Source organism: Fusarium redolens (assembly GCF_020744475.1).
Source record: "Fusarium redolens strain MPI-CAGE-AT-0023 chromosome Unknown BKA55scaffold_9, whole genome shotgun sequence".
Classification (NCBI taxonomy): domain Eukaryota; kingdom Fungi; phylum Ascomycota; class Sordariomycetes; order Hypocreales; family Nectriaceae; genus Fusarium; species Fusarium redolens.
Window position 1 is genome coordinate 612,465 of NW_025763672.1, and position 1,043,003 is coordinate 1,655,467.

The 1,043,003-nt window shown below is 48.7% G+C and overlaps 335 protein-coding genes and 3 non-coding genes across 338 annotated transcripts; 182 read left to right on the plus strand and 156 right to left on the minus strand.

The window, feature by feature from the left end:
* Nucleotides 1-893: 893 nt before the first annotated feature.
* On the plus strand, nt 894-9,316 carry BKA55DRAFT_513010 (uncharacterized protein; the record flags this gene model as incomplete). Its single annotated transcript, XM_046187858.1, has 7 exons — nt 894-1,702; nt 1,752-1,928; nt 1,982-2,497; nt 2,546-3,341; nt 3,831-3,901; nt 4,707-4,884; nt 6,047-9,316. The coding sequence occupies 7 exons, from the start codon at nt 894-896 to the stop codon at nt 9,314-9,316; spliced, it is 5,817 nt and encodes a 1,938-aa protein (XP_046048513.1).
* Nucleotides 9,317-10,055: 739 nt separating this feature from the next.
* On the minus strand, nt 10,056-10,145 carry BKA55DRAFT_t188. The gene has a single exon. It is a non-coding gene; the product is annotated as a tRNA-Ala (tRNA).
* Nucleotides 10,146-10,882: 737 nt separating this feature from the next.
* On the plus strand, nt 10,883-11,766 carry BKA55DRAFT_540144 (mitochondrial K+-H+ exchange-related-domain-containing protein; the record flags this gene model as incomplete). Its single annotated transcript, XM_046190222.1, has 2 exons — nt 10,883-11,325; nt 11,376-11,766. The coding sequence occupies 2 exons, from the start codon at nt 10,883-10,885 to the stop codon at nt 11,764-11,766; spliced, it is 834 nt and encodes a 277-aa protein (XP_046048514.1).
* A 303-nt stretch (nt 11,767-12,069) lies between these two features.
* BKA55DRAFT_540145 (uncharacterized protein) lies at nt 12,070-12,619 on the minus strand (the record flags this gene model as incomplete). The annotated part of the gene is made up of 2 exons (XM_046190223.1): nt 12,070-12,270; nt 12,323-12,619. The coding sequence occupies 2 exons, from the start codon at nt 12,617-12,619 to the stop codon at nt 12,070-12,072; spliced, it is 498 nt and encodes a 165-aa protein (XP_046048515.1).
* A 955-nt stretch (nt 12,620-13,574) lies between these two features.
* Nucleotides 13,575-15,516, minus strand: BKA55DRAFT_382819 (oxidative stress survival, Svf1-like protein). Its single transcript, XM_046185968.1, has 4 exons — nt 15,211-15,516; nt 14,903-15,118; nt 14,052-14,853; nt 13,575-13,985 (listed from the first exon to the last, which is right to left on the minus strand). Exons 1-4 carry the CDS (start codon nt 15,231-15,233, stop codon nt 13,893-13,895), a joined length of 1,134 nt encoding a protein of 377 aa, XP_046048516.1. The 5' UTR covers nt 15,234-15,516; the 3' UTR covers nt 13,575-13,892.
* A 1,306-nt stretch (nt 15,517-16,822) lies between these two features.
* On the plus strand, nt 16,823-18,917 carry BKA55DRAFT_690840 (uncharacterized protein; the record flags this gene model as incomplete). Its single annotated transcript, XM_046199571.1, has 4 exons — nt 16,823-16,980; nt 17,127-17,205; nt 17,634-17,828; nt 17,877-18,917. 4 exons carry the CDS (start codon nt 16,823-16,825, stop codon nt 18,915-18,917), a joined length of 1,473 nt encoding a protein of 490 aa, XP_046048517.1.
* A 590-nt stretch (nt 18,918-19,507) lies between these two features.
* On the plus strand, nt 19,508-20,866 carry BKA55DRAFT_382925 (histone-fold-containing protein). The gene is made up of 6 exons (XM_046185970.1): nt 19,508-19,962; nt 20,022-20,053; nt 20,107-20,122; nt 20,193-20,280; nt 20,334-20,396; nt 20,455-20,866. The coding sequence occupies exons 1-6, from the start codon at nt 19,823-19,825 to the stop codon at nt 20,539-20,541; spliced, it is 426 nt and encodes a 141-aa protein (XP_046048518.1). The 5' UTR covers nt 19,508-19,822; the 3' UTR covers nt 20,542-20,866.
* A 324-nt stretch (nt 20,867-21,190) lies between these two features.
* On the minus strand, nt 21,191-22,542 carry BKA55DRAFT_594611 (uncharacterized protein; the record flags this gene model as incomplete). The annotated part of the gene is made up of 2 exons (XM_046195689.1): nt 21,191-22,059; nt 22,416-22,542. 2 exons carry the CDS (start codon nt 22,540-22,542, stop codon nt 21,191-21,193), a joined length of 996 nt encoding a protein of 331 aa, XP_046048519.1.
* Nucleotides 22,543-25,390: 2,848 nt separating this feature from the next.
* BKA55DRAFT_513361 (uncharacterized protein) lies at nt 25,391-28,468 on the minus strand (the record flags this gene model as incomplete). The annotated part of the gene is made up of 2 exons (XM_046187887.1): nt 25,391-27,855; nt 27,904-28,468. The coding sequence occupies 2 exons, from the start codon at nt 28,466-28,468 to the stop codon at nt 25,391-25,393; spliced, it is 3,030 nt and encodes a 1,009-aa protein (XP_046048520.1).
* A 3,224-nt stretch (nt 28,469-31,692) lies between these two features.
* BKA55DRAFT_540151 (uncharacterized protein) lies at nt 31,693-32,886 on the plus strand (the record flags this gene model as incomplete). The annotated part of the gene is made up of 2 exons (XM_046190224.1): nt 31,693-31,707; nt 31,783-32,886. The coding sequence occupies 2 exons, from the start codon at nt 31,693-31,695 to the stop codon at nt 32,884-32,886; spliced, it is 1,119 nt and encodes a 372-aa protein (XP_046048521.1).
* Nucleotides 32,887-36,361: 3,475 nt separating this feature from the next.
* On the minus strand, nt 36,362-36,520 carry BKA55DRAFT_594614 (uncharacterized protein; the record flags this gene model as incomplete). The annotated part of the gene is made up of 1 exon (XM_046195690.1): nt 36,362-36,520. One exon carries the CDS (start codon nt 36,518-36,520, stop codon nt 36,362-36,364), a length of 159 nt encoding a protein of 52 aa, XP_046048522.1.
* Nucleotides 36,521-40,734: 4,214 nt separating this feature from the next.
* On the plus strand, nt 40,735-41,262 carry BKA55DRAFT_569825 (uncharacterized protein). Its single transcript, XM_046192963.1, has one exon. The coding sequence runs from the start codon at nt 40,785-40,787 to the stop codon at nt 41,004-41,006; it is 222 nt and encodes a 73-aa protein (XP_046048523.1). The 5' UTR covers nt 40,735-40,784; the 3' UTR covers nt 41,007-41,262.
* A 2,809-nt stretch (nt 41,263-44,071) lies between these two features.
* Nucleotides 44,072-49,200, minus strand: BKA55DRAFT_513661 (histidine phosphatase superfamily-domain-containing protein; the record flags this gene model as incomplete). The annotated part of the gene is made up of 5 exons (XM_046187913.1): nt 44,072-44,273; nt 44,333-47,674; nt 47,782-47,803; nt 47,865-48,011; nt 48,084-49,200. The coding sequence occupies 5 exons, from the start codon at nt 49,198-49,200 to the stop codon at nt 44,072-44,074; spliced, it is 4,830 nt and encodes a 1,609-aa protein (XP_046048524.1).
* Nucleotides 49,201-51,503: 2,303 nt separating this feature from the next.
* On the minus strand, nt 51,504-54,342 carry BKA55DRAFT_512871 (alkaline-phosphatase-like protein; the record flags this gene model as incomplete). The annotated part of the gene is made up of 3 exons (XM_046187844.1): nt 51,504-53,761; nt 53,810-54,051; nt 54,113-54,342. 3 exons carry the CDS (start codon nt 54,340-54,342, stop codon nt 51,504-51,506), a joined length of 2,730 nt encoding a protein of 909 aa, XP_046048525.1.
* Nucleotides 54,343-56,595: 2,253 nt separating this feature from the next.
* Nucleotides 56,596-59,996, plus strand: BKA55DRAFT_738912 (Utp21 specific WD40 associated putative domain-containing protein). Its single transcript, XM_046201408.1, has 3 exons — nt 56,596-56,793; nt 56,847-59,523; nt 59,575-59,996. The coding sequence occupies exons 1-3, from the start codon at nt 56,683-56,685 to the stop codon at nt 59,913-59,915; spliced, it is 3,129 nt and encodes a 1,042-aa protein (XP_046048526.1). The 5' UTR covers nt 56,596-56,682; the 3' UTR covers nt 59,916-59,996.
* Nucleotide 59,997: 1 nt separating this feature from the next.
* On the minus strand, nt 59,998-61,378 carry BKA55DRAFT_569831 (Golgi apparatus membrane protein TVP15). The gene is made up of 5 exons (XM_046192964.1): nt 60,978-61,378; nt 60,839-60,910; nt 60,693-60,751; nt 60,571-60,639; nt 59,998-60,520 (listed from the first exon to the last, which is right to left on the minus strand). The coding sequence occupies exons 1-5, from the start codon at nt 60,995-60,997 to the stop codon at nt 60,345-60,347; spliced, it is 396 nt and encodes a 131-aa protein (XP_046048527.1). The 5' UTR covers nt 60,998-61,378; the 3' UTR covers nt 59,998-60,344.
* A 211-nt stretch (nt 61,379-61,589) lies between these two features.
* On the plus strand, nt 61,590-64,047 carry BKA55DRAFT_594618 (P-loop containing nucleoside triphosphate hydrolase protein; the record flags this gene model as incomplete). Its single annotated transcript, XM_046195691.1, has 3 exons — nt 61,590-61,661; nt 61,712-61,772; nt 61,820-64,047. 3 exons carry the CDS (start codon nt 61,590-61,592, stop codon nt 64,045-64,047), a joined length of 2,361 nt encoding a protein of 786 aa, XP_046048528.1.
* A 130-nt stretch (nt 64,048-64,177) lies between these two features.
* Nucleotides 64,178-65,421, minus strand: BKA55DRAFT_383566 (RmlC-like cupin domain-containing protein). Its single transcript, XM_046185971.1, has 3 exons — nt 65,010-65,421; nt 64,789-64,955; nt 64,178-64,735 (listed from the first exon to the last, which is right to left on the minus strand). The coding sequence occupies exons 1-3, from the start codon at nt 65,141-65,143 to the stop codon at nt 64,308-64,310; spliced, it is 729 nt and encodes a 242-aa protein (XP_046048529.1). The 5' UTR covers nt 65,144-65,421; the 3' UTR covers nt 64,178-64,307.
* Nucleotides 65,422-68,339: 2,918 nt separating this feature from the next.
* On the plus strand, nt 68,340-69,937 carry BKA55DRAFT_540158 (uncharacterized protein; the record flags this gene model as incomplete). Its single annotated transcript, XM_046190225.1, has 3 exons — nt 68,340-68,678; nt 68,735-68,967; nt 69,019-69,937. 3 exons carry the CDS (start codon nt 68,340-68,342, stop codon nt 69,935-69,937), a joined length of 1,491 nt encoding a protein of 496 aa, XP_046048530.1.
* A 755-nt stretch (nt 69,938-70,692) lies between these two features.
* On the minus strand, nt 70,693-72,384 carry BKA55DRAFT_594620 (uncharacterized protein; the record flags this gene model as incomplete). Its single annotated transcript, XM_046195692.1, has 3 exons — nt 70,693-71,658; nt 71,709-72,006; nt 72,059-72,384. 3 exons carry the CDS (start codon nt 72,382-72,384, stop codon nt 70,693-70,695), a joined length of 1,590 nt encoding a protein of 529 aa, XP_046048531.1.
* Nucleotides 72,385-72,908: 524 nt separating this feature from the next.
* BKA55DRAFT_540160 (Thiolase, N-terminal domain-containing protein) lies at nt 72,909-74,256 on the minus strand (the record flags this gene model as incomplete). Its single annotated transcript, XM_046190226.1, has 2 exons — nt 72,909-74,051; nt 74,107-74,256. The coding sequence occupies 2 exons, from the start codon at nt 74,254-74,256 to the stop codon at nt 72,909-72,911; spliced, it is 1,293 nt and encodes a 430-aa protein (XP_046048532.1).
* Nucleotides 74,257-75,038: 782 nt separating this feature from the next.
* On the plus strand, nt 75,039-75,958 carry BKA55DRAFT_383819 (ubiquitin-conjugating enzyme E2). The gene is made up of 4 exons (XM_046185972.1): nt 75,039-75,278; nt 75,334-75,398; nt 75,460-75,684; nt 75,734-75,958. Exons 1-4 carry the CDS (start codon nt 75,237-75,239, stop codon nt 75,855-75,857), a joined length of 456 nt encoding a protein of 151 aa, XP_046048533.1. The 5' UTR covers nt 75,039-75,236; the 3' UTR covers nt 75,858-75,958.
* Nucleotides 75,959-77,259: 1,301 nt separating this feature from the next.
* BKA55DRAFT_690856 (P-loop containing nucleoside triphosphate hydrolase protein) lies at nt 77,260-80,190 on the plus strand (the record flags this gene model as incomplete). The annotated part of the gene is made up of 3 exons (XM_046199572.1): nt 77,260-77,379; nt 77,456-79,878; nt 79,935-80,190. The coding sequence occupies 3 exons, from the start codon at nt 77,260-77,262 to the stop codon at nt 80,188-80,190; spliced, it is 2,799 nt and encodes a 932-aa protein (XP_046048534.1).
* Nucleotides 80,191-80,707: 517 nt separating this feature from the next.
* Nucleotides 80,708-82,141, minus strand: BKA55DRAFT_569854 (uncharacterized protein). The gene is made up of 2 exons (XM_046192965.1): nt 81,879-82,141; nt 80,708-81,827 (listed from the first exon to the last, which is right to left on the minus strand). Exons 1-2 carry the CDS (start codon nt 82,020-82,022, stop codon nt 80,892-80,894), a joined length of 1,080 nt encoding a protein of 359 aa, XP_046048535.1. The 5' UTR covers nt 82,023-82,141; the 3' UTR covers nt 80,708-80,891.
* A 489-nt stretch (nt 82,142-82,630) lies between these two features.
* BKA55DRAFT_616212 (leucine carboxyl methyltransferase 1) lies at nt 82,631-84,457 on the plus strand. Its single transcript, XM_046196713.1, has 2 exons — nt 82,631-83,340; nt 83,394-84,457. The coding sequence occupies exons 1-2, from the start codon at nt 83,085-83,087 to the stop codon at nt 84,263-84,265; spliced, it is 1,128 nt and encodes a 375-aa protein (XP_046048536.1). The 5' UTR covers nt 82,631-83,084; the 3' UTR covers nt 84,266-84,457.
* Nucleotides 84,458-84,547: 90 nt separating this feature from the next.
* Nucleotides 84,548-86,130, plus strand: BKA55DRAFT_645098 (transcription initiation factor IID, 18kD subunit-domain-containing protein). The gene is made up of 3 exons (XM_046197195.1): nt 84,548-84,764; nt 84,849-85,082; nt 85,134-86,130. Exons 2-3 carry the CDS (start codon nt 84,939-84,941, stop codon nt 85,950-85,952), a joined length of 963 nt encoding a protein of 320 aa, XP_046048537.1. The 5' UTR covers nt 84,548-84,764; nt 84,849-84,938; the 3' UTR covers nt 85,953-86,130.
* Nucleotides 86,058-89,855, minus strand: BKA55DRAFT_383950 (uncharacterized protein). Its single transcript, XM_046185973.1, has 2 exons — nt 87,377-89,855; nt 86,058-87,328 (listed from the first exon to the last, which is right to left on the minus strand). Exons 1-2 carry the CDS (start codon nt 89,697-89,699, stop codon nt 86,163-86,165), a joined length of 3,489 nt encoding a protein of 1,162 aa, XP_046048538.1. The 5' UTR covers nt 89,700-89,855; the 3' UTR covers nt 86,058-86,162.
* An 807-nt stretch (nt 89,856-90,662) lies between these two features.
* BKA55DRAFT_594629 (AP complex, mu/sigma subunit) lies at nt 90,663-91,150 on the plus strand (the record flags this gene model as incomplete). Its single annotated transcript, XM_046195693.1, has 2 exons — nt 90,663-90,694; nt 90,751-91,150. 2 exons carry the CDS (start codon nt 90,663-90,665, stop codon nt 91,148-91,150), a joined length of 432 nt encoding a protein of 143 aa, XP_046048539.1.
* A 234-nt stretch (nt 91,151-91,384) lies between these two features.
* BKA55DRAFT_540168 (uncharacterized protein) lies at nt 91,385-92,223 on the minus strand (the record flags this gene model as incomplete). Its single annotated transcript, XM_046190227.1, has 3 exons — nt 91,385-91,672; nt 91,718-91,787; nt 91,832-92,223. The coding sequence occupies 3 exons, from the start codon at nt 92,221-92,223 to the stop codon at nt 91,385-91,387; spliced, it is 750 nt and encodes a 249-aa protein (XP_046048540.1).
* Nucleotides 92,224-92,942: 719 nt separating this feature from the next.
* BKA55DRAFT_513797 (regulator of Vps4 activity in the MVB pathway-domain-containing protein) lies at nt 92,943-93,906 on the minus strand (the record flags this gene model as incomplete). Its single annotated transcript, XM_046187930.1, has 2 exons — nt 92,943-93,794; nt 93,883-93,906. The coding sequence occupies 2 exons, from the start codon at nt 93,904-93,906 to the stop codon at nt 92,943-92,945; spliced, it is 876 nt and encodes a 291-aa protein (XP_046048541.1).
* A 584-nt stretch (nt 93,907-94,490) lies between these two features.
* BKA55DRAFT_512903 (trypsin-like cysteine/serine peptidase domain-containing protein) lies at nt 94,491-97,689 on the minus strand (the record flags this gene model as incomplete). The annotated part of the gene is made up of 4 exons (XM_046187847.1): nt 94,491-94,699; nt 94,758-97,055; nt 97,105-97,301; nt 97,355-97,689. The coding sequence occupies 4 exons, from the start codon at nt 97,687-97,689 to the stop codon at nt 94,491-94,493; spliced, it is 3,039 nt and encodes a 1,012-aa protein (XP_046048542.1).
* Nucleotides 97,690-98,424: 735 nt separating this feature from the next.
* BKA55DRAFT_569865 (uncharacterized protein) lies at nt 98,425-100,823 on the minus strand. Its single transcript, XM_046192966.1, has 5 exons — nt 100,281-100,823; nt 100,025-100,234; nt 99,819-99,976; nt 99,240-99,764; nt 98,425-99,187 (listed from the first exon to the last, which is right to left on the minus strand). The coding sequence occupies exons 1-5, from the start codon at nt 100,675-100,677 to the stop codon at nt 98,891-98,893; spliced, it is 1,587 nt and encodes a 528-aa protein (XP_046048543.1). The 5' UTR covers nt 100,678-100,823; the 3' UTR covers nt 98,425-98,890.
* Nucleotides 100,824-101,360: 537 nt separating this feature from the next.
* Nucleotides 101,361-101,980, minus strand: BKA55DRAFT_690866 (uncharacterized protein; the record flags this gene model as incomplete). The annotated part of the gene is made up of 4 exons (XM_046199573.1): nt 101,361-101,464; nt 101,520-101,615; nt 101,679-101,877; nt 101,933-101,980. 4 exons carry the CDS (start codon nt 101,978-101,980, stop codon nt 101,361-101,363), a joined length of 447 nt encoding a protein of 148 aa, XP_046048544.1.
* Nucleotides 101,981-103,140: 1,160 nt separating this feature from the next.
* On the minus strand, nt 103,141-106,023 carry BKA55DRAFT_513166 (uncharacterized protein; the record flags this gene model as incomplete). The annotated part of the gene is made up of 3 exons (XM_046187873.1): nt 103,141-104,819; nt 104,869-105,882; nt 105,936-106,023. 3 exons carry the CDS (start codon nt 106,021-106,023, stop codon nt 103,141-103,143), a joined length of 2,781 nt encoding a protein of 926 aa, XP_046048545.1.
* A 1,920-nt stretch (nt 106,024-107,943) lies between these two features.
* On the minus strand, nt 107,944-110,677 carry BKA55DRAFT_594634 (uncharacterized protein; the record flags this gene model as incomplete). Its single annotated transcript, XM_046195694.1, has 8 exons — nt 107,944-108,243; nt 108,304-108,706; nt 108,774-108,850; nt 109,231-109,314; nt 109,396-109,537; nt 109,591-109,800; nt 109,850-110,171; nt 110,221-110,677. 8 exons carry the CDS (start codon nt 110,675-110,677, stop codon nt 107,944-107,946), a joined length of 1,995 nt encoding a protein of 664 aa, XP_046048546.1.
* A 1,310-nt stretch (nt 110,678-111,987) lies between these two features.
* Nucleotides 111,988-113,558, minus strand: BKA55DRAFT_738934 (CobW/HypB/UreG, nucleotide-binding domain-containing protein). The gene is made up of 6 exons (XM_046201409.1): nt 113,276-113,558; nt 113,146-113,229; nt 113,085-113,096; nt 112,938-113,034; nt 112,391-112,886; nt 111,988-112,334 (listed from the first exon to the last, which is right to left on the minus strand). The coding sequence occupies exons 1-6, from the start codon at nt 113,373-113,375 to the stop codon at nt 112,014-112,016; spliced, it is 1,110 nt and encodes a 369-aa protein (XP_046048547.1). The 5' UTR covers nt 113,376-113,558; the 3' UTR covers nt 111,988-112,013.
* A 48-nt stretch (nt 113,559-113,606) lies between these two features.
* On the plus strand, nt 113,607-115,649 carry BKA55DRAFT_664271 (Mob1/phocein). Its single transcript, XM_046197691.1, has 2 exons — nt 113,607-113,986; nt 114,040-115,649. The coding sequence occupies exons 1-2, from the start codon at nt 113,771-113,773 to the stop codon at nt 115,333-115,335; spliced, it is 1,512 nt and encodes a 503-aa protein (XP_046048548.1). The 5' UTR covers nt 113,607-113,770; the 3' UTR covers nt 115,336-115,649.
* Nucleotides 115,650-115,848: 199 nt separating this feature from the next.
* BKA55DRAFT_690872 (uncharacterized protein) lies at nt 115,849-118,168 on the minus strand (the record flags this gene model as incomplete). Its single annotated transcript, XM_046199574.1, has 5 exons — nt 115,849-116,140; nt 116,210-117,009; nt 117,068-117,723; nt 117,787-117,814; nt 117,860-118,168. 5 exons carry the CDS (start codon nt 118,166-118,168, stop codon nt 115,849-115,851), a joined length of 2,085 nt encoding a protein of 694 aa, XP_046048549.1.
* Nucleotides 118,169-125,228: 7,060 nt separating this feature from the next.
* BKA55DRAFT_594638 (uncharacterized protein) lies at nt 125,229-126,423 on the plus strand (the record flags this gene model as incomplete). The annotated part of the gene is made up of 2 exons (XM_046195695.1): nt 125,229-125,272; nt 125,451-126,423. 2 exons carry the CDS (start codon nt 125,229-125,231, stop codon nt 126,421-126,423), a joined length of 1,017 nt encoding a protein of 338 aa, XP_046048550.1.
* Nucleotides 126,424-126,591: 168 nt separating this feature from the next.
* BKA55DRAFT_645123 (RecF/RecN/SMC) lies at nt 126,592-130,616 on the minus strand. Its single transcript, XM_046197196.1, has 5 exons — nt 130,537-130,616; nt 130,427-130,467; nt 130,257-130,377; nt 127,116-130,204; nt 126,592-127,061 (listed from the first exon to the last, which is right to left on the minus strand). Exons 1-5 carry the CDS (start codon nt 130,561-130,563, stop codon nt 126,797-126,799), a joined length of 3,543 nt encoding a protein of 1,180 aa, XP_046048551.1. The 5' UTR covers nt 130,564-130,616; the 3' UTR covers nt 126,592-126,796.
* A 370-nt stretch (nt 130,617-130,986) lies between these two features.
* BKA55DRAFT_569912 (uncharacterized protein) lies at nt 130,987-135,503 on the plus strand. Its single transcript, XM_046192967.1, has 3 exons — nt 130,987-131,356; nt 131,410-131,497; nt 131,549-135,503. Exons 1-3 carry the CDS (start codon nt 131,181-131,183, stop codon nt 135,116-135,118), a joined length of 3,834 nt encoding a protein of 1,277 aa, XP_046048552.1. The 5' UTR covers nt 130,987-131,180; the 3' UTR covers nt 135,119-135,503.
* An 850-nt stretch (nt 135,504-136,353) lies between these two features.
* Nucleotides 136,354-137,390, plus strand: BKA55DRAFT_690876 (uncharacterized protein; the record flags this gene model as incomplete). The annotated part of the gene is made up of 2 exons (XM_046199575.1): nt 136,354-136,747; nt 136,804-137,390. 2 exons carry the CDS (start codon nt 136,354-136,356, stop codon nt 137,388-137,390), a joined length of 981 nt encoding a protein of 326 aa, XP_046048553.1.
* Nucleotides 137,391-137,915: 525 nt separating this feature from the next.
* On the plus strand, nt 137,916-140,003 carry BKA55DRAFT_513861 (P-loop containing nucleoside triphosphate hydrolase protein; the record flags this gene model as incomplete). Its single annotated transcript, XM_046187937.1, has 2 exons — nt 137,916-138,271; nt 138,323-140,003. 2 exons carry the CDS (start codon nt 137,916-137,918, stop codon nt 140,001-140,003), a joined length of 2,037 nt encoding a protein of 678 aa, XP_046048554.1.
* Nucleotides 140,004-140,373: 370 nt separating this feature from the next.
* Nucleotides 140,374-141,533, minus strand: BKA55DRAFT_513412 (peroxisome targeting signal type 2 receptor; the record flags this gene model as incomplete). Its single annotated transcript, XM_046187890.1, has 3 exons — nt 140,374-141,021; nt 141,074-141,299; nt 141,361-141,533. 3 exons carry the CDS (start codon nt 141,531-141,533, stop codon nt 140,374-140,376), a joined length of 1,047 nt encoding a protein of 348 aa, XP_046048555.1.
* A 311-nt stretch (nt 141,534-141,844) lies between these two features.
* On the plus strand, nt 141,845-143,485 carry BKA55DRAFT_569917 (uncharacterized protein). Its single transcript, XM_046192968.1, has 2 exons — nt 141,845-142,526; nt 142,578-143,485. Exons 1-2 carry the CDS (start codon nt 141,942-141,944, stop codon nt 143,277-143,279), a joined length of 1,287 nt encoding a protein of 428 aa, XP_046048556.1. The 5' UTR covers nt 141,845-141,941; the 3' UTR covers nt 143,280-143,485.
* Nucleotides 143,486-146,092: 2,607 nt separating this feature from the next.
* On the plus strand, nt 146,093-146,890 carry BKA55DRAFT_513191 (dihydrofolate reductase-like domain-containing protein; the record flags this gene model as incomplete). Its single annotated transcript, XM_046187875.1, has 1 exon — nt 146,093-146,890. One exon carries the CDS (start codon nt 146,093-146,095, stop codon nt 146,888-146,890), a length of 798 nt encoding a protein of 265 aa, XP_046048557.1.
* A 2,068-nt stretch (nt 146,891-148,958) lies between these two features.
* BKA55DRAFT_728926 (cytochrome P450) lies at nt 148,959-151,283 on the minus strand (the record flags this gene model as incomplete). Its single annotated transcript, XM_046201189.1, has 11 exons — nt 148,959-149,031; nt 149,166-149,306; nt 149,381-149,539; nt 149,621-149,699; nt 149,758-149,780; nt 149,843-150,023; nt 150,060-150,179; nt 150,294-150,413; nt 150,477-150,814; nt 150,887-151,019; nt 151,079-151,283. The coding sequence occupies 11 exons, from the start codon at nt 151,281-151,283 to the stop codon at nt 148,959-148,961; spliced, it is 1,572 nt and encodes a 523-aa protein (XP_046048558.1).
* A 2,001-nt stretch (nt 151,284-153,284) lies between these two features.
* BKA55DRAFT_540188 (Ribokinase-like protein) lies at nt 153,285-154,247 on the plus strand (the record flags this gene model as incomplete). The annotated part of the gene is made up of 1 exon (XM_046190228.1): nt 153,285-154,247. One exon carries the CDS (start codon nt 153,285-153,287, stop codon nt 154,245-154,247), a length of 963 nt encoding a protein of 320 aa, XP_046048559.1.
* Nucleotides 154,248-154,348: 101 nt separating this feature from the next.
* BKA55DRAFT_594647 (uncharacterized protein) lies at nt 154,349-156,406 on the minus strand (the record flags this gene model as incomplete). Its single annotated transcript, XM_046195696.1, has 5 exons — nt 154,349-155,321; nt 155,384-155,489; nt 155,542-155,586; nt 155,617-155,853; nt 156,133-156,406. 5 exons carry the CDS (start codon nt 156,404-156,406, stop codon nt 154,349-154,351), a joined length of 1,635 nt encoding a protein of 544 aa, XP_046048560.1.
* Nucleotides 156,407-156,972: 566 nt separating this feature from the next.
* On the minus strand, nt 156,973-158,106 carry BKA55DRAFT_513588 (ubiquitin-conjugating enzyme/RWD-like protein; the record flags this gene model as incomplete). Its single annotated transcript, XM_046187908.1, has 4 exons — nt 156,973-157,053; nt 157,110-157,822; nt 157,893-157,987; nt 158,042-158,106. 4 exons carry the CDS (start codon nt 158,104-158,106, stop codon nt 156,973-156,975), a joined length of 954 nt encoding a protein of 317 aa, XP_046048561.1.
* Nucleotides 158,107-158,511: 405 nt separating this feature from the next.
* On the minus strand, nt 158,512-159,937 carry BKA55DRAFT_384592 (uncharacterized protein). Its single transcript, XM_046185977.1, has 3 exons — nt 159,852-159,937; nt 159,360-159,790; nt 158,512-159,304 (listed from the first exon to the last, which is right to left on the minus strand). The coding sequence occupies exons 2-3, from the start codon at nt 159,509-159,511 to the stop codon at nt 158,803-158,805; spliced, it is 654 nt and encodes a 217-aa protein (XP_046048562.1). The 5' UTR covers nt 159,512-159,790; nt 159,852-159,937; the 3' UTR covers nt 158,512-158,802.
* Nucleotides 159,938-166,012: 6,075 nt separating this feature from the next.
* Nucleotides 166,013-166,455, minus strand: BKA55DRAFT_540192 (uncharacterized protein; the record flags this gene model as incomplete). The annotated part of the gene is made up of 2 exons (XM_046190229.1): nt 166,013-166,284; nt 166,401-166,455. The coding sequence occupies 2 exons, from the start codon at nt 166,453-166,455 to the stop codon at nt 166,013-166,015; spliced, it is 327 nt and encodes a 108-aa protein (XP_046048563.1).
* Nucleotides 166,456-169,043: 2,588 nt separating this feature from the next.
* On the plus strand, nt 169,044-171,481 carry BKA55DRAFT_384542 (major facilitator superfamily domain-containing protein). The gene is made up of 6 exons (XM_046185976.1): nt 169,044-169,377; nt 169,431-169,740; nt 169,790-169,848; nt 169,907-169,946; nt 170,007-170,534; nt 170,585-171,481. Exons 1-6 carry the CDS (start codon nt 169,278-169,280, stop codon nt 171,246-171,248), a joined length of 1,701 nt encoding a protein of 566 aa, XP_046048564.1. The 5' UTR covers nt 169,044-169,277; the 3' UTR covers nt 171,249-171,481.
* A 2,711-nt stretch (nt 171,482-174,192) lies between these two features.
* Nucleotides 174,193-177,924, plus strand: BKA55DRAFT_384872 (fungal-specific transcription factor domain-containing protein). The gene is made up of 4 exons (XM_046185978.1): nt 174,193-174,959; nt 175,084-175,926; nt 175,983-176,904; nt 176,960-177,924. The coding sequence occupies exons 1-4, from the start codon at nt 174,616-174,618 to the stop codon at nt 177,722-177,724; spliced, it is 2,874 nt and encodes a 957-aa protein (XP_046048565.1). The 5' UTR covers nt 174,193-174,615; the 3' UTR covers nt 177,725-177,924.
* Nucleotides 177,925-178,346: 422 nt separating this feature from the next.
* Nucleotides 178,347-179,039, minus strand: BKA55DRAFT_690888 (uncharacterized protein; the record flags this gene model as incomplete). Its single annotated transcript, XM_046199576.1, has 1 exon — nt 178,347-179,039. The coding sequence occupies one exon, from the start codon at nt 179,037-179,039 to the stop codon at nt 178,347-178,349; it is 693 nt and encodes a 230-aa protein (XP_046048566.1).
* A 644-nt stretch (nt 179,040-179,683) lies between these two features.
* Nucleotides 179,684-182,663, minus strand: BKA55DRAFT_384921 (uncharacterized protein). Its single transcript, XM_046185979.1, has one exon. It carries the CDS (start codon nt 182,308-182,310, stop codon nt 179,815-179,817), a length of 2,496 nt encoding a protein of 831 aa, XP_046048567.1. The 5' UTR covers nt 182,311-182,663; the 3' UTR covers nt 179,684-179,814.
* Nucleotides 182,664-183,397: 734 nt separating this feature from the next.
* Nucleotides 183,398-184,163, plus strand: BKA55DRAFT_540197 (uncharacterized protein; the record flags this gene model as incomplete). The annotated part of the gene is made up of 4 exons (XM_046190230.1): nt 183,398-183,514; nt 183,586-183,738; nt 183,896-183,958; nt 184,020-184,163. The coding sequence occupies 4 exons, from the start codon at nt 183,398-183,400 to the stop codon at nt 184,161-184,163; spliced, it is 477 nt and encodes a 158-aa protein (XP_046048568.1).
* A 3,758-nt stretch (nt 184,164-187,921) lies between these two features.
* Nucleotides 187,922-189,707, plus strand: BKA55DRAFT_385010 (uncharacterized protein). Its single transcript, XM_046185981.1, has 4 exons — nt 187,922-188,329; nt 188,385-188,644; nt 188,702-189,134; nt 189,187-189,707. Exons 1-4 carry the CDS (start codon nt 188,200-188,202, stop codon nt 189,318-189,320), a joined length of 957 nt encoding a protein of 318 aa, XP_046048569.1. The 5' UTR covers nt 187,922-188,199; the 3' UTR covers nt 189,321-189,707.
* A 23-nt stretch (nt 189,708-189,730) lies between these two features.
* On the plus strand, nt 189,731-191,358 carry BKA55DRAFT_569955 (FAD dependent oxidoreductase). Its single transcript, XM_046192969.1, has 2 exons — nt 189,731-190,009; nt 190,189-191,358. Exons 1-2 carry the CDS (start codon nt 189,905-189,907, stop codon nt 191,326-191,328), a joined length of 1,245 nt encoding a protein of 414 aa, XP_046048570.1. The 5' UTR covers nt 189,731-189,904; the 3' UTR covers nt 191,329-191,358.
* Nucleotides 191,359-191,360: 2 nt separating this feature from the next.
* BKA55DRAFT_645152 (uncharacterized protein) lies at nt 191,361-194,088 on the minus strand. Its single transcript, XM_046197197.1, has 4 exons — nt 193,739-194,088; nt 193,596-193,664; nt 191,767-193,545; nt 191,361-191,716 (listed from the first exon to the last, which is right to left on the minus strand). Exons 1-4 carry the CDS (start codon nt 193,756-193,758, stop codon nt 191,632-191,634), a joined length of 1,953 nt encoding a protein of 650 aa, XP_046048571.1. The 5' UTR covers nt 193,759-194,088; the 3' UTR covers nt 191,361-191,631.
* A 927-nt stretch (nt 194,089-195,015) lies between these two features.
* BKA55DRAFT_569962 (heat shock protein 70 family) lies at nt 195,016-197,873 on the plus strand. The gene is made up of 3 exons (XM_046192970.1): nt 195,016-195,357; nt 195,418-195,616; nt 195,673-197,873. The coding sequence occupies exons 1-3, from the start codon at nt 195,331-195,333 to the stop codon at nt 197,478-197,480; spliced, it is 2,034 nt and encodes a 677-aa protein (XP_046048572.1). The 5' UTR covers nt 195,016-195,330; the 3' UTR covers nt 197,481-197,873.
* A 46-nt stretch (nt 197,874-197,919) lies between these two features.
* On the minus strand, nt 197,920-198,492 carry BKA55DRAFT_690894 (uncharacterized protein; the record flags this gene model as incomplete). Its single annotated transcript, XM_046199577.1, has 1 exon — nt 197,920-198,492. The coding sequence occupies one exon, from the start codon at nt 198,490-198,492 to the stop codon at nt 197,920-197,922; it is 573 nt and encodes a 190-aa protein (XP_046048573.1).
* Nucleotides 198,493-198,951: 459 nt separating this feature from the next.
* BKA55DRAFT_513809 (uncharacterized protein) lies at nt 198,952-200,930 on the minus strand (the record flags this gene model as incomplete). Its single annotated transcript, XM_046187932.1, has 3 exons — nt 198,952-199,495; nt 199,546-200,688; nt 200,740-200,930. The coding sequence occupies 3 exons, from the start codon at nt 200,928-200,930 to the stop codon at nt 198,952-198,954; spliced, it is 1,878 nt and encodes a 625-aa protein (XP_046048574.1).
* Nucleotides 200,931-203,051: 2,121 nt separating this feature from the next.
* On the plus strand, nt 203,052-206,267 carry BKA55DRAFT_690896 (SNF2 family N-terminal domain-containing protein; the record flags this gene model as incomplete). Its single annotated transcript, XM_046199578.1, has 2 exons — nt 203,052-203,388; nt 203,437-206,267. 2 exons carry the CDS (start codon nt 203,052-203,054, stop codon nt 206,265-206,267), a joined length of 3,168 nt encoding a protein of 1,055 aa, XP_046048575.1.
* Nucleotides 206,268-206,691: 424 nt separating this feature from the next.
* Nucleotides 206,692-210,016, minus strand: BKA55DRAFT_569968 (Spc98 family-domain-containing protein). The gene is made up of 3 exons (XM_046192971.1): nt 209,326-210,016; nt 207,314-209,271; nt 206,692-207,255 (listed from the first exon to the last, which is right to left on the minus strand). The coding sequence occupies exons 1-3, from the start codon at nt 209,714-209,716 to the stop codon at nt 206,833-206,835; spliced, it is 2,772 nt and encodes a 923-aa protein (XP_046048576.1). The 5' UTR covers nt 209,717-210,016; the 3' UTR covers nt 206,692-206,832.
* A 170-nt stretch (nt 210,017-210,186) lies between these two features.
* BKA55DRAFT_569971 (nucleophile aminohydrolase) lies at nt 210,187-211,430 on the plus strand. The gene is made up of 3 exons (XM_046192972.1): nt 210,187-210,440; nt 210,511-211,049; nt 211,106-211,430. Exons 1-3 carry the CDS (start codon nt 210,416-210,418, stop codon nt 211,277-211,279), a joined length of 738 nt encoding a protein of 245 aa, XP_046048577.1. The 5' UTR covers nt 210,187-210,415; the 3' UTR covers nt 211,280-211,430.
* Nucleotides 211,431-211,683: 253 nt separating this feature from the next.
* On the minus strand, nt 211,684-214,707 carry BKA55DRAFT_540206 (uncharacterized protein; the record flags this gene model as incomplete). The annotated part of the gene is made up of 6 exons (XM_046190231.1): nt 211,684-212,028; nt 212,083-212,692; nt 212,783-212,845; nt 212,897-213,518; nt 213,572-214,480; nt 214,551-214,707. The coding sequence occupies 6 exons, from the start codon at nt 214,705-214,707 to the stop codon at nt 211,684-211,686; spliced, it is 2,706 nt and encodes a 901-aa protein (XP_046048578.1).
* A 5,243-nt stretch (nt 214,708-219,950) lies between these two features.
* On the plus strand, nt 219,951-221,414 carry BKA55DRAFT_512917 (methyltransferase-domain-containing protein; the record flags this gene model as incomplete). Its single annotated transcript, XM_046187849.1, has 2 exons — nt 219,951-220,622; nt 220,677-221,414. The coding sequence occupies 2 exons, from the start codon at nt 219,951-219,953 to the stop codon at nt 221,412-221,414; spliced, it is 1,410 nt and encodes a 469-aa protein (XP_046048579.1).
* Nucleotides 221,415-225,857: 4,443 nt separating this feature from the next.
* Nucleotides 225,858-227,378, plus strand: BKA55DRAFT_385438 (uncharacterized protein). The gene is made up of 4 exons (XM_046185983.1): nt 225,858-226,454; nt 226,542-226,952; nt 227,007-227,093; nt 227,144-227,378. Exons 1-4 carry the CDS (start codon nt 226,122-226,124, stop codon nt 227,246-227,248), a joined length of 936 nt encoding a protein of 311 aa, XP_046048580.1. The 5' UTR covers nt 225,858-226,121; the 3' UTR covers nt 227,249-227,378.
* Nucleotides 227,379-227,389: 11 nt separating this feature from the next.
* Nucleotides 227,390-228,533, minus strand: BKA55DRAFT_569995 (phosphoribosyltransferase-like protein). Its single transcript, XM_046192973.1, has one exon. The coding sequence runs from the start codon at nt 228,210-228,212 to the stop codon at nt 227,508-227,510; it is 705 nt and encodes a 234-aa protein (XP_046048581.1). The 5' UTR covers nt 228,213-228,533; the 3' UTR covers nt 227,390-227,507.
* A 287-nt stretch (nt 228,534-228,820) lies between these two features.
* BKA55DRAFT_512791 (P-loop containing nucleoside triphosphate hydrolase protein) lies at nt 228,821-230,921 on the plus strand (the record flags this gene model as incomplete). Its single annotated transcript, XM_046187833.1, has 3 exons — nt 228,821-228,950; nt 229,014-230,821; nt 230,880-230,921. The coding sequence occupies 3 exons, from the start codon at nt 228,821-228,823 to the stop codon at nt 230,919-230,921; spliced, it is 1,980 nt and encodes a 659-aa protein (XP_046048582.1).
* A 560-nt stretch (nt 230,922-231,481) lies between these two features.
* Nucleotides 231,482-233,421, minus strand: BKA55DRAFT_513292 (GDP dissociation inhibitor; the record flags this gene model as incomplete). The annotated part of the gene is made up of 8 exons (XM_046187880.1): nt 231,482-231,676; nt 231,725-231,879; nt 231,931-232,470; nt 232,550-232,895; nt 232,964-232,991; nt 233,052-233,111; nt 233,233-233,257; nt 233,376-233,421. The coding sequence occupies 8 exons, from the start codon at nt 233,419-233,421 to the stop codon at nt 231,482-231,484; spliced, it is 1,395 nt and encodes a 464-aa protein (XP_046048583.1).
* Nucleotides 233,422-234,399: 978 nt separating this feature from the next.
* Nucleotides 234,400-235,212, minus strand: BKA55DRAFT_690906 (mitochondrial 39-S ribosomal protein L47 (MRP-L47)-domain-containing protein; the record flags this gene model as incomplete). Its single annotated transcript, XM_046199579.1, has 2 exons — nt 234,400-234,666; nt 234,718-235,212. 2 exons carry the CDS (start codon nt 235,210-235,212, stop codon nt 234,400-234,402), a joined length of 762 nt encoding a protein of 253 aa, XP_046048584.1.
* An 8,268-nt stretch (nt 235,213-243,480) lies between these two features.
* Nucleotides 243,481-246,454, plus strand: BKA55DRAFT_594668 (fungal-specific transcription factor domain-containing protein; the record flags this gene model as incomplete). Its single annotated transcript, XM_046195697.1, has 2 exons — nt 243,481-244,201; nt 244,257-246,454. The coding sequence occupies 2 exons, from the start codon at nt 243,481-243,483 to the stop codon at nt 246,452-246,454; spliced, it is 2,919 nt and encodes a 972-aa protein (XP_046048585.1).
* Nucleotides 246,455-246,937: 483 nt separating this feature from the next.
* Nucleotides 246,938-247,198, minus strand: BKA55DRAFT_690908 (uncharacterized protein; the record flags this gene model as incomplete). Its single annotated transcript, XM_046199580.1, has 2 exons — nt 246,938-247,136; nt 247,191-247,198. 2 exons carry the CDS (start codon nt 247,196-247,198, stop codon nt 246,938-246,940), a joined length of 207 nt encoding a protein of 68 aa, XP_046048586.1.
* Nucleotides 247,114-249,071, plus strand: BKA55DRAFT_570015 (uncharacterized protein). The gene is made up of 2 exons (XM_046192974.1): nt 247,114-247,260; nt 247,329-249,071. The coding sequence occupies exon 2, from the start codon at nt 247,606-247,608 to the stop codon at nt 248,830-248,832; it is 1,227 nt and encodes a 408-aa protein (XP_046048587.1). The 5' UTR covers nt 247,114-247,260; nt 247,329-247,605; the 3' UTR covers nt 248,833-249,071.
* Nucleotides 249,072-253,768: 4,697 nt separating this feature from the next.
* Nucleotides 253,769-257,384, plus strand: BKA55DRAFT_594670 (uncharacterized protein; the record flags this gene model as incomplete). Its single annotated transcript, XM_046195698.1, has 3 exons — nt 253,769-253,809; nt 254,284-255,113; nt 255,169-257,384. 3 exons carry the CDS (start codon nt 253,769-253,771, stop codon nt 257,382-257,384), a joined length of 3,087 nt encoding a protein of 1,028 aa, XP_046048588.1.
* Nucleotides 257,385-258,173: 789 nt separating this feature from the next.
* BKA55DRAFT_645185 (uncharacterized protein) lies at nt 258,174-260,933 on the plus strand (the record flags this gene model as incomplete). The annotated part of the gene is made up of 3 exons (XM_046197198.1): nt 258,174-258,699; nt 258,766-260,521; nt 260,577-260,933. 3 exons carry the CDS (start codon nt 258,174-258,176, stop codon nt 260,620-260,622), a joined length of 2,328 nt encoding a protein of 775 aa, XP_046048589.1. The 3' UTR covers nt 260,623-260,933.
* Nucleotides 260,934-261,017: 84 nt separating this feature from the next.
* Nucleotides 261,018-265,664, minus strand: BKA55DRAFT_594672 (tyrosyl-DNA phosphodiesterase-domain-containing protein; the record flags this gene model as incomplete). Its single annotated transcript, XM_046195699.1, has 10 exons — nt 261,018-261,049; nt 261,161-261,243; nt 261,296-261,624; nt 261,676-262,460; nt 262,518-262,891; nt 262,924-263,224; nt 263,696-263,822; nt 264,215-264,405; nt 264,457-265,228; nt 265,314-265,664. 10 exons carry the CDS (start codon nt 265,662-265,664, stop codon nt 261,018-261,020), a joined length of 3,345 nt encoding a protein of 1,114 aa, XP_046048590.1.
* A 1,086-nt stretch (nt 265,665-266,750) lies between these two features.
* On the plus strand, nt 266,751-269,123 carry BKA55DRAFT_690914 (thioredoxin-like protein; the record flags this gene model as incomplete). The annotated part of the gene is made up of 3 exons (XM_046199581.1): nt 266,751-266,938; nt 266,988-268,737; nt 268,788-269,123. The coding sequence occupies 3 exons, from the start codon at nt 266,751-266,753 to the stop codon at nt 269,121-269,123; spliced, it is 2,274 nt and encodes a 757-aa protein (XP_046048591.1).
* A 3,473-nt stretch (nt 269,124-272,596) lies between these two features.
* On the minus strand, nt 272,597-277,153 carry BKA55DRAFT_645191 (uncharacterized protein). Its single transcript, XM_046197199.1, has 9 exons — nt 276,143-277,153; nt 275,635-276,084; nt 275,556-275,579; nt 275,431-275,506; nt 275,334-275,377; nt 275,178-275,277; nt 274,872-275,129; nt 274,700-274,802; nt 272,597-274,656 (listed from the first exon to the last, which is right to left on the minus strand). The coding sequence occupies exons 1-9, from the start codon at nt 276,753-276,755 to the stop codon at nt 272,674-272,676; spliced, it is 3,651 nt and encodes a 1,216-aa protein (XP_046048592.1). The 5' UTR covers nt 276,756-277,153; the 3' UTR covers nt 272,597-272,673.
* A 2,786-nt stretch (nt 277,154-279,939) lies between these two features.
* Nucleotides 279,940-280,583, plus strand: BKA55DRAFT_540221 (acyl-CoA N-acyltransferase; the record flags this gene model as incomplete). The annotated part of the gene is made up of 2 exons (XM_046190232.1): nt 279,940-280,353; nt 280,431-280,583. 2 exons carry the CDS (start codon nt 279,940-279,942, stop codon nt 280,581-280,583), a joined length of 567 nt encoding a protein of 188 aa, XP_046048593.1.
* Nucleotides 280,584-280,768: 185 nt separating this feature from the next.
* BKA55DRAFT_570036 (translocation protein Sec62-domain-containing protein) lies at nt 280,769-282,404 on the minus strand. The gene is made up of 3 exons (XM_046192975.1): nt 281,779-282,404; nt 281,176-281,726; nt 280,769-281,123 (listed from the first exon to the last, which is right to left on the minus strand). Exons 1-3 carry the CDS (start codon nt 282,200-282,202, stop codon nt 280,929-280,931), a joined length of 1,170 nt encoding a protein of 389 aa, XP_046048594.1. The 5' UTR covers nt 282,203-282,404; the 3' UTR covers nt 280,769-280,928.
* A 130-nt stretch (nt 282,405-282,534) lies between these two features.
* BKA55DRAFT_570038 (mediator complex, subunit Med21) lies at nt 282,535-283,187 on the plus strand. Its single transcript, XM_046192976.1, has 3 exons — nt 282,535-282,614; nt 282,667-282,775; nt 282,827-283,187. The coding sequence occupies exons 1-3, from the start codon at nt 282,573-282,575 to the stop codon at nt 283,084-283,086; spliced, it is 411 nt and encodes a 136-aa protein (XP_046048595.1). The 5' UTR covers nt 282,535-282,572; the 3' UTR covers nt 283,087-283,187.
* Nucleotides 283,188-284,616, minus strand: BKA55DRAFT_570039 (Haloacid dehalogenase-like hydrolase-domain-containing protein). Its single transcript, XM_046192977.1, has 4 exons — nt 284,143-284,616; nt 284,061-284,089; nt 283,543-284,004; nt 283,188-283,495 (listed from the first exon to the last, which is right to left on the minus strand). The coding sequence occupies exons 1-4, from the start codon at nt 284,352-284,354 to the stop codon at nt 283,320-283,322; spliced, it is 879 nt and encodes a 292-aa protein (XP_046048596.1). The 5' UTR covers nt 284,355-284,616; the 3' UTR covers nt 283,188-283,319.
* Nucleotides 284,617-285,153: 537 nt separating this feature from the next.
* Nucleotides 285,154-288,161, plus strand: BKA55DRAFT_386417 (uncharacterized protein). The gene has a single exon (XM_046185985.1). It carries the CDS (start codon nt 285,521-285,523, stop codon nt 288,035-288,037), a length of 2,517 nt encoding a protein of 838 aa, XP_046048597.1. The 5' UTR covers nt 285,154-285,520; the 3' UTR covers nt 288,038-288,161.
* Nucleotides 287,994-288,887, minus strand: BKA55DRAFT_386454 (uncharacterized protein). The gene has a single exon (XM_046185987.1). The coding sequence runs from the start codon at nt 288,796-288,798 to the stop codon at nt 288,286-288,288; it is 513 nt and encodes a 170-aa protein (XP_046048598.1). The 5' UTR covers nt 288,799-288,887; the 3' UTR covers nt 287,994-288,285.
* Nucleotides 288,888-291,123: 2,236 nt separating this feature from the next.
* Nucleotides 291,124-294,329, plus strand: BKA55DRAFT_513492 (uncharacterized protein; the record flags this gene model as incomplete). The annotated part of the gene is made up of 6 exons (XM_046187898.1): nt 291,124-291,624; nt 291,696-291,965; nt 292,018-292,479; nt 292,528-293,083; nt 293,138-293,259; nt 293,310-294,329. 6 exons carry the CDS (start codon nt 291,124-291,126, stop codon nt 294,327-294,329), a joined length of 2,931 nt encoding a protein of 976 aa, XP_046048599.1.
* An 809-nt stretch (nt 294,330-295,138) lies between these two features.
* BKA55DRAFT_386438 (uncharacterized protein) lies at nt 295,139-296,237 on the minus strand. The gene has a single exon (XM_046185986.1). The coding sequence runs from the start codon at nt 295,990-295,992 to the stop codon at nt 295,483-295,485; it is 510 nt and encodes a 169-aa protein (XP_046048600.1). The 5' UTR covers nt 295,993-296,237; the 3' UTR covers nt 295,139-295,482.
* Nucleotides 296,238-297,196: 959 nt separating this feature from the next.
* On the plus strand, nt 297,197-300,604 carry BKA55DRAFT_512873 (Lon protease C-terminal proteolytic domain-containing protein; the record flags this gene model as incomplete). Its single annotated transcript, XM_046187846.1, has 2 exons — nt 297,197-300,382; nt 300,440-300,604. 2 exons carry the CDS (start codon nt 297,197-297,199, stop codon nt 300,602-300,604), a joined length of 3,351 nt encoding a protein of 1,116 aa, XP_046048601.1.
* Nucleotides 300,605-304,649: 4,045 nt separating this feature from the next.
* Nucleotides 304,650-307,609, plus strand: BKA55DRAFT_690924 (uncharacterized protein; the record flags this gene model as incomplete). Its single annotated transcript, XM_046199582.1, has 2 exons — nt 304,650-305,585; nt 305,633-307,609. 2 exons carry the CDS (start codon nt 304,650-304,652, stop codon nt 307,607-307,609), a joined length of 2,913 nt encoding a protein of 970 aa, XP_046048602.1.
* A 1,794-nt stretch (nt 307,610-309,403) lies between these two features.
* BKA55DRAFT_540230 (uncharacterized protein) lies at nt 309,404-309,817 on the plus strand (the record flags this gene model as incomplete). The annotated part of the gene is made up of 1 exon (XM_046190233.1): nt 309,404-309,817. One exon carries the CDS (start codon nt 309,404-309,406, stop codon nt 309,815-309,817), a length of 414 nt encoding a protein of 137 aa, XP_046048603.1.
* Nucleotides 309,818-309,933: 116 nt separating this feature from the next.
* On the minus strand, nt 309,934-310,723 carry BKA55DRAFT_386641 (uncharacterized protein). The gene has a single exon (XM_046185988.1). It carries the CDS (start codon nt 310,453-310,455, stop codon nt 310,051-310,053), a length of 405 nt encoding a protein of 134 aa, XP_046048604.1. The 5' UTR covers nt 310,456-310,723; the 3' UTR covers nt 309,934-310,050.
* Nucleotides 310,724-312,967: 2,244 nt separating this feature from the next.
* Nucleotides 312,968-314,465, plus strand: BKA55DRAFT_513554 (uncharacterized protein; the record flags this gene model as incomplete). Its single annotated transcript, XM_046187907.1, has 2 exons — nt 312,968-313,259; nt 313,330-314,465. 2 exons carry the CDS (start codon nt 312,968-312,970, stop codon nt 314,463-314,465), a joined length of 1,428 nt encoding a protein of 475 aa, XP_046048605.1.
* Nucleotides 314,466-315,517: 1,052 nt separating this feature from the next.
* BKA55DRAFT_512779 (WD40-repeat-containing domain protein) lies at nt 315,518-316,956 on the minus strand (the record flags this gene model as incomplete). Its single annotated transcript, XM_046187831.1, has 2 exons — nt 315,518-316,627; nt 316,732-316,956. The coding sequence occupies 2 exons, from the start codon at nt 316,954-316,956 to the stop codon at nt 315,518-315,520; spliced, it is 1,335 nt and encodes a 444-aa protein (XP_046048606.1).
* A 922-nt stretch (nt 316,957-317,878) lies between these two features.
* On the plus strand, nt 317,879-318,859 carry BKA55DRAFT_690927 (cyclin-like protein; the record flags this gene model as incomplete). Its single annotated transcript, XM_046199583.1, has 2 exons — nt 317,879-318,103; nt 318,167-318,859. The coding sequence occupies 2 exons, from the start codon at nt 317,879-317,881 to the stop codon at nt 318,857-318,859; spliced, it is 918 nt and encodes a 305-aa protein (XP_046048607.1).
* A 2,060-nt stretch (nt 318,860-320,919) lies between these two features.
* BKA55DRAFT_690928 (uncharacterized protein) lies at nt 320,920-321,182 on the plus strand (the record flags this gene model as incomplete). The annotated part of the gene is made up of 2 exons (XM_046199584.1): nt 320,920-321,038; nt 321,098-321,182. The coding sequence occupies 2 exons, from the start codon at nt 320,920-320,922 to the stop codon at nt 321,180-321,182; spliced, it is 204 nt and encodes a 67-aa protein (XP_046048608.1).
* A 1,420-nt stretch (nt 321,183-322,602) lies between these two features.
* BKA55DRAFT_386767 (uncharacterized protein) lies at nt 322,603-324,820 on the plus strand. The gene is made up of 3 exons (XM_046185989.1): nt 322,603-322,691; nt 322,756-322,984; nt 323,572-324,820. Exons 2-3 carry the CDS (start codon nt 322,960-322,962, stop codon nt 324,654-324,656), a joined length of 1,110 nt encoding a protein of 369 aa, XP_046048609.1. The 5' UTR covers nt 322,603-322,691; nt 322,756-322,959; the 3' UTR covers nt 324,657-324,820.
* Nucleotides 324,821-324,983: 163 nt separating this feature from the next.
* On the minus strand, nt 324,984-325,709 carry BKA55DRAFT_594684 (uncharacterized protein; the record flags this gene model as incomplete). The annotated part of the gene is made up of 1 exon (XM_046195700.1): nt 324,984-325,709. One exon carries the CDS (start codon nt 325,707-325,709, stop codon nt 324,984-324,986), a length of 726 nt encoding a protein of 241 aa, XP_046048610.1.
* Nucleotides 325,710-326,581: 872 nt separating this feature from the next.
* BKA55DRAFT_616339 (clasp N terminal-domain-containing protein) lies at nt 326,582-330,790 on the plus strand. Its single transcript, XM_046196714.1, has 4 exons — nt 326,582-326,754; nt 326,941-327,427; nt 327,480-328,501; nt 328,554-330,790. Exons 2-4 carry the CDS (start codon nt 326,960-326,962, stop codon nt 330,460-330,462), a joined length of 3,399 nt encoding a protein of 1,132 aa, XP_046048611.1. The 5' UTR covers nt 326,582-326,754; nt 326,941-326,959; the 3' UTR covers nt 330,463-330,790.
* Nucleotides 330,670-332,530, minus strand: BKA55DRAFT_386883 (uncharacterized protein). The gene is made up of 2 exons (XM_046185990.1): nt 332,060-332,530; nt 330,670-332,010 (listed from the first exon to the last, which is right to left on the minus strand). Exons 1-2 carry the CDS (start codon nt 332,318-332,320, stop codon nt 330,877-330,879), a joined length of 1,395 nt encoding a protein of 464 aa, XP_046048612.1. The 5' UTR covers nt 332,321-332,530; the 3' UTR covers nt 330,670-330,876.
* Nucleotides 332,531-333,105: 575 nt separating this feature from the next.
* BKA55DRAFT_540239 (uncharacterized protein) lies at nt 333,106-336,930 on the minus strand (the record flags this gene model as incomplete). Its single annotated transcript, XM_046190234.1, has 6 exons — nt 333,106-333,252; nt 333,308-333,441; nt 333,491-335,311; nt 335,364-336,623; nt 336,754-336,784; nt 336,844-336,930. 6 exons carry the CDS (start codon nt 336,928-336,930, stop codon nt 333,106-333,108), a joined length of 3,480 nt encoding a protein of 1,159 aa, XP_046048613.1.
* Nucleotides 336,931-341,509: 4,579 nt separating this feature from the next.
* On the minus strand, nt 341,510-342,200 carry BKA55DRAFT_540240 (uncharacterized protein; the record flags this gene model as incomplete). The annotated part of the gene is made up of 2 exons (XM_046190235.1): nt 341,510-342,018; nt 342,086-342,200. 2 exons carry the CDS (start codon nt 342,198-342,200, stop codon nt 341,510-341,512), a joined length of 624 nt encoding a protein of 207 aa, XP_046048614.1.
* A 1,578-nt stretch (nt 342,201-343,778) lies between these two features.
* Nucleotides 343,779-346,203, plus strand: BKA55DRAFT_513629 (uncharacterized protein; the record flags this gene model as incomplete). The annotated part of the gene is made up of 2 exons (XM_046187911.1): nt 343,779-344,057; nt 344,110-346,203. The coding sequence occupies 2 exons, from the start codon at nt 343,779-343,781 to the stop codon at nt 346,201-346,203; spliced, it is 2,373 nt and encodes a 790-aa protein (XP_046048615.1).
* A 431-nt stretch (nt 346,204-346,634) lies between these two features.
* Nucleotides 346,635-350,342, minus strand: BKA55DRAFT_540242 (uncharacterized protein; the record flags this gene model as incomplete). The annotated part of the gene is made up of 1 exon (XM_046190236.1): nt 346,635-350,342. One exon carries the CDS (start codon nt 350,340-350,342, stop codon nt 346,635-346,637), a length of 3,708 nt encoding a protein of 1,235 aa, XP_046048616.1.
* A 983-nt stretch (nt 350,343-351,325) lies between these two features.
* BKA55DRAFT_540243 (uncharacterized protein) lies at nt 351,326-351,829 on the minus strand (the record flags this gene model as incomplete). The annotated part of the gene is made up of 1 exon (XM_046190237.1): nt 351,326-351,829. The coding sequence occupies one exon, from the start codon at nt 351,827-351,829 to the stop codon at nt 351,326-351,328; it is 504 nt and encodes a 167-aa protein (XP_046048617.1).
* Nucleotides 351,830-354,487: 2,658 nt separating this feature from the next.
* BKA55DRAFT_690937 (phosphatidylinositol 3 and 4-kinase-domain-containing protein) lies at nt 354,488-356,938 on the plus strand (the record flags this gene model as incomplete). Its single annotated transcript, XM_046199585.1, has 3 exons — nt 354,488-355,149; nt 355,201-355,986; nt 356,038-356,938. The coding sequence occupies 3 exons, from the start codon at nt 354,488-354,490 to the stop codon at nt 356,936-356,938; spliced, it is 2,349 nt and encodes a 782-aa protein (XP_046048618.1).
* A 3,707-nt stretch (nt 356,939-360,645) lies between these two features.
* Nucleotides 360,646-362,343, plus strand: BKA55DRAFT_594690 (S-adenosyl-L-methionine-dependent methyltransferase; the record flags this gene model as incomplete). Its single annotated transcript, XM_046195701.1, has 8 exons — nt 360,646-360,765; nt 360,831-360,992; nt 361,259-361,344; nt 361,398-361,591; nt 361,640-361,798; nt 361,850-361,943; nt 361,994-362,063; nt 362,194-362,343. 8 exons carry the CDS (start codon nt 360,646-360,648, stop codon nt 362,341-362,343), a joined length of 1,035 nt encoding a protein of 344 aa, XP_046048619.1.
* Nucleotides 362,344-363,619: 1,276 nt separating this feature from the next.
* Nucleotides 363,620-364,770, plus strand: BKA55DRAFT_387280 (uncharacterized protein). Its single transcript, XM_046185992.1, has one exon. It carries the CDS (start codon nt 363,929-363,931, stop codon nt 364,517-364,519), a length of 591 nt encoding a protein of 196 aa, XP_046048620.1. The 5' UTR covers nt 363,620-363,928; the 3' UTR covers nt 364,520-364,770.
* Nucleotides 364,664-365,309, plus strand: BKA55DRAFT_387090 (Endoribonuclease L-PSP/chorismate mutase-like protein). Its single transcript, XM_046185991.1, has 2 exons — nt 364,664-364,913; nt 364,965-365,309. The coding sequence occupies exons 1-2, from the start codon at nt 364,807-364,809 to the stop codon at nt 365,257-365,259; spliced, it is 402 nt and encodes a 133-aa protein (XP_046048621.1). The 5' UTR covers nt 364,664-364,806; the 3' UTR covers nt 365,260-365,309.
* Nucleotides 365,310-365,359: 50 nt separating this feature from the next.
* On the minus strand, nt 365,360-366,385 carry BKA55DRAFT_690941 (uncharacterized protein; the record flags this gene model as incomplete). The annotated part of the gene is made up of 2 exons (XM_046199586.1): nt 365,360-366,191; nt 366,243-366,385. The coding sequence occupies 2 exons, from the start codon at nt 366,383-366,385 to the stop codon at nt 365,360-365,362; spliced, it is 975 nt and encodes a 324-aa protein (XP_046048622.1).
* Nucleotides 366,386-367,450: 1,065 nt separating this feature from the next.
* On the plus strand, nt 367,451-368,598 carry BKA55DRAFT_513482 (uncharacterized protein; the record flags this gene model as incomplete). Its single annotated transcript, XM_046187896.1, has 2 exons — nt 367,451-367,512; nt 367,566-368,598. The coding sequence occupies 2 exons, from the start codon at nt 367,451-367,453 to the stop codon at nt 368,596-368,598; spliced, it is 1,095 nt and encodes a 364-aa protein (XP_046048623.1).
* Nucleotides 368,599-368,668: 70 nt separating this feature from the next.
* On the minus strand, nt 368,669-370,021 carry BKA55DRAFT_570123 (uncharacterized protein). Its single transcript, XM_046192978.1, has 2 exons — nt 369,218-370,021; nt 368,669-369,166 (listed from the first exon to the last, which is right to left on the minus strand). Exons 1-2 carry the CDS (start codon nt 369,815-369,817, stop codon nt 368,804-368,806), a joined length of 963 nt encoding a protein of 320 aa, XP_046048624.1. The 5' UTR covers nt 369,818-370,021; the 3' UTR covers nt 368,669-368,803.
* Nucleotides 370,022-370,063: 42 nt separating this feature from the next.
* On the plus strand, nt 370,064-370,578 carry BKA55DRAFT_690944 (ribosomal protein L11, N-terminal domain-containing protein; the record flags this gene model as incomplete). Its single annotated transcript, XM_046199587.1, has 2 exons — nt 370,064-370,192; nt 370,243-370,578. The coding sequence occupies 2 exons, from the start codon at nt 370,064-370,066 to the stop codon at nt 370,576-370,578; spliced, it is 465 nt and encodes a 154-aa protein (XP_046048625.1).
* A 2,566-nt stretch (nt 370,579-373,144) lies between these two features.
* On the plus strand, nt 373,145-376,275 carry BKA55DRAFT_570127 (kinase-like domain-containing protein). Its single transcript, XM_046192979.1, has 4 exons — nt 373,145-373,320; nt 373,439-373,737; nt 373,914-375,234; nt 375,285-376,275. The coding sequence occupies exons 1-4, from the start codon at nt 373,269-373,271 to the stop codon at nt 375,908-375,910; spliced, it is 2,298 nt and encodes a 765-aa protein (XP_046048626.1). The 5' UTR covers nt 373,145-373,268; the 3' UTR covers nt 375,911-376,275.
* Nucleotides 376,276-376,508: 233 nt separating this feature from the next.
* On the plus strand, nt 376,509-377,092 carry BKA55DRAFT_540253 (chaperonin 10-like protein; the record flags this gene model as incomplete). Its single annotated transcript, XM_046190238.1, has 3 exons — nt 376,509-376,511; nt 376,705-376,991; nt 377,068-377,092. 3 exons carry the CDS (start codon nt 376,509-376,511, stop codon nt 377,090-377,092), a joined length of 315 nt encoding a protein of 104 aa, XP_046048627.1.
* Nucleotides 377,093-379,428: 2,336 nt separating this feature from the next.
* On the plus strand, nt 379,429-381,154 carry BKA55DRAFT_594696 (glycosyl hydrolase family 61-domain-containing protein; the record flags this gene model as incomplete). The annotated part of the gene is made up of 3 exons (XM_046195702.1): nt 379,429-379,606; nt 379,664-380,936; nt 381,097-381,154. 3 exons carry the CDS (start codon nt 379,429-379,431, stop codon nt 381,152-381,154), a joined length of 1,509 nt encoding a protein of 502 aa, XP_046048628.1.
* A 1,142-nt stretch (nt 381,155-382,296) lies between these two features.
* On the plus strand, nt 382,297-383,284 carry BKA55DRAFT_690947 (ras family-domain-containing protein; the record flags this gene model as incomplete). The annotated part of the gene is made up of 3 exons (XM_046199588.1): nt 382,297-382,326; nt 382,532-382,799; nt 382,971-383,284. 3 exons carry the CDS (start codon nt 382,297-382,299, stop codon nt 383,282-383,284), a joined length of 612 nt encoding a protein of 203 aa, XP_046048629.1.
* A 571-nt stretch (nt 383,285-383,855) lies between these two features.
* BKA55DRAFT_676425 (uncharacterized protein) lies at nt 383,856-385,063 on the minus strand. The gene is made up of 2 exons (XM_046198094.1): nt 384,641-385,063; nt 383,856-384,587 (listed from the first exon to the last, which is right to left on the minus strand). Exons 1-2 carry the CDS (start codon nt 384,972-384,974, stop codon nt 383,899-383,901), a joined length of 1,023 nt encoding a protein of 340 aa, XP_046048630.1. The 5' UTR covers nt 384,975-385,063; the 3' UTR covers nt 383,856-383,898.
* A 349-nt stretch (nt 385,064-385,412) lies between these two features.
* On the plus strand, nt 385,413-387,137 carry BKA55DRAFT_387877 (L-Aspartase-like protein). The gene is made up of 2 exons (XM_046185993.1): nt 385,413-385,990; nt 386,039-387,137. The coding sequence occupies exons 1-2, from the start codon at nt 385,572-385,574 to the stop codon at nt 386,967-386,969; spliced, it is 1,350 nt and encodes a 449-aa protein (XP_046048631.1). The 5' UTR covers nt 385,413-385,571; the 3' UTR covers nt 386,970-387,137.
* A 622-nt stretch (nt 387,138-387,759) lies between these two features.
* BKA55DRAFT_676427 (P-loop containing nucleoside triphosphate hydrolase protein) lies at nt 387,760-390,447 on the plus strand. Its single transcript, XM_046198095.1, has 3 exons — nt 387,760-388,408; nt 388,469-389,508; nt 389,566-390,447. The coding sequence occupies exons 1-3, from the start codon at nt 387,931-387,933 to the stop codon at nt 390,304-390,306; spliced, it is 2,259 nt and encodes a 752-aa protein (XP_046048632.1). The 5' UTR covers nt 387,760-387,930; the 3' UTR covers nt 390,307-390,447.
* A 623-nt stretch (nt 390,448-391,070) lies between these two features.
* Nucleotides 391,071-393,938, minus strand: BKA55DRAFT_690951 (component of IIS longevity pathway SMK-1-domain-containing protein; the record flags this gene model as incomplete). The annotated part of the gene is made up of 6 exons (XM_046199589.1): nt 391,071-391,954; nt 392,003-393,322; nt 393,377-393,429; nt 393,485-393,569; nt 393,616-393,739; nt 393,822-393,938. 6 exons carry the CDS (start codon nt 393,936-393,938, stop codon nt 391,071-391,073), a joined length of 2,583 nt encoding a protein of 860 aa, XP_046048633.1.
* A 3,099-nt stretch (nt 393,939-397,037) lies between these two features.
* Nucleotides 397,038-397,421, plus strand: BKA55DRAFT_387961 (uncharacterized protein). The gene is made up of 2 exons (XM_046185994.1): nt 397,038-397,197; nt 397,272-397,421. Exons 1-2 carry the CDS (start codon nt 397,086-397,088, stop codon nt 397,313-397,315), a joined length of 156 nt encoding a protein of 51 aa, XP_046048634.1. The 5' UTR covers nt 397,038-397,085; the 3' UTR covers nt 397,316-397,421.
* Nucleotides 397,422-398,980: 1,559 nt separating this feature from the next.
* On the plus strand, nt 398,981-399,529 carry BKA55DRAFT_540260 (uncharacterized protein; the record flags this gene model as incomplete). Its single annotated transcript, XM_046190239.1, has 1 exon — nt 398,981-399,529. One exon carries the CDS (start codon nt 398,981-398,983, stop codon nt 399,527-399,529), a length of 549 nt encoding a protein of 182 aa, XP_046048635.1.
* Nucleotides 399,530-400,607: 1,078 nt separating this feature from the next.
* BKA55DRAFT_570148 (nucleotide-diphospho-sugar transferase) lies at nt 400,608-402,324 on the plus strand. Its single transcript, XM_046192980.1, has 3 exons — nt 400,608-400,943; nt 401,003-401,719; nt 401,769-402,324. Exons 1-3 carry the CDS (start codon nt 400,827-400,829, stop codon nt 402,168-402,170), a joined length of 1,236 nt encoding a protein of 411 aa, XP_046048636.1. The 5' UTR covers nt 400,608-400,826; the 3' UTR covers nt 402,171-402,324.
* On the minus strand, nt 402,325-404,608 carry BKA55DRAFT_570149 (squalene epoxidase-domain-containing protein). Its single transcript, XM_046192981.1, has one exon. It carries the CDS (start codon nt 404,155-404,157, stop codon nt 402,661-402,663), a length of 1,497 nt encoding a protein of 498 aa, XP_046048637.1. The 5' UTR covers nt 404,158-404,608; the 3' UTR covers nt 402,325-402,660.
* Nucleotides 404,609-405,477: 869 nt separating this feature from the next.
* BKA55DRAFT_570152 (uncharacterized protein) lies at nt 405,478-408,818 on the minus strand. Its single transcript, XM_046192982.1, has one exon. It carries the CDS (start codon nt 408,610-408,612, stop codon nt 405,658-405,660), a length of 2,955 nt encoding a protein of 984 aa, XP_046048638.1. The 5' UTR covers nt 408,613-408,818; the 3' UTR covers nt 405,478-405,657.
* A 1,133-nt stretch (nt 408,819-409,951) lies between these two features.
* On the plus strand, nt 409,952-411,390 carry BKA55DRAFT_690955 (NADP-dependent oxidoreductase domain-containing protein; the record flags this gene model as incomplete). Its single annotated transcript, XM_046199590.1, has 7 exons — nt 409,952-410,073; nt 410,122-410,188; nt 410,245-410,344; nt 410,399-410,544; nt 410,592-410,716; nt 410,769-411,312; nt 411,361-411,390. The coding sequence occupies 7 exons, from the start codon at nt 409,952-409,954 to the stop codon at nt 411,388-411,390; spliced, it is 1,134 nt and encodes a 377-aa protein (XP_046048639.1).
* A 335-nt stretch (nt 411,391-411,725) lies between these two features.
* Nucleotides 411,726-412,990, plus strand: BKA55DRAFT_388021 (uncharacterized protein). The gene has a single exon (XM_046185995.1). It carries the CDS (start codon nt 411,958-411,960, stop codon nt 412,888-412,890), a length of 933 nt encoding a protein of 310 aa, XP_046048640.1. The 5' UTR covers nt 411,726-411,957; the 3' UTR covers nt 412,891-412,990.
* Nucleotides 412,991-414,397, minus strand: BKA55DRAFT_388023 (WD40-repeat-containing domain protein). The gene is made up of 4 exons (XM_046185996.1): nt 414,289-414,397; nt 413,982-414,228; nt 413,844-413,926; nt 412,991-413,797 (listed from the first exon to the last, which is right to left on the minus strand). Exons 1-4 carry the CDS (start codon nt 414,296-414,298, stop codon nt 413,091-413,093), a joined length of 1,047 nt encoding a protein of 348 aa, XP_046048641.1. The 5' UTR covers nt 414,299-414,397; the 3' UTR covers nt 412,991-413,090.
* A 33-nt stretch (nt 414,398-414,430) lies between these two features.
* On the plus strand, nt 414,431-416,328 carry BKA55DRAFT_570157 (translation initiation factor 2, alpha subunit). The gene is made up of 4 exons (XM_046192983.1): nt 414,431-414,859; nt 414,910-415,072; nt 415,126-415,333; nt 415,383-416,328. Exons 1-4 carry the CDS (start codon nt 414,779-414,781, stop codon nt 415,864-415,866), a joined length of 936 nt encoding a protein of 311 aa, XP_046048642.1. The 5' UTR covers nt 414,431-414,778; the 3' UTR covers nt 415,867-416,328.
* An 86-nt stretch (nt 416,329-416,414) lies between these two features.
* Nucleotides 416,415-419,065, plus strand: BKA55DRAFT_513288 (mitochondrial carrier domain-containing protein; the record flags this gene model as incomplete). Its single annotated transcript, XM_046187879.1, has 5 exons — nt 416,415-416,686; nt 416,755-416,882; nt 417,738-417,934; nt 418,028-418,325; nt 418,377-419,065. 5 exons carry the CDS (start codon nt 416,415-416,417, stop codon nt 419,063-419,065), a joined length of 1,584 nt encoding a protein of 527 aa, XP_046048643.1.
* A 281-nt stretch (nt 419,066-419,346) lies between these two features.
* Nucleotides 419,347-421,070, minus strand: BKA55DRAFT_388078 (uncharacterized protein). The gene is made up of 2 exons (XM_046185997.1): nt 420,569-421,070; nt 419,347-420,522 (listed from the first exon to the last, which is right to left on the minus strand). Exons 1-2 carry the CDS (start codon nt 420,975-420,977, stop codon nt 419,663-419,665), a joined length of 1,269 nt encoding a protein of 422 aa, XP_046048644.1. The 5' UTR covers nt 420,978-421,070; the 3' UTR covers nt 419,347-419,662.
* Nucleotides 421,071-421,395: 325 nt separating this feature from the next.
* BKA55DRAFT_570166 (uncharacterized protein) lies at nt 421,396-422,310 on the plus strand. The gene is made up of 2 exons (XM_046192984.1): nt 421,396-421,527; nt 421,573-422,310. Exons 1-2 carry the CDS (start codon nt 421,457-421,459, stop codon nt 422,108-422,110), a joined length of 609 nt encoding a protein of 202 aa, XP_046048645.1. The 5' UTR covers nt 421,396-421,456; the 3' UTR covers nt 422,111-422,310.
* A 17-nt stretch (nt 422,311-422,327) lies between these two features.
* Nucleotides 422,328-423,338, minus strand: BKA55DRAFT_512872 (MT-A70-domain-containing protein; the record flags this gene model as incomplete). The annotated part of the gene is made up of 1 exon (XM_046187845.1): nt 422,328-423,338. One exon carries the CDS (start codon nt 423,336-423,338, stop codon nt 422,328-422,330), a length of 1,011 nt encoding a protein of 336 aa, XP_046048646.1.
* A 621-nt stretch (nt 423,339-423,959) lies between these two features.
* BKA55DRAFT_594710 (mitochondrial carrier domain-containing protein) lies at nt 423,960-425,208 on the plus strand (the record flags this gene model as incomplete). Its single annotated transcript, XM_046195703.1, has 2 exons — nt 423,960-424,181; nt 424,240-425,208. 2 exons carry the CDS (start codon nt 423,960-423,962, stop codon nt 425,206-425,208), a joined length of 1,191 nt encoding a protein of 396 aa, XP_046048647.1.
* A 1,633-nt stretch (nt 425,209-426,841) lies between these two features.
* BKA55DRAFT_594711 (RNA pol II accessory factor, Cdc73 family-domain-containing protein) lies at nt 426,842-428,121 on the plus strand (the record flags this gene model as incomplete). The annotated part of the gene is made up of 2 exons (XM_046195704.1): nt 426,842-427,426; nt 427,477-428,121. 2 exons carry the CDS (start codon nt 426,842-426,844, stop codon nt 428,119-428,121), a joined length of 1,230 nt encoding a protein of 409 aa, XP_046048648.1.
* Nucleotides 428,122-437,109: 8,988 nt separating this feature from the next.
* BKA55DRAFT_594712 (regulator of G protein signaling domain-containing protein) lies at nt 437,110-439,521 on the plus strand (the record flags this gene model as incomplete). The annotated part of the gene is made up of 3 exons (XM_046195705.1): nt 437,110-437,817; nt 437,963-439,300; nt 439,405-439,521. 3 exons carry the CDS (start codon nt 437,110-437,112, stop codon nt 439,519-439,521), a joined length of 2,163 nt encoding a protein of 720 aa, XP_046048649.1.
* A 2,625-nt stretch (nt 439,522-442,146) lies between these two features.
* Nucleotides 442,147-442,638, plus strand: BKA55DRAFT_540275 (uncharacterized protein; the record flags this gene model as incomplete). The annotated part of the gene is made up of 1 exon (XM_046190240.1): nt 442,147-442,638. One exon carries the CDS (start codon nt 442,147-442,149, stop codon nt 442,636-442,638), a length of 492 nt encoding a protein of 163 aa, XP_046048650.1.
* A 666-nt stretch (nt 442,639-443,304) lies between these two features.
* BKA55DRAFT_388299 (uncharacterized protein) lies at nt 443,305-444,651 on the minus strand. Its single transcript, XM_046185998.1, has one exon. It carries the CDS (start codon nt 444,371-444,373, stop codon nt 443,387-443,389), a length of 987 nt encoding a protein of 328 aa, XP_046048651.1. The 5' UTR covers nt 444,374-444,651; the 3' UTR covers nt 443,305-443,386.
* Nucleotides 444,652-445,621: 970 nt separating this feature from the next.
* BKA55DRAFT_594714 (origin recognition complex subunit 4 C-terminus-domain-containing protein) lies at nt 445,622-448,089 on the minus strand (the record flags this gene model as incomplete). The annotated part of the gene is made up of 4 exons (XM_046195706.1): nt 445,622-446,197; nt 446,248-446,676; nt 446,721-446,882; nt 446,932-448,089. 4 exons carry the CDS (start codon nt 448,087-448,089, stop codon nt 445,622-445,624), a joined length of 2,325 nt encoding a protein of 774 aa, XP_046048652.1.
* Nucleotides 448,090-449,525: 1,436 nt separating this feature from the next.
* Nucleotides 449,526-451,741, plus strand: BKA55DRAFT_540278 (uncharacterized protein; the record flags this gene model as incomplete). Its single annotated transcript, XM_046190241.1, has 7 exons — nt 449,526-449,702; nt 449,753-449,877; nt 449,928-449,995; nt 450,041-450,145; nt 450,198-450,572; nt 450,630-451,279; nt 451,340-451,741. The coding sequence occupies 7 exons, from the start codon at nt 449,526-449,528 to the stop codon at nt 451,739-451,741; spliced, it is 1,902 nt and encodes a 633-aa protein (XP_046048653.1).
* A 270-nt stretch (nt 451,742-452,011) lies between these two features.
* BKA55DRAFT_388381 (uncharacterized protein) lies at nt 452,012-453,671 on the minus strand. Its single transcript, XM_046185999.1, has 4 exons — nt 453,007-453,671; nt 452,728-452,956; nt 452,592-452,629; nt 452,012-452,533 (listed from the first exon to the last, which is right to left on the minus strand). Exons 1-4 carry the CDS (start codon nt 453,433-453,435, stop codon nt 452,165-452,167), a joined length of 1,065 nt encoding a protein of 354 aa, XP_046048654.1. The 5' UTR covers nt 453,436-453,671; the 3' UTR covers nt 452,012-452,164.
* Nucleotides 453,295-453,637, minus strand: BKA55DRAFT_570188 (uncharacterized protein). The gene has a single exon (XM_046192985.1). The coding sequence runs from the start codon at nt 453,631-453,633 to the stop codon at nt 453,475-453,477; it is 159 nt and encodes a 52-aa protein (XP_046048655.1). The 5' UTR covers nt 453,634-453,637; the 3' UTR covers nt 453,295-453,474.
* Nucleotides 453,672-454,405: 734 nt separating the features above from the next.
* BKA55DRAFT_594716 (Bystin-domain-containing protein) lies at nt 454,406-455,913 on the minus strand (the record flags this gene model as incomplete). The annotated part of the gene is made up of 2 exons (XM_046195707.1): nt 454,406-455,270; nt 455,321-455,913. The coding sequence occupies 2 exons, from the start codon at nt 455,911-455,913 to the stop codon at nt 454,406-454,408; spliced, it is 1,458 nt and encodes a 485-aa protein (XP_046048656.1).
* A 451-nt stretch (nt 455,914-456,364) lies between these two features.
* On the plus strand, nt 456,365-458,098 carry BKA55DRAFT_664344 (uncharacterized protein). Its single transcript, XM_046197693.1, has 4 exons — nt 456,365-456,654; nt 456,710-456,859; nt 456,915-457,028; nt 457,081-458,098. Exons 1-4 carry the CDS (start codon nt 456,634-456,636, stop codon nt 457,906-457,908), a joined length of 1,113 nt encoding a protein of 370 aa, XP_046048657.1. The 5' UTR covers nt 456,365-456,633; the 3' UTR covers nt 457,909-458,098.
* BKA55DRAFT_388386 (uncharacterized protein) lies at nt 458,090-461,236 on the minus strand. The gene is made up of 5 exons (XM_046186000.1): nt 460,856-461,236; nt 460,707-460,802; nt 459,993-460,660; nt 458,910-459,933; nt 458,090-458,860 (listed from the first exon to the last, which is right to left on the minus strand). Exons 1-5 carry the CDS (start codon nt 460,992-460,994, stop codon nt 458,271-458,273), a joined length of 2,517 nt encoding a protein of 838 aa, XP_046048658.1. The 5' UTR covers nt 460,995-461,236; the 3' UTR covers nt 458,090-458,270.
* A 2,557-nt stretch (nt 461,237-463,793) lies between these two features.
* BKA55DRAFT_388522 (uncharacterized protein) lies at nt 463,794-464,760 on the plus strand. Its single transcript, XM_046186001.1, has 3 exons — nt 463,794-464,073; nt 464,434-464,617; nt 464,742-464,760. The coding sequence occupies exons 1-2, from the start codon at nt 463,951-463,953 to the stop codon at nt 464,554-464,556; spliced, it is 246 nt and encodes an 81-aa protein (XP_046048659.1). The 5' UTR covers nt 463,794-463,950; the 3' UTR covers nt 464,557-464,617; nt 464,742-464,760.
* Nucleotides 464,761-464,840: 80 nt separating this feature from the next.
* Nucleotides 464,841-468,734, plus strand: BKA55DRAFT_739029 (uncharacterized protein; the record flags this gene model as incomplete). Its single annotated transcript, XM_046201410.1, has 2 exons — nt 464,841-465,787; nt 465,836-468,734. 2 exons carry the CDS (start codon nt 464,841-464,843, stop codon nt 468,432-468,434), a joined length of 3,546 nt encoding a protein of 1,181 aa, XP_046048660.1. The 3' UTR covers nt 468,435-468,734.
* A 982-nt stretch (nt 468,735-469,716) lies between these two features.
* On the minus strand, nt 469,717-473,093 carry BKA55DRAFT_645310 (uncharacterized protein). Its single transcript, XM_046197200.1, has 3 exons — nt 472,680-473,093; nt 472,225-472,628; nt 469,717-472,170 (listed from the first exon to the last, which is right to left on the minus strand). The coding sequence occupies exons 1-3, from the start codon at nt 472,827-472,829 to the stop codon at nt 469,980-469,982; spliced, it is 2,745 nt and encodes a 914-aa protein (XP_046048661.1). The 5' UTR covers nt 472,830-473,093; the 3' UTR covers nt 469,717-469,979.
* A 222-nt stretch (nt 473,094-473,315) lies between these two features.
* BKA55DRAFT_570200 (CoA binding domain-containing protein) lies at nt 473,316-474,141 on the minus strand. The gene is made up of 2 exons (XM_046192986.1): nt 473,914-474,141; nt 473,316-473,857 (listed from the first exon to the last, which is right to left on the minus strand). The coding sequence occupies exons 1-2, from the start codon at nt 474,005-474,007 to the stop codon at nt 473,490-473,492; spliced, it is 462 nt and encodes a 153-aa protein (XP_046048662.1). The 5' UTR covers nt 474,008-474,141; the 3' UTR covers nt 473,316-473,489.
* A 2,092-nt stretch (nt 474,142-476,233) lies between these two features.
* BKA55DRAFT_540286 (uncharacterized protein) lies at nt 476,234-476,791 on the plus strand (the record flags this gene model as incomplete). The annotated part of the gene is made up of 3 exons (XM_046190242.1): nt 476,234-476,414; nt 476,472-476,705; nt 476,763-476,791. The coding sequence occupies 3 exons, from the start codon at nt 476,234-476,236 to the stop codon at nt 476,789-476,791; spliced, it is 444 nt and encodes a 147-aa protein (XP_046048663.1).
* Nucleotides 476,792-477,649: 858 nt separating this feature from the next.
* BKA55DRAFT_513500 (uncharacterized protein) lies at nt 477,650-479,863 on the plus strand (the record flags this gene model as incomplete). The annotated part of the gene is made up of 3 exons (XM_046187901.1): nt 477,650-478,381; nt 478,430-479,535; nt 479,587-479,863. 3 exons carry the CDS (start codon nt 477,650-477,652, stop codon nt 479,861-479,863), a joined length of 2,115 nt encoding a protein of 704 aa, XP_046048664.1.
* A 4,168-nt stretch (nt 479,864-484,031) lies between these two features.
* BKA55DRAFT_540288 (major facilitator superfamily domain-containing protein) lies at nt 484,032-485,683 on the plus strand (the record flags this gene model as incomplete). The annotated part of the gene is made up of 4 exons (XM_046190243.1): nt 484,032-484,148; nt 484,200-484,244; nt 484,295-484,500; nt 484,552-485,683. The coding sequence occupies 4 exons, from the start codon at nt 484,032-484,034 to the stop codon at nt 485,681-485,683; spliced, it is 1,500 nt and encodes a 499-aa protein (XP_046048665.1).
* A 60-nt stretch (nt 485,684-485,743) lies between these two features.
* Nucleotides 485,744-486,367, minus strand: BKA55DRAFT_388829 (uncharacterized protein). Its single transcript, XM_046186002.1, has 2 exons — nt 486,117-486,367; nt 485,744-485,936 (listed from the first exon to the last, which is right to left on the minus strand). The coding sequence occupies exons 1-2, from the start codon at nt 486,213-486,215 to the stop codon at nt 485,805-485,807; spliced, it is 231 nt and encodes a 76-aa protein (XP_046048666.1). The 5' UTR covers nt 486,216-486,367; the 3' UTR covers nt 485,744-485,804.
* Nucleotides 486,368-487,615: 1,248 nt separating this feature from the next.
* Nucleotides 487,616-489,164, plus strand: BKA55DRAFT_690980 (uncharacterized protein; the record flags this gene model as incomplete). The annotated part of the gene is made up of 4 exons (XM_046199591.1): nt 487,616-487,905; nt 487,954-488,155; nt 488,212-488,412; nt 488,460-489,164. 4 exons carry the CDS (start codon nt 487,616-487,618, stop codon nt 489,162-489,164), a joined length of 1,398 nt encoding a protein of 465 aa, XP_046048667.1.
* A 188-nt stretch (nt 489,165-489,352) lies between these two features.
* BKA55DRAFT_570217 (uncharacterized protein) lies at nt 489,353-490,529 on the minus strand. The gene is made up of 3 exons (XM_046192987.1): nt 490,294-490,529; nt 489,536-490,241; nt 489,353-489,488 (listed from the first exon to the last, which is right to left on the minus strand). The coding sequence occupies exons 1-3, from the start codon at nt 490,336-490,338 to the stop codon at nt 489,382-489,384; spliced, it is 858 nt and encodes a 285-aa protein (XP_046048668.1). The 5' UTR covers nt 490,339-490,529; the 3' UTR covers nt 489,353-489,381.
* A 1,292-nt stretch (nt 490,530-491,821) lies between these two features.
* On the plus strand, nt 491,822-493,322 carry BKA55DRAFT_540291 (uncharacterized protein; the record flags this gene model as incomplete). Its single annotated transcript, XM_046190244.1, has 2 exons — nt 491,822-491,894; nt 491,950-493,322. 2 exons carry the CDS (start codon nt 491,822-491,824, stop codon nt 493,320-493,322), a joined length of 1,446 nt encoding a protein of 481 aa, XP_046048669.1.
* A 5,679-nt stretch (nt 493,323-499,001) lies between these two features.
* BKA55DRAFT_388903 (uncharacterized protein) lies at nt 499,002-501,853 on the plus strand. Its single transcript, XM_046186004.1, has 4 exons — nt 499,002-499,124; nt 499,184-499,341; nt 499,413-500,127; nt 500,177-501,853. The coding sequence occupies exons 1-4, from the start codon at nt 499,101-499,103 to the stop codon at nt 501,626-501,628; spliced, it is 2,349 nt and encodes a 782-aa protein (XP_046048670.1). The 5' UTR covers nt 499,002-499,100; the 3' UTR covers nt 501,629-501,853.
* A 1,150-nt stretch (nt 501,854-503,003) lies between these two features.
* On the minus strand, nt 503,004-505,002 carry BKA55DRAFT_513003 (Alg9-like mannosyltransferase family-domain-containing protein; the record flags this gene model as incomplete). Its single annotated transcript, XM_046187856.1, has 4 exons — nt 503,004-504,083; nt 504,130-504,549; nt 504,605-504,863; nt 504,929-505,002. 4 exons carry the CDS (start codon nt 505,000-505,002, stop codon nt 503,004-503,006), a joined length of 1,833 nt encoding a protein of 610 aa, XP_046048671.1.
* Nucleotides 505,003-505,320: 318 nt separating this feature from the next.
* BKA55DRAFT_570227 (Gar1/Naf1 RNA binding region-domain-containing protein) lies at nt 505,321-507,328 on the plus strand. The gene has a single exon (XM_046192988.1). It carries the CDS (start codon nt 505,505-505,507, stop codon nt 507,179-507,181), a length of 1,677 nt encoding a protein of 558 aa, XP_046048672.1. The 5' UTR covers nt 505,321-505,504; the 3' UTR covers nt 507,182-507,328.
* On the minus strand, nt 507,329-508,880 carry BKA55DRAFT_570229 (uncharacterized protein). The gene is made up of 3 exons (XM_046192989.1): nt 508,599-508,880; nt 507,806-508,546; nt 507,329-507,753 (listed from the first exon to the last, which is right to left on the minus strand). Exons 1-3 carry the CDS (start codon nt 508,773-508,775, stop codon nt 507,487-507,489), a joined length of 1,185 nt encoding a protein of 394 aa, XP_046048673.1. The 5' UTR covers nt 508,776-508,880; the 3' UTR covers nt 507,329-507,486.
* Nucleotides 508,881-510,234: 1,354 nt separating this feature from the next.
* Nucleotides 510,235-512,781, plus strand: BKA55DRAFT_540296 (uncharacterized protein; the record flags this gene model as incomplete). Its single annotated transcript, XM_046190245.1, has 3 exons — nt 510,235-512,237; nt 512,287-512,680; nt 512,758-512,781. The coding sequence occupies 3 exons, from the start codon at nt 510,235-510,237 to the stop codon at nt 512,779-512,781; spliced, it is 2,421 nt and encodes an 806-aa protein (XP_046048674.1).
* Nucleotides 512,528-513,748, minus strand: BKA55DRAFT_388954 (GINS complex protein-domain-containing protein). Its single transcript, XM_046186005.1, has 3 exons — nt 513,594-513,748; nt 512,799-513,527; nt 512,528-512,730 (listed from the first exon to the last, which is right to left on the minus strand). Exons 1-2 carry the CDS (start codon nt 513,705-513,707, stop codon nt 512,883-512,885), a joined length of 759 nt encoding a protein of 252 aa, XP_046048675.1. The 5' UTR covers nt 513,708-513,748; the 3' UTR covers nt 512,528-512,730; nt 512,799-512,882.
* A 764-nt stretch (nt 513,749-514,512) lies between these two features.
* On the plus strand, nt 514,513-515,646 carry BKA55DRAFT_690989 (uncharacterized protein; the record flags this gene model as incomplete). The annotated part of the gene is made up of 1 exon (XM_046199592.1): nt 514,513-515,646. One exon carries the CDS (start codon nt 514,513-514,515, stop codon nt 515,644-515,646), a length of 1,134 nt encoding a protein of 377 aa, XP_046048676.1.
* A 261-nt stretch (nt 515,647-515,907) lies between these two features.
* On the minus strand, nt 515,908-517,631 carry BKA55DRAFT_513829 (uncharacterized protein; the record flags this gene model as incomplete). Its single annotated transcript, XM_046187934.1, has 2 exons — nt 515,908-517,147; nt 517,210-517,631. The coding sequence occupies 2 exons, from the start codon at nt 517,629-517,631 to the stop codon at nt 515,908-515,910; spliced, it is 1,662 nt and encodes a 553-aa protein (XP_046048677.1).
* A 580-nt stretch (nt 517,632-518,211) lies between these two features.
* Nucleotides 518,212-520,344, plus strand: BKA55DRAFT_570236 (chaperonin Cpn60/TCP-1 family). The gene is made up of 3 exons (XM_046192990.1): nt 518,212-518,386; nt 518,501-518,586; nt 518,644-520,344. The coding sequence occupies exons 1-3, from the start codon at nt 518,299-518,301 to the stop codon at nt 520,165-520,167; spliced, it is 1,698 nt and encodes a 565-aa protein (XP_046048678.1). The 5' UTR covers nt 518,212-518,298; the 3' UTR covers nt 520,168-520,344.
* Nucleotides 520,345-520,924: 580 nt separating this feature from the next.
* On the minus strand, nt 520,925-521,862 carry BKA55DRAFT_513814 (Rieske [2Fe-2S] iron-sulfur domain-containing protein; the record flags this gene model as incomplete). The annotated part of the gene is made up of 4 exons (XM_046187933.1): nt 520,925-521,106; nt 521,164-521,314; nt 521,370-521,458; nt 521,577-521,862. 4 exons carry the CDS (start codon nt 521,860-521,862, stop codon nt 520,925-520,927), a joined length of 708 nt encoding a protein of 235 aa, XP_046048679.1.
* A 243-nt stretch (nt 521,863-522,105) lies between these two features.
* On the minus strand, nt 522,106-526,191 carry BKA55DRAFT_570244 (mono-functional DNA-alkylating methyl methanesulfonate N-term-domain-containing protein). The gene is made up of 3 exons (XM_046192991.1): nt 525,883-526,191; nt 522,740-525,824; nt 522,106-522,690 (listed from the first exon to the last, which is right to left on the minus strand). The coding sequence occupies exons 1-3, from the start codon at nt 525,975-525,977 to the stop codon at nt 522,391-522,393; spliced, it is 3,480 nt and encodes a 1,159-aa protein (XP_046048680.1). The 5' UTR covers nt 525,978-526,191; the 3' UTR covers nt 522,106-522,390.
* Nucleotides 526,192-526,765: 574 nt separating this feature from the next.
* On the plus strand, nt 526,766-529,426 carry BKA55DRAFT_513518 (uncharacterized protein; the record flags this gene model as incomplete). The annotated part of the gene is made up of 2 exons (XM_046187903.1): nt 526,766-527,389; nt 527,435-529,426. The coding sequence occupies 2 exons, from the start codon at nt 526,766-526,768 to the stop codon at nt 529,424-529,426; spliced, it is 2,616 nt and encodes an 871-aa protein (XP_046048681.1).
* A 354-nt stretch (nt 529,427-529,780) lies between these two features.
* BKA55DRAFT_690995 (R3H-associated N-terminal domain-containing protein) lies at nt 529,781-531,026 on the minus strand (the record flags this gene model as incomplete). Its single annotated transcript, XM_046199593.1, has 3 exons — nt 529,781-529,940; nt 529,985-530,534; nt 530,627-531,026. The coding sequence occupies 3 exons, from the start codon at nt 531,024-531,026 to the stop codon at nt 529,781-529,783; spliced, it is 1,110 nt and encodes a 369-aa protein (XP_046048682.1).
* Nucleotides 531,027-531,976: 950 nt separating this feature from the next.
* Nucleotides 531,977-533,174, minus strand: BKA55DRAFT_513474 (uncharacterized protein; the record flags this gene model as incomplete). The annotated part of the gene is made up of 3 exons (XM_046187895.1): nt 531,977-532,721; nt 532,773-533,030; nt 533,098-533,174. 3 exons carry the CDS (start codon nt 533,172-533,174, stop codon nt 531,977-531,979), a joined length of 1,080 nt encoding a protein of 359 aa, XP_046048683.1.
* Nucleotides 533,175-534,394: 1,220 nt separating this feature from the next.
* Nucleotides 534,395-536,135, plus strand: BKA55DRAFT_570259 (uncharacterized protein). The gene has a single exon (XM_046192992.1). The coding sequence runs from the start codon at nt 534,602-534,604 to the stop codon at nt 535,934-535,936; it is 1,335 nt and encodes a 444-aa protein (XP_046048684.1). The 5' UTR covers nt 534,395-534,601; the 3' UTR covers nt 535,937-536,135.
* A 279-nt stretch (nt 536,136-536,414) lies between these two features.
* On the minus strand, nt 536,415-537,901 carry BKA55DRAFT_594740 (uncharacterized protein; the record flags this gene model as incomplete). The annotated part of the gene is made up of 3 exons (XM_046195708.1): nt 536,415-536,829; nt 536,899-537,673; nt 537,703-537,901. The coding sequence occupies 3 exons, from the start codon at nt 537,899-537,901 to the stop codon at nt 536,415-536,417; spliced, it is 1,389 nt and encodes a 462-aa protein (XP_046048685.1).
* Nucleotides 537,902-539,649: 1,748 nt separating this feature from the next.
* Nucleotides 539,650-540,847, minus strand: BKA55DRAFT_513754 (RTA1 like protein-domain-containing protein; the record flags this gene model as incomplete). Its single annotated transcript, XM_046187925.1, has 4 exons — nt 539,650-539,982; nt 540,033-540,391; nt 540,447-540,582; nt 540,632-540,847. 4 exons carry the CDS (start codon nt 540,845-540,847, stop codon nt 539,650-539,652), a joined length of 1,044 nt encoding a protein of 347 aa, XP_046048686.1.
* Nucleotides 540,848-542,219: 1,372 nt separating this feature from the next.
* Nucleotides 542,220-545,534, plus strand: BKA55DRAFT_664367 (uncharacterized protein). Its single transcript, XM_046197694.1, has 4 exons — nt 542,220-542,806; nt 542,856-542,990; nt 543,228-544,054; nt 544,102-545,534. Exons 1-4 carry the CDS (start codon nt 542,661-542,663, stop codon nt 545,085-545,087), a joined length of 2,094 nt encoding a protein of 697 aa, XP_046048687.1. The 5' UTR covers nt 542,220-542,660; the 3' UTR covers nt 545,088-545,534.
* Nucleotides 545,535-545,552: 18 nt separating this feature from the next.
* Nucleotides 545,553-546,133, minus strand: BKA55DRAFT_570265 (uncharacterized protein; the record flags this gene model as incomplete). The annotated part of the gene is made up of 1 exon (XM_046192993.1): nt 545,553-546,133. A coding segment is annotated over exon 1 (221 nt), but the record flags the coding sequence as incomplete, so codon positions are not given.
* A 200-nt stretch (nt 546,134-546,333) lies between these two features.
* Nucleotides 546,334-547,838, plus strand: BKA55DRAFT_616487 (uncharacterized protein). Its single transcript, XM_046196715.1, has 2 exons — nt 546,334-546,706; nt 546,817-547,838. Exons 1-2 carry the CDS (start codon nt 546,531-546,533, stop codon nt 547,529-547,531), a joined length of 891 nt encoding a protein of 296 aa, XP_046048689.1. The 5' UTR covers nt 546,334-546,530; the 3' UTR covers nt 547,532-547,838.
* Nucleotides 547,839-548,815: 977 nt separating this feature from the next.
* On the minus strand, nt 548,816-550,756 carry BKA55DRAFT_512769 (uncharacterized protein; the record flags this gene model as incomplete). The annotated part of the gene is made up of 2 exons (XM_046187829.1): nt 548,816-550,513; nt 550,658-550,756. The coding sequence occupies 2 exons, from the start codon at nt 550,754-550,756 to the stop codon at nt 548,816-548,818; spliced, it is 1,797 nt and encodes a 598-aa protein (XP_046048690.1).
* A 4,414-nt stretch (nt 550,757-555,170) lies between these two features.
* Nucleotides 555,171-557,202, minus strand: BKA55DRAFT_389420 (SAC3/GANP/Nin1/mts3/eIF-3 p25 family-domain-containing protein). The gene is made up of 2 exons (XM_046186006.1): nt 555,654-557,202; nt 555,171-555,595 (listed from the first exon to the last, which is right to left on the minus strand). Exons 1-2 carry the CDS (start codon nt 557,042-557,044, stop codon nt 555,382-555,384), a joined length of 1,605 nt encoding a protein of 534 aa, XP_046048691.1. The 5' UTR covers nt 557,045-557,202; the 3' UTR covers nt 555,171-555,381.
* Nucleotides 557,203-557,632: 430 nt separating this feature from the next.
* BKA55DRAFT_513149 (EAP30/Vps36 family-domain-containing protein) lies at nt 557,633-559,623 on the plus strand (the record flags this gene model as incomplete). The annotated part of the gene is made up of 2 exons (XM_046187870.1): nt 557,633-557,733; nt 557,787-559,623. 2 exons carry the CDS (start codon nt 557,633-557,635, stop codon nt 559,621-559,623), a joined length of 1,938 nt encoding a protein of 645 aa, XP_046048692.1.
* A 2,844-nt stretch (nt 559,624-562,467) lies between these two features.
* On the plus strand, nt 562,468-563,443 carry BKA55DRAFT_540315 (uncharacterized protein; the record flags this gene model as incomplete). Its single annotated transcript, XM_046190246.1, has 3 exons — nt 562,468-563,309; nt 563,353-563,388; nt 563,431-563,443. 3 exons carry the CDS (start codon nt 562,468-562,470, stop codon nt 563,441-563,443), a joined length of 891 nt encoding a protein of 296 aa, XP_046048693.1.
* An 896-nt stretch (nt 563,444-564,339) lies between these two features.
* On the minus strand, nt 564,340-564,675 carry BKA55DRAFT_691007 (uncharacterized protein; the record flags this gene model as incomplete). Its single annotated transcript, XM_046199594.1, has 3 exons — nt 564,340-564,373; nt 564,427-564,557; nt 564,622-564,675. The coding sequence occupies 3 exons, from the start codon at nt 564,673-564,675 to the stop codon at nt 564,340-564,342; spliced, it is 219 nt and encodes a 72-aa protein (XP_046048694.1).
* A 128-nt stretch (nt 564,676-564,803) lies between these two features.
* BKA55DRAFT_570285 (mitochondrial 18 KDa protein-domain-containing protein) lies at nt 564,804-566,187 on the plus strand. Its single transcript, XM_046192994.1, has 2 exons — nt 564,804-565,262; nt 565,309-566,187. Exons 1-2 carry the CDS (start codon nt 565,081-565,083, stop codon nt 565,973-565,975), a joined length of 849 nt encoding a protein of 282 aa, XP_046048695.1. The 5' UTR covers nt 564,804-565,080; the 3' UTR covers nt 565,976-566,187.
* A 2-nt stretch (nt 566,188-566,189) lies between these two features.
* On the plus strand, nt 566,190-571,452 carry BKA55DRAFT_664375 (uncharacterized protein). The gene is made up of 3 exons (XM_046197695.1): nt 566,190-567,391; nt 567,841-570,140; nt 570,191-571,452. The coding sequence occupies exons 1-3, from the start codon at nt 566,495-566,497 to the stop codon at nt 571,122-571,124; spliced, it is 4,131 nt and encodes a 1,376-aa protein (XP_046048696.1). The 5' UTR covers nt 566,190-566,494; the 3' UTR covers nt 571,125-571,452.
* A 1,988-nt stretch (nt 571,453-573,440) lies between these two features.
* Nucleotides 573,441-575,841, plus strand: BKA55DRAFT_691011 (uncharacterized protein; the record flags this gene model as incomplete). The annotated part of the gene is made up of 4 exons (XM_046199595.1): nt 573,441-573,802; nt 573,927-574,368; nt 574,479-574,908; nt 574,964-575,841. 4 exons carry the CDS (start codon nt 573,441-573,443, stop codon nt 575,839-575,841), a joined length of 2,112 nt encoding a protein of 703 aa, XP_046048697.1.
* Nucleotides 575,842-576,250: 409 nt separating this feature from the next.
* On the minus strand, nt 576,251-576,691 carry BKA55DRAFT_691012 (uncharacterized protein; the record flags this gene model as incomplete). Its single annotated transcript, XM_046199596.1, has 2 exons — nt 576,251-576,527; nt 576,576-576,691. The coding sequence occupies 2 exons, from the start codon at nt 576,689-576,691 to the stop codon at nt 576,251-576,253; spliced, it is 393 nt and encodes a 130-aa protein (XP_046048698.1).
* A 505-nt stretch (nt 576,692-577,196) lies between these two features.
* On the plus strand, nt 577,197-578,996 carry BKA55DRAFT_389524 (uncharacterized protein). Its single transcript, XM_046186007.1, has 2 exons — nt 577,197-578,090; nt 578,142-578,996. Exons 1-2 carry the CDS (start codon nt 577,421-577,423, stop codon nt 578,894-578,896), a joined length of 1,425 nt encoding a protein of 474 aa, XP_046048699.1. The 5' UTR covers nt 577,197-577,420; the 3' UTR covers nt 578,897-578,996.
* Nucleotides 578,997-579,985: 989 nt separating this feature from the next.
* BKA55DRAFT_540321 (uncharacterized protein) lies at nt 579,986-584,528 on the plus strand (the record flags this gene model as incomplete). Its single annotated transcript, XM_046190248.1, has 2 exons — nt 579,986-582,227; nt 582,277-584,528. The coding sequence occupies 2 exons, from the start codon at nt 579,986-579,988 to the stop codon at nt 584,526-584,528; spliced, it is 4,494 nt and encodes a 1,497-aa protein (XP_046048700.1).
* Nucleotides 584,529-584,803: 275 nt separating this feature from the next.
* On the minus strand, nt 584,804-585,761 carry BKA55DRAFT_570293 (HORMA domain-containing protein). Its single transcript, XM_046192995.1, has 2 exons — nt 585,053-585,761; nt 584,804-585,008 (listed from the first exon to the last, which is right to left on the minus strand). The coding sequence occupies exons 1-2, from the start codon at nt 585,584-585,586 to the stop codon at nt 584,847-584,849; spliced, it is 696 nt and encodes a 231-aa protein (XP_046048701.1). The 5' UTR covers nt 585,587-585,761; the 3' UTR covers nt 584,804-584,846.
* Nucleotide 585,762: 1 nt separating this feature from the next.
* Nucleotides 585,763-587,438, plus strand: BKA55DRAFT_570298 (PI31 proteasome regulator N-terminal-domain-containing protein). The gene is made up of 3 exons (XM_046192996.1): nt 585,763-586,289; nt 586,337-586,648; nt 586,703-587,438. Exons 1-3 carry the CDS (start codon nt 586,106-586,108, stop codon nt 587,344-587,346), a joined length of 1,140 nt encoding a protein of 379 aa, XP_046048702.1. The 5' UTR covers nt 585,763-586,105; the 3' UTR covers nt 587,347-587,438.
* Nucleotides 587,439-587,800: 362 nt separating this feature from the next.
* Nucleotides 587,801-591,089, minus strand: BKA55DRAFT_540324 (armadillo-type protein; the record flags this gene model as incomplete). The annotated part of the gene is made up of 3 exons (XM_046190249.1): nt 587,801-588,422; nt 588,472-589,043; nt 589,092-591,089. 3 exons carry the CDS (start codon nt 591,087-591,089, stop codon nt 587,801-587,803), a joined length of 3,192 nt encoding a protein of 1,063 aa, XP_046048703.1.
* Nucleotides 591,090-594,072: 2,983 nt separating this feature from the next.
* Nucleotides 594,073-596,370, plus strand: BKA55DRAFT_389733 (permease for cytosine/purines, uracil, thiamine, allantoin-domain-containing protein). Its single transcript, XM_046186008.1, has 4 exons — nt 594,073-594,378; nt 594,471-594,780; nt 594,834-595,496; nt 595,557-596,370. The coding sequence occupies exons 1-4, from the start codon at nt 594,295-594,297 to the stop codon at nt 596,156-596,158; spliced, it is 1,659 nt and encodes a 552-aa protein (XP_046048704.1). The 5' UTR covers nt 594,073-594,294; the 3' UTR covers nt 596,159-596,370.
* Nucleotides 596,371-596,506: 136 nt separating this feature from the next.
* BKA55DRAFT_t185 lies at nt 596,507-596,578 on the plus strand. Its single transcript has one exon. It is a non-coding gene; the product is annotated as a tRNA-Thr (tRNA).
* A 652-nt stretch (nt 596,579-597,230) lies between these two features.
* On the minus strand, nt 597,231-597,302 carry BKA55DRAFT_t187. The gene has a single exon. It is a non-coding gene; the product is annotated as a tRNA-Thr (tRNA).
* Nucleotides 597,303-598,706: 1,404 nt separating this feature from the next.
* Nucleotides 598,707-601,642, plus strand: BKA55DRAFT_570318 (nucleophile aminohydrolase). Its single transcript, XM_046192997.1, has 13 exons — nt 598,707-598,869; nt 599,025-599,090; nt 599,157-599,283; nt 599,331-599,373; nt 599,430-599,576; nt 599,633-599,785; nt 599,837-600,198; nt 600,252-600,268; nt 600,331-600,538; nt 600,588-600,604; nt 600,660-600,737; nt 600,792-600,819; nt 600,875-601,642. The coding sequence occupies exons 1-13, from the start codon at nt 598,846-598,848 to the stop codon at nt 601,258-601,260; spliced, it is 1,656 nt and encodes a 551-aa protein (XP_046048705.1). The 5' UTR covers nt 598,707-598,845; the 3' UTR covers nt 601,261-601,642.
* Nucleotides 601,643-603,731: 2,089 nt separating this feature from the next.
* BKA55DRAFT_691020 (fungal-specific transcription factor domain-containing protein) lies at nt 603,732-605,551 on the plus strand (the record flags this gene model as incomplete). Its single annotated transcript, XM_046199597.1, has 3 exons — nt 603,732-604,248; nt 604,306-604,807; nt 604,861-605,551. The coding sequence occupies 3 exons, from the start codon at nt 603,732-603,734 to the stop codon at nt 605,549-605,551; spliced, it is 1,710 nt and encodes a 569-aa protein (XP_046048706.1).
* Nucleotides 605,552-607,601: 2,050 nt separating this feature from the next.
* BKA55DRAFT_389896 (uncharacterized protein) lies at nt 607,602-610,260 on the minus strand. Its single transcript, XM_046186009.1, has 3 exons — nt 609,928-610,260; nt 607,835-609,862; nt 607,602-607,783 (listed from the first exon to the last, which is right to left on the minus strand). The coding sequence occupies exons 1-3, from the start codon at nt 610,038-610,040 to the stop codon at nt 607,771-607,773; spliced, it is 2,154 nt and encodes a 717-aa protein (XP_046048707.1). The 5' UTR covers nt 610,041-610,260; the 3' UTR covers nt 607,602-607,770.
* Nucleotides 610,261-611,818: 1,558 nt separating this feature from the next.
* BKA55DRAFT_594761 (Metallo-dependent phosphatase-like protein) lies at nt 611,819-612,950 on the plus strand (the record flags this gene model as incomplete). The annotated part of the gene is made up of 4 exons (XM_046195709.1): nt 611,819-611,834; nt 611,887-612,120; nt 612,186-612,440; nt 612,493-612,950. The coding sequence occupies 4 exons, from the start codon at nt 611,819-611,821 to the stop codon at nt 612,948-612,950; spliced, it is 963 nt and encodes a 320-aa protein (XP_046048708.1).
* A 35-nt stretch (nt 612,951-612,985) lies between these two features.
* On the minus strand, nt 612,986-614,329 carry BKA55DRAFT_729129 (immunoglobulin E-set; the record flags this gene model as incomplete). Its single annotated transcript, XM_046201190.1, has 3 exons — nt 612,986-613,486; nt 613,541-613,912; nt 614,236-614,329. The coding sequence occupies 3 exons, from the start codon at nt 614,327-614,329 to the stop codon at nt 613,356-613,358; spliced, it is 597 nt and encodes a 198-aa protein (XP_046048709.1). The 3' UTR covers nt 612,986-613,355.
* Nucleotides 614,330-617,299: 2,970 nt separating this feature from the next.
* BKA55DRAFT_512658 (uncharacterized protein) lies at nt 617,300-618,700 on the plus strand (the record flags this gene model as incomplete). Its single annotated transcript, XM_046187825.1, has 3 exons — nt 617,300-617,369; nt 617,428-618,613; nt 618,667-618,700. 3 exons carry the CDS (start codon nt 617,300-617,302, stop codon nt 618,698-618,700), a joined length of 1,290 nt encoding a protein of 429 aa, XP_046048710.1.
* Nucleotides 618,701-619,728: 1,028 nt separating this feature from the next.
* BKA55DRAFT_540332 (NAD binding domain of 6-phosphogluconate dehydrogenase-domain-containing protein) lies at nt 619,729-620,830 on the plus strand (the record flags this gene model as incomplete). Its single annotated transcript, XM_046190250.1, has 3 exons — nt 619,729-619,830; nt 619,881-620,051; nt 620,102-620,830. 3 exons carry the CDS (start codon nt 619,729-619,731, stop codon nt 620,828-620,830), a joined length of 1,002 nt encoding a protein of 333 aa, XP_046048711.1.
* Nucleotides 620,831-621,807: 977 nt separating this feature from the next.
* BKA55DRAFT_594766 (RTA1 like protein-domain-containing protein) lies at nt 621,808-622,902 on the plus strand (the record flags this gene model as incomplete). Its single annotated transcript, XM_046195710.1, has 3 exons — nt 621,808-622,039; nt 622,110-622,608; nt 622,668-622,902. 3 exons carry the CDS (start codon nt 621,808-621,810, stop codon nt 622,900-622,902), a joined length of 966 nt encoding a protein of 321 aa, XP_046048712.1.
* Nucleotides 622,903-623,060: 158 nt separating this feature from the next.
* BKA55DRAFT_513724 (adaptin N terminal region-domain-containing protein) lies at nt 623,061-625,499 on the minus strand (the record flags this gene model as incomplete). The annotated part of the gene is made up of 3 exons (XM_046187923.1): nt 623,061-625,208; nt 625,264-625,406; nt 625,460-625,499. 3 exons carry the CDS (start codon nt 625,497-625,499, stop codon nt 623,061-623,063), a joined length of 2,331 nt encoding a protein of 776 aa, XP_046048713.1.
* A 373-nt stretch (nt 625,500-625,872) lies between these two features.
* BKA55DRAFT_540335 (uncharacterized protein) lies at nt 625,873-626,556 on the plus strand (the record flags this gene model as incomplete). Its single annotated transcript, XM_046190251.1, has 1 exon — nt 625,873-626,556. One exon carries the CDS (start codon nt 625,873-625,875, stop codon nt 626,554-626,556), a length of 684 nt encoding a protein of 227 aa, XP_046048714.1.
* A 253-nt stretch (nt 626,557-626,809) lies between these two features.
* BKA55DRAFT_691029 (Nuf2 family-domain-containing protein) lies at nt 626,810-628,252 on the minus strand (the record flags this gene model as incomplete). Its single annotated transcript, XM_046199598.1, has 2 exons — nt 626,810-626,926; nt 626,981-628,252. The coding sequence occupies 2 exons, from the start codon at nt 628,250-628,252 to the stop codon at nt 626,810-626,812; spliced, it is 1,389 nt and encodes a 462-aa protein (XP_046048715.1).
* A 5,732-nt stretch (nt 628,253-633,984) lies between these two features.
* BKA55DRAFT_512830 (uncharacterized protein) lies at nt 633,985-636,414 on the plus strand (the record flags this gene model as incomplete). Its single annotated transcript, XM_046187839.1, has 1 exon — nt 633,985-636,414. One exon carries the CDS (start codon nt 633,985-633,987, stop codon nt 636,412-636,414), a length of 2,430 nt encoding a protein of 809 aa, XP_046048716.1.
* Nucleotides 636,415-637,932: 1,518 nt separating this feature from the next.
* Nucleotides 637,933-638,770, plus strand: BKA55DRAFT_390342 (thioredoxin-like protein). Its single transcript, XM_046186010.1, has 3 exons — nt 637,933-638,231; nt 638,290-638,397; nt 638,459-638,770. Exons 1-3 carry the CDS (start codon nt 638,110-638,112, stop codon nt 638,655-638,657), a joined length of 429 nt encoding a protein of 142 aa, XP_046048717.1. The 5' UTR covers nt 637,933-638,109; the 3' UTR covers nt 638,658-638,770.
* Nucleotides 638,771-639,268: 498 nt separating this feature from the next.
* Nucleotides 639,269-640,648, plus strand: BKA55DRAFT_664395 (FAD dependent oxidoreductase). The gene is made up of 4 exons (XM_046197696.1): nt 639,269-639,396; nt 639,447-639,584; nt 639,636-639,733; nt 639,785-640,648. Exons 1-4 carry the CDS (start codon nt 639,371-639,373, stop codon nt 640,606-640,608), a joined length of 1,086 nt encoding a protein of 361 aa, XP_046048718.1. The 5' UTR covers nt 639,269-639,370; the 3' UTR covers nt 640,609-640,648.
* A 192-nt stretch (nt 640,649-640,840) lies between these two features.
* On the plus strand, nt 640,841-642,246 carry BKA55DRAFT_513349 (glycosyltransferase; the record flags this gene model as incomplete). Its single annotated transcript, XM_046187884.1, has 3 exons — nt 640,841-640,991; nt 641,046-641,290; nt 641,338-642,246. The coding sequence occupies 3 exons, from the start codon at nt 640,841-640,843 to the stop codon at nt 642,244-642,246; spliced, it is 1,305 nt and encodes a 434-aa protein (XP_046048719.1).
* A 23-nt stretch (nt 642,247-642,269) lies between these two features.
* Nucleotides 642,270-642,735, minus strand: BKA55DRAFT_691034 (translation initiation factor 1A/IF-1; the record flags this gene model as incomplete). The annotated part of the gene is made up of 2 exons (XM_046199599.1): nt 642,270-642,366; nt 642,425-642,735. The coding sequence occupies 2 exons, from the start codon at nt 642,733-642,735 to the stop codon at nt 642,270-642,272; spliced, it is 408 nt and encodes a 135-aa protein (XP_046048720.1).
* A 946-nt stretch (nt 642,736-643,681) lies between these two features.
* Nucleotides 643,682-645,207, plus strand: BKA55DRAFT_512996 (major facilitator superfamily domain-containing protein; the record flags this gene model as incomplete). Its single annotated transcript, XM_046187855.1, has 2 exons — nt 643,682-644,067; nt 644,115-645,207. 2 exons carry the CDS (start codon nt 643,682-643,684, stop codon nt 645,205-645,207), a joined length of 1,479 nt encoding a protein of 492 aa, XP_046048721.1.
* Nucleotides 645,208-645,443: 236 nt separating this feature from the next.
* Nucleotides 645,444-646,301, minus strand: BKA55DRAFT_512681 (HAD-like domain-containing protein; the record flags this gene model as incomplete). The annotated part of the gene is made up of 3 exons (XM_046187826.1): nt 645,444-645,577; nt 645,633-645,775; nt 645,826-646,301. 3 exons carry the CDS (start codon nt 646,299-646,301, stop codon nt 645,444-645,446), a joined length of 753 nt encoding a protein of 250 aa, XP_046048722.1.
* A 390-nt stretch (nt 646,302-646,691) lies between these two features.
* Nucleotides 646,692-648,596, plus strand: BKA55DRAFT_390433 (Mdm33 family-domain-containing protein). Its single transcript, XM_046186011.1, has one exon. It carries the CDS (start codon nt 647,035-647,037, stop codon nt 648,502-648,504), a length of 1,470 nt encoding a protein of 489 aa, XP_046048723.1. The 5' UTR covers nt 646,692-647,034; the 3' UTR covers nt 648,505-648,596.
* Nucleotides 648,597-650,318: 1,722 nt separating this feature from the next.
* Nucleotides 650,319-652,733, plus strand: BKA55DRAFT_390462 (uncharacterized protein). The gene is made up of 4 exons (XM_046186012.1): nt 650,319-650,732; nt 650,789-651,105; nt 651,190-651,456; nt 651,508-652,733. The coding sequence occupies exons 1-4, from the start codon at nt 650,683-650,685 to the stop codon at nt 652,524-652,526; spliced, it is 1,653 nt and encodes a 550-aa protein (XP_046048724.1). The 5' UTR covers nt 650,319-650,682; the 3' UTR covers nt 652,527-652,733.
* A 2,284-nt stretch (nt 652,734-655,017) lies between these two features.
* BKA55DRAFT_594777 (acyl-CoA dehydrogenase/oxidase) lies at nt 655,018-656,463 on the minus strand (the record flags this gene model as incomplete). Its single annotated transcript, XM_046195711.1, has 3 exons — nt 655,018-655,063; nt 655,116-656,297; nt 656,351-656,463. 3 exons carry the CDS (start codon nt 656,461-656,463, stop codon nt 655,018-655,020), a joined length of 1,341 nt encoding a protein of 446 aa, XP_046048725.1.
* A 650-nt stretch (nt 656,464-657,113) lies between these two features.
* Nucleotides 657,114-657,991, plus strand: BKA55DRAFT_570381 (uncharacterized protein). The gene is made up of 2 exons (XM_046192998.1): nt 657,114-657,682; nt 657,761-657,991. Exons 1-2 carry the CDS (start codon nt 657,209-657,211, stop codon nt 657,833-657,835), a joined length of 549 nt encoding a protein of 182 aa, XP_046048726.1. The 5' UTR covers nt 657,114-657,208; the 3' UTR covers nt 657,836-657,991.
* On the minus strand, nt 657,924-660,170 carry BKA55DRAFT_390538 (nucleotide-diphospho-sugar transferase). Its single transcript, XM_046186013.1, has 4 exons — nt 659,736-660,170; nt 658,642-659,655; nt 658,305-658,593; nt 657,924-658,254 (listed from the first exon to the last, which is right to left on the minus strand). Exons 1-4 carry the CDS (start codon nt 659,784-659,786, stop codon nt 658,190-658,192), a joined length of 1,419 nt encoding a protein of 472 aa, XP_046048727.1. The 5' UTR covers nt 659,787-660,170; the 3' UTR covers nt 657,924-658,189.
* Nucleotides 660,171-662,448: 2,278 nt separating this feature from the next.
* Nucleotides 662,449-664,945, plus strand: BKA55DRAFT_513667 (topoisomerase II-associated protein PAT1; the record flags this gene model as incomplete). Its single annotated transcript, XM_046187915.1, has 2 exons — nt 662,449-664,607; nt 664,657-664,945. 2 exons carry the CDS (start codon nt 662,449-662,451, stop codon nt 664,943-664,945), a joined length of 2,448 nt encoding a protein of 815 aa, XP_046048728.1.
* Nucleotides 664,946-665,408: 463 nt separating this feature from the next.
* On the minus strand, nt 665,409-666,681 carry BKA55DRAFT_513493 (Sin-like protein conserved region-domain-containing protein; the record flags this gene model as incomplete). The annotated part of the gene is made up of 2 exons (XM_046187899.1): nt 665,409-666,058; nt 666,108-666,681. The coding sequence occupies 2 exons, from the start codon at nt 666,679-666,681 to the stop codon at nt 665,409-665,411; spliced, it is 1,224 nt and encodes a 407-aa protein (XP_046048729.1).
* A 442-nt stretch (nt 666,682-667,123) lies between these two features.
* Nucleotides 667,124-668,480, minus strand: BKA55DRAFT_570387 (uncharacterized protein). Its single transcript, XM_046192999.1, has one exon. It carries the CDS (start codon nt 668,422-668,424, stop codon nt 667,336-667,338), a length of 1,089 nt encoding a protein of 362 aa, XP_046048730.1. The 5' UTR covers nt 668,425-668,480; the 3' UTR covers nt 667,124-667,335.
* A 152-nt stretch (nt 668,481-668,632) lies between these two features.
* On the plus strand, nt 668,633-671,190 carry BKA55DRAFT_616568 (uncharacterized protein). The gene is made up of 2 exons (XM_046196716.1): nt 668,633-670,774; nt 670,823-671,190. The coding sequence occupies exons 1-2, from the start codon at nt 668,920-668,922 to the stop codon at nt 670,888-670,890; spliced, it is 1,923 nt and encodes a 640-aa protein (XP_046048731.1). The 5' UTR covers nt 668,633-668,919; the 3' UTR covers nt 670,891-671,190.
* Nucleotides 671,191-671,253: 63 nt separating this feature from the next.
* Nucleotides 671,254-672,347, minus strand: BKA55DRAFT_691046 (vitamin-D-receptor interacting mediator subunit 4-domain-containing protein; the record flags this gene model as incomplete). Its single annotated transcript, XM_046199600.1, has 2 exons — nt 671,254-672,146; nt 672,200-672,347. The coding sequence occupies 2 exons, from the start codon at nt 672,345-672,347 to the stop codon at nt 671,254-671,256; spliced, it is 1,041 nt and encodes a 346-aa protein (XP_046048732.1).
* A 201-nt stretch (nt 672,348-672,548) lies between these two features.
* Nucleotides 672,549-673,827, plus strand: BKA55DRAFT_570396 (ubiquinol-cytochrome-c reductase complex subunit-domain-containing protein). The gene is made up of 6 exons (XM_046193000.1): nt 672,549-672,660; nt 672,770-672,813; nt 672,947-673,000; nt 673,206-673,299; nt 673,354-673,407; nt 673,463-673,827. The coding sequence occupies exons 1-6, from the start codon at nt 672,649-672,651 to the stop codon at nt 673,469-673,471; spliced, it is 267 nt and encodes an 88-aa protein (XP_046048733.1). The 5' UTR covers nt 672,549-672,648; the 3' UTR covers nt 673,472-673,827.
* Nucleotides 673,828-674,026: 199 nt separating this feature from the next.
* On the plus strand, nt 674,027-676,370 carry BKA55DRAFT_540353 (DIE2/ALG10 family-domain-containing protein; the record flags this gene model as incomplete). The annotated part of the gene is made up of 5 exons (XM_046190252.1): nt 674,027-674,212; nt 674,265-674,353; nt 674,404-674,996; nt 675,046-675,183; nt 675,232-676,370. 5 exons carry the CDS (start codon nt 674,027-674,029, stop codon nt 676,368-676,370), a joined length of 2,145 nt encoding a protein of 714 aa, XP_046048734.1.
* Nucleotides 676,371-676,707: 337 nt separating this feature from the next.
* BKA55DRAFT_540354 (uncharacterized protein) lies at nt 676,708-677,196 on the minus strand (the record flags this gene model as incomplete). The annotated part of the gene is made up of 1 exon (XM_046190253.1): nt 676,708-677,196. One exon carries the CDS (start codon nt 677,194-677,196, stop codon nt 676,708-676,710), a length of 489 nt encoding a protein of 162 aa, XP_046048735.1.
* Nucleotides 677,197-679,036: 1,840 nt separating this feature from the next.
* Nucleotides 679,037-679,942, plus strand: BKA55DRAFT_594784 (alpha/beta hydrolase fold-domain-containing protein; the record flags this gene model as incomplete). The annotated part of the gene is made up of 1 exon (XM_046195712.1): nt 679,037-679,942. The coding sequence occupies one exon, from the start codon at nt 679,037-679,039 to the stop codon at nt 679,940-679,942; it is 906 nt and encodes a 301-aa protein (XP_046048736.1).
* A 1,636-nt stretch (nt 679,943-681,578) lies between these two features.
* On the plus strand, nt 681,579-683,398 carry BKA55DRAFT_594785 (cytochrome P450; the record flags this gene model as incomplete). The annotated part of the gene is made up of 7 exons (XM_046195713.1): nt 681,579-681,701; nt 681,802-682,099; nt 682,152-682,262; nt 682,311-682,552; nt 682,583-682,681; nt 682,734-682,947; nt 683,007-683,398. 7 exons carry the CDS (start codon nt 681,579-681,581, stop codon nt 683,396-683,398), a joined length of 1,479 nt encoding a protein of 492 aa, XP_046048737.1.
* Nucleotides 683,399-684,178: 780 nt separating this feature from the next.
* On the plus strand, nt 684,179-685,100 carry BKA55DRAFT_691053 (uncharacterized protein; the record flags this gene model as incomplete). The annotated part of the gene is made up of 3 exons (XM_046199601.1): nt 684,179-684,267; nt 684,329-684,878; nt 684,927-685,100. 3 exons carry the CDS (start codon nt 684,179-684,181, stop codon nt 685,098-685,100), a joined length of 813 nt encoding a protein of 270 aa, XP_046048738.1.
* A 547-nt stretch (nt 685,101-685,647) lies between these two features.
* BKA55DRAFT_729135 (magnesium transporter NIPA-domain-containing protein) lies at nt 685,648-687,911 on the minus strand (the record flags this gene model as incomplete). The annotated part of the gene is made up of 2 exons (XM_046201191.1): nt 686,817-687,911; nt 685,648-686,766 (listed from the first exon to the last, which is right to left on the minus strand). The coding sequence occupies exons 1-2, from the start codon at nt 687,564-687,566 to the stop codon at nt 685,648-685,650; spliced, it is 1,869 nt and encodes a 622-aa protein (XP_046048739.1). The 5' UTR covers nt 687,567-687,911.
* Nucleotides 687,912-689,509: 1,598 nt separating this feature from the next.
* On the minus strand, nt 689,510-691,213 carry BKA55DRAFT_570419 (uncharacterized protein). The gene is made up of 2 exons (XM_046193001.1): nt 690,740-691,213; nt 689,510-690,687 (listed from the first exon to the last, which is right to left on the minus strand). The coding sequence occupies exons 1-2, from the start codon at nt 690,917-690,919 to the stop codon at nt 689,734-689,736; spliced, it is 1,134 nt and encodes a 377-aa protein (XP_046048740.1). The 5' UTR covers nt 690,920-691,213; the 3' UTR covers nt 689,510-689,733.
* Nucleotides 691,214-691,880: 667 nt separating this feature from the next.
* On the plus strand, nt 691,881-692,871 carry BKA55DRAFT_691056 (uncharacterized protein; the record flags this gene model as incomplete). Its single annotated transcript, XM_046199602.1, has 2 exons — nt 691,881-692,097; nt 692,147-692,871. 2 exons carry the CDS (start codon nt 691,881-691,883, stop codon nt 692,869-692,871), a joined length of 942 nt encoding a protein of 313 aa, XP_046048741.1.
* A 338-nt stretch (nt 692,872-693,209) lies between these two features.
* On the plus strand, nt 693,210-693,741 carry BKA55DRAFT_540361 (uncharacterized protein; the record flags this gene model as incomplete). Its single annotated transcript, XM_046190254.1, has 3 exons — nt 693,210-693,290; nt 693,346-693,489; nt 693,538-693,741. The coding sequence occupies 3 exons, from the start codon at nt 693,210-693,212 to the stop codon at nt 693,739-693,741; spliced, it is 429 nt and encodes a 142-aa protein (XP_046048742.1).
* Nucleotides 693,742-694,508: 767 nt separating this feature from the next.
* On the plus strand, nt 694,509-696,135 carry BKA55DRAFT_691058 (fungal-specific transcription factor domain-containing protein; the record flags this gene model as incomplete). The annotated part of the gene is made up of 4 exons (XM_046199603.1): nt 694,509-694,696; nt 694,757-694,973; nt 695,024-695,314; nt 695,365-696,135. The coding sequence occupies 4 exons, from the start codon at nt 694,509-694,511 to the stop codon at nt 696,133-696,135; spliced, it is 1,467 nt and encodes a 488-aa protein (XP_046048743.1).
* Nucleotides 696,136-696,383: 248 nt separating this feature from the next.
* On the minus strand, nt 696,384-697,350 carry BKA55DRAFT_691059 (uncharacterized protein; the record flags this gene model as incomplete). Its single annotated transcript, XM_046199604.1, has 2 exons — nt 696,384-697,037; nt 697,096-697,350. The coding sequence occupies 2 exons, from the start codon at nt 697,348-697,350 to the stop codon at nt 696,384-696,386; spliced, it is 909 nt and encodes a 302-aa protein (XP_046048744.1).
* Nucleotides 697,351-698,432: 1,082 nt separating this feature from the next.
* BKA55DRAFT_540364 (uncharacterized protein) lies at nt 698,433-699,842 on the plus strand (the record flags this gene model as incomplete). The annotated part of the gene is made up of 1 exon (XM_046190255.1): nt 698,433-699,842. One exon carries the CDS (start codon nt 698,433-698,435, stop codon nt 699,840-699,842), a length of 1,410 nt encoding a protein of 469 aa, XP_046048745.1.
* Nucleotides 699,843-700,002: 160 nt separating this feature from the next.
* BKA55DRAFT_390995 (uncharacterized protein) lies at nt 700,003-700,860 on the minus strand. The gene has a single exon (XM_046186014.1). The coding sequence runs from the start codon at nt 700,724-700,726 to the stop codon at nt 700,163-700,165; it is 564 nt and encodes a 187-aa protein (XP_046048746.1). The 5' UTR covers nt 700,727-700,860; the 3' UTR covers nt 700,003-700,162.
* A 1,677-nt stretch (nt 700,861-702,537) lies between these two features.
* BKA55DRAFT_691062 (E1-E2 ATPase-domain-containing protein) lies at nt 702,538-706,286 on the plus strand (the record flags this gene model as incomplete). Its single annotated transcript, XM_046199605.1, has 2 exons — nt 702,538-702,847; nt 702,904-706,286. 2 exons carry the CDS (start codon nt 702,538-702,540, stop codon nt 706,284-706,286), a joined length of 3,693 nt encoding a protein of 1,230 aa, XP_046048747.1.
* A 738-nt stretch (nt 706,287-707,024) lies between these two features.
* Nucleotides 707,025-707,780, minus strand: BKA55DRAFT_391010 (uncharacterized protein). Its single transcript, XM_046186015.1, has 2 exons — nt 707,336-707,780; nt 707,025-707,281 (listed from the first exon to the last, which is right to left on the minus strand). Exons 1-2 carry the CDS (start codon nt 707,653-707,655, stop codon nt 707,044-707,046), a joined length of 558 nt encoding a protein of 185 aa, XP_046048748.1. The 5' UTR covers nt 707,656-707,780; the 3' UTR covers nt 707,025-707,043.
* Nucleotides 707,781-708,397: 617 nt separating this feature from the next.
* BKA55DRAFT_594795 (exonuclease V a 5' deoxyribonuclease-domain-containing protein) lies at nt 708,398-710,067 on the plus strand (the record flags this gene model as incomplete). Its single annotated transcript, XM_046195714.1, has 2 exons — nt 708,398-708,725; nt 708,779-710,067. 2 exons carry the CDS (start codon nt 708,398-708,400, stop codon nt 710,065-710,067), a joined length of 1,617 nt encoding a protein of 538 aa, XP_046048749.1.
* Nucleotides 710,068-710,292: 225 nt separating this feature from the next.
* BKA55DRAFT_513767 (uncharacterized protein) lies at nt 710,293-711,785 on the minus strand (the record flags this gene model as incomplete). The annotated part of the gene is made up of 6 exons (XM_046187926.1): nt 710,293-710,342; nt 710,393-710,948; nt 710,999-711,151; nt 711,200-711,491; nt 711,541-711,677; nt 711,726-711,785. 6 exons carry the CDS (start codon nt 711,783-711,785, stop codon nt 710,293-710,295), a joined length of 1,248 nt encoding a protein of 415 aa, XP_046048750.1.
* A 708-nt stretch (nt 711,786-712,493) lies between these two features.
* Nucleotides 712,494-713,759, plus strand: BKA55DRAFT_570439 (uncharacterized protein). Its single transcript, XM_046193002.1, has one exon. The coding sequence runs from the start codon at nt 712,617-712,619 to the stop codon at nt 713,298-713,300; it is 684 nt and encodes a 227-aa protein (XP_046048751.1). The 5' UTR covers nt 712,494-712,616; the 3' UTR covers nt 713,301-713,759.
* A 173-nt stretch (nt 713,760-713,932) lies between these two features.
* On the plus strand, nt 713,933-716,952 carry BKA55DRAFT_570441 (Sec1-like protein). The gene is made up of 5 exons (XM_046193003.1): nt 713,933-714,271; nt 714,330-714,367; nt 714,425-714,512; nt 714,568-714,917; nt 714,969-716,952. The coding sequence occupies exons 1-5, from the start codon at nt 714,238-714,240 to the stop codon at nt 716,613-716,615; spliced, it is 2,157 nt and encodes a 718-aa protein (XP_046048752.1). The 5' UTR covers nt 713,933-714,237; the 3' UTR covers nt 716,616-716,952.
* A 508-nt stretch (nt 716,953-717,460) lies between these two features.
* On the minus strand, nt 717,461-719,904 carry BKA55DRAFT_540372 (uncharacterized protein; the record flags this gene model as incomplete). The annotated part of the gene is made up of 3 exons (XM_046190256.1): nt 717,461-719,559; nt 719,623-719,753; nt 719,807-719,904. 3 exons carry the CDS (start codon nt 719,902-719,904, stop codon nt 717,461-717,463), a joined length of 2,328 nt encoding a protein of 775 aa, XP_046048753.1.
* A 1,423-nt stretch (nt 719,905-721,327) lies between these two features.
* BKA55DRAFT_540373 (glutathione S-transferase) lies at nt 721,328-722,598 on the minus strand (the record flags this gene model as incomplete). The annotated part of the gene is made up of 3 exons (XM_046190257.1): nt 721,328-721,864; nt 721,912-722,382; nt 722,437-722,598. The coding sequence occupies 3 exons, from the start codon at nt 722,596-722,598 to the stop codon at nt 721,328-721,330; spliced, it is 1,170 nt and encodes a 389-aa protein (XP_046048754.1).
* A 330-nt stretch (nt 722,599-722,928) lies between these two features.
* On the minus strand, nt 722,929-726,911 carry BKA55DRAFT_570445 (uncharacterized protein). Its single transcript, XM_046193004.1, has 3 exons — nt 726,571-726,911; nt 724,046-726,415; nt 722,929-723,996 (listed from the first exon to the last, which is right to left on the minus strand). The coding sequence occupies exons 1-3, from the start codon at nt 726,574-726,576 to the stop codon at nt 723,268-723,270; spliced, it is 3,105 nt and encodes a 1,034-aa protein (XP_046048755.1). The 5' UTR covers nt 726,577-726,911; the 3' UTR covers nt 722,929-723,267.
* Nucleotides 726,912-727,679: 768 nt separating this feature from the next.
* BKA55DRAFT_391227 (uncharacterized protein) lies at nt 727,680-729,010 on the minus strand. The gene is made up of 7 exons (XM_046186016.1): nt 728,946-729,010; nt 728,392-728,874; nt 728,266-728,330; nt 728,141-728,201; nt 728,060-728,080; nt 727,932-727,973; nt 727,680-727,876 (listed from the first exon to the last, which is right to left on the minus strand). The coding sequence occupies exons 2-7, from the start codon at nt 728,619-728,621 to the stop codon at nt 727,849-727,851; spliced, it is 447 nt and encodes a 148-aa protein (XP_046048756.1). The 5' UTR covers nt 728,622-728,874; nt 728,946-729,010; the 3' UTR covers nt 727,680-727,848.
* Nucleotides 729,011-730,307: 1,297 nt separating this feature from the next.
* On the plus strand, nt 730,308-731,371 carry BKA55DRAFT_664418 (uncharacterized protein; the record flags this gene model as incomplete). Its single annotated transcript, XM_046197698.1, has 1 exon — nt 730,308-731,371. Exon 1 carries the CDS (start codon nt 730,334-730,336, stop codon nt 731,369-731,371), a length of 1,038 nt encoding a protein of 345 aa, XP_046048757.1. The 5' UTR covers nt 730,308-730,333.
* A 2,045-nt stretch (nt 731,372-733,416) lies between these two features.
* Nucleotides 733,417-735,288, plus strand: BKA55DRAFT_540377 (uncharacterized protein; the record flags this gene model as incomplete). Its single annotated transcript, XM_046190258.1, has 2 exons — nt 733,417-734,336; nt 734,382-735,288. The coding sequence occupies 2 exons, from the start codon at nt 733,417-733,419 to the stop codon at nt 735,286-735,288; spliced, it is 1,827 nt and encodes a 608-aa protein (XP_046048758.1).
* Nucleotides 735,289-735,504: 216 nt separating this feature from the next.
* On the minus strand, nt 735,505-736,152 carry BKA55DRAFT_691074 (HotDog domain-containing protein; the record flags this gene model as incomplete). Its single annotated transcript, XM_046199606.1, has 1 exon — nt 735,505-736,152. One exon carries the CDS (start codon nt 736,150-736,152, stop codon nt 735,505-735,507), a length of 648 nt encoding a protein of 215 aa, XP_046048759.1.
* Nucleotides 736,153-737,276: 1,124 nt separating this feature from the next.
* BKA55DRAFT_513834 (uncharacterized protein) lies at nt 737,277-738,843 on the plus strand (the record flags this gene model as incomplete). The annotated part of the gene is made up of 3 exons (XM_046187935.1): nt 737,277-737,563; nt 737,613-737,814; nt 737,866-738,843. The coding sequence occupies 3 exons, from the start codon at nt 737,277-737,279 to the stop codon at nt 738,841-738,843; spliced, it is 1,467 nt and encodes a 488-aa protein (XP_046048760.1).
* A 246-nt stretch (nt 738,844-739,089) lies between these two features.
* BKA55DRAFT_540380 (uncharacterized protein) lies at nt 739,090-739,987 on the minus strand (the record flags this gene model as incomplete). The annotated part of the gene is made up of 3 exons (XM_046190259.1): nt 739,090-739,596; nt 739,650-739,678; nt 739,729-739,987. 3 exons carry the CDS (start codon nt 739,985-739,987, stop codon nt 739,090-739,092), a joined length of 795 nt encoding a protein of 264 aa, XP_046048761.1.
* Nucleotides 739,988-741,115: 1,128 nt separating this feature from the next.
* On the plus strand, nt 741,116-743,378 carry BKA55DRAFT_594804 (uncharacterized protein; the record flags this gene model as incomplete). The annotated part of the gene is made up of 2 exons (XM_046195715.1): nt 741,116-741,140; nt 741,187-743,378. The coding sequence occupies 2 exons, from the start codon at nt 741,116-741,118 to the stop codon at nt 743,376-743,378; spliced, it is 2,217 nt and encodes a 738-aa protein (XP_046048762.1).
* A 1,759-nt stretch (nt 743,379-745,137) lies between these two features.
* On the plus strand, nt 745,138-746,440 carry BKA55DRAFT_391366 (uncharacterized protein). The gene is made up of 2 exons (XM_046186017.1): nt 745,138-746,350; nt 746,411-746,440. The coding sequence occupies exon 1, from the start codon at nt 745,300-745,302 to the stop codon at nt 746,344-746,346; it is 1,047 nt and encodes a 348-aa protein (XP_046048763.1). The 5' UTR covers nt 745,138-745,299; the 3' UTR covers nt 746,347-746,350; nt 746,411-746,440.
* A 429-nt stretch (nt 746,441-746,869) lies between these two features.
* Nucleotides 746,870-749,242, minus strand: BKA55DRAFT_616615 (major facilitator superfamily domain-containing protein). The gene is made up of 3 exons (XM_046196717.1): nt 748,404-749,242; nt 748,142-748,353; nt 746,870-748,089 (listed from the first exon to the last, which is right to left on the minus strand). Exons 1-3 carry the CDS (start codon nt 749,003-749,005, stop codon nt 747,059-747,061), a joined length of 1,845 nt encoding a protein of 614 aa, XP_046048764.1. The 5' UTR covers nt 749,006-749,242; the 3' UTR covers nt 746,870-747,058.
* Nucleotides 749,243-749,729: 487 nt separating this feature from the next.
* BKA55DRAFT_570468 (uncharacterized protein) lies at nt 749,730-751,486 on the minus strand. Its single transcript, XM_046193005.1, has one exon. The coding sequence runs from the start codon at nt 751,036-751,038 to the stop codon at nt 750,016-750,018; it is 1,023 nt and encodes a 340-aa protein (XP_046048765.1). The 5' UTR covers nt 751,039-751,486; the 3' UTR covers nt 749,730-750,015.
* A 163-nt stretch (nt 751,487-751,649) lies between these two features.
* BKA55DRAFT_513639 (uncharacterized protein) lies at nt 751,650-756,516 on the minus strand (the record flags this gene model as incomplete). The annotated part of the gene is made up of 5 exons (XM_046187912.1): nt 751,650-751,812; nt 751,866-753,991; nt 754,041-754,205; nt 754,296-754,515; nt 754,814-756,516. The coding sequence occupies 5 exons, from the start codon at nt 756,514-756,516 to the stop codon at nt 751,650-751,652; spliced, it is 4,377 nt and encodes a 1,458-aa protein (XP_046048766.1).
* Nucleotides 756,517-759,632: 3,116 nt separating this feature from the next.
* On the plus strand, nt 759,633-761,492 carry BKA55DRAFT_513143 (major facilitator superfamily domain-containing protein; the record flags this gene model as incomplete). The annotated part of the gene is made up of 3 exons (XM_046187869.1): nt 759,633-759,838; nt 759,896-760,882; nt 760,940-761,492. The coding sequence occupies 3 exons, from the start codon at nt 759,633-759,635 to the stop codon at nt 761,490-761,492; spliced, it is 1,746 nt and encodes a 581-aa protein (XP_046048767.1).
* A 1,493-nt stretch (nt 761,493-762,985) lies between these two features.
* BKA55DRAFT_570475 (uncharacterized protein) lies at nt 762,986-763,565 on the plus strand. The gene has a single exon (XM_046193006.1). It carries the CDS (start codon nt 763,129-763,131, stop codon nt 763,510-763,512), a length of 384 nt encoding a protein of 127 aa, XP_046048768.1. The 5' UTR covers nt 762,986-763,128; the 3' UTR covers nt 763,513-763,565.
* A 2,562-nt stretch (nt 763,566-766,127) lies between these two features.
* BKA55DRAFT_391465 (uncharacterized protein) lies at nt 766,128-767,461 on the plus strand. Its single transcript, XM_046186018.1, has 3 exons — nt 766,128-766,437; nt 766,509-766,926; nt 766,980-767,461. The coding sequence occupies exons 1-3, from the start codon at nt 766,434-766,436 to the stop codon at nt 767,302-767,304; spliced, it is 747 nt and encodes a 248-aa protein (XP_046048769.1). The 5' UTR covers nt 766,128-766,433; the 3' UTR covers nt 767,305-767,461.
* An 848-nt stretch (nt 767,462-768,309) lies between these two features.
* BKA55DRAFT_594812 (glucanotransferase domain of glycogen debranching enzyme-domain-containing protein) lies at nt 768,310-773,146 on the minus strand (the record flags this gene model as incomplete). The annotated part of the gene is made up of 4 exons (XM_046195716.1): nt 768,310-768,387; nt 768,444-770,354; nt 770,396-772,802; nt 772,914-773,146. The coding sequence occupies 4 exons, from the start codon at nt 773,144-773,146 to the stop codon at nt 768,310-768,312; spliced, it is 4,629 nt and encodes a 1,542-aa protein (XP_046048770.1).
* A 2,095-nt stretch (nt 773,147-775,241) lies between these two features.
* Nucleotides 775,242-777,946, plus strand: BKA55DRAFT_391568 (S-adenosyl-L-methionine-dependent methyltransferase). The gene is made up of 2 exons (XM_046186019.1): nt 775,242-775,267; nt 775,417-777,946. Exon 2 carries the CDS (start codon nt 775,607-775,609, stop codon nt 777,734-777,736), a length of 2,130 nt encoding a protein of 709 aa, XP_046048771.1. The 5' UTR covers nt 775,242-775,267; nt 775,417-775,606; the 3' UTR covers nt 777,737-777,946.
* Nucleotides 777,947-778,156: 210 nt separating this feature from the next.
* Nucleotides 778,157-779,626, plus strand: BKA55DRAFT_691088 (ATP-NAD kinase-like domain-containing protein; the record flags this gene model as incomplete). Its single annotated transcript, XM_046199607.1, has 1 exon — nt 778,157-779,626. The coding sequence occupies one exon, from the start codon at nt 778,157-778,159 to the stop codon at nt 779,624-779,626; it is 1,470 nt and encodes a 489-aa protein (XP_046048772.1).
* Nucleotides 779,627-779,677: 51 nt separating this feature from the next.
* Nucleotides 779,678-782,052, minus strand: BKA55DRAFT_513307 (P-loop containing nucleoside triphosphate hydrolase protein; the record flags this gene model as incomplete). Its single annotated transcript, XM_046187882.1, has 5 exons — nt 779,678-781,217; nt 781,265-781,457; nt 781,507-781,704; nt 781,757-781,925; nt 781,969-782,052. 5 exons carry the CDS (start codon nt 782,050-782,052, stop codon nt 779,678-779,680), a joined length of 2,184 nt encoding a protein of 727 aa, XP_046048773.1.
* A 700-nt stretch (nt 782,053-782,752) lies between these two features.
* Nucleotides 782,753-787,826, plus strand: BKA55DRAFT_691090 (P-loop containing nucleoside triphosphate hydrolase protein; the record flags this gene model as incomplete). The annotated part of the gene is made up of 14 exons (XM_046199608.1): nt 782,753-783,518; nt 783,609-783,973; nt 784,021-784,237; nt 784,288-785,021; nt 785,071-785,244; nt 785,291-785,453; nt 785,503-785,850; nt 785,899-786,019; nt 786,069-786,140; nt 786,190-786,240; nt 786,287-786,351; nt 786,401-787,112; nt 787,168-787,552; nt 787,614-787,826. 14 exons carry the CDS (start codon nt 782,753-782,755, stop codon nt 787,824-787,826), a joined length of 4,386 nt encoding a protein of 1,461 aa, XP_046048774.1.
* Nucleotides 787,827-787,851: 25 nt separating this feature from the next.
* On the minus strand, nt 787,852-789,877 carry BKA55DRAFT_570493 (uncharacterized protein). Its single transcript, XM_046193007.1, has 2 exons — nt 789,399-789,877; nt 787,852-789,188 (listed from the first exon to the last, which is right to left on the minus strand). The coding sequence occupies exons 1-2, from the start codon at nt 789,481-789,483 to the stop codon at nt 787,882-787,884; spliced, it is 1,392 nt and encodes a 463-aa protein (XP_046048775.1). The 5' UTR covers nt 789,484-789,877; the 3' UTR covers nt 787,852-787,881.
* A 1,524-nt stretch (nt 789,878-791,401) lies between these two features.
* BKA55DRAFT_570496 (uncharacterized protein) lies at nt 791,402-791,901 on the plus strand. The gene has a single exon (XM_046193008.1). The coding sequence runs from the start codon at nt 791,487-791,489 to the stop codon at nt 791,700-791,702; it is 216 nt and encodes a 71-aa protein (XP_046048776.1). The 5' UTR covers nt 791,402-791,486; the 3' UTR covers nt 791,703-791,901.
* A 7,981-nt stretch (nt 791,902-799,882) lies between these two features.
* On the plus strand, nt 799,883-802,069 carry BKA55DRAFT_570508 (uncharacterized protein). Its single transcript, XM_046193009.1, has one exon. The coding sequence runs from the start codon at nt 800,383-800,385 to the stop codon at nt 801,838-801,840; it is 1,458 nt and encodes a 485-aa protein (XP_046048777.1). The 5' UTR covers nt 799,883-800,382; the 3' UTR covers nt 801,841-802,069.
* Nucleotides 802,070-805,247: 3,178 nt separating this feature from the next.
* On the minus strand, nt 805,248-807,674 carry BKA55DRAFT_570512 (Dihydropteroate synthase-like protein). The gene is made up of 4 exons (XM_046193010.1): nt 807,587-807,674; nt 806,761-807,530; nt 806,500-806,708; nt 805,248-806,449 (listed from the first exon to the last, which is right to left on the minus strand). Exons 2-4 carry the CDS (start codon nt 807,193-807,195, stop codon nt 805,486-805,488), a joined length of 1,608 nt encoding a protein of 535 aa, XP_046048778.1. The 5' UTR covers nt 807,196-807,530; nt 807,587-807,674; the 3' UTR covers nt 805,248-805,485.
* Nucleotide 807,675: 1 nt separating this feature from the next.
* On the plus strand, nt 807,676-809,335 carry BKA55DRAFT_664436 (uncharacterized protein; the record flags this gene model as incomplete). The annotated part of the gene is made up of 4 exons (XM_046197699.1): nt 807,676-808,102; nt 808,161-808,422; nt 808,522-808,915; nt 808,970-809,335. The coding sequence occupies exons 1-4, from the start codon at nt 808,090-808,092 to the stop codon at nt 809,333-809,335; spliced, it is 1,035 nt and encodes a 344-aa protein (XP_046048779.1). The 5' UTR covers nt 807,676-808,089.
* A 508-nt stretch (nt 809,336-809,843) lies between these two features.
* Nucleotides 809,844-811,704, minus strand: BKA55DRAFT_645521 (uncharacterized protein; the record flags this gene model as incomplete). The annotated part of the gene is made up of 5 exons (XM_046197202.1): nt 811,452-811,704; nt 811,247-811,382; nt 810,997-811,180; nt 810,234-810,940; nt 809,844-810,181 (listed from the first exon to the last, which is right to left on the minus strand). The coding sequence occupies exons 1-5, from the start codon at nt 811,521-811,523 to the stop codon at nt 809,844-809,846; spliced, it is 1,437 nt and encodes a 478-aa protein (XP_046048780.1). The 5' UTR covers nt 811,524-811,704.
* Nucleotides 811,705-811,845: 141 nt separating this feature from the next.
* Nucleotides 811,846-813,098, plus strand: BKA55DRAFT_570516 (TIM21-domain-containing protein). Its single transcript, XM_046193011.1, has 4 exons — nt 811,846-812,216; nt 812,276-812,460; nt 812,510-812,564; nt 812,609-813,098. The coding sequence occupies exons 1-4, from the start codon at nt 811,941-811,943 to the stop codon at nt 812,792-812,794; spliced, it is 702 nt and encodes a 233-aa protein (XP_046048781.1). The 5' UTR covers nt 811,846-811,940; the 3' UTR covers nt 812,795-813,098.
* Nucleotides 813,099-822,521: 9,423 nt separating this feature from the next.
* BKA55DRAFT_540402 (carbon catabolite repression regulator) lies at nt 822,522-823,784 on the minus strand (the record flags this gene model as incomplete). The annotated part of the gene is made up of 1 exon (XM_046190260.1): nt 822,522-823,784. The coding sequence occupies one exon, from the start codon at nt 823,782-823,784 to the stop codon at nt 822,522-822,524; it is 1,263 nt and encodes a 420-aa protein (XP_046048782.1).
* A 7,434-nt stretch (nt 823,785-831,218) lies between these two features.
* Nucleotides 831,219-832,712, plus strand: BKA55DRAFT_594822 (P-loop containing nucleoside triphosphate hydrolase protein; the record flags this gene model as incomplete). Its single annotated transcript, XM_046195717.1, has 6 exons — nt 831,219-831,276; nt 831,331-831,541; nt 831,591-831,643; nt 831,709-832,008; nt 832,059-832,381; nt 832,440-832,712. 6 exons carry the CDS (start codon nt 831,219-831,221, stop codon nt 832,710-832,712), a joined length of 1,218 nt encoding a protein of 405 aa, XP_046048783.1.
* Nucleotides 832,713-837,142: 4,430 nt separating this feature from the next.
* On the plus strand, nt 837,143-838,885 carry BKA55DRAFT_392677 (Bromodomain-containing protein). Its single transcript, XM_046186020.1, has 3 exons — nt 837,143-837,319; nt 837,367-838,196; nt 838,246-838,885. Exons 1-3 carry the CDS (start codon nt 837,225-837,227, stop codon nt 838,557-838,559), a joined length of 1,239 nt encoding a protein of 412 aa, XP_046048784.1. The 5' UTR covers nt 837,143-837,224; the 3' UTR covers nt 838,560-838,885.
* A 2,411-nt stretch (nt 838,886-841,296) lies between these two features.
* Nucleotides 841,297-842,153, plus strand: BKA55DRAFT_691100 (uncharacterized protein; the record flags this gene model as incomplete). Its single annotated transcript, XM_046199609.1, has 2 exons — nt 841,297-841,579; nt 841,651-842,153. 2 exons carry the CDS (start codon nt 841,297-841,299, stop codon nt 842,151-842,153), a joined length of 786 nt encoding a protein of 261 aa, XP_046048785.1.
* A 1,300-nt stretch (nt 842,154-843,453) lies between these two features.
* Nucleotides 843,454-843,862, minus strand: BKA55DRAFT_691101 (uncharacterized protein; the record flags this gene model as incomplete). The annotated part of the gene is made up of 3 exons (XM_046199610.1): nt 843,454-843,606; nt 843,717-843,727; nt 843,778-843,862. The coding sequence occupies 3 exons, from the start codon at nt 843,860-843,862 to the stop codon at nt 843,454-843,456; spliced, it is 249 nt and encodes an 82-aa protein (XP_046048786.1).
* Nucleotides 843,863-844,681: 819 nt separating this feature from the next.
* BKA55DRAFT_540407 (uncharacterized protein) lies at nt 844,682-845,866 on the plus strand (the record flags this gene model as incomplete). The annotated part of the gene is made up of 2 exons (XM_046190261.1): nt 844,682-844,798; nt 844,859-845,866. 2 exons carry the CDS (start codon nt 844,682-844,684, stop codon nt 845,864-845,866), a joined length of 1,125 nt encoding a protein of 374 aa, XP_046048787.1.
* Nucleotides 845,867-845,971: 105 nt separating this feature from the next.
* On the minus strand, nt 845,972-847,266 carry BKA55DRAFT_540408 (actin cytoskeleton-regulatory complex protein END3-domain-containing protein; the record flags this gene model as incomplete). The annotated part of the gene is made up of 3 exons (XM_046190262.1): nt 845,972-846,693; nt 846,743-846,977; nt 847,030-847,266. The coding sequence occupies 3 exons, from the start codon at nt 847,264-847,266 to the stop codon at nt 845,972-845,974; spliced, it is 1,194 nt and encodes a 397-aa protein (XP_046048788.1).
* Nucleotides 847,267-848,106: 840 nt separating this feature from the next.
* On the plus strand, nt 848,107-849,330 carry BKA55DRAFT_570600 (NUDIX hydrolase domain-like protein). The gene is made up of 3 exons (XM_046193012.1): nt 848,107-848,462; nt 848,515-848,853; nt 848,903-849,330. Exons 1-3 carry the CDS (start codon nt 848,273-848,275, stop codon nt 849,133-849,135), a joined length of 762 nt encoding a protein of 253 aa, XP_046048789.1. The 5' UTR covers nt 848,107-848,272; the 3' UTR covers nt 849,136-849,330.
* Nucleotides 849,331-850,876: 1,546 nt separating this feature from the next.
* Nucleotides 850,877-851,771, plus strand: BKA55DRAFT_691105 (uncharacterized protein; the record flags this gene model as incomplete). Its single annotated transcript, XM_046199611.1, has 3 exons — nt 850,877-851,205; nt 851,255-851,507; nt 851,556-851,771. 3 exons carry the CDS (start codon nt 850,877-850,879, stop codon nt 851,769-851,771), a joined length of 798 nt encoding a protein of 265 aa, XP_046048790.1.
* Nucleotides 851,772-852,250: 479 nt separating this feature from the next.
* On the minus strand, nt 852,251-853,199 carry BKA55DRAFT_540411 (uncharacterized protein; the record flags this gene model as incomplete). Its single annotated transcript, XM_046190263.1, has 3 exons — nt 852,251-852,967; nt 853,021-853,133; nt 853,196-853,199. 3 exons carry the CDS (start codon nt 853,197-853,199, stop codon nt 852,251-852,253), a joined length of 834 nt encoding a protein of 277 aa, XP_046048791.1.
* Nucleotides 853,200-853,853: 654 nt separating this feature from the next.
* On the plus strand, nt 853,854-857,078 carry BKA55DRAFT_645539 (Lon protease C-terminal proteolytic domain-containing protein; the record flags this gene model as incomplete). Its single annotated transcript, XM_046197203.1, has 4 exons — nt 853,854-854,514; nt 854,571-856,648; nt 856,714-856,883; nt 856,958-857,078. Exons 1-4 carry the CDS (start codon nt 854,046-854,048, stop codon nt 857,076-857,078), a joined length of 2,838 nt encoding a protein of 945 aa, XP_046048792.1. The 5' UTR covers nt 853,854-854,045.
* Nucleotides 857,079-870,505: 13,427 nt separating this feature from the next.
* Nucleotides 870,506-872,677, plus strand: BKA55DRAFT_540414 (uncharacterized protein; the record flags this gene model as incomplete). The annotated part of the gene is made up of 4 exons (XM_046190264.1): nt 870,506-871,116; nt 871,170-871,177; nt 871,461-871,659; nt 871,720-872,677. The coding sequence occupies 4 exons, from the start codon at nt 870,506-870,508 to the stop codon at nt 872,675-872,677; spliced, it is 1,776 nt and encodes a 591-aa protein (XP_046048793.1).
* A 1,529-nt stretch (nt 872,678-874,206) lies between these two features.
* BKA55DRAFT_691109 (uncharacterized protein) lies at nt 874,207-874,601 on the minus strand (the record flags this gene model as incomplete). The annotated part of the gene is made up of 2 exons (XM_046199612.1): nt 874,207-874,495; nt 874,549-874,601. 2 exons carry the CDS (start codon nt 874,599-874,601, stop codon nt 874,207-874,209), a joined length of 342 nt encoding a protein of 113 aa, XP_046048794.1.
* Nucleotides 874,602-876,631: 2,030 nt separating this feature from the next.
* Nucleotides 876,632-879,442, plus strand: BKA55DRAFT_393440 (uncharacterized protein). The gene is made up of 3 exons (XM_046186023.1): nt 876,632-877,102; nt 877,175-877,354; nt 877,407-879,442. Exons 1-3 carry the CDS (start codon nt 876,953-876,955, stop codon nt 879,306-879,308), a joined length of 2,232 nt encoding a protein of 743 aa, XP_046048795.1. The 5' UTR covers nt 876,632-876,952; the 3' UTR covers nt 879,309-879,442.
* A 134-nt stretch (nt 879,443-879,576) lies between these two features.
* On the minus strand, nt 879,577-881,593 carry BKA55DRAFT_513397 (uncharacterized protein; the record flags this gene model as incomplete). Its single annotated transcript, XM_046187889.1, has 2 exons — nt 879,577-881,151; nt 881,201-881,593. 2 exons carry the CDS (start codon nt 881,591-881,593, stop codon nt 879,577-879,579), a joined length of 1,968 nt encoding a protein of 655 aa, XP_046048796.1.
* Nucleotides 881,594-882,462: 869 nt separating this feature from the next.
* On the plus strand, nt 882,463-884,698 carry BKA55DRAFT_512834 (uncharacterized protein; the record flags this gene model as incomplete). The annotated part of the gene is made up of 5 exons (XM_046187840.1): nt 882,463-883,033; nt 883,086-883,154; nt 883,211-883,396; nt 883,451-883,825; nt 883,872-884,698. The coding sequence occupies 5 exons, from the start codon at nt 882,463-882,465 to the stop codon at nt 884,696-884,698; spliced, it is 2,028 nt and encodes a 675-aa protein (XP_046048797.1).
* Nucleotides 884,699-884,853: 155 nt separating this feature from the next.
* Nucleotides 884,854-885,611, minus strand: BKA55DRAFT_691113 (uncharacterized protein; the record flags this gene model as incomplete). The annotated part of the gene is made up of 5 exons (XM_046199613.1): nt 884,854-884,946; nt 884,999-885,060; nt 885,111-885,290; nt 885,346-885,446; nt 885,508-885,611. The coding sequence occupies 5 exons, from the start codon at nt 885,609-885,611 to the stop codon at nt 884,854-884,856; spliced, it is 540 nt and encodes a 179-aa protein (XP_046048798.1).
* Nucleotides 885,612-885,898: 287 nt separating this feature from the next.
* Nucleotides 885,899-888,125, minus strand: BKA55DRAFT_570638 (P-loop containing nucleoside triphosphate hydrolase protein). Its single transcript, XM_046193013.1, has one exon. It carries the CDS (start codon nt 887,998-888,000, stop codon nt 886,066-886,068), a length of 1,935 nt encoding a protein of 644 aa, XP_046048799.1. The 5' UTR covers nt 888,001-888,125; the 3' UTR covers nt 885,899-886,065.
* A 288-nt stretch (nt 888,126-888,413) lies between these two features.
* Nucleotides 888,414-888,929, plus strand: BKA55DRAFT_540422 (proteasome maturation factor UMP1-domain-containing protein; the record flags this gene model as incomplete). Its single annotated transcript, XM_046190265.1, has 2 exons — nt 888,414-888,416; nt 888,474-888,929. 2 exons carry the CDS (start codon nt 888,414-888,416, stop codon nt 888,927-888,929), a joined length of 459 nt encoding a protein of 152 aa, XP_046048800.1.
* A 296-nt stretch (nt 888,930-889,225) lies between these two features.
* BKA55DRAFT_393547 (ubiquitin-related domain-containing protein) lies at nt 889,226-890,467 on the minus strand. The gene is made up of 2 exons (XM_046186024.1): nt 889,692-890,467; nt 889,226-889,635 (listed from the first exon to the last, which is right to left on the minus strand). The coding sequence occupies exons 1-2, from the start codon at nt 890,317-890,319 to the stop codon at nt 889,478-889,480; spliced, it is 786 nt and encodes a 261-aa protein (XP_046048801.1). The 5' UTR covers nt 890,320-890,467; the 3' UTR covers nt 889,226-889,477.
* A 2,632-nt stretch (nt 890,468-893,099) lies between these two features.
* Nucleotides 893,100-895,350, minus strand: BKA55DRAFT_691117 (adaptin N terminal region-domain-containing protein; the record flags this gene model as incomplete). Its single annotated transcript, XM_046199614.1, has 4 exons — nt 893,100-894,570; nt 894,624-894,988; nt 895,036-895,111; nt 895,160-895,350. 4 exons carry the CDS (start codon nt 895,348-895,350, stop codon nt 893,100-893,102), a joined length of 2,103 nt encoding a protein of 700 aa, XP_046048802.1.
* A 1,017-nt stretch (nt 895,351-896,367) lies between these two features.
* Nucleotides 896,368-897,033, plus strand: BKA55DRAFT_691118 (uncharacterized protein; the record flags this gene model as incomplete). The annotated part of the gene is made up of 3 exons (XM_046199615.1): nt 896,368-896,481; nt 896,554-896,909; nt 896,961-897,033. 3 exons carry the CDS (start codon nt 896,368-896,370, stop codon nt 897,031-897,033), a joined length of 543 nt encoding a protein of 180 aa, XP_046048803.1.
* A 44-nt stretch (nt 897,034-897,077) lies between these two features.
* BKA55DRAFT_570676 (major facilitator superfamily domain-containing protein) lies at nt 897,078-898,854 on the minus strand. The gene has a single exon (XM_046193014.1). It carries the CDS (start codon nt 898,716-898,718, stop codon nt 897,084-897,086), a length of 1,635 nt encoding a protein of 544 aa, XP_046048804.1. The 5' UTR covers nt 898,719-898,854; the 3' UTR covers nt 897,078-897,083.
* A 678-nt stretch (nt 898,855-899,532) lies between these two features.
* BKA55DRAFT_691120 (uncharacterized protein) lies at nt 899,533-900,758 on the plus strand (the record flags this gene model as incomplete). Its single annotated transcript, XM_046199616.1, has 3 exons — nt 899,533-899,646; nt 899,701-900,380; nt 900,518-900,758. The coding sequence occupies 3 exons, from the start codon at nt 899,533-899,535 to the stop codon at nt 900,756-900,758; spliced, it is 1,035 nt and encodes a 344-aa protein (XP_046048805.1).
* Nucleotides 900,759-902,754: 1,996 nt separating this feature from the next.
* On the plus strand, nt 902,755-903,776 carry BKA55DRAFT_393723 (uncharacterized protein). The gene has a single exon (XM_046186025.1). It carries the CDS (start codon nt 902,975-902,977, stop codon nt 903,569-903,571), a length of 597 nt encoding a protein of 198 aa, XP_046048806.1. The 5' UTR covers nt 902,755-902,974; the 3' UTR covers nt 903,572-903,776.
* A 355-nt stretch (nt 903,777-904,131) lies between these two features.
* BKA55DRAFT_512932 (pyridoxal phosphate-dependent transferase) lies at nt 904,132-905,854 on the plus strand (the record flags this gene model as incomplete). Its single annotated transcript, XM_046187852.1, has 3 exons — nt 904,132-904,245; nt 904,336-904,395; nt 904,784-905,854. The coding sequence occupies 3 exons, from the start codon at nt 904,132-904,134 to the stop codon at nt 905,852-905,854; spliced, it is 1,245 nt and encodes a 414-aa protein (XP_046048807.1).
* Nucleotides 905,855-908,600: 2,746 nt separating this feature from the next.
* BKA55DRAFT_691122 (uncharacterized protein) lies at nt 908,601-909,794 on the plus strand (the record flags this gene model as incomplete). The annotated part of the gene is made up of 2 exons (XM_046199617.1): nt 908,601-908,878; nt 908,930-909,794. The coding sequence occupies 2 exons, from the start codon at nt 908,601-908,603 to the stop codon at nt 909,792-909,794; spliced, it is 1,143 nt and encodes a 380-aa protein (XP_046048808.1).
* On the minus strand, nt 909,728-911,751 carry BKA55DRAFT_570691 (NMD3 family-domain-containing protein). The gene is made up of 2 exons (XM_046193015.1): nt 911,438-911,751; nt 909,728-911,363 (listed from the first exon to the last, which is right to left on the minus strand). Exons 1-2 carry the CDS (start codon nt 911,503-911,505, stop codon nt 909,878-909,880), a joined length of 1,554 nt encoding a protein of 517 aa, XP_046048809.1. The 5' UTR covers nt 911,506-911,751; the 3' UTR covers nt 909,728-909,877.
* Nucleotides 911,752-912,879, minus strand: BKA55DRAFT_570694 (uncharacterized protein). The gene has a single exon (XM_046193016.1). It carries the CDS (start codon nt 912,822-912,824, stop codon nt 911,856-911,858), a length of 969 nt encoding a protein of 322 aa, XP_046048810.1. The 5' UTR covers nt 912,825-912,879; the 3' UTR covers nt 911,752-911,855.
* Nucleotides 912,880-913,377: 498 nt separating this feature from the next.
* BKA55DRAFT_570695 (Aldehyde/histidinol dehydrogenase) lies at nt 913,378-915,567 on the plus strand. Its single transcript, XM_046193017.1, has 4 exons — nt 913,378-914,001; nt 914,057-914,771; nt 914,821-914,990; nt 915,056-915,567. The coding sequence occupies exons 1-4, from the start codon at nt 913,597-913,599 to the stop codon at nt 915,167-915,169; spliced, it is 1,404 nt and encodes a 467-aa protein (XP_046048811.1). The 5' UTR covers nt 913,378-913,596; the 3' UTR covers nt 915,170-915,567.
* A 1,347-nt stretch (nt 915,568-916,914) lies between these two features.
* Nucleotides 916,915-917,348, plus strand: BKA55DRAFT_540433 (uncharacterized protein; the record flags this gene model as incomplete). Its single annotated transcript, XM_046190266.1, has 3 exons — nt 916,915-917,007; nt 917,060-917,118; nt 917,171-917,348. The coding sequence occupies 3 exons, from the start codon at nt 916,915-916,917 to the stop codon at nt 917,346-917,348; spliced, it is 330 nt and encodes a 109-aa protein (XP_046048812.1).
* A 252-nt stretch (nt 917,349-917,600) lies between these two features.
* Nucleotides 917,601-919,490, minus strand: BKA55DRAFT_570702 (ribosomal protein S5 domain 2-type protein). The gene is made up of 2 exons (XM_046193018.1): nt 919,080-919,490; nt 917,601-918,875 (listed from the first exon to the last, which is right to left on the minus strand). The coding sequence occupies exons 1-2, from the start codon at nt 919,346-919,348 to the stop codon at nt 917,810-917,812; spliced, it is 1,335 nt and encodes a 444-aa protein (XP_046048813.1). The 5' UTR covers nt 919,349-919,490; the 3' UTR covers nt 917,601-917,809.
* Nucleotides 919,491-920,327: 837 nt separating this feature from the next.
* On the minus strand, nt 920,328-923,831 carry BKA55DRAFT_691128 (uncharacterized protein; the record flags this gene model as incomplete). Its single annotated transcript, XM_046199618.1, has 1 exon — nt 920,328-923,831. The coding sequence occupies one exon, from the start codon at nt 923,829-923,831 to the stop codon at nt 920,328-920,330; it is 3,504 nt and encodes a 1,167-aa protein (XP_046048814.1).
* A 3,843-nt stretch (nt 923,832-927,674) lies between these two features.
* Nucleotides 927,675-929,906, plus strand: BKA55DRAFT_512826 (P-loop containing nucleoside triphosphate hydrolase protein; the record flags this gene model as incomplete). Its single annotated transcript, XM_046187838.1, has 1 exon — nt 927,675-929,906. The coding sequence occupies one exon, from the start codon at nt 927,675-927,677 to the stop codon at nt 929,904-929,906; it is 2,232 nt and encodes a 743-aa protein (XP_046048815.1).
* An 801-nt stretch (nt 929,907-930,707) lies between these two features.
* BKA55DRAFT_691130 (uncharacterized protein) lies at nt 930,708-931,754 on the plus strand (the record flags this gene model as incomplete). The annotated part of the gene is made up of 2 exons (XM_046199619.1): nt 930,708-930,994; nt 931,646-931,754. The coding sequence occupies 2 exons, from the start codon at nt 930,708-930,710 to the stop codon at nt 931,752-931,754; spliced, it is 396 nt and encodes a 131-aa protein (XP_046048816.1).
* Nucleotides 931,755-933,471: 1,717 nt separating this feature from the next.
* Nucleotides 933,472-934,170, plus strand: BKA55DRAFT_540437 (Cupredoxin; the record flags this gene model as incomplete). Its single annotated transcript, XM_046190267.1, has 2 exons — nt 933,472-933,830; nt 933,885-934,170. 2 exons carry the CDS (start codon nt 933,472-933,474, stop codon nt 934,168-934,170), a joined length of 645 nt encoding a protein of 214 aa, XP_046048817.1.
* A 266-nt stretch (nt 934,171-934,436) lies between these two features.
* BKA55DRAFT_540438 (uncharacterized protein) lies at nt 934,437-936,557 on the minus strand (the record flags this gene model as incomplete). Its single annotated transcript, XM_046190268.1, has 4 exons — nt 934,437-934,778; nt 934,830-935,121; nt 935,171-935,603; nt 935,648-936,557. 4 exons carry the CDS (start codon nt 936,555-936,557, stop codon nt 934,437-934,439), a joined length of 1,977 nt encoding a protein of 658 aa, XP_046048818.1.
* A 908-nt stretch (nt 936,558-937,465) lies between these two features.
* On the plus strand, nt 937,466-940,144 carry BKA55DRAFT_513846 (S-adenosyl-L-methionine-dependent methyltransferase; the record flags this gene model as incomplete). Its single annotated transcript, XM_046187936.1, has 3 exons — nt 937,466-937,486; nt 937,543-937,754; nt 937,819-940,144. The coding sequence occupies 3 exons, from the start codon at nt 937,466-937,468 to the stop codon at nt 940,142-940,144; spliced, it is 2,559 nt and encodes an 852-aa protein (XP_046048819.1).
* Nucleotides 940,145-940,227: 83 nt separating this feature from the next.
* BKA55DRAFT_570713 (P-loop containing nucleoside triphosphate hydrolase protein) lies at nt 940,228-942,283 on the minus strand. The gene has a single exon (XM_046193019.1). The coding sequence runs from the start codon at nt 941,983-941,985 to the stop codon at nt 940,258-940,260; it is 1,728 nt and encodes a 575-aa protein (XP_046048820.1). The 5' UTR covers nt 941,986-942,283; the 3' UTR covers nt 940,228-940,257.
* A 1,299-nt stretch (nt 942,284-943,582) lies between these two features.
* On the plus strand, nt 943,583-944,945 carry BKA55DRAFT_394099 (uncharacterized protein). The gene is made up of 3 exons (XM_046186027.1): nt 943,583-943,685; nt 943,960-944,118; nt 944,178-944,945. The coding sequence occupies exons 2-3, from the start codon at nt 943,991-943,993 to the stop codon at nt 944,710-944,712; spliced, it is 663 nt and encodes a 220-aa protein (XP_046048821.1). The 5' UTR covers nt 943,583-943,685; nt 943,960-943,990; the 3' UTR covers nt 944,713-944,945.
* A 700-nt stretch (nt 944,946-945,645) lies between these two features.
* BKA55DRAFT_394086 (uncharacterized protein) lies at nt 945,646-947,596 on the minus strand. The gene is made up of 4 exons (XM_046186026.1): nt 947,373-947,596; nt 947,032-947,248; nt 946,094-946,948; nt 945,646-946,036 (listed from the first exon to the last, which is right to left on the minus strand). Exons 1-4 carry the CDS (start codon nt 947,459-947,461, stop codon nt 945,914-945,916), a joined length of 1,284 nt encoding a protein of 427 aa, XP_046048822.1. The 5' UTR covers nt 947,462-947,596; the 3' UTR covers nt 945,646-945,913.
* A 301-nt stretch (nt 947,597-947,897) lies between these two features.
* BKA55DRAFT_570718 (RNA polymerase) lies at nt 947,898-949,502 on the plus strand. Its single transcript, XM_046193020.1, has 3 exons — nt 947,898-948,324; nt 948,427-948,509; nt 948,571-949,502. Exons 1-3 carry the CDS (start codon nt 948,229-948,231, stop codon nt 949,100-949,102), a joined length of 711 nt encoding a protein of 236 aa, XP_046048823.1. The 5' UTR covers nt 947,898-948,228; the 3' UTR covers nt 949,103-949,502.
* Nucleotides 949,503-949,881: 379 nt separating this feature from the next.
* BKA55DRAFT_512785 (uncharacterized protein) lies at nt 949,882-951,500 on the minus strand (the record flags this gene model as incomplete). The annotated part of the gene is made up of 2 exons (XM_046187832.1): nt 949,882-951,076; nt 951,166-951,500. 2 exons carry the CDS (start codon nt 951,498-951,500, stop codon nt 949,882-949,884), a joined length of 1,530 nt encoding a protein of 509 aa, XP_046048824.1.
* A 4,162-nt stretch (nt 951,501-955,662) lies between these two features.
* Nucleotides 955,663-959,428, minus strand: BKA55DRAFT_513128 (tubulin folding cofactor D C terminal-domain-containing protein; the record flags this gene model as incomplete). The annotated part of the gene is made up of 3 exons (XM_046187867.1): nt 955,663-956,359; nt 956,414-959,208; nt 959,258-959,428. The coding sequence occupies 3 exons, from the start codon at nt 959,426-959,428 to the stop codon at nt 955,663-955,665; spliced, it is 3,663 nt and encodes a 1,220-aa protein (XP_046048825.1).
* A 789-nt stretch (nt 959,429-960,217) lies between these two features.
* Nucleotides 960,218-961,476, minus strand: BKA55DRAFT_513088 (glycoside hydrolase; the record flags this gene model as incomplete). Its single annotated transcript, XM_046187863.1, has 2 exons — nt 960,218-961,243; nt 961,291-961,476. The coding sequence occupies 2 exons, from the start codon at nt 961,474-961,476 to the stop codon at nt 960,218-960,220; spliced, it is 1,212 nt and encodes a 403-aa protein (XP_046048826.1).
* A 2,969-nt stretch (nt 961,477-964,445) lies between these two features.
* On the minus strand, nt 964,446-967,282 carry BKA55DRAFT_594852 (uncharacterized protein; the record flags this gene model as incomplete). The annotated part of the gene is made up of 5 exons (XM_046195718.1): nt 964,446-964,738; nt 964,797-965,474; nt 965,539-965,629; nt 965,678-966,996; nt 967,066-967,282. 5 exons carry the CDS (start codon nt 967,280-967,282, stop codon nt 964,446-964,448), a joined length of 2,598 nt encoding a protein of 865 aa, XP_046048827.1.
* Nucleotides 967,283-969,257: 1,975 nt separating this feature from the next.
* Nucleotides 969,258-971,819, minus strand: BKA55DRAFT_691142 (calcium-activated chloride channel-domain-containing protein; the record flags this gene model as incomplete). Its single annotated transcript, XM_046199620.1, has 8 exons — nt 969,258-969,320; nt 969,377-969,443; nt 969,494-970,040; nt 970,093-970,533; nt 970,581-970,689; nt 970,738-971,627; nt 971,673-971,710; nt 971,758-971,819. 8 exons carry the CDS (start codon nt 971,817-971,819, stop codon nt 969,258-969,260), a joined length of 2,217 nt encoding a protein of 738 aa, XP_046048828.1.
* A 1,044-nt stretch (nt 971,820-972,863) lies between these two features.
* BKA55DRAFT_540449 (Metallo-dependent phosphatase-like protein) lies at nt 972,864-973,943 on the plus strand (the record flags this gene model as incomplete). The annotated part of the gene is made up of 3 exons (XM_046190269.1): nt 972,864-973,384; nt 973,441-973,522; nt 973,575-973,943. 3 exons carry the CDS (start codon nt 972,864-972,866, stop codon nt 973,941-973,943), a joined length of 972 nt encoding a protein of 323 aa, XP_046048829.1.
* Nucleotides 973,944-974,433: 490 nt separating this feature from the next.
* On the minus strand, nt 974,434-979,006 carry BKA55DRAFT_664472 (Pex12 amino terminal region-domain-containing protein; the record flags this gene model as incomplete). Its single annotated transcript, XM_046197700.1, has 7 exons — nt 974,434-974,469; nt 974,514-975,450; nt 975,504-976,108; nt 976,158-976,600; nt 976,657-976,871; nt 976,924-976,987; nt 977,818-979,006. The coding sequence occupies 7 exons, from the start codon at nt 979,004-979,006 to the stop codon at nt 974,434-974,436; spliced, it is 3,489 nt and encodes a 1,162-aa protein (XP_046048830.1).
* A 462-nt stretch (nt 979,007-979,468) lies between these two features.
* BKA55DRAFT_594856 (uncharacterized protein) lies at nt 979,469-982,283 on the plus strand (the record flags this gene model as incomplete). Its single annotated transcript, XM_046195719.1, has 8 exons — nt 979,469-979,588; nt 979,639-980,011; nt 980,215-980,552; nt 980,599-980,662; nt 980,772-981,363; nt 981,467-981,696; nt 981,743-981,917; nt 981,968-982,283. The coding sequence occupies 8 exons, from the start codon at nt 979,469-979,471 to the stop codon at nt 982,281-982,283; spliced, it is 2,208 nt and encodes a 735-aa protein (XP_046048831.1).
* Nucleotides 982,284-982,703: 420 nt separating this feature from the next.
* Nucleotides 982,704-985,835, minus strand: BKA55DRAFT_691147 (fungal-specific transcription factor domain-containing protein; the record flags this gene model as incomplete). The annotated part of the gene is made up of 4 exons (XM_046199621.1): nt 982,704-982,787; nt 982,836-984,651; nt 984,700-985,524; nt 985,576-985,835. 4 exons carry the CDS (start codon nt 985,833-985,835, stop codon nt 982,704-982,706), a joined length of 2,985 nt encoding a protein of 994 aa, XP_046048832.1.
* A 7,428-nt stretch (nt 985,836-993,263) lies between these two features.
* BKA55DRAFT_513773 (uncharacterized protein) lies at nt 993,264-994,050 on the plus strand (the record flags this gene model as incomplete). Its single annotated transcript, XM_046187927.1, has 2 exons — nt 993,264-993,461; nt 993,721-994,050. 2 exons carry the CDS (start codon nt 993,264-993,266, stop codon nt 994,048-994,050), a joined length of 528 nt encoding a protein of 175 aa, XP_046048833.1.
* Nucleotides 994,051-995,155: 1,105 nt separating this feature from the next.
* Nucleotides 995,156-996,702, plus strand: BKA55DRAFT_729191 (uncharacterized protein; the record flags this gene model as incomplete). Its single annotated transcript, XM_046201192.1, has 2 exons — nt 995,156-995,329; nt 995,382-996,702. 2 exons carry the CDS (start codon nt 995,156-995,158, stop codon nt 996,636-996,638), a joined length of 1,431 nt encoding a protein of 476 aa, XP_046048834.1. The 3' UTR covers nt 996,639-996,702.
* A 672-nt stretch (nt 996,703-997,374) lies between these two features.
* BKA55DRAFT_594861 (uncharacterized protein) lies at nt 997,375-998,128 on the minus strand (the record flags this gene model as incomplete). Its single annotated transcript, XM_046195720.1, has 3 exons — nt 997,375-997,900; nt 997,952-997,995; nt 998,054-998,128. The coding sequence occupies 3 exons, from the start codon at nt 998,126-998,128 to the stop codon at nt 997,375-997,377; spliced, it is 645 nt and encodes a 214-aa protein (XP_046048835.1).
* A 185-nt stretch (nt 998,129-998,313) lies between these two features.
* Nucleotides 998,314-1,001,453, plus strand: BKA55DRAFT_676609 (P-loop containing nucleoside triphosphate hydrolase protein). Its single transcript, XM_046198096.1, has 2 exons — nt 998,314-998,611; nt 998,659-1,001,453. Exons 1-2 carry the CDS (start codon nt 998,347-998,349, stop codon nt 1,001,088-1,001,090), a joined length of 2,697 nt encoding a protein of 898 aa, XP_046048836.1. The 5' UTR covers nt 998,314-998,346; the 3' UTR covers nt 1,001,091-1,001,453.
* A 669-nt stretch (nt 1,001,454-1,002,122) lies between these two features.
* BKA55DRAFT_513526 (cation efflux protein) lies at nt 1,002,123-1,003,800 on the plus strand (the record flags this gene model as incomplete). Its single annotated transcript, XM_046187904.1, has 9 exons — nt 1,002,123-1,002,198; nt 1,002,244-1,002,293; nt 1,002,347-1,002,391; nt 1,002,442-1,002,592; nt 1,002,646-1,002,726; nt 1,002,789-1,002,916; nt 1,002,975-1,003,289; nt 1,003,341-1,003,604; nt 1,003,738-1,003,800. The coding sequence occupies 9 exons, from the start codon at nt 1,002,123-1,002,125 to the stop codon at nt 1,003,798-1,003,800; spliced, it is 1,173 nt and encodes a 390-aa protein (XP_046048837.1).
* Nucleotides 1,003,801-1,010,660: 6,860 nt separating this feature from the next.
* Nucleotides 1,010,661-1,014,878, plus strand: BKA55DRAFT_394907 (folliculin-interacting protein N-terminus-domain-containing protein). Its single transcript, XM_046186030.1, has 2 exons — nt 1,010,661-1,012,127; nt 1,012,203-1,014,878. The coding sequence occupies exons 1-2, from the start codon at nt 1,010,800-1,010,802 to the stop codon at nt 1,014,427-1,014,429; spliced, it is 3,555 nt and encodes a 1,184-aa protein (XP_046048838.1). The 5' UTR covers nt 1,010,661-1,010,799; the 3' UTR covers nt 1,014,430-1,014,878.
* BKA55DRAFT_570795 (uncharacterized protein) lies at nt 1,014,865-1,020,808 on the minus strand. The gene is made up of 3 exons (XM_046193021.1): nt 1,020,088-1,020,808; nt 1,015,011-1,020,039; nt 1,014,865-1,014,946 (listed from the first exon to the last, which is right to left on the minus strand). Exons 1-2 carry the CDS (start codon nt 1,020,616-1,020,618, stop codon nt 1,015,057-1,015,059), a joined length of 5,514 nt encoding a protein of 1,837 aa, XP_046048839.1. The 5' UTR covers nt 1,020,619-1,020,808; the 3' UTR covers nt 1,014,865-1,014,946; nt 1,015,011-1,015,056.
* Nucleotides 1,020,809-1,021,162: 354 nt separating this feature from the next.
* Nucleotides 1,021,163-1,023,572, minus strand: BKA55DRAFT_570796 (Sodium/calcium exchanger protein-domain-containing protein). Its single transcript, XM_046193022.1, has 3 exons — nt 1,022,495-1,023,572; nt 1,021,617-1,022,446; nt 1,021,163-1,021,562 (listed from the first exon to the last, which is right to left on the minus strand). Exons 1-3 carry the CDS (start codon nt 1,023,163-1,023,165, stop codon nt 1,021,537-1,021,539), a joined length of 1,527 nt encoding a protein of 508 aa, XP_046048840.1. The 5' UTR covers nt 1,023,166-1,023,572; the 3' UTR covers nt 1,021,163-1,021,536.
* Nucleotides 1,023,573-1,025,039: 1,467 nt separating this feature from the next.
* On the minus strand, nt 1,025,040-1,030,730 carry BKA55DRAFT_512598 (sister chromatid cohesion C-terminus-domain-containing protein; the record flags this gene model as incomplete). The annotated part of the gene is made up of 3 exons (XM_046187822.1): nt 1,025,040-1,030,302; nt 1,030,355-1,030,538; nt 1,030,586-1,030,730. The coding sequence occupies 3 exons, from the start codon at nt 1,030,728-1,030,730 to the stop codon at nt 1,025,040-1,025,042; spliced, it is 5,592 nt and encodes a 1,863-aa protein (XP_046048841.1).
* A 533-nt stretch (nt 1,030,731-1,031,263) lies between these two features.
* Nucleotides 1,031,264-1,031,732, plus strand: BKA55DRAFT_691156 (transcription factor S-II; the record flags this gene model as incomplete). Its single annotated transcript, XM_046199622.1, has 3 exons — nt 1,031,264-1,031,378; nt 1,031,429-1,031,663; nt 1,031,714-1,031,732. The coding sequence occupies 3 exons, from the start codon at nt 1,031,264-1,031,266 to the stop codon at nt 1,031,730-1,031,732; spliced, it is 369 nt and encodes a 122-aa protein (XP_046048842.1).
* Nucleotides 1,031,644-1,032,830, minus strand: BKA55DRAFT_616772 (armadillo-type protein; the record flags this gene model as incomplete). Its single annotated transcript, XM_046196718.1, has 2 exons — nt 1,031,644-1,032,283; nt 1,032,334-1,032,830. 2 exons carry the CDS (start codon nt 1,032,828-1,032,830, stop codon nt 1,031,767-1,031,769), a joined length of 1,014 nt encoding a protein of 337 aa, XP_046048843.1. The 3' UTR covers nt 1,031,644-1,031,766.
* A 1,063-nt stretch (nt 1,032,831-1,033,893) lies between these two features.
* BKA55DRAFT_513239 (cytosolic Fe-S cluster assembly factor NBP35) lies at nt 1,033,894-1,034,922 on the plus strand (the record flags this gene model as incomplete). The annotated part of the gene is made up of 1 exon (XM_046187876.1): nt 1,033,894-1,034,922. One exon carries the CDS (start codon nt 1,033,894-1,033,896, stop codon nt 1,034,920-1,034,922), a length of 1,029 nt encoding a protein of 342 aa, XP_046048844.1.
* Nucleotides 1,034,923-1,034,967: 45 nt separating this feature from the next.
* On the minus strand, nt 1,034,968-1,035,790 carry BKA55DRAFT_395134 (uncharacterized protein). Its single transcript, XM_046186032.1, has 4 exons — nt 1,035,629-1,035,790; nt 1,035,464-1,035,566; nt 1,035,259-1,035,392; nt 1,034,968-1,035,201 (listed from the first exon to the last, which is right to left on the minus strand). The coding sequence occupies exons 1-4, from the start codon at nt 1,035,629-1,035,631 to the stop codon at nt 1,035,013-1,035,015; spliced, it is 429 nt and encodes a 142-aa protein (XP_046048845.1). The 5' UTR covers nt 1,035,632-1,035,790; the 3' UTR covers nt 1,034,968-1,035,012.
* Nucleotides 1,035,791-1,036,034: 244 nt separating this feature from the next.
* BKA55DRAFT_540466 (MoaB/Mog domain-containing protein) lies at nt 1,036,035-1,037,332 on the plus strand (the record flags this gene model as incomplete). Its single annotated transcript, XM_046190270.1, has 7 exons — nt 1,036,035-1,036,124; nt 1,036,193-1,036,201; nt 1,036,247-1,036,291; nt 1,036,343-1,036,437; nt 1,036,551-1,036,843; nt 1,036,891-1,037,110; nt 1,037,167-1,037,332. 7 exons carry the CDS (start codon nt 1,036,035-1,036,037, stop codon nt 1,037,330-1,037,332), a joined length of 918 nt encoding a protein of 305 aa, XP_046048846.1.
* A 583-nt stretch (nt 1,037,333-1,037,915) lies between these two features.
* BKA55DRAFT_395020 (uncharacterized protein) lies at nt 1,037,916-1,038,570 on the minus strand. Its single transcript, XM_046186031.1, has one exon. The coding sequence runs from the start codon at nt 1,038,487-1,038,489 to the stop codon at nt 1,038,004-1,038,006; it is 486 nt and encodes a 161-aa protein (XP_046048847.1). The 5' UTR covers nt 1,038,490-1,038,570; the 3' UTR covers nt 1,037,916-1,038,003.
* Between the last annotated feature and the right edge of the window lie 4,433 nt (nt 1,038,571-1,043,003).

Here is a 1,043,003-nt window from a genome sequence, read left to right on the forward strand (position 1 = left end):
CCAGCCACCCACGAAGTATCGTTGGACAAGAGAATTCTTGCCCGTCAAACTCGTATGATTCTGGCTCGTACGGTGTTATGCTGTGAAGCACATATGACTTTATAACGCAGGGTCTCCTCTGAACTCAACATCAGTCGTTACGGGGTCTAAGAGCAAAAGGACAGGCCTGGTCTACATAACCCAACCCCCCTGGCCATTTCAGAACCCACCCACGCGGGGGAGGGGCATTTTGATTCGTTTCTAGATGCCTGATGCGTTAGGTGATGTGAGGTAACTGGCCATTAAACCACGCCCAAACTTGGTCTGCCGCGTTATCCTGTGGAAGCATAGCATCCATAACAAGCTACAGAGAGTGCTGAGGAATGTTACTCAAGGTCTACATATGGAGATTGTCTGTGTTACTCTCCTCTTTTCCTCTCCGACTTTTTGATATTTCGTTCATCTTCTCTTCTTTCTACTTTTGCCTTTTTCCTTGGTTCATCTACTAGTTCGTTGAGGCCCATCGAGAGACAACGTCGTCTCGCGGCCCAACTTGTAAGGCACCAGAAGGAGAACCACACACATCCAATCCTTTTCCATTCTCTACCTCTCGCCCCAACTTCCGACTCGACTCGACCTCGACGTGACGCTGCAAGCTGCGGTTGCCATGCATGATCAGCCCCCAGACTCCAATCAACTTTGGGGGGTGCAATTGCTCACGCAGCGTGGACTTCGTTGAGTGGCTCGACCGCTCGTCACCACGACTATTTTGGCCCTTGCCCGTTGCATTCCGACATATAAACTAGTCCAGCCTAGGACACCAACTCTCACGTCCAGCGCGCTGAGCTGTGCTGTTGCTGTGCTGTGCCGTGTTCCCTTCTGGGTCCTGCAGGAGTCCATCCCTCTCAGAAAAAATGAGGCTAGGATACGATCGAGACGTCGCTGATGGAGAGGCCCGACTTCCACTCGTGCGTCGCAGGCCCCTCCGCCCTGAATCTCACGATTGGTACGGCCCTAGTGACGTCGTGCCCTATAACCAGTACCCAATGCCCCATCGGACACGAATCGACGAACTACAAAGGCCCAACGGAAGGACACCCAGGGGATATTCCAGGAGTATGAGTCTCGATGCATACCCGCCTACAATGCCCATGCCGCCAGCACACCTGATGCGTGCCTCAACAGATGTTTACAAGAAACGCCCTCAGTTCTCGGTATATGAAGCAGACGAAGATGAGGACGATGATGAACGCTGGCCGGCTATGAAACCACGGGGTAGACATCCGGAGCCCGCGAGGCCTCGGCAGGTGGTCCGAAGACGGAGAGAGCCTACGCCCGAGTCGACACCCCCGACAGATAGTGAAAGCGAGAGTGAGAGTGAGAGCGAGGAGGAAAGTGACGATCAGAACCAGATAGAGGTTGTGGTGGAAGAACCAGAGGAGAAACATAAACACCATCATCGTCGACACCGTCGATCACCCAGCCCAGACGATTATCTCAGTTCACCAGATGAAAAGAGAACGCCACGGAGGAGAAATCGGATGCCATCGCCATCGACCTCGGACGAAATAGAAATAAGATATCGACAGGCTTCTTCTGAAAGAGGCTCGCCGGACCGCAGACCTGCTCTGAGACGAGAGATCAGCGATACACCCAGATACAGTCTCCCCACAAGATTCAATAGTGTACTTGGTGCTTCTCGGCCACCCGTGGCTTCCAGAAGGTAAGTTCAATGCAATTGATTCTTACGAACAAGACTAATTAAGGATCAGAACTGCCAAGGTGGTTGAGTCTCGTGAATTAGTTCGTGAAGGCCGCCCGCGGAGACTACCTATAGCTACAATTGAAACTGTTGAAGTCTCTAGGGAGTCTTCACGACGTCCCCCAAGCATAGCCCGCAGCGGATTTGGATCATCCAGAAACTCATCCCCAGACCGACCCCGTTTAATGTGAGTGGCATGAATCACATTGCGGTGATCAATTGCTAACAGTCATACTACAGCCGTGATTGTAAAGGCTGTTTAGACGAGGTCCCTGCCTCTAAATGCCCCAAACTTGATTGCGGCCATCGTATGTGCCACAGCTGTCTGAAGAGGCGGTTCAAGCAATCAATGACAGAAGCTGAACATATGCCGCCAACATGCTGCACCGATGCCCACATTGGTCTGGAGCATGTTGACAAGCTTTTTGATTCTACGTTCAAAAGAATATGGAACAAGAAGTTTGTCGAGTACTCCCTCAGGAACAGGCTCTATTGTCCGTCACGACGATGCGGTGAATGGATTCGACCAGCTGATATTTACCGCGATCGCGAGACAGGACGCAAAGCTGCTCGTTGTGATCGGTGCAACACTAAAGTTTGTGTTGCCTGTAATGGCAGGTGGCATTTTGCGAGCAAGTGTCCTAGGGATGAAGAGACGGCGAGGTTTCTTGAGTATGTCAGAGTTGAGGGGCAGAAGAGATGCTATAGATGCGGTGCTTCAGCTCAGCTCCGAGAGGGCGACAATCATGCACTATGGTAAGGACAGCCTTTGATACTTTACACGGTCTTTTCTAACATGTACAGTCGGTGTGGTGCCGAATTTTGCGTCGTGTGTGGAGAGAAACCCAAGAGATGCGAATGTCCATGGTTCGACCCTGATGCTCCCGAATCCGATCACGAGCAAGAGGTTACACATCGAGGCGAGATTCAAGTCTTCCGTGAAGATAGCACTGAAGAAGAATCTCGTGTTGCTCGACGGCCACGAAAAGCTAAACCCTCACGGCCCCCGATTTACGATGAAGAAGCTATTATGCGTCAACAACAGGAGGAACGTGACGATGAATTGGTCCGCAGATCACACTACCATGGCAAAGACTACGAATACGATATTGGAGGTGCTCCAGAAATACCTAGGTCTAGCGATCCTTACTCAGGCGATAGTCCTCGCCGTGTAGGTCGTAGAGTCGTCGGTGCGCCTCCATCATCACCAAGCCGAGCAGAGTTCGAAAGAGGCACCCCCAGAAGCGGAGGATACTACGGCGGACGAATGGACAGACGCCATGCCGAAGACCGTTACGTTCCGGACTCTCCAGGCATGCGACCTCCACCAATGGGAATGCCACCTCCCGTCATAGAGGAAGGATACCGCGGAGGTATAGGACCTCTCATCGTCGAGCGTGATCCAAACACTTACGACGACGACGATTCGTACTACAGCCACAGCTCGCGCAGTCGAAAGGGTACGCGACGCAGCGAGAATCGAAAGTCTTCCGAGCTCGCCGGTCTCGGTCCACGGACCCCGGGATTGAACCGGATCGACGTCTGGCGGACGTTTGTTGAGCCCGGCGATCCCGAGGGAGAGATAGCCGCTGCAGCTGCCGTGACTGCATGAAGTTTGAGCGATAACGAAACGATTTTTTATACGTTTTGATCTCGAGCAAGATTGATAGATTGTCTTTTTGTACGATAGGCTTTCTTCTTTATTTGTCTAGGGTTTAATTTTGGTGGGAACTCTTGTCGCATGGGATGTTACGCAAAGGCCAACAGAACTCTCTAGACGCATGGCATGTCATGGTATGGTATGATGATGGTAGGAGCATAAGCACAAGCGTGCGTGAGCATCGGGGTCTGAGAAGGATGAGACTTTCTGTCATCTAGCCTTGATATTTCTTCATAAATTATGCATTCTTCTGGCCCCCACAACTGCCACGGCATTACGGTTGAGGTGCATATTTGACTTGGCTTATATTCCGAGCTTTGTGATAAAGCTGCCGTGCGTATTTATTTCCGCGGAAGACGTGTACTTACTTCGTAGACCTGCGTATGCGTATTGGACCATACACGGCTTCGATGAAACAAGGCTTTTTAGCAGTTGATTATCTCGCCGCTGGACAGCACCCGAATCCCGTTGTCCAAAAGCCTCTGTGGCGGCCGTTCCCAGTTTAGAACCTTATCACCCCTTGCCCACACATCCTGCCGCCTCTCATACCAGTTGTCCACGGTGAGGGTGGACGTCTGCCCTTGTACAGTTTTTAAAGAAATGGTCTTCTGCGGTGGCTTAGGCATGGCCGGCCACTCAATGGGCCTTGGAACGTGGCCTGGACGAAAGTCTCCTTCCCTTCGTTCCCGCCATTCTTGCAACATAAGCTGATATGATTCAACTGAATGGTCTAGCTTTACTTCCGGGTGCTTTACCCACTTTAACCCCAGGTTGTCGATGTTTTGATCTTCGTGCGGCATGCTCCGGAGACTATCATCTTGAGTAATAATCTCGTAGGTGGTGAATATAACGCCCTTGACATCATTCCGGTCTTCGACGTAACTCTCGCCCTCTCCAGGTGAAGGACAGTTGATGCGGGCCGCAAAGTTGAAATCAAAGAGCATGATAGAGTCTTTCGGCTCGTCAATCAAGAGGTTTCGTGGAGCAATATCTTGGTGCGCGATGCCATGGTCGAGGTTCAAATCGTCTACGACCTTTATAAGTTGCTGTAGCCACTTGAGTTTGAAAACGCGCGACTTGTTCTCCTCTAGATTGCGGCCAGGCACGTAGTTGCTAGTAAATCCTACCACGCGACACTCGAGCTCGTCAACGACGACGCGGTCAAACGGAACGATATTTGGGTGGTGTGGGAGACGCATCCATAAATTCATCTCCTTCCAAGACATCTGCGCATACTGCCACAAGAAGTAGTATTTGAAGACGACCTCCCAAGGGTCAGCTTCATCACAGGACGAGATATTCAAGATCAGGACCTAGATATCACCTTTTTAGCAGGTCCCTTTATACATGGAGAGTATACAACCAGGTCCGCGTCAGGACCAAGCCTTTCGAGTTCCTGAAGTTTGTCCCGCCGCACAGTCTGAACTCCTTCTGGGAGACAGGCATCGTGAAGGGATGGATAGTGTACACAGCAGGTCGAATCGTTTTTCGAATCTGTATATGTCGAGATGATCTCACCGTTATGCGATACATATATTCTGTGAATATCGTGAGATAGTTGATCGCTATGGCGGCTGAAATGTTCAATGGCAAGACTCTCATCGTCCTGCTCCCCGTTCATAGTTACCGAAACAACCCGTCTCTGATCCCAATCGACAAGATGCCAAGTACTCGGTCCACCAACTGGGATATCACCGCTTAGAGAAAAATACTTAGAATCATCGTCAATCATGTTGCTATATTCTTGGGCATTGGAGGCGTCAAGATGTAAGAGGAATGAGGCAAGGCAGATATGAATGTGTCGTGAGATGCATGGCTCGATTATCTTAGTCAGCCAGGGCAGCTCTTTTGGTACCCAAGTGGTGTACAAAGGACTACGTACTTCATTGTAATAGTAATTATATTGTTAAAACAACTTGACTCGCTTCTAAGGGTCTAAATGAATGAAGTCATCAAGAACTTAATATCAAGGAACGGAATGGAGTAGCGCTCTCGTTCAAGATGACCGCGTAATGTGGAATGAGAAAGCCCAACAGAATTCAGTTGGTCCAATGCAAGCAGCTGATCACTAAACTAAAGTTACCTACAGCACCTCACTCAGCGGGAAGCTCGGGCCCCTGTAACTCCGTGGGTAGGCATGCTGGGCCCCTAAAACAACTGCCCCGCCATAGGAGTGATGTCGACGGTCAGCACTGATTGGCCCCCATTGTTCTCTAATGACCGGTGTCGACGGAGCGAGATTGGAGGACACCACAGAAACAAGGGCGAGCTTACCGTCATTGTACATACAATTACACTGCATGTGCTCCATGTTTTGTTTCTAGACCCTTTTTCTGTCTGTGTCTCTGCCTTTCTTGTATTTCTGTGCTTTTTCTACGGTCACCACTATTTACGAACTCGGCTCCCTCGGTTGAGGTCCCCTTTCACCGGCATCTTTCTTTAAATCAACTATTCATTCTTCTTGTTCCTGCGATAGTCGGGCTTGGGTTTCGAAACAGATACCAAAGGCATGGTGACGTCAAAACTTACCGTCTAGTTACCCTACCTTCGAATGCCTATAAGCTTAATCGAGCACGTGCAGTTTCGAACTACTACCAACCTCTTGTCCCACGACGACTTGACATCCGCCTGCGCGCTGCGACGAGATGCTTCTACTACATCAAGTCGGCAGCCTCAAGACAGGCGAAGTCGTTCGCTATACTATAACATACATACCCTCTCAAGACCGGATCCTGCCGTCACCTGAGAAGCTCTTCCTGCGCGTGCGCAACACCTCGGCCATCGCTCTCCGAGCCGCTTTCGTCCACGGACCGTATACTCTTTCCGCAGCCGCTTACCCCGCTGCGTTCAACCCCAACGAGAAATTCGAATATCCTGAGCGCTATGGAGTTCCAGAGTTTGAGCCCATGGTCAAGGCGGGTGGTTCTTGGGAGTGTGAGCTTGTGGTTCCGGTTACAATCCGACAGAGTGCTGGGTTAGGAAGTCATGGGGGTTTTGGAAAGGCGCCAGAGCATAATCATGAAAGCGCCAGTTGGATCGTTGAGGTTTCTTCGCAGATTCTGTTCTCGACTTCTGCTGCTGTTGGGTATGAGGTTGTGCTGGCTCGTGACAAGAAGTCCTTGAGCCTTAGCAACTCAAGTCCTGTTGTCGGTGGACAATCTCAAGTTCCTCAGCCCGGAAAGGTTAGCGACTACCAACAAGGTGTGGAGGCCAAAGAAGGACATCATCCTGCGCAACCTCGAGGCGTCTTTTCTCGCGCGATACAACTCAAGGTCGAAGATACTGCAGCATTGTGGAATACCCCCAGACTTCCAGGCTGGGATGACAAGGGAGAAGGGCGCGCTGAAAAGCGTTCAGGTCCAGATCAGCATGTAGAAAGTGTTGTAAAGACTGGCGATCCCGAAACGAAAGGCGATGAATCAAAACCAGAGAGCCCCAAAAAGAAACAGAAAAAGGTCCACATGGTGGTTCTGACACATGGTCTGCACAGCAATCTTGGCGCAGATATGCTCTTCATGAAAGAGAGCATTGATGCAGCTGTCAAGCAAGCCAAGATCGATGCCAAGGCACGGCGGGCCCGGGAACGTGCCGCGAGGAAACAATCAGGCAATGGTCTTGTCGAATCAGATTCTCACGATACAAAGGACATGGACAAAGTGGAGGGTGAAGATGATGAGGACGATGATGATGAAGAGGTTATTGTTCGTGGTTATTCAGGCAACTCGACGAAAACTGAACGAGGAATTAAGTATCTCGGGAAGAGGCTCGCTAGATACGTGCTGTCCATGACATACCCAGATCAACCATTCCTACCGACAGGGAAAGGAATGACGGATGCTGTAACTCATCCTTTCGATAAGAACGATCCCCAGCAGAAAGCAGTACACAAACACAGTACTATTCATCTCGGCAAGGATGGAGCACATCTTCACAAGGCGGAGCGTCCATACAAGATTACCAGCATAAGTTTCATTGCTCACTCTCTAGGTGGTCTTGTTCAGACTTACGCCATTGCATATATACAAAAACACTCACCGCAGTTCTTCGATCTCATCAAGCCGATCAACTTTGTTGCTTTGGCTACACCATTCCTGGGTTTGAGCAACGAAAACCCTTTATACGTCAAGTTTGCTCTGGACTCTGGTCTCGTTGGCAGGACAGGAAAGGATCTTGGTCTGACATGGAGAGCGCCGACACTTGCAAGGAGTGGTTGGGGTGCTATTGTGGGAAACCTGGGTGAGACGGCGCATAAGAAGGTTTATGGGGAGACGCAACCTGAGTCGAAACCGCTTCTGAGAATCCTACCTACGGGTCCTGCGCATACCGCGTTGAAGAAGTTCCGCAACAGGACTGTATACTCCAATGTGGTCAATGACGGTATCGTCCCGCTTCGCACAAGTTGTCTTTTATTCCTGGACTGGCAGGGACTCGGGCGTGTTGAGAAAGCTCGACGAGATGCTGGCTTGGTCGAAACAGTCGTTGGATTCGGATGGGCTGAGTTGACAGGTACGAATCAGGCTCGTCAGAAGCAACTTGGAAACGGCTCAGCAGGACAGTCTGGTACTTCATCTCCTCAAACTCACGAAAACATGCGCGAGGTTCCCCAGCCACCCAGCACGGCTATGGTTGATGATGATAGAGCGAGTCTACGTTCTGTGGCAACGCCGTATGGCGACGAGGTACCGTCTGACTCTGCTGATTCAACCAACAGCGGTCCATTGGCAGGATTCTTCAATTTCTTCAAGAGCAATGAACCTCCCAAGCCTCCGAATGTGTCCCAGAGGCAGAAGAAGATATACTCCAAGAGTCAAACTCTCAAGCTTGATGAATTAGCCGATGGGAGTGGTGATACTGCTTCTGAGACTGCTTCAGCTAAACAGTCCAAGGTTACAACAGGTCATGAGGGCGAAGATGAGATGACTGCTCCTCCAAGAACGACTATCTTTGAATCAGCAGGTGATCTGCTCAACCCCAAGGTACCGGATGTTGAGTACTTGATCGATCCATCTAAGCGGCCGCGAACTATCTTCCACGATCGAGTCTATCACCCAGCCGATATACCAGGTCCTCCTTTGAAGAGGCGCCCTACGACACTGATCAGAAGGAAGACTGGCCAACGACAGAACTCAATAGGACAGGCCTCTACCAGCAGCGCGGATTCGTCGCCTTATCCTCATGTGAATCATGAGGACAGTTCATTGTCAGCTAAAGACTACGATGATACAGCGAACACGAATCCTGATAAAGATATCCATGAAGTCATCGACACTTCGAACATGCGAGTTGAGGAGAAGATTGCAAGAGCCTACCATAAGGACCTGTCTTGGAGGAAGGTTCTCGTCAAGGTTGAGCCCGATGCTCACAACAACGTTCTGGTCCGCCGCATGTTTGCCAACGCGTATGGCTGGCCTGTCATCAAGCACTTAGTCGATGCCCACTTCAGCGACTCGGCGGCCTCTCGTCTTCGCGACGAGGACGAACACAATCGCGAGCGGGCCCGTAACATGAACGAGCCTCCTGACGAGCACGGAGCCGAGCTCAAGAAGAGTCGAGACAACTTGGCAAGTATGACTCGAACAGATAGTGAGTCTCGGGAAGCTATGGATAAAGTATCGGATCTTCCGAAGTCACAGCAGTCTCAAAGAGGGAGCGATGCATCAACGCACCAGCGGCCAAAGACGGAACGTGCGGACTCTGTGACGTGGAGCGAGCGAGACTGGCACGATAGTGACTGTGATAGTGATCTTGATTTTGGAGGAGATCTGCCTGCGCCAACGTCCCCATCGGCGCTTCATCAGCAGGACAAGGGCAAGGAGGCGCAGGGGCCGTCGGGCGGGTGGAACTGGGCGGAGAAGATTGTGGGCAAGGGAGCTTCACGGGCGAAGAGTCCCGTGCATGGAGCTAAAGATGAATAAGTCTGGGCTTTTAAAGGTGTCATTGTATTGTACGACTATGGATTAAGAAGAGATGGAGATCATACAGGATAGAAGGCGTTGAAGCGCAGCAGTCGATACCACGGCAATGAATCTAGAGATAACTGATCAATACAAGAAATACCAATTCGAATACGTGTCCTGGAACTTTGTCCGTGAAAGCTCAAGATTCGAAAAGATTTAGCTCGGAGCTTGAAGAAGCAAGGCTGTAGGTCTCAGTTCCAATGTCTCAGGTACCAAACATCTGGGAGCACTAATCGAGCGATTGTAGCACCAAAAAGGTAAGCCGGGGCTTGAGTCAAAAAAATCTCCATGATGCGAACTATGGGGAAGTAGGCAGACAGATTCTGTAGGCTAAAGAAGTGAAGAGTCGCCCTGCATAAAGAGGCTTTTGGGAGGTGTTCGTTATGGGATGTCAGAGCGTTGGGATCGAGATCTATTTTGAGACATGGCTTGAGTGATGATGGTCTTTTTCAGGGGAATTCGAGTTGTTCGATTGTGTGAAGTCTGGTTATCTGAAAGATTTGCTTGTTGGTGAATGTGCATGTTCAACAAGGGACATCTAATAAGGTTCAGCATGGGTTCACTCTTATAAAAGAACCCTTGAAGTTAATTCAAGGACCCATGATACAAAAAGCAACCGTTATTCTGTACCCACAGCATAACGAAGATGCAAAAACGTCAAAAATAAGGTATAACAGCGGAATCTAACCGCCAATGTTGGACGAACAGGGAATCGAACCCTGGACCACTCCCAGATTATTCGGATGAATTATGCTAAGGGAGTATTATACCACTAAACCATTCGCCCGAGGAATTGATGCTGTAGAGAGCAGGAAATGCGTACTATGTCGGTGGTTTGTGAGAATTGGTGATAGTGTTGGTTCATGGTGGGGTGGGGTTGATAGGTGAAGTGGCATAAGTGGGGGGCTGAATCGTGCAGGTTGAATCTCTTGGCCACGGCAGTGCATTCAGAAGATACAGAATTGACAGATGGTGTTGTATTATATAAAGAAAAAGAAGCTGTTACAGTGATGATAAAACTGTACTGTCCTATCATGTATCCTCGTGGTATAAAGAATACATGTAAATCAAGAGTTGATGCACGTGTAAATCAAGTATTAATCTATTCTCCAACCATGACGACCATGTGCGTCACCGTCCATTTCTCTCTGGGGGCCTCCAATTCCAACCCGATCCAAGCAAGCTCCAGCTCCAGCTCCAGCAAACTCCAAGTTCTGGAGCTCACTAGAAAAAAAATCATCGTCGTCAGCTTCGCCACGGTTCTAGCCTTTCTCTCTCATAGAATCCCTGTGCAACTCCTCCCAACCAAAGTTGTTGAGCAGGAGGCAACAATTCCTCTGCTAGTCACTTTTTCTTCACCGGCTTCTTTTCTATCCGTGCGGTCTTGCCATAAAGATTTATATTACAGGCGTCATGCTACGATAGTTTACTGTGCTGGTTCTACGATTCTTCTTACGATTTGCTCGGCTGAGCTTTTTACTCTGACATAACTTCCTCTGGCGCATTGCAGCTGCGACTATCAAGATGATGAGATTATACCTCCTACCGCTGTCGACGCGGCGAACACTCCTCTATGCGAAACGACTCGAAGCAAATACTGCGCCACAAGGTAGAACATATGTTGACAAGGGCACTGCCTGGGCAGCCAAGACGTGGGCGCAATGGGAGAAGATGGAGTCTGGCTGGAAGCGCAAGGTCGTCGACTACGGGAACTACGCCTTTCGTCGCATCCCATATGAGGAATGGGGTTTGAAGTCTGTACCGCCTCTGTCGGTAAGACGGCGTGGGAAGGAGATTGAGATGAAGGAAAAGGTCGACTTGTGCTTCCCGAGCTCTGTGATACCGCCGAACAAGGCGGAGGGCATTCTCAAGACCCTTGCGACTGAACGTCAGGCGCTGCACAAAAAGAGGCTTGTTTGGTGTATTGTCGGCATGCCGATTACTATTCCATTTGCGCTCGTACCCATGTGAGTATCTTGTTTGCTTTTTTCTCGAACCGCTGACTAACAGACTCCAGCATCCCTAACTTGCCCTTCTTCTACCTCGTCTACAGAGCATGGTCACACGGTAGAGCCATCTCAGGTGGAAAGCATCTCCAATGGCTCCTCGAGAACAAGCTCCTACGCTTAGCTCCCTCTGAGAAACTCGACCAGCTTTACGCACTACATGCCCCACCAGCCGAAGAGCCGGACAATAAGGAACGTACCCTTCTTACACAAAAGGAAGTCCAAACGTTCTCAGACACTCTTGATATGCCGGCTCTTGAAGTGGAGCTTGAAAGGGCTATATGGCAGGTCGAACAAGCCGTTCAAGACCCAGATAGTCAGAGTCCACCTAAAGAGAGTTCGCCTGGTGTAGCTGCCGAGAAACCAGGATCCACTGAAAAGGTGGACAAGAAAGATCAATGAGAAGAATCACGTATGAGTTTCTTTACGTTAGACGATGTATGATACCTATGTACTGAGCCAGGAGTGTATTTTGGTACGGTTAAAGAAATGGTTGGTTGTATTTGTATTAGACTGGTGTGAATACCTAGGAAAAGGCAGAGGCAGAGGCAGAGGCAAAGGAAAAATAGGCGTGAGTACGCGGGTATATCTATAGAAAAGGTCCTCTCCCCAACGCGCCGCGCCTAATAAATGTTGGCGTAGTATTACAATCGCAATTATCATAAAATTCATGGCTTTTCGTTTCTCTTGGCCCTTCTGTGCAAGTCATAATGTCTCAGCTGCTCTGAGCATATCGCGGACCTTGAGAGCGGGGAGAAGGCCGACGAGACCCATGGCGAGCAGCATGCGTCTTGTCCTGAGACATGTGAGATCTGGAAGACGGATGCTGCTGGCGATTCGGTGAGCGTCGGAGAGTGAGAAGTTGAGGCCGAGGTTCTTGAGGCTGGGCATTGAAGACAGACAGTTCTAGAGATGTGTTAGATACAATTCTTGAGAGATATGCTGAGGAAGAACTTACTCGGCTCTTTGGTGGTGATTTATATCCCATGATAGCAGCTTCAGCGTATTCATACTGAGCAACCTGAGCACTCAGAACATGTCCTCTCCAAGCATCCGCTGCCTTTACGCGGAGGAGTCGTTGAGTGAGAGTGTGTGATCCAGGAGGTCCTCGTCGACCCTGTCTACTTCTTCTTCGGCGCACAATGCGTCCTGAAGCCGTGGCATATTTGTTCTCAGGTCCATGGTTCGTAGGGTTGAGAGGAGATGGAAAGACTGGGGCGTACGAAGACGCATCTTGATAGGTACAGGCGACCATTGTTGTTGTTGTTTGTTTGATGGTATTCAGTATTTCGTCTGAAGGAAAGAGAAGAGAGGAATTCTCAGAGGGAGACCAAGCTATGGAATATTACTCTTGAGGGAGATGTAAAAGAACGAGGGATGGTGATACTATCTGCAAAAGAGGATTCTCTCGAATCCTTATATTCAATTCCTCTGTAGTAAAACTGACACTAGTGCCATCACTCTATCCTCCCCAAGCCATGTAATTAGAGAAAAAATGATCTCCAGGGGCTGGACGGTCCAATACTATCAGAGTAAAACATCGATGTTCTGGATTAGAGGAATGCTCTCTGCGCGTATAAGTCGCGACCCTTGAGAAGATCGAAAAGGTCTCCACCAACAAAATGGTTCGGATGTGGAGGCTCAAAACTCCTCGTCAGGTACAGAAAGTGAGCTGCAGCGACTCAGATGATCAGACATGGAGCACTAGAAAAAGCAAGGAGACGTGCAGACAAAAAAGGAGTCTCTCGGGCTTTGAAGAGAAACTACTGCAAGTCACAGAAAGGATAAAAAAGAGACTAAGAGATTGTGACGAGACAGACACCAACGGGCGAGACATGAGGATCCTCTGTGTGTGTGGGAGTGGAGAGGCTCGTGTCTTCTTCATCCCTTGATATCGTGGGCGGGGGGCAGAAACAGAGACCTGACCTGATAAACTGCCAATATTATTGGCTTTTCTCCCTCAATTGCTAAACTCTACGGCTCGACAAACCCCTTCAGTTGAAAGAATATATCCATTCTATCCATTGTGAGAAAGGTCGATGGGGAACTAGACAATAAGACTGTGGGAACGTGGTCGATGATCTCAGCTAACGAGGGGGAATACAATGATCGATCCATATTATCGGCCCGCGTGCTACTAACAACAAGACCTGAACTTTACGCGTCGAGGGACGTGTCAGTCAAAATAAAGATCGTTTAAGCTGAGTTAGCCCAGAATATTAGTTGGTTGGTTAGTTACTACAAGATAGATAGTTCAAAAGCTGAAAGGGCATCATTGTTCCATCTAAGTTAGTCCTAAGCGAGTGAGTGACCAAGACCTGTCCGTCCGTCTCCAACGCCGAGCCTTCCCCTCCCCCTCCTTCTGATCAAGTCCAATTCTGGCTTGAATTGTCCGATCCGATCTGATCTTATTACTGTATTACCCAATGTGATGCAAAAGTCGTACTCTGAAAAAATTAAACCATGAGGTCCTCAAGACGACACCTGAAATAAAAATTGGCATCGTCTTACTCTATCGTGTTTCTACCTCACGAGATGAAAGTAGCTTCGGTAAAGATGGTGCCCTCCTCGACGATCTCCTCATCTCCAATCTTCAGCTTCAGGGAGAGCTTGGGATGGTACTATAGATTTTATAGTCAGCAAGGGGGTTAAGTTCAACCAGTCTTTCGGAAATTAAAAAACTGTACCTGATAGATGTATGGCTTTGTGCCAGCTGCAGCTGCGACAATGGTCTTGACGAAGCCGGGGACTTCGGCCATGACGTCAACTCGATCAACCCTCTCTCCGAGAGATCCCTCAACTGAGGCCTCGACGGCTTTTCCGTCCTTGGTCTTTCCGGCCCATGTGTATTTGGCGTCGCTCGGTTCAGGCCAGTCATTCTCCGAATCCTTCTTAACTTGAGTATGAGTGGCCGCGTTGTCGACGCCGCCGATGATAATCTCGCCATCCTTGACGATACCACCCACGTTAACGAGGGTAGAGCCGTACGAGGGAGTGCTGGTGAACTCCATCAGGACAGCTGAATAGGTGGGACCCTGGAAGTTAAGAAAGTTCCATCGAGATGCGGCGTGGTGCGGCTTCATGCCCTGGAGGGCGTAAGCGAAAAAGGCCTTGCCCTTAAAATCCATGGGGCCATCCTTTGTGGTGATAGTACCCTCGGAAACACAACGAGGCCAGAAGGCGTGTCGCATAGATCCCCATGGGTTCTCGAGGTCGGTGCCGTACAGGGTTGTTCCTGTGGTTCCGGCTTGGAAACCAGGTGTAGAGCGGGTGATCTTGAGGTTGACGATGGCGTTGGGGTCGTTCATGCTCTTGATGGTGTAGTAGGTGCCATCCTCGGACAGCTCGACCGCGCAGTCATCGGCGTAGAAACTCGTCTTATCCTCGTTGAAGTCATGGTTGTTGAGGGGTGTAGAGGCCCAGAGGTGGGGCTTGGAAGGGTCTGAGTTGAAGACCTTTGCGTTGAATTGGCAGGTTGTTCGGATGCCACTTTGAAAGCATTAGCAGAGCCATGTGATAGTGGAAACTCGTAACATACGCTACATTACTATAGATGAGCTGAGCAAGGGCAATATAACCGTTGTCGCCAAAGACGTAGAAGGTATGTGTCTCAACAGAAGTAGAGTCCATAGCCTGCCACTTTAGGTCATTTCGAGAGATCTCGGTGTAGGGAGTCTTCTCAGCCTCTGTAGCGACAGACTTGATGGCAGAGGGGCCATAGATAGGCTCCTGAGTGCCGGCGACATTGGCCAGTCTATAGCGGTCAGTATTTTTACATGAAGCTCTCCAGGGTCCATCTCAGTGGTGGGGTCAAGCAGGATCTGAAGGGGAGACTCGAAAACGTACTGTTGCTTGGCCCAGTTGAACATGATGAGTTATATGAAGGTGTTTGTATGTGTAAGAGGGAGAGAGAAACAGAAAGTGGAATGTGCTTCGAATGAGGTTGATGGGATGATGGGTCGAGAAATTAAGGAAATGCTGGGGACGTCGTTAATTAACCCAAGGCTGGCTACGGCATGGATTGGATACTAGAGCTGCAGTCCCAAATATCGATGTCACTTTCACACCGCTGGGCCTGGTTTTCTGTGGCGCCTGGTTTTCCCCTGGGTGATGGAGGGGTACTTGAAGGATATTGTGGCTGGTGTCAAATCGATGATGTGGGGAATGACGTGTGTTGAGCATAAACGCGTAGCAAGACGCGTCTATTCTTACAGTTGTACTTGCTACAGTACAGTGTCTTATATGCATGTTACACTGCTGTAGAATATCCTCCTTACAGCATGTTGAGAAACATGAATATGTGCAGTTTTACGCCACGCATGTCATTGAATAGGAGTAACTGCTTATTTAGTGTTGAAGAAACTAATGTACTAATGTAATTCCCGTAGCTTCCGGCATCCACTTATTGTAAATCAGCTCTGACTGGGCTGGTAATCTCATCTCAAAATCATGCCCAAATGGTCCCATGATGCTGAACTTACCCTAGAGATAAACCTGGATTTATAGGAGACATGACAAGCGAAAATTGCTAATGCATCATTCATTCTCGCTGGGTATATAGTTTTGTAATTTCTAATTACTTGTTGTAATTTTTTTTGCCTTATATAATAATTCAATTGGTCGTGTCTCTGTTGTCGTGAGCATGTAACATGTAGACACAACCTCAGGCATAGGACTGCAGCGAATGTGATCACCGAGAGACTCGACTGAGTTCAAATGTCAAAGAGTAATGCATCATCGAAAACGTGTGAGAGGCGTAAGATTTTACTATGAATGGAAACTGTACAAACGGTAGTATAAATTGTCGTGCTTTCTCTATGAACTACGACTTAGTGTAATGCCTCTATATGGATTTAACGATAAGATACAGGATCTGAATCATAATACATAAATCCCAACAACATCGTAGTGATCCCAGATCTACTAGTTTCGGGTATGCAAAGATGAATACGAAATGTTAAAGTTTACCTTACCTTATCCCTCCGCGACAGGGGCAACAAAGAGTAAGGTAAGATTCCACAGGTACTTTGAAGCGACCAATCAGAAGGCGTCTTTAACTATTACCTGTAGTCCAAAACCCTTCGGCCCGTCATCTACTGCAGCGACACTTGGACTTCAGTGCGCGACGCGCTCGGTCACTGGACTTGATTTGACTTCTGATCGCAACCTTCCAATCCAACCTCAAACTTATCTCTTTCCTCATCAGCCCAACCAACGACGTTACCTAAATCTTCCAACTCCACGCCAAATCACCAAATATCGTCTTGCGATCGCCACAAACTCATCAGCCTCATTGCGCCTCAAAGTCATCGACACCTGCACTTGCGCGTCAGTCAAAACTGCCGAGCACCACCATCTTCAATCTTTATCGAGCATTATCGATAACATCCCGCGCGCTTCTCCTATCGATTACCCTACCTTGCTTCAGCCCTGTATCATTTTGCAGGCAATTGTCACAATGGAGGAGGACGGGGCGCAACTTCTGCAGCAGACAGGACTTGATCCTATTTCTCGACCAGACTCTACTTCAACTTCAGCTTCATTACCACACGTATTACCAGGCATTTCAGCCCTTGCTGCTGCCAACGCGGCTACAGAAGCGACATCTCAACTAAGGTACGATGATTCAAGGACTCTGCCTCATCCGTGATAACGATTGCGCGATACTGTCAACTTGCGCTGGAGCCTCCATTCAACCAAAACCCTCCGACACCTCCATTACCAAAAAAAAAAAAAGATTGTTAACTAACCCCTGTCTGTAGAGCATCGGCCGCTCCGTCGCCCGCAATGTATGCCACTGCATCTCCTGCCGCAACGAGTGGGGGATCTGGAAGCACAATGGTAAGGCGCGACCATATTTCATTATCACAATCTTATCAGCACTTCTCCGTATTGCACTTTATGCTGGGTCTACGGCAAACATATGTCATCTCCTGCAATCTTATCTCTCTCGAGCGGATGCATCCTGTCACGTTTTTTGCGGCGCCAGTCCAGTTGGCCTGGCCTTATCGCAGGCTGATTGATACAATCACGTGTCTTATCTCCAACCCTTCCCACACTAAGCCCCTACGGGATGGCCGATGGGTCTCGGGCTTATCTGGCTTATCAAGCGCAGCCAGTTACGTTGCAGCCAAAGAATTTTACTCCATCCTCTTATCGTGGCCGAGATAATAATCATCGCTCTCCCTCCCGCTTTCGCATTGCATTGCATTGTATTCACTTTACACTCAACAACCGGCAAGATGATGGCAACTAACGGATCAACGCAGCCTACCTGCCAAAACTGCAGTACCTCTACAACACCATTATGGCGTCGCGACGAATTCGGTTCGGTTCTGTGCAATGCCTGTGGCTTGTTCCTCAAGCTGCATGGTAGACCCCGGCCAATTTCCCTCAAGACAGACGTTATCAAGAGTCGCAATCGAGTCAAGACAATGCGCCCTGACTTGGCGAACAAGAAAAAGGTTAGTCCAATGCGCTCAGAGGCATTGCGCATCGCTAACGCGGATTAGCAACAACAACAGCAGCAGCAAGCAGCTGCGCAAGGATTCCCTACGACCGATGCAAATGGATTCGACACGACCGGACAGGCTGCCGCCGCCGCCGCACACGCTGCTCAAGCCGCGCGACGAGCCTCCCAGAGATCGAACGGCCATGACGGAGCAGACTCACCAATTTCTCGCACTGGTACTCCCTCTATGTACGCGCATGGCCTGTCCTCCTTCATGGTCGACGACCCTTACCAGACCGGCTTTGTCGCAACAGGGGAAGGTCGCGCGTCATCTCCCACGAACGGGGACCGCAAAATGGACGCGCCACAGACGCATGAGCAGCTTATCGCGCACAACTCAAGCCTGAAGACGCGGGTTAGCGAACTCGAAGTCATCATTGAGCTTTTCCGAGGCCGCCTTAGTCAACTCGAGCAACAAGAAGCTGTCGTTAGAAGCGGACAGCAGTTAGGCCAGTTGCGTTCCCAACTTGAGCAAACACAAGAGAGCGAGGCTCAGCTGCGCCGGCAGCTCGAGGATAGCCATCGACGAGAGAGTAGCCTTAAGCGACGCCTAGATGAACTTGAACTCGAGCTTCAAGCTTTCCAAGAAGCCAACTCGGCCCCCGGAGAGCGACCCGCTAAGAGACCCCGTACCATTGAAGAGCCCACAAGGACCCAAGCAGAAGCAGATATTGAGGCGGCTGCTGAAGCGTTGCTGGCTTCGGAAGCCTCTAGACCGAGTGAGGCTGCTGAGTCTGCCCCTGCTGTGGATGGTCCTGAACCAACTGAGTTGCCACAACCCTCCGAGGGTTCAAAAGAAGGTTCTGTTCCTAAAACCGAGGATGAGATCGAGGCCGCGGACGTTCCGATTGATCCTAACATGCCCGTGATTGGCGATGTTTCTCAACCTGCGGCAGCAGAAGAAACAACGCCAACTGAGGATGTTGAAATCCCTGATGCACATGACGCACCCGAAGCACCTGATGCCGCTGCCACCGCCGATGCCACTCCTGAGGCTACTGAAGGGACAGAAACTCCTGCGCCCGGCACTGCAGCTACATGAGAAAAGTGATGTTGTAAACGTATCAGACTAGTAACGCAATGGACTTGATATGTGCATCAGTCGCTCAAACTGCTACTCCATTTATCATTGATCCAACGCTACTGTCAGATTCATTGCTCGGTGTCTTGGCATCAATTACGACTCATCTTGATTTATACCCCCTGTGCGAGACCTCAGTCGCTCTCGCTTTTTTTTTCTTCATGATATACCTCCTAGCGGCAAGGGCAGCGAGGATTTAGGCGTTTTGGCCTGTTTGTTTCGAAGTGTAAGAGACCATTGAGGAGCATACAAATGTTTTAATGGGACGATGAATGGCGAATGTGAAACTCGGTATACCGATACACGGTACGAGGATTCAGTCTTGGGAGTGTGGGATTTCTCGGATGCAAGAGGAGATGGAGAACATGGTAGTTATCAAAAAGTTTAGCTGCTCTCGCAATGGAAAATAGACCCTGGCTTTGATTCATCACTTATCTGATATGATATCGATAGCATGGCGTTGAAGCATATCGTAGATTGTGATGACCCCAAAGCGTTGAAACCGTTACAGTGGTAATTCGGCCCCCCTGATCTATTCACCTTTATATAATCTCTTACCTTCTATAAATCATTTTCTGCTTCCCTTGACTTCCTGTGTTACCTGTCGTTCAATCTCCTGACAGTGATTGCCAGTGAGTAACTGTCGCAGTCACGTGGTCTAACAAAGATGATACAGAGCAACAGAATAGCACGAGTTCCCCTCCAACCAACAACAGAGAGAACTTACAAACCTGAGAATCACTTAATCCTTCAAAAACTCACTGAAAAGACCTACGCTATTAGGCCTCTTCAATTATAATTGTATATTCATCTTGGTTGAACCACTCTCTAGTCAACTCTCAACTCGACTGGCAAGCAACCACGATATGCCTACAGTCCCCACGCGAGGCGGCCCTCAGGGCACGAGACCCACGTATTCGGGAGGTAAGGTTGTACCTTTCCAGAAGAAAGGTCAAGCGATCCGTGGTGCTTCAGGGAAAACAGTCCTAGGAGGTCGTCGTCACCGGTAAAGTCAATCCCAAAGCTAAACTAAGACAGCTGAAACAAATCCTAACAATCTCATAGTAAGATTCTTCGAGATTCGATTACTGGAGTCAGTAAGTTATACACTGATCTTTCACTAAGGATCACTGCTAACAAGATGATTCAGCTAAGCCCGCTATCCGGTCAGTGAATCATATTCACCTCTATCTACCTGAGACATATGAGCATCGATACTGACACAGTGAAACATAGACGTCTAGCACGTCGCGGAGGTATCAAACGAATTTCAGCTGGAATCTATGATGAGGTCCGAGCTGCATTGAAAGAACGTCTTGAGGCGGTATGCAACATGCCTATACTGCTTTATCTGATCTATACTAATGCCGTTATCAGATCCTCCAGATGTGCGTCATCTATGTCGAATACCGTAATGCCAAGACTGTCACGGTCCACGACGTAAGTTGCTCTGCGCTGGCTGCCACTGCTGAACAGCACCGACTGACATAACAAATAGGTCATTCACAGCCTCGCGCGCTTTGGGAGACCTATCTATGGTTTTGATCCGGATACATACGACGGTCAGAACAAACCCAAGATGTAACGCCCAATCATTTCTACGCATTCGACTTTCTTCATACCCATCATTTGATATGGGCGGTGTCAGGCGTCATATTCGCGCATTGTTTATTAGCATGTTGGTCCAGGTTGGGTGTTTAATACCATGAACATTTGTGGAAGGATATGAAAACAGAAACTGTCATACGGGAAAATGCATATCCTGTTTAGGAGAATCGAAAGATTGATTGATATTGATCATGAGCTGTGCCACAACCTGATAAATTATGAATTTCTGTAAACGAAAGGAATATGGTATGATATGGGGTATCTCAAGTGACAGTACAAGTAGGTACGGTATCAAAAAAATAAAAATAAAGAAAGAGTCGCTCCTCTGACCATTAAATGCTTCCTCCAAGTAGCATCTCACCCCCCTGACCTAGAGTCTATACTCTAGCATGTCCCTCTTCTAGTAGTATCTTTGTAGTTGTTTACTGGTTGTATCTTCTTTCCGTCGATTGTATCGTCTTCTGGGTATTCGTTCAAAGCATTCTTGAAATCTTCTCCTCGTCGTCTTCCATCCCTCATCTCATCATCGTCATCTCGTATAATGGCGTTCTCTTGATGACCAACTCGTCGAAAGGTGTTCCTCATCCCTGGCATGTGTGAAGTGATGGTTGATCAAGCCAACTCATTTATCTCCTCTTCTTAACCAAGTCCCAGTTGGACAAGATACCATCCAAAGCCCTGGTAGCTCGGACCTCGTCACGTCGGAAGGGGGCGTTGAAGATGCCAGGAAGGAGCATGGCGCTGTTGGCGTGCTCTTGAGCGAATCCAACTTCAGCATCCTTTCCACAACGTTCCTTGGTAACACGGACAGCTTCCTGAAGGAGATCCTTTCCAACGCCCTTTCCACGGTAGTTGAGGTTGGTGGTCCACGCGCGAATGACACCTTTGCCTCCTCGGAGAGAAAGCGATCGTCTACGTCTGTGGCTGGAAGTTGGGTTGGGTTCCAGGCGTAGAACAAGGGTTCCGATGATGTCCTGGTTCAGACGAGCAGCCAGCAGGGTATCCTCCTCTCCATCATCAGCACGTAGCCAGTTCCACCGCAAGCGTTCAGCCAAAGAGATATAGCCGTTGGCCAAGTAACGGATACCCATGAGGTAGCTCATGATCACTCCACAAGAAACCGTCATACCAAGTCCTGAGTCACGAGTAACGCCGCCGAAATGGTAAATGGCAGCCAAGGTTGCCGATAGGCCGGCAAGACAAAGCGGGTGGAAAACGAGGTTCAAAGAGGCCCTTTGGCGCATCTGAGCAATAGAGTCGGCAACGAGGCGCATGCCCTCAGCCTTGTCTTGAGGCTTGTCGAGAACCTCGAGAGACAACGGTTCGACGTCATCGTCGTTGTCGAGACCAAAGTATGGCGTGGAAGCTGCAAGCGGAGAGGGAGACGGCGGGACAAAAGAGGAAAAAGGAACAGATGGACCGAATTGCGGGGTGCTGGTGGCTGAAGTCATTGCCGAGTGGAGGACAAGGTTGGCGCGGAGGAATGTGAAGAAAGCTGTAGGTTGCGATGTTAGTCATGGTGTTTTCGTTTACACGTTTTGGATCCGCCAAGGTTTGTTCCCAAGCCGGCCGTATTGAACATGATTCATGACGGAAACATATCCACACAATCTATCATGTCTGGAGCCTGCTGAAGCTACAGAATGAATAGTTCCAGCGCTTGAATGTTGAGTTTGTGACCATCGAGTCAAGGCTGTACGAACTGTCGTGTGCTCAACCTAGTCAAAGGTTGTGACTGGGGTAGGCTTTGATGGTGGCCATAGTAACCAAGCGACAGGGGGCTCTTACACCAGGACAAGGCCCTGAAAGAACAAAGAAGAAAAAAATATATGAGAGATCAAAGAAACTCACCAGCACTGGTCTTCAAAACCGGAACAGCACCAACCCTATCGACAACTGTGCTTGGGTGGCAGGTCCTCAGATCAAGCTCTCGAATAGCAATATGCTGAGGACCTTCCATGGTGGTGTAGGTGGCCATGGTGAGATATGGCGTATTAGACTACCTTAGGTAGGTACTGTAGGTAGAAAAGAAGAATGAGATAAGAGCAGTCGAAGTTTATAGAAGGAAGCCAGCCTTCAGAAACAAAGTGGACTGGGGAAGACAATAAGGGGTATAGTATAATAGTATGATTATAAGGTCGAGATATGATTATGTTTAACAAACAATAGGTGGAGGGAGGAAGAGGGAGACAGGAGAGAAATAGATCGAGACAAGTCTGGGGGAAGAGGAAGAGATTTCAAAGTTTCGAGAAGAGTAGGGTCGTCAGCTCCTGCAAGTCGAAAAATAGGCTTGGGAACGACCCGACGCTCTGGTGGCCGTAGCGTCTTTTTCTTTTTCGAATGCGACACACTCTGCATTAAGATCCTTGCATAGTGCGGCGCTGTCACGGCGTCGAGGCCGGATCCCTGGGCTCTTGGCTCATCCCTGGACTTGTTGGTTGGCGCCTTTGCGCCTCTGTTTCTCTTGTGTGTGTCTGTATCTCGCGAGTTTAGACAGATAAATGGTCTGCTTTGTTCTCTCTAGCGTGGATGCGGGATGGTGGAATCACTAGTAGCTGATTCCAAGCGGGTTTGCACATGTGGTAGTGGTGGTGTTGATGTCGGTCGTGGTTGCGTGACAAGATACGCTATCTTGTCGAGCGATATCAATCATCGTTGGCCTGGGCTCTTGAGAAGGATTCGGTGTAGTGGTGTATTTGCTGCAAAGCACATATGTACTGTGGTTCCGTCACAGTATCTTCACTTTGATAATGATACCTATGCACCCCTCTCTTGCCTTATCTTCGAGATTCACCCAATCATAAAAATATATCTTGTCTCTTGGTCGTACCGTCATGTTCCAAGTTCAGAGCTTCCCACTTCCCCGCCCCGCGTAACTAATCATCAATAACCAACCTCATCAGAGCCGTTGTCTCTCGTCTCGTCTTTTTGTTGAATGACACAACAGGGGGCATTTCAGCCTTCAGCCCCTCATCTCCACTTGGTTCCCAGCAACAAACGACTAGAAGCGGGGAGCCGAGACGACCAGCGGCCCAGAGCATGTTAGTTTATCGTTGGTGCCCTGTAGTCTCATAACGTTCAGGTTGGCCCATGCGAAATCGAAATTCCACGGGCACGCGACGGCCAGTCAATTAAATTTGATTTGATCCTGCCTTGACCATGCTTGGGCCCCAGCTGTTCGCTTTGAAATAAAGGGCTCACCTGGTTCCGGGGCAAGTTATAACGCAGCCGAGTAAGGCATGATTTCAAGGTGTGAGTGGACACACTGATAGCCTGCCTGCGTTGGCTCTAAAACCAACGTCTGCAACCTTCATGTGCTTGAAGCTTTTGACAATCGGGCGATATCGATATCATTGATGTGCAGGTCAAACTTTCATACAGAGGGCAGATAGTAAATCGCCGCTTGGCACCCGGTTTGAACGCGACATGTTCCGTAGCGGCCTTTACAGCTGGATCGTCAGGGGCCTGCGAAATCTGTTCCCAAGAGCTGAGCAGTCTAGACCAGCGACAACGGTGTCTCCTCATCACACTAACCGTGCCGGCGCCGTTGTCTTGACGCCATCTCTCTCATGCGGCAGTAGTCATTTGAGGATCAACCGGCCAATCCAATAGTTCAGGTTGACACGATATATGTCGCTTGGTTCGGCTATCAACATATCGGTGGTTACAGCAAGAGTTGATCGTCCTTGACGTGACGGTTTGAAGCAAGAAACAACGTCGGAGGATGTTCAAACGTGTTCAAAATGGTAATCTTTATGTTGGATCAACTCCACTGCTGACGTATCCAGCATATCCCTGGTTGCGAAAGTTGTTAACGCGCCAGCCAGCCATAACGCACAGAGGGGAAGAAAACCATTCATGACAAGCATCTGCCACCTAAGCGACGGATGTGTGGGGGAACAACCGAGGATGAATTCATCAACGCCGCCTAAGAACACGAATCCTTCGTAGTTACCCACGGTAACCGATTTGTTCGGAATCCTTTGGCCGAAGTTTGTGCTTTTAGCCGCATGGAAGTATGTGATAGCAACTTAGAAGATTTGATAGTTATCGTTCTCTCCCACTTGCCATACTGGCTCTAGTACAGTACGGGGCTCAATGACTTCGTTGACGTTGGTCGTTGATGCTCTCGTCGTTGGGAATATGACGCCCGTTTTCGTTATTGAAACTTTTTGGTTGACTGTGCTCATCCTGGTCTCTGCAGGGTGCAAAATACGACTTTTTCGGTTGTTTCCCAGTCAATATTTAATAGGTCGATGCTTCAGACTTCCAAGAAACCGCCATGAAACGCACGACAGTGAAACTCTTATGGAGCACGGAGCATGAACTCAAAACACTCTTGTCCGCCAACGTGTTTGACGAGTGTCGATCCAACCCCTCAATGTTGCAACGAACCACAACGTTGTTGCTGTAGAATTCGCAGGGATGTTGTAGGGAAGAAGACCCTGAAACTGTAAAAGATCCTTGCGAACAAACGTGATCTTCCGCCAGTCGAAGATGCCTATTGCAAAGGTCGATCGAAACTTTGTGGGATAATGTTGATACTAAAATCGCGAGGGAATAGGCATTTGGGCAAAATCAGTCTGTCTCAATGACGGACAGTACGAATCACAGTATCGGGCGAGTACCTTCCCGCCTTCAGTTTTATCGTGACGGGAAAGAAGCTTCACTGCCAGCTGGTGGTTCCTGCCCGAGAGTCTTGTCAAGCAAATTAGGCAAAGACTGGGCTTGGTACCAAGATATACGAATTAATCCAAGAATTCATTCATCATCTACTTTACATCAAACATAAATCCTTCTTCATGTAAACACCCATACCCAGCTCATCATCTCCTCAATCGATGTCCCAGCACCATACCAGCAAAGGCGATCAATCGATAAGCAGTTCCGATTGCAACCAAAACACCAATGTTGAGCCACTTGCGGTCAAGATGATATCCAGTTGCCTCAGCTGCAATATCGACCTGAAAGAGGTATGCAAAAGGTGCCACAAGCTGCCCAAAGTACAATTCTGCCAACCATGTTGCAGGAGACGCTCGCCAAAGCCACTCCATATGCCAGTCCTTAACAGATGCCAATGGAGGCGCGGAGCCAGAGAGAATACCAGTGATGAGGGCAATCATGGTAGCAAATAGTGGCGCATCTTCACGTCGAACGACCATGCTTACGATACTCGCAAGGCCATAAATGCAGTAGAAGTACAGCAAATTTGTGAGGAATGCAAGACCCCAGTCGATGATGGGTACAGACAACAAGAACAAGGGCACGGTGAAGTGCATGCAACCAAGTGCCATACGGGGAAAGACAGAAATAACCTTGGCAAGGAAGTAAGCCAGTCTAGAATGGCCTGCTTCGGCCTCTCGCCTGTACAAGAGTGTCTCTTCAGAGAAGAGCTTGACTCCAGGGGCACCCGCAACAAGACCAATAGCAATGGCAATAAGAAGGGCGAATTGTGGTGCAGAGAAGAAGTCGATAGCCGTCGACAATACCTCATAGGGCTCGTGGAATAGACCGACAAACATAATACCGTTCTTAGGGTTGTTGGCGAGACCAAGCAAGCCACCTGCGAGAACAGCAAGACCCATCTCGGCAAACAGAGCAGCCCTCGCGCGATATTGCTGAAGCATTGCACGGCAGAGGCAGAGCCACCCTTGTTTAACATAGGGAGCACCACGCTTCTTGAGGGCCTGGCGCATCCCCGTATCGCCCAGCATTGTGGACCTGACACTCCTACGCTCGAAAGCCTCTTCCGATTTGCTCTGGCGCATCTTGGTCCAATGCGAGATGAGTGCTTCCTTGGAAACATCGCCAGCACTGTTGTACTCCCGACCGTTACCGGTGATGATATCGGTAATTACATCAGCATGGTTGCTGTGCTCGGGAAATTGGAAGCCCATGCTCTCGAAATATGTCTGTGACTCCATCTGAGGGCCTTCATAAATGGTCTGTCCGTTACCAAGCAGGATGAGATTATCAAACAGGTCGAAAATTTCAGTTCGCGGCTGGTGAATGATGACAATGATGGAGATGCCGAGTCTTGCGATGGCCTTGAGCGTGCGCATGATAGATGATGCTGCGGTAGCATCCAACCCACTGGTCGGCTCATCAAGGAAGATAGCCATTGGGGCAGCTGCCAATTCCATCCCTATGCTCACTCGCTTTCTCTGACCACCACTGATGACAGGCTTGCCTACGCTACCGACCAGGGAATCTCGCACGTGCGAAAGCTCCAGACAGTCAATGACAGACTCAACATGAGTTTCAACATCCTTCTTGCTCCAGTTACGAGGAAGTCGAATACGGGCCGAATGCACAATGTTCTCGTAAACCGTCAGCTCGGGCAACACGATATCATCCTGAGGCACGTAGCCTGTCAACTTTTTGTACTGCTTCATCTTGCCTGGAGTATTGTTGACCGCAACGATACCACCGGTATTGCTCGTTTTACCCATCAAGACGTTGACAAAGGTCGATTTACCAGCTCCTGAGCCACCCATAACAGCAACAAGCTGCCCCTGCTCAATAGAGCCTGTCACGTTCTGAAGGATAGGTCTGGGGCTCTTTTTGGGATGAAAGACAAGATCGGAGTATCTGAAGGAAAGGCCGAAGTTGGTTGCCTCAGCTGCTCGGCGCATGGATTCAACAAAAGCTTTGAGCTGTGGGTTGGCCTCCAGTTCTTTCTGCTCTTGTTCGGAACTGTAAACGCTGTTCCGCGAAAGAGCAGCCTCAAAACCAGTTCGCGTACGTCCCTCTCGGAAGTCTTGTCCGTATGGTGAATAGGGACTGTAGCCGGGCTGCATTGGAGCCATCTCATTATCTTGATCTTCGGGCAACTCCTTGTATCCACGTCCAGTGATTGTCGCTTTGACGGCCCTCATGGTCTTGTGTCTCTTCAGAGCACCAGCATGGGCCTTGGATGTCCTCTGCCATCGTGAACGGAACATCAAGACGAACATACCGACAAGGAGGAGAAAATCGATGATGACTAGAACGCCCACAGGAATCAGATATCTCTCGAAGGAGGCACCTTCCGGACACCTACTGCCAGATAGGCATGGTGTTGGAGTCGAAGCACCAGGCTGGCAATATGAGCGGGCGGGGCATCTGATCTTCTTCAGACCCTTTCCCTCTAAGGGGCAATAGTGGCCCGCCTGGCAGATGATCGGCTCGAAAACTCCCATTCCCACGTTTGAGCCATTGAACGAGCAAGTCATGCCTGAGAGACGTGCAACTGTACATTTCTCAAGAGGAGGGCAGGACTGAGGGAGTGAATTGATGGTATTGTTCTGGCCTAGAAATAGTCAGTTCTGGTTTCAAATGACCGAATCAGCAAACTTACAAAGGAATCCCTCTTTACAGCCATGCTCCTGCCAGGATGACACGTTCTGTAACTGCAGAGGAAGGGCGCCAGGCCTCCAACAGGGTGCCGCATCAATGGGGAGCTTATCGTTAAGCAGTTGGTGTGTGGTTCTGTAGAAACTGGTTGAGAAGCTCGATCGGTTGGTGCCAGTACAGTCTCGGTCGTAGACAGTGAGCGTGTTCTTGTCCTTCAAAGGTTTGAGAGAACGGCTCTTGGAGTCCCAGACGAGGTCACCTCCGACAGGTGGGTTGGAACCGTCTTCCATGGGCAGATCGAGCGAACCCTTGGGATTCTTGGCTTTATACCATTTTCCGCTTGTGATGTTGTAGACGCCCTGTGTTTGGTTCCCAATGCATTGCCATGCTGCTTGGCCATTATCGAAATTCGCTCCGGCTTCGGCGAGCTTATCGAGTCCAGGTAGCGCACGAAGAGCGCAAAGACATGCAGTTGTGTCGAGGAAGCTTGGTGTATCGGGCTTAGCACCTGGAAGGAAAGGTTGTTGTGGTAGCTTAGCGTCGTCGACGCCATAGCTTGAAAGTGACATTGTGGCGTATCACTTGTTGCTCAAAAAGGTAGAGAGGTTATCGACAACTTTAACTCTCTCTTTTTCACTTATATCCTCAGGGAAAAGGACGAGGAACAACAACAGCAACGCTCATCATGTAAAGCCAACAGGGCGGCATGTACTCCATCTTATAAGCCGGTTGGGACATTGGGATCTTACAATCTCAATGAGGAAGAAAAAAATGAAATTCATTGCCTAAGATCCATACGGGATTCCGAGCCTAGGATTCGGACTAGGGATGTACCATTCAAGGAGCCTGAATGAGACTCATGCGATGGGCCTTGGGCAGTGCTTGTGAGATTTTAGTCTCCGCGATGGATGCACAGGGTTGGATCATCCATTCCCAAAAGGCGGTGCTCGAGAATCCTTCTAGGGGTTCAAGCTGTTGCAATGTTTACGGTCAATTGTGAGCGGAGACTCAGAGCGATTGTATCGCCATTGGCCGGACCAGCAATACGAGAAAGAGGCCATATTCTTGTGATAAAGCAACGTCGTGCTGAAAGATATGACTTGATCCGTATCCGAGGTTCTTTAGTGATGGAACGCCAAGCAACGCTGTCAGCCTCTTTCTTTTTCTCCATATTGCCGATGCCAGCAGCCAATGCCTCAACAACAGGGACAAGGCCAGGGTCTGTTACATCAGAGGCGGCAGCTCCTGCGGGTCGTCAGCGCCTGGTCAAACCAGATAAAGCCTAGGTCGAGGCGCATTTGCATCTTGCTCAGCTTTGCGTTGTGGGGAGCTAAGGCTTAGCGAAAACGAATTTCGAGGTGAAGGGAAGACGTAGGGCTGACCTGACTTGCTTGAGACTGAAGTTCTCTATGAGATGACCGTCTCACTGAAAAATTGGTGTTTCAAAGAAATGACTTAATAGGGTCTTATCTTGCGCTACGACGCCACTCTCCTGGCTAGGAACATAGATGTCAGCAATGGCGTCGAGCCGTGAGATGATGCTTGGCTATAATCATTAGCTGCGCGACCCTATTCATCTGATATCCACATCTTATTCTAACGTCCCTGGGGCTATCAATCGATGAAACCCTAGACAAATTCCATTCTGACACGGACCAAAAAAGATTGCTATCATGCAGTCCTCGTGGCAGTGTCAGCGATAACCATAAATCCTTTCTCGAGGCTCGCGGCATGTGCTTCGCTTTTCGGGTCCGACCAGACGCGATGATACCGCCATGTCAGCATTCATGTTACCTTGAGTGTCGATCTTTGAACAAAGTCAAGAATATGCACCTCAGCTCGCCAATCCGACACTGGATGTAGTGTTTGGGTTTACGTATTTTCCTTGCGCCTCGTCGGCTGTGGTACAGAACGCTGTTGCTATACCATGAAAGCATTTTGGTCTTGTCGCATCAACATGTTGAAAATGACTCCTGCGTGTTATTGGTGTTGAACCGGAGGCAATTTCATAATACATCTGTATGACCTCATCAGTACTGAGCTTACCCTAAGGTCCAGAGTCAGATATCTTACTTTAACAATGCTGAACTGAAAGGCGAACGACATTCAAGATCACTGGAACATAAGTCTCTAGTTTATGTCGATTGGATGCCGAGAAACGAAGGACAGATGGAGCGTCTGGTGGGTAGTATCAACTTCTACGATTCAAGTTAGACAGTGACCAACTTGATCTATCTGGTTGTGTTCAAGAATAGCATCCGAAGCGCCGGCCAGCCTCTCGACCACAGTCAGAGAGGTGTCTCTAATCTGAATTTCTTTTCTGCAGCTTGAAGGCGCCTCATCGAAGACGCTGTTTCGAAGGCCTCGACACTGGACAAGATTAAGAAACTTAACGTCAGCAATGATTCAAGCGATGAGTATGGTGAAACTGGCGTGCTGGGTGAGCTATCTGGATTGATACTCATGTTGGTAAGAGTATTGAACTGAATTTCTCGTTGAGAAGACAAGAAACCGAGGGCCAGAGGGTCACTTATAGCAGGATACAGATTCAGCATCCAGCAGAGGACATTCGCCAGAAACATTGTGTTGTGAGTCCATGGTAACAAAGCCGCATGAAGCCATACAAATTCAGAACGGAGGATGGTTCTATGACTTCAGAAATTGTCAAGCTTTTGAAGAGAGAAGGAATCCCCCCATGTTAAATCTGTCAGATCAAGCTATTGCATAGATAAAGATGTAAGAGAAAGCCTCTTTATCTCACGTGCAAAAGTTGAGGTTCCCAAGATCTGACTGTCATCCCAAGGTCTCTATCTGTCGATGCAGTAACAATGGCACTCGAATCAAGGTAGTGAATCGTCTGTAATCATGAAAGGATAAAATGAACTCCCTGAACGAATTGTGAAGACACCACGAGAGCACCATGTATATATTGAAATTATGAAAGTCTCCAGCATAGCTACATCGAATCTGGATACTCGTGAGGCTCAAGGAGGATAGGAATAGAGATATATCTTATCACATATGAGGCTAAGATTCAGCCTCCATCTCTGAGCTTTATAGGAGACATTGATGAATATAGAATTGAGTGACAATCAATTTGTCCTTACGCCTTTTCTCTCACCCTCTTTGATGTCTTGATGCACACGCTGGAAAGTGGAGGGCCATGTCAACGACGCCCTTAAACCTTACCGCCAGCCACTCCGACTCTGAAAGGCTCAAGACTTGTTAGTTACACTTATCAGCTGCCTAAACTTGCTTACCAAGTTACTCGGTCAACTGAGAAAAAAGGGAGATAATGAAATGATGAATCAACTGTATAGCAATTTCCTTCATGTCTTGAGAGGTCTATTACGGAACCTTGTGGGGGGATTCCGACAGTGGAGGGTTACCGAACTCGGAACCGAGGCAACAGAAAACAAAGAATAAAAGATGGGAGTTCAGCGTAAAGAAACAAAAAGAACACACAATGAATTACATTGGGTTAGCTCGGCTGAATTTGATGTCGAATCTAAACTGAGACTGTATTGCAATCAATAATTTGTGATTGGATGCATGTATATATGCGGTGTGAGATCTTCGGCAGCGGGAGCCGAATTCCATGTTATCTCAATTGCCCGCGTTACCTCCTCAAAACTAACAGGAATTAGGTACCTTAGGTTAGTGCTTCAGTCGGTTGTGGCTTGCCTTGTCAACGAGGGGTTCGTATCTGATTAGCAACCCAGTTCTACCTTTCGCATCATAAATATTGCTGCTTTGTCGTGTTGACAGCCTGTCAACCAACACATCAAAAATAATGAAGGTCACTCAGGTAAGTCCACCCAGGCCTCTACTCACATGCAATCTCTGTGAGAGTTCCTGGACTTTTGCTAATAGTCCACCATAGCTTTGGTACTATCCTATCAAAGGACTAAGAGGCATCCAAGTCCAGTCTGCCAAACTTGGACCGCAAGGTCTTCAATATGACCGTCGTTTCATGCTTTACAAGATTGAGAAGTCGGGCGACTTCAGTAAGATCCAGTTGTCTGGTCACCCAGAATGCAGCCTTTTCGCACAGGAAGTCGTTGGCGACAAGATCCGGGTCAAGTACCTGATACCAGAAGAGCCACTTGTGCCATGGAAACCAGAGCAGGACACTGTCCTTGAAGTCCCAATTGAACCGTGTATCAATGAATTGAGCAAGGCCGACGTAAACCTACATCAAAGTCGTGTTATCGCATACCGCATGGGACCCAAATATGATGCATGGTTCACCGCTTGCTTTGGTTTTGACACGGCTCTTGTCTTCATCGGCGATGGTCGACGCCCTGTGCTGGGAACATTTTCTCCCAAGGCTCAAGCTACTCTTCCGCCATGGCCAATGTTGCTTCTCAACCACCTTTTAGGGAAGAAAGCCGCCGAGGATGACTGGATTACCTTCACCGATTGTGCACCCTATCTGTTCACAACAGAAGAATCTCTCAACAACGTCAAGGCCCGGCTATCGACATGCGATGTTGAAATGAAGGCGATGCGACCTAACATTGTTCTGGATGGCGAGACCGCATGGGATGAGGACTTCTGGGCTCAACTGACCATTAACAGTGCCCATCAAGTAGCTCTCACCAAGATGTGCGGACGATGCACTTCGCTCAACGTTGACTACTCCACTGGCCGTGCAGCTAAAGGGGAGCGTGGCACGGTACTCAAGAAGCTCATGTCTGACCGAAGAGTCGATACTGGATCAAAGTATTCTCCAGTTTTCGGCAGATATGGCTTTCTCACCAGTAACTGTGGCGGCGATACGACCATATCGATTGGTGACAGCGTGGAGGTGACCAAGAGAAGCGCCGAGCGTACTGTATGGGATTGGGCATTGGCGGATCCCAAAGTCGCGAAATATTACCAGTCTTCGTCAGACACAAAGTCGAGAATGCCCATAGTCCTCTCATTCTGGCTGACTGCTGCGGCTCTGCTGGGCCTGCTACCGTGTTGGCTTTTACTTGCCTGAATAAACATACCCATTTTTTCGATCAAGGTGCCAGAACCAGTGACAAGAGCACCAACGTTGCCTCAGCGAACCGCCCTCAAACTACCGGCCGATGCCTTTGAATATGCACAATCTTGCAAAGAAGGCAGCTCGCAAGAGTACATGTGACCCAAACCAGCCTTGTATCCGGCCGCAAACGCCCAGTGTCCGTCCGCAATATCTCGGTGCGGGAGGCCGGAGGGGTGGAGACTGGGGTCCAGCCCTTTACCTCCGACGCCGAGACGGAGCGGTCTCTCTTCGGCATGGCAGTGTCCGTAAAGGGCCGCAGGCGAGTAGTCACACGCAACTGACAACTTCTTGTCCGAGCATCTGGAAACGTTCCATCAACCCGTGCATTCTTAAGATTTGCTGAAGTGTGACAAGGTCGTCACACGAAGTGGTCACACAAAAGACCTAGCACAATCTCAAGAGCATGGCAGACCCTGCCACCCCGATCGTTGAGTGACATGAATGTGCATGGTCGAAGAGCTCGACAACTGATGCTTGTGAGTTTTGAAACAAAGCAAGACAGGGCAAGAGAGCTTAGCCAGTCTCTAAGCGAACAACTAACGGACCAATGAGTGAGGCGAAAGTCTGAATCAACAACGATACCATCATGTATGCTCGGACAGCTCGCAAAGCACCTCAGAAGCTCCGGGTACGTTCCCCGATGGGGCCGTGTCGGCCGGGCGGGCGGGATGTCGGATTCGTTGAACATGGGGGTTGTGTCGTGCCTCGTGATAGTTGTTAAGGTTGTCGGCATGACTCAAGATAGTTCCGTAGAAACAAGCCATGATTGAATACCAAAGTCTATATGGTGGTTGTGTATCATACATGTTATCGAAACATTTGCGAGGCTGTAAGCGTGTATGTCAGGCATTGGCGTGTTTCGGTAATTTAGAAAACCCCTGGTTCGTGTATCGACGTTGCTTCTCCACCGTTGGAAGCGTCAAGCTGGGGACCTGGGCTCGCGAGTGCACCGTGTGCAGAGTGGAAACAATACGAGACAGCTTCTAAGTTGTTCTGGAAGGCTTCTGGTGAAGATTGGACTTTTTGGCGGGCCGCTAAGAACGTCGATCAGACTGGGGGCGGTGTGAAGCCTAGAATAGCATCATCCGCCTTAAGGTATCCATAGCTAGCTCTTTCAACGATCTTGGTGCTGGTGCTCCCTCAGAGTAGAGTAGGTAGCTTCTTTGCTTTCGCTGCGCCATGGCACAGACACAGACTGCCACGCTCCACAAGACTGCCACAGCCATCCGGATGTTTCCCAGGAGAAGATGATGTGCATTATTCCACGTCAGCTTCTGTCTGGTAATGGAAGTTGGTTGACCCGCGCAACCTAGTCCAGTCTAGTCCAGTCGGCTCGGGGAAGTAACGTGAAGCGAGGTGCTAAGAGGAGAGAGAAAAGTTTAATGTGATGTAGTAATGAGAATATTGTAAAGGTAGGATCGTGATGAGATGAGACAAGAGATCTACACGATGGTGCACTGAAAGAAGGCAGGGACTCAATACGAGACCCGAGGCGGACGATGGAAGAGGAAGCGGCAGCCAATACCTTGAGTGGGAGGGGAGATTACAGGACTTTGGCCTCTTTCCTCATTGTCCACCTCAAGTTTCTGGGCCTTGGGGATGAGAAGGAAGGTACCACTCACGCTCACTAGTCAGCAGCTACCTGACGTCGTGTACTTACTCGTAAACTCTGGACCAATCAAGGCTCATTAGATCGAATTGCTAGGTGCCTTGTATGAGATAAAAAGACTGGGGACAACTGCCGCTGAGGGTAATGATACTGATTAAGACGTTCATGATTCAGTTTTACATCCACCACATCGATGATGATGACCACATAGCTAGCATTTAGTAGTAAAGAAGGAGCCAAAGGTAGAAGCAGAATATTTTCATTTATGACGATAGCAATACACTAGGTTGATGCGTGTGTTCCTCTCATCCTCTTGGTATCCTCTGGTGCCCCGTATCTGTCTGGCTTGAGCCATAGTCTATGTCGAGCGCCGACCCTAAAAAAACACCAGTCCCATCCATAGAAATCGTTGTTTTTCTGTCCTTGCGCCATGAGCCAAACGGAAAGTTTTGTTGGCTCCAATAAGAGAGGTCATAACGACGTTCCCCTTTGATCTCTCTCCCGCCCAAAAGTCCCGTCAGCAACCAAGTTGCTTCTGGTAGTAGAGGCTGAAGAGATAAGACCAAAGCGTGGGGTAAACCCTCCGAAAGTGAGAAAAAGAAAGAAAGAAAAAAAAAACCCCCCAACAAACACCATTTTGATGCAGGCAAAGAACAACAAGCCAGGTATTACAAAGAAGAGAAATCGAAAAGAAAAAGGGGAAAGGAAATGAAAAGAAAAGAAAAGAGACAACATCGAAAGAGACCAGTCAGGATCACCTGTAACAGACCAGATCTCCTAAAAGGGAAAGTTCATAACTGGGACTGTAGATTGGAGGAGAGCTCCAGCAACGTGACACGTCTAACAGTCCGGTCTTCCACTGTTGCGTTGCGTTGAGTGTTAGACTGGTCTGACTGGGTAGGTAAGGTACTGTAAGCTTGGGTTGTCGACTTGGGTAGGGCCACAAGCGAACGAGACGGCGAGACAGAAGCGTTGGAACTTGGTGAGCTAGTGAGTGAGAGAGTCTTCGCTCCAGTCGCAAGGGCCAAGGGGGAGGATGTGACTAGTGCTGCACAATTCCGAAAACGGGCCACAGGTCCCTGTGAATGGAATCTCCCACGTGGAACGTGCAGGGCGCTATTCCGTCATGGAAATCAGAGGCAGAAGCGTAAAAAGTCAAAGTCACCCAAAATACCACCATTTGGCCGAATACCCCAAAGAGACACTGACATAGCCCGACTGAGTCACTGTATCAGCACCTAATGTACTCCAAGTTGTTTGTTGTTTGTTGTTGATGTCTTGTCCAATGCATGCATGCGTATGTGTTGTTCTTCGAGGCCCAGCTCAGCTCAGCTAAACTGGGTATGATAGGAAAATCTCAAGCCAGTGAGTATAAGTCGAAATGACGTTGTGTGTCAACTGAAGGTGAAAAGAAATGCTGTGATGGGTGCACGCGAGGGGGTGTGTGACAGTTCGGTAGCCGTGCATCCAGAGCCAGCTCCGGGCTGCCGTTCCGCAGTACGTAGCGTACTGTAGTGTAGCGTAGCAGTAAGTAACTTGTGCCAAGTGCAATCAAATCAAATGCCCATGCTGAGACCATCTTCTCTGATCGCAAATGTGCATCTGCACCGAGACCAAGAAGGAGAAGCTTTCCACTTTCTGCTTGGGTTGAGCCTCTCGCGTTTTTGTAAGTCAGACCATATCAGTGGGTGCTGAGTGAGGTTGCAGAAGCAGAAGAAAAAAGCGAAAGCACAACAAAGCAGCTGCACACACATTTTCGCATGTGGCTGCCAAACACTGTCTCGGCATTAAGTGACTTGCGCATGTACACACAAGCCCTTAAGCAGACTGCGTGCAAGGTCGGCATAGATGAAGCTTGCAGTAGGTGCACTCCCAGATCATCCAGTGAGGACCGGACCGACAGTGCTGGCAGATCCACTGGACAAGAGTGTTGTCCGACTTGATCATTCGGAACTGGTGGGCGCAAGCGTTGGCCATTTTGTCGGGAATTGTGGCGGTGTTGTGGGTGGTACAGTAAAGGTGTAGATGCTGTCGAGAGTCTCTTGAACCCTCTCACAAGATTTGATGGCCTGATTGGATGCGGCTATGTTCCTGGGGGAATACAATATTAGCCTTGCATGCATGCATGAGACAGACAGCCCAACATGGGATGTATGTAAGTTGTAAGCAGATATGTAAGACGCGGTATGTAGAACGCAACCTCATGTCCGCTCTTCCTTGGACTTACACGATAGCTGTTGTATGAAGCGTCAGGGCTTTCAAGGCGGAGTGCGGTAAGATGTTGATAATGCAATGCAACAACAGGATGAGAGTTTTCCTTTTATGGGTGTAAAAGGTGAGAGTTGAAGTAGTAGAGTAGGCAATGTGTCAGAGTTGTTGTGGGAGATGTCGTGATTCATCAACAGTTGAGGGAGGAGGGCCACAGGTCTTTATACTTGTGAACAGCAGCGAGAATCAGGCGAAGTGACAGAGTTTCGGTGTTGGTGTCAGTTGCACGCTCAGTGGTTGCAGTGTAAGCAAGACAAGGCAATGCAATGCGGTTCAAATGTAAGGTACAGAACAAAGAGTAGAGTTCTGATATGATGTCGTTTGCAAGGAAGGACTGCCAAACGGAAGCCGGGATGAGGAGGGCCGGGATGAGGCTTGCAGCAACGGGCCTGGGAGATAAACGACGGAAGAGGCACGAGCAACGAGGCGGAAATGCCGACAAGGTGGTGCCAACACCAAATTGAGTAGATTAAACGGACGATTGACGGGAGACAAAGCGAGCGAGCGAGCAAAGACGAGAGGGAGCAAGGTTATGTGAAGTGAGGTGAACTATGGGTATGGTATGGATATGGATATGGGGGTTCGTTCTTCTGGTACAGTAGCTTCAATGTTACAACAACGAAGAACTCCCGGGGGACATTGGCGATAATGTACCCGCCAACGGGTCCCAAAATCATGGATGTGTGGATGGATAGACGGACGGACGATGTTAAAGGCCGTGCCCTTGCTCGACCCTATCCTGTCCTGACTGTCCTTTTGGTCTTGAGCCGTCATGCCCATGCCAGGGCATTAAAGACAGGAAAGGTATGGGGGTAAGTTAATGCGGAATCTTGAGTGTACTGTAGAGTCGTACGTAGCACAGGCAGTGCAGTGCCGTACTCAGAAGTATAGTTCTCTCCTCCTGTCGGCCCAAATCCCAGATGTGCTCCCAATCCCCGTTAAAGGTACGGTACGGTACAGACGGATGGGGTTTGTAAAGGATGCCCTGTCCTTGACGCTTCTGGAAGACTGAGAAGAATAAAGATGGGGAGGGGGAGAAAAGAGAAGCCCAGGGAAGGGAAGGGGGGTGTATATCTTAGAAGACGGGGCCCTCTAAAGAAAACAGCCTAGGGATAGGTTCCAACAACTGTAATGGGGTTTGTAGGCAGCGAACGACCGAGAAGCACGGGCAAAAATGTGAGTGAATGAGTGAGTGATGGAAGGTCAGTCAGGTACTGACCGAATGACAAGGTAAGGATACAATCCTAACCTCCACTATCACATTGAATTAGACAGGATCGAATGGGGTTGGGAATGGGGTATAACACTGCAAGAGTTTAAGGTATCCACTGATGCAGGTACGTCGCCCTGTTTGATCGCGCTAGGTACGGCCAATTACTGCCTGTCGGTTATGAACGACCGAACGAATTCAAACAGACAGAAAAAGAAGAATTGGGAAAAAAGAGACAACTCAATTTCAGAGGAGGGGAATGACGGATTAATGAGGAGAATATTTCCCAAGGTGAGATAACGCAAGTTAACTTGTTTAGCAACCAAGGTACTTATCTATCTAAGGTATGGTGTGGTAAGGCTACAGTAGAGTATTGTACCTACCTACCTATACAAGTAAGGTAAGGTAAAGTAAAGTTAAAGGTTAAACGACACCTCAAACTTAAGGATAAGGCAGAAGCAGAAGCAGATGGGAGAGACTCAAAAAAAGCCACGGGCAAAAGCCAACTGAATTGGAATGGCAGGGCTCCGCTAAGGTACCAAAAGGTGCACACCAAATCAAATCATAGGGCACCTGTGTCCTGGTTCTCGGGGCCAGCCCAGCAGCGCCAGGATCATATTTCATAGTGGAGACCTCCACTACCTTACACTCCAGGGCCACTTCTAGGGGGGTGCAGCACTGAAAGACTGAGGTGAACTGTCTTGGATTGGATTGGGCGTAAGCCGCAAAAGGGGACTAAAAGCTCGTGAAGTGGTGCTAGGCAGCTTCTGAAGGCAGAGGCATGCATTCTAAAACTGCCCGTACGGAATCGATACCGAAAGTGCGGCAGATAAACCCAAAACCTTGGTCTAGACTTTAAGAGTTAGCACACCGGCCGTGCCGAGGCGAAATGTCCACTCTGAAATAGTGAGACTGCCTGGTGAGGTCACAGGTGGTCTTGCTTCTGACCATCACGATCTGAAAGGTTCAAAAAAGGTGTGATTCGGTAAAAACAACAACATCGACTTCTTGTTTTTTCACCTCTTGGGAGTTTGTATCCATCCATTCATCCCTGAGTGTGATGTAAGAAGATGCGGACCCCACCCCGCGGCGCGGGTAAGGAATCATACTCATCCAATGTCAAGATAGGATATTTACCGAAGGGGTAATGATCCTAGTGCAAGATATTCGACGTGTCGTAATTGGAGGAGACATCTATACGCAGCACAACCGGGGAGTTTGGAAAAGGTACCAAATGCAGTAGAGATGTTCCTCAAGAGACAACTAGACAGAAGTAATAAAACAAGCAATTGAAGAGTGTTGATATAAAAAGTGCGGCTTCGGAGAATAAACCAAGCCACCACCAACAAATATGGAAGGCACACGGTTTCAAATAAGTTGTAGGGTCAACCACTTTTGTCGTCTCTTTTCCCCGTGCATACGACTTACACATAGTTATTACCAACCACCCGGGCCTCTAAACTACTAAAATTATGCTCCAAAAGTCTCTAGACACCCCACAGTGCTGCATATAAAATACACTAACTATATTATATAATATACTAATAAAGCTATTAAAATTAAAATAAATAAAAAATACTATTATATTATTTAGCCTTTACATAAATACTTTTATATATAAATAATTTTTATTTATTAAGTAAATAATAAAATATTTAGCTTTAAAAAAGTAGTATTAATAGTTAGTGTGAATTTAAAGGTATATTTTTTAATTTATATTGTATTTCTAATTACTATTGGCCTATAATTATTACTTAAAATATATCCTTTTTTTAAACCCTTATAACTTTTTTTATAATTAGTTAAAAACTTTTTACTTTTTATAAATAATATATTAATAGCTTATTTATAAGATAGTCTTTTTTTTATTTTTATAACTATTTTATTTAATTTATTATAATAGTTTAAAGAAGAAGTAAAAGTGGGGTTTTACGGTGTATACTGTGTACTTGTCTAGAGACTTTTGGAGCATAATTTTACGTAAGGTTTTCAATAGAACCTCCACTGCTGCAAAAGACGCCTGGAAACTCAGCCCTAAACCTCAAACATTGGCACTAGGCGAACTTCACCATGTCAAAAGTCCATAATCCTGCGAACCCTAATGTTCCTGGACCAAAGAAATCATGCCATTGGAAACTCGCCGGAGCCTCCGACCACAACTCTGGTCCTGATCTGTGCTAGGATCATCGTAATGAACTCAACTTCAGACATGGAATATGACATTCATCAACAGGGAATGATACGTAGGAAACAACAGCCGGATGCAGTAACGTTGAACTGACCGCTGTCCCTGTCATCAACCTAGTACCCAGTCGATCATCTGTTGGCGGCACTCTGATGACTTCCGTTCAAACAGCCATCATTAAATTTCATGTCCTGATTCTGATCGTCCAAGCACAACCAATACAACAGCCGCCTCATCCCTTGCTATTCTAGTTGAGCGTACCATACTAAATCGGCTTCTTTCCGGGGCCCGTGAAAGAATAACCCTATCCTTATGCCTGCTGTGCGAGTGCTTTCTGCCGTGTCGTTTCTTACAGAATGTTTTTCTTTTTTTATGTCTTTGCGTTCAGACCCTCAAACGCCACAATCAAGTCCCGTCCGAAACAACTTGGTGCATGTTGGTCTCTTTTTAGCTGCAGGGCCGTAAAACAACTCTAGAGTATAGCGGCCAATCATAGCTGAGGAATTAAGCTAGTTCTTCATGACAGCCATTTACCAACCAACTGCTTCTGTCCCTGTTCGAACAAGTTTGCCTGGCATATGCAGTCTATTCACACCGGTAATGTTGCCGCTGTTTGGCGGTCACTTCTCCTGACGTCTTCTCTATTATCATCCTTTGCATTGGCCAGCTTTACCCTATCCCATCTGGTGCACCTTTTCGGATATACAGGCGAACATTCGCTATTCACCCACGTTTGGCGGGGAGGCGTGGGTGAATATCCTTGCAACTCGTGGACCCTCATCCCGATGCTGGATTCATGACGATGTTGAGCCTCACTCACTGACCGCCCGCCTCAGTCCACTCTAGGCCGGTCGACCCGTCCCGTTTAGAGATATTAATGACATTTACACTGCGTATGGATCTAATTACGTTGTCCCGCATGTTTGTAGCGGCTTGTGGGGGGTTTTTCGCCAATGTTGATATTACTCCCGAATATGTTCGTCTACTCCGACGAATGCTGACTTGGTATGGTATGGCACGGTAAAGTCACATTTTGTCATTATAACATAATCCGGATATTAACAAATTCTTACTTGTGTGTGTGTGTGTGTGTGTGTGTGTGTGTGTGTATGTATGGTCTGATTTTGATTATCCCCTTTCAGCGAGATGCACCGAGGCAAAGTGAAGTTGTTCTGGGCCTACTTCCTTTTTTGATCTGTGACTGATGGATGACCCCATACTCTCTTCTCCATCCCCTCCTCCTCCACTTTCCACTTTCCGCTTACACGGATTGGAACATGAACCTAGGAAACCATCAACTCATCCATACCTGCCTTAGCTACCTTACCCAAGTGCTACCTACTGTTACCTTCCGGACCTTCCCACTCTGAATAGTTCGCTTTCTTAAGACCCTGTCATCGAAATCTCGTCTGTCACCCCTTTTATTTTGTTTTCCATCGTATCTCAGAACTCTTTCTCTTAGCTTCTCCATCTTCATCACAAATATCGACATACATACCCACGCATCATCGTCAACAATCACCTCCATGTTATCAAATCAAGCAAGGATTATAGGGAAATGCCTGCCTGCATGTACTGTAGTTCCCTGCTTGCTTGATCGAAAAAGACAACGTGGCAGGCCTTGTCGCTTGTCTCTTCGCCTCGCTACCAAATTTTCCAGATGCATGGCGACTCCATCGTCGATCGCAAGTCTCAGCCGCCCAGATATGGTATTCCGCCTGATTACCATCTCTAATTATCCGGTATTGGACTTTTTGAGATCCTCTTTGATAGCTACCCTACATAGAGCTCTCCAGGCAGAGATCCTCATCCTGCTCAACTAACTATGATCTTAGACTACTCGCTATAATCGTTAAATCTGCTGACTTCAACACCATGCGACCCTCACACGGGCCACCAGCTTACCCGGCACAGTTTACTCTCCCCGGAAACGACACCAAATCCGCTATCCATCCACAAGTAGCCTGTCGCCGGCTTAATCTGGCTGTCCCGGCATTTCAACCGCCCCCATTTCCACTAAGGCATGTCGACAAACCCCCTGGTCACCATTAGACCGCTGCGAGCTGCAAGTGTCCTGCAGTCTGCCACACTTTTGGAAAGCCACCCGTCCGGGACCCTGGCTCTCACAAGCCAAGATCGGTGGCTGTTGAATGTCAAGAATGCCCTACATGGGCTTCAACGGGCGTCCAACCCTCATTTTAACGCATCGCTTCCGAAACTGAAACCAGGAGGACCGCATATATACAACATCATTGCGTTCACTGAGAGTTTGCTCCTTCAACCACCTCAACATTCGGCCAAATGGAATAGAGGACCGCCTCGCCTGGGTTTCATCCCCTTGTCAGTAACCGTAAAGAGTAGTAACAAGAAGCAATTGATCGGTTGTTGACCTTTCTGCTTTCGAACCCAACGGCTACGCGTTCCCACACCCGTTCAGAGTGCAATTGGATCTTCTTGCATGCCAAAATCTGACATACATGGTTTTTCATCTCGACTTGAGCGTATCGAACGGCTCAGTCCACATCTGCCGGGGTACCAGCATCACATTTCCCCCATCTGCAAGTGCCTCAATTGTCTCTGATCTCCAAGCGGAGTCTCTTCCGTATACGGTCACCATCCCGCTGTCTTAAACCCTCTCGATCTTGAGTGACGTCGCTAACTTCATAACGGTAGTATCCCTGAGCTTCAGTTTGCATGTGTTGAAGCTTGGGCCCAAGATTCTATGAGTGCCTGCCTCACTCGACTTTAGCTTCGAGAGGCTGTCTCACAGTTCTCATGCGTTGAGCTGGATGTTTCATCTTTCGATTCCGGAACTCAAATGGATTTGTAAGGCTGTTTCTCTATTATTAAACATTTGTCCTCAGCTTTGCATGGCTCAATGGACAATCGTCAAGCCTGGACTTCGTATCAGGTGATGGCTCTTCAACAGACCACCAAGAGAGCCTACCATCATAATCCACAAATTCCAGAACGCAAGTCGAACTTATGTCCTGGGTAATCAAACAACCGTGGTCCCTGTCGGTCTGGTGTGAACACCTCCACAATCTGATCATTGGCACGTCGGTGTAGAAGTTCCCCGTGCAAAGCTCGGAGTTGATAACACCACATCTACACTGCTTCGCACGTCAGGTCGTCCCAGAAATTCATCCCTGAAGTCAGTTGATACTGAATCTACGACTTCGGAGCGAGTTTCAGGACAAGAAAAGTTTACCGGCGATCGCTTTTCAATACTCTGACCCAGATGCCCGGTTTCTGGGGCTCCGAAGTATGAGCCTTTTTTATCTATGCTCAAGACTACCGATCCCACGCTGTTGGTTTTTCGCAATTAGGGGGGATCTCTACCATGCTGTGCCGAGCCTCGGAGAAAAACCCCAACCAAACCTTGCCCGATCAAAAAATCATGCCAAGAAATCTAAGAGTGACACCACAATTCTAATCCCGCAGCGATGTCCCTCATGTGAAGGACTCATTAACCCGATAAGGCCAACTGCAATGCGACTACCTCACAACTAGTTACGTGAAAGCGTGCAGATTGAGGTTACAGAGAAATACTTTCACATGCCAACTCGTGTTTCCATTTAAGAGCAACAAGAGTCTGTGACTAGCCTGCTTCTATTTAAATGTGGGTATTCTATTTCGATAATGCAAGATAACTTGAGATGTCACACTAAATCGTGACAATACTCATCATACTCTCTCAACAGCTCGCCATTATGAAACATACAAGGGGACTTGCAGACGCTACGCCACTATTGGGTGATTAGACAAGCCCCATTACAAAGTCCCGAACTCCTCTGGTCGCCTTATCACATACAAGACATATGATATGCTCTCATCTTCGTCTTCTCGGGCTTACTTCCCTGATCTATGAGATCATAACTTCACCAGCACCAGTTGCAAGTGTCTCTGAACCCTCTTCTTCAGGAGATTTGGGTTGCTCGGTTATGCCTCTGGACGGCGCAGTCTTCATCTCTAACACATCGCTATCACTGCCTTGTCGTTCAAGGTCCTCGAATGTGAAGGCATCAGACAGGTTGACTGCCAGGAACGTCTTTGGTAGTTTGACCCTGCACGGATGTTAGTTGATATTCACACGGCATTGGCGGACGTCTGAAGAAAGACTTACTGGTTGAATTTGGCTCGGAGTGTCTTGATGACCTGCAACCAGTCCGCGTGGGGTGTCAAACTTCGCCTGGGAGCACATCCGATGCAATGCCGACTGTCGAGTTGAACATGCAAGGGATCGAAGACATGGCAGCCAGGGCTGATGGTGATACGAATGCTGTACGTAAACGTAGGCGCGTCGTGAGGCGATGATCCATCGCCTGATTTCATCTCTGCTTCGTAGAGTTCAAAGCAGATCTGAGAAAGGTAATCGAGCTCTGGGATAGTGCTGCGCTTAATCTTAGTCTCAACGCCTCCCTCAATGATACAGTTTAGCAATGTATAGATATGTGACTCCTTGGTGAAGTAGAAGAATGACTTGGCGTCATCCGACGCCTGCATCTCCTCTAGATCCTGCACAATCTCCTTGAGGAGAGGCAGAGATGTGAGCAAACCAATCTCGAGTTTCTCACTATCCGAGATACCATATTCCTGAGGGCAAATAAAGTCAAACAGAACCTTAGCAAGACGGTAGAGTTCCTGCAATGGTTCATTATGAGCATCTGTTGTGGATGCAGTCTGCTTTGTGCCCTTATAAAGGCGGAAGTATTGCTCTGGTGGCGCCTCTTCGTTGAAGTGCCGCAGATTGTTAAGGAACGATCGTCTTCTAAACAGTTTCTTGACTGAGGCTGATCTGCTCCCTGCATCCACCTTGTCTGACCCTTCAGGCGAGTGGTGATGACTCTTATCACTCTTGTCATCGGAAGTTTTGCCATCCTCAGACTCTTTTGACTTTCCATCCTTGGTACCATTAGAGCCTCCAGGGACACTGCTGGCACCAGCAGCTGTGTATTCATCAAGCATGTGGTTAGGCGGCGTGTATACCCATTCGAGGAACTGACGGTTGTGCAGTGCATCGAACTTCATGGTGTCATAAAGTTCCGATATCTTGCTTGGGTCAACCTTTTCGCCATCACAGAACTCCTGGAAGAGTTTCTCCCAGCGCTCTCGGAAGAGCTCAGCATCTTCGCCACAGCACCATCTTGACTGAATCTGGTTGAGGGTGTTTGCCTGCGAAAGTGATGAGGCAATTGATGAGCTTGAGTTTTCTCCTGACAATTTCTCGGTACTTGGGTTTGAGATAGCATTGAGGGATGTAACAGCACCACTCTGTAGCTTTTTGTAGTTGTGATCCATCACACGTCGGTGAAAGTTCATCAGCTGTACGACTCTTGTTTGTACTTCAGACGGTTCAGGCATGTTTTCTGGCCAAGTGAACTGCGCAGGACGCTCGTTGCCCTTGCGTAGTAGCCCTTTGAGCTTCTTCTTGACCTTATCCATCTCATCTTTGGCAGCATTTGAATCATCCAAAAGATCCTTACGGATGGTGATAAAGTCCTCAGGGATATCCTTCTTGCCCAAGAATGATGCAGCCCAAATTTGAGCACTGGTAGTCACACGTCTCTCAGAACTGCTGAAAACGTGAACTTCGTCTAGAATATCCCTGTTCAAAAGCATGAGGTCGTTGCGCATATTCTCGCCGAGTTCTTGAGACTGATATCGGGCCGAATGTGTTGGCTCGCCTCCCCATTTGACAATGAGCTGCAGTTTGTCGAGGACCAAACGCTCCTCAGCGGCGGTGAATTTGGACATCGTTACTCCAGAAAGTGAATCTTGTCGTTTTGGACCCTGATGAGACTTATCCTCCTTGGATGAGTCGCCCGCCTCTTCAGTGGTATCTTTCTTCTCCTCGGTCACGGCGACTAGCTCCTCACTAATAGCTGGCTCTTCTGTCTTCTTCTTTCGAAACATAGGCTTAATTTGAATCTTCGTACCCGGCCAGCTGCCCTTCTTGACGAGAACATTTCGAAGGGACCGAAGCTTGGCGCGATCCTCGATTCCTTGTTCGTAGGCCAAATCCACGGCTTGGACGACACTTCCAAGCGCGGCTTCTCCAATCAGCAAGACTTCTTCCTGGTGGCCCTTCAAAAGTGCGATGAAAGGTTCCGAATGAAACGTAAACTTGTACTTTTGTTTAGGAGTGCGATCTGCGTGTCGAATCACTGAAACCATACCCTTCAACTTCCAGGAGTGAGTCGGCAGGGGAGGCTCAGGGGCAATGGATGCTGGTTCTGACGGAGGCTCCGCAACCGCGCTCTGCTGAGTTGGAGGGGCGGATGAAATCCCCGGCAGGGTCACATCGACAGGAGTGGGTGGGATCGCTGGTGTCGCCAACGTGCTGTGTGTTTTCGAGGGTAGTCCGCTGTCTGGGGGTAGAAGAGGAGTAACTGTGCCGCTCGGTGCACGACGGGAAGAATCGTCGGGCTGTGAGTCGGTGGTACCTGCAATAGAATTGATGCTCGTCCTGACTCCATTAGTGCCAGACTGGGTTTGTTCACGGTCCTTGAACGCGTTAGATGCTCGGGTGAAGGGGTCTGTATCTGATGGCGCAGGTGACGGCATCGGGGGAGTGACACCACCCTTTCTCATTTTCTCCTTGATAAAAAGGTCCTTCAGGATGTTGGAACAATGATCATAGTAGTCGTCATTATCCTTGACAAAACTCCAGCCATTGACATCAATGACATAACTCTTGCCTGATGCTCGCAACATATCAAACCCACAAACTCTCTGTCCGAAAGCGGTGGAGATCCGGCTGGCCATCTCTTTCTCTTCAGCACCAAGAGCTGTGACATAACGCAACTCTTTGCCATGAGTGTTTCTTCGCACCACACCATCCACGACAGGGCTCTTTCGGGTCTCTGCGTGGCAATAGTTTGGACCAACCGTGTAGGCTTTAACATCTTCGGCGTTATCAACTTGCATAAAGCTTTCATAGATGTAACTGCTTCCCGGTTCTGTGATAGCTCTGGGGACATTGAGGTCTTTGATGTAGTCAGAACTCTTGTTTCCGATCTTTCGGAAGAGTTTTCGAGCACCGCCGCCTTCTTCTGTAGGGAAATATATGATGATGTTGTGATCTTCGCCACTTGTTGGTTTCTCAACAAAGGGCTTTCGGAGTGTTTGACCATCTACACTGATCGTATTGCCGTCTTCGATAAGCTCTACTTTTTGGGGAGGCGGTGTCTGCGAGGGGTCAATAGGATCCAGAGAAACTCCAGAGACGTCCTTGATATGTTTCACCATCTCTGGCGTAAGATATTGAGGACCACCATCACGAGTAACCTCGACGCGCTTTGGCGTCCTGACCTCGATCTTGTCGAGTAGGTGGAGACACAGGCGACGGTCCCATAGAATCTGCTGCATAGGAACATCGTTCACACAGAAGGGCTTTCGTGCCTTGACATAGGCAATAGCCTTGTCAAGTGGAAACCCGTCGGAATAGAATGAAATAAGATAATCACTGCATCTGGTGTTAGCTATCACTTTGGGTAATTCGGCACGTGCCCCTTGCAGCACTACAGATGCACCCCACTATGCTACTTCAGCTCACCGAGAGGATCTACTCACCAAATAGGCCAATTCTCAACCTCTGCACACAAGATAGATTAGTTTCGTTCTGGAATATACAATTTCTGCGTTTGTAAACTCACCTTCATCGAGGATAACCTTATCACCAAAGACCACCACATCGAATTCACGATTGGCGATGAGTCGGTTCAGAATGTTCCTGCTGGGCTTGCTTCGAGCCTTGACATCTAGAGCGCACACACCAATGACACCCCATCGTGATGGTTTTACTGCAGCAAGTTAGACACTTATTTCTGACAATTTGCTTTGGAAACGTTTAGAAGCGAGGTAAAGCAACATACCATCTTCTCTCTCTCGATGATGGGGACCCCGATCGCTACTCGGGCTGTGGCTGCTGGTTGCTGTGCTTCCGCTAAAGCGTCTCTTGGCTCGGCTACGAGATCTATCGGGCCCTTGCCGCAAGCCGGATGTACTGCTCTGCATGTTGTCGTGTCGAATGGCTCGTTTTGTAAAGTCAAGTGGCTGCGAGTGAAGATCGCGAGGCGTTAGATGATGTTGATTAGGATGTCCCACGACTGATTGACCCGGTTGGTTGCTAGAAGTAGTGACAGTGACGTTGGAGACTTCTGCTTCGGACTGGCCTGTTGCTGTACTCTTGCCCGTTGACAGTAATCCAGGTACAGATCTTGGTGGGGTGCCTAGCTCTGAACCATGAGCTGATGATGAACCGCTGAGTACACCACGGGCAGATGCGAGAGAGTAGATGGATGTACCGGAGAGTCTCCTAGACTGATAATCCGAGGAAGAAGACAATCGGTGGTTCGGGGCGTTGGAAGCTTCTGACGATACGGTGTGGGAATTCTCGTTGGCGGACGGTAAGCGAGTTCGCTGTTGGTGGGGTTCTTCTCCAGTGCCTGAAAGTTGCGAATCGGCCAACGTCTGTTCCTCAGAAGCGGTATCTGAGGTCATGGACTCGCGGCGAGTACGTGCTAGAGGCCGGGGGTTCCTGATTGGTAAAGACGAGACAGCGGTTGTTGAGCTTGGAGCTGCCGTGAAACTGGCCCGGCGTGCGGTTGCGTATGCGTCCCTAGTGACGGGCTCGGCGCCGCGACTCTTCCTTGTGATAGCGGCAGCAGACGAATTGGCGAGTAGCGAGGCCGATGTGGAAGACAGAGCACGAGATTGTCGAGGGGAATTGGGTTGAATATTATGTTGTTCGACAGAAACGTAACCAAAAGTGAGTGACGAAGAGGGTGGATGAGAGTGTGGGTGAAAGCGGCGAGGCGAGGAAGAAAAGTCGGCAGCGGAAGGTTCACCGGAGGCGGAGACGGAGGAGCTAACCGATGGTTCTGGTTCTGGTTCTGGCTCTGATTCTGCTTGTGCCTGGGATGGGCTGTCATCGGTATCGGCCAGACTAGCAGCATTCAAATCCGGGTCCAGTGGGTTATTCTTGTTCATGGTGTCCAGTATTAACGGTCCGCTATCTCCACGGACGGGATAGATAGAGTGAGCCAAGGTCGTATAGAAGGGTAAGGTAAGGTAATGTAATGTATGATACAGTATGGTAACGTCAAGGTAGGTAAGTATCTTGTGTGTGTTGCCGTTTCTTGTACACACCCAAATGTCTTGCGTGAGAGGCTGTCAGTGAGTACACCAATAAAAATAGAAAAAAAAAGGCCCGGTTGTCAATTGATTCGTGTTGTTATCTTCTGAATCCAATAATACCAAATTCCATGAGCTCGCAATCAGGTGTCAGAAAGGTCTGACGTCGATGAAAAGGGCCCGTTTATTAGCAGGGTTAGGTTAGACTACCGAGCCCAAACTTGGAGCGGACAGAATAAGACAGACGTTTTTCGATGTCTTGATGAGTTTCTCGTCTCGTTTGCCCACTGCTTTTGAAGAAGATGAAACGTTTATCTATAGCCGATATCAATATGAAGAGGACAATAGACGAAAGACTCGAAAAAGAAGTCGATGCAAGAAGTTGATGGTTCTTATTCTGTTCTGAAAACGAGTTGGGCCTTTACCTCGTTTGGTGTTAAGGCGACAATGTGATTGCTGTGCCGTGATCCCGTCAGGTATCAACAAATACAGCCAACGTTGGGATCTTCACGTTGCTGAAGGTCGCTAGCCCACGATTGTTTCTTTTTCATTCCTCTTGTAGAAAAAGCTGCAGGGCAATGACCGTTGCAATGACGAAGATCTCCATGGGACGGTTGCAGTATTTCGGTTGCTGCTGGGCTAATGGAACAAGGGTCTGTATAAGAGGCCAGAGAAAGAGAGGTGCGGGCAGGTCCTTTGCTTGCTTGCAAGTGACTATTCACATATATGTTCCTGCTCAGAAATACATGGAGATCCTTGAGATGCTTTTATCATCATCAGTTTACTAAATGACAGGTGCTATCAGTCACCAGGTTTGCTCCAGCGTAGATGCTTCTGATGGCGGGGCTACTGCAGCAATAGTCGGTCATCTGGGGAGTGCTTCGGTTCAGTGCATGTTAGTGTGGAGATCCATCAACAGCAGCCGCATAATTCAAGTTTTGCTCAACAACAAGAAGCATATTTCCAACATGTGGTTTGGTACAGCATCAAGATACACAAACGAACCGTTAAAGTGACTGCGTTCATGCACATGATATCTGCAAGTAAGGCGCCACGCCCACAACTAGTGAGACATATTCCGTCTTCACCGTCCCAGGAACTCGGCAATCAAAACGACATCTGGAAGGGGCATGCTCCAATTGAGCCATGTTATTGGACCGACGCATCGCGAGAAAGGATGCCCCCGAGATCCCAACATGGGGGGATACGGCCCCCTTAGTGGCTTGAGGCATGCGACAAGCTTAGCTATTGAGCTATGTAACCTAGAGAACCGATGACAGCTTGGGAAACGGTCTTGGTACTGCAGATGCGTTATGACTTGCAGGAGATCGGACCCATGGATCTGATGTACCACAATGAGGTTATTCCTTGATTTCTACGAGTTCTGATTATGCGACTCTGGGAGTACAGCTCTGATCATATAACACGATATCTACTATCCCGTCATAAGTTGTTAAATCATGATTGACCTTTTAACAAATACAAGCTTGAGTCTCATAGGTTCTGTAGGGTGAGGCTATATAGCTAGCTAGCTCTTTTCCGTAGCTTGGACTCCCATCGCCAGTTTCTATATCAAGCTTGATACATCTGATATTAAGGTTACTGTCAAGAATCTGGATTCGCTTTTCGATCCGTCTCATTCTTTATGCTTTCAACTACTGATATCTTTGAAGCTCGTCGTTCCTCTTGTTAACCTCTGCCTCTCCCACAAGCAGCAACCTTCTTGCAGATACTGTCACCCAGCAATGACCAAGCATTTAATACACTGTGAGCATGAGGAAATAAAAGCCACATAATTCCCGATTTGCTCGGACTGTAAACTGCATAAATGTTTCGTTTTGATAGCCATGACCATATAAAGTCTGATCACACAGCTAAATGCGCCGCTCAGCTTATACACATCACTGAAACACAAGCCACGAACGAAACAATCTTGATCAAGTATACAATGCGTAAAATTCAAAGTCTATGCCATTTTTTAGACAAAAATCAACCCAGAAAACAACCACTTCCGAGGGAGCCTCTCCCTTCGGTGTATGTATGCCGTACACATGTGCCAATGGGTATGCCAAAAAACCAGTTCCCAAAAATAATTGCAAACCCGCAAACCCAGATACCCAATGCATCATGTCATAAAATAAACTAATAATAAAACACAATCATTTCTCCTCGTCGGGGTTATATCCCCAGAGGCGTCTTCGCTCTAGAGCCCACCAGTGGGCAACTTCGTCGGCTTCCTTCACCCAGTTCGCAGCGTCGTCGCCGTACTGGCGCTTCACTGCCTTGATCATTGACTTGATCGACCATTTATCCAGAGCGTCTAGCTCTAGAGGGTCTTTGCCGAGATCTGTAAATGTGTATTCGAGGTCTTTCTTTAGCGGAACTGCGAGTCTCCAGGGTGCGTCGGCTGAGGTGACTGTGAGCATACCACCGCCTGGGTTGATCAGTCCAAAGTTCCAAGCCCGACGGCCGTCTTGTGTCTTTTGATATGGACGAATTAGGGATTGACCTTCGTAATCGTGGACGAGGTCGAATGCAATTTCGGAATCTTTTTTGTTGAGAGATCCTGAGTTGACGAGGAGGTCGAGAACGGTGGGAAGGATAGAGATCGATGTCACGTTGGCCTCGTATTGCACGCGAGGAATGCTGGGATGACGGAAAGAAATCGGAACCCGAAAGTTGCTGATATGACGGTTTTCGTAGGTACCTGTCTTTGAGAAATCTTCCTTGAAGGCTTGACCGTGGTCACCGACGAAGACAACGAGGGTTTCATCGGCGATTCCGGTATCCTCAAACATCTGCATAAGCTCACCAAGCCATGCGTCGGTGAAGCGGATGGTGTTGAGGTACTTGTCAAGATCTTGATGATTACCACCCTCTTTACCCATGTACTTCTCTCTTTCGAACCACTTAGGTACTCCCCAAGGGTGATGAGTAGTGCTGGTAAAGTGTGACATGAAGAGTCGCTTATCTTCGGCAAGGCCGTCGGAAATAAACTTTCTGATGTGCTCCCTCAAATCGGTTTCGGGGTATCCAAAATAGTTGATCTCCTCCATCTCGGGATTATCCTTGGCCTCCTCGTCCAACTTGGGCTTGGTGACCTTGAAATCGAAACCAATCTTCTCGTCAAACTTGTCCTGTCTGTCATAGTGGTCTGTAACGGCCTGGAAGAAAGCGGGCTTCCACTGGTACTCATGGAATTTGGCTTGCGCAGTACTGCCAAAACCCCACCAATCTCGCTTCCTCTGTGGCTTGTCCTCCTCTGGCTTGTCCTCTCGCTTCGTCGTGTTGGACTTGACCTTGTTGAACAGTTCGAGAATCTGCGGAATGCAGGGCTGATAGCTCTCGAGTTCGGATTCTTCAAACATGTTGACAGCCATGGGCCAAGCGCCACAATGCGCGGCAGCAAGACTCTTGGTTGAGACACTGCTGCTGGTAAGACCTCCGACGACATTGACACCACCAAAGCCGGGCTTCGTCTGGTCGTTCCATACAGGCTTCTCCGGAGGATCGTAAGCACTGCCGTTTGCGCTTTGGTAGTTGCCAGGCTTTCCGGTGATTTTCTCAAAGTTCTGGGTCATGCGTGACACTCGACCGTTGACTTCATCTCTGGCGTTCTCCTCGTTCGACTCCATGATAAATCGGTGGATATCGCTACCCTGCTGAAGAGGGAAGAGTTCTTCGCGCATACTCTCCATGAGGATAAGAGCAATATGTCTAATCTTGACGGAGTTATTCGAGAGCGCCTCTTGAATAGGTGCCAGAATCTCTTGGTCGAGGTTAGTAATTCGCATAGGGTCGTTGACAGGGTTGTAGAAGCCCCGATCTTGCCAAGTGTTGGGGCACGCATTGCTAGGACCATCCTGCTTGTCGTGCTCGTCCTTGTATCGATCAGGATTCCACTTCAGAAAACCGCCGGGTATAGGGTTAGGAAGCCACGCGGGAGGGTTCTCTCTGTACTTCTTGACCAAGTCGTTGTTCTCTCTGCTGGGAGCCCATCCCTTGAAGTTGCCCTTAGGATCCTGCCATCTTGACTTCTCGATGAGCTCTCTTAAGGGAAATTCGTTCTGAGAAGCGCAAAGTCCGAGATTCGGTCGCACAGAGTCGGACAATCGTAAAGGCAAACTGCTTGCGATGTGATTGTAAGGTTGGTCGGGGCGGGCAACCCATGTGATGCCGATGAATAGCAAGACGACTGTATTGATCACCCAAGAGGGAACGAATGCACAACAGCTTCGCTTATTTGTACGTTCTTCCGAGTCCTTCTCACCTCCATCATGACTCAAATTAGGCGACGGGTGGCCACTATTGGTAACAGAACTTTCGCTGTTGACACGCTGGAGGAAAGGCTCGGCGTTCTCGGGATCCTGCTGATGTTGCGGCTGCGGGCGAATCTTGCTTCGCAAATGCCGTGAGACTGCAAGTGTTAACAAATTAAACATTTTAATAGAGTTTGGCGACAAACCTGAAGCGATTCGCTTGCCAATTCCAGATACGACGTCACCAAAGACCCTGTATAGGAAGTTCTGAGGCAACCATGCGACGATGAGGATGATTAATCCAGAAACAATGACACTGCTGCTCTCGCTGATTAAAACATTGAGTCCTTCGTCATTAGCAAAATCGCCAGCGTCGCTCCATTCGACTTCGCCGCCTGTTCTATAATGGAAGCCGAGCTCGGATGCCGCAGCAACGAACGTTATTAAACTATACAGCCACTGTTAGCCATAACGACATTCAACGTAAAGGTAAAATAGAGGGTATATACGTTAAAAAGCATCCAAGAACATAACCAATCAGAGAAAGAATCGTTCGCTCTCGACGCAACAATAACCGGGCAAAGAGAACTAGGAAGAAATCTTGTAGGAAGAAAGTCGGTAGATAGACGATAAAGTCGATGACAGCGATCGAATGGATGTGGATGAATAGATGTAGCAGCTTCGTAAATAGTAATGATACGAAAAAGACAGCAAAAAGATAAGAGACTAAAGAAGGCATATTGGGCCTACTTCACATCATCAGGTTCAACAAGATGAGGAAGAGGATGATATGGAAGGGTTGAATTTGAGGTGGAGGGGAGAAATAAGGTCAGGTCTGGGCAAAAGCCAAGCGGATATAAGGCTTTCGTCAAATATAAACGAAGAGACTAACAGGAATGTGCAGCAGGAGCTGAAAAGCCAAGCCCCAGGTTCAGCACAGTATGTACAAAAGACAAGGTACAAGTATGTATGCAGACAGTTTGGGAGTGAATGAGCGAGTGAGTGAGTGAGTGAGTGAGTGAGAATAAGTGATTGGAGGTGAAACAGAGTGACACGCAACCCCCCCAAGGATATTCAGGGATAGGCAATGAAATATATGGGAACCTGCTCTGCACAGTGAAATAGTGTCAAAAACAATGAAACCTCGAATGCCCAGGGTTGGTATGTGGTCGCGTGTTACAGCGTGGAGGCAGAGTTATACCTACCGTACCTTTTGAAGCGGTTGTTTTAAGCTACACATCTGGGCTTGCTTGGATTACGGCGGCGGCTTGGTTTAAGCTCGCACACCTTACTTACCACGGATTGATTGTCTTGACACATCTAACAAGCCTTACGAACCCTGCAGTACAGTTAAGGTACCTTACCTTGTTCTGCTTTGCTAAGCCGCTCTCACTGCGCCACCGATGAAACAAAAAGAGAGTGCTCTGGAACAAGGAGTTGCTGTATCGTGATCGTCCTGCCTCTCCTGGCCAAAACTCGGATCCGTTCTCAGCATCATGATAAAAGGGGTCTTGTTCTCTTTCTTTCAAACTCGGTAGTTCTTTGTGAGTATCCATTCCATTTCCATTTGCTGCATCGTAACAAATGGAACCTTGATGATGTAGTGGACCTTGTATGTCTTCATGCGGTGGGATGACCGGTCGGTTGTTGCGCAAATACAAGGGGGTCAGTTAGTGCAAGACTTTTTAGACAATCCCGAAACCTTTCCCCCTCTCGTTTATTTAGCTCACAATATCATCATCTTCTGTTGGTAGGTACCTGATGTTCCCTAGCCTGGGCCTGGTCGTGTGCTGCCGCCTTGGATCTGGGTGGTATTTCCAGGCGCCAATATTATGGTGACGTTGACATTGAGATGGAGGTGGATCAATGTGTATCAGATCACCCCTACAGTTGGAGCGTTTCTCGGCTGTTGGAAGCGCTCCAAAATATTAGAGTCTTACATAGTGCCTTGTCTGTTCTCTCTTACTGTGTCATGTTTGGCATCGACAAGGATTGTTTAAAGAGTTGAATCATGTATAGTGGGGTAGGTTGCTTTACCGTACAGCAGATCTCTCTCAGGTAGAGTGTGAGTGTGTGACGAAGCTGTTGTTTACTATGTTTAGAAGAGAGCAGGGAGACAAAGCTCACCCTTGTCAAAGAAAGATCGTGATACGGCATCTCCAATCAAACAAACAATGACAAGCCTTTCAGTCAAGATGCGCATGATTGTTTCCTCAACTAACGCATGCACTCAGCTCCAAGCTTAGCCATTTGTCATCCCTTACTCGCTGCTCACATAAGAGCATCCTCCATACATACCGTACCTTTCTGTACTGGAGGCACACGACCAATTCCTCCTCCCTGTTTTGGACTGACCCCAATAATCTTGGCGTCGTATCACCAACATCCAGAATCTTGTCTTGTGAATATTGGATCAACTGCGTATTACGTCGGTTACGCCGAGTCGAAATTGGGGCGTACTAAGAGAACCTTCGCAGCCTTCTTTGTGCAACCAGGACGCGAGTTCCGATTCAAAGGGACCAGATTCCTCTGGCTAAGATCATGGTCTGGCGCCTTCATACCAGTTTCTTCGGATGATGGATGAGATCTCAAAGCCATGACCCGTTTGGTGTTCTATGTGCCTTGGCTTACCCGCGCTGTATGCAAGAGGGCTAGTGCCATGGTTATCTGCAAATCAGTTGGCCATGCGCCGTTGTTTGTCGGCAGGGGGGCTGACAGAATGAACCGTACACTGTGAGCTGTGATGAAACATGACTTTCCAGCTGTCTAGGAAGGCCATGAAGTTGCATGAACAGAAATCTGGTAACTTTAAATGCCCAATCAGACATTTAGATGTATTTCTCGTAATTCAATGACTTGCAGAAAGCCTCAAAGCTAAAATCAACAGCCAGTACCAGCTGAAAAGTATTTCTTCAACCACATCTGAAAGATACTGCCCCGCTTCACCGCCAAAAATTGTAAATTTTTGGAGATGGCTGCAGTATCACGTTGAGCAGCCTCAATTGCAGAGCGCAAGCGGGCATCTTTGGTGAAGTAACTTTTGTCGCTACTTGCACCAGCTGCATCTCACATAATTATAATGCCTCATAAGGATGCTGACCACCCCGTGGTCAAGCGCCAGAAGACTGCGGCCCCAGCCAATGCTTCAAAAGCTGCATCAGACTCTTCGAGAATCTTTGCGCCCTTCCGTGTATGTCCATCCGACTGAGCGTTGTGCTCCAATAGCTAATTGTGACGCTTCAGACTGTCGGTTTAGTATCACCTACGAGTGTCCCTTTCACATCGATTCCTCTCGGCAAGACTACCTTTCAAATCTCGACCTCAGTTGGCCGATCCATTCAGACTTACGATCTTCGTCGCGGATTGAACCTCATCTTCATCACTCGCCCGCAAACCCCCGCCGACATTACCGCGACTCTCGCCTGGAAGGAAAAGGTTTTCGCAGCATGGGGTGGATCAAAGAAGGGCGAGTCTCAGGGTATCTGGGTTTTCCAGAGAGGCAAGAAGGTCGATGAGCTTGCGCTGCCCTTAGACCTCAACGAGCCTGTCAAGCAAATTCTTATCCTGGGAATATGGACTATTGTCGCTGCTACTACGCGAATCGAAGTTTTCAAGACGGCTACTCTGGAGCACTACACCACTATTCACACTACACCTGCCAGCAACCGCGGCAACGAGATCACTGGCGGTATTGTTTCTATGCCCACTTTCCTCAACAAGATTTTCGTGGGTCGCAAAGATGGCTGGGTCGAGATCTGGAACGTCAGCACCGGCAAGCTCATTTACACTATTCTTCCTCCGGCTCCCGATTGCGGTTCTGTAACATGTCTAGAACCCAGCCCTGCTCTGTCTCTCCTCGCTATCGCCTACTCTGAGGGAACTCTCATCATTACAAATGTTCTAACCGATAAGGTCACTCTTCGCATCGAGGCTGGAAGCTCAGAAGCACCAGTTAACTCAATTTCTTTCCGGACTGATGGTATGGGAGCGGGCAATGATGGACGAAAGGATGGTGTTATGGCTACGGCGACAGCTGCTACTGGAGATGTCACATTCTGGGATTTGAACGGCGGCGGTCGTGTAATGGGTGTTTTGCGAAGCGCTCATAACCCCCCTTCCTACGATGGACCGCTTGTCCGTGGTGGAATTAGCAAGATTGAGTTTCTCCCTGGACAACCAGTTGTGGTGACCAGTGGTCGCGATAACTCTCTCAAGTCCTGGATCTTCGACGAGACGCCATTCTCTCCGATTCCTCGAATCCTCCACTCACGCAGCGGCCACGCTGGTCCTGTCAACTGTCTCGAATTCCTTCCTACCGACTTTGAGGGCGCTGATGCCGGTAACAAGTGGTTGCTCAGTGGTGGACAAGACCGAAGTCTCTGGGGATGGAGTCTGCGCCGTGATGGCCAGAGCACAGAGTTGAGTCAGGGTAACATTCGCAAGAAGGCCAAGAAGATTGGCATTCTTGCCACAAACGCTCTGTCTCATGGACCTACAACGACCTTGGAGGACCTAAAGGCTCCTGAGATTACTTGTATGGCATCCTCTTTGAACCGAGATGGTGGTATTGGTGCTATGCCTGGCAACCAGCCTATATGGCAAAAGTCTCGGGATAAGAAGAAGCTCCAGGATGCTGAGGTCAGTGGTATGACTGGTTGGGAGAGTGTTGTCACCGCTCACAAGAACGATCCTTATGCCAGGACATGGTTCTGGGGTCGAAAACGAGCTGGTCGATGGGCTTTCCCTACTGGAGACGAGACCAACGTCTCTACCGTTGCTATCAGCCCTTGCGGTACCTTTGCGCTTGTTGGTGCGGAATCTGGCGGTATTGATATGTACAACCTTCAGTCAGGAAATCATCGCCAACGATTCCCTTCAAGATTGACCCCGGCCCAAGCTCGTCAGCTCAAGATGCAGCAGCTACGACAGGCAGACGATATCGTTCAAATGCATGCCGAGTCTACTCGACAATTCCCCGTTGGTACCGGAAAGCACACCAAGCGTATTACTGGTCTTATTGTTGATTCCATGAACAAGAACGTGGTGTCTTGCTCTTTGGATGGCAAGATCAAATTCTGGGACTTCTTGACTGGTAACCTATTAGAGCAGATTGACTGGGCGCCCATGACGTTCCCAACAGGATGCAGATACCACCCCGCGAGCAATCTGCTTGCTTTCTCATGCGACGATTTATCAATTCGGGTGGTGGATATGGAGACCAAGAGAACCATTCGTGAGTTCTGGGGACCTCAAGGCGCCATCAACGATTTCTGCTTCTCCAACGGTGGACGATGGATCATCGCTGCTTCTCAAGATTCCGTCATTCGTGTATGGGATCTTCCCACAAGTCACTTGATCGATGCTATCAAACTCGAGAAGCCTTGCAAGGCGCTAGCAATGTCTGTTACTGGCGAATACTTGGCTGCAACAATTGAGAACGAATTGGGAGTAACACTCTGGACCAACAAGGCCCTGTTCAAGCATGTCCCCACACGTCAAATCTCTGAGAAGGAGATTGGTCAAGTCTCTGCTCCTACAGTATCCGGTGAGAACAGCCATGGTATGCTGGAGGGTGCGTTCGAAGAGGAGCAAGTTGAGGATGAGGATACTGTGGTGGCACCAACAATCGAACAGCTCAGCTCTGAGCTTACCACTTTGTCTTTGGTTCCCAAGAGCCGCTGGCAGACATTACTACACCTGGATCTTATTAAGGAGAGAAATAAGCCCACGGAGGCCCCTAAGGCTCCAGAGAAGGCACCTTTCTTTTTGCCCTCGACGACAGGAAAAGAGAACCCCATGGCTTCTAAGCTCCAGGGTGAGAGTGAGGCAGAGAGCAACTCTCGCATCACAAGAGTCGAGAAGGCTCGTTTTGAGGAGGTTCTCAGCTCTAAGCTTCGCGCCGGAGCAGAGACCGGAACTTGTAAGTCGCCTTTCTCTCGCATCGCTATCCATATATTCTAACACATCACAGATGATGAGTTCATCGAGCATCTCAAGTCTCTCTCCCCCTCAAGCGCAGATCTCGAACTTCGCTCGCTTTCTATCGGCGATGGCGATGAGAACTCGAATGAGTTGTTGCATTTTATCCGCGCTTTGACAGCTCGTCTCAAGACTCGTCGAGACTATGAGCTTACTCAGGCGTGGATGACCGTGTTCCTGCGATTACACTTTGATCTGGTGATGGAGAATCAAGATCTGTTGGCGGCGTTGAGCGAGTGGAAGTCATATCAAGAGAAGGAGTGCAACCGGTTGGATGGACTGGTTGGATACTGCAGTGGTGTAGTTAGCTTCTTGAGGAGTCCAAGGACATGAGAAGCATAAAATAGTACCTTGTTGATATTGAAATAATGGCGTTTGATTTCATGGCATGAGGGAGCATCAGGTATACTAGACAATAGAATATTCGATCCCGACGTCCTTATAATAATGTCTCTTTGCTAATGGTTCATCTCTTCAAATCGTTATACACTTCTGATTCTCGTGAACCTCGTCTTCAATCCCATTGAAACGAGCCACCTCTTGAACCCCTTCCTCCTGTCTGCAATTCATAGAAATACAGCGTTTCTACTCCCCCTCTTGTAACATTCGTCTTTCAAGTAATTTATCCTATACGCCCTGATTCACCGCGTTTGTTGCGCGTTTACGCTGTCATTCGTATCATGATCGAATGGTCGTCGCGAAAGCTTATGCGCTTATGTCTGGAGAGGCAACCGTACGGGTAGGTCCCGGCTGGTCGGCATTCTAGACCTGCTCGGCGCCCCAACCGGCATCTTCGGCCTCGCGCATGTTGCTGGGGGGCTCGATGGAGGGAACGAACTCGAGAGCGATGTAGGCGAGACCGACGATGCCGATGATGCTACCAGCAATCTTGCTGAGGATGAAGTTGCCCAACAGAAGGCAGCCAATGAAGACGTAGACTTGTAGATGTTAGCGGTGTGCCATAGTGGCGATTATGGTATTTACTTACAGACACCACGGCCGATGAAGGAGAACATGAAAGAGGCATGTCTGGAGACCTGGGGAGGGATCTGGAACTCTGCGATCTGTTAGGCTTGGCGCATGGGAGGTTCGGTCAGTGTCGCAACGTACCGAGCAGAGCGATGACGAGACCAAAGACGATCATGTAAGCGCCGACAACAATGGGTTGACTACAAAGGCATTGTCAGTATTTGTGCTGTCGAGTTGTCGCCTGAATGCGAATTGGGTCAATCGGCGCAGGATTGGAGTATACGTACAGGCCGAAATGGAAGATGGACGCGATACCACCGAGGACGGTGATAACACCAACAGCCAAGTTGACAATGCGGCTGCAGTTGAAAGCGATGGTTAGCGACTATTCTTGTGACGATACTATAGTGTAATGTAGCTACTCACAAGATGTCAGAGAGCTCCATGATGATTGATTTATTGTTGACTTGGGGACTGCGCCGTGGATAATCGAGATAGAATCGAGTTTAATACTGAAAAGTATCGCGTAGGCAGCAGTTTAAGAGGAGTCGCGTTTGAGGCAGACGAATTGTGATGGAGGCGTATGTAAGTGTTGCAAGGTGACGAAGACGGAGACGGGAGGTGAAAAGCACAAGGAGCAAGATTACGTAGGTAGCCCCGAGTTTGAAGCTAACGACAGGCTACGCCTCAAGCCCCCAGACCAAGCTTCAAGTTTTGGGGGTCTTGCAATTCCTTTACGGGGGGTTCGACCAATTGGAATGCAGAAGCTGATGATCAGGAGTTGGTAGTGGAGTTCAAGGACAGTTTTGGCGAATGGCATCAAAGCGTTTCCAAAAACAGCAGAGAAAGCTCAAAATCAACCTCAAAAGACAAAGAAAAAAGAGAGACTGAGATGAAGCAGTCGAATCTTGGTTTATTTCCGAGATTGGAATGATTATCTTATCGTTGTTACGGAATGGCCCGGCTATGAAAGGCTCGGGCCGTTGTCTTGCCCGTCAATGGCGCAATAAAGACCTCGTGAATTTATCTCGTCGAGCTATGCATCAGGCTCATCATGATACTCAACTACACAACATTCGGAACATTGGCATTATAGCTCATGTTGATGCTGTAAGTAATGTGCTATAGATTATGAAATGAACTAGTCTCATATTGTTTAGGGAAAAACTACTACAACTGAGCGAATGCTCTATTATAGTGGTGTCACGCAACGTGTTGGAGGTAGGCATATCTCAGCCTCACTCACCAAATATGCTAACAAAATGTAGATGTCGACTCTGGAAATACTGTAACTGACTTTCTCGACTTGGAGAGAGAACGGGGCATCACTATTCAATCAGCAGCAATCACATTCCACTGGCCTAAACATCAATCGCTCGCACCTGGAGAACACGCAAAAACGATCAACCTCATCGACACTCCCGGCCATCAAGACTTTCGTTTCGAGGTTGACCGCTGTCTTCCCATTCTCGATGGGGCAGTCTGTATCATCGACTCAGTCAAAGGCGTTGAAGCTCATACAGAAAGAGTATGGGGATCTGCTCATGAGTTCAAAGTGCCTCGCATTGTGTACTGCAACAAACTCGATCGAGAGGGTGCTTCTTTTAAAAAGGCTGTTCTTGAAATAGGATCCCGTCTTAAAGGATGGCCTCTTGTCTGTCAGATCCCTTGGTGGGAGAAAGAGGACTTTGTTGGTGTGATTGATATTGTTAACAGAGTCGGATACCGATGGAAGTCAGAACGCGAAAAGACGCGGTACAATACTGAAGAGCTGAAGAAGAAGCTTTCCAGCTCTAATAAGGATCTCTTACCGGAGATTGAGACTGCGAGACAGGCTTTGGTTGAGGGTCTTGCGGACTTTGATGAAGCCATCATGGATGAGTTTCTGGCTGAGAACGAAAACATCGATGGTGCTTTAATAAAAGAAGCTATTCGACGAGTCATCAGAAGTGGTGATGGTCGGGTCATTCCAGTATTCGCAGGCTCTAGTTTCCGCCATATCGGCGTTGAGCCGTTGATGGACGCTATCACGGATTATCTACCAAGTCCAGACGAGCGACCATCAGCAGAAGTCCGGGTCGGAGCAGCAAAGCACCGCTTAACTGAAGTCCTCGACAACAGTCCCAAGTCCGCGAGGAACCATGTTGCATCTATTGCTTCAGTCTTCAAGGTCTTCAATCACCCCAAGGAGGGTGTTATCAGCTTCGTACGAGTTTATCACGGCACTCTTACCAGAAACGCAGCAAGTTTCAACACCAACATTCTAACACACGAAAAGCCTATGGGCATTCTTCAAATCTCTGCAAATAAAACGCAGGATATTCAAACACTTGGGGTTGGCCAGATCGGGGCGTTGAGAGGACTGAAGAAAGCTCGTACAGGTGATACACTTGTCACGATGAATGCCAACAAACCCATTCCTGAAAACTTCCGTCATGTCAAGATTCGACCACCTGAGATTCCACCTCCCGTGGCGTTCCTACAAGTCGAGCCGTACGGTAACGTTGCTGCTCAACAACTTCAAATCGCCTTAGAAAACACAACCCGAGAAGACCCCAGTCTACGATATAGCCGAGATCCCAAAACAGAACAGTTCACAATTCAGGGCATGGGCAAGCTTCATCTCGATGTGTCACTATACAACATGAAGCAAAAGTACAAGATCGATGCCGACTTCGGTCCTATCGAAGTTGACTACAAGGAATGCGTCACAGAGCCAACACGGCCACAATACATAGTCTTTGACCGTCCCGTCGCAGGCAAACCCGGCAAAGCGTCATGTACTGTTGTCCTGTCGCCACTTGAAGAACATCATCACGACACTTTATTAGAGTCTTGTGTCGAAAGAGACGGTAATATATACCATGTCGCCATTCCTTTGACAGATGAGTCTAGCACCCTTGACTTTGATCCTGAGGAGGCGAGGGCGCAGCTTCTCAACGGAGCTATTGCAGGTCTGGCGAGGGGACCTCGTCGTGCTGCTCCCATTCACGGGTGCCACGTTACGATCACACTAGACACGGAACCCGGCGCCTGTGAAACTCCCACGGGAGGACATTTCAGCACTGCCGCTAGGACTGCCGTCCAGGCTACTCTTCGCGATGCTTTTGAGAAAGACCAGATCGGCATTCTTGAGCCTATTATGCATGTTAACATTACATGTCCAGAGGTTGTAGCCGGTACGGTACAGCATGATGTTACTGCCGGTGCTGGTGGTCAGGTTCTTGAAGTCAATGATCGGTCTGCTGAGTCAACTGGCGAAGATCATATTGATGTGTCCAAGATTTACACTCCTCCCGATCCATATGATTCTATCACGTCTCTGCGCGGTAAGAAGTCTTCGGCTAGAGTTGTTGAGATTATCGCCAAGGTCCCGTATAAGGAGATGCTGGACTACGATAACCATTTGAGAAGCAAGACTGCAGGACGACACTCGATGACTATGTCATTTGACTCTTTTGCCAAGGTTGTTGGTCATCGCGAAAAGGGTCTGTAAGCGATGGGTGCGAAGTGTTTGATTGGGGACCTTGTATCACGATGCATGTAAAACTAGATGAAAGAAAAGCTTGTATAATATGTACCAAATGCTATCTATGAATAAACTAAATACCGGATCCTATCAATATCTACTGCGTAGAACTAGGGTATCTCCGTCTAAATGCTACTGAACTCAAGAACAACGCCAGGGGAAGAAACATCGCTCACATGCTCATTACGTGCTATGATATGAAGAAAGAAAGATAGTGCAAGTCCATCTTAGATGGATCGCTTCTTAAGGCCACAAGTCTCGAGGCACTTATCAACACCAAGAGCAATGCTCTTAGGGACAGCCTGGCGGACCTTGTCAATATCCTCACCAGCAATGCTCTGGCCAAAGGTAGCGGCGATGACATCGTCGCTCAGAGAAACAAGCTCATCAGCGATTTGGCCAGTGCCAAAGTCCTCAGTGGCAAAGGTAGCGATAAAGGTGGCAGGCTCGCAGTCAGGGTTGAACTGAGTGTGGATGGATCCTTGGTAGAAGGGAGTCATCATGTTGGCTGTAAGCTCGGTGCGGATAACACGACGCTTGCCATCCTTGTCGAGGACGCCGTTCTCGGGGACCATCTCTGTGATGAGACGGCCGGAGGTAACGACTTGGAGCTCGGCAGAGCGAGGGTGGACGTGGAGAGTGTTCATGCCGCAGGCTAATAACATATTAGAGTTGTTATATCGAGATGGTACAGCAAGAGAAACTTACGATCGATTCTGCCAAAGGCCATACCAGCACCAGTACCAACAAGAGCAGGGAAGTTGGCACGGTTAGCAGCGATGATCTCGCCTCCCTTTCCAGGGTTATCCTGCTTCTTGTTGAAGTCGAAGACGAAGTCATCGTCATCTGGGAGAAGAGCAAAGCGGTCAGCGGCACTGATGATATGTTAGTTATGTGTCCTAGCCAAGTCATTATTGGGGGCTGCTTACGTATCAGCAAGTCGAAGCTGAGCAGTCAGACTGAGAGGTTTGCTGGAATCTGTTCGTCGAGTGTTGCGAGGAGCTGCCTCAGCGAAAGAGGTGAAGGCCAGAACGGTAGAGACGAGAGCAGTGGTGAACTTCATTGTGAATGATAGAGATGTTGAAGTATAGAGTTTGGAGAGGAGAATGAGATGAGATTGTTATGAATGTAAGACTTGTAAGACTTGTAATGCTTGAGTGATGATATGGATGATATCTCCAATCTCAACCGGACACCACCATCTTCTTATACCCAAATCTCATCTTCAAATAACCACATGAACCCAGGCACAAGACTCACGATGCTGAGCTGTCAGACCCAGGAACAAACAGGCTCAGAGGCTCTGCACAGTCAAAAATAGGAAACATCCTACGGAAGATGGCATATCCGTCTTGTTTACCAGCCTCATCCTAGCGGCCTTGGTGCTGAGCGATTGTCTCTCATTGGTGGTTTGCCGCTATTTCGAGGGTTCGTGGGCTGTGCAAGACGCCAACGCGCAGTAGTCGCCGACCCCTCCTCCAAAAATATCGAGTAAGCGCTTCTGCGATGGATTCCTGTCAGCACCAACGGCATTTATTCTTACGGAGTCTGAATGATCCGGTAAAAAGTGTCGAATGAGATGTTATTGTTAGATTTGTTGGCCAGGTTTCCCCAGGTTGAATGAATAAGCTGTTGGTTATTCTGGGTTTATGTTATAATTTTCGTCGGCCTCTATGGGCTATGTGTGTAAGCACAGCCGATTTAGAGGTGTTTTGTTTCTTATCTAGAATGAGAGGAAACATCTCCACTATTTGTAAACATTTCGCTTATCTTTTTTCTGTGATTCTCACAACAGTTCAATCACTTGTTGTTAACTTGTTCAACAGGCTGCATGCATATCATGTAGAGAATCAGACCTAAGTCACCAACTTCAACTTCAATAGTGTAAGTCAATCATATTCGACTTTCAGCCATGTGTTTGGCAGACGTCAGAAACAAACTCCAATAGTTGAAACTTGAAACCTTTTATTATTGTGGCTTCAACGCCATGCAGGTCATCATCCACTTTGTTCTTCTATGCCGTGCGCCACTCCCGCCTGAGCTCGTCATTTTCATTGTTTGTTGTTTTGAGTTGAGACGAGACATGGCTCTCGATGTTTAAATTACACTTTATCCACTGGAAAAACGCCCAGTTCTGGAACTGTCAACTACCGACCATGATCTGATTGATTCGATCGTAAACTTGCATTTACCCTGGAGCATCGTGTCTTTTGCTTCAATCTCAAGCCTCCCATCAATGGGCCCTTGTCACAAGTAATGGCTTGGTATGGTACAGATTCCAATTGAATCATAGTATAAGAAACTATGCTTGATTTATACTACTAAACTACCGAGACATTCCATCACCATGGATCTCAAGATCTCAACTTGACCAGAAGTTGGCAGAATGGATAAGGGTGACCGTCGCAGCATATCATCCTCTCAACACATCTCCTGACACCTCTAACTTATCAATTCCCACCGGCAGAATGTAAATGGCGAGCATGAATCGCTTGTCCTTATCGCATTGCATGGATAATATGCATTGATCAGTCCCCGGATGCTATAAATCCTAGGAATGTTTAGCGATTTTAAGCGACATTCAGATCCTCAGTGGCTCGTATCGTATTATGCCCCTCTTTCAATGCATCGTTCAGCTGAAGGAAAAGGGATTGATAATTTCTAAGACAGTTTTCAGTTTGAATCACGCCGATATTCGAAACGCGATGGATTCCATGAGGAAGGTTCATCATGTAAGAAAATCGAGTCAACCTCCATGAAAAGGGAAGGCAGCTGTTGAGTCACGTGTGAGTGTGATTTTCTCGATCTCTTCCTGATCATTCTGTTTCACGACATCTTTGACTTATACTACTCGTATAAGCGGCTCATGGAAATCGAGATGGCGCGAATGAGTTTATATTATCCCGAAACTTGTCGTTTCTCATACGGATATTGTCAACTTTATTCCACCGACATTCACACTAAACAGGGGAGCATGACGTCGATCTTCAGCCGAATACACTAACAAACAGTGAAATTACTGACCCCTCTTTGGAAGGTGACTGCTGCCATCAATCTTATTTTGACGAGAAGAGCTGACTCGCCCTCTAGATTTCAGCATGGAGTCTCGCCCGGTCAAGCGCGTCTCCCTAGCCAATTGTGAGTGGCACAGCACGCGTTGAGCATGCAGTCAGTTGTGGCTCCGAGCCGTCTGGGGACTGTTTGAACGCTAACCCAAGACACATTGGCCCAGGAACCATGGTTGCAAAGACTGCGGGAAAAACCACTCGTTTAGGGGCTTTGAGAGCCAACGAACCAATGTGAGTCTCTGTTGCAAGCCACAGAAAGAGTCCAGGGGTAGTGTGTCGAGAGTGCAATGGCACATGCACGCCGTTCCTAAAATCAGGGACGAGACAAAACAGAATCAAAATCTGAATCTGAACAAGAAGCAGAACCGAGACAATGGTGGTTAGATGACATGAACCCCAGAATCTCTCTTACTGCAAGTCTTCATGGGAAACGATGCCGTTGCCCCATCCGGCCCTCGTTCCGAAGATGCTGGTTCCATGGCCGCAGAGCCAACCCTCTTTGGCATCAACAGCTGCACAATTAAGCATCAGCTTGACATGATATGGTTGACTCTAATCTGCTCCGAGCGTGATCCCCTGAGCCAAGAACTCGAACCAGGCACAGTCTCAACAGGATTGGCTAGATCGAGGCCAGGGGTCAGACAAGTCAACGTCTGATTGGAGACGGTTACATTACTGGACCCTCCGTCACAGGAGAGCATCCACACAAGAACAGGGTCTCTCAAGTCCATGCAGGTACCGTGAGGCCATGGCTCAGCATGGGGCCCTGACCACGAGCCCACTCAGACGAGGCCCTCGCCTACGGCTCAATCTCCTTGTTGTGGGTGATTGTGCTGGTGCCCGCGCTTCTGCCCATGGCTCATTTCCTGGGGATCCATATCCATCTCGTGGACCTGCCGATCTCTTAATATTCATGTCCTTGCTTCCTTGCCTGTCACTCATTCTTTTGTTTCCTTGCTTTGTTAAAACGTTTCTGTCGCTGGTCCGCGAGTTCATCGAATTTCCTCGTCAGCTGCATCACTCGTTCTGTTGCTCGACGACAATTACACTCTTTACCAAACACCCGTCAGGATATATGTCTCGTTTGTGACAATAGTTGAAGGACTGGAGGTATTCGCGCAATAGAAAAAGAACAACCGTTCTGGAATTTACCGAAACGAAATCGACTCGTATTCATCGACGACAATCTCAATGAGACTCATCAACCTTTCGGCTGCCCTTTTGGGCGCCTTGTCTGCGCCATCAATGGTCGCTGGCAAGCAACACGGTCACCGTCACAACGGTTTTGAGCACTTGCGACAACATCTTCCCGTTCAGTCTTCGACTCTTGAGAAGCGTGGTGGACAATGTCAGTTCCCTAGCGATGACCCCAACATGGTCGCCGTCACTCCCGATGCGAAGAACGCCGGTTGGGCTATGAGCCCCGATCAGGAGTGCAAGCCTGGATCTTACTGCCCTTTTGCTTGCAAGCCCGGTATGGTTATGAACCAATGGGATCCGGATTCCACTTATGAATATCCCGCTTCAATGGTACGCCTGACCTGTATTGTTCAGTAACTCCGACGCACTCAACTAACACTTCTCAGAACGGAGGCCTCTTCTGTAACAAGAATGGTGAAATTGAGCAGCCTTTCAAGGGCAAGCCCAACTGTGTTTCTGGCACTGGTTCCATTGAGGCCGTTAACAAGTGTGGTTCCAAGATGTCTTGGTGCCAGACTGTTCTGCCTGGTAACGAGGCTATGCTTATCCCTACTCTTGTCACTTCTAGCGCAACTCTGGCTGTTCCCGGATCTTCATACTGGTGCTCCACCGCTGCTCAGTAAGTTACTTAAGCTTCGTTGATCATCGAAGATCTCTAACGATCATATAGCTTCTACATCAACCCCCCTGGTACTGGCGAGGAGGGCTGCATCTGGGGTACTGAGTCTGAGCCCATTGGTAACTGGAGCCCATACGTTGCCGGTGCTAACACCGAGGCCAACGGTCAGACTTTTGTCAAGATTGGATGGAACCCTATCTGGGAGGACTCAGGTCTGAAGAGCAAGCTGCCTGACTTCGGTGTTGAGATCCAGTGCCCCGACGGCGGTTGCAATGGTCTTCCTTGCAAGATCGACCCTGCTAAGGGTGAGGGCAACGTTGGCAGCAGCCTTTCTGCTAAGGGTGCTGGTGGCGCTGCCTTCTGTGTTGTTACCGTGCAGAAGGGCAGCACTGCTCAGATCGTTGCTTTCTCTTCTGGCAAAGGTTCATCCGGCGGCGATGATGACGACGAGGAGACAGAGTCTTCTACCGCTGAGGCTGAGCCCTCTACCACAACCAAGGCCAAGGTCACCACTTCTGAGGAACCTGTTGTCTCTACCACTGAGGAGCCTTCGACTACCGCCGAGCCCACCACTTCAGCACTCCCTACCACCACTTCCTCAACCTCCAGCACTACTACTAGTGCTGAAACCACCTCTTCTGCTGAGACTAGCAGCACCACCGAGCAGCAGACATCCTCTGAGACTGCCACCGAGGAGCCTACCTCAACTATCTTCACTTCAGCTACTTCCAAGACCACCAAGCACAAGTCCACCAAGAAGGTCTATCCCACTGTCAAGCCTGGTATCTTCCGTGAGAACGGAACCTCAACCTACACCACCTCTGAGACTGAGGAGACCGCTGCAGCCACTGAGGTCGACTCTGGGGCGGCTCCTACTCAGTCCAAGGAAAACGAGGCAGGTCGCCACCAAGGCAACACTGCTGTCGCTGGCCTTGTCGTCGCATTCATCGCCGCCGCTTGTTTCTTCTAATTTTTATATTCCTTGACGACCATGTACCGCTGTCTTGACGCAGCTGGCATTCTATTCACAGAAACTATTTTCTACGACATTCCTTTATTACTGGTACTTTACATATATTATCAAGCCAACTACCTATCGGCGATAGTGTCTATTGTCTTATTACTAGACTACTTAAGCAGTCTTCTGGCTGTTGGGAAGTCTAGTTGCTAATACCCGCCCCGGGTATAATATCTTTCAAGAGTCCGTGTCTGGGCTCTTGTGGGCCCGTGGGCATTATATACAAGTTTCAACGCTTCATTTCACGGTCGATATACCCTTTTTTGCACACATTGGAGACTTTTTGGATGTTTGGAGAAAACAAGCGATGGTTTTAAGTTTATTCTCGCGATTAACGACGTATGCACACATGAATCAGAGAGTTTAGGGGGGGACTTCTTGTACGGTTGTTGAAAAAGCAGGAGATGGTGTGGTTTAGTCGATGGGATGATGCTCGGCCATCTCGGCTTATTATTATAAAAACACTTTTTTGATTAGACATATTTGATGGGTGTGATGAACGTTGTCGCACGCAAATATTGAAAAGAAATATGTGTCTGGTCGTCTTGATTGCCACAAGTACATCCTCATATTATAGCCATACTCTAATCTTACTATCCCCTGGGTATCATACAGGAAATGATATTATACAAACGCCATCAAGATGAGTTATGATCTAAGTATCCAAGCTAGGTAGTCTAACTCAACTGTCCATCTCCTTTTCTTTTTTACTCCTTAACCCATCCGGGTACCTCATCAGGATCGTAGTCTTCATATCTCCTTTCTCGATTTATTTGCCACACGTTGGGCCAGCCAGCAAGCACAGGGCTGCCCTTGGCTTTGGCACCGATGATTGCAAATCGTCCTTGCCCATGAGCGATAAACCCATGCATTAAACCCTGCTGAACAAGCGTTGCAACAGTCATCTCCACGTCCTCGAATGTGACCTCTGCGTTACCCCAGATCATACCCTCATTAGGCCGGAGAGATTTGGCCCCTCCGGGTGGCGGAGCTAGTGTAGATGTGGCTTCGGGATTTTGAGCATTGTTTTCGAGGGCTTTCATAAGGAGCGGGTTGACGCTTTGAGAACGACCAAGTGAGTTTGGACCCGCTGGAAGCCAACCTTCGAGACGGTGTTGAAGGTATATCCCGAGTGTGTGAAGGTCTGCAAGGTCAAGTGTCGCGGCTTTTCGGGATGATGCATCGGTTGGCGGGACGTATGTGAGGAGGAAAGTCTTTCTGCTTAGTGAGCGCCAGAGAAGAGGTCGTAGTCGGTTACCGAGGGTCAAAAGCAAGCCCTTGTCAAAGAGCCATGTCTCGTGTTGCGCAAGGTGGTGCTGGAATTGAATGAAGTTACCAGATCTGATAGCCTGGCAAATCGGAAAGAAAACAGGTGCCAGAGTCTGACATTCTGGACGTTGAAGCAATACTTGTGATGGGAAGCGTCCAAGAAGAATATTGCAGGGAATAAGATAGGTGAGGATGTTTGTCCGGTGAGAGACCAGCTGTGAAGGGGTTTGAAGATATGCTTCTTCAAGGCACAGTGCAGCCCGGAGGTAGTGATTGTTTGAGAAGTTGAAGCGGCCTAGGTAGTAGAGGAAGGTAACGCGCTGAGCAGCTGGGTAGAGAGACAGTGGCGGCGAGATGGTGGAAATGTTGACGAAGATCATTTTGGCGAGATGCGTTCTTCGGCACTTTCATCTGGTCAGCTGTCTATCATATAACGTATTGGGCTTTTACATACTGCAAAGAGAAGCTTGAGGACGAGATTGGCAAACATGTAAACGCCAACCTTTTTACCCTCTGGTTTCGCATAGCGACCACTGGATCGATCTGTGAGACATGTTGTGAAGATCTTCTGAATGATTTCTGCTGAGGATTCGGCGATGCTCTTATCCTCGTCTACGGCACGTAGACGACGCGCCAGGTCCGGGCGTTTGTTCAAAGACATTGTGAGACGAGCCAGCGTCTCTGAAAGGGACATGCTCGTCTTGAGTAGCATGGCGCCGTATGTAGGATGCGCAAAAGCTGTTGCACAAGAGCTATAGAAGACATTAGCTATTGTAACATCGCATCTGGTGTGGGAACTCATACTTGACAAGACCACTGAGCAATTGATGCGCGCCCAGCAAATCATCATAATTTACGTCGCGCCAAAAGGCCATATAATCCTTCATAAAGGCCACAAAGCCAGGCCACACCGTAGCCTGGCCTTCTGGAACGTCATCTTCTTGGGGCAATGTCCTTTCAACGATGTTGTCAAGACCCTGTTGGCGGAATTGAGATCGTAGCTCGGATGCGAGGTTGTGATATTGCTGAGGAGAATTGGGCTCTACCTGGAGCCAGGCGCGGAGCTCGTCGCCATTTTGAGCGCGGATGAAGTTACGAATCTGGGTGAGAAAGTCGAGGACTAGAGGCATCGCGATTGATGGTGGTGATTGAGGAAAGGAGAAAGATGGTGAAGAATGAGTTGAGAGGTCAGGTTGAGATGAGCCTCCAGGTAACTAAGGCCAGTGAGTGAGTGGAAAATAGTATGGCTCCACTGTCTCAGAGAACAGAGCAGCAAGAACATCCCCCATTGTTCTTCCTAAACACTCCCCAATTAGAACAGTATTATTATCAGTCGATAAACTCAAGTCTAGTGCCCAGAGATAAATCTATTTCCCCAGTGGACTAAGGATAACTATTATAATTATGTAAGATGAGGGCTCATCATGACAGCTTATCAGCAACATGGGATTGCAGGTGCTCATCATGTTACCCTGCACTCAGAGATCATGACAACTACTAAGCAGTTGGTCCTTATATATAATGACATATAGCAGGTAAAAAATACCAGCTGCACTGAAATGATCTTTCTTGCTGTTATTCAATTTTTATTTATTTTGCTTTGTTCCTCTACTATGAATCATAAATCCTCTATCGTTATATCTCATAACCCTTTTTATACAGACTCGACACGCTGGACAACCAGGGCAGTCGCAGCACCACCACCGTTGCAAATAGCAGCAACACCATACTCACCAGGCTTCAGCTGATGTAGCAGAGTTGTCAGGATTCGTGAACCAGAGCTACCAAGAGCATGACCCAGCGAGATAGCACCACCCAGAGGGTTAACCTTGGCGCCCTCCAGACCCAAGATCTTGGAGTTGGCCAAGATCACACTGGCGAAAGCCTCGTTGAACTCCCAGATGGCAACCTGGTCCTTGGTGATACCGGCACGCTCGAGAGCAATGGGGACAGCCTTGGCGGGAGCAATAGGGAAGTCGATGGGAGAAGTGGCGGCATCAGCATAACCGCAGATCTTGGCCAAGACACGGGAGCCAGAGCCGTACTGTTGGGCAATGGCCTTGCTTCCAAGAACAAGAGCACTAGCACCATCGTTAAGAGTCGATGAGTTGGCCGCGGTAACAGTGCCACTTCCGTCACGAACGAAAGCGGGCTTCAGGGTAGGGATCTTGTCGAACTTGACATCGGCGAATCCCTCATCAGTGTCGATAACAGTTTCGCCCTTTCGTGACTTGACGGTAACGGGAGCGATCTCCTCGGCAAAGGCCTTGTCAGCCCACGCCTTTTGCGCGTTGCGGTATGACTGAATAGCGTACTCGTCCTGCTGTTCTCGGGTGATCTTGTAGTTCTTGACAGTGTTCTCGGCGCAGTTGCCCATGTGGAATTGATCATAGACATCAGTCAGACCGTCCTTAATAAGACCATCCTCCATCTTAACATGGCCAAAAGCAGGAAGACCACTGGCGCGGGGCACGTAGTATGGGACCTGTGACATGTTCTCCATTCCGCCAGCGATCTGTGCCTCTGACAGTCCCAGCTGAATGTTCTGAGCAGCCAGGGCAACGGCTTTCAATCCAGAAGCGCAGACCTTGTTAATAGTGGTCGCCTCGATCTCCTTGGGTAGACCAGCGAAGATAGCGGCCTGGCGAGCGGGCGCTTGACCAACAGAGCCTTGAAGCACGTTGCCCATGTATACATCGGTGATCTTCTCGACGGGGACCTTTGACTTTTCCAGGGCGGACTTGATGGCGACAGCGCCGAGCTTAGGAGCTGATACTGACAGGAACGAGCCATTGAACTAGATAAATGTTAATACGCCGATATAAACACCAGTCGATTTAGAGACGCTGTACCTTTGCTGTAGGAGTTCGAGCGGCGCTCAGGATATAGGCGTCCTGGATCTCCTTGCGCAGAGCAGGCCGTGTAGAGAACTGTCGCGCTCCATTCACATGTCCAGCAAGCTGGGCCAGCCGGCCAGCGGATCTTAGTTGAGTAACAGACATTTTGATGTATATGGGGGGGTATCAAGGCGTAACTAGACAGGCAGAAGGGAGAGAAAGAAGAGGATGGGAATGGATTGTACTAATAATAAGAGAAGACGACCTCGGGTATCGTAGTAATATGGCAATATACATCCGCTTCGGTCCTCTTCGGCTTTCAGCGGGGGAGGGCCCGAGGTGGCGGCCACAAGCTCTCCCGTGCCGAGACTACAAATCCGGGGGAGTTTACAGGTGACGTCGAAGCTGGGGTACAAGTCAAACGGTGCCGTGGCCTCAAAGTCGGAAGTATCTTTTGTCAAATCTAGGGACGGACTCTTTCCACCGCTATCTATATCTCTGTCGTGCACTCTATTTCAATTTAGCAGCTTCTCCTTCATCGGAATTAGTTGTCGGTTCCGAAATCCCATAGTTTAGTTCCCAGAGCGGCCTTCGTCCCCCGCGACCATGTGAAAGCTCCGGGTAGTGGGGGATATAAAATAAGCATTTTGACAGTTAGTATATAATTATGCAATCAATTTTGTCCAAAGAAAATTCCCCACTAAGACTAGAAAGAGAATTTGTGCTTATAAAGCAAATCAAACACCATTCAAGTCTTTATAGGCTCCAGGGATGCCCTCAAAAGTTGTTGCGGCTCGGCCGTGTCACGTGCGGCATTCTCGGTGAGAAGGTGAGCCGAACGCTGGGTGGACCGCTCACCGTACATTGATAGGCCAGACCGATAAGCATGCTTGATTGGTAGATTGTATCACCTAACTCCTCCGCTGTGGAATCCGAATCATCGACCAGCCTGTCCATGACCAATCTCCATCTCCGCTCATCATTTTGCACCGCCAAATCTTGAGACAGTGAATCGTGCATGTAAATAGTTTCACGCTTGGTAGAAATATCAGTCAAGCGCAGGACTCACGTCACGATTTCTCTCTTTCAACAGCACTCAACTTCTATCCTTACATCCGTTCTCGCCTTCGGACCCAGTCGCTATCATGTCTACCGCTGCTCGTCGCCGTCTCATGCGAGACTTCAAGGTTCGCCATTTTTAACGGACACCTCCAAATCAAACCTCGCTGACTCCCACGATAGCGCATGCAAACCGACCCCCCCGCTGGCGTCTCTGCTTCACCTGTACCAGACAATGTCATGACCTGGTTCGTACGCCCTCGTCGACATCGCCGATCCTGAACACAATACTCATCATACGTCTTGTAGGAACGCCGTCATCATCGGCCCCGCAGACACTCCGTTTGAAGATGGCACCTTTCGACTTGTGATGCAGTTCGAAGAGCAATATCCCAACAAGCCTCCCCAAGTCAAGTTCATCAGCCAGATGTTCCACCCCAACGTCTACGCCACCGGAGAGCTTTGTCTCGACATTCTGCAAAATCGATGGAGTCCTACGTATGATGTCGCTGCTGTCTTGACCAGTATCCAAAGGTGAGCAGAACCAACAGCCGGAGTACGTGCATGTGCTGATATTCAATAGTTTACTTAACGATCCTAACACTGGTTCACCTGCGAACGTCGAAGCCTCCAACCTATACAAGGACAACCGAAAGGAATACACCAAGCGTGTCAGAGAGACAGTGGAGAAGAGCTGGGAAGACTGAACGGCCGAACTCAAAAAGGACAGAGAACGGTATGCCAACGTCGACCTGTCCAGCAAGGCACAGATCAGGTTGCTCAAACAGTGAAAGTGCTCTGCAGCCCAAAGTTGCAAGCATTTATGTAAATGGCGTTTTGGGTGCGAGGAGTTTGAACTGACTAAACTGCATTCGAGGCGTTGCAAGCGTCCAGGAAGCCCCGGGAACGTTAGCTTATGATATCACGAGGGTTCATCATGAAGAGGAGTTTAATGTTTCTTGTAGCGCCTTTGTTTATTGCCCGAGAATGACTCTGAGTCAAGTGAACTATGCTTGTTAATGATGTGGAATGTGTCAAACAGTGGGGATGCATTATGTGTCCTTGCTTGTCAGGAATGGTGACATGTATATGACTCTTATCATTAGGTTTCATGTGACACTTTGCCCAAGGAAGCTTGTTATCGTTGCATGAACTTAATGTCCTCCTTTTGTAAAATACGCATTGCGCTCAACGGACAATTTAATGCAGTTAATATTGGATTGAATGCTTGAGGCTAATGATTGGCCATTTACCATAATAGGTAGTGTGTTGACTACTGACAGCACCAGTGATGAATCCTCCACGCAGCAACCCGATACCTGATATCTGTAAGCCAAAGACCCCGGCAAATCTCCAAATTGCGTCGGTCGAGTGAAACAGGACCAACAATCTGGGCCTGAACCTCAAAGTTCAACGTTCTTTTTGGGCACATCACTCCGGGAGGCCTAATCTCTAAGGGGTAAAAAAACCAAAACCTCTAAAGAGTCCCCTAAATTATAGGACACCACCCCCCTGAGCAGCCCTCACACTTGAGGTGATTCCCCGTTTCGGCCCCTCTTGGCGCGCGTCTCTCTGTGTCTGACCTATCACTTTTCAGACCCGTTCTCCAACAAATGCCCACCGCCTCTGGTTGCCAACAACACACCTGGACGTTAGGTTGGCATTCATTTGTTGTTGTCGTCGATACTTTTTATTGCTGATCGCACGGCAAACCACACCTAAACAACATTATCGTGCATATTATTATATACATACAACGTACGCCCTGCTAGCGAATCACGAAACCCTGCTTGCATCTTGGCTCTGCCTTGATCTGCATCCGCGACTCGGCCTTTGCTCAGAGCTATCTCCTTTTATTGAAGTCCAAACATCCCTTTATCCTCGTCTCTCTTTGTTTGAGGTCCCGTCGTCGTTCCCCCTCCTCTCGCCGCCATTTGTGGCTCATTGCAACAAAATTGCGGCCCGCATCTTCTGCGACCCCCCTCACCCCCCCCTGAAGGTTCGCTTCAGAGCAACCAACGATCGAGCCCGACTTTTTTCTTTCTCTCGGGACGACAGCACCGCGGCCGATGATAACGTTTGTTGCGTGACACACAGCCTGCGTTCAACATGTCGTCCGCAAATAGTATCAAGGTCGTGGCCAGGTTTCGACCTCAGAACAAGGTCGAGCTTGAGTCGGGCGGAAAGCCCATCGTATCTTTCGATGGCGAGGAGACCTGTACCCTCGACGTATGTTGTGCCATTTGCGTTGCGTTACTGTGAACAGTAACATACGGTGAGACCTCACAGCTAACATGTTCGGCAGTCCAAGGAGGCGCAGGGTAGCTTCACCTTTGACCGAGTCTTTGATATGGGATGTAAACAACAAGACATCTTCGACTTTTCGATTCGATCTACCGTCGACGATATTCTCAATGGATACAACGGAACCGTCTTCGCTTACGGCCAGACCGGTGCCGGTAAGTCTTATACCATGATGGGCACCAACATCGACGACGATGAAGGTCGAGGTATTATTCCCCGTATCGTCGAGCAGATCTTTGCCAGCATTATGTCGAGTCCCGGCACGATCGAGTACACGGTCCGCGTCAGTTATATGGAAATCTACATGGAGAGAATTCGAGATCTGCTTGCACCGCAGAACGACAACTTGCCCGTCCACGAAGAGAAGAACCGAGGTGTATATGTTAAAGGTCTTTTGGAAATCTACGTCTCGAGTGTTCAAGAAGTGTACGAAGTCATGAGGAGAGGTGGAAATGCCCGAGCAGTCGCCGCCACGAACATGAACCAGGAGTCCTCACGATCCCACTCCATCTTTGTTATCACCATCACACAAAAGAATGTCGAAACCGGCTCAGCAAAAAGCGGACAGCTGTTCCTTGTCGATTTGGCCGGTAGTGAAAAAGTTGGCAAGACCGGTGCCAGTGGACAGACTCTGGAGGAAGCCAAAAAGATCAACAAGAGTTTGAGTGCCCTGGGAATGGTCATCAACGCCTTGACCGATGGCAAATCCTCACATATTCCTTACCGAGACTCCAAATTGACCCGTATCTTGCAAGAATCTCTCGGTGGTAACAGTCGGACGACCCTTATCATCAACTGTTCGCCCAGTAGTTACAACGATGCCGAAACATTGGGTACACTAAGATTCGGTATGCGAGCCAAGTCGATCAAGAACAAGGCCAAGGTCAACGCCGAGCTGAGTCCTGCCGAACTCAAATCCCTTCTCAAGAAAGCACAAGGACAGGTTACGAACTTCGAGAGCTACATCTCCTCCCTCGAGGGCGAAATCCAGATGTGGCGTGCTGGTGAAGCTGTCCCCAAGGAGAGATGGGCCACACCTTTGGCTATCGACGCCGTTGCTAGAACTAAGGCTGATGCCAGGACATCGACACGACCATCCACTCCTTCATTAATAGCAGACAGCCGATCAGAAACACCTGCGATATCCGAACGAGCTGGCACTCCCAGCCTACCGCTTGACAAGGACGAGAGGGAGGAGTTCCTACGACGAGAGAACGAACTGCAGGACCAGATCTCGGAGAAGGAGTCTCAAGCTGCATCGGCTGAGAAGCAGCTGCGGGAGACCAAGGAGGAGCTGGCGTACCTCAAGGATCACGACAGCAAAGTCGGCAAGGAGAACGAGAAGCTCACGACCGAGGTTAACGAATTCAAGATGCAACTGGAGAGGCTCACATTCGAGAGCAAGGAAGCTCAGATCACAATGGACGCTTTGAAAGAGGCTAACTCGGAACTCACCACCGAACTCGACGAGGTGAAACAGCAGCTCCTTGACGTCAAGATGAGCGCCAAGGAGAGTGGTGCTGCTCTCGACGAGAAGGAGAAGAGGAAGGCTGAGAAGATGGCCAAGATGATGGCTGGCTTCGACTTGGGTGGCGATGTGTTTAGCGAGAATGAGCGCCATATCGCTGAGACGATCGAGAAAGTCGACTCGCTTCATGACCTCAGTGCAACTGGCGACAACATCGCACCCGATGAGTTTAAGGCACTCAAGGCTCGATTGGTGGAGACCCAGGGCATCGTTCGACAAGCAGAGCTTTCCATGTACAGCACTTCTTCAAGCGAGTCTGATTCAAGGAGGAGGCAAGAACTTGAAGCCCGTCTTGAGGCTGTCCAGGCCGAGTACGAGGAGATTCTTACCCGTAACTTGGGCCCCGAAGATATCGAGGAGGTCAAGGCCCGACTTGAGAACGCTTTTGCCAACCGCCAGACTGCTCAGTCGCAGTTTGTCGAAGAGTTGAAGGAGGACATTGCTCAGAAGGCTGCTGAGAACACGAGAATGAAGACCCTTATTGATGATCTTCAACAGCGCGTTAAGGCAGGCGCCACTGCGCCAATGGCTAACGGCAAGACGATCCAGCAACAGATCGCCGAGTTTGACGTCATGAAGAAGAGTCTCATGCGCGACCTTCAGAACCGATGCGAACGAGTTGTCGAGCTCGAGATTTCCCTTGACGAGACCCGAGAGCAATATAACAACGTCCTCCGATCGTCCAACAACAGGGCGCAACAGAAGAAGATGGCGTTCCTCGAGAGGAACCTGGAGCAACTCACCCAGGTTCAGCGCCAGTTGGTCGAGCAGAACTCTGCTCTCAAGAAGGAGGTTGCTATCGCTGAGCGCAAGCTGATTGCTCGAAATGAGCGTATCCAGAGCCTAGAGAGCCTGCTACAGGATAGTCAGGAGAAGATGGCCGCTGCGAACCACAAGTACGTATCCCTGAATGACACTCCTTTCTAATGAACTTGACTAACAAATTATCCAGGTTCGAGGTTCAACTTGCCGCTGTCAAGGAGCGACTCGAGCTGGCCAAGGCTGGCAGCACTCGTGGTCTTAACTCGCCTGGTGGCTTTAGCTTTGCCAACGCCGGCAGCAGGATCGCCAAGCCTCTTCGAGGAGGCGGCGGTGGCAACGATGCTCCCAGCATTCCCACGATCCAGAACCTTCAGGGCCAAAGCGAAGGCAACACCAGCAGTGGTAGCAGCAGCAAGCGTGCCAGTTGGTTCTTCACAAAGTCATAGACACATAATGAGGAAAAGTTAAATAAAAGAAAAAAGAGCTCGCTGCTTTTTTCCTTATGGACACGGCGTTGCGAGCAGATCTGTTAGACACAAACATTCCTCCTTTTCATACCCCCCCCCTTTTTCCATTCAACGATGCCCCCGTTCGACAAAGCTTTCTAAATGGTTTCTCTCTTCTCTTCTGCTGCTTTCTACTTTGTCCCCGATTTCTGTTTTTGTCTTTTTTCTGCTTCTACTATACAGAAGGCGATAGAGGATGGGGCGGCTACGATGATTTGGATTTATGACAGGTATCGCGATGGGACCATGGTAGGATGGATGGATTGTTATATGGCTGGCGCTTTGGGCGCGAAAGATGAGACGAGATGAGACGAGATGAGACGAGATGAGACGAGATGAGTCGAAGGAGAGAGGATAGGAGATGAGACAAATATCAGCAGCAGTGGAGGAAGCTTGCATGAGTCTTGTCACGACCACATAGCTAAAGGCACGAAGTTTAAGAGAGTCAATGAATTGATTGAATTTCTAACAAACATTTATTGTATTTTTTGCTTATATCAAAGAGCTATAACAGAGTGGTATTCTTGACCGAAAGCTTTACAATCTAAACCATTTACATGCCTTTGCTGACAAGGACATTAGGCAGTTAACCAAAGGGGATATCATCAGGTGACAAGTCGTAGAAAGCGCTGATCATTCGTTTACATCTTGATGTCCTTGTTGTCATCACCATTGTCAGTTCCCATGGCAGCCAAGAGGATAACCTGAGGGATGATAACGGCGAAAATGACACAGAGGGCAGCGAAGGTGACAGCGACGATCTTGACGCTGAGCATGACAATACGGCGCCAAGCAGACTTGGAGAAGCTGGACCAGGCGTCGCGAACGGTAGCATAGCCGAGGCCACCAACAACAACGGGCTCGATACGACCGTTGAAAGAGCGGTCGAAAGGAATGATGGTGTCGGCGTCAGCGGGGAGAAGAGAGGCCTGCACTCGAACGAGAACAACGTAGGCGGGAATCTGAACAGCAACTTGGAGGAGGACAGCGACGAGCAGGATGCCGAAAACGCTGCCAAGACCCTGAAGCTGAGGAATCTCAGTAGTCTGGTCGCCGCCAAACAGGTAGAGAACACCGAAGGTGCCAAGGTTGACGATCTGAGAGGCAGCCCAGAAGATGAGAGTAGGTCTCCAGGTGGCGGCGAAGGTGGTCTTGAAAGGAGGGAGACGGCTCCAGAACTTGAGAGGAGAAGGAGGCGTGATGACGATGTGAACCCAGGCGGTGCTGAGCTGAACGCAGACGAGAGAACCGATCAAGTTGGACAGAACGAAAGAATAAGGAATGACAGTATAGGTGATGCCGTTGATAAGTGCCGTGACGATAGCCTGGGCGATGAAGCAGGGCAGACCACGGAAGAGGGCGCGGAAACCACCAGTTGATCGGAGTAGGCGCCAGGTAGCTCGGAAAGATGAAGTAACGGGACGGCCCTGGCCAGCGACGGGAACGGAAGATGTAGAAGCGGGCTTGGGCATGTCATCGTTGGCGAGAGGCTCGACGGGGAGAGGTTCGTAAGCGGGAGGCTTCTCATCTTCGACGATGGCGAGAACGGGGAAGACTTTCTCGAAGGTGTAGTTGATCTAGACATGTATTAGCGCGCAAAGATAAACATCAGTAAAGGTAGTACTTACGAGAATGAAGACAGGGAGGAAGAGGATGAAGTTGGCGAGGAACACGAATCTCGACCAGTCGGGGAGCTGCTGAAGCTCATAGCCAAGATCAGGCTTTGGCATGTTATCGCGCCGCATAAGCAGCGATCCAGCGGAAGACAGCATATTGAAGTTTACGATATAAGAAAAAAGAGTAGAAAAAGTAGTTTGTTTTGATAAAAGGAAGAAAAAAAGAAGATGGTGAAGAATATCCTCGTGAGCTGAGGTGAGGTGTTGGATGGAGGAGGGCGGTTTAATGGGATGTCGAAAAGTGGCTCTGATGGGGACTTTATCAGTTATGTCCGGGCAGATCGCGCACTGAAACTAGGCACCAGACCCCGATTTAGTGGATGGCAATGACGGGACAGTTACAGGGGGCCAGGGGGAGGGGCGAATTGCACAGCCTCAAGGCGCATTGATTGATCTACGTATGTTCTGTGCAAACAACTACTCAAGTATGGAAGGATACCTTAAAGGCGATTAATAGTATTTTAAGAAATGCACCTTTGGATTTATAGATTCTACAATATACTCAAACGATTTGATCAAAATGGTTTGGCCATGTATCCTCACCGTGAAGTCGGTGATTACCGTATTCGGCTGAAGGATCAAACTGAGGTGCGTAGGACTTTGATACAGTTTGTATACACGTAATCAGCCTCAAACTCATGCCAAACGTAAGCTTTTGATTGGCGCTGATTTGTTACGAGCTGTTTTCACCTATGCAACTTGCACTTGATCATTCTTGTGAATTTACATTCTATTCATGCCCGAGAGTTCCGGTATTTACATGGCGTTTACGAGGCAGATTGGCTTTAATACCCTGGTGATCCCTAGAGGATTGTGCTTCTGGACTAACGGTTGAGTTTATCTGAAACTGTTCGTGTTGGCTCGTGCTATTGCTTGGCTACGTCGGCTTGGTATATTCGTTTTACGCTGCATGTCGACCTCAAATGGCCTCTATTTATTACTGTATTCATTCGTGGACATGGGTTAAATGAGGTGCATGCCCCGCAATCATGACCTCCCATTGCTTGCAGGGGCTGTCCGACGTCACTGGCCACATTCAGTGAAGAAAGCCCCTCTATTCTACTCAACCTCATAAAGCTCTAGACTAGCTCGAGCTCCATCAGCCGGAACAACTAGAGCCACCATAACTTCACCCCGAATACCCTCAAACATTCAAGAATGCCCGCCCCTGAGATACCGAATCTTCTCAATTCTCTCCGCAGCGCACGCGGAGGTAGAGGCCGTGGTAGAGGCAGAGGAGGTCACGGCTCATCAGCTCTTACTCACGATGCTACCATTCAAGGCACAGATACTGATGCTTCGGTGTCGAGGCTGAGCGCTGTTGATCTGGGATATCTTTATGATCCGTATGCTCAGCACTTTGTACAGAGTGGCAATGGGCCGGTGGCAAGACGACTTCCTATCATTAATCGAGGTGTGCTAGAGAGCATCGTCATGGCCCCCAAATTATACTCACACCTTGTATAGGAACATATACCCGCACAATCTCTCTGGACACCCTTATCGAGTCGTTTCTAGACGGTGGTCAAGACAGTGAACAAGGCGCAGCACCAAAGCAGATTGTATCATTGGGGGCTGGTACTGATACACGACCTTTTCGACTATTTGTTTCAGAATCGCGTCCTGGATTGATATATCATGAGCTCGATTTCGAAGTCGTTACTTCAAAGAAATTACGGACAGTACAAGCGACGCCTACGCTGAGAAATATCTTGAAAGATGCTACTCAAGTGACTGAACACTCCTGGTCAGCTAAACCTTCTGAGTGCGAATACTACTGCCATGGCCAAGACTTGAGAGGTTTCTCACAATCAGAAACACCAAAAGAGGATGATGGGCCAGAAACAACGGCGGAAGAAAACCCCGAGATCTCTCTTCCTGGTCTACGAACCGATATCCCAACACTACTTCTCTCAGAGTGCTGTCTCTGCTATCTCACCGTCACCGAAGCCTCAGATGTGATAGACTTCTTCAGCTCAAGAATACCCAACCTCGCCACCATCATCTACGAACCTATCCGTCCAGACGACGCCTTTGGTAAGATGATGGTGTCAAACCTAGCAGCACGTCGCATTCAAATGCCGACTCTTCAGATGTACCCTACACCAGAAGACCAACGGGCACGGATGAGCAAAGCTGGATTTGACAAGGTGTATCATATGACGATTGAGGATATCTGGCAGAATTGGGTATCGTCGGATGAAAAGCGGCGTGTAGATTCGCTAGAGGGGTTGGATGAGGTGGAGGAGTGGAAGTTATTGGCGGCGCATTACATCGTTGTCTGGGCTTCAAAAGGGAACGGGTTTGAAAGTTGGGATAGCATAAGAGGTGCAGCTTGATTCTATGAAACAGATGATGTGATTGATGATCCAGAACATGATGGTTGCTCTGCAGTTGACTCATGATTGTGTACAACCCGTATGAACTGGTTCGTGACAGAGCCAGGTTACACAGGCACAGCCGAGATAATTGCGAAACATGTTCAACAAATCAAATACGTGATCAAGAGTTAAAGCGACTCATTTCTTAAATTAATATTGTATGTGTCCTGTCCATATTAAGATCTGTAACTATCATGACTTTCTTGGGCGTAGGAACAACATATTTCCTATTTGAGTTTAGCCCCGTCCCTGCTGAACCTCATCCCCGACAAGTCACTTTCCATCCTCAGGCAAGCCAAAATCAACCTTTGAATCACCATATGAGAACACACATTCATATACAACTTATCCAACGACTTGGAAATCGATTCTCGAATTATTATCGCAGTCGCATACATTATCGCTACGAGCAGGATCAACTTCACAGATAATAGACCGTTATTCTCAGAGCATCCAGGTATTGCGCCTCTCACCTTTCAAACCTCATCTTACTCGGTACCTCTTAATCTTTCATTGCTTCAAAACTAACTTAAATATGCAGATAAAATATCAATCTTGGATAATCAGACTATCAAATTCCTCTCAGGCGCACAATTAGAACCCTTCGCATCTCATCTCACAACGCGACAAGATGGCCGAATCAAGAGATAGCAAGTCCTACAAATATCGCCAGGAGATCAGTCAAATGATGTATGTCTCCGGCGAAACCGCAGAACCACCCGTCGAAACAACAAGTATCATCGAAGATATCGTCCGTCAACAAGTCATCGAACTCGTACGCCCTCCCTTCCTCCTCTCTCATCTCACCTCATACTAACCCTCACAGCTCCGAAACTGCACCGAACTCGCTTCGCGTCGCGGTTCAAAATCCATCAGCATCAACGATCTCATCTTCCAGATTCGTCATGACCAAGCAAAAGTCTCACGTCTGCGCACGTTCCTCTCGTGGAAGGACGTGCGGAAGAACGTCAAGGATTCTGATGACAAGGGCGCTGATGCCGATATCGCTGCTGGTGATGACCCTGTGGCTGCGGGTGATAACACAACGGATGAAGCAGCCAAGAAGAACAAAAAGGCTAAAGTCGGCTTACCTTGGGAGCCTTCGTCGTACTATAATGTCGAAGTACCTGAACGTGAGGAGGAAGAGGATGAAGAGGAGGAGGAGATGAACTACATCACACTACAACGTCTGCGCAAAGCAGATGAGCGCACTAAAGCCATGACGAAGGAGGAGTACGTTACATGGTCTGAATACCGTCAAGCATCATTCACCTACCGCAAAGGCAAGCGATTCCGCGAGTGGGCAGGTTTCGGTATCGTGACAGACAGCAAACCCTCTGACGATATTGTCGATATTCTCGGCTTTCTCACCTTCGAAATGGTCCAGACCCTCACCGAGATGGCGCTCAAGGTCAAGGAGCAGGAAGACCTAGTGCGTGCTCGGGACGGAGGAGATAATGTTGGTAATGCAAAGAAGCGGAAGCATGAGGGTGCCTTATTCGATTTTCCTAGTGAGGGAAAGACGCCTATCGAGCCTCGTCATGTTCAAGAAGGATCACGGAGATTGCAGCAGAGGCCGAAGAAGTCGAGAGCCATGCTCAACGGCACCAGAATTGCACAACACACGCCACTCAACATCTTCTAGTGATGAATATGTGCGACATTCACGAGTTTATTGTATGGCAAGGCGTTAGATTAATAACATCATCAATGTTAGGGTTGTTTCGTGGGAAAGGCGCATGGAAAGGGTTACGAATGTTTATGTTTATTAAGGTATTAATTGATAGACCGGTCCCAACAACTCGTCGGCTAGCGACACGCGTTTTTGACGACTTCCATGCTGCATACCCCCAACCTAGTCGTGATTCACAGACATAGCGCGTCGTCGAACAACTGCAGCATCCTCACAAAGTCGCGTGCCGACTCTTTGTAAACTCATGGGTATATCCTCCTCACTGCCACTCTCAGCCTCCTTCTCATTATCCTCTTTCCTATGAATTCGTCTCCTCGCATGGCCTGCACGGATTGTTTGCGTTCGCTGCAGTCCACTGGCCCGACTCTCGACTGTTGGAACCTCCTCTGCCGGGACACCGGTCGTGCGGCTATCAGCAGTCGGCACGCGAGACAGAGGCATCCGTGTCAAGTGCTTACGCTCGCGATAGTTGCTGAGGGTAGGAGTCTTCAGTAGACCGCTGCGGAAATCATTCACCCCAACAAGAATCTTAACAAGTTGTACAAGCTCTTCGAGATATTCGATGATCTCCATCTGTCCAGAAGTGCTCGCGTTCCACGAGAGAAATCGTTTCTGAGTGATCAAGTATGCGACTTGCGCAGCAAGCTCCCCATTCTCGTCAAAGACGCTTGATGGCTCCCCGGCAGGTGTTTGTGTGCCACTCCTGGACGCAAGAATCTCGCGCACATGGTTGACCAGGCGCAATTGCGCGAGCCGACTTGATGGGATGAACTGTGGCAGAGGCGTCCAAGTAATGAACGCTTCGTATACGGTAAAAAGTACCAGCATGATACTGGCAGCCACATTCCGTCGATAGGCGTGAACTTGAGGATTCAAGTCTTCTAAAATAGACGAACCATACTCTCTCCGTAGCATCACGACGTTTTCCATCCGATCGATAATCTGATGCAACACATAAAAAATCTCTTTGTAGACAGGCACGAGCGGTTTGAAGTCCCCCTTAAGACGCGGCTCAGTAACGCAGAATGGGAGAAACGTCTCGGCCGCAGCCAGAGCTCCTCGTGCTTTGTTTGTGGCACGACGGAAGCGTTTGTTGAGGTCAGGATTCCGAAAATTTGGCTTGATGGGCTCGTCCAAGCCAACAGCCATTGCAGCTTGCATATTCTGAACCTGTTTGACCGACGCTGCGAGCGACTCAACTAGTCGATCCCTGGCTCTAACTGGAAATAAAACAAGTTCAACCAACAGCGCAGTGGTACCCCCGATGACAAAAGCACACAATCGCTTATAGAAATAAGTATAAGCCGACTCGGCGCCGTTAATAGCAGCTATCTCTGTTAGTATGTTAAAGAATACCCAGATTCATAGCAACTTACAGAGCGCGACTACGACCATTGTAACTGTAGAGATCATGCCAGCCTTGACATATCTAGTGCCGAGCTGGACATAGAACGACGATGCGATACCAATAATCAGAAAGAAGCACATGGCAGTCAAACTGCTTCTCCCAATTATGGCAGATGCATAGCCAAAAGCGCTACCTGCCACAACACCGCAAAGACGGATGAAAAAGACGTGGAAGGACGTTCCTATGGCCACTTCGAAGACGAGAAATAGTTGCATTGGCCCCCAAATACCACGCACCGCCGAGTACCATCCCATAGTAGAGTCCACAAAAGCTGGCCAGCTGAGTAAGAGGATGGCGAGTGTGAGCTTGAAAGCATATTTGGTGTGCTCTGAGTCCTGAATCCATTCCAATGCATCGGCTGCCATTCCTCTAACCCTGAGGATCTTACTGATATGCTGAGGTTGCGGCTGTTCTTTCGCTTGCGTTTCTTCAACATTGCGGTTCTCTCTCGTCTGAAAAACTGGTTCTGCAAATCGAATACCTTTCTCTTCATCCTTGCCCTTCGGCGGCGTAGTTTTCGTATCTTTGTTGCTTTGGTGTGTTTTATTTTTCGACTTGTGTCCCGTTGTACTCTTTCCCCGACGAGCTTCTTTTCGAGCCGCTTCTGGTAGAACAAAAGCATCACTCTCACCACCAGTAATCAACCACTGCCTAATATCGACGTGCTTGGGGAACCAGATCGTGGCCCTGTCGTGTCGAGCTTGCCTCTGTTCGACTGTTTTTCGAACATGGCGTAGCATGTCCAAAACATACATAGCTGCCTGACGTAGACTAAGTACGAACGAAGAGATCAAAAACGTTTCCATTCGAGGCATAAAGTCCATACTATATCCACTTTTGTCCATGCCTGAACGACGAAGTTCCATAGAGCAGCTGGCATCAAAATTGGTAATTGCTTCCGTGAAAAGATCGATTCTAAAATCCAATTCTTGGAGATGAATTCCTCTTGGGGCCGGTGATCCTGAAGGCAGTCGTCGTACATCGTAGCAATAAGCGACACATACGATGACCAGACGTACAGCCTCCTTCAGCGAAGCCTCAAACTCCTGAACAGGCTCACGGATACGCTCAATGATGGATTCAAGAAGACTTGCGCTACTAGCTTCGATCTCCCTAAGAGGTTTGCTTTCTTCAACTCTCTGAAGGTAGTCATCAAAAGTGCTCATGCGCTTGATTCCACTGGGCCCGGTCATGTCGCTGTCGCTTTCCTCATCGGAATTGTCATTATTCTCCAACACTATGAATTTGTTTTCACATGCACCGATGATGGCCAGTGTGTTCTGGACGAGACTGCCCATATGGGAGGTACTCAGAGGCTTCATGCTGCTTAGAGGAAGGGCAGATATAGAGATCTCATAGTTGACTTCCTTCTGAGCAGCTTTGCAATGAGCGAGACGTGCGCGAAGACTCCCCCTTTTGCTTGCCAGACTTCTGATTGTCGTAAGCCCAACTGGAACAGTGGAAGCATGGTATCGATGCTGAGATTGTTTGAAAGGATTCGGAAACTGACTCAACCACTTGCGGAAACGACCTTTCTTGCGCTTTGGTTTCTCGGGGACACTCTTTACAGTGTTTGTCATTGTAAGAGCAATTGTAGTGGACTCTTCTTCAGAGTCAGCACCAGGTGTAATGAACCAATGTGTAGCCCGGGTTAGAGTATCCATTGTTTCGCAAAGAGCATCAATGGCAGATAGACCCAGGTAACTGCTCGAGAGCTCAGGAAATATTGACAGGTTGACCACAACTGAGATACCACCGCCGACCATCATAGGGTAGTAGGTGTGTGTAAATACTTCTAAGGACACTGAGGTGTAGCCTCCAAGCAGAGTAATGATACAGGCAATAAGATAAAAGGTGACAAATAAGAAGATACGGGGACTAGCCGATCTTATGTAGCCATGAAGGAAAGCAGCTATAGTAAAAAATATTGCGCAGATAGCATTCGCGGCTGCTGGGTTCGTTCCATAAACGTGACTGGACAGCCAGAGTGCGAATATGGACCAGGCGAGTCCGAATAAAGTACCCAGCAGCATCATGAGAAGGGTTTCGATCATGGTGCCTAACCTTTGACCTGGATGAGCAAAGACGGTGGCCATTGGTGCAAGAAAGGTCGAAGGGCCCAGGACTGCCATGGCTTCAGGAGTCATAACGGCGACGACCGAGCCGATACTAGCGATAGAGCATTTGATGATCTGTTTCCATAGATCGTTGGTCTCAGTGTCAACCCAGATGACTATTGCCAGCTCCCGAAGGCGTTTCGTGACAGTCTTCATGACGGGCGACTTAGCCATGACGGTAGTAAAGATATAGACTGGTGATTTGATGAATTCGTTGGAGCTCGATGAGAATCTTCAGTCATCCTCTCGTCTTGCGGATGGACGCTTCAAGATTCGTGTGAGCGCCAGATAAGAGAAGAAACAATCGAGCACGGCCAGCCATGCAGAAGGTGAAGATAAAAGAAGTTCAAATCGTCAATGCTTGATGATGTCTAATCATGCAATTCATGCCCAGCAGTAGGGGTCGGATTCCTTAATATCGTATCGCGTCTTGGGCTCCAAGGCTTGGCTACTCGTGGGTCATGAATGATTCGTGTCTGCAGGGGGACTATGTCATGTTGCTTTTTAAGTGTATTATATTAAGGCAATAAGAGTTTTCCAAGATGAGAGAGCAATCATATGAGTCGTGGGAATAAGTAATTGATGCAAAGTCATGGAAACACAGTGAAACAAAACGATGAGTGACGAAAACTTGGAAAGTGCCGGAGAAGGAACATCGGCATACGACGCTAAGGCAGGTGCGCACGCGATGTGCCGAGACCTCAATAACTTTCATTCCTTTTAGTAACAGTCAATGGCATTATGTTCAATACAATTGCCTCCTATAAGAAGTATACTGTAGTAGTATAGAGTCAACTTATGAGATTATCTATGTTAAAGAGTAAAATGACCGATCTAAAGTTCTATCAACGTTTTTGCGGGGGAGTAAACGGCCCATCTGCACCTCAGCCAAGCCTGGTTGTACAACACAAACAGGGGGTAAACGTGTGCTAGAAACCGGGGCATCTCCAGGGTCTCTTAGTGGCAGCCTTGCAGCTCTTCAGTGGCTTTGTCGCTAGGCGACTCAGCCAATCAACTTCAACCCTTGTGTTCCGCGACAGCCTCCTAACAACGTCGGCTTATCCATGCCACCATCTCTACCACAGCTCTCCTTTCTCAAACGACTCTCGTCTTGAGCATCAGCCTTGCCACTTCAAGATGCTTTCCTTTATCCTCATCCAGAACCGACAGTACGTTCCCCCCTATCGGCGCATTCTCTCCGATTAAAGTACTGACTACTTCTCAGGGGCAAGACTCGTCTCGCGAAATGGTACGCCCCTTTTAGCGACGAGCAAAAGATCAAGCTCAAAGGCGAAGTCCACCGCCTCGTCGCACCCCGCGATCAAAAATACCAATCCAACTTTGTCGAGTTCCGCAACAACAAGATCGTCTACCGCCGCTACGCCGGTCTTTTCTTCTGCGCCTGCGTCGACACGAACGATAACGAGCTCGCCTACCTCGAGGCCATTCACTTCTTCGTCGAGGTTCTCGATGCCTTTTTCGGAAACGTTTGCGAACTTGATCTTGTCTTCAACTTTTATAAGGTCTATGCGATCCTAGACGAGGTGTTTTTGGCGGGCGAGATTGAGGAGACGAGTAAACAAGTTGTGCTTACTCGGTTGGAGCATCTTGACAAGTTAGAATAAGGGTGACGCTGGGTTTCTGGCTGAAAGGCTGTGCGAATTGGTGGGATGTTTTGAAATACTGCTTCATCTGGCCGAAATCGTCATTTGCATATCATTAGGGCAGGCAGGAGTTGAGGCGTTTCGTGGAGGCATCCACAATATCAAGAATATACCATTATTGCTGCTTTCTCCTTTTTATCCCAATCTCCCGCTAGAAGAGCATTGACTTGCATATCCAAACGACACTTAATCGACTCATACGGTCAGATCGATCGGAGACGACCTCGTGCCTGATCCATTTAGGACCAAACTGGGATTACTACCCTCAGTGTCAAGCCTTGCTTTTTTCTGGGCCGGTTCTTCCCCATGTTCCCGTTTTATATCAAGCGACGCAGTCTCTGATGATTCGTCGCTCTCTGTATCTGCGGCAGTCTCTATACTCGGGAATTGGATATCCTTCGTCGGCCAGTTCTTAAGTGTAGATTTGATGTGCATATCCTTCGCATATTCATCAAACTCTCTGATTTGACGGCGGGTTTTGACCTTCGATTCTCAGTATAGGAACTTTCACACATGTTATCAACTTACGCTGTGATTGCGCCATGGAGGCACGGCTTTATCTGAGCCGGAGCGTGGTATGGGTTCTGGGTTCCTATGTCTGTTAGGATAATATTCATACCTGATGCTAGCCGAGCATCATACTTAAGTTTAAAGAACTGAGACTCTATTTCATGTCGTAAAGCATTTCTGTTCTCTCTCAACTGCTTTGTTTCTTGGCCCGACTCAGTGGGTTCTTTCATAGTTTTTGCCCATAAGATGATGGCTTCTTCAACCTTCAACCCCCAAGAGTCCACAAATGAAACCCATTGCTGGACAACTTGACTTTGAAGACGCTCTCCTATCGTAAAGTCTTGATGAATAAGCCATCTCATGTAAATGCTGCCCATTCTCTTAGTCGAGAACCTCTCAGATATAGCGTCAAACTTTTGCTCGAGCCGGCTCTGGGACACTTTGCTTAGTTGTGTCACGTCTCGCAGGTTGGTAAGACCAAGGGTATAGCGGAGGGTCGTGAGAAGGGCTCGACTTGATTCCATTGTTTTTATACACCGTGAAGGTTAGCGGGGAGAAGGTTGTACTTGAGAGGCTGAGTGAGTTGGATGAACACTGGTGGTCCTATACTTGTATGGATAGATAGAAAGCCTAAAAGCACTCTTTGGAACGTGATCGAAAGAAAGAAGAAATGGAAGAACCGTGGGGCTTACTAGAATAAATACTTCAGACAAGGTTGGAAAGCATAGTAGCTACTTGTGAGTGATTGAGTTCGTCTCCAAAGTCTACTGATGCATAATCATCATCTGCATCAAGCCTGGTTAACCTTTATTATAGCTGATTATGAAACAAACAACTTTTGCTTCCCGCCTCATTCACTGTCCTTTTCTTGAACACTCCAGCTCGCGGTCAGAGTAAGCGTTGTTAACTGGTCATCACTGACAACTAACCAACCTCTGTCTTTCATCTTTGCGTAAGGTACTCAGTTAGTCAAGGCTTTGTGTGTTACATCGAACTTTTGTCAGTGAATAGTGTAACACAAAGTCCATTGCTCACGACTCATCATCGATGTTCCTTGATATCATAACAGCCCACAGCGACATGACTCACTCTGACGAAGTTGAAGCGTGCCCTCGCTGAATAGACCTTTCATCCGCTCACTATCATACTCTTAAACACAATCCACAGGCTCACAATACATCTTCATTAACAAACAAACCCTAAAAACTCCACATTACGCAATCAACACTTCAACCAAAGCACCTCATCGCTTCTTCAGCGCCGCAAACCTTCTCTCCAAATCCCCAAGATCCGGAATCGACCCATCGGGCTCACCCTTCCTCGCCGCTGGTTCCGCCTTCTTACTCGGCTTCAACTCTACCGAACCAAGCGTGACCTTGGGATGTATATTGTCAGTCGTCATCCGCGGCGGTGTCACCGTCAGAGGGCTCGTGGGGCCGCCACCAGCTAGTTTCTTAACTGGCGTGTTTAACGCTGGATCTTTGGTATCTGCTGCCAGCGGTGTTTCGAGGACTTTTTGTTTCTGGCCGCCTTGTTCGTCGTCATCATCGTCGTCGTCGAGGAGTTCCGGGGGTGGCGAGACTGCTTCCCGCTTGGGCCAGTCTACTCCGTATGCCCTGGCGATTTCTTCCAGGTATCCCACTACAAGCTCCTCGCGAGGAGGCGTGACGCTGAGTTTCTTGACGACCTTCTCGTTGACCTTTCCATCTGAATTCTCCGTTGCTGCAAGGACATAGTCCTTTCCATACTTCTCCGCAAATAGCGTCCTCACTGTTGCCAACTCTTTGATCTCCGTCTTGGGCGCCGCATATATCAGACTCTGAATAGCCTCCCCCAGACCAGGATCAACAGTATGGCCCTCCATCAACCCAGCGCGAGCAAGTAGTAATTCGCAGTAGAGTTCGAGCATCTCGTGAAGCTCGGAGGTGATATCGGATCGAATGATGTTCTCGACGCGAATGCGGGCTGAGTCTTCCTTTCCGGCCTCGAGAAGCTGAGCCATGGCTCTTCGCGCGGTCTTTCCAAGCTGTTCATCGCGCTGCTGAACCATGCGCAGCCGCGCGATGGTAAGCTTAAGCTGAACTTTGAGCTTTGTCTATAAATTGAAAGCAAATGTTAGTTGATACTTCGACTGGCGCATCATGGCATTGGATGCGATAGCGGGGAAGCGGGGGGCAACGGACTATAAGACTAGCACCTGGCGCCATGATGAGCTCACGAGGAGTGATATAGCAAAAGTAAGTATATAGAGGACGGGTGAGAAAGACGCCTTGAGAGGAAGTGGGCGGCGGTATAAAGGTGAGATTGAGATACAAAGAATGTGGAAGGGTTTAAGTTGGGTACATTCAGCTGAGGTGCTGTAACTTCGCTGGAGTGTAGCCTGTCCTGCCTTGCGAACGCCCAGACGCTATGAGCTCATTGCTTGAAGCCTTAAGCCCCACTATAGCTTCATCCTCTACACCCGGATCAAGCCGAAGCTCAAGACTTCAGGCAACCTCAATTATTTATGCAAGTAAATGGAAGCCTGCAATGCAAAGTCTCGTAATAATGTTTAACTTGATGTACACCAATCCTTCCACCCATAAATATTTAGGTATACAGCTCGTCTCTATGTATCAGTAGGTAGTTCAGTCCAATTCCCAAGGCTATCTCATAGCTCCAGATGATCTCGAATAATAGAATCCTTCATCGCCATATAACGCCGTACCCTAATCCCAGAGAACCCAAATGAAGTCATGGTTGTACACTCCCTCTATCTACTAGGGATTTGCATCTCTACAAGCAAATGCATCTACTCCATATCGGCATCTTGTGCAACTGGTGCTACGCCATCAGTTGCCTCTCCCTTAAAGACTTCACCGCCTTCGTACGTGACCCTTCGCCATCCGCAAGCCTCCCTATCATCCTTGATCCATTCCATCGTGGGGAAGTAGTGATCATTCTTCTTCATCGTGATGACCCATGGCACACAGTCAAATGTGACTGCCTTGAGTCGGAAGTCTATATAATGTTAGCTTCCCTATCTTTGTAAATTTTCAATAAACCATGGCTGACTCACAAGTATTATCAGGGATTTCCCGGGTTGCAGCAATGAAAGAGTCGAGATCTGGTGTAGGAGTACCATTCACATGAGTGATGAAGTTGGTTGGAGCGACACCGTACTGATAGGCAGGTGATCCACGAATTCGACTAGAGACGTAAACCTCACTGTGCAGCTTGCTGATCTGTTGTCGAACAGCCTGGTGAGGCCTGTGAAGGATGGCACCACAGAAGGAAACAGCATGGTTAGTCTCCATATCATCTGCTGCTACTGTGGGAAGCTGTAGGTGCATCTCCTCACACTCTCGCACAATAACCGCGTCGAGCAACTCATGTGAGTACATCAAGTCAAAGTCAGAGATAGTAGTGCAAATCTTGCCGTTCAGCGTGAGAATGATATCCCCTTCGAGCAGGGATACCGGGTGGTTCTCGCGCTCAAACGTTCGCTTGCTGACCATGAACAGCTGATGATGAGATCGGTTGGCCTGGGTAACCTTCTTGATCCACTCATCTGAGACGCCCATAACGGATGCCTGAGCCATCTGGACTGATCTGAACTCGACGGACAAGATACGTAGCTTGGGGCTGATACCCTTCTGAATTGACTCTACGACAGGAAGTAGAGTCTTGGTGCCTAGACCGAGGTAGTACTCTTCGTCGCGTGACGTATGATGGGAACGCTCTCCCAGATACGACAGCCACAGAGCCTGGACAGTACCGTCTGGCGCGACAAGAACACCACTGTTGCATGTCGAACCGAGGTTGCTGTCAATCGTGATGGCATCAACATTAACAGCGCGATAGCGTGGAGCGCCCGAGTTGGCGGGAATGGCCACCGCAGTGATCTCAGTGACACTTGTAGATCCATGAACAACGCGTCCAATCCTATTGTAGCCGAGGAAATAGGTCTTGGCGCCTTGAGTGAGAACCTCATTGCTCAGACGAGCGCTCATGACTGGCGCATCGACGAGCGATGGGTCGTACTGAATAATGGCGTAGTTCTGAAGGGGGTGTAGGAAGACAACCTTGCCCTCGACAATGATGGAGTCAGCAATAGTGACAGTGATGTCGCAAAGATCGTAAGGGACGATAGCTCTGGAGATCAGAACGAGACCCTTATCTGCATCAATTACGAGACCCATGCCCCAACGGCGGTTCTTAGGGAAACCGTCGAGTTTCAGGGGCATAGTGCAGTTGATGTGGACAAAGCTGCGGATGAGGTCTGCAATGCCTTGGTGTGGCATATGGTCCAATTCAATGAAGGAGGCGGATCGTCGAGTGGGTGGAACAGGAGGTAATGGGTCTGCCAGGTCGGTGAAATCCCAAACGCCTGTTTCGTCGTTTCGAACAGCAAGCTTCATCTTGGCCGCCCAGTGCCGGTCAATGTAGGCAACGGTGGTGTTGAGAGTGTGAAGGTCACGAAGATGTTTGTAAGTGACAACAACTCGTGCTCGATCTGGGATTGCTTTCATTACTTGGATGAAAGTGTCCAGGTCTGGCACCTTTTTGTGGTCAATACTCTGGACAATCCAGCCATTATCGGTGTTATCAAATCGGAATGAGCCAGCCGATTCGCAAACGTAGACTCCCTTGACAGCGACAGCATAGAGTCTTGCCTGCTGGTAGGACAAATCGTGGAAGCTGGCGCCTGCCACTGAAACGAATCGGTCAGGGGTAATCCTATGAAGATCTCCGACCTCAATTTCGACCTCCACGTCCTGTCCACCACGCTGGAGGTGTAGCTTGATGGTGTTGCCAACGCTCGAATCCAGAATATCGTCCAATCGAATAAACTGGGTGATAAGTTCGCCGTTAACTTTGATCAAAACGTCACCTTCCTCGATCTTCTTGTCCGAAGGGCCCTGGGGGAGGACAATCTCAGCCACAAGCATGTTGGTCTCCTCCGGAAACTTCTCGCGCATGGCAGCCTCCCATTGAGGGCTCAATCCCAACCTTCTGCACTCGTCAAAAGGCTTGAGAAGGAACTGGCACTGAATATCGCCACGTGTGACAGGCTTGCCGTTCTGAATGCATTGCAGAGCACGCAGTGGTCGATCCAGTGGAAGGAAGTAATCTGTCGAGGCTCCATCAGAACGACCGCCAGCTTGAAGTGCGACAGCGCAGCCGTCCTTGTTCACCACAGGACTGCCAGAACTTCCTCCACTAGCAGCGGCGTTGGCCTGGTAGTAGCACGTGTTGAAATCACTATACCCCTCGCCATATTCCGGGGCATTTCGATCCAGGCGACTTATGATACCTGACAAGATACTAAGCTTTTCGCCAGCATCGTTGCCGACGACTCGAATCTCGGTTCCAACTATGCTAATTAGCAATGGTCCTCGGCCGTGATCGGAGGGGGTCCTTACCCTTTGCGAGGTCGGGTCGCAGCTCTAAGCCATCGATGTGCATATATTTGATCGCCTTTGGATCGTATCGCAGAATACCAAAATCGTGGACGGGATCGCGGTAGACGGGGTAACAGTCGACTTCTTCATGGTTGTCGAAGACACAGTGGCCCCAGAAGGGACCAGCGCCGACAACGTGACGGTTGGTCAAGATATATCTGCAGAGCTGATTAGATCCTTTTCTCGAGTATAATAAACAAACATTACACACCCTTTCTGGGAGTCAACAACATAACCAGTAGCCTCACTGGTCAAAGCAGAATCGGTATCGAAAGAGCAGGTCTGGCAGAACCTAATGGCGACAACGTTGCGCACCACCTTCTGGATGGTATCCTGCCACTCTCCCAAGCTCCCTGGTGTTCCAATATACATAGCATGTGGGTGAAGTTCGTCGGTCATGTCGGAGTGGTCGTCAAATTCAATAATGTCTGGTGTGTTATCGTTTGGGGAATGTTTTCCATTGATGGGTTTTTTGGAAGGAGGAGCTTCATCTGGCGAGCCCGGGGCCTTTCTTTTAGCCCGGGCTGAAGAAGTTGCGCCATTCATGACTGCTGATTTCTGTGATTTACGATGGGAACGCGACGACGATGCTGGTGAAGAAAAGCGGGAGTTCGGTCGTGGTTAAAGGGGATCGAAAGTTGACAACGTCACAGAGAGACAGGGATCGCAAACGGTGACGGGACTGAGACAACGGCGCGGTTAACGACAGGGAAACAGAGATGGAAAGAGGGGGCCAGTGATTAAGTAGAGATAGAAGAAAATCAAAGAATGCGTTGATAGGATTAAAAGGGTGAACTCATGAGGGCATGTGATGAACAAAACAGACCAGGCCCAGGCTGAGATGCGATGCAATCTGGGGAAAAATTTATGATGGCAGTAACTAAAACTAAAACTATTGCCTTGGCCTCGAAGTGATTGAGTGGATCAGCTGCAGCGGCGGGACTCTAACGTTACAGGGGAAATGATACCCTCGAAAGCCGCTAAAAGATGCAAGCGCCGTCATTCCCGCTGTGCCTGGGGTGCCCTTCAAGGTCTGACCCGGCCCACTGTGCATAACTCCGCCTTGTCCGTCCCGACAAGACAAAGTGGTTGTGGGTGTGGTCGAGTCGAGATGGTGTGCCACATAAAGACAATGGGGACGACAGATGACCAGTCAAATGGGGGGATGAGATGGTGGGTGATTGAGACTTTTGTACCTATTTTGTTCACCCAGACTATCAATTTCAAGCTTATGAGTCCTAGATCTTTATATAATGCAACACATCGCAAATGACACCTGACCTTGTAGTTCAATGAGGGTCGTATTTATATGAGACATGGGCTTACGATGACCTACAATATATCTCCTAGGCTATAGATGATATCTCGTATACAAAAGAGAATTTAAAATGTGAAGCAATGTGTTGACAAACAGAAAAAGACAACCATCGTCTCACTGTTCTCTTGCTCGAGTTTCTTCATGTCATACACATCTACTCAAATTACTGCTACTACCTTGCACATGCTGTCCTCCCTCATGTAACCAAACCTGCATCATCTATAAGGGTCGCTCCTCGATCCACGAGGCCTTGCCATGCATGCATATCCAAGACAACCCGCTGCCGTCCGAGACACGGAAATAAACGTGGAGGGTTCCCAACCCACGAGATCCTGTGCTATCCTATCATTGTTGCACTGCTTCCCGATCCAGGTGACCACCAACGTGTCTCGTGCGATCCTCTCTTGCATATGCATATCATACAAACATTCAGAGCCCCTCTCTTCGCCTTGACGGCCCGGACTCGAATAGTTCGTCGATCGTTGCTTGCTGCTTTTCTGGGGACATGCAACTCGGCCAGTGCACGAGATGTCCTCGCCGCTTCTTGACAAAAGAGCTGTACAGTATCCATGCAAAGAATACTGCTGTGACGCTGAGTGCTGTTGGGCTGTGGAACTGACTGGGTGACGAGAAAATGATGGTCGACGTGTATGAACACATCTCGAACACATTTTGCCAACTAGCTTCCACAGCAGAAAAGGCTCCTCGTTTCTCTGCCTCAACTTCCTGCAATGAATGGTCAGACAAGTTCCTCAACTTACACCACAACAGAACTCACCTCTTGAATAATGACTTGTGCAGAAAGATCGACACCCCAAAGTCCGATTCGACTCAGCATTGAACCACAGACAAGTCCCAGTGTTGATATCAAGACATTGTCAGCATATCGCCAGAAAATTGATACACCAACTGCTAAGCAGCCCAGTTCCCAGCTCAGGAACCATAGACCAGCACGAACTGGTCCAATCCTCTTCATTAACCACGGTCCAATCCAAGTGGCGAGAACCTCAAGAGTCACTGAGACTGTTCTCATTGCAGCAATTTGAGCTGAAGTATATCCACTCGCCAGCAAATATGTAACCATGACTCCGCCGAAAGACAAAACGGTACAGTAAAGAAGTGCTATTGAGAATGAGGGTGCAAATGCAGGATGTGTAAAGTAAAGTCGAAGATCACTGGACGTCTTCTGCATGGCCTTTTTGAATGATACCCAGGCATTCTGACGAGTCTGCTGCCCCTCGTTTTGTGGTACGATAGGAGGCGTGGTCTTTGGATGCTGCAGTTCAGGTACTTGATAATAGACCTGTATAGGTTAGAGGATATCACGTTTAGTTTGTATGTGTTGTATATGACTTACTTTGGCAATGGTAAAATACTCAACAACGACTGAAGTACAGTTCATTGCTAAGTTAACAAGAATCGCTGTTTCCGTGGAAACACCGTCAAGGATACCGATAAAGAAAGGTCCAAGGAGTTTACAAACAAGGTCAATTCGCCTCATTTGCGAGTTCATGGCTATAAGTATGTTAGAGACATAAACATGGCAGTTGAGGAGTAACATACTTCGAAGTGCAGTAGTATCTGAGCGAGCCACAACAATAACCCAATCTCTTTCCACAGACACGAGATTCATGATAGCGGCCAGTTTCTCAATGCAGGCCATGAAGATTAATGCTGCAAGCAAACCGACCCGCAGTTGATCTGAAAGACTTTGGCCTCTGCTGAGTATAAAATATATAGCGCATGAAGCAGCAACAACAAGTCGCTGTGAGACTACTCAAGTTAGGGTCATCCGTCATGAGGGCTTCTGATGACCTACCGATTGACAGTCTCACTGTATTAAGACGGTCTTTACGATCGATATAACTCCCGACCCATGACGACAATGTAATCGCGGAGGCGCCTCGCACTATCGAATATATAGCAAGGGGCATTAGAGTACCCGGAAATATTGAGGCGAGATATAGTACGCTTCCGAATTCAAAGACACGTGAGTTCCAGGTTGAGAGGGTATGAGAGATGTATAGTCTGCGCGCGCTTTGACCGAGCGTCCATTCGGGGTCGGTGCTGCTGATATCACTACTATCGCCTTCATTGTTGCTGTTTATTTGACTTAGTGATTGATACTGCGAATGAATGACGCCAGTTGACGCTGTTGGCGATGTTGCTAGTAAAGGTGCCGTTTCTTGGTCTCCGACACCGGTAGTTAAAGCCATGATCGTCAATTCCTCAATTCTTCAAATGCTAGCAAGCAATCACGTTGATACTGAACTAAGACACATTTGAGGAAACAAGCTAAGATTAAATATACGAGTAAGGTTTAGATGTAATCTACCGAATGAAGGTTGTTGAGGAACGGCCAATGGCCAATATTTCGCCTGATTCTTCCTTATCGGATTCTATAAATGCCGGCCCCATCAAGCTCTAGCACCCCCCCACAATCCGAGCCAGAGTCGGCTCCATCCCGATCGACTTCACCTAGAAAGGCAATATCTAAACAGATACCTTAATAGACACTTCTTTATTCTTACAACATTCATCGATGGAGACTTGCAATAACCTTATCTTAATACCACTAACAAGTCGATGTCGGCGTGGGAAAGGCATCGCGACATTCCAAGGTAGGGCTTCCTCAATCATCACAAGTCAAAGACCTCCAGTGATGTTTTGATGGTAGAGTATGTTCATCAGCTAATAATTAAACTAGCTTCTGTAGTCATCCATGTAGACTACCTAATATGATCATGCCTCACGTGTCCTGTTGGACGTCCAAAACTTGCCATAAGAGCCCTAGCAGATAGCAAAGATTGATTTGAGAGCAACCAGGCCATTCCTCTCCGGTTTGCCATGAATATCATCGATGACCGACACTTCCATTGCGAGAAGACGAAGCAAGATTCTAAACCTCTCCATGGGCATCTTCGTCGTCGTCCATCTCCTCATCCTTGACGATGGCCTCGCTAAGCTCTTTCTTGACGACCTTAGCATCGCTTTCAGGTGCCTCTGTTACTAGTGTTAGTGAAAGGCTTGATATGAGGAATAGGTATGATCGACTTACTAGGAGCTCGGCGTTTACGAGGGGTCACCTTGGAGGTTTCGAAGACATCGTCGTCATCGGAACCGACCTTTTTGGCCTTGGGACCCCGCTTGCGACCTAGATAAAAGGCGTTGTTAGTCTATTAGATTGTCGCGACTAGAAGGGGGGCATAAGGCTTACCAGGAGTAGCCTTCTTAGCAGGAGTAGCTGGGGCGCTGCCATCGGCGGCTTGGTTCTTGAAAGCCTCAATCTTTTTGTTGAAGAAAGTCCACTGGTTCTGAAGGCTTTTCACAGTGCGGCCCTCCATGTTGATCTCAGACCAGTTGATGGACTTGCCCTCGGGCTTCAGTTGGGCGATGATACGCAACAGAAGCTCATTCTGTTGTGGTGGTTAGACCCCTTGCAGATGGCTCGGGGATATGATCGGGACTTACCTTGGCTTCGTCAGTCCAGGCGTTGGGCTTCACAGCAGCGTCAGACATTGTGACAGTTGAGAATGCTGACGGTGATTTCTGGTGGACGATATGTAAGGCTGACTCTTGAAGATCAGCGATGAGATAAGGAGAAAGTTTGTTGATGTTGATGATGCACGAGAAAGATTCCTAAGCCCGTTAAAGAGTGTCCTTAAATATTAGAAATCCGAAGTAACGATGCATAACAGCGTTTGAATAGAAGAATAGAAAGTGTTGAAAGGTAGTAAACAAAAGGACACCCCCTCTCGAGACAATTGCAAAAGGCAAACGGCTCTCGCAAAAGATCGGACGAAACGGCCATTGCAGTGAACCACCCAACGCCCTCCGATTGCGGTCGAAGGATGACCAGCAAACGGATATGAGATAGGAACAATAAGAGGAATAATAACTAGAACTTACTTCGTGTGTTGTTTGTTCAATTGCCCTCTGCTGCGAGACTGACAGGGAAAAGCGCCTGTTGAAGGCTTGTTCGATAAGAATATGTGTTGCTGTTGAAGAAGACTACCGACATCGGGCAGAAAGATATGGAGGAGAGAAGGAGAGAAGGAGAGAGAAAGGCAGAAGACTTGGAGGATGGGAATGTTATAGCTCTCACGATCAGGGCAGCGAATCACGCACTCGTTCCCAGAACTCGACTCTCACGATCTGAAAGCCAGGTGCTAGCGCACTGCCGCCATGAAGCTGCCAGTGCCTGACACCGCCAACACGTTGAGAAGTGCCATCTCGTCTATTTCTATGGTTAACTCGTGCCATCATATACACGTCTTGGATTCCCGTCTCCAAAGACCAAATCGCTGATGCTAGTGAATCTCCAGTCTCGTCTGTTGCGAGAACGCCCTTGATGCAAATCGCCCAGCGGCCACTAATAATCAACGACAAAAACCAGTATCAAACGCAACGCAACGCAGCGTAATTGCTCGCTCCATGCACCACATGCTTGCATCGCGCCTGTTACCTCCCAGATCCAGAACCTCCTATCCTCGTAATCTTGTGGACTCCTGTAGAAACCCCGAAAATCACTCTGTATCGCGCGCGCTATATGTATCCTCTCCAGTGATCAATAGCTAAGTAGTTAGTCTTCTTGGTATCCCATGTTGACGATAAAAAGACATTAGACGAAATTCGACCCAATCCATAAACTGTCAACTCCACAAAACAAAACCAATCAATTACTTCATCTTCATTCGAAACGCCATGAATTCTCGGAATCGGTGCTCATGCTCCTCGCATGCGGCTGCCCAGCGTCGACGAACGTCCATATCCTGTTCGAGCCAGTTGTAGTACTCCTGAATGTCAGCATCACCCCGATTCTCCAAGAATGAATAACCCTTTTCTTCTCGGGTACGAGCGATGTGCGATTTCCGGGTAGCAAAATGGTCGACGACTTGGGCATTGAATGTGTCCCATTGCTTCAAGTAATGTTCAAAATCTTTGACATAGGTCTCCCAAGAAAGCGCGCTTGGCTTTACGCCGTTAACAGTGGCCGCAGCTGGGATTTGAGGAGCAGTAGGTGCTGCCGGAAAGATCAATGGGTGCACTTTGGGGAGCTTCATCGGAATCTGCGGCGCCGCTTTACTTTCAAACGGCAAGTTGTCCTTCAGATCGGAGAAAGACTTCAGGCCGGAACTCTGTTGAGAGAATGGGGCCACATTTCTGAGGTCTGCGAAGCTAGCTCGGAACTCTTCACTGTCTTCAGACCCCACGTTGTTTGGATTGAACGTCTTTCTGGGGCTCTCGGGTCTCTGCTCGTTACCATTGACGGTGTCCACATTGCCTGGTCGCCACTCGGGTCTGGTGGGTTCAACGTTGATGTTTCGGGCCGCATGAGGAACAGGCACCACTCCAGGGGCCTGGTTCGTTTCAACGGGTTGCTGAGGTTGGTTCACAGGCTGGGCAGGCTGTGGTGAAGGCGTGGTCTGAGCTGGCTGGGGTGAAGGTACCTTTGGGGGTCGAGGCGGCGGCATGGAAGACGGCGCAGGAGGAGTATCTATGTCCATAGCCTGGGGACTCTCGGCAGCAGGTGGCTCTTCTTGCACCTTTCGGCCACGCCATTCCAAAACCTCATCTTCACTGCTGCTGTCGTCCACAAGATTGGCATGGCTTGACTTTTTGGACGCCTTCGGCTTTCGTGAGTTCGTTCGGGTAGACCGTGTAGGGGACACAGACTTTGACGGCTGAGGAACAAATGTTTGGGGACCAAAGTCCCAACCTGCAGGGTTAAAGGCCGACTCGGGCTTAGCAGAGTCGGATCTCTCAGTATCAGACATGAAACTTGGTGTACTCTTGCCGCTCATCGGGGGACGCTTCCCCGGGGATCGGCGACCTGGCTTTCGGGGCATAGTTGGGCTGTCCTGTTCAGCTCCACCTGCATTAAACTCCCATCCAGTAGCATCTTCTTCGTCAGCAAAACTAGTGTTAATATCATCAGTGCTTCGTCGGGAGAATCGATGGTGGTCAGGTGATGTTCGCGCGAAAGTGTCATCATTGACAGGGAAACTAAAGCTGTTCGAGTAGACTTTGTTAGCACGATTCGGCATGCCGGAGTTTTTAGAGCTGCGGTCATTGAGCTTCGGCTTCTTAGCAGGGCTGTCGGGACTCGCGTTGTCGATGAGTTGTGATAAGAGCTCCAGTTGCTGGCGCTCAAAAGGAGTCAATCTATGCGGTGAATCCTGTCTACCACTAGGCGACGGCAGAGAAGGCTTGATAGGGATTTCATACGGGCAGTGATTCCCCAAGGAATCATACCCATGGTGACTACGACACTTGTTGGAGCTCTTGGGGATTGGGCGGCTAGATGTTGTAGAAAATGGGTTGCCATACATTGTTGGGCCACCAGGTGAATCAGTTGCTGTCTTATAGTTAGTAACAAGATTTTTGAATCGGCGAATTTCACTGACGCTTATCATTTACGGGAAACTCGGTAGCCTGTTGGTTAGGTCCCAGCGGAACACTCTTGAAACCACTCCGAGTTTTCTTTAATGGCGCCTTAGGCCGGTCTGCCGGATCCCTAGGTATCGAAGGTTGTTCAGGAACCTTGTTGTTCATAGGATCGTCCTCGGTCTTTCCACCCTTCGGTGCACTGGCGCTGCGCTGTCGGTTGAAGGCTTCATTTTCAGAGGCAGATTGATCTTGGCGAGTAGCTTCCCGAGTACTCTTAGCCCGGTTTATTGAGATGCCATCGAAAGGATTAGTCTTTTCGCCTCCTTGTGATGTATAAGGACTGCTTTGTCGGGGGTCCGCTGTACTGTCTCGATCTCTGAATTGACTTAACGGATCAGGCATCGCAGTTGGGGGAGGCCGTTGGGGAGTAGGAGGAGGTGCTTGTTGTGTGACGTCGGGGCCAAATCGCTGCGCATATCGTTCCGAAGCAGGTCTCGAGCTGTAGTTGCTACTTGATACAGGTGGTTCATCGCCCACTGTTGTCCGAGGATGGAAGCCCGTCTTTCTTGCACCAAACGAGGCCTCCTGACGCTGCCTGGCAGACTCAGTCCGTGGTGGCGGAGGTGGAGGGGGAGGTCGTGGTTGATCATTCGCCTTGGTCGATGCACCCTTTCGCATATTTTCAAATGCTCGGGCAGCATTCTTCTTCGATTCGGCATCTGATGCTGTATACTGCTTTGCAGTGGGAGGAACTCCCGTAGAAAAACGTTGCCATCTTTGTGCGCCCGATGGCGGAGCTCGAGGATTTGCATTGTTGCGTCGAGGAGGGGGCGGATACTGGGCGCTGACATTTGACCACGGGTTACCCTTAACACCCGAAGCTCCTGGGAATCTGCCGCGACCTCGCGAAGCATCGTGCTTGGCCTTCTGTTCAGGGTCGGAAAGAATCTCGTGCGCCGTCTGGATAATCTGGAACTGGGTGTTCACTTCTGCCTCTCGTCCAGGATTGCGATCTGGATGATACTTGAGAGCTGCATTTTGGGTTAGCGGCTGTAAGAAGGAGAAGAGCTTCGTCCATTTGTACCAAGTTTTCGATATTGTTTTCGAATTTCCGCGGCGTCTGCCGTCGGTGGCAGCTCTAAGTCTGCATAGTAGTCTCGGGGTGTACCCATCGCAATGGAAGGGACCCAGTGCGCTGGCAATTAGGTGCACGCAATCTCAAGATATGTACTTGTAGTCTAGAAGGGTTCGGGTATCAACAATCGAGTGCTTTGTGGATATGCATGAAGGCCGTCTTCGATATCGTTTGTGTCGAGTGGCGTTTCAGGTCTACGAGACTTGCAGTTGAAGTTCGAATTGGTCACTGTTGCACAACGGGGTACCGTACTCAAATGCTAGGGTACGTTCTCGATCGAGGTGCACGAATATGAAGGCGTACCTTGAAGGTTGATGTCAGCACGAATAATCACTAGAAAGTTGAGAAACAATCTATGAGGTTGAGCCAGGGCTATGAGGTCGGCCAGGGAGCGTAGGGCATGAAGGATATATCTGATCAGCCACGCATTATCGCAAGGATGGACCCGGGGCAAGGTGGCTGCCTCAGCTAACTGTGCCTCTTGACATGCGCAGCAACAGATGCGGATTGGTGGTACTGATTGGCATGCTGCTGATCCAAGGAAAAGGGAGACTTACCAAGATGACGTCAAATCTTGAACGTGAGGCTGCTGATCAAGGAGTGAATCTAGATGAGCAAAGATGATACTAAGTCTAGTCTAAAGAGGGGGACGAAAAGGTCAGTGAATGGAAGGGGAGGTGCGATGAAAGTGCTAAAAGAAAGAGGGAGGAGATCTGAGCTGGTGGTGATCGGAGAATAGGTACCTTTTTTGGATCTAGGCGGAGCTCAGGTGAATGTGAATGGGTCAAGTTGAAGGGTGATATACACTTGAACTACCTGGTTCACGAGGCCGCGTTGAATGGCTGTGGCTCAGCTCCAGGGTTCGCCTTTGATAGATCTCGAGGACCCTGAATTTCGCGGCAGATGTTTTGTAACGCCTCTTTTGAAGTGAATCTGCTACAAAACGATAATGGAATGCGGCAATGAATCTTGTTCCTGAATTTGGAACCTGTTGGCTTAGCTGAAGCAGATTCCTGTCAGAGTATCTTTCGGTTGCGCATATGTAGAAGAAAACAAAGATGTGGCGGGGTCTTATTTTGTTGCAGCAACCAATCCCCAGAACCCCACTACAAAGACTACAGCTGCTATTGTCTACAACTCCAACAATGAGCCATCATCCGAGGTAGTTGAGGTATATGATTGATATCACTATTTCAGTGTGAGTAGGTGTTTTATTAGATGGTCTCTCTGTCGAAACTATCTAGGATTAAGTTTTAACCGTTACTGGTGGTCAACCTTAAGGTGTCCATCTCAAGACGGCTTCAACTGGACGGACCCCCTAAACCCTTTGGTTACCTCAGTTATGCACCAGAACACAAACCCATCTTCATTTTCGCTCTGATTGTATCTGGAGGCCTTCTGGCACTGTTAGCACTGCGCTATTTGCTAGACATTCATTTCCTGATAATCTCCCGAGAACATCGCCACACGAGCCACGCAAGCACTGCCACATCTCGGACTATCAGCTTCACATGAGAGACTTGGCGGGTTGGCATAAGTCTGAAAAGTAATAAGACTGAAATTGAGAATATGTCCATAGTCATGGGAAGATTGCTAGAGTTACTTAAGATACCTCAAGATAGCTACAATCGGAGACTTTGATTGCGAGAAAGAAGAGCTGCTTGTGAATTGTATGTGCTTGTGATCAGCGGACGATAATTCATATGCAGCACAGCAGGGTTGGCTTACATGTTAACGAGCGTTGATGCAGATCTGACAAACCGTTATACAAGCATTTCAGGTTCTTGAGCTTGACACACCTGGTATACTTACAAACACATGTTTGTCAAAATATGAGTATAATAGAAGCAAAGGGCAAAACTTGTCAAAGAGGCACGCGACATATACGACCGTCAAAAGAACGGATACAATGCTTGGCCAACTTGTTATCTACAATATCATACTTCTTTCTATCATATCAATTCCCCTGAGCCGCCTTCTCAGCCGCAAGCTTAGCTTCCATCTTCCTTCGCGCCGCAAGAATCATCTCATCCCTTCTCCTCTGTAGCGAAGCTTGCCTCTCATCTCTGTTCGAGCTCCATCCCTTGCCCTTGGCGTCCTGCTCCTCCTGCGACGTAGTATCCAACTTATCCTTGAGGTTATACCGTGTGATGAGATCCGGCTGAGCTGGCTTATCAGGCTGTCGAGTCGCCGTCGCTGCGCTGCTGCTCGGTGTGGACTGGCCCGGAGGAGGTGGCGGTTGGAAAGTCACGGGGGGCTAAATGGTGATACTTGTCAGCAAGGAGCCTGGAAGGGCAATAGCACAGGTTCAGCATACCGTGTCCAGTCGTCCTGCTAGTATTCGCTCTGTCGTGCTCTGGATGTTTCCTCCGTTGCGCTGCAGATCCCATAGAATGCTCCGTCTATCCGCCTGCGGAAACATCTGCTGTATTCGCTCAACTGCAATCTCTCTTGACCGGAGGAAAGCTTCAGGGGATCGAGTGGGCTGAGGTGGCGACGGTCCTCCAAAGAACAGATATCGTATTATCAAGCCCGAGACGACCAGGATGGCCAATAAGTACGGCAATGAGATTTGGTCGTCCGCCATGATGTATGAGTCGCAATGAAGAGGCGGACGTTTCGAGGAGTTATAGGAGACTATACAGGTTCGACCGAGATAGGTGGCCGTCCAAGAAAGATGCCGAGATGACGATAAGTATGTACAGTTGTAGTCCCACGAGCTAGAGAGCTAAGGTCGCGTGGGTCAGTGGCATGTAATAAGCGTTATTCTTACGCCAGCGAGCCCACCTCAAAGGACGGGGCGCTAAACGGGAGATTCCAGCTCCGCCGACTGTTACGTCAAATTGCATGTGGGGAATCCTCGGCTAATCATGTTAATGACCGAACTTCATATGATAGATATCAAAATTAAATGATATGAATACTTTAAGTTCTTTTAAATGTTGGTTTCTTGGTCCTTGATTAGGTAGATTAATGGAAGTTAAACCATGACCTGTCGTTTAATGGGGCCGCGGCAATCTCATACATATCACAACATTCAAGTCAAACAGTTATTGCGCAGAACTGAAAAGCATCATTTATTGACACGACAGTCCGACATCCAGGCGATAAGCCAGCCCTCAGTGATGGAAGAGCGTTCATTCATAACCCAGGTCCGATCCCATCCCCACGAGAAACAGTTGCCCTGTCTTGATGCCGTAACGCCCCTTTATACGTTTCACACGTATCAGTCACCCATGCACACCTGTACCAAAGGAAATTCTCTCCAATCGCGGTGGTAAGTACTCCTCCTATCAAGGCACAACCTGCGCCTGGCCCAGCGTTGTATCTAGATCGCCATAGTGTAGAGTGAGCTCTTTCTGTGCGCTTGTTAGATGATATCATCCAAAACCCTCCCAGATGCACATACACGCTCTTTGCGCCAGGAGTTGGTGTCCCAAACGACGTAGTAGCCTCGCTCATGGTTAGGACTCAGTATTTGAGGGGTCATGTGCTCGTCTTTGGTTAACCAGATCTGGTGTTTCTTGTGCCACCTCCAGTTTCGTGAGTGCCTATCAAAGAATTAGTTGCTTTCAATACAATGATCAAATAAGTTATCGCCTACAGCTCAACTGCAGCCATTTGTTGCTTCACATCTGCTGTACAGCTGTAAAAGATCCAAAACAGAGTCTCTTCATTAAAGCTCTGAATTTTGCTCTCGATAGGTTGCACGTTTGTCACATTGTAACAATCTGGCAATCGAAACCTTCCATTGGAAAGGGCTGGTCGAGGAGGTGCGTCATCAAATAGCGAGTAAATCTGAGTCGAAAACAACCTGAGTAGCACGTTAGCACACTCCCATCACCAGTTTTGAGGGGACAAACTCTTGAGAATTGATGTCAAGTCCTAGCGAGTTGGGGTCCATTCCCACAACCATCGCATGGTAGTCAGGATAGTTGTTCATCAATGTGGTCAAGCCCTTGAGACCCCACTTGTCTGACGCAGGCATACCCTCTAGAGGGTCAATGACATCCGCAGTATCGAGTCTCTTTTGCATCGTTTGTGCAACATAATTCGTGGCGCTAAAGTCCGCGGTGTTATAATCCGCTGCGTTAGAAGCATCGTCTGGTACCGCATCGTCCTTAGACGACTTCTGTCGAGGCTCTTCCAGCCCAGGAGGTTTGCCGTCTTGCGGTCTTGAAGAGCCTGGGAAAGTAAGCATTTGAGAACGCAGGGAAGAGTGATAGAAACCGACCAGGGGCTCCAATACCAGGAGGTGACCTGGCCTCATTCGTCCGGCTGTTAGCCGACAATGCGTTCAGAAGACCATTCCCCCTATTGCTCGCTGTAGGTCCAGCGCCGGCTTGAGAGCCGAAGCCTAGGGATGACATCAAGCTCGCCGTCCGATCTGATCCCATCTCACCATTCGAGGTCTGATTCAGTGGTGGAAAGTCGTCAACGCTGCTTGATTGAGTTTGTTGTCCAATGTTGCCTTGGTTACCGAATCTGAACCCGCCTTGCCCTCTGGAAGAGGTGGGACTGAACATATCATCCTGGCCACCTTGCTGAGGGGTAGCTTGGTTGCGCTGACTGGGACCCCCCAGGTTTCGCGATCCAGCTGTCGACCACATAGACGACTGGTTGGGGTTCGACATCTGGGCGTTGTTCGATAATGATGGGAATTCGCTAGTCTGTATTAGCAAGCGCGTCATTTTGACTAGCTTCGATTCGAATAATTCAATACCTGCCCGGTATTGAAGCTCCGATGATGTGCGTCGCAGCCATATACGTACGATAGGTCGAGTGATGTTGCAGGTTGAGAGCCCGACAAGCTTTGTGCGAAGCTCACGTTTCCGCCAAGTTGACGTCCAGCGTTTTGGGGACCTGCTCCAGCCATGGGAACCCCTCCAAACGCCCAGCCAGAGTTGTTGTTCCCTATATTTGTCCCCCGGTATTAGCCTAAGGCCGTCTTCGATGCAACCCAGCCAAAACAACAGCGCGGAGATCGCAATCACTTCTGAAGCGCATACCTAGTTTTCCGTTCGGTAATCGATTCGTTCCTGCTCGTCCTGGTTGTTGGGGTTGCTGTTGACCTCCAAAGCCACCAGGCATCCCGCGGAGTGTCTGTGGCACTGCCCCTACGATTCGATGACATCGTCAGCGTTATCCTGCCAATGCTTGCTTGCTTGACCATCCAGCCTCTGCTCATGACAATTACTCCGACATCCCCCCAACCTGATCCTGATCCGCGTTTAGATCCATTGAAGCGATCGTGGCGACATCCGAACAAGGTCAATGAGGGTCGCGGAGGGGTTGAAAGCCGTCAAGGGAGTTCACAAGGCTTGTGAGTGTATATGCTGGCGCACAGCTCTCTCTCGCGTGATGATATGCCGGAAAAAAAACGAAAGATAACGAAGGTTTTGCAGATTTCGCTGGCAGCGCGGGGTCTGGGCTGCGAAGGAATAACGTCGTGGGGGGTGCGTCCTACCTGGCCTATTCATGATTGATTGTAGAGGTTTGTCGCGATCAACAAAGTGGATGTGCTGCTGGAATACAATGTTGTTAATTCGAAGTGTCGTAGCAAAAGGGTTCGTTCGGTGCGACGTCGATGCCTTTTTGTGCGGAGGTTGACAAAATGGTAGGGATGTTGTTTGTAGATGCGATCATTTGCTTCCAGAGCTGGCCTTATTCGCCTGGGGCTTTAGGTTTGCTACTGGTTGGAGAAGGGCTCAACTCACTGAGAGAAGGCTGGACATTGGAATGAGGTGGAATGGACGATGATCCGGGCGGGAATAAGTGGGGACGCTTCAACATCATGGCAAACATTACCAACAAACATCACCCATACACAACAACCTCTACAAACCAGACACTGTGATATGTCGAATGGTTATTCTAATATAGGTGATACTGACACATAGTCAACTGCCATTAATTGAACGGAGTTCAACTGCTTCAGTCTACACTCAGTAATCAGCAAGCACTAGATGAAAGAACTCAGACATCATAGAGTTATCATATACCTCTATTCTTGACTCTAATAAAATCCTAGCTTACGGCTTTTTTGAAACTGTCTTCAAATCCAACACCTGCTACATTTCTTCCAATCAAAATGATCTTCCCCTCCTTGGGCGTCTCATCTCCCAACGGCCCGTCATTTATCTCAAAGACCTCCCTCACCCCCTGCAACATCTTGACCTCTCCATTGGCAAACACAAGTCGTCCCTTTGAGCGATGAATCTCGAAATCACCATCCTTTTCATCTTCAGGTAATTTGTTGTCCCACAGTACTGATCGTAACCAACGATCAACTGTGTCCAGTTGTCCTGGTTCAAGGCGGCCAACAGGTATGGTGACGGTTGATATGGTCTGAGCGGTTAGCCACATAACCTCTTACAAATATCATATATCATCCGGGTACTTACAGGGTCGAGATGACTATGTCCCTTGGCATTTGCATCTGACTCATTGAATTGGTCATATGCGTGCAAATCAAGCAGGAATCCCTCCAGTTGGGGGACTACACTCCTCTCCGTTACATGGATCTTAGCAAGACCATTGATCGACTGGATTCTCTCCTTGACCTGGTTGAGTTCCGTCTCTGTCGCCATGTCGGCCTTGTTGATCACGATCACATCCGCATGAGAGATCTGAACGTGTGCTGTAGTCATGACAGGGCCATGGCCGTGGTTGTCGTGCCCTTCAACAACACCATTGGCGTCGTCAAGGCTGCGCAGGATGTTCTTCGCATCTACGAGCGTGACGATTCCATCCAAATAAATGGTGCTTCCAAGTCCGTCGTCCACCCAGAAGAGGGGTGCTAGGTTTCCGGGGTCGGCTAAACCGGTGGTTTCGAGAAGGATGTAATCAAATGCACCCTTCTTTGACATGAGAGACTCTATCGCATTGACTCCTGTATCCCTGAAAACAGTTAGTATGGTAGTGGGCGGGTGCCATAAATTCAAGACAGACTTCACAGAACAGCAGATACAGCCGTTGCCAACTTCTAACCACTCTTCAACCTGCTCACCACCCTTGTTCACAGTAAGAGACTTCTCAATGTCGATCGCTGCAGTACGACTTAGAAACGTAACGACAATCTCACACCTGAGTACTTACAGTCTCCAAACTCTATACCATGTTAGTAGCTATTTTCCAACAAGTCGTGGTCCATCCTAACCATTCATGATGACGGCGATCTTTTTGCCATGCTGAGCTGTGAGGATGTAATTTAGCAAAGTGGTTTTACCAGCACCAAGATATCCTATCAACTATTAGAGAACGAGATAAATAATGGCTAGTAGTAATACCTGTCACAATTGTGATAGGAACCTTGACTGTAATCTCCTCATCCACATCGTTGGTGGTTGTATCAACCAGCTCTGGCGGGGCATCGTCATCAAAATCCATGACTGTTACAGTTAACTTTTGGCCGTTTAATTCAGCCTTTTCTTTAAGTTCAAGAACGTCCTGGAAGAAATTCTACCGGCTAGTCGTTATCGTGATATTTTCGCCGACAGTTTAGACTCTTCTTGGTCAATGAGAAGCACTCACAAAATATCTTCTTGAAATCATGCATTCAGAAGTTTGGTGGTATAAGTTGCACGGTCCCCCTTAGCTGCATTCGACGGTCATTTCTCTGTTATGCATATACCGAATCCCCACCCTAGACCCCCTGGGGAGCTTAGCCCTGCCCAGCCACTTGCCAACCCAGCGCAGCCTTATGTGATATTAACCGCCCAGTTCTCCCCAGAGCGCCCAACATCGCGAGTTTTTATTAGCAGCGACTTCATATTTTGCCCGTCATGTCTTTAGCACCGAGTTCCCCTAGGCTTCCAAGCCCTCCGCCAGCTGCAGAGATTCAAATGGCACCCATGTCTCCGTCTGGCGGACCTGCAGCCAGTCTTCATACGACACCTCAAGAGCAATCGCAGCTTGAAGCGAGTTCTAGACGGCGGATACACCCAGGAACAAAAGCAGCAGATATGGCTGCTGGACCTCCTTTGATACCCCTACAGGAGGTATTTGCGCCGGTATCATTTAACGTCGAGAACTTGAAGCTAACACGAGCCAGCTCGATTCTGCATTTCAACTCCAGGAACACCTAGCCGCCCTCCACTGCTACCATACCTCCTCCAACACTCAACCAATCACCCGTAGCACCGCGCTACAGCTCGCGACACCTCCCAATGGCGTCGATCGGACCATCTGGCTCTATGAGCTCTGCCGCTTCCTCATTTCGCAGTGCAACTCCCTAATCGTTGGCTTCCTCTTCGACACCCCGCCATGCAGTGCGAACACGTGCCCCGAAATGCGCGCCTCCGAATGGCAGTTCCTCTGCGCTGTGCACGAACAGCCCAAGAGCTGCTGCGCCATCGACTACTGCTGTCACACCTTGGACTGGGCTGCCAACGTTGTGACCGACCAGAAGATCTTTCCCAGCCGCTTTGTCGTCCATAATGACAACCACAGTAAGAATGTGGGTGTCAAGAATCTCGTCAATGTATTCCGCAGGCTGCATCGCATATTCGCCCATGCCTGGTTCCAGCATCGTGGTGTGTTTTGGTCTGTCGAGGCCGAGACAGGACTATACGTTCTGTTCAAGACTGTATGCGACTTGTATGATCTGTTGCCCGCTGAGAACTACAAGTTGCCTCCTGAGGCGGAAGGACTTGAGGCACCTCATACTGAACAGGAGCCCGAGAAACCTCCTCCCACCATTCTCAAACCTTCATCTCATCAACGAGGCCCCCCTGCCGAAGAAGATAACATGCATCCAACAAGAACAAATACCCGGCGACACATTCGGAGTAGCCCTTCAACAGGAAGTGCTGTGACGACTGTCATCGAAGCTGAAGAGGAGGAGTCCGCTGGAATTTCCAGGAAATTAAAGGATATGCACCTAACCGCTCCCTCACCGGTGGAGGAGGAACCAGAAGTGGCCGATGTCCCTGTTATTGTTGAGCAATCAGTCATGGGAGAATCCGGAGCCCAGTCCCACAATACCCCAGCTGAGAAGGAAGAAGAAGAAGAAGAAGATGATGATGACGAAGAAATTGATGATGATGATGCCAACCAAACAGTTGTTGGATCTGTTTCAGAACAAGATTCTGCAAACGACGATGACACTCAAACGGACGAACATGAGCCAACCGCGGACTCCCTCGACTCAAAGCAATCTACAGATACGAGCGTTGCAGAGGGCGATTCGACAAAAGAGAAACCCTCAGCACCCTCAGAATCTGCAGCGGAGTCGACACCAGATGCGGATGCCCCTGAATCCTCGGAGGCCAAGGACAAATCCTCAGAGGATGCGACAGAGGCCGCAGAAACCACGTCAGAGGACGAAACCAAAAAGGATGAGAAGTAATAGACGGATAAAGTGCGATATCCATTTGATTTCATATCTTGTCTTTCAGGATATGGTAGTATAGCATGGCAGAGCTGCTTGCCCACTATATAATAATACAATTGACCCTCCTCGGTAGTCAATACATAACCAACTTGACGGTAGTACTGGCGCCGTCAAAATCTCCGTTGAAGCCCCTTATCCAATAACTCCTCCATATGTCAGCACTGTGGCTGTAAATGTATTTTATCTACCAACCCCCGTATAATGGTTCCTTGGTCTATTCCTGTGTAACTCCAAAACAAACCGCCAAATGTCTCCTCCACCATTGTCCGAAAAAAAAAAAAAAAAAAAAAAAAAAGACATGATTGACCGCCTGCTTCCAAACCTTCCTGCTAGAGAAAACAACAATCTTCACTAACTGCTCACAAGAGCTGTGCACTGAAAGGCAGTGGGAGAAATTGTATAACGGGGAGGTTTATGCAATTCCTGTGTACCTGCATGGTAAGGTTGAGATTCCAGGCCCTGAAAACATCATCGTTTCGCTGTGGATGAACCAACACCTGGCCCTGAAGCAGAATCTGGACTAGAGCTTGACGGTGCATTTGCATCATCCATCAACGACATCTTGGCGAAAATATGTCGAACCTCCCGAACACTTTCTTGCTGAGCTGTAACAGCTGCAGCGTTCCGTTCATCCGCAAAATTGCGGATTTCCTGTAACACTGGGCTGAATCCTTCTCCATTGGGTAGCCACCAATTTACACAAGAGGGTTCTCGAAATAATTCTGCCATTTTGGTACGTAGCGGAAGGGGATGAATATACCTATTCAAGGGTCAGCAATCATTCGACTTATGATCCTGAATGGAGCATGTCGGCCAGTTTTGTTCTTACCCCATAGACTCCAGTAAAGCAAACTTTCGACGGAACCACATGTGATGCCGAGCATCTTGAGGGCAGAATAGAGCTGCAATAGCAATACATGCTTGTATCAGAACTAAAACGCCTCTGGGAGTTGAAGGCCAGAACTCCAATGTTTCGAAATATTGACACGTCCTATATGCATGGCGGTTTAGGTCTGCAAATAATTGATCTGGTCTCATTCCCGATGATTGGCATTTGTGCATTATCATGATGCTGTTCCATTCTGCGCATAGAACTGTGACGTCGAACAGCGGGAAATCGTAAAGTATTCCAACCGTATAGGGGTTGACAAAATCGTCCGGATCGAGGGTTTCTGCCGGAGGAAAATCCTTGATGAGATATTTCGGATCCTGTAGGGCCGGGTCGCGTTTCTCCTTCCACTCAATGAGCTGTTGATTCAAAAGTTCGTGCTCTTTCACAAAGTCCTCCGGGGATATTTGGCCTCTACTGCCTCGGGCGAACAGAATCGACATGTCGTAAGAGATCAGACGAAGTCGTGCAGACCATGCATCGATTTTCCAATGTAACTCATTTGGGTTTGACGTAATCCCAGATTGATAGAAATCCAACATCGCTTGGAACCATTCTCGTGGCAGATCGGTGGGGAATCCTCCCATGAGGGCAACAAAGTTATCGAATCGGGCGTACCAGCTAAGGCACATGCGGCCAACGGGAGTTTGCATGACTGTTTGAGGGGTGAAGATACTTGTTATTATTTCGAAAGCTGCTTTTTGGTGCCCCATTAAATTGACCCAGTCGCCAAAATATTCCTAAGCAATACGGTCAGAATGTGGAGGCTGGATGGCGATAAAGGATTGTGACACAAACCTCTATAGTGGCAAGCTGCAGAATGGTGAGAAGAGTGGCAATGTTGGGCTTCTCTCGTCTCTTAAACAGGCCCAAGAGCTGCGTTACGCTCTTATTGTAATATTGTAAAAAGTCCTGGAGCTTTCCCTGTGGGTTTCGAAGAGTGATATGATATGCAGAGAAGCCTACGAGCGCGTTGAGCAAGGGCTCGTGGCGAGTCGCCATATTGGGAAGAATCTTTGTAAAAAAGCCATCCGAGTCCAGTGGTATACAATAATTGAAATGGTTGAGGTTTTCCACAAAGAAAGAGAGGCCATGTTGGTACTCTGGCGGCAGATGTGACCAGTCGGGTTCTCCCATCTGTATAGGAAACTCGGAGGAGGAATAGGCAGCTGCAAGGCTACTTGGTGTTTCTGTTGCGGTCGATGGGGAGACGCTTTTTGACTGTCTGGAGAGCACCGAAGATTTTGTTTGATCTTCAGTATCTTCGTCTTCGTCCACAATCGTTTCTAGCTTACTTTCTTGCTCAGTGTCCTCGTCGTCTTCTGATTTGGACGAAGACGGACTTGTTTGTTGAGCAGAAGCTACAGGATCTTTGGATTTACCGCTCGACGCTGAGGAGCCTTTTGAAGATGGGGGATCCGGGTAGACACATTCTCGATTTCCCTTCTTGCAACCTTAAGAATGTTAGCATAACATTATCATCCCAGACCAACAGTTTCCTCCAAGACTGCACGTACGTTCACATATTGGCCTGGTTTCATCGCACTGGGAAAGTTAGGCATGCCTTCTACTCGGTCCTCAATTACATACCTTGACTCTCCTACTCCGGCACATGAAGCAGCCTGATCGTGTTCTTCGATGCTTGACATGGTCAACTGCTGCAGGAGTACCAGCCGCAGACTTTCGGCGAGCTTTCTGCGACTTGTTCTGATTGAACATCATGGGATCTGGGAACCCAGTAAAATACCCAAGTTGCTGGTACGGGCCGGGCAACGGCGCAGACACCATTGGCATTGGTGCTCCATGCATTCGAGGGTCGAGCATCTCCTCGGGGGACGTCGCGGGATTCATCCCTGCCCCGGACATCGACGATAGGAAGTGGTGGTAGTAGTCTCCCATTGTGATTAGTCGATTAAGGCAGTTCTAAGTGACTCGAATGCTTCGGAGGCGTTGAAGTAGTAAGGAATCTAGTTAACAGGTCGCGATTCGCATGCTTTCCAAAAGCTTGCTTGCTAGTTGAAAGCTATCCCAGATAAAGAATAGAGGTGTTAAGCAGTAAGGAGGGCAGGCCGTTCGTCGAAATACTCCAACTCAACAGAAAAGTGTGAATAACCAAAAGTTGGCTACCGACAAGGCAGTCTCAATGATACTGTCCAGAGAGTCAAGGGTGTTTCGAATGGGTTGTCAACGGGCGTTTCTTCACAAACAGTGAGAATCAGAACCGCTATCGTGGCTTGGCCAATAACGTAAAACCGTTTCAAGATCTGAAGAACAGCAAAATGTGCAAGGCGGTGCTTTAGGGGTCCAAAAAGCTTCGTCCGAACGTGCCCAAGAAGCATTCGAGGTAGATGGAAGGATTAGCGGTTGTGACTCTGTTGTCACACTCTGATGGATCTCGTACACGGAGCTTGAACTAGTTCTCGTGTCACGCGGTGGGTTGCAAGATCGTTCTTTGGTCACTGATGAGGGAGGCCTGAGATAGTTGTAAGGTATTGCGAGAGGGGCCTTCAACAACAGCAAGGGAATGCATGTATCGCGGCTGGGGAACAGATGGGCACTGTCACCTGTGACAGGGAGGAGAGACTGATCGATGCAAAGTTGTCAGGGCCTTTTGCAGTAGGGAAGATGTTAGATTGGTTACTGATTCCAGATCCACGAAGGGGGCGTATATCAGAAAAAAGACGGCAGCAGCGGGGACACGGTCGACTTCAGAGTGGATTGGTCAAGCAATTGGCTGAGCCCCTGGAGATGAAGTTGAAGGCCAAAAACGTCCTTGTTCCCTGAAGAAGGAGCCTGTCATATGCAAGATGCAAGCCTGACGGGGCGTCAAATCGTTGTTCAATGAGAGAGCTTGGGCTCGTGGGTCCCGGGAACCGGCCAAGAGCTTTAAGCTTGGTGCCCTTTGACTGCCTGACGAGGGGAACGATCCCACGCCCACAGACAAGCAGGTCATCAATCGCGGGTAGATGGCCCGGGCTCGAATGTGACTCTGGCAGTGGGAATAAGACACAAAGAGCTGGTTTTGAGCAGAGGTAGCGGCGTCAGAAGAGCACAGAGCAGGATACGGGTTCTGTCAAGAAAAGCTTTTCGAGTCCAAACAAACGTGGATGGACATGTGGAGGAGTGAGTGTAAGACGAGCAGGGTACCGGACCAGAGTGGATGTGTGCGTCCCGGTATCCGTACGGTATTGAGTTTCCACAAATTCGAAAGATTTCGGTAGAGCTGGGTCAGCTAATAATAGAGGCAGTTGAAGTTGTCTTAACATATATGACTTATTGGTGGGAGAGACAAGGCTCTGAGAGCACGTGTGAAGGCTAGGCTGGGGGAGATTTCAAATCCACAGCTAAGGTAGCTAGTACGCGGCGAGTAAAGAGTGACAATTGTGGTATGAGGTTTGGAGCTGACGATGACATTTAGCCCTTGAACGGCGCGTTCAATATGGTTAGTCAGGACGGTGATCGAGAGACAGGGGTGAATAACAAAGATTGGGTCGACGAGATGGATGATGTTATTGCCAAATAGAGCGCGGGGCGGGCTGAGCTTGAGTTTTGGGGGGGATGTTGGATGAGATGGGATTGGGATGGATGGAGTGAAAGGGGACGGGAGGGAAGGAACACCCCCCGTCCCATCGATGACAAGCGTGCCTGCCTACACCTCACCTCATACCTGCCTGCCAATCCGATCGAATCTTACCTTCCTAAGCATATTTCTTTCTTTCCTCTTTCCATTCACTTGGCCTACATAATAAACTCTTCTCCCATTTGGTCATTTTCGTTTCTACCCCCGAAATCTTGTATTTCATGGGTAATTGACTGACAAGGATTCGAATACCCCCGAACCAGCTCCGCTTTGTTTGGCATGAAATGGTTGGAATGCGCCCGATCTCCTGGGTCTTGTTTCTACTCTGTACCTACGTACCTGCGTACCTCTACGAAATGCCGTTAAAGCTTTACCTGACTGGGACAGTGCCGAAGCCGCAGACGGACATTTGCAGCTGATGGGTCGGCCTTAATTCTTTGCAGTCGGAACCGCTCCACTGGCTTTGATGAGCTACCATGTTCCAGTTAAAAAGTTTGTGATGGATGGGATGGATGTATGTACATATTCATTCATCATGCAGGTATGTATTCATCCATCCATCTGGTCTTGACCTAATGCAGCTAAAGAATGCGAAATAGCCTTGTCATACTTTTCGCCTTCCTCCTGACCCCTACTCAACCTTGAAAAGTTGCTCAACAGCACGTTCAAGTCCAAATATACGACTATCTCCTCACGAAATGATATCACATTATCAATCTCTGCAGCTCAGTTTTCTACTGGCCAGACATAGTAGTCTCAGTCTTCATTCAACCACGCGAGTGGACAGCCTGGTGCAATCAATGAAATGAGGCTGACATAATATGCAAACAAATCAAGACGAACCTCTAGAATATCGAGGCATAAGGAGATACGTCGACCACAATGATGGCACTGGATCCTTGGGAGCCATTCAAGGCTGTGTCTGTGCTTTTGACGTTGTTCTTTTCGGGAGGCACTTCAAGGATCACCCATGAACAAGGTCAATCATCAACGGTGATGCAACCTCCCAGGACTGTCAGGATGGAAGTCATTGGCTTGGAACAAAGAACTGGCAGACTTCCCAAGCATATGCCTTATTATTATCCGCAAGAGTATATGCCGCAGTTTTTACTCATACAGCATGATTTACCTCTGTTGTTCTGATACTTCATGGCTTTATTATCTTGTTCACCACATCTTACGCACAGAAAAACAGCTCTTGAGGTGTTTCCTCATCCTCACACATCTGTACCTGTCATTGGCAGGCTTGGCATTAAAAATGCGGCCATGGTCCCTGGCTCAAGATGGCGATCTGATAGGGCACCCTCAACAAGGGTGCGACCGTGAGAGGAGGACAGTCATGTCCCAATGAAACCCTTGAAAGAGGCGCCGCGGAGCAACAACCACCGGATCCGTCCCAGCTACTGGCAACAAATGAAACGGCTTAATGATGTCTTGACGCTTGGATCAAGTCCCGCTCCCGGCAGCCTGTGTGGGTAGTCGCGTGGCCGAACCCAGCAATGAACGCCTCTGTGGGTCATGGCTGTCAGGAGTTGACTCTGGCTCAACATTCTATTTTCTCTTGTCATCGACATCATGACGATGTATGGTGGACGTTGAACATTCGTTCTCAAGACTCAGATTGTGAGCGAGCTTGTGGCAAATTTTAGGATACACGTCGTTGATTCCCTGTTTTCAGCTCTGCCCCCCTGCATCAACCCAGATCATGCCATCAGAGTATTTGGTCAAGTTGAGAAGATGGTTTCTATACCATTACTATAGTACAACCACAGATGAGCCTTCAATGCTTCTGACTAGAGGCCTGATTGAGTACTGATCGTCCTGAAACGATCTATTACAAGCCTATGTTTTTACCATGAGACCTCCGACTACTCCGGCAAACCAGTTTCGAGACCAAAGCAGCCCTGAGTGATCCAACAATTGACCATGCCCTGTTTGTTCAACGCTGCATATTTTGGTACCCTCAATGCATGAAGCTTGCAGACGTGGTGCCCAGTGATACCATGCAAGCTAACAAGGACTAACTCTGCAAGCCCCATCTTGTACATGCAGGTTATGTATGCAGTATTATAACGCTGCATAGTCCTGTGCGATGATATCAATGTTGCTCCTCAAGCCTCAACGCCTTCATTATCGGAGCCCGCACCGACATTCGTCGGCGTTATCAAGCGCTACCGTCAAGGCCCATGTGTATTTGAGCACAGACAAAACTTATCCCCAACCCTATAGATGGTGAGTGGTAATAGAGGAGGAGCTCTAGTTACCATAGATCAGGAGCTTCCCGTCGAGCTAACTTAGTTGGTTTCTGGAACGTGCCAAAGCCACGAGCCAATAACCCGAGTGATCGGGTTGAGTAAACTACTTGAACATCGTGAACTTACATATACCGAACACTTATACCACCAAGGACTTCTCTAGGTCCTCTTCACTACTCGAAGACCACGGATATCCCGATTTTAAGAAAAGGCCCGCATGATCCTAGACATTTTGCACCAGAGTGCAGTGGATAGGAAGCACGCCGCAAGTCTGGAGGATTACGATGTTGGCCCTGGTCTAGCCAAACGCGACAACCAACAAACGACCCACAAAGAATACAGCCCATTTCACAGGCCTTCTTCACCCATCTCCCACCACTTATGCTCAAATCGTCTTGGGCCAGGTCACCAAAATTCCGCAGTACATTGATTCGCTTTGGCCGATGTTGCCAAGCGTCAAGGGACATAATGTCTGATCCCTCTCCTCTGGCAAAGCCTACATACTAGACTATGTACTGGAGGTGTAGGAAACTGAATGCAGATAGAAAGATGTTCAAGTTGAGAAGGATCGAATGCTGGCGTTCTTGGTCAGCGCGCGCTTCGGAAGATTTATGTCCTTGTTCATCAGTCCTCCACTTCTCTTCAAACGTCCTCTTCATCCTTCCTCGACAAGTTATGGACTAAAGCTGCAGTGTGCTTGGATCTGATACGACCATATAGTCCGTCGGGGTAACTCTGGCCGGGGTTATCAGTGGTTTTCAAGAGCATCACTGCAAGAGTGATCTGACAGATCGAAACCAACACTATCACGGTCAGCTTCTGCAGTTGCTGAAGTGGGTGTAGAACTCAGCGCTACAATTAAATGATTCCTCGTATTCATAAACGCAAAGCCCTCGTCAGGATTCGACTCAAGCAGAAACTAACCGCCACTCCTTGGTGGTGTCCATATGGGGAGTGAGGGCTTTCTCAAAGTTATTGGGATCTTGATAGGACTGAAGAGCTTCTATTACGGCGAAAGCTGATCGCAACATCGTGTGAAGTGCAATGTTCGATAAAGAGCCAGGATATTTTCTAAATACGGATCCCTGAAGTTCTTTTGTTGCTGTTGTATCGATACAACTGAGGCATAAAATCTCCACAGAGTCTACGAAAGGTCTTCAACTCTGGTGTTTTACTTGTTTCAAAGCCGTTTCACGTACCGAAACCAGGATCTTTGGAAGAACGAGAGCCTGAGTTGGGCATAGCTATCCCCATCACAGCAAATTGGCATTGGCGGAGTTTGTCTGCATCAGCGTCACCGCTAGACCATTGAGGGGTTGCGGGGAGGGTATGGTGGAGATGGATCAGAACCGCTGACAATATCGAGCCTCACTTTCGTTCATCCTTCAAGATCCCAGGACTTCCCTTGCAACAAGATGTGGAAATTACAGCCAGGCATGCCTTTCAGCCTGAAAGTTAATCAGTGGGGCGCGGACCCGAGTCTCCGGCTTGTTTTGTCTTCAACATTATCCGTCAATGTGTTCTTACGCTTTTATGGTCGAGGAAAGTGAGATAACTATGCCTGTATAACATACTACAACTGTCCCACCTGGTTATCTGGGGGGAACGTTTGTGCATCTCACTGCATTTCACAACTTCCTCTATGGGTATGGAGTTCTGCGCTGGGCTAAGATCTGCGGACTTATGCCCGTCGGTTCAATAAGTCTTGCTGTAAAGCTGTCATGGACGCACCTCTGACACGCTGAGACTCGATCTGGCAGAACGAGGCCAAAATGGTATAATCAACCAATTTCTTTTGCCAGTTACAGTTACCTGTTAATCCCTGCTTGACAGCTTCGTGACTCTTCTGGGCCAAGTACAGCAACCATGTGTGCTTACTTTACTACGAGTCAGCGTGTCGGCACGACAGGGAAACCAGGAATGGAGGCTCTGGATGAAAGCAGAAGTATCTCCGACCAGCCTCATGGCGATCAATGCAGCGAGGATTTTCTGGTGGTCGCAGCCGCCATGAGGAACACCAGGATCAGACGGGAATTGACCCACCTCTTCAACAGACTACCTGGTTAACTCCGGGACTTACTTGTGATTATCAAAGACAACAAAATTACGCTGCTTGACAGCGCACAGTGTCGCAGAGTCAGTTACAAGGTCCCAAAACAAAGCATGAACTCACAATGGAGCGCGCCTATGTTGGCCAATAAATTCACAGAAACGAAACCTCTCCATCAGGGTTAATCAGAGTAATCCTGACTTCTTATTTGTTATCTCAACCCCAGTATAGCTGAAGTGAGACCGTTGGCAGTTGACACATTTACCAGCAAGTGTCTTGTTGGTGGCACCAAGGTTCAACGACCAAGTCAACCAAAGAGGGTCCCTGGCGTTGACAGGTCGGTGGGAAACGGCTGAACCGTTCCACTGGTGACCCTGCTCGGTATTTCTTTCTCTCCGGCTACCTCAGATCCTTTGACGTAGCTGCAGGTTACAAGCGCTACGAAAGAATCTGTCTATCTAGTTGGCCGAGATACGTAATCCATGATCAGCGGGGTGTGAGGAGGCATACATGCAATTAGCATGGCATCTTTACAATAGCACTACCTCCGCCACCAATCAGATCAGGGAGGCGGTATGTTTTGGATCCTTGGAAGAACGGTACATATCACTCATGCTATGTGTACGATGATATCAAACTACATCGGATAGGCGGGACGACAATATGCATAGCAGGTGTGCTGAGCGGCTACGCATTCCGGATCCTGTGGAGAAGACGTGTTGTCAAAATATGATCCCTACAAGGGGAACAAGGCCCTGTCTCTTTGCATAAATGAGTGGATGGGATGGGTGCTTGCTAGCTTTTCACAGTTCGAACCCTACCATTCCAGTCCAGCACGCGGCAACCTAGCCTAGCAAAGTTTTATATCGCTGTACCCATGGTATTGAAAGAGCTCAGGTAAGGGGATTAGTTTGAGACTCTGAATATCCTGGTCGTAATTTAAAACGAAACGATGCGATACGTGCGCTCTGGGAATGGTTTCCAATGAATCAGAGGCCCGTGGCCGCCGAAGGGGTACAGCAGTGAGTAGTTGGAGATTCAGCATCCTGGACCTATCATGACACTTGAGGGGAAATGAAAACTCGAAACAAACCTAAATCACTAGTCGACCCTACAGTGTGTGGGCTCACATACATACATACAGCAAAGACCACAACTTCGTCGATAACAACAAGGATCTGCAAACATACAAGAACCAGACCGATCGATATCGGACTAGCACGTTGACGTCGACTTCAGCCCTCAGACCCTTACCTTTCCCCTATTACGCAGCTCGTGCGAGACACGATCTCTGAGGTTAACTCAACTCAAGCCTCCCTCCCTAGCGTTTAGCGCAGTCCCCTCACCTCGACGGCAAATGGCGGATTTGATCCCGCGCCTGCAGGCCTATCTTACCGCTGCAAGTCGCGATTCAGCCCTCGCCCAGCGGCTGAGCAATATGACGACGATGCTTTCAAGTATTCGCATCCGTGATGGAATGGTTGCCACTAAGCATTTTGTGTGCAACCTAGACGCCGTGTCGCTCATGCTTCTCACTGTCACCCTCGTCGCCTTCCTTGTACCCATCCTGATCCTCTTCCCTCCCGTTCCCGTGGATCGCAGCGATGTCCTCCGGCAGACCCACTCGCGGGCCGGCGTGGTCCTCCGAGACATGGACATCGGCCCTGACAGATCGCCGGATCCCCGGCTCCCCGGGGCAGAGCCAGAAGGGAAGGGGGCCGTTGCACAGAGTCTGCTTATTTTCCCTGTTCAGTCATGTTGTGGAATTGAGCTAGAGCGCGACGGGGCCTCATCCAAGCACTCAGAGTTTGATCGTTTGTATACGCTTGCTCAACAAGACCCCGTAGTTGGTCGGGACGGTGTTGTTTGGCAAGCTATCTCACGCGAAGACTTCCCGTCGCTAGCCAATATCGAAGTTGACCTCTGGATTCCTGATCCAAACAAGACTAGCCGTCTCTTGGGTCATATTGAAGGATCCTTTCTTGTCTTGAGGTTGCCCTGGACAGATTCAGGACTACAGGGTATTTTGCAACAAGTCTCGGCCAAAATCAGCCACGGACCCAAAGCTAGACCTGAGAAGGAATTCTTGTTGCCAGTGTCATTCCCAAATGAGGAAGAAATTCGAGCAAGAGGTTATTCATTTGCTGAAGTCAGGATTGGAGCAAAGAATGTTATGGGTTTGAACATGGATGTTGAACTTCCTGCCGAGCTGGCTCAGTATCTTGGAGCTGAGCAGAAAATCGGGATCTTTAGGGTAGATCAACTATAGACGAGAGGTCTGGATCGAGTTGATCAACACATCGACAGATTGAATGGCATTGACCATGATTTGTTACATGCAGCGTATTCTATGTTCCTGGAGAACTAGTTACCTGGCATGCAACTTCATTTAAGGAGACACAACCCAATTTAATACTCATGATTTAGAACAACATATCTCATGAACAATGGAGCACTTTCAGCGCAATTGATAAATCGCAGGCCATGCCTTAACGTTGCTAAATCAAACGGTATCACATGGTATCCTAATGCCTAAAATAAACATCATACCTCCCCATCCAACCCGACGCCTCATGTACAAAACCCCATCTAGTTCCTGTCATACACTCATTCCAGACATTTCCCAGTTGCTGTCAACATCATTACTTCATATCCGCTGGCGTGAGAGCCTGCACCATACTGGTACCTTCGCTGAAGCGAGTGCGGAAAATGCGGTTCGCGTTTTGGAACATGCCGTCTTTCAGACTGACGACGATGAACTGCGAGCCCTTGAACCGGGTCTTGATGAGACGACCGATGTTCTGGGTATGTGAGAGATCCAGCGCAGCATCAACCTCGTCAAGAATGTACATAGGGGCAGGCTTGAACTGGAGCAGAGCCATGATGAGAGACAGAGCAACCAGAGATCTAAAAATCGAGCTGTTAGCATTTGTATGTAAGGAATACTTAGGGATTGCATACCTTTGTCCACCGCTCAGTTCTGTCAAACTCTGCTTCCACACTTTACCAAGACAGACCTTGACCTCAAGACCATCGCTAATAGTCTTGCCCTCAGGAGGATCAAGCTTGGCGAAGCTGCCTCCGGGAAGCAACTCGGAGAAGATGTTACCAAAGTCACCGTTGACCTTTTCCCATGTCTCATGGAGGGCCTTCTTCTTATAGTCATCCAAGCTGACGATTGTCTCTTCAATCTTACGCTTGTCCCTGATGACAGTCTTGATCATGTGTTTGAGCGACACCTCCTTCTTCTCAACACTATCGATCATGTTCATGACCTTGGGGTTGATCTTCTTCTTCATACCCTGGAAGCGCTCAGTCAAGTTGTGTAACGTTGACTTGCACTCTCCAATGTTGTGGTTCTTGAAGTCATACGGAGTTCCGCTGCGACCAAACTTGTCCTTCTCGTCCGCAATCCAGTCAAACTCCTTTTCGAGTCGGGCGACCTTTTCAGCAGCACCTTGTTGCTCCTTATGGAACTTCTCGACAAGATGGCCAAGCTTCTGCATTTCGAGACTCTCCTCGGCAATGCGTGAGTTCTTGGAGCGAGTGGCATCTTCCAGAGCTCGAAGCTCGTCGTCGAAAAGATGCAACTTGGCGCGTTCATCGTCAAGCTGGGCCTGGACAGTGTCATGCGTTTCCTGGAGCTCAGCCTTTTGCTTTGCTAGGTCTTCAATGTCCTTCTGTTGGGCCTTGATGGCAACTTCAACTTCTTGCAACTGTTCTCGAGCAGCAGATAAGTCGAACCCGGCTTGCTCGGCATCGAGTTGCGCTCCCTGGAGTTCTTTTTGCAAGGATTTTACAGCGGCAGTGTTCTTACCAAGGCCAGCTCGCAACTTGTCAAGTGCCTTCTGCAGTTCCACAAGCTTAGCATCCTTATTGTTGTCGAAGTCATTCATATCCTTCTCAATGGTTTTGATATCGGCAGTTGCCTTGGCTTGTCGAGTCTTGGCCTCAGATATGCTCTCTTTGAGCTCTTGAATGGTTGACTTCATATTCGCAACTTCCTGAATGATGGAAGACGAAGAATTGCCGCTGATCTGTTCCTCGGCGAGTTTAATTTCGTGGCTCTTGAGATCTAAGTCTTGCTTGATTCTGCGAGCTTGGTCCAGCTTGGCCTTCTCATTGGAAATGCGGGCTTGAAGCTCCCTCAAAGCGCTTTCAGCTTCGCCCAGTTGGCGAGTCAGACCGTTGAGCTTCTGAAGGAGTACAAGAACACCGCTCGAGTTCGGTGAGCTTCCACCAGATAGTGTACCAGATGGATCGTACGCGTCTCCTTCAAGAGTGATACTCCTCATGCGCACATTGGGGTCGAATGTGACCCTCTTGGCAGTGTCTGCATCAGCACAGATCAGAGTATTGCCAAAAACATACTCCATAGCTGCTGACACCTCATGATCATAGCCAACCAAGGACAGCGCCAGATCAACCTTGCCAGGTGCGATATTTTGAGCCGTCGCAATGGTTTGTGCCGAAGCTTTGAAAGCAGCGATCTTGTTGAGAGGAATGATAGTGACACGCTTCCGTAGCTTGCCCCTTTGTAGCAGCTGTGTACCTGTCACCTCAGTATCAACCACGACATTGTATAGACGGCCTCCAGCGCAGATCTCCAACGCAGTGCCGGCCTGAGTGTGCTCCTTGTCAAGAGTGAATAATTGGGCGACAAGACCCTTGACCTTGGATCGGTCAAAGTTGGGCACAGGGTCCGCGTAGTTGAACTCTGTGTTGGCTACTTGACGCTTGAGCTTGTCAGATTCTTGCCTCAAGTTGCGAACAGTTTGTTGCAACTCTGACTCCCTCTTGAACATCTGCTCTTCCTGACCAGGCTCGAAGCCCAAACGGCCAAGTTCTTTCTCTAGCTTCTGAGCTTGTGTCTTTAGACCATCAAGATCGCGCAGAAGGTCGGCGTTCTGATCCTTCGCCTTTTTCGCACGAGGCTCTTCTTCCTTGACGCGCTTTTCTAAATGTGCAATCTTGATCTTGGCTTGCTCTTGCTCTGTGGCCGCCGTCGTTGCACGGTTCTTTGCATCTTGAAGTTGACCCTGGTAGCCGTTCTCTTGGCCATCCTTGGAGGCCACACCTGTTTGCAGAGTTTGAAGAAGCTCTTCTTTAGACTCAGCGTCTTTGTTTTGCTGTTCCAGATCTTCCTTGGCGGCATCGTACCGGGCCTTTGCGTTTTCGAAAGCGGCTGTCTTTTCCTGTAGGGTGGCCTCCAACTCTGAAACTGTCTTCTCAACAGCCACCTTCTTTTCTTCTTCCTCTGCTAAGCTGGACTTCTTCAGGTCAAGAATAGTGGCCAGTCGCACAAGCTCATTCGAGTGCTTCTTGGCTGCCTCCTCTAGTGCAGAAGCCTTGCCTCCCTTTCGAAGTTCCTTGTCTCGCTGAGCTCGCACTTTCTTAACATCCTCTTCAAGATGAGAAATCTCACTCTTCAGACGAGCTGCTGACTCCTCTAGATCGCGTCGCCTTTGCTTCTTTCCTTCGAGATCTGCCGCTGACTGGCTGAGAGAGTCTTGGTAGCGTAGATAATCGTACGCAACAACCACTCGAGTCAGTCTCTCCAGGTCATTTTGAGTCTGTTGGAAGTCCAGGAAAGCACGCTTTTCAGTTCGCAATTTCTCCAACTTGGGCTCAATCTCGTCCTTGAGAAGCTCTCGAAGCTCAACTAGCTTGGTCTCCTTCTTGGCCATTGTCTTAAGCGCCTTGTCTCGACGATCCTCGAACATTCTGGTTCCGGCAGCTTCCTCTATCATGGCTAAGATCTCCACAGCCTTCATGTTGAGGACTTTGGTGATGCGACCTTGCATAATGAGGAAGTTGGGGCTGTTGATATTGAGCTGTACCGACTGGAATAGATTCTGCACCGTTTGTTGTTGAGCGCGGTGACCGTTGATGAGGTACTTGGATGTTCCTCCAAGGACGATCTGTCGTGTAACGCTGATGGTGGCATATTCTTCGAATCCGATCGGCGACTTCTTAGTTTCTCGATTGTCGAAAACAATTGTGACGCTGGCTTTTGTGACACCAGCTTGACCGCGCTTATATATCAGGTCCTGCGGTTGTCGTTAGTTTGTACGAAGGGTGGTCGAATCGGCGGTGACTGACCTGTAAATTTTGCGCTCGAACCGTTGACATGTTTGTGATTCCGAGAACGAAACATATCGCATCCAGAATGTTTGACTTTCCACTGCCGTTGAGGCCGGTGATCGAATTGAAACTCTCGTCCCTGCATATGTTGGCTACGGTTGTTCTGAATGTTTTGATAGATCGCTTACCATCCTGAGATCACGGTACGAACGGCATAAGACTTGAAGCCCTGTAACAAAAAAAAAAAAAAAAAGTCAGAATAAATATAACAAGGAAATAATATGATTCAAGTTCTTACATCAATAATTACTTCTATAACCCTCATGTTGGGCGAGGTTGAGCGTCCACGGCTTCGTTGAATCTTTTGCTATGTTTCGTCGCTCCGCACTCCAAAGGGGGAGGGGGACGCGAAAGTAAACAAGAGAGTTGCGACCGATAAGACGTTATCAGCACGTGTTGGCTGATATCATTAATTGGCAGGACGTTGAGAAAGGTACTTGGAGTTTAGCTTCGGCACAACGGTTGTAGCCTTGTAGCTCAAATTGAGTTATAATTAGTTCTATAGAAACTACAAACGAATGCAAGCTTATACATGCTATTAACTACTTCATTCTTGGTTTTAACCCTCTGTTCACATGCCTCTGTTTCATAAGAAATACGTCCTCATCATCCACTGGCCGTGAATAGAAGCTTGTGTGAGTCCCCACTTCCGAGCTGGGAAACCCATCAACGCTAGTCCAAATTCAGCATACGGGTAAACATCCCTCTTTGTTATTGAGACCTAGCTCCTCTCGCACTTCAAGTTCACAACTTTCAAACACACTAAACTTTTCGACTTCATCTCGACCTTCCAACCCGATGAGTACATAACCAATATCGCTCGAACCATAGTTGATAAGCAACTCCAATCACCACCACACGCGCCTCTTTTCAATCGACGCAATGGCGGCCATGCGAGGACCGCGCATTCCAACCGGCTCAGCTGCTTGGGTCGCTGATGAGCGCGCTTCTGCCCTTCAGATAGTTGATGTTGAGGTAGACGAGTTCACATACGCGGCCCATAATGAGTTCTCATGGCTCAATGAGCACATGGCCAATATCTTCAACGAAAACGAAACGTACGCGTCATGATCCTTGTTTTGACGCGATGTACTGACTGATGGCTCGATAGTAATATCGCTGAAACATTCAAAACACCTGGAAGACTTCGTGGCAAGACACCTCGAACAGCACGAAAATTGATCACAGAGCCGAGAGTGGTAAGCTTACCCGCTGAGTGTACACAAATAACCAACGTTAACACTTCGAAGCCCTTGTCCAATGTTTTTGGGGGCACACCATCGAGCTCAGCAAACCGATTCGCGCAGCATCTTCTTCTTCAATCTCCTCAAAGGGAGCTTGTGAACCAAGCCAAGTCTTCTTCACCAAGACGACATGCCCCATCGCCAAAGACAACACCGCCTACGTCAGACGAACCAGTTGAAGACGCGCCAGAACAGTCTTCAAATGACGCCGAAGTCATTCACTCAGACGAGGATGCTCACATGACCGTTGAAGAAGCACCAGAAGAAGCAGCTCCAGCAGCCAAATCCCAGCCGGCAACGCAGGGCGATTCTGGCTATTTTGGAAGTCAAGATGTCAACCCTCCAAGCTTTGATCCCCTGGAGGATGAAGACACCCCAAATATTGACCCTGTTGCCTTGGACGAGGCCATTGCGTTCCCTCAGCCAAGCCCTTCGCGGACATCTCTTGCCAAGGATCCCATCAAGACTTCTTCGCCGATCAAGACACAAGCTACAACCGACGTTGATATGGAAGAGGTTCAGGCAGAGCCCGAGGAGGACGAGAACGCTATTCAGGATGATGCGCAGTCTCAGTCTGATCGACACAGCCCTAGTCCTGTCCGCCCGGGCTTCCGCAACAGCTTGCAGTTCCCTTCTCTCCCTGCCCGTGAACCTCTAACGGCAGGTAAGAGTATTGGTGCCAGAGCTTCTCGAACGAGTCACGTCGATCCTAAGAGGACGAGTTACTTGGGGAGAAACACGAGAGGAAAAAGCCTGGCAAGTCACGCAGAACAGAGCGCATCAGACGAGTCGGATCAAGACGAGATGGACGTTGATGATTTCCCCACGGTGCCACAGCAGCCTAAGAATGCCGAGGAGCTCGCCAACCACCATAACAAGACATACACCCAGATGCTACAGGACCGAATTAGTGTACTCGGTAAATCGCAGCCGAATGGAAGTCGACCCTCAAAGTCAATACACAGCCTTACCAACTCTCAGCAGCCACAAACTGTAACCCAATCAGTACCTGAACCTAAGTCATCATCGCCCAGGAAGCTGGAGACCACAACAACTCCAGGTGCTTTCCCCGAAGACGATGATGATGACTGGATTGTCCCTCCAGCTACACAACAGCCTGTCACCGCTCCAACACCAACAAGGCCGTCACTTTCTAAGAGCCGAACTGCCGATGTAATGGAAGGAATCCACGGCAAGAAGACTCTTGGATCTTTCGACTTGGATGAAGAACCGACCAATATTCGATCACCAGCTCGTGCCAACCCGAAGCCTCAACGACCTGCATACCTCGGACACTCCAAGTCTGTATCAGTGCCAGCTGTTCCACTAATCCCAGCTTCGGATCCAGAGGAGGGAAGCCCATTGAAGAAGACAATTTCAGTAACGAACGCTTCTGTGAGACCAGCCACTGCTGTTGCGCCTTCTTCCTCATCTCCTTCAAAATCTCCCACGAGGCTCTTCCGTGACAGTCCTTTGAAGCACCTCAAGAACAAGATGTCATCCATTCTCAGCACTTCCAAGGGTCTGATCGCCAGCAGCGCAGCTCTGAGCGCTGAAGGCAAATCATCCCTGCTCTCGCCATCTCGAGCTCAGCTTGGAACTTACCCCGGTCCTTCTTCGGAATCAATCGTCCCTAAGGCAAGCATTGACTCCCATAGAAGTGGCGATACTGTCACCGACCAGCAGTCGACTGCACCTCGACCGGTTGCTAAGCGCACAAGGGCTTCGGTGGAACGCGAGAAGGAGGAGAAGCGAAGGGAGAAAGAGGCTAGAGTCCAAGCTGAGCAGATGGAGAAATTGGAGAAGGAGCGAGAAAAGGAAAGGGAAAAGGCCAGAGTTTTCAGCAAAGAGCAGGAGAAGCTTGCCAACATGGAAAAGCAGGTTGCTGCCAGGAAAGAGGTTGAAACACCTGCTCCCAAGGCTACACCTAAACCAACACGAACGAGTCCGCGAAGGGCAAAACCTCAGGAGGAGCCAGAGGCCAATGTCGCTGAACAGGATCTTGATATGGGCGATGCACCTGCTCTGGTACCCCCTCCTTCAGCTCACAGATCCGCCGTGCCTGGCCAACTATCTCGCCCCAAGGAGATGAGGCGAATCGCGAAGCCAGGCCGGGAGCCAGCTACGAAGACAAAGGCGACACCCACCGTTCACATCAAGGTCAACACTGGCTCACAGTTACATCCTGGTAACTCTGTGGCCAATGGCTACCAGGACTTCAGTGCATCAACAAGCTCCCAACCTCCTCAAACGATCAGCAAGGCAAGCAAGGCCTCTACCCAGCCCAAGCAATCAGCACCAAATTTTGGTGCTTCTACCGGATCAAATGGCCGGCCTAGGGCTCTCGATCTGGCTGCACAGAAGAAAGCCAAGATTGAGCGCGATCGCGCAGCATTGAAGGACGACAAGAAGAAGCAAGAAGCCATACGCCGTCAAGAGGAAGAACGACAAAAGCGCGAGAAGAATGCTCAGCGTCAAGCAGCTCAAGACCGACTGGCAATCATTGAGAAGGCCAAGAAGACTCCTGCGCCGCCCCCAGCTGTTCGGTCACAGCCAACTGGTCCTCCTCAGTACAGCCTACAACAGGATAAGTCTGCTTCGGTACAGCGAGAAGGACAACCTCGTCCTCCTTCTCGTATGAACTCTGGAATCTTTAGGTCGCAAGATGATATGGGACGACCCGTCAATGCTAATTTGACGAATGGTTCTAAATCTGGCCCCAAGAGACCCCTTCGAGATGCTAATGAGGATGGACCTTCAAGACCTCCACCTGCACGTGGGCCTCAATACCAGGCAAAGGATGCCAAGCGTCGTCGAACGAGCGATGACTATGCTGATGAGCTTGATATGGAGCAGCCTCCTAATATCAAGGGACCCCCAGTTCGTCCATCCAGCGCTCTTAAGAGGGTGAGCAATCAAAGCGTTTCTTGCATTCCAACAAAGGTTAACAAGTACCAGGATCTGCAGACGAAGACTCTCACGAGTGGGTATGTTCCTCAGGCTAGCGCGCAGAATCTGTTCAAGATTGGCGTTCCTCAGAGTCAAATGAAGGGAGGCAACCCTATGGATATGGCTCAGATTCACAAAGGAACTATTCCTTTCGCCCCGAACCCCAACCCGGCGGGACCTTCTTACAAGACACCTGGACGTCCCGGCCCTGTCAATGGAATGAAGTCTGCAGCTAAGTCTGTACCAAGATCATCACCGCGATTCCAGAATGGCGAGGCCATTGAGCTTCCTGAGATCCAGACAGACGATGAGGATGAGGACGATGATGAACCACAAGCTGGTACAGTTGCAGCATGGGCTAACTCCCCTTACATTCGTGATGCCCTCTTCAGACAGGAAGATATTGACCCTGCGTCAATTTTTGGACCTCCAGCGCCACTGAACATGGAGGAGGTATTTGACAAGAGCAAAGACAGACACCACAAGTTCCGTGCCCGAACATCCAGTGCCAACTGGAGCGGCACCGATCGTCTCACTGAAGAGGACATTCGAAAGAACCTGGCTGCCAGAGACAAGCTCAGACGTGAGGGAGGCTGGTCTTACGAACTGAGCAAAGATATGATGTAATGGCTGATGGTGGACACATGCATATGATACGGATACTTGATGAAGTCAATTGGGTGTTCAGAGGGATTAAGCTTAAGAAGCGGCAGTATGGCTACATTAATGAATCGGGAAAAAAGGGAGCGATTGATTGACTCTGGTCGAGTTTGGTATATGGACATCGATGCAGCTGATTGAGCGCATTTGTGATAGATGAGATTGCATTTTGACAATGGTTGGTTTCTGGTTTGGCGCATGGCGAAATGGGATAGGGTGCTTATGAAGGCTACCGAGGAAGAAATGAGCGTTTAGTCAAGCAAGACGTATCTCTTTGAGCGGCACAAGGCATCAAAGAAGTCAATCGCCCCACTTGACCCCACGTACAGCGAGTCTACATAAGATAGGTGAGGCTGTCTCCAAAAGGGCTGTATTTCTCTGTAACTGGTCTACCTCTATTACAGTATAGCCTCTTTTTTAAGCCTATTTTATTGGCTTCTATCTTTCTCAAGCTATCCTTATTGGCTATCAGTCTTCTATATACAAGCTGGTCTGTATTGGCAGAATTAATTCCTCTGGTTGGCTCGTTACCCCTGTATTGACCGCTTTGATGCCTTGTGCCGCTCAAAGAGATAATATCGCATGCATGGAATACATTTTTGGGGCGTTTGTACATTCAATTATCCGACTGAGAAATATTATATGGCTCTGAGGAAGTCCGATTGCTTGTGATGCTCATGAGTATTAGTAGTTAAGTTATAAATAGCTTTCCAGCCTCTCCAAGGGGAAACAAGGTTGACTTACCTTTAGGTTTGCTCATGATAATTCCCCACCAAGAAACGAGGCGCTATTGGAAGATCAACCTTATCTGCAGATGCAAAAGCCATGGTCTCAACAAAATTTTAGTTAACCGTTTTCACATGTCAGAAGCAGGACGGAATAGGACCCAGAAAAAAAAATGATAAGGGACTGTAGGCGAGGCGAGGCGAGACCTCGTGCAAGATTCTATTTGATGCGGTTGTTTCATGATATAGAATTCGTTCCTTTTTCCTTTGACTTTTCTCATCTGATGCGTTTGTCATGAGGCTTTTATGAGGAGGTTACCCTTACTTAAAAGTCAAACCATACTGCCTGACAACATTCAAATCATGACTGGTTAGACATAGGCCTCACTTCATCACTGAGTTGACCCGACCCGACATTCTATCGTCTTCACTGTCACTCTCCCGAGACCTCATCCTTTAGCCTGCAGCTCTTGAAACATGGCGTCTCATCTCAGATCATTTGCGCCATCTTTGGACGAGATCAAAGTCGATCAAATCACCGAAAGCAGGATCTTCAACGTCGTCTCCATGCTTCCAAACTCACTTCCCGGTCCAATCCGTTTTCTCAGGCGGAGTATCAGCTTTCACACTCTACGTCCAGGTGTGACAATATCTGGGTCACAAACAAAACCTCGGCCTCTTTCAGAAGCTGATGTCTCGGCTACAATGACCCAGCCACTCCAGACGGACATGGTAAAGCACTCGGGTAGATTTGTAGAGTCACAAGATCTTAGTCCCCAGCCGATGAGTCGAGTCCTCTATTCGGAAGCTCCTGAGGATGAGCCGGTTATGCGAGCTGCGTCTGGCGTGCATTGGAAGTTTGCACGACAGGGTAAGTTACTTTATATACTCACCAATAAATGTAATTTGCTGACCATGGTGCAATAGGAACAAATCTTGTCAACATCTCTATAGATGGAGGCAAAGCTGCTGTAGCAGAAGAAGATATCGCTTTTGAGCGAAAAGCCTTTGTTGATGGGGTGACATATCTTCTCAAAGCTCTCCCGCAAGAACTTGATGAAGGCGAACTCAAGCGGATTCAATGCGCTTTACCAGACCAAGTCAACCAGTCTGATATGGCTCTGACTCGAGCAGAACCCGACTCAACCCGCATTCATCCAAGTCAACCCCGTTCAATTATTCACCGTGGAGTCCAAATGACAGTTGTCAATCTCATCTTCTTTCTCAGCTTCCTAATGCCATATCTGCTATTACTCGTCAGATGTGCAGCTCGACTGGAGCGCAAGTACAAGATCTCCGAGAAGCTCGTAGGTCACGGGGTGGACTTGGTCAACTCGATTGGCAAGCAAAGCGCTTCATTGACTGAAGCAATAGGTCAGATGAATGATGGCAAAGTTGCTCAGGCTCTGTTGGAGGTATTCGTTTGGATTGTTGATGGTGTAACTCAGGGTATCTCGGATGGACTCGGGGAGGGTCTGTCGATGGTGGGGTCGAAATCAAAGATGAGTGGCTAGGGTCTAGAAGCTGCTGGAGAGAACTTGCATCAGAAGGAGTTATCATTGAAGAATTAGAATAGATATAGAAGAGTGGTCATTGGCTGGCGGAGTTTTGTTTTAATACTGGCAGTTACATAGCATAAGGTAATAAAAATTGCATGAGACCATAAAATAACTGTACTCGGGGATTTTCTTCATCTTCAACACTGAGCTAGTGGCAATGCTACAGGACCCTTACAGCCTTTTGCCTCTGGCCCGGTGCTGACCTCCAGTGGAGCACGTGACAGATCCGGGATCTAACCCAGTCAGGGTAGAGCCTCGCTGCCAATTAGACGATAAGATAAGGTAGCGCTGTAAAAAATTCATTTTTCCCAAAAGTAGCGGCGCGCGACCCTTGGACGCCCGCCAGTCTTTATCCAACTTAATCTTCTCTCATATCATCCTCTTTTCTCCCCTCCTTCTAATTCTTGCTTCTGTGTTTGTAGTTCTATCAATCGCAGAACCGGAATCTCAGCGTCAATTCTGTCTTTAATACCCGGCATCATGTTTCGATCCAGCCTTAGGCGCTGTGCCACTCAGGCCAGGTCCGCCGCTACAGCTGCCCTCCTCACACAGACTCGAGCCGCATTGCCTGTCGTCCGCCGTCAGGTTTTGACAAATCAGTCTTCTATCGCTGTCATCAGCCGAATTGCTTCCATCACACGGGCGTACAGCACCGAGGCTGTCGCTGAGCAGAATGAGCCTGCCCCTTCAGCTGAAGCTGAGCCTGAAGTTCGCTTCTCCGAGCTCAAGGGCATTCACCCCAACCTTCTCAAGACCATCATCGACGACATGAAATACGATACCATGACACCCGTCCAGGCCAAGACTATCAAGCCTGCTCTCAAGGGCACCGATATGTGAGTTTTGTACTTGAAGAAATGATTGTACATCGGCTAACATTTAACCAGCGTCGCTCAAGCCAAGACTGGTACCGGAAAGACTATTGCATTCCTTCTTCCTCTCCTGCAAAGAATGATTGAGGAAGATAGCACACTCGCCGACAGAAATGCTAGACGTCAAGCCCGATCTGATGATATCCGTGGAGTTATTCTTTCTCCCACCCGAGAGTTGGCCGAGCAAATCGCCGTTGAGGCTCGCAGATTGGTTGCACACACTGGTCTCGTCGTCCAATGTGCCGTTGGTGGCACTGACAAGCGCGGCATGCTTAACCAGACTCGACGACAGGGCTGCCATCTTCTTGTCGCTACTCCCGGTCGTCTGAACGATCTTCTCCAGGATCCCAACAGCGGCATTGATGCTCCCAATCTGGCTGCTCTGGTCTTGGATGAGGCCGACCGAATGCTCGATGTCGGCTTCGAAAGAGAGCTCAACGAAATCATCCAGTGCCTTCCCCGACCTGAAGAAAAGGTCCGCCAGACCATGCTCGTTTCTGCCACAATTCCCGACAGTGTCATCCGCCTGGCTCGCAACATGGTCAGGGCCAACGACTTCGAGTTTGTCCAAACCATCCCCGAGAACGAGTCCCTTACCCACGACAAGGTTCCTCAGCATATCGTCCCCGTCTCTGGCTGGACTCAGGTGTTCCCCTCACTTTTTGAGCTTCTGGAGCGTGAAGCCGCAAAGATCAAGGAAACCCCTGGTGCCATGCCCTTGAAGGCTATTGTCTACTTCAATACCACCGCTTTGGTCGAGTTAGCTGGCGAGCTGTTTTTCCAGCATCGCCAGAATGCCAAAAACGACGGCAGCCCTTATTTCTCTTCCTACGTTCTCCAGTCAAAGCTGACTCAACAACAACGCCAGAAAGCTGCTGATAGATTCCGCGAGGCCAGATCCGGTGTCCTTCTTTCTTCTGATGTCACGGCCAGAGGAATGGATTTCCCTAATGTGACACACGTTATCCAGGTCGATACTCCCCGGGATCGTGAGTCTTATATTCACCGTCTTGGACGAACTGGCCGACAGAACAAGGAGGGCCAAGGTTGGTTGATCATTCCCAGCTCTTCCGTCCGTAACGCTCGAAAGATGCTTCAAGGTCTCCCCATTCAGCAGAACAGCTCTCTCGACAGCGCTGAGACCGACGTGGCAAGCGGCGAGTCTACTCCTCATCACGAGAGCACCAAGGCTCTTTTAGGCACTATGCCTCGTTCAGTTCTCGCTTCAGCCTATACCTCCCTGTTCGGCATGGCCAGTGATAAGGCGCAGATGGCCGAAGAGGTTAACGAATGGACACGTCATGGCTGGGGATGGGAAAACCCCCCATCTGTTGCCCGTATGTGGGTTCAGAAGATGGGATTAGGCGGTGTCCGAAGCATGAATATTTCGGAGCCCGGCGAGCGATTTGGTGATCGTCCTGGTGGACGCTCCGGTGATCGCTCCGGGGATCGATCCGGTGGATTCTCACGCCGAGGAAGCAGCGACCCCTTCGATTCTATGGCCAGCAATGCCCGCCGGGATGACTTTGGACGTGGTGGCTCTGGCGGTTTTGGCCGCGGAGGCTCAAGCGGTGGTCGTTCAGGGGGCTTTGGCGGTAGCCGCTCAGGAGGTTATGGTGGCAACCGTGGTGGCCGCGGCGACCGAAGTTCTGGTGGTGGCCGCTCAGGAGGTTATGGCGGACGCTCTTCATTCTAATTGATGAAAGGTACTCCATGAAAATGGTGAAAATGTAATAACAAGACCAGATACCTATGATGGATGGGATGTATGACTTGTACTTCGATTGGGCATTTTTGTATTTTATACTAGTGTAAGATATGGGAAAAGGGGTTTGGTTTATAGACATGTCTGCAGGCGTCACTGGGTATTCTCCACAACTCTACTTAGGAAATGATGATAATCCCATAACTGTCTCACTTTGTGATGCTCTGGCTTAGACTTGCACATCATTGAAATGTACCGAGCTTCAATCGACGAACTCAACTCACGGAATACGTCCTGACGCCTGATATACCAAAGGTAAATACGCTTACTCCAATCAACGCCAAACTAGCAATGCTTAACATCATGGTATTCGTTGGCTCATCAGCATATTTGCATCCCACAATAACACTCTCTCGTCCCAGCCCACGGAAGCCACCCAGCCACCCATACCAAATAGACACCAATCTACTCCCGTAACAAACTCGGTATGGCGATTCATGATTCCCATCTGATTTCCTACTGTCGATCCCATTGCCGGACCTTGCTGCTGACTCGAACCGTCATTCCATAATCGAACTGTCATGTCGTAACTGGCACTAATAAGAGTGTCGCTCGAATGAGGACTCCACGACAATCGCCGCACAGCATACTCATGACCTTGCATGACGGAAAGCGGACCTCCGCTAGGGTTCCGTATGTCAAAGGTTCGTAGAACTCTATCCACGCCACCTGTAGCTATCACAGTGTCCCGGTACTTATTCCAATCGTGAGTGAGAATCTCAGCAGGCGCAGAGGCTCCAGGTGACGGTTGCGGCCCAGAAGCATGAACTGGTATCGTCGCCGTGAGGTGATACTTTGCCGAAGATGGAGTTCGGAGGTCGAAGATTCGGAGGTGGGAGTCGGAGGAGACGGCGGATATCAGGGCGGGGTTGGAGGGGCAGAACGATGTACTGTAAGTGCAGTTTCCGATGGGCAGCGTCTTTATCGAGTGATTTCGCGTCGGTGACCACTATGAAGTGTTAGAAACATAGCTTATGTATAACCGGTATAAGTTGGCGTACAATTTTGACTGTGCCGTCCCAGGAACTCGATATGAATGTGTCCTTGGTTATAGGGTTCCAACAGACAGAGAATGTTTCTCGCTTATGTTCGTGAAAGTTCATAACGGGAAAGTCGTCAATTCCCAAGTCGAATAGTTTCAACGATCCATCGCCACATGCGACAATCAACTGGTTCTCGTTAATCTCGGACCAAGCCAAGTCGTACAGCGCATCGTTTGTATCGAAACTGCGATGGCGGAATTAGCTTCTAGTAACAATCCGCAAGCGGGTAACGGGACGTCGCATACGTCTTCTCAACCTGTACACCCTGCGCCGTCAAAGCGAGCGCAAATACACGGCCATTGCCTACAATGCCAAAGTTGGCAGATGTCGCAACGGCAATTCGCGAGTCGTAGTACGGGGAATACTTGACGGCGTAGGGATTGTACCCTTGGGTTCGGAATTCTAGCATTGCAGCCATTGTGCTGAAAATTGGTCTTCAAGGACCGCGCGCATGTGTTAGCTGTAGTATTATGGTAGAGCAAAGAAAGCTACGGTAAACAATGGGCTTGGCTTGTTTGGATCACAGAGCTTCCCCTCGAAGCTATACTGACATGTGCCTCGGTTTCGGTAATCCCACAAGCCCGCGGGGCAGAGAGTCGCGTTATGCGGCTAACCAGGTCATGCGTCATCAGCGGGGGTATGTGGTAACTGAAGTCATTTGAGTCACGTGGTTTCGTGTCTCAGATTTTCGGAACTTTCGCGATATCGTGTCTTGAACGGCCCCTCATCACGTCTTCCAAACTGCGAAATGCCGGCGCGTCTGTTAAAGAGCACTTTCAGTTACGGCGCATGAAATCGATACTATTGGATATACGTGGACCAAACTATGAAAGCTTTTTTGACACGTCCCAAGCGGAAATTATCTCCTGAGCTTCAAAAAAAAATATCGGAACCAGAAGAGTCAACCGAAGTCAAGTTGGCTTTACTATCGTCTTTGCATCCTCAGCTTGATCAAGATACCTTGCTCGATATCTTACTGGCACATGATGGGTGTGTATCCGAGGCATCAGCGTCGCTTAAAGTCCAGGCCCCGGTGAAGAAGGGCACTCGAGTCATTGGATACCAGCAATCCTTGAAACAATATGCAACCCCAAGTGACTCAACTTCTTTGAGCACTACACCTAAAAAGAAGAAATTAAAGTCAAAAGCCGGAAGCACTTTACATCTTTTTGATCCAGAAGACGTGGCTGAACATACTCCGTGCACGATTATTCACAACTTCTTACCACCTGAAGAAGCCAACGAGTTACTGCAAGAATTACTTGAAGAATCAAAAACCTTCGAAAAGATCACATTTCAACTATTTGAGAACGTAGTATCAAGTCCCCATACGTCAAGCTTCTATGTTGAAAGCTATGACGAGATTGAGCGCCAGAAAACCGAGTACCACTACAACGGTGGCCGACTTACGGTAAATTTACAAATAGCAGTTAACTTAGAGTCTTTGATTAATCGTGTACAGGATGTCCGGCGCATCACACCTCAGCTTATCAAGGTCAAGCCAAAAGTCCAAGAAGCTGTCAATTCCGAGATTCAGAAACGAATTAAAACTCGATATCCTGGCGGTAAAAAGTTGAAATATCAACCTCCGAATCCTTGGGTTCCAAACTCGGCCTTTGTGAACGCCTACACCGGTCCACAACAGAATGTCGGCTGGCATAGCGACCATCTCACATATCTTGGACCTCGTGCCGTCATTGGATCGATCTCGCTAGGCGTTGCTCGCGAATTTCGTGTCAGACGGATAATACCAAGAGACAGCGATACGAAAACGGTTCAAGAACAAGATGCAGAAGGCCAGATATCGATACACCTACCACACAACTCTCTTCTCGTGATGCATGCCGAGATGCAGGAAGAATGGAAGCATAGCATCGCGCCGGCGTCATCGATTGATCCACATCCTATCTCTGGCACGACTCGTATCAACATTACGTACCGAGACTATAAAGCAAATCTGCATCCAAAACTCACACCCAAGTGTCGATGTGGGCTGCCGTGTGTTTTGAGAGCTGTGACGAAGAAGAAAGAGAATTTTGGAAAATACTTTTGGATGTGTTATGCCAACTCTCCTGGACAGCAGAACTGCGGGTTCTTTCAGTGGGCTGAGTTTGATGATGATGGGAACCCTCAGTTCAAGAAAGTGATTGGTACTAAGACTTAGCATATGCGATTGAATAATATGATATTGCTATTTAATCGCTCCCACCTCTTTTCGAAGCTGTTGTGCAAGATTGGAACAAGTTTTTGTCTGACCAACAGAATCCTATTTGACTCGAGTCTTATCCAGCATCAATCTCGAGACATGTCAGTAAGATGTATCAAGATAGCATGCATGAAATGTTGTGTTCTTTTTTACGAGCTTCTGGCCTCGACGCCTCTGCCCGCATATTGATATTATACTCTGGAAGCGACATCATGGAAGTTGAATATTTATAATCTGGGATATAATGTTCGCTATACCTTCATGTAGATTGATTGAAGATAAACACAAGCAGCAGCATAAATGATCCATCTACTTCTTTTGACGCTAAGTGCTAACTTTTGACAATCTGTCTTTCGGTGCTGGGCATTCTCCATTTATTAGGTTCTATCGTCTTCCCAACGACAACCAGATCTCACGCTTTCCCCCCTTACCTATTCAGTATATACTGCGTACATATAGAACGGCTTAGTAAGTTGCTGAGGGTTATTCTTCATGTAACGACATATGAGTGATATTCGTTGTTTGGAGCCAGCTTTTTGCTTCTCAGGACACCAGCCTAGCAGGCCAAGGTTGACCGAGAAAGATTCATGTGGTCGGATAGACTGGCCAATTCCAATCGGATGTTCCAAGAATATGTTGGCCTTTTCATAAGTGATTGAAGAATGCATGAGTAGGTAGAGCATCCACATACTGCAAACATTGGTGTCTCCTTTATGTAACCCCCAAGAATTTTGGTAGGTCGAGGTACCACCCCATACTCAGCAAGGCCCAAGAGTTTACAGTTTACAATAATGAGAAACCATATACTAACTCGAAATATACAATGAGCACTTACTCACGTCTTGCGTGGTCCGGGCGATAGGTCATCTGACACTGATGCTTGCTCTACCTTGCTGAATTGCCCTGAACAGCTAGTTTGAAAGATGGTGGAAATCAAAGCAAGGTACCAAGCCAGGCACTCGGAAAACTGGTGATTACTTCTTGTGTTACGTGACGGCGTTGCTTATCATTGGATCTCCGTGGAGTGGGTGGTTACCACCAACCAGCAGCCCATTGGCTTTGGGTGAGATTCATGCAGTATATCGGCCATTTCGATTGGACATGACATTCTTTGAAATTCTTGACTTATGGTGGCCTTCTTCCCCGTACGCTGTCGGTTCATCATTTTTCGCCGAGTCCTGGAAACAAATTTCAGGGGTTTTGTGAGCAGCCGCACCACCAGTGCAACGCCAGATCAAAGATGAGCTCGATGTTACGCCATTCTGTTCAGTAAGCGCTAGCCTTGATCTATTTATTTGAATAAATTTACATGATGTTATTGTGAGTCTCCAGCTGCCAAAGACGTGCTCCCCTTATTCAACTCCTGACAGGTTCAATCCACGAATATTCGCATAGCTTGCTTGAAATTGTCCTTGATATAAGAAGAGTATTAAAATGAAGACACAGACCCGATCTGATTGTCTTAGACCTATTCGATCTGCCCCGCAGCATCCGCAGATGCCTCTATTCATGTGACTTGGATTACCCAATTGCCTTATTTAGAGTCTTGGAATTCTAGCCTAATCGGCTATTATAATACCGGAAATAGCTACAACAAAAGTTAATATTGGGAAACTTTAATACGATGGCCCATTCAACGAAGATTGGATATCTTCCTCGCAATAAGGTGGGAAAACGAGGACATTCAGATAAACCGATTCAACATCACATCCATGTCTGTCTGATGATCAAGTATTCCGCAGAAGGCGCCCAAATTCAATCAAAGGACACCAATACCGCTCGAGTCTCTTGAAACTCAATAAAATTCGGATTTGAGACAAGTATAAGGAAGTGTTATCTAGAGCTTCTGGTCACGATTTGATCGTATGCCGCTCCTCTTCCACATGAAGGAGGTGTCTCTACTCGTTAAATATAGTGCTGCCACAGCCTCGCAAGCATAAGGGAAGGTGAGTATCGATTAGTTTCAGTCTCAAACCACTGGGATAAACTGTCAGTACTAGGTCACTCACAAAGAGCCATTTCGAGCAATGGCAAGTTTGAATATAAGACGAGGCTTCTTCGTATCTGTTTGAGCGATCTACCTTAGAAGATAGATCAACCTATCAGCCGTCAATGATCCAAATAACGAGAAAGTCAACTGCCTCAGGACAAAAGGCAGGATAAATGATCAGCATTCTACATAGATTCGGGAAATTGCTTAATTGAAATAAAGAAGAATCAAAAATAAAGTAAAAATGAAATAAATTGCAGACATCAGTCGCTATCCTATTGAAGCATTAATTCTATGCTGACGACTTCAAGTTTGTTGTGAGGAAATCTCTATAATTCATTGGATGATTCGATTGCCAAGGGCCGTGAACGGCATGTGGGTCGTGCCCGACGCTGTCATACCCGCCAGCGATTTCAGCAAGCCACTGCCAGTATTCTTCCTTCCAATCAGGAAAGTCAATTTCAACTTCATCTCAACCACAATATTTATTGAATTGATCCTTCATTCTGGCATCAACACCCGCAAAACATCCTGTCCGCACCAGGTTGACTGAGAGGATTGGGGCTCAAAGAACGGTCAAATTAGATCTACTCCATCTATTCGACCACGTCATCCAGTCTCTTGTAGCTGAGTTGTCGGCGGCATATCTGGAAGCTCTTATAGACGGTTTTATTAGGACCACGGCAGCAACCAAAGTCGTTCAAACTCCTGCCTCATTTTCTCTTCGTCTTCGTATCTTACCTGATCTCGGATCTTGCCTTATCATCACGAAAAACTCAGAATGTCGGAGCTCACCTTCCCCGCATCCTCAGCAGAAATGCTAGAGTCCAGACTTCCACCTTCAACAACACCTTCTGGAACCTCACGGCCGTTTGTGACACTTACATTTGCAACTTCACTTGACTCATCGCTTTCTCTGGCACCTGGCGTCCGCACTCGACTCTCCGGACCCGACTCCAAAGCAATGACCCACTATCTTCGTTCACGACACGATGCTATTCTCATCGGTGTGTCTACACTCCTGGCCGATGCGCCTGCCCTCAACTGTCGTATAACTGGTGCTACAAGTCAGCCTCGGCCCATTATCATTGATCCTCATCTCCGATGGGCCCCTAGCAGCTCCGACAAAGTCCTAGAGGTTTCTCGTCTCGGTAATGGGTTGGCCCCCTTTGTCTTGACTGGCCTGTCTAGCCAGGACCTGCCTGCTGAAAACGTTGCACTTCTCGAACAGCATGGCGGCAAGTATATTTACGTTCCAACTACACTAGGGCCCAACGGACGTATGCGCTTTGACTGGCATGATGTATTCAAAGCCTTGCATCATCAAGGCCTCTCCAGCGTCATGGTCGAGGGAGGCGGCCAAATTATCAATTCATTGCTTGATACTCGATATCACAATTTAATTGACTCCGTTATTGTTACTGTTGCGCCTACTTGGCTTGGTCAAGGAGGCGTTGTCGTGTCGCCAGATCGCCGTCAGGATCCAGCAGGTGTCCCAATTCCTGCTGCACGGCTATCAAATGTTTCATGGCATCCTTTTGGTGAAGACGCTGTCTTGTGCGGCACGTTACAAGCTTAGTGCCTGAAGCTTGGCTATACATATATATATACAAGCCTCTGATTTGAGTTTCAGTTATCCCTCTCTGCTTTCCTCAACATGTTTCCTGGAAACCCTCCTTACTCACCTTCTCCTTCAGCCCATAGCCACATCTCGTCCTGTAACGCTGTACTATCATACTTTTTATTGTCATTCACTAGGTCGTTCGGACTAGAATGCCACTGAGGATGATATGGACATTACGGCGGCAATACTTTGGAGAAATCGATGTTCCTCTTTCTTAAACATTGCCAACCATGCAGTATCATAATTGCATATGCCTCAAAAATGACCCACCAGCCTGATTTCCAAGGTCCGAAGTGGGTAGTAGGCAATACCAGTGACAACGAAAGCTGATTCAAAGCCGAGATCACCAATTCGCGCCCCAATGGGTCCAGTGAACCACGGCGTGTCCATTGACGGGACCACCAACCCAAGACTGACCATGGATGCTCCAATGGCCGCAAGTCCAGTTGGAAGTCTTCGTACTTGATTCCATATCGCGGGGTCATAAGAACTATAGTCCATGTTTCGCTGGTGTCTAAGAGTTGGCTGCAGTGTACTTGTTCTAGACAACAACTGGGTGCGGCATGTGCTGCTTGACACTCACGCGTTCACCAAAGTCAACCACGAAGATTTCTCTGCTTGCATAAGGACAGGGACGGGGACAACACAACAACGATATGGCCCGAAACCTTGACGATCATGATCCTGCTCTAATGCAGATGAAAGTGCGGCGCGGCGGCCCGAGTCCAAGGTCCCAGCTAAGGCATTGTGGGCCTGTGATGAAACATGAACATCAAACACTCGCAAAAGTTTTGATATATACGACATTACAATATGGGGATATCGTCTTGCTTTTTCTTTATATACCTGCAACTCGTACGGAATGCCAAGAATCGGTTATGGAGCGGGTCAGCGTCTTTTGAATGCGGATCAAGAATAACTCTATCTCTGCCAAAAGCCCGCGGCCTTTTGACAGCAACCACTTCGGCTTCTCGGTACTGCACAATACAGTATGTTTATGCAGCTAGCGGGAATAGAGTGGAGATGTAGAATGTTTGCTCAATCCCCGTCACAGCGATGCAACACAATGCGAAAGAAAATGCAGCTCTCGCATCCTTCACCCAAATTTCACGGCAAAGGCCTGTCCTAGAACGCGCCATTCAGGTCCAAATCCTGCCTTTGTATTGTAGTGATGGGTGAATCCGAAGGGAGGCGTGCCCATCGTCATTGCAAGGATTCTGTTTAGGAGCTATGCAGAGATGTTGCATATCGCTGCTGGTTTTGTTTCTTGGCTAGCTTGTTATCTCCATCCATTATACATGCTGCTAGCATAAACACATAAACAGACGTGGTCCCTTGTAATAGTATAAGAACGGGGCGTCAATGAGTAGTGACCACAAAGCTGACCGAGAGACGTAACTATTACTTACCTCGACAGCCATACTGCGCTTTGACTCGACTACCAACGAGCTGTGCTAAGGTAACACAACACAAGCGAATGACTCTGCCGAGATGCCCCACCTCCACAAGGGTCTTCCAATATTCCCTAAAGAGCCAATTGGGATCCTTCTCTGGCAACAGGGTCTTGTGGATCGGCTAAAATAGACTACCAGTCTTGGGGAGATCACATTAGCAACGGGGACCTTTGCTTCAAACATCTTCATTGCAGAGAATGGATAAGGGTGAAGTAAGCCATGGGTGCAGCTAATCCAATGAGAAGAGAGCAACAGTATCACATACTATAATGTGCGAAACAAGGTTAAGTCGAGCAATTCCATAAATGGCAAAAGTTTGCGCCTTTGGTGGCTATCAATAGACACAGCCCAGCATCTACCAGTGTGATGTTGCAGTGAAAGAGTGTAAAATATCTGGGCTTGTTTTCTGATATCTCTGAGCACATGAGTACCTGCCCTGCTTCCATACAGCATGTCAGGATCAACTGGCCATCGCAAGACACACTGAACATGACTTACTGTATAATACCTGATCCAACTAGTTATAGTATTCTCTCCAAGCTCCTGGGAGCAATAGCTGGTTGGTATTCCTAATCGCTTTCGACAAGTGCCTCAGCTTTGAGGTTCCGCGGTTTGATGACACAGTCAAAGTGCTCGGGGTGACTTGCAGCAAACACCATCGTCAGCCATGTGTCAACCACATTATCAAATACTTATGTGCATGTTTCTAGCCTGGCAAGGGTACGAAGGTATCGAGGGGCAGTGGGGATAGCTTAAGACAGGGGGAGTCAACAGACCAGGTTCCGCCATTGGTAAATCGGACTCGGGGCTCAATGGGCTTCCCATCCGAAGACATCTTACAGAACTGAAGTGCGGATAACATCGTTGCTACCATGATCCAGACACTATTGTCGGCCAGAAACCGACCGACGCAGACCCTAGTGTCAATTAGTTCGTTCTAGATCTCAAAAGCCGTGACCCGAGTCTCAGTTGGGGTTGGCCTGTCACGTACCGGCGCCCGAATCCAAAATTGCCAACAGGAAATAGTTCCCTAGCTTCATATCTGTTAGGGTTGAAATCGTGGGGGTTTTTGTAGACCCGCCCGTCATGAGCCATGGTATAAGCGTTAGCATAGACCACAGTCCTGGTACTTATCAGACACCCTCCCCACCTTGTAACAGCATCATGATGGCAGCATCGTAAGAGAGTTTCTTACCCTGTAAACCATCAGTCAATTTGCACAAGCAGCAACGAGATTTTTGCCTCAGATATACCTTTAGGAATGAGCATGCCCTTGTAGATATCATCGTGGAGCGATTTGTGTGGTATCCCTGCCATGCATTAGTAGCTGTTGCAGGGTTCCTTCAATGTCAACCATGAACAACTCACCCAGAGGAGCCAGTGGTGACCACCTTTGTGAAGATTCCTTTCAGTTTATATTTCGTATTAGTAAATAGTCAAAAATCTCACGTACCGATAAATCCCATGGACAATATGTTCGATATAAACCAAAGCGGGCCGGTCTGAGAAGCCAGGCAGTCTATCAGATCCAATCACCGTATCAAGCTCTTTATGAGCCTTCTCCTGTATTTCCGGGTGAAGAACCATATTAAGAATGAAGATTACACATGTAGCCCATGTCCGGAAGCCACGTTCTCAGCTTTCAAAAATCAACTGTTATGGAGACATACTCACCGTATCTGCTCCTGCGATAAAAACCGCCCCTGCCGCACCTTTGATATCGTCAAGGGACCATTGTTGTTCCTGACCATGGAACTCCTTTTCCTTGTACTCACGGAGGAGTTGATGTGCTAGAGACGTGTTTCCGTGACCATCACCTCTGTGCTGCAAGAAGGAAGTCAGTTATATGGCACGACATGGTATAGTTTTGGGGGTATTTCCCAAGTCGCCCACTACCAGTCAACTCACATATTCAGCTTGTGCAGCAGCAAATGGGACGTTGTGAATTTTTTTAATAGCCCAGCGCCATTGTCGGGCGAATCGCAAGGACAAGTCGCGGACAATGCAGTCGGGGAGATAGCGAACTACACAGGCTCGTTAGTACAGCCTTCTGGAGACTTCGGGTCTATCGTGTGGATATCTTGTACCAAATGGAACTAGATCAACAATACTGTTGGCGGGAACTCCACCATTACCAGTGGCATACATGGCATCATTGGCGATTTGGATGTAGGGGTCGTCGTCCTTTAGCACTTGAGTGCCGTAGCTCACTTGTAGGACGATAGCAACCGCAAGCCGGCGTAAAGACGTTTCCCAAGTTTCAGGCTTCTTGAGTATATTTCGAATTGTTCGTCGGGCTTCTTTTGTCTGCAGACTATGCCATTGACGGACATTTGTGTTGCTAAACGAGGTCTGGAGTAACTTTCTGTGCATTTGCCAGCGTTTTCCAAATGGAAGAAATGTCAGAGTCTTTCCCCATCCCATGCTACCAAAGACTCAGGTGAGCAAAGTATTCGGACGACGTTTGTTTTAGCTAGGAGCAGGGGTTTTGGCTTACACTTCCAGTAGCGTAAATCTGGGTCGGTCACAAAAGTTGGCGCCTTTCTTCTCCAGGATATCCCTGGCCACCTCTACGATATTGAGGACGACTGTAGAACGGCCCAAGGACCTGACATGTATGATATCGGAATCTGTTGAAGGCAATGTCAGGGGTAAAATATTCGTCTGCGTGTACAAATAACAAACTCACTGTATTCTTTCGACCATTTCGCGTATACTGCTGCAGCATTCTCCCTGGGTATTACACGGGAATGGCCCAGAAGAAACTCAGAAGGCGGACCAGGTGGTAGTGGAAGCGTAGGTCGAGAGCGCCAATGGGCCCATGCAAGCAGCAAAATAGTGGCAATGGCAAGCGTCAGCCCGAAGAGGGCCTGTGATGGGTAGTGCTCTATCATGACTCAAGCTGTGCGAAAGCGAGATCGAGTTTGAGTCGCTTTATGTGAAAAAGGCGAGTATTATTTGGGAAAGTTGAGATTATGATTATAACAAATAAGTCAGGGAAGGAGGCAGATGCTCAGCTCAGGGACAGGCAGTTACCTTACTTCGATGAATCACGCACAACATCACCTCAGGTATATTCCCAACGGGGACAGAGCAACCAACTATGAACCATCCGTATTGAACAACGTCCATCTGACGTTCCTTCCCTGCATCTTTCATGTTCCACCAACCATTGACCCATCAGGTTGCTGAAGATTAGCACCTTAAGGCGGGTAACTAAGGACTTAGTAAGTGAACCAAGGATGACCAGAAAACTACAAGTCCCTCAATTTATTGAAAGCAAACAAATTCGATTTCTTCGTAACTACTAGGTACTTACCCAGTACTCAAGGTGAGTAAGGAATGCCTTGGGAAGTGTGACATCCTTCAATAGCAAATGCTGTTGTTTCCTTTCTGACGTATCATTGTTGACCTGAAATGCAACGGTCGAACAGGCATTGAAGGGGAGAACAAGAAGCTCCTCGTTACCGGTGATATACAAAATTGATATTCTTTTCCGTCCCTACCTCCCATGTGCATCGTTTGACCCTAGTTGAATAAGAGATAAGGAATTACTAGAGCGTCCATGGGTACAAAAAGGTGCAGAGCTGGGTCTTCACACTACCACCAGTTTCAAAGAAGGACTTGGCTGTCATGTTGATGCAGAAAAGGTTTTAGCCGATAATATGACGCAGTTTGTGGATAAGTCATTTAGGCTAAGGAATATCAGCTTGATCCTCCAATACCAGCTCATATGATGCAAATGTTTGCCTTGCTGTCTCGGTTGTTGTCACATTCCGTATGTAGCGAGGCAATTCCCATGCTACAATTGGCTACTTTTGTTCCCTCTACAAACCTCGGTTCCGTTCCTTCGGGCCCAGATCCTAGCTGCGTTACCTCGTTACGCGAAAGTCAAAGCATCCGCCATGAGCTTCAGCCCCTGGGAATCACAGCGTACTATCTCGTTTACTAAACAAAAAAACAAACGCGAGAAGGGTCTGCTAAGCTAGCACTTAACTTGCTTCTAAGCTAAGGATTTAGTTGCCGCAGCTGTACAAGGACATTGTCTAACTGATTCATGTGCTCATTTAGCTACGGATTGGCGGCTCAGAGACAGAGGATGCGCGAGACAATGTGGCTCAATACCGACGCTAAAGTGAGGAACCGGCACTTGTCTTGTCGTGGCTATCGCTGGTCTGGTCTATTGCATATGCACCTAGAATCAGGCCTGGGTTCAATAGTGAGTACTAAGTAAGGGTATATAGGTAGGCTGCTCATGATGCTTCACGAGATGCGGAATTGCCCCTGTTGATGATTGATCAAAACGGAATACGGTACTGAAGATGTGATTGGCAGAAACAGTTCCTTCTTAATTTAAAACACCTTCCATCGTAGTTGCCCCATCTATAAACGAAAGCTTTGGGGACAAGGAAGGCAGGACAACACAACCCCACACCAAACTTGATGACTTCCGCCTTCCACTTGCACATGCCCCTCAGCTCTCTAACCCTCCTCGGGCAGGCGGGGATCCATCCATCTTTTCCACATGACTCGGAATACCTTAGCAACTCAAGTTAACAACTTCTTCACCGCAAACTGAACATGTCAATATTGTGAACAAACTATCAAAAGTGCGCGGCGTTACCGACGAATCCTTGTGCGCAAACACTCAAAGAAGCAAATAAACAGACTTGTTTTAATTATTGCTTTTGCGCTCGGCCTCACTCTGGCACTACAGACACTCGGGCCATCGGCTTTCGGCTGTTGATACTCACCCCTGACGTGACAATTCAACTACTACATCCTCAGCAATAAACAGACAGACGGACACAAACAGCATCATATTGCGAAAGCAACACCAACCTCTATTCAGCCGCAATAACCCGTTCAGCAAATCTCCTCCAACCCACCTCACGATGGCTTCTCACGCTAGCACTCCACACATCACCATCCTGGGCTCTCTCAACATGGATCTCGTCTCATATGTCCCACATCATCCCCTTCCTGGTGAAACCCTCACCTCAAACCATTTCAACACTTCGCCAGGCGGTAAGGGCGCTAATCAAGCTGTTGCTTGCGGCAAGCTCTCTCGAGACTCGGACCTGTCCAATCCTTCGGCTGTCGTCTCTATGGTGGGTGCTGTTGGCGCCGATCCTTATGGCACCCTCCTGCTTGACAGCCTCCGCTCCTTTGGCGTTGCTGTCGATGCTGTAGCCATCCGTCAAGACCAGAAGTCTGGCCTAGCTATCATTATTGTGGATGAGCCCTCTGGTCAGAACCGTATTATCTTGTCCCCTGAAGCCAATCACTCTCTTCAGCCGGCTGAGTTTGAGACCCTTCCTGGCCCCCGTCCTGACCTTCTGATCATGCAGCTCGAAATTCCTTTCGATACTGTCATGCAGGCTTTGAAAGCTGCTAAAAAGGATGGTGTTCCTGTCCTTCTTAACCCAGCACCGGCTCAGCCCTTGCCTATGGATGCCTATGATGGGCTGGCCCATCTCGTCGTTAATGAGACCGAGGCCGCCATTCTTGCAGATTGTGCTGAGTCTGAGCTTGATGACCTTCAAGGCTTGGACCGCATTGGCCGTGTCTTCATTGATCGCGGAGTCCTCAATGTCATCATCACCCTCGGAGGCCGTGGTGTCTATTTCGTCAATAAACAAGGCCAGAGCGCATTGCTACCAGCAACTAAGACGAACGTAGTGGACACCACGGCCGCGGGTGATACCTTTGTTGGTTCTTACGCCCTGGCCGTTGTAGCCGCCAAAGATGGCCAATTTAATATTGAAGCAGCTGTCGCGGCGGCCAATCGAGCAGCTGCCTTGACTGTTGCGCGAAAGGGTGCTCAGATCTCTATCCCCTGGAAAGACGAACTTTAGAGTAGGTAGCAACACCGCTTTCTTCGTAGACAATCCAACAAAAAACATTCGAATCTCACTACGTGTACGGTTTCTCCATTTCGTCTATTACCTGGGTCAGTCTAGAACCATGCCACCCATCCCCATCTGCTTGCATCCTTTTTGCCTCTGCTACGCCCTGGCGATGCTGCTCGGGGCTCCTCCACTTCCCGCTCCCTTGTCGTTAAGGACAAACCCGCCATCAAAGGGAAGAAACCCCTGAGGGTGTCAGCCCCGAGTGACCGCCTCTTCCACAATGTGCTGCTGTCAGATTTGCCAGAAAAGGTTCTTCGGCTTCGAGTAGCAGGAACATCACTTCCATCTCGGCTATGCTCTTCTTTTGGTCGTGTATGAGCCGAATTATTCACCCCCGCGCCCCTAAAGGTTCTCGGCCTCGACATGTAACTTGATGCATAGCTGCCACATCTGGACGACCCTTGTCTCGATCTCTGATGAGATTGGGAGTGCATTTCTATATCATCGAGATCGGCCTCGGTGCGGCCTCGTTGAAGGCTTGCCTTTCTGAGAGGAATCAGAGGGGCAGGGTTATGGTTCCAAGTGGGCTTGATATGTGTCCTGGAGTCATTTTCTTCCGAATGTTTCTGTTGCAAAAAGCACGTTTGCTCTGAATCCTTGGTGTCGTATTTTGCTGCGGCAATCTGTGCCATTACCTTCCTTGCGTTTGTGGCCCCCCAGTGCCTTTCTACCAGTGGCAATAGTGGATTGGATCTCGACGCCGGAGGACGAGACCAAAGCGACATGGCATTGTGGAGTTTCACGGAGGCTGTGGCTACCGTCTCAATCTTGCTGTGCATGCTGAACATCTCATCCTCCACAATTCCCATATCTTGACACATGGGAAACGCCGAATTTCGATATGACAGCCGCATGGTCATGTAGCTTACGGTAGAATCACCCAACTCCTCCTTAAGCGCTTCTATCAGGTTGTCCGATTCTAATCGCAGACACGTCTGTCTGCATCGCCGCATACCCTTTGAGACACGGACCTGCACTTGAGCTAGAAGAAAGATGCTTGATCCGGGGTCCAAGCGGTGACTATCCCGTGAATCAGCGCGCGCCTTGACTAGTACGGCAATCTCGTTCGTTTTTGTACTTACATGGGAAAGGGCTGTTCCTGAAGAATGCGAATAACCGAGGATTCTTCCGTTGGCAGAATTTGGACGTCCAAATCGGTAAGACCATTATCGTCGCAAATATCCCCTGCTACGTATGCCGTCAGTCCTTGTTTGTTCAAGAACGAGGCTTTCATGTGTACCCTCTTGGTCACATTGTGTCAAACCAGCAAGATCCGTGAACAGATCTGGTCGCTCCTAACTGGCTCCTGGTTGACTTATCATCGCAGTTTCAGGCCATTGTCTGATCGAGACCTCGATAGCCACCCAAAATCTATGGCAACCTCTTTCGACAGTTGTGACTTCGGGTGTGATGGTTACATGTGGTGGTAACCAACGTTTTAGTCTAGGCTGGTGCAGTGTGTTGGAGCCCTCGGTCAGTGCTACAGGTGGACTTCTTCTGGATAGTGGTGACTCCTCTTCTCGGCCTGTTGCATGAGGTGCCAGCGGTGACTCTGCATTAGACATAGAAGCCCTGTCATATATATTGGTCAGAGGTGGGCGAGCCTTGACTGGACGCCGCAGATCATACGCCGCAGTCAATGTACTGGACGTCGAGGAAGAAAACGGATGGTCTTGTCCCAATTGGCCCCTGGGCTGTGCGCGTGTTTGTCTCGCCTTCCTGACCGACAGCTGGGGCGAAGGCGTGACCCCCAAGCGTTGAGGTGGATTATCATCATTCTGCACCTAGCATTTGGCCTCGCGCAAGGTTGGACTGCCTTGTTTTCTCATACCCTGGTCATTATGTGACAATCTTGAGTTCTCTTTGTCTGCATCTACTTGTTCTGGGTTGATCTTTCGCCTCTTGGCGACTGTAAGAGACCCATCCCCCAGAATGGTCCGTCTGTGTTTAGAGCTATCTTGATGAGGATGGTTTGCCGTATGCCGCTTATTCATGTTTTTGTCACCTTTCACAATTCTCAGAGGACTCGGCTTTTCGTAGACAAAGCTGGGGTCAGAGGCGCAAGTGTCCCACCAGGGCAGATCTTCGTAGCTTGGGTTCGACATCGTGATGTATACTGTACTGGCGGATGAGACTGACCCTTCCCTATGACGTCTACCTCTGGTTCTCTTAAATGGTGAAATGGAATCAGTAATCCTATTGCTCAGGCCCTTGCGAGTCTGATATAGTTTCTGGTTAACGATAGTGGCTGTTTCGTTCTGGTCGGGAGGCTTATACCATGCGGTAAGTAATGTAAGATTGCAAGAATGCTGAGGTGGACCAAAGTTTTGAGATGCAACACTAGCATGCTTTATGCATACAATGAGGAGGAAGACGATGTTGTTGTTGTGATGAACATTCTTGATTAAGATTCAACTAATGACACGAATGAGGCAAGGTACCTAAGGCAAGGTCAAGAGGGTTTTAGGGGTATCAGAGATGCTCTTGCTATTAGAACGAAGAGTAAAACAGGAGGTCGTGCTATGCTATGAGACAAGAGGTGCAGAGTTACTGCCCTGATATCGAAAACAATGCCCTTGAGCAGCAGCTACCTAAGGCACAACTGCATGGCCGCATCTAAACAAGGCGAAACCACCAGAGGCTGAAATGAATAGGTAAGGTAAGTCGAAGTTCAAGTAGCTTGCCCAAGTGTTCGGCGCAGGTTCTCCTTTACAGAATCGATATCGGTGTCCTCCATCGCAAGAAACTTGATCTATACAGGATTAGCAAAGCTCCTGGATAAATCATGATAAGAACATAAAGACTTACCAGATCATCCGAAGTCTTGGTCTCCCCATAGAGGACCGGCTCTGACAAGCTTGCGGAAATATTCTTCTTGACTCTATCCTCCCAGACTCCATCCCAATTCCACTCTCCAGGTCGTCTAGGTGTAGCTGTAGATGACCCCGATTTTACGCTCTCTGCCCTATGCTCGCTTTGCTCTCTTTCCTTCTGCTCTTCGTCCTCAAGGGTGTCTTCTATCAACTTTCCCGTCGCTTTGCGGTGCGTTCGCCATGCGTGCCAAGCTCCCGGGTTTCCTGCTGCCGCGAGGGGTACTGAGTCGAGAACTTCCTCTGTATCAAAGGCACTGCGGATATAGTGTAGAACTTCATAAGCCGAAACACTCTTTTTTCCGGTGCGCATATACGAAGGCGTTCCCGACGGAGCTGCTGATGTTGTCGAGTTACTGGCCGTATCAGGACTCGTTACAGGCGCTTGTTTCGCTTCCACCATACTCCGTCTTCCTCGTCCGAACCAGTCAGGGAAACCATGACGCAAACTAAAGCCTCCTGGCGGTAATCGCTCTTGATCCGAGGCACTCACTGTGCCGCTTTCCTGGATGTCGGTTGTGTACATGTATGTTGTTAAGGGTGTGATGAGAGGATGGAACATGTCTGTTGAGAAGACGACGAGAGGTGGGAGCTGAGGATACGAGTCGGGGAAGGATATTTGGAATCTGAGTATAGCAGGACAGTAAGGACCTGTTAGGGTCGCAAGATCAGCATCATAGGTCAAGGCATGGAGTCGAGGAAGTATGCGAGTGTCGATTACCTTTGCGAACGAAGAGTACGCCAGACCAGAGCGTGGCGTCTCCTGGAGTGAGACTAACAAATATTCCCTCGGGACATGCTTGCTTGAGTCCAGCGCTACGTTTACATGTTAACCCAGTATTTCATGTTGTATTCTGGTAGAGAACAAACAATTCTGAGAGGAGCTGTTGTTTGCGCAGCGATGGCAATGCGCTCATATTATTGAACGGCGGCATTGGTGTTACAATCGTGATCGCGTATCTGAGATGTTGTATATCGTAGAGTTGTATGATATGAGGAGTCTAGGCGTAGGTTAAAATGAATTGGCTTTAAAGATCGTGTCGCATTTGTTTGTCGTCGTCAGATCTCCAAGCTTGGGAGCTCTCAGAAGCTATGTGGCAGGCGGTGAAGGCTTACAGCTAACAATATGGTGGGGTGTATTCATGCGCTCCAAGTCATGAACCAACTACAAGTTTGTAAATCAAGATGTCATTATTATGAAGACCATTAGCTCATGGTAATTTTATTCTTGGTATCGATAGGGGCTTAGAAAATGTAGGCACGCTGTAATACATATCATGACAGCTTAGATCAAAGGTCATGATACCGCTTCCACTACCCTACAGTTGCGCAGATTCTGCCATGGGCTAACCGCGGGGTCATCTCATGCCAGTGGGGTAATTCAAAGTTGTGATATCACGACGCCGAAAAAAATGAATGGGAAGCATTTGTCTCTTCAAATCTTATTCTCTGAGTACCTTCCTATAGACTCGTAATCGTAATTCGTAGCAGCACCTTGATATATATTTATAAGATGCAAGCCGTGGTCTATTCCCAAGCAAGTACTCCGTCATGAAACTTTTGAACCCTCAGCCATGCATGTCTTCTCGTGATGGTATCCCGCAATGCCAATAAAAGAAACAAAGACCAGATTAGTGTCCGAGGCGCTGCTCGATCTTGGCCTTCTCCTGCTGCCGGATCGTGGCCACGTCATCCCTCGTAGCGTTATACGAAGCCGTGACTTGGTTGAAAGGGTTGTCGGGGTGCTTCTCGAACTCCTTCCTGATTCTGGTCTTCCTCTGATCCAGGCGTAAACCGACACCGCTGCCGTCCTTCTTCATCTCCTCGAGTCGTCGCTCTTCGTACTTGGCATATGCGGCCGGGTATCGGCGTTCGGGATGTCGGTCGACCTTGTCGTCCTTGCCGCCTGTCAGAGCTAGAGCGTCGAGGGCGTTGTCGATACCGGATGCGCTGATAGCAGATGGCTTATCATCGTCGTCGAGCTGCGAAAGATCAAGACCGCGCGACTTCTTAACTGGAGCCTTGGACTTCTTGGGGGCCTTTCCGGGGGTGTTGGCGTCGTCTTCGGCCTGCAGAGCAGCTTTCTCGGCCTTCTTCTTCTCAGCCTCGGCGGCCTTTGCGGCTTGAGCTTCCCTATGTGCGATGTCAGCAACTCAAAGCTGCGCCCTCGAGCGACAGTAGCACTCACTTCTTGGAGGTGTTCTTGGCGCCCTTATTCCACTTCTCCTCCTCGGCAGCTTCTTGACGGGCGTCGTTTGCGGCTTGCTTCTGGGCAGCGGCCTCGGCCTTACGAGCGTTGCCCGCTACCTTCTTGCTGTTGTCACCCTTCTTGCCAGCCATTGCGAAAGCTCGGAAAGTGGGTGATGCGTATGAGTGGTGGGGAAGACGTCAACGTGGTACGAGTAGCAAATCGGAGATTAGGTGTGCGAAACAGAACGGGATCCTCGGCTGGTGTTGCTAGGGGGAGCTGAAGAAATGTGGCTCTCCTGGGGTTTGTTTGGGGTTGAGTTTCGTTGGTTGGAAAGAGGAAAAAATGTTGTGATGTCGTAACCTCGGAGTCAGAGTCGGAGGATGGTGCCCAACTAATGACGGATGCCTGGGTCCTGAATTTCTGGTGTACTGTGTGAATAGACACTTATCAACTTTTACTTCTACTGTGCTGTATATAGCAACCACTTACGGCTTCGACCATAATAATAACTTTTTTAAAAAAAAATTAAAAAATTAAAAATTACGTTAACATCTTGACACTACTTGGAATGGTAGTTCATTAATCAATTGAGTATCTGTCTTTTGTTACTGAGTGAGAATGATAGCTATAACCTCAAGGTTCCAGTTGATATCAGTCTTGGCCATATGTAGTAAGTACTGGCGAACTGATCATGAGCAAGATAACGCTGCCATTCATGATAGCACGGTATCACCATTAAACCTGGAAAACATTGAGTAGCATCACATCAGCATTAGTCCGTTGCTCGTCACTCTCGCTTAAAAATGCTCCGTGGCAGTTTCTCAACTCATGGCGTGAACTGTCATGCGCGAATCAGAGCCTGTAAGTTGTGAAACTTGAGAGGTACTTAGATAGACTCGACAACAAAGCCATTTACATTTACCTTGCACTGCAGTAGCATCATGCCCCTGCCTCACAATCCAAATGCAATACAATACCAGCGACTTGTATCAATAGTCGAACCAGGCTGCTCACATGCCAACCCTTCAGCCTCAAAATGCATGGGCGCCTTGCATGGGTTAGTCAGTTCATGGCTGCACAGATTCTTAATGATTGTTGGTGTCGATTAGTGTTAGCTCGATATTGTGAGACGAGACTACAAGTGCGAGAATAAGTCTGAAAATGAGGATATAAGGCTATTGAGTTGGCCGTAGCTTGCGATTGACTTTGAAGATCCCGTCACCCCAGCATCATCACCTCGCATCACTCACCGTTTGCTTGTATCGCGCTTATTATCTTTACCAACCAACTGCTCATGTCTCAGTAACGGCTGTTACCACGAGGCGTATCACAATCAAGCCACACACTCTTTGTTAGAGTTAACATGTGGTTGTCAAGTTAAACTATGATAACCTTAGAGTCTTATACTTGGTTGGCTGTAATCGGCCCGTGACAACACCAACAAGAGATCTCCATGACCAATATACAATTTGAGTACAGCTTTGCCTCCCTCTTGCATTTACCGAACCGCGGTATCGGGACGCTCGAACGGTCACATCACCTAAAGGGGAGTTGTACTCTCACAGCAGGCAACCAACTCGGATACTCTCATATGAAATGGGAGCTGAATCCATAACCAATATTGACAATCAAGTTGGGGGCTGACAAGAACTTGCACTTGTGCTTACCGCACATGACAACGAATCCTTTCTCCGGAAGTATCGGGTATAGAAACATGCGAGATGGCATCAACATCAACTCACCACTATCACTTGCGGTCAGCATATAACGCTACTGTGATTCCATTCCTAGATATCTAGGCAGCCTGCTTACGCTCAACCGAGCCATGCAGACCCTTGAAGTTTCGCCTCAGAAAGAAACACATCCCGGGAATAATGTGACTCAGTAGGTAGCACATTGCCAGAAATGTTTCGAGATAACACGTCCGGATGGTGTACCCAAGCGAACGTGCCTTGTTAGTTAGTATCCGTAGGAATATCAACAATTGTTCCCTTGACATTCCCGTTTCTACCCTGCTATTTTGCAACCTTGCAGTTGAAACCGCGAGACAAGAACCATCCTCACCGATAAGTGAGACTTTGAGATACGTCAGATTAGAAGGCACGGGGCTCGAATATCCCTTGGCCCGGTTTCTCGATTTGGTTGGATGCATACCGAGAAGTGAGATCCGGGGGGGAAGATCCTTTAAGGGCTGAAAATAGTAAACGATCCTTGTAAATACGTATACTTCACTGCGAAGTCGTATCCAAATCCTTGTGTAACATGGAATAAGGTGGCTTTTATTTCCGTGCTCGGGTTTCGGTGTCGTCTCCTGAGAGGATGAGTTACGAGTTGACTAGGCCTTGGCCTATGTGAGACCCAAGAGGTTGAACATAGGGTGTTCTAAGCTTGATATGTGAGGGAGCATGTTTCAGCATATCAAAGAAATGAAACATTTTATTCCCGTCCAATTTCATTAAGTACTGACTGGTCTGTATTAGTGATCTGTCACCAAGGAACCACATAGGAGAGTGTGGTGAATACTACTATACCTGTGTCTGACCTGCCAATCACAAGAAGAAGCATGTAAGTCTCGGGGTCATAAACGGAACAGGCCGGTCTTACTGAGCCAAGGATTCACAGGAGAACCATGTTAACAACAGCAGAATAAGGTGGGAAGCGAACTTGAGGGCGCTCATATGAGTTCTGACAAAGCCACCAAATTTGCGTGTGTATATAGTTGCAGATGGAGATATGTACGGATACATACATGCATACATACATCCCGCGAAGTCCGGCTGCTCACTCACTGTCAAGGATGTAAGTAGGCTGCGAGACTGTGCCGTATCTGAGCCCTAGGATTAATGGCTTCACGACCAGGATGTCACGTATTCTGACGACTCTTTTCTCTTTACACGCGAGACTGCATGATTGAAGCGAGAAGTGACGAATCACTCAGCCATGCAAGCAGGTAAACTGAGGAGGAGGTGAACTCGTTTTCGTCTTGGGACTGTAACAATGCAATATTGTCACCGCCGCCCGCAGCATGAGAGCGTGAGCATCGCAACACTGAGGATATGTCCCCCTGGTCTCCTAAGCGAACACGCTCATGCACGCCCGTAGACTATGAGAGAGCGCCCCTGCTGTGCAACGTCGGCTCTCAGTCATGGTGTTGTTGATTTATGCGGGGAGCCGGTGAGATCCAAGCGCTGCTGGTGAAAGATTTTGGGCTGTTGGAATGGTAGTACAGTGGCCTGCTAGAGCAGGGTAAGGTAAGGAAGGCAAGGCAAGGCAAGGCATCTGAGTCAAAGCCAAGGCAGTAGAAAATAGCATGGGTTGCACAGGAATGGATCGACAGCAAGGGACCTGGAACAAGACCAAAGCAAGACAGACAGGGCAGAGACGAGCAGGGGATCTGACTTGGGGAGTAGCAGTAGGGTAAGGGTAATAAAGCAGGCCTCGTTTATGGTGAGAGTGGAAGTGTAATGTAATATGCTGTGAGTGAGTTGTTCTGGTCAGGGAGGTCTAGGCTGGTCTAAGTCGGTGAGGTTATTTACCTTCACCGAGTTCAACATCATCCGACAAACAACCTGGTTTTTACTCCGTACGTACGGCAAGATAATATTAACAATATTTATTAGTGTTTAGTATTTGCTTTTGTATCTACTATGCGGAGTAGACGGGAAGTTCAGGTTAGTGAATAAGGCTGCAGAGGGGAGATTATGTTTGGGCTGGACTTTTCTTAGGCCGTCCCCAAGAAATAAAAAAAAGGAGGATGACCCAGTGATCTGGATCAGCCCTTGTCCATTTTTCTACTACCAGATCAACAGTGAGATGAGATTCAATGTTGGAATGGCCAATCTGTGAACATCACAGAGCGCTAACTGTAAATCTCTAGCCCACAATAGCTAATAAAACATAGAAAACTCAAAGTTGAGTGTATGTAACCCTCATATCGTATCGCCAAAAAGTCAATGCGGCCTCATCTCAGAGTGAACGGACGTCATCAACGCAACGGTGCCAAGCGATCACCATGACGGATAACGAGTAAGCGAGGCCGAGGGTAAGGGCTTTTCAGGCTCTAATGAGCAAAAACTACAGTGAGTTTGTTATAGAGGGAGGATAGACGAAACTCTACTGGGTAATAATAATCTTGTTGATTGTTGCTTAAGCTTTTGTCTAGTCATGACTAAACCGGCCAGAAATTTGCTTTACCCGCGTGCGTGCCGCCGTGGGAGGGAGGTTCCACTATCTTGGCTCAGCTTGTAACTTGTCTGTGAGTTATTGGTGATAATTCCTCATAAAACAAGGAGTGATAGTGGAGAGGACAACAACAACAACAACCAGAGACAAGAGTAATTATGACCAGTCTCTGTATCATCACATGATAGTTTGATACCTTCCCCTCATCATCATCATCATCAATTTGTCATGTCGTGTTATGTTGTGTGGTGTCGCGGTTAGAGTTGCTCGAGTTTATTCACTACTACTACTACCACCACTACGAGAGTTAACGTAGGATCTGTAACTTCTGCTTGCGGTCGAAAGGGATGGACGGTCCAAATCCAATTCGTCCGGATCGTCAAAGGATGCTTCCCCGTTCATGGAGATGGATATGCAAATCACGGGACCCAGAGCCGCCGTCACCCTCTCCTGTACAATTCAGTCCAGTCCAGTTCCTTACACAGCGGATGATACCCGGTAACAAAAAGCAATTGTCAGTCACAGAGCCCAAAAGAAAAGAAAAGAGAGAGAGAAAATTTGAAATTACTGGCTCCTGCTCCTTCCTCACTAAACTCACACCGTCATGACCTTGTCTACCTGAGGTATCCCCTCCAATCCAATGCATCCACCCTCTTTCTTTTTCCCACCCGCACGTTCGAGTTCGCAAACCCACGCTAAATTCATACCCTGGCCCCCTTTTCGAAACCTTCGAGAATTTCTATCAAGAACCGGGGCGAACAGCGGTCAGACCCCCTTGTTTTGCCTAGGTTTTCCCACTCTCTCCTCTCCCTTGCCTTGCGACAGGTTCAGCTTCTGTCCACGACCATAACCATACTAGGACAAGGGCTCTTGAGATCCCCGGAACCTCTCCCCCCAAAACCAAGTCAAGTCAAAATTCAGAGGGTGCGTGCGCTCTCTTGAAGCTGACGGTACGGTCGACGCCGAAAGGCTTGCGGGGTCATGGCAATCAACACGAGATGACGGATGGATCCTCTCATTTCTTCCATGATTGAGGGAACAATCGACAATCCCCCAACACAAGCCCGCCGTTGTACATTCAGGACGGGGCACACAAACTTGGTGTTGGTCCGAAAGCGGCGTCAATAAGCAGCTACAACCAACGCCCGAGACGTCAGAGCGCTTTCAACCGTCGTGCAGATGCTTTTAACACTGCTGCAAACATAACAGCATACATACAGTACATACACATATGCAGATGCTGCATGTCGGTGGTCCAAAGGTGCACCATCGCTATAATGGATGGATGTGCGATACTTCATAGCGAATTCCAAGACATTACATCGTATCTGGCCCTCCCTGCCTTCAGCGATTCGTTTGGATCGGGCCACCCGGCCTGCTGGGTTTGACATCGCCCACACGGCTTTTCTGAAACACACCCTACACCCTACTCAATTTTCCTGCTCCCCATCCTTCTCTTTTGCCTGCCTCACTTTTTATCCTTGGACAGGCGGGGGTGTCTAGTCCATCTGTCATTGCGTAGTCTACGACAAGGGAGGCTTCTTTACCGAGACTACAGAGTACCTCATTTGTACAATCGACGAGATGCATCAGATCAACCCAGCCCACCGGGTCGCTTGTCCGCCGCCCCCTTTTTCCCCTGAGGCCAGCTCGTCCGGCTCTTTTCTTGTGGCCACTCGGCTTCTCCCCTTGAGCGGGGCGCCATGCGACAGGCTCCAAGAAAAGTAGTCTTCTGGTAGCACGAGACCTCCCGCGACGTGCCTAGCTGTACCGGCAAACTGCACTGTATCCACTTCAGCGAAGCCGGAACCCAGGAAGGCCTTCCGGGACTTCACAGGGATTCAAAATGGAAAGGCACCCAACGCTATTGGATAGTTAGAAGCGCCGGGCTCGACTATGACGACAATGGATGTGCAACTCACCCACGCCTGACGCGACACCTTTATTTTTCTGCGGGCGACGACCTTTTGAGCGAAGCCGAGGTTGTTCAATTTGGGTTGTGGTCGAGAGCTGTGAAACTATCGGGGACGAAAAAAAATTGTCAGGAATGTCTCAGGCTTCACCGACGAAATGACTCCAACATCCGTATTTGACTTGCATCTATGCAAGGCGGATCTGACACCTACTCGGTAGGCGGATGAAAGCGTCCACGTCGTCGGTAACCATTGGAGTCTATTTTCAATCACCTACTGCACATCATGCATACATATCAAAAGGAGCCGCGGGCGCGTATGAAACAGGCGAGTGATACAGTGCTATACCGCTTCCGTGACAGGGAGCCGCGAGCTTTGAGTGGGGGGCCCAGGTCTAGATTTTAGCCACTTCCTTTGTGACACAAGACGAACTCGGACCTTGACTGCAAGCTGGCACAAAGTTGACAAGTCAAGATGCCCTTACCTTGCCTTCGTAGGCTTCGCTTTGCATCTGCCCGGGTCGGTAGTGTACAGCCCCGAGCCCTGTCTCAAGACTCAATGCCGACATTTGGTGTATAGTATGGGGACAGACACGATTGCAGCAAAAGGGCGACTCCCGAGAGGACCGCATCCAGCATTCGAAGCTGCTTGCAGACTAATTAAAGACGATCTAAATTGTATCTGTGGAGTCGACTGCACTTCCGGCAGTCTTTGCTGCTCGGGGCTTACGGCCCAGCGGGTTGGGTGCGGGTGGGCCAATTCGACTGACGAGCTCAAAGTCGAGTCAGATCCATTTGCTACAGATATTGGCGTGGGCCTTCGGGAGACTGTACCCTACAGCCTCAAGGTTCAGAGCCCTGACTTGAAACCGCTACATTAATTGCAGCATTTTCAAGCCCAACACCGCCAGTTTCGTCTTCTGTGCTCACAATGTGTGGCTTACGCGCCGCAGCAGCTACTCCACGTGCCAGCAGTAGGCGAAGGGTCCGGTGCAGCATGGCGGTGGCAATGTCTCGGGTTCCTGATCAAAATCTCACACCTTGATGTTTAATCCCTTGCTCGCTCACCCGTGGGTGGCTCCCTTCTCTTAACCCTACTTTATGGGGCTCTGGGGATGTCAAAGAGGGCTTCCACTTCAGAAAAATATTATGTCGTGTGCTTCTATTGGCGCCTGGCTTGTATGACGTTAATGCAGCTGGGGAAAATTTTCGATGGTGATGCGCCAGACCGACATATATGACTCTAAATTCAAATTTTTAGTACTGGACCATCAACGTCAGCCACGTGTCTGACATATGGACGACACGCCTATGTCAGTCAGGCTTGAAAATTTTGGTTGCAACATATTGAGATTTCCAATTTGTTCTTGCCTGCCGGAAAGCTTTCACGAGAGCCGCTGTCAGAGAACCTTGTAATTTCCATGGTGAGAGCGGGGATGATGTCCGTATCGGTCACGAAGTAGGTTCGACATTCTACATACAGATTCCTGCGACCTTGGCATCACTTACACCTAGGCTTTTCGGCCTAGTCATGCCCTTCTCGGCCGACTGATATGCAAGATGGAATTTCTACTCCGTGTTCCGAGGTGGAATCTCCTGTGTAATTTTGACCTCGTGACAAGCACGAGATACGTTTGGAGTTGCAGCTCGTTTTCGCAATATCTAAAGATATCGCAATCGAGCTCTTGGTCAGTATCCCGGTAACTTTAGCTTGCACACCGATCAGAACATGATACTTAATTTGTACTCATCCTACGCGTCATTCTCGAGCTCGTATGCAGTGGACAGTGAAACATGGTTGAGGTATGACAAGGCTGCGGTGTCTCGACGTTGCTGGCAATGCAGGCAGATCCCGAATGACTCCCTCATGCATGGAAGTCGTCTGCTGACTATGTGCTCCATCGTTCTGGAAAACACTACAGGAGCTAGAAGGTACGGCATAAGATGTTTGCTCCAGACTTTCCGGAACAAATGTCCGGCGGTGGGTGTGAGGAAAGAACAAAGAAACACCAAGCGAATAACACATCATCAGAACCAGCATGCTATTCAAGGAAAATACCATGTAAGATGGACGGATGCCTACGCCTGCCTACGACTGACGGGGTGAGCTGGCTGAGAACGTGGGGGACGACAATAACAACCTACCTATGAAAGAGACAACAAAAACATCGCAACTCCTATCACAGCAGGCACTGGACTGATATCTGATTATGTTCTACCCAAATCGACGTCATTAGGCACCGCATCGAAATCGCACGCCGCAACACCAAGGCTGGAACAACGGCCCATGGCATGCCATGCCATGTGCTATAACAATTGGTGGTGCTGACTGAGTGACTGACTGACAGATGGAAGTCGGCTCCGCTGGAATCTCATTACTTTCTGCCCGTCACCAAGAGGATGAGAGGTGTGGTCCCCTTCCGGGAGGTCTTCCCTAGTTACATTATCGCTCCACAGCCAGGCTGAGGCGACCCCGGGGATGATTTCCGTGTGACGAGCCCCCGGGGGCCGTTGCTCATTACTCACTGTACTGCGTTCACCGCCTCCTAAACCTGTCGCTGTTGTCCTGTCTTTTACAGCGGCTGTGCGGGTTAGTGTCGTTTGGTGCAGCCAATGCGATAACATGGAAGTCAGTTGACCGTATTTCAGGTTGCTGATGTTTTGCACGCATAAGCCAGTTTCGAAACAACAGAATGATGTGTCCATGGAAGACAGGACTTTTGACGAAAGGGAACACTTGGACATGCGCTTAGCCACAGCGGAAATACCGGGGTGCAGTTACGGACGGCGCTATTCGCTTTAGCATTAGCATTCGGTTTGGCTTGTTTTGTTTTCCAGCTCCATTCGCACCCAACAATTAAGCTCGAACCCAACCGTCAGTCCATGGCGTTTTGCTCGAGACACATCCCCGTGGGCCTCTCCCAGTGGCTTACAGGGGATCAGAGACAGAGAAGGATACCCCTGCAGAAGTACTTGCTGGATACCTACGCTTAGTCTTCCAGGGCTCCTGCGTCTCCGTCTCCCTGGGACCCAGCCCCTGCAGCCCAAGACTCGAGGCCCAAGACCAAGTCCGCCCTGTCAAACTGGGATCACTGCCCGTGGTGTTCTCACTTCTGGTGCTTTTGAAGCCCTGAAGCCAGCCCCACTACCCATGTCATGCCCAAGAATTGGCCGTTCGCCGCATCTCACAGCACAGCGCAGCGCGGACACGACAGGAGATTTGCCCTTTGCCCATTTGGCGCGCTCATGTCACCGCTGGTTCCAAGCTTCGGGTCTAGTAATTAATTCTATTCTGCTCCAGAAGTTGATCATTGTGACAAGTCCATGTACCCCAGTCCCAGTCAAGCTGTGAGGGGTGTTGCTCACTTCACTTCACTACCAACACTCCATCCTCATACCTACTCATTCTCCATACTCCATACACTTCTTATAAGTGTATCCACCCCATCTTGGTCCTTCTCTTTTCCTTCCGTGAACCTTCTATAACCCTTTAATTAGTCTCCCTTCTCCCTCCGCCACCTTGATTCTTATTCTGTGTTCTTTCTCTATCTCTCCATCAGCTTGAGTCTTTGTCAACACTTGCAATCTGTTGCTACTTGGGTTGTACATCTACACCAAACCACTTACACACTTACATACTCGACGACATTCACAACCTAGCGAAGCCACTTGTCTCATGCTCTTAGACTTTACGAAACGGATCGATCAGACTTGCGAATAGCTCAGAGACACCATTTTCACCAAAAGTTCAACAGATATTTACCAGGGGACACCCATTGAACGAAAAACGAGACCTTCCGGGAGGATCACAACTAGAAAACATGGCGAGGAGTCGTCAAATGACTGCGGCCAACCGCGAGACCGCTGGCCGCAATGAGAGACCGCTTCCCCCATTCCCCGCAAAGCAAATGTTTGTTCTAGGTACGGAACTCAACTTACATGGCTTTTCCGACACTGGGTCTAACAATTGGCAGCCTGCTGCAGAATATGCGAACCGATTGCCTTCATGTCCATCTTCCCCTACATCTACTACATGATCCAAGATTTCAACATTACCGATGATTCCAACAAGATTTCAGTCTACGCCGGTATGGTCACCTCCGCTTTCACATTGGCCGAATTCTCGACAGGAGTTCTTTGGGGACGACTTAGCGATAAGATTGGCCGAAAGCCAGTGCTTCTCTTTGGTCTGTTGGGAACTGCTCTGAGTGTCTTGGTTTTTGGTTTCGCCCCCAGTCTGCCAGTCGCACTCTTTGCGCGTGCCCTTGGAGGTCTCCTCAATGGGTATGTTTTTCGGGAAAACTGCTTGGAATGCTCAATTAACATATTTCAGCAACATTGGCGTCCTTCAGACAACTGTCGCCGAGCTTGTTACTGTAAAGGAACATCAACGTAGGTTGAGTCTGAAAATCAGATGAGAATTTGAGAATTAGGTTAACATATCATCCAGCCCGAGCTTATACTATCATGCCCATGGTGTGGTGCATTGGGTAAGCCATACATACTCGTGCAGTCATTGACAGCAGTTGCTGACTGAATTACCTATTTAGATCGATCGTTGGGCCTATGATTGGAGGGGCTCTCGCACGACCATGCATCAGCTACCCCGAGATCTTCGCTCGTGGAACCATCTGGGACCGATATCCCTACCTCCTTCCTAACCTCTTCAGCGCCGCCACCGTCTTCTTCGGAGTCATCATTGGACTTCTCTTCCTGGATGAGACTCATGCTGAGAAGAAGGCTCAGCGAGACCGTGGTCGTGAGGTTGGAGATTACCTTGCCAGCTGGTTCGGTGGAGTTGCCAAGTGCAACGGACGAGGCCGCTCTCCCGAGAAGCAGGCTCTTCTTGATGGAAAGCAAAACGTTCAGTATCTCTCGACCAGTGTTCGCCCTGGCTCTGCTCACTCTGACGAGGCCCTGCCTGCTTACCGAAGCCAAGAGAATTCGCCCCGACTTGCTCCTCAGCCTGACACACAATCCCTGAACGAAGCCCCCTTGGAACCCATTGTGGTGCGAAAGCCCAAAACTTTCACTAAGCCTGTCATTATGAACATTATCTCTTATGGCATTCTCGCCTTGTAAGTTTCATCTTCACCAAAAGCTTCATGCAGTCTCTAACACATTACAGCCACACTATGACTTTTGACCAGCTTTTCCCCGTTTTTCTGAGCACCAAGCGACCTGAACACCCCGTTCACGACCTCCCCTTCAAGTTTACCGATGGATTCGGCCTCGAGACTAAGATGATCGGTGTCATCATGTCGGTTCAGGGACTTTACTCACTCCTCTCCAACTATCTCATCGTCCCTCCAGTTACCCGACGACTTGGTTCTCTCCGCCTCTTCCGAATCCTCGCATTCTCGTACTTTGCGCTCTACCTGGTCACCCCCTACCTTGTGCTACTCCCCGAATCTATGAGAATGCCGGCCATCTACCTCCTTGTCATCTGGAAGTGCACCTTCTCCACCATGGCCTACCCCAGCAACGCCATCCTGCTGGCCAACTCGGCACCATCTAAGCAGGTTCTTGGAACGATCAACGGAATTGCGGCCTCAACTGCCAGCTTGTGCCGTGCTTTGGGCCCAACCCTGTCTGGTCTCCTTTACTCTTGGGGTCTTCAGACTGGATACTCTGGACTGGCTTGGTGGTTCAGCGGACTTATCACCATTGTTGGAGCATATCTCAGCTCCCAAATTACTGAGGGCGGACCTCAGGAGGACGTGATGCCCGAGGAAGATCCTCTCTTGGACGAGGGTCTCTTCACCGACTACGACGAGGAGGAGAGTGTTTAAGGAACCAGTCAACATGAAACAACAACATACGGCTTGGATTTTCACCCGGAGTTTGAATGTTTCGAGCAAGCGAGAAATCGAAACAATCTGGCGTCATTTCTTTTAGGGACGGATTGTATAAAAGGGCATGCGAGGCCCATGTCGAAAAATACCCCTTTTTTTTCTTCCAACACAGCGATCAGGCATGGAACAGGCGTTTTACAATAAGAGGGAAAAAAGAAGACGGATGAACTTGGGAACTCTTTTCACGAAACATAGACTATGGATTCATTCAACGAACGAAGGATTCAACGACAAAGTAGAAGGACAATATTTTGGGAAGGAAAATTTTTGTAATGGATTTTGCTACACGGCCGATGGCACCAGCCCATGCTGTATCGTCAACGACAGGACCCCGGAGGTTTAGAAGGCGTTTTTCGGTATGGGGGTTCTTGGTGGCCTCGAAGTTGTCGGTAGCGTTTGTTTTCAGACTTTTAAGAGTTTGCTATTTTCAGTTCTGGCTACCTCACGGGGCCAAACTGGCGGTGTAAGAAAGAATAGTGCCAGTGGCAGTAATTTCAAGACTGCCGTCTCATTGAACAAAGATATATGCATGCAACTACTTTCTGCGCGGTGCCTGAGTGACATGAAGATACATAGACGGTGATGCTCGATATGCTTACGCATGCTGCAGCTGAAATGGCAGCGGTCAAAGTGCAGAGCGTGCGTGACACAGCATGGCCGAAGACAACAATGCAGCTTGGTTTGATACATATGACAGTTTCACATAGTAATCGAGGTACCTGAGCATACATGTAGTCGCAATGTAGTTGCTTTAGACCTTGTGGTTGACCTCGTGATAAATCCCGTGCAACCGCAGCGTAACATCAGGCAGCCAGGATGTGAATTTCCTATAAAGGATATAGACAGACTCGTCTGTATGTCGGTAACCAAAAAGGCATCGAGAAAAGAGGACAGAAAAACGAGGTAACAATACCCTTGTCGAAGGAAACCCATGATCTGATGATACAAGGGGAACTGTTAGTAGCGGCGAATCTGTAAGAGCAAGGGTGAATTGGATGGTTGCAGTCGGGAATCGCACTTGCTTGAAAGTTATCGTGGAAATCGTATGAGTTTAATCAATTTCAATATTTTCTGCTTCAATCTATTCGCGCGCTCTAATGGATGTTTGGAGCTTGAACTGAGGTTGGGTGGTGTGGAGAGAGGCTAAGAATGATGGAGAGGATGGACCCTTGCTGCGTGTTGCAGAAGTTTGTACACCTTTCGAACGAGGTAAATAGCGGCAGGAGAGATATGATTGACCTGGCTGTGACAAATCGTGGTAGGAAAGGACCATTGTTGGTAATTAGTGTAGATCCTCCATGTGTGACGCTTCAAAGTTAGCATGAGGATATACTGAAGCATAGTCGAAGCGGGTAATAAGGAAACAGAGATCGGGTAACCAGGAATTCGGAATTTCTTCGTGAGCTTATTCATGCCTGTGCAGCTTACGAATACGGTGACCGGCATCTCCAGTCGGGAATCGGAGAACATGTTGGTTGGTGTTGGTGATGATGCAGCCAACCGCCAGGCTCCATCCGATCCGGTCAGGCCAACGGAGCCGGATCAGCGATATATTCACTGAATATGATACGGTGAGTAGTGTAATTCGGCATAGCGAGATCCTTATACACTCAAGAGGAACCCGAATATAACTCAAACTAACCGCTTCGTCTTCTCTTCTCACTTACAAGCAATACTCAAATCAAAAACCGAAAAGCGGGACGTCTCATGTATACAACTGCACTGTGCCGCTGTCAATGCCCCAATGGGGTATCTGGCGGCGAAAGCTGAGAGCAGGATGAAGGGGACCGGTTATAAAGCCGGACAACTTCGGATACAAGACTGACATCGCGATGACTGTGGTTCTCTCTGCGAGTAAAAAGGAAGAAAGGAAAGGAAGACAAGAGCAAGCACTGATAGGATCATTCGTTGTCATGATACGCCTCAAACTTGTAAGTCTGGTTTGCAGGAGAGGATCGAAAGGATGATAAACAGGGCGTTTTTAAGGTGCTGCATGCCAAGAATACTAATTCCCAGATTTGCAGTTGTCTTCTGAAGGCTTTCTTCCTCATAGAAATGATGAGTTGAAAAGGAATAAATTAGCCAATACAAGGAAGGAGTCAATTCATAGAAAATTGATCTTTCCCCCACCTGCTCGCTACAGGATTCAGCTGTGATAAATCTGGAAGGACCCTTGCCTGGTCATTGACAGCACTTGCACTTTGACCAACGAAGAGGGTCTTTCCTTCTTTGCTTTTTTCTTGCGGCTTGTTTGCAGTTTTGAGAATCGAGATAATGTATTGTTATCGACTCTCAGTATGCTTGCTCTTTAACTACACTACACTCTTGTCTTGTATGGCTGTCTTAATCATTCTGATATCTACTACCTGGATCCTTGTGTCGTATAATCCGGTTGAAATTTTCCAATTGCTTACAACTGGAAACTTCAAGACCCTTGTTTGTCTCCATTCTCCATGAAACAAACGTGACAATTATCATCATCACAGACTCATCCAGAAGCGGCCACCAACCACCGTCACCTCCACCTCCACCTCCACCACAAGATATTGCCTCCTACTGAGGAATATGCACTATTGATAGGTCCCCTCTTTCAGGGACCACTTGCCATGATTTTCGCTTAGGTCAGGCCCCAAATTTGTCTCGACTTTCTACGACGTTGACAGCCAGAATAATGGTTCTTGGGGCCAAGCTCCACGATACCTTGGTTGATCCCTGCAGACAACAAATAGTCAGCAAAGAAGGTCTTGCTTGTTTGACTGATGATCTAGGTGGCCAATTCTGGAAGATTTAGGCAATTCGGCACCTATTGGATCTCATTATATCGTCCTCTTCCCATATCTTTGAACCCCCAATTCATCAGATATCAGCTATAATACGGTTGACAAACGTTAGCGGCTACAGCGGCTCGTCGATCCCTTCCCGCCTTATCCATATCCTTCAATTGTCCAGCTCCTGCCTTTTTGTCTCATCTATCCCACCCATTCAGTTACCGTACTCAGAATTGCGCTTACCTTCTCCGCCCGTTCGTTCGTCAATTGTTAGCCCCGACCGGAACACTCAATCTACCGTTCCGCCTTTCACCTGCCACCTTCCGTCCCCGTCTCCGTCCCCCGACTAAGCTCAAGCAAGCTCAAACCCACTCTCCGTCTCCATCATCAATTCAGAGACGACAACCTAAGACCGACGCCTTGGATATTGCTTTCTCCGGCTGATCTGCGTCACTCCCCCCGAGCCACTTCACTTCATCTCCGACCCCGTCGCAAACTTATCGGCGCCGTCTTCGGTTGCCCGCCGGGCCGTTACAATGCCTGCGCGTGGCCCTCCGTCTCCGAGCTCGCAGCCCGCAAAGCGACAGCGACAGAACTCGAATGACGATGGATCGCCGCGCAACGGCCAGCCGAGCCCCCAGGATCGTGAACGCGAACGTCTCCAAGCCGATGGCGCTTCAGCATCCTCCACTACCGCCTCTCCGTCCGTAGCGGCCAAGGCAGGCCAGAGCAGCAACTTTCGCAACGTCAGCGCCTGTAACCGTTGTCGCCTACGTAAAAATCGTTGTGATCAGAAGCTACCGAGCTGCGCAAGTTGCGCCAAGGCAGGAGTCGCTTGTGTTGGCTATGATCCCATTACAAAGAAGGAAATCCCACGCAGGTACGACAAGACAATGGAAGTGCGCGATTGTCCAGACGTGTAATCTTGTGATCATCACAGACTCGACGCCGCGCCACAAAACCTTTGAAAAGGATCAATGAGCAAATGTTAACCTTGCGCGCAGTTATGTTTACTACCTCGAAACCCGAGTCGAGCAGCTCGAGAACCTGCTCAGCGCCAATAACGTCACCTTCCCCCCGGCCGAAAATCTCGAATTATGTTCTCGAATAGGCACCGACACCGCCAGTATCAACTCCGCCACCGAAACAGGTTATTCCGGACCGTCAGAAGCCGGCGACCGTAGGCCTCAGAGTCAGGCGGTGGAATCGCTTAAGAAAAAGTCGGGCCAATCAGGGTTCCTCAACATCGTGAGCCCCTCGAAACCTCGGTCTTTGGCATCCGCGTCCGGTGTCTCGTTCGCGCGGGTCGTTTATGCTGCAGTTCAGTATTCATCCTCTGGTCAACCGAATCCGAATGATCCAAGGAATCCTCGGCAACCAAGCGGCAATGGGGCATCGCTGCGCGATTCGTTCTTCGGCCTTCACACCAGGCCGTCTATCAAGCCTGCAACTTTCCCTAGTAAAGAAGTTGGCTTGCGGCTTGTGAGGCTATACTTTGAACATTCGAACCCTCAGATCCCAATTCTGCACAGGGGAGAGTTTATGCAGACATTTGAACGTATATATGCTACTCAGGATCCGGCCCGAGGCTCGCGAGAGCTGTATCTGTTGAATATGGTTTTCGCCATCGGTTGTGGTGTCATTGTTGGTGAGCCAGTGAAATCTGACTCATCTGGCGATGCCGGTGCGGACAACAAAAGTCGATGTGAGCCAGAAGAGTATCACGCGAGCGCAATCGTGCACCTAGAATCGTGTTTAAGCAACAGTGGAGGAGGGTTAGAAGTTTTGCAAGCCGTGCTTCTTCTGGCCAATTTTGCTCTGCTTCGACCTGTTCCCCCTGGCCTCTGGTATGTGCTGATTGATCGTATGTGGTATGTGAACTCACCTGACTGACACGGACCAGGTACATTATTGGTGTTGCGGTTCGACTTGCAGTTGATCTCGGCCTGCACTATGAGGATGACAGGGAAATTGATTCCCTACCTAACGAAAGTGAACAGACTGATGGTGCTGGCTCTCGAGAGAATGGAGCCCAAACCCGTGGAAAGAAGTTATGGGTTCGAGATATGAGGCGCCGTTTATGGTGGTGTACATACTCTCTTGATCGCCTGGTTAGCACATGCGTTGGAAGACCATTCGGCGTCAGTGATCAGGTCATCACAACTGAGTTTCCGTCGTTGTTGGACGACGACTATATTACGCCGACCGGGCTCCTAGATCCACCATCAGATCAGCTTCAACCCAGCTACAAGCATGTTGCCCATCATTACTTCCGACTGCGGCTGCTGCAGTCGGAAATTCTTCAGGTATTGCAGTATAATCAAGCTCAGATCGCCAAGGCGGGTGTGCAGGGCAAGTTCCCGGATATGCACATTCACCTCCCATCGCCCTTCCTGGTGCAGTTCGACTCGTTCCGTTCATGGCGCATAGATATCGATCGAAGGTTGTATCAGTGGAAGACGTCGGCCCCATCGAGGCAAGAGACAGGCGTCATGTTTTCGACCGAGTTCCTTGAGCTCAATTATTGGCAGGCGATCATCATGCTCTATCGTCAGAGTCTCAGCGTTCCCGCCATGTTTGAAGGCGAGTATAATTCATCGAACGAGGTTAACAGCCCAACGGCGTTCCAAGCAGAGCTTCGTGAAGACGAGGATCGAATCTACCTGAAAGTTGCAGAGGCAGGCCAAAAGATTCTTCGCATTTATAGACAACTCCATCTCAGTGGGTTGGTGAGCTACACGTATCTTTCCACCCATCACCTGTTCATGGCAGGAATCTCGTACCTTTATGCTATTTGGCACTCGCCCATCGTACGAAGTCGCCTGGTAAGCTTTGACGGAATCCAGAGTCCTCGGAGAAATGAGCTAATAGTGGATCTAGAGCATGGATGAAGTGGACTTTACTATCCTCGCTGCCAAATCGGTTCTCACAGATATGATCGACAAGTGCCCTCCCGCCGAGACGTGCCGAGATGCGTTCGATCGAACAGCCAAGGCCACTATTAAGATGGCCTCTTCAACAGGCGGTTTTGGTGCCCCGACGGCCCGAAGACAACGTTCTGCGTGGAACACACCGCCCGACTCATCGAAAAGCTCGACGCAAGTACGTCACCGGCCGCAGGGCTCAGATCAGGCGTCTTATCAGATTGATTTGTCGCTGTCCGACTCACTCTCCTCTCCTACGCTGTCTGTTGCAGGCGACGGGAATGCACAGCCATCACCCCCGATGGCACGATCAGCAGAGGGATATTTGCTCAAATCGCGAAGTCGAGGTGGACCAAGCCCTACAGATTCTGGCCATAAACAAGAGGGATCACCTATAGAAACGGGAATGGTTCTTTCACCTATTCCTCGACGGGTGACATCCCAGCCCAACGGTGGAGGATCCTATGGTGGACAACAGCAGCAATTCAACGGACAGGACTACCCAGATGCTCAAACGATGGAGTTCCTCCAGAATTTGGGCGCCTCTTCGAATGGAGAATTTACGGCCATGGACCAGTCGCAGCTCGATATGGGGCTCAGCATGAACTGGGAGGGTCTTCACCACGACTTTAGCGAGGCGCCACAGATGAACCCCTTTGACACGTTCTTCTTTGGTGGTCCCCAAGGAGGAGGCGGCCAAGACGGCGGCATGAACATGTAAGAAGATGTTTGTTGGATCTGTTTCTGTCTTTATTGCCGGCGCGTTGGCTTGCTTTCTTGCTTACCTGCAGACGCGGGTCTACTCAATGAAATGGGTGGCTCTTTATGGCATTTGGTTATGTTTCAGTACATCAGAAGGCCAGGGTGCCTTTCTGTTTTGAGGGTACAAAAGTAGATGTTGATATTGGAAGATGTGGAGAAACTTCAAGAATAAGATGATGGTCTACTGTTTACTATCATGGTGAGTTATGAAGATATGGAGCAACTGGGTAGATATGTGATATCATGAAACAGGCATACCGCTGATAGAAAAGGTGAAGTGGGAGGTTATGAGCTGATGTTACCAATCTTTTGTCTATATACAGGTAGTTTTTGTAGAGACTCTCTGGGTATCTATCGAAATGAAAGCCTCGATTCGAAGACTCGACGCTCATTCTGACCTCTTCTCTTCTGCTTCGTTTGTGCATATTACTCATTCTTTCCAATGTACATCATACTCAATTCTGTCTCGTCCATTCAATACTCCCATCGATCTATGCATCCAACGTCCAAAATATGTCGTAAAGTCGTAATTAAAACAAACTGAAGAAATAAAATACGCAAATCGTCGTCACTATCCTCCACTATCGATCTCGGCTATATCGTCTGCTCTCCCTTCTAGGCGAGTAGTCTCTCGGGGAGTAATCTCTTCGATACCCTTCTCCCATCAACGGCTCTCGACGATATCGGTCTTGACTCTGCCGACGTGATCGTCGTGGGGGAGAAACGCTGTGCTCCTCCTCAACAACAATCTCGTTATCCGAGGAAATAGTCGATTCTTGAACGAAGCGCGGCGCCGGCGGATCAACGATAATTCGCTCTCCACGACTATCACTGACAAGAGGCGATGTTCGTCTTCGACTCCTATCCCTCGAATTCACCGTCGTGCGCGATCTCGTCCTCTTGGATCTAGACGTAGCCCTACTCCGCGATCTATTCCTCGTTCTTCGGTCCCTTCTGCTCCGGAAACTTATATATGTCGACGTATCGCCCGTAACGGTACTCATAGGCCCGCCTGAAACAACAGTCGATGCGCCATCGACTGTTCTCACGACTGGACCGCGGTGCAGGAGCATGTAGATGATGTACAGTAGGAGGAGAAAGCCAGCGACGGAGCCGAGAACGATACCGGCTACGACACCAGGAGCGAGGGAGTTATCGGTGTTTTTGTAGGCTGTTGGCACAGCGGTGAAGGAGCTGCTCGGGTCGTCGTTTTGGCGGACGGAGAGGGAATTGTGCCCTGAGGGTATTGTTGACGATGGTGGAAGGGCTGGCATTTTGGTTGGTGGTTGGTTTTGATATTAGGTTTATTATATGTTTGGAAATAGCATGGCAGTAGATCGTAAGAGCAAAAGGGTATAGCTCTTAGGATTGAGAGAGTTTTGAGATGAAAAAATTAATGAGGTTGTTGTTGGAGATGGGACAACACGACGCAGCTCGGCATTTCCCATCCATTAAAGACGCTGCACGTCCCCCCAGCCACGTCCTTTTTTCTAATCGAGCGTCATGGCCCTGCACGCGTTTAATGGAAATTTAGACACGAAGCATCAGTCACATAATATATGTGTAATGAGCATTTCAATCAGAATATAAAAATATTTCAAGTATTTATAGTTCATCATTCCAACACCTCAACTCCCGATATCTTGATATCGTCTTCTACGACATCTACATCACGGTTACTCCGGTGCCGAGGCAACATCTTTAAAAACAACATTAGACTTGTTTTTATGGCTAGTCAGATACAAAGCCATCTATCACTACTATCGACCATATGCAGCCTCGAATAGTCCTTTCCTTTGGTACGCCTATACATGGATATCATCCCAAGACGTGGCCGCATATCCGGAAATGCTCCTTCCAGCCCGACCGTTCTATATTTTACAAGTGTTGACCAGGAGAGAAATTTTATCCCAATACAAAGAGAATAAACTAACAGTGTTCCGAAACGCCCAGTGTCGTTTCGGGTAATCAAGGAATCCGCATCAAACGCTCCGTCAAAGTTCGTAACAGTATAAACAAGGAAAGGGTATATAGCATGAATCAAGACGTTTAAGCCTTGACTTGTAGTTTGGGTGGAAGAGGAGGTAGCGCACAGGTTGGTGGTGGCACTGGTGGAGGCCCTTCGCCCAGGTGAGGCATGCTCCTTCGGTTGAAAAGGCTCTTCCCGTTCATATCAAGCCTCAAAAGAGGGTTGTTCGCTGATGCGGGAATTGGAGGCAGAGGTACTGTGGGTGGAGGCGCAGGTAGAGGCAGCGACTCTGGCGCCATCGGGGGTGGAAGCTCGCCTGAAGCGCTATACTGAGATGCCCGGTCAGACATCACTGACTGAATACTCGCCCGTCTTTGTGACCGAGCCTTGGCTGACATGCTGTCACCTCGTGCATCACTATACGTATCCAGGGAGGCACGGCGACGGGCTGCCTCATCGGCTCCACCAAGAAAAGATCGCGAACGTGTTCTTTGTTCCAGGCTGGGCCGAGTTGAGCTGGGAACATTACGTCCCAAGGTACTGGGATTTTCCGACTTGCGCCATTGCCTCAGGTCTGATTGTCTGCGCGAGCTGCCTGGGCGGCTGATCTCGATGGCTGGCTCTTCTATTGGCACAAGGCTCGAACGTCGTGATGTCACTTCATATGAAGTGGGAATATTTGGCAGAGACGGCAGATCATCTTCTGCCGGAATGGTTGGCTGAGTTTCGTCTCCGTGCCGTGTCACTGGCCGTTCATGGATGTCCTCCATTGGCGACGGTTGGTCAGCTACCATGGATAAAGGCCGCGCGATTGGTAAAGTCGTTGGTGGTGCTCGGCGACCCAAAGATCGCACCTCCAGTGTACCTGACGGAGGAGCCATGCCAAATTCCTGGGCCATAGTCTTTGCGTATGAATATCTTCGGTTCGACGAATTGGGTACACTGAAGTTAGGTGTTGGTGCCTTCAAATCAGCTGCACCAGATCCATAGCTAGATTGCGGTCGTAGGTTGATGGGTCCGCCTTGCAGTTCGACAAAGGGGGTGAGAACCTGCATAGATTGTCTTCGGTCCAGAATAGCTGCAGCGTTAGGCCTAGGCTTCGGCTCCGGTGAAACCTTTGCCTCCTCTAGCGACGACTTATGCTCAACAGGTGCAGAGAAAGTATCGACGGTTGGTGAAGACGCCGGTGAGGATCCTGCAGACGTTACGACTGTCCGTTGGCCGGATGATATGAACGAAAGGCGGTTCGAATTTTCTCGCAAGCTTTCAAGTTGCCTGCCATCATGCGATACGAAGCTATTTGTCGTCGAAATATCATCAAGGGGTTGATCGACCGTAGGCTCAGGGTCAACAACACTTGTGACCGAGCGGTTGATCTGTGTCTGACTTTGCCATTGTAGATTCTGGGGAGGCAGAAAGCTGTCGGGGCTTTGAGGGCTCTGAGAGCTTGAGCTTGCTATGCGTGATAACCGATTAGGGTCTCGGACTACCAAAGTCCTTTGGCTAGGTTTCTCTCGTAGTGGTGCAACTTCGTCCTCGGCCTTTGGTTTGCCTGTCTCGGTAAGTGTCTTCTTACCCCCCAGTGCCTCGATTTCACGGCGCAATGTTGAGATCCAGCCTTCCATATCCTCGGCAGTTTCAAATACCATGAGGAAGTTGGAGACATGGCGTCGTTCAGTAGCCCGGAAATTCCATCGCGAGAATAAAGAACGAGAGTCTGATGCTGTTGTTCCATCAGACTCTGCAGCTGCAGAGACCTGAATTACCCAATGGCGGCCGGGGATCACATCGCTTGCAAATGCTGCAGAATCTTTGCCGAGGTGCAATATTCTTTCAGGCAACCGGTCGAAGGGTCCTTCTGCTGCATATTGCAGCAAATATCCGGATGTTACAAGAACGTAAATCTTGTTGGTCCATTCAAACTTTGGGAAATGTCCGGAGGTATTGCGACGATGCTTCTTCTTAACCTTGGCCTTCTCACCTTCAGCATCTGGTGCTTCGGTATTTTCGTCACGCAGTGTGCTAGCTCGCCGCTCGTGCATGCGTAGAATAGCTTCAGGTGCCAGTGATGTAGCTGGCAATGTCATGTGTTTGGCAGCCTGTGGAAATGCTTTAAATAAAGGTGGAGGATGCCATATCGAAAGTGGCCCACGCCCAGGTTTGCCAGGCCCCTGGGCTCTAATAAGGCCAACAGGTCGTGGTTGAGCTGGTGGGCTTTGCTGGCTTTCAAACATGGTAGCTAAAGGGCGCGGGCTGCGAGGGGACGAGGGCAAATCGTCGAACACTGCATCAGGCTGGGCTGGAAAATAAGGGTTCGTTTCAGGGAGTGATGTACGGCTTCCAAAGGATGATGGCGTTTCAGGACTGGCCAAGTGCGTCTTTGATCGACTGAATAAACTTCGCAGTCCTAACCTCGACTCTCTTCTGCTTGCCTTTTCAGCTTTCAAAGGCCCGCGATTCTCCTCAGCTGCCATTGTGTCAATATCCGGGGGACGAGTTCTTCGTGCTGGCGCATGATGGCTCTGAAGCGCTTCTAGAGTACCACTATGGGTCATGAAAGAATCTCTGAAAGACATATTGGCGAAATACAAAAGGCGCGGTAAGTTAATGACTTAGCAATGCGTTATAGTCAGCAAGCTAAACGGTAGGCGTCGGTGTAGAAAGCGTCTGCTGGTGATATGCAGAACAGAGCGGCATAGGTAGGGTACCGTGCTGCTCAAATGCAGGCGGTAACTCGAACACCTTTGTATGACAGAACTTGGGGATGATCCTAGGACAAAGTCTCGTTTAAGAATTGCGCGGCATGTATTCGTGCGTTTAAAAGTGTAACCCGGACCGAGGCTGACCGGAGGTGGGATGTGAAGAAATGCGGGTTCCCGTCTTGGATGCCGTAGATCGCAGCTCAGTCAAAAAGTTCCGTCTGATATGGCGCGGATATCAACTCATACAGTAAGAGGCCCGGCATAACGTTAACAACTTGTTGCCCAGAACGGAAAGTAGAAGTAGTTGCGGGACGTTGGTGGTTGCGAAAGTATAGTATAGGTAGTGAGCAACAAAGAGTGAAGATTGAAGAGAGCGATTCGGGTCAATGAGCGAGAGTGAAGCCGAAGCCAACGAGACAGACTGTATATGAAATAGCGAGCGACGAGGCAAAGAGAAACAGTTGAGCCAGAAAAGAGGCGCGTAGACAAACAAAACAGAAGAGAACAACAAAGACGTATTTTGGGTTGTCAAGAAAAAGAAGAAGAAGCGACAGCGGTTGTAGAAGGGGAGGGGGTGGGAATGGGAGGAACTTGTAAGCCAGCACAACCACAAGCAAAACGCAAGTGCCCTGAAGTACCTACCTTCTCTGGCCTCTTGCACCAAATGGTGTGGTACTGTGTGGTCTGCACGAACTGGGGAAGGTCCTGGACTGAGACTGCCTTATGGGGATCCAATGGTAAGCTAAGCCCACCTCAGGCACGAAGACAAGAGCCATGCAAGGGAGGGGGAGCCCCCGAGGCCAGAATTAAACAAGTCCAGGATAAGAAAGCGGAGGACACGATAAACTTTTCTTAATCGGGCGTCCTTAAAGGGAAACATTGAACTCTAGTGAGTTACTCGACATCATATCTCAAGCCTCGTTCTATGTAATCGTGGTAATGGCTGGCTGGTTCGCTCAAGATGCCTCATAAAGCAAGTGCCCAGTACACATCGTATCGAACTGTTGAAAAGCACACACTCTTATTACAGGAACATCAAAGGCACGAACGACGCAATTCGATGGGTCCAGAGATGCAGGTACATACGGTACAGTAGCAAGCCCACAACCGCCCAGACAGACAACAAGTCAGCGAACGACATGACCTTAGAACATGGGCATCGATAGTGGGACCGTTCTTGAGGAGGAACATGAACAGGGACGACAAAGGCCACTCAGCGAGGCGAGCAGAGAACACAAGAGGAGACAGGGGCAGGGGAACCCTTGTCAACCTGCAAAACGGCCGTCAGGGATAATCCCGCTAGTAAGTTGGTGTTTAACTTTGGCAGTCCAGGAATCACATTCACTTTCCGCAGTCCAGATTCATGATCCTCGGCATTGTTTTTCTTCATTATCGAATATCCAAACGGATATTGAGAAAAGGCCCAAGAGTCTGGTATACGAATAAAATAAACTTACAGTTTGTGAGACTCGGTGCTCGGACCCAGTTCAACGGCTTACCCGTTGAACTATGGGCCTTTCTGGTAAGAGCACAACGTGGAATGACGGTTTTCATACGTGTGTTACTCGAGAACAGATTCACAGACACGCAACGTCTGCAAAAGAAGTGGGTGTGATGCTACTAAGCGTCAACTTTATTGGCCCAAGAACATGGACGCGGCTTTAATCGCGACACGATGCGACTCTGCTAAGCCTTCAAACTCGATCAATTATCTCAAGTTACAATGATGTTCAGTGCATGTTATCTGTGGATAATGTGGATAGAGAAACTTTGTTTTGTCCTAAATAAAGAACAGTTTTACAACAGACCTGTGTTGTTCATCGGCAATTTGATCTCATCATCACCAGTACCGGTGTATGCGAGTCGAGTCTTCTAAGCTTCTATGAAGATGGAGCATACAAGTCCTCCGTCTGACCGATTATCATCAACATACAGTCATCATGCCGCTTACAAAAAGACTCAATTCCTTTGCTACAAACTTGTCTCCGTGCTTAAACCCTGTGAACTTGGGGTTTCCAACGACTCCATCCGGGATCAGGGGCTGAGAAGCCGGTCCTAGCGTGACAGTGGACTGGTCACGATCTCATGAGGGAAGAATAGACGGGCCTCAGTCTTGTTGCCTACGAATGAATTATAATAATAAGAAATGCCTAGCTATATTATAGGTGAGTAGCTATTTCCCATTATTAAAGTGGTCTCGTCTGTACATCTGCGTACTCGGTACACTACGAACTTGACTTCATCTCCCTCCCGTCCCTTGAGGGTTGAGAAACTCTAACAGCGCGATATCGCTTCGAGGAGAAATCCTCATGTGACTCTTGCTCTCAATCCGGCAACCCTTGCTGTTTGTGCTCTACAGCCAATGACAGTAGAAGCCGCCGTGTCGCAGGTCCCGGCACACTTTTCGGAAATTCTGGTAGAAACGGTGAACTCTGCCGCTCGGCTGATCACCGATCTTTTTGATATGCCGATCACATTGACTGCCATATCACATATCAACATTCCTTTTTATCACAAATATGTCAATCAACACTAGCACAAGCCATTATGCATGAGAATCTCTAGGAGCACAAATTGATGAAGATTTTTGCTCTCATATTGGTTGTGTGTGGCCCCAGCTTTATCGCTGCCAGACCAGTGTCTCATAACGATAAAAGACGGGGATCGGTTCCTCTAGCCAAAACGTCCGATTGATATCCCACTTTCTTAGTCCTTTACGACCGGAACGGAAATACAAGGGTTGAATCATTCACTAACAAGCCTCGCCCAGCTGAAGAACATGGCTGTTGTTTCGGGACTGGGGGTCAGGTTGTTGAAAACAAGCGATTCCGCTGTTGTTCAGCTGCCTCGAGGACCCCTGGGCCCCTTACATATTCAAGATGCCTTTAGAATGACTCAAATCTCAAGCCAAATTGCAATTGAAGAACCCAATGGCTGATGCAAGTCTTGCACGTGAGGAACAGTTGGTGCAGTCATTTTGCTGGGTCTGTCTTGTCCTTCGAATGACAAGCGCCAGCATTTAACAGATGCATAGATATGACGCTCAAGAGGCGGTACCTTCGCAGAGCTGACCATTGCTGTGAAGTAATAAGCGAGCTCCTTCCTCACCGATCCTTCTCCTGTGTACCGCAGCATCTGGTGTTCAACACAATTCTGTACGACTGAACCAAGAATATCCGTGGATCTGAGGGCTGGTCCTGTCCTGTCCTGCTCTAGGATGAGTGCGGTTCCGCTCGCAGCCAGTCACTTCACGAGTTAATTTTGCTTTTCTCGGCCGCTTTTGTCAGCAATATCACAGCAAAGTGAGTCGTCATCAGAATTGTCATCCACAGCCCGGCAAATGGGGCCATCGATCGAATACGATAGCGATACCTCAGATGGACACAAGGCGCTAACCTCTTGGTTCTTTGATTTCAAGCCATTATGCAGGAGCGTGGATAATTGGGACCAGGAGATGCATCTTGTTTTGCTTTTGCTGTGTTCCTGCAGTAGTGGGCTCGACTAGGCTTGAAATTGTCTGGCTCAAATGCCAACTTCTCGCAAGCATGGGCGCAATTTCTGCTTAGCTCACCTCAAAAACAACCAAGAAAGTTGCTTTGAGTAAGACAGTCCCATCTATTCAAACCTGAAGGGCGATTCTCCCTACTTCTGGCGGCCCGGCCCCTTGACCAATTAATCAATCTGGAGGCCATGTCTCAGCTTCATCCAGCCAACTTGTCCAAGAACCAAGATCTATCTGATGCGGTGGAGGACTGACATAAACAGTCTCTCGACCAGCAACGACAAGACACGTCGAGTCCAATTTCCCACCAAAACTCGGGAGCAATTAACATCAGGGATCTGGTGGTTTTAGTGCCGGAAGCCACGGTAGTTGACGTTGATATTAGCCAGGAGACAAGGGCTTTTGGCACAGACAATACCGCCAGTCTGGCTGGACCATACTAGCTGAACGGCGAGAAAGAAAAAAAAAAGAAAGAAAAAAAGGACGATACAGCGGAATGACACCTTGACTGTGAGGCCAGCATGGATAGCCTGGCGGATCGACGTTGCGAACCGATATACCGGTTTACGAATCTTAGGTGGCTTGTTTTACTACAGCAAGACGAGATGAAGATGTCCAACATGTTTGACTTTTTCAGCAAGTAAACAGCCGTTTAGCTTCTGTCTTAAATACACAAGTCCCCGCGGGATCTAGATCCGTCTTGTACCGGGTTATCCATCTTCAAGGACAGGGTACCACTGGGAGGAAAGACGACGTGTAATTCAGAGGCTGGGATGAAGTTATTTCCTGACCTGGAATAGTTACATATTAGGCATCCTTTTTTCTTTAAAGTTCGTGAGTTATTGTAGACGAGATGAAATCTCAAGATAACATCAATGCTTGTACCTGAGCCCGAGCAGTGTACCAGCTTCAGCCTCAGTACTAAGGCGCTTGTTTTCTCTTCCCTCCTCATAATCAGCCACCGTAGACTCATTTAACGTACCTGAACTTTCTTACAGGACCCTTCAGCCATAAGCCACTGACATGCGTCTTACACATGTTCAACCAACGATTAAAAAAAAAAAAAAAAAAAAAAAAAAAAAAAAAAAAAAGTTGTCCTTTAGTCAATTGAAGGGGTCTTGCGGGTCAAAGCTGTGAGAATGGCGTGTTCTCAACGCCGTCATGTTTCATCATCAACGCCCTCAAAATCCTGGCCGTTGAGGCCTGTCCTGTCTGTTGAGCTTGGAGCTGTTGGTACCCTTCTGTGTCAGATTCACATGAAACATGCAAATGAGTCGGCGCAGTGAATAGACATGCATGTGTGTTGCGATGTTGGGATGACTAACTTGATATCTGTCTCAAGTGTAGTGAGGGTTCGTTACATATTTATACCGTTGTCGATGACGGCTCGTGATTCTTTATCGTCGCTGTGCATATTACTTTTTACTGTTGAAGATCCGGATAGCCTGTAGTTGTGAGACTCTGGCTTGAAATAATACCATGATGCTGTGGTCATCTGTCATTGCGAGTAAACCATGTATCACGACTCTCCAAGTTAAACCGATACTATGATTCTATTGTGCAACGAATTGCTCACGATGGCCTCGACCAAGAAATGTGTCATTGATTCCAGGTCATCACGGTTAACGAGTCTAATTCCATGTCTGCGTGACCTTTTGATTGGAATCATGAATACAGTGTCTTGACCAAGCTGAAAGCAGCACATGCCCAGGGAGAAGTTGAATTTGGAGAGCGATAGCGGAGTATTGTTCACTGTAGCAAAGTTGCCCCAGCCCCCGCAATCGACTGATATGCCCTGTGACCTCTATCGCCGAGCCTGGAAGCTTGGTTTGGAGTCGTGATCAGCACACAAGCAGGCCACTCGTCAGCAACTCCGCCGCAGACTTACTCATTGCGATCTGGTTTCGGTGATCACGATGGACCTCGGGTCTGAATCAACTCTCCTCTAGTATTCATATCCTATCAAATAACCATAAATCCTATTTTAACCTGTATCCTTCGATATACACACGCATAAATTGCCCTGTAGTACATGCATACCTTACCTATACCCTATCCGCCTGTTTTGCTACAACCCCTCCACACCTACGGTTCAAACAAACTGTCAACGTAACTCAACCAATCGTTTTAAGAACGTCTTCCTAATTCTGACGTATTCACCGACTCTCCTCATATACTTCTTTTTTGACGCTCTCTTCTTTCTTTGAAAACGTTTATTAGTTGTATAAAAACAACCAAGTGATATATACAAGGAAAGCATCATGCCGTCTCCACCACCTAACACCGCTGTTCCCCGCAGCGAGTCGCCAACAAGATCCCCGCGATCAGCTTCGATATCGTTGCAAGCTGCCGCGACCATGAATGCTGGACTTCAACACGAATCTCCACGAAGTATGTCCTCTACTAAACTTTATAAACAATCAACTTGTCCACTAACGCTTGGCAGGATCGTCAAGCAGCTCCATCTCTCGGCATCAGCACTCCCCAAATACTGGTCGACGACGTTCCACCGTACTCATGAACCTACAACTTAACGACCCTTCTGTGCCTTCGCCAGGCGAGATGGTCAACGAATCATCTGGTCTACGAACTGCGAGCCCGCAACCTCTTTCTGGATCCCCCTTGACGGGTGATCCCCATCATCATAGAGCACCCAGCCTGGGCGAACTGCATCAAGAGCTTGAAGCGGAGCAAGAAGCTCATGTGGTACGAAAGATGATGCCATGTCATACACAACAACGATGGCTAACTTCTTGTTGATAGAATCGCCTCTTGCAGATGATCCGACAGCAGCAGCTCGAACTCCAGCGCCTTCAAGCTGCCAACCCCCAGAACCAGAACCAGAGCTCAGCTGTAGAAGATAGCTCTGCCATCTCCGAGCGGTCAGGTCACGGAACCCCCCACGCCTCCAGCTCTCAGGTCTCTATCCCTCCCGGTCCAACCGGCGGATCTGGTTCTCGCTCCAATAGCTACCGTCACCCTCGAAGCTCGTTCGATCTAGCCCGTGCCGACCTCCAACGACGATCTCGAACACCCAGTCGTAGTGGTGCCTCCCCACGACTTCGCGCAACGTCCATAGGTGGAAATAGCGAGGATTGGGTTCTGGGCGGCCGTGATGAGAGTGCATTTTATCAGGCCGAGACACAGATGCTGGTTCGTGAGAACCAGATGCTTCGTCACAGAGTACGAGAGCTAGGTAAGCACAGAAGCAGTTCATGTGGCTTAGGTGTTTGTTAATGCATATCCAGAGAAACAACTGACGGACCTCGGGGCTGGGTCGCCGGCTCCTCATGAGCCACCTCACCACTCAAACCTGACAAGATCTTCTACGACAGTAGATAAGGAGGAAGACAAGTCTATCGCTGAGGAAGCCAAACCTTGAAGAAGCTAGCTCATCTTTTGTCCGATTTTAGAACACGAAGCATGTTGAATGTTATGGCGTTAAGCGATCAAGATGGAAGGTATGGGAGCCGGCTTCCCAGTGGCAATTCAACCCAGCTCGAGACAAATATGGCGTTATGGATTCACTCTATGTATATTATCATGAGTTTGATCACTTGAAAGAGAGGTTGGGGTAGTCATATGGACTTGATATGACAAAAATTGACTTGCCAAAAGCCTCCTAGTTCTTCCTGAATTATTTTCAACCAGCCCAAGTGTTTTTGTCACTTATGATTGAGGTCTAAAGCTATATGTTTTCCCCAAGCTGGCTTCTGATATAGCAGCCTCTAGGGTATCAAGCTCATAGGTACAACAATTCTCTACACACTTGTAATGCCACTAAAAGACACGCAAAAAGTTACAAGCCGATGTTCCCTTGTCAATTTACATGTGTTCAGATCGGCACATAGTGTAACTCCCCGTCAGGTTTGAGTCGTTGGTCAGTTCGGTGTATGCATCATCTAGGCCGAATCCTAGATATGCCATTCTCTCACTCTTGCAAACAACTCAACTTCAGCAACAATCATGATGCTTCAACCATTGGCACGCAAATTTTCAAGAAATCTCCGAACTATTCAAAGGAATAGCTTCAGCTCAACATCAGCTGCCAGTGCCGATTTCACCCATGCCGTAAGTCCACTTCATTGTCATCATAAGACCCGTATCATGATCCGGCGCCGGCGCCGGAGCTTCAGTCTCCGATCGATCCCGTAGCCGAATCACGAGGTACCGAACGGGGGACAAACGCCACTGAGTTGCCACGATGTATTTCAAATCAGGTCGAGACTAAGATTCTAACATTGTAGCAGGTAATTGGTGGCGGTGTCGTTGGGCTTGCTGTGGCCCGCCAACTTGCGCAGCGAGACGATACCTTAACTGTTCTCGTTGAGCGGCATAATGCCATTGGCACAGAGACAAGCTCGCGTAACAGTGAAGTTATTCACGCAGGCATTTACTACGGACCATCAAGCTTGAAAGCAAAACTCTGCATCCGTGGTAAGCATCTGCTCTATGAGCTTTGTGAGAAGCACGATATAGGTCATCGCCGCACGGGCAAATGGATCGTCGCTCAAAACGACGCACAGCGTGAAACTCTTGAGAAGATTCACTCCCTGTGCGAGAACGACCTCGGTGTTCCAACGCGATGGGTGAGCGGGGAAGAGGTGGAGAGGGACGGTGAAGGCGTCAATGCTGCTTGTGCGCTTGAGAGTCCGACAACGGGCATCGTCGACTCGCACGGCTTGATGTTGTGTCTCCAAGGTCTATTTGAGGATGCTGGCGGTGTTGCGGCGTTCAACTCACCAGTTGTGAACATCAAACCTCTCGGATCTAAACCCGGTAGTGAAGGGTGGGAGATTGATGTTAAGGATGCTGCTACCGGTGAGACATCGAGTATCACGGCTGAGACGCTCATCAACGCTGCTGGTCTGGGAGCTGCGGTTATTCACAACATGATCGTCCCGCCCGATCGGCGACAGGAGCTGTACTATGCCAAGGGCAACTATTTCTCGTATTCTGCCTCTCAGCCCAAGATCTCACGCCTCATCTATCCTGTGCCTGAGCCTGGTATTGCAGGTCTGGGCACCCATTTGACGCTTGATCTTGCGGGCCGTCTACGCTTTGGTCCTGATGTGGAATGGATTGATGATCCCAATGATTTAGCTGTCAACGCAGCACGACTGCCGCAGGCTATTACCGAGATCCAGCGTTATCTACCAGGTATTGACGCCTCAGCTTTGGTGGCAGACTACGCCGGTATTCGGCCCAAGCTAGCTGGCCAAGATGCCGTCCTCAAAGGCAAAGGGTTTCACGATTTTATCATTCGGAAAGAGGAGGGATACGAGGGCTGGGTGAATCTATTGGGCATAGAGAGTCCTGGATTAACGAGTTCGCTGGCGATCGCCGAGATGGTACAAGAATTGCTCTATGGGTCTACCAAGTCATTTTAAGGCATAGCATTTGTTTAGTCGTAACTGGAATTCGTTGTGTTATATTCAAGCTATCATCGATAACAGCTAAACTATATGTAGGCATGTAAGAAGTGAAAGGTAGTGTGACAGAGATAAAACATCGCAAACGCCAGAAATAAGAGGTACGAATGTACTCAAGGTATCCTATGCCCATGCAAATAAGGAACCGTCGTTACTGGTCATCACTTTTGGAAACAATTAAAATATCACCCCAAAGCTGCTGCTATTAGAAACCACCTGCGCCAGCACAAAGGTTCGCATCCACTCATTGATTTCTGGTCTTTACCTCATCGAAACGCTCGGGAAGAACTTCCTGCTCTGAGTATCCACGTGGAGCTCGTATATACCGTTCTGTGCACCAACAAAGCTACGACATGTCAGCAAAAGCGTATACAGAACGACCAAAAGCAGACTTACAGTGTACGACCATCTTCGCTCCACGCCAACCCGGCAGTATTGTCCGGCGAAGGTGGAACTTCGAAGACACCATGGTCATCCTCCCATCGATTCACCACCTGGTTGATAAGTGGCACTATGATTGTTGTATCGTCGGGGTCGCGATCGTTGTCTCGCTCTCGTGCCTGGAGAATCTCAAGCACGGTGAGGTAGGATGAATCTTGTCGCTGACGTTGTTCCCTAAGCATGGCCACTGTTTCACCGAGACTTTCCATCAACCGATCTGGTCTTCTCCCAATTTCGGGGGTGTCGGAGGCTTCACGTGGAGTTCTTGTTGCTGGACGTCTGCCGTAATTGCTGCCCAGCAGCTCTCCCATGGCACGACCGATACTACTACTTCTCCGAGCCATAGGCCGCTCATTGTCATCATTACCAATAGTTCGACGGGCTGACCTGGCCGCCCAGAAGTTCGTCGGACCACCTGTCGGCCTCTCGTCCGCCGCCGCCGCTGCCGCTGCCGCCACTCTTTGAGCAGCTCTCTCACGACTACGCCTACCAAGCTGCATAGCCTCAAGCACAAGTGTCTCATTGGCAGTCAGAGGAGTATTAAGTGTGTCGATCACGTCTCGACGTCTGCCAGTCTCCGTAGCGCCTGATCCGAGGGCAGCATCTCTTCTCTCGCGGCGGCTATCCAAAAGTCGTGGATCAATGGTGTTTCGGTCCGGGATGTTGATGTGCTCGAAAACTGGTTCTTCGATGTTTACAATTTGACGAACATAAAAATTGCTCCTCATATCAGCAATACCAACATTGCCTCTGTCCTCTGTCCATGCAAGCATTCCGAATGGTCCAGGGCAGAAGGCCATATCTCGAATAGCACCAGGGCCACTGTGTGGTCGTGAAGACGGGAAAGTTGTAATAAGGGGGTCGGCATTAGGATTTGCGAGAAGTGCGGCATTGAAGATGGAGATGGTGCCATGTTGGGTTCCCACAGCGAGATATGCTCCAGACTCAGAGAAACAAGCGGCAAAGCTTCCTCGGCTATCTGTTCTGTCGTCTTTCTTTTGGCTCTTGAGAAGTATTCTCTGTGTCTGCTCCCATTGGTATGTAGGACTCTCACTTGACCTCGTTGCTGGAGATTCTGCAACCCTTTTAACTCTCTCATGGATATACAGATATGGGTCGTCAAGGATGGCGATCAGAAGTCGGCCGTCTGGAGAGATGAGTGCGCGGTTCACGAAGTCTGGGTAGGTGATGATATCCAATGCCTCTGTCTTCTCTTTCTGGTCAAAATCGTGAAGGCTCACTAGTGTGACAGTGCGGTCGTTGTTAGCTAATACCGCCACTGGTTCTGTATACGCCCTATTGTGTGCTGGCATCATTGTTGGTGGGAACCAAAGTGTGATGCAGTTTACTCGGTCTTTGGCTAACTTCATACTTTTCGCGATCAGGGTTTTGTTATTCCGTCTCGCGCGGTTTAGAAGAGAGAGTATAGGATCATCGCGGGACGAGTCGAGTCCAAGGCTTAGTCGGGTGTCTGGATCGAGTTCTGATAGGATTCCATGGCCATCATCGTTTCCTTCATCGAGTCGAATTGCCACGAAATCGCCACTCTCGCTCCCACAACATAGCCATCCTTTCTCGGCAACGAGGCATCGAGGCGCAAATGTGAGGAGTTTGATAGTTTCGCATTCTCGGGTTGTCGTGTTCAGTCGTTGGACATGGTTGCTGCCATTGCCACCTGGAAAATAGACGATGTCCTGCTTCTCAGCGCTAACGAGAGACCGTAACTGCCAATGTCTGGATATCATGAGCATGATGGCACCACAACAAGATGGATGATGACATACTGCGAACGCACGGGGATACGATAATGTTTCCGCGCATGTTTCGAAACGAGGGCATCGGTCGGGTACATGCTGGACGATGTTAGTATTGATACAATCAATGGTCATGATTGATAAGCCTGGTGTTGGCTATGTGGTCGCCATACTCGTTCTCATCTACCGCCATCTTGGAAGACGCCGCCCCTCAAAGGGAGCGACAATGCGGATAATTGTAGGCTACCCGGTGGTGGAATATCGATACGATGAGGTTTCGTCCTGAGGATGAGTTGTCGAGCTCTAGAATTCGCCGGCGGCTAGTGGGCGCAACACGGGCGGGACGGTTGTGGCGAACAATGCGATGGGCGGATTGCGGATGATCGGAAGTATGAGACTATCGAGTTGTTAAGTTATTTTCCGATGTGAAATGACGGCTATGGGAGCGTAATAGAAGAAATGTCGTTGACAGAGTCGGGCGATTACTGATGTGGGTTATGAAGGTTGCATGCGCGAATGACGTCTGGCTTGATCCGATTTAATGGGTGAGGGTCTACGGGATAAATTCAGGACCGACCCAAACTCAATGGACAGCCAAGTCAGCCAAATCCAATGTTGATTAAATATATCTTCCTTAACTGAAAGATATTTGGATTGATTTCAATGTCCTTGATATCATACAACCATTATTTACTATCGATTCGTAGTGGGGAGTCGTGTAACTATGAAAAACATCTCATCCAGGGTTCTGCTTAGATGAAGCTAGCTCTCAGTGTCTCTTATGGAGAACACGCACAGGCCATGAAACATCATGAATTATATCATTGCCCGTCACCACCAGATATTTTAGAAATGCGGTTATTGGCAATGGAGAAAGGTCAACAATGAAAAACGACGACAACGATAGAGAAGTATTTCCTGTCTATGAGTATACTATGTCCCTGCCTAAAGCAGTTGGAAGTGCCAACTGGTGACATGTAAAGTCATCGAACACTTACTTTCATAAGCTGTCTATGCCGTCATCAGCCTTGCAGCAATAATACTGCATTTCTGTATTATGACACCAGTACCAAACTACCTTAGACTGGCTGACTCGCGTATGACAGACAGCTTCGTGCAAGACCCCGAGTTATGAACTTCTTAACATGCCCGAGCCAAATCCGTTACTTTTCCGGTAACACCGAAGCATTCATCACGTGTGGTGAAGCTTTTCTCAGCCATCTTCTGGGGGAAGAGGAGCACTTCTCATTAGCGTGCAGCGCGGGTCTTCTCAGTGCGTCCGATCCCCATTGGCTCCGCATATTCGGGATACAACGTAGAGAAGAGACAGCATTTTGTATCATGAATTGAAGGGGGCGCAAAAGATCGGGTTGGAGTAGGGAAAACTTACAATTAACCGTAAATAGTCGTTAGATGTTCTGGATCCTCTTTCGTTAATTGACTTTCATGATATGCATTATCGGGAAGCGTTCCGTTGATTCTACGAGATCTTTCAAGTAGGTTCGGAGTGGGTCTCCACAGGAATAACCATGGTCCGAACCTAGCCGGTTCAGTGGAGACACCACGGTGCTTGCCTCTTTCCTTTGGCTTCTATGACCGACCGGGGAAAGAGCTTTTTTCGAGTAAAAAAATTCGTTCCTCTCGATTCCATCATCTCCAGTCATACTCAATCCTCTAAAACACCACCACCTCCCATCTACTCTCCGACTTGCGCCTTCATCCTTTTTCTTTTCCTGTACTCTATACCCATATACCTATAATCAAAATGCTGGCTTCGCGCTTGTCGAGGGCTGTAAGTCTTTCTCTTACACCGCAATCGCTTCATCCCACATTGTACTGACCATCGCATCAGCTTCCCCGAGCTTCCCCTCTCGCCGCTCGCTCGGCTGCTTTCACCCGATCTCCTCTGGCCTCCAAGTTCGCTCGTTATGAGTCCACTGAGTCTGAGGGCAAGGTTCAAGGTGCCGTGATCGGTATCGATCTTGGTACCACGAACTCTGCTGTCGCCATCATGGAGGGCAAGGTCCCCCGCATCATTGAAAACTCGGAAGGTTGGTTTTACCTGTCAATTCGTCTCACGAACAACCACTAAACATTAATCAATCAGGTGCCCGAACCACTCCTTCAGTTGTTGCTTTCGCCGAGGATGGCGAGCGACTTGTCGGTGTCGCTGCCAAGCGTCAGGCCGTCGTCAACCCAGAGAACACCCTCTTCGCTACCAAGCGATTAATAGGACGCAAGTTCAAGGACGCTGAGGTTCAGCGTGATATCAAGGAGGTCCCTTACAAGATTGTTCAGCACACCAACGGCGACGCCTGGGTCGCTGCTCGTGGCCAGAACTACTCTCCCTCTCAGATTGGTGGTTTCGTCCTCAACAAGATGAAGGAGACTGCCGAGGCCTACCTCTCCAAGCCCATCAAGAACGCCGTCGTCACCGTCCCCGCTTACTTCAACGACTCTCAGCGACAGAGCACCAAGGATGCCGGTCAGATTGCCGGTCTCAACGTTCTCCGTGTCGTCAACGAGCCTACTGCCGCCGCCCTTGCCTACGGTCTTGAGAAGGAGGCTGACCGCATTGTCGCTGTTTACGATCTTGGTGGTGGTACCTTCGATATCTCTATCCTCGAGATCCAGAACGGTGTCTTCGAGGTCAAGTCCACCAACGGTGACACCCACCTTGGTGGTGAGGATTTCGACATCCACCTTGTCCGCCACCTCGTCCAGGACTTTAAGAAGACCTCTGGCATTGACCTGTCTGGTGACCGCATGGCTATCCAGCGTATCCGTGAGGCCGCCGAGAAGGCCAAGATCGAGCTTTCTTCTTCCCTCTCTACCGACATCAACCTTCCTTTCATCACTGCCGACTCCTCTGGTCCCAAGCATATCAACATGAAGCTCAGCCGAGCTCAACTTGAGAAGATGGTTGACCCTCTCATCACCCGCACTATTGAGCCCGTCCGCAAGGCCCTCAAGGATGCCGGCCTCTCCGCTAAGGAGATCCAGGAGGTCATCCTCGTTGGTGGTATGACCCGTATGCCCAAGGTTGCCGAGTCCGTCAAGAGCATTTTCGGCCGTGACCCCGCCAAGTCCGTCAACCCCGATGAGGCTGTCGCCATTGGTGCTGCTATTCAGGGTGCTGTTCTTTCTGGTGAGGTCAAGGATCTTCTCCTCCTCGATGTTACTCCTCTGTCCCTCGGTATTGAGACCCTCGGTGGTGTCTTTACCCGTCTGATCAACCGAAACACCACTATCCCCACCAAGAAGTCCCAGGTCTTCTCCACCGCTGCCGACTTCCAGACTGCCGTCGAGATCAAGGTCTACCAGGGTGAGCGTGAGCTCGTCAAGGATAACAAGCTTCTCGGAAACTTCCAGCTTGTTGGTATCCCCCCTGCCCACCGTGGTGTCCCTCAGGTCGAGGTTACCTTCGACATTGATGCTGACTCCATTGTCCACGTTCACGCCAAGGACAAGTCCACCAACAAGGATCAGTCCATCACCATTGCCTCTGGTTCCGGTCTCTCTGAGAGCGAGATTGAGCAGATGGTTGAGGACTCTGAGAAGTACGCTGAGGCCGACAAGGAGCGCAAGGGTGCTATTGAGGCTGCCAACCGTGCTGACAGCGTCCTGAACGATACCGAGCGTGCTCTTAACGAGTACGCTGACAAGCTCGACAAGACTGAGGCCGACTCCATCAAGGAGAAGATCACCACTCTCCGTGAGTTCGTCGCCAAGAACCTCTCCGGTGAGGGTACTGCCACCGCCGCTGAGATCAAGGAGAAGACCGATGAGCTCCAGGTTGCCAGCTTGAACCTCTTCGACAAGATGCACAAGGCCCGCAACGAGAGCAGCGGCGAGCAGTCTTCCTCTTCTGAGCAGTCTCAGGAGGGTGAGAAGAAGGATGAGAACAAGCCTTAAGAGTCTTGATTCTGTGTTATAAAAACTTGTTACAATATCTGAGGATGAGGGATCTGTGCGGCTCAGATCTCTCACCTGCAATGTATTTCACTGTATTCATATCCCGCCTAGCCGCTTTTACACTTTTTACCCATATCATGTTTCAGGGTTGGCGGATCTGGCGTTGGAGCTTTAAAACCTCTATTGAGAGAGATCTTTGGTTGTTTTTTTGAGATGATGTCACGGAATGGGGGATCATGTTGTATATCTGTATCATGACTTGCCTATAGGTAGACTAATCGCACATCCCCCCTCAAAACATGTTTACCTCCTACTTGCATGATGCTTAATACTATGATGTGATGTTTGATGCACGTATGAACCGTTGCTTATGATTGTGATTGTGATTGTGATTGTGTTACATATGTTGATATTAAGAAATAATAAAGATCGTAATATGTCATGACATCCATCCCCAAGCAGTGTTAAGTCTGTTTACACCATGCCAGTGAATCGTCTTGGCCTTTTTCTGTTCCTCTTGATCCCCCACACTCTCCAGTGGACTCCCTCCGTTTAACTCCATCATCGAGCGCGCAGGCTTTAATCTTGATGTATGTGGTACTGGCAACTGGAAAGTATCGTATAAAGACCCACACTGATTGGGGTTCTGAAGCGGTACTCGTTCACCTCGGAAAGCAGTATCCGCAAATAGAAGCTGTCGAGATTCGATTTCGACCTCAGAGACTGGTCTCGATTTTTGTTCGTTCGCTTTCTTTTTGCTTCTTCTGCTGCTTTCGCCTGATGATGACGGTGTTGGTGAGGGCGGGGGATATGTGGTGCTGAGAAACCAGTCGCGACGTTGGGAAAGACGACGTTCGAGGAGTTGACGGAGGATTGATACGAAGAGAGATACGACGGCGAGAACGATTATTATAGCGATGATTGTCGCTGGATAAGGATGTATTGAGGTGTGTTTGGGATGCCAGCCTCGCGATGGTGTTTCCAACGCTGGGTCTTGGTCCATCATGCGCATTATTTAATAGTTAATGAGAGTAAGTAAGGAAAGAAGAACAAAGACAAGAGAATGTGAGCCTGGGTGAAAAATGAATGTGAGGCTAAGAAAAATCAGAGAGCTTGGACCGCTTGGTGTAGAGGCCCAACAAGCATGTTGCGATCACGATTGAAGGTGAAGCGAAGATGAAGTTGAAATGGGAAGATCAAAGTATCACTACGAGCATCAGAAGATAACTAACAGTAAACAAACAAGGTCCCATCAGTCACGAAGCAAGCTACGGCGAAAACCAAGATCCTGTCTTGTACAGGAATGGAGTAGAATGAGACTGAGCAACTAACGTTAGTCGACAACAAGGAACAGGGATGAATATGAGATATTGCACAACGAGTTCGGTCATTAGCAAAAGTGGATAAGACATCTGCAAAACGTGCTAAGAAACCCGCGACCTCAATAAATCGCTTTGCAGAATATATTTGACTATGATCTTCCGAAACCGAACCAACCTCTCTTCGCTGGAGCTGGAGATTCTGTCCTCTCAGGCGAATCCGCCTGAGCGGGCGCTGCTGCTGCTTGTTGCTGCTGTTGTTGCTTAGGCGCCTTGTTGGGATAGTCGATGTAGTTCCATGCCACGTCGAGGAAGATAGGCTTCACAGGGATGGTGGCAAGCTTAGGAGGGAACTCGACGATATGCGACAGGTTAACGCCGCCAACGGGGTACTGAAGCAGAGTTCCGATAAGAGGTTGCTTCACGGCATCTGAGGTGCTCAGCTCGTGGTTCTTGCGAAGAGTGTCGGCGTGAACAATAGCTCGGTGACGTTGAAGCTCGCCATTGAGAAGAGTTTGGAGATACTCGACATCTTCGGCAGACACGGTCAAATTGAGAGGAGTTCGGTTTGATGATCCATCAGAAGATGAGACGCTTGACTGAGACTCCTCGACAAGGCCGTCTGCGTGGTTGATGAGAGCTAGAGCAGCAGCCAGGTTGCTGGAGATTGCATGTGAACGAGCGACTGCCAGAGCCCTAAAGTGTTGTTAGAATATGAGCGAATAATGGCCAAGGGTGCAACCTACTTGAGGGCCTCGAAATATTTCACGTAGGCGGCAATCTGTTCAGCCAACCCCTGATCGTTGGCCACACCAGGAAGTTCTGTGATGGACTCGATGTTCTGCAGAATTCCATCATACAGAGCAACCTTCTCCTTCAGCTTAGCCAACTTCTTGCCTGTAGGAATATCCTTTGCAGGCTTGACTGCTTCAGGGGCCGCCTTGCCCTTTCGTTTCCTCGACACATTGTATTCCTCAGGGGCACCATCATGTTCCCCTGTCAAAACTCTGCTGCGGCCAATTCTCCAACTGATGGTTTCGAAGTTGACGGCGGTACGTGTGATCTGCAAACTCTGCATCCTGGGATCACCCTGTTCCACACCCTCAGCCCTCATCTCATCAATTGCCTGCTTGGTAGCGTCAACCGCATCTTGACTGAGCATGAGAATCTCATCGTAAGCATCAGCCAGTTCGTAAGGTCCTCGTCCCTTGGGTTCAGCAAGATCCTTGGCCAATCGATCCTTCGCAGCAAGTACGGCACCCCACGCCATCGCAATTTGCGCATCTTCGATGTTAACCTCCCGAGACCTCCAAGTCAAAGTCTTAGGTGCGCCTTCAGCACTGGCGATTCCATCCTTGGCCTTTGCTTCGTCTGATTTGAGAATAGTGGGGTCGATATCGTTGATCTGCTTGACGAGGTTTGGGTCAGATTGAGGGAACGCCTTTCGAGCAATGATCGGAATCGGGACAGTTCGAGGTGTCTGAAGTTGGTAGGCGGCGTATCGGATAGAGGGATCGATGGTTTCGGTAAGCAAGTCCTTGTATAAATCGCCATTGGTTGCAGTTGCAAGCGCACTGTAGATGACACGTGCCGTTGCATAGTTGCGCAAACTCGGTTCCCAGCTCTGCTTCTCGAATGCAGCGGTACCACGGATGAGGGAAGCATATGCGGTTGCTTCGAGGAGATCGGTTTGGGAAGCGCCAGATACGTCGGTTTGAGAGAGGGCTTCGACAAGCTCGTCGGCAGCACGTGTGGCCTTGGTAAGACGGGAGGCAATATGAGATCGAGTTCGGCCTGTGATTCCCTTGGTATCGCTCGTATGACCTGACTTCATGCTCATGGTCTGAGCCCATGCTCGCTCGCTAGTAAGAAGAAGTAGATGGACATATCTGGTTCCATGTCAGGCTAGTTTTTGATTTCGAGTCTCGGAATGTGCCTACTCATGGTTCTCTGCGATCTTTTCTGCGGTGACCTTGTCATGCTCGTGAAACTTTCCGCGGTTCTTAGTCGCGATGTTGAGCTTCTTGCGGCAGCTTAGCAGTCTCTTGGTCAAGCTCTTGTGATAAGTTGAGTAATCGCCGTAGAGTAGAGCCTGGTCGCGGCCTTGGACGACAAATTTGGTGATATCCATGGCTGCTGATGACGGGGGTGACCTGGCGACCCTGCTCTGTTATTGACAAGTGCAATTAAGTGCACAAGAGGGAGGCCCTGTCGGTTCGTTGCGATGGCCTTTAGAGGCGAGGTTGATTAAGGGCTGGAGTTGGAGTGAGGCTTTGCCCGACGTGGAGGTTCAGCGGGGGATCTAACAGCAAGGAAGAGGAAGGTGGGCGAAATGGCGGGGCACTCCTCAGGGAGCAAGAAAACTTAGGATCCCTATCATAAGTGACAAAAAGACTTAGGCAAAGTTAGCGTGGACTTAGAAGGCCCTTGGATTAGTTATTTTTATCACTGAGGATAAAGGTCCCAAGTTTTCTTGCATTCCCTAGGCACTTTCACTTGGCTCATCCACAAGAATTTCCATGGTCAAGTTAATTGAGGTGTAGTAAATTATCAGTGGCGGCGCAGTCGATATACACCATTTGGGGGAACATTTGTCGATTCTATTTAACTGATTCTGTTGTAGGTGTTATTTCAACCTCAATTATATATGCCATATAATAAGACTCCGATACAAGCAAGGTTGATTATTTGTCAAAACAGCAGATACAGTAGGAGAATCTTGATCATGTCATCATAATTCCTCATACTATACTATACCTTGTTATAATTATCAAATTGACCATATGAATTTCAACAAAGTTCCGGTAGACAGCCGTAAGATTATTTATTCAGTCAGTATCATGAATATCGATCCATCATGGACTGATGACGGCGGGGGGCACGGAGACAGATTGTTAGACAAGTTAGGTTGGTATGGAGAATAAGCAATGGCATGTGTTTGGACCTCTTTCACATGATTGAACGTATTTATTAAAAGGTTGTCGATAGGGAATCAAAGCAGCCACATGCAGAATTAGCATCGAGCTTGAAACCCAAATGTTGGTAGAGTGAGTGACTGATTCGTGTTAGTTGTGGGATGGATCGAGATAGTTTCTGTCTGTATATCAGGAATTACGCGTTATTTCTTGGTGTTATGAGACCATCTTTTGACTAGCTTGACCTGTTACAGGCAGGCTGATTTGGTATTGGCCCATAAGTAGATAGATCTGATAAACAGCCCGTAGATGTAGTCAGAATTGAGAGGGAAAAAGCGTCGATTGCCTCCCGTCTTTTGATCATGTGCTCACAGTTGACGAAAAAAGGTGGGCACCTTTCACCCATCTTGGTTTAGTTTTAGGCGCCCAGCGTGGGCTCTTTTGGCTGCGTGACCACTGCATCTCCTCCACTGGAGAGCTCCAAGGTGAAAAGTCACGCTTTGTCACGCGCCATCCAGGGGACGTGCTTCCAAATCTACAGCCCAGTTCAGCGCTCTAAAAGATCAAGCAAATATCTTTGGTGCTTCAACTTCTAACTTTGACTCTCTTTCTTGAGACATTTCTCTAAATAGAGACACTTCGACTCGGTTGCGATAGAAGTTTCCCTTTAAACCCTTTTTCATCTCCAACTTCTGTCATCTCTACAAACTGGAGCTCTTCTTTCCTTTCTTCGCCCCTCGTCCTTGATAACGAGGCCAGCGGCTTATCATCGCATCACATCGCCTTGCATCGTCTCGCCTCTTCACATTCAACTCAACCTCAATCACGTTCAACTGAGAGTGCATGCACGTGATCGTTTAAAATAACTCTTCACTGCACTCTCTTTTGTCCATTTTTGCTATCTTTTAGATACAAAAAGACTCGTCCCCAAGTGAAATACTTCTCATGAGAACGGTACCTCTTCTCATGAAACTAACCCGCACAACACCCTTCTTGAACTGCATCCTGCAAGTAGCCGCCTGCCACCTGCGGCCTTCTTAAAGGATGGCTACAAATGGTATATTCCTCTCCTCCAATCAATATCCTTCCAGTTCCCCCATCAACGAATTCCCATTTCACCCTGTTCCATCTCATGAATCAGACAGAGCTAACTTCATCCAGGTCAGCCATCTCACTCCGCAAACGGTGTTCCATCATGGAATCCAGCTGCTTTACTGCAGCCGAACCAGAGAGCTGTTTCGACTCCGAACCTCGTAAACTCCGTGCAGGGCCAGTTCTCTCCATCTCTCCATCATGCTCATCATGCTCAGAGAATGCAGCCGAGACCTCAAATGAACATGAACATGCACAGCAACTCGATGGTCTTTCAGTTCTCCAGTCCTAATGACACTCCATCTGCTGGTCCCTCCAGTCGATCATCCACTCCAGGCAGTAGTTATGCGAATGGTTTCAACGGTGCAGGCCACTTCGTTGAGCGTGCGAATAATGTTCAACATCGCTCTGTCGTTCCTCAACCAAAGCGAAGGAGAACCGAAGACAGCGAGGGAGTTCACAATTTTATGACGCCTCCGGTACAAGGCGGAAGTGGAATTCTAGGCCAATATGTCACAGACAAACGCAAGGAAGGCAACAGTGCAACTGCATCGCCAGCCATGACAGTTGATCTCACTAGTGGTAAGTCCCGCCGAGAGTCAGTCCATGTGATATTGCTGACACGACTAGGAAACGACGACGACGATGTAGTCGTTCAAGATCCCCGCGAGGAAGAGGTTTGCTATGGAATGATCAAGGCTTCATTGGGCTGCACTCGAGTCCCTTCGCCCAAGCCAGGCACCCAACAGAGTGTCTGGGGTCCCAACTACCAACCCGCGATCAAAGTTGTGCTCAAGCGACAGGTAGGTGATACATCGCTTAAGATACAGGCCTACGACCACACACGACAGATCATTGGTCTGGTAGAAAACCAAGGTGCTCGTGCCGTTGCGCCTCTTCTCGACTCAAACATTCACCTGAGAACGGACAGCCGAATCCCGCCGCAGCCCAAGAGACCGGGCGAGGAGCCTGGCCAGCCGACCTCAAGATCCTATACCCTCGACATCGTCATGTATGGGCCCATCAAGTACGCTAGGAACGTAGGCGCTCATCTGAGCAAGTTTGGCCTGAAGTTGCTGGCCCCTTATCTCGTTCAGAAGGGAATTCGTGTTCAGAATCCTCATGTTCTCGAATATCGCCCTCCACCTCCAAAAGTTTACTCTACTGTGCCTACTAACGATGGGCAAAATGCCTCTTACACCAGCACCTTCAACAACCGAACCGTGGAGGAGATTCGTTCAGAAGTTATGGGCGTGTTCGATTCCCTCACACGAAACGATGATTTGCCCGAGATGGAGCCTAGCCAGGATATTCTGACGCCTCTGCTTAAGCATCAGAAGCAAGGTTTGTTCTTCATGATGACCAGAGAAAAGCCTCGGGATGCGCAGGCATATGAAAAAACTATGGTTTCCTTTTGGCAAGACAAATGGGGACCCGCTGGGCAGAGAATATACTTCAACGTCATCACTGGGCAAAACCAGGCCAGGCCGCCAGCGGAAACTCGGGGAGGAATACTGGCTGATATGATGGGTCTTGGTAAAACGCTGAGCATTTTGTCCTTGCTCACGAGTTCCACCGATGCTGCGTATGAGTGGGAACGACAAACACCTGTCCAGCCAGAAGCGCCCGAGCAGAAACCGACGAAGCACGAGGTCCTCTCTCAGCAACCGACTCTTGCCTTGACTCCGTTGTTGAGGAACGCGAAGACCACTTTGCTTGTCTGCCCGCTCAGTACGGTAACAAACTGGGAGGAACAGATCAAGCAACACATTCGACCTGGTGCTCTCGACTACCACATCTATCATGGCCCTAACAGGATCAAGGACCCTGCAAGACTCGCAAATTTCGACCTCGTTATTACCACCTATGGCTCTGTATCAAATGAACTCAGTTCTCGTCGGAAGAAGAAGGATGGCCAATATCCGTTAGAACAGATTGGCTGGTTCCGGATTGTGCTGGATGAAGCTCACATGATTCGTGAACACAGCACTCTCCAGTTCAAGGCCATCTGTCGACTGCAGGCAGACAGACGTTGGGCCGTCACCGGAACACCTGTGCAAAACCGGTTGGACGACCTTGCTGCCCTATTGGCCTTCCTTCGACTTCACCCATTCCACGATCGATCTAAGTTTCTTCGATACATTGTGGAGCCATTCAAGGCATGCGATCCCGAAATCGTGCCAAAACTCCGAATCCTCGTAGATACAATCACGTTACGTCGACTGAAAGACAAGATTGATCTGCCTCCTCGAGAGGACCTTGTAGTGAAACTTGATTTCAGTCCCGAGGAACGCAGTATCTACGAGTTGTTCGCAAAGAATGCGCAGGATCGAGTCAAGGTGCTCGCTGGAACTAATAATGGCCAGGCACTAGGCGGGAATACCTATATCCACATTCTCAAGGCAATCCTGCGACTTCGGCTACTCTGCGCGCATGGAAAGGATTTACTCAATGACGCCGACCTGGATACATTGCAGGGAATGTCGGCAGAGATGGCAATTGATATTGATGATGATGACGATGACGACAAGCCAGCGCTTTCTGACCAGAAAGCACACGAGATGTTTACATTGATGCAAGAAACCAACAACGACGCATGCATTGAATGCAGCAGGAAGATTAGCTCCAACGAGAGTTCTAATATTGAAACGGAGGGACAAGATGATATTCTGGGTTTCATGACGCCCTGTTTCCATGTCCTTTGCCGAAACTGCATCAAAACGTTTAAAGAACGAGTCAAGGCTCTTACGGCACCTGGCGAGAACAGTGGATATTGTCCAGTCTGCAATGCCTATGTGAGACATGCTTTCGTACAGCTTCACCGAAGGGAGGTGGACGCGGAGCATGATGGCCCAGCCAAGCCCAAGTCACGAAATGCTGTCAAGAATTTCGATAAGTATGACGGCCCGCATACAAAGACTCGCGCTCTGATCGAAGACCTTCTAAAGTCCAAGGCATCGAGCGAGGCAAACCCGTCTGAACCTCCGTTCAAGTCAGTGGTTTTCTCAGGCTGGACCTCTCACCTGGACCTTATTGAGCTTGCACTTAATGCCAACGAGATCGTGTTCACCAGGCTCGATGGTAGTATGAGCCGCACACAGCGAACTACAGCCATGGACAGATTCCGCGAGGACAACACTGTCCATGTGATTTTGGTGTCAATTATGGCTGGTGGTCTGGGTCTCAACTTGACTGCTGGAAACAGCGTATACGTGATGGAACCGCAATACAACCCAGCCGCCGAGGCTCAGGCTATCGACCGTGTTCATCGGCTGGGACAGAAGCGCCCTGTTCGCACCGTTCGATACATCATGCGGGACAGTTTTGAAGAGAAGATGCTGGAGCTTCAGGAGAAGAAGATGAAGCTTGCCAGCTTGAGCATGGATGGCCAAAACAGGAGCTTAGACAAGGCGGAGGCAGCTCGTCAAAAGTTGATGGATCTGCGTAGTCTTTTCAAATGAGTGACGAACAAGTACAGTCCCTTCGGGTACTGGAACATTAATGACCGCATGAGACAGGAGTTTTCGGTGTGTTTCTTCTTATTTACTTAGTCATTTTTCTCAAGGCCTTCTCTCAACTCACTGGAAGTGAGTCGTTTCGGGCTCGAGTAGCATCGTCCTGGGCGTGAGCGCTCAGGTATCATGGGTTACTTTTTGTTTTTCGTTCTCGGGCAAGGCTATACACCTGGCTCTCACGAGATGGTCTTCTTCTTGTTTTGCATTATGGGATCATGGGCTGGAATGGGATGGCAAGCGTTGAGTGGCATGCGGTACTACAAAATACAACCCTGGGATTTGCTGCATGGCGTACCTGGGGGAATAGGCTTTTCAGTGGGAGATCAATGGGAATGGGGCCTCACGATATAGACAATCAATGAAGTTTTTCAGTAGATCTCTGACCCTGCGAATAACCAGGTGAATGTCAGGGTTGAATGGTTTGGTGGTATCTTATTTTGACAATGATCCCAATCTACTGTTCCCTATAACGCCCCTTTGCTATCAACTTTTGTCCAACAAGCCTTATAGTTTAAGTTGACTCGTCCTCCTGCCGTAGTCCAGCATATTCTGTTCCCTGATTCGCAGTACTCAGGCGGGCACACAGACTCAACAAGACCACTGTCTCAGTTGCAGCATAGTGATTCAGTGCATCAAGCAAGATCTGCAGGTGCCGACTGAAATTGCCCTCCCATTTACGAATGATCTCGAACAGATTATCAATACGAGCATCTACCTCGCTGTTACCAGCCGAGGCGGCAGAGGTATCGTGATGAGCTGATGTTGAACCGCGTTGTACCGTCTTTGTCATCTGAAAGCGTTTCCATTGATCTGCTGTCATGGTGGGAGGCTTGGTGTTGCCTGATAGGTCTGGGTCTGACTTTTCGAGCTCACGAGTGAGCCAGTTTGTGTAGGCAGCGAAGATGGTACATGTCTGCATGAGTTTGGAATGGATCTGGGGAAGATGTTAGCTATACTGGACGAGAAGTGGCTGGTGGATGAGAAGAGCTTACCCTCAATAGCTTGCTGTTGGTGAGCATGCACTCCTTGAGGCATGTATCCAAAAAGTCGACATGATCCTGCATCAACTCATCGACAGTCCGTGTTGGTACACCTAAGCTCGAGTCCACAGGCTCATCTTTTGTCTTTAGACGAGACATGAACTTGTTCCAGTTCGGTTCGATGACTTCAGCCGTACAAAAGTAGAGGAGTTGTTGTACAAATACCAACATACGTGCACGAAGAGTCCAAACACGTCGCTTCCAGATCTCCAATTTTCGCAAAGCACCCTTGTGTGCCCAACTAATACCCCGAGTCTGTGTTTGCCATGTAGTTGAGAGTTGCGATTCAAGATAGCGGAGTGAAAGGAGATAGCGGAAGAGGGCTTGGTATCGCCATACTGTCTTTCGACTGATGACGAGTGAGACGGGGAAAGGGACGGAGTAGTCGAGTTGCAGGGATGTGAAGCCAACAGCGTTCTTATCATTCTCAATAGGCTGATTAGCAACCGGCTGTAGCGCCTCTCCCTGCTCGATACCCGTGATGTTAACAACACGCTGCAGAGCCTTTGTGAGAACAATCTCATTCATTTCAACCTTGACATCCTCCTTGAACGGATCAAGAGAGACAAGACTTCCAGGCTGGCGCAGGACAAGATCCAGTAAAGATTGCAGCTTGCCGGTGTTAACAGACTTGACGGGTTTGCGCAACTCTGAGGCGCCCAGCTCGAGGAAATAGGAGAAGTAGTCTGAGGGATCGAGGAAGAAGTAGTGCTTGAGGGAGCGTAGACGAGCAGGTAGGGAATGGGCTGTGAGAAGAAGTTGCATGAGAGATTCGTTGGCGTGAGCGTAAGCATTGTTGACGTTTTCGAGGAAGCGGTTGTCGTCGAAAGAAGCTGGTACGTCTTTTGAGACTTTGCTCACATCGACACCACCACACTCACGGACAACGTTGAGATACTTGCCCGCTAATAGAACCTTGTCTTTGACACCCTCGAGTTGTGGGGGAACATCATGATCCCTTATTGTGTATCTTCTCTCCCAATATTCATCAGTGTAATCTTGCTCCAGTCTCTCGCGTTTGATGCTCTTTTGTTCCTTGATGAGGAACTCGGCATGAGGATCATGGATTCCACCATGATGAAGCCATTCGTTGAGCATAACCATGTAAGGTTTGCTGGCGTCCCGCAATAATGTGGTTAACAACGCTCGAGCTGAAGGGTCGCCTGATAAAGATTCGAGACGTTTTGTGATTAAACCCAGAACCACGCCGCCTTTGCAAATCTTCTTGCCTGTCATGTTGCCTGGTACCAACTCGCCTCCGTCTCGAAGTGTCTCGAGGATGTTTTCGAAATCGTCGGCACTATCTTCAGATTCATCGGTTTCATCGTCAAGTAAGGCGTTCTTTTTTAGTAGTTCATGAGCAAGCGAGTACAGCTGGAGCATCATCTGGCTCGTGGACATGGTATGAATGTTGAGTACATGAACAGTGAATGTGTCGCTAGTGAGGAACTGCGTTTCGAGCTGCGCAATCATGACTAGATAGTCATGTAGGAACTTGCGTATTGATGCGCAAAGAGCGTGGTTTACTGCACCAAACTCTTCCCGACTCTGGACATCGACAAAAGCTTCTAGGGCAGAATAATATGTTGCCATCTTGAGCATTGACTGTGTCAGGTCCTGCAGACTCGGGTCAAGGCCAGGTAACGTTCTGAAGCTTGGTCCAGATAATCTATCTCTCTCTTCGTTCGGGTTGTATCCTTTAGCGAATCTGATGTACTGTCCTTCGTATCCCATGAATACAAAGAGTAGATCCTCCACTATAGCAGCTTCTTGGAGCTCCAAACTGAGTTCGCCTAGAGGTTGTGGTTGAGGAGCTTGAGGTACGGTCGACGCTAGAGGAGGTATTGATATTCGTGAGGCTAAGGGAGCTGTTGTATGCGGTAGGAGGGTTACTTCGGGGTTCCATGGTGCTTCAAACTGTCAGTTTCAGGGCCTTGAGGCTGATTTAGAGAGAAGAGACAGACCCTGTGGAGTCTCGGCTCTCGACTGCCGAGCTTCAGGAGTGTCATGTCTAGGTGCTTTAGATGTAGCCCTACTCTCTGAAGGGGCATTTCTTCGATGTGATCGTTCTGGACTTGAATTTCTTGGGACTGCGCGCTCAAGGTGAGCTTCAAAAGTACGCTCCGTCACCCTCCTCGTCTCAAATCGCCGCTCCTCCTCATTGCGACTCGATGTCCTCGGGTTCCCTGAAGCAGATCGTTTATGAACATTTGAGAAAGTGGACTGGGTCGTCGAAGGAGGACCCTTGCGAGAATCGGAGCGCTCGCCCTTGAGGTTGGTCGATACGCGGGGCCTTTCGTCGCGATAGTCGTTGGCGCTGGTTCGGCCCGATGCTCGTGGTGCGCCGGAAGCCATTGTATGGCCGGGCTACATCTGAAAAGAGACGCTTTGAGGAGAGTTTCTCTTATGGAGGTTGTGGTAGAGAGTTTGGTTGTAGTTGTAGTGAGGTAGGTACCTAGCTAGAGGTTGTTGATTTGGGGAAGCTGTAAGTGTTTGTGCCCAATCGAATTGCGCGACGAGTTCCGACGCGACGTGGGGTACATACAGCTACCTAAACAATATAGCATATGTATAAGCAGGCTCTTATGCTATGAAACTATGTATAATATGTAGCATACATCTTTTTGTCAAGTAATCCTAATAGTAGTCTAACAGCTATAGACAGAAATAGATCTGCTAAGATATAGATAGATCGTAGCTATACCATAGTAGTAGTCCTTATTATCGTCATGTCAAATTGTGGCGGTGAAACTGTGGCTAAGCAATTACAGAAGGCTCCAGCTCCAAACGTTAGTGCAGCGCGGCTACGTAGGCGGACTGCTTGCCTGCAACTCCACCAGAGCTCACATCCTCACTCCCATCATCCATTGACTTGCTCTCTCTCCTTCAGCCTTCCCACTCTCGACTACTCAGCAGGCAATTCGATTCTCGTCCACGAATTCAACTCGTCAAATCGACTTAGACAGTTCTACTCACGAACTCGGTCTCTTGATATACTAGGAATCTTCCGCCCTTCTCTAGCCTAGCTATCACCACTACACACAAACCGCCAAGATGTTTATGGCAAGATCTGAATACGGCATGTTCACCTTCTTCCCTTGAAGCTGAAGGCTCTCCATGCTCAGAACATCAACTAACGTCTGCGCCAGACCGAGGCATCAACACCTTCTCCCCCGAAGGTCGTCTCTTCCAGGTCGAATACTCTCTCGAGGCCATCAAGCTCGGCTCCACGGCCATCGGCGTAGCCACATCCGAGGGAGTCATCCTCGGCGTCGAGAAGCGCGTCACGTCGACCCTCCTCGAGACCTCCTCCGTCGAGAAGATCGTCGAGATCGACCGCCACATCGGCTGCGCCATGTCAGGCCTTCAGGCCGATGCCCGCTCCATGGTCGAGCACGCCCGTGTCGAGAGCCAGTCCCACGCCTTCAACTACAACGAGCCCCTCCGTGTCGAGAGCTGCACCCAGGCCATCTGCGATCTTGCCCTACGTTTCGGTGAGGGTGCTGATGGTGAGGAGACTATTATGAGTCGTCCTTTTGGTGTGGCTCTGCTCATTGCCGGTTTTGATGAGGATGGTCCTCAACTCTTCCATGCTGAGCCCAGTGGTACCTTTTACCGCTACGATGCCAAGGCTATTGGCTCTGGTTCCGAAGGCGCTCAGGCTGAGCTACAGAACGAATATCACAAGGTACATATATACAAGGCTACGGTTCTCTCAAGGCAGCAAAACTGACATTTTCATAGTCTTTGACGCTCACAGACGCAGAGACTCTTGTTCTCAAGACACTGAAGCAGGTCATGGAGGAGAAGCTTGATGCCAAGAACGTGCAGTTGGCCAGCGTAACCAAGGAGAAGGGCTTCAGAATATACACAGATGAGGAGATGGCCACAGTCGTGGAGCGACTGCCAGCCAACTAAGGATGTTACTCATGAATCAAGAGAAATTACGAATAGACACAAGAGAAACCCACTTTCGGGTCATTGACGAGCACACAAACCACCACAACTAGCTCATCAGGCGATGTTTTCAGAGAGATTTTGATGAAAACATCGAGAGCCTCACAAGAAGAGGCCAGAATTATGTATCATTAATGTAGGGGCACTCGCCAACTGCGATTTCGCCAAACTTCTAAGGTTTCTTCAGGTTAAACGAATTTCGTGAATATTGCTTCATCCCTTTTTTTTCCAATTTTCCAGATCGCTAAATGATACCTGAACTTGATATTCAAGGCACTAATCAAGAAGCACACGCTGCATTAAAAGAAATTCCAGAAACATGGTACCCATGTTATATAACACGCCAGTTCATGCTATACATCGCTTTAACTGTCATCCTTAAGATCGAGAAATTCGAGATCTCGCTCAACACTGAGTAGGCCCAACGCAAGTGAAGCCCGTTCTGCTTTGGGTATCTGGATACGACGAACTTCGCCTGTCTCGACTTCGTGTATGAATCGATCGATCTGTCGCGGATTCTGCCACCTTGCAACAGGCACTGGTTCGGTCTCAGGGGCACGCATGTAAGGAGGACCACGACCAAGCTGCGCAGCCTTGATCCAAGAGGATTCGCATCCGGTGGCGATACGTTTTGCTGATTGCCAGCCTGTCAATCGAGTGATGTCCCGTAAGTGACGTATCACCCAATGCCGCTGTTTCTCATCTTGATACTAAGAAGGTGTTAGTGAGTTGTCTTGTCAAGGGTTTGTAGCTGGTAAACATACCTCAATCGCTGCTACAAAAAGGCAGAAGCAACTCTCGATGAACGCAGCACTGACAAGGGTTGTGATCTCTGTGGCCTGTGAGACGTCTTCCGACAAGCCAGCCGCTATTCGGCCCAGTTTGTTCGAATATGGACCTGTCTGTCGTGCTGACATGCCAGCTGCCTGCATCGCTGCAGGAGGCATCGAAGGGTGACATCGAACAAGATTGATCATGCCCATATAAAAGTTCATCCAGATTCCAGCAACAGAAAACGTCCGATATTGCATCGTCATTCCAAACGGCGAGTCTCGCTTATCTGAGAACTCGGGCTTGAGTGGTTGAAACTCTGGTCCTAAGCTGTTTTCATATGCTTCGAAGCCCCGCTTTATGGACTCCCACTCCTCAAGAGCAGCCTGGTAACTCGCGTCTGCATCTTGATCCTCTGTAGAGTCACTTTGCGGTGATGTCTCCCGGGGTGGTGTAAATCCTCTTGGTACGTGGAACTTTCCATCCGTAGGAACGATACCAGGGAACGATGGTGGTGAGCTGCCCCCAGCCCCAGGAGGAGGCCCCCTAGCGAGACTTGCTTTTCGTTTTCTTGAAATATCTTTCGAGGAAAAGTCTGCAAGCCTGCCAAGCAAAAGCATGAGATGATCATATGATCCATATCTTTGAAACCACGAGTTAGCAACAATCGTATTCACGTTGCATCTCACTTACATAGCCTCAAGTTTCGAGATTGGTGCCCTAGGTGGGCACTGAGACCAAGACTCATAGGTCATGCTGTAACAGTAAGCCTCAAAATCTAGCAACTTGTATGCGATGGGAACTTACAAGAGTCTGGTGCCTGCCAGCATGCTTTGGTACACATCCATTTTGCAATACCACCAGAATAAATCCCGGATATTTTCGTAGTGCTCGATATCTCTATCAGTCACCGTATGAGATAGGTCAATTGGTTGTTTTTCGCCAAGTCCATAGTCCTCTGCCGTTATATGCTGGCCCGAAATTGCCTGTAACAGGCTGTAATCCAGGTCATTGAGTTCGCTCTGAGAGGGGATACTCAAACCCGGGAAGAAGCTGTCCATTTGGTTCTGATTCTGGGCGTCTTTTTCTGCCTGCTTGTAACGCTTGACTGGCAAATATTTCCTTGACATCTCTCTAAGGGGTATTTCGCTGAACAAGATTCTGGCTCCAAGAAGATGATTGCACCATTTAGTATGATCCGAAGACCAAACCTCAAAATATGACAATAACAGTGTCGCGGCTACTGTTGCTGGTTGTGTTCGTCTGAGGGGTGTGTTGACGTTTCGAGCTATTCGGCGAATTGCCAAGTGATAGTGTTTCATTGCAGCTGTGGCCGGTATGGTTTGCAGCTTGGCTATTTGCAAGGCGCCCAAGGCAAGCATAGAGTGAAGCAATGCGGGGTGGTTCAAGGATATGACGGGGAAGGTATCTTGACCATGGTTAGTATCAGAATTCATATTGCATGGACGATATACGACTTACAACTCCAAAGATTGTTAGCCCCTTTCGGGGTAGGGTCGAAAGAGTTCTCGCCAGTATGATCAAAAGGATGCCTTTCGTATAACGACATACTTGGACCGGTGACTTGAATAAAGTGCATGAAGATTTGCAACATTACAGGATCCTTGAGTTCCGTTATTCGAGCTGTAGCTGTGTAATCAGAGAGGATATTGCATTGGGCAAATGTTGAAAAGGTTCGGACTCGTGTGCCATTTGTGTCCCATGTTCCATTGAACTGCTTCATGACGGGTCCAAGAACTTGGCGAGGATCCTGAACCTCATCGTCTGATTCACCCATCGAAGCATCATCCTCCGGTAGTTCATAGTCGTCATAGTCGATGTCAGGTTCAGGTATTCTGTTGTTCAGCTCCTCCATCCTTTCTCTCTTGATGGCAATAGGTTCCGGCTGGCTACTGCCCGCATAGGGAAGACCATCTTGTCCATTGAAAGGAGGTCCCTCATAGTGTTGTCGAGCGTCAGGTGGCGGCCTAGCATATCCCATCGGGGGTTCAAGAGGCATCATACCATTCGGTTGGTGAGATGGATAAGGCACTGCTGGGGCGTTGAAATCGTAGGGATTTGGAGGCATGGCTCCTTGTCCGTGGACATAATGTCCGTAGGGCGCTTGCTGGTGTCCATGATAACCAAAGGAAGGTGGCTTAGGAGCAATCATGGGCAATGGGCCCTGAGAGGTCTTCGCTTGTAAATGGCCGACAAGGTGTGTAGATCCAGGAGGATAATAAGCAGGTCCAAAAGGGCCTCCTTGTATCGCACCCATAGGGTCCTTGAAGATAACACGTTGGTTGTAGCCCTCGCAATGGCGTTTGGACTTGATACAGTTATTGCATATCGGCCTTCCTTCGTCGCATTTTATTCGACGCTTGCGGCAAGCTGTTGTTAAGCTTGCATTAGCATCATTGTTCTCGAGTCACACTTTCAAGGGGGAGATCGATCGACTCACTTAAGCATCCGGTCTTTGTCCTTTTGCGAATATTATTCCTTTTGCGATCTGTCTCTTCTCTTGATTCATCCTGCTGGTTGGAGTTTGCAGGAGCCTTTTGGTTCGCAGTCGCAGACGCAGACGCAGACGTAGACGATGTTCCAGTTTCTTGTTCCATGATGAGGGGAGAAGACACAGCACATAGGTTCCAAATAATTCTCGATCCGCACAAATCTCTATGTTGAGTGGCAATTTTACATGACGTTGGTGAGTGTTAAGGTGTGTGGTTCAAGCTTGAATCTTAAGCCATATTATCGAACGGCACTGGTTGTATTTTGCAGAGGAACGAACAATGGAATGCCGACTGAAGTGGTATTAGGGCTGTTGGGTAGAAGTTAGAGTCAAATCGGTCAGGAAAGAAAATGGCGAATGGAACTGAATTACAGATTGAAACGGGAGATATAAATGGGCAGAAGTATGACTTGGGACATCGAGAGAAGAAAACGGGAGGTTGCATACAATGGGATGGACTCAAGGGGGAGAAGAAGTGATGTAGTTCGGCCAAGGATTGCGGGAGAGAAAGCCAGAAGAGAAGGCAGAGCGTAGAACAAGACAGCGGCCCAGGGCTTGGAGCCGTCTATCAGTTGACTTATGGGGAAGCTTCTGGAGGCAAGTAATGGAGCAACTGAAACATGCTTGTGTAACTCGAGAGTCGGTGGTTTGCCAATTCAACTGGGCCGTCGGAGCGAGAACTTGTCTGGTCTGGTCTGGTCTGGTCCCTTGTGGGTTGAAGTCTGGCCGGCGACAGGGACTCACTTCAACTGCGGGCCAGGATGACGAACTTGTGCTCAGTGCTTTGTCTTGCCCATCTGCGAGGTGAACAATGAGCTTAGGATATGCTGTCTGAGTTGACCTGCTGTCTCTTATAATAGATATTGTCTGGTTTATCTCCCTTAGGTTCTTTTTATAGCCAAAGAGACAGACAGATGGATCATCTACCTCTTGCCGCGGGGAAGAAAGAGGGGTTCAGTTGGTTTGATTGTAGTAAATAAGGATTTCCCAAAAGTGTCCAAGTTTGTAGTAAAGTGATTTGGTGAGGAACGAGAAAGGGCCGAGGAAGGGCAGCGCAGCACGGATGCCGGAGATGCTGGAGGAGATAAGTCACCAACGTACCGAGGCCAACAGAGAGTAAAGTAAAGTAAAGTAGCTTGTTAGGGCCAAGTTGGATTTAAACGAAAAGAGAAGTCAAAGATAGGATAACTATATGTGGTAACCAGGTCGGACGGTGGTGGAGTGGATGAATGGGGTTTATGGATGCTTGTGGTGGTTCTCCCGTGTAGTGAGGGGGCTCTTTCCGGTGATGGGTGATAGCGTCTGGGCGAAATTGGCAGGCTACTAAGGTCTCATAGCGCACTTGTCTTCTTGCACAGTGCAGTGATCCTGAATGCCGGGTCCAATCAGATAATAGGCAGCTCTAGATTAAAATACAAGAACCCGGTTTACGGTATTGGTAAGCTGCGTTAGGTGTTTTGATTCAACTGATGAGCCTATCACGGAGTAAAAGAATAACAGGGCACAACGCAGTCGCCGTAGAAGTGTTAAGACCCATGGAGTGGACTCAGTGGAGAGGAGAGAAAAAGGTGCCGAGGGCCCCGGTGGAAATGCCGGCAACTTCCTAATTCTATTACCCCAGATCAAAATTAGATCTGAGCATTTGATGAGTCCGAGGCAGAAAAACAGAGTCCAAGCAACTCTAGGGTCAGGGTAGGGTAAGGATGAGGGTGGGTATCACCAGGAGAAGCAATGGATGCAATGGAGAGACACCAAAAGGATTTTTGCCTGAACATGAACGAACATAAAGTCCTAGGTTCTTTAGGTGACTATCATGATCAACTTGCTTTTTATAGACGAGGATGGATGATGTACAAGCACCTTTGAGGCACAGCAAAAGACGAGTCCACCTTGTTTCTGTGATGATGATATCTCGAGTTGAAAATAGAAAGAAAGGACACTGTTGCACCACTCGAAAAGAACTGACAAAGAAATCTGTAATAAATCATGTCAGTGGTACACATACTCGAAAGAGCATCAACCATCTCTGATAGCAACCACCCAAGTCCTTGCAGCAATCACAGGCACAGACAAAGTGATCAACATCGGCATCTCTCTTCTGAGGTAGTTTGCTTTTTAGCAAATGACAGGGATCATCATTGAACCAAACAGATCAAGCATCTTATGAGGCTAACAAGGACACGAAGTTCCGGGTGAGATGTCCCAGATGCCGACCGATACCAAACACACTGCTGTACTGTGCCGTACTGTAGCATTATGCTGAGAAGGGGTTTCAAAGCCGCGCTTAGGGGAAAACTGCCGCTTCATCATAGTCTATGCTGTCCACTGGAACTTGGCTTGACTTGACATGCAGGCGCTAAAAAGCCAAGACACCAAATCCATCATCCGTTCCCTCTTTTGCTTCCAAGAGATAAGTACCGCCGGTAGAGCAAATGTCTCTGAAATTAGCGTGAGAGTGGATTCTAATGTCTACAACCTGGCAGTTGCAGAACTGAGTTAGTCTAGTGCAAATCCCGTCTTGGAACGGAGAGTGATGTAAATACCAGCATCTGTCACTCAATATCGAATTAATCACAAGTGACTTCATTAACTATAGAGAATGACGGCACTCAATGGTATCAAGCAGTTTGCTGCCGAGGAGGAACAATACGTAAACCACGACATGAGTTGAAACAACGCCAAAAAGACGCTATTATCAAGAAATCAAAGTTTAGCTTCAACTCTTAACTTTATTACGCCCGATAATTCCGATCTCAGCTCAACTTCAAGATCTTTTCGTATTGACAGCTCACGTCTTATCTACGATTGAAGCCTACGGCACAGGCTGAGTCTATCGTATCTAGCTCAGCCATTTCCTGTTCTTATTTTGGCATTCCCAGCCCTAAATGAGGCTCCCATGACGACCTGGCTGCTTCCATCACACCCTCTCACGTCCCAGACATCCCCCTAGAGCTCTTGTTATGAGATGACTTGAAAAAGGGGCAATTTAACTTGGTACTGTAATCTCATCTCTAAGCTCCTCCTCCTCCTTCTAGACTAACGTTAACTTTACTGTTGGACTCTTCTCGGACGGTTCCTTTCTTCCCGTCCGCCGAAGCCTCCGAACGAACGGCTGCCATAACGGAAATCCAACCTTATTACATTGGATACGATTACCAACTTCATCTCCATATTTGTTACACAACACCAACAGTCTAAGCATCTCTCTTTTCCCGATACCAAGCCCGTTGAGCCGTCAGGTGAGTCCAACCGTTGGTCGGTGAACGATTATGTCCCGTATTTCTCGATTGTTGAGCCCATCCAGGCTATGGGTTCGCTGTACAATTGTAACCAACACCCATTAAAATCCAATCCTTGTGATCCTGGGCCAACTCTTGCCGCAAATATAAGCTAACCAAGGTAGGGACCTTGGTGTGACACAAGCAGAGCACGGCGTTGCACACCCTTCGTTTCCCGTCTTGTCTATTGTCTAGAGTCTCTTATGTCTCTCACCAAGGTACGACACTAATCATTGCACAGTAGAACGCACTGCCTTTGCGTAGCCTCAAGGTTCTCTGCATCATCTATAGGTCTGGTCTCATTCCGGCTCTGATCGCCATTGGAAGCTCATCCTTGATGGTCATCATGCCGTGATTCCCGGCGCTGGACTTTCGTTTCTTCGGTGTTGAACCGTGAAGGTCCTCGCCCTAAATCGACTAAAGTTGTCTACGAGCAGCGATAGAGACATGTCTAAGACTCCTGAGTAAAATTCGGCGTTGAGAAGTGTCTCTATCTCGCTGTTACATTCGTTGTACAGGCGCCTGTAAATAACGTCGTGGCGACAAAGGTCTCTGGAGGCCTACGGTTGGGTATACCTGTGCCTCATACTCTGCGTATTTGTTCCACGAGTACGAACTTTGGATGTGTACTTCGCCTTACGCAAGAGTCCTTAAGGACAATTTGCAGGTGCTATGGTGCCTCAGTTCAGTATTCAAACAACCGGATCGAGAGATTACAGCACGCTGTTGGCCTGCAGTATCATCACGACATCAGCTTTCCTTTATCATTAGCTGTGAGCGCCTCAGGAATAGATCGTTCTAGGCTTGATGTCACGGCATGGCAGTTTTCTATTTATCGGCATGAAACTGTTTTGCCTAGTGAAATCTTCGAAGTGGACAAGCGCCACCTTGATCAGTGCGAACCACGACTCCGATACCACTTGAGCATGTGTCTCGTGTTCAGATGAAGCATTTAACAAACGAACCCGGGATGAGCGATGCTCGCTCGTCACAAGTCACCGGAATCGTGCATTCATAAGACTGCATGTCCTTGGGCGTAGTCGTAGGTCGGATGTCATTCACTCAAGGACTTATCGAAATATTCGAGGGCACAGACGTAGGGCGAACCACGATGGTTCGGCATCCCTATGTGTGTCTTGAGGCTCTTTCACTGTGTCCTGTGACTAAATAATGCAATGATACCAGCTGCGAGTCAACATCTGCATATAGCCGCCTTCTCGAAGGACACAATATGCAGTCGATGGTGCGATTCGTGCGCAACAATAGGCGTCAGGTTGAAAGAGCCAATCCGTAATAAGATTTCGTGGTCTCTTTTCACTATCATACTCTAACCCAGACCAAAACCAAAGTTCCATGGATATTGATGTGTCGTAGGATATTGGTTGGCTGAAGTGTTGTTGGTCAGCTTGAAATACAACCGCACCACTCGAATTATTCCCCTTTACAGGCTTACCAATAACTCCAACCAGCAACCCATGAGCTTTCAAAAACCCAAAACCGTATGGAAACTGCGGATTATGTTGTCTCATTACACAAGCGCGCATTCCGCCAATTTGGGTGGAGGACCTTGAGCATCGGGGATACGGACAGTGAATCCCGCTCGGAAAACACCATGTTTACATGAAGATATGAGACATCTCTGAAGATATATGTTAGTAAAGTAACGTTTCGATGCTTCAAAAAAGCAGAAACTTGATGGGATTCACAAGAGAGTATTGATACTCCTGTCAGGTGAGGATGCCCAGTCGTAAAAATGCAAGTTTTGCTGTTATCGATAGATGAATGCACAATTCTAACCACTATCTCAGAGTTACAGAACATTGTGAAGCCAATATAGAGGGTATCTAAAGTTGTGTATTCAAAATAGAAGTCGTTGTCCTTGAAGCCGGAATGACACTGAGTGAGGTTCGTTAACATCCAAATCTGACAGGTGCACGGGCCATAGACGGATCTGCCCATACTTTCAGGTACGTACCTCTAGCAAAAATTCAGATCTACGAAATTTATCAAGCGAACTTCATCGCATCAAACTCATCAACCACAACAAACATTTAATCACATACAATCAAAAATGTTTGCTGTTCCAGGATGGTCCGTCTCAGCAGACGGCCTCAAAACTGAAGCCCCTGTCAAAAACAACAGCGCGCCCGGCACAAAATCCAATAAGCGCAAGCGCAACAACAACGCTACTGAGAATGTTACACCTTCAACTGTCGCCGATCTTTGGGAGTCGGTGATTGAGGGAAAGAAGACTGAACTGCCGAAGTCTGAACAAGCTTCTAAGAGGCAGAAGAAGCAGAAGAAGGCTAAGGATGGTGAAGGTGAGAAGTTGAAGGAGGGTGAGAAGACGAAGGATAAGAAGGAGGGTGAGGATGATGAGCAGCCTAAGCCCAAGAAGGAGAAGAAGGACAAAAAGCAGAAGCAGAAACAGAAGCCTACCGAAGACTCAACAGAAACCACCCCTTCACCAGAAAAGGACGTCGTCGCAAAGACAGCACCTCTGCCTCCTGCTCCTCCCAAGCTCACTCCCCTACAAGCTTCTATGAGAGAGAAGCTCATCTCAGCACGATTCCGCCACCTCAACGAGACACTCTACACCCGTCCCTCCGAAGAGGCCTTCAATCTCTTCGATGAGTCCCCCGAGATGTTCGACGAGTACCATGAAGGGTTCCGTCGTCAGGTCAAGGTCTGGCCTGAGAACCCTGTCGACAGCTTCCTCAAGGATATCCGCACACGCGGCAAGGTTCGCCAACAAGGCAAAGGCAGACCTGGAGCTCCTCCTACGCCTTTGGCTAAGACACCGCTACCTCGTACGCAACAGGAGTGTACTATTGCTGATCTTGGTTGTGGTGATGCTCGTCTTGCGGAGGCTCTTCAATCAGATGGCAAGAAACTTAAGGTCAACGTCAAAAGCTACGACCTTCAGAGCCCAAGTCCCCTCGTCACCAAGGCTGACATCGCCAGCCTGCCTCTTGCTGACGGTTCCGTCAACGTTGCTGTCTTTTGCCTCGCTCTCATGGGCACCAACTGGGTTGATTTCATCGAGGAGGCCTACCGTATTCTTCACTGGAAGGGTGAGCTCTGGGTTGCTGAGATCAAGAGCCGTTTTGGTCCCATTCGAAATAAGAACGCCCCTGTGACCCATAGTGTTGGCAATCGCAAGAAGAACGCAATGGCCGGCAAGAAAGGCAAAAAGGGTGCTGATAACGATGCCGAGCATGATGAGGATCTGGCCGTAGAGGTCGACGGTATGGATGATCGCCGCCGGGAGACAGACGTATCAGCGTTCGTCGAGGTGCTCCGGTCGCGCGGTTTTGTCCTTCAAGGAGATCGAGAGGCCATCGATCTATCCAACAAGATGTTTGTCAAGATGCACTTCATCAAAGGAGCATCGCCCAGAAAGGGAAAACATGTCAAGGAGCAGGAGGCCCCCAAGGGTAAGAGGGGCATCATCCGCAGGATAGATCCCATTGATGAGCAGCCAGAAGTTAACGAAGCTTCTGTCTTGAAGCCTTGCGTCTACAAGATCCGGTAAAGGGAACCAGCGAAGAGAGAGAGGAGGGTTTCATAGATTAGTTACTGCGACGAGCAATACCCGCACCAAAAGCTGATGAGCAATTTGTACTTCATAACTACGTTTAATCCTTGTATCTTGATACTCCAAAGCATCATGTTGCATTATAGCGAAATGGCAATGCCTGTTCCCTAACCATCCCATCCTATTTGTAGACAATGAAATCTTTCTATCCGCCCGCTAAAAACACGGGATAGTTGGACACTCATCTATCATTATGCTCCTCCATGTTAAATCATTTTTCATCTTGCCCTGTCACCGTCCAGTGTAAGGTAGTGTTCACGCCACTAGAAGAAAATCAACCCAGCAGCAACATCCGGGTCGCCCTCTGCGGCCTGAAGGGCCTGAATAGCTTGCTCCCGAGTGGCACCCATCGAGATAAGGCTTTCGATAGCTTGTGGCGAGATGTTTGTTGTTCTCGGAGCAGACTGTGCAGCAGGAGGCGCCTGGGGTGCGGAGGGGGCGGGAGCTGCAGCTGCAGTAGGGGGCGGTGCAGACTGTGCGGCTTGGGGTCTGGCAGGGATCTGCTGCTGCTGCTGCTGGCCAGGAGGCACAACGGCTCCGGTACGTTGTCCGATTGCTGTGCCATCGGGACCAGGCAAAGTTGGCTCCTGTGCAGCCGCCTCCTCTTCCGCCTTGGGGATCTCAGCCTCTCCTAAAAAGGGAATCATTTCGCCTTGAATGATGAGCTTGTCTCTAGCCAAATCGATAGTGGCCTGGTGTCGTTTCAACATGTCGAGACCAAGCAACAGGTCAACCGATCGGCCCTCCATGACAGTGAAGCTGCAGGGGAGGAACAGGTTCCCGATCTTGATCTGGGCAGAATGAACACGGCCAATAATTCTTGCTGTTCCGACACCGTGAGCTACACCAGCAAATCGAGTATCAATGAGTCTCATTATGCCACAAGCCTCAGCACATGAGGGAGACATGATAGTGGCTTGAGCACCGGAGTCAACAAACGCCTTGACTGGGTGACCATTGACCTCCACATCAACGTAGAGCATGTGAACTCTTCCGAAAACTAGGTTCGAATGGTGTCAATATCTGGGGTTAATAGTTGTCATTTCAAAAACTTACCCTCTGGGTTGTGTTCCATAGCGTTTTGCAAGTTCTCCATAACTCGCTCCTGTCGAATCATCTCCTCAATCTTTCTCTGGTTCTCAACGTTGAAAGGGTCATCATTCAGTCTCTCAATCTCCCGTTGTCGTTCCTGGCGCTCGCGTTGCTCCCGGTTCTGGCTGTCATGGAAGATTTGTGCAAAACGAGCAGGGTTGTCAACTGCAGCAGCCAGTTCAGGGTGTTGTGACTGGAGCTGTTGTCTCAGAGCAGGCTGGCCAAGAATCTGAAGGCGGATGAGCTCAGGGTCCTGCTCGTTTTGGGCCGGTCTCCTAGGCTGAGGGCGTCGAGCTTGTTCGGGCACACCAGTGCTTCCTCGCATGTCTCTGACGTGTACGGCCAACATCTCTCCGTCCACAATCTGCAGCTGCTCCATGGTCTGGGTATCATCCGAAATTAAGCGGCCGTTGTGGTAGATGTGTTGTGAGGTTGGAGGAATGGACGATTCTGCCTGAATAGACTCGCGAAGGGTAGCGAGTGTCATGTCGGGAAAGATCTCGAGAGTGAGCAGGCTGTCCTGCTCCCCAGCTTGGGGGTTGAATATGTTAAGGGTGATGCGCCTGTTGTCAGTTAGCATCCAATAGCCGAAGATGACGTAAATATGTCCGGGCAGTGGACTAACATTGTGGTGTTTGTTGTTGTTCGTCTGGTATTACTCTTTTGTATGTTTGAATGTTGAGTTTAGGCCAGAGAGGACGAAAGAATGTCGTCGAGGGCTCTCAAGAAAGTGGCTGGTCGTGAGAAGAGAGGAGTAGGCGTGGCCACGAGGGTGGCTAAGAAAAGAAAGCCCAGACAGCTAGCTACCTAAACAGAAGACTGTAACAGCTCCTGAGGTAAGGTACCCACTTGGGATCTTCAAAAATAGGAGCCCAAAGTGCCTAAGAAAAGCAAGTTGATGTGGTAAGCAATAAGTTGAAGAAGACTGAAGTGAAAATTATCGTGAATTTAGTGCACGAGGTTGGTTGGTGTAAAAAAGATCGGAGAGAAAGGAACAGATGAAGATGGAGATAGATGCAGGTGCAGGCTGGTGCAGGCAGTTACACATAAAGTTCAAAGCAAGCTACTGGCTAACGTTGGAGCTATTGGAGGGGCCGCTGCCGCTGCCGCTTCCGCCGGAGGGGTAGTTATGCCGCTTGATGCTTAATAAATAACAACTGTAGCTCCGGACAACCGCAAGAATTATAAGGGATCATTCGACTTCTTACACTGGTTTCATATATTGTCATGAGAACATGAATTTTTTCTAGATTACCTCAAGTAAGGGAAAATACAGGGTGATGACACAGGTATACAGTTGCTTTGCGGTTCATCGTACCTGTACCAGTACACTGAATTATCGACTTACATCATATTGCACCCCTCTATTCTGCCCTACCGTCAGCTCGGGCCAAGAAGGTCATCAACCAACCAAGTTCCATATATTAAGAGCAATCTTGACATGGATATTCACGTTTCTCTTGCCGTTACCTCAAAACCCCCATCTCAATCCTTCTGACCAGACATTTCCTGTTTGCTCCGTCAGCGGGCTTGCATTGTATCCCTCATGTACCGCTAGGCACAACTGTACGTACGCACGCTCACAATCAAGGACCACGCAACTGCTGGAAGCCGACGGAAGCCTATGGATGCTTACTACAGTTCGGTTCGGACATGATTGCGGAGAACCAGGCGCCATTGGTGATGACGAATGAGTGCTCTTGATGCAGCCAGGCAAAGAGGACAGAGCGCTCTATGGGGCATGGAGTAGTGACCTAGGGGAGGCAAGAAAATATAACACGTCTATCCTAAATGACAAAAGGACTCAGGTAAGTTTAGTGTAAATGTAGGAGGCATTAGACCAATCCTTTCTGATACTCTGATTTAATGTCTGCAGTTTTCTTGCTCCATGGGGGTGACATATCCATACAGATGCTACTGTATGTACAGCATTACGCCCAGGCTCCTTGTCCTCGCAGATCCAGCACTGGTAACCATATCGGGCGGAATGCAACGACTTTGTTCCAAAGAAGGCATCTTGCATAGACCCTTGGTCTACATACATAAATAATCTCAACCGGTCCTGTGATATTGAGGGCCTCACTGGGGAGGGAACGTGGGATGTACTTTCGAGATTTCGTGGCATACCAGGATAAAGCAACCCGGGATTGCATGCGGCTGCTGCCGTTTCAGGGACCCCCCCAACTGCTGATCGTCTTGGTTACAGCAACAGGGAGGTCGTTCCGGGGAGGCACAGAATGATCTCCTGCAGGACTGCTTCCTGGAGGCACAGAAAGGCACCCTTGGTTTGAGTACCTAGGGTATGCATACTACAGTATAGGCTTGCTGTTCCGGTCTCCCGTTGTCTGGGCCAAGCAGGCTTTTTTACTGTTAGGGCTGGTAGAAAGGTTTCATCATGGTTATCATGAACTGATTGACTTTGAGGTGAATTTGGAAACTATATTCATCCATTTCAGATAAGGTACAGTATTCTTGGCCGCCATGGTTTTGTACTCTTGTTATCTCACTATCGTTAAAATCCCGAGATAACACAATATCAATAATGATCAACATATTGGTGAGTCTGTCAAAAGCTTAACAGCAACCTTGTCCACCATAATTGTTGGGTGTTGGTTTTGGTACTCAGATTACCCTAGACGTTTGATATGGCATTTTCCCGCCATCACCACGTTCATAATCTCCTTCCCAATACTTATTGTATTAATTGCTATTTGACCCAATTTCATCTGCAATTTGCCGTGATTTCCTATTCTGTTTGCTCTCCTTTGTTGAGATCACGCGACTTTGATATGTCATGTGCCGGACCCAAGCTACCGCTGGCGATGGAGACGGAACAAGCTCTCCCCGCTCATGAACCCATCCTGACGAGAATGGTAAAGTTGGGAAAAAACAGTTTCTCAGGGTCAGTTCAACACCATTTTCACTATTCGCGACCTAATTTAACAGTTGCACAGCACTGTCACAAGCTCTGGAACCAACTGTCACAACTCCCTGAAGCCATTGTCACCTATACCCACCGATTGAAACTGGCCCCATTCCGGCGCCGGCCTCACTGCATCATCCGATCGCTCGGCATTCGTGGGTCCACCAGAAGTTGAATGGGCAAACAGGATAACTAAACCCGTCGTCCCATGACGTTTCATTCACTGTCAAACGAGTCTGAGTCTCTCTGTGTGATTCAGTAACCAAAAACTCACCCGATTTTGAGCCAAACGAGGTACAAACCTCCTCAACGCTTCACACCTGAAGACGCCTGTGCCTCATACCGACGCTCAATGTGCACGGGTGAGCTTTAATTCCTCTCATCGCATCATTATCATATCATCAAGAGACAACTTCGACTTCGCAATATAATCTCAACACAAGCACTATCGACGAAACAGAAAGATCTTCTGCGACAGCTTTCACTACTCCAAAAAGGCCCACAAATCTCACCTGCAGCTTTATTCTGACGACCGACTTATACTGAGGTAGTACCTCTAGTAACCATCACCGGCTCAAGGCCCCTTCAAAGGCTCGACTGTCAACGTGGCAACCGAAACTCAAACCCTCATGGGAAGCATGGAAAAGAAGAAGAACAATGAATTCGCTTCTGCCGCCAGAGATATGATCTTCTCTGGCGGCGTGTGCGAAGACATAGAGAACGACGAGTCTGACGGCGCCATCGACGACGGAGACGCAGATGAGGACATGGTCAATTCGAAAAGGAATTTCTGTCAAATGAGGACCCAGAAGAGGAACTCAGAAGCTGGCCTTCTAAAGAAGGTCATTCCTTTTCACTGGGCTCCTATGCTCTCGCCCCTGACCGAGAACGATATCGACACATGCGTAACCCTTGAAAATGTCGCACTTTCAGAAGCGAGGTATAGATCAACACGTGAAAAGGTCAGTCATGATATTTGAGTACGAATCCGTTGTTTGGAGGACAATAGGACCACGGGCTCAGCTCAGATTTGCTAACTAGCAAGACAGATCGAATATCGTATTCGGAAATCTGGAGTCTGCTACGGCCTGTTCAACACCGTGAGGCCAAGCGATGTAAAAAAGATCTCTCTCACAACCATGCAACACAGTCGGCCTGTTGAGTCAGGACGATGTGATGGGGCCAAACATGTCATGTTTGCGCATGTCCTTGCTACTCTTGGAACACACCCAGTCGTAACTGATGCAGATATGGCTATGCCCGAGAACTGGAGAGACTCAAAAGCAAGCAAAGGCTCACCTCTAGGCCATCAATCTTCAGGGAGAACAATCTGTCTCCATTCGTTCATCGTGTGCCCAGAGGTCCAGGGAGTTGGCGTTGGGAAAACAGTAATGAAGTCATATCTCGAGCTTATGAATGCGTCTGGCATGGCTGATCGAGTTGCCATAATTTGCCAACCGGTAAGCAACTACACCCAACACCTTGGAAACCTGTGTTGAATTAACATGTCAAAGTACGCAATCCAGTTCTACAAGTGCTTTGGATTCAAAGACCTTGGGCCAAGTCCAGAAGCCCTTGCTGGTCAAGGCTGGCATGCCATGGTAAGTAATACCTCTATGGCATAAACTGAAAGCCACTGACATATGGCTAGGTGCTTGAACTCCGTGGTCCTAAGAGAAAGACCAAGGAGGAGCCTACACGGAGGAATAAGGAAGATGATTCTCCAACAACCAAGGCGAAGAAATCGCCATCATAGATTTTTACAGGCTTGTTGCCAGAATTTTTGGCAGTTGTTCAATGAGTCTCCTCTCAAGAAGCACCTGTTGCTTCATTACACTTCACATTACCAAGATATCACCAGAGTAGCCGCATCATCGAAAATAATGAGATAGCTGGTCTATAAAAACCGCATTTGCGTGTTCAATTTCATTTTTTATTTATTTAATTTCCATTCCGTCTATTTTGTGACCCTTTGATATCATAACCTCATCCCTTCAACACCAGTTTTTCCATATTTAGTCGCTAGCCTTGTACTTGAGACGGTACTCCTCAGTTCGCTTGATGTCGTCCTCTGAAGCAAAGCTCTTCATACCAGCAATGATATCATCGAGAGTCAGGATAGCGAAGATAGGGATGCCGTACTCCTTTCGCAACTCACCAATGGCACTGGGGCCAGACTTGGACTCATCGCCATCGGTAGCAGGGAGCTTCTCCATGCGGTCGAGGGCAACGACAATACCAACAACGATACCACCCTCCTTTCGAATCTTGTCAATAGCCTCCCGCTTGGCAGTTCCCGCAGTGATGACATCGTCAACGATGAGGATCTTTTTCCCCTTCAAAGGCGCACCAACGATGTTACCGCCCTCACCATGGTCCTTAGCCTCCTTGCGATCGAAAGAGTAAGAAACACGGTCGAGGTTCTCCGGGGCGATCTCGCCGAGCTTGACAGCGATGGAAGAAGCAAGAGGGATGCCCTTGTAAGCGGGACCAAAGATGATGTCGAAGTCAAGACCGGTCTCTTGCTGAGCCTCAGAGATAGACTTGGCGAAAGCGGTAGCAATAGCGCCGGCGAGACGGGCAGTGTGAAAGAGGCCGGCGTTGAAGAAGTAGGGTGAGATGCGCTTTGACTTGAGCTCGAAGCTGCCAAACTTGAGGATCTCGCCAGCGATGGCGGCCTGCAAGAATTCTTGCTTGTAGGGAGCGAGTTGAGAAGACATGATTATTTATGTGGTTGATTGGGGCGATACAAGGGAACTATAAGAAGTTGGAAGGGTACATAAATGAAAGTGAATATTTCTAAAGCAAAGTTTGCGATCCCCTCTTGCAGGTCTGTCAGTGGTGTTGAGCCCGGAGCCGGCCTTGGACCCTTCTGGTGGTTCAATGTATGGCGGCGGGGTTGAGGTGGGGGAGATGCAGATAAAGAAGTACCGTAAAAAAGTTCGGTTAGCAGAGAGAATATGGGAACGAGTATATCAACATGTGGTATTTGAATTCTACATAATAGGAATTCTTCTCACTAAACACTCACTTGAGGATATAATAACTCTGTAGAAACAGTATTCCACACTTCCAGACTAACATCACTGCTCAATTATACCACTACTGAGTCCTTCCACACAAAAGTGACTTCTTCCTTATCGATAAGAAATCAGACTGACCGCCACGACCCACTAAGAAAAAATATTCGATCCAACTGAATTTTGCCATCTCTGATACCTCTTCTTCGAGCGACGAGCGACACTTTCTCTCTCCGTCCGTCTCAACCTTTTTTTTAAATAACCCCCCCCAAAACAATTCCAACTCCAAAAATACCAGATCGCCCAAGATGAAGACGACCTGGAAGGACATCCCCCCGGTGCCTACTCAGCAGGAGTTTCTGGATATTGTTCTGAGCCGGACCCAGCGCAAGCTGCCAACGCAGATTCGCGCCGGTTTCAAGATCAGCCGTATTCGAGGTTTGTGACTTTACTCTCACCACAACCGGGATCGCAACAGATCACTAACATATACTTCAACAGCTTTCTACACTCGAAAGGTCAAGTTCACACAGGAGACCTTCTCAGAGAAGTTCGGCGCCATCCTCGAGAGTTTCCCTCGTCTCCAGGACATCCACCCTTTCCACAAGGATCTCCTCAACACCCTCTACGATGCCGACCATTTCAGAATCGCCCTAGGACAGATGTCCACCGCCAAGCATCTGATTGAGACCATCTCCCGCGATTATGTCCGTCTCCTCAAGTACGGCCAGTCTCTGTTCCAGTGCAAGCAGCTTAAGAGGGCCGCTCTTGGTCGCATGGCCACCCTCATTAAGCGACTTAAGGACCCTCTTATGTACCTCGATCAGGTCCGCCAGCATCTCGGTCGTCTGCCTTCGATCGACCCCAACACTCGAACACTGCTTATCTGCGGTTACCCCAACGTGGGAAAGTCTAGTTTCCTCAAGAGCATTACTCGCGCCGATGTCGACGTTCAGCCCTATGCTTTCACCACAAAGAGTCTGTTTGTCGGTCACTTCGACTACAAGTATCTCCGCTTCCAGGCCATCGATACCCCCGGTATTTTGGATCACCCTCTGGAGGAGATGAACACCATTGAGATGCAGAGTATTACCGCCATTGCCCATTTGAGATCCGCCATTATGTACTTTATGGATCTTTCAGAGCAGTGTGGTTACACAGTTAGCGCACAGATTGCTCTTTTCAAGAGTATCAAGCCTCTGTTCTCCAACAAGCTTGTCTTCGTTGTTATCAACAAGATTGATGTTACTCGACCTGAGGACCTCGAGCCTGAGGTGCAGGCTGAGCTCCAAGGAATCCTCAAGTCTGGTGAGGTCGAGCTCCTTCAATTGTCTTGCAACACCCAGGAGGGCGTTCAGGAGGTCAAAAACGCTGCTTGCGAGCGATTGATCGCTGAGCGTGTTAACCAGAAGCTCAAGGCTGGTACCAACAGCAGCGGAAACATCGGTGGCCGTCTGGCTGATGTCATGTCCCGTATTCACGTTGCTCAGCCCATGGGTGGTCAGACTCTTGAGACTTTCATCCCCGAGGGTGTCAAGGACCGCAAGAAGTATGACAAGACCGACCCCGAGCGCCGAAGACTCGCTCGTGATGAGGAGGAGGAGAACGGTGGTGCTGGTGTCTTCAACGTCGACATGAAGGCCGACTACATGCTCGCCAACCCCGAGTGGAAGTACGACAAGATTCCCGAGATCTACGATGGCAAGAACGTCTACGACTTTGTCGATCCCGATATTGAGGCTAAGCTTCAGGCTCTGGAGGAAGAGGAGGAGAAGCTCGAGGCTGAGGGCTTCTACGAGTCTGACGAGGATATCGAGGATGATGAGGAGGCTGAGGTCATGCGCAAGGCCGAGCTCATCCGCGAGAAGCAACAGCTCATCCGCAACGAGGCCCGCATGAAGAAGCGTCTCAAGAACCAGGCCATCATTCCCCGCAAGCAGATGAAGAAGCCCCTCTCCGAGTTCGAGGATGCCCTCGACCAGCTCGGTGTCGACACCACCGATATTGCCGAGCGTGCTCGCTCAAAGTCCCGTCCTCGTGGCCGTTCCACGTCTCGCATGGGCACCGAGGACCCCGATGCCATGGATGTCGATGGTGGTCGCAGCAGCACCCCTCGCGAACGTCTCCGCTCTATGAGCCGACCTCGAAGCCGTGCTCCTACAACCAGCCGCCGCGACGATGGTGTCACAGACGAGGCTACTCGATCCAAGGCCGATCGTATCGCCAGGCTCAATCAGAAGCGCATGAACCGCATGGCCCGACAGGGAGAGGGCGATCGACACACGACCGCCTCCATCACCAAGCACTTGGTAAGTTTTATTCTCATCCAGATGTGTCTCAGAACCGTTGCTAACATATTCCTTCCAGGTCGTCGGAAAGCGTGGTATGGGCAAGACAAACCGCAGATAGAGAGCCAGCACCAGGCTTCCCTTTCTTCCACATTTGGTTGTCTTTCTCTCTTTTCCGGCATATTTTCGCGGGTTCGCGGGCTGTGGGTTTGCCTGGGAGTTTGGGCGCATAGGAAAATGGATTGCGATTCCTTCGCTGCGTACGTACGTGCTTGACAAGAAGAAAATAGCTTGCGTGTCGTGTTGTTGCTTGGGATGAAGAAGCTCTGTCCGAGTTCAGCTAGATAGTAGATATCACGGCGCCTTCTTGAGAAGTACTAGAAAAGGGGCTGCCAAACTTTTCTCTCTTTTAACAGATCATGATTTATGAAGCATATAAAAGTTTCAATCAAATTTGATATTATCCACCCAAATATTTGTGTATACAGTTCAACAATATTCATTTGAGTTGTCGTGCGAGATGCTATCGAAAGAGGTATAATGAGATTGTGCCCAAGACGCACCATCGTATTGGCCAATCTTCTGAAAAAGCAAAACAATCCTCCTACCCTGCCGGCTCTGTTACAGTGGTGTGGCCTTGTTACTCTTTTATCCTATTTACTAGGAAGGTCGCTGAGATTTTTACTGCTCCTCGGCAACCTGGATACCTTCCCTCAAACCCTCAACCTTAAGCTCCTCACCGGTGGCGCGTCGGTAGATGTCCTTGACGTCGTCGGTGGTGGTCTCGAAGTGGCTGGTGGCATCGTAGCTCTTGGAGATGAAGATGTTGTCCTTGGTACCATCCTCAAGAGGCTCGTAGATGGGAATGGGGGGACCCTAGCAATTGTTAGCGTATGCCTTCATATTTCAACTCGAATAACGTACCATGAACTGCTCCTCAATCTTGCCAAGGCGGTCGAGACCAGCCTGGAGCTCGACATGGTGGTTGGCTGATGTCTCAGCAATAGTCGAGACAATGGCGATCCAGTAGCCCTTAGGGCAGACGTTGTGGGCGGAGGAAACGCAGGCGATGTAGATGTCTGTGAATAATGTCAGCAGCTGTGCATTTACGCTGGAATCGGTGCTATTACCGTTCTTTCGGCCAACTTGAGACTGGGGGATAATGAGCTGGGCGGAATCGGCATCGTTGGTACCAGCGAGAGGGTGCTTCAGGATGCAAATAGCTCGGAGGACGTGGCCGACAACCTTGGCCTTGTTGGGAAAGTAAGAGGGGTCACCCAGGATCATTTTGGCCTTGGTCTCGAACTTCATCTCCTCAACACCAGTCATGGTGGCCTTGATGCCAACAGCCTTCTCACCATCATACTGAAGCTCGTCGATATTGGTGTTGAGCATGTAAGTGCCACCATAGATGGCAGACAGGCGGGCGAACCCCTGAGGAAGCTCGCCAAGACCGTAGAGAGGGTAGATATAAGGAGACTTTCCGTATCGAGCAACAGAGTTACCGTACAGGCGGATTCGCTGGATGGCCTCGGGAGCTTGGCCAGGGGTGGTAATGTAGTCGTCGGTGAGGTAGAGAGCCATGGCGTGACCAATGAAGTCCTTTGTGGTGGCCTCGAGGCCAAACTTGTCATAGACGTCCTTCATGGTGCACTTGTTGATGTCCAGGCCTAGACAGGGGGTTATGGTCAGCAAATTGCCCTGATTTCGTAATATTTTCTTTCTCCCATATTTCTTTAGAACACGTACCCTTGTGTGTCGCGGGGTCCTTGGGATCGAAAGTGCCAACCCACTCAATGAAGGACTTCATGCGTCGCTTCTCGAAGATACCCATGAGAGGAGATCGCAGAGCCTCGGCGGCATCAGAGGGCACCTTGGCAACGGTAGCCTTGTTGGAGGTACCCTGCTGGACGTAGCTGCCAGCAACTTGCTTAAACTCGAGGTATCGTGTGACATCGGTAGAGACGAGAATGTTGGTCAATTCGCCCGAGGACATGAGGAACTTGGGAACAAGGTCGATGTTCCAGTCGTTGAGGCGACCATATTGTTTCCAGGGCTCCTCGCCTTCGCGGAAGTTACCGTACTTCTTAAAAAGCTGTATCCTAGTGTTAGAGGTCGGTCTTGAAAGTTGTAGATCGGGAGGTTTGGATAAGGGTTGCGTACAGTCTCGAGGTTCACGGAAGCTGCCTCACTGGGAAACAGTTAGCTTTTTTGCGTATTGGAAAGTAATTGGTATTAGATCTAGACTTACCCGCCATAGTGGTCATTGCGGTCGATGTGAAGGACCTTCTTGCCTTTGACACTCAGAACACTATCAAAGCACAATCAGCCATCACCGCCTTTACATGTGCTATACCGCCTTGCAGCTTGCGCAGGTCTGTAACGCCTTTGCGACACGACAAAGCGGTCAAAATTGATGCAGTTTGTCTTACCCAGAAAGAATACACTCGGTCAATCCTAGATACAGTCAGCATCCGCTTGGAAATACAATAAATCGGCAGCATCAAGCCAAAGTTCTCTGATGCGGGGATCCGCCTTGTGGCAGAAACAGGCGAGGAGGGGAACAAGAACGTACCAGTGCCCAGCACGATGACGTCGTATTCAGGAGCAATCTCATCCATGATGGCTATTTTCTGGTGTTGATAATCGATGAACCTTTAGGTAGAGTGATAGAGAGATAAGGAGTAGAAGAGAGAGAGGCGGAATAGGATAAAATGGAAGCGAAGCGAGGAGGGAAGCTCGAGGGGAGGTGCGGTGCAGTTGGCCGTTGCTTAGTGGCGGGGTCAGTCCCATTTACCTTTTACCTTAGCTACAACTACAGCCTAGCTTCAGTGTGGGGACCTTTTATGTCTGGGCCATTCGGTGAGTGAGAGTGAGTGTGATATGGTTGACGCCTCTAACAACTAACGTCTTACCCAATTCATGCCATTCTAATCTCACATATTCTCGCCTACAGGATCAAATTACATTAAGATGAAGACATACAACAAGTTTTACTGCTGTTGGATAACCCGTCACCCCCTAATTCCCCTTCCACGACGGTCCGCTTCATTATCAAATTTAGCTTAGCAGCCAGATCAATATAAAAGCCCCAGCCACGACCCCAGTATCATCAATGGTTTATTGCTATTAGTATATTGAAGACAGGGTCTCTCGGTCGTATCTCCTTTCTTTGCCCCAACTGTTGACCTCCATATTGTTACATCTGCGTTTCTACTCATCTTGGTGGAGCGACCCCTTTCATGAGGTAACAAGAGCTTGACTTATACGGCATCCAAGCTCATTACTGTGTTGGGATACGAAGTCAAAGAGTCTAATATGACTACAGCTCTACTACACGCAAGATTGTCATTACGCCTTGAGTTTGTAATCTACGACGCTTGCTGCAACAGATCTTGATTCATCATATGTATTCATGTTGACAGCTCCTAGAGCTCATGTGCTTGCATATACATGTTTGTGTCGTCTACTGTATCTTACATATCCTAGATGTACACGACGAATATGTCAACCTGTCTCTAATCAGGCATCACAAACCACCACCGCCTCTCCTATCTCACTCAAACAGTACATGACGTCGTCTCCCCTGTATCAGGTTTTTATTGCTTCTTCAACTCCTTCTCAATCTTGGCCTCCTGTGCTTCTGTGGCAATAGGGTCAATCTGCTTGGCCGCCTCTGACTCTGCCTCTGGTTGTGTCCACTCAGCATCATCAACCTCATCTTCATATGCAGATGGTGTGTAGACTTGGCCTTCTCCGCCCTCAAAGTTGATCTCGGGGTCGCTCATGGCGACACCAACGGCGTCTTGCCATGTGTAATATCGCTCCGTCAAGACGTGCTTGATGGCTCGCTGTGTCTTCAAGACCTGTTTTAAAAGTCAGCTTCCCGCATGTTACATAACATTGGAATATCTTACCTCCTCATCTCGAGTATCAATCTCTCGCTCACCGAATCCCATCTTGGATCGAATGAGCTCTTGTCTCGATGTAGACAGCATGTTCCTCTCTCGGCAACACACCCACCACAAAGAGTGTAGGTCTTCCCACGACTTCTTTCGCAGCTCCTCAACCGACCATGCACGTCCATGCTCCTCAGTCTCTTTGGGTGTTGCCAATGCCTTTCCTTGTGCTGGGAAGAATCCCCACAGACCATGATCAGGGTCAACCTTGATCCTGGGCTTGAACTGTCGCGGCTTCGGTAGCGGAATGTTTGACATAGACAGAGGCTCGCGAGGTCCTGATCTGTACAGACTACTCACACCTCGCTTGGGGTTGTTGTCTTTCGTCTTTCGTTTGCATTGTGGTGCGGTCGTGGAGAAGTAGGCGACTCGAGATGTGCTGGCGGAGACCTTTGATGATGAGGCCTGGATAAATCGACCGGCCAATGGCCGTATCGTATTAGGAGCTGCCATTGAAATTATCGTGCCTGTCATGGGGATTAGACGAGGCTATTCGCTATTCAGCTCGTCCCACGCATTCGCAAATTTTGGGATGCCGTAGCTCGCGGAGCCTCGGGTGTCGGCGTTACGTTGCGCCGACGTCGACTCAATATGGTCACGTGCCTTTGTGGACCACTCACAACCTCACCGAGTTTCACCTCAAGCCTCACCGAGCCTTACCAAGAGATGGATCTCAACAGTGGGTTCTCTGGGACAGGCGCTTGCAGCAAGCACGGATGCCGAAGTTTGGTACAATGTACATGATGTTTTGGGGTGGGTGATGCGGGGGAATACTCCAGATGCCCCATCTCATGGCCATCTTCTAGAACAAAGCAATTGTTGGCAGTTCCTGACTAGGACATAGGACGACCACCAAGAGCCACATCAAGGATGCGGGGAGAGATCCATCACCAGGAACGGGCAAGGCATGAAGTTGCTAACATAATCTTGGGCTCCACGCTTGGAGATCACCGCCGGTAGAACATGCGCCATACATGATTCTTTTGATACTACTGCGTCACCAAGAGTTTCAGGTTTCAAGGAAGTATAAAAAAAAAAGAAGGTTGTAGGAAACACATATGACATCTTTCAAACCTTCGCGGACACATATTTACCGCACCATCGGGAAATGAACGACAAACCTTGATGTCAAGAAGAGGAACTCACCAAGTCCAGTGAAACCACCCTACACCACAGATTTCAAAAAGTCAATCTTCTATGGACAAGCCAGCACCAGCGCTTTGCGTTCGCGATGTCACCTTCAGGGTAGATCTGCACACGGCATAACGTTTGGCACTTGCGCTTGGCTACTGTACGATAGCCTGCAAGCGTCTTGTTTCGGTACTTTACACGTGTGCATGTCTTTCGTGTTCCTCGAGGACACGCATGCATCCGTCCATCATTTCATTTACGAGATTTTATTCACGCGTTCGTTAGAATCACAAGAACCAACAGATTTGCGTTGTCACAGGGGCTCAGAACCGCTGCACTGTGCTGTACATACCGTACGCAGACAGGAGGGGGTTGCAGTCAGTGTCTTGGCGGCGTGGGGGTTCGCACTGCATCCTTGGCCATCCTTCGTAATTCATAATGCCTGATTCAGGGATACAGGGTCATGCTGGACAAGCTAGAAGGCCATGCAAGTCAGAAGGGCAGACAACCTTCGGGGGTGGTGAATGCAACCAACCAAGTCAACCAAGGCTGCAATTTGTTAGGCGCTCGCCAGTGGAGTGCAAATGTGATTGACAAGGGAGGATCTGCCGTAATTATCGCGAGACAGCAGCTGTTGTTCATCTTCACCTGGAACTTTGCCCTTTCCGTGCGAGTCGGATAAATGCTGCAATGCCGCGGCATCCTCCGTCCCTTGACATGGAACATGCAATTCACAAGATCCCGCACTCCATCTATCGTCATATTTTCGTCGCCAGATCAGAACATGAGAGTGAGATCCCTGTGCTGGGTACAATGAAGCCTCTCAGCGCAAGGCAAGTGCACGATATTCCAGAGGTACCATGCTCAAGTCACATGAGTAGGAGAAGTCTTTCAACACAGCTCAATAGCTCTCGTTCAGACCAGCTGATAATAGTGAGCCAGGATGGACTGTCATGCTGTTGCCGGCTCAGTGACCAAGAAACATATCAGAAGCTCAACCAGTCCATATCACACCTGATTGAGAATTGAGTCGAACCACAAAGATGAACAACACCAAGCATCACCATTGTAAGGTTGCAGTATCTCTCGGATTCAAAACAGTAACAGTTACGGGACCATCACAATGCGAGGTAAGTTTGCCGAATCAACACTCACTCCCCTGCCTCCCTCAGTACAGTGAACGCACAGTACTCGATAATTCCGTCAAATAGCGAATGGTTGGTGATGGCGTCTTGAACTAAAACACATGCTTGCTAGGAGTAGCCAAGTGTTGGTGGGGGGCCTCGTGGTGAACGGGACACCATGGATAAACTAGCCAGCCACGCCTGTCCGGTAAGGTTCCGCACTATCACCACCTAGTAAACAGCGCCGGCGGTGATGGTGGTGGTGATGGTGATGTGAGAAGTGTTGTTGGATGCAGAATAAGAAAGTTTGTGACGTAAATGACTGTTATGTGTGGTTGTGTGGTTGTGTGGTTGTGTGGTTGGGAATTATCGTCACTCGCTCAATCTACTGCTCCAACCCCTTCAATTGGTCTGCTCGTCACGAGAAAAAGGGTTGGGAGCACTTTTGTGATTCCGCACTCGCCCAAAACATTATGTGTTTTGATGGCTTATCACTAGACTCGTCTAGGGCAGACCTTGATGTGAGGGATATACATTATGATGATTTCTTTTGCGCTCATCACGATGTCAAGAATTTCGAAGCTCCGAAACTAAATGATTCTGACTCGTGCAGGCGTGTGCCTACAGTGCTGTGTTATGCACGTCCAGCATTGTAGGAATAATAGTGTAAATCCTGACCAATCCTGATCAACGGTGATGGGCCGTCCTCGTTGTAAGAGGAAAGCGTTGAGTAGATTGCAGGGAGTCGAATACTCGAGTTGCATGTATAATAAGGTTTGCGACTTGCCTTCAACTTGTGGTGTCGAGATGAAGCCATCACGACGTGCATTGCCTTATCATTGTGTATCCAGATCGTTGTGGCTTTTGACGGGTCTCCAAGCTCCTCAAGAAGCGGGAAGGGACCCAGTAGAAGAAGCTTGGTGCGTTGAGGCTCAACATCCTCTGTACGGCACCACCAGCGGCAGTTTATGCCTCCACCAGTCCCGCTTCTCCAACGATTGCCGAACACGGCTCTGGATTGGTGTGGTGCATTGAAGCTTTGAGTGTGTGTGTGAGATGTGCTGGCTTGAATCTCACTCAAGGAGATAATATCGGCGATCCCAAACAGCCATTTCTCTCAAAGTGCTGCCCCCTGTATTCACTAGGCAGCGCGGTTGTTTCGAAAGTGAAGCTCAATCATCAGAGATTGTCCTCATTCCTTCTTCAAATGTCCGAAGCATTGAGAAACCTGGCCGTGCATGTCAGCGACTAAGAATCTACCGGATGTCCCAATGAAGCAGTTCCGATAACTGAACAGGGATTTTCTACCAAGGTGTGCCTCTTCCGGACTTAAGCTGAGAAAGGCGAGCATTAACTTGTCCATTCCCCTACCAGATTAAGCCCCTGTTTTAGCGAGTTTTGCTCAGGCCCGTGATGACATCTTAACATTGCTGCCGACGACACCCGCTTTAACCTGATTAATAACCACGGAAAGAAATACCCAAACCGTTGATGACTATTGACTATCCCATTTGTCAGTCATCAACTGTATGGCGTACCCAGTACCTTGTACATTCTTGACACTTTTCTCCAGAGGAGGCTGAACTGTTATCAATAGTCTGATGTTGGAGCACAGCTCATTCTCGAACACGAAATAAAGTGTTGAGACTTGAGCAGAGTGGAGTACATGGTACTGTTCTCGGACAGTCAAGCCCAGAACAGGGGCATGTGTGCTATTTCGAGTCGGTGAAGTTTCGGGAAAAAAAAAAAGAGAAAGGAAATAGACGTCATCACAGGTCATGAGAGCGAGGGATAAGCGATCCGTGAGACAAGGCCGTGCCCAGTACTGTTTAGGGGTCTGGAGTCATGATGGGCTCTGCGACGAGTTTGATATCAATATCTGATGAGAATTGCGCAATAATTGCCAACAATTCTTGCGCTTTCGACATTACAATGATTTTATGTATCAACAAGATTGATAACAGGAAAGGTGTGTGACCCTTTGGACAACGATCTGGCAGTTGTGTTTTCCCACGTTACTCCGGCCTTGACACATGTCTGGTATCCGCACGCATCAATTGCCTAAAGCGAGACGCCACCGAGGCAAGGGTAGGGTAGCTCTCAACTTCAGGGACATGGGCTCAAGATTCCTCCAAACCTCAACGAGCTAGCGTAACAGCACAGTCGTTCTCTCTTGTTGTTTTCCGGGAATGATGCCTGCTTGTCTCTCGGTGTTCCCGCTCGCTATGGTCTTCTCCAAAGTCCTTCCTTTCTTTGTTTCGAATTGGATGGTCATCGTCCGATCACGGAAGGGACTCGGGTTTCTAGGCAGCCAGATTTGGCGCCCGAGTTCCCGACTCCGGGAGGTGAACCAGAACTACCATGTTAACAATGTCTTCGTGACGGACGATACGCTGTCGCTTTGTTGTTGTTAAGCTAATAATCACAAGATGCGAGGATCCTTGATAGGCGAGCGTCAGCGGCTCAAAAGACGATGTTTTCTCCAACTATGGAGTCCGCCTCCTCACGGGAAGGACTCCACCATAACCTTCTGGAGCCAGAATCGAAGCCTTCGACTTCCCACCCTCGTCCTTCAGCAGATGCAATGGCGGGAAGATGAGGGGTTTCCAAGGGACCCTGCTCCACTGAGATCTGCTTTGGTGGGAACACCCGCCATGCTTGTGGGAGCCATTGAACGGTTGGCGTCAACAACAAGATGAGGGACCCTGGAACAACGTCTCAAGACGATGCTGTGTTAACATTGGGTGCTGGTCAATGTGATTACAGGCGTGCCTGCATTTCAGGGACAGCTGAGTGCATGACCAAGAAGTTCCTCTGGGCCGACGTCCGGCTTTGATTAAACCCAGGCGACCCTCCGATGGCGTTTCCGTTTTCCACGGACCATTGTCTCCAACGTTCCAGGAGTACCTTGTACTCTCGGCGAATTTTGCTTGTCTTCCTTTCTCTTCGTCCCCACCTTACTTTTTCTTCTCTCTTGGCACGCCTCATCAGGACTGCAATAACCGCTAGGTCATCTAACGTTGTTTCTGTCATGCTCAAAACTTTGACTGAGCGATTCATTAGTCAAGTGATCACCGTGGTATGGACATTGCTCGTTCACTCATGGACTGAGCGGGTCGAATACTATGTTCGCATTCTGAGCAATGTCGTGTCAGCCTTGATTCAAGACCCTTGAATCAACAGACTGGGGCTCGTTTTCGCTTGACTCGTGGATCCTGCATATCATCTGGAAACCAGGCCTCTTCGAGTCACGAGCCGAATGTTGACCCATTTAGGCATATGGCTGGCCTCTAACCAGTTAGCTAGCCTAGGAAATTGTTGTCAAGTGCGTTTCGTAGTATGAGGCGGTATGTCGGAAAGCAGTATTATTAACTGAACAGAGTTGTTCATGCTTGTTGCCAAGACCTGACCTGGCCAGCGTTATCAAACTGCACACGACAGGCATGCCTGTGATGGTGGTATTCTTTGTCACTGGTTTTTATCATGTTCATAACATGACCATGGAAAACCATTGGTTGTTGACCGAAATGTCATTGAAATGAAAGAAGCAATTTGTCGTCCGGGTAATTGTGAGACAAAGAGAAATCTGGCATTGAGATCTGGACTTATATTTAAAAAAACAACAGTCTGACTTGCCTCAGCTTTCCAAGAGCGATTTCATCTCGACACTGGTTAGAGCAATATTAGATAGTCGAGAAAAGCTGTTCATGAACACTAGCTCTGTAGCGTTCGGGCTAGCCTCTACACTTGTTCACAAGATCAGGCAAAAAACGCAGGGAAAATCGTTAAAATGAGAAACGCTGCATGATCTGGTCGAGAAATCCCGGCGCGAACTCGGTGTCCGAGTCGTGTATGAGGTAATGCGGTGAGAGGACTTGAATTTGGTGTGAAGCATCGTGACCTTGGGTGTGCAGCGAGGCCGGCTACGACACCGGGAATCGAAAGACTAGTGTCAGGTATCGTGTACAAGGGACAACACAAGCGCGTTATGCTTGCCAGGTAGCAAAACAATGCGTACCTGTTACGAAATCACCCAACCTCCAGCATTCCCTGCAGACGCCCCCACCCCTGCAAGCAACTTGTCTTTTCAACCTATCGTGTGTACAGTATTGACCGTGCGAATCTGTGAACACAGGACCGTTTGTGAAGTTGTTCAACGCGTCGTGCATCATCCTGGATGTGATTTTTGATAGCAGTGTTTCCCTGTCTGTGTTCAGGATCGCAAGATGAGAAGGATCGTTGCAAGTGCCGTCAGAACCCTGGCCATACGAAACCACATAAAAGCAAGCTTGGTGTAAGAGAGATGCCAGTTCAGTGTCGCTGATGATGATGATGATGATGATGATGATGATGATGAAATGGCAACTCAGTGGTTGTTACCAGACCTTTTATCATATGAGGCAAACTTTTGAGATAACCTCTTAGTAGCTGATTGATTACAGCGATGTCGGACGGTGAGGCCGGTAGACTTGCGCCAACGGTGCCGCGCAATGCTTCAGTTACCTCGGCGCTGAGAGGTCTTCTCGATAGCTGGGTGTTCCTCTTGGGAGGGAGGTACCTAATGAGGGAGGGATTGCATGTCGTAGGCGCCTCGTCTGGCGCACTTTGTTCAAAAGTCCCGAATCGGGTTGGCGCATTTATTCGTATGATACTGCACAGTAGATCGTACTCTGGAAGTGTCTCTAGTAGAGACGGCACGCAGAGTTTTTTCTTATTTTTTACTTTCTTTCCCTTCTTTCAGCGTGACGGCTGGCAAACTGAATGATGCCCCGTTTGACTCAATTGGAGTATTGGATTTCCAATACCATTGCTGATGAACTAAACTGACACTGTTCGTTCCTATAGTGTATCCCAAGAACCTGTGGATACGACGAGGGTACCTGGCTTGGACTTGACACGGCAGCAGTCGGTTAGTGACAAACAAGTATCCTTCCGTAGATTTCACCGCAAACTGCCAGCGAAATGAATTACCTTAGCTGAGGTATCGAGCGAGCCCCGAATCTGGCGGCTTAGAGCGGCAATGGCATGGCACCTGCGCTAACCTCCAAGTTGGACAGGCCAGAAATATCGCCGTAGACCCGATTTGATTCAGATTGAGGAAGGATGAGGGGTGTATGAAGAGTAAAACGAAAAAATTCGAACCATCCAAGCTAGAAGAGGAACAAATTTGACACTGCAAACAGTTGGCGGCCAGTATTGAAGCGTCTTCCTTGCTTGGCGCCGGCCTCGGTAACAGGTACTTCCGTCTTTACTCCGGTTACTGCTTCTGCTGTGTCTTTTTCCGCCTGTAACTGGCAGGCACGCAGCCGCGCTCTCATTGCCCTGATCTCAGTGTTCCCAGGCGAGTCGAAGTAGGAGGTACCTCGGGGATTTCAGTATCTTCCTGCCTCCCGTAAGTTGTTGTTCCCTCGTCTTCCATCTTTCCTCGTTCTCTCGTTCTCCCGAAAAAATTTCCCTCACACAACTCACATACCATCATCAACTCTTCTTTGGCCTCTTAAAATTCCGTGCATCTTCAAATACTTCGCCAAAAACATTCACCTCCATTGTCGTGATATCTTGAAGTCGATTTGCGCGTCTGGCGCCTGGCCCCATCAAACACGACCGCGACCCGCGACCCTCTGTGGCCTATTTTTCGCCCTTTCCTCCAGATCCCAGCCGCCAGCTATTCTGATTGTGGTTCCTTTGCTTCGCTGTGGGCCCACTTCCTTGCCAACATTATCCACTTCCCATCTCTCTTGCTGGTTCTTTACTTGCAACTCTGATCAAGGCGTGGGAATTTGAAGCCACGCGAGTACCGGCTTTATACTGCATACTGTGCGTGCCGACCAAGGCATTTTAACGGTTCCGCTACTCGCAACTTGTCTCCCTTCACTTCAGCTGCTGCTGTCGTTTTCTTTCGCCTTCGACCGCTCCTCGTGATTGCGTACTAAGCAAGACCGAAAAATTTACTTTAGTGCTGCTTCTGCATCGCTTTTTAATCCACACCCGCACCAACCCACTTCTTTTTTCTCTCCTTCATTCGCCTCTTCTTTTCACACCCACCCACTCAGAACCCACTCAACGTTACCCACCTTTTCAAAAACTGCCCTGACAGCTCGACCGTCTAGAGAGGAGACCTCGAGAAGGAAAAAAAAATAATACTTAAAAAGGTTCGGGACCCAGTTCTCCACTCTGTGCACCCTCTCCAAAGCACTACCTTCAAAGAGGGACCTGCCACGAGCCTCATCCTCCACCATCCAGGAACATCTTCTGCGGAGCTCTACAAGGCATTGCATTTGATATTGCTTTGCTTTCTCAAGTTTTGCAAACCTCTTGGGCCCCTCCTCTACTTCCTTTCTCCGCAAATCCTCGACTTGGACTTGTCATCCACCAAGGTCCATTGTACCCCGGGCAACTTTTTTTGCGTCGCGGTATTCTCAACACCACGACGATTGTCACCAGCTTCGCGTCTACCAAGAGTAGCATGGACGGTCCTCACTACCCCTCCAATGGTATAAACACGACTTCTTCTGGTCAGACTTATCCTTCACCAACCGCGATTTCTCCCAACCAACTGCAAACCGGCTCTCCTCTCCCTCAAACTCTGCCACCGCTGCAGCCTCCAACCTCGGCCATGCAGAACATGTACGGAAGCCACCCTCATACGCCGCGAACCCCAGGCACCCCGAACACGCCTGGGTCGGCCTCAAACATGCCTAGCTACCAGCAGCAGACATCGCAGCCCGCGAACCGCGCTGGTATCTACTCAATGGCCCAGAACCAATACCCTCCTCCCCAGGCCTACGGTACCTCGGCTGCCATGATGCCCCAGGCGACCACTGCCGCGTCTCACCCACAGCCCATCGCACCTGCTCCTGCTGGTGGTCGTGGGCCTCCTGTGCTGCGTCCTATGCCTCCTGGAGGCATCATGTCTCAACCTGGTGTTCAGTCGCCTTATGGTCCCGGTTCTCTTATGCAGCCTACTGCAGTGATGCCAGAGGGCGAACCTCCCACCCACGTTGTTGGTTCTCAGGGACGACGTGGAATCCTTCCCAGTGCTCCTGGACGACCTGCTGCCCCAGCCGCTGGTACTGGCGCCAAGAACACCGTGATTCCTGTCAAGGACGCAGATGGCAAATTCCCTTGCCCTCACTGCACAAAGACTTACCTCCATGCCAAGCATCTTAAGCGCCATCTTCTGCGACGTGAGTAGGACAGCTTGTTGACACTGACAGATTTTACTAACATTCTTTTCCACAGACACCGGTGATCGCCCTTACATGTGTGTTCTTTGCCGCGATACCTTCTCTCGAAGTGATATCCTGAAGCGTCATTTCCAAAAGTGCTCTATCCGCCGTGGCAACCCCACTGGAGCTAGTCACTTGTCGCACCCTCAGGCCCACGTCAAGAAGAATCAGCAGCAGGCTCAGAAGGCCGCCGGCCTCGGCCACGAGGGTGATCTCAACCATCTCAATGGTTTGAGCAACATTCCCGCAGACAACATGGTCCACCCATTTGGCATGGTTCCAGTCTCGGATGGCATGAACAACATGGCCCAGGATCAGAGCCAACTCTCTCGATCCAGCTCGCTTGGTCGTCTCGACAACGGTAACAACGCTGACAGACGGAACATGAACGGTCAGGTCATGGGTGCTTCCCAGCCCTATGGCGCTGACCCCAACATGAACCAGCAGCAGATGACTGGCTACAGCATGCCTCCCGCTCAGAACGGACTGCCCATGTACGGTGGCTCAAACACAAACCCTCCATCTGGCCTTGATTGGTCTCAGATGTTCCAGGCTGGTGCGCATCAAACCTACGTCAACACATCTTTCAATCCTAATCTTGGACAGACTCAGAGCGGAATCAAACCCGAACCTAATGCCGGGCCCGGAACGACAGGCGCCAGCGCCAGCGATACCGTTTTGTCGAATATGGGAATGCAATCTCACCAAACCTCATACAATCTTCTTTCTGATCAGATCCTTAATTTCTTCTATCCTCCTAATCAAGCCATCGATCCCTCTAGCGCGGGGATGAATCTTTACTTCTCGCCCGACAACGTCAAAGACTTCTTGGACAAGTACACTCATTTCCACATCCACATGCCTTTCATCCATGTCGCGACTTTTAAGGTCATGGAGGCGTATACTGGCTTACTTGCAGGCATGTGTTGCATCGGCGCCTGTTACTCAGACAATGTCACCCCGTCCAACGTTCGCGAAATGATGGATTTTCTTGTCGTCGCACTTCAACGCGACTGTAAGATGATGTCTAATGCTGAACCTTTGACAGGGCAACCGAGCTACCCATCTCGGGCTGACATTGAAGAGCTTCAGGCTGTCTTGCTAACATGTATATTATTACTCTGGAATGGAAACCCTCAACAGAGAGAGCGGGCTCGACAGATCTACCCTTCTCTCGCAGCCAACGCTAGGCGACTGAATCTCTTCCAGTCGTCGCGGGACCCTGCCTCTCTGTCACCCCTTCACCAGATTGATTTTGACCGGAACACGTTTGATTTGCAGCAATGGAACTGGGACACTTGGGTTGATCAAGAGCGTCGGAATCGTCTCATGTTTGGCGTCTTTTTAATGGACGCTGCAATGGGACTTTACTTCAACTCTCAACCCTTGTTTGATGTTATGGAATTTCATCTACCTTTGCCTTGCGACGACACAGCTTGGGATGCGGACAAAGCTGGGGACTGTGCTTCCGCGCTTGGCCTCAACGGTGATGCTGCCGCTCGCGATAAGAATCCTTATGGCACTCAGCGACCAAAGCAACCCGAGATGGACTGGGCTCTCAAAGCTCTTCTGCACCCCTCGTATCAGATCCAGCCTGGTAGCACCAACCTCTATGGAAAGTTCGTTCTTATCCATGGCATATTAGCTCTGATTCGGCGGGCCCAGATCGACGGTAATGCGGCTCAGCTGTCCAAATTTGGAACCCCTCCTCCTAATGATTGGATGACTCCAGCCGGCCACAATAGTGGACGGGGTACTCCTGTGGAGGGGGCGGCTGCCAACATTGACCCACAAAGTCTGCAGGCACTTGTTATCGCCCTGAGCAAGTTCAAGAATAACTGGGATGCGGATATGGCCAATCAGTTCCCGCCAAAATTACCGGGATCCAGCAATCCTCGGCGACACGGGTTCTCAAGAGATGGCATCCATTTCTATTGGCTTTCCAATTACTTGCTCAAGCATACGCAAGCGGCGGACTTGCGGTTGTCGCCGGATGCGCGCTTTGTCCAAATTATCCAATTATTGAAGTCGGTGAAGTCGTGGGTGATGTCAGATGGTGCGAGCAGAGGAGAAGAATTAGGATCAGTTGGAGAGATTGATGATCAGTATGGAGCTATGGATCTCACATTAGAGATGGCAAAACTATTCAAACCACTTCCGCAAGTAGTGGAAGACGCTGGCACTGCGTCTGTCAAGACGGAGCTTGACTAAGGGACGGCAGTATGAATTTCTTACAGAACCAAAAAAAGTACTATAGGGGCGGGGGCTGCATCTGGAGGCGTTGCGCTGCATTCTGCTTTGTTTTCTTCATTTTCTTTGTTTCCTGGGTCACTGGGTTTCACCAATGTGATGGTCATCTCAAGGTAGACCGGATTGGCCTCACACATCCATGGTTGGCACTGTTGTGCAATGCATTTGTCGAGAATAGACGGGAAGAGGAGTTGTAACTGCATATTAGACTTTGATCAAGATAGAAAGGGAGGTCTAACCGGTTGACGGTCAACCGGTAGACCATCATGACTTGATGGCTTGGGGCAGGTTAACGATGTTTGCCTATATTTTAACTTGTGCCAATTTGTGTGAAGTATTATGTGTTCATTTCTGGAGTAATGTGATGATAGGCTGATGCTGACACCTTTTGTTCGCTATCTTATGAGAATCATTGCTTTGGATATGTGTTTCCAGCTTCTCAGTTCAGTTGCCCTCCTTCTCGTTCTTTTCAACAGTGATAATCTTTGGTGTGTATTTGTCCAGCTCAGCCTTGTCCTCTTCTGTTGGAGTCAAGCCAAGAGACTTCTCAAGTGGATCAGTCAACATGAGTCCTCCAGCGCCCCAAGCGATGACTGCGATACCGACGCCGAGACGTGTCTTTGGTGAGAGGTTCTTGTAAGCTCTGATTGTGTGAGTGACAGCGCTGAGGGCTACGGTTGAGGATGAGGCAACGTACTTGAGCATGATGGCTGATGTGATGATGAGAGAATGAAGACGAGAATAGCCAGTCACATGACCTGCCTGTCCTTTGAAGATTGACTGGCATCAGCACATAAGATCAACAGGTTCCGGGGTGGGGAGGGGGAAGACTCACTCTTGAGGCCTAAGAGATGCGATGAGGCGTATCGCAATGAATCGGCGGATGAGAACTGGATGAAAATAGACTGAGGTTGATGTTTGATGCGGAAAAGAATGTGATAGGTTTACCGTGGGGCGTGGCAGTAGCTCAGCTCCGAGGTTCAAGGAGCTGAACTCTGTTGATATTGGATCTTGACATGAACATACAATACACAAAGAGCGATATAACAAACCATTGATACTCACACACGAACATACAAAACAACACCAAAGTTTACTCGGAGGAACAAACCATGGAGCATCACGAGCCAGTCGCATCGTCATCGTCATCGCAGCCCCGCCTTACACATCTCCCATACGAGCTCATCAACAACATCGCCATCTTTTTACCAAGAGAAGATTTCAAAAACTTCAGACTTTCATGCCAAACGATTGTAGGATGTACAAAACCACTCCTTGCGTTACCTCATTTCGATGGCGTCCCATGGAGGAAAGATGGTAAACGACTTCACCATCTTTCCCTTATACCGAACTGCGCAAGGCGCATCCGCTCTATCAAGTTCAACATGGCTCGCTTAGTCGAGGGAGAAGTCGAATACGCTACATCTCGAATCATCAACGCAGATGAGCTCCATAGAGCGTGGGGCCCTTATCTCGAGACTCAAGATGTATTCCTCGACCCAATCGAGCTGCCTCTTGACTTGGTAGTTCCAGCTATCATGAGGCTACCCAATCTTGATACCGTGTGCTTGACTTGGACGCAGTGTCCTTGGCAAGACTATAGGGCAATTGACGATGTCTTTAGCGAGGAAGAGTCTATGGAATTAGCTGGCGATGAAATGCTAGAGTCACAGCAAGCGATCCTGGATGCCCTCCTCAGACGCAACGTACCACTCAAGAGTCTAACAATCGAGCCGATAATGCACCCGGATCTGGTATTATCATCTAAACTGGACGAAAAAGTATCAACAGTCTTTGGGTCGGTGACCCAGCTACACTTGCATCTGAAATACGACGTCATCTCCTTCAAACCAGACCGCCTAGATTACTTCATCTCTTTGATGCCCAATATCCGAGACCTAAAAGTCCACAACACTCCTGTCGAATTCGAAGCTAGCGATGTTGGCTTCTACATCACCAAAAGGCTTCCTCACCTCGAGAAGATTGACCTGAGCTGTCTACACATTAGTTTTGTGCACTTTGCCCGCCTGATCATTGAACACGGTCCAACGCTAAAAGAGGTTGACCTGCAGAGTATATATGGATGGTGCGATCCTTTCAGTTCCACTGAGATCGATTGGGATTTTATCTTCAAGCTTATGAAGGAGAAACTAGAGGTGTTGGATACGGTTCGAATCAATGGGCGGTTTAGTGACAATGTGGGCTGGTATCAGATCTTCTTTCGTAATGATGTGCCTGCGGTGGACACAATTGTTAGGGTTATGGGAGAGAAGAGTGGAAGGCTTGAGAAGTATATACTGGAGGGAGGGGAGTATCCTCAGCCGTTATGGAGGATCTAAGGGGTAGGTTGTGCATGATCGAAGGGGCTCTTGGCATGGGACAATATTGGAAGGTAATGAATTATGATGTCAAGGAACTTTAATTTGTAGTTACTTGATGAATCACGAGCAGTATCTGCATAATGATATTGATATGGAGCGAACATTGGGCCACTATCCTTAGGGAGATATAGGGATGCATATAATTACAAGCTTTATCTACAGCAACTATAATCATTACATATTTTTCTTTCTTCTTGTTTAATCTCAATTGACATAGTAGCAGCAGCTTCTAGATAGTATGGCATGAGTTATGTTGACATCGAAGTTGCCTGGAGTTGACACCATGGGTGGTAATCAGATTTGCCCAGTTCATATAAGATTCAGGAGAACATATCAGTATATGTTTGAGAACTTGTGATGCCATACAATCTAATATAAGACAATTGTTGGAGTTATATGAGTGTTTGACTTGAAAGTATAAGTTCTTGTTCTAAAGACCTAATATTGAAGAGTCAACAGGATCTTGTTGTCCTGAAGAGTCATGAACTAGCCAAGGATATAGAGCCGGCCGATATTTCAAACCTAGACAAGCAGGAAGGGTGTAGCTAGGGCCTTATGTTAAGCCTGAACCTACTTATACAAGGAGCGTGATGGTTACAGAGAAAATGAACTTGTTGTATCTTCCCCGCGTCATGCTCGTGCTCTTTCTCACGACCCTTTGCGAAGCATTAGTTCTAACAAATGCTGAGACCTTATAAGCAGAATTCTACACCCCGAGTAGATAACCTATATATCTGCAGTCGTTTACACAATATGGTGCTGAGACAAACGCGAAGCTCCCAGAGTAAGTGAGATACGCCGTCGAACGGTTTCTGTCAGATTATTCCTCCGACTTTTCCAGTTGCTAGCACCACGGAGGGTTCCAAAATAAGACACTGCCACATAGAAGGAAAACTCCTTTATGTGTACCAGGGTCTTTTGTCACTGTTGATTCAAACAGAGTGAGCATGATATGTTAGCCGTATTGTGACGGGTCTTAGATATTGCATGTTCACCACACTGCCTGTTAGAATACGAACGGCACAGCAGAACCTAAGGTATGTCATGAAATTTGCTTTCTTTCCTTTCGCATACTTTCTAGAGATGGCTGCATGGAAGAAGCGCGCTATGGAAGCAATAGATAGGGATGCCTGAGAAATCGAGACCAATATCACGATGACCGCTCAAGTCCGCCAGTCTACACCATGGCATTAAATGAAAGTCTATTCCGTGCTACAACTAGAGGAATGCACGTAGCACGTCATTCGATTGTAAGAAAATTCTGGTGAAGAGAAATCGCAACACTCTTCAAGACAGTGATACAACGGCGGCAGCAATCCCCGAGACATCAAGAGAAGAATAGAGGGACAAGTAGAGGCCGCTTCCGCGCCTCTTGACCAAAAACTGTTGAAGGCTTGGCTGAACTTGAAGTCGAGTGGCAACTGAAGGGAGAGCACGAGACCCTGGAGTACGAGGGGATGGGATGAATGATTATAATTGCTTTTTGGCAGATTTTGTCTCATACTTCCAACTTGTCTCAAAGCATCCAATCTAATGTCGGCCGCGCACCCGCGGTTTAGACGCATCGAGTTTCGCTGGACACTAAAGCATGTCACTTCCATTTCTCATCACGATAATATGAAGTGATGGTTATGCTCTCTGTAACTAGAAACGGCCGTGAATATCTGTGCGTGCAGCGCAACTAATATCGGCCGCTGCCGTAAGCCGGTAACACAAGCCATTCTCGGTACTGCAAGCCTTGTTTCAGAAACATTCCCCTTTGAGGCGGCACAAGGGTTCCTGGAATGACAGGGCGAGAACTAGAATTCTAGGGAGAGGGACCAAGAGTTGAAAAGTAATGCAGATGCGAGGCGATGTAATGTGAGGCGGGTTACACGTGGATTGTGATGTTTGCGTGGAGCATCAACTATGAGACCATCATGAAGCTTGGAGCAGCTCTTCTCCATTCCAAGAAACCACGAATTTTTGTTTCTGTGACTATTGAAGGAGCACTATGTGGCTCGAGACAGAAGCAGATTGTCAACTCTGGCTGGCTGTTGGCCTATATCAGACTAATCAAGTAATAAACCGTTTATGCACGAGATAAATGAGGACGCCACTAGCAAGCCCCGTCCCCCAGAGAACGACGATCGATGAGCAGTAAGAAAAAGAAATTATAATGCATGTCTAGCATAGAACATGCAGTAGTGCATCCTTTCAATATGACCAAGGAAATTAATATGTGACGTTGTACCAGAGAAACATACCGTTTTATTTGTAACTTCGTCTCGAGTTTCCAGGGACTTGTGTGTCACCCCTTGAAACACATGTCAAAAGGATCGATTTATTAAACGAAAGACTCATAGAATCTAATCAAGGGTCCCGGCGTCAAACGCGGAAAATAAATGTTTTCTTTGTTGATCTGATCTAGAGCCATCCCTGTAATTATCAAAACCCTTGACCCGCAGGTTAATCTATCAAGATACCTTATGCTCACATAACCCGGACATTACGTTCCCTCTGTTTCGAGTAAATTACTATAGTTTTCTTTGACAAGTGTCTTGGCTGGTTAAATTAATATTCTCTCCCGCCTTGAGGAGGGCTGCGAATTTTGTGCTGGAATGCAAACGAGCATTCAAGGATATGCCAGCTTTTACGCCTCAGTCTTGTTACCGGAAGATTTGTTCCAGTTTGCACGTCATGGCTTGCGTATGCTAGACATGATCAAGTGCAGTGAGAGATATAATCTGTAACTGTTTATAGAAGGCTAATGTTAAGAAGGTTAAGGTACAGTAAGGTATCCGTAGGAAACGGATGGGATAGAGTGACATCCCGGCCGCGGAAGACCGTTAGATTTGACATAGTCCCTAGCCTAGCTCTAGCCTTGTTCGACCCGCTTTTGCCATGCGCCGCTGTAACTTTTCTTTTTGCTTGTAACATTTTGGTGTGGTTGACCATGATCAAGACTATCTCATCTTGACTCGCTAGACCTCGACAATCTGGAGAGAGAGAACCAACGGGAAGAAATTTCACTGAAGATCCTTAGTTTCTAATTGAGTTTTTGGCACGTTAACGGCGCCAGAGCGCCTATTAGTTGTTAGAGCTTCTGCACATTCCCGAGTCAGGTCCAGTACAATATTAGTGCTAGACGTTTAGAGTTTTTCTTTTTCTCTTGGTGTTGCCGTTTTATTGTATCCAATTCTGATACGACTGTGTTTTGCATATAACAACCACTAATAGTTGTTGGCTGGCTGAATGTCTATCCTTCTGATATGTGACGGTTGCAAGTTGACTAACCGTGCCTGTGAACAGAAGCAATGCCACTAGCCGAGGACAATGATGAGACACTATTGGAATGCAGCAATTGCCCCCGAACGTGATTTTCGACCATCATATCTCAGGATTGGTCTGCTCGTGGGCAGGGGTTGCGTGGCGTATAAGCAGAGACAAGACAAGATGAGGCAGACCAAAAGAAAAGGGTAAAGAAAGACAGACGATGGGAATTTGCCTGCTCCCGCACAAAGTGCATCTTGTTGGTGGAATCCATATACGACGAGGGGTATAGATGCGGAATGCGAAGAATTATGAATCTGTGTATGTATGTACGACAAGAAGAAAACCCGTGAAGTCATCTCTCCTTCTCCCTTACTTCGTTCTTGTTAGTCAGGGTTTCGTGATTTCTCCTCATCTTACAAAGTTCAACCTTCTCTTACTTTTGCTTCACGATCTCGATCTCTTCATTGAGCATCTCTTTTTGTCTTTGCTTGTGTTGTTTTTGTGATTTGACTTGCTCTCTTTTGCAAAGCGTGTTCGGACCTATACACAACCTGTCTGGTATAGTTGTAAGGGAGGACGAAAGAGAGAGGACGGACAGTAAACGGGCGATGAGAGGAACCGTTGGGGGCACAAGTAGAACGTTGCTCAAACAGGTACGACATTTCTTTTCTCTCTCTCTCTCTCTCTTTTGATTCCTCTTTCTTTGGTTCGTTCATTCATTCATTCATCATCACGGTGGCCCCTCAACTTGACTTTGATGGCTCAAGTCAAGTGACGATCAACACCAAGAGATGCAATGATACTGCTCCATCACGGACCCATAGCGATCTTGAGCTCTCAATCCGAGATCTGCTGTACCTTTTCGAGACGAGCTGAATAGTCTGGGATGGAGCTTGTTCCAGCATCGTAACACACACACAAACACTTCGCTCACACGGATGCACTGCACTCAATACACCAAGTACACACGGGCACACACACCAATATGCAAGCATGTGCAGGGCCACCCGCACCATCTCAAGCTTGACCGGGACTGGGATTGAGCTGACGAGATGATTGCTGCCTCAGTAACTGTGCTGTACTGTACTTTGTCCAGTACCAGCCTCAAGCGAACATATCAGAATTCCTCATGACGGCGCGAAAGAAGAAGCTGAGTATTAGTGGCATTGCAGGAAGTAACAAGAAGGAGAACATGAAAAGCAATGGAAGAAGTAATGGAACAGGAGGAGGATGGAGTTTTGGACGATGGGGTTCTACAAAAACAGCTTCAACAAACACAATGAGCAACTCGGTTAGTACCTTTCTTTTACTGTACTTACCTCTTCTCCTCTCTCTTGTTTTCCCCTCCACCGAATCCATTCACATGTGCTTGACCTGCACTTTCACACCCACTCGCTTCACTGCCCGACCCCCCATCAACGCCTTGCCTTACTCAGGGCAGCCAGCCCACGCTGCCTAAAGTGAATGGCAGTAGCTGCACCTTGTCAAGGTTGGGTTTAGGGGCGTTACCTAAGTCCCTGAAAGTTTTAAGAGGTTCCGTCATCAGACCAGAGGCTCCCTGAGCCGGAGCGGGAGCAGCAAAAAAAGATGATCAGTTGAAAGATGGAAGAAGTGAGTTTAGAAAAAGTCAATTGCAACGATGGAAAAGCAATCGATAAAATTCAACCCAATGAGGAAACGGTATAGCATGACACAGCACATCAATTACAACTCCAACAGCCATTCTCTTCAGCTGTCTCTTCACACTGTCAAGCCATATCCTGGAATCTTCTCTCACCCTCAATTTTGTCCCCCCTCTTGATCGAGTCTCATCTTGACCTGGGGGGCTTGTTCAAAGGCGGATCATCCCATCCCCATTGCATCCCTTTCGCTCATTCTTCCCTTTCCATTTCCTTGCTTGCCCCTGCACGAATCCTTGCAAAAACGCAAAAACCAAGCATACCTAGCCCAGGCCCAGCCCGGTCCTGTCCCAATGGCTCAGTGGCCCACGTCACCCACCCGCCCGCGCTGACAGGTCACCTCACTCTACTCTAATGCCCTGTAAAGTTTACAGCTAACATCGTGATTCCAGGGGACCACTTCTTCCGTTTCAGTGCCTTCTGGTTCTGGTTCCTCTGCAGCTGGAGGCGCTACTGCTGCAAACGCAAATGCTAGCAATAGTCCAGCCGGTCCAAGCCCAAGTCAAAGTCCAAGCCCGAGCACGAGTACCCAGATTCAAGGACAACCATACACCCACCAGGGCCACCAGGACCACCAGCGCGGACACTACTTTCGATCCCACCTTCATCAACACGCCAGTTCGGCTTCGGCGCCGTCTCATTCTCACTCCCATTCTCACGCTTCAGTTGTCGCCGCTTACAATTCGGCTCTGAAGAGACCACTTGTCACTGTTCATCCTCTCTCCGACTCCAATTCCGTCTCCTCCGTCTCGTCTTCCTCGACTACAGCATCATCTACACCAACATCATCATACGGCTCGCCCACTACCACCGCAACAACAACCCCGGTCTCGTCTCCTGCCTCGTCTGTCGCATCTCCAACCCCAAGATCGACATCAACATTCGCTACTCCCGTATCTGTACCTACCAAACCCACCAAGAGATCCGTCCACTTCCGCTCCGGCACAACAATCATCTCTAGCAGTACCAATACCAGTAGCGCGCCCTGTATCCCCGTCCTCTCTGTCGTGCCTCCGCCTGGCCAAGACGGCGGCGACGGAGAGGCAAGACGGCCCGCCATGCAGCGAGTTTCTTCCTTTCTCCCCTCGTGGGACAAGAGGTCGTCGGGAGGTTCTAGAGCTGGCCTCTTTGGCTGGTCCTCCAACCGTTCCAGCACCTCGATATCGGTCGCAAACTCCAATGCATTATCCAGATTAAATACTGCGGCCGCTAATGCCAGTGGCCGAGTACAACGGGAAGCCTTTTGGCCTGCGACTCTGGATCTCGAATGCGAAAAGGCTGCCCGCATCCTCAAGTCATTCTGCAGTATGCTTGTCTCACTTTTCCTGTCAGCCTCATTTTTGCTAACGTGATTCCACAGCGGATGGATATCTCGTGCCATTGGAAGAAGAAGACGACGCACAATCGACAACAAGCGAACCGCGCTCCCCAAAACGAGTCACCAAGAAAATCCCCAAGCGCATCATCCAGAATGCAGCCGGAATCGCCATCTTTACGTGCATGCGCAGTGGTCTGTACATGACAGGCTCCGGTGGCTCCGGTATTCTCATAGCCCGAAAGTCAGACGGTACCTGGTCACCTCCATCTGGAATCATGTTACATACGCCCACCCTCAGCTTTATTATTGGCGTCGATGTCTACGATTGCGTTCTCGTTATCAACAACCTTGCCGCCCTCGAATCAATTACAAAGCCTCGTGTCACCCTAGGCGAAGATGTCGGACTAACCAGTGGCCCCCTGGTATCGCTTGACTCAGATGAGTCGCACATAAAATGGAAGGACCTAGGAAATACCGTTTTGACATACCTGAAAGCGCGGGGTCAAAACCAGGCCGTCAACTTGAACGGATGTATCCTGGCCGAGCGAGGGAACGAGAATGAACGATTCTATGCCAACCAAGTAACACAAATGGACATTCTGGCTGGCAACGTCTCTCGCCAAGTGGAGGAGGTTGGGCCGCTGTCAGAGGTTATCAAGATGGCAGAAGGTAGGACAGACTACGATGCTTCTGTGATAAGCAAAATCGCTGCGGAATGTGCGCCAGGAGACGCCATGATCGCAACACCCAAATCTTCAACGCCCGGCTCGCCTCGAACCGCCTTTGGAATTCCTAACATCGATGATCCCGATCCTTTTGGTGTTTTGGCCCTCGAGATGGCTGGCTTAGAAATCCGAGAGGCAGGATCAAGACTACGACCTACCAGCAGCCAATTTGACTTCAATCCCGCGCCTACAAGTCCAGCATTCTCAAAGTTCAACAGGCAAAGTATAGATACTTTTGTGTCGAGGAGTAACCGAAACAGTTACATGTCCTCACGAACGGTGAAAAGTCAAATGACGGATGCTGGAACACAGACGGATGTGGGCACAACACCCGAGACAACCCCCAGCCCAGGTCAAAGCGAAGACGGTTTTGACAGGTCTACCCGCACGCAAATTCCCGAGGTCACAGAAGAAGAGGAGGAAGTTGATTACACAAAGGTCGACCTGACTCCAATAAGACATTTGAGCGGAGCCCATACTCCTCTCAGTGCGACCAGCCACAGTAGCACAACAGCTGTGGAACAAGACACCCTCAAAGTCGAGCCCAGGGATGACACTGACAAGGCCTCGAGCAACTATGACAGCGACAAGGACGACAAGAGCAGCCGAAACGCCGACAATGAGGATGATTCCGAGAGCGAGGCGGAGGAAGATGAGGAGGAGGAACCAGTAGTGTTCGAGGTGGCTGCCGTTCAGCCGGCAAGAACCCAGGCTGTTGCATCCCGCATGATCCACGCCAAGGGCAACATGGTTACCATTGGCAAGAGAATTCCTCCCCCACTGCCCATGAGGAGCCCTGCTAGGGCCTCGAGATCCAGTAAGAGCGAGATCGGCGATGTTTCAAACCTCCGAAGCCCTCTGAGAAAGGAGGCTTTCAGCGAGGAGGATCTTGCTTCTGAGGATGAGCAGACCAAGTCTGATTCTTCACCTTATCTCAAGCCCCAGGAGTTCAAGGTCGAGAAGGTCAGAATCGAGGCTAAGAAGGCAGAAGAGCCCCAGCCTGAGGAGCCCAAGATTGATAAGCCAAAGGCAGAAGCACCTAAGACTGTCGAGACCAAGGCCCAAGATGACACATCCTCCGAATCTGAGGTCGAGTTCTCCCCAGCTGAAGAGGCGAAGACGGACATTGCCAAGACCGAGGAGTCTCAAGCAAAGGAGCCTGATACTGAGCCCACCAAGGTCGAGGAGGCAAAGGAGGAGGCTGCAACTAAACCCAAGGTTGAGACCAAGGATGCTCAGACATCACCTAAGCTTCCCCAGACTGAGCGACCCGACAGCCCCGTGACACCTGAGAAGAAGCACACATCATCTATCTACACTGGAGTTACTGATGACCGATGGAGTGTCGATGGTTCAACACTTACAACACCTACATCCGACCGACCTTTCTCGGTCATCGACGACGCGACTGAAGATGTGACCCCACGGAAGCCATCAAAGGAGGCTGAACCAACTGAGCTGAACGAAAAGCACGAAGACTTGAAGAAGATGACATCGAATGAGACAACCCCCAACACGATCACGGTTGTATAATTGAGGACGACGATGGTTTTACATCAGTAGATGGGACACGGCGCATGACCTGAACTTTTCATGGGTAATCACTGGTGCGGTTTTTTTTTTGAGAGAAGTTTTTTTTGCGCATTCTTGTCAATACTTTGGTGAAAATGTACGTTATGATGGGCTCTTTGTGTTCGGGGGTCAACTTTTGACCCCTAATGGCGTTTGTTGGGTTGGTCATAACCACTTTGTCAGTTTTCTCGAGCAGCGCATAGCTTATACCAGCTCGAGAAGCAAACTGATGAGAGGAAGAATGGGGTATTGGTCGTTGTACTGGATGTGCCATGGGATGGGAAGGATGAGACGAGACGAGATGAGACGAGTAAGACTTGAACACATGGATAAAAAGGAAAGGATCCTTGAAGAAAGCAAGTGATCCGTGTACCCGGAGTTAGTTGTGGTTTCTTGGAGGCATGGCCTGGTATAGTCTAGAGGTCAGACTACGACGAAGTATTATTCCTAATGCCATTGAATAGATACAGTATGAACTGGCTTTTATTGTTTCCTATACTTGATTACGATGTATTTGTTTGAGTGAATGAATAAACGAATACCTAGTTTTTGGCTGGCACTGCGCTGCACTGGCAGCTTTGACAGTGGCAGCAACAATAGCTCAATTGTTTGCTCACACTACGTCTGAGTATTTAAAAGTACATCTTGGATAGAAATTTACAACTCATCAAGTTTGAGTCTCATTTTGGCTTCTTGATACTATTTAGAGCACATTCTGAGCAAGTTTTGAGGCTGTCATCCAATGTCATGATGACCTATAGAACTCCAACCAAGCAACAAGACACGGGCGGTCACGTGCATCACAGCACTCAAGATGCTGCGACACCAGCCACACTCACGCCTGTCGCGTCTTCACCCCGGTACCAGCTACGGGCGCGCAAACCTCGAGAAGCCTCGCCAACACCAACGCGACGAAATAACGGCTCTGTAACGCCATCACCACTTAAATACCACAACCACTATAACTACCAGTACAACAGCCTCGATCTCAGTGCAAGTGCGAGAAGGCGAAATCGCACAATGTCAAGCACAGCCGGCAAATGGCGCGAGGAGCAGGTCCTCATCATCTGCCCTGGCAGTAGAACCACTATGGCTCAGCTGGGTTGCAGTGAATTGACTCCTCCTGCTCGGCGCATGCCTACCAGGATGTTTAAGGAGGGCGATCAGTGGGCGCCTTATCACAAGACGAAGCGCACGGCTATTGTTAATGGCGTCGAGGAAGATGAATGGTTGGAGGATGTTGATGAAGACGAGGGAGCTGTGTATCCCATTGAAGGTATATACAGCCATTGAATGGCGTGGTAAAGCTAAGGGACTCAATGCTAATTGCGCTTGTTTGTAGCTGGTCGCATCGTCAACATGAGCGCACTCCTCGCTTTCCTCGATCATGTCCACGGCTTGCTTACAACTACATATCACAACACTCCCATCATGCTCATGGCTTCACCACAATGGACACGACCCGATTGCGAGACAATTGCCCGATACGTCTTTGAGAATACGAGAACACCTGCGCTATGCATAATTCACAGCGGAATCGCTACGCAGTATGGTCTGAAGTGGCCCAACATGACTGTGGTGGATATTGGCTACCAAAAGGTCGACGTTACAGCAATTCATGATGGGCGGGTCGTAAACCATATGGATGTCAGCGCATCTGATGCTGATGGTGAAATTAGTGGAGGCGAAGTTTTCACAAAGAGCTTGCTCAAGTTGCTAGAAAACAAGGGTTTCAGCCATGACATGGCCGAGCAGCTCAAGAAGAGCAACATTTGCGAAGTCCTCCCGTACGTTGCTACCGAGGAGAAATTGATGGAACTTCCCACGGAGAACACTGCAGGCGCAACAGGTGGTCAACCAGCTTCTGCGATGGCAGAAGCTGCTACAAAAGCCCCTGAAGTGCCCAAACCCACAGATAATGGAGATGCTGATGAGGGCAATGGTAATGCAGAGGATGATGGAGTTCTAGATGTCGCAGCCATCGTTACGAGCGGGCAGACAAAGGAATTCCTCGCCAAGAAGGAGAAGGAGAAAGAAAAGGGCAAGGGAGGTCGAAAGAAGGGCGAAAAGGATGCCGAGGGCGCCGCTAAGGCTGCGCGTCTACCCAACTCCAAGAGGACTCACAACACCTTTTTCTACGAGGAGATTGTGCAGGAGGAAGTGCCCCCGCCATCAAAGGAGAAGGAGACTGCAGAGACCACTGCGAACACCACCAATGGTAATGACACAACAGAAGCCCCCAAGCCTGAGGGCGATACCAACGGAGCTCAACCTCAAGGAGAAAACACCGCTGCGCCTGCGACAGAGACACCGGCGACAGAAGCGCCCAAGCCAGAAGAAGCTCAAGAGCCAGCGCAGTCGATAGAACCTAAGCCTGACGCTGAGCCAAAGCCCGACGCTCAACCTACCACCGAGACCCCTGAGAAGCGACCAAAGCGCATTCGCCGAGATGTTGAGGTTGGTCTTGAGCGCTTTACTTTCGCTCAACGTCGTGAGATCGATCGCATCGTCAACGCCATCTATCGCACTGTTCAAGGCATCGATGACATGTACATGCGGCCTCAATGCTGGGACAACCTTGTCTTTGTTGGCAATGGTGCTCGTCTCCGTGGCCTCCGCGAGAACATTCTCCAAACCCTCAACGCCCGTCATCTCGTCTCCCCTTCCACCGCCACAATGTTCACATCAGAGCTTCCCTCTAACATGGCGACGCCCACTGGCACTGGCGCCCAAACCCCCACTGGCTCTTTCACAGGCGCACCTCACCAGCTTTCCTCAAGCGGCGTGAATCCCCTGCTCCAAGCCGCTACCACGGCTGCAGCTGCAGGCACCACCGCTAACAACATGGTCGGCACGCCGCAGCCAGCTTCTGAGGCTGGAGGACCTACTACTCACCACTTCCACAGCCAGACTCCCACGAGCATCAAGACGGCTACTCTGCCGAACTACTTGAGCGAGTGGACAAAGAATGGCTTCGAGGAGTCTATGTTCCTTGGTGCTCAGGTCGCTGCTCGTATTGCTTTTTGCTTACACTCCAACATGGATGCCCAGACCATTGAGGCCCAAAGGCTTATGAGTTTGAGCAGAGTTGATTATAAGTAAGTTCTCTACCATTCACCGCCTACCTAAGAATTTCACTAACCATGTTGAAAGCGAACTTGGTCCCAAAGGTATTCGCACACATTCTATGCTGGGCTAGAATCACACAACGAGCTGATAATTTTATGTCATTATACGGGTTTCTCGTTCACATGGTCTCAGCAAGACTTTCAGATGGTGGACTTGAAAGAGGAGTTATTAAAGGGGCCAGCGAAATGGTAAAAGGAAGACGCAAAATGCAACGAGATGTGAAGATGAGTGGATGGGAGCGGGCATAACAGCAGAGCAGAAATGAGATAATACCATAGATTCGAACATGTCTTGTATGATTGTTTACACAATCAGTTACTCGGAAGAAAGCCTGTCACGGATAGAACTTGCTACAGTTGTGTACACAAGGACATGAATACTCAATTCCGGTTAAGATATCACACTACTATTCGGCTGTATTGCACCGGTTTCAACTGAAGCATTATAACGACCCCCGTATAATCGTCAACATTCCTCGTCAACTGTCCCTCCTTTTCCTATCACCACAAGTAATAATCACTGCATAATTCCACAGTACTTGCTTTGACTCCAATAAATGCAAGACGGCCCAAGACCAACAAGAAATATCAAAGGCATATGCCACTAACCAGCCGCGTTTCGTAGGGCTGCTTCGTCAGCAGCCTTGTGCCAGTCGGTTCGGAGTAAATAGATATACTCAATCGATGCGACACTTTCGAACAGTTAGAAAACATTGCTTCTAATACGGGGGTTATTTAACTTACGACATAGTGCCAACTGTGACACCAATCCATAGACCACTCAGCTTCCAATCGAGGCCAAAGGCGAGGGCGAGCGAGCATGGGAGAGAAAGGGCGTAGTATGCGATGATGTTGGCAGGGCCGCCGATTGATTGTTTTCCGATACCTCGGAGCAGTCCATGAGCACCAGCTGCAAGACCATCAAAGACTTGCATAACCGACACAATGGGCATGACTGCTGCAACAAGATCAATAACATCATCGTCCTTAGTGAACAACAGCGGTAGTTGATAACGCAAGGTAGTGTATATAGTCAGGTTGAACATCCCGATGATGCAAGCAGCAACAAAAGCCTAGACCTCATTAGTAGGACACCACAAATATTGGTTTAACAGTAAACTTACCACGACACCAGTCATCTTGGCGGGTTCAACAAGGCCAGCACCAATCAAGTTGGCAATACGGGTTGAAGCAGCAATTGACATAGGGAATGGAATCTCGTATGAAAGTGTTGTGATGGTTGTTACCACGCTCTGAGCAGCAAGATACTCGGGTCCAAATCGACTTGAGAGGAGCGTGAGGATCTCGAAAGCCAGCCATTCTGCCTCCACCATGATCATACCGGGCAGAGCAAGTCGAATCATGATCCACCAGTTGCTGAGAGCCCGTCGACTGAAGCCGCCCCAGCATTGTCGTCCATCCACGAAGCGGACATACAAGAAGAGGAATATGGGGAGAAGGTTGTTGCTGATGGCCACAGCTGTAGGAGCTCCAATGAAACCCCATTCCAACTTCCAAACCAGGAGCCAGCTGAGGAAGACGTTGAAAGGTGCAACAATCAGGAGAACATAAGTCGTAGCGCGGAAGAGACCTTGAGCTTGAGTGAATCGCTTACCACCCTCGAACAGGATGAATCCCGGAATACTGAAGATCATGACCCTGAGATACATACCAGCAAGCTTTGCTGACTCGGGTTCTGGAACAATGGCTCTAATGATACCTTCGGAAAACCACCACAAAACAGCAACAGGGAAGCCGAGGACGAACAAGAAACAAGTCATTCGCTGAAACTGAAGCCCAACAAGGTGCTTATGGCCAGATCCATATGCTTGCGCACATAGAGTGTCAAGAGAGGTAGCAAGGCCCTGAAAAGGCGCCAAACAAGTAATAGCGGCGGTCATATTGGCCACTGGATAAGTCAGTCTCAATTTGCAGTTATTTCGTGAATATCTAGCTTCAGACTTACATGAAACAGCACCAAGTTCGAGCTTGCCAATTCGCCCAACAGCAAAGATACTGGTGACATTAATGGAGTATTGCAACAAAAAGGTGACGATGAGTGGTGCGGAATAGGTCATGATGGTCTTGGCCTCTCGCTGCCAAGTGGTCTTGATTCGATGCTCAGCAACAGCGTGTTCCCACGTATCGTTGAGATGCTCGGGTAAAACACCGTCATCACGGGAACCCAAGAGAGGATCTGTTTCGCATGGAGGCTGCACAGTCATAGCAGGCGTCTCCTCTTCATCCCGCGAAATCTTTGTACTAAAAAGACGACGATAGATGCGAGTAAAAAGCCCATGCTGCTGTCGATATCCGTGCTTGGGGGAAGAACATGGTTGTCTCGCAGCAAGCTACGCTCAGCATTACGAGACTGCTTCCTCTCTAGAGCTGTCAGGCCTGGCTCATCATACGTCTGAGGGTTCATAATTGGTCGTGAGCCTCCAAAAGCAACACCACTGGGTCGACGATACATGATGGGGTCGCCCTGAAGGTCTGACACAGAGACATCGTCGTCAATCGCATTGTCTTCGAACTCGTCATCCGAGCATGCCGCGAGATCTGCAGCCAGAGCAGCCTCAGCTAAAGGCGAGCCCACACGCCATGAAGACGACAACGCAGGATGTGCGCCAGTACCACGAGGAGTGCCAAAAGGCGAGACTCCAGCTCCTCGTCCTATTGGATCCATATTAACTCACAGTCGCCTCCGCTGGAATCTTTTCTTCAAGCAGATGAAAATTCAGACGACAATTCTGCAAGGATCACACGAAAGAGACTTCTTCAGAGTGCAACAAGGGACGCCACTGAGTCAAATGGTGGAGTGGGAAAAAGTTGAGTGATACAAGGTAGTCAAAGTGAGTTCAATTGTGCTGTCAACCCAATGCATTGAGCTCAATGCGCAGATCGCAATAGTGAAGAGAGAGAGACAGAGAGGAACAAAACCAGATAAGAATATGAGGAGGCTGTATAGATATGTCGTTGTAGTCAAATCACTAGGCCCGATTGAAAAGAGGCAATAAAGCCGATTTTGCTGTTAGTCTGACTTTGCCATTCGAGCTAGCGTCAACTCAGACCCGCCTTGCCACAGCAAAAGGGCGCCATTGAATTGCCGTAAAGGCGGCTGACCCTGACTTGGTGGAGTCTTACCACTTCTGGTCAAAGACACGCATCTTTCGATTCGCAATGTCGTGATAGGCGCATTGTATCTCAGCCTCTCTTTGACATGATGCGGGGGTGGATCGTCAATAAGGGTTGTGGTTCGTGATGCCCAGATCTGGGATCATGGTTAACGGTGTGACCCGAGCTTGCATGGGTGAGGCTCTGAATTATAGTTCGTTCTCCGTTGCAGATATCTCGTCTAAGTCGATTGGCTCAAATTCTCGGCCAAGCCCATCGGCAGCCTTATCATGACTCCAACATCATGAACTCCATTCATTAACCCCAAGTCTGTCCCGCCCAGTCAGGCTCTGTATGGGACATTGACGCAACCCATGGTATCTCCTCGCTTGCGTAACGTTGTAGTGGAGTGTTGTACGGCATGCGCAACCCAACTATCGATGTGCATCTCTCCTTTTGTCCTGTACTTTGTGTATTCTCCGGCATGTCCGTCTTAAAAGTGCCTACCATGATTGAATCTTGTTCTATCAACTCTGGCCATATTAAGACACCAATCTCCCATGATGCGATACGCATTTCGCCTGATGGTCTGGCTGCCTCGCCCCAAGCTTGTTTTGAAATATTGGCCGACGTTAAAAGACCCCAGTCTATGGACGATTTGTTTGACCGAATGTACGTCTTGATATGCGGTGCTGCCCTTTTGCGACCACTATCTCGCAAAGGGGTGTCTTCGGGAAGTTCTGTGAATCATTAGGCAAAAGGTCCAAGAATTGCGTAGAGGTAAGACTCACTAGCACCAAGGGATGAGTCATTGGCCCAATGATAGAAAATTGGGCGAAGGTATTCCAGTTGTTTCGCTTGCTGTGATGACTGGATCTTTGTGTGTATGGAACCCCCCGACGCATATCCGTCCAAGGATCGCCGGATCTCATCAGCTGTAGGAAAGACAACCTTGAACCTGGGCCGCCCAGGGCCTGGGTTTTTAGAACGAGTCAAAGGCTCAAAAAGAGTTTTTTGTAGCCAATCATCCTTTGCACCCAGAGTGGCAATCGAAGAAACTTGCACAACAATATCTGAATCACGGTGATCTTGGCATGGTACATCTTGCAAACACCTTTTCAGAGCGGCCCAACCCCATGAAGTTTCCGACATATCCTGGGCATCGTGTTTGCCCGGTACACTCGCAACCAGCGCAGCTTTAATACTTGAGAAGTCATAATGTGTAAGCTCATCGATTAGCGGTTTGCAGATGATCGTACGCCTGTCATAAGCCTTGAGGTAGTTAAGAAGATCGATTTTGAAGCGCTGTCCGCTTCCAACAGAATGATCTTCCGGTGAAGCTTGAATGCTTTGTGCACCTGACATTTTGGGGAGTAGAGGTGATTTCCAGACGCCGTTGGTCATGTTGGTCCAGTCCTTTGAGATCATGTTAGCAGTATGGATGATGATTTGAGCAATGTCATCATGTCTGAACAGAATCATCATTTTTGAATGGTGTGTCCCGAACATTTCTGGCATGGGGGCGATATGGATCTTGACGTTTTCAAATTCCGAACCTGCGTTCTAGTAAGAGTTAGAGCGTAAAGGCATATCTCTAAAATCTCTGAATAGAATATTCAGTTTCATGGCCCGACCACATTCGACTTACCTCCAACGCTATCCGATTCCCATCTTCGCGTTTCCAGAAGCCGTGCACTAGATGCACCTTAACGAGGTGGCGTGTATCAGGGTCAAAAGAGTTCATGAGAAACGGGATATCGTGTAGGAAGTTAAACTCCCAACATTCTGAGATGAGAGGATCGCCTAGGAGGTCCTTAAGAGTCACGGCATCCTGGTTGTCACTCTCTGGGAGATCCTGGATCCAGGTCAATTGCCATGGGGACTTCACAACAGCTGTTTTTCTGTCCCTCTTTCTAGGGGGGCTTATAGAACGCTGCAGTGACTCTGGTGTTTGGGCATCAGGCTCCTCCATTCGCTGGCGTTTGACTGGACGATCCATTGTGGTAGTTTGGTGGTAGAGTCTTGCTGAAGGGATCTGTCGATACTGGCTGGCTGGAAAAAGACACTGACATATGGGCGTGAAGTGGACTTGCGGGTAGTTTCTTGATATAATGCGCCAACGAGGGCTAGTTGAGAAGCTCGAGATCAGTCGCGAAGGTGTTTGTGAAGCAAGCGTCATGTATGTACGAGGTCGGGAAATAAATTGATATGTGTATCTCGGAGAAATCTCTTGAAAGTGAAACAAATGTCAATGTGCTTCTCAAAGTTGTCTGATAAGGAAGATTGAGTTGTGAAGAGAAGAAGTTGAAATTCAATCTGATCGTCCTGATGGAGGCAGTTGGTATCTGACCTGTCTACCTTAGGCTGCTTCCTTCCTTGTCGTTGATCAGAGCAAGTGGGACGCCTGATATGCTCTAGGTAGGCAGTCAGCACCGATCCCTCGCTGTAAAGCTTGGAGAAATAGGGATGAAGTACCCACATATTTCTCTGAGAGAGAATCACGTAGCTCTACTTATGTTCTGTCAAATGCTGCCCTTGATGAATTTGTCCGGGCAATAGCTATCATAGACGTGTTCTCCATCATCTCTAAACTCACCTGTAACAAAAACACTCCAAACCAAAGAAAGGCAAGTGTCCTAATTTAGAGTGGAGTGGCTGAGCAAGGGCCTCCTTCTATCCCTGTGGCGTGGCGTCGAATTCCCATACGGAACGTGTTCTCGAATCGAATGCGCCTCCTGAATAGCGACTCTTTTGTCCTCCTTTATTATCCTCTTCCTGTCTTGTCTATTCTCATTTCTTGCCCCTCATCAACATCATCTACTTTCGCGCCTGGTGAGCGTGATTGTGTGATTGATTTTCTGGTCATTTTCTTGTTCTTTTCCGTATCGCGCACCTTCAGCTACTCAGCCTCACCCCATATGATCGCCAGTCGCTAATTGCTCGCTCTACTACCTAATCTGGCTCGACCTTACTTCTCTGATACGGTTACGGCCTCGATATATACTTCGATCGTTTGCGACGTCCGGTCTCTACAATATAGGCCCAAGTTACTCTACGAATAAGACCTTGGCGTGCTTGACCCAACATGCGCTTCTCGCCGCTTGCGATCCTCGCTGGGGTGTCGGCTGTAGCTCTGGCTGAAGAGGAGAGGAACCCAGTGACTGACCCTTCGACTTTTAATGGAAAGACTGTACCACCATTCAAGGAGCTGACGCCATCAAACTGGGAGGAGGAAACAAAGAAGAATAAGTTTTGGATGGTCAAGCATTACAGGTACGTTGAGCTGGGAAAGAGTGTGGTTCGTATGCTTATGAGTTATCAGTCCCTACTGTAAGCACTGCACGAGATTTGCTCCAACATTCCAGACACTCTACGAATTTTACTACACCTCGAAGCCCCCGACTGACAACCCGGACGACACTTTCACAAAGTACTACGATTTCGCATTCGGCACGGTGAATTGCGTTGCCTACTATGATTTCTGCATGGACCACAATATCCAGTCATACCCGACGACGATTCTCTACGAAGATGGAAAGGTGTTCGATACGCTGCGAGGAATTAAGAATATGACAGCGTTGACGACCTCGGTCGAGAATGCGCTATCCAAAACACATCCAGGACGTCCTGCACTCGTGGAATTGCCCCAACCTGGCGATACCGTGTACCCTGCACCCAAGGCTGAGGAGCCAGCCGCCGAGAAAAAGGTTGAAGGAGCTCAGGGAGATGCTAAGGCTCCAGTAGAAAAGCCCGTCGTTAACGCCGAGAAGCCCCTCGACTTCGTTGCTGAAAAGCCGGTTGAGGAGCCAGCTGGCAAAAATGCGGGCAAGTCTCTTGACGACATTACCGAATTGCCCAAGGATGCAGAGAAATTTGACAAGACCGAATCTACCGAGAAGAAACCCGAGGAATCTGCTGCTGCTAAAGACGACAACAAGAACACGTTTGGCGCTGATTGGAAAGTCCCCAGCACAGGCCAGATGCTGAAGAAGACAAAGCCCAAGGATACCACCCCTAAGTACAATTTGGAGGGTACTAGCGTGCCTTTGACTCCCGAAAACTTCGACAAGTTGGTCACAAGCTCGAAGGATCCTTGGTTTATCAAGTTCTATGCGCCTTGGTGCTCTCACTGTAAGGCAATGGCCCCTACGTGGCAGCAGTTGGCCAAGAACATGCAAGGAAAGCTCAACATTGGTGAGGTCAACTGTGAGGCGGATCACAAGCTTTGCACACAAATGGGCGTCAAGGCTTTCCCTACCATCTTCTTCATCACAGGTACCGAAAAAGCTGAATACAAGGGTCTCCGTGGAGTCGGTGACTTTGTTGCATACGCCGAGGGTGCGCTTGAAGTTGCTGGTGGCGTTATCGATGTCGATGCCGAGAGTTTCAAGGAGCTCGAGAAGACCGAGGAGGTTCTCTTTGTTTACTTCTATGACCATGCCACTACTACCGAAGACTTCAAGGCACTGGATGCCCTACCTCTCAACCTCATTGGGCGGGGCAAGATTGTCAAGACAAGCGACCCTGAGCTTTGCTCTCGATTCAAGATCACAACTTGGCCCAGACTTCTGGTCTCTCGCGAGGGACGTGCTACTTACTACACCCCTATCACTCCTGATGAGATGAGAGATGTCGATTCTCTAGTCTCCTGGATGAAGTCTACTTGGCTCCCGCTTGTTCCCGAGATGACTGCCATTAACGCCAAGCAGATCATGAACCATAAGCTGGTTGTGCTTGCAATTCTGAACCGCAATGATGAGGACCGTCTACAAAACTCAATCTCAGAGCTCAAGAACGCCGCCAACGAGTGGGTTGATCGCCAGGTGCAGGAATTCCAGCTTGAGCGTAAGAAGCTCCGAGATGCTAAGCAGATGAGAATCGAGGAAGCCCAGAGCCGTGACGATCAGCGTGCCCTTCGTAATGCCAAGGCCATCAAGATTGATATGGACTCTACCCGCCGTAAGGAGGTTGGCTTCGCTTGGGTTGATGGTATTTTCTGGCAGAGGTGGATTGCCACCACCTACAACATCGACGTACGAGATGGCGAGCGTATCATCATTAACGAGGAAGATGTAAGATTTCTAAAAGGCTCCTGCGATTGACTATACTAACAAATTCACAGCGACACCAGTTCTGGGACACCACCCCCACTGGCAACCAGATCATGGTTAGCCACACCTCTATCATGGACACTCTCGACAAGATTGTCTACGGCCCCAACCCAATCTCTCCCAAGTACACTATCGGTGCTTTTGCCAAGTTCTTCTTCGATATCAAGATGAACTTTGTCGACCATCCATTTCTGTCAATGGGCTTTGTCATTGCCGTTGGCTTTGGTCTCTACTCTTGGATTCGTAACCGTACCAGACGGTCTCGCGGCACTTTCTTCCGCATGGACGACTCTCTTGGTCTTAAGGATGGTCTCCTGGGACAGAACGGTAACGACAAGTCTGACTAGACTTGCAGCCTGTGAAACAAGCGGTGTTGAGGGGAAAGCCAGAAGAGAAAATTGGACTGATGCTTGTCAATGCGAATCGACAGGGTTTATTGGAATGGGTTCACAACAGGATTTGCTATAGTCATGTGTTGATAAATTGCGGAGTTTTGGGTTTGATATCTATTTATTTAGATTGCGTGTCACTGTATACTGATTGAGCTGATGCGGGAATACCACGCTTGCGTACATATGTTACGTTCCGTCCTACCCTTGAAGTTAACGTATGTGCTTAAAACGTTCTGATGCAGTGACCCCTTGTTTCGATTCTTTCTCTTGCCTCTTGTCTCATTTAGACTTGACTCTCATATGAGATTTCACACTATGGTTGTACGACCTAACACATCAAGTCAAAGAAAGGCACCATGGGGGTCTTCAGGGTAGTTGAGACCTTGCTATGTATTAAAGTTGTGTATTGCTATTTCATATATCTCCTGAAGCTCGACCTATGTGTCCAATATTGACCCATGAACGAGGCAAGATATAACCAATCAATTCCAAGCGTTTACTGCCTTTCCTGCCCAAAAACTCTCCCTCTATTCTCGATCAAGGAAGAAGGTTAGGGCTAGCTAATAGGTAAGTAAGGCTTTTTAGCTAATATATATATAGCTAGGTTTAGGCTATAATTAAGGCAGCTAATTATAATAATTTAACTTAATAAAGCTTTACTAGCTATAAGGGTAATAAATATTTATATTATATTAAAGTTTAGAAATACTTAAATATACCTTTTAAGGCTAATTTATAAACTTAAAAAAAAATATTATATATAATAGCTATAAATATTAAAAAGGCCTAATTTAATAAAAATAATATTAATTATATTAAAATAATAATCTTTAATTATAAGAACTTTTTACTTATATAGCCTATTTATAAAAACTTTTTAATTAATAAAGATTTTTTTTAAATATAAAAAGTAAAAGCTTAAGAATTTAAAAAAAAAAATTATATAAAGGGATATAGCTAAGTAAGAGAAACAGGGGGTTTTTTAAGGCCCTTAATAATAGCTTATATAATAAGTAACTTAAAGATATTTAATAATAGGCTAAGGAGGTATTAAAGAAAATTAAAAACTTATAATATAATATAAATAAAAGTAAAATAATTATAAGTTTTAAAGGAAAATATATTAAGTTTTATATATATATATATATTTTTTCCCCTTGCCTTCAGCCTTATACGAGGCCATCAAGCTTTTTAGCTTTTCTATCAATAGTTTAAACAGTAAGACCCCTATAGCAGGCCATCATCACAGAAGTCAGAATCAGATAAGGTTTATCTGCCTCAATGACGCGATTGCTGCCTTAACCAAGCAGTACTAATACCAGTTACATCTCAGCAGCTGGATCATGTAAGTTAGTTGGCGAAAGTCAAATCGACCTCAATCAATTGAATGCACGTGGTGGGGCACGTGACCAATCGACCTTGCGTACGAGAACAGATAAAGTGAAATCAGTGAAAAAGCAGTGGTCTAAACTGGGGAAGTTTTATATAAGTTTAAGTTACTTAAAGTTAAAGACTTAAAGTTATAAATGTAATATTAATAGTAAAAAAAGGATTAAATAAGTTATAAAATAGGCTATATAATTAAATAAGTAAATTAGTTATAATACTAATATATTATTAATATAAATAAAAATAAATATTAATATATTACTAATGTAAATAAGAAAGCTTATTTATTATATTAATTAAAATACTTTTATAAATTATTATTAAGGCCTTATAAGCCTTTTAATTTTTATATATTAACTTAATATATAAGGTTATTAGGGTTTTAAACTAGCTATTAATTAAAATAAAAGTTAAATTTTATAATTAAGGCTTATTTACTTTTTTTATAAGATAATTATTAAATTTAAGTTTATTTAATTTTAATATATAAAAGATAATAAATTAACTTCAATTAGTAAATCTTTTAAACTTATATACTTATTTAATTCCTAGTTTATATTATTACTTTTTTACTAATTTTACTTTATTTATTTTTATATATAAGGTTAATTAGTTATATGCCTTACTATATGTATTTAATTAATTAAGGTTAATTTAGCTTTTACTAATTAACTTATATAAAGTAAACCTAATATAATTTCTTTAATTTCAACTTTAATAGAATTTTTAAACCTTACCTTTATTTTATATTTATTTTAAAACTCTTTATTAATTTAAAAGTAATTTTCTAATAATATTAGCTACCCTTATAGATATATTAAAAAGCTACTTTTTATATATAGCTAAGTTACTTATAAAAGCAATAAAGAAAGCTATCTTATTTAATTAAAGAAAATAACTTTATTTTAAGACTATTTCTAAGTCTTTAAGACCTAGTAGCTTATTATTAACTTAATTTAAATTAATTAAATTAATATAATATCTCTCTTTTATATAACTAATTAACTAAATTAAGCTATAATTAAAAATAGCTATTTTAATAAAGTTAAATCTATCCTTTAATAAAAAGTTCTTTATAATAATAGTAATTATTATATATAATATATAGAGTTCTTTTTTATTAACTACCTCTAGGGCAGGCCTAATAGCTAAATTGAGATTATAGCTAGTTATATAGTAGGTATAATTATATAGCTATAGGCTATTTTATATAGGCATTAAGGCAGTATAGCTATTATGCTGTTAATAAGAAGGGTTAGAAGGGGAAGTTAGGTTAAATAATATACTTTATAATAGATAAATTAGGTATAGTATATTATAAAGGTTAACTAAAGTTCCTTTAGATAGGTTAAAGGAAGAAAGTTAATCTAGCTGCTAAGATATAACTAGTATTAATATTACTTAATTAAGATAGTAATTATATTATTAAAGTAAATAAACCTTATCTAATTTTAACTTTTATAATAATAGCCTGCTATAAGGGTCTTATTATTTAAATTATTAATAAAAAAGTTAAAAAGCTTAATAGCCTTATATAAGGCTAAAGGTAAGGAAAAGAAAAAAAAATACTTATTTAATAGATATTTTTATAATATAAAACTATTAAAAGGAATTTTAATTATTAAATTTATTAAAAAGGTAAGCCTTTATATTTAATATTAATAATATTTTAATTAGTTATTAAATAATAAATTAGTAGTTAATTTTATTAATTAATAGCTTATTATTAATTATTATAATTATTTTTTAAGAGGTATAACTTTAAGACTTTTAATTATTAAACCCTTAATTAAATAATTAAATTAACTATTTACTATAATTCTAAGAAATATAATACCTTATTTTTAAATAAGAGGTAATAATTATATAACTTTATTAAATTAAGAAATATAACTTATATTTAAAACATATTACTCTTTTAATCTTTTTGTAATTTAATAGTATTTAAATTAAATAACTTATTATAAAAGTATATTAAATGATTAAAGTATAATATATTATAAGGGTTAATTTAACACCTTTAAAATAGGTTATAAGGAGAAGATTAAGGCTAGTTAAAAAGCAGGGCTTTTTAACTAATATATATATAACTAGGTTTAGGCTATAATTAAGGTAGCTAATTATATAAAGAATTAGTGAGGTTGTTAAGTGTCAACCCCTCCTTGGCAATATCTCCAGCATCAACCAAGAAATCAAGAGGCATCTCAACAAGTGTACCACGGATACGCGACAACCACTCCCTGACCTCCCTCACGCCACCAGGGAACTCAGATTTCACAATGTGACCATACTCAACCTTGCCCTTCTTAAGCTCCGCCTTGACATCCTGGTCTTTCTTACCAGGGATGATGAAGTACTGGGAGAAGAAAGTGTCGTACTCCTTCCAAGTCCTAACTCTATTGGTAGGAACAGGGTGGAATGCTCGATCAAATGTCTCGGTGTTCACACGTGCGGTGCTAGTCCAGAGGCGTTGGAAATCTGGGCTAAGCGGATCGACGACGAGATGATCGGCTGGAGAACCCCAGTCGTAATCGTTGGGGTCTCGGTCAACGGGTGTCCAGTTTCGGTTTGGTTGATCCCAGCGTTGATCGGGAACGAGGCCAAGATGCTTGCGGAAGAGGAAGCGACGCAGAGAAGCGGCAAAGCGGGAAGCCGTGTAGGGACGTCCGTTCATGTATGACTCTACGGGTGTAGGGTCTTCAATGACAACTGCGATTTCGGAGTCGTGATCGCCGAGTTGTGAGCGGTCGTTCAAATTGGCTGAACCGCAGATGACGAGACGATCATCGACGATGAGAAGCTTGCTGTGAATGTACAATTCCTCGGAAACGAAAGCGTTAATCTCATCTTCAGGATTGCCATCCCAGCGTAACTCAGTGACTCTAGGGCCTTTGTCCATGTAACAGGAGCTGATAGTGTCGAGGGTGTTGTCTCCAACTTTGCTAGCCTCCTGTTGGTATCTCTGGTATGAGTCTGCACCACCTCCCTGGGAGTAGCCTCCTTGCTCTTGTCGCTGTGGTCGGTCATCATATCTTGATTCAGAGTGGCTCGAGTAACGTTGTTCCTGTCGGCTGTCATATCGGGAAGAGTTTGAGTGTTCCCCATACTGTGGACGATCATCGCGGCGAGAGCCGTAACGATCAGAATCCTCTCTGCCGCTGTAACGTGGGTCAGCTTGAGGATGATCGTAGGGATTACGTTCAGGTCTTCCATATCCTGCATCTGGCCGCTCCCCATAGTCGCCTCGACCGCCATAACTTTGCTGTGAGGAACCGCGGTAGTCACCATCACGTCCGTATCCCTGTTGAGAATATCCTTGGGGCCTAGACTCAAATCGAGGATCGGCTCCAGGGTGGGCATAGGGATCGCGGGCTCGCCCGTGGTTATCCCCTCGGCGGTCATCGTCGCTATCACTGCCACGTCGTCTTCCATAGCTACCACCTCGGCGGTCGTCGTCACTGTCGCTATCGCGCCTGTTTCTGGACCCAGAGTGACCTCCACGGTAGTCATCGTCCTGACGTCTGCTGTCTGGTCTGGAGTTGTAGCCCCGCTGAGACTCCTGTCGGTAATCGTCTCGCTGAGACCGGTCTCCATAACCTCGACTTTCATACTTATCACCTCCTCGTGAGCCTGAAAAGCCGCCTCGGCTCTGTTGGTACTGATCACGTGCTGCCCTTCCTGATCCCTCATCTGGGTAACCGCCCAACTCACGATCTCTCTCCTGTCGAGCCTCTTCATATGACACACCAGTTCGGGCTTCCGCATCAGCCATTGTCTTGGAAGTATTGATTCGATCGAAGTTTCGAAGGTTGTAGAATCCGATGTATCTGCTTGTGTCTCGAATGCCTGCCTTCTGAAGCTTCTCAATGATACTATACCCACCACGCGAGATCGAGTCATATTGGAACTCCATGATAGCTCTGGTTCCCAGAGCTCCCTCGTCCTGTAAGTCACCTGCAAAAGCGGGAACGGCTGGCATCAATATCCAGACATGAAAGGGTGTTCCTTCATGGTCAGCGCGGATAATTCGTTCTACCAACGCAGCACCGATCTTGTTCTTAACAACTCGTTGCTTATCATCGGTAGCGGTGATGAAGAACTGATTCGTTAGTAAAGCCTTGTAAAACTAAAGGAATACTTACTTGGTTCTCGATGTAAACGTAGAACCTAGAGTTCTTGATTGCGTCGATGTATGCGTTCTGGATCGAACGCTCAAGAGGGTGGCCCGACGACCACTCAGCACAACTGCGTCATGTTAGTAACGGTTTATACACGTAAAAAGCATAAGAGAAAGGCAGAGCCGATAAAGTTCACCTTCGAATCATCTGTATTTGAGGCATGTCGCCACGACCTTCAGATCTGTGCCCACGGTCACGATGAGAGTCATCATGTTCCCCAAACGATCTCAGCCTGTCCATACCACGGCTGAACTGCTGCGTTAAGCCACCCAAATAGTCATCCTCGCCTCTGGATCGTCTATCTCCAGAACCGGAGGTGTCTCGTGGGGGCAGCTCGAGTTTGTGATACTTGCCGGGGTTCTTCTCCTTATACTTGTCTTTGAAGATGAAGTTCCTGTTATAATTAGACTGTGTCAATGAATTACAGGTTGTGGCGGCTTACCATCGGTCAATAAAGTGATCAACCATATCACGAGTGATAGGTCCGTTCATGCTCAGAGCAACATCTGACCAACCCATCCTGGAGCTCTTAGTTCGGTCGACTAGAGCCAGTCAGTTACGGTTTCTAGAAGGCAGAATATTTGAAAGGGTGGATTACGCTTGTTTTGATCCCAGTCCTTCACATCAGCGAAGTCGTAGACTCTGCGCCATCTTTTTAGTATGATCATATACTTCATTTTAGCAATCAGACATACCTGGCATTATTGTAGTCTTGTCCTGGGAAAATAATGGCATCCAAGTTACCGGGGTGAGCATCAGCGATGGGGTGACCTGGTTAGGATAGTGAGTAACAGCTCCTCAATAAAACACGTAAACTTACTGTTTGTGTCCCATCTTCCAAAGCCTAGAGCCATATGAATTAGCATTTCTTTTTCTGAGTAAGACAGGAAAGTCCATACACATATCCAGTCCTCCCATAAAACCCAGTTTGCCGTTGTCGATGACGAGGAGCTTCTCATGATGTGCCCAGTATAGCACGACACCATCAGCAGTACCATAGACAGCCTTGATAGCATCTCCAGATGCTTTGGCAAGATCAAAGTTAGTCAAAGCTTTGATAGACTTGCCCAATTCCCTCTGTAGGTCGTAACCTGTGGGCAAGTGGTCAGGATGTCGGAAGACATGAATATTCTTGTGCAGCGCTTCAAGAGCAGTTCTCGTATGACTGCTATTGAGAGTTAAAGCTGCCTCGACCTCCTTATACACGATGATGTAAACCTGGACGCCGCGCTGTGCGGCCTGTTGAAGCATGCGATCCAGACGGTATTGTTCGTTCTTAGCAGGGGGGCGGCGAAGATACAACTCAGGGCTCAACCACCAATCAAGAATGTAAATACTTTCCCGTGCCTCTAGAAATGGGTATGTCAGATAATTATCTAAGAAAATTTCTGGATTGCTGTGACTTACGCTCAATGGCCTGGGAGACGGCCCAAAAGTATGAGGCACCATCGACGTACCACTTAACGTTGCCCTTCGACTCTGAGGCAAATGAATGATAGCGATTCACTGCCTGCTGTCTTTGAAGATATTGGGCAGCAGCGTCATGAGAATGGTCATCGTCGTGAGATTGCTTTCCTCCTTGGGGGCGACCATCGCTTGGTGGCCGGTCATAGCCTCCCTGAGGTGGACCTTGAGAACCATAGCCTTGGTTTCCATAACCTTGACTTCCATGGCCCTGGCTTCCGTACCCCTGGTTGTCGTGGCCTTGGTTACCATATCCCTGGGATTGTCCGTAGCCCTGGGACTGTCCATAACCCTGAGACTGCCCATAGCCTTGAGAAGGACCTTGGTTGCCGTATCCCTGATATCCGTAGCTCTGGTTGCCATGGCCTTGAGATTGTCCATAACCTTGACTACCGTACTGGCTTTGCCCTTGAGACTGACTGTAGCCGTAATCTTGGCCATGGGGCTGCTGACTCTGTCCGTGGTGAGATTGTGACTGAGAATCATGCTTATCATCATCGTCTTTCTTGTTCAAAACACTTTCGACGTGCTCGCCGACCTTCTTAAGGAAATCCATGTCGGAAGACGAGGATGAGGACTAATACCTCAACGAGCCAAGGCCTTGGCGGTGAGGCTCAAGCAGAAGATGGGTAAAGAGTTCAAAACAGTCCAATGAATGATATATCAAGATAAACTAACGTAGGCAAGAAGTAGTAGATTTTAAGTAAGAATATGAGTTGTTTTACTGAACGAGAGTGATAAGCTGACGGACTGTAAGAAGACAGCTGAGCTTGGAAGCTCAAGTGGGGAGCTGATGACGCCGATGATGGCTATGGAATGCGGAGAGCCAATGAATGAGAGATGCCGTAAATAGGTACATCATCAGGGTTGCGTTATCAATTAATTGCTCTAAACAAATAGGGAAGCTTCGTATTTCATTGGAACATTCATCAACTTGCGGGGTTGAACATAAACAGACAAGACACTCTCAGAGGATCAGCAACTCACAACCCATAACAAACGTGAATCACAAACCATTTATACAGTGACAATCACTCTCGTTTCATGTCTTTCAAACACTGATTCAAGCTGATTCACGCTAAACAGCATCCTACTGAACTGACAGCTTTGACTGCCGAAACCAAACCCTGGTAAAAGACTCTAATGCAAGGCAACCCATTGGGACAAGTAACTAAAAATCTACCGAACTCGCATGTTCACTTGTATACCCGTTGGCTCGAGCCGGGGGGGGGGCCAACTAAGCAAGCTTAGTTGGGCATAAAACCGTGAGACATGCACAAAAGGGTGAGACAGACGGATCACACCAAACTTTAGGTAGAAAAGTCACGTGAGAGGGAAAATTCCTCTTATTATAGCTATTATATAAGATCTAGCTTAATTAGTAATTAGTATAAAAATTCTAAATATTCTTTATAAAAAGAACTATTTAAAGATTTATTTTTTAAGTTTATAAGATTTTTTTATAATTAAATATTTTAATTTATAATATTTTCCTTAAGAATTTTTTTTTTTTATATTATATATATTTACTAAGTAATATACCTTAAGTTTAAAACTTATATATAGCTTATAGAATCTATATATATTTTTATATATTATATTTATATCTTAAATACTTTAAATATAATTATTAAAAAATTCTAGTTAATTTATTTAATAAAAAAAAGCTTTTTTAAATTAATATTTTAAAATATTTAAAGCTTAATCTTATAATATATATTAGCTTTAAATATATATTTTAAGCTTTATTTATAACTTATTAATATATTTATAATATATTAAAATTCTTTAAAAATTCTAATTAACTTATAAATATATTAAAATATTATTTTTTTTTTTTTATTAAACTTTTATTTTAAAATATATATAAAATTATCTTTAAGGATATTATTTAAATTTTAAATATAATTAATAAATATATATATAAAAATATAATATTTAATTTATAAGATATTTCTTTAATTATTAAAGAATTATTAAAAAATTACTTTTTTAATATTTAAAACTAATATTTAATAGCCTATATAAGCTAATAAGATTTTAAATTAAAATTCTAATTTTTCTATAAGCTTTATATTATATTAATATAATTTTTAAATATTTTTTAAGTATTTTATTTCCTCTTTTATAATATTTTTTAAGTTTATTATCTCCTATCTTTTCAGCTTCTCCTGTCTCACCCTTTTGTGCATGTCTCACGGTTTTGTGCCCAACTAAGCTTGCTTAGTTGGCCCCCCCCCGGCTCGAGCCAACAGGTAAGGCTCGTGTGAACTGTTGTTTAAATCCGATGAAACCTCTTGGCCTGCAACAACTCATCCAAAGATGAATAGCCCTGACAGCCTGTTATGCTTCCTTGTATTAGACACTATAACTGGTATGAGCTCAGTCAACTGATTATGATACCAACGCTGATATGGATCACTCAGCCTGTTTTTCGGCAACCGAGATTAACAATGTGATTGTCCTGGATTAGCTACAGGTGTCCATGACTCGGTGTTTGAACACCGAAGGATGAGCTGATAGAAGGGCCTCTGTCACGATGTTATCCACCTTCTACTCAGACCCAATACGAGTGAGTTACAAGGAATATAGTGGACAGACAGTATGAAGAGTTCCCGTTCTCCATCCGTCCCGTCCCGTCTCGTTTCATCAACCCATCCAAGGATTTACTAGCTTTCAGGCCTCAACTCTTAGCCTTGACGGTCAACTCAACCAGTTTGAAGCCACCAGCAAAAGCAAATCTCAACTGCCAGATTTGTATATGCGCCATTTTCTTCCGACAATCTGTGGCAACCGTGGCGTGCAACCTCTTCACGATTGCTTCCGCAGAAAGTGAAGGATTCGACCCAATCCAGAGTCGTTTTGAGGGTGTAAAAGAACAAACTTGGCTGGGCTGATGGTCTAACTACCTTAGTCAGACCGGGGGTGATTTGATGGGTTGCGGAGCCGTCAACTTATACGCTAAAATCCACACAGGCAACTTACCGTACCTTCAGGGCTGCTGCAATTACCCGCCGGGACGGTAACTACAGGGCACTCCACTGATGGAGGCGACCATCTCAGGAACTGGAACCTGGAAAACTTCCATCTTTGCTAGGGCACCTTGTAACCCAACCTTGCATCCACGAGCCCAGAGTTACCTTGGATAGCAGTGGCTGCAGGGGAGAAGGCGACTTTTTTTCTGGTTCACTGAATCACACTCACTCACCCGGAGAGACCTCATCTTAATACTGTAGTAACCTAACCTACCTAAGGAGAGGCAAGGCAGGTAATCAGTCACGTTTTGATGCTCAGGTCTCTTCAAACATCCATGGCCATTTAACTCCCTGGGCCGAAATTCTCCGACTTCTTTTTCTCAACACTTTGTCTTACAATTCTTACATTTCCTAACTTTCAACTGCTTGCTTGAGAGCCCACCAGCCTAAGTTTAAACTCTTCAAGTAAGTCTACTAGCTTGTACCGGGTTCGAGCTCCTAAATCGGATAACCAATATCTCCCCTCATCGAGTTGCCTATTAAATCAAGCCTCTAATAAATCTTTTACAGAATTTCTACACCAGCGTTGACCGATATTTCACCGTTCAATTCAAATATCCATTGCGGTTGGATACATGGTCTCCACCTTGCAGATGCGTATACGACAAAGAAGCATTGTACACTGAGACACAACTTACTCTCCGGGAACCACTCAAACACACAACTCTTGACATAACCTCGCCCAATTAATAAGGAGCTCTCAACATGACAGCTTCAGGAACAGTGGCCCTCTTCTCACCAGGGCAGCATGGGCACTTGATTCCCTATCTTGCAGCCATTCATGCCTCCTGTATCACTCACGACCGAACCATTGCAGAATTCCTCCCGCCCCTATCTCACGAGAAACTTCTTGCTTGGTGGAAAGAGCGAATTGCAGAGGTCGCAGACGGAAAGCGACTCATATTCATTCTCCTGAACGAATGCGAACCTGGAGCTCGGCCGAACGGCTCCCATGTGGTGGGCGTTGTCATGCTAAATATGCCCTCTTCGGAAACTGGCCCATTCCGCGGCGTCGTGGAAAAGCTTCTTGTTCACAAAGCTTTTCGCGGTCGAGGAGGTGCCAGAACTTTGATTTCTGCTCTCGAAGCTGAAGCGACCAAGCGTGGTCGAACTATTCTGGTAAGTTCAATGTCCATCATAACTATACTAACGTTAGCTCTTCGGCATGTAAGTCCCGGTAACTAACAAATGCTTAGCTTCTCGACACCGAGACCGGAAGCCCAGCAGAAGAGGTGTATAAAAAGCTTGGTTATGTCGAACTTGGCCAGATCCCAAAATACGGTCTAAGTCCAAATGGAGAGCTTAAGGGCGGTACCTTCTTTTGGAAACATCTGACATTACAGTCCTGAGGAGCTCTCATGGAGGGGTGAAGTGTATCGAGCTCTTGTTATTGACAAGGATCGACTATTCAAAAGTGCTGTAGAAAATCCCCTTCATTGGAGGAAAACGAGGCGACTCGATTTTGCTGTTCTTATCATGGACTATGGCGGGGTGCTTCGGTTTGTTTTCTAGATATCCATCCAAAATATGAACAATTCACGTTAAAATTGACATTGTACCATGTCTGTATAAACTTGGAAAATCGCATACAAAAAGGAAACCGCTTTGATTGCTTCCCGCACTACACAATGGATCCACGATACTATTACAGCTTCCAAGAAACGCCATCACCCAAGGTCACTTTTATATACAATCTACTCGTCGTCATCGAGCTCTTCAACTCTTGGGGCCTCGTAGTGCCGTTGCTGCACATCGCCAGTCTTGACCTGAGTATCTGTACCAGTTGTAGTCGCAGTCGTGGGCGCAACTTGTCCAGTAGCGGCTGCGAAGGCGGGGTTGGCGCTGGTTCCAGGGGCAGCAGACTTCTTCTTTTTCTTCTTCTTCTCGGTCTGCGTGTATGTTAGCAATGTGCTTCATTCTCTCGTAATATAGTTAACTGACCTCGTGCCAGGCCCAAACAGGTCTGAAACTGTCCATGAACGAAACGTCCTCCCACAAGTTGGGGAAAAGCCATAGACCGGGTGGTGTAGTGAAGTAGGTGATACAGAACAGGATAACACGAAAGATAGCCATCAAGAAGAACAGTCCGAGCAGACCAAGAAGTCCCCAACTGAGGTAGTAGACACCCTGGCGCAACACCAGAGGCCACAGAGGGTACAAAACGATTGCGAAGATAGCAAGGAGTGCAAGACCAGCGTAGATCTTACGCTTGAGCTGACTGCCTTCCCACAGCCAGCAATAGTACATATCGTCTTTTGCCTCTTGTTGCTGCTCAATCTTGACTGTCCACTGACCCTTGACACGCTTGGGCTTCTTTCCATTAGGGCCTGCCTGGGGTTCGACCTTGGAAACTCGGAGGGCAAGCATGCTCAGGGGTAGCAACTTGAAAGTGTTCTCGAGAGAAGCTCGGTCGGTGATTTCGGGGAGAAGAGGGTTCTTCTTGCGGGCTTTCTCATATGCGGGGGACTGAAGAGCTCGGAGGGCTCGCTTGACTACGAGTTGTTAGTAACTGACTTGGAAGAGATTGGTGGCATTTTGATTTACCTCGAAACATGTCCTTTCGCTCGCCGTTGAGAATAACAGTTCTAGGCTTAAGATCTTGGCCTCGGAGGAACGTTGCAAGAGCAATGGCCTTGGGGTTGGGGGGTCCTGGGGTGATAGGCTGAGCGCGACCCTGCTGGGGAGGTTGACCGTGATCATGAGAATGACCGTTGTGGTCGTGGTCGTGGTCGTGGTCGTGGTCGTGATCATGACCTTGCTGTTGCTGTTGTGCGCGCATTCTCATTTGCTCTTGCGCTTGTCTCTTAATGTGCTCAATAAACTCAGGGACGGTCATGCCGTTCTTTTCAGCATCAATGGCAAGTTGGCGCTGCATTGCCTGAATCTGCTCGGGTGTAGGTCGCTGCCCGGGTTGCGGCATGGGAATCTGCCCAGGCTGAGGGCCTGGCTGGGGAGGTTGTTCAGACATATTTTACTGGAAAGTCAGTGTAAAAAAGAGTGTAGAGAAAAAGTTTATTGGGTTAAAGAATTGGATGAGAGAGACAGAAGCGCACGAAGGCGAAGTAAAAGATGTGGACTTGACAGGTTTAAGAAAGAACAAACATGGTGTTGCTGCCACTTGGACCATGCCGTGCCAATCATGTCATAGCTCGCCCAGAGACAACGGTGTTCACTTCCTTCCATCACTGAGCTCCAGAATTTCCGGGGCGGATTGTTAATTGCCCGACCTCCGGCATATCTCCACGTGACTGCTAAGTCAGTGTGAGATTGAGGTGTGAGTGAGCCTTGAAGCTTTAGATCATCACAATTACTTTGTTTGAGAGCTTACAGCCAACATCATGGGTGATCGCTTAACACAACTTCAAGATGCTGTAGATCAGGTGAACTTTGAGTCTATGTGGGAAAAAAAGATTTCGCTAATACATTTTACAGCTGGCCACACAGTTCGTGGCATGTCTTCACTATGTCAACAGGCGACATGACCTTGAAACACTTGGTCCTAATGACAAGATTCGTGAAGTGAAAGATGCTCCAAAAGAAGGTATGCTAAAGTCTATTTCTTATCTCAAACGAAAGTAGCTAACTGTTTCAGTTGATTCACTCCCTCCTGACGACTTTCGAGCTGGTATGGTAGAGTTGTCACAAGATCTCGTTCTCAAAGAGCAGCAAATTGAGGTCCTCATCTCATCTCTCCCCGGTTTAGACAACAGTGAAATGGATCAGGAGAGATACATCAAAGAGCTTGAAGAGGATCTGAAGATTGCTGAGGCCCAACGCCAAGAAGCAATCAAGGAGAAAGATCAGATTTTGTCTGAGCTTGACAGTGTTATTCGCAGCATCCGACGACCTTGAGTACGGTTTCAGTTTTTTTTGCCACGTTTATTGATGCGCAGCGCGGAGTTCAGGGTACGAATAACCAAATGGAAGGCTGGTAGCCCATTTAAAGGAGCATTTTATTATTTTTGTTGAAAAACCATAATACAAAGGTATCTCAGCCGAGTGAGCGCCTTGAACGCCACCGTCTAAAACTCTATCACATGCCTCATAATCCTCTCTATTTCGTAACCGACCTCAAATGTCGTAATCTATGCCTTGTTTGAAGTAGATTTGAAGAACTGCGGGTAGACGTTCCTTAGCTCTCGTAGGTGCTGGATTTGGTATTGCGAAGCAGGGGTTTTTGGAGCTGGTACTCCCTCCTCAACGAGATGAGCAGCCGTCCAACCAAATTTCTTGGCTTCTGTGCAGTTCAAGGCAGAATCATCTAGAAGGGGTTAGATGGAGTTATGAGTAACAACGTAGGGAACTTACCAACAAAGTAACAATCCTCCACACGCTCGACGCGTGCTTCGCGCATGGCCTTCTCGTACATGCGGGGGTCCGGCTTGCAGAGTAACGGTTGTTCCGCATAGTTGCAGTATGTGAGACCATCGAAGATGTCCTCGATGCCCAAGAGGCGAACAACTCTCTTTCCGTGGTTCACATAAGCATTGGTGAAAAGCCATACAGTAACCTTGGACTTGTCGATGTCGTCAAGGAGTTCGCGTAGCTCAGGGTTGGGCTTGATGATTCCTTCGAGGGGTAAAGCATCGTCCACTTTGGCGTTGTAATCCAAGGGGTCGATTTGGTGATGGCGCACCAGCCCCTCAATGGCGAGGCCGTAATTGGTGTAATACTCTTTGTGGAGTTTCACTGCTTCGTCCCATGGAATCTCCAGGTGTTTAGAGAAGTACTCATCGATGAGTTTAGCCATTATGTCATGGACTTTTGAGCCTTTATTCATTGTTAGTTTCAAGTAGTCATAGACATCAATTTCAGTTTAAACTTACTCCTCGGATAGAGGCAGTTGTCAATATCGCTGCAACAAAGTTAGCTCGGAGCCTATATGAGGTAAATTTCGAAAAGACTAACAAAAATAGGACCGGCTTTCCCGGGTTCATGTCCTGAGTACTGCCCATAGTGAATTTGGTATGAGTCTGAATATTGAGGCTGGGGTTGTGGTTGGCAAAGTGAGGATAGCGAGGTGTAAGATTTGAGTTGAGCAATAAAGAGGAGGCAACTAAAGGTTTTGAGAAGCGCTTCAATGATGATATTGCGGTAACACGTGGTCGTAATTGGTACATTGAATGGGTATGAGGAGGAGAGAGACAGTTTAAATAGAATTTTATAGGGAATGGCGATCTGGGCTAAAAGTGCAAGGCTAGTAAGTAATCAATCACTTCTTTGGATCAACTCTGCAGTATCCGTAGGATATCGTCGGTATCCGTTGATACGCTACGTTTCACCCAATGACTCTTGCGGTGTGGCTGAAAAATGAGCAAAGTTCAGCGCGGATCGTCTTCCGGTCTCCGATCGCGGGACTGTCATTCTTTCACTAGTTGCATTTGATACTAAATGAGTTGTTGTTGAGCAAACATTCGAGGAATTCATGGAAGATGTCCCCTTTTTTTAATTGAATCTCCATTCAAAAACACGTGTAAATAGGTCATAGGACTTCAATTCCTAGATCCTCATGGCATGAAGTATCATGGGCTTAAAGGAGGCTGTCGAGCCACGCGTTATAGTCGTTTCCATGATCCATGCTTACAGGGAGTTCATCATGAGCCTCATGGTTCGGACACTAAATGATAGGACGGGACGAGGAATCCGGGGCTATTGGACTATTCAAGCTTGCTGTAAGCATGGATATTAGTCTTTGGTATCTTCAGGGATCGAATTTGTAAGACCACAAGTGTCGTGTTCTTGATATTGAGGCTCAATGGACAGTCTGTATAAGAGCTATGACACTAGACACATGACATTCAGCCCAATGCCACCTGATTTAACGAACCAACTCGAAGCCCATTAGTCAGTTGGAGCAAGTATTTGTCGATTTCGAATATTGATAATTAATTTGGTTTCAAAGTCAGTATTTTCATCTGATCAGCAGGTTCAACGGCCATCTCAAGACCCTGTAGTGAAAGAATTCTGCCGCTTACACCGCCTAAATTGTTTGCCTTTCACGTCCACCCGAAGTCAAGGCGCCAGTGGCTCTAAAAACCACTCCATTAATTGCACAGACCTCCAACTTCAAAGCTTCCATTTCTTGAACAACAACCGAAACAGCGCATTTACATTTTGATCAGTAGTATCTCTTTGGTCCGCGTCATATCGCGTCAAGAGTGGCGTTGTCGGTCGGGCTTATTACCCAACATTTTCGCTGAGCTAACTTGGAGTTGGTCCTATTTTGCTTGCTCCTTAATCTGGTGTCACCTGGTGACGCGACGTGTACATTTCACTCGCCGCCATCATGGCACAAGAGATTGCTCTTCAGGGGCATCTCGCTAGTAGGAATGAGCTCGCTGGTCTTGCTGAGAAGGGCCGTCATCAGATTGAGCAGTATGAGAAGATTGTACGCTTCTCGACCACTGTTCTTTCTGGTAAACATCCGACTATCAAGGTCCCCTCTAACTTTATCCCTTCCACACAATCTTCCATCCGTCCGATAGATGTTTCCATGACAGATGGAGCGCCGAGTCATCAGTCAGACATTCAACGGCAGACTATCGCGAACGAAAAGCAAGCAGACGTGTCTGCTACTGTTCCCTCTAGCACTACCAACAACAGCAAACCATACGGGACAGGATCTACTGAGATTAACCCCATCTTCCTAGAGAAGTCTGACGATTTGGTTAAAGCAGAGTTGAAGTTGCAGAGACAGAGGCTGGAACGTGCTTTGAGAGACGAGGTTGACCAGAGACGGGTAACTGCTAAGAGCGTGGTGCAAGGGGAGCCTATCGTCGAATTTGATCTTAACGAGGTCTTGACGAAAGCCTTGACGCTTGTGGAAAGCACTTCTGGTCCCGACACTGCTGCTGCTGCTGATGCTACTGACCATGACAATGCAAGTGATTCCTTCGATGACAACACTTTCTACTCGTCGCAGCACAACACTCCGTCGTCCGTTTTGACTTCCCGAGTCCGTAACGAATCCGAAGAGGCACAAGTGCCTGACGCGGAGTCGTTACCAACGATAAACAACCAAAACGCTCCTATTTCGCGACAACGTCCGACTGGTTTAGAGCAAGTCCCTCCGGAGCCGTACGCACCGAGCCACACTAGGCCTCAAGAAGCCTATGCAAATCCACAACCTTTCGTCGGTTCATCGAGCGTTAACAGCACTTCACGACCTGGACACGTCCCTGGCCTTGCTGCTTATAATGCAGACAAGACAACACCTAGGCAGGATAGAAGTGCCAGACAAAGTCCTAGTAATGGGGAGAGCGATAGGCGTAGAGTTGATTACGGGCCAGCCTCTCGACAGCCTCCCCGTGAACACTATATTGACAGCCGTCCCCCTTCTCCTCTGATCAGGGCACATGAGAGATCGCCTCAGAATGCACAGACTTCGCCATTAATGAATGCTAGGCCACGACCTCGGGCTGCCGAAGCGACGTCGACTTCGTCCACTGGTACTCCCGCCCAAGTTGCTGCTCTCAGAAATGAGCCAGTCGCTGTTACCAGTCCTGAAAGCTCGCCTCAAGGCGGTGCATCAGATAGGCGGAGAGCAAAGAAGAAGAAGAGAAAGGCTGACAGGCAAGCGCCCGAGACTGAACCAACGCCCTATATCAAGGCTGAACCTAGATCTCCTTCCCCTATGAATGCCCCTTCCTATGTTCGTCCCAATAAACGTCAAAGGTACGCTCAGCAACAACCAGATGAACCTGTCTACGAAGAAGTTCGTTACGAGCCTCACCCTGGCCTCTATCCTCCAGAACCTGTGCATAATCGTCAAGAGCGGGATGATCGAGTGCCATTAGGCTATGACAGAGTAGGCTTTTCATCACAACGTGCAGCGAGCACCACTGTTCCGGGAACTGCTGTCTATAGGAGAGAATACGCCGATGATCGATACGTCTCCGGTGGACCTTATCCTATCGAACAACCCCCCCATGTTCCACCTCATCACCAGAGGCAGTCGATCGGGGGAACAGCAAGTTCCCAAGTTCGACCTAACGACGGTTATCAGCGCCCATCGTGGCCTTATGCGGGAGCACATGAAGCGTCGCCTACAGGCTTAAGACCAGAAGGCGATGTGTTTATGGCACCTCAAAGGCCGCCGCCAACTCGAATTATCGTAGATGCCTATGGACGTGAGTATATTGAGCCACCACGTTCGACGATCATCCGGCACTCCGCAGTTCCTCCCGCTCGATCCGGCGAACCCGAGATCTTGTATGAACAAGCTCCGGTTCGGAGGCCCCAGGCGATGGAGGCCTATGAAGGAGGGGCAGTCTACAGGAGACGTTCTCCATCGTATATGCCTAGACGGGTTGTTACACAACCGGAGTACGTATCGCAGGATTACAGGGACCATATGCCACGTGAGCATTCAACACGGCCATTAGGTCCCTCAGGAGAGTTCGTTGAGGTGATGCCACCTCCAGAACGAAGACGTATGGAAGACGGGACGAGAGACTATATTACAAGGCCGACCAGCGTGCGACCAGCGGAACCTGTTCGGTATGAGGTCGCCCGGGACTACGGCCGAGTGCAGAGCGTGCGACCCGAGCCACCCGTACGTCAATATGCCACAAGCGTCCACCCGGAGAGCCACCGTGAAGCTGTACAGCCTTACGTGCGGGAATACGGTGCCATTGCTGCAGAGCCAGGCGTTGTGAGACAGGAGTACAGCACGCGGCCAGTGGAGCGGTACTACAATCAACCGATGAGAGGTGGAGAGGAGATTGCTTTCATTGAGAGACCGCGAGGAGCAACCCAGGAGATTGTTTACGCAGACGATGCGAGGAGGGAGGTTTATCGTTAAGCTGGGTCAAACCAAAGCGGTATTAAAATAGAAGCGGATCCAGTCGACATCAGACGGGATTACCAATATAATTTAATGACGTATGAAGACCTTTTTATACCCGAGAAGTTGAATGACAACGTCTATCTCTGCAACTACTATCTTTGGACTCAATGCGTAGCAATAATAATAGAGGAGGCCATGGTTCAGAAAAAAATGTCGAGCACTCGTCTGTTCTCCGCAATAGTAAGTCCCCAATTGGCCAAACATTAATTTGTGTTTCTATGTTGACAATGAAGATAGTTCATCATGGCCTGCAAGGATCCGTCTGAGCACAACAGGACGAAGCTCAATACGGTGAACCCCACCATGAGAGCAGTTTTGAAGAGAGCGAGAAGCGAGAAAGTGCAGCCAAACGTGTGAGATAAAATTATATCCGATATAAGCGCGAATTGTAACAAAAACACCAAGCAGTTGGTCATATGATAGACCGCTTGATGAATAAACAAGACTATCTGATATGGTTCGAAGGAATGAGGTGATAGGTAGGGATCGTATAGATGTGACCGTAGACTCGTCCTAGGGGTTTCATCAAACACCATGAATATGCTGTTCTGAGTAGTATCAATCATGCTGTCGTGGCAGTCTCTCAAGACTCTGCAGAGTTCACGGACACCTGAGAGGTCGAGTCCCAATTCCTGACCAGTCGGAATGTGCAAGGACCCTGAAAGGTCAGTGCAAATGTCACGAGCCCAAGGTACGAATATCAATGTTTGAGACATGGCTGGTGAGTCTGACTATCAACTCTCACATGTCCTGTCGAGTCAGTTCACAGATTGGGCTTCGCTTATCAACTGCTCCTCAAAAAGGGCATTCAGCTGGCCCAACTACTGAACCAGTTGCAGATGTGGTTAGTTAGTAACAGAATATGTAGGTTACTGACAGCATGGCTATAAGCTTCAAGGTTGACGGGTGAAAAGAGTGGCGTGGCTCGTGATGACCATGCATTCGACGGAAGCCACTGGAATTCGAGGAGGCAAGTCAGTGAAGCAATCAACAAAAGATGCTAGGACGCGCATATGCGCGTCTGCCCAGCGATCCAGAATTGTTGTGCCACATACAAACGGACCCCAAGAATGCCAGCTCCCTTGATAAATGCAGGAGTTCGCAATGTTGCAGTACAGAAGTCGAGACTGTAGATCCTTGTTTCCTTTAGTCTGTGTGCACATTGCCATTCTGCATTCTGCAGTGCCAGTCAAATAATAAGGTCCCTGAAAGTCTGATATATTCAATGACGAGTTGCTAGTGGCTGAGCCGGTGCCGGACTCTTGGTGAGAGGCCGGCTTGCATGGGTCTGTCCTCGAATCAGCAGCTCCCTTGTTCGTCCTGGGACAAGTCACACAGACACCAGACGAGGACCTTGTCGTGTGTGGGGACGCCGTGTGATCGAAGCTTGGCCTAACATTAGCAACAAAGCGAGATACAGCTGATGATAGATGCGATGTGTGGTGTGTGGTGTGTGTTGGTGTTTTCTCTGGTTACAAGCTGTTGTGCTTATGCGGTGGTCGGCCTGGCCAAAAGATCGTCTTGGATCTGGATACTATGATGCAAAACCATGGGTTTTAGCTGCCCTTAACAGTAAACAGACTTGAGTGGTTGGCCATTGGAGGAGGTGACCCATCCTCATGCAGCTGTTGCCCTGTATCCAGGCTCTCTTCGTGTTAGTGTTCGAGGCAGCGGTACTTGAGACAGCTTGTGGATTTGGTGATGTGTCGAGTATCCATACTTCAGGTCTTGACTGAGTTTCGCTCCATGGACGACTCGGAGGCTTTGCTATGCTTTGCCGAAGCCCTTGAACATCCCACTAAAGTGTTTGGAACGCAGCCGGTTCAACGTAGCGTTCCGCGGAAGGAGACTGCCTATACCTGTTGGAGTGACCACGATGATACTGTGGCCTGCAGTAGGAGGCTCCTAGCCTGGGCTGATGGTCTCCACTACCCAGAAAACATCCATGCCCTAAGACGTTGTTATTCGAAGGCAATCGAACCGAGAAGCTGAGGGTTGGCAATGGCTTAGTTTTGAGGTTATGTTGGTTCAACATATCGTCATTGCGAAGAATGTGCCGTATGATGCTTCGAGTTATACTCCTCAGGTGAGAACGGTCGTTGGGATTCGTAACTTTGATGATCTGCGCAATTGAAACTTCTCTTGGTTCCAGGGCAGTCAGGGATTGTCGATGGTTTAGTGGTTCAGTGTTCACTGTGGCTGTTCTTATCAAAACCCTCGACCATGATTAGAGTGACCACCATTCCGAGGGTTTTTCGACGCAAAACCTTGTACCATGCGTGGGATGTTTGAAATGCAGTTGTATTAGGGCTTCTCTTATTTGAGTCCTTGTTTCATTTCAATTATGATGTTTTGCGTTGTCATTTCTTCTGCTGTATCGTGAAATTGAGTTCAGATTCCATCTCAGACAGGCCTTCGGGTTTAGTCCCAGCGTGCTAGGGCCCTCTTTTAAATCTCCCCCCCAGTTACTTCCCTGGCAAGTTACGGTAGGCGGACAAGGGCACTAAGCAGCTGTACCTGCCGCCTGGCTCATCACCCACTTTGGCTTGTCTTGTACTCGAGCTGGTACGGACGGTAGGGTACGGCACAGAAGGTAGGTACGTCTCTGCTGACTTGACTTGGCCTGACGTTCCTCGCTTTTTACGCTTGGCTCCGCTATAGTTATCCTCTCCCCTTCCACTTCCCTCACCTCACCTCACCTCAGTCAACCTCCACTCAACCTACCTAACCTCTCTCCCTCGTCAGACGTGGAAAGAGCTCACAAATACCACCATCTCTCTTTCCTTCCCCTTCCCCCTACCCTTACCCCCTTCCCCCCATACTCACAGCCCTTTCTTGACCTCAGCTTCTTCGATACCCATACAGTTTTCGCTTTCTCTTGATCAATCTCGCATCATCTTTGTATTCTCTTCTCTTTGGCTCTTCTCCACCCCCGGCGTCCTCTTCCGTTCAGCCTCCTCCACCTTGGCTGACCGTCGCCGCCCGCCCACGATTCGGACGACGACGACGATAACAACGACGCAACTTTCTCGATCCTCATCATGAATAAGTTGGCAAATATGCGTCACTGGTCGGAAAGAATGGCTCCCAATTTCGTAATGGGCCGTCCTAATATGCCCATGAATGCCCTCAACCATCCCAAGAACGCCGCTCAACCCGGTCAGCCCATGGCTTCCCCTCAAGCAGCCGATGCTACCATTCTCTACTCGTTCAACATCCCATTCGCTTCCGATCTTGCGGGCCCCGATACTGAGGACATTCTTCACGCGACCACTGACGCTGTCCTACGATGGACACACCCCGAGGACGCGCCGGACGACGTCCAGATTCACGAGCTGCCTGTTCATGTTCAGAACCTCAACAACCTCCACAGGATGTGCCAGGAGATTACCAACGGGCCGCTTCCTGTTGAGGCGTATGTCCTGTCGACAATGCTCAAGGGCGGAAAAGGCCAACAGGTTGCTACTGTTTGTCTCTCGGGCTCTCCAGAGCTGGTCCACAAGAGCCGAGAGACCATTTTGAATGATACCCCCATTTCTCTTGTATGTTCCTACGATTCTGCATCTGGACTTTCCTGGTATAATTCGAAGCTCTTCTCTAACACTTTCTACAGCGTTGCACCACCATTGATATTGATGGTCAACTCGTTTGCGACCTCAATGCCGGAGTGCTCAAAAAGCCTGTTACTGATACCCTCGATTACATCTCCACCTTCTGTGGCGTTGATATCTTTCTTCTCGGCCCTAAATTGACCCCTGTTGTTGATGGTGTGACTGGTGATGCTGAATTACGCATGGATCAGCGATGGAGAGTTGCTATCTACGGTGATATACTATCATCCGAGCATGCAAAGGCTCGTGTCCTGATCCACATTGATACTCTGGTACTGTTTCCTGCTTAACCATGTTTATCTAACGCATCTAACACTAATACAGCTCGGCCGAATTGTCGATGGTACCAAACTCGAGGCTTCCCTCCACCAGCTTGTCTGTGGCCGACATCGCAAGAACATCAAGCTTATTGAGTCTTCCACTGGAACTGCCATCTACTTTCCACCTCCGTTCTCGGCAATGTACCGCTACTGTCCTCCTAAAGCGACCCGCCGTGACCCCAACGATATTTTTATCACTGGTGAAACACCCCAAGCTATTGAATTAGCAAAGCAGAAACTTCACGAAACTGTCCAGCGCATCAGGTTGTACGTTAAGGACGTAACAATTCCTGCTGCCAAGATTGACAGTATTCTGCTGGGTCGTCTAGACAAGGTTCGGAAGATTCTCGAGGCCAATGGCACCTTCATCATGTTCCCTCCCTTGGCTACTCAGCGTAACATGGTCCGAGTTCAAGGAAGCGAAGGTCTTCACGTTGAGCGAACTGTGCGAGAGATTATGTCCTTGGTAAGTAATATCTGAAATTGAATAGACACCTCGCTAACTTTAGCACAGGCTGGTCAATTCTACAGTGCGGGATGGTTCATTCAGCCCGCTGATGCCAGACATTTCCCTCACCCCAACGACATCAAGAGTTTGCTTGTTGATATCTGCGCCAACTCCGATGCCGACCTTTCCTTCGACAAACTCAGTTTCACCATCACTGGCTCTGATGACGCTGTCAAGACAGCTCTTCAAGTCATATCGGAGATGAAGTTCATTTCTCAATCTCAGTACCAAATCCGCGTCAAGATTGAGCTTGCCAATGAGCATAAGGAATTCGTCAGTGGCAAAAAGAACGGCAAAATCAACAAGATAATGGGACAGAGCAATGTTCAGATCATTTTTGATGGTTTCAACGAGTACAACTTCAACATTGATGTCATGGCAGCAACTTATGAATCCATGAAGCAGGGCCTCACTCTTGTGGAGCAAGAAATGCCCGCATCTATTTCGTTCCATGTGCCCGATCAGTACCACAAACGCATCATCGGTATTGGTGGCCAGCACATCCAGCGCATCATGAAGAAGCACTCGGTCTTCGTCAAGTTCTCCAATGCTATGGATAGAGGTGGGAATCCCCATTGCTCCAATATCAGTCATTAGCTTACTAACCATATCACAGGCGGAATGGGTCGAGAAGACGACGATATCAAAGTTGACAATGTCATCTGCCGCACACCAGCTCGAAATGCCCAAAATTTGGACGCTGTAAAGAACGAGATCTTGGAGATGGTCGATCGTGCTGTAAGTATCGCCTAATGCCACCACTCGTTCAATGCTAACAGAATCGATAGGATTCTGAGTACACATCTCAGATTGTCAGCGTTGACCGCCTCTATCATCGTCAGCTTATTGCCAGACTTCCTGAGATCGATGACCTGGAGCAGAAGTACAACTGCAAGATCAACTTCCCCAGCACTGAGCAAGCCAGTGATGAGGTTACTGTTAACGGTCCACAGTGGCAGGTTCCCCACTGTGTCGATGAGTTTCTCGGCATGGTCCCAGATAAGCATGAACTTGTTCTCGCCAGGACTCCTGAGCTGGTCAAGTTCCTCGAGTCTCCTGAATTTGCTCATGACCTCGTGCCTAAGCTGAAGAGCCAGCATGAGGTTGAACTTAGCGTTAGGCAGAACCCCGACGAACTCACTGAGAACGGCGAGCCTACGGTCACTCTTCTTTGGGGGTTCACCCGCAATAACGCTGGTGGTCTACGTGATGCTATGGACTTCATTCAGTCTCAATTCGCAACTTCCGGAGCTGAGATCAATGTTGTTAAAGGCGCTCTCCCTCGCCCCAAATCCGACTCGTTTGAAGATTCTTTGCAGTACTTCGACTCTAAGCTTCTGCAGCACGCTCCTGCACCTGTCGCCACTGATTCTCCCATCAAGACTGGCTTTGGCGATGAAGTCGCTCGCGAGCGAAGCAGTATTCTCGACCGTCTCCGAAAGCCTGGCAGTATGACGTCAATTTCATCTTTCTTGGACCGCAGAAAGAACAGCTCTCATTCTGGCAACGGCAACTTTTTCAAGGGTTCAAGCAACGTCTCCAAGTCGTCGCTTATTTCGATCGAATCGACCCGCAGCTTCAACGCCGACCGAAACCCCTGGAACGATAGCGGCGTCAACCTCCCTGACGACGACAATCCTTGGGCTCCTCGAACCTTCGGCACTCACATGGACAACAAGTTGTCCATTCCCCAACCTGGCGATGTCACACCTCGCCACAGCACCCGCGCGTCCGGCGACAGCGGGCGCCCTTCCACTTCTCATTCTATGAATTCAGGATACCCCGCCCCTATTGGGCCTTTCCGTTAGATTCCCCCGTGTTAGAACCTCTACATGCAAATACCCCGGCTGGATATACCCTGGCGTAAAAATACCCTGGAACGTCGACTTGTGCATCGGTCGGTTTACGTCTTGCCATGTTTGTTTTACCTGATTTGCGTTTGAGTGCTTTCCTGTTTTTTATTTTATGTTGATTTTTGCTTTTTCCTGGTTTATATGGAATCGGGGGTTCTCTTTTGATGACTTGACGTCCACTCCTTATACCCAGTCATGCAACGAAAAGCTGAGACCAAAAAAACGAAGAATACCCCTGGTTGCCGGTTGAGATGGAATTTTTGGGACATGGTGGATGTTTGGCGAGAAAGATACCACTGTCAACGAAAACAAGATCGAAAGTCTGTCTTCAGACTTATACACGGAGTCAAAGTTGGGTTTGTTTTGGTAGTCATGTGGTCGGCATGGGCTTTCATGCCATGAAACCATATGGCACATGAATCACACGCTGCGCCTGTGAGCTTTCAAGAACCGAGGAGGTACAGAGACAAGCATTTCCAGCGTGTGGTCATGAAAAGTTTGAGAGCATTGCTACTGTCTGGGCAAACCGAGATTGAGAAATGACAATGCAATGATACCTGCGGTTCGGCCGCGATTGCTCGATACACGAATTTTGCTTGCATCATATTGACCATTACGTAAAGTCCCCGAATGTGTATATGATCGTTTAAACATGATCCTATGAACCAGAATAAGCAACATTACGCATATAAAGTAAACTGTTCAAGTCCGAAACCCAAGCAGCATGTACCTCGGACCGGACAGAATGAATAGTCGTGTCGTCGGTAGAAGGGATCTGCTGATATGTATTTCTCAATCTTGATGACTTATATACTCTATCCTGTATCTTTTTCTCTTTGACTCTAAGTCTCTCGATTCAGGAAGTTCTCTGAGGGTTGCCTAATAAGAAACATGCATTGTAAGCTCTTGTTGTCTGCCATGCGAGAAGATTTGCACCTGTTTCTCTCTTGCTTCAATATGTCAATACCAACTCTCGCATTTGCCAGTAAGAGGACTCAATATTTATACCAGTGGAATGCCTCCAAACCGTTACTTCAGGTGCCAATGAGGGATTTTGATAAAGTTGATTTAAGAAACAGTCATCCGAGCTTGTTAATAAGAGATTCAGTTAATCATCCCAAATAGCTGCCTTTGCCTTCTCAACATCAGCCTGTCGTTTCTTTTCCTCCTCCTTCTCTTGCTCCCTCCTCTTCTTCTCCTGCTCACGAACACTCCTCTGGTACGCCCTTTGCTCCTCCGTCTGTTTTGGTGCCTTGAGGCCTAGTCCAGCAGCGATCATACGACGAGCCACGGCATCTGTCTTCTCAGGCCGTTTATCCGGGTCAGCTCCGGCGCGAGGACCGGGACTTCCTGATGGAGATTCCCATGGTAAGCCACCGACGGGCGACATGGGCGTTGGGGGAGGTGGTGCAGGTGTCGCGGTGGGAGTTGGCTTGTTTGACTGTGATTCGGCTTCAGGCTCTGCATCGGAGTCTGAGTCGGAGTCTTCCCATGAGTCTGCGACGACCTTCTTGGTCTTCTTTTTGGGTGCTGGCTTTTTCGATGTCGTTGCGGGCTCGTCCTCTGTGTCGATTGACAGGTTCTTGAGGGAGCTTGAAACGTCTTGATCTTGTGACATGGCTAAGATCAATGAGCTGAATATGTCTCAAGTGATGTGGAGATGAGAAACCTGTCAAGGGCTGAGAGGAGAGAATATGTCTTCTGCTGGAAATGATTGTATGATATGGAACGGATGGAAGCTCAAAGACTTTAAGGCTTTGAATCAAGAACAAAGAAATGCAATTGGAGAAGGAAGCTTGTTAGTCGTTGCCAAGTTTGGTTGCGGAGAAGTATAGGGTAATCTCAACTGTTCGAAGTGTCGATCATCAACTTGTAAGTGTGGTAATGAGTTACAGTAAGTTGTGTTAAACATGTTTAAAGGAATATGTATTTGTTGTTCTGATGCTACTCAGGAACTCAATTCCACTCAGTATGGTACTGGTGTTAGGAAGAAGCGCATCAACTCATAATGCTTGAGTCTATTGGAAGGACCTCTATTTACTGTGATATTAATGTCTCATGCCTCATCATGTTGAAGGTCATTAATAGATATAGATAGCTCGGCTTCGTTGATAACCTCAATATGATATTTTGTTATTATACATAGCATAAAACTTTATATGTGAGACAAATGAGCCGAGAGTTGAATGTTGTTAATGTGGCTCCTAGTTATCAGCTATCTCACTAGTTGCCTATCTATGACAGCGTAATCTTGTAGTGACAGATATGATAAGTCATAATGATCAACCTGATACTAATTGGTTAAATGAGAATAATAAGCTAGATATCTTCATCAAATCACAGGGACTTGAGAATGCTTTGGCTGAGGCACGCGAGCAACGGTAGTTGTATCGCAATCTGATAACGGCCGGCGCAACAGCCGATAGCGGGGTCTAATTGGTCAGTGGCTGACTAAACTAGCGCGGAACATCTTAGAATCGAAATTTTGGATGATGTAGTAAAGTCCGAGTTCGCGATTATTAAGTCGCCTCCACCAAAACCAACCAAAACCAAAAGCGAGGTCAAGCCAAGCGGTGATGCGGACAATTGCGGCCTGCTGCTAGTCTAGTTATCCTTGTCAACTGCTTATGATAGACCATTCTCTCTCCTTTTTACTTTTCATTCTTCTTCTTTAATTCTTCATTGTATCAACTAGTCCAGTCTAGCCTAGTCCACAGCTGCCCATCGCGGGGAGCTTCTACTTCTCGTCTCTCAACCCCTCGGATCCTAGCTCTAGCTCCGTGCTCGCTACAATCGAATCGCATCGCATCACATCACCAATCATGATTCCCCGTTCACGCCTCTCAGGGCGCCTCATTCTTGAGCGCTCTCTCGTCCACGCATCACGAGTATCTTCCGAAGCAACCGCTGCTCGATGGGCTTCTTCTCCCGCCTACCGCAACCGTCACATCTGCGGTCGTCGGCTTCCCGCCATTCAACCGCGGTTAGTCGCCGCTGCCTTTTCCACATCTGCCCGAGTCACCAAAGAGAAGGACAACAATGACAAGGGCTTCTTCGAGTCTGCGATAGAGCCATTGACGGAGCCCTTATCTGACGAGGAGGCCAAGGCGAATATCGAGAACAAGCGCAGGGAAGCCGATAGCCCACTATTGACCGAATCGAGGAATCCAGGCCCTGATTCACCTGGCTCTGGAAAAAACGATAACGCTGGCCAATCGAATGATGGAAAGGCGGGAAGTGCTGCTGGAGGTGCTGGCTCGGGATCCGGAGGTGACAACTCAGGTGGTGATGGAGGTCGTCGCGGTAGAAAGCCTTCTGCTGAGAAGGCTCTTCAGAAGCCTGTTGTTCCTGAAGTCTACCCTCAAGTCCTAGCAATCCCGATTGCTCGACGACCACTTTTCCCTGGCTTTTATAAGGCTATTACGATTAAGGACCCCGAGGTGGCGAATGCAATCACTGAGTCGATTAAGCGTGGCCAGCCATACGTTGGTGCATTCTTGTTCAAGGACGAGAACGAGGATGAGGATGTGATCAGGAACCCTGAGGACGTCTACGATGTTGGTGTTTTCGCCCAAATCACAAGCGCTTTTCCTATTCATGGCCAAGAAGGTGCTTTGACTGCTATCCTCTACCCTCATCGCCGTATCAAGTTATCCAGCCTACTACCCCCTGGTGGCCAAGATACTACCAAGAAGACCGATGCTAAGACTGAGCCCACACCCGAACCGATTCCCCAGAAGCCCGTAGAGGAGGAGGCTACTCCTGAGAAGAAGGGAGATGTTGTTGCCAGCTTCGAGGAGAGCGCTGTTGAGAAGAAGCCTGATCAGACAGCTGAAAAGTACGAGCCAACATCATTCCTCAAGAGGTACCCCGTCAGTCTGGTCAATGTCGAGAACCTTGTCGATGAGCCATACGACCCCAAGAGCCCCGTCATTCGCGCCGTCACCAACGAAATCGTGAACGTTTTCAAGGAAGTCGCCACAATGAACAATCTCTTCCGAGACCAGATCTCCACTTTCTCTATGAGTCAATCAACCGGAAATGTTACATCAGAACCCGCCAAGCTTGCTGACTTTGCCGCTGCCGTATCCTCAGGCGAGCAAAAGGAGCTCCAAGAGGTATTGGGATGCCTTAACGTAGAGGAGAGGATGCAGAAGGCTCTTGTGGTGCTGAAGAAGGAGCTCATGAATGCTCAACTACAGTCCAAGATCAGCAAGGATGTCGAAAACAAGATTAGTAAGAGACAGCGCGAGTACTGGCTGATGGAGCAAATGAAGGGCATCCGCCGCGAGCTTGGCCTTGAATCCGATGGAAAGGACAAGCTGGTTGAGAAGTTCAAGGAGAAGGCTAACAGCCTTGCCATGCCTGAGGCGGTTCGAAAGGTCTTCGATGAGGAGCTTAACAAGCTTGCTCATCTTGAGACTGCTGCCTCCGAGTTTAACGTCACAAGGAACTACCTGGACTGGCTCACCCAGATACCCTGGGGCAGGAGAAGTGCCGAGAACTTTGGCATTCCTAACGCAGTCAAGATTCTGGATGAGGACCATCACGGTCTTAAAGACGTCAAGGACCGCATTCTGGAGTTCATCGCTGTTGGTAAGCTTCGAGGTACTGTCGAGGGCAAGATTCTCTGCTTCGTCGGACCTCCTGGTGTGGGTAAGACAAGTATTGGAAAGTCGATTGCCCGAGCTCTTAACCGTGAGTACTACCGATTCAGTGTCGGTGGTCTCACAGATGTTGCTGAGATCAAGGGTCACCGAAGAACCTATGTTGGTGCCCTTCCTGGTCGTATGATCCAGGCGCTGAAGAAGTGTCAAACTGAGAACCCTCTCATCCTCATCGATGAGATTGACAAGATTGGCCGAGGCTACCAGGGTGATCCTTCTTCTGCTCTGCTAGAGCTGCTCGACCCTGAGCAGAACAGCTCTTTCTTGGATCACTACATGGACGTGCCTGTAGATCTGTCCAAGGTCTTGTTCGTTTGCACTGCCAACATGACTGATACAATTCCTCGACCTCTGCTGGATCGTATGGAGCTCATCACCCTCTCTGGCTACGTTGCTGATGAGAAAATGGCCATTGCTCAACGATACCTTGCTCCCGCTGCCAAGGAAACCGCTGGACTTCAGAACGCCGATGTCAACTTGAGCGAGGAAGCAATTGAGGAGCTCATCAAGTCATACTGCCGCGAGTCTGGCGTGCGAAATCTCAAGAAGCAGATCGAGAAGGTCTACCGAAAGTCCGCCCTCAAGATCGTCCAGGAGCTTGGTGAGGAAGTTCTGCCTGAAGAGGAGGCCCTCACTGAGGAGGGCAAGTCTGCTCTTGAGGAGGCTGAGAAGAAGAGCAAGGCCGAGGAGGTTACAGAGGGTAAGGAGTCCAGCTCCAAAGAGACTGGTGCGACTACAGAGAAGCCCCGCAAGCCGCTCAACGTTCCCGACTCTGTCCATGTTGTTATTGGCAAGGACAACCTCACTGACTACGTCGGACCTCCCGTCTTCACCTCCGATCGTCTCTATGAGGTCAGCCCTCCTGGTGTTTCCATGGGTCTCGCCTGGACACAACTCGGTGGCGCTGCCATGTACATCGAATCTATCCTCCAGGCTCCTCTCCGACCATCTACACGACCTCATCTCGAGATCACCGGCAACCTCAAGAACGTCATGAAGGAATCTACTACCATCGCCTACTCTTTCGCCAAGTCTTTCATGGTCAAGAAATTCCCTGACAACCACTTCTTCGACAAGGCCAAGATGCATCTGCATGTTCCTGATGGCGCCGTCTCCAAGGATGGTCCTTCAGCTGGTATCACAATGGCTACTTCACTCCTTTCTCTTGCTCTCGATGCTCCTGTTGACCCTACCGTTGCCATGACTGGTGAGATCACACTCACTGGAAAGGTGCTGCGTATTGGTGGTCTTCGTGAGAAGACTGTTGCTGCTCGACGAGCTGGCTGCAAGACCATCATCTTCCCTAAGGACAACATGTCTGACTGGCTAGAGCTACCTGAGGTATGTTTCCCAATTTTATCCGATATTTACTTTTTGGTTACTAACAAATACTTGCAGAATATCAAGGAGGGTCTTGAAGGTCATGCTGTGGCCTGGTACCCTGAGGTCTTTGACCTTGTCTTCCCCAACGTCGATAAGGAGAAGGCCAACACGTGCAAGATCTGCGAGTGGAAGGCTCAGCAGAAGAAGAGCGACTCCGAGTCAGCTGAAGAGGAGGACTAAAATACCGAGCGCGTACGGCATAGGAAATGATACATGCTAGTCTTGCAACTACCATGCAGCACCAACTTGAAGAAGGGTGATGTTGATGAACGTTGCAGGGCATGATTTGAGTGGCGTTTGGGCATGGGCGAGAAATTTAGATGAACGATATAAAGACTCCTACTCTTGTTATTCCCAAAATGTGGAAATTGTACTATTAGAATCATGGATTAGTGGTTGGTTTGGGTGTCACAAGGCAGCGTGTAGTTGACGCCTTCATGTATAATTGTATGTATAGGAAAGCGACGTCATTCTACTTTACTACCCAGTTCGGGCGTATGACGATGATCACAAGGTGCTGCCTGTGGTCAACGAGGCTGATCATTATATCACAGACATAATAAGAATCTGTCCATAAACTTGGTAAGCGTTGTTTACGATTCCATCCGCAGTGCGTAATGGTAGGTGTGGAAGAACTCTGCTTTGGTAGAGTTCGAGGCCTGCGATGTGGTAACAACCTGAAGCACAGAGTATGCCAGGAGTCTTGGTAGGGCCTTTTGTCATAGGTCTGAAATTGGCTATGGTCCAATGGATCGACTGGAGACATGGTGTTTTCAACCTCATTGACGCAGTAGGTGTCCGGATGTCGCCAGATAGTTCCCCAGAAAGCTGATCCCAGTTTGTACCTTAGCTGGGCCAAGGCTCTGAGAGATCTCATCTTAACCGTGGCGCGGGATCTGTGGAGCCAGGCACGGGACGAGCCTAGCCGAGGGGAAATTTGATAACGACAATGGATTGTAATCTAATAAAGTCACATCTCGCCTTCTTCTCATCATCATATCTTTTGACACTATCTCATGGGATTTCCGAGTCCTGTAAAGCTTCAAGTTGTTCAACTAAGCGAGCTAAACATGCCGGTATAGCCATCGCATAAGAATTGATTGACACCTAACCGAAGCCTATAATACGTCTGGAAGCCCGTTCGTACATATGTACTAGTGGTGTGTTGCGGCCCCATTGCTTGCATGGCGAACCGACAACCTGTCAAGTGCAGGTAGCCTCACTTGAGGATTGTTCTAGCGGGCCGTTCTTGTGCTGCACTCATGCCTGACCCCACGCGAGGCTCTTATGGGATCTTGGCTGGTGGACCGGGCCTCAGAGTCGGCCGCAGGACATGTTCCTGTGAAGCTGAAAGCGCCTGAAGTGCTTGTGTGACGTGACCAGTTCGAAAATTGAGACGAGAGGGAAGAAGACGAGCGAATTGAACCAACTAAGGTGTCGGCAAGCTTAGGTATTTCCTCATCGAGGGAGGTGCTTGAGGGTGTGCGTGAATTGGATCAGATTGAGCCGGTCATAGTAAAGTCGCATTGGGCACTGGCACCCATTTGCTCATGACGGACGGTGTAATTGGTAACCACAGCAGCATGCCGATTTGGAGATATTGCATATCATATCACCATTGGTGAGAGAAGACTGACGTTTGGCTGGGATCTGGTACAAGACCAGAAGCGAATTTTGATACGACAATGGCATCTGAATTGTCCAGTACCGCGATGCAAGCCATTTCAAATTCTTCTAGATCCGAGCATTGCTTTCTATGTGTACGCCTAAGAGTTCGCATTTGCATTGGCATATGCTCAATGCATGGTGTCCAGTGACTCAAGCTCGCTATTTTCCGAATATGCGACATAAGATCTTGGCATTTTGAGTGCCGGGCTGCAACGAGCTGGCCATTGATTGAATTCGCCCTGCACTGACAAGACTTCGAGAACCTTGCGAGGACACCATGAAACCAGATACTGAGCAGAAGATTGAACAGGGCGGCCAGCCAAGCTGAGATACCTAGCTTAGACAGCGCCGTCGCTTGCGTATGCAGTTGGACTGGAGCCTACAGGACATCTAGATCATCCGTCTTATGGTTCGAGTCTTGAGGTCAGCAGCTCAGAATGACACGCACCTACATGAGTGTAATCTTCGGCAGGACACGCGTGCCTTGCCTGAGTGACTTCACTGTCTTTTCAATGTTCAATGAATGGGCTTGCTTGTGGGTTATTGTCAAGGATGTGACATAACCCATGGGTGAAGCTGTCATGATCTCTACTTAGAGCAGGCGGCGTTGATTGCCGAGTGTTGAGGGAGAGTGATATCATTAGGTGAGACAATGATGCTTTCTGGTGATTCTGTGAGAATGGAAGTTGGCGTTTTGATAATGATGCTTCTGATACGCCTGCCTACAGTGCCATTGTGCCTACCCTGCTTCGTTTTGGGAAGTTGCCTACCTTACCTATCTGCACAGGAATCAGGGTTTCCTATTCGTAAATTCATGCTTGTACCTTCCGTTGACCTGAACCTTGGATCTTTCCTCTCTCCCGACTCCTTTTCTTTATAGCAAGGGAAGGTTTCAAAGTGCACTTGCTTGTTCCTTGGCCTGTCATGTCATGTTCTCGTGATACAGAATTGGGATGTTAAATCACACCAACTCAAGGAACCGTGCACTCTCACTCCTTCACATCCATCACCAAGAGAAAACGACGCCGGCTATTTTCGATATCCGTTCGCAGCTCTTTATGCCTGACCAGAATCTTTCTCCGTGCCTAATGATGCATCACCGCCTTCCCCTGCGCTCAAAGAGACGCAAACTCGTGTTTAGCGTCGACAGAATGGGACAAGACAAGGGCGTCTGAAAGGGGCCAGCTCATCGATGGTTCCCCACCGCAAGCCGTCCAGCGTCACCGTCTCTCTTGAAAGTATGACCCTGCAGCAGCAGACGCACGCAGCAGACCAGGCCACAACTTGCTTGTCATGGTCGAAATCGCTCGCCTGGCAGGGTCCTTTGGCTGGCTTCAAAGAATGAAGGTTCCGGCATGGTGGGATGAATGGACCACAGTCGCGACACCCACGCCTAAAACCATGCACAACTGTCGTCAAGTCAAGCAACGACCCCTGACGCTCTTCGGCAAGTCTGGGGCAAAGTACAACCACAGCCCTGCGCTGACATCTGGGCCTAGGCCTAGGCTTGGGTTTAGTTAGGCTTGGGCAGTGGTGGCTTTGCAGCGAAGTGAGCAGTCGTACACATGCCTTGCGTTGCAATTCATAGCATCCAGCCCCTTCGTAGGGCGGTCCAGCGACAGCGTCATCACAAATCCCACGTCTTTAGTGTGGCTCAGGCTGCTAGAGAGGCCCAAAATAATGAAAGCCTAAACGTCAGAAGCCCAGCGCCTCCGCCGCCCGCTCCGCCCGTCCCCCGTGTCGTCCCGCCGCGACTAAGAGCCAACTATCCACTCAGCCCACACACACACTCTTATCCAGTCACAATCCATATCCACCATTATTGCCGCTGGCTGCCCGTTTTAGGCTTTGGACCTCATCTTTACCATTGATATTAGCAGGGCGTTCATCGCAGCTCCATTTCCAATGACATTCTGATGCCTCAGGTCTTTTTTGATATATCTCACCCGAAAAGCCTTACCCTTTCCATCACGATAATTACATGTTTCTTGACAGCTCCTGATGCACTGATATTCATTGCGCCTCCGGCTTTGTTCCCCGCGACTTCGACCGCTTGTTTAAGACCCGCTCTTCACCGACCGTTGCATTATTATCCCAACCTCCTCGGGCGATATTACCGACCACAGCAACGATTTTACTTTGCTTTCTCTTGAATGAGTCAAGCAAAGATTTCCTTCATTCTGTTACTCACTTCGAAAAACCTCTTTTTCAATTGATAAGTTGGTTGTGTTTGTGTGGTTACTTGGCGGGCTTTCACCCCGTTGCCCTTTCGCTGGCTTGCATATTCTATTTTTGCTATTTTATACGATTTCTACCTGCACGGCTGCTTTTTATCCATATGCATTTCCAGGTTTTGTTTTTATAACAGGGAAAAGTTGTGAAACGATACAGAGCGTGGTGTATGCAGTATCACAAGTATCGACTTACAATTGCGTTTTCGCCACTAAGCAATCGCCAAATCATTGAGTCTTAAGCCGTTACAACGTGGCTTACTATTGATATCGATTCTTATCGTGCTCGAACACAGCAGTACGCAGCAGGTCGCAGTACCGCGGCCATGGCTCAGGCCGGCGTAATAGCGTCCGAGCCACCGCAAACGCTTCGTTCACAAACAAATGCATTGTCCGGTACCCATGGATTCTTTCGAAAGCTCTTTGGTAGACAGAGTGGCAGTAATACGCCATGTAAACCTACAGAGCAGCCAAAGAGCCCTCAGCATGAGGACGACTCAGCTGACCTTGATAAAGGCGGCTTGATTCGCCGAATGTCTCGAAGGGTTGTGCCTGGACTGCCTCGAGCGCAGACATTTAAGCGTCAAGTGTCAGAAAGAAGGACTAACCTGTCACCTATTGAGCCAACACCAGATGAAAGACGAGCTGTGTCTATGGACCGACGCTCCTACAGGCCACGATCACCGTCAGCCTCGCAACCCGCAGCCAACCCTCGTGTCAGCGCCCCAAGTTTTCTCGGCTCTCCCCAGGACGAAATACCCCGATTAGTTCCCTCTATATCCGTCAACGATGTTTCGGATGAGTCGCCTAAAGAACCGGCTGATGGAATATTGCACCCGGATGAAGAGAAAACCCTGGCGGACGAGTGTCCAGCACAAGACACCCTGTCTACTGCAGACACTCGTTCCATAACAGCATCCCAATACGACGCCATAATCCATGAGGAGCTCGAGAAGACATGGATCCTGAACCTTAGTATGCACTTCCGAGACCGGTCGAGGAGGGAAAAGTTCTTCGTTACGTATCGTGAGCGTGATCACCTTTGGCGGCGTGTAACAATCTCACTTGATTATCGAGATGCGCCACCAAACTCCCTGGAAATGGATTTGATCAACACGCATTATCAACGTGAGAAGAGTGCAAAGATTTATGAGGCGATCAGGGAAAGCTTAAGGGACATTCAATTTTATGACACTGTAACAAATTTGAAGCTTCAAACAACAGATGGAAGGCTTCATGTACACGTAGTTGAGGATGGCAATGTTGGTATTTACGATAGATTTACTGAGACCAAGCTAATGATATGCAGGAAATTATACAATATCCCACTGTTGCCCAAATTAAGCATTTGGGTTGCCGCCGCATTCGAGAAAGGGACATCACTTTTGAGTCCCACATGTCAGGATTTGTTTACAAAGTCAATGTCAACGGTCACACGCTCATCAAGAAGGAGATTCCAAGTCCTGATACCATAGATGAATTTCTGTATGAAATCAATGCCCTCAATGCTCTAAGATCCTCACGCAATGTCATTCACTTCTACGGTGTGGTTGTGGATGATCAAGATGAGAACGTCAAGGGGCTTCTTATCAACTACGCGGATCAAGGATCTCTTATCGACGTCATCTACGAGCATTGCAAGGATGGTGATTACGATCTTCCTTGGGCGACGAGAGAACGATGGGCCCGACAGATCGTGGAAGGGCTGTCTGATATTCACGAGTCAGGATTTGTGCAAGGAGACTTCACACTATCGAACATCGTTATAGATGGTTATGGCGACGCGAAGATCATCGACATCAATAGAAGGGGATGCCCAGTGGGCTGGGAACCTCCGGAAGCAACACCTCTCATCGAGAGTAACCAGCGCATCACCATGTACATCGGCGTGAAATCAGATTTATACCAACTTGGAATGGTGTTATGGGCTTTGGCAACGCAGGAGGATGAGCCAGAAGCACAGGGACGACCGCTGATACTTGGCCCCGAAGTAAATATCCCGGACTGGTATCGACAAATGGCAGAAGTCTGTTTGAGTAACGACCCGCGCATGCGACTACAGGCGTCTGCTCTGCTAGAGATGTTTCCCCGGCAAAGGGAAAGCGAAGAGACTGGACAACTGAACCCACCTGAGTCGACAATTGACGAAGGCTACACCTTACATCAATACCTTGTCGATGGATACCACCCAGACAACCTTCCGCAAATCAGAACGGTCGAACCCCCTAGCGACTGGTCTTACGTGAATCAACCCGGTGCGGAAACAAGTCCCGTCAGATACGAACCATATTACTACACACGCGGACGCTCTCCTCCGAGCCCTTTGCCGAGTAATTGTGATGAATACAACTCGCCCCGTGGCCTATACGACATTGCTGCCTGGGCAGCGAACCGGAATATACCTTCATCCTACAGTGATGTGGGACCTGAAGGAACACCACTTGATGAAACACCTACTGCCAATAAGTCAGGACTCATTGACTCGGATGCACTCACGGCTCCCGACTCGGCTCTGGAGAGACACGAGACACCAGCTACTTCGACTACAGCTCCAAGTCCAAGCCGAGGTGCGGATTTGGGAGATGATTCACATGCCGGAGCCATCGCGAAAGTTGACGAGGTTCATGCAGGCCAAGGAGAATTCGCGAGCAGCGGCAACGAGGACAATGCAGGAATGACTGACAACAAGTCAGCACCCGACTCAACACAGTCGGGGAACGTTACTCCTGGAGATAACGGCACGGTGATACGGGATGGCACGCAAGACACAAATGAGGATGCACCGGGAGAGAGTGGAAATGAACAAAAAAGTCTTGCGTCAGCAGAAAAGGGAGACGAAGTTGGGGGCAAAGAAACCAAAGAGGCGCAAGCCTTGCATCAGGAAACCGGAAATACATTGGAGGGACTATCCAAAAAGAACGACAGCCAGGAGACTCAAATGCTTCGAGAAGAGGGCAAAACAGAGGATCATCAGACGACACCTGTAAACGAGAGGGACGTCTCTGAAGAGCCAAACACAAAAGCAGAACTGGATGCGGAACAAAACGCGGCAGAAAAGCAAGGGTCCACAGTACCTGGAACCGATCAAGCTACAATGGAGAAAGAGATGATAGGAGGGGAAGCAGACAACCGAGAGAATGGAAAGACGACCAAGGAGGGTGTCGAAGGCACGGAAGCTGTACCAGAGGGTCAGATCTCACACTTATTGACTCACGACGAACCGACGAAAGAAGAGAACATGACTGACGACGTGTCCAAGGGCGCGAACCGTCCGTCCGGACTCTAATGAATGTCTATGAACGACATGGCTTGATGAATGTTGAGTTTGAATCCATTTGTATTGACTATGCTATACTTTACTATCTTATGTTTATTTCATATGTTTCAGCGGGAAATAGGCAGGCATTTTGCATAATAGGGCGCAAATATAAATACTGTTGATTGAATTTATGCTCAATTTTGGTACAGTTACCTTCCTACCTGTGCTGCTTCTGTCGCGACTGTGACGAGGGCAACTGTCTGTTTCTGAAGAGATTCATGTTGAAATCGACGAACGTGGCAAAGAAGCAGTGTTTACCAGTGCTGGCAGGTGGCAGAAGATGTCTAAGTCGAGAACCATAGCATAACAAGGTAATGGCGCTGATTTCTGATTTAGTTTTTCTCTGCATATTCTTTTTCTAGTAATCTTTTCTCTCTCATCTCCCAACTTCATTTTTCTCAACACAACTCCACCACTCTTTACACAAACTCATTCTCCTTCACATTCACCAAAACGAAAGGCATGCCCTCGCGAGGCGGCGTAGCCACTTCAACACCCGCGAGAAGGTGCAAGCATGGTTCAGACAGCAATTCTGTAAAGTTTTAAGCGAGTACAGCCCACGAGAAAGATACTTCATTTCGAGGATATCCGGGTTATCAACACAAATGGCCCAATACGGCGGACGTTCTATAGGAATACTGGATTCGAGTCATCCATGTTTGCTGTCGTCTTGTGCGAGCAGCTTTGAAGTCATCATCAACACATGCCTACTACACAAGCCAATCCAGAAATCCAAATCGACTCATATCCTCCTCGACGAGAACTTCTCCGACTGGGACGGGGCCAACACCAAGAAGGAAACAGATTTTTTTGCCCTCTGAAATACTTGATCTGCAGGTGACGTCTTCACAGCATCTGTTGTCTTGTGTCTCTGCTTCGTTGCGCTCCGCTTGTTATGTCGAGTCGAGGAAAGGCTTAGACTGAAGACCTACTTCACCTCGGTGTTCGACATGGCAGCGAACTCGCAGGCATCGCTACACCTTTTGCTCCAACCTAGTCAACAAGTCGAGTCTCAAGCTAGCGAGGCGCCTTGGAGCGTTACTTACACCAACATATTACCGAGGCTGCAGCATCCCCTCATACCCGGCCGCTATCGTGAGAAGATACAACTGGCTTGCTACCAGTTGCAGCTTGGAGATTAGATAGAGTGGCTTCAAAAACCAGCTCAGAAGTCTGTGATTGTGCAGTTCCATTCATCAGAGCCATTTCTCGCATCAGGTCCTATGATGTAGACCGCTGAAGATCTCGAGGCCATTGCCCTGCCCAGCACAGTTGAATATGAGCTTGAGCTTGATTTTAAGTTGAAGGGCTTCTCAGACAAATTAGTCTCATACCATGAGTTTACAGCAGAGCTTTGAGCTTGTCATCCTAAGACTTATGATTGTATCCTCTAATCTTTATGATGAGTTTAGGAGATAGGAACCCAAGTTTTGATCCTCTTATCCTAAAGCTTATGGCAATATCGTCTAAATCATTACCGAGTCTCTAAGAGATGAGAATCGAATATCTTCATCAACCTGGGCAAGCATGTGTGCCTTAATGACAGTCCGAGCCCTGCTCGAAAAAGACGTGCATTAGATGCACTTAATCCAGAAGACCGAGAAACGGTCGATCAACTTCTCCGCAAGGAGATACCAAACAAGCTCGTGAAACCTGAGCCTGTTGATACTGAGGGTGAGGCCATTAATCCATCCGAAATGAGATCACCATAACGCCTTCAAACGGTCTAAACCCCAGCTACTAGGAGAAGCTGGCGCATGCATGTCTCCGCCTCGTCCGACGCGATCCAGAGGATCCCGTCCACCGACGCTGCATCGCAGCAGCAGCAATTGCAAAGACAAAAACCACGCGAGTCAACGAGGCTGGTCAAACTGGAGAGGTAGTAGAAATACTACCCTCACCCTTCACGAAATATCAACAAATAATGCAACATTCCCTGGGGCCGCCTGGACCCTATCCGCACCCACCGCCCTGGCTATTATTGCCCTACGAGTTATCCGACGTATTGGCGATAACCCAAACTCCACTGGCATCGCTATCCTCAACTCGGAGTCTGTGTTGCAATATACAGGTCATGCTATTGACCTTTTTGCTGAAAATACAACTACTGGAGCCATTTGCGTTGGGGTTCGCCCAACTACTCAATTGCAGGGCTCACGGCTATTGCCACCGTGAAATCATTACAATAAATTGACCATTGTACGTTGTTTTGTGATATAGCTTTAGAATTGTTCTAGAATATATCAACAGCTTGACGTTCGATATCACGTGAGATGATATGTGATGGACGGATGGCTGTGGGGGTCAAGGGTCGAATTTTTCTCTGCCTGATTTTCGATTGATGATGACGGAGAAATATGGCTAATATTGAACTGCAACTTTGAACTTGGAGGCGAATGTGGAACCGCTTAAGCTTGGCGAATCCCGATCTTTGTGTTTCTGTTGGGGAAACTGGGGAGAATGAACCAGGATGTAAAAGATACGTACCATCCCTGCTCAGGGCAGCTGGAGCTCGGGAGAACAGGACTGACTCTGAATGGAACTGACAATTCCATTCCATTCGGAGCACGGTAAAAGAGTAACCGAGAGTCTAGAAACCGAGACCCCTCAAATGGACAAGTCATGTCAGTAAACAGCCAAATGGGCCGAGGTATCGTTCGATCTGGGGGAAGAGAGGTTGTATTAGGATTAGGAACGACCCTGAAGTTCGCGATAGGGCTGATATGTTGAAGACTATCACTTTGATCTTCTTTGCATTGGGATTCAACAATTAACAATAATGACAATTTGATGAATCTCGGAATGAAAATCATATGACGTTCTCAATTAGACGCCTATAGCTCGAGCACATGGCATGATAACTCGGGATTTGGTGGACGTTGCAGTTATGATATCAAAATGTAAGGTGAGGTTGGCCAAGGATCCCTATCAAAGATTTGAGGGTATCAACCCGAGGTATGCACTGTACAATGAGAACTGTGCAGAGACTGGCGCTGACTGCTGCTAGATCTTTGAGATAAGCGTGTGAGTGCCTGTGTGTCTACGTCAAAGCAGACGGGGAACGAGCCTCGGCATGCCCGGTATTGAAACGGTGCTCAACCAAAGTTGAAATTGATTTACATATCGACAGCTCAATTGGGATCAATTCGCCACTACAACTGTCAATGCAACTGAATTCGTGTGTCTGTACCCGTTCCGTTTGTGATACTGTCCAACCTCATCATCAGCGTCTATGAGTCCATCTACCAACAAAACGCGTTGGATATTGATGACCTTGAATGGATCGGGCTTTTTCAATCATGCCATGCGAGATCCCACAATCGACTTTGGCAAATAGCATCGCCTCTAACAAATCAGTGGAGATGTGGACTCAGCATTTTTTTCTTCTTGAGGCTTGACTTAGATCCAGTCTCAGTCTCGAAGCTTAGGCGGCTCCGGGTTTTTCGTGGGAGCTCCCCTGCATGGAAAACATGCACTGGCGTGTTGCCTCTTGCAGGGCTAGATGTAGATGTGCCGTCCCTTTGAACTAGATGTATTCATGAACTCAAAAATGGTGATGAGATACTTTGTCAGTGGCAGGGATACCCAAGCGGTACCCGGGCGCCCAGCCGAGCCCCACACTTGATTGGAGCAATGGAGCCGCCAAAAAGTTGTTGGGGAAGCAAAAAAGGTTGAGGGAAGGAGCGATCAGGTCGACGTCGACCTTTCGTCCCAGCTACAAGACCCAGTATCTGTCCGATCAGACGTCGCCCAGTTGATCTTGTATTTGCGGAGAAAGACCGATACAATTTCAACACAATGAATCGCCTACTCACTGTACAGTGCCTTACCTATCGTGGGCTGATTACTGGCATCATTCTTCGTCTAAGTGACAGGGCATAAGGAAGATCTCGGTAACTCAAGATGGAGAGCGGGGAGTTAGATGAGATATGCATCGTAAGTTGTTGGAGGAATCGTAATCTGAATTGCAGTGCTTGTAGAAGGTTGATGTGAATCACTTACAGCAGCCGTTGGTTGTGACAGGTTCAAGTTTGACTTCTAGAAGACAGTGACATGGCCAATTGTTATCAGTTCCAGCCAATTGAGACGTCAATATGCTCAACCACCTCCAACAAGTCCTACGACTCGCTTAACCCAATATCAAAACTCCTATAATGGTCAAATTGATGTATTAGTGAAGGGTTCAGTACTGTACATACTGTACATACAAGTCCCTGAATTCATGATGTATAAGCGCCTCATCGATCAAGGAGGGTTAGGTTGCCGGGAAGCGACGGGAGCTGCTGTTGCCTTTTCTTGGTCCGCCCGCCCCAATGGATTTTTTCCCCTTTGATGGGGAGACGGCAGGCGTGTGTGACATAATACGCCAGATTCAACCTCACTCACAACTCGATACAACCACAGATAGGATAGGCCTGTCTGAATGGATAGTGGCATTCCATTTGCTTCGTTCTCATCAATCTTCACAAGCAAAGAATATCTCAGATCGCCGAGGTTCGAAGCATTATGATGACTTAGATACGATCGTAGAAGCCTATCAGTCAGACGTCAACAGAATACAAGCTTGCCCCAACTTTGTCTTGAGCTTCCCCAACTCAAAACCGACACGCAATTCTGGTCGAAAGGAAGAGCTTACCTGGCCTCGCTGTCATTCATCATCTGATTCTGTATCGGCGTATACCATCTTCATTTGCCTCCGCCTCCCGCTTGAGAAGTCGATTCACGCAAACCCCAGCTCTTGGTGACCAAAACGGCTTCGTTTTACTTCCCAAACCTTGAATTCGCCGACACAACAAGGGTTAATTGTCAATTAGAGGTCCACTCAGGCCCTGTATTTTTCTTTGCCTCCTCACTGAAAGAAGCGCTGTTTGGTGTCTCTGTCGCCGCTGAGAAGGAGGCAGAACAGCCCGGGCAAGGCCTGAGACCAGACCCTCCACTTGCAACCTCCACTTGTCTCACGCCTCCCAAACCCACTACACACCCCCTCCCCAGTCTCTACCGCTTCCTCGTCCTCATCCAATTCAATTCAATCGATTCTTTCCTGCGCCCAGCTCCGGCTCGGGTCTGACTCTGATAGTATAAAGTCCTTTTAGAGCCCTCCGCCCCAACCGGTACTACTTCTCGACCAACCTCCTCCAGTTCCTTCTCCCTCTTATAAACTCTTCACCCTTTGTTTAGGATACTCTTCATCCTAAAAAGGTTCAATCTTCCCTTCACTTATCCGAGTAACCATCAGCTTTGTGGTTCTCTGTGTTGGGTTCCTATATCTTCGAGTGGACGACAGACACTTGCCATCGTCAACCTATAATCGACAAATCAATCGATATGGCGACAGCTACTGCTGCGGGCAAGAATGCCCAGCCATTCCCTGATGGCACCAAGGACTATGTTCCTCTCCGCGCTGGCGGTGCCAAGAAGGATACTAACAAGGTCCATATTGCCGATACTCCTATGACCTGGAGCAACTGGCCTCAGCACATCAACTGGCTCAACACCACGCTGGTTATCTTCGTTCCCTTGATAGGCTTCATCTCCGCCTACTGGGTTCCTCTCCAGCTTAAGACTGCTCTCTGGGCTGTCTTCTACTACGTTCACACTGGTCTCGGCATCACTGCTGGTAAGTCAACACGCAATGAAGCACTGCTTCCAAAACCTTGATGTCATCGATCAATTACTTACAATACCAGGCTACCACCGACTGTGGTCTCACTCTGCCTACAAGGGCACTACCCCTCTCAAGATCTATCTCGCTGCTGTCGGTGCTGGCGCCGTTCAGGGTTCCATCCGATGGTGGTCATATGGTCACCGTGTTCACCACCGTTATACCGATACCGACAAGGACCCCTACTCTGTCCGCAAGGGCCTCATGTACTCCCACATGGGCTGGATGATCCTCAAGCAGAACCCCAAGCGACAGGGCCGTACCGATATCACCGATCTCAACGAGGACGCTGTCGTTGTCTGGCAGCACAAGAACTACATCAAGTGCGTTCTCTTCATGGCTCTCGGTTTCCCTGCTCTCGTCGCTGGTCTTGGCTGGGGTGACTGGTGGGGTGGCCTCGTCTACGCTGGTATCCTCCGTGTTTGCTTCGTTCAGCAGGCCACCTTCTGTGTCAACTCTCTTGCCCACTGGCTCGGTGACCAGCCTTTCGACGACCGCAACTCTCCCCGTGACCACGTCATCACTGCTCTCGTCACCCTCGGTGAGGGTTACCACAACTTCCACCACGAGTTCCCTTCGGATTACCGCAACGCTATTGAGTGGTGGCAGTACGACCCTACCAAGTGGAGCATCTGGTGCTGGAAGCAGCTTGGTCTCGCTTATGAGCTGAAGGAGTTCCGTGCCAACGAGATTGAGAAGGGCCGTGTCCAGCAGCTCCAGAAGAAGCTCGACCAGAAGCGTGCCACCCTCGACTGGGGTATTCCTCTTGAGCAGCTTCCCGTTGTTGACTGGGACGACTTCGTTGCCCAGGCCAAGGCTGGAAAGGGTCTCGTTGCCATTGCTGGTGTTATCCACGACGTTACCGACTTCATCAAGGACCACCCCGGTGGCAAGGCCCTCATCAACTCCGCCATTGGCAAGGACGCCACCGCCATCTTCAACGGTGGTGTCTACCTCCACTCCAACGCTGCCCACAACCTTCTGTCTACGATGCGTGTCGGTGTCCTCCGCGGTGGTTGCGAGGTTGAGATCTGGAAGCGTGCTCAGTTCGAGAACAAGGATATCACCTACATGAACGACTCTGCCGGTCAGCGCATCATCCGTGCTGGCTCTCAGGTCACCAAGATTGTCCAGCCCGCTGCCAGCGCCGACGCTGCTTAAGCGGTACAATCTTTTTAACGACGAGAGGAGGAGGCATAATTGATCGATGTGCAATGTGGAAGGATACGAAAATCGCCATGTCAGTAGAGACATGTCGTTGAAAAGGTGTGGGGATACAGTTAGCCACAGATCACATGTCAAAACATGAACTGTAGGCCGGCGCCACATCCATCCCTGGAGGAAGAGACAAAAGCACAACACGTTTTTAACGCGAAATCTTAAATTCGACTCATGAATGGCGTTGGGGGGTTTCTTTGTGTTTTGAGACTACTTAGCTTTGACGGCTTTGAACAATACCAAAAGAGAATGGTTAAACATGAAATCAGCGAGTTGCACAACCACCACTTGGTTCTTCATCAGATAGTATGACTGCTCGGAAATACAATTTTTTTTGAATAATATCAAATCTCCAATCATTTATTGTGAATGCTATCTTTAGTATACAATGCTTAGCCTTGAATATCTGACCTTTTCTATGTAATTTAACCTATTTGGTATTTCTATATCATGAGAAATCATGGTTATCAACACAAGTGTCAGAAACGTTGCTAATATCTTCTACACTTCCATGATTTCGTTGATATTCTTAAGGCCTATTTAGCGGCTAGATGTATGTCAAAACTTTAGTATCCATCGGCTTCCAAATCAGCTGCAACTGGTTCGGAGCGTGTCCTCATGGTCGTTGTGTCGCATGATTTCTCGCGACATGTATGCTTGATGACGACTATACATACCACTGGCCAAGGGCCTGGCGGTCTCTGACCCTGTCCGAACGACCTCAGGACATTAGATCTTTTCAGATATCCTGCCATTCTACCATTGGTGATGTGCGACAGGCGTCTTTCTCCCTTCGTGGCCACGCAACGCCGCGCCTGACAAGATCCTCAAATATCTTGACTCGAAGGTGGTGGAACGGCATGTAGCGCAGGCGGGGGGCATCCTCCAACAGATGGAAAGATAACGGCTGCCTCAACAATAGATATCGGCTGGATATCTGTAGCCTTGTTTGTCTTAACACTGCAAGCTGACTTTAGCAGCTTTCAACGGTGACTTCATGGAGTAGCCATTCGTGCTTTCTGTACTGCCAACTCAGAGCTCTTGGCCCATGCCCCATTTGGTGTCTGACGATAACACAACAGGCGCCCATCGTCACCTGTGCTGCCCAATATGTGACCATCGTCATCGAAGCCCACACGCCACACAGGGGTACGATGATTATCCAGCTTGGATATCTCTTGGAAATTGTGCTTAACCTGACCCGGTTGCCCCGACCATTGTCGATCATTGTGGGATCCTGACTTTGCGAGACTGGCGCTGAGTCCGGAAGGATGGTGCTGATGTTGATGGTAACTGTGGGGCTGTAGCTGAGGGGTGGTAGCTTGTTTCTCTGTTGGTGTCGCAGTTCCGTTTGTTCTTGCTTGTGGTGTCGAGTCTCTCGTTGACATATGTGGTGCTGACCGAAGGAGATCCGCTGCAGACCACGACTTGCCATCATCTTCAGAATAGGGTGTTTCGATTCGGAAAACGCGCGCATAACCATCCTGACATGCTGTCGCAATAACATCGTAACCTCTAATATTGCCTGCAGCCCATGAGACATCCCGCACCAGGCCTCGATGGCCCGTTAATTCAACAGCAAGATAGAACTCTTTCTGGGTCTGTTGAACGCCTATAGAAGTTGCAACTATATCCCGCGATCGATAAACTTTGACAGTGTCCATTGCAGCCACCACGAGACCTAAGGAATCCGAGGGTACGCCTGCGCGCAGAGCGGTATAACATGGTTCTGGGTTGGGGTCGAAGCGCACACGAAAGGCGAGTTCTTCTCCCCTGTTTGGTTTTGGGGCGACACTGAATTCGTCGATAGATGCATATTCGGATAGGTTCTCTGGTTGGTCGTTCTCGTAAACTGTCAAACGGCCGTCCGTCGCGAGGAGCGCAAGATATGTATGCCTTGTCTCCTCATTATGCTTCATTGAAAACGATCGGTAGGGGGCTTTGTTAGATCGTGTATCAAATGCCGGTTTTCCGTTACCAGCTCGTCCGGTACAAAATCGTCGACCAGGCGCAGCAGAAGGATCCTCAGCCCACAGACGGAACCATCCTTCAATGCCGAGGGAAGCGATCAAATTAGGATAAACAGTCGCAGGAAGCCATTGAATCTGCAAAAGTGAGGGAATAACGTCAGCGCGCGTGTGCGACAGGATGACACAGGAGGGAAGAATACTACGAGACAAGGGTTTATTGGTAAAGGGGGCTGCGTTACCTCTATAATCTCGCCGCCATGTGCAGTCCATGTATCGCAAAGGCGCCATGTGCCATCCTTGTGTCGGTTAAAGACGCGGATCTTTCCATCTACTGAACCAGTTGCGCAGCGATCGCCGTAAGTGTTGAATGCAACGGCTTGGACGAGATCTTTATGGCCGTGTTGGAGGTTGAGGTCGAAGGCTGGTGTTTCTTCGCCGGGTGATGGAGGGATTGAGGCGCTCATTGTAAAGCACCTGGAATACTGAAGCGGTTTAAGGTGAGAAGAGGACGGTCAGTTTGTTGTGTCTTGTACTATAGTTGAGCTCCGATATCGTCGTTCGATGTCTTGAGGTGGTGGTGATGTGTTGTTGACTTGGAACCTACTAAAGCTCCACAGCGGCTCAAGCTCAGCTCAGCCCGGCACGTACCGCAGCCTGTCAAAATGAATGCAGGTTCCCCGCGTGAGGTGCCTGTACCTGTGCCTGATTTAAGTCGCCCAATCAATTGAGGCATCATCATATGATCAAGATTGCCTTATATGATAGAATATTCTTACCAAAGAATTGCTAAATTGGCCTAGCTATTTATATATAGCGCTATGATACAATGGCTTAATATTATGGCAAAGCTCTTCTGTGCGTTACTGGTTGTTATTATCTTCATCCAAGATGAGCTGGCACGCGACGTAATGGTGTAGCTTTGTGCCTGATAAACAGGAAATTAAGTATAATTCGAATATATAAATATGGTGAGTCGGCAGAACTCATCATTTGAGACTTGGGCATCTCATCATATCCTATCTCAAAGCTTCTTCGTGAGACTCAGGATAGTAGTCATGATGGCTTGAGCTCTTCATGTTCGGCTCTTCCACAGGCAACGGACTTACTCTCTATTGTCTGAGAAAGCAACAGTCTCAGATGCAACCGTCGAAACTTTATCTTAATCACTAGCAGAGTTCTTGAACATGAACTCAAAAACATGAATTATGGATGTTATCATGAGTGATGTAAGTGCAGGGATCTTTGGCTGTTCCACAGCGCAAGAGGCCCGCTGATTTGTTCACGCAAGTCTCCACAGGCAAGTTAGAGCTTCTCAGCCTTGCTAAACTTCAACCCTTCCATCATCAACACCATCGCGTTTGTCTTGTGATAGCTGATATACCCAACATGGCGCATCTTTTAAATCCCCTCGCAACGACATCTCAGATCTACCACAAATCTTCATTCTCATCTTTACCCAAAGATCTCCAAGACACAATCTTTATCACTTCACAATGCCTCACACAAGCTGCTGGTCAGCTGCTAGAGCTTCCTCAGTCCGTCACTGCGCAGGCCAACGTCATTCTGGCGCGGTATTGGCTTGTTGACTCTCCAATGGCCAATGAATTTATTGTAAGACCAAACCTGGGGATATATCTCTCAACTTTATTTGACGATACTAACTCGTGCTCATAGGACACATCTGCTGCTGCTCTGTACCTAGTTGCTAAAATGGGACCTCAACCCAGGTCATCGCGCGACATATCAAATGTTTACGCCTACCTATTATCAGAGAGTTCGTTCTTCTTACAGACTCCGGGAAGTCCAAAGAATGACCCAAGGTCGTACTATGTATCTGAAGCAGACTACCACGCCTTCCAGACTCGCATCCTTGCCATTGAAGCTCGCATTCTTTACACCCTCTCTTTCGACACACACGTCTCGTTACCTCATCCACTTGCCGTTACTTACCTTCAGACACTCGATTTTCTTGCGCAACCTAAATCTATCATCTCTCTACGTACCATTCAATATCTGAATGCAGCTCTCCTCTCACCACAGATGTTGTATCTTACTCACCAACCTCATGCGCTAGCTACGGCTGCTATCTACAACGCGGCTCGCGATGTGGGTGCAAAGATGCCAGAGTGTGAATGGTGGGAGGTTTTCGATGTCGACCGAGAAGAGCTTGGATTCCTTGTTGTCGGAATGCGAAGCGTGGAAAACTACCTTCGCAAGATCAAAGAAGATATGCCGGATCTAAGCGTGGGCATGCCTACGCGAAAGTCGATAGATATCGAGCTGCAAAGGAGGGGCGTGGGAGGTGGGAATGATACTGCCGAGGTTGACGAAGAGCAACAACTTATGGACATGATGGACAGCAGATGATCGCGTGCCTTAATCTTTTTGACTCTGCGGTCGGTATCGGATTCGGTCCTGATGCAGCAACCTTGAAAAAGGGCGCCACTGTTTCGCGTGTCGCATGTCAGACAAGACACGACCAATGAGCTGGTGCATGCAGCTGTGGTTCTGCATATTCAAGGTCGATTTTTGAGAGCATCAGGCCATTATCGTGAGTCTCACTGGCTACAGTCAGCCCGGCGGAACGGAAATGACAATCGATGGTCAAGTCAATGGATCAATTGCGACGGTGTGGCATATCAAAAGCCGAATGTGGCCTCAATAAGCAATTTGCAAAAGTCTGGAATCAGCCACGAGGAATCAACGAGAGAGGAAATAATGCAGGAAGAAAAATATATGCGGGCGACAACAATACACCATGCATGTGTATGCGTGACACTTTGCCAGCCGGGTTTCTGGTAATCGCGTCTATAATACCATCTCTATCAAGTCAAGATACAACCAAAGTGACACTTGGCCTCATTTTCTTACGTCTCCGTGACCCAACTCACGGTTCTAGAATTCATATACAGCATACACTATTACGTTTCACCCCGCGATGCACAATCTCAAGCGGCAGAGGCGGTTACTCTCAGACGCACATAGTTAAAATCAACCGCCAATTCACCCATAAAACCTGCATGGTCAAGTTCAAAGCTCCATCAACCAAGCTTCTGCCGTGTTATTAGTGACATGCGGTGAAGACAAACTAGACTGTGGACCCTCAGGGCACTCTTGTACCCCAATCAGCCTCAAGGGCATCGTGGAGTTGAGTGCGGGGGATTTGAAGAACTAGCGCTGCCCTCCACCACTGGCGTCTGTTGGGAACTGCTCTCAACGTTACAACAAAGTATCGTGAAACTTGGGAATGATGTAAGTCGTAACCGCGTACCGGTAACGAGGCGTTCAAAGAATGGGGTACAGGATCCATTACAGCCCTGAATATTTGATCTCCAGTCAAGTGACAATGACAACTATCGTGTACAGTATACGTAACTGTGCATGCTAACTGATTAGCAAATGCCCTCTTTTCTGCAATGCTATCTTGTCTTGTTGCCGAAGATATGAGACACATTATCTGGGTAGAGCCTCTTGTTCAACCGTCCTACCAGCGGTAAAGCCAATATCAGGAATAGCCTCCAGTTAGACAAATCGATCTGACATAACGCCCCAAAAACCTTATCTTTCCGCGTACAAAAGCATAAAAAGAAGGCTAGAAAATTCTCATGATAGCCAACTACCTATTCGGGGACAAGCAGTCGAGAGTGCAGTAAATCAGGGGGAGGCCCGGTTAGCACGGAGTGCGAGGATATCCGTTGCCGCAAAGCAAAGCGCCCAATTGAAGCGCGAGTAAATTATCCCATTGGAGCGAGCTCCGATCGACAAGGTCATCCCGCGGCTTTTTCTGAAATCTTAGGTGAGGCGAGAAATCGGGCTTGTTGATTGGTTCGATGGACAGGATAGGAAACCCTAGAAATCTGCAGTTGGTTTTCTAGAAGGACGTCTCTTTTTCGCCCGTCTTAGCCGGTCACTGGAATTTATTGTGGTTCTTTTATGGGATTTAAGAACGGGAATAGTTACAAGATCAGATTACGTGACTAAAGATGAGTAAGAAAAAAAGAGCCGGTCTCGGTGGAAGACATGGAAGTGGCAGTAACTTCAGAATCATCAACTGTTACACGGCCTTGGAGACCCCCATTCTCTGGAGCATGCACGGAGAAGACGGAAACAGGGGTGCACTAGTTAGTTATTGTCAGAGTTGGTGTGTGCACCCTCTAGTAGGCTTCACATCGTGGGGCAAAGCTGAGGGTGTTGTTGTTTGGTCCTGAAAAGGAAGAAAGAAAATGGCTCACTCTGTTTAGTTTCGTGGAGCATCAACAGGCAAGGCACATCGTGGAGATGACGAGATACGTATCTTCAATCGCGAAAGGTATATTAGGGCACCTCGGCCTCTTTCTCTAAACCTACCTACCCTTACTCTTCTCTATCTCACACTCTTCCACTGTCCATTTCCTCACTTACACACAAACGAAACCACCATATTCACAATGTCTGATTCCGTCACTCCCCAGACCCCTTCCCACTTCGGTGAGAACAAGGGCATCAAGTTCACCTTCAAGACTGGCAACGCCCGTTACCAATGTGTTCTTCAGGACCGAGCTCACTAGTATGTTAAGCCTTCTTACTCTAACTTCAGCCTCAAGCAAAGTACTAACCATCCCTCAGTGAGCGCACCAAGGCTTCCCGCCAGAACTCTACCGACTCTGTCTCCTCAAACGAGTCTATCAAGACTGAGAAGTCTTCCCACTAAATACGCATGGGACAATGGCGCCCTTGATAGCCCTCAATCATAAAGAGGATCAACGGTGACCAGAACAAACAATCAAAATGGGGGGAGTTTATTATACCACATTTATCTGGCATTAGCGACGGTTTTACAGGGACATTTGGCGTCTCAATGAATCAAACAATCTTTTAACTGTTACTTTACTATCTCGTTATTTGTGCTGTGCTGTGCTGAATGTGAATGTGAAGGTCATGAACGTATACTTGGTCGCATCTCAATACCAAGACTGGGAGTATTCTCATCTCTGGGCAAACAAGCATTTCACCCAGTGAGAGCATCCAAATGACAAACAGACATTCAGATTGTCAGGTTCATCTGCAAGATCCCGAATGCCAAGTTTTTCCAAGTCGCACTCGGTCACTACAAAAAGAATCGCGGACCCGACCCCGTATCTCTCGGTGTCTCGCCTTTTCACCTGGATGGATCAAAACTAATTACTGTACTCCACCGTCTCAGGATCGATCCTCTTTCGCCGTTGGGATCAGGAACGAATGTCCGAATCAGTGAGTTGTGCTTATCCACAGCGGACTTCGGACCCAATGGTGATAAGTCGGAGGTCGGTGGCTTTGAGTTCCGGCGGCTGAAGGCGAATGAGGTCGGGAGCCCGTGAGATGCGACCTCCGCCAGGCGGCCAGATTGGATCGGAAGACTCAGCCGGGCCGTCAGCTCCAACAATTCATTATGATCGGTAGCTTCGGATATATACACTCTTGTCTCATCTCACTTATTTAGACCACTATAAACCGGCAGCTGTCGACCTCAGCCATTCAACAGGCTCATTGAGGGATTGAGGGGAAAGCCAAAGTCGTACGCCATGTACGACAACATCCCGCCAGGCGTCGTCATATCGTACCTGGCTAACAAACCGATGAACCATGCTCGGCTCTGCAACAGAGCCAGGCTGACTCGAGCAACAGGCAATAAGTTCCGACAATCGGTGCCGCGCAATCAAATTACCAGACAGCCATATAAGAGACGGCCAATCTCACGTACTCGTAATAGGCTCGTCTTACTATACTTTGCGTCCAGCACTAACCACGAATACAATGACGTTTCAAAGGCAGCAGAGTTTCAGGGGCTTGTTCATTGACGCTTATCGCGAACTGACTTTGGTGGGTGAACAGTAGAACAGAATAGGCAAGATTTCTCGAAATGTCTAGTTTTCTCTTTTTCCATTTGGGCGCGGCCAAGCCAAGCGCGTGATGGTAGGTCGCTTGTTACTCGGTACTGTAATGCATATCACACATCACATCGCATCACATCACGCGCCGTCCGCAAGCGTCGATCGAGAGAATTGATGTTGATTCTGATCTGACAAGATAAAGAAGAATTGAGGATTATAGAGATGTAATCAGATGAAAGAATTGTTATTTGAAACAATAGTATTGCTATACTTTTGTGTTACTTGGCTGTCAAAGTCAAAGAATCCTAAGCACAGCCCACTTTCACTTCTCAGCTGGACAGAATGTGCGAGTAAGTCCGAATCTGAGTCGTAGTCGTAGTCGCAGTCACAATTGATTGATACTGAACTTAATAGGCTTGTTTAAATGCTCCTTATCCCACCTCTTACGTCAATTTCTCTTCTACTCCTTCTACTGAACAGTTTCTTCTGAGCCTACCTCAAGCTCCTTTCTTTGTATTCCACTGTCACTCTCACTCGTTGTTTGTGTAGCTGTTGGATCTGCAATTCACTTACGTACGTACGACGTGCTCGACTATTTCTGTCGCTTTTTGAGAGAGGATGCCTCATCCTCTGGTGGCTACCGGTATGTAAATCATCAATTCACAGCGCCACACTCCATTATCTCCATGATTTATCCACCAATTTCACTGTCATCCAGTCTTTTGGTTATCATCCATCCCTGCATTCATCATCTTTACTGCTCACTCAGGCCAAGCCCATGGATGTTGATTACCCCGCGTCCAGGCTTGCGAATCATAGTGCACGCCTCGCCTGTGTCTGCCTGAGCTGAGGCCAAAAAGCGTCGCCTGAGCCACAGTCAGTTCTAGTCCCGAGGCTGCCTGTGGCAAATACAGATGCCAGAAGCAGCACGAGGCCTACGCAAGCTCAAACTTCCCCTTGATTTGCCTCCAAATCCTCCAATTTATTCGTTGCTTCTGCTTTTACTTTTCTTATTCTAGTTTCTGGAAAGCTCTATTTTTGCATTTGTGTTTTGTGTCTTGTGAAAAGGGAGACTTTCCTGTCTTCGTTCTGTTTGCTCGCTTGACAGCTCTCACTCCACTCCACTTAACATCACAACACATCCATTTTCACACCTCTCTTTTTCTCTTCCATCTTCAGTCTCTCTGCAGACTTGAGAAACAATGCCTAACCATGTTGTACTGGCATCAGGTGCCGTAGTCGCCGTTTCGGTCGCTGTCGCCACCGCTGTTGCCATTTTCGAGTCGCCAGAAGTGCGACGATACGCCGACGATGTTCGCAGGAGGATAGCTTTCGCCCTGTACTCTATGGGCGAGGGCATCCAACCTCCCCACCGTGAGCCGAGATTCAATAGACCTGAGGATGCCGATGGCTTCTTCGAATCCCGCCGTGGTGCTGGTGCCGAAGCCGGAGTTGACGCCGATGAGGAAACTCGCCGACGACAACGTGAGGAGCTGCTTTATTGGAACTCGGTCATGTTGGAGAAGCAAGAGAGGGAACAGAAGGACAAGGAAACCGACGAGAAACCCCCCGCGACTACAGATTCATCACGACGAGGTTCTTCATTTGACGACTTCCTTCGTCAGGACGAGGGTGCTGAACGAGGCGCTTATGTCTTTAACACTGGAGCCGATACCCGCGCAGTGGATGACGGTCTGCGACGTCGTGGCGATGGTTCTCGCGGCTTCTCTTCTCTCTACACCAACCCCTTTGCCGACGAGCACAACATTGATCACGACGAACTGAACGATGATATCGAGCAAAGCCGCCATATTTCTCCTGCCCAAGATGAAATTTCCGATATCTACAGCGCCACTACCCAGGACCGAGATGAGAAGCCCGCCGCTCTTATCGACACTGACCCCACCCCCGCCCTTTCTGAGACAGCTTCTTCCGCCACCCTTGAGCGTGAAATCGGTGTCGACGAGTACATGACTGCTGGACAAGAGGACCGCGATGAGGCTTATGCCTCCATTCAGGCCTGGGCGCAAAACACCAGCCCCGATTTCTACTCCCCTCTTCCCGTTACTCCCAGCGCTCCCATGTCTGAGCCTGAAATCATCAGCGACGATGGCATGGTGACACCCACCGACTCTGTGTCTCTTGTCGGCTCCGGGGATGACATCGCTAATGATGCGCAATCATCTCGTGAGGGTGAGAACGGCCGCTACTTCGATGTCATGAGCGAGAGCTCTGGCATGGCTACGCCCGCTAGCTGGTCTGAGGTTGGCAGCGTCATCAGCGAGAGCGACGTCCACATTCCTGTGCACCAATAAACTCTGTCCTGTGGGAGTTTTAAAAATCATTCAAGTCGGAATATAGGTAGGAAAGCCAGCTGTGTAGGAGCAGGAAATTGTTTTGGGAATTATATAGCAGACGTATACAGACGTTTATTAGGGTCTGACTTCTTGGGTTTTCTTTCTGTCTTGGAGTTGGAGTTCAGGTTGCAGTAGCAAACTTATATCCTTAGCACCTGGCTAATCTCGTTTCTTTAACAAAATCTATCGACATATCTGTCTCTACTTGCCATCATGTGTGAACTTCTTATATGCATCTGTACATCATTTGTCAACGCCTATATCCCATGTGCATCTGTATATATACTACGACTCAAGATTCTCCTTGTAATCGCCCCAAAGTTGCTCAACCGGCCGTCCAACCAATTCGGTCCAGAACGGCTTCTCCTCATATCTCTGAATCCGCAACTTCTCATTCAAGCGGCGAATTGTCCCCTTTCCAAACCGCTCCTCCAAGTAGTCCAGGAAGTAGGCCGTCTGCTGATAGCCAGCGTCCCACTTTCCATTGCTATCGCGTTTCCAGTGAGGAGGACTGAGAAGGCAGTGAAGCCGCACCCAGTCTGCGATGCCTTCGATCAGACCGCCAGGGCAAGTTCCATGACCGTTGTACTGGAGGCAGTGTACGAGCTCATGAGTGAGCACGCCGTTGATCTCTTCTGTACGGCGAGATATGGGGTGGATGTTGGCGATATACTCGACTGAGAAGTGAATCTCCTTATGATCGCTGTCAAGGTCAGAGCCAGTGGTGTAAGCTACGCCCGACATGCTACGAAGGATCACCGTAACAGATCGTGTTGTTGGGATTGTTGTGGTAGGACACGTGGGCGATTCATAAAGAAGCGCCAGTACATGCTGGGCCGCCTTGGCAAGGCATTCTGCAGCATTGACGGAACTAAGGAAGACCGCAGCACCGGGGTGAGAGAGGTCGCGACATTCAAGACGTAGCTTGGGGACCTTGAACTTGCCGGCGCCGGGAATATCGGGGCCATTCCGTGGGCCGGAGGGAGTGGGTACTTGGATCGCCGGTGTCATGATCGGAGCCCGGGTGAAGATTGACGCGGGGGTTGGAAAGGGAGTGACTGGGGGAAGATGAGGCATATATAAGTGCTTGGTGATGAATCAGGGAGAGGGTTTAAGACGGGTGAACCGCGATTTTGATGTTAGGGGTTGGAGTTTCACGAGATGTTGAAGTTAGATGAGGATGGAATGTAACGGAGGGGTAAGATCAGACTAGAAATGGAGGCTTGCTGGGTGAAGATGAAAACGGCAGTGTAATGCGATCATAGAAATGTCAGATAATCAGATAATCGAGCCTGAAAAGGTAGAAGGAGAACAGCTCATGCGTGTTACTGAGATATCATGGGTAAAGTAAACAATCAATGATGAGGCTGTATCATGATTGAGATGACCCCTCAGTAGAATTGAACAGGGGTATCAAATTAGTGGCTCGTGTACCTTGTAAAGCTCTGGAAGGCCCCACGATGCTCTGTACAACACAGTGGAGTAGCTTGTAGGCAGTTGCAGCAAAGCTTGGCGGGCCGTCAATCCATTCGCTCTTCCACATTCTTCGCCGGGGCAACTGCGGCAACCTCGTTCGGGTAGATTGTTTTTCTTCACACTTGCTGCGCCCGACATTGACATTGACACCCAACCACATGATAACAGCAAAACCATACCTAAGTAATAGAGTATAGTTTTAAGAAAATCTATTGCGTTTTTAAAGGAAAAGCGTAATTAAAAGCATATTGGGCATCACTCTCTATCTAGAAGACACTTTGGGGGTCAATAGTCCTATTCGAATACAGTGTTTAAGATGCACTTTTGGGCTCTGCGGCAGATTACAGCAAACATCTGGGGGTGAGCCAGCTCCATCAGCTCGCGCGATTGGCTACAGTATCTACCTACCTACACAAATTGGATACCCGTATTCGCCTTTAGTGCCACAACCATAACATCAACATAACAAACAACAACAACTAAAAAGAGCTCTCTCACACTCTCAATGCGCACTTTCAGCTAAAGCGATTCTTCTGTTTCGCTCTGCCGCCTACGGACTGTCTCGCAATTAAAGTCACAGGTATGCGAACATGCGCTTTCCCCCCCCTGTTTAATTTCCGGACAACACCATAGCCAGCGCATCACCATGATACCCCTTCAGAAGAGGGGAGAGCTACTTTATCCCACTTCGCGTGGCCTGCGCGTCTCACTCAACCCCTCATTGAATCTTCATCCTGATCGCGACTAATGCCGTTTTACTTTACAGATTCGTCATAGATACACTCATGGCCGACACAAAACTTACCGACCAGCAGGTCGCTGACCTGAACACCATCCTGCGCGGCGACGGAAGTCTTGACTCGAAGGTCCAATATGTCACAATTATCAAATCGGGCATCAAACAACACAATGTCCCTGAAACGAGCGTCCCCCAGCTTTTCGATGGTTTGCGCGCAGCTACTACCTCGCAGCATGCCGCTCTGGTAAACGCTGGTTTCACTGCCCTGAATCATCTCCTCACACGCCTCTCTCGACAAGACCCCAAGCTCTTATCTAAAGAAGCTGCGCGAACTTTGCCAATTGTCGTCGAGAAGCTCGGCGATCACAAAGACAAGTTCCGTTCCCTCGCTTCGCACTCACTCGTTACTCTATATGCGGTTGCTCCAGCAGATGTCGAACGGTTTGTTCGAAACTCAGCTATGAACGGAAAGAACCCCAGAGCAAAGGAAACCTCCATGAGTTGGCTACTACAAGTAAGTACAACCACACCTGCTGCACCCAATCGGGTGTGCTAACGGAGTACAGATGCATAAGGAGAACGGCCTACCTTTCCGAGGTTACGTCCCTGTACTTATGGAACTTCTCGAGGACGCTGATGGTATGGTACGAGATGCGGCCAAAAATACCGTCATTGAACTTTTCCGAGCCGCGCCAAATGCTGCCAAATCCGATCTTAAGCGACAACTCAAGAACTTCAAGGTACGGCCTGCAATTGAGCAAGCTATCGTCAAGGAGCTTGCTCCAACGTCTGGTCGCCCAGAGACCCCTGCTGCCGAAGCCGCTGCTCCAGCATCTCGTCCAGCTCTTTCGGCCAGTACTTCGTCAGTAGCAGCCGAGCGCCCTATCACTCCGGGAATCGATACAAAGCCAGAAACTCTTGAACCCTTGTACGTCAACACAAACCGCGAGCTCGACGACATATTTAAGGAAATGGCGTGGTTTTTTGAGGGTAAAGAGTCGGAACAGAATTGGCTGAAGCGAGAAAATTCCGTCCATAAACTTCGAAGACTCAACGTGGGCAACGTTCCGTCTGATTTCCCAGATACCTTCCTTGTTGGAGTTAAGAGCATGTTGGATGGTATCATCAAGGCAATTACCTCTTTGAGAACCAGTCTATGCAAGGAGGGTTGTGCTCTTATCCAGGAGATGGCTAATACGTTTGGTCCTGCAATGGACCCCATGGTTGAACTGCTAATGCAATGCTTTGTCAAGCTTGCTGCAGGAACAAAGAAGATCAGCTCTCAGCTTGCCAACGTGACGGTTGATACGATTCTGAGCAAGGTTTCATACACTCCACGCTTGATGCAGCACATCTGGATGGCTTGCCAGGACAAGAACGTTGCGCCGAGAACTTACGCTACAGGCTGGCTCAAGACCATCCTCAAGAAGGAAGCTCAGCACAAGCATCACGTCGAGCATACAGGTGGTGTGGAATTAATCGAGAAGTGCATCAAGAAGGGCCTGGCTGATGCTAACCCTGCTGTAAGAGAGAAGATGCGATCAACATTTTGGGCCTTCTGGGGAATCTGGCCTGCAAAAGCAGATGCGTAAGTTGACTTTACTGCCGTTTCTGTCATTTTTATGGCTAACACGAATTAGCATTATGGCCGATTTGGATGGAACCGCACAGAAACTCTTGAACAAGGACCCTAGCAATCCTCATTCGCCTAAGAAGGGAGAGACGGCTGCACGACCTGGATTGGGATTGTCCAAGAGCACAATGGGCTCTAGCAAGCCAAGTATTCGAGAGGCTATGATGGCTCAACGAAAGGCAAACGCAGCAAAGAACCTCCCAGCTCGACCGGGTTCAGCTATGGCTCACCTTTCGCCCGTGAAAACAACCACTTCCAGCACGTCAACTACAGCAAGCAAACCATCAGGAACCCGAACTCGTCCAGAAACTGGGGGCATGTCAGGTGCTCCAATGCGGCCAGCAAGGAGGCGGCCAGAAATGGCGGCGCGTCCTGCGACGGCGGGCCCCTACTCTGTGCGAGACATGGATGCTGGAAGTCCTGAAAGTATCAGGTCTAAGACACCCAAACCCCGAGAGACCACGCCTAAGAGAACTGCTCCTCGAACACGACCTGGGCATGCATCACATGCTAGTGAATCCAGTCTTGCATCGCCTACGTCCGTGAGGTCAGGCACCAAGCCAGCGGCTTCACCCCGCACGAGTCCTACAAAGTTGAAGCAATCACAATCTGCCATGCTGCCGATGAGCAGCCCCTCAAGGGCAAATGAGGACTTCACTCTTGTTGTTCCAAACATGGCCAATTTGAAGGCTATGCAGAAGCCTGCACCAGAGCCTCATCAAAGGGCTCCTCAGGCTCCTCAAGAGATTCCCTCAGAATTAACCACTCCTGTGCTCGAGGATTCACCACACATTGTTCCACAGGCTACCCAAGAGGCTGCGCCAATCTCAGAGCCAGAGACAACCCTTGAACCAGCGCTTGAAACCTTAGCCCAGCCCGCAGATCAACCTATGGAGGAGATTGCTGAGCCTCATGTGGCCGTCTCAGACCCCGTGGTTGAGCCTACGCCTCAGCCATCAGACTCTATGCCAGCGGAACCTGTTTCAGGAGCACCTGGCTCGACACTGCAAGTGTATGAAGACCCGTTCACTGATGAGCAGCCCTCTCCAAAGCCGACCTTCAACGTTCCTGTGCTGGAAGACAAACCCATCAATGCTGATGCGGCCCACCTGCCCAATGCTCGTGCTCAATCCCCTGTGACGCAAGACGTAGAATTCCCTGAGAGGACAAAGCAAAGCTCACGGCTGCTCGAAAGCGGTATCACCAGGGTCAAGGCAAAGACTCTTGATGTGCATGGATTCCGAAAATTGCAGTCCCTTTTGCGTGATACCAAGGGCATCTTTACCGATGATAAGTTCGAGGCTCTATTGATTGGACTCTTCCAATACCTTGAGGACCCTTTGTCCGGAGTGAGCACCGAAAAGGCTCAGGATATCAAAGCTCAGATCCTTGCTACAATCAGGCTACTCCTCCGAAAGGAACGTGACAACTTCCAGCCTCATGTGTCCAGGGGTCTTGAATCGCTCCTTGAGACACGCAGTGCTTATGATATCCGTGCTCATATTGTCAGTGGCGTTGAGGTCTTGGCTGATGAACTCGTCACTATTGGCGATGGCTCTGAGATTGTTGTTGTCCTGACAAAGCGTCTTCAAAATGTTGATAGCTCTACTGCTGAGGGCAGCCGTATGCTCAGCACCGGAATGCACGTGTTGCGAAGCCTGCTTGACAAGAGACCCAACTTTGTCCCTACTAATACTGAACTGGGTCAACTGGCTAGTCTTGCCGGTCGATGCCTTGTTTCTACAGACTCTGGTGTTCGTATGGATGCTGTCCAGCTTTGCGTTGCTCTGCACTCAAGGGTAGGTGAGCAGGTCTTCTGGAATGCCCTGAAGGATGTTCAGGATGACCCCAAGAGCTTGATTACCTACTACATTGTCAAGAGACAGCGGGAGCAGACTCCTACAATTGCTGCCTAAGGAAACATGGTGGCTCTAAGCAATCATCAGATGGAGTTAAGGAGACATTTCATAGGTCAGGCGTCGGTTGCCGGAATTTCATTAGGGGCGGATGGTATGGTATAATGGTACGGGATGGCGATGTCAAAAGCAAGGGCGAGTCATAAAAGGTGTCAAGTTTCACTTCCATGATGCACTGGCGGCAAAATCGACGTGTTTGGTTTCACATTCTTGAGTTGTGGCTATTGAATAGTCTAGTTGCTATGCTTTAATGCCCTGAGTTGCTTGTACGTTTGTACATTTAGCTATTTGTAATTACTTGCACATTTTATATACGAGACATTGGCCATTGCTTGTTTAGCACAACTTTAACATTATGAGTCTTTGATGCCCGAAGAATATATATATATACATACATAGTGTACATATATTGGACTAGAAATGAGGAAACATCTGAACCCATGCTGGTGATATATACACTCCAGCAGGAGAGTGTCTCAAACTGAAAAAGGACTCGAAAACAACATAAACTCTGGCAGCCATGTAGACAAACAAGGCAAGCCAGAATGCGACATAAGTCAGTAGCCAAGTTGTTCCATCAGTCCTCACAGCTGTAGCGAGTACTGCCATGACGAAGTACAACACCAACGCACCCGCAATATAGAGACAACTTATCTTCCACATCAGATGCTCGACATAGTTGGGAAAGGTCCAGTTCCATGCTGACAGATGAACGCCGCCATAGATGCCGGACAGAAGCAGCGCAAGACCAGCGAGCCACGGGAATTGCTGGAAGAAGCCCAGAAGGCCAAAGACCCCTTCACTTTCTGTGAAGACGCTGAAGTTGATATTCAGGTTTCTTTTGCCTTCGCTGAAAGGCATGGTTCTGTACGCAGGGTCGAGAACTGGCTTGAACTCTGGTAGTCGAGCGAGGAAGAGATCTTGGCCAGCTTGAGGTCCAGCATCATCTTGGGGACTTATCATCTCAAAGTCCCAGGCGATGCGATTCACCTTGACAAAACTCGCTGTTTTGAGAAGGGCCTCGCGGTCGTGGAATGGAAAGGTTGACAAGATGGCGTCCCAGCGATTGAGGAACTGCTCTGATAGTACAAGAGGTATATGTGCAAACTCTGAGTGATATAAGAGTCCAGAGGGTAGGATATCTCCAGGCCACATCTGCAGCCCTGGCTCTGGCTTTACCCAAGGCCCTGATCGTGGATTCGCCCAGGTATCAGGTAGTCTTTCATACGCCGGAGGTCTTGCTAATCTTCGCATCCAAGACCAACCTATCCAGTTTCGAGAGGATGACTCGGGAGTTTCTTCAAGAAGTTGCATCTCTTCTACTCTTGAGACATCATGAAAGTTAATTCTAAAAGGTTTCGGTGTGACCCAGTCTGGCTGCATCAAGCTGCGCTTCCTTAGAGGAGGCGGTTGGTCTGGATGTTGTTGAGGGAACAATGCCAGTCTCGTTGACATGTTGGGGTAGAATTGCCGTTGAACCAAGAGAGCTACATCCTCTTTAAAATCTCCTGGGTTTATAATCTCAGGATCCAAGACATTCAGAGGTTTCTGGTATTGATATTAGTCAATAATCAACCTCGAGGCACATTCAACATACCCTAAACCAACACAAGTAAAGAAATATCGCACACACATGAACCATAGTGTGAACCTCTAACGAGCTGAGAGGCAGGTTCTTGATCTTCCTCGCAATGCATTGCATGACCATCCATATGACCTGCATGAGCACCAGGATCTTCTGGAAGTAATCTGCTTTACTTTTGTCGTCGATCTTCTTTGATATCGGGATCCAGTGCCCTCTCTCCGCAAGGCAGGTCACCGTTCGTGGGCTCAAGCGTACTGAATATGGTCGTTCCATTGATTCGAACAACCGAAAAGCCTTGTTATGAAGATCGGGGAAGGACAGGATATCGTCGATGTTGACTCGAACACGTACCGAACCAGGCTGAGGCTGAGTAAACAGAATCTATAAATATTAGCTGCAGGCTCAGGTGTTGGTTGGCCAAGACACTAGATTTGGAGATTGATAGACATGCTTCCCCTCTTCTCCTGCAGTTGAGTAATGTATGACATCGCGCCTTCAATATGATAGGTAGGGGTAGTTGCGTGGGATATATACGATCAATAGTCTTGGATAATATGGTGTTGATATATGTTACAAACCCGACAAAACTGGCATCAACAAGGGCATGAAAGAGATACAACCATCACCCTCATCAGAGAGCATGAAGAGTATAAAGAGCCGTCCTACCGAAAAAGAATCTCTGACCCCTTTTCATCAACGTACAAAGATAACCAATACTCCCCCCTGCCTGCCGTAAACCATCCTCAAACCACCATCACCAAAGGCACAAGAAATTTGCCAAAGTAGCCACAGCCAAGCAAACAAATAAGCGTGAGAGAAAAAGAATTGGATATCATTAAATGTCCTGGCACAAAAAACGCCCTGCGGGTTGGATGACATATGCAAGCAAACCCAGCCTGGGAGCTTGAAAATCCAACAGTGCCCGAGTAATCTTTTCATGACAACCTAGATCGTGTTCGTTCGTTGGGAGCGAAGCCCAAGAATCCATGACTCGGAGGTCTCGTTAAAAAGTTGATACAGTCTTCATAAGTCCTTTCCGTATAGAGATCTCGAGCTCCCTAAGCATCCTCGAAAATCGTGTTACTGTTCTCAATGACAAACTGTATCGCAAGGTTCTTTGCGTGCATGTCCGTCATCTCGCGCTCAAGGCTCGTGTCACGCATGATGGTAGGCGCAAACACTACAGCCAAGTTCTTGGGAGACATCTGATACCGTTGTTAGTGATTATAGATGATAAGAACAACAGTGAAGGCAACATACCAAGTTCTCGGGTTCACGTTGAGCAACGCGTGCAAGATGGAACATGAGGAATTCAAGACAATCACGATGCCTTTGGGGCATCGAAGCAAACGTCTTGCGTAGGTGATCGCTTCGTTCCGTTTCATCGACAATAGCTGTAGACTATTAGTATGCTGTCATCGGACAAGTCATGAACAAACTCACCATTTGATTCAAGAACTCGCTCATACACGTCAAACGTGAGCAAGGGAATAGGAAGTTTGCGGAAGTATTGCTTCAGCACACTCGTAACAGCAGTGATATCCAGATCAGGGTCTGAGATGTCAAAGTTCTCATCCTTGCTGAAGCCATCCTTGATCATGTTGACCTGAGAGTTACCACCAGTCTTTCGGTAGATACCCTCTTGGTCCATTCCTCTTAGTTCAACCTCTTCGATACATCTTGTGACCACACTGGGAATCTGCCGGCGCTCATGGTCGGCTCGCTCTGCGAGATCAGATCCAAAGAGAACCGTGGCAGGCTCAGCTGCGTCAACGTTGTTCATAGTACCTGCAGAGCCAGACTTGGGCATGGCGTTCTTCTTGCCGAAGAATCCAAAGCCTTGTCGTTCACGTTCACGCTCCTCTTGTCTCTTGGTTAGCGCTGCAGCTGCACTGTGCTTGTCATGCGAGTTAACGCCGTTAGGAGGTCCAGCAGGCGCTTCGACTTGGGCCACAGTCATATTGTAAGGCATTCCAATGTTCTCTCCGCTCAGCTGGCCTTGTTGCTGCATCCTCTCACGGTCGTTCTGGAATGCGACGACGGCTCTGTTGACGCCCTTGGCAACACCTTGGGCCAATCCCTTGGAGCCCTTCTTCCAGTTGAACTTCTTGGCTTGACCCTTTCGGACTTGAACCACAGTTGGTCCGGCTTCGACGATGGGCTCTTCATCAGCAGGAACCAGAGTAGCACCAGTTGAGAGACTAGCAGCGTCGAGGTTGAGGGAAGAGTTGTTCAGACCACCCTTGCCTGGTCCATAAATACCCAGACCTCCAGGAGACTTGATATCTCCTCCAATTTGAGACTTGAAGCGTTCCTGGATCTGATGTGTCAAGTCGTTATTCATATCAGCAAGCTGTGCATTCTTTGACGACAACTGCTCGAATTCAAGCAGGGCACGGTCTCGATCGGCGATAGCTTGATCCTTCTCCTCAAACAACAGATCCCGCTCTTCGTGCAGCTGCTCGATTGCGGCTGACATGGTCTGCTTGACCTTGTCAAGCTTCTGAACAAACTCCTTGATTGCTGAATCCTCAAGATCCCGGGGATCAATAGGTGTCTTGGTCTCCTTTGCACGCTCGACATATCCGGCCAAGACCTCCAGCTGTCGAATCATAATCTCAGTCTGGGTATCAAGAACGGAAACTGTCTTTCGTTTTTCGACTAGCTTCTTGTTAAGGCTCTTGAGATCCTTCTCAGTAGTAAACTGCCTCTCGAGCTCCGCAACTCGCTGCTCCGAGTTCCGTAGTTGCCGCTTAAGGAACGCAGGATCGTCACCTGACGCCAAGGACATGGGGCTGCTGATCTCCTGTGCATGATAATCGTCGGCAACTGGTGTTCGGGGCCAGCGAGGTGACTGTGTCGCCCGTGTAGTCTCGCTAATGCTTCTGGCATGACCAGCTCTGTTTGACAGCTGGTTTGGTGACTCCACGCTATTGGTGCGCCCATGCCTGACAGCGTTGGAAACTCTGCGGAGAATGGAAGTTGAGCCTTCATCTGTACCTAGGATACGCGCCATGTCCTCGTCCAGACTAAAGTCACCACCGCTGCTCCATCTAGGCAACTTTGGTGAGACCTTGGGTGAACTACCGTCGTCCTTCGACTCCTTGCCAGTAGGATGGCTCTTGTTGTTCTGAGAGGCGGGAGGAATGGGAGCCGAACGGGGCTGCATATAAGAATCGGTTGTCTTCTTTTGAGTGGGAGTTTGGCGAGTGGGTGTAGGATCATCAGTGGTATCTTGCCGGTTTTGTCGATTGTTGCCATTAACTAACTTTTGTCAGAGTCTGTCAGTCTCACTTTTGCTTAAGCGAAAACTTACCATTACGTCCTGAAGCAGTTGGAACCTCCTTTCGCGCAAGAGGCTTTGCGTTCTCTGGTCTTGAAGATGTTCTGGTTGACGAGTCCATAGATGCGCGAAGCTCGTCCTCATCCATATACCTCGACTCCTGGGATGAGCGTGACGCAGGTGTGGTGGCGTTGCTATCAGTGTGTGGCAGACCACCCTTACTTGGTCCGTTGCTAGTTCTCGCAGAGTTCGTCTCCGCAGGTATACTTGAGGACTGTGAGCTACTCCTTGAGAGAAGCTTCTTGCTCTTGGGAGCCTCCTGCAACTTGAAGTCCTCCGTAGGTGCGCGGCGGCCGCTTGTTTTCTGGCTCTTCTCGTCGGTAGCAGGCGAGCGTTTACTGGAATCGGTTCGCGAATTCTTAGAATGCTTGCGATCAGGAAGCTTTGGTGCAACGTCGTGCTCTGAATAAGATGGTTGACGTCCTTTCTCCTGGAAAGCAATATGTGGCGTAGAGGTATGAGAGTCGCTTCGCTTCTCAGACGCTGGTTTTGCCGTGCTGAAATAGTCCTTCGACTTGGCCGACTCTGGTAGATTATCTGAAGTTGATTTCGGAGTTGGGTGTGGGCTTGGGTCTAAAGCAACCGAAATCAGGAAGCTATCGGCATCGTTAGAAGTATTGTCGTTCCGGGTCATCATGGTTGAGTTTCGGTTGCTTCGATATGTTGTAGCAGGCAAACTTAAACCGTCAGGCTTTCTTTCAGGAGAACGAGCTGGCCTGGAACTGCTCCTAGATGACGACTCGTTACGGCCGTGATTTCGTGGACGAGGGGAGAGCTCTGTAGCAGTATCTGAATCAGGATCGACCCGATCGTTGGAAAAGGCATTCGGTGGAATGGCGTTGGCGGGAAGAGCGGGCAGTGACTTTTCCGTGATCATAGGTGAATGCTCTTTTTCTCTTGCTTTCGCTGCCGCTGCAGCTTTGGATTTTTTCCTTCGTCGTGCCATCAGTGTTTCGTGGCAGCCCATGCAGAAGATGCCTTGTGAAGTCCGGGCATATCGTAGGTTTTCGATTTTGCGTTTGCAGTTGCGACAGCGGAAACATGTAGCACAAAACGCCTGCTCCCCAGTCAAGATGGCTAGGTCTTCAATCTTATTGCCGCAGGCGCTGCAGCTATATGTGCAGTTGTTGCAGATGAGCGATCCATCTCCGAGAAGCAGTAGGTTCGCATCAGAGTCGAGCAGTGTGCCACAGGTATTACATCGAAAACAGTCCAGATGCCATCGGTTACCGGCTGTCAAAAAGTCAGCTTGCCTCAGGATATGGCGGGATGATTTGCAATCTTGCGGTGAGGTGCAGATGATCATCGCGAATCACCGTGACACATCCCGCTAGACCAGCTAATCCTGAAAATTGTAACGTACCTAATTCGAAGGCTTTTCCTTCTTCGAGGATCTTCCGAGCCTGTTAGCAAACCATTCCTAATGTTCCATAGGTCGGGTAGAACAGCATACCTCTCCGCAACCTTTACAGGGGAAGACATCGTCGGTGTCATTGTCCATTCCAGGACTCTCCAAGTAATCCTCCACGATACCAGCCATTGTGGGCAGTTGTGTTGTGAAGCAGCAAAGATTTGTCTTGTAACTTGGGGTGAAGCGATCGGAATGTGGTGCTCACGGCGGATACGGCGTTCAAGTATGGGGTTGTTGCAGCCCAAGGTAGCAAGCGACACGACGCAACTAAAGAGCAGGCGTCATGGACGAGGTCGTAGCGGAGAGCAAAGGGGTCGGTCGGACCAAGAATCGCGGAGGAACTCGTGTGAGAATCGACGTAAAAAGGACGTTGTTGAAGCGGTCGGTGGGCGGTCGAATCGAAACGGGGTAGCAATATTTTGCTGATAGCTGTCGCACGGTAGTGCCCCTACTGTGAGGGCAACTGATAAGAACTTTGAATGGAGTTCAAAAGTCAGGAAGCAATGAACAGCCCAGCAAAGGTCAGGGTAAGGTCAAGCCCAAGCCAGCAGACAGTGAGAGAAGTCGACGGAGCCAGGCCAGGGGGCGTGTGGAGGGTTTGATGAGGACAAGGGCCTGGGTGTAGAAACGGACCAGGGGCCTCTAACGATGGATTCGCTAGAGGAACGTCGGCCAGGTTGGAGATGAACAATGCAGAAGGTTGTATTCGCAGATTCGACGCAGGAGGAAAAAGAAGCGAATGAATCTCTACGAGAGAGAGAAGCTAAGCTAAGCGATGGATGATGGGCGTTGTGTTGTTACGGAGGACTGTGTCCTGTTCGATGGGATCGGCGTATAACGGACAGACCTGAGCTAAGTGTAAGATGGCGATGGAAGCAAAGATGATGATGAATTCGGCGAAAGAAAGAGGACGTAACAGAAGGGATGACAAAGAGGTTTCGTTGAGACTCAGGTCAGGTCAAGTTCAGCACAGCAGCATAACACAGCACACAATACGACACAACAAATGGAAGGCAAGAAAGACAGCAGAGCAATCTGATCCGGATATGTCGTGGTCCTGGTTCACCCAAGGAGACTGAGAGGAATGAATGGAGACGGACGTCTAGTGAGGTGGGATCCGAATGTGGATGGGATGAACAGCCACTGAAGGGGAGTCCCCAGCCCCAGGGCAGCCCAGGCAGTGGGCAGTGGGCAGTGGGCCAACCCAGGGGATCATCCACTAAACCTGGCAGGGAACAGAGGCAGCGAGAGGGGTTACAGCTTAGGTTCAAGGGGAGAGCCCGCCCGTGGAGGGGAGGGGACCTTGGACCAACGCGCTAAACGGCCCCTAGTTAGTCGTGCCAGGCCTGGGCGGGTTTAGCAGCTCTGACCTGTGTTCTCCAGCCCGTCTCGCGATGGAGTATGTCCATCTGTCAAGAAGAAGTGTCAATCAAAGGGAATTGATGAGCGGTCGGACTTCTACGCTGAAAGAGCAGGGATTGGTACTACCAGTATATCAGGGGCTAATCTCTAGTACTGTACACGCAGCTTCACACAGGATTCGAATTGAGTGTTCGCCGATATGTTTGTCAAATACGTTGCTTGTCTCACCCAACTTTTATCTGATAAACATCCGACGAAGAAGCTCACAACCTTCACATGCTTGGGTCTGGTTGAATTGGATATTTTAACTTTGACCTGCTTTACAGCCTAAGTTGAATCATAATTCCTGCAAATGCGATATGTTCAGAACTTTAGAGCTGTCCCTGCCACTTCACGATTCAATGCGCGGCTATAACAGGGAGAATGTTATTGGAATGATATTGGCCCACGTCTCAGCAACCGCCGTGTCGGAAGATACTGTAGGACTCTTGATCAGGGTCTTTTTTTCAATTGGGAGCTGACGAATTGCATACGTTGTCTATGACTACGGATCGTTTATCTGACTGAGAATTAGTTCGAGTCTTGGTGAATAAGGGGCGTTCTAGTACTCATATACCGATGCTGTAGATGTGAAGTATAGTGACCATGCTGAGTCTGAATACAAGGTATGCAGATTCACTATTGGGCATCAATGGTATCTTATCCGTTCAGAGAAGATACAGAATTGGACATGATTGACAACCTCTAACAATTATGCCCATCACCAAAACTCACCTCAAAGGCTCAAATTCGTTCAATCTCCCTCTCATCTCCAACCCAAAGACGGTCTTCAAACTGACACCCACCACCTGCAGAGATGCCTTGGCTAGCGTATGCCGCTAGACGCAAAGACCCAGGGGCAACAAGCCAGGCCCAGGGGAACACAAAGCAAGCTTTTCTGGCTGAAGGAAGAAGAGGCACACACACACGCACGCACGCGATGTTCACGGAAAAGCCAATGCAGCAAAGAGTCGCCTGTGGCGGCCGCGGCTGGTTATGGATGGACTGGACATTCATGGGGATCGAACTTGTCCTTCTCCACAGTGTCGATCCGATGACATGAACCCCGTCTGCAACAGTAAAGGCCGCTGACGAGACATTGCTTTTGTCAGATATGGAATTCACAGTATGGACAGTCTGTATGGATACAAGCTCTGAGAAGGGTTCGTGAAGCTAGGGAAAGCTGTCGAGACACAATCCACTGACCTCCACTGCAGCTATGGAATGAAGGGAATTTCATAGAGTTGTGGCAAAAACCAAAGCTTCCTTCAACCGTCAAAACCTACAGCGCCTTATTAGGGTTGTGTTGTGTTGCACAAAACGGACACCCGCTTAAACACGATGTGAACCTCAACGCAGCTGCAAGCAGCCATATCGTTGAATTAGGTTCAGTGCATATGTATGTCTTTGTTCATTAATGGCAAAGCAAAGCAAGGGTGTGCATACAAGGCAAAAAGACGGTAAAGCTCGTGTCGTGTTGTGCCGTTCTGATAAAAGCTCCGCTGTTTCAGACAGAGTGATTTTCCCTCTCAGCCTTTGCGTAAGGCATTGACGAAACGCACATCATGAAACGTGTAATGGGATGAGAGGATTTACTCCCTTGTACTCGGTAGAATATGGATGAATGTCAGTCATGCGAGTTGAGTGTGCTCCCCATTTTGAGGGTAACATAACGTTAGTTGGCCTTTTACCATTGTTTGCTCAGTTGCTGATATTAGTGTTGTGCTGTATCTATTTTGGGTTCCTTCATAAGCCAGACTCTCCTTTCCCTTGTCCAATCCATCATGAAACCCACGACCCTGAGAATATATTTGATGCACGTGTCAGAAAGGGGTATAGTCAAGTGGACATGATTGCATGGATCGGTTTCGTGAGCGGGGGTCCTCTTGATATTGACTGGAGCATGTCACGACCACGTCCCTGGAACTTCAATCTCCCCATGAGACGAGACCTCTTTGTTCAGTGAGTAAAGTAACATTGAACCCATGGCTGACAAGCATAAGCATTACACTCTCAGCCTTGAACGTTGCCATTACTACTTACGGAAACCTTCATCTGCAACCCTCAAGATACACAGTCTCGTGGCGGATAGATTCATCAGTTCGACTCGATGTGACATGCCTGACTGATCTTCTCTTCCTTGGGTCCGATGACTTCCTTTGACAGCTGACGAGGCATATCTTGAAACCCCAGCTCCATCACCATCGCTTGTTTCAAGTTGTCAACTCTTCAACTCTTGGGCCACTTTTTCGCTCTTCTTTCCCATTCTAGCATATTTCGCTCTACTTCCGAACGCCATTGTCCTCTCATTACAAAGCCACGTAGCTTAGAACTACTGTACTTGTGCAGTATTAGCCGATAACACAGAGTTTCATGTTTGATCGTCGTCGTACCCTGCGGCAGCTTGAACATAACGTTTATCTATCCGTCACTGGTAAGCGCGCCGGTAACTTACACCGGATCACCATATTCGATCTGACAGATGTAACGTTGATACCAAAGCAGGAATAGGTATATGATCACTTATATATGTTGCTAAAACCGACAAGCTTTCGGTTTTAACACTACCAAGGGTAACTTGCCGTATGTCACCGCCAAGTTGTAGGGGCTGCTGGCTGGACTGTTTCAAAACCTGGAGCTGTCACTGATGGTGACAGTCATCAGCCCGCATACATATGCTCGCAAGCTAGTCCTTGTTAGATGACTGTATCATTGTATTCCAAATTGTTGATGGTCGAGGCACGGGTATAGAACAAAGTTTGGATGAAGCATCTCGAACTTGGGAGTGTCTCGCCATGTCTTCTTTCGAAACTTTGTATTAGTGAAAATGGTACCAAATGAGAGGCCAAGAGTTTTCAAAAGCCAATAAGAGAGATTCACACGGACTCGATCTTGTCAAGTTGCGACAAACTCGGTCATGGTCAACCATTGGTGGTTCGACTTTAGAATTCGATATCATCGTCGGCCGCCGATATTACATGGGGCAGCCTAGTAATAGCAAGCATATATCAAGATCGGAAGTGTTGCTTGACACGGCCTCGCCGTGGCCTTTCTGCAGGTACCGATCATCCTCATACCGATGATCATGCAACGACTTCTGCACTGGCCTGTCTAGCCAGTCTCATACCGCACTGGAACCAAGAAGAGCACCTCAAAGCTCGTTATGATCTGACCTTAGAATGATTTGATTATAGCGGTCATATGGTATCAAACTTGTATGTCAACTTTTGTCTAATCCGATAACAGAACCTCTGAACGCCCTCAACGCAGAACCCATGCTAGGCTGACCCATCCTTCACATCAGCTCTCACTTCTCAGCAACAAGCTTCCTGACCTTATCCAACAATAAAGAACTCTCCCTGCCAAGTTTCTTGTTTCCATTACGATCCCTAGTCTTAGCCATCGCCTTCTTGAACTTTTCCCTCTCAGCAATCTTCTGCTCCCTCTCTTCCCGTCTGCGCTCAAACTCCCGCCGCTTCATCTCAGCCTCCTCCTGGCGCTGTGCTGCTTTGGCGAGCTGCTTGTCGTAGTAGCCTGGTCGTCTGGTTCGCCGTCTGTTGCCATCACTATTGGGCTCACCGACAGAGTTCTCCTGGGCCTTGGCTTCATCTGCCAGCATGAGCTGTCGCGTGGGATGCATCTCTTCGCCTTCTTCCTCAGGCTGCTTCTCCTCGCTGGCGTCTTCTACGGGAGCCTCATCTTGGACTGGCTCGCTCGTCTTTGGTGCAGGCGCATTTTGTTGCTCACGAGCTTTGATCTTTGCATAAGCCTTCTTGACCTTTGCCTTGTGAATCAACTCCTTCTTGACTTTTGTGACTGTGGTTGAATGTGAGTATGTGAAGTGAATGAAAATTTTCAATGGGAAACAGGAGAAAGGACAAACCTTTTCTTCGCCAAGGACCATCTGGCAAGTTCTCTGGACCGACTCTGAAGCCGTGCTTGGGCTTCTTTGCCTCTGGAGCAGTATCGCCGCCTTCGTTTTGATGTTTGGGAGCCATGATTGTGGCTTTGTAAGTGTATGAGGATTGTCGTTGATGAGAATTGAGAAATGTCTCCACTGTCTTCGGTGAAGGAGTGGGTCTGTTGCTGACCGTGACCGACACCGTAATTAACGGCACTTTTAATTTTTAGGTCGGTTTTCGGAGAGTTTCGGTGGAGCTGTGCCATAATCTGATCAACCAAAAGTCAACAGGAGCTCACACGACTTATGCACTGTTGAACTGAACCCAACTGGACTGTTTTGTTTATTTGTTGTGTAACTGACTCAAACGAATACGGTTTAGGGACATAATTGGTCTATAGTTGTAAGTGGGCTGATGGAGGAGATGCTGGTACAACTGTTTCTGGTTGAGGATGCATTGCCAGGTCACACAAGAGAGAGTTTATACTACGTAAAATCGGATGAATGGCTGATTTATGATTGTTGAGCTTCCTATAGAGCCCATCAATAATAAGGCACAGCACAGCTTGTCTCAGTGTTATCCTCAAAGGTACTGCCTCTGTTGCAGGTGTTGTTCTACACGTCAACTGTGCATCACCCATCACACGATTCCAGCCAATGCATGTCAGGGATCCTTCCAACGGCGCTAAACATCAGGTATCCGCAAGGGACGTGAGCACTGTAGATTAGCGTGGGTGAAAAGTTTCTTTTTCTGCTGTGCCTTGTGAGCAATAAGTTGAGATGCTTCATCAGAGACCAAGCCAAAAACGTCGTTAGTTGGATGTGGCATATCTGGGGCTGTAGGTCACTTGATAGAGTGTTGAAGATGTGAATATCAAGACATGAACAAACTATAGTAGAATATCAGCTCACGTTGAAGTACTCGGTATATAACGAGAGATTCAAGAAATGTTGTTTAAACAAACAACTCCTCTATCTATAAAGGCATCAAGGTACATTACTTCCTTGTTAATCTTTGTTCTAGCGTTAGACTTAGCGAATGATTCACACATTCACCGCCATCGGCCCCAGTTGGTGATAGAATTAACGTCGTATCATAACTGTTTGTACCCGGACGGACCTAAACCTAGACCCTGTTGATTTCTGCCCGCCTCATCTCTCTGACTCTCTCTAAACTTATGACCTCTCTCTCTCAACACGGCAGGTCAACAACTCCCGTGATCATTTCATTTCGTCTACTTATTAACCCATCTCCTGCTCTGTAAACGTCTTCATCCTCTAGCTCTTCCGGGGGAAGACGGGACCGCTCCAGACTCACTCCATCGTCAGTGTAACTGGCGTCATATTCGGTGGATGACGTCCCACGATACGATCCCAGATTCCCCATATTCATACTCAGATTCGCATTCTCTCGACCCACGCCGTGCCTGGCTACTGCTCTAATCGTTTTCATCGCATGATACATTATATCCACATCTCTCGGCTCATTAATCAGACCCTTCCTCTACCTTAGCCACGCCCGTTAAATGACAGTATCAGCAACTCTAAAATCCCTGCATTGAATCACCGATTACCTTTTATAACACCACCTCTCGGCTCTTTCGTCTGCTTTATTCATGACGGATTCCACCCAGAAACTGTACGGCTGCTGTTACAGCTATTCAACATCGCCGTCATGCCTATCTTTCAAGCCGACTTAGACAATCACGAATCTATTGAGCCAGCAGCACCTATTGAAGTCGAGGTGACACCCCCAGCTCCGACGCTTAGACGTCTTTCAGAGGAGAGCATTCGAACCGAACTTTGCGAAGGGCCTATCTTTGAGAGTCCACCACAATCAAATACCAACAGCCCAGAGAGAACCGATGGCGCTGAAAATGGGATATCGGATCGAGCTTCTTTAATCGAGAGGCTAAAGAGAGCCCAGTCTCCGACCTGGATCCCAAATCGTCATGTGCGTTGTTCCATTTCTTTGTTGCAATATCCAAATTCTAACAGTCTCACAGTTTGACTCTATTATTCAGCACCACGCTCCTCCTCTTCCTCCTCCTCCTCCTCCCGAGACACAGCGACCTCGATCGCCCTCCGGACCTTCACTACTTGCGCCTGCCCAAATAACACCCGAAAAGAACGACTCCCAATCCGATTTCGACAACAGGTTACGCGATGGCCTCAGCATCGAGCGACCGAGATCGGCCCTACACAGCGGTAACTTCACCGAAGAGGAAGCTGTAGCTAAGGATCGTGCGCCTCCAACAAGTAGATATCCTGCACCAACAGAGAGCTCATGGATTGCAACTTCACCACCGAGACACTATACGCCGTTCCAGCACGATAAAGGAATCCCTTTTACAGGGAGTGCAGAGAGTTTCCGATCAACCACATCGCCTCTATCTTCCTCGCTCTCCTCAAGCTTTGTGTATAAGCCACCTACTAGTCCTTTGGTTCAAGCTCAGAGCTCAGAAGAACACGACATGTCTATACCGAGAGATGGATTTGGATATACTGGGAACAGTCGCTACATGCCAAACTCAGCTTCCTCCTCACCATGGATGTCTCCATCGCCAAGATATTCTCTACCACAACGTGTGCCTTCGTATCGAAGAGAAGCATTCCCATATCAGGCGCATCAACCTCGAAGATCTTTGACCTCGACGCCAAGTTTCATGCAAGCTGGTGCTTCACCACCAACACCTGCTCTTCTTCGCCCTCGGAGGTGCTCTTTAGTTGCAGAGGCCTCGCCGCTTCAGCACGCATCTATGGTTGGATCTTATGAAGAGAGTATTCTTCGTGGTCGCATGTCTACGACCCCTTCTAAGCCGCTGGACTTTGTTGCTCAGATCGGCGTCTTGGGCAAGGGAAAATGCAAGTCTAGTCTGAAATGCCCGCCACATGTTACTCTTTCATTTCCTGCTGTATATTACAGCTACAGCAGCACCTCACATGGTCGATCAAACACGGACGATGGGCCGAGTCCCTATGTTGGTCAAATTGATCTTGAAAACGGTCTTCCTAACCCTGATGATGAGCATCGGGCGAAGAAGAAAGCGCAAAGTCGATTTGCAGACAGGAAGCCCATCGAAGACATGATGGATATCGGTCTTGACAATCAAGGATCTGAACAAATTTCACGCCGAAATTCTCGAGCCAGCCGCAGGTCCGGTTCTGGCTCCGCGAAAGCCCCTCCAGGCGGAAGCTATCGTATTCCGGAGAAGGGGCAGATCCAAATCATTGTCAAGAATCCGAACAAAACTGCCGTCAAGTTGTTCCTGATTCCTTATGACCTAACAGGCATGGAACCAGGTACCAAGACTTTTGTACGGCAGCGCAGCTACTCGGCTGGTCCCATTATTGATCACGCACCAGTGACATCCGAAGCAAACACCGGTGACCGTCCTATCTTGAGATATCTCGCTCACCTGCACATTTGCTGCCCTGCCAAAGGTCGGTATTACCTCTACAAGAGCATCCGCATTGTCTTTGCAAACCGTGTACCCGACGGCAAGGAGAAACTCAGAAACGAAACAACATGGCCGGAGCCTCGCTACACTCCTTACAAGCCCATTCGTCTGATGCATCCTCCGCTGCCTGCACAGTCTGGCCCTGGAGCTATGCTAGCCGCTGAAAAGGCTCTTCGCAGACGTAGCGTAGGGATCTTCCCGGGCCCTTCGTCTCAGGCTTTCGATGCCATGGAGAACATGTTTCGAGTTCACGATTCTCCTACTAGCAGCTCTGCAGCGGGTAACACCTTGCCACTTGACCCGATTCCTTTCTATCTTCCCGGTCGCGTCCGAACTAGCAGCGATGTTAGTAACAGCACAAGCACAACTGCCGCTCTTGGCAACGACATGCGTTCTCCTGGCTCGTCTCAAGCCGGTCGTCCTTCGACCAAGGACTCGACCAATGGTTCACCTTCCGGACCAGCTCTATATGAGAAGCTGAACAAAGGTGAGCCTGGATACGGCGGCAATGCATTCGCTCTCAACAGGTCTGGATCACTTGGTGGTGCTGAAGGCTTGCTCTCCCAGCGCTTGCGTTCTCTGGGGGTGAAGCAACCGTCACCTCCAGAGACACCCAACCGGGGTGACATGTCTCCTTAGACAAAAGTCATTAAGTAATTGCATGTTTCAGCATGCTTTCCGTACATAAAATGCCCTCATTAGAAGGGCTATTATTATAACCAATCATCTGTATATTGGGATATAGAGGGCATCGGTTGCCCTGGATGGCGTTTTTCTTCCCTGTCTAATCATCGGATTGGATCAAAGGAACCTGGTCAGGAGTTATATTGCTTTGAGGCGTTTGGTGTATCTCGATACCAGGCAAAGTTTCAATAGAAGGTCTAGATAGTCAATTGAATCTCTACACACTACACAGCTCTCATATCCTGTAATCGTCATAAAAGAGCCAGCCAGAAAGTGATAATGTTTTGAACTTGACAATGATTCATTGTTGGTCATGACTTCAATTTTCTATTATACAAAAATAGTAGAAATTTTGGGTTTTATACACATAAATCTGTTATACATGATCAATCATCAAACATCTGTCTCCTCAGCTTCTCTACTTGCTGCTTCACTCTTTTGTGGCGTCGTTCTGCTTTATGGGCCCAAGTCTTGTCTCCATGATGATTCTCTTTCGAGTATGGCTTTTTCGGCCGCTCCTCACCGTGTTGCCTCTGGTCATAACGATCCCAGAATGCATTCCAGTAGCTGAAGCGATGGCGGGCGACCTGATCGTCTGGTTTCTCAGATCCCATGGCCTTTGCTTCGATTGTGACGTCGCCTGGTGTATCAGCAATTTTGAGCGCTTGGTTCAGCTCAAAGTTCGCATTTCGTTGAGAATGCCACATAGCAGCATATCGTCGAACTCTGTTGTGCAACATCTCCTTCCATGTCTTGCGGTCGATTACTTCCAGGGGCTCAGATGCAACTCCAAGATTCGACTCACGCTTCCTCTCTTTCTGCAACTCTCGGAGCAGAGTCTCCTTGACTTTCAGTAGAGCATGGTAAGACAGACTCTGAAATACTTTGTCAAGTTCTCCAGGCGAAACTTCTTTACCATTCACTACATATGCCGTAGGCATCGACTGAATCTCCGATGTGGTAAAAGCATGGTGTAGACGAGGGTACTTCTCCTCGACAGTGGATAGCACACGAGAGACATCTCCAGACCAGGCTGCCATCTTACGCATCTCTATCCACTTATGCTGCAGACGGAAGAGAAGGCTGTTGGGAGGCTTCAGGGTACGGGTATTTCGCATCAAACGCGGTATGGGTCGAGGGGGTGCCCAGCCTTGCCACCCTGGCATGAGCATCTTCTCGCACCAGTACAGTGCACGCTCAAATCTGCCCATATCAGAAAGATCACGGACAATGCGTACCCAGTTTTGTCGGGTCAGCTTGAAACCAGCCTCCGTAACCTTGTCGACGGTCTTGCTAAGACTTTCTGGATCGTTTATCTCCTTATATGTCATTGCCACTGCGTCTAAAGCACGAGACAGGGAGTACTCGGTACCAGGCATTATACCATCACCTGAGCGTTTCCGGCTAGATGCATGGACACTTTGCCACGTCTTCTCCCACAGCTCAACGGCCTTGTCGTAGTTCTGATCTGCGTGATGTGCGCGTATCAAAGCAGACATAATATCAGGAGGAAACTGCTCGGTCTTGAACTCAGGGAAGACTTCGACGAATAAACTCATCAGCTCTTCAACGGAGGCAAAGTCTCGAAGCTCGGTAAGTAGAGTGATCGCTCGACCGACCAGTTTAGTTTCTCCCCTGAGTCTTGCGAGATTGCTAGAATCAGTTGGATCAGTCTCCTCGTCCGGCACGGACTCCCCCGTCGTTTTAGCTGCCTCAGAAGCCTTTTGGAAATATGCGACAAATTCTTTGGCCAGATCGTGGGTTCGTTCAACACCTGGCTTTCTCTTAACGGCAGCGCCGACCAGAGCAACCCAAGCACTGAAGGTGACAGGCAAATCTGACTCTTGCAGTCGACGGAAAAGACTTTCAACAAGCTCGTACTCTCCAACACGAGCAGCTCCAGCCATAACGATAGCAAAATGCGCCGCGGTGACAAGGAACAACCTTTCCTGGACACCGCGCTTCAGTAAATTATAAGCGGGATGGATTTGGTTGACTCGGATAAGCGCCTGGAGAAGAAAGGTATATGTCTCATCATCCCATTCCACGCCAAATTCTCTCATGCGCTTGAGTAGTTCATAAACCTTGCTGAGCTTTCCCTCGACGCCGTTGAAGTTGATAAGCTGATTCCATATAGCTCCAGATATGAGCTTACGATGGGTCAGCTCAATGCAAAGGTTCTCCGCCTCGGAAAGGAGGCCATTCTGACAGTATGCTACCACCAGAGCCAGACCTATTTCTTTGGTGATAGGTACCTCAGCTTCCTGTGATTTGGTGAAGATTTCCAGAGTAGTCTCCAAATCACCCCTTTTAGCAGTCATGGCCATGGCGTGTGCATAGGTGTAGGCATCCGGCTCGTGTTTTTCTGCGATATCCTCAAACAGTTTCATGACGGCATCATAGTCATTGGTCCTCATGTAAGCCTTGAGATATGTGTTCCAGCAGTCGAGGTCCGGCTCAACCTGGTATTCATTGACCATCTTGTCGATCTCTTTTTTTGCATTCTCAACGTCTCCAACTTGAGCATACACGTTTATTGTGCTTCTAAATCCACGGGGGGACCGAACCACTTCAGGGAAATCTTCCACGTACTGAGACCATAAATCTGTGACTGCTCGCACATCGCCCCTTGCTGCGTAATACTTGAGATACTTTTCATAGCCCCATTGGTTGAGCCCGCCCTTGAACCGAATCCAGTCCTCTTTAATCTCTTCCAGTCTGGCCGACCTCTTTGGAAAGCAGACTTTGAACATGCCACGGTAGACAGTCATCGCAGGCTGTGCATCTGGCAGTTCCCGAAATTTCTGGTAAATAGGAATGAGTTGCTCCATAGTGGATCGACTTTCCTGCTTTACCATCCAGCGGTCGAACATGGTGTTCAGGTATGTGTTGTATGCATTCCGATCTTGCAGAGTCTCAAGAATGATCATCGCTTGCTTGGGACGGCACGGTTCTCGTAGCGCCATGTTGGCAAAGAACTTCCGGAAGGAGGACAAGGCTAGGGCGGCAACCGGGTCTTCCTTGATTTTCTTATGCTGCTCTGCGCCTTCGCCAACCAAGTAGGCTCGGAAGGCGAAGTAGTGATCTCCCTGTGAAGGAAGAGACCCAAGCTGCTGAAGCCGTTCTAAATCCGGGGCCAACGCTTCGGGTTTTCTCTTGACGCGGTCCTTGTAGAATGAAATCCATACTTCCAAAGCTGCCGACCATTTCTTCGAGTTTATTGCATCCGCCATTAAGTACTCCAGACCATGATTCAACCCTCTCATTTCCAATCCAGTTTTGAAGCACTCCACAGCCGAAGGAAGATCCCCGGACCGTAGAAGCAGGATAATTCCTGCAGTTAAGGTGTCATTATCCCATGAACTTGGTGAGATTTGGCGGAATACTGAGAGGGCTCTTCCTGTTTCAACAATGCTGTGGGAGCGAGACAGATACTGTACTACCCGGCCACGTATGAAACTTCTTTGGTCGTTGTCTAGCACAGAGAACTGGTCCCAAACTTCCTGAAACTGACGACCTTTTCTATCCAATAGCTGTCGAAGTTCCCGTACTTGCTGCAGTTCTGGCTCGGCTTTGGTGTGAACCGTTGGTTTTCCATCAGGAAATAAACTTGGGTCCTCCGCTATGTCGGCTATCTCATAAGGACGTGACTTCTCAGTCGATGGGTCGGGCTGATCAGGAGTCGTCGTTTCGGTCGTTTCAGTCTTTTCATTTGCTTCATTTGTTTCGGTCGTATTCGGAGGTATTATCGATGAGTATGGTCGTCTTGTCGGAACGATTGCAGTTCTCTGCGCATGCTGAGAGTTGGGTAGTTCAGGGTAGAGGCGGCATAACAGAGGAATAGTCGATTTTGGGTAAAGGAAGTCGAGGACCAAGACTGATGCAAGTAGATTTGGCTGTAGTTGCTTTGTTTCCGGTTCGGAGGTGGCAACCTTAGCAGTTCTCATCGAGCCAGGCAAGGAACTGGAAAGGTCGATAGCGGAGGCTCCATGTTGCCAGAAGCCTGTATGTAATCGTCGAGATCGAATCGAAGTCTTGTGAATGACACGCTGGAGACTGCGCGACTCCAAAGTGGCAGCTGTTCGCTCGAGCATTGAAGTCAAGGGAAGGTTGTGTATTAAGTCGAAAAGTTAAAGACAGACGTTGTCATGCTTGGTGGCAAGTAGACGAGAGGATGAAGTCTAATGATGGAAACTGAGTTGCAGGAATCCGAACTAGAGTGCCTCAAACTCGAACCGATAAAGAGCGGTTGTATTATACACACGGCAGAGCCGTAGAAGTGAGAAAGAAATGTTCTATCAAATAAAGTAACAAGACTCCAATCGCTATGTTCAGAAAAAAAGTTTAGCTCGGCTCTCACAGAGTTCGAAGTCGTTAACATCAGCCGATATCCACCATCGAAAATGGCCTAGGGGTGTTATCTGGCCAATGAAATAGTCTTCCTGGCCCTTGGCGGGGTTGGCCGTTTTGCCTTCAGGAACCTTCACAACCATCATCGACTCTAGATTTTGTGGTTCATCGGTGGATCTTTTACTTATGCCTCAGTATTATTATAGTTAAATCCATGCTATGGATGTCACTATTCTTCTCTTTATGAAGACTGCAAGAACATCAAATACAATTATAAATTCAGATACATTCAGAGTATAGTAACTGTCGTTTCATATATTCATCAATTTATTCTGGTGGATGTCAACCCAAGATATCTTCTTTTTGGTCTCTCATACACAAGAAGCCATCATACAAAATCTCATAGCGCCGCCATCTTATCCATAAACACGGCTATTTCGAAGAGATCCAATTTCCCAATAATATGAAGGAAAAAAAGAAGAAAAAAAAACACCCAGTGAAACCAATATCATGACACAATCTGGCAACTCCGAGATAACCAGCTCTCAGCGCAACAGAACCCAGAAAAAGAAACCAAAGACAGCGCAGTATCCGGTCATCGTACATAAAGAATTAAGAATATGGGTATCGGCCTGGTTTCCGGTTTTTTGTCTTATACATCCACTCGAGGGCGACAAGACATCAGTATCTGAAAAGCAAATGATAAGATAGACAAGCGATATCGATTTTATGTGTTGGACTTCGCCTCGTCTGTTGTGTCAGAAGAAGAGGCTCGGACCTCGTTTCGTAGTCCTGAAAGACCATCAGTGGGTTGCTGAGCTGAAAGCTCCATCTCCAACCGAGGACCCCGGCTCTGGCTCCGAGTTCGCTGCCTTCGTCGAATTGGTCTATGCTGTTGGAGTTGCTGTTCGATAGGAGATGCAACTCGGGAAGGGCAATGCTCTCGACGGAGGCGGGCATGGAGGAGTCGACGTCTTGTGGGAGATGGCACTCTTCTAGGTGAGGATGGACGGGATGTGTAGCTCAGAGCTGGAGAAGCAGCACGACGACGAGAGCGGCCTCGCAAGTTGCTGGATTCGTCTGCTGGTGCAGCTCGGAATGACCGGACGCTTCCTCGGGTCATGCTTCGTTCTCTCTTACGGCCTCGTAGGACATCGTGATCGGCATTTGGGGAAACGACAGTCGGCGGCTCAGTGTAGGATGAAGAGCCGGGTGCGACTCGAGCAGTCATGTTGTGCTTTCTTTATCGTGGTATGTGATGGGAGTTGGAGTTTGGTGTTTGTGAAACTGCAGATAAGTCAAGGCGAGATAAGTAGTTAAGTTATATGCAGAAGATAAAGAGTAGAGACGGGTAGATCAAAGTAGCAACGAAGGTATCGAGTCAACAAGTCAACTTTATGGTGTTTGGGGTCACTTGAGCAACGACTGAGTGGTCAAATGCGAGTAGACGTGGCAGGGATGATCATATAAGTCAAGGTCAGTTTTTTTGTTTTGCCTGGGCAGTTGATCAAGAAGATGAGGGAGGTAGAGGGCCTCACTCGGGATTTATAAATAGGGATTACCAGAAGAAAAAGTATGTAAAAGGGGGAAAAACAACTCGGGAATGGTACTGTAGTTCCAAGGGATTGAAACCTTGAAGGTCCAAGGGATAGACCCGGTGGAGGGTGTAGCGTAGCGAGGAGCTAGACGCTAGACGCTAGAGTTAGTGAAGTGTGGGGTGCGGCATTGACATCCGGAGATGGCCCCCGTTGTTTGACATGGAACTTTCAAGCAAAAATGGACTTGAGGATGCGTCTCATCTCATGGTTTGTCCGCTCAATCATCTGATGGGATGGTCACTTTTTGCACTCGCTTACGAATAATGACCCCTGAAACTACGGACATTTGTTTGTTTATCTGCTGCTATCCAGTGCTTGTCATTTATGCACATGCAATGACAATATCATAATAATACTTCATGCTAAGCACGTTTACTTCATACAGTATGATACAGCTGAACGTACGTACTGATAAGCTGATGGTGTTACAGAGAGGTCGGCCTCACGTTGGCGCTGAACTTTGATGCTTAGCCTCCAACGCAGGATCGAACCTTGAAGAGCAGCATCTTGTTCGCACGATGGGGCGTCAAGGTGTCTTCCATTGCTTTCCCCGCGCGGAGCAGGCCGTTGGATAAACTGCTACGCTACCTTTGCAGTGTAACTATCCCTGGGTGTACCGGTATGACTGACTGACTGTATTGGCTTGGCCCTCCCTCCAAGACAATTCGTCAATAAAAGCCATACACAACTGGTATGGAAGGGCTTCACTCACTCAAGCCCAACCCCAGTCGCAGATGCTTGAGCTGACGAAACATGACGATGCATACCATGACGTACATGCCGACGTATCAGCTCTGATGTTATCTGTGCCTGTATCATATCCAGAAGATTGCGAGGTTACAATTACAAAACGTCTGCATCAGCAACTTAGCCGCCAGATACTGCAACTCATGAGATGATAGCCTGCAATTGCCTTTTGTAACCGTCAATATCAGCAGTTTGGCCATGTGTTTTCCAAGGTTGGCGTGCTTGTAAACCCTCCATCACGAGTTGCACGCGATCAGAGGAGTTTTGTTAGCGCCCAGGCACTCTCCAACCAACCAACTCTCGTTAGTTCTAGGGAACAGTAACTAGATTGGCGGCTTCGCCTCCAAGTGGTGGCGTTCTTGAAGATTCCTGGTGTCAATCATTTCAGTTCGTAGATATTCTAAAAACATCCGTCCAAACGAAAAACCAAAACCTTGGCTTGTTCCGAAGAGTGATGCAGATATGTGAGGTAACACTAGGGCCGAGGCTATTCTACTGATGCTGTCCAACGCTCTTTGATTGTGGAAAGGTTAAAGGAGGAAGGGGGAAGTAAATTCCGTTTGTCTTGTCACGGGAAACGGAATGGGAATTGCAGAGTAACTTAATCTCTCGGGTTGATGCTCCGAAAGTACGATAGACTTTACATCATATGCCCTTAGAGTATTGGTATTGTTGGTTAGGACAGATAGATCGTCGTGATCTGTTCCTCGGCGGACTCAATTGTCCGTGATGCCGTCCCCTCCGTATTATCATCCGGGCTTTTGGACCCCAAAATATCATTGGTTAGCGGTGTCTAAAGAGAAAATAAGAAAGGAGATGAGAATAAATAGATGTAATGCAAAGAAATAGCAACTTCCGCATTAGTTAATATGAGAAGATGTTAAGTTCATGCTCGTTCCTCAACCAAAAGATCATCGTCACTAAAAGCCAATCGATCTCAACTCCCTTCCGGGCCTTGGTTAGGTCCGGCTACCGCTCAGGGGTGAGTATCCACCAATCAATTCCGGCCCCGGTTCCCATGCCTGCCCAGGCCTAGTCTCACTCGCTGTGGAGGCTGCTGTGAACTGGAGTCTGGTGCTGTTTTTTTTTGTTTTTGTTTTGGGCCTGTCACAAGCTTCCATTTGAATAATTGAGGAGCTCTCGTCATGTCCAGTCAACCTGGAACCTCAAACAGGCACACATCGTCATTCTGTAACCAGCTTCGTTTTGGCTGTCACTGCCAACAAAAGCCTCCAGGACTTGTTGTTGATTCGTTTCTCTTCTTAATACTGCCCTTATTCACTTTCTCTTCACTACCTCCTTCTTGATAAACTATATTACTCCTTTTCTCGAATAACAACAACATCCATTTATAATCTTATCCCTCCACCCCCTTTCAACCTAAATCAACACGCGTCACGATCGAAGAACCGAACGAATTCTCCATCAACGAACCCAACTCCTAAAATTTCGACCTCTGCCTAGGGAATGGCCTTGAAAACATTCTAATCCCGCTCCAATCACTCTCTCCATCTCCATCCACCTTATTCCCATCCGTCGCCAACATGCCTCGATCACGACCCGCAACAACAGGCTATGAACGCCTCGCACAGGCGGACGACATCAGCGACGACTCAGATGAGGATCCCCTCTCCCAATCCTACGCATCGCTACAGCCCGCGGCTGCACCACGATATGCCCCCGTAACTCAACCGCGCCATCGTTCTGGCATGGCCAGTCCCAAATCATTTGCCTCGTCATCACAACCCAAATTTCGCCATCGTTCCGGAAGCAGCGCCGGTGTCGATCTCAAGGCCATCAATGCCCGCCTGGAGCGATGGGCAGACGAGATTGCTTCGCGTTTCAAGCGCAAGGGGAAGAATCAGCAAGGTGAAGAGGAACGGCTTGAAATTCACTATTCTGTCTTCCAACCTCCCGAGGGTGTTCGCCCGGTGACCGCTGAGAGTATTGCTGCGCCGCAGGAAGGTGTCATGACTAGAGCAGAGTTTGAAATTATCGTGGAAAGCGTACGGAGTGCTATTCGGCAAGAAATTCACCCAAGTATGATTTCTCAGGGCAGTTCTGGTAGTTACTTTGCCCGAAATCCCGATGGCAAGATTGTCGGTGTTTTTAAGCCCAAGGACGAGGAGCCATACGCCGCAGGAAACCCCAAATGGAACAAGTGGATTCACAGAAACCTGTTCCCTTGCTGCTTTGGAAGAGCCTGGTACGTCATCTTCGCGGCGGCTTCCCAGTGTCATTGCTAACGTTTCTGCAGCCTTATTCCTAACCTCTCGTATGTCAGCGAAGCAGCTGCCTACGTACTCGATTGCCAACTTCGAACACATCTCGTTCCATACACCGACGTTGTATGGCTTGCTTCCAAATCCTTCCACTATCCATTCTGGGACCGCCGCAAGTTCCATCGCAAGAAGAAGCCTCTGCCAGCGAAGCCCGGCAGCTTCCAGGTCTTCCTCAAGGGTTTCAAGGATGCCAACGTGTTCCTTCGTGAACATCCTTGGCCGGATCAATATTGGTCAGGATTCCGTACAAACGATGGTCAGAGTAAGAAGAAGAGGAGGTGGACGGAGAGCTGCCGCCCATCAGGAAACGCCTCGCCGAACGACGGATACAACAGCGACGACGAAGAAGCTGCCCAAGCCGCGAATCTTTTAGGTCCTGATAACTTCATTTGGACCGACAACTTAAAAGAATCTCTGCGGGAAGAGCTTGAGAAGCTGGTCATTCTTGACTACATAATGCGAAATACAGATCGTGGTCTGGACAATTGGATGATCAAGGTTGATTGGGAGACAGGCAAGGCCTCGATAGCATCAGACCCCATTCAAATGAACATGGAACCAGTCGCCGAGGAAGAGGGCCCTCGACCTGTCGATCTTTCGCAACAAGGGCCTCGTGCTACGAGAGCGTCATATCCTTATAAGACCCAGAGACCTATGAGTGCCTCAAGCCGACAACCAGCAGGAAACGAGCCAGCAATTACCATTGGAGCTATTGACAACTCGCTGTCATGGCCCTGGAAACATCCGGATGCTTGGAGAAGGTAAGGACATAGGTCACCGGTATAAAAAGCGTGCTAATCTTGCGTTCTCAGTTTCCCCTTTGGCTGGCTTTTCCTCCCTGTAGACCTCATCGGAAGGCCATTTTCTCAAAAGACACGAGATCACTTTCTACCACTGCTCACATCCACATCATGGTGGACTCAGACCATTCTCGCTCTAAAGAGGGTGTTCCAGATGGATGTTGATTTCCAAGAGCGCATGTTTGCTAAGCAAGTCGCCGTCATGAAGGGTCAGGCCTGGAACGTCGTTGAGACACTCAAAACTCCAGACCATGGCCCTCTTGAACTGACCCGCCGAGCGAGAGTTTGCGTCTGGGATGATCTAGTTGACGTGCCTGTTGCTGTTCCTATGCGTAATACGTCCTCGGAAGTCCGCCGCAACCCCCACGTTCGTCAATCCATGGATGAGGCCGACATTGCCAGTTCGGCTCCGACCAATAATCCTCCAATCGAGGACCTTCTCGGTCTGGCTAGTGCACCCGCCGATATGCCTCATCCAGGTAGATTTGAGCTCTCATCTCCGACAGGCGAGACTGCTCAGTCACCAGATGAGGTACCCTCAAGCGAACCCAACCTCCTGGCACCAGCGGGGCAGCAACAGAACGGTGGAGACATAGCCAAGCGTCCCACGGTTCAGGCAGCTGGGTTTAGGAACAGTTACCAGGGTCCTGTTCGTGCACTCAACATGTATGAACCAGCACGCCAGCAGGTGCCGCGACAGCAACGAAGATATTCATTTGCCAACGCTGCGGCCCGTCGTAACAGCAACACCATCGCACAGCAGTATTATGGTGACAATGAGAACTACACCGACGACCTAGAAGGTGACCTAGGATATGCTGCTGCAGAGGGGCAGATGGGCAACCAACGCAAGGTCATTGTTGAGCGGCTCGAAGCCGTCAAGAGTAGGAACCCCGTCTTTACCTGCTGGTAAGGGCCTCAACCTTGGCTGCAGCATTTTGTTTGCTTTTGATTTGAACGGCTGGCTATTTTCAAAGACTGCAGGCATTGGATACATTATCTCTGCCAAGGTCTCAGCCGTCACGTCACCTCACAGTGTGGCCTTCCCAATATATCATTCCGTGAGGTTGCATCCCTTATTAGGGTCACCTTGATCTTATAAATCCAGGGGTAACCTGTTACATCCGTGCAGTTCCCTTCTTGGCCAATATGCAGTTTGTTCGAAAATTTGGTTGAGCGTTACTGGTTCGGGGTTTATATGCATAATGCTGGTCACCGGGAGGTTTCCTCCAGAGACACAATGATCCTTTTGGAACACTTGTCTCATTGCAAGCCAACGTACCATCGGTACGAAAAGAGGAAACAGGCCGCGCAGGTTTGCAGGCAAGCCACAGAATCTAAGCTGACTTGCATGACGAGAATTCGAAAACCAAGCGAGGATGTGTGCAAGCAGAGCGGGGTCAAGAGCTGACCTGTCATTGCTGTACAGTATGATTCAAAGGTTATGGTTCGGATTTTGTTGTTCTTATCCTGGTGAAGGATTCGGTGTTGCCTTGGAGTTTTGGACTAAAGACGCCGTACGGGTTATGATGATTAAAATTCAGATGTCGTTATGATAGCCCACCGCAGAATAGAAGGATACGGATACAGGCTATAACCCAGTCATTTTTGGACGTCCTGCTGTAGCATCCATGACTTAGTTTGTAGATACTGTTGAAATCTTGAGCCCTCCAAAGTGCCGTGCATACTGGGTTATCTGAGGAATAGAAACTGAACGATGTGGTTAATCCCACGGAATAGCGGAACAGTGCCCATATAATCGCGCCCACCAATTTCCCGGGTTTCTGGTCAGAACCCGAGAGTCTGGGTCGGTAAACCATGGCTTGAGCATGGTTCCCCTGTCTTTGTAGTATCAGCCGTAGCGCATAACCGTTCTACTATCGGTTAGTTGGCAATAGTAATTCAGACAAAGTGCTACCAGAGCTGAGCTTTTGCTCTCCAATCTTGCATGTCGGTGTCCTGCCCAATCCACCATGTCTTTGAACAAACCGCGGCTAAGTTTATCCGAGTGATGGAGTTATCATATGAGGCCGCACCACGTAGTCAGAAAGGTAACAGTCAATTGACGATCCTCCTTTGGCGTGCAGCCTGGCAGCCTTTTGGACTCGGCGCTTTATCCACCCACAGACTCCATGATGGCGGCCCGTAGCGGCTGTTCAAAGGCTGCGTGTGGGTAAGGGAGCCACTGGACCCTCCGAAGCTGTGTGTGTGACAGTTAGAACGTACCAACTTGCCAGCCTGCTGGTGTCGTCGCTTGCGATATGCTCAGACCGTGCTGTTGATGCCACACAATTTTAAAGGTCTTTGATGAAGCCAAGAACACCATTTGGCAAGATTTTCAATCTGCTATCGCCTTCCTTTCTGAAGCACCCAACGTGATCTCTGGTGCGGTCATGGGACAGGCGGATCGTTACTTACAAGTTATCGCAACCTCGCAAACCGTGGACACTTCCCATTCGTTGGTAGGGTTTCTCGTCGTCTCCGTATCCACAAGACCCTTTGTGAGACTTGATCATTGTGAGCCTATGACCGGATCAAGTAAGCTCTCCCAGGTTACCCCTGTTAATATAAGGATGCGGCAATAGGGACCATCGATTGTCATCATCGAGGTCCTTTCTCTGCGTGTCATGAGCTGACAGAGGGCTTTCGCTCGTCACCACCTGCAGCGTTACAACCTGCAACGGCCCGTCAATGTGTACATCAACACTAGTAGAGGTACGACGTTGGACAAGTAGCATTCTTTCGTCCCAGTTTTCGTCAAGACTTCTTTTCAGAATTCGATAGGTCGTATGATGTTAATGGTGAAGCCCAGAGAATGAATTAGCCGAAGGGGGGTAGCAAATGCACGCCAGCCGCGAGAACCTATCCAATGCAACTTAGCGGCCCATCACCAGCATATATGCGGCCATGAGACCTCCCTTTTACACGCCTCTGCCACTAGGAATCTTCTGTATTCGAGCTCTGCATAAAATACTGCTGGATACACGAGGCGGTGAAGAGATGAACCGCCCAGTTCCTGGTTTGAGAACTATCGTTGTTTGGCTTTAAAAGATCCCAGTGCTGTTAAGGTGGATCATAGCCATTATCACTGAGACCCATCGAAGGGTGCTTTTGGTGATACGAAAGTGCTCTGACTGGGCTCCTTAGTCGCCTGCGTCGCAATCCTGGCGCAACCATATTCTCGTTGGCAAGAAGGTGCAAGGGGCAGATAAGGAGGGCCGTTCGCTTGACTCGCCTATACATATAATCAACGATTCTCCCAGTCAAGCAAGTGTTGTCGACCACCGTTCAGTCGTACGCGAGCTCCGAAGATACCAAGTTGTACTAGAGTACAGCAAGTTTGGATGATCCGTATCCCGAAGGCTGTCCCAGGTCCATGCCATCGGTATTGACATGGATTGTCATTGGACTATGCCCCGAGGAGCTTTCATTGTGAAACCATGATCTTACTTTGTTCACCAAAAACGCTGTTACACATGTGACAAACTGTGAATCCTCTTTGTCGAGCTGATGATCACTACCAACGTTGGGGTAGGACAGCCTCACTATCAACGTCAAACGGTTCGTAGTCATAGGGCGCCACCTTCCATGGCAGGCACATAGTCTCAAGCCATCCACGGAGTCTGCACAAGTCCCGACAACCGGGTGCCTGAGCGTGAGATGGTGGGAAGGATTTCATCCAACGCAAAAAAGGACCCATTGGTTGGTTCTGACGGGGTAAGGCGAGAATGAGACCCTCCACCAGAGGCTGCACCTGTACGGAGCATAGTTGACTGCAATCATGTCTAATAACATGCCGCAAACCATCCTCTCCACTTCGAGTGGAACCTGTCTCGTCGACCGAAGCATGGGGCCATGGATGGGAAATGGTTGCTAATGAGGCATTCAAGGGCCCCCGAACTAGTGATTTCCATTTTACCCATGGATAGCTACTTTGGTATCCAAGGTCTTGGTGAGAGTGTCAAGAATTTGTGAATCTAAAGTTCACAATCTTTTGAGCTCCATGTCTACCTCCCATCAATAGCCAAAGGAGCCAGCCTCTAACCTATACCAGGCGTTGATGCTTTGCCTGTTTCTCCCAGCGTCATCTTGCCATATTCCATAGGATACTGCGGTTGTAAAATAGCCCCTGGTGATATGTTCGCCGTTATTCTTTCGTACTGGGGCCAATATGAGTTGAACGGCAGAGCTCTGGGGTGTCAAGATCGGCATTGGACCTTCAGGAAGCAGTCCTTTGCCGGCCCGTGTCTCGGCTCTCTGCTAGATCATCTCCGCATTCTTCGAGAAGCCCTATTGCGCCTTTGAATGGTACGCAAAGCCGCTAGATGCAAAAGCCACCATAGTCATGTTACGTCTTTGCACTCTGCATCCTAGCACCAGGGTGGCTCTTATACGTTAGGCTAGGGTCGCGCTTTGGGTACCACATGTCTTCCTTAGGAATTGTTTAAATCCTTTTTGGAAAAGGCAGCTCTGTTCGTCCTGGCTATTGTCGTTCGAGCAAGCTTGCATCGTACTTATAGTATTAAGAGGCATTTCGAGTCCGAAAATTCGACCATCAAGAAAATGGATGCAGAGTAAGACTACCAAAGTTTCTTGATATGGAAGTTTCGCTAAGCCCCCATGCAAAGGGATGGAACCGTGCCCTTGGACGAGACGTTCACCGAGACAATCGAACACTATGGGCGCTCTTATCAACATTACTCCCTCACGAATGGTACATATTTTGCACCCATCGATGAGGTAAGTTAATGATTCCTATCCAGGATCGAAGTGGTTGACAGAAAGTAACAAAAGTCACTGACTAGGACGAAATCTCGCGCCTCGAGGTGATGCACGGAGTCCTCAGCAGGCTCTTTGATGGGAGGCTCATATTCCCTCCTATCAGGTCGCCACGACGAATACTCGATTGCGGTTGCGGTCCAGGAGATTGGGCCATCGAAGTCGCCACACAATATCCTGACGCCGAAGTGAGTTTCCCCTGGGCCATTGGCAAGTCTTCCCTTCAAGGGGCAATGTTTATAGGCAATCCGAGTCAGGCGAAATGCGATACACCATGCTCCATCGTGGGGCTTGAGGCATCTCAATTTTGTATGCTCTTCTGGTCCCATCCCGGAGTCTTGAGGTGATAGTTTTGGGTGTCACCATCGTCAACCGGGCCAGCCTGACTCAACTCTTAAACTACCAAAGATAAAGATCTGGGATGAGATATTTTGTGGCTAAGTCTTTTGCGCAGGTCCTTGGCATCGATGTCAGCCCGCACATGATTCCAGAAAACCCTCCCGATAATATGGAGCTCCAAGTTGACGACCTTAACGGGAGGCAAGTAGTCGTAAGCAAGTCTTATGATCGATGCTAACCTGGGTCCGGAATAGATTTACATTTCGGTCCAACCACTTTGACGTTGTCCACAGCCAAATGGTCGCCGGTGGGATCCATGCGAATCGATGGCGAAGTTATATTCGAGATATTTTCCGTGTATTGAAGCCAGGCGGTTGGTGTCAGATGGTTGAGATATACTTCAACGCCCAGTCCGACAATGGTACGCTAGGTAGAGGTGATTCCCCTAGTCTCCTGAACACGGAAAGTCCTGCATCCTAACGATTGTGCTGACTAGATCACGCCTTATCGCAATGGTCCAGACAATACTTGGAAAGCCAGCAGCCGTACAAAGATCCGCGGGCACCACTTCAACTAGCCAGCTGGATGAGAAGTGCAGGGTTTACGGAAGTTGAGTCGAGACTTTTGACGTTACCAATGTGCGGCTGGTCGAGTGGTAGGTTGTTTTGACGCCAGATCGTATGTGTTGAGGCTGATGGTAGCGTAGTCCTCCGAGATTATGACATAGGCCGATCTAATACCGATAACGTGAGCCAGCTATTGTATTCGCTAGCATTGTACCCGTTCACACAGTTCCTTGGGTATGTGGGTCGTAATATATCGGGGTACTGTTTTGCTGAGCCTTGTATAGGATGTCTTTCAGTGATTTTCAACTCCTGATAGCTCAAGCGAGGAGCGAAGCCAGCAACCCAGCGTTCAAGGTACGTCTTCTTGGTTCTTGACTCAGAAAGGGGGCGGATCTTGATTTGAATTGATTGTTAACGATTTGTAGGCCTACTTCCCCGTGTAAGTTTCTCTAGGCCTTCCCATGGTCTTCCGATATTCTGACAGATCATGGCAGTTATGTTTGTATTGGCAGAAAGCCACGACGGTAACAGCCATGAAGTCCCAATTTGTGTCATTGAGGTATTCCTTGGTCAATTGCGAGAGAAGATGCGGCGGAGGGTGTATGATGCAAAGTTCCACGGGATCCCAAAGTAGTATTGGTTTCGTTTGAGCGCCCACGATGGGATTGAAGGATGGTAGTGAATGGTATGTGCAAAGGGGAGATGGTGCAAGATGCCATTACTCGGCCTTGTAGTTGAAACAAGGTTTTGTTGGCTGGACAGGGAAGCGGCAGTGGCGCGCCATCAAGTGGATAATAGAGGAAGGTTGGAGGAAAGTCCTGAGATTCGTTGCCGAACATGGCAAGCATGGCCTGGCTTTGACTGGGTAGGAAGGGAGTGACAATGGATAGAAAGAGAAGTGATGTGCAGATGCTCGGACTTAAGGAAAGAAAGGAAAGAACGAAAGAGAGAAAGAAAGAGAACTGCTACCAACACCCATGAAGTGGCTGCTCGTCCCTTGTTATGATTTCCAGGGAATGATTCGTAATGACTGGTGGATGGACTCTCGGTACCGACAGTTTGGGCCCGATGTGTAAGAGAGTTATTACCAGCGGCCGCAACAGGTCCGAGACCTTAGAATATCACGATGAGCATGACTTAGGGAGAAGACTAAGGAGAGACGGTGTGTGCAAGAGACATATTGGTGACATCTCAGAAGTCATACTACTCGATGACAAGATTGATACTATAATCTAGTCCAGTATCTATAAAACCACCATTCCACTTCTACACAACCCTGGTTCATTGTCTCGGGGCCCAACTACCCATGAGTTCATCTCCTCATCTCCACCAACGACGCGACCCGAGAATGAGATCTCGTTCCAGTTTCAGGGAAGAGACGGTTAGCAATGGAACCATAACCCTTACCTTACCGTCCGTCACCTGAGTTTCGACCGCCTCTCGACTCAAAGCCAGCTGAAATGTTTCGAAACAGAATAGTCGATCTGCATCTACAGACGGATACAACACACAACGTTCGAGCCGCCTCCTGGTCTGTTCCTTGGCCGGTGAAGCTAGTGCGCTCCTACAGTACCTAGTGGAATGCAATATCAACGGGATCATCCCCGATCCTTGCTAAGGCGTAGGCGAGCGGGTGCACCAATGATCAGGTGATTTAGCGTTACCGAGACTATGTTGGACGACGTCGATTGAGAAGAGAGAGAACAATATCATGGTGTTGATACTGGGGGTATTCGTCACTAAAATGATATCATGACTGGTCCTTTTTGTTTGAGACAATGCACCTCCCATCTCAAAGTGGAGGTCTATGATGAGTGGCCAGCTACCAGCTCTCCTGTCGATCAATTTGAGAAATCAACAAACTTCGTCAGAAGCAATCTTGCCATGAAACTTGCCGAGATGGCTCTCAACTGTCATCCATCATAACATCTCCGACAGCCTGGTCGTGCAGCCCCCAGATTCGTACGCGAAGGTTGGCAGTCTGGGGACCCTGGTAGCCTAGGCTGTTGTTCCTTTACTGGACCTCCACTAAGAATTGCTGGAGCTCGTCACACCGCCAATCAAAGTTGCCAATTGCATGCTTGGGAAATTTTGACCTGTCGTTCGATATCAGCTTAAGCTTTACGGTAGCAACACCAAACCTCGAGCCGCGATCGTCATATCGAGTCACCAAACAGTCTCTACACCGAAAATACCGATCCAGCTACTATTCCATCAAAATGTCGGCGAAACAATCGATGCAACTATTCCGGGCTCTGCGTATGTCGCAGCCTACTCTCCGCCAGCCCATCAACCGAGTCTCTGTCTGCCGATTCTACTCAACATCTACCGAAGATGCGCCCCCTCCCCTGCTGTCCAAGCTCAAGGCCGATCTCAAGACCGCCATGCGTGCCAAGGATACCCCTCGTCTGACCGTTCTCCGAGCTATCATGTCCGCCAACCTCAACGCTTCCAAGACCTCTACTCCCATCAAGACAGATGTCCAGCTTGTTGCTTTGATCCGCAAGATCCAAAAGAGCTCTCAAGATGCTGCCGCTGAGGCCAAGGCTGCCAACCGTAAGGATCTTGTTCAGAAGGAAGAGGATCAGATCAAGGTGCTGGACGAGTACCTTGCCAACAGCGGAGTCGAGAGCTTGACCGAGGCTCAGCTCAAGGCTATGGTGCAGGATGCTGTTGAGGCTTCAAAGGCTGCTGGCACCCAAGCCAAGTCTATCATGGGCGATGTCATGAAGAGATTGTCTGGTGCTCTCGAGGGCAAGGACGTCGACAGAAAGGAGTTGGCCAAGATGGTCAAGGAGCTCACTGGCTAAAGTATTGGATGTATATATAAATGCATGGTGTAAAGTATGTATACTATAGTGTGGGCTGGCATTACGATTGTCATGAAATCAATGAAATATCTACCTCTTGCGCGCGAATATTGAGCTTCAGCCTCCTCGAATTGGTCAAGCGACCCCACCCCCAGCAAACAATAGGAATAGCCTGGTGTAAGTGACTCACGACACCTCCTATATCTTCCCTCACCTTTGCACCTTTCTTTTTCTTCACGTTGTATTTTTATAATATCTCTTCATCATTAATATTTACCTCAATTGCAATGACTACCCGTCAAAACATCAGCTCTGGCTCTGCCTTTGAAGAGCTCATCGGATACTCCAGAGCTGTCGTGACCGGCGATTGGGTTTTTGTCAGCGGCACGACTGGGTGAGCAATTCTACACTATATTGAGATTTTGAAAATAGCTAAATATCACAGGTATGATTATAAGACTGGAGAGATATCGTCAGATGTTGCCGAGCAGGCCGACCAAACCATGACCAACATCGCTGCTGCATTGAAAGATGCCGGTGCTTCGGTTTCCGATGTCGTTCGTGTCCACTATATCCTCCCTGACCGCGATGATTTCCCAAAGACCTGGCCAGTGTTGAAGAAATGGTTTGGCGATGTTCGTCCTGCTGCAACCATGGTCCAGTCCTCGTTGATGAAGGAGGAGATGAAGATTGAGATTGAAGTTACTGCCAGAACTGGCTGTGGGAATAAGAAGGATTAGATGCTTTACTCAGGTGCTTTTGGGGACCCCATGGTCAGGAATAGATAGCCCCGGGTCATGTTTCATATAGCAACCATAGATTTTGTATATCCAACCCAGTCTAATGAAACAACGGAGCAACCAAGCTTCCAGCAGCGAATGCAGTGCTCATAGTGACAAGACTTGATGTCGACATCAACGATAAACCACTGACGCCATGTCCTGAAGGGCATCCTCCAGCCAATCTCGAGCCCACAATCATCAAAAATCCACCAACTCCAGCAAGCAAAGGCTCTGTCTCAACGACATGGCCCTTGACGAATGACGGGAATAACTTTGCAAGAACCCAAGCACCACTTGTCATGCCCACAGCGAATAAGGTGTTCTGTCGACTTTTTGGCCAAGGGGCGTCTCGTGTGAGCCACCAGAAATGGTTTCCGACTTCTTCATATGATCCCGATATGCCGATCATAGAGCGGCGGACAAGAATCGAGAAGAGCTGTGAGAGACCGATGAAGAGACCACCGCCAGCTGAGAAAAGTGACCAATCGGAGCCAGTAGTGTGGGCAACAGAAGCACCAATGATAGATAAGCAGATAGATTCGAAGAGAGCAACTGTTGCATCGTTGGAAAGTCCGAGGTTCTCGTCGAGAGTTACAGTCTCAGGCTGCACACCCGCCTTCTCCCTTTGAGTCTTCGCTGCTTGCGCGACATAACCAGTATAGGCTAGACCTCCAATAATAGCTCCTCCAAGAGCATAGAAGCCAGTCCTCAGACCAGCTCCGACTTGTGCGAACAAAGTACCTGGACAGGATCCTGAGAGAGCCATGCCAGCTCCAAGGAGGAATCCGCCTATGACGTTACCATCATACTGTCCAAAGAGCCCAATCGGTGATGAACTTCTGGGTTTGAGCTTAACGTAGCCGTATCTTTCGGCGATTTTATATATGATACTTCCAACATATTAGCTTTTCCCCATGTTCTTGTAGGGGGTTACTGCTCACGCGCTGCTTGCAACCGCACCAAGAGAAGTTTGCAGCATATGCCAATCCTGGAATTTGAACTGATTGATAATTGTTGAGGGCAAATAGACGCCCGCGGCTATCGTAGAGGCGCCATAGACGGCGCCCGAGAACAGTGCGGCCATATGAAAAGTTGCGCGGCGTTTAGCTGATGGTTCAGACAACGTTGATGTCGATGTTCGTTGGTTTGATATATGGGATGCCGGTTTTCGGAGCGTGATAAGCAGCTATAGAGTAAGGTTGCGTAGTGCGTTCAGCAATGCAACATTTCAAGCCAACAAGCTTCAAATTATCTTCTTATATTACATAATTCTTCGAATCTATGTCCAGCTTATACTTCAACATGCTTATTATGATTTCTTTAGTTACCATGTCAATTGAGGAATTCTGTCCACACGAGATTTCGACGTTAGCGTCAGTGTTAGTGAAGTTGATGCAATACCAAGTCAGATAGTCTTATATAAGGTATTGAATGGCTAAAGACAAGAAGATTACTATTGTCCATAGACCCCAGCACATCTCCTAGGATCATGTATATACATATATATATGAATGATTGTTGCAGAGCTTGGCAGAATATATTCAGTTCAGAGCATATTTCGCTTACACAACTTCAAGGTATAGGGTACACTGCCAACATCGCTCAAGTATGTTCATATGCAAACAAACAATTACTATATATTTCTTACAAATGAGTCGAATTTACTTTCTCAAATTTTTTATCTGTCATATATAATAAGGCAGATTGTCATGTTATTGGTATTTTGACTGTGTGTGAACCCCTTTTTGTGTAGGCCTTATCTTCATATCTTGACCTCAATTTGTGAATCAACGTCACTAAGAATCATGGATCGTTGATAAAAAGATACTCGGTAGATCTTCTTAAACCCCAGAAAAGAAATATTAGCCACATTTAACATTATAAATCAAGTCCTTGATATTGATTTCAAAGCTCTTGCATCATTGAGATCGGTTGTTTATAGTTGCTACTTTAGGTGCATCTGAAAGCCGAGGTCTACGATGCGGGGCCAATGGGTATGAGATCTCCATGTCGTTCTAACTTGCAAGCTCCAACAAGTCTTCACTCAATAGCCGAGATCGAAACTTTTTTGAACCGTTATTACCGAAGGTTCTCTATATCTCTCAGAAACACTCGACCAACAACAATTGGTGACACCACAGCCGCAATCATGCCTCGAGCTCTCACCCTACAGCAGATCGAAGGCGCAAAGCCTGGAAAGGTCTATTATCCGTTAGAATAACTTTCTTCGTATACAAAGAGCCAATGACTAACGATATGTATAGACTTCAAGTCAAACAAATTCCAAAGCCAACACCAGGTCCAAATGAGGTTCTTGTCAACCTCTCCGCGGCGGCACTCAATCATCGTGACCTCTTTATGCGCCGTCATCTCTACCCAGCTATTTCCTTCACCAACCCAATTTTAGCAGATGGCTACGGCACTGTGGTCGCCCTAGGAAGCAATGTCACCCGTAAGAACCTCCTCAACAAGTCAGTCATTCTCACTCCCATGCGCGGCTGGGAATCAGACCCTGCTGCACCAGAAGATAGCCGCAAGTTTGCAGTCACCGGCGGTTCCAAACTCACTGAAGTCGGTACCGCCCAGGACTATATTGTAGTATCAGAGGAAGAAGTTGAGCCTGCGCCTGAACACCTCACACCCGCTGAGGGAGCGGCTCTACCTCTTGTTGGTGTCACAGGTTGGCGTGCTCTTGTTACGAAGAGCAATGCCGCTTTCTCTGGCTCAAACATTCTTATCACAGGCATTGGCGGCGGTGTTGCACTCCAGGTCCTTCAGTTCGGTGTAGCAATGGGCTGCAATGTCTTCGTCACATCCGGCGATGAAGCCAAGATTACAAAGGCCAAAGAGATGGGCGCAAAAGGTGGAGTTGTTTACAAGAACGAAGCCTGGGACAAGGAGCTTCGAGCACAGCTACCAGCCGATAGGCCATATCTCGATGCTGTAATCGATGGCGCAGGCGGTGAAATCGTGGGCAAGACTGTACGCTTACTCAAGGCTGGCGGTGTAATTGTGCAGTACGGCATGACGGTGTCCCCCAAGATGGATTGGCTGATGGCCGCGAATCTGCAGAACATCGAGCTTAAGGGATCAACAATGGGTTCCCGCAAGGAGTTCCGGGATATGGTTGCCTTTGTTAACGAGAAAAAGATTCGACCTGTCATCAGTAGAACAATCAAGGGGTTGGATAACCTTCAAGGAATTGATGATCTATTCAAAGACATGGATCAGGGGAAGCAGTTTGGTAAGCTGGTAATCGAGTGGGATTCAGGAAGTGAGTCACCCTCAAAACTCTAGATATTATAATCAACAAGGCAGATACTAAGACTCTTCACGAAAGTAGAAATAGAAATTGAAAGCACATTTTTCTTAGCTATTAATCCTTAAATAGAGACAACGAACGCCGAGATTTTTCAGGGTATCATACACCTCGAGAGCTTGTACATGAGATTCAAACAACTCACACCAGTTACCCATCCACGTAATATGATGCTCTCTCTGTTTACTCTTCCGACTTCTTGCGCTTCTTCTTGGGACGACCCTCTTCCGGTGGAACAAACTCGGCCTCTCGCTCCTTCGCCTTCTCCTCCTTTCGCTTGTTCTGCTTCTCCTTGCGCTCCTCCTGCACAGCACGCTTCTTGTCGCCCTTGCCCAAGAAGTACTCGCCAGTCTCGATCTGCTTGTCGACCTTGCTCTTTTCGGGAGCGGGAGGGAATGGTGTGTATGTCTTCTTGGTCTTGTCGGTGACCTTGTGGGGAACACGTCGGTGGCTGAGAGTCCTCTTTTTGAAGTTGGGTAGGAAGCGATCCCAGCTCTCGTTGGCAAGTTCGGGATCCTTTGCAAGCTCCCTTTTAATCATAAGCTCCTGCAAATGTGTTAGCTGGCTAAGTTATTCTTATGGCGAGCAGTTCCTCACTTTTATGTGGTAGATTGGGTGTATATTTTGCATGCAGTCCTCCACAACTCGTCGCATCTCCTTCAGTCCCTTGTAGGGTCCCATAGCGGATACCGTGTTTCCATGAACCAGGATGTATGTTTCAGTGAGTAGCTCGAGGGCCTTGAGAGTTGAACCGTTGGGTCCGAGTATTCTTTGTCTTCTCTTGACGAAGACCTCTTTGGGACCGACCAAGTTGCGTATCTTAATCACATCGCAAGCGATACCATCCTCGAGGATCTTGATAGCTTGAGGTGCGGGTACGGAGCGAGCCAGGAGCTTGATGAGGTCGCGGGCGTTGAGAATGGCGGCGGGATCATACGTCTTTCTCGTAGTTTTTACCGTCATAGAGCCTTCAACCAAATCGAGCGTGCAAGCGATTCCGTGCTTTTCGAGGGCTCGGGTAACCAGAGGCCATGCCTCCTTCAGATAAACTTCGCGGTATTTCGGAAATAAAGTAGCAAAGCTGCTCTCTTCGAGGAATGTGCCGCCAACATTATCCTTGGGAGTAAAAGCATCGACCTTCCAATGGTCTGTCCCTGGTAAGTCCCATGGTTTCTCTTTCTTGTGAGTCGAAGGCATCGTGTTGTGGTTGTGTTGAGTCTCTCCTGACGAGAACCTAAAGGTTGAGGGTTGCCTCGAGATTTTTTTCGATGGAAAGGTGAAGTCTGGGCTGGTGGGGCGACCTGATTATGGGGATATCATGACCCACACTGCGGGCCAATCAGAACGCTAAAGGCATTGGCTCTCGAATTTCTTCAGTTCGCAAAACACTATCAACGTTTAACGTCGCAACGAGACATCACCAATTCCAACACAACCGCAGTCATGTCAAAGGGCCGAGGCGCCGTTGATCAGATCGTGAAGCTGATCGTGGGAGCTGGACAGGCTAGTCCTAGTCCTCCTGTTGGTCCTGCTCTCGGTTCCAAGGGTGTGAAGTCTATGGACTTTTGTAAGGTCAGTATCAAATGAGCTCAGACGTCAATTGTATGCTAACTTGCGCTCAGGAATTCAACGCCCGAACTGCCCATATTATCACTGGAACACCAGTGCCTTGTCGAGTTACTGTCCGTCCCGATCGATCATTTACCTTTGACGTCCGAACACCGCACACCTCATGGCTTCTCCTCAACGCCGTTGAAGCTCCCATGGGAAAGAAGGGCAAGCGAAAGGGTGCCAGCAAGCCCGGACACGAGACTGTCGGCACTCTGTCCCTGAAACACATTTACGAGATTGCAAAGATCAAGCAGACTGAGCTCCGACTTTCTGGTCTATCGCTAGAGGGACTTTGCAGGTCGGTCATTTACCAAGCGAAGACGATGGGAATTGAAGTAGTAGCTTAAGGGAATGTTTACGAAAGAAAATGAAAAGACCACAGAATGTGGTGTATACGAAGATCTCCAACCAGATATTATAGTTGTACAACAGTTTATGGACAGGGAGTTGGGCTTCTGACTAGAGGAAGAATTGTACGATGCATCTATTCAGCGTTCAAAAGGCGAAATACTGATTAGTTCGCCTAACATTACCTACATTCTTCCCCTTTACATGACATGTGATAGGCTCATTCGGTTCTTCGATGGCCCTCACGAGCTCCACCTTCAAGCAATTCTTCCACTCACTGGTTATTCTTTCACAATTGCGTGTTTCGGGCAGGCCGATCTTATGTCAGGCTTATTCCGATGCCATTGATGTGAGAAGATGGACATGAACGTGGTTTAGCACTTGATGGCCGAGTGAGTGATTGCAGACGGTAGTTGTCCGAGGTCATCAGGTAACACATGTGAAGTTGATCTGGTCTTTAACAACTCGCAACACGTCAGGACCTCACGTGCCTCTATAAGTACGTGGGTAGGTATCCAGGAAATACCCTCGATCCACCATACGCGTGGCTTGCATGAAGTCTCGTATCCTGTTGAAACTAATGAAGTCATGTGGAATACATATGACTGTATCCCATGTACGATGCATCTCAGATCATGATTATATGTACGTCAAACCATCATTGAAACAATTGGTCCATATGCTGTGTCATCGATGCTTGGCAATATGTTTATATACCACGCTCTGTGTTCAATTACACTAAGTAACTACCTAGTGGATGGCTCAGTAGATGATAAAAATAATTAGACAAGTTTAGGATATTAGGATAATAACATCATAAACTTAGTAGGCTCTTTGACTTACTCTTTCTGGCACCCTAATTAAGAGTCCCAAGTTCTCGGACACCCTGAGGATTGGGTAACTATGTCCTAGTGATGAGACATGAAAAATGAAACGACTTAATAAGGTCCTGAAGCAATAAAGCTTCGGGATCTCGGGGCACAACGAAAGATCTACGGACTTGATAGATTTTCTGGGACCAGTTCCTGACTGTAACGGGTGATCACAGAAAGAGTCTGAAGATCGAGATAGCCTTATGGTCCCATCTGTTGAGTTAACCTTTATGGAAAGGTTCGAGTTCCATTGCCACTGAAACCACTCTAGCAAAACCGGAAATACGCAGACTTGACACCAATACGTGTAAGGCCAGGCTGCTTGCGTATGGTTCTAAATAAGAATTGAACTTGACACGGGACTTGTTGCTCACATTGGAATAGCCCAAGGAACAGAAAACCTTTTCGCTATTCGAATTAGTGGGGTTGATTATTTTGATTATACTTGACTGGTTGTTGACGAAGGGATAAAAAGATTCTTGCAACTTGGAGGCTTGGGGGCGACCGAAACTTGGCCGGGAGCTCCGCCGTGACTGGGCTGGACTTGGACTCGGCTTTGCGTTACGTATTAAAACTTGAAGGGATAAAAAATTCTCGTGTTCCATGTTTCTAGAAGCAGGTGATACTTGACATTGTCGCACATTATGTCTCACACGTTTTCTGGGTTGAGGCTCTCTGACACATGGGTCACTTACACAAAGGCCGCGGCACCATAACGGAGTTTACACTTGTAGGAGCCAAGTAACGTTAGATATCACCCATGCTGATGTTTCTCGTGTTAATCGTATTACTTCAAGACACCGCTATATCAATCAAGCTTGTTCATATACTTATGGATACGTCGACTAGGGAACGAAGCTGAGCGAGAGCCTAAATCGGGTCAGATCGTTGAGTTTGACAGGGGGTCATGTTCACGGATCTTGAACTGTTTGAGTGAAGTGAACTTCAACACCGGAAAACTAACCGTCTTCCCGATCCTGCATTGTTAGTGCACATACGGATATGGATGGCTGTTGGTGGCACCCTCAGTGTAAGATGAGTTGAGTCATAGTGACAAGAAGGTTTCCAACCCAACGAGGAAATTGTTTTGCAACCCAATGCAATGCAATTGTAATTGTCCGCGGGCACTGGACTGCTTCCATTATTCATACTCATGTGTTGAATTTTTCTCTTGACAAGGAGCCCTGTCTAGTGATGCGCCAGGGCCATGAGATCAGGGAGACCTTCGTAAGTCGAGGTACATGATACTCAGTGCTTACTATACCACTTCAGTCAAGCTATCAGCAACAAAGATAAGTTAAAAGCTGACGATAGGGGGTATTTCTGTTGGGAAAAGTGACCAGATGAACACGGCGTACACGTTGACTCACAATCAACACGGACTCATCTTCAACTTAAATATTCGCATATGTCCGAACAAGCCTCAACTCTTGAATCCATCGTACTGTACCTGAGGGAATCACCAGCTGCCAGGAAACAGTTTTTAGCGCACGTCTAGCGTGTTTCTAGCACCCGCATTGCCGTAGAAGGACCTCCTAAACGCTAACTATTGCCCGTAGCCCAGCCCGGCCCAGCACAAGGGAAGAGAACCACTCGGACTGACCCCCAAAAGGTGGGAGAGAAGGAAACAAAGTGGGCCCCCCACTAAGTACATAGCGAGGTAGTAGTGCGGGCCATGGCTGTCCTCTTTTATCATCGTCGTCGCAACTCTTAGTCTGCTCAGTTTCGCTTCTTCTTACCACCCCCCTCATATTACTATCGTGGTTGCTTTTTGGTTACTTGGTCTATATCCCACCAAAGCATCCATTTATAATCCGATGAGTTCTTCAAATCCTCCCCAGGAGCTTCCTCGCTCCCAGGGCGTCTCTGGTAAGTCTATCATCCGGTTCTGCCGAGCCTATTCTGCCCCACCTTGATCGTCTACTCTGCGCACTGAAGCACTGCGAAACGATGGTTGTGGTACAATCGCTAACAGCAGACATATTAGAAGCTTCGGAGCCTGTTCAGAAATCTCAAGAGTCAATTGAGGACAAGGACGATGCATCTGAAGATACCTCCGGCGTTCGCTTCTCATCCGCTGTCCAGGAGATATCACCTACCCAACCCGCCGCCGTTGACCCGTCATCGTCGAACCCAGAGCATGAAGAGCACGACCAGTCAAGTCCTTTCACCGAAGTTACTGCCGACCAGCTTAAAGCGTTCACGAAGTCTCTCCACGGCCGACCGTTACAAGAATTGCGCTTGAACAACTGCCAATTTGAAGCTTTCTCGCTCCCGCCTTCACGAGTATGACCCCCCTTTCTGTGCTATTCACGCTTCGCTAGTTTTTGGAGAGTGTTCTCGGCCAAATTCTACTCTAATTACTATCTGTAATTCGATTGTGGCATTTGAGCTTTGTGACGTTATGTCACAGCGTTGCTAACTGAAGGTTCTGTGACTAACGCTAACTGATGTCATCGTAGGTCCCATCGCATGAGGATGAATCCGGACAGTCTACCAGATTGCCCACACCCACCTCTGCCACCTTCCAATCCCCGCATACCAGCCCTCAAGTCTCTACGTTGGCTTCCCCTCCCCTTACTCCCGCGGGATCCGGTCAGGCTAGTTCGGATAAGAAGGCTAGGGAAGGGTCCAAGACGAATGAACCCCCGGTTATCACCCCACAGCCATCGTCATCCCATGAAAAGGCTTCACCAGCTCCCGATAGAAGACCTTCAGCTCCTCGAGCTGCTTCGGATCATGCAGTCCGCAGGGCTTCTTCGGCTGAAGAGCAACATCAGTCCCATCGTCGAGGCATGTTTGGAGTAGGACCTGGTTCTGTGCCTGCTTCTCGAGAATCTAGTCCGTCCCGAAGCTCAGCATCAAATTTCTACTCTAAGCCGTTTACGCCCGGCGGCGATATCAACGATCCCTACGCCAAAGGACGACGACCTGCACCAGCAGCACATGCAACGAAGCACTCGATCGACCCTAGGTTCATTTTCTCGCGCAAGAAGAAGCATGGCTCTCCCCATGGGTCCAAGTCAAATCTGAACGAGAAGCGCGGATCGTCAATCTTTGGTAGCGCAAGGAACAGTAGTGAGGAGCTTGCACCGAATGATAGCATCTCGACAGGCAACCTTCACCCTGGACACGGCTCAATGGCAGATTTAAAACGATTTTTCCGCAAGGGCGGACATCACAACAAGAAGCGAGAGTCGTCTCCAGCACCATCGATCAAGCTCGGTACAAAGGCTGCTGCATCTAAATCGACCCAGCAATTGCCATTTGGAGATGACCACGGGTTGTCTTCCAAGTACGGCAAGCTCGGCAAATTTCTGGGCTCCGGCGCGGGTGGCTCGGTCAGACTGATGAAGCGCAAGGACGATGGTACCGTATTTGCAGTCAAGGAGTTCCGCGCGAGACACACATACGAAACCGAAAAAGAGTACAACAAGAAAGTAACAGCCGAATTTTGCGTTGGATCGACTCTTCACCACGGCAACATCATCGAAACGTTGGACATTCTTCAAGAAAAGGGGCGTTGGTATGAAGTGATGGAATATGCGCCATTTGATCTCTTTGCAATCGTCATGACCGGTCGGATGTCCCGGGAAGAGATAACTTGCTGCTTCCTGCAAATCCTCAATGGTGTGACTTATCTGCATAGCGTGGGCCTCGCCCACCGCGATCTGAAGTTGGATAATGTGGTGGTGAGCTCCAAGGGCATTATGAAGATCATCGATTTTGGCAGTGCCCATGTCTTCAAATATCCATTTGAGACTGACACTGTACCTGCAAAGGGTACGCTACTTTGCTAATTGGTTGTACGAACACTGGCTAACTCGTTTCAGGTATTGTCGGCTCTGACCCTTATCTCGCACCCGAGGTTTACGACTCCAAAGAGTACGACGCCGTAGCTGTGGATATCTGGTCTTTGGCTATCATTTTCTGCTGCATGACTCTTAGGCGTTTCCCATGGAAGGTCCCACGAATGACAGATAACTCCTTCAAGTTGTTCGCGGCGGATCCGACTCCAGGCCATGACCCCAGGAAGCTAATTGTGCCCTCCAAGTCAACGAATGATTTGACCACCACACCAGCACGGGACTTTTTGGCCGAGGATGAGACGAAAAAACATACTCATCATGAGCAAAAAGAAGAGACAACCTCAAAAGAGGCCAGCTCGACGACCGACTCGAAGGACTCTAAGACACAGGCTAGTGGTGAGAAGAAAGAAGTCATCCGTGGTCCATGGCGTATTTTGCGTCTGCTACCTAGAGAAAGCAGACACATCATTAGCAGAATGCTTGATCTCAACCCCAAGACCCGTGCCCGAATGGATGAGATTCTCCAGGAACCATGGGTTGCGGATACAGTCATTTGCCAACAATTTGACCACGGTGAGGTTGTTCCAGCCGACAATCACACTCATATCCTGGAACCTCCAGCCAACTCACAACAACCGGATAAAAAGTGATCATCGGACGATTGGCTACGACTGCAACACAATATTGAGTATCCCTGAAGGAAGGCCGGCATTTGGCGTTTTGAGAGCAATGAAAGACATAAATTGGGGGCTTGTTTGAAATGTATTTGCTTATGAGCTGCATTGATGAATGACGAACAGATAGATGGAGGATCAGCAATTGTCGAGAGTTCCTTGGTAACAGTGTTTGATAGTCACAGTCACAGAATATGGATACGGGACTGTCAAAGCTCTTCAGCGATTAAGAGAGAAAGACAGCGTTGAATTATAAAAAATAATATTGTGTATAGATCACATGAATAATAATGATGAGCTTCGTGGTGTAAGTCGTTCGGCATGATATACCGCTTTCGGACGACAATCGGACGTGTAGTGCCGATTCTCGGAACCGGGGAAATCAAGAGCCGAGGGGAAGCTTGGGGGAAAAAATTGCTGACCTTCTTCTGGAAGCTGTTGGAAGAGACGAGATCCACCGCCGATTTGAACTCCGTTGAACACCGAAGCCGAACTCTTCTTCTTGTTTACTTCTCCAATTACGAATCTACGACTCTCTTGATCATATACCCAATCACATCTTTACTTAATCACAATGGTATGTTCACGATTGCTACTGTAGCAAATTGCAGAAGCAGCCCCGCCAATGCTTCAGTCTCAACTATCTAGCTTCTTATCCTCGGCAATTGGGAACCATGAGGAGGCTTAGATGGGAAGGATTGAAGCATTCAGGCGCATGGGGACTATGAAGTACAAGAAAGAACAGACAGGACTAACATCAAACGCTACAGGCCACCTCCATCAAGTCCATCCGAGCTCTCGCTCCCCTCCTTGACCGTGTCCTCGTCCAGCGCGTCAAGGCCGAGACCAAGACCGCCAGCGGCATCTTCCTGCCCGAGTCCAGCGTTGAGAAACTCAACGAGGCCAAGGTCCTCGCCGTCGGCCCCGGTGCCCTCGACAAGAAGGGTAACCGACTACCCATGGGCGTTGCCGTTGGTGACCGTGTTCTGATCCCTCAATTCGGCGGTTCTCCCGTCAAGGCCGGCGAGGAGGAGTTCCAGCTCTTCCGCGACAGCGAGTAAGTAGCCAAGCAGCGCCTGGCCTTAGCCAGGGGTTTTGTTCCGATAAGTAATTATACTGACTTCTATGACTAGGATCCTGGCCAAGATCAACGAATAAGATACCCATATATCAAAAATAGCCTGCTTGTATCATACTGTACCATATCGAGAGCGGCGGACGTAAGAGATGGAGCTCTGCTGAGGTCGCTTTGGAGGGGAAGAGGGAGGAGATGATTGTTAATGTAGGCGCAAAAACGACAGACAAATTATGCAAGGATTCAAGACGTATGTTTGTATAAGTGTGTATGAGGAGTTTAAAAGTGTTGGTCGCGCAGGACAGAATCAAATCTCCACTCTTACCCTTTCAATTGTATGATTTGTGATTAATCGCCAATCTTACCTATGTGATGGTGTTGTCGTGGAGGCTTCGGAAGGTGAAGCAGCAAGATGTCGCATATTTAGGACGGCAGAGGATCAATTGGTTATGAGTTGATCTGGTGAATGGGCCGGTATTTGGGCTACCGAAGCGCCGAAGAGCGAAGGCCGAAGGAGGTTATTCTTGTAATTACGACCTGTATTAGCCCGATGTTTTGTTTCCCGTTGAAACACACTCGGCTGCAGAAGGCCGATATAGAAGCTGAGTTATCACCTGGGAATAGAGAAAACATGCAGCTTGGCCAGACTGTATGTAGATGCGTATGAAATGTACCATGCAGTTTGGTGATGCCAAGTCGGAATATATGAATAGCAGGGGTATAAAACAAGCTTCATAAATGATCAACATATGATGGGATGACAGCGGAACAGATTCCTCATTTTTCCAAGTGTGTAGGCTGTGTTTTCTGAGTTTCGAACAGAACAGGGTGATGAAAGGGTGATGAAAGGGTGATGGGATGAGATGAGGGAGGTTTGGAAACCCCTGGTATTAAACATGTGGAGGAGAGGATCGACATGATCCTTGTCCCCCAGACTTGAATCGTGCAGCTTCAAAAACGAAGCTGAGAGTTAAAGGAGTTGGTTTTGCTTTTCTCGATCTGGAAGAAGAAGGCTGTACAGTGAAATGCATTACATATATACTGCAAATGCAGTTTTATTATCTAAAGCGATCTCATGATTTAAACTACACCGATTAACTCACTAGGTTTCCCCAAGCGATATGCGGCTGAAGCTTACCCCTGAGGGTTGTGAATTCACGAAGGATGAAAACCTAGAATTGAATGAGCACGCCCATAGCTGATAGACAATCTCGAATAAGGGATCAAAAGGATGAGAGGGGTTGGATTCAAGAGTCGCACCATGAGCAACAGACTGTCACTGCAGTGAATGTCATGAGTTTTGATGATCATGGATAACCCCTGCATTTGTTTCTCTGAGCCAACTTGGGAATTGCTTTTTGTTTCCCGCCAGCGTTTACAGAGTTTTGAGTTGAAACTATACCATTTAATGTATAATGATGGACTAGCAGAATATTTATGATTAAGGTTAATAGGAACTATGAGCATATGATTAACATTAAAGAATAAAAAGGATAGTAATAAAAGGTAAGAACTGTAGAAAGCAGTGCCCGTGCCCTTCTGACTTGCACTTGTTGGTAGGTTACATCCACAACGGAAACGCCCGTTGATCTGGGCGCTTCCTAGACGCAGGTACCAAAACTTAGCTTAAACCTCCACCCAATCCAATTCAACTTCTACCATTCAATCTTACTTACACGCATCAAAGCACCCGCAGACCTAGGCCCAGGCCCTTCTCACTACGTTTCACCTTGAATATCTTGGCACTCGGTGATTGACTCCAAATGATGCGCCACAGGGATCATGACCATGGCCTTGCCCTCTATGTTTGGTGGTCCGTTTGATTATACCTGGAAACATGCAGAGAGCCTAAACATGGGTATCCAGCATCATCCGTCCCTAGCTATCACACTGTGGAAATGGAAAGGGTCAAGCTAGGAGAAACGCCACCGTTTGAGATGCTGGCGCTGTTTGTCGCCTGTGCACCGAATAACTGGTAAGTTGGGCATTTTTGGTGTAACTCATCAAGCTTGGCCATCACCATAATCCTTGTATAGACCAGGTCTGGAGGATCTGATCTGCAGGCTGACCCGAGCTGAGGTTGAGATGCCTACCATGTCCATCCCTGATCGTGAGCTGAGGAGTTGTAGTATATATGAGGCATGACCGCAAGTTCGTGATGCTTCTTCTTTCCTCTCTTCACCTTCATTCTTCTTCTTCTTCACGGTGTTTCCGAGTTGTACTGCAACCCTTTTTCTTCTTTTCACTTATTCATTTCTTCATTGATTGAACGACATTCCTTACTGCTTCTTGAAGCATATACACTCCCTTTTCACGACATCAATCAACGACTTCAACCCTAGCGGTATTATAGCAGAACTGGTCTTCTGCTCCCCTTCTTTTGTGTTTATCGAAACGATTTCTTTTTGAACTATCCACCATGAAGCTTCTTGCTACTGTTCTCGGCCTCGCTACTGCTGCAAACGCCCACACCCTCTTCACGACTCTTTTCATCGATGGTGAGAACCAGGGCGACGGTACCTGTGTTCGTCAGCCAAAGGATGCCTCCAAGGCCAACAGCCCCATCTACCCCATCACTGGAGGTGTCATGGCCTGTGGTAAGTTGATCTTTTGAGTAATCTTGACTTAGAGATAGTAACTAATGAGGAATTCAGGTGAAAATGGCGACAAGCCAGTCAAGTTCACCTGCCCGGCTCCTGGCGGTGCTCAACTGACCTTCCAATTCCGTGAATCCCCCAGCTACGCCCACCCGGGTGCCATTGCCGAAGGTCACAAAGGCCCTTGCTCCGTCTACATGAAGAAGGTCGACGATATGAACTCGGACTCTGCTGCTGGCGACGGTTGGTTCAAGGTCTGGGAAGATGGCTACAACGTCAAGGAGGACAAGTGGTGTACCGACACTCTCCGATCCAACGGTGGTCTTCTTTCAGTTGACCTTCCCACTGGTCTCCCTGCCGGCTACTACCTCGTCCGCCCTGAGGTCCTTGCCCTCCACAACGCTCCCTCAGGTGACCCTCAGTTCTATCACAGCTGTGCCCAGATCTTCATCGAGAACGGCCCTGAGGGTCCTCTTGAGATTCCTGAGAAGTACGAAGTCAGCATTCCTGGCTATGTTGACAAGAAGGACCCCGGTGTCACCTACAACATCTACAGCGACAAGGGTGAATATCCTGTTCCTGGCCCTGAGGTTTGGAACCCCACCTCCAAGGAGACTGGCACCAAGGAGACTCAGAAGGATGGTCTTGTCCCCAAGGACTGCCTTGCCAAGAACGCCAACTGGTGCGGTAAGCCTCTTGCGAAGTACTCCGGACAAGATAACTGCTGGGCTTCGGCCAAGAAGTGCTGGGATATTGTTGGTGACTGCTGGGACAACGCTCCCCCTACTGGTGGTAAGGGTTGTGATACCTGGAATGACTACTGCAAGGAGATCAATGCCGCTTGCAAGGCCAAGGATTTTGAAGGCCCTCCCAACTTCACTGGCAAAGAGTACTTTGCTGAGGCTCCTGGTCCTATTCCTGCTCCGTATGGCGACTTCGAGGGTAGTGATCTAGCCACCGATGGCAAGAACTCCAACTCCAACGACAAGCCTGCTAGCAAGGAGACCTACCCTGCCCCATCGAAGACTACCCAGGCTGCCGCCGCTACAACTGAGGCTTCGAAGTCTGCTGAGAAGACTGAGGCTACCCAAGAGACAGCGACTCGCAAGTGGGACAAGTATGAGAAGAACACCAAGTACAAGGACACCCCTGTTATCAAGTACCCCATGCCAGTTCAGACAAGCGAGCCTACCCAAGAGGGAAGCTCTGGACTCAAGGTCTCTGAGGATGGCCGCTGCGGTGGTGAGACTGGTCAAACTTGCGAGGGAAGCAAGTTTGGTAACTGCTGCTCTCGCGGAGGCAAATGTGGTCGCAAGGCCAAGCAGTGTGAGTGTGGTTGCCAGAATGCATTTGGCATTTGCAAGAAGTAAATAACAAGTTATGATGGGGATTGTGGTTTGAGATTCTTCACTTCTTTTTATGTACTTTTGGATGAATGAATGATTGAACAGTTGAAAGGTCACTTGACCCGATTGATCATGTTCAGCGAGGTCTTTGGAAGCATCTACGAGAAATCAATTGAATTACTCTTATGATGCACTTTATTGATTAAGTTAGTGATTGATACAGTGAGAGCGTAGGCCGAGGAGGATCGTGAAACACAACGAGCCTCAACTTTCTAGATCGCATTAACATGATTATTGAGTTCGACCCTCCAACTTGGTTTCTCTCAAGTCGTACAAAGTTGTGCTCATGTGGCAAAGCTGGACGTAATGAGCGTGGCTGACCTCTTGATAAAGTAAGTGTGTCTCGTGACGATGTCTCTTAAGATGACGTCGTGAACCAGGGGCAAAAGGTGTTGGAAAGTGTGAACGCCCAAGATTTGGAGGGGACAAGCCGTTGTGGAACCCAAGTTTGCAGAAAAGTTAACCTTGAGTATCAAAGATAGACGCCACAATCTTTCATTTTTCAGGGGTAGACACTGTTTGAGTGCTAAACACAGCTACAGATGTTGATGAAAGGCCATCTCTAGGTATGCAAGGTAGCCATCTGTGTTACTCGGAATGCATATTGTACTGTATAAGGATATCAGGATATATAATTGAAACCATCTACGGATGGATGCATAACACAGTTTATGCGCTGGGATGTATTCTCTTTTAGATGGAGGAACATTCGCTTGCCTGTTTCAAGTTTGAGTAAGATGAGATAGGCAGACAAGTAGCGAGAAAATACAATGGAAATGACCATGAGAGAATTCCAAATCACCACCTCACTTACAAAAACTACCTACAGCCTGACACGTAGGCTCTTTTAAACGTTGTCCGCTGCTGAAACACCTCCGCTGGCAACTGAAGCCTTTGGCGCTGCGACAGCCTAAAACTAGTAGAGCCGTGGAGGCGAAAGCCCCTGTAAACACGTAGTGTTAGTTAGTTCGTCACTGCCTAAGCCTGTGCCGTAGAAGTCCTTAATGGGATCTCATTCGCCTGCCCTTCTAGGAACAGGCAAACGGATTAGTCCCGCGGTTCAAGACCAATCCAATTCCCTCCTCCACTTTCACTCCCAGTTCCCATTTCCATTTCCAACTCCATCTCCATCTCCATCCTCAACCCTCGGCGACCATCAGACCTCAATCACCCACGCTCTAGCCTTGTCTTTCTCCTCCTCCGCATCCTCGACCACCGAATTCTCGTCGCTATCGTCGCTTTACTACACAGTAGCTTCTTCTGCTACTCTCACTCTTGGTCAACATGTCGAGTAATCGCAACTATGATTTCCTGGTACGATATCCAAATCCAATCCAATCTACTACCGTTCCTCACCCCCACCGCCCGCCAATCCGCCCCCTGCGTCCCTTGGATTCACGTCGTCTCGAGCCAACCCCGACGAATATGAATATCCCAACTCGCCTCGCGCTGTGATCGCTATTATTCACTGCATGCGACTGCCTCGTAAGAACTCTCGCTGACCCTCTTCGTCATGTAGATTAAGCTGCTCCTGATAGGCGACTCCGGCGTCGGCAAGTCGTGCTGTCTGCTGCGATTCAGCGAAGACTCCTTCACCCCTTCATTCATCACCACCATCGGTATCGACTTCAAGATCAGGACTATTGAGCTCGATGGAAAGCGCGTCAAGCTGCAGATCTGGGATACCGCCGGTCAGGAGCGTTTCCGCACCATCACCACCGCCTATTACCGTGGTGCCATGGGCATTCTCCTTGTCTACGACGTCACCGACGAGCGCTCATTCAACAGTACGTCTCACTATTCTTCACGATACGACTCGACATGCACATTTCACGATATGTTGTTGTGTTGCCCCTCTCCTACCCGATAGCCAAATAGTCTCCCAGCGCCCTTGGCCCAACAAAGCAATGCGCTTTCGAGCCACCTATACCAACCGCAACTAACTAACGCTCTTCTAGACATCCGAACTTGGTTCCAAAACGTCGAGCAACACGCTACCGAGGGTGTCAACAAGATTCTAATTGGCAACAAGTGCGACTGGGAGGAGAAGCGAGTTGTTTCCACCGAGCAAGGCCAAGCCCTCGCTGACGAGCTGGGCATTCCCTTCCTCGAGGTTTCCGCCAAGAGCAACATTAACATCGACAAGGCCTTCTACAGCCTAGCCGCAGACATCAAGAAGCGACTTATCGACAACTCCAAGAACGACCAACCCTCAGCGAGCGGCGTCAACGTCGGCGATAAGAGCGAAGGTGGCGGCAGCAAGTGCTGCTAAACCGAATACCCTAAGGAGTCCGTTTATCTGTCATTCTCCGTTTGCCGTCGTTTTTTATTTTTTTCAAGCTTATTACTTTGTAAACTCGAGGGAGGTGAACACGCTGTGTATGGGTCAGCGTGAGATGAGAGAGTTAGAGAGTCACCATGAGAGTATGGGAAGAGAACCTGTGCTCTTCTCTCCGGGCACGAGGGATGGAAGAAAGGAAATGAAGGAAAGGAGCCGAAAGAGAGGAATGGATGGCTGTTAGTTTGAGCTGGGTGGCAAATATCAGTCACGTTCAAAAGGATGAGTGACGACATTGCGAGAGGTTTTGGTCATGTCTTGTTGTTCCCCCGATCAACCTTCCACCCCATCTTAGAGAGCAAATCCGGTCTGGAGTTTCGGTTTTTGATCTGGGTCTAATATACATTGCTTTCGTTATGTGCATGAGCGGTCGTGGTTGAAGTCTTTGATCGTTTTGCTTGCGATTAAATGCTGAGCCAAGAAGAAAACAAAGAAAGTTCCTTCGTGAAAGCGTTGACGTCTTATTACAAAGAGATCAGAGAATCAATGGGTTGTGAAGCAAGTCTCTTTGACTCTTAGAATTTATTTGTCATCATATAATACAATCGCTAAGTCTCAATGTATGATGCTTTTACACGGTTACGTTGAATAACCTCATCTCCTCCATCATATTCAAGAATGCGCTGATTCCAACTACGAATGAATCGCCATGCAACCTCAGGGCTCTCGCAGGTAAGGACAAACCGTGAATCGAGCTTATGTCGAAAATCGGGACTGCCTCGAGTCAGAGGTACTCGAGCGGTATCTGAGGTGACCTTCTTCTCAAAGTCCATAGTTTCCCTCAGACTGAACACATCTATTTTCCAATTGTGTCCACTTTCTATACCATCCTGCTTGATGATCGCCTTGAGCTCTGACGCTGAGAAACTCGCCTGCGGTAGCTCAAACAGCACTGCACTAGGACTAGCCTTTATGGAAGACTTTTCAACGATTCGGTCCATGACCTTCTGCCATGCCATCTTTCTGGCTCGTTTGTTCTTGGTCTCAGGCTTGGATTCGTACGACCCTGGAAGGAGTGTGAAGCGCTCGACCTCGACCGCGGGGTTGACTTTTTTATTGACGAGAATGGGGTTCACTTTAGTTGCCCAGAGACCTGTCTTGTCTTTCATCTTTGCTTGGGCGAGGCGGAGGAGACGTTCGACTCTATCGCGGTAGATGTAGACGGCGGCGCTAGAGGGGAAGGTTATGTGGTATGTGCCCAGGGGTTCCATAGTCCAAGGGTCACGTTCTTGATGGACTGGCAGTTTTGTAAGTTTAATAATCAATGCCTGTATGGAGGATTTGAAGTACCATGTGTGATGAAGTTGCCCCAGCCAGAGAGGGTACCTGGAGCAAGACGATGGAAGTCAGCGGCGCGAAGCGATGTTGGCAGACCCTCGATGATAAGCATATGTCGAGAACCATTATCCTGAGCCATTGCATCTTTCAACGAAGTGCCAGGCACCGGCACTGGCTTCGATTTCGCATCGACATTGGACAGAGAAGAATTGAGCTTCTCCTGCAATGTTGCCCAGCTCTCATCCTTTTCGGCGAAGTTGGGAAACCTGGTGCTAGGAGAAGAAAGTGATCTTTTCTGGGCGGCAAAGATGGCCCTGGCATTGGGAAGCCATTTTTGGCGGATCATCCGGGCGGTGGATTGTGAGGAAACATGAGATTTGAGGTTGGTGGAAGTGAAGGTTTGAGAGCATCTAGGAGTAGAGTAGCAATTGAGAGTGATGCTGCTTTGCGGGACTCGGCCGAGTTCCGATCCGAATTGGTTTAGCGGGGCTTTCCCTCATGATCGGACGGACACTGATAAAAATGTTGAGTCAGACTCATGATGCTAATATTCTTAAGTTTAGAGGTTTAGAGGAGTATGACTGGAGAAAAAATGACACTTCAGAATACGGTATAGTATTCTAAGCATTTTTAATAATACTATTCTCTTTTGGACAATGCTTGGACGTGGATTTACCTCAATAAATACCTACTTACACCGATAGAGTCGCCCACACAGAGCTCCACTCACCTTAGGTAATCAAGCAAAAATTACCCACGATATCGGAGCAGGAGTCAACCAATGCTTCTGAACTTACCTTGTTGAACCCAACCCTGCCAGACAAGAAACGCAGTCAGCACATCATGGCATCTGGAAACGCACCTGCAGAAAACATGCTTTGGGGCGGTCGCTTCACAGGTTTGTTCTTCATGGAAGTTCAATTGCAATGTGCCTGACCTCAGAATGACAGGCGGCCTCGATCCCCTCATGCTCAGGTACAATGCGAGTATTGACTACGACAAGCTCCTGTTCAAGGAAGATATCCTCGGCAGTATTGCGTTTGCTCGCGCAAACTCCAAGTCTGGCATCATAACCAACGACGAGTTCACTGAAATTGAGAGAGGCCTCAAGGAGGTTCAGAAGGAGTGGGAGGCTGGCACCTTTGTTATCATGCCCAATGATGAAGATATCCACACTGCCAATGAGCGCCGACTCTGTGAGATTATTGGCAAGGAAATTGGTGGCAAACTACACACGGGTCGCAGTCGCAATGAGCAGGTTGTCTGTGACATGCGTATGTGGCTTCGCAACCAGATCCGGGACATTGAGAGCCACCTGGTTACCTTCCTTGATGTTATTGCCGCCCGTGCTGAGGCCGAGGTGTAAGTCTGAATATCCTCCAAATTTAGTAACCCTCCTGACCTTAATAGCGGCATTCTCATGCCTGGATATACCCACCTCCAGCGTGCTATGCCTGTCACGTGGTCGCAGCACCTGTTATCGTATGGCTTTTACTTTGTGAGCGATCTGGAGCGTCTGCGCGAGACTTTGAAGCGCGTGAATAGGAGCCCACTTGGCTGTGGTGCTCTTGCCGGCAATGGCTTCAATATTGATCGCGACATGATGGCTGAGGAGCTGGGCTTTGAAGGCCTTCTATGGAACTCCATGAATGCTGTCGGTGACCGAGATTTTGTCACCGAATTTTTGCAATGGGGTAGTATGTTTATGCAACATATTTCTCGGTGGGCTGAGGATCTTTGTCTGTATTCCTCTTCAGAGTTCGCCTTCATTTCTATTGCCGATGCTTACAGCACTGGAAGTTCTTTAATGCCCAACAAGAAGAACCCAGATGGCTGCGAACTTTTGCGAGGAAAAGCTGGTCGAGCATTTGGCCATATGGCTGGCCTCATGATGGCCCAGAAGGGCCTACCCAGCACATATCAGAAGGACTTGCAGGAGAGTTGGGAACCCATGTTGGATCATGTCAAGACTGTCTCCGACAGCCTTCAGATCGCAACGGGCATCCTGAGCACCCTGAAGATCAGGCCGGACAAGATGATGGCCGCGCTGGACCCCTTCATGCTGGCTACTGATCTTGCTGACTACCTTGTCCGCAAGGGTGTGCCCTTCCGTGAGACGCACCATATCTCTGGGCGATGTGTCGCCAAGAGCGAGGAGCTAGGTATCCCGATGAACGAGCTCTCACTGGAGCAACTACAGGCTATTGATAGCCGGTTTAGGGAGGATGTTTCGCAAGCGTTTGACTACGAGAGAAGTGTCGAGATGAGAGCATCCAAGGGTGGTACTAGTCGGGCACGTGTCCTGGAGCAGGTTAAGGTCCTTAAGGCTATGCTTGCTTAAAGACTCAAAGGGCAGTTTCTTTGGAACTTGATAGATTGTCGAAAACGGCAGGGCTACGGACGACAGATTCGTGGTCTTTGCGGCTGAGCTAGAGACCACTCGGCCACGCCCTTAGACTCCAGGGCTAGCATCCTAGGCCAGAGGTAGACAATGCATCACTCTTCCATAGAGCTCGCAAGTCATTCGATGTTCCTCTACATTGGTCTTAATTAGATGCCACGGCTTCAATCTGGCCAGTGTAGATTGGCCGTGCGATACACCGCCCCCACTTTCACAATTGGCTTAAAGGAACTGAGGGCACTTGTGTAGGAACCCTCGGTTTGCACGTCACGTATAATGAACAGAAAAGATAGAGACCCTATCCCGCTGCTGTGTCTCCGCGCCAAGGCGTCACACGAGTTGCTCAATCACTCACGCATTGACGTGAAAAATACTCACGCAAATAGAAGAGCATTATCTGATCTATGGCTTGCGAATTTGGGACTCAGAAGGCTAAGTGAGCATTTGCATCCTATCTGGAGAGTTGTGATGACTCTTTCCACCCCACTTTGCTGTAAATATAAGGTTGTGGTTGCTGGACAGTTCAATACGATGACTTATCAAATGGATCTGATGATAATCTGATTTGAGTAGCTTAAATGATGCCTAAAGTAGAAAAGAGAATGCTTTTTTAATGTGTCACATTGATATATGTCGTTGAGAGTGGAGACAGATTAGTAGACCTGCTCCTGCTCTATAAATCGGGCCCTTAACTTGGAAAGAGCCTTCAGTCGCACTTGCAGATTTGTGAGTGGAGAGTATTTTCTTGCGCACTAACACAGCAGCAGCCCAAGTAACATCCATTCCTTCCTTCATCAACCACACTCAGAGGAAGCACTTTAAGGCGGCTACTCTCTCGCCGTCTTCATTCTAATCTAATCACATCACATCACATCGACCCTTTCTTTTATTTTCCTTTGTCATGCTTGCGAAAAGTGTCGACGCAAAGGTTAGGCCTTTGGCCAATACAAGCCTCGAAAAGTCGAGCCTTCTCGGTGCCGCTCGTATCTATGTCAGCAAAGATACTCTGCTATCGTTAAACGGAAATCTAGAAAATGGAAAGCACTGCGTTGTCACACGGTTAGAATCTGCCGCCAACAGGGAAGATGTTCCCCAAGAAGAACTGCAGCGAGAAGCCTCGCTATGGATCCTCCCAGAGAAGAACCTCAGCCCAAATGTCGTTATGATGACTAGGGCATTCCAAGAAGCTACAGGTTTCAGGATCGGTGATGCTGTTCGGATCACAGTTGCAGGCACAACACCAGAGGCAGAAGAAGTGGTTGTGCAGGATGTGACTGAAAAAACAGACAAAACAGCCACCGAGTTTGACAGGATGGAAAGATTAGACAAAGACCCAAAGTATCCTTTCTCCTGGGAGAATTCACTTGCAGCTGCCTTTGGTAAGCTTAACTATCGTTATACAATTCACTACCCAACATGCTAACTGCCATTTCCCCAAGATCGTGCTGATCTCATCTTCCCTGGTATGGTTGTGGAAGCAATACACACTTGCAAGGCACGCCGAAACTTCGAGGTCGTTTCCGTAAACTCGCAGACCAATAGCGTTGCAAAATTCAACCATCGCTCGACAGCCATAATCATCACTGATGTCAATTCAACCATCACAGACTTGAACGCCCAGGACCGTGGCGATTTGGTTGTGACTGGTGTCCCTGGAATGTCAAAGCAGATCAACACACTGAATGAATTCCTACTTCTCATCACCCAGCCTTGCAATGTCAAAGGAGATAAAATGTCGGCTGCTTTTGTTATCCACGGTGGCTCAGGCACTGGCAAGACTTTCATTTTGAAACGCATCGCTGCAACGAAATGGGGCAGAGTGCACTGGATTAAGCCCTCGGACAAGATCGCGAGTATCAGGGAAACCTTCAAGCTTGCCCAGAGTCAGCAACCGAGCATCGTATTGATGGATAATTTCGAGTCTCTAATCAGCAAGGATCGCTCAAATCGTGACACTGTTATCGAAACAATAGGCGAAGAACTGGATGCTTTAGCCGAAATCTCACAGTCGAAAAACGCTTACACTCAGGTCGTGGTGATCGCGACCTGCTCCGACTTCTATACTGATATCCCCGAGGAATTGCGATCATCCACTCGATTTCTGGAACACACTCCTCTACCTATTCCTAGAACCCATGAGCGTCAAGAGATACTCGAGTACCTTGACCCACCGATCAAAGGCGACAAACAAGCACTTCTCCTTGAACTGGCACAAATGACACACGCATACAGCCCTAAGGATCTCAGCATTTTGATCCAAACCGCCGTCCGTGGCCGCAAAACCCAGCTGCTTAAGGCAGGTGTCGATCCTGGCGAGGAGCGGTTCTTGGAAAAGTCTGACCTGGAACGAGCGAGAAAGGCAGTTCGGCCCACAGCTATGCGCGATATCAATCTCAACCCTCCTACTATTCATTGGCAGGATGTTGGCGGTCAAGATGTACTGAAAAAGGCACTCAATCGAATGATCAAGTATACAAAGGTGCGATACGGCAATTGTCCATCAAAGTCTACCCACAAGATATTAACCGTGATTTAGAATCCGGAACACTCTCTTCGTCCTCCTCCCAAGGGCCTTCTGCTATATGGGCCTCCTGGTTGCTCGAAAACTCTCTCAGCTCAAGCCGCCGCGACAGAGTCAGGCTTCAACTTCTTTGCCGTCAAAGGTGCCGAGCTTCTTAACATGTACGTTGGCGAGTCTGAGCGAGCTGTGCGTACCCTTTTCGAACGTGCTCGCAATGCTTCCCCATCTATCATTTTCTTTGACGAGATCGACTCTATTGGGGGGCAGCGCTCAGGCAGTGGCTCCGCTACCCGTAGCAGTGGCTCTGTCAATATGCTCACAACCCTTCTCACTGAAATGGACGGTTTCGAGGCTCTCTCAGGGGTGCTTATCCTCGCAGCTACCAATCGACCCGAGGCCATGGACCCGGCGTTAATGCGGCCAGGCCGGTTCGACCAAGTCCTGTACGTCGGCCCTCCTGATGGAGCCGCACGAGAAGCCATTTTCAACGTACATCTCCGAGGTCTACCTCTGGCATCAGATGTCAATATCGCAGATCTTGCTCGACTCGCTGAAGGTTATTCCGGAGCCGAGATCAAGTCCATTTGCGATCAGACCTGCATGCTTGTGCAGGAACGCTATGACGATGATAAAACCAACAAGCTCGAAGTGACTATGTCCGATTTAACAGCTACCCTTGAAAAAACACCACGGAATATCACAAAGCAGATGATTGAGGGGTATGATAAGTGGTCAAGGCAGTTCAAAAAGGTGTAAAGTTTAGATGAGATTATAAAAATCAGCCCATGGTTAGACTAAACTTGTGTTGATTTAGAGGATACAATGAAACTTCTTGAAGTTTAGATATGGATATTACGAGCTTAGACCAGGTGATAATAACTGGGCAAATTTTAGACGAATATTTATTCTTCATCTAGACGGGTCTTTTTCATTTCATCGTTACGAATGGCCTAGGATCAGCACCAACTATCGTCACTGAACCCGACTCAGCTCCTTGCTCGTCTCACAAGGGCCATTGAAGCCATAAAGTTTATGATACAGCTCGACAACTCAACAAATCACCCCTATGCACTACGGCTACTGCTCAGCTAGCAGGCCGCTTTCAAAAGCTCCCCCTTTTTACAATCCTGCCAATCTCAACCTGCAAGCCCTAATTCCCTCCACACACCACATGCCGTCGCTTCTCGACGACTCTATCGCCCAAGTAAGGGGGCAGAATCTCGGTCCAGATAGAGCCCCATTAGACCAGACCAAGCAATGCAAGCAACCCAAACACGTCTAGTCAAAGGGTGCTTGGGTGCAGCAAAGCATATGATACTAAGGATATAGTGACGAATGCCACAAAGATATTTCAAACATCAACGCCGCTTCTCACCACCTGACCATTCCGTTAACCAGCAAGCCGTACTTGCTAAATGTACTTGTGCGGGAGTGAGACCTCAAGTCTGCACTCCCCTTTCATGATAAACCAAAAATAGACCAATAACCGGTACGCCATCGCCTAAAGCAGTGAGGAGAATTTATGACTCCTCGTTGGAACCTGGGCCGCTGCCTGTTTTTAAGCCGGTAGAGAGACTGATGGCGATCTTCTTGCCTCCGGTGGGTGAGTTGACATTGAAGCTTTTGCGTCTTTGCGGGCCGCGAGAGTTGCCTGAGATCGCTGTGACAGAACCGCTGCTGCTGCGTCGCTTGTTTTGCATCATCTTGCTCATCTCATCCTCATCTTCCTCCTCTTCGCGTCGACGCTTCTCTGAAAGTCGCTCAGGTGGTGGGATACCTCCTCCAAGGCTCGAGTCAATAGGCGAGTGCACAGTGTCCGATGCAACGTCGCTGTGTTGGCTGTCCGCTTCTGGTGTTGCTTCAGGATCGGCATTTTCGTCAGTCTCTTCATCAGATGCGTAGTCGACTAGTAGCTTCGAGGTGATCGAACCATTGGTAGATGGCGTCCTTTCTCCCTCTTTACTTGACTGATCGTCATCATCTTCAGGATCAGATGTTGCCCAGTATTCCTCTTGCTCTTGTTCAACAGTGATTTGCTCGGCCATCCTTGTGTTCGCTATGGGTCTCCTACCCATCTCATCTTCGGCTTCCAGGAAATAGTCGACATTAGACGTGTAACCCTGAGTTTGATCATATCTAAGAAGAATCTCCCGAAATGTCGACATGTAGCTCAGCGCATTGAGCTGTTCTCTATAGTTGACCACGAGATGTTTGATCAGGTCTTTGATATTTTCTTTCTTGATAAACTCGAAGAATTCCAGTGATGCTGAGCCCAAGAGGTTGTCTCGGGGCATGGTCTCGATAAGAACTTCAAGAATTGGTCCTAAGACCTGCTTCTCCATAAGATGCTTGATGTAGAATTCATCTTGCATTCCGATCAATGATCGGAAGAAACGAATAGCGACTATAGAAAGTTAGCAAAGTCAACAAACATCGGGTCAATGTTTCATACCTAATCTCAAAAATTTCTCAGGGCATGCGAGAAGCTGAGCAATGCGCTTAACAATATCGTGAGACATGACATGTAACTTGACGCGTAAATAGTGACACCGAATAAAGAATGTTTGAATCTCAATGAGATACGTAAACATTGATGCCTGCTGTACAGTAAAGTTCATGTCCGTCCGCTTCTCCAAGTCCATGAGGGGCTTGAATAGCCTTGGAGCTGATTTGTCGTAGAATTTATTGAGGAAAGTCTCTTGCTGAGGGTCAAGGGCGACTTGAGGTCTCTGTCTTCCCATAAACTCGCCATTAGCCTTTGCAAGGTTCTCGTTATTTTGCATTTGTTGAGGACCAGGGTCCAATAAGACCCTGAGTGCTTCTGAGATTTGAGACTTGACACCAAGATCAACTTCCACCAGCAGAAGATCAATCAAAGAGTCAGTCAAAAGGGTCTGGTTCTCGTGCAGTTGACGGTACAGAGTCTGGCGAATCATTTGGGGATCGTGATCGATGATAGAGATCAGGATATCTGTTGCCCCAACTCTAACTCCCACATCGTGATGTCTAAGCCCGAAGTGGATGACAGATAGAAGTCCATGAGCGATAAAGTTGTTGTATAATGTCTGACGCGCCGGTGGTTGGATATTCTTGGCAATAGTACAACATTGCTGGATGAAGAGCACCGCTTCTTTCTTTCTCTTCTGGTCGCTGTTCGTGGGTCTGAAGATGCCGAATAACTCATTAAGAAAAGCGGCATTCGCTTGCAGGTGTTGAACAATATCGACTTGGTTGAAAAAGATAAGAGAATTGAGGACCGAAAAAGTAGGATCGTCGAGTATCCTAGCCAGGACAACATCCTTTAAGTACTGTAGACGGTATGTCTGGTGAATCTTCCTGCGGATTTGTTCCTCCTCGATAGGTACAACTTCTTTATATCGACCCTGATTGCCCAGCCAGTGTCGATGATTAGCCTTGTGACTAGGAAAGTCAGGGTCGTATTCCAGAGCGCCGACAACACCCAAAACACATTCGTCCGACACCGCATGCTCTATAATTGAGGTGTCGTTGAGAAGAATAACTGTTTTCATGATGTTGCAAAGTCGGTGCAGGTCCTGAAGACTCTCCAGATCCTCGGCCATCTCAACCAGGGGGACAATTTTGCCGATGAAGTCCTCAGCCATAATTGCCTTGGCGAGAGCATCACGGCCATTTGCCGTTGTGCTCATCATCCGCATAGTCTGTTCGATATCTCCGAGATTTCCAAGTTCGGCGTTGGGCAAGTTGATAGCTGGCGGAGCGTCGATAGGAAGATCGTCGGAGAGGCCATCATCTAGGCATTGGTCATCAGTATCGTAGTCGTTAGCTAATGGGTGGTCTTGCATACCGGCTCCGGGCAGATGATTGTGGAATGTCTGTTGAACATTGCTCACAAAACGCCTATTGGGTTGGGTGTTAGTATACAAGTTGTATGTTGCTAATTGACAGTACGGACCATATCATGGCGCACCCCTCGGCTTCCTGAAAACTGAGTGCCATGTCCACTCCACTACTAGGTTCTTGCCATACAATCAGTGTATCTGTGAGTCAGGTTAGACACATGACGTCTTGATGCGCATCTCGGACATGGTGACATGCCTTGCTGTTTCTGGAATCCATCTTCTTTTTGAATTTTTGTTTCTAGTAGAAGACGGTCGGGATGATCCTCTGATTCAACGATGACGCGCGGTTCTTTGCGACCATCCTCAAGCTGCAAGCGCTACAGTCAGCAACTAATCCCGGGCGCAAAAGTGCATACAAAATGCAGAATTATAGGGACATCAACAACATACAGTCTCAAAGCTCGCGCTGCAGAAGCCGGTGCCTCGATCGAACCAGTCATTGTTGCGGAGTTCGTAGACCTTGACGCGCTTCTTATCGGTGGGCTGATGAGGCACGGGCTGTGCCATCATCAAAGACTCGGGCTCTCCCTCGACAGTGAGGTTCGTATACGCAACCAAATCCGGGGCAAGTTCGAGATGCTGTTGCAAGGACAGCTCCGATGGTTCGTTGGGACTCAGAATCGTAAGCGCCGCCACGATTCCTTACGGTGCGCGCAGACGGTGCGCGACGGTGGAACGTCAGGATATCCTGATTATGCGAGATGCGCAGCTGGCGCCGATATCAAAAAAAAAATAAAAAAAATGATACAATAAAAAGCGAGCGAAGGTCCTTCAATGCGCCATGCAATGAGAATCTATTGAGGTAAGGCGCGGGTGAAAATCGGCGGATCGGTGTGCGTTGGCGACACGCCACGGAAGCAATCGGCGGGAAAGAGGGAGCGACGACCGCGGGAAAAGGAAGGCGCGACAAGCGGAAGCGGAAAGCAACTTCGGCGACAGGCAGACAGAGCCGTACAGAACCGTGAACTCGGTATGCGGCAGGCGAGATCCGGAGCCAAGAATTGATTTGGTTCGGTTTTAACGATAAGGGACCGATATATATCAAGGAACCGTTTGAGGCTGTCGAGAAATGCGGATTGAGGTGGGCAATGCGCGTGACCAGGCTGCCAGATGGTGTTGGGTTTAGGCCTTGGGATCCTCTTCGGGGGGGCGAGGGGAGGGGGGCCTGCCTTACCAATGTCGTCTCAGCCACAGTGAGGCTGGTGAAAAAAAGAGCCTATCGTCCAATCAGATGCCGTATATGGTATTGCCACTTTGAAAAAATGACGCGGGTCTGGAGAAGTGAAAAAAGGAAACATGTGGTTCTCGTCCAATCAAAGCTTGTTTCTCCAGTTTCTTATCAATGGCGCAACCAGAGACAAAAGACCCCTGAACCTGTCAAGACATTGTAGAGTGTCGTAATGCAGGCAATGATGCAACCACGACTAAATATATGAGAAAACATCAACAAAAAGATCAGTTGAGTGGCAATCGTTGCTAGGCAGTAAGGCAAGGCTTGTTTATTACCAGGGCAATGGCTCTCAAGTTCGGTCCTTATGCAGATAAGGTAGTCTGCATCGTTTGGTGTCATCATGCAGCGGCCCATCGTCATATGTTGACAATTCGATTGTTTGTTTGTGTTGAGCGACGTTGATTCTTTGTTACAAGCGTGGAATTTACGTGAGACGCGCGTGAAGGCAGCCATTGTAATGCACGTTGCCGATAGACAGAATATGGAGTTTGGCCGGATATGCCTGGATCCTTCCTTCAATCAAACTGGACATGCAGTTGGCTCAGTCTTTGCGTGCTTGTGCTTGCACCAGGCAAAGGAAGCTTCCATCGAATCACATGTTTGTTCCATCTGTCAACCAATTATCAGTAGAGGTTTTTCCAATATTCTTCTACTTTACATAATTCTCCCATCTCTTAACTTTAATCAATCTTGACTGCGATATGTGATCGACAGGGACAATTAAACTCAACTTTTGAGTTAAATCATGACGCTACTCCTACGGCAGGAACTTGTAGGGCCAAGTCGGTTTAAGTGTTTAAGCTGTCATTATTTCGGTGGGCAAGGTTTATTTCCCCGCATCGTGACTTCAGGGAGCATAAAATAGCTTCAAGGGCATTGTGTGATAGTAAATAAAGGGAGGAATGAGGCAGCTATATCGACACCAGCACACAAAAGAGCAGTATCCCTGGGGGGGAAAGGATCACGATCTTGTCGATTCTGAGGTTATGCGCTGATGACATCTGAAAAGCTATTGAACTCAATCGAAAGAGCTCACCATCGATTGCGTGACATGCTCAGCATTCTTATCGTATGTCACTGAGGCGCTAGACGCCCTTATCTACTCGGGTGTCTTTATCAAGAGAGCTATTACTTGACTGCCAGAGCCATGACACCGAGCTCTATCGGCATCGAGCACCAGCACCGGATAGAAATGCGATGGCATGATAGCCTTCTGACTGCGCCATCGAGCTACTTACTAGCTCTTGAGGGCTTCCAGACGTTGATAGTTTATAGTCTAGTGCTCAATAGTAATCCAATCGAGGCTTGTAGTGTTCCCGATATAGAAAAAAGAGGCTGTTGAGCAACGTGGACGTTGTGGTCAGCTGTGTTGGTTCTCTTTCTCTACCCAAAGAGGCATCAGCATTTATCCACGAAGCAGCAGTAACGGTCGCCTCATGACCATAACGAGCTAATTAAAAATCATCCTTTCCCGTAACGGTCAACGCCTTGCCAAGATCATTCAGGAAAGTAAAAGTTGTAGATAGACTATTGAATCTGTAGAGTTGAAGGTGTTGCGATATAATGAGGGGAAGAAAAGCGAGCGCGAAAGCAGCGAAGGCTGAGAGAACGAGGCTTACCTGAGAAGAGAAGGTCTATACAGAAGAGAAACTTATTCTATTCACAAGACACACCACTGTACAATGTATTGTCAACCAACGTTGTTTCATCTCTCGGCGGTTTCTACAATGAAACATCAACCAAAGGCGTTCCCGTTGAACAAGAGCTTTGATGTAAGCCAAGACGCAAATTCCTGAGTCATCAACGAAACAGCTCAAGCAGTTTTCTCAGTCAAGTCGGCCTCACCGCCAGCGGGTTTCGCAATAGCGAAACAAGCCAAGTTTTGTTGGTTCTCCTGGATCTAACCACATCCTCACGCAGCGTGGAATGGAAATGGGGGAGGTTAGATCTGATCTGACCTTGGCAGGGCCAAAAGGCTGAAGTACTAAGCTCTTCTGAGAAGCCTGGTCTGGCTTCTAAAGCTTCTAGCGTGAGACGACCACCTAATCGAGTTTGGGTGAGTTCTTAGGACTGACAAATAGTGGGGGATCATCATGGTCCATCTTGTCTCTGTTGATCCTTTGTATCTTTTCTATGAGTTGACCCATTTGCAGTACCACTTTGATCCGATGCTTACCGCTATATTTTTAAAGCTACGAAGCTCAAGCTCCTAAACCAAAAGATCAACCAAGAAGAATCCGTTGAAGAGTCGCGTTGGTGGCGTGGTGGCTTGGCCTGGGGTACATCCCTGGTGCAGATCTGCTCTGACAGCCAAGGACAGGGGGTCCTGGACTGTCAAACCTGCAGACACACAGCACGTTCCCTCTGGGCTTATGCACGACAATGGAACCTGTTTACGACTACTGCTTCACAATAAAAGCACAATGATGATACGCCAAGCTGCAATACACAATTGCGAGTCAACAGTAAGGCGAAAGAGGCGTCTACATGTTTTAGCCAGGGGCTCAAAAGCCACAGAATCGATCCGAGATGCCGGTAAGTTCACACAATCAGTGAGGCCGAAACACTTCGGGTGCAATGACTGACGCCACGATATGGATTCTGTGTAGATCTAGGCTGTAGAGGAGCCGTATCGTCCTATTTTGGTCAATAATCTTAAGTACAGAGGCACAAGACCGTTGGAGGGTCTCTTTTGCCACTGTTTTTTTTGTGTAATTGACGTAGATGAGGCGTTTGAGATGGAAAACTGTTTCGATATGACGTGTAAGTGGTCTTTTAACACGACGGCATCTCGTATGGTAAAGACCTGATTACGATAGCGCAACAACGGATAAGCCCTTACCTCCACAGACGCAGAAATAGAAATGGATGTAAGCACTGTCACTGAATCAGGCCCTAAAGACTCCATCAGCTTTTGGATCAGCGGCTTCTTCGGGTCACCGAGTGAGCGAAGCCCTCTCGGTATTCTCCACAGCTCTTACACTCAACAGCTGCACCCGGCATCGGCGGTGACAGAAACCCCGAGAAGCGATAGAAATTTAGTCTTGGCAGGTGTACAAACACCAAAAGTGAATGATCTGACACGGTTTACTCAGCTGTCTTTGCACCGCCAGGCTCTCGGTACACCCCAGCCTTGGTGGCGTTTTAAACACACGGTCTGGAAGACTCGGCAACGAGCCACTCAGAGTGTTTGCTCAGAAAAAGGCTGGCTGAGCTAACAAACAGCTTCTTGGAATATTCTTCACGTATTAGTTATACCGAAGGGGCGAGACCGAGGTCGATGCCCCGTTGCAACGCGGTGCCGCAAAAATACACGGATGGCGTATGGCTGCCGATAGTGCAGGGACAAGGATAGGGACAGGGACAGGGTTAATTATGCCTCGATATACAGTTCGATGGTCGTAGAAGCTGTCAATCGAACGGTTGGTGACATTGTTTTTTGGGAGTGGTCGCATTTTAAACCTCGACTGGTGACATCTCAATCGTCGATTTTAGATATGTAGCTTTTCGACTGGTGACATGTTGATTCTCGACGAGTGACATTGCAATCGACGATTGATGACATCTCAATCGATGATTCTGTCCGTCTTCATCAACACGTGGTGTCTGGAAGTTACGGCTTTACACGCGAGGCGGAAAGTAACATGTCGTCTAAGACATGGGCAGACCTGGACCTGGACGATGACATACTGAGGCCACCCTCGCAATACCAGCTCCCTCAGCGTCAAAAGTTAGAATTCACAAAATAATAATGTTTTTCAACATGAGGAGAGTAAAAATCATGCTCTGATTCATGTTGAAAAAGAAAGATCTGCAACATGTGGCTCAACGCTCAGCATAGATAGTTCCTCCATTCCATTCTATAGCCCCTGGATTGCCTCATAGTTGTTTCAACGTAACGCCTCATGAGCAAACACTGGCTGAGAAGGGTTGGATCTGTTTCACGGATCCGCAGGGGTTGGTGCGTCTGTGGCGCTTCACTTCAACGCCCTTTAGACCCTCAGCTTGACTTGTACGTCTTGGGGGTCTCGAACTCAGTAAAAGGTCGGCTATTGCAACGCCGTTGCGGGCCGTCAGGTTCTTCTCGACGCTGATGCCCGCTCAACTTTGACGCCAGTCTCCAGCGCATCACCCAGTGATTACTATCCTCAGTCTCTTACTTGTTATATCTAGACCTCTTCGCCCGTTGAAAAAACGACTCTTTTTTCCTCAGACCATTTCAACAAACCAATGCAATACAACACTAACGCATCCACTTATATATACTTCATATCATATCACATCAGCATCTCTTCAACTTATATATCCACTAACAATCATGTCTATCCTCAGTTCCATCAAGCGTGCTCGCGATCACAAGGAGACAGCCAAGGCCAAGGAAGTAGAACAACCCAAGGCAACAAAACCCGCACAAAGATATCGTCATGTTCCCACACACGCAGCATGCGATTCAGTCAACGTCGGTCCAGCTGGTGCCCGTCATCACGACCGCTCCAAGGTTCGCGCTGAGAACCGAAAGCGAACGGCAAAAGCCGTTGCTGATGCTATGCACGACAATCACCACATCCAGATGAACTTCCCCGGCTCATCAACGGCGTCTCCCTTCACCAGTGGCAGCTGCAGCACTACCTATCAAACCAGCGAGACTGACTACGATGGAGACATCAGCCCTAGAAGTCACTCTCCAGTGCATCACTTTGAGCCTGCGCACATCTATGAGTACTCTCCTGCGCCAACTTTCCATCATCCCATTTCTCTCAAGGGCAAGGAAGTTGTCCGAGGTCCTCAGTATGGCTTGGCCTACACTGTATCCCCTGACCCCCGGGATCGGCTCTCTGAGCGTTTCCAGACTGGCGTCATGATTTAAGCTTGAACTTGAAGAGACTTCTGCCCCTGGAGGGTGATTTCTCAGACACAATCAAAAGCTACAAACTAAAAAAAAATCAGCAAGGGACTGACTCCCTGCTATCAACCACGCTTCGGCCCAACAAGGTCCATCAACTTGCACCGATCCGTCCACCAAGCTCTCCATTGAGATCGAGCAGGACACGGCACTCAAAGTTTTGAAAGAATGCAAAAGCGACCAACCCAACAAGACAAGGCGAGACCAAGAAACTACAGGGGTCGTCTTGTGGGGGAAAAGCAAGCATTGGATCCAATATGGGGTCCCTCTCGGGCATTCCGATGTCGAGTTTGACACATCTTGGCAGAAATCTTATACTAAAAGAAAAAAAGTACGCCACACTCTCTTTAGACTTGGTTCAGAGCAGGAATCTGAACTGAGCTAAGCCCTTTACTTCGTGTACAATAGCGATTAGACTTTTCTTCTAGAACCTTTCGGGTTCTTCCTTTACTGTACATACTTTTTTAGCGTTTGGCTTTTGGCTGCAATGGCATCAGGTCATTCTTCGTTGGCTGGGACCAACTGAAATGAAACTAAGACAACGATTCACGCTCACATTCTGTTTTCCATCGATCATGATCCTTGTGAATGACATGAAGGCCACTGCTACAGGGGTTGTGATTTTATTACCTAAATGATCAAATGCGATTATTCCAGTTGACTCGGTCTCCAATTGATCTTCTAAGTCGCAAAAGCTTACACTCCCCAGGTAGAGGTAGTAAGGGAGGTTGTATATTTTTATCTCATGTTAGTTTCGTCAGATAATCTGGTGTTGTAAAACATAATCTAAAGTCTCATGTACTTCTTGAGATATGCATCCATTAAGGTATAATGGAATAAATGATCAAACGTGGTTGAGTTATAACTGTCTTCAATTGTTCTAAAAATATTAGCCTCGGCAGTTTCCTACTGGTCATTTCACCACTTGGTCCCTGCCGATCCCTACCATCTTCATTATAGCACCATTCGGCACCTGTAGCTACGTAATCATAGATAAGATTCAACGCCTCATTCATGCTTCGTGGCCTTCTAATGCTGTACAATCACAAGCAGCGCACCGCATTCATACTCTAACATCCTTGCCCACGGGCGCGTTTCCCTCTTTTCTTTTCTTTTCTTTTCTCTTCTCTTCTTTCCTCTCTTTGCGTACGTTACACCAAATAAATTGACATCTCAAATGAGCGAGCCCTAATCCTACGCCTTTTCATCGCTGCATCTCCGCAGTCGCGAGTCGCATCAAACAACCCTCCCCTCCGCCAACATGGCTATCAATCCGCCCGCGGAGTTTCTCAGACCTTTATGGGCTTGGGCTGAAGCTACGCCAGTTTACATTCTTCTGGTCTTGATTATCGCATGTATTGCGCTGGCACTTCTTGAGGTATGCACTGCACTGAACCCCTCTAGGGGCCCCGCGCATCGCAAGCTCACCATTCCTAGCTCTATGTCATCCTCCATCTTGTCGCGCCAAAGCCTCGACCCGTCTACGCCTCCGAAAAGACCTACATCACCAGCCATCCTACTGACGGACGCACACAACCTCAACCTCTCCCCTGCTGGTACGACCGCTGGCTCGCTGAGCGACAGGCTAGCGAGCAGCACATCCGCCCCGATGAAGCATTCCCTACTCCCGATGCTGGAAACATCGAGCCCGCCGAAGTGCGCCTGAGCATCGTCTTCCCAGCCTACAACGAAGAAGATCGCGTTATTCCGACCCTCGAAGAGGCTGTCACTTATCTTGATGAACACTTTGGCCGAACCAAACAAGCTGGGCCTAGCGGAGCGAGTCCCACGACTAAGAGACATGTGCGAAACGCTCCTAAGGAGGATCTTGGCGGATATGAGATCTTGGTTGTCGATGATGGAAGCAAGGATAAGACAGTCGACGTTGTGCTCAAGTTTGCCCAAGACAACGGCCTCCATGACATTCTTAGAGTTGTCTCACTTGCTCGCAACAGAGGCAAGGGCGGAGCGACTACTCATGGTTTCCGACATGTGAGAGGTGAATATGTTCTATTCGCTGATGCTGATGGTGCATCCCGTTTCTCTGATGCTGGTAAGCTCATTGAAGGATGCGAGGAGGTTGTTGATGGATCGCACCGCGGCGTTGCTATTGGAAGTCGAGCCCATCTCGTCGGCAGCGAAGCCGTTGTTAAGGTAAACTAATCATTACGTCTATAACAAGAGTATCAACTAACCCAACCAGCGCTCGGCTCTACGAAACTTCCTCATGCGATCTTTCCATCTCGTCCTCATGATCCTCACACCCCCTGCAACATCGCGCATCCGCGATACTCAGTGCGGCTTTAAGCTCTTCTCACGAGCATCCCTCCCACACATCATTCCCTACATGCACACTGAGGGATGGATCTTCGATATCGAGATGCTTATGCTCGCAGAGTCAGCACCCGCGACACCAGTTCTTGGCCACGATGGCAGTGTTATTGGCACCAGTCCCGGCATCAAGGTTGCTGAAGTGCCTATTGAGTGGCACGAGGTCGGTGGTAGCAAGCTCAACGTCATTCAGGACAGTATCAAGATGGCTATCGGCCTTGCGGTGCTGAGAGCGAGTTGGATGTTTGGTGTCTATCGAAGAAGATTGACATAGGATGGAGATTAAGAGATCAGGATATGAGTGTAAATGCTCAATAGTCAGTGATCATCCCTCTAGTTGAATAAAACACACAGATCAACAAATTCATCGTAGCAAATGAACATGAATGGTTCGACTTTCACTCGCATAGGCCCACAAGGCACAGTAAAGTTCAGTTGCAATTAATATTAATCTTGATATGAAAATCTACTTGTATCTCCCAATTACTCGCCACAGGTAGTATGGGGATCAAGCATGCTTATGTGTATATCTAACAAAAACCCACTCCCGCTCAACACTCCGAAATGCTCAAATGTCTCATAACCACCCATAAAGGGCATATGTACAATCGTCCCTCTGCTCTAATGTCTCCCATTCCTGAAAGAAATATAGATTCATTTTTAAACTCGACGTGAAATTCCCAAGCCAAAGCTCCATAAACGCCGCAGCTCTCACTACTTAAACACATCATGCTCTTTTTTTTCCTTTTTTCCAAATCCCAGATTTACTGGAACGTCTCTCGGTACATGATAGGAAGGAACACAATGCATGCCTTCCAGAGGATGAGGACGGCATCAATGATAGCGAGAGGAGCCTTGAAGATGCCCAGGATACCGCAGCCAATGACGGTGCAGGCGTTGAGCCAGATGGCGAGGAATGCAACGGAGAAGAAGTGGTAGGCGAGGATGAAGGGGCGCTGGAGCATACCAGCCAGGAGAGCGACAGGGCCGTCAGTTGAGCCGCGCTTGAAGTAGTTGAAGCATCCATACTGGAGAGCACGGAGTTGGCGGTCGTTGGCTGCGAACAGGGAGTACAGAGCCTGAGCGAGGACGTTGATGATACCGGTCAAAGGCTTGCGCTTCCAGTAAAGCTGGTCAAGCGCGTTGTTGATGGCCTTATTGTCAGCGAGATCAGATACCTTGCTAGGGTGTAGCTCCTCAGCAAGGATAACAACATCGTTGAATGCGACAGTCATACCACCACCAGTAAGAGGGTGTCGCATGTTCATAGCGTCGCCAAGGAGAATGGCTCCGTTGGCGCGCTGTTTCGTAGGAGGAAGCCAGCTGTTGGGCATGCTTCGAGGGATCTTGCCATCCTCAAGAGCCTTCTCAGCTGACGGTCGGATGCTAGTAGGGAGTGCAGGAAGGACGTAGTTGCGGATGTATCCACGAACACCGCCATTCTCAGGCGAAGCTTCGGGGATACCTTGAGGCACATCAATCAAAGCGCGAGTCTCGTGAGTGCCGATCTGGTAGAGAAGGATAGGGAAGGCATTGCCAATGATGACATGACCGTGGCCAGGTTCAGGAAGATCGCAATCGATGAGCTCTAGAGCGTAGAACTTTGAGCAGACCTTGGGCTTGGTCTTGAGAACCTCCTGGCGCCACTTCGAATCGTAACCATCAGCGATAATGGTCAACTGTCCAAAGTAGTAATCCTTCTCCTTAACACCGGTCTCCTTGTTCTTTGTGCGACTCTCAACACCGAGAATCTGATCCGACACCTCTCCGCGCAGCGTCTTGACAACTTCTGTCTCCACAACAGTGATATTCTTATGGTTTATGCATGACTCTCGTAGCTTAGTGATAAAGCGACCGTGGTGGAAACTACATCCAGATGGTCTCTTATCCGCTGTGCTGTGACCTCCCCAAGCATGTGTGACATTGCCGTTATCGTCGAGACCGGGGTAAGGAACGAGGACCTTCTCGCCGTGGTAGAAGACAGTGTATCCGTAGCAAGGCATGGCGTCGATACCCTCGAGGCAGTGACCGAGGCCGATTTTCTGTAGTGATGCGACACCGCCAGGCTGGAGAAGTTCGCCAACGATGCGATCGGGCTCCGATAGCCATCGCTCGAGAAGGAGAACGGAGCGGCCTTGGTTTGCGAGAGCGTAGGCGATAGTGCAGCCAAATACACCAGCTCCTACAACAACGACATCGGCCTCGTGGTATTGTTCGCGACGGCGAGTCTGCGACTCTGTCGATGTGAGTACTGAAGCCATGGTTGAAATTGTTGGCTGCTGTAGAAGTGAAAGGAAGTCGAGTCGCGGTAGTTGAGGAATTGTCTAACAAGACTTTCGATGGGGAGTGGGGGTCTATTAATCGCGGATCGGGGGGCGGCGAGAAATTGGATGGATTGGCCCTGGGAATTAGGGGGTGGAAAGTGGTCAAAGAGTAGTAAAAGCAGCTACACAGGGCAATGCTTTTATGTGAGATGACACAATATTCTCGCAGATGCTCAGGTGTAAGCCAACAAATAGTTGAATCTTATCTTTTATAAAGGTGAATCGGTTTTCGGGGGCCACAGATCCTGTGACAATGACGCTCTTGATTTTTGGGGGCGAGTGTATAAAAAAAAGTTAGAGGTGAGAAAACACAATTAGATCAATTGAGATGGAATTCTGGGCGATTGAACTGATTTAAACACCACAGACACTTTCAAAGGCGACAATTCCTCTCGTCTGATCACAATTGACCGGATATGCGCCGTTTATAGGGACCCTTTTCCTCTCATTCTCGTGGCATTCATCCTCCAGGATATCAACAAATCAGCCTATAAACCGTCACTGAATGTCATGTCAGGGGCCCAAATTCAAAGAAACGAAAAAACAGAGAATGGACCCTTGGCTAGCATGGGGCGATCCTGGCTTTCTCTCTAGGGCTGTCATTATCGTAGTTCCAGGGGAATAACCCACTGTAAGGTCCCTGGAACACTTCACCCCGCAACGCTGTGGTCTTCCTTCTTCACAGCAATCGCGCCACCAAGACCCGTAGACGCCCTGACCGCTAAAAGCGCAGCCAACCAACGAAGGCGAAATCTTGCGGGCATGGTTCGATGTACGAAAAGGACACCGCCAGGTTCCGGAACTTTTCGCATGTGAAAGACGTCGTCTCATAGAGATTCAGATCGTACGTGGTTCGAACCAATTTCTCTTCTGCCGAGTCCGGTATTACTTCGTTCAGGTTCTCGAAAGAGAAAGAGAAAAATACGTATTCGGAACGCGACTCAGGGTTTCTTCTTTGGGGTCGATGCTTATTTGATGTTCCTGCGTCTGTTTAGCGGCTAGTGGCCAATCATTTTCTGGTTGATGACCTCCATTACCCAAATCTCATGATGACGGGCCAAGTCTACACGAATACGCTGATGCATGTGACACTATCAACCCAAGCCCCACCTGTAATCAATTGATCTAAGAGCAGAGAAACAGAATCACATGCGAAAACAAAGAATCATATCAATTGACATGTGCTGAACGAGAGGGGCTGTTCAACTACATTGAAACTCTTAGAGTATTCAGAAAATAGATAGATTCTTCAAATAATGTTTTGTATTGTTTCTCTTGCAGATAGTACCATAACAGATACCATCATATTCTCATGTTCTCAGGCCACAAAGAAAAGTAAATGTGACCAAGAAGCTGATATTCCCCAAAGCCTCTTCTGTAACCATAATGTCTACGCCATGCCAATGCATATGTCTTCTAACTATACATCTTCTTACCTCAAGCCATTGCTCCTGCTGTCTGCTTCTCTAAATATATTTCATCCTCGGAAATCTCAGGCGAAGGCGTCCTCTCTCGTTTCGTCCTCTCGTGTCGTGCTGTTCGGACCTCATCTATCTTCTGCTGTCGAGCAGGCAATTCGTCCTCAACGATCCTATGCCTCGACTCGCTCAATGCTTGGGGTGTTGAATCTCGTCTTGAAGACAACTCCCAGTCTGTATTCCGCTTATCTTTTGGCGTCTGGCGCCCAGATTGTGTGTCTGGAAAGAAGCCTCCTTCAAATGCCACTGGCTCTTCCACCGTCTTGAAAGCTCCAACAACCTCCTTGGTAACAGCTTCCCGCTCTTGTTTGTTCGTGGCCCGTAAGGACTTGATATGTTCAAGAGCATCGTCAAGACGTAATAGGACTTGCTTATGCGTGTTCTCGCGCCTGTGGTCCCTTGATGCCCTTGATGCCACATGTTTCATAGCCAACTTGACGGATTCCTTGCATTCTTTGCTACCCTGCCACCACTCTGACTTCGATATGAAGCTTGCAATGAGTGACATCAGGTCTCTGTAACGCCCTTGTCCAGTATATGAGTGGATGAGACTGGCAAAGTTGAACTTGTTGTATGCCAGCTCACCCAAACCATTCTGCTGTGCCGCCATTTCGCAGACCTTGATCGCGGCTTCAGGGTTACCCTTCTGAGTGAGAACACGAGCGGCCTTGTTGTATACACTGTCGTGAATGTGTTGACCCTTGGCAAGATTCTCATGGAGCAGATCACTCACATTGTCACCAGCCTCAAGTCGAGCGACCAGCATGGGAACCAAAGCACCGCTAATGTCGTGTTTCCTTATGTATGCCTCATTAATGAGACACGACACTGTGCCCGAATGGGGTCCTTCCAAGTGAATATTGGCGACAACAGCAAGTCGAAGGCATCGTGATGAATCGCCAAGGCCCTTCTTAGTTGCCTCCTTGTAGGCGGTGTAGACACCGCTCCAGTCGTTCTTGAGCGCCAGAGTATTCATATGTTTGAATGCTGCTCGCTCATAGATAGATATCGAGTCACCTCGGCGTTCAGGCAGAGTCGGGGCAATTCCATAGCTGTCTGCCTTTTCTCCTGGCAGGGGCTTGTGAAGGTCATGCAGACCACCTTCACTGGCGTAGCTGGTCAGAAGAGGATCCTTCAGCCAAGGTGCAGAAGTTCGTGCATCCTTCAGCATGCGGACCACGTCAGCTCTCGACAGGTTCCAGTATCTGCAGCACTTGTCGGCAATCTCGTTGAAGAAGATCTGGTCCATTTCCAGGCCACCGTCTTGGCAGAATTGCACCCACGCAACCAGGGCTTGAAGATTGCGGGTTCGGCCGTGCCTATCCATAACGAAGAATGCCAAGGGCTTGTTCAAACTCATTTGGTGGTTGCTGACAAGCTCCCTTACAAAGATGTCCATCTCCGCGGTCGTGTGATCCTTACAATAGATCTTTGTCAGCCAGGAGAGAACATTCTGAAATTGGGAGGATTGCTTTGCTTTAGGCCCGAAAGTCTCAAGTCCAGACGTGACCTCGTCCCATTGTCCCAGTTCAGCTTCGCGTACAATGAATCTCCCACGAAGCTTGACATCAACACCCGAGGCCTTCGGTCTCATCCCGCGGAGCTGGGACATCTCTGCGCTTGCAGTCGCATCATCCCCAGCATCAAGAGCAATCAGGGTAATTCTGCGTCTGACAGCATACTGAGTAGACGAAGAAAATATATCCTCGTCAAAAATACCGCCTTTTTGGAGGAAGGCATAAATCTTCTTGACCTCCAGGAAGTCCTTCGTCTTCCTCCAGTAATGCATAAGTAGCCGAGTGGCCCATTCATTGCGATTGGTATTCACTGCCTCCTTCGATTGAGGCTCAAAGCGTGATAGACTTCGCAGTAGATGCCGCACACCCTCAACATCGCGGTTTCGGAAAAGACTGTCAAGAAAGGGTACGGCTAAAAGACAAATATCGCTGCAAGCGGGACGGACGGCTTCGAGAATGAGTGGGATGGTGCCGTATTCCCGTGAGACTGCTGTGGACTGAAGTATGCGGATGCCTCTTGATAAAATCTCCTGGGCCTCTTCACTCTGTGTTGAGGTCAACTGTTTAAGCATTTTGGCAGCTCTCATTTCTTTCTGTGCACGCTCTTCGCGTGGCAAGTCTTGGGACTCTATCTCCACAAGGAGATTATCCAGCAGTGACCGCGATTCTTGTAGTCCGATCAAGGTTTCATCAAGTGGCTCTGATTTTGTTGCACTAACTTGTCCATCGCTTGCCTTTGAGGTGTTCTCCGTCGTGTATATTTCCGTTGAGCCTGCAATAGCGTCCTTCCTGGCTTTGGTCTGGTGTGTCGCCCGTGCGTCATTCGAGATGGTGCTCGTCCTGGTGTTGGCTGATCGTGTCCTTGGTAATGATGTGGTTGGTAGGCTGATCTCTGGCGATAACCTGATAGAAAGGGCATTGTGGGAGAATGTGCTGTTTTCTGATATTCGTGACAATTCCTTTCGTGCTGCATCCCACTCGTCCCATCTCCTCTGGCGATTCTGAGGCGTGCTTGTTGAGTCCCCATCCTCAGGCAATGTTGTCTCAAAAGACTCTATATGCTCAATCTCCTTCGGGCGCGATAATTCATGCTCCAACGAGTCGATTCTTGTTCGACGACGGCGCACAGCATTGTTGGCAGGTGCGTGCGAGAAATCGTGGGCGATTTCAATTGGAAAGGTTTCTCGTCTACTACTGTAGCTCTCAGCCAGCGCAGCCGAGTTGCGGTTCACCCGCGCAGTATGAAGCTTCTTGGCATTATCGAGTGCGGCTCGAGCGATATTGAGTCGTCGACGTCGTTCTTCAGCAAGGATAATGACTGAGCAGGACGTTGTTAGGAGAACACCGCGGAGAGCGTTAACGGCGACCCTTGAAGGGGCGGGGCTTGGAGTGGCCATTCTAGGCGGTCGTCATCTTGATCCAGACCAATTTTGCCCGAGATCGGCTTCGTGAGGTCGTAGGTTCGTAGGTTGATGTTCAATTCGTCGTCTCGGTATGTCGCTCGCAGTAAATGTCGTGGTGTGATACACAGATTCTAGGCTGAGTGAGATCCAATTGAATTGGAGGATTGGTACGTACCCGCCCAGCCGATGATCGGGAATTCGGGCCAATGAGAGAGCTACAATGGCCAGCAGCCATCAACCCATTTTAGGTCAGCATCCTGGGCCCATATCCAGCTCTAGGGTAAGCAGTTTTTGTAGCATCATCTTTCTTTACTTTGATGTCTCATAGTAGTATTGGTGTTTTTATGAAAGTTCAATGTACCTGATCACTTCAGTTAGTTCCTGATACTATCCATATATTGATAGTTGTTCCAATAGGCCAATACTTCTTGGGTGCCAAGTCACTCAACTGTCAGGGCTTTCTGTATCTCCTGTTCCCTTATTGAGGCCATTCCCCGCCAATGACTTACACCTTAAATAAAACACTATGATGCGTTGATATAAGATTCTTAAGATGCTACACAATCCCGCATGTCAAGGTGCTCAGTGTCGATCTCGAATCACATATCTAGTGGATGCTTAAGTTGTGCCTAATGCAACTTGAACACTTCCCCATGTTCTAAGTCCGTTAACTCCAGCTCTTAGCTGCTTGTTTCGATCAACTTGACAACTGCTGTTGCTGAATAATTCCATGAACCGATCTTGATCTAGACATACTAAGGCAGTTCACCGTCTTAGTGTATTTTGAAAAGCCAATGAGAATAGTTACGTGGGTTCGCTTGGGCTGGTTTACGAGGACTTGTTACTTTGGTTGTATGGATGTCAACTCTTGCGGCATATGATATGCATCTTGCAAGTACCGTAGAAGGTGAGTCAAATTCAATGACCGAGGTGGGAATGAACTCATCACGCAAGCACTAGCTACCTATTTTTAATTCAGTATAGGGTCCGGAAAATCCGTTTAAGTCCAGAAGGTCCGTTCCAAAATGGTATGGATGCATGGTATTGGTTGGAGTTGCCATTTCCATATGATAGATCTGAATATATAAAGTCGGAAGAGAACCTTTCACCATCAATTAGAGAAATACTCACAACTCTTATATCTGATAACATACATCCAGCCACCATCGATCGTTCTTTTGCAGTGACGCCACTGCCGCTGTCACTATCATCACCACTTCCACTCACTGCCCACTCCATCCTCATTATCCCTACAAATCCTCTCCCACCACATCTTTTTACCTCAACCTCATACCTCTTTATTACGACCACTAGCCGCTCATCACAACCAACAATGGCTCTTCCATTTGCACCACCCCCTAAAAGCCCTCTGGGCCGCTATCGACTTTTGTCGCCCACTGCATCGGTTTGGGTGTCCCCTATTTGTCTTGGTACAATGAATTTTGGTAATGCTTGGTGAGATACACATTTAGCGATGCCTGTACTCTAATAACAGTAGTATAGGAAAGAGTGGATGGGAGAATGCGACCAGTCCACATCGGAGTCAATTTTGGATTTCTTCTATGAACAGGTATAAACAACACATGTAGAGCATGATGTGTCGACGATGCACTGATAGAAGAACAGGGCGGAAACTTTATTGACTCTGCAAACAACTACCAATTCCAGGAGACTGAAAAATGGGTGGGAGAATGGATGAGGAAACGCGGCAACCGTGATGAGATCGGTTTGTACCCCCTTCTCGCTCAACACTGAGTCCTGAACTGACGTCTTCGCTCAGTTGTTGCTACCAAATATACCACCAACTTTCGGGCCGGACCTGGTGCTCCTAATATCATGGTGAACTTCACTGGCAACGGATCGAAGAGTCTGAGGGCTTCAGTTGAGGCCAGCCTTAAGAACCTGCAGACCGATTACATTGATCTTGTGAGTGTTTATCTCGGCCGGAGCTCGTAATACTAACAGTACCATAGCTCTATGTCCACTGGTATGATGGCAACACCACTATTCCAGAATTGATGCAATCTCTCAACCAACTTGTGCTCTCTGGAAAGGTCCTCCACTTGGGCGTCAGCGATACTCCTGCTTGGATCGTGAGGTAAGATACCATGTGCTTTCTACGAGTGAACGACTTGCTGAAAACTCCGTAGCAAGGCCAACGAATATGCTCGCTGCAATGGACTCCGCCAGTTCTCTGTTTACCAAGGTCGTTGGTCTGCAGCCTCGCGTGACTTCGAACGAGACATCATCCCTATGTGCCAAGCTGAAGGCATGGGAATTGCTCCATGGGGATCCCTTGGTGGCGGAAAGTTCAAGACCGAAGAACAGCGCAATGCGCGGGAAGGACGAAGAGTGGAGGCCAGCGAGAAGGAGATCAGAACCAGTAAAGTGCTGGAGTTGATCGCTAACCGTAAGAACACACTCATCACCAGCATTGCACTGGCATATGTCATGCACAAGACAAGTTATGTATTCCCCATCATCGGTGGTCGAAAGGTGGATCATCTCAAAGCCAACATTCAGGCTCTCACCCTGCATCTATCCCCTGAGGATATTCAAGAGATCGATGGGGCTAATGAATTTGATGCGGGCTTTCCTAACGATTTCCTATACCGTGGGGGCAACTCTATTGGAGGTCCGGATGTTTGGCTGCTCCAGATGGGCGGCACGTTCGACCATATCCAACCACCAAAGGTGCGTCCTTCACAACCATATACGAATATCTGTGCTGATTTATTGTAGCCCATCTCACCGGCTGCGCGAGGGGAATAGGGCGTCCGCCTCAAAGCGAATTTTTGGCGATGGCTACCAGTTCGGCCTCGATCGGACTGGATGGAATTGGACTGGAAAGAAAGGATTGGCGCTACAGTGATGCCTTCTTATCGATGGTGAACCAGACGGGATTGCTTGTTGGTTTGTTAGATTGGAACAAAAGCGTACAGGTTCAGAATAAGGGGTTATTAGGGGTAATATCACCAGCACAGAAAATCAAAGAATAAATTCGCTTCGCAAAGTCCAGACTATTCTGTTAGAAGGTATAGTTATGTTGTTTCTCAACTGGCAGATGCATACACGCTGATAGGCAACTTTAAATGGAATAAAATGAACGGCAGATGAACACTTATTAATTCTTAAGTAATTTCAAAGACAGGCCTTATTGTTAAAAGGTAGGAGCTGTTCATTGAAGCCTGTGCTGAACAAATGGAAAGTATTAGAAAGGAACTATAGGGGTCAGGCCGGAGTAGTTCCTTCCTTCTTTCCAGACTGCAGTCGGGACGCACCTGGCGTTACCACCACAAATCATAGGCCGCCTCGAAATATTCACCAAATCACTGGAATATGTCTTTTCAAACAATTTTACCCTATATAGAGGTGGACGATAGCCATGTGGCCGGTCATCAAGTCGAATTGGTGACAATGCACCAAATTCTCCACATGGACGATGATGAGACAGAATGCAACCACGCCGTTGGGGTCAGTCGAAAGAGAAGTCGAAGTCAGAGCTGTACATCCTCCTCAAGCTTGGAAGAGCATGATGACATCGCCAGCCCAGAATCTGCCATAGATGAGTTCGCGAACGTTGAATTGTGTGCCTCCATGTCGATCTTCTTCATCGGCGTATTAACTCTTGAGAGTATCCCAGAAACACCTATCCGTCAGCGACAGACAAGTCAGCCCCTATTTGATAGCCCAACAAGCGATGTTGAAAGCCGAGTCAGTCAACTGCAGCTGTTGCCTCTTCGAACATGTCAGCCAACGAAACGAAGACGGATGGAGTCGATTCGCTCTATTGGAGATGCAGAATATACCCCTAACCGACGGTTATCAGGTAAATGCAATCATGACACACTTGCGCTTCAACAGAAAGCTGACTGCCGAAAAGAAATCCAAGAGGGACGAGACGATCAGCAGCGACATGATACCCCACCACCAACTACAAGGCATACGTCTGAGTCGCCTGTAGTGACGAAATTGAGACCTGTTCCTCGAGGAGCTCCTCGATTGATTGAGAAGAAGGGGCAATACACGATCAAAAAGGGAGTCCGAATTCGAGACTACAAACTTCCGGGGCCTTCTCCGTGGTCATGTGCCCTACCATCCAATAGCCTGGAATATCAATGCCGAGATGGATTTGATGTGAAGGAAGTATCACTTGGATATCCTCAACCAATGGTTATTCGGCTACGGGAGGCTGGACACGAACCAACCACCAGAAACCACAAAGGTCTGCAGCCGAGGAGTCCATCTCTTGGGACCACTGAAACTGCCTAGAGATACCTATACGCGGCTGGTCAGCAGCAAAGAACAAAGAACAAACAGTACAACCATTCACGACATTATTTTGAAGCTGCTCCATGACGGGTATCTTGATGTCACTTCCTTTAGTTCGAGAATAGTACAAAATAAATCAATCGAGCCCCGCAACCACCAGAACGCCTTTTTGGATAACAGGACTGTCCAACACGTTCCGCCTATTTCGCTCCCTTGCCCTTGGCTTCGTTCTCACCAAGCTCACGGATCAATACCGATGTCTGTCCGGCACCGCTGTAATCCTCCTGGCCAGTCTCAAAACCAGGGCAAACACCCACGGCAAGATATCTACCGTCGCTTGAGAATGCAAGCGCAGCAACGCTGTTGGGGAATTTCTGGTACTGTTTAAGTCGTCGCTTTGCTTCTGCATCCCACAAAGCAGCAGTGCCATCGCCACCCCCTGAAGCAAATGTTCCATGAACAGGGTGGAAGGCGAGAGCATTTACGGGATAAACAATATCACCATCACCATCTGGCGCTGCTTGTCGGTGGCACTTGAAGGCATATTTTCGAGCCTGGGACTCGGCTGTGTCTTCAAACCACTCAACTGCAACACGACCTTCGATACTGCTAGTGGCGTAGCCGGCATCGTTGGGCATGCAAGATACTGCGCGTGTAAGATATCGCAGTGACGATTCACGTTGTTGCCATGGCTGGAGGTCAGATGAACCAGTTGCGAATAGGTCGACAATGGTCTTCAGGTCGTAGATGTTAATAACACGGCCGGCCATGGCAACCACGATCTTTGTAGGACTAGCAGCCAGCGCATGGGGCTTGCCAGGAAGGGAGACCCTTATGGGAGTGCTTGAAGGGTCGCTGAGGTTATGGAGGTTCAAGCTGCAATCCCAAGACGCGGAGACCAAGATCGCTGATTTCTGTCAGTATGAGTCAATCACAGGGGTTCAATGACTCACAAAACTTTGGACTGTAGGCTATAGATCGCACCGGCGCAGCATGCTTGCTCAACAAGGTCTTCTCGCCAGTCTCCAAGTCAATCCTGTTCATTGTTGTCAGCTTAACGTTTCGGGACGTACCCATTCGCATTCACTGACCTGTTAACACACCAATCCACGCCAGCAGTAAAAGCTTCATTGTCATTGGCGCCGAAGCAAACGTCCAGGACTGGCGCCCGGTGCTCGTATGTGTTGACGAGAGTCGCCTCACCCGCTCCACCTGCGATATCGTAGCAATACACCTTCTTATCCCATGATGAGACAAGGAGCTTGGTTCCAGAAGACGGCGCAAACGCGATCGCCGAGACCGCGTCGGTTGGGGGCGGTGAAAGTTCGTATTGAGTCGCTGGAAATCAATTAGCAAACAGTTGCGCTCCAATCGCAGGTATAGCAATTCAGAACTTACCAGGAGCCATGGCTAAGTATGCTCTTGTCGACAGCCTTGGTGTTGATGAAGTTGTTTACCTTTGGTTCAGTCACGTGGAGAGCTCCCATCATGGCAACGGAAGTCATGGGCGGACCACCTCAGGCGCAGCTGGCGGTATTATGCCCGAATTTTCAGGTACTGCCTCCACTGCCACTGGAACGAAAACGAATGAGCATGGGAACGAGCCACACCCCGCCACAACCCCACCATCATCAATCGAGTGCACTTGCAAAATGTCAAAATTATGACTCTTCCCCTCTACATCCACTGTTGACGTGACGATTTACGACTTGATCGCGCGAGAATCACTACCGATACTATCGCAGGAACAACTCATTAAAATTAGACTTTTGGCTATTTTTGAAAGCCCGACTTGCGATCGTGCGTGCGACGGCACTCGACATCGAAAACCCCCACCTTATTCTACAGAACCCGACCGAACCTCTGAATCCTCAAAAACACCGCCAAGATGTCTGAAAACCAAAATTGCCGTTTTTACGAGGAGAAGTACCCGGAGATTGATAGCTTCGTCATGGTCAATGTCAAGCAGGTCAGTAGCACCCTGATCTGTCCGAAGAAACCACCTCTGACCGATTTCAGATCGCCGAAATGGGTGCCTACGTTAAGCTTCTAGAGTACGACAACATTGACGGCATGATTCTGCTCTCTGAGCTTTCGCGAAGACGTATTCGAAGTATCCAGAAGCTCATCCGAGTTGGTCGCAACGAAGTCGTCGTGGTGCTCCGTGTCGACAAAGAGAAGGGTTAGCATCAACGTCAGGCTGAACTTTGGGCATGGATATTGATTTTTGGGCAGGTTACATCGATCTTTCCAAGCGACGAGTCTCCCCCGAGGATATCGTGAAGTGCGAGGAGCGATACAACAAGAGCAAGATGGTCCACTCTATCATGGTGCATCTCGCCAAGAACACTAAGCTCCCCATCGAGAGCCTGTACGAGGCCATTGCTTGGCCCCTAAACAAGCGATATGGACATGCTATCGATGCCTTCAAGCTCTCCATCACGTCAGTTGGTTTTTATCAAAGTCAAACGACATATGCTAACCTCGAAAAGGAACCCCGAAGTCTGGAACGATATTACCTTCCCCAACGAGGTGGCTCGCGAGGAGCTCAAGTCATACATCGGAAAGCGTCTTACTCCCCAGCCCACCAAGATCCGAGCCGATGTCGAGGTCACTTGCTTCGGATACGAGGGAATCGACGCCGTCAAGACTGCTCTCCGCACAGCCGAGGCCCACAGCACCGAGGACACCCAAGTCAAGGTCAAGCTCGTGTCTCCTCCTCTCTACGTTCTTACATGTTCAACCTTGGACAAGAACGTCGGCATCACCCGCTTGGGGGAGGCCATCGTCGATGTCCGAAAGAGCATCGAGAGTGCCGGTGGTAACTTGACAGTCAAGATGGAGCCTAAGGCCGTCACCGAGAGCGATGACGCTGAGCTTCAAGCATTGATGGAGAAGCGTGAGCGTGAGAATGCCGAGGTTAGCGGTGACGAGAGCATGAGCGACAGCGACGAAAACATCCCTGAGACCATCTAGGTCATGGACAGACGAAGAGTCTCCAGGTCAGGATGAGTCGGCAAGACTGTTAGAGCCATGCCAAAGTAGCCCGCGCACGAGCGGGTTGTTGGACACGGAAAAGGGTGTAATAGAGGGCGTCTGGGAGGCTGAAAGGAAGCATGTATCCCGGAGTGCAAAACATCACTAAAAGTCCAGACTTTCATGTAGTTCTTCCGATGGTAGGAAGTGGCGTCTGAAACGGCGTTGATAACAAACAGTTCTTTGATTACTTGAGATGCCGGTTTTCCATTGTGATTAGTGTGTGTTTTCGGCTTGTTTGCAACGGCATAACTTAGAAGATGATGTTTCTTTATAGTTGTGCTTCTGAAGTTTCATGTTTAATATTGCCTGTCTCGTGTATGGCGGCGGGATGTCGGAACTAGCCGATAAAAGCTTAGACTCAGGTGTAGAATTTCTATACTTGGACTCAAAATCAGCGATAGTCCCACTACAACGTTCAATCTCACAGTAACGGGAATGTTATTCTTTAACGACACTCATTTTGAGCAATAGTTAAAGCTTTAGTGATGGCTCTCGGTTCAGTGTGGGCGCGTCTGAGAGGCAATGGCCAACCCAGCCTAGCCAGATCAACAGCTCTAAGACTCTTTGGATTCGCAACATGGATCCCAGTTATCGCCATGTTCAACCTACACGTCGCGGAACTGACCTTTGTTGACGGTGCATCCATGTATCCGTTGATCAATGACGATAAAGACTCGACGTTACGACGAGATGTGATTCTCAACTGGAAGTGGTCTCCTCAAGAGAATCTAGAGAGGGGCATGGTTGTGACACTACGGTACGAGTAGACCCTTCTCAAAGCATGGAAATAAGCAATTGATGAGAATTAACATAAAGTTATAAAAGGAGTCCGCTACATCCCGAGACAATCGCAGTCAAGCGCGTAGTGGCGCTAGAGAACGATGTGATCAAGACAAAAGCGCCTCATCCTCTGCCGACAGTGAGAGTTCCGCAGGGGCACGTGTGGGTTGAGGGTGATGGACCACCTGGATCGAGTCTGGATAGTAATACGTATGGGCCGGTATCTAAGCAGTTGATTACAGGGAGAGTGACGCATATTGTGTTTCCATTTCGCAAGTTTGGAGCTCTTCCATGGTGGGATCACCAGAGGCCATTGATGGAGTAGGGATATGTGATGTATTATATATACCAAAAGTCATGAAGACATGTATAGACCTTATGATCAACTCAACCTTACATTTAATTATCTGTTTAATCAATCGCCATACGTCAGACTTCATACATGAGACGATCAATCTCATATGATCTCACTGAAGACTCACTGTGAATTATGCGGGTAGAAGTGGCGTATGAGGGGAGGTGAGGTGATATAAGATAACAAACCGAAAGCCCGTTCGGTCATTTCATTTCAAGAAATTCTTTCATTAGCCATTCTTCCATTGACGTACCTAGCGTTGGCTCAACGTAGGTGCGCTGTAAATCTAAGTGTGGTCCCTGATCGGCCACTAAGAAACCGCTGAGCAAAGTCAACTAGAGCCGCAATTCGCGATTAGTTAGCCCAGTAAAAGCCAAGACCAGGTTCCTTCATCAAAATTCTCGAAAACGACATCGCCCAGACTCTCGGCTCTTATCTATTCTTTGCGACCCTGCGACCCTGCGACGCCCGCCCACTCGCCCTCGACGAAACATCGCGATAGAGCGATCCCTCTTAATATTTACTCTTCTCTCTTTCTTGGGGATCCTCTTGTCTTCCTTTTTTTTTGCTTCCGAAGTCTTCCGCCTTGGGCCGTCACCGACTCGTTCAACTGTTCCTCCGATCCGAGTTCGATTCTTTAACCCGGATATGCCCTTGGGTCTTCAACAACAAGATTCTGACCTCGTCTTCGCCCAATCGACGACGACGAACGACGGATCGACGACTGCGGCGAGCGATTTTGCGCCATCCCCCGAGCATCGTCATGCTGCTTGGACGGGTCGTCGCTCGGAAAGTAGTAGAAGCAAGGCCAGTGACCAGAACATGACCGCACAAGATGTCGAGGCCGAGGGGCGGCCACCGTATCTTCATGTACGTTACAGCTACAAGGGTGCTATGATTGCATCGCCAAGCGTTTTCGACCTATTCGTCTTCCAGGTGCGCTAACATGGGACCCCGCGACAGGCCATGATCGCAGGTGGTATTGGAGGATCTACAGGTGATCTACTCATGCACTCGCTCGACACCGTAAAGACGAGACAACAGGGCGATCCTCACGTTCCTTCAAAATACACATCGCTAGGACAGTCCTATTACACGATATGGAGACAGGAGGGTATAAGACGGGGTCTCTATGGTGGATGGGTTCCTGCGCTTGGAGGCTCATTTCCTGGAACGGTTATGTTCTTCGGTACATATGAATGGAGCAAACGATTCTTCATCGATCACGGCGTGCAACAGCATATTTCATATCTCACAGCAGGTAAGGCAGCCCGATGAGATTCACCAGCAACACAAACACTAACAACCCTAGGTTTTCTTGGAGATCTTGCAGCATCTATTGTCTACGTCCCCTCAGAAGTTCTCAAGACACGCCTCCAGCTTCAAGGCCGTTACAACAACCCTCATTTCACCTCAGGTTACAACTACCGCGGTACTGTCGACGCTGCTCGAACCATCGTGCGTGCAGAAGGCGCTTCCGCCTTGTTCTACGGTTACAAGGCCACTCTCTACCGCGATCTGCCTTTCTCGGCTTTGCAGTTCATGTTCTGGGAACAATTCACCACTTGGGCTCGCAAATACAAGCAGAGCCGCGATATCGGAGTTTCCCTCGAGCTTCTCACCGGTGCCGCAGCTGGTGGTCTTGCCGGTGTCATTACCTGCCCTCTCGACGTCGTCAAGACACGACTTCAGACTCAAGTCAACACACCAACAGAGTCCCGACACCCCAAGGACCACCATGCCAGCTCACAAGTTCGACATATCTCCACCTCTTCTCCCAGCACACATCGTCCACGACCTGGTGCCATTCCTCTCGACACCTCCTCCGTCTTCACCGGCCTACGGGTCATCTACCGCACAGAAGGCGTTGCAGGTTGGTTCCGTGGTGTCGGACCCCGAGGAGTATGGACATTTATCCAGAGCGGCTGCATGCTGTTCCTGTACCAGCGACTCCTCCGACAGCTTGAGGTTCTTATGCCCGTCGAGCTGGAAGAAATGTAGAAATCTCCACACATACACATACACCTTGTTCTCACCTTGTCGTTAACTACCTTACTTGCTATGATTTTAAAAACATTTATTCATGCGCGGTCGCAAAAAAGTTTCCTCCCCGCTTCACCCCCACCCTGTATAACTCACGCATTAGAGAAGCGGACTTTATGAGATGAAATGCAATGGACATTTATGTACAGATAGAAAGAGATGTTTGGGGCTGCGGACAGCCGTCATTGCTGGGCGTTGGGAATAGAAGGGAATGACTGATCAGATACATCAGGACATGAATAGAGATGAGAGCATGAAGCATAGAAGCTCTCGATTGGCTTTGCAATTATGACTTTTCTACAAGAAAACATTGCTTAATGACTGCTTCAACGACTCGGACAATGCACTGATAGAGAGAATGGAGTTGAGGACTCGACAATTGCTACATGAAGACCACTTGATAATAATAACGACATTCCAAGCCAACACTTGTTTGTAAAATCAGGGGTATAAAACAGAACTTCAAAGCGCATTAGTAACAAATAATACTTAAACATGGGCCCTGGTATTCCTTTCCTCATAATAATCGTCATAATCGTTCAAATATCTTTCAAATCAAGCATCCGGATCACTATCTTCCACGCAAGGAAGTTCCTCAAAGTCGCTTGCACGAGTGCGTAGCTCATCACGAGCAAGACACACCGCAATAGCGATGGTCAGAGCATTCCAGATCCCCTGGTGTTCATCTTGAAAATCGACTAGGACCTGGAAACTGACATATGCGTCGAATCCTTTGGAGGAATCGGCTGTGAGAACAAGAACTGAGGTGTTGAGAATGAAAAGACCGTAGACCACGGGAGGATGGCGACGGTAGGTGTGCCGAGGAGGAGTTTGGGGTTCTTCGGGTAGAGAGGGCGATGGAGACTGTGAATGGTAAGATTCCCTCGAAAGTATCGTTGTCTTGTGGAGTTCTCTTGCCGAGATACCAGGGCTCTTAAGTCCAGGTTCGATCTTGACAGCGACTTCATGGGTTTCGGTAGTTGAAGTTACGTTTCCGGCATGAGGATGCGAGCCAAGTCGGCTCTTAGCAGGCGTTAGCCACCCCCCAAACGATGTCAACCCATCATCCGGCTCAAGTTTGATTTTCGGAGATGCGAATACACTGGGCTTGAGGACATCCCAGAATTGAGGGTTTCTATCCTCTCGGAGAAACTCTCGCTGAAGCTTTGCGAGAGCTCTCATACGGTTCTGGATGTGCTCAGTGATCTCATTTTCGGGCATTGTCGTGTCTACGACTTCGGTCAGGATATTCGGAACAATTCGTAAATGCAGGTAGTCGCCGTCCTGTGCTGCCCAGCTCAGATACTTGTCGAGTTCTCGTTTGATGAGTTGTGGTACTTTTTTGTGAAGGCCGCTCTGGATACTTGTCCTTGTCTTTGCTGTGAGGTCTATGAGACGAATAAGAGCCGTTGTTGCTATATACAGTGAGCAACATAATCCATGATGTTAGGATAAACATACCTCGAAAGTCCTTTGAGTGAGCATAGATGATAGGAGGGAACTCATCCGAAGTCTGAAAGACGATATCTGATATGGGGACTCCTCGCAAATCGACATCCCATGTTGTAGGAAGCATGGGTAGATCCTGTCGCATGTACAATATCTCAAAGAGTCGCTCTTCAGCAGGAGCCCAGCTACTGGCACCGGGATATCGCTCCTTTTCCAGCTTCATTAATTCCTCCATGCTGATAGAACAAGTGATTTCTTCATCATCTTCTTCATCGATGGATAGGAAGCTGAGCTGAACATCTTCATCATATCTCGTGGGACTCGACACCTTGTGAGTGTCTGCATCATAGTTGAGTCTCTTACGAGGTGAGACCCGAGTCGTCGGACTCAAAGAACGCTTTGATTTGGTGTGTTGTTGCATCTTGGGTGTTTCTGGAGCATTCGGGCGGTTTTTATGACTTATTGCTCTTGTTGTTTTGTTTTTATTGTGGAGAGAAAGAATAGGATTTGTTTTGTGTTGGTGAGAAGGAGTTATTGTTGCACTGCGAGTACCCGTGAGACAGCTGAGTTGGGGAGATGTCACTTCAACCCAGGCCAATGGTTTTGGCTTAGCGTGCCTTAATAAGTAGATAGGAAGAGATTTTAGGTGCTAATATAGCCTCTATTAATGTGAAATCTTTAATATTATATTCCAGTCTCAAATATGACCTTGTGAGGTGAAATGATATCTACCGTCTTACACTGCTGGATGCGGGGCGTGCACCTATCACATCTCTGATCCTCGCACCCCTCTCGGAAGTTCACTTTCGCCGTTGAAGCCAATCAGAGCCAGTCATCGAATTTCTTCACATCCCAAATTCAACTGTCGCCAACCACCTTTGAAAGGGCAAAACGACGACCATGGCCGAGGTAGCAAAGACGGTAGCTCGCCAATTGCCCGGCTTCAAGCTGGGTCAGAAGCAGGTTTTCCTGTAAGTGCCTCTAATCCATCTTGCTACCAATTCTAACATCTCCAGGCCAAACCATGTAATCACCTTTCTTCGAAAAGATCACCTCCCACCAAACGAGGCCACTTTCCAGGTCCCTCTACGATTTACAAAGTTCGATCTCCGAGATTATCTCTGGAACCTATACAATGTCGAGGTCACAAAGGTCCGATCATACGTCAAGCAACAGCCTCTAACCCAGCGCAACTCCCACTCGCGCTCGTGGTACCGCCCCAAACCCCTCAAGGTCATGACTGTCGAATTGGCAAAGCCCTTCCAATGGCCCGAACTTCCTGAGGATAAAACACCTTGGAGCAACCAATTGTTCCAGATGCGCGAGGATATGTTGGAGAAGCGAAACCAGGAGCATATTGCGCAACAGCGATTCGAGATTCCTCTCAAGAGCAAGCAACTCATGTCGAAGGAGAGGGAAGAGTTGGCCAAGTTGGCGCAGAAACTGTTATCGGGAGAGGAGAAGTGGACCAACGACGTTATTCTGGATCCTAAATGGGAGAAGATTCTGGGCAAGGAGGAAGCAGAGGTTAAGAAGGAAACAAACGAAGCTTAAACGACTACTAAAGGCAGATTACGACCTGAAACTGCAGGAAACTGCTAATGAAAGAGGCGGCAATTCTATAAGGAGCCACGGATGATGGACCTCTGTAGGATAAGTGGGCATCACAACTGTACATTATTGTAACTAGTCTTGGATGGGCAATGCATGGAGAGCGGGTTAAAGACTATGAGCGCAAATATAGACGCTGAAACCTCGTATATTCTTTGTCTCATTGTTCTATGTCGTGCCAGTGTTCGGGCTGTTGGAAGCGCAAGACTTCATCTCCCCAAGCCCACCAGCCAGCAGTCAAGTTACGAGCAAAGATCTCAAGGCCAAGACATTCTTTCCCAAGGACATCTTGAAAGAGACCGCGAAGATTGGGCTTTCGTGAGTGGACATCAGGGACTGCCACGATGACTTTGGACTCGAGGGCATCTGGCTTCTTGCTTCCGATGCGCTTCGCTATGATGATCTTTTCCCATGGCTTTCTCCATGTTGACTCAATGTCGTAGAGCGGTTCACCTGATGCAGCGACTTTGAGCCACGACCATTCAGTTACAAGCTCGAGACCCCAAGCAGCAAACAGTCCTGATGGGGAAGTAAGAAAGTCGTGGATACTGTGTTTATTAGTGACCCAGACAGCAACGAGTCCATCTGATGTAAGATGAGAAGCTAGAGGAATTTGTAGCAAGAGGCTGCGCATCTGCTTGAGATTTGAGACAGTAGCATACTTGTCTGTCATTCTCCTGGCAGATCGATTTGGCCATGGGGGATCTAACACAACAAGATCAAACTTGGGAGCTGACATGTGAAATGAATCACACATAGCCTCAATAGAGCCATTAAGAGGTTCGGCTTTATCTGGTATCAAAGGCGGCAGAGCGGATACTGACGGTGGTTGTTGTGGCTGAACAAACCGGTCCCGATGGAAAGGTCCAGAATATGAGTATGTGCCGGCAAGGTCCTGTAAGGCGCTGCTGACTGTTTCAGCGGTCATAAGTTCAGCCAACTGCGCGCCAGGAGATGCAGTCGCAAATGCCGAGTGATCGCCTCCTCCATGCCGGGGCTCCGGGGTCGGATACGGAGTTGCGGGGGGCTCTGCGGAGACGATGCGGCGGCGGGGGATCTGAGACGGGAGAACCTGGCTCTCTTCTAGAGACGTGGGGATATCTAGAACAATGAGGCTCTTGTCTGGACTCTCAAAGAGAACAGAAGAGATTCTGTGGCTGTTGGCCTCCATATCTGACCCGGATGACAATTCTTCCACCTGGGACTGCTTTTGCTTAACCCGCGGTTGAAAGAATAAATTCGCGGCGAAGGTCGGCAAACCTCGGCTCGGTTATTGATCACCGGGACCGTTAAGCCTCGCAATGCCCTGCCCTGTGAATCTGCTGAGAAACGACAAGTTTTCAGTGGATTATCAGCGCATTAAACCACTGAAATGACAAGTCTTGAACCCCTGATGGCCTAATTCTTCTTATTTTCTAGGGTTCTGGGGGATCTCCATTTCCGCGGGCGTGACCAGCTTCCCTAGGTCATTCACTTGTAAAAAACTTGTGGGGGGCCTGTATTTGCCCACTGAGCATCGGTTTAATGACGTCCAAGCCGCCTCTGACCGGGGAAATTCTGCCGCGCCGCATGCCGGTATCATCTCCAAAATCCTCCCCATATCCGAACTTCTTCATCCTCCCCGCAAAACCTGTTTCTACTCTACCAACTTTTTGACAAGATATCATCGAATACCTCAGTCGCGTTGGCTTCGAATACCGATCCCCATTCGACTCTGCCACGGCATGTCGCGCCCGTAGGCCTCGAATCCGTTCAACAAGGTCAGGCACGTGCTTCTGCGAATCTCGGGGCGATGTCCTCTGCCGACGCTGCTCAAATGGAGCATGCCTCAATGGCCGATGTTGCGCGCAATAGAAATATCCAGAGCCAAGTCTCTTCTCACACCCTCAGCAAGTCGCCAAAGGAGCCTGCTTTGTGTCCTACGGACCAGGAAGCAGTAGCACCAAAGGCACAAATGAATAGCTTGGAATATGTCTGGAAATCTGGAGTTGCGGGTGGTTTAGCCGGCTGCGCTGTAAGTTTGTTGAAGTCGAAGACAGAGGTCTCCAGAAGTTTCTGACTGTTTGAAATAGGGTAAAACTGTCGTTGCGCCGTTGGATCGAGTAAAGATTCTCTTCCAGGCCAGTAATCCACGATTCGCAAAATACACAGGATCATGGGTTGGTGTCGCAAGCGCCATGAAAGACATTCATAGATATGAAGGCATCACTGGACTTTACCGTGGACACTCAGCGACCCTATTACGAATCTTTCCTTACGCCGGTATTAAATTCCTCGCATACGAACAAATTCGAGCCATTATCATCCCCGATAAACATCATGAGACACCAATGAGAAGACTACTCAGTGGAAGTTTGGCTGGTGTCACTTCCGTCTTTTTCACATATCCTCTAGAAGTTATGAGAGTACGACTTGCTTTCGAGACTAAGCGTGATGGCCACTCTTCTTTGTCGTCAATATGCCGTCAGATTTACAACGAGCAACCCGTTCAGAAAACAACGACAGCTCGATTACCTAATGCCCCTGCGCCGGTGACAGCTGCTGCAGAGGCAACAGCAGCGACAGTTGGAGCTATTGCTCCTCAAACAGGACTTATAAACTTTTACCGAGGTTTCGCTCCCACTGTCATGGGCATGCTTCCATATGCGGGCATGTCTTTCTTAACTCACGATACTGTTGGTGATATCCTCCGATCGCCACGTTTTGCGAAGCACACGACACTACCGAAGAAGCCAAACCACCCCGAAGGAAAGCCAGCGCCTTTACGGTCATGGGCAGAGCTTACTGCTGGTGGAATCGCAGGTTTGATCTCTCAGACGGCATCATACCCTCTTGAGGTGATTCGACGACGAATGCAAGTTGGCGGTGCCGTTGGTGACGGTCGTCGACTTAGGATAGGAGAAACTGCCGGCATGATTTTCCGAGAGAGGGGTATTCCTGGTTTCTTTGTTGGCCTTACCATTGGATACGTCAAGGTGTTCCCAATGGCGGCGGTCGCTTTCTATACGTATGAGCGCATGAAACTCGTCTTTGGCATATAGATGTATTTGAGTACTACAGGACCATTGGAGGTTAGGCTTGATTGGCGTTGACGGAGTCATTGCGCGGAATGGAAGCGGAATTGCACATATCTTTTGGGACAGGTCTTTGATGAAGTCGAATAGGGGCATACGGCTAGGTGTACATACAACAAGAGTACAATACTTTGTGGCTTTACCAAGAAGGTTTTCACGTGCGAAAATCTATCTATTTCCATTCAATATCCGAGAATAAAGGCCCTTTTTCTGTTTCATGGCGGTGCCTTTGCCACGCGCTATAAGATGGGGCGGCGGCCTCGGGGTATCTTTGTGGTGTAATTTGTTCTGAAAAGCGCCCCTTTTCTCACTCTTACTAGATCTGGGAACCCGACGCCCTTTGAGCGTGGGATGTCGTCGTATTACTTACTCATCTAGTTAGGAGTTCACCAGACCAAACAGCCGGGGCGAGTAAGTGATCTGCACGAACTGGCTTAACGTTGTTGAGAAAGCTAATGCATATCCCGGGTATGGGATCGCAGTTTACGGTTATAGCTCGCCCGCACGTGCCAGGCTTCCACGGATTTTGGATGTCATATTCTGGTTGTGCGGACTCGAAGTGGATGGGGCGTGAAGCGTGGCCGTGGCGCCAAAGTGCTGCTGTTTGGCTGGATGCGGACTAGAAATCGTGGGTGGGCGACGGCTTCTAGAAGTTGGGGGTTAGATCGATGGTAAGTATACAGTACTTCTGAGTGAGTTGAGCATGGGGGTTTTAGGTAAGTCATCCGTCGATGATTAGTGTTTGTGATCCCTGGATTTTAGAGTCTTTGTGCTTAGACGTCGGAGACTGCGGTCAATTACGAGGAGATGGAAGTGAGCTATGAATTGGCAAGTCTAGACGGTATCATCAATCTGATAGACTTTTTCCTCATATCTTTCCAGCGAACGAAAAGCTGCAATGCGTTCTATGACGTATCTCACATGCATTTCCATGGTGTTGTGGCTATACCGGCAGTCGAAACAGAGTTAGAAGTTACTCAAGAGAAATAAGACAACTTACCAATCAAAAGATCTTCATGCACAGTAAGCACGCCAAACATGCATAGACGAGTTACAACGTAGTAGGCGACATTCAACTACAGTCACATGAAATGTTGTTCAAATAGCGTCCTGACTAACAATACTCCCGACTAATTTACCCTAGGGCGGGCGAGTCGAGTCAAGTCAAGTCCGGGTATGACGGTAATAACGGGTCAACGTCAACACCAACCAGGAACATGATCTACTTGATGCACACAATACAAAACATGGGGGCGTCCAGTCGCATCATTCTACAGAACGTGGATTGGTGCTGATACTGCTGTCAATTGACGTTGAAGTTGAAGATGAGTTTATAGATCGCTGATTGGTCACATATCTGCTTGACCAATGACAGCACGGCATAGGTGAAGCTAAGTGAGCTTGCCAAAATTCCAAGCGCAGCCTCAGCCTCAGCCTTTCATCTTCACTTCATCAAAGCTCCACCAGCAACAACCACGCTAGGCTCTCGACCCGCGAAACACTTGGAATATACTATTCGTCAATTGTTGTTTCTTGATCAACATAAACACATAGAGTTTCTTCCAGCCGTGCTCCTTATTCCCGCGCGTCCATCTTCATCATGGCGTCCGCCGCCGACCTCGACGGACTTGTGCTCCTTCGCCAATCCATCTCCTCCAACGCGCCCTTCATCCCCACCGCATCAGCTGATGCTTCTGCGACCGAAGTTCATCTATCTCAGGCGACGCACTTGCGATTCCCCGATCGAGATGTCGCCGTCCCTATCGATAACCCGACGCGCTTTGTGTCGCAAGACAAGCCCGTAGATCTGCGCAGTATCTACTTTGCTTGGCTGAACCGCGAGGTCGCTATCCCTGAATACAATGCTTCTTCTACAAAGCTCAACGAGGAACTTGCTGCGGCTGGTGGCTCGGGGAAGGTCCAGAACTTGGGTTTCATTGAGCGTCTGGATTTGATTACCTGGCTTGAGGGCGCTAGCGAGGAGAGCGAGTATATCAAGCCTTTGCCTAGCGACAAAGATGCGGCGGCTGCTGGCGCGACAGCAGCTGCGAAGACGGGCGCAGTGACCTCGATTGCTCAGTCGCGATCTGGTCGTGGTACTATGGACCCGAGACTGGCTGGTATCTACAATAGCGAACGGAAGATGGGCGATCGCAACACCGTTTTAAGGGGCATCAAACCTACGGCAAGTCCTTGTAACTTGAGAAATTCCTGACCTTTATCTGACCTCGCCAGGACTTCTCCCATGTTCGCAAACTTGCTGCGCCTTTCATCCAGAAGAAATACCAGCCTAGCTCCAGCATCCCTACTAACCCATCCCTCGCCCTCAACCAAAAACCTCCTACAAGACGGCCAGACCCTATCATTCTCCTATCTCCTTCTGCTTCTTCTTTGCTTCGCCTATCAAACGCTCGATCGTTCCTCGAGGACGGCAAGTTTGTGCCTACTGATGCAGGCAGTGCGTTAAGCAACATGCTTCATGTGCAGCGTATCATCCCCTCCATTGATCCCAACCGTCCAATGCGTTTCATTCTTGTAGAGGGTCCTGAAGCGTTCAAGCCCGAGTACTGGAACAGAATCGTGGCGGTTCTGACCACTGGCCAGACTTGGCAGTTCAAGAACTACAAGTGGAGTGACCCCAACGAGCTCTTCAAGCACACACTGGGCATCTATGTCGGTTGGCGAGGAGAGTCAGCTCCGGATAATATCCGCAACTGGGGTCACCGCGTTCTGTCTACAGGCATTGACCGATGGCGAGGAGAGGGCCACGATGCTTCGCGATTCCGTGATAAGGAGATCGTGGAACAGATCTGGCGGGCTATTGAAGAGAACATGCGGTACAGGGGTTGGAGAAAGGACAGGGCTCCCTCATCGATATAGTCGAAGGACTCACATTTCTACTGTACATGAAGTATTGCTAAGAATATGAGGCTCATTGTGGATAGTTGCTTCACAAAATGGAGCTATGATCCAAATGGGAGAGAGAAGACTTGCATTCCCGTCTGTACCGAACATGCCTGCAGGATGGCGAGGTACAGGGGATTAAAAGCGATGGCGTTAGAACGGTTTCTTGCTATGTAGACATATTTATCTAGTCTAGTTGTACGATGTGTGGCGAGTGGTATACAGGATTTCAGAACCTAGGTCAATTGATATTTCGTTTTCACAGCGGGTGTCAGTATAGCATCAGCAAGTGTTGAAATGCTCTCATTCTGAAGTCAGACGTTATCCTGTGGCTACTGTAGCGTCAACGGCATGCAAATATCGTTTCAACGACTCTGACTCCCGCGATACCGAACTCTCCCCTCATTGTCAACGATGATACCCAAGAAGCAGCATCGACTCGCTGACATGGAACTGCATCCTTTCAATAGTTTACTTCCTCTACAATAACTGACTGGACGGTCATATATCAGTTGACACACACACTTCTCTAGCTAGTCAACTCTATCGCTCACCGAGTCAAAGCTCTCCAAGCAAAGCAATGCATCGCGAGACCAGTCACAACATATCGTTTTGCCCAGATCCTACAGGCTGAAAAGGTTGCAGAAACTACCGTAGCTACGCCCGCAACGAAGACCCCAGCAGCTATATGACAGCGACTTGTCTGTGTCAGTATGCAGCGGCAAGTAGGGCTTGACCTTGTCGATCGGCACTGCACACCCCCAAGGCAAAACCTCTTGGCCTAGAGCTTCTATCCAATGTCGAGCTTGAACTTGGGGGACCGATATTGATCTAAAAGCCTTCAGCTTATTCCTTGGGCTGTTCCCCACACAAAGCCTGCTGCTGACGAGTCCGGGGAGGTCAAGAGATGCAGCACACGAGTCAGTCATTTTTCTTAGGTCCAAGATATTCCCGGGCTGACAGACTGGGAGATCGTCATAAACTCGTGCAAAAACGTGTTCAGAGCTATGTATCAGGTGGTCACTAGGTACGCTCGAGTCAAGCCCCAGCAATTTCATCCCGCTGGTGGTCAAATTCGAAGACCCTGGCGCATATTTAGCTATTTGTGTCTTAAGGCAATGATAAGAAGTAGCGTAATGAGCTCTTAGCCACGATACAGGAGTCGAAATCCCTTCAGTGAGCACAGCCACGAAAGACCTCCCATAATTACATTATTGTTCACCGCACATGAGGTAGTATTCAACATGTTGAATAGGAAATGCTCCATGGGTTAAGAGAAATGGCGCCTAAGCATTGTCCACTTGGCGGCCGACGGCTTCTAGTGAGTGGAATCGCACGATGAATTCCCGCAGTGGGTGGACACGCTTTGAAAAGAGGTTGAGCACGGATTTCAGCCCGAGAAATAGGGGCACTTGCTACAAGTTTGAAGCAACCATTCATAGGAGTTGGATCACGCGGCTGAGAAATACAACCTCTAGCGTCCTATAGCGACATGCATATCTTGTATACCAAGATACACACATCAAAGAGCCAAGATGCAATTGAGACCTGGAAAACCAATCCCGAATGTTGGTTCCCGTCTACCAGATCGCCCGCTAGTCGCGTACTGTTGCCCGCAGGGCTATTTACCAGGCCTCGCTCTATGTACAAGGGCGTATCCTAGCCTGCCGTGCTGTAGTCATAAATAGTTCGCCGACTAGAGACTCGTACCTCCGTAGCCTGACCTTGCTCGTTGTCATATCCGGTGGAGGGACCATATAATAGATATGGTATAGTTACGCTTGCACTGGAGTTCGGGGTTCGCCGTGTCTAACCCTGTACTCAATGCCGATATGAAGGGCTCATTACAATGCCGACAATTTCGTAATCACCAAGTGCCGTACCACAGGGGCTTCCGTCAGTACGCCTACTAGCCGTCTAGATGGCGATCGTGCCAGACCGTTGTCTCTGTAGGCGAACCAGGATAATGGTAGGGCTGGAGATATGAGCATGAATCTACTGGAAAGCTCAGATTTGTGTTACACGTGACCGTTGATCTGCTACGAAAGAGCATTCATCGGGCAGCTGCATCCGCAGCTAGGCCAGGATCTCGAGTCAGAGCCTCTGATCTGAGTGACGGGAGTTGAAGCTGTTGGTTGTCTGATCTGATGTTTTGAATAAGACGGGATTGTCTGCATGATTTTGTGGATATCGTCATCCCGGAATGGTTAGACGGATCTGTTCCGTGATCGCTTACCTCGTGCAAGACACATGGCAAAGTACATTGTACCCTCTCGCGTGGCAACTTAAAAGCAGCATGAACAGGGGGATCGAATCAGATTGATTTGAAACCCTGCAGTTTTTCAATTTTCGCAAATGTTGTTGATAGGAGCATTTGGCGAAACAATGCTCATGATACACAAGTTCCGTGACTCCACGAGAAGGCTGAATGTTTCGTTGACCGGATTGGGCGCTTTGTTTACGATTTCGTACCCAGGTACTCCGTAGAGTCCGTAAGTGCTGGATGTACGGTGCATGTGAAACCTTGACTATTGTGGACAAGTCCAACGACGAAACTTCCACCGACGACTGATGCGTCATGCGGTACTCAATTTGGAGTTCCAAGGCGTTTCGTCGTGGTCTATAGCTCTCAATGCAGGAAAGCAACTGAACTTTGGATTGAAAACGTCAAGTCGAACCGCCCTTCCCAGTCTAAGCCTTTCATGCACGTCTTCCACACAGCGGCATGTTCATCTTCTGATAACCAATCGTTCCCAACGATAAAACAACACGCACATACTATGTATAAGGCCAACCAACGAGAAGTCAACCCGAGACCTTTGAAGGGAGCTATAGTGGATCGCGCGGTAACACAACCAACTTTGACGTCGGCAGACTCTCGGATAGCGAGGGCCTAGAAGAAGAAGAGCGGCAAAATCAGCGGTGACGCCTTGACTGAGCGTCGACTAGTACCGGTACAATTGGTGAGTTGAAGAGCCTCGCTTGAACTGCCGTGACAAGTTTCCGGGATTGTTGGGCTGATATGAGGCCTAGAACGTGAGCATGATACGTAGGTTACAGTGAAGAAAGAAAAAAAGATGCCTAAGCGACTCCACAACTTGGTTGTGACAAACGCGTGGCTCCCTCTAAACCCACGTGGCGGACCCTGCCAGAACCAACCAGGTAATACTGCTAAAATCACGCCTCACACCCTCTTTTTGCTTTTCTTTGTTGTTGGTGTTATTGCTTCTTCAACTGGGGATCTCCAAATCGTCAATACCGCCACTTTATTACCTCCTCTCCGGTACTGGACTTAGACAGCGCTGATCGCTGACAAAAGTGTGAAATGCGCGCGTAAACGCGTCATATTTTGTCAGGGATATTGATAGCCTTGTTGTCCATACCGCTGTTCGAGACTCAGCAAATACCCATTTGATCAGATCATATATCCACAGAATAGAAACAATAAAGCGGAGTTGCGCCGTCGTGTACTCCGTACGTATTTGAGAGACAGTGTTTCGAAGCGAAGGAGGGGCCCATTGCTTCGTATCTGTATGGCAGTTTTACGTGCAGCGGATTCCTTGCACGGCACGACAAGCTCAGTCATGGAGCCACGTGGGAATGCCGACAGGGTTGGAAAGGTGACCAGTTACTGTCACAGTCACACCAAGACACTTGAGAGCCCTGATCAACTCGAACCCTGCGTCCCCAGTTTATACCCGCCGCGCTCACGAATGAGCCATGAATCTGGTGATCGTGGCTCAGGTGACTTCGTGATAAGAAAAGGATTGGCTAGCTTTGTCAGCCTTCATCTTCAGTTGCGTTGCGGTGTAAGGATGATGAATGTCATGAGTATTCATCCTCATCTGCCCAGCCTGACTGGCCATCAAACCCGACTATTCCCACTCTGACAGCTGCCTCGGCTCACCCACCCACAGTTGGGATTGCTTATTACCGTCAAGGGTTTCGTAACACTTGTGCTGTTTTGTGAATGATGAGAAACCCCCGAAACACACCTTATCTTGCGTAACAGCATCCTGCTTGCTTATACATAACAGTCACTGTAATATGTAAGATGGGATGACATGCAGAGTTTCTTGATTCCATGTCTACATACCTTTCAAACTTGACACTGCTGTCGCTTCAGCATAGATCCATCAGGCAGTGACATCAACGTGCAGTTTGTCTCAACACCATCAGATTTTGACGATTCAATCCGACATTGATGAGGCTTGATAGACAGGCTAGACAGGGTCGGTTAACGGTTAATGATAACCGTGCCACTGAGCAGCACCTAGTCATTACCCCTGTACTGGGCTTGAATAAGTGACATCCTAAGAGTCAGCATTGTAAGCGGTAGATGTACCCGAGCGAAGGAATGTATCAAACAAACTGACACGGAGATAAAGGACAAATGCAGTTATCTTATCCCCAAAAGGCGCAATCGGAAGCTACGGTTGTGAATTGATGGTGTTGTCGTGTTCCTTCTCTATGTAATTATGTCCTGTCGGCTTTTAGCTTCCTTCCAATGGATGGCCGTCTTGAACAGCCACTCCCAATGCTTTGCTCCTTCCTTGAACTAGTGGAGGCTACTTGGGAAGTTACCAGGGTCCTGACTCCCTTGTTGATCGCCTGTTCTTTAAGGCATTTCTGAAACCTGGGCCACAGTTCCTTCACCTTGATCCCGCACGCATTCTCCATACGAGTGCTGAAGATTGCGGATATCCCATCTTGTTCAAGGTTACGTCGCAAGAGGAGATCAGCTGATCTAACGGCAAGACGACCGAGACGCTTTTCATCGGCGACAGATTGCTTGGCTCCTGGACGGAATTTTGAGTCGAGTTGAATTGCTCAGCCAGTCAAGATCCAAAGACCCTGGTCCTTGCCGCGGAGAGGAGTTTCCAGAAACCTTCTAGAAGAAGTGAGCTCGGAGCGAAAGAAGCTGCAGTGCTGCGAATCACAATTTCGCTTCGGCAGAGACAAATGCATTGGCGTTCTTCTAAGCTGGGACGTGAGCCGAGCGTGACGTGAGCACAGAGCCGAGATGGATAATTTAGATACTGACAGTGTGACAGGCTTTATGTGAGATGCGGCTGGGCTGGCACATCTGCCCGTTGAACCCAGCATTAATTAGTGCTTTGGGGTAATCTGGAGCAACAGTCCAACCAAGACTGAGTGCTACATACACCTACACAACTACACCGCACACCGTAGCGATCCTTCTGGCAACCTTCTTGACACACTCACCAATGGATGGCTTGGAAGCGAACCAGCTTTTGGGAAGATTGGTGGTAGACTAGTGAGCTTCAACGACACTCTAATAATCAATCTCCGACGGAGACACACACATCTATCCACTACTATGGCCAGAACGAGGTCAGAGCGATCTATGGCGTTCGTTAGCCACGATTTGCGACCACCAGCCTTTTCACTTTATCCACAAACTGGCCAATTTGCGCGAGCCCTGAACGCCGGACTCATGAGGCACAAGATTACAGATTCCTGTAAGAGTCAGGGAATCTGGCTACGACGCATGAACATGACATGGCGTTAGCAACAGATACTACGACAGAGAAAGCAATCAAGGAAGTAATCGAGATACCACTTCTGGGACGCTGACAAGGCCATATTCATGCGTCAAGACGAGCTTGGTTTTGATTCATTCGGGCATCTCCAGGTCGTTTCAAAATTGTGTTTCAGTGTCACCTCGATCCAAGGTGATTGACTGTTCCTAGCAAGTTGAACAAGCATCAGCATCCCACACTCAAAACCTACGGCAGACACAAAACCCTGTCACTCATCCGAAGAGGCAATGGGGATTGGCCCAAGGGACCTAGCATACCAGCATAGTAATGAGCCAATGGTTCACATCCTACGCATATATTTGGAGAGTTTGCAGCGTGCCCATCAAAAGAGATGGATAACTCTGGCATAGCTTCGGATGCACGCTCCGATGCAATTTGGAAGCAATTGATGGCGAAGAGGCCGCGTGGGGCAGAGTAAGGGGCAGCCACGCCCAGCCGCGGCATGGTTGCATGCACAGGAACTTGGGCGCTTTGATCGCATGGCAGCAACGTGATGCGGTGGATGGAGGCACTGAGCATGGCTACAGGGAAGTTTGCCAGCCGAAAACAGCCTAGCATGATGAATGGAATCCCTGGAGCCACGCGCATTCAAGGGGCCGGCTGAGAACTGATTGACTGTGTGAGGTGAGACAGACATGCACACGCCCGCGGCTCAACAGCCACTCACTGGCTCACCATGTGAGAGAGAAGATTACCCAGCAGCCCCAGTGGAATGAACGATGAGATGAACAAAGATAGGGACAGCACAGCGTTTCCGAACATTTCCCCTTTTTACTAATTATTCGCTGACTTACAGGCCACATTTGACCGGGGCCTGTCTCCATTCTACAATTGCCTGTGGCTGTCCCGGCCTGACGTCCCGGTTCATGCCAGCATGCAGCAGTCCGGCGCTTGGTTTCTTATCGACGGGTATCTGTGTACAGTACTTCGTACGCAGTACAAACCTGTCTCATCTATGGACGGACAGCAACGGACTTTTCGCGCAAATCTACCAAGTAAGCATTCCTGTCTAGGCGTCTACTATAGTGCATTGCCGCCGATAAAGCACTTTTGGGTCGACCAAGAATTCTGGCGCTGGCGATGCGATGCTTTCACTCGATGTGATTTGCAATGAGGCGTCGACCCAGGCAACACTCGCCTCTCGTGGTTGCACAAGAGACGCTCATGGCGGGCAAGCCACCGGCGGAATCCGTACGGATCGCTACAGCGGTGGAAAACATATTCCAGAAATGATGATTCGAGCAAGGTCTGGAGAATGGAGATTTGATCCCGACTTTGGTCGTCATACAACACCACAAAATCGCCGTTTTACTGTCAATTAGTTGTGTCTCGCTCCCGATGCCGTCCCGGGCTGGTTGTTGCACGCCAACCGATCAGATCAGTCAAGCAATGTACTGTACATACATGGTATGGTGTTGCAGGGTGCGGAGGTGCTGCAGTTTGCTTTGCAGACCGCTTGCAGATCAGCAAAGAATCGTGCAGGCATTCCGCAAAGCTCAAAGATTCGAATGGTTTCAGCCTGTGAACCCTCAACAAGTCTGATGCCCTAACGCGTCACGTACAGCGCTCTAGTGCATGTATGTAGTCCCAAATGCAACGATAGCGCATGTGAGCTATGAGGGCCCCAGCGTCAACACCAGACATGCAAGTTGCTGGAAGCGGGTATGCTGTATGTTGAAAGTCTAGCCAGCCAGGGTGGATTTGGTGGTTTAAACCCTACCAAGTTCGTTCTTCTCACAGCTGCAGCGTTAATGGGAATTGGCATTGGAAGAGAAGAGAAATGACGGAGAAATACCTGCCCGATTGACATGAGCATCTGTCATTGAGAATGACATGCTATCATGATCACGAATCTTCATTTTATTTGTCATATGGAGATCACCATGTCACTCAATGATTTTTCGTTTAGTGCCAACGCCCCTGTTCGCTTACAGCACAGCTGCTGACAGTTTTCCCCAGCTTATTGATATGTAACCGTATATACAGTAACTAATAACGTTAGTTGTTGACATCTGTTTTCTATTTTTCTGTGTTCTCCATGTTTCAGTCGGAGCCGACGGGCAATCTACTGTACCAAAGGTACGGTACCAGGAGCATCGATGGCGCTACTGAGGAGGGACTATGGTTGCCAAAAGCCTCTTTTCACAAATTATGGGAATTGGTTCGCCAATTTGCATAAAGAGCTGCAGGTGTCTTGTGCTACAAGACGCTACTACGCTACGGTAGACACGGCGTGGGCGTGGTGAACTTGCATACATATTGCCCTACCGACCTGCCTACCTTACATAGAACGAGATGACCGGTCAGGCTGGCGACATGTCAGTACATCAACTCCAGCGCGAAGATGCGCTGAAGCCCCATGACATGGGGTCTTTTGCTCTGGGGACTTGGTATCACTGAATTGAGTGATTGAGTGAGTGAGTGAAAGACAAGCAAGTTCAGCCCCCGGCGTTCCGAGGCGGGCTGTTGCAGCGTAGCATGAGAGACGGAGAGAGAGACATCAGTGTTGAAGATGGATGAAAGCAAGCAAGCAAGCCCGCATTGATAGACCCTTGTCTGCATTTTTCTTTCTTTTTCTTCTTTTTCGGGGGTTCTTTTCTTTTTCTTCTCTCGTCTGTCTGCCTCCGCTCGCTCTTTGATTCTTTTTAGCTGCTGGTGCTAGGCTAAGCTGCTGGAGAATTTCCACCCTTGCCCTGGTAACTTCTTTACCTGCCTAGTCTCTTGTGATTGCCCTGACCCTGACCTTGACCCTGGCTACTGCTTCTGCTATTGCTTGTTTAGCTTAGTTCTAGAGAGCGAGAAGCCAAGACCATCACCATCTCCATTTCGCCCGCTATTCTCAGCGCCCACCTTTTGACCTCAGACAGACTGAAGGGACCCACCTGGAGGGGACCTTTTTTCGTTAGAGTCACGCCCGTGCATTCACTAGAGGGAACCCTTTTTGACACCCCACCCTCCCCTCAATTCAGTTCAGTTCAGTTTTAGTAGGGTCGGCCGGTCTTGGGGGGTTCTGTACCTGTACCTGTACTCTTTACCTCTTCTCTACTCTGGGGCTGCCAATCCCTATCCTTTCCTTTCCTTTCCTTACCCTACCTATCTAGGCTGTCCTATTCTAGGTATTCTAATCCTACGTAGCTAAGGGTATCTATCCTTTCTTCTTCACCAGTCTGTGTCCCACTTGTTGCACTTGCACTTGGGTCTTGTGCTTGCTGGCTTGCTTGCTTTGACCTTACTTGGACTGATTTTCCTTCACCCAATCCAAAAAAATCCACATCCCACATCCACTTTCACTTGCACATCCACATCCGCCATCCATCCACCATCCTCCTTCTTATTTGAACCTTTCCCACTGCCGTCACCGCAAAACTCCCCTCCTTCTGACCTTCCTCGTTCCCGTTAGATGGCCACTCTGTCGCAACACCAAAGGCCCACGGTTCACTCTGCCTCTCCTTCTGATACACCACTCACACTAGACCACGACCAGGACCAGGATACAACGACGAACACACCACGCTCTTCTATTTCGGATCGTTCGCCGCTTCCTACACCTCTACCTCTTCCACTACCACCAGCACACATCAACTCCTCCGCCACCTCCGGTAATACTTCAGCTTCAAATAATACTACAAACCCGCCAGTCTACGTCCCTTATCATCCGCAGCATAGCCATCATCGCCATACGGCCTCCTCAGTTTCGAGATTGAACAACCGTTCTTCGACAAGTCTCTTTGCCCTGGCCGCTTCAGCTTTTGACCGCACACAAAACGCCATTGCTGCTATCTCAGAGCCAGCTATTCGACCTCGACAGTCTTCTGGTGCTCTTTCAAGACTCTCTCTGCTCACAAGCTCCTCGCCCTCGTCGGAACCCTCCAGCCCGGACAAGTACCACCGTCTACGAAGTTCCTCAAACCAATCGCTTTCCTCTGGTGCATATTTGGACAGCAAGGTCGCTCCCCAGACTCTGCAGGCGAACAACCCGCCGTCCCAGCCTTACACGTCCACAGACCCGAACCTCCCGCCCCCCATCAAGTCCTCCACAGCAAACAAGATGCATCAGACATCCTCGCGCTTGTTGCGCATGACGGACGATGACCGTCCATTCACAAAGGTACGCACTGTTGTCCTACCCAACATTGTTTGGTGTGTCTTTATGGCGCCGTTTTACCTCGTGCGCGCACACGCGTAGCCTCTGCGCCATTGCGTATCATTGAAACCCTGTTTCCCAAAGCACTTACTGACAGTTGTACAAACAGGATTTCAAGGATCTTTTCTCAACTCTTGTCGTCAGTTTACTGCCGCTCTCAGCTCACCGTGTCCGATTGACCAAGGTTGAGTACACTTTTCTGTCCGAGGATGCCATCAACAACCTGGGCTCCCTAAAGTTCTCTCAATCCAACCGTATGCCAGACCCTAAGGATCCTTCTCGTATCGTTACAACCACGACAACCACAACGTTCTCTATGGCTAAGGACATGGCCCGTTCTATCTGTCAACGCTTTCTGGAGGCTCGCTTTATCGAATCAGCAGACGGCAAATATCAGCAGGTTTATACGATGAAGGGCTCTGTTTGGCAATTAACTCCCAAGGGTATCACTGTTCTGGATAGATTCTGCGCTAGAAACGGCATCCAACAGAAGCAAGTGTCGGAATTGGCTAACCTCGCTTCCACCCAACTGGTGCTGCTCGAGCGAGATCCACAGACTGACAAGCTTCTCCACGACCAAGGAACAATCGAGGTCATCTTCCGCCGGTTTGCTGGCTCCGAAGGCCGCAACATCAAGACTACCGTTAACGCCGCCGATTCGGACTCGCTGCATGATTACCGAGATGGTCTTACTGGAGTCAAGATGGCCGCCGAGCGCAAGGTCAATGGGAAGACATATCGTGACACCTTCACTGGCAAGGCTGCCACTGACTGGCTTATGGATTGCTCAACCATTGTGGACAAGCGAGAGACTGTTGAAGTGGCTACTCTGTTCGTCGAGTACGAATTGATGGAGCCCGTGGCCCAGGACCGTGCTTATATGTCACAAAACCCTGGATGCAACCTTTTCCAACCCACCAAATACGCCATTTACCAGCTGTCACAACGCGGCAAGGATCTTGTCAGTGGTGCTGCCTCTCGGGGCCGACCTTCGGAGAGCGAAGGTGGTGCCGCATCTCAGCGAAACGGGATTACTAGGGATTCTAACACCCAGAGACTGGATAAGATTCTCAACGATCCCGCGCTACGTCTCCTCTTTCGTGAGCAACTGCGGGATACTCACTGCGAAGAAAACTTGTCCTTCTATCAGGATGTTGACGAGTTTGTGCGTAGCTGCAAGGCTGCCACAAGAGCAGCTCAAAAGTCGCCCAACACCAATGCCATGGACGGAATCAAGGAGATTATGGCCTCGGCATATGGTATCTACAATGCCTTTCTGGCTCCAGGATCGCCGTGCGAACTCAACATTGACCACCAACTGCGCAACAATCTGGCAACTCGCATGACCAAGGCTGTTGGACAGGATGTGGCCATGATTGACACGCTGCAAGAGGTGACGTCGCTGTTTGAGGACGCTCAAAACGCAGTGTTCAAGCTGATGGCTAGTGTAAGTTTTGACTAAAACCCGCCCCTCCAGCCTCCAATTCCGTTCTCGGACATGCCGATCAGAGCGATGATGTGCAGGATCACAAATGCTAACAACAAAAATAGGACTCGGTGCCAAAATTCCTTCGCAGCCCCAAGTACGAGCAGCAATTGCGAAACTACGAATTTGACGTGGTCGGCCGAGGACCTGAACGAAGCCAAAGCAGATCAAACCGAAAGTGATGATCTCCAAGGGATCTGATCTCAGACTGCACTAGGAAGGGCTGGCACTTGGCTAATGGCTAGTTACTGGCTAGGCTTGAAAGGAAGGGAAATGAAAGCCTAATCCAGAAGCGATCCGCCATGACCAGAACAAGAACCCTTTCTTGCTGGAGTACCTACAGTGACGCGAGCGAGCAAGCAAGCATTCACATCCGTCATGTGCCTCATTTTTAAACGAACGAGTCATTTGCATAGAGACGTTTGACAGATTTGGCTATTCGAGCGTTTGCCACCATCAAAACGATACCACCTAGAGCCATACCTTCCAAGCATTATCGGTGTTATTTGGGTTTTCGAGCTATTTTTTTTCTCTCTTTTTTTTGCCTTTTGTATTTTATTTGTCGCCTCGGCTACCTTATCCAAAGGCTAGCGCTATGGGTATGGCTATGTCAAACTCTCCGCCTCCCGACCCGGCTCTACCTATCCGACAACGGCCTCTTATTTAACTTCGGATGCCTCCGATCTTACTCGGCCGGTTCCTAGTTTCGGTCCCCATTTTGCTCATCGATTATGGACATCGATGAAAAAAATCTTTCACGGGAACTAGATCGCGCTCGGGTCGGCCGCCGATATGTCGGCGACATATATGAGAATGGGTGAGGGTTTCGGATCTCGGTATCGCCAAACGAGGTATGGAGCATATGGTAGAAGTAATCACAGCGATGTGATAACTATTGCCTACCTATGTCGAATACCTGGCTGAATCGAGAAGCGCTGCATTGGGGATCGAAGGCCGAGTTTCCGAATCATGACTATGGATATAGGGTGGGCTTGAGTGTGCGATCGATTGATTGATTTGTACAGCGCGAAGAATGATTTTTGTTTTTCGACGACCAAAACTCACGGCATCTATGTTCATGTTAGCTTTGTGTTTGTGTTTTGTTCTTCTCTTTCTCTCTACTTCTGGGAGGGGGGGTTCTATTTCTTTATCTCTCTCTCTCTCTCTCACTTTTCTTGTCTCTACACATTTATCATGCTACAAACGGGGCCACGTCGAGGAACCGAAAGTAATGCATTGCATTGGAAGGAGTCGGGTACATTTTACCAAACATTACACGGCGGGCCAGCGCTGAAAGACAATTGTACATAGAAAAAAAAAGAAATCTGAGCAGTCTCTTCGATGGATTTTGTCGAGAGGAATAAAGATCAAGAAATAAATCGAGTCAAGCATGAGCTGAATATCTTGTTAATCATGAATTTGTGCTTGTGACTGGTATGGATGATGAAGAGTTTGTATAATAGGCCACTCCATATTGAGAGATCGGCTAAAGAACTTGAGGAATGTGTAGGCATAATTCGGATACCTCAGGGGAATGTTGTATCTGTTTCTGATAAGAATTGCTTCACTCGCTTAAATTATCTTATGAGCACGCGATATGTCGCGATTCAATTGCATGTGCCGTGTCTAACAATCTCATGCATGCACGATCTAAAGTTGAATAAGAAAAGATGCATGTAATAGGGGCAGAGACGTTGACTGCATATCCTTGATTAAGCTACAAGACAAAATGACCTCTTCTATTTTCTTCCCTTGTTTCTCTTTTCTCTTATCGTTGTGATATGCTGGTGAAAGAAAAGCTTGTTCTCACTTCATACCTCGGCACTCTCATCCCGAGAATTGTCTCATTAGACATAAATTGCATCAAAGAGAGGCTTTATGTTGTTATTGTCTATCACGAGCTGAAGTAATCTTGACAATGTCTATGTTAGTCTCATGTCTGAGGTATGTGGGGGTCAACGGCAGATGAGTCAAGTAAGGGAGGAAGAGAGACAAAAGACGGCTTCCAGATCGACCGATTCTTGCACCATCGTTTCTTTGATTCGAATCATGTGGATTTATTAGAATAGAATTAAGATTATAGTTGAATTGTTTATTTTGTGGTTTGTTTACATGAATATCTTCAAGACTGTTTCCAAGACCACTTACACGATACTATGTGTACTATGTTGTTATATGCATTCTATCATATTATTGGATGCCAAGATATCACCCGCTATCAAGACTCAAAAACCACTTACACTCAACCAGCCAGAAAGAAAACAAAATTACACAGAAACAAAACATCTCAACAATCTCTCAAAATAGCACGTCTCAGAACAACTCATCTCACTCACTCAGACTCAGTGCAATTACACAAAATGCCCTCCCTGCATCATGTAACCAAGGTCAACAACTCCCTAGTTACGGAGCCCTAATCTCCTTGTCCCTCTCCCTTGCGCACTGGAATGAAGCAGCATGACGACGTGCCTGTTTACCATTCTTTCATGTGGCGGCTAGACTGTCGCAAGCTGAGAGAGTCGGGTCCAGACATAGGGGGGCAGCCGAGATAAACACATTGATTCTTCTTGGCCAGTGTCTGACTCTGAGGCTTCACTTATAGATATAAGGCAGCCTCTTCAACCACAGAAACAGTCTCTTCTTCTCCATCACTCAGCATCTTTCTCGTTCTTTGCAACCCACACTCGTTAACAAACCTCGCCCAAGTCACTCGCTTGACCACTGTCCTTCACTCCAGCAAAACTTTGCATTCGCTCTTCCGGAACTCACTCTTTAAAGTCCCAAAACAAACAAACAATTCATTCAAGATGTACTCATTCAACACCGCCGCTCTCGTTGCCCTTGCTGGCTTCGCCGCCGTTGAGGCCGCCATTGTCTCTCCCGCTCCTCAGCCTACCATCGTCAAGAACGGCACCGTCACCATCACCAGTGTGTACGATGTCTACACCACTGTCTGCGCTGGTCCTACCAGCTTCCACCTTGGAGGCAAGGACTACGTCGTCACTGAGCCTTGCACTCTGACCATCACTGACTGCCCTTGCACCGTCACTGAGACTCACCCCGCTGGCCCTACCTGGATCCCTGGCAAGCCCTACCACCCTGCTCCCCCCAAGCCTGAGCACCCCTCCAAGCCCGAGCACCCCGTGGTTACCGCCAAGACCACCGGCCCTCAGGCTCCCGAGGCTACCAAGCCTGCCAAGGGTACGGATGTCCCCGAGACTCCCGTCGTTGTTGCCGGCGCTGGTGCTGTTCAGGTCGGTCTCGGTCTGGCTGCCATGCTCGGTCTCATTGCTCTGTAAGCTCGCAAAGACAAAAACAAACTCTCTCGAGAGTATCTTCGGTCTCAGAAAACGATCAGTCAAACCGCACCTGCTCGTCAGCTTCCCAACTTCCATCTGAGACTGGCATATCTTCACGGGCTCACAACGCTATGATTCATTACGAGCGCTCAACGAAAACTTCACTTCGCTTCTCATCACCAACGTATTAATGACAACCTTTTTTGACTTCTTTGGGCCATCATGCACTCGCATTTAGACCGTTGAAGAGTGGGCACTCTTGTTGCTCCCATCCCTTTGTTCAAACACCACACTCATGTCTCAGACACTAGAAGCTTGGGTGTGGCTTGACCAAGGGAGGGATGAGGAAGAGAGACCATCTGTTCAGGGGCTTCGAGCTGGTGATCTTCTTTGTGAATCCCATCCCCCACTAAAAGGGTTTCCGGGGGTTGGGTAAATCACAATGAAGGGGATTTCTTTTGTTCTTTTGGGACTTTTTGATAGAAGGGGAGCTTCGGAAGGCATTTGCATTGCTAGGAGATGATTTTTATCGTTGGTATAATATGAATACGTATAGTACTCAACGTAATTTATCATTATGCTCATTAAACCTGCGTCCGATATTCTGTATATTGTCAATGTGCCCCGCTCGTACCTGATATGATATGATATTCAAAAGATAGCATAATAGTCCAGACTAGAAATAACACCCCTGCTCCAAACCAAAAAGAAACATAGATCGGTGATGATATGCTGCTGCATGCAAGCCTCAAGCTAGCTCTGCGGGCCCTGACTTTTCTTCGTGGCGGCGAGGATGATTATGGGTGCCATCGTCTAGTTCCGCAAAATGCTCCCGCTCATCGTATGGAGTCCGTGAGCTATCGTAGGGGTTCTGATCTGAGAACTCGGTGTAATGATCAGGCCTACTGTTGCCACGGTAGACAGGTCCTGCATGACCAAGACCTGACTGATTCGAATCTAGTCGCTGAGGTTGTCCAGGGGGTACCAGACCGCCGCTTCTCTGCGGATGCATGTTGCCCATATTTGAAGAGGGTGTGCCGTGGCCATAGACAGGTGGTGAAGATAGGTCCGGGGCAAACCCGCGCTGGTCATTGCTCACGGCAGGCGGGAGAAGGGGTCCCACAGGCGGTACTGCTGAGGATTCAGACCCTGTAGGGGTTGGCGTTTGAAGACTTCCTGGGGAGCTAGTTCCGAAGTTTTGCATAGAGTGTCTTGCCATCTTCATGGAGGTCTTCTGAGATAACTTCTCAACCAGTGTTCCGTGTGACTTCTTAATAGTCTTCTTGACAAACCCTACCATGAGCATGTTACAGCGCATATCAACATCCTCACGGAGATAAAGACCCGTAGTAGGCGCACCGAGACCAAGCTCAACAGGCTGCGGGCGCTCTCCTGGCATCGTGCCACCTACAGACCAACGCCCACGGAGATCAAGCCCCATAGGAGCGTAGCTGTGCGTCTGCAGACCATCAGGAGAGTCGAAGAAGGCCGCGGTGTAAGAGACCTGTCCGGAGACAAGACCACCGGGGAGGTAGTCGATACGATCCGTCATGGAGTACCATACACACTTCTTCTCATCGTCCGGGGCGTGTGGCGGAGGAGGGATTTGGTGGCGTTCTATAATGAGGGGATTCAGGTCGATCATGGCGAGATGATCGTGGAGAAACTCGACTACATGCTCTCGGGATATGTCTAAGGGCAAGGGTGTGATAGTTGTGAATGTTGACCGTGTCATGGTTTTCGTGATGGTTGTGATCGACACAATATTACACGTATTTTTTCTAGTTGGTGCAGTATAACTAACTGCCGGCCGGGTGAGAGTGAGATGAGGAAATGCTGAGTAATGAATGAATGAATGAATGAATGGTGATGAAGTTGAGGAGTGATGATGATCGAAGAATATGTACGGAACGAAAAAAAGGGTCCGAGATTCCAAGTTTTGGTTTATGGGAAAAACGTTGGCGATCTCTTTATTTGTTGTTGAAGATTTATGATGACGGAGGTTGATTCACTCTTACCAAGAATTTATTGTATCCAATCCAATCCAATGGAACCCATGTTAACTCATGGCAGGTACGACACTACTACGTTACTTGCCCATCTCCTGCTGAAAATGCGATCCTTCAGCCCCAGCTGTGGAAGGCACGGCAGTAAGCCACAAAATTCAGCAGGTGCCCAGTCTATAGAACCTTCCTTGGCCGAAGAAGCTCGGGAGTGTTGTATTCGCTTGCCACTAGCTCGAGCTCATCTTGATCTGATCTCATCTAATGCATCTCAGCCATCTTCAGTGAGTTATCAAGTTAACAGCAATTGATCAAAATATCTAAATATTCACGGAGAATATAAATAGCTTCACTTGTTTCAAATATCAACATAAAACATCAAATCAATTACAAATTCACGCTGTCACTTGACACGTCTCACCAAGAAGCACCTCGCTTGGTCCGTGAGATTTTAGCATATTATGCTATGACGGGGTAAGAAAAAAACCCCCAATACCTTCAAACATGTCCATAACATTGCCGAAGCAGAGTCTTGATGTAACATGGAATAAATCTGGAAATATTCTGGAATTCTTGAGATGGACTTCGATCTTCAAAGATCTTCTCCTCGAACCCCCTATTCGCCTGGTTCCTAATATATTCGAAACCTCAAACTGTTTCTCCTCACCGAAATACTTACAGTTCATCACTAGTGTGCCGTCTTTCCCGCGTGCCATAAACTCGGGTCCCAGAATAACTCACCGTGATCCTCAAGGGGCAATTGTCCTCTTACAAGGCCGTCTTGTTCCCGTCGCAAAACTCTTCAGCAAGCCAAGGATGTTAACAAAGTATCGCCGATGTATTCTTTACATGCCTTTACAAAAGACATGTAGATGCAGGGGCATCATTAATACTGACTCTATCAATGGAGTACAGATGTGTATCTAGCACGCCAGTAGGGCATCATCTCGTCAAACAACCACCTCGCCTCGCCTCCTCCACTAAATCTCTCTACACCATCTTGCCAATACCGCGTTCAGCTTCACCGCTGCTGGGATCTCCTCCAGTGCGACATCGACTTTCCACATCTTGCCCTCCAGTCCACCATGTCCTAGGTTACGGGCGCCACCAATACCGGCTGGCACAAGCAATCCTAGGGAGATCAACCGTTCCCATGCGATACCAGCCACGCCCCGGCTCCAGACTCGTATGCCTCCACCTACAGCGAGCATACCTGCCGCTGCCGAGTGCACTCGCTGTTTGCCCATCAAGGAACTGTACTCATCGTACGCCATCGCCAGGTTGACCGTGTCCGTGTGTGCGACAATGTCCAATCGCGCTGCAGCAATAAGGAGACCCAGGTCCAGCTCAGACAGTGTAGACAGCAGGTGAAGCCTGGAATCAGGGGGTGTCAAGGATTCAATATCTCCTTGCACAGAAGGTATCTTGAGTGTGACATCGTTAGCTGAGAGAGCCGACAGAGGCAAGATCCATTCGGTAAGGAATGCCGAAGTCGACTTAGTTGTGTAATAGTGATACTGAAGCAAGTCCTGGAAGGATCGCTCTCTGTATAGGCCCTGGGCTGGGTGTTAGTATCCGACGCCAACATATACGTGCTTTGACTTACCTCTATCTTTTGGCTCCAATACTGCTGGAACTCGGCATGTCCTTCAAGATAGGTATTGATGCCCTCCTTTTCAGCCTCGTCACTATCCACAATCAAACCCTGTCTGCAAACCTGCCAGTAGGCTGGAAGATTCCTGGGTAGAGACAGATAGATGTAACGATGACTGAATCGACTCTTGACTCGCTTCTCCAACATCTCAACAACATCCAGCCGAGTCGTACAGCCAATTACGGCGATGGGCGCCTTTCGTGATTGTGCAATATCAAACAAGTTGTACAATAGTGTTTGTCGAGGGTGGGATGCAAACATGTCGAATTCGTCAATCATAAACACAATCGATTGCGACGTGACACCTTCGTCTGTACCGATAATTTCAGACGGATGTGACAGAAGAGCCAGTAACGACGCCATGGTGTCGGCATAGTTTGTCTACATTGTCAGTAAAGCAAATCCAAGAGGTGTGGAGGACTCACTCTGGTCACCAAGTCATCTTCAACCTGCATCTCCTTGCCCAGCTGTCGCCAAATTTCTTTGAGCGCAAGCTTGTCGTCTGTATGAATAAAGCCATTGAGCCTCACGACGTGGAAGTCGTTCTTATGCTCCTGAGATACATCCGAGATAACCTTTTCTAATAACTGAGATGTAAAGTTAGCTTTCGGTTCATCCCGAGAACAGTCAGCTTACTGTAGTCTTTCCACAGCCTCTCGCTCCAATGACGAGCATTGAATTTCCTTCACCAGCAACAACCGTTTGTTCCACAAGTTGGTAAACCTTCTCCTCAGCCTCCAGCTGGCCAGGCAACTGTAAACGTCTTCTTCCAGTACATCGGTCCAGAAGAACTCTTTGTAATGATCGCACATGTTGTTCCAAATTGGCAATATCAGGTACATCCGCTGCAATCTTGATGGCTGGAACCTCTACACCTGCAGTCTTTTTTGGCGTCTTAAGTATGTCCTCTTGAGTACATGACTTGCAAAGCCAATCGCCTTCAGGGATATCAGGCACTCCGTAACATTCTTGATGAACCGCAAAATCGCACATATCGCATAGAATGATTTGATTCGGAGGTTGAGAGTGTGGCTTGATACAAATTGCGCACACAAGCTCGTCTGCTTCAGAGTTGGCCGCCTTGCGTGGTGTCTTGGCCTTCTTCGGCAGGTCCTCGAAGAAAACCTCTCCGTTTCGATCTTGGCCCGCTCCAAAACTAACATTTTTCGGTGGTCGTCCTCGCGGTCTGCCTTTCTTCGTAGGAGTCAGAATTCCCTTTGGCGTAGGTTTCGATACCGACAGATTTCCATTTGTTGTGGCCAACTCGTCGGCGGATTCTTGCGCTTGAGTGGCTTCGCGATTCTCTTCATCCCCTTCTTGCACCTTCTTTTTTCGTGGTCTGCCTCTGGGTCCCGGTGGTTTCTTGGCTGTCGTGGTTCTCGGCCGCCCTGGGCCTACCTTTTTGGGGAGAGGAGCAGGACGGTGCGCATCTTGAGTGTCCCATATTGTTCCCTTCAAAGCAGATAGTTTGATCGCTGGTCGAAACTTGGGTGTTGCGGAAGCTGGTGATGGTGCCTGCGATGAAGCTTGCGACGGTGCTTGCGACGGTGGAGCTGCAGGTTGCGGGTTGGAGTTCGGCGCCACAAGATTGTTGTTCACCGGTGGCCAGGCGTTTTGACTGGATACGACAGAAGGATATGCTGAGTTGATGGCATTGAGAGCTTTCGGAGTGGAGGGTGATCCCTGTGCAAGTTCTTCGAGTCTTCGTTTCTTGAGAGTCGCAGGAGTTGGGACAGGATCGTCTTGAAAATGATTTCTCTTTCGAGCGCTTGCGTCGGGGGTAGGAGAGGCCATCGTAGCCGAGTGGTTGACAGATGATACCGTCAAATCGTTTCCGTATCGAAATCTAACATTGCATCATCTCAAACTTTGTTTTGTTGCCCATTGACATTATGGGTTGCGCTAAGTTACCAGGCCAAGTCAAGGGGGAGACGCGTTTGACGCGTCGACATGAGAATTAAGCGCTTGAATGGAGCCAAGTCACGAGACTCGGAGAATATGCACAATGGCCCACTTTACCAGCCCTACCAGATACCGTTTGGGTTTGAGTTTCCTAACTGGGTTGCATTCTTCAAAGACAATGGATGTTGGTCCGTAATTCGAGTCCAGGATCATTGCATTTGCATACAGTGACTCGGTCTATTTATATGTTTCAGCCGCCAATGACTCGACTTGGCTGCATCTGACCGCGAGGAGACAAGCATCCTTATTTCAAGCATCAGACCACCTCAACCTCTCATCTCTGCGATTACGGAGGGTATTTATACTGCGCCTTGAAGTTAAAGCTTCTCCGAACGTTCTCTATCAACAGAGTTCGTCCCGGGTAGAACCAGGCTTAAAAGCATGATTGCATGTCAATCAGACCATAAAGACATAACGTGTGGCTGAACGCAAAAGGCCTCTGCGTGGTAAGCAAAACCATCAAGGACCCATCACCAGTGTTACAACCAGTCAGCGCCACGAAAAATATACCCCAAAAGAGCAAAGGAACGAAAAATGACCACCAATACAAAACGAAACATCCCGGGAACTTTGGTTCAGCCGTTCCATTTAATAGTAACGTCTCCACTGACACTCTCCAGCCTTGTGGATCACCATACTCGCCAAGCTTTAACGGTGTCTCTAAAAACAGATCACCTGGCGAATCATAGAGTCCAAGTCGTATTAGTGAGCCGTTTAGATGTGCCGTGTCTTCAGCTCGTTACCACTTAATATTGTTGGGGGCTAAGATTGGCTCTCTCACGTAAGCTTCTGATGCTACTCTACCGTGGGAATTGTTCAATCAGAGACATTTCAGCGTGAGCTAACCGAGTCCGGTTCGATGTTGTGTCTGCACTAGTTGGTAGTACTTGGTTAAATTCTCTTATCAAGCCATTTCAATGTGGTTCTTGCAACGGCTAAGGTCCTTGTTAATATCAAGTTGCATTGCAGCTACTCAGCTGGATGAGTCCATGCATTTGTGGCTCTGATCAGCGATTGAAGCTATCATTAAGGCCTGGAATCCCTGTCATCCCCTCAGACCCGAATACTCGGTCAGGTCTACATAACTAGGGTTACATCCTGTCCTAGGAAATCACTGTAGACTGTATTGTCATCTTGGTGTCAGTAGTCTATTTGAAGGTGTGTACAATGGCCGTATTAGATGTGAAGAGCTGTTCCATCTACGTGATGTTATGATACACCTGCAACGACAATGCTAACTTTTAATAAGGAAGATTATTTCTCTAAAAATGCCGAGAGAAGAGCATCACGAGAGCGCGACAGCAGCCGAAAAGCTCGCTCTCATCAAAAGTCCTCTTATAGCTTCTGACTCTAGCATCGATGGTCTTCCAACCAGGAGTCCTACGGCCCCTGATCTGAGCCTCTTCGGCAACAGATACGAGGATGATTGCCCACAGTTTCAAAAGGTCTCCAACATGTTGCATCTTTCGAGGAATTTCTGTTGACATGGAAACAGCACGAAGATGCAAGTCTACTCGAGCTTTTCTACGATCTCTTCTTCGCCGCCAATTACACCGTTTTCTGCGAAACACAAGGTGTTAACAGTCATGAGCGCTTCAAAGCCTATGTTGGATACTTCAGGTAGGAATGGGAAGAGATTGAGTATGATGAAGAGGCTAATAAACGAATAGTATTCTGTGGATCACATGGCTTACAACCAGTCTGTACGATGTTCGATTCGTAACAGACAGTCTTTTCGGTATGCCAGTTCGAAAACCTCCATAACTTACACTAACCGAGATAGAACGTGCGGCTCGAGGTGTTCATCTCGGAGTCATGGTTGGATTCGCCGTCGTTGCTCCCAAGTTCACGCCACACGATCAAAACATGAAGACCATGAGAACAATGTGTATGTCCCTCAACCCCAACCTACCCCTGAATTTATACCTAACACCCTCTAGCCATCATCCTCATGGTCTCCCGCCTATGCTTGGCCGTCGAATACGGAAGTATCCTCTGGCACGTTCGAAAGTACAAGAAGCAGGTCTTGCCAATGATGCTTCAAATTGGCTTGAACTTTGCCCTCGCCATGATCTATCTCGGCATCACGTTCCGTTTTACCGATCATAATAGCAACGTCTTCATGACGTGGTACGTCCTCGCCGGTGTAGAGCTAATCCTCACTTTCGCCATTGCGTACATCTTCCCGGTCTTGAGCTTCCAGGGGACGCATTTGATGAAGCGTATTGGCCTGTTGACTGTCATCATTGTTGGCGATGGAATCATTACTATTTCAAAGAGCGTTGTCACTATTGTTGAAAGCCCTGATGCGTGGAGTAAGTCTTTGCTAGTTGTATGTCCTTGAGTAAGGACTTCTTCTAACACATTAGCAGATGCTCAAACGATTGGCATTGTCACCGCCGCAGCGACAACCATTTATGCCGTCTTCCTCATCTACTTCGACTGGATGAAGAATCCTTATCTGCCCAAGTTCCGCCAGCAGCTCTGGACCCTGCTTCACTATCCTCTCCATCTTGCACTCTGCCTCTTCATCCAGGGTTTTACCCAGCTCGTCATCTGGACCAAGATCTTCGATGTCTTCAAGCACCTTAACTCGAGCTCAGTACTCCTGGATAACACTAGTCTTATGGCCAAGGCAACAACTAAGATGATCGTGGATGAGCTGCAGAAAGTTGTTACCAAATTCTTCGAGACTTACACACCTCAGTATATCACGACCTTGAACACAGCCGACACTGCTTTGAAGAATATTTCAACCATCAACGATACCTTCTGGCCTCAACTTATGAAGTACTATGATACAGAGCAGGATAAGGATTATCCCGATCAGAACGACTATCAGACCTTCTACGACGCTATGATTGGACTTATGAGTGCCATGGAGAACGCTTTGCTTGAGACCTTCAAGATCAACCTTGCGAAGGAAGTGGATGATGAGAACAAGAGTAAAGGTATTCAGCAGACAGATTCTGGTTTCGAGTCTGAACTCAACGACAAAATGTGGATTCGCTTCCAACTTATCGTAAGTCAGCACTTTCTCATCATTCTGATATTCAACCTCAATTGCTAACTTATGATGCAGTTTAACTATACCTACATCGCCGCTGGCATCTCCCTAATACTCATGGTAACTCTCGCCGTCATCTCACGCACTAAACCCTGGAGCAAATGGGCCATTACCCGTCACATCATCTTCACTTTGCTAGGCCTCGGCACAAGTCTTGTCGCATTGATAAGATACAGTGCAACACGATCCGCCGAATACCAGCAGAGTTCTTGGATGCTTCCTACAATTACTATTGTCTGGCTCGTTGTTCTCGTATTGACTCATATTCGCAACCCGCCGCCTTTGTTCTTCAAGGGCAGTCAATCTTTCTGGAGCAGAAGGAAGAATAATCAGCAAACTTATGACTATGTCATGCCTGCAGAGGGACAGATGGTCTATAAAGGAGCACCAAACACCCAAGTCAGGTCTTCCGTCTAGATAACTCAGTGATTCTTGGAGAGCGATGTGTGTTTGGAGCAACATCTATCCGATCCAGGGGAGTCGGAGTTTGGAATCAAACCGGAAGAATTTCATAAGCTATCAATATAGACTCAAAGAATCAGAATAAACTGGAGAATTCTATAGAGAAGACTATCATCACTCGATACCTTCAATCAATGCAAATATTCAAAATGGGAGCACTAAATAAGAGTGGTATTACCAACTCGATTACAAATTACGTGTCCCGTCTTGCTATTGATTGTATTACTCGATTCATCATTAAGCCAATACAAGAATAAAGCAGTATACACAAGTCAGAGGAACAGGAGTTGAGGCCGACGATACTCCAAACCAACAACCTTTCCATGCCCAAGGCATGGTCGCTTACTCTTCCAGGTTTCCTTCCCACGGTGATTCGAATCACACTGGCACTAATCTAGATGCACCCTTCCTGCGTCCATGGTAAACACAGGTACCGGTTCCACCGCTGACATGTTTCTCGTTGGTCGGGCACATTGGGCTGCTGGGGAGATGTTCCGGTAGCTGAAATTCAAAAGGAATTCGTTCTTGAAAAAAACTCCTGCGAACGGGGTTCTTGGGCATCTTTTCCCACCACTCGTATGTGTCAGCGACGATGCTCTGGTGACGAACCGTTTGTAAAGAGTTCCTTCTTGACGAAGGGCCCATTTGGTCGTCTTCTGTTGGAGGAACGGTCTCAGTGAAGAATGAACGTGGCCGGCCGCTCGTAGTGTCTTCGGCCAGAGGTGGTGTCTTTATTCGTCTTGCCTCCTGGAAAAGGAAAACAGTTAGTATCTGGCGATGCCAAGATCGCCTCATAGGAACATACCCCTCCAGGAAACTGGCCATTAACATAGTTGACATTTACTGCTTGAATATTAGCATCGGTTTCTCAGATGTCTTATATGCTGTAAATAACATACAAGAAGTATAACTTGAGACTGCTGAGGGAGGAGGAGTCTCACCTTTAAGTATCTCCCTGACAGAGCTGGTTACGCTGCTGGAAGAATCTGCTGATTCCTTGCGGGCCCATGGTGCCCTGCCAAAGAGTCTTCTTCGGAGCTTGGGTTTCACTACATCGTCTTTGAGACAGGAATCTGTTTTAGTGATTTGGAGCATGCTTGAGTAGTTCCCTGCGCCATCCATTGTCGCACATTGATGGACATGTTGTGGGATAGCTGGACACATTGGTTCCTTGTCAAGATTAGCGTCGATCCATTTGTTTGACTACGAAAAGAACTTACCTCTCTGCGAGCCTTCAATTTCAGCTTTGATTCGAGACTCTTCTTTGCTTTGACATAAAAGCCCATGGAACTCGGGGGCGAAGAGGGAGGAGTACTCAGCCGCACGTTTGTGCCAGAGTTATTCATTGGCGAGATCGAGTCTGTGCTGTTCTTGCTGGGGGGGATATCGCTGGAATCTGGAAACTGAGCTGAGAAGCGCGTGACGGCAGGATGCTGTAAAGAGAAAACGTGCGCCGATTCCGACACAAAGGGACTGGAAGGTGGTCTTGGCTGCGTTGGTTCAAAACCCTGGAAGTTAAGTGGCGCTGAAAGGGATGTTAAAGGAGATGCGAATGAGAGGTCTCGAACGTCTGATTCACTGGCGGACTTTGTCAAGCGATTCCTCCACTTGAAGAAGCTTTTCCTAGAAGTGCTCTTCCGTGGTACCATAAGTTGGCGTTCTGCCCAGTATCCTTGAGGGAACCAGACCTACTCGAACCCGTCGCGAGGAGGCCGTGGAGGATCAACGCCGAAACTTGAGGATGATGCAGATTGTCGATATGTCGGTCGAGGCGTAGTACTATTCGAAGGTAGAGGAGCCGAGAACATATTCTCCGGCATTGAAGGAAGGCTCGGGTGGTGTTTCATTAGGTTTTCATATTTTGGTTTGGATGCCGTAAACGCCGCGGGAGATGCGGGCGTTCCATGAGGAACACTGAAGTAACTAGAGCTGTCAGTATAACTGTTGGGAGTCTCATGTTGCGGTATCGTACTTGGGCTCGTTCATATTATAACGACTTGTTGGCAACGATGGGTCTGAACGAGACTGCGCCGGCATGTTAAATTTGGAGTAGCACTGTTCGGGCGAGGTCGCCCTTCGGTCAAGATGATAGACTTAACTTCGGGGCGACAATGTTGTGGTAAAACGGATTGATGCTAGAAAAGAATTCTATAATGGCTTGAAACAGCAACTAGGGGGTTGAGATAGAGAACATAGCACATATATCGTAGGATAGTGAGGAGCGTTGGTCCATAGGGAGAAACTTAGGAGGATGTAGGATCAGAGTATCAGATTGTGAGAAGGAGTTCCGCTACCTTCTAGAGGTGCATCGCAGTCGCTGTCACTGCTCCTTCCACATGCTGTGAATGGCGGGCTCATGGCAGCCCAATTGGGTAACAAGAACGCTCACTGATGTAAGGGAAGGCACGTAGCAGTGGCGGAAAGTGCACGATAATATTTATCAAGGAACAAAGATCGAACAAAAGAATCATATAATTGGTATCGAGATGGGCTTCTTGTCTCCAACAGACTCAATTCTATCTCCACTCAAGTCGAACCAGCTTGAAACCATTTTAATACGCCATACGCCAAATTTGTCTTGATTCATTAGAAAGCCATCGATCGATAACATCAGTCCCATTAGTCAATGAGCATAGTGTCATCACCGTCCAACGCTGGGCCTTGGGGCTCCAGCGGCACACCACGGCCTCGTCCAGCCAACAACTCTCTCCTCACCTCAGGTCCGATAGCTGGGTGACCATGTGTGAGGAGAAGATCCAGAAGGGCCTCACGCTGATCTTCTGTGACATCGCCCTTATAACGCTGAGCAAATGCGAGCAGACTCTGGTGCCAGATAACGGGCAGCTTTGTTCTGGCATCTCCCTCGGCCAAACCTGACATAGCGTCGCCAACCTGAACAGAGGCAGGGTCGACACTGCGGAATCGCAGAAAGTGGAAAACCAGGGCATCAATAACCTGGAAAGGGAGAGCATACTTCTTCTCAAGGAGGGCCTTGATGAAGATATTGGTGGCACCTCCACCCTCGGTTCCATGAGACGCCTCCTGGGCGGCAATATCGCATAGACCCTTCAGAGCCGCAGCAGAGTGAAGGACAGGGATGGAAATTCTAGTCAAGACGGCGGAAATAATATGAGCCTCGCGGAGGGTGCATGTTCCACTGCCAACTAGAGGGAACAAGAACCCCTTGAAGAAAGCAGCAGGCTTATAAAGAGCCTTCTTGAGCGAGTTGAACAAGTGGACGTTGAGCTTCTTGGTTTCGTAGATATCTTCGCGAACGCGGTCGAGGATAACCATTTCCAGGAATCGCTGAACGACGTGGGGCTTGCTGGAAACGAAAATTCGTGTCGCCTGGTAGCAGGCATTGGTAGACCACTTGTCGGGCTCGGTGACAGCGATGATGTCTTCCCAGTGGGGGATTGTGGGGAGAATCTTGAAAGGCTTTGGCAGAGGTCCGGACTTGTATCGAGAGAGAATTTGGCCAACCCTGTGATCGTTAGCTTATGCTGTCATTTCAGGTTCCAATTGGGAACTTACTTGGTGTAAACCTCGATAACCTTGGGAGGGAGCTCGTATTCGTCCTCATCGGGAGGTCCCAGGTTATTCTCTCGCCTCTCTTGCGCCGCCTCGTGAGCAGCAATCTTCTCCAAGATAAGATCTGCAAGGTTGACGCTCTCGCCTTGCTCCTCTCCTGTTGGCTTCAGATCCCAACCGTGCTTCAATAGGTCATCCTCCTCATCGGGCATGAACTTTCGGTACATGTCAAGGTCATTGGGGTCAACCTCGATCTCTTCCACAACTTCATCATCCTCGCCCCAAGCCTCATCGTCCTCATAAACCTTGTTCTCCCCCTCAGCCTCGTCGTCAAATCGCGAGTCGTAGCCAAAAGTGTCAATGGTGGGTTTAGCGACAGCCTTGCCAGCATTTTCCTCCTCGGCCAGCTCACGACCTATGCGCAGAATGGTTCTGGAAGCGCGGTCGTCGACAAAGTTTTCCTCCTCATTGTCGCCGCCCTTTGATCGCTTCTTTGAGGGCTTGTTCTTGAGGATGCCAGTGGCTGTGATGTCATCCTCGAGAGGGTTGTGTCGTCGTGTCTGCCGCGAGGCAGAGGGAGTAGTGGCTTTAGGCATTTTGGGCGTCTTGACTTGGAGATGGCACACAATGTGGGCTTGGAGTCGCAGTTTAACTAGGTAGAATTTCAAAATTTTTGCCTTATCGATAAGGACCCCTCTTGCTCGAATTCGCCTAGTGCGTTGTATCGGCTCACAAAGGTGGTTCACGGCTTTCGGTTGAGAAGTTACCTATGAATTGGATATCATTGTAATTCAACCTGAGAAGGCAGAAAAACGCTCTTAGTGAATCGATCTATACATGCTTTTCTTTGTTTTTAGTCACGTATATTATGCCTTGTACCGTGTTATTGCTTGCTTTCTATCTCTTGTCTTCCTTTAGTACATTGTTCTCTTGCTAGTATAAAACGAAGTTGTGTATTTCCTGATTGTGAAATAAGATAGTTCAGAATATGTCAGACATGATACCACTTATGCCTCTGGCTAAGAAATTAGCCAAAACTTCTAACAGCCTTGTCTTGTTCTTGAAAAATATGATAAACCAGGCTGATTTTGCCCCGCCACCATGATGACACAAAAAGAGACCCTTGGAAACTTCTTCAGCATGTGGGTCCAACTGAAAATTCACTTACTGACCACTAAAAATGTCGCCCGGTCCTGCTGAAGCAGCGATGACTTCAGGCCTCTAACCCCAACTACTCTGATGCCCCTCCAAAATCAACACCAACTCTAAAAATTCACTTCAACAACACGTATTGGAGATAATAAGACACAGACAATATGCCAACTGAACTAGAAGAGGTACTTCGTCTAAATACCGTCAGAAGAGTCTTCGGCTAACATATATCAACTGTAGCTCGTGGGCTTCATCGCCAACCCCAACGCTCAGATTCGTCTGCTTGCTGCTGAGAACCTTGTCCCTTACTCATTGTCAGAACCCAGCATCTTCAAAGCCGAGAGGCTTCAACCAGTCAAACATCTCAGTTTCTTGGTTCGGGATCATCCTGTAAGTCGGGCCTGTAAGAATGCAAAGTGTATCTCTGAGACTAACGATATATCAGAAAATTGCCGAACATGCCATCACAATGCTGGTCAACTTATCGAGTGACCAAGAGGTTCTCGAATTTCTTGCCAAAGACGAGAAGTTCCTCGGAATTGTCTTTGATCTTATAGTGGTATGTTCAAAAGTTCAAGAAGCTGGATATCAGTCGCTGACCCGGCGTTTAGAACCCTGAAGAGCCCAATGCCAACTTATTAGCAATGCTTGTTGCCAACCTTTCCAAGTGGGATGGCTTGAAAGATTTTCTCAAGCGAAAGCAAGAACCTCCAAAGGAACTAGGCTCAGATGAGGTTGTCCTCAACCAACTGCTAGATCTGTTCGTCAAGGGACAAGACGGCACATACAACAAGAATGCGGACTTTGACTATCTAGCCTACGTCTTTGCCGATCTCTCCAAGCACGCCGACATTCGAAAGCACTTCCTTGAAGAGCAATCTTATGACAAGGTCATTCCCATTACCAAGCTCAAGGTCTTCACTGAGCACAAGTCCGATATTCGACGAAAGGGTGTTGCGAGCACTATCAAAAACATTGCCTTTGAGGTTTCATCCCATCCTTCATTCTTGTCTGAGGATGAGATCGACATCCTACCTTATATCCTGCTCCCTATCATGGGTAACGAGGAGTACGATGTTGATGAGACGATGGATATGTTGCCTGATCTCCAACTACTACCTCCTGATAAGAAGCGAGACTCAGACAACCAGAATGTGCAGACACATGTTGAGACACTCACACTATTGACAACAACACGAGAAGGACGAGATCTTATGCGTCGTGTCAAGGTTTATCCTGTCATTCGCGAGACACATTCACGAGTCAACGACGAAGGTGTTCAAGAAGCTTGTGAGCGCCTGGTACAGGTATTGGCACGAGATGAAGAAGACGAGGGCAAAGCAGAGAATGATGTTAAGGCCATCAAGGACAAACCCGAGGCTACCAATGGACGGGTGGAAGAGGTCGAGGACGAGGATGACCAACTCGTTGAGGTTTAACCAGATTCTCCAAAGCTAAAATGAATTGGTGTTGTTTGTGCATGGAAAGGAAAAGAAATGCCTTGAATTTGGAAAGGCATCACAGGGTCAAATCAGAGGAAAGGGTCGACACCAGAGGGCTCATTCATATGGATTGGATATTATGAATATAGGTGCTCAATAGTAACGTTATAGACATTGAATGTTTTGCAACAAAACGAGTGTAGTCCGCCATGAACCTGAACCAGGGTATCGTACCCCCAAAATGCTAAGCCCGTGAAAGAATGTCCTGCCGCCCAATATTGATATGTATGCCCATACGCTCCATCATAAACCACAACATTTCAAACGCCATCCTCCGATTTTATCTCACATTAAATCATCTATTTAGAATGGCCCATGTCCTCATCACTTTCCTTAAACATACTCTTCCGGATAGGGCTTGCTGAGGCCTTGGCTGTGATGTAGTCCCGACCAGGAGCCTCGTTCGCACTGGGAGGAGACACTGGTGCAGGGGATACTGGCCCTTCACCAGTAGGTGAATTGGGTGTTGGGTCTGCAGGAGGAGAGGGAAGAATATCCTCCATCATCCCAGGAAGTGGCGGCGAGGGCAAGCTGGCATCGTCGGTCCTTGGACTTACGGGGATGGCCGTATGTCGGAGTGCTAAGGCATCGCCCTCAGAGACGCCAGAAACATCGGATGTTACGCGAGTGGGTTTACCGTCGCTTTCAGTTACACCGGATACATCTGATGTCATGCGATTATGACCTGCTGTGGCAGAGTCGGGTTGCGGCACTTGAGGTCCTGTCGACCTCGAAACGGTGCTCGCATGCTCTCCACCTGTAGAGTAAGAGTTGCTAGAAGGATTTGACATGGAGCGGGGTTTGCTGTCTTTGGCAAAGTGGGAGTACTTTTGGATGATATCGATAGGTGAGAGACCTGTGTCGTGGAGCTCAGGGGGTCGTGAGGTGTCTAAACCTGTCAGTAACTATCATCACTTGAGAATATAGTTGCAACTTACCGGGCATCTCGTGGATCTGTGTATCAGCCACCTCAGCGGGAGAAGCAGGATAAGCAGGAGTATCAGATGGTGACGGCGACAAACCGACGAATCTCGCAGTTGAGGCAACTTCAGTTCCAGGGCTTGTCGGGGTCTCGTCTGTTGTGACTGTAGGGGCCTTTTCATTGTGTTGGCCTCTGATCCACGATCGGATACGTGAGCCTGGATCTTCAGTACCGTAATCGCTTGATCGGTTCTTGAAGATCTTGCGACGGCGCCAGAGGCAGAAGACAACAAGAATACCAGTCACAAACATCAGTCCAAGAACGACTCCAAGAACTGGTGCAACCCAGTTTGGAAGGCCAGAGCCGCCGCTCTTGTTATCGTCATCATCGTTGTTGTCGCCACTGTCGAGTCGAGGTCTTCCTGTAGAGACTGCTTTTGTATAAGGCCAGTATTCTTTGATCTTCTTGGTGTCATATTTAGTGCCGAAGATGTCTTCAAGGGCGGACGTTGACCAGCCATCAGCAGGGGCAGTCGCCGTTGCGCCACCTTTGGCATCACCTCCGATTTCAGAATGAATCTTCTCGTGTACGCCGTAATCACTGTACTCGTCAGGATCATACCCGTTCAACCACTGTCCACTAGAAACGTTAAGGTTCACAATTGGGCCCTTGTCAAGACAGGTAATCGAACTTCCGGCTTGAGTCGTGTAACCACCAAAGACAAGCATTTGGTCAGGGTATGGCATGAAGCACTTGTGTCCAGCGCGAGCATGAAGAGATTTTCCTTCGTTGATCTTGATCCAAGTGAAGGATGGCAAAGAGAGTACCCAGACATCATCACTGAAAGCGTCCAATGGATGGACACCATCAAACCCGCCATAGTAGAAGATGTTGAAGCTTGAACGATCTGAAGCCGTAGCGACAACGGCACATCCTCGAGTTCGTGCGCCTGGGCCATCCTTGGTTTCCTGCTTGTACCACTTCTTGTTGTCTATGTCGTAGACGTCGATTGTCTGCATAAACTCGGGGCTTTGTTTTTCCTGTGATCGCAAAGTGTCAGTATTACTCACACACTGATGTTAGTTTGGAGACGACTTACACTCTCTGTCTCATTTGCGGATTTGCCACTTCGTCCTGCCCATTCAGGATACACAACACCTCCCAGGACAACAAGAATACCCTTCTTGCCCACGGGCACCCAAACAACCTCTGCATTGGCACGTCCCTTGGGGCCCTTCAGAGTTGTGTTGGTCCAAGTTTCGTAGAGTTGTTCCTCCATGTTCAAAGTAATAAGCGTGTCGGAGACATTCGTGGCCTTGTTCTTCGCATCGTTCGTGAAGAATGCTCCATAGGTCGGTGACCTCAGGCCAGAGAAATAGAACGCAAGGTTTTCAGATGGTACATTTGCAGCTCCTCCATAGGCGACGTATCTAGTGACGTCTTTGTCCAGCTTGTCATCAACAAAACTTGGCTTCCATGTCGGCTTGTCCGGTCCATACTGGTATGCCTGATAACCCAAGACTTCATCCTTATCGGGTGCCTGGTACAAGTCGTCGTTTCGCAATAGATCGCCACCGTAAAGAAAGAATTCAGCATCATTACCAAGAAGAGCGCCGTCGACAAAGTTAGGCGCAGCTCCGTTACTGTTTCCTGAGCCGCCCCGAGCCTTTGACATGGCTGGTTTGTCGAGGAGAATCTGTGTCACATTCGTCGTCGTATTAAATGGAGTGCTCAGATTGAAGTTGAGGATAATACCCTCGTTGTTACCTTGGATTGTTAGTTTGTCCAAGATCAATAGACCGGAACGACCAACCTGTGTCAAGTCCCGTAACTGTTTTGCCATCATTCATATATGCTGTCCATTTGATATCACCGCCATCCAGGTACACCATATCCCGAATCATAATTGCTGATTAGACATTAGATAAAGCTTTTGGCTGTATGTGGAGACGATATTCTTACCTCTTGGCTGCTTCCAAATACATATTTCAGTACTGATTTGGCCATCTTGCCAGGCATCAAATTGTGCGACGGCTGGACCTATGACCGCGGCCAGGAATGCCCACGGTGCAGCGTTTCTGAACATCATGACTGCAATCATGAGCTATTCAGAGGGCGTCGCACAGAGCAGGCGTTTGAAAGAAATTAACTGCAAGAAGATGCTAGTGGACCATTGCTTATCCTGTCCTAAAGACTCTCCCAATGGCCCGCAAAGAGACCGAATATCCGCTGGGAGGCAAAGTGCACACAAGTAACAAGGCTACTTCGGGAAGGTAAGCAATCCCTATTGAACAAAGAAACAGCCTCGGCCTAGAATCAAAGATCACTAAAGTGTCCGAGCAGCTCGATGCTTGGTGGGTTTGTGCAATATGCACGCGCAAGGATCAGGGAATTAGACGCCAAGGCAAAATGATTGTAAGATGAGAGAGCAAACGGTACAGAGAGAATCCAAAACGGTCTGTAAGACAGAATACTAAGATGGAAGGCAGGTGTACAGTATTCTCTGTCGAGCAAACGTTCGCCACTGGGACCAGTTGAGATCGGAGGGGATGGGGAATGGGTAGGGCTGAGGGATCAGCTGTTCCTCATGTCCTGACAGCACATTCGTGGGTTGGGGGGTTAAAGAGCCATTGAGCCATATCCATGCCCTTCGGTGGCTGCCCATGCGAATATGGACACCATCTTACTGCGGTGCAGCATGCTCTGCATGCGTTGGCCCCGGTGATGGTTATGCTTCCGAGCTGACACCGTTCTGTAAGGACATTACTTTTGACAAGGATCACTCCCATGTCTCTACTCAGCCTCAATCCTCTGGAGCCTGAATCTCCCGCTAAATGATGGGTAGCTAGGCTGACCGTTGACAATGGTTCATCCACTTCAAGTGTGGAAATTTTCAGAGCGGTAAACATGTGGATATCCTGTTGCTAAGGGCTGACCTCGAGGAGTTTTTGATCTAGGATCGACCTGGGATTGAGCCAGGGTGTAGGCACTGCTCCGAACAGGCCCTTTCAGCTTCTGCACCCGATGGGAAGTACGTTGACTGATGACGGTAGAGGAAATAGATGAACAACCGAGTCAAGATGCAGGCTGTCAAGTTTTCTCAAACAAAGAACCAGTAGCCATGGCTGAAAAGCAGACGAACCAACAGGAGCTGGTTGGTGGTGTTTTGTTTCACAGACTATTAACAGCCACAACCGCTAAGTGGCCCAGGCAGTTGGAATCACGGCGATCTCGCATGAAGTTTCAAGTTGATTGGACCAGTTGGTCGGATTGGATAAGGATAAGGCTCGGAGCAAAGACTTTTGCCTTGTCTTTCTTGTGGTTTTTCTCGTCAGCACCGGATTTCCCTATTGCGACGGAACGCGGACACGGACATGGCCGAACGGAACAACTGGCTCTTTCTGGCAGAGATGTCAGAGTCGCAAGAAGAAAGTGCAAATCCAAAAGTGCCATCCGTTGAAGGACGGGTAAAGAGACTTTGGAGGCTGGGCTTGTCCAGGATTGGACTGACATGGCCGATCTTACCATCCACACCCCTGCCAAAAATAAGCACTGGCACCTGCATGTCGGGGAGGAGACAATGTAACGAGACCACATCTCACCATCGGACCCTCTCTCCGTGAGGCCAAGGAGAGGAGAGCCTCCGTCCATACGGAAAAAGGTATTATTTTTGCTCTGCAAGGATGATCTCTCCATCAACTTATGCGCTGTGCTGGCAACCTAACCATCCACGTCTCTTAGTCCGCTGCATATCGGACGCAACTCATCGAGGCCCCCGCAGCCACGGGGAGTGGCCATGATGAATCAAAAGTCGCGCAGATGTGACTGGCTGTGAGGTTGTGACCAGGCGTGGGGAGGGAGAAATTAACTGTAGGCAACACAGCATCCGGCTTTCGCGATGTTTGGTTATTGAGGTGGGCAGTTGTGAATGAGTGTGGATTTGAGAGAACAAAGAAAAGGTTCAGATGATGATTCATCTGCCAACACGTCAGATCGGCGAAGGACAATATCTGACCCGAGCACCATTGACCCGTGATTGCAATGTTTTGTTGTTGTGGTAGCCTCTCAGTTGAATAAGGCTCGGCATGTGGGCTATAGCGGGGCTCAGGGTCGACCCAGTGGGGACCCCAGCGGGCAGTCAGCTTTTAGCTTAATTATCCTGGTAATCCAACCTTGGCTTTGGTGCATCGATTGACCGACAGACAGACATCTATTCTGTAGTCAGGTACGCGAGAGCCTAGTACAGAATCTGCATTCTTTTTTCTCCGTCTTGTGAAAACCAGGTTTTTTCTTTGATATCTCAGTGTTTTCGGAGACAAAACTCCTGTAATGATCGCCAATGTTAAAACTGATCGTAAATCAGTGACAAGTGACGAAATCGGGAGTCTCCACTCTCTCCCGCTCTCACAGGGCTGGACCGAAGCAAAAACTTCCGCCCTGGATTGGGTTGCTTTGTTTAGACTCCCGCCAATCAGGTCACGAATTGCCCTGAGAATCAGGCTGTGGCGTCTACCTGCCCGCCCGTTTCACTATAAGCCACCCACTAACTCTACTTGGCTTGCTGGTTCCGAGGAAGGGAGCCTCGAACTTCCCGTCTCAACCTCACTCGACGAGTCAACTTCTATTGAGGCCTCTCCACTTTCATCTTTGGCCTCCAACTTCAAAGCACGCATGACTTTGTGTGCCGCACTTGTTCTGCTTTATTGTTCACGCAACATAATCTTACAGCCAATGACTTGCTGAATCACAATGTGACTGGCCAATTTGCACTTTTAATACGGGAAATTCTGAACCCCTCTACACCCAAAATGCTTCCGACATTCTTTGAGATCCGGCTTTCTATGAGCCACAGCATCATTGGCGTACCTTACACATCGAATCGGTGACACTTCTGCTGCATTGTCTATTATTATCACAGACCACTCCGCAAACTTCCTTTCCCATGCCAACGTCACGTCACAGTCTTGCGCGTCAAGCCTTGGCTTTCAGGCTGAAGAACGGAGAACGGAGAACAGAGTATCGTTGGATGAATTTCCGGTCAATCCTGATCCTAAACCATGTCAGATATTCGATCTTGTCTGTCATGTGGTGGCCTCGTTGTCAGCATAACCCTCGTGGGTTGTAATGTGATATTGTCACTTCTCCGCCCCTTCACGGCCCGTAGCTCTGGATCTAAGAGAGTGAGTGCGCGATATTAGAATCTCTCAAAGGCATCAGAACAAGGCCCTTGTCCAAGTGGACCTTCAAAGGTCGTGCTGCTTCCTCAATTGGGGCATATCTTAATGTGTATATCCCTGTCAGACCCTTGTTCTCATCCATGTTCGATGCATGTAAATGCATTGTTGCTCATGCTATGGATCGCTCGAGGTCAGCAAGCTCAGGCGAGGTACCCACAAACTCCTCCAACGCGTTTTAGCTACAGTGTTGTGCTCCCGCTCAATGGATCTTTTGTGATGTTCCTTGCTCTTTGTCTTAAGTCATTTTTACTTCGGTGACCAGACTAGGATCTCTTTAATTTGAGCTGACGCTTGGCTATCGAGTTTGATTACATACAACCTTTTTCACCTGGTGAATCGGCTCTGCTCTTACATCGACCCGCAACTTGGCTCTCCCAGCTGCTCCCCTGCCGTGTCAATACTCTGGGGTGGCTTATCCAAGAGTAAATTAACTCTACTTGTGGATGTCGATGTATGTGGGTTCGAATATCCGCATTGCCGGTTTCTGGTAAGGCACTCTCTGTTGCTCAGCCCCCAACCCAGTCCCAGGTCCTCTATCATATATCTGTGATATTCTTCAAGCTCAATGCATTGACTCGTTTTGTTTGACGTTTTCTAACATCTGAACCAAGAAGAGTTGGACTTTGACGTTCGTTTCAACCACACTCGCTACTAGGTCCAGACGGCTTTGACGCTGGTATCGCTCATTGCGTTGAAGGCAGTTGCCTGTCATGCGCTTCTCACTATTGCTCAGTGCCCTGGGCGCTGTAGCTGTCGAGATTCCAGCTCAGAATGCTGGTGAAGGTCTCTATCGCAGGAGTGAATCAGCAAGTATCCAACCTGCTGCTGCCAATACGCAGGCGCCCGCTCAAGATGGATACTTCGCCAGCGCTCCCGAAGCTCAGACTTCTGCAGCTAAGGTCGAGCCAGAAACAACAGCGGCTCCAGCACCCCAAGTCACCACTGCCGCTCCGATTGAGAAGGACGAGACCAGTGTTGACGGGGTCGATACAGCCGCCCCGTACATGGAGGACGGCACAATGGTGGTTTGGGACGCTGGGTGCGGCTGTCCTAAGCCCGTGACGACGACCGTAGTGGTTCCTCCTCCTCCCCCGGTTATCACAGACAGCTATCCGGCCAACGACCCAACCACAGTAGCCCCGCCGCCTGAGACTACCACCGAGCCTCTTCCACCGCCCCCAAGTATCACAGATACTTACATCGTAGTTCCGCCTCCAACCTATGGGCCCTCAACTACCACCGAGGAGCCTCCTGCGCCTCCAACGACAACGAGTGAAGCCCCAGCGCCCCCTACTACCACAACCGAGCCTTATGTACCCCCGACTACAACGACCGAGGCCCCAGAGCCTCCAACGACAACAAGTGAAGCCCCAGCGCCCCCTACTACCACAACCGAGCCTTATGTACCCCCGACTACAACGACCGAGGCCCCAGAGCCTCCAACGACAACAAGTGAAGCCCCAGCGCCCCCTACTACCACAACCGAGCCTTATGTACCCCCGACTACAACGACCGAGGCCCCAGAGCCTCCAACGACAACAACCGATTCGTATGAGCCTCCAACTACTACCACTGAGGCCCCTAAGCCCCCGACAACCACTACTGAAGCTCCTGAGCCTCCCACCACGACCACATCACCTGAGACAACTCAATCTTGGTAAGTCGCTATTGATCATCCAAATAGCTTTCACTAACACACTTGAAGCGCTCCTGGTGGCACCACCACTGTCACGGAGAAGGTTACAGAGAAGGTCACCGAAAAGGTCACCGTTACTGAGACTGAGAAGGTAACAGAAAAGGTCACGGAGAAGGTGACAGTAACCGAGACTCAAGCTGCATCAACAGTCACAGAAACAGTTCATGAGGGAACTACTGTGGTTGAGACTCGACCTGGACCGACGCATATCGAGACACAGCCTGGGGTGACAGTGACAGAAACTGTGCCCGGACCAACTTTCATCGAAACACGCCCAGGAGAGACTATTATCGAGACTCTACCTCCCGTCACAATCACCGAGCCTGGAGTTACAATCACAGAAGATGGAGGCACTGTTACGGTACCAGGACCAACAGTTACCGAGGCTGGAACAACTGTGACTGAGCCGGGCACTACTGTGACGCTTCCTGAAGTCACTATAACAGAGCCTGGCAGTACCGTGACTGAGGCTGGAACAACTGTTACTCTCCCCGAGGAAACTGTCACTGAGCCCGGAAGCACTGTCACTGAGGCTGGAACCACCATTACTGAACCTGCGTTGACAATTACCGACATCGTTACCATTCCAGGAAGCAGGGTTACTATCACTGAGACTGGGGAAGACGAGACAGTGACTGTCCCCAGAACTGTTGTCCAGCCTGGTGAAGATAGAACTGTCGTAAGGACTGTGACTTTACCTGGCCAGGAAACTGTTGTCACAGTGTCTGGTGAAGAACGAACCGTCACGGTTCCTGGAGAGCGTACTGTTGTTACTGTACCTGGAGAGCAGGCTACCGTCACCATTGAATCGGCCGTCACAGAGAGACTCCCTGCGGAGACTGTGACCCTGACTAAGGGCGGTGAGACGGTTGTCACAGTGGTTCCAGGCCCGACAACTGTCTACACTACTACCTTGACCATTGGCCAAACAGTACAACTCCCTCCTACCACAGTGACAGCCACTCCTGGACGCATCACCTTGTGCCCCAAGCCTACAGGTCGATCTGCGCCACTCGACCGCAAGTCGGATCTCACATTTGGTTGCGAGCCAGGCTATGTCTGCAACCCACCGAAGCCATCATGGTGCAACTTCTGGGCGGAGCCACCTGATGAGGACTACCTTTGTGAACCTCAATACTGTATCAAGGCTCCCAAGGTCAAGAAGGCTAAGTGGCGCAAGAACAAGACTGGTTACTACCCCCGTTCTCCTGGTTACTTCAACTTGAACCCAGAGGCTTTCGGTCTTTCTTATGATATTTTTGAGAAGCAAGTCTATGAGAAGACCGTGAGTGGTGAAATCAAGACCTTCTCGACCGGAAACTGGGCTTCACAGACAACCTTGAGTGACTGGCCTGATGCTACTACTTCAGTAGCAGAGTCTTATGACTATGTCCCCAGCAACAACCAGCGCCGTGGACTCCACATGTTCGACAGGCGAGATGTCACTCCGGCTATTTGCTACGATGACTGTGATGGTGCTTACAAGATCGCACTCTCAACTGGAAAATCGGACAGGCTGTGCAGAGCGGGTTCTTCATTCCGTGGCAGCTATGATATGTGCCGTGACTGTATCAGTGACAACACTTCCAAGAGCAAGAACACTATTCGCGACTATGTTGAGCCTGAGTTTAACCAGTTCATCGATTATTGTGACGGAAAGGATACCACGACTGCCACCACAGCTGCATCTGGTCCTGAGTCGCAGGTTACTGGATCTGCGGATGTGGAGACGACAGGACAGGTTGAGGTCACCTCTGGCGATTTCAGTGCCCTTCCAGTAACAACAGAAGAGTCTGAGCCTCAGCCTACCACTACTGACGCTCCTCAGCCTACTACTGAAGCTGCTGAGACTACTGAAGCAGCTGTCACCTCGGATGCTGCTGAGCCGACTAGTGTTGGCGATGAGAGCACCGAAATCGCGGAACCTGTTTCTACAGAAGTTTCTGAGAAGGCCCAGGCGACCACGGATGCAGCTGGATCGACTTCTGGTGCATCACAGCCAACCACATCTGGAGAAGTTGCTGAAGAGAGTTCGGTTCCGGCTGAGACAACTCAAAAGGCCAAGGCGACCGAGACTGAGACAGCAGCTGAGGAGACATCAACCAACGGGTCTGAAAACTCTGAAGCTGGTGAGTCTACCACTTTTTCTATTACAGCCAAGAGTGTTGTCGTAACTGTCACATCGTCACTTGGTGACTCTGAGACTGATGTAGTTTCTACTATTACAGAAACAGGATCAAGAACAGCCCAGGCCAAGGGCATCGAAACGGACTCTGCCGAGACAGGCTCAGAAACTGATGTTTCTGGAGCTGCCACTGAGACGACTATGAAAGCTACACGCTCTGGCAAGGCAGATGCTACTGAATCTGAATCTGAATCTGGAGCTGCCGCAACAGAGACAGAGTCAGGATCAGAGACAGAAACAGAGACCGAATCTGGCGCTTCTGGGGCTGCTACTGAGACCAGGTCGCGCCTCGAGACACGCACTTCATCGGGTACCTCAGACGAGACTGCCGCACCTTCAACTGTTGAGGCTGCTGCATCACGATTGACGGCTAGCTTTGCCACTATCATCGCACTGTTATCGATGCTAGTGGTGCTCATTTAATCTTCAAACAACAACCACTTTTTTGAACATATTTTTTCACGACACTCCTTACATAATGTCTATTCGACAATGACTACATGTTTATGTTTACGCTTCATGGATACTCAATGCACATACAGGATTTTGGAAGAGATGACTTTACATATTTGGATATTTGGCTTTTGCCACGACACTCATTTGGCGCATGGTGGGAAGCATATAGAATCAACATTGAGATACCAGACACTCCTTATATATATATACCACGGGCATGAGCGAGGAGATCATTTAATAGCAAGTAGATCACATGAATTGCATGGCATGCGGTTGAAAATCGATCATATTGTCGCCGCCGATTTGGCAGGCTGAGTTTTACAATCTTGTCGTCTGTTCTGTTCTGTGTGAGTCCGTGTGATGTGATATAGTACAAATGTAGAGTGCAATCGTCCATCGTATCATAGTACAATCTGACAAAAGAAATAATGATGATAATCGTCTCGAATTGTGCAACATCCGGCTCCGCTACCAGGCGCACCGAAAAGACATGTCTTGTTGATTGTTAGGAAATAGCAAATCTCTGTGGTTACTAAACTTACTGTTATTTATTTATTTATTTATTTTTTCTTCTTCTTGTTGTTTGTTTACCAGTCGCTTAGTCCAAGTTCCTTGCGTTTGACATAGAGAGGCTCGTCAAAGTTGCCAGCTTCAAGGCTCTCAAGATATGCAATCTCAGCATCGACTGTCGACCTGCGACGAGGGAAGACCCAAAAGGAAGGAAAAGACAGGCCAAGCATATTGATAATGTGTTTTTGTTATGGCTAACAACCAGTGTTGCTCTTGAGAGATATGAGTGTAGTTCTTGTGAGTGAAGTTACAGAAACTGGCTCAGACCTCTGAAAAAGCATTCCCGCCACCTATTATATATCCCAAACCCTCACTCATCCAGAATCTCAAATCTGAATTCTTGTAAACGCCTCCATCTTCAGAGATCCCAAAGCCCTATCGCCATGTCCGCAATCTCGCACGGAAAAGGCAAAGGTTGAACCCTTAAGGGTTCTGGGCTTTTAGCTTGGAATGCAAGGGGCACCGAACTTCTAGTGGCGGCTATCTATGCTGATCAGTCTCTAAGAAAAATAAGAGGCCCTAGTTTCTTCGGCATAGCTTCTGTGTGGAATGCTGACGCTCATAGATGCGGCTGTAGTGTAGTGTCAATCTCATAGAGGCTTTTACGTAGCGATCTTCTGATGGTTCCTGAAAGAACGGCGTCGGTCTTTAGAAATGTGACAACAGTAGAGGCTGAATTCAAACAATCAAATAGGAAATGCCATGACTAGTTTACGTCAAAGATTGTGGATGCTTCAACAAGAGTCTTTCTCTTTCATTCATTAACCAAAACCAGTATCTGAGAAAATTCATCATGTTCCAAACCAACCAACGCCGTCATTCCTGAGCTTGTTTTTCATGCACATTAAGCAAGTTACATCAAGAGCAATAGTCAGAGTCTGTGTCTGTATGTATCCAGCTTTTGCCTCCCATCCGTCATTCATCTGTCCAGAAAGTCATGTCTCATTCCACAACCAGTCCCTCAAGCACGCGCATTGCTTTTGTTCCTTCACTCTCAAATCGGTTAACAATCGACTCACACTCATACTTCAACTTCTTCTCGGCCTCTGAAGCATTGTAGTAGATCCACTCCTGCACTGTCATCTGCTTCTCAGGCGACGTCAAAATCTGACCCTGCTTAAGGTATCGTTCTACGCCATTCTCCTTGTCCGTGTTAACACGTGGTGATCCGAAGACAGCCTCGAGATCCAACTCTGTCCATGGTGCTGTGCTGCGAAGTCCCGCAATCACGTTGCGCCTGGATGGTGACGAGCGCGTAGGTGTAGAGTGCACTGGTGCAAGCGCTACTCTCTTAGGATTGGAACTCGTGGTAAGTCTGGAAGAGGGTGGTTGGTTCTCTGCGTCAGAGGATTGGGGAGATTGAGAAGGCGAGATTGCTGCTTGTCGAGCTGAAGGTGCGGGAGAAATGATTCTCCCAGGAGTAGATGGCGGGTTCGCCAGGTGAGCCGCGCTTGCGGGCGGTGATGAAGGCATAGGCTGAGGTGCAGGAGATGCTTGCGCCGATTCGAACGATACAACACGGGAAGAGGGTGGCCTCTCATCCTTCTGTTCCTCAGACGCGTAAACCTCGACGTCCTCTTGCATGCGCTCTTCAACCGGTTGGGTAAAAGGCTGCGTGGACTCCTGACTCGCCGCTGCTTCCATCGATTTTCGAGCTTCCAGTGACTTCTTTGAAGGACGCCCACGACCACGTTTAGGGGCCGCTTCACTCACTTGGCTCTCATCAGGTCCAGCAGATGGACGAGATGCCAATGAAGCCTTGGAAGGACGTCCTCGGGGTCGTTTTGTGGGTTGCTCCTCAGTGGGCTCAGGTGTAGCTTCTGCTGGAGCTTCGACTAGTTCCAAATCATTGGCAGATGCCCGAGAGGCGAGGGATGCCTTGGATGGGCGTCCACGACCTCGGCTACCTGTACTCAAACGAGAATTATCAGACTTCTTAACAACTGTGTCGGTGCTAACAAGACTGTCGTCATGGGCTGTCTCATCGGCCTGAGTATCTGCTTCTGGCTGTGCAGCCTCTTCATCGGGTATTTCGTGTTCTTCTGGCTGTGCTTGCTGGGGCTCAACTTCATCTTCCCCAACAGGCTCGGGTGCCGCCTTAGTCTTCTTGGACTTGCTCTGCTTAGAAGCTTTTCTGGTTCCAGGCTTTCGTCCCTTCTTTGGGATATGTAACTCCTGGTGTTCAGGCTCAGGCGCGGGCTCGGGTTCCACTTCTGGCTCTGGTTGAGGCTCATTTTGAGGTGCTGGCTCCTCATCAACCTCCATCTCAGCCTGTAAAGCTCGAAGTTCGTCGTCAACTTCGTCTTCGTTCGGCTCCACTGGCTCAGGATTCAGCATGGCATAGTCCCGGGAATACTCGTGTTGCTCGGCCTTGGCTGTCTTTGCTCCCTTCTCTTTCTTGCTCTGACGTCTTTCAGAATCAGAGTCAGCAGTGATCTCCTCGTCTTCAGTAAGCTGTCTCTCAAGATCTGCTTCGAGTTGTCGTTCAATCTCATCATCATCAGGGAATGTTCCAGGAGTTGCTTCGTAACTAGTTGTCACCTCCGAGGTCGCAGAGCCTGAAGATACGGTGCGAGAAGATTTAGCTGAAGCCTTACGTGTCGTCTTCTTCTTTCCGCCCTTCTTAGAAGCCGCGACTTCAGTGACATCAACCGACTCATCGTGTTGCAATGTCGACTCATTTACAGAAGCGCTTCCACGTTTCCGTGTAGCGCGCTTCTTGCCTGGTGGAGACATAGCCATGCTGCTGGCGTCTTCCACTGCTGTGCTGTCTCGCTTCTTCCCTCGAGCAGGCTTTGTTGCGGGTGCTTCTTCCTCGATGGATGCCTCGACATCTTCAACGGGTGCTTCCTTCTTAGCTTTTGTTTTTCGTCCTTTCGTAGTCGCTTTACGAGCTTTGGTCTTCTTTCCGCCCTGTGTAGTCGAAGTTGTCGTCAAGACGCTGTCCTCGATGGGAGCTGTAGAATCGTTGATGGAGGTCACCTCTGATGCGATTGTAGCGACCGATTGCGCAGACAGGCGGGAGGCTTTGGATGCGCGTCCAGCTTTGCTTCGACTAGATTTCTTGGTAGATTGCGTCTGTTCAAGAAGAATGAAGAACGGGCAGCCAGGTGACCGGTTATAATGCTCCTCTCTGTAGGCACCCAGTTAGTCCACGCGATATGGGAAACGAAGGTGCGAAACTCACAGAGGCTTGTCGCCAGGCTCCCAGCCGTCGAGAGCGAGTTGGCAGTAGGTACATGTAGCCATATCATCCGAGTCTTCAGTCGGGGTATACTTCCATCCTGCGTCAACCAGCTGCTTGGTTTTGCACTTCCATCCCTTCTTAGAATCATGGGGCCACTTGCCAGCAAATGTGGCCTTTCGAGCTTCCTTCATATATGGCTGATCAGGGTCTTGTTGCGCATAATCTCCGACCTCGGCTTCGATCGCGGCGACAACCGCCCAGCCACATTCAGGAGCATGCTTCAGGTGCTCGAGGAGAGGGTCGTCATTGGCTTCCCAGCCGTCGAGGCCCTTATGGCATAGAAAACATGTGGCGTTGTCGGGGTTTTCTGGTGTAGGGTTAAAGAAAAGTCCGGCGCGGGCGAGCTACATGATTGTCAGCGGATTTTTATGGTGCGAATATCGTGGTCATCGTACGCTCGCAGGTGTGATGCTCTTATGCGGCCAATTCAAAGCTTTTGTGCCCCTTCCACTCGTTGTAGAACCTCTCTTTTTCGAGTTCTTCTGAAAAGAGGCCAAACGGCTCTCGTATGTAATGAATTGGTCTGTAACGTCGTCAAAAGACATGGTTGTAGTAGTGTTGCGCGTGAAAGCGCGGTCAGTCAAGGGTATTTAAAACAAGACGCGATGCTTTGATTGTGGGCAAACAAATTGAAGAGCTTAGTCTAGTAGCTAGCAAGCGGTCGACAATGTAGAAAAAGAGAAAATAGAATAAATAATCGCGCTCATGAGAGGATATATTCAACTCGAAAACAAGGGCGCGCGCTGCGTCAACACAATAGAACTGAATGACGGTGAAAGACGGTTGTGGTGGAAGGAATTGAATTAGAGATGATCGTAGCGAGCGAGGATCTAGACAAGACAGGACAATCAAGCAACGCAAAGTGTCGGGGTGGGTCCTGGCGCGTTTGTTTACTTTGGTGGATCCCTGCCAGCAACTCAACCCCAGAGATCTAAACATCCATGGACTTAGGCCCTAGGTTACCAATAGAGCACCGAGAAATACAGTGCTTTGATACGGTGAGTATCAGGTGAAAATATTTCAATGTTGTTGGGGTTAGTTAACTGTCTATTCCGAGATATTCCTAAGTATCTATTATTATCAATTGGCTCAACGCTATATCTCCTAGGACTGCCATCAATCACAAAAACGCAAAGCTGAATCACAACTTAATCTCATATAATCTGACTCGTCAATTCTGACTTGAAACCCTGTACATTGATAGATCACAGCTTGCCAGCAGCCTTGAGTCCTCGCTCACCATCAACCAAGATACACCATCCCTCATGGCCTCGGCCACCATCACCAGCAACAACAGCTTCAAATGTCCCAGGAGCGTTAGCAAACTTGAGAACTGCATCATCAAAACTTCCAGGCTGCAGCCACACCGACGGAATGCCCTTCTCCTTTGCTTCTTGAAGCACCTTTAGGGTCGCTGCTGGTGGAGTAATGACTGACAGAGATGTCTGCGTAGGGTTTGAAAGAGCGGTCACGTTAGGAACAGTAGGGTGGTCCTTGTTCAGAGCGTTGATGGTCTCTGAGCCCGGGTTGATGGGAGTTACTGGTAAGTCATGGTGGAGATACCAGGCAAAGACTACAAGTTCCTTGATTAGCAAGATACTATCACGCACAATGAACAGGTAGCCTCACCGCGATGTCCGAACTTGGCAGGGTTAGAGCTGGCACCCGCCACAGCATAAGCGGATGATGCAAAGAATTTACGAACAGTAGCCTCGGTTGCCATTTCGAAGATAATGTATATGAGGTTCAATGGTTGAAGAACCAAGTGCTTGATGATGTTGTAAGTGAGTTTGTGCCGAGGATAAAGGTCATTGCGGGGCTCTACTTAAGACGCAATACCTCACACTTACAACTGATAGCCCATCAACCGGCCATTATAAATCATCGCATTATTCGCAATTTATAGGCGAATCATGAGGCACTTTTCATGTGAAACACCGTTGCCACTGGAACAATTCCCCATTCGGGCAAGTTCCCTCGTACAAGCGATGTATCTCCTAGGAGATTGTTGAATTGACTCTGCTGTTGGAAAGTTGTATCCCGCCTGACATCTATCGGCTGAACCGGATGGTCCCATAAGTCTATCAAGAGAGATTTCGAATGCCGTTTGAATTGAGCCTCTTTTGTGAACTTGTTTTATGAACTCTAACATGATCATGAAGTTGTCGTGAAATACAGGTGTGGTTTTCAACAGTTTGAAAGCTTGGAAGTCTATCTGATATACGAATGCTAATTTCAACCAGTAATCTTTAAAAGCGGAATATACCACAAGGGGATATAATATCAATAAATCGAGCCATTGGTGAATGAAGTCTTGATCGAGTTTTCCGTTGTAACTGAAGGGCGGTTTTGGTCAGTTGCAAGTTCACTCGGCCTCAGTGTTCAGGGTAACCAACAACGGCTTTGAACCATGAAAAACAACGCGGGACAGATCATGATCGGTAGTTAGCAAGCGAACAAGATCTACGATAAGCCTCATTGCATTAGCCAGGACTTGAATGATGCTAGCCAAAGCTGGGAAGACTCGAGCCAAGAGATAATTTCCGAGATCGCGGGATGAAATGAAACCCCCGTGATGGATTCAAAAGAGATTAAGCGATTACAATGACGTCGTTTTGGAATTTTCAATGTCACACGAAGGGTAGCAGCAATCTCAGGGTTTGCGAAGCTTAGTTTACCTTATCAGAAGTAGCTTTATCAGGTATAAGGTATGCATAAATAAATCAGGACTCAGGACAGACACAGAGTAGCGAGGAGATCCCAACTTAGAGCCGCCAGAACGGATAGTTTATAGAGTTTTTGGTCACTGAATTGGCGCAGAAGAGTCACACAAAACATGACAGGATGTGCCCTTCAAGACATGGGGCTCCAGGGTATCAATTAAAGACGTTTGTCTGCCTAGAAAGAGGAGATGAAACTTGCAGCGACGAAGATAAGAAATGGATGACCAAGACGAATAGCAGACAGATAGTAAGTGGTTTTGATCGACATTAGCTCGCATAAGTGAAACATTGAAAACTAAACTGTTGGATCATTGGAGAGTGTAGCCCAAGTATTGGCAGCCTGACTTGACTATTTTAACACGAAGGAAGGGTCCTTGTGAGGCTCTGCTGCATTTGAAGGGATGGATTCCATCCAATTTCACGATAGCCTCCCCAGGAAGAGCTTCTGCCAAGACATTTTGAAGTCTGAGAATTGTGACTTCGGCAATTGAATTTTATGTCAAGAGACCTCTTGAGCCGATGTTTGACATAACTTTGATTCATCCAAAAATGCCCTTGCATTATTTACTCCGGTTTCAATAGTTTCACCGCCAAACGACATTAGCGGAAAGAGGACATAATGAAGCGGGCAGGTTTGGTGATAGAGTCAGTATAGTGGTGCTCAGGCCTTTTCTGACCTACAGGCCTGGCTGACTTTGGCCCATAGCATGACCCCGTTGCCCCGTCAGTGTATGGGAAAAGACACCAGGGAGGCCAGAGCGTGGAGAGGAAATGCAAACGGAATGCAATCTTGGCCCTCTTTTCCTCTTCCTTCATCTCTCAACCTCTCAACACCATCTTCTACACTCGAAAACCATCTCAAAGACATCTTTTGACCGTTGTAGCAACTGTTTGTTGTGTCACCAACTCAACCAGCCACACACACCCACTAACGTCAACGTTAACCCCTCTAATAAAACAAACCAAAAATGGTGAGTGAGCTCAGTTGCCCCGGACACCCCTTTCTTCGCCCACGTAAACAATGCACCCTGCCCTCTGATTCGACAGTTTGGCCGCCCGAATAAGTTGGAAGTTGGTTTTGCTTCAGCTCGCCCGGCACAAGCCTTGGTTTTTCGACCTGCATCTTGCATACTTCTACAACTACCGAGTAGCAACACTTTCAATCGCATTCTTCAGAACGCATTTCCCACACACACTCGAGCCTCGAGATCAATCCATAAGCAATCATGTCTTCTAACAAGTTCGATTCTCAGGCTTCTACCAACTACAAGGAGGCTTTCGCTCTGTTCGACAAGCGCGGAAACGGCCGTGTCACTGTTGACAGCCTCGGTGATCTGCTGCGCGCTTGCGGTCAGAACCCTACCCTCGCTGAGATCCAGGACCTCGAGAAGAATGTCGGTGGTGAATGTGAGTACACTCTCTGCGATGCGGCTTAAAAGCGCACAACTAACTTTAGCGATGCAGTCGATTTCGAGACATTCCAGCGTGTTCTGAACCGCCCTGGCGGCTTCCGCGATCCCGGCGAGCCTGAGGAATACTGCCGCGGATTCCAAGTGTTTGATAAGGATATGACGGGTTTCATCGGCGTCGGCCAGCTCAAGTACATTCTGACAAACCTGGGCGAGAAGATGACTGATGAGGAGGTCGATGAGCTTCTCAAGGCCGTTGACACCAGCTCAGGCCAGGTCAACTACACTGGTAAGTTCGACAATCTTCACAGCACTTTGAGCAGTGGCTAATTTGATACAATTATAGACCTCGTCAGAACCATTCTCGCCAACTAGACAATGTACAGATATGGGCGGGTTAGGTTATGCATCTGCGTTGACGGACCGGCGTTTGCTTGTTTGATTGATTATGGATATGGATGGAATCGGCTATGGGAACACTGAAATGATGAATTATTGCTGCGCATTTGCGACGCACTAGCATGCTGGATTTTTGTAGATACTTAGGGGACAGGAGTTTAGAAATGAAGCTCTGTGTGTCTTGACTTTGGCGGTGTCTCATTTCGTGAAAATCATGGCATGGGCTCATGACGGCTGGTATAAGCAATCCTTCTATTAACTCTCGCTTCTGTTTACCTAAACAGTTTCACATAAATACCAATTAGACTCGGCTTTATGGCCTGAAGCCTAAATTATGCCATAATTATAGCACCTGATAACTCATTAGCCGCCCTGATCATGACGCCGCATCCGATTGCCCCGCGTTTTCCACCCATAAGCGGGTCCGAGAAGAAGCTCTACCTTAGCTGCACCTTCACTTAAGGTATCGCCCCATCTTGCTGCATCTACATAACGCCCTCTCAACGCCTTTGACGCCTAGAAACGGATCAATCGATTTAGTCTGAGAGAAAAAGCCCCTCTTTCAACTGTAGGCTGCCTCAATTATTCATCGTCAAGCCAATCGGCTAACATCCTAAGAAACATCCCGAGCCATCCATCATATTTATATCCAAGCTGGATAAGCGTGCTTCCCGCAGACCCCTCCTCCTCCTCCTACTCTCTCTCTTCATTCTTCTCGTCGCCGTCACTCTGGCTTCCTCACGAGCCTTCTCTCGTCTCGGCTCTTTAGTGAATCACTTCAGATTCCAAGCCCCACGAACTATTCTATCGAGAAGACAGCTTGTTACTAGCACAATGGCTCCCGACAAGTATCGCAACCCTCCTCAGGCACCGCCCCTGTTCACCGCCACCCCGGACTCGATCGCTGCCGATACCAAGAAGCTTTGTGATGCTACTAAGAATGTGTTGGACTCTGTAACTGCGAATGTCACCGCCGACAAGGCTTCATTTGCCAATGTGCTTGAGCCCATCCTCATCGACGAGAACTTGGCTGCTACACAGAGACGCATCTTGACCTTCTACCACCATGTTTCCACCAACAAGGAGCTTCGCGATGCCTCCACTGAAGCCGAGAAAACCTTCAATGACTTCGGCATCGAATGCAACATGCGAGAGGATGTCTTCAACGCCGTCGATGCTGCCTTCGCCAACCGAGCATCTCAGGATCTCACCAAGGAGCAGGCGCACGTCCTCGAGAAGGAGCGACAGAAGTACATTCGGAACGGTCTTAGACTGCCCGCTGGTCCCAAGCGAGACCGCTTCAAGGAGATCCAGAAGCGCCTGAGCGATCTTGAGATTAAGGCCCAGAAAAACCTCAACGAAGAGAAGGGTGCCATCTGGTTCACTCCTGAGGAACTCAAGGGAGTTCCTTCTGACGACATTGACATTGATTCCCTGGAGAAGGGTACTGGCGAAAACGAGGGCAAAGTCAAGCTGTCCTTTAAGTATAACCATTACTTCCCTCTCATTAAGTATGCTATCGATGCCGATACTCGCCGCAAGTACACCATCGCGGAATCTAACAAGGTGAGACGAGTAACGAAATTTCAAAATCTAGGCTAATTGAACCTTCAGGCGAATGTTAATGTTCCTATCTTCCAAGAGATCATCACCCTCCGAGACGAAGCTGCTCGCCTTCTCGGTTATGACAACCACGCCGCTCTGCGCATTGAAGAAAAGATGGCCAAGACTCCTGCTGCTGTTCGAACTTTCCTAGACGATCTTCGAACCAGATTGACCGAAGGTGGTGCGAAGGAGATCAACGCACTGAAGGAGTACAAGAAGAAGGACTACGAGGAGTGCGGCCTTTCATTTGACGACAGCTTCTACATGTGGGACACATCGTTCTACTCTAGAATACAAAAGGAGAAGGAGTATAGTGTAGATGAAGCCGCCATCTCACAGTACTTCCCTGTTGAGTCGACATTTGCCGGTATGCTTAAGATTTTCGAGGAGATTTTCGGCTTCGTGTTTGTCGAGCTCAAGCCTGAAGAGCGAGCTCGGCTCAGCCCCACTGGCAAGGCCGAAGACATTGTGTGGCACGAGGATGTTCTAATCTACAGCGTGTGGGACGACGAGGCCTCGGGCTCAAACTTCAACGGTTACCTGTACCTGGATCTTCACCCCCGTGACAACAAGTATGGCCACAACGCCAACTTCAACCTCGAACCTGGTTATGTCACTGAGGATGGCAAGAAGCATTACCCCGTCACCGCTCTTGTCTGCAACTTCAGTAAGCCTACACCAAAGAAACCTTCTCTGCTTAAGCATCACGAGGTTGTGACCCTGTTCCACGAGCTGGGCCATGGCATTCACGACTTGGCTGGCCGCACCCGCTACAGCTACTTCCACGGAACTTCCACGGTGCTCGACTTTGTTGAAGCTCCCTCTCAAATGCTGGAGAACTGGTGCTGGACGCCTAGCGTGCTTAAATCGCTTTCCAAGCATTGGGAGACTCAGGAGCAAATCCCTGACGAGCTTATTGAGAAGCTTGTCGCTACTAAGCGTCTCAACTCGGCTATAGGTGCACTGGGACAGCTCGTTATTGGGCTCTTTGACATGACTGTGCACACACCTGAGTCCCATGAGGCTGTCAAGAAGCTCAACGCTGGCCGAGTTTGGAACACTCTTAGGCATGAGATCTCCGGCACCAAGGGCCCTGAGGATCTTGGTGAGGGATAGTAAGTACCTACTGGAAATGACTTTTTACTGTTAAACTAACTTGAATGCAGTGAATGGGGCAATAGGCACGCCGGCATTGGCCACTTCATCGGCGGGTACGATGCCGGTTACTACGGCTACCTCTACTCTGAGGTGTTCTCGCTCGACATGTTCCACTCATTCTTCGCCAAGAACCCAATGGACGGCAAGGAGGGTCGACGATACCGCCATACCGTTCTTGAGAGGGGTGGAAGTATTCCAGAGTTGGAATTCTTGAGGGAGTTCTTGGGCCGAGAGCCTAGTTCGGAAGCCTTCTACAAGGAGCTTGGACTTTCTTCAACCGCGTAGACAATATTTTATCATATCAAAGTCAGCGAAGCAGAAGAGAATAAACCATCAGCGATTGGTCAGATAAAAGAAATAATGTTGTGAAAGTATCGCAGCTCGGAATGTTTATCGATGACCCATGTGGAAGTGTTGCACGAGAATAGTACCAAGTTCTTGGTTTCCAGGGGATGCAGTGATATACGAGAACAGAATCTCGTATCTTGTGGCCACCCGCGCCGTAGATCTTGGTACCTTGGTGCTGTGCCTGTAGATTGGCCATGCAATGACCACACTCTAATGTTGTTACTGGGCGGGCTGTAGATGCAAGGTTGGCTGCATGGATAGTGGTGTTGTACAGTTATAGCGTTGTGTAACGCAGCGTTTTCGCCAAGTCGAGGACTGAGAATTTGAAATTAGGAATACGATCCTCGTAAGGATGCAAGGGAGAACTCAGCTGCGTTTATCGAATGCAATCAGCCGTTACTGGGAAATGATATTGGAATACACCGTGGCCTGCCCATTTGGTCAGGAATTCTGAGTGTGATAGGAGCGCTTATTTAAGCTTAACTTGTTGAAATCGATTTGAAAGAGCTGATTGGAAGTACAGGGCGTGGTCTAAGAGGAATATATTAAACGCAAACATGGACTGAAAGGATATGTTTTCAAGATTAAGGAGTACAGACTCGAAATTGCTAGCTGGAAATACAGAACAAGAACAAACGCCGGCCGAGGACTGCTGTCGAGAAATCCAATGCCAAGGACTCGGTAAGAAGAACCCGACTTGAAAGGATTGTGGTTACATTCAGTCGATAGTACATCTAATAATGGGCTGTTTTCTAGGATAAGGCACTCGGAGTTTCGGACAACTTCCTTACCTTTGATCTAGGACCTTGTAAGCTGGATGGTGTCGTCTCGATTTACTCATCCACGATACCTACTCATAGTACTCTGAGTCAAGTGCTTACAATGGCCTTGAACGGCCTAGTTCACTAAGCTGTGGCATCATCCCCAGGATCTTGAACAACAAGGAATACATTATCAACAATCGTGGGGAAGTGAGATTCACAATGTGGAGGCATCTCCGTCCGGAAGTCATACTGAGATACTCAGATCCTGGGGAATACCTGGTCTATCATGAAGCGATTCTGGGGAAATATCATTAACGGGGAGATCCGGAGCCGTGTGGAGGTAAGAGAATCGGCGCTTGATCTCCGTGTGGCTGGCTCCCGCGGCGGCCGCGATGGCTTCATCACTTCACTTCACTGGAGAAGGCATCCAGAATGTTCAACTACCGGGGACTAAGCCGGGCGCTACGGCGTTCACGGGCTTTCGCCTCCGCGCTGCCGGTTCCCTTCCATCAGACCACTCCAAAGATCCCTGAGGGGATGAGATTGAAGAGCCAGTAGGAGTTGAGGATTTGAAACAAGAGGCGGGGGAAAACAGACGAGAATGACGCGGTTTGTATTGTATCTTGAGAGTTTGAGTTTGATGGGATCTGCGGAGAAGCTGGAGATGGTTGAAGTTTTGGTATGGATGGCTTGAGTGGGGGAACGGGTAGTCCAAGTTGAAGATTGCGGGGAAGATGGGGTAACATGAGGACATCGTAGATGATGAGAGGCTGTTATCATATCAAAATACAATTAATTATTACTTGATACTTGGTAATGCATTGTATATCATTGCTGCCTAGAATAAGTGGAAATATGATAGATATTTGAACTGCTTGACCGGTGAGAGATAACCCTCTGCTTGTCTCATTACCAAGCAGCCACAGATGTATATTCAGTCAAACTATAATGCACTTTGCACATCTTCATTTCAATATGTACGTGCCCAAGCTGAAAACCTCTATTCACCGTCTTGTCCTGTTTTCATATGCTGTAATAACGGCATCAACGGCGTGGCTGAAGAATCAGAAGAGCACGACTGGACAGACTGGTTTCCTCGCTTCTAGGGCACGTTCCAGAAATGAAGCGTCATATGCAGGTTCCCTAGCGCTAAACCATCTCCAAAATGTTTTTAGCGGGCTGATGTTCCAGGCGATGTCACTCCCAAAACGTGGCGGGACCGGCGGGAAGACCGTAGCGTGCGGAGCAAACACCGGGACTGGACCGTGCTATATGGGAGGGAGACTAAAGGAGGGAACGAATAGCCTTTTGGAGATTGGTTTGTATCACGAAACATATTGAGAGTGTCTGATTCGTTGGGGCTTATTCGAAAGATGTTTGACATGATTTGCTAGTTAATTGTTAGTATCAGAATACAGGGCTAGAATGAAGCCATGATCTCTTCCTTGTTCCTAGCTGAAGATCTTGTTTGAAGACTGATCATATCAGAGGTTGACTATTGGTTTGGCAGTGAGAAGAGGGGCAACTAAAAGTGCCGTTGAAGATGGAGATACAAAGTCTTGGCCGTGTTTAGAGCAGCGAACGAAAGAGAGAAAAACTGGGACTGATGAGGGGATACAAGGTTAGTTTTGAAAGACGTGCTTCCGATAGTTGGACCTAATGCATAGTGATAAACAGCGGATCCGATGTAAGATAGGTAAGGTAGGGATGCGAACAAACAGTTGATGATCAGTGAACCCCAGAATTAGAATCTGTGAATCTCTTTATGGACATGTTTGCGTCTGTGTCAAGAATGGGATGACATGACATGGCCCGTCCCCCGTCATCTCTGAACACAAGGTCTTTCATCTGGAGACACAGTAACATGACATGACATTACATTACATTACATGAGATGAGATGCCATGCACGATTCGATTTCAACAGTCTTCGAAATAATGGTGCAGGTACACCGATCAATTGTATCTAGTCCGCAGAAGACGCGGCGCTGATCACTAAAAAAGTTGGAGAAAATAAACTTCAACTTGGCATTGGAGATTCCTTTAGTGATTCACACTAACGAAACTACACACCAACCCTGATGATCTACTGCACTGTAAACCAATTAAGGATCATTCGCTAGTTTGACCCGACTCTCTCTCTATCCCTCTCACCTTTCCCTTCATCACGGCTCACACCTCGCACATGAGTTACATGGCCCGACACGCTCAGAGCGCCATCTCGCGTGGCCGCCCCTCGGAAACACAAGGAAAGAAGAGACAAAAAAGAGCGTCACGTTTAGCGTTACATGACCCATCTGCCGGGCTCCATAATGATTTTCAACTAACTCAAGTCAACCCAAGTCAAGTCATATCAAGTCAAGGACAATGTAAGTTGATGCGTGCAAGGATTGTATTCCCTGCAATGGTACCCCAAGCCCCCCCGCAAAAGAGAAAAGAAGACCAAGATTGTCATGCGCTGAGTATTTCTCTACACCCCTCCCCTTCTGAGACATAAGAGATTTTATACCCTGTTAATGTGGAGGAGAGATACATCGAGAAGGATTCTGACATGTGGTTCGTCGGTTAGTATAGTCGGCTGCAGTAAACGGACGGACAAACGGAGGAGACAAGGGAATTCAAGGGTTATGTTATGGTTGCATACTACTCCAATTCCTTTCTCTCCGCACTATCAAGTCCATCATCCTTCCATCGTTGGCTCAAGACGAGAAACGTGGGCGCCCAACTTCTCCACACGCCAAGTTAGGGGTCTAATACGTTGAGAAGTGAGGCTTTCCTAGGATAAACTCAAGCCTGGGGAGGTTAAATAATTGACTATTAAAAGGGCCACTTTCCCCATGTTTTCCGAACAAGATATTCTACCAGAACAGTCGAGACAAGCATTTACAACTATCATCAAGAACAGAAATAGGATCAGAATTAGAAACTTGCTTCTTCTTGCTTGTTTCTTTCTCCCGTTTCTCGCCTCGTTGATACTACGCAAATAAGAGGGTTTCCTTCCTTCCCCCTTGTTGCACCTGCACCGTCACTCCCGCGTCTAGGGTTCATCACCTTACTTGAATTGGCCCTATAGCTCCTTCTGTCTGTCTCTCATATTGACGAGATTAAGTTGCTCAGATACCACCTTCCTCCTCTTTTGAGCCTCCATTCTTAGGTTCCTTCCTCCTCTTCTGTCTCGGCTGGTTGCTTCTCTGCATCCTTGTCCTCCGTCAGTTCCTTCCCACCACGTTTTTTTTTTTTTTAGAAGCCGGCCCTACTTCTACCCTTCACCTTCTCGTGTGATCCTACGATACCTACAACCCTTGTCTGTCAAGTTTCTTCGATTGTTTGGGAGTTCTCATCATGAGCGACTACGATCGAAAGGAAACTTTGGAGGAGAAGGCCTCCACTTCGGAGGTTGATCTTGCCGGTGTTAATGACCCTTATGCTGGACTTACTGAGGAAGAGGCGAGGGAAGCTGTAAGTTCTATTGAAACAAATGTTTGATGACATGCACTAACAAGGTTCCAGGAGAAGAAGTTACTTCGAAAGATTGATATGAAACTCGTTCCTTGGGTATGACAACTCTGCACTATATAACATGTAACCTACTAACCACAATCCAGCTCTGCCTTCTTTACCTCATCTGCTTCCTCGACCGAACCAATATCGGAAATGCAAAGATCGCTGGTCTACTTGATGACGTGCATATGAACACTCACCAGTTCAATTCGACTTTGACCATTTTCTACATCTCATACGCTGTCTTTGAACCTCTTGCCAATGTCCTTCTCAAGTGGTCCAAGCCATCCATCTTCATCCCTGCTATCATGTAAGTTTGAATCCTTAGATGACCACTAACACAAAACTAATTGGTACTCAGGGTCCTCTGGGGTGCCTCAATGCTGGGAATGGGCTTCGTCAAAAACTGGGACGGCCTCATGGCTGCTCGATGGTTCCTTGGTGTCACAGAAGCCGGCCTCTTCCCCGGAATTAACTACTACCTCTCCTGCTGGTATAAGCGATCCGAATTCGGTGCTCGTGCCGCGTGGTTTTTCTCAGCTGCAGCTCTTGCCGGTTCTTTCGGTGGTCTCTTGGCTGCTGCTATCCAGAAGATGGATGGCGTCTCTGGAATTGCTGGCTGGGCATGGATTTTCATCCTTGAAGGTCTCATGACCATCGTTGTTGGCATCATATCGTTCTGGATGGTCCACGATTTCCCTACCGAGGCCAAGTTTCTCACTGATGAGGAACGCGCTCGTGTTATCTACCGACTCGCAGCCGACAAGCAATCTTCTGCACAGGACGAACAATTCAAGATGAAGTACTTCTGGCAGTCCCTCACCGACTGGAAGACTTACTGCGGTATGCTCATCTACATGGGTCCCCTGATGCCCCTGTACTCTTTCAGCGTCTTCCTGCCCACCATCATCCAGAACATGGCCTTCACCGACAAGAAGCAAGTTGTCAAGAACCAGCTGCTCAGCGTACCACCCTACGCTTTGGCCGCAGTTGTTACTATCTGCGTTGGTATCTACTCTGACAGACTCAACAAGCGAGGCATCTTCAACCTATGTGCTGCCCCTGTTGGTATGGCAGGCTTCATCATGCTTATCGCTTCTACCAACCCTGCTGTGCAGTACACAGGTTGCTTCTTGGGCGCACTGGGTATCTACCCTGTCATTCCAATCACAATTAGTTGGGTAGCCAACAATGTCGAGGGTGTTTACAAGCGAGGTATCACTCTTGGTTTTGTCATAGGATGGGGCAACCTCAACGGTGTTGTGAGCAGCAACGTCTTTATTAACGGCCCACGATTCTACCCAGGACATGGAACCGTCCTTGGATACATGTTTGGTGGTATCTTTTGTGGAAGTCTTCTCATGTATGTTTTGCTCTCGCGTGAGAACAAGGCGCGGTTGGCTGGTGAGCGGGATCACCTAGTGGAGGGCAAGTCTGAGGCGGAGATTCATGAGATGGGAGATAAGCGACCCGATTTCCTTTACACACTGTAAGAATGTTTACGATACATCAGAAATAGGAGGACTGTTAGTAGTGGATGATATTATCCAGGGTTATAGTTTGGAGCTCTTTTGGTACCTAGACTGTAAAGTGGCGTTGAGCTCAATCGACCCATTACCTGACTTGTCTCTTTTCTCTGCATTTTGTGACGGCTGTGTGCATAATTCTCTCATGTGAGAGCTGCAGGTGAGAAACTGTGCTGCGAGTTTGCCTTTCAGATAGCCAATTGAATGGGCTTTGGATGTTCTAGAAAAGTAGGTGAGCATAGCATTCCAGAGCCTGATTTGAGATTCAGCCAGCCAGAGCAAAGAAGCAAACAAACAGGGCAAATATGCAGTTGGACATGCTGACTGACCTATATACCACGTTGGTTCTGTACCTGAAATAGAACAGCCTATGCCATGCAGACACAGACATTAGACATACAGTAGTAGATGTGCGTGGGTGAGCATCGAGTCGCCAAGGAGAGTAGAGTAATTGGATCAAGGCCATTGTTTGTCGCAGCAGCCACCCGCCACGTTTCATAATTTGGCAGCTCCAAACGATAGAGATCCAAGCCTCAGCAGGGTAATCGAGCTCGAGTCTGCGCCGAGAAAGGCGTTGGTGATGTCACACTCTGATTCAGCCCATGGGAGCTTACAGCTTTAGCCTTTAAGTTGAAGCCCATGTTTCTCTTTTTTTCCCTCTCTCACCGCAATTGAAACGCGCTAAAGCTTGGTTAAAAATGTCAGCTCTGCTAGACCGTCACCTTGATTTGTGTGAGTTTAGTTGAGTCAGGAGAAGCTAGGTCTCCCCGAGTCCGGGGAGGCTGAAAGTTGGGACCATGTCATCTATTTAGAGATCGAGACTAGCGAAGCGCACAGGCGATGCCAAGGCCAAGGCCAAGCCTCAAATCGCGGGGTGGAAGATGCAACGTCGAGACTCGTTCGAGGGGCGCTTTTGTTTGTGTGTTTGGATCGTAGAGAGGACCAACAGGCATAGAAGCCCTCGAGTATTAGCATATCGAGTCACCGCTTTTAGTATGGAATAACCGTTCTGGTTGAAACTTGAAACTATCAACGGGAGATGGACAAATCTGGGGATGAGATTCTGGGGGAATGAGTGTTGGTGGATGGTATAAAGTTGGTGTTGGCCAAGGCGAGCGTGACAGTTGGTGACATTTTGATCCTCGAGATAGGATATCTCGAGTTGCGTTGTGTCGTCTAGAGAGAGAGAGAGGGTGCTTTGGCCATCAGTGTCACTGTCACTGTCACTGTCACTGTCACTGTCACTGACACTGCAAAGCCTACCTACCTACCTTGGCCAAGACTATAATTCGGAAAAAGACACACATTCACTCACTCTCTGATATTCCTTTCTCCTGGAGGACGACACTTTGAAAAGATTGGCGGCTGAGAAAAGGCAAGTTGCATAGCCAAGAGATTGTGTATATGTTTAGTCAAACTAACACATTCTATCAAGCAGGCTATTGCAGTCTGTATATCTCTCTGTCGAGACCACAAATGATCTTCGCTTCTCGAGAATTCATCCTCTCACAGTCCAAAAACATAAGAGGCAAAAGATCCCTCGTCTAACTGCAACGGCAGAAACGGGTGCTTGCATCGCGTTAATGTAACACGACGCTTCGACCTTGGCCTCTTTGGACGACTCAACCATTGTTATCCCTCTTCTCTTTTCCCTCTCTCACTCTCACTCACTCTCTTGTGCTATCTCTCATTTCTCTTCCTGTCTTCCACATTTGAACAACAAGTCACGCAAAAAGGGCATCACTTGACCTTTCCTCACTCCCTTCTCTCTCGCTCTCTTCTCTTCATCCTCATTTTCCACCTTCTTTTGCTTCACATCAAACATCTTTTGCTTCTTGCACTCGCTCCCCTCTCCCTTACTCGGGACTCGGGAAACGAGAAAACATCAACAATTAAAAAATGAGTTACAAGTTCATTGCGGGAAGAGGCGTGGAGCTTCTCGAACCGAGCCAGAGGACCACGCTGGTGCTGTTTGAGCGCATAGGAGGCTCTGTCAGTTTGGTCGCTGTCCTCTGTATCTTCATCGCGTATGCGCTCGTGCCAAAAGTTCGAAATGTTCAAAACACTTTCATCGTGTTTGCGAGCGTCGCGAATGTTGGTGCGAGTTGTGCGAGTATCATTGCCTTGGATGGTTTGGAACTAGGTGTCGCTTCGCCTCTTTGCCAGGCGCAGAGTTTCATGTTCCATATGTGAGTTGCCTCTCATATTCTCCTTGGGCTATCACTGACTTCATTTAGGTTCATGCAGTCTGATCCTTGGTGGTCTCTGGCCATGGCATTCAACGTCTTCCTCGTCTTCTTCTTCCGCGCCAAGCCCGACTCGTTCCGAAGATGGTGGTGGATATATTGTCTCATTTGTTATGGTGGCCCTTTTGCTATTGCCATGGCGTTGCTTCTGGTTAGAAACCCGAACCGCGGTCTTGTGTTTGGTGAGGCCACTGTAAGTTTTGTCTCAAGATTCAAAACAAAGGGGCATTATTGTTGACATGATGACAGATCTGGTGCTGGGTTAACCAGGATTGGGAAGGAATCCGTATATACACTTACTATATGCTCGTCTGGGTTTGTATCGCTGGTTCGATCATCTTCTATTTCATGGTTGGCTACCATGTCTTCCATACTCGGAACCAACTCAAGAGTTTGACTGCCTCCAAGAGCAGAGAGCCAGCCCATGTTGAACCACTCCAGCCTCAAGCTGTAAGTGTGTTCATTGTGCATATGAAATCCCTACTGACAGTGAATAGCAACGTCAAGTCGACTTCCTCTCGGTCCCTCAAGACTGTTTCTACGGCACTATCGTCACCGAAGTCCAGGTCGTTCACTCAACACCTTCAGCGAACCATCTCCCCAGTGAGCCCAAGCCCGCTTACACTGCTGGTCCATCGTCACCTCAAGTCTCATTCGACGAGCAACCACATACTGTGCAGGGATCTCACAGTCACTACTTCTCAACCTCTATATCTCCTGGTATTAACAGCAGAGAGCGAACTAGCATGTCCCCTCTCCGTCGCATAACATCAGCGACAAACCGAACCATCAACAGATTCGTCATCGACGATCCTATCAAGCGGGCTTACTTACGCACGAGCTTCCTTTTCGCCCTTAGTGTGCTGGTGACTTGGATCCCGAGCAGTCTGAACCGCATCCACAGCTGGCTCGTCGGTACATCTCCCTACGAGTACCACGTCGCCACAGCCGCCGTCCTTCCCCTCCAAGGACTCTGGAACGCGGTCATTTTCTTTGTAACGAGTGGAGGACCCCTTAGAGAATGGTACAGAAATCTACGCCAGCCTCAGGCGCTGGAGAGAGAGATGATTGAGATGCGGGCGGAGCATGATGAGCATGTTGGAAGAAGCGGCGAGAGTTTCCTGGACGACACAGACTCCGGTAGTGACGTTGAGCTGCGAAGAATGGGAGAGGCGCCGGGCAAGAGATCGGCGAGTCTTTGAGGGGAGCTTAGAAAGGAACTTTTCTTATGTCTGCCTATATGTACGCTGAGAAGATTTATGGCTTGTGATGAGTGGCGATGTGTATCGCAATCTAGACTAGAATACTAGACTTGACGATAATTGGAATCTGATGAGTCAACTGTTGACTATGAAGCATGTCTCTAAACTCTCAAAGAGGAACAGTCATGTAGAAATAATTCATTGTATTTGTAACTGGCTACATGGCAGCACCGTGAATCACAAGGGTCTTTCCAGAGTTTCCAATTTCCTGCACCGCAGATTGCTCCACAGCCAGGAGAAGACTACTCGCCCGTACGAGCAATTCTACCACTGATCAGCACATACCGAGCAATGATGAACTAGAATCATACCTTCATACACAAGCTTGTAGTGAACTGGCGGATCATCATCTGGACCCGAGATGAGTGGCATCGTTTCAGATGCTGCCGGTGCAACGCTGAATCGTATCCCAACGTTGTTATGCGTATCAATCCAGATAATGTTCTCTGAGTCGGACTGAGACTTATCCTGTCTGCTAGCCATTTTGGCGAGCCACTTTCGGAAAACGCGTATGACCCCATCGACAATGTTAACATGGCTTATGAATAGTCCGCTCCTTGGACCCTCCTTGACAAGGTTCGTAACAGCACACAACTGGGAGAACATCTCTCCATCATCAAGGTTCACGTCTTGAGTGGCGGTATCATCTTCAACATCATCAGAGGGTTGCGCCTCCGTGGGACGTCTTCGGCTCCTCTTGATACTGCGGTTCTCCGGTGCAAAGACTGGCTTGTAGGAAGCATACAAAGATCGCAGATCAGACAACTCGGGCGTATCTTCACTAATGGGCTGACCGTCTTGCGCCGCGACACCCTGATAACGACATGCCAAATAAGGCGTGTAAAGCTGGTCGCTTGGATGGTAACACTCTAAAATAAGCTTATTATCTGGAAGAAGGGCAGCTTGGAGCAGGCGTTGATGAACGAGACGAGTGACAAGAGAGCAGATGCGGCGGTTAATCGGAGCAAAAGAGAGTAAATCTTGAGTTGAGAAGGGAGCCAAGATTGAGGTGAGAGTCTAAAAGAAAATTAATTCCTTAAAATGTCTCATATTTTCTGGGGAAATTCACTTCATTTGGTAAAATCTCGGTGAAGCTGTCGTGAGGCGTCATCATAGACTATGGCTCTCTGAGCTCAGGTTGGATAAGATAAAGGTGGCGATAGGATTAAACAGCCAGTATTTTATCCACAAAGACCAGAAACTTAATGATAGAGTAATTGATAAATAGCGGGCGTAGTTTAAACTCAATGGAGGAAAATTCGGGCGTTGATGAGGACTCTGAGTTCTTGGCGGTGATATGTTGGGTGTAACTTTGCAGCTTCAAGACGAGGGTGACAGCTTCATTAAATGTCCTAAAACGTGGGGGAGGGGCAGGCTAATTTAGTCAGCATCCGCAAGTCCGAATGACGAAATACCTTTGATAAGTTGATAACATTATCGACTCTTGTCTCAATAGAGAATCCTCCCATTATATTAAACAGATAACCCTGATAAATTCTATTCTCGCCGCCAATGCCAGTTCAAAGATGCCGAATACCTGTAAATACTCACCCTGGAGCCTTTACATCAACTCCACCACCCATATCTGGAGAGCGCGAACTTGATAGAAATTATCAGCCCCCTCATTGACTTTTTTACAATTTAACTTCCTCAATAGAACGGCAAGTGGCTATTAAGTCTGTTGATATTTACCGCGCGGCTGTTGGCTTTCATGGAGTTGAATGTTTGGCGCCAACCCGGAAGTATAACAACCAATGGAGATGTCCTTTACACGAGCGTGCATCCAATGACAAGGGCAGGCGTAACCTCAATTCTTCATTGAACTGAATGGTGATTCCTGGATCTGACTGTTGAGATTTAGAAGCACCATTATGATACCTGTATGGTTAGTGGTTAGTGGATGTAAATGTCGGAGCCGGAAGCCGGAGCGGAACGGGGGCCGGAAGCCACTCCACTTTAATCCGTTTAACCTCAACCTTGCCTCAACCTTCAGCTTCACGACCACGAGGAACTTAAACATCATATGAATACAGACTCTAAGACCCATGGCACTCCATATATTTCTACGGTAGGTCTCGGCATAGTTCTATCAAAATATGGCCATTGCCTCTAATCTGGAACTGATCCTCAAGAGACTCAAAAGCTCAACATTTCCGCATGGGGTCTTCCTCAGAGTTCAGCCTCAACATATGGTGCAATTGCTTTCACTCTTGATAGAATCATAACATCAGCTTCTTTGCCGTATCAAATCTACCCTCGGCCAAACCAGAAACTCCCCCTCGCCATCTCGATGCCTCCACCAACTCAATACGCGCAGGGCTTGAGCATCTATTCAATACAAACGCTCATTGAAGGCACAGAATTGGCGGAAAAAGACTTGAGGCTCAAAATGATGGAGAAATCACTTTCCAGATGGTCTGATCATTGAGGGGAAGTAAACGCCATGGCTCTCAACTCGCAACATGACCGGAGAAGGAAATCCCACTCGCAGAATCAAGTGACCTTGTTTCTATAAAGTCTCATGAATCCTGAGAGATCCATTCTTCTCTAGCACCATATTTTGAACCTCTAATACACGGCACAGCTCTTCCGAAGCAATGCGTTTCAATATCCTGGTGGGCTTCGGCCTTCTGGCAGCCGAGCCTGCCCTTGCAGTCCCCTGCCCACCGAGTAAGTAGCAAAAGAGTCATGCAAATACAGAGCATCTACTTACAGAACGTCTTAGGAAGCACCACAAGTATCTTCGTCGCTTCGCTGACTATTACTGAGACGCTGAATATCACAAGTGTCTTCATCGCCCCGACTACTACCACTGACACTGTCACTGCTGCGGTGACGAACTCTACAACATTGACGGACACTGTGCTTGAGACCAACATTGTTAACTTAACGGCCATGGTAACCTCTACAGAGGTGGATCTTGTTGTTGTGACCAATACCGCAACTGTCAACGCCACAGAGACTCAGTTTGCTACTGTCAACTCAATCGAGGTCCAGACTGTGACCGATCTGACCACTGCCACCACAACTGCAACTGTCAACTCTACGGAGACAGACGAGGTTACCAGCACTCAGACTGCAACTGCTAACAATACAGTTCTGTTCACAACCACTCAGGTTGATGTCCAGAGTAACACCGAGACTGCTACAGTCAACTCTACGGTGTTATTCACGTCCACAGAGATTGACTTCACCACATCAACCGACGCGACTACAGCTACAACTGTCGTCTTCGTCAGAAACTCAACTACCATCACTCAGACTTCCACTGTCAATGCGACAGAGACAGCCTTTGAGACTCAGACTGCTTTTACCACTGCTACTGTGAACACTACTGCCACAGCGTTTGCAACGGCAACGGTCAACGCTACAGCCACTACATTTGAAACCGACACAGCTTTCACTACCGCAACAGTCAATACTACCGCAACAGTGAATACCACAGCTACAGCTTTCCAAACTGACACGGCTTTCGTGACCTCGACTGTCAACACTACTGCCACAGTCAACACCACGGCCACAGCTTTGCAGACTGACACCGTCTTCACTACTTCAACTGTCAACGCTACCGACACAAGTACGTCCACAGTGACAACAACACAGACCGTCTTTGTGACAGCTACTGCATCTCCCACCGATGTCACATCCACAGAGACCAGCACTGAGGTTCAGACTGTCGATGCCACTTCTGTAGTGACAGATACTGTCGACTCAACTTCTACAGTAGTTGTTACTGCCACTGTAACATCCACTGTTGCTACTCCGTCTGCAAGCCCTAGCGCTGGTCCTGCGTCTCCTTTCGCCGCTTCACCAGCCTCTAGCTCCTCAGACACAGCCTCTGCTGCTGGAACCGCAGCTACAACAACTACAGTAGTAGCACCTGTGGGCACTACGAGTGCTTCTAGTGCTCCTGTTGCTTCAGACCCTACGTCTTCACCAGCAGTGGCCTCTTCTGATCCTACTTCTGCTGCCACTGGAGCTGCTACCACTACAACGGCGGTCGATGGCGCTCCCGTCGATGACACCCCTACGCCTTCAGCGGCTGGTCCTACGGACACTGGCACTGCTACTGAGGAACCCACTGCCTCAGCCATTTAGACTATCTAATTAGGCCTACTACTAATGGCATAGAAAAGAGTCCGTTTCTGATTCATGAGTGATGATTTTGAAATGTAACTGGAGATGAGGAGATAGCCGGATCATGCTTCCTTTGTATTTGAAGGTCCGGTATCATAATGGAGGGGTTTCAAACGACTTAGGTGTGGCTGATATGGGACAAGTACATCGTGGAGCCGTACCGGGAGCTTGCTTGATATTGTGTTACTGGTAACTCGAAGTCTTTCCTTAAGAACTGGATCGTCCATAATTGGTTTTTCATTTTGTCAAGCAATATACATGTGTTGGGCTCCGTGTTGCGTTGAGTATAGCCATGACATGAGCCAAGTGATCAACATCGTTCCTCGGCATAATCAATTACCCCAATGATTTACTGAGACATGTTACCAGAAAACAAACATATGATCGTCGATCTAACATATGAAACATCTGCAGTGATAAGCACATCATTTTTTCCCAGTGTCATCCATCCAGGATAATGGGGTTATCCTCTCACGAAGCAGATTGTGTAACTCGGCACCTTGGACAGATAGGAAATAGAGTTCCCATCGGATAACCGCCGATTAAAGGAGAAGAGCGAATTTCTCTAGATCGCCGCTAAGTTGTGAGACGTTACAAGGGCAAGTGATGGCGAAGGGAAGAGACAAGGTTTTTTTGTTATACGACGTTATGCTGGGTGGACCCTGAATTAGAGGAGAGAGCTATGCTGTGTCATATAATCTCCGATAAAGGAGTACAACGAGAACCTCCTGTACACAGAATGTAGTTTGCCTTCAGGTTAGGAATAGAGTATACAGGAATTGCCTGCTCAGGGGTATACCCTAACAAAGACAAACGAAACAATAGACCACCGGGAGTATTGATGTTTCAGTTTAAATACAACTGAATATATGATATCCGTATTATATCGGAGCTGCAACATATGCCGACATCATGCCGTCTGTATGTCTCAGTGTGTAGCTTAAACAACGCCTCATTGTTACTTCTCCAACCGGGGCTTTGACAGTTTTGGGAGACCGGGGAGAAGAGTTATGATCATTGCCAAGATGAGTCTTGCAGACATACGGAAAGATAGACAGCAAGCAGCAAGATCATCGTGTTGCATTCTGTTGTGCTTCTGAGCTGTCAGGACTGCGGATGGTTTCCGCTGCCATGGTAGAGATATTTGCAGCAAAAGTTCCCATACCACCTAGCTCTATTGGTTTACTTGCCGTAAAGAAGTGGCCTGTAGCCGTTGACTTGGTCATAGATTTTAAACTCACTTACTAAAGACAACTGAAGGCGCTAACATATGAAACTGGACGGTCGAATATCTCCGATATCGTTGACCGTCGACGACTTCCTCGGTGATACTACATAAAAACACTCCACAACATCTATTCATCCAGAGAAACATGCATCAACTGGCATCTCCCCGCCAACTCTTGCAGTTGTGTCGTGACATCACAATGTAGCATCCCGTCAATGATATGCACGTCAGTCTCCCTGCCACTCAACTCTTCGTGGGGGCGCATCTCGTCAGCCCGGAAGGTCTAGTCTCTTTGTTTTCCGCTTAGGATTACTGATATGATGGCCATTAGTGTTCGAAAGGCGGAAGGTCTCTGGGTCGAGTTGTGCAGAGTATCGGGATCGGCGAGAATGAGTTTGCCGTGTCGCGCGCAATCTTGTGTGACATTGTTTAGAGAGATAGACATGGGGTTCATGGAGCAACTGTTGAAAGCAAACATTGCATTATCTATGCAGAGACGAGTTCCAGATTTACGAAGCGATGGTGGGTGGTAGTGGACCGCTTCGTTAAAGCGATAGGGGCTTGTAATCTTCTAGTGATAGCATCTAGATCCTCGCTGTTGATATTGTAAGACTGACCTCGAGGTCCAGGACGAATATTTGATTGTATCCGTGAGTATTTCGCGGACATAAGATTGAACTAGGACAGATTCAGGCTTGTTACCTTATTTCTCCAGGTGCCTAGATCCAAGTCCGTTGCAAGTGCACTGGCAACAAGGGAACTATATTTGGCATCAATATCATTCTCTTAAATCTGCCAGGTAATAAGACCGAAGAAATCCAATAAGAACCGTCGGGTTTTATCGAAATATCCTGACAGTATGTAACATAAATGATAAGCATATATCTGTTGGTTGCTTGATACATAATCGACCACCAAAATTGCAACTGGATGTTACTCAGGCCTCATGCTTCTCTCAGTAAAGCCTATGTAACTCATTATAATTTCCACTATCGGCCAATCTGACTTGAATAAACAAAAGAACTCATCCCACAGGGTGTGAGTTTTCAGTCAGATTTTCCAAGATAAGGAATAATATGTGTGAGGATTGGGTGACATGTAATGCTATAGGGCAAAAGCGCGAAAAGCTTATCACCGCCTAGATGACATTTGGCAATAAAGAGTCTTCCAAAGGCAATCAGAATACACGCCACATCAGCTGATATGCGTCAAACAACCTTCGGACTTGGAAGAAAGCGCGAGAGCCCGATACCGAGGCTCAAAGTCCGATGAGGTTTGTCTGATATAAACATGCTCAAACTTGACCGACGATCGTCACGAAAAGAGCCAAGTGTGTTGTCCACAACGAGTGTCCTTGTAGGTTATCATTCTCTCAGGGAAATCTTCCGACGGGTTGAGCAACAATTCCTTTTTAGAAGTTGTGTTCCGTTTCGATACCAAGAGTCGTTACCTGCCTAGTCGAGTAATTGTGAAATGATCAAGGCCTCATGTCAGCAATGGCATCGATGCCGTTGGCGTTGATTGACCAGTTCATAAGGCTAAGCGAGTAAGCCGTGATCTGGCCTCGCGGCTTAGACCCTGTTCCTGCGGCTTTCTTATTTGTCGTGACATTTCATAGGAGTAAGCATATCTCCGACTGGCTCCAACCCCAGGTTGTGCCCGGCTAGTTCTTATCCCCAACCTGACTAGTTTTCCGTCGGGGTGTTTATACCACTCGGAAACACTTCCAAGGCCGGTAGAGAAAACCCAAATCTTGCGTCAGACCGGCCCGTTCCCGCGTAAGCCTCATCCGTTGTAGCGCGGAGGGTATTTACTCCGTCAAATGTAATGTACGCAACCCGTACCGATGTATCAGGAAGGCCGTGTAAGCCGGCGGTCGGCATTTCGGCATGGCTGAACGTTTGATCCCCACTTATGCTGATTTTTGAAGAAGGTGCCTATGGCTTGTGGGAGTAAGACTGATGAAACTGTATTCATCTTCGCCTAGTCCGTATGTTTCTTTCGATGTAGTTGTGTATATTCATTTGGTCGTTGCCGTGATGTTGTAAATTGTCAGCCACCACACCCTCAATTCCGCCAACTCCCCCTACGCATGATCGATCCTTGGCTTCCTGGTGGCGGCTCACAGTACCTGGGTCCAATGTGTGCTGGCGTGCCCGACAGACTTCGGCCTCGTTTCCACGTGGTGGATCTTCCCATTGCGGCAACATTGGAGATATTGGTGATTATCATCATCAGTTCATTCTATGAGCAGCATGCCGTATATGCAAAATGAGGACTCGTCGCTTCGACATTGAACAGCCGGTCCTGACGTGCTTGATAAGCCCAAATCTGAAGTTTATTCATCAGGCGGTGCTGGTCTGATTCTGACCACATCATTCAAGCCAGCTGGCCGTCGCCGTGATTTCAGGGCCCTGTTTGCTCATAGAAGTTTCGAGAAGTTCAAGATATCCTCGTTGGGGATATCAAAAACAGCCTTCTGGTCATTGTCAATGCGAATTGTAATGGCTGTCGATCAGCATGCAAGGATCCCGCGACCAGATCCCCGTGTGGCACTCCAACGCATCCATGAGGAGAGAACAAGGGGGTCTTTCTGGTTATCTGACAAAGTTTCCGTTTTGTCTCCTCAATGCCTGCCTCGTTTCTTGGTAAGACGGCTCCAAATACGATGCTCATCCAATACGTCTCTCTGTGACACTCCCGAGGTTGGAAGTCTGTCACGGGACGTTGAAGGAACTATCATTAAACGAGGCCTTGATCGTGCTGTTACACAGAAATCCTGCCCTGGACTGCATTTTTTTCTTTGAAACATTCTTGAGGGCAGCTACTTTGCTTGTGATAACAGACTGCGGCCATTGTCAGATGGTGAAACCAACCATCTAAGTTTTCGGTGAGCAGGTATTGGCATCTTTGTGCTCATGCTTATCGTTTTTTGCAGCATGTTCAGTGTTACATCATTCCAACACTCCGCCCCGGTGCGCGGCTCTGTCATACTAAGCTGCCTGCAGTTCCGACTGGTTCGACTTGAAGAATGTTTCGGAATGACAAACAGCAGCTCAGCCTTGCCGTGTCGCAAAAGTTTGTCCAATTGCGATTCTCGTATCGTTCTCTCCAGTCGCAGAAATAGAGTCGTGGCCAAGAATTGAATTAAGCTTTTGAGTGGTTAAAGACAGACCCTCGACAATGTAGCACAGGACATGGGGAAGAAGTTTGGCTACTACGTCGATACTCAGGGTTCGATGGCCTAGATCTTTGGGTTCTCACAACTCGAAACCAGGACAGGCATGAGGTGATTGATTGCGTATTCCATCGCTCGCAGACGGTTTCTTCGGCCATTTCTCTGCCAGAGAAATGGAGGCGTGTACAGAGTAAACCAGGCGTTGTAAGATGCAGGAATGCCTGTCAAAGGATGCATAGCGCCATATTTGGTCCTGTAGCAAGTGCGTAAAACATCTGCCGGCAGTGCAATCTTCAGCTTTTTGGCCCGCAGCGGCAAGGATGCGCACCACGAACTATCATAGGCTGTTGTTTGCTTCGTGTATGCAAAAACGGAGAATCCTTGTCAAATCGAAAATTGTAAAGTCTCCAATTAGTTGTTCAATATTTGTTGATGGAAAGTGAAAAAGGACAAAAGTGCCAAGGTCTTGAAGCCCGAGGTTGATGTGACGCAAAAGCTTAAGTAATTCTGAGGGCCTGTGTAAGTCATAAAGTACATATCCAGAAGGAGGGTGCTTGGCCCGCTATTTCCATACACTGAGTTACTATTGATTTGGAAGGAGAAGCTTTAGTTAGGTACTACCTTATCAAGGCAGGTAAGAGGTAAGTAACTACCTTCCTTTGATCCGGGTGAAACTGACCGCCGAACTTGGCTCACGCATCTCAACCTCCATCAAAACGTTGGCAATGGAGGGCTTCTTCTCTGTAATCCTTTATTTCGTTACAGACACGAGCATTCGAGTTCCCCCCTTGTTAAGACTCTAGCGCCAACTTTCTGCAAGACATTTCTGTGCCGCCATCAAAGCGGCGCCCCCGAGTCCTGCGGCCACACTCAAGATGTATCGATACCAATAACCAGGCAAAGACGTCCGGGGCTACCTACGATATGACGAAGTGTGTAACCTCGAGTCCATCGACTAAGCTCCCGTGGATGTACACGAATTTGTGTGCTTGTACCGATGGAGCTGACGGTATCGCGGCCTTGATCATCATTATGCCAGCGAGCAAGCCACTGTCTTGCCGTGGGGGAGACAAGACCTCCACAACTTTCTCGAGGTTAACCGTTCCTTTGAACCTCTCGCTGACTTGTTTCTAAGATAATTTCTCACGTAATGATATCGGTTGTCGTACCGCAATTCTTGTCCTCCTAACGAGCCTGCTCCCCCTCTTTCAGACCTGTCAAATGACTGAATGCATCCAGTACTTGGCCACTCATCTATATCCTTGAAAATTTTATTGAAAACCGATGGGACCCCGTAGCCTTTGAATCTTTTTAATCGGTAAACAAGAACGAAATGTGGAACAACCAGGGCAAAGAGGTTTGTCAAAAACATCATCGATCTTGCTAAGAGGCATTGACTGACTGGAACGAAAACAGCCGCAAATGTGGTCTACACATGACTTGGCTTGTGCGCACTGTCGAGCACGGAAGATTAGATGTGGAAGGGAACGGCCGCAATGTGAAAGTTGCAAGCGAGACGGTGTTGAGTGTCGATACTCGTCTCCCGGCAAGCGTGTCAATCATGTCAAACTCTTGTGAGTCTGGAAGCGCCATTTGTTCCCCCACGACTGGTGCACAAAGGCTTACAAACCTGTTTGTGTTTCAGATGTCAAAACTTCGAGGCTCTCGAAGGCCAGCTGCACAGCATCCAGAATGATCTCTCAGACCTGACATCACTTGTCAAAGGTGGGAGTAGTGTAAGATCTTTATCCCTTCCTGCTGAAGAATGGATCCCCGAGAACCATTCTGGGACGGATTCGACAGCAATCCCTTACACAAACCGTCATATTGTCCGAAACACATCACAATCACTTGATCTTTATCATGGACCATGCTCTCTATATGCCCTTTGCAAGGAATTTAATGACAATCCATTATTTTGTGTCTCGGAGAACAATAGCTCTGGACAAAATGCTGTTTCTGAGCAGATGATGTTACAAGAGATGCTTATTGAGGCAAGCAATGAGCCTCACTTAGACATGCTGTCTCATCCTGTCGGTATATGTCTCCCACCTCGACAGTTTCTCAACCTTGTCGTCGGTCCTTTCTTTAAAAACGTCGATTATGCAACTGATGTCTTTGTGCGATCGAATTTCCAACCCCATGTCGACCGAATCTATTCACAACCCATTGGGCCTGCAGACGAAGGCTGGGCTGTCTGTTTCAATGTCATTGTTCTTCTCGGTATCAAAAAAGAGCCCACAATCCAGGGCAACAGCCACTTTGTCCAAACACTCCTACAGACATTAAAAATGGCCATCAACAACCCTCGAGTATTCTTAACACCAAGGCTTGTTAATGTCCAGGCACTTGCTCTTTTGGTAAGATACATCTTGGCTCTTATTGTGAAACTTAACTGACTGGTGGCAGAGTTATGTGGCCGAGCAGTACAGTACGACTTCCCTTGCGGAACTCGTCTTCGCCCAAGCCTGTCTGTTGGCTCGTACCATGGGCCTTCATCAAAGCAATGCATCTTCCAATGACCTTCCACCCGAAGACATATTGGAACGACACAAAGTTTTTCGATCATTATATATCAGAGATAAAAATATTGCAATATTCCGTGGGTCTACGGCCTGGCTACCAGGCTATGATTCCGGCATTCCCCCTTCCTTTGACGAAGCCGAAACAGGAATACCCGACTTGTTAGCCCGCCTAGAGCTTGCAAAGCTTCAGGATGAAGTTTATCAGGCCTTCCATGCCGCTGGTGCACCCAGCTTGCATCCTTCGAGACATAACCAGGTCCTAGCACAGCTACAACAGAGATTGGAACAGTGGTCTTCAACTCATAGCATCATGCAGAGGACTTTGACATCCGCTGAAACGTTCTCTCTCATGTTATCTTTCTTCGCAACAAGGATCTGCTTAAGCAAAGACAATGATGACATGAGATCCACTCATCCTTTCAAGGATGCCAAAGCATGCTGTCTTGTCTTCTTACTAGCCACAACTACAAAGCCAGATTTGCACCTTTCTGAGACTTTGAAAGAGATATTGGGACAACACAAATCTCTCGACCAACCTAGCTCAAGAAAGACGAAAAGAAATTCTCGAACACAACCCGCTGTATCCGAAAATGATGATTATGCGACATCAGCCCTTCCTCGGTTGGCTGCAACATTCCCACTAGCGGCTGCGTTCATGGTTGCTAAAGGCATCTTGTTGGAGCCAATAGGAGAGGTGGATGGCACCCCCAGTCGGCCAGAAGAGGAAATATCACTTTTGGAAGCTCTTCGGGATCGATTTGCGACGGCTGCCGAACAAGCCCATATTGATAACCTCGCATTAAGTTTCAGTAGAATCCTGGGTCTATTGGTTCGAGTTGTACGCCAAAAACGATCGCCTGAAGCAAACAACACCCCTTCTTTAGCCTTCAACGAGCTGCCGACTCTTCATTCAACAAGATCATCCAGCTCTTTACAGGAGAGTGTGGTTAGTTCTTTTAGAGATACACCACCAGGTCCCGAGAACTTTTCAACAGTTAGTTCTATCAGTGAAGCCGTCTCAAATTCTTCTCTTCTCTTACCATTTACTCAGCCATTGGAGGACTCGGCCAGCGGCTCATCGTGGTTTGGCGACGTGGGTCAAGGCATTGGGCTTAACAACACCCCAGTTCTAATGGCCTGGCCTGGTCAACATAAGCGACAGTCTGAGGAAGCAGATCACCTCACCAAGAGACCAAGAATGTCCTGCCAAGAGGAATACCTGGATATTCCTACAGTGTATCCTGATCATGGTTCACGAACTGAAGATGACTCTTTGTTCACGTTCGACTTTCTAAACACAGGAGCGGATATTTCTGTTTTCGATATGGAAGACTAGTTATTTACTCAATTTGTTTCTGCTTACGGGATTATTGGTGCTTCTGCTGTTGTAGGGCAATACATCGGACTTGACTCTCCTTGCCCGTGTTCTCGAACTGGATCTTGGTGGAATATATGCGGAACAAACGTACAATACACTACTAGGACTGATATTCGGTGCTGATTCGATAGCGACAATTAATCGGTGATATATCTCTATATCAAATTTCTTCCAATTTACTTCAATAGGATCACATGCTCAATTGAGTATGGAAGGCTATCTGAGAGTTATAGCCATGGGAAAGTTAGGCTTTCCTCACGATGCATATTCTGATACGAATACCCTGTATCTGGCATTCCCCGCAAACGACAACCACACCCTTTGCATATCCGTGCTGCTATGCTCTGCTTCCATTACACTAGATCCTATCACAAGCTAACATCGACACATGATATCATTCTTATCAAAGCACCGTTTCGCCTTGGCAGTAGCACTTTGACTGGTCTGCGCACCATCAAAGTCCCTCAAGCTTGTTTTCTTTAATCTACCTCTGCTTAAATGTGCCGCTGATATCATGGCCTGACCGCGGGCTACGAGAATGGTCTTGGATATCATCAATCCCGCAGCAGCTGTGCGACTCTTGTTCAGCATTAGATACCTTGAGTGCTTTATGCCAAGACTGCCTGCATTTGAACTTGCCTGTCAGTTTCCTTATTGTGAAGGCTGCAGGTGTGAAGTGTTTGCATAAAGAATACGACTGGCCGACATACGAAATGATATACGAGATATTGTCGTCTGAGTAGGTTGCTCCAAACCGGGCTTAAAGCACTGAGTTAATGCCAAGATTATTGCTAAGGTAAGACGCGTGTCCGAACTTGAGAATGTGGAGGGTTGATCGTACTGACCAGCCATCCGGCTTAGTACCAAGATTTCATTCGCGAGTACTCGACTCTATACTCATAATCAGCCAATGACTGTTGGTTGGTCGAAGAACTTCATATCAAGGAATAATGTTGCTCATCACGAGTAAATGACTATAACCTACAAGCCGGTACCTGAGGCTCTTCGGAAAGGTACATGCCTTTGGTGGTACCAGACACTCTTGCAAAGTAGGGCTCTGCCGTTGTGTGCAACAATGACTCTCTGAAAATAGCCTGGATGTGATGAAATCAAGGATTTCGAGGCCTTCACTCGCCTTATTTGTTTGGAAAAGAGTATTACAGCAGGCGGTAGGAATAAGACCTGAAGTGATGTGACACACACTGCATGCATGAGCATTGCTGTTTGAGTACTATCCAATTTTATTGGACCTGGTCCATCTATCTGGCAGATAAGTACTTTCTATCTTTTAGTCAACAACGCAGTCGCTCGCCTGCAAAAATCTTGAAGCTCCCTAGCTAGCCGCAGCAGGCTCAGCAGCCTTCTTTCGCTGCAACAAACAGTGCCTACCCCATTTTCTCTTGAACTTGTCAGGGATGAAGGACGCATCAGGAACCCAAAGGGTCCTTGCGAGCATATGTGTCTTGGCAGCGTCAAGGAAGGGCTCGCACTTGACAATTTCCCAGTTCTTCTCGTCTGCAATGTAGTCGGGCTCGTTTGGCGGCAGAGGGCCATTTCTCTCTGGGTATTGAGTGTCGACCAAGAATGAGCACGCGGGGAGCTCAGTGTACTTGCCCAGATCCTCCTCGTTATGGTCATTCATACCCGCCGTAGGAAGCCAAGTGCCGCTCCAAAAGCCGAAACCAGTCTCAGCTTCAGCAAAGTCACCAGGCAGAAGACCTCTGAACTCGGAGCGGACAAACTTGGCATGCATGTCCCGGGGCAGAAAGTAAGATGAGGGGAAACGATACCACTCTTTCCCGAAGCAGACAGTATCCTCCTCGCGGCCAATGGGCTCCTTGCTGTCTGCGCCCTCCCAAAGAGGAGAATAAATCTTCATAGGCCCAGAGTACGCGGACCAGATACCGTAGACCCGGAAAAGAGCGACGTCGATAGACAGGATCATGGTAATGGTAACAACCAGGAGCTTCAGCTTTGCAGGGATCTTTCCAACAAGGGTCCTAGGATCAGAGTTGCCTAAAGCAGTCAAAATCATATGAAGAGAAATGGCTGCGTTGAGCGCAAGGAAAGGATAGGCCGGGTACATAAACCTTTCCTCCTTGTGAGGCTGTGCGCTGAAGATAGCCAGCCACATGTAGAAAGGGGAGAGAAACACAACGGTTCTCAACCCGGTCTGAAATCCTTGGCCAGATGGTGAAATGATCTTTTGGAGTATGAAGAGAGGCAGAGCAGCAAGAGCCAGAACAAACCAAAGGTTGAAGTTCAACGCCAGATTCTTGAAGTAGAATGTCCAAGGTTCTGTTCCATATAGCTCTGGGCCACGGTTTGATGAGAAGATGTTATATTTGACAATGTTCCATGTCACAGAAACTGGCTTCTTGTAGAAGAAGAGGTTCACAAAGTAGTCACCGGCCTAGATTTGTTAGATCGATTATGAAGGAGAGAAACATGAGGCTTACAAGAAGCAAGATTGCAGAAATTACACCACGGCCAATGCGAACAAATGCTTCCCACAACGCCGTCTTATCACCAAAGACAAGCAGGATGAGTTCTTCGAGCATAAAGGGCGCGCAAAGCGCAGCGGCAAAGGGCCATCCCAGAATGCCAGCAGCAGCAAACCAGAACATGCCCTGAGAAGTCTTAAGACCACCTCGCCAGTTCATAAAAGCTGCAGCTCCCACAGTGACCAGGTACATTGCAAAGCTCGATGGAAGGTAAGCAGTGCTCGCATGGAAGTTTCCGGGGCTGGCAACAGTTGCGATGAGGAAGAAAAGGCCGATTCGGCTGTTGAGCGTAGTGCTAGTGACCATGAAGAGGATCGTCTGAGTGATGGCGCACACAAAAGCTAGCCCAAACCGCACAAAGTAGAATTCAGCAACCTGGAGATTCGGCGTCAATGGATCTCTTCTGTCTATTTCATCGTATAAAACTCACCTTGTTCGAGTGAGGAAATATTCGGCGCACATTGCCGACAATGGCGTGGAAGGCGATGTAGAGCCAGCTGCGGATAGCATAGTCTGGAGAATATTCCCACGTTTGAAGACCATAGCCATGGGACAAGTAATGAGTCGGTTCCCAGTAATTGAACGTCTCATCGCAATCTTGAATCGGGGCGAACCAGGCAGATACGAGAGCGGCACCGAAGAACCAGTAAAACGCGGAAATCGGTTGCATAGAATATGCGCTCGGAGCTCTAGGTTGAGAAAGGGCATGGTCAGTAGAGCTCTTGAAGTGGGATGAAATAGGTAGTCTACATACTTTTTCTTGGCATGACTAGCAGTTGGATGCACAAACTGCCGCTGTTGCGACTGTTGAGCTGTACCTGGAGCCATCGTTGCTGTCGATTTCGATGTCGACGTGAGTTGATGGAGGTTTACAAGGAAAGGAATGTTGCCGTCATGTCATAGTGAGTGGGTAGAGAAGATGTGGGTGGGTATGGAATTTGGAGCTTCCTTCAACAGTTGGGGAAGGGACCCTGCTATAGCACTAACCACTGATACTAACACTAGCATTTACAGCAGGAGGCTGCCTTACCGAGGCGCGTGGCTCACCGACGGTGAAGCATGTGTTGTGGGGTGCTAGCGCCGGGAGACGGGGTCCACTTTATTGTTCACCTTGATTTTTTCTTGTTAGCGCTAGCAAGGAAAGGTCTTTTAACCATGAGGATGAGGCGCTTTGAAACTTTCTGCCTTTTCTTCATCTCAACTTTTTGCGCCTGTCGCATTCAAATTTGTCTTTTGGGTTTTATCACTTTGTCTGTCTCCAATAGTCAAGAGTAATTTTTATTGATCATTTTATTCAAGACAGTATATAATAAAGCGCCCGCAACACAATATGTCCGGTTTTCAGATTCCCGGCCTCGGACAGGCCAAACCCAACGAGACTCTTCCGCCCATGCCCGCCGATGTTCTTGCTGCTGCCGCAAGCGTTCAAGATACCGAGATTACAGATGCTGCTCCCAATGACACCAAAGACCAGCCCTCAGCACCTCCTGCCACAGAGGCCAAGCCCTCTGAGGCTGAGCCAACACCAGTCGCAGATTCAGATGCTATGGCAGTCGACCAACCCGAAAGCCCTCCCTCTCTCACAGGTGCCCTCGAGGCCGCTATAGGTGGTCTAAACCCAACTCCTGCTGCGCAACCAGCTCCTACAGAGAACACCGAGACCGTGCCGCTTCAGAACGATCAGGGCGACAACCCCGAATGGGAAGTCGACTCTTCTCCATACGAATCATCCTCGGAATCAAGCAGCTCTGATTCTTCCGACGGAGACTCCGATGACAACGAAGGTTACGAACTTTTGGGCGTGGAAGAGACTGCGCGCCTGCTCATGCAGGCTGAAGGAGGATCCGATGATGAGGGCGATCGAGGAGCTACTGGTTCAAGATCCACCCAGGTCCGAACAAAGAATGAGATTCCTGAAGAAGTAATTCCCAAGCCTGATGTTACAGTTACACCTGAGATGAAGATTGAAGAATTGGGAGCTATCGAGCACATTGTGGAGAACATCATGCTGATCAAAGCATTCACACCTGGCGAGTACCAGGTTCTTGATTCCGGATCCGTGCTCTGCACAGCTGAGCGAGTCGTCATCGGTGCGATTGCGGAGACGATCGGAAAGGTTCTGCAGCCCATGTATACCGTGCGCTTCACATCAGACCAGGATATCAAAGATTTAGGACTCGAGGTTGGCCAAACAGTGTTCTACCCTGCCGACCACGCCTCATATGTCTTTACCGAGCCATTGAAGAACATGAAGGGCTCAGACGCCAGTAACCTTCACGATGAGGAAGTCGGCGATGACGAGATGGAGTTCTCAGACGATGAAAAGGAGGCCGAGTATAAGCGAGCGATCAAGCAAAAGAAGAAGGATAAGTGGAAGAAGGACCCCGCCAGGGGAGGCAAGGAGCCTCATCCTCTGCGACAAGAGTCACGACCGGACGGAGGTCTTAACTACGACGACGACGATGACGGCCCCTACAAGCCTCTAGCACGACCACCAGGTTATGGTTCCGGCCCCTCTACAACCGAGACATACGAGCCTCCATCAAGCAGAAACTTTCAACGAGGAGGACGCCGTGGCGATTCTAGAGGGCGTGGAGGTCGTGGACGAGGTTCTGGACGAGGTGGAAGAGGTGGTTTCAACCAGCCTAGAGACGGTTACTCACAGCCTCCTCAGGGAGCTCCCCAGCATGCCCAACAAGCTGCTCCTCCCGCTCCATGGGCCGGCGCTCAACCTCCTGCTCAAGGCGCACCACCAGCAATGCCCAACTTTGGCTTCCAACTCCCCGGCTGGCCTCAACCACCTGCACAAGGCAACGCTGCGGCTGTTCCACCACCTCCTCCTGGATGGCCAGCTGCACCGGGCCAGCAGGGTGCGAACGGCGGATCTTTCGTCAACCCGGCTTTCTTCGCTGCGTTGATGTCAAGTATGCAAGCGCAGCAGAACGGCCAGTCACCCTGGGGCCAACAGCAGCAGCCTCCTAATAATGGAAATGGTCAGGGCCAGTAAACAATCTGTAAACAATAGGTGTTCGTAGGTCATCAGTGGCGCTCAGGGTTTTTTTTATAGGGGTATAGACAAAGGGTAAATCAACTCATATGTAAGAAATTCATGATATAATTACAATCTTCTGGACTTAACGGTGAGCACTCTGCCGGTGCACGTTTCAGAGGCTTTCAAACAGATGGTCTTATTCAATGCTAACTATGCGTGTATCCTCGTATGCAATCCGTTGCTCATAATAAACGAATGGAGGCAACCAATCCAGTAAGGAGACAGCCGCTCTCTAAACATAATTCCACATTATCAGTCATTTACAGGTCACTCCACTTCTCCTCGGTCTTATCAGAGAAGTCGTAGAAACCAAGCTCGTAAACAAGACCAAGGGTCATGCGAGCATGCTCGAGCATGTGGTCGAAAGACAGATACTTAATGCTATCATCGGTACCGTGAATATGGGGGTCAGAGTACTCGAAGGCGGACTCAATAACAAAGGCTGAGGGGTAGCCGGCCTTGGAAGCGGAAGCGTGGTCGGAGCAGGCATAGCCGCACTTAGTCTCAACCCAAGGAATGCTGCAGTACTGGAAACAAGAGTTAGCATAAGAACATGCGAAGAAATCTAGACAAACGTACCTCCTCGACCACGGTCTTGATGAACTTAGTCAGGCCGGGGTCGACGAAGTCAGTAATGACACCAACGCTCTCGGGCTGGCCGGCATCGAGAGTCTTCTGGACATAGCCAGTCATATCTTGCTGAAGCATAGCCTTGACATCGCGGCCATTCTCTTCGTACGACTTGAAGATAGCCTGGCTTCCGAGCAGACCACCTTCCTCAGCTGAGTACCAGTGGAATTCGATGGTGTTGGGAGCCTTGCCCTTAACAACGTCCTTGGAGTTGAGAAGAGCGCGGAACACCTCCATGATGGTGACTGTACCACTGCCATCGTCATCGGCGCCTGGGGCGGCGAGGATGGAAGGAAGGAAGAGGTTGATGGAATCCTGGTGGGCGCCGATCACAACAGTGCTGTTAGACTGGCCAGGGATGGTCGCAATGACGGAGTGTTGCTTCCATGTGTGAGGGAAGCTCTCGGCGAAAACAGTATCCTCAGCACCGGCGTCCTTGATGATCTGGTTGACCTTCTCAAGAACCCAGTCGGAGGACTGAAGGCCGTAGTCGGACTTGAAGTATCGGGTGTGAAAGCTGGTCAACTTCTCGAGATTGGCCTGCATGTTCTTCTTCTCGAGGTTCTTGGAGAGCTCCTTGACATCGTCCTGGTTCACGCACTTCTTAGGGAACGTGACCGTGCTCTCAGCGTTGATGCCCTTGGAGCCGAGCGAAGGTGTGTCGGTGATGTCCATGAAGTTTTGGCCATTCTACAGAGTGTTAGTGAGCCATTCGGAGCTGGGAGTATAATATGAGACTTACACGGCGCATCTCCCACTTCTCCTCCTCAGTCACCCATTGCGTCTTGCCGGGGGCGGTCTCGATCAGGAACAGCTCGTCTGGCTGGAGAATGACGTTGTCGGCCTCGGCAGTTTCGATGAAGCGAGCGGAGACAGCAGGCAGACAAGCCGCCAGAAGAGAAGTCTGCGAGAACTTCATTGTATCTGTAGATGCGATAATTGAAACGATGAATGACAAGAAGATGATGTTTGGAAGAGGTTATGAAGAAGACGCGCGGAACTGCCTGGAGAGATAAGATCGGAGGCAGGTACCATGACGATCACGTAAGGTAGATACTTGCCGTTTTAGGCGATAGCGGTCATGGGTTGGTCGTGTGATTGCCCCGGAAGCTGCGGTGTGGAGACCCGGTTGCCATGAGGGAGGGGCTACCCCAACGGTACCTGCTTGTCAGACGAGATGCAACCAAGCCGAGATATGAGTCCGATACTTATCTCTCATATATATCGATATCTTCGTTGTTGCAAACTTAGCACTTCTTTGGACTGGTTTTCAAAGCTGTCTATTCTCTTCCTTGTGTTATTTCCACTTATAAGATACAGGTACCCTTGGTTGCCCAGGAACCTCACCGTTGGCTTTAACGGCCGTCATACATCATAAGAGCTTCTAGGGTAGCTTCGGCCATGATGATGAACTTAAAACCAAGACATGTTCTCCGGCAATTCTCTAACCTTCGGTAGTTGGGTTCATCGACCCTACAGTTATAAGAGATCATCCAATACCGTGATCTGTCTAAGAAACAAAACATATAATCGAGTCGAGAGCCTCATTGGGTCACCTGGACGACTTGGCCATCATGTTGATGAGTCTTAGACAATAATTGCAACCTTGAAGCCCGTTGAGGGGCACAAAAACGACCTCACATTCCATGAGTTTAATAAGGCAGAGTCAAATAAGGCATTCAAGTGACATTTCGCATGCAACGTTCAAAGTGTTTGCTTTCTCTCATTCGCTACTGGCTGCGGAAATAGTTGATTCGATCTCCAGCGGCATTCAACCACCCGTCCAGCTACTCATATAACATAAACATTACAGTATTGTGAGTGATTCCAGTGAAGAGTACAAAACGTAGCCTTGTAACGGGCTTAGATTGCAGGTGTTTGGATCTTCTTTGTCAGTCTGTCAGGGTATGAAAGAGAGCGTCAGGTTCAATTGTCTTTGTTCAGCAAATATTTGTTCATCAGTGAACATGAAATATTTTCGAACAACTGTGGTATCTTTAGGCCACGCATCTGCATTGTCTTTGATGCCCATAGTGTTGATAGAACAAATAGTCTTTGTCTATCATAACAAGACCTTCAAAGCAATAGATCATTGTTCACAACAAGAACATACTATTCCATCCAAAACCGCCATGATGAGGAAAACATATAACATACGCTGCGTCTTCTCAGTTCCAAACATGTTCAACCATTTCGTATCACAATCCGCTACAACTCTAGCAAATCAGAGCTTTGTTGAACATCCAATCCATTATCGAAACTATTCACAACTATAATCACAATGCCGAAGAAGAAATCCAACGCAAACCCCAAACCGAAGGGGAAGGGGCAAAGCCAAGGCTGCTCCAAAACCCACGGCTGCTCCTGAACAAACGGCTATGCGACTAACCCGAGCCCGCTCCCGGCTTAACAATGCTCCTCCTCTGATGGCGAGCCTTGAATCTGATAGAGATTGCCGAAGACGTACACTCACTGCAGACCCTGAGTTCTTGCCATTCAACGATGTTGTTCAGAGGCTTGGTGGCACTGCTAATATGGCTAACATGGAAAGGAGAAGGATCAAGCTCAAACTCCGTCACGATGCAGCCGCTTCGGCTGCTGGTCCTTCAAGCCAGGGTCAGCCCTCAGGCTCGAACCCAGGAGCAGCACCGTCGAGTTCATCTACCTCTGCTGCGCCTCCTGCAGCTGGACTGGCCAGCCTCACCCCGTCCCCGAGCCCAAGCCAAACCTCAAGTTCTAGTTCAAGCTCAGAACGATCATCTCCGTCCTCCCCCTCCCCCTCGTCATCTGTAGCGGGTGGCCCTTCTAGTCAGGACCAGCCTCTCAGCGCAAGCTCCAGCTCCAGCTCGGGGCTTTCATCTCCGCCATCTTCATCTCCTTCGCCCCCTATAGCCAGCCCTTCTGATCAGGATCAACACCCCGGCTCAAGCTCGAGTTCAGGGCTCTCATCACCATCTTCATCCTCTCACTCACCTTCACCTCCACCATCGCCAGCAGCTGGTCCTTCTGACCAGAACCAGCCGTCAAGCCCAAGCTCAAGTTCAGCGCTTTCACCCACGTCATCTATTGAGCTTTCACCACCCTACCCTATCAGTCCAGATCGGAACCGGGACTCAGCCCCTAGTCCAGAATCACCATCTTTTTCATCTTCTTCTTCACCGTCAACGGTAGCTCAAGCGCCTGGGTCCCCAATACCTTCAGCAGCTGGACCATCCAATCCCATTCCATCCTCGAGTCCTGGCTCAGGCTCAAATTCAGATTCAGGATTCTCTTCGCCGAATTCGCCTACCCGAACTTATCCGCCTCCAAACCGCCCAAGTCCCGATACGATAAAGATAGACGTACTTATCGCTACGGGTCAGGAACAGCCGAGTAGCGAAGAGTATGAAAGTGATGGCGACGGCTGTTCTGGTGATGCCCCAGGTGATGGATCTGGGGATGAGTCAAATGGGAACGGAGGAGGTAGCAGTGGTTATGACCCCTCAAGCGAGGAAACCTCTGATAACACGGAATTTACTGGTTCTGAAAGTTCATCAGATTCGGAGAGTGACGATGAGAACGATGATGCGTCAGGAGGGCCATGCTCTGGGCCATCTGGCTCTTTTGGCCCCTCTGATCCACTTGGTTCCTCGGGTGTTCTGATTGCTGCTGGTTCTTCTTGCGACCAAGAGTATCTAAGCGAATATGAGGCCGACGATGAGCACAATTTAGGGCAAGCCGCCCCCCGAGCTGCGCCTCTCAACATTCCGGCCGCTGACGGTTCCACCATTGCACGCGATGATACAGGCCCGTGGGCAATGGTGAGTAACCTGTTGGGGACCAGGAACCGTTCTACATGCGTCCCTGGATTCTCCTCGCCCAGGCTCGATGGCCGACCTAGACGACCAAGGCGTCCTGCAGATATAAGGGTTCCGTTCCTCGACACTAGCGGATATGATGCTCAAAACAGTCATGGGGAGGACGGCAACCCAGACACTGCTCAGTTTATAGGACCACTCGACACCTCATTCCCAGCCTCTGTTCAGTCTATCGGATGTCTGGACACTCCCGCCGCCTGCTCAGGAGGTGTCATGGGGAAGCGCAAGCGATCTTGTGACGACGACGAGGATGCTTCGGCAGTAGGAACAAAAGGGGGACGCTCTTTGTCACCGTGCATAATTATTGAAACTTCGACAACCACAATCATGACCACACACTCTTCCGTTGTAGAAACTCAGGCCTCCGAGCCTCAGCAACCTGTGGCCTTGACCTCTGGTGCCACTGTTTCCGACGATCCTAGTCCTGTGAGCAACGAGCCAGCCGCATTCGCGAAGATGGCCACTCCTCTGGATGGCCCATCCTCAGGTGAAATCAGCCCGCTGGCCTTGCCATCATTCGATCCGTAAGTCAAGATATCCATCCATTCTCAGGACACCAACTAACACTTCTAGTGAAATCCCAGATATGCACGGCTCCGGACTGAGGGCTCGTCGCCATTATGACTGGTACGAGCAGTTTCATTCTGTAGGACATGAGTGCTACGAGGTTCATCCTTGTTATCACAACCCAGGGAGAGGGTGCCACCAGTGTCATAGCGAATGGCAAAAGGATTGGGCTCGGTTCTTCAAGGCTGAGGATCTTCTGCAAGAAGCAGCTGCAGACCCTGAGAGATATCTGAGAGAGACGGGACTGGATATGCGCCAGGACTTTATGGGAGCCTTGTTGCAGGGCGCAACTTGGGAGGTGCTGGCACCTCATCTTCAGCCTCCCGCTGGCGGGAAGGTTCGAATTCACCCTGCACGACTTGCTAAGCACAGGCTGGCCCTTGCTCAGGCGGCAGTGCAGGTATGAGTTGATAGTGATGTTTGGCATTTCATGGAGTTTAAAATCATGGGCTATGTTGTGATTTGGACGTTAGACAGGAACTTTGGGAAGAATTGGTATAGAATAATAATCGACTTACAAGTCGTTCTCCTTCCAGTGCGCCATGTATGCTTCACCCCTTTTCGTGAATTCGTTATTCTTCGCTCATAGCCTAGATGGAGGGTCATAGTCCCATATCCTCATCGCTCGGCTCATCCGACTCATTACCACCACCTTGTTCCTCCTCATCTCTTCGAGTTGCTTCTGTACTTGCGCCGAGTTTCCTCACACCTTCCACTACACCGACGACGAATCCTCTGCTCTCTGCAAGCTCCATAGCTCCAACTCCTCGTAAACTCATGACACCGTCGACTCCACCCTCAAGTTGGGCGGTACTGGAACGCATCTTTGCAGCCCTGACCTCTTGTAGATCTCGAAGTAGCGAGCGTACTTCTGAAGAGGAGGCGACATCGTCCGAGGCATGTGCCAGGAGCATTTCTGCGACTTCGAACCAGTGATATGGCAAGGCACCTGAAGGCGCATCTGATGTACAAGATGGAAGAAACGGTGGCGACAATACTGTCTCGTCTTCGAGAAAGGGATTTAGTCGCCTCGCATTTCCTTGACTATCTGCTCTCGCTGGTGGAGGAGGTGGCGGTGCCCATCCTTTAGGATCGATCTTTGTTTCGTGATGAACAATATCGCGTAACGAATCGGGATGGAGCCAAGGAGGAGGAACAATATTCGCGCGCCGTTGCTTCTTTAACAGTATCGCAAGCCATAAAGGTAAGTTACTTCTGTGCGGCGGTCGGAGAGTCGGTGTCGTTCCCTGTGTAACAGGTCAGGTCAGCGAGCGTCGAGCTTGTATAAACGAACGCGACAGGGACGCGCTCACCGATAGAAGATCAATGCTTTCAAGGCGTTGGCGAGGAACGACAGTGACAAGTTCCATTTCACATAGAAATGCAACTTCTGAGGGAGTGAGCCCTGAAGGAAGTGGTAAGGCCATTTTGTGTGGTCCAATGGAAGTTTGGTATTTCGAGTTGTAGGATATAAATTGGAGGTTTCATAGAATGCCCCTCACTACTGGGGAGCTACTCGGCGTGTCCATGTCAACCCCACCACTAGAGCTCCCTTCATCACGGAACGTCCATTGATATCATATAAGTAAAACCGTTCATGATATTGGTTTTCCTTATATCCAAGACTATTGAAATCACCACAACTAATTTCATAATTGAGTCGATTCGAAATAGCTATCGAAACTCGCCCACTGCCATGATAGGTATGCTGCCAATAGTCAACAAGTTGTTTCCATCAGCCTCCTCATGGCTTACAAGTTGTCATGATATGCAATGTTGGCAATAACTGAAATGGTACTCGCACTTTTCCTCCCTAATTCCAAACCACAAACCTCAGTTTACCGTATATCAAGAGCCCCCACGATCCTTGAAGCATACTACATCTTCGAAACCAAGAGAAAGTAACTTCTAGACCTGAATAGATCAAGACAGACCAATGCACCTTCTCCAAATAAGTTCAATTACATGATTTTACGAAATGGAATGATATCACTGGGGTCACAATTACTCGGCAACGTGGAATATAAGACTCATCCGGCGTGTTCAGGGTAAATGTCCAGCTCCACCACCGATGCGGGGCCACCTCCAGAAGGGCGTAGATCTGAATATCCTCTGCCATTCACAAGGTATAAGTAAGTCTCAAGATGAGACATTATTCTATTTTATGAACTCACAAACCGAAGAGTCCAATAAAAGAATATCCCTTTGATAACAACACTGCAACAATTCACAATGGCAACTGAAAACCTCCCTCCCGTCACATCGCCATCTCTTATACTTACAAACCCCACCTCCTCTGAACGAGAGCTCATATGGAAGGGCACTCATCCCCATTGGGGAGCCGCCTTGTCCATGGAGGACTATATTGCCAGAGAGTACGATAATTTGGAGGCTCCTCTGGCTCGAGATGGCGGCGTAACAAGCTGGATTCTCACTGATGGAGATAAAAAGCACGGTGAAAGACCCCTCCTTTCATCTTGTGAGACCTACAACAAAAGAGCCTTTGTTCGAACCAAAGATGGAAAAGCAAGAGATGGTACTGCTCACGGTGTGGCCAGTGTCTTTACTTTCCCTGAATACCGAGGAAAGGGATATGCCAGAAAGATGCTGTCTTTGATTGCGGATGAGCTGAAAAGCAGACAGCAAAAGAATGAAGGGGCTGCTGATTTCTCTGTCCTTTGGTCAGATGTCGGACCCAAATTCTATAAGACTGTGGGATGGGAACCCTTTAAGAGCACATATCTCGAGTTTCCCGTTACTGAGACCGAACCAACTACCGATTCATCTCTGAAGCCTATCACTCTTGATGATATTCCAGATCTGGCAGCTCGAGATGAGCAACTTATTCGAGACAGAATCTCATCATCCTCTCGAGTCAGCGCTGTGGTCATTCCTGATATCACCACCATCAAATGGCATATTCACCGGGAGAACTTTATGTGCAAACACATCTTCTCCCGCACACCCACTGTTCATGGTGCTGTATACACTCCACCTGATGCCCCAAACTCAAGGATCTGGGCTATCTGGACTTGCAGCTTCTACGGCATGCTTGACCAACCTGAGAAGAACGTTGTCCGTGTCATGCGCCTAGTTGTCGAAGATGAAAGCATCTCAGATGAGGCACTTGCCCAAGGCATCCAAGCCATTGCAAGTTTCGTCCAGAAGGAGGCCAAGGAGTGGCAATGCTCCAAGGTTGAAGTTTGGAACCCCGAGGATCGAGTACGAAAGGTCACAGAAGGCATTCAATCCTTGGGAGCCAAGTTTATCGTCCGAGAAAACAGCAACATTGCTAGTTTAAATTGGTTCGGTGGCTCTGATCAGGAAGTTGACTGGATTGCTAACGAGAGATTTGCTTGGTGTTAAATACTGATATATCCCGCCTTGAACAGCACAAAAGCAAGTAGTAACTCTATAGAAAGCCGGATTTAGACCAACGAGATGTTGATAAATATCATCGCTACGATCTATCTTCTTTTCTAACTGTTTTGATTCCGTGACCAGCCCCATCCCATTTTCATGATATAATCACATTCACATCAAGTCATAAACAATCGCACTGGTGTATCATAAACATGCCAGGTCAACGCCTTCCCGCTCCCTGACTATAAAATTTCATTCAACTCCTTAGTAGCTTCGTCCGAACATGGTCCACTTGTCGGCGTTACCCTGGCACTCAGGGCTGAGACACTTGGTCTCACCAGGGACAATACCTTCGGGCTGCTCGAAGGGGACACACAGACTCTTCATGCCCATAGTGGCAAGCTTCTGGTTCTCGGGGACATCAGGCTGGTCCTCGCGAGTGGTGAGCTCCTTGATACGGTCCTCACACTTGGGGGCACCGCAGAAGGGAATGAGCACAACGTTCTTGTTGTCAAGAGCGGGAAGAACATCCTCCCACTTGGTGATCGTGAGCCGGTGCTCTCGGAAAGACTTCTCGGCCTTGCTGTACATGTCGGCCTGGATGGTCTCGAGAAGCTCGGGGATCTTGGTGGCAACGTCGGTGATAGCAATTTCTCCCTTCTCACCGGTGTCACGTCGGGCAGTGCTGACAACGCCCTTGGCAGCATCCTTGGGTCCGAACTCGATACGCAGAGGAACACCCTTGAGCTCCCAGTCGTTGAACTTCCAGGCAGGAGTGTAACCCTCTCGCCAATCAGAGGTGACACGAACGCCAGCCTTCTTGAGGTTGGCTCGGATGTCCTCAACCTGCTCCTCGTGCTTCTGTCGCTCCTCAGGGGTAGTCTTCTTGGTGATGCCAACAGGGACAATGACAACCTGAGTCTTTGCAACACGAGGAGGAAGAACCAGACCCTTATCGTCACCGTGAATCATGACCATGACACCGATGACACGGGTTGAGAGACCCCAAGAGTTTTGCCAGACGTGAATGTGAGAGCCCTTGTTGGCAGGGTCCTCAACAGTGATGTCGAACATCTTACTGAAGTTCTGGCCAAGGGCGTGAGAGGTAGCACCCTGGATACCACGGCCGTTGGAAGGGATGTAGCCCTCGACAGTGGTGGTGTAATAACCACCGGCAAATTTCTCATTCTCAGTCTTTCGGCCTCGAACGACGGGAACAGCCAGAAGCTTCTCATAAACACCAGCGTAAAGCTCAAGAATCTCCAGTACCTCAGCACCAGCAAGCTCCTCAGTCAAGTGAGCAGTGTGGCCCTCCTGCCAGAGGAACTCACGAGTTCGGAGGAAAGGAGTTGTTTGCTTAGCCTCCCAACGAACGACAGAGTTCCACTGGTTGAGGCGGAAGGGAAGATCTCGGTGGCTGCGAATCCACTTGGCATAGTAGGGGTACATGACGGCTTCGGAGGTAGGGCGGACCGCAACAGGAACCTCGAGGTCCTTGTCACCACTGGAAGATTGTCAGTCATTGAAGGTTCATAAAAGCAACGTGGTTTGTATGGGCATCCTTACGCCTTGGTGACCCAAGCAAGCTCAGGGGCGAATCCCTCGACGTGATCCTTCTCCTTCTCGAGCGACTTGGAAGACAGGAACATAGGGAAGTTGGTCTCGTCGACACCCATCTCCTCAATGTGAGCCTGGAACCATTTTCGGATCTCGTTCCAGATGTGCATGGCAAGAGGTCGGAGAACGAAGAAACCCGAAATCTCGGTGTAGTACTCGACCATCTCGGCCTTGAGGACGACCTCCTGGTACCATTGGGGAAAGTTCTCGGCCTTGGACACTGTAATTCCAATGATCTCGTCTGCCTTCTTTCCACCAACGACGGGAAGGTTGGTCTGCTTAGCAGCCTTGGCAGCCTTCTCAGCAGCAAGGCGAGCCTGCTTCTCGGCCTTCTTCAAGGCGCTCTTGGACTGTTCGGCGGCGCCCTCCATTTTTGGTAAGATTCGTTTGTTAGTCGAAGGGTAATTGACAGAAAAGTAATAGAGGATGATAGTAGCTACAAGGCAACCGAACAGTGGCTTGCGCGCCTTTAAAGAAAGGAGAAGCAGAGGAGCGACGTTATCTTTTGAGGGGGGGAGAAGGAGAAGAAAGGCTTCGGGGTGTGAGTCGAAGTAAACGTCGGACGTCCAGTGACTTTGTGCCCCGCAGTCGAGGGAGGTGCAGTTGGTGCGGTGCGGTTGCCCCTCCTTCCCGCCCGGGCTTGACTCTCACGGCACCGCTAGAAATCTAGCCCAAAATCCAGGCCCAATGCCCTATCAGCCAATTGAAACAGCGGTTGCTCAGCTGCAAGGAAGTCCGATAACGCGGCAGGGGTCAGTTTTGGGGTTTATGGGGTCCGTGCACCTTCTGTCAAGTGCCCTGGACTTCGGGTGGGTATCCGATTCACGCCCTGTAATCAGCACACAGCGGCAGCTGGCACCTATTTCAGTCGGCGCCGGAATAACGCCAACCTCCGACAAAAAAGTCCAGTCGAGGGGCACTGGAGCTTCACAGCTCAGGTTCTGTCTGCGTACGGTAGCCTGCTGGTAGAATTTCCTGACTCCATCCCCACGTTGACGAAGCCGCCTTTTACCGTCAACGTTACCAATAGCTGCAACTATGGCTTCCATGTTCGAGCAGCCCCGAAATGGCACCCTTTTCTTGGGTGGCCAGAAGATCTCAGGTTCTGATATTAGAGACCAGAATGGTATGTCTGTCTATATCTTGTCCCGCCTTTTGCTACATGTTAGGGGGAAGTGGGGGAGACATGAGCCTTTGGTATTGGATTTCAAATAGGGACAACATGCTAATAGACCTTCAGTCCTCGCTACACAGGCAATCGCAAATGTTGTCAAGAGTTCTTTCGGTCCCAGCGGCCTCGACAAGATGATGGTGGACGATATTGGTGTATGCAACCTAGCCCTCCTCGTTCCGCGCTCGACTATATCTCACACTTTATACTAGGATGTTACTGTTACCAACGACGGTGCCACCATTCTCAGCCTCCTCGATGTCGAGCACCCCGCCGGCAAGATTCTCGTTGACCTTGCGCAACAACAAGATAAGGAAGTCGGTGACGGTACCACCTCTGTCGTTCTGATCGCTGCCGAGTTGCTACGTCGCGGAAACGAACTCATGAAGAACCGGATACACCCTACCACTATCATTACGGGATACCGACTTGCCCTGCGAGAAGCCATTAAGTACCTTAACGAGAATGTTAGCATCAAGGTTGACGAACTCGGCCGTGAATCCCTCCTTAGCATTGCCAAGACCTCCATGTCCAGCAAGATCATTGGGGCCGACTCGGATTTCTTCGCCGACATGGTTGTAGATGCTATGCAGGCTGTCAAGTCTACAAACAACCGAAACGAGACAAAGTACCCTGTTAAGGCTGTCAACATCCTCAAGGCCCACGGAAAGAGCACACTCGAGTCTGTCCTGGTTAAGGGATACGCCCTGAACTGCACTGTCGCCTCGCAAGCCATGCCCACACGGATTCAGGATGCCAAGATTGCTGTTTTGGACATGAACCTGCAAAAGGAGCGCATGAAGCTTGGTGTTCAGATCACGGTTGACGACCCTCAACAGCTTGAGCAGATCCGAGCCCGCGAGTCTGGCATGATTCTCGAGCGAGTAGAGATGATCCTGAAGGCTGGTGCCAACGTCATTCTCACAACAAAGGGTATTGACGATCTGGTGCTTAAGACTTTTGTTGAGAAGGGTGCTATGGGTGTGCGAAGATGTAAGAAGGAGGATCTTCGACGAATTGCCCGAGCAACCGGTGCTACCATGCTCAGCACACTTTCTGACCTTAACGGTGACGAGAAGTTCGATCCCTCTTATCTAGGATACGCCGAGGAGGTTGTCCAGGAGCGCATCTCTGACGATGAGTGCATTCTGGTCAAGGGAACCAAGGCTCACTCGTCTGCTTCTTGCATTCTCCGTGGACCTAACGACTTCACCCTCGACGAGATGGAGCGATCAGTCCACGACTCACTGTGCGCTGTTAAGCGAACTCTTGAGAGTGGCAGCATCGTTCCCGGTGGCGGTGCCGTTGAGACCGCCCTCCACATCTACCTCGAGGAGTTTGCCGGTACCGTCGGCTCCCGAGAACAGCTCGCTATTGGCGAGTTTGCTCAGTCTCTTCTTGTTATTCCCAAGACCCTGGCTGTTAACGCTGCCAAGGACGCCGCAGAGCTCACTGCCCAGCTTCGATCAAGGCACGCTCTGTCACAGCGCATTGCTGAGGGTGACGGCAGCGAGGATGAGAAGACCATTGCAAAGAAGAAGGGTTATAAGAACTACGGTCTTGACCTCGCCAAGGGCAAGGTTGTTGACGAGATTAAGATGGGTGTGCTTGAGCCCAGCCTCAGCAAGGTCCGACAGCTCAAGAGTGCCGTTGAGGCCTGCATCAGCATCATGCGTATCGATACCCTGATCAAGTTGGACCCTGAGCAGAGGGAGGATGATGGACATGGACATTAAGATGAAATGTAATGAGTTCGGATTGTCAGGTATAGAATCAAAAGCTTGGGTGTCCGTTCATGACTGAATGTTTTATACTCATGATGTTGTGTGATATCAGACGTGTTATGGTGCAGGGTGCATATAAATGTACTGGTATGTAGATTCAAGTAGATAAAAGTGATTACGTTTTGTCAAGTCTGCTGGAAACTTTGTTTTTACTACGCCGCCCCTTGCTTCACTCGTTATCAACTTTGTAGTATGCCGGGTGTTATGCAAATAAAGTTACGTTAGTCATCAGCTACAATTCTCGATTTGACAGGGCTGAGGAGCCTCTTTTGACTAACGTCAGAATGCGACCTCAAAGTTGGATTGTTTTGTCCAGTTCACAGTATAGATATTCTGGTGATGGATATGAGTGATGCTCTCAAACTTCACATACTCAAATCGCTTCAAAATAAACGCAATGAAATTCAATTAGTACAACACCTCGCACACGAGATGCATCTTGCACACACTCTCCCGCTCTTATCTTCTCCTCAACCCCTCTCTTTGAGCCTGTCGACTGAGAATTTTCCTAGGACGTTTTATTTTTATACAAATGGACAGAAAGGCCACGTCTAAGAAACAGCAAACTTGCGCCCACCCAGGGGCCTCGGTATGGGCATGCGTCGAGTGTTGTGTGTTGTGGTCCGCCCGCCAGTCTAATGCGCTCCCACTCCCATCTCCCCTTTCCTTCGTTTCTCCGTTATAAAAGGTATACTCTTACATGGTCCGCTTAACCGACGACCAGCTTGCCATCCTCGGGGAAATCGTACTCAGGAATCTCGAGGTTGAGAGGGGCAGGACCCTTCCTTATTCGGCCGGAGATATCGTAGTGAGAACCGTGGCAAGGGCAGAACCAACCGCCGTAGTCACCGGCCTCGCCAATGGGGACACAACCCAAGTGGGTGCAGACACCTGAGGAGTCGTTAATATAGAGGTTCAAATGTTGTACCAGTTGTCCCAATTACGTACCCAACATGATAAGCCACTCAGGGTTCTTGACACGGGCGCTGTCCTCCTCGGGATCTCGGAGAGCAGAGATGTTGACCTTGTTTGCCTGGTCGATCTCGTCCTGGGTTCGGTGTCGGATGAAGACGGGCTTGCCTCGCCACTTGATGATAACCTGAAGAACCGTTCAGCAATGTTGCCGCATTGTGCTTGACCATATTCCGACTCACGTTCTTGCCCTCGGGGATGGAGCTCAGGTCAACCTCAACCTTGGCCATGGCCAGAACGTCGGCGGAAGCAGACATGTTGACCAGGAACTCTGTCATTCCATCGTCAGTAACCATCAATTGACCATCCCGGACATCATGCCAACAAGTTACAACACCAATTGCAACCCAATGGCAAGACACCGATCCTTGAGCCGGATTTCAACCCACCCTGAACTGTGCTCTTGGCTCCAGCAGCACTGACGGCACCGAGAGCACCGACCATGAAGTACGAGTAGAGCTTGTTCTTTGTCTCGCCGCCGGAGGAGACATATTTTCCGAAGTCGGGAATCTGAGCGCCCTTGCTCTCACCCTGGAACTTGAAAGGGCTGGAGTATCCGGAGGCGGACGCGCTGTCGGTTCGAACGGCAGTGGTGCTGAGGGCGCGCACAGCAGGGACGGCGGGCTTTGCAGCCGTGCGCAAGCAGAGACGAGAAGCGGTCGCGAGGGTCGCCATCGTGAGGGATCGTGGGGTGTGGCGGTTGCGAGGGTGAGGTCGTCGAAGGGAAGGTTTGAGGTCTTTTCCTTGGTGGTAATCGGCTGATGATGCTTTGCCGAAAGTTTTGGCTACAAAATGTGGCCTCAGGCTGCCAGATCCAGTTGAGCTCGGAAATTGAAGGCTCGCCATTGGCCCGGTCACTTTCGGGTGGGGTTTCCGGTCTATCCCGGGCATCTGGGTTCCTTTCTTGCCTCTACAGCACTCACCTTGATAATGACTACGAAGATGAATATCAGTCATTGTGACGCAAAAATACATTCAGATACGCAATAAGTTCGATTTACAATCAACTCAGTATATCGCCGCACATTATTGACAACAGTCACCACTCAATGGACTCATATTCAACATCTCTATGACTTCATGGCTCCTGACCAATCATCTTTGACCCGTTCGTCCTTAATATCTAGCAACCAACCAACATCCATGTAAAGACAAGTCCATGAGAGCCAGCACAACATAACTCATTAATCTATGAGAACCATCTCAATGCATTCTCCTCAACTCCTCAATCAAGTTGCGCATATCCTCGATACTTGGTCCAAGGCCTTCGCAAACCAGCTCTTGCTTCCCTTCGTCCATATCCAAGAATCTCTCAACCATCTCCCCGTCTATAAATCGAAAAGGTCCCTCACTCTCCCGGTTTTCGTTGCGGAAGGAACGCCATAGCTTAAATTCGACGCTCCCTGGTACATGAATGTACTCTTCCATCTTTGATTGGAACGTCATAAGCAGGTCCTGGTACTGAGGTGCAATATCGCCATAAAGATACAACGAACCCTCAGCCTATTTCCTGTTAGTTAATGTCTTACGTTTAAATGCAGTTTCTACTTACCGAAGCGAGGAAGGCTCGTGGATGGACAATGCCGTTCTCCGCCGGCGGGACATGAAGTTTTCGAATACGGTTGATCTGCTCACCAATATTCATTTCGCTCGTAATCTCCAGGCGGCTTCGGTCTTGCTCTGTCGGGGCATCCACGTTTCGTTGCAGGACAACGAGATTGCCTTTTGAATCAGCTTCCAACCACCTTTCTCCCTCAATATGACAGACCGAGGTGGCCCATAGAGGCTCGAAGTGACGTGCCCGTTCTTCTAACTTGGCCTTATTGCCATCTTGTGGGGGGATGAATTCAACCAAAGATAGTGACTGCATCAAATCAACCACACCAATCATGTTGCCGGATATATCGAGATCCACAGGCATGGCAGCTGGACGATAAGCAGCGAGCTTCTGGAGTGAGCCGGAACTGCTTGTCTCTTGCAAGAAACTATAGACCACAACAGTCTTGGACAGTCCAGCAACGATGTTGTCATCAATCATACCTAAACAGCGGCAAGGGCCCTTCAAGCTGTGAGAGACAATCTGGTGCACCTGACGGTTTGAATCAACTCCGAGGACCAGGATACGGCCGGCTGTACCATTTGGGTTTTCCACCCCATCACTGATGAAGCTTGTACCAACAATAAATCTCTCGACATGGTTGCCGCCAACATCGGGGAGCTCAGCCCGAATGACACATTCGACAATCTCGAGGCTGCTTGAAGCATTCAATGGGAAAGGTGATCCAAGCTCCTTGAAGACAATCTCATCGACGAGTCTAAATGAACTCGACACAACCTCTTCATTAGCGACTAACTCCTTCTTGATGCAGCCTAGACCAAAAGCTTTCAGTCCTGGAGAGTAAGCCACTCGTCTGACAGTCTCGTTGACAGGGAGAGCCTTCACGTGCGTAAGTCTCTCCTTATCAACATGGCAGATTCGGATATGCTGGTCTGTAGACAAAATCACGGAATCTGGGAAGGCGTGGGAATCAAAGGGTGCAACAAATGTGGCATCATCGGCGGTTGTGGCAGAGAATATGATCCGTCCCTCGGAGCTATAGATGAGACTTGCATGCTCAGTCGTCACAAAGACGTTCGATGTACCATCCTGTTGCGGGAGTATATGTAGGCGAGCTGGGTTGCTGCCTAAAGTCACGCTTTTGCGACCAGAGACACTGAAGCCCTTGGTAGATACGTTGAACGTAACCACATTACCATCTTCCATGGCGACCAAAAGTGTAGGCCCCGATATGTCAGGGGGGTGTAGTTGGACAAGTGCAATGTCTCTTGGGACTGTAGCACTATCCTCAGTTTGTCTCATGGACTCTCCATGGAGTGGCTTCAAGGAAGCCATATCAATCAACGATATTTGTCCAGAAGACCACCAGCCGACTACACCAAGATCTGGTGGATCCCGAGCAGCATGTATGCATGATATTTGATCAGCTTGTGAGCCTGAGTTCTGGCTTTGTTGAATATTGGCAGCAAGGTTCTGCAAGAGATTCAATGACACAAGAGATGTTCCATCGACTGACAGCAATGCCCACTTGCTATTTGCTGATGCTCTTGTGATTGATTTGCCGCTTGGAACGTCCCATTTACTGGTTATCGTGCCGCCTTCGGGATCGAGTAAGACGACTGAGTGAGGAGTAATCTGGAGTAACTGTCCGTTTGGAAGATTTGAAGCCAGAAGGGTCTCAGTATCGAGCGACATGCCCTGGAAAGAGTATATCTCTTCAATTCCGCCTTCAGGGTCGAAACTGAGAACTCTTGTCTCGGTGATCGCTGAGACGACCAGGGTATCTACCAGGTCAGACCCGTATGAACGAAGAGTAAACAGGCCCCTGGTTCCCTCTAGCTCGTCAAGAACACCTCTATCTTCAAGACCGACACCACTTCGAATACTTCGAAGGCTTCCATCGCGGTAGGCACCACAGCCTGCCACTATTCTTGACTGTCCAGACGAAAAGGCATTGCCAGCTTGAGCATCGCCTTCTCGGTTGCCCATATCCATGATAGAAAAATCAAGAATTGGCGCATTGTTTGAAAAGGACTGGACCAGCGTGACAGTGGTGCTTTCAACATCAATCTGATAAAGCTGCGAGTCGCCGTGGTGTGAAGCCACAAATAAGGTACCATCCCCAAGATAAACCAGATTGGACGCCCTGGATGTGATGGCTGGTGAGCGACCAATCTTGAGAGGCTCCAATGTCATGCCGGTCACAACAACACCAGTGGTTTCCAGGTTTGTGTCAATCGTCAATAGATCGAGTCGTCCATAGTCATCAGCTAACAAGTAATGTGTGCCATCGTACTCGGCCCAAGCCACAAATATCCGTGGGTCCTGAAGAGCCGAAGATACACTTCTGTGTGTCAGGCCATCAAAGTAAGTAAGGAGAGTTTCTCCAATGACTAGAAGGCCACCTAAATGTGCCTTTGCTCCTTCGGTATTGCGCACGTGGTAACGCTTCTCCTCATCCAGTGGAACAGGAATGAGCATTGAGGCGTATGGGTCAGGAATGACGACGTCGAGCTCTCTGTCTTTATGAGGGTCAAACTTGGAAACGGTATTCCCTTTGTCATCGTGGGTTAACCTATATATGACCAATCGAGCTTCTTCTTGCTCCAACTGCGTCTTGTATAAAAAGGCAATGGTCGGGTGACCGGTCCGGCTGTGGATGAAAGTGCTTGCTTTCATGAAGAGTTCTGTGAGTCTGACCTGGTCGAGTCGTTCCAGCTTGTTGGTAGAGCCCTTGCGTATGGGGAGTTTGAAAACATTCAGCACTCCTTCCCACAGGTGCATGGCTAGGAATCGTCCAGTCGGATCAACTAGACATTTGTTCTGACTCGACGAATGTCGCATGTATGGCTCTGCCAGGTCTTCGATAACGCGTTCGATGGTCTCCAGTTGCTTTGTTAACGGGTTCCACACCAGGTTGAAGTAATGCAGTCTGTCAGTCCCGATAAACAATAGATCGGTCTCTGATCCTTTGGGTCGTAAACACTGTAGCATCGCTATTGTTCCGTGGATGAGTTTCGTCTGTAGGCACACGAGGCCCTCTTCTGTGAGGCGCCATATTTCGAGTCGGTTCGCCTTCCTGTGAAGCCTCAATCAGCATTTGCTCGAGGCGTCATCGAAGGCGTTGGAGCTCTTACGCCACGACCAAGTCATCTATGTCTGGAGAGAGCACATTCGCCCGAAGGGCATGGCGTATACTTGTAGCGCGATGGATGGGTGCGACGTATGCCATATTGTCTTGTTCGTTAAGGAGGTCGCAGGTATGTAAAGGAGAAGCAAGGTAACGGTGTTTGCCTCCACTCTCGATGAGAGTTATCGAGGTTCAAAAGCTCTATGCAACACTGCTTGTCTCCAGGTCCAGGTGCGTCACTAGCCCCCGGAGTTAGTGCGGATTACAGCGGTCCAGTGGGGTTCCTTAGGTTCCTGGGTTCTGAAATGGATTTGAGATGCATGTATGCCGTTTAGTGGGGCATAAACACTTACACCCCATGTAAGAAGCAGGTAAGGGGAGACAAGAAAATATAACATGATCCTAACTGACAAAAAGACTTGGGTAAGTTTAGTATAGACCCAATAAGTCTTTGGACTAATCCTTTTTGACACACTCATTCAAGGTCTGAGGTTTTCTTGCTCCCTTGGGCCCGGGATGAGATGTCAGCCTACAATTATAAGCTTACCATCTTTATCTGGAAGAAGTAATATTTATATTACGAAAGCCACATCAAGCGACTTATCTTTGTGTTATTACCTATGTTATATCCTAAAGATCAGTCAGTGATGAAACGTGCGCTATCCATGAGGCCATTGTTGCCCTCCTCCATCGCACCTTCTGCACCCAGTCCCTACCTACCGCAACAAACATGAACAACCTTAAGGAGCCTGGAGGAAGGAGTTGGTCAAGACGAGTCCACGGAATTCTCATGGGACCCAATACTTAGACTCTAATAACCATGCACAACTGAACTTGAACTCTCTCTTTACGATATCTTACTTATCATCTAATGTGCCTTGTTCCTCAGCATGAGTTCGACTACAACCTCAACTGCCAGAAGTCGAGAGGTCGTCGACTATGCTCTTGAGAACCAATGCTTCTGCAATCATCAAGGTCCCCCATATCGATTTCGAGATATTGTCAGACAGCTTCGAGAAACCGCGGAACCAGCAAAAGCTGATGGGCTAATTGACCAGCCTGATCTCACTGCAACACCGTTACCTCGTACGAAGATCGTATTAGAGCCGTTTCTCGATGATGAGAGCTACAAAATTCCCATAGATCCAGAGGTCTCGGCTTCTTCCGTGTTCAGATTCCTTGGTCAAACAAAAAGCTTTCGACTCCCACCGGAAATAATAGATACAGGGTATGACCTGCAAAAGGAAATGTCACAATATCTGCAAGATATCCAAATTGCAAGCTCTTGCAACATCCTGACCCAATGGCTACCTTTGAGCTATGTAAGTACTGAGAAAGACGAAGGCCTTGGGTTTCCATCCACCGTCTCACGATGGCAAACATTAGCCCTGCGTGAATTGGAGGGCGATGAGCCTACATTTGCGGAACATGGCCTTGCTTCGTTCTATGCCCAGCAGACATCAAATCAGGGTTGCACGCCAGACCAAATCAGACAAATATTCTCTTTAGATAAAGTGAGTCAACTTGTGTCAGCTCAGGATTTCGTCTTATGTCGTTAGCATTGCCGTACAAACTTAAAGCCAGTGTCTCCTCCACTTTCTCCTGCCTCCGACTTAGACGAACCATTTATGTCAAACACAGAGCATATGGTGATCGATCTGACCTCGGAACCGAGCAGCCCAATCAATCCTGTAGTTGAGGAGTTGGAATGGAATGTGCAACATGGCTTTGTGGACTCTGAGCCTACTGCGCCCTCAACTATGCCCAGCTCTCCCCCGACAGCCAAGGCAGCTTTCTTATGCAACACGTCAAAGAAGCCTTTAGCTCTCAAATTTGATGTCCCAATGCTGCCATCTAGCACTGTCACGAGTCCAGTACGGAATGATCTTGCAGAAACTTTGGCACACCATCTCCTGCATTCTGACGAAGCACACCAATCTCCAGTCGAGCACGGAGGATATTTCGAAGAAGCATTACAGTCCATCTTAGATGAGAAACACCGCCAGGCAAATCAACAATTGGAACAGGAACGGCTGAACCCAGAAGACGCCTTATTACGATTGCGGATACCAGCAGTCGATTTCCAGATACCTGACCCTGAATGGAAATTGCATTTGTCAAATCCGCAAGATCACCTTGAATGGCTGCAACAATCGCTTCCCAGAACCTTTCATCTGACCTGCTACAGGGAGCTAAGTCGCCTTGAGGCGTCACTTAAATGGACACCGATCCCTCATGAAAGTGGCCGACTTCCATTGACTGAGGCAGCAATTCAATTGGGACCTATTACGAGAGAAATGCTAGCCCTAAAGCCTCACCAACTATGCAGTCGCAACTACGTGGTTTCGCGAAAGGAACTAATGGTGCTCCAAATTCTGAATGATGAAGAGATGGAACAAGAAGTCGACTCTGTTGCGGTGTCGTCCTCATCAACCTGTCGCAGGAATCAGGACAGCTCGATGGCTGCTTCTCAACCTCAGAAGTCCCATGTTGCACCGTCTTTAAAGGAATTGATAGGCTCCCGACGACACGGGTCAGGAAACAAGTCTGATTGCGAGAGGGAGAATCTGTTGTTGAAGGCCGCTGACTCAAGTGCAGCCAGCACTTTGTTGTCTGGTTTCATACAGCTTCGACAACCGAAAAGGCCGAAGAAAGGGAGCAGCTCCTCTCAAGTTTCGGCAGCCTCAAAAGCCATGCCATCCATGACTGGTGCTACAATGCTACCCGTGATTCAAGAAGAGGTCCAGAGCGAGCTGCAAGACGCTCCTGTTCCCAATTTCGACATTCCCCTGGAGACTTGTCGGTACATCGTCTCTTTGAACTTGAGTCGCAGTACTCTCTCTTATCTGGAGAAATTCTGGCCACAAGCTGGACTCATCGATCGAGACTTCTCACAGTACAACACAATTGCTTGGTTTCCTGGCTCGGCTCAAAGAAAGGAAATCGTGTCATCTTTGGCGTTTGAGGCTGATATATCTATAAGCCCTGGTGCCGGCCTCATCTTGACTACGATACTAAAAGTGAAACAGAAACCTCTTCCTGGATCAACTACTCTTACACCCTTTCGTGAAAGAGTCAGACGAGTGAGCGAGAAATACGAATCTTTATTTATATTGGTGTCGGAATCGAATCCACTTGGTGAATATGTCGGGTCACCGACTCCCTCCGATATATCTGGATATGCCGATTTCGTACGTTTCACGACAAGTCTTCAAGCAGACATATCAACATATCTAGTTTCAGGCTCCGATGAAACACTTTCAAAGTGGGCATTATCGATCATGTCTCGCTATTCCTCATCGGCTCATCAATTCGGGCATTTCCTTGACTTTCGTGATGGTGCATGGGACTTATTCCTCCGCCGTGCTGGTCTTAATATCAGCGCGGCGCAAATAATAGCAGGTCTGCTGGTATCCGAATACGACCAAGGCGGACTGGCGAGCTTTTTGAGTATGAGGGCAGAAGAAAGAGTTTCCAAATATGGCCAAATCATGGGAGGCAGGAGAATACTGAATAATGTTTCGAGAATCTTGGACCGAGAGTGGGTGTAAGTCGGCTACCACGGACCATGTACGGAGTAACTGGACCACAATGTTTCTGTACTTTATGATGGGTTACCTACATTTCAGACCTATCTTCTAACACCAATCTCGGATTTGTCGATATAAGACCAAGCAACAAGAGATGCACCCGAGTGCGCAGGTAACGGTGTGTTACAGATCACAATGAGCATCTTCAAGCAATATCACATCGCAGCACAACAGACTTATGCCCACCGAGCTCAGTGAGATCGCTTCTATTGCCCTATGTGCATACTCATGCTTACCGTCTACGCTTCTACGTCTAATCATGCATCTCAAACACTATTCAAGTTGGGTCAGGTACCCTCAAATGTTCAAAATCGTTCAACAGACCTCCCACATTGGTCGCGGTAGCGTTCGTAAAGGCAAAGCGCCCTGTGACGTCTTTAGACCAACATAGACGACTCGGCGCGTCGGATTCGCAAGATTAACGGAGCGAGATTGGATGCCGTAGTAGTCAGATATGGTATGTGTGAGCCAGCGCCTAGATTGTCAGTAACGTACGATATCTTTGATATTGATACTCACTTGAAGGCGGCGCTTTCATCGGTGCCGAACGAGTCAAATAGCATGCCCGAGTCGACTGTCTCCTGTGACACTTCACGGTGCGCATGCTTCCATGTTGCCTTCTTCTCTCTAAGCTCCCTCATGGCGCCGTTCCTACCGACGAACACGATCTCCTCATCGTCCGAGTCCATCTGCTCAGCCGCACTGTCATCATCTTCATCAGCAGCAGCGACAGCTGAAGTTTCGGCCATGGCCTGCTGACTAGCGAGATATTGTCGCACAGGCTCTTCCAGAGATCGCACCCAAGTGCGCACAACGGGACTGCGCTTGGTGGCTTCGCGCAGATCACGAGGAACCTCACCAGCTCCGAGACCGGTAGCGCTGCCTGCCTTGAGTTGCTGCTTCTTGCGTTCGGCAAGCAGACGGGCTGTCTTATCTTCAACCTGTTTGCGCACGCCGCGGTCCCAGAATTGAGCAAGCTGGTAAGGTACTCGGTGGATTGGGTGAGTAGGATGGACTTCGTAATCGGAAGGCAGAGGCGGCTGAGCGTTCGGAACGTGCATCAAGCGGTCTAACATAGTGAGGCCAACGATCAGTATGCTGCTGCGCAACAGGAAGCAGGTCCGAGTTCGGAGTGCTTCCTTATCAATGATAAAGCCATACCATTCTCCCAGCGACGTCGCTGGCGACTGCCCTCCTTGCCCTTCAAAACCAATTCGCGCTTTCGCTGGCTATCTCTCCTAGAAGGTGGTCGTCTCAGGGTCGATATCGGGGCTTCATGTTCATCAAAGTTGACATTGCGCTCGGGAGAGTTGGCTTTGGCCTTGACAGCTTCATCTAGAGGGATTGCAAGAGGAGTGCCAGTTCCACGGGCGATCGGAGAAACACTGAGAGATTGAAGAGCCGAAACAGTCCAAGCATCGATATCAATGCTCCCATTCTTGACTGGCGTAGGAGGCGACTGAACTTGCACAGCCGCCAGCGGAGGATTTGTCGCCGTTGGAGTAGGAGTATTTGTGGCCGACTGCTGTTCGGGTGGCGGGACGGAACTGTAGATAGCCATGATGATAAGACTCGCGGGGTGGTCGTTGACGATAGAGTACGATAAGGATAAGGTTAAGGATGAGAGTGATTGAAACTCTTGACGATGCCTTAAGACAAAGACTCAAGGTCTGATAGGGAGAAGAAGGAATCTTTAGGTTCTAGGTCTTGAGATGAAAGAAGGAAGGAGAAATGGCTCCGGCAATGGAGAAAGGACAGAAAGGATGGAGATGGTGGTTTAATTGATCGACGGCATTGGATTGGATGCTACAGGGCAGCTCTAGACCCCGCCTCCTGTCTCAAACCTCATACGGGAATTGATAGGAACCATGAATGACACACGGTGATTCATTCAACTTGATTAGATAGAAGCGACCAATCATAGCTCGACCGCATCCCACAGGGGGCAAGCCAGCGACTCCCAGTTCCGCATTTGCAGGCGATGCGAGTCACCCGTCGCCCGCGGAAGCGGGGGGTCATTTAGGGCCATGATAGGGCCCAGGCACCAGGCCTCTTCTACCTACCTAAGGTAGGTATTCGGTCATGAGAGACTGATGATGCTGAGAATGACCGCTACTCAAGACTTCATTGGTAGAATACAATATCTCAACGTTTGCTTGAAGTAACATGGTTTCATCCTAATCAGCTGGCTCGGTATTTGATATTACTCTTTATCTCGCGTAGGGAGTAGACAGACAAGGAATGCTATCGACAAGCACCCTCTCGATCTTGGGACGGGCTGACTTCGAGTCATCAAGGCCCCCACACATACCTTGCGGCGTAATAACTTCAATGAGTCAAACTCGGACGTCTCGGCTGAGAAGAAGAAGAAGAAAATGTACAATTCTAAAAAGTATGCAATCCTAGGTAATCACTAAACACCAATAAAATACCTCAAATAATTATGGTATATCACATGCTCGCTGGTGACCCTGAACTCGTCTTGTTGTCTAAGGTTAGAAAGTGAATTCCTCAGTGCTCGGTGGTGGCGTCGTATGTCTTGTGAGGGTTGCCAATACCGCCGGGTTTTAACAACGGTTGGCTCTCCCGCTGGATAGCACGCTCTTCTCTCTCTTGGATATCGTGCAGGTCCTCCTCCGTTTCCGCGTATCTCTCTGGGTGACCGGTGAAGGGTCCTGGAAGACCGCGCTCCCAGCCCTCAGAGTAGGTCCTGCTGCCTGGCGGGGGCCTTCGGGGTGTGCTTGAGTATTGCACAGGTGAGTGTGGTGCGCTGTCGATGTGGCCGTTGCCATGGCCGCCATGCTGCCGCGCCATGTATTCGTAATAAACACCCATGAAGAGGACTGATCCCTGCATAGATGCAGTGATCAAGTAAATGAACCATGTGCTCCATCCTTCCCAGCCCAGACGGGCAAAAAGGCTTCCTGCGAATAGGAAACCACCAGGCGTCTGGATGCACATCATGGGGATGCTCAGACTGCCTACATGTTTTAAGTGGTAGGTCATCCAGATCTGAGGCACGTACTGGATAGCAGCCAGAACTGTGGCCATGATTCCCAGGAAGTTGGCCCAGAAAACGAGATGATCGGGCATAGCAATGAAAAAGACACCCGTCAAAATAACCACAATGAGGCCGTGAAGGACACAGAGTAGTCCGACCATGACAGCGGTCTGCCATCTAGGTGCGTCTCCGCGGAGGTCCTCTGGAGGAACATTGGCTTCTCTATATCGAAAGAAGATGAGGAAAAGGACAAGACTGTTCAAATGTTAGTGGAGGAAGCAAATCGAGTTGGGTGTGGAGGCTAACATGAGGCTGAAGCAAACCCATTGAGCGCCTAGCTGAGCAACGCCGAGCAGACCGGCGGCGCACTCAAATCTACCGAGCTCTTTGCAGCATCCTATGGCAGCACGAGACGGTGGGACAGTAAGGATATTGGCGAAACCGGCAGTAGCGGAAGTGGTTCCAAGCAATACAAAGTAAGGTGAGATGCCTTCGGAGGTGCCTCGGGAGATAATGCGATAATGCTGAGGGAGGTAGGACACGAGAATGCCGAGCAAGAGTACGCTACAATATCAAGGTTAATAACAAGAACACACGCCGTCAAATTTAGAGAGAGGTTGCACAGCCATACATAGAAACGACAAGCTCAAGATACGAGGGCGTCTTAAGCCGATCGCATTGGTCGTCTTTTGGGGCAAAAACGTCCATGGTGGATATAAGATGAAGTGCGCGAAGGTATAATAATACGGCCGCGCAGCTTCGGGAGAGGATGAAGAAGGAGTCGTCCCAGCAGGTGTCGCAAGAGAGAGAGAGGCTCACGAGAAGCCTGGCAGGCACGAGAAAATGTTCACAAGTAATCACGAGATCAGACGAAGGAGCGCCAGGGTCCAGTTGTCTGTCGTCAAAGAGGTTTGCCCAGCTTAGCTTTGGACTGGTTTTGGGCACGGGCTCGTGCGGAGAGAAATGATAGAAGGTCGGGCGCCCTGCGTTGCCGGGGAGTGACGTATGATGGGTTATTTTAGTCGGTGTCTTTGCTGTTTGTGTTTCGCGGGGAGGGGCAGCGTTGTAGAAGAGACTCAAGAGAGCGTAGCGCAGCGCAGCTGGAGCGGAATACCGAGCGAGTCGGTACTGACCGATAGTCGACGATACGAGGATATGAATTGCCCTTTTTGGCCAGCTGAACTAGGAGATCATGATTGGTGAGACAGAGAGAAGAGAAAGTTTCAAGATACGGGTTATCTTGGTACCTGTGTTGAAGTCAAAGGAGAGGTTTCGTAATTGTGGTGAGATGGGGACAGGATAAAAAGAAAAGAGAAGAAAGGAAGTCGGAGAATTAATTAATGTAATCAAATGACGACCACCTCAAGCTGAATATAAGACTGTTCCTTCCTGTCTTCCGTACCTTGCCTTGCCTTACCTAAAAACTAAGGGAAAAGCGGGTGGCTCTAAACGGAAACCTTCGAGCACCTGCCCTGAATTGTTCCAACAGTACCTTACTAGGGGTACAACATCCAAGTGGTGATCCATCTCCCGCTGTAATCCGAATAGAGGAAATACACTTCCGTTTGATATTCACACCTCACGTGTTTGTTTTCTTCGGCAGTACCTGCCTGCCCTGAAAGCCCAAAATTACAGTGACCTGGAAACTCAAACACAGTGTTATATTTCCTGAATTATACCTGTAATCAATGCCTCTTTCAACTCTTCAGAACAACTGCCAAGACGGAAAACGGCGATCTCGAGCTGCCCTTTTTGTATCGTCACCCGCTGGACCCTGCAGAAGAGAAATACGGCCATTGGATTTGTCGGAGGCCGCTGAGGAGGTCCTTTGTCTACCGGGGGCTTGGCGCCAACCCATATGACGTTACTATGAGGATATATGAGACAGTCGACGATGGCCTCAGTTGTTTGATCTACAGTGAGAGGTCCTTCAGAATCTGTTCCAATATAGAGAATGTCACAGGACCCTTGAATTGTCCAACTGAAAAGACCCTTGAATGTTACATATCTTGAGATTAGAGATTGGCTAGGATCATGATAAGCATGTAAGTGACAGTCAAAGAAGTTAGGTACCCACTCATGTACCTCTTTTTCTCGTCCATCACCATCTCGCAACTTGCAACTCAACTTACACCATGAACATGGATGATCCTGAATCGGCAATTGAATCAGCGCCCTCACATTCAGAGTTACAGCCGAATGATCTGCAGGACAAGGACAAGGACCAAGATCAGCAGCAGAAAGCACCATCATTAAACCTCATCGCTGAAAATCAAATCATTCAGCCTGATAATGACATAAACAACCAACAACCTTCAATCATCAAACAAAATTACTACACATCTGCGCAATGGACTGCCGATGGAACATCACTCATCGTATCATCTGCCATCAACTCAATATCCACCTTTGTCCTCCCTGAAGATCTCCTCGACCCATCAGCTTCACGCCCTCGACATCTCGAGTCTCAATCCTCAATATCACTTCCTGAGCCTTCTCAAACGATCATCCCCGCGCCCTTCTACTCTCTAGCTGAGCCAACCTCGCAAACAGTCCTCGTAGGATGTCGCGATCACCCTGTCCAGCTCTACCATCTCTTCCCTCCAGATGATGATGGTCTTGCGTCGCGTTCTGCCCCACTTGCTTCGTATAAATTAATACGCCGTGAAACAGAAGAGTATATCACGCCCTCGTCTATCCTCTGGGATGCACCTGGGACGCATTTCCTCGTGGGCTCAACGAACCGGCTTGACTACTTTGACATGACTCGACCAGGATCAGATGGTCCGATACTTACTATACCCACTATCCCTTCTAAACGTCATATATCGAAGGGAAATGGAGTTGGTATGAAGGGCACTGTCGCTGCTCTCGCTTCCTCGCCTGTGGATGGTAATGGGAGCTCTGTTATTGCTGCGGGGACATGGACGCGGTGGATGGGATTGTATGATGTGCATCGCTCAGACAAGGTTATTGCAAATTGGTCTCTCCCTCGTTCTGAGGAAATAATAGGAGGAATAGGAGGCCAGGGAATTGTTCAAGTCCGCTGGAGTCCATGCGGTCGTTACCTAATCCTCAACGAGCGACATGCCTCTGGTCTTATTGTGTATGACGTCCGCGGAACAGGCGAACTCCTCTGCACTCTTCGAGGTCGAAGTGCACCTACACAGCAGAAGATGACAGTGGACGTCTTTTCTGGCGATCCCTATGCTGAGTTCCCATCCTTTGAGGTCTGGGCAGGGACACACGATGGTGGTGTTGCGGTGTGGGAAGGCGTTGGCTCTCAAGCCGGCGTTGTAGATCCATCATGGACATGGAAGCCCCATGATGCACCGGTAGGAAGCACTGCTCTACATTCAAGCGGTTCTGTGGTCGCAACATGCTCAGGAGGCTGGGGCTTTGGAGACTTGTCGGAAACTCAGACAGTGTTTGACGAGTCTAGTGTCAAGATCTGGACTATAGGAGGTTGACTTGATTAAAACATGGTAGGCTGAATGATAATCACGAAAGCTGGTAAGACGTCACTCAAAGGAATCCACAGTTAAGTATAGGTTCAAGACGAGTAAGTATTGGCTGTTCCGTTCAGCTTCCAACTTCGAGTTCCAATTGACTACCAAAAAGACGAAATAAAGACATGATAGATGAAGGTGGACAAAAAGATTCAAAATAAATATTGTTTAATTTCTTTGTATCATAGCTATCTACCGAAAACCCATGCCCATGTCTATGACCGTGTGGCCATCATATCTCATGATTAACCCAAGCTCAAGCTCATCTATCCAGCACTCTTGGAACCGCTCATTACAACTCCTCCTTTATAGTAATGCAACTCCGGATATCAACTCCATATGCCAACCCAAAAGCAAACGCCAAAGCAATTCTCGAGCTGTGGTGTCACCCGCCGCCTGTTTATGTGCCGTCTCCCCTTTTCATCAAATTCATATACAATTAGAACCACCCAGGCCCACGATTCTGCTGCCACAACGGTCCTCCACCACCGCCGCGGGGTCCAGGATATACTTGGCTCATTTGACCAGGCGTACTGATCGCTGTTCCAGGTCGTGGATGTTCCTCGCTGATTCGTCCTAAGCCGGAATTGTAACTATGGATGAAGTCGTCGTCTCGCGTCAAAGGCACCTCATCATGCTCCATCTGCGAAGATCCACCCACAGCACCCGCCGAATTACCATAACCATAATTAGAAGAAGGATCCCATGGTTCGGAATAAGGCTCATCGTGGTCAGCAGCCGGGTTCATAGTGCGCTGCTGGTTCCTCACTGGAACTGGTGGGGGCGGTGCCATTTTGTCGGTCTCATGCATAAGGGGCACCGGAGCAAAATTATGATTATTGTCTAACGGCGGACTAGAAAAATTCATTTGTTAGCTTTTTGCGCGAAAAGTATAAAAAGAGGTCTTTCATGGGGACGCTTACCCAATGTGCTGCACCTGGTGTTTCACGCCTGGCCCCTGGCGCGTATTTCCCTTCTTACGCTTCCAAAGCCAAATGCCGAGGACGATGAGAGCTGCGAGAGCTGCTACGCCACTGATGGCACCGCCGATGATGGCGCCTGTGTTCTTGGAGCCATTGTCATTGCCGTCGGTGTCAGGGGCATCAGAGTCGCCAGATTCTGTCGACGATGGGTCTGCTGTCTCTGAAGCTGTGGTTTCTGTGGAGGTATCGGATTCGGTCTCTGAAGCTGCTGAGGTTTCCGACTCTGTTGAGGAAGTTTCTGAGTTTGTTGTTGATGCTGTTGATTCTGTTGTTGAACCTGAGGAGGTTTCTGTAGATCTTGTAGATGCGCTCCTTGTCGTTGATGATTTTGTGGCGGAAGTGTCCGTTGTTGTTGTCCTTCTCCTTGTTCCCAGCGTTGTGGGTTCAGACAGTGAACTCACTGGTGCTGTAAGAGGAACGTTTATGCTTGTGAGGTCAATCGCACTCTTTCCTGAAGCTGTAGCCACGACTTTTGTCGCCAAACCAGATGTTGAACCGCATCCAAATTGAAAGAAACCACCTTCATAGCTATTTCTGTAGCACGAGTCGCTTCCTCGGCAAGTGAAAACATATGGATTCACCTCTGTTTGTGGTCCACTGTCTGCATCCACACAGCCTGTGAATACACCGGATGTACAAGATCCGCCATCGGGACAACATCCCACAGCGCCATGATCGACGTCTACCACACAATGCGATCCGGCAGAACAAGTTGCTGGTAGTCCAGGATCCCCCCTAGGTAACCACAAACAGTGTTCAATTGCCTTCGCAGCAACAATGAGTCGTCGGGCGCAGGCGTCGCGGCGAGAGGATACGGCAGAACATTAAGTTCATAAAAGTCAACGGTCTTTGTCGGTTGTGGCAGAACGTGGCCGGTAGCGAAATTGAGAACGCCAGAGATGACGAGAAACGGCGGTAGACGCGCCATTAGAGCCGGGGTCATGATTTGCGATCTCGTGAATCTAATCTCAAGCAAACATGGTATAGTCGATCGGTTAAATCTGTAGCGTACTTAAGATCGTGGGCGGTTTTTTGGTGAAGTCGTAGATATTAAGAGAAGAGAGACTTGAGAAAGAGGACACCCTTTGAACGGAAGAGAGGAAACTCAGCGCACGGGCAAAAAGGACAAAGGATGCAAAAATGATACGATGAGTAACCAAACTAATGATGTAACAAAGGGGTTAGAAAAGATCAAAGTAGGAAGAAACCAAGTGCCCTTGAGTAGAAGGGGGCCTGTGACACTCAAGTAGCGAGTTTATGAGAGGAACCCAGTCTGTGCCTCGTCGACTTATCCAAGACTTGGCCTGACTTTAACCAAGTGGAGTGAAATGTACAGTAAAAAGTGGCTGGCCGGCGTAAAGTACAGTCTCTAGACTGGTGAAATAGAGAATATGAACTAGGGAAGACCCTGAACGTTTCGAAATCGAGACGGTTTTGCTGCTTCTATGTATCCTCTGCCTGAGTCGCGTGTGGGCTTCCTTGCAACCCTGCCACTCTATTTCGCAGTCAAGCCACCTTTGACCAAGACTCTGATTTCTTTCGATTACGATTTCTCGTCAGATAAGACTCCAGGATCTGTAAGTTATAGCCCGTCGACGAGCGAACCAGGAACCAGAACAGAGACGTTTAAAGTGCTGGCAGCCGGGGGGCGTCTTCCGATACTGCAACCCTGTATCCCACGACAACTCGGGATCCAATCAGGGATGAGGGCCAGGCCGTTTTATGAGAGGCTGGTGTGGGCTTCGGGGGAGGCTGGGGTGATCGTTGGAAAATCAAGGAAGGTTTTGAAGAAGCAAAGTTTGACGGATTCGTTTAGTTACGTTGAATTAAAAAGAAATTCAAAGAGAAGAAGAAGAGGTACGATAATTTGAGTAAACAATTAATGACAGAGTAACTCCATAGCAACCGGAAACAATTTGTCGATGTTTGGAATGCTTGGAAGGATTCTAGCAACCAATCCCATCTTTAGAACCTAGAGCCTCCTACGACACTTGGACAGTTGCACACCCTCAGAGGGGGCCTAGAGAGGGGCCATATCTGCCACGTTAGCATGCAGCTTCTTAAGAATGTCTCATCTCACGCCCTCAATTTGCGTCGATCTTTGTGCATTAGTGATCACTAGTGTCTCTTTTGTTTGCATCCACATCCCTTCTATTCTATCAGTCCAACACATTTCCTTCCGTTTCCAATATTACCATCCACCAACATCAATATTTGATATTATCTTAATTGTTCTGCTATAGCTCAAATTGAACTCACCTGCCACAACTGTTCTAGCCGCCCAAATTGACTGTCAGTGCATCAGCTGACACCATCATCGTTTGGTAACTGTGGCGGTGTTTCACCCTCAATTTTTGCTTCTAAATCGGGATACTGCGCATCTTGACCGCAGATCTCATACGGATCCTGCACCACTTTGAACTCGTATCGAGATGCATATCTAGCATGATTGTGGCCACGATGCAAAAGAATATGCATAGAACATCATTTATTCCCCCACTCTATTGCTGCCAGCACATTTCCTATCCGTGCATTACACGAAAGACAAGACTCTAAACCATGCCATAACTCCTCAAAATTCAAGCCATTCTGTGCCACGAGCGTACATTATCCTTTTCGAACAAAACCAACACGGCTATACCATGATGTGGCCAATAACACCACAATACGCGCAAACATGCTCATATCTTCCTAGACGAGCTCATTACTGCAGTTAGACTGTCCCTCATAAGACAGGTTCTTCAGTTCCTGCGCACCCGCTTTGCGAGCCTTCTTGGCCTCTTTAGCCTGCTTCTTCTCGATCTTCTTTTGTTGCTTCAGTGCCTTCTTCTCCTTGCGAGAGAGCTTGGGAAATTCACTATCGGGTCCTCGAAGAACAAAACCAGGATGCATGATGTTGAGCAATACGAGGGCGATCAAGATCGGCGTAGCATCGAGACCTAGTGGATACTCTTCATGAATCAGAAGTTGGTTGTGCTCATTAACACCAGGACCAAATTCGATCAGACGATACACGATTCGGACCTTGACGTTGTTAGCTGGATAATTCGGGTCAAGAAAGACGAAGTACTTACCACAATGAGAATGAGAACAGCAAGCATGGTCAAGATGAGCCACTTCATGCGTCCCATACTTCGACCCTCGAGTTGTCGAAGCTTGAAGTAGAAGAAAGCAGTGATACCACTGAAGATCAGAATGACAGCGAGCTGCAGACCAACACCACCCATGTAAAGCTTCTGTCCAATACGAACGGCATTCATGTCATCGTTATTCGAGAGCATGCTTCCACCGGCACCCTGTACCAGGAAAAGAATGATATCCAGCCAGACGAAGAGGAGTGTCATGCGGATAGCCTTGATGCCTAGGAGCTTTCGATCAGGCATGCGGAAGTATACCATCCGTGCGACGGCCATGTAAACGAAAGCATTGATCCCTGAGTCCGTTAGCATTTGGCCACACGGGGTTACCTTATACTTCAAGATACTTACAGAGAGGAGCAAGAAGGAAGAACAGTTGACCCCAGATGAGGTATGTCGTGTTCTGCTGATTCCTGCTTCCTAAGGTCTTGAAAGCAAATCCAATGGTTTCCCAAGCTGCACCCATAATGGCTACCCAGCAGAATTTCTATAAACTGTTAGGAACTAAAAGACCACTGTCATATGACGGTATTCACCTTCTTGAACAGAATTGCCTGAATAAGATGGACCATAGTGGTCATGCCGAATAGCACACAGAAAGCAAGATTGGCAGCGAAACTAGGGTCGAAGAAATAGTTGGCGTTGCACGCATCAACAGGGACACGGCCATGTTTTCCAGGTACAGCAGTTGTACACGTCGCCGTTGCTGAAGACGTAGTTGTAGCTGTTGAAGTAAAAGTTGTGGTAGACATGGTGTAAGTCGTCTAAGTCGGGTCTAGTAAAGAAGGAGTTTGAAGGTGATTCTAGAAGTGAAGGTGATTATTGAGCTGATGAGCTTGTCCGATAAACGACATTTCGGTCATTCTCATCTCTTCCTTATATACAACTCCATCACATCTTTTGGCGTAAATACTCCATTTGGCGAGCTTCACTTCATGTCTGAGGCTCAGATCCAGCCCTAGAAGCTCTCCATGTCAGATTTGATCCGCTACAGGGGTCTCTTTGGCGGGGACGCGCTGGCTCGCCAAAGCTAACAAGTGCTCAGCCAACCAGGTGTGACCATTTCGAGGCTGTGAGTGTCAAGAACATTCAGGACTCCCACGTTTCAGAAACTGTCAAATCTGTAATTGACGACTGGACCAGTCAGAGTTGTTCAAACCGAAGATGAGTTCCACTTTGATATTCAAATGGCGGCGTGGCTTTGAGGAGCTTCATCTTCCTTCAAGGCTCAGCTTATTTTTAAGATGTGTCGTTATTGGCTGGTTCGTGTATTGAGAAACTGATGTGGGGGAATTGGTTGATGAGATTCTTAAAGATACTCCGTTGCTTACTTGACTTTATTCTTCGATATACAACTTCATCCCCATGGTGCTGATATTTCATTAGTTCACTCGTTTGTTTCTTGCTGAAGTCGTCACCATGCACGCACTTCTGATGCTGGTTGACGCGTTCTTCAGCTCAGCCTCCGCTGAACAGGATCCTGCTCGATTGCTGAGATACACCAAAGACAGCCCAGGATGGCTGTCCAGCCAAGCTAACAACTTGAAGATATCTCAAATGCTGTGTCGGTGCTATACTACTGTAATATTAAGATCTGTCGGGTTTCAAGATGTCAAGTTGTCTTAGGGACAGGCACTGGCAGATTCTCTATAGCACCATAGTCCTTCGCCGAGTTGACCACGGCCCAATACAAAAGCCATGTTTCATTACTCAGTCAACCTGTTTGTCTCTCAAATCGACTCACAGCATTCTGAAACCAATTGCTGATACTTGTAGTCAATCTACCCGCCTCTATCATTCTATGAGGCCATTCCGACTTCCCAGAATCCTCATATCATTAAACCTGACCTCGAACCCCGAAATCTTGATTTCTCGAGTCTAGATCGTCCAATCCCCAGTTGCTAAAGATTGACAAGCATCTCTTAGTGGTGCCAAGCTTCATCCAGGGACCCTTTTTCTCCACTCTGACATGAACCCTTGAGACTGTCACCAGCCTCTGGTTGGGGCTCTTTTTGCAGCTATCGCCAGGAAAGATGCCTATTCAGAGTAGAGGATCATCAGTGCGCGCTAAGCTCGGAGGGCGGTAGTTGGTAAAAAAAGACTCTACAATTTTTGTTTTGACGGCCGTGATGCAGTGACGGTTTAATTTGGGCAGTGGTGACCTTCTCCTGAAACCCCCAAAAGGTCACCTTTTCCTGCCTCCCACTCATTCTCGTGATACCATCAGTTACCATCCATCCAATTTCTTGGTGGTCGGGAGCCGATCTGCAGCGCAACTTGACTCGTCTTAAGGGTGCACAGGCCCGCAATTGGTTGACCGCTCGAGCGCTTCTTTCCCCAGATCCATCCCTTCCTTCTCCATTCAATCCATCTCCGCATCTCCTCTCCCTCACGTACATCGTGATAAAGTCAAAACAGAGGAAGGTGACGGAAGAATCTTTCCGATCGACTTCGAAACCACCTCGTGGCCGAGGGACAGCTCCTGACAACTCCAAGAAACCTACGGCCTTTACGGGGGCTATGCTCCTTTGATTGATCATATTTTATCTGAATTAGGTCCTCATCATGCCTATCAAGGTCAAATCCAAGAAGCTTCCTGCCCCTCGCGAGGGTAGTCCTGTCTCCATCCGCCATTTGGACGAATACGAACGCGATCTTCCCGACATTGGCACTCACGATAACTTCAGAGATGTCGTCAAGAAGCTCTCACTGTGAGTTGCCATGAATTTGTATCAATTGACACTAACTGACACTCTATAGATACTTTGTCGATGTCATTGAGCTGCCAAGCACCTTTGAACAGCTGAGAACCACAGCTGCGGGGACTCCTCTACGCGTCTTGGTGGATCATCTCGGTGCAACCTGCACCAACCCGGCAATTGTCAATGCTCTTCTGTATGTATCAACCCAAAAACAATTTGCGGCGACTTGTTCTCTATCAGCATTATTCTCAGTTGCTGCATCGTCATCCCTTCTGTGGTCTCTGTGCCTGCAGATGAGATGCTGGCAGGGGAGCCAATCACATATCTGCTCAACCCATCCTCAATCTGACGGGATATGTGGTGCAACGATGACTCGGAACACATTGCCCGATGCTGCTGGGGCCTTTGCTGACTGATCAAATCTCTACAGAGCTCTCAAATGGCATTATGCATCTTCGTCAGAACACCGCACTCTGGGAGAATCTCGAGCAGATGCATGTGAAATCGTTGCTTGGCGATTCCTGACTAGGCTTTCTGAACGCGAGGCTGTTAATTACTGCCTTTACGAGATCCCCGATCTAGACGATGAAGACGAAGCTCAAGCAGCCGGTAATGGTCACACTGGCGACGAGGAGGCTGGCGAATCCTCTCCTCTGCTTTCTCACCTTCGCTCCATTGACAATCGCCGACGTGGGCCAGGCCCTGCCGGGAGCAGCATGAAGCGTAACCAACTTCTAAGTTCTCTCTCCCGCTTGACTATGACATCCGATGATGAGGACAGTGAGAACGAAGGCGACCCAACTTCATCGTTTAAGAACCTGAATGCTCTTGAGATTGCAGCCATTGCCGATGCCAAACGCTTCCTCAGCCAGCACATTGTACAAAAGATCATCACTGCTATTTGGAGTGGTGACATAGTCTTTTGGGATAGCCTGTCTGTGCACTCGACAAAGAAGGTCCGGTTCTATAACCCTAGGACTGCAGACCCCTTTTCTCGCCTGCGTGTTCCCAAGTATCTCAAGAGCTGGGAGGTGCTCTTCTTCTGCATTTTCCTCGCCTTGTACTACGCTGTGCTCATTGTGCGAGACGAGTCACGCATCACAATTCCTGAAGTGATACTTTTCTTATGGATCGCGGCCTTCTTCTACGATGAGCTCAGCGAATGGCTTGATGCGGGCTCAATCTTTTATGCCACCGACATCTGGAACCTATTCGACATGATCATGATCGCCATCGGGTTTACCTTTGCAATTCTGCGTAAGAAATATGGTCCTTTTGACAAAGTGACATGCTGACACAACTAGGTATTATTGGCATCGTTCAGAACAAACCCGAGCTGAATGATCTTGCATTTGATATCCTGGCACTCGAGGCACTCTTCATGATTCCTCGTATCTTCTCGATTCTCAGTCTGAGCCCTGCCTGGGGCACACTTATTCCATGCTTGAAGGAGATGGGCAAGGACTTCTTCAAATACATGGTGCTTGTTGTTGTCGTGTATTGTGGTTTCCTGACCACATTTTCGCTCGTGGGTCGTAATGTCTTTGCATTCAAGTCCATGGCCTGGATCTTGACAAAGATATTTTACGGCTCGGCGCCCATCGGATTTGAGATAATGAATCAGATTGACCCCTTCTTTGGACCTCCTTTGATGATAATCTTCATCACACTTTCCAGTTTCCTGTTAATGGGCTCCCTGACAGGTATGCTGTCCAACAGCTTCTCGCGGGTTATCACCCACGCTAAGGAGGAGTACCTGTATGTGTACAGCGTCTACGTCTTGGAAGCGTCGACTAGTAACCGACTCACCCATTTCTTCCCTCCTTTCAACCTGCTGGCTCTGGTACTCTTCCGACCTTGGCGTCTATTCTTTACGGCTGATGAGAAGTTCCGTGCTGGGCGTATCGTGCTCCTCAAGGCGACTCATTGGCCCATTGTTGGTGTCATCAGGCTATACGAGATGTATCGCAAGCCAGGAGCCGTGGAGGATGAGTTTGCTGGATTCAAGGGTCCATCGCACTCTTCTAGGCGTAACGGTAGGCACGCAATCGCTCAGAAGCGATCTACGTCCCATGTCGGTCGCCAGGCGCTTTCTCCTAGAGGACGAGCGAATGGTCATAGTATCGAGGTGCGTGAGGATGATGTGGATGCGCCAACAGCCATGGAGGTACAGCTCACCGAGCTAAACCGCAAGATCGATCAGCTCACTGCAGCTATCATGGCTATCCAGGAGCAGCAAGCAAGTGGGAACGATAGTGGAAGCACAAGTACAAGTGCCACTCCCGCCTAGCTACGGGCTTTTGGTGATCGGGCCGGTCCTTGACAGCTTTGGAACATTGGAATGTCTAGTATTGGGTTCTTCTCTGACCGGGTCTCGTCGGTCGAGGTCAAGAGTGGGTATTCCAGCAGAGGGGCCGGCAGCGAAGCGTTCCAGAAGAATTGGCATGGTGTTGGGAGTAGCAGTGGGGAGACGGAGAGAAGCGGCTCTGGACATCTGCTGTGTCTGTGGACCAGGTCGTTTAGGAATTGGATAGGATACGAGTCGGAAACGACCCCACAACTTGGTGCCCTCGAAGAAGCTTGTATTGGATTCGTCAAGTTTGCATTGTTTCTGGAATTGTTAGGAGTTATGAGTAGCATTAGGTCGAGGATTCTTACACTCCCTATGAATATAATGTCTTTCAGATTGGCAATGAATGGAACTACCTGACTTTCGTGAATAATATACATATTTGCCCTACTACTCGAACCATATGTTGGTGTTGGCCGTAGAATTTGGGTATAAGTTAAAGCCGGTCTATGCCGTTGGAGGAGCTGGCAAACGGTGATCACCCTGGAGAGCCGTGCCTGTATATGGGCTGAATCAGTTTACTAGGGTGACCTGCAGAGTCCTCGTCATGATAAGACCGCGATAACTATGCAAAGGGATTGGGTGAGGAACAGAGTTCCCGGTGAGCGGCAAACGTCGGCGTGGGGAAGATGGCGTCTAAGTCATGGAGAATGGAGAGCATTGCGGGGGAGGAAGAGTCTAGTGTTGAGACGGCTTTAATCAACGGGCGGTAAAGTTATCAAGACTGTGTTTTTGTATATCGTTGTTGTTATAATGTGACTTTTGGTGTTTAATGCGCGATGGAAGAGCTTTTGATCCTGTTGCCCAACGTGGGCTTGAGCGTGAGTTTTGTTGGCTGTTACACAATCCTCAAGTAGTAACCATGAAATTTGAACACATCTCAGAACAACTCCTCTAAATCTCAAATTCAACAAGCTCATACAATATCTATCAGTTCTCGGTATCAATCTTTAGTATCCGCGACAAGCCGCCGACGTTTGAGTCCCTCTAAACTCGGGTATGGCTCCGAAGTGTCCGCCGAGATCGGCCCCCCAGACTCAGTCAGCCAGAAGAGCTTCAGCTAACGTTAACCCCCAAAGCAAAGCTCAGGCCGCGCCCAACCAGCGCATGGGAATTAGCTAGCTACCGCTAGTTCATGCACTTTCAACGTTTATCCACTGAAAGGGTTGCTTCGGGGTCTACAACCGTTTAGACCTCCCATTATCTCGTGGTTTTTTTTCCTCCAGTTTCCTTTTATTCCCCCAAGACCTGTTTTCTTTTCGTCATACCTGTTCCGTCGTCTCTTCTTCTTCTGACAGACTTGATATTGTATTTCTGTATTTCTGAGCGAGTTAGGGTCTGTTGTTACCACGGAAGAAAAGAAAGAAAGAAATCTTGGACATCATGAAAGACTCTGATGCGCCGGCGTTGGTTCTCGCCGGGACAACTACGCCCGAGCAGATCACCACCACCAAAAATACATGGAATACCAAGAACTTGACATCACGACTCGGCACTGACTTTCTATCCGCTGCGAGCGCTGCTTCCATGGTAGCGCCCATCATTGCCATTATCGACCGGTCAGTAGTACTCATGCCCCTTGGACTATCACCGCCATTCATTCATATATTATTTCTGAGACACGCCGACATCGCCAAACTCCAAACTCCAAAAGCTGACATCATGACAGCTCCATCATGGAAAACGCATCTGGCGCAAACACCCTCGCAAACTCCGTAAAATCCTCCCTCCGAACCCTCTTCACTCGCCCACACACAATCCTCTTCTCGAAGCCCACAGCCCTCATCTTCTGCCTCTACGGCGGAACATATCTCACCGCCAACGCCGTCGACACTTCATTCTCCACCGTCAACAACAAGCCCGCCTCGAGCGTCACAGCCGGAACAACGAAATTCGCTGCTTCTAGCGCCGCAAACATTGGAGTGTGTATCTATAAAGATCAGGTTTTCGTGCGCATGTTTGGACCGCCTGGTGTTGTGCCTAGACCTGTTCCTCTTGCTTCATACACACTTTTTGCGCTGCGCGATTGCTTGACTATCTTTGCGTCGTTCAACGTCCCGCCTTTGCTGGGACCGTATTTGGATAAGCGATTTTCCGAGGAGATGAAGAAGAGAGTTTCTGGGCTTTATGCAGCGCAGTTCATGGCTCCCGCTATGGTGCAATTCATTTCTACGCCTATGCATTTGTTCGGTCTAGACCTATACAATCGTCAAGCGACTGGCCCTGGGGGAGCTGTTGTGACGATGCGTGATCGATTAGATCTCGTGCGGCGCAATTGGTTCATCAGCTCTGTAGCGAGAATATGCCGAATTGTCCCTGCTTTTGGAGTCGGTGGTGTCGTCAACATGAAGGTTCGCAAGAACCTCATGACCAAGCTGGAGTAGATGAACTCGGCCCAGCCTATCATCTCACACTGCAAGAGTTTCTCTCTGCAGATTCTTTGATTTCCGGCGTTTACAGTTACGAGGCTACGTGACTATGGTTGCATTTACTTGTTTGATCTTGTCAAGATCCACGGCATTGGGGGTTAATGTTACATCTCATGGTTTTCAACGAATGGTGTCATACAAAAGAGTACATGATGACGATCCATCACTCATAATAGACTTCTAGAACACGATAGACAGGATACTAGGTAGCTACGGCAAGAGTCAAGACTGATACAGCCAAACTCGATTAAATGAGAAACGGATTTAACATATTCGACCTATATCTTCAAGTGAGAGAAATGCAATTTGGTAATAACGGACAACACCATTGACATTGATATTCACATGCATCGCTTACACAAAATAACACAATTGTCGCTTTCATTCATCACGCTCATGCGCGCTCATCTTTGCTTTCCACCTCCACCACCAAGACGTCTGTGTCTTGCCTCCTCAGATCCTCGAAATACTTGCAATGCAAGCTTTTTGCGACTCCAGTAACGTCCGCTATTTGAACCTATAGGCCTCTCAATGGGGCTTACTGGAACCACCTAATTCAACCTCCCCAGCCATCCTCTCCCCTATACTGTAACGCGTACCACGTCCACCAACCATCGACCCCTATTCCGAATGCCCCCTCCAGGCCCTGCCACTTTCGGTGATGAAGTACAGAAGAAGATAAAAAGTAAAGGGAAGAAAAGCACTAAGCTTAGTCGTGTGATATCAAAAGAGCATTCAAAAGGCCATATACCTGCCTGAATACAGATGTGAAGAAAGTTTTCAAAAGAGGAGCAAATGGGGGGACATGAGAAATGCCCAAAGAAGAGACAACGAGCGTCAGGTACACTGGTCATGAAACTTATGCGTCATCCAGCTAATAAAATGGTATCAAAGAAGCATCAAGTTCCTCGCCGACGTGTCGTCATGAAATCCGCATAGAATAAAATGGGACAAGAAAAAAAGGACAAAGAAAAAGAAAAAAGTGTTGAAAGCATGCGTGTCGTCCGTTGGGGACTCATAAGAAAGTGTAGATCCATCAAGGAAGAGAAGAACGCACGTTTTCAAAGTGTAGGGCCAGAGTCTGTACTATACGGCAAGGGTTCGGGGACGAGAATATACGATGTCAATGCACACACAACGCTCTTTGGTGGACTTTTGGGTTTGGCTGTCAACTTAGATCCGTCCATGCAGCGTTACAATCAAGCTGAAACGCCGCCGTCGTCATCTTGAGTGGGCAGTTCACACGGCCTCCACATAGAGCAGAAGCTTCTCGTTCCGCTGTAGAGCATAGTCCAAGTCGTTGTCACTAAGCATACTTGGCTTATCTCCAGTGGGCTCGTCCTTGTAAAACAGTTGGACCTCCTGACCCGCCGGCACCTTCAGACGATCACAAATCTTTTCATAAAGCGCTTGGAATGAAATGTCTGTCGGTACTCGGATGGCAATGAGATCTCCGTTGAAATACATCTTGATCTTCATTGCTGATGCCGGTTGAGCCGGAGGTTGCATACCGTTGCCGAGAGAGGTTTGTGAGGGCTGTGACAAAGACGATGGTTGTCTTTGGATGTCAGGGGAACCTTGGCCCATCTGATGCGCTGGTGCAGCTGAGAGCCCATATGCACTACCGTTAAGATTGTTTTGTGATCCACCAGCTGGGGACTCGGCCGAAGACAGTTGTGATGCTTGTGATAGGCGGTACTCTTCTTCGTTGTCATTGGGATCGATCTCGTAATCTCCTTCGCGGGGTGCAAAGAACTGTCTCACCAAGTTGCACCTCGAAATGTAATGGGGTTGATTCAGCATGTTCTTCACGTAGGCATCCAAGTTATGGAGGCGTCCTTCGGTGATTGCATCTGTGACATAGTTGACCGGTCCGGGCATGTAGGGCAGTGTACGCTTCTGTGTCCCTGTGTTACCGGCCTCAGCTGGAAATTCGGTCAAAAGAGCGATCTGGAAATCGTAAAAGTCCTCGTAATAGCGTGACAGCTCCCACTGCCGTCCGTCTTCCAGCAATGCTTCGATCACGAACCAGTACTTATCCTCTGCAAAGCAGTATCGTGGTATGCGTGCTTGTAGTGGTGCGTGGAGTTGTGAAGCCGGCTTCTGTACATGATTTTGCTGAGGTTGTTGGGATGTTCGAGGTTGAGATGCGTATCCGGCCTGCGCTCCATTCTGAGAAGGTTGTCGAGAATGCTGTTGTTGCTGAATGCTCATTCGTTCCATGCCTTGCTCAATACCCTGCTCAGGTTGAGGGCCACCTCCCTCAAACTTGCCCAGTGTGATGCTGCTGTTCTTGTATTCGGCGGCCATCTTCTTCCATTCTTCCACCTTTGGAACACCAGCACGCTTTATGGCGTCACCCGGGTTTGCAATTGCCTTATCGCTTGCCATATCACGAATCTCGACAAAGGAAACGGGGATGAGTCCTGGGCCACCAAGTCGACCGATGGGTTTAGCCACGAACCACTCGGGATTCGATTGTGCAATGACGATAATGGCCTCGCCTGCTTTGGCCTCCAACTCGTCTGCCCTCTCCGCAGCAAAGTCGTACATGACAATTCCGTAGACCATGGCGCCTGACTTTCCAACCGACTTCGAATTACGCTGGTGACCTTGCTGAGGCACGGCTGTGGTGGGTGACATGACGGCTGGCGCAGTTTGCATTGCTGGAGATTCGCTATATCCAGAATCGTGGTCGGGGTTCTTTGTCGGAGTGGGGAGTTGACCACCGTCGGATTGTGCGCTATCTCTCTCGGTTCGACCAAGCGCTTGGAAGAAGGTGACAGGCACGAGACCCCGGGCGTCAGGGAGAGCTGGATTACATGCTTCGTACCAATCTTGGTCGTTTTCGCGGCCGATAACGTGGAAAAAGTCGCCTCTCGAAAAGCTCAGTTCTTGGCTCGATCGTGCCTCGTAATCGTAAAGAGCTCGAATGACCTGCAAATTAGATTGGGCATCAGCGTCTAAGCTCAGAGATCAAAGTCAAGTTTGTCGTGGAACCATGGCGGTGCTGAATGTGGCAGACCATATTTGAATAGGATTTGAGGCTTGAGATTGGCTTGGGAGTGGGAGGCCACCAACCTTCTTTGGAGGAACAATGGCGACAGCCGATTTTGGAGCGACGGATCCTTTGTCCTTGTCACCTTTGATCGAACGTCGAAGAGCCTGCACGAAGCGCATTACTGTTAGCTTTTGACTCGAGTATTTCTTGGACAGCCAGCGAAGCCGGCGCAAATAATGAGCGAAGACGAGTTGAATGCGGCGGGGGAGGGGGTTGGGCTCAGGCAGCTGAGAAGATGGGAATAACGCCTTGTGAGGCACGAGAAGCTGGAGGCAAAGCACGGCATGATACAATAGAGATATGGATGGCAGGCTGCTGCATGAAGAGGCATGAGCGACCGAAGGGAAAGGGGCGATGACGAACCTTCATTTTTGTGTAACTGAATGCCTCCTGGGCAGTTGCAAGTTGGGAAGTTGTGAATCTCTCGAAGGTGGAGGTTGTAGAAAAAAGGACCAAGCAAGAAACTGGATCGCAAGACGAGACGACCTGAGTAAGGCGAGGTAAAGTCAAGGTACTACAGTACCTACTAAAAGTACGAGACGAGGGACGACGACACGACCCGGCGGGACACAGCGGCGGGCTGGGCTACCTTATTTCGATCCAATCCGATGTTTGGTGTGAGGCAAGGTACGCTACAGCAGTGGCAGTACAGTACAGTAAAGTAGGTACCGTACCTCTATTAACCGCTAGACCGGGCACGGGCAAGGCAGCGAGGTGCAGGACGGACAGACACAAAGTTGTAGCGGTTGCAGCAGCGCCGTTGAAGTGGAGGGGAGGGACCTGGACCTGGACCCTCTGAGGTGAGGCAGGGTAGGGTACCTTACAGCGAATGCCTGGGGTTGCACACACACAAAGTGGGAGTCGAGCCGGGTTGGGCTGCGAGCGAGCGAGCGCGAATGTGAGTACACACCAGGGGGCGAAGTAGCCTGAGAGTGGGCTGGACGATGTTCCCTCGAGTGGATCGAACGTTGTGGAAGCGATTTTGTGTAAGTTTCTGAGAGAGGTTGATGAGATGGAGAAAAAATAGCAGTTGGTGGTTGGAGATAAAAAGGGCAATTGTTGTTTGCTTTGCTTTGCCTTGCCTTGCCTCTTTTGCTTCTTGATGACCTGATAGCTGTGGTTGGTGCAGCCGTATAAGTGTGACTGATCAGATACTCGGAAATTCAACGTCCGTGAATCTGTGACCCTCGACGCGTATGTACGATAATCACCAAGACTAGACAGAGACCCTTCGCCTTGGTTTCCCTTTGACGTGATATTGACGCGAGCTGTGGGCGCCTTGAGTTTCAACGATAAAGGTAAAATGGCCAAGGCTGCGCTCCTCAGCGAGAGATGGAGGGTGAAGTACGCTCTCAAGGTGGGGTGATGGAGGGGTCACCTCTGACAACTTGGCGCCTGCCAGCGACGTCTTGTAAGTGATTTAGTAGATAGTGGAGATTTGACCAAAGATGTCATAAAATGGAGATGAAGTCAAGAGAAGGGAGAAAGAAATGAACAAATGCGAAAGAATAAATCGTATATTACCTTAATGACAGTAGAGTCCATGAATGGCTCTGGTTGGTGGTCAGTGATCAATGGTCAACACTCATATCCCAATCAATGGCTTCAAAGCTTTGACTGAGCTTCAGCTACCTATGGATGTACTAACTACTACAGTTAGAGCATCATCTGTGGAAGCTGACATGCTTGAACTGAGCTATTCTTCCTTAGCTGTAACCTCTTTCCCTCTAAAGCCATTAGAAGCTGCCAAGCTCATCTCGAAGCTCTCGACTCAACTCTTGATAATCAAACCATCCTTGTCAACGGCGTCAACTGTCAACCCAGCGCTTACGAGACACCACAAACTGCACACGACAGGTTTCTCAATGGGTAAATTGTGCATGAGATCTGCCACACCAACACATCCTCCACGCTCAAAATAACTTTCACAAACACAAGCAAACGCTTACACGGCCAATCCCTATCGTATTCTACCCCTCATAATCAACAACAAAAGGCATCGACTTGGCTGTTGACTCGGGCTAACCGCTCAACCCTGTCTCGTCTCATTCCTCTTCGCTCATCCCCGGGCCACGGTCATGGGCATGGGTGTGCGGACAAATGATAAATTAGTCAGGGATCATGGGTGGGTTTTCCAACGAAAAGGTCCCCTCTCTTGTTCGTGATGCCCGATACACACAGACACAGACACAGACGTTAGCTTTGGCGTTGGCACATCACGTCGTTCGTGACGCTAATCAAGGGGAAATTTCCGCAGTGAGCTACAGTGAGTAAGTGACTCGAGGAAACGGGGAAATCGTCGCGTGGCAGGGATGCATCACATACAGTCCAGTCCATGGATGGAACAAACAGGGGGGCCACGCATCGATCGCATTGCATCAAAGACTAGGACTGCGACCTCAATTCTAGAAATCGAGATGAATGATTTGAGAGAACGAGAGCCAGTCTATGCATGCCATGTTAGTGCAGCGTCTCATCCATCTTTCTCTTGCGTTGACTTTCACATATCCCTGGCAAAGATTCAGCATAATACCACATCTTAACATTAATTAATGCCAGTCTCTATCCAAGACAAAGAACCACCCACAGCATACCTCACTTCGCATAAAGACACGACCATCTGACGCCGGATGTTGGTAGCCCATTGTCTTGTGTTTATGCAAACAACTGCCGCGCGCACACATTTCCAGAATGTTAAAGCATGGCTGGATGATGCTCCTTATTAGTCGTGAGGAGAGCATGGATATGCTACGTTCCAGTCTAAAGACTTTTGTTATTCGTGGCTGATCTGATGATATCGTACTGAACCACTGTATCAGCATGCAAGTGAATAAACATGTAACCATCGTGTGTCTCCAAAACTCTCTCTTCACGCGACATGTTGATCTTCATTCAGTCTTCAAGTCATTCTCATTCCATTGAATTCTTTCCATGACCCAACCCAACTGACCCCTCCCCTGCTCACTTTTAGCTGATAATCCACCGGAAGCGTCCCCCGCCAAAATAAAAACCCACGATGGATCATGGCGCCGCTGTCTCGTCTGCGGGTACCGTTGCCCTGGGTCTAATCTCGTGTGTCAATCTCCCGTTCGCTTCAAAAAGACGGTTTCTGTGCTTCACCCGGGAAATATGACTCGTGAAGATCAGCCGTAAGTGTTTTCAATGAAAACTCTTCCTCCTTATCAAAATGTATGTAGATATGGATCTAAGTGCATGTCTTGGAAAACACTTCGTGTAGGAAGGAAGCAAGATTCCCTCCCTTGAGCCAAGACATCATCAGATCCTGTCTATCCCGACACTTCGGGACTCCCTGCTTCCAAGTCAAATTTTCTCTCTAGGCCAGCCCATTGTTTCTCTTTTGGCAGGGGTTCGTCATTGTTCCGGGTCTCGGAGCACAGGAGGTCTTTGTCGCTAATGGCATGTAAACCACCATGAGGTGATGTCTAATGGCAGCCATTTGGCCTCAAGTGAATGCGCCAGACACTTGTTCATCAATTAGTGCTCCTTGACATGGCTTAAGTAGAGGCAAAAAGAAGTAATAGAACTAAGAATATAAAAAACACATACATAGTTTATTTATAATAAGAGAAAAGACAACTTAAGTATTAAATAAAAAATCCAAAAAGGGGAACGTCCAACTAGAGACTCTCATACGCGGGCAACACAAGTCGTTCTTATCTCCACAGTACTTTAAAGGCACTACCAAAGGCCTTAACACGGTTATTTGCGGTTTTACGCCTTGCAACAGGCACTCGGCCCTCAACCAGAAGGGGAAGGCCTATTTAAGCGATTGTCATAGACAATCAGAGGTTCTCAGTAGTATAAACATTGATTTAAACACGGTAATTGACGTCGGGACGACGCCAGAAGTGGTAGTTATGCCTGGGATTCGAACAATCGATCAGTTTGGCTGACACATGGTCGCCTCCTGAAAGAGTTGCCAACTGCGCCCCGAGTCTCGCCGGACGTTCCCAGCAAGGATTGTTAGATGTTTGGCTTATATAGGTAACGAGTCTTACAACTATTCCACAAGCAGAACAGCCAAACTTCAATACTTCCATTTCAATATCACATTACATTAAGGAAAGAATATTCATTCATTCATTTATTCATGCGAACAGACTGGAATACGATCAATTGCTATTTGTTAAGAATTACCAACCCACAACTCCCCGAAACGCCGAAACTCTTTCCATCAACCTCGTCCTGGTTCCTGTTGAGGCCAGTGTGCATTCACTGCGCAATGATAAAGCTGGCGATTACATGACTGCCCAACACTCCACAAGCCATTTACGGACCCCAACAGTACCAGGAACGGGATGACTTTGAGCTCTTGTCTGAATTTCCCCATGAAGCCCACTGTGTCTAAGTTCCCACCCGACATGCAATTTTGTAATTTGTCGTACAGCAAAATTGTCGCCTCGGTCGATAGAATGGAAGCTGGTATCGAGGCTACGGTTAATTGATCAAAGTCCGAGACAGAGCAACATAAGAAACTTATGCAAAGGCTTTGCCTCAGGCGGTGCGTAGTAGAATAGAAGACATTTCGTTGCCACCTAAGCAGAAATGGGGGTATAAAACGCCGAGTCGTCTACATGAATGATTACGCATCACATTTGTGAAAGTATCATCATGTCTCGTCGATAAACATAACGACGGTCAAGTCTCGAGCCGTGAGACGTCGATGGAAGTCGCAACGCAAAAACGAAAAAAGAAAAGGACCCGAGAAAGAAGCAGTAAAGGTTTAGATCTGGCCCTTGATATCAACCTTTTGGAACGCCGTACTGCGCGCGCCCTCGAAAAGGGGGCCAGCTTTCCCGGTCAGAAACGCGATGTAGTCTGTTCGATCTTCCAACAAATGTCGGCCTTGGTGATCGATGATGAACTGGGCTGCATCAGCATCAGACTCGAAACCGAGTTCCTCAGTGATGAAACGAAGTTTCACATCCGGCTTGTATCTGTATAACAGTTAGCAAATCATGTTCAAGAAAAATAACGGGGATGAATGAAACTTACGCTTTGCAAATATTGCACAACGCAGCAAGCCGTTCTCGAACAACAAACATGTCCATCAAGTATGCACCCATGTTAGGGGTGTCAAGGTAAAGCTGGAAGAACTTATGATAGTTGCCCAACGCCAATGATGATCGCACTTCTAATGCATGCTTAATCGGCTTCTCCCCTTTCTCTGCTGTGGTTAGATCTGCCAAAGTGTCGTTCAATCCAGTTCGGTTGGCCGTGTGGATGAAATAAAGAATGCGATATGCCTTGAATTCAATGGGGTTGCCTTTAAGGCCCATGCCATACAATGACCGCAGCTGGGTCTGGCACTGATTATACTCACCGATATCCCCCTTCTCCAAGGCAATTCGGGCATGGATTTCATAAACAGAAACAGTAAAGTCGTTCTTGATATGTTGCACAGTCAGATCTTGCCTCATAGACTTGAACTGATCACAAATGTACGAATAGTTGCTTTCTCGCTTCCACTTCTTCTTCAGGAGTTCTAGAGTCTGGCGCAAGATGTGCTCAGGTCGAACCTTGGACGGGACTGGAGGGGCGGTAAGACGAAGATACTTCTTCTCGAGTGCCTCGCATGTGCCAATAATAGGTCCAGATGAAGGCGGAGGCGGACTGGGTGACCTGAGCGACTTGTATTCGTTCTCGAACCGTCGCTTGCGCTTGTTGGCTTCCTTCTGGAACTTACTTGATTTCGGCAGGGGCTCGTCCATGGAAGCACGCTTTTCGGGGGAAGGATAGGAAATACGGTCCTCAAGTGAAGAACGCGAGTTAGTACGCCACGGGGGCTGGGAGTTGTCATTACTGGCAAAATCGGTAGATTTCCTCTTCTTGGAGTTGAGGGGGACATGGAAACTTTGCTTGATATCCGCATCACGTTCGGCTTTGACTAGGGCCTGTGGGAGGGGCATGTTGTCCCAATCGAGTGTGTATAACGTGCCGCTTTCCTTTGCGGTACCGATGGTGCTCTTAAGTTTAGCCTCGATTTCCGCGCGAGACACGGTGGGTTCGTCATTTTGGGGGAGGAAAGATCTTTGAACATAGCTCCGAACAGATTCGGGCCAGTCCACTTTGGACTTGGCTTGCTCAGGTGTCGGGGTTACACCATTCACGGGAGAAGCGGGAGACATTTGATGTTGCACCGGGGGCTGTGGAGGCACGTATCCGGCATAAGGAGCAGCTGGGGCTGCGTACTGACTGAATCCTTGACGAACGGCTACGGGAATAAAGGCTGGATCTGCGTTTCGTGTCAGGGCTGTCGGGCGAGAGAAGGGGATGTCGTTTGCGGGCAGTCCGGGAGGTGACTTACTCGTTGGGTAGGCGTAGGATGTCGGTACGGTTTGCTGAGTTACGCTCGGCGCTTGCTGCGCTGGCCAAGTTGGCATCATGGCGTCGGAATGCTAGCGGTGCGAGTGGTTAGTTTCACAAACGGGTTGGGGGGAAAAAGATGATGCCAGGCGGATAATGGCAGAAAGGCGAGATGATGATGAAGGGTCCTTGGTTGGAGTGAGAGTGGAGGTAGGTTTCTTTGGGAGGTATTTTCGTGGTCAAAAAGGCAGGAGACTGGCGGTGGCGGTGTGGTCCCTGCTTAGGTATTCACGGAAAAACTGTGCTCCGGCGGAAGCGCTGCCTGAATCTCAGTGACCGCAGTGTAGGTTTAGGGATCCGCTGAGTGGAAGCTTATCGTCAACAGTGGGGCCGTCAACTGGAGGGGCCGATCAAGTCTCGCGTGCCTTGGAAGACTCACTTGATATGGAAGTACTTGACTGTTGCCTTTGAATCTACTTCAAGTCGAAACAAAGACTGAGTTATACCTACTCTTGGCTACTGCTCTCTGGTTGGAAGATTTATCAAGTGTTTGTCCTCTAACTTGCTTCTGTTTGCTGCAAGTCATCGTCCACTTGCATCATCGCTCATCCATTCATCAACAGCCACAGCACTCACTTCTCTCTGCTTTAGTTTCACCCTCATGACGGATGTTTCTGAAACATATAGACCTTACTACCGCACTACGGCCCTCGTATCTTCCAGATGAGGTGCTCCTCTTTGTTCAGGACAACGTAGGCTTGTATGAGGGGTAGGTTGTTCTTGGCGATAGAAGTTGAAGCATTGATATTGACATGATCATAGGAAATTCAAGCTTCCCAATCAACAAAATGGACAGGTTTACTTAACCTCGCATCGGGTCTGCTATGTTGATAAGCAGGAGCCCCGTACGCACTCTGTTGCTTTGGATCTGAAAGATGTGGAACGTTACGAATTCTATGCTGGCTTTCTGAAGTCATCAGCCAAGGTGACTCTGATACCAAAGCCCCCCAAGCGATCGTCGTATCACTGTCGCGCTCTGTCGAACGCATCAAGTTCACAAAGAAATCTATCTGGATCACCAGGAATTTCTGAGTCTGCTTATAGAGCACCCCCTGAACCCCCAGGTGTGACGAGCGCAACATGGGTCTGCACTATATGCAGTTTCTCAAATCCGGTCCCCTCGAACTTTGATCCTACTTCTGCAAACGCCCATACACCTCTCCCACCATGCTTAGCATGCGGAATCAAGCCGACCTTGTCTCACGTTCTCAAAGCTGCAATTTCTGGTGCGAGCAATCGTTCAGTAGCCTCACCAGCTCTGAATGCACCTCTCCCGTTACGGCCAGCTTACTCTGGCGCTCGACCTTTATCTGAGAATTTGGACCAAAAGACAGCTTCGAGCTTACCCGATGCTACCAATGGTTCGAACTCGACTGCATCTTTTCAGTGTCCTCGTTGTACCTTCTCTAACCATCCTTCCTTGATGACTTGCGAGATGTGTGGTGGTCCCCTGATCTCACAGAATGTCCCATCATCTATCCAGCAAAGCTCCACAGCCGATACCATCAGGACTGACTCCCCAGGGCCTGTGCTGGACCCCAGCAAAATCAATAAGAATGGAAGTGATGCCCCTGAGAGTGTCAAAATCTCTTTCCGAAGAGGTGGCGAGAAGATATTCTATGAGCGACTAAAGGGCTCTATGACCCAACGGAAATGGCTTCTTAGAGATGCGCCACCTGCTCCAAACATCCGAGCTGCGGACGAAGGATCCAAAGACACACCAGCCGGCACTCCCGGAGGACGACAGAAGGGAGTTGGTATTGCTGGTCTGGAGCAACTTGGCTTGAATATGCGCAAGAACAATGAGTTGCTCATAGGCAGTGCTTTCGAGGATCTGGAAGCTCTTATGTCATCTGCTAAGGAGGTCATCGCACTTGCAGAGCGGTTCGCACGACAAACAAATAACGGGCAAGGCAATGCATCAGCTGAAGAGAACGCCATTCTAGCGGAATCGGCCAGCCAACTTGGCCTGGTCACGACAAAGGATATTGTCGGTGGCGGGAGCTCTGAGTCGCTCTATTTATCAGAACTCGCCAGAAACTTGGCTGAGTTTCTCACCGATGACTCCAGAGGAGTCCTCAAGAAGACAGGCGGTATTATAACGCTCGTCGATCTCTGGGCTATGTTCAACAGAGCTCGAGGCGGCGTCGAACTCGTCAGCCCAGCAGACTTCGAGAAAGCTGCCAGGCTTTGGAGCAAGCTTAAACTGCCTGTTCGTCTGCGCACCTTCCGCAGTGGCGTCATGGTTGTCCAGGGTCGTGATCGTACCGACGGCACTACAGTCAGGGCCATACTTGCATGGCTCCGCGATCTTCACGAGTTCCCCCCTGAGCGCGAAGTGCCCTGGGACTGGCAAGAGTTTGGCAGAGGAGTTACAGCCCAAGAAGCGGCTGAACGCTTTGGCTGGAGTCTTGGTGTTGCAGAGGAAGAGTTGCTGATGGCGGAGGAGCGAGGAGAGTTGTGTCGTGAGGAGGGATTAGAGGGTCTCAAGTTCTGGGTGAACTACATTGATCCAGGAGAGCACAAGAAGCACAAGTCTCAGGCTCAGAAAGATAGTGACGAGGTTATGAAGGCATTGAAAGCAAGCGGACTACTATAAGCGAGGCAACGACCATGTTGGATTATATAGCATAGACTTATGTGAGCCATTCACAGGAAATCAACGAAACAAGAGCAGATTGCAGGGATTCATGTGGCATTGTCTTCCCAAAAAGATAACTGAGGTGCGTTTTTACATACATTTGTAACCCGAACTCCACATTCATTATTCGTCTACCAGAACTCCAAAAAACCAAGTCGTCAACCAGTACTCCCTCATAAGCCTGGCGGTTTTATATGACCCAACAAACTCTCAGACAACGACGTGAGTGGAAAGATGTTCCACAGCCTCTTTGATGGATCGAAGCATTCGTTGATTAACGCAAAAAGGGCATCGCACGGGACGATCATCTCGAGTCATAGGCTGCTCCGAAGTAATAGGAGTGAGCGTGAGGTCAGTACTCATATCGTGCGCCGGAGTGGCCGTGTAGCGCTGGACGGAAGAGGCACGCACAGTCGGTGTGGTCAGAATGCTATTAGGCTGAAGCCCTGCTCTTTCCGCGCGTTCACGCTCTTCTCGTACAGCCGCTGCCTGCTCTTCAGCAGCTTGTTCTTCTTGCTGGAGCTGGCGCAAAGCATTCTGTAAGACAACTTCAGGATCATCATCAGCGTAGATGGGTTGGTCTGGCTGAGGAGGAGGGATTGCAGGAGGATCATGCGTCATCATGGGAGGAGGTGGTGGAGGAGGCGCCTGTTGAGGAGGGCCTGTCATTCTACGGACCACTTCATCGCGCACCAAGGCACATGTGTTGAGGGTGGGCTCGATGCCAACAACGCGCAGGACTTCTTCTTTGATCGCAGCTGGACTTGTGTCAGGGGCGACGCTCATGAAACGGGGGACACAATCTGCCAGATATCCTATATCTTCGGCGGCATTGATTCCTCCGTCCCCATGGCGGCGTTGTCGTCTGATCAAAAGACCGTAACGTTTCTTGAATCGATGGATCCAACCTGGAGAAAATTCAGGAGGGTTTTCATCCTTATATCGCGGCAACTGTCCGAATATTGATTTTGCCTTGTCACCAAGTTCTTCATTGGTAGGTTGGCGACCAGAAGCTTGGACCTGTTGATACCATATAAGGACGAGTTTCTCTACATCAGGCCAGTTTCCGTAGCGCAGACGGGAACCCGAAAGTTGAGGATTGTCACTATCTAGACGCGAGTACTTTGGTGACAGCGAGTGTGACACGGTAGATTGGCTTATTTGCTGGCCATACTGAGAAAAGAACCATTCGATACAAGCCTTGTGCGAGGGACGGATAGGTTGGCTATTCGCCCAGCGACGTAGAGCACGGCGTTGGTCGAGTGTTAGGGAATGTCTCTCCTTTGGCGATGCGCCGACGTGATCGCCGACATGGTCAACGGAGGTGACATCGTGGCCTACCTGAGCGACGGCATCAACAGGAGAGAGGTCCGGGGCGGGAGCGGCGACAAGGGCCGGGTCGGTGGTAGCAGCCGACATGCCCAGGACGGCTATCTCCTTAAGGTGTGGGTTCTCGATTTTGGGGGTATTGTATTGGAGATGGTGAGGCTATCGTTGTAACCGAAGAACGTGCGTTTGGGGGAGGTGGGATGTTTCGATTAAGGAGATAGTTGATGGCTGTTTGGCGAGAGAATGTCGATGGCGGGGGAGGAGTAAGCTTTGTACGGACGTCACGTGACATGTCCGCCAATGAATTAGAGGGCAGGTGCGTCAAACGGAGGATTAGGTAATCATACTGTATAGCAGAAATAATCATGATCATGGCATTATTGAGAAGAGAATATCGTTGAAATAGAGTTGTGACCTCTGATTCGTCTTCATATCAATCTCACCTGTTTTCTTTCACTGCATTCTTTACAAGATTCATGATATTGAATGCTCTTAATGGCCTCGACATATGCCTCCTCGATAATGTACTAGACTGAATCGCTAGTCCTGATTGTTTCCAGCAACTTTGATAGAAGCATGGATGTCCACAAGGATCACGGCCATAAGCATGCCAGGATAATTGGACATGGGGTTTCCTCCGTTTCGGCACAAATTTCCATGTTACCTAATTAGAAAAAGCATGCATGTCATGATGAATCCTCGTAAAAGGATAAACTCCTCGCTACGACGATTCGCCAAGGCGTATGGTTGGTTACAGTCATAGTTAAACTCTGTGAGCTGTCACTAAAGATTCATACCAGTTGAGTATAAATCGGGAGCTCATGTGTCAGTTCAAGAACTCGGCCAACCGTTGAGAGTGGGTAGAAACGGGATGGACAGGAATACAACCTCCGGGCCGGTCTCGCACTGACTCTTAATAGGCAGTGCAACGGATAACGGATGATCAGGTTGTAAGAAAAACAGAGATGCTGCTCTAATGGTTTCCTCGTTCGCCTACTCCTTACAAGCATTAACCTCAAACTATCATAAAGACTCGTTTAAGCTATCCCCAGAAGAACTCGTCAGACTCTGATAACGCAAACCAGAGACTTGATTACATGACTAGCGGCTCTCGATATGTCCGTCAACTTCCTGTTCAGGTATCCCCGCTTTGAGCATGAACCATGTCGCCACTTGGCTTAGAGTTCGAGAACTTTGAACATGTGCGCACTAGTTTCGTCTGCATGGCGATCTGCCGATACACTAATAAGTCGATATGTACCTGACTGGCTGGCTGTGTGATATTTCTGTTCCTCTACAGCCGTTTCAGTCCCCTTTCCTGCTCTTCAACATGCCAGACATTGATTGAGATAACGACTTATACGTAGGTAGTCGTCGATACGCAAATATTGCCACCGCTACTCGCTGCACATATACATCATACCCTACCCTTGTCGTCGACTTGTTCCAGAACAACCTGAAGAATCATCCATCATGGCCAGCACACTGGGAGACCACGATGGCTCCATGCCACATTATAGAGTTCCAGGAACCGCCAGATCTTCAACGGCTGCTTCAACGACATCTTCCTCCACAAGAATTGCCCTTTTCAACTCTCTCACGCCGTCCAGTACAGCCCTGGTCAGCGAGTGTGTGGATACACCATACCGCCCAATACCAAAAACCCTGAAGATATCTTGGCAATGGAACAAACTGCGAACTTTCTTTCTCGGCAATGATGGCTGCTCAAAGATGTTTGCTGTATCAGAACACTCCGGACTTTTTGGCCGAAATTCAGGTTCACCATGTCTACTCCTCCACAACGGACCAACCGGAAAGGACGAAATACTAGCAGCAGCTGGCGAGACGCTGCGGGACGGGTTATCTGACCCAGGTGTTGTCGAGAGTATTGTCAATGTATCCGCAGCCCCTGGGTCAGATATCGATATTAGGGTTGCCACTGAAATCGTACAGGCACTATACGATGAAACTGAGCAGTGCGTGGTATTTCGATGGGCAATAGAAACAAAGCAAGCAGAGACAGTCCAAGACTGTAGCTTTGTTCGGGAAGAATTCGAGTGGTCCATGACACCGCTCCAAGCGGCCAAGGATCCCAAATACTGCCACGAATTCAAGCTTTATCGAACTGGAGATATGAAGGCGCCATTGGAATATCTCGCTATGGCCTCGTGGAAGGAGGCAGCATGGAAGACATGCAAGATTGAGTTCTCGGATAAAGCAATGCAGCAGAACTTCGGAGATCGGTGGTCTCTAATGGTGGTGATGTCTGCCTTGAGAATGTGGCAGCTCGGTCGAACAGGACAAGCATCTTTGGAGTATGTATCGAACTGATACTACTCATTTTACTTTGTATCTTAGCGTTATTGTATTTACCAAAAGTAGAACCGCATATAAGTGTGTAATAGAGATTATAGATTTATTGATGACAACATGCAGTGTAAGGTTGTGAGCATAGCGATAAGTTTGCCTTATGGGTTTACGCTGTATAACATGCATCCATCCTTCGAGAACATTGCCCCTTATGGCAAGATCTTGAACAAAGGGAAAGAAACTCGCCGCGTCAATCTTGCTACAGCGAATTGGATATTCATGTAACAGAAGAGGGAGTTTGCCTCACTTTTCAGGTCCAAATTCAAGCTATCCTAGAGGACAAAATCAGCTGTATATGCTTGGGAACTCCAGATCACCAAATAGTATCAAAACAGTCTCCATGTTCAAATCGGCATACGGGTCCATTTACATTCATGTAGCGAGGCTGAAGTCTCGAGCCAGATGCAGTTGATTGGTACCGAGATCGATGACATATATTGAACTGCGAGGGACGAACATGACAGAACAAGAGGGTGCCGAACTGAAAACGCAATCCTCCCTGTTGAGAATCGGTTCAAAACGATAAAGCCCCTCGAATTGGCATGTCCAGGAATACCCGAGTTCCGTGTGCCTAGTGGAGATCAAAGTGAAAGGTAAGATCGATTTCTCCAAGTAACGGGATCGCACTCGCTGCGAAATGTCGATCGTAACATGACACTCAGCATTCCCTCACATCATGACTGCTACGCAGCTCCAGGAAACCTCAGGTCATAGAGATATGAAGGGCATATTCTGGGCCAGAGTTCGGTATCGGGATCCAGCCAGCTCCGCATCAATCACAGTCGCACTTAATAGGCGTATCCTCGAGTGCATCACAATGGGGAATAGTTCTTCGTTATGCCACAATTGGCGAAACCGGCTTTTGTTGGTATCTGAATTCGGCTGTCCGGCTCGATGAACAGCTCATGTCTGCATGACTTATAAACGTACACCGCATCCAAACAACCATACGACCATCGTCCTCGATCCAACCGTCTAGTTCTTCTTGTCCTGCTGATCAAGGAAGTTCCTGTTATGGGGTTAGTCCATGAAGGCTCAGCATCGTCAGGTGAATTCGCGCACTTGATGAAGTCGGCCTCGTCGGAGCTGGAGGCGTTGATGGGAGGAGTAGCAGTAGCGGTCGGCTTAGAAGAGCCGCCAGACAGGGCAAGCTTGGTGCCGACGACGAGAGTTCCCAACCAGGCCATGGCGAGCTGTCGTTCATGTTAGTTTTAGAAGTCTCTGGTTTGCGGCGAGCGCAATTGAGGTTGAACGAACGTAGTGACCGGCGACCTGCTTGCCAGCAATTGTGTAATAAGCGATACCAGCCATTGTGAATAATTAGACAAGACCGAAAAGGACGAATTGGGTGATGACGAAGGCAATGGGTGGATGTTCCAATGTTGCGGTTGAGATAGTTTGCCGAGCTCTCAAATTCAACTTAGAGCTTGTGCCTGGAATTACAGGCCTAAAGTGGATGAACTGCCCCAGAGTGTGCGGTTATTCTCCGGATCATATCGCTGATCGGGATCAATCGGATCTACGGAAGCAACGTCACTGACCCAGGGTTATTCAACTTTCTTGCAGCAGCCTGCAGCCATTCCAGTGGGTAAAGGTACGGTAGCGGCGGGCCATCAAAATGGAAGCTTCTACTGCCTTGAAAGCTTGCTATCGCATCTTTCTTTTCCTCAAACAACCTCATTAGTTTCTCTTCTGATTTTCTGTTCGGTCTTTGAAATGTCTTGGTGGGGTAAATCAAAAGACCCCAAGCCGGAGGAGAAGAAGAACGAAGCAACTCAGATCAAAGACACTATCGTTGAGAAGCTTCCCTCAAAGGACCAGCTACCAGAGAGTGTTCAGCAAGCTGTCAACAAGACAGGAAGAGACGGAAATGTCTTTGACGACATAACCGATGGCTAGTATGTGCGTCTTTGCGAAGGTGTAACACCAGCTAATCGAATATAGTGGCCCCGACTCAACCGATACCAATTTTCGATATGCAGCCTATGCTACGCGAATTCGAACAATCCTTCTGTCTGCGCATCGATACGTAGCCTACACCTCGGACATAGGAGAGTCGTTCCGACCCGTAGCTCACCCCAATCTCGTTCGCGCTGCCTACGGTGTATCTTGGCTGTATCTTATCGGCGATGTCTCGTATGAAGGTTACAAGTCATACTGGCACAATCAGCGTGTGTTGAACCCCAAGGTGCAACTCTCTCCTCGACAAGAGAAGGTTACTGGCCTTCCTGCCACCGAGACACGTCCGATTGAGCCGGGTACGGTGCCACCGCTTGAAGACTATCGCACTGTCATGGTACAGCGCGCAATCTTCCAGAGTGTCGCGAGTATGGGACTGCCTGCTTTCACTATTCATAGTGTTGTGAGGTATTCCGGCCGAGCCATGAAGAACATGAAGAACCAGACCATCAGGACATGGGCTCCAATCGGTTTGGGTCTCGCAGTAGTTCCCTTCCTCCCAGCCATGTTCGACAAGCCTGTCGAGAACGCTGTCGAGTGGGCGTTCCACAAAGGGTTCGAGACGTTCGGAGGTAAGGCCGCAGTAGGCAATGCGCCTACGACGGGTCGCGAGGATTTGCTGGCCAAGAGGCCAAAGGAGAAGGAACTGTAATACAAGACTTTACACCACAAACTCGGCGTTTTGGGAGGTGGAAGGCGCTCAACTCATGTTTCGATGTTCGATCAATACGTAGGAATCGTGTAGGCGACACAGAGTCGGCTACAGGCTTATACCAATCCAATTATGCAACAATGAACTCCATGGTGGGGAGGAGACCCCGCGATTAACCTGGTTTCTGGAAGTGGCTGTGCGCCAAACGGAGCTTATAAGTTATTAACAAGCCTGTGATTCTTACTCGTGATTTACGTGCATGATTCACAAAAGCCTTTCGGGACCTTGTTTTTGTTCTTCTCTCTTCAATCGCGCCTCATTCTTTTTCCCTTTCGACGTGTCAAAGCTTGTGGCACACTCGTTCGTAATCTGCCAAGCTTGGTCATACACGGACCCTTCCAGACGTTTCCTCGCCGCCGCCTTTTGTATCTGTCATCTTCATACGGAGACTTGCGACAACACCTCTGCCTACGAGTAACGCAGCCTTTCTACCATTTTTAAATACGAAACATCTTCACCATGGCGTCATCAAACACACCAGAAGCTCAAAATACCAGCTACGTCGAAATGCACGACAAAAACGAAGCCACGCTGATCGGCAAGCACTGTGAATATGACTACTGCAACCAACTCGACTTTCTCCCTTTCTTCTGTCAGTCATGCCGAAAGACATTCTGTCTCGATCACCGAACCGAAGGAGCACATAAATGTACAAATCCCGGTGCGTGGGCGGAGCGAAAGCGCCAGAGAGAGCTTGCGCAGCCCAGTATTGGACAGGGAAAGGTACTAAGGGACAAGGTGTCTCAGAAGCCTTGCGCATCACCTGAATGCAAGACTACAATCGGCACATCTTTGACGCCTGGTGTACACTGTCAAACGTGTAACCGAGATTACTGCCTGAAGCATCGTCTAAAGGAGGACCACAATTGCAGTAATTTGGTACCCATCGGAGCTCGACCTATGCAATTCGATGTTGGTCAGAAGACAAAGACGGCATTCGACAAACTGCGCGCATGGGGTACAGCAAAGAAAGAACAAGCTGGCAGAGCGTTGCCCAAACCAAAGCCAAGCTCTGCCTCAGCGCGTGTCATTGCTGTAAACAACCTGAAGAAGACAGCCAAGGGCGACGACAAGACACCTGTTGAGAAAAGAGTGTATATCTATGTGGAGGCAGAGGCAGAGACAGCGAAGGCCAAGTTTCCTAAGGGAGAGTTCTTCTACAACAAGGATTGGGTTGTAGGTCGAGTTCTGGATGCTGCAGCAAGGAGTCTGCAAGTACAAAACATCAACAACCAAAGCTCTGATGAGAAGGACAAGCTTCGTGTCTTCCACGTTGAAGGAGGCAGAATTTTGGAGTATAACGAAAAGGTTGGAACGGCGTTGCAGAGTGGGAACACTGTGGTTTTGCTGCGTGGCGTTGGACCAGCTACACCAGACCTGATTGAGGCATGAGCGTTGTGTTTTCTGGATTGGCTACCTATAGAGATGCATGGCCTGGCGTTGGGCAATTTGATACCAAGAGGAATGATATCAATGTATTTGTTTATTGAGAAAAGAGTATCATATTATATTGGTGGTTTCCTTTGGTTCCCCTGTGTTCTAACATGAGAATGGTGAAGCACCGTTGTACCTATACCCATCGTGAATGTATAAGACTTCTCCTATCAAAAAAAGTCCAAGTCAGAAACGCTGTAGGTACTATTCAACGAATACAAACTCTTGATCCCATTGACTGAATTCTTCGAATAAATTGGTATTTTGCTTACTGATACGTTTGATTTTATGCCGCAGTTTATGTTGCTGCCTCTGTATCGAACCACGTGATCGCGCGTCTGCCTCCCGTGCTCCCGTCTTCTATGACGAAGTACCCACCACGCTTTAGTCTAAGCCGTTCATCAAGCTTTAACTCATCCTACTTCGCAGAATGCGACAATCTTATTTACGATATCAAGATGCCTCCTTTAGTACCACGCAAACGCTTGCGTGAGTCGCCGCCACCTGGAGAAGGCAGAGCATCAAAAGCAGCCAAAGAGAAGCCCGATTCATCACGGCGCAAAGCAACACTGTACGATGACCTGGATGCATCCGCGACACCTAACTCAAACTCGATCCTCCATGGATTTGGAAATGATGATGATGATGCAAGTTCTTTGACATCGTTGTCAGAAGATGAATTCGAGGATGTTGTGCCACCAAACCAATTGAAAGGCAAGGAAGAGGATTCTGAGGACGATGAAGACATTGAGTTCGAGGATGTCCAAGCACCAGTTGCACCAATGCCGGACGCCCCGGTAACGTCCGGGGACTTGGAATTGACACTCACAAGGGACACCAGAATCTCACTCACAAACACATTCGACAGAAAAGGACCCTCAAAACGTGAGAGGAAGGTCCGGCATGCCACACATTGCGTTCACGTCATGTTACTTCTATGGCACAATGCTACCCGAAATGCATGGCTTTGTGACCCCGAAGTGCAGGCGACTATGATCTCTCATCTTCCTCCAAGACTCTGGGATGAGGTGGATCGATGGAGGCGCAACAGTGGTCTAGAAAAGAAGCCGACGCCTAAGAAGCCAGCAAGGGAAAACGCAAAATCGAAAGGTAAAGGCAAAAAGGTCCCGGACCGAAAGTCGCGCGACTGGGGTGCAGAGGCTGAGAGATTGGAAGAAGGGGCTGTTGATATGAGTCATGGAGATCCCCTATTTCGACTTATGCAAACGTTGTCAGCTTGGTGGAAACAGCGTTTTCGAGTCACCGCGCCAGGATTGAGGAAATGGGGATATATGTCCCTTGAGCGATTAGACCGTCTTACAAAAGCGCAAAAAGCTGAGGCCCATAATCCAGAGCAATTTGGTGAGAAGATCTCAAACCTTGAGGATTTTAGACATCATGCGAGGACCTGTGAAGGGAGTAGAGATGTAGGTGCCCAGCTGTTTACAGCTCTGCTTCGTGGATTGGGCCTTGAAGCGCGAATGGTCGCAAACTTGCCTTGCCTAGGCTTCGGATGGAATAAACTTGAGGAGGCTGAGCCAGAAACGAATGGAAGCGCGGATCAGAAAAATGAGACACCCGAGAAGAAGGTGAAAACGGCGACAAAAAACGTTACATCAAAGAAGAAGTCTACCAAGAAAACGAAAGAGACCACGAGAAATCCGACACGAAAAACAAGGCCCAAAACGGAGGTTGAAAACGACCCAGATGATCTGGAACTTGAGTACAAGGACACTGATGATGAATCTGTCGTTGAGATGGATGTCACGCCAAGGAAGACATCAATCAAGACACCAGCCAAAAAATATGACGCCGACATGGAATTTCCACATTATTGGACAGAAGTCCTATCACCAGTCACTAACAAATACCTACCCGTTGATGCTATCGTCAAAAACGTAGTTGGAACAAACCGAGATCTCATCGAATCTTTGGAACCCCGCGGAGCCAAGGCCGATAAAGCACGTCAAATCATGGCATACATCGTGGGTTATTCACGGGACGGAACTGGCAAAGATGTCACAGTCAGGTATCTGAAACGGAATATGCTTCCTGGCCGTACAAAGGGAGTGAGGATGACACCGGAGAAAGTTCCCGTCTACAATCGTCATGGGAAGGTGAAGAGATATGACCAGTTTGACTGGTTCAAAACCGCAATATCTGGGTATCTGAGAGGCAGCAAGAACTACCCTATAACCGAAGTCGATGAGATGGAAGAAGCAACAGATCTAAAGCCTGCAAAGCCCGAAAAGAAGGAGGTCAAGGAGGGCCAGGAGACATTACAATACTACAAGCAGTCCAAGGAGTTTGTCCTCGAGCGGCACTTGAAGCGTGAAGAGGCACTCAGACCTGGAGCGAAGGCTGTCAAAGTATTCAAAAACAAGGGCAAAGGTGGCAAGGTCGAGGAAGAGGACGTGTTCTTGCGCAGCGATGTCCTGAACGTCAAGAGTGCCGAGACCTGGCATAAGCAGGGACGGGCACCACTGGTAGGAGAGCAGCCATTGAAGAGGGTACCCTACCGTGCAGCTACAATAAATCGCCGGCGAGAAATCATGGAAGCAGAAGCTGCCACAGGAGCAAAGGTCCTGCAGGGGCTCTACAGCTGGGAGCAAACCGACTGGATCATTCCGCCACCGATCAAGGACGGTGTTATCCCTAAAAACGAATACGGGTATGTAGCCGAATGCTTCTTCAAATTTGAACCTACTAACCGAGCCGCAGGAATATTGACTTGTTTGCTGAACATATGTGTCCCGAGGGTGCTGTGCATGTACCCTTCCGAGGGGCTATGCGTGTTTGTAAAAAGTTACAAATCGACTATGCAGAAGCCGTTGTGGACTTTGAATTTGGCCACCGTATGGCTGTGCCTGTCATCCAGGGTGTTGTGATTGCTCAGGAGAACCACGATATGGTGATGGTAGAGCTCGAGAAGGATGAGGCAGAACGCGCACGAAAGGAAGATGAGAAGCGACGAAAGAAGGCGTTAGCTCAATGGCGTCGCTTCCTCATGGGCATGCGTATTGCAGAACGAATTCGACTGGAGTATGGCGAAATTACTGATGAAATATCCGTGTTTGGGCATGCTAGAGACTCGGTCCAGATCAAGAAGCAACCACAGGTCGAGGATGAAGACATGGCTGGTGGATTTCTTCCAGAGGGGTACGTGGAAGAAGAGGAGGAAGAGGAACTACCGGCTCACCACACTTCGAGCTTCTTCCCCGCTGTTGATGAGGACGATGACGGCGATGATGGACTAGTGATGGAGCATGACGGCGCAGATCAGCAAAGAGTAATGATGCAGATGGAGGTTGACGGCAAACAAGAACCGGCCCCGGAATCGCAGGTCGAAGTAGGGCCGGAGTCTGAATCGGAGTCACGACCGATGAACACAAAGTTTGATGCAGGGCGGAAGCATGAAGAGGAAGAGGAACCCAAACTGGAGGCGCAATCCGAGGCAGAGTCTGAGCCGCCGCAAATGAGTGCAAGGACAAGGAGACGAGGCCCAGCGAAAGCAGCCAAGGAAAAGCCTTCAGCTGGGCGTGCAACTAGACGGTCAACACGGAGCGGACGGAAAGTTGTCTCGTATGATGAAGATGCAATGGAAGAAGAAGATGAGGTGGGAGGTTCATATGCTGAATCTGAGGACGATGAGTAGGATTGGCCCCTGAGCGGTCCGGCTCACTGCAATATATGATATTAATGTGATAGTACGAATAATGATAATGCCTGTCAGTTGTCGGTTTGCAGGGGACGGGAAGTATCCGTTTGCGAAGTTTATACACTATTGAATTTTGTATTGCTCTTGGGCTGACAAACCACGGATCTGTGCATTGCCTGTTTGATAGGATATGAATTTTGTGTAACTGAAAACTGATTTGTTTCAACTATGAGAACTTGAGGTGACAAGTTCATAGAGCGAGAGGACAGACAGTTGAATAGGTAGTTCTTGGAGATCAGTATCATTTAAATAAGCCGTCTTTAGCATTGTGCTGTAGAATAAGTGAGTAATGCATCTACTCCTAGAGTGTATGGATTATGCGAATAGACCTTCTAGGCTAAAATGATAGGCGGATATTGACCTGGCAAGGAGTTGTTGGTTGTTATTCAGCTGAATGACCAACTGACAGCCCCTCATCTGCCCATCCACATCCATCCACATACATTTGGAGGAAGCATCTCATTGATTGATTGAGTTCGATTGACTGACTTTGATCCCTTCCGTAGAAACCTTAAGCCACAAACGCTGTCCATGCTCTGTTGTAGTTGTACTAAAGCAAAGCAACCTAAGCTCTACCTAGGTCCAGGCTAATGCTACCATTCATTCAAATTGGATGTCGCATCGTATCATACCCAAGTGCGACAGCTTATTTATTTACCTACAAACCAACGCATCCATCCATCACAAGACCCAAGGTTTCTTCCGTCATCTTTTGAACTTGGGCTTCTTAATCCTTTGAATTACTCTATCACCACAACCAAGTCTTCCCTGCATGTCCTTTGCATTAGTTGGTGTCGAATTCGTAAACACAAAGAGTATTATAGCCTCTGTTCTATATCTTGGCTTTGTCGTCAGTCACTCACTCAGCTCCCATCTCGTCTGACTCTTACTCCGCATCTCGTGAGCTTCTACCTTCTTTCCCATGAAGTTATTCCAACATTATGAATCTTCGACTCTATGGTTGACGGATTAATTCTTGAATAAATCACCCTCCTATGGCATATTGTGCCTCCCTCTAACTCTCTATTCTTCAACTTCTTCTTTCCCCTTACATAGTTTCCTATTTCGTATTGTTATCTTAACATTTCATTGTTGGCGAACCTCTACTCTATTGAAGCGAGCGGGGGTTTGAAACGAGGCAGCTTCGAACTGCGATAGTGCGATCATTAAACAATCACCTTTCATCCATTTTCCGATGGAGTCTTGAATAAAGCACAAAGAAGGATAGAAGGAGCTGGCCATTCATTCTCTCTCTTCCCATCCATTATAAGCGAGAAGCCCCAACGCCTTTTTACCTTCTCTTCTCTTCTATTCTATTTCGTCTTCTATTTATCCTCTAAATCCATCACTCGATCAACCATCGTCAACCGACCTCGAATTAATCAATCTCAACATCACGATACGACCGTCGCTTCCCTCGATCATTCCTCATAGCGAATCGCAATACAATCGACCAGCATAAGCCCAGTGTCCGACTTTGAGACGAGCGCCTTTGCTGAGTATTCACCAACCTCTACAAATCTAATACCTCTGTCGCAGGTAAGAAAATCGAGGTTCTTCTATCTCACTCATGTCCTTGCACAAACAAACAAACAAACAACGAGTCAAAATAGTCCACGCACCGCAAAGTCGCGGACTGGCTTCTCGTATATCTTGGAAACTTATCATCACCAGAGAAGAGTGCCAATTACAATCATGGACATAAGCTTTTGTGTTTAGCCGTGGCGTCATTATCACCGTGGACGCCGCCCTCACTTTTCAGTTCCCTCTTCATGGCGAAACTTGACTCTCATTTGCCTTTGCGCATGGCGTTGTTTCGGAGGAGACGAGGAAAGTGAAAGAGACCGTCGTCTTGAGGTGAAAGTGAAGGGTTGGTGCGAGGGTGCGACGCCAATACCATTAGTACTTATGTGACAGTCCTTGCAAGTGTTGATTCACTGTCGCAATTACCTCGTTCTGTCCCCTACTGCCACTGCTTCTTCTTCTCTATAGTCTATGCCCCTACACGCTGCCAGAACATTTATTCGTGAAGGATATCTGCGCGCGCAGTGTCAGCTGGCGGCAACATTATTCACAAGCTCTCGGAATGGAAGTGATACAGATCAATCCACCGCCAGATCAGAAACAAAAAACAGGGCTCTTCGAGACTCTGATTCCTTTGTCTTTGTCCTCCTTTCATTTCTAACCATCATCAACCTTAGGTCTCAGCTTTTAATTGCGCACAACAAGCCAAAGAACTACACCATCACGAGGATGGAGGATCCCGAAAGCGAGACCGAAGAATCATCTCCGCCTCTACAAGATACTTGCATACATGAAGTCACTGCTCTATTCCCCGACATCTGTCTCGACTATGTCCAGAAGATCGCTGGACCTCTTTCATTCGTCCCTCATGAAGTGATCAATCATCTTCTCGATCTCCAAGAGTCTGGGCAAGCATATCAAAAAGCAAAGCGACCGAAACAGACCATCGGCAAGAGGAAGCGCGCGACCGAAGGACAAGATGACGAGGATGAAGACGAGAAACTTCAGGATAGACTCTCTGAAGCAAAGCGCAAGTACAGTAACCTTGAAGGACATGTCATTGCTCCGAAGAGTACCCAAATGGCCACTATGTAAGTTTATCTCCCCTTTCGACCGCATATATTCCGTGATTATGTGGGTGGCTTTTTGTGTTAGAGCTTCGCGCCAGCATGACCGAGATTCGGGTTGAGGACCGCCCAGTTAACTTTGACACAGCAAGCAAATGATCGCAGGGGATTTCCCATTGGTACCAGTAAAGGTCATTCAACAGACCCTTTCTGACAACGGAAACCGCCTTTTCCCAACATTTATTGCCATCAATACTGCCATCAATCAGGCAGACGACCATCATCCGTTACCTTGGAAATTGAAGAAGACACCATCAATGCCGGCACAGCGATACAGAAAAGACAAAATCGACACGTCCATACAAACCTGCCACAACGATTGGGAGAAAGAACTGATGAGGGAACTCGAAGCTGCTAGATTACTGCAGTGGGATGTAGTTGAAAAGCGTCGGGCAGAAGCATTGGCCGAGGAGGCCGAGAGGATGAACCTTGAGTCGGCAGATGCAAGAGGAGAAGTAACCGAGTGCGGGTGTTGCTTTGTCGATACTCCGTGGAACAGACTTGTCTATTGCCAAGGCGATGATCCTCACGTAAGTACTACCCCCTTCAACTATACTATGGTGACTAGGGTTTGTGTGCATTGGGGAATATCATGGACTGCCCTGTGTTATCAGGAAATCTCTGGCTGACACCCTTTTAGCCTTTCTGTACCAACTGCGCTCGTCGACACGCAGAGACACAAATTGGCCTTTCCAAGTACGAACTTGAATGCATGTCCACGATTGGGTGCACGGCTGGGTTCTCGTACAGCGAGCGCCAGAAGTTCTTGAATAAGAAACTAACTGCGGCAATCGATCGAATTGAACAAGAGGCCAATCTGCGCATGGCTGAACTACCTGACCTCGTCAACTGCCCCTTTTGTCACTATGCAGAGGAGTACCCGCCAGTTGACGTCGATAGAGAATTCCGGTGCCGAAACGACGACTGCAAGATCACGAGTTGCCGGCTTTGTAACTACGAAACACATGTACCGAAAACCTGCCAGGAGGCAGCCATCGAAAGAGGTGTCGATTTGCGGCGGGAGGTGGAAGAGGCCATGTCTTCAGCCCTCATCCGCAAATGCAACAAGTGTATGACGCTCATTCGAGATTCTTTCCTTTGTACTAACTGCTAATGTCTTGGTAGGCCGTACCCCTTTTATCAAGGAAGAAGGCTGCAACAAGATGACTTGCACCCGCAAAGGCTGTGGCAACGTTCAGTGCTACGTCTGTTCCAAGTCTTGTGACTATGATCATTTCAATGATGAGAGACGAGGAGGCAAACAAGGCAACTGTCCCTTATTTGAGAGTGCTGAAGAGCGTCATGAAAACGAAGTCAATGAGGCTGAAAAGGCCGCCAAGCAAAAGGTCCTGGAGGAGAATCCAGAGCTTGCATCAGCGCCTGAACTTCTAAATTTCAACATGTCTGAAAGGGTCAAGACAGACGACATGCGGCGTAAAAATAAGTTTGGACACAGATATAGGGATCGAGTCAACTTCATGCCTATGCCGCCGCTGCAGGACGTTGAAGGCCAAATGCCTAGGCCGTTCTTCAATGTCCCACCGCAACACGCACAGCAAGTACAAGGACAGAACCCATACCTTATCCCTCGAGAGAATTTTGATATTTTGTTGAGGCACGAGCAAGCCCATGCCCAAGCGCAAGCCTACGCCCAACAAATCCGCGATGTCCAGGCCAATGGCAATGCCCAGCGAGTGGCAGAAGCCCAAATTCCTCTTCCGATGAACGGCCTGCAAGGAATGCAGAACCCAGTCCAGCAGCAAGCACACATGGGGATCCGACGTCGCCTTAAGAATGCAGTTGCTCGCTTTGGTAATAGAGCACCACTGCCAGGGGCACAGCAAGCACAACAACAACCCCAGGCTGCAGCGGTCCCAGTAGCACCAGGAGATCCGGGCCCAGTGATCCCAGGGATAAACCTTCAAGGAATGATGAATTTTGAACCATTAGGGTACATGATGGGCCAATTTGACGCAATGGAGCATTGGCGTGGCCAGGGGTAGCGATGACCGGGCTTGATGAGCGAAAGGACTTGGTTGAGAGGACAGACAGCTGCCTTTCTCAGAAACTTGACTGTGCATAGGGCCAAGGAGGGACACGACCCAATCTGACTACCACGTACTCTTTAGTAAGTGGTGCAAGAGGCCTGGAGAAGGTGAGGGAAATGGGAGCATGGTGATGGATTCAGTAGGGTGCTGCAGATATTTTGTGGGATAGCGTCATCTCTTTCATGGACTGCGAAACCGGAGTCTTCGTCATGTTGTTAGACGGCGTTTATTTCTTTTAATGAGATACTTTCTACCTCTCGAGAGGCATGCGGTGAGCGTTGTATGCTCTAATGGTAGGAAGGCAACACCTTGACTCATATCCTTTAAGTAATCAAAGCATATCATAATATTCATGTACAGCCCACTATCTATTTCTCCCAAATCGCTCATGCCACTTCCCTTTACCGCCGCCAAGTCCTTTCGTAGCACCAGCAGACAAATCAGGAACAGTATCTAGTTCCACAGTCTCCTTGATGGTAGAAATGATAGAGATGCCCTGCTCAACGGGTCCATCCGACGAGGCAGGCAAAGGTGTAGGTGAGAGGAGCATGAGAGCATTCGAAGTATTCTTCTGACGAAGAGCATACGTCTTTGTCGGCGTTTTGATAATAGCCGATGAATCAGAGTTCTCCATGGTCAATCTGACTAAGATTAGTATAGTGCTTGTGAGAGTGTAGGGGTTGACTTACACGGGTGCATCGTCGGATTCGAGAAGAGATAATAGGTCTGGAGGGAGCTCGATGAGGCGATAGTTTGCTGGGGAGGGGTTGTGTTGGACTGTGATACCGCGTGATTGGCTTGACATTGTGACGATGGTTTGTTTTTTTGGTGATTGTGTTGGTTGAGATGGATAGTGTTTGGTGTATGAGAGAGGAGGGATGTATCATGACGCGCTAAAAGTGAAGTGGGCGTGGGGTCCCACGTGAAGATCTCCCATTGGACTCTGGAGGCTGAGATGAATAAGTGACACTGATGGGTGAAGACAAAACTTTGCCAGAAAGAGTGATATATGCGATTGCTTTTGTAAAGACTCCGAATAATTGTAAGACCTAATATAATCAGATTGCTAGGTACAGAAATATCCATGCTTATGCGGATAGATAATATGTCATAAGATCTTATCTCTGGTGCCCCTCCATAATGAGGGACGAAAAGGCGGAATTGGGCGCGTTGAAAAACATTGTTATGAATGAAAATGCATACTTAATTATAGATCCAAAGGAAAATTCTATTACAAAAGCACATGTTTATCGCTCATTGATAAATCTATTCAAGCCCAAGATAAAAGAAGCTTAAATTGCTTTTGCTGACCTCTTCGCCTCATCAGGGACGATCAATGAGCAAATCTCACCCTCACAAACAGTACGACAATGAGTAAGATGCTCAGACCTAGAAGGTGTACGACTACCAATCTGTTTCAGTTATGTCAGATTATAGCCTCAAGAAGGATTTAGCCGCCCTTGTTGTGTAGCGTATAAATATGTCAGAGTAGCAGCTTTGCTCTTTTCCTCCTTACCTCTCCATTCATCTTAAAATGACCATCACTAATTCACACTTGCCAGAGAAAGTCGACGTCGTCGTCGTCGGCGCAGGCCTTTCTGGTCTTCGTGCGGCTGTTGAAATCCATGAAGCTGGCCATTCTGTTATCGTTCTCGAAGCTGGCGATAGAGTCGGCGGCAAGACTCTCAGCGTCGATGCCTCTCACTTGGGAGGTAAAGTCGATCTCGGCGCCGCTTGGCTCAATGATACGAACCAAAGCGAGATTTTCAAGCTTGCGCAAGAGTTTGGTTTTGATCTGATCGAGCAGAGAGCCACTGGGTACAATCTGCACCAGGAGGCAAATGGCGATGTTACCAAGATAACCCATGGTGTCGGAATGCCTGTACCTCCAGATGCAGCTGACATTGTTCAGAAACTCATTGAGAAGCTGAACAAGTGGGTTGACGAGATTGACCCAGAGAATCCTTCAGCTCATCCTGAAGCCGAGATGCTGGACTCTATGACGTTCAATCAACTCAGTGTGAAGTATCTGGGACCCGAACTTGGTCCTGCTGTTGCTGATGCGGCTACGAGTCCTCTCTTGGGTGTTGGGCCAGATGAAGTCAGCGCCCTGTTCATGGTCGACTATATCCGCAGCGGTACGGGCTTGGATAATATGGCTTCTGATAAGAAGGACGGAGGGCAATATTTGCGCAACAGACAGGGTCAGCACCTCAAACCTACCGTGAAGTGAGCCTTCAGCTGACAAGAAACAGGCAATCAGACCTTTTCGATCCGTCTAGCAGCAAAACTCCCAAAGACGTCTGTGAGACTTCGCAGCCCCGTCAAGACAATCAAACAAGGCTCGGATGGTGTCTTGATCGAAACAGCCAACCCTAAGCAGAACTTCCGAGCCAAGAGAGTCATTGTCTCAGTTCCCACGTGTCTCTACCCTTCTATCAATTTCGAGCCGCCGCTACCAGAGAGTAAAAAGACACTAGGCGAAAGCACTGCACTAGGCTGTACGTCTAAAGCCATCTTTGTCTTTGACAAGCCGTGGTGGCGTGACGCTGGTTTCAGCGGCATCATAGAATGCGAGACTGGTCCAATTCACTTCTCGCGAGATACATGCTCACCAGAAGATGGACAATACAGCATCACCTGCTTTGTCGTGGGTGACAGAGGCAGAGACTGGTCCAAGTGGTCATACACAGAGAAACGAAGAATCGTGTTGGAGCAATTCAACGGAGTCTTCAGTGGTGTCGGTGTAAAAGCACCCGAACCTGTCAATATCATCTTGCAGGAGTGGATCAAGCAGCCCTGGATTTGGGGTTGCCCATCACCGGTGATGATGCCGGGGACGTTGACGAGTGATAGTGGGAAAGCATTGCGTGAGGTGGTTGGGAGACTGCATTTTGTAGGCACTGAGACTTCGTTGGTCTGGAAGGGGTATATGGACGGTGCGGTGAGGAGTGGAATACGGGGAGCCGAAGAGGTTATTCGGGCTTTTAAGGGAGAGTTGGCGGAATAGCCACCCACCACCTGGACCTATATGATGTAGTTAACCCGTAGAACAGAAACAAGACAGACAGCCTTCATGAGAACGTAATTATTTATACTGAAGATATATTCCTTGGCAATCATATAGAAGGCTTATCTGTTGTCGGAAATAACTGAACGTGTCAGACGCCGCCTATGGAGACTTTATATTGGCGGGGCTCTCTCTAGGTTTAGCGGTCAATGCCTTGGAATTTAACAAGGGATCTCCCGCTGATCCCCGCCCAGGGCATGGTCAGCATTGAATTTGGTGTTTGACCGCTGTTGTTGAGATTAGGTTTTTTGTTGTCTAGGCCACCGAGTTTATTTAGGACACAACATACGAACAGGTACCAAGTATCATGGAGACAAAGACTACTGAGTTGGTATCGTACTAGCTGCAGACGTGAATAACAACAACAACAATACAATCTGATTCAATGACAAGGTTTGTTGTTCTTTCACGTGTTGTTGATCAACTGTTGGTTGAATGCAACATCAAAAGTGAATCTGTGTGACGCAGGATCGTATCGGGTTGTAGGGACCTGACCTGTAAATTTTAGTGGGTTTCTGGGCTGGTCCCAGTGGAGTTTAGTTGCCCGAGTTGGTGTGTTTACTTTCGAAACCGATGGGACCCACTTGTTCGCTTGTGTTCCCGCTCCCGATTCTGGGCCTTTGTTGACTCCCGCCCGACTACGGCCAAAGCTCAAACCTCCAAAATCAAACCCTCGTCTTTGTCTTGCTTAGGTTGTCTTGCCTTGCCTTGTCACATTTTCTAATCCTAGCCAATTTTTTCCTAACGACCCCCCCTCCCCCCCCCCCACGAAACTAGATCGACTTGCCCGCATGCGCGAATCTCTGTGTCCGTGACGAGGGAGGAGGCGACTCGTTCAATATCAAAGTCTCTCTCGTCTCTGTACTTTAGGCTTGAGTCTATCTTGGGCTGGGCCATTGGTTCATTGCTTCTCGTCGAATCGCTCTCCATCTGCGGCCCAACTTGGAGACCACCGCCCGTCAAGTCAACATCGACGTCAACACACATCGAAACCCTTCTTGACCAACGGTTTATTCTGACACCCTCGCCATGGTTCGCGTTACCGAGGAGTTGGCGCTGTCGTCTGACAATGTCACTCTATACCACGCCGCAGATCCGTTGCTAGGCCATCTTCCTCTATTACTTTTCCATGGGCCCTCGACTACCGCAAACTACACCCTCAACAGTTCTCGAGTCCAAGTCCACGTCTTCACCCCCGCCGGCTTCCAGAGCTTTCCTCGAATCACAATCTCGCCCAATTCTCCATTTTACGGTGTCGTCCACCATTTACCCCGCGAGTTTCAGGGCGATGAGGTCTACCGCGCTCTCGCCTTCGGCCTCTTCAAGTACTTCACAGAACTGCCCGATGGCGTAAAAACATACCTCAAGAACCTATATCCTACGCGAGGTCGACGTCCAGGCAGTGCACCTACTCTGTTCAGCGAGCAACATGCTGCCGAGATTGTTAAGGACATGGTCCAGAGCGACCACACAGCCGACATCATCGAGACATTACAAGATGCTCTGCAAACACAACACATCAGTAATGTTGACCTCGACTTTGTTCTGCCACCAGGCGCTATCGTACCACTTCAAGCCGCCGACCTCGAGGACGTGCCCGACGACGAAGAGGATATCCTCGACCCAACTTTGCGCCAGTATGGAGGATACACCTCGCTGATAAAGTTATTCGGAGAGCCAGTCTTTTTGCCGACTAGTCGTTTACGAAGAGCGCCCTCCAAGCCGACCGCCTTAAATCGAAGCAAGTCGTTTCTAAAAGATCAAAAGGTCGAATTGCGCATGAAGCTGACAGAATTGGTGGAGACTGAGGAGCGCTATGTGGGCAAAGTGAGGGAGCTGGTAAGGCATGTCGCAGCCGATTTTCGAGAGAGCGCTCAAGCGCGAGCTCCTGGCAGCCTAAGCCCCTCCGAGGAAGAGTTGGAGAAGCTCTTCCCCAGTTCTGCAGATGGCATCCTTCAGGTCAACTCTGCCTTTATGGAGGAGATGCGGAGGATCATAAACGACACCGAAGAAGAAGCCTTGAAAGATATGGAAACACCTACGATGAGCTTTATGGGGTCCAAACTGGGCAGAACAAAAGACCCAAGTGGTGCTCTACAAATCGCCAGGTTATTCTTGGAGTGGTTTCCAAAGTTCACAGAGTGCTATCAGGATTATATCAAGGCCAGCCAGCATTTTCCCACGTTACTCAACTCTTTCCTCGACCAGCAATCGAGTTTCAAACAAAGGGTGGCTCAGGCTGGTGAGCAGACGATACGCTCTATTCTTATTGAGCCTGTCCAGAGACTTCCTCGCTATAGCTTGCTTATAGATCAGATCGTTGGCTGTATTCCTATGACACACCCCGCCTTACAACCCATGTTGAAGGCGCGAGACATCATTACAAATATCTGCTCAATGGACGATCCCTTACCCGACAAGCCTCATGTCGCCAATCGACTTCGAAATATGGTTGAAGCCTGGCCTTTGAATCTTGAACCACAAGGACGTCTCATTGCAGCCGCTGATTTCACCGAGTTAGCACCACCTTTTCAGCCGTTGCTCAACCAGTCAGATAAATCTGGCATCTTCCTCCTCTTTTCAGATTGTGTTGTTATTCTCAAGAAGATGAGCGGGAATATGACAGGACGAGAGCTTCTTCGTGAGATCGAGAAACCTTCAGCAGCTGGTTTACTTATTTCTATGACCAACGCAGCGGGAGGTCCAGCGGCATATGAGTTCGTATTTACAGGATGGCATGATATGGCGGACGTGCGATTTACCGAGGCAGTAGATGGCACACTCTTCTGGATGACTTCGACATCAGAAATGAGGGGAGCTCATCCAGGAGAGCACCGGATCAGCAAGGCCGTCACATCACGATGTTTCCTTTTACAAGAGATGTACGAAGCCAGAGCCGCCAAGTGGGGAGAGGATGTGGTCAAAGCGAGAGTCGAAGCTCGGTTCTCGGAAAAAGAGCGAGAGGATCCAACCTGGACTCTACGATCTGCGCGTATGCCAGATAGCAATCTGGGTCTTCACGCAGCTATCTTCCAGGAGGGCGCCGACCAACTCATCGAGGGCCGCAAGGAGCCTGCCCCGATTCGAGTGGTCGTCGATCATGACAGGGGCACTAAAGGAGCCCCTGTAGGCCATTACGGTGTCGAGATTGTAGTGAATGTGGCCACCAACGATATGAAGAGGGTATCGATGCTCACAGTTGGGCTGAATGGGAGGCAGTTCCAGGACGAAGTTGCTCTGGAAGACTTCCTCCCCACAATGTCGAGAAGAGGTGAGAATCAGCACGATAATCCCTTGGGCCTTAAGCTAACCAGTAACAGTTATTCAACTATTAAGCACGCAACATAGTGTCTCCAATATGCAATTGACGGCACCTCTCGTCTCATATTACTCCAAGACACTACATGGACTCTTACTCAACACAAGAGCGGAGAAGACCAAATCGTTCTTGGCTTCATCCCCTGTCAAGCTTCTCTCCAGTTTCTGGGGAGGCAGCTCTGTCCATATCTCCGACACGGCAAGTCTGGGCTCAAAACACAAGCAGGTACCTTCAATACACCGAAACAACAGCCAAGCATCTGTTGTCAGCTCAATAAGGGGAGGCAAGGACAGTGTATCTCAAGAGGAAACCCGGACCGAAAACCCATTAGTACGCCTAGAGCAGACGTTTACTGGATATGTTGCTGTTCTCCAGTCCCGCAAGGGCCTTATTATTGGTCGGACATTGCTCCAACGTTCTGTGGTTGACGAGCTGTCTGTGAACGAACTATACAACAGACTGATTGAGAGCCCGTTTGACGTTGACGCCGCCGCCGATCTAGGCACCGAGGTCATATTTGTGGCTTTTGAAAAGTTCCTTCGCATTGCTTGGGCCGATCAAATCGGTCCTGTCATGTCAATGCATTCCCTTGATACGCTCCAGGCGCGGGTGAATAAGAGAGTGCCTGGTGACTTTGCGGATTTCGTCAACTTTTTGTTTGGAGACATGGCACCACAGAATCGTCGCGCTTTCACTGCCCTCATCAAGCTTTTGGCCAATCTGCTGGACGGGTGTGGCAACGATGGTGACAGGGGAGCATTAACACTTGCTTTCGCAGAGCTGCTCGTCTATGATGGAACAGCTCCTAATTATATCAACCTTCTCGATCGTCTGGTGGAAGACTGCGATCGAATTTTCGAAGAACCCGGCTTGAATCACAGTTTTAATCTTGATAACTCAACATACGAGTCGATCAACTCGGCGATCCGTGGCAAGGGGTACACGCCCTCATTGGCCTCAAACACCTCTTCGCTGCGTCGCAAATTTGGTTTCGAAAATCTGTTACGGCAAAATAGCAGAGATGAGAGACCTTCAGTATGGCGACAGCTCAGCAAGCATAGAAATCCCGCCACAGGTGAGGTAAACAGCTTATCTAAAGCATCGTTAGGCCGTTCAAGGTCTATCGATGATAACACACTGCCCAAAAAGCTGTCAAGACGCCCAGGTTCCAAGGATCGTCCGCCCATAGCAGGGGCGTTTGACGAAATGCAAAGACCTGGCAGCTCTCATAGGTTATTGGAGACCATTGGTGAGCCGGAGACAGAGAAACCACTTCCACGGTCGCCCAAGAAGAAGCGGCGTAGTTCATTATCAGACCTCAAGAGTCTCATGGCAGCAACTACACTCGAAGATGATGAATCACCGCAACCGCTTCAAGACGCAAAAGAAACATCAGAAAAGGTCAACGCGAGCCCCAAGGCGACATCTCCGTCTAGAATACCTGTTAGTCCCGGTGTAGCGACGTTGAGAGGTTCGAAGCAAAAGGAGAATGTTCCAGATCCGTTTCAGCAAATTACGTCGCCGAATACTTTGGCGCCCAGTCCAATGGAAGTTTCAGAAGAGCCAACACGACGCACGTCACCAACCAAAGGTCACAGGCACTCGAGGACCCTGTCATCAACTAATATCCCGACATTGCGCCCCTACCGCTCAGCGCCTCCAGGATCTGAATCACCGCCACGTCCAAGCTCAAGTCCAACCAGGCGAGGAACGCAGAGACTCCGCTTACAGTCCCCGCAAAAGCTTCGAGAGCGACTCAACACCGAGAAGCAGGCTGTCGACGACGTGGATGCTTCTCTCAGGTCTGAGCTATCCAAAATTGGTGAGGAAATGGCACGTGTCAACAATACACGACCTCCGGGCTCCCAGTCTGTCGATATGAGACGAGTCAGTGCTGCAGTTCGGGAGTTGGAAGACCGCATTCCTACCGCTATTCAGGAACTACAAGATAAGCAAAATGCAATCCAGCGCGACATGGAAACCACGGTCAAGGCAGCCGAGGCCAAGGTGCGAGCGATTGATCAACTATACAAGGAGGCAGTGGCAGAGAACGAGTTACTATATGAGAAGTTCAACGGAGAGCTTGGCAAGATCGTCAAGGCCCTCAAGGGCAAGGGCAAGGACGAAAAGGAAGAGCTGATGATGCGACTCCGCGATCAAAGTGACGAGACAGCGCGGATGAAGAAGGAGAACGCGCGACTGAAGCGCGAGATGGTGAGTCTCCGCGCGGCGTTGAAGGGGACGACGGAGTAGGCGCTGCTGTCCTCTGGGAGGCTGGCTGGAAGGCTGTTTGGGCGTTTGAAAATGATTTTGATGGTAATGAGCCAAGGTATTTGTCATGTTTCCACGGCCGGGCTGTACATAACGCGGCGGGTTCTGGGCTTTGTCGGATTAGGGGGTAGGATCAGGGTCGTATGGCACGGACTGGTCCAAGTCTGGGAATGGGTGGCCGGGACAATCAATAATGGATTGATGTCATGTTTATACAATATGAATTAGAGGTTACGAAGTGTCATGATGACGATAATCTATCTGTTCAAGCTGGGTATCATATATGTGAATTTTGTGAGGCTATGGGCTGCTTTGTTCGATCCAGCATTCAAAGAATAAAGGACCGGCCTGGACAGAACGAATTGGTGTTGTACTCCGACCACCGAGGGAAGAGCCTTGTTTTAATGAGGTATCGTTTGGTGGTTGGAGATTTGGTTGAGAAGGAATCCAATGTTGAGGATGCTAGATCAGTCAGTCAAAATTCGTCTGATAACCGATATACTTACACCTATAGGAGCAGCGGCATCATCACGTAGCTCAACGGCAACAGTAAAAGTGCTCCCTTCAGGTAAATCGGGCATCATCTGAGCCTTCTGCGCCACCCTCCTCAGAGCACCTCTAAGGGCCTCATTAACATCCGTCCAATTCACCACACCATCATCGTCACCCTCCACCAACGCAGGGTTGTAAGTCGCCTCCTCTCTATCACCCCACCCGGCAGGAAATAAATCAACGTCAAAGACCCATCTCTCCAGAACATCAAACGTCTTTGCAGCATGCATCGCAATAGCTATACGACGTACAGTTCCTTTGCGTAATTGTGCCGCTACTGAAGCCACTGCGTCGTTTATCCATGTGCAGAGACCGGGATGGCGGGATTGATGGACGGGGAGATTAAGGGCTCGAGCGGTTAGAAAGGTTGTCTTGGGGTAGAGAGCGCGGTGGTATAGGAGGGTGTGCAGTGTTAGTGTTAGGAAGGTAGTGAATGAGGAAAGGAGATGGGATGCTTGGGAGGCGGGGATTAACGGGCCTGTTTCCATTTTGAGGTGAGTTGAGATGAGTTGAGGTTCGTGAAGAACTGGTGATGGTAGAAATTGGTGGTTTGAGACGGTACGTGGTGGGACGCGTTGAGTGGAACGCGATATCACGTGAGTGTCGTAATGAGAATGGCATGTCTACCTACCTCGGTAGATACAGTTTGACATATTAGTGAGGCATTCATAGCATGTTGGGGTCACTCAGTGTTGCCATATTTCAAGCCTGAGATTATTAATCTTATGCGCCCAATTAATGCCTTATCTAGGCAACCAATTCTGCGCCAATACATGGCCTTTCTCCCGAATCACTGACACTGCCCCGCGATACCCAAACTGTAGGATCCACATATAGGGCTGAAGAGGCAACTATTTCATGACGCCGCTTCCCAAGCCTCCTCAGCATTAACTCATAACCTCCATCTTCTCCACTCACTATCTTCTTTAGCGAACTACTCACTATAACTAAACTCCACTCATCAACTACTTCATCAAAAAAAGACATCAGAATCATCGCAGTTCATCATGTCAGAACCTCTCAGCGTTGCCGCCATTCTGGATGGCATGGCAGACGCTCTACCAACGCATCCCACCAATGACAGTTCATCTGACCTCGCTTCATCATACGAAGTCATCGCTCTCCTCATCCACTCATATCTCGCTGCTCTCGGCTTCAAGCTCCTGGGTTTTGATGAGGACAAGAACATACGTAAGTTTACAATCCAATATCATCATGACTTAGCTCACATGGAACAGCCGAATGCGAGTCTCTCGCTCCTCGTCTACCACCACAATGGAATTCGGGTTTCGGTTCTTACAGTTTTGTCTACAAACACAAGCAATCAGCCATGACCTTCAGCATCCGTATTGACCGGATGGGTAAAAAGGTCGAGGTTCGAGGAGTAGCTGTTGGCGATGACAACATCCGTCGTTTCGAGAGGTCGATCAGCGACGTTGTGGATTCTAAGAAACTCCCACTTCGCATCACCATCAAGGACGGTCAGGAAGATCGAGGTGATCTTCCCGAGAAACTCCGCGGTGTCTTCACCTCTGAGCAAGCTATTGCTGGTATGTCCTTTCGCTTCCCTTGGGTAGCCATCACATACTAATTCATGTTGCCAGATATCCTACATGATCTCAAGGTCAATATCGTACAAAAGCTCATCCCAAAACTTCAAAGCGAAGGCTATGTCGAGACAGCTGAAGCTGAAGCTAATGCACGCTCCGAGCGCCGCGCCCAAGAATCTCAGAACCCAGACCGTCCGTTCCGTGGCGATCCTGTACCAAACCCACACCCGCTTCAACCCCCGGCGAATCCACTCCCTGAGATGGCTCGTCCCCGGCCTGCTCCAGTAGGAGACTTCCCTCCTCCCGGCTTTGAGGATGAGTACGAGATGAATCGGCCTCCACGAGGCGGTCTTCAAATGCCAGGAAGATCACCCTACAACATCGGTCACGATGACTTAAATCCTCCCGGTCTAGGTCCGCACGATCCTCTCCGTGGTTCCTTCATTGGCGGAGGACTACCTCGTCCTAGTGGTGGCTCAGGTATGCATCCTACGTTCGATGATCCTTTGTTTGGCGGACAAGGAGGTGTCGGTTCGTCCGGTTTCGATCCCCAAGCACCGCCAGGAGCCCGCTGGGATCCCACTGGCCCTGGTGGCAATCCGAGATTCCCTGGTCCTGGTAGTGGAAGGGGAAACAATCCCTTTGGTGGAGGTTACGGTGGCGGATTTGGAGGAGGCTTTGGCGGAGATATCATCTAATAGCAGAGAAACAGGACATCATGACAAGCGATGATTACCAGCAACGGCTAGCTAGATACTAATGGCGGGTATACGCTCGCTTGAACAGAATGATTAATGATCAATTCTCTTCTACTCATCCATTTCATGTTTGGCTTTTCCATTGTGATATGACCCGTTCCTCGTTAATTCATACTCTCTCAAACAGACCGCCCGCACGTTTTCTCTAATTCTATCTACAATTCATGTCCAGTCATAATAAGGCAGGCTTCTCTGGTATCTATTAAACCAGTTTCGATGACTTAGAGTTTATCACCCTCTCTATCTCCTTCTGTACGCGCTCCATCTCAAGCTGCACAGCATGGACTTTTTCCAATGTTTCCATCTGACGGAAGAAAAGCTTCTGCTGTCCCCTTCGACGAACGGAGCTGTCCTTCTTCTTCGAAGACCCGTTGCAAACATATGCAGTTCCAGTCTATTGTCCTGCTGAGCTGGCAACCTCGTTGAGCTTCGACTTCTCTTCTTCTGTAAGCATGCTGTACCACTCCTGGAAGTTGGCAATGTTCTCGCGACCGCAACGGATGAAGAAGTCGGTCAGGTAGGCTTGGGTCTCGTCGTCTCGCTGTCGCTGGCCACCTTCCATGAAGGACATCAGGTCAGCTTTCGTGGTACCTAGGCTGAGGTCGAGAGTATCATCCTCATCCTCCCAGCCCTCTTCGTCGTTCTCGTCGTCAAAGCTAGCAGACGCCACAGCAGCAGAGGCGGCGTTCGCAGCAGCCCGTTGGCCAGATGCAGACAGAAGCTCCTCGATGAGGACCTTGATGATCTTGAGGGAAGCAGGAACGATTGTGTATTGGTCTGGGTCTGGTTTTTGGTTGGCTTTATTAGCTTGCTGACTTTCAGCGTATCGGGCGTAGATTGAGTCTAAGGTGGAGGTGGTGGTTGAGAAGTCGTGAATTGTTGGATACATACTCTGCTTTGCGCGTGAGCGTGTCTTAATAAGCCCATCGTCGTTGTTGACGATCAGGTCGCCCTTGACTTGTGTCTGGGCCAGGCGAGGATCATTCAGAGAGTAAAGCTTCGACAGAGCAATAACACTAAGAATCCAGTTAGCAGATGGCTTGTGTCCGATTCAGTTGGGCATACTTTTGTCGAATCTCATCGTATCCAGCAAAGTTGACAGAGTTCTCTAGCCACTTGGCCATGACAACCTGCAGACCACTTTCGCCGTTGATCTGAACCTGGCTCAAGAACTCCACAACATCTTGAGCGCCAGAGAGGGTAAGTCGGGCGAAGACAAGGATGAGAGATTGAATGAAGGCTGCAGCTTGAGCAGTAGCAAGTCGGTTAGCGACAGCTTGTAGAAGCTGAGGTAGGAAAGGACCGAGGCGCTCCTGGCCAGCCTTCTCGACAAGCTCGGCAGCCAGGCCGCCAACCTCGGAGGCTGAGTTATCCTCAATAGAAGGACCCAGAAGTCGATCAACGATGTGCAGGCAAACCTCCAGACCAGAACGGCCGTTCGCATCTTGCCAAGCAAGGACTTGCTGATGATCATGTTGAAGCATCCACTTCACAACTTCAGATCCAGGTCGGAGGACCTCACCCTCGGTAGACTCCATAAGGAGACGGTTCAGCTTAGGGAAAGTAGCCGCGACAAACCCTGCGGGGAGAGGCTCAGGTCCGTTTTCGGCCAAGACAGCCAATAACTCGGTGGCAACCTGGAGGTTGTCAGTTAAGCACGTAAACTGTTTCATTAAGAGACTCACAGTGACCAGAGGGTTATCCTCAGTGAGGTTAGCTACATCAAATGCGCCGGTAAGCGTAGGCAGAAGCTTTCCGCAGAGAGCGGTGTAAGACTCCGTGTCAGATAGATCAGCAACAACATCTTCAAAGGCCTCGGAAATCAGCATGGTGACTTGGAAGTTGCTTGCGCCTAGCTTGGCTAGCATGAAAAGCAGATCAACCGACTGAACATCGTTGGACAGGGCGATGCGTTTGTCGAGAGTGATGGCAGCGCGGAGAGCTTCAGCGAGCGTAACGAGAAGTTCATCTGCATCTTCCATATCACTGGGGTCCTTGTTGTTCATGTAGCTTTGGATGGCGTTGATAATAGGAACCTGCCTATCGGCCGACACTTGGCCAGCGTTGATCAAACCCTCAACGGCCTTGACACAGGCGACTTGCACAACCTCAGACTCCTCTTGAGTGATAGAAGTGATAATGCGGTCCAACAGCTCAACCGGGGTCTGGAAAGAGCGGCAAAGAATACCAGCCACGAGATAACCTCTGGCGCGGAGAAGAGGCTCTTCGGGTCGGTTAATAGCGTAGTCAACCAGAGAAAGGTATGCGTGTGCCACTGCTTCGGGAATATCCTTGTTCATATCTTGGAAGTCACTAACCAGCATGACAAAAAGGTAGAGCGCCGCCTCTTGGTTTCGCCAGTCGGAACCCTCACCACCAAAGAGGGGCTGTGTTTGACCAAACAGACCGTCGATCGTCTTCTGATTAAACCACTCACCCATCTTGATCAGCAGATCCCCAGCAGCGGTTCGCGCGGTGTAGTTGGCAGTCACGGAGGTCTCCTCAGCAAGGTACAGGGAGCAATCGATATCCCACAATTCCTCTTCCTCCCGGGTCACTCGCGAATAACCAATAAGCATGTTCATAATCTCCTTCATCCACGGAACCTCTTGAGCTGAGGCATGAGCGTTGAGGTGGCCGTCCAGCTCAGCCTGCACAGGAGGGGCTCTGAAGCATTGGTTAAGGAAGTCCAATTCCTCGAGAATGAGGAAATCCAAGGTATATGGAAGGTTGTCCGAGTCTTCGAGACGTCCTTGGGCATCCTGTTTGATATAGAGCTGCTCGTGGGGTCTCTGCAAAGTAGAGAGCTCTTTCCAGACTGCACTGAAGAAGATGGTACTTTGGGGAAGGAGTAGGTTAGGGAAGACGCGTCGAATTCGGAGGAGTGTCTTAACGACCTGTAGTTTGAGAGCGATAATATGGCTCCAAGAGTCAGGCTGAGACCCGCTCTCGAGATTGGCCTCTGGAAGAGGGCTCTGTAGAACGGTAATGAAGAAGGGGTTCCATTGTTGAAGAAGGCCATCCGCAAAAGCGCGGACCTCCTTAGCGTGGTCCTCCTTGATCATATTAAGAAGATCGAAGCATCCTCGGAAGATGGAGATAGCGAGTGCTCGGTGCATGGGCTTTCGATTCTCGTTGAGGGCGACTTCTGCAAGGGCCTTGGCAATATCTTGGGCCATTGAGAAGAACTGGTCCTCGCTCAAACTCTCTTCAATTATGTCGTTCAGTAATCGCAGGGCGCCGTGAAGCTGTGAATCGGTGCCGGCCGGGACGACGGAGATAACTGTAGGGAGAAGGTTTGGCCATTGCTCAGGGAAGTCGTGCACAGCGATTTTGCCAACGGCGTAACTGGCTGAGATCTTGACTTTGCGATCGTCCTCCTGGCTCAAGACAAGGTCGAGCAGGACCTGCTTGAGCTGGCCTCTCACCTCATCAGAGATAGGAATGATGGGCTCATCGTCAGGGTCATCGTTACTCCAGTTGTTTTCGATAAAAAGTCGCAGGTTGCTCAGTGCAGCCTGACGGATGTTGGTATCAATCGAGGTATGGGCGGCGATGTTGGCGAGAGACAGGGGAAAGGCGGGATTCGTTCGGGCGCGCTTCAGCTCGAGTTCGGCCTGCAGTCTAGGACCCTGTTCTGACAGCTGAGTGTTGGAGAGGAGCTGCACCAACTGGTCCTCCATGATTGTATATCAAGGACTTTGGTAAATAAAAAGGTTTGAATGAGATGGTAAAAAAGTTGAGGTTGGTGGGGAGAAAAGAAGCGGAATTGACGACGATGGTGGGGGAGAGAAACAAAGTGTGGGTCTCGAGCTTGAAGAAGGAAGAGTCCAACGTCGTGCTTCTTAGAAGGAAGTACCTATTAAATTGAAATAGAAGGAAGCGCCGAGAATAGTCGGACAGTAAATCGGTAGAGCGAGATTGTTTATATCCAATTACTTATGGCCTAGGGATGAATTCTCGCAACTCTTCGGCACTCTCATCTCGATACTACTCAAATCGCGGGGCAGAAGCTATTGGTCCATTCACGTGTTTCTCTTTTGTTTTTCTTTGGACCCTGTTTTCTCTGAACCATAGCCTTGGCTGCTGGACCATGACACTAGCAGAGTCTCGGAATATCGGCAGTCGTCATTATTGAAGACTTGCTACTCTGTAAATATCAATTGGATAGGTAACTTCTCTCTGATGTAGGGTATCCAGGTTGTTTGGAAATGGTGCCCCTGAAGCTTGCTCCTATTGTGGATGGTGACGCAGCATAAGTCGAGTCCAATCATAAGCTATACTCTTTATCGTCTCATTGAGCTTCCTCAAATTATACTATCATCAGGCGAAAATCCAATATGGATCTTCGCGATATGATTTGGAATGCAAGCGATACCACAAAATGCAGCCGTGCTTGAAGAAGATTACCCTAGGGCGGCAGTTCCAGGATTCACGATCGTCGGATTTCAAAGTGACTTATCAGGAGATCTGGGTGCTCATGATAATATAGTCAACTGACCTCAACTCAGGCGTTTCAGTTTCTAATTTATCATTCAATACTGTCTATAATTTTTCCACTGATTGGCTTTACACTGGAAATTTGAGTTCATACGCGTGATCTAAACGTGCTGTATAAATAACATCTTGGTCTTCTATAATCACAAAATAGCCATACTTAACGAAATTAACAAATCACTTCCTGATCCGATTTCACGGTGTTTGTTTTCAGCTACTCAAGAAGAAAATCTTCAAATCGTATGAGGTCTTTGACTCTGCCCCATCGAACGAGTGAGTTAACAAAGTTCGCGGGCCGATGACCAGACTTACAACCAATGCCGGTTTCGCTCTCCCTGATGTGATTCCGAGACATTGATGGAGTTTGATGTCGGGTCTGTGATTTTCATCAAGTAATACTTGCATATCAGACGCATTGACTGTCAGTGTTCCTTGATATACGAATGCCGATCCAAAACCGAAGAATTACAGCCACTGGCCTACTTTTCTGGAGAATGCAGCTCGTGAGGAGTTCGATCATACTATGCATGGACCAAGGGCTTATTGAAGTTAGTCTTATTGTTGCTTTGCCTCGGTGTTACTTGGATTTTAAGATGTACCGGCATGACTCTGCCCTCGGTTAGGTCATGCCAGTCCAGAATAGCTCTACCACGCTATACGGGAGAACTGAACCCAATATTGAAGTACATGACTTCATTTCGAAGGTGGTATGTTATTTGTGACAGTGTCGTTGTTAATCTAACCATACACCGTAAAAACGGCGAACTTTTGGGGCAATATGAAGCTGAAAAGTGTTATCGCGAGGTGCTTCCAGAAACGGGAACAAGGATTTTCTTGCCGATATCAACCAGAACCAACGCATCGAGCTCCAGAATAAGATGGGTATGGGAGAGATCATGCAATAGAGTTTCGGTTGAAACCCGAAATGACCTAAGCTATTGACAACGAGATCGCATTTCAGTGACTACTACGTGATGAAGTTCAAGATAGTCCTGATAGGGCAGATAACTGCAAGCCTGGACAAATTTACTATAAAAGAAACGGTTGACTCGATGAGATCGAGTAACAGATTTATTCTGTAGTTCCATACTAACTCAGTTTGGGAAGGGCGGTACGGTACCCGTATCTTAGACGCATCGTTGCGGTGATAAGGAAAGCGAGTTGGCCAATGGTATTGCTTCGTTTATATCCGCCCGGGGTAATCGACCCTCCAATGGGTTGGCTCCGGCTCACATGGCGCTGATAGCGGCGGCCCTGCCTGCAGTTGCAGTTGCATTTCTGCAGAGCATCTTTTAGGCCCAGAACTTCAAGAGGAGTTCGTACCATCTGCACTGCAAACCGCTCGCACGTTATGTTTCTCTGTTGCAACAAACAACAACAAACAATCGAACTCGATCTTGGTCCATCTCTTTATATGAAGCGATATCGGGGATAAATCTCACGTCTACGTCAACATTACCCGAAAACCCCATTCAACAGCCACTCATACCAGGTGTTGCTCCATGGATTTAGGGTCTTGTGGGGGCACCCACCGACAGACGACTTGGCTTCTCGGGCCCCATTATCGTATCCATGTCACTCGAATCATCTCTCCGCATCGTTCTATTCTACGCCGAATAACATACGTACTATGTACTTTGATCATATTCGAATGGATACCTATGAACCCTTCGACTTTGCTGTTGCGTGATGGTATTGCCATGCAGATCCTTCTGCTTTTCGAGGTCTGGATATCTTACTGTACAATACCGTCACAAATTGGTCGTGTGCTCGATGAAACAACAAACAACTACCGACCGGAAATGCAAAGTGCTCTCGGTGTTAACATGGGGAAGGATAACCATTCTCAGCTTGACCTACTACGGCAAGAGTGGCCGCCGGCGAGGGTCCTTGCGTGGTATGTTCCTTGTCGGCTAGTTATCTGCAACGGCCAGGTCTGGGGATGACGATCAGACTGATAGTGGCTGCTGAGCGCTGATAACCTGGAGCCAGGATGGGGTCTAGTTCCTCTTGTCAACGCAACCGCAACGCAACCAGCCAGCGCGGCATGTCAATCTCAAACCATAAATATAAATACTGCCTGTCACCCGCCGCGACCAGACTTTCCAAGACAAGAAGACGGTGGAGAAGTTCCAATTGGTCCCCTCTCATCATTTGGCAAGACTACCATCTCACATTCTTCCATCCTTCCTTGGTGTCATTGGATTTAATCCCAGTCTGCCAGCCCTACTTGGTGTCACCTACACGTCATAAGCACCTCGGACAAGGTCTATCACAGTACAAAAAGTCTATCTTGCTTTTTGAGTTTCTTCTAGATCACATCTCAGAAGCTTTTTGATCCCCGTTACTCTTTTATACTTCCGCCTCCCACCTCGTCATACATCCGAAGCCATGGAGACCAGATCCCGATTTAAAGTCTGGGCTGATAAAGCCGCCGTCGAGTCTGAACCTGGCTTGACGAGCACTCAGCTTATGGTATGAAGGCCTCACAAGCTTTAGCTTTCCTTCATTGGAGTGCATTGCGCATTGCGATCAACGAGACGGAGTTATACTGAACTCTTACGCAGCTTACGAACCATGATCTTAAACCCGTCGAGAAGGAACGCCGACAATGGGGTCCATGGAACTTTGTTGGTTTCTGGATCGCCGATTCCTTCAACATCAACACTTGGATGATTTCATCGTCAATGATTGTTAATGGTCTGTCATGGTGGCAGGCCTGGATCTGTGTCTGGATTGGATACAGCATCACTGGTATCTTTGTTGCGATCAATGCCCGTTTTGGTGCCATGTACCACATTGGTTTCCCTGTTGCCAACCGAACCTCCTTTGGTATTTGGGGTAGTTTGTGGCCTGTCCTGAACCGTGCTGCTATGGGTATGATCTATCTTTCACAACAAAATAAGAATGTATTACTAACACATTGATAGCCTGTGTATGGTATGGAGTGCAAGCCTACATTGGTGGTGATTGTATCTATCTCATGATCCGCACCATCTGGAAGTCATGGGCCAATGTTCCAAACACTTTCAGCGAGGACTCGGGTACGGATACCGCGCACTTCGCTTCATTCTTCATCTTCTGGCTTGTATCGCTTCCAGCCCTCTGGTTCCCTGTCCACAAGGTTCGACATCTCTTCACCGTCAAGGCATACGTTGTTCCCGTGGCTGGAATTACCTTCCTTGCCTGGACCATTTCGCGCGCTGGTGGCATCGGTCCCATTGTGAAGGCAGGAAACACTGTTCACGGCAGTGACTTGGCCTGGGAAATTGTCAAGGGCATCATGTCGTCTATATCCAACTTTGCAACACTCATTGTCAATGCCAGTGACTTTTCTCGATTTGCGCAGAAGCCCAAAGACGCACTTTGGTCCCAGATGATCACGATCCCTTTCGGTTTCGCCATCACTTCATTCATCGGCATTATGGTCTCTTCAGCTTCCTCGGTACTCTATGAGGAGGCTATCTGGAACCCCCTTGATCTGCTGGACAGGTTCATTGACGATGGAAGCTCGGGCGAGCGCTTCGGTGTTTTCTTTATTGCTACATCTTTCGCTCTCGCACAACTTGGTACCAATATTGCTGCCAACTCTGGTATGTGACTGACCTCACTAAGGGGATCCTGTTTTATATGACTAACTAACACCAACTCAGTTTCCGCTGGTACGGATTTGACTGCTCTTCTTCCCCGCTGGCTCAACATTCGTCGTGGAAGTTACATTTGCGCCGCCGTCGGCCTGTGCATCTGCCCTTGGCAGCTTCTTAAGGACAGCAATCAGTTTACAACCTACCTCTCAGCATACAGTGTGTTCCTGAGCTCAATCGCTGGTGTTATGGTCTCCGATTACTACATTGTGCGCAAGGGTTATGTTGATACCAAGGAACTCTACGATGCTCGCAAAGAGGGACCTTACTACTTCACAGGTGGTTTCAACTGGCGTGGCTATGTTGCCTACGTCGCCGGAATTGTCATCAACGTGGTCGGTTTCGCCGATGCTGTCGGCGCAAAGAACGTTCCTCAGGGCGCGATCTACATTTATCAGCTCAACTACTTCTGTGGTTTCATTGTTTCATCGGTTATGTATTGGGCTCTATGCAAGATCTCGCCAGTGCCTGCGACTAGCGATCGATGGATGGAGGTTGGTGATGAGATCGATGACATCCGGGTTGCTTATAACTCGAGAACTCCATCGTACGACGAAGAGATTGCAAGGGGCGAGGCGCCGAAGGCAGTTGATGAAACGAAGCATTTCTGATTTTGAGCATACCAAGATGGGAGTTTATTCATAGGGGACTATTTATTATAATGATTGTTGTTGATTTTGAAATATTGGAAATATACCAGCTGTTGCTGAATGACGAATGAACATAGGGTTTCTGAACCAATCGGCTTTCCTACACGTTGGCTTTACCGACAATGGTTTTGTTATGGCATGTTAAAATTTGCAAGAACTACCAGGCCAGAGCCGCGAACCTAACTCAAACATCTTAGAAAACCTACTATACAATCCTTCAGTTGACTCAAGGACCTACGACTATTCCCAGAGCTCTCGACATCATCACCGCAGAGCTTCTTAGACTTCATTCTGGAGCGTGTTACACAAGCCCCGTTGGCTCAGTGGTAAAGCGTATCACTAGTAATGATAAGATCACTGGTTCGATTCCAGTACGGGGCAACACATTTTAACAACTGGGGCCCTACAGGCGCCTGATTTTTGCTAGTCTTTGTAAAATCTCAGCGAGCTTTGCTGACGCACTTGACTTTTTGGTGTCGTGTAACAAAAGCGGGACGGCACGCGAGCTTACTTAATTTAAGGTTTATGCGGGATGATGTCACGTATGCAAGCACTTCCCACGCCTCGATGTTGTTACAGAAAGCATACCACAACTTGAGATGGAAGACAATTAATACGCATTGAACATTTATACATACCGTTACCTGACAGTGGTGGTTCTATTGAGCTCAAGGCATCGTCCATGCGAAGCACTTTATGTAATCTACCGCAGACCTTTGAGATAGCATCAATAAGCTTAGACATAGGGCTATGCATTTGCGCCAAGATTCATCCCGAGGTACTGTGCTGATTTCATCTGTCGCTTCATAGAACGTTCCCTGTAGATCAATTTCGATCAACAAGAGGAACACCGAATCACGATGCGAAACTCGGGAAGGTCCAAGGCGAGTGCTCCCGAAGTGCCACGTGCAAATAAGCGACGTCGCCACCAAAACGGAAGCAGCTGCGCGCTGCCTCAACACCACAGAAATCATCGCGACCACGAAAAAGAATGTTAGATGATTTGGCAAAAGTTGAATTTCGTTGAATCACGTGCCCCGTACTGGAATCGAACCAGTGATCTTATCATTACTAGTGATACGCTTTACCACTGAGCCAACGGGGCTTGTGAGGTGATTCCTCGCTTGTTGAAGAGGGCAGCTGAGTTAGAATCTATAAATCTGGCAATTTCATGCGAACATGCAGGTCGAGGGCTCTCGTTTTGGGATTGAAGCAGGCAGAATATGGGGTATTGGAGAAGAAACATGAGAAGAACGTTGGGGCTGTGGAAAACTTTATCGTTTGTGTGCAGGATTGGCAAACTGGCGGGGGATTGCGTCATACATACAGATCAATCCTTGTCCTGTGCGAGCCTGATTACATGATTTCGACATGGATGTAGTTTATATTTGCCTGTCAAATGGATGTGCCATGACTCAGGAATTGTAAGATAGACTGCGACAAGGAGATTAAAGAACATCAAAAGTTTACACTATCTAGTTGCCGACTAGAAATTTGCTTGAGTCTTTATCCCAGACCAATATTAGGAGCAACCAATAAGTATTCCAAGGTTCTGGAGTATGGACACCGGTATATGTATATTTACAGCAGGCTATACCCCCTAGTCTTATGAATGAAATGAATGTTGATGCTGCATGCAACTAAGTGTAAAAATGTAGATGGAACAATGTAATAAATCAGAATAAAAGCGCTACAAGGGGTATGCATAGGAGTTGACCAGGCAGTCTGTAGATAATGATTCCCCCTACCCTGCGGTGGCTGCACTTGTCTTTGTTGCCGTCTTCCGGGATTCCCGTGCCATGTGGGCTTCTTAGTTTTCCGCACCCTCTTGGTACATTGAGCACAAAGAAGAGAGATACTGTCTGTCCATACCAGAGATTTTCTTATTTATTTATTTTGTTAGACTTTTCAATGCTATAGATATATTGTGCACAGAACTCTAGCAAATAAAGATTTCTGCGGTGTTAGGTAGGGAAATGCACCACAGAGATCATGCAAACTGATGATGGATAGAAAGAAACCCCACATACTTGATGAACGGCCCAAGGAACCGCGGTGAAGCTTGATTCGTAAGAACTAGCTAATGTTATATTAGGGTGGTCAGTTGACACGAGAACTTCGAAATGCGGGATTAATATTCCAAGAAGTTTCGATAGTCTGTTATCTGTTGATATCGATACCTTGGCTTCCACTTACACGGTTTGGGCATGTTTGATGGATATGGTTGGATTGCAGCTTCGACTAATTATTGAAACTTAAGTCGAAGTTAAGAATTTTAGAGTATGCTCTAGATTGAACAACACCTGATTATCTGCAATGGCGACAAAATGACGGAGAAATGAAGAATTATCTTGACATCGTGATTTGATATTGGGTTTAATTGTCACTAACACGGAGTAAAGAAATGACATATTTTGGGGGACCCCACCACTGCGGATCATTGTCCGGCCCGCCTTGACCAATACGATCCCCCGCCAAAAGATTTGTGGTCGCCAAAAAAATGACCGATATCGTCGTGACCAGAAAAGAAAAATTTTCCCGTAGGTTTCACAAACGAACTGGTACAAGTCAAACTCTTGTTTGGGTGTAAGAACACTCGATTCCTCTTCAACCTCTCCACGACCTATTTTCGTGACACGATATTCAACATGTGTGGTGTTTCGGCCATTTTGGTGAGTCTTCACTCTTCTCTTCTCTCTATTGCCCCTCCCCCGCGCTCATAGAAAAGAGACCCTTGCCCTTGCTCGGACTTGACACGGAAGTGCTACCAAAAGAGATGAAGAAATGAAACATAACATCACATATCATGTGCTGACAATCTTAATAGCTAGGTGATCAGGAGGCTACCTCCGCCGCCATTGATCTTCACGAGACATTGTATTATCTCCAACATGTTAGTCCTCCATCGCCAATATCCGAATCCCGAAAATCGATATCTACGGGTGTTAACCAGCTATAGCGTGGACAAGATGCTGCAGGTATTGCTGTTTGCCAGGGTGGACGAGTTTCTCAATGCAAGGGTCTCGGTATGGCCAGCAAGGTCTTTTCTGATGGCCGGCGACTTGAGCATCTTCCCGGTTACATGGGTATGGCATTGCGATGTACAGATTACACGGAGACTGACTCTCCATAGGCCTGGGCCATGTTCGTTACCCTACAATGGGAACTGCTTCTGCGTATGTGTTACTAGGCGCATAACCTCGTACACCACTGACCAGGAATGCGATTATAGCTCTGAAGCTCAGCCCTTCTACGTCAACGCCCCCTTCGGTATCTCCATGAGCGTCAACGGTAACCTCGTCAACACCGAATACCTCCGCAAGTTCCTCGACGAGGAAGCCCACCGACACGTCAACTCCGATTCCGACTCGGAGCTCCTGTGCGTAATCGAAGCTCGCGCTAATTCGAACCACGATGACTGATTTGTACCAATAGCCTCAACATTTTCGCACACGGCCTTCAGCAGCTCGGCAAGACTCGCGCCAACTCGGAGGATATCTTCACTGCTCTTAGTGATGTCTACTCTAAGTGCCAGGGCGCTTTTGCGTGCACTGCAATGATCGCTGGTTTTGGTATCCTTGCCTTCCGGTGAGTCGTCACACTCTATACGACTTCTTGTCAAAAATTGACAATATTCAGTGACGCCAATGGAATCCGACCTCTTTGCATTGGTTCTCGACCTTCCGCCACACTCCCCGGTACCAAGGATTACCTCGTTGCCTCCGAATCCGTGGTTTTGAAGCAACTCGGCTTCTCAAACATTGTCGACATCCTCCCTGGCCAGGCCTGTTTTTTGCAGAAGGGATGTGCTCCCAAGTTCCGTCAGATTATCAACGACCGACCTTACACACCCGATTGCTTCGAATTCGTATACGTCGCTCGTCCTGACTCAACCATGGATGGTATCTCTGTATACCGCAGCCGACAAAACATGGGAGAGAAGCTCGCTAAGAAGATCCGTGCGGTTCTCGGAGAGAAGGGAGTTCAAGAGATTGATGCAGGTATGAGATATCCATATATTTCCTGCCTTCGAGTTGTACTAATTACTTTCTAGTCATTCCCGTTCCTGAGGTATGCCCAGATTAGGAGACATAGTGTCCATGAAAACGTGAAAACTGACTCGCTGTCAACAGACAAGTAACATTGCCGCTGCTACTCTTGCTGAGAAGCTTGGCAAGCCATACGTCACAGCTCTTATTAAGAACCGATACGTTCAACGAACCTTCATTCTCCCCAACCAAGCTCTTCGAATGAAGAGTGTTCGCCGCAAGCTTTCACCCATCGACTCAGAATTCCGAGGGAAAAACCTGATCCTAGTGGACGACAGTGTTGTGCGTGGCAGTAAGTAAACTCTCTTGCAAATGCAAATCAATACTGACCCGCAAATCAGCTACATCTGGACAAATCGTGAGTTAAATAACTGTGAATTTGTTCAGGAGAGAGAACTAATGGGTGACTGTAGGTTCAAATGGCCAGAGAAGCTGGTGCTGTTAAGGTCATCTTTGTTTCAGCCTCTCCAGAGTGCATACATCCCCATATTGTAAGTTTTAACCCCGGCACGAAACATTGAACAGAATACTAATAGTAATTGAAGTACGGTATTGATCTTGCGGATCCTGTTGGTATGAAGATATTTTGCCCTGTTGCTAGGCTGTTTTGTTACTAACCTTTGTGAAGATTTGGTTGCTCACGGCCGAACGAATCAGGAAATTGCCGACTACATCGGTGCCGACGAGGTTATCTTCCAAGATCTTGATGGACCTGACGGACTGAAGGCCGCGTGTATGGAGGCTGCTGAGGACACAAGTAAGGTCCAGGACTTTGAGGTCGGTGTCTTTTGTGGCAAGTATGTCACAGAAGTGCCGGAAGGATACTTCGAACATCTCAGTGATCTCCGCAACGGCAAGCGGAAGGCGAAGACCACCTTGACGACAATCAAAGCTGGTGGTGATGAGGGCGGAAACGTGGTCGTCAGCTCTGGACCTACAAATGGGCCTGAGGCTGATGAGCGAGAAGATATCAGGTCAGTCTCTACCAAGGGCTTAGTGGGTTTCGTCTGCTGACACGGTTTACAGTCTTCACAATATGGCAAGTGAACAGATCACAACCTCATAGGTGCTGGAGATGAGGCACAAGAGTACTTGAATAATGGGATCATACTCGCCCTTGGAGCAAGGCAATACGAAGAAGAAGACGATAAGTCTCAGTATGGGCTTGGAAATGGAATTTAAAGACGAAAAATAGAATGGCGTGTCAGACGATTATCTAAGATGCCACGAAAAATAATACAGCCGGCAGGGCTGCCAGCCAGCTGTTAGCAAGAGTACGGTCATAGAGTCACAGTCTTGGCTGGCAGCTCTGCGAGGCATGAGGATACTAGAGATGCCGCGAGGCCTAGATGCGTACGAGATTACGAAAAGCCAAATTTATGAGCGTTGCTTGACCAATTGCTGCTTGATCGACACTGGTGATTTGTTGATAGTCGTCTGACCAAGCCATATTGTGATTTTGTCTTATAAAACTCGGTAATCGAAGGCACTAAAGTCATCTTGAGTGGGTTGAAATGGGTATCTTCGATATGGGTAAAGCTAGAGGGATCAGAACAACGCATAATGTGTTATCTGGTTTCCTAATTCAGGGTTCACAAGAGTCTGGAGTTGAATCACTCCACTGTGCCCATCATCACCATGATTTGCAACTAAGACCCATAAGATATAACCCTAGTGGAACAAGGACGGTAAGCAAGGTGAAGAAATTCAAGTATCGTGAAGGTCAGTTGGCATTTTTTGGTGGAGTTGTTGCAATGGTGGGAGGAGCCTCATGAGGAGAAAGTCAAGGTTTCTCCATCAAAATAGCCCCATGTTGGAGGATTTCCCTGCTAAAACCTCGCTGGCGTTTAGAACTGTTTTGCTTGGCCCACGAAGGGAAGGGATATACTAGTTGTTTTAGTTAGTAGCCTTGTTAGTTGCTGTAGTTGGAGATAGTTGGAGAGGGTTTCAATCGGAGATGCCAAATTTCATATTGACTAAGTTCTTTGACTAATCTAATGCTGTGAGAGAAGAGATTTATCGAAGTTGGTTAAAAGCCACGACAAAAGAGTCATGCCGTTATTACAGAGCATTAGGGAGTTTATGCCAAGGCAAGGCAAAACGAGGTAGGATGCGGATCATAGTGCCACGGCGGTTCATATGCTCCGTAGCAGGGGCTACATCACGATCTCCAACGCATAAAACAGAGAACAGACGCACCAGGATTAGTCTACCCCTCACAAAAGAAGGCAGAAGGGAGAGAAAAGAGAAAAAAGAAGACAAAAAGAACAAGGCTTCGAAGAACAGCTGGTTTCCAATTTGGGCAACATTGTTACCTCTGGCTGGATGTGATTGCGTTGAACCCACAATGACAAGCTTTCTGCGGACTCTGGTGGGAGCTTTATGATGCAGGTCCCGGAGCTCGGCTGCACGGTATGTATTTTCGTTGCCTTTTTGGGGAGAAATAGCATCGGCCATAGTCGGGAGATCTGACAGCGAACGTGGGGCATTTTCCAAGAAGAAGAGAGAGGTGAGGCGGGCATTGTATTCATTGGGGATCATGATATGGATCACAGAGGGATATATTGGTGTGTCAGTATACCCAGGTATACAATTACATACTATTCCCAGATGCTTGCTTGATGCTATTGTCAGCTCTTATTGGAGCCGAGTCATGAGATCTACTCTTAGCATAGACTAGTCGAATCAGTACTAGATTGTATATATTAGTCCATTGCCTGTCAGTTTTGTTTATGTCGGTTGGTTAGTTGGGTTGGTCTAATAGATTCACACACCCTGGGCTCTGTGTTTGTACAGTATCCATACTCCGTACCGTGTGTTTATGACAGACTCTCAATTAGTTCGTCTAAGAAAGTTCCATAACGTGGGTGGCTCGATCTTTGATCTTTATGGGTATGGGCGGATATTCTTCTCCAATTTCTAATAAGGTACCGAAGGAGCTGACTGACCTGGTCTTTCCTAGTCTGACGTATTGACTCAATGTTCTTTCCTACTGATCTTATTCCCATTCTAGTCATCTCAACCCGCACCCTTCCTTCCATTTACCCCTCCATGATCCAATTGTGCCATTCCATCCTCGTCGTCGTGCCTTCCTGGCACCTAGTTAGCACCTACCTCCATTTCTACAATACTCCGTCCGTACTAGCTTTCCATAATAACTCCATTGCATTTCTTTTCCGTCACAATCTTTTTCTATTTATCATCATCCTCATCACCATTATCACTATCACCAAAACTTAAACTCCTCTCTACCCCTCTCTTACATCCACGACAACGATATCATCTCTTTGTCTTAAGAGTCCACCATGAACCTTCTGTAACGACTCGCTCGTTACATCCAAACCGCTGTCTCGCCCGCCACAAAGAGCTCGAGCACGACCTGGACCGAGTAAAATCCTAGGACTCGACTCTCAGTCCAGTACAGCGCAGCGCAGCACACAAGACCCCCTCTGTAGCTGTCAAGCTGCTCTGTCAGCACCCGGCGCATGCCGCCAAGCAACACAAAACCGTGTCACAACTGTCGTCGTCGACGCCTGCGCTGCGACCGCTCATGGCCGACATGCCACAAATGTGCGGTTTCAGGGCAGGATTGCCTCGGGTATGGCAAGGTCTTCGTTTGGACCCAAGGAATTGACTCCCACGGCAATGTCAATCCCCCTCCCGGCCGGCGACTACCCGACGAATCTGATGCTTCCGCCTCTGTATCACCTACCGGCCACCAGCAGGGACAGGGTCATCATGACCGCACTCGACCTCAGCCTCAACCCGACTATAGCGACCAACATCCGCTGGCGCGTTTGGTTCAACAGGCCCAGCAGGCCGCTCAAGAGGCAGAAGAGATAAATCAACAGCAGCAGCAAAGGCAACAGCAGCAGCCAACCCCGCCTGAGTCTGAGGGCTCCCCTTCACACGATCCTAGCATACCCTGGCCTTCTCCTGCTGCACTTACAGATCCGTTGTTCCAGGACCTTGACCGCACATCACGATACTACCTAGCGCATTGTAAGTCTTGGCTCCAGCTTTGGTTTTTTTCTTGGCCGATGCTAATGTATGCCCCAGTCAGCGAGAGGGTCTGCAAAGATCTTGTGGTCCGAGACACGCCTGAGAACCCGTTTCGCGAGCTGATACCCTTGACGCGGAAGCACCCGCTCCTCTTGCAGATTCTTGTTGCGACTTCAGCGATCCATTGGTCCAACATATTTCGTCGTGTTACCGAAATACCGGCAGGCCTCACCAATCCCGCGGGCTACCTTTCTCTGCTACGTTCAAAAGATCTTGTGACACGACAGGCTCTCATCGATGCCTTGACGGCGAAGCAAAAGGCCATGAGCCACCTTAGGGAGGTGCTCGATACCCTTGACCCGGCAGGTAGTGAGGTGGCATTAGCTGCCATGCATTTTTTTATCAAGTTTGACTTGATTGATCTGGATAAGTCAGACAACCAGAGCTGGAGGGCCCACTTGGAAGGCGCCACAAGTATCATGGCATTGCTCAACCCGGATAGCAACCCCGACGCATCTAGTAGAATGTTGCGGGACCGTGTCATTACTGACAGCTTCATGTAAGTCCGTCCTAGCTACTGGTGTACTCGCAGTGGATACTGACTCTTGAAAGCTACAACATTTTGGGCTCGACGTTGACATCTGGTGGCCTTGCAGCTCGTGTTGCACGGCAAGCTTTCCAGTTCTTACCCGTTATGAAACGTGTGGAACTGACAAGCTACTTGTCTTGCCCTCCGGAGATTTTGAACATCATTCTTTCTGCATCTGAGCTGTCCCATGAAGTACCCTGGACAGATCAGTCTCTAGGTGCGGCAGACAAGGCAATTGCTCTAATAGACGAGGCTCTTGCTGTGGACATTCCAGCTTGGGCAGACTATTTGCGACAACACAACCTTGTTCAGGATCTTGAGAGTCGAGTGTGTCTAGCTGCGGCACACCGGTCAGCAGCTTGTCTGTACATCCTCCAAGCGTTACCGCTAGTTCGGTCTGTACGGCCCATTGATACCGATTTCCTGCTGGAGGACGTTTTGAGAAATTTAGCCGCCATCGATGAAAATGACCCATACTTCAAAGCATCTTCGTGGCCGACCTTTGTTGCAGGGGCAGAGACACGAGACCCTGAAAAACGCACTTGGACCCTGGCACGGCTGTTGTCGATTTGGCAAATCTGTCCATGGGGGTATCTCTTCACGGCAATTGAAATGCTCAAAGCGACATGGGCGATGCAGGATTCGCGCGGCTCAGATAATGTCAACTGGTTACATGATCTACGTGGGATGGGATTCGAGAACTTGATTGTTTGATATGATATGATATGATATGGTGTTTTTGGTTACAGGGTGTGTTTACTGGATCCAGTCCATATGTACTGCCTGTCACTGTGGTGTGTTTTATTTAGCGTCGAGCGAAAAGTTGTGTCGAGTTGAGACTTGTGCTTCATTCTAGGGTTCAGTTCGGTTGCAAGCTCGGAGTTAAAAGTAGTAGCTAATAGCTTAGAGGAATGCCGCGTGTCTTTTTCGGCGAGTTGTTCGTGGTGCAGTGCTAGAGAGAGAATAGAGGTGTTTTGGGCGTCGGGAAGGGTCATTTCGCAAATGCCGGTTCTAGACTGATCGAATCTCACGATGGCTTCACCGATTTCAACAAGGTACTTTTCTAGTTTAGCCACCTTAAGACACGGGATTTATCAGCAGACCCACCATTCATACGACACTGAGTTGGATGACGGTAGCTTTTGTAATATGTCACTTGACCTTTTCTCTTCGTTGTTCAACTTGTTCTTGAGCTCGCCATTGTCTTCTAAGTCTCGATCATAGAGGGCCTGTTCTATCGTCTACGGCGTAAACCGACCCTGCAACTCTGATTTGTCTAGCGATCAGATGGATCTGACAACTCCATCGTAAGGGGGCAGGGTCCTATAGAGTCAGTCTCCACTGAGTTAGAAGAACTAGAAGCATGCAGCTTGTCCAAAGTAGTTTGAGCATGAAATCTCGGCCGAAACACCTGACTCCTTTTGGCGCCTGCGAGAGTCGCCTATTCTAGCCTGGTCTTTGTTGAGCGAAATAACGGCGTCGGTTACACTGCACGCACATACCTACACCTACACACGTGTAGGAGGATATGGGCTCTCATGTTACGAGCGAGCAAACGTAACGTGGGTGACACGGCATAGTAGTCATGTCAGATTCCTCTTTTCTCCTTACCCCTCAGATCTGAACCCAAACTGAGATGAGGGGTGTACATACTCTGTAGCTTGTATAAGTATAGAGTTTCGGTTTATACAGGGGAGAGACGTTGAACTTGCATGAGCAGCGATAACGGAATCACATAGTAAAAGTGGAACCAAAGTTGTGCAACCACGTTCCTTCACTTTGCAATATAATACAAGAGGAATAAAAAGAACCCGAGGATAGGTAAGATCTCAAAGGGGGTTGTTCCCATTGGTGGGTTCCATGTGTAGGTAGTTGCCGCACCAAGGCAGACTAATAATGCATGTCTCCTAGAAAGAACTCTTCTTTCTATAGCTATATGTGATAAGACAATATGACTAACAAGTCCAACAAGCATTATTTACTGTCATTAGCACTGATAGGGCAATTCTATTCAAGTAATGTGATGGGTTGGCTTGCTTCTCATTTGAGAAGACAGGAAACAACCATTACCGGATATAAGCAAGTGAATTGGTATGAGACAGCAATATGAGCTCGCTGGGTTTAATTATACTTACATGTTCTATCTTCAAAAATATATAGAGCGTGAATGGTAGCCTCTATAACGATTGTAAATACAACCTCGTTTCTAATGACAAGGAGGCTTGACAAGCTAGGCTCAGGCCTATTAATACTACTATAGTATGACAGGACTGTCACACGAGGATGATCTGCCAACTATTAACACCTTACCAAATCCGTTCCACTCAATTCTCCTAATGCCATGAGAGTTGAAGAAGAATTTGTGCGTCAAAGCCATGTGTATATCTATGCATCTACCTTACCTCTCACTGGCAGTGGTGACAAGAGACTGGCCTTCAATCGTAGGGACCTGACATCAGAGCATTCACTTAAGCATAGAATAGTAGAGGAATGTGTAAAGGAAAGGCCAGGCACACAATGTTGGTCGATGGCGCACCAACAGGTCATGATTGATATCATGAACAGCCAGCTAACTGGCAAAGACGGAGATGGATAGATAGAGTAAAAAATAGTAAGATTAAGAATGATCCCACGCATACCTCGTGAGATATACGCCAGTCATGCAACTTGTTCATGGTGATCGTTAAGAATACCCCGAAACCAGAGCGCCATTCTAATAAAGTCTAAGATGAAGAGAAGCATAGCCCGTGGGTAGGGTGCTGAATGAATAAAGGGGAGAGAAGAGAAGAGTAGAGAGGGAATAGTGCCTGGCCTAGATACAATGGAATCATTGCAACGCGAGTTGCGGTTCCAAGTTGGGGAACGGAAGAAAGAAAGCATCAAGTACCAGTAGGTTGAGAAGTTGTAATACGCAACCAGTGCTGTTGTGTAGCCTACCAACGGCGACTATTCTGATATTAGTTTTGCCTGCATACACGCAGCATCACAATGACATACCTATAAGCTGAATCGAGCTTCGCTTGTCGCCGTTTTGGCTTGAGGCCCGACATGGACGATTTTTGTCTCGGGGATCCTTCAGGAGTCTTTGCTTTAGTATCTCGTCCCAGCAACTCGGCTTCCAATGAATCCAATCCTGAAGATGCAGCAGATACCGATGAGTCGCGCGACGCTGGAGTACGATTACGGCGACGGCTGCGGCTAGGACTGCGACTGCGACTGCGATTTCGACTCCGACTCCGGCGACGTCCACGACCACGGCTATGATCTCTATCCCGATCTGGTTGGTACCGGTCTATAGACCGTCGCTGGTCGTCGACATTACGAAATTCTGTAGGTCGACGTTCGGGACTACCTGGACGTGACCTGCGTCCTTGCGGAACGTATGAATCACGCGAGCGCGAATATCGGCCCCGTGATCCTCCCCGTGATCCTCCCCGTGATCCTCCCCGTGATCCTCTGCGGCTGGCATCTAAAGAACTTCGGGATCTTTGTCTCTTCACTGGACGCTCACCAGGGGTATCGTCATCTGGGTGACCTCGTTTTGCAAGTCGTTCATGGACCTCGCCACTTTCGGAGCTTTCACTCCGAGCGATCTCCTCTAGTTTTGGTTTTGGTTTTGGCTTTGGCGGGAGCTTGGCTATAGGATCTCCGCTAGGAAGCTTGCCGTCTCGTACGAACGCGGGGTCGTGTTCGATCTTTGACCAATACGGGGTTTCGTGTATTGGCTTCACGTATTCCTCGATATTGTCAGCTTGAACATAGTCCGACTCGATGCATTTTGCATCCCATTTTCTAGGAAGAAGCACCTCATCATTATATTCTGCTGGCAATGGCTTACCAACCTCATCTGGCGGATGACGTGGCTCTGCCTCAATGAATATGGCCTTCTTGTCCCATTCAAATTCATCGTCGACAGTCTTTTCGGGTGCTGTATCTGGTCTCTGTGATGAATCAGGTTTAGGAGTTTCAACTTGAACCTTTTTAGTTTCAGGAGAAGCAGCAGGCGGGCTTGACTTTGGCTTAACGGCAGTTGCGGAGCCTTTCTTATCTCCCTGTTGAGGAGACGATGCAGGTTTAGGAAGGTTGGGCGTCTTGGAATCAAGACGTCTGTTGTTATTGTCTTGTGCCTTCTGATCCGGCCGAGATTGAGGCTGATTCTTCTTTTGTCGGTTGTCGTGATTGCGAGAGTGTCGGTCATTCTTCCGCTTATTACGATGATCTCGAGAATGGTCAGGAAAGTCCCGACGTCCTCTACTAGGTTGACCATGCTGATTGGGTTGTGGTGGTTTTGGGGGCAGAGAAGGTTTAGGGGGCAAAGAAGCTGACACAGGTAATGTTGATACAGAATTCTGGCGTGGTACAGAGGATGAAGCTGATCTATGTGGACGCGATGCAGAAGGTGGTGCTGGTGACGGGATAGGAGGCCGTGAAGGCGGAGGGTGCCCATATGTCGGAGGCGCGCTGTGAGAGGGATAAGGGGGCGGGTATGATGGCGGCGGTGGATGCTGCCCATATGGCACTGAAGCTGGCGGAGGATAATGGGGATAATGAGGTTGTGGAGGGTAGGGTAAATGGTCTTGACGAGGCGGAGGAGGACCATATGGACGTGGTGGATATGATGGTGGTTGCGCTGGGGGTTGAGGTGGAGGCGGAGGAGGAGAAGCATAAGTGCCAGGAGGTCTGGGAGGAGGTGCCGGAAGACCTGGGGGAGGACCACCATACGAAGGTGGAGGATATGGATTAGAGTATCCTGGAGGTGAGTAGCCAGGTGGTGCATAGTTAGATGCTGGGGATCCGTAAGGAGGGTACTGTGGAGGATAGGAGGGAGGCCCCGCGGGGTAGTGTGCAGGTGGTGGTCCATATCCTGGAGGAGGACCATATCGAGCCACGCCTGGTGCTGATGCTGTTACAGGCGCAGGTGTGTATTTGGTAATGATAGGACCTTTAGACTTTTTCGATCCGCCATGATGATCTCTATTACCTCCGTGTCCAGGAGTGTTGGCGTTTCTCCAAGCTGCGAGACCACTATTCTCAAGTTAATACTTGAAAGTATAAACGACAAAAGCAAACTGAGTGAGCTTGATACTTACGCAGGAGTTTCCCTAGTAGGCTCTGGACATGCAACAGTCCAATGGCCAGAATCGCCGCAGTTGTAACATCTGGCATCGTCTGGCCGAGACTGGCCAGGAGCCGTGTTAGACATGACTGATGAAGGGAAGCTTAGTTTGTGAAAGATAGCTTCGGCCAGCACAGGACACTATCCTGTAAACAAACAACAGCAAGAAAACACAGTCCAATAGCGCTGTGGTGTATATAATACTTGTGATGCTAAAGAAGAGTGACAGCGACTTGATCAGCAGAATGCGAATGAGTTCAGTTCAGGCGCGGACACGACCCAAAAGAAGGAAACAAGTTTGATCAAGCGGCCTGAGGCTGACTTGAGTAACACTGTGATACGTCTCACAACAGGGGCCTCGGCGCGACTCAGAGGCGAAGCGAGGCAATAGAATCTGTGTTGCTGAGACTGAAAATATGCTTGGGGATGTTACAGCCCAAGCTTGTTGGTGCAAGTGCCCGCGCGCGGTCGCGACATGCGAAAGCCCCCTCCCTGGACCTTCTCAGGTTTCTATCAGAGGGGCTTCATTCAGAGATATTTGATGTGAACGACCCAAAAGGGCTGGCGATGTCCGATTGTTTGATGATGGAGTCGAAATTGAGGTTGAGGTTGAAGGTCAATTAACAAGATATTGATGGCGATGATAGTCATCCATTGGTGGATGGCGATGCTGAAAGTGTTGTCGCGTGCGCACGGACCACTTTTGAGTAAAGGAAGGTTGAAACTGAAATAGACTTTGGGGCATTCCCGGCCGCTACAAATGTGATCAGGGCTCCTTATTGGCATGCATTATTAGAAAAGAGCCCTATTTTGGAATGGTACTGTTATATTGTCTCGTTATGTAGGTAGGCATGCTTGATAGGTAGCATTGTTCAAGCAAGCTTCGATGTGTCCGTTTCAATTGTTAACCATCATGAGCAATTCATCCAAATTAGTACTGCATTCGCTTCGCTTGTCCAGGGTTATATTATAAGCTTATTGTTTCATGAAACTACTCCGTACCATCTTGTTGATTGTCTAGACTCGCTGTATTCAATAGCCAGTTCTCAGACATCTCTGGCCCCATTGTCAAAAGGACAGATACTGTGAGAACTGTATGCTATTCGTTATACAGAAAAGCTTCGCAGAAGAACATATTTCCCCCCAAGGTATAATGTTTCTTGCGACTTGTATAGCCATTGGTCGCTATAATCGTTGATGATCGCCACGAGCTGCTGCCCTCGAACTTTGCTGACTATACCCCTCATTTCAACTCAGCCTCATAGAGCATATCTTGTCTAATACCTATTGTGATATCTAATCAATATGATTTTCATTACTGGACGCTATACAAACCCATTGTCCCAATGTCGAGTATCTCCATCTTAGTAGCACCTAGTCAAAGTGTGGGGAGATGACCGGGCCTTCTTCCCACCGAGGCACCGTCATCAGCAACGACTAAGCAAACCACCACCACCACTACCGATACACAGCTAAAACATCCCACCGCCCAAAAAGCACATACCACCACCACTTCAGCATCACCATCCTCCCACTGTATATGTAACCACGGATACGGTTCTACACACAATTCGTCTTGTTTCATTGCATAGCGAGTCCTCGACCTTTCACCGCTTACGCCCTCGTTAATCACGAACGTCTTCGCCCCGCGCCCATGTGAACTGAACCACCTTGATCCCGATCATGTTGGTACAACCACCGAGTTCACCTCCAGACATCATCCTTGCCAGGAGCCGAACCCTACATCGTCACCCTTAATGATACCGACGTTCACCTACGATCCTCGAGCCTTACGACAATACTCACTCAGTGACCCAATCACATCACCCCGTCGGCATCTAAAGTAACGACCACCACATCCCAATATGCCTGGGCTACCTTGTAAGCGCCGCGCCGAATCGAAAGGCTTCCCGGTCTGACCTATCCTCCCCAGCATCCGTCGATCTCGACGAGTGCATCTCGCGCTTGTACAACAAGGAGTTGCTAGCCGAGTCTGTCATCGAAGCAGTCTGCGCCAAGACGAAAGAACTTCTTATGCGCGAGTCCAACGTCGTCCATGTTAAAGCGCCCATCACTGTTGTTGGAGATATCCACGGCCAGTTCTTCGACCTAATCGAGATTTTCCGCATCGGCGGCTACTGCCCCGACACAAACTATTTGTTCCTTGGTAATCGCCCGCGAACTGAGATATGGACAAAGTGAACATTTGCTGACCTTGGCGGGGTACGATAGGAGACTACGTTGATCGTGGCATGTTCAGTGTCGAAACAATATCGCTACTCGTTTGCTTGAAATTACGGTACCCTAATCGCGTACATCTTATTCGAGGAAATCATGAGTCGCGCGGTGTGACGCAGTCATATGGCTTCTATACAGAGTGCTCGCGCAAATATGGTAATGCCAATGTGTGGCACTACTTTACAGACATGTTCGACTTTTTAACTTTGAGCGTTGTGATCAACGATCAAATATTCTGCGTCCACGGAGGTAAGCAAACCTTAAGGTTACAAAATGTGGCTAAACTAACGGGATAAACCAGGCCTTTCCCCTTCTATCCATTCTATCGACCAGATCAAAATTATAGACCGTTTCCGTGAGATCCCCCATGAAGGTCCCATGGCCGATCTCGTCTGGTCTGATCCTGACCCTGAGCGCGACGAATTCTCCCTTTCACCCCGCGGCGCGGGGTACACTTTTGGAGCACAGGTTGTTAAGAAATTCCTGGCTGTAAACAACATGTCGCATATCCTGCGCGCCCACCAGCTCTGTCAGGAGGGCTTCCAGGTCCTTTATGACGATCGTCTCAGCACTGTCTGGAGTGCGCCCAACTACTGCTACCGTTGTGGAAACATGGCCAGCGTTCTCGAAGTCAGTGACACGGGTGAACGTTTTTTCAACGTTTTTGCCGCTGCGCCCGAGAACGATGTCCATAAGGACCTTCAACCCGGAAACGAAAAGTCTGCCGACGGCAATGCCTTGCCAGACTACTTCTTATAGCCGAATTTTATCACGAATACACACTTACAGTGCCCTGGAGCTTCAAGCTCGGGCTTCACGATATCCGCATCAAATGATACCATGTCTTGAAAGCAAGCATTCACACATTGTAATAGACAATAGACCTGCATTGCATAGCATAGACTTTGATGTATATAGGGATTTTAATTCTCCTGCAGTATTGAAGCTCCAAACCGAGTTCAAGTACTGTCTCGTCAATGACGAGTAGATGATACGAAACAGAGCAACCACCTTTCTCCGGCCCAAATGGGTTCTCTTTTGCTTTATGTCGGGTTTTTTGTGTGAAAATTCTTCTCCAATGTTCAGGTATCTCATTATCTCATGACGTGTGTGATATGTATTTTTGAGTTTTGTCGTTGGGTCGCGCTATCAAGGTATTGGCGTCTACCAGTCCTTGGCGATGTCAAAACTCCACTCAAACTCGAGATGCTTCTTCTTATCGTCGTCCACGAAGCTAGAGATGGCGTTGTAGTGACCACGAGCAAGCATGCCGCTAGGAGCTTCCTCCTCTTGGACTGAGGGCTGTATCAGTAGCTGAATCTTGACCGAACTTTAAACATGAAACTTACACTTCTTGATGTAGGTGGGCTGCTTATCAGTGTTGGGAGCATAGCTGCCAATCATCTCAGAGTCCTTAGAGACTCGGATACCCTTTCGCTTGACGACCTGGACGTAGTGAAGACCGCTAAGAATCTCATGCTGGACCTTGAACTTGGCGCTCATGGTGAACTTGGCACCCTCCTTGATGTTGAAAGGCTTGTCCTTAAGGGTGGTCTCGCTGCCGGGGGTAGAGAGATCGATGGTGACGGGAGGACGGCCGGGAGAGTCCATGGTCAGGGAGAGGATAATGCACACTCGGGGGTCGTTGGGGTCGGAGATGTCGGTACCACCGCCGAGACCGAGGGACTCCTTGTATCGCTGGAGAGACTCATCGCCGGCGTCTGAAGGAAAGGTGTATTAGCTTTTGAGTTCGAAGAGCAATTGGAGTGGCTGGTGCGGTAAGTGGGCAGAGCGGAGGAGCAGTCATATTTAGGTGTATGCTCAAATACAAGAGGCAGAATTTCCCTATAGCAATAACTCCAGCTAAAATATAGCTTTAGCCATATCACACAGCAGAGGACAGAGCAGTATCTCAAGTATCATGCCATGTTGGTGCCATGTTGCGAGACGGTGCCACATGCTCAGGGGCCATGTGTTGTGCATATCGCAGAGCCTCACTAACGCGCCTACTGTCCGAGTTGTCCCAAGAGGAGAGTGTACCTACCCATCTGCTGGTACTCAGCCAGACTCTGCTTAGGCTGCGAGAGCTTGTAGCCCTGAGTCTCCTCGGGCATAGTATCATCGTCGTGAGAAGCCATGGTGGGCGAGCGGGGCGAAGCTGATGTGCAAGAGGCGGGGTGTTGAAGAAGCGGAGGATGCTATAGCGACAAGTCGGTAGAAGCTAAGATACCTAAGCAAATTTTAGGTTAGGTGAGAAGGTTGGAGGTAAGAAAAAGGAAAGAAGAGGAGAGGAAGGGAAGAGGAAAAAGAAGGAAGCTTACTCGTTAATCCCAGCCAAGGTTGAGGTGAGCTTTGTCCCGGGCTTGCTTGGGCTTGGGCTTGGTCTGGGGCGGGCTCTGGAGGGGCTTATGGCGGTGACGATAGAGGGGCTTCCCGTTCCCGCAGGCGGTGTTGCAAGAGGTCGCAAGAGCTGGGCTGAGTTTGGGCTAGGCTAGGGGAGGGCGGTCACTGAGTGCAGTTGCTATGGTGGGTCAGGACACTTTATTGGGGCCTCTGATTGGTGTATCATCGATCTCAGGTCAGAAATACGGAGAACAACGCCAATGGACGTTGCCGATTCTTATGGAGAATGCTTCGTTCAGGGGTTCAATGTGAGACTGGGCCCCAAGATGAGGCTTATTTTGTGATGGTTTATGGCGGCTGTGGCTCTGAGTGTTTGGAGTTTTGAACAGTAATGTTTGAGAAAGTGAATAATGAGACATTAAATAAATTGATTCTCCCGTTGGTGCATCCATTGCTCTCCTGCCTAGCCTGCGTAGCTTGAAGAATAGTCGGTGATGACTGGGCGTTGGTTAGCACGGATCATATCAGATCAAAAACGATCGAGGGCATCGCGATTTGGGGTACGGGTAGACGAGGCTCGTATTCTGTTAGACCACCTAGCTCACTCTCATTAGCAAATATCTTTTTTGTTGACGCGGCCTTTATACAATCCCCTGAATCCAGTAGTACACGACAACTTTCGACTATAAGCTTTAGTGCTTCTCAATGCTTGATTTCCTGGGTATGGTTTTTATCATCTTGATGTGGGTTGCTCATCGGATCCAGAAGTACAGAATTCGTCTTGACATTAGGCGATGAAAGTATACCATACCCGTGCTCCCATCTCTGTCATAGTGAAGAAATTCGGATATGGTTATATCGATACACGAAGCTCTTTCTGGCCAGTTTATGGCACCTATATGATCTGAGCCTCCAGGGTAGACTGGTTGCCACTTGCTCAGAGTCGAGATAAGACAGCGATTTAGAACCTGCAAGTCACTCAACTCTGAACGCGTAGACCAGTCGGTAATGGACCCATAATGCACAACCTCCGCGTTGCTGTCATGCTAGTGAGTGCACGTCGACAAATTTGAGACATGAGCGGCAATATACAATAACGCAACCCAGTTATAGTCAATCTCACAGGACACTCCATGTAAGTCTCGTCTGTCAGTATGAGCAACCCAAACCTGGGGTTGACTCTGAAGCAGTGGCAGGAACTCCATGGGCTGAGCCATTGATTAGCTTGAATTGCTTTTGGGCAGTTCCCTTGTTCCCAGTCAAACTCTATCAAACGCTCTGAGGTCTGTTTTAGCTGTCAGATCTAGGCGATCAGCCGAGAAGAACATTGGTACACACCGCACAACATTGCCGTGATTGACGCGCGATAAGTGACATGGTGCATCGCCATTCGTCAGAGTCGCAGGTGTTAGCAGCCCATCTATTACCGAACCCAGCAGAAACGAGTGAGACCACAGAGGTCGCACCCTTCCATTGTCTCTCTTCAGTGACCTCACCAGGTCAGCTCATTCAGCCCCATGCATATCGTGTCTCTTACTTGTTTCGCTTCCATCTGAATCCCGTCTCATGGCGCTGCAACCACAACCGCAATCGCAAATCCGAAAACCACAACCCGAACCCATGCGCATTTCCCCGCGTTCTGAAAAGAACAGTCGCCTGTTCGCGCGCCGGGCACAGCGAGGTCCAGGGGGACCCTAGGGACTTGTTGGGGGTGTGGTTCACCCTGAAGATCGACGACTTTGGTTGGCGCTGGACCTGTTGGGCTGGTTGCTAGGGGCGGCAGAAGAATTGCTGGCTGACTCTAGAACAGAGGTTCCCCACGTGCACTCCTGGCTAGTAGCAGTAGCAGAAATCGAAGACGACATCATGGACTGTAGAAGCGATGATACGTGACTGATAAGCTAGGCTGTAACTCACGTAGCTTTTGACGCCGTCACTTGGCTCAACAAATAAAGAAATAATCAAATTAAACGAATATCGGCGACTAGATCTGCCGGTAAAAAAAAAAAAAAGAGGGACGTGAAGAAGGGTATTCCAAAGGTACGTACTGTTGCTTCGCTGGCAGGGGGAACTCATCGGGTAATAGCGCTAAGTCAGGTGCACGGTAAAATGGGGGTAATTTGATCAAATATTAATGAGCGACCTGCGATCTGCACAGCTCATCACTTAAATCTGAGTACCAATCTATCTCGCAGCTCCCCATTTCTGACATCACGCTAATCTGCTTTTAGCCCAACAGGGCCGTCTGCTAAATCCTCGACGCTATCGAGCATCTAATTTGCGCGACTGGTTTCCCGTCTCGTCTCAGCTCTTCCCTCGTCTCGCTCGTCAAGTCTGTCGCGATCCTTTTTCCACCCTCATCTACTTCATCTTGCTTTTCTTCTCTCCCTCTATTTCTACGGCATAGGCACCGTTAGAGTTGCCGGCTTCTTATCAAATTTACTGCCTGAAGCGCCATTGACGTTCTTCAAGGCTACTTTCTTCTGCTGAATGAATTAAGCCCTGCATTGACACGGTACGTCGAAAGCCAAATCTACTACGGCCCGTTCCCGCCGAAGTCGAGCCTGCGCCTGAAAACGACCACCTTTCATCGCAATCGATCACTGACGCGACTTTTTATCCTTTCACAGGCTCTTCTATCTAATTTACTATCATTTGCGCGCCGGAATACGAGTGCACATACTGCCGCCCGTCGCGATTACGCTTCGATTTGTCGATCTAGAGGTACTCCAAATCGGTCGCGCCGCGCCTAAGCATCATACAAAATGGTCTCCCATCAAGAGCGCACACTGCCCTCCAAGCACAATCCTCTCATGACGGAGGATGTTCCGGATTGTAAACACCCCCCAGATTTTTCAATGTCGCGAGAACGCGAGCTCACAATTGTTTCTAGACACGGATCTGGTCGCGCGTAGACGTCTTGGACAGACTAAGCTGACACCTAAGATGGCCGGCTCTGGTGAGACTGAGCAGGCGGCTCTTGGCGTTTTCGATTATGCGCATCTCCGAGCTCCCCTTCCCAAGGGTATCGTCTCGGGCATCTTCAAGTCGAGCCCTAGCAGCTACTTCTTGATGCGACGCAGCTTTGACGGTTACATCTCCGCGACCGGCATGTTCAAGGCCAGCTTCCCTTACGCTGAGGCATCCGACGAGGAGGCAGAGCGTAGGTACATCAAGTCTCTTCCCACTACGAGCCCCGAAGAGACTGCTGGCAACATCTGGATCCCCCCGGAGCAGGCTCTCGTCCTCGCTGAGGAGTATAAGATTGCTCCTTGGATTCGCGCTCTCCTCGATCCCGCCAAGATTACCGTGACCACAACTCCAGACTCGTCTTCGCCCAAGAAGAACATTACCGCCCCTCCCAGGTTTGATCCTGTCAAGGCGTCGCAACCTGTGTTGGCACCTCCCACCCCCTCGACTATTCCTCGAAGCACTCGATCTCGTCGTTCTGCCAGCCCGACGAAGAGCACCAGGCGCGCCCCTGCCTCGCCCCGAAAGCGAAGCACCCGCGCCAAGGCCGAGACTGTCGAGACCATTACCGAGAAGACCGATCTCGTTAATGGCGTACCTGAGACCGAGGCCAAGGTTGAGGAGACCAAGCGAGAGGACATTGTTCTGCAATCGACCGAGTTTGAGCCAGCTATTGTTCTGGAGCCCAGAGAAGAAGACCCCAAGGTCAAGGTTCATGTTGAAGAGGACATCGTCAAGGATGAAGACGGTGTCGAAACTAAGCGGACAATCACCGAAGTTGAGCTTCCTCTGCCCACAGCCGGCGAGCCTCCAACCGCTGAGGAAATTGCCCAAATGATGGAAGCAGCCAAGGAGATGGTCCAGAAGACCAAGGAGACCGAAGCCAAGGCTGATGAGGAACAAGACGAGGTCGAGGAGGCCCCAGGTTCTGCCAAGAAGAGCAAGCGAAAGGCTGCAGATATTTCTGTTGGCGACAAAGACGGCGAAGAGACAGAAAAGACCCCAGAGGAGCAGCCTAGATCGAAGAAAGTCAAGACTGAGACGGAATTAAGGAAAGAGAAGGTGAAGAACAGGGCATTACTTGGCCTGGGCGCCACAGTTGCAGTTGGGTGAGTAAAAATCTATGGTCTAACAGTGAGGATTTAATACTAACGTTTGACAGCGCGATTGTTCCTTGGCTTATGAACTTTATCTAAGCAATGAATTGTATGTCATGTCTTCGGAAGTTAAACTAGGTCTTTAGTAGGGACCTGAATAATCCCACCACGACCATGGCTGAGATATGGGACGGGCGGATTGGATTGGATCGGCGCGGCTATTGTATTTTTTGGTTGTTTCTTCATTTTCTGTCGTTGTGTCTCGTTTTAACGGAATCACTACCCAATACTCACTCACCCTGTTGTCGTAATGAGATGTCGAGAGTGGCATCTTGTTGAGACGGCGCCCTTTCGATGTCTTTACTACTACTACTACTACTTACTATACCACATCACTATACCATACCATACCATACCTACCTTAACCTTTCCTCTTTTTTATCAACTTTTATCACCAAAAACTTACTTCCCCCCCTTGTACATACCCCTTTGACCTGGGAGACACCAATACTAGATGAGTTGGTAGAAACTGGGTCTTTTGCTTGATTGGTTCTGTTTGTTTGGATGGGGATTTTGAAACGACAGAGATGGGGATGGACACGGTGAGGGACGTCCATATGAGAGAGGACAGCAGAGTTGACTGTGTCGACTCTATAGGACTACGCATGAAAACGCTGAGTAAAATAAAATGAAAATTAATATGATATATCGTGTCTGAGTGAAGCAAGTGTGAAAGATTGGACCCCTATGATGAACTTGTAGTGAGTTTGCCCCAGATTTTAGTGTCTTTACTCCCTGAGCATCCCCCGCAGCTCAGGTGCCTGCTAAGGCTTCCCCGCATCCTCCCTCCGCCTTTTTAACCATCTCCAACTTGGTCATCGTGTCGTGTCATAGGGAGAGACTCCCCGCGTAGATAAACTCGGTAGGTCTGGCTAAGTACGGCAATGGCCGGCTGTCATTCGGGTAACCATTCCCCCACACGCCAACCTTCAGTGAGATCCAAGGCTTTTGTCTTATAACTTATTCAGTTTGTTATTTGATCTTATATAAATCTTGTTCCAGACCAGACATTGGTTGTGATCTTGTCAGGGATACATGAACTATCCATCGTCTTATAATCAGCTATCATGAGACCTTCAACGCGCCTGGGAAGCTTGATGCTTCGTCGAGGCTTTGCCAGTTCGGCACGACGACTAGACAATTACGGCTTCATCGGTCTTGGACAAATGGTACAGATCTCTTGTCAGAGAAGAGTTGTCAATACTTACACAGAGAATAGGGCTATCAAATGGCAAAGAACCTCCAGTCAAAGTTGAAACCCTCAGACAAGGTGTCCATCTTTGATATCAACCCTGAATCTATGAAGGGCCTAGAAACCGAGATGAAGGCAGCTTCAACAGGAGCTCAAGTTGAATTGGCAGCTAGTGCATTTGATGCCTCCAAAGATGCTGTAGGTCATCTCACTCACCATGTTTGTAGCTGTCTTACTCACAATTCTAGGACACAATCATCACTGTCCTTCCAGAGCCTCAGCACGTCAAGGGTGTATATGAATCCATCATCACCTCATCTCTCCCTAAAAAGGACCGTGTCTTCATCGACTGTTCAACCATTGACCCTTCGACATCCCGCCAGGTCGCCAAGACTGTATCTTCTGCTGGGCAAGGCACATTTGTTGATGCGCCCATGTCTGGAGGTGTTGTAGGCGCAACTGCTGGAACACTCACCTTTATGCTCGGTGCTTCACCTAATCTCATTCCCCGTCTCGAGCCCGTCCTTCTCCTTATGGGAAAGAAAGTCCTTCACTGCGGTGACCAAGGTGCAGGTCTATCAGCCAAGTTGGCCAACAACTACCTCCTGGCTCTGAACAACATCGCTACCGCAGAAGCCATGAACTTGGGTATGCAATGGGGTCTGGATCCTAAGAAGCTAGCGGGTGTTATCAATGTGAGCACCGGAAGATGCTGGCCTAGCGAGGTCAACAACCCCGTTGCTGGTGTTGTAGAGACAGCACCAGCCAACAGGGATTACCGAGGAGGATTCGGTATTTCTCTGATGAAGAAGGATCTGAGACTGGCTATGGTGGCTGCTGAGGAGGCCGGTGCGAGAATGGAGTTGGCCAAGACAGCGTTTGCAGTGTATGAAGCTGCTGAAAAGGAGGAGAAGTGTAAGGGAAGGGACTTTTCTGTTGTGTACCGATATTTGGGTGGTAAGGAGGAGCAGTCATAAACGGTGAGACTAGAGGAAAGGGGTGATGTAATGATGCATGGCTCGTATAAGCTGCTGTTGTCAACTCGACCATGATGTAAATAAAAGTATAGAACGAGAAAGAATACATCGGCAATACTGCGACTTGTGACATGTGATACTCACTAAAAGGGCGCAGTGTTACAGTAGAGATAAAGCTTGTAAGGTATCATCAGATCTAGATCCCATCATGAAACATTAACTACACCTTCAAAAACGGATCGGTAGCATAAAACGATCCGAAGTCCCACAACAATAAAAAAACGGATCAGGTTCAACCCGACGCTACGGATCTTATCTTTCTTGTGTACAGTAAAAGGGTCGGCCGCCAAGTGTAATACACCTCCATAAACCAACACGGACATGTTCCAGAAGTGGAAATGCCCTGTAAGCGAGCTGCAGAACCCGAAGTCGACGCGAGAAAAGCGAGAAACGCGAGCTAAACAAGCATTTTCAACGTTGAAATTAGCGGATCTGCACCCGGGAATAGACATAACCGGGCCTTGGCATTCGCATCATAAACTGCTAATGATCTAGTCACTTGAATTTAACCTATGAATTAACCACTTTCTCTGTCCTTTTTCAGTGCTCTCAGGTATGGTAATGTCCCGAAGTCCGGGTGTTGGTCCCGTAAAATCCGGAGGAATTGGGTTGTAATGAAAAATGAATGGATCGAGTCAGCAACGATGGATCTTGTATGCGTGGACCGTAATCATACTCGGCCTATCTTTACACCTTCCTCACTCTTTTCTTCCTCTCTTCTTCTTCTCTTTTCATCTTCTTTTGTGTTTCTTCATGAAACAAGGATCCTTTCATACAAGCGGGACGTTTGAAACGAATCCATAAGTCATCATACACAGACCAAGAGGCGAATACCAGTGACAATCACCGCTCTCTCTTTACTTACTTGACATTTTCCCACCCTTACATATCGAGTACGACGCTGAGATAGCTTCAAAATGTACGAATTATACGCTCGTCGACCGGCGAGTTTCGACGACTGCACCGATATCACCGCCCTCTGTCCCGTCAGCGCAACTGTCCTCGGTTATGTTCCCAACAAAGGATCCAGTATCTTCTTTACTGTTTGTTTCGCGATTCTATTCCTGTCCTCTGTAGGGTTGGGTGTTTGGAAAAAGACATGGACATATGCTGCGACGCTGGGAGCTGGTTTACTGCTTGAGACTATTGGTATGTTCTACCAACTCAACACAACTCGTCAAAAGGAAGAAAAAGGACGATGAAATACTAACAGATACAGGATATATCGGCCGTATTCAAATGGACCCAAACCCATGGAACTCATCAGCCTTCCAGACCCAAATCTGCTGTATCATCATCGCCCCGACCTTCATCTGTGCCGCCATCTACCTCACCCTCAAACACGTCGCCCTCGCACTCAGCCCAGATCTCTCACGAATTCATCCTCGATGGTATCCGAGAATCTTCCTCCCCGCCGATCTCTCATGTCTCATCATCCAAGCCATCGGCGGCGGTGTCGCAGCAGCAGCCAAGCGCAACCAGCCCGAGCTCGCTAGAAACGGTAACAGGACCATCATTGCCGGTGTTGTCCTCCAAGTCATCGTGCTCCTCGCTTTTGGAGCTATGGGCACTGATTACTACTTGCGCGTGAAGAAGTACCTCCATAGTTCAGAGGCTGCCCATGAGTCGCTGCGAGTCTGGCAGGATAAGAAGTTCCGCATGTTTGGCTTTGCTGTTTCAGGCGCCTATTTCGCCATTCTCACTCGTTGCATTTACCGGTCAGTGCAAATCCTTCTTTACCCTATCTTCTTACATCAGCTGACGCGAGAAATTATAGAATTGCCGAAATGGCTGGTGGTTGGGGTAACCATATCATGCAGGATGAGCCTAGCTTCCTCGTCCTTGATAGTTCTCTTGTTCTCGTCACTGGTTTCCTATTGACGGCCTTCCATCCTGGAATTTTCTTCCCTCAGATGGCTGTCACTATGCAGCGCACCAAGAAGACTGAGGCCGAGACACCTGCCGAGTCTTCCAGCGAGGAACAAAAAGTTGAAAACTCCCAGACTGCTTAGAGGGATATGGAATAGATTATGATAAGTTATAGGAAGGGGTATTTGCTGTTTGGTCTTGTTTGAACTAGGGCGCGAGGTGTTGGAACGATATTAGATCAGATCTTGTAGACTCGGATGAGTCCAAGTTGAGCGTGTCTTGATAATGCTTTCTATCGATATTAGGATTTGACCAGTCTATCGGCTTCCCCATCGTCGTCGCTGTCCGTCTCTTCTTCCTCGTCATCATCATCATCCTCGTCATCGTCTTCTTCTTCCTCTGATGATTCCTCTTCAGTCTCTTCTTCAGTCTCCTCGCTTTCTTGCTCTTCTTCTGCAAGCCAGTCATCCAAAGTCTTAGCACCCACTGCTTCACCCGTGACTGTCCCTGTGCCGTTTGACTTGCTAGGCATGACTGTCTTGGCTGCCTCGTCGAGTCTCTCACTAGCAGGTAGTGTACTTCTTTCGACGTCGTACCTAGAACTTTGACTGCCTTCAGGTTCTCGAAGTCGGCGATCAGGTTGTTTTCCTTCCTCGACCCAGTCAGGTAAGGGTTCATAGCCCCGAAGACCATGAATACCACCGCCACCTGCAAGCACCAATGTGGAAGACCCCAATAGGAATCCTTTTCGAGATTCTGATGGACTTGGGGCCTGTGGTGCGGGCTTCTCAGCAAGGAGCATCAATGTCGCCAGCTGGGGAACTGCAAGAAGTGATCGATACATTCTCGCGCGATCACGAAGATCGAATGATGTGTCATATCTCACAAGTAGCAGGACGTACTCCCATAACCTCACAATAGGATGAGTATCTGTATCCATGGGCGGGTCCTCCTCAGCCTCCTTCTCCTTTTCAGCTTCACTCTTGCGGTTGAGGTGGTGGAGGTAAACCTTGGCCGCCAAGAGCAGAATCTGTTGCTTAGCAACTGGCGATTCATTAGAAAACTCCTTAAGTAAAATGCGAAGAACATCTGGCGCAATGTTGTCCTCTCCATTCAGACCCGAGAATTCGCCCACAAGCCAGATGATTGTAGCACGAGCCTGGGGGTCAGTTGCAGAGTCGAGGTTCTTCGCTAGACGAACAACCGTTCCAACATGTCCCTGGACATCCTGTTGTATCAGGTGACGAATGACTGTCAGTGACTCGGCAGCAAGGGTACCATCCAAGCTAGTAATTTGACCCAGGAGCAACTTCAAGCATCGAGGAGCTGCAGAGGTATCAGTCTGGGCGCAGCGGCCAATAGCACGCACCGCCTCGCGAACCAATGCTTTGTTTGTTCCTTGCGAGAAGTGCTCGAGCTCCTTCAGAATAAGACTTTTAACATGTGGTGGGCTGTGAGGGAAGATAATTGTCAATATCTCCAACTTCAACTCCCATACAGGGGCAGTATCAGTGGCTCGAACCAGGAAATGGCTCGCATATTTGACGAAATCGGTGGGCCGAAGAAGACACACCGAGACGATATTGAACAGAGCAGTCTCCTGGATATCTTGAGCTCCACGAAGCAAGGCGATCAAGGGACCAATAGCCTGCTTTACGTACTCTGGCGTTCCAATGTCGACGTAACACCTAGTGACAGCCACAACAACACCAGCATTCCTGCTCTGCAATAAAGGTCTGATGCCATTTAGCAGCAATGTCAGATCTGGGTCAAGCACTGAAGACCCCTGACTTCGACTACCTTGTCGCGATTCACCGTAGAAGTCGTCCACTTGCTGATCCCGGGAATTCTCGCTAGATGCGTCTGGCGACTCTGTCTTTCGAGGGAAACACTTTCGCGCATAATACATCATCAGTCGTAGTGTAGCCAGTTGACTCCATTCGTCCATGTCCACCACTTGCTTGATCAGCGTGCGATAATGCTTATGAATAAGGTCTATTCGGTCGGGGCAAATCTCGAGAAAAGCTGATACGGCAGCTCCAGCAACATAGTATTGCTTATCACCCAGCAAAGTCGATAAGTAGTCGATCAACTGCGGCGCTTGACTCGGGTCTAATCGATGGCATTTCGGAATCGCAAGGGCAGCTGCTTTCCGCACGTAGGGGCTCATGTCGGCGACACCCTTCTTGATAGCGAGAGATACAATCTGGCTGATGACGGGGACTCGAATTCCGGACATGGTCTTAAGGGCGAGGGCTCGGACTTGGGGATTCTGATCGGATAGGGATTTTTGAATAGTGTTGATGGAGAGGAGTGCGAGATCGGGCTCCTGTTCGGCATGGTGGATGAGGTATATGTAGACAAGCTTCTTGATCTCGATATTCGGCGAGGCGACATTCTTGACGACAGAAGAGAAGAACGGTAGAGTCTTGTGGTTTCGGTACATCATCTGCCTCATCACTATTAGCGCCAAGATACACAGTCAAGAGAACAACACCACGCACCGCCATAACACGCCGTAGACCTTCAAGAACCTCGCGCTCGTTCCTACTATCCAATAACTTCCTCATCTGGTTTCGATCCAAAGGTCTTGAACTCGTGCGCGCACCGCGCGTCGCCTGGGCAGCATCGAGGGTGAGCTCCCTCGCTGGATGATCAGTCAGTTTAGCGACAGATGAAGCGGTCAGTAAAGAGACGTACCGGTCTCCATGAGACTCGAGATCCTCGCTATTGACTCCATTGCGTGAGTGAGCTTTCGAGCTTACGCCGCGTTGAGAGGAGGGAGAGCTTTTGAGGGGGGGCTTAGTGTAGGTGTTTGAGATGACGTTGAGTGATGGTTGCCGCGGACTGTGGAGGTGGAGGGGCGTGACCACTAGTGGGGAGCTCAACTCGATACCTACCTTAGACATTACAACTTCATTTTCATATTAACATATTGATCTGAAGGATAAGAGCAATATTCAAGCTTGATAAAGTGTCAATATGACAGTCATTTCACGAAATATATCATTAAGCTTTGAATATGCGATATCAAGCTCAAAACTCACAACTCTCTTCTCTTAACCTTCTAGACGTGAGCTACCCTGGATAAACTCAATGGCAACATCACAACTATGGCATCGTCTCAACCCATCGTCGTCTCACCACAAACTCCTTCGGAGCTTCTATCGTATATCATATCTTACCACAGATATCCTTCGACAATAATAGTTGGCTCGTCAAAAGAAGAGTTTCAGAGCTCACTCATCGAGGACATAACACACCATCTCACTCTTCAAGAGGAACAACTACAACAGGAAGACCCAGGAAACTCAGAAACACAACCTTCTCATCATCTTATAAAAGCACCTCTCTTCCAAATAGCCATATCTCGCCACATTAGATTTCTATTTGCACCAACTGTCACACATCTACGCGCCTTTCTCTCCGTCTTTACGCCAAAAGATTCAGTCATACCAGCACCACCAAACTATACGCCTACTTCTCGACCACCTCTACTTCTGGTCTACGGTCTTCTAGCTCTTCACAGGGACGCAAGTGAATGGTCTGCGCAAGGCATAAGCAACTCAGCTGCGCTCCTAGTCGATGCCGCCTCACGAAATGAGTTCAGAGCTGCCATCATTGAGCCAAAAGGGATAGGAGGGCATGATACTCTGGATCGAATGGGAGGAGAGATGATACCTCTGTTGAATGGCACAACGAGAAGAGACGATGGATCATGGAGTGGACGGACTGTCAGTGTTAAGCAAGTCTTAAGTCGATGGTTCGAATTTGATACTCGTGAACAAGAAGGTTGAATTGGTTGGTGCTCTACTATGAGGAACTTTTTTCCATAACGTCAAGTGTACAATATACTCAGACAATGTATTCAGTAGTCAACGAATATCACGTCGTTCTTACCATGATCAAAGCAGACATACTAGGCGTCAACATTAACATATCATCATTACAGCCTTCAACGCCAACCCATGGTATCTAAGGTATCCCAAATATTGCCGCCAACCATAACATAAAGCATGACAAAAACACAGAAACCACCGCAAGATACAGTTAAGCAATAGCCTGCTCCATCTCAGCAATGTACAGCTTGATGTGTGCCTCCATCTTGCGGTACTCTTCATGCGCGCTGTGAACTTCATTCTCGATATTCTCCTTCAAGTCAAGCATCTATGCATCTGTTAGTAATTTGCCAGTCATAAAGAACGTCGCAGGAGGACTTACCTTCTTCTCAGTCTGCTCGATTCTGACACGTCGAACCTCCATCTCCTTGCCCTTCTCAGTCTGCTCCTCAGTGAGCTGCTTGTGCACTGCCCGGAGCTCATGCATCTTCTCCTTTGCCTCCCTCGCCTTCTGGTTGCTCTGCTCACGGAGCTTCTCTGTTCTCTCCATCCATTTGTTCAACTGGCGTTTCAGCATAGTCTCGGTGCGCTCGACTTCACGCGCGTTGTTTCCGCGCTCTGAAAGAGCATCACGTTGCTTTGCATTACGTGCCAGTTCTTCCTCCTCCTTGGCCAGCTCTGCAGCAATCTCATCGAGGATCTTTATGCATGATGCAACATCCGTTGACACGACCGAGAATGAATCCGTGGAGGTCTGTAGGGCTCGTGCTCTTCGGTCCAATGCGTCGATGTGTGATTTATCGTTGTTGAGAATTTCACGCAGCTCGGCCAAGTTCTCCTGAAGATCTGAGGCGCTCTGGAGCACATAAGGTCGCAGCTTTGTGCTTTCCTGTTTCAACGTAACCTTTTCGTGGGTCTTTTGTTCCAACACTGCAGTGAGCTCGCCCTTCTTTTGCTTGGCCTCTTCGAGTCGCGCAGCAACCCTTTCCTGGTTCCGTCGAAGCTCTAGCAGTCTCTTCTTGAGCTCTTCGTTCCTCATCGTCTTTTCTCGGACTTGCGCCTCCATGGCATTGCGGTTGTGTTTCATATCTTCCAGACGACCCTCATTCTCCTGGTTCTCGGCATAGAGCGTCTCAATGCGTGTCTTTGTCGACTCTGCCTTGTTATAGTACTGGTCGATAACAGCCGTTTGTGACTCGCGGAATCGAACAAAGTTGATTAGGTAACTGAAAATCTTAACGAGGCGGTCATATGTCGGCTTATACAAGTCATTAAAGCTGAAATCGGTGATGCCGCACTCAAACAATAGCCTGCGCAGTGACACATAAAAGCCCATCAGGTTGCGAGTGTCCGGAGGAATGACATCCGAGTATTCTCCAACAATATCCTCGGCGGCAGCTCGCATGGCCGGCTCAACAGTCTCACGCGTCGCATTGAGAAGGAGTTCGGCGAACCATTCGAAGATTTGCTGAACATGTGCTGCATTTGGCTTTTGAAGGTCCGCGACGGTGAAGTTGATGCCGATGTCGGTGATGCAGCCAACGATTTCGCGGTCAGGGAGACGCATAAAAGCATCAGCCTCTTCCTCCTTCTTTCGAGTGCGCGATTGCTGCTGCGAGGTTGGAATAATGCTCATTCGCGGATTGTACGCCATGGTCGCGGTTGTGTTTTATCTGGTCAAAATCGTATTCTCTTCTTTGGCGGCGCTTGGCTTAATTAGTTTGTCGCGATTACTGAAAATGATAAACACCATATACGTGTTGCCGTGGAAACATGGAGAAGGTACATCACGTGACGATATATCGCAGCCCAACTCTTAGTTGTGTAAGTAATGTTTCAATCAACGGATATTTGTGCAGATCTTAAACAGTGGCCTCAGACAAATACGATAGATGTCTTCGATAAACGATGTATTTATTATTGGTCAAGTTTAATTTCGTCTCTGGTATTTAAAGAGTTTATCTTTAAATCCTGCGACTGATCTCGTTTGATATATCGATGAAAGAGATAACTCAGGGACCACTCAATGAAGGCCATCTTGACTTTCAAAAAGTTCTGGTACTCGGACTAACTCTGAGCTTCAAGCCACTATCTGATCTTAAAATAATACTGTCGAAGCCTAGAGAATGCTGCCGGAAGAAGCACTGACATGTTCCACATATCAGTGACGTTCGCTTGTATCACTAAATATAGTCCAGATGGTCACTAACATATCATTGGCGAGCATCGACCGGTGATCCTTGACTATTCTGCACTTGTTCGTCTCACTTGCAGCCGTCAACTCGTCTTTGTGCATTTGCAACCTGTGAAATAATCACTCAACTCGCGTGGCTTGGTACCGCAGCAGATGCAAGCACAGTGAAGAAAATTGCCGTGACATCTAGTCTCTGCGGCACGCAGTGAATAGTCGCTCAGTATAGTTGATATTACCTCATACGGTGACTCAGTGAAAGGAACCCGACTCAGGCTGTTGGTCAAACTCTTCCAAGGGAATGTGTTTGCAAGCCAGTTTCTCAGAACTCTTCGTCCCACGTTGTCAGTTCCAACCACAACTTCTGCGTACAATATCTCATCCACGTGGCGGTACGCCAGCACGCCCGAGCCAGCCCCAGAACGTTTCATTGCTTTTTGATCAATCAAAGTGGCGCCCCTGAAACGAAACCACCATCCTCTTACTCTAGCCTGTCTGCTTGTCCAGGGGGGAAAGAAGATCAGAAGTCTGAGTAAAAAAGCAAAAGCTCTACGTTATTGAAACATGAGATCGATTGGCTGGAAGCCTAGTCCCCAGAACCAATACTCCCCAATGAAACAAGGGCTCAGGGGCATCGAAACGCTGGGTAGCTCTGCTCCGATCGACTCTGACAAAGGAGCAAACCATAACCTTCGCTTCTGCCGAAGAGGTCAACCCCGTTTACTGATTCAAGGACTCATTGACTCGCTGGCATGGACCGCGAATAGGCCTTGGCTCGGAAATTGGCCAGAAACCTATTGGAATAGGCAACGGGAAGCGACATATATCTTGTTGTGTGACACAAACATCTCACGGCTATTGGCGATGAGCAAAAAGAAGCCTTCAGAAGTCCGCTTCATGCATGTCAAGCCATGCATGGTGCCTTGCGGAAAACTTTCTTGGACAAGGAAACCCCAAGTAAATTGCTAAGGTTACGGAGGGATGGGCCGCCCTTTGTTTCCGTGGCGGGCGCCGGGAGCGCTAAGATTCATCATTGTTAGACAAGGATCCCACCCTCTGCTGCATTGCAAGATGGGACTGTTGGGATGTCACGAGCTTGAAAGACGATCTCTCTGGGATCTTCTTGAGGTTTCTCAGCCGTTAGGATGCAGAGATGCCACACGATTCAGGATCACTGACCCAACTGTAATTTCATTGGCCAATCTGAAGTTCGGGTGAAGTAAAAAAGAACCCTCTGGTCCCTGATTCGCAACGTTCATCAGGCCCAAGCTCCACGTTGCAACGGTCGTGCTGCGGGAGTGCTAGAGCACAGTATATACGTAGCAAGGCATGTTCCGCGATAGACTGGACAAACTTGCCGACCATGCCACGGCGATGTATGACAAGTTGATTTTGTGACGTCGAAGATGTAACTTCAACTCTCATGAAGGCTAAGCTGAGCCGGCCTGACCTGTGTGATGGAAAGAAAATCCTGAAATGCAGTTGATCGACATAGAGCTTCAATTCGGTAATGGTTGAGCCTGAATAGCTCGTGTAATGATGACGCTCATTTCCATGTCGAGGTTGGATCGACGTTAGGAGGAGACGAAAACTTGGTTCGGAAATAACCCTACCCATGCATGCCATGTTCCTGATGGAAGCCCAGGATTGTAAACAGTGCCTCTGGGGACTCAAAGATTGAAGAAAGAAGAAGCAGAAGGACTGGCCATAGACCAAAATACGGTAACTGACCGTAATTGCTACCCCCGTCACCTTGTAAAAAAGATCAGGCCTTTACGGCTATCCTAACTACTTGCTAGCCTTGTAGCTTCGTCAAAAGCTCTTAGTGATAGACAGGGGATGTATCGATCATCACATTCCAAAAGCCCCGTACAAGATCCAACGGCTGACAACAAGCAAGGCACTAAGATTCAGTCAGCACTTTCTAAGCATCGGCTGGCAGATACGAAGGCCCAGAAGGTAACGAGAAGTTAAGTGTCGGGGGTCCAAGAGAGTGACTTCGTACTTTGCAAAGAAAATACGAAGAAACACGCAGGGACGGCGTAGACAGGCGCAAGTCGCATGGGTCCTGATGCGAGGTACATAGGTATCGGTACCTGGAAAACGGACGAGAGAGGCTTGGCAAAAAGGCTCAGGTACAGGATACTTGATGTCGTCTGCCAACCCAACTTCTGCAACGTGCTATGCACAGCAAATTAATTGGCAGCTACAGCACTGGACTGTACTAAGGTAGTTTCGCAACATTGCTTTGTCAAAGTCAAGCGCTCAAACTAAAGGGGCAGAAGAGGGAGGGCGCAAGCACTGTCTTCTCTCCAGACTATCTGTATGCGCCGGACGGTTGTGAGACATGACTGAACAGCTGCAGTAGTCACCTAATAGCAAGGGACGGGGGATTTTGGCGTGACAGCCTCGATCGCATGGCGGCGAACGAGATCTTCGGACAGGGCGAGACGATGTCCCCTGGGTCGAACTAGCGTCCAACCTAATGTCTGTCGATAGTACTGCACTCAATCGTGTGGCGGGTGTCGTGAGCCACGAGACCACCTATCGCGATTCATTACGGCCGCGGGAGGAGAAAGAAGCCGAAGAGAATAAGCAACGAGAAAGAGAATTTCTGACATGTGCCGATGGGTGCTTGGCTCCATGGCTACTATTGAACGATATTCCCGCGAGAAGACGGAAAAGGCGTTTGACTCGATCTTGTCAATGGGAGGGAACTTTCCAAAGCTGAACCAAGTCAATTTGTGGCTGCAACGGCAACCGCAAGTGTGGCGAACAGTCGCGTTGCAGAAGATCACAGACGAAAGAGGAGCTGAGCACCGAGAAAGTGTTCCCGTGGCATACTGAATTATGGAGTTGGAGGAACGGCAAAGCCATCAACTCGTGGTTATACACACCCTCTCGTTACTGAGATTGGCCAATCTAAAGAAGTGACCACTGCAGAAGGGCACGAACTTGACCTCATGCATTGGTTGAGGTGCCCTGAGGTAAGATGAGATTCGACTTCAAACGTCAAAGCCAATGCCAACGCCAATGCGAGGAGAGGACATACACGGAGCTATACCGACGATCATCGACGGCTCCTAGCGGAGTGAAGATCCGGAGGGCCCATCTTGCTCCATCTTCAGCTGTGATGATTGCCAAGTATCAAAGCTCAAATGGAATTCTGTTCTTTTGTCAGTATCTTGTAATCCTTGAGGGACGACGTAGACACGAACAACATATTGAGCTCGTGACACAAAGACACTGTCGTCCATGCTGTTTGTTTCATGCAATTCCTTCAAAAGCGGCCAAAATAGCATCCGCTACTCCTTTCAGAGTTAATCTAGCGGCTGCTGAGTGTTAGTCGACTGCCAAGGCCGCCCAGCCTCTGCTTGGAACACAAGTACCGACAGGGGGAGTGATGAAAAGAATTTGGAGCATAATTGTATAGGAATGAGAGAGCACAATTCGGGCATTGCCAAAGAATTTGCCATGAATCAGTACCTAGTTATTATCAGCTGCTCTAGTATCTGTAGATGCTCTAGAGAGATGAGTCCTAAAGTTGGCTCCCTCTTGCCATGAATCGTACCTGCTATTGCTCCCCGCCTTTTACATCATCTTCATGCCATTGGCAATTCACTCTGGTGATGCTTTGCTTAGGTCCTTCCACATGAAAACAAACAAACCTGATCAGTCACCAATAACCGTAGCTTTCCTAGCTAGATCTTCTGCCCCTCTCAGTTTAGACGAGTCAGCTTGACATCTCATTGCTGCCCTCTTGTTCAATCGATGACCACCATCTGCTTAAAACACTTTGACTTGCATATAGCTAAACACGATTCATTGCTCCGGGCTATCCACTAGAACACGAGGACTTGGAGCGGTTTGCTGCTTATCCATTGATATCCATACTGTATTTATCGTACAGTTCCTTATGTACCTCTCGACTTTTCCTCTCGCTTGCTCTATCCGAGTTCCCTTGCTCCAGTTCAAGTTTCACCGAGTATTGAGGTGTTGACCAGCTGGTCTTGTCGGATGCTTTTTGCTGTATCCGTTCAATTACGAGGCTGCCCCGCCGCCTAACTTCCAGCACTTAACTAACGCCAGCAGCATCAACTCAGCGGCCCCTCCAGCGGGTTGAGCGCCACCTCATCAGCAGCCTAAGCGTGCCCCTCGACGCCCTGGAAGTCCCCGCCAGCAAGTACTGGTACTGGGCATTGCTTATTGAGTGCCTACATCCACTAACGATTCTCGTACTGCTACCTCATGAGACCTTTTTTACAGTGATCCACTTCCACTTGCTCTAAAAGGCCCCGTTGAAAAGGGCTCCAGAGGGACGGGACCCTTGCCACGTCGACCAGGGGGTATTTGGGGGCTTTTGATGTCCTTCTGGTACGCTTTAAAAAAAAAGGAGGTACGTACCGTGTACACACTGAAGCCCTTAACTCCCGTTAGGACTTTCAAGTTTGCAAGGGACCAGAGCCAGACCAAAAGCAAAGCACAATTCAATGACTGTGGGCCTTTCCCGCCCTTCCCCGTCTGTCTCTGCTTCCGCCGAAGCCTGACGTCGATTTTCCCACTCAACCTGCAGCATCTCGTTGGCCGCAACTGGGAAGCTACCTCCAAGTCATTGGCTTGTCCCATTGACCCATTCCTTCCCTTCCTTCCCTGTCCTGCCGGCCCCCCGGTGCCCTGAAAAATTGGTCTTTCTTTCCATCACCCATGATCCCCCCCCGGAGTCCGCACACCCAGCACCTGCCGTTCCTTGCACTTACCTTAATTACCTAGCACCTGCTGCTTCCTTGATACTCTACCACCACACACGTTTCGCCACGCACGAAACACCTACGACAACCACGACCTCGCTCGCGTACTTGCATTCTTTTACATCCACATCCATACACAATCACCACTTATTTCGATTGCCACTGCAGCAGCTGTACTTGTCTTCCAATACTTACTTACTTACCTACGCGCCCTCTTCGATCCTACATCGTTTTGTTGCGGCCATCGAGCCCACCATCGCAGCGAGCCGTTCGACACGACCCTGCAGCTCACACTCGCTTCTCCTGATGACCAGCTTGGTACGAACGTTTTGACGACTCCACGATGCCCTCGCATACCCGATATAATCTAGACGATTTCGACTGTACATCGGCGACGATATTGGTTGCTCATTACTAGCTCCAGCGTTTGGCGACGAATTAGGAACCATGGCCCTTTGGCCATTCCGGCGCCGGAGTAGCCGTAAGCGCTCCCGCAGCGGCGCTGCTTTCTCAGATGCAGAGGGCGCGCCGCTGCCTCATAACGAGGGACCCAAATTTGGTTTGAAGAAACGACGTACCGAACCACCCAAGCTCCAGCGAGCTGCTCGAACCTATAGTTTCTCCCCGGGACGCCAGGATGACATTCGTACCGACCGACACCGCGCTGGCTCGCCAGTCCGTGAGCGAACAGGCCGAACAAGAACTACTGGTAACCTTGAAGAACGTCCCGATCCTTGGGATCGCACACCCACGCTTCGTCCGACCCACCAACCAACAAGAAAACAGAGAAGTAAGAGGAGGAAAGAAGAACGCAACAGAGAGGCCGAGATTAAAGCAATGAGTAGTTTTGCTCCAGTCCGGCCTGCTACGGAACAATGGAATTCAGGCCGGCCCATGAAAAAGGATTCCAAAAGATCAAAAACCGGGGGGTTTGGGAGGCATCGAGCCGGTCGCAACTCGGACGTTTCCCTTCCAGTACCCGGCTCAATACACTCTAGTCTTTCGTCTGATTCAGAGTTTGGCTCGTATAGAGTCTCTGCTCTTGCTGCTCTTGCGCCTCGACCTACGCTTCGCTATACCCCGAACGCCCGATGGACGACTCCCCATGTACCTACACCTCACAGATCTGGATCATTAAGGAGGAAGCTCCTCGAGCAGGAGCCAATTCCGGAAGAGACGATGAGATCACACAGGCGTATCGATTCCCTTGCTGACGACCTCGACGCCCGCGATCTTAGGGAACTCATGGAAAGAGATAATCGACGACGAGAGCTGAAGAAGCAGAAAGAGAGACAAAGGATGGAGCGACGGATCACACAAAGAGCAGAGAAGCAACAGGCGGAGCAAATACAGGCCAGGAACACAGGCACTCCTCCGCCAGAGAATCTTGAGAGAGGTGTCATGGGCCGTGAACTCGTAGGATTAGGGATCGACCCTGCTTCCGCTGTTGTTACTGAAACCAAGCCTGAAGATCCAGAGCCCATGGATATTACTGATGACGAAAGGGAAGCCGAGGCTCCAAAGAAGCCTGAGGAGGTCTTTCATCGCACAGACACAGCCGCCTCCGAGCAGCCAACACCTATGGAAGAAGTCATCACAAAGGACACCTCATCGATGCGTCAGCCCTCTGAAGACATGGGAAGCGTTTCTCCTGGAACAAGGTTTTCTGATCTTTTGAGATCGGCTAAGTCGCGATCCAGGTCGACGATTCGATCTGACCGAGACAGGATGGTTTCTCCGCCACCTGAGACCATCAACGAGGAGGATGTTCATATGCCCAGACAAAACTCTCATGATTCTGATGGCAGCAAAAATGGGTTTGCTTCTATTAAAGCATTCCTGAGAATTGGAAGCAAACGGCAACGACATCAAGGACCATCATCCTTTGCCAATACCTCCAGGGAGGAGATGCAGGCAGCCGCAGCTCAGTCAAGAGCACAGGCGCAAGCCTACGCCCTCGCTAAGCTCGAGGGTGAGGACTCGCCCAACTCTTCAAGCGGTAACTATCTATCCCGTAAACCAAGCATTGGCGCCCCAAAGAGGACGCGTTCTCGCTTCCGGGAAGACTTACCTGAGTTACCTCTCTCACCGCCCGCTTCACGCGTTCAGTCGCCCGAAGTGGAGCCCCCCATGCCCATCCTCACCGAACAAAAGATTCGTGAGATGGAGGAGTTGAGGTCCTTAGGCGTGTGCTATGACACACCAACATCCGGCCACCGATCCGCCGAGGCCATGCGCCGTACGCCGTCGACAGTGGAGCGAGCATTTGTTTCACCATCCCCAGAAGCTGGCATGTCCATGTCACTCGCCTCGATTGACTCAGAAGGTTCCTGGCTTTCCGGTAATGCCAGCGGCCGTAGAGCTGCCATACGAGATAGCATTCGAAGGGCTAATCAGCGTGAGAAAAACGACGCCCACACGGATTCCCCGACGAACAGCACAGAAGAAGACTTGGAGATTGTCGAGGATGAATATTTAACAAAGCTCACTCCCCGAAGAAACTCGAATCCTGAGTTCATGGGTCGTCGTTCCGGCGAAGGACGTCCCAGCAGCGACGAAGAAGAGTTTGCTAACAATGGAGAGATGAAATGGGGCGCAGTTGGTTCTCAGCCCCAAGTTGTGCACAGATTCACCATGAAGAGCCACGAGGGACTCCTGGAGCTTGAATCTGAGGATGAAGAGAGCCCAACATCACCCGTATCTCCATCGCAAGAGCTCGTCAACGTTCAGAGCGCTAGAAGCGTCAACTTAGGCAAAGGTCACGTTCGCAATTTTAGCGCTGGAAGTGCTAAACTACTCGATATCACTCCTCGGCCATCTGTTGATGCCACAGGGAGCTCAGAGAGGCGACGAAGTCACGTCCTACCAGCCATGTGAAAGCTAAACTAATTTTGATCGTTCAGAAGAAGAGTCTCGCAACATAACAAATGTCGACCAGACGACACCTTTCACTCCTTTTGTTTCCTTGCTGTCTCAACTAACCTAAGTCACTCGTTTCACTTTTCCTTATCACTATTCTCATCAACAACGAAAAATCGACAAAAAAGAGGAAAACAATAAAATCAGCGAAGACTCTTCTTATGACGATGCAACACTCTTATAACAGCTTATCACATGGACGGTACCGGGAACGGACTTGCTCTTGATGTATGACACGACCTTGATGACTACGGCGCATTCCAAGTTCATTGCTAGGATTTCTTTTCTCGACTACATATACCGCACCTTTTGATACCCCGCGTCGACCGCCAGTTACAGAGTGCTGGGAGACTCGACGTGTTTGATTTACCAACTATTGGTGAGGGAGCTAGTCTCCTTGACCGGTCCCTCTTCGTGCCCATTGGGCGCTGTCATTCCTTGGGAAGCCGGTGTCGTTTTCCTTATCTTGTCTGTGAGATGAGGGGAGCATTTTGTTTTCTACTAGCCGGGGTTTATGGGAGGCGGTAAAAAGGGTTTGATTTGAGCAACTGGGATTTGCTTTTGCACTTGGGCGTCCAGACACATAAACTGGAAGCCTGGGATCGAGCTTGGCGCGAGAGTGGTTGATTGCATGAAACAATAGATCTTGCGATGCGATAGCACAATGAACATCAAAGGGAATGGGGTGGACAAGACGATGGACATGTGTCTGTCCACCTTAGAGGAGGAAGATGTAAATGTTTGTTAGCTGGTAGGTTAATTGTCCAGATCGAACAATATCCTGAGATTAAAAGCTGTTTCACCACACATCAAGTGATATATTAAGATTAGGTCTGATCCACAACCCTAGGTGCATGAAATAAGTTATGTCCGTGGTCTCGGCAGTTGAAGAAGTAATTACTTACAAGATGATCGCTGTAGATCTCGGGAACTAGCTTAGCTGCTGTGAATGTGGAAATTATCATGCCATGCATTCATTTGGGTGTGGCACATCTACAAGAATGAGATGATGCTGCGTGGTTTAAATACTTGGTCGATGGATTAGTACATTGATCAACTGAAACGGAAGAAAAATCAGTTGTCATAAAGTATTAGCTTCGTACCGAACGACCCCAGGGCTCTCTGCTGTATGTTTTCTTCTTAAACCATTGTTTTTGACTGATTAGGTGAACGAATTAACCCATTGGGTGAGGACTGACATGAAGGAATGGGTTAATGAAGTCTGTGTAAAATATGTAGATTCCTTGCTTAGTGCCTCTGTAACTTGACTTGATCAACATAAAGCAAGCGTTGGACATGGCTCTTGAGAGCTTCTAGAGCTGAGGCTATTGTTCCATACTTTCCTGTACTATCCGGCTATAATGCCATTACATCCAACGTACGGAGTACTATAAGCCTCTATGAGCATATGATGCATCGTCAAAGCGCAATATCGACCCTAAAACATTATCATGAAACTTTTGAGTTTCTATCATGAAACGTCCAAGATCAGTCATGAACTTTGTGTCATCATAATATGATTGGCCAGTCAATCAAGTCATCATACTCCACCCAATGAAGAGCCATCAGAGCTAACAATTAGAAATCCAGACCTCTCATGCTCATTCAAGTTTCATACCACTCATATAAGCGACACATTTATAGACTTATATAATGGCCTCTCCTTTCCGTCTTATGCGACCTGTCGCCCAGGCTGCTCGATCCGGCGCTGTTTCTTTCGCTGCCCGGCCATTCCATAGCACAGCTGCTCGATTCGCTGTACAAGATATCAAGACGTGAGCTTGAGAGCAGAAATGAAGGATTTGAAACAGTCTTACTAACTTGATCTGATAGAACGAAAGAGTTTAAGGACCTTGTTTCTACAACAAACAAGGCTGTTCTCATTGACTGCTTCGCCACATGGTGCGGTCCTTGCAAGGCCATCTCTCCAATCCTCAACAAGTAAGTGGCCCGAAAGATACACTACTACTCAGAGAATGGACAGCTAACATTGAGATTTCAGGCTCTCCGAAGAGAAGGCTCTTTCAGACAACATACAATTCGTCAAGTTCGATGTCGATGAGCTCCCTGACTTGACCGCTGAGCTCGGCGTTCGCGCTATGCCAACTTTCTTCGTCTTCAAGAACGGAAGCAAGGTTGATGAGTTGGTCGGTGCTAACCCTCAGGCCCTTCAGTCGATGCTGGCTAAGCATGCTGCATAAATTGTCTAAATCTTGTAACATCTCATATCACTTTGTGAAACTATCAAGGAGGGTCATAGCGATAGACTCAATCTGTTTACATTGCCGAAAAAAGGAAAACAGCTGTGTATTATTAGCATAGTTAGACTTGTACAACGGGTTATTGGTGTCTGCCTATGGTATATCATTCTCAAGAATCGTTTGAGCTCGTGAGTCTATACTGATCGGCAGTTACACCACAACTCTATGGTTTCGGCTAGAAATGGTTCAAATGCCATAGAATACCTAGTTAGTCAAGTTCTCTCACGGCCTTCTATTTCCAGTATGGACCATGACGGAGGTGGAAGGCCGCCGTGCGCATATGACCGTCCGGCGAGTGTCATTTACGCCCAAGAAACATTTGACAGGTCGGCAAGAGCTTCCAAAACAAATTGATTGGCTGATCAATATGTAATTCAAGCCATTGTGACAGGCTTATCTTGACGTTGCTTCTTATGTTACCATCGTGATAGAGCCGGTCCCGGTTTCGGCGGCCCCGCGTCGATGAACCAATCACGAGAGCCAATTAGCCGGTTCAGAGATCGGGGCTTCAACTGGGAACCGATGAGAGGGCGTATAAGTTGATGTGACAACCTCTACTCTATAGTCTAGTCTTCAGTTCAATCAAGTACTTTTCCATTTCGAGAAGATTTACACCGAATACCCAATTATCAAGAAAGACGTGACATATCAAAATGGCGAACACAATTGTCGTCGTTGGGTGAGTCTTTGTAGCACAAGCTATTCTGAACGAAGCTGATACTATGAAAGTGCTGGTGTTTCTGGCTTGACTTCAGCCTACCTTCTATCCAAGAACAAGGGCAACAAGGTCACTGTCGTGGGCAAGCATATGCCCGGTGACTATGACATTGAATATGCCTCGCCATTTGCTGGTGCCAACGTCTGCCCGTATGTGATTTGATCCATCATGTAGTAATCATTTTTGCTCACAAACTGCAGTATGGCCACACGAGAAAGCAGCAGATGGGAACGCCGAACATGGGTAGAGTTCAAAAAACTCTGCGAACAAGTCCCCGAGGCGGGCATTCACTTCCAAAGTGCGTCACCACATTTACTCTTAAGCAAAACACAGGACTAACATCTAGCAGAATGCCACATTCAAAGACGAAAGAAGGACGCAGAGGCAGCAAAGAACCAAACATTCCCTGATGCTCTCTTCATGGAAGAGCCCTGGTATAAGGAGATCTTCGAGGATTTCCGAGAACAGAACCCTGATGAAGTCACTCGCGGTTACGACTCAGGCTGCGAATTCACATCTGTCTGCATCAACACTGCTATCTACCTTCCTTGGCTTGTTGGTCAATGCTTGAAGAACGGCGTTGTCTTCAAGAGAGGTGTCTTGGCCGATATCAGCGAGGCCAAGAAGCTGAGCCACACAGGCAATGTTCCCAACATTATCGTCAACGCTACAGGCTTGGGCTCCTTGAAGCTGGGCGGTGTCAAGGATGAGACTATGGCGCCTGCACGCGGACAGATTGTGCTGGTGCGCAACGAGAGCACACCTATGCTTATCACATCGGGAGTTGAGGATGGCGGTGCCGATGTTATGTATCTCATGCAGCGAGCAGCTGGTGGCGGCACAATCTTGGGTGGAACTTACGATATTGGCAACTGGGAGTCTCAACCAGACCCCAATATCGCCCAGCGTATCATGCAGCGCATCGTTGAGGCACGCCCAGAGGTCGCAGATGGTAAGGGCGTTAAGGGACTGAATGTGATTCGACATGCTGTTGGATTGCGCCCTTGGAGACGAGATGGACTTCGACTTGAGGAGGAGAAGTTGGACGATGAGACGTGGATTGTACACAACTATGGCCACTCTGGCTGGGGATATCAAGGCTCATATGGTTGTGCTGAGGGTGTAGTTGAGATTGTTGACAAGGTTGGCAAAGCTGCCAAGTCTAAGCTGTAAATTAAACAAGCGATTTCAAGATGATATTAATGAATACTTTGATTTATTCATTCTTATGACTGCGTTGGACTTTAATAAGAATTGAAGTTGGCCAGTAGAGAATATGAGAATATGCATATCGCGGGGCCCCGCATTTCCCACACGTAGCTCTCCAAGCTCTTGAACCCCTGTTTTAACTTCATGAAGCTTTCCTTTCCTCCTTTCACAAGTCAGCACATTCTCCATTTCCAAAATGCCAGAATCTGCATCTGGCGCCCTAAGCCAGGGCGTGCGCTTCTTAAGAAACGTCCTCAATGGCCGCCATGCGCTCTCTAAGCTCATCCCTATCGCGCTCTGGCTGGTCGACGCGCTTGGTTGTGGCTTGATCATATGGAAGATCCCATGTGCGTGGCGTCTAATTTCCAGACTCCCATGATGAAGCTAATTTTGTGGAATAGATACTGAGATCGACTGGATTGCGTACATGCAGCAGATCTCGCAGTTTGTATCGGGAGAGAGAGACTATACCAAGATGGAGGGCGATACTGGTCCTTTGGTGTATCCAGCGGCACATGTCTACACTTACACGGGGCTCTACTACATCACGGACAAGGGCACGAACATTCTTCTGGCTCAGCAAATATTTGCTGTGTTGTATATGGCTACGTTGACAGTGGTAATGCTCTGCTACTGGAAAGCCAAAGTCAGTAATGTCCTGGACCATTTCAGGTAGTTTGCTAACAATTCTAGGTCCCTCCGTACATGTTCATCTTCCTAATCGCCTCGAAACGACTACATAGCCTCTTCGTCCTACGATGTTTCAACGACTGCTTCGCCGTTTTCTTCCTATGGCTCACCATCTTCCTTTTCCAACGCCGACAATGGACCGTTGGAAGTCTAGTATATTCTTGGGGTCTTGGAATCAAGATGTCGCTGTTACTCGTCCTACCTGCTATTGGTGTCATCCTTTTTCTGGGCAGAGGGTTATGGCCTAGCCTTCGTCTCGCATGGCTCATGGCCCAGATTCAGTTCGTCATTGGAGTTCCGTTTATCACTAAGAACCCTCGCGGGTATGCGGCTCGGGCTTTTGAGCTGTCACGACAGTTTCAGTTCAAATGGACGGTCAATTGGCGCATGTTGGGCGAGGAAGTCTTCCTCAGCAAGTATTTTGCTCTATCTCTTCTGGCCTGCCACGTTCTGGTGCTCTTGATCTTTATCTCCAAAAGATGGATCCAACCAGCTGGACGACCTCTCTACGACCTGATCCCCTCCTTCTTGCGACTCAAGTCCCCGTTCACGATGCAGGAACAGCTTCGCATCTCCCACTACGTCACCCCTGAGTATGTCATGACAACGATGCTCACCGCCAACCTCATTGGTCTGCTGTTCGCTCGGTCGCTGCACTACCAATTCTATGCCTATCTCGCCTGGGCAACACCCTATCTCCTCTGGCGAGCCACCGAAGACCCCGTCATCGTGACAATTATCTGGGTCGCGCAGGAATGGGCCTGGAACGTCTATCCAAGCACCGACCTCAGCTCAACCATCGCTGTGAACACAATGCTGGCGACAGTTGTGTTGGTCTATCTGGGAACAGCCAGACGTGCCGTCCCTGCTCCCGCAGCCAAAGTCGGGAACGTTGATGATAAGAATAAATAGATCTGGATCTAGAAGTGCATTTTTCACTCATCTTCGGAGTCACTGGGGGGCATTTTTCCGACATTGGATTCGTCCTCGGAGTCGCTCATGTCGTATGTGTTTTTGACGAATTCTTTGGGCCTACGATAGACTTGATTAGCCTATTTCATTTAATACGAATAGATACCACAAAACTCACCAATATGGCTGTTTGCGCCAAGCCTTCTCGTCACGGACAACATTGACAATTTCTCCCTCGGCTCGAGTATCCTCCTTGCCGTCCTCGTATCGTTCAGCCAAGACAAACCCGCCGCGCTTGATCCATATGGTGTTTCGAAATCGCTGTGCCAGTTCCAGTACAAGGGTTTTGCCGTTTGGAAGCTCACAGGTGTATAGGTTGTTTCCTTCGGGCTTGACAACGCGAACGAGAGATTGGTTAGGCTCGAGAGAGTCTGGAGGTGTCAGGGCAGCCTCTGCGGCCGCGAGAACATTTCGCTTAGGACGTCCCATTGTGAAGTTTTATGTCGATTGTTATTTAGCAAAAGTTTGTCTTGGAATTTTCTAGACATTAAGAATATGGAGGGGTTACTTGGAGGGGCAGATACCGATAGAACGATATACCTTGATAGACAGAACAAACTCCAAGTATTGCTCTATCCATCATGATTTCTAAGTGGTAGCGGACTTACTTGATTGGGAACGTCCGATCTTGATACCAACATCATCCTGTGAAATTGCCATATCGGGCTATAAGTTATCCTCCTGGTCGTATTGTAATGGTATTTTAAGTAACATGTTGCTCGGCTGCTGGTTGCTATAACGGTTCAACAAATGGTGGGTTGTTGGGGTTGTTACCAAATGTGGTATTAGAACCAACCTCTTTATCATGAAGTTGAATCACCATTAATACAATAGTCAAAAATGATGTACATGTTGTCAGTGCCTCAAGATGATTTCCTGTCATGTTTACTGCTAGAGAACTACATGTCCCGATTTCTTATACTTATGCAAATGATAAGTTACAGCATGATCATTTGGTATAGTATACTTTCTATGACACCTGGGTAAATTATTCGGTACAATTCGATATGAGTCCGTGCTTTATATATCAAACCGTACGACTTCGTCAAGGTGGACTCGGCTTAATTGCCCTCTTCGTCGCTCTTCTTGGCATGTCACGGTTCCAAAAACTACCAGATAGAGGCATTCCACTCTCTAGGATGTCTCGTGGGGATGTTAAGACCTGGGTGGCCGGATGACTCAAGTCGACATTGTGCAGATTCATGATCATTTGCTAAAGGACAATATGTATTAATAGTTACCTTGGACGTCGTGGACAAGCTCAAATACTCAGTTACCCCTGAAATCTATTATATCATCAGGTCGAGCGTTCTCCTGATCATCCATTAATATCGATCCGGTCCTTCAGCCCTGGTTGACTTAGTGTTCATTCATCATGGAGACCTCGCTGCTCTCAGGCCTTGTAGTAGTCCAGCCTGTTCTTACCAAGCCCCCAAACGAAGGAATATCTCGTCCATTGACAGCCCCGCCAAAGACTGTCTCGAGAACACATATTGGTTCAGCCCAGAGAGGATCGTTTGACCTCGAGATTCTACCAGTCCGAGATGATGAGAAACCAGACAATGCATCTTCCAACCATGGCGACGACTTAGAAATGAGTCAACCGGATCGTCCAGATCCGAATGCTGAGACTGTCGAAGTTGTAACAACTATCTGGGAACCCTTCATGAATCGCTTCAGGCTTCTCTCTACCTGTCTATCCCAAATAAACAATGCCCTTAGCGATGGTGCTACTGGTGCTTTGATCCCCTATATGGAGAAGTATGTTAACAACCTTGCCGCCATACGGCAGAAGCTGATGTTTTTAGGTACTATGACATTGGCTATGCCACTGTATCTCTCATTTTCGTCGGTAAAGCCATTGGATTCATTGCAGCGGCCGTATTCATAGACATACTTAAAGCAAAACTCGGTCGAGCCAGACTTCTTGGTTTGGGCCAGACCCTCGTCACTCTGGCATATATCCCCATCATCTGCGGAGCCCCTTTCGTCGTTGTCGTTCTATCATTCTTCTTTATTGGCTTCAGCATCTCGATCAATGTGGCCATCGGAAACCTCTTCTGTGGTGGGCTTCAGAACGGAACCTTCATGCTGGGTGTACAGCATGGGACTTACGGAATAGGGGCTACTATCGGCCCTCTCATTGCGACCGCCCTCGTTACAGCTGCTAAAACCGTGTGGAATAAATACTATATTATCACCTGTGTACTCGGAGCTCTAACTGTCGCATTAGGAATGTGGTCGTTCTGGAGATACGAACAGGAGTTGAGTCCTACGGCGCGCCAGAGAGAGACGGCTCAAGTTGGAGACTCGATATCGAACAGCACCTTTCTTGCGATGAATTTGCGGATCGTATTTCTTGGTTCACTCTTCATCTTTGCCTACCAGGGAGCTGAGGTTTCTATCTCTGGCTGGGTCATTTCTTTTCTCATCAACGACCGCGATGGTGACCCTTCTTCAGTTGGTTATGCAACAGCAGGTTTCTGGGCTGGTATCACCATCGGTAGATTCCTCCTTTCTGCCCCTGCGCAGAGAATTGGCGAGAAGGCGCTTGTGTATGGCCTCATCTTAGGAGCCGTTGCTTTTCAGCTTCTCGTCTGGCTCGTTCCTAACATCGTGGGCAACACCATTGCAGTATCTGTCGTGGGTCTTCTCCTTGGACCTATCTACCCATGCGCTTCGGCTGTCTTCCTTCGAGGCATGAGTCGACGGGAGGCTTTGACTGGCATTGGAACCATTAATGCTTGCGATAGTGCAGGCGGAGCTATTGCGCCCTTCGTTACGGGTCTTCTGGCTCAGGCATTTGGTACCTTTGTCCTTCATCCGATTGTGATTTTCCTGTTTGTTGTCATGTTGTTGTGCTGGTATTTTCTTCCAGCTGAGGAAAAGAGGACGGACTGACAAGCGGTACCAAAAGAAGGAATAGGAGAATGGAGAATGAATGAACAAACGGAATGTTAGTAAGGTCAAATTGTACAGCGGACTGATTCGATCCAGATTGGCCAAGTCTATTCAAAAAAAATCTATAATGAATCTATGTGATCTCCGTAGATGGCTCGCACCTAGTCTATCCTTTATGTTTTAACTGACCATAGATAACATTTCATTCTTTCTTTTGGGTCATAATTCATACCAAATTAGATGCGGCCACGGGCAGCATCCTTGACAGAGACGGTACCAGCCGCAATGTCCTTGACAGTCTGAGTGATGCTAGACCAGTCACGGAATGTGACAAAGGGAACGTTCTCGTTCTCACACCAGGTAACAAGGTCTATGAAGAGTTATTAATTGCTAACCAATGCTGGAAATATTGATATTTTACTCACCCTTGTCGGCCTTGGCAAACAGCAGATCGGTCTCCTTAGCGGCGGACAGATCAGAAACACCGTCGCCAGCATAGAACATGGTAGGTCGGTTGGGAAGAGAAGAGTACTTTCGGATCTCGATAGACTTGTCATGGCCATGAATACTGCAAAAGTCAGTGCTCATTCACAATATTAGAGATCAACAGGAACTTACCTGTCATCATGGAATTCAATTTGCCAGCCGCCCTCATCCTTAAGAGTCTTGCCCTCTCGTGCCTTCACATCGTTGCTGACAATCTGAATATCCCAACCAGGACCAAGAAGAGTGTCTAGCAAAGCTCGAATGACAGGCGTCATGCCACCACTAAGGATGACAATGGGAACATTGTTCTCCTGAGCCCAGTCGTAGAACTCCTTGAAGCCAGGGTCGAGCTTAATGTTCTTGAGAAGAATCTGGATGCATTCGTCGAAAGGGGTCTTGACGCTATCAAGCATCTCAACGAAGCTGTCGCGGAAATGCATCTTTCCGTAAAGAACGTCCTTGTTAAGCTGGCGACGGCGTTCAACACCGAAGCCAAGGTTGTCGGTCATGTAGTCATTAGAATCGGCGGTGGTGACTGTTCCGTCAAAGTCGGTAAAGAAAATGAACTTGGGATTGTTCTTGAGAGCTGGGGTATCGGAAGAAGCCATGATGACGGTGTGTAGTGTATTATTGAGTATTTTGATGACTCAGTGAGATCCTTATTGCACTCTATTCCAGTTTCATGAAAAGAGTGAGTGAATTGGATATCTCTAGAACTGGATTCTAAAGTGACGATGTTGTTGAGAAGATATGACAGAGCAAGAAAATGGCGGGGGAGGGGCACAAGTTTTCATGAGAGACAAACAAATAATCACGACAATAAAGATCGACAGGAAATTAGAAACACCTGCTATAAACTGGCTGAGCTGATTGGAGGTTGATATTGAAGGATCCTTACTAGTAAAATGAGTAGCAATATCAATCACGTACTGTACATAACAGAAAACACCGCATTTTCGTTATCAGTTCTTCCGCTTTGACCAAGGTTTGGCTTGGTTCGACTTGACTGTCGTCATTGTCATGACTCTCAGGAACTGCAGGACATGAATAGTGCTCCTCCACACCCTGTTCTCCCTGTAATTGCACTGGAATATAGCTCCCAAAGACCCTGGGTCGAACTCAATAGCGTTTCCCAGCAAGGACCCTGGCTGAGGGGAGAAAGGCGGTGACTCTATTCGGCCTTGCTCCGACGGCAGAAAACACCCCGGCTACGGAGCCGGCTGTAGCTTTCTCGGCTCGGCCCATGCGTTCGTTCCATCATCTCAACAATTGTTGCCGAGCCACAAGTCCATTCGTCCACCCACGACGTCGCCGCTGCTATATACGCTTCCTTTGGTCGCAATGCAGCCGTTTGCTCGTCCTGCGGTTCGGCTTGTCTGGAGCCATGCGCGATTTGGGCTTGATCGATCCACGAGGCCAGGCAGGTCTTGCTGGGGACCGTCAATAGTGCAGAGCTCAACAATATGTATCCGATGCAATTTTCAAGCCATTGGCCCTCGAGCAAGACTCTATTCGACAGAGCGACCACCGAGAGATTCCGAGAAGAGCTCAAGGACAAATAAAGATGTCGAGGATGAGCTTGAATCCATACTCAAACCTCGGCCAAACCTTTTCAAAGAGCTTCAACCGCCTCGCGATATACCCAAGTTGGAAGACGTCAAATCTACCAATGCGACTTCCGAAAGCGCCGCACCTAAAGACACAAAATCCGAGCTACCCAAGGCCGAGACAGAACCTGCAAACTCTATCGATGAATCCTCCCAATCACAAGCAACATCAGGTATTCAAAACCTACGACACCTTACCCTTAACCGTATGAACGAATTAAAGGAGAGGTTTAGTGGTGCTATGGATAGACTGCAATCCCGAGCAATGAATGCCTCGCAAACACTCAACGATATTACCGGTTATACAGACATCGAGGCCATCAAGCATCAAAATGCCAAGCTAGAGGCAGACCTTGCAGCAGCTCATGAGCGGGTCCGTGAGGCTCGTCAGGAATACAAGACGTCGAACGCTAGTCGTGCGACAACACAACGTGAAGTCACAACACTATTGGCGCGGAAGGATAGCTGGTCTCCCATGGATCTTGAACGCTTTACCGAGTTATATCGAGCGGACCATACATTGGAGGGCAAGGTCGCATCGTCCCAAGAGGCTCTAACAGAAGCTGAGACGGAGGAGCAGCGGCTTAGCCAACAGCTCAATGCCGGAATCCTGAAACGCTATCATGAAGAACAGATTTGGAGCGATCGCATCCGACGGGCAAGTACTTGGGGTACCTGGGGCTTGATGGGAATGAACTTCCTTCTGTTCGTTATCCTACAATTCGTGGCAGAGCCCTGGAAGAGAAGGAGGCTGGTCAGGGGTGTTGTGGCTGAGGAGAAGGCTGTTCTCGAGGAGGTTCGTGGTGAGTTAGAACAGGTCAAGCTGGCTATCGAGAACCAAAAGTCTTTGTCAGCGATTGAAGGAACCCCAGAGACTGAGGCCGAGGCAATTGCTGAAGCCGTGGCGTCAGAGAACGTGTTGCCGGGTGAGAGCCTCATGGTGGATGATACAAAAGCCAGCCAGGAACCTGTTGCCGCCTTTGAATCAGCGGCTGAAGCGCCTCTTCGAGAAATGCCTCCTACGAGGACATGGCAAGAAGCTCTCATGGATCCAGAATGGTGGAGAGCCAAATCACAAGATATCTACAGCGAGCGACGGATAGATCTTCGCATGCGAGACGTTTCATTATTGGTGTTGGAGGGCGCATTAGCTGGAGCTGTGTTTACAGGAAGTATTGCGCTACTTATGATTCGAAGATCATGACAAGATGTAAAATAGATATAAAGCTTATCATCATATACTACTATAATAAAACTGTACATTCTCGTTGAAGCAGAACGTTGAACGGTTTTTCGTCATAGCGTTTTTTGGGTGATGTTAATTCACGATGCTTCACGATGTTGGCGAACCAATCGGATGTTGGTGTTTTGCATGACCGGTAGGGCTGGTAGCCAGAAAGGCAATACCGAAGAAGATGGAGTAGCACTAAACCTTTCGAGCTTAATAAAGTCAATATTTCTAACATATCATATTTGATGTTCATGTACATAAAATTTGAGGCTATTTGTTGAATCATTGATATATCGTCATAAAATGGAACTTCTCCCGCCAAGAGCAAGTTCATCATGACACTTCAGCCTTTAACGGCCCCTAGACCCCTTGTCATTCCACCCTCAAGGGTAACCCTGACCATTAATTTGAGCTTGGATGATGAAAGTGCACATCAGGAATATGATTTGCCAGTCATTGAGATTAACGGCAACTAATTATTAAGGGTCTTGACGTTACAGATATTGACCGCTTTCCGATATGCGGTTTTAATCGGAGGTGTTTTGATGGTGGGGCTCTAGGACTTGTAGGACTATGAAAGGTAACTTACAGCAGATGCAAATACTTTTCCAGTGTATGTAACTGTAGCTACACGGTGGGAATAAGGAAATGCACATATTTTAGTTTGTTATCTCCTGATTGCTATTCACGGGTTTGGAACTTTGTGGCATTCCTTATGCATGATAAGAAAGGCTCATGAGTTTGTCGTTTCAGAGAATGGTTTCACAAGCATTAAACCAAGTTTCCATATTCATGCGAAACTATCTGGTGATGGGTCCTGAAACGCAATTCGAGTAGGACACATGCTTGTGAATATCTTATACAAAAGTGCCAAACAGACATTCCTTTCAAGTTACCGTAGATACTCTAAGGTATGGCTGTCTCATTGGAACTCAGCCTCTTTGTCCACGTTATCATATCATCATTCTAGCCCTACCGAGCTTACCGCTTGACAAAAGGATAAACTAGACCGTATCGTAGCTTTCCGTAATAAAGAACTGAACAAACAAGGGTCTACTAATGAATGTTTCTGCTACAAACAGTGCACGTCGTCACCCACCATAAACTCAACTTAACCGACCGGAGAGCTACACCTGCGCCGCTACAAATTGGAAGCTCCCCGCCAGCCAAACCCTGGATCTCCCCACCAAGAGCGGCGGTGGTCTTAGCTCCTTGAGGTGGTCTTGGTCTGCCTGTATCCGTACCCCGAGGCCTTACCTTGGGCATTCATTAGTACTAAGGAAAGGTATTGGGCTGTGCTTTGTCTCTCGACCCTTTTTTTTTTTTTTTGTTTGTCAAAACCTTTTTGAGCTGGTCCCCTCTTTGTGTCTCCTAAAGGACCTTCCTATCTCTTGATTCTATCAATTTCCTTAGTCTTTTAGCTTACCGCTAAATTCACCTAGCTCAGTGTTACTGCGCTGTGCTCTGCTGTGGTCGCGCATTGAATCCATGGAAAACGCCCGATAAAAACCCCGCCAATTTTACCCCCTCCTCCCCCCGAGTCGATTCGATTCCCTAAGGTACCAACCAACTCTAGGAACTTATTGGATCACTGACGACATTTCTCACCTTTGACCTTCCAACCTACCTGCACTTTCACCACCTCTGAATGCCCTGCCACCTGCCACCTTACACCTACCTGCCCAAGGTACCTACCACCACTATCTGCATTTGGCAACGGCTGGGCTTAATAACCCAAACCCTCTTTCCCTCAACCTCCCCCTCTTAGGCTCTCCCCCACTCACCAGCTTCGGCCTCATCCACCTGAAGCGAAGCTTGACGGCGAAAACCTCCGCCAGCCATAAACCATCACCGCAGACGCACGCATAATTACGCATACGTAACTGGGACCTTCTGGCTTCCTTGTTCCGTGTGCTTCTGTCCGCCTGCACTTGGTTCGGTTCTCATAGTATAAAGACATTCATTAACGATAACGACACACGACGTCACCTGTCTCGTCGTCTATTTTACCACCCGCTCGCCCACGCTCGCCCACTCACTATTGAGGCGTCGTCCTCACCACCAGATATCGGCTGTATTCTCAGCCATCTCCTCCTCCTCCAACCTCTTGTCGTTCAGCGCGAACGTATCGCGCAGCCACTTTCACCATGAATGACGATGATGCGATCCATAGCATCCACAAGAAGATCGAGCGCGAGAAGGCTCTCATCAACGCTGCCAATTCCATGAGAGCACAGACTAATAATGAAGCCGTTAGATCTCGTCTGGACTCACAAATGCGAGATGGTCGTCGCAATCTTCAGTTCTTCGAGGAGAAGCTGCGCGACATCCAGATGCGACGTGTGAACCAAGGTGTTGGAGACATGTCCCTCGGAGGATCTTCTGACGATGCTGGTGGTCCTCCTGCACCACCTCCCAAGGACTCCCGAGAAGATAGAGGATCTTATGGTTCAGGCTCAGGACAATATGGCCAGTCTGCCGCTGGTTCTGACCTCATGCCTCCCCGCCACCCTTATGCTCCAGGTCCTGGTGGCTCGGGTATTCCGAAGCCACGTCCTAATTTCACCAAGTTAGGTGCGTCGTTGCTATGCCATCTCCATAGAAACTTCCTAGAAACTTTCCGTCTTTTCTATACCGTGCTAACGTGAACGCAAACAGATTTGATCAAATATGATACGCCGCATCTGGGACCCCGCATCCAGCTCATGTTGTCGCAAATTCAATTCAAGCTAAACGTCGAAGAGCAATATCTGAAGGGTATCGAGAAGATGGTTCAGCTTTACGGTATGGAGGGAGACCGCAAAAGTAAGGCTGATGCGGCTGCCCGAAAAGTCGAAAGCAAGCAGAAGATTATACTGTTGAAACAGGCACTCAAGAGATATGAAGAGCTGCACATCGATGCGGACGTTGCCGATGCTCAAGATGGTGAGTTAACACTGCAGCATCTCCTACTACGACATATTGACAAAGGAGCAGACGATTCCATCAACGCCCCTAACCTGAGGAAGCCCCTAAGCGGACAGCTGTCGATCCGTATGCTGGCTATAAAGGATGTGGACCACCTGGCAACCGGTAGGTTTACGCGAGGGCCTGAGACCTTCATTGCCGTCAAGGTTGAGGATACCGTGATGGCTCGCACAAAGGCGTCCAGGAACGATCGCTGGGAGGCCGAATACCATACCATCGAAGTTGACAAGGCCAACGAAATCGAGCTGACCGTTTACGACAAACCCGCTGAACACGCCATGCCCATTGCTATGCTCTGGGTTCGAATCTCTGATATTGTCGAGGAAATGCGTCGCAAGAGGATCGAGGCTGAGATGAACAGTTCTGGATGGGTTTCGGCCGACAGAATGGGCAGCACCGGCGCGGCCCCTTCACAGTTCCCTATGAGCCCATCTTCAGGCTCTTTTGGGCCAGGCTCTCCGGCAGGTGGTGGTGCGCAAGGAACAGAGACTGGTCCATTCGGGACTGCTGGTCCGCAGCCTCAGGTGCAAACTGGACCAATTGAAGAATGGTTTAACCTCGAGCCTACTGGGCAGATTCAACTCCAGTTGGCATTCAACAAGACTAACGCGAACAGCCGCCCCGTTGACCTCGGTCTTGGCCGAAAGGGTGCTGTTCGTCAACGCAAGGAAGAGGTCCACGAGATGTACGGACACAAGTTCGTACAGCACCAGTTCTACAACATTATGCGTTGTGCGCTTTGCGGAGATTTCCTCAAATACTCTGCAGGCATGCAGTGTGAGGATTGCAAGTACACCTGTCATACGAAGTGTTATTCCAGTGTGGTTACGAAGTGTATCAGCAAGAGTAACGCTGAGACCGATCCCGACGAGGAGAAGATCAACCATCGTATTCCGCACAGATTCAACCCTTATTCCAACATGACAGCAAACTGGTGCTGCCACTGTGGTTACATTCTGCCTTTTGGCAAGAAGAACTGCAGAAGGTGCTCAGGTATGTTTTGTTTGATTCTGTTTGCTGCATTGTGAAACTAATCCTTCATTTGTAGAATGCAGTCTTACTGCCCACGCCCAGTGTGTGCATCTTGTTCCCGACTTCTGTGGCATGTCCATGGCTGTGGCCAATCAGATATTGGACGGAATAAGGTCTCAGAAACAGAGGCAGGCAAAGGCCTCCTCATTGACAACTCTTCGACCAGGAAAATCGAGCCCGACCAGCACTCATTCTCCGGCCCCATCCTACTCCAGCTCATCCGCACCTCCTTATCAGCCAGGACCTGCCTCACCTGAGGCAACTGAGGCAGCTAAGATTATGTACTCGAACCAGACAACACCACGACCTGGCCACCCCGACCGAACATCATCTAGCTCAACAGCAGCAGCAGCAGCCTCTGCGGCTATGTCTGGAGGACCTGGAGGGGCCCAGAGACAACAGTCTGATTATGGACGTTACAGTGGAGGGTATGACCAGCAACAAGAGGATCCGTACGCTCAAGGGGGCCAATACGGTGCGGGCCAGCAACGCAAGTACAACCCGGCTGACTATGCGAACGTCAACCCTAGCTATGGAGGACAACCGCCAGCTCAGGCTCAGCGACCAGTGCAACAGCAGCCAGCTGCACAACAGCCTCCTCCCCAGCAACCGCTGCCTCCGGTGCCACAACACCAGCCTCAACAGCAACAGGCCGACTACCAGCAACCGCCAGTGCCAGCACACCAACCCCAGCCGCCGGAAGCAATGTCTCCTAAGCAGCAGTCTGCATCTGGTGGGAATAAGGCACCGCTACCTTTGGCTACAGACCCTGGAACTGGTCAGCGGATCGGACTTGACCATTTCAACTTCCTTGCTGTGCTGGGCAAGGGTAACTTCGGTAAGGTCATGCTTGCTGAAACAAAGCGATCTCGCAAGCTCTATGCTATCAAGGTGCTCAAGAAGGAGTTCATTATAGAGAATGATGAAGTAGAGAGCATCCGCTCCGAGAAGCGTGTGTTCCTGGTTGCCAACCGAGGTAGGCACCCATTCTTGACGAACCTGCACGCATGCTTCCAGACCGAGACCCGTGTGTACTTCGTAATGGAGTATGTTAGTGGTGGTGATCTGATGTTGCACATTCAGCGAGGTCAATTCGGTACCAAGCGTGCCCAATTCTACGCTGCAGAGGTTTGCTTGGCCCTCAAGTATTTCCATGAGAACGGTGTCATTTACCGTGATCTGAAGCTTGACAACATTCTGCTGTCACTCGACGGTCACGTCAAGATTGGTGATTATGGTCTGTGCAAGGAGGATATGTGGTATGGTTCAACAACAAGCACCTTCTGTGGTACTCCCGAGTTTATGGCTCCAGAGGTATGCTCGTAATATCTCATTCCTTTTTGTTCTTTGTGCTGACATTTCTTAGATTCTCCTCGACAAGAAGTACGGCCGTGCTGTCGATTGGTGGGCATTTGGTGTCTTGATCTACCAGATGCTTCTCCAGCAATCTCCATTCCGTGGAGAGGATGAGGACGAAATCTATGATGCCATTTTGGCCGATGAGCCTCTTTACCCTATTCACATGCCCCGAGACTCAGTCTCTATTCTCCAGAAGCTGCTCACTCGTGAGCCAGACCAGCGACTCGGAAGCGGCCCAACTGATGCCCAGGAGGTGATGAGCCAGCCATTCTTCCGCAACATCAACTGGGACGACATCTACCACAAGAGAGTGCAACCTCCTTTCATGCCTCAAATTAAGAGTGCAACTGATACCAGCAACTTCGACTCGGAGTTCACTAGTGTTACTCCCGTGTTGACCCCAGTCCAGTCCGGTAAGTCCTTCAGCTTCCAAGTCCTTGATCTTTCACTAACAATCATAAGTTTTATCACAAGCCATGCAAGAAGAATTCCGAGGTTTCTCCTACACGGCTGATTTTGATTAAGCGACTGACCTGACAAGATTGACGATTTTGCAATGTTTTATTGAGACGATGGAGCCGCGGTGGGGTTATTGTCTTGTCTATCGGATACCCAGGGGCGATAGTGAAATAGATGGCCGGACACCGCGGGCAGGTGATGTCGGTACAGCGAACCCAGTACGGGCGTCTGGATAAGACGCTCCCTTTTCACGTTCGCTGGTTCGCTTATAGTGGTTGGCTTTCAGGATATTGGTGGTTGGGCGAGTAAAATGTATGAGGGCATGATCAGTACCGTGCCATATTGGGATGGCGAAGCAAGCGACTCTAGCGGTAGATGAGTATCGTATACAGCAGCATTTGAATGCATGTTAGTTAATAGAAGCGAGAGATATCAAAAAAATGAGACGCAGGCAATGATTTTTTGTCATATTTTGCCTTACGCAGTGGTGATTGATCGTGTGTTCTTGACAAGGTCTATTATCTACTGTACTTCATGGTTCGATCTCACTTTGTCACAGATGCGTTTGTAGACGCAAAGGGGCATTGATATGTTTTAGATATTTTTTTTGGCCTATATTTTGTTTATTCCACTTATACTTCCACCTCTTTCTAGATTTTCTCTATGCTTCTAAGATGTGTACTCCTTTTGCAAGAGCTTGGCAATAGTGTTGAGTCTATAGCATGTTAGTATCCGCTTCGAAATGCACTTATCAAACTGAAACTTACTGGATGTTGCTGGTACCCTCATAAATGGCACCAATCTTGCTGTCACGGAAGTACTTCTCAGCAAGGCCCTCACGGACAAAGCCCATGCCACCCATCCACTCAATGGCGGAACCACTGACACGTCCAGCGACCTGAGAAGCGTAGAGCTTGGCCATGGCAGCGTCCCTGACAAAGTCCTCGCCAGCCTCCTTCTTACGAGCAGCAGTGTAAACGAGAGCGCGAGCGGCAGTGATCTCAGTGTAGGCCTGGGCAAGCTGGTGCTGCATACCCTGGAACTCACCGACAAGAGAGCCAAACTGCTTGCGGTCGTTCCAGACGTAGCGAGCAGCGTTCTCGAAAGCACCGAGAGCCAGACCGGTCATCTGAGCAGCAATACCAATTCGGCCCTCATTCAAAAGGGCGATGGCGTACTTGTAACCGTGCCCACGCTCACCGAGGAGGTTCTCCTTGGGAATCTCGACGTCGTCGAAGTTGATGACGCACGTGCTTGAGGCGCGAATACCGAGCTTCTTCTCCTTTTTGGCAATAGAGAAACCCTTGGTGCCCTTCTCGACGATGAAGGCAGTAATTCCCTTGTAGCCCTTGCTGGGGTCGAGGTTGGCGAAGACAATGAAGAATTCGGCCTCCTTAGAGTTTGTGATCCACATCTTGCTGCCAGAGATCTTGAAACCGTCAGCGGTCTCAGTGGCCCTTGTGGCCATGGCGAAAGCATCCGAACCCGAGACAGGCTCGGAGAGACAGAAAGAGGCGACGGTGTTTGTAGCAAGGCGAGGAAGCCACTTCTTCTTAATGGCAGTGGAAGCATACTTGATAATAGCTGTGTTGCAGAGGGTATTGTGCACGTCAACCAGGACAGAAACAGAGGGGTCTGCACGGGCAAGCTCCTCAATGGCGATAATGGCAGAAGTGAAGTTCATGCCAGCACCGCCGTACTCCTCGGGAATCTCAATACCCATGAGACCCTGCTCGAACAGCTGCTCAACAACAGCGGGGTCCATCTCCTCAGCCTCGTCCATGTCACGCGCGCGAGGAAGAATCACATCCGTAGAGAATTTGGAGACGGTGTCGGCCATGGCGGCCTCGATCTCAGAGAGGTGGGTGATGGGTGTAGGAGGAATCTCGGAGATGTCGATGTGCTCATTGCGGCGGGTGGATGTTGTAGATAGAGGGCGAGCAGCGTTGCTTAAGCGCAAAGTTAGCGATCGTCTCTGATCATTCTCAAAAATTGCACTCACAGGTTTATTCTCGTCAAGGTTCGGGGAGCGGTGGCTCGTGTGGCAATGCGCTGTGTAAGACCTCGACCGCCCTGTAGCGCAGGGCGCACGACTCGAGTAAACGACGAGGACATGGTGAGATTCGCGGTATTGAAGGGAGGAGTGAGGAAGAGCGGTGACTATGTCAGAAAGAAGAAAGAGAAGAGATGTAGGGGAGCTGAAGTGGCTAGGTTAGATCGAGGCGTGAGGCGGGTATGTTAGATGTCTGACGATCACAAGCCAAAAGTGACAACCAACAAGACAAGCTCTTTGTATGGTCTGAGAAAAGAAGATGAAGGCGGCAAGAGAACAACAAGGTCAAGATGTCAATTATAAGAGCCTCGGTATATACAAATCATCCATTGCCCCCCGTTGTTACACGCCCTTCCCTTTATACGGCTGAAGCGGTTGAAGAATCTCGCTGCTCGGCCTAGACCAGCCGAGGATAACCACCGAGGTCGAGGATGTCTTCGGTTGTACAGCGGTAATGGAACTTGACTTTGTTTGACTTGGATCGATTTGGGGAAATCTGTTAGCCAATGCGGAATGGGAGATGGGGAGGATTGCGGGGTGGAAAAAGATGCACCGGCAATTAACCGCTGACGTCAAAGATGGAGGTGGGGCATCGATAGATTGTGGCATGTGATCTGATATGCGGCCGGAGAAACATGACATCCGGGAAGCTTCATGTCGGCACGTGACACAGTTTGGAGAGGCTGAGATTTTGATATCGGCATTGGATGAGCTCGAGGTTAGGATAGCGAGAGGCCGAATACGGGATCAATTCGACCAATTCCCACGACAAACCACCTCAATCTGACCTTCCACGACTCGCCCAACATGGTCGGCTCCATCCTCCGCCAATTCTTTTCCCCGGCGACACGCCGTCCCCTCACCACAGCCCTCTCAACACCACCAAGCCGAGTCATCCAACCAACCCTCCGAACATTCACAACCTCCGCACCCCGCGCATTCGCTCCCACAACAGCTCGCCCAGCTACATTGAACCAAGTCCTCCGCGGTATCCGAAAGGGAAAGCGCGCACGCCACGCTGTCTCTCCTGCTCTGTCCAACACAAACTGTCCCGCTCTGAAAGGCGTCTGTCTGCGTGTTGGTGTTGTTCGACCCAAGAAGCCCAACTCCGGTGAGCGAAAGACTGCTCGTGTGAAGCTTTCTACTGGAGCTGTTGTTACGGCGTATATTCCTGGTGAGGGACACAATATTCAGCAGCATAGTGTTGTATTGGTACGAGGAGGACGTGCACAGGATTGTCCTGGTGTGAGATACCATCTTGTTCGAGGAGCTCTGGATCTGGTATGTTTTTTATTCTCTGTTGGATTTAAAACGGAGTTCTGGCCACGTTTGTACTTGTTTATATACTAACTGCTCCAGGGTGGTGTTGCGAGCCGAACAACAAGTCGAAGCAAGTACGGCACCAAGAAGCCAAAGAAGGCCACAGTTGGTTAAACAATTTTACATACGGAATCAAATGGACGAATTAGGTTAAAAGATGGCAAAGCGATGATACAAGACATGTGTCAAAACCAATAGACCTGGCTGCGGCCATGTAATGATATTGTACACTATTTCAAGCATTTAAGAAAGCATTCAAATGATCCCAGAACATTCTTGATTCATACACTCTACATGATCAAAAGCTGTCCAAAGTACTTCAAACCCAGACGCCTGTTGTTGGTTCCCGTAAGAACATCACCCAATGCCGACCCATTGTGTGCAGCCCAGAAATCATGCAGACAATCTACCGAGCATTACGACCTGTACAATATAACCCTATACAACCCCGCGTTAATAATGTTTTGTCTACTGCTGCTTCTCGTAGCCCTTGGGCTTCTCCATGCCGTTGAGCTCGAAGAATCGGGAAGTGCCTGTTGCTTGGTTAGCGTATGATTCTGAAACAGTCTTCAAAAATGCTCACAAGAGTAACCCTTCCAGTCAAAATTGTTATCAGGGTTGCAGTGGCAACGGAGATCCAGACGTCGCTGCTCGTCGGTGGGGCAGTGAGTGAAAGGAACGTGGTAGTAGGCGATATCCTCAAAGAAGTGAATCTGCTCCTTCTTAAGGAGAAGACCAGCAGCAATAGAGTGGACAGGAGCATCACCCCATCGCTCGTAGAAGAAACCGCCGTCCTTGTCAAGAGACTCGAAGAAATCGAGGTAAGGCTTGCTTCGGAGCCAGGACAAGCTACCAACTTCAAAGTTGGACCACTAAACTCAATTAGTTGTGAAACGGCTGGTAACCAGAGTTTAACTTACGAAATGGCACTTGTTGTAGTTCTCACCACCGTCATCACTGAGGAAACGCATGGAGTTATCGGAAGAGATATGCTCGGGGTGGTTCTGCATGAACTTCTTGGTGCTAGCCCAGAGGGTAGGAATGGTGTCGATGTACTCGTAAAGAGAGAGAACAAAACTGTACTTCTTGTTGTTCTCGTGCATGACACGGAAAGGATCGTAGTGGATATCGCAGAAGAGCTTGACAGAGGGCTCAACACGCCAGTAGTACTCGTAGTTCATCATGAGTTCCTGTCGGAAGAAGAAACCAGACTCGAATCGGCACATGTGACGGTAGCTGATGGAGTCACCGTAGATAATCTTTCGCTCGTGCATATCCTCACGGACCTTGCGGGCCTTCTCCTGGTCAATCCACTCAGGGAAAGACCAATGCTCCTCGGGAATCAGACCATAGTGAGTCTTACCAGAGCAGAGAGAGGTGGTGACCTTCTTGAACTGCTCATCGAAAGGCTTATCGTTGAGGAAGACCCAGTCGTAGTTGTATCGGCGGTTGAAACGATCCTCGACCTGTCGAATGGACTCGGCAATCTCCCAGACGTCCTGGTTTCGAGCAAGAGTGACAAATGTAGCGTTCATACGGGGACCGGGGGCAGTGCCCTGGAGGTTGTTCCAGCCAGGGTCGTTGGGGGACATAGCCAGAGGAGCCTCAGCAAGCTCGCCTGAAGCAGGACCCTCCTTGGGAGTCTGAGGAGCAGGAACAGCGGGGGCATCGCCAGCAGTACCGGCACCCTCGCCGGCGGGCTTCTGAGCGGGAGCATCGTCCTTGGTGAGAGCAGTGTCTCCCTCCTCGGCAGCAGGTGCTTGTTGGCCGGGGAAGTTGACGTTGTTACCGGCATCAGGGGATTTGGGGATGGTGCCAGGAGCTTGCTGCTGGTTGCTGGGGCTTCCAGGGCCGCCTGGGAAGTTACCGACACTGCCAGGAACGGGGATGGTATCGATCTTGGAATTGGAGAAGAAGTAGAACATAGTGAGCGTCTAAAGGAGTCGGGTTAGCAGGTGGCAACGTAAGCCATCATGAGCATCAAAGCCCATGGGAAACGAATGAGGTGACGTACGAAAAGCGCGAGCGCAATATAGCGCACGTAGCGCGTATGACCTGCAGCCATGGCGAAAGAAGAATTGACGATACAAAATCGTCAATAAAAGAAGCGTTCAAGAAGCGGGAGGTTTGAACAGAAAACAAAGAAGAAAGATGGATGATCGAAAGTCGATGTTTCGGTCGCAGCGCGCACGGGGCAAAAAGACACCTAGAGCACCTAGCAGCCCGCCTAGGCAGTTACGTTGGTAGGGAGCCAGGGACTGAGGGCTCCAGTAAAAGGAACGGTCGGTGATCTTTCTGAACTAAAAAAAGATGGTCTAGTCCTTCACGACGAGAAGAACAACGTCAATATCGTGAACCAGAACAAGTAATTAAGGAGAGAAAATGAGATGGTTTACGATGAAGGATGAATATTCATGAATTGAGCATGTGCAGGAAAGTATCTACTTATTGTAAGAGAAAAATACAATTGGAATCAATGGCACGCAACAAGTTGCTGGAGAGCATTGGAATGAGATGAACAACGTGTTCTGGGGGAACGAGCCCAGCCCTTGATCGTCAATTCTAGGCAAAGTCAGGTACACACAGAGACGAGAGAGACACAACTTGTTCTGATAAGAAGAGGGTGACTCGAGGTATCTTCGGCAGGGGTTTGGGGGTAAAATACCTGATTTCCAGCGCTTGGCAGTACTAGAACGAAGTATTCATGAAATGATATGTACTTGATATCCCCTGACGTCCAGGGGGTGTATCCCGCCTGTTAGCGCATCTCAGCTGCGATTAATGGCTTCTGTGTCAAACTATTGCCGAGTCCAGACGCTTTTGGAGTGAGTCTAATGACATCCAATACAATAGCAATCTTTTTTTTTCCAGCTTATTCTCTCACAAGTCCGTGCAAAGAAAGGTGGATTTCGATTGTTGTCAAGATTACGACGACATGCAACAGGAGGCTGATCTGTTTACAGGGATGCCCCAACCTTGGAAATCTTCATTGTCATCGCCTTGATTCAGATATAATAGCCCTTTTAAGTTGCGCCATGCGCCTCTTACAGAATGTTTAGGAATGGGGGATCTACAGTAGTTCAAGCCTCAAATCGAGAGAGTTTCTCTACAGCAAATCGTGGCCTGAATTAGGAAAGTGTTGCGTGTCGAATGCATCACCAGTTTTTCTCGTATCGTTGAATGAGATGGATGTGCCCCTTTTTGTTTCCTGGGCTTGTTTTAGGTTGGCAGCTTACAGGAACCTTGCGTCAAAGGAACACTGCAACCAGCCTGTAGCAGTTCCAGATTTTCTCATCTTCTCTCCACTGTACGAGGTAGCCAATTGCTCTTTGTTGATCTCCGAAGCCGTTCGTTCCGTTTTTGCTACCAGTTGGTTGGCCTCTTCAACCTTGAATTGAGTCTCTGGGCTGATTACCTCGATCTTTGATCGATAACCTTATTCAAGCTCAAATTCATGATCCGTTCCGTATGTCTAATTGTTTATTCTTATCAATGTTTCACCTAAGATCTGTGACTTCGCCATCAAGAGCCCTCTTGAAGTCGACTCCTGTAATACTCGCAACCTACGATGTCAACAGAGTAGAATGCATATCTGGAGTTGAATTTGATAAACAATCCAATTCAATGCCAACCGAAAACGTCATTGATGAAGCCGTTCACATGTACATCATTTGTTACTGTAACTACAACATGACGCAGTGCAGTGCCTTGTTCTTGCAATATCCAGATAATATGTTTATGCTTTTATACTATTTCTTTTCCATTGTCATAATCCTTTATATTCTAATCTAAATTTATAAATAATAGGCAATTCTGTTACGACTTTTGGTTCGGATCGTATAAACTCGAATGAACAATAACACACACGTGACCCAGCACGTGAATGCATTTACCCTTTCCTCCAGCCGCATGTGGGGGAAGCGGGCTTGGAGAACAACGTTGGCACTTCGTCGCATCATCGTCGGCTTCAGAGCTTCGCCGCGCATCAACATCGCAGTTCGCTCTCTCCCAAACGGCTGTCCACCCTTGAAGCTTGCAAAGCTCATTGATAGAGTTTCCGAACACTTCCAACAACCTTTCTACAGCCAGCATAGCGCTCTATTCGCATGCTTGGCTACGATACAAACATCTTGAACCCAATTTACTGGAAGACATCATGATAGATTTGTGCGTGCTGAAGGATCCTGAACATATCTCATTCTCTTAGTGGTGAGTGGATTTACCTCAGTTGTCGCTTTCCTACCCTGCTCGCTTCCCCCGGCTTGGTCATTGTTGGATATGTATGTCCGGGAAACCCCTCGACGCCCTTGGATCTAAGGACGAATTCTGGGTTGCACAAGCTTCCTTCAACGCGAAACCTTTACAGGTGGCTCAGGCATCGGGAAAGTATCTTCTTTTCCATGTTGGAAGTGATATGCGCCACATGATGGACAGCGAAACAGAATCAAGCAGCTTTGACCAGGACGGTACCATGTAAGAATACGACTCAGGATGCAGAGCATGATAAACAATAGAAAAATCCGCCATCGCAGCGATTTCGAACACTCCATTATAGCGACCCGAGCAATTGGGATAAGAAGCCTGATATCTGGTCTAGGGAGGTTATGGGGCGTTTGCTGAGGAGACCTCGAGCGGGGCACGGAGCTCATAGCGACTACAGTTGACTGGCGTTTGTACTAATTTCTTTCATAGTACAATCGACGTCCACTTACCCAAATTCTTTCAAAATGTCGTTTTTCGGTTTCGATACTACGCGCCATAACACGGCTGCACCTGGCTTCTCCCAATCTCACGATCCATTCGCTGGTTTGTCAGGCAGGGATGGCGATGATGATGCTCTAGACTTCGAGGAGACGTATGACGGTCTTGGAGACCAGCTCGAAGAGACTGGTGACGCATTCAACGATGATACTTTCGGCGACAGTGGCCCGGCAGTCACTCGCAGCGCTGGCAAGGATTTCGATTTCTTTGGCCAGACTGCCAAGGTTGCGGATGCCATTGAGGAGGAACATCTTCGCTACAATCGCCAGGGACCTGCGGCCAAACCCGCTGCTTCTGCTCAGGCCCATTCTTCCGTTAACCAATATGCCTCGGCCGACTACCAGTCCTACTACTCTAACCAGCCTTACCAACAACAGTCTTATCAACAGCCTGTGCGATCCGGTTACGAGAAGTATCGCGAGCCCGAAGCGCTTCCTGATCTCCATGTTGACCGAAGTATCTGGGGCATTGGGCCGTCTAAGCCAGCCCAGCAAGCATCCCCAGCTCCCGTTCCTGCAGCTCAGCCTGCCCAGCATGCGTCCAGCCGCAAAGTCATGAGCTTGGAAGAGGTCGAGGCCGCCATGCGATCTCAGCCCAAACAGCAGACACCTCAACCACATGCCGCAGATCTTTCCTATCAGCAGCCACCTCCCGGATTTACTGCTCATCAGCAACAGCCACCTCAGGCCCATGGTCATGGCCATCCCGTGACCATTCTGCAGAGGCCCCAAAGCACTCAGTCGAAGCCAACGCCGCCAGCCCCGGGTCTTCAAGCGACTCCTGTCCAGCAGCAGCAGCAGCAGCTCCATGCCAACCCGACCCAGATTCTGCAGAATCCCAACCGCGGCGGCCCAGATGCGCATATGCCACCTCAGCATGGACACCAGTCCAAACAATCTCACGGTGCTATTCCCAACGCCGCGCAGTTGCAAGCTCATCCCCATATGCAGCAGATGTCCGAGGAAGAGAAGGCTGCGTATTTGGATCAAGAGACCAAGAGGGCCAAGCGAAACCACAAGATCTGGCTTCTGTCGAAGGACAACGGTTTGATGACTCCTCAGGACAAGAACTTCATCACCCGTATCCAGCTCCAGCAGCTTGTTTCCGCTACCGGCAACCCTGTTGAAGGATCTGATGCCTCAATTGCTGAGGACTTTTACTACCAGGTTTACAGCCATATTCGAGCCGGTCAGCGCCAAAACCCCAGCCAGCCTCTGAGCAACTTTGCCCAGACATATCTCTACCAGACTGGTAGCCGCCAGGGTGGCATGCGCCGTCATGGACGACCCGCTGAGAACCACTTCCAACGAATGGAGCAGCAGGTACAGCGTGCTGTTGAAGCCGCCAAGAACAAGCCCAAGAATCCTCAGCTGGTCATTGCAGGTAGTCTAGGAAAGATCTCCTTCAGCAACGCTAAGACCCCCAAGCCTCTGCTCAGCATCAAGCGCACCGAGAGTGAGCATCAGCGCCCCAACAATGGCAAGAAGGGATCTAGCCTTGATCGAAAGACCATCTTGCGAAATGTTGAGAAGGTTTATCAGACACTTATGCAAATCGAGGATCATGTTCGGCTTATCCCACCTCCTATGACCGGCCCCGATGAGGAGCTTGAGAACAAGCACAAGGAGTGGGCCACCATTCTAGAGACCTACAACGCCAAGCTCTGGCAAGAGCTCAAGGTCCACGAGCAAATTGGAGTTGTTGTTCCTCACCCATTCATCGCTTTCTTGTCTTGTGCCAAGGGTGAGAAGGCCATCCCTCGTCTTTTCCCTCATCTCTCTTTTGAACAACGAACCACTATCTTGACCATGATTATCTATCATCTCGACCAATTGGATGTTGTGCAGGGTGCTGCTATTACACCGGGCGAGGTGACAACCATCAACGCACGAATGCGAGAGAAGATTGAACTTTTTATCTCTACTGTCATGCCATCACTGATGCAATATTTCAACGACACTGGTCTGGATATCGTTGATGGAGTTTTGAACTTGATTGCCACAAAGCTCAACGTCGACCTCATTGCTAGATCGAGAATTGGTGTGTCAATGTTGACACTCATTCTCAGTCGTGCCGTGCTCCTCAAACAGACAGGCGCCGGCACTCCTGAGCAGTGGGATAACTGGTATGTAAACATTTAATCGTATTTCATAACTTTGGCTAACACGTATCAGGGATCGAACATTTGAGATCTTGTTCAGTAGACTCGAACCTTCGCTGCCTTACATCTTCCCTGGCAGCGTCAACACTGGAGAGGACGTCTATGTATGGCAGCTTCTTGCAGCTATGGGCGTCAGCGCCACTCACGATCAACAAACTCGCCTGGTCCTTGCTGTCAAGGACCGTGTGCTCGACACTGTCACTGTTTCGAAGACTCTCCCTCCTGCTATGGGAGCAGAGCGACTGAACAGCGTCAACTTGTTCATGCGATCCATTGGTTTGGATGTCGAGCTTCTCCAGTAAACATATGTTTCATAAGCATGCATACAAGCTATTGCGGTGATTCTTGGGCTTTTTCTTGGGCTGGCATTTAAGAGCGCTCAAGACGACCGGGATATGTAGGATGCAACACAACACAACAAACAGGGTTTACATGCCGGCGAAAGAATTATTGGGAGCGGTTCAGCGTATAGGCATACTGGGTGTACAAAATTCCTAACCCGTGATATGGCGAGTGCTTAGCGCTTTCATGTATACCGGCATTACAGTCGGATGATCATTACTAACTCATGGAGAGAGTTTGGGAGGACTCTTGTCCATTGAGGAAATAGGTTATATCGTATTTGCAAATTTTACGCGTTTTTGGCAAAGCTTTTCCATGCTGTGACTTTTTGTATTCCTTGTGTAAGTTTGATAGATCCTTTGCGCCGTCCCATGCAACCTATTCTGTCTCCCGAATTTACTTCTAGCCTCAAACTTTCACTTTTCATCCATCAACGTTGGCCGTCTTTGAAGCCGTAGCTCGAGGTCTACCTCCCCGTCGAGGAACGCTTCCAGCCGCTCCGCCTCGTGGGCGAAGCTTGGGCTTTCGTGCCTCTTCCGACGCTGGCGCAGGTTGCTCTGGCTGCTTGGTGGGAGCAATTGGCTTGGGATTCTCTTTAACTGGCTCTGGCGCCGGCTGTGGCTTCTTGATACCACTAACAGCCTCAAGTAGCTCATCATCATCCCATCGACGAGCGAACTTTGGCACGGACTCTTCAAGTGGTGGTTCATTTTCCTCAGCATCATCGGCTTTCTCTGCTTCTTCCGCGGCCCCTTCTTGAGTAGGGCGCAGGAAGAGGCTTTCGTTATAAACCTCCCATGCAGCCTCCTCATTCTCATCTGTGTAGTGCATAGTTCGCCAGTGCTCTGTCTGCACAGCTCTTAGACGATCAGCCATGGTTTCGGTGGTAACTGTATCACCATCGCCAGTAGCCTTAACAGTCATATGAATTGCGCGAGCGGTGCCGCCTGCTGTGCTTGGAGCCGACTCCTTGGTAGCTGCGGCTTGGCGTTCTTGTTGAACGGCTGCGTCAATGTGGTGAAGTTGTGGGCGTAGATGGACAAGTGATGATACAGGCGTAAGATGTAAGTCCTCTGGCGATGTGTTAGAAGATATATGGATTCAAGAGCCTATGTGACTTACTGCCTTGAAAGACACCAACCATATGCTGGACCTCCTTATACTCAGGATACTGCCCACCAAGGGTCTGTGTCCGAAGTACTTTATCCTGCCTGACGGCCTCTGCCCAATCCACGTTCTCTCCTTCGTCCTCGGCCTTTTTCCTGCCACCTCGAGCCTGAACCGTACCGAAGCCAAAACCACCAGCCAAACCATGACTGCCACCATTCTTGGTCGCCATAGAAGCATGTAATGTCTTTCCCCACCTAAGACCCTTCTCCCGATCATAGGCGACTGTGTTGTCGAGGGGTACATCGACTTCAACCATACCAGCTTGAGCCTTCACGCGCAATTCGGTTGGGGGAGGTCGTGGAGAGTCATCGGTGCGATTGGGATGTTGGAGAACGAGAAGACGGCGGCCTAACGGTAGAGATGGATTGATAAAGACGTTATATGTTGCGGTGACTGGATCGTCATCGTCATCGTCGTTTATCGTGGTGGGATTGTTGGTTGTGGAGGGCTTGACGCTGGAGTCAATGTCCATATCATCGACGTCCATTGAGGCCACGGGAGCCGGTGTATTCGATGTCGTAGACATTTTATAAGATTATTTGAAAGTGAGGAGAGCTTTTCCGCAAAAATTGCCAGCCAAGAACCTGACAAGGCCTTGTTATTCGCTTTCGGTTTCGATGACTCTACGTCGCTCTCGAAGTTCGCTTTGCGACAACCACTATGCGCAGCTGTTTCTAGAAGACCTTTGGCTCAAATCTCGATTTTGAGTATGTGTACGGGTTTTGTACCAGTACCTCAAGCTTCGCCGTTTTTGCGACAGGGTTTAAACGTGAAGTAAGTCAGCTTGAAGGTTGCAAGTTTAGAGAGACGTCAACGCTGGGAGGGGCGCGACTGTAGAGAAATTTCCATGTTCGTCCCCCGCCAAAGTTTGGACCGTTATCTTATCAGCAATTCGAGAGTCCCCAAACAGAAGATGAGAGTCATTTAGTTGTGCCCCGTTTCCTATAGGTAACTGACTTATTTCAATAGAGACATAATCTTGGATGAAAGAAGTATTCTGCAGCAATTATAATGATTTTTCAGTAAAGCAGCCTATTCGTATTGGCGGTTTCTCTACAGGCCTTCCAAATTTTAAACTCCAGTGGAATCCAGCAGGCATATCCATTACACGATATTCGCAAATCGTTTCGTTTCTGGCCATCCCAGAAGCCAGAAAACATATCTATTAACATCAAACCGTCTATCGACCCTTTCCACGGTCGCGGCGTCCACCTTCCAATACCTTGACTCTCTTGTTGAATCTGTCTCCAATACCACCTCCCATACCACTTCCACGGGGTCCATCCGTTGTATCGATTCCACGCTTTCGGCTCTTGTCCAGAAGAGCACGGACATTTCCACCCGATTGCTTGCGCTTGGTAAGGCGGTCAATACGGTCGACACCCTCTCCCAGATTGTGCCAATCCTCGCCACCAAACTGCATGCGGTTACTGCGACCAGCCTGCTTCGCCTTCTGAGCTCGATCCTTCTTGCTCTCCTTGGGAAGACGTGTGAAGTTCATTTCCTCATAATCCCGGCGCTCTGCCTCCTCCTTTCGTTCAGCGTCGGTCTTCATCTTGCGACCGCCCTGGACAATTGTGGTACCAATACTGGGCTCCGCCAAAGGTGCACTGGATAGCTCTGAAGCAACGAATTCCTCCATGGTGTGGGACTTGCCGGCGCGACGATCGTACTTCTGGGGCCGTTGAGGCGCATCCATTGTGGCGCGGTCTCTCTTGGGTGGGCGGTAGACACCCGGAGCTCCTCCATCACGCTCCGCACGACGAGCGGTAACATCATCAGCCATGGCACCAAAGTTACCAGGCTTGTGGGACAGAGCTTCGGCGTCTGCCTCCTCCTCCGAGTCTTCCTCTTCTTCCTCAGAATCTGATCCAGCCGCGGCCTTGGCTTCATTTGCCTGTCTCTCGCGCTCCGCATCGTCTGCTGTTCGGAGGAATCGATCAATGGAGAAGCGCAACTTCTCTTCCAACGGTCGGGCTCCCCTTTCTAAGTAAAGTCGCAGTTCAACCAGCTTTACCCTAACAGATTCGTCGAGTTCGGAGTCGTCTTCGGCTTTGTCCGAGTTCGTTTTTGAGTTGCGCAACTTGAGCAGGATCAAGAAGACGAGGTTTTGTAGATATGAGAGTAGAAGCTCATTCTTAACATCGAGGAGTGAAATGCCATCCTTCTGGTGCTCGATAGCGGCGAGTTTTGGTGTGACCTCGAGTGCTGAAGACAGCGACTGTGTAAGCGACGTCAAAAGCGCCGGTAGTGTCGTAGGGGCTGCCATGTTGATCTGTTTGCCTGAGACTTGAAATGTCTAGACAATTGAAAACTGATGTCTCGTCGAAAAGTTTGGAGTACTTCAACTTTTTAGCGGGGCTTTCTTGGTTTTGCTGCTCCACCTTCCTGCTCCGAGAGCCACAAACGCCACGAATCCCCTGTTTCAATGAGTGGCTCATTCTCCTGACTCAGCTAATATCTCCATGACAGATTACAGCAAGTGCTTTGAAGCTCCCTGTTTGACGAATTACTCTCGCAGCTATTTCGCTGGCCTGATTCACCACACGATCCTTCATATCATTGATCAGCCTAAATAAAAGGCAGAAACTGAGTTAAATTCTCAGTGATTACTTGATTTTTTATTTTCCTTCCTCATCGACTCGAAATTGCGGGTCGCGCAAGTCGTCGTCAGCTGGAGCTTTGATCGACAGCTTCACATCTCGGCTTTCGCAACCCTCCTTTGTTAACCTCTATCGGTCTGCGCATGACCTAACTTTCCAATATGCATTTCCGAGACTTTGCGCCTCGTACGGCGCTTGTCAGCTCGCTGTTAGCTATACCACAGCTAGCCTCTGCCTTCTACCTCCCCGGTGTCGCTCCAACTACCTACAAAGAGGGAGATAAGGTTCCGCTTTACGTGAATAGCATCAAGCCTGTCGACCGCTCCCAAGACCCGCGACTACATGCCGTTGTCTCGTACGACTACTACCATCCTGCGTTCCAATTCTGCCAACCTGAAGGCGGCCCTCAATATGTTTCGGAAAGTCTGGGTAGTATTCTCTTCGGAGACCGTATCATGACTTCTCCCTTTGAGCTTATCATGGGCAAGAACGAGACCTGCAAGCCCCTTTGCGAAGTCAAATATACTGAGAAATCGGTTCAATTTGTCAAAAGCCGCATTGAACAAGGATACAGTCTGGAATGGCTTGTAGATGGATTGCCAGCTGGACAGGAAGTTCTCGATCAATTGACTGGCACTACCTTTTATAATCCCCGATTCTTGCTTGGCCAGGATGATAAGGACGACAACATTCTGTTCAATAACCACTACGAAATTGCCGTCGAGTACCACGAGGTGAACAAGGACCCCAACCAGCGCCGTGTCGTGGGTGTGGTTGTGCAGCCAAGTTCAAAGGAGTACGGCGGCAAGGCTGATTGCGCCAACCACCCACCCATCGTTTTGTCTGGAAAGGAGCAGCATGTTGCCTTCAGCTATAGCGTCATCTGGCGCAAGTCCGACACTGCCTGGGCCACTCGATGGGACAAGTACTTGCACGTTTTTGATCCTAAAATTCACTGGTTCTGGCTTATCGATACTGCTATTATAGTCGTTATTCTTGTTCTCACCGTCATGTCCATCCTGGTCCGCGCTCTCAAGAAGGATATCGCTCGTTATAACAGACTCGACCAGATCGACCTCGACGACTTTGGCGGTACCTCGGTTGTTGAGGATGGTGTTCAGGAAGACTCTGGCTGGAAGCTGGTTCATGGCGATGTCTTCCGAACCCCTTCGCGTCCTCTTCTGCTCTCAGTCCTGGCCGGCAATGGTGTTCAGCTGTTCTGCATGACAGGATGCACCATTCTCTTTGCTCTCCTTGGATTCTTGTCTCCCTCAAACCGTGGATCCCTTGGAACGATCATGATCCTCATGTACACTGTCCTCGGCTTTGTTGGTGGTTATGTCTCTGCTCGAACTTACAAGGCCTGGCAGGGTGAGAGCTGGAAGTTGAACATTGCCTTGACCCCTACCCTGGTTCCCGGCATTGTCTTCTCTAGCTTCTTCCTCCTGAACCTTTTCCTCTGGGCCAAGCAGTCATCAGGAGCGGTTCCTTTCACCACCATGCTTGTGATTGTTGCTATCTGGTTCATTATCTCGATTCCTCTCTCGTTCGGTGGTTCTTGGGTCGGATTCCGCTCTCCTCAGTTTCAGCCCCCTGTCCGTACCAACCAGATTCCACGACAGATTCCTCCTGTGAGCACTTACCTTAAGCCTGTCCCTAGTGTGCTCATTGTCGGTCTTCTTCCATTCGGTGCTATCTTTGTCGAGCTCTTCTTCATCATGAACTCGATCTGGTTCAGCAGGATCTACTACATGTTCGGCTTCTTGTTCCTCTGCTATGGTCTTATGATCGTTGTCTGCGCTGCTGTCACTATCCTTATGGTGTACTTCCTGCTATGTGCGGAGAACTACAACTGGCAGTGGAGGTCTTTCCTTGCTGCTGGCATGAGTGGTGGCTATATCTTCTTGAATTGTCTTTTGTACCTTGTTACAAAGGTCAGAGCTAGTGGGTTGGCTGGTATTGTGCTCTACATGGGCTACAGTGCCATCATTTCATTCCTCTTCTTCATTCTTACTGGTAAGTTCTTTCTGGTCCTCTTCTTGTTTGCCATTCTAACTATTTCAGGCTCCATCGGCTACTTCGCCAGTTGGTGGTTCGTTCGCAAGATCTACTCGTCCATCAAGATTGACTAAGAGACGACCTTGCACCAATTATGACGAATGGATCATCAACGACAAGGGACTAATGAACAAGAGACGGAATTTCGGTGTTTGTAAAATACATGTACGACCAGCATCTGGAATTCGCGTTTACCATGAGCCGTGGTTTAAGCTGCAAACAAGGGCAGATCGGCAAGACTATGGTGATAAGGATCCGTGGTGTTGCGTCAGTACGCTACGAGTACGGAGTAGATTCATTTTCATTTAGACGGATATCAAAATCAGGCCAGTGCCAACAGAGCTGGGCCGTGTTGGCTATTGACGAGGGGGTATTGTTCTGCATTGTTTTTAAGCTTATTATAGATATCAAAAATTCGTTGGCTTATCTCCTCTTACTCAATCGTCGTCATCATCGTCATCCAAATCATCCAAGTTAGTAAACTGGAACTGAGCCTTTTGCTGTGGAGGTCCAGTTGGGCTCCTTTGCTCGCCAGTGGCAGCCGGACCACCAACCAGACTTGCGCGTCTCCAAGCCTCTTGGTCCTTTTCTCTCTGGCGTTCTCTCTCGATGCGCTGGCGCTCGCGTTCTTCGCGTTGCTTCTTCTCGCGCTCTTCCTGGGCAATACGGTCCTCTTCTTCCTTCTGCTTTCTCTCCTCTTCCTCACGACGTTTGCGTTCTTCTTCCTCGGCTGGATCGTAGCCCTTGGGGTCGATGCCCTGCTCCTGGAGGAGCTGGTTAGCAGCCAGGGAGCCAGCGCCAAGCTGAAGGTCGTTTGGCCAAGGGAGGAAGATCTGGTCGGTCAAGGGGTTCAAGAACTGTGTCCACTCGCTGGGCAGGACGGTGTTGGCCGACATAGAGGACTGCTGAGTCGCAGGTTCCTGGGAGACGACGGGTGTGCCATTCATAACTGCCGGGCTTTGAACTTGAGACGATGGAGGCGCAGATGGTGTCATGACTGAAGCTGCTTGCGACTCGGGTCCTGGAGTCTGGGCGGCTGGTGTTTGACCGCCTGGAGTTTGAACTTCTGGCACATCTGGCGTCGGTGGGACGGCTTTGATGGTGCCTGCTGGGGGCATAGTCGTTTTGCTGATACGTCGAGCATAATTGAGCAGTTCTTCGTAGGCGATGGGGTAGCTGGGGCCAGAAGGAAACGTGGTGGTTTGCGTCGTCACAATATCCTTGCGAGTAGTCGCTAGATTCGAAAGAGTGTCGCGGATCTGCGTATCAAGGGTGGCTGAAGATTCGCGCAGTTGTTGAATACGTAAATAATTGTTCTGGTGAGTTTGAACTGAGAAGTAGATTAGCCGAAATGTTCGTTGCTGGCTATGTCATATGAATTACCTTCTTCCAAGCCTTTGCTTAGTTCTTGGTCAGCTGCATTGAGCTCATCTCCTTGCTGTATAGAGGGATGGTATTTCGTGACCGAATCAATTAGATTTGCGAGAGCTTTCTCTAGTCGCTCAAAGCGACCATCGATATATTTGTCCATCACAGGATCGTGGTTTGTGAATGCGAATCTCTAGTACCAAGTGATATCAATGAAAGTAAATAAAAGAAAGGTCCACGACAAGGCTGCTATAGCAGACCAAAGCTCGAAAGTCAAAGTGGGCCTTTAGTCGGGGTTATTATTGGTCGGCTGTGGCAGAGCTTCTTTTAGGCCTGAGGCCAAACAACCCCGATCTTTCCCGTTCGGCAAACTCGCGCAACCAATTCCAAGGCCTTCTTTTACGACGACGACATTGACGAGCAATTGAACGACGAAACAGGCTTCCACCGCCCTACAATTCAAGATGGTCTCCTACGTACGTCCGAACCCTTCGATACGACCGCCGAGAACGAGCTACAAATATTCACGAATGGCTCGAGGCATCTTTAACGAAGCATACAATCGACTGACCTGATTCTCACCAGACTCCCATCCGCATGTCGGAATTCAAGAGCAACTATGGTCCCAAGTACGTTACATCAGTCTACGATTACCGAATGTCGAATTCGAAGCGCCCTGTTGAAGCACAAGCCAACTACGACTTTCGAGATGCAACGCAAGGGTCGATATGAGTAGTGACGTTGGCTAATACTCTAGAATAGGTACCATCCTCAGCCCAACGTTGCTGGCATCACCCCACAGGCTGCCTTCCGAATGTAAGTGCACAACTCTGAGCCGAAAATACGATCGAGAACCGAATTGCAAGCGAATCGAGTTTCCGTCTCCCTTCCGTTTCTCCGAAGTCTTGGAATGATCAACCGCGGCTGAGATGGACATGACGGATGAGAGATTGGAATTGGACTAGAGACTTCGCTGAACGATCGATCGTTATGCTGTGGATGAGAACTGACTGGGTTATAGCGGCTCCCGTCTGGCTATGTACGGTGCCCCCGCCGCTGTTGCTGTCCTCCTCTTCGCCAACGGTATCCCCCGTGTGCAGCGCGACGTTCTCCAGGTACGAACGAACTTCTCTCGACTCCTCTTGGCCACGATCCTAATTCCTATACAGAAGATTCCTTTCCTTGGCAACTACTTCCGAAAGGAGATCCACCCCGCCGACAACGTAAGTCTTGACTATGATACGAAGCATTGGGACTGGTTACTAATAGTCTGTATAGCCTTTCTAAATTATCTGGTGGATTTGGGGAAGATAGACGTTGTTCAGTGCCCGTGCCGGCTCTCCTTGTATAAGATATTCCAATAGACATGTTCTGAGCCTTGAATTTTGCTGTGAAATGTACGGCCTGTGATTGGTTGATGTTTAAGTGGTTAACTTGCAGGCAGAGACATACCCACCACCTTATGGAAGTCATGTCAAAGAGAATAAACCTGTAACGGCATGAAGGGGCTGAATAGAGTGACTCTTATCGCTGCTGTAGTCTATAATATCCTTGGGCTGTCACATGTTGCTTTCAATCATTTGGGGTTGTTGTTGGATGTTCCACTCATTAAAGGACAGTGCAGCTAACTCACTGCGAAACACTGTTCTCTCTCCTACATGTACAATTTGCCCGTCTTATACAATTTCAAGCTGACTTTCGCCTTTCATTTATACTTCACCTTTTGTTACTTTAATCTTTCTTAACGCAAATATTTGACTTCTTCATGCTATGAGAACTTTCTGACCCTTCCAACACCGTTCTTTCTCGTGTTCAGCAAACTGCTCGTGAACACTTGTCAAGATGGAGCTATCTCAAGGATACAGGACAGTAGCAGCCTTCATCGTTGCGCTACCTTTTTTTCTCTGGCGATTCAAGGACTCTTCAGGCCCGAACTCGCGTTTAAAGGGTTTCTTCTTTTATTCTCTTTCTGCCGCTTCTGTCTCTTGGTTGTATCTCATCTCAGCACTGGTCCCTGAGCCTTACCTGGTATGTTTTGTTTAACATCACTACTCATTGCATGTATGCTAACTTAAGTTAGGATGAAGTATTCCATATACCACAGGCGCAGAAATACTGCCAGGGGAGATTCCAAGAGTGGGATGACAAGATTACGACACCGCCAGGCCTGTAAATTTCACGCGCTTCTCTGCCTCTATGCAAATCTGATCACAGTACAGTTACCTTCTCTCTCTCATAACACCTGGAGTTATCCGTCCTAATAGTTCCTTGGGTGGATATCTCTGCGACGTCAAGAGTCTACGAGCTACCAACGTTGTTGTTCTGACGATACTCGCCTTCTTGGTCCTGAAGTGCCGTCGAGAGATCGAGGCACGTCTCTATGAAGCTCATACCTCGACCAGGCTACGCAATACTTCACAATATGCAGTTCACACCGCACTCAACATCGCCCTATTTCCGCTTCTTTTCTTCTTCTCTGGACTTTACTACACCGATGTTGCATCAACTGCAGCCGTTCTGGTCGCGTACTTGAACCACTTGAAGCGCATTGGTCGAGATCGTAGTTCCGTCCCGAACGATCTAACAACAATATTCCTTGGAGTTGTCACGCTTTTCTTTCGTCAAACCAATGTCTTCTGGGTAGTTGTGTATATGGGTGGCCTGGAAGCTGTCCATGCTGTCAAGACGTTGCGCCCAGAGCAGGTTGATCAACCAGTTATCTTGACACTCTTTGAGCAGATCAAGTATTTTGCCTGGAGGTATTCTCTTGGAGATATTCATGACCCCCCGCTGCACATGGTGTGGCCAGATGGTAAATCAACTCTTTCCTACAGGTTAACTTGTCACTAACTGAATATCAGATATGCTCTTCTGTGTGTTGAGCCTGGGAATCGCAGCGATTTGCAACCCAATCCGTGTCATTAGGAATATATGGCCTTATGTTTCTGTCCTTGTCTCATTTGGTGGCTTCGTAGCATGGAACGGTGGTGTTGTCCTTGGTAAGTTCTTCCATCGCATCGTGCCAAGTCTGTGGCTAACGACACAAGGTGACAAATCCAACCATGTTGCTACTATCCACCTCCCACAGATACTCTACATCTGGCCTTTCTTTGCTTTCTTCTCTCTGCCACTTCTGGTACCATATGCCCTGCCCATAATAAACATGGTACTACGAATACTCCCACATGCCGGATCGCCTACACCAACTAGCAAACCAGCCCCTGAGACAGAGACCAGTGCAGAGCCGGCCTCACTTTCATTCAGCAAGTCACGAAGGTCGGGTAGCTCTGCCAAGGACTCAGCGACTGGCAGCTCGGACAGAAAATACCCACGACCATCGAAGCCACTGGAAATCGCCAGCTTCATCTTTGGGATTAAACTTATCCTATGGCCCCTCTACCTCCTTGCGACCATCCTACTCTCACTCGCCATCGTTCGCTACAACACAATTATCCACCCTTTCACTCTGGCTGACAACCGCCATTACATGTTCTACATTTTTCGATACACCATCCGACGGGCTTCTTGGATTCGATACGCTTTGGTTGTCCCATATACCTTATCTCGGTGGATGACCTGGGGTACTGTCGCTGGCTGCTCACGATTCTTTACTATTCACACACGTGCCTGTTCTGTATATGGGAATGGAACAGGAAATCCTCCCTTCCTGAGTCATCCTATGGTGACTAACGTGGGGTTCTCACCAAGACAAACTTATGCTGCCTTTCCGGCTGAGATAACGGAGACTTCTCAAGACGCTTCCAAGGATCAAGAACTGAGTAAGGCTTTAGAAGAGGATCCTCTTCTGGCTTCCGTTATCCCAGCATCAACATCGACGGGCCTCATCTTTTTGCTCGCCACAACCTTATCACTCATGACGGCTCCGCTAGTAGAGCCACGATATTTTATCATCCCCTGGGTGATGTGGAGGCTGCTTGTGCCTGCGTGGAGACTTCATGACCATGGTGGTTACAGCGATGTTGCTACTAGACTCTCAAATCACCCAAAGACCAGGCGTTTGTTTGAGTTCTTTCAACACTACGATCTGCGTCTTATCGTTGAGACGGTCTGGTTCATCGCTATCAATGTCGCAACAGGCTATATTTTCCTCACCAAGCCTTACGTATGGAAGGCAGAAGATGGGACTGTGCTGGACGACGGGCGACTTCAAAGATTTATGTGGTAGACACAAGGTGAAGAGGATATGAGAGATATGGTTGCAAAAGATACTCTTTTTGTATTTTTGTCTTGACAGGCATGTGGCCCTCATATCGCTGGGAACTCATTTCATGCCATATGTGAAATATACCCAAACACTGAACGCCGTATCCATGGCCCGTATCCAGACCTATCCGTAGCCTTAATCATACCCAGTTTCATATCGAGCAACCCAAATTCATGCATAAGTGACGTTCGTGCGTTATGTACCAAAGAGGCTTCTCATGCAATGAGTGATGCACACACATCTTCCCTGCCCTGTCCAGTAGTCGTAAAAAGTCTCATAAAAATAATCATGCGTTGCATTATAAGCTTAGACGATCTAAACTTAAGCCATCATTACTTCTCACACGGCGGATGACGCCAAGCTTGAAGAATTTCTCTTCACCGCCGGGTGTGCGCCCACCGATGTACCACTTGTCGGCACCTATCACATCGCGGAACCCTTCACTGCTGCTATCGCTCCCACGTCGACCAGATGATCCAGGAATAGGAATGGCGGTGCCGTTGACGGGAGATGTTGATGTTGACGGTGAGGAAGAAGTGGTGTTTCGGGGTGGACGGATGGCGACACTGGAAGTGGTTGGTTGTTGCTGAGACTGATGATGATGTGACGTAGAGGTAGAAGTCGCAGTTGTGCTTGCTGCAGTTGCTGTGGCAGCTGTGGTCGTCGTTGTATCTCGGGTGTGCTTGTTTGGCTGATGTTGATGTTGAGAGGTAGTAGAGATAGAGGGGCCTTGAGGACGGAAGGCGGCGAGGAAAGAAGAGAGGAAATACGGTCGTTGTGAAGGCATCGTGAGGTTAACGGTTTGATATGATGTGATGTAATGGAGAGAGGTTGGCGGTAGAAGTCGACGGAGTAGCCGAGCGACGGTCCGAGCTAAGCCGAGTTGTTCGCGATAATGTCGATGTATGCGTAGTTGAAAGAGAGCCAGTCCCTAATTATTGGTGTTGTTTGTGTTTTGTGATCAACCGTCGTAGTAAAGTGACTCAATTGTTTCTTGGTGGAAATGGGATGAAGAAGTGGAGTCGAGAGTATGAAGAAGAAACAGTGACAGTGACAGTCTGGGGAAGAGCAACGGTTTAATCGTAGTCACTGACGTCGATTTTTTGTGGAGGACGAGAGACGAGGGAGGGGAAAACCCGGAACCAGCAAATGCTAATGGCAGGGATGTCATAGGTCAGGCTCTGATTTTATGTAAGTGTGTGCACGTGCAATTTACCAATCAGAGTAGGCGGCCCTACTGTACTGCAGAGGTTAGAGGACTGTAGAGGATGGCTCGGTTGGGCTTGCACTAGTTGAACTTGAAATGCGGAGGTGGTTTGAGAGTTTAAGGGTGAGGATTTGATTCTATTGGGCATACAAGTTGAAGAGAGGTGTGATACTGGCGGTTATTTTGTGAACAAGAGGTTTAGGGATCAACTAGTTACTGTATACAGTACACTCACTATACTGTTCACTGAATAATTCATGGTCTTAAGAATGAACTACTGACGTAACTACTAAAGTGTGTGAAGTGAGTTGACTGCCAGTTCTGTAGATACTGAAGATATCCCTTCGCCCGTCTTACTATACACATCCAACCGTTAAATGTCACCTCAATCAGACCCCAATTCACAAAAAGCAAAGAAAAAAAGGGTCATTGTAAGCGAGATCCTTCAGCGACTGTCCAACGCCTAGACTTTTCCATGCACGTTTGCCCATGCAGCATCACAATTCATCTTGTCCAGCTTTCGAAGATCACTTCCATATTTAAAGCTAGGCGACACTAGTCATGACAGTCATAACCCTGTTTTCAACCACATTTTATCAATCATCGCGATGAGTATCAAGATGCGGATGATCAAGATTGATACAACGCTCTTTACTGGTATGAACAAAGGCTCGTTCTCGTTCTCGTTCTCGTTTATACTGGCACAATAGACTGTTCATGTCCGTCTTGTTCCTGTGTTAAAGTAGCACTCTTACATCTCCGGACTCCCGGGTCAAAGGGCTCCTTGTGACAGCTGAATGTGAATGCGTGTATGCGAGCATGATCTGATAATTTCTGGCAATGCAACTGCAGCAAACATATGGTGATCACTATGGGGTTAAGACTGGTGAGTAAAGGGCTTCATCCGTTTGGTCGATCGGATTATCTGCAATAACTGGCGGACTATTGCAGCGATTGTCAAGCAATATTAATAGGGACAGGTTGAAGCTTGTAAAGAATATGTACGATTACCTAACAATTCATGATCGTTGGTTTGCCTCGGCTTGAGGTCACGATATCTGACTACCCTGGATCGTCGAGATAGCACGACACTTAATTCCATTGTCTTACAAGCCAACTCACACGGCAAATAACCTAACTGATCACAGAAATACTTGGCCATGCTGTGTAACAATGCTGCAGTATTCGTTGAGATGTCAGTCCTCTCAACAACTTGCGCCATACCATACTATAGCGGTGTAGACCGTAGACCCCTCACCACCAACCACCCATGACTATCCGTACCCATATTCCCCTCCACAGAAAAAACCCGCCAGCGCATAATGACAGCTGTAGCTGTAGACCTTAACATCCATTGTCTATGCAGTCTTTGCATATTCCCACTCCCGTGATACCCTCATAAACTCCATCTCAGTCAGCAATGCCCAGCTTCAAAGCTCGCATCCTTAGTTGGATCATCTGGTGGTGGTTCAAGAGCACATGGAGTTCAGCGGAGGGAATCAACAACCGCATCGCCAAGGAACGTCTTCGTCCTGAGCGTGTACCTCCCAAGCATCTCTACAAAGAATTCGCCGTTGAAGAATACAAGAGAAAAGGCCACATTGCGGATTATGTCGTTTACATAGTCTCCCCAAAAACAGAGACGCCAACTCGTGGTCGAATCTTGTATCTTCATGGCGGTGGCTTCGTCTTTGACATCACGCCTCAGCACTGGGAACTTGTGGCTCAGCTTGCGAGACGTCTGAATGCTACTGTTACCGTGCCCATATACCCGCTTGGCCCTGAGACGTCGCTTATGAAGATGTATGAGTTCGTGCAGCCGCTCCACGACGAACTCGCATCTGCACCAGACCGGACGCCTTTTTGGGTCATTGGTGATTCAGCTGGAGGAACCATGTCTCTCGTTCTCACGCAGAATGCAAAATTGGCTGGTAAACAGACTGCACAGAGAATTGTGCCTATCACGCCTTGCACTGATTCCAGTCTCGTCAATCCTGAACTTCACAATGCAGCGCTCAAGGATCCATGGCTGGACGTCCCTGGCATCGCCGAGATTACAAGACTCATCTGTCCAGAGATGGATACTCAGCATCCTAATGTTAGCCCCATCTACGGAGATCTGAGACTACCGCCGATGTTGGTATTCGCAGCTGGCTTGGATCTCTTGACTCCTGATACCAAGAAGATGGTTGAGATGGCCAAGGAGCAAGGCACAAAGGTTGAGCTGGTGTATGGAGAGGGCATGATTCACGTGTGGCCTATTCTACCCATTCAAGAGGGCAGGCAAGCTGTGGACAAGATGGTCGAATGGTTGGGGATCAGTTAATAATTTCTTTGGGAGGATTGTCTTGGGCTACGGCGTTGGGTTGGGGTTTTGAATGGCATGAGGATACCCCAGGGAAGATGTGACGATGACGACTACTATATATGAGAATCATATGTTTATGAATGGGATACGATATAGGATACTTTCATATGTCTATTATGCTCGGACTTATGGCCATGAGTCCAGACATGGCCAAATTAAGGTATGTAAAAACAGCTACATACATCAATCAATTTTATTATGTCTATCTGCATGGTATTGATCTTCATCTTGAAGATTATGCAAGACAGTGTCGTACAGACCAGACGGATAGCAGCTCAACTTCCAAATTCCTATCCATCTGTATAAAAAGCGGTGGCTTTAGGACCCCATCAGAGGGAACACAAATCTCATAGCCCAAGATGACACAAAGTCGAGGTAGACTGTCACGAGCATCCATGAGTAGTCAGCATTAGTATGGGCTGTGTCTGCCGTTCTTCCGCCAGAATACACAAGGGTTTTATTTATACTCTCAAAGCTGATGTGCACACTGATTGGGTACATTGAGTCTTGACACTTCACATGTCAAACCGACAATCCTGGATAATGATGATGATTACTAAGATATGTCGACTTATACCCAAGCTCGTATAATTGATCAATTCGAGATCCATGTCATCTGCACGAACAATGACCTTCCGGATATTATTCAAACGTCAGAACCCCATGAAACGAACAACACCAACGAATTGATACAAACATGAAAAGTCGGTAAGGCTATCATGTCACACAACCAACGGGAAAAATGTAAGTGGCTTTCCTCGTGACATGTAACGGAAAGATCTGTGAGACGAACTGCAAGGCTGAGCAAAATCTTCTATAACTTGACCACTACTGTAGGTCAAAGCAAGCCATGTTGAAGATCTTCAGGTCCAAGGTATCATCGCTTGAGCGCCACGACTCGCTACAGCACAGATGATCTCGGTAATCTACAGTGTCTAATAGATTAGCTCATATCGTTTGTAAATCCATGTTTGTAGAGCTTTGACAGCAAGGTCCCAATGCATCGGCAAACCGCATCGTCCCAGAAGGGTATTCATCGAGCATCGTTCCGAGAAACCAAGATACCCCTTTCGACGCTGTTCGGAAATTGCCACGGCATTAGACTCGAGTGACAGCGGATATAGACAACGTACCATTGCATGTTCTCCGAATTGGTAATGTGATCAGCCTGTTTTCGATGTAGTATTCGCTATATGTATCGACAGCAAAGCTTCGGCCCCCATCTACCACCTGGCATAACCTACCAAACACTGGAAAAGGCTGTGCCACAACTCTATATAGAAACGCCCGATGTTCGATGTTCGGGGCCTTGATCTCGTCCGTACCGTAGACGTCAACTCAATGCAACATGTTCCGTCCATGTTCGCCAGCCGTCTCGCAGTGGTTGCCACCCGCCAGTTGCGCGGACACTGAATAACAGCTGCCAGTGCAATAATTACCATAATATACATCGATTTCCTGGCCTCCTTCATAGCTTTGTCATTCTTCCTTTCTTCTAACAATCCCATTCTTGCTGCTTTTTGATTGATACCCATTTCGTCTTCATATCTTGGTTATTTCCGCTCGCCCTAACGACCTCGCTCGAGAGTACAACATGTACGACTCGTTCTATTTTTCGATGACGATGCCGTCAGTGCTTCCATTGACGCCTTCTATTCCCATGGGATTGATTATCTTGGGTATGCTCTTGATGGGAACAATCGCCTTTAACGTCTTTGTATATCCCTTCTATGTATCCCCTCTTCGATATCTTCCCGGACCAACAGTAAGTAAACTCGCCCTTCGTTTCCGTATCATGTTGCTAACATTGATAACAGGACAATGCCTTCTTTCTTGGACAGACTGCAAAGTTCCTTCAGGTTCCTTGGTTTCCTGAACTCTTTTGCAAGTGGTCCCGCGAGTTTCCCGAGGCGCCCCTTATTCGATACTTGAACTTTGCCAGCGGCGAAACACTGTTTGTAAACAGTATCGAGGCATATAAGCAGGTCCTTCAGACGAAGAGCTCGTATTTTGTGAAGCCCGCCTTTGCGAAGCAGTTCGCCCATGAAATCATCGGCGATGGACTTCCCTTCATCGAAGGCAAGCTTCACAAGCTACGTCGAGTAGCCATCAGTCGTAAGTACAATCAATCCCGGCACCAATTGAGACCAATGCTAACTTTTCTTAGAACCGTTCTCGGCTCCACGACTTAGAGCCTTCGCCCCTATTGTTCAGAGAAAGGCCGAACAACTGATCGATGTACTGACCCAACAACGTAACGAACACGGTAACGTTGAAAGTAAGTAAAAACCCCCCTTTTTGTGTGACTGAGCTGACAATTCTATAGTTGAGAGCAATATTTGGAAAGCAGTCCTCGACGTGATTGGACTCGAAACTTTTGGCATTGATCTTAACCACCTCGAATCGGACGAGTCTCCTTTGTTTGACACCTTCACCAAGATGATGCAACCCTCGACGTTTGGCCATGTTATCAACTACTTGAACTCACTAATCCCGATTCGACAGTTTGTACCCATGAAAGAATGCATTGAGTTTTCTCAAAGCTGTACCCGAGTTCGGGAGTTCATTGTAGGTTTGATGACAATTCGACGTAGCCAGAGCGAACAGTGCCTTAGCAAAGAAAGGAACCGAGACGCCCTTCAGTGTTTGTTGGAACACTCCGACTCTGATTGGAACGATAAGAATATCGTTGAATATGTAAGTCACCCTGAATTCCGAATGTTGTGGATTGTGCTAACTGTTGTAATAGATTTTGAATCTTTTGATCCTTGGACATGACACGACAGCCTGCTCCATCACCTGGGCCGTTCACGAGCTCTCACGCCGACCGGACTGCCAGCAGCGTCTGAGAGATGAAATCGGAAACATGGACAGCACTTGCGGCATGCCTGATTTCAGCGACATCGACAAACTCCCGTATCTGCACAACTTTGTGCGCGAAGTTCTGCGACTTTACTGCGCAGGCAAGTAACACATCTAACACCCCTCACATTAGGAAATTGATTAGCTAACGTATTTATAGTGGCCATGGCACCTCGCCAAGCGACCAGCGACGTGGAAATCGACGGTATCATGATCCCCAAAGGAACCGTGATCCAACTCTCGCCCGCGGTGATGAACACACACCCTCTGGTCTGGGGCCCAGACGCGCAGGAGTTCAACCCTGGCCGCTGGAGCGATCTCACGGGTGACGCGACAAGCGCCTACGCCTTCGAGACGTTTCACAACGGCCCGCGGATGTGCATCGGCAAGCAGCTTTCCATGATGGAGATGAAGATCATGCTTGTCGAGCTGGTGCGAAAGTTCAAGATCGAGAAACCTCTTGGAAACGAAGAGAAGCAGGTTGAAGTCGCTGGACCGGCTTTTACACTGCGACCAAAGGAGAATTTGGTTGTGCGTTTGGTGGAGATGTAAGAAAGAAGTTAAGGTGGCTGGACCACTTCTTTTGCTGGCGTATTATACGGAGTTTGGGGGAGTTTAGGACACGACACGACATGACATGACATGATATGACATGGTATTGCTTTAGACATTGGCATTTAGACACAGATTCTGCAAGAGGCGGAATCAGATGACTGGGAAAGAAAGTCACGATAGATTGGGTATGTGGATTTGAGCAATATATGCATTTTTGATTCTTTTTTTTATATGAATATGTTTCTATCATGACTTGGTTCTCATGATGAAGAGACTCACCCCGCAATTTCTAGGCCTCAATGAGTTAAACTGTCCCGCCTGTTTCTCGAACTTTCCAGGGAACACGCGCTTAGAAATCCAATCAAAAGCTCTATCAAACCCTTCTAAAATCAAGGGTCCTTTGCTCTTCTCTCCTCTACTTGAGTAACTAACGTAACGTACGTGTGTCATTGTGGCTCGCTCGCTGTTTCCAGTAACTCCCTGCTTCAGCTTCTGCTTCCAGAGTGAACAGCCCAGCTCCCTCGCTTTCTGCACATTCACACTGCGATCTCTCTTTATTCTGTTCCTCATTTCTTGGCTCTGTTGTGCAGTTTATTCTCCTTTTTCTTTGCGTTCATAATATCAGCGCCTTTATAGATACGGAGTTCTCTTGTCCGAGCATCCGAAATACAGAATCGCCATCCTTAACGAATCCTCCATTACGACATAAATTACTGTCCAATCTTACCACATCTTACTACCACTCACCCCAGTCTCACGCACTGCACTTGACTCAACATGTCTAAGTCGCTACAGCTCAAGAATGAAGGGAACAAATGTTTCCAGGCGGGGGACTACGTCGGCGCCGATAGCCTCTACTCCAAAGCGTGAGCACATATAATCAGCGCAGCTCAGAGCAAGGGCTTATTCTGACAAAGATCGCAATAGCATCATCGCCGACCCCAAAAATCCAGCTCTTTACACCAATCGCGCCATGGCCCGTCTTAAGCTTAATTATTGGGACTCAGTAATCACCGATTGCGAAGCTTGTTTGCAGCTAACGCCTGATAACATGAAAGCCCGGTACTACCTTGCGCAAGCACAGATCGCTCTTCGCGACTATGACGCCGCGCTTGAAAACGCTCTGCATGCGCACAAGCTGTGCGCCGCTACGGGAGATCGCTCGCTCGCTGCTGTGACGAGTCTCGTTCTTCGCTGCAAGAAAGAGCGCTGGGATGATCTCGAGAAGAAGCGGGTTCGCGAATCGCAAGATCTTGAAAGGGAGATGCTTGAATTATTGACCAGGGACAAAGAGGCTATGCTGGCGGAGACGGATGATGGGATGGTGAGGCAGGAAATTGAGGAGGAGAGCGATGCCAAGATTGAGAGGATGAAGGAGATTTTTGAAAGAGCAAGGGCAGATGGCGAGAAGAGAAGAGAGGTTCCAGACTGGGCGATTGACGATATCAGCTTTGGATTCATGGTTGATCCCGTCATGGTAAGTTATTCACCAGGATTGAATGCCACGTTTGCTAACAAGGCACAGACCAAGACTGGAAAGTCATACGAACGTGCGTCTATCATGGAGCACCTCAACAGACATCATAGTGATCCTCTCACTCGCGAGCCACTTGTGCCTTCTGAGTTACGGCCAAACCTGGCATTAAAGCAAGCGTGCGAGGAGTTCCTCGAACAGAACGGTTGGGCTGCTGATTGGTAGAAGAGAAAGCAAATCTCGGTGAAAATTAAGAATAAGCGGATTGGAGGTCTTTTGATTGATATCATATTGAATGCTTGGAGTTTCAGGTGTTCCGAGGCCAATTCCAGAGATGTTTTGGGCTTGTATAGCGTAACGTTTTGAATGAATTCATGAAAGTAATAACGGCAATTCTCCTCCTAATCATCTACTGTCACTCGTACTATTCCAGTGCTGCAGCCAGTGGTTTCATAAACTATATCTTTTAACGTATACAACTGATCTTTATTCATCATGTCGTGTTCCTATCCTCCACCGACCCGGCCATCATGTCCCACAGCAGCTTTGTATATAAAGGTAGTCATCAAGCTCGCGCTCCGTCCAAGACATGTCTATACCCTACTTAACCCAGGCGTGACGACATTATACAATCGCTATGCAACCGGATAACCCAACCAAGCGAGCCCAGTAATCCAAAAAAGAGAACACCAACAACGCCGTGCAAATGCATGTTTTTCCACCTTACTCAAAGTACCACCCCGAATGCTGACATTACCCATCAGATTTGCCCCTAGAGAAAAGCTGGGCCCGGCTGGCTAGCGTCCTTGACGAGTCCGGCCCGCTCTTCCTCCGTTGGGTCCGCGACGTGTGATGTTGATCTAGACGATGAGTGAGGCCGCCGGAACACATTATGGAATGAAAACTGACGTCGTGTCGTATCCTGAGGTTGTCCATGAGGCGGGGGCGTCGGAGGCGCTAAGCTGTCACCACTTCGGAATGACGCCCCTCGGTACTCAGTATCCTGTCCATTATACTCGTGCTCCCGAGTTTGACCATAGTAAGCGGCGTGTTCTTCGTCGGCCTTATCCCGGGGGACGGCAATCTCAGTCAGGGGTACCGGGTGCATCGGGCTGCGGGGCCGGGGTTTATCGTCTTCATGATCGTCGTTGGCGTGTCGGCCTGAGAAGTTGGTAAAGCCTCGGGCTCTACCTCGAATGGTACCTGCAATGCTAGAGAAGAGTGTGTTTGTTTCCTGGCGGTTGTTGTCATCGTCGCTATCGTCTTCGTCTTCGACCGGTGGAAACTGCGACATGCCTAAAGGTGGATGTTGTCTTGGACTGCTTGGTCTTACAGCAAAACGGGGTGAGGTGGGCGGCATCGGTGGCGGAGGCGATGTGACTGATCCTGCCCTAGAGCTGCTAATCGTTCCGGTCCTGAAAGTCATTGTTCGTCTTCTTCTCAAGCCATCCCATTCCCACTCTGGCTGCTGTCCATCCTCTCGGATAGGGTCCATTGTGTCCATCATCATCTTTTCCTCGTGGAGTCGCTTGAGCTCTTCGGCTTCCATTCTAAGTCGTCGCTGTGAGATCTGTCGCACGATGGCAGCGGCTCCGCGGATGGCATCGGCCTTGGGTTCCGACTCTGGCTGTTCCTGCTCGGCAATAGTCTGGATCTGATCGAGGTCGCCGCTGAAGACTGCTGCGTCGGGCACATCCTTTGCGGATTTTGAAAGCTGTAGCAACACTACTCCCGAACAAATTGTTAAGAAACCTAGAACAACGGTGACGATAGACTGGGCAGTGCCCTTGAAACCTTGGAAAAGAATTGCTGACGTGATAATAGTCGTACTTGTAAAGTAGACGTAATATGTCGGTGTAACGAGGGCTGCGTTATAGATGTTGAGCGCTTTCTGTGATGAGTTGTTAGTGACTGAGACGGAATTGAGAGCTGGGCTCATACGTTGAGATAAATGATCTCCGTCAATAATGTCCCAATGACAAAGACGAATAAAACCCATAGGAACCATTCCTTGTATTGAGGTTTGCCGCCAATCCAAGCAATGATAGCAGCACCCAGTCCTTGAGTCGATACGACACTCAGTCCACCAATCCAGCTGCAGATTGAGATATAGACCAACATATTCTTATTACCATATCTCGGCCCAGCCCATAGTGCAGTGGCGATAGACCCAACTATAATAAGGCCGGCATAGGTGAGAAACCCTGGTGTAATGAAGTATTTCTGCATCTCTTGAATATCGCTGACGGATGATGTATGGGGAGCATTCATAACAATAACAACCGAGCCGACAATGCAGAGGAAGCAAGCAACCTTTCCGACCATGCTGAGGCGCTCTTTGAGGAAAATGGCTGAAAGAATAGCTGTAATAACAACGGACAATGCGCCCAGAGGAGTGACGAGGATTGCATCGGTGAAGGCATATGCGACAAAGTTGAGGATTTCGCCAATGATCATAAGTGTCATGCCCGCCCACCAGTAGAAGTTTTTGAGGTATCCATACCCTTCTCCAGCAACCTCATTGTATTTCTCGTTGGCGCGCAATAGCCCAACCTTTTTGAGGACGAAAGAGATACCGATAAAGACACCAGAGCCAACAGCCAAACCAATACCAACGGGCTTATAGAATCCAGGTCGATCGCTCGCGTCGCCGCCAAGGCCGCCACTTCGTGCGAAGATATCGGCGTCCATTGCGGTTCGATAGTCGATGTTTAAGGCGGAGAGGGAGAGGGAGGAGGAGAGTCGAAGCGGAAATCTAGACTCTGTTTAGGACCACATGTGCGATGGTGACGGTATCGGTTGCGGCAGCGACGAAGGACTCCGGTTTATAGGGGGTTGAAGCAAACTCTATAGCGATGTAAGCTCATAAGATGACGAACAATTGAAAGTAAGAGCTGCGGGGAAGGTAAGATACGGTAATTCTAGGAAGAGAATATACAAGAAGAAATGTTGAGAAAGCAAATAGTCCGTCGAGTGCAGGGCTTTGAAGATACGAAAGTAAAGAAGAAACCTTGGAAACGGCGTCGCACACACCAGACCAAGCCAGCTTGTGATGAAAGAGCCTAGATGGATGTGGGTGGGCTCCTGAGACAACCAAAAGAACAAGTATCGGTACATGCGATACCCATTTAGGCGCTGTCCCCGCTGCAACCTGCCAACTTCCAGTGGCTCCCAGCCAACCACTTCGCTCAAACCTAAACAAGCTACAGAACAAGCTCCTCCATCTCCTGTTACCGGTCCATTGGGCGGAGATCTTAGCCTTGTAGACATCAACAAAAAAAAAAACATCTACGTACCTCATGCCTCATGGTTCGGCATGTCTGACAGTCAATACCCCGAGACCGAAATAAAGAGAGCTCAATTATAATTTCCTTGGTTATGATTAATTAATTCATTACTACCAGGGCATTCCAAGTTTATGACCGAAATGTCATGGGCCATCACCCACTCAACGGGCTCTTGGACCAACGGGCGCTAAACAAATCGACGTCAGCACCTCATCCATGATGAGCCTGAAACCTATGAGACCTGTGAATCTGGCTGCTTCAGTGGCTGTTGATGACTTGTAGATATTTGATAGGGGTCCTTGTATCGATCGATGCTTGACCTGCCCATCTCGGTAAGCCCTTGGCTCTCTCTTTGGCGCAGCATTTGGGAACTTTTATGTACAGGTACTTTATGGCCCGCCCCCAAAAAAGCCACTTACATACGTACGTACGTCGAGGGGCTAGATGACGATGAAGCATTGCGCATCTCCTGGTCAAAACTCATTCCGTTGGAGACGGACTCTAAAAGTTGAAGATTCTTTCTCTCAATTGATCAAGTTGACCGCTTCTATTCACTCACACGCTGTACAATGGTATCGTGAAATGTAGTGAGCTTGACCGCTGAATAACGAATGTTCTCAACTGAGCTGATGGTGGCTTCAAAACTGTTAGGCCAAGGCGGACTCTACTCAAGCGCATCCGCCAACGTGGGGTGGTTGTTCGGTAGAATCTAGACCCAAAACCTGGGGCTCTTTTTCAGCTTCCAGCGTTCAGACTATGATACATACTGAGATCTATCTTATCCCGTAGTATCCGTATCGTACCCTGTAAGACTCCGTGTCCGTTGGAGTTTATCGTCAAAAGATGTGATCAGCACTATTCATCAACCATGTCAATGTCTCCCGAGCCCTCCGGGCCACAGCACTCTGCTCTCACGCTGCATTAATGTCTGGCCTTGAGTCTCTCACAGCCAGCAAAATGGGACTCTCCGCAGCTATTTCTGTCTCGGGACGACTCTGCATGCACACACGACTCAGCCTGTTTCGACTCCACACACCAACTGCACATGTGGTGTTTCAGAGAATGTTATTTTTTGCCCAGTGATCGACAGCGAATCGATAAGTTTCAATGTCTCAATTTGCTGGTGGGTCGACAAATCGACCGGCTGGACTCTCTTAATGTTGATCAAGCGAACCTCGCTTGATACGAACACGAACTAGGGCTGATGATATATGGCGTAGATTTGTAGAAATACAAAAAGATAGAAATCCTTTGTAGTTGACCGCTCTTATAATGGGCAGATATTCAAGACTTTGCCCGATTATAGTACCATCTAGTCATGTTCTGTCACCAGACTCACGACTATAGCGTGCTGTCATGCAGCTTGACGGACCGTTTAAGCTGCATCTCCGTGGCGTCAAGAGTTGAATGATATCGTGTGGCTTATGCTAAGTTAATCCATAATACATACATATTGTGTCGTTTCCTATCATGTAAAGGGGTATCTAGATCTTGTATTCATAAATGCCATGATGCAACCTATTCCATTGAAAATCCCATCCCTTATTCATACCATATCATGCCATGTCGTGCTATTTCTTCTGAACCGGGACAATCTCCTTTAACCACTTCTTAACTCTCTCATCCAGAGGTAACTTCTTGGCTTCCCCTTCACTAATCTTCTTAGCAAATTGTTCTTTCAACTTCTTTTGAAGAGCTAGTTTCTTTGCGTTTTCCTCTGCATGTCTGGCCCTATTTCTGGCATACATCTCAGCCACTTGTCTGCGTTTTCTCGCCTGATGCTCCACTAATCGCTCGGGAGGGATAGTTTTGCCAGTATGTTTCTTAACCTTGTTCCAGAAAAGCTTATGCTGAAGCTCGAAGTTGTTATGAGCAGTATTGTACATCATGATCCGGGCTTGACTTTCGACCAGTTCCTTGAATACAATACTGTACTCACTCCTCGTGGCTGTCTTGGAGAATCTGAGACCCATGTCGATAACGGCGCATGCCAGATCCTTTGAGCCCGGAAGGTCGAAATTGATTCCCATGAGAAAAGATTGTGCCTCAGGATGAAGTGAGGTTAACGGAGTGCCTAGGAGAGCTGACCGGACCATTCTAGGGATGAGTGATTTGGGTATTTCCTTTCCGCCGTATTGTTGCCACTCAGGTCCGGCTGAAGAAGACGCCACCGGATCCTTCGTTTCCGAAGTTTGGGGTTCGACGGTTTTTGATACTGCGGATGTATCTATTTTCTGTCGTTTTGCCGGATTCTTGGGTGGAGGACATGGCGTTTCTTCGCGTGTTAAAGCTCGTTTCCGGGTGACGGGCTCTGGTTCCGCATTCTCAACTGGCATGTCGCGGACAAGAAAGCGCAGAGAACCATATGAGCTCACGTCGTCAAACGCATCATAGAGATCATCATCCTCTGAATCATAAACATCTTCATATTCCTCCTCCTCCTCTTCCTCCTCCTCCTCTTCGTCGTCATCTTCTTCCTCTTCATTTATTCTCTCATCCTCATCATCCTCTTCATAATATTCATACTATGAACGTCAGTCTCACTCCTGGTAAATGAGAGGAAAACTTGATACATACACTTGTTGTGGTTTCCTCAGCTGCCTCAGCCACAAGCATAACTGTTAGAGCTGTTGCGAGATCAAGTTGCTCGCTTCGGGTCAAATCGTTCTTGATAATGTCTTGGACGACAATATCCTCGATTGTCTTGGAGTCAATTCCCGAGCCTTCCGGATACACGTTTTTCGGGTACCACGACATCTCTCTGGAGTCTATCGTAATTATTTTGATGTAAAAGCTGATGATGTCGACGGCAAGAGGTGAGATTCTGTCCTCGTCATTATTTTCTAGAACGAAACGGTTGATTTTATTCCGTCCGTCAAGGTCCGATAAGGCAATGTGAAGAGCCCAACTGGTGGGGGAAATGACCTTTCTTGACCAATCACAGCCATTTTCACTGACGATAGGGCCGTTCTAGATTTGTGAGTGGCAGAATTTATTTGGCATGGTCGCTTATCTCGTAATTTGTGTTCCGAGGCCGAGTCTCGCGAGTCGAGGCCTCTTGTTGACTAACACATGTAACCATGTGGCTTATTATTATACATCACTATTCACAACGTTAGCTAAGGTAACTAGCACATGCTTTTCCCATTCTTACAAATTCTCGCGTCTAAAATTCCCTTCCGCCACTTTAACGGTTTAACCAAACACCGCAGGTCCCCAGTTTTTAAGGCTAAATACCCCTGGCTCGCCCTAAGAATTAAGTCTGATCCTGAAATTGCGAGGTTGCTTTTTTACCAGGGAACAGATCCTCCGACCCATTCTCATCTGTAGCGCTGACGGGAGAGATAATTGAAGCGTACACTGCCCTATCAGCCTAGTCGTGACCCTAGCTTTAAGAGGTTTACCCCCAGTATTAGCTGTTTGAGGACGATACAGCGCATTGAACAGCCTCCGGTATGGAGTGAGATGGAGATACAGGGGATCCTTCGTGTCCAAATGGAGTCTTGATCGCCTTAAATCAACTCTGAATCCTTATTTAGGGATCCTCTTTCCTGAATCTCTTGTGTCTGAGCTTCTCTAGCTTGTTCCTTCGTGTCTTTGTCTCTGTCTCTGTCTGTCTTCGTCTTTGCATTCGAGTTTGCGCAGGCGCAGTTCTATCCACTTGAATTACATCCACTTGAAGTTATATATCGATATATTGCCCTGAACCCTTCCTACAATGACCAACAAGAACGCAAAGTCTCTCTACGAGGCTATTCCGGAATGTATTAGTGGATGCTTCGACATCAGTGTTGCTGCTACTGGCTGTGCCAAAGACGACTACGATTGCTGGTGCTATAAGCCGAATCATCAGACCATCGTTGATACGTTGGAGCAATGTCTCTCAAATAAGCAAAGGAAGACGAACAAGAAGTGTAGTGAAGATGACCAATTCGGTATGTGGTCGTCGGCTCGGCAAGTGAATGCATTATTAACAGAGGCTAGAATATGAGAATAGTTACTGGAAGATCTGCGAACAATACTGGGAACCTTACGGAACTGCTACCGAACCGACATCATTCCCAACTGCTGTATCGTCTACCGCTTCAGCAACGTCGACAACACTCAAGGTCTCGACAACAGTCGCCACTACTGCATCGTCCGAAGAGACAGCCGCCGCGGAAGAATCTACCTGGACGAGCCTTGCACCAACTGAGACTGGCGATTCCGAGCAAGCACAAGCATCTGACGAAGCGGACGCAGCGAGCCCTACTCACAGCGGTCTATCACCAGGAGGAAAAGCTGGAGTCGGCGTTGGTGTTGCAATTGGTGTCATCCTTATCGGTATTGCTGTCTTCCTCTGGTTGCGCGAGAGGAAACGAAGACGCACAGTCGAAGAGCAGCTCAGAATTGTAGAGATCGAGAAGGCCAACGCTCCTCAAGGAGGATACTATGCTGGCAAGGGCTTGTACGAGATGGAGGGCGATCGACCTCATGCTGAGGAGCTTCGTGGAAGTATGAGAACGCCAGAGCTTGGCGCAGCAGACACGGTCAAGTCGAGCAGCGTGACACAGGTTGGACCCGTGAGTCCATCTGATAACGATAGGGACTCGTCGTTCTCGACACGCAGTCAATCGTGGCCTATTTCGCCTGAGAGTCCAGGTCGTCAGGAGTCAAGAGGGTTGGGTGAAATAACGGACAATAATACGGCCAAGCCAGCTGCTCCTTGATGAGTTATTGTCCTTGATCATTATCACATTCTTTTATATACAGACTTACTTACATAATTCTTCTTTATTGTTCTTTCCAATGACTCGACATTGCTGTCAGTGGTGAAAGGAGGAGTCAAACGAAAAGCCCCCACTCGTTGGTATTGACATTGGGATCGATAATTGAACACTGGTTTTTGGTTTGCATTGCTCAAGTTGGGCCTGGAAATGACTGCTATAAAACGCCGGGCTCGGTGGCATTATTTCAGTTCTAAATTTTGACCCAGTCAACATCGCCCTCGATACCAACATCGACACGTTCATTCACCACTAGTTGATCGATTCGATCAAACTTCAAGATGCCTGCAAACCGAGAGACCATCATCGAGCTCCTCGAGCGTCTCAAGCAGGAGAATCACTCCGGCGCCCAAACCCTGAAGGTAATTCTAACCACACAGACAGCCTTGTACACAGCAGCACTGACTCGATTTACAGGATTACCTCGCCGAAACCTCTTACCTCAAGGACGTCATGATGGCGGTTGTTAAGGACATCGTCGAGGCGAAGAACGTTCTCGGTCTTACCGATGGGCGTGCTGCCCGACTCAACTCTTGCCGCGAGGAGCTGTGCTACGCTTTCGTAAGCCACTCTCTTCTATCTGCCGCTGTTCGTGCTAATAAGATACAGGATAAGCACTGCCGCGTCACTGAGGATGGCTACGACCGCCTCTACCACCCTCGATTCACCTGCCGCATCCAGACCTTCAAGGTTCTGGCCGCTGAGGATCACGTCGAGGTCGTTCTTCGAATCCCGGCCCGCGAGTACAACGACTCTCCCCACATCCTTGAGCCTGGCAAGTGCGAGGTCGCCCTCATAGTGAAGGAGAACTAGCTGAGCGCTCGTTCTTGATTTTGACCCGACTTGGAGCTTGGGAAATCATCACAGGGGGTGTAGACAGAGAGACAGAAGCGTAGAAAACGCAGCGAGATCAGATGGTTGGGACAGACTTGTAGCTATAAATCAAAGTTGGTCTTCGCTTAGGAATGACTAAAATCAGCCCTGAATAATTATTGTTGCTTGTGATGGTGATGTCTCCGACGGCGGGGGATAATAATCGATGACGATCCAGCCAACAGAGCCATAACACTCATATTTAGATAATTACATGAAACAAAATAGGAGTAGTATAAAGAGAAATCTGATGATGATTCTGTAAATTTTATTTTTTCCCTCATCTTTAGTCTTTTAGTGGAGGTGGGAAGATGGCATGAAGCTCAATATTGGGAGTACTGTTCCCTCTCCACTATTTTATCTCACTACCATTTCTCCCTCTTTCAACATAGACCTCTACTACTTCGATTCACAAACAACACCCAGAAATGGACAGGAGCATCGATAATCCCATTGAATTCAACGAGCCAGAAAGAAATGCTGCTCCTCTTGCCCCTTTTAGCTGTCTTCTTTGTCGGAAAAGCAAACTGAAGTGTGATCGTACAAGACCTTCCTGCAGCCGATGCAGCAAGCAAAGCTATGATTGCGTTTATTCCTTATAAAGGCAACAATACCAAAGCAAAATCCGTGGCCAGACAAAAGAGTTGGAGGCCAAACTAGGTATGTGGCGTCACTACTCTCTAGCAGAATGATTGCTGAACTCGGTCATGATAGGGCGCCTGGAGAGATTGCTCCAAGATTCGCAAGAGACAAGGGCATCCTGCATCGAAGGCAGCCAATACAAGTGTAATTATCTTGCAAATGCTGGCATCACGCCGACTAGCCAAGATGAAGATGCCGTTGTTAGGTTGGGTCTATATGAGGAGGCACCTCCTCGAGAACTCATCGAAACATTGTAAGACACCCTTGGATACACTGCGACTCATTGCTCGGGCTTTAGTAACAACTAGACCAGAATCAACATATACTTCGACAGAATCCATCAAGTAACACCCGTGTTACATCGACAGAGATTTGTGGCATCCATCTTCCTGCCGGACCATATGCAGCCTCCAATGTGTCTTCAATACATCGTCATGGCCTCTGCTGCTGAGACATCTGACATCTACCGCCATCTGGGCATGGTATTTTACAAGCGCGCGATAAAATATCTCCAAGACGATGACTCAGGTGTATGTGATAACCATATACCTTCAGGACATTTGCTAAGTAAAGAACACAGGACATCAGTGAAAGCTCAATATCTTTAGGACATGTGCAAGCTCGGGCTCTAATATCGTGCTTCGAAGCCGAGCACTCTATGTTTGCAAAGGCTTCGATAACACTTTGTTCTACCATTAGAGCTGCACATATGCTAAATCTACACCAAGTTGACATCACCAGACCGGATAGCTGTTATCATGTTGACTGGATAGGAGTTGAAGAACGCCGTCGCACTTGGTGGACCATATTCTGCTATGATCGCTTTACCTGTGCCACGACTGGATGGCCAGCACTTATACATGACCATAACGTGAGTTTCCCACTAAAACCTTTCGAGCATATCATTGAACGATATTTCAGATCAGAACTCGACTTCCAGCCTCAGATGAAGCTTATGCAAACGGTCAAGAGGAGAAGACGCGCTTCCTAGGAGATCAATTACTCGAGTCCGAACCACACTCTACATTTGCTGGAGCAGTGCTTGCAGCGCATATCTTTCACCGCACTATAGAACATACTGGAACTAATAACAGCCAGGATCAAGAGTTTCAGGACTTCAACGGAGACCCGTACTGGCAAAGACACAAAAGCACTGATAATGATCTCAAGTTCATGCTACTGATGTTGCCTAAGAATCTTTGTCTTCCTGCCAACTACAAGACCCACAACGCCATCTTTGTCAATGTCATGTTACATACAGCCACCATCTGCCTTCATCGAGCAGCCTTGTGGAGGATGAAGTCTAATCTACAGGGGCTACCGAGTTACGTGATCCGACTATCTCAAGACCGTCTGCTTCCAGCAGCGGAAGAGATACTCAACATTTTTAGAATGATACCCGATCTTGGTGCGACATTTACTAACCCCCTTATTTGTTTTGCTGCATATATGGCTGCTCTAGGATTTATTGCAAGTACATCTCCAGCAGAGCCTGATGGAGAACATGGGCAGGATCTAGACTTCATACTCAAGGTCTTGGCTGCTTTGGGTAATACAAATATTGTTGCCAATACCTTGGCGAGTGAAATTGTTAAGGAGATGAAGCAATGCGGTATTACATCTCTTTCCATGAACAAGGTTGGATATCAATACCCCTTTTCTAGATATGCCAATACTTATGTCGTATTCTAGGTCAACTTACAAGAAGTACCACTAGATATTCCATTACACGCTACGCAACGTCTTTACTCCTGTCCACGGGACTCATACTCTTGAGGATACTGGTAAACAGACATCCAGGATAGCACATTCTCAAGGTCACTGTACAAGACGTATTGAAGACGAACACCGCCATTATTACGATTATAACGACTATATCTTCAGCCTTGAAATACGCAAAGAAACCAAACTCAAACGGACCTCCCCCACGACCATCCCAACTACTTGCGAGCAAAGTCGCTTTCTGTCTCAAGCCAAGTTCCGAATGTCATCAACTCGGGGTATTCCTTTCTCAACGTCTTCAAATCCGCACCGAAGCCCTGGTACTCGAACCACTTGAACATATACCCCAACTCCTTGACCATCGCCATGATTGGGTAAACAACAAGACTATACGTGTATGGGAGATCGCGACCAGTTTTTTCCTTGAAGATCCTTTCGAACTCCTCGAGCGTCAGTTCGTCACCAGCAAGTGACACAGCACGACCCGCGTATTTTTCTGGTTCAAGGAAAGCTTTTGCACCGGCGATGCCCACATCGGTCACTGTGACGAGTTGAAGAGGTTTAGTCTTGACAACCAGCTTCCATGCTGTGACGAATGACCTTCCTAGAAAATTGTCTGTCAAGTTCTCCATGAAGGCCACTGGTCGTATGATGAACCATTGCATATCAGTACCAGCAGTACGGGAAATCAAGTGTTTCTCAATTTCATGTTTTGTAATAAAGTGAGGTACCTGAGTTGGGTTGCTCAAAGAGTCTTCGCCATGTCGGTCGACTGAAGTGTAGACAAAGAACTTGACCCCAGCATCCAAAGCAGTGTCGACAAGACCTCTTCCTTGGGCTACTTCAGCGCCATCTCCTTGACCCATAGGGGACTAGTGAGAGAGCAAATTAGAATCTCGATTGTAACCTTTAAGAAAGAAATGTCCTTACCTGAACACTGAAAACTCCCCAGATAGATTGCTTTGTAACTTCACGAGCATTTTTGAAGATTGTGGCTGCATCAGATAAGTCTCCCTGGACCAGCTTGATGTTGGATGATTTCTGTATGAGCTTCCGAGCTGAAGGAGAATTGGGGTTTCTGGTGACGGCGAGAATTTCCAAGTCGGCATTTTGCTTGACGAGTTGGTCAAGAACAGCACCGCCTTGCTTTCCGGTTGCACCACATATGAGGACTGCTCGTGACATTTTGATAATGTCCAAGTTGTCAATTTCTGGTGCAGAGAATAAAGCAGTAATAAAATGATGAGATACTGGTTATAATAGTATAAACTGATGAATAAATTATCTATGGAGGATGATCTATCAAACCTATTATATAGAATTTTCTAATGAAAAGGCCAGCCATCGCGATCTGTAATCATCGCGAGGGATTGTGTTTATTATAAAGCAAACTAGTGGCCGGTGCCCGAATACACCGAAGCTATGATGGCTACAGCCCCGGCTCCATATCAAAAGACGGCTTGACTATGAAGCTCCGGTGTAAGAGACGGCCGAAAGAGTGGGGACGGATTAACTTCGCCCTCCGGACTGTGCGGTTCCGTTGCCAACTCAGCTCCGACCTTTGTCTTCGGATCAATTATCATCGGCAACACCAACGGCTAATTACCAGTGCAGATTTTTGATGACAGTGGTATCATGGAACCGTCAGTGACATAGAAATAAGTTTGGCCTGTCAATGACAAGAATAGATACGGCGAACCTGCAATTTTGCCGAGACCTAGTCCACATAACTGTATGCATCAAATTCTTCAGATGTTGGCGTTCAAGTTGTGGCAGCATCTTGCTTCTTGAATCCACCACTCTCGGGTGATCATCATTCGATACAATCGCGAGCCGTTCATGAAATGAAAACTTTGAAAGTCAATGCGTATTCTCGGCGATTTTATTCTAATTCTAGTTGGTCCTCATGCCATAGAACAGGTCGAGATTATCTAGATGAAAACTCAATTCGGGTTTACGATGAGCGTTATCGGCGCAATAAGGTAACTAAGTGTAATATTTTGAATTGTTACTTGTAATGGAAAAGTGAATCTCCTTAAATCATGAGACAGAAATGAAGAAGAAATAGGTATATATCTGAGAATCGGCACTCCAGGCGCTGATGCGCCTTATATCTTGCTGCATACTGTGCATCACACTGTCTGATACTGTGCTCTACAATCAAGGGTCGGCAATTTATGGATGCGTTTTGAAGCTTCACCCGAACACTACTATCGCGACCCGTGAAACCATTGGGAGCTGGCCCGGCCCAGCATCACTTCCCAGCCATGTCTGCCGCACTCTTCAGATCACGAGCTGCCATCTCCGGCACCCGAATTGCTTCCTCCGCTCGTCCTGCCATTCCTAGGTCACAACTCGTCCAGCGCCGCAACGCATCATCTTCATCTTCGGCCGGTGACGGAGCTGCCCTCAAGCTTGCTCTCTACGGCACTGTTGGTGCTGTTGCTCTATACGCTTCGTACCTCTACGCTACCGATACCCGGGCTTTCTTCCACCGTTGGCTCGTTCCTCCATTCATTCGCTGGGCTTTCCCTGATGCTGAGGATGCTCATCATGCCGGTACCACAGCGCTGAAGGTGGCTTACGAGTTTAACCTTCACCCCCGAGAGCGCGACACGGCCCTCAACTCTCCCGAACTCGCAGTCAATGTTTTTGGAACTGAAGTGTCGAACCCAATTGGTATCTCGGCCGGTCTTGACAAGGATGCTGAGATCCCAGATGTGCTGTTTGAGCTTGGAGCTGGCATTGTCGAAGTTGGCGGCTGCACACCTCTTCCTCAAGAGGGAAACCCCAAGCCTAGAGTTTTCCGTGTTCGCAGCCTTGATGGCATGGTAAACCGATATGGTCTGAACTCTCGCGGAGCTGACGATATGGCCATTCGACTCAGGGACAGACTTCGACGATTCGCCCGATCTCTTGGTGTGACTGAGAAGGATGTTCTCAATGGAGAGGCCAATGTTCCTCCTGGAAGTCTGCGCAAGGGCCGTCTTTTGGCTGTTCAGATTGCCAAGAACAAGGAGACGGACGAACGGGATGAGAAGGCTATTGCCGATGACTATGTATACTGTGTGCGAAGACTAGCTCGCTACGCTGATATCCTGGTCGTCAATGTCAGCAGCCCCAACACACCCGGGCTGCGTGATCTTCAGGCTACTGAGCCCCTGACACGGCTTCTCAGCGCTGTAGTTGACGAGGCTGCCAAGACTGACCGAAAGCAAAGACCTAAGGTCATGGTGAAGGTTTCCCCTGATGAGGATGAGGATACTCAAATGGAGGGTATCGTTGAGGCTGTTCACCGAAGTGGTGTTGACGGAGTCATCGTGGGTAACACTACTAAGAGACGAGATGGTGTTGTTCCTGAAGGTATTAAGCTCACTGCTCAGGAGCAAAAGAACCTTATGGAGACTGGTGGCTACTCAGGTCCTGCTATGTACAGCCGAACACTCGACCTTGTTCGACGATACCGTAAGCTCCTAGACTCACGCTCTTTCGCGGCCACGACTGGATCCCCACAGAAGGTCATCTTTGCTACAGGAGGTATCACCAACGGCGAGCAGGCACGAAACATTCTCAACGCTGGCGCGAGTGTAGCCATGGTCTACACAGGAATGACGTATGGTGGTGCGGGTACTATTACCAGGATCAAGCGGGAGTTAAAAGATGGTGCAAAGAATTAGACGTGCCATAGCAACATTTCACGTTTTATTTGTTTATCACAGGTATAAAAATGGGACAAGTTATGAAGATTCAGTGGTTTTATCTGCTTATCAAGGTTTTATTTTATTTTAATATTTGTCTGCTTTTAACGTCAAAGCACCCAGTGTTCAAAAGAAGCTCCAAGCTTCAAACTCCTGAAGAGTAATCAGCTTCTTCTTCATCTTCTAACCTTTCTTGATTGGTTCCAGCCATATCAAGTGACCAAGGACTGATCATCCAAATTGGATGTCAGTGTGAAACCCCCAAACTCCAAGGAACCTAGCGGACAGGGAGTAGTGACTTAGAAGCCGGGCTCCTTGTCGAGCCACTGGCGCAGAGCATCGACGTACCCTCCAATCTGGCTCTGTAGGGCTTCAATGCGCCTGTCGGCGTCATTGATTTCCTTCATTGCCAGATGTACATTGTCTGGCGTCGGATGCTTACAGGCCTGTGCAACCGCTGCCTTGGCATCCGTCTTGTTGATGATCAGGCGGATAGCCCCCTCCAGAGACTGCAAGGTCTTCTTGCAATCGTGCACCCATTCGCGGCACTGGTTCGCCACGTTGCCAGCATTAGCAGTCACCTTTTTGTCGGTGATGCTCGCCGAGACCAGATTGTTTTGATCTCGGTCAGCCTGCTTGTACTTCTTCAGCAGGATTTCATATTCCTGCTGCAATTCCTCCAGAGTCCACCTCTTACACTCCTCCTCATCCGGGAGTGTCCAATTCTGCTCTCTCTGGTCCGCCGCCTTCTTATCTAGGCTCTTCTCCAATCTACGCACTGACAAGCCGCGTAGCATGCCTCGGAGACCGGTAGCAGGTGTACCGTGAGTAAGATCCTCACCTCCGTTCTGTGTGGGAGCCATGTTCTCGGATTGGTAGGTTTAAGTGAGAGGGTAGATAGACCAGGGTGAAGTCGTAGGTAAGTTTGGTTATCTTTGGAGAGATAAAAAGTTGTGAATAGAGTGCTGCGGTGATGAAAGTGTTATGAGAGGTGTTGCGAAAAGTGGTGAAGAGCTTAATTGTGCAAGACAAATGTAATAGATAAGTGTTTGTTGATGATTGAAAAGATGAGGAGAGGTCTTTGGCTATTTATACCTCAAATTGGAATCATCCACAGCTCCCCAAGTTGATTCAGTTCGTGTGAAGAGATCGCTTGTGTAGAGCCTGTTCCATGAAGTAACTTCCGAACGATGCCATTGTGACAGTGTTTCTTGATTGTGACGCTACGTTCTCTGGAATCCAATGGTTTGAGAGCCTGTTACCAGATATATTTCTTGGATCAGTTGATGCCGGTACTTGACCATAGCGGTTGTTAAGTGTCGAGTCGGGGACACAATGCATTGCTTTCGAGATCTTCCCAATGTGATCCGGTGAAACGGTGTCTATATAGGTGAGCTAGTCGATCTGGATGTTGTTCTGGAGGTGGCCATTGCTCCTGGGCTGTTCAGTGACCCCGACAACTATCTTATTGGTATGGATGTTGCTTGGTATGGTCGAATAAGTGTTGCAAAGCTGTTCTCTGGGTAGGAGAGGTCTATCAGTATGAGGTCAAGAAGGTTGGGGAACCCAATTCTCATAAGTTGAACCTCCATTGGTATACTAGTAGTCGGTTCTTTCAAAGGTGGGAGGCCTAGGCGTTGAATAATTGTGGGAAGCTTGGCGTGGCCGCAGTCGACGTTGACCAAAGAACCAGTAGTCTGGCGTTTTGGGCGAAACAGCACATGTTCGGAAGCCCAAGAATGCTAGTGGAATGGACTGTTTTGAGCATCAAGCTCAGATCGTATCAAGCCAGCAATTATCAGGGCGAACGCTATATGAGGACGTCTCGGAATATGTAAAGGATCTAAGTCCAAATCGTCAGCACTGCAATGGAGATATATGCGGACTATCCATAGCCTACAATCACGCAATATCCGTAACGTTAATTATTATTGAAGAAAGGTTGCATTGACCGTAATTGTTGTCGAAACTCCTCGAACAGCGTCGTATTCCAACATATCGATCTCGGGGTGCCTCCTTTACCTTTGCCACTTTGTACCCTCGTATATATTGTATATAGTGTGATGAGAAAGTTGAAACTTGGAAGGATGCTAGAATCATTTCATCGCTTTTATATAAGTTGCATACTGGGACTTAAGTAAGTGAATGTCCTTTGTTTTGTTGATTGCATCAGTTATCTATGTGCCGCTATGCATAATAGGCGATTAATGTAGTTTAGAAACGGTCCACCAATCGATGTCAACACATACGGCTTGAGAGCATGCAAGAAGCCTAAGTGCATTCTTTCACCTCCCATAAGGCTTATTAATGAACCTACTGGCCGGAAATCAAATAGGAGTATGCTTTGTGGTATATTATAGTTTATTTTTGTCCTCATACAAGAGCAGATTGATTAAACCAACTAGCAAATGCATAATTTCTCGGGGATAACTATATGGATATCAGCTTGTAATAAGAGTACTATGTAGTATTCCGACATATTTACCGGGTATCAGTAGTGTCTCATGTTTATCTGGCTCCTCATCCAAGGAGCCATTCACGTGCGTTCTATCTGCACAAGGTCGCATATAAGCTAAGACGAGATTTGGTTAGAGGTCCATCACCTTAACTTTCCAATAAACAGGACAACGAACAACAGCAAACAATAAATCAACACCCGGTATTTGACTGAATCATGGGATGCGACTGCTGCGGCCCTCCGGCCTCAGCTGCGGAGCTGGTCACTGCTGAGACGCCTCCTCCAAGCGATATCGGAAGTTGCAAGGATGCTTGCTGTGATGAAGAGGACGTTGCAACTGAAGTCAAGGAGGAAGAGCCAGCCAACAAAGAATTGGCTGATGACTGTTGCGCTTCTGGTAGCTGTGAGGAGCAAAATAAAGATGATGCGCCGGACTGCTGCCGCGGAAAAACAAGCCCCTGCTGCAATGCTTCTTGCATTGACCGTATCGCCATGCGAGAGTGCGAGCTAAGTGCTACTCACAAGCGTAAGCTCCGGATACTCAAAGGCACTGGTAGCTTCACATTTGCTAACACCTTACAGCGGATGCAACGGGTTGCGGCAGCTCTAGCTCCAGCTGCAATGGCGCAGCTGACGGCAAAGCATGCAGCAAGCACAGTCTTTCTGCTCTCGACCGCTATGGTGCAACTCTGAAGGCACTCGGATGTATCTGCCGCGCTCTCATTGCTCTGGGTCAAGAGTCTTGCTGTGAGACCAAAGGCCGCCCGGCTATCACCAAGCAATGCTCCAAGAAGTCGTCTTCCCGCTCTCTGATCCGCACCTCAACGGACTCTTGCTGCAGCACCGGCTCTGTTGCGAAAGAAAAGGCTGCAGAGAACCGTCTTCGCTTGCGAAAGGGTTCCACCAAGAGTGTCAGGTCCGCCAAACAGCCGTCTGTCAAGGAGAGCTGCACTAAGTCGTGCTGTTCAGTTGGCAATCCCAACAAAGAAGCGGCATCTAAGAAGTGTGCCAAATCATGTTGTTCAGAGGAAGATGCCAAACTCAAATGCGCAGAGTTCAAACCCGTCAAAGAAAAAGACAAGGACGGCTGTCTGGATGGATGTTGTTCCAAGAAGGCTGCACCCAAGAGCCAACTCATCGAAAAGAGTTGTGCCAGTAACTGCTGCAGCGATGGCGAGCTTTCCAAGAAAGCTGTTGAAAGCGATGGATGTCCCGATAAATGCTGCACCACTCAGCCCAAAGAGTCCTCTACTGCCAATAGTGGATTGATGGTTGAAACTGCGAAGAGCAACTGCGCAAAGTCCTGCTGCGACGAGGAAATAGCAGCGATTGTCAAGGAGCTGCCCAAGTCTACATGCGTCAGTTCCTGCTGCAAGCCAGCCGAGAAAATTGTTACCAAATCTTCCGACAGTTGTGCCGATTCCTGCTGCGAGAAGGCTCCGTCTGTCACTTGTCGAGACTCCCCCCCAGATGCTTGTTGCGTTTCTGCGACACCCGAGAAGGGAACGAAGATCGAAGCAATCCACAGTCCTGAGGATGTGGAGAATCAGGCAACAGGAAAAGAACATGTAGTTCTGAGTATCTCCGGCATGACATGCACTGGCTGTGAGACCAAGCTCAACAGAACTCTCGCTACAGTTCCAGCAGTCAATGATCTGAAGACCAGTCTCGTTCTCTCACGCGCCGAGTTTAACATCGATCTTCGTCTCGGTTCAGTCGATGAGGTTATCAAGCATCTTGAGCGAACGACTGAGTTCAAGTGTGAAAGACTTCAGACGAAGGGGTCTAGCTTGGACTTCATCGTCTATGGCAGCACGTCTACTTTCATAGGTCAGGTATGGCCCGAGGGAGTTCTGGAAATGAGCCTTGTGGATAAGGATACTGTTCGAGTCTCCTTTGATCCTGAGATCGTTGGAGCACGGGACCTTGCTGAAAGATCTTGGGACCCTCCAGTCAAGCTTGCGCCTCCCCGTGGTGATTCGTCACTTGAAACTGGTAGTAAACATGTTCGCCATGTTGGGTACACTACCCTCTTATCTGCTGTTTTAACAGTTCCTGTTCTGGTCATGGCTTGGGCTCCGCTTCCTGAGAGAGAGGTCGCATACTCTTCGGCTTCTCTGGCCTTAGCCACCATTGTTCAGGTTGTGGTTGCTGGGCCTTTCTACCCGAAAGCTATCAAGGCTTTAGTCTTTTCTAGAGTCATTGAGATGGACTTGTTGATTGTTCTGAGCACAAGTGCAGCCTACGTCTTCTCAGTTGTTTCATTCGGATACCTCATTGCTGACGAGCCCCTTTCGACTGGCCAATTCTTCGAAACTTCTACTCTGCTGGTGACTTTGATCATGGTTGGTCGGTGGGTTGCAGCACTTGCTCGACAGAAGGCAGTTGAATCCATCTCTATCCGATCACTCCAATCATCAACCGCTATTCTCGTCGAGGAAAAAACAGGCACGGAACGTGAAATTGACGCCAGGCTTCTTCAGTACGACGATGTCTTTAAGGTTCTGCCAGATACTAGGATCCCGACAGATGGAACAGTCATAAGTGGTTCGTCCGAAGTCGATGAATCGATGCTTACAGGCGAGTCCAAGCCGGTGGAGAAGCATTTCAAGAGTGTTGTCATTGCAGGATCTATCAATGGCCCAGGAGTCATGACAGTTCGCCTAAGTCGCTTGCCTAGTGACAATACCATCAATGCGATTGCTGCCATGGTTGATGAAGCCAAGCTATCAAAGCCCAAGCTACAGGATCTAGCAGACCGAGTGGCCTCATATTTCGTCCCTGTGGTTGTGGCGTTAACCACTATCACTTTCGTTATTTGGGTTGCAATTGGCATAACGGTTCGTGGTTATGGTGGCTCGAAGGCAACAACCGAGGCGATCACCTACACCATTGCTGTTCTTATCGTATCCTGCCCTTGTGCGATCGGACTGGCAGTCCCAATGGTCATAGTTATCATGAGCGGAGTGGCCGCAGAAAGAGGTATTATCTTCAAGTCTGCAGATGCTATCGAAGTTGCTCACAAGACATCTCATGTTGTTTTTGACAAGACTGGAACCTTGACTCAGGGGAAGCTTTCTGTCGTTGCAAATGAGTTTGTCGATGGAAGTACTATTCCTCTCCTTTTGGGCCTAATCGAGAGCAGTCGTCATCCAGTCTCCATAGCTGTGACGGGCTACCTCAAGGATATTGGAGTTGAACCTTCGGCTGTGGGTGAGCCGAAGAGCCTGACCGGTAAAGGCGTCGAAGCAGTTGTGAAGGGTCAGAGGCTGAAAGCTGGAAACTCCACCTGGCTCAATCTCTCGGATGATCCTCTTGTTCAGCCCATGCTTTCTCAAGGTCATACCGTCTTTTGTTTCACAATCAACGACAAGTTGCAGGCTGTGTACGGTCTTCAAGACGAGCCTCGAAAGGATGCCTTTGCAACGGTTGAAGCCCTGCACATGCGAGGCATTTCAGTTCATGTGGTTTCTGGCGATGATGATGCAGCTGTTCACAACCTGGCTTCAAAGCTGAGCATCCCACAAGAAAACGTCCGCTCCCGAACTTCGCCTGCCGGAAAACGAGACTATATCCAGGCTCTCCTCGGTACTTCCGCAGATCGCAAGAAACCAGTTGTCGTCTTCTGCGGCGACGGTACAAACGATGCAGTAGCTCTCGCCCAAGCCACCGTTGGCGTCCACATGAACGAAGGCACAGACGTAGCCCAGTCCGCAGCCGACGTAGTCCTCATGCGACCCGCTCTAAGTGGCATTGCCACTATGATAGACGCGAGTCGAAAGTCTGTCAACCGCATCAAGTTCAATTTCTGTTGGAGCTTCGTATACAACACATTCGCCGTTCTTCTCGCTGCTGGTGCATTTGTGAATGCGAGGATCCCCCCTGAGTATGCAGGTCTTGGAGAACTGGTGAGCGTTTTGCCGGTTATTCTTGCGGCTGTGCTTCTGCGCTGGTCGAAGATCTAGTCAGGATATTGAGACTCAACCTTGTAACATCACAGCTTCTGTTCACTCTCATTAATCTTCGACTAGAAGTCCTGCAGCTGAATATTTCTTTCATGTTACGCTTGATTTCGACCAGCACAATGTTGCACGCCTGTCGTTACCGGCCTCTACAGTTTTGAATTTCGGCGAGAAAAAGCGTCCTTTGGCGCCCAGAAACCATCAGTACCCTTCTATCCGAGCTCTTTGATGAGCTTCTTTAAACTATTGCGAGTTCTGTACCAAATTTGGAGAGGGCTGAAGAGAGATTCGCCCAGCTTATTCTTCTCCAGTGTTCACTCGCTTTTACTACACAGGCAGACAGTCTATATTTTTAGCTCACTTTGACTTTGTCACAGTAACGAAGTTAAACTGAACAAAAGCAATGAACCATATCTTGCTTCCCACCGGCAGTTCCTAGTCCCTGTTCCAAGTTGTGATCTCAAAGAAGTGAAATGACTCGACATCCTATTATCTACACATATTGGCAGGGCCCGAAACCTATCGTGAGTATACAATTTGACGTTATAAGTAACAATCTTTCTTATTCATACTACCAGAGTATAAACGTTTGGCCAGAAGCAGGCAAAAGCTCGATTTCATGCCTCCAACCATTATTGCCCTGGATATCCGTTCCTTTATGTTATAAGATTAGCATTACAAAATTATTCTTTCCAAAAACAGCAAACAGACAAAAATCTTAACATGCTCCTGACACCCGTGGGAAAGCAAATACCGAAGCTCAAGATACGAATACAAGTCCCCATGGTAACTCAGCTAGCCATACCCAGCACGAGAAGATGGGTACAAGAGCGAGCAAAATCCACCAAATTTCAATGGTCAGTTTGATTTGCATCCAGCGTGGAAGTGTTCGACTCAGTAGTGAGCGATGAGAGCATGTCTTTGTCCCGTAGACAAGACATCCGAGACCTGGTCGAGATTCACACTCAACATGTTCTCGTCTGCGTTGCATGAGTAGACTATAATAATTAGTCGATGATTCATTTCAACCACGTTATAGGATATTGACTTACGGTACACTCCCGCGGCAGAAACGCAGATCACTGCCAAGATCGCATCGCCGGTCGTTGGGGCATTCTAGATGTAGACTCCGTCGTTCCACTAGCCATTCCACTTTGAGGTTGATACCAGTATCGACAAGGCTATAGAAATAGGCGTTGGTGTGTTTTAAAGATAGTGCATCTGGGTAGATGAGAAAATCGGAGATGGCGAGATGTATTTCTGTTGGTAACGACATGAACGTCCTCTGAGGAGATGCTCTAGTAGACGCTCCGGAAGCCTTTCCGGCATCGGGCCCGATTGTGGGGCGGCGGCTTCGGAGAACGTTGGACATTGTGGAACGGAGCGGGACGATTGAGTTCCGAAAGAGTGACGAATTATTATGAAGCCTTTGATCTTGCTCTGGGAATATGCGAAGGCTTTGTATCTGGCTGCTGCCTTGTACGAGGTCAAGGACTTGGAAGCCTAAACGATAGTCTACCTAGGACAGGCCAGGGTTGTTGTAGGCAGCGCCCAAGCCAATAGGGCAGTGCAGAATCTAGGTCATTTAGTCGTTTCAAAGCACCTTCAGCTGTAGGACTATTGTTATAAATTTAACTTCAAGGCTGAGGGCTCGAGTTTTATGTTAGTCATTGTCACTCGAGGAGGCAGCCAAATATCTACTCTATTTCGGTTGTTAGACGAGTGATAGTGAGAGTGAGAGCCGAATGCGGGCATGTCTGTTTGCAGTAGAGACATGGCAATGGCTATAGTTGGTATTGTCTCCACACACATGTTAGCCCCAGAATATTGTTTGTCTTGACTCAACTGATTCATCTACGAACATCAATTAATCACAATATCGATATCCTGCCTATTCTTATTCTTAGGCAGTTGCGTATTACTTTTGCCTCTTGCCAACACCCCACGTGACCCCGTGTACTCACTCGCGTCTTCCCCCTCTAGAGTCAGACGCCAAAACTCATCTTCGTCATTCATCATCAAAACCGTTGCTAAAATTAGCTGCAAGTGCCATTTTCCCCGCCGCATCCATTCCCTAAAACAATGATTCATCGCCTTGAACGAGTGCGGCTGCGATGACGTTAGATAGCGATAACGAGTTTGGCTACGACTTCTCTGCCGAAGAGGAAGAATTGCTCCTCCAGTTGTCTGCTGAAAAGAACAACACTGCTCATCCGAACAATACAAAGATAGCAGTTATAGACTCTGTTCCTGAGAGAAGAAACAATCTACACCCTCAAAATGTCACTGGGGCCACATCAACTGATGGCGTGGACCGCCTTCAAACAGAATCCACGAATAGTTTGTACAGAGGCAAAGCTTTTCATCAACTCGACGCGTCTTCTGGCCTGCCAACGCCACCGCCGGCTGCATCCTCAATCGAGGACGTACTCTACCCGGATTGTACGTGATGATACCCTCAAGAGGCTTCAGCACTAACTGACCGAAGAGATTAGTGAGCAAAGCCCTAAAGAATTTGAAGCCAAAGCCACCCCCAGAATCAGAATCAAGCGTTACCCCAACACCAGCATCCGAGGCAAACGAGGGTGATCCGTACGATGACGGCCGCTCACCTCTACAGCGGTTCAGGTCATATCCTAAGAGGCCACTGACCGTGACCGATCTTACGTCTGGCGCTTGGTGCGAGTTGCAGTACTGGTATACTCTCACCCGCTTACCCGGAGGTCGTAGAACCAGAACAGCAGCCATGAAGCAAGGAACCAAAGTTCACAAAAAGCTTGAGGACGAAGTTCACACTACGGTTCAAATCGACATCATGACCAAGGAAGACGCATTTGGACTCAAGTTGTGGAATCTAGTTCAAGGACTGAGAACCTTGCGAGACACGGGACTCACTCGTGAACTGGAAGTATGGGGCATGATTGATGGGAACCTCGTCAATGGAGTCATCGATAGCGTAAGCTATGAGAATCCGAATCCTGAATTTGAGGCAGAGCTCTCTAGTCAAGAGTCTGACACGACCGGACGACAATCCTCATTGACTGACTATTTTCCGCCGAAAAACACGAATCATACAAACAACTCGGGGCCAAAGATTTATCTTGCAGACGTAAAGACTCGCGGATCATTTTCTCCTGTTTCCAACGCTCAGATACGACCCGCAAAGATTCAGTTGCTCTTGTATCATCAGTTCTTATCTAACATGGCTGCTGGAAAACTGGACTTTCTCAAGGTCTTTCGGCGGTACGGACTTGATCCTGACGATACCTTCTCGGACACTTTCATCGCACAGGTCGGCAGCTTGCATGATGAGATCTTTGTGGATGCATTAGAAACAGAAACAGAATTCACCCAGGAACATCCATCTTCGAGTTTTCAAAGTTCTTCTTCATCAGGCCCAGATCTGCTGCAGTATCGAACCCTACGCGAACTTGTTCCTCTTGTTGAGTATGAAATAGAGCTCACCTTCCCTCAAGGCGAACAGTCTCTTGGACATATGCTTCGAGTTCAATACGTACACCGCAGCGACGGTCGTGAAATCGATCTCCACGACTTTCCTGCTTCGAGACAAGCTTTGGAGACCTATCTTGCTAACTACATGGATTGGTGGAAAGGTAAACGCGATGCAAGAGGCGTCGATATAGAGGAAGCATTCAAGTGTAGAACATGTGAATTTGCTTCCGACTGTTCATGGCGTCAGAGCATGGATGATGAGATGTTACAGAGAGCCAGGGCGCAGCAAAAGATACGGGCTACGCGTCGGGCGGGCAGCAGTGCTGCGTAAGCTTGGAGACAATCTGGATATCATGAGTTATGATGCATTCGAACATGTTATGAGAATTGTATGAATTGTTCAGGTTGACGAAATACATAGAGAGATGTTGAACATGAAGAAAGCATTTTGTTGAGCAGTTGTTTCGATTCACACTGATCTCTATTTATCGTCTATACCGAAGTTGTCTATATGAGTGTTATAGGAAAAGGAGAGGCTGTATAGTGTACACTCCGCTTAGTGCTTTCTATGTCGGTGAGTACGGGTCATTCCAAAGCCCCAGCCATCTATATCATCGTCAGTATGGTCTTTCACCTGGCAGATACTGGAAACATACATTGAGAAGCGACATGGATGTCAACATCCAGCTCATCAGCCCAGTGCCAAACAAGATTAGGGTCCTTGAGGAATCCTCGTCCCACCAACACAGCATCTACAGAGCCATCACTCAGATAACCCTGAGCTTGCTTTCCTGAGGTGATCATTCCCACTGAAGTCACAGCAACCCCAGTATCTTTGACAGCTTTCTTTACTGCTGCAGCATATGAGACTTGATATCCGGGACCAGAAGTGATCTTCTGACGACTGTCCAAACCACCGCCTGAGATGTCGATCAAATCAATACCGTTTTCTGCGAGTATTTGACCGAGCTTTGCGGCTTCTTCAATGTGCCACTGCGGTAAAGTCGAATCGAACTCGAGGTAGTCTGTTCCTGGCATGCGGACAAGAAGTGGAAAGTCCTCAGGGACGATATCGCGAGTGAGCTGAATGGTCTCGAGAAGGAGACGAATACGGTTTTCGAAAGATCCGCCGTATTTATCCGTTCGCTGGTTTGAGGCTGGAGAAAGGAATGCGTTTAGGAGATATCCATGTGCAGCGTGAACTTCGATAGCCTAAACGAGTCAGTGTCTATCAAGTCAGATGTACTGTCTGGAGGTCTCACATCAAAGCCAGCCTTGAGTGCCCTTTTCACAGCAGCAACCCAATCTTGCTTGAACTTGGTAATATCATCGCTTGTCATCTCCCTGGGAGTAAGAGACTCTGGACTGTAGGGGATCGCGCTTGGTGCAACCACATCGTCAGGCCAGCCACCAGCCTGTAAGCAGTCAGTCACTGCTCATATCATGTACAACAAGTTTCTTACCTCTTTGACAGCTGTGTTCTTGCGATCCAGCCACGGCACAACAGTACTCGCTTTTCTCCCCGCATGGCCCATCTGAATAGCAATCCTCGCACCTTGACTATGAACGAAATCCACAATCTCCTCCAGAGGCCCAATTTGTCCATCTTCCCAGATACCTGCATCTTCTGGGCTGATTCGTCCTTCCGGTGACACAGCATTTACTTCTGTGAGGATAAGACCTGGGCCACGTGCGGCGAAACTTCCGAGGTGTTGCTTGTGCCATGGGGTCATGTAGCCATCTTTAGCAGAGTACCTACAAAATCAGTTGGACGGTTCGTGGTGGTATGTGAGGGGTTACGTACTGGCACATTGGTGATACGATGATACGATTGTGGAGTGTTAGACCTCGTAGTTTGAGAGGGGAGAAGAGGCTGCCTTCGGGTTGAACGTCCCATGGCGTTCCTGCAGGAGGGTCTTGGATAGGAGTGTAGAAGGGGACCTGTGATTGTGTTAGTGAACAGAATGCGAAGGTATTGGTGAGACAAACATTCTTAGCCCCGACGTTGATGAGGACCTTTGGATGGCCGTTTGCTTCGACTGAGCCCATGATTGTTATCTTGATAGGACTATAATATGAGAAGATATTGGTATTCAGTGATTTTTGATAGAATGAGTTAAGGGTTGTGTGCTTGAGTGGAGGAGGATTTCTGATTAACGAGGAAAGGTCGTCTACTTATACTTCATCCACGAGAAGGCCGTTATACTGTATCTATAATAAAACATGCAAGTTCTCACAAACGCAGCAATCAGCATTTGTCCCTTCCTCCGGACCAGCACCTCCTATGTCACTATCCTCACAAATTCGGCGACCACTGACGTGTTCAAGACGCACGAATAGCGAGTCCTCTAAAAACCATGTTTCACGAAAATCATTTCAAGGTTATTCTCGCAATCACATCATATTCTGCATCGGCTTCACCGAATGGCATATCTTGTTTCTCGGGTTTCGGCATGATGCATGGCTTATGAATATGTGTGGCTTGCCTTACCAAGAATGCATGGAACGTTGAGTGACGAAAAATGTACTGATTATGTTCAGTGTTACCGGGCAAGTCGGCCGACTCAGAAATGGGCTTTATTGGGTGATAGCATTTGATAGCATGCTAATCATTGGAGTGTTGCTGTGCAATCCATGAAAATACTGTATGGAACTTGGAAAATATACTACAGACTTTGATTAAAATATTCAATGATTAGAAAGTTTAGGGAAGAGAAAGAAAAGTTAAAGTTGTGTTGTGTTGTGTTGTGTTGTAATTAGTATGTTCAAAGGACCTCAGGAACAAAATGATTTAGGTTAGGCAACCTCGAATTCTAGAACAACTTCCCTTCTTCAAGCATCACTTATCAACAACAGCCGAGTCTCCACAACCCTAGCATCATGCAGCGCTATAGAGAAGACGCCTCTGATGAGAGCCAAGGTGAAGAAGACATTCCTTTACACTACAAGCGAGCTTTCGGCGCAGGACTCAAGCGACAAAGGGTCGAATTTGTTCCCGCCAGAGATCCCGATGCCGGTACTACAACCACAATCACCCCAGCGAAATCCACAGATACTTCTATCGGTGATTTATATGCGAGCATTGTTCTAAAACCTGCCGAAGACAAAGAGACCAAAGCCTCAGAAGAAGAGCCAGAGGAAATATGTCCAGACTGCAAACTCCCCATTTCATCAACTTCACAGCCTCACGAAGCATCTTTCGCTCACCAAGTCTCACTCACTCACTCCCACCCCCCATCAGCACTTGATCGCTCACGCATGGGTCTAAAAGCTCTAAAGTCTCAGGGTTGGGACCCCGATGCCAGACGAGGTCTAGGAAGAGAAGGCGAGGGAATGCGATATCCTATCAAAGTGGTGGCAAAAGAAGATACCCTCGGCATTGGAGCAACAATACCGAAAGAGATTCAAGAAAAGAAAAAGGAAGAGAAGCCTAAACCGCTGAACAGAAAGGAAGCCAAGCAGTTGGCGGCTAAAGAACGACAGCGGCATGAGAGACTACAGGGTGAGATTTATGGGAGAGTTGATGTGGAAAGCTATCTGAGGGGGAAAGGCGATGATGGATGATGACAAAGGCAACGGGAAATACAAATAGAGAAGAACAAAGACACTCGAGGCTCCGGTTACATTGTATCCGGTCTTCGATATCACAGGCCACCACGCGGTTGAAGAGATGCCTATTCTAGGACTTGCTCAAGGACTCACCGCCGGATCAGAAGATTTCCCCGGAAAGACAACACTAGGCAATTCCGCTGTACCTGAAGCCATCACAGCCGGGCATTTCGGCTCAGAGTACCGCGACGCCAGTGCCATCAGCTCTGATTTCGAGAGTCATTTACAGTCAACTGAGCTTAAGCACTGAGGTATATCAAGAGTTTCAGAATGAACCAAGTGTTTCACGTTGCATAAACGAAACAGTGATAAACATACGGATATATCTATATCGAGATCATCAACAGAATATCCACAAATTTTATTCTATCTAAAAAGTCAAGAAATGAAGTCGAAATATACTCAAAATTCAAGCATCTGTGATGACCTCATCGAAGTTGAGGCTGATACACCGCTCCCTATGTCATGCTGCTGATGTTCTGTCCTGCAGGCTTCCTTCAGGGACCCTTTATAGCGACCATCACTAACCAACCACCAGACGCTAGCGACTGCAAGACCTGGACCCACCTTCTTCATGCCTGCCATTGGGATGATGAAACCCCGCCAAATGGAAAGCCATAGCACCTCACTCAACTCCTGACTTAGGCCCAAACCAAACTCAGAATCCTCGATACTTGAGCGAAACCACCAAAACCTCAACTTTAACCACGTTACATTGCAACATTTTTCTTTTCTTAACTTTGATACCCCTGCGCCTCACCGTATCGCTTCAATTCAAGGTTCCGTCTGGGCTGGATCCTACCGCTTCTCTCGTTGTCAAACACTATCTCAGCCTCCCTCAATATCTCCATACCCAACGACGTGACGGGGCAGCCCGCCTTTACTATACACCATGGGGCTGTCCGTCATTCAAGAGCAGCATGATGGTATGATATATACGATACAAATACTATACACAATTCGTTGCTAATGCGCCGACTTCAGCTATCTTGGGGCAGATCAAGAAGATCACTAGAGGCGATGTAAGCTACCAGCCAAGCTTTGAGCTCGACAGTTGACTGACGTCTTTGATGCAATAGTGGAAATGTCTGATCGTCGACGAGAACTCCAAAAAGATCATTGACAATGTTGTCAAGGAGGATGACATTCTCAATAACAATATCGCCAGTTGGTCTATCTAACTACCAGCTTATTGTCTAATGCTGACCAACATTTCCTCCAGCTATCGAGCGAATCGAGAACCGTCGCGAACCGAACCCCGAGATGGACGCAATCTATATTCTGTCTCCTGAATCCTTCGCTGTCGAATGCCTTCTCGCCGATTTCGAGATGCGACGTTATCGCAGCTACTACCTGGTCTGGACTGGCCTCCTCGACCCCTCATTGCGACGCAAGATCGACGACTTTCCTGGAGCCCGACAGCTCCGCGCCGGTTTTCAAACGATGTTCGTCGATTTCCTGCCTCGAGAATCGCATCTCGTTACCCTTCGCGATCCCTGGAGCTTTCCCATGCTCTTCCACCCAGCCTGTAACGCCATCGTTCCAACACACATGAAGAGTCTAGCGCAAAAGGTAAGGCGGCAGCACGCTTCGGCCGGATGACGTTTGTTGACAAGAAGCTAGATTGCCGGTCTTTGCATTACACTCGGAGAATACCCCAAAGTTCGTTACTACAAGCCGCAAGGCGCAAGCCACGAGGCAGCCGTCCTCTGCACTCACTTGGCTCGATTTGTCCAGGAAGAACTCGATGCGTATGCGCAATGGGACACTAGCTTCCCCCCACCCTCACCACGGCCACAAGCGACCCTTGTTATCACAGACCGATCGATGGATTTAATGTCACCTTTGGTACACGAGTTCTCCTACCAAGCCATGGCACACGACCTCCTGCCGATCAAGGACGGCGACAAGGTCACTTATCGTACGACCATCAACGAGGGAACTCCGGAAGCTGAAGAGAAGGATATGGAGCTCACAGACAAAGACAAGATATGGGTGGACAATCGACACAGACACATGAAGGACACGATTGATAAACTTATGGGCGATTTCCAAAAGTTCCTCCAACAAAACCCACACTTTACTAACGAGAATACCGACACGACCAACCTCAATACGATTAGAGATATGTTGGCAGGCTTGCCGCAGTTCCAAGAGATGAAGGAGGCATACTCGCTGCATTTGACCATGGCGCAAGAATGCATGAACATTTTTCAGAAGCACAAGTTGATGGATATCGCCTCTATAGAGCAAACACTCGCCTCTGGACTGGATGAGGACTTTAAGAGACCGAAGAACATTCTCGAAATGATTGTACCTCTGTTAGACGATGAGGCTGTATCACCTTCAGACAGGTTGCGCCTCATCATATTATTCATTCTCTACCGAGATGGTGTCATAGATGAAGACATCAAACGACTCTTGGCCCACGCAGCCCTCCCTCAGTCTGACCGCGAGGTTGTGCTGAACTTTGAACAGCTCGGTGGACATATGACACATGCGCTCAAAGATGTGCGCCAGCTTCCTGCGCCTCTATTCCCAATCGATCCAAAATCGACACAGTTGAACGAGGAATATGGATTAACACGGTTCGAGCCAGCAGTGAAACACATGGTGGACCATTTGGCAAGGGGCATGTTAGATCAGACTCACTTCCCATACGTGAAGCCACCACTGGACCCCAATGAGGAGCTTCATTTAGCACAGGGAGGTTCTCTTCGTGCCGGTCGGCCAAATTGGGCAGCAGCTGGACGCCGTCCACCAGAGAATCGACAGCGATTAATTGTTTTCATGGCAGGAGGTGCTACATACAGCGAGAGCCGATCATGCTATGAAGTCGGAGAAGCGCGCAGTCGAGATATCATTCTGGTAACTTCTCATATGATCACTCCTCAATTATTCATTCGCCAAGTGAGCGATCTGAGTCGCGACAAGCGTCAACTTGACTTGCCCCTGGAGCGACCTAAACGACACGCTCCACGTCATCTCTTCGAGCGTCCAGCTCCTCCTCGCCCAGCACCATCACAACAACCCTCACAGCAAGGACTGCCGCCTGGCCCTACGAACCGACCAGGCGGTCTTCCTTCAAGACCCAGCCCTGGAATGGCACCGCCAACGGCCGCAATGTCCAACATGTCTATTAATAACAGCCACGGTAACAACGCGGCACCACGGCCAACATCGCACCACAGTGTTCAACAACACCACGAAGAACCAGCTAAGCTCCACAAGGAAAAGAAGAAGCGGAACTTCCTTGGTATCAAGAAGTAGGGTTCTTGGAACGGGGGCCTCTCTGCAGCTTCTGCACCGAAACCGAGGGCCATTCGACGATCTCAGACTACAGAAACGTCAACTTCGTCCGAAGATCACAATATGAATGTGCTGCGTGAGCCAGAAAGGAGTGCTTCGAGCAGAAGTCGGTTGGATGGTCCTTCGGCTTAATGTGGCTTCTCAGTAAAGCATATGGTGTACTTTTTGGTTTCGTAATTCGTCGACGGAGCGTGGCGTTGTTCTACCGTCTTTTGCGTATTGATTGCTATCTATGTTGAAAGCATTACATAACTTGGCAAATCGAATGGTTAGGGAACGTTCATCTTTATATATCAGTTGTAGTGTATAAACGTCGTGAATTCTTTGTTCTCGTTTCAACATGGCTTTTGAAGTAACTGCTATTTAGCCCTCATTATCACATTAACAACAGAAATCGTCATAATCATCGCCGGTAAATACCCAGACAAGAAAAGAAGAAACTAAAGTAAATCGCCCATCAACCAATCCATTTGAATTCACTACCTAACTTTCACCGAGTTAAACCTTCATGCCTATATCCCTTAGTTTCCCCCCATCGCCGTGCTTCCCAAAAAATGACACGTAAAAACAAGTTACTAGCTACAGGGCGCACCCTGGTTCCAAGCATGCGATCAAAAGATGCGGTGAGTTGGTTGCGGTAGATATTCGTACAGTAGTGGAAGAAGCCCTTTTGTTAATTGTAAGGCTTTGACTTTCAAAAGTTTCTGCAGACAGGCTGATTGATTCCGTACAAAAGTGGTACAGACTTTATAGTCGAGAGGTGTTTGATTCGATGTGTTGAAGCACGGTATTTGTATGAGATGTGATTAAGGTCTGCCGAAAGCGGCACCACGACCGTTACCGGGAGGAGGCATACCGCGGCCTTCAAAGGGACCGCCAGGGAAGTCAGGTCCAGGGGGTCCGTTGAAGCCGCCAAGTCCAGGAGGAATGAATCCGTGAGGAGGGCCGCCGTAGAAGCCAGGAGGTGGAGGCATGTTTCGAGGAGGAGGGCCACCCAAGGCCTCGGGAGGAGGCATCACGCCAGGAGGGAAGTTGGGAGGAAACATGTGAGGCATGGGCATGTTACGGTTGGGTCCAGGGCCGCCAGGGCCACCGAGACCACCAGGAAGTCCTGGGGGAGGAATCATAGGACCTCGTGGTTGGGGAGGAGGCATCTGGCCACCAGGCATCCAGCTGGGAGGCATCTGATGGTCCAGACCAGGGGGTGGAGGTGGGCGTTGCAAGATCTGTGTAGGCTGGTTGGGTCGAACATCAGCGTCAGGAGGGTTGTGGAATCGTTCTTCCATGGGAAAACCAGGCGGTAGTTGACGCATTTGACGTTGAGGACCACGGTCGTCTCTGGGGAAGTCGGGCTCTTGAGGCATCTGTACTGGCTTCTGCTGCTGTGGGCCCATGCGCATCAACAATTCATTGCGCTGGGCGTCGGGAGGTGCTCTCATGAGATTCATCAGGAACTCAGTGTTACTGTTGTTACGAGCGGCATCAGGGCGTCCAGAACCTTGACTGGGAGCTCGCTGGCGCTGGCCAACGAGATCCTGGAGAAGTTGCTCGGGGCGAGCAGCTTGTGGCTGGGGTCGAGGTGCAAGAATCTCTTGAACATGCTGAGGCGGGGCTCGGCCAAGAGGACCGTCCATTCGTCGATCGGGACCATATTGCTGGAAAGGAGATTCTGGAGAGGTGATAGCATTTGGCCTACCAGCATTGGGCGGCGTACCTTGGGGGGCAGCAAACGCAGGCAATCCTGGCGGTGTGGCACTCATGGTCTGTTTCTGAAGCTTTGCCAGTAGTTGCTGGAAAGCTTGTCGCTCATCTTCGCCGCCTGCTGGAGGAGCTGGGCCACCAACAAAAGGGAGAGGAAAAGGCATACCACTGTTGACAGGAGGTCCCGTCATAGGAGTAGGAGGTTCCGTTTTGCCTCGAGGCTCCTCCTGAGGTTGCGAAAAGAAAGACGTGAACCTGGAGGATTTGCCAGTCGCCTTGGGTTTGTTGACAGGTTCTTTGGCTTCTTCAGCGAGAGGAGCATCCAGACCAGCATTCGATCCAAACGCCATGAAGAACTTATCAGGTCCAGCTTGAACCGCTGGGGCAGATTGCACAGGGGGCTTTTCAGCCTCGATGATGGCTTCAGCTGCCTCAACATTCGCGGATTTGCCAGGAGCAGCAGGGATTCCAGCCTTGGCCTTCTTCATTTCTTCCATCCATTTTTGGAAATCTTGCTGCGTGTGAGCTTCGGGGTGCTCCTCAAGAGGTTCGTCTAGCCATTCAGGCTCACGCTCGACTCGTTGATCACGGTCTCGTCCCCATCGTCGGTCATGCATGCGATTATTGCTGTTATTGTTGTGACGATCATCAGGAGTATCGGCAATCGCATCACGGTCTCTCCAGCTCTTCGCACGATCAATTCGTTCACGCTTGTCGGGAGTAGTAGCTTCGACAGCCGGAGTGGTGACTGCGTTAGACTCGTTCTTGTACCACGACTCAGACTTGTTCCTGTTCATTCCGTTTCGAGGTCTGCCCTCATCGTCTCCGTCTCTGGCGAAAGTGTCAAAGCTTCGTGCAGGGCGATCTCGAGCAGCGTCGTCACGTTCTCTGGGCTGTCGCTTGTCGTCTCGGAAGTTACCTCCCATACGTCCATGGAAACGCTCAGCACCCTCGTGTCCAAAACTCTTGCGTGGCTTCACAGTACTCCAACCATCTGATTCGCTGTCACCTTGACGGCGGTAACCATTGCCATTGCGTCCATCGCGAAATCGGTCGACGTCAAGATCTCCATTGCGACTTCGAAAGTTGCCGAAACGCCCCGAAGCGTCAGACTCCTTGGCAGTTTTGTCAGTTTCGAGCGATGATTTGCCTCGCGCTGAAGCAAACGCTGTTCGGGGTGGTGCAAAGACGAGGTCTTCAGGGTCTGTATAGGTGCGCGCTGGTCAGTATATGGAGAACCTAGGAGCGAAACACAGGAGAGACAAACTGGCACTATTCCTTGAAATGTGTCTCTCAACACCAGGACGACGGTTGGTCTGGTCAAGCAGAGGGTTGTCGTTGGATCGAGGTCGGTCCCCAGGGACCTTTGTTTGTGTGCGATTCGGCTCAGGTGGGGGTCTAATCTAGGTCAGGAGACTTGAATATGACTTCAGGAAATCATTGCTACTCACCCCATCCATTCTTCAGCTGGAGGGAGGCTTGGCGGTTTGGTACATAACGGCGATTCCCGCAAGTAGATCAAGAAGTTGGCCTCATAACGAATTACCATGATGAAGAAAAAGTTGGCGCTATGAGCGCATTCGAGTTACGGTTGGTATAGTATAAAGAAGTATGAAGTGTCCCAAGGTGGACGTGCGAGCGCAATCGAGGTAGCCTTTAGAGAATTGTATTCTCTGAAAGGACGACAGCTTCGAGTTCGGGCAGAGTGTGGTTTTTTAGGAAATTTATTAGTTGTTGGGGTGACGACGTGGCGAGAAGTTGCGATAGCGGAATGAGTATTGTGCGGAGAGTAGGACGATCAATTCGTTCGGTCGGTGAGTCAGGTGAGGAGGATACGCGGGGTGAATGAATATCGTGAGGTGAATTCAGGCAGCGGTAGCAGCGGTCGAGGTAGGGGACTTTGGTGAACAAGAGCGTGAAAAAGAGATCAGGTCGAGCGAGTTGGTGGTTGGCGGAGAAAGGTGACGTCCTAAGGTGGTGGTGCACTTTGTGGTTGTGCTGTGCTTTGCTTTGCTTTGCTGGTGGTGGTAGACAAGGCGAACCACAGGTGGAGCCAAGCCAAAGCTGGGCTTTATCGAGACGAAAAGCCCCAATCAAGAACAAGCAAGGGTCCAGTGAGGGAGAGATTGTACTGTAATTATTGATTCGTCGAGCGGGTAAATATTGATTGACTTGGTACAAATACAGTATTGAAAGAAGTCCAAGGGTTTAGTGGAATGATGTCGAAGGCGGGCGGTTTAACGGAAAGCGTGACAGTGTGTAACGGTGCGAAAAACGCAGGAGATGATTGAGGTGGATTGGGTTGGTGTTGGGATGTACGGATATCGAGAGTTGTTTTCGGTGGCTTGACGTGGTTGCGAGAGGGAGAGACCGAAAGCGGGCGAGAAAGACGAGAGGTGAGGTGAGGAGACGAGGGAGAACAGCGAGCGCGAGGGCTTGAGTGTCCAGTGAGAGACACTTCTTAGCGCTGTTAGCGTGAGTGACAGTTGGCAATAGAACAAGTCAGACCCTGTTTTGGGTATATAAAGAACAAAGAAGGTATAATATGCTAGAATATTCTCATGTATCTTAGTTGAATAGATTGTCTGTGAGCATTGAGTTCGTGAATGTTGGCTAAAAAGAAAATTGAGACTTTGTTGTTGATTGATTTGATTTGTTTGTGGATGAGAATGAGGAGAAACAGTGGATGGACCTGGCTGGAGTGCACTGTCTGATACTGCTGCACGCACTGAGAATGAGCCTCCACTTGATGGAATTTAGTCGTGTCGTCCCACTGCCTCCACTAAAATATCGGGTACCTTGTACTGTGCGCCTTGAAACACATCAGACATTGGGCTTCACCTCAGTTTCATCAACAATAAAACTCGGCTCATGATTGCATAATAAACAATGCACATATTCCGTAGCGAATAATATTCAATATTTAATATTTCATATTTCATCTACCTATCCCACATTGACAATATTTATTCCTATTTTTTCTGCGCAGCAGTGACCTCCTCGTCAAGCGGCAGAATATGCGGCAATGGCCCAACAGGCGTGATAGAGAAAGGGTTAATCTGAGTATGACTCCTGGTATAGTGCCACTTGATATGCTCAAACTGCGTAGTATCCTTGAAAGCGGGATCGTTCCAGTACAAGTTTCGCATCCACTTGTGCAGAGCTGGGTATCCTGAGCGAATATCGCGGATGTTGCACTTGAAGTGTTGCACGTAGACAGGATCGAAGCGAATAATCGTGACGAACAGTCGAATATCAACTTCGCTAATCTTGTCACCGAACCAGTAGGGGCCTTGTTGCTCAGAGAGATGCTTCTCAGCGCGGTCGAGAGCTTCGAAGAGGGCGATGACGTTGCGCTCGTAGGCTTCACTAGTAGTTGCGAAGCCGGACTTGTAAACACCGTTGTTGATGCCGCCGTATTGCCACTCATGGACCTCCTCGATTTGCTTCTGGAGATCTTCAGGGTACAGCTGAATAGCCTTGTACTTCTCATCCAGCATGTCATCGAACTAATGCAAGTCAGTAACCATAACTCAAAGCACAGTGAATAACTTACCTCAGTACCGAGCATTCGCAGAATCTCACTGCTTTCGTTGCTCACAATTCGGTGTGTCTTCTTGTCAAACAGAACCGGCACAGTATATCGACCATCAAAGTTCTTCTCACTCTCAAAATACACATCCTTCAAGTGGGTGAACCCCTCATGACCCTTGATGGGATCAGGAACGACATTGTCACCGGGAACCTCCTCATCCTTGGAAACAAATCGCCAGCCGCCCTCACCGAGGTGCCAATGAACAACCGAGTACGAGATAATGTCCTCAAGACCCTTGAGTTTGCGGGCGATGAGTGTACGGCACGCCCATGGGCATGCGTAGCTCACGTAGAGGTGATACCGGCCAGCCTCAGCAGGATACTTGGCATTGGGATCGCGAGAGATCCAGTCTCGGAATGAACTGACTTGACGCTTGAACTCGCCAGAAGTGTCGCCGGGCTTGACCCAGTCAGTGACCTTACCAGTGCTTGCCTGTAGCTCTGTTAGCAGGCTGAGAAGAGCAGTGAGAGTGTCTGGTCTATGTACCATTCTGATTTGATGTGGGGGCTGAACTTGAGTGAGAGATGGTTTAAACGATGATGCTTTGATAGATGTGATGAATCTGATAGATTGTTGTTGCTGTGGTCTAAAGAGAGAACTCCTAGTGAAAACTCGAGATGATCGAATTCCAATTCCTTGCATTGACATGTCTCTTAAAACAAATCGGAGCATTCAATGACGGCGACATCCAACACCTTTATAGCTGCAGCTGAAGAGAGTACGAGAAAAGTGGCCATCACCACACATGATGGAACCCTTGCTCACTCATGACTTGCTCAGCAGCCCCTCACAAGTTATGACAGCTTAGTTACCAACCAGATAAAGCCTGTCATGCCATCCCTGGGCCCTCTTCCTCCGTCTGGTGGGTTCCCCGAGAGCTTCCATTCTCGAGCTATTCCGTCCTTGAGCTTTGGCTGCCACGCTTGGAAGCATTCCATAATCGTGGCGTAATAATCGACCCCGCTTTACTGCGAGTTGCTTAGTTATCATGCTCTACTGTCTTGATAAGCCCATGTGCATCATGACGACTGGCTTGGTAAAGAAAACTCCCTTCCTTATCGAGTCAAGGTAGTAGTCTCGGCAGTTCAGCAAACATTTTCGTTTCTGTACACGAAAAGAAGATCAAACGGTACTCAGAATAGTCAACACCAAATCAACATAACGGTCTGCATAAGCTTTATCATACATCAGTGAATTTATCTATCTTTATAGGCTTCATCCTTTGATCGTTCATGTGCTCATGTGCACTCCAGTCGTTTCTAACATCTCATATACATATCTCAAAAGACTGTTCAAAAGCTTCACAGCCACAATGCTTTATGCCATCTTGACCTTGATGTAGGGCACTTCAACATCCTCCTCTGCAAGATCCTCAGCAACAATCTCAAAAATGACCTCCTTCTGGTGTGACGGAATAGGCTTCTTTGAGATCGTCTCAACCAACTGGCTCAGCTTGAGGGCATAACGCTCCTTTAGCTTCGAAGGAGGGAAGAAAGAGGCATAGAGGAGGCTGACACCAGAGCTCAGCATACTGATGGTCAGACCCTTGGCCTTGAAGGTATCCAAAAGCTCCTTCAGAGTGATGTCCTCAATCTCAAAACGATCCCAAATCTTATCCAGCGTAACCTTGCCGTCAGGGCCTTGGTATTCCACCTTGGGGCTGGCGATAGGCTCGCTGAAGCCAAAGAAAGGCAGCGCCAGGTTGATGAAACCGTTCTTGTACTGCTCTAGATCATCCTTGCCATCGATGATCTTGTACAGCTCAAGCACCACCAGACCAGTGACCAATGCCGTAGTCGTGGCAATGGCGGGAATAATCTTACCAGCGATGAACTTAGTCTTGTGTCGATCAGCAGGTTCGATCTTGTAGTTCTCTGCTCTGAGGTTGCTGCAGGCAGTGATGAAGTCGATATGATGGTTCGAGTCATCGTCCTTCTCGAAGTCAACAGGGACCAGCTGGAATCCAGACAAGGAGCTGGGCGATGGGAGGCTGGCGGTCAGCTTCTCAATCTCGTCATTGTCATCGAAGTTGCTTGACTCGGGCTCCTAAACATGAATTAGTACTGATTGTTAGATACGATGTGGGAATACTTACAACAGGCTCCTTGTCATCGGCCTGGATCTTCACATTGGAGCTGGGCGTAAAGTCGGGGACAATGACGTTGTCCAATTCTCGCAGGTAGATAGACCTGTCAGTTCCAGGGGACTTGATGTTGTAGTTGAAAGCGTGGAGGTTGGCAGCGGCAACAATGAAACCGAAGTGAGAGGGGTTGTTGGGGTCAAACTTGAGCGCATCAGGAGCTCGCTTGGGTCCGGACCAGAAAGGAGTACCAGATGAGGTCTCGGAATCCTTGGGGAAATTATACAAGAGCTGCTGGATCTTGTTGGAGAACTCAGTCTCAAACAACTGGCGGGCCCAGGCAATACAGTCCTCAAAGGTTCGTGGCCTCTCGGTCGTGAGATAGTTTCTAATCGTTTCAAGAGTCTCCTTCTGGTTACCACCCTGCTTCATAGAATTCTCAATGAACTGAGGCTGGGTCAAGTACAAATTGACAGTTTGAGGAGCCTTGACAAAGAGCTTCTCAAACATGTACTCCTTGGCCCAGGCAATAGTGTGATCGATCTTGTTGGGGAAACTTCGGATGGTGCACATAGGGAACTCCTTCTCTGGGGGATCCTGGGAGGATGAATAAGACTCGGTGAGATGAGGCAGAACGACCTGCGTGTTGCCCTTGGTTCCAAGAGTACCGCTCTCGAGAAGAGGCTTCTGGAAGAAGACGCATCGGCGGTCGACGTAGGTTCGAGCCTCAACATTGTCGAGAGCATTGGTGACGCCATCAAGGTTTCGCCAGAAGTCCTCGTTGAAAACATTCTCGGTGTCGGGGCTAACGCGTTCCTTGAGTGTTACCATGTGGCCTTCGAGGTCGGGGTTCATTCGTTGAACAGCAAGAGCAGCACGGTCACTCTTCATCTGACCAACATCGTCGGCACGGAACAGAAATTGACGGTTCAGGTTACTCCTCTCGATCGAGTCCATATCAGTCACCCAGATCTTGCCCTCAGGTCCCGTTCCCAAACCAATCATGGCCCAGTTCTTGAGCATCTCACAGCCAATGGCACCGGCACCAACGAGGAACTGCTTCAAGTTGGCAATCTTGTTCTGGAACTCGGTACCAAATACAGCGATCTGGCCATCATATCGGCTACCGATAGGCTTGCAGAGCTCAGCAGATCGCTTGGTAGATGTTGGCAGGGACTCGAGAGAGTCAAAGTACATCCACTGGTTAATGGGCTGAAACTTGCCAGAAACAGCCTTGAGGACCTCCTGTGCCACAATACCACCAAAGTAGGCAGCCATAGGGTTAAGATCACCCTGAGCTTGGTAGCTTAGCTCCTTCAGAAGCTTCTCATCCAGCTGAATGTCAAGACCCTCCTGCTCAGCAAACTTCTTAGCAGCACCAAGAACAACGATAGCATCGTCATCGTCCATGGGTTTGGGAAGTCGCTTGTGTGTGAGTTGGAAAGCATGGAGTGCCTGGAAACCGAGGTGCAGCTGCTGAGGTCGGTCGAACTTGGCGAAATCTGAGATAAGGAACTCAGGTTCCTTGAGCGCAGTGGTGAAGTCCTTGAAGTTGATGATCTTGGGCATCTTGACCTGCTGGTACATGCCGCCTCGCTTATATTGACCGAGTCCAGAAACATCGCCGATTGAGAAAGTATATGGGCCCTTAACCGTAATCTTTCGGGGCTCGGCTCCGTTCAGCGCCTCCATTCCTTCAACCTCGGAGAATGTCACATAATCGCCATCTTCCAGTCCATGCCGAGTTTCGTCAAGTGCAGACACCAAGCCCTCCTCATCAATGCCTGCCACGATGCCGTTAAGGGGAGTCTCGCCAGTAGGATCGATACAAGTGAACTTCTCGCCAAAGTCGCAGAAAACGGAGCCGAAGAGACCGTATGTGTCGGCGATAACAACGTAGATACCCTTGCTGTGGCAGTAGTCGCCGATAGCCTTTTGTTGGTGGATAGGCGCATTGGTCAGAACAACAACTTGGTACTTGTCGAACTGCGAAAGTTCACCATCAAGGCCAGGTGACTGGTGGAGCTTGACGGGGGTATAGGCGTTGAGCTCGGCAACACGGGGCACAGTGACCTCATCTCTGGGCTTTCCAACATCGTTGGGTGTGAGGAAGAACTGAGACGAGAGATCCGCAATCTGGACTGGCGCAGGGTCGTAGAGGGTAAGGCTCTTGACACCAGCCAGAGCGATATTCTTGGCGATTTCCACGCCGAGACCCTTTAGACCGACGATGAGCACATTAGAAGCACCCATGCGCTTCATGGCCTCGTGGCCTAGCACATAAAGTTGTCGGCTGTAGAGGGACTCGTCGATTTCGTTATGTCCAACAACAGACTCGTCGACCTGCATTCGGGTCGCAAGGTCGACCTCTGGTTGCTTTTGTTCCTATTGAGCCGGACTGTTAGAGACTCCGGGTCCTGTTTGCATGCTCGCTGTGAAAGTCTCAAATGGCGCCCGATTTTCACATGCTCTGATGCTTCAAAACCAAGAGTATGACGGGCGACAGGCCGAGATGGGGAGTATAGAGGATCTAGACTTACGGCCATTATTCTTTTATGGGTAGGTGACTCCCCGTTGGAGAGCTTTCGCTTCCCCAGCGTGTCCGTTTTAGAAGAGGTGGTAATGTTGGAAACGCTGCGTCAGTCGTTGCGAGGGCGATCCAGCACCAGGCAGAGCTCAACCCCGCCAGAGAGTAGAAGGGGACGGTGAGGATGGAGGAAGGAGAATGAGTTATCCGCGAGCGATGCTAATATTCGTCGCAGACTGTAGAGTCGTAAAAATCGCGTTGTGAGTATGGTCAAATTTGGTTTGTAAGAAAAGACGTTCTGACTTTTGAAGTTGAGTGGAACAAGGGAGCGCGACATGGAGTGTCCTATGGTGATGAGGTAATGGCCCGAGTCCGCAGGCAGAGCTGCCTTGCCCCACCAACCTTACTGTCAGCGGGCGCCTCAGCTTTAATAAGCCACCTGGCCTGAGGTATCAATCAGTGACAAGACTTCAATCTTGCAGATTTTTTCAGGTAATTCTTTATTCACTATTGTATGCCGTATCTATTGCAATGAACAATTTTGAACTGTTTCTTTGGATCATTCACTCAACAGCAGCCAAGTACCTACACAAGCTCAGTGGCACAACAGCCCCGCAGTCAGCCAACTTCATGGACGTTCAAAGGTTGCTAGGGTGAAAGCTACATGTAGGTGACGCCCCTCTGGAACATGGGTCTAGCACTGAATCACTACTGATTCCAGGCTTCTGTTGGATTCCATTGACTTGACACGGTTAGTTTCAGGTGCATAGAACCCTTCCAGATGTATCAATATGATTTTTCAGGGTACTGCGGCGATCTCGACCTTCTTGCTCAGGTACCCTCAGAAAATGCAGGTCCATCATGAGATTCAATGGCGGGGCCGACATGCGCGGGGCATTTTTGACGCATGATGCCACATCTACGTGAGCTTCAGTTACGGCACAAAGAAACATACTTGATTAGCAGCTAGGAGGCACCGAGATACTTGGTTATATCTCTTAATTTGTCGGTGTATCCTTTTGTTAACGAACAACACATGCCAACAGTGGTCATCACAGAGGTTCAAGTTGGATCTCAATTATTCTTTATTTGACCGTCCCTAGGAGATTTGTAGAAGTCGCCATGTTTGGTTCCTCTCTCCATACTACACCCCGATGCTGCATGTCTGTAGGGGTATAATGAGCATCAGGTCGATCGTAGTATTCGTTGAGCATTTGCAGCTCACCATAAGCTCGTCAAAGCTTCATGGTTCCAAACTCGATCGAAGGGTAGCGGTAAATAATTGGGGAACTTAAGCAATCTTCTTGAGCTCAACCTCGCTAAAGGAGTAGTCAGTAGGTTGTTCATTGATATGGTAATCTTCAATCAACTTACAAGAGGAGAGTGGCGTTGGGAGGGATGGCGCCGGGGAAGCCGCTGTTATATATGTTAGCTGTTTCTTCATGGTCCAACTTGGCGGTTCCAGAGGCATCATGTCCAATGGCCCGAGTTTGTGAGCTTACCGAGCGCCGTAGCCGTAGTCACTGCCAATAATCGTTAGCATTCCAAATATCAATTAATCTGAGGACGTTGAGGTCACTTACGGGGTGATGTCGAGAAGGGCCTTCTCGCCGAGCTTCATGGTGGGCACACCCTCATCCCAGCCTATGTTGAGTCAGCTTCTACGTCTTTATGCGTTATAGCTCCGGAAACTAATAGGGAGACACACCCTTGATGACCTGACCGGTACCAATCTTGACCTGGAAGGGACCACGGCCGATAGAGCTATCGAACCTGTGAAGAGGGGTGTCAATTGCAGTCAAGAGCGGCGGGCGTGCGAGTGAACAGAACATACTGGTTACCCTTGTTGTCAGGCTTGGACTCGTCCTTGATCCAGCCGGTGTAGTCGATGGTGACCAATTGGCCGACCTGAGGAGAGGCACCGCTGCCCTCGGAGATGATGGTCTTCTCAACACCCATTATGGCTTGTGTGAAAGAAAAGTTGCGATGTTGAGTAAAAAAGGGATTGATTCGAGTGGTTGTGCGAGTAACGCGGGAGAAGGATGCAAGAGAGAAAGGGCGCATCTTGAAAAAGAGGAGGCGAGCGTGGAGCTTTATACCTACAGTACCTAAACCTAACAGCAGCTGAGCAAGCGTTGGGACGAGGCAAGTGTAATGCGGTGCTGATGCGGTGCCAGGCCCAGGAGCAGGAACAATGGGATTTCTTCTGTTGAGCTCCCCGTATGATCAATGGCTTCAGAAGCTCGATAAGCTCTTTCCATTGGATCTCAGGGTAGCAAATGGCGGGGCAGTCAGATCGACGGCGGGGCAATGGAAACTGGAATGACGATTGGTACCAATCAGCTTGTCTGAAGACTCCACTTGGGATGACGATTGGGAGAAGCTCACGGAATCCGAGGAGGTCACCAACAGCGAAAAGCTACTTCGATTCATCAGCCTTTTGATCGCTTTTAAGGAGTACTTGCAACACAAAAGGAACACATGTTGGTCGGGGAGTTAATGTCACTCATCAATCGGATAAAATACCGCATTAAAGCAGATGTCGTGATTGTTCCTTGGCCGATGTAAGAAGGGACTGGGACCCTGAACAACGGCGACTATGGATGACAGATGTACCTTGCTTCGGAAGTACACCCGCCATGGCGATATATGCTCCAACAAGAGAGTATCTTTTTAAACAGGTACTTAGAATCCTCACCAACGTCATCCGCGTTAAGCAACACAAGCTTTAGGTTTGAGAGCAGTTCCCAAGAACAAAGGCTTAAAATAGTAACATTCAAGAAGGGGACAGGCAAACAGCCACAACCTAGCATGTCCCGGTACACTCGCTTCAACTTGCTTGAGCCACCAGCTTCCCCGGATCTTACCTTGTCGTAGCTACCTACTTAGGCAATGCAGCAACCGCTTAAGAAAAGCACAGTACTCTAGGGTAAGGCCGTCTATCACGAGAGTAGGAACTTAGATAAATAGAATTATCTTCGGCATCTTATATTTGCATTATCTTATTTGTTATAAATCTCTATCTAGTTGCATTGGCAATACTGCCTTAATCTCACTTCAGGATTGTACCTATTATAAGCTTTATAATTGAAAATGCAGAATAATGAAGTTGTAATTGAGGTTGATATTTAAAGTATTAGACATGGAGAGAACAGTACATATAACTATGCGAGACATCCTTATTCACCATCACTGGATATTGGAAGCAGACGATCAAAGTCAGACATTAATGTAAGCAAGTACTCAATATTGTTACTTGGTCGTGCTATCTTATGCCCCGAAACGCCACAAAAATTTCTGAATACTACTAAGTAGTATTTAATACGATAACTGATGCATCTATAAGCTCTCGACGCTGTCGCAAAAGCCTGTGGCCGCACAATATATTAAAACTGATCATAAAGGGCTGAGAATAAAGCTGGCCCGTGGTGAAGTATGACCGTCCCGGTTTGGATCAAGGTTCAACAGCGTGTTTGATCTTCAGTGCATGGTTATTGTAGTAGTAGTTCCTAGAAGTAGCACATAGTGTAACTCAAGTATAAGAGCATGAAGCATCACGGCGCAAAAGAGCGTTGCATTGAAAATCTCCAAAACCCAGAAAACCTGAATTTTCTTTCCTTCATGCCCAGTAATACTGAAATTGGGTGACATCGTCAAAGCTACGGAGTTCAATGATAAATGTCGAAATATCTATAAAATGATCGAAGCCCCGCGACCAACGATGGGAGGTATCAGCTTCAACAGAACAATTATCACTCAACACTCATTTTTTAAATATGACCAACTTCTTCAAAGCAGCGCTGTGCGCTTCCATCTTCTTCTTAGCTGGAGCCTCAGCCAGGGTCAATCGCACCAACGCCGTTCTCACTGTTCTAGAACAGCACAAGGACCTGACTGCATTCTATCAACTCTTCAAGTCAACCGGAGATGGCATTGGAATTCCCGAACCTGCATTCGAGGAGCGTTTCAATGACAATAACATCGGTCTTGACTTCACTATCCTCGCCCCTACCAACGAGGCGATTGCTAAGGTCCATGGCCTCTCGGAGAAGCTGACCACAGCAGCTGGTTACCCTCTCCTGACCACCCTTCTCCGTACACATATCTTGCCGGGCAAGCTCACTCCACAAGATCTATACAATAAGAATATCGTCTCGATTGAGGGATTCTCAATACATACCGACTCGAAGGGGGATATTACCACCAACCCAGGCATGACGAAGTCTGATGTGCGTGCTGGCACACAAGCTAGACTCCTGAAAGGCAAGAGAGGCAAACCGATCCGAGTTCTCGCTTCGAACGGTGTTGTGTACAAAATTGACAACATCCTTGATCCATTACTCACCTACTTCGGTGAAGACTCTGCCAGAAATCACCGCTCTCTACCAACCATGAAGCACTCTCCTTCCAAGTCAATGAAAGATATATTGGCAGCCGACCCTGAGACTTCTCGCGCTAGAGAACTGCTATATACTGTAGCCCCGTGGTTCCCTAGAGATCGTCTTGACATGTCATTCTCCGGACGTCGCACAAAGGAGAACTCCAAGGTTATCTACCTCGTCCCTTCGAATGAAGCGCTTAAGTCGTTCACCAAAGTTGCTGAAGCGCCCGGCAACGCCGATGCGACACTGTTCTTCCTTATGGCAGGTTTCGGAAGAATGGATGGCAAGAATATCAAGGGCCGCGCGGGATTCAAGCTTGAGGTTGAAGGGGGGAGGGTTATGAATGCGAAGGTTGAGAAGAGGGAGTGTGGCTCGAATGGTTGTGTGTGGAGGATTGGGAAGGTGATTGATTCCGTTTATGGTCTCTTCTAAGATTTCGGTAACTAATTAACAGTGCTGGGATCCCTTTTATTTATTTGTCTCTGTATTTTATGTAAACTATTCATTGGTCAAGGAAAGTTACTGCTGTGGTGAATATCAGGAATGTATGGCAATAACTCGACTGTTCATCCACTAAAGAACATGAATTGTGTCACAAAGAATAGCACGATCTTTTTGAAATAAGTCATGGCAACAAACACTATTGCAAGTGAAGATGCTCGTTTGCTATTTGCCAGGACTAGTGTTCAGATCAGACCGAAACACATACAGAGTAAAGGCGTGACTTAGGTTACTATCTTAAGAAGTATACACCAGCTGGCATACCTTGCCTATGCAAGTTTTTGCAAGTTTTTTTAAGATGACCACCCAGTCTATGTAAGTTAGTTGCATCGACCTGTGTCTGCGTGGGGACTGAGATCGATCACTCTGGTGAGCAAATATCAGTGGTGACTACACCCAAATCAACTTTAAGAGAAATGATATTAGTTCAAGCTGACAGCTCGACGACCAGCTGAGACTTGATATGCTGATATGAGACTTTGGTAGTCCACGTGGGGTTTGTGCTGTATCTGAATAGGTAGCCAAACTATGTGCGGCTGAATGTATTTTTGTCGAGTGATATCTTTCACGGAGTTGCTGAATACTAAAAACAGCAATCTATTGGTCTCCTCGTAGATGTGTGTTCTATGTATGTATGTCTCGTGGCTGTGAAATTAGTGTTAGTCTTGGATTGGTAATAACAGTAACAACATGCATAAAGCATCAAAAAGCTTAAGAGCAGGCCAATAAAGGTTGCGGAATGACTTCTCATTCGCTATTTCGTAAAACAAGAGTTTCTGAGTTATCGCTAAACATGTTCGGACATTTACAGCCTTAGTTAGATTGGGCTGACTGGCTCGTATAAAGGTTAATTAGACATGGGTTTGGCAGATTTTGAATGATGTACATTAAACAGCCTTAGAATTGATAATGGAATGAAGTGGATGGATGCTGTGTTATTGTCTAGAACAAGGGCCTGGCCAACATTGGATCCGAGATCCGAGCTTGAGCCTTCAATTAACTAACATTAATAGTCACATGTTAGTGTCCTGACTCAAGCTGAGGATTGCATTTCAATCTTGAGAAGCAAACAGACGGCTTGCGTGTAAGTGAATATTGTTGCAAGAAGTGGTATTAGATAATGATTGAAGAAAAAATATGAAACTTTAGAATGCCGATCATGAACAAGCAAAATCGAATTTTACGACGCAGATCTCATGATTGAACTAAAGTCGTTTTGACAGGCGAGCCGCGTTCCGAAGCCATCGCGTAAAGAATTGCTAGGCTGTGCCGAGAAAAGTGATCAGGGTCCCCCTAAAATGCCCCGTCTTGCCCGTCTAAGTGGGTGAATCTCAAGGGGTTTCCACGCTGGGCGGCACTCATAGCCGCTACAGCCCAGCCCTTGGCACATCAAATGCCGCTATAGCCGTGAAGTCCTGCATGCATTTCCCTGTACACAACTCGAGGTGACGTCAGAAAATAGGAAATTCAATGGTACTGTTAATGACTTGGCCATGAGAGCTTGCGACGCCTCATGGCGCCAAGATATGTTGAGTTATACAGCTGTGGATAGGCCAAGTCTGGCCTTGGCTGAAGTTCTCATGCCACTGTAACGAGATTAGCAGACAAGTACTGGACCAGTATCATGGGATGGCACAGCATGGAGCTCAAATATAAGCCACCGTCTGCCGCCATTAGAATAGTTGCAGTTCTAGTTCAGTTCCAGAGCCACGGTTGCGACGGCGCTTATCACACCATCTATCGAGGACAGGACCCTTACGAACCAGCCTCTTTTAACCGTTATTGAACTCAACCCTCCTCCTTCATCGTCATACCAAAATCATCCTTCGGGTACCCGGATGATAGGGTATTACTTTATTCAAGTGACACAGTGTTTTTGGTTACTGTATCGAGCAGTATATCATTCGGCGCAAACTCGCCAGATCGCACTCTTCATCTTTCTTTCGCGTTCTTCAGCAGAAACAAGGGTCTAGAAAATGACCGCTCCAATCAGCAGCACCAACGCTGATGGCCAAACGAACGGTCACAGCCACGACGAGACAGCGACACAGAATGGCAATGGAGTGTCACAAGAACAGACAAACGGTGCAAATTCACAACAAAATGGACATGAGCATCATCATGATCACGCTATAAAGCGCCCGACAAAGATTGGAACCGGCCTCAAAGATCGTGTACACCAAATTACAAAAGGACCTCCCGGCGGCTTCGACCCAACCCCTCTTCCTGATGCGCCGCAAGGTTATACCATTCGATTCATCTTCCACGGCGCTTCAAATCTTGCTCCCGGCGACTTTGTTACAGCCTCTTCAGATCCTTTCCTTCATGCGACTCTGAAAGGTACTCAACCGAAGCGGCATAAGGAGGATCCCGATCTCACCCACCGGACGAAAACCATAAGGAAGACAACCGAACCGGAATGGGAAGATGAATGGGTTGTCGCCAACGTCCCACCAACAGGCTTCACTCTCAAGTGCCGAATGTACGATGAAGATTTCCCTGATCATGATGATAGATTGGGCAATGTCACAATTAAAGTGCCTAGTATAGGCCCAGACTGGAAAGGCATTCCCGCTCCTGGTCGTGTATATGAGGCTAAGAAGCGCATGATGAGCAAACGAGCATATCTGGCCAAAGCTATTTCCAGTGTTGTTACTCACAACATTCACATGACACCCCTACTACGTTTGAGCATGGAGCTTTTGGGACCGTCGGATCCGCCTTATGCGCAAATGTACACAGTTGGACCAACAACATGGGTCAAACATTTCAGTCCTCTGATCGGTCGAATCGCTGGTGTCAAAGTCAACGCTAATGCCGAGGACGATGCCCGAGTGGACGAAGATCAGCAAGTTGACCAAGGCGAGAACAAGAAGAGCAAGACTCAAAAATATGAGTATGTCTTGTGCAATTAAAATGGGCCATGCTAACATGATATCAGTTTCCAAGCAAATGAGATGCAGCTTCAAGGACCAGTGCCTCCCAAGCTGTATCATCGATTTGTTGAGTTTAGACCTATTATTGCATCGATTTACTCTTCAGCGGGCTTGCGCGGTAAAATCCTGAACAAAGCACTGCACAGCCAACATCGTCGTATCTATAATTTCAACGCATCCACAGAATATGGCGATTACGATGCATGCACACCAGAGGCTTCAGAGCAATTCCTGAAGCTTGTTCACTACGATGAAGGAGGTCGTACTTTTACCTATGTTCTGACTTTGGACGGCATGTTCAGATTTACGGAGACTGGCAAAGAATTCGGTATCGACATGTTGAGCAAGCATACTATGCATTCAGATGTTGAGACGTACATCGCCTGTTCAGGCGAATTTTTCATTCGACGGCTTAAGAAGCCTCTTGCTTCAGATGATGTGCATCCTCACACCAAGACACATCCGCAGGAAGACATCCCTGGAGGTCCACCAAAGGAGCATCCTCCACATGATCCTGCATATTATCAACTGATCATCGACAACGATTCCGGAACATACCGACCAGACAAGTCAACTCTGCCATATCTGAAGGAGTTCCTCGAGAAGAACTTCCCGGGCCTGGGCATAATTACGATGCATTGGGAAGACCAGGAACTGCAGGATATGAAGGAGAACCAGCGCAAGGTCAAGAAGAACGAGGGCAGAATGATCAACATGGTCATGAACAGAAGTCAGAGCAGTATCAGCTCAGCGGAGAGTGAGTTGGATGACCGTGAGGAATCTTGGCAACAGGGACATAAGAGTAAACGAGAGGCCGCTTACGAAGCCTTGGAAGATCCCCACAAGGTTAAAGATGCGGTCAAGTCGATGGTTCCTGGGTTGAAGTCGGAGAGGGGAGAGAGCTCTAAATGATCGGGTTACGACCAACGGCCGAAAACATGGGTGCCTTGATTAGATGGACTTCTCAGTATTGGCGAAAAGGTTCCTGTATGGATTTCATATACCACTTTTGCTTTGTTACTCTTGCATTCCTTGATACCTTTCTTCTTATGTTTAGGTAGTAATATATAGTCATATTCTAATCCAGGAGCCTGCTCGCCACCATATATGTATGTCAACCTCCTTTGATCACAAGCTTGGTTTAAGTGCTACCCATTGGCTTGAGCAGGTCGCCAGCACTTCGCCTTTCTCATCCGTCATTTCACCTCTGACCTTTGTCTTCCGACCATCGATCTCTTCTGCAACAGCTGTGATGCAGACAACACTGTCTGTAGGCACAGGCTTGAGATATTTCACATCTATCCCGCCCGTCACACTATGTGTCTTGAACGCCCTGGCCTCTTTACCCAAAGTCCCATTCAAGTCAAAGATGGTACCCATAGACTCATCTAATAACGCCGCGACAATTCCGCCATGAACCATCCCAGGATACCCACTTACGCCTTCGGCCACGGATACAAGTACCGCGATTTCAGTGATATTATGTGCAGGATCCTTCGCGACCTCAAAACTCGGCGCACGGAAGTAACTGATAAGATGCCTCAAACCACGAGAAGTATTGAGTGTGTTCCCAAAAAGCTGATCATGCGCTTGTGACTTCGGATTACGACATGAAGGAAGAAAAGGGATCACATCAGGCGCGCAGAGCAAAGAAGCCGTCCATGGATGAGAAGCAAAGAAGGATAATTCCGAGGCGAATAGATCAGGTGGTGCATTCTCTGGCACAAGATCAAGTGCAGGGCAAAGAATTGAGTTGTGAAAGGGTGGGAACTCCATTTTGGCTGATGAGAAGGCTTTGATGTTGATGTGTGAGAGGGTGGTGTTTACGGGAGGTCCGACGATGCGATTTCGGACCCGGGAGTGCGGGGCCGATCGGGAGATGTAGAAGCTCGGCAGTTGAGTGGAGATGGGTCTTAGAAGCTTGGAAACTTGCATTATATGAATGTCAGTTAATTGATTGTTGATATGAGAATGAGAAGAGAGGAAATGCGAGGGGCTGCCTCTGGTTTATGGAGGTTGATCGACATGAGATCAAGGATGTGGCATTAATTGTGAAGCCGAGGTACGTATGCAGGCTTGTCCCATTATGGTGATGAAAGCCAAAAGAGGCCACTCCAATTGGATGCTACCTTACTCTAGTTGATCTTAAAAAAGGTTTATATCTGCCATTGTTATGTTTAAAATAATATCCATATATAGAGATTTGAGTATTCTTTTGTCTTTTGTGGAACTTCTGCGGCCAACCTTTCGTTTCATGGGCTTTGTCGTGGTCGTTCACGTAAACGCCGTTATTGCAGACTTGACGTTTCATTGATGAGAGAGTGTAGTCTCCTTGGCAATATGTAAAAAATAGAAATCCTTACATTTAGCTTTACAGGTGATTCTTATCAAGCTCTAGTGGATCTGGAGCTGCTTAAGGCTATGATTAAGGTTATTTGCGTTAGGTGCGTCTAAGTGATCAAGTGTTGTAGAAGCTTACACAAACACCATAAAGAAAAGGTCAACACAATCAAATTGTGAATAACAAGTAACAATAGCAAAGAAATATGAAAAAAGAAAGCATCGATTTTATTCGTATTTCAACATCTATTCACTACCGGAGAGATACCATCCCATGTCTTCTCCTATTCGCTCACCACATGATTCAATGTGGGAAGGAACCAAGCCACCACCTTCAGTCTGCCACTGATGGCAACTGCCAACTCTATCGCAGTCACCGAGCGCCCCTTCCGTGTGTAAGTCGACCGTGTTGAGCTCGCAACATCTCCTCCCCCCTTTCCTTCTACCACTCTTCCCATTCCTCATTTGTGTTTATTCACATTCACTTGCGGAGCGAGCGCTTGGCCTCCTCGTTTCTTCGCATCATCAACTCCAAAGCTTTGGCCTCAACAAACATCAACATGGAGGGCCATCCGAAGCATCATCGAGGGCCGACCTTCTCGCCTGAGCATATCGAGATTCTTATCACTATCGAACGAGTCGGAGCAGGATGTTCCATGATGGCTATTATTCTGGTGCTGCTGACCTTTGGCCTTTTCAAGAAACTTCGAACAACTCCTAACCTGTTTCTCATCTTTGCCTCGATCGCAAATGCCGGTGCAAGTGTTGCATCTATGATCGGCTATGATGGCCTTGAAAGGGGCGAGGGATCACATCTTTGCCAGGCTCAGGCCTTCATCTTCGAATGGTATGATATTCGAGTTGAGTTCTGTTTTAACACTAACCTCGTTCTCCAGGTTCATGCAGTCCGACCCTTGGTGGTCACTTGCCATGGCCATCAATGTGTTTCTCGTGTTCTTCTGCAATGCCAATCCTCGAATGTTTCGCAAGTATGCCTGGCTATACTGCATCGTCTGTTTCGGTGGTCCTTTTATTCCAGCGGTTGTTCTGATATCAATCCGCAACTCCCCTGAAGGTCTCATATTTGGAGACGCTACTGTAAGAGATTTTTAAACGTTCTCGTTTGACTCAGATACTGACAATGTGTAGCTTTGGTGTTGGATCGGGACTGACTGGAGTCTTGTTCGCCTCTACGCCTACTACATCCCAATCTGGATCTTTTCATTCCTCTCCATCATGATCTACATCGCTGTCGGATACCACGTTTTCCACACTCGAAATCAGATCAGACACATGGTGATGGATGTTATTGGTAACGGAGAGAAGAATGATCACATTCCTTATTCGAGTAGTGAGCACAGAGGCTCCTCGGAAGCGGTAGCCTTCTCACCTAATGTCAGTGAGGAAGGTGAAACTGACTTTTGTCCTCAGAATCTCACAGCTCGTCAGGACTTCTATGGTACTGCAGTTACAGAAGTTCAGATTACACGCGAAGAACCGAGACCAGTAATCCAACTCGAGCCTACACTGCCAACTCCTACTCTGGCCGCAATGCCTCCCCGCATCCAATCTTGGGTCCTGCCTGGTTCTTTCGAGCAAATTGAGCCGCCGACTTCTGGCAGAGGACAACGATTTGAAACACTCTGCACATCCGACAGCTCTCGCCAGCCACCCTCCTCAATAATGACTAAACTTCGTGCCGTCAAGTCCAATGCCTCTATGAAACTCAGGCAATTTGATCCAGTCAAGATGGCATATTTGCGCACCAGCTTCATCTTCGGTCTCGCTGTGTTGATTACTTGGATTCCGAGCTCTGCCAACCGGCTGTATAGCCTGACGCACCACGACAGGATCAGCTTTCCCCTCAGTGTCGCCAGTGGCTGTGTGCTTCCCCTGCAGGGTGTTTGGAACGCCGTGATCTATTTCACCACCAGCTGGAAGACATTCAATGACGAAATGCGTGCTCTCAGGTTTAAATGGTTCGGAGGAGCCGAAGAATGTACAAACGGGGTCCGTCTCAACAGCCGACTCGGTTCAAGCAAGGGTAGCTATCGAAACACCTTCGAGCGAACTCGACAACTACGCGCCTACTCGGTTGAGGATGCAGAGAAGCCGGTTTCGACATAATTTATATGTAAGAAAAACTATATGGATGGAGTCAAAAAGGCGATGTTTCGCACATTTGTCTGAGGGAAGCACAAATGTTACATAACTTGTCATGTCTTTACAATTCGCCGTTACAGGCATGGATCACCGGGTGTTAAAATGGGGCACAAGCGTGGATCGCATGAAGTGCGATATATCATTATCAATTTAAAATGCGTTATGACTTAAACATTATATGATTGTGACCTTCTTGCTAGCTGACACCCTTCAGGCATCATAGATAGCCTCACCCTCCGCAGCATCCACGTGCTCACGAACAACTCTATCGACAGCAGCTGGGATATCCTCGTCACCATCGAGGAGATCATACCAGCCGTTCTTGACACCATCGGCAGCGAGAAGATGTGAGGCAACCTCAGCAACAGCCTCACGGCTCACACCGTTCTTAGCGATGCTCTTGGTTTTGCCAAACTCAACCTTGGTGGCTGGGTCATCAGTCAGAGTTCCGGGTCTCAGATCGATACCAACAAGAGTAGGACTCTTCTTGGAGACCTTGTAGAGGGTCTCATCGGCTTCAATCTTGGCCTTGTAGTAGTTCGCCAATACACCGTTGTTGACCTTCTCATTATACTCATCCCACTCGCCCGCGGGCCACCATGAAGCACCAGATCGACGAGAAGCTAGGTATGAGATGAGGAGGAACTTGGTGATAGTGGGTACAGATGCTGCAGCGTTGATGAAGTGAACGGCGGCATCTCGGTCCACCTTGAATGTCTAGGAGGGGTCTGTAAGTGAGCTGATCTGAAGAGGATGGGGCTTGTTCATACTCTTTCGGCGCCACCTTTACCTCCGGCACCTGCATCTCATCAGTATTTGCCCCAGAATGTTTCTCGTATGTTGACCTACCAGCACTCCAAGCAATATAGTCAGGCTTGACTTCATTCAAGATACTCAAGGCCTTATCCTGGGATGTGACGTCCTCAATGCTACGCACTAGAACATTGAGTTTACCGGGGAGGCCGGCACCAAGTTTTTCAATGGCAGGGGTCTGTTCAGAAGTTCGGATGACACTGGTTACAGTCCACGAGCGCTTGAGGAGGAGAGGAGTGAGAAGTTGGGCGATTTTGCCATGGCCGCCAAGAAGGAGAACGTGATGAGAAGCCATTGTGTAACTGAGGATGGGTGGATTGGGTCAAAAAGAGGTTGAATTTGTCGATAAGAGTTATGAGATATTGAAAAGATCAGATACTGGTCAGATAATCTGATTAGAGCAGGACCTTGGGTATTTATGTCTACTTCAAAGCTACAGGGAAACTGACGAATTCTAAAAGGTATGACGACATTCGCAACAAAGCGGGGCAATCGACCATTACTAATTCTGAAAGGATAACGGCATTTGATATTATGGATCTTGAGATTGACGAGATTCGGATGATTTTTCTCGCCATCAAGGTGATTTTTATATCATACTGACCTGAAGTTCCTTGATTATGTTGGGGGTTGTGATGTCAGGGTTGATGGTGTTAGTGGTGTTGTTAGACTGACTCGGAGTTTAGCTGGAGTTGATGACATGCATAATCGGCATTTGAATAATATCCTTCTATTCGTCTTACCGAGTTCATGAACTCATGTTTGTTTAACTACTGGTTTACTCATTTTCTTTTGGCCCCAGGTCAAAACCGCCGTTATTAGTTCTCATGTTGGACACATACTGTCATGCCGCTTACACCAGAAAAAGCACCACTAGAGTCTGAGATGAGACAAGCCAGTAAGCAAACACGAGCAATCTCCATGCGGAGATCCATGGTTTTATAGGTAGCCATGGCACCTAAGCAAAGAGATTGATATTCTCATCCAATAATGCTTCATCTATTGCTTGGAAAAATATCAATTCACAATCCGATGCATTTCCCAAGCACAAGCGCTTAGGTAAGCTAACTGGGACTTGGAAGACCTCGGGAGTTGCGGAGCTTGATCGACTAAACCGCTTACGGTGTGCTCAACCATTGGATACTCTTTCTCACTGAATGCTGCATATCACCCTACGATTGTGCTTGCCTGCTGACGGTCAGTCGTGAAGGGGTGGCGCCTTCATGTTTATGAGTGTTATATGAAGGCCTGTTGCTCTCTCAAAGTTACTTATCCTCCATCAGCCCACTCATCCTAGCTTTGCTGCTACAAATCGCTCAACCCTGTCTCAACTCATCGTAAAAGTGAGCCTCGGACAGGGATTATATAAGAGTCACTGAGCTCTTATATGAGTATCTCCAGGCACCTATTCGGCGTGGGAAAAATGGCTAAGACGGTCTGTATTGTTGGTGAGTTACGCCTTGCTATCTCTGACACCCTCGCTGAGTATCGTAGGCGCTGGCCCTTCGGGACTTGTCGCAGCTAAAACGCTGTTACACAACACCGCCCCTGGTGAGTTCAAAGTTACTATCTTCGATGCCCAGAAGGATATTGGGGGTCTGTGGCCTACGTCAAAGGCGGACAATGGAAGACAGGTCCATCCATTCATGTGGGCGAACCAGAGCAGACATACAATGCAGTTTTGTGAACTTGCCTGGGAAGACAGTGATCCTCAACTGCCACAGGGATGGATGGTTGGAAAGTATCTTCACAGATATATCGAGCGGTTCTTGAAGAGCAACAAGGACTTTGAATTGAAGCTTGGTACACGAGTCGAGAGTGCAGAGCGGCCCGAGGGATCATCTAATGGCTGGGTTGTCAACACCAGGTCGAATTCTGGAACCGAAACCAAGAACTTTGACTATCTTCTTGTGGCCTCTGGTTTCTTTGGAAAGCCTATTATACCCGAGAGCCTTGAGAAGGAGACGGCTATCCCTATTGTCCACAGCAGCTATTACAGGGACGTGAAGAGTCTTCTTAGCGAAGGCAGACCTGGTGGTGGAAAGATTCTCGTCGTCGGCGGGCAGATGTCTGGTGTTGAGATTGCTGGAACTATTGGCGCTCATCTTTCCTCCGAGGCCAACTCACCCGATCCATCGAAAATTGCCGACATCGACAAGTACAGCATTCATCATGTCATTCAGCGCCCGATATGGGTATTTCCCTTGTACACCAGCCCCAAGCCTGCAGAAGTCGCAGCGCCATTCCTCCCTCTCGACTTTTCTTCCTATAACCTCAACAACCGTCCTCGACCCCTGACCAACACGCAAGGACATATCCCCGAAGCAACAGCAAAGGTGGTCCACAGCGTCTATAAAGCCGTTCTAGGTTCTGATCAGTCGGAATACTCCCCACTGCTGAAAATCGATGGCACAAATGATGATAGGCAACCCTATCTAGCTGTCAGCGAATGGTACACTGATTTTGTTCGATCTGGAATGATTTCTTTGTCGAAAGGCAAAGTTGAAAGCCTCGAAGGATCTACAGCAACCCTATCCAATGGCACAAAGATTGAGGACGTTGCAGCGGTGGTGGTTGCGACAGGATTTGACGCCTCACCTTGCATAAACTACCTTCCGCAAGACGTTTTGAAGGCACTCCATTTCTCACCAAAACACATTGATCAGCCTGTTGCATTGGCTTTCCATGGAACTCACCATCCCGAAGTGCCAGATCTAGGCTTTGTAGGATTTTACAGATCTCCTTACTGGGGCGTGATGCAGATGCAGGCTCGGTTTGTGGCGGCGCTGTGGTCAGACAATGTCTCCCCAGGTCGTGAATCCGAGATCTTTAAGAACAAGCTTCGCGATGACATCTCGATTCAGCGAACACTCGAATTGCGAGATGATCCCCGAGTATCACAATTCCCAATGGGCGACTACCCTTATCTGGTGAATGAGATTGCAGAGGCACTTGAGTTGAAGATTCGCGAGCCTCTTGAGCCTCCAGTTCCCAGCTTACCTCATAACAACCTCCCATTGGACATGCTCATACCAGCGAGATACTCAAATCCTAGTGATGATCAGGATTCAAAGGATGCTGCGACAAAATCACTCGAGCAGACACACAAAGACGCAACCGATGGTCTGACGACGTCGAGATTCGTGGCTCATGCTGTATTTCGAAGTCTCCTTGGTACATGGAAACTTGAGCGCGATCTTGTCAGCAAACTACCCTCACACCCAAGTGGGCATTTTAGCGGGACTGCGCAGTTCCTCCTCCGCAACAAGACGAACGATGGTTTGCGATGTGCGGGCAACGCTAGCGATGATTCCCCCAGCGATGATGAGCTAGGCATGGAGTATCTCTATATCGAAGAGGGGGAGTTCAAGACAGAACAAGGGTTTGGCTTCAAGGCTACACGTCGTTATGTCTGGAGATATGATGAGCTTAAGGATGTGCTGAGCGTGTGGTTCGCCAAGCCCGAGGATCTGAAGCGTGCAGACTATCTCTTCCACGAGATTGAGTTTACAGAACCGACGAATAACGGATGGACTGCCAAGGCAGGACATTTGTGTATCGATGATTACTACGATGTCAAGTACAACTTTGCCTTCCAGGCAGTGAACCTGAAGGAGTGGGGCATCGAGTATACGGTCAAGGGACCAAAGAAGGATTACACCATCAGTGGCACTTATAAGCGTTAGAGAAAAGACTAGAGAAGTAATAAGAACCAAGCTATTCAGCTCTCCAGAGGCAAGATGTTGCTATAACATCTCCGCGGACGGGCGAGGCAGGGATACGGACCGGGCCGATGTCTTGATGGAATGCTCCACACACCATGACGAGATACATGATAACATTTAACCTTAGATATGATCTACCCGGGTAATGTGAGATGCATCCGGGGATCGTGGAGGGACCGATCGGTTGGGTCTTGCTGGCCTGGTATGATCAGATCATCCGTAACTGCATGATACCTTCTAACTGTAGCACTCAACTACAACTATGTAATTCGTGGTTCCGATTTCATAGCCAATGAATAGTCTCAAAGAGATTTCTTCAGGAAGATATCTCATTGTCAAGGCCTCAATACAGGGCCCAGGCTAAAAATGCCAATGCACAGTATTATGTTGCTCCACAAAGATGTGCGATATGAGAGTCTTCTTGCGTTTGTTGGAATGGAAATAAAAATAAATAGTCCGAAATAAGTTTGATTACCGGTTTGAAGTAGCGAATTTTTATTCATTATATGTAATCTATTGCTCAGGATTCTATTCTTTTTACAACACGGCATACCTGCATATCGATATAGAGAATCCTACATGAAGGTGGTCTCAGATATAGAACCACCAGTGCAGGAGAGGATAAACCAGTGAATACTCCACAAGTACTGACTCTAATTTGGCAGAGGGTGCATATCAGGTCATTACCGAGATGCTGCATAGCCCCGTATACGAAGTAACAATGCCTTCTCGATGACTCACGCATTGCCTATGATGTCAAACCTTCGAATGAGGCCACAAATGAGATGCTGCATTGCAGCTGCAACGCTCACCGAATTGCACAAGCGTCCAGTGGTCGCCGTTGATATGTCACCGAAGCTGACCTTGCGTATATCCTTGGCCGTTTCAAACCCAGCAGGGGCAGGGGCCTTTGTGATCCTATCAAGATCGATCTTATAAATTACAACTTCCGATTGTTGAATCAGGCCATAAAGAAGGGATGATTGGGGCTCTGCGTGCCTTGCATATCAGACAATATATAGTCCCATCCATTCGGGGCCGGGGGTCATTAACCCGGATCCCCGGACACGGACACCGAACGATTCCGGGGACATTTCATGGGAGATGAGATTAGAGTCAGAGGAGCCTCGGTTGATTTGATGAGCGTGGGGTGCATATGGATTATACTGGATTTACCTTTGCAGTGAGCTATTAAAAAATGTATTTGACGCCTATACTTCTTCGGCGTTGGTGTTCACGTAGGAATGTGTTCCCTGAGAAACAACAACAATGACAGCTGAAAATGGGTGTTAGTGAAAAGCTTAATCATACGTTGAAGCCCAACTCAATCGTCAGCCTCAATGATAATAATAACTGCCCCCATTCTTGTAATAGTTGCACACACATGCTTGGCGTCCAAGCTATGGGTATTCTTATGGTCTGATTTTCCAAGGCACATGCTGACGACACCGCTGTAATTGGAGATGGTTGATCGGTGTATGTGCTGGAGCTTGATAGAGTTATTGGATGTGACCTCCTTTTTCCACCCTCGTGTAGGGGCTGTGCTGAATGGGTTCATACATAATTGTGTCTGAATTATAGAGAATAGAGGAGTAGTCGCTAGGTATTCTAAGGAAGTGTATACCAGTATATATACTTCAAGTTGAAGCTCCCCGTTCCTGGTGGAGAACGCCCAGAACGTCCATATTTACCTTACCTTCCAAGCTTCAAAAACCCCGCGTAATTGGATCAAGGAAAGAGCTTAGCTGTCAAGCAGTCACACTACACATACTTAATTCTTCCTCTTCAATCATTCTATACCTAAACCTTTCATCCCTTACATCTCCATCTCTTCCCCTTCTCTCACCCTCAACCCGACTGATCCTTATCTTATCTTATCATCATGAAGCTCGCCGTATTCAGCACGAAACCCTACGATAAAAAGTACTTGTCGTCAGTCCTCGGCGCCAAGCACGCAGAGTCTGGCATCGAGCTCGTCTTTCACGAATTCGCTCTTAACGAAGATACCGTTTCACTCGTCGACGGAGCCGATGCCATTTGCGTCTTCGTGAACGATGTCGTCAACGACAATGTCATCTCCGCTCTGTCAGAATTTGGCGTAAAGGCTATTTTGCTGCGATGTGCAGGCTTCAACAATGTTGACCTCGATGCCGCCCAGCGACTCCGCATAATGGTCGCCAATGTCCCCTCTTATTCTCCCGAGGCTGTTGCCGAGTTTGCGGTCGCTCTGATTCAGACCCTCAACCGAAAGACCCATCGCGCTTACAACCGTGTTCGTGAGGGTAACTTTGCTCTTGATGGCCTTCTCGGAAAGACCCTCTATGGCAAGACTGTCGGCATTGTCGGTGTTGGCAAAATTGGTCTTGCGACTGCGCGCATCATGAAGGGTTTCGGTTGCAGACTCCTTGCATATGATCCCTTCCCTTCACCAGCCTTCGAGGAGTACGGCGAGTACAAGTCCCTCGAGGATCTTCTGCCTCAGTGCGATATTGTCAGTCTTCATTGCCCTCTCATGGAGCAGACACGACACATCATCAACCGCAACACTCTGTCTTTGATGAAAGAGGGTGCTATGCTGGTCAATACCTCACGAGGTGGCCTGCTCGACACCGAATCTGTCATCCATGCACTCAAGACAAACCATATTGGTGGCCTTGCGCTTGATGTGTATGAGGCTGAAGGTGAACTCTTCTACAACGACCACTCTTCAACAATCATACAGGATGATAAGCTCATGCGTCTCATGACGTTCCCAAATGTGGTTGTTTGTGGTCACCAAGCCTTCTTCACCGAAGAGGCTCTCACCGAGATTGCCGAGTGCACCCTCAGCAACCTTGAGGAGTGGATAGAGACCAAGACAAGCAAGAACTCTCTCACTAAGGACCTCAAGTTGCGACGCCGTGAATCGCTTCCCGTCCGCGCCATCTAGAGTGGTCCCATTCTTTGCTTTGCTTTTCTGTTCTTTGTTTTCGTGGCGTTGAGGAAAGGGAGAGTCGATGATCCACTGGAGATAACAACCCTTTGCTCCTATCCTTGTTTGGGCAAAAGTTCACACCTCTAGTGGGATGCCATCATGGCCGAGGCGGGAACTAGAAGGAGATGAGGAGTGATCCCTGCTGCCATGTTCTTCACCAAGTGGGCCCTGTCGATGAAAGCTCTGATGCGACCCATTTCATCGCCGAACAGTACCGATGAAGAATAAGCTCGCATGAACGCCTTCCGACCCCCTGAAAACCTAGTTTCTGTGCACCATGATAGCGGTTTGCGCGTCGTGTTTGTTTCTTCGTTTTCGTTCCGTTTTGGTTCGGTTCCGGCGGTGAAAAGAAATGGTTCTTTGATTCTGCTGCACATGGTCAGTAAAGTCTCGTTCGTCAGGCTAGGATACTTCTCACAGACACGTGATAGAGGCACTGATGGTTCAGTGTGTCGATTAAAATGATACTAAATTCAAGGGTATTATGCTAAATATCCAAGTCCACTCTAAATAATTTTCCGTGCATACCATCCCTATATGCAAGTCCTGTCCAGGCATTAAAGTCCGACCTCCTTGTACCACCCCGAGTCTAAGTCTAAGTCCCAGTCTATTTTTGTTGTGAAAGTGTCCAAAGGACAAGTTGGAGAGCCAATTTGTAGTGATTTGCTTAAGGGTTGCTCACGTAGCTGCGAGCACGGCGAAGATCCTCATCCTCAGAGTCATCACGGACTTGAGCACCGCCACGAGTGTTGCCACGGCCCTTGGCCTTCTCGATATCGTCGACACTCTCGTCATCACCAGCGTAGGCGTACTTGCTACGGTCACGGATCTTGGCACCATACTTCCAGAACAGGAAAGGAATGGCACAGCAAGCAAGACTGATGAATGCAAGGAGTGTTGAGGCCCATTGATCATTAAGACGCTCATACATCTGCTCAGTGAAGAGAACAACTGCGGCGCCCCAGAAACTTCGGATGCAAGTCTTTGCAGCAAGAGCAGAAGCAGCTTGATGTTGGTAAGAGTCGACAAGGTAGTTGTTGGCAGAGTTGTAAAGGAAGATGAAGCCAAAGCCGACGGGGAAACCACCCATAGCAGGACCAGCCCAGGAGAGCTCCTTGTATGAAGTCCAGGCAAAGATGAAGAGACCAATAGGAATGAACCAGCATGAGGCCATCATGGGAATAAGCCGAACCTCAGCGGGAGGATGGCCGTTGTGCTTCTTGACAAGCGAGATGTAATGGTTGTTTACCCAAGGAGAGCAAGCAGCTGAGAGGAGAACACCAACAGCGACAGGAATGAACATGAGGCCAGTCTTTCCAGCAGAGTAACCCTTACCCTTCTGGTAGATAATGGGGAAGGCAACGAAGAACATGTACAGAAGACCGTAGAGAACACTCATGTACACGGAGATAAGGAAGACGATGAGCTCGCCGAAGAGGAGCTGGAAAGGTCGAATAAGGAAGATTCGAAGACGCTCGGAGAGAGGTCGAAGATCCAGTTCCTGCTCTGTAACATGGTCGGTTTCACCAGTGGCAGCGCGAAGCTTGCGAGCTCGGCGGGCGAGAAGAGTAGGGGCATAAGTCTCAGGGACGGTGAAGGTGATGAGAACCCAGACGACGAAGGCGAGAATGAGTTGGATCCAGTAGAGCCAGCGCCAACCAGCAGCATCAGAAAGGAAGCCACCAACAAGAGGACCAACTGATGGATTTGTTAGTATGTGTAGAAGTGAAGGTGTTTAGAGGTAACTTACTAGCAGGGCCGATGAAGGGAGCGGCGGAGAATGCAGCCATGGGAACGCCACGCTCTTCATTCTTCCAGAGATCGGCGAGGGTACCACCGACAAGAGTCATAGGTGCTGAGAAAGCAATACCATCGATTGCTCGGCAGACGAGAAGAGTCTCAATGTTCTTTGCCACAGCACAAGGGATGATGAAGATGACAGCGACAAGAAGGGTAGAGCCACTAAACAACGTTAGTAATAATCACCAGATATCATGGTTGAATGGACTTACTAGATGATTCGTCGACCGTAAATCTCTGAAAGAGGTGCAAAAACCATAGGCCCAACACCAAACCCAACAACGAACAGACTGATACTCACAAGAGCAAGTTCATTGCTAACATCCAAATCCTTAACCACGCCCGCGATATCAGCCGTGATAACACTAGAGCAGAACGCAACAACGAAGCACGTCAGCGCCACACACATAGTGCACCACCACTTATAAGCCTTGCTCCAATTCTTAGGATTCTCCTTGTCCCCAGGCGTGAAAGTAACAAGCTTGTATCGCCTCTCCTGTCCAGGCTCATGGTTCGTCGACTTTCTCGCGATCTCCTCAGGCTGGATAGGACCGGGGATGGCACCGCCTGGAACTTCAACACGGTACTCGTCTAGGTTGGCGTTGGCGCTGAGGGTTCGGTAGGGGAGGTCGATGTCGAGATCCGGATCGCGGGTTTCTTTTTGGGAGCCGTCGTGGGAGTGTGTGTGGGTGTGGGATAGGGAGCGACGGATGCGGCTCATTGTTGTTTGGTGGGTGTTTAGGGGGGCGAAGGTGGTGTCGTCTTCACGACCTTCTAGAGTTGTTGAAGAGCGATTTGGATTTTGTTGATCCATTTTGTTTGTTTGTTTCTTTGTTTGATAGTGTATTACAATACTCAGTATGTATGGTTAATTAATATAATGAGTCAATGAGAGTAGAGTAGATAGATAAAGTACGAGAATCAAGTTAATGTCTCAAGATGTTCAACAGAAATAAGTCTTTCATAAACTGGGCCATGCCCACCTCTATATACTTCCCCATCGCATCTCATCTCTTTTCCCAAAGATTTCTCATTCAATGAGAAAGGTAACTTTGTCCCCACATGAATTGATATCGCCGCACCCGATTTCCGGCGCTGGGCCGTCAAAGTGGGTCCTCGCCACCCGGTTCAAGGATCCACTCTTTGCGGATGCGGCTGCGAACCGTGCGGCTCCATCCGAGAACTTGAGTGTGTTACAAGGATAAGCATATCACAAATTTACCTGTTTTTGCTCAAGACACTCGCTTGGTTGGTTGGGGATACCTCGGTGTTGGGGTGAGGTATTATCGATTCATTATTTGCTTCTTTGATCAGGGGATGAACATGTTACATGCCTTTGACATCCTTGCTTGTTGGTGAGCCTCAATATCAGCCGCATCTTTTTCTTTCTCTTTAGTTCTGTCCCTCAGTTCCCGTCTAATTCCTTTAGTTTAAGTTTTATTCATTAAGGACTATGATTATCTTCCTTTAGTCTTCGGTCTCAGTCCGTAAAACACATCAACGGCCGTTTAAGAGCCTCCACATCGGAACCGTCGCTTCCGATGTGGGTCTCGCGATATCTAAGTTTCAGCGCCGTCATCGGAACTTGGACTTGTACTGGGCTGAAACAACGACTAAAAACTCAAGCTTCACGCCAACGTCATTGCTGCACCAACCCCTGTTCACTCTTCGGTAATAATCCTTGCAACTGCTGCTTATACTATCATGTTACTTATTGATGCTATCAACTGGTAATGCAATCTCTGGTCTTTCCGGAACATCGCCGATTCTCTTGTCTCCTGAACGAGAAGACAAGCTCCCTCTCGAGTCCTCAATAAAGTTCATCTACCACTCCCGAAATACAATCTTAGTAACAAGACTCCCATGTTCGTAGGTCGGCTGTATTTGCCCAGTCGTGTCCGGTTTTATCTTTAAAGCAATCTCTGCACTTGTCAAAGATTTAAAAGAAACATCTGGCGCTGCAACCACCTGCTCCTCTTCTGTCATATTGTAGTCGCCCTTAGAATCGACCTGTCTCAAACTCCCATTGGTCTCCACGACTGTACGATGAGGTGTGTCTTGATGGCCGACACGCAAGGCCCACGCCCGAGCCCGCCCTTGCTCGCAGAACGCCCAAAGAATCATATCAGCTCCCGATTCTAGGGCAAGCTCCACCAAATTGCAACAGATGGCAACTGGCAGACCTCGAATTTCGAGTGGATCTGTTGTCACTTCTGCGAAACTATCACCTCCAGAGTCAATCTCGTTGCAACTTCCCTTGGGCCGTGAGTTTATCTCAACCAACAAGCTGCCATTCTCATCATGTTGGGTGGCATCCATGCAATGCTGACGACATAGGTCGTGAGATATGACGGCAAGTACATCTGGCGGTATCATGTAAAGAACAATCATCTGTTTGTCTGTGTCTGAAGATATTGACGGATCGGGGTTGATGGGTCTGGTGCAGATGTCCTCTCCTGGACTGTCGTATCCACTGCCAACCGAAAATGTCGCCATGACCCAGACCCCGAATCTCGTGTCAGATACAGCTGTGTATAACACGGGCAGCGTTGACGTCGGATTTATTGGAGGACGAAATTGGGCCTTGCAAATTACGCGATCCAAAGCCCCTCCCGTTGCATCAGAGCCCAAAGAAAGGGTCCCGGTTCTAGGATCCGTGTACAAAATGTAGTCTCCATCGCCCAAGGGAACAGGTCTGTAGTGATCCCTGATGTTGCTGGTGGTTATTTCTTGGTCTAGGCTTTGTTTTCTATCGGGATGCTGCTGTTGATGGTCATAGTTATCGCGTGCTTCCATGAACGGGGAGAATTGATCGTATGCTCTGACGTCCCCACTCAGAAGGGTCATTTCCGTGACCCCTGTGTCGCTCCCTAAAGTCAAGCCGTTGGGCTTGCTACCGGAATGTTGAAGACGTTCCCGACTGGACCGAACAGATTACCGAACGTCGCCGGAGTCGAAGCGCATCAGCCGCATATACCCTGTCAGAACATGCGCTTAGCGAGGCTACCGCCGATGGCACATCAAGAGGCAGGTAGTCGCGATCTGAGCAGATCTCGAATGGTGTGTATAGAATGTATATGTAGGTATGAGCGAATGTTCTCGTGATATGTGCTTGTTGATAGTTGGCCAAACGAATGATGATGACGGAGAAGAAAAATGACCCCTTCAGTCATTGTTGACAAAGGCAAGCACTGTTGTCAAGCTCACGGGATTGGAAGTGCCCAACGCGAAAAGGGGAAGGGCCAGGTCAGGTTGGTTCTTACTTAACTCAGTTTCACGACTCGAATGCGCTTCAATTTCATGATTTGTATATATCTTCGATTGTTCTAAGAACGATGCTGACGGCCAAAAAGCTAACGTGTATTCTTGTGACAAAAGAAAAGGACATTGGGGTACCTGCTCAAACTTCAAACCCATGCAAGCGCCGTAATCATGCATGCCACCCTCAACCAACGTCATTAAACATTACTTCCTCCATTGTCTCTCCAAACGTTTTCGTCTCCTATCCCGAGTGTGCTATCGACACCCTGCAGAACAGGGCGTTCAGTCTCCTCTGTTGTCTGTGTGTCATCCGTGGGGATTGGTGGAGGTGGCTCATCGTAGATCCACGGCTGGGGAAGTCTGTATGTCTTGTCAGAATTTATGTCATACATGGTAGGTACATGGTAACTTACGGGGCCACAAGACTGGGGTTGACGAATTGCAGTCCCTTTTCCTTGTACTCGTCTAGGGTACTTCCACGGCGCAGAATGGCCTGCGAAGGTCGGGGGCGGTCCTCGTTCTCAAACGCGTCATCCAGTGCAGCTGCATCATCTGAATCCTCATCTGCCCTAACAGCGCGAAGCGCAATGTATCTAGTCAAAGGTTCAAACCGTTGCTTGATGTAGTAGCTGTACCAGATGGTCAAAGGGATCAGTGGCAGGATACACACCGACTGAATGAATGCCTCACTGGTGGCGATTCGGCCTACCATAACAACCTCCAAGACAAGCAACCCAATGATGATGCGGTAGCTTATTATCCTCCACGCACCTCCAGTGGCATGTTGAGGCTGGTCCATTGCATAGAGTACCATGTACTTGAAAGCAAAGTAGCCCAAACAGAAATAGACGGTCCCAACGATGAGAATAGCATATCCCCAGGCCAAGACACTGTAGATAAGGCACAGGTTAAAAACAAGTAGAGACGTAGGTAGGAAAAAGCCGTATTGGAAAACCGGGGGTTTCTTGAGCTCGAGAGCGTCGCGTGGTGTTTTGGACAGCCAATGTAGGAACGGATAAAGGAATACACTTCCTGCCTCGAGAATTCGGAAGGGCATAAGTCCAATGCCTTGTAGCATAATGAAGCAAATATAGAAAATCGATAGCTTCTCCACATCACCGGCGATCTCGCGCGGCATTCTGCTTGTGTCCTTCGCAATCTCCTGAAGCCTGCTCCAGAAATTTATTCCTGTCAATGAAACTGCAAAAACAAAGAAGGTATTGAAGAAGGTGAAGAAGTAGTTCTTGGAGATGACAGAGAGTTCCACGTCACCCTGTGAAATCATTCCTTGGTGGTTGGAGAGGAAGTCGTATAGATACGGAACAGCAACGTTAAGAAGCGACACAACCAAAGCAGGCAAGCCGTTTTGGACCAACGAGAATATAACGCCGTGCGCTTGTAGCCATTTGGCAAATGCTGGGAAATTACGCTCAATTGTGCAATAACTCAACAATGAGGAAATGGCAACGGTGGGGAAAATGAATGCCAGTGTGAGAGCCGTGATGAACAAAGTCACAGCCCAGGATTTGAGGCGGCGAATACCACGGGGAGCGTATGTATTCCTCCAGACAAGATCTGAAGGGGCCGGTGTCAACTTGGTCAAAAGCCGGCCTGGTCTGGGGTCGATTCGTGCTTGGATAGCCATCTGACATGAAGCAACAGAGTCCATAGTAACAATGGCCATGTCTGTAGGTGCATATGTCTTCTTGCGAGCCTCTATAACTTGGGCATCCAGTCTTCGAAGTCGCTCCTCGTAGTAGTCGATAGCATCAACATTGCGGGATCGCAAACCAAGGGTCCCATAGCGTATGTTAACTTTAGGTCTGCCCTCATCTCCAGAGTCCCAAGGCTCCTGTTGAGAGTCCAAGAGGCGCCCATTTTCTCCGGTTTGGTCGTCGTCTTCTTGGTCCTGAGACACGCCGTTGCCACGTCTTCGTTGAAATCCAGCATTCTTTCTTTTTCGGCGCTGATGTTGAAGGAAAGTGGCCCAGGCACCCTCAAGGCGTCGTAAGGTAGCGTCTCTCAATTCCACAAGATCGTCAAGTTTCTTCCAGTCTCGACAAAGCATGACCTTCTCAACTTTCCCAACGCCCAACTTTTCGATAAGATCCTTGATCTTTTCTTCTGATCTCAGATCCTCGGGAATACCTGTAAGTCGGAACGTCCTATCTGTTACGGTGGACTGTGATCCGAGATAGTCCTGACGAAATTTGATGACGCGAAATGTCTCGAGGTTGAGATAGTATATCGTCAAGCCGACGAAGAAGTATGTGAAAATAACGTAAGCCCACAGCCAAGACTTCTCGTAACTCTTGTCCGTTTTGTCCTTGTGCTTAAGTATGTCGAGGAAGCTTGCATCTGAGAAAACGTTTTGATCTGTTCCATAAAACGAGCCCGGCTCAATCGATGTATCATTACCACTGTGGCCCTTATTCTTTTTGGTTTCCGAAAAGGAAACATTGATTGGTAATAGTATAATCGTCGCGAAGAATGCCATGATGCTAAAGAGTCGGATGGCCATTTTGAAGAAGCTCAGAAACTATGATCTGTCAGCGATTTACATAGGCTTCTCGGGATTTATGTCGTACCACAAAAGCATCGAGTCCGGCGGAAGCCAGAACCTGCTCCTCGGTGATTTTAAATAGTGTCGGGATCCAGCCAAACGTGGAATTTGGTAGGGCAGGCAGACCAAGCTGGTGATCGAGACGCCGTTTTCGCGCAGCGTAAAGGGCGGGCCATCGTGGGCGTAGGAACTTTAAAGGAGTCAGTTCTGTATCTTATAGCTTTACTTTATAATCGAGGAAGCGTGAGGTGTTTCGCAAGCGTGCCAAGGACGAACGTACACAGAAGAGGAAGAAGGCCGAAATACCAATCACTAAGGACAGTACGAGCTGGACCTCGAGACTCTTCCCGGTGTCAGGGGCGATGACTTTCTCATCCCAGCATGAATCATTTTTGCTCATCGCGAGGGATGATGATGAATACTCACAGCGACAAGTGCTGGGAGTTGTTGTGCGAGACGCAAATGCAAGGCTGAGGCCATTCAGGTTCAAGTTGTGGCGCCTGACGAGTTAGAACCGATGACGTACGGAGACGGTGAAGGAGGACCCACATGAGCTTTAGTTGCTGAGTCATGCATCATATCAAACATCTACCCTGTACCAAGAAGAAATCTTACAAGTCATTTACCTCACTTACATGAGCCAGGTTCCAGACGTGCAAAATAGTGTTGAATTACCGAGGTGTGCTTTCTGCTTCGAGTGCAGATCTGCCTAAACTACCTCCAAGATTTTCTTCGCGATCATTGAGGAAGAATCTCGGTATTCTTTGAGTAACATAGCTGTCAGCGGTCGTGCGAGACTGTGGCTCAGCAACGGAGTGTAAAGTATAACCCTCAACCATCTCCTCTGAATCTTTACTTGCGGGTTTTGCTTGAAGGAAAGAACGTTCCCATCCCTTAAGACCGGAAAGTTCAGTGCCCGCTTCCTGAGATATGTTGAGTAAAGCCTCACGCTGAGGATGAGCTGGCGAGCCCCAGAAAAAAACCCATGCGCGCTGTCGGAGCAGGGCAAGATTCTCTTGTGTATAATTGCGAGGCGTGCCATGATGAAGTACGATGTCCATCCATAATTCTGGAACCAAGCCTTTTTCTCTGTCAAAGTTCCCTGAGACGGTTTCTTTGTGGGCATGCTCATAATCACAACGAAACTTGGCATCTCTGAGAAGAGATCGTGCAGGTTCAATACGAGTTTCCTGGGCTTGCTGCTTCTGTCTCTCGTCCATGAGGCTCATGATGGGCTCAAGGCCATAAGCCGGTAGCCTTGCCGCGGCCGTAGCGCACACGGACTTATCTTCTGTGAGCGCTTCTACCCATTGGGCTGTCTCGCAGACCATGCTGTTGGAGCGTCCAAGTCCCGGGGGTGGTGAATCCGGCAACTCAGCTCCAGACCACTCGGCAAAGAAGGCTGTATACAGAGTCTGTATATATGTCTGAACACACCTGATGGCTTCGTCCTCCCATGGTAAAAACTTATGGCCTCCTCGTCGATTCAGTTCGACTGGAGGCCTATAGCCACGATGAATAATCGCAACGTAAAGGCGAACCTTGCTCATCAACTCATGTCTTAAGAAAGCCCAGAAAAGAAGTTTTCGTCCAGATTTGTTAAGAAGATCCAGGTCAAACTCCCCCTCAAGCCTTGGGTGCCCGGTATAAGTCAAACCCGACTCAACAACAGGAAGACCGCGATATGCTCGTGGGAGGAAATCAGAGGTCGCCTTATTCAGGTAGTCTTTGATGCGAGACAGTATAAGTTGGTGAAGGTTGTATATACTGTCAACAATGGACTGGTCCTCTGGGGCCAAGAGAGTATCCGCCAAACTTTGTGTCACCCAATGGGTCATCATTATGGGAATGTCTTTTCTGAGGCGAGCTTGACCTTGCTCATTTAAGACAACGAGGCTTTGGAATTTTAGGATGGCTATGGCATCCTGAAGCATTTCCTCATTAAAATCGGCTTTAATTCGACCCCGCATGATTTTGCTGTCGGAAGTGGTGGATTCTGTTTCCAACAGTAGGCTCTTAACTGTGTCATGTTTGATGTGGTTTTCAATGCTCGCTGAACCATTAGAGGAGTGAAGTTCGGTATCCAAAGTCGAGTCATCAGGGACAAAAACATCGGAGAGCAAAACACCAGGACGAGCGGGACTTGTGTCCGAAGACTCAGGACCGTAACCAGATTCGACGAGAAGTGAAGAGTCATGGCCATCGAGATTCGAGTCATCCTCAACATGACAATTAGGGCGGCTGTGCTCCGAGTCAATATCCATCTCAGTACGGTGGACAATCCTGGCACCGAAAAGGTCCTCCTTAGTAATGGATGAATCGTCATTGCCGCAGAAAGCGCTTTCAAAGAAGGATGGTTGATCCTCATAATAAGAACTAGAATGATATTCTGCCAAGGCCTTGACGTTCGTGTCGACCTCCTCATCGAGACTGGCGTAGAACTCCTCAGGTCCAAGATAATTCCCTTTGGTAGGAGTGAATAGAGGGATAGATGGAGCCATTGCGTTTGTTTTGTATATAAGCTGTTAAAGCAAAGGATCTTTGGTTCAGTAGCCTAATCGTTTATTGTTTCTTTGTGCTAGTTGTCGGTTGAAATTCAAGAAACAAGGATAGATAAATATGAACAGAATCTAGATAGTAAAGGATGAAGGCTATTATTTATATCAGTCTGGAATCTGGATAGTCACTTTGTGTCATATAATATTCAAAAGTTTATGTATGTCTGTTGAAAGTTTCTAGGCTCGGCAACAGCATGAGCTTGAAGTGTAAAAGAATAAGGAGTTTCAACATCCCTTGCCCCTTCTTCTTAAGGTGGGAATTCAATCATACGCATTCTGAAGCCTCCGACCTCACTCATGATGGTAAACAGCACTTTCACGCCTTAGCTTTTTTTCTGCGAGTTGTTTCACTATCTTGGGGGGAGAGTCTTCACGTTGTCAACGCTGGAGCACATAAATATTAAGAGTACCACCTTCGAGAGAAACGTATATTCTAGTGCTTCTTGAAGCACCTGGTACCTATTTCTCCATTAGGAGGGGCTCTGTCGGTACGTGAAGCTTACTTATGGCCACCTCGGATATCACTCCGTTTGCCGGCTTATTTAAGACGTTGCGCTGATTTATTGAGTAAAGTTTAAGCAAATCTTAATGAGAAAACGATGAATGTTACCGAATATAGCTTTTAACATATATCCAATGTCACCTATCGAAGGCATTGTAGACCATATAAGGTTTTAGAGGTTATTTAGCTACGGAGACCTGCTCTTCTTGGAGGATTTTAGTTGAATGATATGTGGCTTGCATTCTTATTGGCCTTGAAACTGCATGTAGGGGTAGATATTTAAAATAGCCTTCGTTATGAAGAGACCGTTTCAGAGGTCAGAGACCTGTAGCGATGATTAAATCGAAACTCTAATAACCGTTCTCTATTGCTTTATATCCGGACCCTGTAACCTGGAAGTTGATATTGAAAACCAATGACTTATTTGTCAAAACGTACATGACAATAGACCAGTACTACTATAAAAATGAATCGCTCATAGCTAAGTGTACGGGTGACTGCCAATCCAAAAGTCTAGGCATCTGTTGGGTTGTTTCAAAGCCAGATCATTATGTCCTTTGAAAGAAGCTCGACTTATGCCTCCAGACAAGAAGATCATCTCTTTGATATATCACTTGAGCCAGAAGCTCACTCTGCGTATTGCTCTGTGGAACCACGATGCGTTAACGGCTTTCTAGGTCAAGATTATCTATTCATTTCCGAGGAAGGGTCTGGAGATTGGATTATCTTTAAGGCCCCCACGCCTGCTCGAACGATCTTTCAAGCAAGACCTCATGACAAGAAAGAGGATTGGTTGAACGGGGGTCGCATAAGACCAGAGGGCTCCACTGCAAAAGAATCCTTCCCCTTCAAACCCTCCACTTTCCACTGCATTAAGACTCCGACACTTCGGTAAACTCCGTTCTCATCCTTCTTGGCCTCATGGAAGCATCGTGAGCTAGTGAAGAAGGCCAGTCAGACGATGTGGAACTGTCCAGGATTTTCAGCTTAGAGCTCTCCACTGGCCGGCCAGAGGCGATGGCTTCATGTTGTCCACCGGAAACAACGCGCTTTTGCCTACTAGTTCGCGATGAGGTCAGAGGTGTTGTTTAAACAGCTCCCAAGTTCGCCTTTCCACATCACGATTTTTTGACAAGTACAATAGAACAACTATTTTGTCGACCTGCAGTTACGTAGAGCACACAATGCAACGAAAAAATACGAATAAGGGCTGCTTAAGCGACACGGAGCTGCCATGAACCAACAAGGAAAACATTATTTCAAGAGATCTTATCTTATCTAGATGATCAGTCGTTGGTGGCTGAAAAGAGTCGCCAGGGCTGAAGCGCCTCAACTTAAACCCACCGCGGCCTCAAGACGGTAAGTAAAACTCTGCTAGTTCGCCGGTAGCTTGATCGAGGAGTTCGTTCTCGGGTCCGGAATCAGACGGATAGCTGGCAGGCTGCCTCAACGGGTCTCACGACGATTGCCAAGCGAACTGGTCAAGAATCAGGCATACAAGGATTAAGCCCTGCATACATGCAGCTAAATCACATTCTCGAGAACCGTAGATTTTATCAATCGGGGGTCATCAAGTTTCTGACTGGTGCTTGGGAGAGATCTTTATCAACTCTAGCAACTCTTGTCGAGGACCGGACTGTGAGAGTTCACCCGACGGCAACGACTATGGACTCGTTATACTGGGATCCTTTGTATAGACTTGGATTAGGCGATGGGCCTCTCCACTAAATCCTCCTTTATCGGCTTATCTGATGATCAGATAAAGGCAACTTCGGCGAGCATCCCTGAATCGCAAAGAGCCTCTGCAGCGGCTAGAGCTCGGTATTAGACCAGTTGTGGAAGTGATCATCTAGCAGCATGAATCCTTCAAGCTTCTCCCAATGAGAATAAAGAGTTATTCCCTGACGCTAGAATTCTGTCCGGTGCTAAACGGTGCTCATCCGTCTTACCGCAGAAACTCCACCCAAAATCATCCACTGCATTGACTGCAATACAGGAACCATGAATCCATGACCCTTCCTAGGGGAGGCAAGAAAACTTAGGACCTCTATCCTAAGTGATGAAAAGACTCAGGTAAGTTTAGTATATCTTAGCAGGCCTTTAGATCAGTTAATTTTGGCACCCTGGCGTAACGTCAGAAGTTTTCTTGCTCCCCAGGGGCCTTCCTGACCCTTCTCTGCGAACTTTTTCTCTGTCAATGAGCTTGGCATTAGTCCGACTTCCGGAACAAGGCACTGGCATCTCTACAGGACAGGTTCGATGCAAAACTAATCCCTACGGACCCAGAAGATGGATAGTCCGTTCCATTGTCTTGCCACTCATGGAGGAAGAGACAAGACGGGATGTCGCGAATATTTTTGGAGAATGTAACGCTGCCTATAAATCCGCGGCCTTAATCACGTTCCTGTGTTGCACTTTTGTTCCTTCATGCCACTTCTTTAAGTATAAAGCGCCCCAGCCAAGTGTAACCCACTCGTGGTGCCTCTTTACATTCTCTACAACTCTATTTTGAGCTCTCTGATCATCACTGAAACTCAGAGGCTTCAGAAAAGAAAGAATGGCCGCTCCTACTAGCCCTTCTCAAGCCCAGGGCGACTTCGAAAAGCAGATCCAGCCTGAGAACCATGTCATCAACGATTTTCCCGACAAGGAAAAGGAACATGATTCCGATGACGGCTCTGAGATCAAGCAGGATGGTGTCAAGCGTGTTGAAGCTATCACAAAGGTCTGGTCTCCTGGTATGATGTGGGCTGTCTTCATCTTGTATGTCTTCCGATGTTTCTACTTAAAGCCACCGAAAATCAGCTAACATTGGTACAGCCTATACTTGGTCAACTTCGTCGATACTCTCCTTCAGGCTGTTCACTCCAGCTTGGTGCCATATGTCACTTCTTCGTTCAGCCAGCACGGCCTGCTTGCAATCACCAGTGTTTTTGGTTCCATTATTGCTGGTGTTAGTAAGCTCGCGATCGCCAAGATCATCGATATCCGCGGTCGTAACGAGGGGTTCCTGCTGATGATTCTGATCATTATCATCGGAATGATTATGAAAGCCTGCTGCAAGAATGTCGAGACTTACGCTGCTGGTCATACCTTTTACTGGGTTGGCCACGTTGGTTTAAGCTACATCATCGATGTTGTTCTCTCAGACATGACTTCTCTTCGCAACCGTATGATCATGTTCGGCCTTTACATGAGCCCCAGACTTGCTTCAACTTTCGGTGGCCCTAAGATCGCTGAGCTGTTCTTCAAGCACTCGACCTATCGCTGGGCTTTCGGATCTTTCTGTATTATCCTTGTCTTCTTCTCTATCCCCGTGTCTGCCATTTTCATGTATCATGAAATCAAGGCTAAGAAGCTTGGATACCTGCCAGAGAAGAGTCAACGCAGTATCTGGGACTCAACCAAGTACTACTTTGTCGAGTTTGACATTGTTGGCATGATCCTCACCATTGCTGGCTTTTCTCTTATTTTGACCCCTCTCAACATTGCCACTCGCGCTCCCAACGGTTGGAAGACTGACTATATCATCGCAATGCTTGTTGTCGGCGTTGTATGCCTTGCTGGATTTGCGGCCTGGGAGAAGTGGTATGCTAAGGTGCCCTATGTGCCTTTCAAGTTCCTCAAGGACCGAACCATCCTAGGTGCTTGCCTTCTAAGCGCTTTTCTCAATATGTCTATCTTTGCTTGGGACACCTATTACAACTCGTACCTCCAGGTTGTTCATGGTCTCAGCATCGCCACCGCTGGATACACTCTAAACGCCTTCTCTGTGACGTCAACTATCCTGGCACCCTTCATCGGACTGTACGTTTTGCTACCCTGTCTATTTAATTCTGGTCATTCTGCTAACAAGACATCTAGTTTCCTCCGTTGGTATGGAAGATACTACTGGCCCGCAGCCTTTGGCATCCCATGGTGTATCCTTGGTACTGCACTTCTCATTCACTTCCGACAGCCTGGGAATGACATTGGTTACCTTGTCATGTGCCAGGTTTTCCATGGTGTTTGTGGTGGTATCTGGGCCATGACTGGGCCTCTCGCCATTATGACTCAAGTTACCCACCAGGAGATTGCCGTTGTGCTCGCACTTTACTCCATGTTTGGCTCTATCGGCCAGGCTATCGGTTTCGGCATCTCTGGTGCCCTATGGACCAACGACCTACCAAGAGAAATGTATAAGGCTCTTCCCCAGGACGCCAAGAACCAAACCGCTGCCCTCTATGGTGACATGAAGCTGCAGATGGCCGACCCTATTGGTACCCCTATCCGGGATGCCATTGTTCACGCCTATGGAGTTGTACAGCGCGAGATGGTCATTGCCGGATGCGCTTTCTTGCCTTTGATCTGTATCTGTGTTCTTGTCTGGCGCAACAAGCCGATCGACAGACAGCAGACTAAGGGCAATGTCTTTTAGATTGTGCTAAGAGCATCAAATGAGTTGAACTTGGGGGCTTTGCAGTCTCAGTGGTCGGATCTACGAACAAGAACCAAAAGTTGTTAATCTAAGACACCATCTCTCGTTTACAAAATTTAGATCTTGCGATTTATCCTTTATCGTGATTCACCTGTCTGTGAACTCATTTGTGAGGCTAGCGGATGACTCTATAGCCAAGGAAACATAAGATCTCGTATAAGAAAGCTCACAAGCTAAATTTGATCGACTGTTCGATGCCTCTAGGGAATAGTCAAGTATCAGTCGGCTTCTCGGCGCTATTGTTTCAATAACCTGATATCGAAGCAAGCTAATGTTGTGCATCTGTAAAGAAGCGATGGGCACCACGAGCGTATAATACTAACATGTCTCAAATTTCTGCTTATGCATTAATTAGACGGGTATCGACATTAATTCATGCCGATACGCATATTATTCAGGATGCGCGCATCACCATCTCACCTCGTGAGTTTGTTATCGCATCTGCCGTCCCCGTTTGCCACGCTCATAGGCTCACATGCCCTTGGTGTAACATCCAAATCAATAGCGCAACTGAAACAATTCTAGAATCATGCGTAGCTCTGGCCTCTTTTTGCTAATCTACAAACATTCTGGGAAACTCCTCATGCTCTATAGCTGATTTAGTCTGCAATCACCCGCGCTCACAAGATCGATGACTGCTTCACCTTGTGGGACACATTGCGTAAGATGCGAGAGATGCATCAAGCTGAGAGTGTTGGTGGTTGCGAATGATTGGAGACCAGAGTCGAAACGGCTTTACCCATTAAGACAACGGGTAGCCGCATGAGAATCACTGAGCGGGACCTCGAGTCTTGACATGGATGATAAGCCGACTGAATCTCATCCGTCACTATCCCTAGCTTCATGTATTGTTCGTAATAGATGGTAGACATTATCATCGGCGTTTACTGCGGCGAGGATAGAAAGGCCCGAACAATGATCGCATATGAAAGGTAGCTGAGATACGGCATGATAGTCCGGTGTACGCCTCAGGAGGCAGATTCAGAGCTGCCACTGGATATATCATCTTCATAGCAAAGAGATATGGTGTTTTGGCCTCATGAGCTGCATAACACTACAACCCCTCCTCGCTGATTCATCAAACAATCAGACAAGAGTGAATGCGTGTTATCCCAACACGACCATACTATCCAGAATAGGATACACATGCAGTAGCGTGCGTGAACATCAGATTGTCCCCTGAGTGCTCGATTGCCAGATGAATCACCGACGATATAACTTCAACCCTGATCCCAGAGCATCCCAGTGTAACCAGTGACCATACTTTGCGGTCTGGCAATGAGCCAACAAACAGAGTATGAAGTTGTCTGCTTTACCACTAGAGTCATAAGAGGTCATGCTTGAATTTCGTTAGGAGAGTTTGCATCGTCTGCAATACAAACGGATGAGAGCCTCTTGTTCTCTTGGACTATAAATTCTAGGCATCCTCCCCTTGGACATGATCATCAAGAACTTGTTAGAGACTTTAGTCCACGCAAAGAACACTTTCATCTTGAAGTTTTAAGATAACGCTTTATCATTTGGAAACACTCTCCGCATACTCTAAAATTAGTCTTCACAGAATCTGCCTATCATCATGCCTGATCAGTCAAAGAAGCCTAATCAACCAAAGAAGGCTGGAACTGGCAATAAAGGAGAAGCCTCTCAACCGGTGAATGGTGAGCCATCTGGATCTGGAGGAAATCCATCTACGCAGAATCCACCGGCAAGGACCTATACGTCGACCACATCAGGTGGAGGAGGCAACGCTCAAGCAACACCGTACCAATCATTCATGCTGCAGCGAGCCTTGAACGAACCAGCCAGGGAAGGCCACTTCAATCATGTTTCTTATGTGGCGGAGAGACCGCCAGAGGGTCAAAAGGAAGGACAAAAGGAACAAGCTGAGTTGGAGATTTCCGATGATGAAGATGAAGAGGAGAATCAGCCAGGCGGCAAAGGCAAAGACGTCAAGAGATGATCTGCACAACCATCACAGACCAGGCGAGAAGTCTTGATAAAGCCAAGTTGGAGAACACGATCAACTGGAGTCTGGGGCTTTTGGTAGCGACGATTAGCGTCTCATGGCGCCATATTTTACTCTGGGTCAAATGTCAGAGGAGGATGGAGATGTTTGAGAGAGGGATTGAATGTTGAGGATATCAGACTGTGGATCAAGATATTAATCCGAGACAATTGTTTTACTTTATTCATCCACCTTGACATGTTACAGGTTAGAGACCCTCTTTGACAGGGAGAAACTGTCACGTAAAATTCCAGACTTTGACACACTAGATTAACGTGTTGAGCTGTTTGTCATGTTTCTAGATGCTCTGATAGAAGCAATAATAAGCTAGTGACCACATGACTTGAGTGGATTTATAGGTAAATGCACGTCATGGGATGGCTCATATGAATCGGGAATAGTCAAGAATGGAGGTTTTAGGTTTGGATATGACATGAATATTTATTTTGTAGCAACAAATATCATAAAAGACCAAGTCTAGCGGTTAACTTAAAAACATAATGTTCTCAACATGAATGGCATGCCCAGAAATGAGGTTCCAAGATACTTCAGTCTAGGCAATATCTTGGCAATGGCTTGGTGTTGTGTGCATGATGAACTCAATGTGACGGTTAAAATACGGTGCAGCTAATGGAAGGCTGGAAGAATAGGGCGGAAGCTAATTCTGACAGCGATATCATGGCTTGACTGTCAAGCATTAACTGTAAATAAATGCTTTGACAAGCTAAAGGCAGAGCTGACAGTTGATCCGTGTGTTATAGAGTCGTCGTCATGGCTGTCGATATTACACGCATTAACAGCCAAGTATGGATACTCAAGGTCTATCTCACCAAATCGAGGCTGCCGAGATGGATGAAATTTCTCGTATTTGAGCGCATTTAAAGTTGTATTACTGTATTCGTATCTGGGTACCACATCATGAAGATGGTGTTGAGGTAAGGGACAGTACATCACATACCAAAGTCTCAAAGTTGCAGTTGAAAAAGTCAGATAAAGGTGAATCTTGCTCTTGGCAGGGGATAACACTCTAGAACACAATTGACCTGCCGTTTTCTGATAAATCTCTATCATTTGAGGTTTCTTTGTTGGGCAACATGAGAACAAGAGGCGCACGCATCGGAAATTGCAATGACGGAGAAACCCAAAATCCAACCAATCACTTTGAAGTGGGTAGTGGGGAAACACTATTTCAGGCACGCAACTCCGCTGAATGGCCTGGGCTGGGCACGATTTCGGCTCTTTTTTACCGTAGTCTCCCACTGGAAGTCAACATGTTCAGCTCTCGAGGTCTCTGCCGCTGGACAGTAGTTCATAATACCACCAAAAATGGTTAGATTGTATCTGTCTGTATACGTGAGAGGCCTGCAAGACGGTAACGGTAATGTCGTTGTACGAGGTGGCACAGTTGTACAGTTCAACATTAATACGGCCATGATAATTAGTGATACAGACTGTGGGCTCTCATCAATGTTGCGCTGAAACTGAGACGCTCTCAGACGTTTCCTGTTCTACTGTAAGGGACAAGACAGGGCCAAGTAAACAAAACAAGATAAGACGGAAACACCAGAAACAGAAAAAAAAGAGAGAAGAGACACAAAAAGGGGCAGACATTATATGCAATGCAACGTTTTTGGTGAGAATGATCTTCTCCGCATGATACATCCAAAATACAACAAGTACAAATACAGTTACCAATACAGAAACTCTCTTGTTGCCTTTGGACAAGCCCATGCGCCAAGCCCAGGCCACTGGATTCGACCGCGTGATACAACCAGACCTGAACCAAGATACATGGGGACTATGTACCGACGCCATATGTAGATGCCGTCCGGGCTTTCCGTAGATACTTGGGACCCAGGTCTCTTGGCGTGATCTTTTTTTGTTCTCGTACCAATGGGTTGGGGCTGGGCGGCTGCTACCATCCAGTGAAAGTGCCCAGAGTTGACTTACGCGGCAAGAATTTCTTTCCCTCCAGATTCTCCAGATGTTTAGGTGAGCGAATGCATGCTTTGGTGACATTCATTTACTGTGCATTCCCCTCCAAATGTTATCATCAAGTCATCTCCTCACAATTCCAATCCATTTCCGAGTTCGGCAAGACCGTCGCATCTAAAAAGACGAGACAAGACAAGACAAACGGGCCCTCCCCTTCCCCCTTCCCTTGCACCCGCTGCCAGAAAAAAAACACCAAAGCTCAAAACACCCCTGGCCCTTGTCTTGTCCCGCTACAAAGTCGTCCGACTCTGCCGCTTACAGTGAGATAGTGGCCCAGTTTTTCCCCGGCTGCAGGCTGTTGTTCACTGTGACTCTGCGTCTGTGTCTCCCGCCCACTCTTTTTCTCTCTCTCTGCCTCTTCCCAGCCATCTCATCAACCATCGATTATCGATCAGCAAGTGAAATCGATTCTTCTTTCGACCAACTACCGAATCCTGCTGGGTCGTCTGATAACATTGTTCTCCATCAGACCCTAAAAGAAGAAAACGACAAAGAAAAGACGTTGGGCTTGGCTACAGTCAGACTTTGTTTATTCCCCTCTACTCAAAGTGGTTTGGTGACGACACGACTCTTTCAATAGCGTATTGCACAAACGCAAGCCAGCCTTGGCTAAAGACACAGCATTTCCAGGTCGCTTCTACGCTGTACATACCTACCTCGTCAGGCCTCTCCCTCACACACACATACAAAGGACACTTCCCGCCCCCCGGTTCCACTGAACACAAGCTTAATCCTCGTCTCTCGTTACTGTCTGTATCGTGTCGTATCTTTTACCCTCACGATCCCGTCGCTCGTTTTCTCCCTTCGACGCCGACTTCGACCACGACATCGACTATAGAGCTCTCCGAATTGGGGTTAACTGACCTTTAATCTTCGTCAAAATGGGTGCGTCATCCGTCAACTTCAATCCCGTTCGCTTTCGCAAATCCCCTCATACTAACACTCAATCTTTGCAGCCCAACAAGGAGGAGGTGAAGCCCCCATCACCACCATCGTTCCCTTCAACAACCAGAAAGTCCTTCCCGCTTGCGCCGCCGCTTGCGGTCCGCTCTACGATGCCAACGGTGCCTGTGTTCCTCCTCAAGTAGCCGCTGATGCCGGCCCAACCGCCTACACGCAATGTTTCTGTCTCGACCAGCGAGTCGCCGCTTTCTCGACCGCCACCACAGGCGTCTGCGACGAAGCATGTACCGCGGATCCCAAGGGCCTTTCATCGATCGCTGGCTGGTTCCGAAGCATGTGTAGCGTTTCGACTGCTCAAAATGGAGGAACAACCAAGAAAACTGGACAAGGCTCTACGACTTTGACAGGTGACGGTGCTTCATCAACAGCTGGTAGCAGAGCTGGATCCAACAATGGAGGTGGTGGTGATTGGTATGTTGACGGTTTACTTCTAAAAACCCTTGAGTTATTCTAACTTGAATCAGGATTTCCAACCATTGGCAATGGGTCATCATGATTGTTGTTCTCGTTGTCGGCATCGCAGCCATTTGGATCGGCGCCTGTATTTGGCGTCGCCGTTATCTGCGCAAGAAGGATCGCCAGACTCACCTCGGCCAGAAGCACTCCGGCTCCGCATCTCGACCATCCTGGGGTCCCGGCATGGAGGCCTCAGAGTCCGGAGGTCTTCCCTACGACGACGAATCGAACCGAAACTCGCACGGCCTGATGCTACCGGGTGCTGCCGCCGGTGCCCCCGTCGAGGAGAAGCCCAAGGAGAAGAAGCGATGGATCGTCCGCGACCGAACATGATACCTCACTTCATGCTCGATCTTGTTAACGCTAGTTCCGATCTCATAACGATTCTCCTTGCCATGTCCGAGTTCAAAAGCACTTCGACATGCTGTTCACCTTACGATATAAACCGTGCATTTATTCATTTAAACGGCCTTACTCTATTCGATATCATCGAAAACATATGACTTTTAGTTGATGAGGGGGGCTACATCAGCACTTAAAGAGGAGGAAACAAATGCATTTGGTAATAGCTAGATACACGCAGACACTTGGTTATCCAAGCATGGTTGAAAGACACCGTCTGCGATGTCTCTCATGGCTCAACGCTCATGCGTTTGTCGGTATCCATTGGTGCTGTTCCCCCCGTGGCGTTCTTGTTCATATTTCAGGTATATTCTGGCGTTGGGAGGAAGAGGAGGTTGGCGTATCCTCCTGATTTGTTGTTTCTGTTTCCGTTTTGTGGTGGCTGTTACCACGGAACGAGCCTCGCCTCCATTCCCGGTATGTGGGTGGAATGTGACGTGACGTTGGCTCTGCCGCGAGGCGAGAAAAAAAACGAAGCTGTTTATTTGTTTTATTTAGACCAGAACAGAAATACTCTCTGGTTAGTTATTTGGTCATCTTATTACCTACAGCTTCCTGGGCACGGGAAGAGGTTTGGAGTCTATCCTTGATACAGCATTACAATTTTACCACCCGCGGAATCTTCAGCTCGCAATTACTAGTTCTTCGTGCGATACCTTGTGATTCGGAAATTTTTACGTAATGTTGCTCTACTTATAACAGTAACGTCTTATGAGCAACATTGCAACAACGTCAGCAATTCGGGGAACTCAATCTGCACAATTTTCATTTTGGCTTTTGGCTCAACAAAGTTCATGCTACAACGCTTAAAGGTGCTTGTTATTAACCTAATCAGGAGAATGTTATAGTAGTAGTTAATGCGTGGTATTGTATGTTTGATCCAAGCCTATGCCCAACTCTCAGGTCTCATCATCACTTCCTCCTCTTAAAAAGGCTCTATGCCTTATTCTGCTCCTCAGTAGCGTCCATGTATAAGTCGATCAGACATCCTGCCGACCAAGCTTGTGTGGGACTCTGTATAGAGATTAGTATACGATAAATGTGGTCACATATTCGGAAAATCGACTTACGGAGTCGGCGCAGTATTCGCCATTCTTTTGCGTCAGCTCTTGGAGACCAGCCCAAGGGCTCTCCTGGATCATCTTCTTGCACCCGCTCAGTCTTCGGGTAACCTGCTGGAACGCCTCAGTGCGACCCTCGGGTGTTGTTCGCCTCTTGAGATCGAACTTGAGCAGGGCTCGGAGGAAGAAACCAGTAGGCCAGATCCACTCAGGTCCCTGGTGGTAGTTACGGCCCTTGCTTGTAGCAAAATCGTCACTATCTTCACTGTTGACGTAGTAAGGGCGGTAGTTCAGATCCGCAGGGTCCAGAGTCGCCATTCCTTGGGGTCCCCGAAGGGCCTCATCGGCAACACACAGAGCATGCATAGCATGATCAGGGTCGAACAAAGCGGGTGCAGTGGTCATGGCGATGGCAAAGTTAGGACGTAGCTGGTAGTCCTCATACTCCTTGCCTGACTTGTAGAGATCCTTGTAAATTCCTCGGCGGTTCACAATCGGCGTGTTGACGTCGTACTTGGAATCGTCCTCGGGAGAAATAGGGACATAGTAGCAGCGCTCGAAGTTGGCCTTGAGCAGACCAGCCCAGTCAGCCAAGGAGATTGAGCCACCCTCAGATTTGTCCACGCCTGCATAGGCATATTTTCCATTCTCATGAAGCCCAGCGAGCCAATCGAGAGTGCTGTACAGCATACCAGTGATCTCGATAGCAGCACCGTCGCGAGGAGTTCCAGGAATTCCTTTGGATCCTGCGCGTTCACTCTCACCCATCTTGTCCATCCATGTGCCACAGTTAAACTGGTTACCGCCAAAGATGATACCGTTGCTCCAATCAACCTTGATCTCCTGGTTGAAACCCTCATCCTTCATTTGGGCATCAATTTGGGGACCGGCATTAGCTTCCCTGTATTTCATGCCTGAAGCATGTCTTTGGAGTGCTTCTTGGATAACCTCCTCAATGGTGCTCTCCTTCGAGTATGCCCTCTCATCATTGGTGGGGAACCAAGTGTCATCGTAAGGCAGGAAACGACGCTTGACCTTGGCCTTGAAGATATCAAGTCCCTCTGGGGCAAAACGTGTATAATCCTGAATGCACTGAAGGAAGAACCAGATAGAGTCTCGAGAGTTGTACCTGGGAGCATCGCCGCTACTGAGAAGGTTGGGGATCATACCATGCTTCAATACACTGGCAAATGCAAGGATGTGTTCTCTGGCATCATCAAAACGCCCAGTACCGATGAGAAGCCCACGAAGAGCGATGAACACGTCTCGGCCCCAGCATCGGGCCCATTCAACAGCGAAGTGAGGGAGACCAGCAGCCAAAGAAGGAACCAACTTGAAAGGCCACAAGGATGCTGACTTAACATATCCAACCTGTTGAACACTGACCATGGCCAAGCTTTGCAAAAACCATTGGCCGTCTCGGACGCTGGAGTTCATGAGCTCGAGAGACCTGTCCCAGCTTGCCATGTAAGCAGTACGCAGGACAAGACCAAAGTAACGAGGGAGAAGGAAACTAGGGATCTTTCGGATAGCATCAAATCGCTCCTCCAGCCATCTCAAGGGTTGGGCAAGCGCTTCGTTTCCTGGAGTGGCACTGATTCGTTGCAGTCTTGCAATGATGTAATCTAGAGCCCATTCACCATCACGTAGGTTCTGGCACAGTGGGTGGGCCAAGTTGTTGTCTTTGATGATGTTCTTGAGAAGACTCCACCATCCCTGGAGACCAGCATAGACAAGCTTTCCATGTCCAGGAATGTCGTAGACACCATCTCGGCCATCACTTTCGGCTCTCTCTTCAGCTTCGCATCGATACATCAAGAAGTTGAGGTCTGTCAAACTGAGCTCATTCCAGGCTGCCTTGGACCCTGAGGTGACATAGTTGTCCAAACCAGACGAATGCTCAGCAGCGGGTATCCAAGTCTCGAACAGGGCGATACTTCCAGGGGGAACTTGTCGCGTACAGTGATGGTAGTGTCGTCGCCGTTGATTTCCATGCGGATGCCGGGTACGTCCTTAACTCGGCTAGGCAAGCCGCGCAGGAACTTCTTGTCCCCAAGCACTTGTTGTGTCGCCTCCTCACCAGCGTCAACCTCGAGCATCCAGCTACCCAGGTGTCGAGCTTTAGTTCCAGTGAGATGAACAGGGCTAAAATCACCGTTGCCATTGCCGTAGCCTGGGAAAGCTGTATGTGCAATAAGGAAGTAACCCTTGCGAGATTCAGGGTGCACTCGGTGAACAGTAATGTACTGGTCTTCGTGATGGATGTGAGTCTCATCGTATCCATCCTTACCCATCAAAGTGTGTATTTGGTTGAGCAGCTTCTTGACGCCGCCAATTCCCTCCTCACCGCCTCCAATCTTAATAGGTTTCGTTCCAGACGAGGCAGATGTGTAGAGTCGGGTCTCGTTGACGAGGTCGACAAGCTTCGGGTAGATTTCATCGTATCCCATAACACTTCCAGTAGCACTGGAGCACATGCAGACAAGGGCAGCATTGGGCAGAGTATCACGGGCATCACGCTTCTGTGCTGGTGTCTCGTTGTCATGAGTGCAGTCCATGAATAGAGCATGCACTGGGCTCGGCTTGATCGTGCGAATAATCTCTCTTGAATGTGACATATGTCCATTCGTCTCGCCGTTCTTGAGTCTGGTCGGACTATTCGATGGGGTGCGGACATCCGACTTGGAAACTTCATCGACCTCAAAGCTTCCAATAGGTCGGCCGCCGTGTCTGTGGACCAGTCGGCTAAGCTCACCTGTGCTCCATGCCTGCATGGCTTCGCGAATAAGGGAGCTGAGACCAAGACGTTTCACAAAAACGTAGTCCATCTCTTCAGAGCCTGTAAACAATTCGGCTACCACATACAAGTCAGGTCGCACCCGGCGAGCCTCGTCAAGAATGTGCTCAGCCACATGAATGGGAGTTGAGTGACAGTTATCAATACGGAGACCGGCAAAGTATTTGGCCAGTGTACGAGCATACTTAGTCATATGCTCCCACAACCAAGGGTTGTCTTCGGGGCCTGAGCCGTATCGTAACTTGACACAGTCGCCCCAGACAATTACCTCTCGGCGAAGGTACACTCTGGATTCAGGGCCAGCGTTGTCGACCAGAGCATTACCACCCCAAACCCATCCATTGTTGACCAAGGCCATCTCTTCGGGCTTGAGCTTGGATGTTGTCTCATTTTTGGGGAGTCGAGTGAAGTAAGGCTCAATTAGGGGGTTCTCCTTGTTGATCTCACCAAGCTTGGGACCGTGGTCATCAAGTCGGACATACTTAATCCTGTTGAAAATTTGCTGAAGAATGTCATCCACTTCAGCGTCATACTCTTTGTAGTAATCCACGTTGAGAATCTCCAGGATCTCGACAATCTTGGCCCTGGCTGCTTTCTCATCGGAAGAACCCACAGACGAGGCCAAAAAGCTAGCAGCTACGTCAGGCTTGACATGCCTTCGATAGCGCTCACCCATTTGGTCGGTGCCTGCTAAACCGAACTCCCTGAAGAACTCGACTTGGTCCTTGATCGATGCAGATTTGGCGCTCTCCAGCTTCTTCTCGAAATCTGAAGCGTCCTCAGAGGTGTATTTCTTTCCTTGAGAGAAAGCTTTGACTGCCTCGTCGGCATCTCGATCGACATCAACCGCATAGTATTCCCAGAGCCTGATTTTGGCGAGGACTTCGGTCTTGATCGCATTCATGATGAGTAGCAAATCATCGGTGGACTTGACTACGGTGGGTAGTCCCAACTTTGCTAGGTTGTCGCTCAACTCCAAGAGACTTGTGTCAAGTTGATAAGCGGACTCGAGCCACGGTGCTGTGATCAAATTATAGCCAGCTTCGGGGTGCTCCTCAAGCCATTTTGTGTTGTTTGCGGTGTGGTTTAGCACAATGTCAGTCAAACTCAGCAAAGAATGGTTACGCTCTAGACTGTCCACCATTTTCTGCACATCCTCCTCTCCTGCTGGGAAACAAGCAGGGTCCCAGCCGAGCTGGTCATACAAACTGTATGGGGAGTTGGACACTCCGCGCACCTGAAGAGGAGTAAAATGGATCATGTTGTAGCCGCGGTCGCTAATACCGTGAAGGTGTCGCTCCCAGTCATTGGGGTATTTACCCATGAACTTGCTAATGACAGAGAAGATTGACAAGGCAGGCAAAGGCAATGGCCGGCCGTCAAGTTTGAGTCTAGGCGCAACATCGATATAGTACAGGGGAGTCTTCTTAAGGTTCTCCTTCTGTTCAGAGCTATTTTCTAGCTCCTTCTTGAGGTCGGGCAGCTCAGCGTAGGTAGTGTAGAAGGCATAGGCACCAGGTTGGTAAATGGGAATAGAGATTTCGAGAGTTCGATTGAAATCGGGTGTAAGTCTGTAAAGCGACTGTTAGTTACCCCGATTTGCGTCTGCTTGTTGCAGTGTTGAAACACTTCAAACTACTTCAAAAGTGATCAATTGGATCAAAGTGAGAGCCAAAGCTTACTTGAACTCGCGAAAATGATCGCGGCGAAACTCATCACCTTGGGCAGGGATGTTGACCCAAAGGCTGCCATGACGGCAGATGGACGAGGTGCCCTCAATGGCAAAACGAACCGTTACAGGCTCGTGAGACCTGGGCGCGAGATATATGTACTCACCTTGCACCTGAGGTGAGCCATCATCGTTGAGCGGCAGCAAATAAACCTCGTTGGATGTCATGGTGTGCGGTGGACTCATGATGAGAGAAGAGAAGAGCGGGCGCTTCGTGCCCCGCGAAACGACAAAAGCACAGCTCGGTCAGACACTGAAACTGGTAACCAAGGAAGCGCTGCTGCACTACGCAACGTGCCTGTCGCAGTGGAGCTATGATCGATAGCTAACGGTTCGCGTCCGCAGTAGGCAAGTTAACTTAGTGGGGTGCGCGGTGGTTAGTGAGCACCGAAGACGCTGCTTGGGTCGTTTTAGTGGGCTCGTCGATTCGGTTCAGGGATCTTGGATCTGGGATATCGAGCGGGATCGACGACCTGAGCGAGCGACAGGAGGGATGATTTCCCAAAGATAAGTTGATGGTAGGAGGAAGAGGGGGATAGGCCTAAATCAGCCTACGACATAGACCTAAAGGGATTGAAAAGGAGAGAAAAGGGTGTCTAGGAATAATTAAGGTAGAAACCAAGATTGGAAGATGTTTTTGGAAAGAAGTTAGAGTGGAGCCTGAGGTTGACGAGGTGAAGGGCATGAATAAGAGGAAGAGACAAGAGAGCAGGAACAAAGAAGAAATACTTCGTCTACGCCAAAAAGAAGAAAGAAGAGAAGAGAAGAAGAAAAAAAGCAAATAGCTCCTCGATCAAGTCATTTTCATGTAACCTAATTTGGACAGCTCAACAAGTGCCTTATTTAGTACATACATACTCAAATTGAGCTACGGCACAATGAAAGTACTATAGGTCGGAATCCTACTCTATCACATCCCATAGCTTCTGGTCGAATCCGTTGGATACAGTCATATCAGCTTTGTACAACCAAACCTTGGATGTTATCTTTAGCGGTCAAGACGGGGAACCAGGTTGGTTGTCCGGGAGTGCCGGGTTGTTAATTCCAAGATATTGTTCCCAGTAGCTTCAAGAGAATGCAGCAGCTCTATATCATGCGTGGAGGGGTAGCAAATGTCAGCCAACAACAAATCACTCATGGCCAATGGAGGAGCAATTGGCTTTTGTTAGTCGCGTTGAAGCTGAAGCAAACAAGGTACCGGGCCATGATGTTTCTGGCTTAGCTTCAAGAGATTCTCGACATTGATACAATAAGATACGAGTGCAAGCCGTGCCTTGTACGGAGTTGGCCTAGTTTTGTACGTCTCCGAGTCAATTCATCATGGCGCTTCCAGGGGAAGCTTCGCAAGGCTTGAAGAGGGAGGGTGAGGGGGAGCTTCCGTGTGCGGCTCTTGTTCTTTATGAGGAAATTGATTGGCGGTCTTTAAATTGATGGTGGGCTCTGTATATACTGAATTCTGAAGACTTTATCAGCAAAATAAGAGCATTTTACAGCGGGTTTTTGGGGAGTAACTCGAGTGCTTACAATTGAGTCAAATTCACATGCAAACTTGGTTCTACGCTATTACTACGTCATTGAAATGCAATCCAATTTTCCCCCATCCCCCAAATTTTTCATCTCCATGGGTCTTAGCGCCCCCGTCATCTCAACATACAGGGCGGGGGGATCCTTGGAGTTCGCTTCCTCTAGGGCAGAGCTCGGAGCTGTTGCGCCTTGATCAGCAGAGGCTCAAAGCAGAGTTTTTCTGATAGTCGATGAACATTGACAGTCTAAAGATGTCTTCGATTGGTTTCTATAATTGACTGACAAGTTGACCGCTTGATCTAAGGCCAAGTGCCGAGTCATGCAGTCAGATTGAGAGAATTAAGTGATGATCTGATTGTTTACGACGAACTGTTTGGTCTGGTCTGATGCGAGCAATAATGGTTTGTCTCCACTCACTATGGATCCGTGGAGAGTTGGAGACAATCGAGTCTGGAACAGCCTTCCCTGTTGATCCTTCTCCAAGATCGATAATTGCCAAAAATAGGTAGGTCGCTTACCCTGAAGCCATTCGGAGAACATAAATTGGTAGAAGCCACCAAGATCATGGAGTATAAAAGAGGTGCTCCGTTTTGTGGCACCTGTACTTCATCCCTAGTTGAACCATACAGGTTTGTATCATCCCACCATATCTATAGTCTTGTAGAGTGAACTACAATTGATCAATGGTATTGAATAGATGTCCAATGACACCGAGTTAACATCTGTTGCCTCAACCCCCGGTGATGAATACAGTGATCATGAATCTCACTCCGTCGCTTTAAGGTTAGACCTCGACAGCTTTTACTTAGCACAATACATCCAAAAATGTGTTTTATCAAGCTTTGGCCGGCAATGAGGTTATGCCATGCTTTTAACACATGGTTTGTGTAAATTTCATTGAAGCCCGCTAACTTAGGAATCATTAAATTAAGCTTTAGGAACGATCCTCTTTAAAATCCTTTACTACCTATTTAGAAACGCAATTGTCGAGTTTCCAGAAGTGCATGAAGGCAGTAGATGTTAAGCTGGTTTCTCTCACCGCCTGCCACATACGTTCGTGGACCATTGCGGGCGGCAGAATTTCATAAAATTTAGCTTCAGTTAATCACAAGCTTTCCAGCCATGCAAATTCTTCCCAAGCAACATTCTTATATGCTTCGCATCTTCTGGAGATCAAGGTCGAACTTGGGCGCCGGATCGATTTTGGATCTTACGAATCGCTTTTCGAAAACTCAGATCCTTAGCACAAATCGCAACTACCGAGCTCTCTGTGACAAAACGATTGCGCATCTCCAATTTTCGACCACAGCAAAAATGGCGGAGGAAAAGGTCAACGTGGATACTGTGGCCATCGAGGGGAAGGAGTTCAGGACGGTCACAGAGGGAAAAGCAACTATCTTGGTGCCTCAAGGTGCTAAGATTGGTGAGGATCGTGGGGAAGTTCAGCAGGTCTTCTACAATCCTATCCAGCAATACAACCGTGATCTATCTGTTCTGGCGATCAAGACCTATGGCGAGATGTCTCTGGAGAAGAGAAAGGAACAGTACGAGTCAAGGATAAACAAGCAGGGCAAGAAGCGCAAGCGAGGCGATGACGACCAGAAGCCTACCGAGGCCGTGAACCCCCCACCACAGGATAAACCGCAAGCGACTGAAGAAGCTGCTAAGCCCAACGATGCCGAAGCACAACAACCCAAGAAAGAAATAAAGCCCTCATTCCGTATCCTGGATGCGCTATCGGCGTCTGGGCTGCGAGCACTTCGATATGCCCACGAATTGCCTTTTGTGACATCTGTCAAGGCCAACGATTTGTCCGACACTGCTGCCGAGTCTATCAGGATGAACGCTAAGCATAATGGACTTGAGGACAAAATCACCGTCACCCAGGGTGATGCGCTTGCGCTCATGTATCGAGGCATCGCAGATGACTTGTCTAACAGAGACAAGAGTGGAAGCCCAGGCAAGACCAACAAGTTCGATGTTATCGACCTGGATCCTTATGGTACAGCTGCACCTTTCTTCGACGCTGCCGTGCAATCTATCAGAGACGACGGTGGCCTCCTATGTATCACCTGTACAGATAGTGCGGTGTGGGCAGGTCACAGCTATTGCGAGAAGACATTTGCGCTTTACGGAGGAATTCCAATTAAGGGAATGCATTCCCACGAAGCTGGTCTTCGACTTGTTCTGAACGCTGTTGCTACCTCAGCTGCCAGATACGGATTGGCCATTGACCCTCTTCTCTCGCTCTCGATCGACTTTTACACCAAATTCTTTATCAAGGTGACCAAATCCCCCCAGTCAGTCAAGTTTCTCGCTTCCAAGACTATGCTGGTCTACAGCTGCGACTCAGGTTGTGGTGCTTGGGAAACGCAGCCTATGTTGAGAAGCAAGCCCGCGCCGAACAAGAAGGGCAATGGCGCCTTTTACAAGCACACTATGGCCCAGGGACCATCAGCCGATCGACACTGCGAACATTGTGGAATGAAGATGCACATTAATGGCCCTATGTATGGTGGCCACATTCATTCCCAAGAGTTTATCGAAAGACTTCTGGCACAAATCCCCAAGGCTGACCCCTCCATCTATGGCACGATGCCTAGACTTGAAGGCATGCTGCGAACAGCTCTCGAAGAGTATCTGCCTGGGCCTGAGGTCAAGGAGCCTGTTGACCCCAAGGATGCTCAGCTTGCGACCGTTGACCACTACCCTTTCTTCATAATTCCAAGTCGTTTGGCCAATGTGGTGAGCTGTGTGACTCCGAGTGAGGACATGATTCGAGGCGCCTTGATTCATCTTGGCTACCGCACTGCTCGAAGCCACTGCCGACCAGGAAGTATCAAGACTGACGCACCTTGGTCTACAATTTGGTGGATAATAACGGAATGGATTCGCCAGAAGTCCCCAATCAAAGAATCGAGCATCAAGAAAAACAGCGCCGCATGGAAGATTCTGACTGATGCTGGAATCATTGGACAAGAGAAGCTTAAGGCTACAGAAGAGACAGCTAAAGATGACTCTGCGATGGAGGGCGTGGAACATTCAGCCTCTGAGGCAGCTGATGCTAGCTCAGCAAATGCGCCAAATGGCGATGACAAGCCCATCCCTAGTGAGATGGAATTGCGCAAGACACTCGTCTTTGATGAGAACCTAGCACGTCTTGCACGACGACGAGGAGAGCAGAAGTTGGTGCGATACCAGATGAACCCTCGAGAAAACTGGGGACCTTTGGCTAAAGCGAGTCGTCGATGATAATGTACAATTGGACTAAAGAAAAAGCACAACTTTTGACCATTTACTTCGTCTTACCGGTTAAAGAAGGCGATTCTGTGGGATTCTGAAATGATTGCGCGATGCTGGCGTGCCTATCAACTTTTCGTCAGCAACACAGCCCCACAAAGGCCGAGATGAGTTTCACTGAGGGTTTTTGAACTTGATTTCTTCATCATTCTCAAACTCGTCTCTGAACACAATTACACATATCGCTCAGCTTCACACTTGATCCTGGCGACTTCGATTCCTGCCTGTCTAGTTCTGGCCGCATTCTGTTTGCACCTGCGTGTTCTGTTACACGTATTCATGATTGGCCAATAGCGCCTGATTACAATAAAGATACCACATATTCTTCTATTCTCTCTCTTCCTTTATCCTTGAACTTGATCATTTGCCGCAATGTCTACTGCCTTGGAAAAGACTCACTTAACCGAAGTGACAATCGTCGAAAATGTTTCTGTCACTGAAGAGAATCTGACTTGGACTCACACCGAGACATCCGAGAGTGCTTCACGCCATGAGCTTGTCTTGGTTCATGAAGTAACCAACTCTCAATCAGGCTCCTCGCAATATCTACTCTTTATCCTCAAGGAGGACCCGGAGAAGAAGGAAATGCCCTTTCAACTCTCGATACTGAAGACAAAGGAAATACCATCTGACCTTCGAAGTCTTACAGTGGCTGGATTACCCACTCATCTTAAGCGCAGCTCTAGCAACGAGCATGGTGTCACAAACCAGGTGGATATTATCGTCTCAATAAAATCGGGTATAGGACTAGCATCGAAAGTCTGGGAAGACGTGTTCCATCCGCTTTGGACGTATATCGCAGGCGATACATCTGGCGAGTCGTCATATGGTCTCATTCATACAGGAAGCTCAGAGACCATCCGGGATTATGCAAAGCAGCTGTGGAATTCAAATGAGCGTTCAAAAGTGAGGACCGTCGTGCTTTTGAGTGGAGATGGTGGTGTCGTTGATTTACTCAACGGCTCTGGTGGGAACGAGGTACCGGAGAATCCACCTACAATCGCGCTTCTGCCTCTGGGCACAGGAAACGCCCTTTTCCATTCGACCCATAAGCCACTCTACTCCGAACCTGGCCCAAGTCCACTAGTGCTTGGACTACGAACATTGTTTCTCGGCGTCGGCGCCGATCTTCCAGTGTTTCGAGCATCATTTTCATCTGGATCGCATATCGTCAAGTTCACGGACAAATCCAAGGAGCAACCTTCAACCCCCGACCCAAATCAGCTTCAGAAGCAGGAGACTTCCATCACGCATCTTCAGGGAGCTATTGTAGCTAGCTATGGCTTTCACGCAAGCCTTGTTCACGAGAGTGACACACCGGAATATCGTGTCCACGGCGATAAGCGGTTTCATATGGTCGCTGAAGGGCTCCTCAAAGAATCTCATCCGTACGCTGCAAAAGTATCTATTCGACGTCGATGCTCCACTACCTTTGAGGACATTCCTCGTGAATCGCATGCCTATGTGCTCACAGCTCTGGTGTCGAATATGGAGCGAAAGTTCGCCATTTCCCCAGCCACTAAACCTTTGCAGTCACAGCTTAGACTTGTACATTTCGGACCTATTGGTGGCGAGCGGACGATGAGTGTCATGATGAAGGCGTATGATGAGGGTAGTCATGTTGGTATGCAGTGGCCCGATGGAGAAAAAGTTGGTTACGATGAAGTTGACGAAGTCAAAATTTCGGTTCTGGAGAAAGATGAGAGGTGGCGGAAGGTGTGCATCGACGGGACTATCGTTGAGATACCTGAAGGTGGAAGTATGAGTATCAAGATGCTTGATCATAGTCTCTTCAAGATTCTGGCAAGCCCTGTTGTTTTAGAGAGCCGTGAAAAGGCCTGAACCTACACTATAGCATGAGGAATGCTCTCCAAATCCCTCAATGAATATTCTTTAGTCTTGAAGCAACTTCTTGACCCTCTTCTCCATAAGCCGTTCAAACTCATCCACACCATTCTCCAACGTATCCATCTTACCACCCTTCAACCTGTAAACAATCCTTCTTCGCACAACTTCCTCATCATCATCTTCGTCTGTTTCCTCATCCTCATCCACCGCACCCTCAATCACGCCTCGCATAAACCATCGATCGTGACTCACTAAAATCACAGCACCCTCCCAATCCCTCAATGCTTCCCTCAGCGCTGTAACGGTCTCATAATCAAGATGAGTTGTGACTTCATCAAGAACAAGACAATGAGGTCGTCGCCATAAGAGACGAGCAAGCTCACACCGCACCACTTGTCCACCCGAGAGTTTACACAGGGGTACGTCAGAGGCAATTCGACCTGGAAGACCAAGTTGGCCTAAGAGACCGCGGAGATCTCCTTCTGTGAGTTCGCCTTTGACTTCACGAGTGAGAAGAGTCAGAGCTGTGAGGGTCGGTTCTTCACGACCGAGAGACTGCAGTGCCTCAACGGCGTGTTGAGAGTAGTATGCCAGCTTCAACCGGGGATGCATATTTAGAGTTCCAGATGTAGGTCGAGTCTCCCCAACAAGGAGTTTGATGAGCGTCGACTTGCCTGCTCCATTGAGGCCAAGAATACCAATACGGTCTCCCGTGCCAACAGAAAGAGTGATATCCTGGACAATCAGAGGTGTCTTGGCTGAATACCGGAACGCAACCTTCTCAAGAGAAATCAGAGCGCCAGGGAAGCGCAGGTCAGGTGGCTCAGGAAGGTTCACCACGACGGGGCGGTCTTCCGGTGGAATGTCAATATCCTCACGCGCTGTCAAGTGAAAGCCAACAAGATCTCGATTGAGCTTGAAACGACCGCCCCTGGCGCTGACCTGCAACCCCCAGCGGTTATCAAGCTTCTTCTGGCGAGATTTAGCCTGACGAAGTTTGTTGGTATCGTCATTGGCCTTTCCAGCTTTCATATTGGCAGCGATGGACTTCTCAATATGCGCTTTTTGCTTATCCTGAGCTTCTTTCATGGTGGTGAGCCATTGTTTGCGCTCACTTTGCGATGCTTCGTAAGTGGGAAAATCGCCATGGAAGTAAGTAAGCTGCTTGTCCTTGAGGATGAGCAGATCTGTGCAAAGAGAGATGAAGTCGCGATCGTGCGAAACGAGGATGAGGGTTGGTGGATTCTCCGTTTCTTCTAGGTTCTGAAGATAGCGTTGGAGCCAGATGATTCCTAGGAGGTCGAGAAAGTTGGTAGGCTCATCAAGGATAAGAATGTCAGTTTCTTGAACCAAAGCCGTGGCGAGAGAAGCACGCATGTGCCAACCACCAGACAAACTCGAAATGGGTTTCTGGATAAGGGTTTCAGAAAAGCCCAGGCCAGTCAGGATCTTTTTAGCTTTGGACTCAATCTCTGATACGTGAGTTGGGTCGACTTGAAGTTGAAGATCAGCAAGCATATCAACAGCCTCTTGAGTCTCAGCTTGAAGTGTTTCGGGTGAAATTTCTTCATTGGATTGTCCCAGTCTGTGAAGAATTAGACATAGTAATGAAAATTAGGAGGCATGTTTTACAGTTCATTCGACTCAGCTACGACTTTTTCGAAGGCAGTGAGTGCTTTGCGAGCTTGCATACCGCGAGCACCACTACGAAGCCGAGCATCTTTATCGAGACGAAAGAGACGCTCTTGGTGCTTTCTGTGCTTCAGATGCCTTAATGCTTTGACTGGAGTAAAGGGGTCGGAGGCGTTTATTCCTTCTGTCAAGTCTAAAGAAAGAGTTAGACAAGTTCAGAGTTAGAATGGTAGATGGAGTACCTTTGATATCCTGTTCGATGGCATGTTTAGCTGTAGCTTTTTCGATGACCTGTTCCAGCACAGAAGCTTTGTCGCCATTATTGGTATCGGCATTCTCCTTAGACTTTACATCAGTCAGTCTAGTTTGCTGTAAAATAGCAATCCTAGTCTCTTCTGGAATGCCTGGGATGAGTTTCTCGGCGATGGCTTTGAGCAGTGCTAGGTTATCACTGTTAGCACCTCAACAACGATATCATACAAACTTTCTTACTAGACTTTCCAGTTCCATTACGCCCAACAAGAGCATATCTTTGACCTTCCTTAAGTCGAAGCTTGGCACCAGCGAGAATCTCAATACCCTCGCCTTTTGGCTTTGCTTTTCCCTTGCCAGAAGGTTTGTCGCCTGAAGTCACGGTGATGTTGACTCCATCAATATCAAGCTACTGTAGTTAGTAGAGAATGAGGGATGGATTGGTGACAAACCTCGCGACGATTGGTGATTTGAAAGCGCGTCTGTTTGGAGCTGCAGAGAATCGTCGCTACAGATTCAGAGGCTGCCGACGTCATAATGGAGGTTGAGGAATTGAACAAAGTGACAGGAATAGTATACACGATATAAATGACCAAAGTTGAACGAGTTTAAAGATGTAATCGCTGTAAGTCGAAGCTGCCCTGGAAATAAGGCTTGATGATATTGATGAATTGGTCTTATTTATTAATTCTCCAACGATAGAGATCTACATGCACAGTGTATAATTTTGATACGTTTTTCTTGGCTGAAAACTTCGTAGTTGCGCTATTCGCATTCCCTATTCGTATGCGACTGTTTGCTTGAATTGTCGCCTCTAGTGCGGTTGAAGTGCCACCATGGTGTTACAAATGAGTGACTCACGCCGAATGACTTGGCTTGACTGGCAATTACATGCACCTTCTCCACGCAATAATTAAAGAATACCATTTTTAAAAGAGAAAAGGCGCTCTGACTGACTATATATACAATTGTGGTGCATGATTGAGTCATACTCCCTTGTCCTTCCTTATGTAGTTTGAGCTATTGCGTGTATCTTATATGAGAAGACTTGTCGTTGTTGTATACCACAACCATTTACCCTATCATCCTCGATTTACTACAGTGATTACCACCTTCCTAATTCTGCCTCTCCTGTCTTATCACCTACGCCAGGGTATCCCCCAAATAAACAACAAACAATCATTTCCCCTCAACTCCTTCAAATTCCTCTTCTTACAACTTCACTCACTATCTCAAATGAATTCTTCTGAGAATCTGTGCACTTCATCTATCGACGCTTCTTTCGGCCCTTTTGTTAGCCCTGAATGTCGCGATGGCTTCGACTTCACTCTCGTCTTTGAACAATCCATTCTCGTGCTGTCTCCAGCCGCTCTTCTTCTCATCCTCGCTCCCATTCGTCTTTTTCGTCTGAGGAATGTCCCCGTCAAAACAACTGGCCATCGTCTTCGCACTGTCAAATTGGCGTTGATCGCTCTTTTGGCCGTGCTTCATCTCGTGCTTGTCGTGCTTTGGGCTACCCTCCCGTCAAATTCGCGTCTAGGTCGCGTTTCTGTCGCTGCTGCATGTGTATCATTTGCCTCAAGCTTGATGTCCTGTGTCCTCTCTCGTGCCGAACATGCCAAATCTCCTCGTCCATCGTCTCTCCTGAGTCTGTTTCTCACCGTGTCTTTGCTCCTTGATGTTGCGCTCCTTCGCACCCTCTGGCTTGTCCCTATGAGTGCGGCCATTCCAGCTGTTTTCACAGCGGCCTTTGCCCTGAAGGCGATTCTTGTCGTTCTTGAAGGGTGGAGCAAAGCTCCATATCTTGTCGCCGGCTCCGGGGTCCACTCTCCCGAAGTCACGGCCGGACTATACGCCCAAGCCGTTTTTGCGTGGGTGGCTCCGTTGCTGTTGACGGGATTTAGCAAGCTTCTACAGCCAATGGATCTGTTTGAGCTGGATGAGGACATGGGCTCGGCGGGACTGATTGACGGGTTTTGGAGGCATTGGCATAATCAGAAAGGTTTGTCTATTCCCTTCCCCCCCTTAGATAGCTATATAGTATTACACTTTAAACTCTTCTGTGATGTCCATGTACTAAATGCTGGCTTAGCTCCGGCTCGCAAACACCGACTGATCTCATGTTGCGTCACGACACTGCGACGGTCTATCATTGCCGTTGTTCTTCCTCGCCTGGCGCTTCTGGCATTCACTATATGCCAACCACTCATTCTCAATCGACTACTCGTATTTCTCGACGATACTTCTCAGTCTATCAACATTGGTTACGGTCTCATCGCAGCCTACGGCCTCGTTTACTCAGGCATTGCTTTTTCACAAGCACTTTATTGGCATCGCAACGCTCGATCTGTCACGTTATTGCGTGGAGTTTTGGTGTCTGCCGTTTTTTCCAAGGCAGCCGATCTGAGCATCACGACGACAGACGACTCGGCGGCCGTGACGCTTATGTCCTCTGATGTAAGGCCACTTTTAAAAAATTCTGTATTGGACTAACTATTCGATAGGTCGATGTTATTTTAAGGGCTGTCAGAGAGATCCACGAGTTCTGGGCAAATATCATACAGCTTGCCATAGCTACTTGGTTGCTAAGCACTCACATAGGCTATGCTGCTTCAGGTCCCATCATAGTCTCACTCCTTGCCTTGGTTGCCACTGTTCTCGTTTCGGCTCTGGCACGCAAGTACCAGATATCATGGCTAGACAAGACGCAGAAACGAGTTGGTCAGTTGTAGTATCCTTTGATCTGTCATAAACTCACTAATATTGGTTAGGTATTACTTCTGCCATGGTTGGACATATCAAGAGCATCAGATGTTCTGGTCTAGCTCAGAACCTATCAGACACCATCCTCAACCTCCGAGCAGACGAGATCAAAGCTTCACGACCATTCAGAATTGTTAGCAGCGTCACATCCGCAATTGCTCAAGTTCCCTTGCTCGTGTCTCCCGTCGCGGCATTTGCTCTCTTCCAAGGGGTTGCCTCGGCTTCCGGCGAGACTCTTCATGCTACTAGACTTTTCTCCGCATTGTCCCTGATCATTCTCCTGGCACAGCCACTATTCTTCATGTTTGAGGTGATTCTTGACATGAGTGCTGCTTTGGGCTCCTTTGAAAGAATACAAACTTTCTTGACTCAAGAGTCACGAAGAGATCCTCGCCAACAACAATCAGTTGTAGAGTCGAACACACCTGATCAAGGAGATAGAGAGTCTGTTGAGCTACAAATACTGAGAGAGCCCTCATTGCAATCCACAGCAAACTCCAGTATGAGCGATGTTGTTATTCAACTTTCCAACGCCAATATCTCATGGTCAGAGGATCGTGTCATTCTTCGAGACTTGTCATTTACCGTGGGCCGCAATCAGTTCGTCCTACTGCTTGGCCCAGTTGCGAGTGGCAAAACCACTCTACTGAAAGCGCTGCTTGGGGAAGTTCCCTGCACAACTGGATCAATCAATATTCATAGTAAGGGGATTGCCTGGTGCGAGCAGAGCCCTTGGCTTCTGGTATGACTACTACCCGATATTTTTTCTTGTTTCCAAGCTAACGCGCCAGAACCAAACAATTCGTAAAAACATCATCGGTTACTCTCACTTTGATCCTGGCCTATACCAAGCTGTTGTCAAAGCTTGTGATCTAGAGAAGGACTTCAGTCAACTTGCTCAGGGTGACGATACCGTCATTGGCAGCAAGGGGCTGGCTCTCAGCGGAGGTCAGAAGCAACGAGTTGTAAGTCAAGACCAAAGGAGTAATCAGCTATATACTAACCTAATAGGCTTTGGCCAGAGCTGTCTACTCAAAACCTCAGGTTGCTCTCTTCGACGATGTCTTTAGTGGGCTGGATAGCCAAACTGCCCGTACTGTGTTCGAGAACCTCTTTAGCGAACGAAGTTTGCTGAGGCAGTGGAATACGACAACTTTGCTTGCGACTCAATCAGGTAAAATGGTCCACGAATTATTAAAAAATATTTGCTAACCGGGTAATAGTTGACTTTCTATGGTCTGCTGACCACACCATTTGTCTTAACAATGACGGAGAAATCTCCGAGCAAGGCATATTCTCCGATCTCAAAGACACTGGTGGATACGTGCAGTCCTTACTGAGAGACAGAGTCCATGGGGTGGAAGCCTCAGAGTTTGCAACTGACGATATCAAAGAACATACCACCAAGCCAGCGCAAACGGCTTCAAAACAACAAGCTAATGAAGGTGATTCACGTAGACAACGCGGAGACTCAACTGTATATCGATATTACTTCAGCAGCACTGGCGGTCTTTTCATGGTAGTTCTTCTCGTACTGGAGATAATCTGGGCTTTTCTAGAAAGCTTCCCAAGTTGGCCACCTACTATTTAGTTATTGTCCGAGATACTGACAAGACTAGCAATTTGGCTGAAATTTTGGTCTGATGATAATGCAAATGGAAACGACCGAGCGGGTTACTACCTTGGTATCTATGCTGCTCTTCAGGTCACCGCAGTCGTCTGGTTCGCAGTTCTTATATGGTATTCTATAGACATTCTCCTTGGACTTAATGGATACTGACTGTTGTAGGTTTGTTATTGTCTTGGTAGCAGCAAAATCCGGAAGAGCTTTGCACAAGAGACTATTGTCTACTGTAATCAAGTAGGTCTATGAATTGACCCGGGTATGGATTGCCAACTGACCCTTCTAGGGCGCCCTTATCCCTTTTTACCACGACAGACCTGGGGTCCATCACAACACGGTAAGCTAGTATCGCAAGAAGTCGTTTCGAAAGTTAACACAGGAAGATTCTCGCAGGACATAGGAATGGTAGACAACCACCTCCCTCTTGGTCTCGTTGTGACTCTCGCTAGTAAGCCAAAACCCCAGTTCACCATCTAAAAGCTTTACTAATAGAACAGGTTTCTTCGGTGTCATCGCCAAAGCCGGCCTCCTCGCCTCCTCGAATCCCTACATAGCAGCTACCTTTCCTCTTCTAGGAGCCGTCTATTTCTACCTTCAGCGTGGTTATCTCCGTACCTCTCGTCAACTGCGTCTTCTCGATCTCGAAGAGAAAGCCCCTCTGTACACCCAATTCCTCGAAACACTGTCCGGTCTAGCAACCATACGAGCCTTCGGATGGAAAGATGCAGTTATAGAAGCCAACTACACTCTCGTAGATCGCTCACAGAGGCCTTTTTATATCCTCATGATCGTTCAGCGCTGGCTCGTCCTCGTACTCGATCTGACCACTGCGGCTCTGGCTCTTCTTCTTGTTGGTCTCGCCGTTCGCCTTCGTGGGGCGGTCGATGTAGGTTTAACGGGTGTATCTCTCGTACAGCTGGTTTCTTTGAGTGAGACTGTCAACATTCTTATTCAGTTTTGGACTTCTATTGAGACGTCCATTGGTGCTGTAGCTCGCATTAAGCAATTCGCCGAAGAGACTGGCGAGGAGAACTTACCAGGAGAGACACACGAGCCACCAGTACAGTGGCCTGACAAGGGCGCTATACAGATCAACAACTTGACGGCATCGTATGGTGATGGCGATGGAGACGCTATTAAAGCTCTTGATGCAGTCAGTTTGGAGATCAAGGGAGGGGAGAAGGTAGGTATTTGCGGTCGCACAGGAAGGTCAGTATTTTCACCCTAATGCCTCTGTCGCTAATTAACCATCTTCTGTTCACAGTGGAAAATCATCTCTATTTCTCGCTCTTCTTCGACTGCTAGATCCTTCGTCTGGCAATATCATTATCGATGGAATCTCTCTATCTTCTCTTCCTCGAGAGACAATCCGTAGTCGTCTCATCACTCTGACGCAAGACCAGTTCGTCCTCCCCGGCACGGTTCGACACAACGTTGATCCGCTTGGTGTCTACTCCGACGTCGAAATCAAAGAAGTACTTCATCTTGTTGAACTAAATGATGCGATCGAACAACATGGGGGCTTGGATGCTTCGTTTAACCAAGACACGTTGAGCCACGGGCAGAAGCAGCTCTTCTTCCTGGCAAGGGCAGTCCTGAGGAAGAACGACGGGAGAATCGTTCTTCTCGATGAAGCAACGAGCAGGCAAGTCGAACGAACAATACAATTACGAGATAAGGAACTAATAAAGCCATAGTGTGGACCAAAAGACAGAAGAGACCATCAAGGCCGTCATCGAGAACGAGTTCAAACATCACACCGTCGTGTTTATCACCCACCGTCTGAATACGATCATTGATTTCGACCGCGTAATTGTGATGGACAAGGGATGCGTCGTCGAGCTCGGTGAACCAAAGAGTCTGCTTGCATCAGATACCAAGTTCAAAGCTCTCTGGGCAACTGGACATCGATCTGGAGCATGATTCGCTGATGGACAAATACTGGGAGAAAATATATATGCTTTTATGAGTTTTCTGTCTATACATCATCTAAACTGTCGCGTTCTACGACAATAAACCTTCCCTTGCCTGCTCTCATGGTTCTAATGTGTCTTTCGACATCCTTGGCCGTTTGAACTCCCTCTCTATAGCGCAATCTCTCAGATGGCATTGCATCAGGACCAGGAGTCCACCCTGTGTAGAGCCGAAGCTCAGTGACCTTGCCCCAGTGATCGGCCCAGTTGACAAAATCATGCCCAGTTTCGGCCATCAGGGCAGGGAACCAAGGACAGCAGCCTGTAAGGTCAAGAAACTCGAGCGCATATAGGTTCTTACTCAGCATGCGCAATACGAGTAAAGCCTCACTCCAATCGTGATCAAGTGAATGTGAATAAAGGTTTGTCCCTCCATAGGTAAAACGGCCTTGCGGACTCGATACGGTGGCCAGACGAGATCTCGGTGTTAAGCACGGCTCGGGCCAGTACGCCAGACTCAAATGCGTGACCGCGGTAAGCTTGGGAGACAGTGAAAGAAGCTGCTTCCATGATGCGGATGAGGCATGCCCGGGATGCAAGGCGAGTGAAAGGTGGGTGAGGTTGGGCAGCAAAGTTCGGGGAGGGCTTGGAATGCTCTCGGAAACGTCCCAGGATTCCTGTAGTTCTGTCGTGGGTTGATCTTCTCTGGCAGGGAATAACAAGTCACTGATCTCTTTCAGTTTAATTGACCGGCATGCGGAGCCCGAAAGATCGAGGTAGTTTACTTGAAGATTCGAAGCTGTTAAACTATCCAACTCAGCCCCATCAAAAGTATCTGGTGGTGGCAGCAGAATGACCTTCAAGTCACTCAACGACAGCCCAGCCTCACTGGCGATTCCAACATAGCGGATTAGAGCTGCCTTCAAATGGTTGGGCACAAAGTACAGATGGTACTGATTGTACACTCTGTGGAAAGCCCACTCGTATGCGAGTTTCTGCAGCACGATGTCTATCAGACTTCCACGCTCCGGGAGATAAGTTCCCGGTAAACAAGTATCTTCCAATCCTCTTGCCTTCAGCCGCGACTGGCTCATGGAGGAGGCCTCATGAGCAGCATCCGATGAATTACGGGCGACCCAACTCCTAGGCGGAGGAGGGCCAGCAGGGAGTCTCCTGCCATTGCCATCGAATCTCTGACGGACAAGACGGCGAGGAGCGGGGGCCGGTGTGTCTGGGATCTGGAGTATCTCTCTGATGGCCGGGGGTACACTGGGAGCAGCAGCAGGCAGGGCTGACTGCGAGCTAGAGGAGGGGCTGATCGAGGTACGACGCAAGTTTGCTAGCAACTCATTGACGCTTCGGGAGGGCCTGTCTGCTGCGTATTACTTGTGAGACTATGGATACCACGCGGTTTGAAGATATGGGGGAGAAAGAGGGGGGGTTGAAAGGAAGCGAACCGAGAGGTGGCCGGACGCCGGACGATTAAGAGGAGAGCAGAGGGAGGGGCGTGTGCTTGTGTCAGTCCAGCTGCACAGGCATGATTGTACAGCACAGAATGGCAAGCAAGCACTGCAGCACTCACCAGAGTTATTCGTCGATGTTGACGCAGTCGGAGAAGCCGTTGAGACTGGCTTGAAGGACCTGATGTTGTTCCTTTTCTTCGGCATGCCCGGGACAAGCAGTGTACTTCTCTCTACTACTGCTACTGCTGCTTCTGCCTGTGCGGTGAAGCTGAAGCTGGAGGAGTGAGAAGAGAGAATCAATCAGTCAATCGAGGTGCGACGTCGCGATGAGGGTATTTGTCTATTTGTCTAGGATGGTGTATCAGTCTCGATGAGTCAAGTACCGTAGACGCCCATCGTCTGCCTAATTCTGAGTCTCGCGTGGCAGTGAGTAAGTGATTGAGGGAGTGAGTGAGTGGTTAGAGTGGGAGTCGAATTTGACCCAGAAATGATGAAGGATCGAAAGAGTCATCGTCAATGAATGGGTCCCTCATGAGTCCTCAGGTAACCAACAATTACGTCTTATTTCGCCCATGACGGCAGTTCCAGGCTGGTCTTAGTGCCCCCACAGGCGCCAAGCCACTGCCGATGGGAGCGCTCAAGTCATCGGACCCCTGCTGCCCTGATTGATAGTGGATGACTGCTGGACATGAATAGCTTACAGTAAAGAGTACCTAGAAAGACATAAATTACTATCTAGGTACCTACCTTATTGATAGATGATATCGGCAGATGTGTCAAAATCATGACAAATATGAATAGATCACAAGATTGCCAATATTGATCATTTGACAAACTCCCCCAAATGGAGTTGCTATCAAGCAAAGATACGATACCTCCATGCACTCCATGCTTCGCTTTCACTCATTCGGTATAAGACAATGGATTCGATAGTCCATGTAAACCTGAATCACCAAGCCCAAACAATAACGTATAGTCTCCAATCCTGTTTGTTTGCTTCTTTGTGCTCAGTGAACCAACCCTTTCACGCATCATTCAGGACCAAATGCATATGCAATGAAATGTCGTGTAATAACTGCACTCTCTTGTCGTGGCTTTTGCCTTGAAAAGCCCCACTGGCCGGCGATGATGTGCATATGGATGTTCAACTACTCACCTCAACTTACACGACTGCGCTGGTCTAGGATTGATACGGACGCTATTATAATGTGCCAATCGCTGATCTGGACTGTACTCACCCTTGGAATGGGGTCTATTATTATCTTGCATTAGCATATCCAATACCTCATCTATTGGTCTCTAGCTAATGCAAGTCATGAGCATGGCAGTCAGATTATTTCGTAAAGAATCTGATACAGCAGTTGTCAAGGGTCTTGAATGCGTGCGTATAGGTCGGAGCAGGGATGTTAGATAGACTGTTCGGATACCTGCATGCCTCAAGAGTAGGAGCATCAGCATGAGAACTACCGCTACATCATCCTGCAATTTCTGTTGGTCATTTAATCATAGAAACAGTTATCTGTCACCGCTAGTTGTCTTGGTCATGTTTGCTTATCCCAGAGACCAATGCTTCAGAAAGCGATAGTAAGGTAAACCCGGCAGTTCTTCGTTGCCCCCATTAACGATAGGATCTCCATCCTGGATGTGATGGATCACCGGTTCCTGAATCGTCTGGGTGTTCATCGGCAAGGCGCCGCCGCGAACTATGGACAGCTGCGTGCCAAGTTTCATCCAGAAAGCTGGAGGGTTGCACAACTACCTTCGCCACCAAAGTTCATATACTCCTGAACTTGGTCATCAATGGTAATGCTTCAGACCGCACCGTCGTGTCCATGTTCAAGAGGAGAAAAGATTATTTGTTGATATTCTCACCAAGTGGCAGCTGCTCGTTGCTAGTGATGACCGGTGAGCAACAGCCGAATCACGCTGATTGGAGGTATATCATTTCAAGTCGGGGTACAGTAAAGGTATCAACTTTGATAGGCAACCCGTAATGGCTACTATATCACAACATTCTGAAAGCAAACTGCGAAGACACATCGAGCTGTTATCGAGGGCCTAGACTTTGGTCCGGTTTGCCTTGCCAGAATGTTGTAATTTCCCCTGGTTCATGATTAATTGGTTACCAAATTAAATTTTATTTGTACTACCAAGCTTTTCCATGTCTCACAGAAAGCCTTTCTCAAAGAGACCTTGGCTGTTGGCTCATGCTCAAACTGCGGAAGGCTCAGTATCAGGATCCCATCGCGGATCCAGGAGCAGCATCCGGTGGAGGAACACCACAGAGGGCCCACTTGTTGGTCAAGGCCTCCTTTTTTGCTTCAACTCCATACACTTCGAGGTTAGCTCTTGTCGTTGGGTTTGACAAGATGCTCAATTGGGAAAACGGAAGCGAACAAATCTGGCTAATCAGTCCAATTTGAAGCAGAAGACGGATATGCAATCCCGAAGAATCCAGTAAGTATTCTCCGGTGTTCCCTCATGTCAGGAGTGATGATAAAATGAATATTGGCTATTGTATCGAGATTTGATAATGAGGCGTGTTGGAAGAGTCGTAAGAAGGGACGCCTACTCAGTTGAGGGTGGCGATATTATCCCTGAACATGTCCAAGCTACTTGGAGAGAACTAGAAGGACTGCTGATCTGGGGTAGGAAGGTAAGACCCCTTCCCAAGTATACTAACGCCACTTAGATTAAGGATAATCCTGGAGTAAGGCATTCAAGAATTTTTTGATTCATCTCCAGTTATTACCTTTCTTGGCATTAGACAGCAGCGTCTTATCTATACCAAGAAGATACAGTCAACTCAGAGAGCTCCCTCTGCCTGAAGTTGACCCAGCCAATGCCGGTTCTACAAAATAACTAGGGGGTAATAGGGTGAATCCTTTCATGCAGATGTTCTTCATGCAAAAGACTTATCCCGATTAGGAGTAGAACAACTTGATTGCAAGGCGGATTTTGAGGTGGGAACTCATGTCAAGTAATCTTCATTGTCTCTCCTCCAAGATTCTGTCTTGATTCTGCATCCATTAAGTTATGTGTGACCCAAAAACGATCTCGTGCGTTCTTGTTCTCGAGAGGATGTTGGTGTGTTACTACGGATTGTCAGCCCCCTTTTCTGAAAGATGCCTGTTCAGAAAATGTCGAAAAGTAAGTATATTCTGGTCATATGGAAGCCTCTTTACCATATGAAGCGCCTATGCTACCTGTCAGATTTCTTTGTCCACTTCGAGATCACCAACAAGGCAGGCGATGTTAATGTCCGTCTGTACTGTAATTCTTAGTCTGCCTGATGTAACAGAGTTAAAAGGTTAAAGAACCTTTGTAACGACTCCACTGGCGCATGTCGTGAACCAACAAAAGCCTCACCTTGGCGCTAATATCAGGGTTTGAGTAGAACGTCCGAAGAATTTGCTTTAGGCAACAGGATAAAGCCCGTTCTGCTGAGTGTCTGCATAGGACAAAGCACTACGTGATCAAGTGCTTCATAAGCTGTAAGTGTTGACTTTCAGACCATTCAATCGGGATCGAGATGTCAAATCAAGGTTTCCTATTGGATCCGTGAGAACTCAATGGACGAGATTGTCCAGGGCATACGTAGGATCTTCACAGGGGACGTTGAGGCACATGTACCTTAAGGTTAACTTACATTAGAAGGTGCAATAGATATGGTTTGAGTGGATCAAGCGGGGAGCCCACACCGTTGGCCTCTGACAAGCGGCAGTCGAAAGGCAATAGAATGGGGGGGCTGAATGGCGGGGCATCTAGTATCGCACCGGGCCTTCCAATTTCCATGGTATGGCCGTGTCAGCCAGTAGCATTACAAAGCTCTTGGCTTAGACAGGGAAAGAGCCATGTGGAAGATGGGGAAGGCTCGACCGGTCAAGGATAACTGCCCCGTGCGTGACAACTTCGCTTGTTGCCGCCTTTCAACCCCATCCTCAGACCTCAACCTCCACTAAGAGCCAACCTTGACTTGAGCGTCCAGTCCCTCCACCCCATGCAATACGCTCGCATCTTCCACCAAGACAGGACAGTTATGGCGCGCTCATTACGTACCTCTGATGATTTCTCTTACGCAGATTACGGTCCCTCTGCGGCCTTTCACCATCTGCCATCCGAGCTTTGACCCAGCGGTAGCCAACGTTTCATCCGCCATGATCATTGCAGCTCTGATCAAGATCAGGACTACGCACGAACACCACTCTACCTTAGCATCGGGTTGACCAGAGGGCTGGGTCCAACCTGGCTGGTATTGCACCCAAATTAGCACTGGCCCAGATGCGGTGCACACAAAGCCTGCCAGCCCTTGTTGATTTGTTCCAGCCTTCAGCCTGCATCCCACCAAATCTCAGGGATTATTGACACTGGATCCAAAGATGCACATGAGCAGAGTTTCGTGGTTGCTGTTCAAGCCCACTACGTAGAGGTCGATGCTGTTATTGGCAGTTCCAGCCTCAACTTCCTTGTCTGTTGGTGCAACACCCTCCTGTAGCTTGGGTGCACCACTGGCCTGCCTTTTTGCCTATGGTGTCGATTTACTGCCATCACTGCCGCTGATGTCGTTGCCGCGCGCCGAATCACTCACAGCGCACTCCTGCTTAATGATTGTGTATCACTTTCTCGCTGCAGCGTGATTGTGCCATCTCCAGCCTCAATCAGCATCCTGCGGCAGCAAAAGGAAGTTTGATCGACTTGAGAGTCTGGAAACAGTCATATGTCACATTCCACAGAGATCTAACTGGAATCGCGCCGAACGGTTCAAACTTTCTGGTCTCAACTATTGCAAATGCGCGCGCTTGGTGCTTGTAGCTGTTCTTTCAACGGCTTTAGTTTCACCACCCCTTTGACTACAACAATTACACCGCGGGCCACAACCGTTGGTCTGAAAGATACTCTCGATGGACGGCCCGATCCGACTCAAATTCGACCCTCATTCTCATTCGCCATGCCTTCGTTTACTCGTACCGCCGGTCTCTTTCTCATGACCAACCATGCTTTAGAAGACAAAGCAATGACATGTTACCCTTTTCATCGGTCCCTCAAATTGCAAGCACCAAGTATGCTCTTAGACGTCCCATGTGCATATCAAGGGCGACAATGCCGCTATTGGTGTCGGCATCAGCAGCTTGTGCCAACCAAACCAGGTCCTGCTAGACGGGAACCGACCGAAATCAGATTGCTACAATGATGCTTTATGAAGAATACGAAAGCTTGTAGCCTGTCATTCTGCGAGTCCATGAGCTCTGCCGCGTCTTTTTCTGAGCAAGCTAATCAGCCCTTGGACCATGATATGGACCTGCGTCGCCCCCTCCTCATCACTTCGGGTACGGAGGTGTCTTATTGGCCCATCGACAATCTACGCAACCATTAACGCCCCCTTCGGAACTTCTGATCGTAAATTCGATGGCCTTTGATTTCGAACTGGTCCACAAGAGCCTTCGGCATTGCCCTGGCCTGGTCATAGCATTAAGCCCCCCACCAGTAAGCCGTTGGCCGTCGTCCCCATAGATTTCGGTCTCATGCTGACCCAGAAGTGTTTTGCCGCATCCGCCGTGCGTGGAGATGAAACCTTTCTTCGGCCTCACGTGTCGTTGTGTAAGGACGACTGGGGCCTTCAAAGCCTGAAACATAGCCTGGGCATCTGACAGGGGCCTGTCGATCTTCTTCGCCTTACTCTAGACAAGTATGTCAGGCATCAGATGTCATGGCGTCAGGGTTGAAAGCCACCCGGCCATCAAAGTATGTGGATGGGGCTGACAAGAACCGAAAGCTTGAATGCTGAGGGTGGGATGCCAATCATGGTTGGTTGGTGCCTTGATCACTTGGCGACTGTACCTTTATCCCTGGCCGCACTTGGATGTGTGTAAAATTTCCGAACAGACATGGACCTGATTGTCGATCATTGCGTCAATTGCATTGGTATCGAGCAGACGGTTCTCGCCGTTGCTTTCCCCCATGTCTCTTCTAGGTGAGGGGTTTTCGACGCATCTCGACTTCGTATCATAGACAAGTCTGCCCAGGAATCAGGCACTTCGATCCCAGTGGCTGGCTTTTGTCCCTCCGCCGTACAAACCTGGCCTGCTCTGCGGTGTTCCGTCTATAGCGTCCTTCTCGTCAAAACAGGACCTCTCCCAATCAAAGTCGTGTTTGTGGCGTATCGTAGAAGCATTGACGGCTGGGTACTTGCATACTTATGCACTCGTACTGGCGTCCGGATTGGATTATAGTGGTCTTCAGGCTCAGGGCAGCGTCCAAGGCCGTACCCTACTTGAAGTCCCAAGACTACAGCTGCCGCTTTGTTATGTCCCGAGGCTGATATCTGCGTCCGCCCTTCAAGGAGCGACGAACCAACTACAAGCATACAATGAATTGGACACTGTTGATCGAGGCTAGACTCGGTGTATGCATCTTGTTCTCGGCGGCCAATATTCGCTGCCGTCTTACGGCCCGTGAGCTCAATCAGGAATGAATCTGAGCAGGGCTCTTAAGATCTTTGCTTGGTCCAGATGGCGAGAATCGTGGAGGATTTGCAGCATAGCCCTGCACTTACACGCGGCTTCCTGCTTCTAATTGTTACCGTGGGCTCCATTAACATCGCGGCTCTCCACTGCTGCCAGTCATTTGCGGTTGGGCCATCCATTACACCGCCATGGCATTGTGGAAACAATTTTGACTATCTATGAGATGCTCAGAAGTCTATCATTTCAATAGTACTGGGGGTTTTGAGCTCCCCATAACTTGCATGTCTCCTTCCCGTTGTCTCAGGCTCTGCGCAACCTCAAGTCTTCCCCCATTCAAAGTCCCTGCCCCCAGCCGGTGACCCCGAGTCTGCTGTTGTTTCTTCGAGACTTTCGGCAGGCTTCCTTCTTAGGACCTAGCTCCTTCATTGTCTGCTTCTCACTCAGTCCTGTGCTACATGTTCTCATAATCACCCCCTAGAGCCTCTCGATTCTTAGTTCTCAGTTCATTCCTGTACGATCCAAAGTCAGCCACCATCACTTGAAATCGAAGCGTGGGTATATAGACAGCCAGATCCTGCACTCGTGCGGTTGTGTCTTGTCTACAGCTGTTATCTCTGGCAGTTCACCTTCTTAACACTGCACTTATTGTTTGTGACACCATTTGTCCAGCGATACCAACATCCGACCCGAGACCGAAGAGAGCAACATATATCGAATAACTTATTTGTCGAAAGAAAAACAAAAACGCAACAGTTATCTACTCAGTCTACTGAGTAAGGCAAGGGTGAGACACGACTATTGTTTTCGACTCCGATGCTCATGATCAACCCCCGATATCATTACCATCCTCATTCCAAATTCGACTGAGGAGCCCCAAGTTGTCCATTACCTAAAGCTCGCTCGACTATCAGCTCTTGAAGTCGGAACTAACTTCTTCTCGGCTCGTTTGTTGATGCTTGTGAATAAAGTCCCGCCTCTGAGCCAGACTGGACTGTTCCATGATGATGCCGGATACCGCCTCCGAGCCTATCAGTATACAATCCTACACAACACATATCGGGGAGCGTTTTTTTTTTTTTTTTCCCAGGAAGTCAATAGGGTACAACGGCTCATTCTTTGACAAAAGCTGCTGGTCCTTGTAGCTGACCTCTATGTCTCCCGAGCTGAGGGCACTGTTTGCTTATTCATTGCCCCATCTAACATCCCAACGACTTGATCGGCCTCAATTTTGATCTGGAAGGCAACCTGAAGCTGATACGAGTGCATAATTAGGCTCGAGAAACAACAAGAACGCAGGGTGCCGATGCCCTCGTGATTAGCAACAGCTGTACTTAAAGCAGACAAGTGGCTCGCTTTGTTTCGAGGTATGCGGCTATACCATTCATATTGGCCAGGGATAGCCATATATGTTGCTATTTAACCCAAGCTAACTATGAAGACTTTAGTCGAGTGCATGATCCGTCCGACTGTCCCGCTTCAAGTGTTATTCACTGAATGACAGAGGCTGTGTTGCCTGCCTGAAAGTGCGCATGAGTTCTCAAATTCCCAAGGTAAGATTAATTAGTACTGGCCCGGGTGTGTCCAAGAGTCTCTGCTGCGTTTGTACCTTCCAGGGCTCGGCCAGCCAGTACTGTTGGGGTGGCAGGTTACATGCGAAAACCCGCGTGCTTCGTCTGTGGCTCGGCAAGTCAAATGGTATGTGTGAGCTTTTATCGTTTCGGTATCTAAATCCCCCCCCTTTTCAAGTATATGAGAAACAAAGTCTGCACCCGCTGTCCTAGCTTTACGCTGCTCAAATCTGCAGGTCAGTTGTCACAGCATCTTCCAAGCGCCTCACACCGCGAGGCGTTCATGTCTGCTGGCTATCCTGTGATAGGCAAGCATCTCTTGAGGAGCGCCTTGGTCAAAACAGGCTATAAAGGAACTTAAACGAGTGTTTGTCCACTGCAAGATGTTAACGGTGTCATTCGAGCCAGCTTGTCATGTTTTGCCGCGTTGTTTGTGTTTCATGCACCAAGACAAGCAAGCCGAAGATCTTGTCCATGGAAAGGTCACCGTCTGGTCTTCCGAGTTCCACCAGACGTGATTGTATGGCGTATGAACGATAACAAGCCAGCGCTTATGATAAACATGAAAAAGGGAGCAAAAAGCTTGCATGACCTTAGATATTTTATGAGATTCCATTTGATCATCACTGTTATCACTGACTAACACGAGACTCAGCTTGATCGAGCAGATAAGTTTGCGACTCGCCATCGCATCGCTGCCAGACTTGTAATATGGTCGAGACGTGGATATCCACAGGTCTCATCGAGTCTCCTGGATATGGTCACGGATTGGCGTCGCAAACGGGACCAAAGGCTAACATGAAGCCTCTCAAACAGGACTACGAATCTTCGACGCCCACCATGGGCTACATGGATATGGCGACGCATACCGGAGAGATGAGGTCAGTCTTGTTCACATTTTTCCTTTGCTGTTTCCTGCGTGCATTGTTTTTTTGGTGCTGGACTACGTTACGACACGACTGCTTTGACCTGTCTTCCTCCCCTTTTGGTAGTGACTTCTTTTCTCCTACGTTTATATGCACCTGCTCTGTGTAGCTTCTGTCGAATCAGTCATGTTGCACTTGACAATCCCCCATTGACTTTCGCAATGGTGAGTGGTTCGGCCTTGTTCACGAGTTGTGAGCTAGGAGCTGGGGCCATTGATCGCCCAAGACGCTGTAGCCCAACCAAACTAAGGTATGCCCATGTCGTTGGCGGCAAAGGTCGAGTTACAGTTCTCTGAAAAGTCACCATTGAATATTCCTTCAAAAACATCATTTTTATCTTCCCTGCATATCAGTCGCCATTTCTGTACACTCCTTCAGCTGCTATTCTGGCGGGCCTCAACCTTGGTGGCGGCATTAAGCCAGGCTCTGGAAAGAACTGATAGCCCTTAACTTAGCAACTCACTATCTTCAACTCCCCTTGCCTATCGCTACAGAACCACCCCTGTCACCTTTCCTTTCTTTTTGCTCTGTCTTAGTTCATTCATCAACCTAACTATGACCATTGTCTCTCTCTTTCTCATGCTCGAGGGGACCCCCACCAGATTTGTGAAACCATCAGCTGGGGGAAGTTCCTCTCACGCAATCCCCTCGCACGTTACCAAATTATTCAATTGCTGCTTTGTCTTGACCTCATCCACCTACCTGTTCTCCATCTAGATAGATGTCAGGCAGGGTTCCATCACAACTGGAGTAACTGGCAGCGAGCGCAGCCCTGTCAGCCATTTTCTGTCAAGCATTCCATTCCCCATTCTTTAAGTATTACACAAGATCCTCAACCCAGCCTCCCCTCTCTGGGCTCCTCAATATTATATCCCCTGTTGTTGCCGGCAGAGCGATCCCCTGGCGCATCTACTCGCCTGTCGAAAATTCCCAAGCTGGCCAGTGAGTCTCACAGGCTTTCACCGTACTTGCTTGCTCACTCGCTCGCTGGCATCCCGTTAATTCGGATCTCTCTCGGTGGCTTGTCACAAAGCAATGGATAGCTCTCTTGGTTTTGACATTGACGCCCGGGGTGTGGCATTCGCTACCTTGTCCGGAAACTAGTCCTAGTATCTTTCCAACCCTATCCCACCCATTCACTGGCTACATTGCTACTTTATTCGAGTTTCTGCTTACTGCTACTTGCTGTCTACTGCTTCCCTTTCGCACGCCCACTGCCTACCTTACCTACACTGCAGTCTGCATCTACCTACCTATTCCACATTGACTGCACGCTGCCCCGTGTCAGCGCCCAGCGCCAGTGTCAGTGCCGGTGTATATTGTTAGTGCCAGTGACAGTGCCGCGAGCTGCTGCATTGGCCATCTTTGTAGCCTCTCGAAACTGCTCGGCGGGCTTTGTGGCACACCAACGGCCGACAGTATTACCTGACGTGCACCTCAAGCTGTGACACGGGGAACACTGTATTTCCAGGACATGGCAATACAGCATCTCTGTGGCCGCGTCCTTTTGCCGTTGTCGCTGCCACTGCCAACTGCCACTGCCGTGCCGTAACCTACCTATCTACCTGACGTTATCGCTACTCATTTCTTCTGCTTCCGTTGCTGCTCTCTGGTCAGCTCGAGGTCGTTTTGCTGATGAGGCGCCAGATACCCACAGGAGGCCAGTACTTCTTTGACGATAGAGCCCTCTCAACCTTCGTCGCTCTTAAACCTATTCCATCCGCCGGTCCTCAGCTCTACCGCGCAGTACCCCCAGGACGGAAGTGCCTTTTTCCAGTCTCAAGCGGCTGGTCATCATCATCTCTATCCGGGTATAGACGTCCGCTCTCGACTGGGTTCCAAGTACGTCCTCTGCTTTCTTCTTGATTCTTGAGCCCCTCAGCCCTCTCATACTCATCTCTTCCTCACCACCCAGGTTGAGGATCACGTCGCGACCGCACACCATACCCATTAGATCTCATACTTCTCTTCCCTTTTTTCTTTGGATCTCCTTCTTCTCTGACCATCTCGTCTCCTGTGTCCAAGAATAGACAGAGACATGAGCTGGTTGGACCGATTATGATAGACGCCGAAAAGAAGCTCTATCGAGCATTGCAGACAGAGTAGGAACTGACTGCTGCCGGCAGCAACTCATCTACGACGGGGATGGCACATCCCTATCCCCCTTCGCATCGCACCCCAGGCCTCCCGCACCCTGGTCCCCCGATCAGTACTCGAGAACAGTACGGTCCTGCTACGCCAGGGTTTAGGAGGCCATCCGAGCATTCTGTTCGATCGCCCTCCTTTGCTACACAGCCAAGAGGAAGACATCCGCTGTCGCCAACAATAAGCCCCAACGCGGGCTTCTCAGCTCCAAGTATGGGCTCGAGCGGGTACGGCGGTAGGCCTTCTCAGAACAACATTCCTCCCCTGCAACCAGTTCACATGCTGGGAAGCCTTCAATACAACGACGGCGCAGGAACACCTGTCAAGGTGGACATTTCAGGTATCATTGACAAAGGTTTCTTTTTATCGGAGAACGAGTGGACATGTTACCGGAGGAACTACTTCTCTTGCGTTTGCTCCTTTTCTCTGAGCCCTCACATTCCCAACGTCACTATTCAGTACACTGCTAGTGGCTCATCGCAACCCGTTCCGATCTTTGGATTCGCCATGTCCATCTCCGCAGTTGTCTCCGACAATGAGCAACACAACATCGAGCTGGTACAGCATACGCCAAAGAGAGACAAGGGGCCCATAATGAAGCCCGAAAAGGTGCGGCTCAGCAACAAGCCCCCACAGGCAAGCCACCACCTCCATATGGGCATGTTCTCAGACTCGGTCGTACCCAACCGCCCTGTATACCCCGACAATTTCAGCAATCAGCCTGGCAGCCAACAGTTACCTACAGAGCATACGTTTGAACGCATTCAATTCAAGCAAGCTACCCAGAACAATGGGAAGCGCAGAGCTGCTCAGCAATACTACCAACTGGTTGTCGAGCTCTGGGGCGAGGTCGCTAATCAGAGCAGTGGCGATCAATACGTCAAAATAGCTACGCGTAAGTCGGCCAAGATGATTGTCCGAGGCCGCTCGCCAGGGCACTATCAAAACGACAGACGCGGAAGCCAAAGCAGCGGACCTGGAGGGTCGTCGGGCAACATGGGAGGCTACACTGTCAGCGGCGTGGCCGACTTCAACAACCCCATGATGGGCGGCCCAAGCTACGCCACTGGTGGTTTTGATGCCCGCAGCAGTCTCTATGGTGTCCGTCATCACGATATACCGCACGAGTCGATGATTCCTCCGGAGGATTCCAAGGCCATCGGCACGACCCGAGAGTACCAGTACTACCCAGCTCCGATGTACGATGCGCAGAGCGACCGGATCGATCTATTCAATCCCCGTGGGGAACGCGATCACAACGTTGTGCCGCACATGGCCACCGGAATGGACATGAGTAGCAAAATCAAGCATGACTACGACGGCGCCGCTCTACCCAGCATCTTCCACCCACCAGCCCAGATTAATGATCGTCCGCCAGGACCCTTCGAGGGCAAGTCAACCTCGAGCGGGTACTACCCCATCCCATCATCCGGCATCAACATGACCATGACATCATGATCGGCTGCTACAAGATGTTACCAACATTGCAGTGTCGAAGTTGGCGATTGGAAAAGAGGGAGCGCATGACCAAGGAGACACGAAGTTGTCGGCGTTCACGGACCATACTAAGGCGTTACGGAGTCCAGCCTGTGTCCAAAAAATGGAAGAAAAATAAAGGCAAAATCTCGACACAAACATCAGCATAGTCTGGAGCAAGAATACGAGCATGGCATTGCATAAGTTTAGGGTTTGAGCCCTAGAATCTCCTTCGTTTGATAGCATGCTGACGCTCTGCGAAGAGAGTGGTCTTGAATATGCAAAGACGGGCAGAAAAGCTGCAAGTCATAACGACGTGTACGACAAGAAGCTGGGGAAATGAGATGCCAGGTTTTACCTGACATTTCGGGGGCGAGCAAAAGCAACATGGCGAGAGAGATTGTACGAGGAGCAGAACATCAACAATGGCAATAGCAACAACAGCAACAAAATGAGGCAGCAGGACAGACAAGAAAACTTGAGATCAGCAGGTCTTGTCTTCTCTCTCTCTCTCTCTTTCTGTTTTTGGGGGCGAATGGAAGAAAGGAGGATACCCAGGGTGCATTTTCTTTTCACTTCATATGGCACATGGTTTCGTCACTTTTGAACTTTTTAACTGAATGTAATTCTTGTCACTTCACTTCTTTCCTATCCTATTCTTGTCCCAGGATACAGCAGCTTGTTGGCTGTGGATACTTAGCTTCGTGTTTGACGATATGGCTAATGGCTTTCAAAATTTACCTGGGAAGTTGATGAGTGGTGTCTAGCTTGCGGGAGAAGGCAACTGACGGTGGGGGCTGAAGCATCAGGCAGGAGGATGGCGTTGAGACACAATGGCACAGTGAAGATAGAGGGATGAATCGAGAATACGAGGCTAATAGGATCGAGACACTGTCATGCCACCTGCATGACTAGGTCCTAGCAGGGTATATATTCAATGAAAACCCGGTTTCCCTCTGGTGCAGCCGCGACGGTCACGGTGGAGTGCAGTGCATAATGAAATCTGATGGAATGCAGGGCCCCATGGTAGGGTATGGTATGAATGATGGGTTAGCTAGATGTGGTTGGATGCTTTGTCTTGATTTCTGTCTGGCCTGATAATGACAACTTCCATTGATGAGATGAATGAGGCTGGTGTGTGATGATTGACTCGCAAGAATGTCCCTTTGAGGAAACTAAACAAAGCCTCAACAAAGGAGCCAAGCCAAGAACTCACAGTCTTTGTCGGTCCTTGGACACGGCTCTAGAGTCCAGATTCAAGGTTGCAGCAGATGTAGGGCTGTATCTCCGATGAGAGGCGCATGCATTCTTCAACTGGTTTAGATGCAAGGGTGCTAGGCTATTAGCTGGAGGTGGAAAGACATGCCATCCTTGCTATATCACATCAGTATGCACAAGCATGTATATGGACAAAAACGTGCTATTAATGTTTGTGGTTGAGGCTACAACAAGGTTAGTTCGATTAAGGTTACCGTCCGCACGCTAAACAAAACACGTTTTTTTACCGGCGGGAATGGGCCGGACCGCTAATTCACAGAGGAAGACGCCTTGACGGTTTTCAATTAGTTAGTTCTACGGGGATTGAGAGGACATAAAAAAAAAATAGTTGAAATGAAGCTATGGAGTTTTGGGGTCACGACAGGCCGAGCACGCACAGAGCGGGAGTACCCTACGTAGATGATCCATACTTGATTACCTATTTATTTCTCTTCTTGTCATTTTAGGGCGGGGACAAGATGCGAGATGATGGAATGAGGCTTGTCACGCGGAAGTGATCATCTCTCTTTTTCAGGTACGTACATAAAAGTACTCTACTTTCACTGCTTGTACTGTAGGTACCGCCTCTGAAGAGAGTTTTGGAGTGGATCGACGCTAGGAAAGCAAAGTATCATGAAGCCTGGGTCGCAGAGTGGAGACCAAAGCGGCTCGGAGATTTAATTACAGATTACGATAAACAATTGAATTAGATGCTGCATATACGGATGAGACAATTTGTGCTTTATTTTTTCGGGTTTGAAGAGAGGAAAGAGATGTTTTGGCCCAGCGTTGGTAGATTGTTGGCTCGGGCTCGTTGGTAGAAAATCAAACAGGACGGGACGGGGGCCTTGTAAGGGTACAGCAGTGGACAAGGGCCCCGGAGATATCAAGCGATCAATTCAGTGAACCTTATAAGGAGAACCCCTACCTTACAAAAGAAAGACGCGGCTGCAAGTATGTATTTCTCGCATTGGTGTAAGCTTTGGGGTTACGAGAGGCCAAGAGGTGTGATTGACTGGGTACTATGTAGGTAGAGAGTACAGTGAAAGAGATCGATCAAGCCTCGACGCTACCATGTGCGTCACTCAGAGAGACATTAACATGAGGATGAATAGCCATTAGTATGATAGATAGCCTATCTTCAAGTCATGAGTTGTCTCTGCAGTGCAGCGTATAGACAGCGTCAAAGCAAGACACCAAGATATTCTACAGGCACTAAAGTATTGCTTCACAAATGAACAAGGAAGGTACTTTGCTTTTCATGCATTTTACCCCTCACCTCCATGTCACCGAGTACCCGGTCGGGGCCTCTTTGTTGACACCTCGACACCCTTCTATTGTCGACCGAGGCGGGTAGTTACTGCAGCCTCCATCTCCCCGGGGTTACACAGCATGAGAATATGAGTTACATCTGGACTACAATCTAACACATGCAGATGTCCCATGCAGAAGATGAGAATACGCCAAAGGCCGAGAAACAAAGACGAAGTCGCGAGCCTGGGCCAAGATACGGATACTTTAATTATATTGTCCTCTCGCCTTTTCGGCTTTCGATCTCGCTATTATCCATGGCTACCTACCTAGTAACTTGCCTTAGGAATTCTAATTCTGCCCCTCTTTTCAGCCGAGACCTTTATCGTGATGTACTGTACTCACTGTATACACAATCTTCAGTAAACGAACTTCTTTTCCATCTCCGGCGATAACGCAGGCTTGGCACATTCGATACGCTAATGCTCAATTTACAAAAGAAAAGAAGAAGAAATAAAAAAGGAAGAGAGACAAGTCAATTTAGTAAGACAATTAACGATACTCCCTGTCTTTCTTTGCTTTTTGCTCTGTGTCTCTACTAATCAACGCCAAGAAAAAGTTGCCCAACCCTGGATTTGAGGCTCATGCAGGTCTTTTCACCGGTGACGCATCCCTGCCTCCCTTGGCTACTTTGTCCCCACTCATGAGGCCTTCCCCGGGCGCCGGTTTGAAAATAGAGGCCAAGAGAGGCTACAACGGATTTGAAATGACCGGGGTTTGACAGAGCGTGGTCTAGGGTGGTGTGACTCGCAAGGACGCGAGATTCTGATATATGGCAGTATAACGTGAGAAAAGGAATGCGACTCTTCATTCACGAGTCAGTTTAACGAAAATGATGTGATGTGATTTTGGGGGGAAAAAAAAAAAGAAGAAAAAAACAGACGATGCTACATATAAATAGAAGTAAAAATGTTGATATTAAGGACACCGTGGAATAATTAGATTTAGATGCCCCTTCAGCATATGCATTTCCATTTTGTCTCCTCCCATCTATATTCATGCATATTCAACAATGACAAAACACCACACACCGTAGACAACTAACTGCACTTTCCGTACTCATACCCTCCAGATAGCATCAGCCATCTTAGCCACCATGCCCATCTCTTGCGTGTCGTGTACCCTCACTATATCCGCACCGCCCTGAACCGCCGCTGCCACCGTCGCCGCCGTGCCCCATGTCCGTTGCTTCGGCTCCGTGACTCCCGTGATCCTCCCGACGAATGCCTTCCGGCTCGAGCCAACAAGCCACGGCAGACCTTGAAGCCCCGGCCAGTATCGCAGCTCCTCCAGCCGTCGAAGAATCTCGAGGTTTTGCTCTCCCGTCTTGGCGAAGCCGATACCCGGGTCCAGAATCATGCGCCACCGCCGGATACCCGCTGCCTCGGCCGCTGCTACGCGCTCGAGAAGCTCAGATGCTATTGTGGGAATAAGCCCGTCTGGATACGAGGTCAACTTTGTCATGGTCTGCGGTGTGCCGCGCATATGCATCAGACAGATCGTTTTCTCCAGGCGAGCGACGGTAGAAAGCATATCTGGGTCCAGAAGGCCAGCCGAAACATCGTTGATGATATCTGCTCCACTTGCAATAGCTTCCTCAGCAACGGATGCACGATACGTGTCAATGCTGATAGCCACATCACGGGCTTCGGGAAGCGATCGAATAAGTTGAACAGCAGGCACAACGCGAGATGCTTCTTCCTCGGCTGATACTTCTGGTCGACCAGGGGCAGTTGACTGGCCGCCAACATCAATAATCGAAGTTCCGTTCTTGACCATATTCATAATGGTCTGAGCAAGGTTATCTCGATCATGAAAGCCACCATCTGAAAACGAATCCGGCGTCACGTTGAGGATGCCCATGACATGGGTCTTGCGCTTTGCAGCAAGAGGCGTCAAAGAACCTGCCGTCGAAGAAAGCGGTGTCATGGAAGACAATGGCTCGCCAAGAGGCAGCTCATTTAGATTATCCTGAATGAGCTTCCACGGTTTCGTTGGATCCAATGATTTTGCTGGGATGAGTCTGCAACTTGCCGTTAGAATACCTCGATTGTGTTTTTCTGTGCAACATACTCGGCCAGGGGTCTTAGAACAAACTCTCGCTCCAGTATACCAATATGGGGAACCTTGAGCCGCTCGTGGTCAACCTTTTCGTCGCCATACAAAAGAATGTCCAAATCAATGTTACGCGGACCCTTGTCGATAACCTTCTTTCGTCCCATATCATTCTCAATGGCTTGCAGTTGATCTAGAAGAGCTATAGGGTCAAGTTCTGTCTCAACCTAGAAGATTGGTCAGCGCGGGGACGCGAACGGACGTTTTTGATATACATACCTCACAAGCGCCATTGACGAAGCGATCCTGGTCGGTAACATACATGGGCTCTGTCTCCCAGAGGCTACTGGTCCTCTTGACTTTGATTCCTCGGCGGTCCATCTCATTGCATGCCCGCTCAATCTCAGCGACTCTGTCCCCCATATTGCTTCCAAGAGCGATATATGCAGTCCTCTTTTGCGGTCCGCTGCTCCCACAGCCACCTCCACTTGCGCAAGCACATCCACAGGCATTACGCTTAAGCTCAGGCATGTTGCATCTCACAAGGGGACGAAGGCGCGCATGATGGACATAAGATCGCTGGTGAGGCCGTGTTGACGTAAACGAACATCGCGACGCAGTGGCGAAAGCAAGAACAGAGCTAGGAGAAGCATTGTGGCCGGTACTTCTGAGGCTTTGAATGAGCGGTCGCGATGAGAGAAGAGGTTGTCTCATGGTGAGTGGTGCTGCTTCTGCTACATGACTGACGATTCAGAACATGTTGTGTTGTTGAGTGAGTTCGGAGGATTGAGGCCGAGAAAATTTGCGTTAAAGAGACACCAGGGGTGGGAATAGTGTCTTAATGGTGCGAACAGCTGTTAAAGTCTAAAAGGCTGAGTATGAGGCTATAGCGGGTTTTGCTATACTTTCGACGGAGAAAATAAGCTGACGAGAGCGGCATAGGGCTGCGCGGTTGAATTCATGCATTTCCGAGCTGACTGTACGGGAATGAGATGCATTGATTTCCATGTGAGGTGGTCGTCATGATTCATGTCACGGGGTCTTGCTGACTGTTTCTGTCGTTAGCACCGAGCACATGTCAGAGACGTTGGACATGGGGGCTTACCTCGATAGGTTACTAAGTTTACCATTTTGGGTAGGTTGAGAATAGGCAGAAGAATGAAGAGAACCGCACAATGATTTTAGCAGGTGCGTCAGCTTTACCGAGTTCCGTTATTAACAGTCAGGCCATTTTCACTCCATTCAAAATTGTTAACAACTTCTCCTCTTTCGTCCCGAGGCATCTTCCCCGGATTCAAAGTGACACTATCCCCAATGCGGGAACTACTCCTACTCCACACTCTTCCTGCCCTGGGACGAGACTCCAGACCTCGGCATGTGGTCCCTCCTTTGCCATCGCGAACCATCCTTTTAACCTCTTTCCCTGTAAAACCCCCTCTCTATCAGCTGATCCTTTTATACCCCGGATTTCTTCTCCAACTTGCGATTCTCTGTTTCTTTATCAATCAATCTTGCTCCTAATTTCACCACCAGAAGCAAGAAGCCAGTTCTCTTCAGTCGCGACACGATAGCATCATTTAGACAAGACAACACAGACAAGCAGACACCATGGCCTCACCACGTACGTCATCACCACAATCCCCAGATTCCCCAACGATCGCTAACATGCTCCCTTACAGAGAAGCTCCGAACTCCCATCACCGATCTTTTCAAGATCCAACACCCCGTCCTCCTCGCAGGCATGAACGTTGCCGCCGGCCCTAAGCTCGCTGCCGCTGTCTCCAACGCTGGTGGTCTCGGCGTTATTGGTGGTGTCGGATACACTCCTGATATGCTGCGCGAGCAAATCGCTGAGCTCAAGAGCTTCCTTAACGACAAGAACGCTCCCTTCGGTGTTGATCTGCTCCTTCCCCAGGTCGGCGGCAGCGCCCGCAAGACCAAGTACGTCCTCCCCAAATTCGGGGCCCTCGGCCTCGAAATTTCGTGATCACATGCAGATCTTACTAGTAACGAACAAAGCGCTGACATATGATTCCACAGCTACGATTACACTAAGGGTAAGCTCAACGAGCTCGTCGACATTATCATCGAGGAGGGCGCTAAGCTCTTCGTCTCTGCCGTCGGTGTTCCCCCCAAGGCTGTCGTCGACAAGCTCCACGCCAATGGCATTGTTTACATGAACATGATCGGTCACGTCAAGCACGTCCAGAAGTGCCTTGACCTCGGCGTCGATATCATTTGCGCTCAGGGTGGTGAGGGTGGTGGCCACACTGGCGATATCCCCACAACTGTCCTCATCCCCGCTGTCGTGGACATCTGCAAGAAGCACAAGTCTCCTCTCACTGGCGGCCCCGTCCAGGTCATCGCTGCTGGTGGTATTCACAACGGCCAGCTCCTCGCCGCTGCGCTCATGATGGGCGCTGGCGCCGTCTGGGTCGGAACCCGATTCATCCTCACTGATGAGGCTGGTGCCCCCAAGGCTCACAAGGAGGCTGTCCGCACATCTGGCCATGACGACAACATCCGCACCATCATCTGGACCGGCCGTCCCATGCGTGTCCGTAACAACGACTACATCAATGATTGGGAGACCAACCGTCAGGCCGAGATTAAGGAGCTCGTCTCCAAGGGTGTTATTCCCTACGAGGCCGATCTCGACAAGCTCGCCGAGGCTGCTGGTGATAATGATAGCGACGACGATGAGGATCTGTTGGACAAGTACCGACCTTACCTGATGGGCAAGTGCGCTGCTGTTGTCAACGAGCAGAAGCCTGCCAAGGCTGTTGTGGATGAGTTCGTAGACGACGCTGTTGCCTGGTTGCAAAGGGGCAACAAGATGATTGCTAAGCTGTAAAGAACTAATAAGATACCATGTCTTTTCATTTATCCTTGAACTTTTAATATATTTGTAGACTACGAGCATAGTCTGCTTGGATTCACCATTAGCAGCATCAATTGAACTGAATTAGCATTCCTCATAACGTCTCATTGAACAATGGATATCCATCTTTGCAAATCTCACTTCACTTCCTTCCATGCACACGAATAACCAAAATGAACCAAAATGATACGTTTTTGATTTCATAAACTAGGAAAACATCAAATCTATTTCATACTTCGAGTAACCAAGCAGTCAACTTTGACTTCACATGTACGCCAGCTCCAAAAAGCATCCCAACCCCAGATTCATGCCAAAGAGCATCTTCTCCGTGCGCCGATTCTCGCTCGATAGTGACAATCGAACAAGCGCATGCCTCTTTTGGTTGTTCTTCTCATCTGCTGCTTTTTCACCAACAAGACGCTCCTCAGCTTGAGAAACAGTCACGCACGCCCAAACCTTGAACTAACAGGGAGAAGTTTGTTTAGTTCCCGAGGTATGATCGAATGGCTCCCTGGAGTCGTGAGGACACCTCGCCAGCCATTTGTGTGAGGTTCTCAAGATCGTCACCAGCTGTGATACCAAACTTGCGAACAAAGTCCTTGGCGGCTGACTCAAGATCGCCGTATTCCTCCTCGGGCTCGTCCTCTGGTCGGCCAAAGTACGCGTTTGATGAAATGGCGGTTGCGCCCTCGAAGCCTTGGAGTCGGGTCTTGGCCTCAGCCTGAGAGTTGGGGTCGTAGGCGCCCTTTCCGAAGAACTCGTCGGATGAGATACCCTTCTGGGTGCCGAACTTGTCGCGAGCATATCGCTCAGAGTCATCTGCCATCGAGTTAGTATCATTTTATGTATTTATGTTCGTTGGAAACCCTACCAACAGCAGCAGCCTTAACAGGTCCAACGGAACCAAAGCCTCCGGCGTTCTTCTTGGGAGCAGCAGCAGCCTTGGGACCACCAATCTGTCCGAATCCAAGTCGGCCCATGCCCATTCCTAATCGCTCGACTTCAGCATCAGACTTCTGGCGAGTATGCGATGAACTTGTGCCGCGGCTGGGGCTGACGGGAGTGGGAGAGATGATGGCGGCACCAGATCCAGAGGCATTCTTGGTTGCGGGATCCTCCTCAGCATCAGGGTCATAGCCGAGCTTCGCAATTCGGTCAGCCTCTTCCTTGGCTTTGCGCTCTGCCTCATCAAAGTCAATCACGTCGCTGGTGACCTTCTTTGCGCCCAGCTTGGTAGTCTTCTTGGCACCAAGAACATTGGCTTTTCGGGGACCGGTGGAAGTGGTTGTCTTGCGTAGAGCGGCAGATGTAGTAATTCGGCTGGCAGGCTTGTTGTCGCCAGTGGAAGATCGGGACAGAGGCGAAGCTGTACGAGCGATATCCTTGCCGTTACCAGAGTTCAAGAAGGGAGAGGGAGTGCGGCCGACGACAGGGGGGGTTCCGGTGCGAGAGACAGGAGGTGTAGGTCGCTTGATAGCAGGCTTGTCCCAGGAAGAGAAGAAGTCGTCATCGGGCTCGCCAGCAGGGGTAGCGGCGCCGTCGTCGGTAGCATCAGTAATAACAACTTCGTTGGGGTAACTAGACACATGTCAGCTGAAATCAGGGGTAGTATTATTTGCGACATAGAAACATACTCCTGGGCATCTCGCGCAGCGCGGCGCTTGAGCTCATCCTTATACTTGGTGGCGGCGTTGGACTGGTATTTCGTCTTAGGATCCTTACTGTTGAGCGCCGCAGTACCGCCATTCTGCTGGAAGAACTTGGTGGCAGACTCATTGCCGCCAACCTTCATAACTCGGAGCTGGTCCCATTGCCACTCTGTTCCAACTCGTCAGCTCTGAAGTCGATTCTGTGGGAGATGTGAATGTGCTGGGGTCTACGTACGGTCGAGGTTTGTTGATCGCACGAATGAGATATGAACACCAAGGTTTCGGTGGTTGGAGGAGCAGTCAAGGCAGAGGTAGATGCCAAAGGGGACGGATGTCCATGTCGGGTTCTTTTGGCCGCAGTCGAAGCAGATCTGATAGTAGGCGCACTGGTCAGCTAATGTCTCTGCTGATTGCGCAAAAATAACTAATTAGGTACATACCTTGTTCGCAGGCTTAGTCTTCAACTTCTCAAAGATCTTGAGCGACTGCTGCTTTGTCGCAAGGGCGCTCATCTTGACTATTAGGCCGTAGTAAGGCGGGAGTATAGAGTTGACACAGAAAGGAAGTAACAGAAGAGGTCTCGGCACCGCGACAAGGAGTTATATCCTAGCGTGTTTGCGACGTGTCAAAGAGAGGACAGAATTGGAATGGGGGTATTTTGTATTGCTAGGACAAGACAGGACAGGACAAGACAGAGTCAAGAATTAAGGAGAAGTGTAGTCAAGGGCAGTTGTCGATAAGGTGGCATATCGACGGACGCTAGTCTCCTTTTGGTCATAATTGGCAACCCCACCTCGAATTCTGCCCGGCGGTGGAGCCGCAATAACGCTGCAACTTGAGCTTGGTAACAACTAGATCATACAGTTTAACTGACTCGCAATCAATTAAGGCAATTGTATTTGTACAATGGCTATTGTCGAATCGCCAGGATGAAAACGACGACGACAAATCTCATCGCGACCGGATCAACAGCCTTTCGAAGCATCCCATCAACACTACGGCCTTTCCACGTCTCGAGATACTATGCGACACAACAAGGCTTAGGAGCAGCGCCTCAAAGCTCCAAATCGAAGCGAAGAGCAGTGACACCGTTCAACGATAATGGATATGTACCATGGACAGAGCTTTCGGTGGGAGAGAAGGCGGCGAGAGCGACGCAGCAGAGCTTCAACTTTGGCATGATCCTCGTCGGTCTCGTGCTCACTGTAAGTAGCTTTGCTGTTGCACATATAAGTTGCATTAACTAACCTTGAACTTCTTTTAGGGCGGTGTAGGGTACTTTCTCTGGACAGACGTCTTCTCCCCCGATAGCAAGATCTCCAACTTCAACCGCGCAGTCGACAAGATCAAACGTGATCCTCGTATAATCGACCTTATGGGCGATGCCAAGAAGATTACAGCACATGGAGACGAGACATTCAACAAGTGGAGGAGGGCACGTCCTGTTGCGTACGCTTGACACTCATTCATAAACCTGTCCAATTGCTGACTGGGCTAGATCTACGGAAACGACAGATGCTCGGGGAGACCAGCATCTAATGATGCATTTCTATGTACGTCCAATACGATTGTATTAACCAGAGACTAACAACTTTAGGTTGATGGGCCTAAGAACAACGGTATTGCACGGCTTCACATGGTCAAATACCGCGGCCATAGTGACTTTGAGTACAAATATCTGTTTGTCGACATCAAAGGCCACGAGAGAATCTATCTTGAGCAAGAGGATGCGTCATCCTCTAAGGGCGGCAAGAAACTTAGCTTTTTTGGAGTGAAGTGGTGATTGCTATATCCTCATGATCCATCAATGGCTCGCGAAATTCGAACTCTTACCCTGCGGCCAATTCGGACTGGGTTGGCGTGCAAAGGAACTCCGAGTTCTTGTATCATATGCTGGAAGCCGGTTTGACCGGACGATCATTTGTATTTATAGTCATTTCAAGTTTCTAGTGCTGTTATCCATATTCATAGCGGAGCAGTTGACGGGCAAACCTGTACATCTTTATATGAGTTTCATGGGTTGTAGCTCTTTGCAGCCACTCAACAATGGCGAATCAATGGAAAGAAGAATAAAAAGTTATGCCGGATCCTGAACTCGTGTAATCCTGCCATCACTTCTACTAACTAATTCCGCCCTGCCATCTTCAAGGCTCAAAGGTATCCGACTTCACTTTCAGCCCTATAACTTATGCTCGACCTTCAACCAATACTGCAGTCTACCATTTGTATCGCTTTATAGCAAATCGTAATCTCAAGTGGAGGTTCCTGTCACTTTAAAACTGTTCCTGAGATGATAAGAGCGTCTTCGTCAGAATTACCTGACTGGCCTTAGATGTCAAGGACCAGCCTTTTCACACTTGTGGGGGTTTTTAGGATGTTCTTACAGGTTCATGCACTCCTTTTCTGTCTCGTAGACTCACGATCAAAAGACCTCTAAGGGAGAAGAAGAGTTTAGTATCTATTGCTGTCTCAGTTTCAGTTGCCTTGGCTTTCAGTCAAGATCATTGATGTTGCATCCATATGTTCTGGTAACGAAGTTCGATGCGAAGTCTCATGATTTATATATTCCCTGGCTATGGTTCACTTGCCTTCTCGCTTGTTCACTCTCTATCTGCTCATAAATGGTGCGTTGTAGCAAGAATGTAATAACTCATGGACTTCCCACAACCTCATCCTTGAGGTCTAAGGGGTTAAAGGACACCATTCAGATGTATGTTCGTCCTGAGCGGATATGGCAAGCCAGGGACCGAGATGCCAAACTGTTTAGACTACCTTCCTTGGCAGTTACTTAGTATACTCGACCTGCGATGCAGTCTTCAGGGAAAGCTGACATATAACCATAGGCAAGGCACACTCGGATCCCTCTGTGAAATCGACTATGAATCAAACATATGTTGCAAGCCCAGCCAGTAACTTAGTAGTATGAGCAATAACACTTCCCTCTGGCGGTGAGACAAAGCCTACGTAGTATATCGTCAAAGTTCTCATCCAATTGCTATGAACGCTCAATTCTGCCATGACAAGATACCGAGACCCTGAAAGGGTTCAAGTTCAGGCACAACACCCCAACCACAATCCCTCTATGTAATTATAAACTCACCTTAATTTCTGACGCTACGATACGGGCTGAGACTCTAACCCTGCGAAGGCGATTACCGGTGAGCTGACAGTGCTCGGTCTCACTCAATACATGAAGTGATAAACCCTCAGGGGAAAAGACTCGCACTTCAGAACCAGTATCGCACTATGCAACATCTTTCACCATGTATTCGAATATACTTCATGTGTCCTATGTAAACTGTTGACGTCTTTCGACTCACGGTCATCGGATGTTCATATCGAGGCAAGTTAGAGAGTGATAACTAAGATCAAACTCGTTTCAACATTGTCATTTGTTTATATAACCTGGTTTGTTGACATGCGAGACGAATTAGAAGGACTCTCCCGTTACTGAAGAGTGAAGTGTGACTAGTCAACCGCACGGGTCATTCCCAAAACTGTGTATCCTCTGTTCTCCTGAGCTTCGAGGAACTATTTTGATGAAATTCCCGCCAAAACCCCTCGATGAGAATCTCGGCAGTGGCTACAAGCACACCAAAGGCCTTTTAAGAATGTCTCAATTACTGGCATAAATAACTACACCTGTCTATTGCGATAGAGGAGTCTCACAATAGCACAGCTCTCACCATCTGCGAGCATCACGAAACATGTGACTACGTATGTGACAAGCCACTCAAAGATTCAACGGAGCCGCATCAGAACTTCTTGACGTAGGCAATTCCAAGTCTGAAAAGTTTATTCCTAATCTCCAGATTTCCTTGATTACCAGGTATGTAAGAATGACACATGAATTCCAGGTACAGTCATAAGAACTGGGTTCTTAGCTAGAGCTGATTTCTTAGCCGGTTGGAAACGACCTCAGTTTTCGGAACTTCCTCTTGGAGAAAAGTTCTTTTTTCGGTGTGAGTGGTTCTCTAATGAAGCTATCGTCATGGCTATCAAGGGTCCCTTTCTTTACATCCACACCGTCACGCATAGATCAGCAGTTTCTGGGGAACATCGGTAGGGCGTGTATCGAAATCCGGGGAAGCAAAATTATATCAGTCACCGAGATCGGGATCTGCGAGCCTGGTGCCTGTTTCGCCTCACCTTTGGAATGCCGTCATATAGTACCTCGGCCTACACCCAGGGTTGCTTCAGAAGCGCGCGTGCAAGTCCGCCAAAGTCAAACAAGAGCAAACCGCAAAGTTATGCCGGTAGTTGCTATCCTCGGTCCAGCGGCTTTGGCTCTCAATCTAAGTTCCACCCCCCCCCCCCCCCCCCCCCCCATGGAATTTAACTGACGGTTTTCTAGGCGCCCTGAAAAGAAGCTGTTTCGTTATCATGTGGAGCTCACTAGTTCGCTCTAAAGGCTTGGTCTCAACACGATTTCTTCCGAGGCCTTTGCTCGGCATATCCGTATTGCCCCGAGCAAAGTTTTCTCTCTCTTCGAACCTTGGAAATTGAGCTCTTTATGGGAACCCCTGTCGTAAACGTGCTTTTTCTTCACTGGTGAATTTTTTAGTCTTCAGAGCTCCCGTACTAGTTTGGACCCTAGGTTGGGAGTCAGCCTGGCAGCTCCTCATCACATCCGGATTGATTAGTTGTTTTCGAAGTCCAGGAACTTATCCGAGACCAGAGAGTGCAAGGTACTGTGAGTCGGATTCACATGCTCTCTCGAGAAGAAGAGAGAGAAAGAAAGAATCTACCCACTTATATGCGCAGTGTGCTGGTGGTTGCATTCTCAACGTTGTATCTGGAATATTATACAGTATCAAATTAGGCGTTAGTCTAAGAATGAGGCTCTCAAGATTCGCCCGGGTTTAACATGCTCCTGTTGACTACAGCTGTGACGGCCGAACATTCCGGTCTCTGCGTATGTGGCTTGGTAGTATTCATGTCTGGTGGTGTGCAAGCCCAAGCAAGCCTTCGGATAGGTAGAAAAGTGCCGGTGCTTTATTGAGATCCAGTCAGCAACTCTTCGTCCATTCAGGGCATTCATCTCTCAAATCTGTCAACAATATTGGAAGCGGTAGTAGAACCTTGAAGCATCATCACATGCTGTAACGCGATAGTCAATGACGGCTACTATCTTCACGTACCATTCGGCTTGAGAAGTTTGAAGCAATCATCCAGCATTGTTCTCTCACATGCCTTTATCTGAGCATCCAGCATCGTCACTGTGAGCTAGGCGGGCTCTTCTGCCCTGTAACGAAAGGCCCGACTTATCAGTCTTTAGTACAGCAACAGCCATGGAATCGTCCTAGGCGGCCGTGAGAACGATCCCACGAGTCGTTTGAGCGTTCAATGGCACACGTCCTTTCCTTGCTATACGTGTCAAACATCCTGCGCCTTGCTTCCATGATCCCCACAATCCTCAGGGATTTAAAAACATGTTGACCTTGTCTCAACCAACCATGCTGCAACGCTGCTGATAAGCTTGGCCGTGGCGGGTTCTTCAGCTCACGATAGCATTCGAACAGTCGCTGATAGCTTCCACCAGTCCAGCTTCTTCGGTGCATTGAATAGGGGTGCGAATCGAAGCCATGTATCTTATCACGTTCCATCAAACCCAACACGCATTGATTCTCACGTAGACTCACATCCTTGGGCAATCAGTAATTGGGTTTCTTGAGCCTCAAAGGTATACCAGGTTTCACTGTCGGGTCGGTTGACAATCAGCTCAGGCCTTGATAGCCGCGTCTCTATTCATATGTAGGATTGCTGCATTACCACTTGAATGTGAGTAGGCCTGTGAATGGACGGAGACACAAGCTAGGCATCTAGAATCCAATTGCTCAAACAGCGACAGGCAATTGTTAAACCTCAACTTTGGCTAACAATTGAGGTCAAGCCATCAAGCATGAGGTGTTCCGTCATAGCCTGTCCCGTCTCCATGGTCGCCATCCATCCCACACTTGTGAGACCAGCATCAACCAGGTAGGGGCTATGTTGCAATTGTTGGTTCCTCTGTCGGGACGGGACCAAAATATTCATGAATCAGGGAACAAAGGGCTGGGCGAGCCAAGCTGGTAGGTGACCATCTTGCTTGGAGTAGAGAGCCGACCATACTCTGGATTTAGCTTCAAGCCATTAGTATTTATTGATTATCGGAACTGCTGTCTGGTCTGTATTTGACAAATGCTTTGCATGATCACTGATAGTGGAATTTCCACAGGCATTCATAAAATCGGGAAGTTTGCCCTACAAGCCCCAGGTGATGCGAATAAACCTGGTATTTAGCGCTCATGATGGACTCAACCCCCATGTGATTGTTTACACCCCTCAAGCGGCGCGGCCCTGACAAGGATTGTAACTTTGCAAGGAGCTCTTCCCCATCCGGACCCATGCTTCTCTGACATATCGCGGGGCACGGGCGTGGGGGAGAGCTTGCTTGATGCTTGGCTCTGCTGCATCAGGAACGAGACAACTCAACACAACAACCAATGCTTGCAAAAAATTTCAGACTTCCAGTTGATCTTCTCACGAGGGCTCTTTCGTCATTTCAGGGTCCGCTTGTGACCTTTGCTCGTAGGGGAAAGGTGCCAACTGAGCCAGGAGCTGTGACAGCTCTTGATCTCGTCAGAGTAGCCTCAAAAGGCCTCATTTCCCTGGCCCCGTCTTGTCTCAGCCTTTAGGAACATGCCGTGTGTATCCGGTGTAGAGCGCCCGTCGCTGGAAGAGTAAGCGAACTATACGCTGGAGACCTCGTGTATCGCTCTGATGCTTTCACTGGGGTGCGTATTTGTCATAGACATTTTTGCTTTCCAACTGCGTGATCGACGATGTTTGCCAGGCTAAATTTCAGGAACCATGCTCTCCAAGTACCCCGGAGATTCCTTGTTGTTTTGCTTTTCTGGAAGCAGTCATGGGCTAGGGTTGTTACAGAGCAAGTTCCTGTCTGTCTGTATCTGAGGGCGTTGATTTCAATAGATAGATCCACTGACGTATAGGGCTCAGGGGTTCTCTTCTCCATATTGACTGCATCATCACCAAAAGATATTCAAAGAATGCGAGTCAGGCTTAAAGTCAATTAACATATGCTTGAACAATGAAGATATCAAATAGACGATCGACGACATGAAGCGGGTAATAGGTGGCTTATGTCGACGTCAGTTCTTGCCATTTCAATCAACTAATATCGTTTAAGTGGGCGCATCAGATAAACTAAGGTATGATGCTGGGAAGTTAACCGTCGTTACAAACGGTTGATCCTTCCTGGTGAACTTGTTACTTACCTGGTGAATATTTGGAAGCTTCCCTCTACGATACGCGTTCTGGGGGTTGGAAGGTATGACTGAGTACCTACCTACCTATTCTTTGTTGAACGGTCTCCATCTTCTGCTTGCGCGTCAATGAGTGTTCTCTCCTGTATAAACATCATCTCGATCCAGACGCAAGGAGGTTACATAACAAACGAACTTGACACATGATGTACATGCCATAACATCTGAACATAAACAACCCCTTTGTGATTGATGGCTTAATAGGCTCCCTTTCACACGCAGATCCCTAGAGAGAGGCACGAAACACAAGGGACGATCCTGATGCCATTCAGAAGCAACTCCACCCACATGATAGGCAATAGGTCTCTGATCAGCCAGCCATTTTACGACCACAACGCAAAACGACCCTTCAGAAGCAATGATCAAAATTCCTAATTTGAGTTTAGGCGGCTTAGCTCAAATTCAGGAACTTTCAGCGCCATACCCGCGATGGTCTATGCTAGCTTTCAAAGAAGCAATTATGCGTTCCACGACCATCCCACGCAAACTCCGGCCCGGGACAAGCTCTACCGCTCCAATGACCTGGATATGACTGAACGATCCTGCGATCCGGAATTGAGATCACGTTGTTCAAAGCACGACGCCATTCCCTACAAGTTACAACTGGCCACATGCATGGCCCAGCTGATGCTAAGCCCCTAGGTGTGAATGGTGAACTGGCTAGGCACTGGCACCACTACTTTCATGTTGGAGCGTGGTACAATTCTAATGGAAGATCTGCTGCCTGCCCTGTTCAACTGCTTCTGCTAGACTTAATGACCAGCAGATTCAACTTGAGAATCAGCGACCCCTAAGTCAAGATTCTGAGACTGATCTTCTGGTCTTGCCCTGATTTGGGTCCGTTTCCCCGGGGCCCCAGAAAGTTGGTGTTTCTCAAGATAAGACATCATCGTCGCTTGATAACGGCCCGCAGTCGCGATCGGCGGAGCATGTTTGCATGCGTGTGTGTGTGTCTTGCCCCTTCCAACCGCCTGGAGCGATAACAGGAGTCATGTTTAAGCAGAAGTAAAGAATGATCGCCAGTTACTTGACGTCGCCGACATGAGGTTGGCATCGCCTATCGGCCAGCCAGAAGCGCCGATTTCAACCCCAGCTTTTACTGGACGTGGTCAGGTTGCCTGACCCCGCGAATACCACCCTCCAAGAAGCAAAACCAGTAGAGAGAAAACAAGCCCAGAGCTAAACTTGGCACACACCCGCATCTTGAAAGTTTGGGGGAGAAGCGCACACACCACCCATCCCCGGATTTCTACTGGCAATCCTTCCTTGGACTCCAGCCCAGATACGGAAAACTTGTCAAAATTGGTGTTTCTTCTTGGTTCGCACACTTTCTCCTACACACCATTTCACGCTTGCATCCGATTTCTGGCACAGCTCTCATTCGTCCTTGTTTTGTAGCGGTGAACTTGCCATACATTTCTGTGCCGGACTTGTGTTGCCGTGAGTCGACTGCTCTAATCAAACCGACTGTTACCTTCAGCTGGTGCTTATCGTGGCCAGGGGCTGTTGAACCACTCAGCCCACGAAAGACGGCCACATTGAGAAAATCCCCCACTTGCCAGACATTTCATTCGTGTGCATCTGTCATTGTAGGTGTGGTACATGGCGCGTATCGCCCGATGCAATACCCCTTCACCGAACATCCCGGCCCGAGACACCTGGGCCAGCCAGCAAATAGCTGTTTTTGAACTTCACATGTTGAATTTTAATCTTCCCAACAATTACACAGGGATTACCGTGAACAAGGGGATGCTTTCCTCAGATCATTATTAGACTTGATCAAAGACAGTTTCGCCATCCTGTGTACACCGACAGTACGCGCGCAAGAAAAGTATCTGACGTCCAATGATACTTTGTCCCTTTGCTGTACCAGATCAAAATAGCTACACCCCTGAATTTGGCCGGGCTGAGCAAAGACAGAGTCTTGGTATCTGGAGGACGCGTATCCTCAGCCCGTTGTCCTACCTGTTAGAAACAGTCTCAGGACCACATATGACTTATCAGTGTGAGCCAGCCACCAGTGTACCCGTATCTACCAGGGGAAGCCCCAAGAGGTTGCCTGGAAAGCTTGAAGCCTCATGGGCTGACGTGATGCGTTGGATGAATTGATGCAGAGTTGAGGCGTGCCACTCAAAAGATTGACAAGATTGCAATTGCTTGTTTGCGCACTGGTGAACGAGGTTGAAATGTTCTGTCCTCTCACCTTTTGCTTTTTGGTTTAACCACAAACACGCGCACACCCCACGGGGGAGGATCAAGAAGCCCCCATTCACTTGCCGAGGACCTTATACGTCGCCTTATCAACAACGACTGAGCGAGGGCATTTGTGGCTTCAATCTTTCCGATAGACTCTCAGCCCAGCGGTCCTGCACCCCGAAACTGAGAGGTCTCCTCATCTGGCGCGGCCGCTAATGGGCACTTGTTGCGCCCTGAAAATATGAATAGCCGGGAGTCTCATATCATGAGCCGAAAAGATTTATTCTCTGGTCGATGTTTACTAAGCGCAGTGCATGGCTTGATAACAGAAGCGAAAAGAGATAACAGTGAGAGTGAGTGCGGTTACCAATACCGGTACAGCACTGTATCACCTGGGAGTTTTGCTTGTTTCCCATGTGATGACCGCCACCATCTGAGAATTTCACCATCGGGGCGCTGACACACAGGGGTTAGGTTGGGGTCAGATATGTACCAAGGTATGGATGGGGTGTGGTGTATTGGTGCTGGCTGGGTTTGGATGGTGCATATCCATGGTGGGGGAATGCGGCAGATCAGCTTGTGGCAGTTCTGCCCGTCAGCCATTTTGATCGAATACGCATAGATCTTGAGGATGTGTGGAAAAAGATGGCATGAAAGTATCAGAACATCTGCTATGATGTATCTGCGCATTCCTCTTCCAAATACCCGAACAGAGACAAACTCTTCGACATATGCTTACCCCATCAGCAGCTGTCGTCAAACTCCCCGTCATATGACGGCATCCTGAGATCTGTCTGATCTGGGTTATCTAAAAAAGGGGTACTAACGCCGAGCTGGGCTTGGCTTGGTCCCCAAGACAAGCCAAATTCTAAACCAAACCTTGCCTTGCTTGGTAAATAACTCCCCCCCCCCCCCCCCTAGACACAAAGAGAGGGACAGAGAAAAAAAATAGGTAATATTGGCCCTTCCGATTCTGCGGTTCCGCTCTGGGGAGGCTTGTTTCTGTCTCTAGATCCCCCTCCTAGATCGTGGTTAAACCTTCTGTAACGGAGATAGCGTCATCCAAGGATGTCTCGACGTAAGTTATTCAACATTGAAGCTTTGAATTCCTGATGGATAGTCACCCCTCCATAAGTTACCCATCATTACTACACGCGATGATCCTGACATCAGCCATCAGGCCAGCAGGTTTACGACACGATGAAATTCGTCGCTGGCATTCCAGATCATCCAGGTTAATTCGTTTCCAAGTGGAGCGGGTAACAAGCTCTGTGAGCATTGCAACCGTGAGTTTTTGTTGGATAACATCGCTGCATTTTTGTCTAGGTATCTATCTATCGCCGTGCATCATACAAGTATTAGTTTCGTAATCTTCCACAAGAGCCACTGGCAACCCAGTAACGTTAGCCTCCAGGACAGGCTTGACAAAGCTGAGCTGAGGCTTACCCGGGTGTGCCAGGCCCTAGTCGACCCATTACCAAGTCCCATCAAGGCCCTCTTCGAGGTAGAATGATCCCGCACATCCAAAGAATAAAAACGAGGAGACATGAACATTAAACATTTGACATGATATTTTTGATTGAAATTGTAACAGGAGTGAAGTTTCTTTTCATAACAAGAAGTAAAGAGAAAACAATCAGTGGATATCAAATAGAACTGCTTTTCCGACGGGGCAATGATAGCCTCCGACGTCCCCCGAGGCAAGCCCGAGAGAAAAAAATCCAACTGCTCCGCAATTCGAAATCTAGTTTCCGCCGCCTCCCAAACATGAGCCGGACTCGGTGTTGCTACCGTAGTCCACCGCCCTTGAATTAAAAAAAAATGCTCTCTTTCGTCTCACAAATGCCGCCCAAATCCTCGCCGAGTGCTCAATCCTTGAGATGATGTAATTCGATTGCCATGTTGTAAACCATAAACGCCGTTCCTTTCTATTCCTCTATAACCCATAGTCGTCATCAAGTCGTGCGAGTTGCGATACGATGTCGTGCCCTACATTCGATCCATGAGATCGCCGCCGGCCAGACTGCTGGTTCCTGAACTCCTGCCGCTGTGGCTGAAGCCGTTGTCAGAAAGTAGATCCTGGACAGCCACCTTGGGAACCTGAGGAACAGGGAGCTTTCGCTGAGATCCATCGGGCCGGCTGATGATGTCTGTCAAAGACATCCCAGTAGGGCGAGGCTGGGTAGTGGGGGCAGATCCCTGCTGGAACTGGTTCTGCTCGAGATGAGGCTCCATAGGGGCCAAAGCAGGCGTCGTGTTGTGCTGGAGAGACAAATTTCGGAGACTTGGCAACTCATAACCAGTAGAGAAAGGTCGCAGGCGAGGAGAGTGAGCAGGAGTAGCGATAGGGGTGTGGTCGGGAGTGGGTGACAGTGAGTCGTGAGAAAATGTTGGCGAAGAGGGAGCTGTAGAGTTGGGGGAGTTGGGCCTTGATCGCTTAGCATGTCGCATAGCGCCAGAATAGTGGTCATCGCTGGGGTCCTCATTTGAGTGAGAGCGGCCCATGTGGTAGGAAGAAAGCGTAGGCAGGTGGCCTCGAGAGCTGTGCATTCCGTGACCAAAGTAAGGATGATGACGGTGGTTGTTGCTGTGGTGAGGAGGAGCAGTAAGAGTCTCACGCTCAACCTGAGTAGCGGCCTTGGCCAACATGGAAATGTCACCGCCGCGGTTATAGTGAACCGCGGAAACGGGCAGAGCAAACGTAGAGTAGGAGTGAGGAGGAGACACATTGGGTGAAGCCAATGCAGAGCCAGGAGCAGAGCGGATGGTCTTGGGCGCGGGAGGCGGTGCCATCATTCCATCAGGCATCATATGAGGCGGGAGTCCCTGCTGCTGGTGCATTTGGTGCTGCTGCTGCTGGTGTGCCTGAGCCGCCTTGTTACCTCGCCTTGAGTTAGGGTTGTTGTGAATGCGAGAGTGGCGGGTGAGCTCATCAGATCGAGAGAACTTCTTGCTGCAGCCGGGGAACTGGCAGGCGTGAGGCTTCTCGCCAGTGTGAGTGCGGATGTGTCGAGTCTGATGCTCGAGGCGGTGGAAGGCCTTATCGCAGAGAGGGCACTTGTAAGGTCGGGGCAACTCATTTGAGTTCTCCGAGTTCTGGGCACCCGGAAGGGGTCCATTGGGTTTAATAACGGTAACTGCTGCTGTAGCCATCTCGACGTCGCCCTGTTGGGGTTTCTCGGATTCCTTATCAGCCGGAACTGTGGGGTTAAGTAGATTGGAAAAATCCACGGCCGACTGTGCTCGTTGCATGTGATAGACGTCTGGAAGACCCAACTCTCAACAAAGTAGTTGTTATTGAGGTTAGGTGAGGTAGTGGAGTAACTCCAGTGTCGTCGAGATAATGGTGGATCGTTGTGTGTGAACGGGTATATCGTTCAAGTTGTGATGGTTGTTGTAGTTGTAGTTGTTATTCGGGTTGGTACTGAATGAAAGTATCCTTCGATTGAGATCTCGGAAGTTGATACGAGTTGGTGGAGGAAGCAAGTTCCGGGGAAGCTGGAAGATCGAATGTAGATATTTGGAAAGGACGGAAATCTGGAGGACGGAGGGGATGGGGGGATTGGAAGGTTATAAAAGATGCCGGGCTCGGCACTAGAAGCACGCACTGCACTGCGACGTCGAGGAACAGAGAGGGAGGCGCGAATGGAGCGAGGGTGGAGGGGAAGAGAGGGAACGAGGGACGGGAAGGGCCAGTGAGCACACCCCCTTCCAGGACACACACCCCGTTCACCCCACGTCCGAGGGCACCACGATGGCTTGTAGGTACCTGCTGAGGGTACCTGCTGAGAAAACCCGAGCCCGCCTTGTGCGTCCCAGGCCAGGCCAGGCAGCGGTAAAACAGAAGGGGAGCGCCTACAGGGAGAAGTCACTAGAGGGTTAGAGGTGGTCCGGTGCACCACTACAGGGGAGAAGTCCACTGATTTTAGTTGGAGGGCCCCGTGGGCGGCCCCATTGTGGACTCTGTCAGTTTAGTTTTTTTTCTTTTTTTCGTTCTCACCTTTGCGTGCTGGCTTGGGGGTCCATCTACTACTTCCAAGGGGGTGTGTTTTATCTTCTGGGATTAGAGGCAGTACGGGGCGTGGGGCGTAGGTATTGCGGGTTTGCCTTTTGTGCCTTCCCTCCACCTTTTTCTTCTCTTACCCCAGCGGGAGAAGCAGGAGGCTCCAATGGAAGGTGCAACTGGGGCTCTGGAACATGAGCCCCGTTCTTCGGGCCTTATCCTTGGGGGGCATTAACGGGGCGAGCCAGATGAAGAGTCACAGTGAGAGAGAAAAAAAAAAAAAAAAAGACAGCTCAGCTAAGCACAGCACAACACAACACAAGTCTTTCTGCATGAGGAAGGACAACTGTCTCTGCCCAATGCGACCTAGATTGTGGCTCTATTCCTCAGAAGTAGCCTATCTGTCCATCTCTCCATGTTTGTTAGTTAATTGCTATACCTGGTTCTGTATCCGCAGTGCGACGATAAGAATGATCTCCCGCTATCCTTATCCGACCCCAGAAGGGAAGAAAGGCAAAATAGAGCGAGTCATACCTTGTCGGCGCGACACGGGCCTGGGGGAGATGGACGGGTAAACTGGGGAACTCTAACGTCACTCCTTATGGCCAAGATACTTTCGCACTTCCCTTGGCCGAGCATGCCCCGATTCTCCCCATTGTCTCTGTCTTTCATCACCTCGGCTTTTACGTCCCGACCGCCGACAACTTTTTTCACCTTGGCCTTTTTTCTGTTGTGAATGTGGGGACTTTGACTCTCTGATTTCATTGGCCCGCTTGAATAGTCCCAATCCTTTCTGGCTCTCTGGCCGCCAATGCCCGAAGAAGCTCGACGGTGAGAGTTTTCAAACGCTCCACTTCACCGTGACTTTCTCCGTCCGCTCTCTCACACTCTCACGCTTTTACCGGCCCGGAACGTGGGGCATCAGGCCTTTTTCCCTATGTCGTGCTTGACTGATTGGCCTTCATTCCATCGAGCGGCTCCGACTGTGCTTTCTGTGTCTTTTTATCTGATTTTTTTTTTAGTGTATTCTACGACAAGACGTATTGACTCGTGGGTCGTCTAACATCGTCAACCTCGGGTTACTTATATCAGCATCGTATTTGCAAATCCACTATTTGGATTATCGTGGATGAGCCTTGAGAAGACACAAAATTGCATGTCGATCTCCATCAGTATATTTTTGTCATTTCCGTGGTGCACATTTTGTCATGCTCTTTTCGCTCAGTAATCAGTAACCAATGTCGTGATAGAGACCAATTGTACGTAATCGTCCGTTTGCAACGTCGGACCTGTACTTCCAGGACCATGTCTTCATCATGCCATACCACAGCATAACTTACCAATTGCAACACCTATACCATGCAGATAACGCTGCGGCGTCCTCCCCCAGTTTCTCCTTTACTCCGTTCTTCATGCTAAGAATCATGCTACGATAGCTAGCCCTGAGCTACAGTGGAACCTCCCAGGGACGCAGTCGACAGTACACCCACCTATCTCTCATGGGTCTTGACCTGATATGGAGCTCACGATGCTTCACAGGTGCCACTCCACTGATTGGCCCTGATTGGCATCCATTGGTTTCTCATTCAGTTGAGATTGAATTTTCATCTCGGCACTATCTTTTGCGCTCCACGAGGGTCACGCTTCTGTGTAAGTCTTGACTAGCATCAAATCTGTTACCCCAGAAGTCCACTCACACTTTTCTCCCCAGATTTGAGGTAATGATCCTCGTGCTATCAATGTCAAAGCCGCCATGGCCGCCAGCACCTATCAGAGACTGTTCTGGGCCTAATTGTAGGATCCGAGCAGTAAAATGCGCCAAAACACCTACGGCTTGGTTTGCGATATCGCTCGGCTATTTGTCCGCATAGTTTTGGTGTTTGAAAGCCAAGTCAAGTGTGGGGTTGGCCTTTGCCCGGCTAATCACTCTCCCAGCTGATCATGATAAGCACGCAACCGAAAGAATAATGGACCAGAATGATGAGAACTCATCTTGGAAGCCTTGTCTAATATCATGAGGAAACACGTCATTTGAATCAATGACTCTCATAACAGTTTCAGCGACATCTGTTCCATGATGACGAAACGTTGCCAAGTGTTGAATTGCGGAACCTATCAGTCGGTAGCCGGGGAAATGCAACGGCAGTCAGTTATGCTCCAACCTAGCTTATCAGTACCAATTTGCCAAACTCCCAAGAACCCTTTCTTGTGGACCAGAACTCTAGGATCTTCTGGGCACACACGAGACCAGTTCGTTCACCCACCGACTGCGCTTCAAGTGGTGTTATCTTCATATTGAGCCCCAGTATAATCGGGCCATTCACCGCGACAAGCGCGCTCCCCAGAGTCTCTCCTCCGTCTCAAGCCGTCGTCTGGGGGTGGGTGATTCCTCCTTGGCACTTGTCCAGGTTCTTATCGTCAGTTGTTGGTGGTCTTCGGTCGCACTATACGGTGTTTCGGTACCCTTGGGGCTAGACCATTTGATGAGCAAAGATAAACCCATAAGCGGACGCCTCACGAGTCGCGGCTCTAAGACATTCATTCATAAGTCAATAATTGCCCGTGACAAACAGATTAGTTTACCCTGGCTACTCATCGTGTTAATTCAAAATTCGCCTCCCCCATACACTATTTTCCCCATCCCCGGATAATCTCCTCATTGCTGCCGCTCCTGATTTGCCGGTCCAAAGTCTAGATAGAGCCGCCCCCATACAAATCTCCGCAATCAACCTCATCACGAGATAAGTCAATATCCATTCCAAACTCCAAACTTGACGTAAAAGAGCAATATTCCCCTGTTTTCCAAGTTAGTCTATGGCTCCAGATAGCGGCTGTCCCTTTCTAGGCATTTTTGCAGCTGCGGCTCGGCGGATCGATGGCAACATGTTCCCCAGATTTCACATCTGATCAGAGTTTTGGTCTAGTCACCAACACTGCTGATACTCAGGGGTGTGTGAACTCTCAGAGTTCCAATCACAAGCCGTGATAAGCAAAACTTGACTGATATGATACCCTAAACCCCAGCCAGATTGTCGCTTTTGGCAAACCGTAGGCGCCCTGAATCACCAGGGGCTTCAATACCCGCTTAGAGACTCTGAGCGTGCCCTTTTGACAGCGTCGTGCCGCCTTTGCACATGTTTGCTCTTTGCTTCCCGGCTTCCGCCAACTGCTACGGCATTTTAGTATGTCAGTGACCCTGGTACGCCACCTCATCTTTTGACCTCCCGAGCGACCACTCAATCCCGTTTCTGTGAGCAGATAAGGCAATCCGACCCCCAAACCAGCACCCTAGTTCCTAGACACTAGGAGGCTCTGTGCCCATCTTTCTCCAGCTTCCCCTTGTGCGATGGCGCCCCGGACTCGAATGCCTGATGCTGGGTGATAATCCCAGGCGAACTAGCCTAATTGCGGCAATTCCGGGGGATTGATCTAAGATCTTATCCTGGCTCTCGGTGATTCGGAACGGCGAACACCGCCTGCATGGAAGCATATCCTCGACTTCGGCCCGGAATTCAGATGCCTTCCAGATTCGCCATGGCCTGATGCATCTGCATACTGTAGTCTTGAGCGGCTGAAGGTCTTCTTTGAGTCGCGGATTATTATTGCATGCCAGCAATGGCTGCGGTTGCAAACAGATGAGGATACGCGTATCAAAGGACAGTGCAGCTCCTGAGGCACTAGAGTGTTTCCAAGAGGACGAACGGATTCGTGAGCCAAGTGTCGTGATAACGAGGCGGAATTGCCCAGCTTGTCACAGACCCTGACCTGGCCCGCAAACCCTGCCCCTAGACTCAGCATAAAAAGATCTCCGATTTAATCAATGCTTGCGGCTATTTCCCCAACTCATATCGTAGCTTCAATCTCGTTCATTGGATGCGCATGTTGGTTTGGCCGATAACAGCTACCTAATGCGTTGACATGCGAGATGCGGCAACCCATGTCTTGCCGCTGAGGCCAATGCGCCCGCCCTGAATCCAAGTAACCGGTTAAGATTTACAGCCGCAGGGCCGAGAAGCTGACATGTTTTGGTAGATGATGAGCGTCAACTATGTGTTGTCATCGTTTATCATCTCCTGAGCAAATGCTGTGGTCACGACCTTAAAAGTCTCAAGGCGTAGCGGACCAAGATTACTGTCCGATGCTCACTGTGGATTGCATGTTCAATGCTGCTAATCTGGCTTTGCTTTGGCTCAAGGCCCTGAGGTGAATAGCCGAGCCAGCGAGTAAAGGCCCGAAAACACCAAAGGGGCAGTCATCTCGGTTCGGATCTTAGCAGGCCTGGCTGAGTCGACAGCACTCAGTCAGTGTCAGTCAAGGCCCTACCCCACGTGGTGCGGCAATTGGTGTGTTGTCGCTGCGTTAGTCAGAAAAGATGAAAGCCATCCAGGTACAGATTTCAGTCGTTGGTTCTTTGTAGAACAGTGTTGGTGGCTTGGCTTGTGAGATGCTCTCCAGAGATTCAGGGGTCTAGATCTCTGGCCAACAACAGGCAAGCTCTCTGCGGGGCTCCAGCTTTTTGCATGCACATAGACACTGGCGCCCCTTGCAGAATGCCTGCGGCTCATTGAGAGCTGGACTAGACCTAATCAAGGAGGTTAAAGGCTCCTTATCGCCGTAGCTATCGCCAATGGTATTCAGGCGGGTAATTGAGCAAGACGATTGAATTCTTGCGCAACTCAGAGCCAAGGGTCTAGTAAGATTGTGGTCAAGAAATCTTCATCCCAAGCTGGACCCTCACTTGAACGTTGCATTGTGGGGGTACGACACAATATGCTTGAGCTTGTCGTTTACTCTCAAAGCCCGTTATTCCCGTTCATGAACCCGATATTGGCCGAGCCGTACATGCACTGTCCCATCTTGTGAATGAGGCAGCTCTGCGCACAGTAGAGTACTCGGCCTTTTTTTCAACACCATACTGACTTCATCGGAGTGGGCTTTCGGTGAGATGATTGATAGCGCCGAAATCACCTGTTCCCCGCAACATTTGCATGAATTTGCTATGGCTTCATCCGCTGTCAGAAAGGTTGGCCCGTCTGAACTGTATGGCCTTCGTATTGCGGACGTAGTATAGCCCCTCAGCAAATCTCGAGCGAGCAGGCACTCTGGCCTCATATTCTCACATGAATCTCCATAATCCCCCAAGGGTCTACTGGAAAACCCCATGGGTACTGTTCCACGACTTCCAGGGCGTGGTACCTTGCAGCTCTTTTGGGGCCCGCCGCATCTAGCCGTGTGAGACTTTTTTTTTTTTTTTGCCAGCACACGACTCTTGTTGTCTCCAGTGCACGGCCACCCTAAGCCTCGTCGTGACGAGATTGACTAATGGCAGAACCACAGATTAACTCTTACAAGAGCTCGGAAATGGCGGCGCTTAGTCGGAAACCGCGTTACAGCTTCATCAGTGTGGGGTGGTCAGGGTTGTAAACATGAACTTGGAGCCCAGATATCAGAGGTGACGATCCAAAGACCAAGATTTGTCACTGTTTGCGCGTCAAGGAAGCCTTACTCCGTCACTTGAAACCTCGTAGAGGACGCAACTACTGGGTACAGGCATGGTGTTGATGTAATGCGAGCACCACCGCCATTGGGCAAGACCTTCCAAGCATGGCATCGGAAGATTCAAACCAATACCACGCACATCATACTTCATTCCCGTTTGCTTGCATTTCTTTCAGCGGCGATACGGCTCGGTTTCCTTATCTCTATACCTCAAAGGTACTCTCCTATCGTGGCCCGAGACTGTAAACCCTGCCGATGACTTGAAATATTTTCGCTTCTCGTCCGGGGTCGAGAAGATGGGGTAGCGTCAATTTCCCCACAGGATCCTCCCGCGGCCAGCCATGATCTAGACGGGAGCGAGCGACGTGTGGCATGGCCGTATCTGCTATGTGATGATCGTCTGCTCGAGTCAAGGTGATCTACCATGCTATGGTAGATCATGCCGTGCTATCTTGTGTGTTTGGCTCCTGCATCTGAGGTGTTATGGTAACCCACAACCGTACATGTAGTACCGTTGACCTTCTGTGCATCACTGCGGACGACGGGAAGGCATCCCGAAGGCATCAAGCCAGTCCCCTTTTCTTCATATCCAATTATCTAACTCCCTAGGCGTCAACCAAATCTCATCACATATGTTCTTGACGACAAACTCAGGAGGGAAGTTTGTGACAACTCACCTCTTACGATGGGCAGTCGCCACCTCACAGCAACGAAAATGCTTGTAACCGACGGTTAAAAGCTTTAGGAGAGTTCCATAACATATTCAAGCATTTGTCGAAGCTCAAGAATCCAGCAAGTAGGAGAGGCGAGCACCAGAGCTTGTGTGATAAAGTGAGAGTACGGATACAGCATGTTCATTCACAGTGATCTGATGTTGTTCAGGTAAGTAACTTACTTGCCACCACCAGGGGATTTCTTTCAGGGAGTTTATGCTATCAAGAGCTCCTAAGACAAGAGAAAATATTACATAAGGTTATATTATCGCTGGAAGGCATCACCAGTGTCAATTGCTTCTGGGCGCAGGAAGGTGCAATAGAGTGTCTCATCATGTGACTCTTGACCAATCACGCGTAAGACACTGCAGAGTACTCCGTAATGGGAAAGGAAAGATCCACTTGCAGATGCCTAGATGGACTACAAGGCAAATCTACTAAACATCATATTGCGATGAGTACTTACTAAGGATGGATTACCATTCAATTCACGGCTATGACAGGGCAAGCTTTGATACACCAGGCACTCGTTCGTTTTGTAACAAACTCCCACGATTTGGAGTCTAAGCTTACCTTTCAACAGACCGACTTCCAACAGTATCAGCTTCACAGGCTCTCGACGAGCTTGGTAGCGACGCGTCAACTCATGTCTCGACCGGTGTTGAAGAGTTAGATCGTTCTCTTCTTGCCAAAGTATCAGCTGATTCTCAAGATACCACTGCCAAAGGTGGTGTTCATCGCGGGCAGGTCACAGAGATCTGGGGACCCCCTGGTACTGGCAAGACAGCATTGGGGTGAGTAGGCTGTTGTCCCGTATAGTCACAGAGTTGACTTGTGTGATAGGCTCCAGCTTACAGCAAATGCATTGTGTGATGGTGATGCTGTTGTCTGGGTAGGTCTGTTGATTCCAATCCAACATTCTCATCTTTTACAAATAGTCAAGCTTACTATTGCTTTGTAGATTGTTTTCAAACTTTGCAACATTACAGACTTCGGGCGGTGACCAATGCAACAAAAGCCCGTCGCAGCAGTCAAATAAATTCAGCGCTTGATGCATCAGAGACTCAAGAAGGAGACGCTAGTCGATTCTATCATTATTCATGCTTCACTCTCCCCCATTTGGTTGCTCTCGTGTCACGGCCTACCGCCAAGCTGATTCCACACAACTGCTCATTAATGGTCATCAGTTCTTTATCAGCATTGGTTAACTCCGCCTTACCCAAATCCCACGATGGTAAGGCTACATCTAAGAGCAACAAGGGTACGTGCATGCATTACCGTCTTTACAAGGTCTAGCTAATGTTTGCGCAGGTCCAAGTCCATCTGCGAAGCGATCACAGGCACTGCTTTCGATCGTGAATGCCCTTCATAAACTTGCTGCAACTAGAAATTGTGCAGTTGTGGTTCTGTCTCAGTGTGCAACGAAAATGAATTCAGCCAGGGGTGCAACGCTGACGGCCGCGGTCAATGCCAGTGTATGGGAACAAGGGGTTTCAACTCGACTTGTCATGTTTCGAGACTGGGTCTGGCAAGAGAACAATCTTACAACCGTCTTCCTGGCAGGTCTGCAAAAACTGGATGGAAAAGCATGCCAGGAGGTCGTGGAGAACGTCGTCGCATTTAAAGTGGAGTTAGTACGTTCTGCCAGGCACTGAATCCTCGAGCCAGCAATTACTTACATGATGACAACAGGACGGGGTGAGCCAGGTTCCCTACGAAGCATTACAAACTTTTGAGTTAGCCCGACATAAGCGAAAGCTTGGACAAACAGAACTCGAGGTTCCTGATAGCGAGGACGACGAGGATTACGGATGGGCGGATGAAGATGAAGCGGCCATGCCGGCGCCTCCGCCTCAGTGGCAAGGCAGTGAAGACCTCATTTTGGGCCAAGACATCGGTCAAAGCGAAGATGAAAACAGCGAACAAGAGGAGCCTGTCACTGATGATGAATCGATCATGAAATGAGGCTCTGGACGGAGTCTGGTGGAGTCTGGGGATTGTTGGGGGATAGTCTCGGCGCCGGTGAAGCACCGAGCATACCAGACTGTAAATAAGTCGCGTCAAGGCATGGGCAGAGCCTCACAGCGGGACGGAGATGTCAAGAAATCCCCACGGAGTGAAATGAGGAAAACTCGAGCCCCTTTATCAAATGGCCATGACGGCTCCGCCTTGAGCAAGAAAACAGCGCAGACTGGGATTGCTGGGAGCCACAATAAAGCCGCGCATCATGCTTGCTGGGCCATGGTCGGGTTGCCAAGAAGCTTCGGACAAGTCCGGCCGTAGTCTGATGAGGTTAAGCATCGTGGTTCGTGGTGGGAGGTATTTCGTCATGCTCCATGGTCCCCAGACGAAGACATACTTCTGGAAGGACAAGAAATTTCTACGAACAGACAACCCCAGGACCTAGGTCCCCCAAACAAGCATAGCTTTGCTTGGCGTTTCTCCATCCAGGTCAACCAAGAATGAGCAACGGTTGGGCGGCTGGCGGAGGTTTTACTCTACTAAGGTGGCGCTTGGAGGTGCGTGCTCCACCGGGCCGGTCGCTCTCTGAAGGGGGATCTCGAAGTACCTACGGGGAAAAGATACTTGTGTGCTGGTTTCTGCCCCCAGGTTTTGTACATACACACCACCCTTCCGACCTGGTTGTTGAAAGCTCCTAATACGTTTATCCCCAAGATTTTCTTTACGGCCCTTAATTCTGTGTCATTCACGGTGGCGATTTTGCTGAAGAAAACGTGGGCACGCAACCTCTTGGACTGAAAAGCCGAATGTTTGGAGAAAAGAAGTCCGGGAGAAGACGCATGGAAGCATGACTGACTCAATGAATGACGCAGCAGTTCCCAGCACGGATGGCACCATCACCGTCTATCCTACTGCGACCATCTCGCGCAGCTTTTATCGAGTATCGATTGGCCCTTGACTTGAAATGGTTTGCCATGCATACCTAGGCTAGAGATACCAGGCTCGGGCGCATTCAACGCATGCAACAGCATGCACAATGCAAACTCGTGTTTTACCTTCATATTATGGATTCAATGCGCAGTCTTGAAACCCCAGTGTCGTCTGTTGCTGTGGATAAGTCAACACCAAGCACCCAATAACGACGGTATGCGTGGTGCTTTAGAATATACCAGATGAGTCTCATCTGGGCTAAGTGCGATATTTGTGACCCAACCGATTCAACATTGCGTGTTCATCCACTCGACAAATCAATCACCAACGTTTATGGCGGCTATCTGGAGGTGAAGCAAAAAGAATTTTTTTTGAGCCCCATGCCAGGCACCAGGGGTCTTGGAGATTTCACGGGTTTGCGGACGTTTGACCACACACCGCCGTCGTGGCTTTTTCTTGTTGAACCTGTATCTGCATTCTCACCAATGACTTGGCTTTTTTCGCTGCACAGAATACGGGATGCGCACTAGCATGACTTCAGGCCCACGCCAGATCTCACGATCTGGGATTCACGCAAGTTGGGCCGAGATTGGATTGGATTGGATGCTGCTTATAAGCCCACTAGCCTCTGCCTCACAATGCTATGGAACTGCAGTTTGCAGTCGTGCCGAGACATGTCCGCAGTATGGAAATTCGTTGGTCTTTGCTCAAACTTGTCGCACTCGAGATGCTTTGGATACGACACAGATCAATTGGCGACCCATTCTCCCCCATACATGTTGAACAACTTCCATTTTAGAAGGTTGTGGATAGCTACAGGGTCAGCGTTGTGGGATTCAGCAGCCTCATGTATGCTTCGACAGGCAATTGCTCACGGCAGCGAGCGGCTTAAGGGGCATTGAACATTTAATTACTGTGCTATATCCTGGAGACCCAGCTTCTTCTCTTTGATTTCATTTCTAACATCAGTGCCTGGGTCAAACCGTTTCCACATGCAGACATGCATTATTCAGCTGTGTGTGAAAAAGATATCCATTCAAGACCAGGGTACATCTACAGGGCACTCAGACGATTATCCATCAGCATGGGCCGATGATAGCGGATGCCTTCTCGGAGTATCCCCAACCGCTGCAGCAGCGGCTTTTGTGCACAGTGAATTTGCGATGCCAGGCATGTCATCGTCGCTTGTTGAGGGTTCCAAGGCCCAATGGATTGACGGGGTTACGTCCTCCCTCAGTCAATTTGCTTGTCCAATTGAGGTCTATCGGTGAAATGCCTCCAATCTGTCGCAAGGCGAACCCCGCGAGATGTGGAATGTTGAAGCATGCGCCCTGACCAGCTTCTGGCCTGATCTTTCGAGTGCCCCAGGATTTCGAGCTCTTGATACTTCCAATCACAGTTGTTGGTTCCTTGCTTTCCCTACACCTCCAACTTGGATGCCTTATCGGCATATGCACGGCAGATGGCCGACGATCTTGCTACGTTGACCCCACGGAAAATGCACCGCGTTCTTCCACTTGCCTTTCCCCTTCCTTAGTTTTGCTTTTTCCCCGTGTCCAATATGTATGTAAATATGGATACTGGTGCTACATTGAGGTCTGGGGAACTTAACCATAGCAGTGCATCATGGAGACTGCGGAGAATATCGCGTGATGCGAGACACGGATGTCAACGCCGAACTGTGCGATCGTATCATCCGGAACACGATCCTCGGCACTCCGCGACGGATGGAATCTACTGCGGTCCCATTACCGGACACCCGGACTCTGGTGGTCTGAACAACGCGTGATCGATATTCTAAAATGGTAGTCCGGCTCAACATTTGCGTTCTTGGGGTTTCCCGACTGTGTATGCGCATCAATCACCCAGCCGCTTTGTCCCCCAGACTCCCCGTTAATAGATGAGAGACTTACAGTTATGATCCTGGGGATGAGAAACCATAGGGTCCCCACGGAAAACAGACTGGCTATGCTGCACCCCCTCGGAGCGAGCTTTCATGTCCGCCTAGATACACGTACAGTGTCTTTGTTCTCTCAAGCTGCCGAGATATGTGGTTCCGGCTGCATTGTATTACAACTCACGTAAGCTCTTTGCGGATCCTAACGGGTCGCATGCTTCGAGAGCGTTCCAGGTCTGTAGTTGACTCGCTCCATTATTGCTCTGTTGCCACATGGATCTCTATTCTGGCGATCATGGTTGAGATCGAAGTATGATCACGGGCCATGGCATTTCTCCATTCGAGTTTGATGTAACAACCTAATTGTATTAATAGATGCTATACACGAGTTCGAATAGAAGTTTCGAGCTTACGCAGCCGCGAGAGGGCTTGCATGAAACATACATATGTGCTTGGCAAGTCCGCTGATTGAACAATTCATCTGGGACTTACTGCCTTGTTTGAGCATCTTCCAGAACCATGCCCTACACTATACTCAAAATGGCACCCAACACAAGAAACAAGTAACAACTCCCCAAGGTTTCTGATATCAGCAAGTATTGCCAATATCAGAGACTCTCGGCATGTGCTCGGTATCTATTTTGAACTTGTCGTGAAGCTCACAACATTCCGAGAGGTGCATCAACATCGTACGACAGAACCCCGTTACTTATTATGACCTTCATGCTCGGATTTAGGGGAGAGCATCAACAGGTTTGAAATTCCCAGTGACAGCTACATGTGAAGACGAATAGTTTCGGGTAAATTGGACTGGTGGTGCGAGGATAACAGCAAATGTATAGTCCGGTTGTTTTAGTTCATTGTGTACATCTGATGAGAACAAAGATTAATGAGAATGCAATGATCTTGTAGCGCACGACATAACTCCAATTTACTGAGGACGAGCGATTGTCAGCGTAAAACTCAATGCATGCTTCATAACATATACTCTATATTGCTAACAATGTTGTCTTTCAAGTCCTGGTCGAGGATTGGAAGTCAGATGCATAGATCTAGGGTAGCCATCTTTGAGCCTCCGAGGTGAGATGGACTTGACCGAGGTGAGCGGGGAACGGACAATCTGCAGGCCGATCCCTCTTTGTAGTCATCCCGTAATCTTATTGGCCAACATACTCATCGCGACTTCTATCTTAGCTTCACGTTCATTTGAATCAGGGCAGAAGCCAAGTTTAAGTTCAACTCATCATTAACCGTCCTTCTTCATCAATCGACATCAAAATCTAGAGGTATCTCATATCGAAGGGCCTGCCGATGCGGTGCAATTGATAAAAAGGTCCAAGAAACGGCGAATCGAGCGGTGGATGAGAACAAAGAAGACTCGAGTAAGATGACATCCCTATTTCACTACACCAAACTCCTTATCAAAATTGCGGATTTCTCGACGAGATCGAGAATCAATTGTCATGTTTCATTGAAATAGGAGCATATGGTCTTGTTCCGCATACAATTACTTCCCGCTCATGACACTGCCATCATGCCACTGCTCGGTTGCCCGTGAATAAGGTTCTAGGGCTCACCACTGATTCAGATCCATTCATTCATTCACCCGACCGAAACCAGAACCTCGACAACATACTTCTACACCAAATTTCCTGTGACATATCGTCTTCGCACACTACGTCTTCATCATGTCTGAAACTCAAACTGAAGAAGTTCGTGCCTCAGTTCCCATGGAGACCAAGGTTGAAGTTGTCAAAGCCGAGAAGAAGCCATTCTCCTGGCTGTACGTTTATCGATACTGTTCTATGAACACATATTGACACTAAATAGCGAACCGCACCCCACGTTTGTCATCATCCTCGTTGGTCCTGATGAGACTCCTTTCGGTATACAGAAAGATTTCCTCTGCTCTCGATCCGAGTTCTACGAAAAACATTTTTCAGAAACCAACTCCGACGACAAGATTGAGCACATAGTCAAGCTTCCTGAGACCACAAAGGAGATATTTGGCCTGGCTCAACACTTCCTTTACACGGACAAGGTGATTGCGGATGAGGCTAATGTCCCATCGTATGAGGCTTTTGTTGGACTTTGGAAGCTTGGTCATAAACTCAATATCAAGGGATTATGTGACAAAGCTCTTACCGCTATGATCGACTGTCGTCGAATCACGGAATCGATTCCAGCTACACCCCTTCTCATCCAGGTCTGGAAGGATACACCTGAGGGCTCATCGATTCGAAAGCTGCTGTTGTCATGGACCGCCGAGTACATGCGCTTTTCGGACGCCCGAGCAGAATTTGCCAAGTCACTACCCCAGGAGGTTCTCAGTGAGCTTGTAGTTGCCATGAGCTCCTTCGACACGGCTCTCACCCCCGAAGCATCGGCCACTAGTACTCTCCCATCTGTGACACCTCGCAAAAACGTTCATTACCTGGAGGACGAGCCCGAGAATGATGCGAAGAAGAGCAGACGAACGAGCGGTGGACCAGTCAGCGCTCCCGCATCAGCAGATCGATCGATCAAAGCTCGTGGATCTTTGCCCAAGCCCGCGCCTCGACGTAGGACTAGCGCTGGCTATGCCGAGGGCCGAGACTTTACTACATCACAAAAGTTGGATTTCTGCGCAGATCTGTTGACAAGAATGTTGTCCGGACCCGGTAAGTTGACCTCTGACGCCTCTGAAGGTAATCGCTAACTTGAAGATAGGGTTCTGGACCAGACTCGTTGGCCCCTTTAGAGACGCTGTCGAGCCCGTCGAGGATGGCGTGCCTGACTATTTCGAGAAGGTCAAACGACCAATGGACCTTACCACGATCAAGGCCAAAATGGACCGCAAGGAGTATACCAACGACGAAGAGTTCCTTGCAGACGTCCGTCAGATTTTTGACAACTGCTTCACATATTGGAAGAAGGGAGACCCAATGTGGCTTGCGGGGGAGAAACTCCAAAAGACATTCGAGGACAAGTTCTCCCACATGAACAAATGGATTGCCAAGATGGGTGGCGATGAGGCCGACTAGATGGGAGCTCTATCGCGAAGATCCACTAGGATTCAAGGAGAACCCCCATCTCAGACGGATGGACACCAAGGTGATGTTTGAAACACCTGTATTATATATATATATGTGGTGCTTCCTGGCCATCTTGTACCAGACAGCGGTTAGGAGACTATAGGATGGGGATAAGTGCTTGTGCTAGTATGTAAGGTAATGTGTTTCTTTCGGGCGTCTCTGGGAGGTCTGGTAAAAGGGGAGTCGGATCTTTTTGTCCGCTCACAGTGCAATAGCCCGAGTAATTGATTTATTAAACCTGGTTAACGTGGTCGATCGATGCATTAGCTGATGATCTTAAGAATTGACCAAATTAGGTAGAATGAGATCGAGGCACCAAGTGCTCAGGGCAACGCCATTTCGCGTTAACGGATGTCGAGATGAAGACCAATCTACAGGACGTTAACTAGAGCTAAGAAGCACTGACAAGCGCGGTCTTTTGCCGGTGAACGATATTGAGGAGGCTGCTTTTCTTGAAGCTGAGAGTGACGGGAGGATACATGATGTTGTGTTATGAGTCACTAGTCTTTATGGGCAGCTGCGTGTCAATTGTGCCAGCTCAATGGTAGGTAGCCTACGTGTTCCTTGGGCCTGCTCTGCTGGTGTCGTTGATGTAAGCGTCTATGCGTCTGCGGGAAGCCGACGATGAGTTGTCAGTGGATTTATACGAAGACAAGACAACAGCCATGATGTTTTCATCGTGACATCAATATGAAACTTTATTTTAGCCGCCACATGTTGATGCACACCACGATATTGTACTCAAGTGTAGAATCAGAGAGTCTAAGGAGTAACTAGCGAAGTGACCGAGTCGCGCAAAGGTCAATAGACGCTAGACGCTCAGGTACAGACTTAGTCCGGGGAACAGACTCGCGTTAAAATTAAGATTGCCACTGACGTTACTGGGCCCAGAATTTGGCCCCTGTCAAGTGGTTGCTCTGTGGGTTAAGTGGTTAAGTTAATGGCGCATGACCTTGTCGTTTAAATAACCTGAAACCAAGGCCAAGCCCGCTGAGCGAAAAAGAGAGACGAGTGTTGATCGTGTGTCTATGATCTATGAGAGAGAGCCAATAGAATTGTATGGATGAGAAAGTGTAGTCAAAGCACCAGCGGTTATATGTGTGAGTTGACCAAAATCGATCGAAATGTAATATTCAATATTGAATGTCTTGGTTATTGTTTTAAACAAGGCATTGTCTCAAAGGTCTTATCATCCGATACATTAGTACTCGGCCAAAAACCCGACGCCAAGTCTTTGTTCCTGTTCCTGCGTCAGGCGGGTTCTTAGCGCAATGGGGTCTCGGGTAGTACCTGCAGTTTTCCACTGGACCCCTGAAGTTACACAACTTACAGTGCTCAAATCGACCACTCAGAGGCTACAATGGGTGACATGCCCCAGTAATGAGTCTCAGGTACCTGCCGTAAAAGGCAACCTCACCATGCGCTGTCTCGTCTTTTTCTCTCCCTCACAAAGACAATAGCCGGAGAGGTCAGCAAAGAGGTCGATCGCTATTGAAGGAATATCACCCTTTGACGGCAAAAGAGACTTGGCGTTTTTCGGTAAAGCATATGCAATATTGACTCTCAAGTTTGGGCAAGAACCAACAGATTTTCCAAGATTGCGCTCTATTCCACCATAGCCCAGTAGGGCTTGGCCTGTGTTTGTGTAAGTGGGCGGCTAATTAACCTCCTAAATCTATCAACTCGTTAGTTTGTCTTTACTAACAGCTGTCATTTGCCCAAGCTGGTGATCATTTCAGAGGATCTGGGGCTGGGGTGGAAAATATCTCACATGGAGACAATTGTTAGTGAAGAAACAAGTCGAACCACAAAAACCATGTGGTATCTTGTTGTTTTACCTTTTCGCTCCAATGTTGCATCTGCTATTTATCATCTATAGCTGTTTCAACACAAAACCCTATATCCATGCTTTTCAAACATCTTTCCTGTCACAAAACGCTCAAACCATCAAGCAACCTCCGTATCAGGTCTCGTTGGCCCTCCAGTCCATCCATATTAGGCATGGTGTTTTTCTTGTTGTTCGCGGATTGGTGGTGATTGAAGCAAACCACGATGGGCATTTTAAATTAAAAAATATCAACTGAATTAGGGGGCCCCTGTCCTTGTCATCCCCGGGACAGAACCACTACAAGGCCAGACTGCTTCTGCATGATTCTCCGTCTTGCACCAGCCTATCACGGCCATGAAATCCGTCCCCATTTACCAGGGAAGGAAGGGTCGAGTTTTGACGGTTCCATTGCTGCTTGCTTCCCGAGAGACGAGAGAGACAGAGCCCTTCCTTCCTTGGCTTGGCGTGGCCCAGTCGCTCACTGCCTCTCTACTAGTACTTACATGAATGCGCCCCCATCTCGACGACTTCATCTTTCTGATCTTCCCTCACACACCTCTTCGTTCGTCCTTGTTGTCGTCGCCGCTATCCTAGAGAATCGTCCTTTTATCGATACTCGTTCCGTTCTTTAACAACAACAACAACAATCGTTTATACTCTGATCCTAGTTTTATCTAGTATCCTGCTTTTCAGCACTCACTCACTCGCTTACCGCTCAACGCAAAACCGCCTTCTCCACCGTCATCGGTATACCCTGTTTGTGGCTTTCTTCCCTGTCTGCCAGATCGGACTCGTATAAGCCAACCAAGCTCAACTTCAACTTCGTTCGAATTTCAGCCTTTTTGCTCGTTTGACAAGATGCTTTTCCGAACCATCGCCTCTATCGCCTTCCTGGCTTGTGCCAGCAACGTTGCTGCCGAGCCCCAGCCTTACAAGCTGGTCAAGGCACCCGTTCAAGGCCTCAGCCTCTCTCGCCGTTCTACGCCCGGATACCAGCCTGATCAGTCTGTCTGCGGTGGTGGTGGTGACACTTGTGCTGAGGCTTGTGGTGCTGGTTACGAGTCTTGCCCTTCTGAGGATGACTCTACCCACTGCTTCAACCCTACAGTTAAGCAGTCTTGCTGCTTTGACGGCACTGGAAGTATGTATAGTTAATCTCATCCACATATGAGTTTTTGCATAGAGCAAACTGAATACTGACGATCTCTTTAGACTCTTGTGATGCAGGTTACTACTGTTCTCATGACACCAAGGCTCAGACCTGGTGCTGCCCTGAATCTATGGATCTTGCTCAGTGTGCCAAGGCGTATGGCGTTAAGGACGGCCTCAAGACCGAGAAGCTCATGACCTCCACCGCTGCTCCCACCGTTGCTTCTACTACTGCTGCTCCTACCACCACCTCTGCGCTCGAGACCACCTCGACAACCGTCTACATCACCAGCACCTCTCTTGCCAGCACCGAGCCTGCAACCACCACCAAGTCGGTTGTCGCTAAGACCACGACCAAGGCTGCTAAGACCACCATTGTCGCTCCTAGCTCTGGCTACAGCACGGCTTGGAGTGGTTCCAACAGCACCATCGCCACTGCCGCGCCTACTCAGCCATCTGAGTCTGCTCCTGGCTCTGCTGAGCCTTCCACCATTAGCAGTGGCGCTTCCCTCACTGGCGTGAGCGCCATGCTCCTCGCCGCTGCTGGCTTCTTCGCCCTTCTCTAAGTCAGAAACTTCCCCGTGGAAACACTCGTTTTCGCGAGATACCGCCTTAAATGACGCTCATGCGTCGTCGCGAATAATGACTCAATGATGAAGAAAGCAACGAAAGGCTTTATGCGTGGAACACGCCAAGTAAGAGGTGGATTGAAAACAAAACACGTGGTGCAATGTCGAGCTACATTATTCTTCTGATGAAATACCCCTTTTCGATATCCCCATTCTGTTTACGTCTTCAACTGGAGTTGATCGGCTTGGTGTTTTTGGTTGTTTAGGAAAAGAGCATGAGGAGGACGAGTTGAAACGAAATGAGAAACGCTCAGCGCTTGGAACATACATTCTTACGATCGGTACACGATTTCTCGTATACCTTATTACACCTAAAACTTATTTACTATTCGTCACGTTGCGAAAGCTTAGTCTCCGCCTCGTATACTTGACATTAATAATTGCCCTGGTAGACAATTTTACTCAACATTGCACACAATTCAAGCAAGATATTCTATAAAATGATGAGAAACAGTGATGTTTATTTACGACATCTGCTCGACAAAAGTGAGCCTTGGAGAACCGCAACAGTATAAACATTATACATCCAGTCTTGTAAAGAGTTGTGTCATGCGCCAATGAGCTTCAGCGAACTTGGCATATACTGGACTGTTGAATTGCTGTGCTGTGTAGGGGGGCTAGATATCTTATTGATGATCTGACATGGTTCAATAGAAGCTCATATCCATGCCCTATGTTGTATCGATCTATGTATATTATATCTGTAGATCTGTCTCCATAGATTATCAGTCAGATACTCCGATGCCTTCTGGAATGATCTTTCAGGCATAGGTCCAACGTCAAATTTGGACTACAGACAATGAAGATGTACATTGCGCTACAAAACCAAAGAGTGTCTGCTACACAACAAAGTCACGAATTTGGAGTATTACGTGATAATGCACCACCAAGTTTGGGAATCACCATCAGCTGTGATGTCACATGTGACCGGGAGCGAAATCCCATGACATATTGCCCACCAAGGAAAACATGACACAGAAGCTCATATGCCTGGTATGCTGTACGAGTAGTCTGCTGTGGAAGCCTGGACAGCATTAATGACGCAAAACGATAGGGTATGATTTCTCTCCGCAGCTAAATACGATGCGTGCTATAGGCAGCGCAAAAGGGAAACACAAAAGGGCTTCTCCCATCTGATTTCATTCCAACATGTATGATTTCATATGCGTTTGATTATTCCTGCTCTTGACTTGTTTCATCGTGGAGGCTTGTCTATTCGAAGTGGTGATTTGGACGCTTAGTTACCAACGGCCTCGGGAACCTTGTTGGCGTCGTAGCCGCATTTTTCCTTGAGCTGCTCAACCAGCTCAACGTACTTGGCCTGAGCGGCATCGGGGGTAAGCTGTTCTTCCTCAGCAGCCTTCTTCCAGGCGTTGTACTTGGCCTTGCCCTGAAAGCGGTGTTAGTTCGTCGCAGGCAAGAAAGATAGGCTTTAAAACTTGCCTTGAGGTCGAACATGCCGGGGGCGGTAGCAGCGGAGAAGTCCTCGCCGTTGGCGACCTTGTAGAGCCCTAAAAAGGTTAGCTGCGAAGCGGAAGACATGAATGAGGAGAGACTTTACCGTAGAGCCTGAGAAGGTCGTCGGTATTGGGCTTAGAGGTAAGCTTCTTTGAGTCCTCGACGGCCTTCTGGAAAGATTCAGACATGATGGGCAAAGAGATTGATTGGAGATGATCTAAAGAGAAGGAAAAGTACTGGGGGATTCAGGTTTGGAGAAGAAGGAGAAGAGAGAAGAGGTGTTGGGATGTTTGTTGAGGAACTTAACTTGGCTTCTCCCGTCGTGCGGGTTATAGCGGGGTCATGGGATTCGATGGAGGGGCTTAGGGGCCAAGTTGCGCTGAGCGACGTCGTGATCTGCCATTGGTTACTTTGGGGCACCTTCCCTAACTTCCTTAAGTGAGATGAGAAGGCGATCTGCCGAGGGAAGGAAGGAGCTGGGTGATTGCGACTGAATGATGAAGAGAGGCACGTGGGGAACAGGGGCTATAATTCTTGGAGATATATCACTTATTAAGGTATAACGAAAGAGTATAGACAATCCTTTGTTGATACTATATCAAAATCAGATGCAAAGCATGAGCACAGACAAGCTTCGACAGCTCTCCACTTCAGGTCTGGGACTGAACAAGAGCTCGGTATGAGCTAAACGGAGTAGAAAACCCATACAAATACATCAACTGAAGCCACGATAGCCTCAAATTAGACATTACAGTATCCGGCGAGCCTGAAACATAAACCGTTCCGGAACATCTTTTCGTTACACAGCCTTGAACTCGTCATGGACGAGCTTAGTATTGCTCCGAGACCATCGGGAGCGGAACAATCATGCTCGGCTTTAAACTTTCACAGCTCACATGTCTCTCCGACGTTATCTACACGTTACATGAGCAACTCAATTTTGATAAAGAGTGCCGCAAACCTTCAAGAGACATCAAACAAGCTCACTTTACATCAATTGATTAATCATGACAAAAACTGTCGTTGTATTAGGCGGTAGCCTAGGCGGTATGGCCGTTACCCATCAACTGCTCAAGTACACGCGGCCTCGTGAGCAAGATCTTAAAGTTATACTGGTCTCAAAGGTACTCACTCACTCAACAGGTTCTGATTCATTTACACTTTTAATACTGACAAACCTACAGAACAGCCACTTCTACTGGAACCTAGCTTCTGTTCGCGCCATCGTCCCTGGCGTTATAAATGATGATGAGATTTTTGCGCCTATCAAGCCAGGCCTAGATCAATATCCCGCCGGCAGCGTTGAGTTCATTGTCGGCACCGCTTCAGCCGTCGATCACACGGCCCGTACGGTAACAGTCGATACAGATGCTGGTGCTGACCAGAAGACCATACTTGAATATGATCATCTTGTCATTGCTACCGGCGCCGAAACTGTTGATCCTTCACTCCCTTGGAAAGCATCCAGCTCGCACGAGGAGCTCGTGGAGAGTCTTCACAGCACCGCTGAAAAGGTCGAAAAGGCTACACATGTTGTTGTCGCTGGTGCCGGAGCTACAGGCGTTGAACTCGCGGGCGAGATTCAATATGCTTATCCCTCGACTACCGTTATACTCATCTCAGCTGAGGACAAAGTTGTCGCTGGAGACCAAATTGCTGGTAGTGTTGAGTCTGAACTGAAGCGCCTTGGTGTTGAGATCCGTGCTGGTGTACGCTCCGAGGACTCGACGGAACTACCGGATGGCAAGACGTTGGTGAAGCTGTCCAATGGGGAGGAGCTCGTGACAGATTTGTTCCTCGCGACAATGGGATTGAAGCCAAATTCCGGGTTCCTGCCCAAGGAGTGGCTTACCAAGCAGGGCTATGTCGATGTGGATGATGAGATGCGTGTCAAGAATACAGAGGGCGTGTGGGCAGTTGGAGACGTCGTGTCCAAGCCTCGCGCCGCATTCTTGATCACTGAGGCTCAGGCCGCTGGCGTCTTCAAGAACATTGACCTCGTACTCAAAGGCAAGGAACCACAACCTGTGAGCGGTCCTCGAGTGGATGCTTTTCTCTGCGCAACAGGCCGAAGTCGCGGAGCTGGACGCTTAGGCAAAGTTCCGGTACCATCGCTTGCTGTATGGGCCGTTAAGGGTCGTACATTAGGTCTAGAACGTACCAAGAAGTACGTCAACGGAAGTATGTGGTGATGAGAATGCGTGTAGTGCAATGCCTGATATCCTATTCAAGAAAGCGCCATGATATTCCTACAAAGAAGAAGCAACATACCCATACCCATAATCTAATTAATTCGCCTATCCTCTCTTCTCGTCTTCAATCTCCCGCCTGATCTGTTCAAGAACTTGTTCTCGTGTTCTCAAGTGATTCTCTAGACCCTCGACCTGCTCTCGGACCGTCTGGAGATCTTCCTGTATACTCTTGAGACTTCCTCCAGCCGCGCTCTTACCAGTTCCCTCTTCCAACTCCCTGAGTTCTCGTCGCTTGTATTCGAGTAGTTGATCGAGTTCCTTCTTAACGAGTGCAGGCTTGGAATCGCGTTTGCCGCCTTTCCGGCGTTCCGCGATCTCTTCCACCTTCTTTATCTTATCCTCGAGGTCCTGGAGCTTGCGCTTCAGTCGAACCTCTTCCCAGTCCTCCGTCTTCTCCGTCGAGAAATCTGTGCCCGAACTCTTGAAGCCGCTTCGGCCCAGGCGCGTTAGGTATTGATCGCCGAACTTAGCCTTGCGGCCGGTACTCGTGGTGTCGTCAGCCTTGGTGGCCCATCGCGAGTTAGCGCCTGTTCGCTGGTTGTCGACTTGATAATCAATCTGGTTGCGCTCGAAGCTCGATCGAAGGGATGCGGGAACGGTGCGGGGGATTCGGAAGCCCTCATGTCGGTAGTTAAGGATATGTAGGAATGCGAGACAGGCATCCTTATTGATAGTCGATTGCGCCGAGGGGTTGATCAGATTCCAGGCGGATCGAACATCGGTATCGGGAACGTCAAGGGACTCGTAAAGATCGCTAAGCGCATGGACTGTTCTCGTCAGCATTGTTTCCAGGTGTTCGGGTTACCGTAGACATACAATCCACCTCGCCGCGCATATCTCGGTTCTCCTGGTAGATCTGCTCGTATTTGGCCTTGTCCGCAGGCTTTATGTACCACTCGAATCCGTCTTTAAGCCCCAGGTCTTCCGAGTCGTCCTCGACCTGCTCGAATTGTACTGACTTTCCGGTGATAGCCTGGCCGGCCTGCACGAGATGAGCCTTGGACTCAGGGACAAGCCAGTCGGGCAGTGTTGTCGGCACATCCGCGTATTCCTAGAATTCGTAAGTTACAAAGCCAAAGAACCACTCAGCGATCGTGCCATACTCCGTTGAGAATATCAAAGATAATGCGCATGGCAACGCAAAACTCCTCGAAGTCGAGGTTTCCATCGTTATCCACATCCGCGAGATCCCATACTCGCTCTAGCTGATCATCTCGGAGGCCACTGTTCTTGAGAACAGGAGCAGCTTGTTCGCCTGTAAGAAACTTGCCGCCTCCTGTTCGCGCAGAGAAGATATTCCAGTAAGTCTCGATTTCCTGCGCCTCAATCTTGGGAGCCATGATTACGGCTGGGGGCTATGGACAGCCGTGTGGAGTTATTGTTCGAAGTCGAGTACAAGAAGGCGCCCTAATTAAGCCGGATTAAAAAGAGATAGAGGTAATCGTTCTGGCGGCGACCGCAGAGGATGTTGAATTAGCGGAAAGGCAATGATGCAGGTTCTATGGTCAAGGTAGAGTGAGCTGGAGGTTGAATGACGAAGCAGGCTCTCCAGCCACGCTTGGATAGGCCTGCATTTCCCCTGATGCATCTGCGGCCCCCGCTTAGCCAATATCCAAATTAGCGCATAATCTTACTGGTAAGAAGATTTGTTGATCAGTAAGAGAATAGGGCATGTAAGTCATTGGTATAGCTCATTCAGTTGAGTCTTATTCTAACAAGAGTTAAAAATATTTCAGTCTAACAGCACGATTGCAATATGCACCTAAGTCGTTTGTGAGTATAGACAGCATCACTGTCACCAATCTCCAAGCCAGCCTATCATAGCAAGGCTATAGTTCGCTAAAAGTATGTGTCCAAGTTGCCGTTGATCGTCACTATGTCATTTTATCATGAGCTTAAAATCTTTGAGTAAGAGGAGGACAATTTGCATGTTAATAGTTGAGTCCTTGAAATCTATCATCTGATACGCATACGCTAAAACAAGAGGAGGTTCACCGAGAGTGACTGGCCAACAGCCACAGTCCAGGCTTTGAGTGGTTGAGCCCCACTGCCAAATAAGGAAGGGACCTGGAGAGAATCCCCATGGACTCAGCTCTCAGTGGCTGATTCACAAGGTTGTGGGCCTGCAGTAGCGGGTAGAGGGGTACGGCTGCCACACCCGATAACTTTTTGGAGGGGCAAAGAAGGCGCGAAACAAATGACCCTTTAAATTAATCCTTCAGACCGCTCGACTTTGTTCCTTATATATATATTCGCTGTCTCTCTGTCTTTGGCACATCCTGAACTTAAAAGCATCGCGAACTGTTTCTTCTCCATAACTCCGGCTCTTCTTCTGTCTAAATCACCATGTCGACAACAACTACCACTACAACCCAGCCTATCACGGCCGAATCTATGCTCCGTCTCTTCCCGGACATCGATACCAGCTCAGAGCCTCTCTCCGGCCATGATGAGGAGCAAATCCGTCTTATGGATGAGGTCTGCATCGTCCTCGACGAGAATGACAAGCCAATCGGTACCGCCAGCAAAAAGATTTGTAAGTGAAACTGCACCACCATCAAGTATCCCCTACTAACTTAGACTACTAGGCCATCTCATGACCAACATCGATAAGGGTCTCCTTCACCGCGCCTTTTCCGTCTTCCTCTTCAACGACAAGAACGAGCTCCTCCTCCAGCAGCGCGCATCCGAAAAGATCACCTTCCCCGACATGTGGACCAACACTTGCTGCTCCCACCCTCTCCACATCCCTACCGAGACTGGCGCTACTCTTGAAGACTCTATCTCCGGTGTCAAGCGAGCTGCTCAGCGCAAGCTTGAGCACGAGCTGGGTATCAAGAAGGAGCAGGTTCCCTTCGAGGATTTCCATTTCCTCACCCGAATTCACTACAAGGCCCCCAGCGACGGCAAGTGGGGTGAGCATGAGAGTATGTAAAATCCAATATTGAATGTTACAGTATCTAATAGTCGGCGCAGTTGACTACATCCTCTTCATCAAGGCCAACGTCGATCTCGACATCAACAGGAACGAGGTCAGAGATACACAATACGTCACTCCCGAGAAGCTCAAGCAACAATTCGACGACCCTAGCCTGGTTTTCACACCTTGGTTCAAGCTCATTTGCAACTCTATGCTCTTCGAGTGGTGGCAAAACCTCGACTCCGGCTTGAATAAGTACATGAACGAGCAGGATATTCGACGGATGTAACGATATATGGATAACGAGTCAAGAGAGAAAGCACCCAAAACGACAGGAGAAGCAGTATAAGTGCCAGATCCAGACTTGGCATACGGTGCATTGGGTTTTTGCAGTCAATCAGCATAGATATCCGCGCTTAAATCTTGCTGCGTTAATGTTTACGAGCAACTGAGCCACATTCAATTTGATACTATTTCACTACCCAACTCACTTAGCCTCACCTATCAAGATGGAGGATACCATGACCAACACCGCCAATCAGAGTCTCAAACTTATTCAGCACGGCCGGGCCGTTAGACATGGTTATCTTGAACTGAGCTTCCATGTACGAGCCAATGACTCAGGATCATGATGTCTTGGTTCTCTGCACCATCCGGCATGACATAGTGAGTCTTATCAAGTGACACAGTACTGATAAAAAGATTAGTGAGTCCTGGCGCCGTCGCAAGCCGTTGCCATCCACCAACAAACAACATGCATGATGCTCTTTGACAACACCTAGTACGACCCTTTCAGTTTGGGCTCCTGCGACTGCCATCCAACTGGAATATCGGGGCCAATGACGGTTTTCCTTGGCTTCTCAAATCAAGGGTTTTCGATCTCCTCCACACTCAGCTGCCGGTGGCTTGAGCCTTGACTTGGCTACATCACTGCACCTGACATTGAATCCTGCATGGAACCCCGCGACTTCTGTGCTTCCGTGTATTCTTCTGCATTCATTGGATTGAGTCCAATCTTTCTTGTCTCTAACTGCACGATTGATTGGAGCATCTCGGGACTCGGACTTCACAATCTGCTTTGCCCATGTAACGACAGCATCACCCCCACGGTGTCGCAGCTGATCATGTGGTCTATGATCGTCCTGTCAGCAAACACTGTGTTATCCTATCTCGCCTTGATTCCAGACTTGCTATTCACTGTCTCAGAATGGACCCGGAAGCTAGCCAATACCCCACGATAATAGCTGTGATGCATCATCTAGCCAATGGTATCTTGGTTTTCCGCGTAGAGGCGCTCCGTATCTATTTTGCCCATCTTGAGGCCCACACGGCCTCTAACCAAGACTCGCCCTACTTAATCCCCCGACCATTTCCTATCTCTCAGCCCGTCTTTGTTCCTCACCCATGTACTCAGTCACTCACCTTTCTTCCACAAACACTTACTTTGCTCAAGCCTTCAATCTTGACCAGACAACAGCCGCTGGCCACTAACAGGACCCTCAGTCAGGATATCTTGCTAAGCCCTCTCTTAGAGGAGGCTGCTTTGAAGAATAGCCAACTTGGCGTCTTGCTATTACTGTTACCACGTGCTGCTTGTGCACTCAATTTCTTTGCGTTGTTGACGGTCGTTGACTACTGTCTTGAAACCTCTGAACACTCCCACTTGACAAAACTTTTATCCATTCTCGTGAAATCTCGAAACGCTTGGACGCTTCGTCGACGAACGTCGCTCGATACAACTCCCTTCTACTAAGCCGTGATCGCGAGCCTGGCCCGCTCAAGTACCACCTTGATGTCGGTTGAAGTTCGCACCAGCCTTAATTGTCTCCGTCATCCCTCGAGGTTCACGTCCGTTTCCAGAACTCAACTATCACGAGTTCATACGGGCGATAATTGTCAAGACATACAATGTGAGTTTAGATGCTTCGGCCACGAACTTATCATGCTTAATACGCAATGGCGCCCCTTTCATTACCAGGAAGGGGCCCTTAGGTACAGCGAATACATCCAGTACCGGTTAAACTGCCATCATGGAGATCAGCAAGAATAGTAAAAGTGGTATCCATGGCCCTGGGACATTGGCCAAGTGGCGGCGACGCTCCCTTATACCATCTACCTGGGAAACCTCTGTTCGTTTCGTTGATGTGAACGAGTCTGCGGCAGCTGGTAGTGCGCTGGCCCAGGCCTTTGCAACTGATGCCATGAGTCAGTATGTGCTCGACGGTGACGACATGGCGGATTATTCGGATGAACAGAAGTGGAAGCTTCATGTTGATTATATGACTTATATGGTTGCAGCGCACTGCTACAAAGGAATGGTGACAACCATTGGGTCGGACTACGATGCTGTAGCTCTTTGGTACGTGAACCAACGACTATACCCGCAATTTGAGCTAATAATCTTTCAGGCTTGCTCCTGGTCAGCAGACGGATGACTGGTGGACTAGTCTTCGCAGTGGTATGTGGAAGCTATACTATCAGCTGTCAGCTGAAGGACGGAGACGATACTACGATGAGATGCTACCTGTTCTGGACCAGACCAAGGAAGAAGTCATGGGCGAAAGGAACCAGGACTGTTATTATCTTGTCTACATCGGTACCAAGCCTAATGCCCAAGGCAGAGGTTATGCCGGAAAACTGATCCGCGATATGGTCGCCAAGGTACAATAGTTCCATCTTTCAACGTTAGAGAAAACTAACAACAGCCAGGCCGATGCTGAACAGCGTCCCATGTATCTCGAGTCCAGCACCGAACATAACAATGGCTACTACGCCAAGTTCGGTTTCGAGGTCAAACGTGACGTCGTCTTTGAGGGAGGCCCCGAGCCCATCACAATGTGGATCATGGTTCGCGAGCCTCAGAAGACTCGCCATGCTTGCAGCTCTGTTATCGTTTCTGCCGTCAGCAGCGCAGTCAAGTTCTAGGGAGACGAGCCTCTGGTCCCTCCAAATGTCGACACGGGGTCAGAGGCTGAAGTCGAAGAAGTTGAGGATATCGAGGATATCGAGGATGTCACCCACGAGCAACAAGATTGGAAGAAATGCGTTGTGATGTGAGTTTTGATTGCGTGAGAATTTGCTTTAGTTTACACTGAGTTTGTTGACTCTTGTCATTCTTTTGGACATTGGTGTTTTTGATGATATGAAGCAGTATGGTTCTGGCCTTGTTGTAATGCCAACATATGTGGGCAGTCTCTACCGTAATAGCTGTCTATTTCTTCTGCTTTTGCAGTATGCCGACTAGCTCGAGTCATTCATTAGAGAAATAACATATATAATATTGTCATTCCTTCATAAGCTAGTCCCTCCTGTAACCGTGAACACCATGCACCTAGCTTTTGTAGTTTGTATTCCGTATACATTGTCATTCTCGGAGCCCATCCCTCATAAACTCAAATCTCATATTAGTATTCGAGGATTGCCCATGTCTCGTCATCAACTGTGGTGTAGATAAGACCCTGGCCAAGCAGTTCGTCAGCAGCAGTGAGAGCATCCCGCACTGACATGCCAGTAGAATTAGTGATGACGTTGAGATGGACACCCTCATTGCCACCAGGTGTGTCGTTCATAAAGTTGAACATCTTCTTGGCAAGCCCACTGCAGCCAGCGAGCTTAGTAGGCGCCTGGCCAGCGTTGCCGCCTCCATTGTCATTATAGCCACCACCGTCCACGAACATGCTGTCCCCGTCTCCGTTGGCGCCGCCTTGACCACCGAGAGGGCCCTTGGTGAAGTAGAGATGGACATATGTAGCCTCGAGCATGTGGTAGTTGACCTCGTTGAAATCCGCTACAGGTCTGATAACATGAGCTCCGACGTGTCGCTTGTTGTTGAAGGACTTGAGACGACCCCAAATACGAACGTGAGACTCCAGCTCGAAACCAGGATCAGCATCGTCCTGCTTGTCGACGTCGATCCACTTCTTGACCTCAATCATGCCGGTGCCGTCGTCTATGTTAAGGGTGATATTTGTAGGTTGAGGCTGGATCTTGCGAATCTGTCCGACGAATGTGATCTGTGTCACGGGGGAACCGTCGATTTTGAAGTCGGCGCCAGCGTAAGCCTCTTCGGCGTCGAGGATCTGCTTGATTGTGACAGGGCGCAAGGATTCATCTTGGTATGACTAGTAGATATGAGAAAGAGTGGTAATGGTCAGTTGTAGAGAGTGTGATGTACCTTGCCGCCGGCGCCGCCTTGACTGCCCTGCTGTGAACCGCCAGCGAAGAAGCCGCCAGAATCGTCACCCCCTTGGGCGCCATAGCTTGTTTTTGTGAATCCAGAGTAAGCAGCTTTAGAGAAGAGTCAGAAATGCAATTTTGGACAGATAGTGGGCGTGTTATGGTGTACTTACACATGATTGTGGTTGTGTGATGTTGAGTTGGACTAGGCAGAGCCCACGGTATGGACGTGAAGATTAAGAGACGCGTTAAAACGCGCCTGAGTTTAATGGATTCCATGAAGCCCCGCCTTCACGGTGTGGGGCATCAGTTAGTTGCCTTAGTCATCGATATGATAATGGCGTTGATAGAAGGCACGTGCTTGGGTGCTATGATATCCAAACAACTCAATGGAGGAAGCATGTGCTTTGTTTCCCTAATAGTATAAAGAAGAAGTTGGTACTCATTTGTTGATTTGATTGCTATTTCTGTCAGTCCGAGACATCCTTGGACCTCTCCCAATACGGTTGGCGATCATGCATCTGCCGACATCCTATCAAGAACCATGTTCCATCGCTAGCGAGTCCAAACACAAGATAATGACTTGAATGGAAAACTATGGCACCGCTTGGAATATGCTACAGCTTTCCGAAACTTCTCCGCAGGTTTTTCCTGTGTTGGCATCACATCATTTGATATATAAAAATGATCACCACGACTAGCAACGGGTAGCTTGAACCTCGGCTGGAAAAGTGGAACTACCGCCAATGGATCCAGGCTTCGGCGTTCGCCCCGTGTTTCTCCAGGTTTCCTTCCTTCTAAGGTACTTGCCGCAATCACACCCTACCTTGCACCTACCTTAACCTACGTCGTTCGGCCATCGGCCATTGTATCCGTAGTTGCTTCTGACATCAACAACTTTCTCCTCTTATTGCTTCATCACGAAAGTAACCCATCCTTTTTTTTTTTCCTTCTCTGGTTCATCGCTTTTTGCATAGCGTTTGGTTCATCTCGTTCTTGACTTGTATAATCTCCATTGGCATCATGGCAAAGCCACAGACCGCGAATTTGCCCCTGATACCACTCGCACGAGGCACCATCCTTCTCCCTGGCCTCGTCCAGCGAATCCCAGTATCTTCTAACCGTCCCGATATTCCTGCTCTGCTCGCCCACGTTTACGAGCAAGCCGCTACAAAGGGCCCTGATACACGTATCGACAGTATTCCTATCGCCTGCGTTCCCATTTCATCTCCTCTTATCAGTGGCAATGGCCAACGACTTATTGGCGATGCTGAAGAGATAGACCCTACTGAGATCGAGAACGTCCTTCCGGGCTCTGCCAAAAAGACCGACCTTTTCACATTTGGCGTTGCCGCCAAGATCATTGGCATTGATGGAAGAGGAACAGGCGAGTTTGCATTGCGCGTCGAAGGCACAACCCGTGTCCGAATTGATTCCTTCACCCGCGAACGCCCCTATTTTGAAGCCAAGGTGACATATTTCCACGAAGACTGTAGGCTATTCCATGTAACCACTTGTCCATCCCCCGTAGTTGACTGTTATTTCCAGGCAATGCTACCGATAAACAGACGCAAGACCTATTTGCTCTCTTAAAAACTCGATCTCGAGAACTCGTTACTATCCTCAGGATTTCCTCCTTGCTTCCTCGAACCCGCGATGGCCCGGTTCTTTCACCGGTCCTTACAAGACGACTTGAAATGCTAATCATGAGGAAAGAACTCAACGAGGCTGGCCTTCTTGCCGACTTTATGGCTAATTTGGTTGAGAGCACACATGAGGAGAAACTCGAGGTCCTTGCAGCTCTAGACGTCAAGGTGCGCCTGACCAAGGTCATTGAGTTGCTGGAGCGTCAGGTTGGCGGTATCAAGAACAACTTCAAGATCACGACCTTCACCACTATGCCCGTCCAGATCTTGGATCGATTGAACGAAACCAACCAAAACCGAAAGCCAGGCTCGCTACCACAAATCCCTGGCATGGCATTTGTTCCGCCCAACGGACAGATGCCAGGTGGACATGACCAAAACGATGACCAGGAGGCCAATGAGCTTGATGAGCTGAAGCGCAAACTCTCCAACGCTAAACTTCCCGCTGACGCTGCCAAGACCGTCGATAGGGAGATGAGACGACTTCAGAAGATGCAGCCCATGAACCAAGAATATCAAGTAACACGCAATTGGCTAGAAACATTGGCCGAAATCCCCTGGACAGCGGCCACGGATGACCGCCTTGGCCCCGATACTCTAAACCGGGCGAGGAAGCAGCTTGATGATGACCATTATGGATTGGATAATGTCAAGAAGAGGCTCATCGAGTATCTAGCTGTCCTCAGGCTTAAACAATCGATAAATGATGAGGTGGAAGAGAAGATCAGGAAGGCAGAAGAGGAGTTGGGTCAGGCTGCCGCATCCAATGAGAAAGAGAAGGGAACAGCCGAGGAAGGCTCAGAGATTGAGGGAGGTGCGAAGCCTGAGATGGCTAAGCTTGACATCCTCAAGTCTCAGCGTATGGTGGACAAGTCTCCTATCATGCTCCTCGCTGGTCCCCCCGGCGTGGGAAAGACCAGTCTCGCGCGATCGGTGGCTACAGCTCTTGGCCGCAAGTTTCATCGTATTTCGCTTGGCGGTGTGAGGGACGAAGCCGAAATTCGGGGACATCGAAGGACTTATGTCGCGGCAATGCCAGGTCTTATTGTGCAGGGTCTAAGGAAGGTCGGCGTTGCCAACCCTGTTTTCCTGCTTGATGAGATTGACAAGATTGGGCAAGCCAGCATTCACGGCGATCCTTCAGCTGCCATGTTGGAAGTCCTAGACCCTGAGCAGAATCACAACTTTCAGGATCATTATGTTGGCATGCCGATTGATCTCTCCAAGATCCTTTTCATTGCCACGGCTAACAGCCTGGACACTATCCCCGCCCCTCTACTTGACCGAATGGAAACTATCTATATCCCTGGCTACACAACACTCGAGAAGCGACACATCGCCATGCAGCACCTGGTTCCTAAACAGATCAGGGTAAACGGACTAGCCGAGTCTCAGGTTACCTTCAACCAGGAAGTCGTTTCCAAAATCATCGAGTCCTACACTCGAGAATCTGGGGTTCGCAGCCTGGAGCGTGAAATTGGCTCTGTTTGCCGTGCCAAAGCTGTCGAGTATGCCGAAGCCAAGGATGGAGGTCACGTAGATGATTACCGGTCCGATCTCAGTGTAGAGGATATTGAGAACATTTTAGGCATTGAAAAGTTTGAAGAAGAGATTGCTGAGAAAACGAGCCGTCCCGGTATTGTGACGGGCTTGGTTGCTTATAGTTCCGGTGGTAACGGAAGCATCCTCTTCATTGAGGTTGCTGATATGCCCGGCAATGGGCGCGTTCAGCTCACAGGCAAACTCGGTGATGTGCTGAAGGAAAGTGTTGAGGTTGCCTTGACCTGGGTCAAAGCACATGCTTTCGAGCTGGGTCTCACTCCAGAGCCTACTACGGATATCATGAAGGAGCGTAGCATCCATGTGCACTGTCCATCTGGTGCTATTCCCAAGGACGGTCCCAGCAGTGGTATTGGCCAGGCCATTGCACTCATTTCCTTGTTCTCGGGGAAGCCGGTACCACCAACCATGGCAATGACGGTATGTTATCAGACTTGTTGTGGACTTGAGATGACTCAGTATACTAACAACATCGTGTGCAACAGGGCGAGATTTCTCTCCGGGGCAGAGTTACAGCCGTCGGAGGTATCAAGGAGAAACTCATCGGCGCACTCCGAGCTGGCGTCAAGACTGTGTTACTTCCGGCCCAGAACCGCAAGGATGTCAAAGATCTTCCGCAGGAGGTCAAGGATGGACTCGAGATCCTTCACGTCAGGTAAGTTATCCCTTACTTAAAGCAATCTCTTTGTAACACTCTCAACCCTGCTGCCTATTATGCCCCGACGACAGGACTTTGGTTTCACTGACACATGTCTTGGATAGCCATATCTGGGAAGCGATTCGTCTTGTCTGGCCAGACTCGCATTGGGCAGAGGACACTAACTACCGAGGCATCGAGAGTCGACTCTAATGCCAATCGGCAAGTTGTGTCAGCTGTGCTATCACCCATGAACAATGTCTCGCCGGTATACATCAGTCTACTCTGCATCTTTGAAACGACCTGTGGCAACTTATTCGACCGCATCGCAAGTGTCTGCCCTTCTCAGCGGGTATGGCATATCTAGCCTCACCGAGATGGCCCAAACCAGCCCTCTTTGCGACGCATCTATCCGGTTCACCAAACGGCTCTTAGTCTCACAAAACCTCCATCTCCCGTGATTCCACGTTGTCCTTGCCGGCGATTCTAGCCATCGCCCCCTTGCGCATGCGCATACTTGCTTCCATTCGAGACAACTGGAAGGGCCTGACTGTGGCGCCTACTGAAGTTACATGTCTTGCCCTAAGGCGATGATGTATCCTACGCCTTCTTCTCATATAAAGTCAAAACCTGTGCCAGACTGGAACGGTAAACGTAACGCCACAGGGAGCCAAGCGAGTCTGTAATTTTTACCGTACTACACCAAAACTGAATCGGTCAGGAGCGTAGAATACGGCACCCGATTTGAGATATGTTTCATGGCTGTTCTGTTACTATCTTCCGAAAGTCGCTGTGGACGATACTTGCATATGAGACATCAGTACACCTTCGGCAGGCGATTCCCGAGCTAGAGTGTCGATTCCAACGAGCAGGGCTTTGTGGTTCATGATCGGCGAAAGGAGTTTTGCAATCGGCGTTCATTGTCTCGGTTTACTTCCTCATCTGGCATCTCTCAGCTCATATTCCATGACCACACTTAGTATAGTAGATGCAGATATCTTCAGTGTATTAAAATCTTTCTCAATCTATCCCTCGCTGTCTTGGTTTCACATTTCTTGACATAAGTTGCCTTTGTCCAGAAGCTCCAAGGAACCCAGAGTTTTATAGCAATGCCCGAGGTTTCGTGAAAAAATAGAGATTTCATGACCGCGATGTCAACGAAAGCCTTAGTCCATATGATGACAACTAGGGTCAGAGAGACAAGCTGGCAAGTAGCTTAAAGCTTGGCTCCGAATGTGAAGCCTTCGCCTAATTAAAATGTATGCAGCTATCTCTCTGTGGCTGGCTCATAGCTCATCGTGGCAACTTTGGCACATGGCTGCCCTAGCTGCCCAAGCCCTCGGTGACTAAAGGGAGGGAGAGACATCTAGAGAAGCAAGCCTTTACGCCACATTCTCGAACTGACGGCAAGCTGAAGGGAGTTTGTGAGTCCAAATTCAGAGGCACAAGATCGACCTCTTGACACTAAAATTGAGCTGAGCCTGGCGCCTCGTTATTGTAAACCCTACTCCATTGTCGGCCAGGCAGCCGATCTTCGACACCAGTGCCGGCTGAAGCTATCCCCATATTGGTACTCTGTACTTGTTCGGCCAATGCCTTCAACTTCAAGCTTCAAGCACTCTTTCATTCTCCGGCTTACGGGGTTAATCCTCTTGATCACAGTCCTGTTCTCAATCTATGATGAATATGTATCATGGCCTCGGGGTCCGCGAACAGGAGTGGGCTTATTTGCTTTTTCCATGTCGTTAGGAGATTCGATAGCGGCATGACGGCCCCTCACTTGGGTGGCGCCGTAGATAATCCAACGAGACGATACACGATACCCAGTCTGCCTAAGTTCTTCTCGAAAATCAGATCATAGTCAAGAAGAAATCTAAAACACAGGTTCGAATGCAAGACAGGTGCGTATCCTTTCGGCTGCCAATACCGTAGCCCCTTTCTGGTTCCTAAATGTCTTTGATGAGCAATAACTGCGAGATGGCCTATATCGGAGACAAAGGCAATAGGCTGGTATTCTTTTTCATCTCGCAGCACATGCCCTTAGATTGATTATGATGCATGAGCTCCCAGCTACGAAACCAGGTACCGGCAATACTCTCTGAGACAATAAGCCACCTCAACACTTCAGCACGCGGTAGTGGGCCTGTACGAGAAATCAAATTCGCGTGGCCATCTTTGCGAGTCCTGAGATCAGCCGAAAAGCTCAAGAGATGGAGACGGTACCGCAAAGTGTTGTACGAGATGCTCCACATCGAGGGTCTTGCAACGGCTTGCCATTAACCACCGCCTCAATGTTGTCTTGGTTATGTCTGCCACAGTGAAATTCAATGCCGATGTGAGCAGATGAGAAACCAAGGAGGCAGTCACCCGCGTGTAATGGGTTGGTACAACCTGCAAGCACACGGTCGCGTCCCAGGCCTCCGGGCTCGTGGTCATCAAGTTCCCTGTGTTGTACAATACTTGTCTCGGGAATCCTCCCTCTGTGGTTCAGTATGCGTCGCCTGAGATTGATAGAAAGTGGCCTAGCATGTTACAAAACCGTTGGCTGGGCAAGCTCAACAACCCCTAGTTTGGCACTATGTGCAATTGCATTTCTTGGGTGCCGAAAGGCATGCATCCTTCAGAGGGTTCTATCCTGCGAAATTACAAATCTGCATCAAGTCATCATCGAATTTCCACTCAAAACAAGGTACCGTTCTCGAAACGGGTAGGAATATTTGCGCCTGTTTAGTCTCATTAGGGGTGAGTATGAGACGCTGATAAGTTGAGGTGTCAAGAGATGCTCAAGACAGGCTGGACATCCTGTCGATCCCAGAGGGAGCTGAGCACCTTGAATCCTGCCATGTCTTACTGCTGGTATCTTGCCATTGCTCAGTGGATATTGGATGACATTATCCATGTTGTGATGCCTTCTCATGGGTCATCCTCTCCACCGCTCACAAGCTATCGATTCCACAGGGTGTCAACAACATGGGTAGGCATCTGGCTGGCGCAACAGAGTACTGTCTGTGCGAGGTGACGTACGGCATTGGCGACCTGAAGGGCTAACAGAGATGAGATAGTGCCAGTCTAGTCTAAATTTGAAGCTTGATCCCCAGGGTTCATAATAACCCGTGACATCGTGTTGTCATATCATGTTCTTCAAGGCTTCATGCAGCAGACCAAACCAGCCGCAGAAACCTACGCAAAACTAGCGCTGCCCCTATCAGAGCACGACGGCACCAGCCGTCGTGGTCAAGGCTGACAGCGGGCCGAACACTCTGTTCAAGAAAAGTCCCATCTTCAGCAAGCCTTGTTGAAACTGATAAACATCGCATCGTGGTTAAGGAATGTCGAAGCCGACGAAGAACATTTTGAGCCTGTCAATTATGTTGTCCTCATGCTAGTCGTCTCTCAAGAAGCCCAGATCCTGGTAGGCAGGGTCTGGTGAGATGAATGGCACCCCCAGATGATCGAACAGTAGCTGGCTGCCAGCCCGCAGGAACTTCATTCTCATAATGTGCTCGGCTCTGCCCAAAGTGACAAAGGGCCGTGCCAGGGGGAGGGGCCCGCTCAAGCTGCTGGGCACATAATCGAATCTGGACTGAGGGTTTCAAGCGTAACTGAGATGAAAATAGACGAATCCTATATATGGAATGGCTCATGACACTGATGGTGTTTACAGCACAGTAATTAGCTACTGTTCTGCGGGGATGGGGGACCAATAGAAGCAGGTGTGTGAAAAAAGCCACAACAGCTCTCGTTGAGCTGCAGTGTCTTGAATCCTTAGGCAAAACAGACTGTGGTCGCGACTCTTGGAGTCGTACGATGGACGATATCATGCTTGGCTACAGCCGCAATAGCGCTCCCACGAGCTGCATGAAAGTTACTTTTTTGTGCCGTATCGAAGGCGTTGGAGATAGACTTTGATGGTTATCAAGCCCGTGGCTCAGGCCCATAAGTAGCAGGTCCATAGTTTGGCATACTGCGGCCGGCCGAAGAGGGTAATTCGATGGCAAGTGACGTCTCCTGGTCCTGCAATCGCTGCAGTAAAAGTCTGCCTTCGAGTGTGGTCAATGTTGTAACTGCCCTGTCCTGTAACTACTGCACTGTGATTAGGGCCGCTGATGAGGTTGGTTTGCATGCTCATGTGGAGAGACGGACGGGGGTCCACTGCCATGTGTCCATCCCCTACCCGAAGTGTCCACGAGCTTCCTTCCCAAGAGGCGCGTACCATTGCAGGGACTGACCTTGCCTTATCCTGGTAGATACCCTAAAATCGGGAGAGCCAGCATGAGGACTGTGCCATCGCTGTTAAATCCCCATGTCTGCCTTTGGCTGAACGCCACAACGAAGTGGTTTGAACAGGTTGTGGTTGGCTGGTTGCGGCCTCAAGGATGTCGGAAAATTCTCAGAGTCAAGTTGAGAACCTTGGGGGTGAGCAGGCACGGCATTGTAGGCTTTTTGGGAGCGGCATTGGCTGGCTGAAAGAAGACAATGGTTAACGCTTGGTCTCGTGCTAAATCTCCGCTTCACGGCATTCTGAAATAAAGGACCCTAGTGGTAGCAGCCGTACGAACGATGATACTGTCCGATACATGATCTGCAGTGCCATCATCGTGAGCAAGGATCAGACTGTGGTGGTGGCTGGTGCTTCACCATTGCTGGCGCTTGCTAATTTCCGCACGTTGCTGAACCTGATCGTTGGCTTGGTAGGCTGAATTATTAGGTGCGGACGTATACATACAGTGTGTACCTTTGAAGGAGTCAACGAATGGTCAGGCTCATGGCTCTTTGGTGATTTAGTTCTGGGTTAGGGTTCCCTGCTGTCGCCGAGTGATGCAAGGCGCGTTTTCACATTTCCCCGCCTGATCAGGCAAGCGGGCGGGTGGATGGATGGATTATCTGCAAGGTCGCAAGCCGTTTTTCTTTGGCACTGCCGATCCGATCAGACGCTAAACTGTCCATACGGCTGGTTCTGTGTCCTCAGGTACCGTTCGTATGGTATCTCTCCGTCTACGGTTGGTAAATGATGTAGTTGGCATGATCCAATTGAACAGACATTCTGATGGTGATGGAAGAGCAAAAAGAGAGCGCTCTGTGTTGGTAATTACAGCATGGAAGGCCTGGACCCCCACCTGCCTCGTATTTGATATCCATTGTATTGGCTCCTCCCGTCTGCTCCTTCTCGGACAAGCTAAGGTACTCCTGCTTTCATACAGGGGGAAAGAACCAAGAGCACTTGGCAATGCAAAGGTACATAGGGTAACTCCTACCTGGTATCGACCTTGCCCTAAGGACTATGTAGCTTGGTAGTAGCTTCCTTTTATTACGGTAGGTTGTGGGAGTGAGGTAAGGACTGTTAGCTCATGAAGTAAAATGGTAAGCTATAGCGGGTCAGCACTGTGATAATATCTGTCTCGAGTTTCAGCTCTATCTGATATTCACATTGATCCCTGTCCATAATATTATTTTTGTTATTATCCACCAGCGTTATCTGCTTCGCAATCTGTGTGATCTTAATATGGATCTGTGTAGGTCACCACTAGTTATGATTATATTCGTTCAATTGCAGATCGGTATATACCTGGGTGCCTCACGCCTTTCCGGAGGTTCTTATTTGCCCCTTGAGATTCGTCGCTCTGACGAGATCGTCAGATCTCATGCTGTGCACCCGTCAAGTTTACACACGCATCTCGCATCCGGCGCCTCTTTCGATGTGCAGGTTGTCGCACCGAGACTCGAGGAGAATTTGTCTCTAGCAAATGCAGTGTAGGGTAGCATCGCGGGCTGCACACACAGAAAAATGGATATGATCCCTGTCAAGAACATAATAAATCAAGCTATCATCCAATGACGGGGTGCCCGTCTCGTCGTCCCTCCGTGGTGGAGCTGCCCTGCTTGATCGAAATGCCCTCATCTCGCAACTTTTCTGGTTCTATAGTGGTGGACTTCCGACTCATTGGGCAGCACCAAAGACATGGCTTGGTAGATTAAGTGCCCATGCTCAATGGGAGCTGAACCGTATTTCCCTGGACGCTCCAGACCTTTTATTTTTGCCACGATAGGAGCATTTCTTCAGCAGGTGTCTTAAACCGGTGTGCCACACACGCCTACCATGTCCGACAACATCCGCGTCATGAAACTCCCAGAGTCGAAGGACAGAAACAGAGCTTGCATTGCATTGCCTTGCCTTGCCTTGCATCGCATTGCGTCCCTCCTTCTGTCTCTGTCCCAATGGTCACACACCGACTTGCTTTTCCTGTCTGAGATTCGCACGGGAAGCATCGCTAGTCAAATGTGATAACCTTTGCGTCGGTAGGGGGCGTCGCAACTTGAAGGGATGAACCGCCATGTTCTGTACCGAGAACGTGGATTCGAGGCAATGGTCTCCCTTTCCAATGTGCTATAACCTTTCATGTCCAATCAACGCTCTTAACCTCGAAGCCAAACCGAGTCAGAAGAAACGGCACTGCTGCATGCCAACGTCACAGCCAGCACAATTGCCCGATAGCTTGGCCACCGCTTCGCTAGCTTAGCAGCGTCCGCCGCCGCCGCCGCCGCCGATATCCACACCGAACCATCCTGCCGGTAGTGCCACTTTTCTATACGAATAACCTTCCCGGAGATTTCTTTCAGGAACAGAGCCGAAGCATCGAGCCCAATCCGCCTTGGCAATTAAGCAATGTATTGCGCTGAGTATATGTACAAAGCCAACAGCGAAATACAGTGATTTGAAAGAGGGACAAGTCTGTTGGAAAACCCAATAAACCCTGCCTGATTCTATCGGCCAACTCTTACCCATTTCTAAGGCTGGTGTTGTGTGGGTGAGACACTCTCAGCCTCTCTGCAGTTCAGACCTACGGTGAGGACCTGACTCGTCCCATCAAGCCTGCAAAACATGGCTTTTAGCAGCCTCCCATGTCTCAATAGCGAGGCCTGGACTCCAGCATACCGAGAGGGTTAGGTGCTCTTTCAAGGCTTGGCCGACATACCACACCACCATGCCCGTCAGGTCCGACGTGGGGTTTAGCAGCTGAACAGGGGGCTGCCAGTAGTGTCGACCGTTATTCATTCTGTCGGCGCGGCTGGAGAAATAGGGATAAAAACGAGGAACAGCCTTGACCTGAGCTTGAAAGCTCCCAACAGAGGCATAGCGCCTGCCATCATCTCTAGACAAGCCAATAAATGTTCACGGGGAAAATCGATGGCGTTGGGCTTTGGATGAAATATTTGACGGCTAGATATGACGGTCGTGGTTTGAACCTTGTCCACCAACCAACTTCGTCATTGCCCAACGGTTCTGGATCATGGACTTGTAAATGCACCTGCATCGTGAAGCCACATCCCAGCATTTGGTTCGTGGCTTATTAAAAGTTGCTGCCAGGGGTGCCTGGAGCAGTGTAGCCCTCGTGGTTTTACCACAACGGCACAGTCTAACAATCAACAAGCCATCACCAACATGTTCTGGACCACATGGTACTTCCCTAGTAAGCTGCAAGAATGGACAGTCGATCACTACAACCATGCTTTGTCTTCCTCATCTACCTCCAGAGGATGGATATCTGGCATCTGATGTGTTTGCCACGAGAGTCAAGCCAGATACGATGATAGTAATGGATGCCAGGCGATGCCCGAGCTGTCTGCTGCATGTAGTAGAGAAGTGGGAATTTGGTCCAGGTATCTATCCCTGCCTAGGGGAGGCAAGAAAACTTAGGACCTCGATCCCAAATGACAAAAAGACTTAGGTAAATTAGCATGAGCTTAGGAGGCTCTTTAATAAGTTTTATTTTGACATCCTATAACCGAGGCCTGCCTCGTGAGCGTTTCTAGACCTTGTATGATAGATCACACGACTTTCGGGGTCTGAGATGAACAAGAACTGCCAGAGTCGTTGTGATTGTCCTTCCTCCCCCCACATCTTGTTGCGAATCGATGTGTTTTCAGCTTTGTTTTGGTCCATCTCATGCTGAGTAGGAAGACGTCAGACATTGACTGCATGTGATCAACTAATTACCACGGATAGGAACATCTCGTACTGATCGTGTGCAAGTGGATATAACAACGACTAGTTTTGGACTCGCAGCCATGTAACGACCATTGGCCAGTTTCGATGTCCGTAGTATTGTCATTCAATTCCATCCATTTTAGTTAGCCGTTGCATCTTGTGCCTAGGGAGCCATGGTTGTCATGACCAAGAAACTAGGGGTAACCGACAGGGCCAGACTTTGGCTCGGGGGATTTTTAGCCATTGGGCCAGAGTCTGGTCTGACCTAACGGTCGCAACTAGGCCCAACATAGACTCGCTTACTGCAGTCAAGGCCAAGTGACCTGTCACCAAGTATAAATTTTCCTGAAGCTTGAATCTCCCCGAACATAGTCAGTTGATATCAGAACCAGTAAGTACACTGCCATACAGCCAGGAGAACATGACCCGAGGCGATTAGAAGAGCTACACCCCATGATTTTTGATGAATTGTAGCATGCATTGCCGTGATGGGACCTTCTGGGGTGATAGTGAGGAGCGGCCGCTCGGGGGAGGAGTGCCGATGTAGAGGCACGACACCAACGTCGAAAATTAGTGACGGCGGCGGCGCAGAACACCCTTGGAACCGGAGATTTAATCATGGCCGCAGACGTCGACAAGATGTGATAATATGCACTGGTGCCCATAAGCTACATGGCTCATCCGGTATGCCATGCGCATGCCATGCTTGGCCCGCTTGGGTGACAAGGGTGTACATCTGTATAGGCCGCTACCACCGCAAATCAAGCTCAACGATTCAAGATCTAGCGCTCACCAAGACGGAAAATTTGTCTGCGTAAGTGTCCACGATGGTACTGTTGCATTCACTAGATGGTACGGACTGATCCTTTTGTTGTGTGTGCAGTGCAGGGTCCAGATATATTCCTACGCAATACCTACCTGATGGAACTCGGAGTGGTCGGTGGGATCGCACTAGCCAGTAGTCGGCCGTTTGTGAAAGGCTGCAGTAGTCAACGGCAACGTCATGAAAACTTGATTAGACGCCAAGCCACACATTTCGAGTCAGTCTTGAAGCGACTCCATGCAACAGCTGGAAAAGAAGGCATGATGTTGAGAACACCAGACGACTTGGCCTGTCAGCAGACCAGGTTCGGAAGTTTCTGTCGTGTTTCTTCACGCTGTAGCTAATTAAAATGAAGGCCCGCCCAGAGCTTTCCAACCTGACACTACGCGCCTTGCAGTGACAGCTGCATAGTGGGGGGAATAAATCTGCTAGTAGAGAGAGCCTGAAGGGTTGTTTGCACTGAAGACGATATGAAGCCAGAGTTAGCATGTCCGACCATTATAAAGCCTGCTCTGAATGTTGTATTGCCCCTTTATTGAGCCCAACGGACGCTTTATAGGAGCAAGCGTATCTCGATAACCTGTGAGAGCCAATATCTCTAGCATCGAGGCATTCGCCTGTGAGTAGAACGTCTGTACAGCCCCTTATAGTGAGATCTGAGTTTCCCTCGTCACGGGCCGGGCTGCCACCTTGTCGACTCGGGATGTTCCTAACAAGACTGGCTCGGAGTCTTGGAACCTGCAATGCGTCATCAACAATCCCCTGGATCATGTGCTCGGTTGCAGAAGAAAAGGATGCCCCCACAAGATAGTGGGAGCCGATGCGGCGTATCGTCTTGTGTTGCTCAACAGGTTGTGATCCGGCTCCTGGACATGAGCGAGTCTTGAGTCGAAAACGCAGTGTTGAAGAACCAGAGGACAGGGATAATATGTGGCACAACTGACTGGGGTTAAACCTTGCACCCTGACACCAGATCTCACGGCATTGCACGCCTGGATTTCTCGGCAAGCTGTAACGTCAGTATTTCGATGCAATTTTTATTAGGAGATTATAGAAGAAGAATGTTTGTAGAAACATACGAAAAGACTGAGATATCAATTAAAGGTCAGGAAAAGTCCATCGGCACTGGCCATAAGGGCACCTTGAGGTTGGAGTTGAGCTGGTTAGCTTAGTAGGTAGGTTCCTTCCAATCTAAGTTGGAGGTAAGCACGACCTCGAAAAGTGACTGGGTTAGCAAACCCAGCTGGAAAAAACATCCATGGATGCAATTGCTTGTTGTAGAGAACAATGACAAGGCCCCGTGTCAACCAGAAGGCGCTTTCCTCAAGTGGCCCCTGTCTCTTGGTTCCTGTCTACAAGCTTCACCAAGGGAAAGAGGCGAACTATGAGTGAGGCCTCTACCTGTCGCAGCGATATCACAAAACCTCCACTACCATACAAGTAAGTTATCTACGACGTGAAATGTGACGTAAGTACTGACGAAGAGACATCTACACCAAATCGTCTCTATTTCAGGGACCAAGACCACCCACTACAGTACAACGAAAGCACCTAGCACCTAGCACCTAGCACCTAGCAACTGGCACCTGGCTCCTGGCTCCTTGGCCATGTCATGTTCCTGTGAGAACCCAGCCACCTTTATCTCGTCTTCCGCGCCGCCCGTTGCTGTCGCTGTGTCTGGCTAGATTCGCGATACTAGCCTGGGGGCCAGGAGCCCCATGCCCCAGGGTCCGATATCCCAGGCCACTGGGGCTGGTTTGAGGGCTGATGGATGTTGAACGTTGCTGGCCGGAACAATAAGCTAAACTTGTCTGAGCCAATATCGCTTGGGATCGCCATCACCCCAAACCCCAAACGGCGCTCTACCCTTCTCCTGTCACGGTGGTACAGTGCCTAGTGGGTTAATAAAGCGTCAACTATGCTCAAGACAAACCTCACGAGATACTAATAAGCGAGGCATGGAGCGGAAAACTCCCGACCTCCATTTTATACAGGCCCAAGCCGCATCTCATCTTGCTTGGCCACTGTTTCTTGCATCACCATCTATTACTTGACCCCCGTTTTCAGGAACCCCTAGTTGCAACCTCGGCCCTGCGCCCCTGAGTTTTGTTCGTACCCCAGTACCAGGATAACAGGCCTCAGTACCTATTGCAGTCGCAGGTATCATGAATGGCCTCGTTAATTCGGAGCACCGGCTAAACAATCGCTACCGATTTTCGCAATGTGGCTTTGCCTTCAGTTTAAGCACTGCACTGGGGACCTTAAGTCCACTGAGAGCACCAGCCATGAGCGCCAACAACATGGCCTAAAGCCAGCGCTAACATCCACACCCCAAAGGGATAGTGTAATTAACACCCCCATACTGCGGCCAGCCCGTCAAGCTTGCGAGCCTTGGAGCTTTCGGTACCTGAATTCGTCCCTATCAATCATGTTCATGGACAGAGGACAAGTTTGTGAGCCAGTCGCATACGAGCTCCACCCTGGCCTTCCTGTGCACATTCGTGTGCAATCGACCTAATGAATCGACTTCCAGCTATGGACCAGCTCATACTACACTGTATTTGCACGACTGATACACGATGCACAGCGTCGACGTTGAATGTCTATTCAACGGCGGACAGATCAGATCTACTACTATGAGGTGACGCTTGGATTCTTGGGGTCTGAAGCTCACTGGCACGAGCGCCGTGAAGGACACGATCAATTAACTACAACTCAGCCCACTTGCTGTAACCCATGGGCCATCAATTGGCCAATGCCTTTCTGCCCTCGCTCGACTCTCATCGACTAGCCACTCACCCTGTCCCAATGGTCACTGAGAATCTATCATTTCTTTGAGCTTCCACAAATGACTTCACAGTGGCTTGTCTTGGTCGTGAGCTGTCGTGTTTCTGGGCTTTTTAGACATAGCATCTCATGGGTTTCTACAAGAAGTGCTTTCGAGTTCCGCAATTACTCTTATGTTGCTCAACTAACAATTAAACAATATCCATACCCCGGTCTGAGCTTTGCAGTTTGGCTGACTACCACGATCCTTGGCCACGAACGCACATATGTAAATCAGGTGTCCTTCTTCACTTACACCTTCATAGGGTTACCAAGCAAGTTGGCACTAAGTTGCTGGTTGGGTCAGGTTTGCTGGGTTCTCAGGGTTTTCCTTGTCGCACCCCTCCCCCCTCGGCCGGGTGTTGAGCACTTCGACAACCTTCATAACGGGCCACCAAGACTATCTCCACAAGCCCTGAAGTATACACTCAGGGCCCTAGTCTAGCTTGCTTAGGCTGGGCTGGACTGGACTGGGTTGTTCCATTGCGCGAGCCCTTACTCACAAGACAATACTCCGGTATCGTACCAGGTCAAGTTCGTTAACACCTGCATTTACATCTACATCTCTGTCTTTCGTCTGAGTCTTAGTTTTGGTCTCAGGCGTAAGCCTCTGTTCTGGGCCAACATTCTCGATTTCATCCTTGTCCCTGCTTTCTCCTCGCTCAAGTACAGATACAGAACTTGTTACTGCTTCAATGGACATGCTCGTTGTTTATCTTTGTTGCCCTTCTCTCTTAATTCCGTCCTTTCGGGACAGCCGATATCTAACCCAACCAGTCGGCGCGAGCCCGCCTTGACTACGGCGGCTCTCTCACTCCATTCAGCGTCTTCCTCGACCGCCCTTGTTCATCTTGATCTTGCCTTACACCCCCGCTATCAAAATTGAAGAGCACCCTCCACCGATTAACAAGGACCACTCCCTCGGTGCTCAACGAGAAGCAAAAGCTAGAAAGTTGTAACTAATATTGCTTCTGCTCGTCCACACTATTACGCCGCCTATACCACTACTTCCAACTGATATAACGCCCCAATCACCATCACGTATTCTGTCTTATTGCTTCCGCACCAAAGTTCTCACTCTGGTGAACTTCTGGCGCATATTGCAAAGACCAAGGCAGGCGGAGAATTCTCGTTATGGAAATCTACCGGAACCCTTGATTGACTTAGCAGCCACTCTAAAATCCGAACCAGGGTCCTACGGCCCTGTCACCAATCCTGATCCATCCAAGCTGCATCTCAGTCGCGCTGCCACTCAGAGGGAAGGTTTTATTGCATACATAGTCTCACAAAAACCAAGCGTAGGCCACCGAACAGTCTCCGTCCGCAGTCCGATCACTTGTGTTCACGGCCTCCCGGCCAGCAAGGGGCCCGAATATACTTACTCACCCGCCCTACCTCACCCGGTTCCGCCTCTCAGGTTCCGGCCCTGAGTATCTGCGGTTGGCCGCTTCCGTCTCGACCTCCCAACTGCACGGCTTGACGTTGTATCACCAGGACCTCTCCAAGATCGCATCTTTGTAGTATCACGGTGCAGCATCTCGTCTCACGCCTCCTCGCTCTGGCACTCGCTTGTCGCTTCTTTGATCCCTGACTCGCTACCGTTGAAGTATTCCTTCACAACCGCCAGCCTATCATTCCGAATGCCCTTGGTAACTTCTGCCTCTCTGCCACCTCAGCTCCGCAGATCTTAGAAGCGGGGCACCTTTTCATCCAGATCAGCTTCGACTGCCTTGCAGCTCGCAACTCGAAAGAAAGGGTTTTCGGACTGGTAAGAAGCTGTCAAATTTGCACCTGGAGCTTAACAAGAGATACCTCTTTGTCTCGGTCAGCAGTTAGAACTTGACAGGTGGTCATTGACAACAACCGGAAGTTATTAGCCCTGATCAAATCTGCCTGTATCGCAAAGACAAACCAGGACGACAAACCCAGTATCTTCGTTGTTTCTAGCTCAGGGTTGGAGTTCCTGTTTGTCCAGCCAACTAATCCTGTAGCAACTTTGCCCTCATGGTCATCAAGGGATCCCTCTCCGATACAGCTTCCGTCCCGCTCGGCCAACGCCGCGGCATCTCAGACCTGGCGCAAATTGCCTTAGACCTGGCCTGGGTATCCGAGAGTGCAGAGCAAGACTCCTTTGCTCGATATCGAGCATATCCCTCTCCGCCCATGTCAGGATCTCCGCCCCTCCCCTCGAAGCAGCCCCGAGACGCTGGGGATCGAGGGCAAGCACCTGTGGGATATTCAGCTTCTAGCCAGCCCGATGCTTATTGGGGCAACTCAAATCAACAATTACCGACTGATCACCGAGGACCTCCTAACATGCAGACCGCGCTTCCTAGATTGTTCCAACCATCCCCCCCAGACGCACCGCCATATCCATATCGAAGGGCAGAAGATACCGTACCTCGACCTGTTTCGTACATCCAACCGGGAGGACCATCCATGCCCCAATCATCTGGTTATATTCCTCCTGGAATTCCTGGGGCACCTTCGTCTTACACGTCATCTGTCCGCCCGTCCGTGGTTGAGAACCAGCCTATGACTTCACCGAAATCGCAGAGAAAAACGAAAGGTCATGTGGCTTCCGCGTGTGTCCCTTGTAAACGAGCGCATCTTCGGTAAGTGGTCCTCTATGTGTCCCCGCGAACTAGCTGTGCTAACTCGTAATTAGCTGTGATGGTATGTTTTCGAGATCTTTTCCTTTACGTTATGTTGCAGAAACCCTTTCTCTGCTCAATATTACTCCAAAATTGGGAGGTGATGCCAGTCTATCCAGCACTTGGCTAGTCCACGGTTATCTCCCGGCTTGCTGGACTTCCTGTCATAAGAAACAATGCCCTGATTAAGTGCATGTTGTGTCTCTTGTCGATGTGTTGGGTATCCTGGGCCAAAGGGGATGCACATATCGATACACGCTTCTGATCTAACTTCGCGAGGGCAAGGAGTGCTAACACGTTAATAGCACAACGCCCATGTTCGAGATGTATCACGAATGGGAAGGAAGAATCATGCGTCGATGTTCAACATAAGAAAAGAGGACGACCGCGACTAAGGGATGATCGTGAAACTCGCTATGATCCATCGAGATTTCCTCATCCGCAAGAGACCACGGCAAGGCGACCGCTGAGCATATACCCTTCGGGTGTTCCAATGGGACCTGGGTAAGGCGGATGACGTGCCGTCCTGGCATTTTTGTCGAAGTGCTAATGATTTAATAACAGGGAACATATGAATCCGAGATATCCTGAGCGAGCGTCCAATATGGACGCTCCCACTTTCCCACCCCCCCTATCGGTCGGACCTCGAGGAGCAGATCCTGTTGCTTTCTTGAACATGAAGATGGATTTCGCGAAGGCATCGCCAGCTTTTATGGAAGCTGTAGGCCATGTGGAGCTCCAGGGACAGAACTTGGGAGATGTCGTTGTTCCTGCAGAGAGGGAGAAAGTTGTGTCGATTAGAAGTCAGCTGATCGAGGAGCAAACACGGAAGGAGCCGAACTATTTACCTCCGATCCTTTCTCGACTCGACCATATCATCCAGGGACTCGGGTTTGGCGCAGAGGATATCGGACGGTTCCAACTCGACCGGAATGAATACCTAACTTTCAGAGCTGCCGATGGACAACCGAGACAGTATCCCGTTCGACTCGGACTCGAGAAGGAGGGCTCGATATACGTAGTTGTCATGGTCCTGAGCTTACCACCCCGGCATGCGTACCCTTTACCTTCTTCGCCTGCCACCAGAGAGGCTTCGCATGCCTATGGTTCTCAGCCTCCAACTCCACAGTCTCTGTATAGGACACCGGTGCCGCCAGGACCACCTTTCGATATGCCCAGAGGTCGATTCAACGAAGTCCCACTGGTATCTCGACCGGCTGCCGTTCCCCCAACACAGTTGCCTGCCAACATAAACCCTGGAGTTGCTGCTGGGACGGGTTCAACTTCGTATGCTGCATCGCCAAGTCATACAGAGTATGGAGGACCCCCGTCATATAATGTTCCCCGAAGCGAGCTGCCCCCTACAAGCGTTTATCGACCTCAAGCAGCCTTTCAGCTTCCACCAATTCGAGCTCAGCCAGGCCCAGAGCAGCCTCGCCCACGGACACGCGAGGAAAGGTCCAACCGAGTTGATATTGGCGGCCTAATCGACAAGCCCGATGACCCTGAGCGGCGGCGATAGTGTTGTTGATATTTGGATCCTGAGTTAGCCCCTAAAAGCTAGATGGAAGTTGGATCCTGTGGAGCGTCGAGATACATAGGACTTGTTTGATTTTAGTTGTTTTGATTTTAGTGCGGCGGGATTTTGTGTCTACTTAGACGCCACATGTACTATAATCCTCTTGTTATGATTGTGTCTTGTGTATCGTTACGTGTATGAGGGCGAGAAAGGAGGGTGAATACGGCCTGGTGGTGTCGCTGAAGCATCTGTGCATTTACAGCCTGTGGCGTTAGGTTGGGGAGAGCGACAACAGTTTTGCAATGTCGAATATATCCATACAGTTGGATTTAGTTAGGCTGATCTTTGTTGTTAGACAGCTTTGTATGAGCGGAGAATGGGGTTTTCGTTGACTTTGAAAGCGTTGTGGTATATGAAAGAACGGGTAAACGAGGTCAGTGATGCCCTGTGATGGAATTGGACATAGAATGAGGCCGGCATGTCTTGTCTGGCCCTGAGAAATAAGACTCGACAAAACAGAGGAGAGTGAGTCAGATTGTGCAAGAGGAAAAGAAGAGGATGTGAATACCGGACGCGATACAATGAGTAATAGCACGTGTTTGGTAACACAAACAGAAGCACAAGCATGAGCATTATGGGTGTCAGAAGTATAAGTGAGAAGCCAGTGGAGTGTTACAGTGCGGCAAGGACAAGGACAAGGACAAGGACAAGGAAGGCCAGAGAAGGGCTTTTAAAAGCCAATGAGAAGTGAGTGCAACGGATATGTGCAGTACAGTTCGGATATACACAGACAGAATCATGGATCCAATAGAAGGATGTGATGTGCGAGTCAATACCCAAATCTGGTTCTGTTGATGTGCGATTCGCAGGGGGTTCCCGGGGGGCGTGTGCGTTTAGAGATGTATTGATGGATGTTCCGGTTCTGCAAACCATAGGCAGGTAAGGTACCTAAATTTTTAAAATTAAATATTCTCCGAGGCCGTTAGTTCATCTCCATCCGCATCTGCCTGCCGCATCGCCCGCCCCCCCATTATCCGTCCGCGCATGGAACGTTACGGCAGTTGGGGAGACGGTAGACGGGAGAAGGGGTGGACACTCCTGCTTAGACGGCGGAGGAAGATCCGTCGCCCCGACATGAATGGGATGAATGAGCTGAGCTGTGGCGGTGCATGAGGATGATGTCACGGGGAGGGAGAGTAGATCTTGCTTATATAGATGTAGATGTAGACGTAGAGGTTATAGTGGAGTGTTTTAATGCGTTTCACTGGTGCAAGTAAGAACTTATTTAAACACGCTTTTGCGTTCTATATACCAATTTGACTAGGTTTGCCAATTCGACACCACATCGCAATAAGAAAACGATACTTGAAAGAGGAGAAGAGGAATATTACAAGAAACTCTGAGAATAAATAAAAGAAATATAGTATTATTATACACTTTGTCTCGCGACTGTTGGTCTTGTATCCGACTCGCTGCCTCTAGTCTCTTATTCGATATGACTCCAACATGCTTTTTTTGACCGCATGTGTTACTCAGTTCATGTTCGGCAACTTGGGCATATGATGGGGCAGTTGGTGGTTGAGTTTCTTGCTATCTTCCCATTGAGCACCAAGTTCGTCTCCCAGGGGATCACTTCCATTGGCGACACCGGTAGCTGAGTTCGAGAGATGAAAGTGTCCGAGGGCGTTCCTGTCGCGGCCTCCGGATGCGGGGCGTCCCAGAGGTGGGGACCGGGGCCGAAAGCTACAGTGGGAGCAACGGTCTGATGCGGAGGAGCTGGAGCGCGATGATCCTTCATGATTAGAGCCCGAGCAGAGACAGCTAAAATGTCTTATTAGTACCAGATCAATAGAAAGGATCAATGTGAAACACACCTCCCGGATGACTGTGTCTTTGAGTTTGAGCTTGGGAGTGAGTCCGCTGCCATCTTGAATGGTTGAGATGTGTGCCAAAGGATCTGGGGTTGGGTTCTTGATTGCAGGGTTCAAGGTCGATCTCTAGATGAGATGGAATGGGCCAACAGAGATTGATTTAAGGATTTGAAAGATGGAAGATATGGAAAATATCGACAGAGATATTGTAGAGATTACTCTAGAGTAGTAAAAGAATAGATCTTACGGAAATGATTCTTGGGAGTAGCAGACGGAGCATCTCTTTTATGGGGGTTCGTTATCCTTTGAAATGGCAGACCATGGGCGGACCATCTGCCTCGTATCTAGCCTCCACTGGCATAAGGAGGTAATGCTGAATGAATGACCCATTTTCAATCTGTTTAGTCTAAGAAAATGGAAAAATCTAGCATTGGGCTGACTGCTTGGCTTCTGCTTCTGCATACGATGCGTGGTACCTTGCATTTCGTAGTGCGCAACTCACACAAAGAGAATGTGTATGGGTGTCTGCAAATGGGCTGTGTGTCTTGGGTTGTGCCTTATTCAGCGACACCACCATCCACTGAAAGAGCCTACCCCAAGAGCATCAAGGCTTACAACGAGGCAATGCAACGGCTTGGAGGTGCCACAAAAAGGCATTTCTCTTGCTTTTCACAGGTTTTAGAGGAGCAATGGATTCACAATGTAGGCAGGTAGGTAGATTGGTATGCATTGTGTCCCTGCATTTGTGACGCTGGATCTTAAAAACAACATTATGTGATTTGCGCTGCGACATTGCGCAAAACACCAGTGGCAAATAATTATGCATCAGGTGAGAGAATATTGCGATGAGTCTCTTCTCTCTTGTCCCTTTCCTCGGGCGTTGGTTCGCATCATTGTCATCATCCATGCCTACGCGTTCAGGCAGCCGTTCAGAACTTCACGGTCAAGAGTCCTGAAAAGAGTCCTAACATGTCCCAATTCGGATGAGAGATGCAGCCAAATTGACAAATGAACACGCGTGTTTCAGTCAAAAAATCGTTAGCAACAGCCACGAACGCTACCTTGAGGTGGCGACATTTGCAGTGCATTCAAAAAAAAAAAAAAATCGCCTGGCTGCTTGGTGATTGGAGGCTGAAAGTGAAAGAACATTCATAGAAGCACCGTCAGTTCGGCACCAAGACAAGGCGTTCAAGGCGACAGGGGCCGGCAATGAAAATCCTCAACAAACAAACTTGACGTCAAATATCATAAGAACAACCTTGTTTAGATTTGTCATGAAAAACAACGGCGGTTTAACAGCATTAACCTTCGTCATGGAGGCTGTGCTACCAAGAGCGCATATGCGCAAGACGCCTTTAGACTACAAGGAGAATTTTAGTGAATCACGAGCCCAACCTTGCTTATACAAAGAACCACAACAGTCTACCTGACCCTATAAGGCGGGTGGCACAACTGAAAGATGATGCAAAAGGGCGATCCAGGTACATGAACCCCCTGCTCTAGTTAATTCAAGCAATTCAGTTGGAGCCTTCATCATGAGCCAACCATCATGTTTCAGCTGTACCTAAATATGTGCAACTTTACTGCACTGCACTGCTGACTGCATTTGTGTCGCTTGCGATCCGCCTTACGCGCGGCGGCGAGAGCTGACGCAGCACTGAGATAGCGAAAATTCACGCTCGTTTATCATTTATCATCCTTTCCCCTTCTGTTGCCTTTTTTATTTATTTATAATTCCTGGGCGCTAAATGAAGTTGAGTCACTGGCCGCGGCGCCCCCAATAAGTCTTTCATCCCAAGCTGGTCTGATGCAGCTGGAGCTGTAATCAAGGCGAGTTGAATCCTAGGTTGTTTGGCGTATCCATTATTTGTAATTTGAAATGTGGTGAGCGCCGATAAAAGATCATTGGAAGTTACACGCGCCAAACATGGCAAGTCCTTTTCGAAGTGCATCCTGCCTGCCTTGAAGTCGAGATGAATTGAAAAGATATTGGATGGAAGGTGCACCTTGATGTTGTAGCGTAGTCACGTGGCCGAACTCATCCGCGCATTGCCTATCAATGAGGCCTGCTAACAACCTGTTGTTCACTGCCTGTCCTTGTCTTGCATGAACCGCTCCCTTTTCTCTTTTTTTTTTTTTTCAACGTATCGGATTGAAAGCAATATCTTCCCCGGGCCAGGCTATCATCCCGTGCGGTCAATCCTAATCGCCACGGGAAACGTAGATATGGGACGATACGCCTGAGGAACGAAATGAGAGAAGAGGAAATATCAAGCAACTTGCACATGACCTACAACTTTTGTCGCCCAACCTATTCGCATTTCACCACCCCCAAAAGAATTCTTGGTACCACCTCACAGGCTGGTTCTTGCGCCCTGGCGCAAGAATTCGGTTGTCATAGCTAGAAATGGCAACGGACGCAGATGTTGATATGGGAGGCGTCCCAACAGCCTCCGATGACATTCTAAATGTTCCCCCAAGCGGGACGAAAAGAAACGCCGATGGGCAGCCTGTTGAAAACCCACCCGCAAAAAGTGATGCGCCTCGCAGAATCAAGGTATGCAAACTTGAGGCTGTTTCTTCGACGCCTTATGCATAGCCTGGACTCGCCCGCTAACATGACCTGCAGGCGCTCGACCCAAACGTGGTGAACAAAATTGCTGCTGGTGAAATTATTGTGGCCCCTGTTCACGCTCTCAAGGAGCTCATCGAGAACGCGGTTGATGCCGGGGCGACCTCTCTGGATGTCCTCGCCAAGGACGGCGGGCTCAAGCTGCTCCAGATAACCGACAATGGCTGTGGTATCCAGGTAATAAAATTATCACCCGAATGCATATCCTCAAGGCTTACCATTGTAACAGAAAGAAGACTTAGCCATTCTCTGTGAGCGTCACACCACATCAAAGATCACCAGCTTTGAAGATCTGGCCGCCATCGCGACATATGGCTTCAGGGGCGAGGCTCTTGCCAGTATCAGCCACATCGCCCATCTCTCTGTGACCACCAAGACGAAAGATTCAGACCTGGCATGGAGGGCCCATTACCTTGATGGGAAACTTGCTCCAGCAAAGCCTGGCCAGTCGGCAGAGCCCAAAGGTGTTGCAGGCCGTCCTGGGACACAAATCACCGTGGAAGACCTTTTCTATAATATCCCAACTCGAAGGAGAGCCTTTCGATCACCGGCTGATGAGTTCAACAAGATCATCGATATGGTTGGTCGGTACGCTGTGCACTGCAAAGGCGTTGGATTCACTTGCAAGAAGGCAGGCGAAGCCTCAACCAATCTATCAATACAAGCCCAGGCTACAGTCATTGATCGCATTCGTCAAATTCACGGTAGTGCCGTGGCTAACGAACTCTTGGAGTTCTCGGTCGCCGAAGATCGTTGGGGTTTCAAAGCTGAGGGCTTCACAACCAATGCAAATTACTCTGTCAAAAAGACAACACTTCTGCTATTCATCAACCATCGATGTGTAGAATCAACCCACATAAAGAAGGCAATCGAGCAGACCTATGCTAACTTCTTGCCCAAGAATGGTCACCCATTCATTTACCTCAGTCTTGAAATTGAACCAGCGCGGGTGGATGTCAATGTTCATCCAACAAAGAGAGAGGTTCACTTTCTCAACGAAGATGAGATAATTCAATCGATATGTGAACATATCGAATCTAAACTTGCCGCAGTGGACACAAGTCGGACATTTATGACACAGACACTTCTTCCTGGTGCAAAAGTGATCGACTCCACCCCACAAACAGACAGTGACGGCACACCGAGTCGAAGAACTCCAGCATCAAAGAAGCGAAGATATTCGAATGATCTAGTGAGGACGGATACAACTGAGCGGAAGATTACATCTATGTTTGCCCGAGCTGGCCCAAGCGAGTCGAATGGCTCTGTGGACCGCACAGCGGAAACAACTACTGCCCCTGAGGTTCATGAGTACGAGATGATCGACCGCGAACTTGTGCAATGCCGACTGAACAGCGTGAAAAAGTTGAGAGACGAAGTCAGAGAAGATATACACCACGATCTGACCGAGATATTCTCCAACCATACTTTCGTCGGTATCGTGGATGAACAAAGACGGCTGGCAGCAATCCAGGGCGACGTCAAACTCTACCTGATCGATTACGGTCGAACTTGCTACGAGTATTTCTACCAATTGGCACTTACAGATTTTGGCAATTTTGGTGCCATCAAATTTAACCCCTCGTTGGACCTTCGCGAGCTGCTTCGGGTGGCAGCCGATATGGAGAGGAGCTCTATAACCTCACCCGAGGAAGATTTTGACGTGGAAACTTTGGTAGACCGGGTAGCAGATCAACTCATTGAACGCCGCGAGATGCTTCTTGAATACTTCTCTCTCGAGGTATCACCTGCTGGCGAGCTTGTTTCATTGCCACTACTATTGAAGGGGTATACGCCACCTCTCGTTAAGCTCCCTCGTTTCCTCCTCCGTCTTGGCCCTAGTGTTGACTGGACTGAAGAGAAGGCCTGCTTTGACTCTTTCGTACGCGAACTAGCTACCTTTTACGTTCCAGAACAATTGCCAAGTTTGCCTGGTGATGCAGAAAGTCTTGGTGAGGAGGACATCCCAGACGAGTTGCGGGCAAGGCGCCAACATATCAGACACGCTATTGAGCATGTCTTCTTTCCGGCATTTAAAGCGAGATTGGTAGCGACTAAGTCGCTAATGGAAGACGGAGTTCTCGAGGTTGCAAATTTGAAAGGCCTTTATCGGGTTTTTGAACGGTGTTAAAGAGAAGCCGGTTTGCTCTAGACATGGGATATAGTGGTATGTTATTTCGGGACTGCTAAGATTTTTTTGAGATCAACAGTTTCAGGGGCCTCGGTGCAAGGTGCTGGGACCGATCTAAAGGCACCGAAGATAGATTCAGTACAATAATAGTTCAAAGATTCACGTGAGACGTATGGTATGTACCATGGGCAAAGCAGTGGGAAACGAATCAGAAACAAATCAAATTTCTATAGACGTCCAGAAAAATCAAGTGCTTTTATTTAACCAATTACGCCTGGGGTTTGTTCTTTCGTTTGTATGTCAAGAAACGATTCAAGTTCAACACGGCCTCATCGGCGCGCAGACGAAGCTCGCTGTTGGCACGCTTATCAATGCTCTTGATCATAGTTCGTACCTTAGGAACTATCTCATCAAGGTGCTTTAAGAAGTCGTTGTTCCAGAAAACCTCTTTGTCGTATGAGTAACCCTCATCAGCATATATGTCAAAGACCTGATTGAGAGCCTCAACAGCGTCGGCAGTTGGTGTCTCGGGGAGACCAGCAAGGAGAGTGACCAGGAAAGTACCGATATCGCGGTTTCGGTCAATAGGCGCGGGATCCAGGGCCAGCTGGCCGAGAACACCGATACACTTGACACTGAGGGATTGGAAAGGATCCTCTAAGTTCTGAGCAGCAGGTGAACCCTTTGTGGCCTGGTAGAGAGCGATGAAGCGGCGGTGCTCATCAGCGAAAGGTGTGTTGGGTCTGCCTCGCAGAGAGCGGGCAACACCCCAGGCAAGACTGGTGACATGAGTTGCGAGGTCGATGTCAGCAGTATCTGTTGCGAGAATAGGAGCGATGACTTGGGTCCAGAGAGCGCGGCCAACGGGGTCCCAGGCATTTTGAATAGGGGCGTTGTGAAGGTCACTAAAGTCGATGAGGGAGACGGACCAGGCGATGTTGTTGAGAGCGGAGAGGGCGTGGCCTTGCAGGCGAAGGGAAGCGTCGTCGGTGGGGGAGAGGGATGCTATGCGGATGAGCTCAGGAAGGGCATTGTCGATGAGGGTCTTGAGGATGGGGAGATCATCAATGTTGCTGTCTTCCTCGTTTCTGTCCGCACCGGTAACCATCTCCATGTCGGCTTCCAGCTCATCGTCGTCCATCTCGTCATCGTCTTCCTCACCTCCCTCCTCCTCACCGTCGGAGATCTCTTCGTCTGCATCGCCCATCTCTTCATCATCCTTTGCCTCGGGCTTGTCATCCTTTTGGGGTTCGGCTTCAGCTGATGTGTTCAATGTTGTTCCAATAGAAGCCAAAATCTCAAGAGCAAGCTGTTGATACTCGACGGGGTTGGCCCAACCCACAGCGTCGGCCATTTGGCCTGGCTCAAAGGTCTTGAGAGCTTGTGAAAGAGTGGGGATAAGAAGTGAGTTATCGGCTCCAAGAGCAATGTCCTGACCGTCGAGAGAGGAAAAGAGGTTGTGAAGGACACCACAGGCAAGGACACCATCGCTGTTGGCGGTCTTGCGCAGGGACAACAAAGTGCCATAAGTGCGGTACTCCTTAGAATTGACAACCTTGTCAGATAGCTCTTCGTTATCCTCACAGAGGATCATGAGACAAGCCAGAGCATCGCTTCTTAGTGAGACAACGTCGGGGTTGCTGGCGAGCTCATCTGAAGTGAGGAGCAAGAGGAAACGGGTGATGGTGGTGTTGCGGGAGATAGCCTCAAGGATCTCGTCTTGAGCTTCGGCGAGAGCAGTGAGGAGAGAAATTAGTGATGAAGCAATGCTGAGAATTGTAGCTTGTTCAGGCTTTGAACGTTTTTGGAATTCGAGGTCCTTGGAGAGGAGCATCTCAGTGATCTGTTGAGGGTTAGTATATGGACCATGTTGGAAGAGTAAATACACTTACCGATTTAGCAGCAAACTCAATAGCAGTGAGGACATCAACACGATAAAGGTGAATACAGAAGTCAGGCTCCTCCTCCTGCGCAAGAATCCTCAGAATTCCCCAACCAGCAGCACGACTCTCAAGAGCAGCATCGGTGAGAGTCTGTGTAGTGATGGTATGAACAATCTGCTCACGCAGAAGCAACTTTCGGCACTTCTCATCTTGGATGATGTTTGAAATAGCAGAAGCGGCAGCAGAGCGAGACTTTGGGTCGGCACTCTTGAGGTCGTTGATGACTGGGAGAATCTTTGACTCGCGAAGGACAGCAAGTTCAGGGTCTGAAGGGGGCTTGACTGTCTTTACGATGGGGTCTTTACGGGCTGCGTGGCCACGGGTTCTTCGAGATTTTCCCATTGTAATATTATTTGTTGTCAAAAGAAAAAGAAGAAGAAAAAAGATATTGTGTAAGTTTCACTGCGAGTTGAGAGGCGGCTAAAAATTTACATGAATATTTTGCGACGACGAATTGAATCGTGCCCCACCATGAAAAATGTCCCGAGTTAAGCCTGACAAGGATTGTTTTAGACTCAGCGACCACAAATCGAGTGGCAGTTGCCATTAGACTGGTTCAGTATATAAATTGTGCTGGCCTAACCAACATTCTATACACTCGAGCTTGAATATCACTTCTTCCAGCCCTGTCTCTCCTCGTTTGCTTGGGTTCTAGACATGATGGTTTTGATGTGAGTGAGACAGCCTCGTGAGGATCTTTCTCTAAATACATGATATTATTAAGCATCGGTATTATCATCATGAAACCTTCTGGTTGCCCAGAGACAACCTAAAACTGTTTGCAGAAATTGGGCGTATAGTTGCAGTACTGGATTTAGTTAGCCTAAAGGACCTGAAGTTCACTGAATGCTAGCACCAACCAAACTGCAACAGTGACGAGACAAGCACGAGCCACGCTGTTCTAAGGTCCTGTCCTGGGGAAACAAGGGTCAGCAACTACCTAGGATGCTCTCCGTCATCCTCCATCATCTTCAATCCTTCAATAATCCTCATACATAATCATTCAGAACAAGCGTCATTTCTTTTGTTACACTCACCCAATACATCGCGACTGCGATTGATCCCTCCGCATGTTTATAACCGCCGTATAAGTACCTGTCTCTTGCCAGGTAAACTTCAACAAGCTAGCTCCCATGAGCTCTATCTATCCGTCCTCTATCGATCCTTGAGCTCCATACGTTTCCGATTGACGACAGCTATACCACAACACCATGACGCCTGCACGCGGCAGAACAAAGGCGCGCTTCTGGGCAGGGGATGAGGAGATGGCCAATAAAAAAGACGACGACCTTCACCTCCCAGGGCATCGCTATCATAACTCGGGATCTGGTCCTCAATGGCAAGCTACGCCGCGTGCTCCCCGCCGTAGCTCCGTCGGTCGCCTTATTTCGTACCTAGTCTTCATATCGATCGTCTTCTTCATAATATACAATTTTGTATCGTCCTACGAAAGCTCGACAGATACAGCATCAGAGAGGTCTGCGCCGGGGCGCAAACAGGGACAGGATAAGGTCTACCATAGGGGACCTCTCAAATTCCCAGAGCTCGCAGAGACGTTGCGCAACATTCAAGGGACCGGCGGCGCTTATGAGAGGAACAAAAACGTTCTATTCGCTTCTTCCAGTATCAACAGCGCCTCTACTCTTCTGCCAATGGCTTGTCAGATGTCGGCGCAAGAAAAGAACCATGTTCATTTTGCGCTTATGAGTAGGGAAGAGGTTCCTATCAAGGAACTTCTGGAGATAAACGGCATCGATAAAAGCTGCAAGATATATGTACACGGTAGGAGCTTCTTCTCAATGCTACCAGACCTGTTATCTAATTATTTGTCTAGATGCCCGCACTGACTATGCTTCCACGTCTTCTGAGTTAAGGCTGAAACTCGCTGCTATCCGTGCATTCTGTAAGCTCCAATTCGATCCATCGGGTTGCACATTCGTCTAACAACATGGTGTCCAGTCTACGTTGAGAACTTCATGCACCCTCAGGCAATTATTGTTGACTCTACTCAGAAGGAAGAAGATTACTTCCTCCAAGCCATAAGGGATCAGATCACTGGGACGAAGTCTGCTCTTATAGAGCTGCCGGAAAAGCCTGAAACTCGTCTTGCGTGGATCTCCAAGCTTGACGCCTCAGCATTGGCTGGTGAGTAGCTCGCCTCACTTCTCATTACCATTTACAGTCACTAACTGCTATTAGCCTGGAACAAGGTGCATTTCGACATATTAGTCCAGGCACCTCTGATTGGCACAGCCAATCTACAAAGACTACTCACGTCGCTGCGCAAGGCAGATAAGAGTGCCCTGTCGGTTCCCCAGCTTACAGTTGAGCTGCCTCCAGTTGTAGAGAAGCCATTGGAAAACTTCTTGTCTGGTTTCCATTGGCCTTCCAAGGCTTCTGGTCAGCTCCCTCAATCGCAGATGCTCTCTCTCCGTCATCGAATTTCGTCACGGAAAATGGACGAGGAGGAGAGCTCAGTTCGATTTCTAGAATCATTCTGGCCAAGTAAGCCGTCACACAATCATGTGCTTGTCTTGGCAGCTCACACTGAGGTCTCACCTCAATTTTTCAACTGTAAGTGATGGTCCATACCTTAACCCGACGGTACTGACATAGCCAGATGTGAAATATACCCTTCTACATAGCCTATACTCACCCTCTTCCATTCTTCAGGACTGGAATGAGAACATTATGGGCATCAGTTTTCACTCTCCTAACACTCTTCTTGATGATACAACACCCCTAACAGTCCCACCAGCTGATGGTGCCGACGAAAAGGACGGTTCCAGTCCCTTCTTTTGGCAGGCCCCAACCAGCGATGCTGTTCTGTTCATGGGAGACAAGTGGGTTGAGCTGCATGGCTATGTGTCACGCATTTTAGAAAAGCAGCAAACAGGAACAGAAACGCCAGCCTTCTTAGCCAAGAAGAGCACGAGCAAGAAACATCCGGCCTGGTTAGAGTATGTACTCCAACTATCACAGCTTCGGGGATATGTGACTCTCTACCCGAGACCAGAAACGGCGAGCACTATCTTGGGAGCACACAGTGACCTCCCTAATACTCCAGAGGAGTACTTGGGTGAAGGCGATGAGAACGACAAGAACGGAGAAGCAGATAGCGCAACTTCCAAGTTCGACCCAGCGTCCCCAGTTGACATGCTCACAACACTACCTCGTGAGGGTGACCTGCTGGCGTTAGGTGACTTGCCACTCATTTCATGGAATGGCAAGTCAACATCCCTTGCAGAGCTTGAAACGACGTCAATGGAGCTTACAAAACAATTCCGTCAAGAGGTCGGCGGGTGTCCACCGAGTGCCATAAACGATGAGGACGAGTTTGGACAGCCGAGGCGCAACAAAGACGCCAGTGATCTCTTCTGTAAGAACAAGGGCACGGCCAGTGCGGATACAGCGACTGAAGCCAAGGATATCAAAGAGGCAGCGTAACGAATTGCTGTTCACAGCCGGAACAAAGATATGGACGGCTTTCATTTCCACTATCTATTGTATGGGATTTTGCATGGTTGGTACTGGAAGCTTAGGCGCTATTGAGTAACGAATATGTATTGATGCAATTTCAAGGACTGTTTTGAGTACATATGTCAGGAATTGGATGATGATTGTTGTCGAATCTTGGCAATGACCAGCAGGATGAGACATGTGCCTATGATTGAGACCGCTGTGAGACTGAATACCTGTGTGATGTCAGTATACAATCACCACATTTGTCATACATTGACAACTTACTGCATGGGTCTTCCAACCAATCTGTACAATAGCCGCCCGTTTGCTGTACTTATTGACCGTTGCTACACAGAGCGTTAGTTTCGTGCATGTGCTACAGCAGAGTAACACTCACTTATATAGTTACCCATTCCTGCAAACAAAGTCAAGACTGAAAGTCCCCAGAATATTGTCCCGAGAGGTTTTGCCATGCGCAACTCTAACGGTGTGGCCTCGTTCTTTAGATGGAATGAAAGTGTGATGGCTACCGAGACGATGGCCATGTAAATTGATAACCGAAGGTATGAGAGGAACGCTATAAACAAATATAAGACTATTGTGTGAAAGAAACAGCGGAAGAGGATATGTACTTCTCTCATTGGCGCAGTGATCTCGCGCATCGCTGCTCTCGTTCTCTACTATCAATGGTCCAAAGATTGGCCAGTGAAAGAAAGGTCTGGTTTCCGCCTCGCTACAGACACAAACTGTAAGCTATTTAATTCATCAAGTCCTCTGGTGTAAGTTTCACCTACTCAAGCTCACTGAAATCAATGGGTCGAGCTAGGTTTGTTATAGGCGCGCAGCAGGCATGGATGGTGAGGTCTTCATCATCGATATTCGCGTCATGAGAAGCCATTTCAACCATATGATGTACAAAGAGTGAGATCAATGAAAGAGGCCGTGAGACTGGTATTGATTGATGTACTCAAACCTCACGAGACGAATGTGAGCATGTAAGGTTGTGTGTTAGTAGAGGAAGGTCGATTTGGTTGGTGGTATCGGGGCTCGGCCGGATGCTCCATTTATACCGATTACCGGGCTTCATTTCAGCATCACCAATTACCCTATAGCAGAATCTAAAATGCTATCATATTAGCATCAATGACGTGACGTTTGAAGTTCTTCACTTTGTTCGTATGTCATAAAAATTTTAATTTATCTTGAGTCTATCTCAGATGCTCTCTAGTTATTTTTGCTATCACTGGTTTGTCTATTTTCAATATGATAAAAAAACAAGCAGGCTCAGCACGTTATGGCACATGCCCGTACAACCTAGACATAGCGTAGATCACGTAAACCATTGCCTTACTTTAGAAACCCCATACCTCATGCCATCTATTCTCGTCGGTTCTCAATGGACCATCAAGTCGTCCGAATCTTGCTGCTCGTCCCGTGTTGGCTTCAGGAAGACACAGCCACTCTCTTACACAGTCTGGCACCTCCTCTTTGACATGAGCAATGCAGATCAGTGCTTGCTGGTCAGAGAGACCTGGGATCTTGACCTGACCAGACTTGGAGGCGTCACTCTCGACGATATCTTCGCCTCGATATGTTTTAGCCTCGCCTTGCTCAAGGAACAGCGTGCACTTGTCTCGTACTGCTTCATCCATGCCGCTAAAAGCTTCATCAAGAACCACAACGTCCGGGCTCTTGATCATGGATCTAACGAAGAGCGCAACACGTTGTGCACTGAAAGATAGGCCACCAAACATGTAGTCATCTGCCCAGGAGAGGTTCTCGTGTGATGCTGAAGAATAGCTAGGATGTAGTTCAGGAGCAAACCAGCGAAGAGCCGCCTCTACCTTTTCTTTGGCTTCATTGTCTAGCTTCGGTTTCGCTCGAAATGTTTCTGACCAAGCATTCTCAATCACCTGGCGCACCGTCAAGTTCCGAGGCATGTGCTGATGAACTTCGGGACTCGAGTGACCAATCCGGGACTGGATGTCCCAGAATGTAAGTGGCCGCTGGCCTGAGCCAGGTTCTGGAAGACGAGATCGCCCGAATATCTTGATGGGAAGAGAGTAAGACTGAGGATGATCCGAGCAGAGCAAAGATACTATGGTTGTTTTCCCTGAACCATTAGGACCAAAAACTCCCCAACGCTCACCACGTCGAACCGTCCATATCAAACCGTCTTTAGAACCGCCAGTGGTTTGCTGCGTCCAGTTACCTAGCGCGACCTTCCCACGATACTGAACTTTGCAGCCATCCATCTCAATGAGCGACTCAGCCTTGGGATCTATTGGTTCAAGCTCCTGATATGATGCCCCCCCTAGATGACCGGAGCCTTCTGTAGAAGCACTTGATGGCAGTACACGACCGATATCAACAAGTGAATGTAGCGGTAGCTTCTCATCTTCTGTAAGCCCAGCTTTTCGGACTCCACGGATGTACTTCTTAAGACCGTCGAGAACTTCCTCCTTGGGCCCCATGGATCCCACTTGGCAGTCTGTTCTTAGATACACGAGGTGGGTGATCCAGTCAGGGACAGGATCCTGTGGTCGTGCACTAAGAACAAGACGCGGGCTTGCTTTCTCAGCCAGCGAGTGTAGTAATGGGCTTAAACCTGAGACTGTAGGCGGGTCCAACCCCATGAAAGGCTCATCAAGTAAGAGCACTTCAGGCTTGGTAAGAAGTGCACGAGCGATACGTGCCCTTCGACCTTGCCCGTTACTAAGGAAGGATACAGGAAGATCAAGCAGGGGCTCAAGCTTCAGGTCCTTCACAACTCGAGATAGAAGATCCGGCGAGATAGTAGCCTCATCATCGCCGGGTTCCGTCTTCATGGGATTAAGCTCTGTGTTACCCAAGAGGAAATCCCTTAGTGAGAAGTCCGTAATCTCTCGTCTCGACTCATACCGCGCTGAGAGATATGCACTCGTTGCAACACCACCACCCAGCCCTCCTCCAGTCTGCTCACCATCGAAACCCACATACTCAATTGCCTTTTGCGGCGTTCGTAACCGCTTGGGTACTTCCTCAGTAGAAAGGTAGGGATATGATCTCGCGACAGGGGGTTCGCAGAGGAACCTACCCCTCAAAGCTTGAAGAAACGTTGTTTTACCAGACAGAGATGGGCCTACAATACACCAATTTCGAGGCGAATTTGATGTAGAAGGCAGCTCGAAGCTCAAGTCACTAAAGAGAGGTGGGTTTGGACGTGATGATGCTGAATTTGGATGATGGCGATAGAATGTGCCATTGGCAATCCGAATGATCGGAGGACGAGTCGGAATAGGTCTCATGATGATATTCGAGTGTCTCTGAATAAATAGAGACTCATTATAAATGTAAAGTAAAGGATGTTGTCTCAAAGCGAAGTCGGAATCTTTAAGTAAGTGACCATGTCTGCGTGGGTCTCATCGAGAAGGAGCTGGGGTTAGTGATACGTACCTTCTGCCGCACCTGCAGCTTACTCCCCGGAGTCGGGAAAAGGTACGTACTCTCAGAGTGCGGCAACGCCAGCGCAAGGCTGCCTTAAGCTGGAGCTTTCATCATCAACCGCACATTGAGCCTCCATCTATCAAACAATCCACCCATCAACGTCGCGTCATCTCCGCCACGGGAACGGTCTCAGACAACCCTGCAATTCTAACGTAACGACACATATTTCTTCCACCGCACTTACTTCCGTCAAGCAACAATCACATCCTCCAAAATGGTAAGCCTCAGCACCACCCATCCTCTATATCATGAGAGCTAAATCTTCCCTCCACAGTCTCAAGCAATGCGCATCGTCCCCGGCAACTCCAACGCCCAGACCTACACTCACATTTCGCACACATCCTCCGCCCCTTCCGCCCCGGGCATCCACGATACTCTCCGCCACGGTGTCGGCGCATCCCCCTTCGACTCCAAGTCCACACCTGCCTCTGCTCACCCCCTCGAAGCCCGCCTGAAGAACTGGGAGGCTACTCAGGAGGCTCTCAAGATGGAGACACTTCGACGCACCTACGGCATGGCTGAGCCTATTCGACGCGGTATGGAGCTCAAGATTGTTCAGAACGGCGAGTGGCGGCCCATGGCCCTCGGCAATGGCCTTCCCAGCGTTCACGAGGATATTCTTAGGGGCCGCGATACTACCATCACCTGGGAGGATGTCTTCACTGGCGATGAGACAAGGGCTATTGCTGGATTCCACGACGAGATGGAGAAGAAGCTTAAGATCCAGTAAAATATGCGGTTTGGTTGTCTCAAAAGGAAGCGACGGCATAGCCATCCTTGTTTACAATAATTACAACACTTTAGACAGGCTCAACACAGTTAACGACCAAGAGAACCAATGCTGGTTCTTCTACTGAGAATGTGAGACCAGGCAAGCCGCAACATAAATTCTTTCTATACTGCTATGAATGCGCTGTGGTTGATAAACGTCGACAAATATGCCGAAGCGAAGAAGATTACAGGACAAAAATACAATCAAACCCATAACTCAGAATACATGATGATACGCCAATGTAGACTCCGGTGTCCCCGTCTCCCACAGCAGAATCGCCATACGATTCTGCTGATAAATACAATAAACCAAGGAAAGATTATAAGGAATGAATGAGTGTCACCCGAATGCTCATCAACTAAAGTGAAGACTACGGTGGCTAAAAAGACCCCGCCGACTCAAAACGTTGAGTGCATGAGAGTCTTTGGACTTAGTTCTTCTCATGAGAGCATGCGTTGAGCACAGTCAGTCTGGAAGTTGCCTGTAGTCAAAAAAGTAGCCTTCACTTATAAAATGATACAGCAATTGCTGTCCCGCGAACGTTGGCCATCACCACCGCTCGATGAAAGGTTCTTATTTCCCGCCTTGGGTTCTTCCTCATCAAGATCCTGTGGCCGAATGCTCATATGTACAACATTGGGGCTCTCGGTTGAAAGTTGATACTCTATTGAGTGGTCAGCAAATGATATCCTCTTGTCTCAGGTCGACGCTGCGCCTTACTTTTCAATTGCTCCTTATCGTCCAAAAGCTTTCCGAAGTGAATGAGTCTAATGCTGCTGGGACTTGCTGGTTTTGCCTCCCAATCACTGCGCCATTCGCGCAATATTAATTCCTTGAGGGTGTAAACGCTGATGCTGAAGGGATCCGGGAGGCCACTCTCCGTCTGGTCTGGGATATCCACGCTCCTCCGACTCAAGTACTTGGCATCAATCTTGTACGGATGTCGGCTTCCTGAAGTAAGGAGAAGGGTAATGTTGCAAACGGGTCCGTCGGAAGACCCCCCTGAAATTTCTCTAATGTCATCCACAGCAGGTCCAATGCCCAGATTTGAGTCTTGCTTAGTTGGCGGTGGAGGAGGAGCTGTATCCTTCTCCTTTCCCTTCGATGAGGCTGCTGCAGTGGCTTCTGAGTTATCGATGTTCTCGGATGTAGTTGGCACAGCTGTAGACGGTGCTGGTTCAGCTGCAAAGGTTTTATCGGCGGCTTCGGGGGCGTGATCGGCAGGTGTCTGCTCGGAGGGCTGGGCAATGTTTTCCATGGCTACCGCATCGTTAGGCTGTTCAAGCCGTGAAGTTTCAACTGGCGCAGCCTGACCACCACTCATGGTGGAGTCCGCTGGAGCCGACATACTGGGTGAAGGGTGATGGAGGCGCGGTAAGGATGTGATCTGAAGTCACGCCACGCAAGAAAGGGAAGAACGCGAGAGGAGAAGAGGTGTAAACGAGTGGTTCGTTCGCTAGCAATGCGATTCGTTGCGGATTTTGCGATTATTTGAGGACACCGGATCAAAGATGCGTTTGAAAATGAGGAATGCGAAAGTGGATGGAAATGGAGATGTGGATGAATGTGGTCGGTATCCGTAGCGTGGCCAGGTCTTGGGAGCAAAAGTAAAAGACGTCAAGTTCGCTGGGAAGATGGCTAAGGATGGATCGCCCAGGCCGGGGGCCGCAAGACCGGGGGTGGGGCAGTGAATGGCCCGGAGTCTCGTCCACTCAGATAAAACGCTCAGACATAAAGCAAATACAAATGCAACGCGACAACCAGACAGTTGAGGAACGCGGGTCTGCGGTACGTAGTGGCAGTGAATCGTTGCGTGGTGCAGCGCTGTACTTCAGGCAAGCTACTGGGGAGACAGTGAGCAAGCAAGTGAACAAGCGAAGCAAAACAAAACAGCCAAGAGAGCCCTGGCGGCCAGCGGCTGGAGCGTGGAGCCCGTGTGGAGTGAGAGACGGTGCAACAAAGTGGACTTCTCTTCTCTTTGGTGGTGTCGCTGTCGCTGGACGCTTTGCCTGACAGGGAACGGGGAACGAGGGGGCGCTTGGCTTGAGCTAGGTAGACGACTCCCTTGCAATTGTCGGAAACGATAAAGTGACAATGACGAGAGACAAAGTCAGGCAGGGCGAGTCGGCAGTGAAAGGGGCCGCGCCGCTTTGTTGACAGTTATTGTCGATCAGTTCAACGAAGCCGGATTCCAGGCACACAATTGATAGCAGAGATAACGAGACCGTTGAGAGTACCGGCAAAGTCGGTTACCGGATACACGATAAATCCTAAATGCGAGAAAGTAAGGTACTGTACGTATAAGAAAGCCAAGATAGCCAAACAAGGTAAGTTCCAGCCCAGACGGAGGTGACGACACCAAATACAGTGCTGTATCCGTGATCCGTAAACTACTTGGCGGGCAGATATTGGCGCTCACTCAAAAGTTCAGCGAGTCGATTTGTGTCAGTCGGAGGTATTGATTATTCAGTGATAAGAATGAATCAAACTGAATGAGAGCATTGTTTGTTCTTGTTTTGTTTGTGAAGAAGACAATAGCAAGACTCGTGATTAACAAAGTTAGAGGATGTGACTTGCTAAATGAACCTACCACACGCAACGGACGGCTAGTGAGGTGAGGTGAGGCGAGGCAGTTAGTTACCCTCAGTTCCGTTCGGTAGGCTTGCTGGCAAAACGGAAGGTGAGGTACCAAGTAGCTCTAGAGACACAATCTGAGTCGGGCAGGTACATAAGCAGTAACAAAGTCAGTAGAACGCTAGAGAATGATTTCACTTATGTCATGACGATTCTAAGAGAATTCTATAGCTGCGGCCATCTCCCTTCTAGAGCTGGGAGTCTTTATTAATGAATTTCAAGTTTCATTCATTCCATTGGCAACCTCAGCAAGATGCCATAATGTAGGTACCGACTTTATTTTCACCAGTTGATAAGGTAAAAGCCACTGGAAGGTAGAAAGGTGGCGGCTACGGAAGCCGGCTGTGCCGCTTCCAGGCGACTTAGCCCAGACCAAACAGAATGGAAGACCTCAGCGCAAGTCATCTGTTTGGCACACTGTATTTGAGAAAGCTATTGAATCTGGAGAACGCTCTATAACGCCTGTTACTACTCATGATTAGGACAAACATGATGAATATCTGTCGTCTTATCTCTAAACGGTCGACTTATTTACAATAATATCTCAGTCCCCTCAGATAGATTGCTCTTTTGACACTCATGCTTACACTATTAGGCTGTATTCATGAACCAGCGAACCACTTACACGAAACGTATCGTATTCTACCTACCAACCAACCCAACATAAGCTATAGCCAATAGTTGCGTATTCAGTACATCTAAGGGTCCTCAACTGGCACCCCTCAAGATCTCCTCACGACGCCTCGGAGCTTGTTCCTGAATCCCCAAAGTTCCACCGAGAAAAAGGCACAAGGAACACCCTTTCCAACGGTCTAAGTTAGTACGGCCGCTCACACACCGATATATCGGATATATCCCGCAGAAGACCACGGATTCGCCCACTTGCATACATTCAGAAGGTCCTTACAACTCATCAACGGCATGTCTCTCCCCACTGTCTTTATAGACCAGACCAGGCCAGACCTACAGCCAAGTCTCGATCTAGCGAACTTGACTAAGTGCTCCAGACTTCGCCTCAAACCCCCTGGTCAGATGTGACCTCTCGGGGGAGGTTTTGGATAGAATGGTAGGCTCTGCTAATGTGCTTCGCCCCAATTGGCATTTGGAATAAGGTTAACGGGCCAAGCCGAATCGAGTCTACGCCGTTCCCCGGAGCAGTCACCCGCAGATTCCTCCCTTCAAATCGAGAATGTGAGGAAGATGGGGTAACGGAGAAATTTGTAGATAGCCTCAATGCCAAGAGATAAGATTTTGCGAATGAGTGTGTCAAAGTATGCTTAGAGTATCATAAAAATCTCAACATATATCATAACTTGTTAAATATGAGAATATGTAATAATTTCATATACAACCCTTCGACGGATACTGGAGCCGGACGCACCGTCAGATTGTACTTCCACAAGTTTCATCACAAATTCCTTCCTAATACGGATATGCTTAAACGGGGCTTGGTTTCTGACTATGCCTCCCATCGCTAGTATACAAAGGTATCGCTCATAGCACTAACAAATCACCATTGCTGCCAGCACCCTGAGCTGGTTGAAGAACCGCCTGAGGTGCATGTGCGCTCACCACGTATCCCGTCGAGTGGCCATTACCTCCTCCAAAGACATCATCCCCTTGATCAACATGCATCGGTTGCATCTGCTGCGTTCCAATACTTGAAAAGTAGGCATCTGCGTCGTTGACTGCTTGTGCGAGGCCCCCTTGACCATTGCCTGATGTCGGGTTTCGGCTCCTTGGGTCAATATCCGTTGCTGCTCCGGCGTTGCCAAACATGCTTATGCTCTTTTGGCTGTCTGCAGCAACAAGGAGATTTTGCTTCTGCAATGCGGGAGAGTCCTGGAGTTTGCGAGGTCGAGCAGATCTAAACACGGTCTGCACCGGCTTCAAATAGACTGTGGCTAGAGTTCCCACGTTTAGACACATTTCCTCTAGCGTCGTCGAATCGAGTCTTTCTGACTCGGCGGTGATCGCTGGCTTCTCCCCCATTACGATCTTCCTCGCTGCATTCATATCTGTAGACAACAAGCGCCAGTACATATACGCTCGGTCTCGAAGATCAGGGTTATCTGTCTCTTCAGTTGCCCACTTCAAAACCTTGGGGACCAGTTCTTGACCCTTGGTTGGTCGCTGAATGAACAGCTTTACTGTAGCTGTGAGCAAGGCCAGCTGCACTTCGACAGGTTCCTCTGCGAATGAGTACAGGAAGTCTTCTAGTAAGGCATCGCTGTTCTCAATTCGATCTGCGTATTGGCCAATGACCCAAACCATGGCTGCCTTGGCCTCCGGCTCATCCAAAGAATCCAGATGCTCGCAGAGAGTGCTGATAATGGATTCATACTGATTGGGGTACTTTCGGAAGATGTTTCGGATAACCACCGTAGCTTCCTGCACGATATATGTGATCTTGGTCGCCACAAGCTCGAGAAGCAAGTTGATGCATCGTCGTGCAGCTGGCTCAATTTTAATTGCCAGCTTTCCGATAGCACGCACTGCCTTGCGCACGAAGTGTACATCAATTTCAGTGGCATATTCTCGCAATTCCGTCAGCACCTCATCGATATTGTCCTCGTTGGCAAGCATGAAGATAAGTTCTAGCTTTGTGACCTTGACATAGATAGGATCATTGTACTTGCAGAAAAAGACACGGATATCGTTTCGGAGCACTTCAGGTCGTCGCTGGAGAATCAACAAAGCATTTCGCAGAGCGAGGTACTGAACCTCAGGACCCTTGGCGAGAAGTGTGACCAGGGGTGGTGAGAGCTTCCTGCAGAGAGCCGAGATTTGCTTCTGATCGGCGATATAATTCATCAGATACAGAATCACCCGAATGCAGGTCAACACGACCGACGAATTAGAATGCGACAGTCGTGGTGATATCCGTTCCGCTAGGAGTACCGCTTCTCCGGATTCTTGTGGCACATAGGACATCAGAGCCTCTAGAATATATGTCTGACCCCATCTATTGACACAAGATTAGCGACACTTACACAAATGTATTGTGGATGATCTTACTCGGAGCAATCAGGGAGAATAGCCACCATCTTAGAGGCATTGCTATAGTCAATGGTAAGTTTGATGGCATCGCTGCGTTCCCAGATATCCATCAGTCCAGCCAGGGCGCTCGCAACAACTGTAGGGTTGTCGTCCCGTAACAAAGAGTTCAAACGATCAATGAGATCTGAGTTCTCCACCATATGTCGGTCATGGTCGTAAAGCTTAGCGACGCAGAAGGCAGCGGTTTTTCGCACATATGGATCATTATCCTTCAGCATATGCTTGACTATTGGTACAGTAGCCTCAACAAACTCTCTAACATGAATGTAGGACATTGTTCGGAGAGCCAGTGCCCGTACCAAAGGATTGTGATCTTCCATATCCTGTATATTGTCAGTACTACTCCCAGTGCGGTCTTCGATAAACTGACATGTTCCAATACGGGAATTGCCTTTACAGCAATCTCAGGCCTTATCCTGGCATAGTTGACCAGAAACAAGAAGCACCTATTTCTTATAAGCTTCTGAGCGACTTCCAGGCAATAAAATGCTTACATCTTCTTGATTTCCAAACTCTGGATACCCATGCATCCAATGATGTCGGGGAATAGGGCAACCATGTCATTATTACTCATGGTCATATTTGCGACAATCTTCTTGAGAGCAATCTTCTTGCCCGTATAGGCCTTATCCTTTTTCCCTCCACTGTTGAGCTCGAGGCGTAGCTCGGCAACTTTGCCCTGCATATTATTTAGTCTCGGGCCATCATAAATTGACTTTGGGGGTATATATGCGAGAAACATGGCGGCCATCGCATTGTTCGCGGCGCTGCGACACCACGTATCGATAGTGACATTGAACAGGAAGTATGATCTGATGTAACGAAGGCTTTTCGCACAACAAGGTCTGCGCAAAAGCAGAAGGGGAGAAAGGAGACACAAAGTCGAGCCTCAGTGAAGTGGAGGATCAAGGACTTATAAGACCTCAGGTCCTACGAGGCTGAGACATGATAGAAAAACGGGAAGGCTTACTCGAGCAAACAATTTGGAGTCCCCTCCACCGGCGGAGCTGGACATGGTGTTGTACTTGTATCCCAAATAAAGACTATACGGCGACTGGGACTGGGTTTCGGTAACGTTGAATGTGGAATAGTCGCCCTATACCTGACAGCCCCTCACTTTGATTTCTTCCCAGTATTTTCAGCCGTTTTTTCAATATTCACAACCTAATTGGGCGGGGATGCGCTGCCCAGCGCAAAGAAAGTCGTAGAGGGTGGATGGTGGATGGCAGATAGGAGGGGATGATCACATGTGCGCCAGATGCCAACGGTTGCAAGGCGCTGTGATGTTGCTTCTCGATCGTGGGTTATCGTTACGGGGCTTCTTTGGACTCGAGCAAGCAGAGGAAGCACTGGTTTCCTCAACTTTTGTTTGCGACGTCTATCGTGACCGTATTTTGAAAGTTCGCGTCTTGAATCGGCGGCGTCGGAGTTGGGAAAGGGGATCACTAGACTCGAGTAATGTAAGCCAAATAGGTACTGATAAGATAGTGGGTTGCAATTAAGCCGAAATTGCAGCTGCCACAGCTACGCCACACGTCGAATGCCACATGGGTGGACTACAGTCATCAACTTAGCCCAGTCAATCCACGTCAACGTTGCCTCCACGAGCTTTCAACATCAACCATTAAACAGCCTTGCTCACGAACCTCAATCCGATACCCTCAATCTCTATCAGCAAGCTTCGACAGCATAGCGCTAAATCATGGCCGGCCCATCTGCCTCCCCTATCTGGGTCTCTCAACTCGAGAGCCCTCCCGCTGCCAAGTCCAAGCAATCTGGCGTTCAGGACCCTCCTGGTTTCAGTTCCGGAACAACCGTCACCAACTCCAAGGCACGCGCATTCTCTATTGCACGATCATTAACAATAAAAGACTAACACAACAAACAGAAGAACAAGGATGCTGTCAAAGTTCAGCCCCGCAAGCCCCCGACTACCGCCGAGATGGAAACCTTGAAGCTCAAGAAGGCCTGGGAAGTCGCGCTGGCTCCTGTTAAAGGTCTTCCCATGACCGCCATCATGATGTACATGTCGGGCAACTCCCTCCAGATCTTCAGTATCATGATGGTCTTTATGGCATTCAAGAACCCTTTGATGGGCTTGATGAACACGAACCAGGCCTTCGAACGCTTCCAGTCAGAGTCTCTGTCCTCCCAATTGTTACAGGTCAAGTTTGTGTATGTGGTATGCCAGCTTGTTGCGCTTGGTGTTGGAATTTGGAAGATCAATGCTATGGGTCTATTACCGTAAGGATTTATCTCCGTATGCCTCACTTTTACACCACTGACACTGTTTAGAACAACACGATCTGACTGGCTGATGTGGGAGGCGCAAAGAGAGCCTCTTGAGTTCGCTGTGGCAGCTTTATAACATGTCTATTGATACGATAAATGACTAGATAATTAATTGGACTTGCATAGTTATGTCGCATTCATTACCTCTCTCTTTGCCTTGGCTGCCCTCCATCGCATGCCTCTCTTGTCAACAAGTCTCAAAGCTGGGATCATGGCCAAGTTCAGTAAAGCAAGAAATGTGAAGCACCACCCTCTACCCATTCCTTCAATCATGTGGTCAATGGCCGCTGTTGCTGCAGCTCCAAACATACATCGCACGAGGTTATTAGCGGCAGTTGCTGTAGCTGGAGCATGGGGGTTAAGATCAACAATAAGGGTGTTGAGAACACTGAACGAGGTTGGGACGAACATGCCGATAAGGAAGACAAGGACCAATGGGACAGCAACTGAAGTTTCAACTTGCAGAGCCCATCCATACCCTATAAGTGTCGCGATACCGGCGAGGAGTGTTGGGTATACGGGCTGAATCCGCGCAGTCTCGATTGGAAACTTGCCCAGATCATCTCCCCGCTTACGGTTGATAGTAAACCCAATCTTCTTTGCGATTCGTCGATAATTCCAGTCCAAGACATAACCTTGACCAACAACGGCCAAAGCACAGCCAAACCCGTAAGGCAGATAGCAGAGACCAACCTGAAGATCGTTATAGCCGTACGTCTCTTTGAAGAGTGTTGATAGAGTGGCTGCCACTAAAATGAAAGCAAGGTAGATGATGGCATTGATACATAAGATAATGGCCATTTCTTTCTCGAAGACGATGTACAGCGTCTTCAATGGGTTGGGAAACTTCAACTTTTGCCTCGGAATATTCTGGTTTGTAAGATCTCCTCGGTGGCTGTAAAGATCAAGTAGTGACCTGTTCCATTTCGGTGGTGCTATTGAACCATTGCCGACAACTTTACGGCACGTCTCGGGGGCGGAGAGGATAAAAGGGATCATCCAGACACCAGAGAATATGGCACAAAACCAGAAGATAGCAGGCCATCCAAGGTACTGACTCAAAATACCACCCAAGACTGGCCCAAGAGCAGGCCCAACATTGATTCCGGCTCCAACAATGCCCATATACTTTCCTCTTTCAGCTGTTGAGGATATGTCTGCTACCACAGCAAAACCAAGGGCCAAAGTTCCACTGCTGCCCGCACTTTGAACACAACGAAGGATCAGGAGCGCAACAAAGTTACGTTGCAGAGCCAAACCAATGTTTGCACATATATAAATCAAGAAGGCCAGTATATAGGCGGGTCGACGCCCGGCCATATCACCGAAGTCGCCAAATATGGTTGGAGATAGCCCCTGAAATATCATGTAAGATGTCAACGTGAGGTTGACAAGTGATACAGAGATGTTCAAATCTTCGGCTATTGGGGGTATTGCGGGGAAGTATATGTTGGCCGTCATAGGAGAGACGAAGCTGGCTGCTGTGACCAAAGCTAAGATCCATCTTTTTGTGTTCTTTGAGAAAACGCTGTATGCTGGACCACTTGAGACTCTAGTCATGCTCTCGGGGTCGCCCATTATCGTCTCGTCAGCTTGAGTTGTTGATACATTATTTGGCGGTCTGCCAAGTTTCTCGGTATTATTGTTGTCGAGGCCCTCAAGAGTCTCCGACTCAGTGCTCTGTATGCTGATATCGTCATGGTCAAGTCTCGGAGGGTTTTCGGTGTTGGGAGAACGCTGGTTTTGGCTTTTCTCGTTCATCTTTGCTGAACAAAAGGATAGAATATACAACAATCATGATGAGGCAGTCGCCGAGAACTGGTAGACAAGCCTTTTAATACTACCTAACAATTTGCCCGCGATCGGAGAACATTCTCCATTGGTGATAGAATATTTATTTCCGGTTGTCTTGGCTTCTATTTCCGTAACCAACCGGCCGAAGTTGGGTTCACGGTCCCGGCGTGTCTCCACTTTATGCCGAGCTCCGCTCCGATCCGCCTCCTGAAGATATTTTGAGTCTCATACTCATTTTTCGTCGGTCTGGCCGTTAGATTAAGGAAAGTGTTAATGAAAAGAATCCTCAGGGCTCTCATAGATGGCTGAGAAACTTTCATAATTCTGCAATACCATCCAGTCTTCCGGTAGATTGAATCGGGTCAACCTGATTAGCTCGTTGAGGACCTTGAATATGTGGAAGTTGAAAGATGATCTTTATAATAAAAGATTTCGAAGAGTGGAGGATTAGAGGGTCCGTATTAGTTTCGAGTGATTGCAAATCATTACAAACTAGTAAAGAGGCTGCATCACAAGTGAAGCTTGGTTTGTTCGGCATTCAAGCTTGAGCTCGATGACTAAGCCACATGGAGCTTGTTCGAAATGCGTCAGAGCTTCATACCAATGCAGCCATGGTGTCTACAACCCTGGACCCTCATCGATGAGAGAGCTTGAATTCAAATACTCAGTCAAAGCCTCGAACCCTTTGGTCCTTAACAACACAAGTTGGGGACCTCGAATTCACAAACAGCTTGTCCATTCAGTGAAAGTGTTCGTCCTGGACTAATTCGGAGTACACGCCATGAATGTCACGGTCACTTTCAATGAGCTCCTGCGGGAACGAAATGCGCCGGAAACAAGAAAACGTGTCACCTTAGATGCCATCGATGGTTTCTTGAAGGAGGCATATAGGATTGTAAGCCGTGCGCCTCTATTTGATCTGACCCCCCCAGCTGATTAGTATCTCTAGAATTCGCATATCACCAGCCTACATCGAGAGCTTCAAAATGTTCGACAGGCTTATTTATCGACTGCGCAGCCACGAAAGACACATAACCGAGTCGCAAAAGAACAAACACGTGTACTTACAGATCGAGACCGAGAAGAAGTCGACGCCAATGCGAAACAGATGATTCGGGAGTTGAATGCTGGCATTCGTGCTCTCGACGAGGCTGAACAGTTACGACGTGAGACGGAATCAGCTATAATCCGAAAGAAATACGGAGGCCTAGGAGCGTTTGGAGCATGGGCTTCAGGTGGTATCATCAGTAGCAAAACAGAGGAGCATGCAGAAGCTGAAGCCAAGGCACGAGATTTGGGAATTCACCGAGATAGTATTCTCTGGTTTTTACGACAACGACTCGAGTTATGCTGTCGAACGCAACAAGAAATGATGGAAACACGTCTAAAGCGAGAGCTGGAAAAGAATCGCAGCATGCTTTCAAGATCCGGGGCCACCATCGCTGGAGACTTTGCGGAATTTCCTCCATCTGCCCCACGAAACTCCCAAACAGCCCCTGCTGCACCGATCCCTATGTCCGAAGACGGTCAGTTCCCGAGCCAGGGGTTGACAGAGGAACAGATCCAGATGTTTGAGCAAGGGAACCAAGACATGATGAAGCATTTCGAGAATAGTTTGGACAAAGTCAGGTACGTGTCATGTGTCCTCTCGATCTCCATCGGCACACCCTTGCTTGGTTGTATCTGCGCTAGAGTACCAAGCGCAAGCGCCACCCCATGGGGAAAGGAAGTTTGTTTGAGCATATGAGCTAACACTCGTATGACAGAACTGCTGAGAAGTCGTTACTAGAAATAGCTGAGCTGCAGTCGCTTCTCGTAAACAACCTCGCCACACAGTCAGCGCATATAGATCAGCTCGTAGCAGACTCATTTGCAACTACGGAAAACGTGGGCGGTGGCAATAAGGAACTTAAAAAAGCGACACAGCGCGCAAGTCCAGCAAAGTATACGTTCTTTGCAGCGAGTGGACTCTGCGCTTTCCTTGTGCTTTGGGATCTGGTGTTTTAGGTTGTCAAACGAATAAAAGGGTGTGCAGATACAGACAGCTAGGCATTAATAGCTGGGAGGATGTGGGAGCCGCAACCAACTACATCTCTATGCTATATACTAAACAGACAGTTAAAGATGGAGCACATATATGTGCCTTGTTACACGTTCATCTTCATAGTGTCCAAGGAACTAAAATGAAATGTATGGCCTGAAGACAAACACCACTTTGAGTTGGGACCCATCCTCATTTCAAACAGCATTGATCATCACTTGGAAAAGTGAGGCCACGGGATTGCCACTGGATGCATCAGTAAAAAGGATGGCCATACCACATAAAGGAGGTGTGTTAGCATGTAAGTCGGAAACCGGTGTACTTTGATGTACCCGTTAATGACAGCCCCCTTTTATAAGCAAGGACCCGAAAACAAACATTTGTATGGCTGATCAGAGGCGAAAGTCATGTTTCGATCTCATGATAATGAGAGGTGTTTCTTCGATGTATCGATCTCAAGTTATCGGCCGTTGTACTTGAATGGTACTCTGCATAATATCGACTTGGCAAACCCTGTGAAATCAGAAGATTTCATCTCACACCGGCAATCTTCCTACAGTATCTCAGATTCAAATTACGCCTCTTTCCTCGCTGGATCAGTTGGCCTTGTCTTTCAGCTCTGGCTAGATCCAACGTTCGATAACACAAAGACATACGATGCAGAATGTTTTGTCATCCAATAACGCTGACGGGTAAACCGGGCCCTTCGCCGGGACCCTCAAAACCTTCTAAGGATCCAGGGGCAGTTCAAGATTTACAATAGATGTAGATTTCAATGGGGGATGAACCTCGCATAGACATCGCAAAGACCATTCCAATCTACAAAGTCATACGACTAATCAAATCCATCATGTTACGTTTTAGCCGGGCGAAGTCGGAGGCGCGCGTGTAACTGGGCGCTGACGCTGGGCCAGCTATTACCCAACAGTACATTTCAAAGCCCCGTGATGTTTTGTCTAAGATTTTTTACTTCCCCGTGACAGGACGGTAACGGGGCGTCCGGGGCCGTCAGAGCCACCCGGTACTGTACTGGCAATGCATGCGTGCTGTAGCTTGTCTAAACTGGTAGGGAAGTGAATCGAAGGGGTCTGGAAGAATGAACCGGGTTCTTTTTTTCTGGGGAATGGATCCATTGGAGTCTTGGTTAGTAGAGGAGGGAGGGGAGGGGTTTGGGGAAGAAACTGGAGAGATTTTTTAACGTGAAATGTCGATCCAACTCAACGGTCATGAAACTTGGATAAACGTGTTACGGTATGCTAACTTGTTGAACGGTGAAACCTAATTAAAGTTATCATCCATGATGTTAGATGAGATATATAGATCAGATTCAAGCATGCCAGTTCAAGGGACCACAGATCAGACCACAAATGAATTAGAAACTTGATAACCAGTTTCAAAAGTTCATAGATTCTCTCCGCAAAAATTGAACATGGGATCAGTTACTCGAACGCATAAAGACAGGACTACGTCAGCCTAGCTCCGTAATCTAAACTCACCGTCATCCATGCCAAGTAAAGTAACAAAATGTACGGAAGAGTACATACCTCGGTGAGGTTACGGTTGTCGGTCGGTCAGCTCCATTACGCGCGTGACGTTAGACTGCAAGGAGCCGAGGTGACCTCGCAAACCAACCTAGGTAGGCAATTACAAAGGGAAGCTCTGATATTGACGTGATGGAGCTTCACAAGCTTTTTCACAAGCTCGGGAAGCGTTTTCGGTATACCTGTTTGAGGACAAAGCATAAAAGATTGGATTGTCGCAATTCAAGGAAGAGATAAGCCTAATTGTTGAAATTCTGGGAGCATAATTTAAAGGCCCGATCACAACTTTCTACATACAACTGACGATTTCATTTTCAACGGTTTCACGATCTTTGCACAAGTTCAACAGCTGTACCGTCGCATCTTCAATCCAATCGCAGACTCGTCTCAATTTGAACCGCGCAAGCTTTCGAGTCCGACCGTCACAAAGAACTATCCTTCGACTATTATTATCTGTTCCTCGTCTGCTAAGGGATCGAATACTCCTAGCCTATTTATATACGAAACAGCGCTTCAAACAGATCAGCTACCCGTTAGGATCATCTGAGAAAAGAGCCGGGAAAACCCAGAAACCACAAAGGTACACCAGCTTCAAAGGTGAGTTGTCAATTTCTTTACAAAAACGCAAGAGGAAGTTTCCTATGTTTGCCCTTGGTCCGTTGGGCCTGTCCCTGTTGGGTTGCGAGTTGAGCTCGAGTCTCAGTCAACCACAGACGCACCGCACCCCCTGGGGAACAAGAAAACTTCAGACCTTGAATAACGATGCCAAAATCAACTCATCAAAAGAGTCTTCTAAGCTTATGACAAACTTACCTAAGTATTTTTGTCGCTTAGGATCAAGGTCCTGTATTTCCTTGCGTCCCCTACTTAACACCCCCCAAAAACACAAGCACAAGCACAAGCGGTTTGCGGTTCTGTTCTGTACCTGTATGGTACTGATCTCTACCCATGCAACGATAGCATCACCCAAGCAGAAAAAGAGCCCACCGCGAAAGTTGTCCGGTGAGCTCAGCCCACCTTCTACCTCTGTTTGGCATCGGGCGGCATGCCCCTTCCCCCGAGAGCTCCAGTGGTCCGGAATAACGGCGCCCTATTTGCCCGCCTGCATCGAGTGCTTGGGGGAGGACATGACCAATTGCATCAGGCCAGAATCTGGTTTACGCAATAGTCATAGCCATGGGGCCTTGTGGATATTCAGTGCTTTTGCCCGGACAGAGACCACTGAGTTCTTGAGATAAGAACCGTTGGGCTCTGTGATGAGGGACAAGTGCCTCGCAGCAATGATAGTCTCGAGTCCCGAGTCTCTTACACGGGAAGAGTGTTGAGAGACGTTTCGGAGGCGAATTGAAACATTTCCTCGTCAATTCATTACCCAAAACAGTCTTTTATTGACTGGCGCGGTCCGTAGCTTACTGACAAAAGTTGCTGTTAGGTACCTTTTTTGTTTTCCCCAAAGACGCACACTCCTACAGGGGCCTCTCACCTCAGTTCACCTGGGCTCAGGCTCTTTCACATTCACCCGCAAGTCCACCTCACAAGAGACACACCCCCCTGGTTCCACCCAGGCCACCGGACACGGCGCCGCAAGACCCCAAGGCCCCTCTTCCTTACCCCCCTAAATCGAAAATCCTCAGGGCCGCAGCCCACTATGACACCGTCACTGAGTACACCCCGTCAGACTCAGTCTGGCAGCAGCACCTCAAGCTCAAGCTCGACTGATAATAAAACGGCGCCTACCTCTTCTTCGTCTTCTTCCATTTCTCGTCTCAACTCCATCGTTCGTCACATCTCGCCCAAAATGGTTTCTACTACAAATTTCCCTGCCGAAGTCGTGCCCCAGGCTCCTGAAGACCCTCTCTTTGGTCTTGCACGAGCTTACAAGGCCGACGACAGCCCCAACAAGATCGATCTTGTAAGTTGAGGCCCTCCAACATAGCCCTTTCGTCTGAAATGTTTCCAAAGTATGATTTCTCTTACTAACCTATGCCTTCTTGTTGTTTAGGGAATCGGTGCTTACAGAGACGAGAACGCAAAGCCCTGGGTGTTGCCAGTCGTCAAGAAGGTATGATACTCGCACCAATCCATCTTGTACACCTCGCTGCACTTCCCCTTCACGGCATTGCCGTTCACCATCCCTCAGTCGCATAACCTTTCAACCCTCAAAACCCCAGATCGCATACACTTGCATTGCACTCCACGAACGCATTGCTCTTCAGACATTCCCCTGCCCGGATGACGCTTCCGAAGCGGATCCGATCAAGCTCCAGTCTCCCTCAAAACCCTCGCATCATTGCGATTTTTGGGTCATGGGGTCAGCAGCTTTCCATAATGCGCTGCCTAGATCCCTTTCATGCAAATATGCGTCACAACATGCCCCAACAGCCCCGCCGCCACGACTTGCGCGCAAACCTTGAGTCTTGGAATTTGAGCTAACCCCACGTGCGTCACAGGCTGATGAGATCCTCCGAAACGACCCTGAGCTCAACCACGAGTATGCCCCGATCGCGGGTATTGCCAGCTTCACATCCAAGGCCGCCGAGCTGGTTTTTGGCGCTGACTCCGCCGCCATCTCAGAGAAGCGCTCGACGACATTGCAGACAATCTCTGGTACCGGTGCCGTGCACTTGGGTGCTCTCTTCCTAGCCAGGTTCTACAAGGGCAACCACACTGTCTACCTGTCAAATCCCACCTGGGCGAACCACCACCAGATCTTCAAGAATGTCGGCCACTCAATTGATACCTACCCTTACTTCCACAAGGAAACCAAGGGTCTTGATTTCGAGGGCTTCAAACAGACTCTTCAGTCTGCTCCTGAGGGATCTGTCTTCGTTCTTCATGCCTGCGCACACAACCCCACTGGTGTCGACCCTACCCAGGAGCAATGGATCGAGATTGCAGCTCTCATGAAGGAGCGAAACCACTTCCCCTTCTTCGATACTGCTTATCAAGGCTTTGCCTCTGGTGATCTCGTCCGAGATGCCTGGGCTATCCGATACTTCGTTGAGCAGGGCTTCGAGCTTGTTGTTGCCCAGAGTTTCGCCAAGAACTTTGGTCTCTACGGCGAGCGTGCCGGCTGCTTCCATGCCGTTACCGCCCCCGCTGGTGATGCCTCAAACACTATCACCCGTATCGGCTCTCAATTAGCTATCCTCCAGCGATCCGAGATTTCCAACCCTCCTCTGTATGGTGCTCGTATCGTCAGCACTGTTCTCAACGATCGCGACCTCTTCGCAGAGTGGGAGGAGAACCTGCGCACAATGTCAGGCCGCATCATCAGCATGCGCGATACTCTACGAGCCAAGCTTGAGGAGCTCCAGACCCCTGGTACCTGGAACCACATCACGGACCAGATCGGCATGTTCAGTTTCACTGGTCTTAGCGAGTCACAAGTGATGAAACTCCGAGAAGAATTCCACATCTACATGACCAAGAACGGTCGTATCAGCATGGCTGGTCTTAACGACAACAATGTTGACTACTTCGCCAAGGCTGTTGACAAGGTTGTAAGAGAATCTGCTTAGATCTGTGTAGATTGAGCTAGAAGTTGAGTGTTTGAGATGGTGTATGAAACTCATGGGACGTGGTCGAATACAAGACCCTGGAAGAAACTCGGCGTTGGGATTACAGCTTTGCCTTTATTATCGCACCTACCATGAAGGAGCCTCTGCAAAAAGCACTGGACGATCCTTGTTTATGCATGCTGTTGACAGCTTTTAATATACCTTGACTGCAAGCCAATGCATTTGCATACTCAACTACTTGGTTCTATTGCTCTATCGTGATGTCGTGTAATGATGATGCAGTAGGACAGAGATCAAGATAGTGAGTGAACTTTCTTTGGTTATCTTGAATCGAGGATGCTATCTTGGCGTACGGCAGACCTTGACCCGCAGATAGCATGAACACCTTGATGCCGCTTAAAGAAGGGCGATATGCGATATGCAATTCGAGCCTGTGATTGGCCCGCCTCTCACCTTGGAAAGAAAAGACAGGAACTTCCTGCTTCATTAGGTAAAATTACTATTCTTGCTGTAGCAGTAACCAAAAACGGACGCAAGCACGGGGATCCTACAGAACAACTCGACAGGCAGAGGCTGGGCAACCCCCATAAAATAGAATTCGGGGAAACCTCGCGGTCTCGGAGTGGACGGCTGCTGTCTTCTCTGTGTGTTCTCCGGGCTTCAGTGGCATCTATCGCCGGCGTGCGCGGTATCGAGACGCCGATTCACCGTGAAGGGAGGGTATGAGAAGGGTATTGCCGCGCACTCCCTTTTCCCCCTGCCACTATCTTCCCGTCTGGGGAAGATGAAAGGAACTGTTTGGTTTTTTCATGGAGAGTCCACCCCCGCATGTCGCGATGCAATTTTTATCCTTTCCCCGCATGGGAGCCGCTCGCTTGTCCGGGGACCAGGGGGGCGTGTAGCAACAAATTCCTTGATAGTCAAGTCCAAGGTCAGCCATAAAACAAAAGATACGGGGGAAACCGGCGGAAGGGAAGTTTTGACGGTGGAGACGGAATCTCGAAGCGAAGCATTGACTGGGGAAACGGTGAGAATATCTTGAAAACCTGACCGTCTGCAATAACTTGCTGTTTGTTCAGTTTCCCTTATGTCATGAGACAGGCAACTTTACAACATAGGATCCATACAGAGCCCCGACAAACCCCGAATATCATGAAATTAACTGAAGCATTTATATCGGAGAGTCAAAGACTGTGCCTTGGACTATTACACAATTGCGTATCCACTGCTGCGGGTCAGGAAAAAGGTACTTTGAGGAACTTGGGGGAATTTCGAGACTATCGACGGGATTTGTCCGATACCGGGGGAGGGTGTGTGCCAAGTCCTGGAGCAAGGGAAAGGATAGGATCCATATCATGGGGTAAGAGAAACGTTAGCTGGGTCTCGCAATTGAGGATGTACCTTGCGTATGGATATGGTCAAGATGGAAATAGTCCGGTGTGAGGAATGGCGTAGGGCACATGACTGTTTTGTTATCTGGGCCTTGTTTCTGGGTCAGGTAAGGTAGTCTAGAGTTCGGTTAGACATGCAGAATTGGGAATCCGATTTCTAGTCAAGCTCCTGAGGAGCTAGCTGAGAAATCATCAAGATAGTCATTTAGCCGCGTTGCTTAGTGTTTAGATAGAACTGCTACAGTATAGAATGCACTCTATGCCGTGGTGCTAGAGTGTGTGCTTGAGGCTATTTGATAAGAATGATAAAAGGCTTAAGATTATCAAAGCCTTTAGAAACTGTCTTAAGACTGCGTCGTCTTTTTCTGACCTGTTAATACACTGTTGGAATGATATGGGTTTCCTTGGACCATACACAATCTTGATCAAGATTGACAACTACAGCTAACAGCACACTCACACCGCTGAATGGCTTCCCTTGGCCTAGGACAGGATCCATGTGGTTCAAAGTAGCTATATCAATGATTAGAGCTTTGTCCATGTTACAGAGACTCCGCAGTTATGGTGACCCCTTTCATTCTCAAGAGATAGACTGCGACTATGCGACTTACAAGTCCTACTATACCCCATCTTCTCAACGGAGCAGACCAGACAACAATATATCATCATTTGACTCTTTATGAAGGACTTGGATTGTCAACAACAAGTCACAGGTTTGGACATTTTCAGATTGTATGTTAAGCAAAATGAAGATTGAGCAGCAAGATATGGTATTCATGCGGACTCAGTCGAGAAAACCCCATAGGAGACTATCTAACAATCTCTCTTCTCTACATGCAGTGAAGGAGTGCTCGATACAGCAAGCAGATTTGGCGAAAGGATGCACATGGAGGCAAACAGCATTGGTCTTCTGGCATGTTTGTCTAACATTTCATTCACTCAGCCTCTGATTTAACAAAGTGTTAAGAGAAAAGGAGGTAAACTTGTTTAGACGCTTGAACCAGGCCTGCTCCAGTATTGTTTTCTGATGATCTTAGATCAACCTACCTATATAAAGTGAGAAACATCCCCGTCTCTCTCACAGGCAATGGCGATCTTACACCTCTTCCAGTATACATGCTAATTAGAAGAAGAAAAAACAGTATACGAGCTTACTCAAACTCATCACTACTGAATTCTAAGTTTTATGCCAGATTCTGAGCTGTATGCCATCTTATTTCATTTGAGTTTGAAGGTATAAGTGTAAGGCAAGGTAGCTCTCGTTTAGCTCAACGCTGCGCTGCCTAAAGTGGCAACCCCCACCATTCATTACTATCCAGCTACATTCTCAACCTCACCAATAATGAACTTCAGCCATGGGGAGAAAACTGCCATGGAAGACTTCCTCGACTCCTTCGGGCCCCGAAAGAAAAACATCAGTGAAGTCTGAGAGTGCACTACCCACACCATCACGAACGACCCATCCAGATACACCTTCAGCATCTCGTAAGAAACCGCGTCGCGAGCGCGTGATAGAGGCAGAAGGTATTCCAAACTCGTCACTTTCGTCACAACCGCAAAGAAACCGACAATATTATACAGATGCTACACGCAGTCCGTCAACCTCGCCTCCACCAGAGCCGCCAAAAGAAAGGTCCATCTTACACCCAAACTCACACTCATACCAAACACTGACCAGACTCAGATTCATGAGACCAGGCCTTGACCATGATGACCGATATCGTATAGTGGAAGACGAGTTCGTCAACATGGCTCACCAATTCACACTTCACATTCATACTTCTGAATACAATCGTTTGAAGAATTTGGCTAAACACCAAAACGCAGACACAATCCGTGAGATTGAAAGGCCTGTAGTCGGCGCGCCAACCCTATTCACACGACAACGTCAGGAGGACGTACGCCGCAACGCAAAACAGCGCAAGCTCTTAGGTAATGACGCAAATGAGAAGAAAGACTCCCTTTACGCAGGGTCAAGTCTGCAAGGTCTCATGGAGAGTCCAAGAAAAGAGCACAAGTGGATATCAACTGGTCTGGCCGACACAGCAGCGACGAGAGCTTCGGCGGGTTTCAATTCACAGCGGATTAGCCCGCTACGGTTGAGGCAGGGATCGAAGCCATCTTCAGCAAAGAAGAGACAGATTCCTCTAGGTGACGACGATGTGACAGATGATGGAGATGACTTGGATCTGACTACGCCCTCACGCACCGCAACTACAAAAGCGGCACGCACGACGCATACATCCAGTCCAGCCATGCCACGCTCAACACCACGAACGGCATTTAGTACTCCTCGCGCACTGAAGTCAGCTATGAACACAACTTCGAGGCCGGGCTCCAGCGTCAAGCGGCCAACAACAGCACCTGGGGGAAGCGAAGCACGTAAGATAACCAAAGGCCGCGATGTTCAAGAAGACATCGATGACGACGATCCATTTGGGATCAACAAACGACGAATTCAGCGCCAGAAATCAAGGGAACAGTTCCGCAAAACAGAAGAAAAAACACCCTCTAAATCCTCACTCGACGATATTCCTTCATTCATCTAAGCACATTCACCATCACGAAATGTCAACATTGGTCTAAAAGAGTCTTATGGAAATCAAATCAGTTCTTTTCATTCATGTAAGCCCTATTCTTGCATTGGCCGGTCCTCCACTGTAAGCTCATCAAAGTCATCCAGCAACTCATTCATATCAACTTGAGGTGCCTCATCATCCTCCTCAGTCTCAGCAACGCTCATCTCCTCCTCGGCTCTCTTCTTAGCCTTGTACAAGGCGAGCGTAGCACGGAGCTCCTCGTCTTCCTCGACATCTCGCAAGAACTGCTCGTACTCTTGATCCAAACGTTCTTGGTCGGCCTTCTTGGGAAGAAGCTCGCCCTCGTCCTTGTCCATACGCTTGAGCTGCCAGTTCCTCTTGCGGTTCTTTCTGCGGCGGGGATAGTGTTTCTTGACTAGCACCACGTCAGGGATTCTTGATGAGTATGTGTTGGAGTTCTCGATCGCCTCGTATTCGGTGTTGTTGAAAACGGTTCCGGCCATCAGGTAACCCATAGCAGAATCACCGGGCTGGAGGAGTCGACCCAAGTGAGTCCTTGTGAAGTATGTTCGGTCATTTGAACCAAGATCTGTGGCACGAGCGACTGTGGCTTCGGCAAGCGTCCACTTGCCCTTCTGGGTTGCTGTGCGGTCGATATCCATGACAATGAACTCAACGAGCTCATGTGTATCGGTGAGAGATAGGAAAGGAGCTCGCCAGTAGATGGGTGAGCTGATATCACAAGTCTGAAGAGTCTGAGGGTCCAACAGGTACACAGAGGTACCGATTTTGTGGCAAAGAAGGAGAGGTGAGATGTTGCCGTTTTGCTTGGCCATCTTAATAGGCATAGCGACCATGTCATCTTTACATATAGGCACCAGCTCGGCCGAATATGTGAACTTGTACGACGTCTTAGAGGTGTGGGTATCGTGAGAGATAAGCTCCTGCGACGCCTTCACCTTGACAGGCACCACGGAGTTGAGGAAGTCGATAAATTTCTCAGCCTGGTTCTTTTGGGCGAAGAAGAAGTCGATACCATCCTTGGCCTCCCGAATGTTGAGGGTATCTTTGTGTGCGCCGTGCTTCATAATGAGCTGCTCGAGGAACAGGAAAGTTCGCTTGTGAAGGACCTTCTGACGAACTTGGACAGCAGCTCGCCAAACGTTGGCAGTGTACGACTTGGCACACTCAGGGCACTGCTGGTACGCCACCACATACACAACCTCGAAACTCTGTTGAAGCAGCATACCATCTTGGACGGAATCCTGGATTGTGATCTTGACCTTGACTCGTCGCGAGTGAGGCTCAGTCCAGATAAAGCTCGCGTCCACGATACGGACTTTGTTCAGACCTCGAAGCTTCTTGAGGCACATGGCTAACAGTTCGCGGGATTCGGGGGCGGCAACGATCCAGCTGGTGGGGGGCATAAGCCATCGATCGCAATCTCGGCAGAAGTTGAGCGTCGCCTCTCGCTGGACGCCTTGGGAGATGTCGACGGTAAGCTTGATGCAGTCGTAGCAGAGAGCGCCGCTGGAGGCGGTTCCATCGATCGGGGCACCGCAGTTGCAGCAGAGAATACTGAAGGGAAACAAGTTAGTATTGCGCCCAAGAACAGGATGAGTGCGGGGTGGTAAAAGAAGATCGGGACTCACGTAGCAGCGCCCTGCTGCTGAGAGGCAGGGGCTATAGAGATGGGCTGGTCATCCAGATCCATCGACATGTTGGGCAACGATGTCGTGTGAAATTTTATGGTGTTGTTTGGGTGGAAATGAATGATGTTCAGTGACTCTTAGAAACTCAAGAGTGGGAGAATTTGGTTCGCCGCCGCTTGATAAGCGCTTATCGGGGGGCAGAAAGGATATTTTTTTGCAGCCGCGGGGCAAAAATTAGAAAGTGCAAGTCAAGTGGCATTCATTCCTCACAGTCATAAAGTTCAGGGTCCACTTGGGTCATGCCCATCATTGGATGGGTCATCCTCTTTTAAATGGATTCTATATCTTCAGAAGTCGTGGTTTTGATAATATCAGGTAATATAGACAAAAATGCAACAAAAAAAAAAAAGGCTATAGATCAGAAAATCTTGCTTAATACCCTCGTCACCTCTGCTGGTTGATCTTCCACCTCCGTCTTCTTCTTTGCTAGAGGAACTTGCTTGAACGATCTCTTGACTTGTCGCACTGAGTCCTCTCCCTCTCCCTCGCCATTTGCCTTCCTCTTCTTGGCCTTTGCCTTGGCCTCCATGCCATCCAGCATCTTTGCCTTCTCCACGTTCCTGACGAACTCCTTGTTCTCCTTTGTCGACTTGCTGATCTCGGCTCTCATGCGGCTAGCGCGCTCTGCATTCTCAGCAGCGATTTGTTCTGTGAGGTTGTGCCATTTGAAACCTTTGAGGTATAAAAGATTCCATAAATCGTCGTGGTAGTAGCTGCCCTTCTTGCCGCCAATGGTGCGCGCGTTGAGAAGGTCGCATACGGCCTTGGCGTCCTTCTTCTTGGTGAATTCGACCCATCCTTCGGTATATGATCGCTTCTTGTTACCGCCAGCGCGAACGCGACGGGCATGTGAGGCTGGATCTTCGGGGGCGAGGAAGATGCGGTTGATGGTCCCGTAGGGTTCGAGGAGAGAGCGCAGCTTCGCGGGCTTCATGAAAGGTGGTATTCGGGAGAGATAGACGACACCTGACTTCTTGATGGCGGCTTCGGATGCGACGAGGTTCTTCTTTGTCAAGGTTCTTGTGACATCGGGCAGCTCTGTTGATGTTGTGTCTTTTGATTTGCGCTTTGGCTTTTCCGGCTTATCCTCTTTCTTCTCATTCTTTTCTGTCTCCTCTGCATCCTTTGCGGCTGGCTCGTCCTCATCGTCGCTGGCATCGCGCTCAATGTCGCTACCCAGATCATCTTCGTCGTCCGAGTCAAGTTTCCGTCGCTTGGCGCCTCGGCCACCCTTTTTCATATCATCATCCTCAGAATTATAGCCAACATCGTTCTCCTCATCACTATCGGCCGTATCGAGAAAGTCGTTTTTTGTTTTGGGCGCCATGATGAATGCGATTGGCAGCGCTGAGCTTGAAGTGTATCCAATGTGAGGCTGGAGAATCCAACGTCAAAAAAAAAAGTAGTCCCTGGCTGATAAGATAAGCTGTCGTCGCGCTAGTCTCCAGGGATGTGACTTGAGTTGGAGACGGTCATGTGACTTGGAGGGGTAGCCAGCGACGTCACTGATAAGAGGTTTAGAGGGGAATAATTGTTCGAGAAGAGCTTTACAGCAGTTTAATTAAGGCAAAAGCACGGTAGTTCTGAAGCATGGTGCTTTATATGAACTACGATTGTCCAGTATAAAACTAGCACCTATGCGGGAGTCAAATTGTTTTTAAAGACTGACCGCAGTGTACTTAGCATACCTTGGTAGTCTAAGCTTCCATGAATCAAAGTCTTATCATACAGCTTCGTATCGCTGTGATCATGACTACTATTGAGAATGAGAATAGACTTAACTCGGGTCCTGATACCTTAATACTATCATGGGGTCACTATTCCGAGTTAGATTACCATGTCTTTTCAAATTGTAGCGGGGTTGAAGCCGCCGAGGTCGGGTTACGTTGGTATACGTGGGGCAACTGAAGCACCGCGAGCCGCGAGCCGCCAACCGCCGTCCGTCATCGACGATAGAAGTACAAGTACAGTACACTCATGACTATCTCATATACTCCACTTGCACTTCAAAAAGTGGCCAACTACAAAGATATAATCTCCTCCACGATCTGTCACTATCACCTCACTCTCTTCCTCTCACATACCTAATTCTACCCACAATGTCTCTCGAAGTCATCACCACAATCTCCCCAAACACAAACGAGCCCATCCTTACCAGGAATGGCGCCTCTCAAGCTGACCTTGAGTCTCTCCCCAAGGTCGCCACTGAGGCTTTCCAGAGCTATCACAAGACAACGTTGAAGGAGCGCCAAGCTATTGTTCGCAAGTTCCTCGATGGCCTCTTGGCTAAGAAGGATGAGCTCGGTGAAGAGTTGACTGTTCAAATGGGCCGCCCCATCTCTTACACACCGGGCGAGGTCGCCACAGCTGTCAAGCGTGGTGAATATCTCCTCAAGATCAGCGATGAGGCCCTCAAAGACACCGACGGCGAGCCCGAGAAGGGCTTCAAGCGTTTCATCCGAAAGGTCCCTGTCGGACCTGTACTCATCATATTCGCGTGGAACGTAAGTGCTGGCCTCGTTTTGCTGGACCAGGTCCATCTTGTCTGACTCTACATAGTACCCTTACCTTATTCTGGTCAACTCTCTCATTCCCGCTCTTCTTGCAGGCTGCAGTGTAATCCTCAAGCCCTCACCTCAGACACCTACCATCGTGGAACGGGTTACCGATCTCCTAAAGGAGGCGGGCTTGCCTGATGGCGTTTGCCAGTACTTCCACTGCGGCTCTCCCACTCTTATGGAGACCATTGTGCGCGATCCCAAGATCGCCCTAGTTTGTTTCACCGGCTCTGTCGCTGGAGGTCTCGCTGTGCAACAAGCTGCGTCTGACCGCATTGTAAATGTCGGTCTGGAGTTGGGTGGCAAGGACCCAGCATATGTTCGATCAGATGTCGATGTTGATTGGGCTGCTGCAGAGATTGTTGATGGTGCCATCTTCAACTCTGGTCAGAGCTGCTGCTCTATCGAGCGTGTGTATGTTGACGAGAAGATTCACGATCAGTTTGTTGAGGCCGTGCAAAAGGTGCTCAAGAGCTACAAGCTCGGTGATCCCTTTAACAAGGAGACCCAATTGGGACCTGTCGTTTCAAAGCGATCAAAGCAGAATGCCGAGGAACATATTAAGGATGCCGTCGACAGCGGTGCCAAGGATGCCACTCCCGAAAACGAGACTTTCAGCAACCCTCCTACCAAGGGTAACTTTGTGAAACCCACCCTTCTCACCGGCGTCAACCACAGCATGCGGGTCATGACTGAGGAGTCGTTTGCCCCAATTAGTAAAGTTTCCCGACGACATTTGAAGACATTTTGCTGACCAAGATGCAGTTCCCGTTATGAAGGTCAAGGATGACAGCGAGGCCATCAAGTACATGAACGATAGCGAGTTTGGTCTGACAGCCAGCATCTGGACCAAGGACACAGACAAAGGATACGAGCTTGCCGAGGATGTGGAAGCCGGCACTGTATTTGTCAACAGATGCGATTATCCGGCACCGGTACGTTTTCTGATCCAAGCACAAAGGGTCTCTGCATTACGTGATTACTGACTGATCGACAATAGGATCTTGCTTGGACTGGCTGGAAGAACTCGGGTAAGGGACAGACGCTTAGCAAGTTTGGATTTGATCAGTTTGTGAAGCTCAAGAGCTACCACCTGAAGGATTACCCAAACTAAACTAGATAGAGAGATTGTTATTGTTGGTCGAACCCGGTTAGGTGGCTCTGAACAATGAGACGGCTGCCTGTGTTGACATGAATCAAACACTCACCGCAAACAATCTGATACTGCCATGATTAAGAACGAAGTACGTGATTTGAGTGCACATCATTTCTCTTAGCGACTGTCTAAGAAGTGTCGCCCCTGGCGAGGCGGGCAGGGCAGAAGCGGGTGAGACGAGACGTTTTCGATAACGGGCAACCAAGACAAGACGAGGTAAAGTTTGGTCTTTCTGGGGAATGTTATGTTGATGAGGGATTGCTGCATTCGGTAATCTCTATGGTGAGTAGAACAATCTGCGACAACTGACACTACGTGGCCTTACACGGTCAATTCACTACTATCTAATAGTGAAGTGACTAACTAACTAGTATTTTTTTTTTCTCTCTGTGGAAGTTATTCAATACTATTATTTCCCCGCCCTGGTTTGAGCTGGCGACTTTTCCCGCCTCCCTTTGTTGCTGTTGCACGAGATTAGGCTTGGACGCCACGCCTGAGGCATTGAGTAGGTATATGATATTCCACCCCCTTGTACATGGACGTAATTTATCAGAGGCAATAAATCCCACACAAAGGATATGATATTTGCAACCGTGCACTTTTCGTCTCTACTATACTGTCACTTTTAGTCTCGATATAGTCCCAGGTTGGGTTCTCCTTGCGGCCCTTTTTTTCTCTCCCGTCGCACCATGAAGCGTCGTTCAGCTGAGACATCCAATGGAGAAACCAAAATTAACTTTGGTCAGCGTGAAAGTGATGGTGGCGGGTTTGCACAGGACCCGAGACGCTGGAATTCCAGCGACTTGGATACATTCCAGAAGGAAACGTCAGCGTAGCCTTGACCCCTGGCGCTTAGACGGTTCAGGGCAGTTTCTCACTGTTAATTTGCCTGTTTTCACTTGGTGATGTGCGTGCGTGCATGCATGTGTGCGTTGTGTCGTCTGCATCCATCTGCAGTCATCTCTTTTTTCCTTCCTGTTTCCCTTTGTTCAATCTCGTATATTTAATTTACATACATGTCCTCCTCTAAATCTCTTGTTCCGTTCTTGTGTTGTTACATCTTTCTCACCACATTCCTTTCCTTCATCAACTGTCCTGTTCTGTAAGGCTTATTATAGACCAACCTCCAACTGTCTTTCACTTATACACATTCTCTTCTCTCAACCTCCCCATCTTATCTACATACCTCAAATACCTACTCTTCGTACCTGAGACTCGGATGATCCTCTTTGTATCAAAAACATACCAGAGTTTGACTCCACCAACCACTCACTCATTCTCCTACACCACTACTCTCCAAAAGAGCCACATGCCTTTCCCCATCTGACATCCACTTCTTTGTCCTCCTCTAGACCGTGAATTTAAGAAAAAACGAGCCTTCTTTTTTAAATTTCCCGCCTTTTCCGCTCTCTCATACAAGAATTCCAATCTTGCACCTTTTTCAGTCAGCCTCTTGTCTCCCAACCCTTCTTTTAAATCTCATCTCAGCTTGTCTCGTTCCATCTTGCTTCTTCCCCAATTCTAGAACAACTCTCCACATACTCACAACTACAACTACAAACCAACCACCTTTTTGGGCTCTTTCTATATAAGAACCCTTTCAACTCAAAGTCGACTTAATGGGATCCGCTGCTGTTTATCCTTCCGAGAGACGTGATCCTCGGTGCTTCAATCTTCCCTTGAATCGACTTCGATCTTCAAAAATGCATATCTCGGATGACTTCCAGACGCTGTGCGAGCGTGTCCAAACAATGGTTCGCCAACGACGCCGTAAGGAGAAGCGTCACATGGAGATTGTATGCCTCTACCCTCAAGCATCTTGTTCTTGACTAACTGTTTATCTTGCAGTCTGCACCTTTCGGCTTCGAAAAGAATCCAGTCAACCTCCCAGGAGTCTCAGAGGAGCAGTAAGTCAACACTTCTACAACCACTACAAGATTGATAACTGACACTATAAAGACTCAGTATGCTTCGAGAACAAGCTGCCGCCAGTCGAATCGGCATCGCAGACTCTCCCAGTCCTACCGCTCCTCGCTCGCCCAGCTCAACCTCGAGCCTCTTCTCCCATCCAGTCCGACCACCTATCAAGACTGTCCCAACATCCAATTCTCTCTCGTCCACCGACAGCCTCAACTGATCGAATATGGACACTTATCATCACTATTTTCTACCGCTTTTAGAAGTTTTATTAGGGGCGTCTTAAGAAAGGAAACACATCACTGACTTGGGGTCTATGGAAAGGAGCAACTGTACGATACACATGGAATGAAATGGAATGGGAAGAAATTGGGCGGATCATAGGGGAATTGGGCATCTACGGAACCACGGGCACGGCAGCATTACAGAATATCATCATACCCGGCGTAATCTAATCTGATTAATTCTTTCACCGACACTATTGCTCTCAGCTTATCCCGCCGATACCCCTAAATCAAGGGTTCTGGGCTAAACTGCACCGGTGTCCTTTAGGAATGTGAATGGAACAATGTCGTTGACGGGGAGAGTGACATGTTGTTTCATTTGGACGTCTAAGACCTGCATGCACGCATGCGTCCATCCTCGCTTCTCGCTACTGTATTCTAGATTGCTACTAATCTTTTAGATCCAACCGGCGTACACGTCCAGACTCTCGGAGCGAACTCCCTCCATCTCCCCCTTAACGCCGAGTAGCTTGACCTTTGTACCCTTCTCCTTGGCCCACTTGTCCAGGAATTCCTCAACCCGCTGCTTCGTCTCCTCATCGTCCTTCATCAAGAGAGCCAGGGCATCATAGCCGCCTGCACCAGGGACGACACCGCCGTAGACCCCTTCGACGGTGCTGAGGGCGTCGAGGAGCTCTGTCTGGCTAGCGGGCTCGATGGGGACTTCGCTGGCGCTACCCATTTGTCTAATCATCTCTCGAACAGCTGTAATCTTCTCAGGCAGATGCTCGACGTCCCCGGCGTTCAGAGTAGCAATCAGCTGCTCATTGCGCTTCTGAAGCTCATCCCAAAGCTTCTTCGATTCTTCTGGGTTTGAGGACCTCCACTTGAGAACCTTCTTGACCATACCAACCGTCTTACTTCCACAGTCCACATCGCACATACGCAGAACAACTCCCTTGGGCATAATGACTGCATCCTTGAGAACTTCTACATCCCAAGCAGACTTGCCGTCAACGAGCTTGACCAACGCATCCGCAAATCCAGCTGCACCAGGCTCGGGAATTGAAGACAGTGTCTCGGGAGAGAAGCGTCTGTATCTGCAAGATCCATAGACAGCCGTTGCAACATCGAAACCCGAACCGACCTTGCCCTGCGCAGCACAGTGAGCAGCCTGGGCTAAGTTGTGAAGCGTCCTCTTGCCCTGGTCAGACTGAATATTAAAGAGATCTTCCGGTAGGTAGTGAGCCAGCAGAGCAGCAGTCAGTGAAGTGACGAGAGCAGCAGATGAGCCAAGACCCGTCTTGTTGGCATCACCCAAGGTCACAGGGAACTTGGCAAAGCGCCCTTGATGTGTGCTCTCGGATTCTGAGTGAGAGTAGTAATCATTGTCTGCGAGGATGATGAGACGAGCAGATGCCATGCTATGGCTGGGACGCTGCTTGGCCACTCGGTCGATGTAGGTGAGTGCATAGCTGAGAGTTGTCTCCACGAAGGGATTGGGGTTGATTTGAGCTCCACTGCTGATTAGTGAGTAAGATGAAGTAATTGCGTATAAGATAGAGTTTCTCGTGAGAAGTTCATGATCGGCTTTACTTATGTGGTGATCGTCGTCCAACCTATCATGAACTCCTATCGCTTTGAGTACTGGCAATTCATACAGTTTCATTGACGGTAACATAGCCTCACAATATTCACTCATCAATATGAAAGAAAAAGTTACTTACACCTGCAACTGAGTAACTTTGATACCACCTCCCTCACCAGCCAGGTGATAACCATACCGCCATTGTGCCTCCAGAAATTGCGGACTGTCAACCACAATCTCAGTGAGCTGAACTCCAGCAGTCGTGTGAATGTCTCCAGCGATGATGTTGATACGAGCGTCGAGGCCGAATACAAAAGCCGTGTACTCCTGGTCCAGTACGAGGTATCCGCCAGCGAGGAAGACCTTGCCAGGAGCTGAGACAGCGATGGTGGGGTGGTGGATGGACATTGTATATATGAGGTGTATATAAGAAGCCTTAAATAGCCAGGAAATAAGAAATAATCAATATTCAGGTGGTTGAATAAGAGAAAACGGAGAAATTACTCTCTATAGTTGTGAGTAAGCTCCTTACTTTGAATGCATGAGCAACGCAACCTGACAGATGAGAAGAATCATTAAACTCCAGCGGGGCCTCATTTCTAGACTGTACAGTGCATGTGACTTTAACACTGTAGTCTATTCATAGCCACACCGCAGAGAATCACCCAATAACAGCAGAGTTCACCAGAGTTTCAACCAAAACTGCTCAGGTCTAGTCAACACCAACAGTATCGTGATGATGCCAATTAGACGTCATTCAATCAAGTGATAAAAGCCTCATACTACTACGTGTCCCAGTCAAGATATGGTACTTTCAGGTATAACCATCAGAACTTCATCAACTCAAATCACATCACCAACAAGGACAGCTATGTTTGAAGACAAAATTGTCATTTCTTCATTTCTTGTATTGTATTGGTGGTACAAGCAGCAGGACCTTATGCTCTGCTTTTCCTTGACCAATTCTCTTCTTGGCCTTCATCTTTCCTCCCAGCTGGCCCCGTTCCCTGGCTCTTTTGGTCCCTCTATGCTGCTAACATGTAATGTAATATAATGATTTCCCTTTCTTGGAGTGGTGATGATCTATCCAGGGAACGCTTGGCCCCCAAACTCAATCATTTAGAGGCAAACGCTCCACGTAAGTCCCATTTTGATTCCCAAACGCCGTCCCTTTCAAGGGTCCAAGAAGATCCAAAACCTCTCGAGTATGACATTTCCTCAAAATGCCTTCCCCTGTATAAAAGACAACCAAACCAGCCCAGCCCAGCCAATCCCAGTCCAACCCAATCCCGCCTTCCAACCAGTACAATAGGGTATCAAACAAATTACGCCAACATGAAAAGAACATTACCACACTCTCATCACCAATCCCACATCGTAAAGTCATCTACTCCGAAGCATCATGTCCTCCGCCAAGAAGTTCCAGGACCTTGTTGACAACAGCACTGGGGTAACCACGGGTGAGCATCTCACCGACAACACCCTTGGCCTCCTCTCGCTGCTCAACAGCCAGGTAAGCTCGGGTCATAGCCTCGTATGTGCTAGGTTCGCGCTTCTCTCGGCCAACAGCATCGTAGATACCTTGAGCCTTCTCAATCTTCTTCTCAGCAGCCCAGCCATGAATCAAAGTGTTGGCGATGTAAGGGGTTAGTTCCACACCCTTGTTCCGCATGTGGGCAAGCACAGGCTCAGAAGCAGCAACTTGGTGGTTGGCAACCATGGCCTCAAACAGAGCTTGATATAGGCTAGCACTGATGGGAACAAGAGACTCCTTGACAACAGAATCAAACATCTTCATGGCACCTTCCATGTCGTGGAGAACACATCCCCTCGCGTGGATGAGAGAAGCATAGTGAACAGGCTCAACGCGCTGACCAGAGGCACGGATCATGCCGAGAACCTCCTCAGCAGCATCCATGTCAACAGGATCAAGAGTAGCGTGAGTATCGACCAGAAGCTTATAGGTATGGGCGGTAGGGGCAATGCCCTTAGCCTTCATGCGCTCATAGTAAGCCAAAACCTTTGTCTTATCTCGCTTTGTGGTCAGGAAAAATTGCATCATACTGTTATAAGGAGCAGGACGAGCTTTGTAGTTTGGCATCGCCTCCATCTCGTCGAACAGTGTTTCAGCGAACTTCTCATCACTGACTCGGCAGAGAGCGTTGACAATAGTACCATAGGTAACCGAGGTAGGCTTGATTCCAAGAGCTCTCATCTCAGCAAAGTAGAAAAGGCAGTCGTCGATGCGGCGAGCCTTTCCGAGCTTACCGATAAGAGCGTTATACAAGAAAGAGCTGGGCTCAACACCCTCAGCCTTTGCCCGGTGGAAGATGCGGACCGCCTCGGAAGCCTCGTCGAAAGTCTTAGTCGAATCTTTAAGCGTGGTAATGTAGAGGCCGAAAGTGTTGGCAGAAGGGCTAGCACCGATTTCCAACAACTCCTGGTGAAATTGCTCAGCACGTCCACGGTTGCCCACGGTCAGACAAGCGCCGACCATGGCGTCAAGAATGCTAGACCATCCATATCGAACAACAGCATACTGGGGCATGATGGGCATATCAGTGCGAGCCATGCTGAGAATGTCATGGCAAAGATCGAACTTGCCATCACGAGCAGCAGCAGAGATAAGCTTAGCGTAGGTAATGTAACGAGGATGTCGGCCAGCACGTCGGATATTGCGGAAGCGGTTGAATGCCTCACTAAGACGAGGTCCCTTGCGGCCATGGTTACCCTCAAGATCGTCCGCAATGAGGGAGGATCCTTTAAAGTCAGTGTTGTGGGCGTAAGGGTCGTAGGTGTCCTCGAAGGCGGAAACTGCAGGAGTCGACAGGTAAGGAGAAGCGGTCATAGGCTGGAAGCTGGCAACTTGAGAAGCGATCTCGCGGGGATCGGGGATGCCACGAGTCTCCATGAAGCGAGAGACGAATTCAGCTCCTTCGTCAACCTCTTCGACAAGATGGGGTTGAGTCTGAGAAACAGAGGCGCGAATACGCTGAAACATCATCTCAGATTGTGCCAAACCCTCGGCGACCTGACCAGAGCCAATCATGGCCACGGCATACATAGCCGTAGGCTCGATGAAAGAAAGATCCACCTGCACACCAGGGTTGCACAGGACCTGCCAGTACTTGGAGGCACCAACAACATCGGTCTGGCGGACATTCATAGCGAGGAGAGCAGTTGCAGGAGTGATCAAGTCATCAGCGTAAGGAGGCATGGCGCTGTATGCTGCAACAGCGGTGTCCTTATCACCCTTGTCGGCAGCAATAGTTGCAATCTCACTCATGGCTTTGGCGCGGGCTTCATCCGCAACGGAACGAGCCCATTCCAAAGCTTCCTGGTAGATACCTCGGGTGATTAAACCCTTGACGAAGCCAGTGGTGATCAGAGCATCCTTGATGTCAGCAGCGCGGACGCCATACTGGTCGACAATCTTCTGAAAGAACTTCATGGCGCCCTCAATCTTATCAGTAACCACGTAGGCATTGATAACCGCGGCATAAACCTCGGCATCGAGTCGGTCGTTGAGAGTAGTCTCTCCGTCGTCGTGGGCAATAGCCAGGTTGCGGTATTCGTTGTAGCATTCGACAGCACTGACCAAATCTCCGGACGAGGCGAAAGCAGTGATCATGGTGGGAAACAAAGCGGCGTAAGGGACGATTTGACTTCCCTCCATGTGCTCGTAAAGACGCAGCATGTCATCCACGCGTCCGTCTTTAGCACAGGCGGTGATAAGCTGATGGTAAGTCTCGGCGGTGAAGTTAGCGGCATCAGTGTTGATGGAAGTATCGAACAGCTGGATTGCAAGATCGAGACGGTCGTCCTCGCAAAGAATAGCATGCTCGAGTTCGTGAGACGCAAGCATGAATTGGCCAACCTGATCCATACCACCAAACCGAACTCGCTTGGCCTCCAAGGCAGCCTTCAACTCAGCAACCTCGAGACATCGGGATGCCAGGAGGCCCACTAGAATGTTAAAAGTCTCGGCATCCGGCGACACCTTCCTTCGAAGCATGTCGGCATAAACATCGAGTGCCTTGGATACGATCTCGATCTTCTTCATAGGAATATGGATAGCCGAGAGGAGGAGAGCGTTGTAGGCACCGGCGATAGGATGAACGCCAGTAGCCAGCATTGCCTCGAAGACTGCGGGAATCTCAACATATCGGCCATTCTCAGCGAGCTTGTGAAGATGGTCGGCATAAGACAGTGATTGGGGGTCAACAGGAGGAGTGAAGCTGCGAGCGACACTTGCTGGAGTTTGCGACCTGGAAATCACTGGAGATCGTGACTTGAAGCCAAGACTAGACACGGGTCGTCCTTCAGAGGCAGCATTCTCAACTGCTTCCTGTAGGCTCCGTACCTCGATCTCCCTCTCGAGCGCAGCATCGATATGCGCAAGAGCTGCCTGGTCCTCAATCGACAGGTTCGACTTGACCTCAGCATCCTCAATCAAAGCCTGCTCAAGAACATCTTTAGGAAGGCTCTGATCCTTGGTGAGAATGGAAGCAGGAGTAGGCTTCCATTCAATGCTCTTTTGGAAGTCGAATTGGGTCCATTCTGAATCGATTTCACCGGTGGACTGCTGGTGCTGCAAGGCCTCGAAGTACGCGTCTAGACCTCCATGGTTCTGGGCGGGGCGATGCTCAACGGACGGGAGGCCCGAAGATGCTGTACGCTCAGTGTGAAAGGCTGAATGAAGCTGGAGGTTAGAGAAGCGACCAAGTCGGTTGGTCTTTCGTCGGACAAAGCTAGGTCGGTTCTGAGAGTTGAGGACGTGAGGGTGAGCGGCAGCAACAACGGATTGAGCGTAACCGTGTGTTGTGATAGACTTTGCGAATGTTGATCCTTGACGGACGAAATTCGAGTAAAGGCTGGAGTATGTGGGCATTTAGAAACCACCCAGGGGGGAAGAGAGGAGACTATAGAGCCTCTAGGTCAGTAGCAAGAACAATCAGGTAAGTGATCACGATGCGTCTCAAGTATATTCAACTGCCGCTGACATTGTGCCTGAGCAATGCCAAACCTGGAGTGCAGTGGAACGATTATGAGATATGTGTCGGACCATGCGATCTGGGGAGGCGTGGGACAGTGGTGTGTGGTGGACCAACAAAACGCGACAATGGAGTTTGAAGTGGCACTTACATTAGAAAAAAAAAGGGAATATCAATTGCAGGTTCATTTGACAGCAACGACGCCGTCAAACAAACGCGCAGACCAGATTGATAGAATAATTATGAGGGGGGAGGGAAGATGGAAAGAAATGAAAAGAGATCAGATCGAAAAAAGAGACGAGAAAAATTAAGTCGTCTGGGGTTGGTTGTCTTGTCCTCGGGTGTTAGGATGGATGGGATGGAAGACGAGGGTGAATATTCGACATGGACCCGGGCCTTAGGGTCGGGGGAGTGGCTGCCTTTTTTTCTCTTTGCCTGAGGTGCAGTGGAGTGGATACTTTGGCGACACTTGAATCCAAAGAGTTACTGTGAAAGTTGCCCAGTTACATAGAAAATGTATGTGTCAAGAGGCAGCTTACAAGAGTCAGTGTGGGGAAACCCTTACTGGAGCCCTCATAATGGAGCTTTTCATGGTCAACTATCCACCGAATGAGCTCCCTCCACGGTCTGTTATCGCTACAAAGTACTTTGACGCCTCTGTAACCGCAAGTACCTATCGATTATGGCTGCGCGGCCATAGCGGCCTTGTCGGGGCGCGGAGTTCGGGTCGTTGTTGGATGCGGCCTACACAGACTCCGCAGTGGCTCTTCTGTGGGTGTTGACAGGGGTTAAAGTGTGCTCTTCCAGCTTGTGGGTGCCTGGACTCCATCGGAGAGAAGCTGGTTATGGAATGACTCAAGGCTTGGGCCTGTAAACAATGTTATCTCCAACCCGTCTCTTTTTCTCTTACTCACTGAAGCTCCCTAGAACCTCCGGAGGCAAAGCTTCCAGGTGACGAGTTGAGCTTCAGGTGAACAAGTGAGTGACAGAAAGAATGCAACCATTTCTTTGCGGGGGGATCTAATGCATGTGGCAACGATTCATACTGCTTAGTCAATTACACGCGCATTCACACCGATCATTGATCCTAGAAACCATAGATGCTTGAATTCCCACCGCTCGCATAATGTATCCATCTATGAGCAAAACATCTAGCGAGCAGCAAGGCCACTTGGTCCTGGCGTTTGGAGAACTCGTTGGAAGAGTTTGATATTGGCTCAGCTCGACCAATCAGCTTTCATCGAATTTTGGAAACTCCCTCTCGTCCGGTCATGAAAGTTTTTTCTTCCTTGCTTTTTATAGTGGTATTTTTTATTTGTCGATCTCATCAATTGCTTTTTCCGTGGAGGATCATCAGAAAAACACGAATCATATCATCCATAACTGAACCACATAGATATTGTCATATGCATCAATTCTTTTTAGTTTCTGCTATTTTATAAAAAGTGCACCCGCATTGACGGACCCTTCTTCGCATGCGACCCTTGGTCTGACCGTAAGTGACGATTTTAGCGAGAAGCGGAACCGTTTTCTAGACCAGAATTCAGAACATGCATCCATCATCGACATCGTCAACAGCCAGGGCCAAGGATCTCGAGAGTCATTGACTAATCAGCCACCAACTCTTCGATCTCTAATGGTGGCCAGGGCGAGAACAAACCGGTGCTTTTTGTCCAGCCCTCCCTGTCTTAGAAGTTGATTCCATGAGCTTCTATTGGTTGAACTCTCTCTTCTCCCGCTAGCGTCGAGACTCGTGGGAGAAGCCGGAACTCCACGTCCAGCCTGTCGGGTCACTGCCAGATGTCCCGCCAGAGGACACTTGTCTGAGTTCTAGCCTTCTGACAAGGGTATTTCTGTTTTGTTCAGCTTGATTTTTATCTTCGTGTTTATAAACAGGGTATTACGATGGTGGATCTCAGCAAAGAACCATTCATGATAGTGGAATTACTGATGTTAAACGTAAAAATTTGGCCTTATCCTCGGCTATAGATGTTGGTGAAAATTTGGTTTATCAATTATCAGTTACACCACGAAGAAACATCACGAAATTGAGCGTTTGGTGGAGTCTATACAAGGTGTGGCGAAAGCTTGTAAGGTCAGCCAGGCTGTGTGTGAAAAATACCAACTGTCAGCTGCTACAGTGTTGCAACAGAGTGAAACGCACAGCACCCTTCAAGAAAGGTATCAAAAGTACTGTATTGTACCTGTTTTGCGCCCCAAAGTCTCACACCGGATTCTCTGCCGGGGCAAGTAGCGCAACTCCGTCAGGGTTCCGTTTGCCCTAGCCACAGCCTCTTGATCAGAACAACAAGCATTTTGTTCATGATAACCAGTCATAGTGTGGCAACGTCAGCAAGCATCTAGTCCCAGTCTCATGAGGAATGTGAAAGACAGATAGATGAAGCTCTGGTTTTGCTTCACTTGAAGATGTCCTTACCAAAGATTATCATGCAAGTATCTAATAGTAAAGGTTGCCATATAAAACGACTTGGTATTCTAGGAGAAATTTATGAGCATCAATCAATAATCATATTTACCAATGCTGTCATGATAGAGAATTCCATCCCTGACTTGTTTTCCCCAGCCATCAAAACTCAGAGCTGTGGATGAGTGGCAGAACTGTCCTGCCACAGGCTGCAGTTTTGGTCCGTCACAGGATCACTATCAACGAAAAATACCCGTTTACAACGGATGCCACGGATCAATATGGATTATGGCTGAAAATCCCCTGGCTTTTCGCTTGTCATCCTTCAAGTCTCGCCTAAGGTGACGGGTTAATAGCCGAGTCCGATCGGGTGTAAGCACATGGCCGGCATTTTCGCTTTCAAGTCCACGAATACCCGTCCTCGAGTTAGCGATTTGGAGAATTGGAGATTGTAGTGGTCTCTGATGGTTCGCCGGGCCATCAATAGGCTATCGCTTATCAATCTGTGACGGTCTCCGGGGCGGGATGCAAAATGCTGATCACCTCCGGCACGACGGAGCAAAGTTACGAGCGGCTTATGGAAGGGGGATGTTTTACTCCGAACTATCCTCAATGACATACATAAACTCTTCAGGTCTGTAGCATTCGTAGTTGACGTGTAACTGCAACCCTCAATGCCCCACGGTTTGCGCATGCCTGACGTAGCACTGATTTACTAAAGGGTTTGTGCTTCCGTAGATTAAGATTGCGATGCGTATCACATGAAGGAGTACTCCGTAGGACCGTTGCATTATTGGCATTCGCAAGGCCTCCCTTTGCTTACGCGGACCGAATTCGCGATTCTGCGGGATCGAGAATATGCCTCGTCGTGCCTCATTTAACTTTCTGCGTCATCTCGTATCGATCTCTTCCTCTTGAGGAATCTCGGGGAATTTGAGATGACTCAAGGGGCTGTCGGTCATTTGATAGTGAAGGCCCGGGACTTTTCTATGTGCATCGCCCTCATTGCCCTGAAATGTCTAGATTCCCGATATTGATGGCCATGAGACAGTTTTCAGTTTCCGTCATGACAACCTTGCTTCGGATTTACGAGGGAGCTTTTTCATCTTTTTGACTCGCCCTGTCTTGCCTGTCAAACTGTAACCATGAAGCTTCAGGGCACAGCTAGGATCTGAGAGTCTAGACCGCATCCATAATGCTTATCGATAGAAGTCGATAAGATAAGGTACTCCGCTTTTTATTTTTTCTTGCGCATTGTATCAAGAATATCTCATGGCCCATGTGAAACCTCTGTAGCAACACCAACATCGCAATTATGGCTGACGATGGAATGCTTCTGAATTTTGACCTGGGTTCAGGCCCAATTAAGCCCCAGGTCAAGTTTAAGGGTGGTCGATGGCGCGACAGGAAGCAAGCAGAGAAGTCGGCAAGGATAGCTTCTGGGAAGACACCACAACCCAAACCTTCAGGAGATGGGTTCGATGAGGGCAGGTCGTCAAAACGCCAAAGAACAGACGATGGAGGAGGAGACCATTCATTCGATTACAAGTCGTTGAACAGACACGGTTCGCGACCAAGGTACACAGACAATGATAGCCACGGAGCTTCAGGCCAACCTCGCAACCAGCAGTCAGACGGTAAAACGAGACAAGTTATCTCACGACTCTTCTCATTTAACCCCGCACAGACCACAGAGGTGGAAGAGAAACAAGCAGAATGGACAGCTCCCGAAGCAACCAATGCGCCTCTATCTGATGTTGCAAACTTTGGTACCTTGACGATATCTGCCCGACTTGTTGATGAGCTTGGCAAGATGAACCTAGAGCGACCCACGGCTATTCAGAACAAGGTGATTCCTCACATGTTAACGAGCAGCTCCGACGCTTTTGTGCAAGCCGAAACTGGTTCTGGAAAGACTTTGGCATATCTGTTACCTATCCTACATCGTGTTCTACTTCTCAGCGAAAAGGGGAAGGCTCAGATCCATCGAGACTCTGGTGCCTTTGCTATTATTGTTGCGCCTACTCGCGAACTCGCGAAACAGGTTCATACAGTTCTGGAGAAGCTCATCCGACCGTTCCCATGGCTCGTCTCGACAGCGATTACCGGAGGAGAGTCCAAGAAGGCAGAGAAGGCTCGCATACGGAAGGGTGTCAACTTTTTGGTCGCTACTCCTGGACGACTTGCTGACCATATCGATAATACCAAGGCGCTTAACCTCAGCACGGTTCGATGGTTGATTCTCGATGAAGGTGATCGACTTATGGATCTGGGTTTCGAGGATGACTTGAAGAAGGTCATCACGGCTATCAAGGCAGTTGACGTATCCGACAAACTACCTAATGGAACACCACTCACGGCCCTACCCGAACGAAGAGTTACAGTACTATGCTCAGCGACAATGAAGATGAATGTACAAAAGCTGGGAGAGATGAGTTTGGCAGATGCGACATTCCTGGCAGCAAAGAAGGAGGAGATGGAGCTGGATGTGGAAAAGACGGAAATGAAGGCACCCGCACAGCTTCACCAGTACTACTCTGTTGTTCCGGCCAAGCTACGACTCGTCACTCTTATCTCGTACCTCAAGGCGACATTCTCTCGGCGTGGAAAAACCATGAAGGCCATCATCTTCATATCATGTGCCGACTCTGTCGACTTCCACTACGAACTGTTACGAGACCCCAACAATAATGAGGCACCTGTTGCAGGCTCCAAGGATGCAGAGTCGGTCTCGAAGACAGTGGCAAAGGCAGCATACATCACGTCACCAGCGAGTCCCGAGGTTATTCTGCACAGGATGCACGGATCTTTGTCACAGCCCATCCGTACAGCTACACTGCGATCGTTCTCGGCTTGCAAGTCTCCATCGCTTCTGATCACCACCGATGTTTCCTCGCGTGGTCTTGATATTCCGTCGGTCGATCTGGTCATCGAGTACGATCCTGCGTTCAGTTTCGCCGATCATATCCATCGCGTTGGTCGTACTGCTCGTGCTGGTCGACCCGGTGATGCGTTACTTTTCCTCCTGCCCGGAACCGAAGAAGGATATATCGAACTCCTAAAAGCATCAACACCACCAACGCCGCAATCCTACGACTCTATTCTCCAGAAGGGAATGATGACGAAACTCGAATTCCCGGTCGAGACGTCTGCGAAACCGGAGGATGGACAGTCCTTCCACGACAAGGCGGAGGCCCTTCAGCTGCACATCGAGCAACGTCTCCTGGCGGACACCAAGCGACTAGAGCTTGCTCGAAACGGCTTCAAGTCCCACATCAGGGCATATGCTACGCATACTAAGGAGGAGAGAAAGCACTTCGACATTTCAGAACTACACTTGGGACATACGGCCAAGAGCTACGGTTTGAGAGAGGCACCTGGCGGCATCGGCGCAGGTGTGGAGAGGAAGACTAAGAAACGGACGAATAAGGGTGTCGAGAAGAATCCAGAACAGGCAGCTGGAGATGAGAGGCAAAACCAGAACATTATCAGGAAGAAGAGTATGATGCTGATGAATTCCGCGGCAGACGAGTTCAACATTGGTTAGATAGCACATTCCTTGGTTCAGTTGAGTTTTTATTAGAGCAGCATAACTAAATGCCGGGCATGATGATCATGTCCATGTTGATTTTTCTACATCTTCCTTATGACATTTACACATCTATTCACATGGTGCTCCCTCCTTGCGTGCGCGTCCAACGTCATGGGCCTTCCAAGATCTTGTGGCCATGACGATGCAACTCAACATCTCACATCGCACAGAGATCTCACGGTGCGTATCGAAACCTGCACGATACAAGTCGCGATGCTCTTGTTTGACCAGTCACAGCCTCACAGTCTGACAGCTAACGGATGAATGCGCCACAAAGGGCATCTCTCCGGCCATTCAAGGGTCCAAAGGTCCAGGACATGACATAAACTCACCATGGCAATTGTCGGGACATGCCTGCTAGTAATGCTCTTCTGCCCTATAACATCACTGATGAGGGACACTTCTGCATGTGTCTCAAACACCGGAATGCGTAATTATGTGTCGAGGGACGTCATTTTAGAGGTGCGGGAGGGATGGCTGTGTGGCTGGTGGTTAGATGTTGATCCAATGAATCCGGTCGACTTTGAAGGATACCCTGTGTTTGACGTCATTTGGTGATGTAACCTGGCGGATGATTTACAGGACAAGATATTGTTGAGATTCCGATGAGAATATGAGATATATTAAGAGAGGCTTCTTTCCACTGATTCTGCAGTTATTTATCTGCAATCTACAAGATCTCAAGCCTCAACCCAAATCTAAGACACATACACTACACTACCAAACTATATCCACCACCACCCACCAACCATCATCATGAACAACAACAACAAGAACAACCCCGCCGGCAACGTTGGCGAGACCGTTGGAGGAGGTCTCAACTTCCTCACTAGCACCGTTGGCAACACTGTCGGTGGTCTCGGCCGCACAGTCGGCAACGTTACTGGAGCCGCAACTCGTGGTGTTGGCGACACTGTCACCTCCGTGACTGGCGACGCTGGCCGCCCTCTCGGTGATGGAATTGGCAACCTAGGCACTGGAGTTCAGGGCGGTCTCGACAGCATCTCGAAGGGTGTTGAGAACGCTGGACAGTGGAAGAAGCAGTAAAGAATCACAACAATATAACGATAACTGGGAGTTGAGGAAGAATGTAATTATTTGGGACTATCACGACGGAGTGTAGGATTACGATTTGAGTTAATATGAACACAAACTTCTATTGAGCTTCTTATGCATTATCTATCCATGACATGAACAGTGAATTTTTTCGCATTATTGCCTCGATGATTATGCGTTACGTGCGCAAACGCATCCTCGCAGTATCGCCAACCGCTTATTTACCTCTCCACGATCATCAACGCTCAGGTCCTACAACAGTCAACATTTCAATCATGCAAATCCTTCTTCATGACCCGGCATCAAGCCGAGCACACAATGAAAGATGTGTTTATAAATCAAAAATTACGCCTCTCATGGCCCCGAAGGACAATGAAGTGCGGACGACTCCGCGATGTGCAATGCAGGCCGTCACACACTGAGCTCCCTCATTCTTGAGCGAGGAGGCTCCAAGCAAGGTAAGTATGAAGAGGAAAGGAAAAGAAAAGCAGAAGAAGAGAGGAAGAGCGAGATTATATAGAGGAGATTTTGGGGTGGCCCGTGCGTTGTTGACTGCCCCAGTTGCTAGGCCAACAGGAGCTATGGGTAGCTGCACGTGACTGCTGCATGGCTGCTGCGTGTGGCTAACATTTCGGAAGGTGCAGAGCCGTGACAGCTCGGCTGCGTGTGGAGAGCTTCATCTCCTTTGAGTTCAAGATGACCTTGGCGATTACCTCAATTGGGCACTTAAGCCTGCGATTACGGTAGACAAAATATTCGCCGACCACAATTATGTTCGAGAAGCTTGAACCGCACCAGTGGTAACAACTTAGCTAAGATTTACTAACACATTACAAACCTCAAGACCTACGCATCGATCGTGGCGCAGGCCTGTACAAGTGAATGCCCTGCCAGGCGTGCTTCGAGGATCACGATGGTCAACACGTGTTCTACGATGACAAGCGAAGACAAGCGCGAAGTATAATTCCCATGGCTTCCTTATCGAGAATTCATGCCCGAGGATGCCAGTGGATCTGGATATGCCCACACGCAGTGATTGATAATGATGTCTTTAGGGTAAGCGATCTTGGTCAATATCATGGAACGCGAGGTATCCAACGAGAATACTACATGGAGCTTCTGACAGCCTTCCCGAAACTTGCAGTTGTATTAGAGAAAGCTACAGTGATATTTTCGCAGATATCGGTCTTCATTATGTAAATTGGGACTTGGTTGTTGTGCTGCAGAGATGTGTAACATACCAAAGCCATATAGTGTTGGGATGAAATGCAGAAGAGAAGCTGCAGTGACATGCTGTCGGAGTTGGAGAATCATCTGCCAATACCGTTCGATATTACGGCTCCTCCCTTTGTGTTTGTACTAGTCGAGATGTTGCCAGCCGTTTCGAGCCAAGGGCCAAACAAGACTCGTATCCGCATCACCACAGTCACAAACCTACAATGTTACCAAACTACGGTGACATATCCTGAGTCTGACACGAGAGAATGCATGCCTTTTCGGAGGCCTCGCCTTCGACAACATCAATAGCATTAACCGTATTATGTCAGGCGAACCGAGGGCTAGGGAGGTCTGGGGTGCTAGCTTCGGTAGTTCGACCGTTCAGATATGAATTGCGAATATGCTTGTCTTAAAATCGGCGAGAATGTGGGATTCGTATTTAACTCAATGACCCAAAACGACCAGCGCTTAACGTTATCACAACAAACAATGGGGCCAAATATTCCGTATCTCAAATTCTTACAGTGATATCTATGAATACATTTCAACGTCAGCATACTTGTAGTCTCGTTCAATGCCCAATACAATGCTGGATATCACGGCAGTGGCTTACCTCCATTGGCGCACAGGTGAAACGTGTAAGCCAGGGCGCTTCAGAGTGCGCGCTCAGTACGGCACCAAATTGCCGGTGCAAAGTCAATTATCGAGACGCTTCAACATGGCTTGCTACACAGAAAGTCTCGGCTCGGTCTGGGACCCGGTTTGATCTAGCGCTCAGAGAGTTTCGAGGAGAAAGGTCAAACAGAAAACACTAAACGAAACCAATTCATTTCAGGGCTGGTTCGGGGGTATCAAACTGTCCGCGACGATACGGAGTCGCTGGAAACTCTTTGTCTGTCTGCATATGCCGAGTGGCTGTGTCTCACCTCACTGTTTGCTGTCCTTCTAAAGGTTTGGGGTTGGGCGGCCGCCCCTGTGCTTCATCCTGGTTTGAGGTTAGCGGAGGACCCTAGAGGATCCTACAGTGAGGCCGACAGGGGATAAAGTTTAACTCGACTTCATATAATTGGCATCAATTGGAATGACTATAAAGAGGAGGGATAGACTACCAAGATTTTGGTTGTATCATCAACAAACACTTACACACTCGCACCTATAAACACAACAAACATCCCTTCAAACAAAACAATTCCACTACATCCATCCACCTATCACCGCTAATACCACCACCACCACCACCACCAAAATGCACGCCTCTCCCATCAAGCTTTTGGCCCTTTCCGCCAGCGCCGTCTCCGCTGCCGTCCACGTCGTCAAGGTCGGAGAGAACGGTCTGAACTTCACTCCTGCTCAGACCTCCGCCAAGGTTGGCGATACTGTCGAGTTCCACTTCTATGAAGGTTTCCACTCCGTCGCCCAGAGCAGCTTCGCCAAGCCCTGTGAGCCTATCAACAGTACTGCCTTCTTCAGTGGTGACCAGAATGTCAAGACCAAGGTCAGCGATAAAGTCTTCACCATCGACGTGAAGTCCGAGGATCCCATCTGGTACTATTGCGCTGTCCAAGGTCACTGCCAGGGTGGTATGGTTGGTGCCATCAACGCTCCGTAAGTTGCACCATCTTGTAATCACTGCTACATATATGCTAACAACACAATTAGTACCAGCGGCGCTAAGAGCTTCGACAACTACGCCAAGGCTGCTGCTGACTCTGAAGACAGCTCTGCTCCCAAGTCTACCGGTGGCGGCAAGCTTGGCGCCGCTGAGACTGGAAGTGCCTCAGGTACTGCCTCAGGTACTGCCACCGCTACTGCTACAGAGAGCGGAACTGCTGCCAGCGCTTCCGCAACAGAAAGCGGAAACGCTGGTATCGAGACACGAGGAAAGATCCAATGGGGTCTCATGAGCGGTGCCATTGCCGCCCTCTTTGGCGGTTTGATGGTGTAGGAGAATCTCCTGCCAGTCAACGTTATGTTATGATTCCAGCCCTAGAGGCATTGTATTCGTTTCAGCTAGCGAGTTACTAGTCATGAAACATTATGTGTATAAACGCAGATAGACCGTCTCCTGCAAGGAGTAATATGAATATACCCAAACTTCTACCAATAACGAACGCTGAGGGAACACAAACTATCAATGTGTCTGAATTGTCAGAGGCTTGGCGAATCCAAACTTTGTGTTATGATTGTCCCGGCCTTTCAATACATGCCGCTCTACATACCATTCTGGAGCCACTCAAATGTATTCAACAACTCAAACCCAAATTTCAAAGACTGAGGAACCCCTGTACCCAACGGCTCCAGGTTTGTATTGCCAGCCGGTTCGGAGTTCAAATGCTCATCAAGCACACGCTGAATGATTGCTTCACAGTCTCCACAAACAACCCTGTTTGGCGAGCTGGGTCCAACCCAGTTCAGGAAAGCAACGAGCAAGCTCAGTTGTTGAACAATATTCGACCGTGAAAGAGCAGGATTCAAGGGATGGACTCCAAAGAAGGTTGGCCGAAGTAGTTCTTGACAGAGAATTCCTCCTCCTAGTGCTCCGTACGCTACCAGCTGTACATAAAATCAGAATGGGTCTCAATATTAGGAGATGGTGGTACTTACAAGCCATTCAAAGTTGCGCCTCATAGGCGCAAATCGATTCTTATGTATCCAGAGCATGACGGTTACCTTGACTAAATCGAAACTAGTCGCAAGTAACGAGCCATCATCGATGGCCCCATGGGTGAGAAGTAATCTCTCGACCACAAAGACATCTTTTCGATGGGCAAGATGAAGCAGTATTCTCAGGTATAGAATATTTATGTCGAGTTGTGGATCATCTAGATCTTCGAATTTGAAAATCAAATGTGAAGGCATTTCGAGAAACGTTTGCGTCACTCGGGCTTTGATATTTCTCCCTAGCATTAGCATATATCAAAACATTATCACATCGGATAACTTACTGAAGATATTCAAGCGTGACATGAGCATCGTTGCCAAGTGCCACTTCTATCACCTCGTCAAAGACATACGACATCAAGTAGCGAGCCCGTATGTAACTGTTGCTGGAAATCTCACACTTTGTATTCCAACCGTTATCATCCAGAGCGTTGAACTCTTCTATCAGTGTGTCCTCAGATACCATACAGCTGTCTGGCAAATCCAAAGGTGGTACTGATGAGCAATAGCGACGACTTAGTAGTGGTGGCCTGCCAGTAAAGGAGACCTCGGATTTGTCATTTGCAAAAATGTAACTGTAGAGCAAACGCTTATGTTCGACACAAAATGAAGGTTTCTCGGGTCGTACTTGAGGTCTCGATGCCTCTCCTGAAGCGTGAAGGCCCATAAATAGAAGCATTGAGACACACAGACTGTGTGAGTTCCAGTAAACAGGGCCTAAAGAGTTAGTATAATAATACCAGACTTGATCGTGAACTCACTAGCATCGCCATAAACCATAGTTCCAAGAGCTGCCTGTCTTCGACAGAGATCAAGGAGCATACCATTACCAGCTGTGAAATGGCGTGCGATCTCAATGCAATAGTGTATGTGATCGTGCGAGATCACAGACGATCGCTTGCCTTCAGCCCATTGAAGCTGACGATGTTTCAGGGTCGATATTGCATCTGAAAGACCTTCGAGATGAGCCCACAGAAGACCTATCGATTCCCATCGAATGTTCGGCCCAGAGAACTGGTCTATCCAGTCATCAAACCTATCGAAGGTATCGTTAACAGGCTTTGAAGTGTTACGGCACAGGACATCAGCAACCTGCTCATCAAAGCATTCGCTGTCCTCAAAACTTTGAAAAAGCTGCCGCAGCGATATAATGATTCTTGATACAGCCGCATGAGACCAAGTCGTGGTGTTTTCAGGGCCAGGTTCGTCATAAAAAATCATATGTGCTTCTGGTCGTCCCGGGAGATACTGTAGTACAACAAGGCACATTTGCTGTGTCGGCAAAGGCAAGCTGCGTAAACAAACATCATCATTCCCAGGACTTGATACCTCCGGGCTGGGAAATTCAGAGCCTGTGTCAGAAACAGACAGACTCTCTCGGGCTCCTTGGAAGACCGAGGTGTAACTTGTAAAACCAAGGTAGCCTGGACTGAACGCGTAGTCTCGTGTCATAGGTTTGGCAGGTTGGGGTGAGAGACCTGGACGTGGCTGAATCGAAGCTTTGACTCGTGACACTGGTGATGATGCTGTGTAGACACAATTATCTCCTCTTCTCTGACATCGCATACAAATGGGTCGTCTGTGATCACACGCGACTTTGCGTGCACGACATGGGTCGCAAGCTTCTGGTCGTCCATTTGGTCGCCGAGACCTTTGGCATGCATCGCTCATAGTGGTGACGGCATTTAGTTCCGAATACAGTGGTGGCCGATTGGAATAAGAGATCAAATGAAGAGGCCAAAGCCATTTAATAACATTAAAATACGACCCGAAGATACCTGTCAAATCAAGACGTAGATCTAGAAAATGATGAGGTTCTAAGCGGTTGTCGGAGTCATAATTGACAATTCTTGTCCAGCTCTAACCCAATATCACTATGAGACCCTTAGAACGACAGGGTCGGGTCAGCATGAGTCCCGATTTCGGCTTGTAACCAACCATCGAGCTGGGTTTAATAAACATTCATATCAAATAGTTTACTCACTACATCTCCGCTGGATCCATTATAGCACTTATTTCTCGTATTTAACTGCGTTTGGCTAAGTGAATGTGGATAAGCCTACAAATTTCAAAACAGTCATTGAGGCTCCATTATCGTCACGCTCAGGCACGATGTTGATGGCTTGAAGCAGTTCTCTGGAGTTATTGCCATAGAATGTTATGCAAATTGTTAGGGAAAGACTGAATATATATATGAAACCGTTGCTTGGGAAAACATGTTATTTCATAGATTACCTAAGTAACGTTCTGAATGAAGGTTGTCATGACAAAGTTGCTTGCATATATGTATGCATTTAGAATGAGCAAATCACCGTGAAATACAACAAGGATGATGGATACTATTCCTCATATAAAGTGCTCACTAACTCGAGTTAATAGTTTCGCATTCAGAATAAAAAAGCCTATATTTCTATTGTTTTTACTTTTCCTAGTGGAGTGAAGCTATCATAAACCCACTGTAAACCTTGCATACTTTTAGCGTCGCACATGCTAAAAAGTGGCGGGGCCTTTTTTTTAGTCCAAATTTTTTGTCGCATTGAATGTTTTCTCGATTCAACCACTTCAAGACATTTGCGACAATGGGCAAAAAGAGCTTCAGGGTGCGCACACACTTGACGCAACACCCCAATTGCGACCTATACTGACATATACATAGGGAAAGAACAGAAGAGGAGGCGGTGGCGGCCGAGGTGGTGGTAACCAGGACAGAGGTGGCTGGAGAGATTATCCTGCCATTCCCAAGGAGAACGAGAAGCTCCAGCGCTTCTATGATACCCTCCTTCAGCTGCCTGAAGAGGAGAAGAACGCCTACTGGGAGGCTCTCCGACGTGAGCTTCCTAACAGCTTCAGGTTTTGTGGCTCTAAAGGGTATGCTCTATCGCAATCGCTCGCGTAACGCGAAATCTGACTGCTAATTTTAATGCGCTTTCAGTCATGCCCTTCTTGTCAAGAGCCTTCTCCAGACCAGATATATCCCCGAAATCGTCAAGATTGAGCATCAAGATGGCCGACCTGTTGAACCTCCCCAGCCTGTGCCCTGGTACCCCGACGAGCTTGCTTGGTGGATGACTACCCCCAAGAATGTCGTTCGCAAGTTCCCTCCCTTCGCCGCATTCCAGAAATTCCTGGTCTCCGAGACGAGCGTTGGAAACATCAGCCGACAGGAGGTCGTCAGCATGATCCCCCCTATGCTGATGGATCTCCGCCCTGGCATGACCGTCCTTGACATGTGTGCTGCTCCTGGAAGCAAGGCGGCGCAACTGCTCGAGATGATTCACCAGGGTGAGGAGGCTCGTGTGCGCAAGGTCCTCCGATCTTATGCTCAGGAAGATGGCCTGGATCTCGGTGCCGAGACTACGGATGAGATTGAGGCCGACCTCGAAGCCGACCCCAGCGACGCTGGACGGGCTACTGGAATGCTTGTCGCTAACGACTCCGATTACAAGCGTGGACACATGCTCGTCCATCAGCTCAAGCGCCTTTCTTCCCCTAACCTTCTCGTCACGAACCACGATGCTACCCAGTTCCCTTCGATTAGACTCCCGGCCAAGGATGGCAAGAAGCCTACCTACCTCAAGTTCGATCGCATTCTGGCTGATGTTCCTTGCTCCGGTGACGGAACTCTGCGAAAGAACGCCAATATCTGGAAGGATTGGCAACCCGGAAGCGCCCTTGGCCTGCACCTCACCCAGATTCGGATTCTAGTTCGCGCTCTCCAGCTCCTCAAGGTTGGTGGCCGTGTCGTGTTCTCTACCTGCAGTATGAACCCTGTTGAGAACGAGTCCGTCGTTGTCTCAGCCATTGAGCGATGTGGTGGACCCGCGAATGTAGAGATTGTTGACTGTAGCAACGAGCTGCCCAACCTGAAGCGATACCCCGGAATGAAGGACTGGAAGATCATGGATAAGAGTGCTCGTATCTGGAGCTCGTGGAAGGAGGTTGAGGACTTTGCCAAGGAGAATGCTGATGGTGTTATCCCTGGACGAGTCGTGGAGACCATGTTCCCTAGACTTGAGGGTGCTGAGTGCGCTGACCTGCCTCTTGAGCGCTGCATGAGAGTCTATCCTCATATGCAAGATACTGGTGGTTTCTTCATCACTGTTTTGGAGAAGAAGTCTGAGTTCAAGGCTAAGAACGAGAACGAGTCGAAGGAGACCAAGCAGCCCGCTAAGACTGAAGAATCCGCCGAGGCTACTCCTGCTGAGAAGGTTGCTGAAGAGGCACCTGCGAAGGAGGAGACCGAGGCGAAGACCGAGTCTGAGACGGCTCCCGCTGAAGCTGAAGCTACACCTGCCAAGGCTGAAGAGAAGCAGGAGGATGTTGCTATGGCCGATGCGTCCACCAACGGCAGCAAGCGACCTCTCGAGACCGAGGATGCTCAAGATCAGCCCGCTAAAAAGGTCAAGACTGAGTCTACTGAGCCCTCAGCCGCCGCTACTCCTGTTGCCCAAGTGACCCAGGAGGGTAGCAAGCCTCGCCGAAACGGCCCTGTCGAGGAGGCTTTCAAGTACCTGGACGTTTCACACCCTACCGTCCAGAACATCAAGGAGTTCTATCATATCTCCAAGCGCTTCCCCGACGATCGATACATGGTCCGAAACGAGATGGGTGAGCCTGCCAAAGCTATCTACTACACCAGCGCACTCCTCCGCGATATCCTCATCGAGAACGAGGGCCGTGGCATTAAGTTCATCCATGGCGGTGTCCGCATGTACATGAAGCAGGATGCTCCCTCGGCTGATGTCTGCAGATGGCGTATCCAGGCTGAGGGCATGCCCATCCTTCAGGGTTACGTCGGCGAGCCCCGTGTTGTGCACCTCCACAACAAGGAGACCTTCCGCAAGCTTCTCATCGAGATGTTCCCTCGCATCAACGATGGCAAATACGAGCGCTTCGACGAGATCGGCGAGCGTGTCCGAGATATCGGCATGGGTTGCGCTGTTCTCCGTGTTGAGCCTGACGGCACAGACCCCGACTTTAGAGAGCGCATGGCTCTCCCTCTCTGGAAGAGCATCCACTCACTTAACCTCATGCTTCCCAAGGAGGACCGATCTGCTATGCTACTACGTATCTTCAATGATACATCTCCTCTCATCAACATCGCTGCGCAGAAGAACCAGAAGGCCGTTCAAGACGCCAAGGAGGCTGAGGCTGGTGATGATACCAAGGAGGAAGTGGATGTTGCGGATCTTCCCTCGCCGGAGGAGCCAGCAACCGAGCCTGTAGAGGCCGAGGAGGAGAAGATGGAAACGGCTTAATATGGGACAATGTACAATTGCTTTATGTTATTTCGGTGTTGTTACAGTTTGAATGATGACAGGGATGAAATGTTGATACAGATGGTATAATACAAGATGTCTCCAAACTTCGTCTACTCGTCTAGTAATCCCACAGTCCAGTGTACAATTCTATCTACGCCCTGGCCATTGATTGCGCTCACTGGGATAACGGCGCAATCTTTTGTCCAAGCATCCGCCACGCTGCTTGGATGTGGCTTTTCACCTTTTGTGACACTATCAAGGTATTGTTTTAATTCCTTGAAGTTTTCTTGTGTCTCTGGCAGGTCAGCCTTGGTTGCAACAACAAACCATGGCTTTCCAGCAATCTGTAGTCCTGGCTTTGAACTGAAATCTTGATCGTTTTCGAACTCAGGGGATAGATTCATGGGACCATCCATATCTGACGCGACATCCCAGTCAATGCGAGACTCGATTGCGCGATCAGCTTCTTCTTCATCACGCATTTGTGCGTATAATCCAACCTCGCGCCATAGTGAGTCCAGGGCCTTAACTGCATTACCAGCAGACAGGTCAATGACGAAAGCGAGTACACCAGCGCGTTCGACATGGCGCAGGAAAGCAATGCCCAGACCACGGTCAAGATGCGCACCTTCGATTAGCCCAGGAATGTCAGCAATCGTGAATCGAGTGCGTGGTTCAGTGTCGACTGCTTCGGGCAGACCCAGTTGAGCAGGATAGCGGCGATAACTCTTGATTACTGGTCGACCGGAATACTTGTCAAGGACAACCGTACCAATATTGGGCTGAAGAGTTGTAAAAGCCCAGTTGCCTACTCGAGTACGGCTGTTCGTGATGGCACGAAGGAGTGTACTTTTTCCAGCATTAGGAAGACCGACGAGGCCGACGTCAGCAAGGAGCTTGAGCTCAAGCTCAATCTTCATAGTAACAGCCTCTTCACCCTTGGTGGCAAACATGGGCCGAGGATGCGCCCTAGATGTGAAGTGGGGGTTGCCTAAACCACCAATACCTCCAGTTGCAAGAAGGATTGGCTTGGGGGTTGGGCGGGATAAGTCGAGATGAATGGTGGGAGGCGGTTGTTTAAGAAGTCGAGTTCTTTTAGGCAATCGAGGAAAGACGGTTTGTTTGATATCAGTCTTGGAAAGGCCGGGATATAAAAGCCATTTGCGACGTTCAGGATCCTGATCACCCTCCTCTTCATCCTCTTCGACTTGTTCCTCCTCCTCCTCCTCTTCATAAGCCTCTTCGTTCTCATCTTGTCTCCGCTTTCGCTCCAGAGCAGCCATACGCTCCTCCATTCTCTTTTGTTTCTGCTGAGCGCGCCACAAGCGCATATCCATCTCTTCGTCTAGCACCGGATCCTCACGCTCCAATTCACGGACCACTGTTCCCACAGGCACAGTTATGATGATATCCTCTCCTCGTGTTCCACCCTTTGCACTTCCCTGTCCATGCTTGCCTCGGCCGGCTCGAACAAATCGCTTGCGCGCCAACTTGTGCAGCGAGGTTTCGCCATGCGCCGCTTGGATGTAGACATTGCCGCCGTGACCACCATCGCCACCATTGGGAGGGCCTTCAGCAAGATATGCTTCACGCAGAAAAGAAATACAGCCGTTTCCACCTCTACCAGCATACAGGGTCAGAAAAGCTTTGTCCGAGAAACTGGGAGACGCATAGTCGTCGGGAGCAGGGTTGAGTCGTGACTCTGGAAGATCGTTTACGGTGGAGTTGAAGCGACGTCGGAGAGCTGCTGTGCTGGCGAGGGTGTGTCTGGACAGGAATATCGAAGGATATAGGAATGGTAGGAGTGTCGATGACACAACCGGGCACCGTGGAGCCATACTAAAAAGCTTGTGCGACAATTCTGGTGTAGAATTGAAGCTGTTATGTTGAATATCTTTGGATCATGTCTTGCCTTGAGCTTGGTCGAAATTTGCTGGGGTTGCTGATTAGATAAGATCCAATGAATTGCGTGAGTATTTGATTTGAACATGGCAGAGCAGATGATAAATGAGATAGTGCAAGTACAATATTTCTTGAATTTATCGAATAAGGCTATAGCTTCTGTGCCATTATGTAGGTATAATTCCAGGCATTGGTTTCTCTCAGGTACTTTGATCTCAGCCAGCGTCTCGTCATGAAGTGGTTTTCGTGTAAGTCCTAAAAAGGAAAGAGGACTTCAGTGAAGAGCTACCTGCCTACCACCAACCTACAAGGCAACCGCCGGCTTGGATCTATGCCTCAGGTCTCAGCTAGGACTAACGAAGGAAGGCAGTGCTGAGAGTTTCACGACCTCTTTCTCTCCTCCTCTGATTTCTCCTCTCTAATTCTCACACCGTGATACCTTCAATCTCGTGCCATGTCAACATCTCGTCCGTCCGACATGTCGCAGCCAATTGCCACTAGCCCATGTCCTGTATCACACTCACGGACCTCACTTCCGGTGGGCGCTCTGAGAGAAACGCCCACGCACGCGCTGTACGAGTGCGAGCATGCGATTTCTAACAGGCTGCTCGATTTCTGATATTATACACAAGACAGCCGATAAAGAAGCGACTGTTTTGAACTCTATTCAACACTCTTTCGACGATGCTCCCCTGGCTGTTCGTCTCGCCTCGCCCCGACGGGATCCTGCAGCTCACCCAGAATGGCCCATCGCTGATGTCCATTGCTATTTGACCAGCATTGGGCTAGCCCCAGCTTCCCGAACTTAACAGCAAACGCCAGCTGACGCCAAAATGCGGTGAATCGGTGTTGCAGCAATGAATAAAGCCAACAGAGCCTCTTGTCTGTCTGTGGTCAGCCTTTCAGTGTCCCCTCTGCCGTCTTCTTTGCCTTAGTACTGGGGTTCTTATTAACGATTGAACTTACCTTCATTCGTCGACTCTTGATAGATGCTCACTGGCTTACCACCGTTAACCCAACCGATGACCCATTTGTCACGCCTGGCTGTCTCTTGCATTCTTTCAACTTCGCCAGTCGATCCAGCTCCAGCCCCTTCTGCAGTACAATATCTCACGTCAAGCTCACATAACTTTTCTCGGTCAACTCTCGTCTTGACTCTTCGTTGACGTCCCACTCACCCCTCCATCTGGTGTACTACTGCTTGTCAACACCACCCTTCCTAGCAGAAAGCACATGAGCCGCACAATCACCCAACGACAGTTCGCCGCCATCGACCCCTCCCTTGTACCAGTTCGAAGCCATTGGGCCAGCCTGCATACGATCCGTGGTCCCGCATTCGAGCCACGACTGTAGACGTGGTCGGCCTGTTCTCATTCGATCTCTCCACATAGCTTCCATCGCTTCCCCACGCGACTTCTTCCATCTCGCTCTTCAGTTTCTCCCTCCATTTCCAGCTTGAGCCCCGAGAGCTGCTGGTGCTTGCAGTGCAGCATACATACGGCTCCAGCGAAACAGCTGCTCGCCTTCCCAAGCTGGTTCTCGACGGGCAAACCAGACCATTTTGCAACCCAGTGTCGTTATCTCCTTACCGCCACGCCGTCAATCGACTTTAACACGGCTCGTGCCTTTTAGCTAGGTCCGTTTTAACTTCTCTCTGTCATCCTTATCCCTACCTCCTCCCCCATTTCCTGTCTTCCCATTGTTCAATCTCACTGTTGCTGGTCTTTTCTCCTACGCACATACAACCTTATGAAAGACTTCTGCGGGGTTGGAGGGGGATCTTACGTTGTTGTCATGAGTTGACCGTAGATGAATATTGTTTTTCTGGCCATCTTTTGCACTACGCTCACCCGCTCTAATTTGGTGTAAACCAATTCGCCTGATATCACAGCTAAGATGTTTCCCAGAAGTTATCCTTACAGTGGCAAGTCTATCTTCAGGATGGATCCTGATTGCGCGATATGCCACGCTCCGGCCAACATGGCATGCGAGTGTGAGGCTAAGGGCCTCGACGTTGCTGTCAAACAAGCCGAGGATCGCATGATGCGGTCGATATACAATGAAATACGGTACATAATTTTGCCCTTCCATCACACTGCGAAGCAGTTCTGACTGTATCAATCCATAGTTCTTGGGTCCGAGGGCATGCACAAGACTACATACTTGAATACTTCCGCCTCCTAACTGATCAACGAAAAACTGCCCATGCTGCGCATATGGATCGAATTACTGCCCACGCCTATCACTACTACCACGCACCGCCTCATCCGACACAAGTTGCTGAAGCGCAAGCGTCGCTCAAACGCGGAATTGACGAAGACTGGCAAGCGAGCGTACAACGGTATCCTGAAGTTTTGGAATATTTCTTTGGACTTGTTGAACTTACACTACCGGCGGAGGATGAGCCAGCTGTAAAGGATCCGCCATTGGGCTCATTGGCAAGCTCGCGAAAAGTGAATCGTCGAAGCGGTACTGCCCCTCCCGGTGCCTCTGCTGTAGTCGCACCCCCAGGATATCGTGGTGATCCAGGCCAGATGCATCCGCAGGAGCCTCCTATGCCCCGACCCGATCGTCGAACTCCCGGCCCTCAAATGAGACGGCCTAACTTTGGGGCTATCCCGCCGCCAATGCCGGGAGCCTATAATTTCCCTCCTCCATACTGAGCGATTACAAATGGCCAATACGTTAATTGTGAGCATCTATCTCCGGGTGCTGAGTATGCTACAAAAAATCCATATTACGATTTCTACGAACATCACGACCATTGCATAACTAGGGCGTGGAGTATTACCGGCATAGCAAACCACGGCGGCACCATTACTGGGGTTTTTGAAGTTTGGGCTGACGATGCCATTTGTGTTTGAGTAGAAGCTTTCCCGCCTGGCACTTTTTTCCTTTGGAGTAACTGGGGTTAACAAAGTTTGGCGATTTTGTCTGTATCTGAAATTACAAATACCACGCCACTGAAGGCAAAATTATTAACGACGCACAACCTCATTTGCCTTTTTGATATGCATCACGGCGAACAGACATGTCTTGGTTGGATGTGTGGGAGACGGTGCGAAAGAGGGGCACGCATCCGAGGCAGTCGAGGTCATGGCGATAGGTCGAAGGATGTGAGCTAGGTTATGCAAGCTCATGCCGGCGTTTTCAACACATCATCTGCTGCAGTAAGACGACAGTCTACTGTACATACACAGGTACATGACCATGTCTTGGCCGGCCGCATACACGCATGCACACAACAGCAAAACAAGCAGAAAAGAAGGCAGAAAAGTGTAAACCCAAAGAGGCACAGCAGTATATGCCCGAAGGCTCAGCCCAACTAAACTTTGATGCGGGCTTGGCTCATCATGTCTTAGCAAATCTGTCCATGAACGGCAATAAGCAATTAACCCGACCCTAGGGTCGAGATTTACAGGGAACCCGATAACCGAGTGTCATGTCACGCAAAATGATAATGGATGCCATGCATCATGAGATTGAACCAACTTTTTGTCATTTTCCTTGCGCATGACTTCAATAAGAAACTGCGCCTAATTACAAAAACAGCACAAAAAAGCGCTTTTTAGATTCGCGCATGTGACGTTGAAAGAGGGAGAAGGGATGCATGAAGCAGGAGGTAACTCAGACAATAAAGTTGGTGGGCGAGACAACTTTGAATAACGTTTGATATAAGCTCAACGCTTGATTTAGTATGCCGAGTGAGCGCCAGAGGATTCCAACAGATTTCGGAAAGGACGAGGACAATAAGTGATCAACTGGGACGAGATAGAGAGCGCAGGAGGAATTTGTAAGCCCAGGGAGCATCGACGGTATGGGAGATTACCGACGAGCAATCAATGTTGCGACGAGAAGGAAGTTTTACGACTCCTGCTTGTCAGCAATAGAAGTCTCCTTCAGGTCAGCAGTGGTCTGCTCGACCTTGTCGCCGTTAGCCTCAGCAGCCTCGAGTTCAGCAATCTCCTTCTTAGCCTTCTCAATGTTCTGAAACAGTAATTAGCATCGTCTCTTCGTAAGCACTTTATGAGATGGATGACTTACACGCTGGGTCTGGGCCTCCTGGTCGTTCTTCCAGAAATCGAGCTTGGCACGGACCTTCTCAGCGACAGCAGGGATATCGGCAGCACTCATAGGAGGGTCGATACCCATGGCAGCACAGTCTTCGACAACAGCTGGGGGAACGTTGAACTTGTTCGATGAGCCGCCGTGAGCAGTCTTCTTGCCCTTCTTACCCTTCTTCACGGCAGGGGCGTACTCCTCATCACGGTCCTCCTTGCGAAGGAGTTTGGTGCCCTTGAGACCAGACTCGTCAACGCTTCGCTGGGCCTGAGCACCGAGTCCAGTGTCGGCCATCAGAGGACCCTTCTCAACCTTGTGGTTAGGATCCAGGAATTGGAGCAAGCTGTTGGCGCGGCGGATCTCGTCGAGGTAGGCAGGGTCGCTGGCATCACCCAGACGACGCTCAGCCTCAGCCTTCTTACGCTCTTGGTGGTAACGCTCCTGCTCAGCCCTTTGCTTCTCGCGGTAACGCTCTCGAGCCTCACGGTCGTAGGCCTGATAAGCCTTCTTCTGTCCGTAATAGTCATCCTTGAGCTTGCGGATAGCGGTATACTTTTCCTGCTGTTCGGCCTGGAGTTTGGAGCGCTCATCACGGAGGCTGGAGATACCCTTGTAAGCCTCGTCTTGCTCGGCCTTAATAGCATCGATCTCGGCCTGGATCTTGTTATACTGCTCGGAAAGAGCCTTTTGCTCAGGGTCGTCCATGCTATCCTTGATCTCCTTGATCTTGGCGCGGAGATCATCAATTTGCTTCTGGGAATCCTCAAGCTGCCCGAAGTTCTTGCGCATCTTACGGAGACTGGAGATGTCTGACAAGGCCTTCTTCTCGTCAACCAGCTTCATGGTACCGGAGTTAACCTGCTTGTCCAGGCTAGCAATCTGGCGGTCGAGGTCCTCGAGGCTCTTGAAGGGAACCTTACTCTTCGCAGCCTTTTGCTCATTGATTCGGCTTCGGACTTGCTCATCGAGGCGCTTGATTTGGTCGAGCTTAGTAGAACGGGCGTTCTTTCCGCCAGCCTGCTTCTGTCGAATCTCGTTGGCCTGAGCAATGAGCTCTTGTCGTCGCTTTTGGGTAGGGTTGGGCTGGTCCTTGTTCTTGTTGGGCATAGCAATCTCGATCTTAGCCTTGACAGCGGCCTAGAATAGTATAATTGTTAGTTGATATTGACTCTAATAGCTCCAGCTCATGAGGCCACAGAAGTGGAATCTGGGTCGATTCAAGCCACATTTTCAAAAGGAGGGGAAATGAACGAGATCATACCAGACGGTCCATTGAAGCCTTATGCTCCTTCTCAGCCTTCGCGAGTTCCTGCTTAAAAAGATTCTCATCGGGCTTGGCAGGTCGAACATTAGCTTGCTTGTCCGCCTTGTCCGCCGCAGGGGCGGGAGAGGTTGCGGATTCGGCCATTGCGATGAGAGGAGAATACAAAGACGAGGACCAAGATGAAGCAAGTGGGAAACAAGAAACCAGGAGCGAGATTGCTCGAGGAGAAGTGAAAGTGCGAGGCTTAAAGTGAGCAAAGTTCGACACGTGTTGTCGAAAAGGAGGAAAAAAAAGACGACCCCAGAATAAAGCTAAGGTAAGGTGTAGGTAGAGTAGTTTGGTGCGGTGCAGTGCAAATGCAGTCTCGGCCTCCTTCTGAGGTAAAGTTCTGGACCCGTGTCTCTTGCTGTGAATTCTTGGGGCAGGCCCGTGCACCCCTGAGCTGTCTCTCTTGCCATTGTCTCGCTCAGTATTACTGCTCGCTCTCTTTTTGCTCCTTCTAGAGGTGCCCCTCCCTTGGGACTTGGGTCCTTCCCCTAGCGTTAGCTGGAAAGACCACTGAGCTTCACTGGCGCATCCCAGGTCCAGGGGTTCCTTCCCGCCCCACCTTCCATGATTAGACTCGACCTCTCGTGGTGGCTGATGCAGGGATAAGTGGCGGTGCGTGGCGCTCATCTTAATCACATGACCCCATCAGTGCTCTGACCCGCTCAAAGAAGTTTGGACTTTTGCGGCGACGATGCAAGGCTGAACGAAACATTTTTGACGACGCTCGCGACCCCGACCCTTCTTTTTGCCTTTGCTATCTCAACCACCAACGTCACATCTCGAATCGCATCTCACACTCGCTACCATGGATATCGATCACGTCCCCACAGACGCTAGGTCAAAGGAGGTTGTTCGCCTTTGGCGAGCATGGAGAACTATCCATGAGATGGTCGCGGACCGAGTACGTTTGTCCTTAGAGTCTTTATAATAGACTTGTGAGAAACGCGCAGCATTTTCAACTGCGTCGCTTTAATATAACCAGAATCAAACTGACGTTTGAAAGGAATACGAGCTCGCTGAAGAAGAAGTCAAGATTTCTCTCGACCGCTTCCGCGACGAATACTGCAACCCCGACGGTTCCATCAAGTAAGACCGGCTATACTTGCGACATCGCAAAGAAACCATGGAACTAACAGCTCGACTACAGCCGCGCCAAACTTCAATTCTCAGCGCGTCCCAGCGAGAACATGATCCGCAAAAATACACCTCCCGTGACAGCAGCCAATCCCAACCCCAACCCCGGCGCCGACTGTGGCCCAGTCTGGGTTGAGTTCCTCGCTGATAAGACTTTCGGCGTCAACCAGATCCGACAATTTGCTAAATACGTGATCACGAACAACTACAAGACTGGCATCATGGTGACACACGTTCCTCTCTCACCCGCCGCTCGCAAGACTCTCCAGAGTGTCGAGTCCGTCGCTAAGATCGAGTGCTTCCTTGAGGATGACCTTCTTGTCAACATTACCCACCACGAGCTTGTTCCCAAGCACGTCTTGCTCTCCCGCGAGGAGAAGCTCGCTCTTCTCAAGCGCTATCGTCTCAAGGAGACCCAACTACCACGTATTCTGCAAAAGGACCCTGTTGCTCGTTACTTGGGTTTGAAGCGGGGTCAAGTCGTCAAGATTATCCGAAACAGTGAAACAGCTGGTCGATATGCCAGTTATAGATTGTGCGTATAGATGAACTATTAAGAACGGGGCTGTCTTGAGATCGAGTCGAAGATGAGAGCTGTTGGATGGTCAAGGAATGGAAAGGCTTTTGGTACGAGGACGGAGGCGTCACACTGCACTTGAAATTCTAAAAAAGCTGGCGTTTCAGGGGTTCTATGTATATTGTGCGTTGCCGCAGCAAAGCCAATAAAGGAATATAAAGCATTTACGAGTTACTCTTTGCCCGTTGCTCTGCGTAGGTAGATGCGAGGCTTCTGAATACCTTAATTATATATAGTCTTGTTCTTCTAAAGCGACAGATTCCACTACGACATTGAATTATATTGTTACCTTGCCAGCGAGGTGTCTTGATTGGGATCGTTGTCAGGCAATTCGGGATACACTCAGATTGAACAAATCATGTCAATGCCATTAAACGTTAACTTGGCTTTTGCCGGGTATATATAACCAATAACCATGTCATCCTGACACACAACCATAAAAATCCCAAATATATCATAATGCAAACCGCGATAGTTGCGCGAATGCCTAATTCCCAAATCCTGCCTCGTATCGAGACTTCGCATATACCCAAGTAAAAGATCACTGCCTGCGTATTACTCCTGTCCTGCTAACCAAAAATACCTTTAGAGCCTGTTGCAGAAACGCCACAGGCCGTACATAAATCTTCCAAGCCAGGCCAAATAAATTCCATAAGAAAGATCGCTGTTGTCGTGAGGTAGTCGCATGTGAAAATGTGAAGATGTCGTCAAAGGTGATGGCATATGATGCCAACGATTATTGCCACCCTAGTTTAGAAGGCCACCGGGATCCCTCAGCTCCGCCACGGGCGGTCCTTGCAAATCGTATCGTGACTCCTGTCGGGATTGCGGTATCGGTTGCAATTCTGTTCCTCCAGGCTTGGACTTGGATCGACTTGATCTCGAATTCATAGGTCCAAAGAGGCCACCGAGGTCTTGAAGCAAAGCAGTTGAACCTCGGCGAAAGCCTCTGGAACCTGCTGGTAATGAAGGCGCTGGGGGCGAATGCGACTGCGAAGAGTCTTCCTTAGATGACGCACGACTGTTTGCTCGAAGGCTCCCAGAACTCTCGGGGGGCACGTCAAGCAGACCACCGACGTCGAAGAAAGAAACTCTCCTTGGTGCTATGCCGGTCTCACTTTTCGATTGGGAGAGTGGGTCGTGTTGTATCAGAGAATCATCGCTGTGCTCTGCGTTGCTGCGTTGTCTCTGGGGAAATTGCCAGCGCTCGAGGTCTTGATCAAGTTTGCGAAGAAGGGGGGCCGGGGTGTATTGCAGAGCACCGTTCTCGCTCGAGTTATCGGGCTGGTCCTGAAGTTCTGGGTCAACGGTCATACCAACATCCCGCACAAGGTCTTCATCGCTGCCCCAGTGTCGGTGCAAGGTCGGGCGGCGGAGGTTAAGTGAGGGATCGAGGGACTCGGCCACTGATGAACGGCGGAACTTTTGCTTCTTCAGGCCGCGATCACGCACGAAAGATCCCAACACGAGTGAGTTTGCCGCAGCCGTGGCAAAAAGAAGCTCAACCGACGCCAAAAGCGATCGATACTGCTGACGACCGTGATCATCAATGATATGGGGCACCCGATAAAGAGTAACCCCAACAACAGACAGACTGAGAGAAAAAAGAAGCACAAGCTGTATCTTCCTCTTGATTGTCATTCCGCTGGTGACAATGATTGGAATTGGGAAAATAACAAGCAACAAGTCGGTGACCACGTTGCAGACTGCCATCGTGAGAAGCTGCACGTAACCTTGACGGCACTGACCACCAGGATCAGGCACAACCTGCCAATAGTGACTGTAAGGGCGGCATTCGACAAAGTCACTGATGACGACCGCGATGAAAGTAGCTACGAGGATTATTCGAATGACGTATAAAGACGTCTGCCATGATCGTTCCCACGTCGCTCGAGTCAATCGGTGAAGAAACTCGAGAACTGCGAACTTAAGTACCCAAAGGCTATGACCAGTCAGCGTGAAATCCAATGTTCGCGTTACCCTTTGAAAGATTCGGACGATGAGCAAGGCTTAAATGAGGGCGGTACATACGTTGCGGCGTAGAAAATCCTACTGGCAAGCACAAGACCGCTACCAATGGCTTTTTGACGCAATTGTACATCAGTAAGCTCAACACCATCAAATTGAGCATTATTGGTTCCATATATGAGAATAAAATGAACGCATGCCATGCGAGCATACAGAGGGATCAAAGCTAGGGCCGCAACGCGATCTTCGGTGAACAGCCGTTCGGTACGGATAAAGCGACCTGCAAGCCGCAGAAGGATAATGAGGGTACAGAACGATGTCGCCCACCAGCAAACAAGGAGGGTCGGTTTATCGAATTTGAATTCGCGAAGAGTGGGAGGTTCTGAATAGAGAGCCATTCTTGCGTCCCCTGTCCGCGCCCGTCGTCCTCCGCAGAGGGCTCGACGAGCGAGGTAGCGATTAAGCGTCGAAGGTTAGAGCTTGGCCGGAAGTATCGATGAGATCGTGGTGTGTGGTCGAAGATGTCGTGGTAGGGTGCCGGGAGTCGACCTTGAAGGATTTCGATGATTTACCTCAACATAAGGCCGCCAGCGGTGGCACTTGAGTGACAGTATTAACGACTCAGCGGGAAAAGAATGCATGAAAATCGTAGACTCGTCGTTTCGTGGAAATCGGTATCAGTTTGAAATGTCGACTATAATCGTGATAGCCGGTTAAAACTGTAGCGTCGCCTTTTGAACAAGTATCAATCAAGTGTTGTAGCTATTGTTCAAATATGCAATCGTGGAGAAGCCAACCCGGAACCAAGGTAAATGCGCAATATCGTGGGTGATGCAGGTCCAAGGTGCATCGGTAGATTACTTCGCAGTTGATCAAGGAATGAACCAGCAGGCCGCGGCCAGGTAGGGAAGAGACCTGAAGGTAGTATTAAGACAGCAGAGTAAATGAGAAAGCAGCAGGTCAAGATAAGAGGAAGAGTGGAGGCAGACAAGGTGCGGCTGGTCCCAAGATATTGCGGAGGCGAGCGTCTGTGGGCGAATCGACTTATCCCGGTAGGCCATCCGGAAGGCACAGTCAGTTCCTGTAGCGTTGATGGGCGAGTCTTGGGATTGCGCAGCGTACACTCACACACTCGTACTCACACGAGCCTATCGCCCCCAAGCCCATGGTCCGTCATCAGTGACCCTGTGCGTCCTGGAGGGAGGGGCGTTGGCCACAACCATGTGGAGTTCCAGAATCGAAATGGGCCAGACAGACATAACGAGACAGGGGGGTAATCAAGCATCCAAAGCACCGGTCGTCTTTGGCTTTTGCTCCACTAGTGCTGGGGCTGGACCGATGAGCATTAGGGTCCTGATGCAGGATCTTTCAGCTAGCGCGCTTGGGGTTCGAATATTTTGGAATGTCGATAGCTGGCCCGATCGAGACTCAAAATGTTGGTTATCACAAGTACGATAATATGAAAGCTTCCAGAGCTTGATGCTTAATCTCTGAGGTGCCGTCAAGTCAGCAGACAATACAAACAATAACCACGGGTGCCGAGTCCATGGCACCAAGGACGTCGAGTCTTGGCATCCGCATTGAGACAACGATTGGGGTTGGGCAGTCAAGCCAAGACAGAGAAGGAGGGAGAACGACAGCCCAGTGAATAAATGGTTTAGGCCCATCAGACAACGATGCTGTACCGTGTCAACACCAACAGCCGGAAGCTAAAAGAAATCAAAATTGATTGAGCAACAGGATATCGACTTCGAGTAGCCACCTCAGGTGGCTTCCACGCAGTCGCAGGTGCTAATGATGCGGATGGCCGAGTCATACTATGGTAGCACACGAAACATAGACGCCAAGTAGGGCAACAAGATCTTGTCAACGAGCAGAAATATGTTCTTTCGGGGTGCCATACTGGTATCAGGGAGCATGGCGAGACATGAGCATGTCGTCGACAGCTAGTTTAATTTCTGCCCTACAGTCAGCATGGGTATGTACACAATACCGATTGTGAAGCTTCATTGATATCAAAAGCTCCCTTCCCATTGCGGTGACAACTCTTCAAGATCTTTCTTCATAGTTTCAAATTGCAAGACTCCCAGCCCAGCGCATCTCCTGGGGCTAGTAAATCAGCCACCAGGCTTGGTAGTACCGAACCCAAGAAATCCGAACTAGTCATGAGAATACCAGGCTGTCAAGTACACAATGGACTGAATCGAGTACAGATCCCCCAACGGCGCTGTGGCTTCCTCGTGGTGAGTGGATTGCGGTTCCGTTGTCGGTCACCAAGCCGGGTGATAAACATAACCGTAACCGTGGCCGAGCCACCGAGGTATGGCATTTTCACCAGACCAGTTGAGATTGGCTGCTAGCTCGGTGTTTCGGCAGCAAGAGATTGCTTTAAGCTTGACAAGGGTCCAATGGTGACAGAATGCAACAGTGTCGGTCTGGATTCAACAGCGATTTCACGTGTCGTGTACGGAACTGCCCGATACGTGAAAGGAGCATCAAAAAGGTGTTACCATCTTGCTGTTGTGGCTGGACGCGATTCCATGTCGCTTATCACGGCGCTCAGGTTTGGCTTCCGCTGGCCGCAACCATTCCGTTGTCAGCTGCAAGAGAGCACTTGATCATGAGCTGTTCTTTTGCATTGGCATTACCGTATCCGATGCGATAGTGACATCTTTGTCGACTTGAGTTTGCTGGTTCGATGCTGAAAAGCGGGCAAAAAAGGCCGTCCAATATGAAGCTCGCATTTCCCCCAGGTTTAGACGTTGAAACAAGGGTCCAATCGAGCAGCCAACCGCCCATCAAGGAAGGACATGTCACATCACGCGACAAAGTGGTTGCCAGAATTGATAAGAGAGGCATATTGCCCCCCACGCACTTTCAGACCATTCTACTGGGACTGTTGGAATGATGCAGTAGGTTCATGTGAAAGTCAAGCAATTTCATGATTGAGAGAAAGTATCTCGAGTTGGGTTGACTTTTTGACCGTGCGCGTTAGAGTTTAGCGAAGGCCGTTTTCCACATTCAAGGCAGACTGGCAGGATAGTGCTCCGAGTGTGTTCGTAGCTGTTTCCTCATCTTGCAAGCCAAGACCTCAAACCTCAGGCACCAAGGATATCTGTCTCATCACCCCAGAATCAAATATGGAGAGCCAAGCAACCTCTCGTTACAGGCACGCGGCACGACATATCAAAGTGATGATGCGAAATTGTGGGTGATTGTAATAATCCACACGGATAATATCCACATATCTTTCTCCTTATCTGCAGAACTCCACATCTCACGATACATGCATCAGCCTTATCTCTCTCCAACCTTGGCCGTTGGGCTCATCTCACCCGCCTCTATCGTCTCCTCTAGCGTAGCTCTGGCTTCAATGTCTCTAATCATATGCGGAGCAAACACGCCATGTTCGTCTATTTACATGATACCCACAACCAAAGCATCAGGTAGAGCTAGTAAGTCAGAAATAGTCAATGATTAATTGGCTAATCTCATGGAACTACCCCTGGATATTGCAGCAACGGTTCCTATCCAGCTTAGGCGTATCGGTCATAAAGGCCTGTCAAGACTCAAAACCATCATTCCCGGCCCGATTCCGCTGGCTCCAGGTTTGGTACCTATTAGCACAGCGATATTGAAACAGCATCGGACTTGTATTACCTTGAAACAGGAAATATCTCCTCCATACAATGTCGAAATTGGCCATGGTCTGTTGTGGTTCTGCAAGCAATACGCAACCGCCGCAATGCTATGTAGATCCAAAGCCACGAACTGGTCAATGCTTGAGCCGGTGCTTCTTCATCTGGATCTCCCGTCGAAGTTTCTCAGTATTAGACCACATCAACAACTTTCGTTTAGCCATAGCTCCATGAGGACAATGAATGTACAGTTTCTGCTCATTCCTCCAGGCTAGTAGTGGCCTCAACTCTCATTAGCTGCCCTTCAGCTTGTTCGCCTCGGTCCCGAGACGCTAATGAAAGTAATTAACTATCTCCTTTCACCACTTCAACCCTATCACACTGTCTGGTATTTATGTGAGATCATGATCAAGAACGTTCATAGCGGGCGCTCCGAGACAATCTAGTGGCCTTTCTAGAACTTCGGCAGAAACATGGCGCAAATCAATAATGTCTTGTTTCAATAGCCCGATGTCGGCTGAACTTTGACGAGTCGGTCACTGGCTTGACTGGGCAATTCGTCAACAAAGACAGTGCCGTGGCTTTTGCACTACTCCTGGAGCCACCAAACTCTATGCAGCACCATGCATAGTTTTGCAACAATCCTGGTCTCACAAATCATTTGACTGGTGGTGTTCATCAGAGGCTTGCTAATGGATGGCTGTTGGTTAACTTACCTTCCTCTCTGGGTCATAACGATTCAACAGGTCTGACGCCTGCCAACTCTCTTTGTTCGGTAGATATCGGCTCTTGACTTTTGCAATGATATTCAGCCTTGTAATCACGGGTCGATCAGGAACCAAAGTTCAAGCCGCGCAGCCACTGCGACTCTGCCACCACCTCGAGCATTATCGAGCTGCCCTATTTGGATACAGTTTGAAAACTAGCCCAACCTCAGTTCTTCAACTGCAGTCTTGATCTGCAGTTTCCCGGCCTGGCCCCAGTCTACACCCTTCAACTTCTCTGCGATTTCTTCCTCCTCTTCAAGCACACCCCAGAGACCATCAACAACCATGCTCCTGACCTTCGGCCAGGGATGATGTAACAAAGCACCCAAGCGTTTCCTAGCCTCTTGGACACCTGTCTCAGCGCCTTCTTGACCGGCCATTGACGCAATACCACAATAGACTTTGGTGCACGCTTCGAGCTTTCGGACGTTACCTGTCTTGTAACCCGCCTTCTGTGTCTGCAGGCACAAGCTGCGAAGGTTGACGCTGCTCTTCTGGAAGAGTTGCATCTGAAAAAGGAATGCAATGATCTCCAGGGTCGGCACGATCACCCTGTCCTGGCCCTGTCGAGACTTAAGATTCTGTAACATTGCGTGACAAGCAAGGTCTAGGTTTTCGTGGTTGGCCTCACAGAAGTCGCAGAGCGCTGCCCGACTAGCAATGACAAGGTCCTCGTTGCCTGTGTCTGCTGATCCCACAAACCCAGACATGAGTTCTGTCATCCATTTCTCCGCGTCTGCTTTTGCCATATCGCGAAGCAATGGACGAAGACGACCGCTGATGTGAAGGTTAAGGAGGCTCTCGAAATAGGCCCTGGAAGAGAATGTGAGTTCGCGAAAGTTTCTGGCGTTGCTAAGAGAAGTCAGTCATATGTCTAAGAATCTGGTATGGAACTTTGGCACGTACCCGTTTTCCAGAACCAATGCAACTGCAGCCTGGGCTTCAGGACGTACGCGGTCGAGTTTCTCTGCAGAAAGACGAAGGACACTGAAGAATAAAGCCTGCACGGAGGCCTCCTCCCATTCGCCCTGGACAACTGGATCATCAAGCTTATTCCATAGTGTTTTGACGGCCCTTAGAGCGTGTACTCGGACGTGCGATCCAATATCTCCCCGGGCATTCGTAGTATAATCGTTCAAACCCTCGGCGATCAATTGTAGAAATGTCAGAGGCTTGTTATGCAAAACATTGCTTTGAGCCAAGCTCTGCAAGATGGCGACACGAGCCTCAACTTCGCTATCCCATGCCCATCGTTCTAGGATCGCCTGGCAGACCACGTCCTCAGACGAACTTACCAGAGGCTGTGCGATTGTAAGTGCAGAAAAGTAGCCAATTCCATGCGCTGAAGTCCTGCTTGTTGGGCGACGTTGAACAGTTTCTGCCCATCCACTCAGGAGTGTCTCTCTGTCGATTGGCTTAGAAAGAATGAGAAGAACCAATGATGCAGCAGCAGTTGGCTTAATTGTTTCTTGCTCGCTGCGGTTCAACCAGGTTGGCATAATGGCCCGTAATGCTGAGATCAGTCGTGCTACCGTCGCACTTCGGTCCTCATCGTACGAATCGAGTGCAGATACGAGACCCAAATAGCCTGACACATTCCCGGGATGAAGGAGCTCTTGCCCTGGACAAAGGGCTTGTTGTGAATCCGTGCCGAGAACTGCAACTTGTAGGATAGGCAACGCCGAAACAACTAGACGGCTTGCGGCTTCAGCGAGCAATTCCGGTTTTCGATAAGCAGTCGACTGCAGGTTCTCCAACACCCCCGAGACCGTTGATAGTATGTCATTAATCAACACAGAGTTATCCTTTTCTGTGCTTAGGCTGAACAAGGCTGGAAATTTTTCAAGGACAGAGGCAAAGCATAGCAACAGACCATGTCTCTCCTCAACCTGACGAGGCTGAAGTGTTTTGAGATGATCAGTTAGCAGTTGAACAATGTTTTTAAAGCGAGCAAGAGAGTCCGCGGATTTCGTGTCCGATAACTCATAGGCGAGGACTCCAAAAGCGGCACCAGATACACGTCTTGAAGCAGCATCGAGGTCGCCAATACCCCTCCAGCCTAGGAGGGTATCAATGATGGCTTCGCCATACTGGCTTGCAAGACGAGTCGCATTTACCGCAACTTCCTCGATTGCTCTTGAACGTCGTGCAACAGCGTGGTAGTCGACGGTTTGCACCACCCAAATACCCTGCTCAACAGTGTCCGGATGCCGTCCAACAAGTTCTTGCAAAGCAGCTGATGCACCGCGTCTAATGTTTCCCGCAGGGTCCAGAGAAGCAGTCACAACGAGTTCTGTTCCAAGGACTTGAAGGATCGAACTTGTTGCTGGATGAGCTTTGGCTGCAAAGACGGAATGTGTAGGAATTGCTAGGAGCTCGGAGCTCGTGTATCGGCGGGCGAGGGCCCAGATACCAAAACAAGCAGCATCTCGTACGTTGGTTCCAACACTACCTCCGGACATGCTTCGCTGCTCAAATGACAGACCAAGAAGTAGAGCATGGACAATATCTGATAATTGTTCAGTGGGCGGTGATCTTCGATAGAGAAGATGTGATAATGTGAGCATGAGCCCATGCCATTCGAGGTTATTCACAGCAGACAAGTCTCTGACTGGTTTGCCCCCAGCAGGTTTTGTCCAGAGGACGTTTCGGTTGAGCGATTCAAGCACAACCTCAACAACCTGAGAAGCCATATCGGGATCTAACTTCAAAGTGATAATACTCAAAGACTTGCTTGCTGCAAATCGCACTGGTGTATCGTTGTCAGATACAGAGTCAAGCAAATATCCAATAGCAGTCTCTGTGAGCTCAGTGCTGGCCATATCTTGTGGTGTCCGGCGAAGGCGCAAAACAACCACAGATCGAATGACCTTCAGAATCATTTTCCTTGCCAGAGCAAACGAGGTGATCGTTTTAGAGAGCGTGTTTTCGCCGACGGAGATTTCGTGGATAGCGTAGAAGATGGTCGAAAGATAGGGATTCATGTCAGATGTATCTGACGATGCGCGCAATACACCGGCTAGGAATGAAAGGACTCCTAGATAGAAGTATGTTTTTTGTAGCGGCTGGTCCTTTTGCGGGCGTAGAGAAGCAAGGGACCAGTTGATAAGGCTTTCGAGGACGCCAAGTTGCTGCATGTCGCGACGGATAGACATTCTCACCAGCAGAGCCCTTGCAGCGTCTCTTTCCTTTCCTGGAGTGCCAAGATACTTGATAGCAAGAGGAACCATCCGTACAGTAATAGCAGGGAGGTTCTCAGGCCAGACCAAACCTGGGATCTCTGGTGCTGTAACATCTTGCAAGTCTACAGACGAGATGGTAGAAAGGTCAAAAGGAGCCAGTAAGAGATGCGAAAGCCACAAAAGAACGACATAGCGCTCCTCCCACGACCAGTTGCCGAGAGCAACGTCATCAACAGAAGCTTGCTCAGACTCCTCAATGGCAGAGAGCAGCAACTCTAGATACTTGGCTTCAACATTGAGAAAGCGCACAATGACCTTTTCGCCGCGGATCTTGCAAAACGTGTATATGATCTTGCATATGGCAAACTCAACTGAAACCAAGAGCTTAGAGCGAGATGAGAATGTTTTTCCGCGATGGCGAGTTTGGAGGTGCTTGAGAAACGCCTCAGCAAGGAGGGGAATCCACTTGGGCAGATAGGGATCCAGCAGCTGAGGAAGTTCTTGGAAGGGATCTAGGAGCTAAAGAAGAGAGTGAGTATATAGTATATTAGTATAAGAATTAACCTACAGTATTGGTAAGTCGGAATATCTCCTTTGCGCGCACCCGCGAGCGTATTCTTGTGCCGCCGTGACCATCCGGCTTCCAGAGGAAATTTGGCAGGGAGCGGTCAAAGTCACCGAGAAGATCCGCTGAGATCTTCTGGAGCTTGATATCGATATCTACTTCTGGGGCATCCATTTCTCCAGTAGGAACAGGGCCACACAATCAGATGGTTTGAGTTGTGTGTGTTAGGACTGAAGTTGCTACTTGAACATGTTGTGTGAGGCCAGGCAACGAGTTAACGAGATGAGCGGGTCCAAGTATTCGATGGTAGTGATTCGAGGAGAATAGAGATGATCCAATAGTAATGAGCCTGACTCTCTGGAACTATCTCAACTTGAATGGCAAGTTTTCTATAACTTGTCCGGATTGAACATTGGTTGAAAAGACTGAGAGCTGTTGTGAATTGCTGCATGAAAAGCTCACCGTCCTTGATGCGGTACAGTGCGGATAATGGTCGACGGGCGGTTACACTGTACATCACTGAATAGCAACTTGAGCCTCAACTCACACTTCATGGAAGCAATCATAGAAAACCAAGTAGTCTGACGTTTTGTAAAGAGTTTCATGGTCCAATAACTGTTCTCAGTTTTCATTGTATCGTCATACTGTCCAAAATGATCATGTCAACGCAGCTATCAAGAATGTCTGTCTGTCTGTCTGTCTGTCTGTCTGTCTATGAGCGCCTTAAGCCTCCATATTTTCTCTTTAAATAGCTCCAGCTACGTGTTTGTCCTCCAAATCCTCTAAAGGGGTATCAACCATTAACAAATAAGATAAACCAGGAGTCACAGACCCTATCTTGTCTGATGCTCGTAAGCCGTGTTCCTCTATGCCCAATGAAATCACCCAGATTCGCCAATAAAACCAATACCTAGTTCGTACTTTTACCCATCCATGACGCCCAGTCTTTTTTCCCGCTCTAAATTATAAGTTTGAAACTGCGATTGCCGCTACTATAGCATCCAAAGCACTGCTGTGCGAAGGGCCAGTGGCATCGATGTAAGGCCCAGCCCAGGCAACGCCTAGCTTGTTGTCTTTGCTGCGGCTCTTCTTCCAGATGGAGATGACGTTCTTCGTGATAAAGCGACGGTACAAAGGCTTTGGTGAAACAGTGTGCAGGTATCGGAGGTTTCTGACAAAGATACCCTTGAACTGCTGTCCGTCTGCACCACAGTGGCCCTCCTTGAGCTCACAACCGTCACTCTCGACAAGGATACCATCTTTGTTTGTAAGTTCCTTAATAGCAGCATAGGCGATCTTGTGAGCTTTGTCGGTGTAAGCGTCGTCTCCTGTGGCAAGCGAAAGTTCGACGAGAGCGCCCAGAATGACTCCTTGGTTGTAACTCCAAGTCTGAAGACCGTTATTCTTGCATTCGCCGTTCAACCCATCGTTAATAAGTCCCTTCTCGTTGATCATACCACTGTCGGAGAACCAGTTCCACTGCTTCTTGGCTATGTCGAGGTATGTGCTGTTCTTTGAGACTCGTCGTGCTAACGAAGCAGCAGTTGCGAGGTATAGTTCGTTTGCAATCGCATTGACGTAGCCTGAGCCATCCTCTCCCTCCTTCTTCCACCTTATACCACCGCCGCAAGGTGTGTTTGTGCCGGTTTGCATATCGTTAAAGATGTCGATAGCAGCTTCGAGATACTGGTCATTGCCAGTTGCGTCTGATGCTCTGATCCATGCCAGAGCCCACCAGCCTTCGTCGTCGTAGAACTCGTTGAGGAAGTCGTCGAAGCCACGCTTGCCCAAGAAACCTCGCTTCATCATACAGCCCGAGCTTGAGTCTATACAGTAGGAAGAAGCAACGAGGCCGTTTGTCATTGTCTTCATGGTATGGACCGTTGTCTTTTGGGCGTTTTCATAAGTTGTGGCGAGAACTCCTCCAATATTTAACTTGTTGGCTTCTTCGAGACGAAGAGTTGAGAAATCAGCGAGTGTGGTTATGATCTGGTTCTTGTTAGCTTTGTGTCTAGTATGAGAGACTCTAGACTGACATTTGCACTTGACCACCAAGCATTATCCCACACACCGGTGGCAGAATTGTAGAATTCTTCGTTTAATACTTGGATAGCAGTAACTGCCTTTTCAGTATATGTGGTGACGCCTCGAGCTTGAGCTGAAGGTTTGACTGAAGTAACGAAAGTCGTCCCGGTAAATAGATCCGCCCAGGGGATATGCATGTTGAAAGAATGAAAGTTAAGGAAACAGGGGTTTTGATAGCATTGAGGAAAGAGAAAGCAATATCAGAAAGGAATAGAACTTTTAATAACTCTCAGAGTTTGAATGAATCAGAGAAGAGGCATGAAATGAACAGAAGCAACAGCTCGGGTATAAGATATGAGAAGGGGCCAGGAGATCTATATAGCTACAAACAAGAAGATCAAACTTTTTGCCCTCAAGTGGATGCCTCTTTGTCTAAACCCACACCAAACTCCCCCATGACTTGCATTGCATTGACGTCCATTGATGAATGAATGTTTCCTTCAACGTGGGCATGGCCATGGCCGCGACCAACACCACTTACGACATGGCATAGCGAGAAAAAAAGCCCTCCAGGGGCACAGGTACGGGTACTGTACAGGATCAGAACGCCAACGTTACGGTTAGCATAATGCTGAACTGTTGCTGTCCAAGCCAAGACTCAGTGGAGTATGTGGACTCGGAGCAGTACCCATCAGTGATTGGGCGAGAAAGAGGTTGAAGGTGAAGATGCGACGCGCCGATGAAAGTCGTGATGGGGCGCTTGATGTTTCAGACCCAGGACTACGGGATAGGTTCCACAGAAGAAAAAGAGACTGCCGGCGCACGATAACCCCTGATGCTACAGGGTTTTAGTGGACAGACGGGACGCTACTGGTTTTCTACCCGTAGTTGTAGTCTCAGGGCATCGACCTTATCTTTTGTTAGCTGCGCCACGTGCTTGACCTGATACTCAGGTCACATCTGAAGATATTAGACAGACTTTGATAGACACGGCACGGGGATATCTCCCAGGTTAATCCTGTAAAGCGTAAAGCAAGGACTAAAAGCAAGAAAACATCTCCAGATCTACGGACTCTTTCTTGGAGACTTGATGAGTTGTACCAGATCCCTGCAGACCGATCCTCAAATCATCATGCGTATCCCTCTCTCTCTGTGATCGCCTATTTTCTGCTGTGCTGTCAAGGCTTCGGAGCCGGGGTTTGGTGTTTCAAGCTGAATGCCAATATTATGCGATAACTACTACAATTCGCCTGTAGATTTTTAATACGACCTACACAAACAAGATACAGTTAGATCTTGACACTCTTCAGAATCATCCCATCCCATCCTATTCTTGTTCATGCCAGCGCATCTCGTTGGATAGCCCTAAGGTGGCATTGCTGGCGCTCCTGAAGTATTATATTGTCTGCACGACTCCGGGTTCATCATCCCCTTGCTTTGAGTCTTGCCTCTGTATTCTGTACAACATCTTTGTCTCTCGGAGCATATCACCCTCCGCTGTAGCCGCTCAGGCCGTCGGCGCCTTTGATATCTATCTTCCTTGTTCATCACCTTAAACAATCGAAGCCTTTGACCTCAATCCTTGCACAAAGACGATTGAATTCCGAAGCACGGTGTCAGTTCTGTCCTGGTCAGAAAAGGGCGACAGCTGAGCTTGTTGTATAAACGCCTTCATCGGGTCCGTGGTTGTCGGAAGTAAAGTATAAGTTACTATATCGAGCTGCCAGCCTGCCGACTGAGACTCACCCTTGCCAGGAGGTTACTGTAAAAAGCACAACTTAGGTGACATCGGTAAAAGGACGGTCATGTCACAAAGGGAAGGATAGTCGATTATCGCATTGTTTAATAATTTTTGACAAAGCCTTTACCGACGGAATTACCATGTCGATCTCGGAGACGATCTGTTGATGCGGCGTGGCCCATGATCAACAATATGCATTGTGCATTGTTCAGCTTGTTCTCAAGAGGTAGTGATTTTCAGCTAACGGGTGGAGATATTGAGATGTTTCATCAAAACTTCCGATCAGTTGAAGCCTGAAGACCCAACAAGGGCTGCAAGGCGAGATAACTCAAGGAAGATCGATACCTTGTCGTGAACATGCCAGTCACAACCAACCAAAAAGTCGAGAACAACGGCCGTGTTCCGTATTTAGGACGGCAGAGAAAAAGAGGTGACCTTAGCGCGTCCAACCTGAATATGGGTCCTTTCCTCCTTTCCTTTCTCTCCGAGAATCTCTAGTTGAAACAAACCATTTCTGAGTCGAGTGGAGGTTCATAACTAGGGCAGGAGACAGGCCCGTTGTACCTGCAGCTGCTGCACTGGAGATCTCTGTGCAAGGTGCAAGTGCAGATGCAGGAGCAGCTGTGCACTAAAATGTACGGAGCCTCAACTACCTCGAAAGCTTTTCACATTCATTATCTTACCCGTCGCCATTTACGTTATCAGAGTAAACAAGCCTGATAAGGTGGTTCTCACTCAATTTGATCTCCGTTACACCCTTGTCCATTCATCCCAAGCGCCTCATAAACTTTGATCTCGGCGGTAGCTGAACGACAGGGTGGGTATCGTGGCGCTTAAGTCGACCTCGTTCAACTCATCCTAAGACAAGGTCACTAATGATACCCTCGTTCATTGGCTTTCAATCAACACATTTTCAAGATTTACCAGCATGGGCTTGTCGTATTGAATTTGGCGGTTCCGGCAGTCTATCAGACCAGACTTCTCAGATTTGGAAAACTATTCCTAGAAGAAGTCATGGTTCGCCAAAAACAAGATCCCAACAGTCTTGGCGATAATGAAGTGAGCGCCATACCGCAAAATCCCTTGCTTTGGCGGCGCCTCTCAGCTCATGTTGAACCTGAAAATCAGAACTGGGACCAACCATCTTCAAGCAATTACTGAATGGCAAACACGCCCTTCGTAGAGACATCACGATGCGGACATGGTCATTTCAAAGTTCGAGTTGGACTACCAGCCATAATCTGACTTTATCCAAAAGAAAAGGCAATATGATAAAAAATAGTCTACATAATGAAGCAAAACAAATGAAAAGGACTAGTTATCCTGGGGTATAGTGCACATACGCCGCCCAACGCCCTTCGTCGCAACGAATACATCCTGGTTCGTCATACATATTACATTCCATCAAGGGACTCCTCGATTTGTTTAATCGCGTACGCTTGCACTGCTCGTGATCGGGGTTGGAAGCGACGGCATCTCGTTGCTGCTGATCGAGCCGGCCACGCTTCCAGGTCTTCCAGCTCGGCTGGCTTTGCGAGACGAAAACCGAGACAAAACAGACAAGGACTTGTTTCTTTCGTTACTCACGATACTTGCTCTGTCGGAGCCTGAGTTGCCAAAACCGCGTAGCGTGGCTATGTCAATGAACGCCTGAGGGAATATTCCTGTCTTGCCCTTGGAATTCGTTCCTGACCAGCACCAGAATTCTTGATAAGGCCCTATTCACGAGTCAGATAAACAATTCTTCCTTGACATGCGTCTTGAAGGACAACTTACAGCTGACGTTGGTAATGACTTCGTCCTTCTCGAATTTAAGCCAGTCACCTTTGACTTTGTCCTTTTGGTTGAATTTCCATCTTGCGGTGACTTGGACTGGGCTCGTTCCGTCTATCTTGATCTGCCTGGAGGGTGGCGGATCCAGCTTAATGATCTCCGTTGGAACTGAAGCCCATTGACCGTCGTACCAACCCATTGCCCATTCTCCAAGGTACTTTACAGGCCAAGTCAGGCCACAAACCCTCGCGTTAACAACCAATTCAAGCGCCGGCGTCCTATCGTACAACAGTCTCTGGCCGTACATGCGGCGAGCAGCTTCTTTGCTGGTTGCAGTTGGCAAATACGCTATCTCATCAGCTTTCTCAATTGCAGGGTGTGTTTCGATAGGTGACTTGAAATGAAGGTCATAGTCGTTCTTATATTCGGCCGGAACTTCAGTCTGGTCGATCACTGTGAATCCTGGGACAGCTGGTAGAGGACGAGGATGGCGAGCCAAATGAGCAAAAAGGGCTTTCTGGCTGATGAACACAGTTGCGTCGCTGGCGTGAAGAGTCTTGCCCTGGGTAATACAAAACACACAGCCATACAGAACGTCATCAGAGCGCCGAGTTGGCAAATGGGACTTTTGAAGGAATCGTAGCCTATAGCCGATACCGTTCTTGATGAAGTTTCCTCGTTCTGCAGGACAGTCAGCATGTCATGACACGACAATCATGATTTCGAGAGGCTCCTGTGGACTTACCAGCTTTGTTGACATCCAAGTCAATTTCATTAAAATCAAGCTCGAAGTGACACTTGACGCATTTTGCAATTGTCGCGACGGATGCGAACCCCTGTGCCTTTTAGCATCAAACGACAAAAAGGACAAAGAGATGACTTACTGCTTTCACAGTCTTTTTGACTCCCGCACCACCATTCAGTATTTCCTTTGCTCCATCGCAAAAACCTTTGTGAACATAGAAGGAGCTCTGAGGGTTGAGTTTGCAGTCAATGGCAACCGGATTTGGTGGGTGTTCGGGGATCGTAATTTCAGTTTCCACGGGAATAGGTAGGTTATCGACTTCCGGCACCATGACAGGTTGTACTGGTTCAAGCATGCCCTGGTAGTTGTTTACTGGCGGAGGCTTTACCGGCAGGGGACTTAATTCTGCAGTGCCAAGTGTCGGACTACCATCCGCAACTGAATAGGAGGATTCGCGGTTGTCTGTGAGAGGGGTAGTCACCCCATCAGGTCGTCCTGAGTCGAAGACAGAACCAGGATTGGTTTCGATTGATTCAGGACGAGACTGGGGAAGCGAATGCGATCGAGGCGGAACCGTTCTTGGGGTTGGAGAAAGCTGCGAAACGTAACCTGTGCTGGCCCTTTCTGAAACTACATCTTCGGGGATGGAGGTAGACAAGATGGAGTTATGACTCGAATAGCGACCTCGTGGTGTTGGGAAAACACTATATGTTCTTTCATATGTCCCGGATTCCATGCCCACTGAACTAACCTGGGAGTCGTTGCTGTACTGAGACGAGCGATCTCCTCCCATCTTGAGTGGGCGCGGACGAAGTTCCCTACCTGAATCTGGGCTCAGAGGTGGTGAAATCGGCTCAATGGGTGATTCTACTGGAGCCACAGGCTGTCTCCTCTCGAAGGAAAAGTCTTCTGGGAAATGGTTGTCGCGAGGCTTCGGTGAGGTCTTGACATTGAAGTCCCATGGGTTGCCTGATGGTGGTCTTGGAGGCGGCTCAACGGGTGTGAGTACAGCCTGGGGTGTATGGCTGGGTCTGGGTGATTCGGCATATAGACCCTCATCCGGTCCTGATCGAGACTGCATCATGCGCCGCAACTCGGCAGTAGCTGCTTCGACCGTTGCAGGATCATTGCTAGAGCGGCTTTCAGCGAGTGAGGAAGCGCTTCGGGGAATATCTTTTTTCAAGTCGGAAAATGGGTATATCGGCGGAAGAGGAGGTGCATCTGGCGAGATGGGTCTTGATTGTGACCCGGACATTCGAGTCATGATGGAGCGACTGTCATGATCATAGGGAACCTCCAACTTGAGGCGCATGAGAATGTCGTAAACCTTTGGTGCAGCCTTTCGCGAGAGGGTTTGTAGTTCGGCGAACTTTTCAGGCTCGAAATCGTCCAATTCTATATAGTCGTCGAACTCCCAAAGCAGTTCGTTCAGCTCGGTTCGGAAGGCAGCGATTTCGTCTGGGTGGGCAAAGTCAATCAATGTCGATCGAAATAACAAGGCGGGCTGAAGATGAAATGACGACTTACCATTTTCCTTGAGAGCATCAAGAAAGTTGGAGCCATATTCGTCGAGGTGTTTTCGACATAATGGTTCAATTTTCTTGAGCGCACGTTCGCCTTCTTTTGTTAGGCTCTGAGAAGCCTTGAGCATTGTCTTATCATCGCCAGCGTTTTGTGTAGCCTCGCGGCCCTTTTCGACAATGTCGCGGAAAGGCGCGATGACAAGGTCGGCGACATCATCCATGATGAGATCAAGGAGTCAAAACTCGTGGAGAGGTTGACTGGAACTTCAAGAAGGGATGTTGTGGTGAAAGAGTATGTGACAATGAGGTGGGCGTGTAAGTCAATATGAGGGCCAAAAATGGGGGGGCCGAAGGAATGAGGAGGGGGATCATCACACGACAGGGTGGAATTGGGTAAGGCAACCGCAACGGTCATGAAGCGACTAAGGCTGGGAACTAAGGTTGAAAGAAGAGGAAGAAGAAGAGAACCAACATGGGGATGCTGCATCTATAGCATTACCATGGCCATGACCATGGCACGGCCTAGCATTCATGGCCTGGCTGGGCACTCACCAGGGCACACTAGCACCCACTCGAGCTGAGAGCTTGAATCGACAGCTGTACAGTAGGCTGCAGTCAGTCCTAGACTAGACCCCTTCTTTGTTGCTCATAGGGCGATATGGTGTCTGGGCTGTCTGGTGTCATGCGGCTTGAGAGATGCGTGTACTACATGATAGGCCGACCGGAAGCCGGGCCCCGGTGAGAGCAGTGGGAAATGGTTCTATCCCCGACGATCTAGTGCGTGTAGTTAGGGGTCGCCCGAGCATTAGGGACATGTTTTCTGGGTTCTCGAAGCAATTATTGTCTTGGGTGAGTTGACTTGAAGAGACGGACGGGTTGGATGGAACTAGCGGGGGTTAGAGAAGACATGGCATGGGCCTCCTTCCTTTCAGAACGATAGAAAGGCGGAGTTACTCCACTTACCGCTGCCCACGTTGACGGATCTACGCAATGGGATTGGGGGACTCTCTATGGCCTCATGCAGCAGATTATCATATTCATTCACCATTAACTCTAACAGTGGAATTTTTAATCAAATTCTGTTCGGTCGATGTTCTCGGTAAAGTAAAGTCATGATAGCCAGGGGAAATATATGACTAGTCAGAACAAGACATCTTGACCGATGGCTCTTTTGGGTCAGAATTGTCAGAGCTGATGAAACCGATGCAAGTAGTCAGGTACAGATCAAGTTACCACAGCAGCGACAGGATAGTCAGTGTTTGCGAATGGGGGTCAGAGACTCGTATAGCGGAATTAGTGATACAATAATCAGATTACCGAGGTTTCTTTGTCCTTGCGTTGTCCCTTGTCTTGCAAGCACTTCATCATGTTTGTAGCCTTGAAGCCCCATAACGAAACACCACAATGTGGACCACGGCGATCATGGAATGGGGTCAAGAAACAATGCAGGCCCGGATATGGTCCTGACAGCGCTGATCATACAAGGCTTTAATTCATTGAATGGATATCGTCAAGGCAAACTGCATCTCATGATAGCCTAGCTAGCCTTGCTGTGGGCCACTATGACGGGAGTACCCTAAAGTCTGTGAACAATATCTTCTAGAAGCAATCATAGGATCGATAAGTCTTATCAACGGCCTGGGCTAAACCTTGATTTTCGCCTAGGCGTTTACATTCTTGTTATCATGATTACCCAGCAAACTGGCTTTGCATGATCAACGCCCGAACATCTTCCAGATACGATAAAGCAAGTCGATCAAACGGGGCACAGAAGCCTCTTCCCAATTGTCTTGCTCACTTCATTGCTCCAGACTTCTCAGCCGCAGCGTTGGTTAAGGGAGCGATCTACATACGGCATAGCCTCCGCCCTGTTATAGTGACACACGTGTGTTAGTGACCCTCTTTGTCATGAATGCCTCGCCATGGCGTTCCTGTGGCACGTGTCTGCCTATTTTGATCTTCATTCTTCGTCATGACTAAGGCAGAAAAGATCACGAAAATGATATAGCTGGGAAAGAATTTCAATTCAAAAACAGGCACTCCTGTTACCAACAAAGCAATGTTATTCCATCCAATCCATACCAATCGTGAGCTCGTGACTGTTCGTATGTCATAACCATCATTGCATCTCAGCTAATCTCCATCCCTCTCCATACCCTATCCAATTTTTCTCCAGGCCTTGAACTACAGCCCACTTCAAGCGGCCTTCATACTCGGCACAGCAGACTTGGTCTTGCCATTCTTTTCCGCAGCAGCCTTCTATATAAATGGTTAGCTAATCCTCAGCCTTGAATCATGAATCCTCGATGACTTACCTGCTGCTCAATCATTCTGCGTCCGACATCAATGGTCTCGTTCATACCCCTCTGGCGTTGCCAGAACCTATGACAGTCATTAGTACAAATAGAAATATCATGCTTAAGTCCACTTACATCTCCTCAGGCGTTCCGTGACCTCGGGTGGATGTCTGTCGGGCCTCCTCTTCCAAAGCTTCGCGAGTAATCTTCTCACTGTGATCAATGCCTGGAACTGAAGACTCTTCCGATGCACCTTGGCCAATGTTCTCTTCGAGAAGTTTTCTCTTCATTAGGAAACGCTCCTTGCGCTCCTTCTGCACGCCTGGGCTATCCAGCTTGCTAAGAACAAAGCGGACCGCCAGTTGGACGACCAGATAGAAATGTTCAGCCAGAAGAATGCTAAGCAGCAGACCCCAAGCCTTGAGGGGTGATGGTTCACCATGGCTTCCATTACCTCGGGCGCCGCTGCACAAGTACACAATAGCAGAGCTAGTGATACTGCCGAGCCAAGAAATAAAGCTGAGTGCGGTCAACCAGGGTCCAATTGAGTCGGTTCGCCATGGGATTGGTCGTCGGCTGCTGGTGGCAATCTTGAGAGCATCGGATCTCAACTCAACCCAGTTGTTGACGAGGAAGCAGCAAGCAGCAAGTGGCCAAGCGACCGAGAACATGGAGACATAACCTATGCACGGGTCAGATATCGAGTTTCACAAATATTTCCAACCTCAGCTTACCGAACTGCATGACCATCTCACGGTAGTCTCCCGAGACATCGTACACCTCGAGAACGCTCTCCTTGCGAACACGCTCAAGAAATTCGGCTTCCTCCTCGTGGTCGTCCTGAACCTTTGGTTGGGCCTTGAGGGCCTTGGCTTTCTCGAGCGCCTCTCGCTTGAGGTAAGGTACCACAACCTCGGTAGCAAAGTTTACGATCTGAGCCGTGACTGTAAAGTAAAACATCTGGTTGCTAATTCGAGCAGGGTTGATATGAAATTCTCGTGTCGGAAGCGGCTTCTCACTGAAGGTGACAACCTGAGCTGTCTTTCTCCAGAACTCGAGGAAGGGGACCAGGACATGGCCAAAGGGAATGTAGACGAATGCTGTGAAGAAAAGAGCCATGTAAGAGGTCATGAAGTTGAGGACGAATTGCTTCTGGATGAGAGCAGCATCATGGGCTACAGAGGTTAGCTTCGACAATGTTTGAAAGGGTCAGCATTCATACCATCAACAGTAGCATAGTTCTCCATTGAGTTCAATTTCTCAGCAGCGCTCATGAGCAGGCCGGAGATAGTAGGAGTACCCAGAACAAGAAGAATGGTTGGCAAGAAGCCCTAATAACCCGTCAGTTATGCTAGTGAGAGTATTGAGGTCATCATTACCAGATACTGCTTGCCAGGACCATTGTAGACTTCGTTAATGAAGACTTCAAGGGAATTGCAAGTCACAATCAAAGCACCCAAAGCAATAACACAGGCCAGGGCAAAGGGGATCTGAAGCAATTGAGTCTTGATGCGCTTCATGGGCTCATACACCTTGACAACCTCGCCAGTGACAGGGTCCTCAGCTTCGCGATCCCACTCAAACTCAGGCCTCGCCTGCTGAATGCTGGATACACCTCTGACACCCCATTGCACGGCCAGGTCGATCTCTTGTTTCTTCCAGTATTCGAGGAAAACGACAGACCAGAGACCGCAGAGCAAGGCATAGAGGAACGAGAATTGGCCAAGTAGAAGCCATGCGACGAAGCCAAAACCGGAGGGGATGACGAGGAAGCGAAAGTAGGATCGCAGGAAGGCGAAGTAGAATGCAACGCTTTCACCAAACTTGTCTCGAATGTCGTCAATGTCGCTCTGCTCCAGGATATACTTGCTGCTCCATTTCTTGATCCAATTTTTGTTGAATTTGTGACTATGCAAAGGAAATATGGACTCAACGTATTTCCACTTTGCGTTGGACGGAGTAATTCCAGCACCACCTTCATTACGTGGCTTCGTGATCATAAGGTAGATCAAGCGCAGGCGCTCGGCTTCAACAACGGGATCATCCTGGAGGGCTTGTCTGACGTCGCTGTGGGGGGCTGAGACTCGAACGCCGTGCAGCCAGTCGGCAAGGCGGGCGCGGTAGACTTGCTTCGCGAAGAGATCGGGGGAAGCGACCTTGACGAAGACGAGGAGGGAGTTGTTGTCGCCGTGACGAACTTCGGTGGCCAGACCAACAGTGGTGAGGGCCTGGATGAGCTGGACAAAGCCGGCTTCAGCTTCTGCGCGTTCTGTGGCGTGTTAGTTGCGTAGGGTCATTAAAGAGCATTACTTACCTGAGGGAGGGACCTTGTAGTGAATGACAAAGTCGACGCTGGATAGTGTTAGTTATACTCAATTGAATACTTGTCTCGTGCTGACCCAAAGTTGCTTGTCTGGCTCTCGACGCCAGATTGGCTGTACAGGTCCTTTACATTGGACATGTTTAGCAGAGGTTGACCATATGCTATAACCTAGAGGTTGAAGGAAGAGAAGCAAAAGAGAAGGGGAAGGGAGGGAGGAAGAGGTTATCGATACAGAAACGAGACAAGATGAGACAAAGAGCAAAACAGGGCAGGGCAGGGCAGGGCAGGGATATGAATACTGATATGTACTGATTGAGGCATCCAATCCAATGAAGTTGGGTCGATGACGATGGATAAAAAGTTGGAGAAACAAGCTTTAGTTAAGATCCTAGCCCAGCTGAGGGGAGCTTCAGCTTCAATGCTGGAAGGTGCGGTAGTGGGGAGATTGGCACATTAAGCGACGTCACCACACATTTTGGCCAAGATATGGATCTTGTCTGTGCATGGGATAGACATGCTATGTATGATATGGAGTGTCAGTTATATATAGTAGCTGCATATAATATGATGCTATTCACTGTGAAATGATATGTGGTTATGGACATCCAGTTGCTTTTCATTGATATTCTGCTTCATCTACCGCAACTTGCTTATGAGAATTGCCGAATCACACGGAGTAGCTGAAGCTTGGAACATGCCAATGGCTTTCACATGTCGAAACGTTGGCTCAGTATGACGACCTCCAGTTGTGAATGCCTCTTGGAACTTCTCGGTGGGAACAAATGCTACATGAAGAGACTCAATCTCAATAACATCTACAAGTTCTACAAGTTCACAATATCAACACTTGATACTCTTTCTTCTAGATCGTAACCTCCTGCAACAATTTCCCATGGCCATGGTTAGAGGTAGGGATGGGTGCTGTCAAGTTAGCGTCACTGCGGGGCCGTTTATAGCTGGAGCTTTCGTCACCACCGCTCATAGCTCATGGCTCATGGCTCACTCCACACACCATCCGGACTATTCTTACCTCGAGCTATCACAGCTACAGCTAACCAGTAGCTATAGCTCTCCACTCACTCACTCATTCATTCAATTACTGATACTTCAGCTTCCACCTCTTGTCCAATTGAACCCTCGTTCTCAACTCTCCCAGCTCAAACTACCTCATACACGCCCATCATGGGCCTCCTCTCCTGTATAGGCCTTCGTCGCCGGAATCAATGGGAACCCATGACTCTCCTCGACAATCTCCTCTCGTCACCTTTAACATATCTCGCTTTTCTCTTCTACCACGCTGTACTCCTCCTCCGCGGTCGACCTTTTCACCCACCGCGTGACAAGCCCGCCATTCGCGTCGTCTGCATCTCCGACACACACGATCTCAAAGTCGACATTCCCAACGGTGACATTCTCATTCATGCAGGAGACCTTACAGATTCCGGTACTGTGGCAGACATTCAGAAACAGCTCAATTGGCTTCGCGAACAGCCTCATCCTATCAAGGTCGTTGTTGCAGGTAACCACGATAGTTGGTTCGACACCAAAAGTCGCCCTGAAGAGGATGCGCGCTCAGGTGCTAAACCTGACATGGAGGGTCTTCATTATCTTGAAAGTGGCTTAACGGTGCAGAAGATCAAGGGCCGAACAGTCAATATCTTTGGCGTTCCGGATATTCCCAGCATTGGTCCCAAAGAGTTTGCGTAAGTCTATGAATGATCCAGCTAAACCGTGACAACTAACATAATGATGCTTTTAGCTTCCAATATACTCAAGATAAACACCCTTGGTTGAGCAAGGTACCTCCGCAAACCGATATTCTTGTTACTCACTGCCCTCCGGTAAGACCCTAACTAATCGAACATGGCAAGTTCTCAACTTACACACACTCAGAAACACCACCTTGATCTTGGCCTCGGCGACAGCAATCTCCTCCGTGAAGTCTGGCGCGTAAAGCCCCGTCTCCATGTCTTCGGTCACGTCCACTTTGGCTACGGTAAAGAATCGGCCTTTTTTGATACCTTCCAGGAGACATATGAACGTATCATGGCACGACCTCGTCGCGGTCTGATCCGAGACTTCATCCCTAATGAGGCTTGGCTGGATTATCTGCGTCTTGTAGCCCAAGGCCTTCATAGCGTGGCCTGGAAGTGGCTCATGTCAGGGCCTGGAAGTAACAATGGTAGTCTCATGGTAAATGCTGCGCAGATGAATGGCAATTCGGGCAAGGTCAAGAGTAGAGCGGTTGTTGTTGAAATTTGAAAGACCAAGTAAGCAAGTTTAAATATACAGGTAAAGTTGAGCTATTCACTACTGAGCCACTATTTAAGACTCCGAGGACTTGGGTAATATTTGAAATGTCTTATTGGTATTATTGTGCATTAAGCTCTAAGGTATCGTAACAAACAAAAGAAAACATCGACTATCGTAGTTGAACAAACATGTACCCTTCCAACCATAATCAAATATGTCTATGTTTTTGTATATCCTGTGATTTTCCCATTATTAAATTCTCATAAAGGTAAGGAAGAAATGAAGCAGATATCAAATCAACACCAGAAGCGCTTATAGAGACAAGGCCAGGATTGCCATGGCCACAATAGCAAAGTAAACGAAGAAGTCATCGACTCTCGATGAAGCACTGGAGACCGCGGCTGGTTCGCCCGATGCGCCGGGCGTTGGTGTCGCATGGGAGACTGGGGTATTTGGCCTTCCAGGAGATGGCACAGGCAGGATACTCATAGTCTCAATGTCAGCGACTGTGACGACAACCGTGCGCCGCAGGGTTCTTGTCTCGGTAGAGACGGAGTTTGTTTCCGTGCCATATGTGACGAGCTGGGTTGTCAAGTATGTTATCACGATCGTCGTGACTTCAGGGCCACCATTTGCATTGCTTCCCATTCCGGTTGGTACAATAGGAGGGATCTCACGAGTCTGGTCTGGGATGACTCCTGCAGCCGCGTTTCCGGTCGCCTGGGTTGCATTTATACCAGTAACGGTGACGGTGACATGGACGGGCACAGTCAATGTGACTGAGTTTTCACCATTTGTGCCACAGCCGGCGCATTCAACAACCTTGGTCGCCATTGGTGGCTGAATCAGCGTGGGGGTATCGCAGTAGTCACACTGCGAGTAGCTCATAGTGACGATGCTTTCTTGAGGCACAAGTGATCCAGGGTTCGATGGGAGAACTGTGAAGAAAGTGATCGTGCTTGTGACAACTGTCCGGCCTGTGTCGGGGATAGCCTGTGTTGCTTCAAGAACTTGACCATCAGATAAAGTGCTGAAAACCACAGCGTCCACATCAGTGCCAATTACAACGTCGGTTACTGTAGCGGTATCATCAACCACTCTGTTATTAGTAGCCGCGGGCAAGTCATCGCCTGAACCAGCTTGTCCATTCGCAGTGCGTTGAGCTGAGTCTCCTGTTTGACCATCTGATTCGGTCGAGCCATCTGCTCCATCAGCAGGCGAGCGGCCTTGACCACTTCCACTAGTTGGACTTGATGAGCCACCAGCGGCAGTTCCATCAACACCGGGGCCCATGCCAGGTGGCACATCAGGCTGTCCAGCGTCGCTGGTGTCGGCATAAACTGTGAGTAGGATATTGTTGGGGGCGTCTCGGCGGAGAGGGATGCTTCGTTTTGACCTCTGAGAAACCATGCCACCGCAGAATTGCTCGTCGTTTCCAGGGCAAGGGCGATTGCATGAAGACTCGTTGCGCAAAGCACGGGTATCGGCGTCAAGCTTAGAGGCGCAATAGCAGGTTCTATGGAAATAGTCAGTTGAGTGTCGCTTTGAGTTTCGATTTGAGCCACTTACCCTTCAAAGATACCGATATAAGTCAAACCGTTGCAGGCTTCAATGCACTTTTCAATAGTCATGTCATCGCTCTCAGCTTTCTCATTGAACGTCTGGAAACCAGTCTGCGATCCAAAACAACCAAGGTATGCATAATCATCAATCTTAGCTGGGTTAACTGAGCTTCCACCCGTAGCAACAGGAAGAGAGCTGACAGTTGCACTATTGGTTCCAGAGCCGGGAATTGTCACCTGGACAGAAGAGATGCCTGTCAAGGTAGTTGTAGTTGTGGGCTCTTCTGTTGCGGATGCATCTTCCTCAGGCCTGGGACGAGTGACGATGGAGGTGCTGTTCGGGAATCTAGTGTTTCCTGAAATTGGAGTGTTGGGGCCGGGAGTGCTAGCTGAAGGGATGGAGATCTCGGTAGGTGCCTCGCTGGTTGCTGATGGAACAACAGGCGGGATGGCTCCTCCCAGGCGAGTGTAGACATCGATGTAGCTGACATCGAAATATGTGTCTTGGAAATCCAGAGGGTTGTTTGCAACATATTCGCGACAAGTTGGGGCGAGAGCTCGACAAGTTTCAGAACTTCCCCAGGTTCCCTCGCCATAATCGCCGCAAAAGTTCTAGACAAGTCAATTAGTTTCTCCGGTTATTGTCGTGGGTACCACTTACAATATTCAGAACAATCCTCATATTGTTGAAGTATTCGTCAACATTGCATTTTGAACCACCAAATAAACTCTGAGGAAGTCCCCATTTCCTAGGATCAGGTCGTTTGGCTTCGATATCAGCCGGAATTGCGCCCCGTGGGAAGTGCCAGATCGAGATGTACTCGGAGTCCCACTCCATAGCATATACACCACCACCGACAGCATTGAAGCCATCACCGTAGGAGGAAGTGTCGCTGGCGGGCGGAGTGAAACCACATCCAACATTGTCTGTACCAACGGCACAGTCCAAGCTCTGAGGATTTCCAGAGAAGAGATTCGAGTCTGCGGGATCTAGCATGCAGCCGTCGGCCGTGTGTGCAGACATGATATTAGTATAAGCCAAGTTGGCACCCTCAAGGATATCAACTTCGCCATTGTTGGGCCAGTTAGCACCATATGCCCAGACTATATCCACCATGTCAGTTCATGCTCTACTCGTGAGTCAGGTTAGAACCACATACAGGCTGGCCAAGTACCACATTGTGAAATGGGCATGTGTTGGAAATCTGCGATGAACAATCCATATTGGTAGGACTCCTTGCTTTCAAGTCGAATACTAGGTCGTCCCTCATCCAGACCAAATTTTCTAGCAGAGTCGGGTCTGAGTCGAACAGTATTACTGAAAGGATCCACGGAGTATAAACCATATTGATCGGCACCCTCTAGGTCTTGATATCTGTTATGCTATTAGTTACGAAATAAGCTTGAGACGGATGAGTCTTTCTCACTGTACGAATCCATTCGAAAGATCACGGCCATTGAACCAGTCGAAACCAGAGATCAAGGAGTCTCCTAAGAAGGAGGTAGTTAATGAGTATGCCATCACAGTTCACGACGGATATGAGGACAAAAGACAAAAGTAGAAGAGTTGTCTGAAGAGGATGAGTTGTTTCATCTCGAAAAGCCGCGGGCAGCAGTTCGTCTTTTAATTCTTTGCGGTCCATTGTCTTACACGGCGAGCACCACCCGCATATGGAATTCGGTAGTGGTTGGCAAACGTCTGAAAGCATACGCATTCGAGGTAGTCAAGAAGTTGTGACGCTATTCTAAGACACCACGAGATTCTAGGCTGAGCCAATAGCATCATGGGGGGCACGTTGGAGAGAATGCAATGCTTTCCATCAACTCTGCATTGTCTGCAGGCTGGGGTCGCATTTCGTCTCAAAGAACATGACGTTGATCTCTTTGTGCGCCATCTTATACATTCCATTTCATTGACCCTCCGGCCAGAGTGTGGCTGGCCTCTGAATCGCCTCAAGGCGGCGGAGATTAAAGTGAGACATTGAGCGGTTGGCGTCGATGATAGCGTGTCGACGCAGGTAAATCAGACGTTAAGTGAAACATGGAGACGCGCATGCATTCCAAAGTCGAGAGATGCAATTACGATAATGAACCGCATTGAGATGTAGTGAAGCTGCTTCAATTAAAAGGGTGAGACATCCAAGACTCCTGGGTATCGAAAATTGCACGCCAACACTGAGAAAATCTCCATCGCGACGCATGCAGTTACTTATACTGTAAATGTCGTTTTCTCTATACCATTATCCGCCTCAGGCCTTCAGTTCCACCCAGAACCCTTCTGCCTGTCACTGCGCATCTCCCTTGACCACTCTCCCACTTGCCCTCGCGCGACTCCATAAAATCCTCTTGTTTCTGATGTTGGCCCTCGATCCATTTGTGGATACATGTGTAGCAATAAACGACGCCGGTTTGACAGGCTGTTGGAGTGACGATCTCATCGACGCAAATGGGGCACAATGCCGAATCGCTGGGAAATGGAATTGTATAGACAGGGAGCAACGAGGGAGTGGCGATGGGTGCATCTTCTGCTGAAGGGATTGCGTCTCCCTCGTTTGACTCCTCTTTCTTCACTTCTGGCTTCTTCTTGTTGAGGCCTCCCTTGCCATCTGCCGAAATCACAGGCGGAGGCAAATCAACACTTTCCGTCGCTTTTCGTGAGAGCTGCTTCGCAAAATCCGACTGATACCACCATTCCAAGAATTTGAGGGCAAAGATACTTGTCGGTAGCAAAATCGATAAGCTTGACAATACCCGCGGTCCCATTTCACGGGGGTTTAACAACGATCGCCACCCAGGTCTGTGTCCTGTCTCGGGTGTCTGTGTCAAAGCCTCAATGGCCTTGTAATCTGCCCCGGACATTCTTCGAATACGTGTTCCTATTAGCCACAGGAGCGGGCTGTGATATTTGCTCCCGTCGAACAGGTACGCCACGTTGAAAGCAAGCATGGCAAAGTAATAGCCGGCATTGACGCTCGGGTATATGTTCCTGAGGAACCATCGGTAATAGTATAGAAATCGGTCGCGAAGAGTCGGGTTGTCTGGCATTCGCGTGTATGCCGCCCCGAGAAGAGCTCTTGGCGCATTCACCTCGTAGCTCTCGTCAAGCTTCCGTTTCAAGTAAGGGATGCCGACAATGACGAGCAGATTCTTCCACACGTCCCTGGTCGTGAGTTTCAATGTCTCGCGCACAATATCAGGTGACGACATGCTCGCGCGTGGCACCTCGGCATGGAGGCCCTTTTCGCGCTTGAGGCCATAGAAGTTCTCTGTAAAGGAGCCGCCTCGGGTGCGCAGGTAATGCCGCTCAACGAGGAGCATAACACCAGCGTATATCTCATCGAACGAGTTTAGTATTCTTAGAAGATATCGTGGGTGTCGATGCGTCGCGATGGTAAGTAGGTAGCGGAGGGTCGGCGGGAGGAGGGCGTTGAGCTGCTGCTCAGAAAGGACCTCGAAGAGAGACGGCTTCTGCTCGTCGAAGGTGCCCCGGAGGGCCGTTACGAACTCCATTGTCTCTAGGAGACGCCTGGAGGATACGGAGGATAGGTAAAGGAATGGCAATGGACGATGATGAAATCAAGGTCGAGTATGAATGGATATCAGCTGCGACAGGAGATCTTTAGTGGAGTGGAATTTGTTAATGACCCCGGATTACTGTGCAGCTGCGATAACGGGTGAAGTGGATGCGACTACGATATCAGGCTCGGGCTGGTTGGCCGATGGAAGTGCCTCGGCTTCTGGGGTCATTAGCTCAAAAAGGCAATAACCAGCACTGACGTTAGCGTTTACAACGGACCGAGGTATCGAAAGTAAGGGTAAACCATATGTTAATTTCAACGTGATACCCCAGATTCTGCTTTTGTATCTTTCTGAAAGGCTTAAGTCATCTGCTGCATATTTCATAATCCATCTTGATTCGGTGATTGCAGCCTCACTTTGGCACAGTAACTCGTACTTCAAAGAGTAAGCAACATGTCCGACAACAAACCAACAGATAATCATCGCAAAACCTTGAAAGAGGGCAGTCCAGAAGAAAGAGTCAAAGCCTGGCTACAACTTACACTCAATGAGAGCGGTCATTCCAAACAAGGAGTAGGCTTCTCTCTCATGCAAAATATTACAGTCACTGACAATGAGTCTAGGATTGGATGAATACCCTCATTCCTCATCTTGAGCTCGTGTCCACCAATGCTGAAGGACCTCACCCGTCATGTGTATTCTCATATACAGTTCAGCCCGATAATTGCAACAGGTTACAGAACCTGCACGGAGGTTGCGCGGCCACACTCTTTGACTGGTGTACGACATTACCCCTTGCTTTGGTTAACAAGCCTGGCTTCTGGCAGCATATGGGCGTGAGCAGGACGCTAAACGTCACTTATATGCGACCTGTGCCAGTTGGAACTGAGGTATTGATAGAGTGTTCGATTACTCAGGTTGGAAAGAAATTAGCTTCTCTGCACGGAAATATGAGAAGGAGATCAGACAATCTTCTCCTTGCTACGGCTGAGCATGGTAAGGTCAACATTGATAGCGATATCAAGGCCAAGATGTAGATGCAATTATATGAGTACTAGACATTCTAGGGAGTTAGAGGAGGAGCCCAGAATAAATATATAATACAGACAAATCATTCCATGATATATACTATGATTGGGTGTTAAAAAACCATGAACTTAATTTCGGCCTAGGGTAGACTCATGGACGATTATCCTAAGGCGGCGACCCCACACAAGCTCCGCACGTTAAGTCCGATGCGATGTACACGGCCGGAAGTAACGTCAGAAGCCTTTCTATATCGTCATTACATGGCAGCCTCATCTCAAAGATTCACGTTCTCTCAAAGACAACACAATTAAGCCACAAGATTATTCGCATCATGGACAGTCTAAACGCGGTGGCGCCGATTCTGCAGCTTCCAGCTGAAATACTGCATCATATTTTGCAGTGGATAGCTCCGGCCGACCTTGTTATACTGCCCCGCGTGTGTAAGGCCTTTCATACAGTAACGAAAGTGAACTACAAATTATATCGAGATGTCTACATGAACACACTGGTATGTATTCCCTAACGGATTACATGAGTTCTAACAAACAGTTCAGGATGAACCGAGTAACTCAAACCTGGACTACGAGCAAGAGATTCGAGACTTTGTTAAGCTTGAAAGTATATGCAACAACCCAGAGGTAAGACAAGATAAGAATTCTCATGTTCTATTTAATGAAAGATCTAATGGTTATGTAGAAATCTGAACTCGGATTTGTACACGACACAGTCACTCGTATTCTCAAAAATGCTTCACCTTCTCACGACGAAGCCATCAACCTCTCCAAGACCCATGCGCCATCGCGCAATGTCGCTCACCTTCAAAGTCTTTTCTCTCGAGACGACACTGCCGAGGCCTTCCTCCAAGGTTCATCTCTTTTCAACCGCTTGCGCCGTCAGCCAACGCGAGACAGTATCTCTGCGCCGACCTCATGTGATGACGGCTACAGGACTCTCCAGCAAAAGAGCGCCCACCTTCACTGTCTTTACTCAAGGCCTATCCTCAACGTCGGCCGTCTACGATCTATGAAAACGTATCCTTATGCTTGCTCCAAGGTCTACGACTTGCGCCAGTTCACACAGAACACAGGATGGGGACCATTCAAAGACGACGGCACTTTCAATGTTGATTGGGAAAAGGTGGAGGCTATTCTCATTGTTCTAGGTCACAACATTGGCGCAAGACGCCTGATTGCACGAATATTCGCCGAGGTCTGGGATAGCCCGTTCTCGGGATCGTTCCAAAACAGTTTTATGGCTCCTCCGCCTCGTGACATCACTTCACTCGAGGCCCGCGACCCTTACGGAGTCACAGGCACATGGTACCGCGTTTGTTGGCCCTAGGATACTCCCGTATCTATTTGCTTCTCCATGAAAGTTAAGCTAACAGATAAGGTTCCAGATTGTGTGCTTTCTTGATTATAGCGACTTCTTCGCCTTCAATTTTGGTGACCCCGAACTCATCACCGCCGATGCGCCACGCCCACCACTTGATGTGGGTGAAGCAACTCGCATTATCATGATGAAAGTCAACGTTACATCTATAGAGGAACCAGCCCCAGAAGACGGCCAAGAGCTACCCGTAGTTCACTTTCGGGGTGTATCTCGTTCTCTGGACGATTCGTTTGACGATAATGCCAACTCAAATATCCGAGGTAAGTAGAGTATCTCCCTTCCCAAGGCAAAGTTGAAAAAGTGCAGCTGGAGTTAACGTGAGAACATTCAACGTCAAAGGCACTGCTCGCCTGACAAAAGAAGGCGAGGTGAGATGGACAACATTTTCAATATTCCATGGTGTCGAGCGCTGGCGCAGTGAGGGTATTCAGATCGGAGGTGTACGCTCCGCTCGAGGCGTTGTAGGAAACTGGTTCGATAGGTATAGCACCAAAAACTCACCTTCCAGTAATTCACTAATGCCGAGTGCAGTGACTACGATGTTCATGGACCTGCCGGTCCCACAGCCTTCTGGAAGGGCGCGACCCTCGCACAAGTCGCAAACATGGAGGACGACCTTCTGCCAAACGACTTCTTCTTGCCATACGGCGCTCTGATCGACATAGACATAGACTCTGAGACTGATCCAGAGGGAGAAATGCCGTACACTGGCGAAGATGACGAGGACGAGGATGATGAAGACGAAGAGATGGAGGGTACTGCAGCAGGAGAGGAACTAACGGCTCTCCTTCACGATGCGAACTTACCTTTGGAAGAGAGTCTCGCAAATGGCCACGCCCTGAACTGACTGATTTGATACGACGGCGTTCGCATTTGGAATGGACAACATCTCAGGAGTCCACGAGCCCATTCATCTATATCTTGGTTTTTAGACAACCAATTGGAGCAATTTTCTTCTCAGGCTATTCCGCTTGAAAACCATCATATTGTGCAAAACGACACTGGGGTATTCTAAAATGCAAAAGCAAGAAGCCGCATACTCCATCTAGGTAAACCATGCCGTTCTGAGTCCATCATATCTCATACCAATTGTGAATCCTTTGTATCCATGCGCCAGTATCCTTTTATATCCGTCGTATATGTTATTCATCTCATTCAAAGGGCGAAGGAATATCGTTCACTTGGCCTTATAGGCATAGCCCAACAACTCGTGCAACTTCCACACATTCTTACACCTGCTTGAAACAGGGAACTGAGCACCGTCACCTTAGTCAATTGTTCCGCCTTGATTAAGGATGATGCAGTTGCTTAAGAGAGCTGATCCTTCATGGAGCAATTCCCAACGTGTTGTCTAAAAGCTTGTCAGTTACTGCTCAACTTGAAACTCAAAAGAACATACCTGAAACGTGTCTTTGAGGACCATGAGAAGGGCCGTATTCGCGTTTACCCCAGATCGACCTTGTAGTGCACCGGGACTGTCGATGCCACCAAATTTGATAAAATAGTTCCTCATATGCTGCAACTTCTCGTGCCTTGTGGTAGGTAGCGGGATGTTGGGACAAGGTCCCTCGAGCGCGAATCCATAACTCCAAACAACCAGGGCAGCGAAGTACATCACCCATGGCCGATTCAAGAGAACATCATCGCGGGCGTCGTAAGGCTCATCGAGGTGATATCCACCCGCATGTGCTGCAGATACTTGGTCTGGAGCAAGTACTGAGCAGAGGAACTTGATAGCGTAAAAGGCAGCATCTCTCGCCCTTGCTGAGTGAGCCCAGTGGTCTTTGATTCGCCTTTGAGCACTATTAAACTCTTGAGGCCCAATCGTTCGACCAAGTAGACGCTTTGCTCGTGCAAACATTTGGCAATCCACAATATCGGCATGCATAGCCATGTGTGCCAAATGGTGCAACACCGTGCGGCTTTCGAATACGACGTTGAACTCCTGCCTTTTCGTAGCATCGTCTCGATATGGGTCGGCTGCCTCACTTCGTTCTAAATGCTTGTCAAAATCAGCCTTCCAAGTGTCGTAGGCTCGAGTTAGAGTAGCCCGCCATCGATCACGACCACCAAGAGCCTGGATGATGCCGCCGCCCAGAACGTTGACCTGAAGATCCCGTTGGTGCATGTGCCACGAGACACTCAATAGGCCTGTCATAAGGACCGTTCTGCCGAATGATGTCGTGTGGACATCTTGGCCGCTCAAAGTTCGCTTGAGACCCTCCAGGAATGAAGTTGGCTTAATGCCATTCGACATCAAGTTTGACTCAATCCTCCAGACTTCAGAACTACTTCCGGCTCGCCACATAGACTCATCACAAGGAAGAGGCAGCCGCATTTCATGGGCTACCATGACTGCCGAATGACCAAACATCGTAGCATGGATCGAATCAACAATGAAAGCCGCGAACGCTGCACGCCGGGTCGCCTCGTTTGTAACCCAATGCTCCCACCATTTATCAGCTGTTCCTGTCGAGCTGGACGTAGAGGACTGCCGAGACCCATTGGATGCGTCACGAGGGTTTGGCGGAGAGTCCAATGCAGATTTGCCGATCAGAGATCGCCCTCGTCGCATCAGGGTGATAGTGGTCGCATGGTGAATGTGGGCCCGTTCGTGGAGTTCTCTTGTCGCAAACATCTTCTCATATAATTCCAGGAGAATCAAAGCTTGGAAAATCCACAATTTCGCAGGCGGCCTGAAACTGACGTCCATGAAGATGTCCCAACGGAGATGCCAGGCAAGGAAGTTGGAGAGTTGGGCGCTTGCTCTTGTCACCTTGTGTCCATGTGTCCTGTCTAGACAAGCCCCTCCGATAGCCATCATCGCCAGAAGTAAGAGATTTGGCGTCTTGTCCGGAGAGAAAGTAGGCTTGTGAAGAATAGGCATCTGATCGCTGAAATGATACCAATAAGAACCGATATAAGCCTGCATCATCCTCTTGCTCAACATATGCTCACCGTTAGATCGATCACCCTCAAGCAGGTCGGCCCATTGACGGTCAGGTGGTGCATGCTTGTTGTCATGGAAACGCTCTTTGATAAAGTCGAATAGCTCCTGACTCTTTCCCTCGGATATCGTGGCTTCCGGAACCTGTTGATCAAGAAGGTTGTTGACAGCCATTACTTGCTGAGGAGCGCTTGGAAAATATCCAAGCGAATTGCTATCTGTACCCAAAAGGTTCATATTGAATTGGTTTCCTTGCAATTCCGCATAACTAGTTTCAGGTTAGTGCGAGTTCCAATATATTTTACTGATTACTGACTTTGTGTAATTCGGGCCCATCACTGGTGTCATGGCCTGACTGGGGGAGTTGAAGAGGTAAGCCATAAAGTCCTCCGGCATCCCAACGTAGGGTGACTTGTTCATATCACCTCCCTCTCCAAAGACAGGAACAGTTGCCGGCATAGCCATCTGATCCAGCATCATCATTTCGCTAGGCTGGGTGGTTCCTGGCTCTGAATATTCCGCTGAAGTAACTACGGTAGCATTTTGTCCGTTGGGGTACTGAGCCGGAGGTAGGGTCATAGGCATAACGTTTTGCTGACTGACAAAATTATTCTGCGACATATTCTGTTGATTTGGGAAACCTTGCTGATTCGCAATTGGAGACATCATGTTGAATGGTGTATTGCCGGCAGACATAGACGGCCTCTGTTGAATTGAAGGAGACTGTGGTTGGCTAAGTTGCGGCGTACGATTATCATAACCCTGGGTTGGGGACATGTAACTATCCATTCCATTTGGCATAGCTCCGTTTGGGTACATGCCCGTTGGAGTATTGTTCAAGGGCGAATATGGGTTAGGTGTTGGAACTTGTGATGTTTGGTAAGGCATATTCGTTTGCTGGTGCTTTGAGTAATCGATAGAGTTATTCCGACTGAAGTTAGGAGGTTGAACTTGTTGGTTTGATTGACCCGGAGCTATGGATTGTGCCATGATAGAATCTCTCTGGTTGAGCTGCGAGCCCTTCGCAGCATGCCGGTCCATATGCCTTTTGAGAAGATCTCCTCTGACAAAAGTCCGTGTGCAGTTAGGAAACGTACAGTGGTAGGTCTGTTTAGAGTTGTGGTTTAGTTGATGCCGGTATCTGTTACATGTCAGCATGGACCTCTGAGTGTTGCACAAATTCGAGACATACAGATGTTCCGCTCTTGAATAGCTCTTCCCACACCCTTCAGCACTACACTCAAACCTCTTATCCAGGCCCTTTCGGCTCCGTCTTCGTTTTCTGGCCGGGCCAGGACCGTCGGAGTTGGAAGATGCGCCATTTGGACCATCTTGATTTCCCTCTGATTTTATAACCTGTTCCGCGCTGTCATCTGCGGGTGAGCGACTTCTTCGTCGGCCGCGACCTGTAGGATCCGAAGTGTCGCGAGGCGATATATTTTGAGCTCCCATTGCGCCGGAACTGACCGGGGATATGGGAAGGGTCGTTTTCACGTTATTTGTTATAACGGAGGCCATACCCAATGTCCGAATAGGAAGCCTATGAAGCGAAGCCGATGCGATGTGTACGTTGGGAAAAAGACTCAGGCAAGTCGAGCCGTGCTATAAAGCGACAGGCTAAGAATCCACCAGCCAGGCAGTGGTAGGCCAAGGCTCGAGGATGACGGTTGCTAATCGCTAGAGTCGCAAAGCGTGGCAGGCAGTTGGGTCTGTCACCGAGGATAGCGGGGTTGTGATGGCCGGGGTTCGCGAAGGTGGGACTGGACGGAATTAAATCGTATAATTACTTCTAGGACCCCTACGGAATGATAGGATACTGCAATCAACGCATGACCGAAGGGGGGAAATCGATGTCGTCGAGCTGGCGTGACTTTGTACGGCCAAGAGTCGCAAACAACAAAAGGTCGGCACGCGATCAAAAATCAGACTTGATCTTGGAGCCAAGCTAATGGGGTCAATTTGGAGCTGAACTGGTCCCTTACTGTTAGCAGCGAAAGATAATGAGTGTCGCGTGTTTTTGCGGCTAATATGGAGGATGCTATTGATTGAGGTGGATCAAAGAAAGACGGGCCAGCTTGGGGAAGGCCGGGATGTGGGACCATGACTGGAGACTGGAGACGGGGTGATGCCGAGAGACCATCTTAAAGTTGGTCATTAAACGTTGTGAGTTGTCGTATTGCTGGCCTGTATATCTTATGATGTGGAGAGAAGATAAGATTCAGACATGATAGTGGTCGAGGCGTTGTTGCGGCGCCGGGTGAGGCTTCTTCCTTTTGTTCAAGGTGACCAGGCTTGTCTAGATGATGGAGTTGACTTGAGGCGATTGCTTATTTATGTGTAACGTTCGTCAGGAACACGGAGGATTTGACTGATGATGGACAGGATCATCCTTGAACGAGCGTTTCGAGAAGGTATAATTCATTGTCGTCCGGCAGGCAGAGCAAAGTCGAACGACATACGGCAGGGACGGAGACAAAGGGGTCGGGCCCAGTATTGGATATGATCTAACCAGTGGCAGACAACGACAATTCCATGTTTTTCTCGTGGCTCACATGCAATGATCCGATTCGAAGCATGTGGTGATTTCGTGGTACAGGTAGACGTGCCCAAGTGTGGTCCTTGCTGCTTGAAGTGGCGCTGGTCAAGGATAAAGATGCAGAGGGGTAGATGAGACGTGAATAGAGAAAGAATGAGTAGAGAAAGTTATATAATTACCAACCTTGAGATCAAGTTCGCAGATGTGCAACGAATGCAACACAGGTGTGACAGAAGGATGCTGGAAGCTGAGCGGTTGTAAGAGAAGAGAGAAACGGAAGACTGAACAACAGGAGATACAGCCTGAGTTGAGTGACTTTCTGGCTGAGATAATCAGGAACAGAGATGAAACGGGCTTACACCACAAATAAGAAACAGTAATAAGAGTTCAGGCACGCTCAGCAAAAGCAAAGCAACGCAGTACCCGAGATATCAAAGGGTCTCGAATACCAGAAGAAGCAAGTACAGGTACTGGACTGCAAGTGTAGTCGCTTTACCAAAAGCTTCATTCGCAGAGCAAAGCGTGGGATGGACGGGACGGAACTGAAGAAAAGACGGAGCTTGGTCTGGGGAACGTGGGTGCGGGTACAGAGTGGGGGGTCGTTGACTTTAACAAAAAGGATGGAGCCCCTCAAATGTTCGAACTCTTGAGTCTCACCCATCAAATTGGATAACCAATATCCTACCTTCGAGGCTTCGACACCTTCTCTGAATTACGATACAAGGGTCTCTGAATGTCCAATCCACGCTCACCATCCTAAATGAGCCTGAACCCTTTTCGTACCATGTCTTTGCCTTCTCGGTAAAGCGTCCGTCTTCTCCTCCACTTCGCTTCTCCACCCTCGCCTCTCTCCATGCAACCTCCATATCCCTGCGCAAACTACTAGCGCAGCCTCATTCACATCTTTACGTCCGACTTGCCGATGATTTTTGTTGATCAGGGAGAGATACAAGACGATAAAATGTGTACTCTGAAATTCCTCAGCCCTGGTAATAAATCAAAGGAATATCTCATCAGTGAGGGGTTTCAAGCAACATAGAAATCCATATACCATGTTGCGAGAACCCTTGCTCCGGGGAGGATGGCTGCACAGGGATATCGCGCTTTGTCGATGTGATAACGTCTGTTCACATTTTGACCGGGCATCCATGATCAATCTCTTCACTGACGATTTATGTAGGTGAACACTTGGACTCGGCATCTTGGCAGTTCACCGAGAGCTGAGATCCATTGCGACATGCATAGGCATCAACAGTGAATTTTTCAGGCTCTAGTTACGTTTAGCAGACATAGACAGCAATAATTCGTAAGGCTCGAGGCCTTGTTGGTTCGATTTTGTGAGACATTTCATGGGTCCGACCAACCAACATTACAGCTCAGGAGGTGGACATGACTTCTCCATCGACCCCAATATCAATCAATGTTGACCCAATCTGGCATAACCCCAGCCTGGGATTTTTAACTGCGTCCAATAACCGTTCATCATGAATGGCGCCTCACGATCTCTCGGACCACTCACCCCGAAGCCAAGTTGGGTATGATGGGAGCCGACATCTCACGGGCCACTCCGGGCTCCCATTTGCGCTGTCACGCTGGCATTATGTACAGTACACCAGCCCTTGCGTGATGCGATGATGCTAGCCCGCGGGCCGCCTTAGGCTCACTTTCGTTTGTCATCAGCTCGTTAATGGTGGCACGAGCAGTGCGCTTCATCCCGGAACATCGGGGTGGGGAGATGGGCAACGCTCTAGGACGGACGCGTATCTGAGGTAGCAATACTCGGTACGTAAACCTTTAAGCTCGAGCCGAGCTGATGTTATCTATGATGCTCTAATTAGGAGACGTCGGCAATCTGACTCTTGATCGCATGAGTTGGGGAATTGTAGCAAAGAAACTTGCACCAACCGTTTCATCGTTGTTCCAGTCTTCAACATAAAAGGTTGCCGATCATTGATCCACAACGCGATTCATCTACTGTATAGCAATGATGTACCAGCTTATTCTTGTCTCTTTGCTTTTGACACCATGAACATTAGATAACCTAGATAACTTAGGGAAAATCTTGGTATTGTTGATTATGCTTCAGTCACTGGGCTGATTGAGTATTCTGGAGATAGAGCTATCGGTTCTCTCATGTGTCAAATCCAAAAGCTGTGAAGATATAACATCTAATAATGACACTATCAAGATCGCACATTGTTGTCGCCATGTCGCCAACCACATATCATTTACATGCTAACAAGCATGATTCGCTGCCTTGTTCTCTAAATTGATTGTCAATTTCACGTAGTAATAGAGTAAGGCTGCTTTTGTTCATTCTAACTCCTAGGGCAATAGACTAAAATTTGTGATAATTTGTCAGAGGCTGTCAACTCACGAACCACAACATGACACCTATCCCAACACTCAAAGCTGTTAATGTTTCTCAAAATTAAAACGCTTTTTAAGACTTGTCAACTTTCTGAGCGCTAACAGGTCGCCTGACAAGAAACCCCGGGTTTTTCGCAATGGCCTTTCTCCACAGCGGCTGATACAACTGGCTGGGGATTGTATTGGCTCGCATCACCTCCGCCTGCAACTATTTCCTCAGGTATGCAGGTCCCTCCCTATGTAAGCGGCCCTGATTAGCCATCTCCTTGTCCAAACTCTTGGACCTTATCTCAGGGAATCTTTATTGGTCGTGGTACATGCAGACGTCGAGTTCCATTCACTCATGGAAATCTCAAGATCAACGTAATGGATTGCGGAATAGATAGGTAACCTGCAGGCTATGATCTGGAGTCCGGGGAAGATCCCTACACATGGAGATGGCCTATCTGTGAACTGTCTGGTTGAATATACACATGGTGTCACGAATTTCTTTGACAAACGTCTTGTTCAACACTTATGGAGTTCCAGCTGGAAGGATCGCCCATGTCGTCCCACGAAAGATGACATTCTGTCCTATGCATGAACTGGTAACACACAACACCATGCCGAGTCTCTTCCCACCGAGCCTGATCGATTGCTCCTCGTGGGGCTGGAATTACGACAACATGCACGGCCATCGGCCAATAGATTCAACAATGACGGAGTACGACGTATCCCGTTCTCGACCGAGACGCCAACGTCGGTGATCCTTTTGGCAAGTTGCAGTAGCCTTTCATCCTTGAGTCTCCAGATGTTGGGTCTGAGCAGCCTGTTCGGTGAGCCAGGTATGGAAAGACAGGTCCCTGGAACTGCACTTCACGAACTAGCATTCATCGCAACCCAATAGCAGAAGACATCGAGATATTTGGAGACGATCATGAGCCTAACAAATCTCCGATTTGAAACCATAGTCATCAGCCAAAGTGACACTTTATCCACATGATTTGAGGGTCCTGCGTGTTGACAACATGAATCGATCGGTAGTTACAGCGCTGTATCCCATGCGGCCGGATCACAAAGTGGAGTGATGGGGTTTTCTAGATCTCCGGTTCCAAGGCGATCGCTGAGGCTAAGACGGTGCCGCGCTTTGCGATGTACCAGTGACGAGTGATTGATTGATTTGACTCACTAGCAGTCAAGCTTTACCGCGTGGGGGTCCTTTTTAGTCTGGACGAGGTCCCACATAGAATGGGCAGATGGGAGTCTCGTGACGAACTTTGGGCTCAATGACCTGTACAACCGCTTCACATGTTGATGTCGTCGTTCCAAGATTTACCAAGCGCTATAAGGCTGTTTAGCTTATGAATTCTAAGTGCTTCGGAGAGTCTCCATTGAACCTAGATCCTTGAGAGTTGGTTGTTGTATCATGAAAGAAGGGAGAGTCTTAGTACAGTCGACAATGAGCATTCATGCGCACATGATCAGTTGACGATGACGGGTTATATAGCGACATCGGTCTAGCACTATAATGATGTAGTAAAAGTCTCAAACACATATCTAAACCTATACCTATGGCTCGAGTGTCTAGAAACGTCTCTTGTAAGTAGCTACACCCAATATCAACACTCTTTTATATTGACCTTACGTTGGACCCTTCTGTACCTCCTCCTCGATTTCGGAATTTTTCAATGAGGGGCACCGTTGAGAGTTTGGAGCTCCATAACAATGCAGGCCCTGGACTAACGAGTAGCAGTAAAGGCAAAAAGGCAAATGGATGATCTGCCGTCCAGAACGTTTGGAAGGGTTCCCAGGTGACTTATTTCCGCAACTCATGACTTGATCTCTTTCTCTTTCTGCTGATGCTAAGGTCTTATACCGACCTAAGGTTAGTATTTAATTAGTTCCTGTCTAGGAACCTTAGGAGTCAGTTCTATGCTTCGGGGCTGGCCAGAACAGAACATTGAATAGCCAGTCCGGAAAAGGGACGGCCAAAGTTCAGATTTTCATTTCTTTATTTTTCCTTTTTTTTAATGATCAGGAATCCAATTGCTATACTGACCTGAATGAACTGGGCCAGTGGTTCGGGCAAACGTCGGGTTCGGGCTGCTACAGAAATTACCTTCAAATATCTTCTTCCTCACAACTCCACCATTTCGAGTCGCAACGGTGGAAAAATATATTTTCTATAATCGCAAAACAAATCTTGACACTTTCTAGTATAGAAAAGTGCAAAAAAAATGCAAGTAGACACTGCTACCTTTTGAAACGCTGTACATAGCAGTCAGACGCCTTCCATTAGGCCAAGGGGCCTATCCACTTTTAATATAAGCTAGCAACATGATTCAATCTAGGTAAGGTATACTAAAATTAGTGTCCAAAAGTCTCTAGACGCTGCCCCGCCAACGTATAACCTACCAGATTAAATCAGACTAACTGCTAACTGCAAATATAGCTAAAACTTTAATAATTCTTATTAGAAATAGATAGAATTTTATCTATATTATATATAAAGTGCCAAAGAAACTATAAATTTATAAATATAGTTAAGGCTCTTATTATATAAGCTATAAAGAGCAGGAAGTTATATTAAGCTATTACTTATAAGGCAAGATATTTGCCTTAAATAATTATAAATATTATTTAATACTAAAAAACTCTATAAACTTTAAATAATAAACTAAGATCTAGATATCCTTAAAAACTTATAATTTAATAGATTTAATATATATTAATTTTATTAAAATATAATTAATATATTATATATAAAAAGCTTATTAACTTTTTAAGTAATTATATCTTATAAATAATAATATATTAAGTTATATAACTTTATTATAGTTATAAATAAAAGGCTATATAAAGGATATTACTATCTAAAGAAACTACTTATTAATAACTTTTATAGTATTAAGCTTAAAAAGAAGATTTAAATAAATTATTAAAGGTTTATTAATTTAAAGTTTATAAATAGATATTACTTAAGAATCTTTTACTTAATTAATTATACCTTTAAAGTATTTTTAATAATAAATTATTAATTTAATTATAACCTAATTATAAATAAGGTGAGGTATTTTATAAGCCTTATAAGAAGTTTATAAAGAAATTAGTTAATATAATAATTTATAAAAAGTTATAATTATTTATTATAGTTTAAGGAGTAATTTAGAGACGTAATAAATATAATATTATTATTATAATTTATAATTAAATTATATAAAAAAAAAGATATACTTTTTTAAGTTATTAATAGGCTTTAAAAGAAGGTTTACTTCTTATTTAAACTAGTTTCTATTATTTTTAATAAGATAATACTTATATATATATATTAAAGTTTATAATAAACTAGCTATTAAAATATAATATATCTTAAATTAACTAGCTTACTTATAGTCTTAATTTAAACCTAATTAAGTATATTTAAAAGTAATTAAAATTAAATATTAAAAAGATATTCCCTTAATTAGATCTCTTAAAAAATAATAAATCTAATTATATAAAGTTAATAAAATATATTAAGTTAATATAGGTAATAATTATATTAAAGTAAATTAACTATCTAATTAACTTACTTCTCTATTAACTTAATACCTATATTTATATAAGGGGATAGTATATAAAATATTAAATAGAAAAATCAGGGCTTTAAAATAATATAACTTTTATTATTATTAGATTTTATTTAATTTAATTCTATATAAGTAAAGTTATTTCTGTTAAATGGATTAAGTTGCTACAGGGTAGGGTGTCCAGAGACTATTGGAGCATAATTTTACGTATACTATGTACTTGAGCAATACCTGACGCACCGAAAAATAAGTGATCACGCACCGACTCCGGCCAACTCTCCCCTCTCATTTCCTTCCACAAATCGTTGATCATTTCACTATTATTCTATTATTATGTGATCGAACTTCTTCTTCCATCAGCCTCCCAGTTCTCTGCGACAACTTGATTTAACGACCTCGACACAATTTCCCTTTCAACAGCCCATCATGCCTCCCGCAAAATCATCCCGCAATCACGACGACAAGGCGGACACACCCAATTCCAAGGAAAAGGGTGGGAATGGCCATACCTCAACGAAGATGCGTCGTAACGCCAGCCAACAGAACCATTCTCACCTTCGCGAGGTCCAAAATGCTACCGCTGCTGCTCCCCCCCAGCCGCCAGCTGAGCCTTCTCCTCCTAGTGTTCGTCAAACCCCTCCGCTCCCCCATGATCCACGGTCGCGCCCTCGATAGATGGTTGAAAGACTTCGAACATACAATGACTACTAGAGAATACCTAAGACAAAGTAATGTCTAAAGTATCCGCCTTGTTCTGCGGTTCTGTAGCTCTCCTTCATAAAGCCAACCCGAAGGCTCGATTATTTATCGAACCACTTTGTGCAACACTCCAGACCATGGTCGCTTTGATTCTGCATCAAGACGCTAACTCGTTTTCTCCCAGCTGCACTGGGCCTCCTTCGACCGAGATGTCCTCCATGCCTACCGTCGCGAGCATCGCCTGAACACACCGAGCTCCTTCTCTAGCCCATACTGCCAATGGATTCTATCGCAGCCGAACGGCATCGGCATCCACTCTCCCACGATGGTCCGACGCCGACAGGCTCGTCGCCAGAGCAAAGACCAGCTCGCACTCGCCGTGCGTAAACATTTTAATGGAATGGGCGTGCAGGAGAACGACGTAATCGTCGACTTTATTTACAAGATTCGTCACGATCCCAGTCGCATCTCCAAACCATACGCGGGAGGCAAGACCCCGACTTTTACAAAATAAGGGCGTTCATAAGCGATGGATTTTACGCAAGGGATGGTTACATTGGTATGGAGTTTTGGCGTTTTAACGCAAGCGTTACAGCACTTTTGCTTCCAGCGACCTGCGAATTTTCTTTTTACAAACGGCTACAAAGACAGACGGGCATGATTGCATTGCGCATACGAGGAGACTCACGACATAGACTTGAATGTCTCGCGCGGATTCAAATTACGTCATAAGGATACCACTTCAAGCAGGGCAGGATATGGGCTGCTTTAAACTATGTTTCAGGGTACTTTGATACCCAAAGGTTCATGAAGGATTTAAGGACTATGCGTTCTGGCATCTTAGGTAGAGAATGCGAATACTATGGCAGTATTATTCTCTTATATTTGTTGCATTGTTTTGTGAACTTCGATTTTTTAAAGTTTATCGGTCATTAAAAATTGGATATTGGCGTTGCCTGGGGAGTTATCATGATAAGCCAGCAATTGGTCATTAGCTCAGAATAAGCGCCCTACTCAATAAAGGGGACGACCAAGGACACAATCACTTGTTCAAAGTCAATTCCTGCACAGAATATGACAAATGATCTGGCTGATTTACCACTCATGATCTGTCAAGAATCACGGCATTCTATAGCCTGTTCTCGGCTTCTCATGCAGGATACTTTGAATGTTCGGCTAGTCGGGGTAGTTTCGGCATAAGACAACAACTGATGTATTTGCGATGATATTCGAGTATTGGGTTTCTTCTCAATTGTTGGCTATAAATGACATAAAGAAATGTTTCTAGACTTAAGAACTATATATTCTGACTATCTTAGTAGTTTCTTACCTAAAATCATCATAAAGTTATTTCCTGACCTGCTTTTCCGTCGACTTTCTGTTCCTGAATACATATTGGCCAATAAGCTTCTCTGTATAGCGCAGCCGAAGCCGGCCGTTATGACGAAGCTGGATGCCTGAGGCTTGTCCATGGAAAAGTTCGAGATAGGTCTCGAAAAAAAGAGAAGCACGAGCTATTCCGCTAGTTGCTCGTGACGTTTCACTCTTTCTTCGTTCAACTTTTGCATTTCTCTGTAATAATTTTTTTTTTAGAGTCAAATGAATCCTTACAGTTCAAGATGAATCCTAGTTTGATATCAAAGGCCGCCGCTCCCGCGCGTGTCCTGGCGCAAAATGCACCCAAGGTTCAGTGTTTAAGGAAAGGTGCCCAGCTTCATACTGCGGCATGGCGGGCCGGTTCTCAAAACCGATCTTCTTTGAGGAAGAGGACTCGAGCTCCTTCAGCGAAGCGGGTGAGTAGAACAATACCAATTGATAAAGCTTTACATTTCTGATATGTGATAGTTGTTCCATGCTACAAATGCCGTCCAGCAGAAGGACCCTTACCAAGCTCTTGGTGTTAGTAAGAGCGCATCGGCTGGCGAGATTAAAAAGGCATACTACGGCCTAGCGAAGAAGTTCCATCCCGATACGAATAAGGACCCCCAGGCCAAGGATAAGTTCGCCGATATTCAATCCGCATACGAGATTCTATCCGACCCGAAGAAGCGCGAGCAGTATGACCAATTCGGCGCCGCTGGCTTCGATCCCAGCGGAGGAGGTGCCCCAGGTGGTGGTGGTGGTTTCGGTGGAGGGCATCCATTCTCTGGCTTCGGAGGATTTGGTGCACAAGGAGGGTTCGGCGGCTTTGGTGGACAGGGAGGTTTCGGTGGTGGCGTCAACTTCGAGGATATCTTTTCAGCATTTACCGGACAACAAGGCTTCGGCCGCCGTGGACGACAACAGGCTCATCAGCAGGAGATCCTGGTCGGTGATAATGTCGAAGTTCAAGCTACCATCAGCTTTATGGAGGCGGCGAAAGGCACAAGCAAGACGCTTTCGCTCACACCACTCAGCACGTGCGGCACATGCAAGGGTAACGGCCTGAAGGCCGGCACATCGAGAAGTGCCTGCAGTGCTTGTGATGGAACGGGAACCCGAGTACACTTCATGCAGGGTGGCTTCCAAATGGCATCTACTTGCGGAACTTGTGAGGGTACCGGTACGGTTATTCCTAAGGGATCTGAGTGCAAGACATGCTCAGGAGATGGTGTTGTGAGGGAGAGAAAGTCAATCACGGTGGATATCCCTGCTGGTATCGAGGATGGCATGCGACTTCGAGTTGACGGTGCTGGTGACGCACCTGCTACTGGCCGATCTTCCGACCCCAGTGCTCGCGGCCAGAACGGAGATCTATACGTCTTTATCCGAGTTGCTAAGGACCCCAAGTTCCGACGAGACGGCTCCAATATTCTTTACACTGCCAATATTCCTCTTACAACTGCCTTGCTGGGTGGCCATGCAGAGATCCCTACTCTGGATGGAACAGTCAATGTCAAGGTTGCCACTGGCACTAATACTGGTGACAAGATCACACTTCCTGGTATGGGAATGAAGCGCCTCGGTTCTCGACGTGGTGTCAACGGTGATCTCCGGGTCGAATACCGAGTCACCATGCCCAAGTATTTGACCGCCAACCAGCGAACTATTGTTGAGTTGCTTGCCGACGAAATGGGTGATAAAACCGCCAAGCGTGTGATGGGCGTCGGTTCTTCAAGGTAAGGCACTGATTGCAGCCTGAACGGTTTGAGCAATTAACACTGACCATCCAAGGGACCCAAATGACCCTGAATCGCACAAGAATGAGGGCTTCCTCAAATCGCTTTGGCATACACTGACAAATAATCCCGCTCACCAAAAGACGAACGAAGATTCAAACAAGAATGATGACTCGAACAAGAAGTCCGATGATAAGGATAAGAAATAAATAACTTCCGACTGATGATGATATGTCTCATATATTGGGGGTATTATTAAAATTAGAACGGGAGAAGCGCATTTGTTGGTGTTCAAAAGGTTCATATTTTTTGTATGGCGTCGGTGGAGGGTTATGATAGCCCAACTACTCATGTAGATCTGCCAACTACATCAGATCTGTTGTATACTAATCCTGTAGTATAGAAGAGGAGCTGGGAAGCTCCAACGAGGCCACTCTCCTCACTGAATTGTAGTTCAAGTCACTTAAAGGTGTACGTTGGATATGAATGATACTACGAATACATCACGCGGTCTACGTCAACGATACAACATCATGTTCATGATGAACTTACCATGCTGAAAACCGACGTTTCCAGAGTCGAGCGAGGAATGAAACCTTGGAGCACCTTGTCTGCCTTGATTAGAGTCCAAACCGTTCATCATAATTATTTAACTCACATACCAGCGCGACATTGTGTAGTGTAGCCGTGTCCCTTCGTGCTGTCTTCCCAATAAACTCCATCGCGAAATACCAAGGTCTCTAGCCGATGGGCTTGAGCTTCTTCTTCTTTTTCTTCTCGCCACCTGATCCCTTCTGGAACTGTCGCCAGCTGCTGATCCGCTCATCCCGGGTGGCCTCCCAGTCCTGTTCATGCTGCCGTTTGCGCTTACGCTCTTCCACCTCGGCATCAGTACGTCGTTGTTCACGACCTTCTTCCTGGAGCTGGGCTTTCATCTGGCGACGCCGGCGATGCTCGTTATCAATGAGAACATCTCGGGCCTTTGCGCGCCACATTTTCCGGAACTCTTCCGTCTTGAGCTCTTCGCTGTCGACAGTCCATTTGTTTTCGCGGATAAGCAGCATTCGTGCGTCCGCGATAGCTTCATCTAGTCGTGCACGGTGCTTCTCGTCCATGAGCTCTGTCTGGGCCTTCTTTAGCCGATCGAAGGCATCTGGTGCCAGTGGGTTCTTTGTTTTATCGGGATGGATGAGTAGAGACTTCTTGCGGTAAGTAACCTTAATGTCTGAGTCAGGAACACCAGGTTGGAGATCAAGAACGGCGTAGCTATGGGGAAGTTAGATCTCAATTTAGAGAAATGATGGGGGTTTCACGTACGCATCCAGGCGAAATGCCTTCAAGATGCGGTCAATCTCAGCATCCTAGAGGCAGAGTCAGCGAGAGTCATAATGACTGATATAGTTGTCGCAAACAACTAACCTTATCAAATTCTTTGGCTTCAAGCTCAAGAACATCGAGCGCGTCTTTATCTTCTTTCGAATCTTTGCTGGACATTCTGGGTGATTGATCACTTTCTAGAAGTTGAAGTGATGAAGAACCAACAAGGTTGAAGGTTAGGTATGCGATAGCATGTAGCAGCGTTGGAACTGAGTGACCCACTTATATGCCCCGCGAGATAAGATAACAGAAAAAAATATTGGAAAGAGAGCTACTGAGCCTGTTGGACTATCTGAATTCTACATACATATTGCTAATATCAACGGCGCGTCACAATGCCACAACGCGGCGTCTCACCGACCCCTTCAGATGGAGAGATTGATATTTTTGGGTCACTATACCCCGGCGACGGCGAAAACGAGAATGGCGGCAACGATGGCAGCGCGGACTTCGACTTCGACGGCTTGTTAAACGGCCCAGAGCCCGGCAACGATGACAACGATGAGGCCTTCATTGCCCTTCAACAGGCAGCTTCTTTTCGCAAAGCATCCAATCTGAAGGGCAGAACAGTCAAGAAGGGTGGAGGTTTCCAGGCAATGGGTAAGGATGGCAACATATGGGGTGAAGAGACTACTAATATCTTCCAGGTCTGAACAGCAACCTCTTAAAGGCCATCACACGGAAAGGTTTCTCGGTCCCAACTCCGATCCAACGTAAAGCCATTCCTTTGATTCTCGACAGAAAAGATTTGGTAGGCATGGCTAGGACAGGTTCCGGAAAGACAGCAGCCTTCGTTATTCCTATGATCGAGCGATTGCGCGCACATAGCGCCAGGTTCGGAACACGAGCGCTTATCCTTTCACCCTCTCGAGAACTTGCGATCCAGACTTTGAAGGTTGTGAAGGAATTCAGCAGAGGGACCGACTTGAAGTGTGTTTTACTTGTTGGTGGTGATAGTCTGGAGGAGCAGTTCGGGTCTATGGCTGCCAATCCCGATATTGTGATCGCAACACCTGGACGATTCCTTCACTTGAAGGTTGAAATGTCTTTGGACCTTTCTTCTATTAAATATGTGGTTTTCGATGAAGCTGATCGTCTGTTTGAAATGGGTTTTGCGGCACAACTGACAGAGATTCTTCATGCACTTCCCCCTTCAAGGCAAAGTTTGCTCTTCTCTGCGACATTACCTGCCTCTTTGGTTGAATTCGCGCGCGCCGGTCTACAAGATCCAAGTCTTGTGCGACTTGATGCCGAGACGAAGGTCTCTCCTGATCTAGAGAGTGCTTTCTTCTCTGTCAAAGGTGCCGAAAAGGAGGGGTCTTTGTTGCATATACTCCACGACGTTATCAAGATGCCAGTTGGAGCCCCAATGAACCCAGAGGATTCCGAAAAAGGGTCCAAGAAGCGAAAACGGGGTGCAGATGGTTCAAGCGGCAAACCCACAGAACATTCCACGATCATCTTTACAGCAACCAAGCATCACGTCGAGTACCTCGCCAACTTACTGATTTATGCCGGTTTCGCTGTTTCTTATGTCTACGGATCCCTTGATCAGACTGCGCGAAGAATCCAGGTCGAAGATTTTCGAAGAGGCAAGACAAACATTCTAGTCGTTACTGATGTTGCTGCACGTGGTATCGATATTCCAGTTCTTGCCAATGTCATCAACTTCGACTTCCCTCCTCAGCCCAAGGTTTTTGTTCATCGAGTTGGTCGTACTGCTCGAGCAGGCCAACGTGGTTGGAGTTACAGTCTTGTAAGAGATACTGATGCTCCTTATCTTCTTGACCTTCAGTTGTTCCTTGGTAAGAAGCTTGTTATTGGCCAGGAGACCAAGAACCCATCATTTGCTGATGATGTGGTTGTTGGCGCATTAAAACGAGATCCTGTGGAAGCTCAGGTAGAATGGTTCAACAAAGCTTTGTACGAAAGTGAGGACATCTCAGCGCTACGAGGAGTTGCTATCAAGGCAGAGAAGCTCTACTTGAGAACAAGGAACTCGGCAGCTAGTCAAAGTGCGAAGCGATCGAAAGAGCTGGTCGGAAGTGAGGGTTGGACACAACTTCATGCACTCTTTGGGGAAGATGTTGACGGAGCTGAACAAGCGCGAGCCAATATGTTGGCTAGAATCAGTGGTTTCAGACCTCAGGAGACTATCTTTGAGATTGGCGGTCGCCGAGACAAGGGAACGACTGAAGCTGCCGAAGTAATGAAGCAATTGCGAAAGAGAATTACGCCACGAAGACAAACGGAGAAGAAGGATGAGGACGAGTTCGACGGCATTGATGACGATGTGCCAGCTGGTGCCGAGGGAGACGCCGTGTCTGATGAAGATGAAGACCAGATGGAGGTCGACGAGGCCCCTGAGGAGTCGGATGATGGCTTGGAGGTCACCGTATCCAACACCAACTCAAAGAAGGGACAGACAGATTGGCGAGACTCAGAAGTGTTCATGTCTTACACGCCTCGAACATTCAACGCCGCCGAGGAACGTGGCTACGGCGTGTCATCTGGTGGCCAGGACTCTTCCAACTTTGTGGAGGCTGCTCGCGGCGTGACCATGGACCTTACAAATGATGAGAACGCCAAGAGCTTCGGTGAGCCAACTCGCTCAAAGATGCGTTGGGACAAGAAGTCCAAGAAGTATGTGTCCCGAGAGAACGACGACGACGGATCCAAGGGTGCCAAGATGATCCGTGGCGAGAGTGGTGTCAAGATTGCAGCCAGCTTCCAAAGTGGCCGCTTCGACAAGTGGAAGCGTGCCAACCGTCTCGGCAAACTCCCTCACGTCGGCGAGGCAGAGCGTCCTGGCGGTGGTGCGAACCATGTCGCCCACATTCCCTCTGGTGTCCGCTACAAGCACAAGCAAGAGAGGGCACCAAAGGAGGCAGACAAGTACCGCGACGACTTCGAGGTTCGCAAGAAGCGTGTCGACGAGGCGAGAGAGAAGCGCGTGGGTCGTTTCCGCGATGGCATGGGAAGCAAGAAGGAACTCAAGGGCAGGGACGATATCCGCAAGGCGAGACAGGAGAAGGAGAAGAAGAGGCTCAAGAACGCTCGACCTACCAGGAAGAAGTGATTTGTCGATTAGAGTGGCATCTACGCATGGCGTTTGGTCGATTTATAGAAAAGATAATGCGACTTGTTTCATTGAGAATTCTTACCCCTGAACATTATATGCGATGTTGGTTGGTTCAGTCACCCACTCCGCTCTCCATATCAGCCAAACATGCATTTCATATTGCAAATTTCACTGTTTGTTTTCCCATAGAACCAGCACTGTCCCTCTACAAGTTTTTTGAAGTGACCAGAATATCAGTGGACAGGACACATACAGATTTGCATACCCTAGGGACACAGGGACATTACACAAGACGCTCGGTGGACCTCAAAACAGATGACGATTTAGCACCTAGCTGTATGAATAGATAAACAATGCGAGTCTTTAGAGTGTATTAGAGTGCTCATGCAAGATTGGTTATTTATATAATTTTCAGCGCATGCTAACATCATAGTGGCAACAACCAACGTCGCCAACTCACACAACAACACGAAGCTTTATATTCACCGAGCACAAAGAGCTGCTGTGTAACAGGGATCCTAATCAAAGCATACATGTATCCCATCTTCGGCCCGGCAAGTTAATGCTACCCCAATCATTGTCCTGGAACCCGATCACGGATAGCTACATGAGCCAGCACCTTGATAAACTGCTTCTTTAATATCCGTCTTCGCTTCGCTGTCTGCTATCGGTATGCTCGATGGGCCTGGGTGATGGATAGAATTCATCTCTGACCTGTTTGGCTGTTGTTGACAACAATTCGCTGCTGTTTGTCCTGCAAGCTGATGGGATGTTATACCGGCTTCCTAGGAGAGTTCATTTATTCAGACCTTTTTTCTTTTTATTTTTATTTTTATTTTTATTTTTAGCGCAGAGGATCACTTATTGAAGACCAGCAAAGGATTATAAAGCCGAGTTGACCCCATTGATAATGGGAAACCCCTTGACACCTGGTTTTGCAAAGCTGTCGACCCGAGGGACCAGAAGCGAGAATCCAAACGAAGATACAACACAATTTCTAAACGAAAACCACAACTTCAAAATATCACAATGAAAATCACAAAGAAGCAGAGGCTGATAGCTACAATATGCATATCGTTCTCGTTCTTTGCAGCTGAATTAGCTGGTCAGTCAAATATCATCTTGGGAACCCTAGACTGACGGCATATAGTTGGGTTCTATACTCACTCCATCGCCTTGATCGCCGATGCCTTTCACTACGTATGAAAGTCCCCTGTGAACCAAGATGGAGATGGATACCTGACAACAAACAGCTTAGTGACCTTATCGGAATAGTTGTCGCTCTGATAGCGCTGATAGTAGGTTGCTGAGCTGCAACTCAAGTGTCTTGTTTAGCTTACCATGATAGTTGCAAGAACATACGAAACCAGCCCCACAAGGATACACATATGGATGGCACAGAGCAACGATACTAGGAGCATTCTTCAATGGAGTCTTTCTTTTGGCACTGGGGATCAGTATTCTAGTGCAGGCTGTTGAGCGATTCGTCCATTTGACTCGTGAGTTCTCAGTCTGTTTACACAACCACGACCAGAAGAGACTAACAAGATAGGCGTCCAGCAGCCTTTCCTGATCATGATAGTTGGTTGCGTTGGTTTGGCACTCAACGTTCTCGTACTATCTTTCCTTCATGGTGAGATAAGATTTTACCCTCCTCTGATATTCGCAACAACACTCGCTGACTTACAGCTCCAGAGCATGACCATGAACATGGTCACCATGAAGGTAGAAGACACAGCCATGATGATAGACAACAAAACCAGGAGACTGCTGGACCATTTACTAACGAGGCAACAAGCGAGAGCCTGACAGGTTTGGCACACGTAAGTATAGCATTACTATATGCTTTTGAGGTCTTTCTCATTAACAATAACTCAACAGATCCCTATTAACCACCATAATCATAGACACACAACCGTGTCCGTGAAGAGCCCAGGGAGGGACTTGGGTATGCTTGGCGTTTTCATTCACGTTCTAGGAGATGCCATCAACAACATTGGAGTCATCATCGCAGCAGTTCTGGTCTGGCAGCTCAAAGCAGAAGGTCGATACTATGCGGACCCAGCAGTGGGAATCTTCATCTCACTCATGATTCTCCTGTCAGCTATACCATTAGTCAAGAAAAGCGGCGCTATTCTACTACAAACTGCGCCCAAAGGCGTCAACCCTGAAGACGTCAAGCATGACATTGAAATGGTAACAGCGTACAGCTCATTCGGTTCAGAGCCAAGACTGACAAGCATTTAGATCCCTGGCATCAAATCGGTGCACGAACTGCATATCTGGCGCCTGGACCAACACAAATTTGTCGCCTCTGCCCACATCGTCGTCGACGGTAGAACTGTCCAGGGCATTGCAGACAAGGCTAAGATCATCATGGAGTGTCTCCACGCATACGGGGTTCACTCAGCAACCCTACAGCCTGAGGTTCTCGAAGCGAGCCCCGTGACCATGCTTGACAGCGACCCAGGCTCTCAGGGCCAGGCAACGTCGATCGACGCCAATCACAGCGTGTTCAGGACTCAACGACCGCGAGGGGGCGAGCAAGAATGCCAGGTGATTTGCGGAAGCTTGTGTGATGGGCTGAGGTGCTGTGCGCCAGTGCACCTTGAGTGATCGACGGTCTTGATGCTGTTTGTTATAGTCGTCCGAGCCTGAGGCGAAATGTGGCGAGGAGGAGAGGGGTTTGAGAGGGGCCAATTCGTGAAAGAAGTCCCAAAAGTTTATTCCTCAGTGGTTTTGTGGTCTCCCCCACGCTAAGAGAAAAGGGACATCCCTGAACTGACTGTGACCAGCAAGCAAACTGTGACTGTGCTGCGGTCTTTTGCCGCCGTGTTTGAGTGGCGTTCAGATTCGACTTAGTGAGCAAGGGCTTTTGAGTGATATGTTTAGTTAGCGGGAGAAGCCGGGGGAATTATCAATGAAGCTCTAACATATGCCTCAAATAACGGGGTAATGAATTGTGAATTGTGAGGATAGCGGGGTTGTAGTTCATAACTTGATGCTCACAATACAATGGAATGCAGCCAAGCCTCGACTAACATAACAAGTCTCACTATTAGTCAGGTCATTGAGTGTTGTTAAGCTGTGTCATTGTCACCACAGAGCAGAGGGATCTCGCGGCTGAGGTGATGTGATGCATTTTCCACAGGATCAGAGACCCTTGGCAGGATTGACAGTCAGCCTCATGATGGCATATGCACAAGTCACACCACTTGCTTTGGACCCTTGAAATGTGATAACGTGCTAATCTAAATGAGGAAAAGCTTATGAGCAACGCATTAAGAGATCTGAGGCCAGCCACCATGATCCGAGCATAGCATGCGAAAGCTAGGATGGCGATGATGGTGCTTAACATGGAGTGTGGTGAGCGAGGGTTTAGCGTTACATTGAATGCAGGCAGCCAAATTAAATAAAGTGTTTTTGAAGGTAAGATTTTCAATGTTCATAGAAGTGACTTACGGGGAGACATCTTGTCACAAGTCAGCTGCTCATTTCAGTGAGACGGTCAAGGGACGGCCCGCCCATCACTAGTCGATCCAGGCCAATGACGATGGCAGACGTCGAACAAGACTCACAATGCCAAAAAGGTGACAGAGTAAGCGAACAGGTGCTTTGCAACCCATCCCGTGACTCTGTGATGTGCTAAGAGTAACATTTGCCGACAAAGCATTAATAATGTTACTCCCAATGGCAAAGATTCGCTGAAAATTGTTCCTTGCGATCAGATACGGTCAACCTCTGACCAGGATTTCTGAGGTGGAAACACAACTGTCTCTCTTAACGTGAACCGGTCTGCCAGGATATGCCTGACACGCATTTGAGCGCAGCTGCAGCCGTAATTTGGTGTGGAGAGTTGATATTGATCAAGTTCCGATCGAGTGACCCAGCAAATCCGAGACGATGATCCGGATGCAATCTTGGGTTCCCAAACACTCGGAGGATATAGCAGGGATTCTGGTTGGTAACCTCTCCAACCCAAGATGTGACCTGTAACAATCCACAGCAAGGATGGAATAAAAGCTCATGCGGCCGCTCCACGCGCGCGCGCGAATGCGGTGGCTCATTTCATTGTCAGGTCAAACAAAAGAGCGTCTGCACCAGGGATCTTGAAGCGATTCCTAAGCTTCAAAGTGAATGGATATTCCGTACTGTGACTCGTTTGTTTACGCAGAGACGAGGCAGAATACCAGTAACCGCCAAGGGCTGGTTAACTGCGGAGACTGGGGCGGGCTGCGGGCTAGGGCGGTTGCAATGTGCGAGGACCCTTTCTTCTGCTGCAGCTCATAAGCTATGGTTACAGAAGCGAGTGCTGGGCGGTGAGATGGATGTTGAAGAGGAAGACAAGTGGAGTGGAGTTGTGAGGGTGGAGGTGGAGGTGGAGGTGGAGGTTTCAATAAAGTTACACGTGATGAACGCCATGTTCGACATAGGCAGACCACAGTACATACAAGAGACAGTGAGTTATGGTTAGAGTTAAGGAGGGATGCATAGATTCTGAAGCCTGGATAGAACGATATGTCATTGCAAGACATCAATAGAGAGTAAACTATGCAGTTGAAAAGGGAGTTGACGAAGCAACTTCTAGGGAGACAACTAAGACGATAACAACTAAAACATCAGCTATGATAGTTTGCTAACTAAGAATGCAGCCATTCATATTACGGCTAGCCACCACTGTAGTCGCTGGACTCTCAGGCCGGCACTTGTATTTGTTTCCAAAGATTGATAGCCAGTTTCTTTGGCCCCATACACATAGCTGCAGCCACAGAGTATGTAACTGAGCAGGGAAGGAAACATGGTTGAGATATGCGAATTGCCCAGATGGGTCACTCGTGTTGTTGACAGCTCATCTTGAGACATCAAGAAGGGTTATCAATTCCGTCGTCACTCTCATGTACCTTGATCATCATATCTTGAGGCTATTCAACAAGTGATCTGCAAGACAACTGCAGGCAGCCGGAAATTCGGACAGAAATTCCTCTTCACCGACAAGAAGGCAATATCGCAAGTCTTTTAATGAATACGTACCTTGACCTACTGATAGTGATCTTTACCAACATGACGGAAAATAACAGATACATACCTATGTGGTTGCAATGGCCCGCTAACGGGATGCAGATCGACAGTCCAGACCTCGTGTGAGTGCCGCTCCGACATAGCCTCGACAGCCCCAAATTGCTGATAGTGAACAAACAAGCCAGACCTGGACAACTCTGTTAAAGTCGGTATCGAATTGTTGAGGATAATAGCGCGAACGTGACTCATTTGCCACGGAGTGGCCGCTGACCGCGTCCTTTCTTGTTCCTGTAGATCACTAATGGAGGGGAAAACACAAACGACATGAGCCTCGAGGCAGCTTATCGCGGGGCATTTCGTGGCGGGACATGACGATGGCGATGCAACCCCACGGCGCATAACATCCAATGGAATTAGACTAGCACCTGTTCTACGGATACAAACGTGCAAGCGGCCGTTAGGGCCGAGGCCTCAGACAAAACACTAACTAAATGTCTAGTTGACTGTTAGTTGTGAGATTCTCTAGTAATGAAACAAGTGAATGACCTTTGAACCGAGCCCTTGAGCCGAGAAGAGTCCAAAAGATATCCGTACCTGAGCGTGGAGTATCGTCTGTTTCTATGCCTGCTCGGTAAAGAGGATCATTCGAATCGATCGAACCCGAAGATACGGTGATGGTACCTTGTGGCATGCTCAGCTCACATAGCATCGCGCTGCCTGCATCGCATTCGCAAGGGGGCCATTGACATCAAGAAGGATCAGGGATTAACCACTGCCCATCGGGATCCTCTTTGATTCAAAATTCCGATATTTTGACTGACCAGGGGCTCGAACTAAGGAATAGGCGAGTTCAAATACGTACAATGTTACACAGTAATGTCAGGCATCTGGTTTGATCACTGGCATGGCAGTGTTTCTTGGCAGAATGTCATTCAATGTCATGTAAAGGGGGTTCCCACGTCTTGATATCCTCAAAGGGTCAACCGGAGCTGTATCCGGCAATGCGAGTCAAGCTCTACGGATCGAGATGTCAATGGACACCGCGCGAGTCGAGCCCGAGTTATTTGTCAAGTAGAGTGATCCTACTAATTACGTACTGATTGAAGGATTCTACAACGGAGTCACCGGAGAATTTTTCTCTTCTTACGGCAGTTCGAATCGAGTGGGTGAGAGATTTTAAAAAAAAGGTAGGTAGTTGAGAGACAAGCTCAACCTTCACACCACAAACAAACAAATTCGCATCCATCTCGGAGCCGACTCTTCGTTGTGCTAATTGAGTCAAGGACGCACAGCGCACACACACACTTTTTCTCTTAAGTTGCATGTACAATAGCGTCATGTGTACGGTGCACGTTTTCTTGAGCCAATAGAACAGACGCCAACGGGTAGGTCAATGTTACCAGCCGATAGCGGCGGCTTGCAACTGCGCGCGTTGGTGATGGCATTGTGATGACCAGAACAGGGGGTTGTGATAGTTTCATACAAAATACCCTTACCTTGCCTACCGACATGTACAACTACAAGAGCTACCTACCTTACAGTTGGGCTGCGATCGATACGCGCAAATTTGAAACTCTCGCCGGTCGATGCCTTATTGATCATCCATGTCAATGAATTCGCAGCTCGTAAATTGTTCGCTTACGGACTCGCTTCTCTTAAGTACCTGCTGTATCTCGAGTACAAGCCCGTCAAAGCAGAGCACGAGACAGCGGAGGACAGGACGGGGCAGGGAGTTGACTTGACTGCGGCACCGTTACCCATGGCGTTCTTTAGCCGGCTTCTTGATGCTTGGCCTCGGCATGTCTAGCTTATACCGTAGACGCTAGTGTGCGCGATGGTTGCTGTGTTGAGGATTGGGCTGAGTTAGTTGTGGAAGTCGTTGTAGGAGGAGTGTCAAGTTAACGTTGCTGCGTATTCGGACTTGTGGACGTCAGAGTCAGTCAGTGTTGTAAGTGTAGTAATTGCAACAGCGGAGAATTTCATAATGTACCCGGCCTTGTAAAAGACATCCAATCCTGGTCTAGGAGTTTATGAGTAAAAAACACAAGCCATTGACATGTCAGAGCACACCTAGAGTTCCACTATCATGACCGTCACCATGGTATTTAATCAGAGGCCCTGACCTTGTCTGCCATGTTTTGAACCCCGGAGTTTCCATTATCTATCTGTCTGCCTTATGTCTTTTGTGTCTCGAGGAAGAAACAGTCAAGATAGTCGAAGCTGAGTCTTTCTGGTCCTGAATAAATTTGGGCTAGATAATAACAGTATTCAAAAGATGCCGTGCTCTTCTATCAATATTTTTAAGCCTCATGTAATGATTTCTAATGACCGAAATAGGAACGAATTCCTTCTCTTTCGTTTACTTGTGAGACGTGAGTTGCTGGTCTTGCTGCGACTCTGATCAAATCATCAAAGTATCAGTACTACATATCTACTGAAACTCTTTGGGCCTTAGCTACTGGGAAGACCCTGGTCGGGGCCCGACGACTGTCGATTTAATGGTTGCTTTCACCGCAACTTGAGGGCCAGGGATTTGAGGATTGGCGGACGTCGTCTCTTTTGATGCATACAAGGCGCTTGTATTTCTTTTGAAGCTGGTTGACTTGCATGTGCTTTCTTACCTTATCTTGCTCTGAAGTCGTTCCAAATCCCGTCAAGGGCACAGGCTGAAGTCAAGGGGGTTCAGGTCCCATTCGCCTCCATTCTCGATAATCACAATCAACTCCATCTTCAGGCCTCGACCCTCTTTTCTCCGTATTTCTGTTTTACAATATTTACTCCGGCTTGCCCTTCTGCGATCAACCACAGACAAAAAGGCCAGCAGAGCCGCCGACGACAAGAGAAGAAAAAAAAGGGTCGGGTAATTGTTTTAGCAAGGCCCGCCGTTGTCGTCGACTTCAACCTATCATCTTAAAGGCTTTGTCTGTGGAATGGCATCGCCCACACCGAAGATCCATTTATTAGGTGTTTAGCCACCCGCAGTGCCGCCGCAGAAACATTAACTCGAGATCCAACTTGTTACATAAACGTCGCCGCTTCGAGTATTCTCGCCGTCGTCGAGTTTCGGTTGAACGAGTTTAGTTTATTGGAGTCACGGCTCATCGGCTCGGCACAACGTACGTTCTCGACTCTACAGTAACAGAATAAGGAGATCATTCAAAGTAAACATTTTTGGGCAAATCAAATCTAACCAAAAACCAAACCAAAGTTGACCATCTTTGGCTGTTAGACAAAAGTCTCTCTGCCCCGGCTTTCAGTTCCAGCCGCTCCGGCGTGGTTGAAGAGTGTTGTCTAGCATCGGGTCTCGTCATTCGGCATCAGAGTCTCCTTCAGCGCCCGTTTAATCTAAGACTCTGGGGAAACAAGATGCCGTCCATTCCTCGACTGTGATCATCTTGTTCTCCTCCGATCTATCCACCCATCCTTGCTGTACAGGCGGACGAGAACGAGAGAGAAGAGTCCAGTAACCCAGCTTGGTAATAATCCACAGTTCGTCTGTTGTTGATTCTCCTCCGATCCATATCCATCTAATTCATAAATTACCCACCCATACACATGCAATCTCCACTGAACCATTCCCCATCTCATCTCCATTCTCCATCCTGGCTCCGAGCTAAGAGGTACGGGGCATCTTGTACCTCGTGGTCCAACCACCACCAGCGCCAACCCTTAACCGCCACTAACGAGCTGCCTGGAATACCTGGCACTGCGGTACCGCCCGGAAGCTTTAAGCCCACTAGACCTCAGCGCACACACGCCCAAAACTGGGCTGCCACCCGCCCCAAGTTGGCCTTGTCCCGAGCATCTGGATCAACAACAACTCTCACTCACCTCGAGCATTTCCATTGATTTTGACTTCATCTCAACTCATTTACATTGACGTCTATGACAGCGTTCTCGAACTCAAACTCACTCTCGCTGCCACCGCCCGTAGAACAACTTCTTCAGCTCGAAACCCCTCTTTACGAGCTTCCACCTGCAGCTACCGACCCCATCTCTCCTGTTGATCACTCGCAAAGACCGCATATCGTCTGCCTCCACCCACGAACTATCAACCCCTCACACGCAGCAGAAGCACCAGCAGCAGCCAACAGAAACAACCAACAACAACCCTTCTGCTCTCCGCATCTCGCGCTTCGTAACGTACCGTACCGTATCATTCGCACCTCGCGTCACCTCGAATTCTCCCAGTGACCAAAAGGATTCAACCACTCATAATCAATCCAGTATCAGCTGTGCATGCTCTTCTCATACACTCCCATCACAGCTGTTACCCATTGCTGAGCACGAACCACCATTGCCACCCTCCAGCTCCCGCCACAGCAGCAATCAACCTCACTACCGCCACCTTTTTCTTTGGCACTTTGGCAAACAAAGCTTCCAGCTTGGATCTTGCTTTGTTCGAGCATTGAGCTTTAAGATTTCCGAACTCCTTGACCCCTCCATCTCAGTTTGCGCCCGCTCTAGCTATCGGTTTCTCAAGCTCAAGCTGGAGTGAATCTAAGTTCCGCTTCTGCAAGCTTATTGCAATTTCACATGCCACGCGCAGTGGTTACTATGCGATTACGCCCAGCTCGAAATACTTCGTTACCCATCTTGATTATGGCTCGCCGTCGTAATTAATATCGACGGCCGCCTTTCTTATTAACTCAACCTGCTGCCCAAATCCCTGAGTGCGCCTCCCGACATGCTCGGCCGGCTCTTGCACTTGGGCACTGGCGGCCCTTCAGCCACGCCTACACAAGCCAGTACAAAGACATCGAGACCAGTATCCTCACTTGAATCTGCTCAGGAGGATATGGTAACTCGAAATCTGCTTTTTCCAGACGCTGATGCTTTGTATCAGCATCGCAATGATCAAGTGTTTCCCCTATCAACCACACCAACAACCCCTGCCACTTCTACCGCCAATGCTTTTGACTACAGCGGCGATGTCGACTTGGACGTACGCGATGTTAGGGTTATCATAATGCAGGATGCCCTAGGACCTTCTAATGCATCTCTTTTGTTTGACAGCCACCCTGCTCCTCCAGTATCGCCCACAGAGCGTCCGCCCATTCCTCCAGAGTTTCGAAGAACACCAACTTCACCGCGCAAAAGCAGTCTTGGAGGCATATCACGACCTTTGGTTATTCAACCGGAAGGACCTCAGCCTTCGCCTCGACAGGGTGCTTTTGATCGACGAGCCTCCCTTCAGGGGCGCAGGGATAGTCATGTCGAGTCAGATGGACAGAAGGCTGCTCGCGAGTACCGCGAGGAACTCGCAACGTTCTCAAGCTGCATCTTTGGAAACTCTGAATTAATGTCCTACAAAGGAACATCGACAAAGGTCCATGTTGTCCCTGGCGACTCACGTCCTGCTGAACCTTCAAGCAGCATTATTGGGGATGGACGGAGCTCTATCGGACGCTCCAGCGCGCGCTCAAGTCGGCTTTCACAATCCTTCTCCTCACAAGCTTTCTCCCCCACAAATATGTCCGCAGTCCAAAACCACACCTCTACCTCGCGTCCCGGCGAGAAGAAGAAGGTTCTAATAACTCGCTTATTTCCTGTCAACCTTACTGTTGATGACCCAGAAACCAACGTATCGCCTTCTAAAGATTATGCAGACGAGAGTGCAGGTTTCCCCTTTCCAACAACAAGCGACGAGTCTGTGCCCAAGAAGAAGAAGCCTCAACCGAAGCAACGACGAACGCCGATGTATGCCGTGGTCTTAGTAGTCCAACTACCTGCTGCAAACACCACCTCAACTCGAATTTCATCTATGAACCAGTCCAAATCTGCACAGCGCGAATCAAGCTCTTATAACGATCAAGAGTTTTTCCCATCATCTTTCAGCTCAGCCCGTCCTTCAGGATGGACAATGGTTGGATCCGGAAATGGTGATGGGTCAGACACTTATACACCCGACATGGAGGATAGAATTGATTCACTGACTCGACATTGGGATATCATCATGAGGACATTGACTCATCTTCAATCTGTGGTGGCCACCACACTGGCCACGTTGCTCAAGCAGGTCGACCTGGCTTCTCCCGGTCCAGCCCCTGGACCGGTTCCACCTCCAGTAGTAACTAACAAAACTGGCAGAGCACATTCTTTCTCAGACCAGCGCCGGGGTGACATGCCTCGAATTAAGCCTTCGAAGAGCACCACCAAGCTGGTTTACCTTTGGCCGAACTGTCTCGCTGAGGATAAATCTGTCGAAGGGGAAGTCGATGCCGCTAGACACAGAATTGTTATGGGATTGAGCGCAGCAAGAGTCGTAACCGGCCAGGGGCGCTGGGGGATTTGGCGTGACGAGGCTCGATGGACCTCCAAGTGGGTTGCTGGCACTGACAATCAGAACCAGTTCCTCTACAATCTCCTGACTGGGTTTCTGTCAACCCACACAGACTGGCTGCAGGCTCTTTGCCCTCCCTCTTATCGAAGACGGCTCTATCTTCAGCAGAAGAACCGAAATGAGGAGGATCTGTCGCTGCCGGCACGAACCATTATCGTATCCGATGACAAAATGGTTGCTAGGCGCCTCATTTTTCTTCTCTCAGCCTTTCTTCCTGCTAATTCTCAGTTTCCTACAACCCGTGCTCATCGGCCCAGCACTTCGACTTCCGTTGGAACATATTCCAATTCGCCCCCGACCTTCGTAATTCCTGTTCTACGGGAAGAGTCCCTTCGTCGAAAGATCAACAGGCGCACAGGTCTCCGCCGAGCCTCGCATTCTAGAACAACGAGCCAAAGCGCCAGAGCCTCAGCTGTCCCCATGCAACTTGCCCATCTGACAATGGATCGCAATCATGAAAGGCGAGTTTCAGATGCAGCCTCAATTCGACCCCCGAATTTTGCAATGTTTGGCAACGATATTGTTAGCAGGAAGAGCAGCGCTGCGACAACTACAACAATTATGCCCGAGACCACTATACCGCATTTCTCGACAGCTCAGCGAGTCGAATCCCAGAGAAGGCCTCGCCCCAGTAGTAGCGGTAGTGTCGCTACTGACGACTTGAAGCGCTCCTTGAAGCGAGGTGAAAGTACAGGCGCGATGAGCAATGCCAGCAGCGACTCTAGAAGTCAAAGTTCGCGCTGGGGGAGCGTCATCAGCGGCCTGTGGAGCACTCGACGCCGCGACTCAACCTCTTACAGCACCTATAGTGGGTATGATCCGAAATCGCCCACCAAGGCCTCGTTCCATAGAACGGATAAGCTGTCTCAGATGGTGGAAGAAGCATCTCTTGCAGAAAACCCAAATATTCCTTCATCATCGGCTCGCCGCCCTTCTACTGATGCTTTGAAAGGGACTGGTACACCAAGAGAATGCAAAGGTCACAGCCGAGAGCCATCTATTCGCCCTGACAGGACACCTGACCCAAATGGCGCATTTGAATCGCCCGTTAAAACATCTATCAATGCCGACGACGGCGTCATTGACGTAGATATCTCCTTTCCTGACTACATGACGTCCTTTGAGTCTGCCATCAGCTCGCCTTCAAGCAGTGGCTACTTGTCTACCCCTGGACTGCAAAATGGACTCGAGTCATTCGAACAGGCCTCACGCTTGTGCATCGATGGCGATCTCCCGCTTAACGCTGCTGGCTGGCTGAACCGTTATCATCCTGACTTTGCTCTTCAAGCCATCCCTCCTCAGGAGGATCTCATGCAGCAAATCAAGGCATCTCTCCAGGCTGAGCCGACGCCTCCGCCGGTCCACCCCATCTTGGGTGACCTCAATGAACGCTGGGTTGATATTAGCAGCGTTATGATTGCTGATACTACCACCAACTCGATCACTCGTCTGCGGTACCGTCGACTTGTCAAACCACGATCGCCAGCTGATCATCGACCTCTCACTGGCCCACCTGGTCTTTCGACCTCTTATGGGGGGCTTCTTACTCCCTCAATTCTCCCTTACGAGACTCAACTTGAGGAGGAATGGATCGAGGAGCCTGTCTTGCATCCTGATGAAACCCTGACTGATGCAGTCGAAAGAGTCATCAGCCTGAGTCAGGATACCAGCAAAGATCATTCTTTGGCTTCCTCTCAAACACATAGCGATACCCGCATGAGTACCGAGGTTGAGGAGCCTCTATCTATCACGGCTCCCATCACGCCAGCACTGCCTCAGGCACCCTTGGAGATCCCCCGTGTCCAGTGCAAGACCGTTGTTCTCTCTGCTCTTGAAGACAGTATCCGCGAAGTCATTGACATTCGCGAGAAGCGGCACCTAGAGACCAACCACGCTAGAAATGGCCGATCACGAAGCCCACTTCACGATGCCATTGGCTTGTGGCTTGACAATCTCGATATTACCGATGGATGAGTTCGACATGAACCACCCTCATCTAACGACTTTTATGACTTTGTTTTCTGCGTTTGTCCCGCATACAGTTTTGTCTGACGGATCTACAATTGCCATCGGACTTTTCCTACCAAGACCTCCAAATGATACCCCATGTGTCGCTTCGTGCGCACACACAAGCCTTGGAAACGGCCATACCAGGAGAAGCATGTGGAAACACTGTTCCGAATTCCCTTTGCTTTTTACGCGTCTCATTTTGGATTAGACCTTATGCATTGTGGCATGTTTGGGTCCTTTATCTTTTTTACCAATGTTTAATTTGCTCTTCTGATTTGCTTCCTGGCCAAGTTGACCATACTAGAGGTTGGCGTTTCGTGTTACGGAAGGGATAGCGATAGCCTTGGAGTTTTGGCGAATATTCATAGCAATATCTACTGCGATAATAGACTATCAACATATTTCTTCAAATCTACTGAAAGAATTACTATGACTTCGCTCAGTTTTGAGACATGAGGTGCTCGTCATGTCTATCAAGTTGCTGTCGAGTCGAGGTCAGCCATTTAAGACGACCTATATTCAGGTATGTGGACCATTCAACGTACATTTATCACTAATTCATGATGATATCTCATATAATATACCAAGCTCTCATCGCCCAGTCAGACTCGATCCGCTATCATACTGAACACTACTCCTTCGCAGAAACGACATAGGACTATTAAGTCGCTTCGTTGGCGCTCCATCATTTCCTCCCAGAACACCAGGCGGCAGTCCCAGAGTGGGTATACTTGCTTCAGGCACAGCCTCCAGAGGTGTCGAGGCCGCTGCTGTTGCAGGCGTGCCCTGAACCTTCTGCCCCTTCTCCATGGCTTCTTTGTAGAACTCCTCAAGCGCAACCTTATCCTTGCAGAACTCGTCTATCTCGGCATTGAGGGCATCAGGATCAGGAGTCGTCGAGGACGAGGCTTTGGTATTCTGATCAACTGGTTTCAGGGCTGGTGAATGGTAAAAGTGTGTCGGTTTGACAACTGGAGATGCAAGAGTTGCTGACTCTGTCATTCCAAAGGTTGAATAGGGGCCATACGATGACATACGACCACCACGTTCGACCAAGGGCGGGTCAGCTGAACGAATCTCTTTCTCGCGAGGATTCGCAGATCGACTGCTGTACAGACGATTTGCGAGAATTAAAAAGTCACCCTCATCAGTAATCTCTGCTAAAAGAGAGCCGCTGCGATGAATGTACTGGGTGTATTTATAATCCGGCTTGCCCCAAGAATAGGTCACATCAACATTGCTTGGGAAGTTGGAGGCTGCCTCCATATCCAAAACGAAGTCGAACTTCTTTAGGATGGCAGTCTGGTAAAAGTGCTTGTTTGGGGACGTCGTTGGACCCTGTGAATTGGGGTCAATGTACGTCTCAGGCCTCTGATCGGGAGGACGCGCTGCGAGCTTGATACGGTATGGTCTTCTGAAGGGGTTTGTCTCAGTAATTGTGCATGCCTCCTTGATAGGGACTTCAACAAGTCGAAGACCATATTGACTGGCCTCTCGAGCCCAACTTTCAACTGCGTCTTCCACCAATTTTGTCGTAACGTTCATCCAGTCGATACGGATATGGTAGCAGCCATCAGGATTGTGGAGACGGTCATAATGCAAGTCGATTCTCTCTGGCCTGTATGATCGCTTGCGGTGGTCAACATCGTACTTGATAACTTTGCTAAGAACAACTCTGGATCGTTTCACGCTGTGAGAGAGCGATATGGTCGGGGTCGTAGATGTTGACGCAGGAGAACCGCCTTCGTCAACCGAACGAGCCGACATAAGAGCTCGAGGCGAGTCTCGGCTGGAAGCTTCGAGACTTGGTGTTGGTGGCACCGCAGCTCGTCGCGAGTTAAACCATCCTACATGAGGTTTGGCAAACTCGCTGGCGATTTGGTAGTAGTAGTTGCCGTCGCGGAACTGATGCCTCTTGTCGACGTGAACAAAAAGTCCCTTGTCTTTGGAATTTCCCGATCTTCCATCATCGTGTACCATCAGAGCATTACCCAGTGCCTCAGCATCTTCTCTAGTATCGAGATCCTCAAAGTTGTCCAGCAGCCAAGTCACCATATCAGAACCGATAAAGGAAGCAGAGTAGAGGCGAAGATGCCACCTTCGGTTCTGCAGTCTGACACCTCCATTCTCAACAGGCTGTTGCATAGCATCAGCTAACGTGGCCAAGTTCAGGTTGGATTTCTTAAAGCGCTCCTTGGCCGAAACAAGTCCCTTTCGATTGCCACCCTCCAGCCCTTCTGTGAGCGGAAGCGTTTCGACTTCAGCAGCAATTACCACTGAGGGGTCATCTGTTTTGTATACAATATCTAGGGGGTTGGGGTCTCTCTTGCGCTTCTGTTGCCCGACCGAATGATATCTTCGTTCGGAGGGAGGGATGTATCGATACTTCTGCCAGGATTGGGCAAGACGCTTGATACCCTCAATTCGCACCTCTTCAGCGTGATCCCCGCCCTGTGTTTTTGATACTGGGACATCCTTCCGCGAGACAGGAATAAGAACGAATCTTGCACGCCAGAAGCGCAGACTGTCCATCATTTCGTCGTGATGCCCAGCAATATATGAATCAATCATGTTCCAATTACGCTCAGGACGAGCGGTCAGGAGATCAATCTCCCGCGCCTCATATGCATCATCGAGAAGAGTTCGAATGGCAGGCTTGTAGATCGGCGAGAAGCCTTGAGAGGTGAATGATGTGTCTGTTGGCTTTCGTACAAAGATGTTCACTTCGACTTCTGTGCCGTTGACGCACGAAAGTTGGTGGATGCTGTTGCCAACAGACATGAAAATGCTTGTGCCATCCTCAAGGGGCTGGTCTCTCGAGAAGATATCACCAATCTTGATTAGATTTTGTCCAAATGCACGGGCGACCCATGGTCCTACTACAACTTGGAAGCCCTGCGAGAATCTCAAGCTAATCAACTCTTGAATAAAGTCTTGCCGGGATTTGGGCTCCTCAACCATGTCATCATCTGTATCTTGCTCAACAGTGTACGGATGGCGATGATATTCGGTATCAAACTGAGTCTTTGAGGGGAAATACTCGGTTGTCAAGGGTACAGAAGCAGGGCAACAAAGAGCTTTCCATTTCTGAACCTTCATCTGGCCGATTTGTGGATAAACATGTTGCCATCGACTATACAATACAGTATCGTCGATCGCAAGGCTTTCCGGGTTCGATGGATTCAGTAGCGTTAACCATGGAGTAATGGAAGTGGTAGGCGACAGAGTTGTTGGGAGGTCTTGAACGGCACCGCCCAACGCACCCGCACGTAGTTTGTTGGTGTAGAGTTTCTGGGCGTCATCAGCGCGAAGGGCATCGGAGGACCTAAGATCACGATCGTCCTCCCTCTTTTGCTGCCGATTATTCAACGACGAACCTATCGTCGATGAGGCTGTCCTTAGTTGTATCGCAGCCATATCGAGGTTTCCAGAATTATTTCTTTTGAGAATGGGAATGCTAGGAGTCATGGGCACTCCTTCAATGATAGTGTCAGGGGTGTCTGTTCGATACTTGTGTACAGACAGTGACGATGGGTGGCTCGCAATTGTTTGGGGCGAGCTTGGCCGTAGTTCTGGGCGGATTCGAGGGGTTGATGGTTGTTTTGCTTCGCTAGATGTAACGCCAGAGGCGTTAACTGTCTCGGCCTTGATCTCTGCAACTACCGCCTTTGGGGCAGCGATGCCAAATCCTCGCTGTCCGAGACTGATCTGCCTCATTAGTTTGGGTTGCTTCGCAACTACTTTTGGAGGCTTTGGAGCAGGTGGTTCAACGCTCTTTTTCAGGCTTGTAGGTGATGGTTTATCGCCGTCCATGATGTTCATCGACAGCTTCCGCGCCGAAGGGCCAAGAATTGGCGCCTTTTTCTCAGGGAGCGAAGTTCCATATAGGCCAGAATCCTCTGCCAGCTGTCTTCTCGTGATCTCATCCAAATCTTTTGCGTATCGTGACGAATGATGTCGACTACGACTGCTGGAGATTTTGGCCCTATGATCATCAAACTCTTGTAGCTGTTTCCACAATGACTTTTCACCAGGACGTGCAAGTCTATCTGGAACAAATCTTTGGAATCCATGAATGTGATCAAATAGAGCCTCCGGGGGACGCTTGTTGGGAATGTAGACAATGTCATTGATCCCAGTATTTCGATACTTCTGTGAGGATGGTGGCTCTGTGATGTTGGCCGGGAAATGCGTGTCAACTTGTAAAGGTGTTGTTTCGATTTCGTTGGTTTCAAGAACACTCCTCATTTGCAAGGCATACATGCGGCATCGGATGTTGAACTCATCTTCGTCATCTTGCACGACTTTGTTAGACACAGATAGAGCAATGCCTTCATAGGACAAGGCCTCGTCAGATGCGCCGGTCCAGAAAGAGACATGAAGCCATTGAGGCAACGCAAAGCACCACTGCTCACTTGTTGCCATAGACATGAGAGGATCTGAACGACGAGAAAGGCTCATTCCCTTCGAAGGCGAGAAAGATTCGCCAAGTGACTGGTAGCTACCGATCACTGGCGTAGGATGATTAGGTGTGCTATCCCGGCTGTGGAACGATCTTGAGAAGCTGGAACGATGAGCATGGCCATGATCATCAGAATACTGCGGATTGCGGTACTTGAAAAGGGGCACGGAATGGAGAGGCATCTTAGGCATGCATATTAGATCAATACCAATACCGTTTCCAACCAATGCCTCAGTTGTCCTCCGCAGTGTCTCATAGTCTACCTCAAAAACGCCAGAGCCCGGACTTATGACTGCAATGGAAATTCCAGTTCTGGTGAGATCCCTGTCGATATGATCATGGGCAAACTGGGACGAAGCTAGGTTAATCGCCTCGAGAACATTGCCATACATAGCATAGGTCGATTCAGCCTTGACACGAGTTGAAGGTGTATCCGTAGGGATGGAACCTTGGCCGTCAATTGCTGCCTGAGCATTGAGCTTATGATGATGCAGACTGATATCCCGACGGAAGAAGTTGAACTCCACCTTCAGCTGATGCAAGATCTTTGTCCACTCTCCACTACCCATCTCGCTGACCACAACTCGATAGAAGTCTTTGTATGGTCGACGCGGCCCAGATGGCTGAATGCCTGTGTAATAATCACCAGATAGGTTGTCAAATTCAGCTGTCAACCCAGTATCATATTCGACACGCGCAAAAAGCACGATGCTCACGAGGTGTTTGGCCTTGAGCATGGCCCATCTCTTGAACAGCGCGGGTAGAAAACCATTCACAACCTTGTTGAACATGATCTCGCCTGAGCTTTCGGCGTCGAATTCCCACATCTCTCTGGCCATTTGGATGAATAGGACATATCTGGCAGATTCGCTGCGGAAGATGGGTCGAGTATCCCGGGTGAAAAAGGCAGAGTGCGTTCTGCGGCCATCAACATAGATTGCAGTGACTTGCGCCTTGATTGTACCCATGAACAACACCGATTGACCTTTATAGACCGTTCTTCCCGTCAATTCACCCACTGTCATTCTCCAGATGTCTGATCTGGACAAGTATTGATCCTTGAACGACAGTTCAACGTGCGACGCTTCCGTAGCTGGGTTCTTCGCATCCACCTGTATATTTGTTAGCAGCCTGAACTTTATGCAAATTGGAATGCTTACCATCGTCAAGAGGACCTGGGAACCTTTCTTCATCCCAAACGCATCTGCAATGTGCTTCAAGACATAGACCTCAATATCGGGATTCCGTGTTTTTGTCTCTTGAGGCATGTCTTTTGCGACAAAGAAGTATTTAAAGCACGCGCTGTCCCCATTTTGAGATCCCGTTGTCCCCTTTGAACCATAACTCTGTTCCTGATTTTGCTTGCTACTGGCACCATGGCCGGTCGAGATCTTTCGCAAGTCATCTCTAGCTGTCGATATACACATCAACGTCCCAGGTTTTATGTCCCCGCCAACTACATCGAAATTGAGCAGGACCTCATCTCTAGCGTAGCCCTCGTTAACGGTCACGGTGCATCGGCGTTCTATTCTTGTTCGCTTCTCTTCCTTGATTGTGGAATGAGTAGATACGCTCGTGGGCGACGCAGGGACATCGGTTTGGGTGCGATCCAAACTTGATCTGCTCAGATGTCGCCAGTGAGGCGGTCCCTTGCGAGGGACCGGGTTCCTCATGATGCCATTTCGTGACATGAGATATGGCTGTCGCTATCGCTATCGGTTGCTATGTGGCAGAATTCGACAGGGCGCGATGCGATCCTGTAGTTCGCATGTTGGTCTCAATAGATTGACACGATTGACGAAGCCGATTGAGAGGCTACAGATGGAATATCACTTGTCGCAATGGCTGTCGTTAGTAGTATTGCGACTAAGAAAGCTGAGGTCGGCTGCCGCGGCAGAATCGAGCCACCGCCTTCCGGCTTAGGAAGCTTGCTCTTTAACGTCAACATCACTGTGTAACATGATTGGTTGGTGATAAAGCTACTCTAAGAATTCACATACTTCGAACTGAACTCCCTTCCTTTTGTCTTTGATGATGGAAGAAATTTTGATTTTTGTCACAACCTGGACAATATCGAGGGATATCAACACCAAGAATCTCTTGACCATATGTCGAACAAGTTTCTACGGTTGGTGTACATAGGAAGCCTTGGAGAGCAAGACCAACAACGTTTAGTGATACAACATACACTGTCTCCTCTGTTAATTGAGAGGGGACTCACTACTTGAATCGTGATGGTTTTCACTTTGTTTTTCTCATTTGCCAGAAATCTAAATGGCATTAAAAGCCTTATAAATCACGCTTTAACTAACGATGTCCTATCCTAGCTGAAGTGCAAACCGAACCTCCGACGCCTATCGCTTTTCGCGCTTGTTTCTTTGCCTTTGCACCACCACCCCACAAAGATCGCAGGTGCCTCCGTTGAGTATATACTGCGAGGTTCAAATAGACTTTGTCCAAATACCTGCTTGATGGAGAAATACTGCAGGACAGTATGCAGAATCGTTGGGGGCGGAAACGGGTAGCCGCATCTAACCCAAAATGGAAGTCTAAACAAGGAGAGAGCCCGCAAAAAAAATAAAAATGTACAGAGTTGGAAAAGAGAATGACTACTCGTCTGAGTGTGTTGGGTACCCTATTATGTGGTCAGTAAACATAAGTAAAGAAGCTTGCAGGGCCTGAAACTTACACCATGAGCAAACTGCAATGATGGAATAAAGGCAAATGAGAAGCCAACCCTCCAGCCAGTGACTTTTACCGTCTGCAATCAAGTAGTTGACAAGCAAAACAGCCACGAACATGGTTGCAACTTGGAACAAGTCGAAACTCAGGTTCATATCATCGTTACCCATTCCCCAGCCGATAATAACCAACAAGGGAATCAAGAAGAGAGCAACCTGCATAGAACTTCCAACGGCCACACCGATGGCCAAATCCATTTTATCCTTGATCGCAACAGTCACAGCCGTGGCGTGCTCGGCCGCGTTACCCACGATAGGCAACAGGATCAGTCCGACGAATTCCTCTGATACACCTCCAGTTTTAGTAACAGCATCGATGGAATCAACCATGAACTCAGCACAGAGAGCGATCAGGACGGTGGCGATTGTCAGCGTAGCGATGGCGACCCAGAAGTGCAACTGAGGCTCTTCCTCCTCATCTTCATCCTCTTCGGCCTTTGGAAGTCTGTGAGGGTTCATAAGCATCTCAGACAAACGCTCATTCTCTTCGCGTCCTGTCATGCCACCGCCAACGAGAGCACCAGGAACCATGATGCCTTGTCGGATATCGCCGGCTCCGGCACTTCCACGGGACCAAGGCTTTGCGGCGACCTTCTGGCTTTCCTTGGCGAATGTACTCTGGTGAGTCTTGAGCTGGAAGAGGAGATAGGCGGCATAAACGATGAGAAGAATCACTGCTGTGCCTCTTGAGAGTCGGGCTACGTTAGCGGGCGGTGTATCCTTCGCTTGGTCGAAAACTGTTGGCACAATGACGGAGGCGACGGCAAGAGCGAGCATGCTGTGAAATTAATTAGCAATCGTCCAACCAGTATGTCACGGTACTTACCTAGCGGCGGTTTGGGCGACAGTTTCGTTAAAATATTGACTCTCGCGTCGCAAACCACCGAAAAAGAAACAGAAGCCCAGCACCAGTAGAAGGTTGCTCAGGATTGAGCCCACCAGAGAGGTTTGAACGATAATGACTTTTCCATCGACAAGAGCCAGGATAGCCACGATGAGTTCGACGGCATTTCCAAAAGTCGCATTGATCAGACCACCCAAGACTTCACCCGTTCGTAGGGCGATCTCCTCCGTAGCGAAACTGAGAATAGCGGCTAAGGGTATAATTGCGATAAAATTTACCACGAAGACGGCGATCCGGTTAACGCTATGGATGTAGTTGAGAGCGATACCAACTGGGGCAGCAATGAGAAGGATGTTGATATATGAGTTGAGAAAGGTTCTCTGAAGTTGGTTTCGGACGGTGAACGGCTCCTTGGGCTCGACCTTGCGGAATATCTTTGTAGACTCTCGTTTCTTAAGTTTTCGCTTTTCCAAATCGATATTGTGATCTGCTACAGCTGGAACATCCTCGCGTTTTCTGTTTCGTAATTGATTTTCGTCACTGACGAGCGAGCGCTGTGAGACGGGGATATCGTCGTTCCCCTCAATTGGTGAACCTCCAACCGCCTTCTCTCGGTCATATTCGCCTTCCTTGCTTCTCCTCATATCTGTCATCGTCTCTGCCGTCGACCACTCTCTGGCTGGTCCGCTTCGACCAGGTTCGGTGACAGCGTGTGCCAAGGTCTCGCCAGCTGTCTCTTCTCGTGTGCTTTGTTGTTCCAGGCGGCCGGCGTCAGAAAGGGCGCGTGTTTGACGTTTCCACTCGACGTGACGAAAGGGATTCCAAGATTGATCGGTGCTGGTACGACTCAGAGTATGCGCTTGACGCTTGATGTTGAAGTGATTGACTATAGTGGTGTGTGTGAGTAGGCAAGCAAGCAAGCAAAAAAGCAACGGCAGATAGCAGATAGCAGCAGGAGTTCTATGGCATGTGGTAGAGAAACCAATGATTGACACTATGGATACGAGAAAAGTGAAGAAACTGAAAGGGGACCTTACAGGAAGACATCGCCAAGAACTGGGGTCCAAGTTCTTACGTGGGTCAACTGATGCGAATGTTCCGTATGTACCGTAAGTTGGGCTGCGTTGCGTGTCACTCGCGGCGCGGCACGGCACTGTAAAGTATAAAAAAAGAGAGAAAGATGGGGATGCCAAGGTTTCGAGAAAAACAGGGACCAAGTTCGCTCGAGGGAGGTGGGCTTGGCCTAGGTTTTGTTTTGTTGATTGATTTCAGGTCTTGTTCAATATTAGAACCTTGCGAGTGAGGTCACCAGCTTTTGTCTTCCCCTTTATTTCCCTGGAATGGGTTCTCTGCTGGCCGGTTATTATGAGCGACACGTCAAGGGGACCTCATAATTGGCAAAAAAACAAGCTCCGTGTAAGCGACAGGGAACAAGAGGCCTCCTCCTGTTCTGGAACTCCCCAACTCCTCCAATAAGCTTGATTCAGGTTCCACTGGCATCATTGGCAGCCACAACGCAAGCTAACATGACTGAGTGGCTGTATTCGTGTCCATGGCCAGGCGGTGATAATCAGCGTGTTCCGGTACACGATTCAGGGCTGTGCAGCTAACCACTTCACTGAGCAATAGCCCATTGGCAGGATCCGTTTGTGGCTCATCAGCTAGTAAACGACTTGCAGTTTTAAATGACCAAAGCCTTTTCCTTGCGGGTCGTCATCAACGACGCGAGAGTTGGTCGTTAATGCTCGCAGGGATTAGCCTTTGCCAAGCCGGCTAACTTTGCCGACCGATCTGCTTATGCCTTGGCGATCTGACTACCGCGACGAACAATCAAAATTATGTCATCTATGCATCTCTCTTATCCAATTGCTTTGTTTCTTGGCACTCACATGGCATATTCATTTCCGCCTTATATCCCACTCTGCTTGTTTTAGACTTTCACTTCTTGCATCGTCGTACAACTTTAACTTGAATAACACGCGATGAAACAGTCCCATGTCAGGAAACTGTCGTCATTTCAAAACTGTGGTTGATGCTACTCTTCTTTCTCTCACAATATAGTGAGCTTTACCACAGTTTCCAATTTATGCATAAATCGGGATTAAATTTTTTTATGCCGGTCATCACAAAGCGATAAGATCCAGTTGCTATCATAACATGGTCTCTGTATTTAAATGGTTCTAAATACGCGAGCTTCGCTGATATGCATTGTATGCTGCGCTTGATCTCTTTCCCGTCCGACCAAAAGATGAGCTATATGGCCTCGTGGCTATAGCTCAGGTATCATCAAATTGCAAAGCCACAATGCTCCAAAACGCCGTTCCTCTTCTCTTGGCTGCCTTTTCACTTCAGAAAACCCATGCATGCCATATCGGCTAAAGCCATTTTCCCACTAAACGCTCTCTTAGATGCGCCCTCGCGGGCTGGAAACGCCTGTTCCTGCAGCTTTCATTGCTTACTTGAAAACCAGTCCAAATCATTTCAAAGCCCATGTCCCATTTTGAATTCCATGCGTCTCAGTGTATGCTTAAATCCAGTCTCCGCCTCCAAGATCCGCATCCATCTCCGGCTCAGGCAATGGGTTTTTTCGAGGTCGTCCCCTTTTTCGTGGCTGGGAGTCAGAACGCGCCCGTTTCTTACGCCCACCGGGCGTGTGTCCTCCCTTTCGCTTGCGTCCCCTATCCGCAACAGCGTCGCCTTCTTCATCCTCGTCTGCGCTTGGAGTCGATGGCCCCAGGTCCATCTGTTCGCCGTCATCGGCGACCTTGAACTCCTTGTCAACGTTGAGGAGTTCCACAAGGTCAGTACACTTCCTAACCATTCGCTCTTGATCCTCAAGTCCAGCCATATGAGACTCGATCTCATCCCAGACCTTATCTCCGTGAACTCCTGGGACCTTGACTGGTGTCTTGTTGAGATCTTTGGCCAGTGCTTTGGCCTTGCTGTCGTGTCGGCTAGTCCCCATACCGTAAAGTCGGCGCAGATACGTTCGCGTCTCCCACATTGCTAGTAGAATGATGGACGCCGTTGTGAGCTGACGAAGACGGCTGGGTTCAACGTTGGCTGTGATCGCGAGAGCTGCCGTGGCCTGTTCACCCACAGGTGCCGCTAGACCCATTGACTCGTTCTGAGTTCCGGGGATGGTCGCTGGGGCTTCAGACGCCGATGATTGCAGGGCATCCACGCGAACATTGAAAACTTCCGACTCGATGGCCTGGGCGACTGGAGCGCCTGTGCTCGTCACGATTTTTTCGATCGCATTGACTGTGGTCTGCAACTCTCCAACCGTCTGATATTCGAAGAAGGCCAGATTCTCGGTGATGAATCGTGCAAAGGTCATGTGGGATGGGACTTCCTCGCTTGTATCGAGTTTGACTAGATCAAAGTCCAGCTGGCCACAGAGTTTATCTAAAAAGCGCTGACGATTCTTCATTTTGCTAATCTTGAGCACCTCCATCAAGAAGTGTAACTTGGACTGAAAGGGGTTGGTTGTGGCGCCGCGAGTGTCTTCCACTACATCGCGTTGATAGGCAAAGGCCGATTGTACTGCTTTGGCGTATTCTCGTTCCAGAACAGTTTCGTGCTTTTCATGCGAATATCGATGCTCAGAGAAGGCCAGCTCTGCAATCCTGCGGTTTGTCGATGTTTCGAGAGTCATCAAGGTGACGCAAGTTTCCTTGGGATGCGTCAGGCCTTGTCGGTTAATGCTACCGAGAACCTCCGTGGCGAGAAAAGCATGGTCACCCTGGCTTGAAACTGCGATTCGGGAAACGTGCTTCAAGAATCTCTGTGAGGTGGCGCTAGCGACATCGTCAAAATTTGTCCCTCCCATAACTGTCAGCTCCCTCTTCTTGCCTGTAGCTGGCGCTTCCGCTGCTGTTTCAGATCGCTTTTCTTCCATAAGAAGAAACTCTCTGATTGATCTCAAAATGAGCACCTCGAGACCGGGTATCTTCTCTTTGAAAACCTGATCAAACAAGGTATACAATTTAGGAACAACATAGTTGCGAGGCCATGCTTGGCAAATCAATCCAAGGGCGTCGAGCGCTGACTTGCGGATCTCGAGTGGTTTAGAAGGTGCAGCAAGAGGTATCAGCTTCTCGATGGCGAGCATAGGAACGGATTCTCCTTTCCAGGTAGGCAACTTCGACTTGAACCAAGTAGTCCATTCGTCGAGCTTGCAATGTTTTGCGATCATGCCAATTAGTAAACTATATCCATAGGTAAGGGTGGTTGCCGTCTGGTCGATAGGCCTCGCCTGGATTTGGTCGAGTTTCTGAATGCTGGAATGTAGAGCAAAAACCAGAGGCGTGTAATTATTGAGTAACCCACAAACAACCTGAGTACAGGCAACCAGATCGTCGAGAGGGTTTCGTTGGTTGACCTTTGAGATAGCTTTGAGCAGGAAGCTGCGTACTTCAGACAGAAACTCGGCATGAACACTGGAAAGAGTGGGTAGCACTCGGCGATAAATGATTGTCACATGCCTGAAAGCAGCTAACTCCTCTGGCGTGGAGAAGTTCGCAAGATGTGGTTTCAGAAGGCGTATCTGTTCGAAGTTGAACAGCTTGGGCTCGGCATTGGCAAATATCGTAAGCACCTGCAGCGCATCGCGCCCAGACGGGATTGACGGATCATCCGGGTCAAGGTTGTCGATTAATCCAAACATGTTGGCAACGAGCTTGGTGCAGACTGTGAAAGGTCCACCCAGAGACTTATCCTTTGGTTTCAAGATGGTTCGGAACACCTTGTCGAGCATTTCAGTGACCGTACCAGACTTGACAGTCTGGATAACGAGCGATACATGCTCATTGAGTGAAGTTTGGTAAACCGCGGTTCCGTCGTCTTGATAAAAGGGCGCAAACCAAACCTCCTCTATCATCTGGCGGGCTAGGTCGCGGACACCTTCATCGGGATCCTGTACTCGACGCAACAACCCGCTCGCTATCATGCTGCGGAGTGTCTTGCTTGGATTGCGAAGATAGATATCGCGAGTAAGTTTCATTGCACGTTTTCGTACACCAAGGCCATTATCATGGAATCGATTGACAATCATGGGAGTCAATAAGGTCTCAAGACGTGGTCGCATTGTCATGCAGTTACCGAGCAGTCCGAGAGCAGAGTCTCGCACTTGAATTGATGAATCGCCAGCGCATTCCAGAATCAAGTCAATCACGGTATTGTCGGCATCCAAGATTGAGGGATCGGTCTCGAGGACTTGATTGACGCTCTTGAGACTTCGACTTCGGACTGTAGCTTGGTCACTAGCCATAGAGCCAAGAAGAATGTTCAGAATCTTGCTGAAAGCTTCACATAGTGGTGAACGTAGCAAGATGATCGAGTAAGAAAGTTTGGCTTGATTTGTCGAGACAGTCTTGAACGTGTATTCGTTGACGAGCCATCGCCGATCCTCAACCATCATCCTCAATCGATAAGCCAGACGTCCGAGTTCCTCATCTCGTTCGTCATCTTCATCTGTGTAAGAGTCGTAGCCAACATGTACCTGGGACGCCCAGCCCGTAATGAGAAACGAGATGGCACTTGACAGGTGCGGATCTTCGTCGCTCCTGTTCTGGACATGCTCTAGAACGATCCGATAGGGCCCAGTCCAAGTTACCAGCTGGTCCAAGCGAGTTTTGTGTTCCAGAGCTTGATTAGCGACATCGGCAAGATATTCTGACAATTCGTCACTGTCAGTCCCATCAGAGGAACTCGTAAGGCTTTGAACACGAGAACGGAGGCGAGAAATGGCAGCACTCAGTCCGCCCAATAACTCCAGTGCCATGTTCTTCGCCGGGGCAGCAGTCTTGGGTGCTTCGAAAAGCTGGACCATCATGATCATCAGAAGGCGAAGCAACAGTTCAGCTGATGGCCAGTCCGGCGAATCAAGACAAGTAGTAAAATCTTCCACGAAAAGATCAAGAAGATTTCGGTAAGGGGTATCTCCAGATTTGGTTGAGCCGATGGCACGTTTGACGATGAAGCTTATCACATAGGACGCATTGCGCTGCGCCGCATCGGACAACGGAGCAACAGAGATCTCGAGGTCTTTGATAGCAACAGCGTGTTGCTTCGCGCCCTGTACCTCGCTCTTTATCGAGGAAACAAATTGCCCTGCGAGTGGTGCGCGATCATCTTCATCAGAGCTTTCTTCTTGCTCGTTATTGGGATTTTTATCGAGGTTACGCATCAATTTACTGCGTGATCGATTTTTGTTGTTATCCACTCGCCCGGAACTAGCTTGCACCAGCCTCATGATCAAAGCTGACACAGGCTGGATATTTTTCCCATCAGATAGCTTGAACTGTCGAGCACTTTGCTTACCAACAGGGAGCTTTTCCAGGGATGTGAGAATTTCGTCAATGATGCCTTGGCGTTGCTCAGGTTTGATCAAGAAAATCTGCGAAAGCATGTCCATTGCCACGGACCGAAGCCCGTCAAACTTTTGAACTCCCACGACAGAGTCCTTCTCAAAGTATGCATTCTCCATGAAAATGAGTCGGGACGCGGTATATTCTAGTGAGTTGATCACTGACTCGGAGAGCTCGATCTTAGTAACAAGCTCCGCTAACAAGGCGAATAACTTCTGGCAAGAGAGGAAGACAGCTGTGATAATTTTCTTGTTCTTCGATAGCAGCTTGAAAACAACCGATGCAGGTCCAGATGGCCGAAGTTCTACAAGAGGCATGACAATGTCCTCAGTGACCTTCCTGAAGATATCAGCGCACCTCTGGATAACAGATTCTGAATATAACTGCTTGTCTTCTCGTCCGCCCGAGAGAATGCGCAGGCATGTACGAGCTGACTTCAGCATTGTCTCCACATCTGAAAGCTGTTGTATCCATATGTCAATGGCATCTTCGCCCCAAGTCTCATCGACTCGGATCTCCAGGTTCTCAACTTGCTTCAAGCTGGCATCACTCAGTCTGATTATCTGAATCAGATGCTCTACTGGGACACGGTCGAAACACCTTAGAGCAATCGTCTTCTGAATCGCACCATGCATCTTCTGCTGCGAAGAGGCGGTCATAGCAACCTCTTGATCTGGTGTCATAGAAACGATTTCGTCTTGTCCGGGTCCTTCTCCGAGCATTCGCCCTACCGAGTTGAAAACAACGCGTACAAGTTTATCGAGTGCATGCAGAGCTGCCTCGCTACGTTGACGTTGATCGAGGCTTTCTCCAATCAGATCTGGACTATGAGAATAGGCTTGCTGGCTCTCTTTTCGAACTGATAGGTGATGGGGGTCCTCCGGGCGAGCTTCGACCTCGATGTACTCTTCTCGATTGATATACGCAGCTGGTAGCTCGATTCGAAACGCCCCATTCTGGTTAGCTTCAGTGGTAGCTTGCATAGGGAGCTGGGCTATCGGGGCCGGAGGCTGCACCATCGGCTGTATTCGCTGTTGCTCATGTTGGACTGGAACAACTGGAATGTCACGCTGAGGCGCATCGCTCACGTCGACGTAGGTTGAATGATCAAATTGTCTCTTAGACGGTATCGCGACTTCGATCCTAACGGAGCTTGACTTGTGTGCTTGAGAGTTATGCGCCGGCAAATTGGACGGTTGTGGCGGATTCGGGGAGTTTATGGAAGATGGCCGTTGTTTGGGGGTCGGGTGGGCTGCTGCTTGGCCGTTGACCTGCTTGGCCTCAGAAGCCAAGGGTTTTGTCGTCTTGAAATAGCCTCCCACTTTATCGAAGACATTTCTCGTGAGCGGCGACAGCCCATCAATGAGGCTCTTGCCGGTATGGGGGGTCGATTTCATTCCTGAAATTGCGGTAAACTTGCTACTCAATAGTCAGAATGTGATCCATAGTATGCGCGGCATGTTTCTCATACTAATGCGTTCGTTGACTTGGTTTGATTTCTTGGAGGACATGGTCAACCGCTTGCTTTACGTTGCGCGGCATCTGATTATGGCCCGCTGCTTCCTTATTTAGGTTGTTGAAATCGTGTGTTTGAAATAGGTCGGTCAGAGGGAGCGCAGGGGAGCCTGAGCCTAGAACGGGGTCGGGGATGATGTCTGACTAGAGTTAGATGACGATATGTCGAGAAGCGATGATAACTGACCAGAAATGAGAGGAATGGTTGAAGTCTGTGGTGAATAAGGGAGCGCCTCTTGTAGTGTGAACGGACGAGCAATAATACCCTCCTCAGCCCCCGTTTGAGCAAACTGCCCATTTGGGTCCGCCCCATGCTGCTGCGTGTTGTTCATTGTCGCAAAAGAGAAGGCGGTTCATCGCATATCTTGGTTCGAAAGGAAGGAGCAAACGGATACCAGCGCATCGGGATACTAGCAGGATAGGGTCAGGTACGGATCAAAAGACACGATCCAAGCGCGTATGCAGAGGAAATATGTTCTCAGGATGCATATAGTCGGAGTCGCGGTAAGGTGACTGGGCTGAAAAAGCAACGGGATTAAATGCAGCTAAGCATTGTTACCCGCTTTGAGTGAAAGTAAACGACGAGGTCAAAGCCTGGGGAAACCAACATGATCAGCCTCGCGAGCTTTGAACTTTCCTTGGATGTTTTCGAGACAGCTACTGGTCTGTGCGCCAAACGCACCACCACTCAGAAGCTATTCCGATCCGATCCACTCTTGCCTCGTCAGTTTTTCCGGAAGACCCTTGCAACCTTCCATTTGAGCCTATGATGGCTGGGCCAATTTTTTTGTCTCTGGATTTGTTCAGCTTGCGCAAGTTGTAAACCAAGTTCTTCAATTGTGTAGAAACTCGCTCACGACTCACAATGGCTGCGATCGGAACTCTCGTATTTTGTACCGACTGTGGTAATCTGTTACCTGCAACGAAAGGAACCCAGCGAAATGTTTTGCATTGCGAATGCTGTGGTGCAGAGAATCGAGGTCTGTACGCTTGGGGTGGTATTTGGCAAAATATCTAACAGGTTGTGCAGATACCGGTTCCAAAGTTACCGTTACGCAAACAAAACCCTCCGATTTCCCTTCTTTCTTGAGACAGAAGCTCCAGTCAAGCGTTCAGGCTGTTGAGAAACACAATTTGCAAACCGATAGCACCGTTCATGAGACATGCCCCAAATGCGGTCGTGAAGAGGTCAAGTATACCAATGTTCAACTGCGCGGTGCAGATGAAGGTTCAACGGTCATCTACCTTTGCGATTGCGGCAACTCGTGAGAATCCCGAATCCATCTATTTTAACTAATCTAACATTGACTTTTAGGTGGCATGAAAACAACTAGACGTAATACTCGACAACGCGAGCGTATTCATAAATCATGCAGAAACTCCTGCGGTCTCGGGAATCAAAGCATACTCGGCCTCTCCACCCTTCTCATACTCAGCGATATCTAGCGCAACAATGCAACTCTCTCGAACAACCTTTTCCTTGTCATGAAGGAACTTTCTAAGGGTATCCTCGACACCCTCCTCCTCACCCAGGCTGCCAAGTGCCTCAGCCGCTTCATGTCGAACCATACTGGCCTCGTTGACGTTGCCCAACGCCTCAGTCAGGGCTGGAATAGAAGCGGGGTGCGAAAGCTGGCCGAACACAAAGGCGATCTCGTGTCGGAAGAGTGCGGACGAGTCGGACAATCCTTTAGCAAGAGCGAGAACGGCAGGGACAGCAGTGGGCAGGTCGGGAGGCGAAGCCAGGTCTCGGAGAGCAAACATGGCGCGGTAACGGAGGAACAGAGGCAGATTTGTATCCATGAGCTTGCGGCCAAGCTCCTCGACTTCAGCCTTCTGTTCGGATTCGGGCATTGGGGGCGCAGGATCGATAGAGGCAAAATCACTAGGCGACAATGTTAATCAGGGGCAACCCCAATATATCTTTTCACAAACCTAGGGCGCAACTTTTCCTTTCGTCGCTCTTCTGAGTTCTCCCACTCAATGCGCTCAATGGCGATCTCGCATGTCTCGATAATGCTTATGTCCTCCTCTTTGCGATCTCGGTACTCGCGGAGGATGTCCAGGTTGTCGGCCCAACCTAAGGCACCAAGGGCTTCGGCGGCTTCGTGACGACACATAGGGTCCTCCTTCAAATCAGCCAGAACCTGTCGGAGAGGCTTGACGGCAGCGGGGTTGCCTGTCTGGCCGAGACAGTATGCGAGCTCATGCTTGAGCAAGGCCGAGGGCGAAGTGAATCCGGCGGCGATGGCTTCGATGGCCGCAACCCTTGTAGCATCATCGTCTGAGGTGGTCGCAACGTGCTTCAGTGAGAAGAGAGCACGAAAACGGATGGGAAGAGGGGTGTCCTCAGAACAGAGGGATTTCCTCAAACTCAGAACCGTGGAATCGGCTGAGTTAGAGGTCTCTGGGGTATCAGCAGAAGGAGACATTTTGTGGTATTGGTTGGAAATAGATCTTGATATCGTAGGGTGCTTCTAGATCAGCTCAGAATAAAATCTTCGCGGGGTCCTGAGCTTATCTTATCTCAGACAAATGTGAAATAACCCCGCCACTGATCGGCTTTTTTTTTATGGTGTGCCTGTCATGAGTTTTGGGCAGATCGTCGCCTTTAGCCGGTCCGATAACCGGCGCTCTCAGCATGTTGAGTATAAAAAGGCAGGAAACATTTGAAAGCTTATTATATCTGTATTGCTGATGCGACGGTTTTCGAATTAACCTGCGATCACCGAGGCTTTCGTACCAGTCTCAGTGTCAGTGAGACTATTGAGCGTTAGTACAGTTGTGATTAGTATCATTGAGCCATATCACTGGAAATGATTAAAAGTGTTTGGTTTTGAGGTTGTATATGGCACGAAAATGTTAATGCTTACTATCAGGAAGTCTCTGGATAAATATTTATTGGTAAAGCTCTTCTTTCAAAGCATATGGCATATTAAGTAGTTTATGATCCGAACTCATTGATCTCTCCTTTCATCTTTCTCACACCTAAGTATCCCTCGGCTACCTCTAAACAAATGTTTCTCACTGTATACACAATATGCCGAGATTTTGGGGAACAGGGAGATTTCCATAGTAATCTCACCTACCACGACTTTCTTCGTAAAGCTAGTATATCTATGGATCTTTATCACTTCATTGTATCTTGACTCATTAGCATTTGTTACTCCGCGGCGATACTACACATCGCCCGACGCTTGCTAAGCAACCAATCAACATAGACGCTTAGCACTTACCCTAGGAACAACCACATCGATGATCTTAACCACGCCAACCTTCTTTCAACTATCTCAAAAAAAAAATTGTCCAGACAGATACGATACGATATCCCACATAGGAAGAATTCACTCTCACTTCTCATTCTTTTTTTATATTGTATTCCTCGCAGTTCAGGACAACCCGAAAAGTGCAGTGTCTGTCCATTATTAAGCTTCGAGCTCACGTTGCCACCTCCGACTCACTTTCCCTCACTTCACCTCATTTCACAAAAAGACAATGGCACCCTCTCTTGAAGCCCCAGAGGCTGTAGACGATGTTCTCGCAAACCCGATCAAGCAGAAGCCGCAACTAGTTGCCCCAGAGCCTCAGAACTGTGTTGGCCCGGATTCAGAGCAAGCCGGTAAAGCGGACGCATGCGCCGGGTGTCCAAACCAGGCCATCTGCGCATCAGCGCCCAAGGGACCCGACCCTGATATCCCTATCATCTCAGCGCGCCTGGAGAATGTCAAGCACAAAATTCTAGTACTAAGCGGAAAGGGCGGCGTCGGAAAGAGTACATTTACATCCCTGTTGGCACACGCCTTTGCGACAAATCCAGACAGCACTGTGGGTATCATGGACACTGATATCTGTGGACCCAGTATTCCCAAGATGATGGGCGTGGAGGGTGAGACTGTGCATGTCAGCGGTACAGGTTGGTCACCTATCTGGGTCATGGACAACCTCTCTGTCATGAGTATTCAGTTTCTACTGCCCAACCGAGATGACGCTGTCATTTGGCGGGGACCCAAGAAGAACGGTCTGATCAAGCAATTTCTCAAGGATGTGGAATGGGGTGACCTTGACTTTTTGCTTGTCGACACACCACCAGGCACGAGCGACGAGCATCTCAGTGTAAACTCATTCCTGAAGGAGAGTGGGATCGATGGTGCTGTCATGGTCACCACACCGCAGGAGGTATCACTTTTGGATGTACGAAAAGAGATCGACTTCTGCCGCAAGGCCGGCATCAGGGTGTTAGGTCTTGCAGAGAACATGAGCGGCTTCGTTTGCCCCAATTGTTCAACGGAAAGTCAGATCTTTAAGGCAAGTACAGGAGGAGGACGTGCACTAGCTGAAGAGATGGACATTCCCTTCTTAGGATCAGTGCCCTTGGACCCTAGGATCAGGATGGCATGTGATTACGGAGAGAGTTACTTCGACTCATTCCCAGATAGCCCAGCCTGCATCGCGTTTCAAGGAGTTGTTAAGAACGTTGCGATGCAGTTGGGATTAAATACCCAGGATGTGCTGCCAGATGAGTAGGCAGCCGTCTTGAAGTTACGTTGTTATGTAGATCATGATATGTGGATTTCGCTGCCACGCCGTGTTTCCTTTCTTGTGTCTGCTCCTTGATTACTCTGACTTGAGCTTGTCAGGAATCTCTTCCAAATCTTCCGCTGTCTCTATATCAATAATTCGTCCAACCTCGGCCGTGTTGCGCATCAGCTCCTTGGCGCCTGCGTAGAGCATTCTGATCTCGGCGTTGCAGGTAACCGGGAGGTAGAAGATAAGTACGTATGGCACAGACAAGCGTCCATCACCCTATGCTCATATTAGCATCATGTCAAACATTTCAGATGGTTGTTCGATCAGACATACCATGGTGAGAGGGTAGCTCAGGAGGATGAATCGAGGCGCATGATCGGGGAGGTCATCGCCAATATCTTCGAGGGAAGTATAAACGGTCTTGTCTTCGTCTTGTCGGATTTCGTAAGTGTTCTTATCGATCAGGTCTACAAGAGACGGTTAGCAAGAGGACAGGAACCTATGACTTTCAAGTCGTATCAAGAAGAGACGTACATACAAATAACAGCTTGGGGACCCTTGGCCCGAGAAGTAGTAAGTCTAAACTTGCGGAGGTGGTCCTTTGACTCTCCAGAGAAGGTATACAGTCGTGATTCCGACGCCTAAGCGCATGACGTTAGCGGGCAAACTGGGGATGGAGAGGAGGACAAGTGAGTGGAAGTACCATTGTGAAGCTTTGTTTGAGTTTGCTAATAGGTAAAAGCCCCTTTGTAGCTGTTTTAAACCTGTAACGGATGCCTTAACTTCGTTTAGCAGTTATCAGACGAGTTAAGTTGGTGTAGCCCAATGCCCCGCCAAAGGGTAGCTGTTAACTTGACCCCACATTGTCCCGCCATCGTCTAGCGTAGCGAGTTAACGTCATCTACAGGCTGTTGAAATCGAGACAACATTGGACAATAATAAAGGGAGAAACTTGCATATTTACCCTGCTATCTGCCTATCACCTGATCCTCGAGCTCTCTTACTGCATCTGCCCTTGGCCATCCATGTTCTCACGCATCTCTCAGGTAACCCGGCATCTTTCAGCTCCCGTTGTTAGCAACACCAGACGATTCGCCCTAGGAAGAACCATGGCTCCTATATCGGCAGATGAGCGCAACTCGCGCACCATTTCTACAGCCGCCTGTTTGATCATCGGTGATGAAGTTCTGGGCGGAAAGGTATAGTTATTTGAAAACATCTTACTTTCTGCGTAACACAATGGGGGTCACTGACATCATGAACGTAGACAGTTGATGTGAGTAATTCAAGTATAGGCTAGATATTGAATTAATCCAGATAGACCAACTCTGCCTATTTCGCCAAATGGTGCTTTAACCTCGGAATTGTAAGTCTAGCCATGGATAGCTAAGCATGCGCGAATGCTGAATAGTCATAGAACCTCAAGCGCATCGAGGTTATTGAAGACGATGAAGGCGAGATTGTTGAGGCTGTGCAGAGAATGAGCGACCGCTATGACTTTGTCGTTACTAGGTAAGTCCTTCGGCGACACTACTTGAAGATTGAATAGCTAATATGAATCAGTGGTGGAATCGGGCCTACGTAAGGAATCACTACCCTCGTTTCTGCATGTACTAATATCTTAGACACGACGACATTACTTACCAATCGATCGCCAAGGCCTTTAACCTGCCTCTCAAACTACACCAAGAAACCTTTGACAAGATGAAGCTGATGTCCAAGGTTCATCCCAATCAACCCAAGTTCGATTGGGATGTTGACTCGCCAGCAAGAAGGGCAAAGCTTCGTATGGCTGAGTTGCCAATTGACGAATCTCGGGACCTTAAGAAGCAAGCTCTCTTCCCCCATGATGATCTTTGGGTTCCCGTATCAGTCGTGAACGGAAACATCCATATCTTGCCGGGTATCCCTAGACTTTGTATGTAATTTCCTGAGCGCCGCTTACTATCTGCTGACCGGGAACAGTTCAGAGACTTCTTGAGGGGTTGAAGCCTCACATCCTCCCACGTCTCAGTGACCCTGAGGGGAAAGGTACGCATAGAGTACTGTTCTCTACGCCTCTTCCTGAGAGTGGCGTTGCCGATTATCTCACAACATTGGCTGCCAAAGTTGGGCCCAAGGGTGTCAAGGTCGGAAGTTATCCTCGCTGGGGCAAGAAAAACAACACGGTCACACTCGTTGGACGGTTAGCAGGGAACATTACCAAATGGTCAAGTGAAAAATATGCTGACACAGATATAGGGATCTGGACTATCTCGAGAGTCTCGTTGACGAAGTTCAAGCTGGCATTCAGGGTCTGCGAGTTGATGCCGAGAGCGACGGAGAAGAAGACCCGAAGCAGATCAAGAAGCAGGCGACCGAAGACGCGGACAAGGACACCGCAGAGCAAGTTGTTGAGAAACCTTGATATGTCTTGATAGCTGAGATCGTTGGATTTTTCGAAGTCCACAAGGCATGGCGGCGGGTTATAGTTGCGCTGATCACAGTAACATCCGTTAGAACGGCTATGAAGAATTGCCATTGGCTAGATGGCATGTTTCGTTAATATCCTTGGATATATGTAGACAAGTGTTATAGAATGTTCGGAGTTGCAATCTGATACCGGCGCACGGGCTTGAAACTTTCGGTATTCAACGGCCAAAACCTGGTCATTTCGCCGATCATGGCGCTTTTTGTTCAGACGAGCTGCACAAGCTGCATTCTTCACCAGCAGCTATCTCAGAGCTATCCAACGTGTATGAAATCTAGTACCCGAACTTGTGTGTCGATTTTGCTGTACAACTACCTGTATAGGTAGCTTGCTAAATTTCGAGTCGCCTCCGGATTCAGCACTTGCGGCCAACACATAAAACATATGTCGTACATCCTGGCACAAGGCAAAGGTGTTGGGCTTTTGTTGCATCACACTGACTTTAGGGTTGGCAGCCGAGATAAGACAATGGAGCAGAGTTGAGTCTCATCTCCGAAGCTCTGAGGGGCCGTAACGTAGTATCGGCCTTGAACAACTTGACTTGCTGAAGTCATATAATCATACGATTTTAAGTAACAAGAGGGGTCAGTGATCTGTTGCCTTGCAGATCAACACATGAACATCGACATCGATGAGACGCATCCGCGTGGAAGGCTAGAGAGGGACTCGTGCTTCATGTGATGGCACGCTGTTTTCGGAAGCTGACTCGAGGCTCTTTCCTTTAAGGAACCTGGGGTGCGTTGAACACCAGGGGTATGAACAACGAGGATGGTGGAGGTGGAGTCGATAGATTGTCTTAGGCACATCGTAGCGGCGATAGCAAGGCTCGTGACATGATCGGCGCCGAGATCAGAGGTTAGACCTTGAACAAACCCACGACACCTGAGGGGGAGATTGAGGGATGTCGTGATGTGCGCTTGGCGTGTAGAAATAAGCCAGAGTGTAATCTGCCGAAAAGGGGCTGTTGCTAGGACGAATCCTAGAGGCACATCGAAGTGGATCACGACCTGGAACTGGTGGAGACGGGCGCAAATACAAATGCAAAAGACGTCATTTCGTTCTAGAAGCTGACAATAGAAGTTGTTGGAGATCATTCACATTCAACTTGATTGCACTGATATTGCGTGTGGTTGCATTCGGCCGAAAGGGCCAGAAAGCGGAAATTCATATGAAACAAGCGAAAACACTTTGAATTAATGATTGACAGCATGCCAGCAGCATTGATCACGTAGAGCCGAATGTGAACAGACTCGTGTCATTTCATGAGTTTATGAAGATGTTGATAAACTTCCATGGCAAAGCTCTCGCATAGACTACATGGGATCACGTGCATGCTGCAGCTTTGACAGAAGCCCCACACGCTCCCACCCCACTTCACAAAGAACTCCCGTCGAGCCGCAATATCATAGCTACTTCTTCCTCTCTTCAAGCATCGTCCTCTTCAACGTCGCGCTTCCATGCTACAAACAGATATTTTGCCCCTCCGCAAAATGTCATAAGCTTTTCTGCGAGCAGAAAAAGCCAAAAGCTCGCATGTGAGAAATTCGGAGCATCTTTCCAATCGTTGCCAGTCTTTCGAGAATGGTGGCATACAGCAGTCACTCGCTTTACGAAGTGAGAGGACGTGTCTACCCGTGAGGGCCCAGCGCCAATCGGCGCTCGCAATACAGGCATCAGAAATGACAGGGTCTGGCGAATTGGTTCGCTTTTCGTATCAGATTCCTATGGGAAGCCGTTGCGGAGATTGTGGGAGACTACGGTTGAACACTGGAGTGCGATGCGCGACGTGGCTGCGGCCATAATTCAATTCCGATCATTCTCTAGAGGACGATGCTTCACCTTTCTTTTTCAGGTACGTGATTGCTACTTTTGGTATTTCTAGGGCAAAGAATACTACTAACGATGACATATTGTGGCCCTAGGGAAGAGCCGTGGCGGACCCTACAGGCATAATCGGTTGCCAGGCATGCCCTTTATCGAGACTCGCGAACCATCGTCAATCAACCGACGCGTGGGCTCCAGACTGACATTCAAGAGTCCGTCAAAGCTTCGGTAATGGGCTCGTTTGAGAGCTTCGTTTCTCTAACCATTATCCTAACCCGTTTGATTGACCGAACGCTTATCCCAATATGCAAAGTTTGGCTTTCAGCTCCTGGCTCAGTTAAGGTAGGTTGCTGGCAGAGAATAGTTGTTCTTCCATCATGTGTTATTAGTCGAGTATGTGATTGGCTTTGTAGATTCATCACGCTCCATGGACGGAATTATTGTAACTTCTACGGAGTATCTGGGGTCGGGAACCGACTCCCACCTAGACTCAAGTGGCCAGACACCAACATACATAGCTACTTAGTATTTGCTCCAGTCCGAACTAATACTTTGTCTTTATCTGCTCCGGTCAAATCTTATATAACGTAAACTCCAGTCGACTCAGACTGTGTTAAGTGAAATCTGTTAGCCTGGGATGGTCTCCGGAGTGAGAAGAACCGTAGCTTGATGAAGTCGGCTGAACCTATTGCTATATCAAAGTTAGTTCTTCATATCCCCAACATGTCCCTTATGTAATGTTTTGAGATGGGCAGTTATCTAGAATCTGTATCATGGTGATCAGATTGGGTTATCGACCTAGCCACGCCACGCATCGATCAACCCCCACCCGGCGTTGATCCTGTTGACACACCGTCACATCTTCAACAGCCTCAAACGCGCCAACGCTAGTAGTACAACGTGCTGGAAGGGTGTCATGGTTCATCTGGCGAAAGCGGCGGGTCGCTGCAACGTTGAATGGTTCTGCATTGGAGGATGACAAGAACAAAGGCCATGAGCGTAGTGAAACGTTTGCCCTGTAGGCACTAAGACATTTCCACGATTTATATGGAGGAAAGCCGTGAATAGGGTCAGCTCATGGTTTGATTCCTGAATTCAAACTAGACCGTACAGGAGTCAATACCTTTGCTTTTTTAACCGTTCAATAATACCGCATCTTCAACCTGAGACCAACGATATATATGAGTTATCATGGTAGTCGATAGTGTACGCACTGCGTATAATGTCAGTCCAGACAAAACATCGTACATCATCACAGCAGATTTTAGCGAAAGACAATGAAGGCGAGCACCACTCCTACCGCCCTGCGCATTAGGGACCATGACCCTGGGTTTGGACTCTGAACTAGCCGACTTAAGATTAAGAGCATCGGAGCATGTTAACTTGTCACCCCATTCATTCCCCAGGTCCAGGGGCACACCGATGGAACGGGGTACCTGGACAGTCAGTAAGGGGTGAGGATCGTTGATCTGCATTAGATCAAAGGCATGAGAGGATGACTATGTAGTATGGATAATGGACTCAATGTCATCATTGGCGCGTTGATGTGAAAAAAGTTTGCTTCCTCTTGTCACGAAACTTGCTGTTGGTTGAATCATGACAAGGCGCGGCTTATTCTTTGAAGGTGTTGGCGCTTGGGCCATGGGATTGGATGTAATTGGCCATGATGAAGTTGATAGTGGTGACCGCGACCGTCTAGGCGGCCATTTCGAGTGATAGCTGGATATCTGGGCGCGAAATGGTGAAGGTGATTGCTCAGTCTCAACTATCTATACCCGTGCAATAAGAACGCAGATTTTGTTATAAGAGAAATCCGCCAAGGCTTGCATGACCGAGTGAAAGATGCTGGTGATTAAGAGGACTAGCCATTCAGTCAAAGTGTGAGAATGGCGCCGTGTATGTATTGAATGAAATGTAATGTCCTATCTTGAGATTGCATGTTTAATATCGCGGTGTGTATGGCTCAAACGAAGGCTCTTTAAATCACGAAAGCCAAAGGATCACCCCGTGCTGGTTTTATCCTTGAACTTGATGAACATAGGCATATTAGATGTATACACTCCAACAGATAAGAACCCACAAACAACAGCCATTATTAACAAGTAATAGAGTTAAAATGAACAATTAGAATCGAAAGAGACCATGCATACAGGATAATGCGACATGTCTCACGTCCTGGAAATAACAACTTTATCCGGTATATTCCAAGGATGGCTATTAGATGGTGTGTTATCATCCTGAAGCTGGGCTCCATTACTCGGCGCAGAATGTATATTGATTGAGGTGTGTTTCGTCTAATATGGTTTATAGGTCGTGGAATAATGTCTCGGTTACTTCAAGAACAACAAACAAAAAATGGAGAAGACAGCCCGTCGCAATTATTAACGGTACATAATGTGTATGGATGGTCGGCCTCATTTACATGGCCCCGACCGAAAAGGCCTGGGTTACGGCGCCGGTGTATCTCGGGGGTGTTCCGCCGTCCATTCTCCTGCCTTAGCGAGTAAGACGATGGGGTTAGAAGAACGGGCTAATTTGTTCTATAAATCGTAGCTTAAAAAGAAGCGCGGAATAACTTTTAGACTTGACATGTCACAACCAAGGATGAGGCGTGCCCTGGGTAGCCGTTAAGGATCTGCACCCTCGCTTGCTGTTGCTGGTCAGTGACCGGTAGCTCGGTGTTGTGATGAATCGAGCCCAGTGAAGAGACGACCCTTGGCCTGGTAGGCAAATTATTACATCCAGGGACTTTAATCCATTGCCCCTATTCCACCCACTCCTGCTGCCACCCCTCATCGGTCTGCACAGTGGGAGTGTCATCTTGGTATAGGGAACGGATGCGGATACTTCGTTTGTGGTATTGGAGGCCATCGCATCATCGATTATAGCATATGCGTCCGTTGTGGGAACACAAGCACGCGGATACGGTGAGGAATTGCTGCAGCAAAACGTGCAGGACAATGCACAATCAACTGCATAGCACGTTACGGTGTGCTTACGATTGGTAGAGCAGACGCAGCCAGCCGCTGCCCTTGCAGAACTGCATGGAGGAGGCCAGCAACAGGGAGCAACAAGGCCAATTGTTAATCAGCGACAACTGGTACTGCTCAACAGCAACTGCAAAGCCAAGCCCAAGCCCAAGCACAAGCAAGGATCCCCATGTCTTGGCCCACACCCGACTCGTTAAGTTGTTTGCACGCCCCTCCCCCATACCAACCTCGTGTGCCTGTCTTTCCAGTGGAAGAGCTGCTGGAAGGCCACTGAAAATCGGTTACTGGCAGCCCACTGGGGCCAAAAATTCAACATCGAATCGTTGCTGCAGGCATGATCAGTCCAATCCAACGTCTCTCACCATCATGAGTCGAAAAAGATACGGAGGCGACCGAATAGCAAGGGGAAAAATTTCTTCCCTTTATTTCTTTACAGCTTTTTTTCTTGCCTCATTACGAAACTTTGCTTGCCTCCGCGTTAAACTTGCCAAATAACAAGAGCAAGACAAGGCCCAGTTCCAGCTCTGTTCATTCTGTTGAGCACTAGCCACTACAGACAGTAGCTAAATCCCGCTGTCCGGGCGGTTGGTTTTCCAGCCACTCTTGTTGTGACATTGTTGATGCTTCTCTTCAGTTTCCTTTGGAATAGAGGCTTCAATCACTTAGTGGCATGGTCGGCGGCGCCTCTAGGCGTTGTGGTAGGGCTACAAGAGAGCAAATGATAGGTTGATCCTGTGATTTCCCACACTAGTTGACAGTGAATCATCTTCTCCTATGCCATAAACGGGCATTTC

Coding starts and splice junctions, on each gene's coding strand:
- BKA55DRAFT_570123 (XM_046192978.1), bottom strand. CDS start 369,817: ATGCCTTCGACTCACAAGAAAGAGAAACCATGGGACTTACCAGGGACA. Junction 369,167..369,217: donor ACCCAATCTACCACATAAAA/GTGAGGAACTGC, acceptor ACACATTTGCAG/GAGCTTATGATTAAAAGGGA.
- BKA55DRAFT_569971 (XM_046192972.1), top strand. CDS start 210,416: ATGTTTATGGCAAGATCTGAATACG. Junction 210,441..210,510: donor TATGGCAAGATCTGAATACG/GCATGTTCACCT, acceptor CGTCTGCGCCAG/ACCGAGGCATCAACACCTTC. Junction 211,050..211,105: donor TACAGAACGAATATCACAAG/GTACATATATAC, acceptor ACATTTTCATAG/TCTTTGACGCTCACAGACGC.
- BKA55DRAFT_383950 (XM_046185973.1), bottom strand. CDS start 89,699: ATGGCTAAGTCGCCCGTCATGAAGACTGTCACGAAACGCCTTCGGGAG. Junction 87,329..87,376: donor AATGGTCGTAGTCGCGCTCT/GTAAGTTGCTAT, acceptor TAACAGAGATAG/CTGCTATTAACGGCGCCGAG.
- BKA55DRAFT_570387 (XM_046192999.1), bottom strand. CDS start 668,424: ATGGCAGCCCCTACGACACTACCGGCGCTTTTGACGTCGCTTACACAG.
- BKA55DRAFT_616568 (XM_046196716.1), top strand. CDS start 668,920: ATGCATTTCCGAGACTTTGCGCCTCGTACGGCGCTTGTCAGCTCGCTG. Junction 670,775..670,822: donor CCTCTTCTTCATTCTTACTG/GTAAGTTCTTTC, acceptor TAACTATTTCAG/GCTCCATCGGCTACTTCGCC.
- BKA55DRAFT_570200 (XM_046192986.1), bottom strand. CDS start 474,007: ATGGCAACCGAGGCTACTGTTCGTAAATTCTTTGCATCATCCGCTTAT. Junction 473,858..473,913: donor TGCCAAGTTCGGACATCGCG/GTGAGGCTACCT, acceptor AGGAACTTGTAG/TCTTTGCCTGGTATCTCCAC.
- BKA55DRAFT_569825 (XM_046192963.1), top strand. CDS start 40,785: ATGCAGTCTATTCACACCGGTAATGTTGCCGCTGTTTGGCGGTCACTT.
- BKA55DRAFT_391366 (XM_046186017.1), top strand. CDS start 745,300: ATGAAGCTCGCCGTATTCAGCACGAAACCCTACGATAAAAAGTACTTG.
- BKA55DRAFT_389733 (XM_046186008.1), top strand. CDS start 594,295: ATGGAGACCAGATCCCGATTTAAAGTCTGGGCTGATAAAGCCGCCGTC. Junction 594,379..594,470: donor TGACGAGCACTCAGCTTATG/GTATGAAGGCCT, acceptor ACTCTTACGCAG/CTTACGAACCATGATCTTAA. Junction 595,497..595,556: donor CAATATTGCTGCCAACTCTG/GTATGTGACTGA, acceptor ACACCAACTCAG/TTTCCGCTGGTACGGATTTG.
- BKA55DRAFT_570293 (XM_046192995.1), bottom strand. CDS start 585,586: ATGGAAACAGGCCCGTTAATCCCCGCCTCCCAAGCATCCCATCTCCTT. Junction 585,009..585,052: donor ATGCCGCTGCTCCTATAGGT/GTAAGTATATCG, acceptor TGACTGATCTAG/CATCCTCAACATTGGATTCC.
- BKA55DRAFT_384592 (XM_046185977.1), bottom strand. CDS start 159,511: ATGGCTGGCAAGAAGGGTGACAACAGCAAGAAGGTAGCGGGCAACGCT. Junction 159,305..159,359: donor GCCAAGAACACCTCCAAGAA/GTGAGTGCTACT, acceptor CATCGCACATAG/GGAAGCTCAAGCCGCAAAGG.
- BKA55DRAFT_616339 (XM_046196714.1), top strand. CDS start 326,960: ATGGCCGACACAAAACTTACCGACCAGCAGGTCGCTGACCTGAACACC. Junction 327,428..327,479: donor CCATGAGTTGGCTACTACAA/GTAAGTACAACC, acceptor AACGGAGTACAG/ATGCATAAGGAGAACGGCCT. Junction 328,502..328,553: donor TGGCCTGCAAAAGCAGATGC/GTAAGTTGACTT, acceptor AACACGAATTAG/CATTATGGCCGATTTGGATG.
- BKA55DRAFT_389896 (XM_046186009.1), bottom strand. CDS start 610,040: ATGTCTAACACGGCTCCTGGCCAGTCTCGGCCAGACGATGCCAGATGT. Junction 609,863..609,927: donor CCTACTAGGGAAACTCCTGC/GTAAGTATCAAG, acceptor ACTTGAGAATAG/TGGTCTCGCAGCTTGGAGAA.
- BKA55DRAFT_390995 (XM_046186014.1), bottom strand. CDS start 700,726: ATGGCTCCCACACAGAACGGAGGTGAGGATCTTACTCACGGTACACCT.
- BKA55DRAFT_569995 (XM_046192973.1), bottom strand. CDS start 228,212: ATGTCTTCTCAACTCGCTCCCTACAAGCAAGAATTCTTGCAGGCCGCC.
- BKA55DRAFT_664367 (XM_046197694.1), top strand. CDS start 542,661: ATGCCTATCAAGGTCAAATCCAAGAAGCTTCCTGCCCCTCGCGAGGGT. Junction 542,807..542,855: donor GTCGTCAAGAAGCTCTCACT/GTGAGTTGCCAT, acceptor GACACTCTATAG/ATACTTTGTCGATGTCATTG. Junction 544,055..544,101: donor GTTTACCTTTGCAATTCTGC/GTAAGAAATATG, acceptor TGACACAACTAG/GTATTATTGGCATCGTTCAG.
- BKA55DRAFT_393723 (XM_046186025.1), top strand. CDS start 902,975: ATGTTTGCCCTTGGTCCGTTGGGCCTGTCCCTGTTGGGTTGCGAGTTG.
- BKA55DRAFT_384542 (XM_046185976.1), top strand. CDS start 169,278: ATGGCGAGGAGTCGTCAAATGACTGCGGCCAACCGCGAGACCGCTGGC. Junction 169,378..169,430: donor AAAGCAAATGTTTGTTCTAG/GTACGGAACTCA, acceptor AACAATTGGCAG/CCTGCTGCAGAATATGCGAA. Junction 169,947..170,006: donor CCCATGGTGTGGTGCATTGG/GTAAGCCATACA, acceptor TTACCTATTTAG/ATCGATCGTTGGGCCTATGA.
- BKA55DRAFT_569854 (XM_046192965.1), bottom strand. CDS start 82,022: ATGCTGTCTTCCGCTGGATCGCTGCTTATGCGGCGCGATAACATGCCA. Junction 81,828..81,878: donor TCCTCCCTGTCTTCATTCTC/GTAAGTACTACC, acceptor ATACATGTCTAG/ATCAACTACACCTTCGAGAA.
- BKA55DRAFT_570244 (XM_046192991.1), bottom strand. CDS start 525,977: ATGGCATACGTCGCACCCATCCATCGCGCTACAAGTATACGCCATGCC. Junction 525,825..525,882: donor ATAGATGACTTGGTCGTGGC/GTAAGAGCTCCA, acceptor GAGGCTTCACAG/GAAGGCGAACCGACTCGAAA. Junction 522,691..522,739: donor CACGAGCCTTCCTCGCTTCG/GTAAGTAGAAAC, acceptor AACAGGAAATAG/GCTGAGGGTTCGTTGTATCT.
- BKA55DRAFT_676427 (XM_046198095.1), top strand. CDS start 387,931: ATGCTTGCGAAAAGTGTCGACGCAAAGGTTAGGCCTTTGGCCAATACA. Junction 388,409..388,468: donor TTCACTTGCAGCTGCCTTTG/GTAAGCTTAACT, acceptor CATTTCCCCAAG/ATCGTGCTGATCTCATCTTC. Junction 389,509..389,565: donor GAATGATCAAGTATACAAAG/GTGCGATACGGC, acceptor ACCGTGATTTAG/AATCCGGAACACTCTCTTCG.
- BKA55DRAFT_570036 (XM_046192975.1), bottom strand. CDS start 282,202: ATGTCTGAACAACCTCCCCAGCCAGGCCCTCAGCCTGGGCAGATTCCC. Junction 281,727..281,778: donor GCGAAAGGACATGTTTCGAG/GTAAATCAAAAT, acceptor AACAACTCGTAG/TCAAGCGAGCCCTCCGAGCT. Junction 281,124..281,175: donor CTGTTTGGGCCTGGCACGAG/GTCAGTTAACTA, acceptor ACATACACGCAG/ACCGAGAAGAAGAAGAAAAA.
- BKA55DRAFT_386438 (XM_046185986.1), bottom strand. CDS start 295,992: ATGTCACAAGATCAAGACGTTTCAAGCTCCCTCAAGAACCTGTCAATC.
- BKA55DRAFT_570152 (XM_046192982.1), bottom strand. CDS start 408,612: ATGGCCACTCCAAGCCCCGCCCCTTCAAGGGTCGCCGTTAACGCTCTC.
- BKA55DRAFT_570512 (XM_046193010.1), bottom strand. CDS start 807,195: ATGAGACAACCTCTTCTCTCATCGCGACCGCTCATTCAAAGCCTCAGA. Junction 806,709..806,760: donor TCGTCAATGGCGCTTGTGAG/GTATGTATATCA, acceptor CCAATCTTCTAG/GTTGAGACAGAACTTGACCC. Junction 806,450..806,499: donor GTTCTAAGACCCCTGGCCGA/GTATGTTGCACA, acceptor GGCAAGTTGCAG/ACTCATCCCAGCAAAATCAT.
- BKA55DRAFT_383819 (XM_046185972.1), top strand. CDS start 75,237: ATGTCTACCGCTGCTCGTCGCCGTCTCATGCGAGACTTCAAG. Junction 75,399..75,459: donor CCAGACAATGTCATGACCTG/GTTCGTACGCCC, acceptor TACGTCTTGTAG/GAACGCCGTCATCATCGGCC. Junction 75,685..75,733: donor GTCTTGACCAGTATCCAAAG/GTGAGCAGAACC, acceptor GATATTCAATAG/TTTACTTAACGATCCTAACA.
- BKA55DRAFT_664271 (XM_046197691.1), top strand. CDS start 113,771: ATGTCTTTAGCACCGAGTTCCCCTAGGCTTCCAAGCCCTCCGCCAGCT. Junction 113,987..114,039: donor CTTTGATACCCCTACAGGAG/GTATTTGCGCCG, acceptor AACACGAGCCAG/CTCGATTCTGCATTTCAACT.
- BKA55DRAFT_570148 (XM_046192980.1), top strand. CDS start 400,827: ATGGCTATCAATCCGCCCGCGGAGTTTCTCAGACCTTTATGGGCTTGG. Junction 400,944..401,002: donor TTGCGCTGGCACTTCTTGAG/GTATGCACTGCA, acceptor CACCATTCCTAG/CTCTATGTCATCCTCCATCT. Junction 401,720..401,768: donor GCAGCGAAGCCGTTGTTAAG/GTAAACTAATCA, acceptor TAACCCAACCAG/CGCTCGGCTCTACGAAACTT.
- BKA55DRAFT_570496 (XM_046193008.1), top strand. CDS start 791,487: ATGCTCAAACTGCGGAAGGCTCAGTATCAGGATCCCATCGCGGATCCA.
- BKA55DRAFT_394086 (XM_046186026.1), bottom strand. CDS start 947,461: ATGTTCGACCTGCCAAGCCCGATGAGAATCTTTTTAAGCAGGAACTCG. Junction 946,949..947,031: donor TGAGCAAAAGGCTGCGAAGA/GTAAGGTTCCCT, acceptor GGTACCATGAAG/CTGGTTGACGAGAAGAAGGC. Junction 946,037..946,093: donor AGGAGGCCCAGACCCAGCGT/GTAAGTCATCCA, acceptor TTACTGTTTCAG/AACATTGAGAAGGCTAAGAA.
- BKA55DRAFT_387090 (XM_046185991.1), top strand. CDS start 364,807: ATGACTACCCGTCAAAACATCAGCTCTGGCTCTGCCTTTGAAGAGCTC. Junction 364,914..364,964: donor TTTGTCAGCGGCACGACTGG/GTGAGCAATTCT, acceptor TAAATATCACAG/GTATGATTATAAGACTGGAG.
- BKA55DRAFT_570796 (XM_046193022.1), bottom strand. CDS start 1,023,165: ATGACAGATATGAGGAGAAGCAAGGAAGGCGAATATGACCGAGAGAAG. Junction 1,022,447..1,022,494: donor GTCGCCCAAACCGCCGCTAG/GTAAGTACCGTG, acceptor TTAATTTCACAG/CATGCTCGCTCTTGCCGTCG. Junction 1,021,563..1,021,616: donor CATTGCAGTTTGCTCATGGT/GTAAGTTTCAGG, acceptor ACCACATAATAG/GGTACCCAACACACTCAGAC.
- BKA55DRAFT_386417 (XM_046185985.1), top strand. CDS start 285,521: ATGGCACAAGAGATTGCTCTTCAGGGGCATCTCGCTAGTAGGAATGAG.
- BKA55DRAFT_570166 (XM_046192984.1), top strand. CDS start 421,457: ATGGCCGAGGTAGCAAAGACGGTAGCTCGCCAATTGCCCGGCTTCAAG. Junction 421,528..421,572: donor GGTCAGAAGCAGGTTTTCCT/GTAAGTGCCTCT, acceptor TAACATCTCCAG/GCCAAACCATGTAATCACCT.
- BKA55DRAFT_390342 (XM_046186010.1), top strand. CDS start 638,110: ATGGCCTCTCCTTTCCGTCTTATGCGACCTGTCGCCCAGGCTGCTCGA. Junction 638,232..638,289: donor GCTGTACAAGATATCAAGAC/GTGAGCTTGAGA, acceptor TTGATCTGATAG/AACGAAAGAGTTTAAGGACC. Junction 638,398..638,458: donor ATCTCTCCAATCCTCAACAA/GTAAGTGGCCCG, acceptor TTGAGATTTCAG/GCTCTCCGAAGAGAAGGCTC.
- BKA55DRAFT_393547 (XM_046186024.1), bottom strand. CDS start 890,319: ATGTCGGCTCCAGCGGACTCCACCATGAGTGGTGGTCAGGCTGCGCCA. Junction 889,636..889,691: donor CGATAAGGAGCAATTGAAAA/GTAAGGCGCAGC, acceptor ACCACTCAATAG/AGTATCAACTTTCAACCGAG.
- BKA55DRAFT_394907 (XM_046186030.1), top strand. CDS start 1,010,800: ATGCTCGGCCGGCTCTTGCACTTGGGCACTGGCGGCCCTTCAGCCACG. Junction 1,012,128..1,012,202: donor ACACTGGCCACGTTGCTCAA/GCAGGTCGACCT, acceptor CAAAACTGGCAG/AGCACATTCTTTCTCAGACC.
- BKA55DRAFT_738912 (XM_046201408.1), top strand. CDS start 56,683: ATGCCTCATAAGGATGCTGACCACCCCGTGGTCAAGCGCCAGAAGACT. Junction 56,794..56,846: donor GAATCTTTGCGCCCTTCCGT/GTATGTCCATCC, acceptor GTGACGCTTCAG/ACTGTCGGTTTAGTATCACC. Junction 59,524..59,574: donor CGGAGCAGAGACCGGAACTT/GTAAGTCGCCTT, acceptor AACACATCACAG/ATGATGAGTTCATCGAGCAT.
- BKA55DRAFT_570217 (XM_046192987.1), bottom strand. CDS start 490,338: ATGATGACGCCTCACGACAGCTTCACCGAGATTTTACCAAATGAA. Junction 490,242..490,293: donor CCGAGATTTTACCAAATGAA/GTGAATTTCCCC, acceptor ATTTTCTTTTAG/ACTCTCACCTCAATCTTGGC. Junction 489,489..489,535: donor CTACAAGCTTGTGTATGAAG/GTATGATTCTAG, acceptor GATCAGTGGTAG/AATTGCTCGTACGGGCGAGT.
- BKA55DRAFT_388078 (XM_046185997.1), bottom strand. CDS start 420,977: ATGCAACAACACACCAAATCAAAGCGTTCTTTGAGTCCGACGACTCGG. Junction 420,523..420,568: donor TCACTCAAAGGACTTTCGAG/GTATGTTTATCC, acceptor CACTGTATATAG/CAACAACGGCTCTTATTCGT.
- BKA55DRAFT_388023 (XM_046185996.1), bottom strand. Junction 413,927..413,981: donor GTGGATTGGTGTGTTAACAG/GTCAGTGAATGC, acceptor AACAATGAACAG/GATTGACTTGGAGACTGGCG. Junction 413,798..413,843: donor AGCCTACAGTCCAAAGTTTT/GTGAGTCATTGA, acceptor GACAGAAATCAG/CGATCTTGGTCTCCGCGTCT.
- BKA55DRAFT_386883 (XM_046185990.1), bottom strand. CDS start 332,320: ATGGAACGACCATATTCAGTACGCTTGAGCCCACGAACGGTGACCTGC. Junction 332,011..332,059: donor TTTACTTGTGTTGGTTTAGG/GTATGTTGAATG, acceptor TATCAATACCAG/AAACCTCTGAATGTCTTGGA.
- BKA55DRAFT_570695 (XM_046193017.1), top strand. CDS start 913,597: ATGTCTCTCGAAGTCATCACCACAATCTCCCCAAACACAAACGAGCCC. Junction 914,002..914,056: donor TCATCATATTCGCGTGGAAC/GTAAGTGCTGGC, acceptor GACTCTACATAG/TACCCTTACCTTATTCTGGT. Junction 914,991..915,055: donor GATGCGATTATCCGGCACCG/GTACGTTTTCTG, acceptor GATCGACAATAG/GATCTTGCTTGGACTGGCTG.
- BKA55DRAFT_391568 (XM_046186019.1), top strand. CDS start 775,607: ATGCAAATTCTTCCCAAGCAACATTCTTATATGCTTCGCATCTTCTGG.
- BKA55DRAFT_645098 (XM_046197195.1), top strand. CDS start 84,939: ATGGCCGAATCAAGAGATAGCAAGTCCTACAAATATCGCCAGGAGATC. Junction 85,083..85,133: donor GTCAACAAGTCATCGAACTC/GTACGCCCTCCC, acceptor TAACCCTCACAG/CTCCGAAACTGCACCGAACT.
- BKA55DRAFT_645310 (XM_046197200.1), bottom strand. CDS start 472,829: ATGTCTTTTGACGACGTTACAGACCAATTCATTACATACGAGAGCCGT. Junction 472,629..472,679: donor AGAGCATCACACCTGCGAGC/GTACGATGACCA, acceptor ACAATCATGTAG/CTCGCCCGCGCCGGACTTTT. Junction 472,171..472,224: donor GAGCCTGGCGACAAGCCTCT/GTGAGTTTCGCA, acceptor GGGTGCCTACAG/AGAGGAGCATTATAACCGGT.
- BKA55DRAFT_387961 (XM_046185994.1), top strand. CDS start 397,086: ATGATGATACGCCAAGCTGCAATACACAATTGCGAGTCAACAGTAAGG. Junction 397,198..397,271: donor AGAATCGATCCGAGATGCCG/GTAAGTTCACAC, acceptor GATTCTGTGTAG/ATCTAGGCTGTAGAGGAGCC.
- BKA55DRAFT_383566 (XM_046185971.1), bottom strand. CDS start 65,143: ATGAAGTTCACCACTGCTCTCGTCTCTACCGTTCTGGCCTTCACCTCT. Junction 64,956..65,009: donor CAGCTTCGACTTGCTGATAC/GTAAGCAGCCCC, acceptor ACATATCATCAG/TGCCGCTGACCGCTTTGCTC. Junction 64,736..64,788: donor GGCCTTTGGCAGAATCGATC/GTAAGTTTCTCT, acceptor ATATGTTATTAG/CCTGCGGCATGAACACTCTC.
- BKA55DRAFT_570718 (XM_046193020.1), top strand. CDS start 948,229: ATGGATATCGATCACGTCCCCACAGACGCTAGGTCAAAGGAGGTTGTT. Junction 948,325..948,426: donor ATGAGATGGTCGCGGACCGA/GTACGTTTGTCC, acceptor GACGTTTGAAAG/GAATACGAGCTCGCTGAAGA. Junction 948,510..948,570: donor AACCCCGACGGTTCCATCAA/GTAAGACCGGCT, acceptor GCTCGACTACAG/CCGCGCCAAACTTCAATTCT.
- BKA55DRAFT_570445 (XM_046193004.1), bottom strand. Junction 723,997..724,045: donor CCGATGACAAGGAGCCTGTT/GTAAGTATTCCC, acceptor ATTCATGTTTAG/GAGCCCGAGTCAAGCAACTT.
- BKA55DRAFT_393440 (XM_046186023.1), top strand. CDS start 876,953: ATGGCAACGGACGCAGATGTTGATATGGGAGGCGTCCCAACAGCCTCC. Junction 877,103..877,174: donor ATGCGCCTCGCAGAATCAAG/GTATGCAAACTT, acceptor CATGACCTGCAG/GCGCTCGACCCAAACGTGGT. Junction 877,355..877,406: donor ACAATGGCTGTGGTATCCAG/GTAATAAAATTA, acceptor CCATTGTAACAG/AAAGAAGACTTAGCCATTCT.
- BKA55DRAFT_570468 (XM_046193005.1), bottom strand. CDS start 751,038: ATGACCCTTCTGAGTGGGGACGTCAGAGCATACGATCAATTCTCCCCG.
- BKA55DRAFT_570439 (XM_046193002.1), top strand. CDS start 712,617: ATGCAGCGCTATAGAGAAGACGCCTCTGATGAGAGCCAAGGTGAAGAA.
- BKA55DRAFT_394099 (XM_046186027.1), top strand. CDS start 943,991: ATGGATCCTGATTGCGCGATATGCCACGCTCCGGCCAACATGGCATGC. Junction 944,119..944,177: donor TCGATATACAATGAAATACG/GTACATAATTTT, acceptor ATCAATCCATAG/TTCTTGGGTCCGAGGGCATG.
- BKA55DRAFT_570713 (XM_046193019.1), bottom strand. CDS start 941,985: ATGGCTCCACGGTGCCCGGTTGTGTCATCGACACTCCTACCATTCCTA.
- BKA55DRAFT_386767 (XM_046185989.1), top strand. CDS start 322,960: ATGCCTCATCCTCTGGTGGCTACCG. Junction 322,985..323,571: donor TCATCCTCTGGTGGCTACCG/GTATGTAAATCA, acceptor TACTGGCATCAG/GTGCCGTAGTCGCCGTTTCG.
- BKA55DRAFT_645123 (XM_046197196.1), bottom strand. CDS start 130,563: ATGAGGGTTATAGAAGTAATTATTGAT. Junction 130,468..130,536: donor TTATAGAAGTAATTATTGAT/GTAAGAACTTGA, acceptor TTTTTGTTACAG/GGCTTCAAGTCTTATGCCGT. Junction 130,378..130,426: donor CGTACCGTGATCTCAGGATG/GTAAGCGATCTA, acceptor CAACATATGCAG/GGACGAGAGTTTCAATTCGA.
- BKA55DRAFT_570227 (XM_046192988.1), top strand. CDS start 505,505: ATGTCCGGTTTTCAGATTCCCGGCCTCGGACAGGCCAAACCCAACGAG.
- BKA55DRAFT_664375 (XM_046197695.1), top strand. CDS start 566,495: ATGGCGTCATCAAACACACCAGAAGCTCAAAATACCAGCTACGTCGAA. Junction 567,392..567,840: donor CTGTGGTTTTGCTGCGTGGC/GTTGGACCAGCT, acceptor TCTATGACGAAG/TACCCACCACGCTTTAGTCT. Junction 570,141..570,190: donor ATCCCTAAAAACGAATACGG/GTATGTAGCCGA, acceptor ACCGAGCCGCAG/GAATATTGACTTGTTTGCTG.
- BKA55DRAFT_645152 (XM_046197197.1), bottom strand. CDS start 193,758: ATGGCGGTAGATGAGAACGA. Junction 193,665..193,738: donor ATGGCGGTAGATGAGAACGA/GTATGGCGACCA, acceptor AACATCGTCCAG/CATGTACCCGACCGATGCCC. Junction 191,717..191,766: donor AGCGAAGATGGTCGTACACT/GTAAGTCTGCTT, acceptor GACATGTCGTAG/CTTTGTTGGTGCACAGAACG.
- BKA55DRAFT_385010 (XM_046185981.1), top strand. CDS start 188,200: ATGCCGTCTCCACCACCTAACACCGCTGTTCCCCGCAGCGAGTCGCCA. Junction 188,330..188,384: donor TCAACACGAATCTCCACGAA/GTATGTCCTCTA, acceptor AACGCTTGGCAG/GATCGTCAAGCAGCTCCATC. Junction 188,645..188,701: donor CGGAGCAAGAAGCTCATGTG/GTACGAAAGATG, acceptor TCTTGTTGATAG/AATCGCCTCTTGCAGATGAT.
- BKA55DRAFT_616615 (XM_046196717.1), bottom strand. CDS start 749,005: ATGGATCAACAAAATCCAAATCGCTCTTCAACAACTCTAGAAGGTCGT. Junction 748,354..748,403: donor TACGGTCGACGAATCATCTA/GTAAGTCCATTC, acceptor AACGTTGTTTAG/TGGCTCTACCCTTCTTGTCG. Junction 748,090..748,141: donor TCCCTTCATCGGCCCTGCTA/GTAAGTTACCTC, acceptor CAAATCCATCAG/TTGGTCCTCTTGTTGGTGGC.
- BKA55DRAFT_570694 (XM_046193016.1), bottom strand. CDS start 912,824: ATGGCGCCCAAAACAAAAAACGACTTTCTCGATACGGCCGATAGTGAT.
- BKA55DRAFT_389420 (XM_046186006.1), bottom strand. CDS start 557,044: ATGATGCCAACTTGGCCAGCGCAGCAAGCGCCGAGCGTAACTCAGCAA. Junction 555,596..555,653: donor TTGTGCAATATTTGCAAAGC/GTAAGTTTCATT, acceptor ACTGTTATACAG/ATACAAGCCGGATGTGAAAC.
- BKA55DRAFT_569968 (XM_046192971.1), bottom strand. CDS start 209,716: ATGGCTTCCGGCGCACCACGAGCATCGGGCCGAACCAGCGCCAACGAC. Junction 209,272..209,325: donor GAGAGCCGAGACTCCACAGG/GTCTGTCTCTTC, acceptor GACAGTTTGAAG/CACCATGGAACCCCGAAGTA. Junction 207,256..207,313: donor CCAACAGCAAGCTATTGAGG/GTAAGCTCTTCT, acceptor CATCTTCCCCAG/ATCCATTCCAAACTCATGCA.
- BKA55DRAFT_570149 (XM_046192981.1), bottom strand. CDS start 404,157: ATGGCTTCAGTACTCACATCGACAGAGTCGCAGACTCGCCGTCGCGAA.
- BKA55DRAFT_382925 (XM_046185970.1), top strand. CDS start 19,823: ATGCCTACAGTCCCCACGCGAGGCGGCCCTCAGGGCACGAGACCCACG. Junction 19,963..20,021: donor CTAGGAGGTCGTCGTCACCG/GTAAAGTCAATC, acceptor ACAATCTCATAG/TAAGATTCTTCGAGATTCGA. Junction 20,397..20,454: donor AGACTGTCACGGTCCACGAC/GTAAGTTGCTCT, acceptor CATAACAAATAG/GTCATTCACAGCCTCGCGCG.
- BKA55DRAFT_569917 (XM_046192968.1), top strand. CDS start 141,942: ATGAAAGCTTTTTTGACACGTCCCAAGCGGAAATTATCTCCTGAGCTT. Junction 142,527..142,577: donor ACAACGGTGGCCGACTTACG/GTAAATTTACAA, acceptor AATCGTGTACAG/GATGTCCGGCGCATCACACC.
- BKA55DRAFT_395020 (XM_046186031.1), bottom strand. CDS start 1,038,489: ATGATCTCCAACAACTTCTATTGTCAGCTTCTAGAACGAAATGACGTC.
- BKA55DRAFT_570702 (XM_046193018.1), bottom strand. CDS start 919,348: ATGTCCATCCACCACCCCACCATCGCTGTCTCAGCTCCTGGCAAGGTC. Junction 918,876..919,079: donor AAAGTTACTCAGTTGCAGGT/GTAAGTAACTTT, acceptor CTCACTAATCAG/CAGTGGAGCTCAAATCAACC.
- BKA55DRAFT_570676 (XM_046193014.1), bottom strand. CDS start 898,718: ATGAACGAGAAAAGCCAAAACCAGCGTTCTCCCAACACCGAAAACCCT.
- BKA55DRAFT_388381 (XM_046185999.1), bottom strand. CDS start 453,435: ATGGTACCACGGAAGAGCACTTCTAGGAAAAGCTTCTTCAAGTGGAGG. Junction 452,957..453,006: donor AATTGAAGGCTCGCAGAGAG/GTAAGTTCTTTT, acceptor AATCTTGACAAG/GAACCAATGTGTCCAGCTAT. Junction 452,630..452,727: donor TGTCAGGGAGATACTTAAAG/GTGAGACTCCTC, acceptor ATATTCAAGCAG/TAAATGTCAACTATGTTAAT.
- BKA55DRAFT_392677 (XM_046186020.1), top strand. CDS start 837,225: ATGTCTGAAACTCAAACTGAAGAAGTTCGTGCCTCAGTTCCCATGGAG. Junction 837,320..837,366: donor AAGAAGCCATTCTCCTGGCT/GTACGTTTATCG, acceptor GACACTAAATAG/CGAACCGCACCCCACGTTTG. Junction 838,197..838,245: donor AAGAATGTTGTCCGGACCCG/GTAAGTTGACCT, acceptor ACTTGAAGATAG/GGTTCTGGACCAGACTCGTT.
- BKA55DRAFT_570285 (XM_046192994.1), top strand. CDS start 565,081: ATGTCTTGGTGGGGTAAATCAAAAGACCCCAAGCCGGAGGAGAAGAAG. Junction 565,263..565,308: donor GACGACATAACCGATGGCTA/GTATGTGCGTCT, acceptor AATCGAATATAG/TGGCCCCGACTCAACCGATA.
- BKA55DRAFT_387877 (XM_046185993.1), top strand. CDS start 385,572: ATGACAGGCGGCCTCGATCCCCTCATGCTCAGGTACAATGCGAGTATT. Junction 385,991..386,038: donor GCCCGTGCTGAGGCCGAGGT/GTAAGTCTGAAT, acceptor TGACCTTAATAG/CGGCATTCTCATGCCTGGAT.
- BKA55DRAFT_382819 (XM_046185968.1), bottom strand. CDS start 15,233: ATGTTCAACTGGGCCAAGCAACA. Junction 15,119..15,210: donor TTCAACTGGGCCAAGCAACA/GTACGTTTTCGA, acceptor TGACCGCTATAG/ACTGGCCAATGTCGCCGGCA. Junction 13,986..14,051: donor CAAAGCCATACATCTATCAG/GTACAGTTTTTT, acceptor TAAAATCTATAG/TACCATCCCAAGCTCTCCCT.
- BKA55DRAFT_395134 (XM_046186032.1), bottom strand. Junction 1,035,393..1,035,463: donor GGGTCCCCAAGCTGTTATTT/GTATGTACGTCT, acceptor CGTCTCTTGTAG/ACCTGATCGATAAGAACACT. Junction 1,035,202..1,035,258: donor TGAGCTACCCTCTCACCATG/GTATGTCTGATC, acceptor ATATGAGCATAG/GGTGATGGACGCTTGTCTGT.
- BKA55DRAFT_570229 (XM_046192989.1), bottom strand. CDS start 508,775: ATGAAGTTCTCGCAGACTTCTCTTCTGGCGGCTTGTCTGCCTGCTGTC. Junction 508,547..508,598: donor AGAAGTGGGAGATGCGCCGT/GTAAGTCTCATA, acceptor AACACTCTGTAG/AATGGCCAAAACTTCATGGA. Junction 507,754..507,805: donor TCAAGACCGTGGTCGAGGAG/GTACGTTTGTCT, acceptor TCTTGTTTCCAG/TACTGCAGCATTCCTTGGGT.
- BKA55DRAFT_384921 (XM_046185979.1), bottom strand. CDS start 182,310: ATGTCTTTCAGAGATTCTTTCATGACCCATAGTGGTACTCTAGAAGCG.
- BKA55DRAFT_664344 (XM_046197693.1), top strand. CDS start 456,634: ATGCCAACTGAACTAGAAGAG. Junction 456,655..456,709: donor TGCCAACTGAACTAGAAGAG/GTACTTCGTCTA, acceptor TATCAACTGTAG/CTCGTGGGCTTCATCGCCAA. Junction 457,029..457,080: donor TTGTCTTTGATCTTATAGTG/GTATGTTCAAAA, acceptor CCCGGCGTTTAG/AACCCTGAAGAGCCCAATGC.
- BKA55DRAFT_569912 (XM_046192967.1), top strand. CDS start 131,181: ATGGCGGCCATGCGAGGACCGCGCATTCCAACCGGCTCAGCTGCTTGG. Junction 131,357..131,409: donor ATCTTCAACGAAAACGAAAC/GTACGCGTCATG, acceptor ATGGCTCGATAG/TAATATCGCTGAAACATTCA. Junction 131,498..131,548: donor TGATCACAGAGCCGAGAGTG/GTAAGCTTACCC, acceptor AACACTTCGAAG/CCCTTGTCCAATGTTTTTGG.
- BKA55DRAFT_570015 (XM_046192974.1), top strand. CDS start 247,606: ATGGAGCATCACGAGCCAGTCGCATCGTCATCGTCATCGCAGCCCCGC.
- BKA55DRAFT_384872 (XM_046185978.1), top strand. CDS start 174,616: ATGCCTGCGCGTGGCCCTCCGTCTCCGAGCTCGCAGCCCGCAAAGCGA. Junction 174,960..175,083: donor AAGAAGGAAATCCCACGCAG/GTACGACAAGAC, acceptor CCTTGCGCGCAG/TTATGTTTACTACCTCGAAA. Junction 175,927..175,982: donor CCTGTTCCCCCTGGCCTCTG/GTATGTGCTGAT, acceptor GACACGGACCAG/GTACATTATTGGTGTTGCGG.
- BKA55DRAFT_388903 (XM_046186004.1), top strand. CDS start 499,101: ATGTGGAACAACCAGGGCAAAGAG. Junction 499,125..499,183: donor GGAACAACCAGGGCAAAGAG/GTTTGTCAAAAA, acceptor GAACGAAAACAG/CCGCAAATGTGGTCTACACA. Junction 500,128..500,176: donor TCCAGGCACTTGCTCTTTTG/GTAAGATACATC, acceptor GACTGGTGGCAG/AGTTATGTGGCCGAGCAGTA.
- BKA55DRAFT_570493 (XM_046193007.1), bottom strand. CDS start 789,483: ATGCCGAAGAAAAGGAACAACATCAGGTCCTTCAAGCCAGTCTCAACG. Junction 789,189..789,398: donor AACATCGACGAATAACTCTG/GTGAGTGCTGCA, acceptor AATACGCAGCAG/ACAGGCCCTCCCGAAGCGTC.
- BKA55DRAFT_390462 (XM_046186012.1), top strand. CDS start 650,683: ATGACGATGATGCGATCCATAGCATCCACAAGAAGATCGAGCGCGAGA. Junction 651,106..651,189: donor TCCTAATTTCACCAAGTTAG/GTGCGTCGTTGC, acceptor GAACGCAAACAG/ATTTGATCAAATATGATACG. Junction 651,457..651,507: donor CGTTGCCGATGCTCAAGATG/GTGAGTTAACAC, acceptor ACAAAGGAGCAG/ACGATTCCATCAACGCCCCT.
- BKA55DRAFT_645191 (XM_046197199.1), bottom strand. CDS start 276,755: ATGGATTTCCTTAAGAAGGTCGGCGAGCACGTCGAAAGTGTTTTGAAC. Junction 275,580..275,634: donor TATGGGAGGACTGGATATGT/GTATGGACTTTC, acceptor ATATGGCTCTAG/GCTTTGGAAGATGGGACACA. Junction 275,278..275,333: donor GGACTGGGATCAAAACAAGC/GTAATCCACCCT, acceptor GACTGGCTCTAG/TCGACCGAACTAAGAGCTCC.
- BKA55DRAFT_570127 (XM_046192979.1), top strand. CDS start 373,269: ATGAGTTCTTCAAATCCTCCCCAGGAGCTTCCTCGCTCCCAGGGCGTC. Junction 373,738..373,913: donor TCTCGCTCCCGCCTTCACGA/GTATGACCCCCC, acceptor ATGTCATCGTAG/GTCCCATCGCATGAGGATGA. Junction 375,235..375,284: donor TGACACTGTACCTGCAAAGG/GTACGCTACTTT, acceptor AACTCGTTTCAG/GTATTGTCGGCTCTGACCCT.
- BKA55DRAFT_388299 (XM_046185998.1), bottom strand. CDS start 444,373: ATGACACGGTCAACATTCACAACTATCACACCCTTGCCCTTAGACATA.
- BKA55DRAFT_570475 (XM_046193006.1), top strand. CDS start 763,129: ATGCCTGATCAGTCAAAGAAGCCTAATCAACCAAAGAAGGCTGGAACT.
- BKA55DRAFT_570419 (XM_046193001.1), bottom strand. CDS start 690,919: ATGTCGTGGTACCCGAAAAACGTGTATCCGGAAGGCTCGGGAATTGAC. Junction 690,688..690,739: donor CTGAGGAAACCACAACAAGT/GTATGTATCAAG, acceptor TGACGTTCATAG/TATGAATATTATGAAGAGGA.
- BKA55DRAFT_570396 (XM_046193000.1), top strand. Junction 672,814..672,946: donor AAGAGCAACTATGGTCCCAA/GTACGTTACATC, acceptor ACTCTAGAATAG/GTACCATCCTCAGCCCAACG. Junction 673,001..673,205: donor CCACAGGCTGCCTTCCGAAT/GTAAGTGCACAA, acceptor ACTGGGTTATAG/CGGCTCCCGTCTGGCTATGT.
- BKA55DRAFT_387280 (XM_046185992.1), top strand. CDS start 363,929: ATGTCGGCGAAACAATCGATGCAACTATTCCGGGCTCTGCGTATGTCG.
- BKA55DRAFT_570795 (XM_046193021.1), bottom strand. CDS start 1,020,618: ATGTCACGAAATGGCATCATGAGGAACCCGGTCCCTCGCAAGGGACCG. Junction 1,020,040..1,020,087: donor CCCAGGTCCTCTTGACGATG/GTAAGCATTCCA, acceptor ACAAATATACAG/GTGGATGCGAAGAACCCAGC.
- BKA55DRAFT_616212 (XM_046196713.1), top strand. CDS start 83,085: ATGCCCGCCCCTGAGATACCGAATCTTCTCAATTCTCTCCGCAGCGCA. Junction 83,341..83,393: donor ACTTCCTATCATTAATCGAG/GTGTGCTAGAGA, acceptor CACCTTGTATAG/GAACATATACCCGCACAATC.
- BKA55DRAFT_570441 (XM_046193003.1), top strand. CDS start 714,238: ATGGGGCTGTCCGTCATTCAAGAGCAGCATGATG. Junction 714,272..714,329: donor CATTCAAGAGCAGCATGATG/GTATGATATATA, acceptor CGCCGACTTCAG/CTATCTTGGGGCAGATCAAG. Junction 714,918..714,968: donor TGAAGAGTCTAGCGCAAAAG/GTAAGGCGGCAG, acceptor ACAAGAAGCTAG/ATTGCCGGTCTTTGCATTAC.
- BKA55DRAFT_389524 (XM_046186007.1), top strand. CDS start 577,421: ATGACCATCACTAATTCACACTTGCCAGAGAAAGTCGACGTCGTCGTC. Junction 578,091..578,141: donor ATATTTGCGCAACAGACAGG/GTCAGCACCTCA, acceptor GACAAGAAACAG/GCAATCAGACCTTTTCGATC.
- BKA55DRAFT_386641 (XM_046185988.1), bottom strand. CDS start 310,455: ATGATTTTCATTCCGAGATTCATCAAATTGTCATTATTGTTAATTGTT.
- BKA55DRAFT_388522 (XM_046186001.1), top strand. CDS start 463,951: ATGTCAGATATTCGATCTTGTCTGTCATGTGGTGGCCTCGTTGTCAGC. Junction 464,074..464,433: donor GTAGCTCTGGATCTAAGAGA/GTGAGTGCGCGA, acceptor TTGGCTATCGAG/TTTGATTACATACAACCTTT.
- BKA55DRAFT_388829 (XM_046186002.1), bottom strand. CDS start 486,215: ATGAAACGTGGCGGGTGGCTGCTGCGACAAACAATGGCCTTGATCCAA. Junction 485,937..486,116: donor ACCCACGCACATCTACTACT/GTATGTCTAATG, acceptor CTACTTTTCTAG/AACATCCAAAGCCCATTCAA.
- BKA55DRAFT_570039 (XM_046192977.1), bottom strand. CDS start 284,354: ATGTACCAATTACGACCACGTGTTACCGCAATATCATCATTGAAGCGC. Junction 284,090..284,142: donor GGAAAGCCGGTCCTATTTTT/GTTAGTCTTTTC, acceptor ACTTTGTTGCAG/CGATATTGACAACTGCCTCT. Junction 284,005..284,060: donor CAACTGCCTCTATCCGAGGA/GTAAGTTTAAAC, acceptor CAATGAATAAAG/GCTCAAAAGTCCATGACATA.
- BKA55DRAFT_391010 (XM_046186015.1), bottom strand. CDS start 707,655: ATGTCCAACGTTCTCCGAAGCCGCCGCCCCACAATCGGGCCCGATGCC. Junction 707,282..707,335: donor TTCTGCCGCGGGAGTGTACC/GTAAGTCAATAT, acceptor TAATTATTATAG/TCTACTCATGCAACGCAGAC.
- BKA55DRAFT_570038 (XM_046192976.1), top strand. CDS start 282,573: ATGGGTGATCGCTTAACACAACTTCAAGATGCTGTAGATCAG. Junction 282,615..282,666: donor TTCAAGATGCTGTAGATCAG/GTGAACTTTGAG, acceptor TACATTTTACAG/CTGGCCACACAGTTCGTGGC. Junction 282,776..282,826: donor GAAAGATGCTCCAAAAGAAG/GTATGCTAAAGT, acceptor TAACTGTTTCAG/TTGATTCACTCCCTCCTGAC.
- BKA55DRAFT_388386 (XM_046186000.1), bottom strand. CDS start 460,994: ATGATTGCAGTCATGATGTTCAGAAACGCTGCACCGTGGGCATTCCTG. Junction 460,661..460,706: donor AGTTACGGGACTTGACACAG/GTTGGTCGTTCC, acceptor TAACAATCCAAG/GTAACAACGAGGGTATTATC. Junction 459,934..459,992: donor CCGCAAATGAGACAGAGAGT/GTAAGTCGTCTC, acceptor TTGCGATCACAG/GAAAAACAAAGCCCCGAGTT.
- BKA55DRAFT_385438 (XM_046185983.1), top strand. CDS start 226,122: ATGGGAAGCATGGAAAAGAAGAAGAACAATGAATTCGCTTCTGCCGCC. Junction 226,455..226,541: donor ATAGATCAACACGTGAAAAG/GTCAGTCATGAT, acceptor CTAGCAAGACAG/ATCGAATATCGTATTCGGAA. Junction 226,953..227,006: donor TTGCCATAATTTGCCAACCG/GTAAGCAACTAC, acceptor AACATGTCAAAG/TACGCAATCCAGTTCTACAA.
- BKA55DRAFT_390433 (XM_046186011.1), top strand. CDS start 647,035: ATGCAGCCGTTTGCTCGTCCTGCGGTTCGGCTTGTCTGGAGCCATGCG.
- BKA55DRAFT_570188 (XM_046192985.1), bottom strand. CDS start 453,633: ATGAAACACCACCCGAGCCTTCCTTCAATGCCGGAGAATATGTTCTCG.
- BKA55DRAFT_390538 (XM_046186013.1), bottom strand. CDS start 659,786: ATGGCTGCAGGTCATACGCGCTACGTGCGCTATATTGCGCTCGCGCTT. Junction 659,656..659,735: donor ATATTGCGCTCGCGCTTTTC/GTACGTCACCTC, acceptor CGACTCCTTTAG/ACGCTCACTATGTTCTACTT. Junction 658,255..658,304: donor TGACTGGAAGGGTTACTCTT/GTGAGCATTTTT, acceptor ACCAAGCAACAG/GCACTTCCCGATTCTTCGAG.
- BKA55DRAFT_569962 (XM_046192970.1), top strand. CDS start 195,331: ATGCTGGCTTCGCGCTTGTCGAGGGCT. Junction 195,358..195,417: donor CTTCGCGCTTGTCGAGGGCT/GTAAGTCTTTCT, acceptor CCATCGCATCAG/CTTCCCCGAGCTTCCCCTCT. Junction 195,617..195,672: donor CATCATTGAAAACTCGGAAG/GTTGGTTTTACC, acceptor TTAATCAATCAG/GTGCCCGAACCACTCCTTCA.
- BKA55DRAFT_664395 (XM_046197696.1), top strand. CDS start 639,371: ATGGCGAACACAATTGTCGTCGTTGG. Junction 639,397..639,446: donor AACACAATTGTCGTCGTTGG/GTGAGTCTTTGT, acceptor ATACTATGAAAG/TGCTGGTGTTTCTGGCTTGA. Junction 639,734..639,784: donor GGCGGGCATTCACTTCCAAA/GTGCGTCACCAC, acceptor AACATCTAGCAG/AATGCCACATTCAAAGACGA.
- BKA55DRAFT_570236 (XM_046192990.1), top strand. CDS start 518,299: ATGGCTTCCATGTTCGAGCAGCCCCGAAATGGCACCCTTTTCTTGGGT. Junction 518,387..518,500: donor TGATATTAGAGACCAGAATG/GTATGTCTGTCT, acceptor ATAGACCTTCAG/TCCTCGCTACACAGGCAATC. Junction 518,587..518,643: donor TGATGGTGGACGATATTGGT/GTATGCAACCTA, acceptor ACTTTATACTAG/GATGTTACTGTTACCAACGA.
- BKA55DRAFT_738934 (XM_046201409.1), bottom strand. CDS start 113,375: ATGGATTTTGATGACGATGCCCCGCCAGAGCTGGTTGATACAACCACC. Junction 112,887..112,937: donor TGTATCTGCTGTTCTGTGAA/GTCTGTCTTGAA, acceptor AACTGTTTTCAG/GGATACAGGAGTCAATGCGA. Junction 112,335..112,390: donor GACATAGTCATCTCGACCCT/GTAAGTACCCGG, acceptor CTAACCGCTCAG/ACCATATCAACCGTCACCAT.
- BKA55DRAFT_570600 (XM_046193012.1), top strand. CDS start 848,273: ATGTCGACAACAACTACCACTACAACCCAGCCTATCACGGCCGAATCT. Junction 848,463..848,514: donor TACCGCCAGCAAAAAGATTT/GTAAGTGAAACT, acceptor TTAGACTACTAG/GCCATCTCATGACCAACATC. Junction 848,854..848,902: donor CAAGTGGGGTGAGCATGAGA/GTATGTAAAATC, acceptor TAGTCGGCGCAG/TTGACTACATCCTCTTCATC.
- BKA55DRAFT_388021 (XM_046185995.1), top strand. CDS start 411,958: ATGTCTTTTCAAACAATTTTACCCTATATAGAGGTGGACGATAGCCAT.
- BKA55DRAFT_570516 (XM_046193011.1), top strand. CDS start 811,941: ATGAAAACGACGACGACAAATCTCATCGCGACCGGATCAACAGCCTTT. Junction 812,461..812,509: donor AGGAGGGCACGTCCTGTTGC/GTACGCTTGACA, acceptor TGACTGGGCTAG/ATCTACGGAAACGACAGATG. Junction 812,565..812,608: donor ATCTAATGATGCATTTCTAT/GTACGTCCAATA, acceptor TAACAACTTTAG/GTTGATGGGCCTAAGAACAA.
- BKA55DRAFT_391227 (XM_046186016.1), bottom strand. CDS start 728,621: ATGCGCCCTTTCTCTCTTGCATCCTTCTCCCGCGTTACTCGCACAACC. Junction 728,331..728,391: donor CCTGACAACAAGGGTAACCA/GTATGTTCTGTT, acceptor CCCTCTTCACAG/GTTCGATAGCTCTATCGGCC. Junction 728,202..728,265: donor TACCGGTCAGGTCATCAAGG/GTGTGTCTCCCT, acceptor GACTCAACATAG/GCTGGGATGAGGGTGTGCCC.
- BKA55DRAFT_676425 (XM_046198094.1), bottom strand. CDS start 384,974: ATGATCCGCCAAAAATGGCTTCCCAATGCCAGGGCCATCTTTGCCGCC. Junction 384,588..384,640: donor GGGCAACTTCATCACACATG/GTACTTCAAATC, acceptor CAAAACTGCCAG/TCCATCAAGAACGTGACCCT.
- BKA55DRAFT_569955 (XM_046192969.1), top strand. CDS start 189,905: ATGATGCTTCAACCATTGGCACGCAAATTTTCAAGAAATCTCCGAACT. Junction 190,010..190,188: donor GTGCCGATTTCACCCATGCC/GTAAGTCCACTT, acceptor ACATTGTAGCAG/GTAATTGGTGGCGGTGTCGT.
- BKA55DRAFT_391465 (XM_046186018.1), top strand. Junction 766,927..766,979: donor AATGGAGGTGGTGGTGATTG/GTATGTTGACGG, acceptor AACTTGAATCAG/GATTTCCAACCATTGGCAAT.
- BKA55DRAFT_570691 (XM_046193015.1), bottom strand. CDS start 911,505: ATGTCGATGGATCTGGATGACCAGCCCATCTCTATAGCCCCTGCCTCT. Junction 911,364..911,437: donor CAGCAGCAGGGCGCTGCTAC/GTGAGTCCCGAT, acceptor GTTTCCCTTCAG/TATTCTCTGCTGCAACTGCG.
- BKA55DRAFT_570638 (XM_046193013.1), bottom strand. CDS start 888,000: ATGAGACCTATTCCGACTCGTCCTCCGATCATTCGGATTGCCAATGGC.
- BKA55DRAFT_570381 (XM_046192998.1), top strand. CDS start 657,209: ATGGTCGGCTCCATCCTCCGCCAATTCTTTTCCCCGGCGACACGCCGT. Junction 657,683..657,760: donor TTCGAGGAGCTCTGGATCTG/GTATGTTTTTTA, acceptor TAACTGCTCCAG/GGTGGTGTTGCGAGCCGAAC.
- BKA55DRAFT_569865 (XM_046192966.1), bottom strand. CDS start 100,677: ATGGCTTTAACTACCGGTGTCGGAGACCAAGAAACGGCACCTTTACTA. Junction 100,235..100,280: donor TACAGTGAGACTGTCAATCG/GTAGGTCATCAG, acceptor TAACTTGAGTAG/TCTCACAGCGACTTGTTGTT. Junction 99,188..99,239: donor CACAAGTCATTATTCAAGAG/GTGAGTTCTGTT, acceptor CATTCATTGCAG/GAAGTTGAGGCAGAGAAACG.
- BKA55DRAFT_386454 (XM_046185987.1), bottom strand. CDS start 288,798: ATGTCTCAAACATTGATATTCGTACCTTGGGCTCGTGACATTTGCACT.
- BKA55DRAFT_570157 (XM_046192983.1), top strand. CDS start 414,779: ATGTCTGAAAACCAAAATTGCCGTTTTTACGAGGAGAAGTACCCGGAG. Junction 415,073..415,125: donor CCGTGTCGACAAAGAGAAGG/GTTAGCATCAAC, acceptor ATTTTTGGGCAG/GTTACATCGATCTTTCCAAG. Junction 415,334..415,382: donor GCCTTCAAGCTCTCCATCAC/GTCAGTTGGTTT, acceptor AACCTCGAAAAG/GAACCCCGAAGTCTGGAACG.
- BKA55DRAFT_388954 (XM_046186005.1), bottom strand. CDS start 513,707: ATGGCCTTACCACTTCCTTCAGGGCTCACTCCCTCAGAAGTTGCATTT. Junction 513,528..513,593: donor AAAGCATTGATCTTCTATCG/GTGAGCGCGTCC, acceptor CCTGTTACACAG/GGAACGACACCGACTCTCCG.
- BKA55DRAFT_569831 (XM_046192964.1), bottom strand. CDS start 60,997: ATGGAGCTCTCTGACATCTT. Junction 60,911..60,977: donor ATGGAGCTCTCTGACATCTT/GTGAGTAGCTAC, acceptor TTTCAACTGCAG/CCGCATTGTCAACTTGGCTG. Junction 60,752..60,838: donor TCCATCTTCCATTTCGGCCT/GTACGTATACTC, acceptor ATGCCTTTGTAG/TCAACCCATTGTTGTCGGCG.
- BKA55DRAFT_570298 (XM_046192996.1), top strand. CDS start 586,106: ATGTCAGAACCTCTCAGCGTTGCCGCCATTCTGGATGGCATGGCAGAC. Junction 586,290..586,336: donor TGATGAGGACAAGAACATAC/GTAAGTTTACAA, acceptor CACATGGAACAG/CCGAATGCGAGTCTCTCGCT. Junction 586,649..586,702: donor CTCTGAGCAAGCTATTGCTG/GTATGTCCTTTC, acceptor TCATGTTGCCAG/ATATCCTACATGATCTCAAG.
- BKA55DRAFT_570508 (XM_046193009.1), top strand. CDS start 800,383: ATGGCACATCCCTATCCCCCTTCGCATCGCACCCCAGGCCTCCCGCAC.
- BKA55DRAFT_616487 (XM_046196715.1), top strand. CDS start 546,531: ATGAAAGACTCTGATGCGCCGGCGTTGGTTCTCGCCGGGACAACTACG. Junction 546,707..546,816: donor ATCATTGCCATTATCGACCG/GTCAGTAGTACT, acceptor ACATCATGACAG/CTCCATCATGGAAAACGCAT.
- BKA55DRAFT_570259 (XM_046192992.1), top strand. CDS start 534,602: ATGAACATGGATGATCCTGAATCGGCAATTGAATCAGCGCCCTCACAT.
- BKA55DRAFT_570318 (XM_046192997.1), top strand. CDS start 598,846: ATGTGTGGTGTTTCGGCCATTTTG. Junction 598,870..599,024: donor GTGGTGTTTCGGCCATTTTG/GTGAGTCTTCAC, acceptor CAATCTTAATAG/CTAGGTGATCAGGAGGCTAC. Junction 600,820..600,874: donor TGATCTTGCGGATCCTGTTG/GTATGAAGATAT, acceptor ACCTTTGTGAAG/ATTTGGTTGCTCACGGCCGA.
- BKA55DRAFT_676609 (XM_046198096.1), top strand. CDS start 998,347: ATGCCACAACGCGGCGTCTCACCGACCCCTTCAGATGGAGAGATTGAT. Junction 998,612..998,658: donor TGGAGGTTTCCAGGCAATGG/GTAAGGATGGCA, acceptor AATATCTTCCAG/GTCTGAACAGCAACCTCTTA.